Raw genomic sequence first — 1,153,433 nt, 5'->3', positions numbered from 1 at the left:
GTGAGCTAAAACTCTGGTTGAGACTCTAACCCGGGATATAGGCCGGTAGTAGAGAAACTCCCAGAACCCCCTTGTTTTTGTGTAATTTTTGTTCACCCGATTTTTTGATTAATCCGAAGAATGCTCCGTCAACACCCTTTCACGCCTCCTCGGAGGATCTTGCCACCTGGTGTCTTTGTAATATACTTCTGATGTTGGTAACTCGTTGGGCTTCCTCGAGGATCCCCTCTTATACGTTCCTTGTTCTGGATGATCTGTACGGGAGTTCTGTAGCTGTTGTAATTTGAGCCCTAAACGGTGGAGATCTTCTGTTACTTCTGTAGAAAGTTCACTTATTGCCTTGTTTCTTATGTGTAGGTATGCTTTAGCTCTATGTTCACGATGATAAGGCTCGATAAGCTTGAAATCATCAGTTGTTAAATGTCGAAGCTTGTCGACTTTTCCCATTGTTTTCAGTACCGTCCTTCGATTCAGTACCAAGTAACTTTCCGTCGCTGAGATTTGCTCCAGTTTGAAAAGTGACGTTCCTGCTAGTTGTGAGTCGTCCTTCAATTTGGCTTCTTTAGATCTTGAGGCCTCCTTGTATGATGGTACTCGGTGCCTGCCTGACCGATATTTTCGATCTGATCTTGTATCACTTCGCCAGTTAGATCTCTGATTGGGTACCTTTTCTATTTTTAGACTTTTTATTGCCTCTATAGCGGTGCTTGGAGAGTTCGATCGAGGTCTCTGGACGGTCAGCTTGGCCCCCAACCATGTGATATTGCTCATCCTAGGGGGTCGTCAACACCTGTTCTGCGGGAGCTATTTGAGCTAACTTATGTTCGGTCACTGAATTTCCTGATGGTGAAGAAATCGCTTCCACTGAATCTGAGTGCTGCGACAGGTTCATCAGGTCAGAGATGATCTCAGAGTAGTCGTTCAATTTGCGTGCAGGTGACGGTCCAGACAGGACTCGAGTTTTGGTCGGTGGGGGTCTTATCAATTCCTGTGGTTTCATTGTCTTTTCCTCCCGACTGATATTACATGGAACCTGTAGGACTTTCGTCGGCTTTTCCTGTGTGTATGTTAAAGTGTTGGATGATTTCGACTTCAACTGTTTAGCACTCCCTGTGGCCACGAGTGAGGTTCCAGTGGCCGATGTAGAGGACCTTGATGGTATTTTTGAGAAGATAAGAACCAAGTCCTTTTGTTTCCAGTCCTCTACCGTCCAAGTGGACTTGGTGCATGAAGATTTAACAGTTTGGGCCAGTTGGACTCTTTTCTTAACGTCGTCTTCCAGTTTGGCTATTTTTTCTTCCAGGTGCATCTGTATCTTGTTTGAATTACGTTCTTCGGCAGTTAAGTACCCTTCAATGAAAGTCAGTTTGCCGGTTATAGTGGCCATCATTGTAGTGTTATCTTTGAGGGCCTCATTAATGGACTCAGAGCTTTCCAAACGGATTTAATGCGATCGTAAATGCTGACATAATTGATAGTAAGTCCGCTTTCTTTGAGGGAGAATTTTTGTGGAGGTCCTGAAATTTCGCTTAGCCGTCTACTTTTGGCTGGGGTATTTGGTCCTTTGTCACTTAGGTATTGGGGGGGGGGTCTCTCAGACAGTCTTCTTTCTGCTGGTGTCATTATCTCTTGGAAAGTAGATGGAGCGGCCCCAGAATTGCCACTGATGTTTCCTTGAATGTGCGGTCAAGTCCATGCGTAATGTCCCCAGCTTGAGCTTGTCTTGTGGTGACCTTTGTGCTTATCCCATTCTGAGGCACATGGAGTTAATATATTCACTGCTTCGGGCGTTCTCTGGATCTGGTCTATCTTTTGTCTTTTCTGTATTTTCAGCTCTTGTAGACAGTTCAGTCTGGGAATTCGCTGTTGGCTGGGTCAGAATGTCAATTTAGATCTCTGAACTCTATCTCTGTTCTAGAATCCATATTTGACCCTGTCTGAGTTGGAAGTTTGGGGCTTGAATTGAGCCCCCGTATGCTTTGGTCTACTTTTCGGGCTTTATTCGTCGGCGGAGGCTCTTGGATGGCCTCCAAGATTTCTGCATCCGAAAGCTCAGGGTCTTGGTCTGATTTCCTTTTATGTTGCTTTAGGAAATATTCTTTCAGAGAAGACTAGATCAAAAGAGATGGAAAACATTTTGAACCCACCTGAGTTCTGAGGCCTACTTTACGATATATCTTTGTAGGCATCGTGTCTAGAGAGTTTTTTGGTTTGACACTTCCCTTGTTGGTCAGATTCTTTGTAGAAGAGTTGGATTTCCTTGTGGCACTGTCCAAACTCCTCTTTTCGATGGTCTGGTCCTCGACTGGGACTTCGGGGCGGTCTGCGGCCGATTTGGAAGTGGGGCCTGTAAAAGGTAAGACATGGACTGGACCCACATCAGCCACACCAGCCAAAGTCTGTTCCTCTCTCATTCGTGGCTCTGAAGCCAAGTCTTGCTGATTAGTAATCACATCATGACCTACTTCAAATACCGAGTCATCATCGGCCCACCTATTAGGTGGGCTCACCTGGTCCTCGTTGTCTGTGTCCCAGGAATCGTTTGAGCTGGTTCTTAGGGGCATAATTTTTGAGTGCTTGCTGTGGCTGCCTTGACTGGCCTACAGGTAGCTTCAATCTTGAATGAATTTGCACCGTGATCACCAATCCTGGGCCGCACGGCGCCACAGCCTGCTCGACTGAATCAGTTGGCCTAGCCTCCCTAGTGGATAGGTGGGGGCAGGTCGCTGCCGGGAGATGTAAATTTGAATTGGCGGCATCAGAAGTTTGGTCCCGAGTCGCCGCCCCCGACCGTTTAGACCCCCGCCGCGACCGTCCTCTGATAGTCTCCGGTGGGGAGTCACTCGTCAATACGGTGAAACTGCCGGGGGCTTGCAGCGATGTTGGTCTTAAAGACAGACTGGAATTGCTGATCACGGCTCTTTCCGGTTTGTGGACCGTTTCCTCCGCCGCCGGTGGAGTCTGGTCTGTGGGAAGACACAAGCCTTCTTCCGATGGCGCCCGTAGGATCACGGGATGGGGAGACCTTATTAAGGTCTGTGGTACTGCCACAGGCACAATGGTTTCTGAAATTCCCTAGATACTTAGAGTAGACAGAACTTTGCCTGCATGGCAAACCTTTCCTTCGCCGGCTTCTCTTTGCAGTTTACTACTTCGCAGGCGTCGGCTTAGATCAGCTTTGGTTGGAGAAAGCGGTGCCATGGGGCCAAACTGAGAATGCGATTGTGTTTAGGTGATAAAGAATGGACACAATCCTTGAGAAAAACAGTACAACGGAGGGGGTCCGCTTACCTCGCCTCACGTCTCCTGGCTCCAGACACCAGAGACACTGTTTTGCATACTGCGCAGCGCTCCGCGCATGCGCGGTGTATAAATAGGGGGAGCTGAAGTTCTTTGAAGATGAAAATAGGACTGCAGCAAGAAAAAAATCCACGTAGTAAGCAGAAAGCAAATTTGGCAGAGGTCTGTCCTCACGTCCTCAGCCAGACACACTGCTTCGCACACTGTTTCTCTCGGGAAACAATCTGCCCTCTGAGTTTCCCGGCCTATTTGCAAGTTCATATCCTCCCCCACCCGCCAGCCAGCCATCAGTCATGCCACTGCTCAGTTCCCATGGTCTGTCAAATGTGCACCAATTAAATCAACTGTTCCCCCAATTCGATTTTTGTGGAATTTATGCTCTTGCATGTTGACTCTACCAAGTAGGCTTGTGGTGGGGGTAAAGCGAGCTACTCTGTTACAGCGAAAAGGACTGGAACAAGCGGCTATTTCCTGCAATTAGATAACCCTTGTTTACTGTGGTTAGCCACCCACACAGCATGGTACAGGAACATTTGGCAAAACCTTGGAACATATTGAGTGGTTTTATGTGTACATTTCAACAAGTTGCATGGTTTTAGCTAAACCACGAGAGGCAACAACAGTCTTCATCGCGACCATTACACCAGAGACCTAATGTACCATGACATGAACGCATTAACTCTTTTCCCACTTATGGATACGTGGCACATTTATGGAATCAATTCGAAAGTACAATTGCAAATAAGAATCGGAAACTAACTTCTGATTTGGGCACAATAAAGGCTCATTGTTATGTTTAAGCGGAAGAAGCAGTCATGAAGTGCTTCGTAAACATGTGATTTTATTAGCAACCCGGTAAGTATTGTATGGATTTTAAGAAGTGGAAATCCTGACAGGCTCCAAGAAATATTTTCATGGTGTACAATCAGTGCAGACAAACCTAAACATCAATAAAAAAAGAAACCATTACAACAAGGAAGCTGGATCTCGGAGGAAAATCAGTTCAGACACATAGCTGTTCTTTGATCAAATAATGCATACTTTATCGCTTCCGCCCCGAATTACATTTCCATTAGGCAAGTATGGTCTGTAATGTGCTGCCTTTTCTCCAGTACCTTTATCCCAATTGCATGCCCATGACATGTACGGGTCTTGATGGAAAAATAATAATACGCTATCTTTGCATAGAAATGTAAAAATGTTATGCAAGTACACGTGGTCCTAGCTGAGGTACAGGTGGTCAGGGATATACTGACTGACCATATTCATGATAATTTAAAACTATAATCGCACATTCTAGTGAGAAAAGATCCTTCATGTGCCGAAGGCCTTACGCGCACAAGGAAGCAGGCTCCATCCTGCTGCATTCGCAGGGGCACCCATCCGATGATTTGGCAAGTCAGAATTTGCAAGAAGAAAACAATGCCACCTACCTCCTACTGTAGCAATGCGGTGGGTCATGCGGATGGCAGCTCGGAGATCGTTCTAAGAGAGCACTGTCTGCAAGAAGAGCACAGCACCTCTCACACTTCCTGCTGCACATGCCAGACACTCAGGGCACGTGAGTTTGAAGCCCGGGCGGTGGCCCCCTACAGTGCGCAAGCGCAGCCAAGGAAAGCAGCAGCACGGGCAGATGCAGGCCAGGAGGCAGCGATGCTCGTGTGTTTTTGATTCCCATTTAATTTATTGGTTAAATAATTTAAATGGGATCTTATCACGTACGTTGGTGCCATGAATCTACCCATGCCATGTTTAGAACTGAAGCAGGATAGATACGACAACACTATTCCAGGCATGTTCGGGGCTAGCCTTTGGTTGTAGCCCTCAGATCTTCATCCGGGGCTACAATCCAAGGATCCGGGGCTATAGCCTCCCTAGCGCCCCCCCACCCCCCAGCGACGCCTCTGGGTGGAGTCATGTAGATGTTGAATACAAGTGCGGATAGGGAGGATCCTTGTGGTAATCCACAGGTGCTGTCCCGCGGCAAGGATAATCCATACGGTTTCTGTTCTTTCAGATAGGAAAGATTTAATCCAGAGCAGCGCTGTGTCGATGCTCCCTATTTGTTCCAGTCTCTTGATGACGATGTTGTGGCTGACTGTGTCGAACGCTGCAGAAAGGTCCAGTAATATCAGTGCTGAGTTTGTGTTAGTATCTGCATAGGTCTTTAGGTCATCCCAGATAGAGAAGGGCCCTCTCTGTCCCTCTCATAGGTCTGAAGCCCACTTGTGCTTGTAAGGACCTCATGGTAGCAACAGTAAAGACAGACACAAGTGATCACAGTTCAAGGGTGTATTAAACTGTATGAATTGGTGAGAAAAACGTCTAACCTAAACCTAAAGTTAAGATGGGAGCAAGCTACAACCAGCAAATAATAAGGCAGTCCTAGTGGCATCTTGGCAAATAAAAAGAGCCTATTCTAAAAAACCTATTGCCAAACCTTACCACCAAGTTACAAAAGAGTGTGGGATAATGTTCATCAGAAAAGAAAGAAGTGTTCACAAAATGTTAAGTCAGGATGGTATGGCTGGAGTCTCCCTTCCCCACGTTTTAAGCACGGGACAAGGCAGGACTTCTGAGCACAGCACACTCCTGAGACTTTCCAGCACGAGGTTCACAATTCTATTCAATGATGGATCTTCAGGGGCCAAGTCTGTTTCCTACAGTCTCTTGCCTTAGAAGGCGTGCTGGATCAAAACTAACATAAGTTCCTTCTGTGGTCTTGCACCTTTGACGGTTACTCTTCGCCCCTAGGACGTCCCTCCGTCAGGCTCCGATCCTACTTTCAACGTGGGTCCTTAAACATAGTTCATGGGTTTCTAACATAGTTCATACTTTCTCTCAACAGAAAACAAGGTTTCCCTTCCCCTAGCTTTCTTTTGGCATCTCTCTGTCGGTTTCACACTTGCCTTAGCTCACAATACGTGGGCCACTACAGCCTTCCACTCTTAATCTTCATACAATGTTTTCGTGTGTATCATGCTTCACCCCGATACACAGGCATCCCTCAACCAGGTTCACATTTGCCAATTACAGTCCACTTTGCTTTCATCTCGATGCAGGATTTGCTTCTCCTAGCTTTTCCCTCGGCATCCCTCCGTCGGGTTCACAGTCATTTTAACACAGTGTTCGCTTTACTTTTCTGATGAACGATTTGCTCATCTCTTCAAAAGCGGGGTTTCCTTCCACTAGCTTTCTTTAGGCAATGGGACAGAGACTTTCGATTGTACAAGGGATGGGACGCGACCCTTCTACACAAAACAAAGGGGCCAGCCAGAGTTCTTCGAATGAGCGCTCATGCAGCGCCTGACCACTCTGCAGATGGCACTTCTCTGGGTTTTTTCAAAAGTTCAAACACACAAGTTCTTTGTTCTCAACTTCCTTGCGTTCATATGTTGCCACTTGCAACCTTGGGCTCAACACAGTTTGGTTTGCTATCAGCTTTCTCCCACTCACCGGCTGTGCTGAATCCATTGGTTTGTCTTGCTTCTGGAGTCAAGGATAGTACCATGGTAGCCAGCTTACCTCCACGCCTGTGTTGTGAACGCAGGAGGCCTCTGTGCACCGTTGACACCCGCCACACCACACGCCAGCTGTACTTCATGGTCTTGCGATTCCCTTTCCGGAGACTTTGTGGGTCTGAGCTGAAAAGGTCAAGGGCAATTCCCTCCTTGTTGTCCTTTCAGGTCTCGCTGCCTTTGTCCTACGCTTGAATGGTCGGTCCGGAATAGCTGCTTGCTCGTTCTTTCGGTCTTGCTCATCGTGTGCTCTCGTGCTCTGCCTTCTATCCCTGTGGGGAAAGTAAAGAGCCGCCACGTATGCGTGGTTACGGTCAATTGCCTGACTCTGCCTGACCCTTGTGTCGGGACATGTCAGGTAAACGGCCCTACAGTTAGACCGCTGCCCGTCATGGTGTAAGAAAGGGTTTGTGTTGGAAAGAGGACGTTAGAGCATTATACAGCGTAGGATGGGGAAAAGGTGTTATAAGGAAGGGGGTAGTTGGTCAGCTCAGAAAGGTAAGATTTGTAGGGTTTGTGAAATGAATAGGGGGGGATTGTGGGGATGTGATTTTCAGGTGCAGCAGGGCTTGGGTTCGTAGGGGATTTATCAGATTATGGAGGGGTCCTTGGATAAAGGGGATTCTTAAGGTGGAAGGGAGGTAGATGTGATCCAGCCTACAAAAGCCTCAGAGACCTCGTCCTCTCCTTTTTCTACGGTATACTACCACGTCTCACATGGGGTATTATACCCCCAACCCCCCGAGCATAACCCTGGGTTCCCCACCCAGGTGATCCTCCCTCGCTTCTCTCCTAGGGTTGGGATCTGAGAACGCCAGCACTGCCTTGGCCATCCTGGATAAGGGATTCTCAAGGTCTACTTGGGAGAATACCCTCAGGTTTTTCACAGCCTGGTCCAATAGTTGGTGGTTTTCAACGTGTTCCAGCGTTTGTTCATAGGCATAAGTCTCTAGTAGTTTTGCCGGATAGGGAATGTTTGATGTTGGTCTGTAGTTAGAGCCGTCTTCCACATAATCTGTTGTATCCTTGAGGAGAGGTTAGATGTATGCAGATTTGAAAAGCTGCGGTACTCTTCCTGTTGAGAGAGATTGGTTGAAGAAGTTTATGTGAAAGTCCAATGTTGTGTCCTGTGTAAGGATCGATGTAGAGATATCTGGCGAGCAGGGGTCCATTGAGGAGCCTGCTTTGTTTCACCAGCTTACGGAATTTCTCTCCTGATATTTGGGTGAAGTTTTGCAGATTGGTCTGCTTTTTATATGATATGATGTATGTCAGTGATTTTATTTTTAAAGTGGTCTGCAAGATCATTGCATCATTTTTATGAATGCACTGGTGTGTTATTGAATACCAGTGGATTTCTCATATTTACAATATTGAATAGCTCTTTCTGGGTGTCGGTGGCTTTTGTGATTTGTTGGTTGTAGTATTTCTTTATGGCTTTTAAAATGTACTTTTTGTATGCTCGAATTTGTTTTTGATAGTTTATTCTTTTTGCCTGGTCGTAGTATTTCCTCCATTCTAGTTCAAGTTTCCGGTTTGTTTTTTCATTGCATTGAGGCGGGGTGTAAACCATCTTGCCACTGCTTTCTTTTGTAATGGGATTCATGTTTTTTCTAGGGCGATGCAGTCTATTGTTTCGGTGATCCATTTCGGGATTAGGTCTGCTTTTTCGTCTAAGTCAGTTCTGTTCAGGGTTGTGGGTGATGGTTTTGAGGATTCCAGTTACTGCAGTTTCTTTTCCAGATCGCAGGGAGCTTTTGGGGCCGTTTGGGTGCTTTAGCTGGTAGTTGGATCACGAACGGCATGATGATGTGGTCGCTCCATAGAATTTGTATTGGTGGCGCAATCGAGATCAGTTTTTTGTTGGCAAAGATTGCGTTGAGGGTGTGTCCTGCTGTGTGGGAAGCTCCTTTAACCAGCTGTTGTAGTTTCATTGTCTCGAGCTGCTTGATTAGCGATTTTTGTGAATTTGCGTTCTCTTCTTCAAACCATATGTTGAAATCCCAGAGGATTATCAGGTGATCGTGTTTGATGGCCAAGTTTGTGATCGATTCTATGAAGGGGTCTACGAATGTTGCGTTGTAGGTTTATAGAGAAGTATGAATGTGAGGTTTGTTTTTGAGTTTGCCATCAGGTGAAGGATGAGGGATTTGCAGTTTCTGATGTTCAGCGGGACATGTTCTTATTTTCAGGTGTTCTTGTAGGCTATTGCAAGTGCGCCTCCTCTTTTTCCTTTTCCGTTACCTCTGTGCATTTGAAGTTGTCAGACACCTGTGTAGTGTGACTTTGTAGTTGTCATCTAACCAGGTTTCTGTGATGAATAAGATGTCTATTCTGCTGGCGTAGAGTAGATTGTAATCTCCTTAGCCTGTTTGGACATTGATCTTGCATCGATTAGCTTGCAGTGTATTTTTTGAACAGTGTATGGTTTTGTAGTTGGTTTTACGGTTGTCTTGTTAGTGAGTTTCCCTGTTACTCAGGATGTGAGGTCTGTTCAGTAGGGTCTGCTTTGTCATTGAGTAGACTGGCTAGGTTTCGAATTAGATTTCCAACTTCTTCTTGTGCCTCTTCTGCATCTCGTTGCCCTAGAGTTTTGGTGATGTATGGAGTGAGGGTGACTTTTTCCCCTCTTGTTCCTTCTGGATGTTTCTGGTCTTTTCCTGTGTGGTCCCGGAATCTTGCTGGAGTGTCTAGCATTGTTGGTGGTCGCAAATTATGCTGGTGAGTGGTCTGTTGCGAGGTATGGCGTTCGGTATAATTGTTGCCTTCTTTTGGAGTTTGTTCTATTTTATGTGTCGTGCTTGTTGGTGTGTGTTTTTCCATTGCCATGTGTGCGTTCAATGGTGTGGTGCCATGGTGTGGTTCCATTTGATTTATTTGCTCTCCTAGCTTTCTCTCGGATCATCCGGTTGTGTGTCATGGTATATAGTGGTCTTTTGTAGTCTTGTAGTTTAATGAGTTTGCGTTATTCTGTATGGGTGGCAGGGGCTCTTGCCCACCGACAGTTTCCTGGGTTTTATTGGGGTTGTAGTTGTCCTTCAGCTTCTTTGTGTTTTTAGTGGTCTGTGGTTATGGACTTGGGGGCATGGTCGAGGAGAGGTCTTGTGGTCTGATATATAGTCGATGGTGTGGGGATTTTAAGGCAGGGTGGATGCTGCTACCTGTGTGTGGGCCTTAAGTATCCTTATCCTTTGGGCTGTCTATGTGATGTCTACATTCCTTGGTTTATTAAGCCATTGTCAATTTGTGGCTAACTTTCTCCTTTGGGCAAATTATCCCTAGCTACCCCTTAGATTCTCAGTATTGGGGGTGGGGGGGTGTGGAGCATCTAAGGTTGTGGTTCCTTACTATGTGGAGACTTAGTTCTGCCATTTCCCCCGGAGTGCAGCTGTAATGCTATAGAGCAGCTTGAGCTGGGCCAAGCAGGGGCTGTGTAGCACCTAGAGCTGGGAAAACGGTGCCGAATGGGGGTTGGGGGGTGATGTCTTGATTCTTGGTTTGTGGGAAGAAGCCCTAAATTCAAACAGAGGAGCAAATGCAAAAAACCCTTATATTCTAGATTCCTTGATAGGGGAGGAAACATGCCTAAATGTCAAACAGCAAATGCAAAGCACCTAGGTTCGAGATTTCTGGATAGACACCTGTGTAGTGTGACTTTGTATGCCAGGTTTGGCTACCATGTAACCATGGGCTACGTGCAGCAGACTACAAGTTTTAGGTAATAAGACAGTTTAATGGTGAGCAGTATTTTTTAAGTGGATGATGGCCGGCCCCAAAAGAACTGAATAGTGCCAATTCACACATACCACATTTGACCTGAAGAGCAATCAGATACATTGTAAGAAGGGGTTTGGGTACCGGAATCTGGAAGGTTAAGTTGCTTTTGCAAGACAACTGCACCATCTTTATAAAAGGTGGACATTTGGCTGTATTAACTGTAAAAAAGATGTGCTTGTCTGACTGCTTCTTATACAAATGTGTATTAACAGGATTACCTGGCTGTCCAAACCTGCAGTCAGTTTTATGCTCTCACTCTCTGTTTTACTGAGGTATGTCCATTGTGTGCTGTGAAAAGTTTCTTTACTGCTGACTGAGCAGCAGGTGGGTGCAATCTTGTTTGGTGCTTTAACAGTCAAAGCTTTCCAGTAAGCCTCAGCTGTCCAATGACAATAGATAGATGGTCCTTGGAATTGCTGCTAGTTTTGCAGTGTAATCCAGCAAACTATTAGCTTTTGTAAGGTATTTCCAGTGCCATTTCAATTAATCCCTAAATCAATGCAGTAATTAAGGGAAATCCACGCCTGCTCAGAGACTGCCTCCCATAAAGGTTCTAGCAGGACTCTGGAACCTCCAAGAAGGACAGACCGGGCCTTCTCTACCCAGGAAAGCCATAGTCGAAATACCACCCCCAATTAAAAGTGCCCATATTTCCTTCCAGCTTTCCCCAACTATAGAACCTGGCCATATGGGGCTTAGGGAAGTGAGTAGAAGGGCATCTCACACTGTTTTCTTGGGCATGACTTCTGCATGCCTTTGCTCACCATGACACTGTGGAATGCTCAAAGTCTGACCACTGCAGAACCATAGAGAGGATTAGTGCCCTTAAACTCTTTGGCACAGAAGCACAAGCCTAAGGTTTTGGTAAAAACAAATTTTGGTAACCGACTAGAGTACATTTCCATCTTTGTGCAAAATTCTCTCCACCCGAGAGTCCCCCAGCACTTGTTGCTGCACTCTTGGAATTTTGGCTTATTCCCTCGAGTGAGTGGGAACCTTTTTCCACACTCATTTTTTTACTCTGATTTTTACCCCTTTTTGATATTTCTTTGTGGAGTCATGCTTTCCTCCAATTTTAAAAAGGCATCTGCAAATTACTAAAGGAGCCAACAGCAGTTTCTGTGCAGTGCTGCTGGAGGCTCCTAGAGCTTCCCTGAAGGGCAACACCAGCAACTTCCAGCAACCACCGACGCCTGCTGAGTAACAGTAGCTGCCCCGACCACAACTAAGCGACAGGGATGATCCAAAGAGTAGTTCCTCCCTTGGACTGGTGGGCCTAACCAGTGCCAAGACAAACTGCATTTTGCACCATCCCTTCAAGAGCTGCGTCCTCGATGGCCTGCAATTCCCCAATACCCTAGGACCTCGGCTGCATCGCTGTACATATTTTCCTTAAGCGCAGTTTCACCTGAAACTATGCGGCCATCCTAAGCCTGCAGTGACCTGATCCAGCTTCCAAAAGTCCCATCACCCGAGAGGACAGAGAAACCAAGAAGAGCCACCCACTGCGACAGCCGTTCTTCAACCCAGTCTGGAAAAGGAACCAACAAGCCAGAAATGAGAAGATCCTTTGCTGGGCGTCTGTCTGCACAAGACCTGTCGCCAGGTGAACTGAAGCCAAGACCCATAAACCAATGATTGAGTGTTGCCTCACCGCTGGAACTGTCCTGCACCAACTGTTTCTTCACCTGAGGGTACTGTCCTACCCCTGGTACAACTTGCCTATAGACTGCTTACTTGATCCTGAGGCTGCACATCGCCGTCGCGCACCCCTCCAGGTTGCCCATAGAGTTACATTGGGGTGGAACACCCATTGTACTCTAACTCTGCCTTAGGACACTGGTCCTTGGTGCAAATATACAAGAGAACACCCAGATTCCCTTGCCTTTGTAAAACAAACTTTACTTACCTGCAATACTGGAAGAGACTCCTGCTGGACTGCCATATTGAACCTTTTACCCTGCTTTCTCGCCTTTCCTGGTCCACCCCTGGCCACTGGTGGCCCAGTGATCCAGCTGAACACTAAGACTAACCTATAAATTATAAGTCGACTCATTAAGACAGGCTGGAATAAAGTTATTAAAAGTTATGAAAGTTTGGAACAGTTTGCACTTATGTTTCAGATGTTTTACTAAGTGATTTGATATTACCAATACTATTCTAAGGTTACTACAACTGTGGTTTATTATCCAAAGAATATTTTCAAAGTGATCTTATATCATCCTACTGTTTTGAAGTACATAGATTAATTGCCTTCGTGTGTATAATAAATGCCTATTTTGTATATAACTTCTAAGTGTATTAGTGTTTTCTTGGTCTAAAAGTATGCTACGAGTTCTTTGTACATCACTACATCCCTCCTCCCTCCTTAAACTAAGCCTGGCTGCTCGCCATTCTATCGAACCCTTGTGTGGTTGAGGCCAAACACAAGTAGTGTAACCCCGTTTACTGAAGGGCAGCTTTCATAAGTTCTGTCTCAGACAGTTTCTTGTGTAAAACTCACCAACAGTAACCAGGACATAAAAGAAATCAAGGTTGTGTTTGCTTTTTTTCAATACTTGGCAAATTCGGATTTCTGACATACAACCCCACCACCCCCAAATGTTCGTTGGGGCATAGTGAAGCAAGTAAGTCAAAGGGCTTTTCCATCTGTCTTATTGGGAATGGCTTCAACATGCCTTGGCTCACCATGGGATGAGAAAAGACCAAACACAACCCAGGCACAGCAAATACCTTCCTGCAGCTGTTTTGCCTTCTGCAATGCACCCCATAGAATACAATTTAGCTCTTCCATATTTCCCTTCCCATGCCTTCTTGAGCATCTTTTATCTATCCCTCACCCTCATCCCAACTATCTACCAGTCTTTGCTCCTCCCTACCACTAATGAAAGTTCCATCATATTCCTCCTTTGCCTCTCCGACAGGAAAATATCCTAAACGCCATAATCTATGACAAGAGGAACTATAAAAATCAATATAACATACCCTCAACCAATCACCCAACCCATGTCAGACTTGGGCACTTTATAGGAGGGAAGTCAGCAGGATTTATGGAAGAAAGGGGACTATGGACTAAGAGTACAGTTGTCACTACAGTGAGTTATATTTTTTTTATACACCTCATTCCCATCTGATCTCTTTCCTCCATTCTGTGAAGCATCCCAGAAGCGGCTGATAGTTCATTCATAGTACTGTAATCGAGATAGCAGGGACTGGAAAAGCAACGTGCAGTGACCCAGGTGGCCACTTTGCATTTATCCAATAAAGGAACATGCTTCTGGAAGGCAATCAAAGCTGACTTTTCCCATAAAAGAGGAACATGGGGTCCCAGAAGAGGGCTCGGTGTCAATCTGTAGGCCTCCAGAATTGCAGTTACTAGCCATTGAGCCAGAGTGGCCTTCGACACTGCAGAGCGGAACACCAGCCCCCAAACCTATGAACAACTGAGCTACTTTAAAGAATTTTAAGGCTCCTGCTACATCTAAGGGGCTACCAGTCATTTGGTCAAAAACCAAATGATCGAATGACCATTTGATCGAAGTAAAATGGTCGGAAAAAAAAGGTAGAATTTTTTTTTTTAATTATTTTATAGGGGGGTTCCCCCCCAAACCCCCTTTTTCTTGATTACAAATATTTTTTAACCAACCAAAACTAAAAATATATATATAAATAAATAAAAAAAATACGACCTTTTTTTTCCGACCATTTTACTTCGATCAAATGGTCATTCGATCTTTTATTTTCGACCATTTGACCGGACACCCATCTAAGGTGTGATTGACCCTTACCACTTCAGACCTTGCATCAGCTAGAGAGATTCCCATTGATATGAAAGCTAGAGATCACTTTTGGCCAAAAGCTGGGATGGGTCATGAGAACCGCTTTAAACCCCCTAAGGGGGGGCACCAGAGGGCCCAACCAAGACAGCAGGACTTGATTGAGTTCATGGTACACCCTTCATACATTTCTGGGATCACCATAATGTTCAGTCCCAGAGTGGTGTGACAAATATGGGCAAGTGTTGCTGACCAACTGAAACAGCTGTGAATCGGCAGGCATGGAGCCTTTCAATCTGCATGACCGAAGTCGTTTGGGGGAGGTCTGAGCAAAGTAATTGGTGCTGGTCCACACTGAAACAGCTGTGAATCGGCATGCATGGAGCCTTTCAATCTGCATGACCGAAGTCGTTTGGGGGAGGTCTGAGCAAAGTAAGTGGTGCTGGTCCACACGTTCAGATGGCCTGGAAGTGGGGACGCTGCATCTGGTAACCGGGAGGAGGACTCCTCTTCACAGAAATAGACTGCATTTGCCCAGCCGGGGGCGCAATCGGCTTGGAATCCAGGTACAACAACTGCAAGAGGCGGCCCTGACTGACTCATTTGCCTTTATTGATCGTGTGGTCCAGCGTATTTGCCAGACATCCACCATAGCCGACCGAGTCCACTGCATGACAAGGCGGCGAGTGCCCTCTTTCAACCAGTCGTCAAAGTATATGTAGATGTCGTTTTTCTGTAGACGCAAATGAGACATGAGTGCTTAGATTACCTAGGCGAAGACCAAGGCCAAGCTTAATCTAAAGGGAACGTTTGTACTGATCGTGCAAATTCTGGATCACAAAGCAAATTAATTTCCTGTGTGGCTTATAGAAGTCTTGCAGATCTAGGTTGGACAAGACATTTTCCTCAATTAGGGTCGAGAGAATCTGCCTCAGAGTGGCCAGCTTGAACCTCTGTGTTGGGAGAAACTCATTGAGGCTGGAAAGATAAGAGTATAGTCCTCCAACCCATGTTGTCCTTTTTGGGGGAAGAGCAAACACCTGGGAGAAAGAGCCCTGCGAAGGACTTTCCATCTGGATCTGCTCCATTGCCTCTATCTTTAGAGACTTTTGGAAGCCCTTCATGAGGTTTGATGCAAACAGTTGGGGATAAAACATGCCTGAATCTGCATCAAAAGCCAACAGTGTATAGGGGTTCAACATTATTTCCCTCTAGGAAGACAGGTGGAGGGACCCATCCACCGACTGGAGTTGAGCACAGCTAGGCCTTGAGGATGTCAAACCATAGGATTGTCAGCCTGGCTTGACACTGCTCAGGAAACCTCTGCCTGTTTATGATCCTATTCTTGCCTGAAGTCCAGCTCTCTGGCTGTGCCCATCCCTGCTTTGGATGCAGGCCAGGAAGCTTCTGAAGTCTCCAGTTGAGCGCTGGTTTCTCCGTTGTGATGATGATGATGAAGTTGACTTAGTGACAATCCTGGTGACGGCCAACCGGCTTCTGGCAGCGACGGTGTGTGTTTTTTTCTAGGTAAATTCCTCGTCCGTGCTCATGTCGAAGAGGGTGAGACCATCAAAGGGCAGGGCTTGGACCTTCTCTCCTACACCTTTGGTACTGGTTTTGTGCTTTTGAGCCAGGCCACCTGTTCGTAAAGATTTCTCTTTAGGTACATTTCCCTCCATATTCTATGGTGCCCCAAACCTTTTTGTTTTTGAAGCTGTCCCGAGACTTTACAGTGAAGTGAACACTTCAGCTTCACTTCCCTGGTGTTCTTGTGCTCATTTTATCTTGGGGGAAACTGATCAGTCCTTCAGACTATCCGTACTAGGAAACTATGTTTCCTTTTTGTCTTTTTACCTTATGGCAACTTCTTAACATCTTACAATGTAGTGCTGTGGGGATTCTTTGCATTTTACCCTTGGGATTTTTGATTAATTGTATATGTGCCTAGAGACAAGCTGGTGGCAGTAGATCCATTTTAACCATTTTTGCAATATGTTTAGTGCGCACATTTACATTTACCATGCATGGCTACTAAACGTGGCCACCTCCCTAAAACTGCTGTGCCACGAGACTGTCAGTTTGCCCTTTGGCCATATTGTTGTTTGGCCTTCTTCTTGCCTTTTCAGGTCAGGAAAGTGTCTATATGTCCAAAGAATGGGTGGGACGGTCTGGTCCCACTCCACATCTGAGGTTCACAGGAGAGGGGCATGAGTGAAACCCAAGTAGTCCCTAATTGGACCACTGCAAGCTGTTTGAATGGTTCAGATCCTTACCATTTGTAGACTTGGACTTGCTTCCAGCAAGGCCTTAAAATAAGAATAGGACTCTTGCAGCCATTTCTTCAGATCAGAGTTGGAGCCAAGTATACTGTGTATAAGATCCTCGGACGACTTTCGAAGAGGCCTTGCTTCCCTTCCTGCATATGGCCCTTTGAAGCCCTGCTGGACTAGCTGATCTGCAAAGGCCATGAGCAGTGTTTCAACCCTTGGACTGGTGGGTCCAACCTGTCTCAACGCATCCTCAAGGATCCAGCATGAGCTTTTAGAAGTGCCCCTGGACCAACCAGTGGACTGATCAGCTTTCTAGTGGGCTACCTCGCCAGAACCGTTGCCGTTCTGCGTTAGTCGCAAGCTTGTGCCACAAGTCGGCTGCCTGCCCAGTTTCTGCTTCCTAGCATCAAGGAATCCTGCTTTGGAAGGTCTTTTTCCAATTGTGACTGGAAAGACGCCTGTGTGCAGTAGCAGTCGCAGGAACTCGCATTCACCAGTCTGGTGAAGTGTCCGGCAGAGGTCTGCATCAGTGCCTTCTGCATTATTTCTTCGGAAAGGGTTTCATTCTGCTCCTGGAAACAACCAGAAACATCCTTGCGCCCGTAGCTCCTGGGCATCTACTGGATCCAACAGTGGGAAAACCTACCCCAGTCGACATACCTAGTCACCTAGGAAAATTGGAGTCAGGGAGGTAAGTAATTGCAACGCATTCACCTCACCCTGTTCGCCTTAGAATAAACTTTGGTCCAGACGAAAAGCCGCTATGCTTGTTGACTAGGAAGTTGGGTGTGCTAGGACTTCACCTTTTTATGTACTTTAAGATCCTCAAATGATCTCGACATCTTGCTAGGGGGAAGTACGACTCTTGGGCCTTCTAGCCCTGACAGCGGCATGGCAGCACACAGACACCGAGTCAGAGGCCTCAACTTCCTCCAGCCATGACCCCAGCATCCAATGGCGATCCTTGCTCGTCTTAGTGGAGAAAGACTGGCAGATGGGGCATCCCTCCACATCGTTGTGCGGGTGCAGGCAGTAAATGCACTTTTGGTGGTGGTCCTCGAAGACCTTCTTCTGATCGGATCTTGAACAGGCCTTGAAGAGGCCCTTCTTCTTGGCCTCTAACATGGCGTGTTTACTAGGCCCAAAAACTCAGTTTGCGGCCTTACACAAAGAAGCGATCCGAAGGACGATTGGGATCGAGATCGGCAATGAATCCCCATTGCCGACAAGTCAAGACGGTGACAGATTGAAACAATTTGAAAGAAAAAAAACTATATAAAATAAGCAAAATACTTGAAAGACAAGGCGCAAAACTCAAGGACTCCCTACATGAAAACGTACGGTAACAATCTGAAGATTGCGACCAAGGGTGGAATTAAAGAAGAAAGATTTTATTGGATGGGGCAGTATGACCCAAAGTGACAGCAATAGGCTATACAAGCGACAATGCAGTTGATGGCTTAAAGCTAAAATGCTTTATTTTACCCAGGATTCCCAGCCTGACTATGGGGACTACTCATAGCATGTGAATCCATGTAAGACCACATGGAGAATAATTATTTCTTCGTACCAAATTATGCATGCACATTAAAAAAAAAGATATTTACCTCTTCAGATCAGGCAGTAATAATCGTATCGTTTTTTTTCTTCCTGCGGCACTATGCTCACTACTAATTCAAATGTAACCATGGAGCTGTGAGGGTGAAAGCATGATGACAGACATGTTTATTTATGCTGGGAGTATTTTTACTCCCCATTTTTATTTTTTGGGAGTATTGCCTATTCTTTTGGAGTAAACGTGTTCAATACACCCCTTATCTGTAGGGCTGAGTATGAGATGCAGGAAAAGAAGCCCTTAGAGGGGTGATAATCAGCCAAATGGCAGTCCAGCGAAGGGGAGAGCGGCCAATCAGGCACATTTAGAAGAGAAAATCCAATCCAGGGAATTGGCACATAAGCAGAGATGCACCCAAAAGACCTTGAGAGATTTGTGCATGGCGATGAAGGTATTGGAGGCCCATTTGACAAAAAACAGACCAGATAATCTTATATACAAAACAGTACTTGGCTGCAAAACTCTGCAAACTGTCTGCGTGCAACTATATTACGGTTTTAAGTGGCCAAAATGGCCTTAGGACCACCACAGAGTCCGGGACGCTTACTCTTGTGGAAAATTACTTCAGTGAAGTGTCAAACACCCAGGGGATGCTGGTCAGATGGACAAGTTCATTATAGCGACTAATCTCCTCAGAATCCCAGAAGGGGTTTACAAGGAGTTCGAATTGCAGATATCGGAACAGGAAGTGGCATTGGCGATACACACAAACCCTGCTGGTAAGGCTCAAGACCCAGACGACTTCACAAATAAGTTTTAAAAAGTCCTTTGCTCCCATGTTGATCCCCCCACCTTAAAAAGCTCTACAATTCCCCTCCTGAAAACTGGAAGGTTGTCTGATTCTATGGTAGAGTCGTCAAGTACTCTAATCTGGAAGCCCGGGAAAGGTCCAGAGGAATGTACGCTGTACGGTCTGATCAATGCTTAATGTAGAAACAAAAATGTATAATAAAATCAGCTTTTAGACTGGGTGAGGTTCTCCAACAGTTGATGGATCGGAATCAGATGGGTCTCATCAGGGATAGAGGTGCGCATGGTAACATCAGAATGGTGGTGGATCTTGTAGCAATGGCCCCAGAAGGGCATGACACCATGACCTGGGAGTATTTGGAAATCCTACTGAAGAGGTACTGCTTTGGCTCCAATATCTTCATGTATACTATGGCCAACTTTAAAATTCCCAATAAGAAAGTGAGGGGGAATGGGCGGTGGACCCACACCTGCTGATAGATATTGAGAGAGGCATCAGAGAGGGGTGCCTGTTGTCACCACTGCCTTTACGATAGAATCTTTGGCTCAACGAATCACACAGGGCAGAACTACCATAAAATGTCACTATATGCTGACATTCTCTGTTCTTTTTGCGATCCATTCCCATCCCTGCCAGAACTGCTAACTATACTAAGGGACTTAATAAGTAGCAGTTTCCCAGTAGTAGCTGCCAAACAATGTAACACTCTACCTCGGTCATTAAGAGCTGAACCCTCCAACTGGACCTTCCGCAAAAAACTGAAAACTTGGCTTTTCACGCAAGAGCATTGAAACTCATCTTCACAATCCGACACTAAGTCACCAACACTATCTAAATGTATGCCCTACCTACCACCTATATGACCATGCACTGTTGAACAGTATGCTTCACCTTGCAGAGAAACATTCCCACTCACAGTTGTACAAACTGACTGACTGTTGCTATGATGTATTGGCCTGTGACCTTATCCACTGTGAAAACTATTGCACATGTCAAAATGTGCACCCATGGCTTGGTGCGCTATGCAAATGTCAAAATAAATAAACAACAAGAAATCAATAGGATTCAACATCTCTGTGTATCCCAAAACTGGAGGCTCTAAAACATAAGTTCTCATTTAAATGGGCTGAGTGAGATACAATGTCTGCGAGTCAAAATCACAAAAATATGATGCCCGAACAAAATCCAACATTGCGTCATTATGGAAAGAAGCAAAGGAGCAGCAACTTGTTTGTTCATTTGTAATGCGCACTAGACCCGGGGTTATCAGGGTGCAGAAAACAGGGTACAAGAATACTTTCAGCTTAGTGTTGCAAAGGTTACAGATTAAGAAGAGTAGTGGAGAAGTTCCCAAGAGATATACATTAGGCAATCAGGGATCTGAAAGTCAGATATATACATAAGACACAATCTTCAGTAGCAATGTACAACATGTTTGTAAGTAGGATGCATACAAACTATCAATCAGTAATTACAAAATTTACAGTAGGGAAATGCAGCATATTCAACAATTTAGGTCATTATATACAGTCAAGTCTAAAGGTGAAGCTAATGCGCTAGGAGGTGGTTCATGGTCGTTTTCTCTGAGCCATTTGGTAGCATAGTATCTGAGTTTAAGAAAGGTTTGATCCACCCGGAGGGAAGAACTGCGCTGCTTTGACCGGGAAGCTACTCCCCTCCAGCTTTTGTCAATTTGAATCTAGGTATGATTAGGCAGAGTTAGCAATCCTAGTGAGCCGATTTGTCGTCTTTCTGTTGATTCTCTCTACCAGATAGCGAGGGGCAGCATTATTAAGGCATTTGTGGAAAAGCAAAACAGTTTTAAGATGGATTTTGTCACTAATGGTTAGCCATTTACTAAGTCTCCTTACCTCAGAAATATGTTCTCTTCTGGCAATGCCCAGTGCCATCCTGAGAGCGTTATTCTGGAGAATTAGGATCATAATATGCTTACTGGCGCCCAAGTAGAGGGAATTACAATAGTCCAACTTGGACAGGATTAGGGCTTGGGCCAGTGTCATACAGCTATACTTGGATAGAAAAGGTTTACCTTCTCTGATTAACTTACAAGTATATGCAGTGGCCGAGGCCATGGCATTGACCCGTTTTGCCCAGGTAAGAGAGGAGTCAAGGTAAAAGGTTTTAACCTCTTTAGCAACTTTTAGGATATTGCCATTGACGTTAAAAGAGGAGCCTTTTGGGCTGAGTTTGTTGAGGTTGAATGTAATTCCTAGGATAAGGAGCTCGGTTTTGTAATCATTCAGGCATAGACTGTGGGCAGCCATCCATGCCTGGATGAGGAGGTAGATTTTATTTACTAAGGCCGTATCCCTATTGTAATCCACGGAAAGCGGTATGAGGATCCAAGTGTCATGAGCATAATTAGTGTAAGTGAAACCCAGGTGGTCCAGATCATCGAATAAAGGCTTACTAAATATGTTGTACAATGTGGGTGAGATGCAGGACCCCTGCAGCACACCACATGTAATAGGAATAGGAATAGGATCTGCTGCGGCAGATGGTGAGAAGACTCTCATAGTCCTGTTACTTAGAAAGGAATATATCCAAACTATGCCATCCTGGGCGAAGTGAGAGGCTGATTACATGGAACTCTATGGTCCACCAGATCGAAGGCAGCCGAGGGACCAAGAAGGAGTAACAATGCTATATTCCCCTTGTCCTCGAGTTTGTCGCTCTGGGTTTTAAGATCAATCAGTGCTGTTTCAGTGCTGTGTTGGGGCCTGAAACCAGATTGGCAAGTTCCCAAGAGTTGATTGACCTCCAAGTACTCTTGAATCCGGAGATAGTCCACACGGTCTAATATTTTAAGTAAAAATGGCACTGTCGTAATGGGCCTGTTGTTGGTGGGTATGGATGGATCTAATAATATTTCTTTGAGCAGGGGGGAGGACCCAGGCCTCCTTTAGGTTTCTTGGGGTAATACGCGATACAAAAGAGGCATTCATTAGTTTTGTTATGAAGGGTGAAAGGTCTCTCACAGCATCTTGGATAATTTGTGCCGGGCATTTGTCTCCTTGACAGTTTGAGGGTTTTAAGGATAAGATGGTTTTTTCAACCTCGAGGATGGAAACTCTAGAGAAGCTGAAACGTTGTGAGGTTTTGGTAGAATTCATGGGGCTGCTGGCAAGTGGGTCTGGTTTAGGTAGATTTGCTTTTTTCTCATTAATCTTATTCTGAAGCAGGGACATTTTGTTTGTTATGGCATTCTGTATGTTGGAGCACCAAAGTTTGTTTTTCAGACAGTTGTCTGAAGGTGGTATAGGGGCTTCCAACTCTTTTAGGATAACAGAGTTCCTTTGTACTTGAATCTGCTTGGGAAATCATGTTATACATTTCCTGTTCGTTGGGACCTGCAAGAGGTTTCATGGTTAGGTCGGGCCCATGCAGTCAAAATGACTTTACTGCCGAAGCTACATCATGTATTCTAAGCCTTGCCACTCCAGATCCCAGTCATCTCCGGTTCCGGAAGCACCTCAAAACCTTCCTCTTTGCTTCTGCTTTCTCTCTCCCTCTCCCCTGCTGAACAGCTAATATTCTTCACTGAAACTGCACTGATTCTGCAACTGGACCACTCTTAACGGCCTCAGTCCTGGGCCCAGCCACTCTCCACTTGCACTGATGCCCTGGAACCCCTCTGCACTGCGGGACTGTCTCTGTATCCCTACAGCCCCCCCCCCTTTTCCAGCACTTGTTCTGCACTTACCTTGCACTTGCCACCAACTGGCCCTATTTATTTATTACTTTATGCCACTTACCTTGTACTGCACTTCCCCCCCCCTCCCCTTCCCCTTGCACTTTTACCCCTCCCCCACCCCTGCACTTGCGCGATCTGAATGACACCTGGCCTAGTAGGATCGTTGTCTGTCTCCCCCTGTTCCTCCCCTCCCTGCCTCGTCGCGCCTTGAAACACCTGTGTATAGGCGCGTTACAAATGCCATATCATATCATATACTAAAACTTCAAATACCGGTAGGGAAATTCACATGGGCACATATAGCACCAAGCATCCCCAAAGAAATCCCCATCAGATCTAAAGGGGCGGCCAAGCTGAATGTTCCGTCAAAGTTATTTCCTGGCTTCCCAAATAGCCTCGATGTTGGATTGGACATCATCAGGAAGAAATCCAAAAAGGAAGGAGATCGTATAGGCGCATTCTGTCCTCCCGCTGGCCCACCAGGAGTACTCTTCGCAAACACTAGCTGCACCCTACAAAATTGTGATAGGGCAGGTTCTCAGTGGGGATTCTCAACGTTAGCAGGTCCCCTATCTCCAGTTACCCATAGCCCGGAGTTCATCCCATAGGGCTAGACAAAAGGGCATTCAAGCAATGGGAAAGACAAGGGCTGTTTAGGTTAGGGGATCTATACAAGAATGCACATTTAATGATTGCAAAAAGAAAGGTTTGATTCCGGTGTTAGAACGCTTCCATTTTGGCCAATCTAGGCACTAGATCACATACAGAGGGGCAAAACAAGCAGGCATTAAGAGTCTCAACCGGATTGGAACTCACCATGCAGGAATGGCTGAGGGCAAGGAAAATATCCAACTACTATAGATGCCTAGAGAAACATTAAGAGGGAGAGAAGCTCCCATATATGGCTCGATGGGAACAGGAACTAGGGATGGATTTTCCAAGGGAATCCTGGCAACGCATTTGGATGAGAGCACACAGAGCGATTAAAGAAGGAGTTCTTAAATTGTGTTATCGTTGGTATATTTCCCCACCCCCAGAAAATGCACAACATTTACCTGAAAACTCTGAACATTGCTGGCACAAATGTGGTCAACTGGGGGATATGGTACATATGCGCTTGACCTACCCAATAATTCAGATTTATTGGAAAGAAATTTTGGCAAAAGTTAAGGATATAACAGCCAATCTCTCCCTATGAACCCGTTAATTATAATAGGAGATGTATCTGAAGACTACTCCTATCCCATCTCAGGGACTATGGCGGATTTCTCAGTTACTTATGGCGGCAAGGCTAACTCGAGATCGCCGGAGGGCCCAATAAGATCATACTGGTGGGTTAAGATGTGGTAATGTGTTGCGATGGAAAGAATCTCTGCGCTAATAACAGATACCATGCCAAAACATCAATGCACGTGGGCACCATCCTAGACTATGCATGGGAGGGAAATCCAACACTTCATAGACCACAACTATTAAAAAACCTATCTTTGGAATAGGGTACAATAGGGGTCCAGAGGGGCCACTCAAGACAATAAAAGTACAGGGGCGAGGGAGGCCACCAGGGGGCGCACAGGCAATGGCAGCCTGAACACGCCGCTCCCGCCGTAACTGGGACACGAAGAGGGATTGAGCCCCCCCCCCGCGACCCCCCCACGAGAGATCTACGGCTCACGGGGCCCGTGAACCTCGGGTGCCCCCCGAGGCGTAGGAGCGGCATCTGGGGACCCCCGGGGGCCCGAGAACGAACTCCGCGGCCCGAGGGGAGGAGCCCCGGGGAGCTCCAGGCAGCATCGCATCCATCGAGAGGGGAAGCGACAGCCTGTATTTCGGAGGCGTGCGCGATCCCCTCACCCCCCCCGAACACGGAGCGCGCCGGCGCCCCGGCAGAAGACCCGCCGGCGACACCCCCATAGCACCCTGCCGAGGAGCCTTCGCGGAGGGGAAGTCCCCCGCTGGGGAGCTGGGAGAAACGCGGGCCGCGACCCGCGTAGGGAGAGGCGGCCTGCCCGCGCCCCCGAACTCGGCGCCGAGGTAGGTGGGGGAAGCCCATCCAGCCCCCACGCAACCCTCAAGGACCCCGGGGGACCAGCTGCGGGACGCATCGGTGGGCTCGGAGGGGCGAGTCGGCCCCGCCCCCCCCTCGCGAGCCCCCCCCAAAAAAAAAAAAAAAAAAAAAAGGTCAGGAAGACGCGGGGGGAAACGCCCCCAGCCCTGGAGGGGACACAAATCTTTTGGAGGAGAGTACCCTCGAGCCCATCACTTTCTTAGGTGGAGGCCCCTGGGCTCAACCCCAGGGCGAGTGCCCGCCTGGGGGCTCTCGCTGAAGGAGTCGCGCCTGAGAGCCCCCCAACAAACCGCGATTGGACGACCATAGCCGCTCCCCCCCACCCTAAGAACTGCCACCAAAGACAGAGGACACAAGGGGGGGAGGGGGTGTGAGGCCCCCACCGGAGGTCGGTGGGGCGAGTGCCCGCCCACGAGAGGCCCCCCACAGAGGGCCACACCAGAAGGTGAGAGAGCGCGTTCCCCGACCGGGCTCTGTCCCTTGCCCCTAGGGACGCATCAGCGGAGGGGAGAAGCAGGAGGACCGAATGAGTTGGCGCCATACCCTCCAGGAGTACCCCTACCAAGGCACCAGCAGGTGGAACAGCGACCCAGACCAACGGGCCGGCATGTCTCATTCCGAGACCCCACCCCTGCCCACCCTTACCATGGAAAAGGGCTTTGCCTCGGTCTTGCAGGAGATCAGGGACATGCGGGCAGACATCGCCCAAAAAATGGAAAACATGGACCGCAGAGTGGACAAAGTCGAGGATAGACTGTCACAACTAGAGTCCAACCAGTCCTCAGCAGCGACCCAGGAGCTGGACACGGCCCTGAGACTAACGGCCCTGGAAAAGAGAGATGAGGAGAGGGCAAGACAAATGGACGACTTTGAAAATAGAGAGCGGAGGAACAACCTCAGAATTTTCGGGGTGCCGGAGTCGGAGGGGGAGACGGAAAGAGACTTAACCAGGGTGGTGAGGGACATCATTACCCTCCTCTTCTCGGATGAGATGACAACCGAACTGACGTTTGATCGGATCCATAGAGCGGGGGGAAGAGCTGGGGGCCCCCGGTCAATTCTGGTCCGCTTCCACTACTACACTGAAAAAGCGAAGGTCCTAGAGGAGGCCAGGAAATCCAGGGAGATAACCTATAACAACGCTCAGGTGGCCATCTTCCAGGACCTCTCATCATACACGCTGGCCAAACGGAGGATGTGCCGCCCACTGACAGAGATGCTGAAAACAAAGGGGGTACGCTACAGATGGGGGTTCCCCTTCTCCCTCATGTTCGAATACGAAGGCCAACGAGTGAACCTGATTACAGAGGAAGATATAAGGGGAGCAATACAGGAATACACAACGGACCCGACCCCGCGAAGGGAACCCTCCGGGTTCGCCGCGGATGAAGCCAGAGCGCGCCGGTCACGAGGAGAGAGGAGAAAAAAGACTGGCCCACGGAAATTTAAAAAATTGAACCCTCCGTCCCCATCGACGGACAGGAATGACACGGATCCCGGCCAGGGTGGAGCGGGACTGTCGGACCCGGGCGAGGAAGGGAGCTGAGGCATCTCACGGCAGGCGTCATCAGCCTCGGGGGAACGGTGTAAAGAATTCATCACGGGGACTCACCATCTGTTCCGGCCTGCAGACAGGCCGGGCTCCAGGACCATGGGGTCCGAACTTTTGTGGATCCTCCCGGAACAGCAAGTATGAGAGTTACATTGAGGGGGGGGAGAGGGGGTAGGGGGGGCTCATGGAGGCTCTAATTTGGATATTCACCCAGCAGGAGGCGGTAGGCTGGTGGTCCGGCCAGTTACCAACAATGGTAGAACTATTTGGCTGGACGCCGGGGTGGGGGGAGGGGGGTAGGGGGTTTGTTGATATTGTTACGTTCACAGGGGGGACCAGGGGTCAGTTGGGGAAAGGTTACAGGACCACCTGGGGGGGAGGGGGGGGGGAAGGGAAATGGGAGATCAGAGGATAACACGAAATGAGCCGGACAAGGAAAGTGCCACGAGTCAGCTATCCGGTAGCTGGTTATTCTTAGAAAATGGCTGAGGATCTGCCTACCCTGGGCGTGGGCTCCCTTAATGTGAGGGGACTGAACACCCCCACCAAAAGATCCCTGGTCTGCAGGGAATTCAGGAGGGCTAAACTAGACGTGCTTTTCCTTCAGGAGACGCACTGGGCGAAGGGGAAAGAACCAAAGCTACGAGGGGGGGGGATTGGAGAAGTCCTCAGCGCCTCCCACAAGACCAAGAAAAGGGGGGTGGCCATAGTGCTAGCGAGGGACATTGGCTTTGAAGTAGAAGCCTCACTGAAAGACCCAGAGGGACGATTCCTGCTGACGAGGGGCTCCCTGCGGGGCTCCCCTTTAACACTTGCAGTTGTGTACAGCCCCAATGAAGGCCAGGCGCAATTTTGGGAGGGAGTGAAGGACAGACTGAAACTATTCGTACGCGGGCTAATGGTGGTGGGGGGGGACTTTAACATGGTCCTGGACCCGAAAATTGATAGGAAACGCTTGGAATCCCAACCCACCAGGGCTGCAGACGAAATGATGGCCCGCTCCTTCCAAAGGGCGAACACAGAGCTGGGCCTAGTGGACACCATCCCGACCCCTAGGGCAGAACACCCCTCCTTCACATACTATTCTGCAATCCACACATCATACTCCCGTATAGACTACATCCTGGTAGACGAGTCCCTGCGCCCATATGTCTCTGGCTATGAGGTTGACCCGGTCCCCTGGTCCGACCATGACCTGGTCCGTACCACCATTATAGGGGAATGGCGAGGTGGCAGAAAAGGGCGATGGAAGTGCAACGACTCCCTGCTGAAGGACGACGTCCTGGTGCAGGAAGTGCAGGACGCCATTGTGGAATACTTTAAGCTGAACGACAATGGCGAGGTGGGTGCGCACGTGCTGTGGGACGCCTTCAAGGCGACCTTACGCGGGGTTCTCATAAGAATGGGGGCTCAGAAAAAAAGGGAAAGGGAGGCCCAAGAAAAATCCCTTAGGGATAAGACCGCACAGATCCAGCCGGGAGGCCCCCCGGAGGCACCCTTGGCTAAGGAACAGATCACGGCCCTAGAAAATTACAAATTTCAATTGAAAGATCTCTTGTTGCATAAAACTGAGCGCAACCTCCAGCTAGTGAAACAAAAATACTATGAGAAGGGGGATAGAGCCGATAAAATCCTGGCCTGGAAACTCAGAGAGGTCCAGCGAAGCAGAATGGTGAGGGCGATCAGAAACGAACAGGGCTCACTAGACCATAGCACCCCAGTCATAGGAGCGGCTTTCCGACGCTACTATGAACAACTATATTCGTCAGAATATGCCGGGGAAGACACTCAGATTGAGGAGTTCCTGGACTCCATTCAGATCCCGTCCCTGACAGGCGAAATGGCAGAAGGTCTAGAGGGAGGGGTCACAGAGGAGGAGGTGGAGAATGCAATCGGTGGGATGAAGGCGGGAACGTCCCCGGGGGAAGATGGGTTCTCAGTACTCTTCTATAAGAGGTTCCGGTCTATTTTGGCCACACACCTGGCGAGGGTGTTCAATGCAGTACTGGAGGGGGGCACCCTGCCGGAAACGATGATGAGAGCCATCATAGTGGTACTGCCCAAGGAAGGAAAGGACCCCACTGACTGCTCCTCCTACCGCCCGATCTCCCTCTTAAATATAGATGTAAAGATCCTAGCCAAGGTGATGGGTACACGGTTAGAGGGGATAATGCCCAAATTAGTACACGGGGATCAAGTGGGGTTCGTGAAGGGCAGGCAGGGCTCAGATAATATCAGGAAGACTATTGACCTAATCCACTATGCCCAGGAATCAGACCTAGAGGCTAGTTTGCTTTCCTTGGACTCCGAGAAGGCATTCGACAGGGTCGAGTGGAGGTACATGCAACTCCTCCTCCGTCGAATGGGCTTCGGGCCTCACGTCAGGACCTGGGTCTCCGCCCTCTATGAAGCCCCAACAGCGAGAGTGCAGGTGAACGGGGAACTCTCTGACTCATTCCCCCTCACGAGGGGAACACGACAGGGGTGCCCACTCTCTCCGTTAATATACGTCTTGACGATGGAACCTCTGGCCATAGCGGTCCGGGCCCACCCCGACATCAAAGGGATCAAAAGGGGAGAAGTAGAGTTCAAGCTCTCCCTGTTCGCTGACGACATCCTAGTGTACTTGGTGGAGCCCAGCTCCTCGCTCCCCCCCCTACTGCGTCTGATGACAGCCTTCGGGCAGTTCTCGGGACTAAAAATAAATGCAGCAAAATCAAAGCTCCTACCCATGAGGGTCCAGGACCCGAGGTTGGACCCCCGGGACAGGTGTGCGGGGATTGCGGTGGGGAAGGACTCCATCAGGTACCTGGGGGTAACCCTGACCAGAGATCTCTCGAGACTGGCCCCGGTGAACTATGGGCCTACCTTGGCGGGGGTTACGTCAGATCTGAGGAGATGGGGTGGTATGATTCTGTCCTGGTATGGGCGCATGACAGCGATAAAGATGAACGTTCTGCCGAGATTACTATATTTATTCACCGCACTCCCAACGGAGGTCCCCACCCAGCTGCTCCGCGATCTACAAAAAGCAATCCGCGAGTTTATATGGCAAGGGCGGGCCCCGAGGATAGGAAAGGCCACTCTAACACTACCCAGAGAGGAGGGCGGGTTCGGGCTACCGGATTTTCTCCTTTACTACCGGGCCGCCCAGCTGCGGGTCTTGCTGGAGCACATGAAGGAGGGGATGGGCACCTACTGGTCATACCTTGAGGATATGGATGCCCACCCTCTGAAAGTGCGCGACCTCCTGTGGCTGCCGCGCAGACTCATCCCTAGCAAACTGAAAGCCCACCCAACCCTGGGAATACTTTGGACACTCTGGAAAGAGGGACCCACAACCTCATACCTCACGACATGGCCCTCTCCAATGTCATCGCTTTGGGGCCACCCGCTCAAACTAGGTAGCAGAGGTTTCAGGAGTGCCCAGTCCTGGTCGGACGGGGGTCTGGAATGGGCGGGACAACTGTTCAAAGAGGGCGAGTTCCTCGAATACGAGGCCCTGCGAGACGCACTGGGGCGGGAGTCCCTTTCAATCTTTGAATATCTGCGCCTGAAAGGCATCCTTTGCGACCAATCATGGGGCCAGAACCTACGGAGACAGCTGACCCCCTTCGAAAAATTTCTGGACACGGCCACATCAAGGAAGGGGGCGGTCTCCAAAATGTACCGAATACTGAACACCGTTAACTTGGAGGGGAGAAGAGGGTTCCGAGGGTTTTGGGATGACCTGGCGGGAGAACCACTTACAGAGGAGGCGTGGTCCAAAGTCTTTAAGATAGCATTCCATGGGAACCTATTTACATCGGACATGGAGCACAACTTCAAAATCTTACAGGGCTGGCACAGGGACCCGTTGAAACTGTCCAGGATGTTTTCGGGAGTGTCCCCCAGGTGTCCAAGGGGCTGTGGCCAAGTGGGGTCGAGGGGGCATATGTGGTGGTCCTGCCCCAAGGTGCAGGAGTTCTGGGAGAAAGTACGGGGGTGGATGGCCGAGGTCACAGAGGAACTAATCCCACTCAACCCCCTAACGATGTTGCTGGGCCTCCCCCCGGAGGACACTGAACTGTATAGGTACCCAAGAATGTGGGAGACGATGTTACGGGCGGGTAGAGTGGCCCTTGCACAAAGGTGGAAGAGCCCAGAGACCCCATCCAAAGAAGACTGGCTTAAGAAACTCAAAAACATGTTCTTAATGGATAAACTGACGGCCATGGTAAATAATGAACTGGGCTCCTTTCAGGTTAACTGGTATGGGGTCTATGGGGCATGGGGTTGGGACCCCCACTGACAACATGAGAACACTCTGGCGAGTTGGCGGGGGGTAGGTTTGGAATGCTTCAACCAAGGATGTAGGAGTAGCCCAGGACCCGGGAGACAGCGGATCTCATCCAGCCAATTTGGACGTGAGAGCATAGCATACCTCTGTGGCAACGTACAAGGAGCTACGATGGCAGCCCCAGCTGTCCGACTTTCGAAGTGACTCTGATCTGGGGGGAGGGGAGGAGTTGGGGTGGGGGGGGAGGGGGGGGAGGGAACCTGGGGGTTTTATGTCAATGTTAAAAGTGATGATAACAACGCTCCCAGCGTTGCCGTTTGTTTTTTCCTTCTAAAAACTAATAAAACCAAAGTTAAAAAAAAAAAAAAAAAAAAAAAGTACAGGGGCAGCGATGAATGAGATCATGAGTGGAGTTGCAGGGGGGGTAGGGGGCAGTTCCTTCAAGGTAAAGAGGGGGGTGGTTCAATTCTGTGTTTTTTCTTGGTTTTTATGGAAAGGGGGTGGGAACTTATTTGTTACGGTCAAGCAAAAATGGAAGTCTGACCGAAAAAAGTTAAATTTGCAATAATGTACTTACTGTATACTTGTACTGTAGTTGGCTCCTTAATGAAATGTTTAAACCATCTACTCAAAATGAGGCAGGGCAGTGAGACGGGAAGTGGTCAGGGAATGTCTCAAGACCTCTTACAGCTTCTAATAGACAAGGAATCCAAGATGCAGAAATAGGAATCAAATCTAGTCTGGAAAGCCTTTCATCAAAAAAGTGAGAATAATATTTGTCCCCATGATGGAGGAATCACCATATTTTCACAAGTGCCCAAATCACACAGAAATCGTGGCAATGCATTTGCATTTTCAAAACTCAGTGGAGGAGGAAGGCAATATCATATCCAAGCTGGAGTCCAGTACTAAATTAAAAAGCCTCTACAATGAAAAAGAAATCTGAGAAAAACTAACTTTTTCATTGGGGCCGTACATGGAGCTTGCTTATATCGGGTGCTGAAAGGGTGTGCCCTATACCAAGGGGGGAAGGTCCACCAGAGTCCCTTAATACCACTGTGCTTTTTTAAAGTGATGTGTTAACGAATGAAAACAGTAGTGCCTCTTTTCCTAGTCTCCTTGAAACAAAGAATAGAGGCGGGAAACCCCTATGATTCAGTCCACTTCATCTGCATCTTGCTCTCTCCAATGGCTCCCCTTTGAGTCATGGCTGTTTAACTGTCTGGTTTTCAAATGTCTTCACGGTCGAGGCCCTCTCCATCTTTCTTTTCTTATTTCTTTTTATGTTCAATCACGTCAGTCCTATTTTCTTCTTACAGTTACTCATTTTTAGGGAGATTTATCACTTGTATGCTTCATCCCCTCTCCTAGTGAGAGAGACAGCACTTTTTGCTGGACTGCTGGACCTTTTTCTGAAATCCTGAATGAGTGGAGCCTTTTTCCACCGATTCATTCTTATGGGCTCCGTCTTTTGGAACTCTATTCTTTGTAGGTTACCTGTCCTATGGAGTCCATTGTCCTCCATCAGAATTTTACTATTGCAGCACACCGCTCCTTATGGGTAGTGTTGCTGGGGACCCTTGGGGTCCTACTTTGAGATTATTTTCTTTATCAGTTCTTAAGGATAGAGAGATGCTTAGTATCTCTCCTAAAAACGTTTTAGTCTTAGAGACTGGCACACACCACCTTATGCAGAGTGCCAAAGAGATACCTAGTATCCCCCTTCTCTCTGCTCCAGCGACTTTTTAGTCACATAGACAATCTCCTAGTTATGGCTGGTGGCAGTGGACGTGTTCTACCAAGTATTGTGCAACTTTTCTACTGCAGGCTACGTCCATAGCCTAGTGCACAATAGGGGCACTCAAGTACCAACTTGGGGCCTCCCTTCTATTTTTGCCATTACTAGCGTGGTTGATCTTGGTCAGACCTTCTACCATTCTGGGAGGGGGGAGGACTGTATGTGCGTTTTGCCTTTGGCGTGTACCCTTTGGTGTCCCGCCTAAGCTCCAGAGCGTCTGGGCGTGCAAGAAGTGGGGGAGGAGTTTTACACCCCCGCTGTCCTTGGTCTGCCAGAGTGCCTGAATGGGACCAGCTCCCACTGGGGGTCTGGCTGTCCTGATTGGACAGCCATTTGCCCCCTTCTGTAAACTGCTGAGGAAGATTGCAGGGGAAGGAGTGCTGGAACTGTATAAAATGTGAGGCTCCTGGAGTGAAAAGTAAGTCTACCACTGGAAGCTGAAGTAACCGAAGACGACGACCAGAGATGCCTGCAGACCCTTTGCAACACAGTGAAGCGACCACTGCTGTCCTGACCCAATTTTCTATGGGACAGAGGAACTCTGAAGAGGACGACTCCTTCCCTTTGACTGGTGGAAACAACCGGTTCCAAGATGACCTTTGATTTGAGCCATCGCCCAAGGTCCTGCGAGTTTCCAGAGCTGCCAAACCACAATACCAGGAGACCTGCTGCCCATTTTGAGTCATCATCGTGGAAAGGTCTAATTCGTCCAAGACTTTGCTGAGCCCTCAAGGACACTCCTGAGACCCAATCCAACTCGACCAGACTCGCTCATCAGAGTGTGGGACTGCAAGAACCGAAGAAAATTGACCAGGCGAATCGCATCCTTTGTTGGTGCTGCAGAAAAGGCGCCAAAACCGCAGAGTGACCAGAGAAGTTGCTGAAAGCCATGCTAGAGGTTCTCCCCTCAAGACTGCTGCTGAGCGATCCCCGTCCACTGTCCTGCATTTTCCTCATCAGATCAAGGAATCGGGAGGTCGGGTCCAGAGCTGCAACATTGCAGAGCATCCACCACAAACGGTTTCTTCCGGGGAAAATGGTTTTGCTTACCCTATTCCAGAAAGTCGTTCCAGAGCATTGGAGTGCATTTAGAGGTGTCCAGGGCAACCCCCTCTTGCATCCGACTCAAGCCGCTGCTTGTTTCCGCTTAACGAGTCCTTTAACGGGATCTCCAGCCTTGGTTAAGTCTTCTTGTATCTTCTTTCCTAGAGACTACAAAGTATCCACAGAAACTTTTGACTTTTGGTGCTTTTCAAGACTTTAAGCCTCTCCAAACTGCCGTTTAGCTAGGGTTGCATTTTGGACTTTTAAAAACTTGCTATGCATGGAAACTGCCTCTAATACCCAACGCTCTGCTAGGATAACACTAACCAAATGTTTTCCTACACAAATATCACTATCTTATATATGTATGCAAGTACTTTATAACTTTGTGGGTCCGCGTTATTACTGATAGTACAGTAGACCTGTCAAACTCCTGTAACAATTGTATGCATTCAGCAACTAACTACCTACTAAGAAGTGGCGTTTTGAAAGTAGTGAAAAGTATACCTATGTGTGTTGGTTTATTGTGCCAAGTATTTAATAGTGACTCGTGTAAATATAACAAATCTATATTTTAATATAACTATGTGCCAGTGTTTCTTTGATGTGCATTACTAACTAGGTTTGGTGTACTTACCAACAACTAACATCTTCCCCCTTAAGATAAGCCTGACTACTCTGTCACTACCAAGGTTCTTGAGTAGTACAGACTGATAAGAGCTGGGGGATCTACAAACCACTGGGATAGCTTACTAAAGTCTTACTTCAAAGTGGAACTTTAGGAAAACGTCCTAATAGTCCTCCTTAAGCAAATTCCTGTTTCCACTCTTTTTCCCACTTGGCCTCCAAATCACTTGAACGCGCTTCCGCTTTGTCTAGGTTCTTGGTCTTTTCTTGCCTTCCGCTCACATCTTAAAACCCACCTGCTTACCGGTTAACCCGTGCTTTTCAATTTGTTTTACATTATGTGTACCATTTTTACCCTCTTTACAGCGCCACTTTGGCATATAGCGCTATACATATAAAAAATAAATTTTAAAAATCTGCTGGACTAAGGTTTATTTCCTGAGGCATGGAAATTCCCAAGTACAAGTCCCCATTCACTTCAGGAGGGCCTTTTTGAAATGGGGGATTTAGAGCCTGAACATTTCAGGCCAATATCTATAATTCAGCCTTTAGGTGGAAAACAATCAGTTTTCCAAATAACTTCACCCCACTTCATCCTGAAATGGCCTTCGGATAGTTAACCTACTTCTGTTTTCTCAGGGTGCTTCAAACACAAGATGAAAACCTTGAACCCAGTATGCAACTCCTTCCCCTAATCCATCGCCTACATCATTAAAAATTAGAAGAGACCCATCAGCCTCTCACCATTCTTTTCTTACAGAGCAGTTGTATCGAACCACGGTTCCCCGGGACCATGTCCACAACTAGCCCAAATAGCGATAAAACATTTGTAAGTCATAATAAAATGAGGCAAGCCACGATTTTACCCTCATTAAAAACCAAAGGATTTATACAATATAGGTCTGTCTTTCTGCATTTACAACTACAGTCCCAGACCCTGCTGGTGCTTGGGATTTAGAGTTATTTTTAACTAGAGCCCTCAGAAGTAGGCTCAAGGAAGGACGATGCGTCTGTGGGCAAGTATAGGCATTGGGTTAAACTTTAGTATCAGATTCCCTGTGTTTTTTTAATTGTACTCCACATATCTAAAGATCTTTTCTGCTTATTGGGTTGATACTTTATTGTAAGGTGAGAGATTTTGCTTGTAATACATTAGAATCTATTGTAGATTTTTAACATTTGACAGGGTTTCGTTTATATTTATTGTGTCAACACAGATGCGGTAGTATTTCGTTTTATACTTCCAATTCAAGATAGTGTGATCTGTTTAGGATAGGTTAACTGATGCACCTTTGTTGTTTTTTAGTACGCAATTGTTGCCAGCAATGCTGAGATGTTTTATTGTTGCACTTTTATGTTTTGCCAAAATCAAGTTGTGTTATGGATCTCCTATCTCTCACTCATTGACATTCACAGCAAAAATGTAACAATTTACTAACAAGGCGAATATGTAGGAGTGCTCTAAAATAACAGAAATTTGCACATTATGAAATGATAGGTTATTTATAACGCGCTTAATACCCAGAGGTTTCTAATCGCAGACCCAGGGATCGAACCCGTTTTGCTCCATGACGTCTTGCTTCCAAGGCGAGCGCGTTGCCCCCGAGCCATCCTCCCGAGTCAATTATGTTTACAGTTGATGTTTTTTATCATCATTTATCAGGTCACACGCTCACCTGGTTATTCTGGTCTGCGAGGTATCTCACCACAATCGGCAAAAGGTATTTGGAAAAAGCATGTGGAATAGAAGGCCTGTTTTCTTGACAAAACATTGCCAGATGAGGCACCTGTTCCATAAGTTCTGCTCGCACCGTTGGCTCTGTTGAAATAACATGAAAAAGCTCAATATAAAAAGCGCAGCAATATATTTTAAGTTAACAAGTTAGCAGTCAGCATTTAAAAGATGTTATATGAAAGGTTGTTCATGCTGCATTAGTCACAACTATGGTGGTCTAACAGCGCTGAGACGTCCATGCTGTACCCCCATAATGGATATGCAGAACTTTGTCTACATCAGATTTGAAAAGGGGCAGCAGAGGCGGAAAAGGGCAAAAGGGGAGGAAGGTTAAACACATGAAAGATGTCTAAAACGTGCATGTTTTGAAGAAATGATGGGCATTGAGAACAGCTAGATGAAGCCATCTTGGCTAGGTGGTGGGGGGGGGTACATTTTCAGAACAATGTTTCCACACTAAATGGAATTCAGAAGAAAATGTCTTTTCCCCGATTCCCCTGGTTTACCCTTCTTAAACAAGGTATAAATGACTGGCCATGGGTGACAACAAAGGTAGTGAAGACTTGGATAATGCGTTAGCATACCCAGAGTTAGGTGGTGGAAAGGTATGGGGTCATGGCTGAAAAATAAAATACTAGGCATTTGCTGCTACAGTGTTGGTTTGTTCATCGATTTAAAAAGCGCACCTAACCCAAGGGTATCTGGGCGCATTTCAAGTAAATTCTATTTTCATTAAGACAAGTTATGTTACAGTCATTATATACAGCATATACAAAAGGGAACATACAATATAATGCAAACTGAAGGTGCATAACATCAGTTACATAGCAAGGACATTGTATTTATATTACAGGACCTTTGTGAGTAACCCAAGGCATATCCCTGGTCCTTAGCCGATAGCCAAGTTTTGGTATTTTTACTGAAGCTAGGGAAGGACTGGTCTGATCTCAGAGAGGGAGGGAGTTCCAAAGCTGCAGAGCCATAACGGGCAAACTGAACCCCCCCTGCTTTTTTTCAATTTGAATCTGGGGACTACAAGACAGGCTGAGTTTACAGTCCTCGTGGGACCTGTAGAGGATTTTCTGAACATTTTCTCACTTGGGTATTGCGGGGCAGCATGATTCAGCCTTAATTGAAAGCCAGTTATTCTTTCTCCTGGCCTCCGAGATATGTTGTCTCCTATGAATATTTAAGGCCGTTCTGAGTGCATTATTTTGGAGAATTTGGAGTTTATCGACAATGTGGTTGCTAGCACCAAAGTAGAGGGTGATACAATGAATCAAGTTTAGAGAGGATAAATAAGGGCTCTCGCTAATGTAATCAAACTCTCTCTGGAGAGGAAGGGTTTACAGGCCTGTATCAACTTCCAAGTATATTCAGTTGCAGAGGCAGTGGCGCTGACTTGCTTGCCAAAATTAAGAGCTGAATCTAGGTAGAACCCTATATACCGCTTTTGCTACTTTAATGTCATTACCATCAATGTTGAAGGAAGTGGATTTACTACTGAGTTTAAGGTTAGCCGGTGCTCCTAGGATCAGCAGCTCAGTCTTATCGTCATTCAGGCAGAGGCCATGGGATGCCATCCATGCCTAAATGATTAGATACATTTTGTTCACTAGGTACAGGTCGGTATCAGTCTCCAGTGAGAGGTATGAGGATCTGGGTGTCATCTGCATAATTATTGTAGTCGACACCCAGATGGTCAAGGTCATCACACAATGGCTTTGTGAAGACATACATTGTTGGTGATACACAAGAGCCTTGAGGAACTTCACATGTTATTGGGACAGGGTCTACTGAAGCATAGGAAGAGAATACTCTCATGGTCCTATTGTTCAAATATGATTGGATCCATGCTATGGCGTCCTTGGAGAAATGCGCAGCCGTGGGCCGAGTGTTTTCAAACACTTTGTGGTTCACCAGATCAAAGGCGGCTGATAGATCTAATAATAGAAGGATAGCAAGTTTCCTATTGTCTTTAAGTTTGTCAATCGGATTCTTTAAATCCATCAGAGCCGTTTCGGTCCCATGTTGTGGTCTGAAACCAGATTGTTGAAGCCCCAGGAGGTGTGTTGTCTCCAGGTACGCTTTGATATGAAGGTAAGCTACTTTGTCTAATATCTTGAGTAGAAACGGGACTGTTGTAATTGGCCTGTAGTTCGTTGGGATCGTGGGGTCCACTGATGTTTTTTTAAGAGAGATTGGACCCATGAATCCTTTAGGTTAGTGGGGACACTACAGGATGAGAATGAGGCATTGACAAGTTTTGTGATAAATGGTGCTAGGTCTCTGGCAGCTTCTTTGATTACCTGGGCTGGGGAGATATCTCCCTGGCATCTTGAAGGTTTAACTGAGGCGATAATATTTTCTACCTCTAGAGTAGAAACATGAGCAAATTTAAACCGTTGGGGGGGTTTAGAGGCGTGATTGTGGGCGCTGTTGGGCGCGTCCATATTCAGATGGTTCAGTCTTTTATCTGAAATTTTGTTTTGGAGGAGGGCAATTTTATTTGACAGTGCATTTTGGATATTAGTGAACCACAGTTCCACTGGGGGGATAGGGGCTTCCATTTCCCTTAAGATAACAAAGAGTTTTGTTAATCCTGCCATTATAGGTCACACATTTATTGAGTAGTATTTCAGCTTTGTATTTTGCTGAAATTTTAGACAGGTTACTTTTGTTCTCCTCGGTAGGGAGATGTTTCCAAAGAACTACCAATTTCGTTTTTTCTGCCCGCAGGGCTTTTAGTTGAGGTGTAAACCATGTGTTCAAGTGAGCTCTGGGTTTACCTCTGCGCATTTTAAGCGGGGCAATAGAGTATAATGCTTGTGTGATTATAGAATTGTATAGGTCTACTAGCCTAGCTGGGTCAGAGGTGTCCTGCATAAGGTTAAGAATAGGGATCACATGTGGCAGTAACTTGTCCACTGTAATATTCTGTTTATTCCTGGTGAGGAGTGGAGGAGTTGTTAAATTGGACCCGATAGTTGGTATACTTGCTAATATGGTGAAGGACAGTAAATGGTGATCTGTCCAAGTTTGCGGTTCAATAGAAGTGATTGTTTTGCAATTAAGATCAGCGGCCCAATCTAAAGGTTCTAACTTTATCATGAGTAGGCTGATTGACTCTTTGGGTGAGGCCTAGTTCCGTGAGCGTGTTCGACAATGCCAGCGCATTTTGGTCCTTAGGGTCGTTGAAGCCAAGGTTAAAATCTCCTAGCAATAACATTTGCAAGGTAGATTTAGTGTACAGTGGATTGCACTGTACATGCACGCAACAAGTTATGTCCTCAATGCCTTCCTGAATTTGTCAATATTATTAGTCCACCTAATTCCAGGCAGAAAAGCACTGCAGTGCTTTTAGGTGATGCCAAAACACAGGTTCCTTTTCCTAAAAGAGCAATGGGTTGGGCTGAGAAGATTGAGATGCCCGGAAATCCCAGTGTCTCAATAAGGGGGTATGTTTAATTATGGACCAAGGTATGCAGAAGCTTCAATGTGCAAATAACACAAGGTAACTTAAATGAAAGCTATCACAGGGTGTTTGGTGTTGTAGCTCATGGGGCATCCAGGATTCAAACCGATGTAATGTAGGCTACTGCCAGTTGTACCTCAGCATTCTGGGCATCTTGGAGACAAAACAATAAAATCCTTGGTAATCTCAGAGGGCTCCGACTGCCATACTAGGTGTTTGTTACTACTTAAACACACACCCAAGATGTTTCCGTACAAGGCAGTGCAAAAAGGATGGATTTTCATTTTGATATGTTTCTATCCAGCATACATCTCTGTAGTTGAAGTTGGGAGAGTTGCATACAAATTTGGAGCAGAACCTGATGATGGAGAACCAGTGTTACAAGTTAATAACGACTTTAGATTCACATGTTTTAAAATATAATGCAAAAGAGACCAGTTAAACAAAATTGCTCACTCAAGTATGTATGCATATCCCATCTCAGTACCTGGACTTACATTTGCATCAAGGTATTGATGACTGCAAAACATGTACGATTTCTTACAAATGCCCATGTCATTAAAATCCACAAATGTTCATGTATGTTTTTGGATTGCTAGAAGCAAACAGCTTTGTGTTTCGTAGGAAGAGGAATGATTCAAGGCTGCATATAAGGGGTGGGCTGGCTCTTCAAGGTGGCACGTGTGCCAGAAGTTCAGTTACCAGAAATGACAAAAGTGCTCTAGAAGAAGTCGTCCTTTAATTCCTTCTAGAAGCGCATGAGAGATTGTGTAAGCGTGCTACAAACTCCTGCTTGCATAGTTAAATACTTTTCTATGTTTTCCTTCTTGCAATTTGTATGGCATGTGTTCTTATGTTGCTTTGGTCTGCCTAGACATTGAATTTTTCAGCCAGGTGGAAAGTCTTTGGTTGAGATCACTTCAGATAACGGACATCATTTATATGGTGTGCCGTAAGGGGGATTATATAGCTTTAATCCGTTTGAGGTGCTTAACAGAAGAGTCCTAATCTGTACATTGGTGAGAGGTTCTCAAACCTATGCTTTTTCCTGATTAGTAAAAGTTGTAACAAAGAGTGAAGGAATCAATGAAACACAGACTTAAGTGGTAAGTTAAAGGGATTTGATTTATAAAAAGGTAACCCATAAAGATGTTTAACTCAAACAAAGATGGATCCACCTTGGGTTGAACTAAGTGACAAATAACAGGGGGACTTTTTAGGTTTAAAAAAGGCAAACTAAAAACATTTTTGGAAACAACAATCAAAGTCTGGGTCCCCCTGCTTGACATTCCACAGGGGATAATAGCCACTTACAGTCTGAGGTGTTTAGACTGTCCTCAACACTTCCATTCCTAGGTTTGGTAGTTTTCGTCGTCTTGTGATGAGGCAAGTGTCCTTCCCTTGTCAATGGGGGTGGGAGGGACAGGAACCCTGCTCGAAAGGAAGTGGCAGGCCTAGGGAGATGTCCACAAGCAGTCCTAACACAGGGAACAGTGACACTGGAGGACTACAATTGCTATCCTCCCCCCCCCCCTTTGTGCCAGAGGAATGCGGTGCAGAATACCTTTGCCTCACACCATACCTCTAACAAAATGCTCACCAGTGTGCGTTTGTTCCAGCGCATATGGGCCTTACTGGATTCCAGTAAAACCGTGGTGGTAAAACAGCAGCCTACCAGTGCTCAGCATTGACTGCAATGAAAGAAGTGAAAAATACACTCAACCCATTGTACAAGAACCTCGGTATCACTCGAGAGTTACGCTACACCGGCGGAAACAGCACTAACTAGGAGAAGGGGAGCCAAAACACTACACCTACGCAGCAGAGAAAGCAACCACACATTGATCCCTAGTGCAGACTTAGCACACACTGCCTTCTACACGCTTCCCAGACAACCAGGGAGAAAACTGAAAGAGGGACGCCATAATATAGACTTTACTAACCTTAGGGCTCCCAAACTCAAAATTGACCAACAGGGCTGCCCTCACTACATCACAGCAAGCCCATGCAGAGAAAGTGGGCAAAGCGGGGCCCCCCTATTCCTGCTTTTGCTAAATGTAAACACCTTCAGGGCGGGTAAATAGCACACAGATTGGCTAGGGAAAGTGAACCAATCACCAGAGAAGGTGGGCCATAAAAAAGTCCACAGGAATCAAGAAGTGTGCGTTGTTCGGGTGAGGACACAGGAGCTTGTAGTGCTGGACCAATATACCAGCAGGAGGAAGGAGCAGCAGCATGGAGGCATCTATTGGAAAAGGTGAGGTGTTAGTGTATGGAGCTCAATGTTGCTGTGGTGCAAGTGTGCTTGTTTGCGTGGTGAGAGTGGTTAGGAAGGATAGGGTAAAGTCGTGTTTGTGAAGCGTATCCTTACAGGGTTGAAAGGAGGGTGTCCGAGTAGTTTTTTGCAGGGAGGGAGAAGATGTGGTTTGCAGGGTGGAGTACGAGGTAGAGGAAGGAGTGCTAACATCTAAGGGTGCAGCCAAGGCCTAACAGGAGTGGTGGGAGGAGGAAGGGTGAAGTAGTGAGAGTAGAGAATGTGAAATTGGGCATGAGAGAAAAGGGACTGACTAACACCAACCCAATTCCATTAGAACAATAACCCTTGTATAGAGTAGCGACAGTTAGGAAGTCCCTCAGGGTGTTTAGAGAGCCAGCATGTTAGGGTAGCACCAGTAGTGGAAGTCAGTTGTCAAACAATAGGGGTCAACTTTTGCTAGCACCAACCCGGGGTTATGGACACCGGAGTTAGGGATGAGTTTCGTGACTAGACAAGAGCACAAGGGAGGTCCATAACGCACAAAAAAAAAAAAAATAGAATAAAAACCCTTGCACTATCCTTGAGACTCAGAGTGATTCTTGTGCCATCTGTGACACAATAAGCACTAGATCCAGGGGTCCCATGCAGATGAAGTCCAAATATGGGCGACCACTGGAAGGAGGAAGAGGCTCACCAAGTGTTGTACCCAAAGACGCACTGTTTTTTCAGCGGTTTATCATGGGTCTCTAAGTGGGGGGGGGGGGGGGCCCAGCCTGCTTGTCCTCACATGTCTGATCTTTTCGTTCCTCTTTCTCCCTTATCTTCACTACTCACCTAGTCCTCACTTCAAACTCCTACCCCCACCACCTGTGTTTGTAACATGCTAGCACCTCCTTCTGCCTTTTCAGGTTTACCAGATGTAGGGCCCATCTGCGGCCCTTTCTTTTGTTTCTCCATTTCTTTCACCTCCTTTTACTTTCTCCACCAGTTCTTGCTGCACACTCTTCTTCCCACACAATCCACTTCCTAAATATCTTCTCTCTTCATCCCCTTTGATCTGCTCACCAGCTTTATTTAATTTCTATAGCGCGATAAACAAATGCCCAGGGGCATGGGGGCGCTGAACACGACAGACAAGAATCAAGAAAGGCTGGACTTGGTGAGGGAAATCAGTGAGGGAGAGCAGAACGGATCAGCAAAACAAAAGTTTTCAGCCCCCGTCTGAAGATGGCCAACTATGTACACGCTTGCAGATCAGGCAGCAGCGCGTTCCAGACTTTAGGAGCTGCATGTGAAAAGGATCCTTGTGCCGCGCAAGAAAGTTTGGTCTGTGGAATTACCAGGAGAGAGGTATTGTTCAAACTCAGTGTTATCCAGGTTGGTAGCCAAGAGATGCAATTAGACACTTATTCAGGCCCCAGTCCATAGAGATATTGATGCGTAATACAGTGTACGAGGAACAGTATAAGACTACTCACTGGGAGCCAATGCACGGCTTTTCTGGCTGAACAAATGTAGTCTGTTCTGAGCAGCCCTTCAACAATACATACAGCATTAGTTTGAATAACCCGGAGCCGGGCGAGTTCCCCCTTAGCAATACCCAGCACTGGCACAATAATCTATCTTAGCCCCTAAAATGGCTTGTGAGATGATGGCACAGTTGGAGGTATTAAAAAAAGGTCAAAGCTGTGCCAGCATTTTCAGATGGTATGACGTACAGGCGACCAAGCTGTTCACCTGTGCCTTCATAGACAGATCTTGATCCAGGGTGACAGAGTTTTTGCCTTCGATTGGGTCTTAATGGTGCAGACCGCAATATTTTGGTCTGAGATTCCGAAGTTAAGGTGCAGTACCTACAACCAGGAGCTCAGTTTTAGAGTCCGAGCTGGTTGGGTGGCATCCGGGTTTGGATTAAACTGTTGGTAAGATTCATAGTGATGAAGTCAGTGGAATAGTCCCCTGAAAGCAGCACAAGGCACTGTGTGTCATCTGCATAATTTGCATATATCATGCTAGCTGCATCCAATTGATCGAATAGTGGGAGCGTGAAGTTGGTAAACAGAGTTGGTGACACGGAAAAGCCCACAGTTGCGCCAGAATCTGGGAAAACCACGCAGTTTGTGCGCACACCAAAATGGTTGCCTAAACTGCCACGCACCAGTGCAAGCGTGATGGGCCAGGAGTGCCATGAGTGAAATGTGTGCCAAAGGAAAAACAGCAGTGCCGGTTGGCTAAAAAAGTGCTTTAAAATCACCTTTGTTTCACTGAATGCAGGCTCAAAATGCCTATTTCAAACATTGCAGGATATTCAAAAATCTTACTGAACACCAGCAGATATCTGGCAGAATGAAGTTTTGTGTGCATACAAAATCTGGAAAGATGAAGAGCCCAAAACAATGTTTATAACAAAACTGGCTGAGCTGTGGATGTCAGCAGCTTAACTGAAATTGGATTTAAAACCACTAAAATCGAAATGTTTAAATTAAATGAGTGACCTACTTTTAAGTGTCACATAGTTTGCAACAGTTAAATGTCATAGTTATGAACTTAGAATCAGAATTCTAGCTGCATGTGTAAAAATTGTGAGTTTGATTTGAATGAAGAAAAACTGGGAACAAAAGTGACATTTAGCTGAAGCCTGGCTTAATGAAACTAGATTCTGCCTGACAACTACCCCCAACAGGAGAGGGAATTCAGCAGCTGTCTTCCCAGGCCTGGCTGCATCCTGCTGACCCTGCCAAAAGGAGATGACACCTCTCTGATTGAATTAGGGGAGTGGTACCTGCAGGAAATTGAACAAAGCCCTGTCCTGGACTCAGGCAAATGTTATATTTGCGGGGGGAGAAACTGGGGGGCAGCTGTGCCTCTGTGAGCAAGCCGAGTTGGGGAAGTGGATAAACCAGAAATTCCACCATGTGCTTTGGAAAACCACACCCCTTTGGGGCCAGAGCATAATTTTAAAAAGATGGATATTTCATAGTGCGGACTTGTAAAAATTATATAAATAACATCATTCTTGTGATTTTTCTGTGCACCTTTTAAGAGGTGTTAGGACCCTGTGGAATGTTCTTGGGGATAGTAGCGGAAAAAAGGTTGTTACTCCAAATGTATGCATGTTAAAAATCGGACACTTTATCATCTGAAACCCATATCCCTGGTGCACATTTGTGTAAAATCTGGAAAGGTTTAGAGGTCGTGATCTGGATGAAAAGGGCAGAATTCTGTCATAAGTGGACACGACATCTTACAAAGACAGGGATCGGATGGTTTGGTGCTACAGAAAATATGTTAACTGGACGTATAATATTAGAAAAATGGTACATAGATAAATATGTATTTGGATCAGAAATAGATTTGTGTGCAATTTGACAAGGGGAGGATCCTCTGACCATAAACCTACCTCATCACTCTGACTCACAACCCAGTTCCCCAATCAAGGAAGAGAGGAGGAACTGGCCATTGATAGGTTGAGAGGGTTGGGCATGCAGAATTAGCCGACCCACCCACTTTATAAACACATAAAAAGAGCCACTGGAAGCCAGATAGGACTTTTCTTTTTCACTTTCAGCGGAGCATTTTGACTTCAGACTTCACATCCAGAGATCCAGACTTCAAATCCATCTATCTCCAGAGAACATAAATTAACTCCAGAATGTGTAGTAGAGAGGCCTGAATCCACAAGCTGAATCCTTTTCAGCAGGCCTCCAAATCATTTGCAAACTATTCAACAGCCGGATGAGCTGTTTGAATTTTTGCCAATAACTTTTGTCAGAACCAGAGATCCAGACCGCTGTGCAGTGCCGCTAGCATAGCTGGCCCAGAAGGTAGAATTATCCAGTGAGCAGAACGAGGCAGAGACCGTCCGTGGCGAGGGAACCGCAGTCCTATCCTGACCCGTTCCGTGGCAAAGTCGCATTCCTGTCCAAAATATAGTGCGAGTACCGCCAGAACTGTGCAAAAACTAATCTTAGTTTAAAATAATCTAATCCAAACTATTTTAACCTATTTAGAACTGCCTCCTAGAATCGTGTCATTCTGTCATCTTTAAACCTGAAAACAGTCATCTGTCATTCTGAGCTTTTAAATCTCAAATCCGAAAAACTACCTTTACTAAATCGGCTGTATCTCCGGAACCGGTTGTGATAGAAGCGAGATTTAACTTTTATTGTGAAGCTGAGATCCTAAGCTTTCCAACAGGCTATAAACCGACTTGCTACTCCTCATACCCCCTCCGTAATTGCGCTCGACGCACGCCACTAAATTTGCAGCAATTTCACATTTTGCTTAATTTCAGCCACGTGTAAAAATATTTGTCCTTGCTTTCCTTTGCTGAAATTCGTTTGCAACCTGACAATCATTCATAGAGCATTGCTAAACTGATCCTGAACTAATACAAAGTAGCTGTCACCCACCCTGAACCTCTAGAGGGAACTAAAATCATTTTAGCATATTTTTCACTTCTTTGCATACCACATCAAAGTATATTGCCTGTGTTTAAAACTCCTACCTGTTTTCCTCTAAGCTTGCTGTTTTCCTCTAAGCTTGCTAGGGGGGAATTGAATTATATTTGATTGCATTCCTGAGAACTGTGTGCTTTCCTTCCATCTCTTTACCTTGCATAAAGGGCGGGGGGGGAGGTGAATTGTCAAAGAAAAGTGATTACATTGTCTTTTGTTGAAGTCATATCAAGTTTATTTTCTGTACTGCATTTTCATTCATCATTGCATTGTCCTTGAAGCCGTAAAAGCATTCTCAGCTACTTTATCCTCTCTATATCACTTCTAAGCCATCAAAAAGAGTGTACCACTGTAACATTATCCATTGTTGATCACCATCATCCTCAGAAGTGTGCTATCAAATATTAACTATAAAAGTGTGATATATATTGTTTAATTTTCAAATAAACCTTTTAAATTTGCAAAACAAACCTACTTCTTGGCTCAGCAGGGTCAGGGGGATTCTGAGAGAGGGGCGTTATATAAGGGTTGTCATCCAGAGTAAACGAACTGGACATAAAAATACATCAATAAGGGCTTCCATCAGCATCCCAGACTAGGCATTGACTTAGCTGTAGTGTTGAATTGATGTCGCTTACGTCAGCCAAATATTGCTCACTGATGGGCTGGAAGACAAATTTAGGACAATCCGCATTGGTACTTGAAGGTGACAAAATCCACAAAATGTCACCCGCCTTGTCAATTTTAGCAGAAATGTCTTTTTGAATGTTCTCCAACTTGCTTGTAATGGCGTTTTGGATAGATAAGCACAATCTGGAATCTTTGTAACCTGCAAGGGGCAGACACGGAACCTCCAATTCTTTAAGGATTCTGAATAGCTCCCTAGAATTGGAGGTTGCCCTGGCAATTCTTCGGTCACAAAAAACACGGTTTTGTATCAGATATGGCTTTTTTATGTGCTTTTGCTGCTGCAGAGTGGGTGATTTTATCTTCAGACGTGTGGGTTTTTTCCCCATTGTTTCAGGGCAGTGATCTTATTTTTTAGGATGTGAATATCGTTAGAATACCATTTTTTATCAGGCTGAGTTTTGGACAAGTGTGTTTTCACCAGGGCCACACTATTGACGGCCTTCTCAAGAGTATTGTGATGCGCCTCAGCTAACTCATCAGTTGTGTTAAGGTTTGGTAGATGAAATGTCAACATATACATGACGTCCAGCCTTTTTCTAATCTGCTTTTGTGGTGGGTGGGTAACAACAAACTCCATTCTAGGAGATAATGATCGGACTAGGGGCAGGGGTTATTCCCTTTATCATCTAACATGAGATTCTGAGTAAGCACCCAGTCAAGTGTCCTACCTTTCACGTGTGTAAGTGATTTGACATCCTGTTGTACCCTTTCTTCCTCTCCCATTTATTCGGATCTTGCCCATGGTCCAGCTTTATATCTCCTACTTATACTAGTTCTCTCTTTTGCTAGGTTGGTCTCCCTCTCCATCCAGCCTCCTGCTGTTCTTTAGCTCTTGCATTCTCCAAACCAAACTCACCATTTTCTTCCAAGTAACCTCTCCCGAGTCACTACCTCTCCTCCAGGCGCCTCCAAAATAATCTTTCACCTCCAGCACATACGCCTCGCCTCTGCTCCAAATTCCGACAGCCTTCTTCCACAAGCCCCCGCCCACGCTTTTAGAAGGCCTTGATCATACCCTTCCATCCACTATCTGACTTAAGAGAATGCAGGTGTTCCTCACAAAGTAACTGGTATGAGATTGTTTGATGGGCTCTGTGACAACCCAGAAGGTGTCTGACCCCACTACTCCCCAGAGATCTGTCATCCAGGTGGCCACCGGATGGTGAGACGTGGTATCCCCTTCCCTGTAACACCTTTACCCCATCCTACCAGGTAGGATATTTAGGAACTCTACCCATCCTTTTTAAAACCCGAACACTTTCACACATACAGCCCGCTATGAGAGAAAACAGACTGTTCGGGTGAATTCTCAATTCTGTGTTAATTCCCTTCTACCTTCGAGACCCCCAAGCTCATTTGCTGGACTTCTAGGACTTTAAATTTTTATCCTGGAGAGAGTGAGACCTTTTTCTTTCATGTATTTTTACTTGATTTCAACCCTGCGTTTCTTTTGGTTTTGGAGTCTGACAAACTCCATAGACAATCTTTTTACATTGTGACACACAGAACCTTCAGTGCACTGGCACAGATATGTCCTTTGGATTTCTGCCAAGGTTTAAATACCTTCTCTTTGATAAACTACTGTTTCCAAGAGTAGTAAAGTGAAACTGACTTTACTTACCTTTTTTATCTTTATAGACCCAGAACACACTATCTTACATAGAGTGCTGGAGGGGTTACTTGGTATATATGATATGATGGTTTATTCATATAGCGCCTATACACAATTTGTTTCAAAGCGCTTCGCGACAAGGGAGGGAACAAGGGAAAATACAAAACATTCTTAAAGGTCATGAACAACAAGAATGTGAGAAAAAAAAACTATCATACTCGGCTTAGCGACATTTCAAATAGTGCAAGTGCCAAGACACAAATGGGAAGGAGATCGGAAACAGACAGGTGACTACCGTACTAGGCCTGACGACATTTCTGGTAGAGCCGGAGAAATACACAAGGTGAGGGAGAGGGGAAAGGAGAGGAACAAAACAAGCAACGATCATACTAGGCCTGACAACATTTAAGATAGTGCTGGAGGGGGAGTAACAAGTAGGGAGGAGGGGAGGAGACAAACAAAGTTACTTTCCTACTAGGTCCAGGGGCCATTTAGATAGAGTAAGTGTATAGAAAAAGTAAGACGGAGGAGGGGAAGAGAACAGCGAATAAAACAGTGAAAGAGATCAGAGAAGCAGAGGGGAGAGCGAAACAGTTGCAGAGGTCAATGAGGCACAAAATGTTCCAATCAGCAAGGTTTCAGAAAGACAGTGAGCACAGCATAATGCAAGTCCAACCAGATTTGGAGATCCAGGGAGGGTCCTGCATGAGAGTTGAGGGGGTGAGGCCCCAGAGTGAATGTGTCCAAAGTCAATCCAAGGGTTGGCAAAGTCAATGATGGTGAACCCTTTGTGAATAGAGACAACTCTAGCAAAGAAAAGGGGTGGAGCGAGGGATAAGAGGGGGTTGGGGGGCACATCTGCACATCACGGGGGACATAGTGGGTGGGGGCACAACCACGCACCACGGGGGACAGAAGGGGTGGGGGCACCATGCGTACCTGTAGTGGACAGGGAGCAGGCGTGGGCCTTGTGAGGAGGGCCGGCCAAGCCTTCCGGCCTTCCCATTTGCCCAGATGATGAAGGCAACCGCCAATCCCAGACCCCCAGCAGCACCATGACCAGCACTCCAGTGTAGACTATGGACACCGCCATCTTGGAATGGCGGATCCGTAGGCAAAGCGAATGTGGCAAAAAAGCAAAGCAGTGAACGGAGCACTCTTAAGCCCATCAATGTGAAGAACTTCAAGGTGGTACAAGTGCCTGTGCAGGCAAAGTTAAATCACAATTTAAATCCAATTCAATGCGCTGTCGCATGCCGCTCGTAGTAGCCCAAAGGTGTGGGGCTTACCTTGCAGGGTGTCCGTGCCATAAGTGCAAGAAGTCATAAGATGGTGGGAGAGGAGAGCTGCATCCGCTCTGGCAGCAACATCAGTGAGAAGGGAAGGGAAGAGAAGTATCCCCTTTGTCTACCTTCTCATGTAACATTTTTATGTTACCCTTTCCACAATTAACAGCTAGTGGCAGTGGTTTATTTTTCCTACCATTGTGCGTTTTTACCGCAGGCTGAATCCTCGGCTGCAGTATTGCACCCATGGGTGCCCATTTTGTCAAAATGGCCCTGCTCCTCTTTTTTTGCCATTTTTTTTGGAAAGGTCCTTCTTGAGATTTACTCTGCGTGCCAAACTAGGTTTGGTCCCTTAGTTTGTTTTGTATTTGGCGGGGTTCATGGCTGAAGCCTGCCTCTGGTTCCAGCGTGTCTGGCAGGGGAGGAAGTGACGGAGGTTCCCGAAACACCCTGTGCTTAGTCTCCTTGGTTACATGAATGCACCCAAAGGTGATTGGCCATCTGGCTGTTCTTGGAGGACAGCCACCCTGCTATGTGAGCGACAGCTAGGCTGTGAATTAATGGGAGAGACTTGCATAAAAGGTGAGGTCTTTTGCAAGGAAGGTAGAGTCTACCACTGGATGAAGGAACCGAAGAAGAAACTTGAAGAAAAGCTTGCTGCACCCTCCTGGACCATTGGTTTGCCCGGTGAAGCCCTGCAGCTCCAAATTTCTAATCGACTAGAGAAGCCCAGAAAAGAAGACTTCTTCCCTTGGGTTGGTGGGACCAAATAACCCCAAGAAGAACTTGACTGGAACCCCTCTCCCTGCTGGCTGTACTTCTTTGCTACGGCTGAACCGAGTGCCAGGGGACAGGAACAAGTGCAGACCCGAGCTCCAGGAAGATCCTAACGACTCCCTCGAAGCAGAACTATCCAAGCCTGAGGCACATCAACCGAGTGCTGGACCCCAGAAGCAAGGAGAGCCAAGAACCGCAGTGGTGCCATTTGCGAGTAGCTGAAACTGCAAAGTTCTGCTGATCTGGAGTGAGTTCATTGCTGCCGCTGACCTTCAAACCATAGCACAGGAGTCCCAGACATCCTCCCTCTTGTCCCCACGACTGAGGCCCAGGAACAACAGGATCTGCAGGACTACAACAGGAACAGAAGCCAGCTGGATCCCTTTCTTCACACTCAAGGTACTCTGTAACTAGGGGTACTTACCTCTTGTTGTGTGTAGCTAGCTTGCTTGCTCTCACTGGAGACTTGCATTGGCTGCCCTTTGCAGAGTTGCTTGCAGCTTTGCTTTTCACAAGCCTCCCAGCTTGTGGCCAAACATGTGACTCTTTTTACAACAAAACTCTTTAACATTGTGGAAGACTTAAGACGTTTGTGCTATCTTTTTTTAAATATGTTTATTTTAAATCAATGCAGGATAAATTAACAAATACACTGCGTAAAGAACACACCCTTTATGTTTCAACTACGAAACAAACCCATCGCCCCCCTCCCCCCCAACCTCCTGCAGTTCTCTCCCGGGTTCCACATTCCTCGGGTGCGACTGCAGCTCCCGCTGCTCAGGTAGGTTCCCCTACTTTCAAGGTCCATCATGCGTTAAGCGGTTTAAATGTCAAAGCGGGGTAACGCTGATCATAGTCCAACACTGGGGCCCAGACATTGTAGAAGCGGTGTAGCACCCCGGCTCTTGCTGCGGTCACTTTTTCCGCAATTAGGATGTCCCATAGTTTGCCCCACCGTTTTGCCTGCCAGGAGGCATTGCGTTATTAGTTCCGCGCTGTTCCCTGAGTGGGGATAGGAACCAGGGATTGGGACCCCCAACAGTACCGTTTCGGGCGTCAGGGGGAGAGTCCGCCCAGTAATTTGCTCAATCCTCTCCAAACATTGCTCCCAGAATCGCCGAATCTTCAAGCACGACCACCACATGTGGAAAAAGGAACCAGGCTGAGAGCATCCCCTCCAGCAGGCAGCGTTCAGTCGCGGATTCATGTGGTGTAGTCTGAGGGGGTCAAAATACCAGCGCAGCATGAGCTTATATGCACATTCCTTATTGGTGATGCAGGTTGAGGCGGCGTGGGTGCGTGTCCAGATATCCACCCAGGTCTGGTCATCGATCGGGTGGCCCAGATCGGCCTCCCATTGGGCCATGCACCGGGTTCTGGAGATTAAGAAGGCTCCCAGGAAGCGTCTATACAGGGAGGAGATCCTGCCCCAGGCCGGGAGGTCCTTGAGCGTTAATTCTAGGGCAGTGAGCGGCCGCGTGGCAGCCCGGAGGGTCTGAGGCAACGAGCCCCAGTGACAGAGTTGGCAATAGGTGAACCTGTCCTTTTCCTGGAGACGGAATTCGGCCTTACATTGTTCAAAGGTGCGGGGGGCGTTCCCCACATATAGTTGCTCCAGTGTTTCGAGGCCGCCTTCTATCCAGTTCCGGAAATTACATGGGTGCATCCCTGGTGTAAAATTTGGGTTGAGGAAGATTGGGGAGAGGGGGCCATGGCCTCTCGGGATTCCCTTTTGTTTCAGAGCCCAGTCCCAGGAGGCTAGGGTGCGCTTGGTCGTCAGTAGGAGGTTGGCCCAATGCTTTCTCTGGGCGGGTTGAACAAGTGGAAGGAATCTGAGGGGGAGCGGAAGCTGCGCTTGTTCCAGTTCTACCCATCTAGGGCAGTCCGAGAGTATCTGCCAGGCCCGGACGTGAGCCAACTGTGCTGCGGCCCTGTAAGCCCGCAGGTCGGGAACCCCCATCCCTCCTAGTCTGCCGTTACCTGTAAGTGTCTTGTGAGGGATTCTGGCTTTTTTACCTTTACAAATGAATTTCAACATTTTCCTTTGTAGATCCTGAAGCGCCGAGTTCGGGATCGCCACTGCAAGGGAGGAACACGCGTAGAGGAATCTCGGGAGTAGGTTCATCTTGGCTGCCGTGATCTGTCCCATTAGCAAAATCTCCTTAGTGGCCCAGCGCTTCAGGTCCCCCTCCAGTTCCCGAAACAGTTTGGCAAAGTTGCCCTGGTATGTGTCCCGTGGGACCGCCGTGATGTGGACTCCCAAGTAGGGAATAGATTGTTTCTTCCAGGCGATAGGGCACAGCCTAGACAGGGCCTCCCGTTCTTCGCACTGGAGGCTGACGCCCAGGGCCTCCGATTTAGCCAAGTTGACTGCAAAGCCGGTGACCTTCTCAAAGTTTGCCAATTCGCCCAGGCTTGCTTTGCCGATTTGACGGGGTCTGAGAGCGATAGGAGCACGTCATCAGCGTACAACGCAATCTTGTGTTGGGATGGTCCTACTTGAGGGCCTCTGATGAGCCCATTCTGTCTGACTCTCTGGGCGAAGGACTCCATAGTTAGCGCATAGAGAAGGGGCGACAGCGGGCAGCACTGCCTCGTCCTGCAGGTCATAGGGATTGGAGTGGATAGGGCACCATTGATCCTCAGGAGGGTCCTGGGTGATTTATAGTTGGCCAATATCATGGCTCGGATGGTTGGGCCAAAGTCTACCAAAGTGAGTTCCATAAATGACCAATCGACTATCAAAAGCTTTGGTGGCATCTAGGGCCATCAGCGCGAGGCCCTGGGAACGCCGGTGGGCTATTTCGACCAGGTTCGTTTAGTCAGGGTGAATTATAGTTGGGAGAATGTGTGATAAGCGATTGGCCAGAATATTCGAGTAGAGGTTGGCGTCCATGTTCAACAGAGTGATCGGTCTATATGAGGCTGGGTCTCTCGGGTCCTTCCCTGGCTTGGGGAGGAGAATTGTCGTGGAGTCCTGCATGGAAGGGGTCACCGTGCCTGTATCCTTGAACGAGTTGAAGAGTAGCACCATGGTGGGGATTAGTTGTAGCTTGCAGATTTTGTAAAATCTTGGGGAGAAGCCGTCCGGGCCAGGAGCCCGCGCTTTTAGAGTCTTGATAACTTCGTTGATCTCCTCGGCGGCGATTGGGGCCTCCAGGCACTCCTTCATTGCGGCAGGCAGCTGAGGCAAGGCCGCTCCCCGCAGGTATTCCTGCTGTGCAGCCCGATCTCATGGGGGCGCAGTCATTACTTGGGTGATATGGTCAATGGCCAGCTGTAGTTTCTCCTGCTCGGAGTAGTGCAACCTCGCGTTTGGGTCGCGTAGCCCCGCAATCGTATTGGAACGCCTTGCCTTGGCCAATTTGGCTACGAGGAATTTGTTAGCTTTATTGTTCTTGGCGTAGTACAGTTGTCGGGTCCTAGCCATTAGTTGTGCGGTGTGCTCCGCGTAGTGGGCTTCAAGTTTTTTGCGAGCTGTAAGGAGCGCCCCGTTGCGATTTGGGAGGCCACCCCTTCCTCTTCTGCGCCTCCTCTGCTTTTTGTAGTTCCTCCTCGAGGGTTAGCCGGGTTTGTCGGCGGTTCCGATGAAAGGTCGCCCCCTGCGCTATCAAGGCTCCCCTAATCACAGCCTTCATGGCATCCCAATTATTAGCTGGAGAAGTGTCAGTGACCGGATTCTCCTCGAGGAAGTTTTTGATAGTAGATGCGATTCCGTCCCTGACCCGCATGTCGTTAAGGAGCGGGTCGTAGAATGACCATCTGCGTGCAGAGTTGGCTCCAGGGTTGTGGATTCTGAGTTCCATAATTACTGGTGCATGGTCTGACAGGATTCTCAGGCCGATGGAAACCTCATTTGCGAATGTGAGGGTCTGGGGCGAGGTTAAGAGGAGGTCGATCCTTGAGAACATGCGGTCAACATGGGAAAAGAAGGAAAAGTCGCTTTCGGTCAGATGGAGCACCCGCCAAGCATCTATAACATCTAGGGTTCTGAATAGGCGCAGGAGGCTGAGGGCAAGTGTGAAGTCTCCCATAGTGGGGGGGTGGGATTTGTCCTTGGTGGGATCCGGCACCCCATTGAAGTCTCCCCCTATCACTGTTTGGCCCTCCGTGAAACCAGTAAGCGAGGCGCCCAGAGCGTCATAGAAGTCTGCTTGGCCTGAGTTGGGGGCATAGGCCGAAACAAATGTGAAGAGGTCCCCCATCAGGATGCATTTAACTGCTACGAAGCGGCCTTCCGGGCATGAGATTGAGTCCAAAATCTGGGGGTATAGGTCTTTCCCCGAAGAGGATTGCCGTGCCCACCTTCTTGGTTCCCCCTGAAGCGAAGAACTGAAGCGGGAATAGGCATGAGCGAAGGCGCCCAAAGTCCGCTGGGAGGAGGTGGGTTTCCTGCAGCAAGGCCACTCCGGCCCCCTCATCTTGTAGCTTTTGCAGAATCGATTTGCGTTTCGGGCGGGGCATTTAGCCCGTTAAAGTTTAGGAAAAGGCAGCGCAAAGTCTGGTGCTCAGGGGTCTGTGTCCCCTCCAGGGGGTGGGCCGGCAGGAGAGGGCCGGGGGTCAGATCACCATCGGACGCCATAGGTGCGGGCTGAGAATGGGTTGTCCTGCTCTTGAGGTTTTAACAAGGGCCCCCAACGGGGGGCCAATTTTGTAACCGGGGGGGGGGGCAGCATTGCATATGCAGTCAGACCCCTGGCCAACAGGGCCAATTGACATTGGTGTAACTTGGATATCCAAGGACATGAGGTGGAACGAACCTTGGAATGAGCATGGGCCGTGAGTGAAGCCCGCTGTATTGGGTCGTGAAAAACCCTGGCACCGTTGTGAAAGGCAATTTGTTGTGGAGGGGCGGCGCGCCCCAAAGATGAATGAGTGGCACTAGTACTGTCATGATGCCCGCTCCCGGGGAGCCGGTTCAAGCCCTGCGTCCCCGAAAGCAGACATCCAGTCCCCAAGGAAGGACCCAGCAACCCCATATAGGGGGCCCTTTGGACAGTGTCCTGGCGCCTTAGGTGCCAGGCTCATTATGGGAGTGCTTGGGTGCACTGACCTGATGCAGACCATGCTGCAGGATCTCGGCTTCCTTGATGCCTGAAAGGAACTACTTTACCTGTGGGACTACTTTACCATCCGGGCGTGGTCAGGGAAGGATACATACATGGAACTTCTTCCAAGGCTATTTAAACCCCACCCGAACAGCCACACGTGCTTCGCGTTGTTCTGCATCTAGCAGCTGGACGCTCACCGTGTCTGCTCCTGCATCCTGACTTCTGCCATGCCTGCCAGCATCCTGGATCACCTGCAAAGGAAGAGAAGAAGAGAACAGAAGAAGGAAAAGTCCTTACCTGCTAACGCATCCCGGAGACATCTCGCCGACAATCCTGAAAAGGAAGACTTATTTAAAAGCTCATCGCGTCGATCGCTGCAGCGCCATATTCCACTCACCTTTACAGGGCGCTTCCATGTTCAGCAGCGATCATCCGGATTCGCAGTCACGCCTAGGGAGAAAAAGACCAGAACAAAAAGGTAAGAGAGAGAAGGGAATAAGGAAAGCTAAATCTCCATGTTAAGACTTACCTGTTGATTCATTCCCTCTTCATTTCGGGTCCGCGCCGCATCCTGGCATTTCCGGACCCCGGCCCCTAAGGGGAAAAAGAGACATCAGCGTTAATGAGCGAAAGAAAAGACATTACCAAAAAACGCTCATTAAAGACCTGATTTCTACAAGGATTTCACCTCTCATCTCGGGTCGGTGCCTGTTCCCCGGCATTCCGTACCCCGGCCCCTATGGGGAAAAAGACACTAGCATTAGTACATTAATGCATGGACACAAGGGGAACCTCTTATAAAAAAAACGTACCTGGAAGCCAAGCAAGTTTGGTTCTCACCAATCTGAAAATCCAGTGAAGTAACTGGATACCAACGCGCCCCTGTATCAGAAGCAGGATGGAGAGCTCGTCCTTCCAGACCCTAAGGGGAGACGCTACGGGGAATCACAGAAGGGTTTTGAGGAGGGTGAGAGGGGAAAGTGGGAGGCCGATTGCATTACCCCGCAGACAGTTAATCCCCTATTTTCGCCTACAGAAGGATACTTCTGCAAGCCAGAAAAGCCAGATTTGGGGGCCCGGTCCAGTCCGTCTTCCAAACCCTGCGCATCACCTTAGAAGAAGTCACAGCAGCGCGAACCAGGCCAGCGCCTCCGTGGGAGTCAGATGAGCGTTACAGAACGCAAAGCCTTCCTACAAATTCCCACCCAGGCGCTATGGAAAGTTCTAAGACTGATCAGTTGGCCCAATTACTGGGGGAATTACGGGCCAAAGTACATGCTGCTTGTCAAGAGACTAATGCCCTCAGGAGGGAATTAATAATATCAAAGGAAAGGACTGATGACCTGGCCAGACAGCTTTTGCAAGGACAAGCTGGGCAAACTCCTCTACCCGGTTCCGGAGGGAACCCCGCTCCTGTGGTTTCCAGTAACCCTGTGCAGATTAATCTACCTGGAAACATGCCGCTGGCCCCACCCGAACGCTTTGCTGGGGACCCAAAACGATTTGCCGTATTCATGTATCAGTGTCGTTTGCACTTCCTATGCAGACCTGGGGCCTTCCCTAATGATCAGACCAAGGTAGCCTTTGTATTGTCATATCTCAGCGGCTGCGCTGCCGATTGGTCAGTTCCACTGGTTACTCAAGATGACCCGATTCTCCGTGATTTTCAAGGGTTTCAAGCAAGCATGGAAAGGTTATTTGCTCAACACTCTCAGGGGCAGGCTCTGGATGACGAACTTCTATCCCTGCAACAGAGCAATCAGGACCTCCTATCCTATATTGCAACCTTTAATAGACTAATTGTGGAAACGGGATGGCCAGAGGATAAAAGAGTCACGTTGTTTTATCGAGGCCTACGCGGAGAACTTAAAGATGTCTTGGCCCAAGTTGTAAATCCGCCCCAAGAATGCACAGAGTATATAGACTTAGTGGTCCAATTGGATCACAGACTTCAAAACAGAAAAGCAGATCGGTCCAGGTTTGAGAACCGGGTGTTGGTCAAGACCCATGCTAACCCCAAGGGAGTTAAAGTCTCTGAGCCTATGCAAATTGGAGGGGTTAAAGGACCCTTAACTCAAAAGGAACGTGAAAGGAGGCGGCAGTTAAAATTATGTCTTTATTGTGGGAATTCTGGACACTTTCTACGAGATTGCCCGGCAAAACCGCCCCGAAAGGCGGTAGGAGCCGCTGATAAAAACCATGAAGACTCTGTTTCGGGAAACGACTCCGCCCGACAAGTGTAGGGGTCCGCTTGCCGAGCTTGAAAACTAACTCTCAGACCTCGCATTTCATTGTGCCAATGGTTCTCGTGGATCCAGAACAGCCTACGCGGTTGCATGCAATAAAGGCATACATCGATAGTGGGGCTATTGGAAACTATGTGGATCGTGAATTGGTCTCTAGGATTAACGTCCCTCTCCGTCCTAAAACCAGCAAAGATGTCATCACCACAGTCGATGGAACTGAAATTGCCTCTGGACCGGTAACACATTCCACTACTGAGGTGACTCTTATAGGTCCCGACGGCCATCGGGAGGGTGTTGTGTTTGATGTAATCAAGGCTCCACAGTTTCAGGTTATTCTTGGAATCCCTTGGTTAGAGACACATAATCCTCTAATGGATTGGCGAGCTAAGAGAATAACCTTCCCGGATTGTACACAAACCTGCTACCTAGAAAACCTGAAGATTAATCTAGCATCTGTAACCTCTGCCTCCATGCAACTACCTCCGGAATACCAAGACTTTCAGGACGTCTTCCAAAAGCAACAGGCCAACACGTTACCTCCTCACAGATCGTACGATTGCCAAATCGATCTGGTGCCCGGTGCACAACCCTCTTGTAGCAGGATTTATGCTCTTACCGAACCTGAGAACCTGCATTTGAGACAATATTTCGATCAATACCTAGCTAATGGTTTTATTCGCCCGTCAAAGTCCCCGGCATCCGCGGCTTTGTTCTTCGTGCCCAAAAAAGAAGGCGCCCTTAGAACTTGTATTGATTACCGCGCATTGAACCAGATAACGGTTAAAAACCGTTATCCTCTGCCTCCGATCCCTGAACTCCTTGACCAGGTGAAGGACGCTTGCATATACACCAAGTTAGATCTCCGGGGGGCTTATCATCTGGTATGAGTTAAAGAAGGCGACGAATGGAAAACTGCCTTCCGTACTAAATACGGTTTATTCGAGTATCAGGTGATGCCTTGCGGATTGTGTAACGCGCCGGCTGCCTTCCAATACTTCATGAATGATGTCCTTCGGGAACTCATCGATGTTTGTGTAGTCGTCTATATCGATGACATTCTGGTGTACTCCTCTTCGGAATCTGATCACAGAAAACACCTCAGGGCAGTACTTGAAAAACTGCGTCAACACAAACTATTTGCTAAATTGGAGAAATGTGTTTTCCATACCACAGAAGTCGAGTTTCTAGGTTTCATCCTGACACCCAAAGGAGTCCGAATGGACTCAAGAAAAGTGGATGCCATCCTCAAATGGCCATCACCTAGCTCTGTAAAAGGGGTTCAAAGCATGCCCAGCTTTGCCAATTTCTATCGCAGGTTTATCCCGGAATTTTCACGCGTGGTACAACCCATAACCGCACTCTTGAGGAAAAATAAAAGTTTTGAATAGTCTGAAGAAGCTGAGCAGGTCTTTCAGGATTTAAAAGCTAAGTTTACCTCCGCACCTATATTGAAACACCCGCGTCCAGATCTCCCGTATGTCGCCGAAACTGACGCATCCAGCCTAGCCATGGGAGCAGTTCTGTCTCAAAGAGATCCTGAAACCAACCAACTGCATCCCGTAGCATTTTGGTCCAGAAAATTCTCGGCACCCGAGGTTAATTATGCAATCACTGATGAAGAACTGTTAGCCATTAAGTCTGCTTTTAAAGCCTGGCAGCATTATCTGCTTGGCGCTCGACATACCATCACAGTGATCACTGATCACCGGAATTTACAGTATTTGAAAACCGCCAAGACTCAGTCATCACGGCAGCTCCGATGGGCTTTGTTTTTCGCTGAATTTGATTTCGTGATTACCTATCGACCTGGCTGCAAGAATGGCAAAGCAGACGCCTTATCCCGAATTGGAATGGGAGAATCTGATACAAACTCAGAACCAGTACCAATAATTCCCGAACAGAGGATTCTAGGCATGACTTCGTTACAGACGCTTGAAGACATTCAAGCCAGAGTGAAACAACTCCTGGACCCTACAACCTTACAGGATTGGATACAAAAGGGATCAGACTTTACCATAGATAATGGTTTACCTTATTTCCAAGGACGCTTATTCCTGCCACATAAGGAATTACACGAACTAGTTATTTCCGGTTATCATGATACATTAATAGAGGGACACCCCGGTATTGCCAAGACAGAGGAAAAGGTGAAACAACAATTTTGGTGGCCTTCTTGGCGAAAAGATGTTAAATCTTTTGTGATGTCCTGTGGTGTTTGCGCCCAAAATAAAACACAAAAGAAAAGACCAGCCGGTCTCCTTCAACCTCTATACATACTGCCAGCACCCTGGCACACCCTATCAATGGATTTTATTACGGACCTGCCTCCTTGTTCGGGGTACAATACTATTCTGGTAATTGTGGATTTGTTTTCCAAAATGGCCCACTTTATTCCTTTGAAAGGTTTACCTTCAGCTTCTGTCCTAGCCAAAGAATTCCTCGAAAATATTGTTCGTCTACATGGATTCCCATCTATACTAATCTCTGACCGGGGAAGCCAATTCATTTCCCACTTCTGGCGCAAATGTTGTCAAATGGCGCAGATCGACGTAAGATTATCGACCAGTCACCACCCTCAGACCGATGGTCAGACCGAGAGGACAAATCAGACCCTCGAGCAGTACTTATGGTGTATGTTACAGCAATCTGAAAGCAACTGGAAAGTCATTCTTTGGATAGCCGAATACGCATATAATAATTCGGTACACTCTGGAACTGGCCACAGTCCTTTTTATACTTTGTTTGGGCATCACCCTCGAACCTCAAACCTTGACTCACCTCAGAACCTTGGAATGCCTGCAGTAGAACATCTGCATTCTACAATTACCCAAGCCTTCAAAGAGGCAACTCCGCATTTACAACAAGCCAAGAGAAAATACAAGGAGAATGCCGATCTACATCGGAGTGAAGCACCTCCGTATCAGATTGGGGATCAAGTGTGGTTAGCTACCAGACATTTACCACTCAAAGGGCCTCGAACTTTTAACCCAAAATATCTGGGACCTTACTCTATTACGGCAATAATTAACCCAGTGACTGTTAAACTTGATTTACCAGCTAGTATGCGAATTCACCCTGTTTTTCATGTGTCACTTCTGAAACCAGTGGTACCCGGAACCCGACTACTCAAACCTCCAGAACCTATTCTAATAGATGGGGAGCCCGAATTTGAAGTGAAGAACATTTTAGACTCAAAAATGTTTAGGTCAAAACTGTTCTACCTAATTGATTGGAAGGGGTACGGACCTCAGGAGAGGTCGTGGGAACCCAGCGACCATGTGCATGCACCTCGATTAGTCAGGAAATTCCAGCGACTCTTCCCAGACAAACCAAAACCCCCGGAGGGAACAACCTTGGGAGAGGCCTTGGGGGGGGGGGGGGGGGGGGGGGCAGTGCTGTCATGATGCCCGCTCCCGGGGAGTCGGTTCAAGCCCTGTGTCCCCGAAAGCGGACATCCAGTCCCCAAGGAAGGACCCAGCAACCCCATATAGGGGCCCTTTGGACAGTGTCCTGGCGCCTATGGCGCCAGGCTCATAAAAGACATCAGTCCTGGCGCCCTAGGCGCCAGGCTCATTATGGATGTGCTTGGGTGCACTTACCTGATGCAGACCATGCTGCAGGATCCCGGCCTCCTCGAAGCCTGAAAGGAACTACTTTACCTGTGGGACTAATTTACCATCCGGGCGTGGTCGGGGAAGGATACATACCTGGAACTTCTTCCAAGGCTATTTAAACCCAACCTGAACAGCCACACGTGCTTCGCGTTGTTCTGCATCTAGCAGCTGGACGCTCACCGTGTCTGCTCCTGCATCCTGACTTCTGCCATGCCTGCCAGCATCCTGGATCACCTGCAAAGGAAGAGAAGAAGAGAAGAAGGAAAAGTCCTTACCTGCTAAATACCGCATCCCGGAGACATCTCGCCGACAATCCTGAAAAGGAAGACTTATTTAAAAGCTTATCGCGTTGATCGCTGCAGCGCCGCATTCCACTCACCTTTACAGGGCGCTTCCATGTTCAGCAGCGATCATCCGGATTCGCAGTCACGCCCCAGCGCCTAGGGAGAAAAAGACCAGAACAAAAGGTGAGAGAGAGAAGGGAATAAGGAAAGCTGAATCTCCATGTTAAGACTTACCTGTTGATTCATTCCCTCTTCATTTCGGGTCTGCGCCGCATCCTGGCATTTCCGGACCCCGGCCCCTAAGGGGAAAAAGACACTAGCATTAGTACATTAATGCATGGACACAAGGGGAACCTCTTATAAAAAAAAACGTACCTGGAAGCCAAGCAAGTTTGGTTCTCACCAATCCGAAAATCCAGTGAAGTAACTGGATACCAACGCGCCCCTGCATCAGAAGCAGGATGGAGAGCTTGTCCTTCCAGACCCTAAGGTGAGACGCTACGGGGAATCACAGAAGGGTTTCGAGGAGGGTGAGAGGGGAAAGTGGGAGGCCGATTGCATTACCCCGCAAACAGTTAATCCCCTATTTTCGCCTACAGAAGGATACTTCTGCAAGCCAGACAAGCCAGATTTGGGGGCCCGGTCCAGTCCGTCTTCCGAACCCTGCGCATCACCTTAGAAGAGGTCACAGCAGCGCGAACCAGGCCAGCGCCTCCGTGAGAGTCAGATGAGCGTTACAAGTACCTGACGAAGGGCCGGTATGTCTGCTACCTCCTCCTGTTGCCTCGGGAGGCCTTCGACCAGGTAGAGCGTCTGGGTTGTGGGGCTGGAGTGGGCTCCTGAGTACTTGTCTCCTCCTAGGAAATCGGGGCGGCCTCTTCGGGGGAGGAGGGGTGCATGATCCTGCTGGCATCTTCCAGATGGGCAATTCTTCGCAGGGTCCCGTTATATGAAAATTGCAGGGCTGTCGGAAAGGGCCATCTGTATCGAACCTGGCGTTCCTGAAGGAAGAGGGCCAGGGGCCGCAATGCTTTCCCTCTTCTGAAGGGTTAGGAGCGAGAGATCTGGGTAAATCTGGAGGGGGAGCCCATAAAGGTGAGCTCATCCTTTGAGCGACTGATGGCGGAAATGGCCTCCTTTGAGGAATAGAAGTGGACCCTGGTGATAACATCCAGGGGGGGGACTCAGATTCTACCCCTCGTCGTGGGCACAGTCTGTGGGTGCGGTCCAGCAAAAGTAGAGACTCATCCAGATCCGGGAGGAGGGCCCGGAAGAATTCCCCCACATATTCAGCCAGTTGTTTGTCCGCGACGGATCCGGAGGTTGTTGCGACGGGCCCTATTCTCCAAATCCTCTTGCTTGAACTCCAGGATCTCAAATCTATCCTGAAGGGCTCTGACCGATTGTTGGAATTCGCCCAGCGTTGTTGCCTGGTCCTGCGAGTGGTCTTCAACCGCCCCCAGTCTCTCCTCCACCTCCGTGACCCTGTTGTTGGTTTGCTCCAAGTTGGTGGAGAGTTCTGTCATGCAGGCTCTAAATTCGGCCTTAATGTCCGCCATGAATGCTAGTAGATCGCCCCTGGTGGCTGGGGGGTCGCCCTCCTTCTGATGGCTCGGGGACGTGGGCCCGGTGAGATCGGGCTTCTTCCGTCTGGGGCCGTCAACATGGTAGCTATGTCTGCGTTTTTGGATGCTTTTGTTTGTTTAGTCATGGTGTTTAGACTTGACGTGGAGATTAAAATGAGGCGGCCAGTCTTTGCTTTGCTTTGGAGGCGCTTCTTTGGGGCGGAGAGCGTTAGCGCTGGGTTGCGGTGGTGAAGGTCCCTCTGGCGCTAGTTTGGGAGATAGAGGGCGAGGGAACGGGCCGGGGCACCCCAGGAAGAAGGGTGTACGGGTCTTGTAAGGCCTCCGGAGCCAGCTACGGGGCCCCAGCCATTTGGGCTGGGAGAAGTAGACTCCCCGAATGGCCAGGGGGGGCCAGCAGGGCCGAGGCCGCCCTCTGTTGCGCCTGATGCGGGTGGTGTAGGGAGGCTGTGGATACTCACTGCGGCGGCGATGTTTGGTGGGGCAAATCCGGGCCCACAGGAGCGCAGCAGGAACCGTTGCAGTGATGGCGGCGAGGGGACTTCAGGGCCATTGAGAGGAAGCGGAGTATGATGCTACCAGTGGAGGAGGGCCCAAGCGCCTCCGAACCCAGGGGCACGGGCGTCAGTCCGGGCCGAGGCTCGGCGTAGTCAGAGAGGCGGTGGGCGGTGCAGGGCCTCCGTGTCCCCGGGGAGGAAAGGGGCCCGGATGATGGGCCGGGGAGCCCCAGGAGCTGGATGCGTGTCTGGCGCTGCAGGCGCCAACCTCCAGCGCCGGCTGATCCGGGGCGCGCCGGTAGCGGAGTCGGAGCTCTCTCCCTCCCCGTCCTGGAGGGGAGATGCTCTCAGGCGTGTCAGGTCGGAGCAGGTCCGGCAGTGGGAGATCAGCCAAATGGGCTAGAGCCACACAAGACGCTGTGCGGGAGGCTCCCCCACCGGGCTAGTGTGGGGCCGGCGCCAAGTGATCCTCCGGGGCCGCAGGAAATCCGGGGCAGCGGCAGTCCGCTCCATGGATGTCGCCAACCGCTGGGTGCTACTCCGGCGCCTTTGCTGTTGCGCCCGCGATCGGAGCCCGGTGGCGGCGGCCATCTTGGCTCCAGGCAGCTGTCTCGCTCCGGCGGTAAAGGTCGGTGCAGCCGCGTCCCTGGCGCACGTTAGGCACCCATCTTCAGCCCGTTTGTGCCCAAGAGGTTCCAACGGCCCCGGAGGCAATTAGGGTGCCTTTGGAGGTGCAGAAAGCTGCATGTTCAGGGGAATACGGCGGGCTTCACACGGCTGGCCTCAAGGGAGCAGCCTCATCCGCGGCGCTCCAAGCCACGCCCCCCCATACATCGACGTTTGTGCTATCTTCAAGAAGTGCCTCAGCTTCCCTAGACTTTGATCAATTGACATTGGCTGTCCTGGCTCCCTGAAGACTCCTTACCCTCTGACTTTGTGTTCATCGGTCCCTCAAAAAGTCATATATAAGTTACTTGTATAGCTGGGAAAAGGTTAACCTATATTTCACTGGGGAATTGTAAAGTGCTTACCTGCTTGGAGAAACTGGTTAACCTTTGTATCCTTCCCTAACCTATTCCTTTTTCCACATCCTCAGTATAGCATTATGTGTTAAACTGATATATCAATGTCTACAGTTTCCTAGCAATTGAAGTCACATCAGGGTGTAGCAAGTGTGCGACATATCCCGAAAGGGTATCCATTTACTGAACTGAAACTGGGAGTATATTTTTGAAGTATATTTTATTGTTGCCTATTGCCCTTTCTAAAGAAGGCCTATTTTAAAACTGACTTAAAATAATAAATTATTTTAATAAGAAACTATGAGTATAAGTGTAATTTGAATACTTGCCACTGTGAATCTCTATGTTGCACCTCTACAGCTCACACTGACCACTCTTGAGATAAGCCTGGCTGCTCAGTCACTAACAAGTTGTGCAGTACAGGCCTATACCAAAAGGATGGGTTACCTATTGCCAAGGGGGACAAGGCTGTTGTAGTCTCCCAGAGGTTTACTACATACAATCTTGCCTAACAACATGCTGTGAAACAGCACAAAAGTTGGTAGAACACGTCCAAAGCCACCAGCCATAACTATAGGGCTGTCACTGTAACCAAAAAGTCACAGGAACAGAGAGAAGGGGGATAGGAGGTATCCCCTTAGCTACCACATTAGGTGGGGTGTGCTAATCTCTCAAAAATTGAAGTTTTAGGAAGGATACAAAGTGCCCCTCTTTCCTTACGAACAGTAGTTCTTGGGGAAAAATGAAAGAAGAGAACCCAAAGGGTCCCCAGCAGCACTGCACATAGGGTTCTGTGTGCTGCAAATGTGTAACACAGATGCATTTAAGATCTAAGAGTGCCCATGGTTAGATCATATAAGAATGAACGCGGGGGGTGGGGGGGGGGGGCTCCCTTCCTTCAGGAGAACAAGAAAAGGTCCAGAAAGCCAGCAAAATGTGCTGGGGGGGGTCTCACAACACAACAGCATCACAGAGGGCAGGGGGGGTGCGTACCTGGGTACCTGTAGCGGACACAGGGAGCAGACAGGGCCTTATTCGTGGGCCTTTGTAGTTGGGGCCAACTCCCCCCTCCCGGTTGCTTGGATTGGGCCATCTAGGGCAGGGCAACCAATGGGAGGTGAGGAGTGAGGCGTGAGGCCAGGCAAGAAAAACGACAGGCAATGTGGTGTGTCCATTTTGGAGTGGCTGGCGATGTCCCCCGTGATGCTGTTGCCTGTCCCCCATCCCCCTGGTCCCCCGTGATGCTGTGCCCCCAACCCCATGACCCTGGTCCCCCATGATGCTGTTGTGTGCCCCCTTTTGCATTTGTATGCTGCCGACGCCCTGCAACATGGGGTTAGGAACCAGGGTTCTGCCGCCTAATTGACTTTTACATGTGTATGCAGTGATAGAGTCCGACTCGGAACAAGACACAGCTGGATATGCAATCTGAAACAGATAGTGCTTCTGAGGGTCAGTAGGAAAGTGATTGGGGAAGTGAGTTTTCCATGGATCGTAGTTCCTCCTCTCCCTCATCATCGGATGACGAAGAGGATGAAAGAGTACGTGCGAAAGAGTATGTGCACCTTTTCCCCCACTTCCCACATGCGGGGGACATGCAAGGAATGTGCCATTTCCTGACGTGGCTGATGAGTTACAGTAGATGCCTCCAGCAATGGCTCAGCCTGTTGTGTCTCTTTTCACTGGTATATCAGGGTGCACAGTGAATACAGATGGGTTTCAGTCTATTAACTTTTTCAACCTTTTTGTTGATGATGGGTTCATTGCAGATGTGGTTCAGCAAACCAATGTATACGCTGCACAGTTCTTGAGGTCAAGGGATCCTACTCTGAAACCCCATTCCAGAGAACAAGCATGGGTTCCTACGACCAATGTTGAAATGACATTTTTTGGGTCTCATTCTGCTTATGGGAATATCGCTGAAGGCGTCTATCTCAATGTACTGGTCTACTGAAGCAGTATTTTCAACCCCGTTTTATCCAGCAACAATGAGTAGAAATCGCTTTTAAGCACTGCAACGTATGTTGCATTTCAATGACAACTCAGCAGCATTACCCAGAACTGACCCAAATTTTGATAGGCTATTCAAACTTGAGCCATTTCTGAAGCACTTTAGTCAGCGATTTGCGGAGGTGTATGTTCCTAGTCAGAACATCTCCATTGATGTTGTACAAAAGGTCGGTTAATGTTCAAGTAGTACCTTCTGAGCAAGAGAGCACGATACGTGGTGGGAAAAAGCAAAATGTTCTCTTTGTCGGGGATTGTGGGTAATAGATTCTGGGCCGATTTGCACAAGTCAGACCTCTCTGGATTCCCACGGGTGTCCTCTTTTCGGAAATGCATGTGTTCCCCGTTTTCCTTGGTGGCTTCGACACCCTGGGCCCAAATCTGTAGGTTGTCTGCATGAGCAAAATTCCTAAATATCTGCTGTGCTGAAAGGCTTGGGGTTACCCGTGTTTTAGGCGTTTCCCTTTGCGTCCAAGTAGGTGCACCCACACATGTGAGGTACCGATTTCGTCGGGACACCTGTAAGGCGGGAAGGTACATTTGTTGTGTTTGCATGGGTTTCATAATGTTTCGACCCATTTGCTGCTGCCCTTTGTCTCACAACCCTTTCATTTCCCAAATGAGACCTACATCTACTCACTGCTTTAGGCACTATACACTTTTGTAACCTGTACCATTCACCTACCCTTCAAAAGGTCTGCCTGTGCCCTTTCAAAAAATGTATGCTTGCCCTTCCTCACCACATTTGTTTTCCTTATTTACACATGCTAAGAATGTCTGTTTAGGCTGTAAGCATACAACTCCTGTATACCATGGCTCTGTTTTTGGCTTGTGGTATTGCTCGTTTTGTGAAACATTACAAAAAAATGGAATTTCCTAACTGGAGAAGTCAGGGGGAATGTAGCGGAGCATTATTTTTCTCAAAATTCACAGATGCCATTGCCTCAACGAGCCAACCATGTCCACCACATACCTTTTCTCTGTCATTTTCATGATTTTTCCCCAAACTATGGAATTTTTCCCTACTTAGTTGTTGCCTGACTGTTAGGGAGAATTCTCATAAAAGTGCTAATTCCCTTCACCTTAGAGACCCCCAGCAACTTAATGGATTCTGAGGACATGACTTTTTTACCTGGAAAGAGTGTGTGCCTTTTTCCCCACTCATGTATTTTGATGTGCGTTTTACATTTGTGTTCTTTGATTATGAAGTTTTAGATAACTCCATGGGCATCATCTTTTCATGTGTGTTACACAGCACCTTCAGTGCAGTGACACAGGGGTGTCTTTTTAGACTTCACAAAGGTGTAAATACCTTCTCTGGGATAAACTACCGTTTCCCCACAGAATGTAAAGTGAAATTGACTTTACTAGTCTTTCCAAATGCATAGACCCAGCACACACTATCTTACAATGGAGTGCTGGAGGGGTTATATACTGTGTCTAAATACTCATGTAGCAGTCAAATTCTACCCTTTCCTAATGAAAAGGCTGGTGGCAGAGGTTTTACAATGAACTACCATGATTTTTCCTGACCACGAATACCAGTAGCTAAAAATCACGGGAGCCATGTTTTTCAAGATGGCGCATTAAGCCCCTTTGTTTAAACAGGTCCCGGTCTTTTTTCGCTGTTTCTTTTTGGAAAGGTCCTTCTAGTGTTTGTCTCTGCGTGCCAAACCAGGTTTGGTCCCTTTGTTTGTGTGACTTTGGCGGGCTTCAGGACTGAAGACCGTATCTGAGTGTCTGGGGTGGGCAGGAAGTGAGGGAGGTACCTGAAACTCCCTGTGCTTAGTCTCCTAGGAGACCCAAATGCACTCTGGCGTGATTGGCTGGCTGACTGTCCGGCAAGGACAGCCACCCTGCTGGGTGATTGACAGCTGGGCTGGAATTAAAGGGAGAAAACTGTTTAAAAGGCGAGTCTCATGGACTGGAAAGCAGAGTCGACCACTGGAACGAAAGAACTGACGACGAGCTGGAAGAGGACGGCTGCTATAACTCCTGGACCGTTGGTTTGTCCGGTGAAGCCCTGCTGCAGGTCCGAATTGCCAAACTCCATTAGACAGAGAAGCTCCTTCAAGGACAGCTTTTCCCTTTGAGTTGGTGGGACCAATCAACTCATAAGACACCTGGATACCAATCTCAAGGCTGGTTAGGATTAACCAGGGAGAGGAACACCAGAATCTACAGCTACTGGGACTGAAGTGACTCCATCTTGTTTGCTTTCTTCAACGATCCCGTGCAGTGCAGGAGTCCCCCCGACGTCCTCCCTCTTGTCCCCACGACTGAGGCTCAGAAACAGCGTGATCTGCAGGACCTGCCAGGAACCACGACTTCAACATTTGTTTTCTTCATACAAAGGTACTTTGCCAACCCGATTGAGAGAACGCCACTCTTGCGGTGAAAGTTTGTGAAACTTTCCCAACTTGCAGGCCTAATCAGCTTGTGACCTGACAAATGATCCTTTTTCGTCTAAACTACTTCTGAGAACGTTTGCAAAGACTTTACCATTTGATACCAGAACTGCCCTTTCAGATCCAGAACACTAGCCCATTGACTTGAATCGAGCTCCTCTGGTGAACTGTACCTATTTGCACTGCCTAGAAAGTATATGTGATCTATTCTACTTACTTTTGTCCTTTTTGCTCACTGATAAAAAACTGAACTGCCATTTGGCTCCTATTTCAGGGGAGCTCAAACTGTTTCAAAAGCTTAGAGTTTTGTATTGAAGTGTATGGGTAAATAATATTAAGTTGCCTACGTCTAGTGAAATGTTTTCTAAATGATTGTGTAATAAATCACTAAGTGTTTTTACCAAGAAACCTTTAGTATAAGTGTCTACTTCAACCACTGTGATTGAAAGAACTCTAACTACTTGTACTGCTCACATTCACTCTTGAGATAAGCCTGGCTGATGAGCTCGCTACCAACTGTGTGGTACAGACTTATACCAAAGGTTGGTTTGGCTAACACCTGTAGTCCTAATTGTGCGTAGTGGTCCCAGAGGGTACTGCCTGCAATTCTGCCAAACACTGACCTGAGCAAATCACCCCTTCCTAAACTTGGAATTTTGTATACTTTTCAGAAATGTATGCTTTTCTGTCCGCCCAGTCAGCTTTCCTACCCTTTTCTTCCATTCCGTCCACACATGTCCTATTAGAAAAAAAAGGCCAAAATCGCCTTCCTCTCACAAAACGGTTGGTAACCATATCAAAATGTGTTTCTGGTTTCCTCTCAACCTGTTCTTGAAAGCCTGTAACATGGGGAATTCAGCACAGCAAACCATTTGTTCCTAGCACTTACAAGGAAAAATAACACAGGCTTCACAACACAGTACATCATTTTTTCGACATTTCTGAAAAAAACACAAATGTTCTCCCTTTTTGATTATTTTCTCTCACCCCCTACAGCAAACTAGGATTACTGAGTGGCGTTATGACCGCCTACATGTGGCGAAAAAAAGGGGCCAAATTGGGCCGAGATCTCATAACAAAATGTACAAGGTATTGAATGGCAACATACCGAAATCACCAAAAAAGGCATTGGCACTGAGGGTGCGGGGGGGTGGGGGGGCTGCACCCATGGCAGTTAAGGGGTTAAACAAGAAACTAGCAAAAAGGCAAACATCTTTTGGGACTGAACGGTTGTGAAATCAAGCCTGGCGGGTTAGTGAACCAGGCCTGATAAAAGACTGAAAACGTTCATTTTTATTTTACGGATAGAGTAAAAGTATTCCTCCAGAAGATTTGCAGAACTGTGATCTTCAGAAGTGGAAGCAAGATCCAAGGAAGAGGCTCCTCCAGGAGTCTGAGGAAGAGTGTTTTTGTTGGTCTGAAATCAGTGAATATTTAACTATATATTCTTTTCACAAGAACTGTGCCTTTGTGTGAGAGGGGCCTCCTTCTGGATGAATGAGAGGTCTAGTTTTTCTTTAGTTAGTTTGAAAGTGTTAGGGGCAGAAATCCGTTTATGCACGGGACAGTCGATATTTAACTAACTTTGTGGACATCCTGATTGGGTCCTTAGTATTTGTTGAGGTAGGGCAACCCCTCATAGTAAGCAGGGCAAGATAGGTTTTCCTTTCCCTTTTTGTTGTTGTAAACAAACATTTATACCAACCAATAATCCACCTTTGTGTCAGACTTGTACTTCTGCACCCTTACACTTGACAGCTCTACCAAGAACGGGAGCAGACAGTGAGACTGATTGTAACAGAGGGTTGCCCTACCTGTTTTTTCTCATTGAGATATTATCTACAAAGTCAGTACCTTGTTCCGATTCCTGTGTCCATTTTGAAAAAGTCTGCTGCTCCCTTTAAAAGGTCATTGTATTTCAGGTGGTCATCAATGGGCGAGTTTGAAACTGGCTCTTGTGTGACATCCTACTAGTCTACATCTAACTCAATTACAGACTCCTCATAGGGGTCAGTCTGTTGTATTCTGGGAACTGTGGCGTGGTGGAGTAAGGTGGCTGACAAGGTATCATTTTGGCTATAGAGTTGTGTTCGAATAAAGAAAAGAACCCGTCTCTCCCTATTCCTCGAGGGGTTCACCCTACCTCAACACAGAATAACTTGGGTGCTTGCCAAGATGCAAGTCAAAAACCAAAAATAGCATCCTCTGTCCAAACCACCCACTCTATTCCCTACCACTAAAACAAACCAATGAACTTCTTATCAAAGCCACTAGGAGAATGGCTCCCTTCTCCTGGTGAAACAATCTAGTCTTAAGCTGACTTGACAGCAGTCTCTTGCAATAGGGTCTGATTTACCAAACACTTATACCAGGAGAATGATTACCTTTTCCTGGTCTATCTGGATGAGTTTTGGAGACTGTTCTTTGATAGTCCTTGGTACAAGTTCTTAGAAGTCTCTTTATTTTCTCCCAAGCATTTGCAAACAGCATTAAGGCTTAATCAACGCTTCTTCTTGCTGGCACTTTGTCAGGATTTTTTGTATCTTGAATATTAGGAAGAAATCTCCCTGCCAGTTCTTGGTCTTGTAACAAATCCTTGAATGTCGTCCCTTCTCCAATAGGACGAGACCCTCCTCATGGGCCCAGGGCGATGCAGACAGTACAATAATCCCCCTGGGAGGAACACATGGGGAGGGAGACCCCTTATGGAACGATATTCTAGGGAAAACACAGTACTCACCCACCCCTTCACAACCTCCCTCACCATCTTACCCTATTACAGGATCACGTAGTCCCTTATGCTTCCATGTACTTGTGTAAGGTAGACACTTCCACCTCAACAAGTACTGGGACTAGGAAGAGTAGGGACTACCCATGTGAATCATGTAGGAAAACAGACTAAGAACGTCAGTACCTCAGTGAATCATAATGAGGATACTGCGAAGGTACGCAGAGTAATGAGGAATACTCCACACAACCAGCACACGCAGTCTAGTCAATTTTAGACAATTGATTACAATGTGTACTTTAAAAGGAAAGGATGGACTAGTCTTTTCGTGCAGCCCTCGCGGGAGGAACCGCAAAGTTCAATGAAGTTGAGAAAGAACGGGCCGGGATGTCATGAAAAGGGAAAGTGAGTACAGAGGTGGTCCGGTGGTCAAGCGGACATGAAGGTAAAATCGAAGAAGAAATTCCCATCAGACCGGGAGGATAAAGAGCATGGGAAGCAGAAGTTCAGCCGCCAGGAGAGATGCTGCCCCCTGCGGAGCCGGCGAAGGCAGAAGGCAAGTGAGCAACCGTGGGGGACAAAAAGAAGGAAAGAAAAATAAAATATCAGAAAAGAAAAATAAATCACACAACTGACAAATGGCACCGGAAGAGCCCCGACACAGTCACAGACCTGAGAAAAATAAACGCAGGTAGCAGGGGAGGCGCAGAGGGCCCAAGCCAGTGGGACAAAAGTGGGCAAACACTGAAAAGTTACACATATAGGGTCTGGCACCACAGGGAAAGAACAATATCAGAGTATACAAGTCTAGGACCAGCACCAGTAAAACAATACCAAAGCACAGAGGGTGCTCATCAGACTCGTAGTACCTGGCAGGAGAGTACACCAGGGAGATTATACGAAGCACCAGAATATGCAAGTCTGGGACCCATACCCATAAAACAATACAAGGCATCAAGAGTGCTCATCATAGTCACAGTAACTGCCAGGAGAGTATAACAGGTGGAGCAAGCAAACACATAGTTGTTCATCACTGCAATACCTGGTAGTGATGCCGCCCAGGTAGTCACTAGACAAAGTAAGCAAAGAAGCAAGAGAAGCCAAATACCTCTTTATTCGGCACAGTTCTTGAAGAGAATAATAAACCAGGGGAAGGGAGTCATTCCCTCTGGTATTTGTATTTGTTTATTTATATAGCGCAGATCAGGCCCAAGGGCAACCAGGCGCATATCTTAGAAGAATGTTACAGGCATGACATACTTACAGTGGTCATTTGTGTACAGAAGGAAGAAGTAGAAACCAGGGGGAGGGAGTCAGCCCCTCTGGTAGTTGCAAACACTGAAAGAAAGCCAGGGAAAGAGAACCCCCTTTTCCTGGCATACTTACTACGAACTGGCAAAATACTCCATCCAGAAGGAAGGAGGCATCCTTCTGGACTTCAGAGACATTCTTGGTTGAGTATATTTGAAGAAGCATAAGAACCAGGTGCAAGGGAGTCATCCACTAGGGTATCGATACATTCTCGAGAGGAAGGCACAAGAAAAAAGGAACTGTTCCTTCTTAAGAGGAACCAAGAGTAGGGAGATACCCTGCCTTCTCCTCATTCAAGAGTGTTGGGGACAGAGGTAGGATTTAACACGACAATGAACATTATTTGGACATTTTGACGACACCCTTAGTTATTAGTTGAGGCTTGGAAACCCCTCTTAGCCGTAGGGATAGCTAGTTTTCCCTTTTCTTTTCATGATAATAAAAGTGTATAGCAATCAACAACACCCTTGTGTCGATCTCTTACTTCTTACCCTCAGACTTTTTGGGTAGCTTTCACATGTGTTGCTTTCCCCACTGGGACAAGGGAATTCACTCAAGGTTTTTTTTGTGTGACTTGACTCTTGGCTCTCTAGGCCTCACTATGTGAGGAGGGAGATCACTCCCAAGGAATACTAGACTCTTTGGGCTCCCTGGACCCCACCGGCTTTCCCGCAACTCCTGTTACCTGTATCTTCGGTGGGGAGCACTACCGGTACTTCCCAGGGTATCAGGTCGCTGTTGGTTCTGCACACTGTTCGTCGCATATTCCTACTTTCCTCTTCTTTGGTCTAGGCGGCTCCAAGGAGTCGTTGCTTTAGCGATTTGTGTGTGTTTTATGGACCACATGGTCCACCTCGAAGAGGCCACGCTACCGCTGGATTCTTCCTGCTTCTTCGGCGAGTTGGGTTGACTCAGGCTTGCGTAGGTCCTTTCGGCTTCACCCTTCGAAACAGACCGTCTCTCAGTGCTTCAGGCAGCGCAGGTTAGAAATTCACGGGCCATGCAGGTCAGACGCCAGCTTCCTGCGCTGCTCTTCCTGCTCTCAAACACTTCTTGTCCTGTCTCGGTCTTTACTTTATAGTGTTGTGACCACCCCAGCGTAACGTCGATGTTTGTTACCAATGCCTCGGACGTTCTCTTCATGCCTCCAAGTGGCCACCTTGTCACAGTTCTTTGAGAATTACTTCTACTGTTTTTCTGTATGTTTCTTTGGTTCTTCATCGTCACAGTCTTATCTGGTCCTACAGATGAGATTAGAGACCTCACAAGAACACACAGTAGTAGTTTAAGGTTGGGAGGGAGAAGGAGAATAAGCCATGGCTTCTGACAACAAGGGTTTATGGAGATCTTTCACGGGTTGAGAGTCCTTCTCCCCATGAGCGCAGTCTCCCCCTATGAGGTCCTCCCACTTTTTACCACCCATAGGGGAACTATTGGGAAGTAGCCTACCCTCCCTAGCCTCATAGAGAAGGGCACCCCCTCTGGGGAGAAGTGACGAGAACCTGTGAATAGTCACAGAACCTTAGCTGGACGACCCCCCTGCAAAATGTGTTTGTGCTAAATAGGGAGTTTGTGTAAAAAAATAAATCTACAAAAAATGTAATTTTATGGTGCTTTCGGATCTATCCCTAGTCTATGGTCCACTGGACGGAGTATCTTGTAGGGGAAAAAATATTTCCTCTTGTTGTGATAAATTAGACCTTCTTTGGTGCGTCTCCTGTGCACCCAGACTCTCATGTAACAACATTTGTCGAACCAGACTGTTTGAGGATGTTTCGACGGCTGTGCCTGGGCAGGTTTGTGTGTGGGAATGTTTGACACGGAACCACTCTTGCTCGGCATGTGCTTGTGTTTTGGGATGTGCACCAAAGGATGAATAGGCAAAGGTCTCCACAGAGCAACTAGGTTCCAACACCGATCTGCCACTTTTCGGCAAGTGTGCTGAACCATGTGAAGAGGGTGTAAGGTGTGTGTTCCTGCACCTTGTGGGACCCCAATCCATCGGTGCGTTTAGTGCGTGTGCTCGTTTCGCCAGAGGAGCCCTCACCTTCCTTCGTGAGCTGGGGACGAGCACCCGGGCGTCTTCTGTCTCCCGTTTGCACGTCACTTAAGGCAGCAGGCCATCTTGTTCAGCCTTGGATTCCTCTGTGCCAGCGGGGTATTCCGATGATGCTTCAGCCTGCATCGCACAGGCTGCCCAGCGCTTCGACCGTCGGTCCTTAAGACTTTTTGGCCAAAATAGCTTTTACGCCCAGCACAGTTTTTCCTAGTGGTCTCGAGGGAGTGGTTACACACATTGTGTGTACTTCTAGAGAAGCCTTTGGCTGCAAGAGGGGCAACATTTAAATGGAATCTTGTCCATGATATGCGCCGGAAGACAGCAAGACAAAAGGATTAAATGTAAATGGAGACATTCTCTAAATAAGAATGAAATGTTATCCCCCCCCGATTCTCCCTACTGTGTAGGGCAAAGCCTGAAGTAGGCGGTCGGGGAAGTTCATGGATGTCCAGATGGCCTTCAGCTTCATCGAACTCTGCTCGATGCGATCAAGGGCGCTGATGCTACCAAGAACTATAAGTAAGCAATAATATGCTATAAATAATAGGGACTAATAATTATAGCATAGAACGCCACGAAATGCGACCAACAGGATGGCGGAAAAAAACAATGCGAGTCCCTCGGCACGTGAAGAACCATGGGAACAGTACACATCACAGTACAGATAGCATTACAAACACGCTCTGTTGACATCCCTTTTTTTCGATTTCGAAAACAAGTCAAGTAATACTCTGCACCAATCACTAATGTCGGCCTATGCAAAGCTTGGGATTCTAAGCAGATCCACAAGCCTCAGAACTATACATATACCGACACATATTACAGAGTGTTAACCCTTCTTTTAATTAAACAAATGTGAATTCTACAATTCATACCTGAATCATCTGCTAGCCTCGTCACTTTTTCCAAAACAGCAATACAATCACGCTCATCCTCCCGGACTTCTTTCAACGTGTCCAACAAACTTCGGGCCACCATTTGTCTGGATTAAAAAAAAAAAGCAAATAGAAAACTTAGAAGACATTAAGCTCAAAGATTGCAAATGATAAACCAAAAAGTTGGACTACTAGAAGCTAGTACATCTTATGCGATTGCATAAAACAATTACCAAACTATTTATTTAGGCTATGTACAATGATACTCAGTGAGCAGGTCGCTTCAGAACACAGAGGGTTGAAGGTGGGTGTGAGGAAGATGTGGTGCAAGTGAGGATTATGGAAGAAAAAAGTGCTTTGGGAAGTCTGGAAGTTCGGCTGATCAAAGTCTGAGTATTTGATTGTAAAACGGTATGTTGCATTGCGGTAAAGGATATTATACAATAAACTTAGATAACAATTACAGGAAACCATTTCTTTGACAGAGAGGACTGTAACAGTCAGCAGATTTTAGGTTTTAAGGGTGGTAGGTGGAACGAAAAGAGCGTATAGATGGACTATTCTTTGAGAAGTGATTGCTATTGAGGGATCTGCAAATTAAATTGCACGCATACTCTGTAGACCATACTCTGGTCATTAAAGTTGCGAGGAAAATGGTAATGACCTTGGCAAAGAGGACTAATACTGTGAATTTACCTTAAAGAGTTATTTTTTGGGTAAAGGGTACTTGCTGTACATTTTGCTATGTCAACAAATAAGTAATTGCTGCCATTTATTTAGCTGTGTCTTGTTGCGTGCTATGAGCACAGTTGCTTTCCAGTGCGATGAATGAGCCATCACTAAGCCCCAGTCCAAAGTCTCCTCCCATGTGTCCAGGGGAAAGTAGCCGCTACCTGATCCTAACCCTGGGGGCGGCATCAGCCGGGACGATCACATGGGGTGGAGTCGGCCATCAGGGGGAAGTGGTGATTCCGCTGGGGGAGACGCAGTATTCATCTTCATAGGATGGGGATCATGTCATTCCCAGATACTTAATGGTGCGTTGTCAATGCAAAGGTCCCTCCGATCGAATTACTCAAATAACCTGTTATGGAAAATAATCTAGACATAATACGGTTGTTGCCTCAGGGGTTCAAGAATTAAATGCGAAATCCTTTAATTGTCATAATTCCACCATAGGTAAAAGTCTTCACTCCAATATTAAATCACAAAACATTCTCACAACCTCCCCTCACTCGGATAATTCAGTACATAAAGCAACCGAGCATAAAAAGATCCATACCACTATGAACTTTAATACCCATAATGCTTATGGTACTGGGGGCAAGGAAGATGGGCTCAGAGGCAGTGAAGATTAAAAGTGCTATTAATCAAAAGGTGCAGTCTAGTTGTTACAAGCCAAGATACTCGAGTGGGACATTAAAATCCTGAAATGAGTTGCAGGTGAAAGAAGGAGATAGGAAAGGCAGTACAGAGGAAGTACCTGAAGTAGAGGGTGTTTGAGGTGCAGGAACTGCCTCACAGAGAAGGACGCCACTTGATGTCGCTAAGAGAGAAGGCGAGTGGCATTGCAGAGAGCACGCAGCGGGAAGCGGCGTGTGGAGACTATGTCCAGCTGATGGGGAGACGTGCTCCCAACTCAGCACACAGCGTGTCAGTGAGCGAGAAGCCGCAGAAGATTACCAGAGCTGTCAAAGCTCCAGGGGAGAGACCTGCAGCCCACCGAAGGAGCAAGGAAGCTGGAGAGAGAGCAAGCAGGACACAGGAAGTCGGCCCGCACAGCAGCCAGCGAAATGGAGACGCCGTAGAAAGCCAGTGAGTTGGCCAGGTGATAATGTTAACCCGGTAGCACTCCGAAACCCAATGATTTTGAATACCAAACAAGTGAAAAGAATGAGCAAAAGTGGCAAGGATGCAAGTTTCCTTACATGGTACTCCAATTGGGGAAAGTTTATAACCTGCACTGCCAACAGCCAAGAGGCTGTGAAAAAAGTGCACACTAAAGCGACAAGGGCATATTTCCCCTTATAGGAGTTATCAATGGAGTTATCAATCGAGTTATCAATTGGGGATGGCTTATAACCCACATTGCCAGCAGCCAAGAGACTGAAACCATACAGAGGCGACAAGGGCGCAACTCTCCTTTTTTGGGGGACATTCACTGGGGGAAACTTGTAACCCACACTGCCAACAGTCAACAGACTGCCAAGAAATAGCTGAGACAATCTGAGAACAACTCTATGTTGAGTTTCCAGTTTGGGGAAAACTGGAGCCCACATTATCAAGAGTCGAGAGACTAAGAAAAGACAATCATTGTTCAGACCTCTAAGGTATTGTTATGGAGAATCTTGGAACCAATATTGCCAACAAGTTTGACTGTAGCTGTAGGAGTTTTCTTCCTGGAAGGAGAGTACACCAGGAACGAAGAAGAGGATTTGTGGCAAAAAGGTGTCGTATAATGAACTTATTAACCAGATCATTTGTGTGACAAGCTGTAGCATCAACAAAAGTATTTCATTGTAAAAAGGTGTGGTATGCTAATAATTGTTGAGCATTCTGAAGAGAAGGCTTGTGTTGCAAGAGAAATACTATGTCCTTATGAAGAAGGATGCTGTGGAGAAACAACAGTTTAATTTGTGAACAAATATTTATGGAAGAGACATTTGCTTTATCAAGGAAAAGGACATAGTGGATGGAAAATACTTTTTGTGCTACATTTAACTTGGTTGAATTGGAACTTTGCTCAGCACCTTCTGGTCGCAAGGAATGCTCTCAAAACCTTTAAGTTGGAACTGATAACTGAGATGTGCCCAGAGGTCTGTTGCACTGAGAGGTCTTCTGGCAGATTAGGCGGCACACACAAAACTGTTTAGTCTACGCCTGGCCAATAAAATCTGCTAAGCAGAGTTTGAATCTTCTCCAGTCCTAGCTGTCCTGCCATCGGGTAACAGTGTTAGGTCTTCAGGGTTCAGCTCTCGGCCTCCGAATGCAGGCTTTTTCAGGCTTGCGTCAGGAGTGGATCAATTCTCTGGGCTTCTGCGAATTCTAGTGAGGCCATCCCTATATCCGTGATCACCCAGCTATTTGCATGCTTCTGTAATTGAATTAAACCCATCTCATTCCCTTCAGTAGGTTCCAGCGTTTCAACTTCTCTGATCTCTGGAACCAACATCTTCACGCAAGTTAGTTGAGCTATGGGTTGACCATGTATTAATATAAAGTGTTGATTCCCAAGATTCAGCATGATTACATTGATCTACCCTCTGTAGTCTTGATCGATAACTCCTAATTCTAGGGAATGCTTGTGGTGTTAAAAAGGATTTTCTTTTTGCAACTTTCTCTGCATAGTTTCCTATGAATCCAAGAAGGGGGTTGGGACTGTATAGCCCCAGACAACCTCTGTGGTGCCAGAAAGCCTGTTTCTAGGGTGCTTGGGCAACCAGTAGTTGTTCCCGACTGGACAACTACTGGCTGTTTGAATGGTGCAGATCCTTACCATTGGGGACTTGCTTCCAGCTCGAATCTGGGAAAAAGGAGAGGTTGGAGCCATGAACCCCCGGAAATCGGCCTGCTGACGATCTGAAGAAGACTCAAAGTAACCCAGCATCCCTTCCTGTGTCCAGCCCGCTGCAGGCCTGGACCCTCTGCCCGATCTCTGAAGACCCTGAGCAGTGCTTCAGACCTTGGACTAGCGAACCAACAAGTCTCAACGCCCTCGAGGATCCAGCCGTTAAGAGTCTTTGGAAGTGTCCCTGGACAGCTCAGTGACCAGCTCTCTTGTGGGCCATCTCCCCAGAACCATCACAGTTCCGAATTGAAGTCTGGAACTTTGGTGGTCACCAGCTTTGCCACAAGTCGCCTTCTCCCAGAATTCCAGCTCCCCACCTCAAAGGGAAACTGTCCTGGAGCAGCTGCTGTGACTGCAATGGGAAGGACCCCAGTCATCGCCTGCACAGGGAGATTGTCACTGGAACTCGCTTTCCTCCATCCAGTGAAGTGTCCAAAGGAGGCCCGCATCGGATTCTGTATTCCTTCATCGACAGGGGGTGCATCTTGCATTACCAGCTGACTGGAAAAATCCTCAAACCCGCAACTCCTGGGCACCTCTCAATGGAATAAACCGTGGAAGATTTAGCCACTACCGATCCCCAGACATTCCACAAAGACATCTGGGAAAAATCAGAATCAGTGGGGTTAGTAATCAGTGTGCTTGCCCCCAGTCTTCCAAATGGAACACAAATTAATCACCTTGGCAACAGTGTTTGCGCCTAATGCAGGACAGGGGACATTCTTGCGGGAGGTCCTAAGCAAGTTGGAGGATTTTGCAAGTGGGGAAATAATATTCACGGGAGATTTTAATATGGGTTGGGAACCTAAGATAGATAGGAGTGGAGGTGGGGGGAAAGGAACAGTACAACCCTCAGGGGTGTTAAAAAGAAGCTTTGAAGCTTGGAAAATATAACATTGCAGGATGTAGGGCGGAGGTGGGGGGACGAAAAGGGCTATACGTTTTATCCACACATCAATCTCTCTCCAGAATAGATTATATGTGCATCAGGTAAATTAATGAGGGGAGTGAAAGAAATGGAGGTGGGGTCTATAGCTCTGTCGGATCATGCCCCCCTAATGGTTCAGTTTAGAGATATAGGACCATGTGCCAGGTTGTGGGCTTGGACGCTCCCAAGGGAATTATTACATGATGAATAAACTGTTGAAGAAATAAGAATTAAAATAGAAGAATATTTCTCTACTAACAGCAATCAGTCGGTCTAGCCTGAGGGGAATTGGGATGCTTTTAAAGCAGTGAATCGAGGCGAACATAACACTAATGTTCAACGGGAGAAACAGAAGGCTAAGATAAAAGTGGATCTTGAGACCCAAGTGTGCGATACCCAAATAGCTATAGCTAATCCTAGAACGAGGGCGTTATCCAATAAATTGAAGGTGTTAAATGGTGCGCTCAATATATTGCAGACTCGGAGAGTGGAGAGCTTGCGCCAATAAAGCAGATAAATTGCTGGGCCGACAATTGAAGGGACTAGAGGCAGCAAAGCTGATACAGCGAATATCGCAGCCAGATGAGTCAATAGTAACTGAGACGGATGAAATAATGAAAACGTTCGATCAAATCTATGAATTATTATACACGTCAAGTCACCCTGATTAACGAGAGGTACGCTACATGGGTGAGATAAATATGACCAAAATAACATCGTAAGAGCGGGAGGATCTAGATAGGGAAATTAGTAAGGAGGTGGTGATGGAGGCAATAAGAGCGTTACCAATGAATAAAGCACCGGCACCAGATGGGTTTCCGGCCACTTTTTATAAGAAATATGCGAGGCAGTTGATCCTGAAATTAGAGGAATTATTTAATTAGATAGTGGTCAAAGGGGCTGTGACACCAACTATATCAGAGCGAAGGTGATGGTTTTTGGAAAACCTGACAAAGACCTGACAAAACGCGGGCCATACAGACCCATCGCCCTGCTAAACATTGATGCAAAGCCGTTTACTAGCATCTTGGCAGCAAGATTAACAAAGCTTCTGCCTGATTTGATACGTATGGATCAATCCGGGTTTATAATGGGTAGACAGTCCTCGGATAACATCAGGAGGGTTACCCAGTTAATTGAAACAGATTCCCGCAGGTGTCTTTAGACGCTGAGAAGGCGTTTGACTGCGTAGAATGGCCTTTTCTATTTTTCGCGATGGGAATGGGGACCAAGTTTATTCAGATGGTGCGGGCTAACTATCGAGCTCCCATGTTACAGTTGGCATTTAAACACGTTTCTCGTAGCATAAAAGTAGGTAGGGCCACTCGACAGTGGTGCCCACTTTTGCCACTTTTATATGCTATATATCTAGAACTTCTTCTTACATAGAATTAGAGCGAGAGGGACTATACAGGGTATCCCATTTGGGGGCGAGGAGGATAAGACTGTGGCCTTTGCAAACATGCTGCTGACATTACTTGAACCTGAACTATCAATACCAGCATTGTTGGAAGAATTGGATGACATTGAACGGGTGTCAGTTCTTAAGGTCAATATAGGGAAATCGCAGCATTTGGAATTAGGTTTATCCACTCAACACAGAGACATTGTCCTCCTATTCGCCATTTAAAATGGTGGATAGTTCTATCAGATATTTGGTGGTTAACATAAAGAAGGTTTTCCAGCTGTTCGATAGTAATTACCCACAATTACTACAGAAAGTGAAGGAGGATTTAGGAAAATTGACTGCTACAAATTTCATGGCGAGGAAGGATAGCCACTATTAAAATGGTGACTCTTCCGAGGTTACTCTATAAATTCCAAGCTCTTCCAGTTCAAGTTACTTTGGCTTATTTCAAGGCGTTGAATAAAGAGGTTAGGAGATTTGTTTGGTGAAGTAAAACTCAGAGTGGCACTTCGAACTTTGATGGCACCCAGAGAAAGCAGGGGAGTGGGCCTGCCGAATTATGAGGCTCCACAGCTATGGGTACTCTGGGAATGGTTTACGGGGATACTAAGAAATCTTAGGTAAAAATTGTTAGGGCAGCGGTTGGGTGCCCATTGGAAGGGGTATTGTGTACAGAATAGTCCTTCAAATACGCAGACTAGCCAGGTACTTGCAGTGGTTTTTGATATAGGGTATCTCCTAGCTTTGGCCACACGCCCATCACCATTCACTCCATTATTTGGGAACCCACAATTTCATCCAGGGACGATACAGGGTACCTTTAAACAATGGCAGAAAGTAGGCTGCACAAAGATGCGTGATATGACACAGGGAGGGGACATTTATTTGTTTGAGGAATGCAAGCAGCTAATGGGACTTTCGGAAAAAGATAGGTTGGCGTACTACCAACTGATAAATTAGCTAGCCAGATCTGGTGGGCGAGAAGCTGCGGGGAGAGAGCTCACTACATTTGAAAAATGTATTTCCACACATTCACGGAATAGACAAATGGTGTTAAAGTTATATTTGATACTGATAGAAGAAGACAAGGGACATTCTCTATGAAATATCTCTGAAGTACTTCGGCAATATGACCCCATCTTTTAAGATTAAATCATTCATGCGCCAGTTCTTCCTCCTTCCCCACTCTCCCCTCTCCCCTCCACCCCCTCCCCCAGGCAGGTGGACCAGACTGGGCTCGAAGCGTGACCGGCACATCGTCAGAGAGAGAGAGAGAGAGTCACTCCAGGGTTCAGCATTGCAGAGACCAAGATCAGATTGATTCTCGAATACTGCACAAGCTCCCTTTCTTCCTGGTGAAAAAGTCACATCTCCATTACTGCTAGCTCATGGAGTAATCTGGCGAAGGTATTTATATTATGCTCATCAACTGCTGTGGGGTCGGGAGGGCGGTGGGAGGTGATACCCTATTTATTTTTATGGTCCATTACACAATTGAAATCCCCACCAATCGCCACTTCACCTTCAGATAACCTGCCCAATTTTCCCAACAAGGTGGTAAAGGTACTGGCCCTGATTTTCACTGGGGGCAAAAGAAGATACCAGTGTGAAGAGTTCATTATTTGTAAGGCCCTTAAGAATTAAATAACTGCCCTTCATGTGTCACGCCTCTTTTTTTTAACTGCTAAAAGCTAAATAGTGTATTGGGAACAGCCTATGTTTCAATCTGAGCTCATTCCAGTCAGCTGAAGCTGCCATTTCGTTCAACTTAATTACATTTTTGGGCGAGCGTTAAGACCCCAAACATTCAAGGGTCACTAAATGCAGGTCAGCCACTGGCTACATAAAATCTTGCTCCCTCTAGACATCGTATGATCGAATTCCAACTAGATGCTATTTGAGATTCTCCTATCCTCCCCATGGCGACCCAAAATAAAAAAATCCAAAAAAAGTACACAAATGAAGATGCACAACCATAACAACCATAAGAACTCTCCATTTCTCCTCGGAACGTAGCCTCAGGTACATAAGTATCTATTTGAGAAAGTTGGGGTCAGTTTCTTGTTAACCCCATCCCTCCCAAAGAACCCAGACTCCTAATTAACTACTGCACCCCAGCAGATTCTACTGCAGAACTAACTTTATATATTATCTATACGTCACCCCCACACATTTACATTACCTCTATATCTCCATTCCACCAAACGTCAGTAAAGCTACTAGAACGAATCACTCTACTATATAGAACTTACACAAATGGATACATGTGCATAAATGCCAACAAAATGATGTTCAAATAAACCGCTGCTCAGGAAAAAAAATATATATAATAATATAATAGAACTTAAACAACTGGTATACATTTCTGCTCCCCACACCCATCAAGTTCCATTCATGTTTCACTTCTCATTTCCTTTACTTTTGGGATTTAAGCATCCACTCTCTCACCTTTCTCCTAAATGCACCTTCTTCCGTCTGCCGGTGTGTCCTCCATCAGGAGAGGAGACGCTCAGGCCCTTCATTCCTGACATGTTCATTTGATCTGAAACATTGTCCTCTTTAGTTTTCTTGCAGGCTCTCCCTTCACAATTAACAAAATCAGCCTGCATGGTTACCCCCATTTATACGGCACTTATTCTCAGAAAGATATCCCATGACCAGTCTCATGCTTTTCCTCTTCTGCAAGGTTATTTGTGATAAGTCTTGGAACAGCTTAGGGCTGGGCGATATGAACCAAAATTCATATCTCAATATTTCTTCGGTTATATCTCGATATCCAATATATCTCAATATTGTTTGTGTGCGTTAAATGCTCAGTTGTAAGCCGCCAACTACAAGTGAGAGGTCAGAAACACCTTTATTTATATGTGATCAAAATAAAGTGTAAATACAGGGTTCCTCTTCCTGTTTGAGAATACACAGATGTGTAAATATCAAAATGTAAATAAAAAAATGATAGTACATGTAATACGGTATATATAGCTCAATGTTAACGATATTGTCTCATTCTGAATAAAGAGTGAAAATATATCGATATATCTTCAAAACACTATACATCACCCAACCCTAGAACAGCACTATCGAGGCATCCCTAAATCAGATCTCCTTTCTTTTCCTTGCGGCCGGCATGATTCTTTCCTGAGTTGGCAAAAGTGTAAATGCGTTAAAACATCTGGGATCACATTATTGCTCTGCCAGTACATACTGCATACGTTGTGTGTTCTAATGCAATTTCAATGTCCCTAGTTTGCTGCAGAATCTGGAAAAATATAGCTCTAACAAACTCTTCCAGGTCTCCATTCTGTACCTTCCTGGGTATTCCCTGTAACCCAGGTTTTATTATGCTACATTAAATGTTCTGTGTCTTCCTGCTGGGTAAGTATGCTTTCAATCTTTCGCTCTAATCCAGCGATTTTTTCAGATGGCTCAGATTGCCATGCGTGTGCTTGCATAATGTATTCTCTGCCTCCTCCAGCCTTCTTCCGGCAGCTAACAGGTGCTCATCTTTTATCAGCTGTTCATTTCGTTGGGTTTGCTGAACTATCCTTTATTTCTCTAAAGCTCCAGCAGCATAAGTTTCTAATCACTCTGCGTTTCTGGCTCCTCATTCCGAGATAGTATTTCTTGCAGGGCATGGACTTGGACCACCATTTGTTGTGGAGTTTCCTTAGATCCCTCTTAGGTTTGCATTAGCATATTGATGTCACCCGACTGGGGGCCTTTCTGCTTCCCTGGAGCCTTTGCCATAATTTCCCAAGTTATGAAATGATGGCACCCTGCAATGGCCTTCATTATTTCAGCAGGTTGCAGCTCCTTTTTCTCCAACCCCACAGGCCTAAAGCGCTTCCTCCCCATAGCAGGCACTCATCCCTTCAGAGATCTATCAGCAAGATTGCAATAATTCCAGCAAAGTGTTTACATCCACCCAGAGAGCGGGTCTCGTCAAATCCTCCCTCTACCAAACCCAGCTATCACTGCTGATCATACAGCAACAGGCAAACTCTTTTAGGTCTGTTCAGTAATGATGGGTAGGCAGATGAGTTTTCTCCCTCAAGCAGGTTTCCAGTCCTGGGTTGGTAGGTCCATCAGGTTCGCTCGCACTCTCCTGCTGTGGTGCTTGAGGTATGCACCAACAAACTCTCCCCGAAGACAGTGCAAGTACAAAGGGTGTTACATCAGATAAACACACCACCTGCCAGAGTGACACCGGACACCCTATTGGTTGCCAGAAAGAGAATCATACAAGAGGAACTGAAGAAAATACTCAATTTTGGTATAACTGAAAAACCTTACAGTGAGTGCTCGTCCCCAGTCATCCTGGTCACAAAAAGATGGAGGTTCTGTATAGATTTCCGAAAACTAAATGAAATACCTTGTTTTGATGCAAGATCCTAAAGATTAACTGGTGGAATGACTGGGACCGGCCAGATTCATTTCCAATGTGGTTCTGACAAAAATATACTGGCAGGTGCCCCATGACGAAGAATCGAACCCCAAAACCGCCTTCTCTACTCCAGAAAGGTCTATTAGAGTTTCCTGTTCGACTCTTCAGACTTCATAGGGCTCCTGCCATGCTGCAGAGGCTAATGGATCTATTGCTAGCCTCTTGTCAAGCCTTTGCCAAATCATACCTGGATGACGCAATCATTTATAGTTCTACATGGGAGGAATATCTATATCTTCTTACACAAGTCTGTAACCAGCTTAGGAAAGCACACGACTGCCAACCCTGCTGAGTGCTTATCGTACCCCCCAAAAAAGCACAAAATATGTGGGATTCCATGTTAGCAACAGTCAAGTGCTTCCCCAAAAGGGGAAAGGTGAGGCCGTACAAAAAGTAACCCGATCTGTCCCGCAGGAGGACATTAGAGATTGCCTGGGTCTTGCCAGCTACTACCGTAGGTGTATAAACCATCTTTTCCAAAAAGGCAAGCCCTCTAAAAAGGATCAATTTGGGACGAGCCAACCCAACATCATTAAATGAGACACACCTGCCCAAGACTCCTCCGACAAGCTAAATAATGCGTTACGCCAGAGCCACATACTCACCATGCCTGACTTTTCAAAGTTCATCCTTCAAACAGACGCATGCAACTGGGGGTAGTACTGTCACAAGCGGAAGATGGAGAAGAAAACCCTACCATATACATTAAGCACAAGTATTTTACAAGAGAAAAAAAAATCCCATCATAGAGCTGGAATGCCTTGCATTCAAATGGCCTGTATATAGTCTCCAATTATTTCTTACTGGCCGGTAATTCAAACTCGTCGCCTAAAATGCACCGCTCGTCCGTATGGCATGGAACAAAGGAAAAACAAAACTCCCATTCAGAGATGGTTACTAGCATTACAACCATTCAGATTCAAGGTGAAACGCAGGGCGGGAAGTAAACCAGCAAATGCAGACTTTTCCAGATAGGAAATGGACAGGGAGAGGAGGAAGAGTTGAAAGGAAGAGTGGCAGTGTGTAGCAAGGACACTGGCCTTGTCAAGAGGGGATGTGCACCACTCCCAGCTAGGGGTGGGAGGCTTACCAGGAAGAAATCCTGAGCCAGTGCTTCGCTCCCTACCCAGTCCTCCAAGGTGGATGGTGGCAGTTGAGAGGGTACCATTTCCTATCCCCATCTTTTGCCAGCATGTCATTTTGCAGTACTTATTCGACTAGTGCCATGCCTCTTAAGCCAAACGTTTGCCAAACTTGTTTTTATTTCTTCTAGAGACCATGAACCTGAGCTGAGCCCAGAGAAATAAAGGTGTAGAAAGGGCAACCTTCCGGTGCCCAGCGTCACCCACAGCGAAATAGCAGAGGTTTGGACTCCACCCAGTGTGGCAACACTCCTATGTCCCGCATGCAGCATGTTCCAACGCACAGGACACAGCACAGAGTTCGAGACACGGCGGGAGACACCTATGCAGTAAGGAAAGCAAATGCGCAGGGATCACCAGAGCCAGCGACAAGCTCCCTAGACCATCCCCGAGTAAACCAACATACCACCAATGATACAAACTATACTTACCTCAGAGGAGCACTGACAAATAACCCCTAACACAAACCTGGACAGTTCGCTTTCTGGGCCACTATTGCTACACCGTTTAGAGCCTGCGTGGATAAAGCAGCCTGGACGTAGCCCCCTATTTCATGTTTTTTACCAACTGTAACACGTCCCAGGCAGGGAAAGCGCAGTTAAATTGGATGATGGGGGAAACAGACCAATGGCAGGAGAGGTGGGGTGTGGGGAGGCATATAAAAAGGACAGAAAGCAGGGAGGTTGTGTGTTGTTCAGGTGAGGTCAGAGGAGGCAGAGGTGTGGGACCAAGGGACCAGCAAGAGGAATGAAGGAAGGAGCAGTGGAGTGTGAAGGCGATTTCTGGAAAAGGTGATGTATTGGTTAGGGAGTGCAAGTGATACTGCGGTGTGAGTGGGTGATAGTGTGGGAAGTGTGATTAGGTGAGAGGGAGGAGTGTGCGATAAGTATGTAACAGAGAAAGAAGTGAGTGAGTAGGAGGTAGGCAGAGTTGGAATAGTTGTAGGAGGAGGGAGTTGTACTGTGGAGGGGGGAGTTTTGGCATCAAGGCAAATGTAGAAGTGTGTGGAAGGGATAGTAATGAGGAGGGAGGAGTTAACATCGAAGGATGGAGGCAAGGCCTAGAGTGAGCCAACAACATCAGAGGGACATAGGAGAGAGGTACGAGACTATAAATTGGAGGAGGGAGAGTAGTGTGAGACTACTGGAGTATGCGAGTGGTAGGGGAGACAAACTCAAGCAAGCATGGGGTCTGACAAATACCTAATCCTTTAAAAAACTAACCTCTGGATAGAGTAGGGAGACTATGTAGAAAGGCACCCTGCCCTTGGGTCATCACAGTGCTAGTCACAGATCGGAAAGTAGGGGTTAAAATTCGCTATATAATAACCTGGGGCCAGGGACGGCTGGGTTAGAGACGAAGTGCTAAACAAGGTGGGAGAGAGAGAGCGAGGAAGAGAGAGACACGTGGGACACAGCTAGGTGCACTGGTCGCATAGAGACGATATGAAAGACGTGTTTAAAAACAAAGGTTGCTCCACGAAACATGAAGACATGGGGAAAATGGCAGGATGCAACAATGTTACTTCCCAACGTTATCCGACAAGCGTACAAGGGTATTAGCATTCTGAGGAAAGCTTTGCTGTGCAGAATACCACCGTCAAGGTTAAGGTCGGATTCGGAGATTGGACGTTTGTTCACCATACACTAAAATGCCCCTAAGTAAGAGTGAAAGACTACACATGTATATGAACCAGGGCGCACAATCTGCACTCCCCACTAGCTAGTGATAATTGGCTTTTGGCGGGTAAGCAAAATGTTCTGCTGTATGTGTAGAATTGAGGCGTCAAGTGACTTTATGGATGGCTTGTAGCATGCAACTTGAAATGTTTATCCCGGTATTAGCAAGAACCTCACATGCTGCAAAAAGCACTCAAAACGCTTCTTTTGCGTGAAACAACCGGACAAGACTTCCCTGACCAGCATGGAGGATGCTAATGTGCTGGATGTACCCTAGACATAAACCTTCCCATATGACGAGTTGCCACTAATCTAGGACTCCTAACCATGGATCCCTATACTTGGAAACATTTTTTACTTTAACCCTACCCTCTTCCCCACAACAGCTACAAGATTCTGGCAATTTGAAAAGGTTGGCATTAGGAATGTGGCAACCATCTCAGTTTACTTTTGAATAATACACTGCCACCCCCCCCCCCCTTTCTCCTTGAGCTGGAACCCAGTGCTCTAGCCATTTCCTCCACCACTGCAGTGACAGACCTTGCGGTCTGAAGTGGTTTTGTCTGCACGCAGAAAACATGCCAATAGGACATGCGTCTACCTACAAAAGAAATCTTTGGACAAGGGCAGCACATTGTTGAGTTCTGTACCAGAAATAAACAAAAATAAATGACACGGATACATTTTCTTTTAATTAATCGCTTCATGGGACCTAAGGCAGCCTGTGGCATGTGGTGGTTCTTTATTTATTACAGTCTATTTGCAGTATAAAAACAAAGAGGATGCCCCTCCCCATCTTTTGGCATTCCATGCATGCTTTTTGCATTACTCACAGTAGGAGAATAAGAAGTCTTATAGTAGGAGCTTGCAGCAAGCTTAGCATACCTGTTGAATATGTTCTCACTTGCAGCGTACTTGTCCAATCTCCCCAGGGGCGTCAACATTTCATCTTGTGAGACAAAGTCCAGGGCTGAAGGTATAATAATCACATCAGATTCTGAGCTGTAGTCATCCACACCAACTATCAGAGACATTAGAAAACTTTTTGTTTAAATCACAGTATACTTTAGGACTACACACATGCCCATTAACAAATACACAGCGCCCATATCTAGACATTCATAAGGAAACCCTAATGCGACATAAAGTCACAAAATACTACATGCAAGTACGACCATAAAGCGTGCGATCACATATGCGTAAACTGGTGAATTAAATTGGGCGGCTTTTCACTGCTTCACAGGACTACGATCCCAAGAACCCAAAACACATCCTTGCTTTAAATTACTGTTTAAAATTACAAAGGAAAGAAAACTACTAATTCCCACTTGATGTAATAGTACTTCTACATTAGCAATTTACCATTATTCTTCACCTACCCTTTACAATTGCACAGCATCAGTGCAAGCTTCCGTCAAATCAATCGGTGCTACCTAATAAACTAAACATTCACCTTTCCAGCCATATCTATATGGCAGTTCACAGTATTTGCACTGGGTGGGCATCCAACCACACGTGCCTCGTCTCTGTTTCTCAGGCAGAGAAAACTGATAATTAGGCTACAACATCAAAGTGGTAATCTATGGGTTAGAAGGTATTCATTTTATTGAAACAGAAAGCATAGTGGCAGTGTGATCTGTAAGAGAATGCCATTCGGTGAGGGCAGGAGAGCCTGAACATTGATTGTTAGCACAAAAACAACATGCAAGGAAATTCGGTTTTGGAAAAAGGGGCCTGCAGACACCCACTTTCATAATGCTCCATGCAAAAAACAGTGCACACATGGACCTTTCCTGTGACCATCTCCTTACATTCCCAGTGCCTTCCCTTCAGTGGCAGAATGGCCCATTTAAAGGTCACGTTTGCATACATGAAAAGCTGCTGAAGCACGAAGTTCCAAAGGCCAGAGGTGGCCTTTTAGCGGTCAGTACCTCTGGTACAAAATTCTTATAATTGTGTGCCCCAGCACCCTGGTGGCATGTTAATATATAAATATAAGCTATGCCTGGTAATGACATGGAAAGTCCACAATTATGCTAGCACCAGCATTTGGAGTCCTTATTATTTTCAGCTTGGTGAGGGGACTCATTCATGACAACTCTGGGTGTGTACTAGCCGTCTGTCTAGCATTGTGGTGTACACACAACCAGCATGCAGAACCCCTGCACATGAAGTTTCTCCAATTGCCTTGAGGGTCAACACGTTCCTCCAGGAGACAAGTACCCTGCATGGGAAATCGCATGGGTACCAGTGCTTAAAAGACAGTCCTGGCATGTCAATGGCACTCTCACACCAGGGTACGGATTACTGGAGCCCTTTTGAAATAGGCAGAATAAGGGGGTGGAATGAGAGAACTCATTGGACTGGACTACTCCAGAGAGAAGGTCGTGCTAGGGTTCCCTAAACATACTGCGCCCTCCCACCCGCAGACAAAGCACTGCAAGTATAACATCAGAAGTTAAAGAACACTTTCTTCGGCAGCCTGATGAGACAGCCAGCAGGCTTAATTTGGACAAATACGCTGTTCATTTTGCCTTTCTAAAGGGGCGAGGCACCCTCCCCTTAGGGGCTTCATCTTTGGCCTTCACAACTAAAAGGATTCACCTGGAACTCTACTCTTGTTGGCAACACAATCCACTTCAAAGGCATCTGCCATAGAAGTGAACAGAAAAGGCACAAAGGAAAGCTCTTCTTCCCACCCCCACCAGCGCCATATTTGGGGTGAAACTGCTGAGCGCCTCTGCTTCCTGTGCACTCGGTGCAGGATAATGCTTATTGGAGGTGAAGGACCACTGCAGACACTTCCTGTAGTGGAAGTGATAAACAGAGGACTCACCAGTCCCTGGACACCACAGACTGGGCCTCCCAAGAAGTCAGAAGCCGCAAAGAACCCAGTTTACTGTCTCCAGACACTTTTGACCTGGCTCCACCGCTCTCGACGCACTTCGAACCATTACAAGATCTGCAGTGCTGCTTTTGGCATTCTAAGCTCTTCCAACCACGTACCTACTTCTTTGAGCCTTCTCGACCAAGTGAAGTGCATTACTACCCTGACCTCGACAGCGGGCTCGCCACTATGAAAGCAGCAGACTCAGCATCCGGTTTGCAGACGCAACCCCAACAAAAGCATGGACTCACCCTCCCTGAACACCTACTCAATCCAGCGGAAGCATCAACTCGACCAGACCGATGACTCGACCACTTAGGAGCCATCGACTCGACTAGCCTCGAAATAAGACAACAACTGAGAGCCTCATCTTTTCAAGACACTTGCAATACTTTTGCCGTTTGCCACTCAGATAAGTTGCCTGCACCAATAGCACCCAGAGTGCCCCCCTTTGCTCTCAAAGTCTGCATTCATACAGTTTCCTTTACAGGAGTGTGTCTTTAGTGTTTTTCTAAGTTGTGTTCATTGTTAGTTTTATCAAAGTTCCTATAATTATAGAGCTTGGCTGGGAATTATTTCATTTTGGTACCACCGAGTTATTGTTTGTGCTACATATGTACCAGCTCATACCCCTCCTGTACATTATAGCCTGCCCTCGGCCCACATTAACAAAAGATGTGAAGGAGTTATAACGGCTGCTGTTTCAGAGTTATGATTGGGCTCACTGCTGCTTTAGTAGTAATATGGGGTATTGTAGACATTTTAGATACTACTCATCCCTGTACATGTGCAGAACAACCATTTGATCACACAATGGGCCTCGGGTCTCATCATGCCCTACCCATTCCAGCTCTTCAGCTACCCCTGAATCCTACTTATAACCTCTGGGAGCATGCCCTTTGGACAGAACTCCGTAGCTTTCCAGCTATGGGCGTGCTCTATAAATAGCATATATACATACATTCTATGGCGCGTGTGAATGTGTGCAGTGTCATTTCAATTTGACCTGCACAAAGTAGAGTTTCTCCAACAACACAATGCTCTCAATGATATTTGAGGTGGACTTGGGATTTTTCAGATCAGCGTACTCCGGGCTGCGAAAAAAATTGTAGTTTACTGGGAATGCAAACATAGAACAGTTTTCTAACATGTGACTAGAGACACAGCATGGCACTTCACACACAGCATACGTCATGCCATGGCAAATGCCAAATTTCACGAAATGGCAGGACACAGGACATTAGACAAAGGCGAAACTCGAAATACACTTGGGTTGTCAGAGGTTTGCATCCAGGACTACTTTTACGGCAGGCTCAAATTGCTTATTGTGGAACCACATTTAAGCTCGTTTTAGTAATGGTTCTATGAAAAGATCTGCACAGGCATTACGGCTGGCAAAGTAGCCACATTTGCAGTGGTATTCGTAATATTAGTGGAAATGTGGTTTTAAGGAATCAGGAGCAAGACTCGGACATGAGGCATTGTGATGATTGTTATAGACTTTTATTAACGTAAAAAGACGGTTGGAGAAAGACCCATCTCGTCCTATCGCTATGAGGGGGTGCCCCTGCCGAAGCTAAAGGATGTCTTGTCAGAATGGCCAAAAGTAAAGACTTTTCTGTCCTGTGTCCAAAATCCTAACCTGACCCTTGCATGCTAAACTCAAAATAAAGTGAAAAAAGGGATAAAGTCTCTAAACTGGCCATTTGTAGCTTTTCAATCGCTGTAACAAAAAGATCCAAAAGTGCAAAAAGAAAAGAATAATCAAAGATCCACCATTTGCCGGACAGGGGGGGTTGGGGGAGGAGTGAGGGAAGCAGTTCACTTCCACCCCTCCCGGCACCCAATACCCCCACCCCCAAGTTTCACAGGTATTTTATGGTACATCATCACAATTCTCAGGAGGTGCTTCCCTTCCCCAGAGTTTTAGGAACTTTATGGTTCACAATCCAAATTCTCAGAAGGGGCTTCTCTTCCTCAGAGTTCCTCAGGCACCATATAGCTCACAGTGCTTAACGGGGTGGAGTTCTTTTCATGCTCGCTCGCTTTTCCACAATAAGCAATTTACCAGCCCACGGGGTATGGTCTCCTTCCCCTGCATTTCATACCATTGGGTGCGGATCCCAGACTTGCCATCAATTCACCTGGTATACTCTCCTGCCAGGACTTTACTTTCTTCTTCAATTTTGGGTGCAGGTGCCAGTCTCGCATAATAGATTGCCTGGTATACTTCCCTGCCAGGACATTTTCAACATTTAATAGTTTGACTCATTCAGGCACTGGGTCGCTGACCCTCTTTCATCCGCTTCAATTAGTGTGCTTCCTCATGGTCCACTCTGGGTTCTTTCCCCTCTTTCTCTCTCCTATCCAGTCTCCCTCTCCAGTGGCTCTCGCGCTACTGACTCACTTTACTCCTTACTCTCTCTCCCTCTTCCTTTCCTTCCCCACTCCCTCCTCCCTCCTCATCCTCATATGAAAATTGCCCTACTTACTGTTTTACTGGTTTGATTCATACATATTGTTTGCTTCTACTGTTTCATGTTCTATGTATTCTTGTTGTTAAACTGTAAAGCGCTTTGGATTAAAGCGCTATATAAAAAAAAAAATACAAATGCAAAATACCTGACTGCCTCGAATGGTACTCCTCGGGAGGAGCATGATTGTTTTTTCTTGCGTGGCAAAGCCGCTTATGCACATATTTTTGCCGGGGTCCACGTCGACCTTCCAAGAATCTTCCCCCTTGGTTCTCATAGCTCAGTCGGTGAGGAGGCATGTACACGACTTTTCAGCTGAACTCTGTTTCGGCCAACCATTAGATCCGCCTCGCTGCACTCTCATGGTGCACGTTGCCGTGTTCTCTTCCGCTACACCTCTACCTCCATCCATCCATCCATTCATTCCTTTGGAGCAGTTAAGTTTTGCAGAGTCTGCTCCACGATTGGCTGTTCCTGAGATTCTACTCCAGTGGGCTGGTTCACTGGTCTCTCAGCTTTCACAAGATTGGGCAACCTAGCGTGAGAAGCAAAGCCAGCATTAGCAAAGGGTGTACGCAGTCATTGCAAAATCCAACCCCTACAAAAGGTGTCTGTGCCGGGAAGTGGAAGGATCCGGGATGGTTGGGAGGGGGGAGATCGTGTTAGTGACTTGTGCCCCTGTTGGAGTCTCTAGCTTCCTAGGGGGAGTCACTGCCTGAGGGATCCCGCTTAGCCTCTCCAGTAGGGGCGGGGTGTTTAGCATAGTGGACTCGCCTCAGTCCCAAAGCGGGTGGCTCCCCTTGGGGAGAGGAGATTATTTCCTTGCGATTGTCACAACAGTTAAGAATTTACTGTGCACCATGAGAGTGTAGGGAGGCAGAACTAATGGCCGGACGGAGTAGCCCCGACAAGCTGGGAGAATGAGGAAGCAGTCTCTCGGAAGACCGAAGCGGAGTCAAGCTGAAAAGTCACCTACACGCCTCCTCACCAACCAAACTATGAGAACTAAGGGGAATATTCCCAGAAGGCTGACATGGATCCCAGCAAAAACGTTGCATAAGCTACTTTTCGCATGAGAAAAGCCAACTGCTAGTGTTTTCAACATTGTCGACCCTGACACTACCGAAGTGTGAAACCCAGACCTATTTAGTAATTTCACTGAAACTTCGACCAGCAACAATCTGGTTACTGCTCCAACAATACAACAGTACAAAGTGTTTAACTGCTCCAATGACACTGCAAGTAACAGAAATGTCCCGTAAAGCTGATTGTAGAGGGAAGTACTGTCAGCGGGACTCACTCCGCCCAGTCTACAAGCAAGCGGCTATAGGCTGGTTCTGGCAGTTCAGCCCACTGTCAGCCTGTAAAGAAATAGCAGACACAATCTAGGAGGAACACTGCTGTGTACACCGCTGGATGCAGTCTCTGTCCAGTGAGGCCTTAGACCCCCATGAGCATTGTCGCCTGCCCTTCTTTCCTGCTCCTACAACAGAAAATAAAACCTGCTGTGAGCGCGCATTTAAGGACAGGCAGGGATGTCTTGCGTGAACCTAACGGAAATCGGCCATGATGTGGGGCCCAATGGATAATTAATGTTTACTGTGAAGTGCTAAGGAGCTATGCTTTTAAATCAGCAATGACAGCCAACATACGGGTATTTCAACAGCTAGACATTTTAACCTTTGAATGAAATGCAAATTGACTTTTGAAGTTTTCTCCTTAAAGACGAGACATAGCACCTACAAATTAAAAGGTTAGCCTCTGCTGGAGGCACACATTTCATTTTGCGTGTGTGGGTGGGAGGAGAAGAGTATCAAGTATAGGACACGGCTTGGAAATCAGGCAGTAGCACACAGTATATGAAAGGAGTCTTCATGCAAGCCACCAGTTTATTCATCTCGATCATCTGTCCTAACTGACACTCACTCACAGAACCGTCTCACGCACACTGCTAAAACACACACCAACATTCTACCTTAACTCTGCAGCCTGGCCAGGATACTACACACTGTCTTTCCCATTATAATGAACAAAAGGGAAAGTGCAGTTCCTCACAACAACAAAAAACCCAACAAGCAAAACACACTTTTTTTTTTAATCATCCATCACAAACTGCAATACCCAATCGATATCTGCCTTCACCACAAGTACATCTTGTGCCACCTACCAACAAATACATCCATTCCAGAAACAAAACTATCACTACAACCACACTGTCAGCCACACACGATCAGCATAAGCAAACAATCAGTCCTTTCCCCACAGAACACTTTAAAAGAAGGAAACAATAGGAAAGTGACTTGCAGAGCAAGAGATCACACAACACAACTGGTAAATGACAGCAGTCACATGTAAAGCAAGGGGCCACCTGGAAAATGCACAAGGTTACAAAATGTAATAATTAGAACAAATCGTATTAACAGTAACCAAATTATTCAAATTGTATGTGAACCATAAACTAGGGATGAGAGAGTGTTCCAATACTGCACAGCACTCCAATATCCTATGGAGCACCCATCATCAGCCATGAGAACAAAACGTGCTCCTCCAGTAGCCATAATGCATGTAGTGCCCCAAGGCCGCGGGGTCTCATCACCATCAGGAGGATGCTCAGCAGCAACACTTTTCATAAGGACCATCCAGAAGCATGGCCACATGAGGGATCATAAACCTCAACAGGGCAATTACTGAGCAATCGCTGGTGCGCCCACGACTGACAATGAAACACTCACAGCTTCAATACCAGCCTCAGGGAGATGAAGTTGACGAGTTCTGTGGGTTTGGGAGGTTGTGGGTGCAAGGCTGTCCCCCTCCGCCTCCCCCTCACAGCATCCAAGCATCACTTGTCTCCAATTGCAATCCTGCTTGAAAGCCTAGTAAAGGAGGCAGCTCAGATACCATGCAGTACTCTGTAGTTGATTAAAGTCTTTATTCAACAGCCTTGAGAGGTCATTTGGCGACTCAGTCATGCAACTCACCACCAGAACATTCTACTAGTCCTTCTTGCCTAACTGGCACCGTCAGAAACTCTCACCCACCCTAGCATTCTAACTCCACTTAGCAGCCAGAACACTAACACAGGCACATGAACCTCCATTTTCTCCCTCCACCAAAAAACTGCACATCTTTATGTTCCCAACAGCACTTGTTGGAAAACCCTTCAAGAAAGAAAAGGCATTTAGGAAAAATGTCAAAGGACTCCATTTTGCAGAGCACACAGCTACAATCGGATAGAAGAGCCACTAGAAATTATATGAAAGGACCAAAAACCCATCATTCTTACGTGAAGAGTCACTAGATTAACTGAGTGATCCTCTCGCGACGCATTACCCATATGTTTCAAGGAGCAGGTTGTTCATCTGGGGCCATAAAGACTGGCAAGCAGACGTAGATCAGTTAACGAGCTACATAAGAATCGCAAGGATGTGGGCCCAAGCCCCAATACATAAGTTTATATTATTTAAAGGGAGAAACTTTGTTTTAATCAGAAGAAGGGACTTAAAGCATTCAACTGGGGATGGGGGTTAAAAAGGGGTAACAATCTTATTTTGAATTACAAAGATCAAATTTCACAGGGATACATAATAGAAACATGACCTCTATAATATAAATGGTTCAGTATAGGATCATCTGTATTGTTTAGATGCATTCTCATATATACCTAAACAGTACAGATGATCCTGAATAAACTGAGGTCATGAAAAGAGGGTGTTGATGCACAAGTCAATGTAGATGTTGCATGTGCTGCATGTTCTCAGTTGGCAGAGGGTATATTGTATTCAAAATCAAACTGGTGATGTCAAAACTGGCAGAGCCCCGGAGCAGATATGTCACCAGGCAGCTCCACTGTCGGGGCCATTTGTGCCAGCTCTATCAATCTTGAAATCCCAGTCTCACTGGAATGCATCAGAGGAAGTGACGACCATGTGTAGACAGTGGGCTTCGCTGGAAATTCTACAGCTCTGGCAAAGTGATAATGAGCGATTTGGCACTTGTCAGTTGCCAGCAGAGCAGCATACATAAAAGCAGAAGCTATGTACTGTAATGAATCGCATGAATTCATCCCTTCTCCCCTATGGGGGGAGCACCCCACCCCCGCCCCCATGAGGCTAGGGAGGTGAGCCTGCTTCCTACCCTAGAGATAGAGGCAAGCGGGACCTCTGCAGGAGAGACTCCCTAAAGATGCTCATAACATTACCTCGTCAACCATACCGTATAAGGACTTGTAGGAATAAAGAACAAGTATGCATTACTGTACATAAGAAAATGTGAATATCCCTTTAAATGAAGAGATGTATTTAACTGAGACGAAGAATAAAAAACGAGCCACAGCTACGTAACTTCAGAAAGAGGAGGAGTGTGAGAGACCCACGAAATACAAAACGGCTGCCGAGCCAATAGCGAAGGGTCAGACGTGCAGCGTCATGTCAGCTGGAAAAGAGAGAATCAGCCAGCACTGGTGTAACCACAGAGAGCCAGTGGTGGGCCGGAGATCCTGGTAATTACAAAGAACAATTACGCAACTGGGAGCGCGTAACCTGTCTGTACCTGAGATAAGAGACACAGAGTAAGGAAAAGGAATCCAATGACTAACAGAGAAAACTCATGCGGAGCGAAGCAAAATCCCGGTGACATTATCCCAGTGTGTCAAGTAATGCGGTAAACGGGAGACCCGGGTGGATGAATGAGAGTCATAAAAAGGCTCACACTCGTCCTAGTCAAGATAATGAGAAGATCACTGAGAACCAGATAAGTGAATGAGAACCAATATAAGAGTATTAATACTCGTTCCAGTCAATTTGACCAAAAATATAACCTGGAGAATATGAGGAGTGTAAGAGAATTATTATCAGAGTACCCTCATTTGTCACAGTGAAGAGAACGGAAATATGACAGTGAAAGCAAGAGAAGAAACAGGGAATATATATGGAACTATTCCTACACCCCTCAAGCAAGACATTGAGAGAATAATCCTGAAAGTCAGAACTGGATGACAATCGTTATAAGAGTAATCATACTCATTGCATGCAAAATAAAGAAAGTGTTACTGATAAAGAACGAGGCTGTAATAGAAAATCCTGACGATGAGGGTAAAAGAATATACAGCGTCCTGTATGCTGTTTAAATATATATATATATATATATATATATATATATATATATATATATATATATATATATATATATATATATATATATATATATATATATATATATATATATGATACATTACTCACCGTAATCGTATTTCTGATACTTGTATCTGCTTAGATTCACATGCTGTGCATAGGCCAACATCTAGTGGAAGCTGCAGAGTATTACAGTTTGTTTTTCGAAACTCGAAAATGGGCGTCGACACAGGGCGTGCCAGTAATACCATCCCTAGTGTGACGTCCACTGTACCCAAGATCCCTCACGCGTCTAGGATCCTCAGATTGTATTTTTTCCTGACATGAGGTAGCATGAGGAGTAGCGTGAGTACAGATAATCCAAGCAGATAGAAAGGTAAGACTACAAGCAATCATGAGCCTTCTCTCGGAGGGGAGGAAGGGTGGGTCGCATGTGAATCTAAGCAGATACAAGCATCAGAAATACGATTACGGTGAGTAATGTATCCCTTCTGAGGCTTGTGGAATCTGCTTAGATCACATGCTGTGCATAGATTAGCAAGCAGTACCTGAAGAAGGAGGTGGGATGTGAGATGGGTCATGAGCAAATAAGTGTCTTAGAACCGCTTGTCCCACTTGTGTATCTGCCTTGGAATGGGTGTCAATGCAGTAATGCTGAGTAAAAGTGTGAATAGAGCTCCAAGTAGCTGCTTTGCAAATGGTGTCAAGGGGTACTTTTGCAATGAAAGCCAGAGTGGCCCCAATGCCTCTAGTAGAGCGGGCTCTTGGCGTGAAAGGCAGAGTTCTTTCAGAGAGTGAGTAAAACAGCTGGATACAGTTAATAATCCACTTCGAGATGGCACCTTTAGAGACGAGATCCCCCTCTCTGCCTGTTGCTACGGAGACAAACAGTTGATCTGTTTTTCTTAGCGGTCTGGTTTTATTTACATAGTAGAGGACCGCCCTACGCACATCTAGTGTGTGTAGTTTCACCTCAGCCGAGCTTTGCGGGTCCTGGAAGAAAGCCGGAAGCTCGATGGACTGTTTTACATGGAATTTTGATATAAACGTAGGTGAGAACCTAGGGTGTGTGCGTAAAACCAGTTTGTCTTTATGGACAGTAAAGAAGGGATCCTGCACTGAGTCTGAATTTCACTGACCCTGCTTATAGAAGTAATAGCTACTAAGAAGTCCGTTTTATAAGTCAGGTGTTTGAGACTGCTTTTATGCATGGGTTCGAAAGGGGGTCCCATGAGCTTGGCTAGCACCACATTAAGGTCCCACCCTGGTGGTGGGTTTGAAATGGGAGGGTGAAGTCTCTTTACTCCTTCCATGAAGGCTTTAACTACTGGTACTTTCCACCACGAGACCTTGCTATGGGAAGTGGTGTATGCCGACAGGGCTGCCAGGTGTACTTTCAGTGAGTTAAAAACCAATCCTGCATCTAGCAGGTGGAGCATGCATGTAACAATAGTGGAAGGAGTGCAATCAACAGGGTTGATTTGTCTACTCCGGCACCAGATAACGAACCTCTTCCACTTGTCAAAGTAACAGTGCCTTGTGTTTGGTTTCCTAGATTCCTTTAGGATGTCCATACACCTCTGTGGCAAATTGAGATGTCCAAACTCTATGACCTCAGGAGCCATGCTGCCAGGTTCATTGAGTTGGGTTGCTGGTGCACTATTTGACCTTGGTGCTGGGACAGTAGGTTGTACCAGGCTAGAAGTTTGATGGGCTCGCACACCGCCATCCTGCGTAGGTGTGGGAACCACGGTGGTCTTGCCCACATGGGAGCAACTAGGACGAGCGTCATCGACTCTCTGTTCATCTTGTTCACCACTTTCCTGATGAGGAGTTGGTGGAAAAGCGTATGCAAACATCCCAGACCAGTTCATCCACAGGGCGTTCCCCTGGGAGTCTGGTTGGGGGAACCTGGATGCAAATCCTGGGCATTGTCTGTTTTCGCTTTTGGCGAATAAGTCTATAGTGGGGAAACCCCACTGAGAGAAGATATCTTCTACGACCTCTCTGTGTAGAACCCATTCGTGTTCCTCTGGGAGGGAGTCTCTGCTCAGAGCATCCGCTAGGGAATTGAGCTCCCCTGGAACATGTGATGACAGGAAGATGTTCCGTCTGAGTGCCCATATCCAGATTTTCTGGGCAATCTTGGACAGATTTTGCGAACGAGTCCCTCCTTGCTTGTTCAGGTAGAACATGGCTGTTGTGCTGTCCGTCCGCATTTGCACTGACATGTTTAGTAGGTGGGGCTCGAACGCTTGAAGCGCTCTGAATACTGCCAAAAGCTCTAGCAGGTTGATGTGGTTCTTGGCCACTGAGGGAGACCAGAGACCCTGAGCTGTGTGGTGGAGATGGTGAGCTCCCCACCCCGTCAGACATGCATCGGTAGTGACTACTGCCTGTACTTCGGGATCGTAAAAGGGTTTCCCCAGTGCGAGATTCTCTCTTGTCCACCAGTGAAAGCTTTGTACTAGTGTTGGCGAAACAACCACTAGATCGTCCCACTGACCACTTGCCTGAGACCACTGTTTCGCCAACCATTCCTGCATGGGACGCATGCGCAGGCGCGTGTGGGGGACGAGGTAAGTACATGACGCCATCATGCCCAGTAAACGCATTGCTTTGCGTACCGTTATTTGGTGACCGGACTGATAATGCGGAATTTGCAGTAGTATATTCCGAAATCTTTCTTCTGAAGGAAAGGTCAACCCCTCTCGAGTATCTAGGATTGCTTCTAGGAACTGTTTGGAGGTGCTTGGCACTAGGCTTGACTTTTTCTTGTTGATTGAGAACCCTAAATCGTGGAGGAGGTCGATAGTCCTTTGAATGTTTGTCCTGCAAATTCCTGGGGTTTCCCCCGTTATGAGCCAGTCGTCCAGATAAGGGTACACCGGGATTGCCTCCCTGTGTAGGTGTGCAGCCGCCACCGCCAGTACCTTGGTGAATACCCTTGGTGCTGAAGCTATACCGAAGGGCAGTACCTTGAATTGGTAGTGTCGACTGTCCAGCTTGAAGCGCAAGTACCTTCTGTGCGCTGGGAACATGGAAATATGAAAATAAGCATCTTTCATATCCAAGGTTGCCATGTAATCCCCTTTTTTAGGAGGGGGGTTACCTCTTGTAGCGTAGTCATACGAAACTTTTGGGGCTTGACATACTTGTTGGCAGGCCGTAAATCCAATACTGGGCGCATTGTCAAATCTTTCTTTGGCACAAGGAAGTTGAATAAATACCCTTGTTTACCTGGTGTCCCGGGACGAATTTGATCGCTTCCCTTTTCTAGCAGAATGGCGATCTCCTCGAGGAGAATCTTCTGATGTTCTAAAGAGTGTACTCTTTGTCGTGGAGGATGGTTCCGGGGACGCTGCAGTAGTTCTATACAGTACCCTGTGGATACTGTTGACAGCACCCATCTGTCTGATGTGATCCCTTCCCAAGCCTGGGTGAAGTTGGAAATGCGTCCCCCTACTGGGGTTGCGTGAGAAGGGACCCTGAACTGAGGGTCACTGCTTTGGTGGAGACGTGCCGCCGCCCTTGCTGGGGCTGCCTCTGCCTTTACCACGACCTCTCCTATTACCCCTGCCGTAACCCTGGGTAGACTGTTGGCTGTTGCTCCACTGTGTACCCTGCCCCTGGGAATAGTTAGATCCTCTCTGGGAATTTTGGCCGCGTGGGCGACGAAAATTACTATTCTCTCTCGTTAGGGGTTTTATTGGTTAACTGGCCAAGGGACTTGAGTGTCTCGTATTCGTCCTTGGCATTCTTCAGTGCCTCTTCGACCTCCTTACCAAACAGATCGGCTTCCACCGGATTGTCCAACAATGATGCCTGGGTTTCTGCCTTAAAACCAGACTGCCGTAACCACGCATGTCTCTTGATAACAGTGCCTTCTGCTATCAATCTGCCTGCGTTGTCCGCGGCGTCAAAGGTTGCTTTCAAAATGCAACCAGACACGGCTCTACCCTCTGCGGAAATCCGAGCTAACTGGCCCTTTAAAGGTTCAAGAGCAGAGGCTAGGAGTGCCGCGACTTCTTCGCACTGATGGCAGTTGTAGCTGGCCAACAGGGTGGTGGAGTTTGCAATCCTTGCTTGATAGGCGGATGTTGAGGCTACTTTCCTGCCGAAACCATATAGTTTTTTGCTCTCCTTGTCGGGGGGAGCTTCGGACGATGACAAGGGTGTTCCAGCCCTCTTACGAGTGTTAGTGACCACTAGGGAGTCTGGCTTCAGATGTCCTCTTATATAGAGATGGTCAGACTGGGCTGCCCTGAAAAGTTTTTCAACCCTGGGATTGACTGCTTTGGTGAGGTTCGGGTTCACCAGGGACGGGTCTATTCTTCGCTGAATGGACTTAAGGATAGGGATGGTCTGGGCAACAGGCCTCCTTTCTCCCACTAACTCCTCTGCGAAGTCCCTCTCCTCCTGGACACAGTGGGTGTCAATATGGAAAAGTTCTGCTGCACGTACGAGAACCTCGTTTAGGAGGGGTTGGTTATCGACAGGTGAGTCGGTAACCGGGGCTTCGTTTTCTACCGGTGAATCTACTCTGTAGGTTTCCAGGTCTTCCTCTTCTTGGTCCTCATCATCCCCATAGTAGCCCGTCCCGGTTTGCTCTTCTACCATGCCAAATTCCTGGTCCTCACCAAAGGAAGCCTCTCCTTGATACAGCGAGTATGGTCTTGAGTATGGTTGTACCTCGAAGGGGTCTGTAGACCTCATCAGTGTTTCAAACCAGGGCTTCTTACTCGGGAGGATAGGATCATTAGAGCCTGAGGGTGTCGCCCCTTGTAGATCATACGAAAGGAAATGTTCTGGATTTTTATCGTAAAAATCAGCCAAACACGACATCCTTGACATGACCTTATCTAGGTCTTCACTCGACCATTTTTTGGAACTGGGAATGACTCTCTCAGTAAGTCTCCGATTTATCTTGAGTAGATTTGCTGGTTTTAGACATAGCAGACCTGGTTTTGTCTGTCTGTTTAGGGGGAGTGGTGTGTTTCACAGGTGTGGAAGAGTGCAAAGGCTGCTTCTTCTGCTGTTTTCCCCCCTCCCCGTGAGTGGAAAAATGTTTTCCCTGTCCTTTTGTGGCTCCGGAGTTTTTCGACGCCTGGCGTCGAGGATCGGGGGTAGGGTCCCTGTCCTTCGAGCGTGGGGCCTCGCCGATTTTGACTGTGGGCTCCAACTCCTGGAGCGCAGCCTGGGGGTGGAAGTCGTCTTCGGACGATCGAACTTCTGTTAGCCTAGGGAGCGAGGCACTCTTGGCAAGAGTGGATGATTGCCTGGAGTCATGCGGCGATCTCGATCGAGAGCGCCCAGAGGACACCGAATAGGACCGTTCTGTTTGTGCCTCCTTCCGAGAACTCGTCGAGTCTCGGTTGGACTTTGTGTATTTAGTGTGTGTGGTGTGTGAAGCGCTTGTGTCGCCGGGGGTCTTCCCCATAGCCGCCCTGCCAGACGACCTTTCGAGGTTGGGGACTTGCGATCGGCTGTCTTTCGACGCCGTAATGCCCTCGCCGTCCGAAAGTACGGCATTGCTGCCGTCGTTGAAGGCGCCCTCCGCTGCCATGGCCGCCTGCCTGGCGTGGTGGGCCCAACGCTTCGTCGAACGGTCCTTAAGTGTCTTAGGTTTAAACCTACTACACGCTCTGCAGTTCGCTTCGGGGTGATCCCTCGGCAAGCAGAGATTGCATGTGGCGTGCCTGTCGACCCAAAGGTATTTGCGATTGCACTTGGGGTAGAATTGAAAAGGGGTACCCCTCCATACGCACCTTGAGGCAGCGGGCTGTTAAGTGTAGGAAATGTATAAGGTGTACCTATATACCAAGAGTGTAGAGTATGTACAACCCCCCACTCTCCCTACTTGCAGGGCCGAGGCCAGAGGCCCAAATCCGTCGTGCAGCAGCCGACGGTCGATTTCTTCTCCAGCCGGCATCGAGTGTCGAAGTTCGACGTTGGGATGGGGAAGGATGTAAATAAATTAATATTTTAGCAAAAGTATGGCTAAGGCCAGGGGACTCCGCAAAATGCTTCCGACCAGTATGGCGGAAAAAAACAATCTGAGGATCCTAGACGAGTGAGGGATCTTGGGTATAGTGGACGTCACACTAGGGATAGTATTACTGGCAAGCCCTGTGTCGACGCCCATTTTCGAGTTTGGAAAAACAAACTGTAATACTCGGCCTATGCACAGCATGTGATCTAAGCAGATTCCACAAGCCTCAGAAATATATATATATATACACACACACACACACACACACACACACACACAATGACGTGCAGAGACTAAAGCTTGTGAAATAAATAGAAGAGAAATAAATCCCAAGAGAGAAATTCAAAAGGTGAATAACCTTATCCTGGGAAAATGGAGAAGGAACTTTTAGAAAGAATTAAAGAGAAAAGTAACAAAGTAACAGAAGCCACTGGCAAGGGAAAAGACATCCGTACAGAACCAAGGAAATCCCATGTTGCGGAGGAACAAAAGAGCAAAGAAGTATTAAGAGAACTGTATGAACTGATTAAAGATGTCACAAGAGATTATTTGAAAATCAGGTATTGAACATCAAACTTGCGAGAAGCAAGAACCCAGTAGAATTGAGTTATTCTGCTGCCTTTAGTTATTAAGCGAGTGGTAGGGTCAGTTATGGTACGTTTGGACAGTGAACAGATTCCTTTAAGAAATTCACAGACGACTGACAAGCACCTAGTTTGTTAGGTAGGGAATACCTAGAATACATAGAAATGAGGCAAGATGGGCATAATCCCCTTTAATACATATTCACGTAATGTCTTACAAGTGTGTGTGCTTCATCTGACCTGCTACAGTACATTCGCCTCCGATGGTTTCCTAGAGGACCAAGACCTGCTGATTACAGTGGTGAGAGAACAGAGTTGCAACCAGAGGTGGTCATGGATGACAAGGCCTGCAGTCACAGATCAGGCTGGTCAGATGGTGCGTTACAGCACAACCTGTGATTTACAGCGAGGCATGCAGCGGTTTGGTTCCTGGCATATAACAGCCAGTAGTTTAGGAAAGTTAATTTGGATGTCTGCTTTGGGTGCACCCTATGAGGGAAGTAGCCTCTTACTCCAGCAACAGTCCTGGATATCCAAGTAACACACTTTTGAGTGAACTACCAAGCTATCAAAACAACAGAAGAAATCTGGGTTGGACTTCAAGCCCATATATAGATGTACAGAAGGACAGGATTCCCCACTAGCAGGGCCCACAGCAAGAGGATGGAGTCTGTGGACCATCGGCAGGGGTAAACCGGATCTGCAGCTCCAGGGTTCGAAACAGATTTGATGAGCAGAAGCTAAAACACCACCCTGGGTGTCGATATCAACCTGTAGGCAGGAGCTATCGCAGGGGAACTAGCATCTACTAGAGATGCTTTGGTTTAAATGTGTATTAGATGTGTTCCAATTCTTCTTTATTAACATTCTCAAATACTGAAAAGTTAATGTCGCATTTCCATGTTTAGATGACACCAGTTGGCCTTAAGAGACAAAAGTAACTCCTGGTAGCTGCTGGCTTCAAGCTAACCAGGCTCTACTATGCTAAAAGCAGGAGCTAAATGGCTGCCAGCTCACCTACATTTCAAACTCTAAGCTCTATTGGGGTATTGCATTGCACAAAAAAGTTATTTGGGCTAGAGAGCTACCTGAACAGTAGAAACAGACCTGACAGATCTGGCTGCAAGGCTCACACAACTGTAGGGCTCACAAATGGGAGGTTGGGTTAGATGGAAATCGAGGTGGCGGCTCTTAAGGAGTACCTACTTTCAGCATTCTGCTGCTCAAAGTATTGTGGAAGCAAATGCCAATTTGGATAGCACAGAAAATCAAGTTTGTGAGGCCAATGTGAGGATCCTTGGAATCCACCCCACAAGGTGAGAGAGTGAGAGTAGGAATCTATGGGGATTTTTAATTTTTATTTTTTAATTTAAAAAAATAAAAAGGTTTTCATACATTAGGCGGTACTTTCTGGATTGTCAAATTCCTCTGATTACTACCTAGAGGGAGTATAAACCAACAAAGTGAGGCAGGAGTATCACAGATTCCCAAAATGAGATAACTTCTAAGGACAATGCCGTCATGCTGGTAAACCTATCCTAACCTTTCTGATCTTTGCATGGCTCCTTAGTTTGAAAGGAATTTAAGGCTGTGAAGTGAACGCTGGCCTCAGTATTGCTTTTCCAAGTGACGCGGATAGTCCTTCAGATCATAACAGGAATATGGAACAAGTTACTTACCTGTAACTGTTGTTCTCCAGCATGGGTCTGGCATGGATTCACATGCTCATGAATATTCCCCGTCGTCAGGCTGGGAATCCTCGGTAAAGAAAAAACCAGTATCAGTTTCGTTTCTGATCTGTCTTTCGTAGCAATAACCAATCACTGGTCTCTGCGTCATACTGACCACAGCCAATGACTGCCCTCTACCTAAGCACCGCCTCTGGCAGCCATCTTCAGATTTGGAAGCACATGAAGTGGCAGTATGACCAAGTGAAGAGCCGCAGAGGGGTAGGCGGGAGGGTTCGCATGTGAATCCATGCCAGACCCATGCTGGAGAACAACAGTTACAGGTAAGTAACTTGTTCCTTCTCCAGCATGGGGTCTGGCATGGATTCACATGCTCATGAATAAAGAATACATAGCAGTACACACATGCACAACCACGGGAGGTGGCAAAGGCTCAACATTAAGCATCACATCAACTCAACATTAAGCATCTTACCTCCTCACCAGGCTCACCTCAGGCGAACAGGTTGCGCAGCACTGCTTGGCCGACCCTGGACTCCTCCCTGGAATCCCGGTCGACGCAGTAGAATTTCGTGAAGGTGTGCGTCGACCTCCACGTAGCAGCCCTGCATATGTCCAGCAGGGGCACACCAGATAGGAACGCCGTGGTAGCCGCGATCGCTCTGGTGGAATGGGCTCTCGGACAGCCAGGCAGCGGTCGGTTTGCCAACCGGTGACAGCACATGATACAGCCGGAGAGCCATCTGGAGATGGAAGCCTTCGAGAGAGCCTTCCCCTGATTGACAGGTCCAAAGTTCACAAAGAGTTGTGACGTCTTCCGAAAACCCTTCGTGCGGTCCACGTAGAACTTCAGCGCTCTAGCTACATCCAGCGAGTGCAAAGTCCTCTCAGCCGGCGACGAAGGCGACGGGAAGAACACAGGCAACACCAAGGGTTCGTTGAGATGGAAGTCCGACGGTACCTTGGGCATGAAGGAGGGGTGCGTCCTGAGCACTACCCTCGTGTCGTGGAAAGTCAAGTACGGGGCCTTGCAGGAAAGGGCCTGGATCTCTCCCACTCGTCGTGCGGAGGTGATGGCCACAAGAAAAGCTGTTTTCCACGATAGAAACTTCAACGGGGCCGAGTGCAGAGGCTCGAACGGAGGTCCCATGAGCTTGGTCAGCACCACGTTGAGCTCCCACGCCGGGGCCGGAGCCTTCACCGGCGGGAACGATCTGAACAGTCCCTTCATGAACTCTTTCACCAGACGATGAGACCACAAGGACGTCCGGCCCGTGGTTCTGGTGTATCGGGAGATCGCAGCAAGATGAATCTTGATGGACGCATGTGCCAGACCAGCTTTGGCCAGCGTCAGCAGGTACGGCAGTACTTGGGGAGCCGTAATCCGTAGAGGGTTAATCTTCTGTGCGTGGCACCAGACAGAGAACCTCTTCCATTTGTGTCCATAGCATTTAAGAGTCGAGGACGCCCTGGCCTTTGCAAGAACCTCTCTGCAATCGGCCGGTATGTCGTATCCTCCAAACTCTAGTGCTGCAGGAGCCAGGCCTGCAAGTTCAGCGACTTCGGGTCGTGGTGGAGGATGGCGCCTCCTTCCCTGGAGAGTAGATCCGCGTCCGCCGGCAGCTTGATCGGCGGGGACGCTGACAAGTCCAGAAGGTCCGGGAACCATATCTGCCTCGGCCACGCAGGTGCGACGAGGATCATCCTGCACCGTGACCTCTTGAGCTGGTTGACGAGCCGGATTAGCAGAGGCAAGGGAGGGAACGCGTAGAGGAACAGGCCCTCCCAGGGGAACGAGAAAGCATCGCCCATGCTCCTCGTCTGGGGAAACCTGCTGGCGAACCTCCGGCACTTGGCGTTCGTCGCCGTCGCGAACAGGTCGATCTGGGGTGTGCCCCACCGTCGGAAGAGGCGATCCACCAGATCCTGCCGTAGTTCCCACTCGTGGCACGAGCGCAGCTCCCTGCTGAGTGAGTCGGCGATGGTGTTTTTTATCCCTGCCAGATGAAACGGCACCAGAAAAATCCCTTGGGCGACGGCCCAATGCCACAGGTCCTGCGCCTCCTTGGACAGCGCTGGGGACCTGGTTCCGCCCTGTTTCCTGATGTAAAACATGGTGGTGGTGTTGTCGGTGAAGATCCTCACCACCTTGCCCTTGAGGGACGGAAGGAAGGACCTGAGGGCCCAAAACACTGCACGGAGCTCCAGGACGTTGATATGTAGGGACTTCTCCGTCGGGAGCCAGAGTCCCCTTGCGTGCAGATTTTCGGTGTGCGCTCCCCACCCTTCCAGGGAGGCATCCGTGGTCACAGTCTCCTGGTGGGCTGGGGTCTGGAAGTCCATGCCCGCCGTCAGATGCGCGCGGGTGCCCCACCACCGTATCGCTCGTCGGAAACTCTCGTCGAGCTTGATCCTTTCCTCGAAGCTGCCCGTCGTCTGGATCCAGCGCGCATCCAGGAATTCTTGCAACGGGCGCATCCGGAGCCTGCACATGGGAATGAGGTAGATGCAGGAAGACATCATCCCGAGGAGGGACTTGATGGACCTCACTTTGGCCGCGTCGGCCACCAACATCCGTTGCACCTTGCCCAAGATGGTCCTGGTCCTCTCCTCCGACGGGGAGGCCAGAAGGGACACTGTGTCGAGCCTCGCTCCCAGAAACAGTGCGACTTGCGCGGGCACCAGGTGGGATTTGGCGTAGTTCACGGAGAATCCCAGGTCCGTGAGGAGTTGGACGGTCCTTGCCGTGTGGACCACGGCGAGCTCCCTCGTCTTGGCGCGGATGAGCCAGTCGTCCAGGTAGGGGTAGGTGGATCCCCTCGCGGCGCAGCTGCGCCGCCACCGGTGCAAGGCACTTGGTGAATACCCTGGGTGCCGACCGTAGTCCGAAGGGAAGGGCTTTGAACTGGTAATGACGCCCTTGGACCACGAATCTGAGGAATTTGCGGTGCCCCTTTAGGATGGGAATGTGGAAGTAGGCATCCTCCAAATCCAACGACGATAGGAAGTCTCCTTCCTCCAGCTGACCCAGGACGTGCTGGAGGGTGACCATCCGGAACTTCTGCGCCTTGATGAACTTGTTCAGACGTCGCAGGTCCAGGATGGGGCGCCATCCTCCCGTCTTCTTCTTCACGAGGAAGTATCTCGAGTAGACTCCGGAGCCCCGAAGCCTCTTTGGGACGAGTTCGATGGCGCCCTTTCTGAGCATCGCCTTTACCTCCAGGAGAAGTTGAGGGACGTGAAGTTCTTTCCTGGCCACGGGGGGGACGCGCGGGCACCTTCTTTGAAACTCGAGCGCGTGGCCCCGGGCCAGGGCGTCCAGCACCCAACGGTCGGTGGAGATGGACTCCCACACGCTGACGAAGCCCGCCAGCCGGCCTCCCACCGGGGTGCTTCGGTGGGGACCCGACCCCAAGGCCGGTTCAATCCTGCTTGGACGCGGCCTTGCCGCCTTGACCTCCTTGGCGACGACGGCGGGGTCCGCTAGACTTGCCTCGTCCTCTGTAGGCCTCTTGCGACGACGAGCGGGCCGCTTGACGGTAGGAAGCGAAACCGCCGCCGGAACCTTTGGAGGCGCCCTTGCCTCCGCCGCTCCGAAAGGGCGTCCGTCGTTGCAGGACTCCAAGGGCCCGGGCCGTCTCAGTATCCGCCTTGATGGCCTGAAGGGAATCGTCCACTGTCTTCCCAAACAGGTTGTTCCCGTCGAAGGGCATGTCCAGGACTCTGGTCTGGACGTCCTGCCGGAAGTCCGTAGCTTTGAGCCATCCACGACGTCGAAGGCAAACGCCGTTGCCCAGCTGGCGGAATCCAGTGTCGGCGATGTCCGTCGCCACGGTGATGGCGTGGTCCGAGGCCACCTCACCTTCCTGCAGGATCTCAAGGGCCTCCGCCCTCTTGTCGTCCGGCAGAAAATCCAGCAGAGGAGCCATCTTGTACCAGAGCTCCCTGTCGTAGCGGGCCACGATAGCCAAGGCGTTGGCCGCTTTAATCGTCGTCGCTGCCGACGAGATGACTCTACGCCCCATACTATCCAATTTCTTTCCCTCGCCGTCCGGCGGGGAAGTCGATGTGGAGGCCGCACCCCCCCCGCTTTCTTCCTGGCTGCCGCGGAGACGACGGAGTCCGGGGTAGGCTGCGCCCGGAGGCATAGGGGGGCCGTGTCCGGGACCCGGTACTTTTTCTCGTACCGGTCTCTTCTAGCTGGCGTCGTGGAAGGGTTCTTGAGGAGGGAAAGGCCCTCATCCCAAATGTCGTCCAACAGAGGCACTGCGAGGACCATCTTCCTCTTGGCCTCGCGCCGCTGATAAAGGAAGCCTTCCTCAGGGCAGAGTTGGAAAAGCTCGGAAGCCCTGGAGATCATGGAGTGGAAAGATCCGATCTCGTCGGGCGGAGAGGCGACGACGGAAAATCCTCGTGGTATGCCTCGTCGTCCGTACCCGTCGCTGCCGTGTCAGTCCCCGTATCATCCCCTCGGGTGGACGGGGAGGAGGGCTGGAAGGGGCGCGACGGTTGAAAAGGAGGTGGTGGATGGATCCTTCTTTTCTTGGTAGGGGGAACACCAGAAGGTCCCGGTTCTGGATCCCCCGACGGGAGAGGTTCCTCCGTCGGTAACGGTAGCCTCGTCCTTATCTCGGAGCATAAGGACTGTATGGCCAACAAAATGGCCGCCGAGTTGTCTTGCGGCGCTGGCAGAGGGGAATCCGACGGGCGAGCAGGGGCCCCGTCGGTCTCCTCGACGATATCGTCGTCGTCACCTGCGTCGGGGTCCATTCCGACGGGCTGGCCTTCTTCCACGCCTAGGCCGTGGCTTAAGACCTCGATCAGTTCCTCTTCTGAGGTTGAGGCCGACTCTACGACGACGCCCTGCCCCCCCTTCTTCTTCCCCACGGAGGGTTTCACGGGGGTCCTATCGATGGGCACAAAGGAAGACTCCCTCCGAGGAGGCAGGGAGATTCTGGGCCCTGAGGTCGCCACCACTGGTGCAGCCACCACAGGCTGAGCCAGGGCCGCCGCGACCGTTTCGATAGAGGGCTTGGCCGGATGGATCAAGGCCTTCACCACCTTAGGTGCGCTCACCGCCTTATCCTTGAGGGAGGGGGCACTGCCACGCTCCTCCTCTGCCTTAGAGCTCGACCGGGGCCTCTCCAGGAGCTTCGCCGGGTGCTCGGCCTTCCTCTTACCCGACCCAGAGCGTTGGCTCGTGGTTGATGGTGCCGGGGAGGGTGCGCCCTGCCTGGCGCCCGCAGAGCCCGACCGTTCGGCGCTCCCGGTGCCAGCGGACTCGCGGTGCTTGGCCTTATGTTGGGCCCCCGTCGCCGGGGCGCCCTCAAAGGTCTTAGAAGACCGCTCGGATTTCTTCTTCTTCTCGCCAGACGGGCTCTTACCCTCCAGCCAGTTGGCGAGACGTTGATGGCGGTCCTTCATGGTCCGTTCCGACATGTTGCCGCAAAACGCACAGTCCTTCTCCACGTGCGTCTTGTCCTCATGAAGGCAGTAAAGGCAGAAAGAGTGTTCGTCCTCCTTGAAGACGTTCTGCAGCTGGCATCCAGGGCAGACCCTGAACAGCTTTCCGGGCGTCGAGCTTCCCTTCTCCTGGGCCATCTCCGAGACAGGGCCTGAGAAGCTTCTGGAGTCCTCCGAAGTGTAGCTCGACGAAATCTTCACCCTTGAGGGGCACAGATGAATCCGACACGGGTCCCCGTTGATCGGATGTAGTATCGGTGGAGCTTGAGGCTCTTTTAACCGAAAGAATCGAAGTTTTTTGTAAAAAGCGCGAAAAATTAGCACTAACGCTCGAGAGCAATAGCACGAGGATCCCAACACATGAACGTGCGGTAAAAATCTGAAGATGGCTGCCAGAGGCGGTGCTTAGGTAGAGGGCAGTCATTGGCTGTGGTCAGTATGACGCAGAGACCAGTGATTGGTTATTGCTACGAAAGACAGATCAGAAACGAAACTGATACTGGTTTTTTCTTTACCGAGGATTCCCAGCCTGACGACGGGGAATATTCATGAGCATGTGAATCCATGCCAGACCCCATGCTGGAGAAATTCATCATCAAAGAACCTACATCGGGGCATATCTTCAAGGATGGTTGTCTTCCTAGCCAGAATGGGGTGACATATGATAATGTCCTGGGTAGTTGCCGCTGTGGTCATTTAATAGTTCGCTTGGACTGCTGGAAAAATATGCTGATACCATTGGGTGATGGGTTTAAAGTATATTAGCCGGTCTGATATTAGGGCATCCTTTGCTCTCAAAAACACCTCCTTTCCTTTCCCATCATACTCTTTAGTGGGTGGAGTTTATTATGGATGTTGTAATTTTAGGGTTCTGTCAAATTAAAAACCAGGCCCCATTTTTTAATAGGTTTCTTGGATAGGTACTGCATGGCATTATCTGCTGAACTTTCCATTTCATCGTAGTTCTGGGTGATATGCCTGGATTTCTATATAGAGCTATCTGTTGATTACTTTCTAATTAACACAGTGAGGAAAACAATGACATTGGAAAGACCTCCCCAAGATCGGAGCACAGATTTGCAGGAAACAATCCTTTATACTGAGAGATTTAGCCACTCATTCTTCCATTGATGAATGTGCTTGAAATTAAGATTGCATAAGCAAAAGCTAAAAGCAGCTCCTGGGCATCCAGCAGTAACCAGGAGCTACCAAAGGGAAACGAGGAGCTAGTGCATAGCATTTCGCAAATCCAACTTCCACATAAGATGCAAACATTGTTTGTCCCCATGACCCACTTATGCTTTAAATGTTATAAAGATTTATTTATAAATTGTTTCAAACACACAAAGTTAAATTCACATAAGTTTATTTGTTCAGCATCAGTTGGCCTGGGGAGCCAACCGTAGATCCTTGTGGCTGTTGGTATCAAGCTAATCAGGCTCTTGTAGGATACAAGCAGGAACTGAATAGCTCCCATTTCCCCGCAATTCCAAACCCTGTAGTAGTAACATCTATTATGCACGCAAGTGGAGACGATAAGGTTTTTGCCACAAAATGTCCCAGGCATAATACCAGCTTTCTACAAACTTAAGTGCGCAGCGTTCTGATGTGTCTCAGCTGCCTCCCACCATTAAAATAATTCCATGAACCAAAGAGCTGCAATTCCTGGTTGACTGTTAGAATAGTGGGTACAGCCCACTAGAAAATATTTTTGGAGTGGGCTACAAGAAAGGCCCATTTCAAAGCTATATGAGGAGATGCTGAAAACAGCAGCGTAAAGCATTTGTTTAATAAGTGGGCAAATATGGGGGTTCAGGAGTCTACAAAGCATGGATGTCATTAGTTGGAAGTATCAAACGCATTTCCTTAACACTTACCTGCAAAATCATTAATTTCATTGATGTGTGGTCAGACAGTGTGTACAGGCAGAATACAGCCAGAGGCATGAATAAAGATGTTTTACAATGGCTTGGGCAGCCAATGGTGGTTCTATCCCGCTGCACAATATTGATGTCATTGGTATTGATAGGTGGGTAGGTACAGCCCAAATAAAAAAATGATTAATTTAATATCTATTAGGGTGTAACTGCAGGTCCAGCCAGTTACAAATACATTGCATTCATTGTCCTTTTGCGAGATAACTGCCACCTAAAAAAGCAATCTTTGCATAACTATTTCGGAAATATGGTCTTACCTTGGCCTACATATTTCATCATTAATATATTTGAGGGTGGGAACAGCTCGCAGCAAAATCCTCAGTTCAAAATTAATGGGGTCTAACAGCGGGTTCAACTGGCACCAATAACCGTAGATTTCATTCAATCCTTTTCTGCTGAAGGTATACTTCAAAGGGTGGGCCAAGGTGGGGTGCTGTACGAAGATGCCCAGCTCCCCATCGACTGACAGGCAAAAGAGTTTACTCAAAGACTTGTTTCAGCACTTTCTGGACACCACTATAAAAGTGGCCTATGGTCTTCCTCTGGACAATGCAGATCACTGAGTTAGTGGCTAGGGTAACGAATGACAGCACAAATCAGTCACATCCACAAAAGAAAACAAGGTGGTGCCTGGTCGAGATAAAGTGGTTGAAAACTTAACACAGTGCTAAAGAAAGGAGCCATGGCACTCTTCCAAGTTGGTAACGTAATACTAATCAGTTTGACCAGATGGACACTGTGACCTTCAAGTCCATAAGTTTGGTAGTCCCCAGACCATGTTTGCTTTACGAGAACTGGGATGTTTCATCCAGTATGCTAGTTGTAAGGGGCTAATTGATCAGCTGAAACCTTTAGAATAGGGGCTACAGTGTTTGAGCAAGGTATGGATGGAGGAAATTGCTAAAAATATCGATTGAATTGTCAAGTTGAAGATCTATGGCAATAAAATGTCAAATGTTCCCCCATGTAATAGTGTGTGGTGGCTGAAATTGGCAACAATCTATTTTCCAATTCAGGAGGCCAACTTGGTCAGCAATGACAGCATTCATGGAAGTTATATTTTGTAGTGACAGCAAATCGGTGGGACACAGATAAAAAGGTATATCCACCTACAGAATAGGGGAGCTGTGGCTGGATAATATTCTTTAGATGGCCAATGTCATTTTATCATCATGGATGAACAAGTGAATCACAAGTGGAAATGCTATATACAAATATGTACAATGTTTTAGCAGAACAGAAATATTGGTGTGATTCTTATGTGTGTAGATATAATGACGCTTGCCGTTTATTATTAGGTAAAATAGACAATGGAACTTCTGCATGCTCTTCAAATAAGTACTTACAGCTTGTGCCCTTTCGATGAAAATCATGGTTTGGACAGTGGTGAACTATTACGCAAACGAGACTGTTGGAAGGGAAAGAAGGGAAGGGAAAGAAGTGAAGGAAGGGAAGACCACGTCTACTCGGCACCGGTCATCAATGCTGTCCAAGCAATTTAAAAAAGGGAGGACACACCACAACCAGACCAAAAATACCCCATCAGGCCTCAGAAATGGTGTGCTGTGTGTGTGTAGGCACAACACGTTAACTTTATGCCCGACTACTAGCATTCAACTTGAAAATGTGACCCCCCCTACTCTACATCTCAAGCATTTCTCAACTAACCCACAAGGCTAAAGCACAAACTCAACACAGCTGGGAACCAATGAGAATAAACCTAGGAACAGTAGCGATTTACAAAATAAACTAGAATTTAGAAGGAAAATCCAAACAATACCCAGAACGTCCACCAAATCAAAACCAAAACGAACTAGTCAACTCACACCAACAAGCACCTATCACAAATATATCACTAATATGAATGGCCCTACTTTTTCTGAGCTTGCCAGAATTCTTCAGTTATCAGGTAAGAATGAATACAATGACCCCAAACTAAAGTTATTGGTGGTACAGTTTATCAAAGAACATATACTAGCTGTACCCAATCCCAACATATCATAAGGATTCACATCAGCCCAACAACAACAGAATTACACGATTGCAAGCCTAACCAGACATAAGCCCATCTGCGAGCAAAGTGATACACTGCATCCTCATTAGCACACACTATCATCTCCCTGTCCTTTACAACAGCTTTCAGGTGGCACAGAATGACTAAGAACCAAGGTGATTATACATACAGCCATCTCAGTTAACTTCCAAAAGTCTACACCAACCGGGAGAGAAAAGGGAAGAATAGCTTCTGTGGAAAAGGACCACTTCGGCAGAAGAACATCATCATGAATGAACTTGCAGGATTTCAAACCAGACTGGTTCACCAACACAGAAATCTAGCCTTTCAATGAATATACTACTATCCATTTTAAGACCCCACATTTGCAAAGGATTACGGGCAGTCACTAACCTCGCAGTGGAGGACAAATAACCAATTGCATTAGGGGATTTAAAGATATGATGAACCACACACCCAAGACAACCAGATCACTATGCTGAGAACTGTGGAATGACCACCTCATGGTACCATTTGCAGGGTTCGAAATTGCCAGGAGCTGAGAGCTATTTAGCTCCTTCATGTAGCCAAGAAGGGCCTGGATAGCTGGAAAATAACAGCAACCAGGAGCTACTTTTAACTCCCCATGGCAACTGGTGTCAACCAAACAGTAATTTGTAGTAAGGAGAATAAGGACAAACCTAGGGGATGTTTAAAGCATAATAGATAATATAGTGTACAAAGGATATGTCCACAAGTTAGGTTTGCTGCACACTATGTTCCTAGCTCCTGGTTCCCCAGAGGTAGCTCCTCCCTAAAGGGTGATGCCTCACATGCAGGAACTGCTTTTAGCTCCTACACATTGAATCCCACTTTCGATCCCTGCTTTTGTGATCAACATACCAACTTGTATACTCCCAAGAAACGTATACCAGGTTAAGAGGATCCAAACATTAATGGAGTACACCAAATGGAGCCCTACATCACGTTTCCAGAGGAAGAACCACAGACCATTTAGAAAAAGACTGATAATTCCCTGATCCAAACTGCAGACGCATAAAAAAACTAACCGGAATGTGGAAGAAAAGCTACAGTAAACCAGACCAAGCAGCACGCAAAGGACAACATTGAAGTATAAAGCAGCACATAAAACTTGACTTCATAATTCCCCCCCCAACTACCGCCAATTTATTTCTCCTTTGTGTTGCTGATGCCATTTTCTGCTCTCCAATACATATAGGTTAAATTAGTGCATTATAATAACTCAAAATAAACACCATTTCGCAAGTCACATGAGAACAGCAACACACTCACAGAAAGATGTTGCAAATTTAACAAAATGAGAAACTTCAACTTGTGCACCATAATGCCTTCTCAGAAAAAGCAACACTGCGAAACACTTGGGAGGGTAGGCACCCAAGGGGGATGGAGGGATGAGGGGGGAGTAAAGGCCATCCAACAAAGCAAAGACGGGGTGCCAACAGACTAAAAAGATAAGGCACGCTCCAAGCCAGATTAGGCTAAACTTCAAAAACGTCACTGGACCAGAATTTACCAAGTTGTTCAAGACTAGAATCAAAGCAGGCTTGATAACAGATCAAGGTCACAGTCAGCAAGAAAATGCTAGCCAAGTCTACCTTGAACCTACTTTCTCAGCTTTGGCAATAGGAGCGGACCATGGGATTTTAAAACTGCCTATATCAAACTTCTGAAAAACACAATAGGATATCCAGAAGACCCCAAACAACTGTCCCATCTCTAACAAACTATTCACACAAAAAATAATGCAGCGCTAGATTTACAGCCCAATCTTGGAACTAATCAACTAAGCAAAATCCTTGCCCACGCCAAAGTAGGCTTTAGACCCATGGGCGGAACAAAATCAGCACTCTCATCCATATGGGGCCACCAAAATTAGGTCTGCCATACTACTTCTAGAGATCTCGCAACCATTTGATACTGTGAGCCACTCAACCATAAGGCTGTCTGCCACTTGCTCTCACCAAATACTCTCCTTCCAGATCCCTCCGATCCCCCGGCTCCCACTGTCTGCTTGTCAAGCGCTTCTCTAAGCAGAGAGCAGGCGGCCGTTCCCTTTCATCCCTCCTCTGAAACAGCCTCTCCTTTTCTCTCAGTTTTGAGCTGGATCTCCTCAAGTTCTGCAAGCACCTCAAGACTTTCCTCTTCTCCTTCTCCTCCTCCTCCTCCTGCTTCTCCTCCTCCTCCTCCTCTTCCTGCCCTCTCTCCCTCCCGTGCTAAACCACACAGTCACTGTGATTGGTGGCCTGGGCCCTTTTGTGTCCTCCTGGGGCCTTGTCATATGTCCAATCTCCCGTAGCATCCGTTCCCCGGCACTTGCCTTCAGGCACCACTGGCCCGTTTTGTCGCACAGACCCTGCACTTATTGCATTGGCTGGTGATCCCTCTTCCATCAAGTGGTCACTGCCTGACACTTACCTGCAGCCTTTGCAACAGACTCTCTGGCACTTCACCCTCACCCCCTTGCAGGGACTGGAATAGCAGAAAGGGAAATGCAGCGCCCGATTTAACCGGAGGTGACTTGGGTGTACAGCGGAGGAGGTGCATTGGGGCTACAGTGCCATTAGCTTTAGAGGTGAAATAGTCAGGGCACTGAGCAGGAGATCTGCTGTCCCCAGAGGGAAAGGATAATGCCTATGATAGAAATGTGTCCTGATTTGAAACAGAGCTTATGCTCCATGAAATTAGAAAAAAGCGGCAAAGAGCACAGGCCGGACTGGCCATTCCAAATGTTCCTGTGTACGAGGACTCTCCCATGGTTCAGACTATGGCATTACAGCGAGAACCTCTATGTGGCTTGTCCATAGTATTTCCAAAAAACAGAGAGCTCAGCAACCAGGTAGTGGAGTCCAGAACTCAGTCTTGTTTGCAGTGGACAGTTCTGCACACTGGTGGTGGGCAGCATACGATAGAGAGACTGCTAGTTGCGAATTCCAGTTACATTTTTCCTGGGGGTTGACCGTGTTACAGGTTGTGTGGGCTAACACAAACTGGGACTTTTCTTGTCTAGATAAGGCAAAGGACCTGGCCCTGGGTGTGACCATCTGTTCTGGGGACTGTACCATCCGCCCTGCATTCCTGTGTGGCTGGATCTGCATTTGAGCACTCTGGGGATTGCACAAACAAGCCACCACAGCCTCAAAGGAAAGGAAAGTAATACTCGTCAAGTTAATCTATGTTACAGTCTGTAGTGTTCAGAGCCTGGAAGTTCTGCATAGGGATGGAGAAACAGACAAAATAAATGGCTTTCCAGGAAAAACAACCAACAATCGTGAGGGGCAAAACAGAATCCACTTCCGAAAGAAGATCTACGCTTGCATTGATACCTTTTGGGATGTGATAGGGTGCAGATTCTCTGAAGGAGTTAAGGCATCCACAATAGCCATCAATATATCATTGGGGGAGATCAAGAGCTGGTTGAGATGATACCTCATAGATGCAAATGAAGAGACGATCAAGGAGCTGCCAGAGGCATTTGATTGAACAGAGGAGCTCATATGGGAGAAAAACCATTTGTGAAGTAGCACTTGCATGCGCTAGGGATTTAGAAAACCTTCACAGAAGAGAGCATATGCCACAAGAGTCCTATCAAAGGGATGGAAGGAAAGCATTCAAGAGTCCGGATTCAACAAAGGTTACACCTCTAGACCCAGACATCAATGCAACGGGTGCAACACTTGACTGAATCCACATAGCAGGGCAATCGGAAAAGGAAAAGGGTGCTGGCCCAAGATACGTGGTGATGACATTTCATTCTTATGCCAACACATTACAAAAGGGATGATGCTCCACCAAGTTATGGATAAACTTTGAGTAGAGAACCTAACTTATAGGTGGTCCTCCAGTTGGCTGGCCTTCTTCTACAAAATAAATACAGGAGCTCAGACAGAAGAGACAGAAAGCCGCCTTGCAGTAACCCTACATACACAGAACGAGGGGGCATATCTAGATCGAAAATGTCAACCTCTCGGAAAGCATTTAACAGAAGACTATGGTCCCGATTCACAGAAAGTTTTCCTATGGGACTGCACCATTATAAAACGCTTCTGTGAATCAGGCCCTGTGTCGCAGACTAGTAGACTATAACAGCAAGATAGACCATCATATTCTTTCCTTGTTCTGGCATTCCATATCCTTTTACCTGGCCCACATTCTCCCTTGGTTTCCTCTGCAATCTGCTTCTGTTCATTTTTTGTCTCATGGTATGTTGTCACGGTTTAATTCTGGACTGGACCTTACTAGATAAAGTGCCAATGAGAGTTCATCTCGGTGCTCCCCTCATCAACACATACAAATGCCATTTTCCACCTTCTACTATGCACCACATCGCCAAAGTTTTACACATAGCTACTGCACTCCCAAAACACATCAAACCAATCAGAATTCTACACATCGCCCACCGTCTTGTATAAAGGTCCCAAACCACCAATTGTATTGCACCACCAAAATAGCAATACTATCTCTGATTTTTCCTCATCCCAACTAACCAAATCCAACCAGGCCTTCCTTACAGACCCCAATGCGCCAAGAGACAATGCACATGCCAGCGAGGTGCAGTGTAAAACCCAGTAACAGCTTTCAGAAGGCTGTCTTTAACGCAGATTGATACAAGGGAAATAATGGGAGCAGCTGACTGAAGCAGCAGGACATCGATGTACAACTGAAAACAATGGATCTTTGACATGTACCATCCTTCATCTTAAGATGTCATCAGGGCAACTTCTGTCCAATGAACGTTGGAGGTGTGCACTCTAGGGGCTGATTTAGTCTACCATGGCAATAGTCCCTAGTACCCAGTATCAGCGATGTACCTAAAAACTGACCTATTCTGATCTTATTCATTAATTGCTATATAAGAAAAAGCAGATATAGTGCAGTAAAGACCAACCTAAATTGGGTCACTAATGTTGTAAGAATGTCCTGGGAATTCAAGCCCTACATGAGCATTTCAGAACCTATAAAAACATGCAAGCAGTCTGTTCAAGAGCAAACAATCCCAAAGCAAGACTCGGAAGGGCTTTTGCATTCCTTAGTGACCCAGTTGGACCCCAACTAAATTTTCACACAGTTTTGCAGTACAAGAGCTTTATTTCGGCATTAAACCTAGAACAGATTGTAATGCAAACCAGTCATACGGGATAAGGATGAATAATGTGAATTAATTAGGATGCAGGTCAAGTAATGAAAGCGGGGAGAACATGGAGGCACAATAAAAAGAACAATCTGCAGTGGATAAGAACAAGATAATGTAGAAAAGGAGGTTGGAGAGGAAATAAAACAAAATAAATAAGATTTGGGAGCAGAAAGGGGAGATGGGAACCCACGCTAAATGGAGGAAGAACGTAAATAGAAAATAGGGACCGTATGCTAAAGAATTTTTTTTTTTTCATGTGGCACTGGTCTTCTTATAGCTTGCAATTTGCATTGCTGTAAATAAGTGTTGCTATTGCCCAACTACCTGTACTATCTTTACCTCAAATTCGGAAGGAATAAAAGCCAAAAGCGGTGAGAATCCATTTTAGGGAAGCTACATCCAGATTGAGCTCACTCAGTGAGGAATCGACTGCCTAAACACTGATCAGCTGACTAATTCAAAAAGAATGAGCAGTATATATACATTTATTTTCAATTGGATTTCATACAAGCGGTACATGAAAATAAAACATGTGTTAAAAATATACAGGCAGATTCCCAAACTAGTTCACTTACACGATGATGAGATGAATGATAAATAGCAGTCACTCGCTATAAAAAGTATTATATGTTGAAAATCTTGAGTTGCCTTTAAAAGGAATGAAACTATAATTAAATTGCCCCCTACATATTCCACAAAGATGCGTAAGTATTCAAGAAAATGCAGCTTTTGGGTTAGTCTAAATTATGTATTCATTATGCAAAACTATGGCATGAAGGCCTCGCTGCTCAAAAAGCCATTGTATGAAAGATATGACATCTACCAAGAGCTACAATCAACTCTTTTCACCTCGAGATGCACCAGTTCTGTGCACGGATGCCAATATCTATAGAATGAGGGGCCCCGTCGAGCAATCCAAACAGCTTGTGGCGGAGCACTGAGCTATGCACTCTTCCAGTAAACAAAAATGGCTAAACACAGTGTGGTGAAGAGTATCTGAAAAATAGGATTCACAGTACCACTGCAAAAAGGAACAAACGGCAAACAAAGTAGAACATGCTTAACATTTATCTGCAAATTTGCTTAGCACAAGTATTGTCAAAAGCATGACCTTGTTTCACAGGCTGTAGCAATGTTTTTCTGTATATGTCTGCACACAAATGCCATCTGTTCTCTAAGAATTCACATTTTTGTGAAAACTAATGAGGAATCAAATAGATTAGTGTTTTTTTTTTGGGGTGAAATTTTGCTCACTTTTCTCTGGCAGCATTACATGCTTATAGACCATGTTGAGGAGTTCTTAGTGTTCAATTCCCTAGGTGTCCATTATAGAAGCTTATAGTCCCCGTTTGATCGTTACAGGAAAACTATAGAGAAGCACCCACTACTTTGTCAGCAGTACATCGGTTTCCCCGACGATTCCCACAAGAACATCAAGGCTGCAAAGTAGGCGCTTACCAGATTATAGCAACAAATAAGTAGTACGACACGGGTGCACAATAAACCAATCATGGAGCAACCAGCGACTGTAGCAAACAATTAATCTGATGAATAAGCAAACAAACAACCTATACGTTTAATTTGAGAAGAACAAGTTACTTTCTTACCTGGTAACGTTCTTTCGATGGGATGGTCCGACGACGTATTCCATATCTAGGACAGGTAATCACCACAGCTGTGCAGCTTCGGAAACTTTTTTCGGCGTCTGCGTCCTGCGTCGATGACGTTGATGCGCCGTCATCGAGGACCTCCTCCGACGTCATCCGATGTGATAAGTAGGACGCACGACGCCCGTAGCCTCAGTTGTAGTTTTTTCCCCCAGAACGTGTGACATTAGTCAACTGCCAGTCAGACACAAAGCCTTGCGGAACGTAAGCTGCAATCGCAAAAGAAATTCTGCAGCAGGGAGGGAGCGATATGGAATACGTTGGACCATCCCATTGAAAGAACGTTACCAGGTAAGAAAGTAACTTGTTCTTCGAGGGGGTTGGGACCTCTGACGTATTCCATATCTATGACAGACTCCCAAAGCAGTACCAGAGCAAGGAGGAGGGAAAGAATTTAGAAACAAAATTTAGAATTGCCAAACAAATAGCAGAGCAAAGGACTGCCTTGCCAAAGGCCAGATCCTGTCCTCGGATGGAATCGAGGGAATAGTGACATACAAATGTATGTACAGAAGCCCAGGTGGCTGCATCACAGATGTTGCGAATAGGAACACCCCTCTGCAGGGCAGTAGATGCAGCCATACCCCTGGTAGAATGGGCCCGCAAGCCAGCCGGCGGGTCCTTACCCGCCAAGCGGTAACACTCCGAGATGGCCAAAATAATCCAGCGAGACAAAGTCTGTTTCGTCACAGCCTGTCCCAAACGCTTTCCAGTGTAACCAATAAAGAGTTGATCGTCCACTCTGACCCGGGACATGCGTGAAACAAAAGCTTAAAGCTCTCCTAGGATCAAGCCTATGGAGCCTCTCCTCTTCCTTACCAGGATGCGGAGGAGGATAGAACGCCGGAAGAACAACCTTCTGGGCCAAATGAAGTTCCGAAACCACCTTCGGAAGAAAAGATGGACGAACTCCAAGGACAACCCTGTCCTTGTGAAATACAGTGAAGGGTGGTTTAACTGAAAGTGCCTGTAACTCACTCACTCTGCGAGCGGAAGTAACCGCAACCAAAGACACAGTTTTCAGAGTTAACAGCCTCAAAGGACAAGAAAGCAAAGGCTCAAACGGAGCACCCATAAGAAACTTAAGAACAAAGGTTTAAATCCCAACCGGGCACCAGGAAAGGTGACGGAGGGAACACATTAGCCGGGACTGCACATCAGGAGCAAACCCCGACTTCCGCAACCACGCAAACCTGCGTATCACGGTGCTCGCCGCCATGGACCTGCTGACGCATTCAGCCATGTCCAAACCCGACTGAACGGACTCACACATGGCATCCTTACCATCCTGGACCATAGCAAGGAAACCATCCCGTTCGTCCCCTTCGGGAATATGTTCAGCCGCTAACGCAACACAGTTCCACAGTGTGTGTGTGAAACGAGACAAGGCACAAATGGAGTTGGCCGCCTGAAGCACCATACCACCAGAAGAACACACTTTCTTCGCCCAGCCATCAAAACGTTTGTCGTCCTTATCAGGAGGGATGGTAGGGTACGACGCCTGCTTTGCCGGGGCCGTGGCCGCCTGCACCACCAAACTCTCCGGAGTGGGGTGCCTGGTCAAGTAGCAGGGGTCGCTACTGGCTGGACGGTATTTTCGTGACAAGGACCTGCCCACCGCCGGGAGACTCTCTGGAGCAGTCCAAGCCACCGCCACCCTTCTCTGTAGAGCCATATGAAACGGCAGTACCGGGTCAGTTGGAGGACCAACATCAGGGATGTCTGTGAGATCATCCTGCACAAACTCCCCTGGGGGAGCAGACCATCCCAAATACTCGGAAACCCTAGCCATAAAGGCGCCGGAACAAGGAATCGGCATGAGAGCCAGGCTCAGGCCTACAAAACTCCACCTCCGGAGAGGTGTCCAGTCCACTGGCATCATGCAGTGACTGCCTCAAATCGTCAAACTGACTATGGCCCGAGACCATTTCATCTGGAACCTGACTAGGAACCAGGCCATCAGAATCCTCATCCACCTCCGAAATATATTCCAGGTGGTGAAAAGAAGGCACCCGAGAGTGCTTGCTCTTAACCAGAGCCTTCCTAGGGGGTTCCCCCGTGCCACGGGGAACCTCCGACACCCCGGCCTCGAAAGGCGTCGAGTGAATCGGCGCAGAGAGAACAGGCATCGGCGCCGAGAGGATCGGCGTCGATGTCAGATGCAGCGCCGCCAGCATCGACGGCGTCGACACAGTCCTCGAAGCCGGAGCTCCGAGCGTGTCCTTCGACGACCTGAGCGTCGACGGCTTCGATGACTTCCTCGGGGCCGGAGCCTCGAGAAAGCCTGTCGACGTCCTCGACGCCTCAGACGTCGATGTCTCCCTCGAAGACATCACAGGTGCACACTGTCTGGAACGCGTCGAGGACCGGGACCTGGAACGGGTACGTCGAGAACGAGTCCCCTTGTTCGAACGGGACCTCTCCTGTGACTTGTGCCGACCACTCTTGCGAGTGGTGTCTCTCGACCTCTCACGGCCGACCCCACTCGGGGGCGCGGACGGCTTAGTACCCTGCGACTCGAGAATCGCCAGCATTTTCTTCCCGAAGGAAGCCCATTCCTCTGGCATCGCACGGCTGGTGGGGTAAGCGACATGCCGGGCAAAGTCCTCAGAAGAGGACCTGGAAGACGACCCCTGTCGGCGCTTCCGAGAATGCCTCGAAGAGGCCGAGGAGTGGCGAGACCGACTCCTAGAAGGAGACCCACAAGACTTCCGACGATGACGCAGAGAGTCACCTCTCGAATCATCCGTCGAAAGCCCCGCAGACTTCGACTTCCGGGGCTTGGAAACCCGACCTACCGACAACTTCTTCTTACGTTCACATAAGGCTTTGGACGTGAGCGACTGGCAGTCGATACAGTCATCCGTGTTGTGGGCCTCCCCGAGGCACCAGAGGCAGGTGTCATGCGAGTCCGTCACCGACATCTTGGACCCACACTCCCCACACTTCTTGAAGCCCGGACGCGGGGTCGAAGACGAAGTAGAAGACATCTCCACACGAAGGATTTTCTCACAAAAACGAACAGGTTCGAAGAACCAAGAACAACAGAACTCCAAAGAGTCGAGGCGTTAACCGAGATTCACGAAGCAACACGTTCGCAGAAAAAACAGAACTGAGGCTACGGGCGTCGTGCGTCCTACTTATCACATCGGATGACGTCGGAGGAGGTCCTCGACGACGGCGCGTCGACGCAGAAAAAAAAGTTTCCGAAGCAGCACAGCTGTGGTGATTACCTGTCATAGATATGGAATACGTCGGAAGACCCAATCCCCTCGAAAAGTTATTTATGATTGCTCAAACTATGTCCAACACAATTTTATCTTGACTTGGTGAAACTTTGGTGGAGATTGAAGTGTCAACCTTTAGTCTTGCATATTAATTACAAAAAGGCACAGAAGATGGATACAATTCCGAACATCCTGGCCAATAGAGAGTACATTTTTACTCTGACTTCTGCACCTCAGCACAAAATCCTTCTCTCGGTTAGATGCGGTTACGGGTGTTCATCTTACCGAAGTAGTCTCACGGCTTAAATCTTGTTCCCTACTGCACCCGATCCCTTTACATGCCCTTTAGGCAATCAGCTCTGAACTAGTTCCAGTCATCACCCCTGCCATAAACGATTCTTTAACCCAAGGGGTTGTTCATACTGCTTTCAAGTATGCATTTGTCATTCCCCTTCTTAAGAAGCCAACTTTGGATCCCGCACTGCCGGCAAATTTATGCCCAATCTCGCTTCTTAGATTTTTAATAAAGGTTCTTGAGGCCATAGTTATGCCTCAGCTTAGGACTTGAAACTGGATTCCACCCCTGATGCGAACTGAATCAGTCATCGTTTCAGTAATTGATGACCTCACTACGGTTAGGGACCAGGTCGGAGTCAGTCTCCTGATATTAGATCCATCGGCCACATTTGACACCGTTGATCGCTCTATATTGTGTCAACGACTTAAATAGGTTGGTATTTCAAGCACAGCTCTTCGATGTGTCACATCTTTTTTGTCAGACAATTCCCAGTCCCTTTCTTTGCCACCTTTCAGATCCAAGCCGACTCCCCTCACCTGCAGAGTCCATCAGGGCTCAGCGTTGTTCCCCCCTGCTCTTTAATATTGATGTTAGACCACTCACCAGCAAATCCACTCCTATGGCTGCCGTTTCTATTCATAGAGACGACACTGAGCGGATCCTTAAAGTAGACCAACATCCTCAGGAGACAGCGGTATGTCTGAAAGCATGTCTGACAACTATAGGGGATTGGATGAATGCTAACTGGCTTTAAATAAATGGAGGTGTTAGTCGTAGCCCCATCTACTACACAATATCTTTGGACCCCAACTTGGAAACCTTCCCTATACCGGTCGATTCAGTGAAAAATGTTGGATTCAATAGTTCGCCGCCTGTCACCAGATCCGCAGGTCACAAGGAAGACTTATTTAAACTGGAGAACTTTAAAAAATATATATATCTCCCTCTCCCCCCCCACCCCCCAGAGTCACTTCAGGGTTCTTTAGTCGCTTCAGCGATATCAGGCACTCTTGACTATTGTAATGTTGTTCTTCTGGCTCAGCCTAATTCTTTTAGCAAGAGACTGCAAAATCTTCAAAATGCTGCAGTTTGGCTGGTTGCTGGGTTGCCAAAATATGGCCACATTTCACCTACGTTGATCCAGCTTCACTGGCTCTCTGTAGACAGTAGAATCAAATGTAATGCCTCATGTTTGACCAATCAAGCCCTCCACAAACAGGGAGCTTGGTTTCTTCAAGCAAAAATCATCCCTGATCTTCCTACTAGAAATCTCAGCTCTACGCACCTTTGCTGCCTGGTTGTAATCAGGTTTTTTTTTTTTTTTTTGTTTTTTTTTTTTTTTAAGTCGGTCAAGGGCAGAGCTTTCCCAATCGCTGCCCCTTGGAACACTCTTAATTTAGCATGGAGACTGATGTAAGATCATAGCCAGTTCGGAACCATCTCAAGACCTCCCTTTCCTAGGTAATTATTCGTTTGTTTTTTTAGTATAGCGCTCCAGACACAGGGGTAAATGGGTGCTTAGAGGGCAGGTTACATAATGACGGTATATATAAAAAAAAAAAAATTCAGTTATACAATTGTGGCGGTAATATGTAATATACAGCATATACAAGCAGGGTAGTTAGATTTCACGGTTAAACATTTCAAGGTATGTACAAAATATACAGTTAGTAATATGCTTAGGTTTATAGTCATAATCTCGAATACAAATATGTCGAAAGTCATAATGTCGAAAAAATAAAGTCGAAAACAAAAATGTCGAATTTCTTTTTTTTTGTTAATTTTTATTCGAAATGGGGGGTTCCCCCCCCCCCCAACCCCCCTTTTTTAATTTTTTTTTATGTTTTACCCCTTTTTTTACCACTGGAACCCCAAAAAAACATGTAAATTAAAAAAAAAAAAAAATCGACATTTTTGTTTGACATTATTGCTTCGACATTATTGTAATTCGACATTTTGTTTGAGATGACTGGACACCATATGCTTAGCCTATCCTCTGCATGGTCCTTTTTTGGGATGTATCCTTTGTAACCGCCAGGATACCTTAGGGTCACAGAGCGCTCTACAAGTAACAACCATCATCAAGATTACCTCCGACCACAGAACCTACATGGGATCAGCCCAAATCAATAACCATCTCCCCCAGAGAGACCACCCACATTGTCAAGAAGCCATGTAGGGCCAACACATTCATTTATAATTAGCATAACCTCATGATGGACTGCCGGGGTATCCTTCAAAATGTATTAAGGAACGTTCAAAATGCACATTTCAGATAAATTGAAGAGTTTAGTGGCTGGTCTACTGCAAGACAAAACAGGGATATTTTGGAACATTTGTCATCTAACAGACACAAAGAGAAGGAAAATGCTGCACTCTATTTTGCTCCATCTTGTGTCCTAGAAAAGCTTCCAAGATAACGCATATCGTGATAGAATTGTATTGCTTTTGCTGGACATTCACAATGCTAGGATTTGGCATGTCAATATCCTGTGTGGCAGGGTTCCTTAATGTGCACATGTATTGACATCACCAGATGCGGTACCACAGTCTTCGATACTCAGTAAAATAAGTCAAAATGTATTGCAAGGTAACAAGATTCAATACTGTTGCATTGAAATGAGCACATGCTGCACCAATAACTGGCATGCATAGCCACTGGGCTGCATGTATAACCCAGTGAATGGAGGGTTGTGATGAAAACCCCTGCCTGACTATTTGGGGAAGGGGTGGGGTAGCCATGGTGGTGGAGTGCTGCCACCCACTAAGCGATGCTGGGCGGGGAGCAGCAAAGGGAGGATCCATCTGGCTTACTACACACACTTGTCAGAAGGGGCTTGACCAAGTAACAGAGAGCCTGCATTAGTGCCTATACTGGGCTCCCACACCATGTACCGTGAAGCCAGCACTCAAGTAACCTCATGACGCCATGCTCCCCCAAACATGCGTACAACGCCCAAGTCTCGGGCAGCCTACGGGAGCAAGGTCAAGCAAGGTGCATGTCTTGATGGTTGGATGCCCACACAGGGTTAGCAAGATCAGGACCGTAGCCAGGCCTGATTGACAGAAAGTAGGAGGTCCAGAGAGGAGTGCAAGCAGTCTGCTCCGCACAGACCTTGGCTCTCAAGATAGTGGCTAAGCCAGAACTTGGATCAGTACTCCCCACAAGATGGCAGGCAATCAACACAAGCGATTGCCAGTGCAGATTAGGCGGAACGTGGAAGCTAAAAAGAAAGGAGGCAGTGGTGTTTTAACAGGTAGTGAGGAGCAAGGAGTTGAGTAGCTGAAACAAAAAGATGAAGAAAATCAAAAGGAGAGGTTGCTGGAGTTGGATTGCTAAGAGGAAAGGACGGTGAATTAACCAAAGGAGGTTGGAGGTAACAATAAGTATAGCAGTGGCTGTGAAAGACCTCTGGGGAGGGAAGGTGAAGAAGCTGGAGAGAAGAAGCGAGACAGGGGGACACAGATTATACAGCTGTCTTTCGCCAGAGCGGAGACAGAGGGGCATCGCGGCCCCAGTTTTGGTAGACTGCGAGAATCGCTAAATAACCAATGTGCAGCGCGAATCAGATGTGCAGCCTTAACCAGTAGCACCCTTCAGCCTTAAGACAGCCACCAGCGGCTGGCTAGGGGACAGAGGTGTCCACCTTATCCGCAAGTGCGGATAATCCTGGAATTAACTCCACATATCCAGAAGCAACCGGTCCAGAGGAAGAGGATAGTATCCAAAAGTTGTCATCGAAACCGGTCGACCACATAAATCGAGAGCTTGTCTCACGATTTTCTTCGATGTCCGCAGAATAGATCTGGGACATGCCAACAATTCGATTACTCACTGGCTGTGAGAAATCCTTTTAGGTTATCCCTACATTGAGGGATTTTTTAATACCAATGAATACCATTTTTCTGTGCCAGAAGCCTCAGGATAGAGGGTGAATAAAAAAATCAGAAAGTCACCCTTCAGTTGTTTTCTCAGATATAGAAGAGACATGAATTAATCATAAGTCCAGTCTCACTCTCTCTTTTGTAGATCATTTGGTTTTTAGTCTAATAAACTGCTTTAATGAATATGAAACAGCAATGAGGGACAGATCCTCATCTGCTATCCCTATTAGATAGGCGGCGCACCACCGGCGACCCAGGGAAAGCACCCCCCACAGGGACAGGGTGTTCTTCTTGTAGGGACAGTTTGAATGCTGATGTGTTTTTGCCGAGAATACTAGGTTGATGTGAAATAGGTACTCACAACAGTTCCTTTGTGTTATAAATAGTTGTTAACAGCAGGAGAGTAACTTAAGCTATTTTTTCTTCTGGAGTATTTTACTCCCATTTCTTTTAAAGCTGGAAGTAAAATGACATTTTAGAGTGTAAAAAAGTAAGCCCATTTCCCAATGGGAGTATTTTACAAACAAAATGTTTCGTAACAATTTCTTTGTACCTAGTTAGTCATGAGCATTAAAATATACCGGTTTATCTCTGCGTATCAAGCAGTAATAATTTGTCTCTGGAACTACATACACTAATGGTCTAAACAAATCTACAGCTGTGTGGATGAAAGCAGTGGCACACAGTCCTATGTGTCAATTTCCTATTTTTTGCTGGGAGTATTTTTATTCCACATTTTTATTTTATGGGAGTATTTGCCTATTTTTTAGGGAGTAAAAGTGGGGCTGATACACCCCTTATCTGTAGTGCTGGTAATGCATGAGTATAGAATTGAGGTGGCGAGTTTCTTTATGGCTGGCTAATAGGTTGCAACTTTAAAGTTTACCCCCTGTGTGCATGCATAAGTATATATACAGAAGAAAAGCTGCCACTTAAAGAAAAGCACAATTTATTTCACTTTTCCGTCAGAAGAGGTCAACGGTTTTCAAGTCTTGCTGCAATGAGCGAGCCAAGAGACACGGCAGTGGTGGCTATTCAAATACTGCACATAACTATCATTCTATTCAGAGTAACAGTCTAACCGTGACGAGCGAGTATAGAATACCATAGATAGTAAAACTAAATCACTCCTAGGAACTGTCAATTCTGCAAGAAAGTGCAAGGTGAGATTAAATGACTAACCCGCACATACACAATTTTGTAAAGTGGTGAAGAAGCCAGAATTTGAACCCATTATTTAATAGCAGCTTGACCACGTCACTCAAACTCTTTTTCAGCAATATACACTTGTCAATTTTGTCAGCTGGTTTGCAAGTACACCAACCACATGCTAATCTATCCTAATAAGAAAATAAATCACGTTCCACAAAAAAAAAAATAGGATTGTAGTTTCATCTCTGCAACCCCCAGTGAGAAACCTGAAGTTGTCTCACCCAATGGTCCCCGGAGATCTGTCGCCCAGGTGGCCATGACACGGCCATCGCCATTAGATCCAGTTCCAGTGGGTGGACCAGTGGGGGATGTTCACCTGGATGAGTGGTATTAGGGGAGTGGAAGTGGGACACAAGGGTTGAGATGCGGCATCCACTTCCCTTTAACACCTATTCCCCCATCCTACTCTGTAGTATATTTAGAAGCTCCACCCCACTCCCCAACCCACACACTTTCCCGCACAAACACTTTCTTGCACGATAACAGACAACAGACTAACACCAGAGCCATTTACCTGACGTGTCCCAACACAACGGCCAGGCAGAGTCAGGCAATTGACAATCACGCACACCTGATGGCCCTTTACCTTCCCCATAGGGATAAAAGGCGGAGCTCAAAAGCACACTTCGAGGAAGGCCCATCACTCGAGGAGACATCTACACCAAACCAGCAGTACAAAGGGAGAAGAAAAGTAGTGCGACCTGGAAGGAAAACGAAAAGGAATTGCTCTTTCCCTTTTCAACTCAGATCCATGAAGCCTCCAGAAGGGAAATCGTAGGCCCGGGAGTTGCAGCTGGCGTGCGGAGCAGCAGAGGTCAATGGGACACGGGGACCTCCTGCTTTGATAATGCAGGCGGAGGGGCAAGCTGGCTACAGTGGTACTATCCTTGACTCCAGAGAACAAAGAAGCCAACGGGTTCAGCACAGCTGGTGAGTCAGAGGAAGCTGATATCAAACCAAACTGTGTTAAACCACAAGGTTGCGAGTAGCAACATTTTGAACGCAAGAAGAAAGGACTTGTGTGTATGTTTGAACATTAAAGAAAGCACAGTGAGGACCAGGTGCACAGGGGTCCGGCGCCGCGGGGGCACTCATTCGAAAGGCTGTGACTGGGACCTATTTCTGAAACCACAATAACCTGAAGGCCCTAGAAAAAGGTGGTGTGAGGCATCAGAGTGGTCCAATAAGGGTCACATCAAATCCCTTATACAATCTAAAATCTCTGACCCATTGCCAGAGGAAAGCTAGGGCAAGGGAACCCTGCTTTCCACTACGATTGTGAACTGTGATAATTAGCAAATGCGAACCTGATGGAGGGATGCCGAAATAAAAGCTAAGAGAAAGAAACCTCGCTTTCTGATAAAACGGACCAACACATGAACTGTGTTGAGGAAAGGCTGTAGTGAACCAGACGGAGGAAGGCCCGTTTTGTAAGGATGATCTAAGCCCGGCAGAAGGAGATCCTAGGGGCGAAAAGAAATAACCCAAATAACTTTTGTTTGCTTGTCATTGTGAAATCCGAGTGAAGAACAATTACCCAAGGCGTACGATCACCTAGAGAACTTTTGTTAGTTACTCTGAATCAGTAAACCTTCCAAAGCAAGAGACTTTAAGAAGACAGGCTTTGCCTCTGAAGGGGTTTTGATGTCGGTGAACTGAACTGTGAACCTTGTGTTGATGAGGCCAAGGAGTGTGCTGTGCTCCAGTATCCCGCCTTGTCCCATGCTTCAAATGTGGGCAAGGGAGACCCCAGCCTCATCATCTTGACTTATTTTTTAACACTTTCTTTCTTTTCTGGTGAACATTTTCCCACACTCTTCTTGAAATTTAGTAGTAAGGACTGGCAATAGTTTTTTTTTTTTTTTAGTATAGGCCCTTTTTATTTGACCAGACCACACTAGGACTGCCTTATTATTATTTGATGGTTGTAGATTGCTCCCATCTGGGATTTAGGTTTAGATTAGGCATTTATCTCGCCCATTATAAAGTTCCATAAACCCCCTTGAACTGTGATCACTTGTGTCGGTCTTTACTGTTGCCACCATGAGTTCCTTACATCCCCCATAATCATAAATGAAATACTAGATGGTGGATATTTTGCTCTTGCTGTAATTAACACCTGTAAACAACGCAGACCCACTTTGATCCCTGGTCTGTCAAAATGTGCACATCTTCAAGTTGTTGTCCCAACACTGAGCTGCATGCAAAGCCTTAGTGGGAACGGAACGTCCCTCACCCAAAGAACTCCATATCAATTACCAAGAAAGTACTGAGTTGCCACATTCAAAATCTTTCAAGTTAACAACAAATTCATGAGTTGGCAAAGGCAATTAAGTACAGCTCCCAATCTGACAAACCTTAATACAACCTATCGCAATACATCAGTACAGGGATAGATATACTATGGTGTGCCAAGTGTAAAAGAATATACGCCCCAACAAGGGATGAGTCATCACAGAAATTCTTGATACGTCTTGATCTAGAACTGACAGAACGGAGTATAGTACCTTCAATTAGAATAGATTAATACAGGGAGATTTACTTTATGTCCTAATAGTATTAGATTGTACGTCCTAGTGAAGGATAAGTTAGTATGGACAGTAGCAGAACATGTACACACACATCAAATGGTTTACTCATAATAGAAGACTGTTCTCTTGGGTTGCTTTACATTGAGAGATATTACAATTGAGTCAGAGCTATTTGACAGTGTTCTTTAGACATTGGACCTCATTACGAGGTTGCAGGTAGCCTTGCTGGTTTTACAGGCAAGAATACCCCCAACCTCGCATCAGGCTCCTGCACCTGCGGAAAGGGGAATCACCAGGCCATTCCGACCTCAACGGACCCGGTAATTCCCCTTGCGCGGGTGCCGGAGCCGGTATGTCCCCATACCCATTGAGCCCTCACAGGGCTCAATGGGAATGGGGAGGATGGTAGCAGTGGTACCGTTTATAAATGTACTGTAGCTGCCATCATGTTCTGCCCCCGGGTGCTGGTACGGCCACCTGGTCAGTTCACGTGGCTGCAAGGGCACCCGCGAGCAGAAGTCCTAGTATGGCAGTACAGTAGCAACGATGCCGGTAGCGATACCGGCGCCGTTGTTGCCTTACCGCCATACTCCTAATGAGGCCATTGTGTTGGTTTAGAGCAGGATTACAGTGAACTTATATTTTTTTGAAGTATGACATTATGTTATTGGTTGTCACCTTTAATACCTTTGCAACATTGTTTGCCTTTTCACCAGATATTTACCCATCCGAGGGTATATAGTTTCCCATTGGATCATCATGGGTTAATACAATCCTTGATTACATTATACTTCATGACATTTGGGACATTGTAAAATATGCCTTGGCTACTGCCAGGACACATTACACTTTGGGGCAATTAGATTGCATAGAGAAATCTGCTGAAAAATGCAGAACGTGATGTTTGGTTTACATTCATGACGTTATCGCAGTCACAACGCGATGACGTCTTCTGCCTGCATTGTACGCCGCGCTTAAATGGCGGCCATCTTCTTTAATGATTGAAACCATCGCTCATGATATTACGGACTAAACACCAATAAGGCACCAAAGATTACTCATTTGAAGGGCATAAGTAGTTTCATTTTTGTTTACACTTTCTTTGTTAATATATATCCTTGCTTAAGGCATCAGAATAGTAATACAATTTAACATGCCAAATTTTTTTCTTGGCATATTAGAGGCAGAAGAGCAGGTCCCCGCTTTGAATACGCATTGGACTTTACATCCATATACATACCAGCAGGGGTGTTATGTCTCATATAAATGTCCTCAACTTGCCCTAATATGAATGAGAATACTCAATATTCTAACAAGATTTAACTCCATTGAGACCATATAGATTTGTTCCAGAGACCATTGATTTGCCTTACACTTTTGGCGTCAATTCTAGTCAACATAACCACTCTACACATAACAGACTTAAGGAGCAGTGAGTTCTGCTCTTAAGTTTTTCTCAGATTTGGATAAAGAACTGTCATGTTCATAACACAACGCATAGGTTGAACTGGGTTAGTTCCCTCAACTTGCATCTTTTTGAATCTTATTGATAGGTGGAAGATACTGACACATAGAACACTGTACTGCAAAGAACAGAACCCTCCGACAAGGAGATTAGAGAGATTGGAGTGTGAATTCTCCAGAGAAAAGTAGTTGAGATCATGGTTTGCGCTTTCCCTTCATCTTTAAATTGGGCACTTTTATTAGGTGGTGTGCTTATTAGAAGATTTGAATATTTGATTATTTTTGTGTCATTAGGGACAGAATGCCTCAAGTTGGTAGTCCACAGCTTTCCCAATCCTACTTTTCAGAACATTGGTGCCATTACTACCTTGGAGACTATAAGGTAATTGTTGTCACATATCTTATTTAACTGTACATGTTTGTTGAATAAGTGACCAGATGGAATTTACTTATACAAGAATATTTCTTTTCAATCGTTTATAGAAATGTCAAATGTTCAAGACCCCTGATGGATAAGTTCTCTCAAAAAGGGTTGGGTCATTTAATTAAAAATATTCTTTTGATTATATATTGAAGTGTATTATGTTTAAAATCACATGGGATTTACTGAGGACAAAAAGTCGTACTGAAACTCTATTAGAAACACTTGTGGAATACAGATATTAAAAGTTTGTGAAAGTGTGCAGGGGACGGAGGTTACCTGCTTTTGGGAACCTAACCGGTTTTCTACTATTGAACCAGATCATGATGAAGATAGAATACGTTGCTGCACAGACATGGAGGCATGCCCACTGGGGAACACTACCACCCTCTGTGCCAAGTGAACCTACTTTGCCTTCTTCTAAAAATATACAACCGTCTGCTCACTAGGAAGGGGCTACAGAGGATGCATTTTCAGGCGCTGCACTATGCAAATATAATCACGTTCACTAACAAGCAAATTGAGCTTGTGCCTTGTTATGAATCCAAAGCTTGTAATGCAGGTCAATTGAATGTGAGAGAGCGGGCTCAGCACCGACTGGATGACCTCTTAAGTAGAGAATCAGTATACAAGTTAAATTCAATCAATCCAGTAGTAGCCAGCAACCAGATGCAAGGTGATGACACGCTGCTACTTTCAAACTGCATCTTAGCTATACATGATGTAAGGGTGCAGAAAGAGGAGACTGACACAGGTGGCATGATTGTTGGAATAGAGGTTTATTTAATCAAAATGAAGAGGAAAACTCTCTCCCTAATTCAAAGAGGGGTGTCCCTGCCTCAACTAAGTAACTAAGGTTTTGGTCAGAATGTCCAAGTAAATGAAAAGAGGCCATCGTTGTGTGTCAAAATGACGACTTCTGTCCCACACGCTTGTAGCGAATACTAAAGAGGTAGTGGATCTTCTTGGTCCAGAATAATGGCTCCCTTCTTCTGGACAATGGACTACAGTTGCAATTGCAGGTGGGAACTTTGCCTGAGAGAATGACTCCAGGTTTTAGTTCCTTTCCAAGCTATCAAACAAAGTTCCAGCTTGGGATGCTTTGAAGTTCTCAGTTCCAATTCAAAAAGGTAAAGTTGCAACTCAAACACCTTTCCTCATTGTCCATAGCTTTCTTCACTATTGACATCCTGGAGAATGCCTCCCCCCTTCTCCAGTTATCTTGGTCTCATAACTTCCAGTGCCAGAGGAATGACACCCTTCCTCAGGCCCTTCCAAAACTCTTTGGCACAGTTCAAGAAGGCTGGGGGAATAACTCCATTACCAGGTTCTTATTTGGGGTGCGGGTCCAAAACCCATGTTGGCAAACCTGGTGTATTTCCTTGCCAGGTACTGCTAGGCCATAAAGACCGCATATGGAAACTAAGGTACAATAACCATATACTATAATTACACGTCAGATGCGAGTTTCGTTTCCCAAACAAATCTGGTTTTATTCAGAGTTTCTCAGTCGGCCGACTGGGTCTCAAGCCGCACAACGTGTGTTCCCAGACCTCGTGAGATGCGAGAGAGCGAACAGCGCTCAAGCAGAAATATATATACATCAGACATTATCTTTTGTTAAGGCAATTCGATCCGCCCTCATACATGTCATACAGGCTAGGGTTCAGTGATTGACAATGACACGCTACGACAAGTCTTCATTCAGTCTAAACATAGTTATTCTAGCAAAGACAGCTTTCTGTTATGGGGAACATGGAGCTCTGGCTCGGTAAGTATATCTTGTTCTTAGCAGAGAAACATTCCATACTACGTTATCTGTGTGTTACGGCTAATGAGCTAAGGGTTAGATAGTTCTGAAGCAGAGAATACCATTCTCCGCGAAGGAGCACCGCTAGGAGAATATAATTCATGTTTAACTGCCTTTTACAAAAGTGTTTGTAAGACAAACCGGCAACTGGACTACTGATTAGATGCGGCTTCTGCTCAACTTCAAGGACTAGCAAGCTCGAAAAACAATGCATTTCTGCACAGTTCGACATTCCTGTCTGCATTAGCATTCCACCGTTCAAGCCGCGGCCTCGCACTGTGTGCGGATCTAAAGCATAGAATATATCTGCAAAGCGTTTAACAGAAAAGAGAAAAGAAAATGGCCAGCATTTCACAAAATTGACTCCCTTTGGTTACATTCAAGATTCTTGGATTGCGATGTTTGTCACATGATGCGATTCGCTTCTTGCCAACATACTATACGTATCATTCGGCTATGGGGTTACTTTTCTGGTCTAACAGTACTGCGTCGAGGAAGAGTGGATGCGATTAGCTCTTCCTTCCGTTGCGGGTCACAGGCCCTTCTCTCCTCTTGTTGGTGATATACCTGGTTCACTAACCTGCCAGGTACCGTCATGTCTCCGATTACTTAAAGCAGTCTCTAGTGTTATGTATGGTTCCCTGACCCTGATTTCCGGGCTTCTCTTGCCCTTTGGGTCTCTGATTTTTTTCGCCGGTTTCAAGCACTTCTGTTGCTCCATTCGGTTTCTTGCGCTACCTCTCTGCTTGTGCGACTACGGAGGCAGCTCTGTAGCCCTTGGTGCTGGGCCAGTGGCGAGTTTCTCTATGACCACACGGTCTGAGGACTCTGCTCCGTCTGAATCCAGCTCTTTGGAGGATGAGGATACGGATTCCTCTCAGCTCCCCTTAGGACGTCCTCCAGATTTGTGGATCCTCGCGGGAGGGTGACTCCTTGCCGGTTTTCCCACTTCTGTTTTGTACTGGCTTTGGCCAATCAGGAATCTTGAAACACTAGACTGCTCCCGAGTAATTTGAGGATCGCTCATCATATTGCCATCTCCTCCGCATCCCTGGATAGTCGTTCCTAGTCCCATAGTGGGCGGGGTCCTTCCCAATGAGACCCTCCTGCGGAGTACCACCCCAAAGGGGACCATCAAGTAGCGGCCTTAACGCCCTGTCCTCATTGGAAGGGGCTCCCCGTAGGCGAGAAACGGCGACATCCAAGGATTCGTCACAGTCAGCACCACCAGTCACAGTCTTGCATTTCATGAGCAGTGCAAAATTGTAGAGAGATCTACTTCATGTGTGGGAATGTAGCGTAGTAATTGTTAATTAGTCCTCACCTATACCTAAATATCAACAAGCTCAGGGGTTGCTCAGAAGGAAACTACTGACAAGTGATGCAGACCACCCTCTATTTTACAAGGCTTTCTAGAAGTTCTGAAAAGTGTTTTGAAACAGGCTATAGGCCGTAAAAATGAGGGGCACCTGAAGTTAATTATTGGCCCTTTACTTCAAAGAGTTACCTATGCACCATTAAGACTCGACAAATAGCTTACATCAAACTGTTGTGTAGGAAATCCTTGTGGGTCCAGTGCATATTTTTCCAACACAGCTGAAACTTGGTATGCAGGGAGATAAGTACAGAGAAGAGCACCATAACTTTACTTGGGACCAGAGTAGCAAAGCACCAGAACTTTGGTCGCAGGCCGCATGCCAATATCACAGCAAGTTGCTGGTGACGTTCCTCACGTTCCTGCCTCATACCAAACGTGGGCCACAATAATGAATCTTCCTCAATGTCGCTGGGAACTGTGAGGGGTCGGAAATGGGAGACGGACACAAAGATATTGTTTTCTCAATGTTTGCCATTTATTAAATGAAAAGGGGTGAGATAAATGGCTATCTTTCCCCATCCTAACAAGGATGTCCTACCTAGCAAACTAAAACTAAAGAAAGATGACCTAGTGTCCAAAAAGTCTCTGATCCTCACACTAATACATATACCAAAAATAAACAAGGAAATATTGGGCAGTTAAACAAAACAGTGTACATGTTCAAACGTATGAAAAGTACTCCTTGTGACCAGGTTTGGGCTCCCTTACTCTGGATCAAATCAGTAATATCCTTGGAAAATGTCTGATTTAATGCTGTTCTGTTCAACACAAAATGTCCATTCCCCCCACTGCATCCTTCCACATGATAAAGTAAAGGTCTCTTATGCAAACGCTTGATCAAAAAGAAAAGCAATTGTCATCCACAATATCCTTCTTGGTAAGGCAAATATCTTTCTCACAAAGCACAAGTTCATGAAGCAAGGCAATTCTTTTCCTCAGGGTGTAAAGCAATTACTAGCAGATAACTCTTCTTCCAATGGAACACTTTGGTCAGGATAGCACAGCAACTACCTTTGGTGAGGTAACAGTTTGTCAAAATGAGTTCTTCACAAGTTCTTTCCACCACATCTTTTTGCCACAAGCGCACTTCTTCAAAACATCTTTCCTGGTATACTCGTCTGCCAGGACTAACAATTTTTTTTTTTATATACAACTTTTATTTTCAAGTAGAACACATAACAAAATAGACAACGGTTAGAAAAAACTTTGTTACAAATTGCCAAGAAAATAACAATATGGTCAAGACTCAAATCGTGATGGCATGAGGAGGACCCTAAATCAAGCACAGTTCAGCCATTCGTAAGGCGACCAGAAAAAAGTAAGAAGAGGGTACAATGTTAGTCTTTCATCCCTCTGCCACTTACCCACCCCATATCTGCTGGAATTTCTGGGTACAGCCCCTGGCCGTATAAATGCGCCTCTACAAAGACGCAGACCTGTCGACCACTGGGGACCAACGACCGAGGCGTGGTCGCTCTGCCGAGCCCCACATTGCAGCAATAAGCCTTTTTGCCAGTCCCAAAGTTATAGACAGAAAAAGTTTCTCATACTTGGTGATCTCCACCTCTCCCAAAACTCCCAACATCACCAGCTTCAGGTCGTATGGGACCTGGCACACCAGTACAGAGGTTAACTTCCTGATGGCCTTTCCCAAGAAAACTTGGATTAGCTTGCACTCCCATAGCGTGTGGAAGAAGATGCCTGCCCCCCACCCTCACCTCAAACACGTGTCTGTCTACTAGCCCCCTCACCATGGCCCCCGTGAACAATATGCCTGGTACATGATTTTATATTGAATTAAGCAAAGCATGTCTCCTATTTCCCATAAGAAAATGAGTGTTTCTACCTATTGCTCTGGTTCCAATGGTCTGACATCTCTTTCCCATCTTCCTTTGAGCTGGGACAGTTCTTGAGTACCCAAACGAGGTTAACACCTGCTAGAACGTAGACGTGACCTTGGTGACTATGTGGTCGTGAAAAAGATTAGCTTCCAGGGGAGAGCTCTTTGGAACCCCTTCCAGGGATGGGAACCAATGTCATGCATCAACTGCAGGTGTCTATATCGTTTCATTATTTGGTAGTTCAAAGGCGTCTTGCAACGCATCAAACGGAGTGGGCCGCCCATCCCACAGCACATCTGCCACGACTCGCACCCCCGGCTGCTCTCAGCTCGTGAAGTAGCCCATATTGTCTATTTAAGGAGGTACCGGTTATTCCAAAGGGGCTGGTCCAGCGTTTGTTTCCCTCCCAATCCTATATGGCGGTGCGCTTCTGCCCATACCTGCTGGATGTGTAGTGTCAACAAGGGTAGCTCAGTGATCCCCCTCCACCCCATTCAATACCTGCTTGAGTGACAACCGTCCAATCCTCCCCTTCTGTATCGCAATGTGGGGAAGCCTAGGGTCACCATGCAACCAGTAATTCACCGCCCCCAGCTGAGCTGCCCAGTAATGTGTGAAGGCAAGGCAGGCCAGACCCCCCCCCTCCCATACCGACCACTGGAGAGTTTTGAGTGCAATGCGTAGCTACCCCCCCACACCCTCAATAGCAGCCCCCGTAGTGTGCCTTCAATGGTAGCAAAAACGGTTTTGGGAACCAGAAGTGGTGTGTTCTGTAGAACATAGAGAAACCTTGGAAGTGTCAGCATTTTAAAGAGGGCCGTTTTACCCAGCATAGTTAGTGTGCTGGATTGCCAGTGTACCGTGTCTGCTGAGAAGCTATCCATTACCGGCTTCAAATTGAGTCCGAGGAAATCTGATGGGCTCTGGCTCACCCGAATGCCCAGATATTTAAAGCCCGGGACCGAAACAGAGTACCGGCAACACCTGGGGATCACCTCGTCCCCACCCCATTCAGGGGGAAGAAAAAACGTTTGGTTGATTTACCTTAGGTCTGCTAAATTCCTGAAACTCTGCTAGTAGGTTTGTCACACCGGGAAGGACAAACTACTATTGATCCAGTTCCTGGTCTACTCACCTGTCAGGAAGAAAATTTTTACAATTGGTCTTAGTGGCAATATTTGTTCCAAGATTCTCCATGCTAGTAGCCCATGCGAGGAGGGCTGAACAATGTCTGCCTCTTGATTCCTGGCAACGTGGGTTACAGGGTTCCCTAAACTGGAAACTCAAGAAAGGAGAATTGCACCCAAGTTGCCTCTTGATTGCTTCTTTTCAGCCTCTTGGCTGATGGCAATGCGGGTTACAGGTTTCCCCAAGTTGGTATCCCATAAAAGGGATATTGCACCCTTGTCGCCTCTTACTTTGTTCGTGATTCAAAAGTATTGGTTCCTGCCAAATGTCCTGCTCGGAGCACCAAGGGTCACCTTTAACGTCAGCCCAACTCCCTGGTCTTTTTTGGCATCTCCGCTTCACTTTCTGCTGCTGCATGGGGGTCCGAAGTAATCTTCTCCAGGAGGGGAGAAAGACCGACAGCACCCAAACATTTAACTCCATCAGCAGGACAGGGCCTGAGAGAGAGAATTAAAGTTACAACTGGTTAGGGTTCAGAAACCAGCCACAAGAAGCCAGGTAAAGTGGAGTCAACTTACTTGGGCCACAGGCAAAGTTGTTTAGTTTTGGTGGTAGGGCTAGCATAGGACAGAATAGATTGTGGACAGTGGACGGACATTTTTTGTGAATCATCCTAACAAGCACTAGTTTATTAGCTATAGGGTTAGTTTAGGTTTCCTTTTCTCCAATGATGACCCATGTATTCTTGTCCGCCACCCATGTTTGGCTTGCAATATACACTTCAATGTAATGGAAAACAATTGCTATGATATAGAATGCTCTCAGAATATAATGCAGCGGCGCAGCCTGGGCTGATCAGTGTCCATGCTACAGGCAACCTAAATGTCTAATTTTCTATTAGAACCTTCTTATAACACTTCATTCAGGATTCTTCCCCCTTGGTGCTTCAATAACAGCTTTTATTACCCAATGTTGCTACTCCCTTTATCTACCTCGGAGGATGGTCACTTGCAAAGTGCAGGCTGGTCCGCATGAATAATCAATTTTCTGGACCAGCTTTAACAACAACTACGAGAAAGCAAGCTGAAATGAACAGATGCTCAGAAAGTAAGCAACAACTAGTTGAGCAGCATGACAAAATTAGGACAGTTTACCCACAAATGCACAGCCACCACATAGCCTGCCCACTACTGTGAATGAAAATGTGACACTGCACACTAAACCCTCCTACACAAATAGATGTGCACAGGGCTATGACTAAGAGGGAAACACAAATGAGTGCTTTCAGATGCTTTCCCTTAATGATAATGATGTGTTATTTATATAGCGCTTTAATCCAAAGCGCTTTACAAAGCACCTATTTACATACAAATACGTATGTATACGTAATAAGTATTTACCTTACTTTTGTCTGTTCATCTAAAGAATCCTTAGACCTGCAAGAAAGTGGTCAGAGCATATTAAACTTTAAACAATACAGTATGAGGTTCTAGGTTTGCTTGACTCACTGCAACCAGGAGCTACTTTTCGCTCCTGAGGCCACCGACTGTCATTTGAACATACCCAGGCTCATGTGTCATTCACTTTGTGTGTTTGTGAACATGCATAACCGGGCGTCTAGAAGACATTTAAAAGCACAATGAATCCTACACAATGCACAAACACTCCTGGTTCTGAGTAACGCCAGATGCCCAGGACCTGCTTTTTGCACTTGCTCATCAAATTGTCCCCCATTCCACCCACAATATCTGGGACATGTTTCATCGTTTTGGCTATCAGTGTTTAAGTTCAGTTAGTATTTGTTCTTTTAAAAAGCTCATGGGAAATCATTTGGGAGAATTTGGCAATACTGATATACAAAAATAGCTTAGTGTGTCAGTGTGCTCTTACTTCAAAAAGAGGATCTTAAAACATAATATCCATCAGCTTCCCCTTTCAGTATGTTGCAAAAAACTTATTTGGTAACACTTCATTATTTCTGCAAAAATCCCAAGACTTGCCTCTTTCAGCTAACTTTCTGTTAAAGAGAATTATGATCACTGGGGTTTTATCTTTTTTGGCTCGGTTTTTGGTCTTGTCTTAATGAATGGACTGATGCCTCCTTGTATGCCGTGGTGAACTACAAGGACGACTCGGACAACAATGGGTCAAAGAGTTCAAAATGCCAAGTTCCTAACTGGCCCCACCACTTTAGAAAAACCCATCTAAAAAGAAAAGGAGGTTTGCAGAAAAACCTTGGCATGTGTTTCTGCCTGGCTTTTGGAGCATGTATCACTGTCTTAATAATTCTTAGGATATCCCTGACCGATATCCAGTTCTTCGGTGCAGTTGTTCAATAGAAAAATGAATATCTGGTATATAGTTCTTGTTTTCCCACCTCTCCGGAGAATCAAATCTACAACTCATTTGTCATTTACCACAGGCTAAATTTCACTAGGATCCATTTAGCCGGGAGCAGTAGTAAAAATCCCTCCAGGATTATGTGCGTCACCTCTTGTGTCACTGGGACTCCCTAAAGTCCAATGGCCTTGTAATAGGTTTCACGCCTCTTAATTCAAACACGGATTTCTGTTGGCTTCCCCAGCCTGGATACAAAGCACACTTATTCCTTGGACTCCTTGGTCCACAAGACTTGTGTCCATATAAATCTCGCACTTGCCCGATACTGGTTACGACTTCCCCAGCCTTCACAAGTATTACTCATATCCCTTTCACTCTCTTTAACATAGGGCCGATTGCCCGCATCTTGCTTTCCTGGCTTTCACTCTCACTAACTTTTGCAGACTTCATATGTGAAGTCAGCAACGCTCATTGCATATTACCCAAGTCTTATGTTTATTTTGGTTTCCTGGTGTTCCGTTCCAGAAATGGTTTTGGCAGTCTCCGACGCCACAGCTTGTTGCCTTCGATGGAGTTCTAACAGCAGGATCGTTCTCCTCCCCATTCATGCTCGTCCCACTTGGAGCCCAGAGATCTGATGTCTTGCTGTTTTCTGTTCTCGACGTCAGTTGCTGGGCGCCAGGCCCAACACAGAGCTTTTGTGGTTGCGCCACCAGAAAAAATGGTTTGCTCCCGGTCCAGGCTCCTCTCCGGCTTGGAGCTTCCCTCTTGCCTAGCCTTCCCGCTGTGTAGGGCTTCGCTTGCACAACATCACTGCTGGCTCCGTGGTTGTGCATAGCTCTGCCCCTCCAGGACGTGTTTCTAGAGGCTCACCTCTGCATACTGTGAATTCTCCTCCCTACGTAGGAGCCATGCACGGCTTCCCCAGTGTCTCACCATTCACAATTCTTATTCTGTGCACGTACGTCATCACGGCCAGAAAAGGCGCGTTCTCTTTCCTCTACAGCAGCCCTCGGACGACAGCCAGCATTACCTAAAGCCAATACACTGGAAGGAGGGTTGCTGGTACTTTTCTTCTCTTTTTATAGGGGCCTTCAGATAACAGCATTACCAAATACTTTGATGAAACGTCCCTATTCGGTGAAACAAAAGCAATCTCACAAATAAGTGGATTGTTTAGGTTCTTTGCCTGGTGAGCTCAGGCGCGATCCTTCATTACTTGGGCCTAAGGAGGTAGTAGAGCCATTACTGTTTGTTGTTTTAGAAACAGAATTAATAATAGTCTTTTCAATTCCCATGTAGGCGTATACGATAGTCCGGTCCAGGAGTTCCTCCTCAGACTGGAAGTCCTTGTCTCCAAGAGGAGAGTCACTTCCAGTGAGGTCCCACTTGCCCAGACCTTTAGGGAGGGTCCTGTGGAGTGGCCTCACCTCCCTAGCCTTACAGGGAGTGGCTCCCCTCTGGGGAGAAGGGACGAATTTACCAGATTTGGGTATTGTGTAGGTGCCTGCCTGGCCTTGTGCCCCGGCTACCCCTCCTACACGCCACTTTTTTTTTCAGGCCTCTACAGGCGAGTGGTAAGGCCCCTGAGCCCCGTTTCCATCTTTTTTTCTGAAGCCCCCCACCCGATCATGCTCCCTGTGCCCTGACCCTCTCCCGGACCCAGTTCCTCCGTCCCACCCTCCTCCCGCCTCCCATCCCGCGCCTTCCCCGATTGGGTATCGTGTAGGTGCCTGCTTGGCCTTGTGCCCCGGCTACCCCTCCTGCACGCCACTTTTCCCTCAGACCTCTACAGGTGAGTGGCAAGGCCCCTGGCACCTGTTTCCATCTTTTTTTTCCTGAAGCCCCCATTCCCCGATCGCGCTGCCTGTGCCCCGACCATCTCCAAGACCCATTTCCTCCTTCCCACCTTCCTCCCGCCCTCTTCCCCGATTGGCTAATCCCTGCTTTAAGAGTCCCTTCCAGGGCAGCCCTCTGCCCGTGCAGCCCCTGCAGCAAAGGGCCCTAAGGCAAACGGCGGCTCCCACAGTAGCAGCTCCAGACAGTGTCTGAAGGGGTGAGCAGGGGAGGCCAGGGGCTAGACACTAACATATACCAAGCCCATACCACCTACAACCACCCCCCTCTTTCAGTGGCACATAAAGCAAGCACCCTGTGCCCTTTTACCTAGTTTTAGCTCAACGCACTGAGCTCAAGAGAAGAACCAGCCATGCCCCCAACCTGAGTCCCCGGACGCAGAGTCATACTCCAAGCTCCCCTCCTCCCCCATACAACAGCAAGGAGACTGTAAAGGCAATCCCCACCCCCAAACCAGCAGTAGCAGCCGGCCGCAGTACCCCGACATGACACACGAACATACTGCCGTCAACCAGCATCAACGGATAAGGTAGGAACAATTTACAACTCACACAGTTATTATACGAAACCTGGGCCTCTCCCACTATACAGGACTCTCAAATCTAGGTGTGTCTTCCATCTCTCCCTATTGTACTGTTGAAACGCATTGTACTCTGAAACCTAGGCCTCTCAAGCCTAGGTGTGTCTACCCATACTACAAACTGAAACCTGGGACTCCAACTACACAGGACCCTCAAATCTAGGTGTCGTCTCTCCCTTACTCAAATTGTGACACGAAACCCAAACAGGATCCCCAAATCTAAATTGTATCCACCAATAACTGCTTTATACTTTAAAACCCAAATCATTCGAAAACTAGCCCCCTAACCCCCAAACAGTACAGTATTCTCAAATCTAGGCCCGTTTCCTCGGCTGCACTGAAGATCGCTCCAGCCCAACAATTTCAAAGCCTACGGTACATATATCTCACACCACCAGTGTGGACACAGGCCACAGGCACGGCCAAGCATCCATGCACCGTAAAATGCTGCTGTGGCTACGCTCTTCCGGTCTACCACATAGACTCTCTCAACAATAGAAACAAGCCACCAACAGTACCCACCCACGTGCCTGGCCTCTCTTTGGGCTGCTTAGTCAAGCCCTTCCAGCCACCCAAGTCCCAGACTGGCAAAATGCACAAATGCATCTCCTAATCTAAACTCTTTCGAATTTTCCAGCACATTGATTACGGTCACCAAGGGCGTTCCACCTGGAGAGAAAAAAGTGCATTGGGGCCACACAAGTGGGACTATAGTGCTATATAAATAACCAAATACAATACAACAGACTATCTAACATTCTTTGTTATTGTCAGAATCAAACTCCAGATCTCCCTCTTCTTCTTCTAACTCCAACCCTCCGTCCACCTCCTCACCTGTGGCGATGGATCCCCTGGGCGGTTCCAATCTTTTCTTCCACCAAGCAGTTTTTTTTGATGGAGGATAGGGCCTACCCCGGGAGGAAGCCACCCTGACCTGCTACAACAAGGTCTAGAAGTGGCTTCTCTGCCGGAGCAAGCTATATGGGGGAAAAAGCCTGATGGCATAAAAAACCCCCGGCGAAGTTGTGCTGAGTGGATCCCAGAAGATATGGAAGGCAGAAGTATAGTGAAACTCCAGAATTGTAAGTCCGACGAGAATGGACGGGAAAGAAATCTTCACGGAGAAAAGGGGCGGAGCCCAGGACAGAAAACGGGAACCAAAGAGAGACAAGGTAAGACAACGAGAACAAACAATGGGAGGTACGGGAAAACAGATGCACCGGCTAGGAGAGCCGTCAACAGCGCTACAAACAGAAAGATGGGAGAGAGAACAGAGAAAACTAGCGTCTCACCCGGAGCCTGACGCGAGAGGGTTGCAACGCGTAGGCTTCCGGGTGTGACGGAAAGAAATAGGCGTGTCGAAGCAAGCGCTGCGGAACAACTAGACCGCTAAACCTAGTGCGTGGTATAACGTGAAGGGGTGACTAATGGCGGCCCAGTCTCCACCGCGACCATATCCCCCAACATTGGCGGCGCATGACAGTTATTTAGTACATTACCAAAGAATACAGCGAGACATTTTCCTGCATCAACTTCAAATCACCTGAATTTTCGTGTGATCAACCAGGTTAAGCTTTCTGAAAGTTTGTTTAAAGTACAACCACATTGCTTAAAGGGGAACACATGACAGGAGCTCATATTCAGACTTTGCCAGAAGCTTCCAAAGAGGCAGGTCATTGTTGCTGGAGGTGGGCTTAGGAAGTTTGGTTAAGGGTTAAAAAATGCAATGCATTAAGAATAGTTTAGAAGGAAGAAGGGTAAGGAAAGCTAGCGAGTGACTCAAGACCCAATCAGTCAGATTCAAAGTAGGGTTTGCATACACAGTGCTATGTGATGCATTCAGTGATTTGAAATGGGGAGATGACATAATTGCCATCACCAGAGATTTGGGGAGGCAGGTGACACCAGTGAGTGTCCCCCTCTCGAAGAGAGTTGACAAAACATGTGCCATCAGGCGACACCTTGGGGGGAGGACCCGGGAATCCATGTAGGCAGCTTGTTGGATAGCCATCCAGATTTTGCTAGGAGGGAGCAGTTGAGATACAGGGAGGCAGATGACAGCAGTTTGAGTTCACTACACATTTGGAAAACATCAGCGTAGAATCAAGGCGGAGGCAGAAGGAGTCGCTACTGCAGGAGTAAAAGGACCACAAGCAGCACACTTGCTGCATGCACTAGGGAAGCCCGAATTGCACATGGTAAATTTAGATTATCAACTAACTCGCATTCGAAACCCCTATGACAAGTGGCCCTGGGGTACATGCACCAGCACAAGTAAATGCACGTTACTGCACCACAATGAAGAACAACCACACAGACTGATAGTGAGGCATTTGAAAATCCTAGGTCTCCATCTCGACCGTCTCATCCACCTTGAAGTCAGACGATGCGGATTAAGAAATGGATGATGATGATCAAGACACATTATGATCCAGCAGAGTCCAGGCAGGAACAATCAATGCTGCTTTAAAGCAGAGATACCGAGGAGGGCGGGAATGACACCACAGATGCGGAGGCTATAGGTCCAATAAATGGTAACCCCACTCCACCTGTGTACGGTCCCTTCGAGAAAGCTTTATTGCATCCTTACGTGGCATACAGACCACCAGCATCATCATCATCATCACATACACGCATGCATGAATGCTAAGCCTATATCCTAGCCCAGTGAAAAGCGTGATAGTACTTCAGACAGAATAAATAGCAACTGAATCCGGCCACTTGCAGGCTCTGCCAGAAAGCAGTGTGCTGAAGGAAGGGAGGGGCTTATATCTATGCATTCCTATATGCAGCCCTACAGATAAGGGGCTCTATCAGCCACTTTTACTCCCTAAAAATAGGCAAATATTCCACAAAAAAACAAAAGGGGGGGGGGGAGTACAAATACTCCCAACAAAAAATGGGAAACGGACATATGACCTTGTGCCCGTGCTTTACTAACACAGCTCCATGAATATGTTTCGACCAGCAGTGCACGTAGTACCACAGGAAGAAGCTGCAATTATTACTGCATGATCAGAAAAAGCAAACGTGTAGCTTTTATTTTAATGTGTTTATGCATACACAGGCGCATAGAAATAACTATTACAAAAACATTTCCGTTTCCCAGTTAAAACATTTTTACCCGCTTATAAAATAAACTCATTGGGAATGGGACTTGCATTTTAAACGCACTAAAAAATAATTTTACTCCCAACTTCCAAAAATAGGGAGTAAAATACCCCACTTCAAATTCTTATCTGGAGCACTGCCTATGCGCAATGGCCCCATGCCAGAGACATGGGAAGAAGTCAAAAGATCTGAGATGCATCCCTTCCACACCTGTCAAGCACTAAGCACCTTCCCCCCAGTCTACACAAGAACCCCTGAAAATGCTGCAGCTTTGTTATGAGAGTGGGACATCAAGCTCCAGCACATATACCTCAGCAGCGCATAGTAGTGACCCCATTGGACCAGGTCAGGGTTATGGAAGTGTTTGAGCATGGTAAAAAATATAAGTCCCATGACAGGCAGCAACTAGTCCTTGCTATCCCGGCTACAAATGTTGTCAAACGAGGTTTTTAAAACATTTTTTATTACTTGTGTATAATCATTTTAGATTTTTACAAGGACCAAAAGAGGTTTTATCCTACACCATGGAGAGCCCAGTTTCAGGTAGCTTATGGGGAAACCCAAATCGCTAAAAGGAATGTTTCTGGACTACAATAACACTGTTGCTCAATTTTTATTTTAATCTCTTTATACTGCGCCAAAGCCCACGGGCATCAGGGCACACAGACAAACAAGGACAACATGAGGCCTAAGTATACTGCATTCAACTCTATCTACTCAAACAGAAATGTTTCCAGCCGTTTTCTAAAAACCAGTGTCCATTTCTCCTGTCATAGGTACCCCAGTAGGGTATTCCAAGCCAGAGTTACCATGACTGGGAAGGACCAACCATTGCCTCTAGCTCTTTTAAAGCGAGGAATGGTTAGGTAATGTGTAGAACTGGAACCTAAAAATCTGTTTGGTTCATACAACTTCAAATTATGTTTCAAATACAGTGGGGCTTTCCAGTAGAGGCATGTATGTGTCAACAAGATCACTTTAAGCGTATCCTAGTGGCTACTGATGATCAATGTAGGACTTTCCTAGTACTAGTTCTGTGATCTCTTCTTGCAGCATTGCGGATAACCCCGATTGCCTCATTCTGTATTACTTGGAGTTTTTGTATACAGTCCTTGTTAGTGCCACTAAACAAGGCATTGCAATAGTCTAATCTCTGCATAAGGTCTCTAACAAGTGTTTCACAGTTTTTACATGTTACCAAAGGTTTCATCTGTCTCAGAACTTTGAGGTGGTAATGGGAATTTGTGACCAAAGCATTCACATGAGCTTCGGCACCAAGGGAGGCTTCCAAGAAAACACCTAACGTTTTTACTTTGTCGGACACCAAGATGTAACAATTTTCAACCTCAAAAGCCTCATACCCAGGACGTAACTTTGCCCTCGCTTGCCTTGAACCATAGACCAAAGGTTCTGTTTTTGTGCTATTAAGGCATAGCCAGTTTGTCGTCATCTAGCACTCAATAGTTCTGTGGATGTTTGTCAATTCTTTATCATGGACCCTGCTTACTTCCATCAGTAGCAGAATATCATCTGCATAGTTTGTAGATTTAATCCCCACGTGTTCTAGCTGGTCGCAAAGGGGCCGAATATAGATGTTAAAGAGGGCAGGAGATAAACATGCTCCCTGCGGGACCCCCACAGAAGAACAAGTTACTTCTTACCTTGTAACATTCCTTCGATGGGATGTTCCTCCGACGTATTCCTTATCTTAGATATCTCTTTCCAGCTTTGCTGGCCTTGGAAATTTTCTCTCCAGAGGGCGCTGCGCATCGACGTCCGCCGAGTCGATGTCCCTCGACAGCCGCCGTATCGACATCGACGTCATCCTGCCTATAAAGGCCGCGCGCAGCGTCCGTTGCTCAGTTCCGTTTTGTAGCCCACAATAATTCTTTCTGGACTCAACTAATCACCCTGAAGGAGCGTAAGCTGCAACAACAAGGGAAGTAGTACTGCGGGGATGGATGGGAGGTTCAATAAGGAATACGTCGGAGGAACATCCCATCGAAAGAACGTTAAAAGGTAAGAAGTAACTTGTTCTTCGAAGGGATTGTGTCCTCCGACGTATTCCTCATCTTAGATAGGCTCCCATAGCAGTATTCTGTTATTGGAGGTGGGAGTACTGACTTCATGCTTCCTCTTATTGATGAATAGAGTGCAATACTGCCCTTACAAACCTAGTTTCCCGACTGGAGGAGGAATCCAAGTTGTAAAACCGTGTAAAAGTATGGACGGACGACCATGTGGCAGCCGCACAAATGTCTCGAACCGGCACTCCTCTTTTGAGGGCCGATGAAGCTGCGAGACCTCTGGTCGAATGAGCCCTAAGATTTTGAGGGGGCTCTTTTCCTGCCAGTTTATAACATTCCAAAATGGCTAAAATAATCCATCTGGAAATGGTCTGCTTAGTTATCGGTAGCCCCTGCTTGTGACCTGCACAGCCTACAAACAGCTGGTCTGCTTGTCTTATCCTAGCCAGTCTACTAATGTAAAAACTTAAAGTCCTTCTTGGGTCCAGCCTGTGTAACCTCTCTTCCTCTTTCCCCGGATGGGGAGGACGATAGAAAGATGGAAGGGTAATCTTCTGTGTGATATGAAATTCAGAAACCACCTTTGGGAGGAAATTAGGCTTCACTTGCAGAACAACTTTGTCTTTGTGAAAGATTGTATGAGGCGGTTTACAAGAAAGAGCTTGTAACTCGCTCACCCTTCTAGCAGATGTAAGTGCTACTAATAAAACAGTCTTAAGGGTAAGAAATCTTAACGAACAAGAATGGAGTGGTTCAAAAGGTGTGCCCATCAGGAAAGTTAGGACTACATTTAAATCCCATAGGGGAACCTGGAATGGTCTTGGGGGGATAAACGTTAGTTAACCCCTTTAGAAACTGTATTACCAAGGGTAACTTGATATAGGATGGTTCTTCCGCAGTGCGCTTAAAGATGGATAGCGCTGCGAGATAGCCCTTGATGGTGCCAACTTGAAGGCCTGAATTCGCTAAATAAAGTAGGAAGGACAAAACCATTGGTGTACCACATGAAAAGTAGGGCTGTACCGAATAGCATATTTAGTATTCGGCCGGATACCGAATAGTTTGTCAACTATTCGGCCGGAGCCGAATAGTGAGCCGAATAGTTTTTTTTTTTTAGGCCCCCCTATGCAATACAATCTCGGGCCACCAGCTTTGGCCCGGTGGCCCGACAAACACAACATTATTGCGGTGAGGCCGCGGGGGTTCCCTGAGGCCCCGCGGCCTCACCGTGGTGAGGGGGATGGGGGGCACCGAGGCCGCCGGGGTCGGCAAAGTGCCCCGGCGGCCTCATGAGTCTGGGGGGGCCGCTCTTGTAGGAGCGGCCCCCCAATGCAAAATAAACGTCGGGCCACCGGCTTTGCACCGGTGGCCCGACAAACAGAACATTATTGCGGTGAGGCCGCGGGGGTTCCCTGTGGCCCCGCGGCCTCACCGTGGTGAGGGGGATGGGGGGCACCGAGGCCGCCGGGGTCGGCAAAGTGCCCCGGCGGCCTCATGAGTCTGGGGGGGGCGCTCCTGTAGGAGCGGCCCCCCAATGCAAAATAAACATCAGGCCACCGGCTTTGCACCGGTGGCCCGACAAACAAAACATTATTGCGGTGAGGCCGCGGGGGTTCCCTGAGGCCCCGCGGCCTCACCGTGGTGAGGGGGATGGGGGGCACCGAGGCCGTCGGGGTCGGCAAAGTGCCCCGGCGGCCTCATGAGTCTGGGGGGGCCGCTCTTGTAGGAGCGGCCCCCCAATGCAAAATAAACGTCGGGCCACCGGCTTTGCACCGGTGGCCCGACAAACAGAACATTATTGCGGTGAGGCCGCGGGGGTTCCCTGAGGCCCCGCGGCCTCACCGTGGTGAGGGGGATGGGGGGCACCGAGGTCGCCGGGGTCGGCAAAGTGCCCCGGCGGCCTCATGAGTCTGGGGGGGCTGCTCCTGTAGGAGCGGCCCCCCAATGCAAAATAAACGTCGGGCCACCGGCTTTGCACCGGTGGCCCGACAAACAAAACATTATTGCGGTGAGGCCGCGGGGGTTCCCTGAAGCCCCGCGGCCTCACCGTGGTGAGGGGGATGGGGGGCACCGAGGCCGCCGGGGTCGGCAAAGTGCCCCGGCGGCCTCATGAGTCTGGGGGGGCCGCTCTTGTAGGAGCGGCCCCCCAATGCAAAATAAACGTTGGGCCACCGGCTTTGCACCGGTGGCCCGACAAACAGAACATTATTGCGGTGAGGCCGCGGGGGTTCCCTGAAGCCCCGCGGCCTCACCGTGGTGAGGGGGATGGGGGGCACCGAGGCCGCCGGGGTCGGCAAAGTGCCCCGGCGGCCTCATGAGTCTGGGGGGGCCGCTCTTGTAGGAGCGGCCCCCCAATGCAAAATAAACGTCGGGCCACCGGCTTTGCACCGGTGGCCCGACAAACAGAACATTATTGCGGTGAGGCCGCGGGGGTTCCCTGAGGCCCCGCGGCCTCACCGTGGTGAGGGGGATGGGGGGCACCGAGGCCGCCGGGGTCGGCAAAGTGCCCCGGCGGCCTCATGAGTCTGGGGGGGCCGCTCCTGTAGGAGCGGCCCCCCAATGCAAAATAAACGTCAGGCCACCGGCTTTGCACCGGTGGCCCGACAAACAGAACATTATTGCGGTGAGGCCGCGGGGGTTCCCTGAGGCCCCGCGGCCTCACCGTGGTGAGGGGGATGGGGGGCACCGAGGCCGCCGGGGTCGGCAAAGTGCCCCGGCGGCCTCATGAGTCTGGGGGGGCCGCTCCTGTAGGAGCGGCCCCCCAATGCAAAATAAACGTCGGGCCACCGGCTTTGCACCGGTGGCCCGACAAACAAAACATTATTGCGGTGAGGCCGCGGGGGTTCCCTGAAGCCCCGCGGCCTCACCGTGGTGAGGGGGATGGGGGGCACCGAGGCCGCCGGGGTCGGCAAAGTGCCCCGGCGGCCTCATGAGTCTGGGGGGGCCGCTCTTGTAGGAGCGGCCCCCCAATGCAAAATAAACGTCGGGCCACCGGCTTTGCACCGGTGGCCCGACAAACAGAACATTATTGCGGTGAGGCCGCGGGGGTTCCCTGAGGCCCCGCGGCCTCACCGTGGTGAGGGGGATGGGGGGCACCGAGGCCGCCGGGGTCGGCAAAGTGCCCCGGCGGCCTCATGAGTCTGGGGGGGCCGCTCCTGTAGGAGCGGCCCCCCAATGCAAAATAAACGTCGGGCCACCGGCTTTGCACCGGTGGCCCGACAAACAAAACATTATTGCGGTGAGGCCGCGGGGGTTCCCTGAAGCCCCGCGGCCTCACCGTGGTGAGGGGGATGGGGGGCACCGAGGCCGCCGGGGTCGGCAAAGTGCCCCGGCGGCCTCATGAGTCTGGGGGGGCCGCTCCTGTAGGAGCGGCCCCCCAATGCAAAATAAACGTCGGGCCACAGGCTTTGCACCGGTGGCCCGACAAACAGAACATTATTGCGGTGAGGCCGCGGGGGTTCCCTGAGGCCCCGCGGCCTCACCGTGATGAGGGGGTATGGGGGGGGGGGGCGTCACTTAGCTGGTGATTGGGTCCGGGTGCTGGCATAGGAAGTGAGGGACGGGAAGAACTGTTCCCTTCCCTCGCTTCCTATTTCAACACGTTAGGCTGGTTCCTCTGTGGTCAGACTGCAGAAGCCAATAGGCAAACAGCTTGTTTGGCTTCTGCAGCCTGAACACTGTCAAACATTCTATGATTGGCTGTCATCTCCCAAACAGGGAGAGGGCAGCTAATCATAGAAAGTGGACTTCGGCTTCGAGTCCCTAAACAGAAACTATTCTGCCGAAGCCGGATAGCTGTATTTCAGCCGAACTTCGGCAGAATAGGGACTCGAAGCCGAAGTTCGGTACAGCCCTAATGAAAAGGGATCGATATTCTTTTCCCTACACCAGCTGCAAAATCTGTTCCAACGGCAGCGGTATAAAGATTTTGTTGCTGGCCTTCTTGCCGAAAGCAACACCTCCATAATGTCATCAGGGAGGTCCCAATCCTTGTACCTCAGCCTTTCAGAAGCCATGCGTGAAGGTTGAGGGTTTTGATGTCTGGATGGAGAACCTGACCTCTCTTCTGTGAGAGCAGATTCTCTCTGAGTGGAAGTCGAATTGGAGGGCAGATGGACAAGTCTAGAAGGTCCGGGTACCACGTTCTCATGGCCCAATCCGGGGCAATTAGGATCATGGTTTTCCGGAATCTTCTCAACCTCCTGATCATTTGATGAATGACAGGGACCGGTGGAAACGCGTACAGGAGTGGAAACTCCCAGTCCACTATGAACGCGTCTCCCAAAGCTCCTCTCGGGGGAAATTCCCTTGAGCAGAACAGATCGCACTTCCTGTTGACACTGGTGGCGAACAGATCCACCTGAGGGGTTCCCCAAAGGGCGAAGATCTCTTGAAGGACTTCCTGAGCTAGTTCCCACTTGTGGGAGACTGTGCTCTGCCTGCTCAGAGCGTCCGCTGTCATGTTCTTCTCTCCGGCTAGGTGAACTGCCGATAGAGAGATTCCTTCTTGGATTGCCCAAAACCAGAGCTGCATCGCCTCTCCGCACAGAGGTAGCGATCCTACGCCTCCTCTTTTGTTGAGGTAATGCATGGCCACTGTGTTGTCCGTCATTATCAGGACATTCTTTCCTTGTACAGATGGCAGAAAAGCCTTCAGCGCAAGTCTGCTGGCCCTCAGCTCTAACAGGTTGATATGTAGTCTGGACTCCGATGGAGACCAACGACCGCTGATGGTCAAGTCGTTGGCGTGGGCTCCCCACCCCGTGAGTGAGACATCCGTGACTACTGTTATCTCCGCCCAAGGTTGCCAAAACTGCTCTCCTTTCAGAATGTTCTCCTGACAGGCCCACCACTGAAGGTCTCGAGCCACCCTGTCGGGAACCTGAAGAAGATCTGTCATTCTCCCTGAGAATTGTGACCACTGAGTTCTCAGTGCCCACTGGAGAGATCTCATTCTCAGGCGAGCCTCTGGCACTAGGAAAATGCAGGATGCCATGAGGCCTAGCAACCTCAAAAAGTCGAAGGCTGGGAGACGTTGGGCATTTTTGAAACTTGGTGACCATCTGTAGAATATCTTGAGCCCTCACCTCTGGTGGCGAGGCTTTTCCCAGGCAAGTGTCCAGGATCGCTCCGATGAACTGGAGTCTCTGCGATTGTATCATTTGTGACTTCTTTAAATTGAGGGAGAAGCCCAGTCTGTGAAGGGAGTGGCAAACATGATCTAGCTGGATCTGAGCTTGTTCCGAAGATACAACTCTGATCAACCAATCGTCCAGGTAGGGGTAGACGTGAATCCCTTCCCTCCTTAGACTTGCAGCCACTACTGACATTAACTTGGTGAAGACCCTCGGGGCGGAGGTCAGCCCAAATGGCAGCACTCGAAATTGATAGTGAGAGTTGCCAATTGCTAACCTCAGGTATTTCCTGTGTTTGAGATGGATTGGCACATGGAAATAAGCGTCCTGAAGGTCCAGAGATACCAACCAGTCCTGGAACTAAAGGGCCTGAAGGATCTGAGAGAGTTACCATCTTGAATTGGTCTTTCCTGAGGAATTTGTTCAATTCTCGCAAGTCCAAGATGGGTCTCAGTCCTCCGTCTTTCTTTGGTATGAGAAAGTAAGGGGAGTACCAGCCCTTGTTCCTCTCCGCTACAGGTACCGGTTCTATGGCACCTTTCTCTAGCAGGTCTAAAATTTCCTGCAAGAGGAGCGGATCTGGAGCTTTTTGAGAGCTGATCCCTGGTGGATGACTGAGGTATGCGTAGGAGAGGCAGGCAGTAACCTTGTGCAACTGTCTCCAATGCCCAAGCATCTGACGTGATAGCCTGCCATTCCGCCAGATGTTGAGTTAACCTGCCTCCTACAGGTGTCTTGTGAGGGAAGTCCTCAGAGTGGTTTTGGGGCGGCTGATGCAGATGCCTATGGTAAAGAGGCACCTGCTGTTGCTGCGGCTTTTGAATATCTACCCCGTCCACCTCGGGTAGTTCTTCTTTGTCCCCTTTGAGCCGGTCGTCCTCTACCTCTTCCGAATGCGGAGTAGAAGCAAAAGGACTTGCCTCTCGCAGAGGTTCCTGTGGGACGAAAAGGTGTCTGACGGATTGCAGCGCCTAGGGATTTTGCTGCTGCCTTTGATGTTTGCAGTTTTTCTAAACTGTCATCCGCCTTTTTCCCAAACAAAGAAGAGCCATCAAATGGCATGTTCAAGAGCCTGGCTTGCACATCTGGGGCAAAACCAGACTTTCTCAACCAAGCAAATCGCCTGGTTGTTGTACTTGCCGCCATTGCTCTTCTGATACTGTCAGCCGAATCAATGCCCGTCTGGAGGGATTCGCACATAGCGTCTTTACCGTCCTTTATGATATTTAGGAACGCCTCCCTTTCTTCTCCCTCCGGGATGCATTCAGCCGCTGTAGAAGCACACTCCCAAAGTGTATGGCTAAATCTAGCAAGGGTGCAAGTAGCATTAATAGATTTTAACGCCATGCTACATGCTGAAAAGACTTTCTTAGCCATAGCATCATATTTTTTATCGTCCCTGTCCTGTGGGACGGTAGGGTAAGCAGTCTTGATGTCAGTAGAAGATGCTGCCTGTACCACAAGACTTTCTTGGGATGGGTGTTTGGACAAAAACTCAGGGTCTGCAGAAGATACCCTGCATTTAGTAGACAGTTTTTTATTTACTGCCGGGACGACATCTGGGGTTTCCCAGTTCGTCATTATTTTTCTTTGAAGAGCTTTATGAAAAGGTACTACAGGATCCTCCTGTGGACCTTTATCAAGAATATCTGTGAGGTCATCCTGTTGGAAAGCCTGTGAAGGTGTTGACCACCCCATAAATTCTGTAATCCTGGCCATTAAGGCTCTATAAGGGGTTTCAGCATGCTTCTTCGGGTCTGGCCTAGCGAACTCCACCTCTGGGGAAGTGTCTAAACCACTTGCATCATGTAAGGAATCATGGAGTTCCTTTAATCTGCGTTCCTCTGAGGATAACTCCTCTTGAACTGGGGTTGCAGATCCCTGCAACTCAAATGTCTCTTCTTGGTCAGACAGTTCTCCCTCTTCCATAATTGAGGACATTGTTCTCAATTGGTCTGAACTCACAAAGGGTGTGAAACCCATCTACAAGGCAGAGGGTGCCAAACTTGTCGTAATCGGCCTCGAAAACGTTGATATCGTCGACGCCGAAGGCTTCGAACGTGGCGTCGAAAACAAAGGTGGAGGCCTCGAGGTCCTCAACAGAATCGGAATTCTGCTTGAGGATATCGACAATCTCGACGACATCGTCATAGAAGACCTGGGAATAGCCACTGGGTGCGCCGCAACCGTGACTTTCCTTGGCGTCGACGCCGGTGTTGAGGATGGCGTCGAGTCGACAGACCCGTGTGTCGAAGGTCCCTTTGACAGCGGCGTCGAAGACACCGACCTCGGCGTCGACGGAACCGTCGAAGAAGGATTCAAGGTCTTTGCTTTACTCGAGGGTTTGTGACGCGCTCGAGAAGCTTCCTTCGCCGGGTGCTGCGACTCGCAGCGTTTTGGACCTTCGGGTCTTTCGACCAGAGCATCGCTCTCGGCAGTCTTCGAGGGGGTTGAGGCCGCTTTCTCGAAGACGCTCATCATATTTTTTCGGAATTCCTCCCATTCAGCCCGGGAACTATGTTTCGTGGGGCAAGGGATTCTCTTAGGTGAAACAGAGGAAGAGGAGGACGAAGAAGGGGATCTTCGGCGTCTCCTTTTCGAGTGCTTGGATCTCGAGGAGTGATGGGACCCGCTTCGAGACCTGGAGCGCGAATGGTGACGAGGAGACTAATGTCTCGACTTCGTCGAGGAAGAAGAAGCTTTAGAAGTCTTCCCCCTACGCTCCTTCAGGGCCTTAGCTGTCATGGACATACAGTCCTCGCACTCCGAACAATGTGTTCAGCTCCCAAACACCACAGACAGACCCTGTGAGTTTCCGTCAGCGACATCTTTTTTCCACAGTCTCAGCATTTTTTAAAGCCGGACCGAGGGGTCGTCGGTTCAGACGAGGAAGCCATCGAGTATGGCTCGAATATCTCGAGGAAAATGAAATAATTCTCTACGAAATTGAGCAACGATATTCCGAGGCACTGAGTAAGCGCGGAAAAACGGAACTGTGCGCGGCCTTTATAGGCAGGATGACGTCGATACGGCGGCTGTCGAGGGACATCGACTCGGCAGACGTCGACGCGCAGCGCCCTGTAGAGAGAAAAAATTTCCGCGGCCAGCAAAGCTGGAAAGAGATATCTAAGATAAGGAATACGTCGGAGGACACAATCCCTTCGAATGTTTCTGCTGATTCTGATGATGCCTCGCCCCAACACACCCTTGACCTTCTATTAATTAAAAAGGAGTTAGTCCACTGAAAAGTCTCCCCAGAACAGTTGCCTGTACATGTCGGAGTATTCAACAGCCATTCAAGGTCTAACAAAACAAACGCAGCAGACAGGTCCAGTAATATCAATAGTCTGGTCTTGCTTTTATCTACGGTATTTAACATTTGTATTTGTACATAGTCTTGAGTGAAGGATGTCAGCATCCTCTCAATATTCTTGAAGTTGTGTAGCTGCCATTTTATCCCCAATGTTTAACGTAAATGGGGTATTAGCGACCAGCCTAGGATTAGATGCCTCTTTAGGGTTTAGGCTGGGAAGTTTTACTAATGGGGTCAGCACAACTTCCTTAATACCATCAGGTATAGATTTGTGTACCAAGGATGAATTTACAAATTGTGTAAGAAAAGGGTAAGAGACTTGAAATGTCCTAGAATCATTTTGGAGGGGAGAATGTCAGCAGGACAGGTGTGATGTTGGGTTTGAAGAGTCTTTTGCATCTCAACAGTTTTGGTAGATTTTTTTTGGCATTTCAATGTTTTACTTTCATCTAGCCTAGGTTGGTCGATTCTGTATTTAAGTTATTAATAACCTTGTTTAAACAGGCTTGTTGAACTGTAGCACAATCCTTTCTTTCAGGCACAAACAATTGTGATTGGGATTTTTAGACATTTTGAAAAACCGAAAGTACAAAACATTTTGTTATCGCTCTCTGCCTTTTCAATTTGTTCATTATAAAAAAATGTTTTTGTTTCGTAAATCTTAGATCCATCTATTTTTTCCTGTAGCTTCCATACCATCGTATTAGAATCAGATTTCTTTTGTATCCAAGTCTGTTCCACCCGTCTTAATTTTCTTAAGATCTCTCAGGGGTTGGGTAAACCAATTCTGATGAGGCTTCTCCCCTAGTTTGGATTTTATTGGGGCCACTGTCTAAAAATACATTAAAGTGCAACCCATAAACATCTACCAAGAGTGTCCTGATCAGTGGTTGCATCAATGATAGTTTTCCAAGTCAACAATATTGATCTAGTTCAGATTTCGAATGGAGATTTTCTTAGGAATATTATTTATATGTTGCGGCTTCTCCAGTAAAACTATAGAGCATTCTATAACAGAAAGATCAGACCAAATACAAGGATTCTTCTCTACTATCTCCATCACAATGTTATGTGAGGTCACCCAATGCAACTTGTTTTCCTTTACATGTGTTGGTTCTTTGTTTTGAATTTTAAACCCTAAAGTGTTTAAATCATGTTCTAAACTGCACAGCCCTGGCTTCTAATTTCATCTCTAAAACTCATTACATCCTGTCCTCTCTCTCTTGCTCTCCCCTTCTTCCCCCTACTCCCCGCACTTCCTGTGGCCCCTCTTTGGCCACCTCTCCTCCCTCCTTCTCGGCCTTTCCCCTCTTCTCCCCAGACAAGGTTTCTAGACAAGTCTGATCTATGAAAGTCTCGTCAAAACAGGTTCTCCCTGTTCCTTCAAAGCCATCAAAGAATCAAGGACCACATTGACACCCTGGCTCCTGCTCTGGCCAACTTCTGCAACCACTCCTTCGCCACTGGAGTCTTCCACCCCCCCCCCCTTGAAGCACTCCCTTGTGGACCCTCTCCTTATGAAATCCTCAGCCGACCCCTCCTGCCCGGCTAAATATCGCCCAATCCCCATCACTCCTTTCCTGGGCAAACTCCTGGAAAAGCTTGCCACCTCCCAGCTTAATCGTCACACTGAATCTGTTGGTTGTCTCCATGACCATCAGTCTGGCTTCAGAGCTGCCAGAAACACAAACAACTCTCCTGAACATCTGTGAAGACCTGCTCTCCAACCTCGATTCCAATACCCACTGTGTCCTCATCTTACTTGATCTCTCTTCTGCTTTTGACACGGTAAACCATGCCATCCTACTCAACTGTCTCCTTGATAATCTGGGCATCGCCGATCAAGCCCTGGCTTGGCTGACCAGGCCCTGGCTTGGCTGACCTCTTTCCTGTCTGATCGACCCTCCCAGGTCCAACTTGGGTCCTTCATCTCCATCTCTACTTGTGGTGTTCCCCAGGGGTCTAAGCTCTCTACCTGGATGTTCAACCAATACTTAGCACTTCTTGCCCACTGCATTGCCGCTCTCTGTCCCAACTTTGTGCTATGCGGATGACAGTCAGCTCATTTTTAGGCTGCCTTCCGCCACCTCTACTTCTCTCATTTCTGATCCTATCCAGGAGTGGTGTGCAGCCAAGGAGCTCCGCCTTAATGCCAGTAAGACTGAGATTCTCCTCATCGGCACACCTGCTCCCTCCTTTCCCGTCACTCTCTGGCCAGCCTCTTGGCCCTCTTCCTGCTCCCACCTGTGAGGCTAAAAACCTCAGGGTCATTTTCGATTCCACACTCTGCTTAAAAGGGCCTATATACTCGGTCGGGTTCACACTTGCCTTAAGTCACAATGTTCACTATTTTATCAGAAAGAGAGGGGGTTCACTTCCCCTAGCTTTCTTCCGGCAATGGGTCAGAGAATTTCAATTGTACAAGGGAATTTGACGTGACCCTTGTAGGACCACACTGACACCTCAAGCCGACCTCTCCTAGGGCCTTCTGGTTATTGTAGTTTCACCACAAAACAAAACGGGGCCAGCCAGAGTTCATCGAATGAGCACTCCTTCGGCACCTGACCACTCTGCAGCCGGCCCTTCTCTGGGCTTTCCCTAAGGTTCGAACATACACAAGTCCTTTGTTTGCAAGTTCCTTGCGTTCATATAATGTTGCCAATTACAACCTTGGTCTCAAAACAGTTCACTTTGCGATCAGCCTTCTCCGACTCACCGGTTGTGCTGGACCCGTTGGCTTATCTGGTTTCTGTAGTCAAGGACGGTACCATGGTAGCCAGCGTGCCTCCCTCCTTCCGTTATCAACACAGGAGGTACCCATGCCCCATTGACACCTGCCACACCACAAAGCAGCTGTACTCCCCGGTCTTCGGATTCCCTTTTTGGAGGCTTTGCTGGTCTGAGTTGGCAAGGGCAATTCCCTGCTTGTCTTCCTTTCAGGTCTCGTCGCCTTTTTCCTCCGCTTGAACAGCCGGTCCGGAATACCTGCTTCCTTGTGCGTCTGGCCTTGTTCGTAGAGCGCTCTCGTCCTCTGACTTATCCTTGTGGGGAAGGTAAAGGGCTGTCAGGTGTGTGTGGTTGTCAATTGCCTGACCCTTGTTTTGGGAAATGTCAGGTAAACAGCTTTGTTATTAGTCTGTTGTCTGTCACGGTGTAAGAAAGTGATTGTGTCGGAAAGGGGAGGGGGTAGATTTTCTAAATATACTACAAAGTAGGATGGGGAAAAGGTGTCATAAGGAAAGGGGTGGTTGGTTAACTTGAAAGGTGAGCTTTGTAGGGTTTGCGAAATGAATAGAGGGGACTGTGGGAATGGTAGTGTTCTGTCAAGGCAGCCTGGGAGTTTGGGAAATAATCAGGGAGACATGGAGAGTAATAACTGAGTGTTCAGGTAGGAAACAGGAAAACAGGGATTCTGGGAGATGTGGTTTGAGGGCAACAGGGTTTCTAATAGATTTACCAGATGTGGAGAGGACGTTGGATTTGGGTAAGGGAGATGCTTTGGGTGGAAGGGAGGTAGATGTGGAATAACCCCTACCCAGGTGATCCTCCCTCGCTTGTCCGCACCCAGGGTTGGGCTCTGAGAGCGTCAGCCATTCCTTGGCCACCTGAATAAGGGATCTGCGAGGTCTACCTGAGAGAAGACCCTCAGGTTTCTCACACCACCATCTTGAACTGCCTGTATGCATTCCATCCGTTCAGGTCCTTCAAGTTGATAACTGGGTGAACAGTCTTTCCTGTGAACTAAAAACACTGCTTATGAATTTGGGACTTTGCCCAGATACAGGCTAATGGCTCCCTTAGTGCTGAGATCAAACAAATTGCTTTCTAGTTGTTTGGATTTTACTTGGGACACATGGATGAAAGAGGTCTGTTGGCATGAATTCTAAATGGAACCCCTGGACTGTCTGCAATACGCATGCATCGGTGGATAGCTTGCGCAAGCTTGATAAGAATTGTCCTGTTCTCCCTCCCACCGGAGGATACACAATTGTGTCTAGCCTCACCTGGTGTTGTCCCTTGCGATCTGTTGAATCCTCTCCCTCTGCGCCCTCTGTAGTTCCTCCCTCATGATGGAAACAAGGAATCCTGCTCGCGCGATTGCCAATACTGTGCTCTGGCACCTTGAAGTCTTTGATATGAGGAGTAACGACTGGTCGGGTGACCTCTATAGCAACCAATACCGGCACAAACTCTGCGTAGGAAGATTTTCTTAAATCGAAGACTGAGCTTTTACTAAGGCTCTGTATGTACCGACAAACCTTCCCATTTCTTTGCCAAACACTTCACCGAACAGTAGCCCGAGCGCTGCTTCCCCAAGCCTCATAGGTTGGAGAGATTACTCAGTTTAGCATCGATCTTCAGTAGGGCCCTGCGCCACCCAGAGGAAATTGTGCACTTGTTTCTTAAGAAGACTGCTCGTTGTGCCCAACCTGAAAGGATAGCTGTATCAACAGTTTTGCCTGTGTCCCTTGCATGCTTTGCCCGGTCCATGATCTTAGCGATCGGGCCAGTGAGATCAAGCAGTTTCTCCTGGCAACTACACCAGGATCGGTCCATGCCTTTGTGTAATGTGAAGGCATCATGAGTCAGACACAAGCAACAGGTTCAGGTTTTCTCAACAAATTTTATTTTAACAAATGTCAGGATGGAGTAAGGCCCGACTTCCAATATGCTAAGGTGGGATTTCACTACCTAAAGAAAACTAAGGATAATCTGCATCAGGACGTCCAAATCAAAAGTCAGTGGGTGTCCTCACAATTAAAAGACTATAATGTGTAAGGATGTCGGCATCAAAACAAATAGTGTTCAAATAAAGTTCTGAGCCGCTTCCAGCTCCTGGCTTGTAATCAGCATCCCCTTCCCCAAGTTCAACACAATTCCCAAAGTATTAGGCTTTCCTTCCACAAGAGTTCAAATCTTCCAGCTCTCAAACACACTATTCCTTGGGACACTTCCCAACTCTCTTGTCATCAGTACTTTTAACTGGTTCAACAAAATAGTTCTGTCTCTTGACTTCAAAATAACTCTAGCAACTGTGGCAATACACAAGCTTCCTTATAGTTACTCTATGGCTTTTTCCAAAAGGGTCACTCGGTCTAGGCGCAGTTATTGGATCACACGGTCCACCCATTACAGGTCACGCAGCCGATACCCTTTCTCATCTGCTTTTCATCCAAAAAGTCCACTGCTCTCAGTTGACAGTGAAGTGTTCTTTTCAGCCGGATTATACTCGACCAACACTTTGCCGTGGCTAGCTTGGCCACCATTCACTTTGGCACCCTTTCTGTACTCTTCTGGCTCTTGCCAATACAGGTGGTTTCTTAACTCGCAGTTCCTTGAACACTTATTGTGTCAGTACTTGTTTCTCATAATGTCTTTCAGTTCGTTCGGCATTCAAAAATCATCTGTTTCAGCCTTGAAACTACTTTTTTCTGGATTACAGGCACTTGTTTCAGCATTAAGTGTTTATGAAAATTTCCAGTTCGTTAGATATTCAAGAAATGCTTGCCTCTGGTTCTCAGAGCGCCCCGGTAGGAGTGTTCCCGGTTTACACTCACCGGCTTTGTGCGGCAGCTCCTGTCGGCTTCATTCCTTTCTGCAGTCTGCTTCCATGGTCTCCAATCTTCTCGCAGAGGTCAGAGAGAGCACTGCTTGCTCTCTGGGAGGTGCATGGCGACCGGAGTGCTCCTTCTGCTTGCGCCTGACACAGAGGGTTATCCAGGCCTTCCAAAGCTTCTGTGGGCTGGCATCGGCCCTGGCGGCCCTTGTGGCCCTTGTCCCTGCTTGACACGGCTTCCAGCACCCGTGTCTCCCGCTCCTGTGTCTACGGTCTGCCGTTCTCCAGCTCGACCGTTCAGCCGGCTGTTTCTCTCTTCTTGTGCACAGCCCATATTTTTTATATCTGGTAGGATTATTAAGGGACAACAGGTGAAGGTCATTTAGTCCAATTGCCCGACCATAGTTAAAGGGACATGCCTGGCTGCACCACCTGAACTCCTCTATAGCCCTCTTTGTCTCCATACCAGAGTGGTGTTTGGGGAATTTTGCAGTATAGAAATGAGGATGTGTCCTCCTTGTTGGTCTCTTCCTTGTCCCAGTGTTAAAGTGGTATTCTTGGGGACATTTTTTAAGGAAGAAAAGGGGAAAGGCCAACAGTAACACAAAGGCTGTTGGGACAGAAGGTTCATTTTGAGAAGGGAAGGGTGATACCATGTCTCACCTAAGGACGTCCTCTCCCCCAAGTTCCCTCCACCCAGGTGATCCTCCCTCGCATATCCACCCCCAGGGTCGGGATCCAAAAGAGATGTCCTTTCCCTGGCCACCTGAGAGGAGGATTCTGGCCGAAAAGTTGATGACGCCCTCAGGTTCCTCACAGTAATTTCTTTGAAGCTTTTGTGGTGAAATTTATCATTCGTGATTTAAATCGGAGACGTTGGCTACTTGCCCACCACGTCTGGCCGTGAGCACTCCACTCTCATGCGCGTCCTTGTCAAAAGGTTTCATCATCCTCTGGGACATGTATAATGTCACGTTGGGCGATTATATTGTCATTTTGGGCAATGGCTGCCACTCTGACGACCTTGGGTTTCGACCATCATCTGGGTTAAACATATCGGAAATTTCCAACACAAGAATCTCAGTTTTTCTTCAGCCCTTGAGAAGGCTGCAAGTCTTCCTTGGGCGTATGATCTTCCTCTTGGGAGAATGCATCAGTACCTGGGGTATCTTCATATGTATCCCCATCAATGTTGCCCACATTATCGTCTGCTGGGACGGAGGTGGGGAGGCTCGCCACAGCTGAGCACTACAGGAATGCTTCTCTGAGCTCTCCTAAGGCAACAGCAGCCTCAGAGGATTGTTTATATCCCCATAAATCTGACCTGGGGAGGGTTCATGGGGGAGGGGGTAGAATATTATTTCCTCCACTGTTTTTTTGATAACATTTTATTGCATTTTCGTCCTATAATACAAAGACATTCAATACACAAACATATAACTTTGCATACAAAAGGTAGAGCAGTGTGAGAAAATACTGCCTATATATGTAGATCTATAGAAACACAAGTAAGAATAAAAGTGCAGAGAACAATGAAAATAGCAAATGACACTTTCTTGCCTGCCACTTTCGGGTGATGACAGGTAGTGGAGTTATATTCTGGAGCGGCGACAGGGTTGTACACCAAAGTCCATTAGTTCATTCTATACGAGTCTTACAGCGTTAGTTCCCATTTCCCACAAATTTTGTCTGCCTTGCCCGGGCAGCCTCTTGCTTGGTAGACTCGACGTTCCATTAGGACGATTGCGTCCATGTCTGATATCCATTGGTCATATTGTGGAGTGGTTCCTGAGCCCCACAGTGGCGCGATGTTTCTTTTGGCCATTCCTGTGGATGTTGAGAGTAGCAACTTTTCGAAACGTGGCATGTCTCCTTCCTCTTCAATTCCCAGGAGAAGGAGTTTGGGGTCTGTTGGGATTGATCGGCCCATGACCGTTGGGAGCCTTTCACTACATTTTCGCCAGAAGTGTTGTATTCGTGTGCATTGCCATAGGATGTGGTAGAAGGTCCCTTCCTCTTGTTTGCAAAGTAAACATTTGGGGTCGGTCGTTTTACCCCAGCTGTACAGTGCTACTCGGGGACAATATATTCTGTGAAGTATTTTCAGCTGGATGAGCCCCATCCTAGCAGAAATTGCAGTGTCTCTGGGATACATCAGGGTCGGGATCCATTCTTCGGGTAGAATTGGTCCCACATCTCTTTCCCATTTCATTTTCAGGCTCGACAGTTCTTTTGTGGCAAATGAGGAGATAAAATTATTCATGGTGGATGTGACCATGTTTTTCACACTGTCGATGACTATGTTCCTTTCTATGGGCGTGCACTCTGGCATTTCCAACAAGTGGACCCCCTGTTCAGTGAGTGCATGATGTAGTTGTCCATAGTGGTAGCTTTCGGTGGGTGGGAGACTGTGTGGCCGAGATCTCGGCAAACGGTATTTTTTGGTTATTTACATTTATTTGCTGGATAGTTTCAACACCAGCTGCTATCCAGTTTGGGCATTTAGGGAGGTTGCTGAGACCCGTAAGGTGGGTGTTATTCCAGAATGGCTGGACTGGGGTGAGTTTATTGTCCCGGCCTATGTGCTTATGAGTTTCCCTCCATATTTGGGCTGTATGCGCTATTATCGTGCCTCCGGGAGGGCGGTTCTCCCTGTTGTATATGCTTTCAATCGGGGACATGTCATGTCGTGCAGCTATTTCGGCCTGTATGTGGGGAAGTTTCGGGTTTCCATGCAGAATGTCGTTTACCGTCACCATTTGGGTCGCCCAGTAGTAGACTTGGATGTTCGGGAGTCCTATTGTCCCCCCCCCTCCCAGACTGAGCGTTGGAGGGTTTTGAGAGCGATCCTTGGATGTTCCCTCCCCACAAGAGTTTACGTGTTGTTCTGTCAATTTTACTGAACTCTGCAGTGGGTATGTGGAGAGGGGCGTTTGAGGATGTACAAGAATCGGGGTAGGGCCAGCATCTTGAAGAGCGCTGCTCTGCCTAAGAGTGTTAGTGGCAGTGCTTCTCAGTGGACTGCATTTTGCACATATCTTTTAACCAGTGGGTGTAGGTTTAGGGTCACGTAGCTATCCAGCTCATTTGCGATTAGGATGCTGAGATATCGAAACTGTGCGAGTTCGATTTGATATGGGAAGCCGAGTGGCGGTATGCAGTCTACCCCTTTCACCAGAAAGAGCACGGATTTCAACCAGTTCATCCTGAGGCCGCTAAAGGCTCCATAGTCTATCAGTATTTGAGTGATTATAGGGCAGGAGACCGCTGGGTCACCCAGATATACTAGGTCGTCTGCGTATAGGGATATCTTGTCTTCCCAATCTGAGTTCCACTGGAAACCAGTCCACATGGTCGTGCCCTGCAGAATGACTGCTAGAAGTTCTATTATTAGTGCAAACAACATTGCAGAGAGCGGGCACCCTTGCCTGGTACCCTTCCCCAGTTGGATGTTGCGCGAGGGCCACCCATTTACTCTTACCTCTGCCAAAGGGTTGTTGTAAAGGAGCTGTACCAACTTCATAAATGTATCACCAAATTGCATCTTTCTCATGATTGCCCAGAGAGCTTCCCAATAAACCGAATCAAAGGCCTTTTCAAAGTCTATGGCTAGTAGTGCCAATGATTGTTGTAGGGCGGGTGCTCTCTCCAGTGCCAGCTGAAGCCTGCAAATGTTCATTCTTGTTGATCTTTGGGGCATGAAGCTGCATTGGTCCGGGTGGATCAGTGCTGTGATGACCGTTTGGTGTCTGTTAGCTAGTACTTTGGCTAGTATTTTAGCTTTGCTGTTGATTAGGGATATGGGCCCATAGGAGCTGCACTCATCTGGGGGTTTGCCCTTTTTGGGGATCACTATTATTGTGGCCTTGCGGAGGTCTGTTGGGAGCCTACCCTTTGTTAAGGAGTGTTCGAACATGTTGAGCAGGTGGGTAGATATGTCTATATGGTTCAGTTTTTTCCAAATGTCAAGTGGGAACCCGTTGGGGCTTGGGGTTTTGCCTGTTTGGAGTTGGGAGAGGCTGCTGATATTTCATCCACTGTTATTTTGTTATCTAACATATTGGCCTGCTGTGTTGGGAGATCAGTACTATCCATTATGGTGCTGTCTGTTGTGTCAGTGGGAGGTTTGTAGAAATCAGCAAAGCTTTCTGCTACCTCTACGTCAGTGGAGACTAGTTCTGCATGTACTGTCTTAATACTCTTCACCTTCTGTTGCCCCTCATCACGTCTTTCCAACCATGCAAGCATTTTCCCAGCTTCCCCCCCTCCCCCAGTTTCATATAAGCGTACCTTCACGGCGTGGTGTGCTTTTTTGGCGCAGTCCAGCGATAGGTTATGCAGTTTTTTTGCGCCAATATTAGGGCTCTCCGTCTCAGGGGTATCGCTGGCGTTGTACTCTGATTCTTTGATCACAACTTCCTTTTCGGTTTCTTTAATCAGTTTACTCTGCCTTTTTTTGCTGACGTCCACGCGATGATTTCGCCTCTCAGGACTGGCTTGTATGCCTCCCAAAGTATGCTGGGGTCATTAACCGAGCCTGCATTTAAATCGAAGTAGTTGGAGGTGGCTGTCTATCTTCTCTTGTAAGTCTGGGAACCCCAGGTAGTAGGAGTTCAACCTCCATGTGGGAGGAGGGCGTGGTCCTTCCGTCTCCAGTTTAAGTAATAATGGGGAGTGATCAGAGATTCCCCGTGGGAGGAAGGATGCACTGCATGTTTTGTGAATATTCTGATTTTGCAGGAAGAAAGTCAATTCTAGACATTGAGGCGTGTACTCCAGAGTGGAAGGAATAGTCACGTACATCACTATGTAGGTCTCGCCACGTATCTCGCAGCCCCAGTGCAGACGCAAAGGCAGCCAATTTGGTGGTGGCGGCAGGGTTTCTGGCTCTCAAGTGCGTGCGGTCTAGGGCATTGTCCATAACTTCGTTGAAGTCCCCTCCTATTACCCATGTGTCTGCTGCATTTGCTGCCAGGATGGGGGTAATGTCGGTTAGCAGAGCATTGAGGAGGGATGGCGGGGAGTATACTTCCATGAGCGCCAGGGTTTGGTTCCAGAGCGTTGCCTGAATTTGTACATAGCGACCACCTCCATCTTGCGTTATGTGCGTGATCTCCAATGGAAGTCTTTTATGAATCAATATTAGCACCCCTCTCGCTCCCATGGAGAAACCCGCATGCACTGCTGTGCGGTAGTTGGATCTTTGGAAGAGTTTGCACGTGGTTCCCGCAAGGTGGGTTTCAGTCAAAAGAGCTATGTCCGGGGAGTGCCTGTTTATGTGCTGCAATACTAGATCCTAGCCCGTTCACATTCCATGTCATGAGCGTTAAGCGCTTTTTGATTGGAGCAGTCTCAGGCGCCATCGGGTGTATGGATTTTAGGTTCACGGGTGTGTTTCATAGGATGCAATTGCGACGATATTACAGCATTTGCCGTATACATTGTGCTCATAGTACCATTGTATGCTGAACATTGTATAAAAACTTTGTCTCCAACTCCCCCCTCCCTATACGCCACCCCCAAATGAAGCATCTGTCGACCCAACATAAACTTGTAAACAGTTAAACTTTATCTTGCATATGCCCGCCCCGTACTAGCCGGGTTTTGCAGTTTGGATATAGCTTGAAGCCGGGCTGTACAGCACCCTTGTGTGGTGCTATGGGTTTGTTTCGTTGTCCGGGGGGCGGCTGCTTGGCTGGCCTCCTGCCTTGATATGCTTTGTGATTAGATTGCGATGTGGAGCATGAGCTCCTTTGCGTTTCACTTTCAGTGACTTGGTCGTCTTGAGTGATGTTGCACCTTTTTTATACGTTTCTTTGCTGCAGATTCTCCATTTGTGGTTGCTGCTGTGGTTCCAGGTCTGGTGGTCTCTCAGGGTGTGGCCTGTTGCGTTCCCTTCCGCGCTCCAGTCGCCATCTATATGTCTCTCAGCCCAACTCCACGCTTCCTTAGGGTCTGTGAAGAGCACTGTTGTGCCATTATGGAATATTTTGAGTTGGGCAGGGAAGATTAGCCCATATTTGACTCCCATTGCTTGCAGACTTTTTTGAGCGGGTCAAATGATTGGCATGCTTTCTGTACCTCCCTGGTAAAGTCAGGGAAGAAGGCGATCTTTGAACCGTTATATGTGACTGTCCCTTTTGATCTTGCCAGCTGTAGTACAGTGTCCCTGTAGTTTAGGAATCTTGCGATGACTGTGCGCGGAGGTGCGCCTGGTGTGACTTTACCGGTTGGAATGCGGTGGGCCCGCTCAATGGAGAAGAACCTGGAAAAGGAGACCGCATCATTTCCTCCACTGTTCACTCCCCTCTTCAGTGGGAGCCTCGACAGACGTGCTCTGTACTAATTTACTTTGTGTACCTTTGGCTCGTTTCCCCCAAGTACTCTCTCCAGTGTGATTAATCTCTCCTGAAGGGGTCTCACCCCTTCCGCCACAGCTTCCACCAGAGAGGTGCCTAGCACCAGCTTAATACCAAGTGCCAGATGTTTCTCTGCACTGTCCCCCCTGCTTCCTAGCTTTCCTCACTCCATTCATAATCTGCCAGGGTTAGACCTTGGGATATGCAGTATAATCATATATACAGGTGCTGTGTGCCTGTGCCTGGACCAACAGGCTGAGCGGCACGTCCGGAGCAACTTTCAAAAGGCTTCCGTTAGTGGGAGAGATGGCACAAGAAATGCAATTATTGATGTTTACTCGAGATGTCAACAATGAGCTCTCAATAAATTGGCGCTGTTGTGTTTGTATTCAGTAAATCTGATCTCAGGAGCGTATGAGCTTGCTCTGTGCTCGCCGACGGTCGTTTGCTCAAGGCGAGCAAATTCCTTTTCACCCATGGCGCTCCTGCACAGATTCAAACGGCCTCCGAGCTTTTACTCCACCCCTCTGTCTGAGAGGGTTGAGTTCAGCACTCTGCTGGAGTGTGAGGCCGAGCGAGTCCCCGGGCATACTCCAATTTGAGCATGGGTCTGGCTCGGTACACACAGCACTAAATCTAGCACGCTGCCGCTATATGCACCTGAATGTTTGCCTCAAGCCAGGTAAATGTGTGTGCCCAACAGCGCAAAGCCTGAGATGTTCGGCGCACACTGTAGCGGTTTGGAGCCGCACACCAAAATGTAAATCACATACATGTGCTCATGCTAATATGAATAACAAAAAGGAGCTTTAATTACACAAACCTTCTGTAAACAGTAAAGCATTACAATATAAGCACTCTGTACAGCAGATAAAAAACAGGAAGGGATCTAGACAGGAAGTGACTGGAAGGTTCCAAGGACAGGAAGTATGAGAGAAACTACAGGACTAAAAGGACTGTTGGGCATTGTAGTTTCTCAAAGTTAAAACAAACAAAAGATTCCCAAAGTTTACAAAGTTGTAACCGCTGAAGAGTTCAGATTAATGAATTTAAAGCATAATGCTTACCTTCTGTTTTGACATAGAATTTGAACACAAAGATTTAATACATGAATCCCAATACATATTCGATACACATTCTGTTAAATTCACATTCAATCATAAATAGTTAAGAGGTTATAAATTCGTACTGTTAAAAAATTCTCAACTGCAAGACTAAGCTAAAATATAAAAGTTGGCACCTCATTTCACTTACAAAATATATTTTCCCCATTTATTACACAATCACTCAATTTTAAGGAATGTATACAACCAGTGACTGCGAGTCCCACCAATGTTGGGCATCCACCGAAACATCTCGCCGACAATAGATCTCTGTCATTATTTGTGGTACTGGCAATGCATTTCTGAAAATATTTCTCACGGCAGGAAGTTCATGCCTTGCAATATAACACAATGCTTCAACGTTTCCAACTCTGATTGGTCGTTACAGAAATTACAATAGGCATCTTCTTTTTCAATTTGTTTCCGTCTAAGGAGAAGCCTCCTCTTATCTGTGAGGTTCCACCTAAACCTTAAGAGGTCATTGCATCTAACGATTAGGGAAAATATTGAGAAACGGAGCCAAAGTCCCTAATTTTTTATACTCATACACCAAACTATTAAATATGGAGTAACCAGGATACAAGTCTTAATGTGATTCACCAATACTACTGTATAAGGGCAATTTTCACCTCCCCCGCGGACCATCAGTAATTCACTTCCCAATTTCTTCCAAAAGTTTCTCGCATTAGACCTTTAATTCAGAGATGTAGTTTATCTCCTACTGTTAAATAGTTCAGTATCTCATTAAGAGTTTCCGTCTGTGGAAAGCACATCTTCCGATACAAACTCAACAGGTACCACCTCACTTTAACTTTGAGGGAGGAGATTTCCAGTTCATGACAGATTGAAGCTGCGGGTAAAACATTTGGCACCTTCAGAAATCTCCACATACGAGCCTCCAATTTATTTACAAATTCAAGGGCCCACTCCCCCCAACAGCTTCACTCCATAAACCATTGTAGGTATTCCGTTCCGCAGATAAAAATTTGAAAACAGGCTTAATTGTAAATCTTCTGAATTTTCTATTAATCATCATCCGATTAGTAATAAAGGAAGCTTTTTGTTTCATCAAATCGCAAAAGCAGCAATTTCTGTAAGCCAATTAGGGTATTATCAAAAAGCAAGAAGTTATTCTGCGTGGGCCAACCACCAGACTCTGAAAATGGCAATTTTTGGGGGATATAAAAGAGTCCATATCCAAATACTCCCAGACATCGGAGACATAAGTTAAAAAGGAAGGGTGCAAGTATGCATCCCTGCCCAAAACCTGAATTTATAGCGATTCTTTTAGTTAATGAGCCCTGCCTATTCAATCTGACCTGAACGCGAGAGGATTCTCGGAGACCAATAATCAGTCCAAGAAGTCAATCTGAAATCCCCCAACATGCAAGTTTTGCCCATAATGCCCTTTGAACTACTCGATTGAAGGCTGCTGACAAATCAAACAATGCAACCAACACAGTCGGGGATTGCTTTGCCCAAACAAGAGATTGCAAAGTTTTCACTGAAAACACATTTCAATTTGTACTATGGCCCCTCCTGAAGCCAGCTTGTAACCTATTCAACCTCCCACTAGTACTAACCCAAGATTCTAAATGGGTTAAACAAAAAAAAGGGATGCGAAAGCCTTACTGTCAGCATCCAATTCGCTCGATAATTTCTTGGAGCTGTCTTCGCGCCCCTTTTGTAAATCGGGATTACAAACACAGTCCTCCAGGATTCTGGAAGCATATGGTTTTGACTACATCTCCAAATATAGAAAATACTTACCGAAATTGCAGGATTAATTTTAAGCAATTTGGTTTTACAACTTTATTTAAATCTGGTTGCAGCGGTTTACAGTTTTAGTTTTTGTGCAATGATAATATTTCTTTTAACCCCATAATCTCCTCTCTTCCCCCTGATCCCTGAAATTGTTCTGTCATCTTGTTCCCTCCCTTCTGGGTCCATTCCTTCTTTTGGGCCCTTCTGACTGCTCCTAGGGCTGTAGGGTGAGTCTCGCGACTGGGTCCCAGCAATCCGTAAAGCGATGTAGTGTCCACCTTCTATGGCTGCCGTGACCTTCTCGGCTACCAGGATGTCCCAGATCTTGGCCCACCACAGGGGGAGAAGGGGGCCTTCCTTCGATTTCCATCTGCGGGCGAGTGAGATCTTAGCCGCCAGTAACTGATGGGTGATCAGTTTTGCGGTTGATCGTGATCTCCGGTAACAATCTGGTAGCGGGGTGCCCAAGAGAATCACTTCCGGCATTGGTGGAAGTTTGCGGTGGGCGATGGCTTCTATTGTCTGGAGTTCCTGCTCCCAAAAGGATTGTGCCAGTGGGCACTCCCACCACATGTGGAAGTATGTTCCTCGGCTGCCGCATTTCCTCCAGCAGTTCGGGTCCAGCGAGCTTTTGAAATGGTGCAGACGTTCCGACGGGTAGTATCATCGATACAACAGTTTAAGTGCTCCTTCATTGGTGATGCACCTGGAGGCGAAATTGTTTCTGGACCAGATGTCTACCCCTATCTCGTCCTTGATGTGCCCTAGATCAGGTTCCCATTTGGCCATGTATGCAGGTCTGATGACCAACATGTCCTCTTGTAGCAGCTTGCAGAGTTTGGTGATGTGTCCTCTCTTGGAACCGTTTGATAACAGGAGTTCCAGGGGTAGAAGTGCCCAAGTGGCTCTCGGTTTGATTAGTGGCTGGGAGATCACACGCAATTGTGCATAGGTTAATCTGATTCCAACAGGTTGTAGCAGGCTTTGCATTCCGTGAAGTCTAGGGGGGTGGGGGAAATCTGTCTAAAATAGCTGGGAAAGAGCTTGTGAGCCCCCTTGGGTCCAGTTTTGGAGGTTCGCCATCTGTAGCGAAGTCCAGGTTGAAGCGAATTGGATAGAGAGAGATGGCCCAATCCCTTGGGGATATTTTTCTTCTGTAGTGCACTATCCCAGATTCTTAGAAAGGCCCTAGTTGACCTAGTTGATGAGAGGATTGTTGGCCATTATCTGCGTGCACTGCTGAGTTATGCAGAAGGTCGCCGAGTGGAATCGGGCTTCTAGCTTTTTCGATGTTCTCCCATTTTGGGGATCTGTGGGGTCAGTCCATGCTAAAAAGTCTGTCAGTTGGGCAGTTGGGTACTCCCATTCCACCCCATTTAACTGCCACTGTCATCACTTTCTGCAGAATCTGTGCTTTACCCCCTTTCCATATGAATCAGAAGACATGTTTCTGAAGTTTTAGGGGGACTAGCTCCGGCTATTAGTGAGCGACAGCATCACTTCATCGGTGTACAAAGACACCTTGTATTGTTCCCCTTTTAACGTCAGCACCATGGTGGGGAAGTTGGTGCCGAATTGAAATGATTTTAGTGTTAGGTTCATGAATGACCAGTCAAAGTCCTTAGCTGCGTCTCGGGTGACTAAGGCCAGTTCTTGGTGTTCTCCTGCCGCTATTTCTACTAACTTCAAGGCTCGATGGATGTCGTCTATGGTGCTTCTCCCCGCAATTAAGCGTGTCCGGTCTGCGTTTAGAAGCGTGGGGAGAGTCCTCGCTAGCCAGTACCTTGGTATAAATATTCGTATCTATGTTGAGGAGCGAGATAGGTCTGTATGAGGTGCATTACCTTGCGTCCTTTCCTGGCTTGAGCAACATAATGGTGGTGGATTCTTGCATCAACTGGGTCACTGAGCCTGTTTCTCAAAAAGAATTTAGATGCCCTGTCAAAGGGCCGTGAGGAGTTAGCTGAAATGTTTATAAAATTTGGGTGAGAATCCGTCTGGGCCTCGAGGTTTTAGGGTTTTTATCATCTCCTCTTCCACTTCCTCCTTTGAGATGGGGAGCTCCAAGGATTTTCTCTCCGCCTCCAGAATGTGTGGGAGGGCGGCCTCCGCAATAGATTGCGGTTGTAGCTTTCGGTTCAGTGGGGTGGCCGTCATGGTGTTTATTAGGTCTTTGAGGCCGGTTTTCTGATTTTGGCAGCAGGTTTTGGCTAATTTCTGGACTAGGAACTTGTTGGCTTTGTTCCCATGTACGTATACCTCTGCTTAGTTTGGGTTAGAGATTGGGCAGTCTGTTCCGCATAGTGTGCTTTTAGCGTGTTGTGGGCAGTTCGCAGTGCCTGAGCGGCTTTCGGCAACCATCCCTTTTTGTGATTTCTCTCTGGTATGGCCATGTCTTTCTCTAGTTGTTCCCGTGTCGAGGGGCCCAGCATTTTCTGTAGGCTGTCGTGTGAGCTATTAGCTCCCCTCTGATGACCGCCTTCATTGCTTCCCATCTTGTGGCAATCGAGGTGGACCCGTTAGGTTTTCCTTAAAGTAGTGCTGAAAAACGTAGTGCTGGATGACTCTGACCAGGGCGTCTCAAAGATCCATATTATGGAAGATCGGGTCATAGAAGGACCATTGTGGTCTTGAGGGTGGCTCTGGATTATGGATGCGGGCTGTCAGGCTCACCAGGGCATGGTCCGATAGCACTCTTGTGCCTATGTGTACTAGTCTGTGAAGGAGAGGAGTTGAGGGCCGGCTAGCAGCAGGTCTATGCAAGATGAGGTGCGATGTACGTGGGTGAAAAAGGAATAGTCTTTAGACGTTGGCGAGAGGACCCTCCCGGTGTCCACAACTCCCAGAGCTTTGAAGAGCTGTCGAAGGCCTATGGCTGTTTTAGAGTCTCTTGGAGTGGGGGAACCAGACTTATCCATCAGAGGGTCCGGGACACTATTAAAAAGTCTCCTCCTATCTTTGTTTGGCTCCCTAGGAAGGGCAGCACGGCGGCTTATAATTTGCTAAAGAATCTTTCCTGATTTTCGTTGGGGGTGTAAACTGAGACCAAGGTGTATAGTTAGCCAAACAAGTCCCACTTCACTACCATTTAGCAGTTATCTGGGCTTCGTAGTGTTTCTCGTTCCACGAATAGGGTACCTCTTGCCATCAGGATTGCTGTGCCCCCCTTTTTGGTGCCACTCGTTGGTACCCTATTCGTGGAACGAGAAACACTACGAAGCCCAGATAACTGCTACATGGTAGTGAAGTGGGACTTGTTTGGCTAACTATACACCTTGGTCTCAGTTTACACCCCAACGAAAATCAGGAAAGATTCTTTAGCAAATTATAAGCCGCCGTGCTGCCCTTCCTGTTTCGGGAGGGATCTATCCCGTAAACGCAGGAAATCATCTTCAGTCAGATGAGTTTCTTGAAGGAAGACCACTGAGCCTTTCAGGTCACATGGGCATCGCGAAGTTGCTTTACCATTGCTGGGGGAGTTAGAGGCCTTTGACGTTTAGGGTCACAAAGAGAAGTTTTTGATGCAGAGGGAAATCTTCCTGCAAGAGCGCCCTAGCTTCCGGGGGTGGGGGGTTCTGGGTTTGAACACCGTCATCTGTCATTTGGTGCTTTGGGTTTAGAGCTTGGTCCCTGCAACCCGGGTTTTAACTTTTGTGAACTAGTGATGCATATCACTGTAGAACAAACAAATGAACAGAGAACCAAAACTAAGTCCAAACTGGGCCTTGGGGTCCCTGGTCTTCCCCGCTTATGGCTGGGGTGAACCGTGGGAATCCCAAGCTCTCAAAGTGGCATATTGTTGGGAGTCACGGCTGATCCCCCTTCCTCCCCCCCCACGTGGGTGGACCGCAACGAAACCTTTGTGGGAGAGACTAGTCGGGCCCTGGAGGTTTGCTTCGAGGAGTATACGGTTTTCCCCCCCTCTTCGTGAGCCGTGTCCATGCGTTTCGCCTGGGTTTCCGGGCTTCTCCCCCATCCACAGTGGGAGAGGAGCTCCTCAGATCTAAGTCGGGGTAGATGGTTCCCCCGCCCTAAGATGACTCCTGCCTCCTCGAGAGAGCCAATCACCCAGGAAGTGGCCTTTCATATGTAAATTGTTGGGCAGCTGGGAATATCCAGCAGTATTTTATTTTCTGGTCTTGGAGGAAGGAAGTGAGCGGTCTGAGGGCTCTGTCTCTCTGGACTGTTGCCAGGTCCTCGTATACCTGTAGTGTGGCCCCTTGAAATATCAGCACTCCTTGCGTTCGGTTGGCTGACATGATCTCTTGCTTGATTGAGAAAAAGTGGACACGGGTGATAACGTCTGGCGGCTGTTGCGGCAGTTGTTCTCCGGCTCTACAGCCTGTGGGTTTGGTCTAGCAGCAGCATTGCTTTGTAACGTCTGGAAGGAGGGTCTGAAAGAAGTTGCTCACAAAGGGTTATAAGGCTTGGTCTGAGATTGTGGCTGGAACCCCTCTAATCTGCACGTTTTTCTTGCTGACCCGGTTTTCTAAGTCTCCTGCTTGTGTGTCACTTCTTCGTTTTTCCCCTCCAGGACCTGGAGTTTCTTTCCTAGGTCTGTCAGCTGGGCTGCGTGATCTAGGGTTTGATCTCCAGTTTAGCCGATTCTGTGTTCCAATTCTCCCATCCGATTGTCTAGGCCTTCCACCTTGTTGTTGATCTCCGGCATGCAGTTCCGGAATTCGGATTTGATGTCTGTTAAAAGTGACTGTATGTCTTTGTTAGTGGCCCATTGGCCTGCGTCCCTCTCTGGGGAGTGCGATCTAGAGCTTCCAGGGTCCTGTTTTTTTACTGCTTTCCTGCGATAACATGGTGGCAATGACCGTTTTTTTTGGGGACTTGTGGCGTTTTGACATTTTCCTCTGGTGGAGGCGGATTGGAGTTGCTTCCCTGCTTGTGCCGCTGTAGGTTCTTGGGGGGTGGGGGTGGGGGGGTTGGGGAGGGCTGCACCTGGTTCTTTTCTTCACCTCTTGAGGTTTAGTGGCCTTTCCGGCTCTATGGTGGCTTGGCCTGGAGGTTGCCTCAGTAGCTGTGGGACAGGGGTGGTCTTTTGCTGGGGTTGTTGCTCCTCAGCCCTTGCAAGCTACCTGGTGCTTCTCAGCTTGCCCGCGGGGAGCAGAGTGAGTAGTTGCCCACACCTTACTTCTTAGTGTGCTGGAGTTGGGGCCAGTGTCTGGCTTATAGCAGGCCCGGGAAGGTGGTAGATGGGAGGGCCCATTGACTTCTGGGTGCTGCAGGTGTCCTGAATGGGAGCGGGGGAGCTGCCACCTGTTACAGGGAGCTGCACCCCCCCCGGGTGCTGGAGATGGGGCTGATGTCTGGCTTGTGGCGGGCCCTTCACTTGTGGCCCTGGAAGGTGGTGGATGCAGGGCCCGTTGGCTTCTGGGCGCTGCAGGTATCCTGTGTGGAAGCGGGGGAGCTGCTGCTCATTATGGGGTGCAGTTCCCCCCAGGGCCGCTGCGCTCTGCACGGATTTCTGTGTGGGGGCGGAGGAGTTGCTGCAGCCACACGGTGCTGGTCTCCCCCAGGGCTGATGCATGCTCCAGTCTCGCTCCTTCTGTGCCTCCTGTGCTGCTATTGTCCTTCATGTTGCAGGGGTTTGGGGACTATGCCCGTTGGCTGCAGGTGGGGACTATGGGGGGGTGGGGGCGATGGTGCTTATGCAGGAGCGGCACTCACGGTTGCATGTTGGTTAGTTTCCACCGCATTGGGTCTCTCCTTGATGCCAGCACGTTCTGCTCCAGAGCTGCAGGGGATATGGTGAGGATAACTGCCGTCTCCCAGCTGCTAGCCCACAGCTCATCCGCTTCCTCAGCTGGTGCATCTCCAGGGGCACTCTCGTAGCTGCTGCTGTGGGGGAGGTCACGTCTGTCCTTGCGGCTGAATGCTCTGTTATTCGAGCATGGTACGTCTCGCATCCCCCAGCCCCACTGGGTGCCGCCATCTTGCCCAGGGCCGAGGTTCCCCCACTGGTATACATCAGAGATTTCGTCCAGCTTTAGTCAGCAGCGCCTTTATCCCTTGGAGAGAGTCATTAGGGCTTGGGATCCCACAGAGGCTCTCGTGGAGGTGACCTTTCCATCGGCGCTCCAAGCCACCCCAATTAAGTTGGTTAGGGCCTGGTGCCCTTGAATTACTACACCTACGGATGAGGTCTATAATAATTGCATGGTCCATCTCAATTTCGCAGTTATCAAGCCTCTAGGGTACTCCCCATCCTAAATGTCCTTGTTAGTCATAGTATCATATAATGGTTCAAAATGTGATATCCAACCAGCCTCCGATACCGAGTTACAATTGTTTTGATGCTTGTCCTGTGTCCAACGACTTCCCAAAATCTAACAGAAAGTCCCTTCTTCAGAAGACCCAATGTGTTCAGCATCTTTCTTAAGCGTTAAACCACAGTGTTACTTTATGAAATTCTTATAAACTGGTTTAACTTTTTTAATTAAGGCAATTTTTTCATCCGACATAGCAATAAACTTCCTAATGTATCTGTTTAGCCCTCTTTTTTCCCCTTTTACACATCATCAACAACATGTAACGATGTATTCTACTCGTATATCTTGGACATCTAGGTTTCCCACAAAAGTTGTCTTAGATAACCTCCTTAATTGATTACTCAATTTGCAAGACTAAATTCTGCCCATTTCCACTCCATAGTTTAACGGAAAATGAAGTCCAATCTGGTACTCAACTTGTTCAAAGCACCTTTGTTCCATTTATTTGATCCTTACCCACATTAAAATCAATTAGTCCTCTGGGGCAACTCTCACATTTGTAGTTATATCGAAGGTGGTCTGAATTAAACTGTGGTCACTCGAGTCATTAACTATAATATGCAAGCCCAATTATCTTTCTTTAAATACATAAATCAAACACGTAGTCAAGGGTGGATGAGTTTGTTTGCCTTATGCCAGGTCAGAAGGCTAGGGATATCTCCCACAGTTTGTCCATTCAACACGCAAAGGCCAAGGGAGGTGAGACAGGCAACCCATTTGCCGTTTCATGTTTCTCAGACCCACATTCTGACAGAACAGGTAAATCATCCTCATAATACATCATATTATTAAAAATACAATCAGAGTTAAAGTGCCCGACAAGAAGGACTACCCCTTTATCATGTTCCAATTTCCATTCAAGTATCATTTTAACTAGAGTTTTTCGGAAAGTATCTAAGCTTGCGACCCCCTTGAGCTAATAAATATTAATTAGTAGTATTTCCCCAAATACTGAAGCTTTCCCCAACAGAACCTCCACCATTAGCACGGCATGTATAACATTCAAAATTCTCATGTCCTGGCACATTCGAATCATAGTCAATAGGCCACCTGATGGATGTCCCCCTCCCGCCCAGAACGCACCTTTTGTAGAATCAAGAGATGGTTTTTCCATAAGCCATGCCCCTTGCAACATTATTATACTATGGGTTCTAATACATTTCATCAATTCCAAATTTGTGGGAATATGTGTCCCAGAAAGTTACATGAAAATAACTATTTGGAGGCTAGGGAACCTCCTCAGGACAATTTCCATCGTTATTATTTCTCAACTAAGTCGCCAGCGATGCAAAATTGATCTGATCCAGCTGGCGGACGGCCCCTCCTGATGTCACTGAAACCAGTTAGTTACAATGGTTGCTTTATTAACTGCCACAACAATATCCTCAAGTAAATTTTCATCTAGAAATAACCTGGCTAAAGCTATGGCTTCAATATATTCAGAAACGTCAAACCCTAACCGCTTCAAGGAGTGACTCTCTTTCAATGTAAGGTCAACACCTATTGTTGAGCCTACATGAAGAATCACTATCAGTTTTATTGGCATCAATAAATTCTACCCTTTAGATATCAGTAGAACTAATAAAGTTTAGATTTTTCCAAAAATAGCTAGCACAATCCATCTATTCAAACACAACATCAAGGAATCTCCATGTAGGCTAGAGACAGTGATCTTATTGGATTTACACTTGGTTGATTTGTAGGACTGGGGAGGGGCAGGGATCTCTCAAAATTCCTACAACTTAAATTACTCGTCCCAATTGTTTGCATGGTATACTCTGTACTCCAAGCTCCCTTTAGAATACTTTGAGCCAACATTTCACTCCCCCACCCACCCCGTATATTCCCATTTATATCTGGGACGTTAATCGCGTTGCCCCATTAATTGATCTTCTCCAGATCTACTACCAGCCCAACCCCCCGTACCCCCGCTCCCCTAGTATTAGGTCCTGACCAACCATTCTCATCCATTACACTGTCAGTGAGATTGTGCCTCTCCCATGGCAAACAACACACCAAATGGAACAATAGGAGAAGTTAACAACCCTGTTTGTATGCCAATAGATGTCTGCATAGGGAGATCCCTACTTATCAGTGCCTCAGATATTTTATTTTTATCTTTCAAAACATTTAACCGACACTCCAGAATTAGCATGGCTGGTTTTGAAAAACACTGCCCTTTGCACATCGGCAGAGGACCGCAGTTTGAAAAATGACATCCCCCCCCCCCGTTTGGATACCAACAGATTTCATAATGGGAGTACTGCCACCAAAAATGGTATATGGGACCAAATTATTATGGTCGTCCCCAACACCATATTGTGACCACAGAGAGGCCCAAATCATAATTGGCATTCATTCATGTACACTGACTTCCTCTCCATAACAGTGCCCAGTCTGTCACAGTTATCAACAAAAAGAAACTGCTCACCTATTTTCACAACAGATTTCTAATGTCCTAAAAAACGGACAGATTTTACATGATTAATACATCTGTTCTTGTGTTCAGAATCCATAAGTGATGAACCTGATGGAGTCATCGCTGATTTCCCAGCTGTGACCTCCTTCCATGTGGCATGGAGACGGCAGCAGCTACCTGATCCTGACCCTGGGGGCAGCTATATGAGGGAGAATCACAAGTACTGGAACGAGGAAGAATCTAGCAATGCAGATTGAGGAAAGCAGCAATTTTAGAATGTACTCGCACCCATGTGCCCGGGACGTTTAAAAAGGCAAGTGACGCAGAACATCGTCTGCTGCTGGCGGGAGAGAATGGTGTCTCTCTGTGAGGTTCAGGATACCAAAGAAGGTGCGCCAGCAAAGGAGAAAGATGCAGAGCGAGGAAGACGCGCTGCAGGAATGCCAGTAGCCGGCGAGGCACTTCTGGGCATACGCAGGTGATAAACAGCTCCTTCCTTACCAGAGCGAAGCAGATGCTGGAAGTGGAAGCCGCAAGAACCAAAGAAACCAGGCAAGGGCATTCACATGAAGGAAGCAGATGAAATCGCTTCTCCGGTTGACTTCAGGAGCATACAAAAGCGCCAACGAACGCCGGTGAGTCTTCCCAGAGGCCATGGGGACCCTGGGGCTTGTCGGAGCGTATGCCAAATGCAAGTGAATGAACAAGCAAGTGAGGGAGAAAGAGAATGAACTTGACATTAAAAGGGGAAACAAATTGGTAACAGAACCCTTACAAGCAAATAGATGCAAATTGTGCGAACAAAGGAAAACCCAGGACCGGATTATATATCCGGAGGACATATTAACAAATAAAGTGTGTACACGAATATGGAAAAGGGCAGTAAGCCCATGTGAATAGAAGAAGCCCTGGCAGGAGAGTATACAGGCAACCAAAACTGTGTTGGTTAATGAGAGTAAAGAACTGTGTTTGACAAATTGGTCCTGAGGAGGAACATCAGGGCTAGGAAAGTTTTGTATGAACCAGATGTTCGAGAGATACAATTGCAAAGTCAAGACAAGGTGTTTTAAGTCACCATAGTTGTGGGCCAAGAAAGGCACAAGGAACTGTTGAATGTGAATCTTCAGAGAACCAAGAGAAATCCATGGGAAGGAAGCCATCCTCTGGAACAAGGACCTATATCCTTGCAGAACTTATGTTGAAAGTCAGTTATGCTTCTTTTTGTGAACACCTTTCCAAACCTTGCAAGGTTAAAGACATTTCCTGTTTTACCTTTTTAGTTTTAGTGTGAGGGGCAGAATAGAACTTTGGACACTTGGCAGTTTTCATTTTGGAAATTCTGATGCAGACAAATCCTTAGTTCTGGTTCAGGTAGGGATATTCCTCTTCGAGAAGGGTCAGAGGCATTTTTCCCCAACCCCTTTTATTTTCAATAAAAGTCTTTAACCAAAATAGATAGCCAACTTGTGTCCGAGTTAAATTACCGTCTTCTCACTGTTTGTGTACAGACAGTTCTGTTGTTGAAAGTCCCTGCTCATCCCCAATCCCGGGGACATAGCATCCAACAGAGGTTATACTTGATTGTTGTCCGGGAAATCAGATGTTACAGTTGTGATACCTCCGTCCACTATATTTCCTTTATCAAGATCTTTACCAAAAAAAATTGAAGTGTTACCCTCCTCTTGAGTGTAACAACCCCAGTAAATTGGCAGGCCGATCTAGAGACTCCTGTATTGTTACATGTTGTAAAAACTCGCTGGAGGATTTCCAGTGAGCTTTGTTTTTCTTCATGTTTTGTATCTTTTCCCCTCCTTGTTGGACCTTACTATCCATTGAAAGTCCAGACTGACCTTCCAGAGGACCATCCTCCACCTGGCCTCTGTCTTGTGCGGCTACTGAGACCCCCCTTACCAGTCTCAAAAGCCACTGTGCTCCCATTCTCTTGGGTTATCAGTGTTATTTTGCGCCACTTGCTCAATAGAGTTGATTCGGCTTTGGCTACCCGAAGACAGACCTTGAAGGGCCCCTGGTATAAGTTGGTCTCCTTGCTGCGCAGCTCCTTTGCCATCTTCCGAACCCATTGTACTCAAACATTCTTTTGTTTCTTTTCAATGAAATCTGTATTGAGCAAGAAAGTCAAACAACAATTTCCACATGGTATATCAAGCATTTCACAACTGTACAACTTTGAGATAACAATAGTAGTAACATGGTGCACTCAAGGCACGCTCTACGATAATGGGGGCCAATGCCATTGTTGGCGAAGTAGGGATAACAATGCGCGTCTATCAGAGTTCCTAGGTTAGTGAACCACCCGAGAGTACGTGGTTTACACGCTGTACCAGAGACTTGATCTGTGTAACCCAGAAAAGGGGACCACGCGCTTTGGAATTTCCCTTCTCGGTGCATGCTGATGGCAATGATTTTTTCAGCCCTACGCTGTATCCCAGCACTTAACCCACCACATAGTGATCATGGGGTCTTTCCAGTGGCAGGCTATCGTGATCTCTGCTGCAGTTAGCAGGTGCGCAAGTAGGCCTGCGAGGGGGCCCGACATAGGGTACACTCCATCCCACATATCACCCAGCAGTATCACTCCGGTGTCCCAGAGAATCAACCCAGATGTGCGTTTAATTTGCGCTAGTACCTCTTGCCAGAATCTAGCAGATCTCACATGGCCTGAGAAGATGGTAGAGGGTTTTCAAAACCCCACAACCCTCCACAAACTCGGGACAACAAAGGGTTGCTTTCGTGTAATGTTTACAGCATTCCGTACCACCTACACACCTTTACTGATCCCTCCTTATTGGCTATACACTTGGAGCTACCCAATGTGCAGGCCCAGATTCAATTCCATTCTTCCTCTCCTATTACCCGTTCTAAATCCCCCCTCTCATTTTTCCATGTATCCTTCCTTAAATGAAGGATTCAACCGATCCAGTAGTCTTTACAACGCAGCTACCTTTCCACTGGGTGCTGCTCCTGTTAGCGTGAGTTCTAGTGCATTACGTTCTCTACTCCACCTGTGTTCTTGTAGAGGGGTATAACATCCAGTGCCTAAATTGGGCGTATCAAAAATGATCCCCTTCTGGGACCTGGAATTTGTCCTTGCGATCGTCAAAGGACAGCCCCACCCCCGCCCCGCCCACCTGATCCACCGCCTGCTTACAAAAGAAGGCTCAGAGAAGTGACAGTCCACCCTCCTGCCATCTTCGGAAACCCATTGGGTCGCACCCAGGGCGAAAGTCTGGATTACCTCAGACTGGGGTGGGGAGACTCCGAAAGGGCTTGATCCCCCAGTTGCACACTGCCCTTCTCCAGTCGCGAGTTGTAGTGGATGTCAGTGGTACAGTGGCTAGGGTCCAGTCGCAAGTGGGGCAAATGAAACAGTGGGGACAGGGACCAGACCTATGTGCTTACATTTGGGGGGGATCCTCAGGTGCTGGTCATGTAAATGCATGAGATAGTTGGGCTGCCAGGTTATATATAGGCGTCGGAGACTCAGAGGCCACGTTCTTAACACCCCACAGCATCACTTTTCTCACAACCCAAGGTTTCTTTGGCCCCCTCTCCCCCAAACAAATGCATCCACTCCCTTTGCACTCTCGCCAGGTCCACATCAGGAATTAGGACTAGCAGAGTGAGGTAGTGATAGATTAGCCTGGGAACCAGATTCCTTAAACGAGTTGGTCCTGTACAGCCATGCAATCTCCTTGTGCCATTGGTCCATATCCTCCTCCAACATTTTGAATAGCTGAAGGAAGTTGCGTTGGTTTATCTGGGAGGTCTTATTTGGAATTTGGACGCCCAGGTAAGCTATATTGGATGCGCCCCATGGACCGGACTGAGTTTGGTAAGCCCTTACAGGCGGTTCTTTGGCATATGCACCACCATGGCCCTAGATTTGGCATAGTGGACCCTCAAGCCTGATGCCAATCTAAACGATCTATTTCTCGCAGTAAGGACTTGAAAGAGGCTTTAACATGGGTGTGGGCGAGCAGAAAATTTGCTGCAATTCAGGGATGTGTGCCGCCAGGATCTCTGCCTTAATGGCAGTAAAACAGAGATCCTCCTCATCGGAACACCAGCTCGGCCCTTTCCCCTCTCTCTCTGGCCGCTCACTCTGGGCTCTCTTCCTGCAAGCCTAAGAACGTTGGGGTCATCTTCGACTCCACCCTCTCCTTCTCTCCTCACATCATTGACACCTGTAAAATGTCAAAATATCAGCTGCACCTCCTCAGGAGGTATTCTTCCTTTCCTTCTGAAGCTCATTGTCTCCAGAGCTCTGGTCCTCTCTAGGCTGGACTACTGCAATAGCCTCTTTCTAAATCTTACTGCCTCTACTCTCTGACCTCTACAACTTATGCAGAACAGGACTGCGAGACTTGTCCTTGGCCTCAACAAGCCCAGGGATCTTATCTCTCCAACTCTGAAATCTCTTCATTGGCTCGCAGTGGCAGCAAGAATCAAGTTCAATGCCCACTGCATCGTCCACAAGGCTTTCTGGGGCCTGGGACCGCACTACCTCCTACTCTCTCATCTCCCTTCTCGAGCTGTCCGCTCATCCACCTCTCTGGCGGTCAGTCGATTTTCCAAGCAGAGAGTTGGGGGGGGGGGGTAGGGGGGAGATCTCCATCTTCGACTGGGGCCTCCCTCTGGAACAGCATCCCTGCCTCTCTCAAACTTGAGCCAAACCATCTGCGGTTCCGGGAGCTACTCAAGTCCTTCCTCTTCGCTTCCGCTTTCTCTCTTCCTCTCCCAGGCTGATATCCAGACTGCTCAACGCACTGGTCACCTGGCTACTCTCTGAACTTGCCCAGGTTCCTGCATGTCCAGTTGCACTTCACACTGCACCTATCTGCAGCCCTAAATTCCATTCTCTCTGCACTTATGAGCCACCCGTTTACTGCATTTTGAGTTACCTGAACTTCTCTCCCCCTCCCGCTCAGCATTTCCCCCCCTTCCACTTCCCTGCACTTGCACAATTTGAATGACAGGGCCTAGTAAGATAGTTGTTGTCCCATCCTGGTCTTGTCGCGTCTAGAAACACTTCTGTACAGGCACATTATAAATGCTATGTATATCATATCGTACAAAGACATTTGTATGACCTCTCCCCTACCTGCAATCCTCAAACCCCTGGGTTAGCAGAGATTCTAGAGGCAAATGACTCAATTGAAAGCACGAAGATTACAGGAGAGCGAGAGCAGCCTTGATGAGTACCCCCGAGAGATTTCAAGTTTTGGCAATACTGCCCTGTTGATACTAAGCAATGTGGAGGGGCGCTGTCAATTATCCAAGACCTATTTTGTAAAGGCCAGGCCAAACCGGTAGTGCGCTAGGACCCTGCCAATGTAGCCTCAGTCCACCAGGTCGAACGCTTAATGTGTGTCAAGCGGGATGACACCCAGTTCTGTGTCAGTTCTGGAGACGCATTCCATAAGGTCCAGGACCGGTCTGATATTGTCATGGGTTGTTTGTTCCATGATGGACCCAGTCTGATCCAGGTCATTTAAGTGTTGTAGGACCTTTGTGAGCCTGAGAGATGGGGGAATCAGTATGTGCGTAGGTTTTGTAAAATTGAGATGTGAAGCAGTCGGGACCCAGGGCTGTATGTTTCAAGGATTTAATAGGTGCCTTCACCACCTCTGGGTTAATGGGGTCTTCTGTTGGAGAACCCAACATTAGGTCTCTGTGGTACCCCAATGTTGCCTTACATTATCCTCTTCCATAACCAGTAAACCTGTCCGGGCTGCTCAACACCTGAATGTGGTTGCATGTGTATACCTTTTTTTAATGTGTGGACCAACTATCAGGTTGCCTTATTACCTTTTATGTAGTAACATTGTTTCGTCTTTGCGAGGGCTTGTGCCGATTTGTTGGCGATGTGCAATTGAAGGAGAAGGGCACTTGCTTTCATAAGGTCCCTCCATACTCTGCTAGATTGTGTATGCTTGTGTTCCCCCTCTAGCACCCTGATCATATCCTCCTGTTGGGTTTGGTGTCGTTTTTTTGGTTCTGTGGAAAGCAGCTGTACATGCCATGAGGTCCGCCCCCCGCCCCTGTTTTACTGCCTTTGTTGCATCCCATATGGTAGCATTGTGCATTCGGCAGGGGAGTTCTCTGTACAATAATTCACCAGAGCTGTAGAGATCACTTGGCGGATTGAGGCATCTTGTAGAAATGCATTTTACAGTTTCCAGGGGCATTGAGATGGGTCGGGGAAGTCATTTGTTCTAATGTGGGCCGCTACGGGGCGTGACTGGAGATAATCCTCGGGCGGATATGAATCTCCCCAAGGAAGCGGAAGAGTGAGCTTGATATGAGGATCAGATCTATCCTCGAGAGCCCTCTGTAGACATGGGAATAGAACGTGAAGTCTCTCAGCCAGTCGTTGGACAATTGCTGCACGTCCACCACCACAAAATCTCTGAGAAACACAGCGAGCCCAATGGCTTGTTTGAAGTCATCACTTGTTTTGCAGGAGGGTTTTGTCTACCATTGGGGTCCAGCATTAAAGTTCTCTCGCATGAGAAATTGCCGAACGAGGCGACAGGGGAGATCAATTGCAAGAAGTGATCCTGGGAGGCATTCAGGGCATAGATTGATATAAAGGTAAATGTCTGCTCGAAAAGGCATCCCAAAACCAGGATGTACCTTCTATGTGGGTCACGTTTTACTGAAATCTCGGTTAGGGGAACCTTGTTGCTAAATAACGCTACTTCCTTTTTTTACTCCCCAAAGCTGGCAAAGTATGCCTTTGGAAAATGCCGGTCAAAAACACCTCTGGTGTTTACATAACAGGTGCATCTCCTGACATAATGTCTGCAGAGAGGTCCACCAATCTACGCATAACCGACATTCGCTTTGTTGGCGAGTTATGGCCCCTGATCCATGTAAGCATGACCATTTCCTACACATAGTGTGATACAGTGTGCTCTGACTACAAACCCAGAGCCCTATCCATAGAAGATTGTGTATTCTGCACCCCCGCTGCGAAAACAATGTTCTGTGGCAATAACACAATTAAGAAACCTTAATAACCTTCCAAACCCCATTTTCCACCCTAGAAACTCCCCCTCCCCCTTACCCACTTTTCAAAGTCCAAGTAGGGAAACCAAACGGGAGCAATCCCTAATCCCAAGTGCAACTAGCACAAAACCGGCAGCAAGGCTCTCAGGTCTGCTACTCAGCACAACTTCAACATCGTTCCAGGCAGACTGGGCCACCGAAGGGCAGTGCTGCCGCAGGCCCCATCCCAGGGCCAGCAGCTGAGATCTTCAGACCCCATTAGCAGTCGGGTGCAGTCGTCTTCCCTGCCTGCTTTCCAGTACTTCAAAGAGTGCACTACAACCCCAGTAGTTCACAGCATATGGTAGGTCGCTTGTCTGAGTGAAGATGGGGAAACCAAGAACGCTCATTGATGCATCATCATCCCTCAATGGGACCCTGCTTACTTTTTGCGACATGGTACCTTGGGCCGCCTTCTCCTTCCTGCCCGGAAGGCCCCCTATAGCAGCCGGTACAGTTTCTCTCGTCTTCTTAGATGTGTCTGGGTGAAGCAACTTCTCAAACTCACTCATCGACCCCACTCTCTAGGGTTTGCCGCTGGCTGTGATGAGTAGAGCCGTGGAAAACCCCCACCTATAGGGGAACTTTCTCTCACACAGCCATTCCGTTAAAGAGCGAACTTCCTTCGGTTTTCGCAAGTGTGGAGGTGGCTAGATGCGGATACAAAGCCACTGATCCGTCTCTGAATTGATCCTTGCCAAATCCCTGGCCGCTTTCATGATTTGCTCCTTCACTTGGTGCCAGTAAAACTAGGGGGGGGGGGGAATTGCCTTGGCTGGGAACGATGCACCCTGTTTCAATTCCAGAGCTGCCTCGTTGGAGGCCCTCAGGACAAACCGAAAGATTTCAAACAAACTCCCCCAGGTCCGGCTGGGGGCCTGTGGGTGTGATGACCCGAAGTCTGACATTGTTGCGGCGGGAGTGGTTCTCTGTGGCGTCGTGCTTTGCCTATAATGGTTTGCACTTGGCCTCGAGAGCTGAGATTTTATTAGCGCCTTTGCTTAGCTCGTAACTCTATCCGCTTAAGGTACACTCCACCTCTGCTGTTCTTGCCACGATCTCATTCATACACTTGTCCAAGGCAGAGATTTTCTTCATGAGCTCGCCAGTGCCCTTCTAGTATTCACTAGTCATGGCTGCTAGGAGGTACTGGAGACCAGACTTCGCGACCGCCTGGGTAGTCGACTATGTGGTTGCTGCGGTGTCGCCTGCATGCACCATCACTTCAACTCGCTCCCCTTTTTTCAAGTCATTCAGGAGGCTTGGAGTTTGCCATGATTTGTTACGGATGATCCGGTGCGTCTGGGTTGGTGTATTAGACCAACTCTGATGCACTTTGTCAGCCCTGCGGGCCCCTCACCACCCTGGCCGGTGGTTGCACCTGTAGATTAGAGGAGAGGTCACACCTACCAGCTCAGCAGAAGTACAAGACTCAGACCGCCCTGCTGCTGCAGCAGTTGGTGCCGCAGAGTGGGATATAAGGTCCTTGAGGATGTAGACTCAGAGTACAGATTAGGCAGGTGTCCAAAATGTTGGCCGTAACAGCTTCAGTGTCGCTTCAGCCGTGGGGTGCCCACTTTGGATGAACGCAGTGCAGGAGCTTATGGAGGCTGTCTGGGGGAGTTAGGGTGCAGCGAATGAGGGGCCGCTCCCCAACAATAAGCTTGTACTTCCCCCGCAGGCCAGCCGGGGTCGGATGGGCACGTGGCGGAGATGAAACCCCTGAAGAGGCACTTCATTAGTTCCCTCAATCAGTCTCCAGCATCACCCTGGATCCAGCGGGAGAAGAAGGAGCCGCAGGCGTCACTGTGGGCAGCCCAAGACTGAGGAGTGCCCCTGCCCAAGCTGCTGTGTAGTCCTGCACACAAGCCTCTGGTCCAGCGGCCCACACCGTCGCAAAATGCCAGACCAGGGACTGCATGCAACACACTGCTCCTTGCTCTCCCGGGCCACGGCTGCACCTCAGTCAGTGTTCAGGCAGGATTGAAACTCACATGGAATGTTGTTGTACAGCGGATGCCAGGGTGTTGCAGCCTCACGCCAATACTGCCTCTAACTTGGGTTTACTGAAAGTGTCGGTTCCCTGTGAATGGATGGGGAACAAAGCCCCTTCCCCGGTCCCGTCAGCGGAACACCTTGCGGATCTCCGCACCATCATGCCTACTCGTACCCAGGGAAATAATCTGATCAACCGCTAGACGCCATCTTGATTTCCCCAAAACAAAACCTTCGTTGCAGCTAGCTCACTCAGGGGTCATCAGTGACAGCCATGGTTTTCCCCACCGCCTCACGCCAGGCTCCCCAGCAGGGAACCGTTCTCTTGCTGCCCTTGGGAACACTGATCGTCATTCAGGACACTGCCACCGGTCTCTGGCCATTAGCTCTCACAGGGCCATGCTTTGTGCTCCAGCTGCAGGCCACGCCCTCCTCTTATAAACATTCTTAAGGAGGAAGTGAACAGAGGTCTTGCTCCGGTTGAAAAATAGGATAGTTTCGACTGACATCCATAGGCAAGACTTTGAGAAGCCCCCTGTACGCCTTCTTCATCCTGCTGCGCAACACTACTCCGATACCACTGGGGAGGCCCTTAAAAGACTTGTGTCATTTTTTTCTCCATGTCGCATTGCACAAGGGGCATGATGCACTTAGCCTCCCGACTGAATACTCAAAAGTTCCATTCTGCAAAAAGACACTTGTCAAGGATTCAACTGTTATGAACATAACACTTAAGATCAATGTATGGGCCCTGACCTCATCCCGTATATTATCGTATAGGTCAACAAAGGAGATCAGCACAGAGGTTATTGCCGAGATCGTTGGAGAGGTTAACCTTATTCATACATCCATTTCTCTAAGTGCGTGATGTAAAGAGGCATTTGCACTGCTCTTGGCTGTGCAATTCTTCGCACTTGTATTTAACAACAATAATTCTGTTAATGCTGTGGGCGATCCAGGGTACAAAGCATCTTCTATAGGGGCTACAGGGGCACCCTATAAGTTGTCAAAGCCACTCCAATGGTTTTCCACATCATTAACGCAAGCAATATCAGAAATATCTTCAGCTATCTCTATCATACTCTGATCGTTAACATAAGATCGATTAGTAAGAGCACGATGGGCACATGATGTTTTAAATCTGACAAATGTCCGTACTTGCTCCAGAACGGGAGGGGAGTGGTGGGGGAGAGACAGTATTTTAAAACTACTATAGGAGTCAAAAAAGCAAGGGCATTATTGGCAGATGGAATATTAATAGGAGAGCCCGTCTCCAGCTGAACCGGTACAAATAAAGTTGACTTTTCATTGTCAATGTTTGTATTACTTTGGGACTCACCCAGTTTACACGAAGCTCGGCGATTAGCGCATCTTCTGCGATTCCCCTCGCAAGGCATTCGCCTTGGTCCTCCATGTCTGCCCCTATGTTTCCCATTAAAAATACAGGAAATGATACAGAGCCATTGAGTTCCATAGGCACCACTCCCTGGCTGCACAAAGAATAAGTCGAGCCATTAGCCATATTCTGTCAAGCACAGCCAAACTCTAATTCACACTTAACAGTAAAGAACAGGGATTTGTCCAGTCTTGCTCCGGCTGATGCGAGACTCGCACCCCTTGTGAAACTTAAATTTTTTACTGGTATTATTAATAAATTTGCACAGCATTGTAGCACTTTATGGAACGAGTGCCCAGGTTTTTCTTTAGGGTCAGTGACTGTCAGAGATTCTCGATACTCCTTAATGGGTTAATTTTATGTGAATATATTAACACAAAATTATGCACATTTGATTTACACTTTACCAGCCAATACATTTTGAGGAGGCAAAAAACAGGAAGATGCAGTTAAATAGGTTTTGAGCTCACGGGGTAATCAAAAGTATGGGACAGATTAACACAGTCCACTTTTGGGTGGCTCTCAGGAACAGGCTTCTTCTCGAGGGGGGGGGCGAGAAAAGTGGGGAACCAAAGAGGGGGGAAAGTAGGCAGTCATCTAAAAAAACAAGTTTAAATGAATTGCTGATCAGTTGCAATTCTAACTCACTTGGAGGGCTTTATGGACTTGCAACCATTCCAAATAGCTGGGGTGTCCGCTCTCGAACAATGGGTCATGCGTCTTCCAGAATTCTTCCTGCTATGCATCTCACCAACCTCCGGTGTGGGGGGGTTGTGGAAACGTACTTGGAACAGCATTTAGCACAGGTGTAGGATAAAGAGCAACTTGCCTGCGACAACCAAATTAAGCCACTAGCAGGCTTCACATTTCTCAAAGTGAGTCTGTAGCTCTGCAGTCTTTTTGCGATACATTAACAGTAAGGGCAAGGATTTCACAAATGCTGCAAGATACAGTGTTGTGCACTTTGCTTTCACAGTCAAAGTATTGATTTCCTTTTAACACGCGTATGCGTGAGTGACTGGGCACCCCGCTTACTTACCTTTCATTTCCTTGTATTGCCGCTCCTCACGGCAGGAAGGTGCCTGGCTTCCTCAGCTGATAAAAAACAGACTGCGAAGCATGTCTGCAATGTATGTCTTTTCCCTAGGTGGGACGGACTTAGTTTCTGCAACATGTGCATCTGCATAAATGACCTGCCCCGGATGCGCTGCGGACGAGCGCAGCACACCAAAGTCTAGTCAGTCTGTGCCCATCCGTGCGCAGGCTGTGCAAAGGCTTCACTCTGTAAGTAATGTCTCTTACCATAAAGCCGGTGGCTATCTGGATCGTAGTGTCATGGTGTCCTTGGCCCCTACTGAAACGTTCTGGCCGTTTGGATTCCTCAAGCACTCCAAATCTACACCTAGTGCAGATGCTCGCCATTGTTGCTTGTTAAACACTCGCTCATTGGTAGCGCATGCTTTGGACGGTCATGACTTGGTCGACATGTCTCAACCTTACCTTTTGTTTCTGACAGACTTGGCTCTGTGATACGTCAGGTCCTTCTATAATTTAAGCATTACCCCCTAAATACGAGCTTATCCAAGTTGATCGCCCTTCTATTCATCCTGGGGTTGGAGTGGTCATTATGCACAAGGTTATCTTCAAAACCTCCTGCTTTATGCCGCACAACTCTCTGAAGATGGAGTGTCGTCTTGCCCGTATTTCGTCATCTCCCATTTCGACACTGTCTATCCTCATGGTATATAGGGGGCTGATGGTACCTTTTGCGCAGCGTTTCCTGCTTTTGAGTCGGAACTCTAATTCAAATATCCCAATCTCATGATTGTGGGAGACTTGAATCTTTGACTTGGTGCAACTAATGCCCGTCAGGTTTCTAATTTTTTAGCTCTCATGTCTGATCTTGGTTTTCCGCAGTTGATCATTGAGCCCACTCAGAGTGGGCAACGTTCTAGATTTTGTCTTTGCCCCAGTGGCCTCTACTATCATGTTCCCTTCTCTCCCAGTTCTGTGGACTGACCATTTTTGTGGTGCCTTTTCGTATTCCTCTACTGGGCCCTACTCCGCTTGTAGTTAAACAAGCTGTTCCTAAGCATAGCTGGCATCGGGTCTCTAGTTCTGATCTTGTAGCAGCCCTCACTTCTCAATCTGCCCAAGACACGGCTAACTTTGGATACAACCTTTCGTGCGGTAGCTGGCATTTTGGCTCCCCTAGGCTCCGCAAAAAGAAAAGCAGTCCTTCTGAACCCTGGTTCTCTGATTAACTTAGGGCCCTTAAACTTCTCTGTAGGCAGTTGGAGAGGAAGTGGAGAGCCAGTTACTCTCTGGCTGATAAAACTTCCTTTTGTCCCAGTACGGCATCCTACCAGAAGGCCATTATCTCTACCAAACACTCCTTTTTCAGTCTGAAGGTGGAGGCATCCATCAATCAGCCCAAGGCTCTGTCTGATTTGGTTCACTCTTTCTCCTCCTGCCAAGGCAAGATCACAGGCTGTGCCGTCTCAAGACCTCCAAGATTCTCTCTCTTGCTTCTTTTTCAACAAGATTAAGACTATACGTCAGAACATTAGTAACTCCGTTGGGCAGTCTGCCACTCAGTCCTTTTCTGCTTTCTCGGTCAAGTCCAACTCAACTTCGTTTGTTTTTCCTACCTTTTCTGATCCTGATGTTCACACTGCAATTCATCAGCTCAAATCTGCCTCACCCCTTGATCCTATCCCTCTTGCTCTTCTTAAAGAGATCTCAGGGATATTGTTTCGCTGATCACATTGGCAGTTAATACTTCTTTCGTCTCTGGATATATCCCCAGTGCTTTGAAGCATGCGTTAGTTATTCCTCTGCTCAAGAAGCCCCCTCTCAATCCCCCTCTGCTTTCCAACTTTCATCCAATTTCACTTATTTTCGTTATGAAGCTGCTGGAGTTGGTCTCCCCCTCCCCCCGGTTCTCTTAGTTTCTTGAATCTCCCGATTTATTTTACTCTTTTCAGTCGGGGTTCCGCCCTGGGAGAGGTACCGAGTCAGTCCTTATCTCTGTTATTGACGATCTTGTTTGCCTGTCTGATCAGGGTGGTGGTGTCGGGGCACTGATCTTGTTAGACCTATCAGCTGCAGGCCTGTCAGGCCAAGTTATGACCTGGTTCTCTGCCTTCCTGGCGGACCGCTCTATTCTTTTGCCTTTCTGCTCTAATCCTGTCCCTTTATCCTGCAGTGTTCCCTAGGGCTCTGCCCTTTCTCCTACTCTATTCAATATCTATATTAGGCCGCTTCTCAGCCTTATTCAGTCCCATGGCTTCCGGTATTATTCCTATGCCGATGACACGCAAATCATGGTTTGTCTCGATCTTACTCGGACCAATACTGCTGCACGACTTAGGGGCTGGCTTGAGGACCTGGGTTCCTGGATGGCTGCAAACTGGCTGAAATGAAATGGCGATAAAACAGAGGTTCTTTTGCTTGGTACCTCCAGCCCTCTTTCTGGACGGCTGACTTCGGGTCCACCTCTCTCGGACCCTTCCCCCCTGCCTACCTCGTCTGTTAAAAATCTGGGTGTACAAATCTCTTCTTCCTTATCTGTGTGTGATCAGGTTGCCGCAGTCTGCAAATCTGGATACTTTCAACTTAAAATCTTACGGAAAGTCGTTCCTTTCATTCCCATCCAATTTCAGGCACTGGTTGGTCCTGCTCTTGTTCTCAGTGCCATCGATTATTGTAATGCGCTTTATCTTGGTCAGCCTGTCTATCTCATGCACCGTCTTCAGCTACTGAAGAACGCTGCAGCCAGGTCTGTCCTTCGCCTGGTGTTCACATGCCCCCTCTGCTACGTCAGCTTCACTGGCTTACTGACGAGAAGGGTGTTCTTTTTAAAATCGCTCTGCATTGAACATAGAGCCTTCTACAAAAAAAAGACAGAATTTTTGCAGACCAAATTTCTCCCCTATGTTCCACTGTGGCCACTTCGCTCACAATCTGCTCATTATTCAGGTTCCCCGGGTCAGACTCTCCAGTATGGGTGGATGAGCTTTTTCAGTGGCTGCAGCCAAGGCTTGGAACTCCCTTCCTTTCTCTCTCCATGTCACCTCTGAGCATCTCTTTTCGTCGCTCCTTATAGACTTTCTTGTTCTGAATTGGTTGCTTTCTGTTCTGCAGACAAGCGCCATGCCGCCTTCGGATGAACGTGCAATTAAGTTCCATTAACAAAACATAACAGTCAATCTGACAGCAACCACTTTCAGTTACAGGCATGAGCAATGCCACTCTGCATCCATAGTTCTAGCTGCCATATTGCAGAAACTTAACGTTTTGGAGCTGCATCAACACGAGGACATCATGGAAAGGGGCAGAGTTCCATAGGACTGTTCCTATGTGTGCAATGAGAGGAGGTTGTTTTTTTAAGCAGGGGACATTCTGTGCCCTTCAGGCCTATTCGAAAAACAGAGAACATATTTCTGGAGCAAATGTCAAGGGTTCCCAGCCTTGTTCAGCTGACAATCCCTGTTTTTTAGCCAGATAAGCAGAGACTGTGGGAGAACCCAATGGGCACAGAAACTGTGCAAGAAAGCAAGATTTCGAAGGTGAGACTCTTCCTTCAACCCTAAGGAGGAGGAATGGGGCCAGTGGTTTACATATCACGGGGAGTGCTTCCCCGTCAACCAAAAGGTTCATGCCTCATCTCTAGCAATGGACTGTAGCTTGTGAGACGAGTACCCAGACAGCCCAGCAAAACAAATCTGCCCCTCGACAATCCTTTTTGCACACTCTGCACAAAAAAACTATTTTGCACAATACAACTATTTGTTTAATAAGACACATATTTGACAGTAGTGGAAGTAGGTCAAACGGAACACAAACACCTCAAGTTGTAGCCAATTTGTCAAGAGCGGTCTTCTGTCTATGGCTACTCGGATGTTTCAACAGCAGTGCCACTTATGGCATTTGGATATAATGCTGCTGGACATACACTATGAACTAGTATGCGACATAGCCAACCACACACCACATCATAACCACACCATAGTGAAAACGTAGGTCTAAAGCTACTAGCCAGCCATGCAAACAAGATCACTAATTTCTATACTTACACACCATTTCCAAGATTCAAATATTAGCCAATAGCGAGTACACATTTTGCACCATGACCATAGACCATATAACAGAATCACCATGCAGGCAAGTACCAGTAAGGGGCATCCTGCTGTATTCTGCCAATTTGTTAAGATTGTCTGCATGTAACGCACGTCACTGCCCATTTGTAATGTTTAAACGTGCCAAATGTGCACCATTCTGAAATGCCTCATTCAAAAACACTTAACATACGATATAAACACACCATATGTCATCCTATGCCAGGAACTGGAAAGTGACAGATTAGTTGCAAGGACCATGCACCACCTTTTAAACCCAGATATACACCATGACTGGCCACAATAGCTCAGAAATTGAGCCATCATGCAAAAAGGTAGGCAACACCACAGGGTTTTGTAAGTGGCATAGGTGTGCCATACAAATCCCACATACCATGACAAGTAGAGAGTGAGTAATGAGACCCCCGGAAGATCTCAACTTCCAGAACAGGATGAAGGAGTGTTACTAACGGAGTAAATGTTGTACATTTACTTTCAAAGAAATATCTTAGAGCCTTTACCAAAATCGTATGGATGGAGAAGGCCAATGTTTATAAACACGTGCAGGACTGGCGCACAGGTATTATTCAGCATAGTAAATGAGGGGTCAGCACACAGGAAAGTGAGTTTTCTTTGCAAGTAAGAAAGAGGGGACTGCTCCAGACCAACAAGAAATCCCCGACTGTAAATAGTTTGCCAACTTTACTTCAAAGGAAAAGAACATGGAATTTCAAACGCTGGAGTGTTGCAAAGCCAAATTCATTACTAGTACTTGAAACCAACAAAAATGAGAGCAACCGACAGTTCAGTAGTTGGGAAGAGGTCTGTAGAAAACACAAACTGTACAATAATGGCACTGATAGGAGAGGCGGAAAAGTCATTGTGAGCCTAATGCAGTAAGGAAGGCCCCAAAATTGAGTTTGGGGTACTATCTTCTAAATATAGAGGAAAGACTATCTAAACCTGAAACCACAAGAAAAGATACGTAATGGTCAAATTTGTATCCAAGAGTGTTATATCGGTTTGTTATTTTCTACACCAACGTCTCCTTGTGTATGGCCATGGCTCTAAGTGGGTAGGGGCTACCTGCAGCAGAGCCCCAGCAGCATCCAAAATCTGCTTGTAGGTCGGTTATCTGCCGTGGCTACCTTAATTCCCCCACTAACATATGACAAAACGGAAGCACGACTCACAACCATGCTCTATGAAAAGAAAACGAGTGGGTGCCTGCGTGGCAAGGTACAGATGTTAGTCTATCATGTGGTTGGCATTTTAAGTATACAAAGACACACAGTGGCATCTGTATTAATAGCTGTGCTCAGTCACTATGTCAGTGACAGTAAGAGCGCTGGGCGAAGAAAGATACTGCATTGAGTGGGTAATTGGAAATGAATTATTAGTATGACGGTATGCATAACAACCTCCATGGTGTGCAAGAATGACTATTATATTTTCTTATGCCGTGTGTCTTCAAGTCTCTTTATGATGGGAAGGATAAGACCAAAGATTAAACTTTTTCTGCTCAACATATTGGTTTAACATTAGTATATTGTCGGATTGGTTTAAGCGATTTGTGCACTTTTCCAGAAAGCACACATTTATTATTTTAGCATACTGGTCTCCTCATGGCTAGAAAGCCAAACATATTCTAAGGTGTTTTTTCTGTACATTATGAAAGAGTCGTAACATAACACAGCTGAATCAACTACAGATGGGAAGACATCTGGTTAATTGCAGACTATGCTAAAATCCTAGCTTCATCACTGAACCAAGTCCAGGGATCCTGGGCAAATCATTTAAACACACTGTGCCTTAGCTGTCAGAAATCCGAGTCCTTAGAAGTGAATGAGATTAAAAAATAAAAAAAAGCCTAATTTGTGGTTTATTAGACTATAGGGAACCATTGGAAAAGCCTGTGAACATGGCTAGTGTTTAGTAAAAAAAATGTTATCTTTGTTGCAACACACTCACCGTATCAAGAATGTGTGGGTTGCCTGCCCCCCAAAAAAGGAATAGCCTAAAAAAAACTTTTTTTGACCAACCCTTTCGACCATTCCTCCTCTTGTTAGAGCACCCCCGCCCCCACGATTTCTCTTCTGACTTCAGCAATGTGTATGGGAGTCTGAGTGGAAGTGCAAGCGGTCAAAGGATAGAAAGCGCGACAGAATGGCATAGCAAAAAATATTTTCTGCGACTTGGTGCCAAGTGGGCAAACCCTTACATGAAAGGTGCTGTGTCCTTAAACCATGTTCTCTTAATAAAGAGGCAGTGTAGGGCTCATGCAGTTAGGAAAGCCTTGGCCTTGTAGCCGAGTCAGTCATAATGAGACCAGTATGCTGAATGGTGCAAAGTTCAGCCTCCGACACCAAAAGAGGGCAGGGTAAAAAGGTGTGTTGATTAAAATGGGGGTTTGGTATGGCTGAACACAATTTCTTGTCTGAAATGGATAACAAAGCAAGTTCTGTGCAAAAGTGAGAGCTAAAGAAGCATGTCCATATGCAAGCAACAAACTGCATTCCCAGAGTAAGTCACACTCCAACAACTTTTGAATATCATATGTTGATGTTTTTAAAGTAAAAGGTGAAATCGACCGCATTTTTAGGCATAACATTTTCCTCTTGTTACCATCAGCCGTGCCGTTGTCCCGAGTCATAAAGTCATGGTGTTCTATGCTTTATTCTCAATCTATCCTCTCCATCAACATGAAGATCGATCAACAGTATCAAATGTCATGCACTTGAGTGTATTATGTTAGAAGGGCAGAGGAATTCTGTATGGATCTTATTCAACAGCAATTTGGAGCTGTGTGTAGACTACTGCTGAAACAGATGAGTTACTTACAGTTGCTAGAAAAGAGCAGCGCTACTGCCAGCTACATTTGCTACGAACTGCATATATTTATATTGAAGGTGTACTAGAGTATCGTTATCATGTTTTCTAGGTCGTTTGATGTTCACTTGCTCTATCATCCATCCTAATACCGGCTAAAGTAATGGTGGTCACTTCATGAAAGATTGGGGGAACAATCCAGGAAACTTGCTGGCATACTGTAATATTTTGCGTCTTTAAACAGTACCAGGATTTATACAATACTACACTATTCTGCCACATGAACAACCCTACAAAGAAGCCAACTAAGAACCACCTATTACTTCCTAAAAACAGGCAGTTACTCCTAAACCAACAAAAAGAAAAATCATTTAGCACGTAAAAATACTCCTAACCAAAGAAATAGGAAACTAAGAACACATACTAGGCTACCACCTGCTTCCACTCATACAGTTTGGATTTATCAGTGGAACCAGAATAGCAGTGCCACAGGAAGGGGCTCAAATATGCTCACTCCCTGATCTGAACAGGAACAAATGAATCCTTTAATTTGCATGGATTACTAGGTGCAAAGAAAGCGTTTAGATATATTTTCACTTATTAATCTAAAACTACCTCCACTGGGAATGGGGAGGTGTGGGTTGATTTTTTTCTACATTTGATGTGGCTTTTTTTCCCTTTCATTTTTCTTATTTCTGTATCGCGTTTTAATTTTGTATACGGTTTGAATAAACCTACAATAACTTGTTTATACCCAACATCAGAAACCTGGGAGTAAAATACTCCAAACCTCAAATTCTAACCCACAATCTTGCACATGAACAAAATAATGTGTGCTACTGCACCAATCAGCCGAGTTGAAAAAGGTGGTTTGTGTGCAAAACACTGATATTTATGTGTTATTAGAAATGCAAAATGTCAGATGACTGTTAATCAGGAACAAACTACCGTGTCATTATAGGTGCTCCCACTATAGAAGTATACTCTGTACACTCCTCCTCCTGGCCCGGAGAAGACTGTCCCCTCCCCATGTAGCTTCTCTCCATAGAGCTGGAGAAGCACGGAAAGGCCAGCTCACCGATACACACTTTCATTTCGCTTACTGACCACAAACATGATCATATCTTACAATTTCGTGCAAAAAGAACTCGTTTTCTTATTACCGGCAACATCAACAAAAAGACGCTCTGTTGGCTGCCCGATACACCTAAAAGATTAGACTGGAAACAATGGACTGAAAGATTTCAATTACAGGACCGGATAATCTAGCACATCATCTCCTTCTATGGCCTCTCCTTTGTTCGTCAAAGTTTTTGAAACAAAACACATGTAAAAACCCTCAGGAGGAATCCTGTGACACCAGCAGAGATAAATTTCTGTCGTATTTTCGCTCCATTTATTACGATTCTTTTATCACAAATAATGCATCCTTTCCACTTAATTTGCGCATACAGACTTTTTGTGAGATGTTATTCCACCTCCCAAGCACATGAGCGCACAGACGACAAAACATGAGGATTTGAGCACCTCCTCTGAATTAACATGGAATAGGAACAGAGTAATGGAAAAAGTAATATTCACCCTGAGCACAACACCAAAAACAACAATTGACACCACCAATAGCTCTCCCCATTTTACACATAGTTACGTTTTACATTGCTAGGCCCCATCCATCACCTGCCCAGGTATAGCCTCAGATATCTAGGTACAACTCCACAGAGTGACATACAGCCACCATTATACGTGTGACAGCTTCACAAGCCCACTGCCAGCATATGCCAGGTGCAGTACGATTTGCCAAACTAGAGTCATATCAGGCAGAGCTTCAGATGTATGTAGTGCCCCTTTAGCAGCATACGGAAGAAAAAAATGCACTCCTTCTCGACGCAAGATACATGGTCAGCCCTCACATGCCTGCGTTTGCTACCATAGCAGCATGTTGGTGCCCGATTGGTAAGGCACAGTTTTGGGTAAGTAAAAAGCAGCCCTACAGATAAGCAGTGTACCAGACACTTTTATTGGGAAAACAAATATCCAAAGGAAAGAAATAGTAAGCATCATACACTAAAGTCCATGCCCCTCTTCCCACTTTGACACACAACTCCATGTATATGCTTGTTTCATTGGTAGCTGACAAGCAGTGATGCAAGAAGATTTGGCATTACTAATGCCTGCTGGAACTTTGAGGTAAAAATGCCTCGATGGATGACGTACTATCTGCAAAGAAGTATAGATTACAAAAATAACGGACTACAAACACTCCAAAACTCACCTTTGGTAATGGCAATTACTTTTTCACTCCCTAAAAATTATCTACTCCAAACTTAAAAGGGAGTACAAGTCTCCCATTTTAAAATCTTATCTGGATCCGCGAGAAGAACCAATTTGTCAATCAAAGAACAATCCTATGCACTCCTTGCTTTTGCCCAGATGACTAATGCAATCAAAAACATTCGGATCGAAAAATTGGCATAAGCCTCATTTGAATACATAAACGTTTTAGCAAAAATGTGCTGTGTCTTTATAGTACCATCACAATGGTGGACAGTATACTGGCTCTCATGTCATAATGTCACAGAACTGTGAAAAAGCCTAGGATTCAATTGACTGATCTCACTTGTGGGCTATAATGCAAAACCAAAATGGAATTTGGTGACAAATTGAAGGAATGGGTGAACAAATCAGAACCCGAGGGCTAGAGGTATCGTAGACCTTTCCATTGCAAAGGTGAATGAGACATCCCCCTCCTGGTCATACTGGCTTTGGGGCCAGTGCTAGAGCGACTGATGGGATTCTATCTTTAAGGGCTTTAGAAGGCTAGGGCATAGGAGGGGAGGAAGGATAGCCTTTCACCAAGACTAACAATTTGCAATCGGGACTAGCCATTGGCAAACGATAAGTGACCCCTGGCCATTACAAAATGGTGTACTCTGTATGTGGAGAACTGGGGAGGGGGGGACTTTATGCCTGGCTACTAGTGGCTTGCAAACCCAAGCTGATTGGACCGAAGATATATGGCCATGCTCGAGGAGTTTGCTAAACACAGAAGCCATATGTTAGGTTTTGGACATTTATAACCTTTGTTAGAATATATATGGGATACATTACTCACCGTAATCGTATTTCTGATGCTTGTATCTGCTTAGATTCAAATGCTGTGCATAGGCCGACATCTAGTGGAAGCTGCAGAGTATTACAGTTTGTTTTTCGAAACTCGAAAATGGGCGCCGACACAGGGCGTGCCATTAATACTATCCCTAGTTTGACGTCCACTGTACCCATGATCCCTCACGCGTCTAGGACCCTCAGATTGTATTTTTTCTGACATGAGGTAGCATGAGTAGCGCGAGTACAGCTTATCCAAGCAGATAGAAGATAGATACGATAAGACTACAAGCATCCATGCGCCTTCTCTCAGAGGGGAGGAAGGGTGGGTCGCATGTGAATCTAAGCAGATACAAGCATCAGAAATACGATTACGGTGAGTAATGAATCCCTTCTGAGGCTTGTGGAATCTGCTTAGATCACATGCTGTGCATAGATTTGCAAGCAGTGTTAGAAGGAGGTGGGATGTGAGCAGGGTCATGAGCGAACAAATGTCTTAGAACCGCTTGTCCCACTTGATTATCTGTCTTGGAATAGGTGTCAATGCAGTAGTGCTGAATAAATGTGTGAACAGAGCTCCAAGTAGCTGCTTTGCAAATGGTGTCAAGGGGTACATTTGCAATGAAAGCCAGAGTGGCCCCAATGCCTCTTGTAGAGTGGGCTCTTGGCGTGAAAGGCAGAGTTTTTTCAGAAAGGGAGTAACACAGCTGGATACAATTTATAATCCACTTAGAGATGGCACCTTAAGAGACGCGATCTCCCTCTCTGCCTGTAGCTACGGAGACAAAACAGTTGGTCTATTTTTCTTGGCGGTCTGGTCTCGTCTACATAGTATAGGGCCGCCCTACGCACATCTAGGGTGTGTAGTTTCACCTCAGCAGAGCTCTTGGGTTCTTGGAAGAAAGCCGGAAGCTCAATGGACTGGTTAACGTGGAATTTAGAAATAAACTTAAGTGAAAACCTAGGGTGTGTTCGTAAAACCAGTTTATCTTTAAGGACAGTAAACAAAGGATCCTGCACCGACAGAGCCTGCATTTCACTGACCCTTCTTATGGCTACTAAGAAGGCAGTTTTATATATGTCAGGTGTTTGAGACTGCTTTTATGCATGGGCTCAAAAGGGGGGCCCATGAGTTTAGCAAGCACCACATTAAGGTCCCATCCTGGTGGTGGGTTTGAAATTGGAGGGTGGAGCCTCTTTACCCCTTCCATGAAGGCTTTAACCACTGGTACTTTCCACCATGACTCAGGACTGGTGAGGGACACCAGATGAAAGTTGCAGTAGCATCATCCCGGGCCGTGGCGCTGAGCATGGAATCGGGCCAGTGTATGCAACGCTCTACTGCTTCATGTCCGGGTCGTAATATCAAATTTGCTGTCATTGGAGCTTGCATCGGGGCAATCCTAGCAGCTGCGTTTTTAGCCATTAAGATTTACATGCTCAAGAAACACATGCTGGATAACGAATTCTCAGATTCAGAGAACTGCAGGGCGTACTCACTGAGGGTCGCGATGGCCGCCTCCCTACACCTACTAATCTAAGTAGAGAGCCCCCACTGGCACCACCATAGGTACTATTAGGCTCGAATGAATCTGTGTACCATCATTTCTTGTAAAATAGGCTATACTGTTGAATTGTTCCCTCCTGATGAATGTTCCACACTTTGCCCTAAGGAACAGAAACATGTCGAGACACATCTCTGGACTTTAAACAGGGATTATACTATATGACATATTGATCCATATGCGGACGGGCACTATACACTTTGTTGCTAGACGAGTACCCACAGTGGTCATATTCCTTTGGTAATATTTTTGTAAAGTAGCCACTTAAGCCTGCAACGTATTTCCTATTTTGTTGTTTGTACATGGAAAGATTTTTTATATGCACTGTCATGGACCAATCTGTTTAATTGGATGTTTTAGACTTGCTGATTTCTTCGTTATTATTAAAATTTGATATTATTTTTCCAACTAGTCCCCCATATTGATTTGCTTTAAGTGTTAATGCAAGGCACCGGTAGTACCCAACTTTAACCTTTGTCTCCCTATACAGTGACTTTCCACCATGACACCTTGTTATGGGAGGTGGTGTATGCTGATAGAGCTGCCAGGTGTACTTTCAGTGAGTTAAATACTAACCCTGCATCCAGCAGGTGGAGCAAGTATGTGACAATAGTGGAAGGGTTGATTTGTTTATTCTGGCACCAGATCATTTTCCATTTGTCAAATTAGCAGTGCCTCGTGTTTGGCTTCCTAGATTCCTTTAGGATGTCTATACACCTCTGAGGTAAATTGAGATGTCCAAATTCTATGACCTCAGGAGCCATGCTGCCATGTTCATTGAGTTGGGTTGAGGATGCACTGTTTGACCTTGGTGCTGGGACAGTAGGTTGTACCAGCACGGGAGTCTGATGGGTTCATACACCGCTAGTCGGCGTAAGTGTGGGAACCACGGTTGCCTCGCACACATGGGAGCAACTAGGATGAGCGTCATCGATTCCACCTTCCTGATGAGTGGTTGATGGAAAAGCATACGCAAACATCCCTGACCAGTTCATCCACAGGGCATTCCCCTTGGAGTCTGGCTGCGGGAACCTGGATGCGAATCCTGGGCATGGTCTGTTTTTGTTTGTGGCAAATAGGTCTGTAGTGGGGAAACCCCACTGTGAGAAGATGTCTTCTACGACTTCTCTGTGGAGACACCATTCGTGTTCTGCTGGGAGGGGATCTCTGCTCAAAGCGTCCACTAGTGAATTGAGATCCCCTGGAACATGTTGAGATGATAGGTAGATGTTCCGTCTGAGTGCCCATATCCAAATTTTCTGGCCAAGCTTGGACAGATTTGGCGAAGGAGTCCCTCCCCACTTGTTTAGGTAAAACATTGCTGTTGTGCTGTCTGTCAAGATCTGTACTGACAGGTCCAACAGGAGGGGCTCGAACGGTTGAAGCGCTCTGAATACTGCCAGAATCTCTAGCAGATTGATAGGATTCTTGGCCACTGTGTGAGACCAGAGACCCTGAGCTATGTGGTGAAGAAGGTGTGCTCCCCACCCTGACAGGGATGCGTCTGTTGTGACTACAGCCTGTACTGCGGGATCGTAAAAGGGGTTTCCCCTTTAACAGGTTCTCTCTTGTCCACCAGTGAAGATTTTGTACGAGTGTTGGCGAAACGACCACTAGATCGTCCCACTGACCACTTGACTGAGACCACTGTTTCGCCAACCATTCCTGCATGGGACGTATTCGCAGGCGCGCGTGGGGGACCAGGTAAATACATTACGCCATCATGTCCAGCAAACGCATTTCTTTGCGTACCGTTATCTGGCGACCGGCCTGATAATGCGGAATTTGCAGTAGTATATTCCGAATTCTTTCCTCGGATGGAAAGGTCAACCCCTCTTGAGTGTCTAGAATAGCTCCTAGGAACTGTTTGGAGGTGCTTGGCACCAGACTTGACTTCTTCTCGTTTATTGAGAAACCCAATTCGAAGAGGAGGTCAATCGTCCTTTGAATGTTTGTTCTGCAAATTACTGGGGTCTCCCCCGTGATGAGCCAGTCATCCAGGTAAGGGTACACTGGGATTGCCTCCCTGCCACCGCCAGTACCTTGGTGAATACCCTTGGAGCCAAAGCTATCCCGAAGGGCAGTACCTTGAACTGGTAGTGCCGACTGTCCACCTTGAAGCGCAAGTACTTTCTGTGCGCTCGGAACATGGAAATATGAAAATAGGCATCTTTCATGTCCAATGTTGCCATGTAATCCCACTTTTTTAGGAGGGGGATTACCTCTTGGAGAGTAGTCATGCGAAATTTTTGGGGCTTGACATTACTTGTTTGCAGGCCGTAAATCCAATACTGGGCGCATTGTCAAATCTTTTTTTGGCACAAGGAAATAAGTTGAATAAATACCCTGGTTTACCTGGAGTCCCGGGACGAGTTCTATCGCGTCCTTTGCTAGCAGATTGACGATCTCCTCGAGGAGGATCTTCTGGTACTCCAAAGAATGTATTTTTTGTTGTGGAGGATGGTTTCGGGGACAGTTCTATGCAGTACCCTGCGGATACTGTGGACAGCACCCATCTGTCTAATTTGTGATCCCTTCCCAAGCTTGGGTGAAGTTGGAAATGCGTCCCCCCCCCTACTGGGGTTGTGTGAGAAGGGACCCTGAACAGAGCGTCACTGTTTTGGTGGAGGCTTGCCGCCGCTTCTACTGGGGCTGCCTCTGCCTTTACCACGTCCTCTTATTACCCCTGCCATAACCCTGGGTAGACTGCTGGTTGTTATTGTTCCATGGTGTACCCTGCCCCTGGGAATAGTTCGATCCTCTGGGAATTTTGTCCGCGTGGGTGACGAAAATTGCCATTCCCTCTTTGATTAGGGGGTTTATTGGTTAGTTGGCCTAGGGATTTGAGCGTCTCATACTCATCCTTGGCATTTTTCAGCACGTACTCAACCGTCTTACCAAACAGATCCGGCTCCACCGGTTTATCTAACAATGATGCTTGGGTTTCAGCCTTGAATCCAGACTGCCGTAACCAAGCGTGTCTCTTGATAACAGTCCCTTCTGCTATCAATCTGCCGGTGTTATTGTAACGCCCACCTGGATCCCACGGGGGCGCTGATCTAGTCTGGATTACTGCAGCCTCTTCTAGCGTGATGCGCAGGACCCAGAACACCGATTGGACAGGACCTCCAAATCGTGCTTCCTTGGACCGTAGGAATATCCTTCTGCAGATGAGAAAGGGGATTAACAGTCTGCAGAATGGTGTGCTAGCTCCCCCTTTCCCCCCTCCGTTCCGCTCTATTCCTCCAAACCCGGTTTAAGCTCACCTTATGGTTTGGAAGGATGAACTCTCCATCCTGCTTCTGGTGCAGGGGCGCGCGTTCGTCCAGTTACTTCACTGGTTTTCAGAATGGCGCTGGCAAAATCCACTTGACTTTCCTGAGCGACGCGCCGGAAGTATGAAAGTTCAAAGTTCAAGTGAGGCCCCCTTTATGCTGTCTTTCTCACCTGTGATCTGTCCTTTATTTCAGGTGCAGAATGAAGGCGATGCGTCGAGGGGTTAACCTGCCGAGGTGAGTAGTAATGAGGGCGATCCCTCTAGATGTCCTTATCATTCCTCTGAAATGTATCTAGTCCTTTCCCCATACGGGCCGGGGTACGGTACCTGCCAACGGGGCGATGCCGACCCGAAATGTGGAAGAAAAGCCGGTAAGTATTATGGCTGTTAATAAGGCTTTCCTTCTGTGTGTCCTTCTGCTCACCTTTTGTTTCTTCCTCTCTCCCCTAGGTGCAGAGATGTGGCGTCCGATGCTGACAGCCGCGATGGAGCCGGGAGATGTCTCGAGGACAGGACAGGTGAGTGAAGCGTGGCGCTGCAGCGAGCAACGCGATGCTTTTAAATTGAAGTCTTCCTTCAGGGATGCTGGCAAGAAGATTCCGGATGCAGGTAAGAAGCTTGAAATAATCCTTGGTTTTCACCTTTCTCTTCTCTTCCTTCCTTGCAGGTCTTCCAGGTTCAAGACGGGCGTGGCTGTAGTCCAGGAGCAGGAGCAGACATGGTGAGCGTTAAGCTGCAGGAAGCAGAACAACGCGAAGCATGAGCTGCTGTCTGGGTGTGGCTTAAATAGCCGCCAAAGAAGTCCCAGGTATGTATCCTTCCCCAACTAGGTATGTCTCCTTCCCTGGCCACGCCCAAGTGAAAAAATCGTCCCTATGAAAAAATAGTCCCTTTCAGGTCTCAGGGAGGCCTGAAGCGTGCAGCATGGTCTGCATCAGGTAAGTGCACAAAACACCTCCCTTTATGACCCTGGCGCCAAAGGCGCCAGGACTGAGTCCAAAGAATCCCTATAAGGGGCCACTGGGCTTTTACCCGAGGGCATGATGCCTGCTTCCGGGGGTGCTGGGCCTGGCCTGATGCTCCGGGGGTAGGCATCATGACAGTTATCCGCGGCATCAAAGGTTGCTTTTAAAATGCAACCGGACACGGCTCTTCCCTCAGCCGAAACTCGTGCCAATTGGCTCTTTAAGGGTTCTGAGGCGGAGTTTATGAGTGCTGTGACTTCTTCCCACTGGTGGCAGTTGTAACTGGCCAACAGGGTGGAGGAGTTGGCAATCCTTGCCTGGTAGTCGGAAGTGGAGGCTACCTTCCTGCCCAACCCATATAGTTTCTTGCTCTCCTTGTCGGGAGGAGCTTCGGACGATGACAAGGGTGTTCCCGCCCTCTTACAGGTGTTTGTAACTACCAGGGAGTCCGGCTTCAGATGCCCCCTTATGTATAGTGGGTCTGATTGGGCTGCCCTGAAAAGTTTCTCAATCCTTGGGTTCACTGCCCTGGTGAGGTTGGGATTTACAAGTGAAGGGTCTATTCTTCTCTGAAAAGACTTAAGGATAGGGATTGCCTGCGCAACAGGTCTCCTTTCTCCTATTAACTCCTCAGCGAAGTCCCTCTCTTCCTGAGCACCCTGGGTGTCAATGTGGAAGTGTTCTGCCGCTTGGGACAGAAATTCTTTCAGGAGAGGTCGATTGTCGACAGGGGACTCGGTAATCGGGGGTTCTTTCTCTACCGGGGAATCTACTCTGTATGTTTCAGGGTCTTCCTCTTCCTCTTCTTGGTCCTCGTCATCCCCATAGTAGCCCGTACCAGTTTGCTCTTCCAACATGCCCAAATCTGGATCCTCACAAAAGGATGTATCCCCTTGATATTGAGAGTAGGGCTGTATATAGAAGGGGTCCGAACACCGTGTTGGGGCTTCAAACCAGGACTTCTTACTTGGAGGTATTGGATCCTTAGAGCCTGAGGGTGCTGACCCGTCGGGAGTATAGGAGAGAAAGTGTTCAGGGTTTTTTGCATATAAATCTGCCAATTATGACATCCTTGACATAACCCTGTCTAGGTCATCACTAGACCATTCTCTAGAACTAGGAATGACCCTTTCTGGGACTTTCTCCGCCTTATCCTGACTAGACTTACTGGTTTTAGCAGGGGTCTTTGGGACAACAGAAGACTGAGACTTGTCTGTTTATGTGGGGTGGAAAGTTTTAGAGGTGTGTAAGGAGGCTGAGACGGCTTCCTTTGTTGTTTTCCCCCCTCCCCGTGGGTGGAAGAGTGTTTTCCCTGCCTTTTCGCCCCTTCGGAGCCTTCCGACGCCTGGCGTCGAGGTTCGGGGGTAGTGTCCCCATCTTTAGAACGTGGAGGTAGGGACCCGGGAGCCGCCATTACGCGGTCTGCGGGCGCCGACTCCTGGAGTGCGGTCTGGGGATGGAAGTCGGCTTCGTCTTCCGACGATCGAACTTCCGTTACCTTGGGGAGCGAGGCACTCTTGGCAACAGTGGATGATTGCCTGGATTCATGCAGCGATCTAGATCGAGAACGCCCAGAGGACACCGATTTGGACCGTTCTCTATGTGCCTCTTTCCGAGAACTCGACGTCCGCGTCGAGTCTCGGTTGGACTTCATGTGCTTTGTGGAAGTGCTGTGGGTAGCGCTTGTGTCGTCGGGGGTCTTCCCCATAGCCTCCCTGCCGGATGACCTTCCGAGGTCAGGGACTTGCGCTTGGCTGTCTTTTAACGCCACGTTGCCCTCACCATCTGAAAGCACGGCGTCGCTGCCATCGCTGAAGGTGCCCTCCGCTGCCATGGCCTCCTGACACCTGGCGTGGTGGGCCCAACGCTTGATCGAACGGTCCTTAAGTGTTTTCGGTTTAAAACTACTACACGCTCTGCAGTTCGCCTCGGGGTGGTCCCTCGGCAAGCAGAGATTGCACGTGGCGTGTCTGTCAACCCAAGGGTACTTGCGGTTGCACTTGGGGCAAAATTGGAAAGGGGTACCCTCCATACGCACCTTTTGGCAGCGGGCTGATAAGTGTAGGAATATAGAAGAATGTACCTATATACCAAGAGAGTGTAGAGTATGTCCACCCCCAACTCTCCCTACTTGCAGGGCCGAGGCGGAGAATGGGGAAAATATAACGATATTCTGCAAAAGTTTGGCTAAGGCCAGGGAACTCCGCGAAATGCTTCCGACCAGTATGGCAGAAAAAAACAATCTGAGGGTCCTACACGCGTGAGGGATCATGAGTACAGTGGACGTCACACTAGGGATAGTATTACTGGCATGCCCTGTGTCGACGCCCATTTTCGGGTTTCGAAAAACAAACTAATACTCTGCAGCTTCCACTAGATGCCGGCCTATGCACAGCATGTGATCTAAGCAGATTCCACAAGCCTCAGAAATATAGTTATTTAGTCAAAGTTCATACTGTTCAAAATGTACTGTGCTCTCACATTGTAGTTCATGTTATGCACTTGGTTCAAGAACTTCTGGCTTGCATTATAAAGTCAGAGGCGCTTCGCTTCATGGAATGTTTTCTTAGGAGTCGGGGTTCTGGAATGCGGGGAGTTGTCAGTTGGCAGAGTGACTGGGTACCAGTTCCTGGTGTCATTGTATTAAACTTAATAAACCTTTTCATACTTTCTACTGCCTCCGTCTGAATCCAACACCATACATTGAACTGGGAAAAGTCAACCTTATTCTCTATGGAAACAACACTCCACAGGCTCCTTTGATTGGTAGACAAGGATCACTCTGTGCACTCTGTATGAGGATGGGGAAGGGTGACAATTCTCGAAAACATTTTTGGGCTGGCCAATCAGCTTTGCAGAGATAAGAGCTGTGGTAGATCATAAGAAGGCGACAGACTAGCTTTGATAATTTTCAACAAATTATTTATTAAACAATAAGAAAAAGGGCCTACCTTTCCCCAATCTAGGAGTTCCCCACCTGGACCACTAGGATCCTTTGAGGGCGACTTAACTAGTATCCTGACTAATAATACTAAAGACCACGCGCAAATTCTACTACTGGGAGACTTTAATCTCGGCTTTAATGAGTGTAACAATAAACATGCCCTATCCGTAGACTCACTACTGAATGATTATGGTTTGACACAAAAGGTTGCTACCCCTACACACACTAAAGGTAGGACCCTAGACTGGGTTGCTGACCGGAATTGCAACATTAGTATTACCAACATAATACCTCAATTATGGACGGACCACCACCTAATCTCATTCTCTGCTTCACTTGATCTTATCCGCCCTAAACCAATACTTATGGCCCACTAGGAGTAAAAAAGACATTATAGCAGAACATCTTTTACCACACCTCCTCCCCACTCTTGACAATCTAGACAACATTACAGACCCCACCTTACTTGTGGAAGTTTACAACAGTACTAGGATTAAGGCACTCGATACGATCGCCCCGATTAAAATCCGCAAAGGCAGACAACTTTCTCATCTGAATAACTGGTTCACACCACAACTGAAAAAACTAAGAATTCAAAAAAGAAAGTTGCAATCAATCTGGCATCACTCGCCCTCCAAGGAGAACAAAATTAAGTTAACCACTCTCTCAAAACGGTACAAAAAGGAAATCATTAGCACTAAAAAGAATACCTATAATGATAGAATATCCAAGGCTAAATCAGATACCAAGGAACTATTCTCCATCCTTCGCGAAATGGAATCACCTATACCTCTGATTGATAACACTCCTAAAAATAAGCCTTGGTGTACTAACATACAAAATGCCCTAGCGGGTAAAATTTGCTCTCTCCAAACTAAAATTGCCAACAAGAGAGCTTCCCTGCTCTTGCCGGCTTAGCCCCCACCCCAGCCACAGCCTCCTCTAAAGCCACCTAATACCCCCATCCCTTCAGCTTTAAACAAAAAACTATACTAGAGACAGAAAATGTTATACTTTCATTGAAACCCTCTAACTGTAAAGGAGACAATTGCCCAGCCCAAATCATAAAAGATGCAGCTAGAGATCTAGCTCCCTTTATCTCCAAGCTTATCAACGCTTCCTTTAAGTCAAACCTAGTGCCCAATAACCTAACAATCCTGGGTGCTTCCATTGCTTAAAAAACAAACACTAGACCCCCTCCTTACCGACCAACTACAGACCTATCACAACCGTCCCATTCCTACTCAAAATCATCGACAGAGTAGCCTACTTGCAAATTCAGGATTATCTAGAAACCAACAACCTATTAGGCTCACGTCAATCCGGCCTCTGCCCCTTCATGGCACGGAAACAGCCTTGATTGACCTCAAGACCCAAATTGACGAGTTGAAGGACAATGGTAAATCAACTATGCTTCTCCTCCTTGATCTATCGGCAGCTTTTGACCTGGTAGATCATGCAATCTTATGCAACCATCTCAGCTCTGCCTCCCATTTCTCAAGTGATGCCATAACCTGGGTGCAATCCTTCCTTGCGAACCGTACAATGAGAGTATTCTCCGCTCTAGCAGCTGCTGATCCCATACAAGGTTCCTGCGGTGTCCCCCAAGGATCAAGTGCATCTCCCACGATGTACAACATCTTTACTAAGCCCCTGTTTGACAAGTTGGACATATTGGGTGTCATTTACACCAACTACGCAGATGCCACTGAGATCCTTATCCCCCTTTCGGGCAACTTCTTGGAAGACTCAGCCTTAGTAAACAAGATAGATCTCCTCATTCAGGCATGGATGGTATCTCACGGCCTCTGCCTGAATGACAAAACGGAGCTACTGATCCTTGGCACAGAGATGACTATTTAAAAACCTGACCCTAACTGCCTCACTCAACATCGATAATAATGCCATCAAAGTGATGCCTGCAGTCAAAACCCTTGGGGTCTATCTTGACTCAGCACTCACCTTTAAGAAACAAATTAATATCCTAGCATCCTCCACAGCACATACTTGCAAATTGATCCGAGCCTGTAGACCATTCCTATCTGAGACAAGCTGCATTACACTTGCCAATGCACTTATATCCAGATTGGATTACTGCAATGCTTTATTACGCGGGATCTAACAAGTACATCCTTGATAAACTACAAACACTCCAAAATAACGCTCTCAGAGCAGCTTTAAATATCCCGAATAGAGATCATGTCTCTGCTTCCAGAAGAAATATCCAATGGCTTAAAATCAAGGACAGGATTGCCCTTAAAACCTTCTCTCTCACTTCCAAATGTCTCAACATAGCTCCTCCTTACCTAGCAGATAGAGTTAACAAGAGAACCTCAAACCGTCCCACAAGAATGTCCAACGCCTACACTGTAGTGGTGCCTAGATATAAAAAGAGCACAGCCGGCGGCTCTAGATTTCCGGTCATAGCTGCCCAAACTTGGAACAGACTCCCTTTAGATCTTAGAACTGACCAACCTTACCCCAGCTTCAGGCGGAAGGTCCTTGCCTGGATACGCTCTAATGACGCTTAACCGGACCATTTCTCCTCCTTTAGGACCCCTCGCTTGGCCACCCTTTGCCCTTTCGGATTACTCTGCCCCTACCGAACATACTTTGGTATTTGCTGTTTGTATCTAGGAATGCCACTGGGTCCCTCTTGACCGCCGCCAACTTATGGTTGCATTTATGTCACCCTACTTCAACTGTTTTTTACTCACTGTATGTAAGCATGTTTCCTAATCATCCTGCATTACTCTAACTAAGTTCTCAAGTATCCTTGTAATGTTTGCACCCAGCTACCCGCAGGTTTGGTTTGCGCTATACTAAATAAACAAACAAAATAAACTATTGTGCTTGTCGTCAGTAGTGAAGTCTCAATAAGAATATGGTCTGTCCTCTGTCTCAAAGCTTACCTGTTCTGACCCTGCCACTAAGTGAACACAACAAAAGAAAAAGAAAATCAGGAGAAGGACTCTGTTCTCCTGGATAGGCTTTTCAGCCCTAATGAACTATTTTCAAATATGGAACTGGTCAAAGAAATAGCCAGGAGCTTAGTTCTTCTCGGGGACTTTTCCAGGCTTTCTGTGTCCCCTTTTCTTTGAACGATGTACTTCCTCTCCTCCCAATATTTGGGCTGTTGCCCCGTTGGGCTATGGTTTTTGCACGGTCTTTTAAAAGTGTGCATTTATCAACACTTTGATGGGGCTTCTTGTCCTTGCTTTTGAACGTTTCTCTGGTTACTTATTACATTGTAAGCTAAATAGTTTATCTCAGCTTTGTCTTGGTTTGTTCCTCTTACTTCCTCTGTAAGATTGGGATGGCATTCACAACCACTTTCACCTGTTGGTTCTGGCTTGCTATATAATCTTTGATAGGCTTCAGGGTCTTCCTTTCCCTCAGAAATATTCTCCGTTAATGCCTCTTGTCCATTCACTGGGACGAGTAGGCTGAATGCCTTGCTTCTTCTCACTCTTGTTTATCCTGCTCTATCCACTGGGACGAGTAGGCAGAGTCCCATACTTCTTCTCATAAATATTTATAGGTTTACTGGGTCAAGTAGGCTGTGTCCCGTAATTATTCTCACACTTGTAAATATTTGTAATTTCACTGGTACAAGTAGGATTAGCAGGTCTCTCTTCCCTGTACCACTTTCCGGGTCTCACACCTTTCCCATTAGCTCTGCATGCACAGGATAGCGTCACTGGGTGCTCCTCTGGGGCTGGGTCTACTTGCTTCTTCTGGCTTCTTTCCGCATTGCCCTAATGTGATAACTATTTTGACATTGTTAATGGACTGACCAGTTCACCTTTTCCAGGTGACGCCACTGTCTCTTCACTCATCATTTCCTTGGGGTTTCCAGTCCCCTGCACTGCAGTCTGACTCTTCTGTGCCTCTTGATTACAGCTACTCCAATTTTTATATTGTTGTCCCGAGTCCTCCCGAGCGGACCCTTGAAGTTCTTTCGCTCTGTTGTATAGGCAATCTCTCCTGCTTGCGCATTGGTCAGGGAACTGGATTAAATAGGACTATGCCACTTAAGAAGCAGGCCCCTACTTTCACCTCTTATGGCAGTGCCCAAACATAGAACTATTTGATTTAAAAAAAAAAAAAAAAAATCATGAAATCTTTGCCAGACAGGTTGATTGATTGATTGGCAATTCTTGTTTGATCCCTAGTTGTCTCTCTTGGGAATACTGGGGAGCATGCGGATGGATGGGAGTTCGACTTCTCCAGGCATGTAAAATTACTGGTGGCTATGGCAGAAATACAGAGGGATATTGAGACCAGGTGGGAGGTGGGTAATAGCCCAAAAGTTGATTGGGAAACAGCGATAGGCTGGATGATTACATTTAGAACAAAGGGTGCAGGGGCTGACCACAAAAACAAGGAAAGATTGGAAGGGGCAGAAGTAGTCATTGGACGAATCGGAGTGAATGTTAGTGCCTATTGAAACACCAAATACAAGAAGATGTGTACCAAGGACCTCATTAATGGTAGAAAAACCGTTGATTTAAGTGGCAAAAAGTTGATCTTTCCGTTATCTTATTTGTTGTACTTTTTCAGTTTAGACTACTCAACAAACCACTTGTAGTTTTAGAATCATGGCTTACTATGGAAGGCTACACATTATCATCTTTGTTTTATCACACGGATTTGAGAAAACAAAACATTTATATTAAAGAAAAAAGCATCACCAAAGCCAACCATTTTAGAGCTTGCAGGGATTTATTGAATGTTGTGTTTGTAGGCATAAATTTGATCAGGCCCCATAAAGGACATGAAAGAAACTTGTCTCGGGATGATAGCTCAAGGGCAATGTGCTCGCCTTGAAAGCAAGACGACACGCAGCAACACAGGTTCATCCCCAGGTCCACTCTTAGAAACCTCTGGGTATGAAGTGCATTATAAATAACAAATTATAACTTACGTGAGACAAGACTAACATTTTATATCAACAGCTGAGGCAAAAAAGACTGCAATATTTACAGAACCTACTACGAGGATCCATAACACGCTTTTGATCTCCCAAAAGCCCCGAAACAGTAAAGGAGCCACAGCCCCCAAAGAGAAAGGGCACCAGAGCCCCCACAAGAGAAAGAAACCGATCCCAAAGAGGGCCTGTGAAGGCATCATGAAGTAAGACACACAAACATCAGACAAAGTTCAAACAAAAGGTATGTATTAACTTAAATGTCAACATGGTAGAAGGCCCAACGTACCCTATACTAAGGAGGGGTTTCCCTATCTGACCAAACTAAAGAAAGTCAGAGTCAAAGAGTTCAACTTAAAAGCCAGTCTGTGTCCAAAACCTATTTTGCCCTCACAGCTAAAGCTACCCAATGTGTTGGGATGTTACTAACAAAATAAACAGTGCTTGACTGAAAGTCTGAGCTTCTTCTGGCTCCCAGCTTTCTTTCAGCTCCAGTTACCCAAGTGCAAGAAAGTTCCACAAAAAGTCTACAGATTACCTTTATCATGTTCAAGGTAACAGTTCCAAACAATCCACTGGGTTCCCTTCCGCAAGTTCTAAGCAACACAGTTAAAAGAATGAAAAGGGATCTTGAGGCTTTGTCCTGAAGAAAACACGTGCAGTTCCTAAAGTCTTAGGGTTACATTCCCCAAGACTTCAACACTGCCAAGTCTTTTGAAAAGTAGAACATAACTTGGACTCACAAGGGGCTAGAACCTTTTGGACATCCTATTGGCAGGGCAGACAGTAACAGCCCCAAAGGGGGCAAGAAGGTGAGGAGTAGCATCCACTCAGTCAGCGAGGAGCCCCAACCTAGGCTACGCAGCAGGGGGAGTGAGGACCCGTACCCAAACCTCCCATTCTCCGACTAGCAGAGGGGGGGGGGGCGGGTGGCGAGAAGATATGGGGGTGGTGCGAAGTGAACCACAGCAAGAGCGAAACGGGCGGCAAGGAGGCCAGCCCTGCAGTGCAAAAAGGCAGAGGGCCATTCAAGAGGCAACACCTGGAGAGATAGTGAAAGACAAAGACAAGGACCCACCCACCCAACCGAAGATGGACTCATTTACGGTCCCCCTCCAAAGGATGAGCCGAGCGGAGGGGAGAGTGGAAGGGTTGGAGGTACTGAAGCTCCCCCAAAAAAAGACCTAGTTGAATGAACTGCTCCTAACCATCAAGGGGTCCAAGACCTCGCTGGAGAGTAAAGTGGATGCTATGGGGGGCAGAGGTGAGCTACCTGAGGCAAGGCCGCCATAAAATCTAGATAATGATGTGATAATGATGTGTTATTTATATAGCGCCTTTATCCAAAGCGCTTTACAGAGCACATATTTACATACATTATCACCCATATAATACCTCAGGTGCAGAAAGACATTCAGGAGCTAAGAGTAGAACGAAGGCACTGGATGAAAGGGTGGAGAAGGCGGAAGGGAGGGCACACCGCAACATCATCCGGATTTTGAGACTCCCGGAGAAGACCGAGGGCCCCTCCATGGAGCTGTATTTGGAAGGGTGGCTGAAGGAGTGGATGTACCCTTTGGGATGTTCTCAGTTTCTCAGTAAAAAGGACCCACGGAATCCTGAGTAAGGGGGGGGGGGGGGGCAGACAGACAGGGGCTGCCCCAGGCCAAGAATCGCAAAGCTCTTAAACTATCGAGACAGGGGTGCAATTCTGCAGATGTCACTGAAAAGGGGGCCAGTTCTGGTAAACGGCTCAAAAGGTAACAGCCTACCCGGACTTTACAAGGGCAGTGCCGAAGGCTAGGCACTCCTTTGAGAAGGTAAAGAGACGGCTGCAGGAGGCTGACCATGTACGCTATGCTGTTTCCAGCCACCCTTAAAATGCTGGGGTCAAACGGGGGCTCACTTCTTCCACAGCCCGAGAGAAGCATGGGACTGGGCAGAGGGCGAGAGAATAGGCTGGAGGACCCGACCAAGAGCAGCCGATGGCAGCCCAACGGACTGAAAGCGATGTCGAAGATTGAGAGAAAAGAGCACAACATTGACAGTGGAATCTGCAGAACATGAACAGTATACTGGAAGTCGGCTATAACACATTATGTCTACAACCGTCAGAGCGGAGCTGCAGAAACAGGGTGTACACATGCCCCCGGACCATCCTCCAGAGAGAGTGGGTGATCACGGTTAAGAACACAGTTATGGAGTGACAGATGTTGGAAGAGGGAGGGGTCTGGAGAGGGGGGGCAGCATGTTGGGGAGGTTCACAGTTTTAATTAAGTTGTCGTCAGTGCGGTCACACCGTAGGGAATGGGTACCAGAGCTGCTACATGCAACATGTGCCGGGCTCACCCAAGCAGTAGTGCCGGTGATTCTAACAGGGGATGGCTGGAAGGGATGACACGGGGGCAGGACCACGACCTGCATGCCATTGAACGTTAATGGGCTCCTGGACGTAATGAAACAAAGCCTAGTGGCAAAATTCCTGGCGTCTCACCAGGCAGACATAGAGCTCCCCCAGGAGACCCATATGCTGGGGACGGAATGCAGGTTCCTGGGGTGTGGCCGAAATTCGGTGGTGGAGCATGCAGGGTTCGCTTGGGGATCCAGGGGGAGTAGGGATACTGGTTAAAAAGTCCTTACTGTTACAGGCCTTCAAGGTAGAAAGACATTTGGGGGAGGGGGTGGGGGATTTGGTGAAGTGGCCCCCATGGGGGTGGTGGGGGAGGAATTATGTTAACGTGTACGCACCCCACCCTGCAGGCGATTACCTCAACACTGGTTCAAGCATTGATGGCAAAACCTGGGGGTGAGGGGGAAACACGACACTGGTGGGGGGTGACTAATTATACGGCTTAGCCATCACTGGACAGAGTGCCCTGGAGGGGCAATAAAAACCTTTATTGATGCAACAGGGACAAACAATGTTTGGAGGGAACTCAACCCCCAGGAAAAGGGATTCTCTTTATATTCAAACACCCACGCATCCTTCTTACTCCGAGTACCGGGACAGGTAGGGTGATTGCGGCCAAATACTTACTGAGGGGGATCTCAGACCACTCCCTGCTGCTGGTCAATCTGAGGGGGGTGGAGAACACTCAGGGTGCAGGGGGGAGTAGGGGGTGTATTGTTAGGTAGCTGAACGCATACTATGTAAAGAATGAGATGATAGTGAAGCCTCTGGGACTAATCGGACAGATTTCCAGACTAACGCTGGGTCGGTTGGCAGCCGCCCCACTCGAAGGGAAGCCTAAGAGACAGTTTTGCAAGGAGAGGGAGATCGTAATTAGACAACACCCAAGGGGCTGGAGGGAAAGGATTGATGAGTTTGAATGTGAGGTGGAGACATCAGAGGCCAGGTTTCCTCCAAGGATATCAGGACTAAAGCAGGAGGGCTTGGGCTAGGTCACTGCATCAATATGGGTTGGAGGCTCAGGATGAGGCTAGGGCAGCTCAGAGGGGAAAAGCAGGCACGGCTGTGTGATGTAGACGACCAAAGCGGAAGGCTCTTGGCGTGGCTGGAGAAAAGAGACAAAGGGACCAGGTGCATGAGGGAAATTAGGTGGGCAGATGGGACGATACGGAACAAGAGCAAGGACATAGCCTAAAAGTTTGCCGACTACTACAGGGAACTGTATGGGGCGCGGCCGGTCGAGAACCCTGCAGCTATAGAACAGTACATGGAGGGGACTGGGTTGCCGCAGGTGAGTCGGGAGCAGTGTGCTAGGTTAGAGATGGATCCAACCCTGGAGGAGATCCAAGCAGCAATTACACAACTTCAATCTGGGAAAGCTCCGGGACCAAAAGGGTTCCCAGGAGAGTACAGGAAACTGATGAGGCAGGGGCCAGCAGAGGAAATGAGGGCAATGCTTATAGAGTGTTACGAGAGAGGCACACTCGCAGAGGATCTTCTGCAGGCAACCATTGTGGTTATACATAAGAAAGGGAAACTGCCCGAGCTATGTAGTGGGGAGACCAAAGTCCTTGTGAAAGTGCTAGCCAATAAACGTATCCCAGTTTTTAAAACTCTTGTACATCTGGATCAGTGCAGGTGTGTGCCCAGGGAGGGCGACCAGAATGAACATCCGGAGACAACAAAACGCCATGAGAGCGGACTCCTCCTTAGAAGGACCTCACACACCGATCAATAGACTCTGAGAAGGCCTTTGCATTGGTGGGCTTGGAGTACCTCTGGGGGACTATGGACGACTATGAGAAGGTTGGCCCCAGATTCGTACAGTGGGTGCGATTGACTCTTGCTACCGGGTCGGTGTAGAGCAGAGTGAACGGGTGCACCTTGGGAGCCTTCCCGCTACAAAGGCGAACAAGGCAGGGCTGCCCTCTCTCGCCACTCCTGTTTCTTTTAGCAATGGAGCCACTGTCTGGATAAGGGCAGACCCCGTGTTGAAGGGCTTCGCCTGGCCAGAGGGCAGGGGAGAACGTTTATCGTTTTACGCAGACAATGTCCTTATCTACGTAGGTGACCCCAGAAATATGGGCCAGAGTCACGGAGGCGTTCAGGAAGTTTGGGGAAGTAAGTGGTCTCAGGATAAACTTGGAGAAATCAGTGCTTGTGTCAATAAAAGACATGTAGGAGTCGATCCCTGAGGGATGCCACCTCATGATAGAGCTGGACTCCATTAGGTAAAAGAGTATCAGAGTTGGGATGGAGACATCAGAGTTCCTCTGGAAAAACTTGGACCCGGTTCTGGACAGACTGAAGAGGGATGCCAAGCACTGGGCAACTCTTCTGATTTCGATGGTGGGCAGGGCAAACCCATTTAAAATGATGGCGCCTTCGGGATGCCTTATATTTTACACAACACATCTGTGAATGTCCCAGCAGGGACGTTTCGAACCATTGAGAGACTACAGCGGAAGATTATGGGGGAGAAAACCCTGAGGATAGTTCTATGAAAACAGACCAGGTCAGTGTAGGATGGCGGGCTGGGGATCCCGAATGTTAACCACCATTATTGGGCATCCGAGCTGTTGGTTGTGAACTAGTGACGTTTGGGGGGCGAGAACTGCCTCATATTGCATTGGACCTGGGCAGGATGGGACCACGGACAGCATGGCAGTGGTTGTATGGGCGCTGGCTCCTTCAGGAGATGACGCAACCAGGGATCTGCACGATGGACTCTCGCAGAGCGGCTGTCAATGAGATGGGCTGGGAGGGGGTGGCGGCCAAAGAGGCCCCCCATTTGAGAGAACGCAGACATGCCGGAAGTATGCAAACTGGGAAGGCAGACAAGGTGGCAGGATAAAGGCGTAAGGAAAGTGGTGGACATCGTAGTGCAGAACAGACTGGCCATTTTTCAACAGCTGCAAAAGACGTTCGGCCTGCAAGATGGGGAAGGTTACACACACACACACCAGACTACGACATGCAATGGCCCAAGAGAAACAGGACACATGGGACCTCCCCGAGAGGTCGCTGATCGAAGCTAAATCTTATGAGGGGGGAAATTCAGGGGAAGGCAATCACGCAGTTGTGCCAAATGCTTAGCGGGTTCACTTCCAAGCCCCTACAGAAATTGAGAAATGGGAGACAGACCTATGGGCACTGGAGGAGAAGGATGAGGAGGAGGACTGGGTGGAGGCGTTCTGCTCACCGAGAGAGGCCAGCACATGTATGAGATTGCACCTGAAACAATACAAGATCCTGCAAAGGGGGTACTATAGTCAGGATCACCTCCATCGGATGGGCAGGGCACCAGACTTCTAGTGCCTGAAGAGCAGGGAGGGGCTGGTTCATTCTATCATGCGCTGTGGGAATGCCCAGGAGGTGCAATCCTTTTGGGGCCTGGGCAGAGCCAAGACATCCAGGGCCGTTGGCACTCCGATTCCAGACTGCCCTAAATTTACTCTCTTGCATATATGGGGGGACCTAGGATTCAACAACAGAGAGAAGTACCTCAACAAAACTGCCTTTATGACGGGGGAAAAAGGTCCTGGGAGTGGGCTAGGTAATCAGACAAAACCAGACTGGAACAAGGGGACGGAGGGGATGGACTACTGACCGGAGCTAGAGCAAAGGGTCTACATGGAAAGGGGGTGTTAGGCAGAGACCTGTGCAGTTCCTTTTGGGAACACTGCAAAAGACAGAAACCCAACAAACAATGGCTAAGGAGAGGGTGTTAAATTATTTCTCTGAATATACAGGGGCAGACCATTATCAAAATCTATCCCTGCGCCTACTTATAAACGGGGAGCTCTCAGACCCAGTAACATTATCTAGGGTTACGAAGCAGGGATGTCCCCTATCCTCGCTTTTAAATGCACTACACCTAGAACCTCTCCTGAGCAGGTTCAGAAACACTGAAGAAATAGCAGAGGTAACATTTGGGGGTAGGGAGCATAAAGTCGCAGCATTCGCAGATGACATGCTGCTAACTTTAACAAAACTTGAGGACTCCCTAAAGGCGTTGGACAGCGTTCTCGCACAGTTTGGGGAGGTAGCCAGGCTGAAAACAAACAAGGGAAAGTAGGAGGCACTGAATATTCAGATGACAGCAGAGATGGAGGAGAAGATAAGGCTGGACACACCATATAAGTGGAGCCCAGACAACCTAAAGTACTTACCTATATTTATTACAAGAACCATAGGCCAGCTACATGAGGCAAATTACCCACCCCTACACAGGTGGAGCCCCCTCACTATATCATGGTTAGGCAGGATTAATACCATAAAAATGGTGGTGCTGCCAAAATTATTGTATACATTCATGGCAATTCTGACAAAGGTACTGATAGCCTTCTTCAGGGCCATTCGCAAACATGCCTTTATATGGAGGCAAAAGAAACCAAGAATATCCTATAGGTTGATGCAACGCCCAGGAATAAGGGAGCGGGGGGCGGAGGGGTTGGGGAGCCAGACCCGGTGGCGTACTATCACACAGCCCAAATTAGAGTGTTGAGAGACTGGACAAACGAGGACAGAGGGAAAAGGTGGAGAGAGATGGATAAAGCGATGGTAGGGGCGGACCTAGAGAAGGTCCTATGGCTACCCCAGGAGGATAGGCCCCACAATATGTATAGCAGCAAGATTGAGGCCTTAGTGGGGCATACATGGGACGACCTGGTAAAATGCTACAAGATAACCACTTTCCCCTCTCCATTAACCTCGATCTTCAAGAATCCTCAATTCACACCAGGGTGTGAGAGGAAGGGATTTGTAAAGTGACAGGAGGGGGGGCTGCAGGAGGCTAAGAGATATCTTTGAAGGGGAAAGAGATAAAATCCTTCCCCCAATGTAAAAGTGACTTCGGGCTAGACGAAGGGGAGAGATTCCACTACACCCAGCTGAGACATTAGGCTAAGGGATGCAGCGACACGTGAACTAACCACATTGGAGAAATACGTGACCTCTAATTTGGGAGATAAGCTCTTGATGGGGGATCTCTATAGGCTAATCAAAGAAGGGGAAATCTCCGGGGAGAGAATGTTTATGACCATTTGGGGGAAGGAAATAACGAGGGATAGGCCAAGAACAATGGGAAAGATTATGGGTAAATATTCCCAAACTGGCACATTCGCTACAAATCCGGATTAAAATGATGCACCAATGGCACCCTACTCCCAACAGGCTGTTGAAAATGAATCGATCAACATCCAATCTGTGTTGGAAGATGCGAGGAGGAAGGAACCAGGGGCACATATGGTAGCAATGCCCAATAATAGAACAGTTTTGAGAAATGATACAGGAAGCAATTAGGGGCATACTGGGGACGGAATAAATCACCGTTCACGGGCCTGTTTATTATGCATCTACATGGGGAGCTGGAAAAGTTGAGCACCAAGGCGCAGCGCAATATTTATGTTATTTTGGTGATGGCTGGGCCCTCCTAGTATCCAGCAAGTGGAAGGCTAAAGAGGTATCTGCCGAACACGAATGGGTGTGCAAAATATGGACCCTGGTGACCATGGAAAAAGTAACGTATGATATCAGGGGAGAACATCAAAAATTCCCAATGGACTGGGACGTAGTTCTGCGGTTTTTAAAGACTGACGCAAGGAAAGCATGGTGCCCAAGGAGGATGCAGCTCTTGGGCCTGGTCTGAGGGTCATCCCATTCAGGAATCAGGGAGATGCACCCATGAGCAGCTATTAGTATTTTATTTATTTGTATAGCACACTAGGCCCAAGGGCAACCAGGCCCATATCTTAAGGCACAGGTACAAAAAGTGGCATTGATACAGTTACAGGCAAGGATAAATTCACAGGTGTATATCTTAGGCACAGTGGGAAGAAGAGGGTGGACTTGATGTACTGGAAGGGAGTTGGACTGCTAAGGACCTGGGGAAAAGAGGGAGGGAGAGTTTCGGCGAGGTTGGGGGGTTTAGACTGGGGGAGTCAAGTTCATGTTCGATTACAAAAATGCCAATAAAAATGAATATGAAATAAAAACGACAGCAGTGACCAGCTCACCCGCAGGTTTTCTGCCCATAATATAGTAGTGCCAGCCGACACTGCACAAACTGCCTGTCTCTCAGAAAAGGGACCAGCGTTCTGGCTCTGATGTCTTTGAAAACTTAAAAAAGAATGAAATGCAAATGGTCTTCCTCTGCATCACATCCAAATGGGTACCCCTACCCTTCCTGCCCCCAGACCATCGAGACAGAGTTGTACTAATGGGAAGGCAATTAAATGTTGCTCTTATCAAGAGGTCTCTTTCGGATGGTTTTCCCACAATATGTAATTTTGAATGGCATCAGATGACAATTGGCATATTTGTTGGAACCCTTCTGAATTTCTAAGGCTTCCCCGTCAGCTCTAGATGTTAACGGCAACTGGCGCTTGCGATGTGTTGCTATCGCCCGAGTAATAAACGATGGGCTATTCAAATAGTATTTACCGTCCAGTTTTGACAACTGCTTCTTAACATGGACAAGCCAGGGCAATACTCTCTGACCCCTCTCCCCCCTTTTACCCAACAGGTGCGTAACTATTGTGTTACCTCCCCCCCCCCGCACTGGGGTTGGCCCATAATCTGAGCCAGAGCAGGTTCCAACATCATTTCATCCCCCAAAAACGGCATGCCCAGCTCAGTGTGCACGCTATAATTGGGTGGCAATTGTGGGAGATCAAACATTATTTTTAACTGTACATCACTGAGACCCCCTAACATGGCCCCATATTTGGCCACTGATTTTGCCCGGCATAGACGGTCATTATCAGCTCTACTGGCTTTGCATTCAACAATGACCTACATCTCATCTCCTTACCCCTCCAGAACCCCACCCCCCAGAGCGTGTTTAAACCTAGCTCCTTGTTTTTCTATATGTGCCCCTGATTTCAGATCCGATGTTAAACATATCTCAAGATAATCAAAAGTCTCTACTCTTGGAATTACTACGCCATTTGTCAATATCAGGGCCATTTTGGGGCTTTTCTGGGCGAGGCGACAGGCCATAATGCCAACTTAGTGGCATTAACTTTCAGGTCCAAGGAGGTTTCCATTCAATCACTCCTTCCTTTCTGGATGAAGGAATGGGCTTCATAGAGCGGGCAGCATCTCCTAGGCAGGACTCAGAGGCGATGCAGGGATAATCTTGCAAGCCGCTCCTTTACCAGCAACCAAGAGAGTGGCGATGTGCAGTCTCTCTGTGGCCAACAATTGGAGGTATCCTCCACGCCAGGGTTTGAAATTGCTGGGAGCAATTCAGTTCCTGATTCTAACTTAGTAGCTCCTGGTAGCTGTTGTTGTCAAGGTAACCAGGCTCTCCTATTAGCTCTCCAGGCAAACTTGTGACATAGAAAACATACTTATGTGGCAACAACTTTGTGTATTTGGCAAGGTTTATAAAGAAGCTTTAGAACACATGTCAAGCACATTATATCATGCATAAAGGGCAGAAAGTGTACTTTACTCTCTTGTGTGAAAGTTACGATTGTGGGGCGCCATGCTCCTGGCACACCAGGAGGTAGCTCCTGCCTAGCAGGTGTCACCAAATACCCAGGAGGGAGGTGGTTTTAGCTCCTGCTTATCAAATCTCAATTTTGCACCCAGCTCCAGGAAGGACCTTGAGGGGATGTTGGCCTTCACTTAAACTTTCCCACTTTGGCTATTTTTCCAGCTCTAAGAGGCGCACAGCCAAAGACCAGAGAATCCAGGGATGGTGCTTTGAGAACAGAGGTGGCAAGAGTTAATGGGCTCCTTTCAGCAAAATTTCTGTTTGTACAGTACTTCGGTCAGGCCAAGAGTCTCATGGGCATCGCAGAATAGAGTTTTTTTTCCAGCTTTCATAAAGGGGTAGTGAATGCCTGCCTTCTTGGAGAGTGCATTCCCAACACATCAAGAAATGCTTCGCTCCGAATGGCCAATGATTAAAAGGTGTGGTGGGTTGCAAGAAGAAGTCTGACTCTTTAAGCACATTCCAACTCACTTTTATTCAAATAATAAGAAAAAGGTCTTGTCTGTCGCCAAGAAGTCCCAAATAAAGAAAAGTCCTTAGTCCGAATCCAATTCTACCAATAAGAACAAACTTAAAGCAGTCCAGTTGATTGGTTTGACTCCCCTGGTGTGCCAATATCTTCAGTCTTTTTGGATCTATGTCTCTGTTCCTTGTGCTGCTTGTCTAGCACAATCTTATGCAATAGTCTCTCTTTATCCCAAAGATTACCTCTTGTAGCTCTTCTACAACAGTCTTTGGTTTAGTACTCTCTCTAGGGATTTATCTGTGATTACTTTCCTCGTGATACTTTCTCACATTTTTGTAGCAAGTCTTAGACCCCTCATTTTCTATTGATCCAGGCTTTCTCAGCTCGGCGATGGTTTCTTCCCAATTGCCATTTCCCCTCAGTACTGCTATATTACAAGAATTGATGCCAGATTTTCACCAGTTTTCATCTTAATGCTCTGTAGTAGATCAGCTGAGATAACACATGAATAAAACTGAGCCACTAAGTAGGTTGTTTGGATTACGAAGAGAACCCAATTCTTTTATTAATATAACGGTTTTGTTTTCTGTTCAGGAACTTTGGCAAAGGATACATCTTCTCTCGAGAGGTCTCCAGTTTCAGTAATCAGTGTAGATAAGTTCTGATAAGAATCAATATACTTCCTTAAATGTCCTTTCACTGTTGTGACCCTTTTACATATTTTCTCTGATGCTGTTTTCAACAGTCTCCATGGATATTTCTGTCCTTTCTTGTGGTTGTTCTCCGTGCCTCTCGCTCTCGGCTTCTTTTTACTTTCCCAGGTTTTGACTCTATTGTCCCTTCTCCCTCTTTCATATATATCAACTGAATGTTGAGAAAGACTGTAGCTCTTAGGAAGTCTTCTCTAAGCCTTCCTCTTCTTGGTTTAGGTCATGACTCCCTCTCTGCTTCCTTCACTCTTCTAGGAGCCTGAATTCAGTATTTCTCCACGTGCACATCTGCGTTTCCCAACCAGTTCCTAGCACAACGGAGCTTCACAACTAATTCATAGCACAACGGTGCTTTTAAAAAAAAAACAAAAAAAAATAAACAGTTTGTAGCGTGACAGCGTTTCATAGATAGTCCATAGTGCATCGGCGCCTCATAAATAACTCACAGCGCAACGCCACTTCATAAACAACTCGTAATGTAGCGGTGCCGTTTCTTTCACGTAACGGCTTACCGCTAGTCAGCTGGGTCGCACCTTATGGGTCTTCCACACGGGCCTGCGACGCCACTCTCCTCCTTACTCCCTCGCAAACATCAGCGATGGCATACACAGCTCCTGAGGGTTGCCTTCGGATCACGACGACTCTTCCCCCTCAATCTCCCTCTCCGATGCGAGCGATCGGCTTGTCAGCTGGTAATTCTCTCTCTCTCTCTCTCTCTCTCTCTCTTTTCCAGGCAGTTTCATGGAATCAGCCACGGACACATTTGCCGCCCTTCCAGGAAGGCAGCGATTATCCTTCGCTTTTCAAACAAATCATTTCCCTTCTTTTCAATAGTGACAAACAGTCAGCTGCTGGCATTCAGCTGTTCTCTCTTGACTTTTCGTTAGTACGCCCAGCTGAGACCGTTGGTTTCCAGCTCCTCCTCCTCGCCCCCGGTCTCCTAGGATACCAAGATACATGACAGCTTTTAGAGGAAAGCCCTTACAGGAATCACTTCCTGCTTTTCCCTTTACAGATTACCAGGGCTTTAAGGCTTAGCAGGGATTAACAGGGGTCAATAGGGCTTCCAGTTGTTTAAAGTAATGAAGATACTCCACAGGGCTTACATTGTCACATGCTCATATAGTCATTTCCCGCCTTTATCAGGTCTTTGTTCCGAGTCTTCATAGAATTCCCAGACAGGGTTATTCAATCTACTCTATCAGCTTTACACAGTTCCAATCAAACAGGTTTAAATCAACTAGCTTGTTATGAGTACTGGGACAGGTTTTTCTTCTCGTATTCGGCTGCCCCAGCAGCCTCACGATTCTCCCATTCTCCTAGTTACCCCTCTGTATGTCTGGGAACGTTACAGGACAGGGCATTCACTCGGGTGACCCTCTTTCGATACTGCCCTTCTCATTCCTTGGTTGCACCACGCATCCGTTCTCTGCTTCCCATCTGCCATTGACAGAGGTTGACGTTGGAAGCTGGTCACATTCCCAGTTGCCTTCTCGTTTTTGTGGGTCTCCGGTTCTCAGCTTACCTTAGGACCCCCGACCTCTCCAAGGTGTGCTCAGGTCAGGGGGCTTCCACAGCATTAGATACTCTCTGCTTCTCCAGGTAAGAGACATTCTCCTTTGCTTCTCCGGTCTAGTTGCTTCCAACATAAGACACTGATTTGTTGGAGATATGAGATTGATTTGCAACCCTGGAGAAGCTTCTGCCATAGTCAAGCTGAAGGAGGTCGGGGGTCCTAGCTTCCCTTCTTTGATGAAGCCTCTTCAGGGCGAGATGACGGGGAGCAGAACACCAGAAGACATTCTGCTTCATTTCTCTCTCCCTTAAGTGAGATGTTGAGCACTCCTCCATGTGGATGGCTATAGGTTGTTATGGATCTGTAGCCAAGTCAGGGTCCTGACTCAGTACCAATACGCATAGTGGGGCTCTGCAAACCAGAAGGCTGGCCCACCAGGGACTTCACACCAGAACTGCTACTCAGTCACGGTGGAGGGGGACGAGTTCATACCCTTGTACAGACCCGGAAAAATATGATCCTGCAAATAGACCTCATGCAGTGTCCCAGAGAACAAGACCACAGCTGCTCACAAGGATAGGGACTGCAGCACAGCCTACCAGGGAATCAGCCATAAGAGCCATTTACCACATGGAGGAAACACCCTGGCTTTAAACTAAAGATTTTTGCCAGCAGGGACCCTCATGCTGAACCAGTAACACCCAGAGAGAAGCAGACCTGCAGAAAAGAGAACAATAATATTATCCTGTTATCATGGGCAATGTAAGCCAGCTGGGGGCCTCACATACAAGTAATGCATGACCCAAAACAACTTAAATGGCCACAAAACATACTATGTAGTGGAGGGGAGGTATGGTATCACAAGTATGACAGAGACACAATAGATACAATTTGTAAAACCTTTAAAGTTTCTCGGGTTGGAAAACTATTCCGTCCTATAACTAAGATGGGAGTAGTCTCAACCATCAAACGATAAACAAAACAGTCCTAGTAGAGTCTGTCAAATCAGAATGGCCTATGCCAACAAAACCTAATGCCTGCCCTATCTCTTGTACAAAACGCGTATAAAAAGGGGAAATGTATGCAAAGGAAAAAACAGTGTTCAAATTAATAAAAGGTGGTTGAATCAGCTCTCCTCCCCACGTTAGACCCCACGGAGTAAGGCAGTCCTTGTAGGCAGGATGAAACACTCCAGCTTGGATTCTTAGTACAATAAAGAGTTCCAAAACGTGGATGGAGGTCTGCCTGCCCTGTTCACGTAGGTCCCTTTCTGTCGGGCTCAGACCTCTTCAGCATAAAGTTAAAAAAAACTTGCAAAGGGACTCCCTTCCCCAGGCTTATTTCACTTCGTGTCTCCCTCAGCTGGGATCAGAGTATTAGACTAAAGGTTCACAAACAATGCACCTTTCACAGAGACTTTAGACTAGGCTATTTACCTGTCGCTGGACCACTTCGTTACTCAGTATCGCCAATTCCTCAACTGTTTTTACTTCAAAGTTCTTTCACAGGACAGCCTCCCCCCCCCCCCCCCCCCCCCCCCCCCCCCCGAGTCTCATACAAACGCATGCAGCCTTCACTTGCGATTAAATGTTACTGCTTTAAACTTTCTTTAACACACAACAGTGTCAGGTTGCTTACCAACTTCACCGGCTGTATGAGTTTCTTTCTTGGTTTTAAGATCTCCAATTCGAGTCAAGGTTAGTACCAGAGTCTTGGCCTCACCTCCCCAACTCTGCTGTACACCCGGGAGGGTTGATGGCATCCTTGAAACACAATGCAGTCTTCACTTGCAGGATCTGTCCTTCTCCACGTCTTTTGCGGCCTGTTGGAGGCAACAACCTCCAGTAGGGAACTCTCAGGGTTTTCGACCCGCTGCTCTTGTCCCTTGGCCTGCCACTCTGCTGCTCGTACTCGTGTTCCGCCTTGCACAGAGTGTGTCTATAGGTTCTGCCTTTTATCCATGTGAGGAGAGCTAATTGGTATCAGGTGCATGCACTTGAAGTCAAGGGCCCTGAGTTTGCCTGACCCAATTAACAGGCCATGTCCAATACAATGTATGAGAGTTAATCATGTTCCTCTCAGTCACCCTCTTCCTCAACCCTTTTTGTGTAAAAAAGAAAAGAGGGGTGGGGGTTTCGAAGAGAATTGGGACCTCCGAGAATCCTACAAAATAGGATGGGTTAGAGTAGCAAAAAAAGGAGGGAATAGCACGTCTCACCATTGGCTTCCTCGCCCCTACTCCCCGAAGACCCCTCACCCAGGTGATCCTCCCGAACTGTTCCACCACCGGGTCTGGATGCAAAGGCGATGGCCGTGCCCTGGCCACCTGAGAGAGAGATCCCTGGGGACTAGCGGGCAAGACATCCTCTGGTTTCTCACATACCCTTCCCGTATTTGCGATAAAACTGCTCCTAACCCTGTTCGAGAGGCATGGTTCGTAACACAAATTCTTTGGAAAAGTCTACTACTTTTAGGATTGGGTTCTTACATAAGGTTGGTTTAACGTTGTTGTAACATGCATCGTCATCATCGTTACAAATAATCGTAGGGGGTTCAGCATTTCTTAGCTTGTTTGTTAATCTGGCTGTTCCATCTGAAAAATTTGGGATAAACCTATGGTAATAACCAAGCAATCCTAGGAATGCCCAGAAGTCTCTCTTGGTCTTGGGTGTGGGGGCAGCTAAGATGGCTTGCACTTTATCTTGCTGGGGCTGGACACCGCCATCCCCTACAAAGAAGCCTAGGTATTTCACGGCCAATTGAGCCAGTTTACATTTGGATTGATTAGCAGTTAAGTCGGCCTCTCTGAGGGTTCTCATAATAGTAGAAAGATAAAAGGGATGTCTTCCCAAGTTGAACTATAAATATGTTGTTAATATAGGCCCAACAGAAATCTGATTAGGGCTGTAATATCCGGTCCATAAGTTATTGGAAAGTGGCTGGGGCCCCATGCAGCCCTTAAGGGAGGACTGGAATAGTCCCATTGGTGTCGAGAAAGTGTTTTTTCCCTTATAAGGAAAATGTAATGGGACCTGCCAATATCCCTTGGTTAAATCTAGGGTTGACAGGAAGGTGGCATTTCCAAGTTTATCTATTAACTCATTGATGCGTGGCATAGGATAGGCATCGAAGGCAGAGATGTTGTTAGCCTTCCTGAAGTCTATGAAAAACCTCCAAGAACGATCGGGTTTAGTTACCAACACAATAGGGGAGGACTATGGACTCGAAGAGGGCTTGATAATGTTGGCCTTGAGCATTTTATAACTTCCTCAACCACTATTTGCTTTCATGCTTCCGAGAGTCTGTATGGTTTCAAATGCGCCACTTTTCCCTTTGGAGGTCTGATATAATGATATAATTTACTCGACCCTGCCTTCTCGCAGAATACATTGGGGAATGCCATAATACGGACGTTCAAATCTTCTTGTTTCTGTTTAGATAGTCCTTAGGGAATAAGTTCAGAGTTGTCCATCTCCTCGGGTACCAAAAAAGACAACATAGAGGAGGTGGCAGAAGGACTTTTTACTCCTTTAGGACAACTTTATTTTCAGAGGTAGTTAATAGGACTAATACCTTCTGTCCTAATGAAAAAGATCTTAAATCCTTCTGTTGGGCTTGAGCTTTCTCCATGTCAGTGTGGACTAGACTTCGGACGAGTTTCAGATGCTCTCGCAATCGGGTAGCTGTCAGAGAGGGGAATGGGTGCCTGTTCTCTCTCTTCCCAGATCTCCCGAAACATCTCTAAGACATCCCTTGGTGCTCTACCGTAGAGTAACACAAAAGGGGAGAATCCGGTCAATGCCTGAGGGGTCTTTATTGCTGCAAATAGGGCCCATGGGATCATGCTATCCCAGTCCTTCCCCATCTTCATCTACCAATTTCCTCAAAATTATTTTAAGGGTTTTGATAAATCTCTCTACCAATCCGTCCAATTGGGGGTGGTAAACTGAGGTTCTTAAAGTGGCAATGGGCCTCATTAGGAGTGTTGCGGTAAGGGAACAACGGTGCTGGTAGTGCTCCCGGCACCGCTGTTACCTCGCCGCAACATTCCGAGTTTGTCTCAATTGAGTCGTAGCTCACTCGTGATACCATATGTTTGGGAGGCATGGTATCACAAGTATGACACGGACACAATAGGTACATTTTGTAAAACCTTTATTACATTTTCTGGGGTTGGAAAACTCCTACTCTGCACTATGACAAAGATGGGAGTAGTCTCAAACATCAAATGACAAACAAAACAGTCCTAGAGGAGTCCGTCAAATCACAATGGCCTATGCTAACTAAACCTAATGCCTGCCCCATCTCTTATACAAAAAGTGTAAAAATGAAAAATGTATGCAAAAAGGAAAAAAAAAAGTTTTCACATTAGTAAAGCTTGTTGAATCAGCTCTCCTCCCCACATTAGACACAACAGAGTAAGGCGGTCCTTGTAGGGAGGATGACACACTCTGGCTCGAATTCTTAGTACAATAAACAGTTCCAAAACGTGGATGGAGGTCTACCTGAACTTCCACGTTAAAGTCTCTCTTTCGGACCTTCAAATAATATTTCAACACAAAGTTCATGTAGGTCCCCCCTCTGTTAGGCTCAGACCTCTTCAGCACAAAGTTCAACAAAACTTGCAAAGGGAATCCCTACCCCAAGCTCATTTCACTTCAGGTCTCCCTCAGCCAGCCTAGACAACTTTCGGTTGTCTAAGACTTTCGAATGTGCATGGCTTTCTTTACAGACCTCCGCAGGACCAATTTGACTAAACGTTCAAAACAATGCACCTTTCGCAAAGACTTTCGAGTGGGCTACTTCCTTTTCACCGGACCACTGCGTTACTCAGTATTACTAATGCCTCTGCTGTTTTTACTTCAAAGTTATTTCACATGGCTGCCTATCCTCGTATCTCATCCACACACGTGCAAGCCTTCACTTGCGATTAAATGTTACCACTTTAAACTTTAACACACACACCAGTCTCTCAGGTCGCTTGCCAACTCACTGGCTGTGTGCGTTTCTTTCTTGGTTTTATGATCTCCAATTCATGAGCCAAGGTTAGTACCACCGGCTTGGCCTCGCCTCCCCAACTCTGCCGTTCACCCGGGAGGGTCGCTGGCATCCTTGAAACACAATGCTGTCTTCACTTGCGGGATCTGGCTTTCTCCACATGTCTTTTTGCAAGCTGTCAGAGCCAACAACCTCCAGTAGGGAACTCTTGGGGTTTTCGACCCGCTGCTCTCGTCCCTTGGTTCGTCGCTCTGCTTCAGTAGGTTTGCCTTTGCCCCAGAAGTTTTGCTCGTACTCGTTTTCCGGCTTGCTCAGAATGGGTCTTTAGGTTCTGCCTTTCATCCGTGTGAGGAGAGCCAATTGGTATCGGGTGTATGCACTTGAAGTCAAGTGCCTGACTTTGCCAGACCCGATTAACGGGACATGTCCAGTGCAATGTACGAGAGTTAGTTATGTTCCTCTCAGTCACCCTCTTGCTTGGCCCAGTGTGTGTGTAAAAAGGGGGAGGGAGTTGGGACCTCAGAGAATCCTACAAAATAGGAAGGGGTAGATGAACAAAAAAAGGGGGGGAATACCGCGTCTCACCATCGGATGCCTCACCCCCACTCCCCGAAGACCCCTCACCCAGGTGATCCTCCTGTGGGAAACCGGAAGGTGTCTCACCCGCCATTCCCCGGAGATCCGTCATCCAGGTCGCTACTGGATCCAGTTCCTGGGGGTCCTCCGGGAGTGGAAGTGGGACACCAACTGCTGGGACGTGGTACCCCCTTCCCTGTAACACCTTTCCCCATCCTACCCCCTAGGCTATTCAGAGGTTCTACCCCCTCCCCCACTTTTCCAACATGAACACTTTCCTATGCCGTGACAGGCAACAGACTAACACCAGAGCCATTTACTTGACATGTCCCAACACAAGGGTCAGGCACAGTCAGGCAATTGGCAATAACTACACACACCCAATGGCCCTTTCCCTTCCCCACAGGGACACAAAGCAGAGCACAAAAGCACACTTTGAGCAAGGCCAAATGCAGGGGGAAGCAGCTACTCTGGAATGGCAGTTCAAACAGAGGAGAAAGGCAAACAAACATGAGGAGGGAATTGCCCTTGTCCTTTTCAACTTAGACCTGTGAAGCCTCCGAAAGAGAAACCATAAGACTGGGACATCCAGCTGGCGTGTGGTGTGACAGGTGTCACCGGCACACAGGGCCCTGATAACCGAAGGGGGGAGAAGCACTTGCCACTGTGGTGCCACCCTTGACTCCTGAGACAAGAAACTCCAACCGTTCAGTACAACCGGTGAGTCAGAGAAGACAGATAGAAAAACCGAATTGTGCTTGGCCCAAGGTCGCAGGCGGCAACCTTGTTGAAAAAAGGAACTTTTGTTTGGTAATTGAACTTTAAAGAAACCCTAGAAAAAGGTTCAGACGCAAAGTGGTGAGGCGTCATAGGGGTGCTCATTCAAAGGACTCTGATAAAAGCCATTTTGGGTGGTGTTTGGTTGAAACTACAAAAACAAAGAGGCCTTTGAAGAGGCTAGCGTGAAGTGTTAAAGTGGTCCTACCAGGGTCGATCAAAACACCTCGTACACTCGAAAGTCTTTGACACATTGGAGAAAACTGATTGAAGTAGGTGTTACGCTCACCTGGTATCCACTGGGACGCCCTTATGCCCTGGTTGCCGGATTCACCCTGGACATTCCCAATTCTGGACGATGCCTTCTGTGGCGGTCGGGCCTGAAAACACAGGAGGACTGGGTTTAGGAACAGACTTCGTTTCCTCCCACCAGCCCCCTGGACTTCACCTGATGGCCCACTCCTCACCTTGTTATGATGTCTGGCGTGCTCTCCGTCCTGCCTTCTGTGCAGGGCCACGTAGTCTTCTGCGGGTTGATGCGACAGAGTTAACTTCACTGCTGCTAACCCATTTAGCCTTTAAGGAGGGAAGTCTGGTTATAGCAGTCTTTAAATGTCCTTGCTTTCCTTTCTTGCTAATAATGTCTTTTCTTGTTTGTTTCCCCTTAAGTGCATGGAGGTTCGGTGGGTGCGCTACTTGGATCAGGCTCCTGCCAGGATGATGGACGTAGGAGCGTATGATGGATGGTAGGTTAAGCGCAAAGTGCGGCGCGGTAATGTCTTTTCTTGCCAACTTGTATTCTTTATTCCTTTTCAGGTCGCGATGGTCTTTCTGGGCGTGTGAAGATTTCTGGAGCGGAACCAGTCAAGAAATGCCCAGCCAGGTGAGGATTTTGTGATTACTGCCGTGAATGCCGCGAGTAACCTGTTTAACGTTGTCCTTCTTTCTCTCTCCCTCCAGGTGCTTTGTTCCGGTGCGAGCGTGGTGTCCTGATGATGCTGCCAACTGGATGGAAGACCGCGAGCAGCAGGAAACAACGGATGGAAAGTTGCAGGTAGGCAGAGACTGCTAATGATGTTCTTTTGTCTCCTCTGCAGGTCCGCTATTCAAGGATCGCCGGGTGCTGGTCTCTGAACACGATGAGCGTCACGCTGCTGGCTGCAGAATAATGCGAAGCACGTTCTGTAGCTTGGGTGCGGTTTATATAGCCCTCTGTAAAGTAGTCCAGGTAAAGTAGTCCAGGCTACCACACCCTAAAACACTGCACCGCACAGTCTGGTTCCTAGGAACTAGACTGTATGGGTGCCTCCATGTTGGCTGCAGGCCTTCACAGGAAAAGTAGTCCCTTCAAGGAAAAGTCCCAATCTGAACATGAGCCTGGCGTCAAAGGCGCCAGGACTGACTCCAGGAGAGTCTATGATGATAATGCAAGGCCCTTGGGGCCCCAAATGAACCCCGAGTCCTGGCCCTACCTGGCATGTGACCATGCCAGTGGGGTTCTGGGTCATGGGTCGTGACAGGAGGACACTGGCAAATGTGAACCAGACTGAGGGATGCCTGCGAGTTGAGGGTAAACAGTGATATACCCGTGAACATTATGACAAGTGTGAACCCGGCTGAGGAATGTCCACAATGGATGGTTGGTGAAAATGACATTGAGACTGTTGAATGATACGTTTGAGTGGAAGGCCGTAGATCATAGTCAACCCAATCAAAATAAAAACATTAAAAAAAAAAAAAATTATAAAGAAAAAAATAAAGAAAAAAAAGAAATAAATCACCCAAGTGGGGGTGTAAGGGATCAATATGAGCCAGAGTTAGGTTAACAAAAATTAGTCTTTATTGACTTGCCAAAAATGTAAAAAAAGAAAAAAAAGTTAAGGTGGGCAAGATACCCTTTCTTGTGTCCAAAATTCGTTACAAGCAGGATTGGTTAGAGCATAGGGCAAAAATCGTAGTTTAGTCTTCGTATGCCCAATGAAACCCCTCTGCTTCTTCCTTACGCTCCGCTGACCTCTGCAACAGAAAGGAAACAAATCCGTTAGGTTTTCCTCATTTCCTTCCTTATATAGGGGGGTAAACTTCTTTACCCAATCAGGACGCTTCCCTGCTCAAAAGCTTAAAAAGCCCCTCCAAGCCCCACCCCCTTCCTTGGAGGATCCTGGTTGCCATAATGGAGCCCGCACTCGTGCCTCGTGGAGAACGCTGGTTTTCATTTCTTCCATTGTTAAAGTTCACGGTAAGTTCTGTTTTACAATAACGCTGTCGTCTACAGTTTTCTGTGAAGAATTGCTTTGCTTGCTAGCACGCTCGTATGGTGTTCTGTTTCTGCCATTATAACTGCGGACGGGACTTGCTGCCTTTGATGTGAAAAGTTTAAACAAGTCATTTCTTTTCCCGCGGCTGCCTGAGCCTGTGCTTCTGTGAAGTCTGTATTCTCACGGGCACGGCAGTAAATGTCAGGGCATGTATGTGTTACTATTTTGGATTCCTGACCCCACCCACCCTCCTTCGGGTATTCCGTGGCCGGACCATCAGTCAGGTTGTCACAGGGGGGTTACAAGAGATTGGGACGAGGATACCCAAGGGCGAGCATGGTATTCCCGCAATCCCAAAAATACGCCAACTGACTCTACTTCAGTCTTTGTGGGTCATCTTAACCCATTTCCCCAACCCCATTTCCAACAAATACAGAGACGAGGAAGAGGCAACTAAGATCAGTAAAGATTACCCATAGGAATAACATGGGCAAAGGGAAACCTACTAGAAAGAACTTGAGTTGTCCCACTAATAAGAGTCAGTCAGAGTCAGGCATTTAATAGTGACAATTTACACTTCACTCCACTGGATGGGGTTTTTTACTACATAAAAAGGTGTGGTCTTACACCCATGGATGAGTGAGATGGATGGATGAGGGAGCGGGAGAGTAATTTTGGAACAGAGCGGCCACGAAACTGAGTTGCAGGAGGGAGAAATCAGGAAGAGATGGCATGCTGCAACGCTGGCCTGGTGTGTGAGGAGGGCTACAGCGTGGCTGGGGAGCTGTGTCCCCTGAGAGCCGGAGTGAGGCAGCTGGGACCCTGCTGGCAGAGTCAGTGCAAATTATTGTTCCCTTGGGACGTGTGTTGAGGGGCAGGTGGCGAGACCCTAAGCTCAACCCAAAAGGATTCCGGAGACAACGCTCACCAGCTCTATGCTACCCAGTGAGTTTCGCATGAGACCAAGAGAAACTCTCGAGCGTGTGGCTGGCTGGAGCAGGAGGAAAAAGCAAGATTTGTAAACGGCACTAAGGGGAAAGCAAGGAGAGTGTTAAGAAGTAGAAAGCGAGTGAAAAAGTAATAGAAGAGAAATGGTGCACGTGAACAGCACAGAAATAAAAGACAAAGCAAAGCAGATCGATGTAAAAGGGCGGCCAAGCAGCCCAAATGCAAAGTTAAGCAGACAGAAGCAAAGCAAGAGAGGGCACACAAAGTCAAGCCAATCAGATAGCACAGCGAGCCAAGCCCTCACCCCTGATATCTGTGGCAGGTTCGAACCTCGGCAGAGTCAACTCAACCTTTCATCCTCCCGAGGTCGATAAAATGAGTATCACTCTGTGGGATAATAATATCTTTTGTGATCTGAGCGCTCTGAGACCTATAGGTGTGTAGCACTAAATAAGAAAAATTATTAAGAGAGGGAAAGTGGCCCGAAAGTAAAAGGTGCGAGTAGGCAAGGAGAAGGAAAGGGACAATTTAAAGGTGCAAGGACGCACGGCAAAGGAAAGAAAGTGCAAGTGTGCATGGCCAAAGACAGACATGAGTGCAACAGAAGGGTGCTAGAAGCACAATAAAGCAGGAAGACGCAAGAGGCACAAACGTATAGACTGGAAAAGAACAGTGCAAGTGTGCACGACAAACACCTGAAAATAAAATGTACAAAAGGAAAGCAAGAGTAAGAAATAAAAAGGAGGGGCAAAGGATCAGAGTGGTTGCGCTTGGAAAAAGCAAAGAGCCTGGCGTTTTCGAAAGCCTCCGACTCTGTGAGGATTGTATGTATGAAAAACTGTAGATAAGGAAAAGGCATATCCTGACCTGCTGAATTTGTGTTTGGAAGTATAGGGGCCTGAGCTTGGGGAGGGGCACCCTGAGAAACCTAAAAGGAACTGCAATATATTTGTTTTGTGTTGAGAGGGGCAGTAGGGAGCAACAGGAGCCGTAGATAAATTAGCTGTAAGACTACCTTAGAGAGATTTAAAGTTCCAGCCCCCTACCCAGTGCCCTCTTGGCCATGCCCACCCAAACCGGAGGAATGGAGGAGGACCCATTGTCCACCAAGAAGGACATTGCGGCGCTGATGGAGGAAATAAGGGGAATGTGCTCCACACTGGGCCTCCGGTTGGACAAGATGGACCAGAGAATTGACTCCTATTGATGAGGGTTCAATGCCTGGAGAGCAATAAAACCTTGCTTGATACACTGTAGACGCAAGTGGATATGAGGCCATCAGAACTGGAAAGGAGAGAATGCGAAGTCAAGCTAAAGATGGATGATTTTGAGAACAGGGAACATAGGAACAACCTCTGCTTCTTTGGGTTCCCGGAAAGGGAGGGAGAAACCGAGGGGGATATCAAGAGGTCTATCATCGAAGCGTTGAGGCTTCCGTTTGGCTCAGATGCAATTGACGAGCCAATGATCGATCACACCGGGCAGGAGGAGAGGGCCACCCCTGCACCTCCCCCCCCCCCCACCCCCAAGAACAATACTGGCAAGGTTCCACTACTTCCCAGCAGAAGACGTGAAGAAACTGGAGGGGGAGAGGAAAGTGGGTCCAGTGACCTATGGCCCCGCCAAGATTACAATTTACCAAGATCTGTCAGCCTCCACGTTGGCCAGGAGGAAGCAATGGGGTCCTATGATGAAATGGCTCACTGACAAGCGAACGAGGTACCACTGGGGCTTCCGCTTCTAAATATCTTTTGAGCATTGAGCACAAGCGCTTCTCTTACAAGCTAATAGAAGACATTCAAAGGGTGACTGCCGGACTCAAGGGGGACCCCCGGCCACTGTCGCAGGGCCCTGGCAAAGCGCTGGAAGGAGCATGCAGCAGTGGCCAGCTGAAAGACAGAAAAGATCCCCAGGACACAGAAGTTCCAAAAATGTATCACCCCCCCAGCACCACCTAGGAGTAAGGGGGAGTCGATGAATATCACGGAGAAGGGCATTGCTGGGGTGAACCTTAAGGTGCATGCAGTGGGGGGAGGGGGTGGCGCATCTGTGGCTCAGGGAAAAGTGCCTTGCATAAACCGGTCCCGGGTTTAGGAGGACCACTGGTGATTCGATCGAGTCTAAGGTGATGAATCTGGGTGGGCTTGGATGCTGCTGGTGTGGGTGGGGGGGGGGGAAATAGGGGTAGTTTGTTGGTTGTGCTATATTCTGTCCACAGTGCACTAAGTCAAAGTTTACTCAACGCTCCATGGGTCCTGAGGAAATAGGCCCATGGATGAAACTGTCTCAGGGTAGTGGCAAGTTATGCAGCGGTTAGGCAGCAAAGCAGCAATGTCTGGACTTGGTGAAATGTATGTTGGCTCCCTCAACACACGAGGCCTCAACTCACCAAACAAGAGGCTGCTTGTGCTCTGTGAATTTAAGAGGGCAAGACTTGACTGGTTAGGTCTTCAGGAAACACACTGACTGAGGGGAAGGGAACGCCGTCTGCGGTCCCGGTAGGTAGGGGAAGTGTACGTGACATCTGATGTGAAGAGAAGGAGGAGGGGCGGGAGGGGTGGGTGGCGGTTCTGGTCTCCACCTAACTCGGATTCCAGATGGAACCAGTATTCGCTGATCCAAAGGGGAGATACGTATTTAGTTGGAGGATTTTCTGCTGAAGGATGGGGAGGTGCAAAAGGGAGGTGCAAAAAGGAACTCCTCTCGGGAATCAAGGAATACTTCCTCTTTAATGATACCAGGGAGTTGGGGATTCAATCTCTGCTGGAGGGCTTTAAGGCGATGATTCGGGGAACATTGATCAAGGTAGGCTCCCATAAGAAGAAAAAAAAGAAACGGTCGTGGGGGTGGAGGAAAGCCAATTACACCAAAAGATTGCGGTAATCCAGAGAGAAGGTGGCCATACATTTCACCTGCAAAGGCGAGAGAACTCCAGCGCTATTAAACCCAACTAAAGGCTATCCTGGTTCAAGATATGGAAAAGAAGCTTCTGATCTTGAAACAGAAATACCATGACAAGTGGGATAGGGCGCACAAGATTCTTGCTTGGAGACTGAGGGAAGAAAGGAAGTGGAGAACGATTGGAAGCATAAAGACTGAGAAGGGTGTGGACATCTTCGACCAAAAAGGCATTGGAGAGGAGTTTGTCAAGTATTACAGCACCCCCTATGCGTCGGAATGGAAGGGTGCAGAGGCACAGACAAATTATTGGAGGGGCTCCACCTTCCGGGGCTCTACTAGGAAATAGTGGTGAATCTCGAGCACCCCATTGCAGTAGAGGAGGTCCTGCAAGCCACAAAGGGAATGAAGTCAGGGACAGCTCCAGGGGAGGATGGCTTCTCAATGAAATTCTACAAATTATTTACATCATTATTAGCCCCATGCCTAGTAGTGAGAGTGTTCGTCTGCCTACAGGGCGGAGACCTTGCCCCCCACAATGTTGCTGGCAACGATAGTAGCAATCACGAAGGAGGGGAAAAGATCCCACCAAGTGTTCCTCATTTAGACCCATCTCCCTCCTGAACAGCGATGTAAAAATTTAGATTTTTGCAGACAACATATTGGGGTACCCAACTGACATCTAGAGCTCACTGCCGGCACTCATGGCACAGATCTCGAAATATGGCCGTCTCTCTGCGTTTAAGATTAACATTGCAAAATCATGCTTTATGTCTATACTTAAACACAGCCCTCTCCTCGACGAGGAGATACCGGGGTATAAGAATTGATGGAGCATACAGTATCTGGGTATTCAGGTGACTAGAGACCTAGAGGAGCTTGTCCCAGCAAATTATGTCCCGTTCTGTGGCGATCTAAAAAGGTGGGAACACCTTGTCCTAACCCGATACGGCAGATGACCTCCGAAAAATAAGTGTGCTCCCCTGCCTGCTATCTATTTACGGCCCTCCTGAGGCATCTCTCAGAGAGGTTCTTCATAGAAATAACAGGGGAAGTCTATAGATTTATATGGTGTAATAAAGCTCCCAGGGTGAAAATGGCAATGCTCACACTCGATGGATAAGGGAGGATTTGGGTTCCCCGGCATAAAACTATACTATAGGGCGGCACAGTTAAGGGTGATGCTTTAACACATGAGGGACGACCTGAGGACCTATTGGACTTACTTGAAGATTTAAAGGCTCACACACCGAAGGTGAGGGAATACTTTTGGTCCCCCCCTCATGTCAGTCCTTGTATGGTCGCACGCCACCCTGTTTGTTTTTTGGTCCGTCTGGCATGACACAGAAAGTAACTCGACATGGCCCTCCCCGATGTCTACAGTGTGGGGTCTCCCATTAGATCTCACGCTCCAGGGGCTGGCTTTCTCGCACAACTGTGCACCCCACACATGTGTCTGTGTACCCTGCTTTCCTATTCTCCATGCGGCCGTTGTACCTCCCTATGTCCTACCCTATCGATGTAATCCCAGCTCCCCTGTCACTGTTTGTCCATGTGTGGCTGCGCTCCCTGCCATCCTGTTCCTGTGATGTCGCTTTGTATCCCAATGTATCACCCAACCCTCTCGTCGCCATATGTGCCCACCGTGCCCATGTGTCACTGTTGTACTCTGCTTTCTTGTCCCCCACACTGTTATATATCTGTATGCCCCATCCTCTCACCAGAAGACCAACCCACTGTCACTGTGTGTCCGTGTGTCGATGCGTTCCCTGCCATCCTGTTCACATGCCTGGTCTCGGGCGCTTTAAATATTAACCATCACATCACTAAGCCTACTCTCTTCTATACACCATCACACAACTAGAACATAGCTATACCCCCCAGTCAATTCAGCCTAGCTGTTCACATACGAACACTACCCCACAAACACCTCATCACCCTAATAAAATGCAGCTATCCCATGACACTCCGGCCAAGATGCTCACATAAACGTCCTTCAGGCCCAACGCAGCCAAACCCAGTCAGGATGTCCAACCACCAGACCGCAAACACATCCAACTATTATCTTCAATACCACAGCCAACGCTAGGATGCAGCTACCATCTGACTATATACCAGCTGCACACATAACTGGTGCACCCAAGCAGCCTATGACACCATCTATCTCTACTGACCTGAACTGAGGTTCCAGAGGGCGTTCAACTTACCAGAGCTTTGAAGTCATACCAATGATATGTAGAGCGCTATATAAATCCCAAGTAACATAACAAGTGGTCCGATATGGGCCTGAAACAGGAGTGGGGGCGGGCGGAGGACAACTGTTCATTAGTGGGGCCTTTTTGGACCTGGAAGCAATACGGGAGGTATTGGGAAAGGACTCAGTTTCAGTTTTTTGATATCTCTGAATCAAGGGCATATTGGCCAACCCAAAATGGGGGTTGCACCGTTGCAAGGGAGATAGCCAAGTTTGAGAAGATCATCGACGCCACCACGAGAAAGGGTATTTTGTCCAGACTGTACAAAGCTATGAACGGGAGGCAAACATTTCAGAAGTACTGGGTGGACTTGGTGGGGAGGATATAACGGAGGAAGACTAGGCGCAAATTCGCAAAGTAACCCTCCAGGGAAGCTTGTTCACCTCCACGATAGAGAACATTTTCAAAATACTGATGGGCTGCCACAGGGATCCCCTCAGGTTATCCAAGATGTTCGCAGAGACCTCACCCGTGTGTTCCAGGGGATATGGTCAGAGGGGAATTCTGGCCCACATGTGGTGGCGTTGCCCTAAGGTTCAGATGTACTGGACGGAAATGTAATTTGATGGAAGAGATCACAGGAGTTCAGCTAGGCCTGGACCCACTGCAGATGCTCTTGGGGGTCCCTGAAAAGGACAGGGAAGAATCCATGCCGAGAGCGGGCAGTTGGCCATAGCCCAAAATTGGAAAAGTGAAACACTTCCCTCCAAGGGGGTTTGGGAGAGGAAAGTACATAGCATGATGGTCACATAGAGGTCGATAGCGGTAGTAGTGCGCGATGGGTTGAGTGTGTTTAATGCCGAGTGGAATGCGCTTCTACATAAATGGGGGCTTGAAGAGCGAGGCCCAGTGACTCCAATAAGTATGTAAGCTGGGAAGGGGTTGGGGGGGGGGGGGACCTCGGAGGGAGCTGCCACAGGTCAGCAAAGAAACAAGGGGGCCAGAGCCATTGAGACACAGAAGAAGGAGTATTTGCATACCTGGAGAAAAGTAAATTTGGGGGGGGGAGGGGCAGGGTTCTCAGGGGCTTATTAAGGAGAGGATATCTTTTTTAGGGCTCCACTTTTAGGTGACAAATGGGGTTGGGGGAGGGGAGGGAGTAGGGAAGGGGGACCAAGATTGTTCACTGTAATTTGGTTTTAAGATACTGGTATTTTGTACTGTCTGGTTTCCTGAACAAACAATACAAATTAAGTAAAATAAATAAATAAAAAATATTTTAAAAAATTAAATAAAAAAAAATAAACCTGCACCTGCCTTTTTTTGTGGACCGCTCCCGGCCCCATTGTGGCCGCCCCACCCCAGCACCCTCTCTCCGCTGCGCGGCCCCAACACTCTGCCCGCTGTGGCGACAAGTAATTGTGAGGAACCAGGAATGAGACATGGACAGAGTTTATATTTCTGACTATAGACTTTCACTGAAACAAAACAGGGGGTGCGGAGGGGTTGAAAATTTAGCTGTCCCTAGTCTAAGAGGTATTTTCCAAAAGGAAGGGTTTGTCCGATGTCAAGATGTCCTGTGTCCGAAAGACTATTCTGGCCCTCACATCCTAAATTAACTCCAATGTGAAAACGGAAAGGTCTTTGGCCTTGAAAAGTGTACAAATGGCACCGCTATGGGGCTTGTACCAGTATGGACGCCCAGATTCCGGTCCACCCCACATGAGCAAGTAGAGAGGCCTCTGGGGACAAGGATCAGCACAGAAGTACACAGCGGGGGACCCGGGGGGGGGGGGATTGGAGGGGTGGGGGAAAGCTCACATTGCAGTGAATATCCATACCTCTGAACCAGAGCTCAGCCCCCAACCCCGGAGGCACCCCAGGAGATTTGCAGGACCCGGTGCTGTGCCGGTTAGGGCATAGGACACCACTAAGTAGAGATCCTCGACGAAGAACCCACACAGTGGTGGGGACGCCACATCAGCAGCAGTGGGGTAGGAATACCCTGCAGAGGACAATCCGCCAGCAACACCCGAGCCGGTTCCAGTGGGGCCTGGCACATACCCCGAGTGCACTCTATGCTGCTGGGGGGCCACAAGCGGTGGTCACCCAGACACGCAGCATAGTTGGACTCCGCTACAGTGTCCCTCCACTGGACCCCGGAAGTATAGGGAGACAGACATTAAAGACCGGATCGGGACACCCAATTCTCACTGAGACAAGAAAGGCAAAGAACAGGGCCTGGCCCCAAAAGGACAGGGGGTTACACTTGGGCAGAACACTAGGGTATTGCCCTGGACAGAACACCAGGGTATTGCCCTGGAGGAGACACAGGAACACTCCACCACTCCTGAGATTCTGTCGCTGCAGCGTTCCCGCAGACCCCAGAGAATTGACCAAGGAGAGGCCCCATCCACCTCCCACGAGAGGGCGTCAGACGCCCCCGCCCTGCTCAGGGACGACCTGAAAGGCATATTCCAAGAGACCAAAGCTATACGAACAGACATCCAGGCCTCAAAGGCAGGGTGGACAAACTGGACGACAAAATGGAGGGTCTTGAGCACAACCATCTGCAAGTAGACGTTCGACATGTTATGCTTGAACTAAAATGGCGCTGGTGCCCAGTGCATTATGGGAGCGCTCGGAGCCATGATGGATATTTACTTTATGCTGCAGTGAAAAGCTGCACACATTTTGCTGAGTGTTAGATTCACGGTGCTGAGGAAATCATGCTTTCCAAACCTGGTATGCGGTCAAGGACATTTCTGCTGGGAAAGCTAACTTTGTTATGGTTTGTTATGAGCATGTTTTTAGAGGAGGGAGGCACTCTGCTCCTTGAGGGTGGCTGTCGATTGACCCAGCTGGCAACCAACGGCTGCTCATCAATGCGCAAGTGCCATTTCCAGAAGGTTCGAGAATCGCCACCCCTTTTCGGAGTGTGCATATTTGCGGGGCCCCGGGGGTGGTCAGGTGAGACTTCAGCCGGAGGACGACACTTACGTCCGGCAGTCCTGTGAGCTGCAGTACTCTCGGCCTGGCTGTTCCCGGGGTCTTCCAGCCAATTCTGGGCGAGATGAGGAATCCAGTTACGCTCACGGTGATGTATTTCCTTTTACATTCTTTGCTTCATCTGTGATTTATGTCTATGTTACTGCTGTGAGTCATTTCTATGTTATTAATGGTTGCTTTTAAACTTTGAATAAATAGCCCTATAAGTGCTCATTATTTTCTAAGAGTGTGTGGTTGCCAGTTATTGCGTCTTTCTGCGTTCAAAGTATTGGCTCTATAATTGCATTGGTGATTTATGATTTTCCGTGTACTCTGAGGAGAGCAGTACACGACATGAAGTATGAAGCACGCCTGACAGACCTAGAAATGAAGGTAGAAGAGACCCTGTTGAAGATGGATGACATGGAAAATAGGGAGAGATGTAACAACCTACGTATCTCGGAGGGAGTGAACAGAAAGGGGAATCCCCGACTGAGGTTGGACGAAAGGTTCAGGGTCTGATCAATCAGCTCTTAGCGCTGGAAGGAGGCAAAGAGGTGCAGCTGGAAAGGGCGCACAAAACGTGGGGGTGGAGAAGGCAGGCTCCCAAGATCCATAGTAGTTTGCTTCCTTAGATGAGGAAGAAGATGGAGGTTCTCGAAAAAGCTAAACACCTGGGGAATTTTATCTACGAGGGCGACACAATCAGGGTGTTTCAGGATCTCTCCGCATTGACACTGGCCCACCGTAGAGACTGCCGCCCACTCACACAATGGCTCTCAGACAAGGACATCAGATACCGCTGGTCTTTCTCTTTTGCACTAACTTTTGAGTGTGGAGAGGTGGACTATCGAGTAACCAGCAGGAAAGTGGCCCTTCAGGTGCTCCAGGTCATCAAAGGAGAAGACAGACCGGGAACGCAGAGGGGGCGGAGGCGGCACCCACGAAGCAGCAGCGGGGGGCCCCCACCCCAGAGGCCCCTGCAGGCCGTAAAGAAAAGGGTGCAAGGTGGCAGAAAATACAAGAAGCTGAACACTCCACCTCGGGAATACAAGGGGAATGATAAATGACAAGCAGAGAATTCTTAACTAACGAGCAGGAAAGGAGTATAAGCGCTTAACCCAAGCCGGGGGGATAAGTGGAGCTAATGGACCCAACGGCGGAGCAGTCCTTTCATCCTTGGTGGCACACCTTACGGTGGGCGTCTCAGGGGATGTACAGTTTAAGGGTGGCTGGGGTGGAGAATGCAGGGATTATCACAATGAGAAGTGTATTGGAGGCACAAAGGGGAGACACCATACCCTTAGACTCAGAAGGGCCGGGAAGGGGAACCAGGGCTCTGAATGGCGCACCCTAATAATGCAGGCCGGGCCGAGGTTCTCAGGATAGTTTCACACTCCAGTCTGTGTTACTGCCCTGCAGCTGCACAGTGGAGGATCGTTTCTCTCTGTGTATTACAAGATTGGTTTCCTTGTAAGCACGAGTGGATTTTCTCCATGCCTTTGTGCATAATGTCATTTACAACCCACTGCTGAGTGGGCATGAACGCAGGACGTTCTGTTTTTCACCATTGACCACACCAATGAGACTCGCCCTGATGAAGGAAATAATTTCCGAAATGCATTGGCTTTTTTAGTCTAATACATGTGTATTGTGGCAACTGCTTCCTCACTAAGGTTTATTAGTGATAGCTTTTTGTTTGAACTACTATGGATAAATCATTTTTGTTATGAATCAGAAAGACTCATCTTCCTTTCTCTAAGAAGTATGGTATATTATGGATACTTGAACATATTGTCGTGAATCAGATATAAATACGTGCCCATCTTGGGCCCCATATGAGAGCGGTTGTGTGACCCAGTATTATTACTTGGTCTCCATCGTGTGTCTCAGGATAGTTTCCCTGAATGTGAAGGGCCTCAACTCCCCCACGAAACGCTCTTTACTGGGAAGAGAACTGAGAAATTGCAATCTTGATGTGCTGTTGGTATAGGAGACCCGAACCATATCCGGGGAGGAGAGACGTATCCCGGGAGCCCACATTGGGCAGGGATTTTGGGCCTCTGGACCTACTAAGAAGGGTGGAGTGGGGGATCTGGAAAAGGTTACTGGTGGTCTTGGGGTCCATAAATAACACACATGTTATTCTGGCGTCCATCTACTGCCCGAACACGGGCCAAATGCAATTCTGGAGGGAGGCCATGGGGGAGATTAAGGCTAGAACGGAAGTCCTCCTCATCATAGCGGGGACTTTAACATGTGGGCTGACAGGGCAATGGATCACAGTGGTGGGCAGATTCCCGCAGGGAGTAGTTGGGGGGAGGAGGGGGGGTCGCGACTGGTGGTTTCTCCAACTACATGTGGGATCAGGGACTGATTGATGTATGGAAGGACTCCAACCCCACGGTGAGGGGCTTCACCTTTTACTCAATGGTCCACGGCTCCAGAACAAGAATAGACTACTTTTTCATTAACAATATACCAATAGGGTGGGAACCTGTGCACATTTCCCTCCCACTCCGCCCCCCTCCCCCTCTGCCCCCCTCCCCCCCCAATCAGCTGCTCAGACCATGACTTGGTAGAGTTGGTAGAGATGGAAGTAGCCCGATCGGGGTTGAAAACCAAGGAATCCCTGTGGCGATGCAATGACAACCTCCTCAGAGACACTGTCTTTGTGGAGGAAATGAGGTAGGCTATCGAAGAATTCTTCCAATTTAATGACATAGGGGAATGGTATGGGATGCTGCGAAAGCAACATCGAGGGGGTCTCATGATTAGGGAGGGAGCTGCTAAGAAACAGATTAGGACCTTGTTGTCCGAAAACCTTAGAGTAGACATCCGCCTTCTGGAAAAGGTGGAGGGCAAGGACGAGGGGAAGAGAGAGGAAGACCTTAAGGTGGCTAGGGGTAAGCGTCAGGAACTGAAGGACCTAGAGATGGGGTAGAGTGCTCGCAAGCCTGCAATACCTGAAACTGAAATATTATGAGAAGGGGGATAAGGCAGATGCCCTTTGGCGGCAAAACAGAATCCAGAGGGCTGAGAGATGGGTAGCAGGGATCAAAGGAGAAGGGGGTCAGAGGCTTTCAGAGGCAGGAGCAGTAGCAGGGCGATTTGCATCATTTTACGAAAACCTATACAGAAGAGGAGGTACCCCTGACGAAGACACGCTTGGGAACTACCTTGCAGGAGTACCACTCCTGAAAATGAATAGATAAGCCAATCACACAGGAGGAGGCGCTCAGAGCGATATCGGGGCTGAAGCTAGGGAAGGCACCGGGGTAAGACAGTCATACAGCAGGAGACCTTCGCAGGGCCCCGGTCACATCACCTTGCTGCTGTATTTACCAGTTTCATGGATACAGGGAGGGCCACCCCCCCCGTCTTTTGGGAAGGCATTAATTACAGTCATACCAAAGCCGGACAAGGACCCAGAGGGCTGCAAATCCTACTGCCCTATCTCATCACTCAATGTTGATGCAAAGATTTTCACAAGACTATTTGCCACAAGAATGGAGAGCCTCATGCCGAGACTTATACACTCTGATCAGGTGGGGTTTATCCAAGGTAGACCGGGGACAGACACTCTGCGCAAAACCCTCCACCTCATGAGGATGGCCGTAGGGGGAGGAGGGGAACCCAGTACTTGTGGCAATAGAAATGGAAAAGGCCTTTGACCGGGTCATCTGGGGCTTCCTTGATGGGGGAACTCATGACATTTGGTTTTGGTAAGGGAATCCAACTGGGTATCTGGGCCCTATATGAGGACCCTTCAGCTAGGGTCACGGTCAATGGGCGTTTGTGCCGGACATTCCCGCTACAAAGGGGCACTAGGCAGGGGTGTCCATTGTCGCTTTGAATTACTGGCAGAATATCTTAGGAGATTCCCCACAGGTGGAGGGTATTAAAGTAGGAGGCAAGAAATTTAAGCTCTGGTTGTATGCAGACGATGTCCTTGTCCATCTGAGGAACCCTGCTCAATCCATCAATGCGGCCATGAAAGTGATTGTAGACTTCGGGAGGTTTTCAGGGTTTAAGGTGATCATCCATAAATCTGTGGTGTTCCTGTTCGCTCCCGATAGGACCGGGAAGATAGAGGCACCAACGCCCCTGGGGTTGCAGATTCAATTGGAGGGGGCGAGATAGACCTAGGCCAGGCCAACAACCCCCCCACACACCCCATTAGTATGTTCTCCAAAATGGAAAGGTGGGGGAAAGGTCAGTTATCATGGATGGGGAGGTTAAATGCAGTGAAGATGATCCTTCTCCTGAGGGTATAATATTTATTCCAGATGCTCCCGACCAGCCCACCCGTTGAACAATTGACAGAAGCCATGCAGCGCATCACAAGGTTTTTGTGGGAGGGCCAGAAGCCTAGGGTGGGCTAGGAGACTCTTATCCTGCCAAAGGAAAGGGGTGGGGGGAGTGGGCCTGCCACACCTCCAGACATACTGTAGGGCGGCACAATTTAGGACCTTGGTCCCACACCTGCGGGAGGACCCGGACAAACAGTGGGTGTTCCTTGAAAACCAACACCTGCTCCCAGCAACGGTGGGCAATTGGCTCTGGTTCCCTAAGGGCAACCTCCCCAGACGCATTAGAGAACACCCAATTCTGGGGGTACGCTGGGAAGTCCTGGCTATGGGAGGAAAGGGGAAGGGAATAACCACCTGGCTGTCCCCCTTGAGTCACATCTGGGCACCACCGGTTAGAGATGTCATACCGGGAGTTGAGCACTACCAGTCTTGGTTCGAAGTGGGTCTCGCCGGGGTAGGCCAACTGGTGCAAAATGGGGAATTCATAAACATTCAGAAGCTAGAGGAGCCATTAAACATTGGTACATTATCAGTCTTGTTATACGTCATGCTCAAAGGGATATTCATGTCTGAAAAGTGGAAAGAAGGGATCCAAAGGGAACTCACCTCAGTAGAGAAAGTCCTGGATGGGTATGCAGACATGAAAGGCCTCATCTCACGCCTTTATGGGGCGCTGTTGGTGCCCAGGGCGAGGGTAACCAGGGGGGGGAATTACGATGGGAGAGAGACCTAGGAGTGGAAAGGGAGAGCCTCTGGCAACAGATGTGTAAACGTGCATTCAAGACCTTTATCTCATGCCAGTATAAATTACACGCAATCAAGCTACTGTACGATGGCACTATGATCCAGTGCGTCTATCTATAATGTGCCCAACGGTGGACCCGCATTGCTGGCATGGGTGTGGTTCCAACGCTGACTTCTGGCATATGTGGTGGGAATGCCCCAGGGTCCAGGTGTTCTGGGCCAAGGTGCTGGGTTGGATTAGGGATGCAAGGGGGGAATCTGGGTGGGGGGGGGGTGGGTGGGCAGGGGGGGGGGAACGCATAACCTTAGCACCATGTTGGTACTTTTTGGCCTGGAAAAATGTGAGGGCAGGTGGGGTGCACCATCATCTCTGTTCCATTTCCTCCTGTTAGAGGTACGTGCCTGCAGAGCTAGATATTGTAAAAGGGGGCACCTCCCTACAGTGCAGGAATGCTCCACCACAGCCAAAGATATGTATCTCATAGAGAAGATCTCGGCAGCAATCCACGGAGGTAGCTCGGAAGTAGAGATCGAATGGTTGCAGTTTTGCAATATGTTCTGGTAAAAAGGGGGGGGGACAAGCTGCAGGGAGGGGTGGAACCAGCCTGGCCAGACCATAGGAGGAGCGAGTATGGAGCGCCACATGACCCATCGGGGCAAAGACAACACTATTATGACCCTCTCGGCCGAGGAAGGACGATTTCATGGGAACTTGGTTCATTCTCCTAATTGCCTTTCTAAAAGCATTCACCTGTATCACGGGGGGGGGCAGGGGAAGCGGGGAGAGGGGGCATAAGATTAAAGCATTATACATTGTTCATCTTTGAGTTAGAGGGCACCTCCCTCATTTTGATGCATTTATTCACTGTATGACCTTAAAATGTAATAAAAAGAAATTTACAAAAAAGAAAAAAAAGTGTACAAATGTTCAAAAAGGGAAAAAAAGAAACACAAAAGTTCCAAATGGATCAAGTTTGCAGTTCCAGAGGATGGCTCCCAGAGCCTGCATTTCTCGTCACTGCACTTAAAACGTTTAAGTATATGAATTTTCCTTGTGCATCTTTTGGTCAGCAAAACAACTTGGCCGTTCTTTATTGTGGTAGGATACCTAGTGTATTCTCCTGATCAGGTTTCTACTAATATAAATGTTACCACATTCTTTGGCTATGCCTGCAGAAAACCAACTTCTATGCAGAACAACTTGGCTGTTAATCTTAATTTTGACAGAATACCTGGTGTACTCTCCTCACACGCTGAGCAAGCCGTGGCTCTTCTGCATCCCGTTACTTCTTTCCAGGTTTGCCACCTCTGCTTTGTGACGAGGAGGCTCCATTTCGGTACCTGCGTATGCCAGGAAGTCTTCCCTTCTCTTCCTCTAGTGGCATCCTCGCAGTGGCCCAGCGCCGGCAGTCTGCTCTCCTCGACCTTCTCGGTGCGGCTGTTGGTTGCACAGACTTTAACCGAGCAGTGATCGCTCAGTCAGCACCGGAAGGCAAGCGTCTCTCCGCTGTCAGCTGGTTCCACGGTTTAAATGCCCTGGTATCAAGCATGGGGTTGCAACCACTAGAGTGCAGCTTGTGCTTCTGGCCTCCATGATCTCCATTACTCCACTTGGCTTCCTCGTCACAGTATTTTTTCATCCAGCGAAAGAGAAGTCAGTTCTTGATGACTTATATACAAAGTACAGGAAGGTATTCTTAATAGCTTTCATCGGCGAGTGAAGGAAGTCATGCCAATATGCCATTAAGCATGGGGAATGGAAGAGGTATCCCTAGAAGGAAAAGGGCAATACCATGTCTCGTCCAATGAGGTTGTGTCACTCCCCTGAGGGTTGCCGCCCCCTATGTGAAGATCCCCCATAAAGCCACCCCCATGGTCAGTATCAGGTAAAAGCTGCTGTCCCTGGCCACATGGGGAGAGGTCAGAGCAGGTATAGGAGTGATGGCACCATTGGATTCAACCCAGAATGAAGGGACTGACCAAGTGGTGCCATAGTGGTTGCTATAGACTTATTAACTTTTTTATTTTTATATGGTTTATTACAAACCTTTAAAAAGAAGACAAAAATTTTAAAAAATGAACTACAACCAAATTCATACATCCCTGAATAATCTCAAGACGACTTTTACTTTCCTGAAAAAATGCATTGTGTAGCACTAAATACTCCTACAGATTATCAGTGATCTATAATGACAAAAAATAGTTAATTCATTTGAGTGTTTCATGCACTATCAGCATTGCTCTCTAAACGAGTGACCATTGCTCCCAAGGGAAAAAAAAAAAAAAAGTCAATGCTATGGTTCATTTGTGGTCCGATTGGTCAAACATTAACTGCCACCAATCTTCAGCATTCATGGTTGTCCTTTGGATGATAACATTTCCCAAAGTGGAGTTTTCTTTCCTCATTAAGTGCTATAGAATATAGCGCAAGTGTTTTAGACTTATTAAATGAAAACCAAACCTAACTATTTCTGACTCCAAGGGGGTTTACCTACCTAAACTAAAGAAACTCGGGTGCTCCTCGGGAGGCCTGTGAGAGTCGAAACAAAAAGGCACCGTCCCGGTTACAAAGGCTCCTACTCTATCCCGGGCACAACAAAAGTCTAGCTACTGTTCGTAATCCAGGAGAATGGCTCTTGTGACAATGTCGTCACTGATTCTTGGGAGGGAAGCTTCTCTTATGCGGCCAGGGAAAGGCAGAAGCTACCCGACTGACCCTGGCTGTGGCCATCTGTGGAAGGACCACATAGGGAAATACAAACATTAGAGAGGTACGACACCCATAGACCAAGATAACCTAGTAATCAAAATTCCACATCACACCCATGTGCCTTTTCAACATACCTGTATGGCTTACTGTAGCACGGAGGAAGAAATTCCAGGTTTTTCCAATCAAATTCCCCCTTTGCCGCCACATCCCCATTTTAGTACTGAGATGAGGAAGAGAGAAGGAGCAATGGAGAGGACTAGATGCGGGAAATCAACGCTGCGTTCTAGTCTTTGGAGAAGGCCGACTTATGCAGGGAAGCCACAGCTGATCCAGAGAGGAGAGTGTGGCAGAGTCAGAGGCCGTCAGTGGCTTGTGGTAATGCCGAATGAGACTCCAGAAATCAACAGGCTGCGAGTAGCAGCACAAAGATTTAGGCAGACAGCGAGGAGAGACCAAACCAAAAACAGCCTACTGCCTAGCGACCAGGAACCGTGTGAGGCGCCAAGAGTGAAAGACACTAAAGCAAAGGTGGACTGACAGGATGACCACCTAGTCAGCGGGCCAGCAGAGGAACCGAAGAGGAGACGCAAGGACCGCTAAAGCTGCCCGGTAAGCCCAAGAAGAATGACTGGGTTACCAGAGAGACTGAAAGCACTTGCCGAATCAACGCACGAGAACCTAATTGAGGATATTGATGAAACGGAAGTGGATTAGAACTTTTTGAAAGAAGGGTCAGTTACCCCGCGCGTCAACATAAAAATCAATACACATATGAAAAGTGTTAGAAGTGGGGCACAAGGACTTGTCAAACATACTAATAATGCTGAAAGAGGGCTAGAGACCCAACCATTGAAAAGAGGAATTGAAATGTATACGAACAATGTTGAGAAAGGGTCCAAGACCAAACTCTTAAAACGGGAAGATAAGAGTAATACGAACTTCGACAAGAAACGGTCCGTGACCCAACTTTGGAAAAATATTGTAACGTAGATACGAGAAAGAATGAAGGAAGAAAGGAAGAGCCCTGGCAGGTTAGCACCAGGCAAACAAGATAAGAAGTAAGAAGTAAAGTGGGGAGTAGAAGTTTGGGAATCTATAAAGTACAAACAAGAATGAGAAATAGTCCAAACTACTAAGGCAAAGGGATCTCAGTGTGAATGAGTTACACGTGTTGACCCAAAAATAATTACATTATTAGGACCCACTTATGTTTCACTTGTGTTGTTATAAGTTGTCATTGTTTTATGCCACATGATCATTTTTATGATCTTTTTAGGAATTCTGTGTTGTGTGATTAATAAAATTTGTAATTCTTTGAATATGATAAATATGTATCACTGTATTTTATGTAACTGTTAGATAAGATACCCATTCTGTAGGCACCTTTAGATATTTGAACTTCTTTTGGTAGAAAAACACTACTGTTATTACTGCTTGGTTAACATGCACCTTCCAATGTACATGAATAACTAGGTACAAAGACATAATTATAAAACATTTCATTTTCCAGTTAAAACATTTTCTTTACTCGCTTGTAACATACTCACATTGAGAATTGGACTTACTTTTTTTTTATTAACTCTTTATTGGCATTTTTTAAAAACATTAACAGTTCCAAACAAGAAAGAAGAACCCCTTTCCCCCTCCCGTCCTTTCTCTCCTCCCTGGACTTACTTTTTTACCCTCTAAAAACCACTGCGAACTTAAAAAGATTGGGAGCAAAATACTCCATCAGAATCTTAACTGGAACACCCGACTTCAAGGGAGAGGTTGTCCCCCCCCACTCCTTGAACTGTGAAGTGAAACACTGAGAGGAACAATATGCAAGAGAGGGGTCAAACTCCTCTCTATTTGCATGGAACATGATTGACCTTCATCCTAAAAAACTGGTAAAACCTCTAAATGATCAGAGAAAACAGAGGGTAAGGGAGGAGCCCTTTCTCTGTCAATACTTTTATATCTTGCGTTTGCTCTGCACCTTGAAACTTTATGTTAAGAACTTTTGAAGAAAGTTACAAATCTATAGTTTACCAGAACCTCCTTGTACACAGTATATTAATTTTAGAATGTAATGGTCAGATTAGGATTTTTGGACCCAGGAAGGAGGACGCTCTTGTTAACCATCCTGACAATTATGTTACTTAGTTTTTTTGAGGCAGAGAAACCCCTCCTAGATTAAGGGACAGATCAGATTTCCCCAACCCTTCTTATTTTCTTAACTATATCACAAATTGGTTTAAGCAATTCTCTCTTTCTTTAAAGTTTATACAGTCTCAAAAGGTTTTCTATTTTTCCTTTAAGCTCGAAGGGAATGACACTTAACGGTTTTCTTCTCTGAGGAAGTCATGGTTACGGTCATGAGCTGAAAAGACGGGACTCACAGCAAGATCTGGAGTTGACCAATTAATAACCGTGGTGTCCACAGAAAACTACCAGGTTTGGTTTGATGGACCAGTCCTATGCGATTCTGGGGTGTGTACAGTGCATCTCTCCTTTGGCAAGATTTTTCCCCAGCAACTCCCCGTTTGGATAGAGGAGAGCATAACTATCCCCAGGCCTCCACCCCTTTTAGGACCCCTGGCTGTACTTTGCCGGCTCGATGGGATAACCCCCTTTTATGGCAGATCAAGGAGTTTGGGGGAGTGGTGGGGGGTTCTGGTTCATGGATAACGTATCTTCTCAAACACCGAGGTGGGTGCTCACAGTTCACATCATCCACTGTTCACCCTGGTTGCCTTACGTTTCATGAAAACCATCCAAAGAGTTCCTTAGATGGCGCGTTTTCTCCCTCTCAGACTTTCTTTAAATCCTGTTACCTATGTTGGGATGCTTCACCGGGTTGGTAGGATTTCGGTCAAGCGTCTTCTCCCACTCTCGTCGAGGTTCCCTTCTTGTACCGTGTACAGCTGGCTGTCAGGAAGTGGACCAAGGACTCGACATTCCTTCTCTGTACAAAACGTCCAGCCACCACCTCTCTGGGTACTGTTCAGGTATGTGTGCGAACGGATGGGGTTAGCAGTCAGGGTAGTTGTTGGGACTGCCCGGTCCACCCACTATAGGTCAGGCCACCAGAACCCAATATCCGTCCTTCTGTAATACAGTATCTTAGCCAACTGGTATGATGCTTTCCCCTCGTCTTACGAACAATGTACTTCTGGTCAACCGAAGTGTTTTGCTACTCCTTCTCTTGTCCTTCTTGCCTCTCACCCACCGGCCTTTAGTTGTATAGCGGTTGGCATTCTGCCTCCATGCGGAACACCTATTCTCCTCTTCGTTTCTGCTTTCTCCATGGCCAACACCCATTCGAACTGTGAGACGCCCGTCTGCGCTCCCTTGAACCACACCCTACACATCTCTTGCTCACGCTTCTCGGGCCTGCTTTCGGGTCTTCTCTCGGTTTTGATCTCTCCCTCTCATTCTCGATTTGTCTCCCCACCTTGGCTGCTCGCTCTGGTTCTCTCTCTGGTATCTTCCCAGTAGCCGTCCACCTTCGTTTGTTTCTGATGCCCCGATATAGTAAGGTCCACCCCGACATAACCTCCATTCCATGGACTTCAGGTGTTATTGTGGTTTTCCTGCTCGCTTGCAGCATTCTTGGAGCTTCTTCGTCTCAAGTGTCTTAACCGTCAGGGTAGTTTGACGTTTAACAGTAACACATCATATTTAGACAGGAGTTTAGACTCAAGGTTCAGGTCCTGCCGTCACCATAGCGGGTTGTGGTTTAAAGGGGCTGGGCCTCCCAACTGCATCCTTATACCCAGAAGAGGAGGTCTTCTCCATGAAATCCTCCTGCATATTACCACCCCTAGGGGGACTGTTGGTTAGCGGCAACACCTCTCTACCCTCATGGAGAGGGATTCTACCCTAGGGGGAAGTGATGCCATCTGAAGGATCGTCACACCGCCCACTGCCCCCCTACCGCACTTACCTGATGCACCCCTGGGGCTGCCAGCACCACTCGTCCAGCTCCCATCAGGCCACGCTCCCTAAAAGTCTAAGGACGGGAGGGAGCCTTAGGTTTTCTGACCTTCTGTGCATGGACCTTTGGGGGCACTGCCTACGAACCGTGAACGAACTTGTGGTCCAAAACATCTGGAGAGGAAAGGTTCCCTAGGTACTGGACTTTATTAGTGAGGTTTATTGTGTACATGAAAATACATCTCAAGTTCAAATATATTTGAAAACATACCAACGACTATTCCTCCACTTTTACTTCGAAACATCTAACGCTCCCTGAGACAATACTGAGTAAAGTAGTCATGATGACTTTGTGAGTTTCTTTAGCAGGAGGAGGATAATCTAATACCTTTTTCTTGGGTACTGGATTAAGTAAATACTGACTTTATCCCACATAGAGGAGAGCAGAAAACCTGCCACGGTGGTGCCTCGAAGCACTGCGACAAGTCCTTAGATATGGTCCATTCTCCCATAGGGGAGGGCCCCTCCCATTGGGCCAGGATAGTGCGGCCACAGTCCAATAGTCCCCCTGGGAGTGGTGCACCACGGAGGATCACATGGGCAGGGAAATCTTTTATGGGACAAGGGGCAACAGAACAAGGAGAACGCTATATGTGAACACCCCTTTGCCCGCTCACTCGTCCTCTAACTGAGTCCTCCCTCTTACATGTGTTATTCTGAGTTGGAAAATGCCCATTGCTGACAATACTCCAAGACTGAGATGAGGAAGAATGAGAACAACCTAGAAGAAAAATAACAAATGGTACTGTGACGAGGAAGAGGCACGAAGTGATGCAGACCGCGGCGCAGAAGTTGAAGAACAGAAGTAAATATGGACTTGAGCCGTCTATAAAAATAGAGGAAGGACTCATACCGATGCCGAGCCATACCAGGAGGAACCGAGAGGTTCAGAGAAGAAGAAGTGGAGAGAAGGCAGACCAGAATGCTGCAACGAGAGAGCACGCTGACGCAAGGAAAGTCTGGTATCGAGGGTCCGCTCCAGGAAGGAGGAAGAAGCTCCTGGCGTCCTGTGGAGATGGCTAACATGCGGAACAGAAGGCATGAGTGCCGAAAGAAAGTTTGGCTCACAGAGTCGCCACAAGCAACAGGGAGACGCGTGTCGGCGGAGAAGCCCCTGAAGTGAGGCAGAAGAGTCACGGAAACCCAAGACCACTGCACACTATAGAAAATACTAACACGGACGTGGGTGTAAGGGGGAGGGTAAAGGGGCCCAAAGCAATAGTGTAGAAGCTGGGAACCTGGAAGGAAACAAGAGTCACAGTTCTGGGACTCCACTCCCCCCCCCCCCCCCCCGACAGTGGAAACGTAATCAACTGGGAAAGCATCCAAGACAAACATCATAGTCACAGTACCTGGGAGGCTAGTGTACCAGGTGGACTCAATACAGAAGAAGCAAGTGCGAGTCTGGGTCCGACAACAATAGAGGCAATCACAGCCTCAGATGTAATCTTCAGAGTCACATTACCTGAGAGAAAAGTAAACCAGGTTGGCTGTGAACCCAAGAGAAGGAAACCAGGGGAAGGGAGAAATGTCCCCTGGTGTTTGTGAACAGTATAAAAAGCCAGGAGAAGGGAGTCATTCCATTCTCTTGGCCCTTCGGAAGTTTGTTGCACCAGTTTTGAACTTTATTTTACAAACTGGAAAGAACGATTAAATCACACATCCAAAAGTAGATCCCCAGTCACTTTAGTTTAAGTTCCTAGTGTACAGGTTGGAAATAAGTTTTGACACGACGGTGGACTTTTCTTTCTTTGGACATCCTGAAAGACTCCTTAGCTATTCATTTTAAGCAGGGAAACACCCTCTTAGTATTAGGCATAGGTAAGTATTACGCAACCATCATTTCTTTAACAAAAGTTTAGAGCAATCAGCATGCCACCATTGTGTTGATCTCTTACTTCGACACCGTTACAGCACCTTCTCAAAGGAATATGGTGCAGTTTAAGGTACAATGAGTTCCAATCTAGCCTCAAAAGGTGAAAAGAGCTACCTCATGACATTATATTGCTGCAAGAAACATGGCTAACCAAAAGCCCTATGTGGGAGGAGCATACTGTTATATTAAATCCAGCTATCTCAAGGCAGTCCGGAAAACCATCTTCAGGGCTGATGATAATCATTAAGAACCATAAGAACTGGAGTCTATGTGACTGGGCCTCCCCAAATCCCCATCTGCAATTGGTCAGATTGAATATGGTAGGTAGTGTTATTGCATTACTCAACATCTATCTGAATCCGAAAGGCATTGGGGATGATGATTTCTTTTTGGAGCTGGAACTCCTTTTGAACTTAATCTCAGACGCATCCGATATCACCTCAATTATCATAGGCGGAGATTTAAATTTGCAGCTTCTACCTAATCACAACTTGAAATACAACCTCACTTGTGTAAGATTGAAGACCCTAATGAAAACTCGGAAACTGGTCATGTGCAATGGTTCAATATCTGGCGATACAGTCCCCAAAATTACCTGGTGTAGTGTAGAGGAACAGCGTCCTCTATAATTGATTATGTTTTTGTGGACTCACTTACCTTCTATAAGGCGGTTACTTTTCAAATTCTGCCGCAAACAAGCAGTGATCATAATGTCCTGAACTTAAAATGGAATGTCAAAATGAATGTGCAAAATGTCAACCAACAATTCCCGTTCAAGGCTGGTTTGGAATGGGAAGAACTTGGCTGAATACTGTACAACAATTGAAGCGAACATACATAGTGATTACACAGCACATCTTCATCTGTTTGAAGTTGTTTACAAGAATCGCAAACTTGACTTTGTAAAACCTAAGCACCAAAGCGACCTGATAGTACAACAAAAAAAACAACTTTAAGGAAAAATAGAAAGGCAATTCTACTTTCTAATTGTGTTGATGAATATCAGAAGGTAAAGTCACTCAATTGCCAGTATACTAACTGGCTGAAAGGACATCGCTGTGTCATGTACCAAAAAGATGGGGAATCCATGTTGCATAACAGTATGAATAAAAACACTGGTCAAATGTGGGCTTTGCTCAATGACGCCTTGAATTCAACACAAAAGGCAGCTCAAATAAATGGGGTGAGCGAAAATCAATGGATTAATCACTTCACTAACATGTATCAGAAAGAACTGTGTCAACCAAGTAATGTCGCTAGACAGAACGCCAACTATGGTGGGCTCAAAATTGAAGAAGAGGATGTACTCTTCTACATACAAAAGCTCTCAAATTCACGTGCACCTGGGCCGGATGGTATGAGCAACTTTATGTTCAAACAATCTCCGACACAATGGGCAAAGGTCTTGACGTTAATCTTTAATCAAATCATCAATAATGCCACCATTCCAGCTTGATGGAAAATGGCCATTATCATAACAATCTTTAAAAAAGGAGACCGCTCACTACCAAAGAACTATAGGCCCATCTCACTACTAGATGCCTCGGGCAAGTTATTTTCAAAATTCATTTTAAGAGGCTTTAACAAATGGACACTTGAGGCAGATGTTAGAGATCCCTTTCAACCCGGATTTGTAGCCGGTATGGGAACTTCCATTAACGTGCTCACGTTAACAGCCATCATTGAGCACCACGAAGCAATTAAACAACCACTATATTTCATTTATATAGATCTACGAGCCGCGTTTGACTCTGTGTCACGTGAGCTACTAGTTCAAAAGCTAACTCGATTAGGATGTCCAAGTTACATTATACATCTTATAAAAGATTTGCAAACAAATAACTCTATACAAATCCGTCTCACATGAGGGAAAACTAGCTCAACCTATTAAAACATTTCGTGGAGTGAGACAAGGGTGTACCCTAGCATCAGCTCTTTTCAATTTTTTTATTTCTGATGTGGGCGAGTCCTTTAAAAATATTCTCATTGATCCACCGAAACTAAACAACAAGGCCAACCCTTCCTGATGCATGCGGATGATTTGGTGATTATGTCTAAAACACCGAAGGGCCTCCAAAAGTCGCTGGATGCAATTATCAATTACACTAATGCTAACCATCTAAGCATTAATCGTGAGAAAACAAAGGTGATGATTTCCAATGCCAATCGCAAAACATCTAGAGCAACGATCAATTGGAACATCGAGGGAGAAAATCTCCAAATAGTAAGCCATTACACCCATTTGGGTGCCCAAATATTCTCAAAAGATCAAGCCATGATATACAAACAACAAGACAAGGTGATCACTTTTATTCAGCAATCCAATATAATTCTAAGGAAATACGGAAAGTTCACACTGGTCCCGGCTTTATTGTTCTATAATCAAAAACTTTCAATTTTGTTATATTCATCAGAATCGAGACCGGTCATGACTGACAAATTTTGGAATTCCTTGGAAACAAAGTATTGGAGCAGTGTTCTCCAGCTGCCATCATCAACGCCACTAGTCATCATTAGACATTAATTAGGCCTCATTTCCTTACACTCTAGATATATATGGCTAATAATAGCGTTGTTCCGGAAATGCTTATTGGCGTGGAAAGCTACAACGGTCTTGGGAATACTGTCTAATTACATCTTTGGCTCTAAAGACAGCTTTATAAAAAAATTTGGAAACTTAGTTATTGATACGTTGGCTTTGATTGATGTTTCTCTCTCTAGCTTACTTCAAAACCCAGATCACATCAAAACAAGACTATTTGGAATGGATTGGAACAACACCAGAGACAAATGCACAAAGTATTGTGATGATAATCCTACAACCTTCACATTCAAGAAGCACTTGTTTCCAGAACGCTATCTGATTAAATCTCCATCTATCAGATATCGGAATGAGCTATTACGGCTAAGACTCAATCTATGGCCAACGAGACAGGTGTTGGCCCGTCGCAATCTTATCAACAAAGAGCAAGCGTTCTGTAGATTTTGTCAACACCAAGACACCAGTGAAACATTGAGACATTTACTTACCGAATGTGAATTCCTTGTACATTCTTGTGTCAAATACTTTAAACACCTAACTGAACCATTTGGGGTTACAACATCTGATGTACTATGGAGAACTATATATTCTGGAATTTCAACAGCTGTGTCAATTGGGGCACTGGCATTTCTAAAGGAACTGAAGCTTGAACAAATCCAAGCAGAATAACAGTATGATTATCATAGCTTTGAACAAAAAAAGTGTTTCCAGAATAATGTTTGACCCCTCATCAAAAAGATATATATATATAATTATGTTCCGTTTTGTTCTTTCACTTTCTTAAATTGTATATTTTAATTCATTTGTATTGAAAAGTTGTATATTTCAACTATATGAATTAAAAAAAATAAAAAAAAAAAATTTAAAAAAAAAATAAAAAAAAAAAAGAGCTTGGTTACCGTGGATTATTTGTCCTCTGGACACAAGAACCCAATATATAGTATCCTGTCAAACATTCTGCATTTACAAACCTTAAATCGAGGGAAAAATAGCAATGCATCATTTTTCATTCTTTAGGCACATGCATGCACCATGCAAGATTTTTCTGGGCCTACTTTCATCCTGCCTCTGTGCATATATATTTTACACACGCGCCTCAAACATTAGAGTTTGCTAACACAAGTTATTAAACTCATCCAATATATAAATCAACAATTCCTCAACCAATCTACACCCAAGAGACTTAGCACACATAAATAGACATACACACATAAAAAGACCTGCAAATACCATTCATTTTCAAACACCTTGGTTACATTAACTATACACCAGCAGTCCTACCATAAACTGACTTAAAAGTACAGCCTTCCATCCCAATAACTGACACTAGGTACCAACACCACCTAGGTCCACACAACCTCCACTCCCCACCTAACCACAGACCTGGTGATCTGCTCCCTGCGTTTCCTCCCTTGGTTGCTTGTAGATCCCTTACTGACAAACTCCCCTCCCACCCCCGTTGTTAACTTCTCATCCCTTGCATCTCTGCTTGCCTCGTTGTGCTCTTCCCGCTATGGATTGTAAAGCACTCTGGAGCTTCCCCAAAACTAGTACCACGCTCAATAAATATACAAATAATAGTGAAGCCAGCCGTTTTATCCCTTCGAGAGTGATGCCAGTTTATATCATGACCCAATATGACAGATTCTCTACCAATGGGCACAGAGAAGCTTATAGAGACTGCCCAACTTGTGCCAAGAGTAAACCAAAATAATGATAACCTCTGCCACCAAGCAACTGACCAATTTTAATTAGTGATGTAGTGGGCAATCTGTCTATTTTGGTCATTCAGGTTTTCCATAAGCTATTCTTGAACTTAAGTGACCAACTGCTTCAATATCAACACCCAAAATTAAATGTGTCCATACTTTAACTTGACTTTAATCTCCTGCCGCTGTGTACAAGGCTGACAAGGCAGGGTTCGAAATTGAGAGAGCTCCTGAATAGGGGCTAGAGGAGCCTTGTTAGCTGAACACCCAACAGCTACAAGGGGTATTTTTGGATCCCCAGGTCATCTAATACCGAAAAAAGAAAGCTATGTGAATAAAGAGGCCAGAAGGTGAGATGTAGCACACAGTTCAGGAAAAGAATCACAATGCCCAAAGTAGACCTGTGAATGCAAGGTATTAAGCAGAAACTACAAAACTTCTGAACGGTTGATTCTCCGGCTACCCTCTATTAACACGACAAGGTAACTGCAGCCCAAGTTGAACAAGATACACCAAGCTGGATTCTATGACAAGACCCGAGGCGAGCATTATGCTCATCTTCTTTAATTACTGCTAACCACAGCTTTTTAAATCTTTCTTTGTTTTCATGTATATAACTCGTATAAACAGAGAAAAGAAAAAATGAAAACATCATCTTAACATGACAAAACTACATTTCCCATGAGGCTTCTCTGCCTGGTAGTCCCACAGCCTCTCTTTCACTGTCCAATCCGGCAATCCTTCCTGCTATAAGTCCCCGTTTCCATGGGTCCCTTCCTCTTCTTTTTTGCTGCAGCCACAGATAAGTGACGTTTATTATGGATAGTGCTTGATTATACTATCTTTGTCTATTGAAACTTTTCAAGAATGGACTTACTTATTCTTAATTGTGCGCGCGTCTAACTAGTAAGCGGCATAGCGTTCACGCGAAGCTTTATATGCGCTGACCTCGCGAGTAGCATAGCGTATTTCAGAGCGGCCACCTGCCGAGCCCGTGAGTGATCTGACACTCGCTTTAGGGCTCAGGCAGCCAGCCGCACGGCAATGCATTTAACGTTGATGGAGCTCGCGGAGTAAGCCCAACCGACCTTAGAAACAAGGTGAAACGCGCGCATGCGCATCGACTTACAATCTCCTCAGTGGAACGTTTTCTTACTCTGAGAAAACATACGGCCAGTCCTTCGCCCTTATTTCATTCCCAGGAGCACGAATTTCGCTATTTTCTTAGCGGTTCGCCCTAGCACAGCAGAGGTATCCCAGATTTAAAAAAACATAATAATAATAATAACAAATAATTTCAGTGGCCATTGTAGAGGAGCTACGTCTTTAACCCACTAGTTTTCATCTGTATGGCACATACAATTACCATGGCATAGAACATGGGAAATGAGGCTTGGAGTGAAGGGAGCGAAGGAGGACTGGACCAGGAAGCAGAATGCATGGAGGAAGATATAGACCTCTCCCAAAGCTTCAAGAGAGTGCTAGGCGACTCATTAGTTCAAGCCGTAGCACTAGGAGTTAAGCCTCTAGAAGACAGGCTATTAGTCCTGCAAGAGATGCTGGGCAGAAAAGCTGGCACGCTCGATGATCCTGGAGAAGGAACCTCCACACAAAATCCTCTGCAAAAAGGTGAGAAGGGGAAGAAAGTGGCCCGGAAGAGGAAACACTCTTCTACTCCCCCGGGCGAAAGTACAGGGAAGGATAAATCCCTAGAGGTGGCTGATGCATTCAACAGGCTGAAAAGTGCCTTCCTTACGAAGACAGCCCTGCCCAACCTCGTACCCCCTACCCCAGGGGCGAAAAATATAGGGGATGCCTACTCATCATCCTCGGAGCACTCAGGTCAAGAACAGCCAGAGGAGGATGTTCAAAGCATAAGCAAAGTAAGCGTGGTCTCGCAAAAGAGTGCAGGCGAGCCTAAAGCCAGCAGTGTGGAGGCCCTTCTGGATGAAGAGGACATATCAGACATGTTCGACCCGGACACCGTAAGGCACCCCTGATCGACACTCTGGACGCCTTCCCCAAGAGTAGCCCTTTACATGGCCCAAAAAAATGAGGAAGCCTATGGAAAAAGACACTAGGTTCAGACTCAAAGCTGAGTGTCCGAGGCCAGAGCTGACTGGGAAAGTTGCAGATACACCAGAACTCGACGCTAAGATGCTAACCTTCATTACGAAGGCAGGGAAAGACACCAGGAAAGGTATGGATAGGGCATGGAAAACATGCCAAGACAAGCTACTAGACATAGTCGGCCCTATAGCAAAGATAACGGACCTGGCTGAAAGAGCCAGAGATACAGGGGAGCCAGTCGACCCATCCATCCTAGCAAGCTGGGCACAGAGAGCAGTCTGCATGCTAGGCAATGCAAACTGCGCCATAGCTTCGGAACGACGCAGATCAGCCCTGTTGAAAATCGATAACAAACTCCTATGAAGCCGGGGAAAGCGCCCAAGGTCTCCTGTTCGGTGATACATTTGTTAAGGAGATGAACAGGTTTGTCGGAACATATACGGCGCTGGAGAAGCGCAGGCCTCCATAAGGAAGGTGTTTCCGCGAAGAGTTTTTTCAGGGGCCGGTCGATATAGAGGCCGCTCGACCGGCCGCTTCAATAACAGGAGAGCGCAAGGCCCCAGAGCCCAATATTGGGAGACCCGACAACAAGACGCCTTCTTCCCGAACAGAGGACGAGGCTCGCGGGGACGTCAGGGACGTGGATATTACCGACACCAGAACAACAATACAGGTGAGAGAACGCGCAGCGACCTATCCTCCTGTGGGGGGCAGGACAACGCTCTATTTGCACAACTGACGTGAGTTATCGTCAGATGCGGGGGTCCTTCAGACCGTACAAGGCTTTATGCTAGAGTTCATAGATCATCAAGTGCAGAATCGGCCTCCTCACAGAATTCAAATGACGCAAACAGAAGAATCGCTATTAGGAGCAGAGATCCAAGCTTTAGCGCAGAAAAACGCGATAGAGAGCAACCGAGAGCGCCCATTCCTTCCTGAGCAATATTTTCCTAGTACATCGCAAGGACAAAGTTCGTCCAGCGATCAATCTGAAGGAGCTCAACAGCTGGTTAGTGTACAAACACTTCAAGATGGAAGGGATCCATCTACTAGGAGACTTGCTCAGGAAGGGAGATTGGCTAGCGCGCCTGGACCTGAAAGACACATATCTCACCGTGCCCATAGCAGCGCCTTTCCGACACTTCCTAAGATTCAGATGGGGAAGCGAGCTCTGGCAATTCAAATGCCTGCCGTTCGGTCTACCATCCGCACCATGGACGTTCACCAAGCTCATGAGGCCCGTTGCGACAGCACTTCGAGAACAAGGATGTCGGATGATTGTCTACTTAGACGACATCCTTTTCATGGCCGAAGACAAAGACCGCTTACAAAAGCAGATCCACTGGGCGATAGAGATGATCTCCAATCTGGGATTCCTGGTGAACAGAGACAAATCAGAGCTAGCGCCAACCAGGCGACTAGAATTCTTAGGCTTCACCATAGATACAAAGAAAGCTACATTGGTGTTGCCAACTTAGAAAATGAAGGCTATCAAGAAAGATCTGAGGACAGCGCTCAAGAAGCCGCTGATCTCTCTTCGTTATCTAGCCAGGATAGTAGGGCTTTTGGCAGCATCCATACAAGCAGTATTTCCCGGCCCGTTACATTATCGAGCTCTTCAGAGGCTGAAGATCAAATACCTAAGGAAAGGCTGGAGATATCATCGACTAGTGCCCTTAGACGAAGAAAGCAAGTCCGAGCTCATCTGGTGGCTCCACAATATGGAAGCCTGGAACGGCCGCCCCATTTTTGGCGACGTACCAGAGTTGGTTATAGAGTCAGACGCCAGCAGGTCCGGCTGGGGGGCGCGATGTGGCGAGATAGAGACAGGAGGAAGATGGTCAAAAGAAGAATTAGAACTTCATATCAATTGTCTAGAGTTGCTAGCAGGATCTTTCGCAGTGAAAGCATTTACCAGGGACAAAGCACACTGCAGCATACTTCTCAGGATGGACAATATATCTGCAGTAAGATATATCAACAAACTGGGAGGTACCAGGTCCAAGATGTTAGCGGAATTAGCGAAAGATTTCTGGCATGACTGCCTACAGAGACAGATCACAGTGAAGGCAGAGTATCTCCCAGGGGCCCTGAATTCAGTGGCGGACTGGAACTCCCGACACCTAGTGGATTACAGCGACTGGAAACTACACAGGGACATATTCGAGAGATTAGAAGCGAAATGGGGTCCCCTGCACACAGACCTGTTTGCCTCGAGACTGAACACTCGACGGGCGAACTACTTCAGCTGGAGGATAGACCCAGAAGCCCAAGGCACCGACGTATTCATGCATCATTGGGGGTCACAGAAACACTACGCTTTTCCCCCCTTCACGATGCTGGCGAGGGGAGGGTACTAGCAAAAGTGCGCAGAGACAAGGCGCAAATAGTGATAGTGATGCCAGAGTGGAAGTCGCAAGCTTGGTTTCCAGTTCTGATGGAACTTTCTACAGATTTTCCACAGAAGATTGCATACAGACGAGACTTGCTGGTCGATCCAGCAGGAGTTCCTCATCCTCTGATAGAGAATCAATCCTTGTCACTGATAGCGTGCAGAATTTCAGGCATAGATGGCGATTGCCAGGCCTTTCAGAAGACGCTACAAGACTTATCAATCTATCATGGGCCCCATCTACGATCAGGAGCTATAATTCCGCATGGCAAGCCTGGGACCCATGGTGCAGGAGGAGGAGTATATCTCCCATTTCAGCACCTGTAGTGCAAGTAGTGAATTTCCTAGCCAGCCTCCCTTCGGCAGGTAGAGCTTTCAGGACCGTAGGGGTATATAGGTCAGCAATCTCCGCGGGGCACAAGTTAGTGGACGGGGCACCAATAGGGGGAACACCCGGCGGTGTCCCGATTGCTGAAAGGTGTGAAGATAAGCAAACCTCCCGGACCCAAGTACTCATCACTGTGGGATGTCCAAAAAAATCATACATCTGTTCGAGCAATGGCCTAGTAACAACTTTCTGTCAGGAAAGCAACTGTCAGGCAAATTAGCTACACTCCTTTGCTTAGTATCTTGTAGAAGAGTTTCGGACGTTAAAGCACTCGAGATAGACAAAAAGATGTATTACCCAGAAGGGATAGCCTTTACCATAGCGCAGCGTACAAAGACCAATTCTAAAGTGATCTCATACCCATATTGGCCGAATAATGAGAAATTGTGTGTGGCAAATTGCATAAAGTGTTATGAAGCAGCGACAGCAGCGGTTAGGCCACAAGGAGTGAAACAATTGCTTATAGCGCGTATAAAACCATACAAAGCAGTCACATCAGCTACTATAGCTAGATGGGTGAAGGAAATAATGGAATTGGCAGGTATAGACACGTCTAAATTTGGGGCTCATTCTACCATTGGAGCAATGGCTTCACAGGCTTTTGCAGTAGGAGTTCCGCTGCAAGAGATCATGAAAGCAGCAGACTGGTCAAGCGACTCAGTCTTTAAGACTTTTTATTTCAAACCAGTATCCAATATAGCAGCTGCGGTGGTAGAAAGCTTTGAACAAGCATAATGCTCGCCTCCGGTCTTGTCATAGAATAAAGATTGCCCATGCGACTAGCGCAGGAAGTCTTGATTCTTTTAAAGACACGGAGGCAAGCATTATCCCACCCTATGGAATACGGCGATGGGTGTTATGTTATGAACTGTAATAGTTTCTAAGTTGTTTACGTAAAGACTTGGTTATGATATGTGACGAACTGTATTCCCCTTCCCTAAAATGCGCATTTCTCTTTTTGCGTAGGAGAGGATCAAAAGAGTAACAGATTAGTTTATGGAAGGCAGCAGCCCTGCGAATTTAGAGCACAGCAAAGCTATCGAGGATAGAAAAGACAATTTCTGTTTGGAGTTACGATAATTTAGTTGGATTTTAGACTTTGTGCAGTTAATCGGTGCGCTGCAAAAGAAGAGGAAGGGACCCGATGAACGGGGACTTATAGCAGGAAGGATTGCCGGACTGGACAGTGAAAGAGAGGCTGTGGGACTACCAGGCAGAGAAGCCTCATGGGAAATGTAGTTTTGTCATGTTAAGACGATGTTTTCATTTTTTCTTTTCTGTTTATATGAGTTATTTAAAAAAAAAAAAAAGTGTTATACATGAAAACAAAGAAAGGTTTAAAAAGCTGTGGTTAGCAGTAATTAAAGAAGATAAGCATAATGCTCGCCTCCGTGTCTTTAATAGAATCAAGACTTCCTACGCTAGTCGCATGGGCAATCTTAATTATGCACATTAGCTCCTAGAAAAGCCCAGTCTCAGATCAACCTGGAATCCAACTTCCCACACTATCCCCATGAAGCTACTAGCAGGCCTCAAAAATTCTAGGCAGCCGGGTCCAAGGCCTTGCCCCTACAAGAGCCACAAATCAACCCACCCTCATTTAGGAGTTCATGCAGTCTTCCCGGCTTTCCGGGTATATAGAATCTGCACATTTGTGGTTTTGGGAGTAAGTAGCACAATGTGTACTCTTGTGTTCCTTGGGCATCAGTTGAACACACTTAGGCAGTACAGGAAGGCTTAAAGTATGTGCCTAGGTGCTAGACCATTTCTGCACACAGGCCTTATAATGGACAGCTCGAACCCAAGAGGGGACCTTAACATAAAGGTCTCCTTTGCCATAACTAGGCCTGCCATGCACTATTTTACAAATTGTACCTCTAAATTGAATTCTCTCATACTGCATCGCAAGGGCTAATTTAACAATTCACTAAACACAATGGCGATACTGATTCACTCTTCCCCAACCGAGGACAATCTTGAGCACATTGCAATGACATCATGCATTCACAATTACTTCCATGAAAGTTCTGCTGACCATTTTTATTTTATTATTACATCAAACCAAAAACTATATGTACGTCCCAACTGTCACCCACCCTTACATTTCCACTACCCTGCATGTTCAACTCCTTCACTGCTCTTTTCCTTTCCCTCTCTCCTTGGCCCCATTTCCTTTTGACCCCGCAGATCACAGGCGGCTATAACCCTGAGTGAAGTCACACTTCACCTCTAAAAGGGCAATTCTCTGAGCTTTAAGACCACTAGGGTAGTGATGTGTGCAGTAGAAGACACATAACGTAAGACATGAATAAGACTGTGCACACGAGGCAGAAAACTGATCTGCCAGGAGGCAGATGAGTTGGAACCCATCTACCAACTCTGCAGCAAACAAAACAGAGATGAGATAAGTAGTACTGGGAATTAGACGTCCTTCTGCATGCGAGTAAAATAATTATGGGGACACAGTAGAACCTTCCAAGGAAGATCATAAATTGTTACCAACAGCTGCACCACCACATACCTTTTATCCTCGTTTCCAAACTATATGCTTGTGTTATCCCAACAGCACCCCTTAATGCCCAAATGGTGAGAAATGTTTTCGGACTTGCATACATATATATATTTGCTCCCCAAAAGAACACACTGTGGTGGAAACATATTCTGAAGCAATTTATCCCGCAAAGTATTAAAGAGGAGAGGAAAAAGAAAAAAAAAACACTCCATAGCAATGTCTGTAAAACAGAAGTATTCATCTGTGCCTTCCAATTACTCAGACTTGAAATTACGAACGTTCATTGTATTGCAGACTTTGGTAATTACCAAATACACCTGAAACTTTAAGACGACCCCAACAAGTTAAAATGTTAAACGCAATTTAATCAGAGATATTAGCTATTACACAACAGGACAAAACTGAGAAATACTCTACTTTATAGCTCATATGAACAATAAGGGAGTGATTATCAGTTACTTAAAACATCTTTGCAACTGTTTATCATTGCGATGGAAAGTCTTATTGGGAGCCCACGTGCGTGTCGTTCTTCTAAACTTAGTCATATTAATGCATTTAAACCAAACATTTGACAATTCCATCTTTTGTATTTCATGACATCGGGAATAAATTCCTTTCATTTAAAAATCCTCTTCTACTATGAAAAAGGTCTTCATAGAGCAAGAATATTTTCAGGAGCACACTAAAAACCTGCCAATTGTATGCCACTTAAGGAGACAAGATGCAAAATGACCATTTGCCAAGTGTCAGGAAGGTCACCTACCTGCCTTGGCATGTTAACCAACATCACTTTGCATTCTATTCTGGCACTGACAGCTCGGCGTTTTAAACGACAGGCATTGGGTTGCAGAGTTGGGTTTAGGCGACCTTCTTTAAAGTCAGCTACTTGGCAGCTCTACACAGTGAACTTGGTCTTCCACAAGTGTGTAAAGGCGGATTGCAAGACAAAAACAAATGCGAATCTCAGATGAAGTTTTAACATACTGATACACCAGCTCTTAAATTAACCTCCTTTGAAAATAACGAGTCCATATTTGTAGTTGCAACGATATAATGTTTCCTGCTGTCACTCAACAAAATATTAATACACCATGCTTCAATGTAAAATTCGAGTACCAAGCCAGGTTTAGGGACCATCACCACAGCTGACGGGCTTAGAACAAAACGGCCAGGGAGTAGGGAAGGAACCAGAGGTCGGAATACCAGGTAGAAATGGGGGATCCATCCACCTATCTCTGGGGGAGCAGTCAGGGATCCAGCCAGAAAGAGTGCATGCGAGGAGAGTGGAAAGGGAGACAGTCACAGCTGTGACAGCTGCACGAATATCACAGTAAGCACTACTCACATCCGTCCAGCTCCTCCTGCAGATCTTCCTGCAGCAGCGACAAATCTGAGACAGGAAACAAAAGAGACACCCATCAATACACACACACGCGGACCCCAGGAAAAAGGTACACACACAGAAAACATCCCGTCCTCACCAAACGTTCCCCCGCCTCAATGACAGTGGGGTACAGTTAGCCCAGCCTGTAACAGGCAGACAGGGTCGCTGAGTTTGTAGGCAGCGGCACCACTTCCACCCACCCGGGCGGGGAGCCGCCGTGCCCTTTCCCACCCACTTACCCGCCATCTTGTTGGGTCCCCCTCCCCTGTCCCGACGCTACATTGGCTCCGCTGCGGAAAGGTAGCAGGGTGTGCAGGCCCTGCACGAGCAGGAAGAAACGCGCCTGCGGCTCACACTGCGTTCCTTCCGGCCACAGATGATGAGGCCGGGCCTGGCCGCTCCTCCTCGCAAGCGGCAGCACACTAGCACAGCCCTACCGGACACACACCGCCCAGCAGAGCCTCCGCCTCCTCCCAGTACATACAAGCAGCACAGGCAGGCACACGCGCGGCCCCCGGGGTCAGTATGTTTTATTGAACTGGCTCTTACGAGCTGGACCTAGATATCCAAAACACAACCTCAGAAAAAAAACACACATTTTCCGTAATAGTACAGTCATGCCATGTCAGGCATTGCCCATCACCGAACACCTATTGCATTGCAACCACATAACCTAAACACGAGCACAGACACCTTTTCGGCGAAAAAAGCACGAAACAATCTCTACATACAACAAGGGAGAAACATTAAGAGCGAGAGAGCGGCACTGCGCAGAACTACAACTCCCAATAGCCTCTAAACCAGAAGTACCTTGCGAGTGCCGGCGAGGCTTTCCTTTCTGTCACTGCCAAGGGGCTGCTTGATCCAAGACTCCGCCTCTGTTTTTGACGCTTAGTCAGTCGGTTGATTTGCAAAGAATTCTCGGGGGACTTAGTGTAGCCTGCTTTTTTTGTAAGAGTAGGCGGTGTGATAAACTTTCCAATGGCATGTCCTTCTCTACGGCAATTGGCTTTTCTGTACTTACTTTTCTTTCTTAACTAGATCGAAATTCGTTCTGATTTGTTCATCTTTTTCACCCGCTTCCCATCTTTCAACTGTCAAAAGTAGGCAGCAAAGTGTTACTCTCGCCACACAGTAGCTCTTATTCTTTCAGAAAGTGCAAGCGCCACTTCAGATCTGAATAGTCCATCCAGTTCTTTTTGTTTTGCCTTATTGTACTTGTATTTCAGCTTGCATAAAAACAATCACAACTACAAATGCCAAGTAAAAAAAATAAACCTTTGGCAAAGGCAACGATTTGGTATTTTATGTAGGCATGGGATGCATTTGCCCGTCGCTGACATACTGGTAATGCTTGGTCGTGACACGGAAAATGGTGTGACTGCCTGGGCAAATGCCTATCTAATACTGTTAGGAAAGATTTCCATTTCATGTGTAATTTTCCCTCCAGTTGTGTACCCCCAATTTAAACACCATACATAGTCTGACTTTACCAGAGGAGCACATCCTTCTGCTGCATTCCCCTGGGCTTTCACTTTTTGGCTTACTGCACAAAAACCCAGACTCATTTAAAAGTGGAAAAGGTCGCTTTAATGTGACAGGCCAAAGCTTACAATTCAAAATGCTTAACTGGCTCCAATGGCCTAACAAACTAAATAAATATTTCAACAAACAATTAAATAATTAAACATTCTCCTTTTTCATTTTCCCAACAATTAAATAAATAACTCAGCTATCTCCTCCCTACTTAACCCTTGGAGCCTACCGTCTCCTTGCCCTTTTCCCAGGCGTCCCGCTTTCTCCCAGGGGCCATGCCCCTCCAGGCTCAATACCTGTTCCCCCGGGGTGACCTGCTTGTGCAAACAGCGCCACCCCATCCTTTCCCGTGTCATTCCCCATTGTGCTTCCCTCCCCTCACATCAAAAGGGGCCATGCCCCCGGCGCCCAGAACCACTTCAACCCCATTATACTCCCCTCTACACCAATCTCCCCCCTTGCTCTGACCTGCAGCCAGCCTGACCTGCCACATCAGCAACTGAAATTTACATCACATCTTCCCCATGCCCCGACCTGTCACAAAAAACTACCACCCCTACCTCTGGCAAAAAAAACCCACAAAATGTACCCTGGACCCTCTCACAGGCTTGAAACAGACCTATGGCCTAAACCCAAAATGAAGGGGTGGGAGGGCGGGACAATCTTCAAGTCCTAACCGTCGCCTGGCTCCCGAACCTTCCCTGAGCCCCTTAAATACCCCGGGAGGCGCTCTGCCTCCCACGCCCACTCGCTGGCCGTGTGCAGCGCCAAAAACTCCCCGGAGGGAAACGCTTCGCGTTCCCCTCGGTGCCCCCCTTTTGGCTTACTGCACAAAAACCCAGACTCATTTAAAAGTGGAAAAGGTTGCTTTAATGTGACAGGCCAAAGCTTACAATTCAAAATGCTTAACTGGCTCCAATGGCCTAACAAACTAAATAAATATTTCAACAAACAAATAATTAAACATTCTCCTTATTCATTTTCCCAACAATTAAATAAATAACTCAGCTATCTCCTCCCTACTTACCCCTTGGAGCCTACCGTCTCCTTGCCCTTTTCCCAGGCGTCCCGCTTTCTCCCAGGGGCCATGCCCCTCCAGGCTCAATACCTGTTCCCTCGGGGTGACCTGCTTGTGCAAACAGCGCCACCCCATCCTTTCCCGTGTCATTCCCCATTGTGCTTCCCTCCCCTCACATCAAAAGGGGCCATGCCCCCGGCACCAGAAAAACCCTCTCCTGAGGAGTTCTTTCTGCCCCACTCCCCCCCCCTCCTCTATCCTACCTCCAACTTCTTACCCAGTCTCCCAGCCAGGAACTCAAGTCCGCCAGGTAGTGATTATTCCCATACATGGACAAGTGTACTCCGTCCTCTCCAAAAATAAGGAGCCCTTCATACGTTATTTCTTTATGGTCCATCACTTCTACCGCCACCTAGGCACAAAACTTAACCATTTCCCTGTTTATCCCTTTCCTAGTCCTCACTATTGCTCCCTCATTTCTCGCCCCCTCCAAACTCTCCGCGGCAACAACTTGGTCCAAACCACCTTTGCTTGAGGCCACATTTCCCTCATCCAAACTAAATCCCTCTTCATTTTCCTTCGCAGAGAGACCCCCGTATCCTTCACCAGGTCATTCTCTCCCGCGTGAATAATCACCACCTCTGGAACCCCATAGCGTTCCCTCATCCCTGCTAATATAGGAAGCAGCTGATCCCAGCGCAGACCCCCCAAACCGTGCCATCTCACCACCACCTCCTTATAGCTGCATCCCAGCTGCCTCCCAAACACCCTTTTCTCCGCCTCTTTCCCAGCCCACTTAACAATTGAATGGCCAACAATCCACACTTGCGCCAACTCCCCTTCCTTTCGCGCAGCATCTGAAAAAGAAATTAAAAATCACTGACAAGTCAAAACATTACAATAAAAGCAGTCGTCCCAAAATCCTTTCCCTCCTTTCTTCAAACATTCCCCTTATCAAAATCCCTGATGTACCCCTTGTATTTCCCAGCCCTCCAACGCCCCAAGCTTTTCACTTTGTCTTCGGAAAATCCCAACCTACTGCCTTCAGATGCTGCGCCCATCCTAAACGAATGAGTCCCAAAATCCTCTGCCTTTTCACCCACTGCCTCCAACGCCTTCCTCAATACCCCCAGCACATGTGCCGCTGCCACCGTCGATCCATCCTCATGCTGAAACACCAAGCCTGTCCTACCCCCACAACGCTCCTTCCACACCATTCCTACCTGTACTGGACATAAATCCTTACTCCCCCTACCCAGTAGAACCCAAGAACCCCTCCCCTTCTGGTCAGTCTTGGATCTTCTGATCTTGATGTCCAGACCTTCTTCTGTAATTCGAACATCTTCCCATTGCAGTCGTCCTACCCCCCCTTTTCCCCCTACCAACTCAGAAACCCCGAAAGCCCCAAAAAATAACCAAGTAAAACAAGTCACAAACAATTCCCCTTCCCATACCGACCAGCAAACTCCCCCCACCACCTCGATGAGCCTCTGCAACAATTCCGCCGATATCGGCCTCCTCTTATCCTTGTCCCTCTTACTCTCCCTTGCCCATCCTTCCAACATCCTATTTGCCATTTCCCCCCCACTTGGTTGAAAACCCCAAAACCATTTCCCATAGAAAGCAATCCCTGCTAACTTCCCCGCAATCGTTGCCTTTGACCACCCCCTGTCCATACACCTCAGGAGAAAATTCATAACATCATCTCTCCTCCTCTCTTCCGCGTCCCATCTACCCTTCGAACTACAAGCTCCCCCTCTAATAAAATCCTCCCAGGCCCTCCTATATGCCTCCTTAGATGCCGAGGCCAATGAACCCTCCACCAGTGAAAGCTCTCTCAGCTTCCTATCTTCCACAGCTCCTCCGGAATCTGTTGCCCCTCCTGCTCTGCATCTGGAGCCAATCCACGGAATTTCTGCCATTGAAAACGAGATAATGCATCAGCGATGCCATTATCCTTCCCCGGCACATGTGTTGCCTTAAACACCACATTCCATTCCATGCAGCGCAGAACAAATTCTCTCATCAGTCTCACCACCCTCTGATCCTTAGCTGACTGCCTGTTCACCACATGAACTACGCATTCATTGTCAACATTAAAATTCACCTTCTTGTTCTGAAAATCTTTCCCCCACAACTGCAATGCAACTAGTAGTGGAAAAAATTCAAGAAATGCTATACTCCTTCCTTCCTTCAACCACCGCAATGGCCATTTCTCTGCACACCACTTTCCTCCCCAGAAAACTCTGAAACCTCCCGCTCCTGCTGCATCAGAAAATATCTGTACTTCCCAAGTTACCGGGTCTCCTTGCAACCACATTGACACTCCGTTGAAACTCTCCAAAAAGCGCAGCCAAATTCTGCAATCCTCCCTCACTGTCCCTGACACTCTTATCCGATGATGTGGGCACTTCGCTCCCGCCATAGCCCTCGCCATGTTCCTGCAAAATGTTCGCCCTGGGGTCACCACCTTGCATGCAAAATTCAGATGCCCCACCAAACTCTGCATTTCAACCAGCATCATTTTCTGGCCGCCACCGCTTTTTCCAACAAAACCACCAATTTGCTCACCTTGTCGTGCGGCAAGCGTGAGGTCATGGCCACTGAATCCAGCTCAATTCCTAGAAATGTCAATACCACTGCCCGCCCCTCTGTTTTGTCTTCCGCTAAGGGCACCCCCAGCTCCTCCATCAGCTTCTGAAACGACTGTAGCATTTTTTTTACAATCCTCCATTCTGTCTGCCCCGCTAATGAAAAGAAAATCATCCAAATAGTGCAGCACACTCTCCCAACCCGAACTGAATGAGAAGGCCCACTGTAAGAAAGAGCTGAACCGCTCAAACAAAGCACAGGAAATTGCGCACCCCATTGGCAAGGCTTTGTCTATGTATATTCCTTCCTCAAACTGCAAACCCAACAACCAAAAATCCTCCGGGTGCACCGGCAATAACCTGAAAGCCGCCTTGATATCACACTTGGCCATGAAGGCCCCTCGCCCTTCCTTCCTTATCAGTTCCACCGCCTGATCAACACTGGCATACACAACTCCACACTCTTCCGGGGCAATAAAATCATTAACTGACATACCCAAATGATGTATCAGTCTGAACTCCCCCGGAGCTTTCTTCGGCACCACCCCCAATGGGGATATGACTAAATCACCCAGCAGGTCATCAAATGGGCCCACTATCCTTCCTGCCGCTATTTCTTTGGTCAATTTATGTCTCACCACGTCAACATTTTCTCTTGCTGACTTCAAATTTTCAGCCCACCTGCGCACTCTTGGGCCCTGGTACCCTAATCTGAACCCCTGACAGAAACCCTCACTCAATATCTTCGCCCCTTCTCTGTCCGGATAAAATTGCAACCATTTTCCGAGCACCCCTACTTTAATTGGAGTAAAAGCTTTTTCCCACAACCCCTCTACCTGCCCCCCTCCCCCTCCCCCTGTCCCCCTGTTGGAAACACTGCGTGAGAGGGTGTTTTCCACCACACTTGCTACACTCGTGCCTGAACCTACACAGGGTCCTTGCGCAGCCGTCCTTATTATACCCCCAGCACGCTGCTGATGACTGCCCCCTACCTCCTCCCCCCACCCCATCATGGGCGGGGCGACGAAGAAAGGGCCGGAAAGGTACGGGCAGCCCGCTCGCCGTGTGCAGCGTCGGGGCAGGCCTCGTTGGAGCCATCCATGTCTATCTCCCCCCAGACCACCTGACTGTCCTCCGCCAATCTCGCTCTGAATTCCTCATCATACCTTACCCATGCAAAACCCCCAAAACTCGTGAAAGCCTTCCTGATAACATCCATATATTTGAGCAGAGCCACGCAACGCTCTGGAAATTTTTTACAATAAACACTGGCATAAATGATAAATGCCGACGTCCAATTCTCAATAGTCACCGGGACCCTTGGGCGCGACGCCAGTTCCCTTTCTTCTTCTTTAGAGCCCTCTTTTGCTCTCACTTCCCTATGCAGCAATTTGAACACATCTACAAATTCCCCCGCCTGAATCTTCTCCCTTGTCGTTGCCATCAAGTGTGCCCCCAATGGTTTTGTTATCCCCATGTACGGCAATTTTTTCTCCTTTCCTTTCACTTCATTCTCTTTTTTATTTCCAGCTTGCACTTCAAGCACCAATGGCTCCATCGCCTTGTCCGTTTGGACCTCCCCTGAGCACATGCTCTTTTCAACCCCCAAGGCTCCAATGGCCTGCACCCCAGCTTCTTTCCTTGCCCCATGCAAATTCGTCCCATCATTCCCCGTCACCCTTCTCGTGACCCCTCTCTGCCATGCAGATGACCATTCCCGTTCCTGCTCACCTCTTTCCACGTCTGCCGTCTGTGGTCTGGCGTCCACCCCGATGCTCCTCATCTCCTTTCTTAGAGGGCTCCTACTGTGGGGACAAAACATGTCAACAGACTCATCCAGCCAATAATTTCCCCGATCCCCTACCACCCTACCCCCCTGCACCTGCCTTTCCATATCCCACCTCAAGCTTCTTTTCTCCTCCCCCCTTTCCCTTGCCGATCTATAACCTTCTACCTCCCACTGCCCCACATATTCCTCCAATCCAACTTCATCATCCCTTATATACCACTGCTGATGCGAGCTCATGCTCGAGTTGAGACGATCTTCTTCTTGCGAGCCCAGGGCGTACGCCCCGTCACTCCTTTGACGTCTTCTCGGCGGGGCCGGGGGGACCCCTGCCTGTTCCTCTTCTCTCGGGCGAGGTGTTCCATCCTCCACCCTGTAATCCTCATTGCTAGGGGCCGTGCTGCTCCCTCTAGGCTCTCCTTGTGCTGATCGAGGCGGGGCCATACTAAAACCCTCAACCTCACTCTGACCAGCGGGGGCTGCGCAGCGCCCTCCACCCTCCATCCTCCTACCTATGGGGGCCGTTCCGCGCCCCACTCTAACCTCCTCAATTGATGGGGACCTCTCCCGCCTTCTCCCTCCTGCACTCTTCTGCAAGTATTTACCCCATCCTCCCCTCTGCCCTGCCATCCCCCTTTATACCCTCTCAATCGCCTCGCTCGGGTTCCCAAGACCCGTCTCCATCTGCGCACTCCTATCTTCCCTAGGGCTATTACTCACTCCCTCCCTCAGTGGCTCCCCACCCGAAATCATCTCTCCCTCAGACGCTCTCCTGTCTATCTCCCTTCTGAACCTCCTTCCCCTGGATTCCCATACCTCCCCTCTCCCCGCCGCGGGGGTGCAAGCCACCACTGCCGCGAGAGCCCCATCAGCCGCGGCTCTGCGCTGCGGCCTGCCCCCCCTACTTCCTTTGCACCCGTGACCTCCCCCACCACCCCCTCCAGCTGGGCCTTAGATGCCCGGCTAATAATTTCAAGGGCCTCCCTCAAGGCCCTAGCATCGACCATACCCCTCTCACTAGCTCCCTGTCCCACCATGGTGCACTACTCCTCTTAGAGTGCACTAATATTCCACCCTATGAAGCTAACTAGCTAAGCCCCCGAGCCAGAACCTACCCTTGGAATGTCCTTGTAAAATAGCAACCAATAAAATAAATTGCTATAAAGAAATAATAAAAAATTTGAAAATACCTTATAATACTATATAAGGATAATAAATAATTATTACCCCAAAAACAAAATACATTTTTTTTTTTTATATAAACCCCTAATAAATTGCCTAAATAGCACCACTTCACAAAAGGAAACCCCTGTATAACGTTTGCACCAAAAATACACCCAGATAAAATATACTTAGGTATAAAAAATGTTTACACTGCCCCCTGTTTGATACACAACCCTAAAGCACCTTATTAAAATTAAGACACGGTCCCTTTAAGGAAAGACTGTGCCTCTCCTCAGGAGAACGCAACATGCTCCTCTCCAGGAGAAGAAGCCGACGGCCAGCACCACAGCCGAACACTGGGTCCGAAGAAATATAAGCCCGCGAGAAATCCCGCTCTCCCCCAACACAGATAAAAAGAAAATACTAATTCCTCCACCCAACCTCCAAGCCGTGCAGAGACGCCCGCCCGGCCCCGAACACACAGAAAACGCTCCCGACCGCGACCCGCCCCAACCCGCAGGTAAGAAACAGGGGTGTCTTATTTACGGCACCCCTGAATTAAAATAAATTATTTCTCTTTTTTTTTTTTTTTTAATAAACCTAACCTACTAAACCCACTAAACCCTACCCTACCTCACCTTCACTATGCTCTCCCACACAACTAGGCCTGGCTATCTCAGGGAAGGCTCGGGAGCAGGCGACCTGGACTGACAGCAATCTTCAAGTCCTAACTGTCGCCTGGCTCCCGAACCTTCCCTGAGCCCCTTAAATACCCCGGGAGGCGCTCTGCCTCCCACGGCCACTCGCTGGCCGTGTGCAGCGCCAAAAACTCCCCGGGGGGAAACGCTTCGCGTTCCCCCCGGGGCCCCCCTTTTATGGGGAAACTGACATGCCCTTTAAGACAGTCAGTACTGGGAGACTTTGTTTCCCTTAGTCCTTGTCAATGTTGCAAATTTTCTGCAACACGTAACAAGTGCACAAAGTACCTTACAGTGCAGTGCACTTGGGTCTTACAGTCATTTCCAAAGGCCCTAGATACGCTCGAAGGATTTTTTAGGAGACGTGCAGATGTGCGTTGGACAGGGCTGGTGGCAGATTATTATTTTACATATTTTTAACTCTTTCCTGCCAGGTAAACCGCAGTTACCGCGTTTGGCACACATAGGTGGCCTGGCTCCAAAATGGCCATGCCACGAAGTTCTTTGTCCTGTCCTTTGGCCATCTTGCCCCTTCACCTTCCCCAGGTCGAGCAGACCCGGGTCAGTCCTTATTTGGGCATGCATTCTCCCGCAAAACGCCAAGCTTTAGCTGGCTTCTGCATCCCTTGTGTGTGTGCTTCCAAGATGTAGGCCGGACGGTCTGGTTCCAATACGCTTCCTGGGTGCCAGAGAGTCTGGTGTACTGTGAATACCTTGGACCACCGTGGTCCGTGATTGTTCCACGTATGGTGTGCCTGTCTGAGAGCAGATCTCCCATTGGGTCCTCTTCTTTTTGTCGCAAAGGAGATTTTGAATAAGAGAAGACTCCAAACACCCATACCATGTCGCTTTCTGGAGTTGCCACTGAACGAAGGATAGGATCCAGGTATCCTGAAACTAAGAAGCTGAGTCGAGGAACAGCTGGTGACCCGCTGGAAGGTTTTGCAACCTGAGCCTGCTGTCGTCCCGCTGGACCCTTCTGCATCTGGTCGTCCTAGAAGGTCTGCGAATACACTTCGACCCATTGGAATAGTGGGACCAACTATTCTCGGCACCTTCATCAAACCCTGCAAGTAAGCCTTCTCGGAAGTGTCCCTGGGCCAACCGGTGGGCTGCCCAGCTTACGCAGGACCTTTGCCCTGATACTGCTGCCGTTTCGAGGAGACACTCGAAAATTGGTACGTCGCTAGCTCTGTGTTCACGGCACTCTCACACAGAATTTCGTACACTTGGCGTTCCCAAGTCTGGAGTAAAGTGAGTGCGCCCGAACCGGAGTATACGCGGTTACCCTGTCGCCCAGCCTTATTGACAAACTTTGCAGGTGTGCTGCTTTTGTGCCCCTCTTGCCCCTGAAGCCTGCTTCAGTGAAGCTGGCCTGATCCATCCACCAGGAGCGGAGAAATCGCCACTGTCTCGTTTGGGAATCAACGCTGTATCTTTGTCGCTGAAAGCTGCAGAGCTGCCAAATTGCCACACTTGAACCTGCAACTGAAGTGGACTCGACTGCCGAAGTTTGGTCCGGAGTGCGCCGGGGATCGGTGAGTAATTGCAACCCTAACTGGTGGCCCCTAGCGCCTCCATCCATTTTTACACATGAGTGGCCCCTGAGGGCCCCTCTCCTTTCCACTGTTAGTGCAAACTAGCAAATTATTCCCGAACTCTGGAACCTGTTCTGCCCTGTTGGGGAGACCGTCCACGAATAGTGGGAACTTATTCTTCATCGCCTCACCCACCTTCCTGAGCTGCTGCAGAACCTTGAAGAGACCCCGTTTTGCCCATCTGCATTACCGCGTGCGCCAGCCTTGCAAGTACATTTGAGCAATAGGCTCCACTTTTCTTAGTCATTGGACTGTCTCTCAGTTAGGATTGGGTTTGATACAGAAAGGACTAAAGACTAATTGCACTGCCTGTTTCCTTCCCTTTTTAGGTTGTGGACCCATTTTGTGCATTAACCCTTTAGACCCCATTGGTCTCGTATATATGTATATGGATAGGATTATGTTGGCTTAGAAGTATTACTGTGATTTTATTTGTGTGTTGAAACTCAAAGGCCTTGGAATACATGTATTTGTATTTTTAATATATATACACCTGACTGGGAGTGATTTGTAAGTGTCCTTTACTGTGTGTGCTCATTGAGGTCTTTCAGTCACCCTCACCCCTCCTGAGACCAAGTCTTGACCCCGCCAATGCTACCTTGAATTGGTCTGGCTTGTCCAGAAGGCTTTTCTTTTTTTAAAACTTTTGTATTGATTTCAACGTTGGTGCCACATATTACAACAAATCACAGTGCATAAATAAAGTTTCCCAACATTTCCCCCTTCCCCAACTCCCTCTCGCTCCCCCTTAAGCCACTTCCCTTACTACAGCCTTCTCTTACTGACTCATGGGCAACACACTTCCCTCACTAACCGAGGAGCTCGCTCTTCTGGGTTCTCATGACCAGACCCCGACAGCGAAGCAACTAACTGCGTCCAGGCTCTCAGCGTGCCTGCTTCCTTTTCCCCCCTCTGTTCACCGCTTCCGTCCACACCGCTGTTTCAGCATCCGCCCATTTCAGGAGATCCCACCACCAAACCTCTGCATTTGGTCTTTTAATTGCCTTCCAGCGCATCGCTATCCTGCATTTGGCCAATATATAAGCCAGGTCTTTCAGTTTGCTCACATGTGTGAGTTTGCGTGGCATAGGGAAACACCCCAACGTGCACGTCCACCGAGAGTCCACATCCAAGTTTATTCCTCCACCGGCTAGGAGGTGTGCTATCTCTTTCCAGTATCTTGCTATTTCTGGGCATGCCCAAAACCTATGTGCCATCCCTGCATCAACCTCCCTTCATTTCAAACAAGTCTGTGTTCCTGTGTTAGTGAACCTGGCAATCCTCCTCAGAGTCATATACGCCCTGTGGGTAACATATAACTGGATCTGCTGCAGTCTCACGTTTCTTGACACCTTCTTGTGGTTTCTTTGCACTTTGACCCATAGACCATCTTCTATTGATTCTCCTCAGTCTTCCTCCCAGTCCCTCCTCATCTGGGTCATCTCCTTGCCAACTTTAGACGACATCAGCCTGGTTTGTCCAGAAGGTTACCCTGTTCCAAGAAACTAGGCTGGCCTTCTGAACCTCTGCCCACCAGGTCAGAGTTCAGAAATCCGTCTTAACAAATACCTATATGTAAGTCAAAACGATTGGCTTTGTCAATACTTGTTTTTAATACGCTGTAAAGAAAGTGGCTAAAGGCATACTTGGTTAAAACATTTTTATTACAGAGGGCACTGTTGCATGACAACAGGAATGGCTTTAGCCTGAGAGCGCTCCTGCTTGAGCTCATATATCCTGCCAGAAATCCTTATCTCCCAAAGGGGTGGAACGCTGCTTGTTGCCCGTTCTGATGGCGGCATATACTGGGCTTACTCTACACCGAAAATCGGAGCACTGTTACCGAGATAACAAATGATTGAGCGTGTGTGCTGTGAGGAATGGCCTGCAGAAGAGGTAAGCGAGACACCAACGTCTCTGTCTGCTTGTCGCGCCGTGACTCCTCCTTTCCCATCTGATCACCACGCTCTCCCTCCATACCGGCAAGTCGCCGCACTGTTAGATCAGATACGGTCCCCTGGCTCAGGGGCTGTAAATCACACCAGTCCCGCAGCAGATCCACATAGGAAGGTCAAAACATATCCGCCCACCTGCGGTGGCTGAGCGGGTCGGGCTCAGCCTACAGGGGTCCTGGTACTTTGTCCCCAAGGATCTCTGGACCGACGGGTGCGGCATGGTGAGCTGGTGGAGGCTTCCACCGCATCTGCGATGTGCTGAGCTGCGCCTTTCCTGCTGCGCCTTTCATGCTCCGCCTTATTTCCATTGTGTCTTCGACAGTGCCCAGCTCCTTTCACGCCCATGTAATAACCTCTGAGTGCGCCAGTGAAACTTGGATCCCTCCAACTCATGTGTTGGAGCTCCCAGATGAAATGCTGGTGACTCAATCAATATTGAAGGTGTGTGGGGCAGTGAGAAGGTGGTCGGGCCCTGGGTGGACCTTATGTCTGTGCTTGGAGTCTGGCGGCTATTGGGTGCATGCCCCTCAGGCACAGGGGATCTACATCTGGAACTAAAGCTACCTTTTGCCCACAGGGCCTGCACTGAGACACCCTGTAGTACATTCTGGCCCAGTGGGGCTGGACATTAGGTTTTGACGGCAATTTTGGTGCACTGTTCTGTTTCGCCACACTTCTGAAACTGAGCGATCAAGTTGGGTCCTTGTGGATCAAACAGCTGATTGGTGGAACACTGTACGGACATGTGAGATGGCAAGTATAGCAATGATATCTTCACAGCCGGGCAATAGTATTTCATTATTGTCATGGAACATACAGGGCTTCACAAACCACAAAAAAAGACTAATTGCAAACTACACCAAGAATCATGAAGTCATGTTTTGTGTTTACAGGAGACACATCTGGCTCCGGGTGGTAGGCTTCCTAATATACCTGGGTGGGGTGTGCATGGATACGGCTCCTCGTTCTCTAAACATTCACGTGGAGTAGCCACGTATATACACTGGTCATTAGCGTTTAAGATTCATGATCAAATCTGTGATGTGGAGGGGCATTTTTTACTGCTGGCAGGGCAGGTTCATGTTCTAATTATAAACATTATGCCACGAATGCTGACACCAAGTTTTTGAAAAAATGTGCCAGTCACCTGACCAGGTTTTCACACTATGATATTCTATGGCAGGCGACTTTAATATGGCCCTATCTCTGACACTTGACAGATTCACCACACAAAAGGCTATATTACAATAGGCTGGACTAAATGGCTGGACATTGCGGAATATCATAGATTGTATGATGCTTGGAGGGTATTGTAACCTACCACCATGGAATATTCCTTTTACTCTGGAGCCCACAGTAGCTCTTCTAGGATTGATTACGTCATGGTCCCTTCAAATATGCTCCACACGTAGGCACAGATCCTTCTACGCTCCCTATCCAACCACTCCCCGGCGGTAAAGGTTCTTTTCCCCTACCCCTCAAAACCCCCGAAGTGCCTGAGGCGCAGTTTACGCCGTGCACTGGAGGTTGCTCTTTTCCGTGAAAATATCAGACAGGACATACAAACCTTCTTTGAAATAAATGTGGGCTCTGTATCAGATGACAGAATATTATGGGATCCTTCAAAGTATATGTTGGGGTACTGTATGTCTAGAGAGGGCAGATCACTTAAGGCTATTCGTAGATTGATATTTAACATTAAGCAAGAAATTAAAGATCTGGAAGTTTAACAGGGACTACACAACACCCCCTCGGCACAAGAATCCCTAAGAACAAAGCAGGAGGAATTATGTCTCCTCATGGAACGGAAGGGTAGATTCCTCGGAGACCCAGTTACGGTGGCAGCAAATGGGGAGGGGGACCATCCCAGTCGCACGCTGGCAGGAGCGATTAGACAAGAGCGTCAACTAGCGGATATCTTTGAGATTGTAGGCCCGGGGGCAACCTCCAGTCGGGATCGCTTAGTGATTAGCAAGACTTTTAGGAAGTATTACGATCAATTGTACAGGTCACAATTGAAGTTTGAGCATGACTCCATATCGCATTAACTGGATCAGGTGGCCTTGGGGTGGCTCAAACCGAAACTGGGGGAACAGCTGAATGAACCTCTGTCGGGGAGAGAAATACATACTGCTATTCTTTCCTTTCCTAAGAGTAAAGCGCCGGGTATAGACAGACTCACTGTTGAACTATATAAGGAATACGTCATCTATGATTGTCCCACATATTCGCAGTATGTATGAGGAAGCTTTCAACTCGGGTACTCTACCCGAATCCACCAGAACGGCTATTGTGACCGTACTGCTAAATTCCAACAAAGACCCCTTGAAGTGCTTGTTGTGTATACCATTGTCCTTAATTATTACAGACAATAAAATTCTAGCAAAATTCTTTGCGGATTGTCTTCTCCCACGTATGTCTGCACTGGTGCTTCCCGACCAGGCAGGCTTCATCCCAGGAAGGTCCACACAGCACAATTTACAGCGATTATTCACACTTAAGCACAACGTAAATCCGGAAATCCTTATGTGGTCGGCGCCTTGGACGAGGAAAAGGCTTTTGATTCAGTAGAGTGGCCCTTCCTATTTGAGGTCTTGAGACACTCCTGGTTTGGTGTTGTTTTTCTCAGCTGGATCCATCTGCTGTATGCAGAGAGCGGCTGTGTATGCCAATGGATTCATGTCAGAATGTATAGCACCAACTCGGGGCACAAGACAGGGGTGCCCATTATCCCCTATTCTTTTCGGTCTCCCAATTGAACCCCTCGCCTGCTATCTTATGGAGAATCATGTACATCGTGGTGTCAAGCTTACTCTCAGGCTTCTATTGTATCGCTCTCTACAGACGATATGTTGTTGTACTTCAAACATCCACGGGAAAACTTAAAACCAGTTATACTGGCAATTCAGCAATACGGCAACGTCTCTGGTTTGCGGATCAATTGGTCTAAATCATAGGTGCTGCCCCTAATGCCTACGGTCTGTCAGGGAGAAATTGGTGAAGACTTTAGATTGTGCCCTGGTGGCATGCGATACTTGGGTATACATATAACCACCTCTTCTACGGACTTGTTTGAAAAAAATTACCTGAAAGTCTTAGAGTATCTGGAACACAGAGTTGATGCTTGGATTTTGTTGCCCATCTTGCAAGCAGCCCGGATATCCTTAGCCAACTGTTACACATATGAAGGCTGCCCTGCGTTTAGCCACAAAACATACTGGTGGACCAGTCTCACATTGGAAATGCTGTGTGCAACAATCCGTTTGGCGCAGATGGAAGTTGCCATGGAGACGTGCATCAATGCTGGCAACGGAGTGTACGCCGGGTCACGTGACTCACCAGCGACTCTCGCTTGCAACGCATCGCCGTAGGGTCCGCCCCCCTTCCTGGAATTTAATTCTGGCATTTGGCAGAGCAACGGTGCTTCTATTTGTAGCGTTATTTCCTCCATACCTGGTGTTCCATGAGACCTGACTTGGCTACGTGATTTGGAATTCCCTTATACCTAATCCTTCCGTCTCATGTCCTGCCTTCTATTGTTTCTCCCGTTGCCGAACTGGTCTGCTTATCGGATATTCTTCTGCCTCATGTTCTATGTACTACGGAGCCTCCTGCTGCCGACACAGCCTGTTTTCCGGACATTCTTCTCCCTCGTGCTCTGTTTACTACGGATCCTTCCATTGCCGAGCCCACCTGCATTCTGACATCCGCTCACAATAGCTGATTACACTGGTAAGCTCTGTTAGTATCACGTTACCTTCAGCAGCTAGTGTTTGACATCTGCCGGCTGTATGACAGCTATTCTGCAACCATCTTGCGTCTATCTGTGGCTTTATTCATCATTCCCAGTATCCGCTCAGATAGACCTCCATTCCATTCCATTCCCTTTGCAAGAACCACACACGTTTTTGACAGTCTGAGACATTATTTATTCCTTCATATTTCCTGCTTTAAACAACGGATATTCAAAGACAGGTAGCTCCAGGATTTCCACTTGTGCACTTCTGGATGCTTCCCTGTTTTGTGCACCACCCTGTACCTAGTGCGACCCTCATGCCGCTCGGGGAAGATTACCTGTACTAACCCACCTTTTTGTTGTTTTATCCCTTTGTTGTTGTTTTGGACTATTGGAACCTTTCACACCAATTTCCTTCCACCCTGGTAAGCCAGCTCCCTTTATTCCTTGTTTATGCCTTTGTATTAGTAGAGTCCAGGAGTAGTGGGTTGATACACTTTGGGCCTCATTACGACCCTGCCGGTCCGAAAAGAACGGTGGTGGTAAAACCGTCACCACTGTTCTTTCCGGACCGGCTGATTGAGAGTCCTGCAGGCAGGAGGTGTCACTCCCGCCAGGTCTGACCTGGCGGGTTTAACACCACCCGCCTGCAGGCAGATATGGAAACACCGGCTCTGTCAAAGACGGAACCAGTGTTTCCATGGTCCCCATCCCCATGGAGTCCCAAGGGACTCCATGGGAATGGGGACTTACAGAATTCCTCCTCCGGAATTCCCGGGTCACCGGGGTCATAATGCCCCGGTAATTCCCGGAATCACGGAGGCGGAATGGTAATACGAGTCCGGCGGTAACCTGCTGGTTTTTCTGGCTCGGTTACCGCCGGACTCATAATGAGGCCCTTTGTCTTCTGTTTAGGTTCAGACTGTATATGTCCCCAGACCAAAACCTCCAGGTACTAAGGAAGCTAGGTAGGGCATTGGTTGTATAAATGTTTGTTTCCTTCAGACATTAATCTTCCTGTGTTTCCCTTACAGCCATGGTTTTGGCAGTTCGTGTGTTCCCCGCTCTTTTGTATGATCAACACCTCCGTCTGTCTACTACTAGAACAGCAGAGGGGTATATCATAAAGAAGAGTCTCCCTCCAGTTGAGGAGGCCGGAGTTCTTGGTGAATTCTGTCTGGCAAGTGGTTACCCGGAGAACGTCCTCATCCATTCTCACTGATCAACGCCCGAGCTGATTTGGTATGGTGAGTAACAGAAATAGAAGCCGGACATGTCAATGGAGTCTTCAGATGCCTTGGGATTACCAATTTTCAGACCGACTTAACCACAGCACATGATGTGTTACGCCAACGCCTCGACAATCTCCAGTCTATAGTAACCAATCCTGCTCCTGTTAACGCTGATTCTGCGGGGGCAAAAGCCTCTGGTTCAGGGTTCACGACTCCATGGGAAGACCCAGTGCCAGTAGTGCTATCCACCCAGTTCCCATTGGCCCCGCCAGAACGGGTGATGCCAAACAGCACAGAACATTCATAAATAAGTGTTGTACTTCCTTTGCCGCCCAGCTTCTTTTCCTACCTGTAACACAAAAACGGCCTTTGTGTTATCCCACCTGGGGGCACTGCTGCTGCTTGGGCTCATCTCTTGTTGGAATCACACAGTCACGTTCTGTACAACTGCAATGCTTTACTCGCTACAATGAGTACTGTGTTTGACACGCGTTATACTACTCAGGCCTCGGATTTGGAACTCCTAAAGCATCGACAGAGCAACTCCTCACTCCTCATGTAACTGGCCCGTTTCAATCAGTTGGCAGCAGAGACAGATTGGCCTGAAGAGAAGAAGGCCGCTGTTTTCTATCAAGGTCTCTCTGAAGAGTTGAAAGATACATTATCTACAGTACAGGTTGCTGCCACTGGTTTTGGTGAATTGCTTGAGCTGGTACTGCAGATCGATGCTCGTAGGGCTGAGAGACGAGGTGAAAAAAAGAGATCGGCATTGGTTCCGGTAGCCCCTGAGTCTGCCGCCCCACAGTCAACCGCTCCTGAACCTATGCAGATAGGTTCCATACGAGGTCCTTTAACACCTGCTCAAAGGGAGTACCACAGATCCTACAATCTTTGTTTGCATTGTGGGTCGTGCAAACACCTATTACCTGAATGCAATGAAAAACCAAAGAGAAAGGCGAGAAATGCCAAATCCAGACAGTTAACAGAGTCCCTATGTCGGGAGATCCTGTTATGGACTCACTCATCCATGGTCAAGCAATGTTGTTCCACCTCGCAGTTACATTCACAATGGCTTCTGGTGATTCTTTCTCAGCCATGGCTATCATCGATTCAGGCGCCAGCGGTAATTACATTGACCATCAATTCGCCCGTTCTTCAGGAATACCTTCGGTGTCTACGGCCCAACCTTAGATGGTCAATACTGTGGATGGAACGGCACTGGTCTCAGGCTTAGTTGCCCATCAAACAGTGCCTCTTGTCATGTGTACGACTGGGGGCCATTCTGAAGAAATATGCTTTGACATCATCAAAGCCCCAGCCTACAAGGTGATCCTGGGGATTCCTTGGCTCCAGCATCACAATCCTGTTATTGACTGGGCTTTACGTGGGCTCCAATTCCCCTCAGCTATGTGCAACAGTACATGTATGTCGGCAAATAGTATCACTTTGGGGAGTCCATCCCAAGCATTAGTCATGACGTCCTCTCTTATTGGAGCTGTTTCGAGTGAAACGATTACCAAAGTACCTTCTGAATACACTGAAAACCTGGTTGTGTTCGATAAGGCAATGGCTGAGGTCCTACTTCCTCATTGGATACATGATTGCCCCATAGACTTGTTTCCTGGGGCGAAAATACCTTCAGGAAGGGTGTACTCTTTGACATTGAAGGAGGATGCCATCTTAAAGGAATCCATTGCCAAGGCGCTGGATATGGGCTTCATACGTCCATCTACATCCCTGGCTGCTTCTCCCATCTTCTTTGTCCCCAAGAAGGAAGACGACCTTAGGATGTTTATCGATTACCAGGCCTTGAATGCAGTAACGCTGAAGAACCAGTTTCCACTTCCATTGATCTCTGTGCTTCTCGATCAGTTGGGTTCCTCACAGATTTTCACCAAGTTAGATCTTCGGGTTGCGTACAATCTGGTGCGTATACAAGAGGGAGACGAATGGAAGACAACTTTCAAAACACGGTTCGGTCTCTACGAATACCTGGTGATACCCTTCGGGTTGTGCAACACCCCTGCCACTTTTCAGGCGTTTATGAATGACTTGTTCCACGATGTATTAGATCAATATGTCGTGGTTTACTTAGATGATATTTTGATCTATTCACCCACATTAACAGAGCACATCTCTCATGTCCGTTCCGTATTACAGCGCCTACGTGAGAATCATTTTGTGAAAGCATGTAATGGAATTCCACTTCATGTAAATGAAGTGGAATTCCTCGGGTATGACCTTACCAATCAGGGTATCCGGATGAGTGTGGCCAAGGTGAAGGCCGTCCAAGACTGGCCTATCCCCAAAACAGTTAAAGCCCTTCAGTCTTTTCTGGGGTTTGCAAACTTTTATAGACGTTTCATTCAGGCGTTCTCCTCCATTGCTTCCCCTCTTTCGGCGCTCACCAGTGCAAAGGTACCCTTTGTGTTGTCACCGGAGGCACAAGATGCCTTTGACCGCCTGAAAGCGGCCTTCTCGTCAGCTCTGGTTCTGCAACACCCAAATCCAGACCTACCGTTTGTTGTTGAGGCTGATGCTTCTGGTTTTGCTGTAGGAGCCGTCCTTTCACAAGTGTGCCCCCAATCGGGGAGCTACATACTATTGCATACTATTCAAGGAAACTGACAGTGTACAAAAAGAATTATACCATCACAGAGCTTGAACTATTGTCCATCAGAGATGCCTTTGCCGAATGGAGACACCATTTGTTGGGTGCTCGGCACACGGTCACGGTTTACTAGGACCACTAGAGTCTATTGGCATTCCAGTCCATGAAGTGTCTTACTGCCAGACAGGCTCGCTGGCATCTTTTTTTTCCACAATTCCAGTTTATCATCACCTATCATCCTGCTAAGTTCCAGACTGCTGCTGATGCGCTGTCTCGCTTACATGCAGATAACCAGCTGGGACAGAAAGAGTCGCTCCCACTCTTGCCTGACAAAGTGATCTCTGGGTGCTCAGTCCAACCACCCTTGAGAGCTATCATTGAGGAATGGGTTTCTTCTCATCCTAGAGAGGTTACGGATCTCAATCTGGACGTCGTCCAAAGGCTATCGTTCATTCAAGGCTGCATGTTTGTACCTCCTGGACAAGCGCGTACTATGGCTCTTCAGTGGGCAAACAACTCTGTCTTTGCTGCTCATCCGGGACAGCGAAAGACATTGGAATCACTGCGACGTTGGTCCTGGTGGTCAACCATGTCACGGGATGTTACTGACTATCTCGCCACATGCTCCGTCTGTGCCCAATGTAAAAGTTCCAGGACCAAACCAATGGGTCTGCTCCAGCCATTGCCAGTTCCTTACAAACCTTGGCAAATGATGTCCATGGATTTCATTGGCGAACTACCTGAAATCAAAGGATGCAATAACATATGGGTAGTGATTGACTATTTCACGAAGTATGCAGTGTTCGTTCCTTGTTTCGGGGTTGCCATCAGCACCCGCGCTGGCCAAACTTTTTCTAGGCAACGTTTTCAGACATTTCGGCCTAGCCACCATTATTGTATCTGATTGTGGGACTCAATTCACCTCCCGTTTGTGGAAGGTTCTCACTATTTCCCTCTGTATAGACGACTGGTATTCGTCTTCCTATCATCCACAAACAGACGGTCAAACTGAGAGGGCTAACGCAACTCTGGAGCAATATCTAAGATGTCTATGCCTCCAATTTCAGTATTCATGGCTGTCGACCTTGTTTCACTCAGAATTTGCATATAACAACTCCATACATTCTGCAACTGATGTTTCACCTTTTTTTGCCCTGTACGGCCGCCATCCAAGGACTCTGCCCCTGGACCCTACTCTCCCAATAGACAACCCTGCTACACTTACCTGCGTGCACGATCTGGATCAGCTACATCGAGATGTCAGATCTCATCTTTTGCACGCACAGGTGCGAGTGAAGAAGTACGCCGATGCACACCGTTCTCCTGCTCCGGTGTACAGAGTTGACATGAGAGTGTGGTTGTTATGGGGGGGCGTGGCTACGAGGGCTATGTAAGGAGATGTGTTCCAGATGAGCTCCCGCGATCCTGCAACGATCCTTACAGATAGTGCACACATGGATGCCTATGACTACTGAAAATCCACACGCTTGCCTGTGAATACGTTGGACGTGCCTGCTGAACTCTTGGTGCCCACATGATGTACTGAGACAAAGTTCTGCACATTACGAAGATTGTGAGGGCCTGAGAAGAAGGAAGATACAAAATGACAGACTGAGAATGAGAACAAAGGAATTAACCTGGGAGATTCAACTAAGTGGTGGCAGTTTAACAGTAACAAAGCGCAGGCACAGCTGAATGGTACAACTTACTGGGGCACCCTGTGTCAGAGACACGGGCTCAGATGGGCTCGGATGCTTGGCAGTAAAAGCGGATCGGAGTGTGCGCGGTACCCGACATACAGAAGGGCGATTCCCTGAACGGACCATCCTCGAGGCTTGCATGCATTTGGGAACAGCTGCTTACTACAGCTGCAGAAGATGCACACACGAGCAGGGCGGTGTCGGGAGCTGTCTGGCTGTGCAGCTGCAGCCCCAGCGTCTGCAAAGTGCTGGACGAGCAACAATGTTGCAAGCAGACACATAGCTAGCGAGAACGGGGCCCAGCAGGACTTTGGAAGGGAGCCCATACGCTGACTGCAGGGCCCGGGCTCGTGAGGACACGAGACCAGGAAGTCTGTGGCCCGAAACAAGAAAAGCGAAGTAGAGCCCCGCTGTTAGGCCCAAGGGCTAAACTCAGAGGTGGTGGCTTGACACGTTGTGAAGCAATTGAGTCTTTCTGACAATATACCCCTCAAGAGTACAAAAGGACAGATTGAGGTGAGTATTGCCCGAAAATATTTGCTACACCCTGGTACCCACACAGCTGGCTGCAAAAGCAAAACCAAGGATTAATGTATTATTCAGAGCAACAATGAAACTAAACAGTAAATAGAAGTAATTACTCACAATCAATGAGTGGTTTGACTACTGTATTCCAAACTAGTATGATAAGTAACCCTGAGAAAATAGAAGTAGCAATTACTGAGGGGAAAACAAAGTAAGGAAGAACAAACACTGATGCAGTACAGTCTGCTTACCTATAGAAGAATGGTATGCACCTTGGGGTGTTCCTGATGGGATATTGCAGCAACAGGAGTGTTAGTTCCGCAAGTAACAATGTTCTATTCCAGCCGGCACGAGGATGCCTAAACAATAGTACTTGATCCGTACGCCGTTGCGTCAATGACCCCAGTGTTCTTTGAAGGTCCCAAGCAGAGAAAATGAGACTCTAGATGTGATGAACTGATTAAATGTTCCAAATCCGTGACAATCCAGTAAACGTTCAGAGTCGGCAACAGGTAGGAGAAGCGTAGCAGGGATAAGTGTGACAGTCCAGAAAATGTTCTGAGTCAGCAACAGACAGGAGACGTGCAGCAGGAAGAACCGTGACAATCCAGTAAGCGTTCCGAGTCGGCAACAGACAGGAGAAGCGTAACAGGGATAAGCGTTTACAGTCCAGTAAGCGTTTCGAGTCGGCAACAGGTAAAGGAAGCGCAAGAGGGAGAACCGTGACAATCCAGTAAGCGTTCTGAGTCGGCAACAGGCAGGTGAAGCGTAGCGGGGATAAGCGTTTACAGTACAGTAAGCGTTCTGAGTCAGCAACAGGTAAAGGAAGTGCAAGTGGGAGAAGCGTGACAATCCAGTAAGCGTTTGGGTCGACTAGGTAAACAACGTTGAGCAGAATCAGGAGCCGAAGCAAGGCTAGCCGAAATACAGTCTCTTTGTTAAAGACGTAACAAAGCTTTCAGAACAAATTCAGAAGCAGCGCCGTGCAGAGTGGGCATAGTTTAGATTAGGAACAGCTGACTGCACGCACAACACACCACCGTAATCCAGGAGGCAAACGTCTATGCAGTGGAAGCCAGCGTTTCCACGGCAACCCATAGCGTTCGCTGAAGGAACACAAACTTCTGGATCAACGTGTTTTCTGAGGGCTTTGTAATTGGTGTTTGAGTCCCAAATTCTCAGGAATAAAGGTAGATTTGCTGGAGGCATGGGGATGTTTCCTTTTATGTGTACCTGGTCCAAGACGTGATGAGGAAGAGCTGAACGGAACCCTGACACCCGCGCTGTATTGAAAACAAGCCCGGTGCATATAAGGAGGCACAATACAAATAGCAGCAACAAGGACATTCACACAACTGCAGCGCATGAAGCGGGCGCAAGAAGAACGGGATTGAACATACTGGAAAATACATTGTGGCATGCACAGAGGCAACGCCTATGTAGATGGCGACGAACGGATGAGAAGACATATGCGTGGTGCTGACTGCGAGTCAGCCGAGTACGGGACAGGATTCCGAGCTGTGGAACTGAACCCCGAGAAAGCGCCCGCTGCAGCAGAGACAAGGGCAGACCGGGGATCACAAGCAGCCCGAATGGACGTGGAAAACAATAACATTGGGGCAAATTTATAGCAAAGGCGAACAGAAGGCGTCTGGACATAAGGCTGCCGAACGCTGGGTCCGTGAGGAAACAGCAGACACGGAGCTGCACCAGGACACCGTTAAAATTAAGGAAGAAGGCACCGCAGGGGGAATCGCCCATGGCTGTAAGAGCCAGTTACGGCGAATGGGCTATCAAAACAGAACGCCATGTGTAGCAGGTCAAAGAGGCCTACATAGGACACAGACTACGGTCTGAGAAGTGTGTGTGCCCCGAGCAACACGAACATCCTGGCAGGAATACTACGCAGGGGTTGCAGACCCGAGGGTACGGTAAACGTGGGACACAGGCTCAAAAAAGCAAGAACAACCAGCAGTAGCGGCAGTCGCCACAAGGGGTGCCACAAAGTGATATAGAGTGAGCTGGTCCACATACCTGGACGTAAGGAGAGTCCTACATAACAAATGTGCTATGACTAAAGGCAGACAAGTGTAAACAATATCATCCAGCTGGCGAACCAGGTGTGAATCGCTGGGCATCCACTTGGACGCACATCAAACTGTGGATAACAACAAGCAGGGCAAGAGGCTTTGTGTGGGCGCACACTGTGGAAGGTTGCAAAGTGCCAGCCGAAAGGTTCGACTAACGAGGCGTTGGGGATCGCGCTCAGTCGGAAAGCAGAGGGGAAAGCAAAGCGCACAACCCATGAGAGAACAGGAAGAAATAAAGCCCTGCAATGCTGCACGGCATAAATCATAAATAGACACAGACAATGTACCCGCTGCCCAGAGACCTATTATAAACATGTAGAAAGCGAACGATACACAACAATAACAGAACATGCAGTGCTGAGGCTGGAGGTGGACTCAAAGGCACAAACATACGGGGGCTAATGCAAGGCACTGGCAGACACATCACAGTTAGATCAAGGAGCGCAGCAAAGAGGCCTTGAAGCATACAACGATTTGTCGGTTCAGACAAAAGGCTGGCATATGACCACAAACCCTAAAGAGTGGAGGCAGCGACACGGCCCAACAAGGGCCGGTATACAAAGGCAATAGGAGAGGCAGCAGCCAGGAGACGTGGGAGAGCACAACCCACTCACGGGACAATACAAATAGCACACATGGACTTAAACCACAGCCTCCCTCATAACCACAGTTAACTACATAACAGTCTCGAAGAGCCGGAGATCACACTCTCGATAGCCTGAATTGAGTCATACGACAACATTGAGATGGTGAGCAAACAGACCAAGTCAAAAGGGACACAATCCACGCTGGAGGAATACGCAAGAACACCGCAGCAGACAGATGGGGAAAGGGGTAAGGAGAAGACCCCTCCCCACCCCCACAGACACTACCACGGTACGCAAAGATCAGCAGATCCTGGAAGTGATTGCAGACCTGAAACTAACATGGGAAACTAAACTGGAGTCCGCCATGGTTGAACTCAAGGCAGCACTGGAACTCAGAGTTGGCGCAGTCCAGGAGGAAGTGAATCTACTCAGACAGGATGTCAGAGCGTTAGCAGAACGCACAGGCGAACTGGAAAAAGAAGTGACCCCAAACACAGCTGCATGTGCCTCCCATACATCGGAGATCCACATCCTGAAACAACACGTGAGCAACCTGGAAAATAGAGTGGAAGAAGTGGAGGGACGTGCCCTGAGAAATAACATACGTATTGTGGGACTGCCGGAAGGTGCAGAGGGATCAAACCCAACGGATTATGTTGAGACGATGTTGCTGCAAGAAATAGGTGGAGGGGCGCTCACCCAAGGATTTGCAGTGGAAAGAGTGCACAGAGCCTTAACAAGTAAACCACCGCCAGGAGCACCCCCCCCAAAACCAATAATTGGCAAAATCCTGAATTATCAAGACAGGGAGAAGATCCTAGAACATTTCGGGAAAGGCGGCATTATACAAAGGGCATCAGCGAATATTACAGCGTACCCAGACTACACACTCTTGGTGCAGAGATGACGAATGATCTATGGGTCAGTGAAGAAAAGACTGCGAGAGGCGGGCTACAAATATAAGCTGATGTACCTGGCGAAACTGAAGGTGTACCATGAAAACAGAGCCCTGTTCTTTGACACCCCCCAGGATGCGACAGAGTGGTTGGATGCCCAGAAATGCCCGTCGGAAACAGACGAGCAGAAAGAAGACGGATCAGATAAGTAAGACAGCGACTGCAGTATCCGAGGTGCTGTAAAACCAGACACTGGGACTTGAATATAAGATAGGGCGAAGCCAGCTGGGATAGACATGAGATGGGTTGAATAAATAGATGTGACCGGGCATGGCGCAATAGTGCACAATTGCGGGAGACTCGATGGACTCGTTCTTACACCCCCATAGACAGTTTAGTTAGGTTACCGATAGATCAGTAACTCCCTGCTGGGCTCCTAAGATCGGCATCACTGAGAAAGGACCAAATGCGGGATAGCCTGAGACCCAGGGATGGAGCTGGGCAACAGTTGGGAATGGGAAGGGCGGGGGTAGGGGAGGAAGTTGGGAGGTGTGCAGTGAATTTAGTAAGGGAGATTAGGTGGAGGGGGGCCAGTTGGGGGGTTTATGTTGAAATTTTACAGGGAACGAGCTCACATCCACGCCAAACAAAATCAGAGAGAAGGACAAGGAGGGAGGGAGAAGGGATAAGATATGGATGATAATGGTAGACCTTAAAATAGTAACCTGGAATGTCAGAGGCCTCAACAGCTACCTGAAGAGAAATAAGGTAATGATGTACCTGAGAAGGCAAAAAGTGGATATAGCCTCATTGCAAGAAACCCACCTCACCAAAGAGAAACAAGAGGCGGTAAAGAAAAAGTGGAGAAGGACCACCATAGGAGCAACGTACTCAGTTTATGCCAGAGGGGTGATCATTTGGGTGGCGCCACATGTGCCCTTCCAGATGATACAGGCCACGGTGGAGCCGGGCGGGAGGATGGTAGTTATTCGGGGGCTGTTAGAGAACAGAGAACTGTGCATCATAAACACATATGCCCCCTAACCAAGACACAGTGGCCTACTTTAAGACACTATATAGTAAAATTAGTCCCCACATAGGAGGTGCGGATATATGGGGTGGGGACTTCAATTGCACGCTGAACCCCAAAATAGTCAGGTGCAAAACTAGATAAGCCCACCCCAGAAGCGAAAACGCTACAAGCCCTGCTGAGGGACTTCGGACTGGGAGACATATGGAGGCAGCAACACCCGAATGATAGGCACTACTCACACTATGCCGCCCCACACGACCTGTACACAAGACTGGACTATATGTTCGACACTCCGGAACTCGTTGGGGAAATGACAGGTTCAGAATATAAGGCAAGGATATTCTCAGACCACTCCCCTCTGGTCCTGGCATGGCGACATCAGCCCCCCAGAGCCAGGATCCCAACATGGAGGCTTAGAGCCAAGGCATTGAAGGATACCGCATTCCGAGAGGACCTAAGGGAGGAGATAATTGGGTATTTTGAAAATAACACAGGGAGCGTGGAGTTAGAGGGAACCCTATGGGAGGCCTTTAAGGTTGTCGTGAGAGGGGCGGCCATATCTAAATATAAAGGGCTCCAAGGGTGTATAGAGCGAGAGTTACAGGAGACAGAAAAGACAGTAGAAGTAATTATGAAAAGAGGGGGCACCTCACAAGAAGACGCCGAGCAGGTGAGCCAATTACAACAGGCTTGTGGTGGGCTCTGGGAGAGGCTATGTAATCTGAATTACAAAAAATACATTGAAAGGCAACATGCAGGGGGGGGACAAACCAGGGAGGCTGCTTGCATGGCTATATAAGAACGAGACACCAAGATCAGCAAATAGGGAGATAACGGGAGAAGCGAGCCAAGTTTGGAACACCCAGGAGCGTGTGAACGAGGGACTCCTCAGATTCTACGAACGCCTCTATGAAGATGCAGGGGAGACTGCAGAGCAGGAGACTCAGGAGACGCTAGAAGACATAGGATTACCTAAATTGAATGAGGAAGACAGGGAGAACCTGGATGCCCTAATCACAATAGAGGAACTAGAGACAGTGGCAATACATCTGCCCACGAGCAAAGGACAGACAGGTTCCCTAGTGAAATCTATAAAACGTATAGACAAGAAGTGCTCACTCCGCTATTGGCAATGCTAAATGAGGCCTTTGAGAAACGGCGACTACCGGAATCTCTGAGGGAGGGGGTAATTATTCCGCTTCTCAAACCTGACAAGCCAAGCACAGAATGTGGGTCGTACAGACCCCTATCCATGCTAAACCAGGACAGTAAAATTCTCACGGCTGTGCTGGCGAACAGACTGAAGAGGGTAATAAACAAAGTCATACACCCCGACCAAACCGGATATGTCCCAGGTAGAAGGATATCCGATAACCACAGGAGGCTCCACCATATCATAGAACAGGCAGAGGGCGACCTAAGTGAAATAGCAATAGTCTTGTTAGATGCAGTGAAAGCCTTCGACTCCGTAAGGTGGCCTTGGATGATGGCGGCCTTGAAAGAATACGGGATGGGACCAGGGTACCTGCTTTGAGTGAACATGGTGTTTAGCTCCCCAACAGCCAGGGTCAAAATGGGAGCGATAATTTCAGATAAATGGCAACTTAGCAGAGGCACGAGACAGGGCTGTCCATGGTCCCCAATGTTGTACATCCTTGCACTAGAACCATTAGTGATCTGTTTGAGACAGCAGTACGAAGAACTAGGGATCTACACTAAGGGGGGGGCCGCACTTGATATCATTGTATGCGGATGATATGCTGCTGTACCTGAGGTACCCAGAGGAAAACTTGCAATACATCTTGGAGGTGATGGAGCGCTACGCAACTCTTTTGGGCATAGCGGTGAACCCCAAAATATCATGCTCCCCATGGGGAGGTACAGAGGAGTCCCACAGGAGAATTTACCTATTTTGCAGATAGCCTGGCAGACCAGAACATTCAGATACCTGGGGACTAATATATATCACACGATTGTAGACAAGCACAAATATAACACAGAGAGGGCAGTGGAAGGTATCAAGTACAGCATGGGGTTCTTGGCAAAGCTCCCCCTAGCCATGGTGGGAAGGACGGCCTTGCTCAAGATGGTGGTCCTGCCTAGGCTACTACACTTCTTCGCAAATATCCCATGCATGGTGCCCAAACGCTTTTTTATTAAACTCCAGAGTTTATGTAGAGGTTTCCTGTGGCACAACTCCAGAAACAGAGTAGCCTTATGGAAATTACAGAATACGTATGACAGAGGGGGCATAAACCTGCCAAACTTTGAGATATACCACTTGGCTTGGCAGCTACAATATGTCGCTAGGTGGCTGTTGGAAGATGAAACAGCAGAATCTAGATTGCTGAGCGGTGAATGCGACCCTTATTTCCTAAAAGAACTGATATGGCTACCCAAACCAGAGCTGCATGGGCAATCGAGATTGCTGGACCTGGGCTGGAAGAAATGGCGCAAAGCGTGCCGAGCTGTGGGAAACCCGACCCCATGCTCCCCGCATGCGCCACTCGTGGCGCTATGCGGGATGGATGAGCAACTGAGGAAAGGGATACGCAAACACTTGGAGGCGGTAGACCTAGCAACCTTGGGAGATATTTGGCTGGAGGTGAAGGCACTGGACTTTCAAATGATAGTGGACGAAACTGGGATACATACGGGGCAATATATCACATATTCTAGAATAATGAAACGGGTGAAGGAAACGTGGTCCGAAATAGCACTGGTAGAACAACCTGACACTGCCATAGAAACGATGTACGATATCTCGGAGGGAGGGCACGAAATATCCCGGATCTATGAACTGGTGATGTCTAGAGTGGGTAAGGAGTTGCTCCAATTGAGACAGGACTGGGAGGAGGAAGCGGGAGAACCTATGCAAGACGGGCAGTGGGAAAGAGCCCAGAGATATCATAAAAAGGTGTCTAGGAATGCGAGGCTGCAGCGGATTCAGTTATATGTCACCAATAGGGCATACATGACCCCCCAAAAGGTTGCCATATTTGGGAGTACAGAAGTACAAAAATGCCCCAAGTGCGGGGAGGTGGATGCTGGGATGATTCATATGTTCTAGGCGTGCCCGGTGGTGGGAAAATTCTGGGAGGAAGTCAAGCTACGACTATCTGAAAAGGGAATTATGCTAGATGTGGAATCCGTATGGGGATGCATGATGGGGGAATTTACCAAACCACGCAACCAGTGCTTTAAGTGGGATAAGAAATTGAGGGGGGGCCTCTTTTGGGGGAGTGGCTTGCCTGATGGGCGTGGCCTAAAACTTGAAGGCGTGGCCTAACAAAAAGCATGTAAAAATGAACAGAGGTGGTCCTGTCTACACAACTAAGCGCATACTGCAACACTGCTGATACAACCAAATCGTGTGGTCCTGGGCAAATCATTTAATTGCACTGTTGAGGCTGAGGCTTTTTAATAAGAGAGAAAGTTGACTGCTTAAAATACAAGCAGTCCTTGTATTCGGGGAGGTTTCTTTAAGTGTGGCGCATGCTAACATTCATAATCTTGTCTGGGTGTGGTCAGACGTTTGCATCAGGGAATCGTTGTAGATTCAACACATGAACGGATTTGCAAAATGGGCAGGGCTGGCACAAGGACAACCTGTTGAGTTTTGTTAGTTTGAGTGCTAACACAGGTGCAAATATAGTCAGAGCCAAGAGCAGCCACATTTTGTCATTGGGACAATTAGCAATGCAGAGGCAATCACCCAATTTCTCGTTTTAGTGGCAACGAGAAGTTAGGTATTGTGGTGGTGCTTACAAAAGTGCAAAAACGGACTCTGACCCAATGAGAAACACAACTGCTGAGCAAGGACCAGGGGAGGGTCAACCACGGCAATGGCTGCATCCTTAACTGCGTGAAACGCTGTAAAATTTTAAAATGCATAATTATGTCAAAAGGGCGAATTACCGGCGAGGCCACTCAACACTGCCTGAAGAAAGCCTCACTCACCTCCAGCTGCAATATCAGTGAGATCCTCCTCTGCCCCCCACGCCTTCCCGTCATGGGGTTAATGGGTCAAACATTAACACCCTTTTGTCTCCACTCCTGTTGTGCCTGTTACTCTCAGTACAGGGAGTGGAGACAAAGGGTTGTTAATGGTGGGTGGGGACCCTGAGCTGTGTCTAAAACAAGTGTCAGCCAGCCCCAGCTTCGCGCAAATTTAAGCAAAGCTGTGACTGCCCTGCACTTGTGTCAGTCACAGCTGCCTGACTTTTTGACGGCGCGCTCATCTCCCATCGCGGCTGCGGCCGTGACGGGACAATGACATGCCGTCAAGTGGCGGGACCGGAGGGCCCCGGCAGGGCCCCGGCTCAGCCTCACTTTTTGGAGACTGCCGGGGCCCGGCCCCGGCAGGCCCCGGCCCACTTTAAGCACTGCACGCAACCTGAAACATGTTTGCAAACTCAAGGATCTGGCCTACATTCTGGCCAAAAGGAGAATAGCCATGGGCTGGAAAGCAGCTCACAGACCCAGATTAGAGATATGGTGAAACGGTCTCCTGAAATGGACAGATGCCAAGACAGTGGTATGGTATGAGACATCCAGCAGAGGGGAGGATGATGAAGTGGGACCTCTGATAGCATGGAGACAAATGGTAGCCACATTGTCGGGATCCTCCCATCCCAATTCCAGTGAATATGACACATCCGACAACGGCGAAGGGGATTAACCCCAAGAGAAGGGAAATCCGAGAAACTGAGGTGGAAGCTTGAGTTCAAGTGGGGGTAGGAGGGGAAGACAGTAATAAATTAGATGCAAATGTATGCTAATAAGCTTGTAATCGGAAATGTCGGGTATGATGGTTATGTTTTGCTTGTTGTAAAAATCAATCAAATTAAAAAAATAAAAATAAATGAGAGTGAGGGTCACCACGTCATCTGAAAATATCCGGCAAGAAGTCTTTGTTGCCTTGATTTGTGGGCCATGCAAGACCATATCTTTGGTGAACCCGGTAGCGGTTAAGCATTCTTTACCGATGTCTTGGCGCATCCACCCTGTGTTCCATGTCTTCCCGCTCAAACCTTGTCTACCGGACACTTGGTTACCATTGCGCCGTGCACCTGTCCTGGTGGATGGGGAGGAGGAATATGAGGTATCCTGCATTTTGGACTGCAAACTGGCACAGGGTACTACCTTGTGGATTGGAAGGGTTTTGGCCCTGAAGACCGGACTCGGGAGCCCTTCGCTCACATTCATTCGTCAGACCTCTTAGGGGCTTTTCATGCCTCCAGGGGGTTGCCGGCGGCTTTGGGGGTGGATGCTGTTACACACATGAAGGCTGCCCTGCGTTTAGCCACAAAACATACTGGTGGACCAGTTTCACATTGAATACGCTGTACGCGAGTATCCGTTTGGTGCAGATGGAAGTTGCCATGGAGATGCGTATCAATGTTGGCAACAAATCATGTGCCGGGTCACATGACTCGCCAGCGGCTCTCGCTTGCAATTCATCACCATAGGTTCCAACCCCTCCTGGGGTTTAAATCTGGCGTTCGGCAGAGCAACGGTGCTTCTATTTGTAGCGTTATTTCCTCCATACCTTGTTGTTCCATGAGACCTGACGTGGCTTAATGTTTCGGAATTCCCTTCTGCCTAATCCTTCCGTCTCACGTCCTGCCTACTACCGTTTCTCCCGTTGCCAAACTGGTCTGCTTATCGGATATTCTTTTGCCTCACGTTCTATGTACGACGGAGCCTCCTGTTGCTGACTCAGCCTTTTTACCGGACATTCTTCTGCCTCACGCTTTGCTTACTACGGATACTTCCATTGCCGAGCCCGCCTGCATTCCGGCGTCCTCTCACAACAGCTAATTACACTAGTATCACGTTACCTGCAGCAGCTAGTGTTGAACATCTGCTGGTTGTACGACAAACTAAAGCAACATTCCACGCACGCACTAAATTACGACACATTTCCCCGCTTAACAACCGAAACTCAAACACCACAGCAATAACACATAACTATGAGATATTGAATCAACAACAAAGAAAACACGAAAAATACCGCTACAATGAATGCTAAAAATAGCACAGTAGATAATGGAAATCCACATTGTTTCCCCACACCAACTACCACACATAGTCATTCAACTTAACTGTAGGCCCATGTTTTCTAGTGAGGCAACCCATAACAACACGCTCAACTTGTCTGCAAGACTCATCAACCACATGCTCATCTTCACTGCAAGACCTTTCAACTGCACCACGTTCAATTTCACAGCAAGAACCTTCAACACCAATCCCTACTCCAGGAATGTCCACCGGAGCCATACCATTCGAACTTCCTGCAGACTCCTGACCCCTCTGCAGTGGAACCTGAAAATCACACACCACATCCTCAGAACTATCATCTGATTGCACATACCCAACCCCACTTTTAATCACTACCTGAGGAGACATAAAATACTTCTCCCTTTTGGCACAAACCTAGGGTTTTTCACACATACTACATCCCCCACCCTCACTACCAAGGCCTCCTTAGGCCCTTGATTCATCCTCACACCCTCCTGCCGCAACTGCACCCTCTGCTGCACACCAGTAAGATCCATATTACACAGACCCCCCCACCCAGTGCCATTGTCCTCAACCTTGACGCAGCCTTCCTGCCCCTCATCAACTCAAAAGGTGTACTCCCAGTCATGACAGACGGCGTCCTCTTGTAAGCTGAAAGATACTCTGTGACGACACCCTGCGAGACTAAACCATTAGCCAACGCCAGCTGAATCACTCCCTTAATCACGCCATTAACCCTCTCCACCAACCCATTGGCACAAGGGTTATACAGAGAAGTCTGATGATGTCTGATGCCAACATTTTCTAAAAACTCCTGCATTTCTTTTAGACACAAACTGGACCCCGTTGTCCGTAACTACACTCCTTCCCTGTCAAAAACCTTCTTAAGAAAACTAATGACTGCCTCTGTTTCACCTTACCAAACGCAGCAACCTCCACCCAAGGCGAGGTATAATCCACCAACACGCGAAGAAAGCTTGCCTCTGCTTCCTAACAATCCATAGGGCCCATTATGTCTAACGCTACATTTGACCACACTTCTTTAGGCACTTCTACCGGATAAACCGGCTGAGGACGCATAACCTTGCTCTTGTCGCTGATAGCACACGCACAACAGTCCTTTACTACCACCTCCACATCTTGGTCCATAGCAGGCCACCAATAACCCTCACGTAACCTTTTCTTGGTTACCAACCTTCCTAAATGACCTTCATGTGCCAAAGCGACCAACCTGCTCCTCATGCTCACGGGGGGTATCAACCTGTCACCCCTAGATACTCCCCACGGACCTACTGCTAGTTCATCAAGAACGTAGGCGTAACCCCTTCCTTCCTCCCTACCTCTAACCGCATTTCAACCTTTGAGGAGACCCTCCTTGATCCAAGACAGTTCCACGTCCCTGTTACCTTCCACCTCCCACTCACCTTTGTCAATGGCAGGCAGTACACTCGCAACCTGCACAATGTCATCTTGGCCCCGTCCATCATCAGACCCTGTCGCAGGCAGCCGTGACAGACAATCAGCCTCTAAATTCCTCCTCCCAGGAAGATACTCCACTGTAAAATTGTACTCCTGCAATTCATTAAGCACCTGGTTATCCTAGGGGATACAGACGCTGTACCCCAAGTAGTAAGAACGGCTTATGATCTGTCCTGATTACGTAAGGAATGCCCCATAAAAATGTCCTGAAATGCTTAGAACCCCATGCAACGGCCAAGGCCTCCCTGTCAATGACAGAATATCTACCTTCTGCATCGCACAACGCCCTGGAAGCAAATGCAATAGTTTTTATTTTTTTATTTTTAAAGTTCGTTTTTCAATACAACCAACAATACAAATCAAACACGCAGTGCAATCCACAATCGTTATGTTAAGATCAATTGGTCTTTATTCACTGCCCCCCTGTTCCCACCCCCCTTCACAAGCCTGTTTGTCCTTCACACTCAGTATCTGCTACGCACGGCAGGGCGTCATTTTCATCAGATTCCTCTGGATCTAACATTGTTCCAAATAGTCCAGATATCAATACTTTCCATGCCATCAGGGTACCCACTTCTTCTTCCCAAGACATGCTACTTGCCTCCTGCCATACCACCGTTTCAGCCTCTGACCATTTCTGTAATTCTTTCCACCACACCTCCACCCGTGGCTTATGGCACTTTTTCCAACCCATAGCTATCCTTCGCTTTGCAAGCACATACGCCAAGTCTTTCAGTTTCCCAACATGCTTCAGTTTTCGTGGCCTAGGAAACCCTCCTAACAGGCAGGCCCAGGCCGTGTCTACGGCAAGCGTGACCCCTTTCTCTGCTAGCTTTTGTGCGACTTCTCTCCAGAAACACTCGATCACTGGGCATGACCAAAACATGTGTGTCATATCAGCGTTCTCCTCATCGCACTTAGGGCATGGCACGCCTGTCTCCCAGCATTCCTAAATTTAGATAGCCTCAGCGGGGTCATATACGCTCTATGCGTTACGTACAGCTGTATTTGCTGCAATCTGGCATTTCTAGATATTTTCTTATGGTATCCTAGGGCCCGCTCCCACATCCCATCCTCCATTTGGGCTCCCATCTCTGTTTCCCAATCCAATCTCAAATGTGTCAATTCCTTTCCAACTTTAGCCATTACCATCTCATACAATCTAGAGATCTCATGCCCCCCTTCAGCTGTGTCATATATCGTCCCCATAATGGCGTCCGGTTCCCCTGCCAACACTGTCTCAGGCCACGTTATCCGAATCTTCCGCACCAGCCTGTGATACGTAACATATTGGCCCCCATGTAGTCCCGCCTCCTCTCCAAGTCCTTCAAACTCCCTGATGGTCCCCTCCTGCCATATATCTCCCAACGTTACCAGTCCAACCGACTCCCAATAGGTTCTGATGATCACCCTCAGTTGCTCATCTCTTCCCGCCAAAGCGACCAGAGGGGAGCAGGGGAGCGGGTCCCCCATCTTTATACATGCTCGTCGCCACATTTTCCACCCAAGCCTCATCATTCCCGGGCACTCCTTTATTTCTGACTCAGGCAACCTGATAATTTCTTTCAGGTAAAACGGGGCACAGTCCTGCCCAAACAATCTAAATTCAGGGGTCGCTCCATCGGAGAGCCATTTGGCCACAAACTGTTATTGACTCACAATATAATAGGCCTCAAAACTAGGTAGCTTGACACCCCCTTTTTCGTGAAAGTTCTGCAACTTCCAGAGCGCTACTCTATTCCGGGTACCATGCCACAGAAAGTCTCTACACATACCGTTTATTGGACAAAAAACCTCTTGGGAATCATATGTGGGATATTGCTAAAATAATGTAGGAGCCTAGATAGGACCACCATCTTAAGCATCGCTCCCCGCCCCATCATCGCTAAGGGCAATTTCTCCCAAAACCTCAAACATTTGCAGATTTTCCCAACAGCCATCTCGGTGTTACGCCTGTATTCCTCCTCCGCCGTATGGTACACATCTATTCAAAGGTTGCGGAAGGAGTCCACAGTCCACGGCACTTGCAACACCGGAAACCTTTCTACAGGGATTCCCTTGTAACTGCCCAGCGGGAAAATGCTAGATTTTTGGGGATTCATCTCTATACCGGACAACCTCGCATACATTTCCATCACCTCCAGAATATACTGAAGGTTTTCTTCCGGGTATCTCAAGTATAATAACAAATCATCCGCATATAGGGATATCAGGTGCCGCCCCCCCCCCAACCTCAATACCTATCTCATCGCATTGCTGCCGCAGATATAGTGCCAGGGGCTCCAGAGCCAGAATGTACAACATCGGGGACCAGGGGCACCCTTGTCTAGTGCCTCTGCTAAGTTGCCATCTCTCAGATATCACTGTTCCTGTTCGCACCATGGCTAGCGGCGCACTATAAAGCATCTCAGCCCACCTGATATACCCCAGCCCCATTCCATACTCTCCCAAAGCCACCAGCAGCCACGACCATCTAACCGAGTCGAACGCTTTTACTGCGTCCAAAGACACGATTGCCATTTCTCCTTCATTGTCACAGCCCCATTCGATCACCCGATGGAGTCGCCTGTGGTTGTGAGTAATATTCCTGTCTGGTCCGGGTGTACCAAATTGCTAATTACTTTCTGCAGTCTATTCGCCAGGACAGCTGTTAATATCTTGCTGTCCTGGTTCAGCATCGACAACGGCCTTTACGATCCGCAGCTTTGCCCAGGTTTATTAGGTTTAAGGAGCGGTATTATGATTGCTTCTCTGAGTGACTCCGGCAGCCGTCCCACTTCAAACGCCTCATTGAGCATTTCCAACATTGGTGGGAGCACTTCTGCCCCATATGCTTTATAAAATTCACTAGGCAAGCCATCTGCTCCCAGGGTCTTACTAGTAGGTAGCTGCCTAACAACCTCCTCCAACTCCTCCAAAGTAATTGGTGCGTCTAATTCTTCTCTTTCTTCTGCGCTTATCTTGGGCAATCCCATATCTTGCAGAGTTTCCAGCATCTCACCCCGGCTGCCTCCTCCTCTGTCCTCATGTAGTTCTGTGTAATAATCCGCAAATTCCCTGTTGACTCCCTCTTGGGTGTCCGCCACCTCCCCATCTACTCTGGTTATTGTCCTAATCGGGGGCCTATGGGTTTCACTCTTGTATAGCCATGCTAAGAGACAGCCGTTTTATCTCCACCCGCATGTTGTCTCTCAACGTACTTTTTCTAATTAAGGTTGCAGAGCCTTTCCCAGTATTCCGTGCACTGTTGCTGTAGTTTGAGCACTAGCTCGGTGTCTATGCTTCCACTTTTTAGTTCTCTTTCTAATTCCTCTTCTACCCTCTGTAAATCAGCCAGAACCCCATCCTGCAGGCCTTTCGATTTAGCAATGGCCACACCCCGCATCACCAACTTGAGGCCTCCCACAGTGTCCCTGCCGAGTCAACACTGCCTGTGTTCACCTCAAAATAGTTAATGATCTCATCTCTCATATCCTCCCGAAAGACCGGATCTTTAAGCGCCTCCGCACGGAGGTGCCACGTCGGAATCCGTGCCCTAGGGCGGCAGTATTGGGGCGAGTGATCCGACAGGACCCTCGCTTTATATTCTATGTGAACGATCTCTATCAGTACATCTGGTGTGGCAAAGACATAGTCAAGTCTAGTGTGCAGCTGATGTCGGGCCGAGTAATGTGAATATTGCCTTTTTAGATAACTATTGAGTCCCCTAACATTACACGTCACTATTCTAAGATCCCCCATGGCTCGTCAGTACCCATCTCCCTCCCTCTCAGCCAACCCCATCCGCCTGCGCCATACAGATACAATTCCAAGGCTATTCCCTGTGGGCTCGTGTTTAAACTCAAACTCCCCAAAACTATATACACAACAAACTCCCCACCTCCCTCCCCTCCCCCCACCCATCCCTTCCCCAAAAACCCCCTCCCCAACTGTTGCCCAGCTCCATCCCTGGATCTCAGGCACCCACACATCTAGCCCTGTCTGATACGCTCAGAGCTCAGTAGGGTGAAGTCGCCCTAATGGCCACTTAACTATTAATCCTAAATGGGGGTGTGAGGACTAGCCCTGCAAGGCTCCTTAATAAAGCAACAGTCACAATGCACACAATACATTATCTGTCCTACTCTGGTCCCATCTACGAACAGGCCACATCAATGACTATAATCAAGTCCCGTAGTCTTAAGCCGCAGCATCTCCCTGTGCTCACATTACTCTTTACTTATCTCGTCCGCCTCCTTCTTCCGTCTGGATGTCAGGCTCCTGGGGACAACCCTGCGTATCCAGCCAACCCATGGCGTCCTCCGGAGTGTCGAAAAATAAAGTTCTATTTTTATGAAAAACCTTCAATTTCGCCGGGTAAAGTAGCATGTATTTCTGGCCCGCCTCCCTCAGTCTCCTCTTAACAGCCCCGAAGTTCATTCGGCTCCGCTGCACCATCAGGGTATAGTCCGGGTAGGCTGTTATGTTTGCCTCCCCGCGCTTGATTGTTCCACCTTTGCGAAAGTGTTCCAGAATCCTTTCCCGATCCCGATTGTTAAGGATCTTGGCGATAACTGGCCTAGGCGGATTGCCTGGCGGCGGCCTCCTCGTCAGAGCCCTGTGTGCTCGTTCCACAGCAAATCCTTGAGACAGAACACCTCCAGTTATCTCCTGTAGCAAAATGGTTTCGACAAACTCCGTGGGGTTGTGGCCCTCTGTTCCCTCCGGTATACCCACAATGCGGATGTTATTCCTTCGTGCGCGTCCTTCTGCTTCCTCCGCTCTACACTCCAGGTTGCCCACTCTCTGCACCAGGGCATGCAGTTCTGACTTGTATGAGGCGCAGTCCACTGTGATCGAACTCCCTTCTTTCTCCAGGCTCTCTGTGCGCTCCGACAGGGACCTTACATCCTGTCGGAGTAGATTCACCTCCTCCCGCACTTCACCGACCTTAAGGTCCAACACTGTTTTCAATTCAGCCACAACATTTTCAAGCTTAGCCTCCCAGGCCGCTTTCAAGTCTGCCTTCAAGTCTGCAATTGCAGCCAGAACCTCTTGATTTGTACCCGCGGCGGCCATGCCACCTGAAGGGGGCTTGTCTTTGCTCCTGGCACTGTCCGGTGCGTAGGTTGTTTCACTTTTTGTCTCGGAGGCTTGTTAGCCATGTCGCAGCAGCCGTATGTAGTGGATCCGCCCACCTCTTATGCTCCACAAGTAGGGGGAGGGGGATGCACACCCCGTTCCAACATCCAAGGCCTTACCCAAGCATGGGGGCCTCAGAACCTCAAAAGCTCTGCCAGCCTCCTCTGTGGCATGCCCAGCAAATCAGCGGCGATCAGCAAGTTCATTTACCCCCTCCAGCCCTGTTGTCTGGGCTGTACCGGGACACATGTGCTGGGCAGCACCTCTGTATTTATTCAGCGCACAAGTGATTTCAGATATAGCCTTAAGGTATGCTATGCGTGTTGTCACAACAATTGGGGTCCTCTGTGAGCTTCCGCTAATTGCGCTCCTCACCAGATCTCCAGCTCGTGTCTTCTTATTAAGACACTCGAGCTTCTCCTCACCACTCTCTTGGCTCCCCCTTTCCTTCAATAGGTTGCCTGTGGCGTGATTATGTGTGTTACCTACTTCGGGTGGCCCCCTGTGTTCCAGCTCCTTGGCAAGCCCGTTATGCAGGTAGATCTCAACAGTGCCCCAGCCGTCCGTAATGGTTGCTCTTACAATGTGAGTTTCCTGCTCACAGCTTATACAACTGAAGGTCCTGCTTACAGGTATGCCCCTGCAGTCCTCAACGCCTGGGCAACAAAGTGTCTCTCCTCCACGCGTTCACCCGGCAGGATGACTCAACGAGATCCCCAAGCTCTTCCGTTGACTATCCTGTGTTCTGTGTGACATTGTTGCCTCTTTCCGATGCGCTTGGTCGCCGACAATGTATAGCAGTCGCTCTCGTCTTTGTGCTGGATCAATTACTCATGCAGCACCCTGCAGGCTGGGAGGCTGTTCGGCTGATACATCAGGGCTCATTCCTCAGCGGGCATGCCTTCGCTCGCGGGTCGGGATGCGTAAAGGTACGCGCCCGACTTGTGCATGTGTGGGAACGCTACCTCGCCCCCTCCACAGGCGGCACTCGGGTTGGCATCCGAGCCGTCGTACATCGGCGGTCCTCCTCCTACAGTCTGCAAATTGCTCCGCTTTGCTGTAACACCCAGTAGGGGCCCGGCACACTCCGCTCACCGACCTCCGTCACCCCTGCAACGGTACTCGGCGTTCCTGAGACCGCTGCAGTAGAGTTCCGTTCCGCCTCAATACCATTGTTCTCGGAGAGCGGCCATTTTGTTACCACATTTTCGGGACCTCGTAACTTTTCCGTTGTGCAAAACTTCTTTCATAGACATCGGATCTGGCACTCAGGTCGTGCACTGCCTGCAGCAGACGTTCCCACGACCGTAGGTCTGTTCCAAAGGCTATCACACCACCTCTTTCATGCAAACGTTCCAGGATTATGTACGGAGCCACGGAGATACACAGCTTATCCCATGGCTAGCTAGCCACGCCCCCAAATGCAATAGTTCTATATGCGCCATCATGCCATTGTTCCAAAACAGCCCCGGCCCCGATTTCACTGGCATCCACAATGAGGACTCTCTTACACTTAGGATCAAACTACCGCAGGCACGGAGCCTGATCAACATCCCTTTTAACCAACTCAAACTCTTTCTGGCACTCACCGGGCCACTCAAATCTGACACTCCTCTTTAGTAAACCCCTCATGGATGCAGTCTTTTCAGCATAATTCGGGATAAACTTCACATAGTACTCTGTCAAACCTAGAAACGACCTCAACTGCTCCTTGTTCACAGGGGCAGGCACTTCTTTCATGACCTTAACTAACTCCACCTTGGGACTCAAAGTGTGACCTAAATAGGACACACTCGATACACCAACACGGCACTTTGCCAATTTCACTTTGAGTCCCTTCTGTTGCAACACCCTCATTACCTTGTGCACTCTTGCATCATGTTCCGTGCAACCCCTGCCTCAGACCAAAATGTCATCCGGAAAATAACTAACACTATACACACCCCCGAACAGCTCCTGCATAAGGCGCTGGAACACGACAGAAGCAGATGCCAAGCCAAAAGGCATACGGGAAAATCTGAATGCACCAAAAGGGGTGACAAAAGATGTCAAGGGTCGTGACTCCACGTGCAAATTGATCTGATGATAGGCCGACGACAGATCAAACGTTGAAAAATACTTTGCTTGCCCCAAAGTCAACAACAATTCATTAATATTCGGTAAAGGATATGTTAGTATTAAGTTCCCTGAGATCAACGCACATCCTCAAACCACCGTCCTGTTTCCTCGCCAAAACTACTGGGAAAAGCCACTCAGAACTCTCTATTTCTTCGATTACACCCTCCGCTTTCATTTTCTCCAACTCGCACTTCAATCCCTCCCTAGCTAAAATAGGAACACTCCCGACCTTATGAACTTTTGGCATCGCTCCCCTCTTGAGCACAATACAATGTGCAAACCCTCGCAATTTCCCCAGTTTCTCGGCAAAAACCTCTGTGTTAGGACACTCACCCGGGAACAGGAACGTCCGTATCCTCGTGGGCGGGGAGATGCCTGGCGGCTGTACCCGCGGTATCGTCTTGGCCGAAGGTGTATTCTCCGAGGTCATCGCTCATTTGGAGTGCGTGCCCGCTCCGGGCGAGTCGGGGTGCATGCGTTCATACGCGGAAGCGGCAGGGAACGGGCTTGTGGTTCAAGCCTCGTTTCCATGAATACCTTGATTCCGCGCATGCGCCGACTCAGATTGCGGGTCAAGCCTCGCTTCCATGCCGAGTCTCTATAAAAGAGCTTCCTGGTCTTGTACTCGCCGCGTCTCAACGCGGTTTGGTCCTGACCTCCCGCTCGCTACTGGATTACCTTGTCCATTCTCGGTTACTCCGCTTGCCTTCCTTGTTCCCTTCCTGTTTGCCCTGCCTTCCCCTGTCCTGTTGGTCTGGTTCCTTGGTTGGGGGTCTGGCCTCCCTGGGTTGGGCTTAGTTTGGTCCTGGTCTGGAGCCTCTTGTCCCTTCCTTTTCCCTTCTTGCCGCCTTACCCCTCTCCTGCCTGCCCACCTTCCCTTGCCTGAATACTCCTCTGCTTTGTGCTTGGGTACCAGTGCCTCTACGGTGCCTTTACTCTGCCTTTTCTGCTGCCTGCAGTTGCTGCCATACTACAGTCTCGGCTGCCTTCTTCCACCATCTTCGAGAGGGTCCCTGCAGAATCACAAGCAACGCACTCAAGCTTGCTGTTAACATCTACCGACCTTCCCTGTTCAGTGCTCGCACTGTTCTGGCGCCACATAAATCCAGGGAAGTGTCCATCCGTGGCGTCAGGAATCGGACCCATTTTCAATCCTGCAAATCAGGACGGGACCTGGGCCGGTTCTTGGCGTTACCCTGTCGTCTTTCGTTCTACAATCAACGTCCTGGCGACCCCGGCACGCAAGCCTTCAGGAAACACAGGTACGCAGCGTCCTCGGGATGCACATCTTGACAGATTGAGACGCCTAACCTCCGGTTCGGACCCAGAGATGGAGGAATCCTCTGATCTTAGAGACGAAATCAGATCTTTAAGGGCTGAAATGACAGCGCTTCGTCTAGAAAATGAGACACTACGTCAGATGGTGGTGCATAGGACTAGCACCACAACTCAGGTTGATTCTGCCATGGCACAGACGACACCCATGAAGTTTGATGGGGATTCTAGAAGAGTGGCCGAATTTTGTAATCATTGCAGGATTCATTTTTTGTTCTGGGCTTCCAGTTTCACCGACGAGAAGGCGAAGATTGGGTATATTCTAGGGAATCTAACCGGAAATGCGCTTGCATGGGCAGCTCCTTTGGTGTCCTGAAACAGTCTAATTCTGAGTGATTTTGCCGCCTTTGAGAAAGCGTTCCTGGAAGTGTTCCAGTCACCTAACTTGGCTACCACTGCACAAAATCAATTGATGGATCTAAAGCAGGGTTCAAGTGATCTGATCACATACATCGGTCGGTTCCGTCAATTGGCGGCGGATTCTCAATGGCCAGAAGTTACACAAAAGACGCTTTTTCGGCTAGGCCTGAGAGAGGAGTACAAGGATGAACTTCTTCATATACCAGAACCGGATACTTTACAGGTACTTCAGGAACAGGTTCTTCAAATCGATCACCGTTTGGCTAAACGGAAGGGAGAAAGACGTCGGTTGGAGAGGACGTACTCCAGGTCTTTTCCATTACCTGCTGGTGCTTCAAGTACATCAGAAACGGGTCCGGAACCCATGCAATTGGGGGCACTCAGAGGACCTTTGTCCGCGATGGAGAGGAAACGAAGAAGGGATTTGAACTTATGCCTGTATTGTGGTGCAGCCGGGCACTATTTGGGTACTTGTCAGTTACGACCACTCAGGAAGTCGGAAAACTAATAGGCCTGTCATGTATAAGGAAGGCAATGACAGGCCCACTGTTTAAACCAGTCCTTCCGGATACCGATGGTTTCTTAAGGCCCATGTCACCCGCAGCCCTTTTGGTACTCCGAATTAAAGTACTCTGGCAGGACAAGTCAACTATAATCATGGGTCTTCTAGATTGTGGAGCATCTGGCAATTATATCGATGTTGAGTTTGTCAAGAAGAACCAGATACCTCTACTTAAGAAGAATCAAGTTACACCGATTGAGGTCATTGATGGTACACCTTTGTCTTTTGGTCCCATTCAACATCACACCGGAGTTCTGCAGTTGTGGATCAATGAACATCAGGAAAAGATATCTTTGGATGTGATTAAGTCACCATTTTATCCGATCGTGTTGGGTTTACCCTGGTTGTTGTATCACAACCCTAAAATTAATTGGGCAACCCGTACATTGACATTTAATTCAGACTGTTGTTTACTGGATTGTTCCTCCTCAGGGTTATCTGTTGGGATATCCACAACTGCCACACAGACAGAGGTGAATGGAATATCTTATGTATGCCAGATATCTACCGTACCATCTGAATATGCAGACTACTCTTCTGTGTTTTCGGAACCAGGGGACATTCCTCTGCCTCCTCACAGAAGTTTTGATTGTGCCATAGATCTGTTGCCAGATTCTGTGATTCCACATGGACGAGTGTACTCCTTATCCCCACAAGAAAGAACAGCCTTACAAGAATATCTAAACGACTGTCTTCAGAAAGGGTATATCACCCCTTCCAAGTCTCCTGCAGGATTTCCGCTGTTTTTTGTCAAGAAAAAGGAGGGCACTTTACGTCCCTGTGTGGATTATCGGCAGTTAAATGATCTTACTCGGAAGGACAGATATCCGTTGCCTCTAATACGTGATATCCTGGAATCCTTGCACTCTGCCTGTATATTTTCTAAGTTGGATTTAAGAGGGGCATATCATCTGGTACGAATTAAGACTGGTGATGAGTGGAAACGGCTTTTAAGACACCCTTGGGGCATTATGAATATTGTGTAATGCCTTTCGGACTATGCAATGCCCCAGCCGTTTTCCAGCGTTTGATGGATGACGTATTTTCGGATTTATTCGGAATATCTGTGTGGGTATATGTAGATGATATACTGATTTTTTCAAGAGATAAGAAGGAACACATTTTACATGTCAAAGAATTTCTCAGCCGTTTACGTCAGAACCACTTATACGCCAAGGCTGAGAACTGTCTCTTCAATCAAGACAAGATTGAGTTTCTTGGGTACGTGATTTGCCGTTCTGGCATACAGATGGACCCAACTAAGTTACGGGCAATTCAAGAATGGCAACAACCTAATGATGTGAAGGCCCTTCAGCGATTCCTTGGATTCGCCAATTTCTATAGGCGCTTTATACCAGGTTTCTCGAATCTCACAGCACCTTTAACCAGTTTAACCAGCAGTAAGACGTCGTTTGTGTGGAATGAGGAAGCTACTAATGCGTTTGAACGTCTCAAGGAAGCCTTCAGCACCTCTCCCATCCTACATCATCCCGACGAGAGTAGACCATTCATTGTGGAAGCAGATGCGTCAAATTTCGCCGTTGGATCTGTTCTGCTACAGAAGGACCCGCAGTCAGATGTTGAATTCCCAGTGGCTTATTTTTCCCGAAAATTAACGTCAAGCGAACGGAATTATGCTGTGATCGAGAAAGAACTTTTAGCTATCAAATTAGCTTTTGAAGAATGGCGCCATCACCTTTTGGGAGGTCGGTTTCCTGTTGAGGTCCGTACTGACCATAGAAATTTACAGTACCTACGATCTCTTCAATGTCGCACTTCCCGCCAGGCCCGTTGGGCGTTTTTCTTTTCACATTACGATTTCACAATCACTTACATACCCAATGCTCGGAATCTGAAAGCAGACGCATTGTCTCGCTCCTTGGAAGACATCAAGCAAGACAGCCAGAATCAGCTATTGCTAGCCGCAGAACATTTTTTGTTTTCCGTGTCTCATTGTCTGGATACGTTCTTACAAGAAACGTTGGCAGATCCCTACAGAACGGAACTATTGAAATTACCCCAAGTTAGTGAGAACGAGGGGTTGCTCTTCTTCAGTGGGAGATTATATGCACCTACCGACTCTCTTCAAATTGCCATTTTGCAAGCATTTCACGATTCGAAGATTGGGGGCCATCGGGGCATACGTGCAACACAAGAACTTGTCGCCAGACAGTTTTGGTGGCCAGGATTGGCTAAACAGATTAAACAATACGTGGAATGTTGTCCAGTATGTGCCCAAGTAAAGATACCCAGAAGGAAGCCACTCGGTGTACTCCAACCAATCGAGACACCGCCATATCCATGGCATACTATAGCTACTGATTTCATAGTGGAACTACCATCTTCCGAGGGCTTCACATGCATAATGGTAGTAGTGGACTGTTTTTCCAAAATGGCTCATTTTATCCCCTTGGTTAAAGTTCCCTCTGCTAGTTCCATGGCCTGAGCATTTCTGCACAACATTTACCGGTTACATGGACTACCTGATAAGATCATCTCGGACCGTGGTTCCCAGTTCATATCATCTTTTTGGAAACAGCTGTGTCGTCACCTGGGCATACATCGGGCGCTTAGTTCCGGCTATCATCCACAATCCAACGGACAGACTGAGAGGACCAATCAGACGTTGGAACAGTATCTGCGCTGTTTTTCCAACGCCTCTCAGACCGACTGGGCATTGCATTTGGACTTAGCTGAGGTGGTTTATAATAACTCGATCCATTCTGCTACAGGATTAAGCCCCTTTCTTTGTTCCTATGGACTCAATCCTAGACTTTTTCCGTTTGCTCCTGTACGACCAAGCACGGTTCCCTCTGCCGATCAGCTGATTCAAGAGATACGAAGACTGCATGCTCAGGCGACTGGTACCCTGGTTAAGGCACGTGAGGACATGAAGGTCCAGGCAGATAGGAGGCGTACCCCTGAACCCACATTTAGGGTTGGAGGGAAGGTGTGGCTTTCTTCCAAGAACTTACCTGTTCGCAACTTACCTACGAAACTTGCTCCCCGTTTCCTAGGGCCCTTTCGAATTACTAGACGGATTTCCCCGGTGGCATTCAAACTAGATTTGCCCCCATCCTGGCGGGTGCATCCCGTTTTTCATGTCTCCCTGTTTAAGCCTTACCTGGATGACCCCTATGGGTGCTCGGGCTCCCGTCCTGCGGCCATTGAGGTACAGGTTGTTCCTGAATATGAGGTCCGGGAAATCTGTGATTCTCGTTTCCATCGGGGTCAATTGCAGTTCTTGGTGGACTGGGAGGGGTATTCAGCTTGTGACCGCACTTGGGAACCTATTGGGAATGTCCATGCTCCTCGTTTGGTGCGTGAGTTCTATTTACGTCATCCTTGTAAACCGGGGGCCCCGGGTCTTTCTGGGAGGGGGCATGGTGTTAGGACACTCACCCGGGAACAGGAACGTCCGTATCCTCGTGGGCGGGGAGATGCCTGGCGGCTGTACCCGCGGTATCGTCTTGGCCGAAGGTGTATTCTCCGAGGTCATCGCTCATTTGGAGTGCGTGCCCGCTCCGGGCGAGTCGGGGTGCATGCGTTCATACGCGGAAGCGGCAGGGAACGGGCTTGTGGTTCAAGCCTCGTTTCCATGAATACCTTGATTCCGCGCATGCACCGACTCGGATTGCGGGTCAAGCCTCGCTTCCATGCAGAGTCTCTATAAAAGAGCTTCCTGGTCTTGTACTCGCCGCGTCTCAATGCGGTTTGGTCCTGACCTCCCGCTCGCTACTGGATTACCTTGTCCATTCTCGGTTACTCCGCTTGCCTTCCTTGTTCCCTTCCTGTTTGCCCTGCCTTCCCCTGTCCTGTTGGTCTGGTTCCTTGGTTGGGGGTCTGGCCTCCCTGGGTTGGGCTTAGTCTGGTCCTGGTCTGGAGCCTCTTGTCCCTTCCTTTTCCTTCTTGCCGCCTTACCCCTCTCCTGCCTGCCCACCTTCCCTTGCCTGAATACTCCTCTGCTTTGTGCTTGGGTACCAGTGCCTCTACGGTGCCTTTACTCTGCCTTTTCTGCTGCCTGCAGTTGCTGCCATACTACAGTCTCGACTGCCTTCTTCCACCATCTTCGAGAGGGTCCCTGCAGAATCACAAGCAACGCACTCAAGCTTGCTGTTAACATCTACCGACCTTCCCTGTTCAGTGCTCGCACTGTTCTGGCGCCACGTAAATCCAGGGAAGTGTCCATCCGTGGCGTCAGGAATCGGACCCATTTTCAATCCTGCAAATCAGGACGGGACTTGGGCCGGTTCTTGGAGTTACCCTGTCGTCTTTCGTTCTACAATCAACGTCCTGGCGACCCCGGCACGCAAGCCTTCAGGAAACACAGGTACGCAGCGTCCTCGGGACGCACATCTTGACACTCTGGGTATTGGTCTCGCAAACATTGAGCTGACAATACCGGCCCAGATCCTCCTTCAATACTCAACACTGGCACTTCCTTTCCTGGATGTATATGAATATTAAGGGCAGCTTGTTCGTCCCACCCTAAAACACTGGCCCCTTTTGTGCCACATATAGCTTTCCTTCAGTGAAACACCCTTTAAACTCAATGGACCCATTCATACCCCAACACCTTAATGGGTACCTGTCCGTACGCACTAGGGTCAGAAGGACAAAGGTCAACCAAATCTTTGCCATACTTTTCCCTGTAGAGCTCAGGCGATATCATGGTATACAGTGACCCAGAGTCCACTAACATCTCTAAACGCTGCCCATTCACCAACATCTTTTCCCATGGCCCCTTCCTTAGAGCACCATCCACATGCAAGAACACACCTTGCTTAAGCCTGTCACAACCGCCAGCCTCCTGACACACTAGGCTACCATCAGGATCCACCATAGCCACAGCACCCTTTGTTTGAGCACCCCTCTGATCCACACTGGCCCTACACATCCGGGCGTAATGCCCCCTTGTTTTGCATCTCCAGCACTCAACAGCAACTGCAGGACAGTCTCTTGCACCGGTCAAATGACTGGACCACCCACATTTCTTGCAAGCTTCTCTGCCCACTACAGAATTCCCCCTCGATGACTTAGGTCCTTGACAGTCTGACTTTTCAGTCCTTTTCTTAACGTCCATGCCATCCTTTCGATATTGGAGTAACACGGCTTGCACTGCATCCCTGTGAACGTTCTTTTCCGTGACACTCTGAACACTGGCCTTAGACGCTTCTATGGCCCTGGCAATTTCCACAACCTTTTCCAATGGAGGATCACTCTCAATCCAAAGTCTCTCCCTGACTTTAGGATTACTAGTTTTCATCATAATCTGATCTCGAATATACTCATCGAGGAACCCAGTGAATTTACAAGTTGCCATCAAAGTCCGCAGAGAAGTGACATAGGAATCAATGGACTCTTCCATGCCCTGGGCCCTCGAGAAAATATTATAACGGTCCAAGACCACATTAATTCTCCTTCCAAATCGACCCTCCAATTTCTTTAATGCGGTTTTATAACTGCTGACCACTCTTTCCCCTTCACCTCCGCCAGGCGCATAAATGTCCTCACCCGGAAGATGTCGAAAATCCGTAGACCCTCTGTGCCGATACAGTTCAAGAGTGCAGCTTCTTTCTCATTGTCACTATACCTTGCCCCACCAGCAGCTCTTAAGTATACTTTAAAAGCATCCACCCATTGATCCCAAGGGGCCGCTGGCTTACCAGGAGATGGCAAGAAAGCAGGGGGGGGCTAGCATTTGAGTGCTGCATGGCAAAATATCAGAGCAGAAGTACTCGTGCTGAAGGCTGGTTCCCTTGCCCCCTTTTTTGTGATCAATAGATTCCAGTAACCGCTATTAAAGCTATAGCACTCCACGACAAAATCCAAAATAGTGCAAGTTTAAGTTAGACGAATTACTCCTCAGACAGCGCTGCATTCAGTGGTTGCTCCCCTGCAGTTTAAAAAACAGTCTCACCTGCCACTGAAAGGTATCCGCAACCTCAAATGTACACAAGTAAGTGGCTACCGAAGCCCAGGAAGTGTCAGTGCCTCAGCGCCTGCTCTGTGTGACGCCTGTCCCCCTTCGCCTGGCATAGAGAAAATAAACGATGCAAGCGTGCCTCTGCCTGCTCACGTGATTGCGACCTGGTACCGCAGCCCGATAGGACGGCCTCAATATCTGGAAATGCAGGAAGGTAAGGTCCTTTACCCAGGCTAGATTGCCTGAATCACCAGTGCCCCTCAGCCGTGGCATTGAGCCCCGCTTGAAGAAGATTTGCGGCCGAGGATGCGCCGACCGCTCCCCGTTCCCCTGCCTGCAGCTCGCTTTCAGAGGGGAGCTTCCTACTACTCTGATCTTCTGCAACCGAAACAGGGAATCTCCTCCTCCACGATGCCGGACACCCCTTCAGGGGCCGGTCCTCAACCTCAGCCGCCAGCACGCTTAGGACAAACAGGGCCTAACTCCTCGTCACCAGTGATAAAGGCGAGGACACCATGAAGGTAGAAACCATTGACCCCGCAGCAGCCGCCACCATGCCCAGCATAAGATAAACTGTGTGCTGCCTGGAATGTTGCTATACAAACTAAAGCAACATTCCACGCACGCACTAATTACGACATAAGCTCTGTTAGTCTCACGTTACCTGCAGAAGCTAGTGTTTGACATCTGCTGGTTGTATGACAGCTATTCTGCAATCATCTCGCGTCTGTCTGTGGCTTTATTCATCATTCCCAGTATCCTCTCAGATAGACGTCCATTCCATTCCCTTTGCGAGAACCACACACGTTTTGACAGTCTGAGACATTATTTATTCCTTCATATTTCCTGCTTTAAACAGCGGACATTCAAAGACAGATTCCTCCAGGATTTCCACGTGTGCACTTCAGGACGCTTCCCTGTTTTGTGCACCACCCTGTACCTAGTGCGACCCTCGTACCACTCGGGGATGATTACCTGTACTAACCCACCTTTTTGTTGTTTTATCCCTTCGTTGTTGTTCTGGACTATTGGAACCTTTCACACCAATTTCCGTCCACCCTGGTAAGACACCTCCCTTTGTTCCTTGTTTATGCCTTTGTATTGGTAGAGTCCAGGAGTAGTGGGTTGATACACTTTGTCTTCTGTTTAGGTTTAGACTGCAAGAATGGCAACAAGTGCAGATTTTGCAGACTTGAAAATCGTCCTGAAAGTTTACAACATCTGCTTAATGAATGTTCAATGCTCATAGACAAACGCAACATCCATCCAAAACATTGTTTCAAGGATTTTACAATATTAGACTCCACCACATTTTGGCAACTCATTTTTGCCACCGACCGCATAACTGTCAGGATAGCAACAATTAAATTCCTTGCGGCTCTGAACATAGAAAGTAATGGAGTATAACATAAAGATTAGCTTTTTGATTTTTAATTCAGAACCTGACTTGAACTAACACACTAAACTGAATACATTAAGCTCTTCCTCTCTAAAGGCAAAGCTGTTTTATCAAATCTACTTTTTCCATTTACATAGCTGAAATGTTACTATGTTTAATTGGATGCCTTTATTTAACATTGAATTATATAAGATCTTATGAAAGCAGCCAGAGCCTGACATGACTAGATGTATGCAATCTACACAACAACTAGCACAGACAACTCTTATATGACTCTATCATTGTCTGAAGTACGTGATCACTATTTCTGTTTTTTCTTGTACCGCTGATTTTCACTTAATCATGTTTTACTGCTGCTGCGATTGATTATTGCTTATTATCGCTCACTTGCTGTTAACATTCAATGTTTATTTTAAAACTTCAACTTAGTATGTATCTTATTAATCCAGTGATTCCATGACGACGGCTACTCCACTTCCGCGACCGCAAGGTTGTGTAAATAAGGGCTGATTACGGCACTTGGGTTGCGCGCAACACACCGAGGTGGAAACAGAGTCACCGCCGTCATGTAAACACCCACGCACATGGACTTTACGCCACAGAAAACGGTGCTAAATCCGTGTCCGCCCCTGCCGACACGGAAACACCGGAAGCGGAAACACCAACACCGGAAGCGGAAACAGCATGACCGCGGGAATAAAACGGAAACAGAGAGGCGGCCATTATACAAAGCACAATCCACTGCCATACTCAGACACCACAGGTCAGATTACCTCCCTGAGACTGACAACTCATCGAATAGCATCCAGGATACCAGCACACAGACAGCGAAAGCCGCGCTTTAGTGAGGCTGAGCTCACAGTTCTGGTGGACCGCATTGGTGAGCACGCAGAAATGCTCTTTAATGCAGACCAGCGGCGCGCTACTCAGCAACGGCGCAAGGAGGTGTGGCCGGAGGCAGCACGCAAGTGCACAGTGGTCGGTGTGACCACACCCTCTGTGAAGGACTGCCATAAAAGGTGGGATGACCTCAGGCTCCGGGTGCGCAACCTCATGACTGCACACCGCCAACACAGCACTGGCACTGGTGGAGGCCCTGCATCCCCTCTCAAGTTGCAACCGTGGGAGGAGCGCTGCAGCAGTGTCATGCACCTCGAAGGCATCCACGGCATAGGAGAGGCAGAGGCAGGAGTGAGCCCACCTGCACATGCTGGTAAGTGCACATAGTACAAAGCCATAAGTGTGAATGGGAGTGACCCAATGGACCCACTCACAATGCCCCCCAACAGTGCAGGAGTGACCCAATGTACCCACTCACAATGCCCCCCCCAACAGGGCAGGAGTGACCCAATGGACCCACTCACAATGCCCCCCCCCAACAGGGCAGGAGTGTCCCAATGGACCCACTGACTGGCCAGATGACAAGTAACACATCCCCAAAGCATGAACCCTGGAAATGCACACAGTGCGTGCCTGACTGAAAGCAGACACACACACACGAGTGCATCAATAGTCACAAGTGTGTACATGCAAGTGGTCATCGATTATCATGTCGGATGCATGTGATGGACACATCTAGTAACATCACACAACTAACAGCATGCCCTCTGTATCCCCACAGTCGAGACAAGTGACAGCGACGGCCAAGAGGCAACGCAGCGGCCACCTGCACGCGCCAAACTCAGCACTTCTGTCCAGGAGGATGATGCTAGCTGCTCCAGCACACAAGGACCGGCTGCATCAGGCACCCCGGCTACATCAGGCACACCGGCTACATCAGGCACACCAGCATACACCATCATCCCCATGCAGGCACCCACCGTAGCCCCGGATGATGATTTGCAGCCCATCTGCACAGCTGAGGAGGCTGCATCAAGTGATGGAAGTGGGCCGGCCATGCAGGCCGAAGCCGTACAACAGAGTGAGGGCGACAACCTGGATGAGGTTTCACCCATCCATGGCCTACAGTTCAGCCCCCAAGAACTGCACAGCCCCATGCCCTCCCCAACTCCCTCCATGGCTGAGCTCAGTACACGCTTGCAGCACTTTGAGCAACAACAGGCCACCCTGACGCAGCTGGTGGAAAGTCAGCTGGAGGAGGCCAGGCTGCAGCATGAGGAGGCCGTGCATCAGCGGGAGGAGGCCAGGCTGCAGCGTGAGAGCAATGCTACGTCGGTGTGGCGGCTCTCCAGGTCGATTGGACGATTTGCGGTCACCATTGTCACCCTGGCACGCCATGTCAGGGAAGGGAACAGTGTGCAATCCGGCATCGCTCAGTCAATGTTGGTAGCCTAGCAGGCGTTTCAAGGGCGCTTGCCCACAGTCACACCGACAGTCACCTCAGCCAGCACCACCCCATCCAGCTCTGCCACTGCCAGGACACGGAGGCGTTCTAGTCGGGTGACTGGAGCCGCCAGCAAGGACACGACACCGCATAAGCGCACCCGCAAATAGTGGCATGTGGGGATGCCAGTCAACATGACATTTGGGGACACCATGGGTGTATGGGGGTGGGTAAGTTTGGGTGGTGGGGGAGGTCCATTAGGGGATTAGTTGTTTGGGGCCTGGTTGGGGGTGTGTACGTTTGGGTGGTGGGTGGGCACGGGTGTACAGCTTACCTACCCAATGCACTTTCTTACCTGGTTTATCGAAAATACAACACCTTTGAAAAGTACCATAATGAGTGGACATCTGTCATTTCATATGCAGTACAATTAAATGGTATTTCCGGTCCTGAATTTTTATTGTCCCTACGGGTCGGCCATGTGTTTTTAAACATTAATCGGTCGATCATAGTAAAATTTGCTATGGACCTGACCCGACCTTTCGTCCACTAAACAAACGATAAATCTCACTTTTACATAAATAGACAATTATCTCCATATTTATGGTTCTCTAGGGCTGCAAAGCACGCGGACAATATACAAAGGTGGAGTGTAGAATTCATGTTCTCAGGGATGGCTTTACACAGAATGTTGCAAAGTAAGAATGTATGCACGTTCACAGTAAAGGTCAGCTGTTTCGATTTATTGCTCGTGGGCCGGAGTGGCACACGACTCGCAGTATAAGGTTCTATTGTTTTTTGACCTTGACAGACAGGCACCGTGCCTAAAAACTTCTTTTGAAGGAGGGGTGCAATAACGTAAGAGATGATAAGGATGAAATTTCAGAAATGAGACCGATTTTCATGTTTGTTCACTATAAGAAAGATTGTTGCCACAGACGGAGTGGTATTTAGGGACTGCATTACGCCTAGACAATGGAAAATGCAAATCTAATGTAAGTAACCCTTTAGATGATTTTATCCCAGAATATATTAACAATAGCGTAGCGTTAAAGGCCGGTTAAGTTGGACTTGTTTGTTCAATGTGGCATTTTGTATCGTGCACTATCAACACCGAAGTGGTCCCCTGGCGCTCAGGCGGCTCTGAAAAAGTCAGAGGAGAGGGGGTGGGTTAGTGGGAATAACGTAACATACTCCGTTGCACTATCCTCGCTAGCAAATAGTTTCAGGCCCAATAAATGAAATTAATAATTTTAATGAAGATCGGCTGGAGAGACTAATTTATGTTTTTAATACAGGTACATCCTTCCATACTGCCAATGCCATCATTTCCAGACCCCGGCCGACAGGTTCTTCAGCTGCCAGGTGCAGCTCCATGTCAACAACTTAACCACCCTGACCATTTTATGAGACGATCGGCAAGGACCAATATGCCCTTACGCAGTACTAGCGGCTCCAAGCAACATACCAACCGTTACGGTGGGGTAGTGCCTCGTTGTTGGAACAGCCTTGCGATTATCAGTGTGACCATAGTGCTTCTTTTATCGTAAACCAACACCCTGTGTACCGCAAAGGAACAGCGCGTGACTCAAGATGAACTTTTGTGGATCGAGAGCAAAGACAAATGCGAATCGCTGAATTTTCTCTAAACATTTGACGTCAAATAAATGTACTTTACCAATTGTACAATCTTGCTGTTTGCTTGTAAACCACAGTTTCATATTCCGAATTGTGGTGCGCTGTGTTGTGAGATGATCTGTGTTGTTTTACGGGTTCTGTGTGAAGTCGCGTAGAAGTCGACTGGGCGCGTTTGGCTACGCAGCCCAGTAACGTCATGGAGAGAGGCGGGGAATATGAATGCTTTGTTGATGTCAGGCTCAGGGGCGGGGATATGATTTAGTGCCGCAAAAGCAGGTCAGCCAGGGCGATGGGGCAAGTGATAGCATTATCACATAATGTTGGCGCACAGCAGCCTGATTTATCGTTTGTTTAGTGGACGAAAAGTCAGGTAAGGTCCATAGGAAATGTTTCTACGATCGACAGATCCATGCCTGCAAACACATGGCCGACCCGTAGGGACAATTAAAATTTGGTCACGGAAATACACTTTATTCATTTAGTGGCATCACCATATCCCTGAAATGCTGTGGATGTGCTGTCTCTCAAAAGTAAATGCGAATCAGTGCATCCCGTGCTCGTTGTCCATCTAGTGGACCCCCAGGAGGTGGTTGTGCCATCCCATCCCCATCTCCGTCTCCGTCACCATCCCCATCTTCATCATCTACGTCTGGGGGCATTGGAATGTTACTGCCCTGGCACAGATTGTGCAGCATGGCACAAACGAGCATCATTTTACCCGTCTTCACTGGGCTGTACAGCAGTGATCCGCCAGACCTGCTTGAACAGCAGAACCAGGCCTTCAGTAGTCCAAATGTCCTCTCAATCATGCCACGTGTGCGGACATGTGCCCTGTTGTATGCATCCTTATGCCTGTTCCTTGGCCTCCGTACAGGCGTCATCAGCCATGGCGTGAGTGCATATCCGGAATCTCCTACATGGGATGTAGATGTGGGAGACATGTCAGTGTTGGTAGTATCATGTCTTCATCAGATGCAGTGCAATCTTGTGTCATTGTTCATTCATGCGTATGTGTCATGCAGTGTTTTCACTGGTGGGTGTTAATCTTCTATGGCCATCATAGTGGGGGTTGGCAGCTGGACATTGACCAATGCATTGGTGTGCATGTGGCTTGTGAGTATGGCATTGTGCAGTGATGTGCACACATGGCAGGGTCACTCCACAGTGATGATATAGTAGATGCAGGACGTCTCATGTACAGCCATCATGTGCATTGTGAGTGCTGTGTTGCATATTATGGGGGGGGGGTTGCTGTGGCTCCATGTGTGTGTGCCAGCGCGAGTTCAGGCTGTGTGTGTCAGCTGGCAGGGTGTGTACGGCCACATTGTGGCTACCTGTCATGTATTGCTTTGTGAAGTTTGGGTTCTGCTGTCTATTCAGTGGATGGGCGGGGGGTGATGCATGTGCAGTCGCAGCAGCCCACTCACGTAGCTCATTGCCCTGGTCACACACACACACCCCACTTACACAGGTGCGGAGCATTGGTAGCTGTACTCACCCAATAGCCATGTGCTTTGTCCAGCATAGCGTTCCATGTACCGTGGCAATGTTGAATTCCGCAGTACCATTGAGTCATGGGTTGAGCCCGGGAAACGTGCGCAGCAATGTGTAATCACTAGCAACGCATCACATACCATCTGTACATTCAGTGAGTGGTACTGTTTCCTATTGCGGAACACCATTTCAATTGCACGTGGTACTGTCAGCTCAATGTGGGTGCAGTCGAGTGCACCTATGCAATTTGGCATGCCTGCTATGGCAACCAGGATTATTGAGAAACAGGGTTGTGATAGGCCGTGCAGCTCACCGACTGTGTGTTGATAGGTACCGGTGCCAAGAAAGTGCAGTACAGACACGACCTTCAGGAGGGGGGGTGGCGGTGGGGGTGTCTATGTGGCTGCTGATGTCGTCCTCTATCAGGCCAGTGATGTACAGGATTGTTGGACGGTCCAGCCGGTATAATGTGTGGATCTGTCCTGAGGTGAGGTTCCAGGGTGAGGCCCTGATGTGTGGTATTGCAGGCTGCCTGCGGGGTGCTGCCGGCTGGACAATGGGGTTTGCCATGGGTGCAGGGTTAGCTGGTTGCCGCTTGCGCCTCCTACGCCTCCGCCTCCTCCTCCTACTCTGCAACATTACTGCCATCATATGCAGTGCTGCCTGTTGGTTGAGTAGGCCCAGTCCCAATGCTACTAGAGCTGCTGCCTGCATGGTTCTGTTTTGAGTTGGGCCGGGTGTGGCCCTTTTGTACGCACCCAGTGGCCTGCTGGGTCCAGCTGGGCTGATTTGGTGCACCTGTGGCCTGATTCAGGACACCAGGCACAGTTTAACGTCATGTTCGCTGTGGCGGCGGTACCGCCACCGTGATCACGGTTTTACCGCCATTTTGTTGTCGGTGTTTCCATGTCCGCGCTAGTTGTGATGCTCACAGTGTTTCGTATTGCCGGCAACGGAGGAGTTTCCGTGCAGGCGGAGTTTACGGGAGCTTTAACTCTGCGGTGGCGGTTGGAGGTGGTGCTGTTTCCGGGTTCGCAGGTCATGATTAGGCAGACGCGGAAACGGTGCCGGTATGGTTATACCGGCTGCGTTAATTCCGGACCAGAGCACTTGTAATGAGGCCCACTGTCTTATTCATTTCTGTCTGTATTGTTGAGAAATGTACACGCTTTGTAAATGTCATTAAAAATTGAAAGGTTGAATCTTCCAACCATATCAATAATTAAACATATTTAAAAATAAAATAAAAGCGCTGAATATTACTGGGAAGCTAACCCCTATTCCCCCACATTTGCCATCTACAGGATCCGAGGTATACACATGAGAAGATTTTTCAGATACACTTTGAAAAGCTGGGGATACATTTTTTGGGAGATCTCGTAGTAGATGGCCACCTAATTACCTGGGAAGATCCGAAAACAAGAGGTGCATGGGGTGGGCGAACAATGTTTTTGTATTTCCGGCTACGGGAGGCTATCTTGGCTATTTGGCCGAACTTCCTGCAGGTGCATCTGACTCCCCCAGTGCTACAATATGTGACTACATCCATTTCTGCTAAATCATTGGTTTCAGTTATATATAGGGGTATTAGAGTACAGAGGTTTCTCCGGAACAACACACCCCACCTCAGATGGGAGTTGACACTTGGTAAAACACTGACTGATGGCCAGTGGAGGCAGATATGTCTTCAAATGAAAACTTTTCCTTTGAACAACCGCTTCTGTATAATTCTTTATAAATTCCTGCGCCAGGTATATTACTTCCCCGAGCGACATACATTCTGGAAAGGCCCCCCCCCAGTTGTACTAGATGCACTCATGATTCGGCTGACTTTTTTCATGTTGCATGGTCCTGTCCCTTAATACAGCCGTTTGGGCAGCAGTGGAAACACCTATGTGCTCCATGTTAAATGAATTCTGGCAATACTTCCCGGAGTTCTGGTGGCTAGCCTGGTTCTAGAACTGAAAAAAGACTTACCGGGATGGCATTAGTTGTCACCTGGATGTTAATTGCCAATTCATGGGGGAAATCCACAGCACCAATATTACGTGAATGGTTGGCCTACATGAATATGTGTGAACATAGGGAGACGCAATACACCGCCACCATACCTGTTCATAGCAGGCCATTGGACTGTTGGCCCCTCTTTTGAAAATATAAATGTCGACTGTCGTTAATGTATACATTTTCTTTTCACACGATATTTGTAACAGTGATAGCGTGCTTTAGATCCACCAACAAGGACTGCGGAAACACCAATCGTGACTGGGTGTATCGCTGTGGTAGTTGATGATTTATTTATTTTTGCTTTAACGTCACTGTACTGTATTGCGATATGTTTGTTTTGAGAGGGTATGGGGTTGATGGGAAGTTGGGGTATGTTATTGGTATGATATGCAAACATGAAAATAAAGAGAATTTGAAAAGAAAACATTTTTATTACAATCATACCATATTTATCACTGCAATTTAGTCATTAACTCTCAGCAGATTGTTTAGCAATAACTCTGGCCGGCCAAAGATTCACGTTACCATTTGATGGAGCAAGCTCAAAGAGATGAGGATGCGTTTTGTGTGGGCAGGTACAGGCAATGAGTGTTATATCCCTTCCAACGGACCGGCTCGTAGCCCCGGAACAACCCACACTCAAACAGTCATTAAATAGTGCAGAGACACATGGATGCTGGGAACACTCTTTAATCGCCTCTTCACTATAATTAAGTAGCACTCTAGAAACATGCCTCCACGCCCCAGCTAGGTTCCTCCCATCACACGGGCCTCCATAGTCTATGGCTCTGCCCTCTTAAAGCGGCACTACCAGTTGTGGGGACACAACACCTTCCCTTACATTTTCAGTCACTCCTCATACCTTTTCGATCAACTGTGAATGACTCAACCTCCTATTCCTCTGGCTTCACCTTCATCACCCCTACCGCCCACCTGCTCCTCATCAGGCTCTCCCTTGCTGGTTTCCAGACTGTCATCTGAGGAATCCAACTCTTCTATACCTGTACCACAGAAGTGTCGGAAATTCCTTGTTATCTCGCATTCTTCGTTGCTTGCGGTTATCATTGCTCTTTTGACCTCTACAACCCTCTCAGGAGTGGACGCATACCTCGTGTCCACCTTGCTCATCTGTCGCTGCTGTACGATGACCCCGTCACTAATTTAAAACTCTTTTGGCACGGCGCCTGGCATCCACATATTCCTTGGCGATCATTTGTCTCTTCAAATCTCGCTCCCTCACATCCGGATCATCATTGGGGATCACTTTGTTACCCCCGGGCAGCTGGCCCCTTACATGTCATCCTTTCATGAGCTCCACTGGAACCTTTCCTGTGGATTCATGTGGTGTAAGCCAATATTGCCTCATTACGCAGCATACTGCTCGTTTTACAGGTATGCAAATCTACTTGGGCTTTTTGTGTCATCGTCTTTAGAGTGACCATCAACCGTTCCAGCATTCCATTGGCCTGCAGCCACAAAGGTGGGATCTTTCGATGCCTGAATCCTAAGTGTTGTGCTAGGCGTTGGGAATCCAGACTATTATACAGGGGCCCATTGTCTGTTTTGAGGACCCAAGGAATGCCCCACCCACTGAATATCATCTCATCCAGCACTGGGGCACTGCATTCAAAAGTTGTGGAGTCCACTCCTACCATCACTGGATATCTGGAGTATTCATCCACTACTACTAGCAAGCACGCCCCCTTTGGGATCGGCCCAAAAAAGTAAACTGACACTGAATGCCACAGCTCACTTGGAAGTTCCATTACCACCATTGGGACCAGGGGTGCTGCTTTGGCCACCACTTGACACGCCACACATCTTTGCATGTTGTTTAATACCAGATCATCTATGCGTGGGAACCACGCTGACTGTCGCAGGATGCGCTTCGTGTTCACCACGTCTCTGTGTACCTCACACGCAATGTCCGCAGACTTGGTCAGCTATATTGAAATCGATGTTTGACCAGATATTTTTGGCACATTCCATACCACACTTCTGGACCCAATCTATCATCTTACCCATTCGATCCTAATAACTACAGGCCGATCGCCTTGATTGATGCGACTTCTTTTGAGGGATCTAAACCTAGTAGCTAAAAAGCAGTCTGCTGAGTCAATTTCAGGTTGGCTGTAGGCCTGATCTGGGGACTCCTATTAACACTACATCAAGTGCATCATACACAGGTTGGGTATGTATTTATGGCATCCCTTTATTTATTTATGTATTTATTTTTGTTGCTTATATAGTGCGCCAAACCCAAAGGCTTCTGGGTGCTCTTCTTACAGATAAAGTTACAGTTGTTTCCGAGATTACACAAATACAACATTACTCATGGTTACAAAAATACAACATTACTCACCAATTATAGATACAATTTGTTAGGGGGTGATACATTATTTACATGATTACATCGAGAGTCCCCAGGGGACTTATGAAGGTTCACAGTATACAATGACATGTGTGAGGTAAATTAGTTACTCAGGCTTTGTGTAAAGAGATGAGGTTTTAATTGTTTGCGGAAGATCCAAAAGGATTCTTGGGCTCTGAGTTGGACAGGTAAGGTATTCCATTGCTTGCTAGCGATGGTAGTAAAGCTACTGCGACCTGCTTTTTGGAGCTTGAATCTGGGTGCGGCAAGAAGGTGCATGTAAACTGCTCTTGTAGGTCTAGCAGTTTGAGGTTTTTATATTTTGTTTGACAGGTATATGTCTTTGATGGAGTCATCAGATCTAGGCTATGGCAGAAACTATTGGAAATGAACGTACCCAGAAAGCTGGTCCAGCTCCTTGCCCTCCTGCACACTGACACTTCTGATTCGTGTACGCTTGACCAAGGAAGGCTCCCTGTCACAAGTTATAAGAACGTATGTGGTGGTGAAACAGGGATGCACCTGAGCTGCTATTCTCTTTAACATGTATGTGTGTGATGTAGAAACCATCTGGCAAGGACCATCAATTGTGCCACTGAGGCTAGGTAACATCAAGTTGTATTGGATGGCCTTTGCCAATGATTTTATTCTTTTTGACAGAAGCCCCAGAGGTTTGAGACAGAAGTTTAACCTATTTTATGACTATGCTTTTGCCAATAACTTACTTCCCAATGACACCAAATAAAAAGTCTTGGTGTTCTCTAGGGGCGATTCAACCAAAATCAGAGCTTGGGTCATGCGGGAGGAAAAAGTAGAGCAGGTTTTGGTGGTGACATATTTGGGCTACAATCTCACAAATAGGGTCACTATGGAATCTTGGAAAACTAGCCTCTATAAGAAGGCGTCTAAATTGGTTTCTCAATTCATATTTTTACGAAACAGAATGTGCACATTTTCCTTGCTCCCATTACAGCGTTATTATCTTGCCAAGTTCGAACCTGTAATCCTTTATGGCCTCGATATTTCATTACGTGAGTTTGGTAACTTGCTTAACTGTATCCAAGGAAAGCTCTGGAAGGAGGTACTGGGATTTTCTTTGGCAGTACCAAATTCTGTTATTCGACATGAACTGTGTCTCATCTCATTGAAAGCTCGGCATATGTGGAGACAACTATCCACTTTTAGGAACATTCTTGGCGCTCCTGCTAATTCGTTATATGAGGCTTTGCATATGGAGGTAGATCCTGTTGTTTCCCTTAAACTTTTTCAAACAAGGATGCTTGGTGCCTTGGACTCTATGGGGTCAACTGTGCTTGGTTTAATACAGCGTCCTGGGGTGGTTAAGACTCGTTTGTTCAGGGCAGACTGGGTTGAGACATTGGACAGTGTATCATTTTACGCATTGTATGTAGAATATTCGAAGTTTTCACACTCCTGAGAATGTATACCTCTTTATATTCAACGTTTTCTGTGTGAGAAAATACATACTACTTATATGCGTTTCAGACTCAATCAGTTTCACGCTGCTGAGAGGATAAAACATTGGTCAGACTCAATCAGTTTCACGCTGCTGAGAGGATAAAACATTGGAAAGACTACTCTATATACCCATGAAAAAATCTTGATTGTAGATTCTGCGGCAGAGAAGACACCTATGAAACATTGAAACATCTGGTTACTGTATGTCCATATTTTGATAACATGCAGACTTTGTGTTTCAAAGAGCTAGGTAGTGGCTCCACTGAGGTGTTTAGGGATATGTTTTGGTGTCGTATTATGTGGGGTACCAATGTTTCTCTCATTTTGGTTTTGAATAACTTTTAAAGTTTTGTATTAAAGGAATTGCATATAAAGAATATAACTAGTAATGTATGATTTTTTGCTAAGTATGCAGTGTAATGTGTTATGATTGTTTTGTAATTCTGCTCTGTTGAGGTCAGTTTTAGCTTTTTCTTTTTTTCTTTTCTTAATATATAATGTTTTAACGTTTGTACTTTTTAATATGTGATTCGGCGGAGTACCGAGCAGAGTACCAGTCTGCACCAGTCCGCAGCAGGTCGTGGGGGGCAGAGGCCATTCATCTCCCGTCTAAGAGGTAGGCGGCAAGCCCTCACTGGTACTTCTCGCCCGAACTCTGTGTCGTTCTGTGAATTCTGTGACCACTGCGAACTCTGTTACTTTGTCGAACATTTGGTTCCCACCCTGCCCCCTGCCCACCCTCAGTTGAGCGACCAATCCGAGCCTGCTCCCCTCCTCTCCCCCCCTTCCCACCCTCCCTCCCTCCCTCTTTTCCTCTCCCCTGCACCCTCCCCTGCATTTTGCCTGTGCCCTGGGTCTCATGGAGGAAGATCCCGACCAACGACTTCTAAGAGGCCATGTGAAGAAAAACATGCAGACTTCAAACTCACCTCTTAGTCCAAATATCCCGCCAGACACAGCCACGACAAGTGGTTCGCTGGAATCATTTGACCTCGCCCCCTCCCGAGGCGTACTGCTTCCCCTGCTGAAAACCGGCAGCAAGGGTCACACTTTGTCCCCACCCCTTCTGCTTGCCGGACCGGATCAAAAGAACTCTCACTATCTACCGGCATCAGGTGGCACTAAGGATCCACTGCCACCATCCGCCGGGTCCTGCGAGCCGCCGATCGACTCGACCACCCTGGGAGGCGGAGTACCTGGATCTGTTGCTGGAGCATGTGCGGACCCACTAGCCAACGCCATCCACCCCGTTACCTCCTTGGCGAGTGGCCCATCCTGCGCAGGGATCGGAGGGTCCCCGACAGGTGGTCTGAGGGCTGAGGTGCGGGCGACCAGAGTCAGCCAGCAGCCTCAGCAACTTTCATCAGCTGTTTACACGCACGACTCTGATGCCTTCCGGATTCTCCCAGCACCATTACATTAACCTTGCTGGAGACGACCTCCGCGACACATCCCCACTTGGAGCCTCTGTGCCCTGCTCAGTGTGGCATCTTGCCAATCCCCTGTGAATTGCACCAAGACCTTGAGGAGAGCTCAGCTCAACGGACCGTTAAGGCTATGTTGCACTGCGTCCTGGGGATGGCATTTGCTGAATCCGCCCGTGCTGGTCGCACCGCTCTCCCAGCCAACCAACCAGCTTCTCCTGCAGCGGCTCCTACACCCAGTGACCTCACTTCGCGAACAACACCACACCCTGCTGTGGATGCCTCACGGCAGCCTCTTCATTCAGAGACAGCCAGGGAGGAAAACGCAGGTCCTGACCCCTACCTGGTTCCTCAAAACCAAACTTCACCCTCCAAACCCAGCTCAGAGTTAGACTCTGAGTCAGATCCTGACCATTGCCGGACAACAGCGATCAAAAATCAAATTTCCAGACATGCAAGAAAAGAACACTCTACAAAAAAAAGGCAAACCGCAACCTAAAATCCCACCCCCTCAAGGGTCAAACAGTAAACCTCTCACCACAAAAAAAAAACAACGACAACAAAATCAAGAAGATTTTAGTCCAAATGACAACAGACTAGAATAAAAACACTGGTAGCTGACCACGTCCCATAAAGCAGGGCCCTGGGAAATTCTCCCTACCTACCCCGCTGCTGTCAAACGCCCTGTTGAACTTTTTTAAGACCCAAGGCAAAAGGAAACTATCGAATGATTCCGAACTTTCAGATGCAGAAATCCTGGAAGCAGTGGGTGACACCCCACCTGCACCTAAATGTAGAAAAACTATCGGTGCCCGAGACTCTCAACCACCCGAAGTGGGGAAAGACGCCACTCAGGTGCCGTCTAAGCACAGATCGCCCCCAGACACAGTGGGCCCTCTCCAACCAGAACCTCAGTGTTAAGACGCCACCATCGTAAGTCAACCAACAGACCGGCACGTAGGGAAAGTGCCATCACCGGACCCAAGGCCAGCGGCCAGCACATCGCTTCCCCCATCTATTGTCGCTCCCCCGACCGCTCAAGGAGTCTCGGACATTCTGGACCTACTGCAGTCAAAAGCTTATCTGCCAGAAACTGGAATGAGCCCTCAACCATGGGCCAAGGTCCACGTAAATACCATGAAACCCCCCACCTCTTTGCAAGAGCCCTCAATACACCTTCTTCTGCTTTGAGGTACTGACTCTGATGCACAGAATTCCTCTCCAAGGCCAATAAATCCTTTGGAAATGGGTGGCCTCAGCTCCAGGCATAAGCACTCCGTTGTGAACCCCTTCCTCTTAGAGTACAGGGACACTCCCCTGAAGAACGGAAGACCTAACGACTTTCCTTCACCTATCCATAAAGAGTCACCAAACAACAGAAAAGACATGATCACGATCATGTCAGCAATAACTATAGCAATAGCTCCTTTCTGCAAACTCTACGAAACATTAGGTGACGCCTCAAGAGACAATACGTCAACTTTAGCAATCATTCAGTCTAAGCTAACCTTTTTGGAAGGCTACATAACTGCCATTGATCTGAAGTACGACATTACTCAAAGGAAAAGGGACGTGTTGGATCTAGCTGTGGATAAGCCCTTGGCCAGTCTCTCCCGTAAAGTCACACCACCAAAGACAGCGCAGAATAAATCAACACAGACTCCTCTGTCCAAACAGACCAACAAAATTGCTCCTTTATTTCTCAACAAACATAAACCAGCCACATCAGGAAGCATAACAAAAGTGACTTCCACCCCCCTACTCTCACTCAGTTCCGGACAGATCCAGCACCTGGGCCAGGGTAAAAAGGTCCTAACACTGGCCTTGAAGGACACACCTGGGGAGTCCACTCTCCAGTCCACCCTCTGCAAACCCGATTTGACCAGGCGGGGCGTTCAGTCGCAAACATCTACGGGCAACCCAGATCCACCCATCAATCCAGCGGTCTCTGTGACTGACTTAACCCAGTCACCGAAATCAATGGGCAAACTCATGGACTCAAGCCTTCTATCTTCCTTGTCTCTCCATCTTGAAAAAGAGTCACCTGTCAAAGGTAGTACTTCCAATGCTCCGCAGAAAACATCGACCTCCTCAAAAAATTCAGAGGCCATACCCCGCGTCCCATCTAATCTTACGGCGGAACTAACTTCACAAAGACATCGACTGAATGTACGCCGGAAAGTTTCCCCAACCGCTTCGCCCGATCCACGCCGCAGACCTACCACTAGATCTCACTCACACGGATCTCCAGTTTCAGCAGAAATCAGACAGACAGACTCTGACAGAGACAAACCCACCCGCCTTTTCAAAATTGAACAGATCTCCAGCAAAGACAAATACATGATTTTGAACCGAAGAACAGTGTTGAAAATAACATCTTCTATAACCGGCCTAAAGAGATTGAAATCGGATGATTTCAAGCGGATTGAGCCATACCACAGCGACAGCAAGGCCAAATCCTACTTACACATCTACGCATCCGCAATCCATGACCTGCCCCGGCAAGCTGGTGAAGAGCTAAAATTATCAGGCCTCCATCTCTTTGAACTAAAACTTCCAGAACAAAAAAGTCATACTCAAGGAGCCCCTCCCACACATAGAAGAAACCACGATCGTGGCTCCCCATACCGCCATATCACTCGAAGAGAAGAACTGAAGGCCCACTCCATAGACTTACCAGAGAAGACTAAGGAACGCCGTGAACCCGACAAGTTCCCCACTCGAACTGCAGTATGCGATCTTGACCCGGGACGTACATCAGACAAACCCAACCGCCCTAATGCGGCCGACTCATCGGACGCACTCCGTACTCAAGGCTGACAAGAAACAAGCAGGTACAGTCCGGCTAAGCGCACTATGGACAGGCACCGGCCATATCAAAGAAGACAAAGTCTGAGAGACTACTCTCCTCAGAGAAGACCACACAACTACAGAGCCTATCGGCACGTCTCGCCTTCCACGACACCTTTAGATTCAGCGGCTACATCAAAAAAAATCACGACATCAGGTGGACCCTGGCACTGGATAAAAGAAGCCCTTAGCTCAAACCGATCCAGATAGCAACCACCTACTGAAGCCGACGAACTTTATCATCATAAAACTCTCACGTTGGCCTCATGGAACACTAGAGGACAAGCCCATCTAGCTGACCCTAGCAGTGTGGACTTGGGTCAGTTCGAAATTTTTTGTCTTCAAGAGACATGGCTTCAGGAGAAACCGTCAATGGACGGTTATGAAATCGTGATTTCACCAGCCGCTAAAGGGCTGTTAGGCCCACCCTCTGCTGGCCTCCACATCGCCGTTTGATCTGGTCAGAATCTAAAAATCATCAAGACTACGGCAAGATCCTACGGGGTGCTAGCTGTTCTTATTGAGTGGAACCGCTCTGTTGAAACTACGAAGTCATCTACAAAGCTTTGCTCAACGACCTCTCTGGTGCTGATCACCACTTACTGGAACCCCCAAAGAACGACGACAACAAACTTCTGCCAAACCATGGCCGAAACCATCGACGCCATCCTTATCGAATGGAATACCCCGTTCGTTATAATCTGCGGAGATCTCAATGCAAAGTGCATTCATCCGAAAGACCACCCTACAGATCCTGTCCATGAATTCTGAACTCAGAGGACAAGTCTGGATGAATCTAATGTCAACAAGAAACCTACACAGTACAGCATGGATTCTGGACGGACATCAACACATCCCGACCTGGGAAAGAGGCCAGTCTGCTGCCACCCTTGACTACATCTTCGCCTCGCAAGCTATGTGCTCAGAAATCGAACACTTCCAGGTGGTCAAAACAACAGTGAGTGACCACAACATGCTCACATTAGCATGGTCTTCTGCCGCTCAGACGTCGAACTACTATTTATCCCAGGTCGAGTCCAACCCCCAACAAACTCGGCTCCATCTGACAGCAGCCAGTGTTAGAACTCTAACTCAGGAGTACGCCGCAGAATCTGATGCTCAGCCGACTCCAGACACAGCCTCGAGACCGAACTACCTGCCTCTGTTGATCAAGTACAAGAAACATCAGACAACTGCAAAGGTAATTCCGAATACTAATAACCATATTTACGACATACGGAGAGCAGATAAGAAAAAGGCACTAAGAAAACAAAAACGCAGCGCAAAAGCGGAAAACACCCCGGCAGCGTGGGAACTGTGGAAAAAAGAACACCAAATGTACAAATCGTGGATCAGATCATGCAGGGCGGCTCTATACCAACGCGACGCAGAAGCCATGTTGACAGCACTCACAACTAAAAAAACAGCTGACTTCTGGTCTCTGATAAATACCTCTCAAGGTCTCACAGCTACAAACATTTTTTCAAAGAAGGCTCTACCCGGCCAGCTACAAACATGATCAACTCAGTCACGGAATCGGCCTGGGTCGATTTCTTCACCAATCTCTTCGCCAGTCCGACGGCGCACGAACCTCTCTTGGGAGACTACGCAAGCACCCTGGGTCGACCTCTCGGCAAAAGCAGAAATCAGTGTAGCCATTCAGAAGCTAAAACCATCAAGAGCTCCAGGCCCGATGGCCTTACCAACATCGACTTAAAAAAACACCTCAATGAATGGACAACCTTTATCAGCTTTCTGTTTGAACACTGTCGAGCCAGCAGACAGATCCCACTTTCCTGGTCTAAAGCCACAGTGATCCCAATCTTCAAGAAAGGAAGCAGGGAAGACCGGGGCAACTATCGCCCAATAGCCCTGTTGGACATTATGGGCAAATTGTTTGCATCTCTCCTCTTGGATCACTTCCAACGCTGGGCGAAATTGGCCCCCTGCAGCGACCCTTTCCAGCTGGGCTTTAAGAAAAACGGCAGCACTACGGTGAATACCTTCATTCTTAGCATCATAAAGGCAAAAATAAAACAAGGTGCCCCGACAGTCTACGCCGTGTTCATTGATCTTTCGCAGGCGTTCGACAAAGTTGACAGAATGCTACTATGGTGAAAGCTGAAACACTGGAGCTGCCCAGACGCTATTTTAAACCCCATAATCGCGCTCCACACCAACACCACGCTCAGTGTTTGGTTGAACAGGCAAGGGTCCCTTTCCGCGGAAATCCAAGCACACAGAGGCGTCAAGCAAGGCTGCCCGCTGGCCCCAGCCCTCTTCGTTGCCTTCCTGGGGGACTTTAAAGAATCCGAAGCTTCCGTTCGTAGCTTTCCCGACCGAAGTTTGGAAACACTTCGCTCTCCCGTCTTCTTTATGCCGACGATATGATCCTTCTTGACCAGACTCCCATTGGTTTACAGCGGCAGTTGGACAATTTGGCTGAGTACATGGACTTCAACAACTTAAGCATAAACAAGTCAAAAACTAAAATCATGATTTTTTCAAAAAATCGTCCGCCACTGAAAAACACCAGGTCTTGGTCAGTGAACAAAGTTAGAATTGAAGTTGTTCCACACTTTAATATCTTGGAGTTATCATCGACGGGACGCCTCGAGAGTCTAAAATGCAACAACACCTTTGGGCCAAAACCAAACACCTGACTGCCCAACTGAGAACGATCGATCGAAAGTTTGGAAAATTTTCGCTGATTCCTGCCATCAATTTCTACAAGGGCAAAATGGTCCCTGCTCTAACTTACGGCATGGATGCTACGATCACCATGCCTCTTGGGTTCTGGCAGAAACTGGAGGGATATATTTGGAAATCCCTCCTCGGCTGTCAGGATTAATCAGGTGAGTACAAATGCAGCGAATATGGCAAGGGAAATGTGCACAAAATTGCACAGTGAATAACCTTGAATCAAACAACGTGCACACAAGAACCACGACTCATATATACTAAAACCCAGGAGTGCAGATAGAGTGAAACAAAAATACCTATATATGAAATGGGATGTGGGGTAAGCACTTAGAACCTCCTTATGACTGAAAGGAAAGTCGGCAAACTCCTTACCCACTATGCTATTACAGATACTGACAGCGCTAAGCCCACGTAGAGGGCAAGCAAGGACAGGATCTGTGTGCTGACACTCTGGATGATACTGAATAAGGAACTTAGAAACAGTACTCACGAGAACCGGAAAGACCACTTGAATGTCAGTAAACCCACGAACCCAGTTGATCAAACAGGGACCCAGAAGGCTATAACAGCAATGGGTGGAGGATAACTAAATACCTAAGACCTAAGTCAAGGAGCAAGTAGGAATTGTGATTAAAGAAATAGTGAGGAAAACAAAAGGCATTCACACAGGGACTAGTTACAACAACACCCCACACCTAAATAATCAAATGGGAAATAAATGCAGAAGTGAAATGGAAAACATGGCATGGATCCCGATAGGAAGTAAGGATCAGGAGCAGGGAAAATGATATCACAAAAGGAAACCTTACCCACCCATCCAAGGAGAAAAGGCAGGAAACTAAATCTAAAAAAGGAAAGACTAATGCATCAAGTTCTTCAGTAGCAAAGGACAGCATCAAAGAAACAGAAAACACATGCAAATTGGGCTGCATCAAAGGGTAAAGCACAGAGAAAGGCTGCCTGCAGACAGAGGAAGACAGAAAGGGAAATCCGGAAAGCAGAAATCAATTAAGCACATTAATCTGAAATCCAGGGTGGAGGAACAAGAAACAGGAACTAGGCACAAAAGCTAGGAACAAGGGACTAGTCACAACAGGAACACTGCAACAATGACCAGCGCTGGACTGAAGCAAACTGAGGTTTTTAAAGCTGCTTAACGAGCACACCCATCAGGTGTGCCGCCTGCTGCACCTGCAGCCACAGGTGTTGCCTATCCTCCACCCAACCTTGTCCTGCAAGGGAGGAGGTGAAGCAGTGAGCCAGGCATTCTGGGAAGCATAGTCATTTGATTAAAGTAGCATGCTGGCTGCCAAAAACCTGGAATGGATCCGGAAGGGAAGTAACTTGGAAAATAAGGTTTTAGAGCTCCCAATTCATCACAGCACTGTAGCATTAGGTTCGGAGGAAATGTCCAGTAGGGAATAAACCCCAAACATGCCCCCAAGTGGCGGGAACGGGAGAGAAGGGAGCGAGTCGCGAAATCGGCCTTCCAAACTCCATCCCCATGGTGGCCGTCACTTCTGTCGCTGAACGCCACCGTCAGCGCGGCCTCATTGGCCCTCTTCAGGAAGACTCTCATCCAAGATGGCCTTCCAATCTTTAACATCATTGGTTAGGAGATGGCTTCAACGACCTGTAAGTTCCTGCAGACCTGGATGCCCCATCAAAAAAACAAATTGCAAGACCTACTATGTTCAACAGATGACCTAATTACCAATCTGCAAAGAGTCACTGAAAAAATGAAAATCCAAGATTGGATAACCACCATTGAGCAATCAGCAGCGATAAAGTATCTGAAGCACTTGCCTCCCACGTACAACAAGCTGAAAACCCAGTTGGCGGACTGCACCAAATTTCTGGATAAAAAACTATGCAGCATATTCTTAAGAACACGACTTAATCTGCTCCACACCAGAGAAATCCTGGGGTTAAGAAATCAATCCACTATGACAACCTGGAGACTCTGCAAAATCCCAGACTCTATTGAGACAGTTCGTCACCTTCTGTTAAACTGTCCATCGTTAAATCTAGAACGCACAGCTTTTCTGGCCCCTCTATGGGTGGACTCTATTGATAGAAGAAGACACATGGTGGTGCCGCCTCATCTCGGGAGAAAAAGCAGGTTGGGCGGTAGCCACGTCTAAATTAATGGAAGCAGCCTTCATCAAAATCAACGTTAACGGCCATTTACCCTCTGCCGCTGAATCTTCAACTTAACTACATTGCATACCAATAGACCCCTCCTCTGTTTGTGCTGCTCTGTTCGGAGTCTCCCCACTAGACGCCGAACGCCGTGGCAATCTGTCAACGACTCTTACGTGCTGTGCTTTTGTCGCGGCTTGACTCTTTAATCGCTCCCTACAAGGTGCGTTCTTGCAATTTTGAAAAGGAAAAAAGCTTTTCTATATTTTACGTGTGCTTTCTTGTAAAAATAATTTTTTCTTTGATTACACACAAGTAAATAAAAAAATATATATGTGATTCTTCCTTTTATAATGTTGTGTAAGGTTTTCAGTAAACCATAAATGCAACAATAAAAATAAGTAACACAAAGGCCCAATTCGCCATGATTCAAATCTTCTAATTGACTTTTTTGTGCATGCAAAATATGTGTGCCAATTTGTTCAAAATGATCCATACACGTCACATTAGCAGAAAATGGGAATTTATTCACAAGTACAATACAACAAGTGCACACAAATGGGCCAAACATTAAACCACATGCCAAGGTTTGTGTTCTGGTGAAAAGTGTCATCTTCTGTAACTTTGCTCAGGTGATAAGTGCATAATGGGAAAATAAGGGGCATGGCAAATTTTCTTTAATATTTGAACTAGTAAAGTTTGTGTTTGATGCTGCCACATACAATTGCCATAAATGTTACATACTCAATAGTGTCCTGGCACAAAATTGATTGACATTTTCTGATACTTTGCTATATCGAATGCGGATAATGGGCACATGCATGCCAAATTGTTCGTCCATTAAGTAATTTGCATATGTCTGATTGAAATCCAACAAAACTACAGTTAATACATGTGCCTAATTGTGATTCCTAAAGAAATGTTGAACTCTGTCTTTCACTTTTGTACAGGAATGCAATCTAATAACCTTTAAACCTTGAAAGCCATATCAAGAAGAGTTCATGTGTACCTAATTGTGTTTCCTCAGAAAGCCTGAAGCCTATCATCTACGTGAATGCAACATACTTTTCAATTCTAAGAAGTTTGAAGTGTATACAGTTGTTGAAGCAGAAAACAAGCATTGCTCATGACGAGAGGCACCGCTTACTAACGGTGAAACTAACTGTTCTCAGAGTTAAAGAACAATCCAGCGGTACTGTGAAGTTTCTAACAGTTAATTGGCTACAATAACAGTATGCAAGCATTACCCGAAGCTAAGAGAGTTGTACCAAGGCTCCCGGGTAATTAATTGGGTTGATAGCTGGCAGAAAGGCGCAGGTAAAGTTGGGAAGAGGAAATGACTGCTTGTAAAGACTCTTTTGAAGTAGATTCAACCTGTAATTTGTATTTGTCTTATTTTATTTATAGAGCGCCCAATGCCCAAGACTATGGAAGCCAGAGAGGCGTGAGTCGTAAAAGCAAACCCAGGTTGATATTTTGGCAGATAGACAAATGAGGCAAAGAGGCTGCCCCTTTCAAGAAAGTTATTCAGAGGAAGAGTGACTTGCCTACCTGAAGAGGTTGAAGTGCTTTACATTATATCATGTCGAAGTCTGTCTAAAAGTACAATTCATTGAAGCTGTGGTGGTAGTCCAAAATACTGAAGCTGTGGTGGTATGTCAGGTTGTCAGTAGATGCAACTTTGCAGTTGTCCAAACAAAGTTGAATACTATGGGACAAAGGTGACTGTTTCCATGGTGAAACAAGTAGAACTGTAGCTGTAGAAGGGGAAGCAGCAGCATTAAGAGGTCATCCTGACAGACATACCATTGTGAATGCTAGAACTGTAATCCTAACTGTTAATGAAGAACTGGGTATCATTGGCAGCGTGGATAAAACATTTTCTTTTGAACTGTGGCAAATCTTCTTAAGAGGTGGCAAAGCATTGTGACAAGGATTGCCATTGGGGCCATTTTGCTGAAAGTGGAAAGTGGATATTTCATCCGAGAGAGGAGATTGTTGCCAGTGGGATTCTGGTTAATGAACTTTTAGTTTGACTTTGTTATTTTTAAAACTCTTTTTATTGAAGGTCAATACAGATTCAACTCATCGCACAATGCATACAATGGCATATATAATACACATGTTATTAGATACATATTTCATCGATTACATTTCAATTACGTAGGGGTTTCTTCATCTGAGGCCATTTCGCAGAGGTACATCCTGAACGGAGCCCATATGTCCTTTGGGCGGCAACTCGGTGTCACAGTCAATGTGTATTGTTCCTCACATTCATTTACATAGAGTTTGTCCAGCATTTCAATATGCATCTTTTGGCTACAGCACATGAGACATTAAACAATCTCCTGGTCTTTTCAGATTGTTTGCCTATGTCTCGGAATAGATATTTTTGCGAAGACATGGTTGCTGGGATCTGTGTAATGTCTTCCAGTATTTCCGCAACCTCTTTCCAGAATGCAACAATCAGGGGGCACTCCCAGTACATGTGATATGATCCTGCCTGACTAGTTTTACATTTAGGGCATTCCCCCGAGTGGGCTGCCGAGAATTTAGCCATCTTCACAGGGGTGTAGTGTAACCTATTTAGGATCTTGAACTGAATCAGTCGAAGGCCTGCGTTCATAGATACCGATTTGGTAAGCATACAATATTTGATCCATTTTTCATCTGGGATGACCAAATTTAGGTCTTCCTCCCATTTGGCTTTAATATGATTCGTAGTAGGGGTATGTGTTTGTACTAATGAATATAGTTTGAAGACTCCCATCCCCGTACCTGATGTGGTAGCTTGTATACACAGGTGTGATGGTGGTTCGTCTGGGAATAGCGTCCAGCGTGCGCTAAATGCCGATTTCATCCTATGATATTCAAGCATTTTAAGCGGTCCCCCTCCTATTGTTTCCCCAAATTCCTCCCTTGTTACAAATTTCCCGTTCGGGAACATATTTCTCATTCGAATTTCTTTGTTCGGGTCCCAGTGTCTTTGTATTGTTTTGTCCAGAGTGGGCGGTATACCGGGGTATTTCCACAAAGGGACATCCAGGTCATATCGGGTTTCTGTTTTCAGGTTTTTATACAGTGCTGTCCATGCGCGTACTGTGGTTCCCACTGGGTCATAAGGACAGGAGTCTTTGTATTGGGGATAGAATCTAATAGAGCAAAGCTCTATGGGATGTGCAGCAAATTTCTCGAGCCATATATGGGGTGAGCGGTCCTCAAGGTCATACCAGTGTTTCGCAAATTGTGCTTGTGCCGCGAGGTAATATAATTCAAAATCTGGTGCCGCTAGCCCCCCGGTGCAATAAGGTTCAGTGAGCTTTTACCATTTCATTCTACGGGTTTTCCCATCCCACACGAAGGACACAGCCATTGGTCTAATTTTTTCAAAGAAGGCTCTACCCGGCCAGATTGGTATATTAACAAAAAGATGACATAGCTTGGGGAAGACCACCATTTTGAGGATAGCAACCTGGCCATTTAGGGATATAGGCAGCTTGGCCCATGTTTGAAATTTTACTTTCAGTGCCTGTATAATTAGTTGATAATTTTCTGTGTACAGTTTTTGTTTGTCCCGGGATATCATTATACCTAAGTATCGTATGTGTCCGGTTGCCAATTTGAGATTTTCGTTGACAGCGGGCATGTGGTGTGAGGTGTCAGCGATAGTATCTCCGATTTCCCCTTATTTATTTTAGAACCCAAGTAGTCGGCAAAGTTGTATATGTCATGCATTAGGGGTGCCAGGTTTGTTTCAGGGTCCTGGATGTACAGTTGAGTATTGTCCGCATATAGCGAGATCGACTGGGGTGGGCCAGACATTCTTATTCCTCTATCACCATGTTTTAATCTAACCATTATAGCCATGGGTTCAATAGTTAATGCAAATAGTATTGGTGAGAATGGGCAGCCCTGTCTGGCACCTCTACCCTGGGTGAATAGGTCCGAAATCGTATTGTTTGTGAGAACTCTCGCCCCAGTTTTTCTATACAATAATTTAACATATCTGATGATATTGGAGCCCATTCCAAACCTAGTAAGCACTTTGAGGAGATACACCCAGGACACCGAGTCGAATGCCTTCTCGGCATCCAGGGATATCGCCACAGCCTGCGCTTCCGGATCCACCTGTGCCATTATTGCGAACAGTCTACGTAAGTTCAATGCAGTGGATCGTGTAGGAATGAAACCATTCTGATCCGGATGGATCAGAAACGGCATGTTCGGCAACAGCCTGTTTGCCAAGACCGTGGCGAAAACTTTGGCGTCCACGTTTATGAGTGACAGCACCCTATATGATGACATGTCTTGTGGGGGGCGGCAGGGCTTTGGCAGTACTTTTATTATCGCTTCTCGCATAGACTCGGGGAGCTCATTTAATTCCAATGCTGCTTCCCATACCTTTAGCGTAATTGGGACCAGTTCTTTACCAAATTATTTATATAGTTCCACCCTCAACCCATCGGATCCCGGGGCCTTCCCAGAGTGTAGTGCTTTTATAGCTTCTGTGATTTCTTCCTCAGTAATTGGGCTTTCAAGGGCCACTTTAGCTTCCAGTAGGAGGGTCGGGAACTCTATACCATCTAAGTATGTTTGTATTTCTGGTATCGTTTTCTTATCATTGTTCAAATATAGTTTCTGGTAGAATTTCAGGAACTCCTGATTTATGGCTCGACCTCCGGTCATCACCCCTCCCTCCATGTCTTGGATGCTTGTTATTGGCGTGTGTTGGTGGTCTGCTCTAATGATGTTGGCCAGGGCCCTTCCCGCTTTGTTCCCCTCCTTGTATCTACGCGCCCTTGTTGAGGCTGCTATTTATTGTACCTCCCTCGTGGCCAGCTTGTCAAATTCTTTTAGGAGATTATTTATTTCTGCTAATGTGTCTGTGTTTCGGGTTTCACTATAGGAAATTTCCAACTGTCGGAGTTGTGTCTCGGTTTCGGTTAATTCGCGCCTCACTAATTTCAGCAAACCTGTAGGTTTGGAGATCAGTCTCCCCCTTAGCCAGACCTTAAAAGTCTCCCGTAGTGTAGAGTATCTGTCTACTGTCCCCACATTATTATTAAAGAATTCTTCCATTTCTATATGTAATGATTCTGTCACATTGGGATCCTGAAGTATATTTGCAGGCATTCTCCATCTCTTGTGTGGTTTTGGGACGTTTCTAAACGTTAGGTCCAGGGATACTGGGGAGTGGTCAGACATTGTTCGAGGGTGTATCTCGCAGTTTTCAACTATACTCAGCATGCTTTCAGACAACAAACAATAATCGATTTGTGATTCTGAGTCGTGTACACTCGAATAATATGTTTATTCCCTCGTGCATGGATGTAGTGCCCTCCATGCATCTTTCAGTGTTAATTGTGGCATGATCTGGTCTAGTATAATGGATGCCCTGGACTGCATCTGTCTGACCTTATAGGATCTATCCAGATCTAGATCGAGCACCAGGTTGAAGTCTCCACCCCATATTATGTCGGAGGTGTCAAGTGTTGCCAGTAATTCCAGTATATTTAGGTACAAATCTGGGTCATCTATATTTGGACCACATGTGTTGACTAATGCAATTGATCTTTCTGCCATCTCTCCCCAAACCATTACGTATGTTCCCTGGGGGTCAATTGTATGTCCTTTGGTCTGGAATCCCATCGATGGATGCAGGATTGTTATGACACCTCGTGCCTGAGTGGAGTATTCTGTGTGGTATCTCTGCTTACCCCAAGAGGGAAGTATGCTTGCGTTGATGGGGCCCTGTGTAAGCGTTTCTTGTAGCATAACTACATGGGGGGAGTGTCTATTAATATATGCTCCGATTTTTCTGGTTTTTGAGGGATTATTTAGACCTCTAACATTCCATGACAGGAGTTTAATTTTCATCCCGTTGTCCCTGTTAACATTCCCCATCATTGTATCTGCTCATTATTGTATTCTGGAGCAAGTACCATTTGGTATGCACAGCGCGATTCTCTGTAAGACCATTATCGAAACAACTTGTACAACTTTTCAACAGTTCAACCGTTAGTCCTTTCTTTCCCCATCCCTCCTGCCCACTACCCCCATCATCCACCCCAACTTGATGATTAAATCTTACAAACTTTTGGAGACCTCCTGGGATTGCCATGCTGTCGCTGTATGGCCGCCAGTTCCAGGCTCACAGCCCGGCATCCTTATTCATTTGCGGTGCACCTCGCTTATGTCTGTTTTCTTCCGTTTCATCTTTGTGGCTGGTGTTTACTTCGATTCACCAAATATGTGGGCATTGTCAGTCCGCCCCACGGGGAGATCTGCTATTTTGATATGGGCCACGGCCTGCTGGGGGTAGATGTATGTGAACTTCCACGTAGGCCATCGCATCTGTCGGGTTCTCAAAAGAATGTGCTCTTCCCCCGTGATGGATTCTCATTTTAGCAGGAACTATTAATGCATACTGGATCTGTCGTGCTCTAAGCAGCCTTTTCACTGGCTCATAGGATCGTCAGCTAGCCTGGACACCCGCTGAAAAATCCAGTTATATGTGAATACGGTTTCCTGGTAGTGTAGCGTACCTTGCTCCCGGCTTTCTTAAGTATCGTATCTCTGTCTCTGTAGTTGAGGAGGTGTGTTATGATTGTGCAGGGTGGTGCCCCCGGTTTTGGCGTTGGGGCCAGTGTGCGATGTGCTCTCTCAACCAGGAAATGTTCAGAGAAAGTTTCGGGCCCAAAGAGGAGTATTTCAACTTCTTGTTCTATTGCTCCTTTACCAAATTTTTCTGACACACCAACAATCCTGATGTTGTTTCGCCTAGAACGAGATTCAAGATCTTTACATTTGGTTTGTATTTTAATGAAGTCTCTTTTTAATTGTATTATGTCTCGATCGTGGTTGCAATAGTGTCTTCGTTAGTGCTAATTCTGCCGTCAGCTTCTGTAATTCTGGAGCTTTCTTTATCTACTCTTGCCTTTAATGATCCAATAGTTGATACGATATCATCTAATTTCACATTTATCGCAAGGAACCCATTTTGGACAATAGTTGTTAACCTGTAAACTCAGTCTTCATTTTCGGCATCATTTCGGGTATTGGAGGTGGTCAGCGTTCCTGGCCCAGAGTCTGTCATTTGGCTGTTAGTAAATGAGTCTATCGGCCCTTTCTTCCTGGCCCCTGCTCCTTTTGACATTTTGTCAGATATTTGTGTTATCCTTATGTAATCTTTTCCTATGTGTTGATCAGGAGTCTCCAGTAACTTTAGCATACTCTGCTCGTTTATGTAGGATCTAAGTCTCTGATGCATGCACCTTCGCTTTGGCTTTTCTCTTTATTAATGTCCCAGACCGGTGTTTGATGTATTACAATTCGTTACTGTAGAGCGTTCGGTTCCTTCTTATTCCTGTCATGGAACTACTTTTATTGTATTTTGTCCAAGTGTTATATTCTCCACAGTATTCTGAGTGTCCACTGTTTCTGGGCTTTTTGGCTTGTTCCTCAACACCACGTAGAGCTTGTTCGTGCTGCGTCCGGGTTTGCGTGTTCTGCTGCGTGAAGGGTGTGATCTATCGATGGTTATGGTGTGTAGCAGCTTCAATCTTAGCGTTTATCGAGCTTCTTATGTTTTGGGTTTCGTTTGAATATTAATTTGCGCTGTAATCGGATTAATCATGCCCCCCGAGGAAGGGTGTTTGTTTATAGGATTATTTTCCCCCTTCACCTCACGTGTCTCTTTCCAGGGAGGCGCAGGGTCTGCGTTGCACTTGTTTGTGAGTGGGTTGTGTTCTCCCACGTATTTTTGAGAATTATGTCTATCACATCCATTTTGGCTTGCTAGGATTTTAGACTTATTGCTGTAGACTGTGGGGCACTGCCGATTCCCTTCAGTTGTGGGCCGCCTTAACACACCGTAAGAACGTTATGTCCTTGTTTTCTTGTGTGTGTTGCTCGCCAGCCGGACCCGTTGTCTGCTTAAGGGGTTGAGCTCCGCACCCACCGTTGCTAATCCCACAGGGGGCGGGATGGATGCACAACGGCCTTCGTAGTTACCCCGCCACACCAAGTCCCAATCGAGGCGGGCGGCCTTCTCGTTGCCACGTGTTCGCTCAGCGTCCTTACCTCATCGCGGCTGAACCGATCCGTCCGCTGCAGGCCTTTGGATTTCTGGAGCCGGTGACGCCGACATGGGTCAGGGCCTTCCTTGATCTGTTAGCGTGTCGGCTGCGGTCTGGGTTGGTCGGGTGCTGTGCAGATTATGGTGTCGGGAGTTTCCTCCCCCGCTCCTCTTCTCTCTTCAGCCTCAAACCTCTGATTTCCCCTTGTAGCCGGAGTGTTGCACGAAATACCAATGCCGAGTCGGCTGTCTCCTCGTTCACGGGGTTGAATCAGGCTTCGCTCGTCCACTTGTGTTAGGCCGCTAGATCTCTATGGTCTGTTGGCAAGAGTGTCAGCGGCCCTCTCCTGGTTTTGCGCGGTTACTGGGTGCGGCTCGCGTCACCTCCCGCCACCGCTCGAAATTCAATTCGCTGTATTTCCTATCCACAATGGCCCTTCTCTTCAGGATTTCTTCTTTTAATAGTGAGGATCTTTAGCTACATTCTCTGCTCCTTTTTTTCTGGTCTGCAGGGTGCTCCGGGTCAGGATCTTTCTGTTCAGATGGTCGCCGGGACGGAGCTCTAGCTCTAGGCGGGCATTTTCGTTTGCGTGCAACAGCGCCCCCATATTTTGACTTTGAAACATCAAGAACTGATTCAAGATATTTCTTTCTTTGGTTGAACATTTGCAGAAGTAACTTTAAATCCTGGGAAAGGAAAAATTACTCAGGACATTAGAAGGTCTTTCAGGAACTGTACATTGTGTTTATGCCAACATATTGCCATATCTTTTATTTATGTATTTGTTATATAGTGTGAGGGACAGTTATCCTGCATTAGATTGTGTCACCTTAGCTTCTAGAAAGGGGAGGCAATAGTTCTGCAGAGTGGAGACAGTGAGGCATTTTGATATATTTTCTATGAAAATAGAATGGCGCATTTTGAAAGATCTACAAGCAGTTGTCTGCCTCACATTACTAACCCCTCACATATGGTGTCAATAGTGAGATCGGACTCAATTGATACAAATTGTGGAACCCTTCAATCTGAAAAGCTTAGTAAGAGAGCTTCTGATCCCACCATAGCTACTGAACATTCTATTGGATTTGAGATTTATACTAGTAGGGGAGAATTAATACAACCGGGGGAAACAGCTTTGATCCCCACAGCATTCATTCTTATCCCCCCGAAGGGTACTTATATTCGCCTTGCCTCTAAGTCTGGCCTGGCTTGGTGATATGGCCTAGACATATTGACAGGGGTGATTGACCCAGAGGATGCTAAATAATGGGAAAAAGGCATACCAAATTAAAGCTAGGGAAAGGATAGCACAAGGAAATTTGGAGTGTGTTATGTTCCCAGAGTTTAAGGAAGTTAGAAACTCTGAGCCAACTGGCGGAGGAACTCAAGGGTTTGGGGAGGCAAATGTTGAACCAAACATTCCCATACCTATAGATAAGGAGGAAGAAATGATACCTGATTTAGTATTTGCTCAGCATAATGATCCCTTGCTTCCCAAGGCTTTTAAGCAGGTAACCAGTAAACAAGAATGCAGAAAGAAAGGTGGTCCATTTTCTTTCTCAAAAGAATGGCTTACTATGCAGTGGAGATGTGGATCCATCTGGTAAACCTCAAACTCAGATTGTGATATGGAAAAGCCATAATAACATTGTACTGGAGACGGCCCATGCCCACTTGACTGGGGAACATTTGGGAATCAGTAAGACCCAAGCCCAAATTGTGAATAGATTTTAAAGGCCCAGTATTTTTGCTGATATTAAAAAGTTCATAAATCCTGCGAACTTTGGCAAAAGACCAGTACAAAGATGCCTCCTCCTGCCCCCTTACAACCTTTACCTATTATTGATGTTCCTTTTTCTCGAGTTGGAATGGACATAGTGGGACCATTAGACACCTAAAAATTAGGGAATAAATACGTCTTGGCTATTCTGGACTATGCAACCAGATATCCTGAGGGTTTCCCCTTAAGGAATAATACTTCCTGATGGCAGGCCCCTGTATGCTCACACCGGAAATAAATACAACCCGCTAGGGAAAAAGGCCCAAAGTCACTGCTTGCAAAGATAACAAGTTTTATTCATACACAAAAGAAGTGCATCAGCAAATAACTCTGCTATCATGGAACATTCTGCCAAAATCTGCATGGGCGGAACCGCATAAAAGTACAAGTCGTCATCCGTGACATACAGTGAAAACCCACTAGGCTGGTTGGTGAGAACCTATACATAGGCGGCCCACTCAATAGGAGATGCTAGGCCATTGGTCCCAGTCTTCTTGTCCATCTCCAACCACGTGGTTGCAGCTGGGCTCGTCATCCGCAGAAAAACAACCTAATATGCAATTAGTTACTTCTAAAAACAATGCTACTCTATCACTATATAGGTGCACCTGGCAGACACAGGTAGGGGACCAGGGGCAGAGCCGAGGTCATAACAAATTGCATATTTCACTCATTCTCAGATGCGCCAGCAACCTCCGAGGGTCTTCCACTTTCATTTTAGGCTAGAATTCCATCCCTCATTGGCACCTCGCAGCACAAATCACGTGACCCAATTGTGAGGGAAAGATAGCCTTGTTTTCTGATTTCTTTGATCAATCAGGGGTCTGTGTAAAGTCTGGAGGGGGGTGTCTGTACTCCTGCTGTCTATATGGTAGAGGAGAGGCACAGAGGACCCCAGCCAAGATTCTCTATTTGGTAAAAGTGGGCGAGCAATCAAGGCGTAGCTTCTCTGGAGGTGATGCAGGCTGGTTCTTAAGTACAGTGTAGTACCCAAGCACCCACAAAGGAATGTCCACACACTGTATTAGTTAAAACACAGTCTTTATATAATCAAGGTTCAAAGTTATATACACAATTACAATAACTCACTTTGTGCTCAGTAAATCAACAATGGCAAACATATACAGTTCTAAGTGGTACCACAATTATTATCAGATTTCATTAAAGTGCATCAACTGTACTCTGGTCAAATGTCACACAAATCAATTAATAAAGGTAGCCAACAATAGACATAGGAGGAAAGCAGTTGGTTAGAACAATTGGCAGAATACTGGCCCCTACCACCAGACACAGTTTTGTGTGGAGATCCCCCCACCTGGGCAACCTGTAAAATAAAGATATACTACAAGTCCAGTCCATATATTGTTCAATTAGTCTTATTTCCTTTTACAATGTTTCTACTACCCCAATGTAACTGGAATAGCAGAGTTCGACGACTGGCCGTCGACGGATCCTTCTTGAGCGGCTCCCTTTAAAGCAGGAGCCACGGATCATCGAGATCCCTCGAAGAAAGTGAACTCGGCGTTGAAGCGGCAGCTTCGGTCCCGGCGGTGCTCGTCCATGACGGGTCGAAGACGTCCTGCAAGGAAGAGGCGTGTGGGGCACCTCGATTTCGATAGTTCAGGACTGCAAAGAGATTGTGAAGAACTGTGGCCCAGCAAGGGTGTCGAGTCATCCGGCGTCTCTACGGACTTTCGGTGGCGGGAAACTCACCGGCGGATGCTCCTTGGCGCTTCGACGGCCTGGCCTTCTCCGGCGGGAATAAGGCAGTCGGTGGTGCGGATGAGCGCGTCCGGGAATCAAATGTCTTAATCAAGGGAGCGTTGCGGCTCCGGTGACCGGTGGCATGGAGTCAAGTGGTCCCCTCTTCTGGGCAACACGGCTTCAACGGGCCTCCAGTGGTTATAGCAAACCTGCGAACCCTGGTCAACGATGGTGGATGGAATGTCCGGTGCTTATCTTCATTCTCCTCGACGGTCCCCGTCTCCGGTCGGCAGCCTGTTGAGGGTCTGACTTCCAGGGAGCTTCGACGAAGGTTAACGGTGCTCGATGGTCCCTCGGAGTTCGGGAAGAGGGCGCCTAACCAGGTCCTCTCTTGGATCAGTCTCGACATCACAGTGGCTTTTAGATTGCGAATGTAACAGCAGTCAACCTTTTTCTTCGGGCTCGGCTTCGAGATCAGGCGTCAGTTTCGATGTCAGTTTCTACTTCAGCTTCTAAATTAATTCTAGCAGTGAGAGGCCCCCAGATATACTAGTTGATCTCCCATTCATTCTGCTGGGTCACACTCAGGCAACCAATCACTCAGAAGGGCATTTAGCAGTCAGTCAGCCAATCAGGCATACAGTGCATTCAGGCCATTCTCCTCCATCTCAGACACTCACAACAAGGAATGTGTATTGGGACAAGTACCCAGCCATTCAACACTACACACTGCATTCATACCAGTTTCGGGCAGGGATGTTTCAGTCATTGTGTTTCATACTAGAAACCAGACATCCACAACAAGAAGTGCATATTGGTCACACACTCCATTCATCCAGGTCCCACCCACATGGTGTACCCACAACATACAGTCACTGGGAAGGGTCCAGCCAGTCTGGCCTGGACTTCACTATAATATCATATATGGAACTTCCACCCAACAGCCAGTCAGGTGGAAGGGACAGAGTCAGGGCTTCCCAGATCTTTGGGAAAACAAGGTAACAGGCAATAGAATGCAAGAGGCCACAGGGTCCATCTTGTTTCCTATCAGGAATCAACTGATTCCAATGGCAGGGCCTGAGTACCCCAAAATGGAGGATACTCAGAGCACCTGTCAATTTCAGCATGGAGCTGCCACCACGGAATACCCTGCTCTGTGGGCTACACACAGGTGCCCAAAAACATGCACTAGGGGCACAGGGTTGTACCCCCACCCATGGGTGCCATAAGGGTATCCCATGGGTCTGTACACCAAACCAAAAACAGGAAGAGCTGTGCTGCCAGGAGTCCCATATGGACTCCTGGGCAGAAACCAATACAGAACACAAATGAAAAAGGACTACAGGACAATGACAGGGAGGCCCTGTCCCTCCAATGCATTTCCAGCATCACAGTCTTACAGTTGTATGGTCAGTGGTCTGGGCCTGGCTGGCACTGTGGTACCTGGGGGTCTTGGGATCAAGAAAGCTGACCATAAACCGGCTATTGCTAGCCAGCGCCCCCTTAAATGCACTCTTACGGGGTAGATACCCCACGTTTCAAAGGAGTACTAGTTTATTTCAAATAGTAGTAAGGTGAGTTCAATGTATGGTAAGTGATAGTTCTTAGATGATCCCTTTGGATGACTCTAAGGTATTTGGTCATATTGATCTGAATTATATTTGTGTTTTGAGACCAAAAGGCAGGTAAATAAACACATATGAATCTATATTTCACAAGAAAAGAATTATATATATTTAAGTACAATTAGAGAGGCACTCAGCCATCTGTGAGTTCATTGTATACAAAACACAACAATAGAGATGAACATTTCAAAATAAAAAATGTTACATCACAATCAGTAATTCCAACTCAACAAACAATAATTTCACAATAACATATACACTTATATGCTTTTAAAGAGCTGTTGGTACAATAGTGCAAACACATGTGATTGTATCTCCTAATACACTCCAATGTTGGTAATAGAAGTTTTGCCAACGCGTTTCGGATAAAAACAGAATCCTTCTTCAGGGCTTGGGTGTACTCAACTTCCTAGGCTTGATACAACATGGTTCGGCAATATTTCTACAAAGTAATGTAAAACAATCTGCATCAGTATATATCTCAAAAATAGTATCTGTCGGAAAACATAAGGCTAAATTCAGAGTTGGACACAGACCTCATTGCCACTGGACCTGCAAAATATAGGAAATTACCTAATGAGAGATAAAAAATCCCCTCGATGATGCTATAATATAGGTTAATAGTGTCAACTTGGAAAGATAAATAACGGAATATGAAGCACTTACCCAACTGGTAGTCGGAAAGGAGGGAAATGGGTCTGCTGGGATGGAAAAGGATACACTGCAAAGAGGGAAACAACATAGTGAGTGTCAGACTCCATATCAGTCTGTACATATACGAGCGGAGGATTTCGCTAAGAGTACGTGTGCTTAATCAAGCGGGTCAAAGCAATGCAGTGTTACAAAGGCAACACAGCTCATAAACTGCTACGTGAGTATTTGTGCCCATCTGTTCGCGTTACGAGGGCAAATCAGTGTAAAGTGTATGTGAAGGAGTCCACAAAGACTTGTGTGCCGCGTGCCTGTAAAGCAAAAGGCAAATGCCAATTTTCAATAAATGTATCACTTGAGCGCTAACTCACCTAATGTTCGAAGCCAGTATGGTCGGCAGGCCAGGGTCCCGATCGCTACTCGATGAGACCCTTGGTGATTTATGGCATCGTCAAGGATGCTCGCGCATGCACAAGGCGCCCTTGAGAAAGCGATGGCCATCTTGATGTTGTGATCAAAGCATAGGAGGGCTTTAATTCTGCTGCAAACGGGGTGTTGGGGCTAAAGGGCCATGCTACCTGTATCGTGGGATAGTAACTGCCAAGAGGCGCTCTGCCCCCTTCTTGTGGCCTTGCAGAGGATATTCTTCCTGGGGCACGAGGGTCTGCAGCCTCTAAGATAACGAAAGGCCTGTAACTCTCTGAAGCTCACTTGTGGTGTGAATTATGTATGTGCCAATAATACAAGTCTAATGTTAACACGTTTGTTGCTTTTGCTGAGCTTGGGCCTATGTTCCAAAATGGCTGCCAATACCTAAAATGGCATTTACACTGGACTCCACTATGTAGCTCCTCATGCATGCACTACGCAATTGTGCACTCTCCTGTGTGCACGCCCCCCTCGCCCCTGCTCTCTCAAAGTGTGGTTTATTGTTTATTTCTCATTCGGAATCGCCTAGGGGGGTGGGAAGACCCTCTTTCCTTCCCAACATTCCCCCCTTTCGATACATTTAGATTAACGAACTCCCCTGCATTCCTACCCTTGCTTATTCCTCAACAATCGTTCTCTTCCAATATCTGTGCCCTTTCTAACCGTTCAGCTTCCAAATATGGTGGTGATTCCTCCTTGGGAACCCATGCCATACACACGCTGAGCAAACTTGTTCCAGATCGGGCATACTCCTCAGGTGTGCAAGTCATATATATACATCCCTAGCTAAATCAGCCCAATGTTCTGTATAGTTCTCAGGATCTGGTTGCGGTGTGGCAATAGTGCCATGGGTGTATAAGCGATGCTCAAGCAGTATCATGCAGGGTTTATTTGGGTCGTCTGTCTGGGTACCGTACTCAGTTGATACCATCATCATAGCACTATTAGGTACTGCTTTGGCACAGCATCTGAGGCCCATCTGGCAGGTGCAGAAGATGACCAACACAATCACAGGTACCAACATTTTCACTATTGCTGCCAGCCAGGAAGGGGCCCAGGAGAAACTGTTCTCAAACCAGTCCTCCCTCTGCAATCCAGCTTCTTTTTTCATGCACACTCCCAGGGTGTGGACGGCTCCTATTATTTGTGTGAGGGAGCCGTTCTCTGCATCATTAGGAGGCCGGGATATGCAACAGGAATCTCCGATCTTTTTGCACACGCCTCCTTCCATCGCTGTGAGGAGGTCAAGAACATAGCGGTACTGCATCGTCATCAATCTCAGGGCCCGGAACTCTACTTTTATGGCATTGAACCCTTGTTCTGTGTCATTTGGCAGCTGTATCACTTCCAAGCGGACCATTTGCAGCCCTTTGGCATTAGCAGCTTTTTGGACCTGGGAGAAACCAGATAGTGTCTTTCCTGCTAGTCCTCGTGGATCTCTCTCTCCGGTGGCCAGGGCACGGCTATTGACTTTGGATCCAGACCCTGGGGCGGTCCTGTGCGGGAGGATCATCTGGGGGAGGGGTCTTCAGGGAGTGAACACAAACACTTCCACACGGACAGCCTGCTCTGGGAGAAACAGACTCACCTGAGCAGTGTACCTGACATGTCCCGCTACTATGGTCAGGCGAAGTTAGGCAATTATTGACAATCACTCACGCCTGACTTCCATTAATCTTCCCCACACGGATAAAAGGCAGAGCACGAGAGCACACTCAGAGCGAGTCAAAGCACACGAAGGAACAACGGTTTTGAGTCGACAGCTGAACAAGAGGAGAAAGGCGGCCAAGAAGTGTTCGCAAGGAGGGAAATACCCTTGACCTTTTTGGCAACAAACCGTTACCTTCAAGAAACCATCAAATCAGAAAGTGTAAGGCCAGGAAACCAGACTGAAGCATCCTGCAATGTGTGTCGGAGATACCGGAGTCCCTGCCGCATAACCGACCAATGCTGGGAGGAGCAGCAGCCGCTGTGGTATCGGCCTTGGTTTCAAGAACAACAAAGCACCAGTGAAATCAACACAGCCGGTGAGTTGGGGAGGCTGATGCAAAACCAGTCTGTGTTGAAGTCAAGGTTGCAAGCGGCAACATTGTATAACAAGCTCTGGAACGAACATTGTTAAATGCGTGTGATGAAAGACGCAAGTAAAGCTATATGGCTGATGAATGTTTGAACTTGAGAAGGAAAGATACGATACCGCTGACAGTGTAGTCCGGCACTGTGAATGTGCTCTATCGAAGGTCTACGTAAGATATCCTGCCAAGAAGTGGTAGAAACGAAAGTACAAGATTGATCAGAACATTGTGCGAAGTGAATCAAAGTGGTCCTGCAACGGTTTAAGCAAAACCCATTACACATTCGAAAGCCTTTGATTTTGATATCAAGAGGAAACCGTAGAAAGTGAGATTACATGGTCTGAGCCCAAACGAGGGAGACCAAATGAAAATATAGTGCAAAAGGGATCCGAGCTTGAACGAGGGAGATCCATGATCTGAGCCCAAACAAGGGAGATCTATGGTCCGAGCCCAAACAAGGGAGACCAAGTGTAAACATTGTGGTAAAAGGGGGCTCCAAGCCTGGAGGAGGGGGACCCATGATGAACACTGGAAGTGAGAACTTGTGCATGTGGAGATCCTGATACGAGTGGAACTTTGATATTTGTTTGTTACGACAGGCCCTCTGCAGTAAGAGACTGTTACTGGAAAAGAGGCTTTGGCAGAAGGCCCTGATACCTATGCTTTGAACTGTATCCTCGTGGCTGAGAAGCCAGAGTGTTTGCAAAGCCCGAACGTGCTGCCTTTGCTCGTGCTGAAAACATCGGGAAGGGAAGCCAACTGCTCAACCGTCCTGACATTATTTCTTGAATACTTTTCTTTTTGCATACACAATTGTCCCACACCCTTTTGTATTTAGAAGTAAGGATTGGCAATAGGTTTATTAGTATAGACACTTTTATTTTGACAGAGACTTGACAAGGACTGCGTTATTATTATTTGATGGTCGTAGCTTGCTCCCATCCTTAGATTTAGGTTAAATAGGCATTCAACCAACCCTTTGAAGTTCAATAAACAACCTTGAAATGTGATTACTTGTGTCGGTCTTCACTGTTTGATACTATGCCTTCCTTACAGACCACAGGCAATAACAGTGACCCAAAGAATGTTTCCACGCCACTGAATAGCCTGTACTCATTAGGTATCTCGCTGAGAAGTTCGGATAAATCACGAGATAAATAGTTGGATCTTTTCTTTCGCCGCAACTGTTCTTTTCTTTCGCTTTCAGGAAGGGTGTGGAACTACAGGGCTTGAAATGGGTTTCTGGTAGGCCCCCGGAGGTGGGAACTTCCACTGGGGGCATGAGTTTGCTGGCCCCCCTTGGAGATCCTCTTCTGGTATTGCAAGCAGTGCTGAGTGCAAGGTAGCTAGCGAACAGTAGCCCCTCCATTATGGGTGGAGGTGCAAGTACGCCTGCTGACCACACACCCAGTAATGGTCCTGTGGCTGTACCTTTCTTGAGGTTTGAGATGAGCAAAGTCTTATTACCATGTTCATTGGCCCCTACAGAAACAGTTCTTTCATTGTTAAAGCAAAGTTCATGTTTCTTCTCTGTGCACTTTCACAGTTTTTTCCACTGCCTCGATCCATGTTAGTTTTGCGATATGGTCAATCCAGAATGGTGCACATACTGTGTTTACCAGGGTCAGGGCCTTGTCTTCCAACCTTATCAAGCTATTGCCCTACAGCTCAGAGTTGTTTTTTTGCTATTTGTTTGCCATCTTTTTAAGTCCTTGCAACACCAAATGCAGTCTCGGCATACACTGGATGCTTTTAGGATTGTTTTTGCATTGCAGTCCGTCTGGATCCGACACTTCGACCCTCAGAGTATGTGCCTGGAACATGCCTCGGATCCTGCATAGCGCTAAATGGACCAGGCGTTGAGCCTTTAGAATGGGTACTTCCTGCTGCACTATTCCTTCTGGGCCCCGGAAGCATGCAATATCAATAAACACACATAACAACTTCCATTCACCTTATCTCACCCCACTGTGCTCGTGTCCATCTACTAACTATTTGACAATTCTGGGTGGTGCACATCTTCTATAGCATCTAAGCTATGTCCATGCTAAGCATCGCATTTTGCCATTTTTGTTTGTCTATTTGTGTGCCTAGAATCTTGCATATATCCATTAATAAATGTACAACTACTAGTGCCGTTGGAAAAATGTTTATCATGAAAAGCACTGGGAAATAATAAGGACCTTGCTATGAATTTTAAAAATCCTGAACCTGTGGGTGTGTCTGTAACAGAGACAGAACTGTTGATGCTGGCTTGTAAAGTTACGTTCCTGGTACTGGCATTGTGTATTAGGGAACGTAAAGACATAGGGCCTCATTACACGGTAGGTGGTAGGGGATTACCGGCACCGGTAAGGGGACCGGTGCCGGTAATCCCCTACCGCCCTACTACGAGTTCCCTTTGCGGGTCCTCCCTTAACGCCTGGTTTTTCCAGGCGTTAAGGACAGGACCTGCAAATGGACTTTAGAGCTAATAACGGTACCGCAATTTGTGGTACCTTTATTAGCGCCTTCCCCATTCCCATTGAGCCCTATGGGGGCTCAAATGGGAATGGGGAAGGGCCCTGGTGAATGAGGAATTACCGGTCCCGTCAACCTTGGAATGGACCGGTAATTGCTCCATTCACCAGGGCGGAGTCGGTAAGGTTTTGGAGGCAGCCATGGCGCTATTAGCACCATAGTTACCTCCTACCGTGTAATGAGGCCCATAGTTTTTTTTGTATTAGTAATAGATATATTGGCCTTAAAGACACCCCCCATTTTTGTATGTGACCCCACATAAAACCAGCCCCTAAATAAATGCCTAATGCAAACATAGAAATTGCAAACAACCCCGCAATATAATGCATGGCACACAAGTATGAGTATGAAAATCTAAACACACTGCTATAACTAACATTTTTCTTTATATACAAGGAGTTGTTTGAAGGTGCTGGTTCCATCTTCTGTTGTCTCTGAAAAGCAATTATGTTAGAGAGAGCGAGAGAAAGGAAGAGAGAGAGAGAGAGAGAGAGAGAGAGAGAAAGAGAAAGAGAGAGAGACAAACAAAGAGATAAAGAAAGAGAATGAAAGGAAGGGGCGTGGCTTGGAAGCCATGTGAAAGGACGTGGCTGTACGGGGGCTCCCGAAGATCCGCACATTATCCGACTGAAAACAGTGCAAGGACCGATGCAATTTTGCTGAGACCGATATGACTGCGCGCATGAAACTCAGGTGAACGTGAGGTTATGTTTCGACACGGGCCTGCACCGTGAGAGCGCAACAAAAAGTTAAAAGAAGATCTGGAGGCGAGAGTGCGTTGAACGAGAAAATGGCCGCCGCCGCCGAACGAAGGAACAAAGGGGTGCTTGATCTGGGCGCCTGTCGGTCGCACTGGAGCATGGTGATGGTGTAGGTGCATGACGCGGGTGCATCGAGGTCATTAAGGACACCCAGTCTTGCGAGGCCGACGGCGTGGACCTGGGAAGGGAGCAGGGCCTGATCGAAGATACTTTATACCCGGATCGTGCGGTGTGACCGGGAACTGTGCCCCGGGCCCTTTGTGGCCTAAAGTGGACCTCAGAGGGTGAGACGCGACCTGGCCTAGCTAGGTAAACAGACAAGATGGCCGGGGGTGCCGGAGGACAGAGGAACTTAGTGTCAGAGAAGTGGTGATAACAACGGGGCACCCGCAGGGCGCACTGTGAAACCCTGCCCCAGATCCGAGCGGGGATTGAAGGACGTGAGACATGTCTAACAAGCCCCTGAGAGCGAAGACCAAACAGCACACGCTCGACGAATACGCTAAAACGCCTCCCGGCCCAGACGGAGCCAAAAGCAAGGACAAAACGCAAGCCAAGGAAATGGCCGCCGGGGGTGCGAACCACGAGGTCCTCGCTGCGATCGCAGACCTGAAAGCGACCTGGGAGACCAAGCTCCAGCTCGCTGTGGCCGAACTGAAGACTGCAATGGAACTCCAGGTCGGGGCAGTACAGGAGGACGTGAACCTCCTAAGGCAGGATGTGCGTACCCTGGCAGAGCGTACAGAGACTTTGGAGAAAGAATTGGGCCCTACCGCGGCGGACTGCGCTGTGCATAAGCGTGAACTCCATGCCCTGGTGCAACGCGTGGGCAACTTGGAGAGTAGGGCGGAGGAGGCAGAAGGGCGCGCCCGGAGGAACAACATTCGCATCGTAGGCCTGCCGGAGGGAACTGAGGGCCACAATCCAACGGAATTTATTGAAAACATGCTACTGCAGGAGATCACGGGAGGCACCCTGTCGCAGGGTTTTGCGGTTGAGAGAGCGCACAGGGCCTTAACTAGGAAGCCACCACCGGGAAACCCGCCCAGGCCAGTGATAGCTAAGATCCTTAATTACCGGGACCGAGAAAGGATCCTTGAACACTTCCGCAAGGGAGGCACAATACAACGAGGAGCGGCGAATATAACGGCCTATCCCGACTACACCCTGCAGGTACAGCGCAGTCGTATGAACTTCGGAACGGTGAAGAGGAGATTGCGGGAAGCGGGGCTTAAATACATGTTGCTCTATCCGGCCAAACTGAAGGTCTTCTTTCAGAGCAAGCTACTGTTCTTTGTCACCCCGGAGGATGCTATGGAGTGGTTGGATGCACACAACTGCCCTCAGGAGTCAGATGTTCAGACGGCCGGTGGAAAATAAAGGACGAGATAAGTAACGCTGTAGGCCCGGTCGGGCCATGAACATTGGGACTAGATTATAGTCACTGAACTCGCTTGAGAACATGCGCGCGTCAGGGGTTATGAAACGTGGTCCTTGCGCGGACATGGTTGCGAAGTTGTGGAGCCGCCTGAAGCCACCCTTTACACCCCCTTTTTGTGTTTAGTTTAGTCACTGTTAGTAGGGTGACACCCTGTCGGGTTCTCTATTTGGGTTACCAAGGAGGACCGAACACAGGGATGCCTGAGATCCAGGGATGGAGCTGGGCAGTGGTTGGGGGTAGGGGTTTGGGGGGGAGTTTTAGTTTTTGTATGAGCCTGAGGGTGGAACCGGGAGTGGGGGTTCGCAAAGTGGGGAGGGATTGCCTTGGATGGGGGGAGGAAACTACTGATAGGCCATGGGAGACCTTAGGATACTAACGTGGAACGTTAGGGGGCTTAACAGCTACCTTAAGCGAAATAAAGTCATGTTGTATCTCAAGAGGCAGAAGATAGACGTAGCCCTGCTACAGGAGACACATCTAAAGCGAGAGAAACTGGAGCTGGTAGGGAGGAAGTGGAAGGGAACAGTGGTAGGATCAACGTACTCCGCCTATGCCAGAGGAGTGCTGGTGTGGGTGGCGCCACACGTCCCATTCAAGCTAATTGAGGAGGTTGTGGGGGAGGATGGGAGGTTGGTTATGGTGAGGGGGCTGGTAGAGAACAAAGTAGTGTGCATTGTAAATACATACGCGCCTAACCAGGAAACGGCGACATATTTTAGGACGCTGTGCACCAAGCTCAGTGTTGGGATGGGGGGCACGGTGATATGGGGTGGTGACTTTAATTGCGTGTTGAACCCCAAGAAGGATAGGTCGGATGACAAGATGGCTGGGCCCGGTCCGGCGGCTAGGGTATTGCAGACGCTGCTGGCGAATTTTGGCCTAGTTGATGTGTGGAGAGCGAAACACCCGAGCGCGAGACAATACTCGCACTATTCGGCTCCGCATCTACTGCACACGAGGCTTGACTACTTTTTCACCACGCCAGACATAGTCGCGGAGTGCGACCATATAGAATACAGGGCGAGGGTCCTCTCTGACCACTCACCCCTGGTCATGCGATGGCAACTGTATCCCCCACGAGCGCGTATACCAACATGGCGCCTAAGGGCGGAGGCGCTCAAAGACCCCGCCTTCAGAGAGGATATCAGGGAAGAGATAATTGCTTATTTTGAGGTGAATAAAGGGAGCGTTAAGTCGGCTGGCACCTTATGGGAGGCCTTTAAGGTTGTAATGCGGGGGATCGCCATTGCGAAGTCTAAGGGATTGATGGGGGGAGTCCTGGCGGATTTGCATAGAGCTGAGACCGCGCTGGAGGAGGAGTTGAAAGGTGGTGGGACAGATGCAGAGGCGGTCTCTAAATTGCAGCAAGAGTGTGCGGAACATTGGGACAGGCTCTGTAATTTGAATTATAGAAAGTATACTGAGAGACTGCATGCGGGGGGAGATAAAACGGGCCGACTCTTGGCTTGGCTGTATAAGAGTGAGACCCCACGATCCCCGATCAGAATGGTAACCAATGAAAAGGGGGAGGAGGTAGACACCCAAGAAGGCGTGAACAGGGCATTCGTGGAATACTATAAGGTCCTATACGAAGATTGCGAGGGGGGCAGCCAGGAGGAGATAGACGAAGTGCTGGAAGATGTAGGCTTGCCCAAGGTCAGCGATGAGGAGCGAGAGGAGCTGGATGCTCCGATCACCCTGGAAGAGCTGAAGGAGATTGTGAGACAGTTGCCCACTAGTAAGACCCCAGGGGCAGATGGGTTCCCCAGTGAATTTTATAAAGTTTATGCAGAGGAAGTGCTCCCGCCCATGTTGGAAATGCTCAACGAAGCGTACGAGATGGGATGGTTGCCGGAGTCACTTAGGGAGGCGATTATAATACCGCTCCCCAAGCCAAATAAACCGGGACATGATTGTGGCTCCTACAGGCCCCTGTCGATGTTGAACCAAGATAGTAAGATCCTGACAGCTGTCCTGGCTACTAGAATGCGTAGAGTGATCGGCAAGTTGATCCACCCTGACCAGACGGGCTATGTCCCTAATAGGAACATCACTCACAACCACAGGCGCCTCCACAGGGTGGTCGAGTGGGGTGGTGGTGAGGACGGCGAAATGGCGATAGTAGCATTGGACGCGGTTAAGGCGTTCGACTCTGTTCGATGGCCTTGGCTGCTAGCGGCTCTGAAAGGGTACGGGATGGGACCAGGTTATGTTAGGTGGGCCGAGATGTTATACAGTGCACCACTGGCCAGGGTCCGTACGGGCGCAGTGGTGTCAGAGAGATGGCAGTTGGGCAGAGGCACTAGACGAGGGTGTCCTTGGTCCCCTATGTTGTACATCCTGGCCCTAGAACCCTTGGCGATTTACCTCCGGCAGCAATATGACCCGGTCGGCATCGAGGTAGGAGGAGAGTGTCACCTTATATCCCTGTATGCGGATGATATGCTGTTATACCTAAGATACCCAGAAGAAAATTTGCAGTATGTCCTAGAGGTGATGGGGAGGTATGCCTGGTTGTCCGGTATAGCGGTGAACCCTCAGAAATCTACTCTATTTCCGCTGGGGGGCTATGTGGGGACTCCAGTGGAGAGGTTGCCAGTGTTGCAGATCCCGTGGGCGACGAGATCCTTTAGATACTTGGGGATTGATGTGTATCATACGACCGTGGAAGAGCACAAGTATAACACTGAACTTGCTGTGGGGAAGATCGAGAAATGTATGAGGTTCTGGGAAAGATTGCCACTAGCGATGATGGGCCGAGGAGCCATGCTTAAAATGGTGGTGCTGCCCAGGCTTCTGCATTATTTTAACAACATCCCCTACATGATTCCAAAGAAGTTTTTTGTGAGGCTACACAGTGTTTGCAGAGAATTCCTGTGGCACGGCATGCGCAACAGAGTCGCACTGTGGAAGCTGCAGAACTTCTATGAGAAGGGCGGAATCAAGCTGCCGAACTTTGAGGCATATTATGTAGCAGCGCAGCTACAATATGTGTCCAGGTGGCTCTCTGATGAAGAGACCCCTGAACACAGGCTGTTTGGGAGGGATTGCTCCCCTTTTTACTTGAGAGAGGTGATCTGGGTGGCTAATGCATGCATGAGGGAGCGGCCTAGTATGCTAGCTTTGGGACGGAACATGTGGAAACGGGCCTGCCGGATGATGGGCAACCCTCTGCCGTGTGTATTGCAGTTCCCATTGGTCGCACTGGCGAGGGGAGATGGGCAGCTCAGGGCAACCATTCGGATATACTGGGAGTCAGTGGGGTTGGTCATCATGGGAGATATTTGGCAGGATGGGATCATCTTGGAGTTCGAAGAATTAGAGGCAGGGTCGGGACTGCACAGGGGTCAATATATGACATATCACAGGATAGTGCAGGAGATCCGGAATAAGTGGCCCGAAACTACCCTGGCCGATGAACCGGATGCCCCGGTGGAGATACTATATGACACATCGGAGGGCGGGCACGAGGTCTCTAGGTTGTATGAGATGTTGATGATGAAGGCTGGGAGCGATTTAGGGCACTTGAGACTGGAATGGGAAACGGAGATGGGGGCCCCGATGACAGATGGGTTGTGGGAGCGAGCCCTTGGGTATCATAAAAAAGTATCGAGAAATGCCAGGTTCAAGCAAATACAGCTTTATATAACGCACAGAGCATACCTGACCCCTTTGAGAATATCCAAATTTCGGGGTGTTGGACGCCAGGCGTGCCCCAAGTGCGACGAGGAGAATGCAGACATGATACACATGTTTTGGGCGTGCCCAGTAATTGCAAGCTATTGGGGCGAAGTGGCGCAGAAGCTGGCAGGAAAGGGTGTCACACTCAAAGTGGATTCAGCTTGGGCCTGCTTACTGGGGGGATATCCCAGAGCGCGTAAACTTAGACATGTCGATAAATTGAAAGATCTGGCTTATGTGCTTGCTAAACGTAGGATTGCCATGGGTTGGAAGGAGTGTCATAAACCACGAACGGAGGTCTGGTGGAGGGATCTCCAAAAATGGGCAGAGGCCGAGACGGCTGTGTGGCGAGATGCCAGTATCGCAGGGGAGGACGAGGAAATGTGCTCTCTTGCGGCATGGAAACTGTTGATAGCTGAACTGTTTGGAACGGGGTCAGCTTCAATTGACTCTGAGAGTGCTGACGCCCCCTCGCCCACAGCGGATACCAATGGCGAACACCATACAGGCTCATAGGGGGGAGGGATGGGGATTGCAGTGTTGTTTGTTGTTAAATGTGTTTATCTATGTTCAAGTTGTAATGTTGTGTGGTTTATATATATAAAATAAAAATATATTTAAAAAAAAAAAAAAGAGAATGAAAGGAAAAGGGACAGTTTGGGTGGGCGTAAGAGCACACCTTCTGTGCACAGTACAAAGTGCTGTGTTTGGCCATTTAGTTGCAGTGGTACTGGTACGAGGTAGTGGAAAAATTAGGTAGGTATTCTCTGCCAGTACGCAATTGTACAGGGCCCATGGGCATAAAAAATGCTGTTACTGTCATTGTGGGGTGTTTGAGGGTGTTCTCCAGATGTCTGATAAGTGAATCCAGTAGCAGAGCTCCTTTACTTTAACAGCAGTTAAAAAAGGAATAGAAAATATGACCTGGTAGGGCTTGTTATACCTAGGGTCGTTCCACCGCACGTAGTGTCATGCCTGCGCCATGGGCGCATACATTTACGATCAATATGGACTTTATTTTCCATTTGCGAGACTTTGGTGCTTTTCTATTTTTCCCAACAAACTACACTTACCACAATGCACTTGGCTATAACCATCTATTCCTGGCCATTCCTATTTGTCATCTTCGGAACTACAATCCCCAGAAGCCCTAGGGATCTCCTCTGCTTCCACCAGCTCAGGAACAGAGAGGGAGGTGGCCGATTGTCTGCAGGTGTGCTGATCCAGGTACGGCCAATTAGCCTTCCTCTGTGCTGGGCTGGGCGGTATAAAAGCTGCTGTCTGCAAGAGCTCACTCTCTTGCATTAAGAGTCCTTCCGGCACCTTTTTGCTTCGAGCTACGGATCTTGTATGCAGTTCCTCCTTACTCCGGCTTTGGATCCAGTGCCCTGCCGGGCTCTCTACATTGCAGCTGATCACACTCTGCTGCTTTCCAGCCTCTGCCCTTGCCCTGCCGGGCTCTCTGCTTTGCAGCTGATCACGCTCTGCTGCCTTCCAGCCTCCGCCTTTGCCCTTCCGGGTTTCTGCCTTGCAGCCGATCACGCTCAGCTGCTACCTTCCGCCCTGGTCTTCCAGGCTCCTGCCCTGCAGCCTGCCTCACTCCTGCTGCTTACAGTCCTTGTCCTCTGGGCTCCCTGCTCTGCAGCCTGCCTCACTCCGGCTGCCTACAGTCCTTGTCCTCTGGGCTCCCTGCTCTGCAGCCTGCCTCACTGCGGCTGCCTACAGCCCTTGTCCTCTGGGCTTCCTACCTTGCAGCTTACAGTCCTCTGCAGCCTTCTACAGTCAGCGGCCCTACTCCTCTGGGCTTACTCCTTGCTGCCGGTCCTTCTGGCTCCTTGCCGCGCAGCCCGCTTCTCTCCGCTGCCAACAGCCCTTGTACTCGGGCCTTCCTACCTTGCAGCTGATCACGCTCCGCTGCTTGCTACCTACAGCCTTTGTCCGCTGGGTTCTCAGCCTAGCAGCCCTCTACAATCCTCTACAGCCTTCTACAGTCAGCGGCACTGCCCCCCAGAGCTCACTCCTTGCTGCCCGGCCCTTCTGGGCTCCTTGCCGTGCAGCCTGTTTTACTCCACTGCCTTAAGCCCTTTCCCTCTGGGCTCCCTACCTTACAGCCCTGCTCCTGTGGGCTTGCTCATTGCTTTCCTGCTCCTCTGAGCTCCCAACCTTGTTCCTTACTGTCCTCTGCTATCCAATCCTGTTACACGACTTTCCCTTCATTTCCTTACGCTAGTTTGCTATCGACTTCCTTTTTGCTGGATTTGTCTGTTAGTATCTTCTCTTGTACTGTTTGTAGACCCTTCTGTACAGAGCTTGTCTGTTGGTTTCCGTCAGGCAACCTCTGCCCCTTCCGTTGTCTCGTTTCTACTTTACAGACACCCATAGCTGTTGTCCCAAGCCATGAGCAAACAGCGAGGGCCTCTGTAATAGCAAACTGTGCAGAAGGCTAGAGTTTTTCCTAAGGTCAGTTGAATACTCTTTTCCTATATCTGCATACACCCCTAGAGGGAATCCATTCTGTTGTAACCTTATTCCTTACTACACTTGCCTACTCTTCGTTCTCATTACTTTCGCTGTGTGTGTACTTATCTGTCCACCTTACTTCGGCACAACCACCCAAACCCTTCCTGGGTGTCTTGTGCCACTCTTAACAGGGTGCCATCACGTGACACGTAGACCAGTTCACCTGGAAGTAACGGTTGAGTGGGTGAGGACGCAGGTGGTGCAGTAACTGCAGTGTCCAGTGTTTCCTCAGATCGGGGGTGGCCCGTGTTAGGGTGGTCAAGTAGTTTTTAAATTCTTCTAACACACACTTTGGCCTCTTCGACATGAGGATACAGTTCTAGTTCCAACATCAGGGTCTTCTGTTCCCAAGTCTCTTTTCTCATCAAAGTTTCTTCATTCAGAAGGCCTGATGTACAAAAAATAAGATACACAGTTATTTTCTTCTTACAAATATTCAGCTCGGGTGCTTCACCCTGGATCCCCCTCAGCCAGGCTCAGATCCCTGTTATTCTACGATCGTTACTGTGGATCCCCCTCTTAAGGGCTGAGGTCCCACTTTATACAGAGTTCAGAGAATGTTCATTTTCTCAGGTGACTCATGGTTCACTCCTGGCCCCCCTCAGCCGGGCTCAGACACTTTCACTTTTTCAATTAGTCTCCCTCAGCAAGGCTAGTTCACCTTGGTTTTCCGAAGACCTTCGAATGTGCATGGGATTTAGAGTGACCCATTGCAGTACTACTTCGATACAAACTTCCGTTTTACAATACAATTACCATTCAGTTGGATACCTAACAGAGACCTTTGAATGAGCACTCACGTGGTGCCGGACCACCTTATATACAGTATCTTATGTGGCCTCCCCAAAGTTAATTCACTCCTTTGGTTTCCAGTTATATTTGCGTCGCCCATCACATGCGTTTCACACACTGTTCTCTTTGGATTTCTTCATACAATGTTGCTGCTTGCAAGCTTGGTTCAAACACAAGCTGGTTTGGTATCAGTCTCTCCGACTCACTGGCTGTGCAGTATTTACTGGTGCTTCTTTGTTGTAGGCGCCACGGACAGTACCACAGCGGGAATCGCTCCTCCCTGCCTTGGTTATCGACGCAGAAGAGCCCCAGATACCTTTGATGCACAGTGTAGGTTTGTTCAGCTTTAGTTCCCGGTCTTAGGCTTCTTACTTTCCAAGCCTCACGAAAGTAACAGTCTTTAAAGGTCAAGGGCAATTCCCTCCTTGTAACTCTCTCTGCTGTCGCCATCTTTTTCCTTGTGTTAAACTGTCATCTTGCAACTGCTCTATCCTCATGTGCTTTTCCTCGCTCAGAGTGTGCTTTCATGCTCTGCCTTTTATCCATTTTGGGAAGAGGGATGGAAGTCAGGTGTGTGTAATGACCAGTAATTGCCTGACCATTGTATTGGTACATGTCAGGTATACGGCTGTGGTGTTAGTCCGTTGTCACTCACGGTGAACTGTCCGTGAGAAAGTGTTTGTGTCAGGAACCGGGGAGGGGGGGTTATGAGTTCCTAGGTATCCTTCCTGGTAGGATGGGGAAAAGGTGTTACTGTTACGACCCTCGCCCAAAACCCCCTCTAGCAAACCCATTGGCCAGGTGGAGTCAGGACTCGGGCCTCTAGAGCCTGGCATCCTCTTCAAAAGCCCTCATGGGGCCAGTCCTGGCGCCTATGGCGCCAGGCTCATACACCATGAACAACAATGTGCTTGGGAACTACTTTATTGTATTGTCAGCCAACATGGAGGCATCCACATAGCTTGGTTCCTAAGAACCAAGCTATGCGGTCTAGTGTTTTGGGTGTGGCAGGCCTGGAACTACTTTCCCTGGTACTACTTTACCTGGGCTATATAAACCACACCCTGACTGCAGAACATGCTTCGTGGTACTTTGCAGCTTGCAACGTGACGCTCACCGTGTCCAGCTATTCCCTCGAACCTCGGAGAAGCAGAACCTGCAAGGAGACAAAAGGAACATCATTAGAAGCAGAATCTTACCTGCAGTGTTCATCTTTAAACACTCGCAGCTACTGAGAACAGCTTCCTCGAATCTGCATGCCTCCCGGACAGAACGACCTGAAAGAGGAAGATAGAGGCAACATTAAAGAAAGCTGTAGAGACATTTACATATTACGAACTGCTCAAAAGGCTTACCTAGCTGGTCGCTTCTCGGCTGGCACCACTCCGGATATTCCACTCGCGCTGAAGAACGCCGCGACCTACAAGGAAGGAAAACACAGGTTAGCAAAGGCAAGACTTTGCAGCGCTGCGCATAGCGCTTACTTACCGCATCATAGCGATCTTAATGCGTCATCATTTACCAGCGGGGCTCAACCAAGCCAGTTCGCCGCTCTGAAGCTCTGCATACCTAAGGGAGTAAAAAGAGACATTTTAAACAAAGAAAGGCATGCAGGATAACAACAAAACTAAAGAACAGAAATAAGACCTACCTGAACAATATCAAACGGGCCGGCGTCAGTGAAGTAACTGGACTGCACTCGCCCATGAAAGACAACGCGCCCCTGCAAAGAAGGCAGGACGGAGAGCACGCCTAATTCTACCACAAGGTGAGGAGAGGGCGCCAGAGAGACTGAAAACATACGGGGGAGGAGGGAGGATACTTACCTCAGTCGGTCAGTCTTGAACACAGTCCTCCTGTATTTTCAGGCAGAACCTTCCCTGCAGACCACATCAGGGCAAAGCTGAGAAGCATACCAGCAAGTAACCCAGCTGGGTGGCTTCCCTGTGGATACCAGGTGAGCGTAACAGTTACAGGTAAGGGGATACCGCATCTCACCATCCGGTGCCCCACTTCCACTCCCCGAATACCCCACATCCAGGTGATCCTCCCGCGCTGTCCACCCCCATGAACTGGATCCAAAAGAGATGGCCGTGTCCTGGACACCTGGATGACAGATACCCGGGGACTAGTGGGTGAGACACCTTCAGGTTTCTCACATAACCTTCCCTTATGCGAGATGGATATGACTGGTCTTTGTCCAGGTTCTTCATTGTTAGGACCTGGGAAAGAACAGGGATGAGATATATCCACGGACTCTTGCATATTCCACTTATTCTTTTTTTTTTACTGTATAGGTAGAGGTGTGGTGTTTTTATCGGTCTCCCGAAAATACCCAACAAACTGGTCTCTAGGGTTTGACTCTTTATATCTTGTGGGGGGCGGGGTTCATGGGATTCCGTCTTTTCCCAGTCCTATATTGAGAGTTTTGGGAATAGTAATTAGAGTGCCAGCAGTCCTGGGGTAAAAGCTCTCTATATGGAGGTGGGGTTTCCTGCAAAACAGTAGAAAATGTAGGGAAATCCTGACCCACAATGACTTCCTCTGGAAGTCCCGGAATGATGGCTGAAGATATTAAACAGGACTCTCCCCTGATGTTTATGTACACAGGTATTTTGGGGTAACCTTCATTGTCCCAGTGTACACATGTAACTCTAACTAGGGTAGCATTCTTGAGGTCTTTAGTTCTGACCAAATCAGCTCTAGCGGTGGTTTGCTTGCTACCTGAGTCAATTAACGCCTTCACTTGCTTCCCATTCACCCAAGCCTTTTCATATGTAAAGTCAGCAGAGGACTGACATACACATATGCTGAAGGTCTCTAGATCTTCTTGGGGTTCTTCCCACTCTTCTCCCTTTAAACAGCCTATTTCCATAGATTTGTCTTTTTCATTTTTCGGACAGTGTCTGGCCAAGTTTCCAGTTTATCTACATGAAAAGCAGATAAGGTGGGTGGAGGGTGGTCTGCTTCCTTTAGGGTCCTCATTTTTAATTTTGCCTCTACTTTCGGGTCGGATCTTTTGGCTTCTATTATTTCCTTTGGTATCGATTCCTTGCTTTTATATGACCCTCCTTGTTTGCCTACTCCCTGAGGTTGTGGTCGGTAAGTTGGTTTGTAATCTTTCCATTCCTCACTTCAATGTACCGGGTGGAAGTGTTTGGCTGCATCCAAGTGGTTTTGTGCAGTTTCAATGGTCATGGCTAGGGTAGGTCGACTTAACTGTAATACAGCCTTTTGCAAAAAAGGGGGTAGGGAATTGGTGAACTGTTCTACTGTAATCATTTCTATTAATTCTTCCAGAGATTTGTTATTGATCCAAAGGACTATGGTGTTTTTGATACGTTCACCCATTTCAAGGGGGGTTTCTCCAGGATTTCATCTAATGGCCCTCAATTTTTGCGGCTAGAAATTACAAGTTTGACCCACTCTCTTCAATAGCCCTTCTTGATGGATACAAAGGTGGCTCCGTGGGCAAGATTGAGTAACTGGTAGGCGGTCTGTAGTTCACCTTTCAACATGCTCCCCAAATAGCATCTTTCTAGGTTTTCTTCCCATCCTAACTCTTGGGCTAACCGTTCGAAATTCATACCTTCTAGGTATGGCTGAAGTATCCCCTGTGGTAGTAGGGGTCTGGCTTGCAACTCAAACAATTTCGTAAAGTTTTCTTGGCGCCTAGCTTTGGCCTGCATTTGATGGGCCGCCAACTGGGCTATGACAGGTGCTAGGTCGGCCATTTCTTCTGGTGGGGTAAGGGTTCCTTTGCTGTTTTTTCTGAATCAGAAAAAAACAAGTTTCGACTTGCACTTGTTTTTTTCCAACTTCAACCCCTTGTCACTCAAGCTGCATAACACTTCACACAACTTTTCATCATGTTCAACCTCTCCTATCCCAAACACGATAATATTATCCTATTAAACGAGATTTCCCTTCAATTCTTTCAAAACTCGAGTCATCAGTCTCTGAAATACTACAGCTGCCAGGCCAAACGGCATTCTCTTGTAGCAGTAAATCCCAAAGGGTGTGATGAAAGCAGTCAAATCTCTACAATCTTCCGTGAGGTTGATCTGGTGATAAGCGGACATCTGCTCCCTTAATACAATTCAACATCTCCAAAATTATTGGCAGGGGAAACTTGTCCACTTGAATGTTCTTATTTAGGTCCCTCAGGTACACATAGATCCTAAGTTTCCCATTCTTCTTGAGAACCACTTCAGTAGTGCTCACCCACTGTGAGGATTGGATTCTCTCAATGATCCCTTCACTTTCCAGCCTGTCAAGTTCTTGTTCCACTTTCTCTACTAAAAAAAGGCAAACGGAATGGGCCTCAACCTGTTGTGCACAACTGGAACTGCCTCAGGCTTTAAAGTGATCTTATCGGCATAATTTCTAAGTAGACCTAATTTCTCATGAAATATATCAGTGACTTTCTTCTCCATTTCTCCACAGTCACCAATCTTACTTAGCGTGTTTTCTTCTTCCTTTCTGCTTTTCACCAGCAAAACAGGTTCGGCCTCACTGGGATCCAGTCTGATCTTCGTTGCCACCTGATCTCTCCATCCTATTACATTAACGCCCTTTTTAGCTATGTACACCTTTATCTCTGCACAACGGCCCTTAAACTCAACCATGCTTTTGATCCAGCCAATGATATGGATTCTTGACCCCTCAAACCCTCTAGGGTTCTTTATATCTGGATGGTGTCCATGAGTCCTTAGAATTTGAGTTTCTCCCACGTTTTGTGAGTTATTACAGTGTAAGAGGAACCGCTATCAACCATTACTGTCAACTTCCAATTTTTAACCATTATGTCACATATGGGAAACTTCAACTCTTGATTGCATGGTTTGCGAACCAACACGACTCGTTCTTCTTCAAAATTTGTCTCATGCTACACCAAAGATATCTTCTTATTTCTACAAACTACAGCAAAGTGTCCTTTCATCTTGCATATGGCACATGTTGGATCTATTGCACAGCAAGTCTCTGAGTTAGCATAGTGGCGACCTTACCACACCTAAAACACCTATCCTTTTTTCTAATCTCATACTTGTACAGAACTTTCTTCACTCCTTTCTTCAATTCCTTGCGTTCATGTTCTTTTGGTTTTGTATGCCTCTGAATTGCTGCTGCATCTTGACTTTCAGTACATTTCTTTTTACTTCTTACCACACTCACTTGAGGCTGTTCTTCTGCATCCTTCCCACTTTGACCTTTAGTCTGTGCCTGTTGTGCCTCCTTCCTCTTGCTCTTTATCTCCTTTGCACATAGATGAGTGTGCTTCACCTTCTTTTCTTATGGCTAATGCTTCCGACAACGATTGGTTTCCTGCCATCCACAACCAATCTTGGATGACTGATATCGTGTGGATAATTATTTGATCTCTGATCAATTCCTCCATTGTGATTCCTGCTCCAAAATGGCATGTTAGTGCCAACTTCTTAAGAGCTGAAACATATTCCTCCACAGTCTCATCTTCCTTTTGGATCCTTGTATAAAAATGATACCTATTTATGGCAATGTTTATTTCAGGAGCATAATACTCATCCAATTGTCTTAAAGAACGCTCATGCTCATCAAGATTCCCTGCTTCATCAACTGTCATTTCTGGCAATTCTCTATACTTGTGCTATCCTTAGCAATGCAGCATGAGCCACTTTTGTGCTGTTAATCCTTCTTGTTCTACTGTTTTTACATAATTCCTCCAGTACTCTTTCCACTCTGGCCATAATATGGCTGGGCATCCTGGATTTGGTAGGAAACTCTCAGGCGGATGCATAGTAATTCCCTGCATGTACCAACAAAAATACCTTGTTTTCTTTAAATAAATAATGCCTCCTCAAACTCCAATACTCCCGTCTAGCTTTTCTTATTTGTTTTTTTAAAGAGTACTGTGACAAAAATGAGCAGCGCGAGGAATGCTGATCACAACTGCTGTGATGAGGAAGCAACTTGCATGGATAGGCCTTCTGTAGGCCTGAGTCCCGGCCCCCAGGATGGCTGCACCTCACAGGAAGCTGCAGGGTGCTTTCCTCTCATTTTCCTTTTGCCATTGCTGGCAATGCGAGCCCTGCGTTCACTCAGGGGCAGGAGCTGATTGCAGGTAAGAATTAAAAATGCTTTATATGCACAGCACCAACAACCCTGTGCTCCCTCCATCACTATTCCTGTCAACGGTCTCCACTCTCACAAACTACACATTCCATTCCATCCCATGCACCTGACATTCTCTCCAAACATTCAGCCAGCGAGCACAGTGATACTACACATTTCTCAAGATGCCCTGGGAATTTGTGGCCATTGACATTTTGGGACCGGTAGTAGGAGCCCAGGTAGTGAGGAAATATATAATTGTTCTTATGGACATGTACTTCAAGTGGGTTGAGATCTGTGTTGTTTAGGAGGCTGACTCTGGTGCAGTTGTGTCGTTTCTCGATCAAGTATTACAGAGGGAGGGTTTTCCCGGCAAACTTCTTTCAGATAATGGTGTACAGTGTACCTCTTGTGTAAAGAAGCAATTCCTGGCGGGTATAGGTGTAATTCATCACAGGTCATGTGTTCTTCTAAAGTTGTTTGTTTATCTTCGGACTGGGGCTCCTGCGCAGCCTGTTGCATTATGACATATTAGCACCCAGCGGAAGCGTGGCTTTGGCATCCCAGCCAATGGGGAGACTCGGAGCAGGGACATTACCATACAGTCTCCTCAAGGCTGGAGGCTGCCATCTCCCACGCCGGGGAACAAGGTAAGTGCCCCCCTCCCACACCCCATTTGCCTCGGATTTCTCTCCCTCGCCCTCCTGCCCCACTTACCTTCTTCATTCTGGACTTGATCGTGAGCGGACACGCCGGGACACTATTATTCCCGTTGTGTCCGTTCCCGATCTGCGACACGCCGCCATGGAAAGAGAGAGGGGGCTACCCTTCTCCCATTCCATGGCAGCCATCTTTTTTTTTCCAGAGTTGTGAAACATTTCACAACTCCCGAAAATATAATAGCAATAAGCCCCTCACTGGGGCAGGCATTACCTCTGGCCCATAACTATGGGCCACAGGGTATTACCTGAATCAGTAATCCCCTCACCCCCCGGCTTAGGGCTTATAGCTTAATTAGAATTCTCTGTGTGTATATGGGGAGGCCCTTGGTGAAGTTGAGGTACTTACAGCCTTGCAGTGGAGAGGGCCATTTGTAGAAGCTCATGCAATAAATGACATACTTAAGAAGAAATTGGTGTGCTCATCTCATTCCCCATATCACATTACTGTATCAAAAACATTTTGGTGCACATGGCGGGTCGATGAGTTTTCTCCACCACAACACGTTGCACAATATTCTTAACTGGTGGCCTTTCTGCTTGTGATTTTCTCTGTTTCCGCGAAGAAGTTATCAGCCACTGTTTCATTGATGTGCGACAATTAAATATATGTTTATGTCGGAAGCGGCCTCATTTGTATTTCTGTTTCCTGTTGCGAGAGGTGCGGCTTGACTAGGTTCTTTCCTCTAGCCCTGCCAGGACTGCGGATGACTCAGGATCAGAGCAGTGATTTTTCGGATCCTCATGGCATGGTTCCTGAGATAAGCAGAACTGAGAGGGTCTGCCCAGGATCTCAGACCAGAGAAAGGGGGGTCGGCTGTGGGTAAGGACCCTTGGTGGGTCTCAGATTTGCTTGGATTTTCTTAAGTATTTCAATCAGGCGATACACCCTGGTCTGAGCCTAGTATGCAGCGCACAGCTGAAATGCTTATTTTATTATATATATAGGTTCAATATTTTGAGTGATATACCACTCATAACACACCCCTTCTCAAATACCCCAGGTCACAATGGACCAGGAATCAAGCTGGTTGGTAAAGGTAATATTTATTTATTTAAAATTCAAATCAAACATATACTTTGGAATAGGGAGCAGCAATCACCAATGTGGTGACAATAACAGATAGTAAGGTATGTAATGCACTTAAATTCACGCTTTGGCAAAACTGAAGGAAAACACCAGAGAAAATAACACTTTTGGCTTGTGTGGAAAGATAGCACTTGAGTTAGGATTTCCCCCTGCAATATTCCTCAACCCACAAATAAACAATTCTAAGTAGATATAAGGAATCAGCATGTAATCAGGAATAAGGAATAGAAAATAGAATTTGAATCCAACCTTCCCTCCCCAAACAAGAGAGAAAATTGGATTTGAAATCTTACACTTTAAAATGACATTCGGAAATGGCTGGGTAAAACAATGAATGCGTGCACAAATTCTTAAATCAATACAAATCTCTATGGGAGCAACCTTGGAAAGATACTAACAATCATGAGCTATAGTTTGAGCAAAAGTAAACACTTTGAATCTGAATGGAAGGTTGAAAATAATTTAAAATGAAAATCACACATGTAAAACTTTGCAAAATGGTGCCTTCCCCCCTAAAATTAAACAAACGGTTTTTAAGAAAAACGGGTGAAATACAGGATTTGGGTTGGGGTGTTGCTATAGGACTTAGGTATGATCTGGAGTTGAAATAAAGTCTCTAGCTATTAAACTGAGGAAGATATGCAATGTTGAATGAGAGGCGTTTTTAGAAAAATCAGGTAGTGAAAACAGAAAAGAAACTCATTTTGGACAAGAAAATATTTACTATAGTTTTACTCTATGCTAGAACATTCCTGCCAGAATACCAAGGAGGGACACAGTAGGCTCTAGAGTTGATTCATGACTTCAACACCAGACCCCCAGTGTCCGCCCTGGCAGAACCAGTCGGATCACTGGAAGTAGGATTGATGGTTTAAGATTTACACAAGATAAAAATGACTAAAGAAATGGTGTTTAGCAAGATAAATCAAAGACAGGATTGCAATAAGGATTCTGACAATCTTACAAGTTATTAAGGTAAGGATAGGATGGTTTAGGGATTGGGATGAGGCAAGGCAAGGTATGCTATGGTTTTCTATGATTCCTATTGATACTTACAGTCCACTTTAATTTAGGATTTTGTACCGTCAAGGGTTCTGGTCATCACACGGATCGGGTCTAACCAAGGACAGCTGGGCAAACCGGGCGGGACAGGATCATCTAGGCCGTTCTGGTCACCAGACTGCACTGGACTGGCCCTTCTGGTTACTGGAGACTGGGGTCAGTGGGATGGCGAGTTTGCAGGCATGCATCTAGCAGTAATGATAATGATCTGTTATTTATATAGCGCCTTAATCCAAAGCGCTTTACAGAGAACATATTTACATACAATATCACCCAACCGAAATTGGTACTCATTTATCGACCTCGGAAGGATGAAAGGCTGAGTTGGCCTTGCCAGGATTCGAACCTGCGACCTGCAGATCACACTCAGATCGCAGCAGTGAGCGCTCAACCCACTGAGCTATTTTACCAGCTTACAGTAGCAATCCAGGTTGGATCAGGATGCTTCACTTAGGTTTTTGGGATTTTTAGAATTTGAGGTCCAGCTGAAAAGGGGTTCAGCAATTCATAGGCTTTGCAATGAAATCTGGAATCAGGATCAAGCAGGATGAAGAAATCAGGAACAGGGCACCACGCAGGAAATCAGGAAGAAAGTGTAACGCTCACCTGCTATCCACGGGGACGTCACTCAGCCTGTTCTGACCTCTTACGACCTCGAACCCTTCCCTGGAGTCTACTCGACTGTAGACTGGGCCTTGTTTTCTTGGAAAGTGTGCTCTCCATCCTGCTTTCAGCGCAGGGGTGCGTTGATTGATGCAGGCTCGTTGCTGCCTAGCTACTTCACTGGCAAGAGTCCGACAGGTAAGTATAATGAGTCTTTTGAACAGTTCTCTAACTTTGTTCCTTTCCTTCCTTAGATGATGGGCGGCGTCCGGGGATGGCGACGTGCTGCTGAGATGAGTAGCGCTGAAGGTGAGTGAGAGCGCGATGCGCGATGCGACCCTTTCGTATTTGTATTCAACTGAGTTCTTCTTCTGTGTCTTTTAGGTGCTGCGATGTTTGCTGGTTATGAAGAAGAAATGCGGTGAGTAAGCGCGGTATGCGGCGCCTCTAGATGTTTCCACGCTAACCTGGAGTGTCTTTTCCCTCTTGCAGTTGGATGAGAAGTTTCGGAGACAGAATTCCCCCAGAATGGCTGGGATTCAGGTAAGCGTTTGAAGCACGTACAGTCTTTAAAAAAATAAGCGAAGATTTGCTGAATGCTTACTAATGCCTTTTTTCTGTTCTTTTCCCTTTTCCTTAGGAAGCGGCGTGCCGGGATGGGAATGACACCATTGAAGATGCCCGCAGAACAGAAGGAGCGATGAGTAATGGGCAGAAGCGCCGCAAGGTAAGGCTGTTCCTAACGGTGTTCTTTTTCTTGCAGGAGCTGAGCGCAGAAGAAAGATGCATGCCTACCGGAGACCGATCCGTAAACGGTGAGTGTCACGCTGCAGGTGCAGAAAACACAAAGCATGTTTCTCAGTCTGGGCGTGGCTTAAATAGTCTCTGGGTTGAACCACACTCAAAAGACTAGACTGTACATGCAGTTCTGGGAACCAAAATATGTGGGGGCATCCATCTTGTCCCCATCAATGCACTACAAGTCCAATCCCCAATGTTATCCTATGGGAGTGAGTGAGTCTGGTGCCACAAGCGCCAAGTCTGACTCCAAGTGGGTCTTTGGAGGGATGGAGAGGCCCTTGAGGGCCATGTAGGTGATCGTGGCCTGGCTCCTGCCTGACATCTTGGAGGGCTGGGGACATGAGGGGCAGGAATCATGACAGCAAGTCAGGAATCAGTGTGTCTGATTCCTGACTTGCTGTCAGTTTCCCATATTTATCATGCCAAATGACATCACTAAAGTATATGGCAGGGGCAGGCTTACTACCCACACCCATAATGCTAGGATTGGGCAAGAGCATAGTTCCGCCTTGTCCACAGCTGATTGGATCACAGAAAATGATGTCATGTTTATGGGATGATTTTTACAATGACTGAAAACCTCCCCTAGCCACTGGAACCAAAATCTAATTTTACCACAAATACATAATTGTACAGTTATAACCTCTGTGACCAGTTATACAGGTTACATATTTTGTGGGTCATACTTCAATCCAAACTCCAAGTCTGTGGGACCTGGTTTAGCCTTTCTGCTACATTTTGGCAATTTTAACCATGAAAGATTTGGCCTAAAATTTCCCAACTTTGTACACAGATGTGCAGAATGTGTGTACAAAATGTTATGTTCGCAATATCAATATCCCCACAATCTGTCATTCTTTACAACTTCTGTTCCTTATGCAGTAATGAGTTCTACCAAGTTTCCACGGAAAGAGCATACAATTAGATTTAAAACTACAAACTTTTCATATTTTTCCTCATTCTTGCTGTAAAGTTAAATGTCTTTAAAGTTCAGTTACAAAATAAGCTTTTTAAGACCAACAGGAAGACTATTGTCACTTAATCCATTTTTTTTTCTTTTCCCCAACTGTAAGCAAATGTCAATTCCTTTGAAGCAGGATGAGGGGCCTCTCTTTTGATTGTAGTTTACTGCCCCTCACACTTGACAGGTGAGAGTCTCAGGCTGCTATTGTTCCAGCCTGGAGCAAAGATGAATGTCTGATTACGACTTGGGAAGTCCCTTTATCCTGGGTAGTCAAAGCCTCCAAGCTAGCAATTAGCCTTTCCTGTGCCAGAAGTTTATGAGGTGTCACCCTTTCTCAGGGCTAGCAACTGTTTTCTTTTTTAGATAGTTTGCCAACTCAGCCTAGGTTTTAGCTTTGATTTTCTCCTTTTAAGTCTTGATTTTAATCCTATAGAATTAAAACAGTTATAAGTGTATTTTTACCAGCAACACATCCTTTTAAATTTCGAAGTAATCAAGCCTTTACCCAACAATGTACTTTAAAATAGATAGGCGATTTTGCCTCTCCATTCAGCAAAAAGCACATTTCACTATTTCTTTAAATCCAGTTTTCATCTCCAGCAAATATACACTTTCTGTAGCTATAGTTCTTTTCTTGAGTGTTGTAGTTGTTTTGCAGCATGGATACAGTTACAGGCATCTATTTAGAGTCTTTCTCTGGGCAGCTGATTCTTGATACTGTGGCAAAGAAAATAGACGCCTTTCCCGTGTAAAATGAAAACAAAGCCCCAGGTTGATTCTTCAAAGATACATTTGACAGGAGCTATCATTCAAAGGAGGCCCGGTTCCTCTGAGACACAATGAAGGATCCTGGGCATTGCCGGGCCTTTTTAATCACAGTGGTTCATGAGAAATTGATGACCTTAGCGCCAAGCAGCACTTTTAAGGTTGGGAAAGTGTCATTTTAAAGAGGCATTCTGGTTTTTTAGCAAAATAATGCTGCCTCTTTCACTTCACCCCATGTTAACTGTTGCAGAGCACACTGGCACATTCCTGCAGTGAGTACTCTGTTCCCCCCACCTGAAATGTGTGTGGCAGGGGGTGCAGCCATTTTCTGGTTGTTACAAAAACACAGTTTAGAGAACTTGGCGCGCACAGGAGTCAGCAGGGCCATTTTGCTGTTTCTTGCACCAATGCAGCAAAGTGATGTAGTGAGGTACATTTGAGTGGGTCAAAATATCCCACAATTTGGATTTGGGTGAAAGTTTTCTTTCTTAACTTCCCATAGACCTTAATTGTTCGAGCATAGGCTGTACGCACTGTATGTGCTGCCTGTTTACATTTTTTGTTTCTTGATTCTTGATTAATCTTGACTGCTGGTGCGGCTTGTCATAGGGACACAGCGACTTAGTGACACAGTGCACATGTGCACGAGAGGGCTGTTTTTCCCAAACTCAAGCTCTTGGTGGCAGTGAGCAAACTGTCGTGTCTGGAGAGAGTCTGGAGAGAGAAGCGTTGTGGGGACATACGTAGTCCCGGATTTGGATTATATAAAATAGTGCAGTCTGCAGTCATCAGCACGGTATAAGTGGCAAGTGGCAAGGGAGCACTACCTTCTGTAAACTTTAACAGTGCTCTACTGGTGATTCTGAGACTTTGGAATCTGCAGCCGGCTCGATACAACAGTTTTATTGACACACAGTTTCATTGTTATGGTTTTCATATGATACACTGCGGGTGACTGTGGAGGTGACTGCAGAGTTATTTTTTTCCTCTTTGAACCTCTTTGAACCACGCTGTGACCATTGAACTAGTATCATATGCCCATCTATTGATTTTTTTGGATATTCTGAATATTCCGAATATTCCACAGATTCTGAGGGCCTCTATTATTTTTGGGGAGCCCTTGGTGAGCATATACACCTGCACAACTGATTGGGCTGCTCCTCTCGGAACCACGCTGATCCGAATTGTGCTGTGTGTTCTACTACTGTTTTTCATCTTCTGGTGTATTACGGTAACTGCTGGCCTTTGGCCTTTGAACCGTCTTGACTGCCTGCTTCTTTTTTCTTTTTTTATCTTTTTTTATCTTCATAAACACACTATGGTAACTTTGAGGAGTGGATTTGGGGCCAGCAACTGTGAGCTGGAACCGGTTATTGAACAGATTCTTAAACCAGACCTGTGGCCTGTTTCTATCTGAGAGCATATACATAGTGCTGTGCCCGTGGCTACCCCCCTATCTGAGCCAAATGTTTTTGCACTCCAGGAGAACTCTACAATGAAGGGGTCAGATGGAAAAGCCCTACTAATAACTACTGCACTAATTAACTCCACACCCTTGGGGCTGGAACTTATTGATCTTCCATTTGAATTCTGACCTCCTAATAGAATGGCTAAGGATTTTTTGACAACTGTGCCTTTGGTGAGGGCCTGTTGGAATTAACTGACGCTGAATGTATCCAAGAAGCTGAAGCAGTGTCAGTTCCTTTGCCTAGAAGGAAAATATTTAGGTTCCATGCTTCTACTCCACAGTCCAATTTGAACTTTCGGAACCCGAGAGCTGTTGGTGTCACAGGTTTCCCCCTTTCTCACCTGTTTTCATTGCCTGATGACTTCTTTAGGAGGAGTCTTCTTTCGTATGATTCGGGTCTTATACAAGCCCGCTCGGCCGTCCTCGGCTTCCAGTGTTCCTTCAGCCTCGATGTCCGGGATCAAGGGGAAACTCCAGAAGACTCAAGAAAGGGATAAGAAGCACGCGGAGGCGGTGCAAGGATTCCGGGAAGGCTGGATAAGAAGGAGGAAAGGTAGATTGGAAGAAGGGTTTCCTGGAACCAGGAAACAACAGAATAGTACAAAGAAGAGTACGGGTCCATGGCCACCAGGGGGCGCACGGATGAGTCCTGCTTCCGTGTGAGCTCCGATGCCGTAGGTCCTTGAGACGACTTGAGCCCCCGTTTCATGACCCCCCCCGCACAATGAAGTGAGGAGCAGCTATACGAAGACCCCCCCGACACCCAGGAAAAAACGCGGACGAAAACGACCAGGGGAACGAGGAGAAACTCCGCCCGAATAAACGTGTATCACAGCACGTGTAAAGCGAAAGTGAAACCCTGCTGGATAACACGGCTGCCAAACAGTGAGTCTCACGGGACGGCCCAGGTACGGACGAGAGGCCCGCAAGGTGCTTCCCTTAACCTCCCCATCCTCCCCCCCTCTCTTCTGATCGCCGGAGGCGGAGACCGCAGAGAGAGTCCCCGGCAGGTCCTTCCGACCTGCGTGTCACCGGAGACCCAGAGAGGCCCGCGGTGGCGAGCCTCCCTCCGCGCCCACGGAGTGGGGAAGCCGGCTAAGCAGCCGCTCTACGCGCTGCCCGCGCAACATTCTACGGACGAACGCCGCACTCCCCCTGCTCGCGACCCCCCCAGGGGAGGTCCGCGGGCGCAGGACGAAGGGGGCGGAAGTACCCATCCACCACCGCATACTGGGCTCCCCGGATCACAAGCCCACTAAAGGCTAAGGAAACCGGCGCCCCCAGACTGAACGCGAGCCAAATCGGGGCAGAACCAGGAGGGTGGCCGACGCTTTGCCGGCCGAATTGACCCGGAATCATGAGTCACGGCAGCAGGAGATGGAGTGAACAGAGCTAGCCCACTGTACAGGGCAGTGCACGGCTGAAAAGTGCAGACCAATGAGACTGCTGGGGAAGTGCATCCCCAATCCTGCAACGTTCTCTGCGTTCTCCCCGGCGCCTCGCTCATCTGATAAGGAATACCCGGGCCGCCTGGTCTGATGCTACACTATACTACCATATAGGGGGTAAGACCATTGAGTCGTGCCCCCTCCACACATAAGGTCCACGGGCAGAGAAACTCTTGGAGGCCTGGGAAGACTCACATAGCAGTGGAGGGGCAACCTGCCCCCCCAATACCTTGAATGAATTCAGGTGAGCCCCTGCTATTCCCACACCATAACAAGCAGCACCAACGTCGAGACCTGTGAGGGGCCCTGCTCCAAACTTCGGTGATTCATCGGACTCAAGCCAGCAGCACGGTCCGGACGGTGGAGCACGAAGTGAAGCAGTCGGGCACCTCCTCAGTCCTACTACACCGCTGTGGAGATCACACACCTGCATTGCCGTGCGGAGGGTAGAGCCCCCGATTCAGGGGCGTGTGCCTCCTCTGCAATCTGCCACTCAAATAACCCAAGCAACACCACAGCATCTCGGGAGACCAATGGACATAAAGGGTAAACTAGCCACATACTCCTACGTCCCAACCTCTACCGAAAATCTGGACTCTACCATGGCGAATCAAGGCCCCTCGGTGAGTGAGTCCGCGGCTACCAAGGGGGACATCGCTGCTCTCCTGGGAGAAATTAAAAATATGGGTGCCAGTATCGGCTCCAAAATTGACAAAATCACCCAAAGACTGGACACCATGGAGGAAAGGCTGGAAGGTGTTGAGAATAACCAAGCGTCCATAGATACCCTGGAGATACAATTAGACCAGCGGATGACCGAACTGGAGCAACGTGAAGAGAGCTTCAAACTTAAGCTTGACGACTTAGAAAACCGGGAGAGACGGAACAACCTGAGAATCTTCGGGATCCCGGAACGAGAAGGGGAAACGGAGAACGATCTGAAGAACACATTGCATGACATCATCAAACTCTTACTTACTGATGATGAGGTTGATGAACCAAAGACAGAGAGAATACATAGAGCCGGAGGACCCCCGGGCGGACCTAGATCAGTCCTAGCTAGATTTCACCGCTTTCAGGACAAGACAAGGATCCTAGAGAAAGCAAGAAGCAGTGACTCAATTACCCTCCAAGGTTCCCAAATTATGATATATCAAGATCTATCCTCTATGACCTTGGCACTCCGACGCATGTGTGCCCCCCTAACCAAACACCTGAAGGAAAAGAATATAAGATACAGATGGGGATATCCCTTCTCTCTGTTCTTCGAATACAATGGGAACAAAATCAAGCTGAGTTCGGAAAAGGAGATCAAGGCGTGTATTTTAGACCTCCTTGGTCCAAATACGGCAGAAAATGGTCGAGAGGACCCGCGTCGAGAAGAAAGAGGCTGGCATATACAGGGGCCCAGAAGGAAACGAGTCAAGGGTTCAAGAAAATATCGGAGAGGTAATACCCCCCCAGGGGGGGAGAAATGATGACTCGCAACAACGGTAAGATGGCATACATTTTAAAACATATGTCCATGACCCGAACTTCCTGAGAGTGTATGGGCTCTAAAGAGACTTGGGTCATGTAAACGGGGAATGGGGGGAAATGGGGGCTCAGTCAAGACTATGATGCTATAGTGATCTTGGGGACGTGCAGTAACGGTCCCCAAGGGTGGTTCGATGCCAGACCGGTACCTTCACCTGGGTCTGCACGAACGCCGTCAATTCGGGAGGGGTTGGGGGTGGGGGGGCTGGGTGGACAAGAAATGCATAGAATATGATGCACCAGCGGCAACACATACGACTGTTCAAGAATATGTGAGTCTCCATGTAAGATACATTTACTCAATGCGGGTCACAAATCTACGATTGACATACCTCGAAAATGGCACCGGTTGAAGAACAGAAGGGCAGGGAGTCCCTTAGGATAGGAACGCTTAATGTGAAAGGCCTCAATTCACCAACCAAGAGATCATTGGTGGCAAGGGAATTCCGTAGATCTCAAATTGACATCCTCCTTCTACAAGAGACGAAGTTCGCCAAGGGAGAAGAGAGGGGGATACTAGGGAAAAGAGGGGGAAAAGAATTCTGGGGCTCAGGCCCGCTCAGGAAAGGAGGGGTCGGAATCCTGATCAAAAATGGGATCAACCTTGAAGTGGAGAAGACTTGGTCTGATGTGAGTGGACGTGCCCTCCTGATATCCGGAACAATCGCAAAGGTTAAAGTAACAGTGGCAGTAATATACTCTCCCAACACAGGACAATCCAAGTTTCTAGAGAGGACAATACCCAAAATAATGTTAGAAGCATCTGGCCAGGTTGTTCTCGGAGGGGATTTTAATCTGTGGGCAGACCCGACCAAAGACTGGGAACCTGGCAACCCCGAGACAAGAAACCAACCGAGAAGTGATCACAAGGGACTCTCCGACATGATGGAGATATATGATTTGCAAGATGTATGGAGGATTAAACATCCGCATGAAAGGGGTTAGACATTTTACTCTAACCCGCACAAAACTTTTACCCGGATCGACTACTTGTACCTCACCAAGGACCTCCTTGAATCCGCAACGCTGTCAGAAATCATTCCAATAACGTGGTCAGATCACGATATGGTCCTGTCAGACATAAAATGGGCAGACCTGCCGGTTCAGGGAGGGAAGTGGCGCTGTAATGAAGGCCTGTGGAAAGATGCAGTATTTAAGACTGAAATGGCGACTGAAATTGAGGAATACCTTAAATTAAACAATAATGGGGAAGTCTCCAAACAAATAGTATGGGACGCGGGTAAGGCCACCTGGAGAGGTATTCTGATACGTGAAGGGGCTACCAAGAAAAGAGAAAGGAAGATCATCGAGCACAGGCTTAGGTCTGAAATATGCAAACTTGAAAGCGAAAACAGGGGACACCCGGGAGCAAATCATGACAACATTAGTACAGCACAACGCAAAAGGGAAGAACTGAGACTATTGGAACACGAACAAATTGTGCGAAAACTTAGATTTCTCAAACAGAAATTCTATGAGAAAGGGGACAAAGCCGATGCACTACTTGCAGCTCGATTAAGAAAACAAAGGGCAGAGCGAACAGTGAAAGAGATAATCGAGGAAAATCCTACGACCCCCCCCACCTCCAACACCATACCGGAGACTTTTGCCAATTTCTACGAGCGATTGTATACCTCGGAAGTGACCCCAGGCCAATCAGACACAGATCGCTATCTCTCCCTGGTGGACATGCCCAAAATCTCATACTCTGAAACTGACCTATTAGAATCCCCGATATCTGAACCCGAGGTCCGAGAAGCAATCAAAAGACTCACTGTAGGCAAATCTCCTGGAGAGGACGGGTACACTGCTGGGTTTTATAAAACCTTCAGCGCTCAACTTACACCATTTCTAACCGAGCTCTTCAATGAGATACTAGAGACAGGGACAGCCCCCGACTCCTTCACAAAGGCCCTCATAACTGTGATTCCGAAAGAAGGAAGGAACCCCAAATACTGTAGCTCATATCGCCCAATCTCTCTACTTAACTTAGATGCCAAAATCTATACTAGGGTACTAGCTGCTCGGCTGGAAGTACTAATCCCCCACCTCATACACAATGATCAAGTCGGATTTATATTGGGTAGGCAAGGGGCAGATACCATGCGCAAAACTCTCCATCTCATCCACTCATCACCAGAGCTATCAGGAAACCCTGCCCTATTGTCGATAGATGCAGAAAAAGCCTTCGATAGAGTGGAGTGGGGATTTCTAAGGGCGGTTCTCTGCAAAGTGGGGATAGGGCCGAGATTTAGGAAGGGTATACAGGCGGTATACACATCCCCCAAAGCGTCTATCTCGGTCAACGGGGAATACTCCAGGTGGTTCGAACTGGGAAGAGGTACTAGACAGGGATGTCCCCTCTCCGCAATTCTCTTCGCGCTCTCCCTGGAACCGCTAGCCCAAAACACACGAGCCGACCCCAGAATAGAAGGCATGCGATTGGGGACTAAAGAATATAAGCTAGCACTTTATGCTGACGACATACTCTTACACATTACAAACCCCTCTGTATCCGTCCCGCACGCTCTCCAACTGTTAGAGGAATATGGCCAACTATCTGGGTTTAAAGTAAACAAGTCTAAATCAATATTGTTCCCTTTACAGGGTATGCAAGAAGAAAACGAAACTAGGTATTCTCCCCTAGGCCTTAGACTGGAACACTCTGTGCTTAAATACTTAGGCATCCAGATCACTAAAAATCTAACAGATCTATATGAGGCCAACTTCCCCCCGCTCCTCCGCAGCTTTTCGGCTGACCTACAAAGATGGGACAAGCTTACAATTTCATGGATAGGGCGGATTAACGCCATTAAAATGGTATGCCTCCCCCGATTTCTGTACCCCTTTCAGATGTTACCTATCGAATTACCAAATGAGTTCTTTGTAGAGGCCAAAAGGCTCATGTTGAGATTTCTCTGGCAGGGGAAGAAGGCGAGGATCGGGTATGATACCTTGACGCTTCCTAAGGACAAAGGAGGAGTGGGCCTTCCCGACCTACGAGGATATTATAAAGCCTCACAATTACGTGTCCTGATCCCACACTTGCGTAATCACAATCACCTCCAGTGGATCCACATGGACAACCATTATTTCTCTCCAGCCACAGTGTCAGAATGGTTATGGACCCCACGTAAGAGAATTCAGCGGAAAATCAAGGGCCATCCAATATTGAGCACTATATGGACAATCTGGCAACCAGGCAAAGGAATGAACAAGATCACCACCTGGCCGTCTCCACTAAGTCACCTATGGTCCCCTGGTATGAACGACCAAATACCCGACGTAGGTAGATTCCAACCCTGGTACGAGGCGGGCCTCGAAAGAGTAGGGCAACTCCAGAGAAAAGACAACTTCATATCTCTTCCGGACTTAACTGAAGCCCTAGGGATAGGCCCACTATCCACCTTCCAATACATTCAGATTAAAGGAGTCCTCACGAAACCTACGTGGAAGGAAAAGCTCCAGAGAGAACTCACCCCGTTCGAACAAATCTTGGACTCAAAGTCTGGACTCAAGGGTCTGATATCCTTAATGTATAAGGAACTTATCGAGGCAGGTGCTGGGTCCACGGAACGTCTCAGGAGCCGATGGGGAAGAGACCTGGGGGAGGAGATAGACCCGGACCAATGGGAACTGATGTGTAAAGCTGCATCCAAAACATCCTTGTCCACCCAATATAAATCACATGCCATTAAACTCTTACACCGATGGCAATACGATCCACTCAAGTTGTCCCGGATGTTCCAGACACTGAGCCCAAGATGCTGGCGAGAATGTGGAGAGATAGCCGACTACTGGCACATGTGGTGGAGCTGCCCACGTATAAAGGTATTCTGGGAGGAAGTCCTGACATGGATCAAGGATATAGACGGCATACAAAGGGATGCTGATCCACGTCTGATTCTCTTTGGATTGGAGAGGGAAGAGGACGGATGGACCAGACTCAGAGGTCTTGCCCCACAGTTACTCCTCGCAGCCCGAGCGCTGCTGGTAACAAAATGGAAATCCAAAACAGTACCAAGCAAGAGAGAATGGGTCTGCCTATCAACCAACATCTACACAATGGAGACGATCACTGCTTCTTTGCACAACAAAGCGTCCCAATGCGAGACCTTATGGTCAGACTTCCGGAGCAAACATCTTTCAGAGACGACGGACTCCCAACCAGAGGATGACACTGGACCCTAAGTAAAACGAAATCTTACAGCCCTCATTGAGAAATGATGTTGATCCCAGAACTGTAGAAGACCACATGATAAGTGGGTAGAACTCTATCCATTGCGATTATACCGATAGAGAAAATGATTGCCGCAGAGATGTCTGCCCAGTTAGGGGGAGGGAGGTGGGAGGGCACGGGCTATGTTATTTTGCCTGTTACAACCAAGGAACAGACTTGAATATAGTAACAATTTATTGAATGATGAGATTCTGATGCTGCTCCTCAAATGTAAACATATGCTAACAGTGATGTAACAAGTGAAATACTTCAACTGTTTTTTTTCCGTTTTGTTTTTGTTGTTGTTTCAAAATCAATAAAACCAAATTTAAAAAAAAAAAAAGAAGAGTACGGAGCACACGTCCGGTCACAGCTAGCAGCAGCGTTGAGACGTGCGGGGGTGTGGCCTCTTTATAGAGCACGCTGTGTAGAACGCGAAGACTGTTGAGCGGCGCGCTGGGCTTGCCGCCATGTTGGTAGTATTATGGAGTGTAGACCCCGACGTGTCAGGGCCCAGGAGGCCCAGAAAGGGCGAGTTCTATGGTTCATGACAGCATGCCTCCTCCGAAAACCCGTCCCGCTGGGTTCGCCCGCGTGTATGAGATGGAACCTTCTGAGTAATCTGGGGGTATTTAAGTTTGAGTGCGTTCACTGGGGGGATATCCCTTCCATTCCACCAGGTACTGGAGTTGGCCACGTCTATATCTAGAATCACAAATTCTGGAGACCTCATACTCCAGTTGGTCATTGACGAGTACTGGGTTAGGCCGGAGGTTAGTTCGAGAGGTCTGGACGTAGGGCTTCATTAAGGATGTATGAAAGACTGGGTGGATTTTCTTCCAGGAATCTGGTAATTTGAGTCGAAAGGCCACTGGGTTGATGATTTCCTTTATAGGGAATGGCCCATAATACCAGCCAATTTATTTGGTCGCAGATGCCGTGGCAGCAGCTTCGAGGATAGTCATACTTTATCCCCTATTGAGTAGGAAGGGCTTGGCCTTCTTTTGGAGTCCGCATACAGCTTGGTCTGGGTCCGGGCCTTCTCTAATTGTTCTTTGGCTTCTCTTTGTACATTAATGAGTGTTTCAATCCAGGAGTCGACTGTAGGAACTGGTGTAGGATGCGGAAGGACAGTAGGTAGATCCGAAGGGTGGAATCCATGGCTACAGAAAAAAGGGCTGGTCTTAACGGCCGAGTGATCCGAATTGTTATAAGTGAATTCAGCCACTGGTATTAAAAGGGACCAATCGTCCTGGACCTTGGTAGAGAAGCAACAAAGATATTGTTCCAGGGTTTGGTTTACTCGCTCAGTAGCTCCATTGGTTTGGGGATGGTAGCCTGAGGAGAGGGCACGTTGAATTCCTAGTATCCGGCAAAGGTGTTTCCAGAACTGAGAAATGTATTGAGGCCCTCTGTCCGATATGATCTTGGAAGGGAGTCCATGTAGTCGGAATATGTGTTTTAGGAAAATTCCAGCAAGTTCTGACGAGGATGGCAATTTATACAGGGGTGTAAAATGAGCCATATGAGTAAACAAGTCAATGGTGACCATGATGGTTGTGTATCCCCTGGAAGGCGGTAATTCCACAATGAAGTCTGTTGCTATGAATTCCCAAGACTTTGTTGGTAGTGGAGGTTGCTGTAGTAGACCCGCCGGTCTTTTGTTGTCGTGTTTGTTTTGATTACAGACATAGCATGCCTGAACGTACAGTTGTACATCAGCTTTCATTCCGGGCCACCAAAATTGCCTTTTTATTGGTAATACCACGATGTCCGGAGTAAAGGGTATCGTGACAGAGGTTTATTATCCTTTGTTGTAGTTTTTATGTTGGAATAACCAAGGTGTTATCTTTGACCAGGTACCCATGCTTAGTCTTCCAATTCTACTGGTTCTTGCCCGAGATGTCCTTCCAGAAATCAGAGGATTGAGTTTGCATGCAGACTTCATCTAGGAGACTGGTTGCCTGAGCTACAAATATTGTATGGGGAAACATCTTAGGAAATGTTCGGTCTTCAGGAGGTTCATAGTCAGGACGCCGAGACAGGGTGTCAGCGATTATATTTTGTGTTCCAGGAACATGGTGAATCTGGAACTGGTATTGGGCAAAGAAGAAGGCCCAACGGGCCTGACGACTGTTCCTGCATTCCAGAGCCTGTAATACTTGGAGATTTCGATGGTCCGTGCGAACCTGGACAGGATGTTTAGCTCCTAGAAGTAAATGACGCCACTCGGTGAAGGCTTGACGGATGGCTAGCAGTTCCTTTTCTAAAACCGAGTAATGAGTTTCACTGGGGGTCAATGTCCGTGAAAGATAGGCAATAGGGTGTTCCAGTCCGTCATCGAGTTCCTGTTTCAGAACTGCTCCGATGGCATAGTTAGAGGCATCTGTTTCCACTAGGAAGGGTCGATTTATATCAGGTTGAGCCAGGATGGGGGCTTGTGTAAACTCTGTTTTCAAGCGTTGGAAGGCCTTCTGCTGGGCTGATGTCCAATGAAAGGGAGTATGCTTCTTCAACAAGGCAATTATCGGGTGAACAATCTTGGAGAAGGATGGTATGAACTTTCGATAGAAATTAGCTAGGCCCAGGAAAGACTGGATCTGGTTTACAGTGGTCGGAGTTGGCCAGGATAGTATGGCTTTAACCTTAGATAGATCCATTCCTATGCCATCTGGGCTAAGGACAAATCCTAGATAGTGAACGGTGGAAACATGAAAAATGCACTTCTCGGGTTTTGCTAGAAGCTTGTGCTCACGTAGTCGTTGTAGTACTGCCTTAACATGTCCTTCATGCTTGAGAGGGTCCTTAGAGAATACCAGAATATCGTCCAGGTAGACGATGACGAAGAGAAACAGCATATCCGAAAACACCCGATCCATAAAGTGCTGGAAGATCGCTGGAGCATTAGCGAGTCCAAAGGGCATGACCAAGTATTCATAATGACCAAAGGGTGTTCGGAAGGCTGTCTTCCAATTGTCTCCTTCCCTAATACGGATCAGATGGTAGGCACCCCTGAGATCAAATTTGGTGAATATTACGGCTCCTCTTACGGCTTCCAGGATGTCTGAGATCAAGGGTAATGGATAACGATCCTTAAGGGTGCACTGATTTAGACCTCGATAATCAAGACAAGGTCTGAGCTCTTTGGTATCTTTCTTAGGAACAAAAAATAGTGAAGCTCCGGCTGGAGATTTGGATGGGCGTATGGTTCCGTTTTCTAGGTTAGTATCTAGGTATTCACGAAGGGCCCTTTTCTCGGGTTCAGACAGAATAAACATCCTTCCAAAGGGAATCACAGCTGAAGGTTCGGGTTCAATAGCACAGTCTTCTGGCCTATGGGGTGGTAAGGCTTGAACAATAGCAGAAGAGAACACATCGCTGTACTCCTGGTAGGCTTTAGGAACCTGGACGATGTTGGAGACCGTGAGAGGACCTTGCAGGGTTGTAGAACGTTCTTCCGATGGTGTTGGAGAAGGATCCAGGAGTAGACAATGAGACATGCAAAATTCAGAGCCTAGGAACAAGGAACCTGCTGTCCAATTGATGAATGGATTGTGTTTTTGTAGCCAGGGCATTCCCAATACCATTGGGTAATGGGCAGATTTTATGATGTCAAACTTTATCTTCTCTCGATGATGGTTTATTGCAAGCTCGATTTCCTTAGTCTGAAGGGTTATAGGTCCAAAAGAGAGAGGCCTGCCATCAATTGCTACTACGGGTTGCAAGATTTTCCGGGATTCGTAGGGAATATGGTGTTTAAGGACCCATACTTGATCTATGAATATTCCCATAGCCCCACAGTCCACTAATGCCAGAATGGGGTAGGTTTCCTTCTTGGATGGTGATAGAAAGGCCTGTAAAATTACCAGAGAGTTTTGTCCAGGAGAGTTCAAGGATGGTATAGATGTGGAGCCTACATCTCTCTCCCGAAACTGAGCTCCATCTAGAATCGGGAGCTGGCGTTTCCCGAACGCCGCGGCGGGGCTATTGGACATTCCCTGACTAAATGCTTGTCCGAGGCACAGTACATGCATAAGCCAGTATGGATCCTTCGCAACTTTTCTTGGGGGGATATGGGTCCACGGAAGGCCCCTAGTTGCATGGGTTCGGGTTCGTTTGTGGGGACAGAAGGATCTTTGGATTTCGAGGAGGTCTCTAAGGGGTGCTTCTGGAGGGGTGACTTGGTCTTCCTTTTCTCTGCCTTCCTTTCTTGGATGCGAAAACCAATCTGTAGAACAAGATCCATAAGTGCCTGATAAGAACTAGGGCGTGCCACCCTGGCTAATTCATCCTTGATATCTTCATTTAGCCCTCTTCGAAAGAGAATGAAGCAAGCTTCAGAAGGCCAACCCCCTTCTTTAGCCAGTTGCTTGAATCGAGTCACATAAGTGAGCATGTCCTGAGAGCCTTTGCTGGAAATCGAGTAAACGTTCTTGAGCACTAAAGACCTGTTCTGGGCAGTCAAACATGGTTTTAAGTGCTTGGATGAATCCGTCATAATCATCCAAAAGGGCATCTCCAGAATTAACTAATGGTGTGGCCCAGGTTAATGCGTTCCCGGAAAGGTGTGAAATGATAAAGCCCACTTTAGCCCTGGGGGTAGAAAAATAATAAGGTTTAAAGGTAAAAAGGACCAAACAAGAATCCAGGAATCCACGGAGGGTTTTTGCAGAGCCATCATATTTGTCGACAATGCCGCCCAATAGCACTCTGTCCTTTGTGGCAGAGTCGCGGGATAGTACCAATTGTTTCAACGTGGCGTTCTCAGCTTTCAGGTTTTGTACTTCGGTGGTTAGTTCTTGCATGCCGCGCATAAGATCCTGGATGGCTGCCTCCATGTCTGTATCGACTTCGGTCAGGTGGCATCTCAATCCGAAACAGGTTTCCCCCTTTCTCATCTGTTTTTGTTGCCTGATGACTTCTTTAGGAGGAGTCTTCTTTTGTATGGTTCGGGTCTTATACAAGCCCGCTCGGCCGTCCTTGGCTTCCAGTGTTCGTTCGGCTTCGATGTCCAGGATCAAGGGGAAACTCCAGGAGACTCAAGAAAGGGATAAGAAGCACGCAGAGGCGGTGCAAGGATTCCGGGAAGGCTGGATAAGAAGGAGGAAAGGTAGATTGGAAGAAAGGTTTCCTGGAACCAGGAAACAACAGAATAGTACAAGGAAGAGTACGGAGCACACGTCCGGTCACAGCTAGCAGCAGCGTTGAGACGCGGGGGTGTGGCCTCTTTATAGAGCACGCTGTGTAGAACGCGAAGACTGGTAAGCGGCGTTCTGGGCTTGCCGCCATGTTGGTAGTATTATGGAGTGTAGACCCCGACGTGTCAGGGACCAGGAGGCCCAGAAAGGGCGAGTTCGATGGTTCATGACAGCTGGCAGCTCTATAAGCTGCAAAAAGATACAGGAGGGTTGTAGCCTGGGGAGTACTTCTGTAAATTGGGGTGCATCTAAAGCAACTTCTACATCAGATCTCTCAAATGTTTTTGTATTTGGGAGATCAAATAATGAAAGGTTATTTAGTAATGACCACCTAACTATGCCGGATTGTTCAGCTGGTCGATTGAGCCTCCAAGGTCCGTTGCAATTGTGCAATTCCATCACTGCTCAGGAGACTGCCTCACGAGAACTGACAGAGGATTGTTGTTTGGAGGACTCATTTCATATGGTTGCCAATGCTACAAGGGATTTGCTTAAGGATACCATTGATTTGCACATACCCCCGGTTTTGGCAGCCCGTAACTATGGGAGGGGGTTGTCCAAACGTTCTACAGATAAAAGTTCTCTGAATGCTCCCAATACTCTAGATCATGGGGTGGGGACTGAAACCAGTGCATGTTTGGGGAATCCTAAGATCATTCCAGAGATGGGGATGTGTGAGTTTATTTCCCCCCTTTTGTCTAACTTACACATTTCTTTAAATCTGGTGGTAAAACCTTTATGTGATACACAGGACAATTTGGGGGGATATTGGTAGGCCAACAAACTGCCTTTAATGATCTTTTGGTAAGTATGACTGGATTCGAGAATCTATTGGGTAATATGAATTTACCTGGTAGTAATCTATGATATGATATGATATGGCATTTGTAACGCGCCTATACACAAGTGTTTCAAGGCGCGACGAGGCAGGGAGGGGGGAACAAGGGGAAGACAGACAACGATCCTACTAGGCCAGGTATCATTTAGATCGCGCAAGTGCAGTAGTAGGTAGAATGGAAAAAGTGCAAGGGGAAGGGGAGGGGGGAAGTGCAGTACAGGGTAAGTAGAATAAAAATAAATAAATAAATAGGGCCAGCTGGTGGCAAGTGCAAGGTAAGTGCAGACAAGTGCTGGGAAGGGGGGGGCTGTAGGGATACAGAGACAGTCCCGCAGTGCAGGGGTTGCCAGGGAGGCAGTGCAAGTGGAGAGTGGCTGAGCCAAGGACCGAGGTGAGAGTGGCCCAGTTGCAGATTCAGTGCAGTTTCAGTGAAGAATTTAGCAGGGGAGAGGGAGAGAGAAAGGAGAAGCAAAGAGAAAGGTTTTGAGGTGCTTCCGGAACCGGAGATGGTTCTCCCCAAGTTTCAGGGAGGCAGGAAGGCTGTTCCAGAGGGAGGCCCCTACCGCGGAGAGAGATCTACCCCCAGCTTGTTGCTTCGAGAAGCGGCTGACCCTGAGGGAGTTGGAGACAGATGAGCGAAGAGCTCGGGAAGGAAGATATTTAGGAAGAGAGAGTTGAAGGTATTTAGGCCCCAGGCCCCAGAAGGCCTTGTGGATAATGCAGAGGGTTTTGAACTTAATCCCCGCAGCCACTGGGAGCCAGTGTAGAGATTTCAGTCCTGGAGAGATACGGTCCCTGGGCTTGAGGCCAAGGACAAGTCTCGCAGTCCTGTTCTGGATGAGTTGCAGAGGGCGGAGAGTGGAGGCAGGCAGATTAAGATAGAGGCTGTTACAGTAGTTCAGCTTCGAGAGAACTAGGGCTCTGGAGACCATGAGCTTCTGGGGGAAGGAGAGGAAGGGAAGAATACCTCTGAGGAGGTGCAGCTGGTATTGTGACTTTTTAGAGACGTCAGATATATGAGTAGAGAAGGAGAGTGTGGAGTCGAAGATGACCCCAAGGTTTTTTGCCTTGCAGGTAGGAGCAGGAAGAGGGCCAAGAGAGGCTGGCCAGAAAGCTGCAGGGAAGGAGGGAGTGGGTGTGCCGATGAGTAGAATCTCAGTCTTACTGGCATTAAGGCAGAGGTCATTGGCGGCACACCATTCCTTGATAGCTGAAAGACAGTCAGAGAACAGGGAAGGAGAGGAGGAGGCCGAGTGTAGCCTGAAATGAGCTGGGTATCGTCCGCATAGCACTGAAAGTTGGGGCAGAGGGCGGCGATGCGGTGGGCAAGGAGTGCCAGATACTGGTTGAACAGTCAGGGAGAGAGATTAGATCCCTGGGGGACACCACAGGTAGAGAAAAAGATGTCAGAGAGGAAGGACCCCAGTTGGACCTGGGAGGGTCGATTGGAAAGGAAAGAGGTCAGCCACGCCAGAGCCTGACCAGTGATACCCAGGTTATCACGGAGACGGTTGAGCAGGATAGTATGGTTGACAGTGTCAAAGGTAGAAGAGAGATCGGGGAAGTATATGCAAAATAACTTGGATTGTAGATTGACAGCATTGGATGGTAAAGTGTCTACTATATTAGAGGCTTTTTCCTTGAGAACTAAGGTGGGCATGGAAAAAAGGGGGCTTCAGTGTACCTGAACAAGAGGGCTCAGTAGTGGATGTTTCCAATATCCCTTCTAATAGAAATGAAATAGACTATGAGTCAGTAACTTATAACATGATAAGGGGTAAAAGGCGTAAGAAGAAAGGCAAACATACTAGGAAAACAAAAAACATGCCTCCATTGAAACTCAAGGGGAGAAATGCTAACCTGAAAGCTCTACCAGAATTGCAACAGCCTGCAAAGTGTAAAAATACTAACAGTGGCGGTGCTGAGCTGGTCATTGAGCCTCCGGTGGGAGGCAGGATGAGACCAGTTTGCCTGAGCATCCCAAGCAAAGCAAACAAAGATGACAGCTTTTGGTAAAATCATTAGCACAACACATGCCCGTACTTCGCCGGGCACTTTGCAGCCTGTTGATGTTTCTATTTCTCCTATGATTTGTCTACCTGTGATTAATGCTGTGATTACTCCAGAGCAATTATCTAAGAGTTGTCTGTCTGCCTGTAACACAATGGGGGAGTTGGCGAGTTCTGCAAAGGATGGGGCGGTTGATGCAGCTTTGGATAGACAGGTGGTTAGTCAGCCCATCAGTGAAATCCCGAGAGGGGTTATACTACCGTGTGTTGGTGCCACTTCAGGTCAACATTTATAAGTCAGAGCCATAAGGTTGGAGGCTGGTGTAGCGGCTCGACTTGGCAGTAAAATTATAGGCTGGGTACCCAATAAAAATTCTAAGAAAGGGACGATTATTGACCATATTTCAGAAGGTGCCGCTTTTGAGAACAATAACCACAGACGATATTGACGCTATATCTTTACCCAGAAACACGAATGGTAGCATGGTCAGCGATTTTCACTCGGTTATGGCAGCTACCATGGTGTCGGATCAGAAGACCAACTTGCAGGCTATGGGGTTTGACCTTGTGGAATTGCAAAGTTTGGCTGATGCTAGGACCTTGCTTAGCTTTGAGAAACCTGTAACCTTGACTGCTGTTCCAGAGTAATCCAGAGTAAGGTCTCCTGCCGCACCGCCGTGTGATCCTGGTACGGTGCTGTCCCAGGTTTCCAATCTTCTGGGGAATGGTCAGGATTGGTCTTGGATTCAGCCGGCTCTTAAGATCTGAGAGAGCTTGAGGCATGGTGTTACGCTCACCTGGTCTCTGCGGAGGCATTGGAGCACGGTTGCAGCCCTCCATGAACTTGAATCACCCCCCTTCAGGCCTCTCCCTCAGTAGAAAAGCTGTGAGAGGTGGTATGTGGTGATACTGCTCCTGTGTGGAGATAAAAGTGTGTGAGTGCGCCAATCTGTGATTATTGTACCTCTTGAACCCTTTACCCTAAAGTACGGTTTCTGTGAGCATACGCCGGCCCATAAAGCTCACCTGTGAATTATGGAAGATAAGCTCTCCGTCCTGCTACTTCTGGCAGGGGCACGTCGAATGGGATCTACTTCCTTCACTGATCCCTGATAAGAATTAGTCCAGTCCAGCTGCGACTATGCTTCTCCTTAGGATTGGTAAGTCTTTCTTGAGCTCTTGTGATGCTGTTCGTTCTGTTTAATGTCTTTATATGTTGCTCCTATTTATGCCCGTAATAATGTCTCTCTTCTCTTTTCTTCCCTTAGATGGAAATGTGGCCTCAATGCAGCTGTGAGTAGCGAAACGCGGCCGGATGGGAGATGGATGCTACCGCAATGTTCGACAGCAGGTAAGTGATGGTTTAAGGAAAAGCGTGAAGTATGGCGAAGCGCAACCTTTAACTCACTGTTTTTTCAATGTCTAACCTTGTCTTCTGTTTTTTCCTTGCAGGTGCTGCTGTCCACGATGGAGCTTGTCGTGCTGCTGTGCCAAGATGAAGATTTTGGCGTTCCGGAAAGTGTAAAGATGAATACTTGGTTCGCCGAAGAGATGTACAGGTAAGAACAGCTTCCATCAGTTGGTAAGTATGCTGGCAGGAAGCAGGATGTCCAGGAAGCAGGATCTTCTAAGGTAAGTCTGACCTCAGGTGACGGTGAGCGTTACGCTGGTTGCAAGTGCAAAATAACGCGAAGCGTCTGTCTTGAGGATCGGGGCAGCTTATATAGCTGAGATCGTGGGCACGCCCATTAGGGCCGGCTTACCAGCCACACCCTGCCACTCCTAAAGAGTGAGCACGTGCAAAGGCAATCCATTAGCAGCCACACCCAAGAAAACACTTGGGGCTGCTTAATGGATGGAATGTTCAAGGTTAATGCATCTTGCTTAATGGATGGAATGTTCAAGGTTAATGCATCTGAAGTGCTGTGTCCATAATAAAAGCTTTTTGGTGTTAAATTGATGTTCTTGTTTACTTTTGTTCATGAGCCTGGCGCCAAAGGCGCCAGGACAGTGTCCACCCAGGTCTCCTGTGCATACGACCCCTGCATGCCTGTGCCCCTGACTTCATGACCATGACAGCACTCCCCCTCAAGGCCCCTCTCAAGGGTGGTTCTCCTCCGGTCCTGGTTTGGTGGGATTTGTTTGATTAAACGAGGAGCATGGACGTGTTCACTGGGTTCCCAAGTTCGGTCTTGAGGTCCGTAACCTTTCCAGTCAATTAGGTAATACAATTTTGATCGAACCACCCTGGAGTCCAGGATGGATTTGACTTCATATTCTGGTTCTCCATCTATTATTTCGGGCTCTGGCGGAGAACTAAGCCGTGTATTGGATTTCATTGGTTTGAGGAGAGAGACATGAAATAGGGGGTGAATTTTCATGTGAGATGGTAACTCCAATTTCATGGCGACAGGATTGATTATGGACTTTATAGTATAGGGGCCCAGGTATCTTGGGCGGAAAGCTCTTGGCCCCTTCAGGGGAATATATTTGGATGCTCACCACACCTTTTCTCCAATCTGGTAGGCGGGAGCATCCTTCCGATGTCCATCAGCAAACAGTTTTTGTCTTTCCTTAGCCTTGGTCAGATGCTCTGTCGCCTCCTTAACAACCTGAGTGATGGTTTTATGCACTTTTTTTATGGCTGGCATTTCCAGGGTATCGGGTGGATCAAATACTGATGTCCTCAGATGTCTTCCGTGCACAGTATAGAATGGAGTTTGCCCTGTACTTGTGTGCATACTCAGCTATCCAGAGTATATTTTTCCAAGAATCCTCGGACTGTTGCAACATACACCTGAGATATTGCTCTAAAGTTTGGTTGGTTCGTTCAGTTTGCCCATCAGTTTGAAGGTGATGGCTTGTCGACAACCGGAGATCGATTTTGGCAATCGTACAACACTTTCTCCAAAAGGCAGAAACAAATTGAGTTCTGCGATCAGGTACTAATATTGATGGAAATCCATGCAATCGAACAATTTGCTCTAGGAACACAGAAGCAAGAGTTGATGCAGTTGGGAGTCCCTTCAGAGGAATGAAATGGGCCATTTTGGAGAATAAATCCACAACGACTAATATTGTGTTGTATCCATTGCAGAGTGGAAGATCCATGATGAAGTCCATCAACAGGGTATGCCATGGTGCTGGCGGTACTGTTAGGTGATGTAGTAAGCCAGCAAGGTTCTGTTTCTGAGACTTGTGTTGTGCACAGACACCGCAGGTTTCAAAAGATTGGGCAATGTCTTTTCGCCAGGTTGGCCACCAGTAGTTTTGTTTTACTTTAACCTGAGTTTTGGCTATTCCTGGGTGCCCTTCCACTAATGAATCGTGGTAATTTGTGATGATTTGCGTTTGCAGTTCTTGGTCCTTGGAAATACGGTAGATTGTCTTCGATGGTTTACTGGTCACCTTTTAACAACCATTCCTGTTGTGTTGATTGATCCATCGGGGATTGCAAACTGGTTCTTTGGGCATCCACACACGGGGTGGCAGCTATTCTGGTTTGAACCCTTTCCTCAGGAATTATGGCCACGGGGTTGGATGGCGTAAAAGCCTCTTTTTCTTCATTCATGCGTGATAGAGCGTCTGCCTTCCCATTGCGTACTCCAGATCTATAAGTGATAATAAAATCGTATTCCGTGTAAAAGAGAGCCCAACGAAGTTGACGCAAGGATTGTGCGTTGACGGTTTTCAAGTATTGCAAGTTACGGTGGTCCGTGATGACAGTGACCGTATGTCTCGCCCCAAGAAGGTAATGTCTCCAGGCCTTGAATACTCCTTTAATTGCCAGTAATTCCTTATCTGTGATTGCGTAGTTCAACTCGGGGGCTGAAAATTTACAGGACCAGAATGCGACGGGGTGTAGTTGTCCTGTTTCAGGGTCTCGTTGTGACAATACTGCTCCCATGGCTATTTTTGAAGCACCTGTCTCAACTATGTAAGGTAGGTCTGGTTGTGGGTGTCGAAGGACTAGTGCTGTACTGAATGCTAGTTTCAACTTCTGGAAGGCTTCTTCAGCTTCTGTCGACCAATGGAACTTTTGATTTTTCTTTAACAAGGAGGTAATTGGATATACAATTTGTAAAAACCCAGGTATAAATCAACAGTAAAAGTTGGCGAATCTGAGCACACTTTGCACTCCTTTCGTGGATGTTGGTGAGGGCCATTGGAGGATTGCATCCACCTTTTGTGTAGCCATATGTACACCTTGTGGTGTGAGCATGAAACCGAGAAACTCGACCTCGGTTACATGGAAAAAACATTTTTCCAACTTGACATACAATTGGTGTTGTCGAAGCTTCTCTAAGACTGCCCAGACATGGCCTACATGTTCTTCCATGGAATTTTTGTAGGTAAGAATGTTGTCAATGTAAACAAGAGCGCAAACGTCCAGTAGTTCACGGAGTACATCATTCATAAAGAATTGGAACGCTGCGGGGGCATTGCATAGCCCGAAGGGCATGAGCAGGTATTCAAAGAGGCCGTACTCCATGCAGAAGGCCGTTTTCCACCCGTCTCCCTCTTTTACTCTTATAAGATGGTATGCTCCTCTTAAATCCAGTTTTGTGTAGATTTGAGCATGTTTCACTTGGTCCAGCAGCTCTGGTATAAGTGGTAAAGGATATTGATTTTTTACTGTGATCTGATTGATGGCTCTATCGTCGATGCAAGTTCTTAAGTCCCCCTCCTTTTTAGGCACGAAGAATAAGGGCGAGGAGGCAAGTGACTTAGACCTTAGACGGGCGAATGAATCCGTTCACCAGGTACTGACCCAGGTAAGTTCTAAGATGCTGATTTTCCTGTTCTGTCAGAGCGTAAATTCGGCTGCAAGGGATCTGGGCTCCGGGTACAAGATCTATTTGACAATCGTAGGGTCTGTGTGGGGGCAGAACGTTGGCTTGCTCTTTTTTGAAGACATCCTGGTAATCTTGGTATTCAAGCGGTAAGGAGCAGATGAGGCCCAACACGATTCCTTTCTTCGGTTTCAGATTGGTGTCATCTTTTTTGTAACATGTGTCGGCACAATCATGAGTAAATGTCAGAACTTGTTTTCGCCAGTCGATCCTTGGATTGTGGGTCTCCAGCCAGGGCATTCCCAATATCATTTTGAACTGAGGAACAACAATGAAATTGAAAGTAATGTCTTCCTGATGCCCGTCCTGACACTGAAGCTTGACTTTCTCTGTGTATTGTGTCACTGGGCCGGATGATAGCTGAGAACCATCCACAGCAGTGACGTTTTCCGATTTCTGCTTCTGTCGGAGAGGAAGGCCTATTCGGAGAGCCAAATCTTGGTCAATGTAGTTACCCACAGCTCGACAATCAATATATGCCTCCAAGGCATGTATTTTTGATGGTTGCTTGTGATTCACCAAAAGCACTGGAAGGACTAGATGTGAGGTTTGTACGGATTCCTTTTTCATGCTCGACAAGCAGACCCCTACACTTGCCGGGTATTGCCGTTTCCCGAGTTCTGTTCTTCTTCTTCATCAGTTTTGTCTGTTGCCCCAACCTTTTTCTTGGGTGGTCTTACCAGGCAGTCACGGAGGAAATGACCTGCTTGTCCACAATATAAGCAAAGTTGTTGTTGTCTTATTTTTTCCCTTTCTGCTTTGGTTAGGGGACTTTGTAATCCACCAATTTGCATTGGCTCAGACTGTTCATGTGGTTTAGTCTGTTTCTCATGAGGTCGTATGTAAACTGACCATCCCTCTGATCTAGCTCGATCCATTTTCCAATTCTGCAACCTATGATCGAGTTGCACCGTCAGGTCTATGTAGTCCGCACACCTCTCAGGGGGATTCACCACTTGCGCCAACACATCCTTAAATTCTCCATGTAACCCTCGGTAAAAGAGTGTAGTCCTCTTCTCTTCTGGCCAGTTGGTCTGGGCTATGAGACGATTGAAGGTTGCAATATAGGTTAATAGATCTTGACTCCCTTCTCTTAGTGACAACAACTCGTTGTCCAGAGCTTGTCCTTGAGTATGACGGGCAAACAATTTCTCCATCTCATGTTGGAAATTCCCAAAGTTCCAGAGTAAGGGGTCATCTTGATTTACCAATGGTATAGACCAGTCCGCCACACTACCTCCTAAATGCGAGAGTACAAAAACGCCACTTTGGCTTGGTCATTAGGAAAGGCTCCCGGTCTGCACAAGAAATGAAGGCGACATTGGTTCATAAATACAGCAAACTTGTTTGGGTCGCCGATGAAGCGTTCGGGGTGGGTAGAGGCACTGCTCCTGGAAGAACCACCTGAACCGGTGTTGATTGTTGTGGTGTGGAAGAATGAGAAGAATGGGTCTCTCCAGGCAGTGGAACCTGTCCTGCTTGTGCTTGTAACATTTGTCTTGCCAATTTGTCAGTTCTTTCTTGATTTACAGTAAGATCCCTCTGTAATGCATTGGTTTCCTATCTTGAAGCATGTACTTCAGCCCGTAATTCCCCTAGTAGGAGGGCTAACTGATCTGTTTCTGAAGTTTCCATAATGCCCAGGTAGACAGTATTAGAGGCTTTGCGTTCTGTTACGCTCACCTGGTCTCTGCGGAGGCGTTGGGGCACGGTTGTAGCCCACCCTGAATTTGAATCACCCCCCTCCAGGCCTCTCCCTCAGTAGAAAAGCTGTGAGCGGTTGTACGTGGTGATACTGCTCCTGCGTGGAGATAACAGTGTGTGAGTGTGCCAATCTGTGATTGTTGTACCTCTCGAACCCTTTACCCTAAAGTACGGTTTCTGTGAGCATACGCCAGCCCATAAAGCTCACCTGTGAATTATGGAAGATAAGCTCTCTGTCTTGCTACTTCTGGCAGGGTCACGTCAAATGGGATCTAGTTCCTTCACTGATCCCTGATAAGGATTAGTCCCTTCCAGCTGCGACTATGCTTCTCCTTATGATTGGTAAGTCTTTCTTGAGCCCTTGTGATGCTGTTCGTTGCCCGCAATAATGTCTCTCTTCTGTTCTCTTCCCTTAGATGGAAATGCGGCCTCAGTGCAGCTGTAAGATGCAAGACACGGCCGGATGGGAGATGGATGCTACCGCAATGTTCGACAGCGGGTAAGTGATGGTTTAAGGAAAAGCATGAATTATGGTGAAGCCCAACCTTAAACTGCCTGTTTTTTCGATGTGTAACCTTGTATTCTGTTTTTCCTTGCAGGCGCTGCTGTCGACGATGGAGCGTATCATGCTGCGGTGCCAAGATGAAGATTTTGTTGTTCCGGAAAGTGTAAAGATGAATACTTGGTTCGCCGAAGAGATGTAGAGGTAAGAATAGCTTCCTCCAGTTGGTAAGTATGCTGGCAGGAAGCAGGATGTCCAGGAAGCAGGATCTTCAAAGGTAAGTCTGATCTCAGGCGAGGGTCAGAGATACGCTGCTTGCAAATGCAGAATAACGCAAAGCGTCTGTCTTGAGGATCGGGGCAGTTTATATAGCTGAGATTGTGGGCATGCGCATTAGGGCTGGCTTAACAGCCACACCCTGCCACTCCTAGAGAGGGAGCACGTGCAAAGGCAATCCGTTAGCAGCCACACCAAAGAATACACTTGGGACTGCTTAACGGATGGACTGTTCAAGGTTAGTGCATCCTGCTTAATGGATGGAATATTCAAGGTTAATGCATCTGAAGTGCTATGTCCATAATAAAAGCTTTTTGGTGTTAAATGGATGTTCTTGTTTCCTTTATTCATGAGCCTGGCGCCAAAGGCGCCAGGGTCTTCTGTGCATGCGACCCCTGCATGCCTGTGCCCCTGACTTCATGACACATGGTCCGGGACATGCATGACAGAACGGAAATTGAAGTTATCTCCTGGAACACCTTTGGTAGCTCTAATCTCTATAAATGTATGCTTAACCCTATAGGAAATAAACTTTTGAAGATCTACTTGTTTCAGGAAATGATGCTGATGACGATTCCTTTTTTTGAAAGCTTTCATACTGTTTCGTGCCCTGCTATCCGGGGTGAGGAGGGGAGATCTTAATTGCTATAGACTCTAGTTTGGGGCTCTCATGGGATATCTTATTCAGTACAGAGTGGCTTTTGGCAATTATACTGACTTCAGGGCCTGGCCTTTTGCCAATCTTGTTACTAAACTTATATTGGAATCCCATTAGACTTTTCTTTGATACTATAGAGGTTGGCCTGGGAGGAATTTTGTCTGATTGGATTCAGAGGGTGTGTGGTTATCAAGTGATCTTAGGAGGGGACTTCCATTCGTACTGTGCAGATGGGGCTAGATGGAATTCCATGGGGGCTCTACCAACTAAGCAGCATTTGAATATAGGAAGAGGTATTCAGTGGGATTCCCTATAGGTGAATTGGGATATGTCACTATTAGATCACCCGCCTGCTTCCGTTGCACCGAAATTTACCTGGCACAGAGGGGAGGTGTTTTCTAGGATAGATTTTATCTATGTTTCTCATGATATTAGGAATCACTGCAGTCATCTGAGCCATCTTCCTTCTGACTTAGGAGACCATCTTCCCTTGTCCTTTTCTTTGTCCATTTCCATGTCTATCCCGTGTATCCGACCGGACATGACGGGTCTGTGCTATAACAACAAGGGCTCAAGCGTGGTGTGGAATAGGAATACTGTCTATAAATGTAACCAGTTTCTTTTTGTCCTTCTGAAGGAAGCAGGTTTTGGTACCTATGATGGTGACAATAGGGATGGTGTCCCTGCCTCTACATAAAATTCAATTCTGTCCTGCATTCGACAAGTGCAAGTCCATCATAGCCTTGTGAATATGAGTAAGAGAGCTTACGGGAGTGATGACAGAATTTCTCAATCTAAGTCTCGTAAAAGGAGGGAATTGGTTGAGTTGGAGAGACTGGGATTGTCTGCCTCTGTGTATGATATACGCAAGCGCAGACTACTTTTGAGACATAAGAACTATGTGAAGTCTCTCAGGATGGATGCTCATCTTTTGCGTCATCAGCATATGCTGGAGTGCCGGCCATTTTTTGTCGTCTGTCAACAAGTTACTTGTGAATGCAAAAGGGAGTATGGACTGCCCCATAGACTCGGCTAGCTGGGTGTCATTCTACACTGAGAAATGTGCCTTACCTAACGATTTCAGGGTCTCAGAGGGTTCTCTCCTGAGCGCTCCTGTCATGCGTTTATGTACTTGGAATAGGGAGGATATTGTGTGGGCAATTGATTGGCTCAAGCAGTCCCGGGCCCCTGGTCCAGACGACATTCCTCGTTTTGTTCTTAAATAATAATAATTTTGCATTTATATAGCGCTACGAACCCTCAGGTATCTGAGCACTGATTATTATACCCACGGGGTGTGGTGATCATTTACTGACCTTATCAGAAGGATGAAAGGCTGAGTTTGGCCCTGCCGGGATTCAAACCTGCATTAGCAAGCGCTGCACGGATGTCAAAGCGTGCACTCTACTTGCTGTGCCACTTGACCGGCTAAAGAGGAACCAGACCTCTGGGCTGCACTCCTAAAACCTTTATTCAATCATATTTTTCTATCTCATACTGTTCCTGTTTCTTGGATTAAATCCATTATAGTAGCGATTCATAAAAAGGGAGATAAACTGGTCTTATCTAATTATCGACCCATTGCATTGACTGATGTATCTAGCAAGGTTTTCTCAATCCTCCTATTAAGGGACCTTAACCATGCAATCAGAGAACGCAATCTTTTTAGTCGATTCCAGGTGGGGTTTCAAGAAGAGTTGGGTACTTCACTCAATGCTTCCACCTTGTCACATCTGAGAGACTATGTTCATCACTCTCAGGTGGGGGAAGTCTATATATCCTCCCTGGATATGACCAGTGCTTTTGACGGTGTTATAAAGTCCAGGCTTTGGCTAAAAATGCTTTTCTTAAATATCCCCCGTAAATTAGTGCAATTGATCGCCTTATTACACACTCATTCTACTGCACGTGTTTGTTTATCCGAGGATGGTCTCTTGTCGCCAGAGATAGAAAACCTGTACGGGAGTTAAACAGGGGTGTACCTTGGCACCAACGCTCTTCAACCTATACGTTTGCAATGTTGAGGGACGGTGGCAGGGTCCCTCCGTGGGGTCTTAGAGTGAAGATGCAGCTCTTTTTCAAATATGCCCAGGATAACAACCTCCTCCCCAATGCTTCTAAGTCTAAAGTCTTGGTTCTAGGTTGGACTATTGTAACAGCCTCTTTCTAAATCTACCTGCCTCTGCTCTCCGCCCTGTGCAACTTATCCAGAACAGGACTGCGAGACTTGTCCTTGGCCTCAAGCCCTGGGATCCTATCTCTCCAGCCCTGAAATCTCTCCGTTGTCTCCCAGTGGATGCAAGGATTAAATTCAAAACCCTCTGCATTGTCCACAAGGCTTTCTGGGGCCTGGGTCCAAAATACCTTCAGCTATCCCTCTGCAAATACCTCCCCTCTTGAGCTCTTTGCTCCTCTACCTCTAACTCCCTCCGGGTCAATCGTTTTTCAAAGAAACGAGCTGGGGGTAGCTCTCTATCTTCGGCTGGGGCCTCCCTCTGGAACAGCCTCCCTGCCAATCTAAAACTTGTGGAAAACCATCTCTGGTTCCGGAAGAACCTCAAGACCTTCCTCTTTGCTTCTGCCTTTGCTCCCCCTCTCCTCTGCTGATCTGCTCTCTCTTGGCACTGTGCACCTGGCCACCCTCTGTCCCCTCCCTGGGCCCAGGTACCTGCTCACCCTGCCAACCTCCTGCACTGCCTCCCAGCCACTCATTGCACTGGGGACTGTATCTGTACCCTTACAGCCCCCAATTTTTCTTCTTTTTCTGTACTTATCAGATTTACCTAGTCTGCTGCCTTAACACAGCACTTGCCACTTGCTGGCTACACTATCACTGATTATTGCCCCGATTTCTATTTATTTTTTATTTATCTGCTCTCCTCTGCTCCACACTTTCCACTCTCCCCCTTCCATGCACTTTTTTCCTTTTTCCATTCCCATGCACTTGCGCGTTCTCAATATCACTCGGCCTAGTAAGATCGTTGTTGTTGTTGTGTTGTGTTCTCCCCTGTCCCCCTCCCTTGCCTAGTCGCGCTCTGAAACACTTGTGCACACGCGCGATACAAATAAATTATCATATCATATCATATAATAACTCATAGAATTAAGGGTCAACACCCTTAATAGTTTGGACTATGGGACCCGATAGTGTGGAGCAGGTCAAGTCTGTCATCTCTTTGGGTTACCATTTGGCGAATAGGGTCAGCATTGATTATTGGAAAACCATTCTGGCTGATAAAGCAAAACAGCTTTGTGTTCAAATGAAGTTCTTAAAGCAGAAGGTGTGCAAATTCTCTGTACTGCCCTTGAGGTGTTATTATCTGGCCAAATTTGAGTCGATTATTCTATACGGACTTGACCTTTGCTCCCACAATATGGGGGATATCTTAAACATTCTTCAGGGAAGGACTTGGAAGGACGTTTTGGGCCTCCCGATGGCTATACCTAATGTTATCATTAGACATGAGCTGTGTCTGGTGTCATTGAAGGCCAGGTATGTCTGGAGATAGCTTTCATTCTTTCGAAGAATGATTGCGCCCCCGCCCCCAAGACCTCCCTATATGAGAACTTGAATTCTACTATGCTTGACGGTACTGTTCCGTTCATTGGAGAGTTCAGAGATCTGATGCTTGCAGTACTGTTGAGTATTAAAGGCTCTTGTGACGATCTGGTATTAAGAACTGGGCACATTAAAAAGATCTTGTTCAGGTTTGACCGGTCTGAGACAGTGGATTGCATTTCAACATATGCCAGCTATGAGGAATGTTCTCAGTGTGCTCATGCAAGGGAATGCTTACCGATGTATCTTCCGCAATTTCCCTGTTCAAACATATGCATTAATTATATGCGTTTTAGGTTAAATCTGCTTCCTGTCTATGAGAAGATCAGACATTGGAGTAAGACGCATAGCATAGCTGCTCTAAATGCTTCTTCTGAGAGCAACTGTAGGTTCTGTGGAGCTATTGACTCGTGAGAGACCCTGAAGCATTTGGTTGTTGTCTGTTCGTTTTTCGATAAGGAACCTGCCAAGTCCTTCAGGGAAAAGATTTCAGAAGTGTCCAGGAACTTGTTTTGGTGTCGCTGTATGTGGGGCACCAGTATCTCTTTAGTTCTAGCTTTGAATTCTTTTCTTATTTATCTTAGTTCTGAGCTGGATAAGAGAAATCTAGAAATGGGTATTTTTATTTGAATTGATTTTTATTGAAGAGTTTGTATTCGATTTGTAATTTGATTTCATTAAATTTTTCTTTTTCTGGAAAGATCAAGTAGGTTCTGTTAAAATGTTGTACATATTGAATGTATATGTTTTATGTATTTTATGAAACATGTTGTGTAATGTTTTTTGTAAACTACATATGCAACAATATAAAATAAAAAAATCTATAAATATATATATGTTTACAGTGCATCTAAAAACCTGCCAGAGGCACAGGTTTCTGATGGGCACAGTAATTTGCTGCAGACAACTCTGGTTACGTGCTGCTGGGCGTTCCCGTCATGCCTTCACTTTTGATTTTAAAATGTTTCCAGAGTGGACCTTATCCAGCCAAACGCCACAGGGGCTGGTGTCTAGGCAGCATAAGTTTGAAATTCCACAGCCACCACTGCAAACCAAGCAAGCAAATGGGAGGTAACTCTTGCAATGATGAACAGAGTATTGTTCTGATGTCACCTGTACGTTTAACATTCCAATGAGACTTCGCTGTCTGTGGGCATCTTGCCTCAAATGAGGCAGTAGGGCATGTGTCAGACGAAGGCTGGGGTGTTTGCTTCAGCGTGCCCCTACTCAGAAATGAAGCGGTGCATTTCAAGACAACCAATAGACTGCTGAAATCCGGGCGTTTTTTTTTCTTCCTTTCTTCCTGTGTATAAATGCTGTAAAATGCATAGCTGCCTGCCCACAAATAGTTCCGAGCGGTTTCCGCTTGTGCTGCAGGACTGAAACCTTAGCCCCGCGGCTGCATCTGGGGGCCGAGGCGGGCCGGACGGGAAGGGGGCTGCCGCGGGCAGCTGTGACTGCGCCACACAGCCTGCGGAGGATGCAGAGTCCACAAGCAGGCAGATGATGGCGATCCGGGAGCTGAAGGTGTGCCTGCTCGGGGTGAGTACGGCGGCTGTCGCCGACGCTGCCCTTCAGTAAGGGGCGAGGGAGGGGGTGGGGGGGTAACGGAAAGCGTTCTTGTATATGGGCATCCTTGTTTTTCATTGACGTGTGCCCCCCTGCCGGGCTGCGCGAAAGAGGGTGATGTTTTGTGGAAAGTGTTAGGAAAGTGTCATCTTCCAGGAATGTCTATATAGACTTTCTTTCCTCGCCGCAGCCCTGGGACATAGTTACTTGGGCCCCCTTGCTCCGGGGGTCGGCGGGTGGGGTTGGAAACGAGGCTCTGGGGTCCGCGGAGCAGAGGGCGGTAATGTTTCCTGGAAATTCCGGCACATAACATTCCCAGATGGGCGCCGCTGCTATGGATCCCGGCAGGAAACTATTTGAAGCGGGAGGAGGGGGTCCCCACGGCTGTGGAAGAACAAGAATTTCGGCCCCGGTTTTTTTTGTTGTTGTCGAAAGTAACGGAAAGTAAGTTCGCTCCAAAAGGACGCAGGACTTGTTTGACTCCCCCGGAATCACAGGGAGGTGACGACACATGTATATGCATTATGTCATTAAAGGCTCAGGGTGAACCGAAACATATACAAGAGTCTCTGGTTTAAAGGGGCTGCCGCTTCTTTCTGAGAAAAGGGCAAAACTGGAATTGGCTTCCACCGAGCTGGTGGGTTAGGGCCGAGGGTGCAGCTGCTTGAGGGCGAAGTGGGAGCTCCGAGCGTGATCGAATACATTTAATAAATGAATGGGGGAGATGTTGCAAAGTAATTGATGATAATAGCAATGACAACAGTGTGGATTGCAAGGCGGCCACCACAGCAGGAAGACACGTAAAACGCGTCATGTGTGCACCTCCAGTGGTGAATTGTGTGCACCTGAGGACGCACAGCTTTGAGGAGGGTAGATTGGGTAGTTTCAGTAGACCGTGGAGACCTGGCCCTGACATTTGAGAGTAGAGAAGAACAATGGTTACAAGAGTGTCAATTTGCTTATTTGCGCACCTGCTCAACTTGGGGGGAGTGGTAGGGATAGACTTCTTCATGGCTATTCCTTGATGTGTTGTGGTAAAACATTTGAAAATGTGCCTGGGTGTGCATACAGTGGAGTGATATGATTGGTAAATTGGAGGGTATGAAGAGGAGAGCATTGTCCTATTCAGGGTTATGAGGAAGGAGGTTAAGGATGGGTGGAGGTCATGTTATTGGTGGATAGGAGAGAGGTGCCTGTTGTGAAGGTTTATCTGGTGTTATGATATGATAGTTTATTTATATAGCGCCTATACGCAATGTGTTTCAAAGCTCTTCACGGCAAGGGAGGGAACAAGGGAAAATACAATGACATTTTTACAGGCCATGAACAACAAGAATATGAAATTAACTATCGTACTCGGCCTAATGACAATTCAGATAGTGCAAGAGCTAAGACACAGATAGGAAAGAAATGGAAACTGACAGGCGACTACTGTACTAGGCCTGATGACATTTCTGGTAGAGCCGGAGATTAACACGAGGTGAAGGAGGGGGAGGTGAAAGGAGGGAGAGGAACAAAACAAGTGACTATCGTTCTAGGCCTGATGACATTTCAGATAGTGCTGGAGGGGAGACGGAAAAAGTAAAGGGAGTGGGAGGAGACAAACATGTGTTGGTATCATACTAGTTCCAGGGACAATTCTGATAGAGTGAGTGCATAGAAGAAAGTAAGGGAGGGCGGGAAAAGAGAGGGAGAAGGGAGAGGAGGAGAAAACAGAGAATAAAACAGTAAGAGGCAGTTCATGGATGGACAGTTAAAGTGGAGGTTATTCCACCACTGAGGTCTTTGGGGTGCAGGAGGTGAAACAATTCTGGTAGGCTGAAGGGCCAAACGAGAGGTCACTTTTATGGTACGATTTCCTTTCATCACGGGATGTTTTTTCGAGGGCTTTTTTAACGCAAATGTTTTTTAAAAAAAACATCTAATTTTTTTAAAAATGGGGGCGGGGGGGGTTGGGGGAGGAACCCCCCAAAAAAATTTCATGGGTTTTAAAAAAAAAACCACGAAAAAACATCCCACGATAAAATGACATGGAACCACTTTTATTACAGTTATGGCAGCCCCGCTTGGAGAATAAAAGGTGAGATGCAGTGAGTTGGTTGAGGGTCTAAAGAGAGGTCAGTGCTATCACTGTTGAGGCATGTGAACTATAATGAAAGGCGGGTGTTCCACCACAGACTATAAACAGCATCAAGGTGAATACAGCAACTAGAGTGTATTGAGTCCTGCCAATGCTGCCTCTTGAGTCTCCCCAGACTTTTTTCAGAGACTTGGATTGACTGATTCAGAAGTTCCAATGGGTTGGGAATCTACAATGGCCCTGGCTTGCATTAGGGAAATAGCAACCAACTACTGTTGTCAACAGTGGGTGGCTGGGGGGAGGCCGCTAAACATCCAGAACAACCATTTAGTGTTCTTGTCGTGACCATATCTATAATCTCCTGAGGAAAAACACTGATGACTGTGTGTTGGCTGAATGTTCAGGGAACTCATATGTGGGCACCAAGCATTGCTGTCCACGACATGAGAGAAAAAACCTACAGACATCATTTGCAAAGGAAAGCTTGATCTCAGTGTCTCGAACTCTAAAGCCAAACTCCACATCTGCTTGGAAGCCTCAACATGGTTTAATCCATTGATTAAGATCAAGGGCAACAGAATATTCTGGTAGAGCTGGAACCTGGGTGGAATCAGCTACATTGGTGATTTCATCAATAAAGGAAATAGGATCCGCTACTGACGACTTTGCCCCTTGCACGTCCCAAGTGACTGCTCATACTCTAAATATAAAATTGTTCAGCTGGGCCCTGACCATAGGCTTGCGGGAGAAATCCCATCAGCCCCACACCATGGAGCCTGTTTTCGTATGTCACACATCTGTGTGGTCCCATCCATGTCCAATATGTGCTAATCATTCAGAACAGCTGGCACTGAAACACCAGCATTAGCACAGGCCTGGTCGCAATATATAGGGGAGAAATGGGAGCCTGAGACATGGAAGATGAGCTATAACAACGTTTGTCAAACCTTGCTGGATTGGAGTGTGGGAGCCTGCCGGACCAAGTTGCTATACAGAGTTTATTTATTTATATACAGAAGGAACAGTGCTCTTTTGATCACAAAAGAACGTACAATAGATAAGAAATCAGATTTGACCAGAAGCAGTGATCTTCTTACAATGGGGTGAGTATGAGGGACATTCTGACCCGTTTATGGAGGAGAGTAAATGGAACAGTCACCAAGGACAATACATTAGTGGCCATACATAGATTAAGGACAACCATCATTGGACATTTCTAAGTGCAGGTAGATGGTACCAGCAGCTGTGCTCGGGATGTGACCATGATGGGCGAAGTGCTCGAGTGGAAGCAAGCCGAGGAAGTGAGGGATAGAGGCACCTGAGTGGCTGCACCATTGATACTTGACCGACAATACTCTAGGCGAAGAATTGTACAACTGATATGGTTATGCCCCAAGGCTTATGATTTCTGCAAAGGGATAATTGGTAGCGCCTTCCTGGATGCTGGACATACTTGGAAATGACAAGGTTAAAATTGCCCAAACCAAGGGAAGTTTGGTTGTTTAGACGTTGAATGCTACCAAAACATCTTTTTTTACGCAACTGGAAGTTATTTACAGGCCTGAACCTAGACAACTAAATTAATGAGTAACTAATATTCTTGATGGAAAATATCACCTACAAATGTCTAGGAAACCTGGCATATTCAAGGCCATCTTCGGCCCCTTCTTTGATGTAGATGGCTAAACTTGTACTGAAATTGCTCCTGTGACATCTGTAAGATCCCATGACCAACTTTAGCCATGCATATCTGAAGCTCTGTCCTGCCCCCTCGCACCCCCCCATGACCCCAACTGCCTCACTTTGACTATTGACCGGTTAGGTAATTAATTAATTTGTTCTCAGCATTTAATATGGACTTGTATTAATGAAGTAGCTTGTGCAGGTAGACAGGCAGGAACCACTCAGGTACGACACTGGACCAGGTAAGTAAAAAAAGGAAGGCTTCTTCTATTGTTGCAGTACACACGTGGGAAAGTAGTCAGGAGAGTAAGGCAGACACATTCTTCCATGCTGCAGTCCCCAACTGTCATCCTAGGAACACCCAGGTCCCTGCACATTCCATTCACTCCCATACATTCCATAAGCTATTGCACGCACCCATACTAGTCACTACAATTATTCTGACCACTCTAAGTGGGAATTGCATCCCAATCAATTGTCCAGGTCCACGGCTGTGTTTTCATACTCCACATCACGGGAGTCCTGTGGTGGCAGTGTTGTGGTGCCAGCCATTATCTACATCGAATCCATTTCAGTGTGTCGTTGTTTATGAACACAAGCTCGTACCCGATCCTCGAACGCCTCTGTTCTACGCGCCACGCTCCTGACAGAAAGCCAAACGTTTCGAAATTTGTCCCGAAACATGTTCTTAGAAATGATGACTGTGGACTTCCTGTTCTGTCTTTTTTTCAAATCATGTGTTCTCCTTTTCATTGAATTTTGCTCTCTCTCGCCCTGCTTCGTCGTTCGAACATGGGGGGTATTTGCAATCCCTCTAGTCTTTGATCCAGTTTACACACGACTCGCGAATTCCCGGCACAATACGCACACCATTATGCAATCGGTTTTATTACATGTTTATATCTTGTCCGTAAACTTCTACAAAAGGTGTCCTTAGAGTACTGACAATGTAAGGGGAACCCAAAAGTAGTATGGAAATTGACCGAGGCCGCTTTAATCGAATTGTAATTCCGTGCAGCCTGTTTTTTTAAAAAAAAAAATCAGTTTAGAGTCCGGTGATGGTTCACTAAATGCATGCCAGCCCAGGCAACCGTTTCAGTAAGTATCTGTGCTTGCTTTTTGCAGCTAGTTCATATGGAGCGGTTACTGTTACCCATGCAACATCAGCAATCATTTGACGACCTCAAAGGATGAAATGGCGGGCTTATTATCGTGTTTGGCTGTTTGAAGCGGTACGTGATGTCTATCGCAGCAGCGAAGTATTAACCCATGCCTAGTGTTGCTCTGTGCAATGTTCCCCATGATTATTCTAGACAAAAGTGGCTGCGTTCCTAAAACGTGCCTTGCGTGCCTCGAAGTTAAAGGGTTCCGCGTGCAGCCGTTGGGGCGCGCTGCTGCGTCGGTCACATCGGGTCGTGCCTCTCACAAAATCACGGCCATGGAAACAAAGAAAGCAGGGATTTAAAGGTCAGTTAAGGACTGCGAATCTCGTGCGGCCTGTTCACTCGTACAGTCAAACAGACCACATTCAGTTCTCTCGCTTTTACAAGTGAAATGTAACAAATTATGTACCAAACACGACATTTTCGTTCTAGTCTGGATAAAGCAGCTTACATGGTCTGCAGCTTTACTCCCACTTTCTAACCGCTGCAACTCTTTGTCTTGCACCGCGTCCTTTCTTGTATAATTAGTATGCGCTGGTAAAACCGACCCACGTGCTCTTTCTGGCCAACGATGTTGTTTTCTAACTTGTTTTGCTCAACTGAATCTCAGGCCAACTGTACTATCGTTGAATTACTTCACGTTTAGGGTTCTTCATGAAGAAAGAGGGCTGTCGTTTGTACGTGGCAGATTTAAGGCAAAGGGCCCCGTGGGCAAAAATGACAGAGGGCCCCAGGTGGGCGGTCCATGGAGACGGAGGCTAGAGTAGGAGGAGTTGCACAGTGATGAACTTTAGGGATAAATGCAAAAAAAAGTAAGTTGGTGTGTGTTTTTTAATTTTTTTTTTGGACAGTTTTCTGTATTTGGGGGTCTGACTAGCTGGAGACAGCTGGGCCTCCTCACCAGGTTTTGCTGTCAAAGATGGTAAAATTGAATGATCAAGCCTGAAGCTGAAGTTGTAAATTATTTTGTTTTAAATTTGAATTGGTTTATTGAAAACCTTTCAAAGATTTACATCACATATTCTGTTTACATGTAAAAAAAGAAAATATGTCCAATAAAACATTACAATGAGTCGACATAAATCCAGTCAAGGTATAGCATCATTTCATTGATGACATTTTTGATGTTGTCTTGGCTTAGACAATTTTTTTCCCACATGGGTTCATCAGCACTTCTTCCAGAAATGTCATTGTTGCTAAAATCATCAAAGTGTTTTCCCCTATCAGGAGCAAGTCCCACCATTCCCGTGCGGATAGCAAGTTCATCTTGCTCACCAGATTGGCAACATATTTTGATCTTAGACCTTTGATTTCTTTGCAGATCACTGTTATGTGTTAAAATGATTCTTTTAAGACTTGTTCGTCGCAGAATCTACATGGGCTGTCGACTTTCGCCAGCTGTCTTCTGCTTACTAATACTTCTCTTGCAGGAAGGATATTTAAGCGAAACCTCAAATATATATCTCGATAATGTCTTGATGGACATTTTGCCATATAGGGTGGAATTTCATTGATGGATCGTCTTTCCTGTGTCACTGGTAGCAAGAGCTTATATTTAGCTCTTACATTTTGTGTGTCTATCCAACGTATTCCTTTAAGTTTTTTTTTTACCTTGTTTGGATTGGATATTAACTTATCGACAGGCTTCGATGGTAGTTAGCCAAATTTCACATTTATTTTGCCATTTTTGAATCAGCGAATCAGAGGTTGCAGTCTCAATGTTTCTGAGGATGAAAAAGGGTGGGAGTTGATCTGTCATGCGTTTTCTGTACATCGCTAATGTCTTCCATAGTACAAACGACTCCATAGATTGAAGCCCCAATTCGTACCTAATTGTGACCATGGGAAGACCTTCAGGGAGCCTCAATACGCGTCTCAAATACAATCTTTCTAGCATCGGCCATGTTTGCCAGGGCAGATTCAGGAGGGTTTCAGCTCCATATGTCGGGATTGGTAAAACCTGTTAATAGAAGGTGATAAGGGGGATAATTGTATAAGTCCCATACCAGTTAAGGATCGCTTGACTCTGAGATTTTAGTCTTTTTGTTTTCACTCTTAGAATCTTTACCCAACCACTTTTGTTTATTTTTAAGTTGAACTGGATCCCCCAGTAGGTCAGCGAGCCAACTTGTGCGAGTCTCTGGTTTCCCAAATGCCACATAAACCCTCCTTTTCTTTTTCAGGATCAGTTGGCAACTTGCCTTATGTATGATTTTGTTATGTTTATCCTGAGATCGTTTTCATTGATGTAATATGTCAAGGTGTTCAATCTGTGCTGGAGGCAAATTGGAGTTTTATCCAGAAGGATTACAGGCCTGATTCACAGAACATTTTCCAATGGGATTTCACCATTATAAAACCCTTCTGTGAATCAGGCCCTAAGTCGTCTGTGTAAAGCATCCATGGTACACATTCACTTTGAATCTTTGGAGGGAAAGCAATCACTGCATTCTGGGATTCTTGTAGATCGGATACATAGAGGCTAAACAGGGTTGCTACTAAAGGACAACCCTGTTTCAAACCTCAGTATGTGTTTTTTTTTGTGAGGTGGCCTTGGTTCGAGAGCCTAACCTCAATTGGTGTTCCTGAGTACAAGGCTATAATGGCATGCAACAGGTCTTCTGGACATCCCCATTTACAGAGCTTCAACCACAGCTTCTGTCTGTTTATGCTAGCGACTGCTTGTTCGAGGTCGATAAACGCAAAGTAATCAATTTACTTTCTGTTGGATGGCTTTTAGTTTCAGTAAATTTAGAAGCAATACGTTTAAAGATGAGCCAATGCATTTAACAAATCCAGTTTGTCTTTTATCGAGCCGTCCACGTCTGGAAGCCCAGCTGTTCAGATCTCTCAAAAGGATTGCACCGAATAGTGTATCCATAATATGTAAGAGGGCGATGGAACGATAGTTTCTTGGATACTCTCTGTCACCTTTTAAATTTGGGTATAATAATGGGACGTGTCCACAAATTGGGTAGGCATTTAATGTGCTTAATTTGTCTGAACAAAAGCAGAATGAACCCCAACCAAGTGCCACTTGCTGCCTTTAATATAGAGTTTGTCGGGCCGGGAGCGCTTGAAGGATTCAGTATGTGAATCAGTAGTCTAATGTCATGCAAGCTGCATTCAATTTTCCACGATTCTGTTACTACTGTGGCAGCTGGAGCAATTGTCATGGAAATTGGAGCAAACAAAGCAGAGAAATTGGCTATCCAAGATGATTCAGTGACTTTAGCGGATTGTAAAGCCAATTGGAAGAAACCGTTGTTATAAAGAAGCTCCCATAGATTTCTGGTATTATTATTAACGACAGCCATAAACATTTGTTCTGATTGAACTGCGCACAGAGCGCTCTGGTTGCAATGAGCCAGTTTTTGAACGTATGTTTCCTTTTTTTATGCATGATAGCATGCTCGAATCATTCAATTGGATGATTTTCCTTCGATCTGCAGGCAACAATGTTTTAGCTTCAATCACTAAGGGGTTAGTTATGTGCATAGGAGCGAAGGAAGGCTTTTCATGGGGTCTCGTATTTTCTTGAAAGTCTTGAAGTAGCCAAATATATTCTGAAGTGGTTTTGTTTCCTGTAAGATGGTTAGTGAATACATTGGTTATAGACAATATGTCGTTGGTTTCAAGGCAGAGTCTGTTTCTCCCTTGCGATATCTGTAGAGGCCAGTTGAGAATGCAAGGTTCGATCTTCGTCTGTAGATAGCAGGATATTGTGAGTAAGTTATGATCGCTCTTTGGCATCTGTATGATGTTAAACAATTCTACCAGAAGTGCCAGTTGAGTGGAAGCAAGCACATAATCTATGCACGAGAACGTTCGGCCCCATTGCCAGGTGGGCTTTCCAGGGATATTTCCTCAGGTTTGGGCATTTAGCATGTATAGATTTCTTCCCGATAATTCTTCAGACCATTTTAATGAAATTTTGGTTAGGTTTCCGATGTTGATAATTGAGCCTTGTTTGTCAACAAGGCGCATATTTAAATCACCACACATCAAAATAAGGAGATCCTGTAGATCTACTAGTACTAGTATATCATCTAAAGCTTTCATCACCCCATTGATAAAGATGTCATCATTACATTTATCAATACTGTTGTATACATTGCATATGACCAGAGACATTTTCTTCCGGGTGCGCTCTCACTGTTTTCCAATTGTTATTATTTGGGTAAAAGGATTAGGGTTTGGGATTTTTTCGACAGTTAGACCTAATCCTCTTCTTATGAGTATAAGTAAACCAGAATAAGGTTTGACAGCCTCCCCTTTTTTGGCAGAATTAATGTAGCAGTCATATCCATCACAACATGGTAGTGCTCTAATCCATGTTTCTTGAAGACATAGAATGTCATACATTTCTAGCCCCATGTCACAGGTGTTATACAAATGTGAAAAGCCCCTTGTGTTCCTAGAGCCAATTTTTAGAACCTTTTGACTGGGCTTGTTCTGGTTCTATTGATTACTGGTGGAGGCTAGAGCAGTGGCTATCCATGACCAAATCTGGTTCTCAGCCACTTGATGAGTTTCAGTTACTCGTCGTAATGGTATACAAGTGTGTGAAGGGACACAATCTCTAGAAATGTTCAAGCGTAGAAAATTCGACTTCACCTCCTTTGAGGGCTCTTTTTTGTTGGATTCCTTTGGGTGTTTTCCAATCGATGTAATTTGATTGTTTTAGTCCGATCCGTAGGTTCTTTCAAATGATCCTTTCTAGTACCAGGGTTATTGGAAATAGAGATTTCAAATCCCAATGGGAGGAAGTCGCTCGCCAGCTCAGGGATGGCATCTTTTAAAAGAGAGGAATCTAGATGCAATTTTACCCAATCCATTCGTTCTTCATTCATAAATTGGACGATCTTTATGTCCTCTGTTGTAATAAATCTCAATTTTGGGCTGTGATGTATTAGTTTTATTACATTTTTTCGATTCAGGATTAGGTGATCCTTTGCACAGATCATTCTCTCAATAATTATTGTATTGTCGCTTGTTGACCTGTTGGGTGTCTCATCTTTCTTCGAATTGTTTGACGTCTTTGAGATGGTGTTTCCTATTTTTGCCTCAAGGCGTTGATTTCTATATTTCTTTAGAAGCACATTTCGTCTTTGTTCATGTGTCTGGAAGAGCATGTTTATTGGGTCGTTGCTCTAATTACCTCTCTTGGTGTCTCTCTAGATGGTAGTGAGGATTTCTTTCTCCAGGTATTAGAGGGGTTACCGTACCACTGGAGTGTGCTGTATTCGCTTCCTCAACACTTTCTGAGGAGTTATAGTCCTCATAGACAGAAAGTGCGTTAAGGAGGGCGGTTAGGTCATTACGCTGTAAATTGCTGTCAGATAAAGAAATACATGCCTCTTGGTTTGAGTCCTGTCTAACAGCTGGTTCTCTGTTTGGTATTAGCGGTTTGTCAGCATGCATTGAGTTGTGTGTTGTTATGATGGGTTATCGTTCTATACTTCTTTTTCAGCCTTAGATCAGACACTCCAGTTTCTTGTGGAAACCTTATATTCCTCAAAAATGCTTGAGAGTCATTCGATTTGGTGTTTTTTGTTGTGTGTTGATTTTTCAGTTTCTTTTGTTGTAATTGTGCAGCCTTCTTTTCTATATGGACGGTGGTTCTTTTGGCCGTCTTTCCAAATGTTGGAAAGGGTTCAGATAGACATTAATTTGAAGCCTGTGCATTTGGGGCTGATTCTACTTGGATGATTGCTTGATGAAATTGTTAAACTGATCTCGGTTTCTAGTGCTAGAGCAGCAACTTCTTTTGCCAAGCCATTAGATTGGGAGCACAGGAGAGGCTGAACCTCTTCTTCAGGTTCAGTTCTCATTGCTTATTATTACAGATTGGGTTCCTCTCAGAAGACGATGTTCCTATATTGCCGGCATCAAGTTGTTTTTAGTGAATTCTAAACCCTGATTAGTAAATTGCAGTTGGCTGACTCCTTGTTCTTGTAGATGTAGGTAGGTTTCGCTTTGTTGAGCTGATGATATATGAGCCATTTTAGTCTCTGAGCGGTGATGTCTCATCCATTTGCAATTTTCCAAGAGAGCTGTCATAAGAGTTGATTTACCACTATCCTCTCTTCTTGCTAGCTCACACAGCCTGTTCTGCCACACAATTGAGGCTTCAGCCTCCTTATCCAATCTGTTATGAACTTTGGTGACAAAGGTTTCCATTAAGACCAGTTTTATGTGAGTCATTGCAAAGAGAATCACCTGATCTTTTAATGTGTCATTTAGGGATTCATATAATTTAGTGAATGGTGACATTGAAATTGTTAGTGCGGCCATGATGTTATTTTGTAGCGCAACAATGTCTTCTGGGGCCAGGCGGGCAACTGGCTCTAGGTTTCTTTGGTAGGAGACTAATTCCTGCATGTCCCCATCTGACTATCCTCTGTGTCGTTCAATGCGTGTAGAGTCAGATTCATCACTTGGAATTTGATGTTGAGTTAAGTACGTTTTCTTATGGTTTGGCACTTGGATTAGCAAAGTCGGGCGTAGTGTCGGCGTAGGCGGTCCGCAGCTTATCACAGAAGACCACTCATCTTCCCACTGCACGCCACGCTCTGTGCTGGTGTATGGTATATATAGCAGGTTCAAAGCCATGCTGCATCAGGGCTCCGTCTCCAAACAACAAAAGCAGTAGAAAGACTGGGTCCAATACAAACACAGAAGACCTCTCGTCTTCCCATTCCCAAGTCGGAAATGTTAGTGTTCAAACAAATGGACAATAACATGGGCAATGGGAAGGGACATTACAGAAGGTGATGTAACGGGATAATTCCTGAAGCATGCAGAACCATTTTGTGCATGTGCCTGGTGTTCTTAGCTCCACACACTTGAAGTGTCATTGAACATCACAGACTTCACCTTTTAATTTCAAAACCTACCTGGGGTTACCTTTTTTGTAGGTGCTTCTTGTGACACTTGAAATACCCTTTTACTCCAACCCACCACCTCCATATCTCCTCTAGATCCACAGACCCCTGCTGCAGGGCAGTGAATGGAAATAGAGAGGGAGAAAGGGCAGGATAGTGAGGGAGAAAAGTAGTGATGGGGAAGGTACGTGAACGCTGATGGGACAGGAGAGTGGCGACTGGAGGAGGGCAGAAGCGTGAGGGAGAGATTGAGAGTGAGGGACGGCAGGAGATAAGGTGATTGAAGGGAGGGAAAAAGAGTGAATGAGTACAGAGAATGAACGAGGCCAGTTAAATGGGGTAATAGTTAATGAGGCACAAGAGTGAGGGGAAATGGTGTAATTATTTTAGCCCAAGAGTGTCCAGCCAATTTAGTGATCTAGGTGAGATCTTTTGGCCCCGTCTCATGTGGGGGGACAGTGTCTCACTCATAATAGCCCTGCACATTTTTGCAGTAGAGACATTCAGGATTATAGCGGTAACTATTTAGGATTTTCTTAATGAATTACAGAATGTATATATGTGCTTTACTATCTTTTTTCTTTCATCATTTCTTTTAAGTTTTCTTTTTTCTTACTTTTTTAGTCGTTTGATTGTGACCAAATGTTAAAGTGTAAAATGAAATGTGAAAGGTTTTACTTTAAACCAATAACACAATAAAACAATTAAAAAAAAATTAAATGCAGTGTAAAGAGGATGTCACGGAATTCCCCCTTTCTCACCTGGGAGCGATCCTTGCAGGATTTCTTGGGCGGTGTCTTCTTATGCACGGACCTGGTCTTGTATAAGCCAGCGCGAGCCTCTTCTAACTCCAGCATGCGTTCAGAGTTCCGGGATTCAGATACTCCGGGATCCAGGAACGAAGAAGGTGCACACATGGCGCACGAGTCCAGGAAACAAGGAAGAAGGAAGAGGGGTAAGGGAATGGAATTAGGAGGTCCAGGAACAAGGATAACAGAGTAGCGAACTTCGGAGCACACGTCTAGTCACTGCTTGCAATAGCATTGAGACGCGCGGGGCCGCGGGGGTGCGGCCTATTTGTAAAATACGCTACGTCTCATGTAAAGACAGAGGAAGGCGTTCCACGTTAGACGGCCATGTTGGAAGTATCAAGGAGTGACCATGAAGTCCAAAAGGGGCGCATTCTGTGGGTCATGACAGCATGCCTCCTCCGGAGACCCGTTCCACCGGGTTTGCCCGGGTGTATGAGATGGTATTGAATGTAAGTGTCCCCAGAAACGCACCCCCCTTAGTCAGAGGCAATAATGGACACACCCCAGAAGGTGAATGAGGCCAGGACCAAGTGCGGGTGAGATCAAAAAGAGCTTTATATAATTCAATATAGGGCATGCAAAGGACTCTGCAAACTCCGAGAGCGCTCTGTCTGACAATAGCAAAGACAGTCAATTATATTACAAATACACGTCATGCATGAGGCAAGCTATAGGGGCCACAGAGTCTTAGGGATTGGGTGGTGATGGCTAGGTGGTATACAATGTATACAGTTGCTTCTCCAGGATTGGCGGACGTTGGTGCTGCGCCACGTGGGGTGGGAGGTCAGCTGGGTTAACAGCTACAGTGTTTTATTTTGTTGTTTGCTCGCGTCTGGTGACTCGTGAGAACGTGTTCTCAGCGCATCTGCCATGCAGCGGGAGGTGGGGGAAGTGTGGGGAACTGTGAGCGCGGTCAAGTGAGAGTCACTCTGTAGCGTTCAGTGTCTTTGCCTTGGGTTAGATATGCACATTTCTAGCAAGATGGGGATGGCTTAATACAAGATGGCGTCTATGCTCTGCCACATAACGTGGTGGTGCAGCCCCACGTGTCGGCCTGCAGCTGCCCTGCCGCCTGGGCCCAGGAGGCCGGGGGGCTGCCGACGAGTCATGGGTCTTAACCAGGGTGGGACATGTAGTGGGAGGGGGGGTCCTATTGACCTACCCTTCCCTACAGTATCTTCTGAGCAATCGAGGGGTGTTCAGATTAGAAGTTGGTTCCCAGGTTCTTTCACTTGGAGGATATCCTTTCCATTCAGCCAGGTATTGAAGCTGACCCCGTTTATACCTGAAATCGCATATTCGGGACACTTCATATTCCACTTGGTCGTCCACCACCACAGGAGGGGTTCTGCAAGATTTCTGGGAGGATCGGATGTAGGGTTTTAATAAAGAAGTGTGAAAAACTGGGTGAATTTTCTTCCAGGAGTCGGGTAGCTTGAGCCGGTATTAGACTGGATTTATGATTTCCTTGATGGAAAATGGACCATAGTACCGGGGGGCCAATTTGTTTGGTCGTAAATGTCGGGGTAGTGGCTTCGAGGACAACCAGACTTGATCACCAACTCCATAAGAAGGCCCTTGGTCTTCTTTTGGAATCTGCATATCACTTAGTATGTATTCTGGCCTTCTCTAAGTGTTCTTTGGCTTCCTTGTGTACATTGATGAGTGTTTCCATCCAGGAGTCGACGGTAGGAACTGGTGTGGGATGTGGAAGAACAAAGGGTAACACTGATGGATGGAATCCTTGACTGCAATAAAAGGGGCTGGTCTTAATTGCTGAGTGATAGGAATTGTTGTATGCAAACTCAGCCACACGTATTAGGAGCGACCAGTCATCCTGAACCTTGGTGGCGAAACAACAAAGGTATTGTTCCAGGGTCTGGTTTACACGTTCCGTAGCTCCGTTGGTTTTTGGATGATAACCTGATGAGAGAGCACGTTGGATTCCTAGAATGCGACATAGATGTTTCCAGAATTGTGAGACGTATTGAGGTCCTCGGTCTGATATGATCTTGGAAGGGAGTCCATGAAGGCGGAAAATGTGTTCCAGGAAGATTCCGGTGAGTTATGATGAGGATGGTAGTTTATACAGGGGTGTAAAATGAGCCATATGAGTGAACAAGTCAATGGTAACCATGATAGTCGTGTATCCCCTGGAAGGTGGCAATTCTACAATGAAGTCTGTAGCGATGAATTCCCATGGTCTTGTTGGTAGTGTAGGTTGCAGTAGGAGACCTGCCGGTTTCTTGTTATCGTGTTTGTTCTGACTACAAATAGAACAGGCTTGGATGTACAGTTGTACGTCAGTCTTCATTCTAGGCAACCAAAATTGTCTTTGTATAAGACAGAGGGTGTTGGTGATGCCACGATGTCCGGAGTGAAGGGTATCGTGGCAGAGGTTTATTATCCTTTGTTGTAATTTCTGTGTGGGGATGACTAGAGCGTTATCCTTGAACAAATATCCATCCCTGGTTCTCAGATTCTATTGATTCTTCCTTGAAATATCCTTCCAGAGCTCAGAGGATTGGGTTTGCATCCGAATTTATTCCAGGAGACTGACTGCTTGAGCTACAAAAATCGTATGGGGAAACATCTTGGGATAGGTCCGATCTCCAATAGTTTCGTAGTCAGGTCGTCGAGATAAGGCGTCAGCAATTATATTTTGTGATCAAGGGACATGACTGATGTGGAACTGGTACTGACAAAGAAGAAGGCCCAACGGGCCTGACAACTGTTCCTACACTCCAAGGATTGTAGAACTTGAAGATTCCGATGGTCCGTGCGGACCTGGACTGGATGTCTCGCTCCCAGGATTAGGTGTCGCCATTCGGTGAAGGCTTGGCGGATGGCTAACAGTTCCTTTTCCAGGACGGAATAATGTGTCTCACTGGGAGCCAGGGTTCGTGAAAGGGAAGCAATGGGGTGTTCCATCTTGTCCTCAAATTCTTACTTCAAAACTGCTCCTATGGCGTAGTTAGAGGCATCCGTCTCCACTAGGAATGGGGGCTTGAGTAAACTCTGTCTTTAAATGTTGGAATGCCTTGTCTTGAGGTGTAGACCAGAGAAAGGGAGTGTCTTTCTTCAAGAGTGCAATGATCGGCTGAACAATCTCAGAAAAGGTGGGTATGAACTTCGGGTAGAAATTGGCAAGCCCCAGGAAGGATTGAACTTGTTTCATGGAAGTGGGAGCCGGCCAAGATAGTATGGCCTTTACCTTCGAATGATCCATACCAATTCCTTCTGGACTAAGGACAAATCCTAGGTAATGAACAGAGGTGACGTGAAACAGGCATTTCCCGTGTTTGGCTAGGAGTCTATGTTCACGTAGTCGTTGTAATACTGCTTTTACATGCTCTTCATGCTTTAGAGGGTCCCTGGAGTAGATCAAGATATCGTCCAGGTAGACGATGACGAAGAGGAACAGCATATCAGAGAACACCCTATACATGAAACGTTGAAAGACGGCAGGGGCATTAGCAAGTCCAAAGGGCATGACCAGATATTCGAAGTGTCCAAAGGGTGTTCTAAAAGCTGTTTTCCATTAATCTCCTTCCCTTATACGAATCAGATAATAGGCACCCCTGAGATCCAGTTTCGTGAAGATTACAGATCCTCTCACCGCTTCCAGGATATCTGAGATCAAGGGTAAGGGGTAGCGGTCCTTGAGGGTGCATTGATTTAATCCACGATAATCGAGGCAAGGTCTAAGTTTCTTAGTGTCCTTTTTGGGAACAAAGAACAACGAGGCTTCAGCTGGGGATTTCGATGGTCTTATGGTGCCATTTTCAAGGTTGGTATCCAAGTATTTTCGTAGGGCTCTTTTTTCAAGTTCTGATAGGATGAACATCCTCCCGAAGGGAATCACTGCTGAAGGTTCTGTGTCTATGGCGCAGTCTTCAGGTCTGTGAGGGGGTAGAGCCTGGACTATGACAGTTGAAAACACATCAGCATAACTCTGATAGGCCTTTGGAACCTGTACGATATTGGAAACCACGAGTGGTACTTGCTGATCTATTGATGCTTCTTTGGAAGGTGTCAAGAAGGATTCCAGGAATAGACAGTGAGACATACAAAACTCAGATCCGAGAAATAAGGATCCTGCTGCCCAGTTGATATAAGGATTATGTTTCTGTAACCAGGGCATACTCAGGACCATGGGGTAATGAGCAGACTCAATGATGTCAAATCTGATCAGCTCTTGGTGATGGTTTATTGAATGCTGAATCTCTTTAGTCTGCAAGCTTATGGGTCCTGAAGTGAGGGGTCTTCCATCGATCGCTTCCACCGGTTGCATGGTACTTCGAGTCTCGTATGGAATGTGGTGACTAAAAACCCAATCTTGATCAATGAATACTCCCATAGCTCCGCAGTCAACCAAGGCCAAAATGGAGTAGGTCTTATTCTTGGATGGCGATATGAGGGCCTGTAAAATCACTAGGCTGTTTTGTCCAGGAGAGTTCAAGGATGGAATAGACGTCCAAGGATGGAGCAAACATCTCTCTCCCGAAGACTTGCTCCATCTAGGATCGTGAGCTGGCGTTTCCCGAACGCCGAGGAGGGGCTAGAGGACATTCTCTAACCAGGTGTTTATCCGAGGCACAGTACATGCATAACCCCGTATGAATCCTTCTCATCCTCTCTTGCGGGGATATGGGTCCAGGGAAGGCTCCTATCTGCATAGGTTCTGGTTCAGTAGCTGACCCTGGATTATTGTCAGTTTTGGAGGTTGTCTCGAAGGATACCTTCGGGGGGGTTACTTTGGATTTCTTCTTCTCTGCCTTTCTTTCCTGGATACGAAAATCTATTTGCATTGCAAGGTCCATAAGAGCCTGGAATGAGCTTGGCCGAGCCACTCTGGCCAACTCATCTTTGATCTCCTCATTCAGTCCCCTTCTGAACAGAGTAAAACTTGCTTCAGGAGACCAGTCAGCTTCCTTGGCCAATTGCTTGAAACGGGTTACATACGAAAGCATATCCTGGGATCCCTGTTGAAAGTCTAGCAGGCGCTCCTGGGCACTATAGACCTGCTCTGGGCGGTCAAACATGGTTTTAAGGGCTTGTATGAAACCGTCGTAGTCATCCAGGAGGGCATCACCTGAATTGACCAAGGGCGTAGGCCAGGTTAGAGCATTTCCAGAAAGGTGTGAAATTATGAAGCCCACCTTAGTTAGCCCTGGGAGTTGAAAAGTAGTAGGGCTTAAAAGTAAAATGAACCAAACAAGAATCAAGGAATCCACAAAGGGTTTTTTCCGACCCATCGTATTTGTCAACAATGCCGCCCAGCAATACACTTTCCTTTGTGGCAGAATCACAGGATATAAATAATTGTTTGAGAGCGGCGTTTTCCGCTTTTAAATTTTGTACCTCGGTTGTTAGTTCTTGCATGCCACGCATGAGATCCTGAACAGCCGCTTCAATGTCGACTTCGAGTTCGGTCGTTTGGCGTCTCAAACTGTCATGGAATTCCCCCTTTCTCACCTGGGAGCGATCCTTGCAGGATTTTTTGGGCGGTGTCTTCTTACGCACGGACCTGGTCTTGTATAAGCCCACGCAAGCCTCTTCTGACGCCAACGTGCGTTCAGAGTTCCGGGATTCAGATACTCTGGGATCCAGGAACGAAGAAGGTGCGCACACGGCGCATGAGTCCAGGAAACAAGGAAGAAGGAAGAGGGGTAAGGGAATGGAATTAGGAGGTCCAGGAACAAGGATAACAGAGTAGCGAACTACAGAGCACACGTCTAGTCACTGCTTGCAATAGCATTGAGACGTGCGGCGGTGCGGCCTATTTGTAAAATACGCTATGTCTGACGTAAAGACAGAGGAAGGCGTTCCACGTTAGACGGCCATGTTGGAAGTATCAAGGAGTACAAACCCCGTTGTGATAAGGACCATGAAGTCCAAAAGGGGCACATTATGTGGGTCATGACAGAGGATTAAAGGGAGGGGAAATAGAGATCGGGTGGTTCAGGAGTGTACAGTGAATAGGGAATGATGGAGGCCTAAAGAGCCAGGGAGAAATGAAGAGCTTGGAAGTGCAAGAGAAAGGGAGACAAGGGAGACAAGTAAGTGAAGAATGGGAAGTGTATGGACAACAACTTAAAGGCAAATGGTGTGTTACGTGGGTAAACGAGGGAGGGAAAATCGGAGTGAAGAAAGGCAGGTGAGTATGTGAATAACAGCAAAAGGAAGAAGAGAGTGGGATCTTTATAAAAACGAACCTTTTGCAGAAATGGAGAAAGAAAAAGGCAGGAGGATTAAGGAAATGAAGCAAGAACAGAGGACGACATAGTGGGCAAAATGAGCAGGAAACAGTGGAATAGTACAGAGGAAATTTGCTAGTAAGGAACAATGGGGGGGCACAAAGAATGCTGTAAGGGAGAAAAAGGAAGCAGGAGAGAAATGAGTGAAAGGGGAGCATATATGTGATGCAAGGTGAACAGGTGCTTGCCCTAGCTGCCCACCTATACGCAGTCACTGCTGAAATAGATAAATGAACAGGGAAACAATTAAAATTAAGCCACTTAGATAAGGTTGTATTGAAATGGGGCAAAAAGATTGCGTTCACCTTTTTACCAAGCTGGCAGCTAAACAAGCCCAGATGAAACCTCGAGGACACGGAACAGGGCTGGGTGTGTCTGTAGGCTGGCCAACTGTCCCTCATTTTGCAGGACTGTCTCAATTTCATGGGCTGTGTCCCTTGTCTCGCACACAGCCAGCTCGGGACAGGAATAAGCCTTGACTTTTCTTCTCTGAAGCAGGATCAGCTGTCCAAGGTCTCCCCAGCTCACACTTTGCATGTGACAGTTAAAAGCACACGTAACACAGCCCCTTTCACACTGCACCCCCAGGTTTAGATTTGTGTCAACCTAGCGTTTCAATAAACATATTAGAGGTTGATGACCCAGCTACAGGGGTGCCTGGGTAAGGACGGTTGACCCATAAAAGGGTCGATTGGTGGGTGATAATAAATGGGAGGGGAGTATAATGCTGCATGCCATGTAAAATAATGTCTCAAGCAGATTTTCTTATCTTGCTTTCTCTTTCACTGTGAGTACCTCTTTTAAAAACAAATGATATTGTTTTTAGGTCCACTTCCTTTGCAGGCTGCTACTGTAACCTTGCATTTAGGGTGGCAGTCATAAAGCTATACATGTCTTTTTGCATGACCTGTTTCTATAACGATGTATATAATGTCAGATTGGTATCTTATATGATTTGGGTACTTTTCAAGGCATGGATAGAAAAGCGAATTATTTTGTTTTTGGAAACCAACACCATAACATTTTTTATGTGACCTGTCACTGGGAAGATATGTAGTAATGTGTTTAAATCACAGCTTAGGTCCAAATACTGATTTCACCACTTTAACAAAATGTGTGGTCCTCAGCAAATTATTAAATCTGACTGTGCCTGATCTGCTGACATTGGGTGTCAATAGAAGTGCTTTAGTTTGCAATTTTTGCTATGAAGTAAAACCCTGATGGTTTATTAACTATTGAGTTATTTCATTTTCATAATAGCGAATATGTATATATTGCACAACCAATATGCTCTCGGCTTACACGTGAAAACTTCTTTTAATATATTTACCAATTATGTCCTAGAGTATTGACGACTGATGTCACTGTTTGTAATGTTATGTATTGTGATGTCGCTTCTGATCATGTCAATCGATATTGTGCTAATGAGGGCTCTGCATATCTTTTCTGGACAAGTCAGTTCGGTATACAAATTAGAAGATATTAGTGCAGTTCGGTATACAAATTAGAAGATATTAGTGCCTTGCATGCCAAATAGTCCCACAAGGGTTGTGGTTTTGTTGTTCTGTGTATGCGTTCAAGAGCCTCGGCGATGGTGGACCCAAGCAGCTGCCCCTATTTTGGCAGTCTCACTACACAGAAACATATTTCTTTCTTTCATGGCATTAATTGTGCACTTTGCATTGCGTGCATGTTACAAGCTGCCCAATGCAGGCTGCTGCCACCTTAACTGAAGACTTTAAATGTGCGCTTTGCAGCAGGTTACAGAGTGCTTTCGATAGCCTTCAACATCCAGCAGTGCTAGCACCTCTTTGCCTTTTACTCTGGTTTCATCTGCACAAGCATCTTGCTGACAGAGTAATTACTAACTTTTCAGTGGCCCTTTCGTGTTTCAGCTCCCCTCTGACTGCCTGCCCTGTGAGATTAAAGAGGGCCCCTTTTTATCCGTTCTTATTTAACTGACCCAAGGCTGCCACAGACTGTGTCCACTCCCATAGCTGTAGGCAAGGGGGGCACAAGTCATACTGAAATAGTCCCTCACGAGCCCTGGCAGATTTTTAGCCTGGCCCTTTGAGTGAGCGCCAAGACTGCTCTTTGTTATTCCACTGTGCCTGACTGCCAGCAGGGATGGATGAGGGTGTGTGTGTTGTGACTGATGTGAAGGGATTGGGAAGGTGGCAGACGAGGACACTGCAGGGCCCACTCAGCCTTTGTCCAACATCCGAGCGCAAAGTCCGCCTCTGCTTGTACCGTGTTCGTTCCCCTAGTGATCTGAATATCCATCACATCACTTCTCCTTCTCTTCCTCCTGCGCATGCTGCTAACACTCTTAAGCCTCCCATCTAAGGTAGGCCTCCCATCAAGGAGAACTGTGGTTTAAAGGCACCTTTCCATTGGAACAGTTTTTTTCTCTCTGATGCTTGTGGCAATTGTACAGGAGTCATGTCCCTTGAAAGGCCAGTACTGCCACCACAGCAATTCTGTTTTTGTTCAAGGTCTGTAACCCCCACTTGTTTCAGTCCTGTATGTTGGTGTGAGACTTTCTTCAGAGTGAGATGTTAGGTTCTGCACTTATGTGCTGGGTTTTATATAGTACACACCTAGCTGTGATAAAATTGAGCTCAGTGCAACAACGGAATGGATGCAGTTAGATAAACTATTAAGGGTACACTTGGAAGGTCATGTAAAGAGGGGATACAGTGCGTCACAGGAAGGTGTAACAGGGAGGTATAGGTTGGAAAGGGATGGTGGATAGATATGAAACTCACGACAGAGGTATGTGTTTCTATTGAGGCAGCTCTTCAACTGCGCAGGGCAGCTCACTGGCATTTGGTTGTCTTATCAGTGGTTTGCTGGCTGGTTGTGCATGTAATGGAAAAGGAGTGTCAGAAAAGTTTAAAGGCCATTCCATGTTATGTTCCCCTCCATGCTGTTTGGGCATTCTCTATCTTTCTGCAGACCTGAACTCCACAGTTGGAATTAGTAGCCCAAGTTAGGCCCGAGAAGTGGGTGATAAACCTCCACCTCTTTTCAGAATGTTACCTTTTTCCCCAAAGGTTCAGTTAACTCTTTGGAAAGTAAAGTGTCCTTAAATAGCGCCCTTCTGTCAATAATGTTGGCCTTGCTGCACATGGCTCTGTAAGAAAGGAAGGCAGGGTGTTTTAGTGGGATAGCAGAAAGGCAGATGCAGAAAACCTTGGTGTTGATGGATGCAGGTCAGAAGTACCAGTTACCTGTGTATCGATATGAAAAGCTTTATGTGTTTTATGGTTGCTAGAGACCGGGTAGGTTGGCCTTATGGACATCCCCCGGATTGTGGAGTACACAATTTAACAGCATGGTTGTTGATAGATGAATAGGGTCTGAATCTGTTAAGTACACTAGACTTAGGAGGTCATCTGTAGGAGGGTAGCAGGTGTAAGGATGTACGATTTTAGTAGTGAGGAGTTAGTTGAGGGATGAGGGGGTGGAGAATTGGGTGGGGGTGTTTGCCTCTTCCTGGCTCTTGATGGTAGATTTCCCTTTGTAAGTGGAAGACATGAATATCCACACATAATACATTCAACTGGGAAGTATGCTGAAACCTATACTTAAGAAGTGGTTATGCAAACGCTTAAAGGAAAGTAAAAAGGAGGTATGGCAAGGCCTAGCAGATGCGGTACATATGGGAAATGATCGCTTGTTTTGGAAATATGTTAATGCTAACAAACAAGGGGGATTGGGTGCTGATAAATGGTGCCTCATGTGGTGATTGGGATTGATGATTGGGAAGTGTACATAAAAAAACATTGGGGCAAGATCGGGCTGGGTTATTTGACATTGAAGTAAAGTGCTTGCATGCCCACACTACCGTGAGACTCTTGGGTTGAGAGTATGCACACTCCGTTCAGAATAAGCTATGGCTTGTGTAGGCCACTATGCAGCATGCAGAAGACGGTGAAGCGCCCAGTTTTATTTGTGCCAGCATTGCCCCAAGGCAAACTGGGCTGGCATCAACTGTTAGTTCAGTTTCTAATTCTTGGTCGTAATTGGCCATGCACGAGGTGGAGGCGATACGTCTTTTGATCTCTTGAAACGCCTCTTCGCAGTCGGTGGGCCACACACATTCCTGTCCTTTACTGCTGAGTAGGCATAGGGGTGTGCTGACAGAAGCAAAGTGCTGAAAGTACCTGGTGCAATAGCTTGCCATGCCTAGGAATGATCTGATGGCAGATGTTGACGTTGGTATCGTGCTTCTACCAGTGCTTGCACTTTGTCTGGATCAAGTTGTAATCCCTTGTGTCAAAAAGTATTTGAGCGTTGCATTGCTTAGCTCGCATTTGTCTACGTTCAGGGTCAGGTTCTCCTCTTCGAGGGACATGCACACTCGCCTCAGCGTATCATCGAGGGTCTCTTGCGTTGCACAGAAGATTAAAATGTCATTGCTGTAGTTCAAACATTGGGGAATATGTTTGATGATCTGATGTATCTCGTTTTGAAAGATCTCTGCAGCGGAAGATACTGCAAAACGGAGCCGTTTATAGTGAAAGAGCCCTACATTTGTGGAGAAGGTACTTATGTAGCGAGAGTCCGGGTGTAGTTCAAGTTGGTGGTATCCTTTATTCAAATCTAAATTGGAGAAAACATTTGCACCGTGTAACAAGTGCATCATCTCAGTCATTCTTGGTGACATGTGCCACTCTCTTTCAATCGCAACATTGGGTGCTCTCATGTCCACGCAGATACAAAGGCTTTTGCTGTTTTCCTTCTCGGGCACTGACACTTTGGGTGACACGCAGGGCGTAGGTCCTGTTGCATGTTCTATGATGTCCTGGTTTAATAACGACTGTATTTCGTCCTCCATTTTTTTCTGAATGTTGAGGGGTATACCACGGTAGTGCTCTGCCACCGGCTTGATCTGTGTATTGATACACAGCTTGATTTGTTTCCCTTTTAACTTTCCTAGGCCTTTGAATAAAGACAGGAACATTTTTGTCATCAGGTCCTTCGGACTGGTCGTGTAGGCTGACATGATTTGGTACATCACATGCACCAGTCGCATCTGGATGGCCGACTGGAAGCTAAGGATGTTGCCTCCTGGAACTTCTCCTTTGTCCACATATATTGTGGCCTTCATTCTCTTGTCTTTGTACGTGCAGGTAGCCTTGAACATTCCTTTGCATTCCAACAGTGTGTTTGTACCGTATGGATACATGTTGACATCTGCCGGTTTCAGTGATTTCTTGCTGCCAAGGGACCTTGCTGTCAAGGGTCCTCGCTGTCAAGTGACCCGTACGTTTCTTCATTGATCACGTTGACTGTGGCTCCTGTATCTATTAAGAATTCTCGACTATGTCCATTTATTTGCAATATTAGAGTTGGGCTGTATTGAGTTGCTGTGGCGTTACCTTTGGCATGCATGTAGCCCCTTCGCCAATCACCGCTTGATGGTGACGAATCAGATTCATTGTGGCGCCTCAGCGAGGCCTCTAGATATTTTATTTCCTGCTGTGTTGATCTCCTTTTTGATTCCTCTGTGGAACGTGTATGCCTGGCATCTTCCCTACTTTCTTTGTGCCGTCTGTCCCTGTGCAAAGATTCTCTGCTTCTGCTGTGTGAGCTATGTTGACCGTAGGCTGGAGATTGCCATGTTTTGGGGCAGGGGCTTTCCCACCTGTGACGGTGACTTTCTCGCCTTCTGGTTATCTCGTAGTTTTCTGTTTTCTGGAAGTATTTGATGTTCTTGCACACTGATTGGAAGTGTTTTTCACCGCCGCATTTGTCACAGTTGCCTCCTACGGCTGGGCATGGGCCTATGTGGGGAAAATTGTATCCGCAACAATAACATTTCTTCTGTTCCTGATTGCGTACAGATGCTTGTACGTGGCACAGGGATGCCGGAGAGGCTGTCTGCATAATTTTAATGTTGCTTAATGATTCAGTCTGCATGGATAATGCTGTCTCTGCTCTGGCGAGTTGTAAGATTTCTTCCAATGGCCTGCTCTTCTCTAGTAAATTCTTCCTAAATTCGGTTAACTCACAGCCTGTGATCGCTTGTGACTCCAGGGCTTCATCTGTTGAGTAGGGGTCAAAGTCGCAGTATTTTGCTCTTTTGCATTTCCCCTTTATCTTGTGTAGATGTGTGGAATGTGCGCCGTTCATAATCTACATTCTTTAGGGGAGCAAAATAATTATTCCGTGAATCAATGATGCCTTGAAATGTGTCAGTTGAATTTTCTGGCATTTCGAACACAACGGGACTCATTACGAGTTTAGAGGTAGCCATGCCTTTAATAAGGGCATGTGTACCTCCAAACTCGGGTCTGTGGTCCATGAAGGGGGAAATACCGGGCCATTCTGACTTTGGAGGGCCCGGTATTTCCCCATTCAGGGAACCCAGACCATCTCCATTCTCATTTGAGCCCCCATAGGGGTCAATGGGAATGGGGAGCATGCTAACAACGGGCCCGTTAATAACCGTTGTTAGCATGCTGGTCGCCTCGCTGGTCGGACCAGACGTTCAGAGCGGGTCCCGCAAGGGAACCTCGTAATGAGGCAGTATGGGGTAAACAGCGCCAGCACCTTTACCAGCGCTGTTAACCCCTTACCGCCTCACTTGTAATGAGGCCCAATGTCTCTTCCAATTGTGCCTAGTGAGTGCATTAGTATGCCTCGGAGGTGGCGTTCTTCCCTGACACCTGTTGTGTCAATGTATATATTGAGTTGTTTGAGCCACCTGCTCCACCGTGGTGCCAAACTACTTGTGTCTGAAATGTCAAAAGGCTGTACCTGGGCACTGGGTTTCTGGGTTTCTGGGGGATGAACCTGATGGTGGTCTTAAGGAGCTACTAACTCCCTCATTATCTGACATGATGGCAGAGGGTGGGGCACTCTCACCTTTATGTTATGGGCCACGTGTCAACTTCTGCTATCAGCAGAGTTTGTGCAAGCTGGTGATATGTGCCCTTCCAGGTTACAAGCACGTTCCTCTGTGGCTGTGCAATATGAAATAATGAAAGCTTTGGGCACACTTCACGTGCTAGATGGGCCAGCAGGAGTGGGCGTGTGAACACGAGCATGGCCTGCTTGCTGTTGGGCCTCTGCACCTCCGTGCGTACTGCAGCGTCCTTGCAAGCACCTTCTTCACGCTTACCGACCCGATGTGGGCATTCTCTCCTGTGCCGGCATCGATGAGGAGGTCCAACACTGGACTTGTGGGCAGAGCGGGACAACACTCGTAGCGATGGTTCTGAGCATACCAGTGGCGGCCTGGCCTTGATCGGGTCTGCGATGTGGCTACGGGTGCCACGTTGCGTTGGTCATGAATTGGTTGAGCAACGTTGGAGATAATGCACGGCAGGGTTTATCCTCGTCGCCAATGTTGAATCTGCACTTGCAGATATAAGTAATAAGACCAAATAAGTACATGAAATCAATAAGTGGCTAGAGCCCGGTAATTGTAGTGGCACCTTCTTTAATCTTCAGGCGCAGACTGAATATTTGGCGGTAACCCCCCCTACAATGTACATGGTGGGCTGCAACCCACAACAAACAGTGAAAGGTGACAGGTGATCTGTGCTTACAAAATGAACATGGGCATAAAGATAGGACATTACAGGGCATTTAGTGTTTCTCATTTTATAAAGTTCTGCTGAAATCCACTTTGGCATGTGGCATGCCACCGCATTGGTGAGAAGAAAGTTATGTGCTGTCATGAAGTGGGTTGCTGTAAATGGACTACAAAGGAAGCCAGGCCACTAAATCTCACACATGTTTTTGTTTGGTGGCAACGGGCTTTGCCGTCTACATACATTTTGTGACAGTTTGTGGAACCATCGGTCTGGGCATTCATGTGAGCGAACATCCCCATAGGTTCTAGGGACTTTCTATGCACACGTGTCTACAGACCGTATCATACTGCAAATCATACTGTAATGCTTGGAAGAATTGGCATTTGTATATCTATTATGTTCCAGTTAGTTGTTGCACATTACTTGGTAGCCTGCATGTCTGGTTTCAGGTATTTCTGGTGATTTGGAACGTGTGGTTTTTGTTGTGTGTGTGTGGGTTGGAGGCCAGGTGTTGTCGCATGTCTGTGCATGGGTACATGTACTGGGTATCTTGTGTGCAGTGTGTTATTTTCCACTGCAGTGGAATACTGTTGGCGTCTGAGCAGATGTCTGCCTTGCACCACTCTGTGTGTGCATCAGGTTGCTTAGGCGTGGAGTTGTATAGATTGGTATGCACTGCCTCTGCACCCCTAGGGTGGATCGATCCTTGCCTGTGTACGGAGTGTGTGCCCTTTGATTCCCTGCTGTTGGTATCCCTGAGTGCATGGTCTGTACCTCTGTAGAGTTTTAGTCTGAGTGGGTACTTGAGTGACTTTGGATCCCTGTGCGTCTGAACGTGGCTTGACTGTTCAGATTTATTTTGGTTGTCACTTGAATGTGTAAGGAAGGGAGAAGTTGCATCTTGGCTTGGATGTATGTGCTTGTCCTGCTGCCCATCCATGCGCGCTGGTAGAATGCTGGTGAAGGTTTTGAGTGAATGTTATAAGAGTGTCACTTGGAGGCCCGAGCTGGAGTGGATGACGATAACCGGTTCATGGTCTCTGTGTATATATCTGAAGAGTAACTGGAACTGTGCATATGTAAAATAAAAGAGGCTCTTAGATAAAGAGGCTCACAGCTGGTCTGTATCTGAGTACCATCACACCACTAGACAGAGTACAACAAAGTGTTGATTGTAGTTGTGTTGAAAGCTTAAAGTGCTCACTGGGAATCACAGTTAAAATCATTGAATTAACAGTTAGTCGAATCACCATAGGGATGACCCATGTGGCAAGTCAAACGGATCCTTACAATGCTTGATTTTCCACATTTGTGTTCCTAATCGGTTCATAAACGTTTGACCCGAAGTCATCTTTTAGTTCAAACCAGAATGAATTGCGCAAAATTGGAATGAAGGCTAAATAACAAGACACAGTCAAAGAAAATGTAATGAAAAAACAAAACAAAAAAAACATTAATAAAATCAGTGAACATAGAAAGGCCTGGATCAAGCCAAAGAGTGGCCTTATCTGAGCGGCTCGAATCAGGGTTTGAACCAATCGTTTTCATTCATCTGAGAAAAATTGTACCCCAATTGTTTGCAAATCTTTGAATCTGATAGGATCCAGTTTGCCAGTCCCTTCCTCATACTCCTCAATTCAATAATCTAGTGTTGGAATGGATCAGCCACCGCAGACACAGCTCCCTTAAGACTGGCCCTCAATCACCCTCATGGCTTGAGTCACTTCTACTCTTTAACATATCTGCATGCTCTCAATCAACCCGTGATCTCGGCTGGGACTCCATGTGTCTTATGACCTCTCTGTTTCCAAACTGGACACCCTTCACTGCTGGGCTCCATGTATTTCTGCTGGGTGCCTGCTGAATGCTCCTCTTTGTCCACAACTCTCTCAAAGATGGAGCCTATGGTTTCCATGCGTTTTTGTGGTATGCATCAGCAGCTTCATTTCCCCAGTCCTTCCATTTGTGGCAGGTGATGCAGGAGTCCACAAATGCAGATTTTGTGGCTTATTTGTTTGGAGATCCCGACTACAAGATGAATCCTAATATGATCCTAACGTTTGCCCTTAAAATGAACATGGCACACTGTCTCAAACCTGCATTGTGAAATCCCAAGGATCTTTCTGCAGCCGATCTGTCCAGTAATGTACTCATTCACACTTGAAACACTTGTATATAGGAGCGTTATAAATGCCTTATCATATCATATGATATCATTCGTCTGGAATACAAAATGTTCACTAGATGAATGTCATGATTGTTTCTTACCCTTTGCCCTGGCAAAAGTAAAGGATTTGTAAATGAGGCCTGCCCCACTATCCGCTCTGTAATGACCTCTCATTTTCCTTCCCTACTTTGCCAGAAACAGTGTATATTGAGAAAAGTGACTTATATTTTGGTTGGTTTAGAAAAATAAAGAGACACCGGATTGCAAGTGTTCACGATGGAGAGATTTATTTGAAAAGCCTTTTGTTTATGATAGCAAAAAACACACTATTCAATAATCGTGAAGGGTGCATGCAAAGTTCGAAAGCAACACTGCTGACAAAAAAAGCGGGCAGAGAGATGAATTGTAATTTCCAATTGGCAGGTAATTAATAGAGGGCCTTACCCAGGTAGGAACCTGTGTTTACCTTTTGGCACTCAAAGAGGTGTACACTGTGCTTTCAAAGGTCCAGCAAATATCATTGTATTATTGTTTTATTTGAAATTTTCGATTAAGTAGGCTTCTTGTACAGTTTCACAAGAATAACAGTAACATTTCCCTAAAGACTTAAAATAAGGAAACAGTAATTTCCACGCATTTAGGCTTTTGGAAGCAAGCAATCACCCCAAAACACTTAAAGCCCCCCTTCAACTTTGCCGATAATTCTGAAATTCTTCTGCAGAATCACCACCAAACTTGGTTACCTTTACCACCACTGGGTCTGGTGGATTTCCTGCCAGATACCAAGTGCTGGTATGGAGGTTTTGAAGTCCACAGGACTCCTTTGTGTCACTTCCGGAATTTCCATGAGCAGTAGCTGCATCTGCAATTAATACCATTGATCTTTAGTGTTAAAGCAGAGGAGTCTCCTCCAGCTATATACTAGGGAGGTAAATCTTCCACTTAACCCCAAATACAGAATTTGGTGCTGCACTCTTTCTGTTACTGCCAAAAAATGTCAGTAAAAGAATTGCCACCAAAAATTTACCACACCACGAAACTCATAATGGTCCCCTAAGAATCCAAAGCTTTAGATGTGCAACTATCCAAGATTAAGCAACTACCCAACTATAACACAGAGGTCCAAGAGCAGACGTAGGGATCGAAGGAGGTGAGAATAAGGCCTCTTCTTTAAAACATTGTGCTGAAATCCGGCGTCCTAGTGGAGTCCTCCTAGTGGAATTTCCCAACACTTATCTGACAAGGTACCTAAGATAGAACTTCCTGCCTCATGAATCCCCAACACGCACACCAGTTCGCAGTCCGGTGTCCTCTTGTTTCGTCAAAGTAAATTACAAGGTGGTCATTTACTTCAACCACATTACTTCGAGGGGGGGCTGCATATATTTATTTTAAGGGTCCAGATGGGGTGGGGGCTAGGTGATGGGGGTGTCAGTGGTGGGTAAAGCGGTATGAGTGCACTACCCATTTAAAAAACAAAACGAGGCAAATCGAAGTCATTTTGCCGAAGTGAATTACAACAACATAGTCACCAGGAAAAAGTACAAACCTGAACTAGTGTTTCATCCCTCTCATATTCCAAATTCCCCCAAAATGTATTCCCGCAGGCAGTGCTCCAGATAAGATTTGGAAGTGAGAGTATTTTACTCCCGATTTTTTAAAGTTGGGAGTATGTTTATTTTTTAGGGAGTAAAAAAGTAAGTCCCATTCTCAATGGGAGTATTTTATAAGTTAGTGAAAACGTGTTTTAACTGAAAAACACAAATATGTGTGTAATATTTATGTATTTACATCTAGTTATTCATGCACATTAAAAGATATTTATTTACCTCTTCAGATTAGGCAGTAATAATAGATTCTTCCTGAGGTACTACATGTACTACTGGTCCAAATATATCAATGGAGCTGTGCAGGTGAAAGCAGGGGAACAGGGTTTTATGCGTCTGTTTCCTATTTTTTATCGGGAGTATTTTTACTCCCTGTTTAAATTTTCTTCTGAATATTTGCCTATTTTAAGGAGTTAAAGTGGCCAACACACGCCTTATCTGCCCCAGGTGTTCAATTTTCAGATGGCCAAGCAACCCAGCCGTATCTGTGATACCCCAAGCATTTAAATCCCTCTTAAATGCCCTTGCCCCTATCCAACACCCATGGACCACATGCACATGCCCTCTCATGTTGATCAGTGCTCGCTTAGCAGTTGCTCACACTGCAGAGATCGCTGACCTTATCTCGTACAACAACCTCAACGCCGTGATCATCACTGATACATGGTTTACCCCATCCTCCCCACATGTTTTTGACGTCTTCCTACCCCAAGCCTACTGCATCCAACATGCCGACCGGCCAAGAAGGGCAGGAGGGCGAGTGTCAATCATTCACAGGAATGATTGGCCGTGATCCATCATCCACTCTCTCAGAACAAGCTAATTTTAATTACTCGCCTGCCGGTTACCTGTATCTTACAAGGAATCCATCACCTTCCACCTCATCTACAGACCACCTCACAGGAGTGACTCTTTCTTCGCAGACATCTCCAACTTACTCTCCTCTGCCAAATTAGCACATTCAAATAATGGTTTATCTGTGATTTAACGTCCCTGAGTCACAGGCTGACAACCATACTAGAATCACACTTTTCGAACTGCACTTAAGCAAATTGTGCTCTCCCCCACGCACCACAGAGGCAACACCCTGGACTTAGTCTTCACATTATCCCCTGCATCACGTGCCCGGACTCTATTCTACTTGACTGGTCTGACCACACCGCCATACCATTATCAGTCACCAACTTGACTACAGCTCACAAAAGGTGAGGCTAAATGCATCCTCAATCAACACCGCTCATTCAAAACCTTCAAAACTTTCCCGGTCAATGAGCTAGAAGCAAATTCTGCAAACTTACCCACCACATGGAATGCCTCGGGGCATCCTGAAATTATTCAGCAACTCTGCTTTGAAACTGGTGGACACTCATGCCCCCTAAAATCCAGCCAGGCTAAGACCAAACCATCCGCCCCATGGAACGCCCCCAAGCTACCCTCCAACAAACGCTCCGATCTTTAGAGAAATTGTGGCACAAAAACCATAACCATAACTCGGGAGACCTCACCAACCTCAAATCTCTGTGCACAAGCCATAGGATTCTGATAACCGAGGCCAAAGCTGCATACTGCTCCACCACCTCAAACAGGACCAAAGCCCTCTTTGAAGCAGTAAAGTATTGTACCAAACCCTCACCCTACTCCGATGTACCATCAACTCAGGAAAAATGCGACAGAATCAACACATTTTTTATTGAAAAAATAGTCAAAATCCGAGAGACCATTGAATTAACCTCACACACCATTAGCGTACCGTGCACCCCAGCAGGCACACTGTCCCTCCGGACCAAATTCTCTCCTCTATTTCCTCAGATCTCCTCAAAATTATTCCCTTCCTCAATCCTACTTCTTTCTGTGATATAATTCTGTCCTCCATCATTAAACAATTGACGTGCCTGGTGCTCAATGGGCTCCCTCGCAGAAGGATCATTCCCGGACACCCTCAATACTGGTCTCATAGGACCTCTTTTGAAAAAGGAAACCCTAGATTCAGATGACCTGGCCAACTACAAGCCCATTGCGAAACTCCCGTTATTGGTAAAATCTTGAAAAAAGGTCTTGCTACACATCTACCTGGCCGAATCGAAAAATTCCACCTCCGAAATGAATATCAGTCACGGTTCTGCCCAAAATGTAGCATCAACTCTGCCACCATCCAGGTGGTGGATGATGCTCTCTAAATCATGGATAAGGGTGACTCATGCTTCGTCATCCTCCTTGACCTCTTAGCTGCATTCGACACAGTCAACCAATGCATCCTTCTCTTCCTCATTGCCCAGGATGGGATTCTCTGGCACTTTCCTGAATTGGTTTACCTCCTAGCTCTCAGGCAGACACCAGGTTGTCCAAATGAACTTGTTGCATTCTAACTAACTCCAGGTCTCCTCCTGAGTTCACTAAGGCTCCATCCTCTCACCAATAATTGTAACCTTTACTGGGAGCCTCTGTGCACCCTCCTTAAAAGATTCCAATATAGCCATCCACCAATATGCAGAAGAAACACAGTTAGACATGAGAATAAATAGCGTCTAGGACATACTTAGTCTCTGCGGTTACCTAGCCATCAACCAGTCCTGGATGTCGACTGCCTACCTCAAACAAAATCCACCCAACACTGAATTGATCCTCATCAGTCCGCCTGCTAAAAAACAACGTGTTCAACAATGGCCCTATGATATGCGCCTAGAAGCATTTGATCCACAACTCTCAGACTCAGCAAAATACGTAGGTTTCACCATTAACAGCAATCTGTCCTTCCTACAACACATAGCCAAGAAAGCCCAAATACCCTGGCTCGGAATCTCTATCCTTCGAAAAATCAAACCCTTCATCATGCCATAGGACTTCCAGACTGTAGTACAGGCTCTTGTGGTCTCCACACATCGATGGGGGAAATGCTCTCTTGACAGTGCTTCCAGCTGCTCACTTGGCTCCCCTAAAAGCAGTCCACCATGCTGCAGAACGTCTTATTACATGAGCACAGAAATTTGACCAAAGTACCCCCATCCTATGCAAACTACATTGTTTGTTTCTTTCTTTATTTGTAGTTTGCGCCAGACCCAACGGTATCAAGGCACAAGGTACAAGAATATTTTCAGCTTATGGTTCCAGAGTTACCAGGTTAGACAAATATAATACAAATATACAGTTAAATACATTCAGAGGTTAGAAGCAGCAGCCGAGTATGTACACACAATAAGCATAGTGGGGGGGCATTACATGGCAAGGAATGAGGATAATGGGGAGAGGCTTCCACTCCAAGCCAGGATACTGTTCAAGACTGCATGTATCATCTACAAAGTAGTCATGGGTAGAACACCAGCATACAGGCGGCTAGACTCCATATATCTGCTGGCACATAATCCACGTGCAGCAAATCGAGCAACCGACTTCAATCACAACTCGTCCGCATATTGAGGACCAGCAAACAGTCCTTCTCTTGCCATGCACCCACTCTCTGGAACTCGATCCCATTGTCAGCGCAGAATGCTCCCACAATTCTCCAATTTCGCAAATCTCTCAAAACATGGATCATTCAACAACACCTGACCAAGGACTCATTCCAATGGACGCACATAACGACACACAGATCTCACAGTTTTGCACTATTGTTAAAAAATGCCAACCCAAATGCTGACTACCCACACTCTGAACAGCGCTTCCCTGCTCTCAAGCTAGGTCTGCGCTTTAAACAATAAAAATAAAAAAAAGTTTAAAAAAAGGCCACAAGTGCTCTCTTCCTGGTCCAACTCTCTGGGCTCATGTTGGTGGACAGCAATAGGTGGTGAACCTCCAAGGAAATGTCCTTATATTGGATCACTGATTGTATCCACAAATCACTCAACTGAACTGAACACAACCATTATTGTGCCAGTGCTCAGGCACCTTTTGGCTGTCTGTGTTAAGTCTGTACGGTCAACCTCTGCTTTTCCAAACCTCCATTTCAAGTCAGTCCAGGCAGATCCGCTTTCATTGGTCTGAGTCTTCTCGGCTCCTGTATGCTCCTCTTTGCACTGTTTATAATCCCCCATTCTTAAATGATTATAAGCAAACTATTTGCTCTGTTGGTACAGTGCAGCGATGTGCACCTTCAGTTTGTATTTCAGTTCTGACCGCAGTTCTGATGGCACCACCTTCTGTCATGGAACAAGTCCAAAAACCAAAAGTAGGGGGGGGCTCATTAACGTTTGCCGAGGGAAGTGACGTCACAGGAGGTGAACATATGTTAAAGGGAACTAGGCAGATTTCATTCATTTGGCCTTTGCAAATCGGAGAAAGTTTACAGAACACAGAGCATTTGTCTTTCTAAAAATTATTAATGAACACCTGAAAAATAAGGAAAGGAGCGATTTTGCTGTTGCTTTACTGGCAAAGTTTAAAAGGTGTGCACTTTTTAAGCCCAAAAATATGTACAGCATATTCCCTGCAGAGCTAAATCCCAAAATGAAACATTTCACACTGCGGTTGATCACACTGCTCACACTTAGATGTGGTCTTGTGGGGGAAGTGTCTGGCCTGGGAACCTGAATGCAGGTTTCTGCACTCTTAGCAGTGGCTGAAAGTGCACAATACCATTGTGCATTTTTAAAGGGAGAAACCCACCTTTTATTAAACTGCAGGACTCAACATCCAATGGGTCTGGCGTCCGCCTCTGAAAATAGTGGGCAGACACCACTAACCGGCGTGTCCTGCTTCTCTCATTTAGTCTCTAGTGTTTTAATTGCTGGCTCGGTCGGATGAGTTTTCTGAGGAGGGTTTGCCCGCACCCTTTTAACCCCTGGACGCCTGTTAAGATCTCGTCCACAGCTCTGCTCTGCCCCTTCGCTTGAGCAAGAGAACTCTGATTAATAAACTCAGGGCCTCATGACAAGTTTGCCGGTCTGGAAACAAGGGTGCCGGTAAGCTCACCGGCACCCTGGTTTCTGGACCGGCAAACTACATGTTTGCCTGCCGGATCCGCTATGCCCGACAGGTCTGACCCTGCCGGGTGCAGCGGTCACGGTAGGCAAAGTCGTCACGGAAACACTGGCACCATTAGCAACGGTGCCCTTGTTTCCGTGTCCCCACTCCCGTAGAGTCCTATGTGACTCTATGGGAATAGGGATTTACACGTTTACCGCCGCTGGTATATTTTTACAGGTCCGGCGGCAGTCCGCCTGTAGCACTTGCAGGGTTACAGCCGGACCTGTAATGAGGCCCTCACGCTGGGTGTTCCGCCCCCGTTTACTGTCCAAGATGGAGGTTAATGAGCTGCATTGAGAGTATAGTGGGTAACACGTCCAGGGGGCTTAGGCTATGTTAAGAATTCCCAGCTTCACCTAGAAAAAATCTGTCTGCCACCAACGAGGGCCTTGAATTGGGCATTTTAGTGGCACTGCTGCCAGACCACTGGTACAGATCTTGGGAGATTTGTGTGCTGCCAGTATGGGGGACTTATGCACCCCTCATGCTTTCACACGACCCACTCTGAGGCCACACAAACACCTGGTGAATCTAGTTCTGGGGTTCAGTTTCCCCCAGACCCATCTGTCTTTCCAGTTACCCTTGGTGGCGGCTCCACATCAGACTGCACTGCGCTGCCACAGAGAGAAGTAGAGAGAAGTTCTGGTGTCTAACGCTGGCCCCTCAGAGAGACCTGGAGCTCATGCCTTCCTCTGCAAAAAGGGGTCCACAAATGTTTCTCCCATGGTATTGTGATTGGACACAATGTTATTGAACTGATGACATACATCTTCAATTGATAAACATCCAATCTAGTAAATATATGCTTGATATACAATGCCGTTTTGAAATTTTGTTCGTTTTTTATTTGGTAGGTGTTGCTTTATATATATTTTTTAACCTTTAAAGTTATTTGGAGCTGAAATGTTTGAAAGTTGCTAAGTATCCTTTAGACAAAGGGCCTCATCATGAGTTGGGCAGTAAGTGGTTGCTATTTCCACCGAGTGGCGCGGCGCAAATAGCGCTGTATAAAAAGTAGGCAAGCATACTGATCGGGCCTCGGCGGTAATGCTAATTGCGCCCGGCACAAACCACACCGAAAAGCTGTTTACCGCCTAAAAACCCAGCACAATTAGCGTTTCCGCCACCTGCGCTATTAGCGCCAGCGGGAAACGTGTCACAGCCGGAATGGAAAGCACTGGGGCTGCCATCTGCGAAATCACAATCGAACAAAAATCAGAGCCCCGGGCAACCATCTTCCCTCCCCAAGTAGCAGCAATGTATCAGGAGAGGGTCCGGGGCAAGGCAGCTCAAGATTGTCTGTGAAAGCCAAAATTCACAGATGGTGAGCTTGTTGTGCTGGTGGATGAGGTTGTGGCCCTCCATGGTGAGTTCAAAACCTCCTCCCAGCAGTGCACCAAAATCTGACAGTCGGTGAGCCGGAAGGATTCTGCAGTCGGCCGCATCCCTGCGACAGAGAAGACTGCAGGAAAAGATGGAATTACCAGCATGTTCGGGTCTGGGGACTGCTGTCCCGGTACAGGCAGGACACCATGACAACAGGGGAGGCCCACCATCAGAACTAGCACTCACGCCATCAGAGGAAAAGTGCAGCTCCGTGCTCAAAATGGAGGGAATCAAAGGTGTCGGAGGTGCAGAGGCGGGTTCCGGCAGCCAGGAGGCAGAAGGTGAGTCTACCCCCCAATATGTGCATGCAACAACAGCAGCCTAGCACAGAATCCCTCAGTGGGACGACCCTTGAGCCAGGCATTGTGACTGTGGGCAGACTGTGGGCAGAGTTAGACCTCGTCTAACCGTAGCAAATCTACACCTAATAGGAGTACAGAAAAACCACACAGATTAAACGTGAAGACACAGAATGCACGTATGCACACCTCTGTCATGACCCAAGAAAAGATATGCACACCTTCATCCACCTTCCCTCACCTAAAAGGTGCACTAATTAACGCTAGATCCATGATTGCTCATGCCATTGAGATTGCTGATCTTATCCAGACTGAAAACCTTGACTTCTTGGCCATTACGGAATCTTGGCTTCATGCCGCCGCAGGACCGGCCATCATGTTAGCGATCCCCAACGGTTACACCATCCTAAAATCAGACAGCAGCGAAGCCGTGGAGGTGGCATAGCCCTTATTGTTAAATCTAACTTATCTACCAGGCTAGCTCCCTCTAACGACACTAAATCCTGCGAAAGCCTAACAGCTAAATAAGCTATTAACAACTCTCAAACCCTCACCATCCACCTTATTTATAGACCTCTGGGCCCTATTGGAACCTTTGAGGAGGTCATCTCCACCATTCTATCTCATAACCTAAAACAATCATCACAGGTTATCCTGTTAGGGGACGTTAACCTGTGTTTCAATGACCAAAACTACCCACATGCAAGCAGAGTGGCTAACCTACTCTCTGAACTAGGCTTCTCACAAAGAGTACTTCACCCTACCCACAACAAAGGTAGAATACTCGACTGGGTGGCAGACCACAATTGTAACGCCTCAATCCTATCGATTTCCCCCCTAATTTGGACAGACCACCACCTTATAACATTTGCTCTAGAAACGGACAGACCTACTCTTACCTTAGTCCAGCCAGCACCGTCCATCCCGTCAAGGAACATGAAAAACATCACCCCAGATAACCTACTCCCGCTCATCCTCCCTACACTTAATTCGGAATTTGGACCCTGAAATTCTAGTGAATAAGTACAACAAAATGATGTCCTCTGCTCTGGACTTAATTGCACCACTTAAATTGAGACAAAGCAAACGCAAAGCCCACCTCAATTCCTGGTACACCCCCACCTAAAAACTCTTTGCACCAAAAAAAGACAATGTGAGGTCGCATGGAAACTACTACCCTCCGAAGAAAATAAAAGCACTCTGAGAGACATATCTACCCTCTACAAAAAGGAAATACTGTCGGCTAAACGGGAAACCTACAACGCTAGAATAGCCCAAGCCAACTCTAGCATGAAGGAACTCTTCATCATCCTAAATGAAATAGAATCTCCCATCCCAGTGCCAGACAACTGTGTCAAAGATAAAATATGGTGCACCAATATTCAGCAAGCCCTAGTTAACAACGTGACAACTCTCCAATCCAAAATTGCCACGCAAAAATCCTCACTTAGTCTGGATACTAAGCCCAAAACAACTACCACCCCTCCCAAAAATAACATCGACAATCCTTGCTTCAAGTTCTCTAAAGTATCTATTACTGAGACTGAAAAAATCATACTGTCACTCAAACCATCAAACTGCCAGGGGGATCAATGTCCAGCCCAACTGATAAAGGACGCAGCTAGAGACCTGGCTCCCTTTATCTCAAAACTCATTAATGGCTCATTCGCAACAAGGTCCATACCCAATAACCTAAAAGAATCCTGGGTACTCCCACTGCTTAAAAAACAGACGCTAGACCCAGCCATACCCACGAATTACCGCCCAATCACCACCGTGCCATTCCTCCCAAAAATCAAATATAAAGTGGCGTATTCACAAATTCAGAAACACCTTGAAACTAACAACTTACTAGGAGTACGACAGTCTGGCTTCCATCCTCAGCACGGGAACGAAACATCCCTCTTAGACCTAAAAGCGCAAATTGATGAGCTAAGGGAACAAGGCAAACCAGCCTTACTCCTCCTTCTGGACTTATCAGCTGCATTCAACCTTGTTGAACACAAGGTCCTTTGTAGGCATTTGGATATGGCCGCGCACTTTTCTGAAGAAGCCACAGATTGGATCCAATCTTTCCTCAAAAATAGGACCATGAGAGTCTTCTCCACCACTGTGGCAGCAGACTCCATCCCCATCATATGCGGCGTGCCCCAGGGATCTTGCGTTTCTCCCACACTCTACAACATCTTCACAAAGCCCCTTTTCGATGATCTGGACCTTCTTGGTATCACCTACACTAATTATGCAGATGATACTCAGATTCTCCTACCACTTACCGGTGATTACGACAAGAATTTGGCCTTGGTGAACAGGGTGTATCTCATCATCCAGGCATGGGTGGCCACTCACGGACTATGCCTGAATGATGACAAAACTGAAATCATTATCCTTGGCACACCCTCTTCCCTCAAAAAATTGGGCCCCAACTGCTCCTCTTTTAACATTGATAATAACCAAATCACAACCGCCCACGCTGTAAAAACTCTGGGTTTTTACCTGGACTCCACCCTCTCTTTCAACAAGCAGGTCAACGCGATGGCTTCTGCCACCGCCTACACCTGTAAATTGATAAGAGCAGCCAAACACTTCCTATCGAACAACAGCTGCATCACACTTGCGAGAGCGCTCGTGTTATCAAAGTTGGACTATTGCAATTTGCTCTATATTGGGGCCAATAAGGAAGTTATCAAAAGAATTCAAATCTTGCAGAACAACGCGCTTAGAGCAGCACTAGGTATTCCCAGGAGAGCCCACATCACCGAATTTAGAAGAGCTAATAACTGAAAATCCAGCTGAAAGTAGCCTCACTTCTACACAAATGCCTAAACAATGCCGCACCACGTTACCTTTCTGCGAGATTCATGAGAATAAAACCAACAAGACTCACCAGATCCGCTAACTCCAACAACATATCTACATCTAGATTTAAACTGTCCAGAGTCTGTGGCTGCAGCTTTCAGGTGAAAGCAGCTCAACTTTGGAACTCCCTACCATCCACACTGAGGACAGATCAACCCTACCTCACTTTCCGACATAACCTCACAAGGTGGATCAAAGACGCAGACAAAACAATAGACCACCCACTGCCTGGACCTATCCCGCACGTCCCTCCACCTTTTGTATTTTTTGCACATACTTAATTCTAGCAGTTTCTGATTAGGACTGCAAATACGTGTATCTACATTTTTGCCTATATTTTTGTATATTTCTTGTTTCTCTATTTGCCATGTGCTCTTGTAACTAAGCTGTAAGTTGTCATATAAAATGCGCCCGGTTACCCCTGGGTCTGGTGCGCAATAGAAGTAATAAAACAAACAAGCAAACAAACAAAGAAACAAACAGTGTGGGAGCCACTACAGGCTCCTACCACAGCACACATGTGCCAGTACACCAAGGCCACCTCTGTGAGTCAGAGCAGTGGCGTGGGCAAGCAAGGGTCCCATCCAAGTGCCATGCACCACACATCCATGGTGGGAGCACAGCAGTGACCCATAGGGACCTAACAGTGACAATTATCACGCCACCCCAACTATCTTCACTTGTGTTGGCAACATCGAGGCATCTGAATCAGATGCATCAAGCCAAGCAACAGCTAGCCCGCAAGGTACCCTTGCCATCCCCCACGGCCAAATGCAAATCCCCTATGTGGCCCCCCCCCCACTTCGTGCACCTGCTCCCATCGTTGCCAATCCAGTAGCAAATGCAACCAGACCAGGCCCATGCCTCAGTCCAACTGCCCAGTGCCCCACACATCACCATGTATTCACTGTCGTGCATTCCAATAGACGTGGGAGAATGTGTCCTAACGCCATCCCCTATGTCCCCTACAGACACACAAGCTTTGCCAGAGGCGTTGGAGGATGAGGATGCAGCCAGCCCATCTACAAGTGTTCCTTCCCGCACCCCAACCACCACCACCCCGCAAAGGGGCTGACATGCGACCCATAGGCGCAAGACCCATCCCACCACACCCCACTACAGCAGGGGCATGACCTACCCCCCAGGCCAGCTCACCAGGAGCACACCAGTTGCCCCAGACATCCCCTCTGCCGAAGTGGACACTGCCAGAGAGGACATACCATCGCAGACCATGCCACTGGAGGTACAAGGAGACAGCACCAGTAATGGTGACCAAGCAACAGTGTCCCCATCACCAGGCCGCAATGTGCCCAGGCAAACCACCTCCACACCCGAGAGCCCACCACGTGTCAGTTAGTGCAGCCAGGGCCCCCAGGGCCCACCACATCACTGACGCACTCACAACCCCAAACCGGACACGGACACCCCCTCCTATGGCTCCCCTGTCTACAGCCCATCCAGGCAACGTACCCCCTTGCCATTGCGGCCAAATGCCACATTGGGCATGGTCATGTAGAGGCTGGATGAGATGGAGGCAAGGCAAAGGCAGATGGAGGCCATCGCCGACGTGACCACATGCAGGCCCTCCGTGATGCAATCCATGGTGCCACAAGGAGCATGGTACGTGACAATGCCAGGGCACAGAGTGCTACCACTGCATGCACAGCATCACTGACGGGGTTCGGCCAAAGGGTGCGAGAGATGAGTGAGGGTGTCTCAGCCTTCACAGAGCAAATCCAGGAAAGCAATGCCCTCCAATGGCAATAGCTGCTGGGGGCAGCATCAATTCCTTCCAACTCACCCACGCCAACTGAGGAGTCGCGCCAGACACCACCAGCGACGGAGCGTGCAGGAGCCCTCCTCCCCCCTCCACCGAGACCTCCAGCGACCAGCGACCTCCTCGTGCAGAAGCCACTGCAGATCCACGATCACCAATCCTTAGGGTGAGAGTTACCCTGCTGCATCCCTAGCAGCTGCACTTGCTCTGTGCCTAAGCTCACCTTTCCAGCAAAGGCACATGCATCGTGCCTAATCTACCGGCCAGCACGCAAATTGTGCTATTCTTTCACTCCCCCTGCAGCTCGTTACGCCGCAGCCAGGCCCCTGCCCAACCCAAGATGGCCGGCGCAACGCGGCCTGAAACTGAGGCTGTTTCCCTCAGTTACTAGGCAACCCCTAGTTTATCAGCCAATCCGCTCCACCGTAAGGTGGCAGCCATCCTGCGGCAAAGGCCGAGGATAAGGCACTGTTTGCCTCCATCTGGGGTCAGAGACCCACCACCAGCGACGGAGCGGGCAGGAGCCCTCTCCCCCCTCCACCGAGACCTCCAGCGACCAGCGACCTCCTCGTGCAGAAGCCACTGCAGATCCACGATCACCAATCCATAGGGTGAGAGTTACCCTGCTGCATCCCTAGCAGCTGCACTTGCTCTGTGCCTAAGCTCACCTTTCCAGCAAAGGCACATGCATCGTGCCTAATCTACCGGCCAGCACGCAAATTGTGCTATTCTTTCACTCCCCCTGCAGCTCGTTACGCCGCAGCCAGGCCCCTGCCCAACCCAAGATGGCCGGCGCAACGCGTCCTGAAACTGTGGCTGTTTCCCTCAGTTACTAGGCAACCCCTAGTTTATCAGCCAATCCGCTCCACCGTAAGGCGGCAGCTGTCCTGCGGCAAAGGCCGAGGATAAGGCACTGTTTGCCTCCTGTTCGCCGGATTGTGCCGGACCCCGACCATTTTGTATCCCCATCACAGGTGAGCCTCGTCCTTTACCCCTGTATATGTATATGTCTGCCTTCCCCCCTCCTATACCAGCAGTGACCTCCCAAAATCATTGAAGCCCGGCCCCAGATCTGGTATGCCAAGATCGACTTCTGACTCCCTACTAGGCATGTTCCATCTAACCACCATGTACTATGTGAGACACGCATAGGTGTGGCTACTTTATGCTTACCATATAATGTATGAAGAAGTAAGCTCACGCCGCTCCCACTCCTGATGTTAATCTACTATTATCAGCTCCCAAGGCGCTGTCTGCTGCCTACTGCCTAACGCCACCCCTGCTGTGCACCTCCCATCCACACTTCGCAAATCGCATCGAGGTACGTTGCCTGTACCGTATCTCTGCCTATTACTGAATTGTTGCCTATTTGTGTTGTGCCAACATTAGCCTCTGCCTGCATCTCATTGAAACTCGAATCTAGGCCCTGCATTTTGTTTGAATTGCTGCATATTTGTGTCCTGCCAACATTAGCCTCTGCCTGCATCTCGTTGAAACTCGAATCTAGGCACTGCATTTTGTTTGAATTGCTGCATATTTGTGTCCTGCCAACATTAGCCTCTGCCTGCATCTCATTGAAACTCGAATCTAGGCAATGCATTTTGCTTGAATTGCTGCATATTTGTGTCCTGCCAACATTAGCCTCTGCCTGCATCTCATTGAAACTCGAATCTAGGCACTGCATTTTGTTTGAATCGCTGCATATCTGTGTCCGGCCAAGATTAGCCTCTGCCTGCATCTCATTGAAACTCGAATCGAGGCACTGCTTTTTGCTTGAATTACTGCATTGTGCCCTATGGTCGCTAATAGACCACACTTGATCTGTACTGTGCCCTATGGTCGCTAATAGACCACACTTGATCTGTACTGTGCCCTAGGGTCGCTAATAGACCACACTTGACTTGCATTGTGCCCTAGGGTCGCTAATAGACCACACTTGACCTGCACTGTGCCCTTGTGCCTTGGCACTGTACCCAGCATGACAGCTGCATCTAGCCTGCCTGTTCTTGGCCATTTCAAATTGCTACTGAAACTGTGCCTAGCCTGATAGTTGCATCTAGCCTGCCTAGTCTTAGCCACATCTATTGCCATTGAAACTACACCTAACTGACCATTACTCAGTCACTTAGCATGTACTCCCTGGGTCTTGCCTACAGGTCACCCTGGCTACCATTGTATATCGCCCTCATCATCACATTAGGAATACAACCACCCAAAATAAGCACCAAAGTTAACGCTCTGAGTCCTCGCACCACGTCCTATTCCACCCATCGCACCTGCCCTATCATGCTCAACACACAACAACCCAATACTGGACTTAAAATGACCCACTATCCAGATAGCACCACTCTACAAAAGCCATGCAACACTAGAGACAGAAACCTAAGACTACGTGCTCGCCTGTCCAAACTGCATGAGCTACCAGCCAAGAAAGCTCAACTACTAAAATTCCAAAATAAAATACAGTTACCTTTGAAGGGTATTGTAGAACCCACCAGGAATCAGCCCAAGCCCAACAGACCCAGAATAAACAACTCCAAACAGACAACCAAAGGTAGTCATAACACCACCTGCCTTAACTTAGCAGACCACAAACCATATCTCAAAGGTGCACTTATAAACGCCAGTCGCTAGTCGCACACACCACAGAGATCTCAGATATCATTGCCACAGACAACCTAGACTTTTTGGCCATCTCAGAATCCTGGCTACATGATGCGGCTGGCCCAGCCCTATCACTAGCAGTCCCAGACAACTATACAATCCTACGCGCGGACAGACTTACCTCCCGAGGTGGAGGTTTAGCAATCATAGCTAAAACTAGCCTGGACATGAGGATCATCACTACTACCAATATGCAATCCTGTGAATGCCTTACGGTCAAAATAGCCATCGCCAACTCCCAAACCCTAAACATCATCCTCATCTACAGACCACCAGGTCCTATCGGAACCTTCGCTGAGGACATCTCGACATCCCTGTCCAACAACCTAAAAAATACATCCCAAACAATAGTGCTAGGAGACTTTAATCTAGGCTATAATGACAACAAGGACACCCAATCGACAGCGATTGCTCTGATCCTGAAAGAGCTGGGATTCTCCCAAAAAGTTGAATTACCCACCCACAACAAAGGTCGCATCCTTAATTGGATAGCCGAACATAATTGTGAAGTAAATATTACGGATTCTGTACCGCAGATCTGGACTGACCACCACCTGCTATTATTCACAGTGACAACCAACCGGGCCACTGCCCCGTCCTCACCCGCCCCACCTCTGCCAACGAGAAATAAAAAACTAATAAATAAACAGCAGAAAATCTGATGCCTGTTATAATACCTAAATTGAACTCACTACCTGACAGCATGGACCCTAATCTGTTAGTTGAACATTATAATGCAGCCATGACCTCAGCCCTGGATCACATAGCCCCGCTCAAACTAAGAAATAGCAAACCAAAAAAACACTTCAATTCTTGGTTCACGCCCCATCTAAAAAATCTCAGGCTGGCCAAAAGAAAACTTGAAACTATTTGGAGACTTTCCCCATCAGTCAAAAATAAACCCAACCTCTCCAAAGCCTCCTCCCAATACAAGAAAGAAATACTAGTAGCCAGACAAGGAACCTACAATACTAGATTATCCAACTCAAAATCTAGTGTCAAAGAACTGTTCAGCATTCTGAAAGAATTAGAAACACCCATTGTACCCCAAGAAAACTGTACCAAGGATAAAAAATGGTGCTCTAGCATACAACTTGCTTTAACAAACAAAATAGCAAATCTACAAACCAAAATTGCCATCAAGAAGGCATCGCTACCACCACACATCCCTCAGAGCTCAGCGCCACCGCCACAGCCTAAGTTGGGAGCCCGATTCTGCTTTTCTAAGGTATCGATCATAGAGGTAGAAAAAGTCATCCTGGGACTTAAACCGTCCAACTGCAAAGGCGACCAATGCCCAGCACAACTCATCAAGGATGCTGCGAGAGAACTATCGCCATTTATTACCAAGCTAATTAACTCCTCCTTTACCTCAGGATCAGTACCGATCAACCTAAAAGAGTCCTGGGTACTGCCATTACTAAAGAAGCAAACCCTTGACCCTGTCATTCCCACTAACTTCAGGCCCATCACGACTGTGCCCTTTCTTCTAAAAATTTTAGATAAAATAGCTTACCTGCAAATTCAAAACTTCCTAGAGTCTAACCACCTACTTGGAACCCGTCAATCAGGATTCCGCCCGCAACATGGGACTGAGACAGCGTTAATAGACCTCAAGGCCCAAATAGACGATTGCAGAGACAATGGCCAAGCGGCCTTACTTCTCCTCCTGGACCTATCAGCGGCATTCGACTTAGTGGACCACACAGTCCTCTGTAGTCACCTCGACTCGGCAGCCCACTTCTCAAAAGAGGCCATAATTTGGATCAAGTCATTCCTGAGTAATCGGACCATGAGAGTCTTCGCTCCATCAGCCTCAGCAGATCCAATTCCCATAACATGCGGAGTGCCACAAGGGTCTTGTGTGTCACCCACACTCTACAATGTCTTCACGAAGCCTCTCTTCGATGAAATGGATCATCTGGGTATCGCCTACACCAACTACGCAGACGATAACCAGATCCTCCTCCCGCTCTCAGGTGACTACGCCAAGGACCTGGCCCTAGTGAACAGGATCTATAGCATCGTTCAGGCACGGATGGCCACACATGGCTTATGCCTGAACGATGATAAAACTGAGCTTATCATCCTGGGCACCACTACCTATATATCCAAACTCAGCCCTCATTACGACAACTTCATTATCGATGGGAACAACATAAAAGTAGCTCACGAAGTAAAAACCTTAGGATTTTACCTATACGCCACCATGAACTTTACCAAACAAGTTAACTCTCTAGCCTCTGCCACAGCATACACATGCAAACTTATCAGAGCGAGCAAACAATTCCTCTCCACAGATAGTTGCATTACACTTGCCAGAGCCTTGATACTATCCAAATTAGACTATTGTAATGGACTGTACATTGGAGCAAATAAACAGACCATCCACAAAATTCAAGTGCTCCAGAACAATGCCTTGAGAGCAGCACTCAAGATTAATAGAAATGAGCATATATCCTCTACAAGAAGAGAATACAAATGGCTCTCCACCATAGACAAAATTAATCTCAAAATCGCTTCCCTCACCTACAAATGTATCAATAGCAAAGCTCCACCTTACCTCATGGATAGATTACGCAAAAGGACTTCTTCCAGACCTACCAGAATAGCCAACGCAAACTGCCTCCAAGTGCCGCGTTTCAAACTTGCCACTATAGGAGGAAATAGCTTCCCGGTCAAGGCTGCGCAGTTATGGATCTCCCTCCCCCATGACGTCAGAGAACCTCAGCCTTTCGCAAAATTTAGACAAAACCTCACTAGGTGGCTGAGAGCCAATGACAGCTAACTATTCCATGTGTCACATTGTACATAACTGTATATAACTATATATTATGTGAACAGGACCAGGAAGGAGCATGCTCCATGCTCCCCTGTCCTTGATTTCTCCCTGTTCATATCTGCTTACTGTAATATTGCTGATGTCTATGTCTACACCTCCTGCCGTTTCCTTGTACTTGCAATTAGCCGAGCATATCTGTAACCAAGCTCAGCGCATCTGTACTTTCATCTGATTTCAATGTATCTGTAACTAAGTTGAGCATATCCTTGTCTGTTTGCGCCCTGATACTCCAGGGTATGGCGCGCCATACAAATAATAAACTAAACTAAACTAAACAACTAGGCGGCGGTCCCTGCGCCATCTGTGCGACAGTCACTAGATGATGGGAGTCGGGCGAAGAGGGCAAGGCCATCGTAGGTGGCATGACTAATGTTTATTTGATTTCCTTTGCATTTTTAAAGCGCTCACACAGCCTGCGGGCATCGAGGCGCTGTTACTTGAAATGTTTTTTTTAAAAAAATGTTTAGTTGCGTAATTGTTTGGTCTTAGTTGTGCTCACCCACTATCCAGGTCTGTTGTCCTCTGTGCCTCTCCATGTACCCTGGCAGTGTGCTGTTGCGTAGGACCATGGAGTTGTGGGTGGAACCTGGGTATCGGGCGCAGCACTGGGTAATGATGAGATCAGGGCCATAATTCACCTGCGCGTTGAGAGAGTGTTAGTGCTGCCGGTTCCTGTATATGGCCTCATGGGCCTGGGATGCAACCAACACAACATGGGTGCAGTCGATGGCTGCTATCACATTGGGCAGTTGTGCAGTGGCATAAAACCATGCTTTCATGTCATTGGCCTGGGTGGTGTGGGCAGTGCAATGTGTTGGTTGACATGGCACAGGAGGGCATCCAGCACCTGGCCCAGGACCATGCTGAATGTTGACTGTGCCATGCCGGGGTAGTAATTTCGAGGACAACCAGACTTGATCACCGATTGCATAAGAAGGACCTGGTCTCCTTTTTAAATCCGCATACCTCTTAGTCTGTGTTCTGGCCTTCTCTAAATTTTCTTTGGCCTCTTGGTGTACGTTGATGAGGGTTTCAATCCAGGAGTCAACAGTAGGTACTGGTGTAGGATGAGGGAGAACAGAGGGTAGAACTGTTGGATGGAACCCTTGGCTACAATAAAAGGGGCTGGTGTTAATTGCTGAATGGTCAGAATTGTTGTAGGCGAATTCAGCCACGGGTATCAGGAGCGACCAGTCATCCTGAACCTTGGTGGCGAAACATCGAAAATACTGTTCCAGGGTCTGATTAGCACGTTCTGTGGCCCTGTTGGTCTGGGGATGATAACCAGATGAGAGAGCGTGTTGGATTCCCAAAATGCGACAGAGATGTTTCCAGAACTGAGAGACGTACTGAGGTCCTTGATCAGATATGATCTTGGAAGGGAGTCCATGTAAACGAAATATGTGTTCCAGGAAGATTCCAGCAAGTTCGGACGAGGATGGTAATTTACACAGAGGTGTAAAATGAGCCATGAGTGAACAAATCTATGGTAACCATGATTGTCGTGTACCCTCGGGAAGGTGGTAATTCCACAATGAAGTCTGTTGCAATGAATTCCCATGGCCTTGTTGGCAGCGATGGTTGCATTAGAAAACCCACCGGTCTCTTGTTATCATGTTTGTTTTGACTGCAGACAGCACAAGCTTTGATGTACTGCTGTACGTCGGTCTTCATTCCAGGCCACCAAAACTGTCTTTGTATAAGATGGAGGGTGTTGGTATGCCACGATGTCCCGAGTGAAGGGTATCATGACAGAGGTTTATCATTCTTTGTTGTAATTTCTGTGTAGGAATGACCAGTGCATTGTCCTTGAATAAGTATCCTTCCTTAAGTCTTAGGTTCCATGGATTCTTCCTTGAAATATCCTTCCAGAGGTCAGAGGATTGGGTTTGTTCTCGAATTTCTTCCAGGAGGTTGACTACTTGAGCTACAAAGATCGTGTGGGGAAACATCTTAGGATAGGCCTTGTCTTCAGTAGTTACATAGTCAGGACGTTGAGATAAGGCGTCAGCAATCATGTTTTGTGATCGGGGAACATGAGTGATTTGGAATTTGGTATTGGGCAAAGAAGTAGGCCCAACACGCCTGATGACTGTTTCTGCACTCCAATGATTGTAGATTTTGAAGATTCCGATGGTCTGTGCGGACCTGAGCTGGATATCTAGCACCCAGAAGTAGATGTCGCCATTCAGTGAAGGTTTGGCAGATGGCTAACAGTTCCTTTTCCAGGACAGAATAGTGTGTCTCACTGGGAGTCAGGGTTCGTGAGAGGTAAGCATTGGGGTGTTCCAGTTTATCCTCAAGTTCCTGTTTCAAGACCGCTCCTATGGCGTAGTTAGAGGCATCCGTTTCCACTAGGAATGGGCGATTTATGTCTGGTTGGGCCAGGATGGGGGCTTGCGTGAACTCTGTCTTCAATCGTTGGAATGCTTTGTCTTGCGGTGTAGACCAGATAAAGGGAGTGTCTTTCTTCAAGAGAGCAACAATCGGCTGGACGATCTCGGAAAAGGAAGAAATGAACTTCCGGTAGAAGTTGGCAAGCCCCAGGAAGGATTGAACTGGTTTCACGGAGGTGGGAGCAGGCCATGCCAGTATGGCCTTTACTTTTGAAGGGTCCATACCAATTCCTTCTGGGCTAAGGATGAATCCCAGGTAGTGAACAGAAGTAACGTGAAACAAGCATTTTTCGGGTTTGGCTAAATGTTTGTGTTCACGGAGTCGTTGCAGTACTGCCTTTACATGCTCTTCATGCTTTAGAGGATCCTTGGAAAAGATCAATATGTCATCCAGATAAACAATGACAAAAAGGAATAACATGTCAGAAAACACCCTGTCCATAAAACATTGAAAAACCGCAGGGGCATTAGCTAGTCCAAAGGGCATGACTAGATATTCATAGTGACCAAAGGGTGTTCTAAAGGCTGTTTTCCATTCGTCTCCTTCCCGGACACGGATCAAATGATAGGAACCCCGGAGATCCAACTTCGTGAATACTTCGGCGCCTCTCACAGCTTCCAGGATATCCAAGATCAGGGGTAGTGGGTACCGATCTTTGAGGGTGCATTGATTTAAGCCACGATAGTCGAGGCAAGGTCTGAGTTCCTTGGTGTCCTTCTTGGGAACAAAGAACAATGAAGCACCCACTGGAGATTTTGAAGGTCTTATGGTGCTGTTTTCAAGGTTGGTATCCAGGTATTCTCTGAGGGCCTTTTTCTCAGGTTCTGAAAAAATAAACATTCTGCCAAAAGGAATCACTGCTGAGGGATCTGTATCTATGGCACAGTCTTCAGGTCTGTGAGGGGGTAAGGCCTGGACTATGGCAGTTGAAAATACACCAGCATATCCCTGATAGGCCTCTGGGACTTGTATGATATTAGGAACCATGAGTGGTGTTTTCAGGTCTCTTGGTGATTCTTGTCGAGGAGGGATGCAGGATTAGACAGTGGGACATACAAAACTCTGAGCCTAGGAATAGTGATCCTGCTGTCCAATTGATATACGGATTGTGCTTCTGAAACCAGGGCATACCCAATACCATGGGGTAATGGGCTGACTTAATGATGTCGAATGTAATCCGCTCTTGGTGATGGTTTATGGAAAGTTGGATCTCTTTTGTCTGCAGGCTTATGGGTCCTGAAGTGAGGGGTCTTCCGTCGATTGCTTCCACCGGCTGCATGATGCTTTGTGTCTCGTACGGAATATGATGACTAACAACCCAGTCTTGATCAATGAAGATTCCCATAGCTCCGCCGTCCACCAAGGCCAGAATGGGATAGGTCTTATTCTTGGAGGGCGACAGGAAGTCTTGTAGTATCACCAAATTGTTTTGTCCAGGAGAGTTCAAGGATGGAATTGATGTGGAGCAAACATCTCTCTCCCGAAGCTCTGCTCCATCTAGGATCGGGAGCCGGCGTTTCCCGAACGCCGAGCAGGGGCCAGAGGACACGTCCTAACCAGGTGTTTGTCGTAGGCACAATACATGCACAACCCCGTTTGAATCCTTTTCATTCTTTCTTGCGGGGATATAGGTCCACGGAAGGCTCCTATCTGCATGGGTTCTGGTTCAGAGATTGAGCCTGGGTTTGTGTCCGCCTTGGTGGTACTCTCAAAGGACGGCTTCAGAGGATTAGTTTTGGATTTCTTCTTCTCTGCCTTTCTTTCCTGGATACGAAAATCTATTTGCATGGCAAGGTCCATTAGTGCCTGGAATGAGTTTGGGCGAGCCACTCTGGCCAACTCATCCTTAATCTCCTCATTCAGTCCTCTCCTGAAAAGGGTAAAACTCGCCTCCGGGGACCAACCAGCTTCCTTGACTAACTGCTTGAATCGGGTAACATAGATGAGCATATCCTGGGATCCTTGCTGAAAGTCTAACAGGAGTTCCTGGGCACTATAGACCTGTTCTGGACGGTCAAACATGGTCCTAAGGGCTTGTATGAAGCCATCATAGTCATCTAGAAGAACGTCACCCAGGTTAAGGCATTTCCTGAAAGGTGGGAAATTATGAAGCCCACTTTAGCCCTGGGAGATAAAAAGTAGTAGGGCTTAAAAGTAAAGTGAACCAAATATGAATCCAGGAATCCTCAAAGGGTTTTTGGTGAGCCATCATATTTGTCCACTATACAGCCCAGCAATACACTTTCTTTTGTGGCAGAATCGCAGGATAGAACTAGTTGTTTGAGAGTGGCGTTTTCCGCCTTTAGATTCTGCACCTCGGTTGATAGCTCTTGCATGCCAGGCATCAGGTCCTGGACGGCCGCTTCCATGTCCATATCGAGTTCGGTCGGTTGGCGTCTCAAACTGTCAAGGAGTTCCCCCCTTCTCACCTGAGTTCGATCTATGCTGGATTTCTTGATCGATGCCTTCTTGCGTACTGCTCGAGTCTTGAATAAGGCTGCACGAGCCTCTTCCGACTCCAGCGTGTGTTCAAGTACCGGGATGCAGGGGTCCAGGAATCAGGAAATAACAGGGTGCGCAACTAGCACACGAGTCCAGGAATCAAGAAAGGAAGGAAAGGGACTAGAACTGGGTTAGAGTGGAAGAAGCAAGGGAAACAATACCACGAGCTATGGAGCACACGTCTGGTCGCTACTTCGCAATAGCATCGAGACGCCCGGGGCCACGGGGAGTGGCATATTTATGGAACGTACTACGTCCGCCGTGAAGGCTGGTGCGAGGCGTGTCACGTGATACGGCCATGTTGGGAGAAACAATGAATGCAAGCCCCGCCGTGACAAGGACCAGGAAGTCCAGAAGGGGCGCGTTCTGTGGGTCATGACACCATGAGGGAAACTCCTCGTGCGCGTCACATAAATGGATAGGCGCAAAATCCAGCGTCGTAGATCCCACGGCGCGCAAATATTTTCAAATGAAAAATTGTGCCCCAGGACAGGGCAAAACCAGCGGGCTGCACTCCCGAGAGCAGCTGAGTAATGGAAATCCAATATCAGCAAAATGAAAGGCTTGACAGCAGGATCAGGCAGCACAAAATCTTCTTTATTGATCCAAAGTGCATAAGAAAGGGAAAACCTGAAGTAACAGAACAACGCATTTCGCGGTGCTCCGACCGCTTGTTCACATAGGTAGGGGAAACACAATATATATATATATATATATAACACAGCCACAATAGTGGCTGTGTAGTTATGGTTAAATTGCTGTTTCCATAGTTAGAGCACTTTTTGGGCGGCTTATAAGTTCGCTCCCCCTGGACGAATCCTCACCAAACTTTGCAAAAAAACTATATGGCCCACTCTGAATTTTTGCAAAGTTTGGTGAGGATTTGTCCAGGGGGGGCAATGGCAAGGGGGGTCTCAAAACCTTTTTTTTTTCCCATAGACTGAATGGGGAAAAAACTTTGCTTGCGCCTACAGCCCAAACCGCTAGATGGATTTTCACCAAATTTGGACCAGGAGTAGCGGCTTGGTCCCGAAAGCGTGCTTTTGCAAATTTGGTGAAAATCCGTACAGTAGTTTTTTTTAAAATGACCAAAAAGTAGGTAAAAAAAAAATAGTGATATCTGTGTTCGGTCTGCGGACACACTTCCCTGTTCGCTCCGCGGACAGTGTTCTTGTTATGGACTTGATCTTGATGGTCGTGTAGATTGTAATGCCTCCGTCCCCAAGTACCACACAGACAACGAGAAATTCAGTGCCTGTGCAGTCTTTGAGGCCACAGGTGGTTTTGTGAGCCGTCAGGTCTGGAACCGGGAACAGCCAGAAGGACCCCTGGAGCACTGTAAGGCAATAAGTTGTTATCAAACAATGTGCGTGTTGTACAATGAATACGCAGCAAGGAAAAAGAGCACCGCTTACCTAGTATATAGGAAGTGTCACCCTGAAGGATTGTGGGGCCCTGGACGGGGCTTGAACTTCCTATAGCAGAGGGTTTAGGGGTTGGTGTGCGAGACTCTGGGGATGGGTGCACACTGTGATTCGAAGCAATCCAGGTTATGCAGCCAGGCGAACGCCTTGCAGAGGCCGGTGGCCAAAGTACCAAAACAAAACGAAATCCGTGAGGCAGTCCAAATCCAAGTCCGAGGTCGTGAAAAAATGCAAAGCCAAGGTTCAGAAGGTGCCAGGGGTTTAGACAAAGCAATCCAGTAGACGAGTCCGAGGTCGTGACAGAGTTCAATCCAAAGTTCCAAAATGCCAAGGGTTTAGACAACGCAATCCAGTAAACAAAAATCCGAGGTCGTGACAGATCGTAGGAGCAAGGTTCAAGGAACAAGAGCCGTACAGTACTGAAAGAGTTCAGCTGTGAAGCAACGCTTCCGTGTTCCTGGGCGCTTTTGAATCCTTGAAAGAAATCACGTGATGCGTGTCACGTGATCACGTGATGCGTGTCACGTGACGCGGAAACATTGTCGCCATGTGACTCCTGGCGGTGCTAGCCCCCTCACGTGATGCGTGATCGTGTTGGCCCCCTCACGTGACGCGAGGATCGTCGTAAACGATGTGGATTGTTGCGGGCTGCCAGTGGGAGTCTCCATTGTAATTGCCAGCGCCGGCATGGCCGGTATACCCCTGGTCCAAAGAGTGTCTTGGTATGGCGGGTAAGAGGATGCAGTCTCCGACTGCCAGAGTGCATATCCGGAATCCCCTGATGGTTTTTGGCAGAGGCCGAGCGTGCAGAGGGAGCAGGGAGAGGGTGTGCAGGGGGAAACGTGACAGTTCTGATTGGCCAATCGGCTTACGTCATGTCCGCGGACATGCGACGTGTTCGCTGATTGGACGGCGTAGAGCGTGAAGCACGTCAGATTTTCGGTGGCGCCCGCCATCTTGGATACGTGGATGTCCGCGGACAGCACAGTGAAACTTGATTTAAAAATTGTATTTAGTCGAGTGTGTTGGTGTGTAAGAGTGTTTGGGGAGGGTTGGAGAGTATGAGATAGGTTAAATGTTGTATTTCTTTATGTGGTAGACCCTCTTGTTGTGTTCAATTTGTCTGCAGACAACACGGCTGTTCTGAAATGTTCTAAATAAACTAAATGGGGGTGTTATGTGGACGCAATATTTGTCCGTGTTGTTCGCAAGCAAGCTGAAACTGTTCTAAGAACACTTGCGGTGTCCTGAAATGTCCTTAAGTTAATAAGTATGGGGGTGTCCTGAGGGCGCTGTCCCTATTGTTCGCTGGCAAGTTGAATGTGTTCTCAGAACACTCGCAGTGTCCTGAAATGTTCGTAAATAAACAAAATGGGGGTGTCCTGAGGACGCTGTCCGTATTGTTCACTAGCAAGTTGAAATTGTTCTAAAAACATTTGCGCTGTCCTGAAATGTTTGTAAATAAACAAAATGGGGGTGTCCTGAGGACGCTGTCCGTTTTGTTCGGGTGTTCTGAGGACGCAATATGTGTCTGTGTTGTTCGCAAGCAAGCTGAAACTGTTCTAAGAACACTCGCAGTGTCCTGAAATGTCCTTAAGTTAATAAGTATGGGGGTGTCCTGAGGGCGCTGTCCGTATTGTTCGCTGGCAAGTTGAATGTGTTCTAAGAACACTTGCGGTGTCCTGAAATGTTCGTAAATAAACAAAATGGGGGTGTCCTGAGGACGCTGTCCGTATTGTTCGCTGGCAAGTTGAAGGTGTTCTAAGAACACTCGCAGTGTACTGAAATGTTCGTAAATAAACAAAATGGGGGTGTCCTGAGGACGCTCTCCGTATTGTTCGCTGGAAAGTTGAAAGTGTTCCAAGAACACTCGCGGTGTCCTGAAATGTTCATAAATAAACAAAATGGGGGTGTCCTGAGGACGCTGTCCGTATTGTTCGCTGGCAAGTTGAATGTGTTCTAAGAACACTCGCGGTGTCCTGAAATGTTCGTAAATAAACAAAATGGGGGTGTCCTGAGGACGCTGTCCGTATTGTTCGCTGGCAAGTTGAATGTGTTCTAAGAACACTTGCGGTGTCCTGAAATATGTTCGTAAATAAACAAAATGGGGGTGTCCTGAGGATGCTGTCCGTATTGTTCGCTGACAAGTTGAATGTGTTCTAAGAACACTCGCAGTGTCCTGAAATGTTCGTAAATAAACAAAATGGGGTGTCCTGAGGACGCTGCCGTATTGTTCGCTGGCAAGTTTAATGTGTTCTAAGCACACTCGCGGTGACCTGAAATGTACTTAAATAAACAAAATGGGGATGTCCTGAGGATGCTGTCTGTATTGTTCGCTGGCAAGTTCAATGTGTTGTAAGAACACTCGCGGTGTCTTGAAATGTTCGTAAATAAACAAAATGGGGGTGTCCTGAGGACGCTGTCCGTATTGTTCGCTGGCAAGTTGAATGTGTTCTTGTGTTCTAAGAACACTTGCGGTGTCCCGAAATGTTCGTAAATAAACAAAATGGGGGTGTCCTGAGGACGCTGTCCGTATTGTTCGCTGGCAAGTTGAATGTGTTCTAAGAACACTCGCGGTGTCCTGAAATGTACGTAAATAAACAAAATGGGGGTGTCCTGAGGACGATGTCCGTATTGTTCGCTGGCAAGTTGAATGTGTTCTAAGAACACTCGCGGTGTCCTGAAATGTACGTAAATAAACAAAATGGGGGTGTCCTGAGGACGCTGTCCGTATTGTACGCTAGCAAGATCAATGTGTTCTAAGAACACTCGCCGTGTCCTGAAATGTTCGTAAATAAACAAAATGGGGGTGTCCTGAGGACGCTGTCCGTATTGTCCGCTGGCAAGTTGAATGTGTTCTAAGAACACTCGCGGTGTCCTGAAATGTTCGTAAATAAACAAAATGGGGGTGTCCTGAGGACGCTGTCCGTATTGTTCGCTGGCAAGTTAAAAGTGTTCTAAGAACACTCGCTGTGTCCCGAAATATTCGTAAATAAACAAAATGGGGGTGTCCTGAGGACGCTGTACGTATTGTTCGCTGGCAAGTTGAAAGTGTTCTAAGAACTCTCGCGGTGTCCCGAAATGTTCGTAAATAAACAAAATGGGGGTGTCCTGAGGACGCTGTCGGTATTGTTCGCTTGCAAGTTGAATGTGTTCTAAGAACACTCGCGGTGTCCTGAAATGTTCGTAAATTAACAAAATGGGGGTGTCCTGCGGACGCTGTCCGTATTATTCGCTGGCAAGTTGAATGTGTTCTAAGAACACTCGCGGTGTCCTGAAATGTTCGTAAATAAACAAAATGGGGGTGTCCTGAGGACGCTGTCCGTATTGTTCGCTGGCAAGTTGAATGTGTTGCAAGAACACTTGCAGTGTCCTGAAATGTTCGTAAATAAACAAAATGGGGGTGTCCTGAGGACGCTGTCCCTATTGTTCGCTGGCAAGTTGAATGTGTTCTAAGAACACTCGCGGTGTCCTGGAATGTTCGTAAATAAACAAAATGGGGGTGTCCTGAGGACACTGTCCGTATTGTTCGCTGGCAAGTTGAAAGTGTTCTAAGAACACTTGCGGTGTCCTGAAATGTTCGTAAATAAACAAAATGATGGTGTCCTGAGGACGCTGTCCGTATTGTTCGCTGGCAAGTTGAAAATGTTCTAAGAACACTCATTATGTCCGCGGACATTAAAATTTCCCATAACACATAGTTAAAATGTTTGACTCTATGGGTGTGATATGCTGCGGTGGTTGTGGCCAGGGCATAGAGTCTTGGGAGCATGGCCATATGGCCATGCTCCCAAGACTCTATGCCCTGGCCACAACCACCGCAGCATATCAAACTCATAGTGGCTTATAACTTTGGGATCCAAAAACAAATTTATAAGGAACAAAGTTATAAGCCACTATGGGTGTGATATGCTGCGATAGATGTATTTATTATAATATGCTTACTGTTTGGTTTAGTAACTGGAGTACATGTATTTCTTGTTCATTTCTGTGATAAAAGAAAAGATCATGTTAGTATTGGTATTTTGTAACGACTTATAACATTGAATAATCAATATTTTTTTTGTTGACCCTCATATTTAGTAGATTACAAACCAGAATACTGTGCAATTTGCTCAGTTTCTGTGTTTGTTGCTAAAATCATTGGGTCTGTGGGAGAAAAAAAAATCCATGTTGGATGTTATGCTACAGTTTATTTGTTTGTTTGTTTTCAGTGTTCACTTTTTTCTGGCTAATGCTGTATATATTGGCTTGTTGCAGTTTTTTGGAGCAGTAACATATCATTTATTTGTTTGGATATTGTAAAATTTTGGAGCAGTTAGATACCAGTAGGCGTATTCTAACTGTCTATTTTTTTTAATATATTTTAGTGGTATTGATTTATCTGTTTGGATATTGTAAAATTTTGGGACAGTTAAATACCAATTAGCGTATTCTAACTGTCTATTTTTAATATAATTTAGTGGTATTGATTTATCAGTTTGGATATTGTAAAATTTTGGGTTAGTTAGATACCAGTTGGTGTATTCTAACTATCTATTTCTTGCTCTAATTTAGTGGTATTCATTTATCTGATTAGTTGTTGTAGAATCTTTGGGCAGTTAGATACCTGTTGGAATATTGTAACAGTTTATATATTTTTTACTACAAGTTTAGTTAAGGTTTAAGTACAGTTTAGTTAATAAATTTTGGTTTTAAGAACATTAAATAAGCGTTTGAAAGATTTGCTGGTAATCTTTGGTTTAGAGTAATGGTACTATCATTACATTCAAACCATCCACATTTCTTTTTTATATATGCAGTGTAGTGACCTGAATTGGTTGTGGCTCTCCTGCGTGGTAGATTATACCTATTGTTGTGAAGGTTTTCTTACCAAGTGATACTTGACCATGTCTGAATCCAGTCAGCTTGCAGTTGTTTTTGGTACCATCTGCATTGTAACGTAGAAGCATTAGTATTACATATTTACTATGGGTTTGTATTAGTAAGGTGGAGCGATTATCTGAATTGCAGGTAGTACATAATCTACCATGGTTTGCATTTTGTACAAGTTGCTGAAATGGAATGGATTCACAATTAGGTATTGATATATATACAAAGCGTTCATTGGGGATTTGCTCTTGTGTCACATTGTTGCAGAGAGTGCATGTATGTTTCCACATGTATGAAATCTGGAAGATTTCATTTATAGATATGTTTTTATTTTCCAATACTTGTTGTAAGTACATTAGAAATTCTTGTGGATCTTCCTGTGAGTTTATAGTGAATTTAACCATTCCAGCACGGTAGTCCAATTGTTGTCTTATTCCATAAACACTATACGTGTTATCAGGATTGTTTGTTGCATTTCTGTGAAGTACTAACATTTGCAAACACAATTGGTCTGTACTGTGTAAGTAAATGTTGTCAACAATTGGTGGCAATTGAAATAGAATATTCATTGCTACATTTGCGTAGCAACTTACTCCAACTATATTTGAGAGTTTAAATGGACCAGGTAGTTCTGTATCTGATTGATTTTTTTTTAGTTTGTCTTCTTTGACGAAGTACCTGGTTTACTTTCCCTAATTGGTTCTTTTATGTTTGTGGTACTTGATGAAGTTTTAGTTTCTTTTACTCTCTTTGGAGGATTTGCAGTGACATCCTGTTGCATTTCTGTTTGATTTAGTTTTCTTTTACAACGTTTAACTTTTTGTGGAACAGAATATGTGTTTTGATGGGGGGTGTATAGTGAGCGAAGTCTATTGTATTCTAAAATGCAAGGAATATCAGCGTTTACTTTACTTGCATCAAAGTTGATTAGAAATAGACCGTCAAGTGTACGTAATCGTGATAGTGCTACGTAGATCATGTCTTCTTTAAAGACTGTGTTACCAATGTCTATCATTGCTTTGTCTAGGGTAAGACCTTGTGATTTATGAATGGTGACTGCGTATGCAAGAGTTAGAGAACATTGTTCTCTGCGTACATACATGTCTTTGAAGAGAAGGAATCGAGCTGTTGAGCGTCCTATCCTTTTCACTTCTGAAAGTTTGTCGAAGAGAATATTGACAAACTGAATTTTGTTGTCACGTGGGTATGTTTGAAAGCCAACAACTGTACCCAGTGCTCCATTAACTAGTCCTTGGTCCACGTCAAGGTTACGTTTAAGCACTACTCCGCAATTTAAGGATAATTTTAATATCTTTTCCAACCCAGCTGTGTTGGAGATTGAATTTTCTAAACTATTTAGTCTTGTTGTGGCTTGCTCACACATGGGTAGTGTCATACCATGTACCTCTAGTTTGTCTGTGGCGCTAATTTCCATTATTGGTTGCATTTCTTTATTTAACATTGTTTCATTGAATTTGAAACAACTTGCAAGAGTTGGCATTAAGGCCATACAATTGACATTTTTATGGGCTAATTGTTCCATGACATCTGTAGCACATGCATTATCGCCATAAAGTGCATGAATATGCCGGGTTTTCAATATTGCTTGTGCTTCTTTAGATAGTATATCAAGTCTAATACTTGTTAAGATGTTGGCATAAGTGAGATCTGCAGATTGCCGCATGTTTTCTGTTAATTCTCTGTATTGGAAATGTTGCCAAAGGTTGACATTTCCAATGCTGCCAACAGTTTTACGGCAGAGTTTGTGTCCTAATGTTTTAAAAATAGGCTCACCTTTTACTGGTGTCAATTGAAGAAGATCTCCGAAAACAATAATGTGTTTTCCTGCAAATAGCTCTTCATAGTTTGTTTTGAGTACTTCTTGTAATCTGAGGTGAATCAAAGCCAACATTAGGTTGGACACCATGCTCACTTCATCTATTAGTAGCATTTTCATTTGTTTTAATACTCTGCGTAGTTCCATTGCAGCTTCTGTAGAAAGTTTGTAATAGTCTAATTTGTTTTGGTGTTCTACTGGCAGGAGTAGTAATCGGTGTAAAGTGACACCGCCTATGTTGTAGGCAGCTAAACCTGTGGGGGCAGTGACAACAGCTGACAGTTTGTTGTTTGTCAATTGTTGAAGGAATTTACTGTTGATTTTGATTAGGAATGTTTTGCCAGAACCAGCTTCACCACTGACGTACAGTAGTATAGGTTTGTAATTTTGGCAGGTGCATTCTTTGTTTTCATGTTGTACACCATGTGCAATTTCTTGTGTTACTTCTTGAAAAATGCGACAATGCTCTTGTTTAGTTTTGATTGTAGTATAGTTAAGTCTTCTTTATCTTCATACTGACACATGGGCCCTCATTACAACTCAGGCGGTAAGGGGTTTACGGCGCCGTAAACAGCGCCGACCCTTACCGCCTGAGTACGAGGTCCCTTAGCGCCATGGCGGATTTAACACCTGCTTTTAGCAGGTGTTAAAATCCATGGCGCTAAGGGACCATGGAGTTAATTACGCCACCGTAATTTACGGTGGCGTAATTAACGCCTTCCCCACTCCCATTATGCCCTATGGGGCAAAAATGGGAATGGGGAAGGGTAAATGGGGATTGGGGACTTACCGCCCCGCCAAGGTCGGAATGGGGCGGTAAGTCCGCCAACCACCATGGCGTAAACGTAGTTTACGCCATGGTGGTAAAGTCACGGCCCAGGCGGTAACTTACCGCCTGGGTCATGATGAGGCCCATGGTGTTTTCTACTTCTGTCATAGCTAATTCTGCCTCATTTGTTATTAGTGGTTCTCCCAGTGGTTCTTGGCTTCCTGTTACAGAAGGTTGATTACTGTCAGGAGTGTCCTTATCTAGTTGGGCCTGGAGTTCTTCTTCATGTTGCTGTTCATTGTGCAACATTGTTTTGTACTGTGTAAAGTTTACATCAGTTATAGTGCTTTCATTTGCTTTGAAAGCGTCTTCATATGAGTCATAGTTATCGGGTATTTCTTCTTCTTTTCTCCATGGTTTAAAGAGTTGTAGCAGGGACATGTAATATACTTCTTTATGTTGAGGAGTCTTTAATGACAGTTTGATATAATTAATTAAATTAGGTTTGGTGAGTTTTACTAAGCTGCCTTCACAGTTTGTCACTCTGTATTTACCTTATTTTTCATCAGGTTTTATGTTATTTTTGTATGTGAAGTTTTGGGCTATGTGGTATAGACACATGGTTTCCAAAGTATTACTTCTGTTTGGGTAGTATATGTCCAATAAATTGTTTTTTAAAATGTCTTGGCTGTTGGGATCATGTTTGGCTATTGTTTCTATATCTTCGTATGATTTTAGAACTCTTTTTCTAGATTTAGTTGGACCAAGACTTAGCCATACTATATTTTCAGATTTACCATACAATGCAGTACCAGTTAAACGATCAGCTGCTTCAAAGGATCCACATTCTCTATGGGAGAGCATTGTTATGCCCAAGCTGTATAATTTCTGAGATACTGTTTTATCTGATGACAGGTCATTCCAGAGGTCTTGGAGCCCTGTCTGTCTTTTCTGGTTTGGTTAAGTATGCTGTGACATATCGTGCAACTGCAATAGAATTGTCTGCAATGTACTGCACATCTATGTTTGCATTCCATAAGTGGGCAATGATTGCATTGTAATCATTGATATATTTTCTTCTTCTGTTCTTTTTATGTAATATGTATTTTTAGGTGACTTACCTTTAACACTATGTCTAACTGAAGACATGAGGTTGTTCACTTGACCTGTATTGATAACTGGTCTAGGGAAACGAAATCGGCATTTGGTGTAGTATTTCCCTTTGTTTTTGTATTTGCGACAACAATATTTGCCACATTTGTGTCTTTGAAATTGTAAAATTTGTGCATGAAGATCACTATTTGTGGCTTCTGATCGAATTTCACAAGTGACATATTTTTCAATAAACTGTAAAACAGTGGCATCACTGTCCTGACCAAATTTAGGAGCATCTTTAATCCATAAAAGCATGTGGATATGTGGTGCTCCTATGGCTTGGTATTCTTTTCTCCAAAAGAAGTGTTGCACTTCTCCAGGGGGAGGAACAGTTTTATTACAAATAAAATGTAGCATAGCAATGAAGCGATGGTGAAAATATCTTGAAACATTAACAGGATCCAGAGAACAAAGTTCTCCAGGTGTTAGTATATCTATGTTTGTTTTGTTTTTGTTTGATATGCGTAGGAAATCATGTAAATCTTCCCATGCATATTCTGCACAAATTAATGTAAAAAACCAAGTGGGTGGGCCAAGGTTTCTGATCATACAGCGTACATCTCCATGACGTTGAAACCAGTACTCTTTAGTACCACGCATGTTTGCTAATAGATTTGTAATATTTGATTGTAAAACTTCATCTTTTTGTTGCACTTTTTGTAATAATTGTATAGCTGTCATATTTTGAAAGTGGGATCCTGATTATAATGTGTGTGCAACTCCGTAACATAAAGTTGCTAGTTCACTTTCAAAGAGTAGGTGGAATATGTATTCCACATTTTGTCTAACTCTGGGATCTTCAGAATACATCCGTAATGAGCGGTATTCTGATGCTGATATTTGAATAGGTCTATCATCGTACCTTCCTCCTTTGCCATTAGGAAAGAGTAGAGGAAAAGCACGTGCTTCTATACTTTTTTCCCAAATGCTGATTGGTGATCCTTTTGTTTGACGCATTTGGTACGTTTCCAGTGCATCTTCTATGGTGTCATTAGAGTGCAATGGATGAATTGTATAATGGTCTAAAGTATTACATATTGTAGCAGGATCTAGGAGCTCAAATTGACCAGCTTCTTGTGTCTCTTGAATTATTTCAGTTGTATCCTTCAACTTTTCTTCAATATTAATTTCTTTGTAATATTCATTATTCTCTTTAAGATATTGCAAGACTTGTCTAACTTTATGTAACTCTACCAGCTGTTGCCAAATTTATTTGTCTTTTGTAGGTACTCCATTTACTAAGATAATTAAAGATTGCTGCATTGGATGTTGCACTCCTAGAGTGTGCACATTTTCGTTTAGATCTAATGGTAAATACACTACTTTTCCACAAATACCTTTCACTAATTCAGAGGGAGGTAATTTTGCTGTTTTTGGTTGATGGCATATTATTGCTTGAAATGGGTGCACTGTTTGAATTATGATGCTCTCATATAAATTAAGTTGTTGTAGGGGTTTTGGTAGTCAATATAATTCCAAATTATTTGTGATAGCACGTGAAGAAGTTTGGTTGTTGTCAAGTTTTGTAGTGCAGTAACTGGAAAGTATTAAGGGGTCAGTTATTTCGTATTTGTTTTCTGCTATTAGATAGAGAGCTAATTGAAACCATTTAGAATCTTCATTGTCTTCTATTTTGTATGATAGGTCTACAGTTTTTGTGTTACTTTTATAAAAAGTTCTGCAACAACATACACACACATGGTTTGGTACTTCAACTGATGTACTTTTAAATTTTAGTATTTCTTTTTTGTATGTGTGTAGTAAAAGGTTGCCATGTGTAGAATTGTTGCTAATGCGGCTTACAGCTTTTTGATTCTGTAAGTGGCTTTCACTTCCAAAATATTTTTTTGGGATATCGTCAATTTCTTCACATAGGTCTTTTGCTGTACCATGTAGAAGAATGTTATTTAAATTGGCTAGTGCTAAAGCAGGACTTTTAGCATAGTACAGTTTATAAACTAGATTTCTTATAGTTGAATGATGTGTTGATATCCTTTTGATATCATGGAAGGTGTTTTGCAAGTAGGTCCTGTAATGCAGGCCAATGAATGTCCTTGTAGTCCTGTGTACTTGCACACTGATCCATATTTTGCAGTAGTTTCATTTTGATTTTGTCTTTGCCTTTCACATATTGATTGAGGAATTGGCATAAAGACTTGAAAAATGTTACACATTGACGTGCATGGCCATTTGTACACTAGACGTTGTGATTCAGTTGAATGGAGGGGTAATTCTAAGTTTTCAGGGCATATTTTTGTAAGGAGTACTTCTTGTTCCATTATGGTATTATTAACTTTTTTATAACCTCGACCACTGCTATGTATGGCAATTGTATTTGTTTGATTTTGTTTGTATGCTTCTTCATTAAAGTATGGTTCTGTGCTTGTAGTGTGACTCCATTCACCTCCGCAGATATTTAAGAAGTTATTTCTGTTGACATTTCGTTTATTGAGAAGTTTTTTGTAATTTAGTCATTAGTTTTGTTAGTGGTTTCATTTTGTTTAACACTAAAATAAATAACTTTCTTTTGAGAAGGATTGCACTGCCTATCAATGCTTCTAAGATTAATTTCCTACGATAGGTTTTAAGGGTTGAACCTGGTTTCTCTCCTGTTTTTATAAGATTTTGAAGGACTCTGTGACGGAACATTTTGGCTGAAATACTTTTCTTGGTATGCTTACTTTGCACTATATCAAGATTTATAGAAGCAGTTTTATCTTTAGTGATAGCTGATTTTTGTTAATTGTTTTGTGGTTTGTTTTACATTTTGATAGAAGAGGCACAGTTTTTGTATTTGAAACTTCTTTTGTTTTACTAAATGACTGTATTAGCTGTTTTGTTTCAACTTTTTTTTACAAATTCTGCTAGAAATGGATGCTTGTTTTGGACACTTCTATTTTCATTTGCTCTGTTTCTGCGTTGCTTTCTACGGACTTGATTTTTGGTAGGCATTCATTAGGGTCTGTTGAAAAAAATAAAGAAGGTATGAGTTGGGGTGTTCTTAATGTATGTGTGCTGTTTGCATGAGTGTGTGAGTAAGATAATAAAGATGTATGTATTGGTGTGTGATTGTGCATTGGGCAACTACAACTAGTTGGGATGGCTATTCTTGAATTTATGTGCTACTAAACTGGGGTTCAGATGATAGTAGAAAGTGGTGTGGAGAAGTAGAAATAGTAAATCTAATGGTATACAATTAAAACAGTTGTTTGTTCTATAATATTAAAATTCTAGGGGTTGAGTTGGGTTATTTGTGTGTCGAAAACTAAGAAATTGTGCATCATTCTGCCTGAAATCTCTGTTTAAGAAATGGGGATTTGTAGACAGAATGGTGCACAATCTCTATTTTAGACACAGAAATAGCATTAATTAACCTTACAGTGGGCCTCATTATGAGTCAGGCGTTAAGGGGTTAACCGCGCCGTAAACGGCGCCGACCCTTAACGCCTGATTGCAAGGTCCCTTAGCGCCATGGTGATTTTAACGCCTGCTGTTTGCAGGCGTTAAAATCCATGGCGCTAAGGGACCATGGTGCTAATTACGCCACCGTAATTTACGGTGGTGTAATTAGCGCCTTCCCCACTCCCATTATGCCCTGTGGGGCAAAAATGGGAATGGGGAAGGGTAAAATAAGAAATGGGGATTTACCGCCCCACTCACCTTGGAATGGGGCGGTAAATCCGCCATCCACCATGGTGTAAACATAGTTTACACCATGGTGGTAAGGGTACGACCCAGGCGGTAATTTACCGCCTGGGTCGTAATGAGGCCCAGTGTGTTTAAATAATAGTACAAATAATATGGTGGTATTCAACTTACTTTTTTTCTGAAATGAGCAGGTTTCTTCTTAGTTGTTCTTTGTACTTCAAATTCGGCTGCTTCTTTTCAGGAGAATGGTCTTCAATGCAATTGTAAAGGAAACAAAAAGGAATTTTGTTTGCATATAGCATTGTTTTTAATTTAGACATTGATTTTTTTTAATTGACATTGATCCTCAGCGCCTTCCTCAAAATCATGAAAACTATCTTATTCACATAAGATGCGTTGCACCAGTTGAATACATATCTATGTTCTTAATGCATAAACTGTATTGTAATGACTAACTGTACCAACCAAAATATCATTTGTATGCCTTGTGGAAATCATAATGTACCGCTGAATACCACTATTTCTGTAACTAGGCTCTTGTAAGTAACAGCGCCTCAATGCCATGGCTGCTTGCGCACTATATAAATATAAGTAAATAAATGTTTATATTTTTGTATAAGTATTGTTGTTTGATTTTTGAACGTACTGTGTACATGCAATTTTGTTTGAGTATGTTAACGCTTCATATAGTACTTTAAATATGTTAGTTCAACATGCTTTGAAAATGTGTGTGTAAAAAGAAATTAAATAGCAGATAGGTTTGGAAGTGACAGTTGATTTTAGGAGATGGAAAAAATGACAGTAAATTCATTTTATAGATTATACAAGCTAAAAGTCAGTTAATCTGTTTATATGAATCTATAAAAATTGTACATGTACTATATAGAAAATATGCATACCTGTAGTTTGTGTTCATGCATATGGATATGCATGCAGCTGCAAGTAGAAATCCTGGAGACTTGTACAGTATTTCTGGTAGAAGGTGCTTTCCAATGATATGACACTTGTACTCAGAGATATTAACAGTACATTTAAAGTGCTGATCTATGATGATGCAGTTAGATGTAGAGGTCTTGGATGTGATTGGTGGATGTTCATGTGACCTCTTAGCTATATTCAATGAGGGAATGACACAGAAAGTGAAAAGGAAATGGTAGAAGGACTGTTCATGTTATGATATGTCCGCGGACATGGCGGTAGTCCGCGGACATCGGGTGTTACATCTGGGGATTTGTGGGTTGGGGAGCCATGCAAATGAGAATGAGCAGAGAAAGGGATTTGTCAGGAAAGCTTAGTGGGTGTGTTGTGCCAGGAGAGAGTTTCTCAGATACTATTTTTGCTGAGAGAAGAACAGATAGCTATGGCTGTGTGTTTCAAAAAACAGATTGTTTGGATTTTGGGAGACTCGTGGATACATTGGTTGAAGGTGTATGCAGAAAGCTGTGGAGTAGCTGTAGATCTTGGATTCCCACATGTGGAAGTGCACTGGCATGGAGTACGTGGAATGAAGTGGTTGGACTTGCTACCTCTATGTGCTACTTTGGAGACAGAGCAACATCCAGACATAATTGTAATTCATTGTGGAGGGAACAGTTTAGGACATGTGTCTGGAATTTCCTTGCAATTTGCAATGAAAGAAGGACTTGGGAAGGTCATGAACATGTTTCCAAATTCTCAAGTAATTTTTTCACAGATTGCGCAGAGACAAATGTGGCTTCGTTCTTCTTCATTTGGTCCACAAATGGAGAAAGCAAGGCGCAATGTCAATAAGGCTGTTTGTGACTTTCTAAGAGATTTTGGCATGTCCTCTTTTCACAATGAAAATATTATGTTTCGTAGTACATACATTTATTCACAGAGATGGAGTCCATCTTACTTATGCTGGCAATCACATTTTTTTGAGGAATGTACAAAATGCATTGCGACCTTTTTTGCAATTACAGCATCCATTTTATAGTAGGTGTTGAGCATTTCAAATTTTTCAAACATAAATAAACACCACCAAAAGGCTCTTTTCAGAGCCACCACTTCCTCCCAGATAAAACTGCAATGGTTATGATAGGGTAGCACCCCAAAATTTTAGATGTCCGCAGACTTCTAAAAAACACACAGGGTCCTGCTTCATTTATTTTCACTTCTATTTTTTAACTGTAAAAGGCGGCTCTGAAAAGAGCCTTTTTTATTTTTTATTTTTGTTGTTTTACATTTTATTGTTTTTTTTTAATACAAGACACACTAGGAGATGAGGGGAAAGGAGGGTAAGGGGGGACACCAACCACGGGGATAAGAAAGGGCGAGCTGAGAGAGGAAGATGTAGAGTGGGTTTCACTTGGGTATTGAGCAGACCTTCTCATGCTCTGAAACGATAGCCTCAAAAGCACTATGAAGTCTCTACCCCCTGCACAGTACTGCGCCGCAATACATACACACAACTGTGACCCTCGAAAGGTAAGAGTCATTAGCATTGCGTATGGCCTGTGAGGCAGCTTGAGGAATACGCTGTCCCACAGGAGTGTTCCTTGTGGTGACAGGCTCGGAAACAGAGGATGAAGTAGAGGAAGTCAACCTGCTACGCTCCTCGCAAGGTACAACTTTGCGAACGGCCCCCGAGTGGAATGACTTTAGGTGTTGCTTCATGGTAGTTGTCCCAAAGCTGTATGAACCATGCCTCTCGCGACTGAGTACCATTTTGCACTCATTGCAGGTGACTTGGTCCGCACGCGCTTTAGGACCATTACCACGAATGGTAACCGCCACACCCAAGACTCACGCCGAGTGCTGGTAGAAGGGACTTTCACTACCTCATTCTCATCATCCTCTTCTTCCTCCTGTGCATCCTCACTCCTGTTCCCCTCTTCAGGCCCTTGGGGAGGTGGTGGTGGTGGAGGGGTTGGGGGTGGGGCTGAGGCAGATGCAGCACCAGGTTGCAGCAGTGGAGCCACGGATGCCATCAAGTTCACGATGGAAATCTACAAATTGGCAGCAAAAATCGCTGTGCTCTGTAGGATAGCCAGAAACACAATGAGAATGAGCTCTAGGGCGTGGTCTTTTATAGGGGTGCTTGTGCGTGGGTCGCGGACATGCGCACTGTCCACAGACAGATCAAACAGAAAAAAGGGTCCAAAAAGTCACAAAACGTATGTAGAAACTCAGGATTACTATATGGGACTTGTTCTATGGTGAGGTTTTGTTGGAAAATATTGTAGATTTCTTGAAAATGTAGTTTTAAATTGTTTGGGGACACGAACAGTGTTCGCAGTCAGAACATACACTGATCGTGGGCGCGGTCACATGATAGCTTTGCGAACATGTCCGCGAAGGGAGCGGGTGTCCGCAGGACACCTAATGCACTGAAACTATTTTGCGCATGCGCGTTGGTGTTCTAGTGAAACGAACAGTTACGGACAGGCGTTTGTTCTTAGAACAGTTTCAACTTGTCTGCTAACAATACGGACAGGCATAGCGTCCTCAGGACACCCCCATTTTGTTTATTTACGAACATTCCGGGACACTTGATGTGTTCTTAGAACAGTTTCAACCTGCCTACGAACAGTACGGACAGGCATAGCGTTCTAAGGACACCCCCATTTTGTTTATTTACGAACATCCCAGGACACATAATATGTTCTAAGAACACTTTCATCTTGCCAGCGAACAATACGGACAGCGTCCTCAGGACACCCACATTTCGTCCATTGACGAACATTTCAGGACACCGCGTGTGTTCTTAGAACAGTTTCAACTTGCCTGCGAACAATACGGACAGGCAGAGCGTCCTCAGGACACTCCCATTTTGTTTCTTTACGAACATTTTAGGACACAGCCTGTGTTCTTAGAACAGTTTCAACTTGCCTGCGAACAATATGGACAGGCATAGCGTCCTCGGGACACCCCCATTTTGTTTATTTACGAACATTTTAGGACACAGCCTGTGTTCTTAGAACAGTTTCAACTTTCCTACGAACAATACGGACAGGCATTGCGTCCTCAGCACACTCCCATTTTACGAACATTTTAGGACACATAATATGTTCTAAGAACACTTTCATCTTGCCAGCGAACAATACGGACAGCGTCGTTAGGACACCCACATTTCGTCCATTGACGAACATTTCAGGACACCGTGTGTGTTCTTAGAACAGTTTCAGCTTGTTAGCGAACTGTACGGACAGGTATAGTGTTCTTAGGACACCTCCATTTTCGTTTCTTCACAGACATTCCGGACATGTGCGCTGTCCGCGGACACCTGAATTGCTTTTTTTAAAAAAAACAAGAAATGAATTAGAACACAATATAATCATTTTACTTTATTTTATATGTATGTTAAATTTATGCTAGAGAAGGTGAGGCAGAAATTGAAACAAAAACAGGAGAATTAGGGGTTTCAATAGGATTTATATGAGGTGAAGAAGGGATCGAAGTCTCATCAAAACGTTTATTCATGGAGAGGGTTTGGGGATAATTGACTGGGATATGGTGAGGGGGGACAGGTACATGTGGGACAATGGTATGTAGTTTGTTTGAAGTGATCCTCCACAAAGTTTTTTAAATTATTAAAATTTGCCAAGAGTAGGTCCATTTTTTTTTGTGCTGAAGAGTCTTATCCAATACAGCTTTTTCATTAGTATTTTTCAATTTTAGTATGGGCTGTAGAATAAAATATATATATATGTTAAATGTATATAAAATAATATTAATTAATTGGTTTATATAGTAAAGTGTCTACCATTAGATTCACTATCTTCTGACATTTCCTCATGTGGGAAATGCTCCTCTAGCCACTCCTGAGTACTAGACATTTCTGTGAGAAAAAAACACATAATATCATTATTTTTTGTATCTAATACAGAAAGTTTACAAATATATGAGTACAATGCAGTACACCTACTATTTCAGGTAAGGTGTGTTCTGAGTGGTCTGTAGATCTGCTGTTGCTCTTAGTTGTGGAGTTTCTGTGAGGTAATCATGTTGGAAGCCTATCTTTCTTCTTTTGGTATATTCCATTTTAGAACATAATGAATTTAAATGAATGATTAGTGTGTTATATATATGGGTTACACTTCTTATTTATTACTACATATAATGTGTATGTGTGCTGGTTTGTGAATTTGTAAAATGTTCATATGTTATGATATAACAATTAGACATACCCCCCAGACTTTTTGGGTAGTGGTGCTGTTGTCCAAAGATGTCCGCGGACATTAAAAGACTTTGCGGACATCAAATTCAGTAGAGGGGGTTCAGTATGTTCCATATTACATGTACATAAAGTCAGAGTTATTATTGTTAAGTTGTGCTACAAAAAACCTATGAAATTCAGTGAAAAAACATTGTTAAAGGGACGTTATGGTTCCAAGTAAAACCGAAAAACCCCTGAAATTCGCCAGTTATGGTAAGATAAGCAACCATAACTCGCGCCACCACTGTGCACTGCTAAGACTAACACCCACAACATCAAAGATGACATCACAAATGTCCTTGATGACATCACTGATGACATCACATGTGCAATTACCTTTCATGAAATGTCTGTACAAGGGATTCTTATAATGTTGAGAAAAAAGTGTCAAAGATTATTGGAATAAATATCAAGTGCTAATTAATGCATTAAGCGATGCATTGATATAAATAGCATTATATTATGAAGTTCTATTCAATATACTAAGGTACTCATGCGGAAACATAGGCATTGTGTGCAGCATACATGATGAAGGTATAATATTCATAATGTTGATATGTTGAATAATGAAATGATAACTGTTTTCTTATTAGAGTTTTGTGTACTGTGAAATACGTAATAAGTAGCTAATAAAACCCACGTATAATATAATCGCATTATTACAGACAAAGACACAATAACACATACAAATATGGGTATATACAGGGAAAGTGAAGTAAGCAAAAAAGCAGAAGTAATAGCAGAAATAATTCATAACCTAACTGATTATCTTTATGCAAATAAATGATTGCTATGTTTCAAAGCTGCTATTTACCCTATGTACATGTATTACATGATGTGACTGGACCCTAAGGAAAGTAGTGTGAGTACAATGTATACAAACATGAGCATATACAGGGAAAATACAGTAATAAAAAAAACAACAGAACTATCAGAAAGTGCTGATAACTCTACTGATTATCTTCATGCACAGAAAGAATTGCTGTTTTTCAAGCTTGTGTCTTCCCATATGTATATGTTTCATATGATATGACTGGACCCTAAGGGAATTACTGTAAGAACATACTTGAAGGATAAGTCTACAAATATAGTATGTTTACAATTTTAAGTTCATGACTGTTACTGAAGAAAACCACGTGGCCTACATATGTCAGTAAAGGAAAAAAGAGGGAGACAGACATGTGATGTCATCAATGACATTTGTGATGTCATCTTTGATGTCGTGGGTGTTAGTCTTAGCAGTGCACTGTGGTGGCGCAAGTTATGGTTGCTTAGCTTACCATAACTGGCGAATTTCAGGGGTTTTTCGGTTTTACTTGGAACCATAACATCCCTTTAACAAAGTTTTTTCACTGAATTTCATAGGTTTTTAGTAGCGCAACTTAACCATAACTTCCCTTTAACAAAGTTTTTTCACTGAACATATATATATATAAAACATATATTTCCATCCGATTTTTCATCCTTCCCTTTCATTTGTTCCTCTGCTTGACTTTCATTTGGCTCATCAATCAGTTGTAAAGCGTGTCTTGGATGTCAGCTTTTCAACTGGTTGATGTGGACCCATTTTTCTTCTGTCAGTTCCCCTTTTGGGATGCGGATCTTGTAAGCAACAGGTGATATTTTATCTACAATTTCAAAGGCACCACGCCAAGATGGGAGGAATTTCCGGCTCCTTCACCTGAATCCTTTGAAAATTGTACAGATAAACCTTGTCACATATTTCATACTCTTTCTTTGTGGTCTTTAGATCATAGTAGGTCTTCATTCCTTCAGCCGACTTTTCTAAATTTCTCTGAGCATGAGCAAAAGCATGCTGGAGATGCTTCCTTTAATGTTCAGTGTACTTATGAGTAGTGGCTGCATTTATCAGTGTCTACTCCTGAGTCCTATAGAGCAGATGCTGTGGTAAAACCATTTTCCTTCTGGTCATGAGCTGAAATGGAGACATCATTGTTGCAGAAGATGGTGTAGACCTAGTAGCCATCAGGAAAAGCGGCAATTAGATGTCCCACCTGGGTCCAGAATCTGCTACAAAGTTCTTTAAGATACTCACAATTGTTTTGTTGTATCTCTCTATCCCCCGCTTGAGGCTGAGCGGTAGGCAATGTGGAGTTTTCATTTTACCAATAGAATCTCCCACATCTTTGCCATCACCTTGCTGGTAAAATGGCTTCCTTGGACCAACTCAATCCTTTGTGGGAGGCCGAAATGAGAGAAGATGTGGTTGATTATTAGTGCAGCAGCTGTCTCCGCCTTACAATTCAGTGCTGGAAGACATTCTATCCACTTTGTGAACAAGCATGTCACAGTCAACATGTACTTGTTTCCTCAATAGGAGCAATTCACTGGCCCGATGAAATCGACTTGGAAATCTGACCAAGGCAGTGTCATTCCTCTTTTTTGAAGGGGAGCTCTGTGTGTCAGAGAACTATGTTGGAATTGAGCACACACAAGACACCCCTTTAGATAAATGTCGAGGTCCTGGCGCATGTGTGGCCAGTAGGCAACCTTGTGCAAGATTTCCAATGTCGTAGGAAACACCCTATGACCTGCAGTGGCCATGTCATGGGCGTGGTTCAACATCAGGCTTTGGAATGAGGGAGGTACCACCCACTGGTCACTGCCAGATTGGGCTCCTCTTACCAACAAACTGTCTTGGATACAGAACATCTTGGAAAACTTCATCAACACCTGGAGATCCTCTTTACCAGCATAATCTGACTCTGTTAGAGGAAAGCTTGCAGGATGTTCAATGTGTCAATACAATTTCCCAATGATTGGGTCCTCTTTCTGTGCAGTGATCAAATCTGCATCTGGGGTATCTTTACTCCACTGGACCGTCGAGAGTTCGCTGTTAGCCTGAGTATGTGACCTGGTGACAGCTGCCATTTGGATTTCACCCTGCAGAGATTCTGTTTCTAGGAAATCCCCCTGCAGAGCTCTGGTTTTAGCCAGCTGGTCAGCCAGGTAATTCCCAGTCTTATCTGGCCCCTCTATTTTGAAATGACCTCTTATCTTCTTCCAATAGATGGTAATCTCATTGGAGGTCACCAGATCATCGATTGGATGGATCAGTTTGGCATGCTTTAGGGGTTTGCTGTTGACACAAATCATGCCTCGATTCTTCCAATTATTCAGGTGCTCCACAAACCCATTCCTGACACAATCAGAGTCAGTGATTATGACCAGTTCGTTGAGTTAGTGGTGCAATGCAGTGAGGATAGCTTGATAAACAGCCATCAACTCTGCAACCTGACTACTTCGGGTCCTATTTTATAACCAGCAGAGGGTTCCGGGGTATCATTCACCCTGGCATTCTCAATGCAGGCCACCAGTTATTTTTCCCTGTTATCAACAAGGTAGGAGCACCCATGCATATAAACTGTGGGTATCCCCTGACATGTGTCTTCTTCATAGTCCTTGTGTGGGGGAATTAAGTACGCCTCCATGTTGTTGTTGGTCATTAGACTTTCATCCTCGAGCAGGGGTGGAGTGGCCTATAGGGAACTCTGGAGATTTCCTGGTAGGCCTCTGCACCCAGGGCCTCTTTTGTGCAGTAATTCCACATTTTCCCATAGGAAAAAGGTTGGGTTTGCAGAAAATGTGTAATATGGGGATACTTTGGAAATTAGTTCCAGGGCCTCTTTTGGCTCCCAGTCCACCTGTGTCCTCGAGACAGTTTTCTTGAGCACAATCATGCAAGTCCACCAACCCTTGCGCTAGGGGACTCTTCTTGTTTTGGCCATATCTGCAGGAAAGCCTTGCATGGGCGTGCTCCAGGTAGTAATCCTGGAATTACTAATGGTCCCCGCCCGGATTCTTTCACTTTGTAGATATTGCAAGGGTTGATGAGGTGTTTCGACAATGATGTGCTCCCCCTGTATGAATGTGCAGTAATTTTTCAGCACCCAAACCATTGCCAGAAGTGCCTTCCTGCAGTCATTGAATTTTTCCTCCACACAGGACAAAGTCTTGCTTGCAAATGAGATGACTATGTTGACCTTGTCATGCTTTTCGTACAATACTGCTGTTAGGCAAGTATCTGAGAACCCAGTCTCCAAGAACAACTCCTTGTTCTTTATGGGGTAAGCCAAACAAGGAGCCTGGGAAAGGCTTCTTTCTAGTTGTTTAACTGCCTCAGATTGTTCTGGACCCCACTCCCTCTTGACTCCGTCCTTTAATAAGTGGACCAAGGGTCGATTGACCACTGCGTAGTCTTCAATTAACTTTCGACTATAATTAGTAAGTCCAAGAAGGCTTCTTAATTCGCGCAGAGTGTTAGGGTCTTTTAATTTTAATTAGGCTTCCACCTTCTTCACCTGGGGATTAAGACCCTCGGGTATGATCTCGTGCTCTAAGAAGTTCACTCGGGTTTTACACCAGTGTGCCTTCTAAAAGGACAGTTTTACTCCGGCCTTCTGCAACTGGGTAAGAACATAGCAGATTTATGCTATGTGTTCCTCCACAGTTGAGCTCTTGATCAAAACATCATCCACATAGGCCAGGTTTCCCCTTTTACCCAAATCGGGCATGGCCTTATGTAGGAACCTTTTGAACTCATTGCCAGAGTTTATGTATCCAAAGGGGATTCGGGTCCACGTGTACTGCTGCCCCCCAAAGATAAAGGCAAGCTTGTACTGGTCTTCCCTACTCACGGGTACTGTCTAGTAACCATTGGTCAGGTCAATGGCGGTGTACACCTTTGACCCTTGGATCTGGGCTAGTCCCTGATCGATGTAGGGAAGGGGCCATCTTGACATGTGGACCCGTTTGTTCATCTGCCTCAGGTCTGCACCTAATCTCCATTGGCCATTTGGTTTGAGGATCCCCAGTACCGGGTTGTTGAAGGTACAGTGTATCGGACAAATTATCCCACAGGATTCTAAATTGTTAATAATCTCTGTGACTCCATAGATGCAAAAAGTAACCGGTATTGTTTCACAAATACTGGAAACATCTTGGGGTCCATGGGAATGTGGTTGAATGAATGAATGTGCGTCCACACTCACATGAGTCCACTGAAAAGATATCTTGGAATTCCAGAAACACCTGTTTTAGCTTTTGTCTTTGCTCCTCGGTCTCACAGGCATCTGCCAGATTGATCCTTTCCCCGACCATCTGCTTGAAACCTGGAAAGACCTCGGGCCTGGCAATTTCAGTGGTATCCTCCAGTTGGGTGGAGAGATCTCTTTTGATGGTGTTGACCTGGACAGGGGATTCGAGGTAGCGGTCCTTGACTCTGAACACTACCTCCTCCCTCTGAGTGTCACAGGTCACCTCTTCCACACCGACAGGAAGGAAGAGTACCAGGAAATTCCCCCCACGCCTAGTAAAAATCTTTTCAGGAGAAATACCGTTGCTGATGTCAAAACAGTCATTTGGGATTGGTCCCATGGTTTCATTACCTAAATCAATAGAATGTTGGGCATCAACCGCCATTCCAATAAAGGTATCTGCACCCAAAGTGAAGGTCGCTGTTATCCACCAATATTTGAATGGTGTTGTGTTCTAGGTCTACTAGAGGTGTTGGATTTAAATATAAACCTTGTTGTTGGAGATGGAAATTGAGATTTATATATGCGTCCTGATTTTTGAGGTTCTGTCCTTGCTTAATTTTGAGGGGAAAGAGTAAATTGTCGCACCTGTCCTGGGATGGTAACCTCCTCTCGCACTTGAACTTCAACCGCATAAGGCAGCAATTGAGCTGACTGGAATGCTTTTTCAATGTTGTCAAAGCCCACGCGGTTGCTCCCCAGTTGGGACCCGGCTTTATTATTAATTAGGTCCCAATTGATTGCAAATCGGTTAAGAATGTCACTTCCCAGATTAAAGGCGGAAGGAACATCTCTATGTTTTTGTTGCCAATTGACATTTTTAGCATACACCTGCGAGGCAGGAGATGTTTGGAATTTGGGGTTTCCAGACCTATTTCCCATTTGTCTCTCAATTTAAATGTGGGAATGGTCTGACCTTTTGGGAGTTTCCTGAATAATTCTTCGCTGATGAAGCTCCTTCCATTGTTCAGGAATACTTTGGTGAGCACTGGTTCCTCCCTCCATTTAACTGAAAGGAGAAAAACAACTGCTCACAGTTTTTCTGAATGTCTGCCAGACTTTGAGCAGATTCTTCCTTGTCTGATTTCATGAAACTGAAGCTTTCTTCTGATTTTGGACCGGTGTACAATTTTAGGGTGTTCCCTTCCAGTGTGGATTGCTACTTAAAACTAGGAGCAAGGTTAATTTTCAAGAATGTAGAAGGGTTCCCATCACCAGTTTGTTCTCCTACAGAAATGACTGCGATGTCTGGGACTTGGTTATTTTTTAAATGGAATTCTACATTATCAGAATGTTGATCAATTACGTGACAGGTACCATTCAGGCTTACATAATTGGTACTCATTTTTAATTTGATAGGGTGTTTGGTCTGAGTCCAAAGGACCTTGTGTACACAGTCGATCAGGGGTGATAACCTCCTCAGGAGACCATTCCCCAGTAAACAAGGTGTGCCATCTGGAGTCACAATGATCACCAGATGTTTCAGCCAGTGGCGTCCAATTTTTATGTCCAGATCCGCAGTCCCTTCGACGGAAATATCATTCCCATCGGCATTTTGGAGTATCCCGGGAAGTGCTGTGAGTGGAATTTGGTGGCCCTCCCCCGTCCTGAGTTTAGTTGGTCAAGGCCCTTTTTGACAGGAGGGTGGGTTGGGTTCCAGTATCCACCAGAGCTGACAATTCACACTGACCTTGCACTTTAACCGGTGCATAGAATCGGGCCTTCTTGCTCTTCCAAGGTGCAAAGAAAGTGTTAGTTATTTGACAGCCCGGTGGTCATTTTCTTAATATTAAACTCCGACACTGTGATCCTGGGCAGTTTTCTGTGTCAGAGTTCGGGAATCTGTAAAAAAATCTTTGCAACTCGCAGTGGGAGTTGTTGGGGAATCCTCCATTTCCCCGGCTCCTTGGCTGTCCCCTGTTACCTGGCAAGTAGTTCTCAGAACCTGTTTGGAGAAAAGACACCTCCTCCGGTTCGCTTCTGTTTGGCTCACATGTTTGGGTTTGAATAGTTTCTGGTTCTGGGTCGGTCTCCATACCTACCCTGTCCCACTCAGGGTCTTCTGGGACCCATTTTTCTTTGGGAGGGATCCCCCATTTTTGAAAGAAACGGTCTGCTTACCTGAATCCTCCAGGGATTCTTCTCTTTCAAAGGGGATAGTCTGGAGTTCCTCCACAAAGTGGGCTCTTCTTTGGCCTCTCCTACTTATCCTTTGCGCTTTGGGGTCTAATATTTTGGGGACTCTTTCAGGCTGAGAGGTTTTTAGGGGTTCTGATTGGGTGAGAAAGGAAGCTTCCTCAAGGGCTTGGCATCTCACCTCCACCCGGGCCCCTTCCTGCGGAATCTGTGATTTATCGGAGGATTCCTCCTGTCATTTTCCCCCTGAGGCATCAGACCTAGGGAATTCTGTGAAGCAGGGTTAGGTTGAGATTTGTACTGAGCCCTTAGCATTCTCCCCAGATCATTGGTCAGTAGCTGGACTTATCGCTCTAGTTGCGAGATCTTGTCTGGGTGGTAGGGAGGTCTAAGGCATACCTATGCTGCTCCTGAAAAGGGTAACCGTCCCTTTTCCCAGAGTAGCTCTGGTACTGCAAATCCCCCCCATAATTTTCCATACTGAATCCCCCTGCTCCGGGGTTCAGGGATCTATTATCCTGGAACCGGGGATAGAGAGGAGGATTGTTTAGAAAGTTCTGGTTTGGGGATATGTGAGAAAAAAGTTCAGATTGGGAAGAGGAGTGATACTTCTCTCGAGCGAAGTTTGGCGGGAAGTTTCCCGGGGCAGTACCTACCTGATCATTCCCCCCTTGGGCCGGGGGAGTGCATACATACCCCAGTATTAGTTTAGTACCCTTGTACCTAAAACTTATATAGGTGGCAGCGTCAGAGGGATCATTGTTCTGAGCCCCGCCTGACTACCATATGATTGGGCTAGGTTTGGGGGGGTCCCTTCTGCTTTCCATTTTGCTTGTTGGCAGGGGGGTTACTTTTAGACCCCCCATCTCCAGATCCAATGGAGCGGTCATTTTTACCTCTGCCACCTTTGCAGCAGCAGGGGTGTTTGATGGTTTGGGGGTTTTGACAGTATTTTTACTCTCAGCAGGCTTTTGGACCTTATAAATCCCAGTGTCTTGTTCAATCACCCAACCCAGGGTCCTATGCTCATAAAAGTCATGCACCAACTAAGTCATTATGTATTTAGGGAGAGCATGGAAATATGTAGTTATGAACTCCCTACTGTTTGTGTTCACCCGCCGGGAAGTCTGAGCAAATGCGCGCTTTAGCTCCTGTGCAAACTCACTAGGCTCCTGATCTTCCCCACAATGCAAGTTATATGCAGCCTGACAGGCCTCTTGTGGGTTCCTATGGGTGGAAAAATGTTTCAGTATGATTGCCTTATAAGTGGACCATTTATGATGATCCTGGTCCTTCAGTCCTGCAAGAAACTGGAGTACTCAGGTGAGAATGTCCATTTAGCAAATGCTGTACCATTCACATCATTCCTGATCTGGAATGATGCCATCATCTGCTCATAGAGTTCCAGGTGCTCCCATACCGAATACTTGGCATTCTTGTGGTATGGGGTCAGGAATCTCATTGTGGCTTTGATTAGTCTTGTTGGGTCTTTCACAAAACCCTTGCCCTGCTTTGCTGTCTTTTTCTTCCTATGCACTTGAGTCAATTCACCTTCGGACTCAGAACTGCTACTGGTACTCCCTTTACTGTCTTCTAGGCGCTCCCTATTTGTATGAGACTGGGAATATCTCCCAGAACCACGGGGTCTGGACTCCTCTCGCCTGGACTCAAGTGAACTCTGAGGGTCACTCTCCCTGGAGTTCCTTTCAGGCCCCGGATAGAACCCAATTTCCCCATCCCTCCTACCAGGGATTCTGGGGAATTCCCCCTTCCCCTGAATATACAGAGGTTTTTAGAATGCCTTTCCGAGGCTGAGGGTCTGGCTTTCTCCGTCAGCGAAGCAGGCACGGTGGTCTGTTTGTAGTTGCATCTTCAGCCAATCTAACTCCCTGACCTTCTCCTCATAAGAGTTTTCATGGTCTGAAGTACTTACCGTATTATCCCTTACTTCCCAAGACACACTGGCCAGCCACTTTCCCTTCTGTGTGGAAGAGATGAAAACTCACCAATATCTGACAGCGACTGGCCTTCTTGATCAGTTGGGCTAGGCCTGGGTAAGTCTAACTGCCTCATGTAACCCGGTTCTTGATAGGTGGCATGCATGAGGTTGGTTCCCATTTGTACACAAGAGGTTGTAAATGACTGGCAGGAGGCCCCTCTTGGGAAGGGCGCCTCACCTTGATCAGTGGGCCTTATCCAATATCCTGATTGGTCAGGGTGCCTCAGGTCCTGTTTATAACTTTCGATTCCCTTGGTGAGGCTCTCATACTTGTGTCTCTCTTCATTTATTTGCTTTTGGTAGTCAGAGAGCTGGCTTTTTAATTCTGACACTAAGGCCTGATTCATCTAATGCACCCTCCCCCGAGCTACCAACTGATCCTGTGTTTGCTGCACCTCCTGCTGAAGTGATTCATTCTCCCTCTGTGAGCCATGTATGCTGTGTGCATATTCAAGGTGCTTTTCCTTCAAGAGACTAAACTCTTTCTCTTGTTTATCCCTACATTTTACTGCCTCTAATAGTTCAGCTTTTATTTGCCTCACTCGCTCTACAAGCTCATTTCTTTCTTCGCTAATTCTGGTTAGTTCCTGAGAATCTGTGTTGCTTTTCTACTTGCATTTCCAACTGATTCATCCACTGTAATAGGACCCTGTTATCCTGATTCAAGAGGTCTTTTTCCTGAGCCAGCTGCACCGTCTGCCCTCTGCGTCGCGCTTTGAAACATTTGTGTATAGGCGCGTTATAAATGCCATATCATATCATATCTGTTGTTTCAGAGTACTTACCTGCTGATGTATCTGATCAAAGTCATTTTGGGAATCAACCGCTTTGGTAATTAATTGACTATTTTCAGTTTTCAATTGTTTTATTTCTGATTGGAATGCGATAATGTCCTCCAAAAAGACTCTATTAAGAGCAGAATGGTCATTTAGCTTGTGTTGCAGTGCGCTCAGATTTTCTGCATACTCTTCTTGTGAAATTTTCAGTGCAAAATACTGGGTTTCACGCTCTGCACTCTCTTGCTGCAGTGTTTTTACCTCAGCTTTGAGTTATTGAACAAGATCCTGTTCCTGTGACAGGTCTCCAGCCTGATTCATCCTACTAGCCTCAATATTTTGCTAACTCTCTTCTACTAACAGCAAATGAAAATATAAATGAGCAGCTAGCTGAGTTATTTGTATCTGTTCATCACAAGCAGTTGTGGTCATATAAAATGCTTCAAGTGCTTTGTGCAATGTTCCGGCTTCAAGCCAAATATCATTTCTTACTGAGGTAACCCTGCTTCGTCCTCAAACCATTCTCCTTTGAGAAATAATTTAGTTAGGAGATGCTCCCTGGCTTTCCCAATTTGTACAGTAGTCATTTTCGTAAATTGGCTTTTTGCACTTTAATAAAACTTTCTTCATTCAGGGGCAAAATCACCCTGTTCCTGTTTGATTTCCTCACTCAAATAAATTCTTACAAACTCTTAATTGTTTACCTATACACCTCCCTGGAACTCAGGAGTCAAGTCCTAGTGGCACTTTAACAAAACAAAGATGACTTTCCCTCCACCTGCATCAACATGAATAGACTGTCACAATGTACTTGTCATGGGTCAGGAATAAGAAGCTAAATCCTGGCTTGAGCCCCCAATTTGTAACGGTTTATTGATAAGCCACCCTCAACACGGGGAGTTCCTTCCCTCCCCACTCAAGTGGTTATGCAACAAACTATTTAACAGATTCTTTTATTTCAGCCCTTTCTCAGACACCTATCATGACCCTTGGATCCCTCTCCCCAGAGCTAACAATGAGCCAAGAACCAGGCCGGTGTACGGGAAATATATTGGTATTTATTTAAATGAACATTAATAGAAATTAGCACGTAAATGTCAAAATACCCTTTCCGTGGTACAACACAATCAACTTATCTCAGACTAAATAAACCACAAAAGTGAGTTAAAAAGAACACAATCACAATTCTTACTTTCTGCAAATTTCACTTAAAGAAATAATTACACTGATCGATAATAAAGGCACTTTTGTAATGTAGTGCGATTTTGATTTTCCTGCGGGCTTAAAGGATAGCTGTAGGATTTCAAGATAAGTGAAAATACATATGGCAATTATAATTCCGCCCACACTTTTGGTTTAAAATAAACACAGGGTGATTTATCGCTTTGTTTTTTGGACCCCGCCTTGCTTTGGTCTAGGTTGGGAAGTCGGACAGAAAAATTGGAATGCTTTGGGGAATTTTGGATTTCAGATCCCCTTGCCCCCTTACTGAAATGCCTGTGTTGGTGAAGCTGGATAAAAAGGCTGGACTGATTTAAAAGCAAAGACACCCCTCTTACTTAAAGAAGTCGGGGGTCAGCTGGACCACAAGGATTACCCAATTCAATTATAGGCTACAATTTTCAGTGCACACTGGAAAGTGAGCTTGGTTATTTTTAAATTTTAACAAAATTCACCCTGTAGTGTTCTGCCGAATGGGAAATTAATTAAATTAATATTTTTGGTTACATAGGCTAAGGATCTACAGAGGTTTGCTCCCCCCCACCCACTATAAAGGGAGAGGATTCAAGGCAAGCAGACTCCCTCATCTTTTGGTTTACCAGGGCTCAGTTATACTTACATAGCAAGCCTCTGTTTAAGGTTCAGGAAAGCCAGCTGCATCTCAGGACACTCTGGAAAGACAGGGCAGCGGTCTGGTCACTCCACTCTCAAAGATGGCCTCCCGCTCTCCACAATAGGACCCAGTCAGCTTTGAGACCTTCTTAGAGATAGACAGCTGAGATGCCCTCTCAGCATTCTCCTCTGGTGTCTTCTTACAGCTGTCAGGTGGTAAGTTTCAGCAGCCATCCCTATGGTATGTCTCTTCTCTCTGTCCTCCTGTCTTTCTCCTTTTTCTTTCCTTTGTCTTAGTGCCGTCCCCCTTATATAGCAGCGATGACACCACCAATTTTACAATCTTTGGGAAATACCCTGCAATAATTCCTGCCACTAGGATTGGACAGTTACCCTCCTCTCTCTTCTCCAAAACCCAGCCTCTAAGTTAGGATTGGTTTAGGGGTCGGCAGCAACATATGGCAATTCCCTTTTGTCACCATCCTTTGTTCTCCTTTCAACTCTTTGGCAAAAATAGTTATGTATCACAACTTCATAATTTTACTAGCAACTGTCAGACTAAACATATTTTATGTTTCAGCTAATCATGGGAAATTAGATAAGCCGACCCCTAAATCTGTATCATGTAGCATGGCCATGTGGCACCTTTCTGCCGTTTGCATAAAAAGCACAACAGTTATGAATATGCAAGTTGTTAAGCATATCCCTAATTTCATTTTCCACCTGCTCACTAACTCTCACATTTGGACATGTTCAGATCAGCCAGAAACCTAGTTTATCTGGCCATCACAGTTCCCAGAGTCACAGGAAGATGAATTTTATTTCCTCCAAATATATTCTAGAGTTTGGGTGGATCCTCCATTCAAGATAATCTAGGCCTAGCTTCAGAGATGAGCCATCAACCCTGAGGGATTCATTACTTCTTAGCTTTACCATTCTCTTAACATTCTGTATCAGGGCCTTGTTCATAACATTAGGGTTTACTTACAAATCGGTAATTTCTAAATCTTGAAGAGAAGATTTGACATGTGCTAGCCATTTCAAGCTTCTGCCACCCTCCATTGCTAAAAGATGCAACGCTGCATCGCGGTACCTTTTGAGAGCGCGTTGCTTCCATAGTCTGGTCCCAAAGAGCATGAATCTGAGCTGCAACTGGGGTGCAACCCAACTCTAAAAAAACCCGAGCAGGGCACTAGAGGAGAGCATCAACAGTTTTTTCAAGAATTTATGCTCACAAAGGCTGAGCTTAGAAATGTTAGCATAGCCCATAGATCAATAGTTCAGAGCGATACAGGGCGGCGGGCAATGATTGTTTTTGGAATAGGTTAAAAGCTGGAGAGACTGCACCTCTTCCATGTTTCACATGAAACGATTGAATTGCACCACTAACTTTCTCCAGAATGGCTTTAGACTTAAGTATCTGGGCTGCCCAGCTACCAGTTTCGTGGAATCTCAATCCCAAGTAATCAAAGAATTCTACCTGCTCAAGCTCCAAAACCTTTACTTCAACCTTGATTAATCTATGTTTCGAGGGTTGGGACCTGAATACCATGATCTTAGATTTGTTGAAATTCAAATTTAAATGCAACTCACCACATTTGTTCAAGAAAGAAGAAAGGCATTTCCTTAAACCTTGAGGCGTTGTGGAGATAAGGACTGCATCATCGGCATAAAACAAAGCTCGGTACTTGTCAAGTCCAATCTTTGGGGAGTCTTGTGGTTCCTTTAATAGCTCATCTATGATTTCTTGTATATACAGATTGAAAAGAATTGTGGGCCAGGACACAGCCTTGTCTGACCCCCCTATCAACATCAAAGGGTTGTGTCATAGTGTGCACTGGCCGTGTTTGCTGTGTATAGCTGACAAATTATATGAATCAGAGCACTAGGGACATTCGGTGCGGCAAGATTCTGCCATAGCGTATCTCTAAACACAGAGTTAAACATCGTCTTTAGATCCACAAACGCCACATATAAACACATTTTCTTTAAAACTCCATATTTTTGGATTAATAAAAACAACATAAAAAACTGATCCATTGTGCCTCTATCTTCCCTAAAACCAGCCTGCAGGTCCTGTATTATACATTGATTGTCCACCCAATCCTGAAGGTGTGTTAAAATAACTTTCCCAAATAGTTTTCCTATACTGTCTAGGAGAGAAATTGGGCAGTCGTTTCCTGGAATTTCCCTACCAACTTTCTTGTAAATTGGTAGGATCAGAGCCTGTCTCCATGAGGCCGGTATTTCACCCCTGCACAAAATTGCATGAAATACTTATTATTTTTTTTTTTTTTATTGATTTTATTAATTTTCTGCAAACGAAACAATACAAACCAAACAAGCAGTATAATTATAACAATTCCATTACACACCATGTTATCTTAGTCACTGCTCCCCCAGTCCCACCCCACTCCATGAGCCTATTTGTTATTCGTATTCAGTGGGGGTCATTCCGAGTTGGGCGGTAAATGAAAACCGATGCCGGTAAAGGATTACCGGCATTGTTTCCCTTTACGGCCCATTCTGACCCACCAGACCGTTATTTACGGCGCTGTAAATTACGAGGCCATAAATAGCGGTTTAGTGGCGCGCGCCCGACACTCCATACCGAAAATAGCGCCATGCCGTAAACCGGAGCTGATCCAAAGTAAAGCGGACATGGAAAAAACGACCTCCACAAGGCCGCTAAGTACCTTACCGCCATGGAGTAAATACCAGCATCGCTGAGAAGGTTTTAGGAACCATGAGCAGTGTTTCAAAGAGGCACAGGTGCACTCAATCAGCACAGGTGGAGGCAATGGAGTCTGTCACAGCACAAAAGGGGCACACCCACACACCACACCCCCTCCCACACCAAGGTGATATCAATTGTAGCAGCATTCCTGGAGCTGGAGGCCCTGCTTGCAAGGCAGCAACTACAACAACAGCAACAACAACAACCACAGCCCCCACCACAGAGGATACACAGGAGGAGAAGGAGGGTGAGACAGGCCCAGCATTCCCTACGGTGCAGCCACCATTACCACGCCGGCAGCCCCAATCCCCCAGATCAGAGCCACCCCCTTCAACCTCACAGCAGAGCAGATCCACACCCTGTACCGGCTTGACCGGGACACCATTACCACCATAGTGGACCTGATACATGACGACATAGTGAGCCGCATAGAAATCTGCACTGCCATCCCCCCTCTACTGAAGGTAGTGTCTGTGCTCCACTTCCTTGCCACAGGCACCTACCAGCATACAGTGGGGCACATGCATGGCATTTCACAGCCCATATTTTCCCGGATACTCAACCAAGTGCTGGATGCCCTCTTCAACCACACAAGGGACTACATATCCCTACCCCGGACTCCCCAGGAGATATATGATACCAAAGTTGCCTTCCATGCACTGGCAGGCATGCCAAATTGCATAGGTGCCCTCGACTGCACCCACATTGAATTGGTGGTCCAGCATGCCATGGAGGTGCCGTATCGCAACCGCATGCAATACCACTCCATCAACATCCAGATGGTGTGTAATGCCAGTAAAGCCATCACACATTGCAATGCCCGAAACCCCGGATCAACTCATGACTCCTTGGACCTGCGGAACTCAACACTACCACGCTACATGGAGCGACATGCTGGACAACGTGCCTGGCTACTTGGTGAATAACCTGAATGGGCCATGGCAGTGCATTGGGGCTGTGAGTATGTTGTCTGCATACTGCACCTGTGTGGGAAAGGGGGGGGATGCATACTCCACCTGTGTGGGAAAGGGGGGGGGGAGATGCATACTCCACCTGTGTGGGAAAGGGGAGGGGGAGATGCATACTCCACCTGTGTGGGAATGTTCACGCCAGTGCACGATGTGCACCTCACAGAACACTGTGCCCTAAGGCAAGTGACACGACACATGACCACCTAACCACACAGTGCTGAATCCGAGGCGACACCTAACACTACATGACTAACAGGAAACCTGGCCAAATACCACAACACATGCACCACTCATCGGCAGCCCTTACACACCGTAAGGGCATCCTGCACCATGCAGTGCAATAGCACCATGTCGCTGACTCGTGCATCACAACACACAGGACAGTCATCCCTGGGAGTGCATAGAAGTGAGTCAAACAGGGATCCCACAGCGTGTCACTGGTCCTGCACCCCCATAGGATTGCTGCAAGTCACCATAGTAGGGATGAGTGCAGAATGACAAGTATGCTACCAACTACAGCCAACACCCCCCTGTCGCCAAATCTTGCGCATTAGATCATTGAATGCAGTCCAACACTGCTGCATGCATATACGACGCACATGCAACAAGACGTGAGTGCACACCATGATCCATCAGGAAGAAGCTACCCCCTCCATCATTCCATTGCACAGGACACATACCCGGGCCAGTAATGGGGTGACTGTATCCTGGGACATGTGTGCATGGCCAGTAATCACCTGCTGCCATGTAAGACTAGTACAGTTCTGCACCATGATTGTACAAACACTTACCTTCATTCCACTCTCATGCAGGTGATGCTGGCTACCCTTTGAAGCCGTGGCTCATGACCCCGGTCCGCAACCCACAGAACAGGCACGAGGAGGACTACAATAGATCCCATACCCGTACACGGGTGGTGATAGAGCAGACCTTCGGCCTGTTGAAGGCACGATTTCGTTCCCTCAGCCGGTTGGGTGGGGCACTCATCTACATCCACGAGAAGGTGTCCAAAATCACCATGACATGTTTAATGCTGCACAACATGTGCATCCGTCGTAACGTGCCACTGCCCCCTGACGTGGAACTGCTACCACCAGATGATGATGAGGGGGAGGAGGAAGGAATGGCAGTACAGCATCACGGTGCCGATGCACAGGAGGGACTTTCCGTGCGGCAATCATTGATCGGACAACATTTCTTTTTTTTTTAACTTTTCTTTATTGGCAAGAAGTAGCAGCCAGTACCACATATATTACAACAAAAACACACATTGCACGTACAATAGTGAATGATGAACCATATGTTCTACAGAAGGTTCGATAGAGACCCACCGGAGATAGATTACAGTGAAAGGATGCATCATGTACAGTTATCCACTCCCAGGGTGGGGGAAGGAGGGGATGATAAGAGCTCTAAGTCCACCTTCCTGTTCAAGTAGCTACAGAACTCTGTCCATATGTATTTGGGGCGAGCATTGGCAGGGAGCAAGTTAATATAGTCTTCTTCGCAGGATTGCGTCCAGTTGAGGGCCTTCAGCCACATTTCCAGGTAAGGGGGGATCTGCGCTTCCAGCATTGCAGAATGCATTTCTTGGCCATGCTCGCCGCCACATTAAAAAATGTAGCCACCCGTTTCGTCTCAGCCCCCTCCCAGAGCCCAAACAAGAGAGACAAGGGTTCAGGGTCTACGCAGAACCCTACGATTTCAGAGAGGGTCTCAAGCACCGCTTTCCAGAACGGGGCCAATGCTTCACAGGACCAGAACATGTGTGCGTGGTCTGCTTCTTCAGATCTACATCTCTGACAGGGGTGAAGAAGATCCCGGGCAAATTTCCCAATCACATAAGGAGTGTAGTACAGGCGATTGAGCAGCTTGTATTGGATACATCTAATTCTAGAATTAGATGAGACTTTGCGAGTGTGCGTACACATATTGGACCAGATATCATCTGTGATGACTAATCCTAGATCCTGACTCCAGGCATCACGAACAGTGCGGGGGGGTTCAGCGGCCCGGGCCATCAGCATTTTATACAAGGAGGATATAATACCCCTACCACCAGCGGAATTGCCTATATAGCGGACCTCGGGGGACTCGAGGGGTTCGTCCGGGTACGAAGGCCACATGTCCTGGATTGGCGCCCTAATACGGAAATATTTCAGCAGCTCTAGAGGGGACCCGGAGTGCCCTGGCCTCCACGTATCTGGGTGATGAATTTTCTGTCAGGGAAGAGGTCGGAGAATGATCGGTACCCCAAGTCCGACCAGCGGCGTATGAGCAGCTGATCCTGAGTGGGGGTGAGACCGGGGAAAGACCAGAGGGGAAGCCACTTATAGTATGGGGGGGAGCGGGAACCAGGCGTCAGTATCTGCCGCCACGCTCTAATAGTGGAGGCCACTGGGTCAGCAGGGGCCTGCGTGCGATATGTGTGAAACAGGATCAATGACATGACATTCACCCCCTCAGTCGCAAGGATTTCGAGTTTAACATGCGGGGGGGGTTCTTGGTGATGGTACCAGTATGTAGCATGTTGGGCCCGGGCGGCTATCCAATACTGAGCAATGTCAGGTGCATTGAAGCCACCCCTCTCGTAAGGTAGGGTCATATGTTGCCACTTTCTGCGCACAGCACCAGAATGCCAAAGAAAGTGAGCGCACTCAGAGGGCAGATCAGCAAAGTATTGTTTCCCGGGCCAGAGTGGAAAATTAGCAAACACGTATAGTAGTTTAGGAACGATAATCATTTTTATTAGCGACATTCTCCCTGAGAGCGAGAGGGGAAGGTTACGCCATTTTTCAAACCTGGCATGGGCGTATTTTGCGGCAGCCCCATAATTGTCAGTCAATAGGGAGGATTTTGAGAGGGACACCTGGACCCCTAAGTATTTGATGCCCTCGGGAGCCCACTTGAGAGGGAATTTGCACGCCGGTTGGGAGGTATCGGGAGTGAGGGGAAAGATTTCTGATTTAGAGTAATTTATGGTGAAGCCCGAGAATGTACCAATTTTAATAATTTCACGCATGATTGGGTCGAGATGGATCGGAAAATATTTCTGACTCACAAGTCAGCTGAGGGTGTGAGGATGACAGGACATTGGGCACTGGGTGTGGGGATACATGTACACCATGCACTGTGAGACATTAAAGGACACATGCACAATGATCAATGTCCACTCTGTTTCTTAGGGATGATTAATCAGTGTATTGAGTAATAATGTTCAAACGTGTACAAGAAAACCTCCACCCTCACCCCCTCTACCTCCCCCCCAACTCCCACACACACCCTCACCCCCTCCCCCCAACTCCCACACACACCCTCACCCTCCTCCCCCTCCCCCAACTCCCACACACACCCTCACCCCCCTCCACCTCCCCCCAACTCCCACACACACCCCGACCCCCTCCCCCTCCCCCCCAACTCCCACACACACCCTCACCCCCCTCCACCTCCCCCCACAACAACCCCACAATAGTCCCATTGGTACAACATAGGCAACATGTGTGTGCCAGCATGGTCAACGTGCACTCCCAGAGCCAGGGGGATCCATGTTGTGGCGGCGCAATGTATGCAGTGAGCATCGGAATAGTGGCGGTCTGCGTGGACGAGCTTTGGGAGGGTGGGTCCATCCGCTCGGGCTGTGGTGTGGGGTCTGCTGCCTCCAGGGCATCTGCGATCCGGCCCAGCACCTCGCAGAGCCGGTTTGTGTTCGCCGTGATCACCTCGCCCAGAGCCTGAAGGTCATTGTGCCACTCCAACCTAGAATCACAATTGTCCCTGATGAACTCCTCAATGAGGCCTGTGGGGTGCTGGGAGGGCAATACATCCGTGGCCGATGTGGCCGATGTGCTTGGCAGGCTTGGTATTGGGCCTGCAGGCCTTTCCGGAGTGTCTGCAGGGGAAGTGTATTCAGGACAGGCAGGTTGTAATCCTTGCCCTGTGAGCCCTGGGGTGTCACTCTCCCCGGAATTGCTGTGTGCCACCTGGCTGTATGATGGTGTGGCAGGGGTATGCGCAATGTCATTGGTATCCTCCGCGTTGGCTCCGGAAATTGATGGTGGGCTGTCTGGAACATCGAGGAGGCACATGGCTGCATGCTCCCCAGCCACACTGGACTCCTCTGAGTGCAGCGTGGGGCACGTGTCCAGCGGCACTGCAGGCATGGGTAGGGGTGTAGGTGGGGGTTGTGCACCCTCCATGGGGGTTGCAGGAGCAGGTGGTGTTGCTTGTGTTTTTCTCCTGCTTGCAGGTATACGTTGGCCCCTGGGATTGCAGCATTTTGTGGACATTTGGGTGGTGAGTGGGACAGTGATCTGGGCTTGGATGCTAAATGCATGCAGATGTCTGGGTCACTCATGTTGGCGGCGTACTGTGATGACTCACATTCGCAGTGTTTACAATCACTGCCCCGTGTGCCTCACAGATTCGGCCTCTTTGTATGGTATGGGCCATATGGGTTACAGCCTTGCACCTGACATCAGACTGGGTCCCACTTGTACCGGCTTGATTTCATTGGGGGGGGTTTGCCCAACCATGACGTGACACCTTGCCCAGCCCTTGGCAGTGACTTACATTAGGAATGCATGTTCTGTCTTGAATCATGACACTCACCTCCATCAGCGGATGACACTGCACCGCACTCCATTTCGCCAACCCCTTCTATGGCTTCTGTGCCCATCATGGCGCGCACGTTTCCTCCCACGGCATCATTTTGATGGGGGAACCTGGCCCTCCTCCTGTCTCCAGGGCCTGACTTCAGTTTGCCGAGAGGATGGCCTGCACCCAGAGACGGAGGTCATCCCACCGTTTCCGGCAATCCTTGGTGGTGCGGGGGGTGTTTCCTACGGCGCTCACCCTCTGTGCTACCAAGGCCGAGATCGCTTTCTTCCTGACGACCGTGGGCCTACGCATATCACTGCTGAATACAGTGTCTGCATGTTCGTGCAGGGTGTCCACCAGTATCTGGAGCTCATCCTGGGTAAAGCGCTCCTTTCTTATGCGTGCAGACTCCTTTTTTAGTGCTTTAGGCATGATGCTGGTCTCGAATGCCAATTTCTCTCTTCGGTATATGCCTCTGGGTTCTGTATGGAGAGGATGGCAATGGATTGTGATTTTAAAGATGGCCGCCGTGCTCCTTCCCGTTCCTGTGCGGTGACGTTTTTTCCGGTTCCGTTCTTTACCGGTGACCGTAAATAGCGGGGACCGCTATTTACGGTCACCGCTGATTACTCCATGTCGGTAGTGTTATGTACGGTGCATTTGTTGGCGGTAAGGGCTTTGGGGGCACTTTTGCGGCATGGCACTAACGTTCATTACCGGCATGGCGGTAAGCGCGTGCTCGCGAAGTCAGAATAGGCCGATTCTTACGGTCTAGTGCCAGCACGGAAACGCTCTTAACGCCATGCCGGTATTCCCCTATACTTACCGCCCAACTCGGAATGACCCCCAGTATCTGCTACATGCGGCAGGGTCTCATTTTCCTCGGATTCTGTTGGATCTGATATTGCTCCAAACAATTCTGCTATTAGTGATTTCCATGCCATCAAGGTGCCCGCCTCCTCCTCACCACTCACGCTGCTCGCTTCTTGCCATACCACTGTTTCAGCCTCCGCCCATTTCTGCAATTCCTTCCACCACACCTCCACCCGTGGCTTGTGGCATTTCTTCCATCCCATGGCAATCCTCCGTTTTGCAAGCACATATGCCAAATCTTTCAGTTTTCCAACATGCTTCGGTTTCCGTGATTTGGGGAACCCGCCCAGTAAACAGGCCCAGGCCGTATCTATGACGAGCGTAACCCCCTTTTCTGCCAATTTCTGCACAACTTCTCCCCAAAAGCACTCACTTATTGGGCATGACCAAAACATGTGTGTCATGTCAGCGTTTTCTTGGTTACATTTAGGACACGCCTGTCTTCCAGTATTACGGAACTTAGATATCCTCAAAGGGGTCATATATGCTCTATGCGTTATATACAGCTGTATTTGTTTTAGTCTGGCATTTCTCTACACCTTCTTGTGATAACACAGGGCATGTTCCCACATCCCATCCTCCATCGGGGCTCCCACTTCCACTTCCCAATCCAGTCTCAAATGTATCAATTCCTTCCCCACCTTAGTCATCATCATCTCATATAATCTAGAGATCGTATGCCCCCCTTCTGATATGTCATATATTGCCCCACAACTGCATCTGGTTCCTCTATCAATGCTGTTTCTGGCCATATTTTCTGAATCTTCTGCACCATCCTATGATACATAACATATTGGCCCGTATGTAGTCCCGCCTCTTCGTTAAGTTCTTTAAAATCCTTGATGGTCCCCTCCTGCCAAACATCCCCTAGCGTTACCAACCCCACCGATTCTCAGTAGGTCTTGATAATCACCCTCATCTGTTTATCCCCTCCCGTCAAAGCAACCAGCGGTATCTGCGGGGAGCATGGGAATGGATCCTCCATCAACCGGCATGCTCGATGCCAGATTTTCCACCCAAGCATCACCATCCCAGGGCGCTCCTTCATTTCAGTTTCAGGCAACCAAATAATTTCCCTCAAGTAAAACGGGGTACAGTCCTGCCCAAACAACCTGAGTTCAAGGGTCACTTCGTCAGAGAGCCACTTAGCCACATATCGTAGTTGACCCGCCACATAATAAACCTCAAAATTAGGCAGTCTGATACCTCCTTTTCCATAGAAGTTCGGCAATTTTCATAACGCCACTCTATTCCGGGTACCATGCCACAGGAAGTCCCTACTCATACTATTCAACTTAGTAAAACATTTATTGGGTATCATATATGGAATATTACTAAAATAATGTAGGAGCCTAGGTAGGACCACCATCTTGAGCATAGTCCCCCGTCCCATCATTGCTAAGGGCAGCTTCTCCCAAAACTTCATGCTGTTCCTAATTTTCCTAATGGCTATTTCGGTGTTGTGTCTATGTTCCTCTTCCACCGTGTGGTACACGTCTATTCCAAGGTAACAAAAGGAGCCAATCGCCCATGGTATTTGTAGTACCGGTAACCTCTCTACAGGGGTACCCCTATAGCTAGCTAGCGGGAATATGCTGGACTTTTGAGGGTTCACCGCTATACCTGACAGCTCCGCATACTTCTCCATCACTTCAAGAATGTATTGAAGATTTTCTTCCGGGTATTGCAAGTATAATAACAAATCGTCTGCATACAAGGATATCAGGTGTCGTTCTCCCCCTACCTCAATACCTATCATATCATATTGTTGCCTGAGGTATATTGCCAGGGGTTCCAGGGCTAGAATGTAAAGCATCGGGGACCAGGGGCACCCTTGCCTGGTGCCTCTACTAAGTTGCCATCTCTCAGATATCACTGATCCTGTTCGAACTCTGGCTAGCGGCTCACTGTATAGCATCTTCGCCCACCTGATGTAACCTGGCCCCACTCCGTACCCTCCCAGGGCTGCCAATAGCCATGACCACTTAACCGAGTCGAAAGCTTTTACTGCGTCTAAAGACACAATCGCCATTTCACCCTCATTCCTGCCACCCCATTCGACCACCCGGTGGAGTCACCTATGGTTGTGAGTTATATTCCTATTCGGGACATAGCCCGTTTGGTCGGGATGTATTAATCTACCAATTACTTTCCGCAATCTGTTTGCCAGGACAGCCGTCAAAATCTTGCTGTCCTGGTTCAGCATCGACAAAGGTCTATAGGAGCCGCAGCTATGCCCTGGTTTGTTGGGTTTGGGAAGCGGTATTATGATCGCTTCTCTGAGCGACTCCGGCAACCTTCCCATCTCAAACGCTTCATTAAGCATTTCTAACATTGGGGGGAGCACTTCCTCTTTGTATACTTTATAAAATTCGCTAGGGAACCCATCTGCTCCTGGGGTCTTACTGGTAGGCAACTGCTTCACAACCTCCTCTAACTCCTCCAAGGTAATTGGTGTATCAAGCTCCTCCCTCTCCTCTTCACTGATCTTGGGCAGTCCTATGTCTTCTAGCGTTTCGATTATCTCCTGTTGGTCACCCCCCACCTCGTCTCCATGTAGCACCCTGTAGTAATCCGCAAACTCCTTGGTGACCCCTTCTTGAGTAGCCACTACATCCCCATCTTCTCTAGTTATTGTCCTAATCGGGGGCCTAGGGGTCTCGTTTTTGTATAGCCAAGCCAAAAGGCAGCCTGTTTTATCCCCACCCGCATGCTGCCTCTCAATATACTTTTTATAATTGAGGTTACAAAGCCTTCCCCGGTGCTCTGCACACTGCTGCTGTAGTTTGAGTACTAGCTCGGTGTCCACACTGCCACTTTTTAATGCTGTTTCTAGCTCATCTTCTGTCCTCTGTAGGTCAGCCAAGACCCCGCCTTGTAGCCCCTTTGACTTAGCAATGGCAACCCCCCGCATCACCACCTTAAAGGCTTCCCATAATGTGCCCGCAGAATCAACATTACCAGTATTCACCTAAAAAAAGTTAATCTCATCCCTTATATTTTCTCTAAAGACTGGATCCTTAAGCGCCTCTGCTCGGAGTCGCCATGTAGGGATCCTCGCCCTCGGGGGGCAATATTGCCATCCAAGGATCAGAGGCGAGTGATCCGAGAGGACCCTCGCCTTATATTCGATTAGAGTAATCTCTGTCATTACATCTGCTGTGGCAAAGACATAATCAAGCCTTGTATGCAGTTTATGCGGGGCGAATAATGCGAATATTGCTTCTCATTGGGATGTTTCATTCTCCACGCGTCTGTCAATCCAAAATCCACTAGCAGTGTCTGCAACGCTTTTGCCGCTGGGTTGGGCCTATCCATCACACTATCAGATCTGTCCACCCTAGGGTTTAACACACAATTAAAGTCCCCACCCCAAATCACTGCATGTAACGCTCACCTGATTCCCGTAGAGGCGCCGGTCTTGACTGGGCGTATACCGTTTCTTCAAAGGTGATGTGTAACACACGGCTGGCTCTTTGGGCTGGGCCTCTGTGCACTGTATGTCTGGCTCGAAGGGTAAGATGTCTGCAGATAGAAAATGTGGGATTAATGAACTGGGTTATTGAATGTCTCTCTCTTCTTCCCTTTCTCTTCTCCTGTAGAACCCCAAAGGTTAACGCTCTCACCTTAGGTAAGTGAACGCCGTGCTCTCCATCTGCCTCGAGGCAGGGTGCTGTAACCAGTTTCTTCACTGGATAAGGGGAGCAGGCCTCTTGACTTCAGAGGACTGCTGTCCGTCGTTTACTGCACGAACGGTAAGTTTCGAGTAATTCTAATGTCTTTAAAGTCTTTAGTAATGATGTCTCTTGTTTTGCAGGGTTCCGGCGATGGCGGATGGCGGGCTGAAGGAGTTGAAGATGGAGCCCGTGTGATGAATAGAAGCGCCTGGAAGCATGTAAGTAAGCGCTTGTTGCCTGCTTCAAGATGCGCTCGAACTGTCTTTTTATTTTGCAGGTACAAGTTCGGGGCGGCTGCAGGGTGCCGGAATACCCACTGGGTTAGATGTGGAAAGGAGTAATGGCACGTGAGTATTAAAGTTCCCCAATGTCTTTAAACGCACCTTGTTTTGTCTTTCAGATGCGGGATGCAGCGCCGAAGGCCTCCGGAGCGTGCGAAGAGTTGGTAAGCTTTTGTCTTTCAGACGCCGGAATGCAGTGTGAAGACCTCCGGAGCGCACGAAGAGTAGGTTAGCCTTTGTCTTTCAGATGCCGGAATGCAGCGCGAGGCGTTGGTGACAGCCGATGGACCAGGTAAGTGAAGAGCTGTCACTGAAGACCGTAATGCTAACCTGTTCTTTCTTGTCTTTATAGGTGTTGCTGAAGACTGGATTCAGAATGGTAAGCCTTTTTCCTTAGGCCCAGGATCAGATGCAGAAGACACGATGAGCGTTCTGCTGCTGAGGATGCAGAATAACGCAAAGCAAGATTCATCCATCGGGTGTGGTTTAAATAGCCTCCTGTAGTGCTTAGGTGTCTCCTTCCACAGGTAAGAAAAGAGTTCCTGCTTTCCAGAAGAGTTCCAGTGTTCTGAATCTAGGGAGTGGCTCCTGCCCCACCCAACAGGAAAAGTAGTTCCAAACAGAAGAGGATCAGAGACTCAACTGGCAGGCAAGTAAGCAGCATGGTCTGCTGCAGGTAAGTCCACCCAAGCATTATGAGCCCGGCGCTTCCAGCGCTGGGACTGGGCATATTTATGAGCCTGGTGCCACTGGCCCCAGGACTGGGTCCAAAAGGTCCCAATTGGGACTGGTTGGCACTCGGAACCTGGGTTATGGATCTGCTTCCAAGGGAGTTGGGAAAACCCTGACCTTTTGGAAGCAGAGATCATGACACTGCACTCCCCACACACATACTAAGGTTGGTGCACAGAGTTCTGAAGTATGCCGCCGTGTTTTGGTTGGGGGCATACGTATTTACAATGCATACCTCTTTGTTTTCCACCAGCCCTCTCAATATGACCATCCTCCCATCTGTCTCAACCACTTCCTGTATTGGTTGGAACGGGACATGCGGCGCCACCCAGACTAGCACTCCTCGAGCGTAGGCGGAATATGGTGAACCCACCACAGTCCCCTTCCATTTTTTCCAACGAGTTCCAGCTTCTCCCGCGTCAAGTGCGTCTCCTGTAATAGTGCAATATCTATTTTTTGCCTTCTCAGATACAGCATGACCTTATTTCTTTTCAGGTAACTGTTAAGGCCCCTGACATTCCACTTTATTATCTTGAGATCTCCCATAGGTCGTTGATATTCTCCTCACTGATTTCCAGCCGATCCCGCCCATTCATGTAATGCAAATACGACATACTGACTCTTCCATGTAGGCTCATGATAAAACTTATACTCCCCATAACCATATACATACTCAACTCCCCGCCTGTCCCTCCTCCCCCCACCCATCCCTTCCCCAACAACACCCTCTGCTCCCAGCTCCATTCCTGGATCTCAGGCACCCCCACATCTAGCCCTGTCTAGCGCAAGCTTCTACTCAGGACTCAGTAGGGTGAAGCCGCCCTAATGGCCGCTAAACTAATATTATATTGGGGTAGGTTGCTTACGTTCTGTTGCTCCTATTTCGAAAATATTACGCTTTATATTAATGCTATACAGATACCATTTGCATTTTCACCCACTATATTCCAGTCCATGCCGAGCACAAGGCTCGAACATTGCTCAATGTTCAGCTGGTCTCAGTTACCCAGTATAACTAGGATCCCCCTCCCACTTACCCCTCAGTGTCCGTGTTACAAGTTCTTCATTCGTCATGCTCCTGCCGGTCACGATCCGCTTCTTGTTCTGGGCAACCCTGCAGGTCCAGCCATGTCACCACATCCTCTGGAGTATCAAAAAAAACCGCTCTGCTCTTGTGTAATACTTTCAATCTTGCCGGCTACAGAAGCATGTACTTGATTCCTGCTGCCCTCAGCCTCCTTTTGACGGCTACGTAACTATCTCTGCCTCTGCACCAGCATCGTGTAGTCCGGGTATGCTGTGATGTTGGTGGATGCTCTCTCTATCGTTCCGCCCTTGCGAAAATATTCTAGGATCTTTTCTCTATCTCTATAGTTCAAGATCCTCGCGATGATCGGTCTCGGCGGGGTCCCAGGTCGAGGTTTCCTCATTAGGGCGCTATGCGCCCGCTCCACCGTGAATACCTGCGAAAGTTTGTCTGCTCCAATCTCTTGTAGGATCATGTTCTCCACGTAGTTTGTGGGGTCCTGGCCCTCCTCCCCCTCCGGCAGGCCAACCACACGTATGTTATTTCTTCTTGCCCTTCCTTCCGCTTCTTCCACTCGATTTTCCAGGTTAGCAACCTGCTGTTTTAGCACATGAACTTCCTTTGCATTGTTCGTGCTGACATCTGTGTTAACCTTTACCTCGCTTTCCAGACCACTAGTTCTCTCTGCCAGTGCCCTGACATCCTGACGTAACATGGTAAGTTCTGTTCCAACTGCATCAATCTTATTCTCTAGGGCTGTCCGTAAATCCGCCATTGCCAAGTCCCATTTAGTGCTCAGCTCCGTTATAGCCTCCAGGATCTGGTGCTTACCTCCCTCTGGGGCTTCTTTCGCAGGAGTCACGACCATGCCCTGCACCGATGTTGTGGGGGTCTTCTGCGTTTTCGTGAAGACCTCCATTGTGGGTTGCTTGGTCTTGGCTCTTAGTCCTTTCACCGACATAGTGCCACCCTTCACCCTTGTATGGCTCCGGCTCAGTGCAGTTGTTGTGACTTCTTTAGTTCATTGGTCGTCGGAATCTTTACTTTCCAACTCACATTTACTATAGTGCGTAGGATTGTCGTTCGGGTGGGTTGTAGCCTCCCACGTATTACTTTCCACCCGTAGGTCTTGTTGGTCCAAGTATCCACCGCTACCTCCTCCTGTAGTCAAGTTGCCTAGGCATCCGCAGTGTAAGCCGGGTCGGGCGCCCCCTTGGGGTTGTTGCAAGCACTTTTCTTTATTGCCTTTTTATCCACTCCCAGTGTCACCTAGTGCCACTTAGAGGAATACATTAATGTTGTACCCCCCTGGCATCCTGGGCCTTTTTCATACAGTTTTTCGGGTGCATCCACGTCTGATTACAGTGACAGTCTATTGCCCCACACCCTGCGGGTTTCTCAGCTTGACCATCTGTTAATATATATTTATGAGCCTGGTGCAGGTATAGTCGTCTGGCAGCAGCACCACGGCTATCATGGTGTGCGGCGCCTTCCTCAAGCCTCTCAGACCTGCTCCTCAGATGCAGCTTGTATCCGGCTGCAGTGGCTCACGCACTGCTGAGCCCCGCAGCTCCTGATGTCCCCAGCGCCATCCGACGCCAGCCCAGCCTGCATCAATGAAAGTTACTGCCGTAGTGTAGCCAAGGGCTCCTGCCCGTGAGTACTCACAGCTTAGTTAGCACAACTGCTTCTTTCAATTGTCTAGTGTCTCAGGCGTGCTGGCACTGTTTATCCTGCATGCGGCTGAGTGCCGCGTTCGCATGCCGCTCCGATCTGCTCCGTTGTTACTCGGAAGCGGGCTCATCCATAAAGCACCGAAGTGCCGTCCCGTCCGTGCAGAGCTAGGAGTTGCTGTTACATTACCCACTGGTGGTCCATGTATTCCGCTTCACGTAAACGGCGAAGCTAGCCGCTTTCATCTATTGTCGCAAGCTGTCGCAGTTCGCATAGCTTCTTGCAGCGAACATGTAACACTTTCCAACCGCTACCGCCTTCCAGCCAGGCAGTGTCAAATTAATCACAGTCTTCTCAGGGAATGCAATACTTGCTCTCCAGGCAATCGTCCGCAGCCGCTCCATGTAATCCTGGAGATTCAGTTTCGTTTCTCGTCTTCGCCGACCTTCTCTTTGTTCGCCGCCATCTTGGCAACAAAGTGACCACACAGCCGCATCAAATAAAGTATATAAATCTCGCAATCCACAGGCACGATGGACTTCTTCCTCAGGCTCCATACAGCATACAGCTTCCGACGCCTGATCCTTGAATTTCCAGGCGCTCGCTACAGTTTCAAAAGGTAACCTTAGCAAAATGAAGTCGGATCATCAGGAGCCCATCTCGTAGCACGTCCTATTCCATGGCTAGTTAGCCACGCCTCCGTATTAAATACTTAACATACCACTGGGGCCCAAATATCCACCTCATCTTTCAACAAGTCAATGGCGATCAGGTCAGGGCCGGCAGCTTTGCCACCTTTGAGAGCATTGAGGGCTACCACCACCTCCTCAACAGACACCAGAAACCAGACACCAAAAGGGTACCATCATCAGAGGGCAAAGTGACTGGGAAAGATGGTAATGTACTTTGGTCATTGAACCGGTACAAATTAGAGAAGTGGGACCACCAGCAGTCTTCGTTAATGTGGCAAAGCAATACCTGGCCCAGACCAGTTTCCAAAAAAGTGTGTGATTCCCAGATTGAAGAGCATTCTGGAGGACATTCTACTTCCCCTCAGTACACTGTCTTTTTTTGGTAGATATCAAGTGTTTATATTTTGAACGCAACTCACAAAGTTTTGCTCTATCCACCTCGATAGGAGATTTTGTACGTTTGATAGGGTGACCAGATGTCCCGGTTTTGCCAGGACTGTCCCAATAATAGAAGCTCTGTCCCCCTTTGTCAAGATTATGTTTCCATTGGAAACTGTAGTGGTCCCGATTTTTCGTAGTAGATCTTCATAGCTGGCAGGCACAGCTCACACAGAAGAAATTCTGCATTTTATAACTTAAGACCGTGTTAGTTTGTGATAAATTAATTATAATATGTGTTTCTTTGAACAGTAACACTTAAACCCCCTTCTTCTCCAACCGCTATTGGAGTGTAGTGCCTTGACAGCCACTTTCAAGAGTTAGTGCTACTTTTATGTTAAGTTACCCTGTCCCACTTTTTTACTTTTTATTTCTGGTCACCCTAACATTTGATAATGTCAAGTTTCACCACACGACACTCACAATCATACCAATCAAGCTTACCTAGGAGTTGACCTCTATAGGCACTGAAATGTGAGGAATACGGTTGCTTGTTAACAGTGTTTATCCTGCCAGTATAGCTCCCGTACTGGTTTTCCCCTCACAAATGCCTTTCAAGTTGTCGAGGATAGATGTGTAAAGATGCTGCATACGGTCGGGTCTCGTTGCATTAGCCCAGTTTATTGACTTCAGCGGATGACCATTAATCGTCAATGACTGAGGGTTAGTGTTTGTACGGGACGTCACTGATTGCACATTGAGACTAAATATTGTACAAATACAACAATTCATTGTCCTCTACCCAGATCAATAAGCCTAGGAGGTCCACGGATCCTGTAGGGTGTCAGACTCCGGTTCCACCTCCCCTATCTCCTCACCTGATTCTTCAAAGGATAGATCCTTGAGAGGATTCTTCGGAAGCTTCTTCTTCTTGTTGCTAGATGACTTGTCCTTATAAATCCGGACCTTCTTTTCGCAGAGATAAGGTCTATCCCCTCCAGAGGCCACCGTGACAGTAGTTGGAACCTGTCTTGGGTGCCTCCAGTGGGGCCAGCCTCACTTTCAGGGAAAAAGCCAAAGCAGAAAAAACCCTGTAGATCTTGATGGTAGGAGGTGAGGTGGACAGTCCTTGATAACCCAGGCCGTTGGAAGAAATAATCTCTCCTAGCAGAATCCGCTGTGGGCCGACGCTGAAGGTGGATAGCGAAGGCTGACTGGAAGCAAACAGATGTCCGCGACCAGTTTCCCAGACAGAGCTCGGAATAAGACTTGCAGGTAGAATCTTTCGATAACAACAAGGAAATCGTAAGTAAGTAGCAGGATAATAGACGAAAAAGAGGAAAGGAAAGGAGAATAAATGGCCTAAGAAGGAAACCCGAAATGCAATACCCAGTGAAAGGAATAGATGGCAAGATACCGCAGAGTAGAAAATAAACCAGATACCGGAAGAGAGTGCCGCTTTCCGAGCGGAGCCGAACAAAGTTTGAAGTACCGGAAGGCCAATGTAAGTAACAAACAGTGCAAACAGTGCCATGTACAGAGAAGGCTGCAGGCAGCGGGGAAGGAACGGCGAGAAGCCAAGCAGGAAAGTAGGAGGAGTCAAGTACCCAGGTAAGCAAGACAGCAAGGCACCGAAGCGGTGAAACCGCGGAGTACACGCCGTGAACCCAAAGAATACGAAAGAAGGAAATGCAGCGAGAAACAAAGGTTGTACAAGATTTGGATATAGATGGAAAACTAAGGCAGTTTAGGAAGCCCAATGGAAGGTAAACACTAGAGAGTAACGGAGCGTTAGCGTGGAGAAGCAAACACAGATACAACGCACCGCACAAGGGGGCGGAGTCAGTACTTATAGAGTCCTCCGCCATATTGGATGAGGACTAGAGCGAGGTAACCGCTAGCTAGTGCCGCCAGAGGTTCCATAACTTCCACCCCTGATTCCTGACATAGGGCTCATCTCAATTCTCCAGCTCAGGGAAACGTCAATCCAGATAAAGAGACCACCACTGGTTCTACCCTTAGGCCCCTTAGATGCTGGGATGGAGAAGGTCTGATATCCCTGAAGATGTAGGGGATCAACTGCCCATGTTTCCTGCAACACTATGGTGTGAAAGTTGTGCACATAATTGCTCCAGTCAGGATTGTCCAGTAGTCTCTTCTCTCCCGCTATGTTCCAAGATATTAACTTTAAAACGGGGGAGGGGCCCACTGTCATGATCTCTGCTTCCAAAAGGTCAGGGTTTTCCCAACTCCCTTGGAAGCAGATCCATAACCCAGGTTCCGAGTGCCAACCAGTCCCAATTGGGACCTTTTGGACCCAGTCCTGGCGCCAGTGGCACCAGGCTCATAAATATGCCCAGTCCCAGCGCTGGAAGCGCCGGGCTCATAATGCTTGGGTGGACTTACCTTCAGCAGACCATGCTGCTTACTTGCCTGCCAGTTGAGCCTCTGATCCTCTTCTGTTTGGAACTACTTTTCCTGTTGGGTGGGGCTGGAGCCACTCCCTAGATTCAGAACACTGGAACTCTTCTGGAAGGCTGGAACTCTTTTCTTACCAGGAACTCTTTTCTTACTTAGGCGTGGCTGTGGAAGGAGACACCTAAGCACTACAGGAGGCTATTTAAACCACACCCGGTGGATGAATCTTGCTTTGCGTTATTCTGCAACCTCTGCAGCAGAACGCTCATCGTGCCTTCTGCATCTGGTCCTGGGCCTAAGGAAAAAGGCTTACCATCCTGAATCCAGTCTTCAGCAACACCTATAAAGACAAGAAAGAACAGCTTAGCATTCCGGCATCTGAAAGGCAAAGGCTTACCATCCTGAATCCAGTCTTCAGCAACACCTATAAAGACAAGAAAGAACAGGTTAGCATTCCGGCATCTGAAAGGCAAAGGCTTACCTACTCTTCGTACGCTCCGGAGGCCTTCGGCGCTGCATCCCGCATCTGAAAGACAAAACAAGGTGCGTTTAAAGACATTGGGGAACTTTAATACTCACGTGCCATTACTCCTTTCCAAATCTAATCCAGTGGGTATTCCGGCACCCTGCAGCCGCTCCGAACTCGTACCTGCAAAATAAAAAGACAGTTAGAGCGCATAGTGAAGCAGGCAACAAGCGCTTACTTACGTGCTTCCAGGCGCTTCTATTCATCACACGGGCTCCATCTTCAACTCACTTCAGCCCGTCATCCGCCATCGCCGGAACCCTGCAAAACAAGAGACATCATTACTAAAGACTTTAAAGACATTTGAATGACTCGAAACTTACCGTTCGTGCAGTAAACGACGGACAGCAGTCCTCTGAAGTCAAGAGGCCTGCGCTACCTATCCAGTGAAGAAACTGGTTACAGCACCCTGCCCCGAGGCAGATGGAGAGCTCGGCATTCACTTACCTAAGGTGAGAGCGTTAACCTTTGGGGGTCTACAGGAGAGGAGAAGAGGAAAGAGATAGGGACACCCCAATAACCCCAGTTCATTAACCCCATATTTTCTATCTGCAGACATCTTACTCTACACGTCAGGCATACAGTGCACAGAGGTCCAGCCCAAAGAGCCAACCGGGTGCTACACATCACCTTTGAAGATACGGTAGTCGCCCAGTCAAGACCGGCGCCTCTGCGAGAATCAGGTGAGCGTTACAGAACGCAAAGCCTACCGCAAAACTCTCGCCCAGGCGCTATGGAAACCTCGGATACTGACCCCCTAGCCCGGTTACTTGGGGAACTAAGGGCAGAAGTGCATGCAGCTCGTCAGGAAACGAATGCTCTAAGAAGGGAACTAATTATTTCCAAGGAGAGAACAGACAATCTTGCTAGACAAGTGCTACAGTCACAAGCCGGACAGACCCCGTTACCCGCATCAGGGGCAAATCTTCCTTCAACATCCTCTATGAATCCAGTGCAGATCAACCTACCTGGGAATGTACCTCTGGCTCCGCCCGAACGATTTTCTGGTGACCCAAAGAGGTTTGCAGTATTTATCAATCAGTGCCGGTTGCACTTCTTATGCCGGCCAGCAGCCTTTCCAACTGATCAAGCAAAAGTAGCTTTTGTACTTTCGTACCTTAGTGGCAATGCGGCAGACTGGTCGATCCCTCTAGTTAATCAAGATGATCCGGTTCTCCATGATTTTCAAGCCTTTCAGCTTAGTATGGAAAAACTGTTCGCAAGACATTCACAGGGGCAGGCCTTGGACAATGAGCTTCTTTCGTTGCGACAGGGTAATCAAGACCTTTTGGCTTATATTGCATCTTTCAATAGACTAATAGTGGAAACTCAATGGCCTGAGGACAAAAGGATTACGCTGTTTTATAGAGGTCTACGTGGAGAGCTCAAAGACGTTTTAGCCCAAGTAGTGAATCCCCCACATGACTGTTCGGATTATATAGACTTGGTCGTTCAAATAGATCACAGGCTGCAGAACAGGAAGGCCGATCGTTCCAAGTTTGATGCTCGAGTATTTTCCAAACCGCCAACTCCTTCCAAAGGAGTAGACTCCGGGGAACCCAGGCAAATAGGGGGTCTGAAAGGTCCTCTAACACAAAGGGAGCGGGAAAGGAGGAAACAGTTACAATTATGCCTATATTGCGGAAACTCAGGGCACTTTCTTCGAGACTGTCCGGTGAAACCTGCCAAGAAGGCAGTAGGAGCTGCAGTTACCAAAGTTACAAACTCTGAGCAGGGAAACGACCTCGCCCGACAAGAATAGAGGTCCTCTTGCCGAGCGTGAAAACCAGTTCCGTGACCTCGCATTTCGTGATACCTATGGTCCTCATTAGCCCTGATAATCCGGATCGATTACATGCAATTGAAGCTTACGTCGACAGCGGTGCCATCGGCAATTATGTGGATCATGAAATGGTTTTGAGGATGAATCTAACTCTTTGTCCCAAGGCTGTAAAGGACGTCATTACTACGGTGGATGGTACGGAGATAGCCTCCGGGCCAGTAACGCATACCACTCAAGAGGTGACGCTAGTAAGTCAAGATGGACACCATGAGAAGATCGTGTTCGATGTGATCAAGGCCCCTCAGTTTCAGATTATTCTAGGAATACCTTGGTTAGAGAAACACAATCCTCTGATCGATTGGCGAGCAAGAACGGTCCAGTTTCCAGAATGTGTCTCTACTTGTCACCCTCCACCTGGTGTTGCACTGGCCGCAATTTCTTCAGAGACTCCCCAGTTACCTCCCGAATACCTAGAATACCAAGATGTTTTCCGGAAGGATCAGGCTAACTCTCTACCTCCTCATAGGTCTTATGACTGCCAGATAGACCTGATACCTGGATCTACTCCTCCTTGTAGTAGAATTTATGCCCTCACCGAGCCTGAGAACCTTCACCTTCGACAATACCTGGATCAATACCTGGCAAATGGGTTTATTCGTCCTTCCAAGTCCCCTGCTTCTTCAGCTTTGTTCTTCGTTCCAAAAAAGGAAGGAGACCTTAGAACTTGTATCGATTATCGCTCCCTGAACCAGATCACCGTTAAGAATAGATATCCATTACCTTTGATCCCTGAACTCCTGGACCAAGTCAGAAAAGCATGCATATATACAAAGCTGGATCTTAGAGGAGCTTACCACTTGGTACGAGTAAAAGAGGGCGATGAATGGAAGACGGCCTTCCGCACCAAGTATGGGCTATTTGAATATCAGGTCATGCCCTTCGGACTTTGCAATGCCCCGGCCGCCTTTCAATATTTTATGAACGATGTCCTCAGAGAGCTCATAGATGTATGTGTTGTTGTTTACATTGACGACATCCTCGTTTATTCTTCATCGGAATCTGAACATCGGAAACACGTGAAAATGGTCCTCGAAAGATTGCGTCAACACAAACTTTTCGCTAAGTTGGAAAAATGTGTTTTCAACGTGACTGAAGTTGAATTCTTGGGATTCATATTATCACCTGGCGGAGTGCGTATGGATTCAAAGAAGGTCGATGCAGTTCTCAAATGGCCATCACCATCCTCCGTAAAAGGTGTGCAAAGCATGTTAGGCTTCGCTAACTTTTACCGCAGGTTTATCCCCGAATTCTCTCGAATAGTCCAGCCCATCACTGCCTTGTTAAAGAAAAACAAACGTTTTGAATGGTCTACCGAGGCGGAACAAGCTTTCCAGGATTTGAAGACTAAATTTATCTCTGCACCAATCTTAAAACACCCTCGCCCCGAACTCCCCTACATCGTGGAAACTGATGCTTCAAGCCTTGCCATGGGGGCAGTTCTATCACAAAAGGACCCGGTAACCAATCAGTTGCATCCCGTGGCATTTTGGTCCCGCAAATTCTCGCCTCCTGAAATCAATTACACGATTACTGACAAGGAACTTCTGGCTATCAAGTCTGCCTTTAAGGCTTGGCGGCATTATCTGCTGGGGGCCCGACACACCGTTACTGTGATTACGGATCACCGAAACCTGCAATATTTGAAGACCGCAAAAGCCCAATCCTCTAGACAACTCTGTTGGGCATTATTCTTTGCCGAGTTTGACTTCATAATTACCTATCGACCTGGTACAAAGAACGGTAAAGCCGATGCCCTTTCTCGGATGGGAGTGGAAGAACACTTGGTCAACCCTAAACCTGTACCAATCATTCCCGAACAAAGAATTCTGGGTGTAATCGCCACAGAATCCATAGAGGAAGTTAAGGATAAAGCCAGGCAACTTGTAACTCCAGCAGACATACAGAATTGGCATCTGCAGGGAAAGGACTTTGCAGTAAAGGACAACTTATTGTATTTCCAAGAACGATTATACCTACCCAGCACAGATTTACAGAAAAAAGTAATCTCTTGTTATCACGACTCTTTAATGGAAGGTCATCCCGGTATAGCCAAGACCTCAGAAAAGATCAAGCGCTACTTCTGGTGGCCGTCTTGGAAAAAAGATATCAGAGACTTTATAATGTCCTGTGGAGTATGCGCCCAAAACAAGAGTCAAAAGGAAAGACCAGCAGGCCTCTTACGCCCTATTGACATCCCACCTCGCCCTTGGCATACGCTTTCTATGGACTTCATCACCGATCTACCTCCATGCTCCGGATACAATACGATTCTAGTAATCGTGGACTTATTCTCCAAGATGGCGCATTTCATTCCGCTCAAAGGCTTGCCAACAGCAGCAACTCTGGCCCGAGAATTTCTCGAAAACATCGTCCGACTGCACGGTTTTCCTTCGGTTCTAATTTCGGATCGAGGTAGTCAATTTATTTCTCATTTTTGGCGAAGTTGCTGTCGGTCGGCTCAAATTGATGTGAGACTATCGACCAGTCACCACCCTCAGACCGACGGACAAACCGAGAGGACCAATCAAACTCTGGAACAGTATTTACGCTGCATGCTGCAACAAACTGAAAAAACTTGGAAAGATATCCTTTGGATAGCCGAGTATGCCTACAATAACTCTGTCCATTCGGGAACTGGGAAAACGCCGTTTTTTCTTTTGTACGGCAGTCACCCTCGAACCTCGGAGTTGGATCCCCTCCAAGATCTTGAAACACCAGCAGTAGACTACCTGCATTCTACAATCACCCAAGCCTTTAAGGAAGCTGTTTCTCACCTTCAAAGGGCTAAAGAACAATACAAGAAAGGAGCAGATCAACATCGGAAGGAAGCCCCTCACTATCAAGTAGGGGATCAAGTCTGGTTATCCACCAAATATCTATCTCTAAAAGGGCCACGCACATTCAACCCAAGATACCTTGGTCCCTATTCCATCACTACCATAGTAAACCCAGTAGCGGTCAAGTTGGACTTGCCCCCGCACATGAAGATACATCCGGTCTTCCACGTCTCTCTATTAAAACCCGTGCAACCTCAAACCCGACTAACCAAATCTCCAAAACCTATCCTAGTGGATGGAGAACTCGAGTTTGAAGTCAAAAGCATTCTGGACTCCAAGATCTCCAAATCTAAACTATTCTACCTAATTGACTGGAAAGGCTACGGCCCCCAAGAGAGATCCTGGGAACCTGCTGAATATGTCCACGCTCCTCGCCTAATCAAAAGATTTCACCGAACATTTCCTGACAAGCCAAAACCCCCGGAGAAGCCCGGTTTGGGAGGGGCCTTGAGGGGGGGTACTGTCATGATCTCTGCTTCCAAAAGGTCAGGGTTTTCCCAACTCCCTTGGAAGCAGATCCATAACCCAGGTTCCGAGTGCCAACCAGTCCCAATTGGGACCTTTTGGACCCAGTCCTGGCGCCAGTGGCACCAGGCTCATAAATATGCCCAGTCCCAGCGCTGGAAGCGCCGGGCTCATAATGCTTGGGTGGACTTACCTTCAGCAGACCATGCTGCTTACTTGCCTGCCAGTTGAGCCTCTGATCCTCTTCTGTTTGGAACTACTTTTCCTGTTGGGTGGGGCTGGAGCCACTCCCTAGATTCAGAACACTGGAACTCTTCTGGAAGGCTGGAACTCTTTTCTTACCAGGAACTCTTTTCTTACTTAGGCGTGGCTGTGGAAGGAGACACCTAAGCACTACAGGAGGCTATTTAAACCACACCCGGTGGATGAATCTTGCTTTGCGTTATTCTGCAACCTCTGCAGCAGAACGCTCATCGTGTCTTCTGCATCTGGTCCTGGGCCTAAGGAAAAAGGCTTACCATCCTGAATCCAGTCTTCAGCAACACCTATAAAGACAAGAAAGAACAGCTTAGCATTCCGGCATCTGAAAGGCAAAGGCTTACCATCCTGAATCCAGTCTTCAGCAACACCTATAAAGACAAGAAAGAACAGGTTAGCATTCCGGCATCTGAAAGGCAAAGGCTTACCTACTCTTCGTACGCTCCGGAGGCCTTCGGCGCTGCATCCCGCATCTGAAAGACAAAACAAGGTGCGTTTAAAGACATTGGGGAACTTTAATACTCACGTGCCATTACTCCTTTCCAAATCTAATCCAGTGGGTATTCCGGCACCCTGCAGCCGCTCCGAACTCGTACCTGCAAAATAAAAAGACAGTTAGAGCGCATAGTGAAGCAGGCAACAAGCGCTTACTTACGTGCTTCCAGGCGCTTCTATTCATCACACGGGCTCCATCTTCAACTCACTTCAGCCCGTCATCCGCCATCGCCGGAACCCTGCAAAACAAGAGACATCATTACTAAAGACTTTAAAGACATTTGAATGACTCGAAACTTACCGTTCGTGCAGTAAACGACGGACAGCAGTCCTCTGAAGTCAAGAGGCCTGCGCTACCTATCCAGTGAAGAAACTGGTTACAGCACCCTGCCCCGAGGCAGATGGAGAGCTCGGCATTCACTTACCTAAGGTGAGAGCGTTAACCTTTGGGGGTCTACAGGAGAGGAGAAGAGGAAAGAGATAGGGACACCCCAATAACCCCAGTTCATTAACCCCATATTTTCTATCTGCAGACATCTTACTCTACACGTCAGGCATACAGTGCACAGAGGTCCAGCCCAAAGAGCCAACCGGGTGCTACACATCACCTTTGAAGATACGGTAGTCGCCCAGTCAAGACCGGCGCCTCTGCGAGAATCAGGTGAGCGTTACACCCACAATGTTACCATCCATGCCAATCAGTCAGTCCATCTACTCCAAATCGGCGCTGTTATGGACTCTGCCCCCATTAATTGGCCTTCGCCCCAACTGCCTCGACCCAAAATGATGTACGGCCAAATTCCTACGGTTGGCTGATGACTCACGGGCTGTTAGGGTATATAAAGTATTGAGGGACCTCAGCAGGATCTTGGTATGACCCGACAGATAGGCCCTACATTCAATACTAAATCCGCCTTCCATCAGGGACCAGGATATGAAAAAAGCCTGAATATAATCAATATCCGTACATGGCATAGCTCCCCTGATACAGTGTGTGATGTCTTTCCTAATTATGGAGCTACATTGCTTTGAGTAACTTTTCCAATGGATACATTTATTAACAAGTGACTCATTGGGCCTCATTACGAGTCCGGCGGTAACCGCGGCGGTAAAACTGCCTGGTTACCACCGGACTCGTATTACCATTCCGCCTCCGTGATTCCCGGAATTACCGGGGCATTACGACCCCGGTGTCCCGGGAGTCACGGAGGCGGAATGGTGTTAATCCCCATTCCCATTGAGTCCTCTGGGACTCAATGGGAAAGGGGATCATGGAAACACTGGCAGCATCTCGTGATGCTGCCGTTGTTTCCTCGTCTGCCTGCAGGCGGGCGGTGTTAAACCTGCCAGGTCAGACCTGGCGGGAACATCACCTCCCGCCTGCAGGAGTCGGGATCAGGCGGTCCGGAAACAACGGTGGCGGTGGGTTTACCGCCACCGTTATTTCCGGACCGCCTGATTTGTAATGAGGCCTCATTACGAGTCCAGCGGTAACCGCGGCGGTAAAACCACCTGGTTACCGCCGGACTCGTATTACCATTCCGCCTCTGTGATTCCCGGATTTACCGGGGCATTACAACCCCGGTTTTCCGGGAATCACGGAGGCGTAATGGTGTTAATCCCCATTCCCATCGAGTCCCATAGGACTCGATGGGAATGGGGATCATGGAAACACCGGCAGCATCTGATAATGCTGCCGGTGTTTCCTCGTCCGCCTGCAGGCGGGCGGTGTTAAACCCGCCAGATCAGACCTGGCGGGAACATCACCTCCCGCCTGCAGGAGTCGGGATCAGGCGGTCCGGAAACAACGGTGGCGGCGGGTTTACCGCCACCGTTATTTCCGGACCGCCTGACCTGTAATGAGGCCCATTGTCTTCGGGGATATAGTCTAGGAAGAATGGTCAAAATTATAGAAGACCCGAGGTGACCAACTGCCAAACACAGTTTGTCAGTGTTGATGCTGGGCATGACAGTACAGCTAGATATGGGGAGTGTATTTGGGCCTGTCAAAGGGGTTACTCGACCATCATGGTGGTAAGCCGTCCAATTGTCGTTCTCCCCCACAGGCCCCCTGGAGGCATCATTCTGCCTATAGTTGGAATTTATAGTATCTCCCTTTTCAAGGCATTCTGAGTTCCTAGTAACACAAGCAGGAGACGCCCTGGACATATAGAGAGCCCTGCTAGGTTTAGACTTTGTAACACCAGACGTATGATTAGTGGGCAGGGCTAATGGTGGACAGTGGGCTGCCAGACAATCCTTTGTGTTAATTCCTTTGATTTCTTCCATTAAATCACTCACCCAATTATCCATGCTCGAAACAATTGAGTTTTTGAGATCAATCAGAGCTGCTTCAACCTTCTTAATGGCATTACATTTATTATTACCAGGCTCGTGACAACATGTCTGAGAGCCTACATCGTGGTATGACTTAGTGCCTCCTTGACTGGTTCCACCCTGTTTTCCCCTTCCCAATGTTTGTTTCCCACCCAATTTGCCCTTTTATTTCCACATCATCACAGTCTTCCACTGGCATTCTACCGTTGATTCAGTGAAAAGGTCTGTTGAACCATCCACATGGTGAGGTCCAAAGGAGAGGGGCTGAAAGCTATTACTAATAGGCAGCGGGTTTGACACAGGTAAACGGTGAAAATGGCAGTAGGGGCGTACTTGAGTCCACAAAGGCACTGTATTTGTGACCACCTGCGTAAGAGAGGACAAGTCAGTAGTAAGTAAGTTGGGGGAGGGGAATATGGGGGCAATGCCACCTCCATCGAGTGGACTAATGGGCTTTGTGCCTTGCCTTCGTAAATCATGGAAGAATTCCGATAATATTTATGGCTGCCAGACCTCTTTCCACTTTGTTGCCTAATTTCCCAAAAGAAAACTTTCTTCGACCAATTTGACTAGGTTTTGGAGCGGTCTCGAAGGGACCCAATAAATCCTTCTTCGAGATATGGGAGACTGTACCTATTCTTGTAAGGTCACGATTGGCATATGGATCATTGGCGCTATCTCAAAAGGTAATCAGGTCTGTTGTACTCTCCTGAGCTGCACAATTGGTGTTAGGTTTGGGGATCCTCTGCATATCCATCCCTTGGGATCAGGATGGGACGCTCTCCTGGGTGTCCAAATGACTCTCTGACCCAGTCCCACTCCCATCTATGTCTGACAGGAAACCCTTAATTTCAGAGGTCAATATGTTAACATCCTTGATCAGTTTAAACAACCTTGACATTTTACGTTGACTGACGCCGGCCGGCGCTGCACCCTCTGTCTTCCTTTTCACCATTATTTATAACTTCAGATCGGTGAAGGGTGGAACAAAACAAAAGTTCACTAGTTTCAAGCCACCAACAGGCTGGAGGATAATCCTGTGCAAACTCTGGATAACAGTAAAAATGACAAAAAACTCAATAACCTTTGAGCGCCAGGGGTTGGTTTCCAGCTTCAGACTACTTCAAACTGCATTCATTCCCTTTTGGACAAGACACACCCCTCCCAATACCAGCAGTCAATGGGATAAAGAGTGCAGGCGTTCATGCATAAAACAGCACAAGCCCCCTTCCACCCATGAGAGAATTATTTAAAAACTTCTGAACAAGGTATGAGCACTGTCACTCCCAGATTTTAATGTGTGGTGATGACCTCCAGGAATAAAAAAATATATATTTGTCCAGCATAGCACAACTAACTGGCGCCTCTCGCTGTAGGACAGACCACAAGCACATCTGGGGCAGGTCGAAGCGATCATGGGCCTTAATATCTCAGGGCTCCATTTGATCTTGCTGGCACACAGCAGTCACGATAACGGGATCAGTGGCAGCAGGGAGAGAAGCCCACCCACAGCCACCCTTGACTTGCGGGTGGAAAATAGTTTGTGTGGCAATGAGAGGGCAGGGAGTCGGAAGAAATAATTAGCAGGTCAAGACCAGGAGAAGATAAATCTACCACAACACAGCTAAGGGTTAGCTCCGGACACAATAAACACACTGAGCACACGGAACACCCACCTCCGCACTCACCTTACTCCACGCGCAGAGCTCACTGAAAACACTGTGCTGCCACCATCAACCATTCACGGGCTTCAGGCAAACACCAGGTCCGAGGTAGGGGCAGATAGCTCTGCAATTCTACAGCTTGTCCAGCTATCAGAATACAATAGCATGGAACAGAAGCATGCCACAGACTATGGGAAGCAAACAGGAGGATTAGAAGAGGGGACCTATGAGCGTGCACACTCAGGCAGGCATTCACACCTGGAGGCCGTCAAGCCATCAAGTCACACCCTGAATGGGCTGCCTCCAACAGCACATACCTACAGGAAGCTAATCCTTGGAATATATCCAAGGAAGACCTGAAGTGTGGTTGTTCAAAGGCCGAGGGTGGTAGAAACAGGCATAATGAAAATGTTATGAACAGCAATAAAATGTCATTCAGAAGCATGAACACATTACAAATCCAACAAATGTCAAATACAGCCTTTGAAATGAGTTACTCTATATGATTTCCATGTTTACCTTGTCCGTTGCTTCTTTAATTTCACTTTATTTTTCACATCAGTGATTATTTTCCAAAGAGAGATTCAGTATTGTATTTTTTGCTGCTACTGCACTTAATTTGTGTAACACGTCTCAAACACACTTCTGTCACGTGGCCCATGAACCGGGTCTTAACGGTGTCACATGCCTAACCAATGATATTGGACCCTTTACTGACCCTTAGCAGTTGCTCTTCCCATAGTTTCTGCAGACAGCAAAAGAGGGTCTACAATTTAAAGTGTGGGACTATCCCAGAGTGGTGTGGCCAAGGCACAGATATACTTCAGTGGTCTACATATGTGCAACTGGGCTTTCAGGTCAGCATTTTTCAGCAGGTCCACAAGTAGGACTGCTACCTGTTCAGCGGGCCCACAGACAAGCTGGGTCTCGTTGAGAAAAGCCACTAGGATAGGTTCTGAATTCCTAACCTACAGCACTCAATTTAGTGGGCAAAATGGAGCAAATACCATCTAGTTGTCTGACTGTTGTATGTGAAACAGCAGTGTGGTCTTTGCTCTGCAGCCTTCTTCTTCTCTGGTGAACCTCCTGGCTCCACCATGCTGGTCCTCGTGTTACGGTCTCCTCAGCATCACAGAAAGACGCTGTTCTCTCCCGCCAGCAGCAGAAATTCATGTTCTGCTGCACTTGCTTTTTAAACATCCCGGGCACAGGTGGAAATGAGTAAGCACTACAATTCTCACTGTGCTTGGGGCTTTTCTCATTCCACATTGCTCTTTTCTTATTCGTCCCAGTACTTTGGTCATTTTGGGACATGAAAGTGGTATGGAAGTGATGAATAGATCTTTTCAGCAGTCTTAAATGGAACATGATTCTTGGACATATGGTAGGTAGAATTGGAAAGAGGTAGTATTTAAGATAGGTTATTGCCCATTTTATTGCCAAGACCTCCAATTCAATAGTGGCATAAGTCTTTTCACAGGGAAACAATGTTCTACTGATGTAAAGAATAGGGTGTTCAATACCATCATGATCTTGGGAAAGGACTGCCCCTAACACAAGGTGGGAAGCATCCATCTGCAAAATAAACTCTCTGTTGAAATCTGCCACCTTCAACACTGGTTCACTACACAGAATGAGCTTGAGTTTATCAAAACACAGTTGGTTTTTATCTTTCCATTGTACTTTTTGGGGCTCTGCATTCTTGAGTTTATTGGTGAGGCAAGATGTGATAGATGAATACCTGGGGATGAATCGCCTATTGTACCACACTAAGCCCAAGAAAGCCCTTTGATCTTTCTTTGTTTTTGATACTGGTGTTTCCTTGACAGCTTTTACTTTCTCATTCTGGGATTGGACTAGTCAATTGCAAACAAAAAATCCAAGATACTTTACTGCTAACTGTGCCAAGTTGCACTTCAATGGATTTACTGTGAGCCCGGCTTTTCTCAATGCCCTAGTAACTAAGTATAGGTGGTGTAAGTGTTCTTTCCATGTCCTACTGTAGATGAAGATATCATCAATGTATGCTCCACAGAAAGACACGTAAGGCCGGAGGACTTGGTCCATTAACCTTTGAAAGGTGGCCGGAGCCCATTGTAGTCCAACAGCTAATACCTTGAACTGAAAGAATCCAATGGGGGTGGAACATGCTGCCTTCTCCTTTTACACTGGATTAACAGGGACTTGCCAGCATCCCTTCATCATATCAGTCGTGGAGTGGAAAACCGCAGCTCACAGCCGATCAATGAGCACATCTATCCTTGGCATAGGGTAACTATCAAACTGGCAGACCACATTCACCTTCCTGAAGTCAATGCAGAATCACCACGATTGATCTTGCTTGGCAACAAGTACTATTGGAGAGGACCAAGGGCTCATAGATGGTTCGATGATATCAGCTTTCAGCATATTAGCCACCTCTTCTATGATAATATATGTTCTAGATAGGACTTTAAATGTACCACCTTCCCTGAGGGTGTACGAATATAACGAAACACCCCTTTAACACATCCTGGTTCTGTTCTAAAGACATCAGGGAATTATTCTAGTCTTCCTTCAGTCAGAAGGAATCAGGTTTTTTCTATTTGATTCATCCGACAACAGACTGGTTAAAACTACAGTGTTATCTTCAACAGGGTTTTCCCTCCACTCCATTTGGACAATATCTTATTCTCGGATGAAGGAAGGAGAACAAGGACTTTTTGTCCAGTAGAAAAGGATCGAAGTAAAGCCTTCCTGCCATAGTAACCTTTCTGCTGTTCCTGGGCTTTGTCCATATGCGTTTGAACTATTGTCTTGACTGCAGCCATATGCTCTTTTAATCGCTGGGATGTTTGGGAAAGGGGCAAGAGGGCTTTCTTTCATTCTTCTCAAGTCTCCCGCAACATGTCAAGGACCTCTCGTGGTTCCCTTCCATGTAATAATTCAAATGGAGAGAATCCTGTTGAAGACTGTGGGGTCTTTTGGACGGCAAAAAGGGCCCAAGGTGTCATGACATCCCAGTTCTTGCCATCAGCTTCAACCAGCCTTTTCAAGATATGTTTTAAAGTTTTATTAAACTGTTCCACTAGATCATCAGTCTGTGGATGATAGATGAAAGGTCCACGCATTTTTATATGTAGAATTTCCTTCACCTCTGACATTAATTTGCTCATAAAGGAAGTCCCCTGATCCATTAAGATTCGGATTGGATCACAACAATATATCTGAAATTCACATTCAACAGTTCCTTATGCCTTTCTTGGCTCACAGCCACTACCTGATCCTGGCCCTGTCTATATGACGGAGGATCACATGGGAGGAGATAACTACCGGGGAGATGTTGTGACTTCATTGGACGTTGTCATGAGGAAGACCCTCTAATACCCAAGACCCTAATGGCATATTGGCATGTGTTTGTTCCCCTTGTATAGGAAGTAAAGAAACATCTTCCCAATATTCTTTAGGTCAAACTCCCACCTTTGACCTGAAGAATAAAATCTCCACAAACACATGTTTTGCTTCTGGTGTACCTTTATGTGAAACTGTTATCTCATGTAAAACCACTGAGAAAGACTATCGCAACCATGGACTCCATCTCTCATAACCTCCTAAGTACTGAAAGAAGGAAGATGAAGGAGATGGCATGAGGTAACAGGATCCCGAAGCTCAATGTGCAGACTAGTTGATCTATGGAACCACCTGTGCGTGGGACATTTAAAGATGGCACCCGCACTACAGTGTGTGGCAGTGCAGGAGAAAATGTTGGTTCCTCAGCAGGGGCTTATGAAAGCTGGCTGGAGACACAAACTGGTGTGGGAGAGCAGACCGAAGACGAGACACAGTGCACAGGCAGGATGTGCCAGGTAGACGTCGGGAGCCACAAGCGAGTTCCTGAGCTCCTGTCAGCTCGAAGAGGCAGCATTATCCTTACCAGGACCTCAAGGGAAGCGGGCATTTGACCTCAGAGCCATGAAGGAAGCCAGCAGTAAGTGTGCACAATCCATAGTGGGAAGCGAGAAAAGATAAAGTACAAATTCAAATCCCAGTAAGATACGAATGCAGGAGGTGCAAGTGTGGGGCAGTTTGACCAAACATTAATGCAGGCAGATATACCGAGTCAAGAACAGTAGATGCAATATTGGTGATACAGAGGAACTGTGAAATAACATTTAAGTAAGCAAATGTATGTTTCATGATGGTGGTAGGGAGCGAACGAGTAGAGCGAGCGAACCCGGCTTAGCAAAGGGAGGTCCGGGCGGCCTGGGGGGATTCTGCCCCTGTGGAATTTTCTTTTAAATGAGGAGTGGAAATGGTGCATTTCCCAGTGCCATTTTGAAGAAAAGTTGTAGAAAAAGTCGTAAGATACAAGCAATTCTCAGAGGATAACCCACACAATATTTCACTACCAGAGATGCCAGGTTACCGACAGTACATAGGGCCATTTTACACCGAAAGTCAAGTATGTGCCCTTATCCTACAAGCGCACAAATATGCTCTCATCATTAAGGCAAGTGCTGGGTAAACTGTGCCACTGCCATCCCTTAAACATTTTCCTACTTATATCATTTTCCTGCAGGAATTACACCTGTCTTAAATAATGTGACAGAAGATTACATAATGGCCATGAATCGTCCTGTGTTTGGTAGTTAAAAATAGAATCCGAATTTTCTTAAATACTCAGTGAGTTGCAAATTGGATATGTAATGTATCAATTGCCTTGGGTGATGCTTACATACACCAGAGAACTCCTAAATGTGTCCACTTAATATGCCAGCTTTGCTGCAAAAGAAATGGCATGCTGCTTTTTACATTGCCAGGCCAGTTTAAGCTTTCCCAGTCCAGTTAATAACAGGTTGTTAATGCCATACCATTGAAAATAGTGCTCTTATATGAGTGTTACCACAGTTGAGCATTGCTATGCAATTCCAGCAATACCATTCCCAGCAATATTGCCCCACGTACCACACTCATGTTGGTGTCCACCTTGTGCCCATAAAACGATGTTATCCCAGTATCAACCCCAGTAAAAACACATTGGGCCTCATTACGAGTTTAATTAGGGCATGGCTGCCTCCAAACTCGGGTCCGGGTTCCCTGAATGGGGAAATACTGGGCCCATTCTGACCTTGGAGGGCCCGGCATTTCCCCATTCAGGGAACCCAGCCCCGGACCATCCCCATTCCCATTTGAGCCCCCATAGGGCTCAATGGGAATGGGAAGCATGCTATGGGCCCGCAATGGGCCCGTTAATGACGGGCCTGTTGTTAGTATGCTGGCCCCCTCGTGGGACCCGATAACGACGTCTGGTAAAACCAGACGTCCAGAGCGAGTCCCGCAAGGGGACCTCGTAATAGGGCGGTATGGGGTTAACGGCTCCGGCGCCTTTACCGGCACCATTAAACCCTTACCGCCCACCTCGTAATGAGGCCCATTGACATGATTGTACTACCTGTGAAATACGTTTGCTTCTTTTCTGCACCAGCACTCCAATAATGAAAACAGCAATGCAAGCCTAATGCCATACACAGATAACATCAAATAATTTGTTAGCTACTATTTAGTAAATTGTTACTTGTGGCATCCAGCCCAACTTTTGAATAAACTCAATATTTCGTATCAAACTTGTTTACTTTTTCAAAGGTACAAAATCACATGAATTACAAAAATGTTGTGCTATTCTGATTCGACCCGGCTGACCTGCACAGAGCTGTGGCCAGACAGAGTCGAAGACAGATGTTCAATGGCGCATGGGCTTTGCTGTTAGAACTGGCCTTGCCATTACTAACCTAAAGCATTTCACTGTTAGCACCTGCACTGACACGCATACATTTTTAGGCAATTGAAATCGTGATGTGGGGTTAGTTACTACTTTCATGCCAGGAAAGTGATTGGAAGGGTAGAGAGGGGAAAGGAGACCACTCATTCTCACAGCAGTCCTTAAGTGGGTGCTTTCAGATATAAAAGAGAGAGTTAACTGTTTGCAACATTAAAGCTGCACCAGATTAGTCTTTCCCATTATGATGCATAAAGAAGTTAAGAGCCACACAGGGACCTTTGGCAGTGGGACACCTCTCCCGTTCGGCACCTCAGTGAGGGTGCCAGACGGGAAAGGTGTTCTGCTGGCAGGACAAAGAGGGTGCCGAGCAGGAGTTTTTCCTACTCAGCACCCTTATTGTCCTGGCAGCAGAATGCCTTTCCCCTTCAGCACCTTCATTGTCAATGAGGGTGTGGAACAGGATAGGTGTCCCTCTCCCAAGAAATGTCAGAGGTGCTCCGTGCAGCAGAGTGTCTCTCCGAGGACCTGACACATTGCTGTATATCAACAGAGCATTGGAATGGGAGCCATTAAACACTGATGGGAGGGATGAGGTGACTTTTAGCAGTGACCTTTGTCCCTTACAAAATGTAAATGGGGTGACCAGAAGTGAGAAGGGTGCATAATGCAGTATACTTTATGTAATAATGACTATGGCTTTAAAACCCAAGGGGGATTCGTTAGGCTCACATTAATCGGCATGATGCTATTGTGACTTTTCATGCAAGTTGGGGAGAATAAAACGAAATACTCTTATTGCTCAGCATATTTCTATGTTGATGTATACAGTGCATAATTTGTTCACTATGAAAGGTTAACTTATTATGTAATGTGGATTGCGTCCAAGGCATTGTTATGAATAAAGTATTATTTAAGCACATGAAATTCAAAGCAAAATCGTAATAAATATTTATATCAACTAAACCTGGGAAGATGTGCTCAGTTGCTTAAATTGTCCACATCCCAGTTTGACCATTCAACCAAAGTCTGTGATCCTGGCCAAATCATATAATCACACTGTGTCTCATCTGCGGCCCCATAAGTGATTCACTTCATAGCTCAGGTTAATATATCATGGTACATGATATATTAACTCAGGTTAATATATCATGGTACATGATATATTAACATGAGCTATGAAATGAATCTCATGCTACTATGAAAAACATCCTAATGATGACTATAGAGTTGCTCGATATATTTAGTGCAATTCCTTATTTTGCACCACACAGTTATTTACTGCTTGGCTTCCTTCTGGCAAGTAACTTTCACGTTGCCTACAACCCATTCCAAGGAGCATCCACAGTCTTTGATACTTGGTGCCTCTAAGTAGCAAAGACTGATGATGCTCCTTGCAATGGCTTTTCTGTGAAGACACTTCTGTTGGTGCAATCCTTATGCACATTAGGAGATTTGGATGCCCCACAGAGCCTGGACAGAGCTCTAATAGATGAGTTTCCTGCATCTGTAATGGACCTGCATTTTTGTTTGTTTTTGCGTATGGATTAAAATAAATGCCTGATGCCAGGCCCTCCCCCACTTGTTACCCAAAATATTGATTTCGGGTTGGGGAGGCAGGGCAAGGACCGGGGGGTGAGTGAGACTGTATTATGGAATTGGTCTTGGCCTCAATGACAATGTCCCCTCGTGGGTAGGGTGTCCCCCTGCAGGGGTTTGCATGCATGCTTGCATACTGCATGCAAACCCCTGCAGTGGCGAACACCCTACCCAGGGGGCATTGGAAAGCAGAGGCATGGTGATGGAGCACTACCCAGGGGCCACAGGCAGAGGGGCTTCAGAAAACGGATGCTGGTGCTGGAAGTAAGGCCTGTGACAAAAGCCTTACTTCCAGAACCAGCATCCGTTTTCGTTTGATTGTCTGCTTTGGCCTTTGAAGAGCAGGTGGCCTGCTATTCAAAATTCAAAAGCAGATGATCATACAGGAGTTTTTTTGCATATAAGCTCGGCCTGAGCTTATATACAAAAACCTCCTGTGTGATAATATGCTTTTGTATTTTGAACAGCAGGCAGCCTCACACAGCCCAAGTTCCTAGTTTTGCAGTGCAGAGACTGACTGCACTGCAGAACTCGGGTTGGGACTGGGAGTCGGCTGGGACATTAAAGAAAGTAAGGAAATAAAATCCATACTTCTATACAAGTCCGACGACGGCTGCCCTGCTCCTCCTTCCCCTGGGCCAGCGCTAGATGGATCCCAGCTTCATCCTGCGACTCTCTTCTCTGGCACTGTGTGGACTACTGGAGAGCCCCACCCACATGCTGGAACTGAAATGAATCCAAACATGGGCCAGGCTCTGTTTGGTTTCATTTCCCAAAGGTGGTCGAACAACCCCCTTTGGGAAACAAAACCAAGCAGAGCCTGAGGTGTGTTTGGTTTTGTTTCTTTTCAGTGACGTTCCAGCATGTGGGTGGGTCTCCACAGTGACATCACTGTGTCATAGCCTTGAGCCTCCCCAGCCTCTGAGCATTGACCCTCCTCCTTGGAGGAGGATCAATGCTCAGAGGCCGGTACTGAGACACCTGACCCTCCCTCAGCTACACGCACCCTGTCCTATCTGTTGCACAGACTGGGGTGGGGTCTGCAAATTCAGACTCCATCCTGGTCTGTTTGAAGGACAGGACAGGGGGCTGGGTGAAGAAAAGTATGCCTTGTGGGTGTTTCTTTCTTAACGCCCCGAGACATCCTTTTCATCTGAGTTTATCGGCTTTTATTGCTGGCCCGGGAGGGCCTGCACTGCGCATGTGCGGCAGGGATGCCTGATTTCAGCGCTCTGCACTGCACATTCAGTGCAGCCCCACCATGTCCATGAGTAACAGGATTTTGCTGTTACTCATGGACATGGTGGGGTTTGTCATTGTTAGTGGGTCTCCACCCCTCCCGCCCCCATGGGCCAGCCATCATTGGATATACTGAGCCAAGAATGGTATATGCAGTTTTGGTGATACAGAGGAAATGTGAAAGCACAAGACAAGTCCAGGCAACGGAAGGATACCAGTCAATTGAAAGCTTAAGAGAAGACCTGACAGGGGAGTATACCAGGCAATTGAAACTACAAAAGAAGTCCTGGCAGGAGAGTATACCTGGCAGTTGAAACTTCGGGAGAAGTCCTGGCAGAGGAGTATACCAGACAGTTGCAAGTGCATAAAGATTCCTGGCAGGGAAGTATAACAGGCGATTAGCAAAACTACAAGAAATGTTAAAGAAGGGCAGTGTTTGCTAGACAAAGAAGAAACTTGTGTTACCTAACAGAAGTATTGTGAATCAAGGAGAGACACAAAGGAACTGTTAGTAAAAAAACATTGCCATCCCATTTAAGAATGCAGGGGAAGGCAACCACCATATGGATCCAAGGTTTTTTCACCTTGGAGAACATATTTGTTGGAGCTATTCTAATTTTTATTTATGAACACTTTTTGCCCACTATCAGGTTGAAGACATTTCCTTTCTCACTTTGTTTTGTTTGTAGTGTGAGGGTCTGGTTAGGACGTTTTGGACACAAGGATGGCTTTTTAGTTTCTGACATCCTGACACAGACAGATCCTTGGTTTTTGATTTTTAGGTAGGGAAACTCATCTTAAGAATTGGGTCAGAAAGGCATTTCCCCAAACCGTTTTCATTTAAATACAAGTCTTTAACCAAAGACCTGACAATTTTGTGTCTGGCTTTCATTTCAGACCCCTAGTAAGGGGCATTTTTTTTACTTTAGTTTTTATTGGCATTTTCATATTAAACAACCAAACATATAACAATGAACCCCAACACCCCCTCCCCTTCCCTCTCCCTCCCCCCTCGCCAACTCCGGGTATGAGAGTAGTCCAGTATACAGCGTTTGCTATGCAGAGTGATCTCCGCCTGCCCCACTCCAGCGTGTCCTTGTATTGTGGCCTGACCCGAATAGATAAACCCCCTCAAAAGTCAGCTTCTCTGGGTGTGTCCACTACTATGCCAAGAGTGTCATGCTCCGAGGACACCAACGCTGCCTTGGGCCGTCCAGCAGGTATTCCAAAAAGGCTGCCCAGTCTGCCCTAAACCTGAGATGCTGTCCTTGAATTGAGTATGCAAGCCACTCAAGTGGCACTAAGTTCCGAAACTTGGCCACCCATTTGTGATCCTGGGGAGGGTCCTTTGTTTTCCACCTGCGGGCCAGTACCATTGCTGCAGCCATCATCATTATTGCACAGAGCTTATGGCCCACTTTGCTCTTAATTGCTGCCAACGACCCCCCCCCCCCAAACCCAGCATCACCAAGCCTTTTTTACTCCCAAATTCCAGACCCAATACCTGGTTGAGCGCCTCCCAAATCCCAGCCCAGTACTTCTCAATTGACGGGCACTCCCACCATATGTGCTCCCAAGAGCCCACTGCGCCACATTCTTTCCATCATAGGGGAGAGGCCCTGATTCTATAAAGCTTGGAAGGGGTCAAGTGCCACTGAGTGAGGAGCTTCAGCCACATCTCCCTTATTTGGAGGGACCTTATCTGTTTCCATAACCAACACTACTCATTATCCTCTAGGGCAGTTCCGGTAGCGGTTTCCCAGGCCTTCATGTAGGCTCGCACTGGCAGATCTTCACCTGCCTTAATAAGCCTGCATAAGGCTGTGATCAGGTGCTTGTCCCCCGGTTCCCTACTGAGAAACTTTTCAAATGGGGTGAGATGTCAAGTCGCTGCTTGCTTTACGGAGGGGTGACTGAGCCAATGCCTTAGTTGGCAGTAACAGAACCTTTCCCCCTCCCCCAGAGTGAAGTCTGCCTTACACTGATCAAAGGGCTTGACCCGGCCCTCCCCATACATGTCCTGTAGCATTCTACATCCCCCCTGATGCCAAGCCTGAAATGCGGACGTGTTATGACCCGGGGTAAACTGTGGGTTGGTAAAAAAAGGTGTATAAGGGGATGGGTGCATCATTAGATGGACGTGCTGCACCCCCTCATCCCAGGTACGGCCCACTAGGGCCAGGATCGCACTACAGTACATCCTAATCGGCCTATCCTGTTTCGACTTCCACAGGACCCCTTTGAGATCCTCCCCCAATACCGCCCTATCCATAGCTCTCCATATTTTACCCCGATCATCCTTCTGCCAATCCAGGAGCACCTTCATCAGTGCCGCCCTGTAATATACCCTGAAATCGGGTAGGCCCATGCCCCCCGATCAGTGGGGGTTCGCATCACCTTGAGAGCTATCCTTGGGGGTTTATTGGCCCACACAAACCTGCTAGAGATTTTATTCAGAGTCCTGAAAAAGGATGGGGGAACATGCACCGGCAGGACAGCAAAGTTATAGAAGAGCTTTGGGAGAACTGTCATTTTTAGGGTGTTAATACGTCCTAACCATGAAACCGCTAAAGGCCCCCAGCCTATTAACGTACTGTTTAGTTTCTCCAGTAAGGGAGTATAATTAGCGTAGTAAAGTTGTTCGAGTTTTGAGGTCATTTTTATTCCCAAGTAGGTAATGGAGTGGTGCACCCATCTATAGGGAGAGATGGCCTTCAAGGCGCTGAGTGCTGCGATCTGGACAGTGAGATTGAGAATTTCGGTTTTGGAGGGATTGACTTTCAGACCCGCCACGCTCCCAAAGTGGGCCATTTTCCGCTTCAAGGACAGGTATGGCCGTGCTTGGACAAGTAAGAGAGAGTATCACATCGTCAGCAAAGGCTGCGATTTTATGAGATTCCCCTGAGAAGGGGATTCCTGTTATTAGATGGTTAGAACGTACCACTTCGAGGAACGGTTCCAGATGGAGAGCATATAAAATCGGGGAGAGCAGGCATCCCTGCTTAGTGCCCCTTTCGACACGTACCGGCTCCGAGGGTCAGGTTTCTATAATTAGCTCTGATCCTGTGCATGAATTTGGGGCCAAATCCCATCCTCAGCATAGTTGCAAAAAGGAATCCCCACTCCACCCGATCAAACGCTTTCTCTTGTCTATTGCCATGAGGAGAGCGGGGATTCCACCTTTGTGAGCCTTCTCCACAAGGTGGGCCAGCCTCCTAACATTATCGCTGGTGTGTTCGCCTCTAACAAATCCCGATTGGTCCGGGTGGACCAGCTTCAGTACCAGATGGTCTAGCCTACTAGCTAAGATCTTGGCATGGATTTTGGAATCAACATTGATTAAAGCTATGTGATGGTAGGAAGCGCATTCGGTTAAGTCCTTGCCCTTTTTGTGAATGAGGACTACTTTCGCCTCTTCCATAGATCGTGTGATTGCGCTGTCCCTACCCATTTGATTGAATAGCTTGGTTAGTATGGGAGTAAGTACTTCCCTGTGGCGCTTATAAAATTCTGCCACATAGCCCTCCGGACCCGGGGATTTAAGAGTGGGCAGATCTCTTATCGCCTCCCTTACCTCGTCTTCTGTGATATCCCTTTCCAAAGCTTTCCTCTCTTCCTGCGTTATGGAGGGTAAGTGAACCTTATCTAAGTAATTTAGGTGATCCGCCTGTCCCGGGGCTGCAGACGAGTACAGGGCGGAATAGAAATGAGAGAATTCACTCAGGATGGCTTCACTATTGGTGGTAGTGCTCCTACCCCCCACCTTGATCTTTGTTATTGTCTTCCCTGCCTGCTCCTTTCTAAGCATTCTCGAGAGCAGCCGGTCGGCCTTATTGGCTTTGATATATTATTTCTGTCGGAGATACAGCAGACTCTGTTCTGCTGCCCGAGTCTGGATCAAGTCTAGCTGGCCACGCACTACCCTATACTCCCTTTTGGTAGCCTGAGTGTGATTTGGCCCCTTAGTGCTTCCTCTAGGTGCCCCCCCTCCAATCTCAGCTCCCTGTCCCATCTCGCCTTGATTCATATAATAGAGCCCCGCAGGGTAACCTTAAAGGCTTCTCACCTGACTTGTGGCGATGTGTCCGCTTCAGAGTTCTCAACAAAGAAGCATACTATTTCCTCCTCAATCTCTCGGACCGGTACCCAGTCTTTGAATAGGGAGACAGGGTAGCGCCATTTCCGCAACCCCGCGGGTCCGGCCCCTGCCTTCAAAGATATGGACAGGGGAGTATGATCCGACAACATTGTAGAGCCCATCGAGATGTCCAGCACCCTCTCCAGAAGATTGACTGATAGCCCGATATAATCTATTCCTGAATGGGACCGAAGGACGTGAGAGTAAAAGGTGTAGCCCCCATCTTCTCCCCGTACCTCCCGCCACGCATCCATTAGGGCCAGATTGGTGATTTTCTCCTTCAGGGCCTATGATGGTCTCCCCTGTGGGCCCGCCCCTACAGGGAATCTATCCTTCGCTGGGTCCCATTCAATATTGAAGTCTCCAGTAAGAATAATAGAGGACTTACCAAACTTCTCTAGCTTCCCCAAGGCCCCTTGAAGGAAGCCATCCTGTGCAGTATTAGGAGCATATAACACTGCCACCGTAACGGGGGGTTCATTGCCCTCAAGAGAAACCGCTAAAAACCTCCCTTGGTCATATGCCATCTTTCCAGCTATACGTAGCTCCAGCCCATCCCTGAGTGCCAATAGGACTCCTGCTTTCTTTACCAATTGCGTCGCCTGTAGCGACCTGGCATAGTGTCATGACCACTGTGAGGGGGCACAAGTTGTGCCACAAGCAGGCTCCGACCAGAACCCTGAGGGCCTTAAAACCACTGCAAAAGGGCTCCTGGAGCCAGTCCTGGCGCCTTTGGCACCGGGCTCATATGTAGGAAGGAAGGGCTGTTCAAACTAGGTCCCATTTATGTACATGGGCATTTAAATCCAACATGAAAGCACCCACACAGTCTAGTTCTAAGAACCAAGCCATGCGGTCTAGTGTTTTGGGTGTGGCAGGCCTGGAGCTACTTTCCCTGGTACTACTTTACCTGGCTCTATACAAACCACACCTGACTGTAGAACACGCTTCGAGTTATTCTGCAACCCGCAGCGTGACGCTCACCGTGTCCAGCTCCTGGTCTTCAGCATCTTCCTGTAATCCTGCAACAACAAGATTAGTCTGTTTTACCTGAGAAAACACCATCCAGCACTCAGCATCTCAACTGGGCTGCAATCTGTGGAAACCGAGAGAAGAAGAAACATCACTCACCTGTGAGTACTAGCTTAAGGACTTCCGGCGAATCGTTACCACAGCTGCTGTTTGAACATTGCGACCTGCAATAACGAGAAAGGGAAAAACAATATTAGAACGCGCGCTTCCATCGCGCTATGCCACGCTTCCATCCGGAGCACCACAGCAACATCTACAAAGGAAAAGAGACATAGGGCCTCATTACGAGTCCAGCGGTAACCGAGGCGGTAAAACCACCTGGTTACTGCCGGACTCGTATTACCATTCCGCCTCCGTGATACCCGGAATTACCGGGGCATTACAACCCCGGTTTTCCGGGAATCACGGAGGCGGAATGGTGTTAATCCCCATTCCCATCGAGTCCTATTGGACTCGATGGGAATGGGGATCATGGAAACACCGGCAGCATCTCGTAATGCTGCCGGTGTTTCCTCGTCCGCCTGCAGGCGGGCGGTGTTAAACCCGCCAGGTCAGACCTGGCGGGAACATCACCTCCCGCCTGCAGGAGTCGGGGTCAGGCGGTCCGGAAACAACGGTGGCGGCGGGTTTACCGCCACCGTTATTTCCGGACCGCCTGAGTTGTAATGCGGCCCATTGTCAGGTTCGTTTTCAATATTAAACAACCGCACAGCGCTGTACTTACCTTAACGTATTACGGGGCCTGTTTTTGATCGCGCTCTCATCCACTCGCAGCACCACAGCGGCCTGTGAGGAGAAGAAGAAGAAAACACAGGTTAGCTTTAAAAGACAATAAAGGCGCTACGCTTCACGCTTTCTCTTACCTAGAAAACGTGCCTCTCCATCCAACACGCCAGCATCAAGACATTCGCACCTGAAAAGAAGGAGATAAAGAATTATCGAATTCCCACCATAAACAGAACAAAGACTTACAATTAACAAACCTACCTGCCTACCAGAAGATTCGGGGTCACAGCAGGCCTGGGCCCAAGGAAGGCAAACTGCACCAGTGAAGCAACTCGGGCAGCTCCCAACAAACGTCAAGCGCCCCTGCACAAGAAACGCAGGACGGATAGCTCACCCTACAAATAACTAAGGTGGGAAAAGAACCCAGTTGGAAGGGAATCGGTCAGAGGGAGGTGGAAGATTCACCCATTAGAGACAGTTATCACAAATCCTCCCTTCTGTAATTGCAGATTCATTATTCAGCACTGGGCAACTACGCATCCAGGGTTCCAGATCTCAGAGCCTTCCAGACGCCCCCCGGGGCTATCAGGTGAGCGTAACAGAACTTGAAGCCTTTAAACCTTATCCACCTGGGCGTCATGGATACATCTGAAACTGATCAGTTAGCCCAGCTTTTGGGACAATTACACGCCAAGGTACACGCAGCCCGGCAGGAAACCAATGCCTTAAGACAAGAGTTAATAGTCACAAAAGACCGTGCTGATGAGCTAAGCAAACAGCTACTACAATTACAGGCGGGGCAGGCTCCATTGCCGGGATTCACCCCATCCATCGCTACACCATCATCTGTCAATCCAGTACAGATAACGTTGCCGGGAGCAGTACCCCTGGCACCAGCAGAACGGTTTAATGGAGACCCCAGAAGGTACGCACCAATCATGAACCAGTGCCGCCTCCATTTTCTTTGTAGGCCTGGGGCTTTCCCAAATGACCAGGCGAGGGTGGCCTTCGTGTTATCATATTTTTTTTAATTTTTTTTTACTTTTATTTTTGTCGGCAGAGGTTCACAAGGCACATACGTCAAGGCAACAAACAATTAAATCAAGCATAGCATAAAACATCGTAATGGTTACAGAATATAGTTCCAACAGTGGTTATAGCGCATCAACAATACAGAAGTACACAGCAGAAATCACGGTGCATGGATGGAGACCGGAGACAAGCCAGAACCGGGCGTGTTCTCACTTTGATTGTTGAGATATGTATTAAATTCCCTCCAGATGTTCCTGGGGCGAGATTGGGTGGGCAGCATTGTCAGGTATTCCTCCTCACAGTTCCGCGACCATGTGAGCATACCCAGCCATTTGTGAGAGGCCGGTGGGGAGGAGCGCTTCCAGTTCTGAAGTATACATTTTTTGGCAATCATGCAACTTATATTCAAAAACTTTTCCAAGCGCTTAGTTTCGTCAGACCCCCAGACCCCAAACAGAACTGCCAAAGGATCGGGATCAATTACAGTTTCAGTTACTGCACTTAGTGTATGAAGGACACTGTCCCAGAAACCGGACAATTTGCTACAGGTCCAGAGCATCTGCAAGTGATCAGCATCCACCGCCCTACAGCGCGGGCAGAGGTGCACCTCAGAGAGAGCAAACCCCGATGTCCTGCGTGGTGTATAGTAAAGCCTATTGAGGAGCTTGTATTGCATGGCACGAAAACGGAAATTGAGGGAAACTTTTTGTGTGTGGCAGCACATATCCTCACACAATTCATCAGATATTTCTAGACCCAGTTCAGCTGACCATCCGTCGCGCGCCCCAACAGCCGGAGTGGGGATGATGTCTTGTAGGATTTGAAACAGTGAAGAGATGACGCCACGTGCACCGCCCGAGTTGGCAATGTAGGCTATCGCCGGGTTATCTGGGGGCTCATCCGGAAAGGAGAGCCACATGGTGCGGAACGCGGCGCGAAGCCTGTAGTATTGGAGAGTCTCTAGGGGGGATCTGGTGTGCCCCGGTCTCCAGGTTTGGGGGCCTATGAATTTGCCCTCGGGATAGAAGTCGGACAGGGCCCGATACTCCAGTGCACCCCAGTGTTGGGCCAAGGCGGTATCAAGCGTGGGCTCCAGGCCCGGAAAGGCCCACACGGGAAGCCATTTGTAATATGGGGTGGGCCCACTTGTCGAGTGTAGCAGACGTGACCAGGCATACAGAGTCGCAGCAATGGGGTCGACGGGGGAATCAGATGTGTAGCGTCGATGTAGTATCAGGGACATCAAGTTGATACCAGCGGAGGCAAGCCGTTCCAGTTTGACATGTGGGCGCACTGGGGAACCCGGGTACCAATGAGTAGCATGCTGGGCCTGGGCCGCGATCCAATATAGTTTTAGGTCCGGAGCAGCAATACCACCCCGTTTGTATGAAAGTGCCATGTCAGTCCACTTCTTGCGCACCGCACCGGAGTGCCAAAGAAATTGTGCGCAGAGCGTATGCAATTTAGTGAAGTAAGCCCTCCCGGGCCATATAGGAATGTTGCAAAAGGTGTATAAGAACTTGGGGAGCAAGATCATTTTAATAAGGGATAGACGGCCAGCGACGGTCAACGGGAGAGTACGCCATCGTGAAATTTTGGTCTCAACTGTTCGTGCTACAGCTGAGTTATTATCGGCAAGCAAGGTGGGCTTAGTGAGGGACATCTGTACCCCAAGGTATCTCACACCCTCAGGGGCCCAGTGCAGGCGATACTCGGTGGTGGGCTGCAGGGTAGCCTTAGTGAGCGGGAAAATCTCCGATTTGGAATAGTTAATCGTAAATTCTGGAGTGGGTTGCCGATCCGGGTGATGTCTCTCAGTATGGGACCTATATGGCTTGTGGGATCTCTGACCTATAGTAGGACATTGTCAGCATATAGAGATATTATTTCAGGATCGTCAACCAGTCGTACTTCTTTATGCGAGTGCCGTGCTCGGATAAAGTCCGCCATCGGTTCTATCACCAATGCAAAAAGGATCGGGGAGAAGGGGCAGCCCTGTCTGGTGCCTCTGAATAGAGTGAACATCTTGGATGTTAGTGAGTTGACTTGTACCCGCGCAACGGGGGAAGTGTATAATAGTTTAATGAACCCTATCATGTTAGGGCCAATGCCCATTGTTTCGAGGACCAGCCACATATATTTCCAAGAGACCATGTCGAAGGCCTTCTGAGGGTCCAGCGTAACCGCTACGGCCTGGACGTCTTGATATATACGGGACATGACATTGAATAATCTCCTGATATTATGGGAGGTGGACCTGCCGAGGACAAAGCCTGCTTGGTCCTCTTGTACCAAGTGCGTCATAATGGGCAGAAAGCGGTTAGCAATGATCTTAGCAAAGATCTTTGTGTCTAGGTTCATGAGAGAGGTCTATAGGACCCGCACTCGTCCTCAGGCTTACCTGGTTTGAGCAGTACCGTGATGGCTGCTTCCCGCATGGAAGGGGGAAGGATAGCAGCTCGGAGTGCCTCATTCCATACCTCCAACAGCCGGGGGGCCAGAATAGCCACGTGCTCTCGATAGAAGTCCGCCGTGAGGCCATCAGGTCCCGGCGCCTTGCCTATAGGTAAGTCTGAGATAGCCGATACTATCTCATCTAGCGTGAACGGGGTATCCAGCTGGTCCTGGGTCTGTGGGGAAATTTCCGTGGTGGGGTTCTGGTCAAGGAGTTCTCGCATATTTTGTTCAGTATGCTCTACGGGCTGGGCATAAAGGGATCTATAGAACTCGGTAAATATATCCAGTATTCGATGATCCGCCCATTGAGCGTCACCGTTCTGATCTTTTATGGAAGTGATCTGCGTGCAGCCCAGTTCCCCCCTTACAAGTGTCACAAGTGTCTTACCGGGCCTGTCCCCCTCCCCATATTTCCTAACGGCCTGCGGGCCTCGCTGGTTGCTAGAGTGTTAAACACCTGGAGCTCGTCAGAGATTTGGGCCAGAGTGGTGGGGTCAGACCCGGAGGAGCAACATTGCTCCAACCTTTTCAGTTTGGCCTCAGATCGCCCAAGGGCGGCTCTAATAGCTTTCAACACCCCTGCCTCTCGGGAAATAGAGATACCCCTAATGTAAGCCTTAAAGGCCTCCCATCTGACCGCGGCGGTCGTGTCTTGAAGAGAGTTAAGCTCAAAGAAGGACTCAATGTCTGCTAGTATCTCAGATTTAAACACAATGGGCCTCATTACACGGTAGGCGGTGAGCCATGGCGCTATTAGCGCCATGGCTCATGCCGGTAAAATACCGGCACCGCCTTGGCGGAAAGGGGATTTACCGCCCCATTCCAAGGTTGGAGGGGCGGTAAATCCCCCTTCCACCATTGCCCTTCCCCATTCCCATTTCTGCCCCATAGGGCTCTATGGGAATGGGGAAGGCGCTAATTACGGCACCGCAATTTTGCGGTGCCGTAATTAGCTCCGAGGTCCCTTAGCGGGTTGGATTTTAACGCCTGCAAAAAGCAGGCATTAAATCCCCCAACCCGTAAAGGGACCTCGTAGTAAGGCGGTAAGGATTTACCGGTATTTTACCGGTACCGGTATTTTACCGGTACCGGTAAATCCCTTCTGCCATCCGTGTAATGAGGCCCAATGTCTTTTAGAGCTTCGAGACTTAAAGCGCCAGGTGCAGAGTGTTGGGATGGGAATTCCCAGCCCTAAGGACAGTGTGATTGGAGCGTGATCCGAGAATGTGCGGGGCAAAATGCGTGTATCCTCCACCCTACCCATGACCTCTCTCGAGACCAAAAACAGATCTATCCTGGACGAACTACCGTGTACAGAAGAGTAATAAGTGTAGTCCCGCTGCTGGGGGTGAAGTGGTCTCCAGGCGTCACAAATGTTGAGCGACTGCATGTGGCCATTCAGCCTGCACGCCGCGCCAGACAGAGCTCTGGGTGCAGTGGCAGTTCTGTCCAGGGCAGTGTCCAGTATAAGGTTCAGGTCCCCCCCCATATGATCTGCACCCCCACAAAGCCCAGCAGTATGGTAGTTACAGTGTCAAAGAATTCCAGAGAATCTACATTGGGACAGTAAGTGTTAACCAGCAAGTACTCTTTATTGACCAGTGTGCAGTATATTATAACATAACGACCCTCAGGATCAACATAGCTTTTATGCAGCACAAACTTGATTGATTTGTGGATCATTGTGAGAACGCCCCTAGATTGTGTGGAGTAAGAGTTAAAGAACCTGGCAGAACCCCATGATGGGGCAACAGCCCTCGGAATGAGGCCATCGGAGTGTGTCTCTTGTAGAAGCAATATCTTGCAATTGTGTCTGTTAGCATATGCAACGATCTTGCGGGCCTTAGTGTGGTTGCTCAACCCCCGAATGTTCCAGGACATTATGACAGTAGCCATTTCAGAGGTAGGTATCTACAGACACAGTACCCATAAAACATTGAACATCCCAGCTCCCGTGATGGTATGAGCTCCCGGAGTTGGAACAGCAAATGGGCATGTGGCCCTTCAGCATGCGCGCCGCGAAACCTTGTGTGCCTTTTTGTAAAACAACCCCTTTCCCACCCCTCACCCTCACTACTAACCATGGATCAGCAGTGGGAACATCACCCACCCCTAACAGCTCGCAGTTGGGCCATCCCCAACCTGGCCCAATCTGCCCCGAGGCCCAACTGGGGCCAACACACACCAAAGAATTGAGAAAAAACAGTGCAATTGCAATGGGGTGCGCCGTTGCCGTGCACCAGCACGCTTGGAGCCAAATGGCTCAGTTGCAAAAACGAACATTGGTGGCGGACTCGCGGCGCAGGCCGGGCCCGCGAAGCGGGTAATCGGGGACAGCACACAAGCCCCTACGGTTCCGAAATAAACCAAAACACTTTCAACAGTCAAATATCGTACATCCCTGCATCTCATATGCGGGGAACGGGGTATATAACTGAGAGATTAAGGACCTGAACAAGAGGAAGACAGAAATTGAGGTAGGACAACAGAACAATGTGAGACCAGCTCTGTGGAGTGCGTAGTAAGGATGTGTACACAAACGCTGCAGCTCGCAAGGACTGCAGGGGCAGAGCATCACAATAAACAGAGCAGCCATACTAGTACCACAGTGCAGATTAAGTAAACAAGTTCAATAAGTGTCCACAGTCCGTGCCATTCACAGTTGATTAGCATTCACTCAGCGTTCTCCAGAGCCCTGAAGCGGTATTTGCATCTCGATGAATTTCACTGCCTCGTCTGGGACTGTGAAAAAGTACAGTTTGCCCTTATGAGTGAGCTTGAGACGAGCCGGGAATAAGATGGCATACGGTACATTGCGTTCCCTGAGCATTTTCTTGACGCCAAGGAATTGGCGTCTCTCCTGCTGCACGGCCACCGAAAAGTCTGGGAAGATCCTGATGACGTGAGACTCCAGTCGCAGCTCCCCTTTCTCCCGTAACAGGCGAAGAATGAGGTCCCTGGCACGATCATTAAGAATCTTGGCTATAATGGGTCTGGGGCTGTCGCCAGGTCGGGGTCGCGGGGCAAGGGCCCGGTGAGCCCGCTCCACCGTGAAATAAGGGGAAAGGTCCGGTCCCCCAGCAAGTCCTTGATTAGTTGTTCGACTGCATCTTCTATGCGCCCCTTCAGGGCAGTTTCAGGGACCCCAAAGATGCAAAAGTTGTTTCTGCGGGAGCGGGACTACAAGTCATCGCATTTTGCTTTAACACTCTTCATGTCGCGCGATAAGGTGGCCACAGTGTCCTGAAGTACGTGTATCGCATCTTCATTAGTGGAGATCCGGTTTTCGGCCTCAGTGATTCTAGATCCAGCCTGATCGTCTTGAGCGAGGCGACATTCGCATTGATATCGTCAAGCTTCTCATGAAAGGAAGCAATGTTTTTAGCCATTGATTCCATCATGGCAGTGAGGTCCGGCGCGCCACCCCCGGATTAGGGTCATTGTCAAGTTCTTCCTGCGGCGGCGACGTGTGGCCCACCTCCGGTTGAGGGACCGTCTTAGTGAATTTGTCCATGGCACCCCCTTTAGCAGATCCTTTGGAGCGACTCGACATGGCCGGAACCGGAGGGGGGGAGGTGGCAAGATGAAGGGAGCGGGCTCCGGCGGCTTACCGGGCCGCCGCGGGCACAATAAAGCTCGGTCGGTTCAGCCAGTGAGTCGGGTATTGAAGAGATCCCGTGAGGGCACGACAGCCGTCCCGCCGGCTCGCACCAGGCAGCCCAGCCCAGGCCCCCCGCGGCCGCAGATGGGCCGCCGGCGCGCCTCGGTCGTCAGTGGCCTAGGCCCCCAGCGGAAAGGATTGTCCGGTGGGGCCTGGGCAGTAGCGAGCTGGCCCACGAGTGTAGTGTGTGCCCCAGGGTGCCAGGGGCAGAGCAGCCAGCAGGGAGTCCTACGGGAGGCACCCAGTCAGGTCACGATGAGAGCAGGGCCCAGCGAAGGCCCAATGGCGGCGAGGCACGGCGGGACAAGAATCTCCAGTTCCGAGAGTCCGATTTCTCCCAGAACTCGACGTGCGGATAGAGCTCGATGGCCACAGTGCAGGGATCGTAGCAGGGACACAGGATCCAAAGCAGAACCGCAGATGTCAACGGATAAGAGGCGGCTAGGCACAGAGTTCTTACACTAGGCAGCCATCTTGCAGGCTGCTCAACAGCCCCCCCCTTCGTGTTATCATATTTGAGTGGAAGTGCCGCAGACTGGTCGATACCTTTAGTGACCCCGGATGACCCATTACTGCAGAACCTCAGGGGTTTTCAACAGGAGATGGAAAAGTTATTTGCTCGACACTTGCATGGACAAGCTCTTGATAACAAACTCCTGTCCCTTCGCCAAGGGAATCTCGATTTGCTGACTTATTTTGCCACCTTTAATAGACTGGTTGTAGAAGCGGGGTGGCCAGAAGATAAAAGAACTGCGTTGTTTCATCTGGGCCTATGAGGAGACCTGAAGGATGTCCTTGCTGAAGTGGTAGACCCACCTAAAGACTGTGCAAAGTTTATCAACCTGGTAGTTCAGTTGGACCACAGATTACAGGATCGAAGAACAGACTGAAGTAGACTCGAAAATTGTGCCATGTATGTACGTTCAAAAGATAATGTTCAACGTCCATCAGAAAATACCAATGAACACATGCAGATTCGAGGAGTACGACCCCTTTAACCAAGGGTGAAAGAGACAAGAGGAGACAGCTACAGTTATGCTTATACTGCGGTAAATCGGGTCACTACCTCAAAGAATGCCCAGTGAATTCTCCAAGGAAGGTGGTAGGCGCTACAGAGAAAGAAGATGATGGAAAGGAATCGGAAAACTACCAGGCCCGGCAATTGGTGAGAGGCAAGAGGACTGCTTGTTGAGCGAAAAGGGTGAGTCACAGACCTCACATTTCGCCCTACCAGTAACCTTGATCAATCACCAACGACCATCACGGATGCACGCCATAGAGGCATATATAGACAGCGTAGCAGTTGGTAAGTACTTTGATCGAGATCTGGCAACAGAAATGGGACTTCCCTTATGCACAAAACCAACAACTGAAAAGGTAACTACTGTTGACGGTACAGAAATTCATTTGGCACCAGTAACCCAATGCACAACAGAATTAACCCTTCTGTATCAGGATGGACATCAAGAAGCAATCACGTTTGACCTCATCAAAGCTCCTGAGTTCTGGGGGATCTTAGGGATGCCATGGTTAGTAACTCACAATCCCCACATAGACTGGCATGCAAAGAGACTGATCTTTTCTGACGAATGCGCCCACGCTTTCTACCCGAAGTCTATACCACAGCCAAACCTGAAATCTGTTCAAGCAATAGCATCGGGGATCGCAGAACCAATGGACACCTTACCAAAAGAATATCAGCATTATCAAGATGTTTTTCAGAAGGAACCGGCTAACATATTAACGCCACATAGGCCCTATGACTGTCAGATCGACCTGATACCTGGCGCAGAGGTTCCTTGTGGTCGAATTTATGCACTTACGGAAACCGAAAATCTTCACTTGAGGTCCTATCTGGATCAATACCTGGCTAATGGGTTTATCCGCCCGTCAAAGTCACCAGCAGCCTCTCCCTTATTCTTTGTACCCAAGAAGGAAGGAGATTTGAGGACTTGCATCGATTACCACGCACTTAATCAAATCACAGTAAAAAAACGCTACCCTTTGCACCTTATCCCGGAACTGTTGGACCAAGTCAAGGATGCCTGAATTTTCACCAAACTAGACCTCAGAGGAGCATACCACCTTTTACGTGTTAAGAAAGCGGATGAATGGAAAACCGCGTTTCACACCAAGTATGGCCTGTACGAATATCAGGTAATGCCTTTCGGGTTGTGCAACGCTCCTGCAGCGTTACAATACTTCATGAATGATGTATTACAGGAATTAATCGATGTCTGTGCCCTGGTCTATATTGACGACATCCTGGTGTATTCCCTCTGAAAGAGATCATGTGGAACATGTTTGCTCAGTCCTTGCAAAACTTCACCAGCACAAACTGTACGCTAAACTCGAGAAATGCTCCTTCCATGTCACCGAAGTTGAGTTCCTCGTTTTTGTTCTCTCGCCAAAGGGAGTCAAGATGGATTTACACAAAGTAGATGCCATCCTTAATTGGCCGTCACCTTATTCACTTAAAGGAACCCAAAGCATGCTCGGCTTTGCAAATTTTTATCGCCGATTTATTCCAGATTTCTCACGGATAGTCCACCCAATCACATAGTTACTGAGAAAAAAACAACAAAAAATTCCAATGGACTGAAAAGGCGGAACAGGCCTTTCAAGAACTCAAGAAAAGCTTCACCTCCGCGCCAATTTTACGACATCCTCGCCCTGATCTCCCCTATGTAGTGGAAACTGATGCTTCCAGCGTAGCTATGGGAGCAGTTCTCTCTGAAAGAGATCCAGAGACAGGCCAATTACATACACCCCGTGGCCTTTTGGTCAAGTAAATTCTCACCACCAGAAAACTTAACTATGCAATTACAGACAAAGAATTGTTGGTAATAAAATCAGCCTTCAAAGCCTGGTGGCAGTATCTATTAGGTGCCAGACATACCATCACAGTAATTACAGATCACCGAAACCTTCAATTTCTAAAGTCAGCAAAAGCTCAATCATCACGACAGTTGCGGTGGACTCTATTCTTCGCAGAATACGATTGCGTAATAACATACCGACCGGGAGTTCAGAATGGGAAGTCCAATGCCTTGTCTCGTATGGGTGTTGAAGAGAAAACGAACAGTACCCTGGACCCTGTTGCCATCATCCCAAGTGATAAACTACTGGGACTCCCCACCACTTTGACTCTGAGTGAACTTCAAGATAAGATTCGAACCTTAATGAACCCCGAGATCTTGCAGAAATGGAATTTCCAAAATGAACATCACACGGTTCTGGATGGATTTCCCTACTTCAGGGAACGACTATATATACCAAGTAAAGATCTGAAAGAATTGGTCATGTCTGGTTATCACGATTCCCTGATCGAAGGCCATCCCGGAATTGCTAAGACTCTAGCCAAGGTTAAACTGAATTATTGGTTGCCAATCTGTCGTAAGGACATTGCTCGATTTGTTCTATCCTGTGGGATATGTGCACAGAATAAATCACAAAAACAGAAATCAGCTGGCCTCCTACAACCACTGGATATTCCACCGGCTTCCTGGCATACTCTTTCTCTTGATTTTATTACGGACTTACCTCCCTGTCAAGGTTTTAATACCATTCTGGTGGTTGAAGACCTGTTCTCTAAAATGGCACATTTCATTCCATTCAAATGACTTCCTAATGCTACCAGTCTGGCAAAAGCATTTCTTGAACAGATTATAAAACTGTATGGTTTCCCCCAGTCCTAATCTCAGATCGTGGAAGCCAATTTGTATCCAACCTCTGGAGGAAATGTTGTACCATGGCACAAATCGATGTTCGATTATCCACTAGCCATCACCCCCAAACGGATGGACAAACAGAAAGAACAAACCAGACATTGTTTGTTTGTTTGTTTGTTTATTTGATATAGCACAGCCAAAACCCAGAGGTAGTTAGCATTACAAGGATACTTATCAGCTTAGTTACACAGTAGTTATATACATACAGGAGTTCCATACGTAGTTAAATTAGTTATCTACATACAGGAGTTACATACGTAATTATATACAGGCAAGAAATCTTTACAATCTTACAGTGGGTGATCGTATTACTGAGACAGGTTTGCAGAGTGTACAGTGGCATATATACCATTGGAATAGCGGTCAGGAGGGAGCGCTGTCTGGGTGTGCATCAGGAGTTTAATTTAGACATCATTGGTCCATAGCCATGCTAGAACTTTATGCCTAAATGAGAGGTAGGGTTGGTTAGTTCTGAGCTCTAATGGGAGTTTGTTCCAGGATTGGGCAGCCGTAACTGGGAAGCTGGAGACGCCAGCTGTGTTCAGTTTGTATCTAGGAACATTAGAACAGTATCTACGTTGCATGCTGCATCAAGTGGAAGAGAATTGGAAAGACTTGTTATGGATAGCAGAATATGCATAAAGTAACTCCATACACACCAGCACGGGACAAAGCCCATTCTACACAATATACGGAAGACATCCATGTACCTCTGAACTAGACTCCCCCACGACCTTGGAAATACCAGCGGTAAAGACTCTACACACAAGCATAACCCAAGCCTTCAAAAGGGCAAATGAACATTTACTGCAAGCCAAAGACAGACAAAAAAAATTCTCAGACCGGCATCGAATGAAAGCTCCCGATTACCAAGTTGGAGAGGAAGTCGGGTTGGCATCAAAACATGTGCCCATAAAAGGTACCCGGACCTTTCGTCCAAGATATCTAGGACCCTATACCATCGAATCGGTGATAAATCCGGTGGCCGTCAAGTTAGCCTTACCACCAAGCATGCAAATTCATCCGATGTTCCATGTGTCACTTGTAAACCCGGTACAACCAGGAACCCGAGTCTTAACACCATCAAAACCTGTGCTAGTTGATGGAGAGCCTGAATTTGAAGTTAAGAACATCCTGGATTCGAAACGAACCAGATCTAAGCTATACTGTTTAGTGGACTGGAAAGGATACAGGCCTCAAGACAGAACTTGGGAACCAAGTGAACATATTCACGCACCATGTCTGATTAAGAGGTTTCACCTGGATAACCCCACCAAACCTGGACAGGAAGAGTACCATGAGAAGGGCCTTGGGGGGGAGTGCTGTCATGACCACTGTGAGGGGGCACAAGTTGTGCCACAAGCAGGCTTCCGCCAGTACCCTGAGGGCCTAAAACTACTGCAAAAGGGCTCCTGGAGCAGTCCTGGCGCCTTTGGCACCAGGCTCATATGTAGGAAGGAAGGGTTGTTCATACTAGATCCCATTTATGTACATAGGCCTTTAAATCCAACATGGAAGCACCCACACAGTCTAGTACTAAGAACCAAGCCATGCGGTCTAGTTTTTTGGGTGTGGCAGGCCTGGAACTACATTCCCTGGTACTACTTTACCTGGGCTATATAAACCACACCCTGACTGCAGAACACGCTTTGAGTTATTCTGCAACCCGCAGCGTGACGCTCACCGTGTCCAGCTCCTGGTCTTCAGCATCTTCCTGTAATCCTGCAAGAACAAGAACAAGATTATTCTGTCTTACCGGAGAAAACACCATCCACCACTCAGCATCTCAGCTGGGCTGCAATCTGTGGAAACCGTGAGAAGAAGAAACATCACTCACCTGTGAGTACTAGCCTAAGGACTTCCGGCAAACCGCTACCACAGCTGCTGTTCGAACATTGCTACCTGCAATAACGAGAAAGGGAAAAACAATATTAGAACACGCGCTTCCAAAACATCGAATCCCATCAGTCTTATGTGAATTCCATCGCGCTACGCCACGCTTCCATCCGGAGCACCACAGCAACATCTGCAAAGGAAAACAGACATATTCAGGTTTGCTTTCAATATTAAACAACCGCACAGCGCTGAACTTACCTTAACGGATTCTGGGGGCCTGTTTTTCATCGCGCTCTCATCCACTCGCAGCACCACAGCGGCCTGTGAGGAGAAGAAGAAGAAAACACAGGTTAGCTTTAAAAGACAATAAAGGCGCTGCGCTTTGCGCTTTATCTTACCTAGAAAACGTGCCTCTCCATCCGGCATGCCAGCATCAAGACCTTTGCACCTGAAAAGAAGGCAATATAGACATTAACGAATTCCCACTATAAACAGAACAAAGACTTACAATTAATAAACCTACCTGCCTACCAGCAGATTCGGCGTCACAGCAGGCCTGGGCCTAAGGAAGGCAAACTGCACCAGTGAAGCAACTCGGGCAGCTCGCCAACAAATTTCAAGCACCTCTGCACAAGAAATGCAGGACGGATAGCTCACCCTACAAATAACTAAGGTGAGAAAAGAACCCAGTGGGAAGGGAATCGGTCAGAGGGAGGTGGGAGATTCACCCATTAGAGAAGGTTATCACAAATCCTCCCTTCTGTAATTGCAGATTAATTATTCAGCACTGGGCAACTACGCATCCAGGGTTCCAGATCTCAGAGCCTTCCAGACGCCCCCGGGGATATCAGGTGAGCATAACACATAGCCCCAGAACTTGACCCTTCCCTTGTCCACCTTTCTAATATGGGTCTCTTGGAGCGTGACAATGTCCGGCCTTTCTCGCCTGATGAGGCACTCCACTTTCTTATGCTTAATCGGCAAATTTAGGCCATTGACGTTATGAGAGAAGATCCTCAACGCTCGCTGGGTAGACATAGTGGTTCAACAAAAAAAAATAACATGTCCCCCACTGAACTCAGTAAAGTAACTGGCGCTCCCTAGGTGGGTTTCCCTTTTCTGATGCGCTGCAGAGCCTCTGTATGCCTTCTGGACCCGTGACTCTCCCAAGCCCCCCCCCCCTCCACCTCTTCCTCCACCCCTTCCCTCTGGCAGTGTGGGACGACTGGCCTCAGCCCCCCTCGAATCAGAATCTCGAGAGTCGTCCCATCGAATGCCGCCCAAAAGTTCCAACGCGGGATATCCCAATCCCATTCCAAGATGTGAGACCCTGTCCCCCCCAAGGCCCTAGCTGAATTAGGTGCATGAACCGACCTAGACTATTAAACTTTTCTGCTGTCGTGCCCACCCCAGGCATCTTGTCTCTGCTTCTTCTGCAATAGCACATGCTAAGGAATCATTTCTGCACACCCTGACCACTCCCTGATTGCTGACTCTTCGGGAGCAGTTGGTAGTCAATTTTCCTAGACTTCTTAAAGCGGGCCGTGGACCATTCCCATTCCCTCCGGGCAGCCTTCTGAGATGATGGCGGGGGCGATGGCGGTGGAGCTTCCTCTTCAAGCCCCAGCGGGGCTAGGCCCTGGTCACATGTGGTGATCTTCTGAGTGATCCCTCGCCATTCGAAAGCCAGGCCAAAGGGATGTAGCCATCTGTAACGTTCACCTTGTGCTCATAAATGGAAAAGTACCGGGCCCATTCTCCGTCGTTTGTTTAAAGTTACTTGCGCCAGATCCTGGTATAGCGCAATCTCTGTACCATTAAAAGTGAGATGCCCAGCCTTCCGCGCAGTTGCTAGAATTCGCTCCTTCACCGTGAAGCTGTGCATCGCTACCAGGACATCCCAGGGCCTGCCACCTGGGTCCGCACGTTTGGGGCCCACTCTATGTATCCTGTCAAAAACATTGTCCTCTGACCCCGGCTCCTCCAGGAGGTCAGCAAAAAGTAAGGGGCATTTTTTTAATCTAACTAGAGTTCTTGGTTTGATTCACACTCCTGCATTTGAAATATTTAGTTGCCACATCATCTAAATGTGATGACCGTTCCAAAAATAACCTTGAGTGAACTTTGTACTCCATGATATATTTAGAAGGGATTTAAATGTAAACACCTCTGAAAAGTTATTAATTACCTCAGTTTAAGGCGATTCTATGCAGAAAGAATTAGCTAATTGTGGTAGTATCCTCCTTTGTTGTACATTTTGCACCAGATTAGATCTGAGAAACAGCCTGGCCTTTTAATTCTATAGATGGTACATTATGAACATTTTTCAGAATTTTTGTACGCAGTCCTATGACATACACATGGACCATTCCAATGGCATCTGCCTTTTGCCGATCTGTTAAGCCATTACAAAACTCCATACAAAACTCCAACAAATGCCAAATGCAGCGGCATAAATGCTGTTGCATCCCCTTTGCGGGGCTCACACCCCAACTGCTCTCTGCTCACTAGCAGTCATGTCGATTGTTTCTCAAATATGGCTCCCTTTCTTAACTAAAGCCATACTACCTTTGAATCCCTATTTCTGTCCTCAGGATCCTGCGCCAGTCTGTCTGCAATTTTCAGTCAAGCAGCAAGTCTGTGGCACCCGCTTCATTACCACCCCATGGCTGTTCAAGAACACTTTAATTTCAGAAGGGCCTTAAAGGCATGACACTTATCAGGGACTTCTCTAAAGGTCGTTTAACTTGTTTCCATTTTTGGCGGAAGAGGCCACATGATTGGATAGAGTTTTCCTGATAAAACCATCTGATGTTGTAATTGTAAAGAACAGTGGGCCTCATTACGAGTTAGCCGGTCCGGATTCAACGGTGCTGATAAAACCGTACCGGCACCGTTTTCCGGACAGGCTAAGTCCGAGTTATGTGGCCGTGTGGTGGTACACCCCCCAGGTCTGACCAGGCGGCGTAACGCCACATGGCCACAGACGGATGTGGAAACACAGGCACCATTACAACATGGTGCTGGTGTTTCCACTTCCCCATTCCTGTGGAGTCCTATGGAAATCCACGGGAAAGGGGATTTACAGAATGCTGGCTCTGGATTTACTGGATCACCAGGGCTGTAATGCCCCGGTAATTCCGGCAAGTCCGGAGCCAGTAAATCCCTATGGTCCCGCGGCAGCCTGACGGTTTTACCGGCACGGCTACCGCCGGACTCATAATGAGGCCCAATGTGTTTTATATAGTGCTTATATCATCTTAGAGGGTATCATGGCGCTGTGGGAGCTTATAAACAGTGGTCTATATGCAGGAGGAGAGTCTCTATTTTGTGTGATTTAAAAAAAAAAAATCCAGGTCTTCAATTTCTTTTTCATGTATATTTGGGCTTTATTACGAGGTTGGAGGTAGCCTTGCTGGTAAAAACCGGCAATGAAAGTCTATTGGGCCTCATTCCGAGTTTGGAGGTAATCATGGTGCTATTAGCACCATGACTACCTCCAATACCGGTACCGAGTCCGCCCTAATTCAATGGGGACTTACCGGTCTATTCCGACCTTTGCGGGACCTGTAAGTCCCCATTGAAAAAGCCATTCCCCTTTCCCATTTGAGCCCCCATAGCTCTAAAGTCCCTTAATGGGTCTTGTCCTTACTCCATTTATAAAAGTCACACGTGGTGCATCCCGCGGTGGCAGAAACGCGCAGCAGAGATCTGATTGGACCGTCGCATATTTTATTGTACTTTTCTTGTCGCTAACCAATAGAAATACGTTCTACACCATGTAAACGTCAACCATGTTTATTATTTAGTATCTCTGCAAGGAGGCAAGTGAACACATCCCCACAGTCTGTGCTGAGTGTTCCATCCCAATCCTGCAATATGCTCCAAAACGGCCTGTTCATGGGAAGGACCACTTTTGGGCTCGATTATCTTTTGCAGGCTGCACAGGGGAAATGCCCCAGTCTTCCCCCAATCTCCAATCCAGAGTTTTTGGGCAAGCTGTAGAAAGAACTGGCAAACGATAGACTGACAGACTTCCTGAAATGGGACCCTGGCAAGTGAACGTCAACCTTGCTTCCTTTTATTGCATTTGGTCAAAGATCCAACAAGTTAAAGGTGCATCACTGGCCAAATTATTAATGGACTGTCTATATACCACATTGGGACTGTGATTTTATGATTCCTTTAAACCCCTAAGGTGATAGATACCATGGGCCTCATCACGAGTTGGACGGTATCCCAGATTTTGGGCCTCATTATGAGAATCGCGGTAAAATCGCAGTCATTACCGGCATGGTGGTATTAGCGCATCCGTGCACCCTCGACGCCGCCAATAGCGGCTGATTACGAGAGCACGAGAACGCGCGAACCCCCATGCCGGTAATGGCTGCACTGCCATGCCGCTAAAGGCCCCCCAATCCCGCGATAGCGCCATCACGGGACCCCCTGATACCGCCTCAGCCCAGGAGCAACCCCTTAATAACGGACACGGCAATACCATCATGCAAATACTGGGTTCGTAATACCAGACCCGGAAAAACGTCATCGCGCCAGAACAGGAAAAGCGCTGGCGACCATCTTAAAAAACACAATCCATTGCAATCCTCTTAACACAGCAGTGCTACAGAGTGGAGAGCAGGCCCAATTATCCCATCATGTCAAAGGCAACTCGGAAGTCCACCCCTTGCTTGCGCAAGAAGCGCTTCTCTGACGAGGAACTCAACATGCTTGCGGATATGCTGGCAGCCCATGCGTATGAGGTGTTTGTGAATAACTTGAAACGCGAAGCCCAACTGTGAAAAAAACAAATATGGGAGGAGGTGGCACGGAAGGTGACAGCAGTTGGCACCACCCCCCGCACGGTGAAAGACTGCAAAAAGAGGAGGGACGATCTACGTCTCAGGGTGCGAAACATACGAGCATCAAACCACAGGGAGGCCATGGCTACAGACGGCGGGGACCACTCACCCACCAAATTGATGCGATGGGAGGAGACCTGCAGCACCACGATACATATGAAGTCGATAGAGGGCTTTGGAGAAATGGAGACAGGTGCGGCGACATCGGGAGATGGAGGTGAGTGACCCTGTAAACCCCAGTAAACAAAAGCATGATGTAGCACAACAGATGTGAAAGTGAACCAAGCCAATGCATGGGCCATCATACACACATATACAGATCCATGTCCAGATGGTGGCCCAAGCCCTGGCACAATGAAATACATGCTGCGTGCCAATACCATTACCAACAGACACCCAACACACAGGGATCAATCACATGACACACATCAAGCAAACCACAATACAACGGTATGCCACCTAGAACACATCAGTCCAGAAATGAGAGTCCACAGCGTATGTCAATATGCCCCCCCCCACATTGCAAGTACCCTGAGCGTCACACCTACTAGAAAGCAATGCATGAAATGTTAAATACTGAACAGCACCAAATCATGCATCTTGCACGTACCACCATCACTGATGCCCTGCATCTCTTGTTCCCCCAAAGGCACAGAAGCAGAAAGTGATGGGCAGGAGTCTGCCCTAAAGTCCACTACATCCACAACGGGTACCAGGGCCAGACAAGAAGGCAGTGAACCTTCCACCTCCAGGGCAACAACAACGCCCAGAGTGCAACAAAGGCCAGCAGTACATGCCAGGGCAGCAGAGGAGGAGACAACACCAGGCGACGACACAGCCACAATGGAGTTGACAACTCCTGCAGAGGCAGAGGGCGATGTAACCCAGTCAGCTGCCACAAGTTCCATAGGGGAGGTAGCAGCCATTGCCCCCCTCAGCGACATAGAGGGCCACGCAGAGGAATTCTCTGACATGGACAACAATATCCATGTTGTATGTCCGCATACACCCAGTCCCCAACCCACCCCCCTGCACTCCACACAGGGCATACCAGTATGCCCCATGCTAGAACATGCCACATTACTGGCCAGTGCACATCTGACCACAACATCAGAGGGCAGTCCAGCATTGGGCCACCCTGCCACTGCACCTTCCACCTCCACAGCCCCCACAGACATGGAGGCCCGCCTCATGAGGGTTGAGGCCCGGCAGGACAGTTTGATTGAGCTGGTCCGCCAGTATGTGGCGGAGGGAGAACTGACCCGCCGCGAGATTCGGGAGGCAAATGCAGCTTTCATCACTGCCATGAATGCCAACACCATAGTGATCAGAGACAGCTTAGCTACAGTTATAGAGGTCCTTGGCAGGATCGTGGAGAATATGCAGCAGCACAAACTGCGCCGGCAGTCGCACACCCATCCACCCCCACCCCGTCCACCACACCTGCCAGCTCAACTCCCTCAAGTCATGTGTGCATGATCAGGCGCAGCGCACGCCAAACGGACATGCCGCACCCAGACCCGAAGAGAGGCCAGAAATAGCAGGACCACCCTGCATATGCAAACTGCCACCTTGCAAAACTCACAAATGGCACATTGTGTGTGGGATGACAATGGGTGAGGGGGAGGTGGTGTTGGGGGTGTTTGGGGTGTTGGGGGTATGGGGGGTATGGGATGTTGGGAGTGTTGGGGGTGGGGGGAGGGAGTATGGGGTGTTGGGGTGGTATGGGGTGTTGGGAGTTGGGGTAGGGGGAAGGGTGTGTGTGAGGTGGAGGGTTCTAGCACTATATTGTTAATATTCAAATACACCCGTTGTGTTAAAAATCATTTCATGACTGGACATTGTTAATTTTGTGAGTGTTTATTCAATTCTTGACAGCGCACAGTGCCCAACTCCCCACACACCCTGTGTCCATATCCACACAATCCCAGTGCCCAGTGTAGTACTAACACAGACCCATCAGCATCCCTCTGGTTCAGAACAAATCGTCAATCAGTGATTGGCGCACAGCACGGCCATTCTGTGCATCGCGAACTGGCAGGGGTGCTGCTCCTCCTCCATCATCATCATTATCCTCCTCCTCACCCGGTGCATGCAGATCAGTGTCAGGTGGCATTGGTACGTTTCTCTGGATACACATGTGCTTCATGGCACAGACCATGGTGATCTTTGCCACCTTCTCAGGCCTGTAAAGGAGTGCTCCACCAGACCTGCTGAGACAGCGGAACCGTGCCTTCAACAGGCCAAACCTCTGCTCGATCACAACACGGTACGGGTATGAACCCGATTGTAGTCCTCTTTGTGCCTGTTCTGTGGGTTCCGTACAGGGGTAAGTAGCGACGGCTTCAAGGGATAGCCACCATCACCTGCATGGGGGCACAATGAGGTATGTGTTAGTCGATATCAGACCTGACACCTTAGTGATCACTACCATGGCTGCAGCTATTCGGTGTTGACATGCACATGCCCCTGGATGCATGCACGCAGGTTCATTTGACGCAATGTGTACTGTACTATGGTCTGGTGTGGAATGTGTTGTCCAGATGATGCAGGGCGTTCACTTGCATGCTGATGTAGATGTACTGTGGATGCAGAACAATGTTTAAACACCCATGTTGGTGATGTGTTGTACTCTGTATGTATTCCCAATAGCGGCATTGCCACAGGTGTGATCATGTTTAGTCATCACTTGACAATCCCATGGTGGCCTGCTTGTGCGTCTGGCATATTGTCATTGCTGTGCAGCATTGGTGTTACGTGTGGCATTGATGTGTCATGTTCAGGTTGGGATGTTCAGGGCTACAGAGTTTCGCTGTATGTGCATTATCCACTCACCACCCATTTTCTCCTGCGTGGAGTATGCGCCCCCCCAATCTCACCCAGGTGGAGTATGCGCCCCCCCAATCTCAACCAGGTGGAGTATGCACCCCCCCTGGTCTCACCCTCCCACTGCACTGTCATGGGCCTGTCAGGCAACTTACCAAGCAGCCAGGCACGTCCAGCATGTCGCTCCATGTAGCGCGGTAGCGTGGAGTTACGCAGCACCATGGAATCATGTGTGGATCCGGGATATCGGGCACAACAATGTGTGATCATCCTGCTGGAGGCATATACTGTTAGGCAGAATCCAGTGCAGTTCCCTTAGGGAGCACTACACCAGAATAGGACTACAGGTGAGAGCAATAAATCCCCTTTGGGATCAGTCTGTACCACAAAGATTTAGTTGGTAGCTGTGGCTGAACAGTCAGACTTATCTCAAGAGGGAGATGAGCAGTATTCAGGGTTTACACAATAGGTCTACTGTACTATCGCACAAGGAAACACTGACCAAAGCTTTGTATTTAAAAAGTAGTTATATATTTATTTTATACACTTCTAATAAAACACATGTATCACAGTCATCAAGCGAGTTAGATTAAGTCAAAGGAAAAATATACACACTCCCAAGTTGAATTGTAGACCAAGTGCACCAAAATGAAAACTGAGCAAAATGGCACAGTGAAAACTACACACAAGGGATCCTCTAACAATTCCTCACAAGGGAGGGAAAGCACAAGTTGTCTAGAAATAGTTCCTTATACACTCTAGCAACACCTCCCATTAGTTTGTGAACCAGTTCAGCAAGACAGTGCATCAGTATAGGCAATACTTAAAATGAAAACCGAGCAAAATGGCATTTCACAATGTTTACGAATGGGAAGGAAAGGGTACTTAAAAGAAATAGGTGCACCACACAGTTCTCAGTGAGAATCAAACTAAAGAAAGCAGATCTAACCAATGTGACCAGAGTCAGTAGGCCTGTGCCAGAGTCAGTGGTACAGGGCAAGGGCCCAGGAGCAAAAATGTTCTTGTAGCTGCAGTCAAGTCTTTGGTTAACAAAGTTGAAAAGGTAGTTGCAGAAGTTGAAAAGAAAATGTTAAGAGAGAGGGGTGGCCAGCCCAACAGGTAGGTAAAGGATTTAAAACACCTCTAGCACTACCGCGAAGAAAGGGCGGCCTCGCGGAACAATGTACCTTAAAATGAAGAAGCGGCTCTTGCAGTTGCGGTTGTTCCTGGTAGTTCCTGCAGTTCGGGTGATCCAGCAGAGGAAGAGAGACTCTCGTTGTGGAGGAAGGTTCGAGTTACTGCACTACCCAGGGATGAAACCAGCCGCGATGCTGCCCGACGAATAAAAGGTACGCTCCTTTAAATCGCGGTACGGGTGGTCTAGTGCCTGGCTATCCGGCCTCCGAGTACAGGGTACGGGAGATTCGACCAAGGCAGGTCTGGGAAGGCGATTGGCAAACTGGTTGGCCCCACCAGCTCAAGGGAAGAAGGCTCTTGCAGGTGAAGATCTTCTCTCGTCGTGTGGAGAAAAGTGGTGAGACGCTGCAGCAGGGCTTCACCGGTGGTTCAGCCGTTGCAGATGTCTTTGGCTTCTCTCCTCTTAGGCTTCTTAGTTCCAGTGGCAACGTCACGCTCTTCCAGTCCTCAGGACCCTGCTTTTATGCAAAAAGATCCCCATTCATACAGACTAGCTGTCACTCACACAGTGGAGTGGTCATCTTGGCGGGAGACCCTCCAGCCTATCAGGATAGAGTGCGACATGGGTTGCTGAGGCAACCCTGTCCAGGGGTCCTACTCCCCCTCCCACACAATGGACCCACCCCAGACTCAGTGGCGCCGAAAGGAGGGCTTCTTGGTAGAAGCCCGCCAAAAGGAGAAAGACACGAGAAAGACGTTATATATTAAAGTTCTGGCAAATAAAACCTATCGAAGCAAAGTTAATATTAAAATGCACCAGCGGTATGTTAGAGGCTGTCAGAAAATGTGGTAGCCTCGAACAATGGGAAAATCCCATAGGGAAATATTTGCGGTCGAATATTTATGATAGTAACCATTGCCACCAGCCAGACATTTTTGAGAGAGGGACTGTAGGGTACCCTCTCGAAAATGAACATAGGGGAAAAACTATTAACCCCTTCCAGTACCTCCATAGTAAGATGGGTTGTACTGGTTTAGTTCATAGATTTTGACTGGTAAAGTCAATGGGGACTTTAGATGCCCTGGAGACAATAGTCAGTCCCAGGGTATGGAGTCTATGTTTGGGGGTCGCTACGACACCCCTGTTTCACTGCACTGAGGGTGCTGTGTAACACATGTGAATAAAGATGGTTCCTATGGGGTTGAGAAAGATCCCATAGGCATTAAACACAAAAATAGCCTGGAACACACATAGCAAAAATGCCTAAGAGTGGGAAAAAGAGTCTCACTCTTAGCAGGCAAAAAGAAACAAACCCTTCAAATCCAAAGCTGCTGGGGGACTCTATAGGTAAGGGAACTTAGCCATAAAAAGGAGAATTCTCCCTAACACTCGCCCCCCATACTAAGGGACAGGAGGATCTAATCCACTCCTGGATGAGTCTCTTACCTCCAGTCAGTTATAAACATCCTAGAGAGACCATCAGCATTTTGGTGGTGACATCCTGACCTGTGCTCAATGGTAAAATCAAACCCTTGGAGGCAGATTGACCATCTTAGCAGTTTGGGGTTTTCCCCTTTCATTTGCATTAACCATCTCAAGGGTTGGTGGTCTGTTTGAATAATGAAAGTAGATCCATACAAGTATGGTCTAAACTTCTTCAAAGCCCATACAATGGCAAAACATTCTCTCTCAATAGTTGCCCACCTTGTTTCAGGTTCCTTCAGTTTCCTACGGATGAAGCAAATGGAACGTTCCCTACCTTTCTCATCCAGTTGACTGAGTACTGCACCTATACCTATATTGGAAGCATCTGTTTGTACAATGAAGGGTTGGTGGTAGTCATGAGCTCTGAGAACTGGAGCTTGACAAAGGGCTTTCTTCAGGCTTTCAAAGGCCTAATTGCACTCCTCTTTCCATTTGATCTTGTTAGGGAATTTTGGAGAAGAGATTACATTCAGTGGAGAAGCTATGGGTCCATAGTTCTCAATGAAATTCATGTAATACCCAGTGAGGCCTACGAATGCTCTCACCAGGGTTTGAGTAGAAGGGGTGGTCCAATTTTGCACAGCTTCAATCTTGCTGGGCAAAGGCCTTATTTCACCACCTCCTACCTCATGCCCAAGGTAGACCACTTTACTCTGACCAATTTGACATTTGCTTGCCTTTATGGTCAGATGGGCTAGGTGGTCAGCATGTTCTTTCCAAGTAGGGCTGAAGTAGGGCTGAACACTGCAATGTCATCCAAGTATGCCATGCAGAAGTCCTCCATCCCATTCGGAACCTGATTAACCATCCTTTGGAATGTAGCAGGTATGTTCTTTAATCCAAAAGGCATAACCTTAAATTGGTATAACTGTGGTGGAGAATGCAGTTTTCTTCTTGCCATGGTCAGTCAGGGCTATTTGCCAATAGCCTGACGTGAGATCAAATGTGCTGAGGAACTTGGCTGAACCAAGTTTGTCCACCAGCTCATCTGCCCTTGGCAAAGGATGGGCATCATTCTTAGTGACTGCTCTATGGATCCTGCCTTTGGTACTAACACAACTGGGCTAGACCATGGACTAGTAGAGGGCTCTATTACCCCAAGATCAAGCATCTTGTTGACCTCTCCTTTGATGCCGGTTCTTACATTTTCTGACATCCTGTAGCCCCTGCTTTTGACAGGTAAATGTCACCAGTTTGAATATTATGATGGCCCCAAGGGGTCAAGCCTGGTGCTAGAGAAAACAGGGAGGCAAATTGATTCAACAAAACTTTGCACTCCTCCTGTTGCTCAGGTGCCAGATGTCATGATCACTGCTTCCAAGGAGTCAGGAACAGCCCAACGTCCTTGGAAGCAGGCCCCTAACCGTTATCTTAGGCACCAGCCGGTCCCCACTGGGACCTTTTGGACCTTGTCCTGGCCCCGGTGGCACCAGGCTCATCAAAGCCATTGGTCCCGGCACTGGAAGCGCCGGGCTCATAATATGTATGAAGATGCTTGGGTGGACTTACCTGCAGCAGACCATGCTGCTTACTTACCAGCCACATAGGAATCCTCTGTGAACAGGAACTACTTTCTTACCTGGGTGGGGCAAGCTCCATTCCCTGGATACAACACGGGAACTCTTCTGGAACTGGAACTCTTTTCTTACCTAGGCGGGGCCGTGGAGGAAGACGCCTCATCACTCCAAGGCTATTTAAACCACACCCGATTGAACAAACGTGCTTCGCGTTATTCTGCATCTGCAGCAGAACGCTCACCGAGTCTGTTCCAGCCTTTCTTCCTTCCGATCCTGAACCTGCAAGAACAATAGTTACCACTCCTGTATCCAGTATTCAGCAGCACCTGCAAAGACAAGAAACAACAGGTTAGCACGGCAACCTTTACACGCAGCGCTTTCCTCACCTGATCCATCGGCAGCGAACATTTCTTCACGCTGCACCTCCGCCTGTGAAGACAAAAGCATTGTTATTACTTACCGGCACTCCGCGAATTCCGGATTTCTTCAACGCTGCAACCCAGCATCTGAAAGACAAACGAAGAGACATTAGACAGGTATTTACTCATGTCCATCGTGCTCGCCACAATAGAACGCCTGCAAATACTCCGGCGTTTTCCAGCATCTCTTCAGCACGAACTCACAGCTGCAAGGGAAAAGAGACAGTTAGAGCGCTTGCATTTACTTACGCATTTCCAAGCGCTTCATTCCAAGGCTCTGGCTCCAACTTCGACTCTCTTCACACCATCTCCTATCTCAAGAGCCCTGCAAGACAAATAGGAAAAAGCATTATACAGAGTCCTGTTCTATATTAACGTGCCCACGCACCTAAAGACTATAAGGACTAAAAAGGTGTCCGGAAACTCACCGCTTGTGCAGTTAACGACGGTAGCGATCCTCTGATGTCAAGGGGCCTATGTTTCACCAGTGAAGGAACTGGCAACGGCACCCTGCACCAGACGCAGATGGAGAGTCCAGCATTCACCTATCTAAGGTGAGCACGTTGACCTGGGGGCTCTACGGAGAAGCTAGGAAGAGAGAGAGAGAGAGGGACATTCAACAACCCAGATCATTAACCCCCATATTCTTTCACCTGCAGAAATCTCACTCTTCGAGTTCGACACACAGTGCGAAGAGGTTCGGCCCCAGAAGCAAATCGAGTCCTGCACATCACTTTTCGGGTCACAGACACCTTCCTGCCAAGACCAGCGCCTCCGTGGGAATCAGGTGAGCGTTACACCAGATTAGAAGAGAGATTAACTCCTTCTATTTTCTCATCCAAAGGTTGGCCTCTGAGGAGGTCAGGCAGAGGTTCACTCTCCTCCTCCTCTTGAGCTGAAGCTAGAAGCAAAGCTCCCAGTTCTGGTCTCGAGACATAAGCTTTTAGACGGTTGATGTGAAAGACTCTAGGAGCCTCTTTTGGATTGCCTAAATCCACCAGATAGTTCACCTCTCCAGGTTTCCGCACAACCTCGAAGGGTCCCATCCATTTGTCCTGCAAGGCCCTCTGCCTTGTTGGGACCATAACAAGAACTAGCTGGTCTTGAGTGAACTCAACCATGTTGGCCTTCTGGTCATGCCAATGCTTGACCAGAGCCTGGCCTGCTTTCAAGTTATCACTTGCCTCAGCCATCATGTGTGACATTCTCCTCCGGAGTCCTATCACATAGTCAGTGACTCTGACTGGCGTGGGGGAAGGAGCACTCTCCAACCCCTCCTTGATCAGGGCCAATGTATCTCTGACCGGATGGCCATAGAGAAGTTCAAAGGGACTGTAACCCTCTCCCTCCTGAGGGACTTCTCTATATGCAAAGAGAAGGCATGGCAGTAGAAGATCCCACTTTTTCTTAAGAGGGTCTTCTAAAGCTCCTATCATGCTCTTTATGGTTCTGTTAAACCTTTCTACCCATCCATTTGTCTGAAGGTGGTATGCTGTTGAGAACTTGTAGGTAACTCCACAGTTTTTCCACATGGCCTTCATGTAATGGGACATAAAATGTGACCCCCTGTTGGATATTACCTCCTTAGGAAACCCAACCCTGGTAGAAATACCAAGGAGGACCTTAGCTACAGCCGGAGCTATAACAGTCCTCATAGGAATTGCTTCAGGGAACCTAGTAGCATGGTCTACTACAACACCTGTTGCCTGAAGAAGTTGCAGGATCAAGGGGACCAACAATGTTGATTCCTACCCTCTCAAATGGTACTCCCACCACAGGGAGAGGCACTAGAGGTGCCACATTCTTGGAGCCACTTTTATCAGAGGTTTGGCAAGTGTGGCAACTCTTGCAATACTTATCTACCTCAGCCCCCATTTTAGGCCAATAAAAGTAGAGAGAGAGAGAGAGCCTTTCCTTGGTCTTCCTGAAGCTCAAGTGACCAGCCAAAGGTATCTCATGGGCTAGTTGCAAGAATTGGAGTCGGTTTGCTTGGGCTACTACCAGTCTTTTGTAGTCCCCAGGGAGTGACTCTGTTGGTTCACTATAGAAGATGCCATCTTCCCAGTGTAACCTGTACTTCCCAGGCTCTTGCCCTTCAAACTGAGAAGCTGCCTGGTGGCAAAGACCTTCCAGAGTTGGACATTCTCTTTGTCCCTTACTGAAGTCTGCCCTTTGGGGTCCACCTTTTGCCAGTAAAGACTGCAGCTCAGGATGGTCCACAGGGTCAAGATCTCCAATGAGTTCCTGGCCTCCTACTAGGTCTGAATCTTCCGCCTCTAGTTCAACCACACAGGGTTGTACCTCACTCTCAGCTGGAGGAGGAATCACAGGTGTGATTTTTGACAACCTAGGAGATTTTCTGGTTGGCGGCACTGGTGTGCTTTCTGCTGGTTTCTTCTTTGAAGTCTTGGGTTTCCCCTTTGCTTCTGGTTGCTTTGAAATAGCAGTTAGTAACTCCAGTGTAGTAGGAGTGATTTCTTTTTCTATCATCTCCTCAGGAGAGCCCCTCAAGGTCCTCTCCCTTGCAGGTCTGGTAAGCTCCTGTAATCTCTTACTAGGAGGTCTGGGAGTACTTGACACTACTCCTTCAGATCATTGCCCAACAGCACCCTTCCTGGTACTTCAGATTGTACACTCACAGGTATCCTGACCGTCATTACATTGCACTGGATGAGAGCTGGTAATTGGGGAAGCATCTGCACAGGCCCTCCAGCTAACTTGGTGAGGCGTTTGGGTGCCTTAGCAACATCCTCCACCTTGAAAAAAGATTCGTCCACCACAGTTATGCTGGCCCCAGTGTCTCTAATGGCAGGGGTTTCCTGACCATTGACTAGGACACTGTCTTTATAATACTCTTTAGTATTAGGAGGGATAGAATTACACACATCTAAATTCTGGTGGTCCCACAACCCTAGAGATACACTAGCTGAGACTCCAATGGGATCATCAGCTAGTAGTTGAAAGTTTCCACTGACCATATGTACTTCCTCCTCTGGAGCAAAGGCTAAGGAGACAGTGTGGACCCCTGAAGGTCTACCCTTACATCTGGGATCCCCTTTCACATGATCAGTAGAGCCACAAACATAACATTTCGCAGATGTCTTTATGAATGGTGGCTTGTTCTGACCTCCTTCTGGTCTGGGACTAGAAGCTACACTAGCCTGATTAGGTTTCCCTTGTGGCTTACCCTTAGAATTTTGTTTGGGTCCCTCTTTGGAATTGGAATTATTTGAATTCTCTTTGTTGTCTTTCTTTGGCTGCTTTCCCTCATCCTTTTTCTGAGTTACCCCTGAATCCTTGTGAGTGGCCCTGTTGGCAACCCACAAGTCAGCAGCCTTAGCTAGTTTCTTAGAATCTAATTCTTTTGAATCAGCCAAGTGCTGTCTGAGCTCAGGAGAGCAGGCATCATAGATAGATTCCATCATGACAAGATTTCTCATTCCTTCATAAGTGTTAACTCTATAACCTTTAATCCATCCCTCTAAATTCTTCAAACACTCATTCACTCAAGTAGCCCAAGGGGTACTATCATGCTTTTTGAGGGTTCTAAACCTCTTAAGGTACTGGACAGGAGTCTTCCCAAATCTAGCTATCAAAGCTAGCTTTACACATTCATAATCCATCCTATCCACTTCCCCCAACTCCATTACCACATCAGATGCAACGGGGGGAGCCTAGAGAATAGCCAGGGGATCAACTGATTCCCTGTGATATCCTGGAGCCCATGATTGTATTCAAACATAGCAAGCCAATCTAATACATCCAACTTAGGTTCATACATACCCATAATCTCTTTAGGCATCCGGGAGCTTTTTGGACTGGAAGACCTAGAAGATTCAGGGAGAGAAGCATTTTCCAAAGACAATTTCTTCATCTCAAGCTCATGGTTGAGCTCCATTTCTTTGAGCCTTGTTCTTGATGTCTCTGTTCAGTTTGGGCACTAATTCTTTTGAATTCAAGTTCAAGTCTCATTTTTTCTAGTGAGATAAATTCAGGACTTAATGTGGGACCTGGTAAGGGTCCAGTATCCACAGGTTGAGGACTTTGAGCAAGGAGAGGGCCAGAGGGGGTGACATGGTTATCCTCCTCTTCGTCATCTGTCTCAACAATAACATCTTCAACATTATCCTCATTACTGTTTGCTACATTTGCTGTGGAGTAGTGGGCACTACAGCACCACTAACCAGACTTTGTTTCTCTAACAGTCTATCAATCATTTCTTGTTTCTTGCCTTTGACAGGAAGACCTTTCTGTCTACACAGATCCCTTAAATAATCAGCAGTCTTAGTAAGGAGGGTCTCCTGGCTGCAACTGTCCATAATTTTGACCGTTGTTTAAAATAAACTTGTTGTGATAGTTAGCCTTGTAGTTATTTGAACCAAAGCACTAGCAGAACTCTAAAGTGTAAATCCAATACTTTTATCCTCACCGCTGTACACCAGTGTTAGGCAGAATCCAGTGCAGTTCACTTAGGGAGCACTACACCAGATTAGGACTACTGGTGAGAGCAATAAATCCCCTTTGGTATCAGTCTGTACCACAAAGATTTAGTTGGTAGCTGTGGCTGAGCAGTCAGACTTATCTCAAGAGGGAGATGAGCAGGATTCAGGGTTTACACAATAGGTCTACTGTGCTATGGCACAAGGAAACACTGACCAAAGCGTTGTATTTAAAAAGTAGTTATATATTTATTTTATACACTTCTAATAAAATACATGTATCACAGTCATCAAGCAAGTTAAATTTAGTCAAAGAAAAAATATACACACTCCCAAGTTGAATTGTAGACCAAGTGCACCAAAGTGAAAACTGAGCAAAACGGCACAGTGAAAACTACACACAAGGGATCCTCTAACAATTCCTCACAAGGCAGGGAAAGCACAAGTTATCTAGAAATAGTTCCTTATACACCCTGGCAACACTTCCCATTAGTTTGTGAACCAGTTCAGCAAGACAGTGCATCAGTATAGGCAATACTTAAAATGAAAACTGAGCAAAATGGCATTTCACAATGTTTAAGAATGGGAAGGAAAGGGTAGTTAAAAGAAATAGGTGCACCACACAGTTCTTAGTGAGAATGAATCTAAAGAAAGCAGATCTAACAAATGTGACCAGAGTCAGTAGGCCTGTGCCAGAGTCAGTGGTACAGGGCAAGGGCCCAGGAGAAAAAATGTTCTTGTAGCTGCAGTCAAGTCTTTGGTTAACGAAGTTGAAAAGGTAGTTGCAGAAGTTGAAAAGACAATGTTGAGAGAGAGGGGCGGCCAACCCAACAGATAGGTAAAGGATTTAAAACACCTTTAGCACTACCGCGAAGAAAAGGCGGCCTGGTGGAACAATGTACCTTAAAATGAAGAAGTGGCTCCTGCGGTGGTGATTGTTCCTGGTAGTTCCTGCAGTTCGGGTGATCCAGCAGAGGAAGAGAGGCTCTCGTCATGGGGGAATGTTCGAGTTACTGCACTACCCAGGGATGAAACCAGCCGCGGTGCTGCCCGACGAATAAAAGGTACGCTCCTTTAAATCGCGGTCCGGGTGGACTGGTGCCTGGCTATCCGGCCTCCGAGTACAAGGTACGGGAGATTCGACCAAGGCAGGTCCGGGAAGGCGATTGGCAAACTGGTTGGCCCCACCAGCTCAAGGGAAGAAGGCTTTGCAGGTGAAGATCTTCTCTCGTCGTGTGGAGAAAAGTGGTGAGATGCTGCAGCAGGGCTTCACCGGTGGTTCAGTCGTTGCAGATGTCTTTGGCTTCTCTCCTCTTCGGCTACTTAGTTCCAGTGGCGACGTCTTGCTCTTCCAGTCCTCAGGACCCTTCTTTTATGCAAAAAGATCCCCATTCATACAGCCTAGCTGTCACTCACATAGTGGAGTGGTCATCTTGGCGGGAGACCAACCAGCCTGTCAGGATAGAGTACGACATGGGTTGCTGAGGCAACCCTGTCCAGGGGTCCTACTCCTCCTCCCACACAATGGACCCACCCCAGACTCAGTGGCGCCGAAAGGAGGGCTTCTCAATAGAAGCCCGCCAAAAGGACGAACAAAGAATCCCCGCCCTGGGTTAGGAGTTTAGAGAAAGAAACGAGAAAGAAGTATTAAAGTTCTGGCAAATAAAACCTATCGGAGCAAAGTTAATATTAAAATGCACCGGCGGTATGTTAGATGCTGTCAGAAAATGTGGTAGCCTCAAACAATGGGAAAATTCCATAGGGAAATATTTGCGGTCGAATCTTTATGGTAGTAACCACTGCCACCAGCCAGAAATGTTTGAGAGAGGGACTGTAGGGTACCCACTCGAAAATGAACATAAGGGAAAAACTATTAACCCCTTCCAGTACCTCCATAGTAAGGTGGATTGTACTGGTTTAGTTCATAGGTTTTGACTAGTAAAGTCAATGGGGACTTTACATGCCCTGGGAGACAGTAGTCAGTCCCAGGGTATGGAGTCTATGTTTGGGGGTCGCTACGACACCCCTGTGTCACTGCACTGAGGGTGCTGTGTAACACATGTGAATAAAGATGGTTTCTATGGGGTTGAGAAAGATCCCATAGGCATTAAACACAAAAATAGAAAAATAGCCTAGAACACACATAGTAAAAATGCCTAAGAGTGGGAAAAACAGTCTCACTCTTAGCAGGCAAAAAGAAATAAACCCTTCAAATCCAGCAAAGCTGCTGGGGGACTCTATAGGTAAGGGAAATTAGCCATATAAATGAGAATTCTCCCTAACAGATACCATCTGCACATTGATGGAGTGGTATTGCTTATGATTGCGGTACACCACCTCAATGGCATGAGGGACCACCAATTCTACATGGGTGCAGTCGAGGGCACCAACGCAATTGGACATGCCTGCCATTGCATGGAAGTCGACTTTAGTGTCAGCTAGCTCCTGAACAGTCTGTGGTAGGGATATGTGGTTGCCTGCATGCTTTAGGAGGGCATCCAGCACTTGGGTCAGCTTGCGTGAAAAGAGTGGTTGTGATATGCCATGCAGCTGGCTCACTGTGTGCTGGTAGGTGCCTGTGGCCAGGAAGTGGAGCACAGACACCACCTTCAGTAGAGGGGGGATCGCAGTGCGGATTTCTATCAGGCTGACAATGTCGTTGTGTATCATGTCCACTATGGTGGTGATGGTGTCCCGGTCCAAACGGCACAGGGTGTGGCTCTGCATGGGGGTTAGGTTGAAGGGACTGGCTCTGATGTGAGGTATTGGTGGCTGCCTACGTGGTACCACTGGCTGCACTGGTTGGATTTGCTCGTCCTGTCTCACCCTCCTTCTCCTCCTGCGTCTCCTCTGTGCTGCCTGTTGTTGTTGTTGTTTTAGTTGTTGTTGTTGCTGGTGTAGCAGTGCAGGCATGTCCTCCAACCCCAGGATTGCAACATCCGGTGGGATAATTTTGGTTTAGGAAGGGGTGTGGTGTGTGGGTGTGCTCCTTTTGTACTGGGATAGCTCCATTGACTCCACCTGTGGTGATTGTGTGCACCTGTGGCAGTTGGCTGCACTGCAGGTTGATATTTACGGGTGGTCCGCGATGCCTGTATTGCCACCATCGTGCAGGCCCTATTTACCGCCTTCGGAATGTCGGTAAGTGCATGCCTGCGTAACTTGTGATGTCCTCCTGTTAGCGGCATCCCGGTATTTCCGCCGCGAAGGGGCGCGTGTACGCGCGCATGCCAATAAGAAGGGGCATGGTACGGGTGGTGGCGGTATTGCCGGGTTGTCGGCTCGTAATGGCTCAGACCCGTTAGCGATGCTGGTAATACCATTCCGCCTTCCTTTTTTCATTACCTCCATGCTCGTAATGAGGCCCTTTATATGCGTAAGCGCCCACACGTCTGGTTGTATTACTGCCAGATCACAGGTTGGGTGCAAACCATTAATCCCCATTCCCCATTGGGTCCATTGGACCCAATGGGTAATTTTCGGTGCAATTACCGCACAGTAATACCGGCATCGGAAATTGTGCCGAAAATTGGCATTTTCCCAGCATGTTCACCTCCAGCTTTGAGCTGGGGGTAAACGCGTCAGACTCGAGATTGGGCGGAGCAGTAAATGCGGCAGTAACACCATTACTGCCGCATTTAAGGGCTACCACCCAACTCGTGATCAGGCCCCATGTCTATATTTGTTGTTATATAGAGGAAGTAACATTTACAGCCTGCATCCCTGCTTGAGCGGCAGGCCGCCACCACACCTGAGTGGCAGGCAGCACAGTCCACACGTGTGCTTTATTTGCATGAGGGACTACGCTGCCTGTCTCTTAGCAAGGGCACATCCCTGGTGTTTACATTTTGTATTTATATGCAGAACCCTTTGGGTTCTGCGACAAATGCAGTACAGAATGAGAGCCAGCCGGGTGGCAGAAGCCTGACTGCACCAGGTCTCGTTATTGAGGCCTCCAGCGTGTCTATGTCCTGGAGAGGAGGGGGAGGACCTTCCGTTGGCTGTATGGGCTTGGGTGAAGGGTACATGCATATAAGTGTGTTTTTTAATGTAATGTGTATGTATTTATATGTATGTTTTCTGGTTTGCTTGCTTTTATGAATGCGTGCATGCGGGGAATTGTATGAATGATGTGTGCACAGTACAAGGGTAAAGCAAACATATGATATGTTTTTTTGCATGGCTAGACTTGCCTACGATGAATGTACGCTAGTATAGGCAGTTATTATCACTTATGTTTGCTGTACCCTTGATACACAGCTATTGTGCATCAAAGGTAAAGCAAACATAAATGTTGTCACTGGCCCACATTCAATGTAGGCCAGTCTAGCCAGTAGTAACACTTATCAACTTTGCTTTACCCTTGATGCACAGTAACTGCATCAAGGGTAAAGCAAAAATAAGTGTTGTGTTTGCTTTACCCTTGATAAAGCAAACATAAATGTTATTACCTGGTGAGACTGGCCTACTTTGTATGTAGTTCAGTCTAAGTAGGTAACGACACATGTGCTTGATTTACCCTTGATGCCAAGTAAAAATGCAATGCCACATTAAGAAAGTATATGCAGGCTGGCACTAGTAATTGGCTAGACTGACCTACATTAATAGTGTCAGTCTGCATTTACTTAAGGTGGCATAGCATGCTTTACTTGGCATCAAGTGTAAAGCAAACATAAGTGTTATTATATGGCTAGTTTGGCCTATTGTGCCAGTGTGCATTTACATTCTTATGGTGGCCTGCCATTTGTTACTTTTTACTTGGCATGAAGGCTAAGGCAAACACAGTGAGTGTTATTAAATGGCTAGAATGGCTTACATTGGCTCCAGTCTAGCCATATATTCTTTGTGCGTCATGGCATTTTTGTACTTTGCATCAAAGGTAAAAGTGAACATAAGTGTGGTTGTGTGGTACACTGTCCTATCTTGATATAGCCAGTCAGGACATTCTTTCTTTCTGTTGCATGGCATTTGTTTACTGACTGTGAGACCTTATATGGTAATACTGCCATATATTGTTGCAGCATACATGGACATGTATGGGCACAGCCAGCATGATCATGTTTTATAAACTGCCATATGTTGTGGGCAAAGCCATCATAAAACTGTGTTGCAAAATGGTCTTGTGCACTATTGATGGGTTTTCACGTGCTACCATACAAAACTGATTGCAAACTGTGTTACTTTTTACCCACTTTTTCACGGAAAGTGCTGTAAAATGTGCAATTTTTGATCCATTCTTTTAAAAACTTTCTCTGGCGGAGAAACCCCACGAACCACCCTTGTTTCTGACCAAATGATGACAATCAGTGCAATGATGTTAGGCAAGGTTTAATGTACTCTTGTTTTGCGATTTTTAGTAAGAATCTAGCCGCAGTGTTTTGAGTCCCTTGCAGCCTGGTAATAGTTTCTTTGGTAGTCCTAGAAATATACTATTTTTGAAGTCAAGATGTGTTGACACGTTACCTTGTGAGGCAGTGTATGTTTAAACTACCTCAACTGGAAAACACATGGTTTCTTCTAGATACATGACTGTGTGCTGACTTACTTCATCATTTGTGGTAAAAAAAAACTGGTACATTGTCTAAATCATTACCTGACCAATAGATCACTTTATTGACTGTTCCTAAGATTAGGGAAGCCCTAATAGGTGGCAGTTTTAGCAGCTGGAGGGTAGAAGTCACTTCCGGTCTAGTGGAGAAGATTACCAAAGCAGGTAATGGCCTATTTTCATGATGATGTATCTGAACCACATATAAATCTGTGGCTCCGAGGACAAATGCAATAAAACCTGAACATGCTTTAACAACAGAAAGAGTATTCAAGGTATTCCAGAGTAACATTTCTACTTACTCTCTAAGGCATAATGTAAAGGAATTTGGAAATATTACCTTAAGTACATTGCCTTCCTCTGTAACAACGAATTACAAAGGGTCATCTTCAAATGATTCTGAGGGCAATACATCTAGCCTTAAAATCAAGAGGTCATTTAAAAGAACTATCTTTGTTGTTGAAGACTACAAGTCAAATAATCCCACAAGTACTGAGATAAGGAAGAGGACCAAATAGTTATGCTATAGTCAGGCAATTAAGCCTAACAGCCCACACCTGGAGGAACCTGGGAGACATAACAGGCACCCTCAGGTGCAGGCAATGAGAATGAACTGAAACTGTGACTGTAGTGTGTGTAGTAGTAGCAGAGGCAGAGGCAGAATGCAAAAGGCAGTGTTGACAATCCAAATACAAGTGGGAAAACCAAAGGAACACCAGAATGTGGATGCAGCAGATTTCACCTGCTTGTTCTGAGAGGGGCCTGTTCCCCCATACTCTGAAGTGCAGAGGCTGTGCAGTGGAAGGCATGCAGGAAGGCTGCCTATCCCCATGTGAGCTTAATTGCAGAGATTGCTGTACAAGAAGCGTGTCGGAGACCGAGGCGAGGAGCTGTTGTAAAGCCATGGGTCTCGGGAGCGAGAGGGGCGGGGCTGGACCAGACACACCTTCAATGAGGAAGGGTGTGGGTCTCGAATGAAGCCAGAGGCAGTAGAAGTTGTGCAACACATGGAAAGAGGATCACAGAAGCCGGTGAGTCAAACATGGCGTTCTGATTCCTTGCGCGAGCACTGCCGCCAACAGTATCCAGCTTAGCATCCTCTCGAGTATAAGTAGAAAGGAGCTGAAGTTCTTTGTTAAGTTTAAATAATAGGACAATGGAAAAGTAGCACTCACGTGTGATCAGATCATTTCTCATTTGCTCGCGTAAAAAGCAAATACTGCGGATAGCCATTGTAAACCCTTAAACTCTGTAAAACTTATGAAGAGGTGGTTGCATGTCTCTGATTAAGCAGAACAAACGTTACAAAACCCTATTGTTGAACATTACAACCTTATAAAACTTATGAAGAAGTGGTCGCTTGTGCCTAATTTCGCTTCCCAAGGAAAGAGGGAACTTTGCATCCAAATTCATGCGAACAACCATTGCTCAAAAAAGACGTCAAGTATTTAAACATTGTATCTGCAGTTGAAGAGAGAGCAAGCTAAAGCCAAGAGTATTCCCTATTGTTAGGAAAGATTTCGTAATTGTAGGTAATTTTCCTTCCATGTGGCAACCCCCAAACTTTTTGCTGTTGTTTTTCACCTTGTTCTTGACTTTGCCAGAGAAGTGCAGCCTTCTGCCGCACTCCTCTGGGCTTTCGCTCCTTTCTTACGGGGAAACTGACATGCCCTTAAGACAGTCAGTACCGGGGAACGCTGTTTCCTGTAGTTTCTTTTATCATGTTGCGGCTTTCGTGCAACATGACACAAGAGGGCACTGTAAGCTAAGTTACAGCTCTCTTGGGTCTCTAGCCTTCTACAGGCCCTAGATACTCGTTTAGGATTGTATCTGATCGGTGCAAGTGATTCAGGGACGGGAATGGTGGCAGCGATCGTTTCTTGTGTTTTGAGCTCCTTTTGGCGTTCTAAGCACGTTTTCCGCGCTTAACCCAAAATGGTGGCCTGGCTCCCAAAATGGCCAGACCACGAGGCTCCTTTGTCCTGTCCGCTGACCGTCTTGCTCCCTTCACCTTCCCCAGGTCGAGCTGACCCGGGGCCTTCCTTATTTGGGCATGTACTTTCCCGCGAAACACAGATGCTTTCGCGGGCTTCTACATGTCTTGTGTGTGCCTCCAGGATGTGGGCTGGGATGTCTGGTCCCAATACACATCCTGGGTGCCAGAGAGTCTAGGGTGGTGTGAATGCCTGGGACCACCGTGGTTCCGTGATTGGTCCACGAATGGTGTGAGTGTTGATGAGCGGATCTCCCATTGGGTCCCCTCCGTTTTGGCTCAAAGGGAACCGTGGATAAGAGGGGGCTGGAAACACCACTACCATGTCGATCTCCTGAGTTCTCACGAACGAAGGAATACAGGAGCCAAGTATCCTGCAACCACGAGGCTGGACCGAGGAATCGCTGGTGACCCACTGAAGGACTTCTCCTCTGCACTGCTGTCGCCTTGTGAAACCCTTTTCACCTTTGATCGAACCAGAAGGCCTGTACTGGTACTTCGACCCTTGGAATAGCGGGAACAGCTATTCTCGGCATCTTCACCATCTCCTGCCAGTAAGCCTTCGGAAGCGTCTCTGGGCCATCCAGCTGACTGAACAGCTTACACGGGAGTCTTGCTCTGTAACCGCCGCCAGGTTGTGTAGTATTTCGAGTCCTTGTCACTCTCACACGCTTCGTACACTTGGCGTTCCCAGGTCTGAAGTGAGTAGTGTACATTTGGCTCAGATACACACGGCTGCTCCGTTGCCCTGCTGTGGTAACAAACTGTGCGGGTTTCTTCAATTGGGACGTCTTTTTACTCAACACGACGACGAGGCGTTCCCTGCTCTTCTGAACCTGCCAGCTGCTGAAACTGACGCGGAGAAGCCTGGGTCTGCTTGCATCGGGGACCGGTGAGTAGCATAGCTAGGATCTGGTCGCCCTCCTGCAGGAGTCCATTGCATTTCCCCGCTGTGTCAAACAGCACCCTTTTCCGTACTCGCGCTCTGCTTCTGCCCACTGTGGAGGCTGCGCTTGAGTCGCGGAACTTGTTCTTCTTCTTTTGTGCACTAAACTGAACTGCCTGATTTCCCTCGAAGAGCTTCTCCATTTGCCCGTTGGCACCAGTGCGTGCAGGTACTTTTGAGCACAAGGCTCCACTCTTCGCAGGGCTCGGACTTCCATCTAGTTAGGTGCCTCTGAAGGCGAACTGGGTCTAAGCATTATTGCGCACTGCCTGTTTTCCCTCCCTTTTAGGTGGACTACACATTTCGTGCATATAACGCTTGAGACTTGTTGTATTTATATATATATTGTGTTGATATGGTATGTGTTGGTTTACTATCGTTATATTGTGATTTTCTTGCTACGGTCATTGTTTTAAAGGCCTTGAAATAAATGTGTATATATTTTTAATATAACAACTGTTTGGAGTAGTTTGTAAGTGATCTTGCTTTGTGTGCTCATTGCGGGCTTTCAGTCACCCTCACCCCTCTTGAGACCTGGTCTTGACCGCCGCGATCGCTACCTTGATTGGTCTGGCTCGTCCAGAGGTTACCCTGTTCCAAGTAATTAGGTTGGCCTTCTGAACTTCTGTGCCACCAGGACAGAGTTCAGAAATCCGTCTTACAAATTGGTGTACAGCGGTGGGATACGACTGAAGGTATCCAGTGTTGCGCACAAACTAAGGCATTTCAGGTTATTCCAACCAGGACACGTAGTGAATTGTTGTAGTATAACTTTAAAAAGGCCATAGTCCTATCTAACAGTATGGAAACAAATACCTTGTTAACTTTAAATGCTTCCAAATCAGAAACATTGAAAAAGATGTGTGCGGAGAGAGGTGTTTCCTCTCAAGGCACGAAATTGGAAATGATCCAAAGAATCGTGGCGTGGCAAGAAGCGCAGCTTGACGCTATAACTTCTGAGGACAGTGCGGAAGGAGGTGGGGCTGCTCTCACTGGTAGAACCGACGGTTCTGCCGCTGCACTGATCCATCGCGACCACAAGGACAGGGAGGACGAGATGTCTAATGTTTCCTCTGCCAGTGCTGATGGGGAGGCTATGCTTGAATTCAAGAAGCAAGAGCTGCGGTTTAGGCAGCAGGAGCTTGAATTCAGCATAGCCAAACTAAAAATCGAACAGACAGAAAAACAAAAAGACAGGGATCACCAGTTGGAACTGGCCAAGCTTCAGGTTGCAAATGGGTCCAAGGGTCCTGGACATGGGTCTGGGGCCTCCTCTCATCCACGGTTTCCGAAAGATCTGCTCAGTGTGTATGAGGAAAGGAATGACATTATGGACTGGCTGAATGCGTTTGAGTATGCATGCGAAGTTCAACAAGTTGACAATGCTGATAAGATTGCCTGGTTACTCAGCAGACTGCCCCATTCTGGCTGTAGTGCCATTATGGAAATGTCAAAGGCTGAGCGAGCTGATTTCGCAATGTTAAAGCAAACTCTCATTTTAAAGTTTGGGAAGACTCCGGCCCAATATTTGAAACGTTTCAGAGAGTATAAGAAAAAGGAAGGTGGTACTTGGGTATCTTATGTCACTGAGTCCTTGAAAAACTTAACTGGCTGGGTCGAAGGTTATGAGGTTTCTACCTTCGAAGGCATGATAAATCTTGTCATGCTGGAACACATTTTTGCATCTTCTTCCCCGGAGCTTAAGCAGCATTTGGCCGATTCGAAGGAGATAGATCCTAAGAAGCTGGCCATTGCAGCCGACTTATGGGTGTCACATCGAGTGTCCCATAAGGACAAAACTCATCCTGGTAAGCAGGAGGAAGGGAAAAAGTCCAAAGATAAGGAGAATCTGATAAATCTTCTTCTCATAAGGGCCACAAAAAGAAAAATAAGGGTAAGACACAAGAGAACTCACAGGGTAGTGGAGGTCAGCCTCCGAAACAGAACTCTGGTTACAATAAGCCTCCCTATGTAAACAGACCCAATGGATCTTGTTTTGCTTGTGGAGCAACTGACCACGTGAAGGGGGATCCCCGGTGTAAGGTTAGACCTTTGGGGGTCCACTCCGCTAATCTGGCCTTCTCCTCCTACGAGGAAGAAGAAATTACAGGAGCATCCTTCTCCTCAGACTCATTTCCCAGCGGGATAGAGGCTTTGGTAGTTTTAGTTTCCCTGGGTTCCTGGGAGCCTAAAGTCGCAGAGGCTTATGCTAGGATTCCGGATAATACCAAGAACTACTTTAAAGACAGTGTGCTGATCAATGGAGTAGATACTCCAGCTCTTAGGGATAGTGGGTGCAGTCGCACTGTAGTGGATTCTACCTTGGTAGACTCAGAGGAAGTTGCCAGAGCTACTCTGATGCCCACTAAGTTGGCTGACGGCCCACTCCGTATGTTCCCAGTAATACCTGTAAATCTTACTTTAAATGGTACAGCAGTCAGGATTCCAGTGAGCATTCAGAGAAACGTCCCGGGAAAGGTCTTGTTAGGTAATGATCTCAGAGCTTTAGGGCTCGTAGGAGACACTGCCGAAAGACCCTACACACGGTCTCAAGCACGGGCAGCATTGGCCAAGACCAATACGGTGCCCCAGCCGAAGGGGAAACCCAAGGCGAAAGGAGTCGACAAGTCAAGACGAGGGAAAGAGAATATTCCCCCGAGCTCGCCTACCACTGCGGTGGAGGAAGTTGGTCAATCGCCCAGGCCTGACGAGGAGGTGGCGATGCCTGAAGTATTTGACCCCAACGATCATCCTGAACTAAAAGACTTGTTAGTTGAAGGAGGTCCTGATAGGGACGAATTCAGTAAAGGCCAACGTGAGTGCCCATCTCTGGAAGGCCTAAGGAGACAGGCCTGCTCCCAGCTTGAGGGTGAACCTCCTGGGACGCATATGATTTATTGGGAAGGTGGACTCCTGTATAGTGAGCCCACAGAGTCTACAGAAGGAGACCATAGGAGGTTGGTGGTTCCCCTTGCTGTTAGGCCCTTCCTCCTGCAATTGGCGCATGAAGTTCCCCTTGCTGGTCACCTTGGTATGAAGAGGACCAAGCAAAGGTTATCCATGCACTTCTACTGGCCCAAGATGGGGGTGCAAGTAGAAAGTCACTGCAGGAGTTGTGCCTCCTGCCAGTTGTCTGGTAAGGTTGGCGCGACAATCCAAGCTCCGTTGGTACCGCTCCCAGTTGTGGGGGTACCATTTGAAAGGGTAGGGATCGACATTGTTGGTCCCCTTGACCCGCAAACATCCTCGGGCAATAGGTTTATCCTGGTGCTGGTCGACCATGCAACCAGATATCCTGAGGCCATCCCATTGAAAACTGTAACTGCCAAGTCAGTTGCAAAAGCTTTACTTGGCATATTTACTAGGGTTGGCTTCCCTAAAGAAGTTGTGTCGGATCGTGGCAGCAACTTTATGTCGAAGTATATGCAGGCTATGTGGAAAGAATGTGGGGTCACCTACAAGTTCTCTTCTGCATACCACCCCCAGACCAATGGTCTGGTGGAACGTTTCAACAGAACGTTAAAGAGCATGATTGGGGCTCTGGAGGAACCTCAGAGAAGAAAATGGGATTTTCTTTTACCATGCTTACTGTTTGCCTACCGAGAGGTACCACAGGAGGGTGTTGGCTTCAGCCCCTTCGAACTTCTGTTCGGTCATACCGTACGGGGACCCTTAGCCATCGTCAAAGAGGGATGGGAGATGCCCACTCCCCCTGTTACTACCAACGTAGTTGATTATGTGCTAGGGCTCAGAAAACGGATGGTACTTCTGATGGGCTTGGCTAGTGATAAATTGAAGGCAGGACAAGCACTGGTGAAACATTGGTACGACCAGAAAGCTTCCCTCATCAACTTTACACCTGGTCAGCAAGTCCTGATTATGAATCCCATAAGGCCTCGAGCTTTACAGGACAAATGGTCAGGCTCTTACACAGTGGTGGAGCCCCTGGGTGAGGTTAACTATTTAGTGGACCTTGGAAGGCCTGGACAGGCTCCAAAAGTGTTTCACGTGAATAGGCTGAAGGCTTTCGTCCCAAGAGTCGAAATCGCAGCACTGCTACTGGCTTCAGATGTTGAGGAAGAGGAGTCTGAACCTATCCCCGACCTGTTCCAAAGTGGTCCTTCAGATAGCTCCTTTGAGGGTGTCCGAGTGGCCCCTCACCTGACTTCTGATCAGCAGGCTGAGGTGAAAAGTTTGCTTAGGCAGTTTTCCCCCCTGTTTTCACAGTCGCCTGGTTTGACACCTTGGTGCAGACATAACATTGACACAGGAGACAGTGCACCTACCAAAAGTAGTGGATACAGGATGTCAGACAAAGTACGTTCTTATATTAAGACCAAGGTCAACAAGATGTTAGACCTTGGGGTGATTGAACCCTCAAGTAGTCCTTGGTCCAGCCCTGTGGTTTTGGTTCCAAAGGCATGCACTTCTGAATTGAGGTTCTGCGTGGATTACAGGGCTCTGAATGCTGTCACCAAGACAGATGCACACCAGTTGCCTCGAACAGATGAGCTGGTGGATACTTTGGGTGCCTCCAAGTACCTCAGCACGTTTGACCTCACTGCTGGCTATTGGCAAATAGCTTTATCAGAACATGCCAAGGAGAAGACAGCATTTTCTACTCCAGACGGCCTTTACCAATTCCGGGTAATGCCGTTCGGGTTGAAGAATGCACCTGCCACTTTCCAGAGGCTTGTGAATCATGTGTTGAATGGATTGGACGAATTCTGTCTTGTATATCTGGACGATATAGCAGTTTTCAGTGCCACCTGGGAAGACCATGTGAAACACCTCGGGATTGTGCTCCAGGCTCTTCAGAAAGCACACCTGACCATAAAGGCTAGTAAATGCCAGATTGGACAAGGCTCAGTGGTTTACCTTGGACATGAAGTAGGTGGAGGGAGGATACAGCCTCTTCCCAGTAAAGTACAAGCAGTACAAGACTGGCCTACCCCCACTACGCAAACCCAAGTGAGAGCCTTCTTAGGACTCACGGGGTATTACCGCAATTTTGTGGCAGACTATGGCACCATAGCTGCCCCTCTGACTGCCCTCACAACTCCGAAGAAACCCAAGAAGGTAACTTGGACCGACGAGTGTGAGAAGGCCTTCAATGGCTTAAAAGACTCCTTGTGCCAGGCCCCTGTCCTCAGGGCCCCTGATTATCAAAGACCTTTTATCGTGCAGACGGACCCCTCTGACACTGGGATAGGAGCTGTACTATCACAAGTAGACGAGAAGGGTAAGGAACACCCTATTGGTTTTATTAGCCGCCAGCTTAAGGACAGAGAGCTCAGATGGTCCACGGTAGAGAAAGAATGTTTCTCTGTTGTGTGGGCCCTAAGGAAGCTGAGGCCCTACCTCTATGGGACCCACTTCACTGTACAAACTGACCATAAGCCCTTAAAGTGGCTAATGAACATGAAGGGGGAGAATCCAAAGTTGCTTAGGTGGTCCATAAGTCTACAAGGCTTCGACTTCACTATTGAGCATAGGCCAGGTGTCCAACATAGCAATGCTGATGGGTTGTCCAGAATGTTTAAACGACCTGAACAAGAGACTCATCCAGGGGTGGATTAGTTCCCCCTGTCCATAGTCTGGGAGGGGCGAGTGTTAGGAAAGATTTCGTAATTGTAGGTAATTTTCCTTCCATGTGGCAACCCCTAAACTTTTTGCTGTTGTTTTTCACCTTGTTCTTGACTTTGCCAGAGAAGTGCAGCCTTCTGCCGCACTCCTCTGGGCTTTCGCTCCTTTCTTACGGGGAAACTGACATGCCCTTAAAACAGTCAGTACCGGGGAACGCTGTTTCCCGTAGTTTCTTTTATCATGTTGCGGCTTTCGTGCAACATGACACAAGAGGGCACTGTAAGCTAAGTTACAGCTCTCTTGGGTCTCTAGCCTTCTACAGACCCTAGATACTCGTTTAGGATTGTATCTGATCGGTGCAAGTGATTCAGGGACGGGAATGGTGGCAGCGATCGTTTCTTGTGTTTTGAGCTCCTTTTGGCGATCTAAGCGCATTTTCCGCGCTTAACCCAAAATGGTGGCCTGGCTCCCAAAATGGCCAGACCACGAGGCTCCTTTGTCCTGTCCGCTGACCGTCTTGCTCCCTTCACCTTCCCCAGGTCGAGCCGACCCGGGGCCTTCCTTATTTGGGCATGTACTTTCCCGCGAAACACGGATGCTTTCGCGGGCTTCTACATGTCTTGTGTGTGCCTCCAGGATGTGGGCTGAGATGTCTGGTCCCAATACACATCCTGGGTGCCAGAGAGTCTAGGGTGGTGTGAATGCCTGGGACCACCGTGGTCCGTGATTGGTCCACGAATGGTGTGAGTGTTGATGAGCGGATCTCCCATTGGGTCCCCTCTGTTTTGGCGCGAAGGGAACCGTGGATAAGAGGGGTCTGGAAACACCACTACCATGTCGATCAGAAATCCGTTTTAACACCTATTAAGATTGAAAGCCTTTCTCAAAGCCAGAAAACAATATAGCCACTATTGTGAGCCCAATAGAAGTTCAGCCGTGCCTAAGATACAAGTGTGCAAGCATTACCTGTAGCGAAGAGAGTGGCACCAAGGCTTCTGGGTAATTGGCTAACAGTTGGCAGGGAGGTGGAGGCAAAGTTGGGGAAGGTAAATCTTGCTGCTCCTAAAGATTATCTAAAGTTGACACAACCTGTGTTGCCAAAGACAATAAGAGAAAAGAAGTGGGTCATAAAGGCAAACTTATTTTGTTATTGTTGGAGACAGACCAGAGAGGAAAAGAGGCTGCCCCTTTTTAAGAGAGATATTCAGAGGAAGAGCGCCATGCCTATTTGAAGATCTTGAAGTACCTTAAAGTGAATCTTGTCAGAATCTGTCTTGGATCATAAAGCACTGAAGCTGTCATAGTAGAACAACATACACAAGCTGTGGTGGTATATCTGATTGTCATTGGATGCAAGACTTTAGTTGTACAAGTGAAGTAGAATGCTATCAGGCAAAGGTGAATGTCCTCATGGTCAATTTTAGTAGATGTGAAGTTGTTGAAGTAGAAGCAGCAGCACTGTGAAGTCATCCTTACAAATATACCTATTGTGAATCCTATTCTTGAAAAGAGATATAATGGGCCTCATTACACGGTAGGCGGTAGGGGATTACCGGCACCTGTAAGGGCACCGGTGCCGGTAATCCCCTACCGCCCTATTACGAGGTCCCTCAGCGGGTCCCGTCCTTAACGCCTGGTCTGTCAAGGCTTATTAGCTCCTTCCCATTCCCATTGAGCCCTATGGGGCTGAAATGGGAATGGGGAATGGTATTTGGAATGGGGACTTACCGGGTCCTCTAGGGTTGGAATGACCCGGTAAGTCCCCATACCGCCTACCCGGACCCGGTACCCGGTAAGGGAGTAGCCATGCCGCTAATAGCGCGGCATGGTTACCACCTACCGTGTAATGAGGCCCAATGACTGTTAACTCTGACCGGTGTTTCACTAACCTTTATAGAGGCTGTATTTCTTTGAACTGTGTCAAGTCTTCTTAGATAAATTGAAAGAGGTGGAAAAGCATTGTGGCTGGGAATAATATTGATACTATTCTGAAAAAGTGGAAAACATCATTTTCACCAAGAAGAAAAACTTTGTTGTTGTTGGAACTTTGGTTAACAAACTTTGTCTTAATACTGAAACTTCAAGAACTGAATTGAGACTTTGCTACCTACGTGGATTTCCTTCTTTCTTTTTATGAACATTGAAGGTGAATGTAGCTTGAATCCTGGGGAAGTGAGTTCATCCAGGTTATTAAAAGGTTATCAAGAAACTGTGAATATAATTGTTTGCTATCTGAATTGCCATATATATTTTCTTTTGTGTATTTGATGTTTAGTGTGAGGGCCATACATCCTGTTTTAGAGTGTTTCTCCTTTAGTTTTGGTAGGCAGGGAAATCATCAGCAGAGTAGGGATAGTGAGGAGTCTAATATCAGTTATACTTTAATAAAAAGGCACATTCTAAACAATCATCAATAAGTTCCCTGCCTTGCATTGCTGACCCCTCATACGAACTACAAGTTTGTCGGTGAGGTGGCAGAATGACCTCCAGCTAAATGAGCTCCATCTAACTCACCAGTATTACATGCGCCGGTAATACCGGCCCCTGTAATACTGGAAAACTCCCCCATTTAGTATTTTGGGACTCCATGGAATAGGGAGTTACACTGTCATCCAGCACTCGTAATCCAGTGGACATTCAACCAGACCAAGTGCTGGTAACGGTAATTCAGTTTGCCAGTATCCTGCCAGATTTACTGCCAGGATACCGGCAAACTTACAATGAGCCTGATCGTTCTGTTCTTTACAAGTACTACATCGGTTGGATTTTTCAGCCACACTTTGGCCACTTACATGGCCTCTTCCACCAACAACGGAAACAAGTTTAACAGCAGATACAGAGGTCTCTAACAAGAGATATGCCTTTCAGGACTTTCTGAAATTAAAGTGTTCGTGAACAGCCCTGGTGAGGTGGTGAATTGGGTACCACAAAATTGCTGCTTGACTGGAAATTGTAGACAGACTTGTTAGCTTAGGTATACCAGAGGGACTGGAGTTCACACTACAAGCTCACCGTTCAAGCTCCCAGGGCCCAACAAACCCTCCCCCAGTACACAGCCGGAGGACTCAGCCAAGGGCAAGTTAGAACTATTGTTAATTACACAAACCGACATGGATCATACAGGACATTGAGAATCTCCCGAAATTACAGCTCCTGAGCCCGTGCCGGGCAATTTTGTTCAGTTACTGCATCACAACATAGGGCTTGTCCCCAAAAACCTATGAGGGTACATGATTGGGTAGTTGCCGTGGTAGTGCCTATACACGGCACCTATAGATGTTACTCTATTGGCCCTTACATGACAGGTGGCTTGTCTGACCCTTCCCCAAAAATGATCTATTACATTGTTGCAGGGTCACAGGATTACCATTGGCCCTTGCCCTCTGCCATCCACCCATGGAGTTGTGTTCCCTGATAGGCTGGAGCTGATCTCTCGGGCCTGGGACCCAGCTCTGTTCTCAGCGCTCCCTGGATCTTCTCAAGGTGATGAGAAAGACTATGTGTTCCCAATGTAACCATCAGCATTACCATTTTGCCTTTGAGAGTGCCTGCAGGGTTGCAACGTTGTTAAGGAATCCATGTTTACAATTTGTGAGGATTTACGATAGTATTTTGCAGGTTGCTGCTCCTTGTCTGTGAGGCCCAGGAATGTTCCGCTCATTGCTGACCCCGGCTGCGAACCCTGGCCTACTGCTTCGTGCAGCCTAATTCTGCTTTTCTTCGCCTCTCATCCCGTTGCCCATGGCCTCATGTAACCTCACTAAGTTATACTTTGATTTCTATATATCTATACCACACTACGTTTCTCATAGTATAGTAGTATGTGGCTCTTCCAGGCTCTTGATATGACCCTGCAGTTCCATATGGTTAGTTGCAAGAAGCATCTGCTAGCTTGCTTTGCATCTTTTCTTATCCTTGCGTTTTGCATTTCTGTGTTTGGCTAATGAGAAAAAAATAATAGAGGCTTTCAACAATATGATATGTATCTGTCCTCTAGCTACAGAACTGTATAAGCATGTTCTTTGTGTGTGCACGTGTGTGTCTGTATAACTTCGTGCATGGGTGCGAGTTTGCTTCATGACTAACGTTCCTATGTCATGGTGTCACTAATGACATCAGCATACTGGATGTTCGGTATTTAGTTAATGTGATCCATTGAGGCATTTGGATCAATGATCAGTGTAGTGGCACCTGTATCCATAAAGACACTGACTGGATAAGCTTTGAATGGTTGTCTGAGAGAATATCTGTTCACATATGTGGATGTCACTGGCCCTCCTGGGGGCTGTCCAAACAGTGAGTTGCATCGTGCCTTCTTGATTCTTTGGGCTGTCATGTTCATGGGGGTGAGGAGGGGCATCTATGGGACCCTCTCTTCAGTCCCCCTCGGGTTGACTTGTCGACCAAACCACCATACTTAGTCACTGTTGCTTTTGGTAGCCATATGTTTGTTACTCCTCCAAGATGTACGTACAAAATGTACGTATTAATTTGCATGGTCATCGAAGCTGCATGTCATGTAACTGCAGTCTCCTTCTGGGTTGCAACATACCCATTTCACCCAGTATTTGTCGTTGTCAAAGGGATCATCGAATGTTATCATCTCAGTCGGGAACGGTGGGCACTCCTTTATTTTTTCCCTCAGGTTATTTCTCTCTTCTATTATCTTGCTCTTGTTCTCTTCAACATTTATGTCTATTAACACTTTCATCCCTATTGTTTTCTCAGTTGTTTTGCGACATTGTGTAATGCGGATCTTGATCACACACAGTCCTACTAGTACTAGGATTAGTGCTCCTAGTAGTACTTTCATTCCGTCTTCCAGCCACGTTGGCATCCAGGAAAATATAAATGACAGCCAACTCTGAGGTTTTCCTGTTCTTTTGCTTCTTCCTCCATTTTGGCATGCATTTTCAACAAATTTGTTACTGCTTCTGTCAGTGTGCCATTTTCTCCGTCATTTGCGGGTACGAACGTGCAACAGGAACTCCCAATCTGGGTGCAACCTCCTCCTTCCATTGCTGTGAGAAAGTCTAGAACATATCTGTTCTGGAGAGCCATCAACTTTACATCTCAGAGCTCTTCTTTTATCGCCTTGAAGCCATTTACTTTTGAGTTTATTGTCTGCATCAGTTCCCCTCTCGTTATCTGCAGCCATTTCATGTTTGTGTATGTCTGTACAGCTGGCACTACTGACGTGAAAAACATTTATGTCCTACTGAACAGGCGGTGCTCAGGTGGTACATCGTCCAGTGATGCCTCTGATGCTGATGAGAAATAGTTATCTCTTTTCACTCTACTCAGTTGTATTGACCACTTCTTTCTTTTTGTATTGTCCATTTTAGGGAAGTCATCTATCTTGATGTCCTTCTGTGGTACTACTAGTGCTGGCAAATTGCTGTGTACCAATGAACACACTCCTCCCCAGTTGGGTGTCAGCTTCGCATACACCTTAGATCCGCATGCAAAATAGTGATCCATTAATATTGCCACCCCAATCTTCAATGCTGGATTTTTTTCTGTGTACTTGCACTACTTTTTTTCACCAACCTTTACTGCTCCATCATTCTGGAAACACAATGCTGGTTTATTCAGTGGTATTATAGGCAATGGTCCAGCTTCATTGTCCACCCATGTCAGTAACTTTGTGCTTGTATCCCATTCTTTCAGGCATTTGTCATTTTCTCCTTGAACTGTGTTTACTGGCGCTTGTACTAGGGTGTGTGCCTTGCTACCTACCACTCCCTCCTTCCACCCTTCAGCTGTGTATACTTGGCCATACACAAGCATTTGTGGTCTTTCCCAACATCCCGGCACTCCTCATATTTGCTTGGGTTCTTTCTTAGGGCATGGTAATTCTTTCAGTGTTATTGTTTTTGTTTCTCTTTTCTGTGGGGCGTCAGTTACGTATTATATAGCCTGGTCCAGTTGCCAGTAATGGATAGGTGCATAAGGCATTGTGCTCTTGCTGCAGGTATTTCAATGACTATAAATATTCTGGATGTACTCATGGCATAGGGGATTAGTGAGCAGACTTAGCAGCTCTCATCAGTGGTTTCTTTACCTACTTTGGTCATGTGCTTGTATCACATGCTATTAGATTCTCAAGCAGTATCAGTGAGGTAGACTTCCACCCCCTCCATGTCTGCATCTGCACTGCTTCTACCTCTCTTTAGTGTACTTACAGTGCTTATTTGTCCACCTGACATGGTCTTCCCACCTGCTAGAGTTGCGGATATGTTAGTAGAGAATACAGCAGCATTTCTAGCAACATAGGATATTCACCAAAAGATGAGGGCGAAAATACTACATGAGAATAAGACACAATAATCATTCTTGTAATAATGCTTTCCATAGCTTAAACCCTTTTGGATCCTTGTGTAGTTGAAGATATCAGTTGCCTGCATGAAATGCGCAAAAAAAGCGTTATTGTGTTAATATGGTATTAATTCAAGCCCCGCGAACAAAATAGTCTGCCACAGCAGGAAGGAATAGCTGTTCCCACACAGATTTTATTCTGGGGTCATGGAGTACTGAGAGCAGAGATGGATTTCCCCTTTCCAGGTGTAGATATACTTGGGACAAATAACTGTGAAGACATGGAAATACACATTAGCGTGGCATCTTCTGGTATTGTTGGATCTCCTAACAAATTGGACAAATTGGCCTTGGAAGGTTTCAGGATGAGGAGCACGGAACAAATACAATGAAAAAAGTCACACTTTCACGATGAAGGTGTGCAGAAAGAAAAATAACAAACAGAGTGTGCCCTCACTCTGGATGTGTAGGAAGTCCTTGCCCTATCTCTCCTGCACGTGTGCGTGCAATCATTGGATTTCCTCTGCTGAGCTGTGCAGATTCCAAGTTATTGTTTTGCTCTACTGTTTGTGGATCGTTGGCCCTTTCGATATTGGTGCTAGGAGAGGCCACCACTCTGTAAGGCTTGTTGTCCCCGACGTGGTTCCAAATATTCTTTCCAACCAGCTTCGCAGTAAAGCGCAGTGTGTCCCACTTTCTGTAAAAATTTCATAAGAGGACCTGGTCCCCTGGATACAACAGTGGCTGCTTAAGTAAGTTCTTGTTGGCTTCAGTGCTGCTGCTCTCTTCTCTTGCTTCAGGCCTCTCCTGTTGTCTCTGCAGTTGACGAGAAACAAATGAAGCACTAGCAATCAAGGAAGCAGTGTATTCATGCATTTCCTTTCCCAATACATCACATACCCTCTCTCCATCTGGCAATCGAGACAATTTTTGTTGAGAGTCTTTTTAGTTGTTGCTATACTCTCCTTGAGCAAGCCATTGAGACACTCACATATCCCGTTTGCTAGCATGTGATTGTGTGAGAAACCAGAAGGTGTCTCAGCCACTAGTCCCCGGGGATCTGTCATCCAGGCAGCCAGGACACAGCCATTGCTTTTGGATCCAGTCCTGGGAGTGGACCAGTGCGGACGGATCACCTAGGTGAGGGGTCTTCGGGGAGTGGGACACTGGATGGTGAGATGTGGTGTCCCCTTCCCTGTGAAACCTTTACCCCATTGTACCAAGTAGGATATTTAGGAACATATTGGTAATAACAAGAATCAGGATGGGAGATCCCAGCAGCGAAATTGTAAATTAATTTATTTAGTATCAAAAACAATGAAAGCATAGGGCAAACTACTTTTTTCTCTCTACTCAATTCTCGTGTCAGTTTGAGAATTACCTCTACACCATAGAGGTTGGCAACCAGAAAGTGCCCCGTTTTGTCAAAAATGAAATTTTTTTCGTGTTTTGTTGTCTTGTGAGCAAGCAAGTAGTTTGCTCTAGACTCTCGGAAGCCCGCAGACAGATAGTGGTTGAGGAAGAATGCTGCAGGCAAATATTATTGAACCCTCTTCAAGCCCATGGTCCTCCCCTATTGTGTTGGTCACAAAACCTGAGAATTCCTGGAGGTTTTGCATAGACTTCCAACAGGTCAGCGCCATCTCCGACTTCGATGCCTATCCTATGCCATGCATCGACGAATTGATCGATAAACTCGGAAAATGCCACCTTCTATCAACCCTAGGTTTTACCAAGGGATACAGTACATGGACCTGATAAAGAAAAGACAGCTTTCTCAACATCCCTGAGACTATTCCAGTTCAAAGTGCTCTCTTTTGGTTTACATGGGGCTCCCACCACTTTCCAATGGCTTATGGACAGAATATTACAGCCCTACTCCAATTTCTGTCGGTCTTATATTAACGACATAGTAATTTATAGTAAGACTTGGGAAGACCATCTTTTTCATCTCTTTTCTTTTATGAGAGCCCTCAGAGAAGCCGGCTTAACTGCCAATCCATCCAAATGTAAGCTGGCCCAATCAGTCGTGAAATACCTTGGCTTCTTTGTAGGGAATGGCAGTGACCACCCTCAACGAGAAAAAGTGAAAGCCGTTCTAGATACCCCCACACCTAAGACCAAGAGAGACCTCAGAGCATTCTTAGGGTTAATCGGTTATTATCCTAGGTTCATCTCTAACTTCTTGGACAGAACAGCTAGGCTGACAGACAACTTAAATAACGCCAAACCCCAGAAAGTTCATTGTGATAACGAGGACGATGTATGTTACAACAGTTTAAAACAAATCTTGTGTCAGAACCCGATCCTAAAGGTAGAAGATTTCTCGAAGGAGTTTGTGCCGCCCTTACAGGGTTAGGAGCAGTTTTGTCACATATTTGTGATGGATTAGAATACCCTATCTTATTCACTAGTCGAAAACTCTTGCTACGTGAAAAAAATTACTCTGTGTTGGAATTAGATGCCCTTGCCATCAAGTGGGCCATAACCCACCTTAGATACTTACTCCTAGGAAGGAAGTTCACTCTTGTCACGGATCATTCTCCATTAGTATGGATTAGCCAGCGAAAGGACTCTAACCCTCGAGTCATGCAATGGTTCTTAGACCTGCAACCCTACTGTTTCACTGTTGAGCACCAAAAAGGTAATGACCAGGGGAACAGAGATTTCCTTTCTCGGTTTCCTTGTGACACAGATGTGGCTACATCGCATAGGGGAAGGGCATGTGAGAAACCAGAAGGTGTCTTACCCACTAGTCTCCGGGGATCTGTCACACAAGTGGCCAGGACACACCCATCGCTTTTGGATGCAGTTCCTGGGGGTGAACCAGTGCAGGAGGATCACCTGGGTGAGGGGTCTTCGGGGAGTGGGAGTGGGACACGGGATGGTGAGACACGGTATCCTCTGCTATTGTACTGTCCTTGTATCCAACAACAAAGCAGCATTAGTGAAATCAACACAGCGGTGAGTTGGGGGGACCGATACAAGTGCGGACTGTGTTGAAGCCAAGGTTGCAAGTGGCAACATTGTATGGCGAGCACTGGAACAAACATTGTTTGAAGCGAGTGTGATAACCAACGCAAGTAAAGTTGAAATTCAGATGAGTGATTGAACTTTGAAACTAAGGTACGACACCTTTGACAGAGTGGTCCGGCACTGCCTGTGTGCTCAATTGAAGTTCTCTGTAAGGTATCGAGCTAAGAGTTGACAAAAGTGAAAGAGTGGCAAAGGATTGTGAATCGAAGTGGTCCTGCTACGGCTCAAGCAAAATCCTGTGCATAACCGAAAGTCTTTGATGCTGATACAGTAAAAAAAGTTTATAGAAAAGTAAATAATGTTGGTCTGAGTCCGGCATAGGGAGATCAATTGAAAGCTTTGCTTTGAAGCAAGTTTGTGATAAAGTAGATAAATTGCTCCGAGCCCGGCGAGGGAGACTGATTGAAGATTTTGTGTCAAAGTGGATCTGAGCCCGACAGACGGGGATCCGGGGTGAACAGTGAATCACCCGAGAAATTGGATTCGTGAAAATCCTGAGAATGTTGTGTTAAAGTGGATCTGAGCCCGGCGGAGGGGGGTCCGAGGTGATTAGTAAATCACTTAAGAAAATTGTGTACATGTGAAATACAAAAAGGAAAGGAACTTTATTGTTTGTTTGTTGCAACTGGCCCTCTGAAACAAGAGACTTTGAATGATGACAAAGAGACTTTGGCACAGAAGGCCATGATGTTGAAGTTTTGAACTGAACTCTCGTGCTAGAGAAGCTGGAGACTCTGCTAAGCTCGAGTGCGCTGCCTTGTCCCGTGCTGAAAACGTGGGGAAAGGAAGCCTACTGCTTGAATATCCTGACATATGATTTCTTTATCACTTTTCTTTTGTATAACATTGTTTCACACACTATTTGTATTTAGAGGTAAGGATTGGCAATAGGTTTATTAGTATAGGCCCTTGACAAGACACCACTAGGACTGCAATATTATTATTTGATGGTTGTAGCTTGCGCCCATCTTTAGATTTAGGTTTAGATAGGTGTTTTTTGGACCAAATTGAAGTTCAATAAACTCCCTTGAACTATGGTCACTTGTGTCTGTCTTACTGTTGATACCAGGCCTTCCTTTCAATAGGCACAAGAGAATTTGTGTTGGCTTCCTACAAAGTTGTGGTGTGTTGGAACATCTCATTGGCAAAGTGAGGTTCATTGTCAGACCACAGGACCTCACATACACCCCGTCGTGGGACGATTTCCCTGACTAGGAATTTCACCGCTCTAAGGGTGTCCGGATGGGAACAAGGACCGGCTTCAATCCAACGAGAAAATGGGAATACAACTTCTATCATGTAGCGGTAACCCTCGCATACTTGGATCATGTCTACATAGTCGACGTGCAGGTGTTGGAATGGACCACTGGGCGAGGTATGGCTCCTCTCACTACCATTAATGTATGACCTGCAGTAAATTGTTTACACACTAGACAACTAGTCATGAATTCAGCCACGTGTTCAGCCAAGTTAGGACAGAACCATATTTCTCCAATATGAGCAGCAAGCACCTCCTTGAGAATGGCTTTACCACTTTTGTAGTGTTATTTTGCCACCATTAGGCGTCTGTCAGAGACACTGTACATGCCCTCTTTATCCATAACTCCTTTTCTTCCCTGGGTGCAGCTCCCTGCAACTCCATAATCTGGGTCACTGGTAATGTGATATAACCTTCCTTTAGTGTCATTGTTCGCTCATAATCATGCACTTGGCACAAAGCATCCATTTCTAAAATGTGCCCAGGTGACGCATTTTGCTTCCGCGTCTGCTGCTTCGTTGCCCCTGGAGATGGGTTCTCTCTCCTTGTGTGTGCTTGGCATTTTGCTACTGCTATTTGCTGTGGGTTGTCTATTGCCTCTATCAGTCTGCCAAATAGGAGTGCGTGCTGCACCAGTGACTCATCAGCACATCTGAAGCCCCTCGTCAGCCATCTTGACTGCCCAGAATGCACTGTGGATGTCACGTAGGCTGAATCCGAATATCCTGTCACTTCCTTCTCCCTGCTGTGTTCTAGTGCCGATATTAAAGCTCCTAATTCTGCCGCTTATGCTGAAAAGTGTGACAGTAGATGTGCACTTGTCACCACCTCGCTTGTCCTGACCTCTCTCAATCTCACTACTGCTGTCCCTGTATGTCTTTCCCCAGTCGTTTGGTCAATTGTTGATGACCCGTCAATGTAAAGCACATCTTCCCCCTCAAGTGCATTCTCCTGTACTTTTCTCATGTCACTGAATTGTTTTATGTTTGCTGTGCAGTCGTGTGCATAGTCACCCTCCTGTAAGATGTCGGTGATGAAAGTCACCAGGTTGACAAGTCTGCATCACACTATCTTGAGAGCTAGGTTTGACAGTAACACCTCGTACTCTGAAGCTGTCTATATTGTCATTGTACTTTTCGGTCTCTCCAGTATTGCAAAGAGAGCATGCTCCACATAAAGAGTGGTGCTGCATCCCATGGTAATCCTCAATGATTTATCCACTGTGAATGCGGCAGCAGCCAATGCCTGTTTGCATGCATAGTGTCCTCTCATTACAGAGTCTAATTTCCCACTGTAGTATGCTAGAGGCTTGTGCCTCATGCTTGTCTTTTGTGTTATTACTGCAGTCATAATCACTCTATCAGAGTGTGAGAATAGAAAAGATTCCCTTTGATAATCTGTTATCCCTAACACTGGAGCTGTGCATATTGCTTCCTTCAGCTCTTCGAATGCCTCAGTCATTTCTGTTGTCCATTGTTATGTCTTCTTCTCAGAATCTAGGGCTGTGTCAAGGGCACCACTGTAGGTCTCTCCCTCCATCTCCTCACCTGCGTCTCCGGTGGAAGTGTCTGGGGACTCGTCCTTCTTCTTTCTTCTTTGAGGTGTTAGCTTCTTACTCTTGCTCGTCTTCTGTAAGAGATAAGGGCAGGCTCCCCCACAGGCCCCTTTGCCTACTAAGCAATCTGCCCGGCAACGGGGAGCCAACCCCAATTCAGGGAACAGCAGTTAGGCAGAGAAAAACTGGTGTCGGAGGTCTTGTGCGTAAAAGTTGGCTTGCAGGTTTGTAGTCCAGTAAGAAGATCCAAATGCTCCAAAGGTTGGGCAGTAGTGCCTATAAGGTAGGTGTTTAGGTCTTGTGATGTTTTGAGGCTTGCACAGATGGAAGATGTAAAGCAGGACTCCACGACCCAAAATACACCAGGCAGGAACCATGAATCCAGAGAAGGTAAGGCAAGCAAAGAAAAAGGTAAGTGAGACAGGCGAGAAAGTGGGAGACCAGACAAGGGGGGGGGGAACAGGATGGGGAGTAACTGCCAGCGGTCAGGCACAGAACGAGAATCCAAACGGAATCAGCCGGAAAGTGCTGGGAGAAGGAGAGGATAAACTGGAGCCAGCTACCGCAGCAATAGCCGAGAGTGGCAGTGCAGGGCACGCAGAGGGTAGCGAGAGGGAGATGTAGTACCGGAGGAGCCAGGACTGGGAAAAAACAAATGCTGGAGGGATAGCAAAAAGAGGAGTAGGTGTAGCAAACTACAGAGCGTCTGACCAAGCCGGAGCAGGGTTGCAACGCACATGCGTGATGTACTGTTCTCGGGACAAGCATGGCGGTGGCCATGTTGGGAGTCTAGACTGCTGAGCAAGGTTCCGGCCATGAGTGTGTCAGTCAACGGAGCTTCCAGCGGTTCCATATTCTCCACAACTCGTTTGTGACACTTCTCCCCTCTTTGTACTTCCTTCAGGGCACTCAATAAAGGCCTAGTCTAAGTGCAGTAGTTGAAAACCCATACCCTGCAGTAGTAACATAGTCCTAGGAACTGCTGCATTTGCCTTATTGTTGTGGGTTTTGCTGTCCTGGTATTTCTTCTGCTCTTTCTGGTTTCAATTTTTTCCGTCTTGCGATATCAGTTGCCCAATGTACAACACTTCTGTCTGGCAATATTGTAATTTGGCCTTGTCTACCTTGTACCCTTTTTCTGCTAGTACCGTCAACATGTGTACTGAGTTGTCACTGCCCCTGATTGGTGCAGCCTCCGCATAATATCCGGTGTCCATCGCCGGAAAGGCTTGAGCCGGACTGCCCACATAAGGACCCACACCTAAAGACACCTTCCTGTCTTGGCCTGTCTCACCACCAGCTGCATCGAGGGAGGACAGGAGCCCTTCCCTCTCCCCTTCCACGGACATCTCAGAAGAGTCACCAAGTGGAACAGATCCACCACCAGGTAGCTGATCTGCGCTTCGCTTCCATCCGTCTACAGTATCTCGTGCATGCTGCTCAGCACTGCTCATTTGATCTGAGCTTGTTTTACTCTGAATGTTATTTTCGAACCGGGCCGACACGAGGCCTGCCCCTAAGATGGCTGCCGCCAGTCTTGCTGCTTATGGTTGCCAGGATACCAGCACAGCTGATACTGGCTCGCCCCTGATTGGTGCAGCCTCCGCATAATATCCGGCGTCCATCAACGGAAAGGCGTGAGCCGGACCCACACCTAAGGACACCTTCCTGTCTTGGCCTGTCATGGCCGCCCAGGGCCATAGGGCCACCCACACTGTTTTGATTGACTCCCACCTAAGGTAAGAGGCGGAATTACTCAGACGCCATGCCCAAGCGCCATCCGCCTTCGTAACAACTGCCTTCCAGACACTTTTCACCATTGCAATGGTCTATCTATTCCATCGTAGCAGCATGATATTGTACACTGGGCGGATTTATGCAAATCATACTACAATACGGGGAGCACTCTCAATTGTGTACTGACCAAGCCCTGCCCTATGATATGTATCCACCACAAGAGCATTTGCAAACTGTACTGCCTCATATGCTGCCCTAATCTGTATTGCTAGAAGCACCATTGCTGTTGTGACCCATAAGCTACATAATTTAAGCGGTTCACTCGACACCCCAACGTTGACTTAGAGCTTATTGTACCACTTCACTATCATAGCCTCTCTAAGGTACTATCGTCCACTGTCCATACCTATAGACCACACACGAGATCAGGATGCACATGCTCTACCAATACCAAACACTTACATAGTACCGTACTACTTCTGAACTGTTATAGACATTGAGTGCACACCCTTCGATATACATGCACATTGGGTACTCTCAAAGTCTACATTGCATTTGGTTAAACTTTTACACAAGTCCTCTACTGTATGTACCCTAGCTAAGCTAAATCTGCCTATTCTGTATGCACCCTGGCTAATTTGAATCTGCCTATTCTGCATGCACCCTAGCTAATTTGAATCTGCCTATTCTGTATGCACCCTAGCTAATTTGATTCTGCCTATTTGTGGGTACCATAGACAATATCGAATCTGCCTATTGTGTGCACTCCTATCCATCCAATAAGCCAAATACCCCTACTGCATACCAACAGATTCCTACCATGCTTATCTGGCTCACCCATATCATGTTCCCATTTTGTATCATGCATGACAGTGTACCTTGCAGTGGAAACAATTACAAAGCTTTCAATAATGGCCTAGCCAAACACGCATGCCCAAGACACTTCCCCATCCCTTGCCCCACACTGTTCCCCCACCACACCACCATTCCTACTTAGCTACTACCATAGCCTTACTACCAGTGATCATCGTGTTAACACCCTATCCAACCATACTAATGACAATACCTCATGTCACCAACCTGGACTGAGACTACATTGTCCGACTGCTGGCGCCAGCCCTAATCACCTTAAACCCATCATAAAGTTTGCCAAAACTAATCACCCTAGCAACACACTCACCGTCAACCCCAACCTCGTAGACCGAAACTTTAGACTAGGCACTAGACTGCCCCATAGGAATAGCAACCCATCAGCTAAATCCTCTTCTAAGACCAAAAAAACAGCACAACTGCCAACAAGCCCAAACCACTCCCCTTAAAAGGAGCTCTACTAAATGTCAGATCCCTTGTGGCCCATCCTACAGAGATTGCTGATATCATCCTGTCCAACAACCTTGACTTCTTCGCCATAACAGAAACTTGGCTACATGAGGCAGCAGGACCCTATTTAACCCTAGCTATTCCTGATAACCACGCCATCCTCAGAGCCGACAGACCTAATGCTTGTGGGGGTGGCGTAGCTATCATCTTTAAATCCTCACTAGACCTCAGATCAGTCACCTCCTCTCCACTAAAGTCATGTGAATATCTCACTATCAAGCTGGAGACCTCTCCCACAAGTACTAACTCCATTCACCTAATATATAGGCCCCCAGGACATCCTGGCACCTTTGAAGAAGACATTACCTCTCTAATAGCTGAAAATTCTAAACCTTCAGCACAAACTATTATCCTTGGGGACTTTAACCTTGGGTACAATGACCCCAATGACCACCCAGCCTCTTCCTTAGCCACCGGCTTAGCTGAGCATGGCTTCACACAACTTAGTTCTCAACCTATCCATCAGAAAGGTAGAATTATCGACTGGGTCGCTGGGCTAAATTGCAGTACTACCTGTAAGGTCTCCCCTCCTCTCGTATGGACTGATCATCATCTCATCTCACTAGACATTAATATCAATAACCAAGAACCTAAAAAATTCCCCCATCGCAACAGCTTGTCCTACCAGGAATAAGCGAAACATTACTGTCGAAGCCTTAATACCTTTGGTACTTCCCACTCTCAATGCACTTCCGGCCACGGCCGACCTGAATTCTCTAGTCAACACCTATAACGAGTCCACGGCCACAGCCATTGACACCATCGCCCCACTGAAACTGCACAAAGGTAAACCCAGAGCACAGCTGAACTCTTGGTACACCCCTGAGCTCAAACTATTGAGGAAAAAGAAAGCCAAATTAGAGACACTATGGAAAACGACACCTTCCACTGAAAACAAACCGAATCTCACTACCATCACTTCCCTAAACAATAAGCCTACAACATAAGGATAAGCCAAGCAGGCTCCAGCACCAGAGAACTATTTAACATTCTAAAGGAACTGGAAAGCCCTAGTCCACCAGTAGATACCGGCGTCAAGGACAAACCCTGGTGCACCAGCATCCAGAATGCCCTTGCTAACAAAATCACAGGGCTCCAAACTAAACTGCAACTTACCTGTAGCAAGACCAGCAGCCCTAGCACACCGCCCACCTTGGATACTAACTCAGGCTTTACATTCAAAAAGGTAACCATACCTGAAGTACGCAAAATTGTAGCTTCTCTGAAACCTTCCAACTGCAAAGGTGATAGCTGCCCAGCCCAGACCATAAAAGATGCAGCTAGAGATCTATCCTCTTTCATTACTAAACTTATAAATCTTTAATTCTCTACCAATTCAGTCCCTATTAATCTGAAACACTCTTGGGTTCTCCCACTTCTAAAAAAACAAACACTAGACCCTGCTATTCCCACCAATTACAGACCCATCACCACGGTTCCATTCCTGTTAAAAATCCTAGATAGAGTTGCGTATCTGCAAATTCAAGATTATCTAGAGACTAACCAACTATTAGGAATTCGTCAGTTTGGCTTCAGACCTCTACATGGAACAGAAACGGCCCTCGTTGACCTCAAAAGCCAGATTGACGAACTCAAAGATATAGGTAATGCTGCCATTTTACTCCTCTTAGACTTACAGCAGCATTTGACTTGGTTGACCATGGAATCCTATGTAACCACCTATCATCAGCAGCGCACTTCTCCTCCACTGCTGTCATGTGGATACAATCCTTCCTCACCAATAGAACCATGAGGGTCTTGTCACCTGCAGCAGCAGCTGACCCTATCCCCATCACATGCGGTGTCCCACAAAGCTCCTGCGTTTCACCCACTTTGTATAACATATTTACAAAGCCACTATTCGACAAACTGCACCATCTGGGTGTCACCTACACCAATTATGCAGATGACACCCAGATACTCCTGACCTTATCAGGTAACTACAATGCCGATGTTACCCGGATCAACGAAATCTTTTCCATCATTCAGGCATGGATGGCCACACATGGCCTCTGCCTGCATGATGAGAAAACCAAACTCCTCCTAGTCGGCTCCCCCAACAACCTGCAGAAACTCAACCTCAACTACAATAGCATCATCATCGATGGAAATACTATTCCCATTGCTAAAAGTGTAAAAACATTAGGTTTCTATTTTGATGCTAATACTAACCTCTCTAAACAAATCAACATGACTGCCTCAGCCACTGCCTACGCAGGTAAATTGATCAGAGCCTGCAGACCCTTCCTGTCCTCCAACAGTTGCCTCATACTGGCTAGGGCCCTCCTACAGTCCAAATCAGACTATTGCAATAGTCTTTACCTAGGTGCAAACCACTCCATAATCAATAAACTGCAGGTACTCCAATATTACGCCCTTCGAGCGGCATTAAACATTCCCAGGCGAGAGCACATCTCTACCATTAGAAAATCATGCAATTGGCTTTCCATCCAACAAAAAATTGGCCATCTGTCTGACATACAAAGCCCTGAACCACCAAGCCCCCCTTATCTCACCAACAAAGTTACCTTGAAATCTGCTACCAGAACTACAAGATCCACCAACACCCTTTACCTCCTGGTGCCCAGATTCACCTTAAAAAGAGCCGGAGGATTTAGCTTCATGGTCCTTGCCTCCCAACTGTGGAACACCCTACCACTGAACATTAAATCCATCTCAATCATTCAGAAAACACGTCATCTCATGGCTACTGAATACAACATAACAACTATCATCCTTTTCCCTCCATAGCCATCCTCCGAGGGACATTCTTGCCGTTGTAGTCAAACATAGTGCACAACCTGTAAAATGTAAAATGTGGATACTCTAAATGTAAATGTGTGATGTATAACCTGCTAAATGTATAAAATGTACTTTGCAACTGCTTACTTAAGCGCCCTCTTACCTCTGGGTCTGGAGCGCTATATAAATAAAATGAACAAACAAATAAACTGTTCCTCAGTCTTGCTGCAAATCAATATGTCATCTACATACTGTATAACCGTGCTCTCCATCTGTATGTTGCCTAAATCCATTTGGAGTACTCTGTTGAATATGGAAGGTGATTCACAGTACAATTGAGGATGTCTTGTATGTTTCCAATTCTTATTTCTATATAAAAATCAAGTTGAGTCCTGTGAGTCTGGGTGTGATGGTATAGAGAAGAATGCATTCTTCAAATCCATGAGCATGATGTAGGCAACTTCTGTGGAAATGCTACACAAAATTGTTGCTGGATTCGGAACTAAAGTGAACTCTGCTTCTACAATGTGGTTAAGAGGGCACGAGTTCTATATAAAATGCCATGACCCCCAAATCACCTTTTTGACAGGTTACACAGCCGTGTTTCATGGTGATTCTGATGACACTAGGATACCCTGCTTCACTAATGATGCAATGGTCTCATAGATACCCTTGTCTGCCTCTCTCGACAGTGGGTACTGCCTAATTATTGGTAAAATGTCTCCTGGGTTCAGCTTGGTTTTCACTGCTCCTATCCCTTTCAGAAGCCCCACATCATAGGGACTTGTTTTCCATAAGATGCTGGTGACGTTTGCCAAGTCTTCCTCGAGAAATATCAGCAGTGCCTTTAGCATCATCGCCATTCTCTGTGATAATTCTCTGTAACGTATTCTCACCCAATAGCTGATGCACATTTCGAATACCATCTCGTGATCTGATCTATTGTCTTTGAATAGTTCTTTGTCTGTAACCGTAGTCAACCTGTATCCTTTTGCCATGGTCGCCCTGTGTCATCTGTCCAATGCACTGCTATCCAGTCGTCCCCCACTATTACTGCCTCTAATTCCAGTGGCACTATTGTCCCTTCCTTCTCATCTAATGGTATTTCTAGCCTGAATAAGTACTCATTTAGAAGGTGCCACATCTTTCCCTGAATCCCTGGGAGCCATGCCATTATTATTTCAGTCCCATATTGAAACAGTTCCTCATCTACTGGCACCCCCCTCTGTACCCTCTGTCCACAATAGGCTTGAATAATCTCTCTCATGTTTAGAAGGTGTATCCCTGATGTGGAACACACTATCCCCTTGTCAGTGAATTAAATGGTCATGTTAAGTTTGCTCATGATATCTCTCCCCAGTATGTTTACAGTTGTGTGTCGAGAATATAGCAGGGGTATAACTAAGTCGTGTTCCCCTATGGAAAGTGCAATATCTTCTGTAAAAGCAATCAATTCCATCATCCAAGAGGACCCTTGAGCATTCATGAATTGCCTGACATACTATACTTCCCTTCCCGGATGCAGGATCTAGTCACCCCTGTGTCTACACGAAAGGAAAGGGATTTGTCACCTATCGTCACCCCTATGCGTGGTTCCTCTGCAGCATTGGGTGTAATCGATAGGATGGAAGACATGAAGTCTGTCTGTGGGCTGTCCTATTCAACGTGTAACGACATCCCGTTTCCCAAGAATGGGTTGCCCCCCACTACAGTGACCCCGCCTAGTTTCCGAATGGGAGTCGTTGCATTGAGTCTGTGTATATCACTGTCCCGTTGTTTGGCTGTGTGCTGTTCTGCATCTGCAGTATCTGCTGTGCCATGTATAATTGTTGTGTGTTACCCTGCATCTCCGGTATCCTTGGTGCATGTGAATACTGCTGCACAGGCTCCTGCATTTGTGGTGTCTGTGTCATGTGCTGGTGTGTCTGCAGCTATGCGTTCAGTGGCTGCCCTTGTTGTTGTGTCTGGTTCTGGACATATTTAACTCATTCTGTTCCCCTGGATATGCTGGCTGGTCTTGCATTCCCTCATTCTGTTGCATCCCTCCTCTGCTTCTACATACCCTTGAGATATGTCCTATCCGTCCACACACCCAGCACTGGTGCGGTTCTCTCACTTGCCTCTGATACCCCCCAGAAAACCCTTCTGGACCCTGCTGCATTGGTTGCCCATATCCTCGATACCCTCCTGGGAATCTCCCTTGGTACTGTTGCATTTGATGCCCATACCTGCATACCCCTTGGTAGCCCCTCTTCCTCTAACCCCATGCTGGGCATTCCCCCCACCCATGAACTCCCCGCCCTCAGGCGGTGGTGCGTACTGTGTCTGTGGTGCCCCTTGTCCTCCCGTGCTTGTCATTGCTGCCCATTCCATGGCATAGATGGCTTCTTCTGCACTAACTTTGCATCTTCCTGCTTTCTTTCCTCTCGCTTTTTCCTTGTGTTCTCTTGCAGTAACCTGCAGTAATGTACTATTGTGAGTTGTATTTCTGACCACGGCTTTGCTTCCATTCCCACTAACTTCTTTAACTGCCTTTGCATATGTTCTGGTAACCCCTGGCATAGTATATGATAGAATAATGCCACTGTTTTATCCCACAGTTCTCGCGTTTCAAGGTGCCATAACTTTTGAATAGCCTGAATTTATTGAAAGGGGTCTTCGTCTTCCCTATTATGTGTGCCATAATCGCACTAATGTTTGACGCGTCTGGGTACTGCGCTGTAGAGCTTACCATACGGCTGCTCGGTAGTTAGCAAACAGCGAACCATGGTGCGCTGTGTTCTGGGTTGCTACTCCTGGGTACCCCGCCCTTTTCCATACGTCATCAGCAGCCTCTCCGCGAGTCACCACTAACAACCCTTTAACGTCACCCACCGCTAATTTCTGTCCTGCCGTCATCCTTTCCATCTCGTATATCCATTTCCCTGCACCCGCTTGCAATGAGGGTAGCCTACACCTCAAATTTTCCTTGTCTATATGCTTCCATGGTATGTACTGAGGTCATCCCTTCCCTTTTCGAATAAGGGCATCTGTGTGAAGCCAATCTCCCCTTCTGGTCCTCTTGTCAACTTGATCTACTCTCTGATCTCCCAGTGTCTTTGATGGCGGTGAATGCCCTTACCATTTCACCCCTCCTTCGTGCTGGGAGGTCCCTAAACCTCTGCGCATATGGGGTTACACCATCCAGGCTGCGCAATGCATCCCTGGACTGTCGTGATCTCTCACCTTTGTCACCCCGCAGTTCCCCTGCATCTCTGTCTGCTCCCCATGTCGAGCTTCGATCGGTCTTATTCACTGTCATTCGACAAACAGGTTGCCCCATCCTCTTGTCCTCGCTCTCTACCAAATCGTTTTCTGACTCGGTGTCTCCCAGGTCACTGTCAAAATCATCATGAAAGCTTAGTCTCCTCAGTACCCTGCCTCCCTGTGGTTCCCCTTCTAAGTCCATCAGGTTCCCGCCGTCCCCCCTCATGGAGGACCCTGTGTTGATTTTGTCTGGCAGCGTGGCTGCCTTCCCGCGTTATCATCAGATGCGGTCAATCCCCATTTTAGTCTTATGTCTCTTACTGTGTTCTCCTCCTCCTCTTTGCATTTGTGCTCTCTTCCGAGCCGCTATAGTTCCCACTTCCTCCTTTCCCTTCTTACCAAAACTTACTTTTCCTTCTCGTCTTCCTCCCTTTGTCTTTCTATCTCCTCGAGCTCCCTCTTTATCCTCATCGCTCGCTGCTCCTGCTCTTTCTCTTCTTCCTTTTGATTTTCACTTTGCACACTCTTGCGTGCCTACTTTTCTTCCTTCTCTTGCCTTTCTACTTCTTCCATTATCTCTGCCCACTCTCGAGCTTCTCTGCTTTCCTTACAGCCAGCTACTTCCTTACTTGCCCCTCCTTTTCCTCCTGCTGTCTTCCCATCTAATTTCAATATTATTTGCCCTCCTACCCACTTGTTCGATGCTATTCTTTCCACCCACTCCTTGGCGCTCGTCTGGGTCTCGCTACACACCCATTTCTGCACCTTCTCCTTGGTGTATGGTGGAGGTTCGAATGTTGGATTTGTGTACCCCTTTGCTGCTTTTAATTCCTGTATAAGGTATAATCCCTATGCTTCTGTTATAGCCCCTTCGATCTTGTGGTTAGGAGGAGGTTGGAGAGCGGGGGCTGAGGGTGCTGCACCAGGGGTCTCCTGCTGGCTCAGCATCCATTGACGCTTCGCTACTTCCCCCTCCTGAAACATTTTCCAGAGCTCGAATATCGCCATATGATTGCTATACTTTTTCCCCTTATAAGCCTCTTGTGTGTGTGTGTAATGATTGCTGCACGTATTTGGAGAAACTCCCACATTGTGGCCATGGCTTAGTCAATTTACCTTCTGTGCTTTTCATCCATTCCACGCTATATTTACAAATCTTGTCCTTATATCACAGAAGGACCTTAAATAGGTGCTGTATGGGCATAACCCCTGCTTTCCCCTGATATATTTCTATATACCCACATGACTTCAAGTCGAGGCTTTCGACGCTTCCGATGTTATTCAAACACAAAAATACTTTTAATCTTGTTTTTCTCAACTTCACAAATACCAGTTCTTGTCAATTATTACGAGCCTCGCTGCCCCCAACCAACCTTTCAGTTGTGCTCCACGCACCGCCCTTCTACAACTCTCTGCCTTCTCAGGCAGACCCACCAATCTTGCATATGCACCTTCCGCGCACCGCCTCTGAACAGCTTATTCCGTCAATTGTAAATTTTAACACCTCCTTCTGTAGCTCCTCATGCTCTCCTAGTCCTATGCACAGGCCTTATGGGTGACGTCACCGCTTCACTACATAAGGGAATAAAAGAAATTGCTTTCAAAGCTCACAACGCTATTGTTCCACCATACAGACATTTTCTATGAACCCGACATACACCCACAGCTGTCTTCCTGCCTCCTAACCGGGGATACCAATATTTCTCATGCTCAGTCTGTACCTACAGCATTGCCTTGAGATAAAACACTTCAGCGATACTTAACCAGAAGAACACCTTCTGCAATTTAAGCTAGCGCCATTTGCTAAACCCTATACACGGAGATACCATCATCCATGGCCTGAGTTACGGGGGGGGGCATGGCCAGCATGCGAGCAAGGAAGACGTGATTCCCACTCGCTCCGCGGCCCGCCAACAAATATCCTGAAAAAAGCCTATATTGGCAATCAGAACACTGACATAAACACATGTGCGGCAAGACAACAGCCTCCAGAGGAAATGGCGAGCATTGGAAGACCTGAGGCGCAATACCGGAGGAGATATTTCGGGCCGAATGCCGCTCCCACCCGGAGAGGATGTTCCACGCAAGATGGCTGTGGCGGGCCACCTCCAGTGAACGAGGGCCAATACCCTGAGTACTTTGCCTGCATCCGCGGGAATCACCGGCACTGGGGGCGGAGAGAGGAGAAGACGCAATGGAACAGAGCCACCTAGTGCTGCCTGGCTTCTGGACGATGCGTGGACTGGAGGGGCCCTGACATCCGGAGCAGCTGACGGACCGGAGCTCCAGGGGAACCCGTCGACGAGAGAGGTGCCGACTCGAGGTGAGACGGAAGAGAGCCTGGACTGATTGTGAGCACTCCCGGACCCGCAGGAGGCTGTGAACGGCATGCCGCAACAGGCGAGGGAGTCGCTCCTGAGACTGCCCTCTGGTCTCTCTTGGGGACTCTGCCTTTCTTCCCCTCTCCTGCATGGGAAACACTGTGGCGCGACCAGGGACTTACCGGCAACGTGCGGTGTGGTCTTTCCCCTCCCCCCCGCTCCATCAAGGAAGAAGGACGGCTGCACTGCGGGGGTGCGGCTGGGGACGAACTGCAATTGCGGACCATCCGCGCTCCGGCGGCCTGGGAGGACCACACCAGCGGGAGAGATAGCGGCACAGATTAGGAGACAAAGGGCCGGTGGGGGAGTCACTCCTGAAGCTGCCCTCCGGTCTCTCTCTCCGGAGCTCGAGCCGCCCCCCCCTTGCATAAGAGACACTGCAGGGAGACCAGGGACAGACCGTAAACATGCTGCGGAGTGATTCTCCCACTCCCCATATGCTTCTTCTCACCACACTTCCCTCCTGTCCACACCAAACTCTATAAAACCATCAAGGACCAGCGGGAAAGTGAAAGCGAAGTTTGTCCTGGCCACTGCGCCCATATTCTTCCCTCTACCGCTCCTTCACCCCAATCCTAACCTTGCAGCTAACCTTACCATATGCCACAATCACAATGTGAAAATGCAGACAAAGTAAATGTAAGAAGAAGTAAATGTTTGATGAAGTGAAGAGGTAAGTGTTGAAGTGTTTTTAGAGAAGCAAAGGGGGTATACCGCTCCAAGAAGCCACAAGCAGAAAATATTCACGGAATTGGTTGCGCAAGGCACCACATTGAATGCAACTAACATAAGGAAATGTGCCAGTAATGACCTGGGAAAGGCACTTGGACTCTGTTTACAAACGGTAAGTTTCCACTTAAGATGGATGCTACCTCTGTGGCACTGCTTTCAATGGCATCATTGAAAGAAGGCTGGTTCCTTAGAAATGGAAAATAGGTGCAATTGGTACTATTCATAAAAAGGATGGCAGGGCCTCCACCCGTCTCCTTCAGGCGTATGTGTTTTCTAAGTGCTGAAAAACACTGACAAAACCTTTTATAATAAACTTTTAGCTCAGCCAGAGGAAAATAACATCCTTGCAGACACCTAGTATGAGTTTTTTAAAGGGGTGGTAACTGGGTGGTAACGGTGCAGTATAGGTTTCAAACTGTTATTTGATCATTAATACATATATTTTGGACAAAAACTTTAGGCTAGATTTGGTCCTTCACAGAACTTTCCAAAGCCAATGACGAAGGCAGCTTGATTGAGGGGGATGGATTGGATAGCTCCTGAAGGAGCACCAAGATTCTAAATGATTAATGGGTAAGCCCTCACAGGGTTGTGAAGGTTTTCTGTGGAAGCCCCTAAATATTTCCTCGAATTAACGCAAGTGACCGAACATAGCCAAAAAACTCAAAGAGAGGCTCAACGGGGGAGGCATCCACTCACCCGATAACATTTTTTTAAATATATCTGTTGAAATTGTGCATTTTGCAGCACAGTTTATGAGAAAAAAGTGCCATACAATTTACAGTCCTTTCTCTAGGGAAACATGAAAAAACATCCATTACATTTCTTGATTCATTGGCAGTCTGGTGAACATTTTGAATGGAGGTCAGGCATTGCGACGGAGGCAAAAATAAGGGCGGTTTGGGGGATGTTTCCCACCGCCCCCAAGAATAAAAAACAAAGTATGCGGAAATGATGCATTTTGCAGCACAATTTTTGACAAAAATGAGCAAAACAATTTACAATTGGTACACTAAGGTAACACAAGGAAAAACCTAGTAAATGCCATGTCACGAAGGGTACACTATATGATATGGTATGATATGATAGTTTATTTATATAGCGCTTATACACAATGTGTTTCAAAGCACTTCAAGGCAAGGGAGGGAACAAGGGAAAATACAATGGCATTCTTACAGGCCATGAACAGTAAGGATGTGAAATTAACTATCATACTCGGCCTGACGACATTTCAGACAGTGCAAGAGCTAGGACATAGATAAAGAAGGGAGGGGGAGAGTGGGAAGGAAATGGAAACAGACAGGCAACTACCGTACTAGGCCTGACGGCATTTCTGGTAGAGCCGCAGAAGAACAAAAGGTGAGGAGAGGGGTGCAGAAAGGGAGGGGAAGAACAAAACAAACGACTATCATACTAGGCCTGACGACATTTCAGATAGTGCTGGAAGGGGTGTGGGGAGGGAAAAAACAGTAATGGCAGGGTGGAGGAAACAGACGCGGTTGCTATCATATTAGGTCCAGGGACAATTCTGATAGAGTAGGTGCATAGAAGAAAGTAAGGGGACGAGGGTAGGAAATAGGAAAAGGGAGAAAGGGAGAGGAGGAGAGAACAGAGAGTAAGCAGTCAAAAGAGTGGAGAAGCAAGAGTGGAGAGCGAATACAATTTCAGAAGTCAGTAGTAACACAGAACGTTGCAAGCCAGGATACAAGATGAAGATGGGAACAGCATGATTCAGGGCCACCATGAGTACAAGATGTAAAGGAAGTCCAGCATGAGAGTTGAGAAAGAGTGACGCACCGTGAATGAATGAAGTCCATAAAAGTCAAATCCAGCATTGGCCACAAGACGGTGATGGTGAAACCAGAATGTATCAGGACAGACTCCTGCAGAAGTAGGCTGGAGCAGGTTGAGGGGGAGCAGGGTAGAAGAATCAAGCAAACCAAACAGGCAACACCTGTGTGTGCGAGAGGGGGTGGCGTAAGGGAACATCACAGTGGGACCAGAAGGGGTGGGGATGGCCTGTGGGGACAGAGGGGGTAACACAGGTTGGTGCATGCTTACCTGCTGTCTGAGCAGGGGGTCGGGCCCTGGGTCCTCCTGGTCCTAAGTGGTCCAAACAGGAATTGCCCTTTTCTTCGTCTGCCCTTCACTGCAGATGCCCGGGCGAGAAGCGCCCTTGATCTAATAGTTAAGAGCAGGAAGGAAGAGGCAGGGCTAAGAAGGTGGGTGGTGCTTAGACTAGGTGACCTAGATCCACTTGCACCTGCTCTCCATCTGCAAAGGAAAAGAGGCTGGAGGGCTCCTTAAGTAGGGAAACAGAGCGGCAAGCAGGAAGGCACCAGGTGGGTGGGGCTTGCTAAGTGGTGAAACAGAGCGGCAAGCAGGAAGGCACCAGGTGGGCAGGGCTTGCTAAGTGGTGAAACAGAGCGGCAAGCAGGAAGGCACCAGGTGGGCGTGGCTTGCTAAGTGGTGAAACAGAGCCGCAAGCAGGAAGGCACCAGGTGGGCGGGGCTTGCGAAGTGGTGAAAAAGAGCGGCAAGCAGGAAGGCACCAGGTGGCCGGGGCTTGCTAAGTGGTGAAAAAGAGCGGCAGGCAGGAAGACACCAGCTGGGCAGGGCTTAGGCTAGGTGACCTAGATCCAGTTGCACCTGCTCCCCATCTGCGATACATAGGAGCACTTATCCTATTTTCATGAGGCTGCATTAGAAACCTATCTATGCCAGTACTGGTCAGTGTACATTTTTCTGCATGAGGCTGCACTTTATGATTTAAAGTGACCATTACTGGCATGGATAGGTTGTGGCAGCAGCTTCATGCCACCTATTTATACCAGAAATGGTCACTGTAAATCACATGCATCAAGCTTCTGGCACAACCTATTGCCAGCACTTTCTGCAGGGGATTTACAGTGATCAGATCTTACATGCTGTGAGAAACCTGAGGGCATTGTCACTCCTAGACCCCTTGGATCCTCTGCGCAGGTGGCCAGGGAAAGGTCATCGCTATTGGATCCTGATCCTGGGCGCAGAGAAGCGAGGCAAGATCACCTAGGTGGAGGATCCTCTAGGACTGGGAGTGGGGTGCCCTTCGGTGAGACATGGTTTCCCCCTTTTCCTAGTGACAACCAACCCATCCCTTCCCCAACCTTTATGGGCTTCTGTATGCCAGCTTCTTTCATTTCTTCACAATTGACAGTTGACAGTACTGGGACGAAGAAGAGGCAACTAAGAGCAATGAAGACTATACTCTTTTACCATTCTAGTACTGGGACGAGGAAAATGCCTGCTAAGAACAGTGAAGGCCAGACATGTCCCTTTAATTATGGTCAGGCAAGGTGGAGTAATCATGCACACCTGCAGCCTGTGAAGGGGCTGCAGATGTATAAATGGAGCCCTGCCCAGTGGCAGAGAGAGACGACAGTAGAAGGACCAGGAGGCTGGTGCATGCAGCAAAGGAACTTACAATGCCGTGCAGGAGGTGTAACTCCCTGGAGCAGATTTGGAAACGTGAAGGGAGCTGTGCAGGAAGGCTGTCCCTTTCCCTTCACTTGACGTGCTTGTTTGAGAGCCAGGAACTGGAGCCCCGACGCTAGAGGAAGAAGGCTGTGTGATCTGTGCTGCAGCACGAACTCCTAAAAGCAACCAGTGAATTTCTAATACCTGAGAAACCCGGTGCACGTGTTCAAAACCCTCTGCATTGAACACAAGGCCGTCTGGGGCCTGGGGCCTCAATACCTTCAACTCTCTCTTCCTAAATATCTTCCTTCTCGAGCTCTTCGCTCATCCGCCTCCAACTCCCTCAGGGTCAGCCGCTTCTCCAAGCAACAAGTTAATGGTAGATCTCTTTCTTCGGCTGGGGCCTCCCTCTGGAACTTGAGGAGAAGCATCTCCCGTTCCAGAAGCACCTCAGAACCTTTCTCTTTGCTTCTGCTTTCTCGCCTCCTCTCCCCTGCTGAACTCCTGGCTGAAACTGAAACTGCACTGGTTACCTGGCCACCCTCTGATCTCAGGCCCAGGTCCCCTCCTCTGCAGTTGCACACCTGCACTGCCTCTCTGGCAACCCCCGCACTTGGGGACTGTTTTCTGTATCCCTACAGTCTCCCTACCAGCTCTTGACAATTGATGTCTGCACTTACCCAGGCACTTGCCACCAGCTGGCCATACTTTTTATTTATTGGTTTATTTATTCTATTTATCCCATGTACTGCACTGTCCCATCCCCCTTCCACCTCCCCCTGCAATTGCGCGATCTGAATGACACCTGGCCTCATAAGATAGTTGTCTCTGTCTTCTCTCTGTTCCCCCTCCCTTGCCTTGTCGCGCCTTGAAACACTTGTGTATAGGCAAGTTATAAATGTCATATCATATCATTTCTTGAATACTTTGTATCGGAGCAATCATGTCCTTTGGAGCAGCACGTTTCTGAAAGTCTCAGATTCCTTTAATTTCCAATATTTAAACTGACGAGGATATTTTGTATCGGAGTGGTTGCGTGCCTTGAAAAGGCATATTTTTCAAAAGTCTCCAATCCCTTTTATTTCAGTTAACCAACAAATTTGAATACTTTCTAGCGGAGTGGTCGGGTGTGATGAATAACATGTTTTTGAAGGTCTCCGAGCAAGGAACTTTGCAATTAAAGCGAAACAAACAAATACTGAGTTACAAATAAAGCCAAAATGGATCATAAGCCAGAGGCTAATAATTGAATATCGAACTAAATGTAAAATCTTGCTACTAAACAGAATGTAGACTTTTGAAACCCAGAAGAAGGGAGAACCCTTTAAATCTATAAAAAACAGTATGGGCCTCATCACGAGTTGGGCGGTAGCCCTTAAAAGCGGCCTTAACAGTAATAGCGCCACCAATATCGCTGCGCCAGATCATGAGCCGTCGCAAATACTGCTGACTGCAAAAGCAGCAGGCACTATTACAGCAGGGGCTATTACAGGGGGTGCAAATACAGCCAGTGCTATTACAGCTAGCCACACAAGACTCAAACACAGCTGCATCACAAGTCCATGTCCGGTGCTATTATCGCCAAAAACCGATCCAAATACCGCCAGAAACACGGCGCAGTTACCTCTAGCTTCCAGCAGACACATACCTGAAATTAAGCCACAGGTGATCCCAATAGATCCTAGAGGGCTGCAATAGGCACACCCCGACATCAAACACTGTTTCCCACACCATGCTGCCATTAGCCACTGTGAACTGGAACAGGCTGTTGCTCATGTTGCATCTGGAAATAGAGAGGCAGGACACCCAGGCCAGGGCACAGGGATTACAGGGGGGATAGGAGGGCTAGAAGGAGAAGAGCACAAGGAAGGCATGCCCCCATCCCCAGGGTCAGGCCCTCACCCGGGACCCTCACAGACACTGAGTTAGTGACACTCTACTGCCTGAACAGGGAGACCATCACAGAGCTGCTAACAACAATCCAGGATGACATAGGGAGCATGATTAACATCCGTACAGCTGTGCCCCCAGTGCTTAAGATGGTGTCCGTACTACAATTCCTCTGTACAGGCTCCTTCCAGCATTCCGTGCCCATGATGCACGGCATGGCACAGCCCACATTCTGGGGTGATGGATGCCCTGCTGCGGCATGTGCAACACCACATCTCACTGCCCACCATCCCAGCCCAGGTCAATGCAATGAAGGCAAAGTTCTATACCGTAGCCCAATTGCCTAATGTGATTGCAGCCCTGGATTTCACCGATGTGGCATTGGTGGCCCCACAGTCACACAAAGCAGTCTACCGAATTCGCAAGTTGCAAATTCTGACCTGCGACCCCAACCTCATCCTCACCTACTGCTGTGCCCACATTCCAGGTTCCACCCACGACTCCATGGTCCTACAGAACAGCACACAGCCAGGATACATGGAGAGACACAGGGAACAATGGACCTGGGTAGTGGGTGAGTAAAACTGCCTGCACCTATGCACTGTGAAGCACCTGACTACATTGGGGGGAGGGGCGGTTTGTACAATGACACAAAGCATGGCATAACAAGTAAATGCCGCACCAATGACAGGGTTCAGCCCAGGGAGCATGCCCATGTTGAGCACACCTGGATGGACATGCGGATGGACACATAGAGCAGCAATTTATTCCCCATACATGACTACAGTTACCACAATGCATCATGCATAATAACAAGCAATAACAAGCAAAGTCCCACATTGCAGCACACAACAGCAACACTGTGATTGCAGCACCCTTGTACCCCCACCCTGCAATGCTGACCCACTGCCCCCAGAAGCATCAGGAATGTTGCTAGGCAACCCAACAAACTACAGGCACGAGAGCAATTCCCAGCCACAAGACATCCACTAGCTATACATGTCACAGACAGACATATCACAAAACATCTGCTGCAATGCTGCGACATAACAGGGTGCATTCGATGCCAATACAATGCATGATACCAGTGACACTGCATGCACAGACATAGTACGGTCACATGCCGTGGGATGTGCCCCATATGCTTGCACATGATGACCATTGCCATGATGCTGTGTAGGTCCACCCCGCACATATCACAATGTCAAATGTCTGTGCCTCTTCCCATGCAGGTGACTCTGGATACCCGCAGATGGCTTGGCTAATGACCCCTGTGCGTGATCCACGTAAACCGCACATTGCCTACAACAATGCACAGAGCAGGACACGTGTGTGCATTGAGCGCACCTTTGGACTCCTGAAGGCACTTTGTTGCTGCCTATATCGTTCAGGCAGAGCCCTTATGTACGCTCCAGAGAAAGTTGAAAAAAATAGTGCTCGTGTGTGCCATGCTACACAACATCTGCATGAGGAGAAATGTGCCCCTACCCCCTGACGCGGACATGCCACCCCAAGAAGATGATGATGAAGTGCTTGAGGCAGGGTCCACAGCAGGCAACGTCAGAGGTGATGTGAGGGATGGGAGTCTGGCTCACCAGGCACTGATTCACAATTTCTTTTAAGTCATTACCCTTGCACATGCCATGCACCACTGTGTGACTGTCACTACTGTAAGCCACAATGACACAATCAGGAATGTCCTTGCATTGATGTAGTTCAACTGTTTTAGTCTAACTATGTGCCCCAACTATCCTCCCTCCCACCACCAACTCCCCAGCACACTATCCCCCCTCCCACCACCAACTCCCCAGCACACTATCACCCCATACATCTCCCACCACCAACTACCCAGTACACTATCCCCCTTCACCTCCCACCACCAACTTTCCAGCACACTATCCGCCCCTCTTCTCCCACCACCAACTCCCCAGCACAGCCACTTGTGGCGGCCAGTGTCCCAGTGTTGTTCACCATCAGGCCATCCCCCTTCCAGCCCCAGCTGGTTTTGGGCGTAGAAGCTCTGCGGTTGCCACTCGGCGCTCCCTCTTGTGACCCCCTCCATGGGTGTCATGGTGGTTGATGGAACCGAGCCGGCCACAATGTTCTGTTGACGTTGCAGTTCATTTCACTGCCGGTTGGCTTCCACAAGGGCAAAGACATCCTCCATCAGTTCACGCACACGTTGGGAATACAGCATCAGGGCGGACATGTTGGCACTCATCTCAGCCCTGTTTTGCACCATTTGCTGCACAACCCTGCGGGTGGCCCCCTGGATGGTATCCCTGATGGCCTGCAGGTGGGCGGAGTGAGTATATCTGATGGCATCCATCTCCCGTTCTCTTTGCTCCATGGCATCCAGCCTTTGCAGCACCACGTTGCCAGGTGGGCTACAAGGTCGGGGCGGGGGCTATACCCTGGGCCAGGGCTGTATGCAGGGAGCCATAGGATGGGGTGTCCACATATGCCTCTCCTGTTGCTACACGCTGGCGGTGTGGAGGGCTCCCTGGGGAGTGTGGGCCTTGACAAGGTGTTGAATCTGAGCTGGTGTCCCCCTGTGACTCCTCAGTGTCACTGTAAGCAGGTGTTGGATCTGTGTCCATGCAGACAGCTGCAGTTGTGGATGCAGCTTGGCCTGCACTGCTCCTGGTGTCTGCTGGTTTTGCCACAGAGCCTGCGGTGCCACCGGCAGGCTTGGACTTGCTGGCTGCAGGTGTGGCATGGCGGTCCATGCTCATAGGTGACGGTCTTGTGGGCCTTCGTGGGGTGGTGGGGGCAGACCTTGAGGGCCTTGTAGAGCCATTGATGGGCCAGCTGATTCCTCCTCCTCAGTGGCCTCTGGCGATGCATGCACACCTGTAGGCGACATAGGACATTGCATTAGGTATGGTTCCACCATGTGTATTGGCATGCATAACATGATTACAATGGCACAGAGTGTGACCCCAGACATGTGGCCTAATTATCATGTTTAGCCTTGGGAGGATTCATGTGGGCCCACCGTCATGAGGTTGCTTGTAGCGATGGGTGTGTGACCCATGGCCTGTTGGTCATTGGCCTGTGTTTGGGTAGGGCAGGGTGTCCATGCTGGGGTGGATTTTCTCTGAAATGCATGCTTTTGGTCCTTCATTGCACCACATACCCTCCCCGGGTGGCAGTGACATTGTGGGGTTTGGCGGGGGTTGCTTGTTCCATGACATCGTCATGGATATATGGGCCACTGCTGCGCAATCAGCAGGGCTGTTCTGTGGTGTACATTGATTGGCTTGCTGGGAACATGTCTGTGTGTGGGACGTGTGCTTCCCTGTGGCTTGTCTGCCATTCCCTCATGGGGCAGGCCTACTGTTTCCCCTACATTCTGGGGTGACTTCTGCGTCGTGTCAAGGTTGCTCTTGCAGCTCAATCCCACTGGCACAGGGTGCGCCAGTAGGGGTGAGGTGCGTATGGCATTTGTTTGGTTCCCTTGCCTGCACTTCCCACTGCTGTGATGTTCAGGGGTGCCCTTGGTGCCCTGCCCCATGGCTGCTCGTGCGGTGGATGATGTGATGACCCGTCACTGCCCTGTCAGCATGCCCAGCTTCGGGGTCTGCCGACTTGTGTCCCTGTCCACTGGGGCTTCTAAATTCTGGGTTGTCATTTGTGCATGCATTGTGGGGTGGTTCACTCACCTCTTGCCTCCTGGCTGCTGGCTCCCACCTCTGCACTGTCATCTCCCTCTATCCCATTGAGGCCGAGCACCGTAATGCATTTTGCATTTTTCCTCCCATGCAGTGAGGACCAGCGACTCGGCAGGGCCTCCGACCTGTCACCAGGGACACCCGGCGCTGTTGGGACAGCAGTCCCTGCACCCTTCCCCTCAGGTTGTTGGACCGTTTCCAGCAGTCCTCACCATCACGGGGTACGCTGGATACTGCCGTGACTTTCTGGACAATGTTTTTCCATATGGCTGTGCGCCGCTGCCTACTGGTCTTCCACTGCCGAGCTCCATACAGCTCATCACAGTACCCCACTACCTCGTCTGTCAGGACCACAAGCTCATCCTAACTGAACTTGGGCTTTCTGAGGCTATGTTCGGCCCCCTTGCCTCTTATCCTCTCCCTGGACATTTCCGATGGTTTGCTCTGCTGGATAGCTGCAGGTAGTGGAGATATTTAATGGATTGTGTTTTTCAAAATGGCCACCACCATGCTTCCCGTTCCGGCGGTGATGCAATTTCCACTGGCGCTAACAGCACCGGCGCTAATAGCACCTGGCTCGCTGGCATTAGTGCTATTAGCGCAGATTTTCTGGCAGTAGCCCTTATTGCGGCGCAATTACTAACAGGCTCTAATAGTGTTACTGTCAGTCAGGGGCGCGTGCATGCCAGGCCGTGATACGGCGCTGATACCGCTGGCAGTAATGCTATTTGTACTCAGCGGTAATTGCACAGATTTACTGGCCAACTCCTGATGCGGCCCTATGGGTTAACCAACAACAGTATACTGAAATCCTAACCAACAGTGGAATTTCCAACCTGTATGCCAGCTGCAAGTTATCTGAACCAACATTTAAACAGGGATGTCATTTCACCAAAATGTCAGGGGTAGTGGAAGTGACATTACACAACCTTTGACCTCTGATGACATCACTGGAAATGATTTCATTTGACCCCACCCCGAAGTGACATCACAGGAAGCTATGGAACACAACCTTTCACCCCTTGACAAAACAGCAAGTGGGATCACGTAGAATTGTTTCTAAGTACACTACGAAAAATATGGTTACGATATCACTGTGAAGTGATATACATTTCATACAAGAATGGATCACCATATGTATCATTAATATCAGCACGTATAGGCTCATTTACCAAATTACTGTGAATGCAAGCAGACCACCAAGGCCAAACGATAATGATGTGTTATTATACAGCACTTACGCTTAAGCACTTCATATAGAACAAATATGCATACAATATCTCCCAACCTGTATTGGTACTCATTTATCGACCTCAGCAGGATGAAAGGCTGCGTTGACCTTGCCAGGAGCTGAACCTGCAAATCACACGCCCATTGCAGCAGCAAGCACTCATCCCACTGTGCTATCTTGACGGCTATAGCTATCAGAAAACCAGCCACTCCAGAAACAAAGAGCCACATGCTAGTGGCCCATAGAGCCACATGCTGCTGGCCACAGCCCACGATCCTCAAGTAAAAAAAAGAAATACGTTTTTTTTAAAGTTTTTTTTAGGGGTAGCAAGGGAGACCACAGGGATAGCAAGGGAGACCTCAGGGGTCGCAGTTGCGACCCCTGGTGACCCCTAAATGACGTCCCTGCATTTAAACCAGCATTACGGAATCGTGGAAACAAGGATATTTTGTGTTTCTTTTTAAATACATCACTTGAAACTTGGAGAAGGGAGCCCTGAGTTCTAATAAGCAACAGTTCATCTCAAGGTTGTTTGAACTATGCCATTTAAAACTTGAGGATGGGAGCCCCGAGTTCTAACAAGGAACATTTAATCTCAAGGTTGTTTGAACAATAACATTTGAAACTTGGGGAAGGGAACCCCCCGAGTCCTAACCAGGAACATTTTATTTCTAGGTTGTCATTTGAAACTTGGGGAAAAGGAATCCCAGGGACCTGAATAAGACTATTGCATCCTACACTTGGTAAAAGGGGAACTTCTTTTTGTAAAACTGTTTTATACTTGGGGAAGGGAGCTGAAAGGAAGCTGTGAGCTGGAAGAAACTCTGAACTTTATGCCTAACAATGTTTTCTTTTGGTTACTGACAACCCTACACATTGTATAGATTTGAGGGCAAGCATAGGTTTTGGACGCAGATTCCTAAGTTGAACTCTTTGTCTCAGGCTTTCCTTAGTTTTATTTAGGTAGGGAAATCCCAACTTAGCATGGGGCAAGTTATGCCTTTTTCCATCCTGACATTTTAGTTAATAAAAATAATTTGTTTGAATCTGAAATATGTTGTCTGTGTCCTCAATTATGCCTTCACAATGCACACACATGAACTTATACGTAGACGCACTCTGAGACTGATGCTAACATACATACACGCACGGCTACAGACTCACTCAACTAATATTACACAATCACACACACACGCATACATGCACATAACAAATACAACCACAAAACCCATACACTTCTTCTCTTCTGTTACGCCACCAGAATGAGATGAATTCAGATGCGTAGCGCCAAAGTGCTCAGGAAAGACCTGCTGGGTACTCAAGAACTTTAGGGCCGCACAAGCATCGCTATGTCAATCTGGTTGTCAAGCAACCCTGTGAGTGTTTTGCTCCGCCCCACATACCATTGTGCTACTCAGTGTGCCCAACCCTAACTGATGCTATCCCTGCAGGAAAGATGGGGGGAGCACAAGGGAGGAGCCAAGGGGGCAGACAGAACCTACTGCCCCCTTCTGGCTCTACCCCTTAGTCAAACTACCTCAATCCCGACCCCCACAAGGAAGTCGGAAGCCTGCTGTCTCCTCCGTTTAACTTTGGCTTTAGTCTATCCTGTTGCTAACTGGATTTACCATTCGACAATTGATTTGTGAGAGGAGAGATATAATTCCCTGTTTGCCAATCCTCAAAAAAGTCATTTAAGGTGATAGGTTCCACCCCGAAGCATGCTCTGAGTTATGTTGAATATGTCCCAACTGGGTTATACAAATCTGAACGGGAAGCTAAGAAAATGAGCAAAACTGTGAAGGTCCTGGTACGGGAGGTTGCATGCATTGGACTTATTGCCACGTTTCTGTTTGAACTTGTTGCCACTTTTGACAGTATCACTTCAATCTCTGCCAAGAGCACCATCTGTCCCTACTCTCATAAGAACCCTGAGGCCCCAGTGCACTTTCCTTTCTTTTGTGAGTGTTCCCTTGAACACAGAAGAAAGTGATTTGTACCATTTTTAATACCTAGCAAATTCATAGAGATGAGACCTCCTTTTTTGTTGTTTCTCATGTTGATCCCAGACAAAATAGTTAGCCTGGCCCTGCAATATTATGTATCACGTGCACTTTCCATTGGGCAGAAATATACAGTAGGCAAACCAACTAGACTAGTGTCCTAATGCCCACTACATTATATGCTGTTTGACTTATACTATATATGTACTCATGCACACTGCATTTTAGAAAGGGTAATTATGTTTTGCTTCCCACCTTATTAATAGGGCTGGGTGAAAAGCGAAATTGGAGGCGAATTCTATTCTGAAATACAGCGATTCTTCTTGACATTTAATCAACCATCGGGTCTCTAATGGACCCCTTTCTGCTCCCAGTGATGCACAACTGCAAAGCAGTTATCACAATTGTCTAATATAGGAGTGATCAAGCTACAATATTTTATGAGTGTTTTGGAGGCAGGAGGGTGCCACTAAAATAAGGGATATTCGGTGCAGTAGAGGCAGGATTGTCTATAACCCTCACACCTCAGAGAAAAAAATTGTGTTTAGTACAATGCAGGCAGTATGAGTGCAAGTTTCTTTGCTGCCTTTTTAACAACCGATGACGGAGTTGGTTCACAAGTTGTATATTAACTTGATGTAGATATTTTACCTTTTCAATTAATATAAAGAGTTTGGTAAAAGATATAGGACCTCATCACAAGTTGGGCGGTATCGCTGTTACTGCTGCATTTAAGGTTTGGCCCAATCTTCAGTCGGGCAGAAAGTTGGAGTTCTACCTCCAGATTTTTGCTGGAGGTAAAAATGTCAACGTTCCGCCCATTTTCAGCAGTATTAGCGCAGCGCTAATTGGGCCTGTGCTAATAGTGCCAGGGATTTACCACCATACCGCTACTCATGATCCGGCACTAATAGCGCCGGACCAAGTAGTGGTAACGCTAATTGCATTGGCACTATCCCAGTGGTATTACCGCCGGGATACCGACAAGGCAGTGATGAGGCCCATACTGATTTAAACCAATGTGGCCTGTTGTTCCTTATCGGTAGGTACGCCCTTTTACGGTGAGGCAGCTTTGGCACCGGCCATTTTGGTGCAGCACCTTGGGCAGCAGTTCTCTATTGGGTGCACACTGTTGTCCGGGCCAGAAGGGCGCAGGGACCTATCCGCACCTGAATATAGGTTTTCCTTAAATATGCTATCACACAAAGTGCTAATAAATGCACTGCTTCGGGTAACAGTTAATTTAAGGAACCCACTTCTCGACCAGTACATGGAGCTGTCCTGAAAGTGAACACTCCATGTACAAATGGGTTGCTTTGTACCGCATGTCGTGTTATGTATGTATGCAAGCAAAGCAACCCAAGTCTTTTGAAGAGAAAGGAAGCAAAAGCACATAGTTGACAGCGGGTAGCAAACATTCCTTAAAGTAAGTATTTCTTGAAAATGTGTTTTTTGAGTGTATGATGTTTTTCGAATCCCTAACTAAAAACTCTGAATCCTGGTGTGACACATTATTGTCCCACCCGTATGAGCACCTTGCGTGTACACTCAATTAGGGCATCCACAATGTGGTCATTTCTAGGTAGTTCATGAATTCTGTTCCTTCAGGACCATGTGTTCTATTCCTTTCTATTGATTATATGTTGCACATGAAGACCTCACATTATGACCATTGCCTTCAAATGGCGAGTGTAACACCCCACAGAAACCAAGGTGGGAACGAAAGAAATGCAAAATGCCATGAAAATGGTAGAATTTGTGGTCCAAATATAAAAACATGAGATGATTGTGTTTCTAAATGTGCTCAGGTCATCACCCTCATTTAGCCGTAATCACTGGGCAGGGTACATTAGATCAAAAGGCCACATGTCATTCGAGGACCTTGCTCAAAGACCTTCAGTCTGGCATTAGAATGGAGGAAAGAATACGACCAGGCAAAAAGATCACAACAATATCAACGACAAATCCGATCTTACAAAAAGGAAATTCAAAAGGCCAAAAAGAAATACTCTGACAACCAAATCATCAAAGCCGCCAACACCATAAACGAAATGAGGAACCCACCGGGATGCAACAAATACACTCCAGTGCCTTCACAGAAACTATAAACACTTGAAAAATAAAATCAGTGACATCCATCAAAAAATACAAAGCAGGCCAATCAACCAAAACACACAACCCACCCCGCCAACTGTGGAACCACAGAATAAACTCCAAAGCTTCCCACAAATATCAGTAGAGAGATTCGTCAAGCAGGTAAGACATAGCAATAAAGCATGCTCGCCCATGGACTCCTGGCACCCGGACATCTACAAATCAATGGTCACATGGGGCGCACCACTGGCATGCTACAGTAACTTCTTTAACCCATCACTTGCAACAGTGAAAGTACTGCAGTCATTCAAATCGGCGCACATCAAACCACTCCTCAAGGACACGGCAGGCGACGTGGAAGACCTCTCTAACTGCAGACCTATTTCAAACATTCCCTACCCAGCAAAACTGTTAGAAACCTACATCTACAAACTAACAAAGGAACATGCAGAAAAACACCAGCTGCTAGACCAGGCACAAGTCGGCTTTAGACCCGCGAGAAGGAGAGAGACGGCACTCCTGTCTATCTGGGATGACCTAAAGACAAACGCAGACTTCAACACAAACTCTGTCCTGATACTACTTGACCTCTCCGCAGCGTTCAACACAGTCAGCCATAACATCCTCGTCAAGAGACTATAAGAAATAGGAATAACCAATCTAGCCCTGCACAGGATTAAATCATTCTTAACGACTATAATGGAAACTGGATAAAACCCTTAAAATTGGCTCCACAGGACACCATCTGTGGAGTACCACAAGGATCATCCCTATCCCCAGTGCTGTTCAATATCTACCGGACTCCATTAATCAAGCCCTTCAAAAGACAAAGGGCCTCATTACGACCCTGGCGGAAGAGGGTTAACAGGGCTGGTAGAGCTGCTGGCCCGTTAACCCCCTACCGCCTCATTACAAGGGCTGCTCGCGGGACCCGTTAAGGACACCTGGCGAAACCAAGTGTCCTTAGCGGGTCCCCCGAGCAGACCTGGATGCTAACAACGGGCCTGTCATTAACGGGCCCTTGTTAGCATCATCCCCATTCCCGTTGATCCCTATGGGGGCTGAAATGGGAATGGGGATGTACCGGGTCCGGGTTCCCTGAATGGGGAAATACCGGGGCCTCCAAGGTCGGAATGGCCCGGTATTTCCGCATTCAGGGAACCCGGACCCGGTACCCGGAATGGGGGTAGCCATGCCGCAAAAAGCGGCATAGTTACCTCCAGGGTCGTAATGAGGCCCACAGCCTTATGTGCTACAACTACGCAGACAAACAAACATATCATCTATAAAATTGAAGATGCACAAGAAGAGTACACAACGCTGGAAGAATGTCTCCAAGAACTCTACGAATGGATGAACACAAACAGCCTCAAGCTCAACCCAGGCAAGACAGAAATCAGGGTTATAGCCACAAACCTGGAAAATAACCTTTATATCCCCTGGCCCACAGAACTAGGAACAGCACCCAAACCATTGAAAATAGTCAAAAACCTTGGAGTCTTAATGGAAAACGTGCTAACATTAGAACCACAAGTAAACGCAATAATCAAGAAATGCCTCTTCCTCCTACACTCGATAAAAAGAATCCTACCATTCCTCTCCTTCACTCATAAAACACTGACCATCTTCGCCATTATCAGGTCCAGAACAGACTATGCAAACAGTCTATACCTCGGAATGCCGGAACACCTTCTGAAGAAACTGCAACGTATCCAAAACAGACTTCTCCTCAAACTATCACAAAGGGATCATATCACTCCAGTGCTAAAAACTTTACACTGGCTGCTAATCAAACAATGAATCATGTTCAAAACGGTGTGCATGAAGCACAGAGCAATCCACGGGCAAGGAGTACAATCCCTACAAGATAACAACTTAGCTACTGACAAGAGCATTCAGATCAAGCCACGACATCTGCCTTGAACCAAAACCATACACAAGACAAACACTTGGGGGATCCTCATTCTCTCACTTGGCAGCAAAAACTTGGAACACCCTGCCGAAAGAAATACGCAATACGAAGGATCACCTAAAATTCCCAAAACAACTTAAAATCTGGCTGGTCACCTCAGAACCAGACGGAAACAACTAGAAAAACAAAGACTCCAGAACGTGCCACAACAAGCGGAACATGGAAGGAAGTATCTGGGAGGGAGGGAGCCCAGGATACACCCGCTCCCAAGCCAAATCCCTACGTTAGGAAGAGCCAACAGGACAAGCACCCTAGCTGCAGGCAAGGGTGCATTAACCAATAACTAGCACCCAATAGGGCAGGGAGTGCCTGGAATTTGGAGGGAGGAGACCCCACTCTAGAAACTCAGGGAAGTGATGGCAGGCACACCCCATTGACTACTTAAGAGCAACCCACAACCATACCGATCTGGACCCAGGGGTGGGAGAAGCCTTCACCACCTTCCCACCCACAGACAACTAGACAGTTACAGAGACATGCCACATGCAGAACACAGATCCCGGCGAGTAACCTACCACAGAAAGCTCCAGAAGACAGCCCGGGCAGAGACTTGTAACACAGATGTCTGAAGCAATGAGGTAACCCCACTAACCCAGCCGCTAAAACCTCAACTCTCTATATACACCTCTCAAACACTAAACAAACACAACCACATGCTTGCACAGCATACCGCATGCACTTCACTACACTGCAACAACAAAACAAATCACAGTCTCGCACAACAGCACATGGACATACCTTTTCAACCAGTGAACATAATTGTCTGTGCTAGGGCTGCAGCCATGCATGCAAGGGGCTACGGACTTACCTTACATAACACACCATAGTACACGCTATGTTGACATCCTCATGTGTCATGTAATGCACTCCCCTTCTGCAAATGTGGCTGCCACCACTCATGAAAGAAAGACATCATCGCTGTAGCTGTCATGCCATAACTAAGGCTGCCTACAATGACCACACAAGATAGTTGCCTGTTGAGGTGTCGGCGCATTGGCAGAGCATGCACAGATAGTGCTATCACACCACCATCTTCTTGTACAATGATAAATATCACGTGAAGCTCTTCTCACTCCCACACCCTTTCCATCCCTTCTTCCCACCACCAGATGGCATATACTATGTTTTTCAAATCCTTTTGGCACTGCATTGTCCTCCGATACAACATACCGCCGGCATGTAACATTTTTCACAGATCCTGTCACCGCACAATGCAGTGCAATCACAGTTTTCACTGCGCTGTGAGCAGGGAAATAGGACGGTGGAGCGGAGCCAGATATGACTATTTTTAGTACGCACACGCTACGTACAAAAGGGCCCAGTCATGCACACAGTAGCATAAATCCATGCCACACACACCTCAACACTAGCCTCCGATACACCTTGACATTGTTTCCCAAAACCTTTCACGCATAGCACGCTTCCCTCCAGGCAAGCACCGGCCGCGTCCACTCTTCGCTGACAGCAGGGCGTACTGCAGGCCAATGAGACTTCGCTCTGCAGAGCGAACAGGGAAATGCGTCCGCAGAGCGGACCCAGATATCACACATTTTTTGGGACGTACATTTCAGTACTTTGCAACAAAATTACTGGTCCGCTTTCTGGCCCAAGCCCGGGCTCCTACCGCAAATTTGGTGAAAATCCGTCCAGCAGTTCAGGCTGTAGCCGTGCACAAAGTGTTTCCCCATTCAGTCTATGGAAAAAAAAGAAAATTATGGGACCCCCCCTAAAATTCCCTCCCCACATGAAACCTCACCCAACTTGTCGAAAAAAATTCTGAGCCGGCCATATACTTTTTTTTGCAAAGTTTGGTAAGGATTCCTCCAGGGGGAGCGAAGTCATAAGCTGCCAAAAAAGTGCTCTTCCTATGAGTTTAGCAACTTAACCATAACTACACGGCTGCTACTGCAGCCCGTGTAATATATATATATATATATATTTGCAAACCGAGACGCGGATGAACCACCATTCCTTTGAGCAGCACTCCCTTCAATATGGATTTCAACTTGTTGACGGCCAATGCAAAAAATATCTTGAAAAATCCAAATCATAAACTGCGAAAAAATCATAGATAGTGTCAAACTTTATTTAAGTGCATGCAGTTTTAAAAAGATCCCCAGAATCAATAGTAGGTGCCAGAGAGGCTGACTGACACGTTTCACCACACTCTTGTGGCTTGCTCACAGTAACTCCTCCGTAGTCAGGAAGCCTATTTCAACACATGACAATAATCATCGACAGTGAAAAGGTGACTGTTACTGGCATATTGTATTTCGGTCGGCCATATTTAAAGGAATGGAGATGGAGAACCGCATGAGATAAGCAATATGCTTTCGGAACAAACCTTGTTTACCCGATATATACTAATAAGATCAAGTAATTAGTACTCCATTCTCTAGCATTTTTCTAATAAGGCATATATATAGAGAGGGCCATGGCTAGTGGTCTGGTAGTGTTCTAAAATATACAGTGGCCATGGGCAGTGGCGCAGAGAAAATCTATTGAATAACAAAACCTTGAAATTCAAGGGAAAAAAATGAGCTAGTTAATGATCAGTTAAGGTAAAAAAATGTATCACAACAAAACTCTGGAAATTCAGCTAAAGCCACCTTAACGTCACACCCCCCTATTCCGCAGCCTATGACCACAATTATGACATCACTGGTGACATCAGGTTTCCACTCACCAGTGGCCAGAGTAGAACTCCTGCACACAGTTTTCTTCCGGTTTATGGATGGTCCTTCAATCGCACACTCTGTTCTTGGACAGTCGGTGCTGTCTCTATGCTGGACTCTATGCTTCGCTCCATGATGCCGCTGCACCCTGCTTGTGCTGCTGCTGTGGGGCTCACTTTGTCCTCTATTGCCATTTAACTCTCCTACTCCTGTAATCTCCCCTGGGTGGTGGGGTAGGACTCATGGAGGCAGTGGGTCTCCTTCATACTTATAATTCAGATATCATAGTTTACCGAACTACTACACATGAAAGCTTCACAAGTAGTGATATGATGTATGTGTAGCTGTTGCCTATTTTTCATAATGTACGCATGCTTATGAACTATTCTAAAATGCTAAAATCACATATGTAGAAACGTAAGGGTGGTCTAAATATGTGCACATACCTAGAGTGATCTTATGTCTGATGCAATCAGTTAAATAAGCATTGTTGTCATATATGATATTATTAGTGATGTCATCAGTGAAGTAAGTCATGCATGATGGTATTACTGATGTGACCAGTGATGTCATCAGTGAAGTCATCTGTGATGTCATCCTTATGGTCATAGGCTGTGCAACAGGGGCGAGAATTTAAGGTGGCTTTAACTGAATTTCCAGGGTTTTGTTGAAATACGTTTTTTACCTTTACTGATCTTTAACTAAAGTTTTTTTCATTGAATATAAATATGTTTGGCATTGACATTTGTCAGTATTGAGTCAAAAAATTGGATTCTCGCCTCCAGAACCAGGTACTTCAAGTTCTCTTGACAAAAATCCCAGCGGCATACCTGTCAACCTTTTGAATTGCCAAGGAGTGAAAAAAGAGCATTTTGTTTTTGGCGTGTGAGAGCCCAATGAAGCTTATGAGCGGGCAAGGGTATTGGTGGGTGAGTGAACTGACTCTTTGAAGGGTGACACCTGCCAAAAGCGGGAGGTTTGACAGGTATGTGCAGGGATATACCCACACACAGTACACACGGGTACTTACCAACTGAATACATCAACTCAACAGCAAAGCTACCTTGCATTTCCCCTCCAACCAAGCCCAGCAACACCCCTGTTTCAGATCCGCCAGAGGCCTGAGAGACCATGAAATGGCAGCAGGCGCAGTACAAATACTCAGTAAACGTCATCATTATCCAGCATTCTTCAAATGAGGTGTTCTTCTACCGACCTAAAGAGAATGTATATCCAATGAATGGCAATGAAGTGAAGCTGCGGGAAGGAGAGAACGACGGGGTCCTGGACGGGGTCAGCCAGCATGCAGGGTGACATCAGCAGCGTCCTGCCAGCCTGCTGACACAGGCACTTCTCGTGCCAAAACAAACGTTTCGTACGGAAAACGAGTATAAGTGTTTTAGCATTGATTTACAGGCTCGCGTTTTAAAACGCAAGGTCGAATCTGCGCACGCCATTCTGTAAATCTAACGGACAAGTTCACAAGCTCGCGCGATTTCCTGCCGGCTCTTGCGGCCGCAGAACGTTTGTGATGTTTAGCCTGCTGGCCACAGAGGTCGGTGTATCCGGGAATTTCAAATGTTGCTAACATTGCATTTTCATGTCTTAACTTTTTCCATGAGTCACTGGGTTACGCATTTTTGTTGTTACCAGTCACTGCTTTGAGGCAGCACTTGCCGGAAACGCTAAACGGCTTTATATATATATTTTTAGATTACTTACATAATTTTGCATTGGTTATTTCACACAAACATTCAAACTAGTTTGCCTGGGCCAGAAAGAGAGCATTCCGGAATCACATTCAGGAAGAGGTGCTGTGCGCTGCACGCAAATATTCCAGTAAATTAACTTAAATACCCACAGATGCCAAGTCTCCCTAGTCTTGGTGGACTCTTGGACGTTTGGAGGCCATCACCACTGTTCAGCCAACCAAAGGAAACCTACAGCTAAATTCTGGGTTTCCTTAGTTCAGGCCTATATAACCTTGGCAATCGGCCACATCTGTGCCGCTACAACAAAATCCAAAGTGCATCAATAATCCACTCTAGCATAAATAATGGAGGCCACTAGAATGTGTTGTGGAAAATAGAAATTCTGCAGGTTTATTCAAATTTTACAACGTGTAACATCTTTGGACTGCCAGCGACCAGCGATCGAAGTTTCACAGCCTGTTTGTTGGCCTAGTTGTTCTGCCTCACCCTTTTACATTGTTCTTATTAGGCTTCAACTTCCAAACCATTTTATCTGCCACAGCGACTTCGCATGGCAGTGTGGTTGTCCCCTGGCTTGGACTGCGAGAAGTGGCATTATTACTCTTCATCCTGGAGACGGCAGCATTTCTTGCCTGTAATGTACCCCTGCCGTTGGGCATACAGAGGTGACTGGAAGGGGGCATACACCCCCCTTCTTTATTCCATAATATTTGGTATTCTCTGATGAGATTGGTCGCTTGTCTGACTGCCGAGCCACAATAGGGGTTTACGCCCCTAATGGTTCCCCAATTTGCTGCTTCCTTTGTAACCCTGTGGCTTCGAGACCTTATGATATGATATGATATGGCATTTATAACTTGCCTATACACAAGTGTTTCGAGGCGCGATGAGGCGAGGGAGGGGGATAAAGGGGGAAGACAGACAACGATCTTACTAGGCCTATGCAAGTGCATAACGAAGTGCCTGTAATGGCTGTGTCATCTCTCAACTAGGTTTACTGGACATTCACTAATTCCTTGCCCTAGTTGTTCTGCCTCACCCTTTTCTATTGTTCTTATTAGGCTTCAACTTCCCAACCATTTTATCTGCCACAGTGACTTTGCATGACAGTGTGGTTGACCCTTGGCTCTGACTGCAAGAAGTGGCGTTCTTACCCTTCGTCCTGAAGGAGGCATAATTTCTTGCCGGTAATGTGTCAGTGCCGTTCACCATACAGAGGTGACTGGAGGGGGGCGTACACCCCTTCTTTATTCCATCATACTTGTTATTCTCTGATGAGATTTGTTGCTTGTTTGACCACTATGCCACAATAGGGGGTTATGACCCTACTGGCTCCCCAATTTGCTGCTCCCTTTGTAACCCTTCAGCTTTGAGACCTTAACGAAGTGGCTGTAATGGCTGTGTTATCTCTCAACTAGGTTTACTGGACGTTCACTAATTCCCTAGTGAGTATTAAGGATGTCGTAGCTCTCTCATGCTCCATAACCTTTAGCTACCAAAGCCAAATTACAATATAATATTCACATCATTCATAATTTTGCATAAAAGTGTTATGCAACCAGCTGACCATGTAAATGTTTTTTTCTTTTTTTAATTTCATTTAGTTAATTACAACTTTTAAAATAAGTGAAAAATACATCCGTTATAATCAATTAAAAGTCAAAACTCAAGAGAGGTTCCTTGTCTATATCAATTTCCATGAAAAAGTTCTTTGAGTGATTTGCCCCATAAATTGTTTGGCTTATGTATTTCATGAGTCTAACTTCCAATTCTCACAGGTAGAATATTAATGTGAAAGTCAGTTTTCTTTCATTTCCCGCAAACATAATATCCCACCATTCTTCTCCACATCTATGTGTAATGTGTTCCTTGCTCTTGCTTCAGTGGTTACATTGGCCATGCATCTGTGTTTTAATCTCTGCTCAGATGTTTCGTACCAGTCTTGGTCCCACAACTTTCTCTTTACCATGTTCAGATTTCCTATGAGTTCTTCTTTATTTGCGCTTATTTGCTGGAACGTTAGATCGCATGTTTGTTTCCATTCATCAAAGATAGACCCACCTGTTTTACTCATAGTGGTCCTCAAGATGTTATATGATGGTAGCTCGTCAGCTCCAATCACTCTTCTATATATGGATAACATATTCCATGTCACTCCAGCGTTAATTGATGGTTAATCCGAGTTTGAATCGAATGCAGGCAGCAGGGTTGCCTTTAGGTAGATGTAATATTCTGGTCCAGAATATGTTTCACATGCGCTCCAAACTTTATATGAACAGCCTATCATTGATTCACACCCATAGATCAGGCATGGTATCACCTTTGCATTATAAAATTCTGTCACCGGTCTTAATGAGAATTTACCAACTCTCCTGTTGATTATTGATCCTTGGGCCGTGAGAAGTTTTCATTTTCTTTTGATTCTTTGAACCATTGGATCGTCTGTTATTTGTGCATTGATTAAAACGCCTAGATATTGTGATTGGGTGCAGCATTTTATTGTTCCCTGGCCTAGTTTCCATTTAAATTGCTTTTATTATTGTAAATGTTTTACTTTACCTTCCCCCCATTTTTCTTTCAGTCCCGTTTTAGCCACAACTCCCCAGCTTGGTGCTGTTCTAGTCTGGAAGGAGCGCTGTTCAGTGCTACGTTGGAAGAATACTTTTCCTCATAAGGGATGTTCCAAATGCTGTTCACAACTGTATATAGTATATCGGAAACGCTTATATTGGGTCACTACATTAATGACTCTTTATTGAGTCTCCATGAAACGCAGCGCCTCTTGCTTTTAAAACCACAGACCATTACTTTTGGTTTTTGTATATTAATAGTCAGGTCATTCTTTTCCATGAAGGCATTCAGGGCAATAAAGACTGCTGAAGTCCTAGGGCCATTTGATCAAACATGATCAAATCGTCCGCATAGACATGATATTGACATACCATTAAGCCTAATATTTGCAACACTCAGCCAGGACCCCAAGTCTGCCAAGTAAAGATGAAATAAGGAGGGAGCCAATACGCATCCATGCCGGACCCCGTGACTGGTAGGGACCGGGCTAGATAAAGTGCCCTCTCCTTCCAGCCTCACCCTCACTCTCGAGCTATCATGGAGGGCAATCAAGAATTTTAACAGAGAACTCAGGACTCCCCCGTTTTTAAGCTTCCCTCATAGAATGTCTCTCCATACGCTGTCGAAAGCCGAGGAAGGATTAACAGATGCCAAGTAGAGAGGTTGTTTTTTAGACCTCATCACCTTAATAAGCAGCATGACCATGAAGCTATTTACCAGAGTCACTAGACCACGCCGAAAACCAGCTTGATTGTAATCAAATTTGTTTTGCCTTGTCAGACAAGTCATTTGAAGACTTCATCATGACAGAGGCAAACATTTTTCTACTTACATCTAGAAGTAGTTATTCAGGGACAACCTTTCACCCTTGTTATAAATAGGAATTATGATAGCCATCTTCCAGGACTATGCAATAGCTTTATCGGCAAGAATATTCATAAAGAGTGAGTCCAATATTTCTGACCAAAGAGCAGGGTTCGCTTTCATCACTATTTATTTATTTATTTATTTATTAGCATTTATAGAGTGCTCAGCAGCCCTTAGGCATCGTGGCGCTATAACAGAGATACTTTCTGGTTGCAAAGAATACAATAAGCTTAGTGGTTACATAGGATGCAGAAAAACATAGCTACAAGATACAACCGAGTAGTGAATAGGGGAGTGTGCGGGAGCAGACTAGGGATGGCGAGGCAGGGTGTGAAGGGGAGAGGCTAAGGGGGTGGGGAAGCTGGAGGAGCTATCTAAATAGGGTGGTTTTGAGGGTTTTGCGAAAGATGGACAGGGATGGTTCCGCTCGGAGTGCATTGGGTAGGGCATTCCATAGTTTGGGTGCTATGTGAGGAAAACCTAGGCCTCCGGCGTTAGTTCTTTTGATGGGGGGATTTGGAGTTGGTTGGCGTGGTGACTTCTTTTTGGCCGTGTAGAGGTGTTTTTGGTAATGGTTTCTGATAGGTAGGAAGGGCAAGAGAGATTGATGCATTTGTGCATGAGGTTGAGGATTTTGAAGTTGACCCTTTCCTTGACTTGGAGCCAGTGGGTGGCCCGCCTAGCCTGAGTAATCTGGTCTCTTTTGGGAATGCTGAGGGCAGCTCGAAGTGCATTGTTCTGAACTATCTGGAGCTTGTTAAGATTCTTTTCTGAGGTGCCTGCAAGGAGAGCATTACAATAGTCCAGTTTTGCTCCTATCGTGGCACGAGCGGTGGAAAGGCAGTTTTGGGTGGTTAGAAAAGGTTTTATGGCAGTTATAAGTTTGGTGGTGTGGGCAGAGGCAGAGGCAATGACGCTGACCTGACAAGTCATCGAGAGGGCGAGTCAAGATAGACTCCAATGGTCTTCACAGCGGTGGAGACAGGTATGATGGAGTTGTCCTATTTTTGGTCAAGTTTGGGTAGTATTTCCTTGGGACCTAGGAGGATAATCTCGGTTTTGTCCCCATTTAAGCAGAGAACATTGGCTGCTATTCAGGTTTGGATGGTAGTGTAGATTTGAAGGAGGGCTGCTGCATCCTGGTCGTAAGAGCCATTGAGAGGGAGAAGTACTTGCGTATCATCGGCATAATTCGTTTAGGCTATGCCGAGCGAATTCAGCTTTTCGAAGAGTGGCTTCGTAAATAGGTTGTAAAGGTAGGAGCAGTGCATGAGTCCTGGGCCACGCTGCAGTGGATGGTGGTGGGAGCTGCATTAGCCTGGTCAGAATAGACCTTCATGGCTCTGCCCTCTAGGAAGGAGGTAATCCATGAGGTGTCTCTTTTTGAGAAGTGGGCTATGTTGGATAGATGGGAGGTCAGGATATTGTGATCAACAAGATCAAATGCAGCAGAGAGATCTAGGAGCAGCAGGAGGGCTGGCTTGCCCTTGTCCATTATATTGGTGATTTGGTTTTTCAAGTCTAAGAGGGCGGTTTCTGTGCCATGTCCTTTGCGGAAGCCTGATTGTCTTTTGCCTAGGATGGCATTTGTTTCAAGGTAGTGTTGGATCTGGGAGTGGGCGACTTTGTCTAGAATTTTGAGGAGGAAGGGGACAGTGGTGATGGGTCGGTAGTTGTTAGGGCAGGCGGGATCTAGGGAAGGTTTCTTTAATAGGGGACGGACCCAAGCTTCTTTTAGGCTTTGTGGCACTATTCCTGTGGAGAAGGAAGGATTGATGAATGCTGTGATAATCAGGTTCAGTGCATCAGCACATTCTTTGATGATGACTGGTGGGCAAATGTCCCCTTTGCAAGTGGACGGTTTGATGTGTTTGAGGAGATCTGTGACTTCCGTTTCTGTGACATCTCTAAAAGAGAATAGTGGAGTGTCGGCATCAGGAGTGGCGGAGATGGGCGAGGGCAGACTGTCCTGTTTGGGTGGTGCTTTGCGCTGGGATCGGATTTTTATCTTGGAGAAGCTTGACTTTATTAAGGAGGGCTGCTTGAATGCCAGAGCACCAAGCTTCGTCTTTGGTAATTTCGTCTGGACTGGTGGAAGGAGGTATGAGGTCCTTGAAGATCGAGAACATTTCCTTAGTTTTGGAATTGGCTGTGGAGATTCTCTGGTTGAAGGATTTAGATTTGGCATTAAATATGGCTTTTTTGTAGGTAGATTGAATGTTTTTGAATTCTGTCAGGGTGGAGTGGTTAAATGTGGATTGCCATTTAGCTAGGGCCAGGCGTTTGTTGGCGCATAGGGCAGATAGCTCTTCCGTGAACCAGGAGTTGGTGTGCATAGATTGTTTTCCCTTTTTTCTTCCAATGGTGCTATGGACTCAATGGCTTTGGTGAGGATGTGGGAATAGGTGTTGGCAAGAGATGATGGGTTGTTGGCAAAGGGTGGTTTAAGTTCTGGGATGTCAGGGTAAGGGAGGAGGTTGACTTTGGTTAGTTTTTTGGAACTTCTGACTTTAGCTGGGGGGTGCATAAAAAAAGCGGTTTGGCTGGAGGTTTAGTGGGAATACTGAATTGGATGCAGTGGTGGTCCTTCCATGGGTGGGCCAAGATATTGGTGATTGCAGATCAGCAGTTGTGGTCTTCAATCCAGTTTAGTGGAGTTCATTAGGTTGTTTCTTAGGACTGTACCAGGTGGTCTGTATGTGATCAGAATATGTATGGTACAATTGTGAGATAATGTTAGTTTGGCATTACGGAGGTCAGCTTTGTTCTCCCAAGGTTGGTTGCAGAGTCTAATGGGTAGTGTCTCTTTAGAGATAAGAGCTATGCCACCGCCTTTGGATGTCTTTGGATGTAATTATCGACACTATCAGGACCTGCTGCTTCAGAAGGTTTCACATAATCTGTTCTGGATCTTCTTTATCATACTCCAGAATCCAGGCAGAAGACTACCAGCTTGTTACTTCTATGTTGGGTTCAGGAGACAAGTAGTTGCTGGTCAAAAAACCAGTCCATTCACTCTCAGAGATCGGATTTACTTGAGATTGTTCTTGAGCCCCCGGATTGGCATTTAATAACCTTCAAAAGCCTCACAAATTATAGCACTAAGAATACTTAGCATAATTTCTCCTTCACACTGCTAGAGCCTCACCTTAGTGTCCTTTTTTCACCTGGACAGACAACACTTCCGCAGGAATTTCTTTTAATGAACACAAATATCTTCGAAGTATTTTCTTTCTTTCCTGGATTAATTCATCATACTTTTTGTTAAGCCTGTCTTCACCAGAGAAGCCTCGAGAGAGTGAGGATTGAGACTGACTAGGGAGCTCTACCTTTAAAAAATGATAAAAATTAGGCTCTGATGTAAAATCTCTCAATTCTTCACCTGTTAAACCCATTGCATTGGTTTCCAGATCTCGGTTGAATCTTCCAACAACCCCTTGCCTCCAAATCAGAAGGTTACCCGCATTATTAATACATATATTAGTTGCCACTGTGAAAGTTCTCTTCACACGTCCCAATGAGAACGAACTTCCTAATAGTATGTGGTCACTGCTGACTGCGTCAAATATCTTGAACCCCCTCCAGACCTGTAATAAGGACAAAGAGACGAAGACATGCTCCATAGTAGAAGTGGCTACATTCGATTTCCAAGTGAGACCCAGGTCTTGGTCATCAGAATAGACATTCAAACACTGAAGGTCCCACCTTTCCATGAGTTGGAACCACCTAACAGCATCCCGACTCACTTGGCCTTCGTTTGACTCATGTTTCTGGCCCACACCCTTCCACTTGGAGCCAAGATAACAGTTTAGATCACCCACTAGGACTTTCTCCCCTGTCCCTGCAACTAGCCAGTTCTGCAGAATTTCTCCAAGACAGTCGTCTAGATCTATTGATGAATTAGACCCATGATTCCAGTATACCGTTTCTAATAAAGTCTCTTTCAAAGTTAAACAGTCGTCAACTTTGCGGGATGTACTGTTTTCCAGGATGCCTGGGGGGTTAATTTGAAGATCAGTACTGTCCTAACCCAGATCATTCCTGACAACTGTAATTAGCCCGCTAAATGGTCTCCCTCTAGGACCTTCGGAAGATGTTTGAATATGTGTCTTAAATATATCCAGTAATAGGGGGTCCAACAACCATACCGCCTGAAGATTTAATATCTGAAACTCTCGCAGAATAGCCATGACCTGCCAAGATTTCAGGAGATGGGAGAAGCCCTGTGTGTTCCAGAAGACCACTTTTATAAGGGAATGCTGTGCCTGAAATCTCACTCCTCTGGAAGTACAGTCCCCAACAAGCCAGCTTGGCAACCACCCCCAATTCACTTCTCTTACACTCTTTTCCCCCACAGAGTTCTTATTTGAAATCAAGCGAGCTTCATTCTTCCTTGGGACAGGTGGGCAGATAAGCCTATTAACCATCTAGAGATTTTTGACCCTTTGAACAAGTCATACCCCATAGGAAGAAGAGCCTCCGCCTCACCAAGCAGAAGATCAAATACTTGGTTTTAATTTTAAATGAAGAAAAACAAGGTACATTCTACTAGAGTCAGGAAAGTCCACCAGGACAATGTCGCTTGAGTGATTTGATCTGAAAGCAGGAATGTTGGAAAACAAATCCAGCACGTTAGAACGGTTCAAACAGACTTGCGAATTTGAGCATAAAATGGACTCCAGCACTTGAATATCATAAGCACTGTCTTGGTTCATCAGGGTATGCTGCACCTATTCCTTTGATTTATAAGCCTTTACCATTTCTTCCCCATCACGTTGGGCGGAAGTAACCCTCTTTGATGGAACAGGTGAAAAAACCTTTTGGAATATCAAGAGTTACAAGAGCATGGCTCTTATTTCCTTGTGAAGCTAGGCTGGGTGGACAAACATTCAAGCTAAAAGCATCCACACTTTGGAATATTCGCCCTCCTTTAATCAAAATAATCAATAAAATGTTACCATATAGAACATCTCTGAAACTCTTCCGTTTCGCACACAGTACATCCTTATCCTTTTATCTGATGCAGTGGCACTTCTTTTTTTTCACTGACCTCCTTTATCCTGTACTATATATTCTCAGCCATAATAAGTCACTGCTTAGGATCTGGTCCTCTGTCCCAAAAGACGTGAGCTCCTTGATAAGATTCTTAAACAAACTCATGTGGCTGCAATTTGGTGTACTAATATTTCCGACCTTTACATATGTATCATTCTCTTAAGCAATCTTCAACAAGACAAACCTCCTCTCGTCATCCATCCGCACCTTCACAATTCGGCCCTTCAGGTCCCTATACAACAGGATAGAGATCCCCTAGCTTCGAGCAGAAGGTGCTGGTGAATCCCCAATCAAATTATGCACCCTTTATCAAACCAATATTCTTCTCTATAAGGTGTTTCCTGTGCATCACATTTGCCAATTATAAGTAGTTTCAAGCCAAGTACCCCAAGCTTCAAAATATCCACACCCAACCACCTACCCTTTGGTAATGCCTCCTCACCCACCTCACCAGATCCCAACCATAAGTCAAGGTCACTGTGGTTTCATCACAATGACAAGTCTTTAGTGGAACCCTTGACTGAGTTCACAAATCCGTACATTGCAGGATGTCATCCGCTCAAGTGAACTAAACAATTTCAATGGAGAGCTTTAGTGTTGATTTTTAATGTAATTACAGTTCCCCATGAATCACTTTAGGGGACATATCACACATCCTTGTGCAGAACATGTCTATATCCACCCAACACTTCACTTGCAAAATGCAATCTCTGGTCAACCCTCCTGGCACTATACCCGTTCGCATTCCACTGTCATCATGTTCTAATTGGTCACCTGTCTCCAGTCCATGCACGAGAGGCCACTTTCCCAACTATCATCAGCCATTATGAATAATAATCTGCATTAGTGTGATAACATCCCTGCCTCCATAAGTAACTGTTAGGACAGATGTTCTATACTCTGACCTAGTGAACATTTGTATAGAAGGCCTACCTAGTATTCGACAGGGACAACTCTGGGAGCTGTAGCCAAACCAGCTGAAGGTAGCAAGGCGAGTGGTCTAGGCTAAGTCTCAAGAGGTGGTGAATTTGTAAGGAGTCGACAATGAGCACAAACAGTAAAACAGTCAAGGAACACACTTAGACAATCAGGTATAACACTATTCCTTTTCTTATGGCCATATAACACAGTGAAAATGACTACTAACAGGTAATACCATCCCACAACATTAATGAGACACATAGGCAAAATACATATCAATCCTCTGAAAAGGAAGGTACAGATTAGTATAAGAACTACAGGTTCACTGAAATATAATCCTTGCTTCAGAAGTCCATCCCTAAAATGTATGGGGCCTTGTGCCCAAAAGTTCATCAAAGTTTTACAGTTTTGTGAAGCTGGCAAAAATGAAGTTAAGGTCTTTGGGGTCCAATGAACAGTTCCAAGTGGTAGGGGACAAGTTATTCTAGCTAACAAATGTGTCCCCAACTTTCAGAGTGCTTGTCCGAACAAGCAATGGCCAAGCCAAATTATTACAAAAGTTTGTAAAAATTATCAAAACTTTGAGGGAGTAAGGGGTTCAGGTAAGTATCGCTACAACTCACCCCCATACTCTGATTCTTCACAGGACTTGGCAGATCTGCTGAAGAGGGTCCAAAGTTACTTTTTCTGCCGTCAGCCTCAGCCCTTGATCCCCAGGGGTTGTAGGTTTGAGCCCTTCTCTGGTTGGCGGCTAATGCTAGTACAAGGTCTTCCAGTTGAAAAATGTGAGATAACTCAATACCGGGCCCCTATCGGGACAGGACTGGATGCAGGTAAGCAGTTTCGGACCACGGCCACCGATGAACGGCGACGCAAAGGGATTCACTTGCCGCGGCCGGACTTCGCCTCCTATCTCGGGTCCTCTTGATGCTAGCACTACACATTCTTGCAGAGTTAAGTCTTATAAGACAAGCTGAGGTTCCCCGAAGTTCCAGTCCTCAACTCAGAATGGCAACATCTGCAGCTGGTAGCCAAAACTCTGAGGTGGGCGGTCCAGGGCACTTCCGAAGGCTCTTCTTCGTAGGACTCCGAGCTGACGTCACAAATGGATGTTCCTTCCACTCCAAGGGTCACAGCTCCTTCACAGGACAGCTGGAGATCTTCCACAAGACAGGCCTCTACCAGGACAGCAGCAGACGTTGGTTGCAAGGCCTTCTTCAAACGGGTCTCCAATCTCCTTGCAAGTCTTGCTGCTGGACAGGATTCTTGGTTCCTTTGGTTTCATCAAGGATCTCTCTAGAATGGATGCAGGGGTCCTCTTCTTATCCAAAAAGCCAGGTAAGAGCTGAAATTCCCACTAGCCGAGGACAAATCTGGCCCACACACACACCACAGCAGTGGTCCAATCAGGACCACTGGCGGCAAAGTTCATGCTTACTGCTGAGTCACACTGAAACCAGTTTGTGGATTGGGACCAGACAGCCTGCCAAAGCCCCCGATTTCCCAGGCGCTGGAAGTCCATATAAGGATTTTCCTGGCCTCACAGGCCAGGAAGAAGGGTAAAGGACAAGATGGCCAAAGGACAAACGAAAAACCTTGTGGCATGGCCATGTTTGAACACTAGCCACAGTTTGTAACCATATGCAGTAAACCTGGTAAGGCTAAAGTAAATTACACCAACAAATAGGAACAAGTAACTGCTGCCACCTGCTTGTCCCTTTAGCACACCTAGAGTAACCAAAGATCCTCTGAGTGTTAGTCTGGGGCAAAACAAAAAGTGTACCCCATTGTACTGCATTGTAAAATGCATTGTACAATGATAAAAAAAGTTAACAAAGTGATAACAAGTTACCAAAAGTGACAACAAAGTAACAGGACTAAGGGAAACAATGTTTCCCAGTACTGACAGCCTGAAGGACATGTCAGTTTCCCCATGACAAAAGGAGCACTAGCCAGTGCAGTGAAGCTGAACGCTTCACTGCACTGCAAAAAGAGCAGGTCAGAATCAAAAATAAAAGCAACAAGTTTGGGGGTCCAAAGAAATGGAAGGAAAGGTGCTGTAAAGAGAAATCTTTCCTAACTGGAATGCCAACTCCAGCACCCCTCCCTCGGCTCTATTGACCTCCAAAACTGTTTCTTGGGCGAGTTTGTCAGTCAGCTAGCATAGTTACAGACTGTACCTTCATTCCCTGCCTCCTGAAACACACTAGAAGAGCTCTGGGACAGCTACTCTATCATTTGGAAGCTTGTAAGACTGCAAAATCAAGGCAGTTGTCGAACCCACCTTAGTCTCTTGCACATCGCCAGAAGCAAGGCAGCTTAATTCATTTCACGTGACAAGTTCCTAATGATGTTATCTCAGTGTAGACACGTGGGCTACCTTGAATTCATTATGCAAAAATTGCCCTTTATTGGCTCAAGTAAGTTCAAAGTCTGGCACACAGTTTCAGCAGACATAGCTGCACTGGCCGGTCTGGAACACGTGAACGATTCTGCAGCAGCCATCCTCCTCTTCATTTCCTGCTTTTAAGCGTTGAGAATAAAGGGGTCTGTACGTAGGAGTAAAAATAAGTTCATCACATGTTGCAGTAACTTCTGGCCTCTTAAGGCCTGATTCACAGAGCATTTTTCTATGGGATTGCGCCTTTATAATACACTTCTGTGACTCAGGCTCTTAGTCCTAAGCATGCTCGGTCCTCAAAAATCACTCCCTGTAGCTACCGTTCAGGTGAAATACCATGCTACTTACTGGTCTGTGGTTGCCACATGACTCTGTCTTGAGACATGCAGGTGACACATAGGGTTGGCTGGGACACAGGCAAATATCGTTGTGCCTGTGCCTTGACCTCAATTCTTTTTATCTCTGGTACAGCGTCTGATACTGTTCGCTACTTGGCAGTGGTCCAACATAAAGTGATAGCAGTGTTTTTATTATTAAACTTTACTTTACCATTGTGCATGTTCAGGCTACCTTTTTTTTATATTGATTCCTAAGTGACTGGCAGCATAGACGTATTTACAACAAGGCCGACTAGGGCCGCAGATTGCCAGAGCAGCATTTTATTGCAGTTTGTTGTCAATTTACTGGTTGCCATTTTTTTAATATAAAGCCAATTTTGTCTGGCTGATCCACAACATTACGAATATTTATGAGCTGTTAGAAGTCATTCCACTCTGACAGTTAAAGTCTTTGATGGCCATGCTTGTATATATGCTTGACATTTGCAAAAAGGAAACTCGTACCAAACCCAGCGTGCTTTAGGTATGTAGTGATTCAGTCATACAACTCTCACAGACATATATGACTGATATAAAGCTCTTTGGTCATTCTTATCTTCCCAAAATGCTCTTTAATAGGCAAACAGCCAAAACCTCATTGGTTGTATTGGTACCACTTCACATTATTGCATTTTTTAAACAGTTGCAAAAATTAGGGTTTTCCCTTCAGAAAAGTAAAGGTTAAAAATTATACATCATTTTACAATATTAAACGCATGCCTATGCTTAAGTCAAGCACAGAGTTCCTGTAGGTGGCACTAAAATGATGTTCAGAAGCAAGCACTAATTTCCCTCCCCGGCCCCACATTCCTGAGGTTTGTGGCCGCCCAAAAGGTGCAAGCATGAAATAGATCATAGAGAAGTTAAAATGGCAAAGAGTCAATCTGAATGCACAAGTGTATCAAGAAACCTGTAAAAGGATTCCCAAAGCCATGGAAACGTGAGAACAAAAACTGTATGCCAAAAGTACACACTGTTTCACAGCTGTAAAGGTGTTCCGTAAAGCCATCCATGATTATCGGGAGGGAAACCCCTATTAGGTCCTGGGGTGAACATCTAATATAAAACAGAAATGGCCTAACCTAGCAATTGACGTGTTATTTTATGTGCATTATTTTTTCTGGTTTGACAAATGTCTATTCCTAGAGGTCTTTCAAGAAAAAGGAATTCAATGTGCATTAGTGCGTATTAATCATCCCCCAACCTTTTCATTTTTTAAATCATATTTTCAATGTTTTTTTAGTTGGACACCAGTACCTATTTGGTTGCGGGCCGTAGTGTTCAATATTTCAAACGTAAACATATACACTTAACTTCATGAAAACATATACAAATACAATGTTATAACAGATACCTGAATATTGACAACCCTGTGCAAGAAAAACAAAGTGCAAAACATGCAATTTGTGTCGGGCCGTTACTCGTTTAATGAAGGCCTGACCCATGTACTGCAAAGTATCACACTCATGTGCAAATTACAATACAGTACAACAAAAACTAATACAGAAAGGAGATATGGTGATTAACAGTTAAATGTACACTATTCTGTTGTACTCCATGCAGTGTAGTCCACCTATACTTAATTCCTAGGTTCAAGCACCAGTCATGTCTAATTGACTGTGAATGGGTCCTATGACTGATCCATAATGGATGTATTCAAATATCACAGGACCCCTTAAGAGTCAGGGTCCATTAGACATGAATGGCTCTCGCACCTAGGAATTAAGTATAGCTAGACTACACTTCATGGCGTACAATGGAGTGGTGTACATTTAACAGTTAATCATCATGTTTCCTTTCTGTTTTAGTTGTTGTTGTAGTATATTGTAATTTGCACATGATATTGCAAAATGATTGTGATACTTTGCGGTACATTGGTCAGGCATTCATTAAGCGAGTAAAGGCCTGACACAAATCGTGCATTTTGCACATTGTGATATACTCTGCATGTTTTGCACATTGTCTTTTTTGCACAGAATTGTCAATATTCAGGTATCTGTTTTAACATTGTATTTGTATATGTTTTCATGATTTAAAGTGTATATGCTTATGTTTCAAATATGGAACACTACAGCCCGCAACTAAATAGGTACTGATGTCCAACTAAAAAGTGTCAAAAAACTTTTAAACTATGATTAAAAAAAATGAAAAGGTTGGTGGGTGATTAATACGCCCTAATACAACATTGAATTACTTTTTCTTGAAAGACCACTTGGAATAATGAGACATTTGTTGTCAAAAAAGAAAAAACTACACACATAAAATTGCACATGAATTGCTATGTTAGGCCTTAAAGATATCCATTCAGCCATTTTTACAGAAGCTGCTCACTGCAAAGCAGGCAAATGGCATCCTTGCTGGTTTTGTCATTTGTCTTTGATGACATTCTGCTGCATGCTCTGTACTACCAGGAGAACCAACTGCAGAGTATGTCACACAATGCATAACTGTGATGCTCATAAGTAATCCTTACATTAATTATATTTTAAATACAAGGTAGAACCTTTACTGTGAAACAGTACTTCAAACGCCAGCAGGACATCTTTATCTATGCCCACACATCTCAAAATGTTCCTATGTATTGTACAGTCCAATCAACTCTACGGAGTTAACAAGACTTTTTAAATTACTTTAAACACAAGCTGGCAAGGCCCATATCCTAATATCCTAAACCACACCCACAAAGGTAATATTGTGCTGGAGCGCCTGATCCATTGCTCAATTTTACTCTTAGAGTGTTGGGTATTTTGAACAATTGCACAAACAAAAATTATGTAAACAGTATGTACAACTTCATTTGTTATAAAAGGTGCCTGCATTCTGTAGCTACGAGCAATGCTGCTTCCCACACATGAATGTTCAGGGTCGCCCTTATCCATTACTCCACTGTGAGAATGCACAGCCAAAGATTCCAAGAACCTTATCCAACTGTCTTTACTCTACTGAGGTGTTTATGCCCAGGCATAGTTTACATATTTCACTTGTGATTTTGTCATATTGTAATGACTTTTCAGCCCAAGGGATTCTAGGTACATCGGCTGCAGCAGGTAACTTGCCTTATTTCCATTTTACACCCTACTAACACCAGAGCTGTCACCATGAGAAGAGGGTTGAGTTCTTTTTATTCAACATTTCTATAAGATTTGCCTGTACCACTTGCATATGTTTCAAAGGTAAATGTTACCATTTGACAAGACCAGATGTAGAAATGTTATGTTGCATTCATATTACAGACCAGTCTAGGTGCTTCTCATAGAGTGACAGCAGGCAATTTGTGAGAGAAACCAGATACTAGCATTGAAACCAAAAGTCCTTGTTCCAACTTTCTCTCACTTGTATCCAGTTGACAGACAGCTTATGCTCTTATCACTTTCTCTAAAAGATTGTTTTTCAGACTTAACCAAAAGTAGAGAATTAGCTGTAACAATTACCTCTAGTGCAGTGACGGTAGAACACCCTGCTACTCCAAATCTTGGGAGGAGAGATCTGAAAACACTCTTTCAACTGACATAACATAGAAGATGACAGGCTTGAATTAATCGAGAGTAAGCAATAGCTTTCTAATCCCTGCGACCTTAAAAACATCCTTATGTTATGGAGCCAAAATGGGGGACAAAATGAGTGGGAAGGGGTGTAGTTTGGACAACGCGGACAGAATTTGTTGAAGGGGTGCAATCTGGTGAAGGTGCAGAGTCTGGCCAAGGTGGAGTAAAGTTTGAGGCGGCGCATGCACTTATTTGGGCGTAGGGCAGCAGAAAGCCTAAATACGCCACTGACTGGCAGTACCTTTGGGCATTAGAGTTATTATTTGCATCCAGTTACACATGGGAGTGCTTCAACATGCATTATTATATCTTGGCATAACAGTGCAAGGAAGCATGACAGGTAGTCCAGAATGTAAAAGTGTAGTTGACGGCACTAACACTGCATACATCATTAAGAGCAGTATCAGAGCTAGGGGAGGAGTGTGGAGGTTTCAGTCGACCCTCCGATCCTCCTTTCAGATCCCAATGCGTCTCCTCCCACATTAGAGAAATTGTATGTTCCTGGTGCTCATTAGCTAGCCCTTCTTTCCTCTCTAGCAGCAAAGACTATCTCACCAATGGGTCAGGACATGCAATAAAAACCAAAGGCCTCCAGTGATGGGTGCGAAATCGGATGGTGGCAGGGCAATAGTGATGATATTATGGTGGAGTAAGGGAAAGAAGGGCCTTATGGATGAGAACGTGTCATAATCACTATATGGCTCTGGGTCTATGTTGTTACATCAAACTAAATTACATCATGGTAATTTACTTTGTTATAATTACTTCATGGCATTTTTTGTTATTCAAAGCCCGGCACCATACCCCCTCCACCATGCCTTATGTACCCTGTTCCCTTACCTTACCCACCCACCCTATTGTCACCGGGTTCGGTGATATCTTCGTCCGACAATGTAGATTCCGAGATTTCCCCCTCCCCGACTCCTCACCTTCTTCTTCCTTCCAAGAGCCCTTCTTTTCCTTTCTTCGTGATCGCACCTTTTTTTTATGTCGATAGGGACAAAAGGGAGACCAAGGGTCCCCTGCCCCGGGAACGACCAGGAGGGGAAAAAGCCTGTAGGCACAAAAAACCCCTGTGCTATCACAGTGATCTTCAGAGGAGTGGAACCAGGAATCCTTGCAGGGTGTTGGCTGGTCGATAGGGTCTGGAGGTATCACGTGGAATTCTACCCCGCAAAAAACAGGCAGTCCAGTAAGCGGTCCGGGGAAATGCAACACAGAGGATCAATAAGGCAGAGGTATCCAAACAGCAGACGAGGAGCAATCCGGAATACAGGCTGAGGACTGGTACACGGGAAGACTACAGCACAGTGTCCAAAACGGTTGGCGAGAGCAATCCAATGGACAAACAGGGGTCAGGTACACGGGAGAAGTAGCGCAGAGCAAGAAGAAAGAAGGAAGCAGAAAGGCTGTTTAACGAACAAGCAGAAACACAGCCGAGAGGAAGGAAAGCGGTAAGAGCGAAGATGGGAAGGGGGAGGGTAAGCACAAGTTGGAAGGAGGGCAAAGAAGGCGGGGAACAGAGTTAGCAAGGAAGCGAGAAAAGCGTAGCAAGCAGCGGAAGAGCGGGGAAACAAGGAAAGGGAGCCGGACTGGGCGCGAGGACCCAACCGGGGAAAAAAGCGAAGAACTACGGAGTGTAGTGACAGCCAGCAAGCAGTGCTAACGGGACGAAAACCGGAAGCGTCCGCGACCCGGAAGGAGCTGGTTAAAACTCCGGGTCGCGGAACGCTCCAGCCAATGAAAACAGAAAGAAAGTGAAACCAGGGAAAGGGGCGTGGCTGTTCACGGCTGGGCGAACAGGACTAAGATCCTTGTCACCAGCGGCTCCACAGACGCCAGGAACTCGGCGGCATGACACCTATACATGCTACCCCTCAACATATTCATACCTATATTACTACCACAAAGTAATTTTGCATGGTAAATTACCACTTTGTCATTTATGTCGATGATAGAACAGTACATCATGGCTCTATCCTCTTGTATCCTTTTGCGGTATTGTCCAGTGCACTATTGCTTCCCATTGGGGTGTCCTCTATCGGAAGCCTCATAAATACACACACAATGCGACTTTTTAAAAGCTTTTGGGGCACTGGAGTGGGAAATTCTAGAACATGGGGGCACGTCATGGATGAGAGGAGGCTAAACTCGACCGGTTAGCTGGAGATTCCTGGAAGGGAAGCCTTTGCACACAGTTGGCAGAGTAGACTTACATTAATGAAGAGTGGAGAGCTGTGTAGGTATGTAGTGTCACCTATGCTGGGGCTGGGACAAAAAAAGGTGCAGTGGTTTTACAAAAAAAGGCCCAGTTACATTGGGGAGGAAGGATAGCTCAGGGGCAACACGCTTGTATTGAAAGGAAGACAACGCAACACACGTTCGAATCCCTATTCTCTGCTTAGAAACCACTGGCTAGTATCAGGCACGTTATAACAGAACAATTACAATTCATGAATTGAAACAAGTGGATTTTAGGGTGTTTACGATTTTATGAAAATAAGTTGCAAGTGGTGCCAACAATAACCTTGGTCTAAACTACCAGCTTCAGAGTGAACTAAGGCCTCAAGCTAGCTAAGAGCTCCACACACCCAGCCCTCATTGGCCTTTCAGGGTAGACATTTGGGCAGTGTCATATTACTCAATAAGCCATTCAAAGCCTGCTTATATGAAGAGGGGATTTAATGAAGTCAGAAGAGGTAAGTTCAAAAATGTGGTTTACACTCTTAAAATCTTTCTGAAGAATGGAATGTTTACTATCTGAACTTTATGACATTAAGATTCATCTGTTCTATAATATGTGGAGAAAGTGCTGGATAGGGGGAGAAAAGAATAGTCTGCCCAAAGATATTTTGGCACGTCACAGCTTGCTGCCCACTGCAATGTTGAATAAAACATGAGGGGAGGGTTCAATCGTTGGAATCCTTCACTAACAAAATTCTAAAATGGAGATAAACCTGTCATGGCAGAATCATGATAGAAAGGCATGTTTGTGCCAGCAAGCTCAAGGCCAATGAAACTGCAGACCAAAGAAAATAATGGCTGGAGTTCCCATAAAACAGGAATTCAGGGACTTACATAAACTAAAGATTGTGCTCTAACACCTTGACCCGTCTCATGTGCTAGATGGAAGTACCAATAATGATCTCAGACCCATATAACCGGACAGACTTAAAGAATATGGCAAAGTACTACTTTATAATCAGCATACAATAAAGTAGGGCAATCTGGTGAATAACAGGCAGTAATTCACACACTCACAACCAAATGTGATTATACAAAGGTTTTATACCTCAATGCGTGTCATTTATGATGTCATCCTACGTGGCAAACTAAAACCTAATGAAGGGAGGGATTGGTTAGGGGAACATATTCACCTATAGTATTCATAAGTGTTAATAACTTCCTTGGCTGCCTCTTATCTGGTGGGCATGCCTATAAATATGTATAATACTGATTATAGGGAAACAATGGCAGCGGGTTGGTCTCTTCAACATTGTATAGCATGTTGCTACATAGATCCTGTGATTGATTGGTATGTTTTCCCAACCTTGGACTTTTGGCTCGTTAAGAGCACATAAGCAAAACAAAACTCGGGTGCCGCAAGCAACATCAGACTACTCCGCACTTTCCCAATCAGTCTATCGTCTCTCATCAGTCAGGTCCCAAGCCTTTCGTAGTTGACCTCAGAGCCTACTCTCTGTTGTGGGACATTGAAGGGAGTCTAGGCACACTATTATCGTCACTTGGGCTACATGAATAGCCCTTGTTTTTGACTTCTGAATCACGTGTGAGTGTAACACAAATGTGTTCATCTCGACCTTCTATTTACTGCTATTTGATTCAATTGTGCTGGGTGTCATTATACTTCTTGGCCTCTGGAGACTTGCTCACTCCATCTTGCATAGGCTTGCCACATCTTTAATTGTCTAATACTTGGCTCTTGCAGATGTTTTCTCCTTCGCTAGATCTGAGAGAAATATGTTTTACGCATATGGCTTATCCTTTTTTGACTCCCCTTCAATCCTTCCTTGAAATAGCATCCTTGATCCCAAGCCAATCGACTCCTCTTTATTTCTCACACAAAGCATTTTTTCCAGTGTCTCCCTACCCTGCAGCCCTGATCTGTCTCTGAGGTAGCGCGAATGGTCTTAATACGAGTCTGACGTCCATCTTTCCATCATTGCTGCTCTAGCCATGTTATGCTTTCCTCTGCAGGATCTTCTATATGTCTTAGTGTGGGGGTACATTAGATACAGTTGTCTGAGTGCATACCATCTCTCATACACTCGATGCGGTATCGGAATGATACCTAGTATCCCACATTGGAGAGCAAGGATATCTCAGGGGCAACGTGTTTGTCTTGGAAGCAAGACAATGCGGCGCAACGCAGGTTCAAATCCTGATCCCGCGCTTCGAAACCACTCGCTGTTATTAAGCGCATTATGAATGAACAATACATAAATAGGGCTCTTCTCCTACAGTTCCAGCATGACGGAGGTGAGGGGGCGGGAGCTCGGGATAACATGTCCACCTGCTCCTCTACATTAGCACTCTGTCAATTGCCATGTTATTAATTCTATAGGTTCTTCATAGCAGCAAAGTCAATTTGTAAGTGGTAAACCATGAATATTTAATCAAAGTAGGCACACAAAAAATCAAGTGATCTTTGACAAGTTGGCATATTCTCGGGCTGCTTTAAACTAGACTAGTCTTTCTACCACATAGCGAAAACATATTACAGTTCATAATGATCACATTTTCTCTTTCTATTGCCAACATAAATATGTAATAATGATGACACTCAAAAGTTAAAAAACCTCCTTCCAGTTAGATTTAAAAGAATTTTGTAAATACACCTCTCAATGAGCAGAAGAAAGCTTTCTTGGGATTAAGGGCCTGATTCGCAGAATCGTTTCGTAATTGCGCAATCCAATTGAAAACCGCTCTGTGAATCAGGCACTACATTTCTAATTATAAAACAGAGAACTAGCAGCTACAGACTCTGCAGACTCAGAATGTCCTAGAGGGCAGTAAGGCAATGCCCGGGGGACGGCCTAACAGGCAAATGTCGGCCAATTTTCTGGGCCGTTGTGAGCCACTTTTTTATACACTGTGAAGCTGATAGTTCTAACAGATGTTACTGGCCCAATCTGCTTCAAAATACATGAATTGCTGCAATGTTCCTCTCCCCATATCCAGCAAAGAATGCCACCTGAACAGTTTGTCCTGCGAAGCCACGAATTGCGATTTGTGAATGTACCCCACATTTTTTGGTGGATGTGATCATTGTTTGCAGCAGTCCGGCCCTGAGATTAGGTACAACACTATGTTTGGTTTTCTTGGGGCCAATGTAAAATACTGTTTTGGAGTACGTTGTGTAATCTGCAAGTCCACGTTCAAAACTAAACAGTTTCCAACTGGGACACTACATACTCAAAGAGCATTAATACTTGTACAAATTAGGCTGCGTGCATGCAAATTAGGCTGCACCTGCTCAGCCCTCCACATGCAAAGAGAGTTGGGTTTGGAGGGAGTGGTCAGCACTTAGAGCTGACCTCACATATGTGCTCCCCCGTCCCCACCTTTTTCTGCATGTAGTCTGCGCAGGTGTAAAAGAGAGCATCTTTATTCACTCAAGTTCGTCTGCAATAGTAGAAATCACACCATATAGTAGAATCCAATACATTTAGCAGAACGTTTACCAGGTCCCTTCCATCGTCTCCCCACCCCTCCCCTGCCACCTCCCCCATCCCTCCAGTCGCTCAGATCTGTAAGAAAAGTTTATGAACACTGGTTTATGTATCCGTGCTTGACAGTGTTGGTCCAAATTAAGCACAGGCGACCAGATCTCTGAGAACCCATGGAGTTGGCTCTCTGTGGAAGCTGTACCTTTCTCTGCCACCAGCCCACCACATGTACCAGCAGGCCTTCTTCCGCTTTCCAAAATCAAGCAATCGTTATTCGAGCTGCTACTGATAGGTGGGTAAGCAGTTTTGCAGCCACACCTGACTGACTTGGGATATATCACCGCACTATGAGCCCCTAATAAACTGATATTTGAATCCATGGCTAGTTGGACCCCTGTTATGTCTGTGATGGTTGCTAGGATTATTTCCCAAAAGGTTCGGATGATTGCACAATCACACCACATGTAGAAATAGGAGCCCCGTTGGCCACATTTCTTTTATTTGTTGAGCATTTGTTAGGCGACTATACAACAGAATGATGTTTCCAGGAGCCACAAGGCAAGTGGGGAGGAAACAGGGGAGTAAATAACAGTGGCAAGAACAGTAAATTATGCGATCATGGTCCTACTAGGCCTTGTGGCATTCGGACGTACAAGTACAGTGATATGATATGATAGGTTATTTATAACGCGCTTAATATCCAAAGGTGTCCAGGCGCGGACCCAGGGATCAAACCTGTGGTGCTCCGTGTCGTCTTGTTTCCAAGGCGAGCATGTTGCCCCTGAGCTATCCTCCCGAGACCTGAAGAGACTGCAGGAGATAGGGAAGGGAGGGGGGGGTTGAGCAAAGTATTGACACATGCTTGTTGGAGGCCTGGATGAAAGTGCCAAGGGGAGCCAAGGGAGGAGGCCACTGGCTAAGTTCTAGGGCAGAGGAATCCCCAGTGTGGGATGCACAGCTGCCACGCAGGGGGCCGGCAAGGGTAGTGCTGAAGTGGGGAGGGGGTACTTGTGTCGACTGGGAAGAGGGTCTGGTAACCTGTGAGATGCATGAGGGACCAAGCCACCAGTCTCAGCGACAATGGGGTGAATTAGCAGGGAGGGGAAAGAGGTAGAGAAAAGCAGAGTTTTGAGAAGTTTCCGGAACTTAAGGCGGTCCGGCTGAAGTGCGAGAGGGGCATGGAGGCTGTACCAAAGAGCAGCACCAGCTGAAGAGAGAGAATTTCCCCCCCAGTCTTTGCTTAGAGAAGCGTTTGACAAGCAGAGAGTTGAAGTTAGAGGAACAGAGGGCTTTGGCAGAGAAGCATTTAGGGAGGGAAAGTTGGAGATAGAGTGGTTCCAGGCCCCAGAAAGCCTTGTGGATGATGTAGAGGGTCTTGAATTTGATCCTCGCAGCCACCAGGAACCAGTGGAGAGATTTTAGGGCTGGAGAGATACGGTCCCTAGGTTTGAGGCCAAGGATAAGTCTTGCAGCCCTATTCTGGATTAGCTGAAGGGGGCGTAGGGAGGAAAGGGGGAGATTGAGGAAGAGGCTGTTGCAGTAGTCCAGCCTAGAGAGGACCAGAGCTCTGGAGACATTGAGCTTCTGGAGAAGGTGAGGAAAGGGAGAATGCATCTAAGGAGGTGAAGCTGGAAGTGGGCCTTCTTGGCAAGGTCCAATATGTGAGGGGTGAAGGAGAGACTGGAGTCGAAGATGACCCCAAGGTTTTTGGGCCTCACAAGATGGTGAGGGTAGAGGGCCCAAGGAGGGAAGCCAGAGGGTAGGAGGGAAACAGTGCGCAGGTGTCCCAATGAGAAGGATCTCTGTCCTACTGGCATTAAGACAGAGATCGTTAGCCGCACACCATGCCTGGATGGCAGTTAGGCAATCAGGGATGAGAGAGGAGGGAGAGGAGGTACTAGAGGGAAGTTTGAAGGAAAGCTGTTTGTCATCAGCATAACACTGAAAATGAGGAGTGAAGGAGGAGATCAGGTGAGCAAGAGGGGCGAGGTAGTTATTGAAGAGCCGCAGTGATACGATAGAGCCCTGGGGGACGCCACAGGTAGAAAGTGAGGTGGTGGAGGAGAAAGAGCCCAGTTGCAAATGGGAAGGGCAGTTAGTGAGGAAAAAGGTCAACCATTCCAGTGCCCGGTCGGTGATGCTGAGTGTATCATGGGGCCGTTTCATGACACAATAATTGACTGTGTCAAAGGCAGAGGAGAGATCGAGCAGAATGAGATCAGCAGGAGAGTTAGAGTCTAGATTTACGAACATGTCTTCATAACTGTTCAGGAGAGCAGCTTCCGTGCCTCTGGATGCCCGGAATCCAGATTGATGGTCATGCAGGCAAGCAACAAGTTCAGTGTGAAGGTTCAGTTGGGGGAGGACCAACTTTTCAAAGAGTTTATCCAGGAAGGGAGTGGTGGAGTTCAGACAATAGCTAGCCAGGCAAGAGGGCTCAGCAGATGGCATTTTTAGGAGAGGGTGCACAAGGGAGTGCTCGAGGGATAGAGAGAAGAGCCAAGAGCTAGGGCGAGAGAGGCGATGTTGTCCTTAATAGTTCTAAGGAGCAGGGCAGCACTTGTTTGGATGAGACCTTCATAGAGCAGATAACTTTCAAGACCTCATCAGTTGCAATGGGCAGGAGGGAGGAAAGTGGGGGGGGGGTGGAGAGAGGAGAGCCAAGGGATGCAGGGGACCAGAAACAGGACTGGATATGGGGGTGATGGAGAGTGAGGACAGGATGCCCTGAGTTTTAGAAGTGAAATGGAAGGCCAAGACGGTGCAGAGAGTCTGGGAAAGAAGAAGAGAGAGGTGGAGACTGCAGTTGTTTGGCGAGTTCCTTGCCGATTCTGAAAAGTTCAGCCATGTTAGTGGCTCCAGAGATGCAGGTTTGGATGTGGGCCCTCTTCTTGGAGCAGATAGAGAAACGGTATTGCTTTTGGAGCAAGCAACAGGCCGATTTGTCAGAGGATGAACCTGTAAGATTGAGTAGATATGATAGAAGCAGGGGCCCACTCAGGGAAAATCAGGGCCACTCCACCTCTGGGTCGGTTGGGCTTGGGTTTGGAGAGGAATTTGTAGCCCTCCGGAAGGAGAGTGCCAAGGGCAGTGACAGAGCTGGCATTGAACCACATCTCAGTAAGGGCGAGGATGTCATGGTCAAAGTGTTCAAGAAGGAGACAGATGTCAGAGGAGTGTTTGACAGAAGAACAAGCATTCAAAGTAGTTAAGTGAAGCTGATTACCACCTGTGAAAGTTTTCCGAGGAGGGGTACAGGTGCGTGGCACTCCCATTGGTGGTGGTGGAGAGGTTAGAGAGGAGTAAAGAGGAGTAGCAGGAGAAGGGACGAAGTTAATGAGAGAGGGCAGGCACTGGTCAAAAGGGAGAAGAGTGGGTTGAGAAACGTAGGCCATGAAAGTGCTATTGTGATAGACATTGATGATGCACCTAGAGGACGAGAAGTATGCCAAGAGTACTTCCCATCTAGTGCCACCATTAATGGGTGAAGAGGAGAAAGGGGAGAGAGTGGAGACCGGTGGTGAGTCCATAGGTCTGGGGCTGGGACAGAAAATAAGATATCAGTAACAGTCTGCCTGGAAATAGCATTGACGTAGGTGTCAGCAATAGGTAGGCCTGCTGTAGAGGCCAGTTTGCCCTTTGATGTTTTTTTCATCCATACTTCATGAGAGAGGTAGGATAGGTGATATAGTAGCAGTTAGAATAGATAGGGGAGATAGAGAGCACCATGTGAGTGGTGAGGGAGGGGGAAGGGAGAGAAACAGGCAAAGGAGCTGCACAGTGCACAAATAGCTCACCAGGTGGCCTAGCAGCCAACTGGCAGATGAGTAAGGTCCTTACACTAAGGCTTAGTCAGCAGTGAGGTTAGATGGAATTTTTGATTCTATGTAATGTAGTGAGGGGTAATACCCTCTGTATGTTAATTTAAACATACATTCCCTATTTGTAACTCATCTGGAGGAGGAGTAATTTTGTTCCCCTATATCTAGCCAACTGTGGTCTTCAAGTGAATGCCTCAAATCAGTTTCCCAGCTAATCATTAAGCCAGGCCTCATCACTTACATCTCCATTCTCATACTCCTATACAGTTTGGAAATACATCTCGAAACGTTCCGTCCCGAATGGTAAGATCTAGGGCGATGGGAGTTCCCAGTGCTGCCTGTTTAACTTTAGGGTGGACAATCCAGTGCCTAATTTGAGAATATCTGAACCTTTCGCTTTCTGCGATTGAACATTTCTCCTTACAGTCGAGAAAGGTTAGTGCTGAAGTATTTTTAAACAGTTGTGAGATATGTTGTAGTCCCTCTCATGTCCAGCTATTGAAATCCCTTGATCTAAACCATGAGGTAGAGGCCATATTGTTAAGTATGGGGGATAATGGGCCCAAGCCTGCAGTGATTCCCTTGGTTCGCAAGGCCTTTCCCCAGTAATCTAATGTGACTTTGGTGGATAGCAACCAGGACTGTTGTTGTTTGTGCCGTGATTGTCATATATGTTAAGGCTCGCAGGGGCGAATTCATCCTTGTCTGTTCTAGACCCACCAATTTAGGGGGGGAGTCTGTATTATTCCATTTACCAATGTGTGAGATCTGGACAGCAATATTATATTTGGCCAAGTCGTACTCCCATTGCTCCCAGGTGAGCATCTCCCATCATAACTGCCCTGGAAATCCTGGGTATTTTACCCCTCCATATAAACCTGGACTCCATTTTCTGTAGTCGGTGTAGGGCCAGTTGCGGGATCTTGACCGGAAGTGCCAAGCAACAGTAGAGGTATGCAGGAAGGAACTCGCTTGTTTTCCCCACTGTTTCAGGTCTCCCTGCAGCATCTTAAAGAGTTTGGGCAAATTTTCCAAGTAGGTGTTCTGTGGACACGAGGGGATCGGTACCCCTTGGTATTCCACTGTTAGAACCGCCCAGGTCAGTGAACATAATAGGCATAGAGACCGCATGCCAGGATTTGTCAAGCCTGCTGTTCTTTGGAATAATTCAAAATGGGTCATTTCTGACTCTCGCATTTTGTGACAAGGCAGACTTTCTGAAGTTAGGTGCCTGTCAGTGTGCCACTACAAGTCCCCACTGAGGAGCCCCGGTGTCATAATACATCCTTTCAAGTGAAGCCTGTATGTGTAAAAAGGATAAAAACCTCTGTGTATTCAAACACAGTATCTGGCCACAGAAAAAAGAATGACAGATTGTCTTTAAACCCACAAAGGGAAAAGCATTTCTGCCACCTGAACAATGGTTTTACTACTTTCTTTTCCCTAGAAGCTCTGCTGAGATAAATGAACAGGATGGATCACGACCCTCTGGAATACACTGCATTGATGTTTCCCTCTGTAGAGGGAAAAGAACAAAGACACAAGAAGTTAAAATGTAATGAGCATTTTATTCCCGCTCTGCCAAGCATCATAGGAGATGAAAATGTTGCAGTTTCTCATTTCCAAACACTCGGTAGAATAAATAAGTTTAGGCAACACATGCCCAGGTTTACTCACTTACTGGAGGTTTTCATTTGGTGGTAAACTAACACTGGAAACACAATGGCGCACAAAACAACAGGCAACCTTAGAAGAAATCTTAAGGGAGGTGGATGAAAGCACAAATGTATCCCAAGCAACAGCAAAATCCAAAATGGCAGTTGACCATTACTTAGCTTTGGGACATCGCATGAAAGACCGTCCGTCTGAGCAGAAGGGCATGGACCAATTAAGGAAAGGTACATCTCACAACACACTGGTGCAGGTTATTCCCGTGAAGCTGAACCTAAGGGAGGAGCCAGAAGCTTAAATTCCAGCCAGACCAGTCAGAGTTTGTCAGTGTTAGCATATTCTTCAAGATGCAAGGTGGATCCTGGGAGACCCCAAGTCAGGGGATTGGTAGCAGATGGTCAGTCCTGCGCAGCACAAAGGCAGATCCTGGCTGACCCCAAGTGATGAGACTTTGTAGTGGACTGGCAGACCTAGGGACAGCTGGCCAATGGAGAGCAGCAGGCCCTGGCAAGGCTGGACCAGAGAAGGACCACTTGAAAGTGTAATGATGAAGTGTTGCAGGGAGGAAGACCTGGTGAGAGGTACGATTGGAGAAACATGGGAGAGTACTGAAGGATTGGGTTTAATAAGTAGAGAGGTATTAGGGGAAAAGGGAAACCAGTTTTGAGAAGGCTATAGATGGGAGGATAGCTCTATGGCAACGTGCGGGTCTTGGAGGCAAGACCACGCTGAGCAAACACAGGTTCAAAACCCAGACCAGTACTTGAAAAAAAAAAAAGCAAGCACCTTATAAATGACCTACCCTTCCACAATGAAACTACCGCCTAGATACCTACGGGTTCTGTCTGCTGCGAAAAATTCAAATACAAAATACAAGATAGATAAGATTACCTGGGATGCAGTGTGGGAAGAATACCAGCCTAGAGAGAGACTCACGGATTCTATCGATGAAGGAGAAAATGGAGTATAAGAAAAGTCTGAGGTTTAGAGAGAGAGCAAAGGAGATCTATTTGGAAGAGAGGAAGGAAGAATCAGTTTGTGGAGAGACAGAGAGAAAGAGACAGAGAGAGAGAGTGAGAGAGAGAAAGAGAGAGAGAGAGAGAGAGAGAGAGAGAGAGAGGGAGGGGGACACGCCCTTAGAGAAGAAATCAAGGACTACAAGCTGGGAAGCAAGAGGAAGAAATAGTGAAGTGAGCAAGTTTACACTGGACATAGAGAATAGCGGTGAGGCAACAGAGAAAAAGCAGAGAAGTCGAGGGAGGTGGCCGAAAGGATAGATAGAGGGGTATAGAAAGGGAGAGCAGTCAAAGAGAGATAGGTTTGCTGGTACAAGAAGATGAGAAAGAAAACGCCTGGTGAGAAAGGGAAGAAATGTCCAAGAGGGACCAGATGTGAATCCAGAGAAGGTCAAGAATCAGTAAAGTGAAAATTGTTAAGCACAGAGTAAGGACTAAGTGGAGAACCTTGAGGGTGAAAGGGTCACACCACCTGGAAAAGAGCAAGAGGGACAGAGGGAAAAATAGGAATGTTCCTGAGGACCAGATTGGTCCAGTGGAGAGTGTTGAAGTGGGAGGAGGTTCGAGACAGTGACCCTACACCTGGAAAGAGGAAGGAGAGCCTAGGAAGAGGGATGGAATGAAAAGCAGGACTGGGATGCAGTTTAGAAGAAAGAAGCAGGGGGCCATTAGCAGGGCCCTGCTTTTCCATCAAACCCCACTGTGGTTGACGAGACCTCTCAATGAACAAAACCCTAAATGAAGACAGGGGAAAAGACTTAGTAGACAAAGGCCTGGCAGATCCCCAAAACACCTGCCAGCCTGAGAGCCTTGGGACCACAGTACAGGACTACTCATAGAACAAGGTGCAGGCTGGAGTAGAAAGCCATCCTCCTTATGAGGATAACAGAAGGAGAGTAGTCGACCTCCTTGACAGACTTGTGTAAAATACTTTCCTTTGGGCACTGGATGAACTATTGTTGAGCTTCAGGATTTTGGTTATCACTGCTGGAGTCTTTGTAATCCTGCTCAATGGCTGCCGTTTAGACTGAGCTAATTTGTGTGTACAGTATCAGAATTTTACAAATTATCATGAATTTGTTCTAAAAATGTCTGATTTGTATTCATATTTAGGCACATGTGAGTTCATGGATTTTGTCTTCCTGGACTGTTATTTTATTTTCTGGAATCTTTGGGCCTCATTACAACTCACCCGGTATGGAACCAACGGTGGCGGTAAACCCGCCGCCACCGTTGTTTCCGTCCCGGGTGATCACGACTCCTGCAGGCGGAGGTGTCAGTCCCGCCAGGTCTGACCTGGCGGGTTTAACACCGCCCGCCTGCAGGCAGACGAGGAAACACCGCCACCATCACGAGATGGTGCTGGTGTTTCAATGATCCCCATTCCCATTGAGTCCTATGGTACTCAATGGGAATGGGGATTTACATCATTCCGCCTCTGGAATTCCCGGGTCACCAGGGTTGTAATGCCCCGGTAATTCCGGGAATCACGGAGGCGGAATGGTAATACGAGTCCGGCGGTAACCAGGCGGTTTTACCTTCTCGGTACCGCCGGACTCGTAGTGAGGCCCATTGTGTTGTTTTATTGTTGTGGTTTTAGATTATTTTAATGTTTGTATTTTTCTATGCTTTTATGGCCAAGTTGCCGAAATAAAGTTGTGTATGGTTATCACTCTATGAAATGTATATGGATCTTTTTTTAACACTGGACATTGCCATGATAAAACCCTGTTGGCATAAAACAGGGGCACCCTCTTCTTTAGGTTGTTTTGATTAGGAAACCCTGTGGCCTAAAATCTCACTTTAGAGATGGACTTGGGAAGCATTATTTAACCCTTTACTTTGAGTCACCTTATCATCCTGGCATTTTTAGTTTTACACATTTCCTGGCGTTCTAGGTCTCCACGCGCAGTTGGAAATAAAACACTTAAATATATCTTTGTTCCACTGTCTCAATGTTCGGGTAAAATGAGCGGCGAGGTGGCGAGACCACAGTCTACACAGTGGGAACTTGCCACAATGCCCTGCAGCACCATGTATGATATTATATGGCATTTATAATGCACCTGAACACAAGTGTTTCTAGGCATGACAAGACAACGAGGTGGAAACAAGGGAGGATAAAACAACGATTTTACTAGGCCTTGTGTCATTCAGATCGCTCAAGTGCGGGGAAGGGGGAGAGGGAGAAGTTCCAGGGGGAGAGGGGAAGGGAGAAGTACAGGTAATTCAATAAGTGCAGCCAGCGAATGGCTCATAAGTGCAAAGAGAAGGGACTGTAGGGTTGCAGGTACAGACCCTTAAGTGCTGGGGGAGCCATGAGGCAGTGCAAGGGCTGCTGGACATGCAACAGCCTGGACCCGAGTTCAGAGGGTGAGCAGGTGACTAGTGCGTGGAGCAGTCAAGTACATCAGCTGGGGAGAGGAAGAGAGAAAGCGGAAGTGAAAAGGAAGGTCTTGAGCTTCTTCCGGATCTGGAGGTGGATCTGCTCAAGTTTGAGAGCGGCAGGGTGGCTGTTCCAGAGGGAGGTCCCAGCCGAGGAGAGAGATTTCCCCCCAAACTCTCTGCTTGGAGAAGCGTCTGACCCTCAGAGAGTTGGAGGTGGATGAGTGGAGAGCTCGAGAAGGAAGATGGTTAGGAAGAAAAGGTTGGTGGTAGAGTGGTCCCAGGCCCCAGAAAGCCTTGTGGGCGATGCAGAGGGTCTTGAACTTCATCCTTGCAGCCATGGAGAGCCATTGAAGAGATTTCATGACTGGAGAGATACTATCCCCTGGGCTTGAGGCCAAGGACAAGTCGTGTAGTCCTGTTCTGGATAAGCTGTAAAGGTAGAAGAGTAGATGCAGACAGATTTGGAAAGAGGCTGTTGCAGTAGTCTAGCCTAGAGAGGACCAGAGCTTTGGAGACAGTGAGCTTCTGAGGGAAAGTGAGAAAAGGAAGAATACCTCTGAGGAGGTGCAGCTGATAGTTTGACTTCTTAGTGACGTCAGTCAGAAATGTCAGGAGAGAAGGAGAAGGTGGAGTCGAAGATGACACCAAGGTTCTTAGCCTCACAGAAAGTAGCAGGAAGAGGGCCCAGATTGGGTGGGCAGAGAGAGAGTGAAACACTTGTGGATAGGCGCGTTATGAATGCCATATCATATCATATCAGAGAGGAAAGGAGGGAGCAGGTGTCCAAATGAGGAAGATCTCAGTCTTACTGGTATTAAGGCAAAGATCGTTGGCAGCACACCATTCCTGAATTGCGGTCAGACAGTCTGGTATGAGAGAAGAAGAGGTGGCTGAGGGGAGCCTGAAAGAGAGCGGAGTTTCATTCGCATAACACTGAAAATTGGAACAGAAAGTAGCAATGCGTTGGGCAAGAGGTGCCAAGTAGTGATTGAAAAGCCAGGGAGAGAGTGATAGAAGAGAGGAAAGACCCCAGTTGGACATGAGAGGGTCGGTCAGTGAGAAAAGTGGTCAACCATGCCGGGCCCTGATCAGTGATACCAAGGTTGTCACAGAGGCGATTAAGCAGGGTGGCATAGTTGACTGTATCAAAAGCAGAGGATAGCTTGAGGGGAATGAGGACAGAAGGGAGATTAGAGTCAAGATTGGAGAGCAGGTCTTCATGGGTGTTCATGAGAGCAGTTTCCATGCTTCTGGCAGCTCGTGGAGACAACCAACAGATTCAGTATGTAGATGAAGCTGGGAGATGTCCAGCTTTTCTAGGAGTTTTCCCAGGAAAGGAGTGATGGAGATCGGGCAATACTTAACCAGGGAGGAAGGATCAGCAAAGGGTTTCTTTAGAAGGGTGTGCACAAGGGAGTGCTTGATGGGGAGGGGAACTTTCCAGTTGCAAAGGAGTGATTACAGAAAATTGCCAAGGCTGGAGCAAGGTGTTGATGTGATCCTTGCTGGTTCTGGATGAGCAGGGGAGAACCTGCTTTGACAAGACTTTCATAGATCAGACTTGTCTAGAAACATTGTCTGGGGTGAACAGGGGAAAGGAGGCAGAGAGACGGCCTCAGGCGGGTGAGGAGTGGTAGAGGAGGAAGAAGAAGAGGTAGAGGAAGAGAGGGTGGACAGGATGTCTTGAGTTTAAGTGGTCAAATGAGAAGCCAATGCAGTGCAGAGGCCATGGGAGGGAATAGGAGAGGTAGAGGCTGCAGCAGGATTGGCCAGCTCCTTGCAGATTTTGAAAAGTTCGGCCGAGTTGGCAGAGATGCGGGCTTGGATGTAGGCTCTCTTCTTAGAGAGGACAGAGAGTCCGTACTGCCTTTGGAGCAGGCCAGTTTGTTAGGGGTGTGCGCCTGATGCCCTCCACTTCCTCTCCACCAGCCTACACTTGCGTTTAAGGGTGACAAGGTCAGAATCGTACCAAGAGTTGCACTTGGATTTGGGCTTCTAGCGGATCCTCATGACAGGAGCAAGGACATCCAGAGTGTTGGCGATAGAGAGATGAAGGTCAGTGAGGGCTGTGTCAGGGTGTGAGTCAGCCAAAGGTGCGGGAGGAGGAGAGAAAGTAGCAGCGAAAGCCTCAACTGACACATGCTTCATGGGTTGGATGACAGAGAAGGTAGGTGGCAGTGCTGGAGTCGGCTTGGCCTGAGGGGTAGAGAGATGGAAGTGACAGGAAAGGAGAGAGTGATCACTCCAAGAGAGAGGAGTGATGAGAGGGTTAGAGAAAGGGAGGTCTGAGGAGATCAGAACATCAAGGGTGTGCCCTGCAGAGTGAGTCGGGCCAGAGGGAAGAATAGAGAGAGAGAGATAATCGCAGAGGTTAGGAAAGAGTCTCGAAGTAGGGCTGTTAGCATTCAAGTGGATGTTCAGGTCTCTGAGGAGGAGAGGTTGAGAGGTAGAGGCATGGAGGGAGGATCAGAGGTCAGCCCACTCAGAGAGGAAGAGGGCGGATTGTAGATAGTAGCCACAGTGAGAGAGAGGGCAGGAGAGATAGAGAGCCTGCTGACCAGGCATTCAAAGGAGGAGTAGTCCTGCATTGAAATGATAGAAGCAGGGATCCACTCTGGGAAAATGAAGGCTACACCCCTTCCGGGAGGGTTGGTTCTGGGTTCGGAGAGGATCTTGTAGGGAAGGAGAGTGTCAAACCTGTGACTGAGCTGGCCATGAACCAAGTCTCGGGGAGAGTGAATACATCCAAATCAAGCTCTTCCAGGAGACGGCAGATGTCAGAGGAATGTTTGATAGCTGAATGAAAGTTGAGAGTAGCAATGTGGAGCAGGTTGCCACATTTGCCACATTTGAAGGACTCCTGGGGAGGAGTACAGGCCAGAGGAGAAAGCGGAGAGTGCCTGAGGGGTGGCAGAGGAGGGAGGCAACAGGGTGGCTGGAGAGGCAGCAGGGGGTGCCGAAGAGGCGGCTGAGGAAGGAGCCGGAAGAGGAGCCAGGGAGGGTAATAATGGATAGCAGGAGCACGAAAGGAAGTTGATAAGACGCGGGTGGCATCTATCAAAAAGGAGGAGATTGTCCTGAGGGCCCTGGACCAAGACAGTAGCTTTTAAGTAGACATTAATGATGTTCTTAGAGGAGTGGAAGGGGGCCAGGAGGGTCTCCCAATGGGTGCCACCGTTAATGGGAGAAGAGGAAAAAGGAGAGAGAACAGAGACCATATGAGGGGTCCTTACACCTGGAGAGAGAATGACAAAGTGTATGTCGGTAAGGGTCTGTCTGGAGGAAGCACTGGTGTAGGTATCAGCGATTGGGAGGCCTGAGTTGAAGACTAGGATATCCCTTTTGAGCTTCTTCCTGCCAGACTTAGTGCGAGGGATAGGATAGTCAATAGAAAATCAGTTAGAGAGGATAGGTGGGACAGGGAGCACCACAGGGTTTGTGGGGAGGAAAGAAAGGGGGGGCCTAGCAGGGCAGGGAGGGTCACATAGGGGGGCACAAGAAGGGGAGCGAGGGGTTACCCATGGGGGGCAGGCAGGAGTTAGGCACAAGGGGGGACACAAAAGGGAGGGGAGCAAAACAAAGAACAAGAACAACAGACCTATAAATCAGATGCAATACAAAGAACAAGAACGACAGACCTATAAATCGGATGCAATACAGAACCAACAGCAACGCACAGAGCTACCAGGGAACCTGGAAGTAACAAATGCAGAAGTAATACAAAACCAAAAGCAATGAACAGAGCACACAAGGGACATAGAGGTAAAGAATGCAGATGCGATACAGAACCGAAAAGTAAACACAGAGCACAACAGGGAACCTAGAAGTGAAGAATGCAGGCAATGTAATGTAGTGCCACAAACCGTGGAGAACAATACAATATCAGGACCGTGGAGATCAACACAAAGTTGATACAACAACAAGGCACAGAACACAACAGGAACAGAACGGAAACACACACAGCATAGTCAAGATTCCCAATTCCTTGAGAGATCCAGTCCAGCTTTTTTCAAATTTAGGACTAAAGAATCCCAGAATTCTATGACCAATCAGGAATCGATTACTTTGTCATGCATGGAATTGATAAAATTGAGAGGTCTGGCAAATGAATTAAAGTTTTACAATTAAAACCGTTGTTATGGGTTGAAATGTAAAATAAAATCCACAGGTAGCACGGTGATGGGCAAATGCAGTACGTGCAGCTGCACGTGGAACCATGCTCATAGGGCTTCAAGCTTGGGTCTTTTCAGAACAGAACATTATTATAATTTGGGAGACCGTGCCGGCCGATGGAGTGAGTGAGAAACATCAGTGTTTGCACCAAAGTACACACTTAGTTTCTGGCATGCTGATCTGCTTGAGAGAGAGGCGTAGCCAGGATTGTCTAAGAAGTGGGGCTTGAAGCTAATGTAGTTTGGCCCACCGCAGTGACATTGGCATCTGTAAATGCCTACAGAGCGCTGCTGAGTGGGCATTTACATATTTTGAGTGGGCCTTGCCTGCTCAGGCCCTACCCTGTCTAGGCCTCACTGATGTGACGATGGGCTGAGGTCTATTCCTCCCCCTCACCTGGCACCGCAGGCACTTTCCATCTACATATTCCACTCCGCTCTATAGCCATGGGAACCACCACGCCTTCTCTGGTAGTTTTGCCTTAGTTCTGGCTATGCCTTTGTGACCCATGTGTGCTAGTTAAACATGTTTGTGAGGGAGAAATAAATTACTATTCAAGAGTCTTGTAGAATCAGTTTCTTTGTCAATACAGAGAGTTTTCCCTTTACTTTCCTTTCGGTTCCCTTGCAATTTAGCCAAAACAGAAGTGGTGCAGTTCCCATGCTTAATCTTAGTCTTTCCAGTAGCATGGCTGGCTGTGTACATTGGAATCTCCAGCCATTGGTCATCCTGGGTGGTGTTGCTCATTTCTTGGAGGATGATGGAGATAGGCAGCTCAGATTGGGTGATCATGGGCATCTCATTTTCAATTTTGATATCCTGTCCATCATGGGCATTTGAGTGTACATCTGAAGGCCTGGAGAGGAGATCTTTTAGGAGAGATTTTAGTGGCAAAGCAATATCGGAGGATTGCATTTTATATCTTGTGCTTGGTAAACTACCTCTCAATCCAAGCTGGGTGATGAGGAGACATGTGTTACATGATGGGTATCAGTGGTTTGTGATCATTAATGATATGAATGGGGTGTCCATAAATGTACTCATAGAGCCCCATAAGACCATGCTTCCATTTCGATTTGAGAGCACCCCATTATTTGGTCTCCGTGAGAGCTGTACTAGCACAGGCTGCAGGTCATGTCAGACCCCTAGGGTCTTCCTGGGTTAGCACCACCCTTAATACACAGGGGCTTGCATTTATCTCCAGTTCTGTCACAAAGTATGCTATTGTTTTTTCATCAGCAAGAGAATCTTTGATATTCTGAAATTGAGCTTTTTGGTGCTCGCTCCCCTCCCACTGTGTGTCTTTTTCCATTAGAATTGGTAACAGCTCAGTGAAAGTCCCCAGATTAGGCATACATCTATCACAGTAATTGGCTATGCAGAAAAAACGGTGAGCTTCTGATGCATTTGTAGAGGCGCACAAGGTTTTTATGGATGCAACCTCCTTCAGATCCGTAGATAACCGTGTTTCTTTGAATAAATCTCCAAAGAGCACTAGTCTGTTTTGTAGAAATTCACTTTTTCTCTTGTTTAACGTGTGCTTGTATTCCTGTAGTCTCTGCAGGACTTTTCCAATCATTGTAAATATTCAGGCACATAAATTGCGTGCATTAAGATATCATTGTTCACATGTGGCACACCAGGGATTGCAACAAGAATGAGACTTAGTGTGTTTTGGCACACCTCTGCCACTGACAATGTTCAAAACCTCATTTGATGGTTCCTGAAAAGGCCTGCATGGGATGTGAAAGTGGCTATGTACCTTGAAGCAAGGTGAAACGGTACTTGATGGTAATCGGCTTTTAAGTCTACCTTAGAGAAAATGTTTGCTCCCTGCACATTGGAAATTTTGTCGCCTGTGGTTAGCGTATGGTGGACCTTTCTCTTCGCTGCCTTGTTGAGGAGCCTCATATCCACAGAGATTTAGACTGAATGTAGTTACTGGGGTATGACACCTCCCGCAATGCGGTGGTATTACCACCTTTTTAATGACACAATGCCAATCCATTGCATCCTACTATTGATCTACTTTTTTCAAAAGGTGTTAAGGGAATCTTCTGTGGTGGGAAGCTGTAGCTGCAATGTGTTGTCTATATGTGGAGCCATAGTTGCAGACCTTTTAAACAGCCCACTGTTTGAAAGAACTGATCGTTTCTCTGCAATATGCATTCCATGTCATCTACATATACTCCAAATGCTAAGATACCAAGTTTGAGGGCCTTCACCATTTCACAGCCAAGCAGGTTGTCCTGGCCAACTAAGGAGATGTCGAATTTGGCCTGGCTTGCCTCTTGCTCATAGCTTACTGTTGTGGTGATACTACTTATTAGTAGTAGTGTCTTTGATCCTCCAAAGAAATACATGTGCCCGTTTGGTTTGGGGAGCAAAGATCTAGGTTTTATGTTGCATAATTTCTCCTTTACCATTATGTTTACTGATGCCCCAATGTCTAGGACCACAGAGCCCTCTGGACTTGCAATTTTTAGCTTGTACCGTAGTTGCTTTCTTTTGTTGACTTTTTGATTTTGCTCAGTTGGAATGAACAACACTTCAGCTTTCTCTTCTGGGGTCAGTTTAACATAAGCAAATCTTGCCTCTGGTTTGGTTACATGTCGGTTGAGACCCCTTTGTGGGGTTTATGGTTGCACGTGACAAACCATGGCATAGTGGTCGAGTGTTCTGCATTTCCCACAAGTATGGTCTTGATGTGGGAATTTCACTCCACAGTTTCTGCATGATTTGCGGGTTGTGGACAGCCCAGAGAGGCCTTTTGTTTTTATGTTTTTAGTCTAACATATTCAATCTCTACCTGAAGCTGGGCTTCTTCCATCTGGTCCACTCGCGAATCTGCCAGTTTTGTATAATTAGCCAGGATTCATTACAGTGTAATTCTAGACTCTCACAGAATTTGGCGCTGTCTGCTCCTAGTTTCACGCCACTGGATTAGCTGTGCTCACATTTCATCTTCTTCATCAATTAGGGGGCATGTGAGGGCTAGTTGGCATAAGTGGCTGTGGTAGACACCAAGGGATTCTTACCAGGTCTGCTTTGTTTGCCTCATCTGAATACGTCGTTTAAAGTCAGCATTGTCTACGAATAATGTTTAGAAAATGTGATGAATGTCATCTCCGGGCCATACACAATAACTTGGATTTCTTAGTCACTTTCTCCTGTGCACACACCACCACAAACTAGCATTCAAGATGTTTGAGCCACATTGCCCACCGGGAGCACAAAGTGGGCGTGAATGGATGCCAGTAACATCAAATGTCCTAGTGAGTTGTATGTGGGCACTGGGGCTTGATGCTTTGGCTGTGGTTTAGGCCCTTGGATAGACCTTTCCATTGTACCTGCATCAGGGATGCCATCACTCATAATTGTTTGCTTGTGGGGCTTCCCCTGCTCCCAGTGAGAGCCTACACAAATGGCAAATGTGTTGTGTACAGGTTGGTAGTGCAGCAGGTGGCACTTGTAACAGAGCACAGACTGTAGTTGTCCTCATGGTTGGTGGAGCTCAGTTACCAGCATAGAGGACGTTAGGAAACCAGAACTGAGCAGTGTGAACACACACACCGGGATTTGCTGGGCCGTAGACAGGGCTGACGTACCTTAAAAACGATGGGCTGCTGTTAGTTAGGGGTTGGATGTCCAAAGCCCAAAAAAGTCCAAAGCCTCAAGCCGTTTTTGGGCACGTGTGGTGTTGTGACATAGTACGAATTACTCCGGACACGGAGAAGGAGGTTGTGGAGCGCCTGCTGTGAGTTGAAGTGTCTGATGCCCTGAGCATCATACAACGTAACTACATAGCCCTCGTTGCCAGTTGTTCTATTCATCACAATCGCTCGGACCACTCACTGGGTAGTGGAGAGATCATGGAAAGCGCATGCACTGAGGGTGAGTGCAGCACTCAAAGAATAATAATTAACATAAAAAATGAACAGTCAAATTCATTGTTTTATGTTTTTGTGGGCTATCAACTTGTGTAGGCCAAAATATTTAACTTTTTGGTGTTACTGTGGCCTTGATGTTCCTGTACTGAACACAAATAAATCTCACGGGACTGTAAGTCTCTGAGCAAAAAAATGTGTAAGAGTTTAATTCAACAATTCTAATTAATTGCATGAATCAATCAGTGTATGACATATTTTTCGTCCATATCATCTATTTATTTTATTTATTCATGTGTATTTTTTTGTTCTAATAGAACAAAACTTTACATATTAACAATTAACAATAATATTTCATATATCAAGAAACTTATAGAAAGGGTACCTAAAACCAATAAGTGAATGTTCTGTAAAAAGTCTCTAATATTATTCATCGATTTAATAAAATAATGTTACACCCATTTTTATAATACATTTCAGAATAAAGGAAACATTATCATATTTAATCATTTTAAAATACAACATGTCTATATCACTAAAAACCATATCAAAACATATTTAAACATATTTAAAAATTACCAAGCATCTCCCTATTTATTCGATTGTCGAGTCTTACAGTCCCACGAATGTATCCGCGTACTCTCATTGTTATTGTGACCATTTTATTCTTTGCTCCATCCGATGCCATAACCAACATAGTGCAAAATACAATGACTCCAGTTCCCATTTTAAGCAGTAAATCCAGAAGGCCTCTGTCTTAATGGTGTTGTAATTATGGACGAATTTTCCCAGCGTATTCATGTATACAGAGCCCAATGATCTGCACTTGGTTAACACATGTTTTGCTGATTCAGGGTGGCTGGGTAATAGACACAATCGACAAAATCTCTTTTTCCAGAGAAATATCCAACCTTGTCCCTTGAAGTGTGAGCAGAGGCAGTTGGTTTGTTCGCAGTCTTAACATGAAGTTTGTTACTGCTGGGCTCGGGCTCTGCAGCAAGTACCATTCTGTTTTTAAATACCAGTGGGATACCTGTGCCACTGCGTTGTAATTGTGTAGCTTACATAAATGTTGATGATTATTGTTCCAATCCCACAGATTGCTTTCCTGTGCATTGAGTCTTTAATCTCTTCAAAATTAATCCAGGAGTCCGGGCCGGGCCCCCAATTTATACTGTTAAAAAAGTCCAAATTTAAAACTTCAAAATTGTTCCCACGGCCTACTCTCTCAGACTCATAATTGGATCCCAATTCCTTCAGCACTCTGGGGCTGTTCTCGACTTAATGTACAGATCCACGTCTTCTTAAGCAACGGAGTGCTTAGGGATACAATGGGCCTCATTACACGGTAGGCGGTGAGCCATGGCGCTATTAGCGCCATGGCTCATGCCGGTAAAATACCGGCACCGCCTTGGCGGAAAGGGGATTTACCGCCCCATTCCAAGGTTGGAGGGGCGGTAAATCCCCTTTCCGCCATTGCCCTTCCCCATTCCCATTTCTGCCCCATAGAGCTCTATGGGACTGGGGAAGCCGCTAATTACGGCACCGCAATTTTGCGGTGCCGTAATTAGCTCCGAGGTCCCTTAGCGGGTTGGATTTTAACGCCTGCAAGAAGCAGGCGTTAAATCCTCCAACCCGCAAAGGGACCTCGTAGTACGGCGGTAAGGGTTAACGGTCACCGTTGCCATTAACGGTGACCGTTAACCCTTACCGCCGTCCGTGTAATGAGGCCCAATGCCCACCTCCAAAGTACTTCATTGAAGCAGTTGGAAATAGGCCAAATGCCATCTGCCAAAACAGCCCTTCCAGCTGATTTAGCCAACCCACATCCGTCATTAGCAGTGCTTCCAACCCGTAAAACACCATGGGGCAGAAGCATTGCTTATACAGTGTTAATATCCCCTATATTGTGTAACCAGCAGTCTTCTTTGCAAATGTACAGATGAGTGCCGCCAATTGTCTAGCTTTTCTTGTTTAAGTGTCCTTTATAGACCAATTACTGGCCTCATTTGACATCTCTAGACCCACATACATATAACTGTCGACATACTCTATTCTGCCCAATTTAGTCACCATGGCCAACTTGGGGACCTTTTTACCATTGATCAGCATACGTTTTGTTTTTAATACGTTGATGGCCAACTTGTTCTCTGATGCATAACTGTGCAATTCATTTAACATATCTTTTCTTCCTCTGTAAGTATGGTCTAGGACAACCAGATCATCCGCATATAGGATGCAGGGCACATGCTCAGCTCCCAATTTGGGGGGACAGTTACATTTAATCGACAACCGATGAGGAAGGTCAGCCAGATTATGATTGAACAGCAGGGGAGCCAGCACACGTCCTTGCTTGCTCCCCTGACTATGCCAGTCGATCTTGACATTTCTCCCCCATTATTAAGGCACACTTGTGCTGTGGTAATTCTATGAAAAAGCTGCAGTGCATACAATAACCAATTAGGGCACTGCAACCTTTTCGATTTTTGCCACAGTAACTCTCGGTCAACATTCCCTGCAGCTACCTTCATAAATCCATCAAGCAGCCTAATGTTATGTGTTGTGAATGAGCCAGTCATTTGGTATTTATAAAGAACCTCCTTTGATTTAGCCTATCCCTGTAGCTTCTTTAACAAGAGTGTCCCAAACAGTTTTCCTGTGACGTCCAGCATGGAGAGCAGCCTATAATTATCTGAGATGTTCCTATCTCCTTTCTTAAAAATTGGGTCAAGTAAGGACTGTCTCCATGAGAACGTCACATAGTGGTCAATACAAATTCTCCTGAATAGAACAAACAAAATTTCTGCCCAAGTCTGGTGTTTTTTTAAAGACAAGATTAGCCAGACCATTTGGAACCGGGGCTATGGAGTTCTTCAACTTATTAATTGCATTCAACGGGGTCTCATACGTCAGTCCATTAGGCCAAGGTACTCCTACATTTGGGTCAGCACACTCAATTTCCTCAATACCCGCAGCTTTATTCAAATGGCAGAGCCATGTTTCTTCTTTAACAGGGTTTATCTCCTTAACCCCTCTCCCCTTAGCTTGGGCTAAAATGTGCCATTTTCGTGGGTATTTCTGCCACGCAATACCCCAACATCCTCTGCCATTGTGCATTTTTAATCACCTCTAAGCCAATTTTGATTCCTACATTTGTCAGTTCCTACTCTAGCTATTTTTGTCTCCAGGGGTTCCTGCGTACTTCTCACTATTCTTATTGCTCTTCTTAAATTACGCTTTGCGTCGTGAATCGCAACATCAAAGACAATACTATGTTTCTTGTCCGAGGCCATAGTACACCTGAATTCTCCAGACCCATCATCCATCCACTTTAACCATTCCTCAAATTCATCAGGCGTAAAGGAGATCAATATGTCAATTCAAACTGGGTTGCATGCTGTGCCACCCCAGTAATCTTATTTAAATGTTTGATTGACCATGATATGCGGTTTCCTTTGCAATTACAATAGATACCTCCATTGATCTTCGAGGTACCTTCCTCCTCACCAGATTTTATAGAAAGAGAGAGTACCGCGTGATCACTATCCTTTACAAGGGTAATGTTCAATTCAAGGACTTTCTCGAGAATTGCATCACTCCCAAAAATGTAATCTACTGTTGCACAACTTCCCCCATTTTTCCAAGTGCGCTTTCCAGGGACATCTCCCTTAGTTCTCCCATTCATTAGAAAAAGGTCCCATTCTCGCATAAATTCAACCCATATCTTGCCATTATAATTTCTCTTTTTCTGGAGCATGTCACTCTTACTTTGCACATTCTTATAAGCTGCACTCACTGCATCACCCACACATTGAGCATTTAGATTGACACCCACCAAAACTTCCTGCTCCCCTCACCCACTTTCCACACATCCCCTGGGGCACATAGATGTTTATCAATAACAGTTTGTCACACCTTTCATAACTTATTACATAAGTCTTCCCCTGCCAGGACATTATCATTATTAGTATGTAGCATCAGACTCTTTGATTTTAATTCCTGCAACACCCCAATAATGAGGTTTCCATAGGGACAGCCACGAGGACCCTTCTTAGACAACACTTTGTACCTAACCATCTAGACTCATGGGAGACATCAATGAGGTCTCCTGTAACATGACACTATTGTGATTCAAAAGAATATCCGGGGACCCTGACTTCTCCCATAGATGTGTGTGTGCCCCCTAGTATTCCAACAAGCAATCCTGATGTTTCATTTAGTCTTGGCTCAATGTGCTTAGAGGAATACTTTCAGCCATGCCCAACCTTTTTTGTTTTCATCTACAGGTACAGGAGATGCCACCAGCTTCACCCCCCTTTTATTCTGCCCTTCCAATATTCCACTTTAGCATCTCTCACAACATTTCTTAACCTCGTCCTCCAAACATTCTTTGTCCAGATTATAACCTAAATTTAACAGAGTAGATTGGGGGGAACGTATCAAGCTCGCTATCTCCAGGAGTGCACAATGAACATGAGTAACTAGACCCTTTTTTTCCGGTTAGGGGCTCAACAAACTCAAAGTCGCTAGAGTTGAGCACTCTTAAGAATAGAATGTTATGCAAAGTACTTAAAGGTTTGCTGTGATTAACCCTCCCTTTCTTAGGATGCATTGGTAACGCCTCAATTGTTATGATTTTAGGGTCCAGCTCTTGTTTAGGTTCCACTATTGCAGTTATCTTCTCTATAACCCTTGGAGTGTTCAGAGTGCAATCCGTTTTTTCTTTGCTAGTCATCGGCGCAAACAAGGCACCAGAAGGCTTGCTCATGTGGCGCTGCGTTGGCATGCAAGAAATAAGGGATTCCTCGCTCTCAATTTCTTCAATTGAATCTTGATCCTTTTACTTCAACAGCCAAATGGACAAAGTTCCAGGCTCCCTCAAGGCCCTTCTTTTACACCTAGAGTCCCTCTTTCCATACTTACATGATTTAAAGCCAATCACTGCATTGGCTGTGAAATTTAATGGGTCTTTTAAAATGTTACCTGTTGGCTGTTTATCGCCCGTGGCCAATCCCATTTGACACTTTTGTCTGTGTTTTGCCATCTGCCTTTGTTTTCTGGTCTCAAAGATAGTTGACTCATCTTTGATCTCCTGCTCTTCCACCAACACCCCCTCAGAGGGGATTATTTCAATAGGCTCAATAATTGGGGAGCTACGTTTTGTAACCTGCGGCGTGGGCAAAGAAGGAAGATTTACTCCTGTCCCTACCTTTCCAGTTTCTATGGCCGCACCCTGCAAGTTTACCTCCTGCAGGATAGTGCAGCAGAGTTTCAGCAAGATCTTTAAAGCAAAATGAAGTGTATCCAAACTCCCATCAGTGGCAACATTACTTGCAATTCTATGCACTGTAAAATGTCAATTCCCACTGCCTTCTTTACTCCTTGTACTCCCATTTACATCAGAGTCTGGCTATAGCACAGGGCTCGCTGACATTCTTTGCGTATTTGAAAGTTCCCGTGGGGCAGGAAGTGATGGCATGAGTGAGATAGCTGGCAACACCGGTGGCAACCCCTTGTTTGACTGTGCATTAGACTGCTCTGCTTCCATTTTACTTTTATTAATAAAAACGCCAGGTTGCAGTGTGTCGTGCAGGTTATAGCATAGGGATAGAAGTGAATTATTGTCAATACTGCCGAAATCTGTGTCTGAGCCATCAGCTTTTATTTTCTGTTTCTTCCCCACTTCTTCCACTTGCTGGGGGATCTCAGGCTCGGTGCTTACCTCTCCTTCACGGTGGAAGATGGCAGTAATCCGTCCACGCATGTTAATGTCATCACCTTGTCCTATCGCTTTGCCTTTGCCACTTCTAGTTATGTCCCCTTTTCACGTAAGTCTGCTACCTTCCGGGACCTAGTGGTAGGTATTTTTATGTATGGCTTAATACTCTCTATCTTGATACTTTCACCTTACTTAACACTTTTCCAGGCATCAGCAGGTGCACCAAACTCTAACAATCGCAAGTTACACCAATTTTCTTTTTATTAGGCATTGCCTCGCTGATCTTACGAGACAGTACTGATAAAACAATATGCTTTCACGTATTAGCATAGAATTTCGGGTCCCGAAAAATGGTAATTTCTGGGCCATTCCGACCTTTGCAGGCCCGGTAATTCCCATTCGCGGGACCCGGACCCGGTACATCACGATTCCCATTTGAGCACCCATAGGGCTCAATGGGAATGGGGAGGTTGGTAACGGGACCGTTGCTACCATCCTGTTCTGCTAGCAGGTGTCGCTCTGCACGTCTGGTCTGACCAGGCATCCACAGCGGCACCCGCGAGCAAACTCATATTGCGGCGAGGTAACAACAGCACCGTTGTTGCCTTACCGCAGCACTTATAATGAGGCCCATTGACTCCTATTCGGTTGTCACATGTTCCTCAAAGCAGTTCTAAATTTTCCTATTTTGACTGATTACACCGTATCACATCCATAGTTATGGCCGCTACTTGTCAGTTAGCCACCAGCATATAGTCTTACCCAATGTTAATCGACGGCATGTAATGCGCACTTCACCAGCTCACTCGCCTGTTTCGCAGTGGGGTCAGCGCTCGCTCAATCCACAGCAAGTCCCAACAGTACGGGCTGGGTAAAATTAAAGTCAAGCAAATGTAGGAGAGCAGCATCGAGAAATGAAAGGGTGGGGGAGGCGAGGAAAAAGGAAGCAATGCCTGTGACAATACTCACTGTTACCTTAATCAATTGGCCCGCCTAACAGTAATTTCCTTCACCGTCACCGGCCTCTCCCCCCTCACGCAAACACTGAAACATTTTGCACAAAACACTTTGCGAATGCTTGGCGCACAGTGTCTGTACTTATGGGTAACTCCTTAAGGTGACAGCCTCCAAATCCTCTGGATCCTTATTCCATAGGCTGCTGACTTTTTGCTGGAGATACGAAAACGCGGGCTCCTTGCACACCGAAACACTTTGCACAAGACACATCTATTTATAATGTGTGCTAGTTCTAAAAACATCATAAACCCCTCATATTCAGTAACGGCTGCACCAATTGAGTCACACTTCCCTCAGAAGTCAATCACTGGTTTTCCTGTACTCATGATAACTCAAAAAACGGTATTAGGAGAAGTATTTAAACAGAGGAGAAAAGCAACCTACAAACTATATGGATGCCTGAACGCTGTGGACACCTCTACGCGTTTGTATGCTCGCTGGCGGCACCCGAGTAGCAGGACTATCGAGCACATTGAACTCCGGGCACAATTGTGACCTACAAGACAAGGCAGATTGATTACTTCCACAACATTTTTCACCTCAATAGTGATGCTGTGACAACAACTGCTCTCATTGGTGATTAAATCATAGATACAAATTCCTAGTAGCATTACTCACCCTGTCACATACGGAGGAGACATACTCTAATGTATATTGTCTTTATGTAGCAACTTTTGACTTGTGTCTATTTTTTTAACGCATGTAGTGTTTTAGGTATATGTGTAAACTTGTTGGTCAGGGAGAGTCTGCTCGCTATCGTTGTTAGATATGCGGCGCACCACCAAGCTCCTAGGTAGAGATCTCCTCTGTTTAAATACTTAGCCTTATATCGTTTTTTGTGTTATCATATGGTGCCCTAATGGTAGCAATGCAACCTAGACCATTTTGGTCCTCACTTAAGCCCTAGGTGTTTTTGTTGTTTCCTGTACTAATGCCGCCTCCTGGAAGAACTTGACCCCGATGTCCTTGGTCTCACCGAGACATGGTTCACGGCCAGCTCTGTCACAAGCTTTGACACTCTCCTCCCTGATGGCTACAAGATCCTCTCCGCTCCCAGATCCAACCATTCCGGAGGGGGTGTAGCCTTGATCTTCCCTGACTGGATTACTGTCTCTGTCATTCCTATGCAGGCCTACTCCTCTTTCAAATGCCTTGTCTGCAGGCTTTCTCTCTCCTGGTCACTCTCTTACCGTGGCTACTATCTATCGGCCACCTGGTCAGATCACCTGCTTCCTCTCTGAGTGGGCGGACCTCTCCTCCTCCCTCCTGGCCTCGACCACTCAACTCCTCTTTTTTGGAGACTTTAACTTCCACCTGGATGCTTCCGGTCCCTCCTCTAGACTCTTTCAAGACCTCTGCGACTCTCTCTCTCTTTCTATTCTCCCCTCTGGCACGACCCACTCTGCAATGCACACTCTAGATGTTCTGATCTCCTCAGACCTCCACCTCTCTATGTTAGATTCTGATTTCTCCGACTCTTGGCTCACCTGTTTGGTTTTGGATGTCCTTTTCTTTGTGGTCACAGGTTTCTCCTTTTTCCTGGAGGTTCGGGTCTCATGAAGGAATGGGCGCATTTCCTCCGACACCACCCTGCAATTAGGTACCAGGCAGGCAGTACCCGGGGCTCCTGCCCAGGGTCAAGATGATCAGTCCAGGGAGTGGTCAGGATTCCAGGGAGGTTTCCAGGAAGAACTAATGGATAAGTACGCCAGGAAGGGTAAACAGAAGTCCGGGGAAGTACAGAAGCGGCTCACCAGGCCGAACTGTCCGAGAAAAGGATACAAGGATCAAGTAGGGACCCGTAAGCATACAGATCCGGGAAGGTATCAGAAAGGCAGAGCGAGGACAGAAAAGATCCAGGAAACAACTCTACCAAAGCTCTGAGCACGGACAAGCCGAGCGTTGTGACACGCCGAGCCGCGGGGATAGTGGCCATTTTCAAGGAAGTTGCAAGTAGTACCTGAATGCTAGACTGCAGGTTCCCCCACAGCGGCAGCCATGTTGCAGGTGAAAATGGATGCCGCTATACGGTGCCGGAGCGACCAGGTCATCCAGAGGGGGCGATATCGGTGATTAATGACACTCTATCCCCCTCACAACCCCTCTCTCCTAGAGTGATTTCTTTCTCCTTTCCTCCCATCTCTCCCTCTCTACCCAGCGGGCCAGGTCAACTCCCACACTGGCACCTACCTTCTTGGCCATCCGACCCATAAAATGTGTGTCAGTTGAGGCTTTTGCCGCCACTTTCTCTCCCCCTCCTACTCCTCTGGCTGACTCACATCCTGACACAGCCCTTTCCATGCTCTACTCTTCTATCTCTGATACTCTTGATGTTCTTGCCCCTGTCATGAGGATCCGCTTGAACCCCAAAGCCAAATGCAACACTTGGTGACTCAGACTTAGCTACCCTTAAACACGAATGTAGGGTGTCTGAGAGGAAATGGCGGGTTCTTGTACATCCTCTGACAAACTGGCCTGCTATTGCTCCAAAGGCATTACCGGCTCTTTGTCCAAACTAAGAAGAGAGCCCACATCCAAGCTTGTGTCTCTGCGGCATCTAACAACTCAGCTGAACTCTAGAAAATCTGTAAGGAGCTGGCCAATCCTGCTGCCGTGTCTACCTCTCCAGTCACCTCCCAGACCCTCTGCACTGCCGTTGTCTCTCATTTCATCTCAAAAAGTCAGGACATCCTGTCCACCCTCTCGTCCTCCTCTCCCCTTCCCCCTTCTCTGTCTGCTAACTCCAGCCCGCCTGCAGCCACCCCTCCCTCTTTCTCATCCTTTCCTCTGTTCTCCCCTGATGAGATTTCTAGACAAGTCCGATCTTTGAAAGTCTTGTCAAAACAGGTTCTTCCCTGTTCGTCTAAGACCATCAAGGACCACATTGATACCCTTGCTCCTGCCCTGGCTGACTTCTGCAACCTCTGTTTCACCCCTGGAGTCTTCCCCTCCCCTTAAGCACTCTGTTGTGAACCTTCTGTTCAAGAAACCCATAGCCGACCCCTCATGCCTGGCTAATTATCACCCCGATATCCATCACTCCTTTCCTGGGCAAACTCCTGGAAAAGCTGGCCACCTCTCAACTTAATCTTCACACTGACTCTGTTGGTTGTCTCCATGATCACCAGTCTGGCTTTGGAGCTGCCAGAAGCACGGAAACTGCTCTCTTGAACCTCCTTGAAGACCTGCTCTATAACCATGACACTAACATCCCTTCTGTCCTCATCCTACTTGATCTCTCTTCTGCCTTTGACATGGTCAACCATGCCATCCTGCTCAACCGTCTCCGTGACAACCTGGGTATCAGTGATCAGGCTCTGGCTGACCTCTTTCCTCTCTGATCGACCCTCATAGGTCCAACTCAGGTCCTTCCTGTCCTCTACCTCACTCTCTACCTGTGGTGTTCGCCAGGGGTATAACCTCTCTCCCTGGCTTTTCAACCAATGCCTGTCACCCCTTGGCCACCGCATTCCCTCTCTTTGCTCCAACTTTCAGTGCTATGTGGATGACACTCAACTCCTCTTCAGGCTTCCCTCTGCCACCTCCTCTCCTTCTCTCATCTCTAACTGTCTGTCTGTCATTCATGCTTGGTGTGCCGCAAATGATCAGACAGACAGAGATTCTCCTCATCGGCACACTTGCACCCTCCTTTCCTGCCACTCTCTGGCTGGCCTCCCTTGGCCCTCTTCCTGCTCCCACCTGTGAGACTAAGAATCTCGGGGTCATTTTCGACTCCACACTCTCCTTTTCTCCTCACATCTCTGAAGTGTCTAAGAAGTCAAACTATCAACTGCACCTCCTGAAAAATTGCAACAGCCTCTTTCTAAATCTGCCTGCTTTTACCCTCCGTCCTCTGCAACTCACCCAGAACACGACTGCAAAACTTGTCCTGGGCCTCAAGCCCTGGGATCGTATCTCTTCAGCCCTGAAATCTCTTTGTTGGCTCCCAGTGTCTGCACGGATGAAATTCAAGACCCTTTGCATTGTCCACAAGGCTTTCTGGAGCCTGGGTCCAAAATACCTTCAGCTCCCCCTCCGTAAATACCTCCCCTCTCGAGCTTTTCGCTCCACCATCTCCAACTCCCCCAAGGTCAGTCTCTTCTCAAAGCAACGAGTTGGTGGTAGATCTCTTTCCTCGGGTGGGGCCTCCCTCTGGAATAGACTCCAAGCACCTCTGAAACTTGAGGTGAACCATCTCTTTGTTTCTGCCTTCGTTCTTCTTCGCCCCTGTTGATCTGCTTTGGCACCGTACACCTGGTTTCCCTCTGATTTTGGGCCCAAGTGCCTGCCCTCCCAGCCACACACCCTCACTGCCTTCTGGCAACCCTTGCACTTGGGTCTGTATCTATATCCCTAGAGTCCCCTTGCCCGCACTTATCAGGCACCCTTTGTCTGCACTTTAAAGCATGAACTTGCCACCTTGCTGGCTGCACTACCAGTTGTTTTATCCTTTTGCTCAGCACTTCCCACTTCTCCCCTCTTCCCTGCACTTGCGCGTTCTCAATATCACTGGGCCTAGTAAGATCATAGTTTTGTTCTCCCTTGTTCCCCTCCCTTGCCTCGTCCTGCTCTGAAACACTTGTGTATGAGCGCAATACAAATAAAATATAATACCATATCATATCAAATAGCGGATTTAATAATAATTTAGACAGCACTTTATGCTGGATTCCTTCCACTTCTGGATCCTGTAATTTTAGTTGTGTTTTATTGCTCAATTTGATGAAACTCTGACCTCGGAAAGTGCAAGGGCTAAGTAAGCCCTGTCAGGATTTGAACTTGTGATGCTTAAGATGGCCCCCATGTTAGAGGGGAGCGTTTAACTCGCAGAACTTCAGGCAGCACTATGTTGCTCGACCCTGTGTGCTGTTGAAAACCCCCCATTTCTAATGATGTTCACCCCACGCTTTCTTCTGTTCCCTCTGTTTACGTTTTTATGTAATACTCAATACTGTGTTCCTCCTCCTTCTAAGAGCTCTAAAAAAACATTAAAAAGCAACATAACCCGCAGAATGGAGGCATTATAAAAAGCTGTTAGCATGCTCATCTTGCGGGAAAATGCATACAAATTTAGCATCAATATCTCCATGCAAAGACTCGTTAAGTGCGCCTGCTGTCCCCCCTCCCCCATAGTAATTGAGCCATGGGCTTGGATGCAGTTCAAATGCAGTTCTAGGACATTTTTGCCATGATGGCATATTTGATGTATCTCATGGACTATATTGGTAAGAGAGAGTGTGATTTGGTATTTGTTATGCATTTAAGCATTTCTTTAAGATGGAAGTGAGAGAGACATTTGGTTAGACGCCTTCTTCCACGTTTAATACAGTCTACTCGCAGGTTTCCTGAAGAAGTCAAGAGCCTGGTGCCTTATTGATGATGCTGTTGTCTTGGACTTTATGGTTTCCTTTATCTCATCGGGTCTGCCACTACATCACAACTCCACTGCTCAAACAATCATGTGGCAGATTGGGAATCTACTGGCCCTGAATATCTTGAGAGGCAGTCCCTGGAGCCACGGAAGTTAGAGACCACGTATTTTGGGGGTTCGTGATTTACCTTTCCAGACTTGGTCTGGCTAGTGAGCCTGATGATTATCTTGATATTAAGGTGATAGGTTTCTTTGAGGTGATTTATGGGCTTGTGGGTGGTTTGTACTGGCCATACCAAGGGTGGGATTCCAGAGGGAGGATTTGGGGACCATCACCTCATCACTTCCCCCAACTTCTGCTACACCCCTCCCATCTGCACCCTACCCCCTTTCTCGACATCTTTACCTGCTGTAGTGCAGGGCTTAATGTCAACAAAGGTCATAGGCACAGCCTCAAAGGGCCAGACATCACTGAATACGGCTGGACAACGAGATGAAATAAGGCCAGTAACTTCTAATGGGTAATTTGCCTATGGCACCACAGTTGAGCATGGTTACGCAGGAGCACTCTGCAGGGCATTGGTATTTGGGAGTTTATTGACAATTGCAACTTTCTGTTGTTAAAGTAGCTCATCGCCCCCACAGGCCCCGTCACTAGGACATTGGTGGACCTTGCACCAGTTCGGCTAGAGTCACACCACTCACCGACAGGCTCAACCTCCCTATGCCAAGCATGTGCACATAACCCTGCACATGTCCACATGCTAGTCTGTTACTCACCACTCCGAAGTAGGCCCAAGATGTGGAGGAGTGCCCTTGGAGATGATGGTGGAACAAGAACCGATATTCAGCCTTCCATCCCAGCTCCCCTGAGTACAAGACTCAGGCTTCCTCAAAGAGGGGCTCTTTTCTACAATGTACCTCTCTGCTGTTTCAGTTAGGACAGACAGAGGTGTCAATTGAATAAAAGAGCGGGGAGAACACACACCGCCAATACCAATGCTGCAAAGGAATACAAAGATATTAGACAGTGTTGAAATTAAACCAAGTAATCAGAACAGTTGTAATGTACGGGAAACTACCTAGACAAGTATTGGAGTGGAGCTTCCCGGGGGTGGATCTACAAAAAATATTAATAAACACAATGAGTGGGAATAGTCTAAAGCGACTTCCTAAAGTATCAATCCACCTAAATATCGAACCAATAACAACTAACCTGAATAAGGAGATCTTAAGGAAAGTAGTCCATAAAACAGGAGACAACGAAAGGAGAAAATAACAAACAGGAATGTTAGTATAGGGAAGTAGCCCCGAACGGCACGAGGGTCGCACTAGTGCCAGGTTGTTGCAGTTTCAGCAGAGCGTTTATATGCACTTAAAGACAAGTTCACAATATAGTCACTCGATGTCCCAGAATCCAACACAAGAGAAATATCCAAACAAGGTCGTGGAGAGAAATAATAGCAGAGAGGATTTTGGACACACACGCATCCAGAGTAGCGAAGAAAGTTCCAAATTGTTGATAACAAGTCCTCTGCGAGGAAGGTTTTGAGGTTCTGCGTCCAGGAGCGGCAAACTGGAATGTAGTACCGCAAGAGACAGCGGGAAACCGAATCCAATAACGTTCCGAGTCAAAAGCCAGACGAGCACGACAGGAATCAAGGGGGAGGCAAACCAATCCAGAAGTCAGGCAAGGGTCAAAACCAGAAGTCAGGCAAGGGTCAAAACCAGGAAAGCAGATAAGGAATTCGTGTGAAGGAGACACGAAGTAGTACGGACGTAACCGCTGTAGCTTGTAACGCTAATCAGCAGCAACAAGCCCCTTACAAAATGGTGGTTTTATAGCCATATGGGGGCGTGTCTTGCCGTACTTCTTCCTCATACAGAACGCGTCAGCTGTCACGGAGTCTGCCGTAGTTTGTACAAGCGCCATGGCAAACGGTATCTGGTCCACAGAGGAGCTTGTAAAGAAGTCGTATTCTGCAGTGAGGATCGCAGGGAAGCCCGAAGTGTAACATAGTGTCACACCACTCACTGGTAGGCTCATCCTCCCCATGCCAAGCACACACAAATAACCCCGCATATGTCCTATACCTACAGCCAAGAAGAAGGCTGAGGACAAAATCTGTCTTCACTGGTTGATGTTTCCACATTTCTGCCCAAATCTTACAACAGATTTTCCAACAGATCTGCAAAGCTCCCAAAATGATGAGCAGTGGGATCACAGGAATAACAAGCTAAGCCAGGGACTGCTGTTCCCCTGCCATGCAGGCGCTGGGTCCTAAACTTTCATGCAAGACTGCTGCACTTTGTTATAGTCAGGGAGCCAGCCGCTCCATCTTGGGGAGAAAGAGTTTGAGGTCAGGGCCCAACACTAATTGCAATCTGCACACCACATCAGCATGGGGTGATTTATCTGTGACGCTAGCAGGGTAGCACACCAGGCTGAAGTTACTCAAGCTACCTCATGTAGAGGACGTTTTGCCAGCACTCCCTGCTGACCTTCTGGTAAGGATTCTTTATTTTGGCATCACACACATTATATTCTCTATAAATAACTCGACTCGCTGCCTCTTTTCTTTGTGTCAGTCAATGAGCTCATTATTTTTGCCTCAGTCTGAGTTCGAGGTTTGACTGCTAGAGTGATAATGAGTGCTCTTACAATACACACCTATTGTATCCCTAATGTGTGTTAACACTGTATTTTTATTTTTAAACTTTATTTATGAAACAGTGAAAGACATCCAGTTCAGTAAATTGAGAAATATCATGCAACATTCTGCCATTCTGCGACGATACATATACATTTCCGGTTAATAGCAATTTATATTCAAAGGTAATACAGATTTGGTTAAAACACTGTATTATTTACTGTTCATTTCGTTATAAATGTGATTGAGAGCATTCTCTGGCTCAAGGTCTCCAATCGCAAATGATGTTTGGTTTCCATTAGTCAATTTCAATCCATTAATAAGCGCTCGAATTTTACTGAATGCTTGCTTATGTGTTTTTTATCTTTAAAACTTAGTAGTGGAATGGGCACACATCAAAAACATGGCAACAAATATGTTACTGCTTTTACTATTCAGAAAAGTTATGATTGCATTAAAATCCACGTAGTTCATGTTATAGTCAAGCAATTGGATATGTTGGGGTGAGCAGGGAGCGAGCCTCCGAGTTCACCATTAAAATGATGCAATAACGTCAATAGACTTTATTTGTGGCACATGAAGACTTTGCTAGTAGTGCTTGGAATTCCTTGGGATTTCCTTCTTGGTCAGTTTGGTATGGTCTGCTTGCAAATTGCCTCTGCTGTGTTCTGTCTTTGTTCCACAGCAAAATAAAGTTACTGCTATATTTCAAGGAAGCTGCTGTTTTCCCTAACCCTCTGCGAGCACTTGACCAGATGAGTCTTATTTGTTTGTATAGAATTCCAAATCTGCATTACCTATATTTGATATGCCAGGTGTTTATCTGCTAGATTTCCTTTGTGGTAATTCACTTTTTTCCTTTTTTATGAGTTCCATGATGTGTCGTACGTGTGACCAGCATTTCTAGATCTCCTGTTTAGTTGCCAGTGTATTTTACTCGCACAGTCTGTTTTCTGTTTCCATTTGATGCAGTCATTTAGTTTCTAGTTTTTCCCATTTTGGACTCTAGCCTTCCTGAGGGAGGATGATTAACTCAGCATTTCCCCTGTGACATCCCTTTAACAGATTGCGTCCAACCAGACATCCTTTGTAGCGACTGTTTGTAAGCACAGATTTAATATTGCATTTCTTAATATCCTGCCATGCTCCTTGTAATCATGGCCTTCCTACGCCATAGCCTTAGGTTTATGCCCCATGGGGAATAATCCGAGTGCCCTCTGTGTTCAATCTCCCAGGCTCTGTATTGTGTGGCCATAAAATCTGTTCTTGCTAAAAAATAATCCATTCTAGGATAGCATTTGCATAACTTTGAGAACATTGTAAAGTCTGATTTGCATGCATGGAAACTAGAGTGTTGCTACTTTTGCTGCTTGGTAATTTATGGGAAATACAAACTCATTGTTTGTGAAAGATAAAAGGTCCAATGATGAGACATGTCATGTGCCTGCGAATGTAGTCCTCCAGTACAGTAGTCATTCATACATTCACATCAGGCCAGCTTTTTCCCCCTCAAGGTTTAAGTACTATGGTATTTGCCACATGCTGGGAGATAATAGGACGAGGAACCTGTGGGGGCAGGGTCTTTGTTGCCCTGCACTGATTGCTTAGGGGTTAGGCTGCCTCTGCAGTGCATGAGCTCGAACATGGCTCTTTACATGCAAAACATTTTTTACATGCACGTTTATTTATACGTATTTTAAGTTTCTGTGAGTAGCCTGCAGCTCCTTGGACCTCAGAAATGGTTATTTAGAACGAACGTGTTTTATAAATGATGATGTATTCGCACCGAGGACGAGCGCACAGTCGATCAGGTGGCTGAAACAGCAGATGGGAATACACATTGTCCCGTCTGCTGTTTCCAGCCACCCGAGCCCCTCCCGCAGATGGTGTCGTCTTTTTTTTTAATGGGGAGGCAACAGGGAGCCTGCCTCTTCCTGTTGCCTCCACACCCGTCAAAACAAACCCATTCCCCAACTTCTCCTCCCTTCCCCATTTACCTGCTGGACCGGAACTTTGTGCTGGTTCTGGCGCTCCTCCAACTCCCGGACGCCACCATTGAAATGGAAAAGAGACTTAGTCTGCCTGCTGGGGCGTGATTGCTAGATTCACAGCCGGGCAAGGGCGATCAGCTAATCAGGTGGCTGGAACAGCAGGCGAGAAACCACTTTGCGCCACCCAATTTTTCCAACCACCTCAGGCAGTTCCACAGGTGGTACCATCTTTATGCGGGGAGGCAACAGGGAGCCTGTCCCTGTTGCCTCCCTCTCCCCCCGCATCCCCGACCCAAAATAAACCAAACCTCTTGGGGCGTGATGCTACATTCTTCCTATCTTGTCAACATACAGCTTCCGGGTATTGCACAAAACGTTATGTCACAATATGGGGCACCACACTTCTTTTGCCAACATCGGCCCCACACACCCATGGTCTAGCCCTGTCCACAGGACTAGCTTGTTTAGGGCCTGTCACCTAAGTGCGCCCTAAGCAGCCATGTGTGAAAGAGGGGCAAGGACCGATTATCCACATCCACTCATAAAGATACGCAATACACCAGTAACAATGGAACACGTCTGTCTTTATTCAACTAGACACAGAAACTGCCTGTTTACCACACACCCACCCCCATTACACCAACATCACTTGCCTGGGGAATTGGCCGCAACAGCGGCCTTCCCACATAACGATGTGGAGAGACTGACACCATGCATACCTGTCAACCCTTAGAAATGAAAATACGGGTGAAACAAGAAGATTTTAGTTTTGCGTGTGTACTCTTCATTGCCACCCAGTACTGGATTAAACCCTGTGGAGGCCCCTAGGCAGTCGCAATGTCAGGGACCCCCCTTGCAAATTATTTTCCAATATGTTTTTATTGTTGTGTACCGCTTGAAACGTTGTTGTGGGGCCCCTAAAAGGAATGGGGCCCATAGGCTGGTGACTAATTGGCCTAATGGATAATCTGGCACTGTTGCAACCTATTGTCTCTGAAGGGGAATGGCGGGTGAGGGACCTGGCTTTACACTGGATGCTGCCTACCAGCCAAAGCAGATTTGCTGACAGGTATGCCAATGTTGATGGCAGTAAGGAGACGACAGCATACTCTCTTACCCCTCCACTCCTGCAGGTACTGTGAGCCAGTGTACGCAATGGGTACAATACTTACATATGAATAAATAGACCTGAGTCTTGAGTGGGTTGGTCACACACTGCATTTCTCACAGTGTCCACTGTAATGTGTGACCGCCATTTTAGAATCGCTCTTTGAGTTTGATCCTCTATTATTGGTGGTTTGATTTTTTTGAATTTCTTTACTACCTGACCCTTCTCTTTGAAGTCACGCATTTCCTTTTCCATGAGCTCAATATTCATGTGGAAGAATAGGTGAAAAGGTAATTATTTTATAAACTTTGGACTTGAACTTGGGAACATCTGAGGGAGCTTTGAAACATAAATATCCAAGAAATTGTTTCTTGTTCCCCACTCTTAGATAGCACTCCAAATTATAGTAGCTCACCCTTTTCACTGTTTCCCCCTCCCCAGGAGCAAGTTCATTGCCAGGCACTTGGTCCGGTTGATTGGCTCCTTAATTCTGGATCGACTTGGCACTGCAATTTGCAAATTGCTTACTGGTCACACAGGATTTTCTGTGAATCACTATGTGAATGCAATTTGTTTTGCATATGCGGTTTGCCCCTTGTCTACAAAACCCTTTATGATTTGGGCCCAGAACATTGACAGAATTATTAAGGAATGGGAAAAAAAGTGGTTCATGGCTACCCTGTCATTCTGATTTTCAGAAAATTAGATTCTCTATGCTCTTTGCGGTTTGGACAAGTGCAGGTTTATTTAACCATTAATTGTGGACTCATAGTCCTAGTAGTGGGAGGCCGACACATGTTAGGACCTCATGGGTCTTTATCAAGACTGAAGTCATTTTAAGAATTACACACATATCCATATCAAGCACAGTCCAGCCCGCTCAATAGAAACAGCCAACTTCCTTGGCCACCGCCAACATAACACCACGGGATCACCCTTTCTCACAACCAGCAGGCTTTATGCCAACAAACCATGGTTTATGCATAGAAGTGCTTGCCTCACAACTCCGAACAAACAGAGTCACTACCACGCCCCTCACCCAACCAACATGATCATCAGGCACTCGGGTACACAGGGTAACACGGGAAACTCCCAATTTATCTTCACCCGCCACTTGGACTTAGATCGACTCAGAAACTGCTCAAAACACAGTTCAGCCCGCCCAACATTATCACGCCAAATTGCTCTGGCCACCAACACGTAACACTGCGGCTTCACCCTCTCAACACGAGCAGGCTTTATGCCAAGATACCGAAATTATGCACAGAGGCGCTAGCTTGACAACTTCAAAGAAACGGGGTAGTGTTCACGCACACGACCCATGATAGCTGGGACACCACCGCACGAACATGCCCCCATGCACAACAACAGGCACCCATCCCTGATGGAGACCTGAAATTCATCATATCAGGCACAACTGCCAGGGTCACACTACTGAATTCATTTACCATGCACAGAATTCATTTACCATGCACACACACGATTGCTAACAGTAGACCAATGCGAAGACAGCAGAAATGCTACCTCTATACGCTCGGTTTTAATAATAGGCACTAGCACCTCACGCACACTTTATCACATGTTAATCCACCATGGTTGAAGTCTAAATCAAATCCAGTAATAGTGCCAATGAATCACTATTAGGACCACAGGGACCAATGTTGTGAACACACAGGACCCGCACAGACCACATCCTGGACCCCACCCGGGGCCAGACCCAACCATACCGCTAGGTAAGATGATTCATACACATACTGGACGATACCGTACCAAAATGTACCTACTTCAACAATCTAACACATACCTGTTCTTCCCTTCCTTCACCCTCCCTTTTTTCCTCTATTTCTCCACCGCTGGCAATGTCTGATGTATATATTATTACAATCTATATATAAAGCATGTACTATAATATCACTTTGCACTTAATACTCGCAATGTATATAATTAAACTATGGCATACACAATGTATGCATTCAATTGGACACAAAACCACGGTCTCACACACTGCAGTACTTGTCACCTTGCACACATGTCACTAATTTCAAAACAAACTGCTGGATAGGTGTGTCATTTTTAATATGACTTCAGCCTTGATAAAGACCTATGAGGTAGAAACACATGTCGGCTGACCACTACTAGGACTATGAGTCCATACTTAATGGAGAAATAAACCTGCACTTGCCAAAACCACAAAGAGCGCGGAGAATCTAATTTTCCGAAAATCAGAATTGCAAGGTAGCCAGGAACCCCCTTTTTCCTAATCACACAAGGAAGTCTGGCCCTGTTTGCCCCTGTTCGCCACGGAGAGCGCCTAAGCCGCTCCACCTCACATCCCTGGTGAGCATTATCTTTTGGTACACCGTACCCCACCAACCTCTGTCCTTCTGACCTGCGTCTATACCATATCGCGATCTGCGCTGGGAATGTAGGGTTCGCGCCCTCGCGTTCATCTCATCCCACTGACTACATACCACCTTGAAATCTCTATTCATGCCCGCGGTGTACTGCACCTGATCATCCACCCCAAAGAACTTTGACTATCCTTATACGAATGCATCACTGTGTCACCAACTGTGCAACCTCTTTCTTTGTCATTACATTGCATAGCCTCTCTGTCTCATTGTGCCCACATGCACCTTTAAAATATCATTATCAACTGAATTCGGCTATCTCAACGTAACACAGCACATTGTGTCACTAGCATTGTATGACTTATGGCCTTACTGGTGCTGCCATCTCTGTTCAGAGTACCAATACTGTTATGCCGTACCTGCATAGTGTGTCACCAGTTTCTCTAGCACTGCCTTAAATTGTACGTGTTTACTGCATCAACTCTCTCTGCTCACAGTACTAACATTACCCTCATGTCTTCCTGTACCTGTATCCTGCATCTATCGATTGCCTAAGTTGTGTAAATTCGTCATTTTTAGCCTGCTTTTCATTGTATGCATCGAGCGTGCCTCTACGGCATTTCAGACTTGCTTAACGTTCCATATTAATTTGGTTAGCGTGCCGCTGTGGCCCACTCTGTTGCCTCCCAGACTGCCCGCATGGCACTCGGCGCTCGTGGGCACATTGTATAAATAAATATCTACCACATATTATAGCACGCAGCATCAGCCCATCTTGATCCTAGCTCTCTGAACTTGCCTAGTTAAGTGACATATATATATATATATATATATATATATATATATATGTCAATCCCAGCCCAGAGTGCTTTACTAAACCCGCACTGCGCATAGTCCCTGCGCTTGTCAGCAACAGCCTGCATCCCATCTATATTACCTTCTGCAGACCGCATGGCCTCTCTACGCAGAGTACTACTCGCCATGGCCACTATCTTACCTTTGGTCCATTCCAGTGCACCATCAAACTTCCTAACATACATACACATCATACACCTCCCTACACAGCCCTCCACAACAACTTGCACCATCAGCCCCACAGAATGGGTCCTACACTTCGCCTCTCCACCTACACCTTTGATCCCATGCCCAGTAAATTTAAGAAATGAAAGACTAGGGTCCGGCACTCAGAACACCAAGCCCATCACCAAATCTCTTGTCTAGCCTAATTTGAACAATTCTACCTTTACCCAGGTGGCCGTCTCTCCTGTAGTGGACATGGCCCCTAACAAAAACCCTAGGCCTCCGGCACCAACAACAGAAAGCTCCAGTTCAAGCTTGGTAGCTCATGTACTTGATATTGCAGACCTTATCACCTCGAACCACCTAGACTTCCTTGCCAATACGGAAACCTGCCTTCACCAGACAGCAGGTTGAGCCCTTTCCTTAGCGCTCCCAGAGGGCTAAACCATCATTTGCTTGGATAGAGACACTAGCAAAGGGTGGGGGCGGGGGGTGTAGCCTTCATTGCCAAAACTCTCCTTGGCCTCAGAGCAGCCCCCATGTCGGCTTCCCGTCCGCAAAACTCCTTTCAGCTAAACTACCTATCTCAGCATCCCAAACTATCTTACTTCACTTAATTTATCGGCCTCCGGGTCATATCGCCTCCTTTGAGGAAGACATTACATATCTATTGACTCAAAACACCAAACCAGGCCCTCAAATAAATTATATTGCTGGGAGACTTTAATCTAGGATTCCATGACTCGAACGACCCGAACGCCACCGCTGTTGAAAACTCCACCTCACAGCTGGGCTTCAAACATTGCATCTTTCAGCCTATGCACAAAAAGGGCAGAACTCTTGTTTGGTTGGCCGATTTCAATTGTACAACTACAATCCTCCATAATGAGCCCAGTGCTTGGTCAGACCATCACTGTATCTCCTTCTGCATACAGGAGAGCGCTCGCCCGAATGCCAGTCCCACCGTCGCCCCACAAATACTATCGAGAAACAACCGGAACATAACACTAGAGAACCTACGCCCCTTGCTCCACCCCATCCTTGAGTTACCCAACAATTCAAATCTGGACCCATCTAAATTGGTTGACCTATATAATGGCGCCTTAGAACAAGCCTTAAAGACGATTGCACCGGTCAAACTCAGAAAAGCTGACCTGGTAGCGCACCTCAATAAATGGTTCACCTCCAACTTAAAATCTCTCTGCAATGCCAAAAGAGCTGCTGAAGCTGTTTGGAGAAAATCACCATCCACTCCCAATAAAGTAGTGTTTGCATCTGCCGCTGCCTCTTATAAGACTGCCATTCTCAACACCAAGAAGGAGACCTTCAATCACAGAATTCTAAACACAAAGTCACGCACGAAAGAGCTCTTCACTATTCTAAGGGAACTGGAGTCCCCAGCACCACCGACAGCAGCCTGCGTTAAAGATACAGCATGGTGTGCCGATATACAGAAGGCTCTATCTGACAAAATAGCTCTGCTATGGGCCAAAATAGAGACTAAAAAGATCAACCTGGCCTCTAGCATTAGCACCAAAACGGTACCCGACTCTCATTCCCTGCCTTGCCACCCTTTCTCCTTTTCTGCAGTCACCCTGACAGAAGTGGAAAATATCATCCGTGGACTAAAACCATTAAGATTCCAGGGAGATATCTGACCAGCATCAGTTATTAAGGAAGGAGCTAAAGACCTATCCCCATTCAATGCTGCCTTGATCAATACCTCCTTCAACAATAGTTGAGTTCCTAACAACCTCAAGGAGGCTTGGGTTATGCCGTACCTTAAAAAACCCAATCTAGATCCCAACATACCGACCAACTACAGACCCATCACAACAGTTCCCTTCCTCTTAAAAATTCTGGATACAACAGCCTATCAGCAAATCCAGAAACATTTGGAGGATAATAACCTTGTAGGCTTACACCAATCTGGTTTCAGATCGAGGCATGGTACTGAAACGGCCCCTTTGGATCTAACAATCCAAATGGATGAAGCCAAAGACAAAGGCAACTTGGCCATCCTTCTGTTATTGGACCTCTACGCAACGTTCGATCTAGTTGACCACTAGATCCTCACCGAACACCTGACTTCAGCCGCAGCATTCTCCACAGAAGCTGCTAGCTGGATCCAATCCTTTCGATCTGACCGAACAACTAGGGTCTTCGCTCTTTCAGCATCCACTCCACCAATCCCCATCCAGTGTGGAGTCCCTCAGGGCTTGTGCATCTCTCCAACGCTTTAAGTTCCTCTTTGATCATCTTGATAACCTGGGTGTCACCTACATGAATTACGCAGATGACATCAAGGTCCTCATTATGCTCACAGGATGCAATGATAATGACTCTAAACTGATAAATGAAATCTACCTTGAAATCCAGGCCTGGATGGCTGCTCACAGTCTGTGTCTAAACGACGATAAGAAGGAGCTCCTAATCATTGGTTCACAAGCACGTCTAAAGAAACTTGATGCACAGGACAATATTGACGGAAACACCATCAAAGTGGCCAAAGAGGTCAAAACCCTAGGAGTTTATCTAGACCAGAGGTCGCCAAACAGTCGATCGCGTGAAGATACCGAAAAATAAACATTTATCCTAAGTTATATTATTTAATGGTGATTTTTGCAGCCATGTTCCATGTTCAGGATCAGAACCCTAGTCACCCCAATTGCAGGCAGAGAGCTTGGCTACTGTGCCACTTGGAACTGCTTGCAACTCCACTGACAAATGCCAGTATCACGTTATGCTTCTGCAGGCCGCCTGTAGTACCACAGTTGGCCTTGTGCGCCCCCACGACAGTCTTTCTTAAGCAAGCTGCTCTTGTTTGCCAGAGATGTTGGAGGGGCTGGGGCAGGATCAGGATCATTGTGACCACGCAATGAAAATATCACAGTAGCACTGCTGCTTGCCTGGAAATGTTCAAAATAATATTTTAAGAAATGGTGCAATTTCTTTCCAAATTCCACACCGTACATTTCCACTTTAAATCACTTCCATGACACAAGTACACCCACTTTTAGTACATTAAGCAATCCATAGACACGCTGTACAGTAGAAGCCTACCAGGGTAGTTCAGCAGTTTGACAGACCGATGCTGAGATGTTATATATTCAAAACTACAGGTTGTTAATCGTATGACTTTTTGCAATGCATTATAAACAAAGTGCTATACAATGTGTTTGGCCAGGGTATGGGTGGGCTGGTTGCTTGCTTATATTCAGGGCTGAGGTGAGGATATTTCTGCCCCTGTGAAAATCAAAAGTTGGCACCCATGAACCCACAGTTTAATTTCCTAAAAACTGCTGTCAGCATAACAGAAGCATTTCTGATTAACCAGTTTGACAAGCATTTAACATTTTTTAAATATAACTTGTGCTAAAACACAGAGGGGCACACAAATAATAATGATGTGTTATTTATATAGAGCCTTAATCCAAAGCGCTTTACAGAGCACATATTTACATTCAATATCACCCAACTGAAATTGGTACGTGTATCGACCTCAGAAGGATGAAAGGTTGAGTTGGCCTTGCCGGGATTTTAACCTGCGACCTGCAGATCACGCTCAGATAGCAGCAGCGAGCGCTCAACCCACTGAGCTATTTTACCGGCAAATAACAGAGTATGTGTGGTGTCTGACAAAAAAAAACATTTCAAAGAAAACTTTTGAACGCAAGCAACATTTTTCAATTTGGAAATTTCTTTTTTTTTATTTGGAAAATAATAGTGTGCCTAGCATGTAGAAAGCCTGCATATAACGCAAAGGAAGGGGCACAATAATTACAGGATATTTGTATGGTAGTCCAGCAAATATCTGTCTTTTTGAGACAGCTACTAATAAATAATAATGCAACAAAGAGGTTTTTGAAGTTCTTAATATATTCGTGAAGGCATAGGTTATTCCATCTGTTTATAGAGGGGAAATAATCGAGCCAAAAAAATATTGGTAAAAATTCCGAGGCTTATAAATATCCCCACCCCGATATCGTCCGCTAGTAGCTCTCCACTGTTGGCATCCACTACAAGTAGCTCTAGCTAACGTAAAGGTTGGAGACCCCTGATCTAGACTCTACTCTCGCCCTCAAGAAACAAGTAAATACCATAGCCTCAACAACATCATACACCAATAAACTGATTAATGCTTCCAAGTCATACCTGTCTACAAATAGCTGCCTCACATTAGCTAAGGCCTTGAGTCTATCAAAGTTGGACTATTGTAATACGTTCTTCCTACAATCCTCAGAATGGAACCTTAACCGACTCCAAGTCCTCCAGAATAACGCCCTTAGGTCAGCTCTGAACATATCTCGCTCCAACCATATCTCAGCCATCAAGACAGGACACCCACTGGGTCTCAGTGCGTGACAGCATCTCTTTGCGTACTCTGGTCATCACACATAAATGCTTGTCTAACCCAGCCCCCAAAATATCTGGCAGACAAATTCTATAGGAACCTACTATTGGCAAGACTAAAGAAACACTTGGACTTTCACTATTTTGTCTAACATGAACCTTCACATCCCAATCATTGGATTTAATATATTAATATATGCAGTACGCGTCCTGTCCTCACGGACCTGTCGACCGATATGCAACTTTTGTCGGCTAGCCTGCTCGTTCCTTTGCTCTCTTCTGTTTATGTATGTTTGTCAACCAACCTGTAACCTGCGTTGACAAACCCACTTATCTTTGTGCCTGTTTCTTTATGTATCTGCAACATTTATGTAAGCTACAGCGCCCAGTTACATCAGGGGAGGAGCACTTTAGAAATAATAAACTAAACTAAACAAGCTTCTCCTCTAACCGAAGGCCTTGTGAAACGTGAAAAGGCATTTTAATGTTAACTTTTCTACAAATGAAAGACAGAATACAGTGACTATCCTAACAGGGGGATACATATTCTGCTGTCATTAAAATTGGAAACCCTTTAGTGACTGCACACGGAGCATGATGTACACCCTCCTATGTTCTGGCTATGTGTGGAGATAGCAAGCGGATCATTCAGACGATCCTTTTGCAAGAGCAGCACATGGGTTACCCTCCTGTTTAGTATCTCGCCAGCTCCCTTCATTATGCTTGCTTCCTCAAGTGCAGTATCCCTCAATGTGCAGATACTGCACCAATGACTTGAACATGTTATGAAAGCTTTTGTGCAGAAGGCAACCAAAAAAGGTTCATCCTTGTCATGTGTTTTGTCTTTTCAGGATACTGGTGTGGGGAAGTCTAGCATAGTATGTCGATTCGTCCAGGATCACTTTGATCACAATATCAGCCCTACCATTGGGTAAGTACTCTGCATGGCTGGAAGTCACTCACACTTACAGTGTAATTGCTCAGTTAACGTGGTGCCATTACATTTTGTTTTTGTGATTAACGTTGTGCAGAACAGGTTTCTAATTTGTGATTTTAAGATTTCCACTCCCAGTCTGCTCAAATGATCAAATGTTCATGTTTCTTCGAACTAGCCTTGGAGTGTTTTCTTTCTCTTAAGAGATTGTTTAACACAAAGCTGCATTCCTTGCATAGCTTTTAGGTTGTGTCGTTTCCGTCCTACTCGAAGAAATGTCTGCCCGTGGTACTTATTTTCATTGTCATCAGAAGGCGTCCGTGAGATTTTAAAGCTTATGCATTGTGCACGTTTGGCACATTTATTTTTGGCAGGCCTTAAAATGTATTGAAAACCTAGAGTTCTTGGAATATATGTAAATGTGCTATAGACATTTAATCATGGAAAATGCCGTAAATAAAACCAGGACTAATTTAAAAAGCATTTCATGTCCCTGTTTTTTAAACGTGGCTTTTACATTGTCAGTTGGGACAAGTGACAGCAACCGTTTTTTGTTGTCAGGAGGCGCTCCAAGATGACAACTCTTTCCTGTTTATGATATTTGCCATATTTCATTTTTGGAACCAGCTGCATTCACTTTCTTTGCCTTCTGCGTTCAGTTTATTCACTATAAAAACTCAGAGTGCTTGTACAAAGGTTACACCCCCGGCCCCCACGCTTAAGCACTATACAGAATAGCAGTGTCTGGAACTTTGCATTCACAGTTACCTGCAAGGCACCCTGCTCTGTTCCATGCAGCCATGCGTGTAATTTTAGGGGGGGGGGGGTGCAACTTTTGTGACACACTTTTTGGCCCACTCATTTGCCAGGGGCTCCTTTCATTTAGATATTATGACCCCCCCCCCCAAATATTTTTCCAATTCAAAAGGGTGGCCGCGAGTAACAAACATGCACCATGCTAATTGGTGAATCCTGACAGGACACCCTTTAATACTTGAGATTTGGAGAGGATGTATCCTCAAACAGGTAAGGGGATAAGAGTATTCTCTGCATTGGTAGATTTTTCAAATATATACCCTCTGTGACAGTAGAAGCAAGAATTGCAATGGTATATCCGTAGCAATAAAATCATACATTTCATATATTTACATTTTTTAGAGTTACTTAAGTAGACAGCAACTGAATTGGAACTCAACAGGAAACTTGAATACACGCCCTCAAAGAGAATATTGCAAATGTATATCAGGGGTGAGATAACCTTTATCATTTAACACCTATAACCAACATGATTCAAGTTAACTAACAGACATTAAATCTGACACTTAACTGTTGCACCCATAAAGGGCAACAACTTAAACCTCACTGTGCAGCGGGATAAGGAGATGAAATAACATTGGAGTCAGTGTCCGCCTCTCATATATTAAGATTCTTGGAGAGCATGCTCACATTTACAGAGGGGTGCACATAGGATCAGAGGCAGCACCATTGTTTTGTTTTTAATCACTTGGATGTGAGTGACCAACTACTCTCTGTGCACTATTTGGATGTCAAAATGTGGAACCAACTACATGTAGCACCAGGTGGTACTGGTGTTTCTATTTTGGAGAATAATACTCTATAGGAAAGCACAAATATGTAAAACTACGCTACAACACAACTTATCGTAGTAGTTTAAGATAAGATTGGAATGATATTGTTGGCTAACAATGTATATGGAATATTAATTACTGGTTACTAATATATGTTTGTATATAGTTGTTCTCTCCCTTGTATTCTTTTCTTCTTATATCCTTAACTTTGGGATTAATTGTTTTTGGTTTTGATTTTGACATGATTACGGTGTATATCCCTATTTGTTGTAAACCATGTATGCACTGTAAATGTATACTCTGTCCAATGGGTATAATGAAATCCTAATCATGTATATGTCTGGTTACTAATTGGTATGATGAAATCATACACATATTTTGGTAAAAATGAATGTGATGTAGCATTTATTAGATGAAATAATATTGGATGATATTAGATGCATGTAGCCTGGAGAACGACCAGAGGTTGAAACACGCGTCGGCTGATTAAGCGCAACCAATAAATATTCCATTCAAGTTTAACAAATGACATTATTTTTCATAACTATTTTGTGACTAGCGCATGAGACCAGCGAGTAATTCGTTTACATTTTCACTTGTTTAGAGACAAGGGAGAAGAGTCTATGCTCACCTTTGGTCTTGCAGCTGACCAATTGGTAATAATTAAACCTTATATTATATATCTTAAGACCTAAGCGTGCAAGGTTTCCAGTTATCCCACAATCTTGTATGTTATATGAATAACTAAGGTGCTTGTCAGTCGTGAGGAAATGTCCAAATGAAAGTCTGCTATCCAAAACCCTAGCCCTAACTGACCCTACCACTAATCTAACAAACTAAGGTCAGGAGAATGACTCTCTTCTCTTGTTGGTATACTGGTCTTCTTTATATAGAGCTCCTCTTAATATCCAATTTTCAGATAGTTTCTGGTCACCTTCTGTGTCAACCCTTTTAACTCTCCAGCAAGGGTTTTGGCTTTTCCCCTATCTTTGTGGACTGTCCTCCACAAGTCCTTTCTTGATCTTTTTTTGGGCCTTTGATCCAGGCTATTGTGCCTTGGGTATTGTTGAAAGTTATACTCTCCTGGAAGGGGTATCTCTTTGGGACAACAAATGTCCCCCCTTCCCAGTTGTGGTATCTCCTGTGTATCTTTTATCTTTTAGGCTTCTCTTGCCTTCATTTCATGGTATTTTCTCTCTTCCGCTGGTAGTGTTTCCCAGACTTAATGTACTTATCCCTTGGTGTGTTCGGGGTTCTCCTTCTCAGATGATTATAGTTCAAGTTCATTGGTTTTATATACAGACTTTCGTCAATTTCACTAGGATGAGTTTCTCTCAATTTTATATTCAGGCTTTCGTGAATTTTACTGGGACCGTTTTTTTCCATCCATAACGAGTCCCCTGTGGCCACCCGGTCCTCCCATTGTACCCGTTACCTCTAGCTTTATGGCAGAATGTATCTGGGACCTGCAGTCGCTCAGACAGTTCTCTTCCTTCCACTTCTTTGTCGGTGTGCTCCCGCTGGCGTCCTTTTCTCGTTCCGCTCGACGTCCCGGTATCCCTTCTGCTACCGGGACAGGTTGCTGCACTATCAACCGGGTGGTGTCAGTGAGATCGGGCAGCCCGCCCACCACGAAATTGACCATGGTCACCCCACCAACGGTACCTGGGTTCTTCTTTTCTCGGCTTCTCGCTGCCTGTACATGCTGGTTTTCCACCATCTTACTCTCACGTTCAGAGTGGATTGGAACGTTGCCGGCTCTGCGGCTCTGCTGATCACGCCTCCATCAGGTTTTACACTTACAGGGGGACTCCACAGCTGGCGTATGCATTTCTCTCATTCGCACTCATTTGGCACGTCCTTTCTCTTCAACCTCCTTGTCGCAGTTAATTGGAGGCTTTTTCTTAAAGCGACAGAGCCTTTCTCTTGATGAAAAGGACACACTTTATTCTCATATTCAGACAATGTTCTGAATGTGGTCACGCTTTGCATAGCAGATTGTCCCATGTATGCCATCACGAGGAATGGCTTAGGGAGTTCTGCAGCAGTACAGGAGTCCTTGTACTCTAAGGGGGAGTCTCTCCCAGTAATGTCCCACTTGCCCAGACACCGAGGGAGCGCCTTGAGGAGCAGGCTCATCTCGCTAGTCTCGAAGGGGGAGGCTCCCTTTAGGGACAAAGGGATGAATTAACTTGATTCATCACACTTTGCAGATTTCAATAGAATTTCTCTGCATCCGAACATGTCAGCGTGACCCTGCAATGATGGGGGGGGGGCGGTCTATGTGAGGCTGACCATGAAATCCTCATACAGAACCTGGGCCCATCACCTAATAGCTCGGGGAAGCACCCACCTCATTGGTCATCCCATTGGAGATCCCCAGAACAAGCAGGGACCTTGTCTCAATAGATGCATACAAATACAGTGGACAAAAAACATTGTTTTTAAAGTTAATGTTACTGCCTATAAAAAATGGAAGTCTATAAATGTTGGTTAGGCCTCTGTGAGAATTCAAGGCAATGAAATAAAGTAGACTCAAAACGCTAGTTCTAAATACCTTTATCTATATTAGGTCAGAACCTACTCTTGAGAGTCAATACCTATTATGCTACAACAACACATGATTCTTTCAGGGTTTACAACAGGCCCTCCTCTTGGACCTTAGATTCCTGGATTCGTGTGAGGTTACTCTTGGACTATGGGCTTCAGAATTTATGACTGGTTCCTGCTGGATCTTGGCTTCAGGGTTCACAACAGGTGCCTGCTGGAGTGTTGGGTTATAGCATTCACAACACATCTCTCTCCTAAGCCTTGGGTTACAGGATTGCAGTAGGCCTCACTCATAGGCCTAAGGTCGCAGCATTCACAGCATGTTTCTCTCTCCCAGGCCTTGGGTTCAGCATTCACAGCAGGCCTCTCTCCTAGACCTTGGGTTAGGTTTTCACAGCTGACCTCCCTCATAAGCCTTGGCTCCTCCTGCCAGGTACTGACCCATGTTATTACCTTTTCCCGGGGTTCTCTGGTATAAAGCCCTAGGATTTGGCTTTCCAGTTCCCCCAAGGAGTTGAGAGGGGCAGTGGCACCCTTCTGGAGAGCCTTCCTCCCCCAGGGCTTCCAGTGCTCAGCAGCTCGCCTCTCCTATCAACTTCTCCAGGCTCGCACTGCCTTCCTCCAGGCAGCAGTCCTTCTAGACTTCTTCTCTCCAGGAGACTCTTCTTGTAGCAATGGAGCATCAGCACGCATGTCTGCTTCCTCCGGCCCTAAGACACTGAACGAACCTTACAGCGGCTTGTAGACCAATGAGCTGTGGGGCATTTTCAAAGGCTGAGTCTGATTTACTTTGTTTCCTCTGTGCTCTTGTATTCTCTCCTGGGTTTGGCTTTTTCCTCTAACGGTCTTACTTCCCTTAATTAGGTTTTATGTTTGTTTAGGTCTTTTTCATAAAGCACCACTCATCATGGTGCTGTAGGTGCAGAAGAGAAGTCGGCATGGACAGATGAACAAACCACAGTGTGAGGGAACCGAGTTTGTAAAATTGTTACATAGTTTTGCTAATTATATAGGTTTTGAGGTATTTTATAAAATAGATCATTTGGGCATTGGATCTCGGCTCTAGAGTTAGAGAATTGTATTCATTAGCTACAAGGTAAGAGAAGGAAGGGCCACAGATATGCATTTCTGATTTCTGATTTTTAGTACTATAAGTAAGCAATTGGACAGAGATCTGAGTGCACATCTTGATGAATAGCTCTTTACACAGTTTCAAAAAACATGAGATTTGATACTATTTATGCACAGTGTATATGGATGAAAACAAAATTTTGATTTGGCCAGAAGCCAATATAATGAGGGTAAGTGGGCCGAATGAAACCTTTTTACCTTACGAAACGTGCTGTAACAAAAGCACTAATTACCTTGACTTTATGAGAGAAAGACAGATAGTGTTCAGTTTGTCGCTCTGATGTTTTTTGGAGGTAGTAGCGCTTGCACTTTCTTCCTTCTTCACAATTCTGCCTGGTTTCCGCCAAAGCATGGAATGCTCCCTCCCAGTCTACCACCCTGTTGTCTTACATGTGTTTCGTTCACTCTGCATTCAAGGTTCTCTTTTATACTGAGCACAGGGCTTTGGTGCACAGTCCACTGACCTCTGAGGCTTGCAGGTCAGTCAGGTTCTTTCCTGCTTGTGTCTTCCTCACTAAATAGAATGGGGAATGGGTCCAACTCACCACACCTTTTATTTAACATAAAATCAACGTTAACACTAAACATAACAAAATAAAAGTAATATTAAAACCGAAATAGCTGAAATCTTAACTCTTTTCTTGGATTGGTGTTAATGTGTTAGTGTCTGAGTTAATGTGTGGGTGTGTTGATGTGTTAACAGTATTTTTTTTTGTTTGTATACTGATGTTTTTTATATGCTTGTTTGTACTTTGTATGTTAATGTTAGTTGTTGTTTGGGTCAAAGTGCGGCATGAAGATATTAGCAAGAGTATAAAGTAGGTGTTATTGTGAGCAAGTGAATTTGGTGATTGTGGGTGTCAAAAGTAATTTAACAAAAGTAATGATTGTAGGTGTATGTTTTGTGATCATGTCATAAGGTGAATATTGTTTTTATTTATCCAAATCGATAATTTTGTGCATTTTTAGAATGTATTGTATGTTTATGCAGTATCTTATTTGGATGTTTGTGTAGTGTGACGAACCAGAAGAAGGAGTTGGACTAGATAGTGGGCCTCATTCCGACCCTGCCGGTCAGGAAACAACGGTGCCGGTAAGATTGCTGGCACTGCTGTTTCCAGACCCGCATATTACAGGTCTGCCTGCCAGAGCCACCGTGCCCGACAGGTCTGCCCCTGCAGGGCACAGCTGCCACAGTAGGCAGTCCCGTCACGGAAGCACCGGCACCGTTAACAACAGTGCTGGTGCTTCCATGGTGCCCACTCCATCTAGAGTCCTTTGGGTATCAGGTAATATTATCCCCACCAATAATATCGCCATATATTTGGTTGTCGGGAATGGCCATAGGCGATATTATTAGTGGGGATAATTTTTGGGGTAAATGGGAGCAGAGGTTGCGGGTGTGTCCCCCGCTCCCTTTAAAATAATATGGGGATTACAGGGGTGTCCCCCGCAGGTTTAATGGATTAATATTGCCACAAAAATATGGCCCCTTTCTTGTATGGCAATATTTTTGCGTGTATATTAACACATGGAACCATCGAATGGGACTGGGGAACAACATTTTACCGGCGCCTGACTTCCCGGCCGCCAGACTTGGAATAGCCCGGTGGCACTGGGAAGTCAGGCGCCAGTAAATATTTACGGGTCCGACGGCAACCCGCCAGTAGCAACGGCACGGTTACTGCTGACCCGTAGTGAGCCCCACTATTGTTTCATTTGTTTTTCCCTCTTTTTTTCATGTGTTTAATTCTTTTTATTATTGTTATACATATGCTAAAATACAACACATGAAATCACATTATCAGTGTTCCAATAGCAATAGGAATTTATTCTATGTTCAAGAGCAAAAAAAGAAAGAAAAAAAAACACAACACAACACTACACATAAACAAAGGAAGGTAAACACGTGGTGTAGTAAAACAGGTCACAGAGATTTCAACCTTAGCAGCTTTGTGCTGTAATGGTGAACAAAGGTCAGTCACTCTTTAACAGGATCCACAATAGGGTTATTAGCCCTTACAGGTGTGTCATGTCGCAGATCAACAGATGTGGAGGAGAATGGGGGTTCAATCTATAACCAGGGATCAAGACGCTTAAGGCGATGGTGGGTACAACACCCATCCACTCAAGGGGGTTTATCATCCGATGAACTGAGCATGGCTAACAAGAAGGCCTGCCAAACCACCACATTGTCTGTGGGGTCCCCACCTCCAGTTCTAAGTGCCTGGTGCCACGGCATCGTTTTCGCTTCGCTCTCTGCCGGTTACCAATTATATCGTGTGATCCCTGCCTTAACACAAGTAGTTCAGACCCAATGCCAGAAGGACTGCACCTGCGCGCAGAGCCAGAACATGTGAATCATATCTGCCTCAGTTATTCCCACACCATGAACAGGAAGAAAATACTCCAGGATTAAACCTGGCTATTCAGTTAGGTGTCATGTATGTCCTATGCAGAACATTTAATTGGAGTAGGCGGAATCTGGCAGTCAGCTCCGATTCCCCGGGTCAGCACCCCCATTTTTTCTTTGCAATCGCCAGCCTCTACCATAAGAATTGTCCCCCAGGAAGACCCTCCACCCGGGTCAAGTCCAGCATATCCCTGAAAGCCTCTCCCCTGTACAGGTCATCCCAAGTAGCGATTCCCCAGCCTTCCCACCGTCTGGTCACCCCCAATTCCTCCTGTGTTGAACAACTGTACACTGCGATGGAGAGGTGTGGTGAATATAGATCTTCCATTTTCAGAACCTTCATTGTCCTAGCCCAAATTTGACGTCCAAGTGTAATCAATAGACTGTGCTGACCTATGCAACCATCTGCGACTCATGAAGCTTCTTTCAGCATTGCGGGATGGGTAAAACCCTGTAGCAGACCTGTTTCCGTAGTGCTTTCATCCGCCAGACTGCAAGTTACGCATTGGAGTTGCGCTACCAGGTAATAGAGCTAATAATTTGAAAGTTGGGCACCTCCGTCCCTATATGACATGCACAAGGTGGCTAAAGCTATTCTTTGTCTGCCCTGAGCCCATAAGACCTCCCATAGGATAGAGTTCAATCGTCGGAAAAACTCTGCAGGGATATAATACTGCACATTAGCAAAGTTATAAAGGAGTGTCGGTAGAATTAGCATTTTAGCTATTGCAACCCTTCCCAACAATGATAGCAGTAGTTTCCCCCAACATTTTAAGGAGCGCCACACCCCTTCAACCGCCCTAACCGTGTTCAAGTTGTGCATTTTCTCTGCCCTATTGGCCATATTTATCCTCAAGTATCGCAACAACTTAAGTTCCCATTGCAACCCCAAGACTGGTAAGTCACACGCGTCCCATCGTCGTATTCCCGCTAGGGGGAAAAGGCAAGATTTCTCCTTATCATAGGATATCCCAGATAATTTGGCAAAGTTGCTCAGAACCTCCAGAATAAAAGGCAAGTTATGTTCAGGCTCCCCCACGTACAGGAGAACGTTGTCTGTGTACAAGGAAATGAGGTGTGGGGTTCCTCCACCTACCACTCCGTCCTCAGTGAATTTGCGGCGTAAGAATACCACTAGCAGTTCCAACACCAGCCGTGTACCCCGTTGGATATCCCATGCATCAGACACCCATTTCCCAGTTTTTACTCTAGCCTTCGGGTGCCGAAAACCTGCATAGCCAGCAGCATCCTCTCCCAATCCACGGAGTCGAACGCCTTAATGGCATCCCGTGATGCCACTACTATAGGAGCCTTGCAGCCATTAGTTTAATCTATGACGTGCTAGAGACGGCACAGGTTCATAGAGGTATTTCTTCCAGGGACGAATCCCGTCCGGTCCATGTGTATGAGGGACCCAATTACCTTTTGTAACCTGCGTGCCAATATTGTCATCAAGATTTTTACATCTTCATTGAAGATGGCTAGGGGACGATAAGATTCACACAACTCTGCAGGTTTACCTAGCTTAAGGATGGGGACTATTAGCGCTTCCGGCATGCTATTAGGAAGCATGCCAGTGTCTTATGCTACGCCATACACTTTCAGCAGGACTGTTGCTATGGCTGAGTTAAATGCTTTGTAAAACTCTGCTGGGAGTCCATCCCCTGCCGGCGTCTTCCCCGCAGGCATTGATGCCATGACCTCCCTTATCTCCTCTTCTGTCAAAGTCAGGTCCAAGGTGGCAGCCTGCTCCGTGGTCAGCCTCCATAGATGGATTTGGTCAAAGGCCATTGTCAGTTTTTCGGGGTCAACCAAAGTCTTGTGTGTATTCTTTGAAGGCCCATTTATAGGCGCCTGTGATCGCCAGAGGGCCCCACACCCATCTCTTATTAGTGTAATTGGGCACCATGGTTGTTCTGATTTGCACATCCACGCCAATAATATACCAGATTTGTCGCCCTCAGCATGCGCTTTAGCAGTGTATGTTTTATGATCAAAGTAGTAATGCTTCTGTGCATTGGACATGCAGCGTGTATAGCTGCGTTTCGATCAGAGTTAATATCACCCCCGCTTCGAGGATCTGGATCTGCGCCTCAAGAAGTTTCAGTTCCCCACGCAATGTCATCCTGATCCCCCCCCGCAACAGCAATGACCTCCCCCCTGACAACCACCTTCAGAGCTTCCCAAACCACCCTACATCTATCTACACTACCTATGTTGGTTCTGAGATAGTCATGAAGGGATTCTCCCAGTTTCTATCTAAAAATATCATCAGATAGTACTTCTGCTGACATGCGCCATGGGGGGATTGCCAGCCAGGGACCATGAGGGGACCAATATACCATCAACGGGGAGTGATCCGAGATGGTGCATCCCATGTACTCAGTTCCTGAGAAATCCGCTATATGTTCGGTGCTTATTAGTAAGTAATCACTGCGAGTGTAGAAGCCACGTGAGGCCGAACAACAGGAGAATCCCCCCCATCAATGTTCTGCTCCCTACAAACATCCATCAGTGCCAGATTTATTATAGTAGAGGCTTGTAGTGATCTAAGCTGGGCAGAGACAGACCTATCCAGGACCGGATCTCGGACATAGTTAAAATCCCCCCACCCCAGATGATCAAGGCGTTCCTCATATAGGGCAGTTTAGAGCACAGGGGGCTCTGGAAAACCGGTATGCCATACTTGGGGCAGTAGGAATTTACAATGTATATTTCCAGGTGCTCTATATATCCATGAACCATTAAGTATCTGCCCTCCTTGTCCGTCTTAGCCTCTAGTAATTGGAAGGGGACAGTTTCATCCATTAATATCAACAGCTCTCTGGCAAATTCCGAATATGTAGATCTGTACCCTTGTCCCCCCATGTAGTTATACTGTTCTCTTGTTCTGCAGGGAGCAGGTGCGTCTCTCATAGGAGGGCTATCGTAATTTTTTTCCTGAACATAAAAGATTTCACCCTGTTCCTGCGCATGTAAGAGCCCAATCCCCTTACATTCCAAGAGTGTATCCTAGCCATAGTCATTGGATAGGCTCACAACCTCATTAAGGCCTACATCCCAACGCCTCCCGCCACCCAAAGGTTTCCCCAGTCCATTCCGATGCGACTCCATATCTCTGCGACACTTCCCCTCCCAACTGTACTTCGTCCAATTCAGCCAGGCTACCCCCAACGTTTCACTGCCTTTCGCTTCCATATGAATTTCAGTGGACCCAAACCACCACAACCAAATGACTTGCAACAAAAACAACAAAATCCTCAGGACAATACCCAACAGCAATCAGCCATTCAGGTAGGCCCAAACTCACCAGTCGAGGCTGTCCGACAGGGGTAGTGAGCATGGTACCCTCAATCGGTACCTGGGACGTGCACCACATACCCTCCCATCATGCTGTGTCACTTTAGGCAGCGTAGATTGTGTCAATGGTGACCCCTGTATCTGTATGTGACCAGTGTATCCAAGTCTCCTGTAGGAGGGCCGTCATTTCTTCCTGCCCAGGCCGGTATCGCCTTCTCCATCCGTCATACCGTTATGGTCCATCCATAGATTAACAGCTTCATATGTCTCGTAGAAAAGCGTCTTTCCTTTGTATATTACTTTCAACCTGGCCAGGTAAATAAGCATGTACTTAAGGCCCTGGTGTCGGAGCGTTTCTTTTGTGGGAACAAAGAGGTTACGTTTCCTCTAAACAAGTGGGGGGTAATCAGGGTAGATAGCAATCCTGAAGTTCTCCCTCTGTATGGCACCATCCTCGCCAGAGAACTGGAGTATCGGGGGTGCTGTTGCGCGGCTGAAGAAATGGCAGCGGCCTGAGAAGGCTCTGTTGGAGGCTGTCACATCCACCAGCTATATCCTGCCTTTTTCCGTGTGTAGGTGGTTTAGAAGTGGTGCCCTGTAAGCCGGAACGTCCTGAGACCACCACTGTGAAATTTCGGGCCAAAAGACCTTCTCCTGATGGAATCCCGCTTTGGACCACTGGGGCCTTCAGGGTTGCAGCTTCACCGAGCTAAACAGCGCACTATTGGGCCGTTTGGCACGGCTGGAGCCCTGAACAGATACCACCCCACAGGGGCAAACCGACACGACATCACCCTTCGACTGCCAGCTCACAGTCACTGCTTTCGCCCACGGACCCCCGTGACAGCTATGAGGGACGCAGAACATACTCTCCGTAAGGCTGGGGTGAGCGAGGCTGCCCCACGCCCCGACATAACCCGAGGAGCCTTGCAGCCACAGGGGTGTTGGCACCCCCGTTGGGGGAGCCGCTTTCTGCATCAGACCTTTCCAGGCCACTGTGGCACATTAAGCATGGATTCATGGCTCCCACTGCCTACAAAGAGTAAACACATTGGGACGGCCGGATAAATCTATTGCAACTGTTACCATATAACAGTAGTACACAAAACATAAACAAAAGCTACTAGTGCTATCGTGCCTTCTTGGCCATGATAGGAAGCAGAGGCACTGCCCCATTGGTCCAGGCTTAGCCCCTCTCTTTGTCACACCAAGCCCTTCAGCTACCAGAGCAGGACTGAAAAGAAGAAGAAATCAATCACTGGCTCAAAAAGCGAAGGGGCTTTTATAACAGGACTGCACAGATTCTCTGAAGGAAATCAGGGTCATTAGGGTAGCTGCTCTCAACGCTTCTCCACCACAAATAAACAGTGCTGTGCAAAGGCCTGTTGGGCCGGCACCTCCTGTGTCCTAGTTGATTAGGCACCTGCACAGTCTCTCCACTCATCTGTGAGCAGAAAAAATCGGCAACATCTGAAGCCATTACATTGAATCAAGGTCATGATGTGTGATATGTGGCGCTGCATATGGGGCTAGGAGCAGGCTCCATATATGTCTGGAGATCTGGAGCCAGGACTTCCACATACATAACCCAGTTGCCACAGGAGCCTCCCACCCCCAAGCTGCCCGGCTGTGCCATACCAATCCATGTCCTGTGGCCTGGCTATAGCAAGAGAAGATCCCATTAGACCTAGTGCTCCTCCTCCTACATGCACCACTGGCGTGCGTCCCCCTGGGCCCATGAGCTCACCCGTTCAGCTATTCCTAGTGGCCTAAAACAAAAAGACTGTCCACCAACGCCTCTGGATTTCCGGGGAAGAGGCGGGAGGCCCTACCCCGGGAAAGTGGGTCGAAAGATTGGGTGGTACTGGAGCGGAGGGTCCACCCACAGGATTCCTCAGTGACAGTAGGCTATCCCTACCACAAAATGGGTAACCCCAAGAATCAGGCGAAGATGGACCAGTTTGCCAGTACTGATCAGAATCCTGGTCCATCACACCTAGATGTTTCAGCCCCGAACCAGACGCTATTGGCATTGCAGAACATCACTGACAAACTTGGTGCCAAAATAGATGCCCTTATCTGCAAGGATGTTGTCTCCGCGATACAAATTGACAAGCTATGTGGCCGGATGATGGAGGCTGAGCAGAGGATCGGCGAAGAGGGAGATAAGGTTGCAGTGCTCCAGCTTGATCGAGAAGGTAGTGACAAAGAATGATGATCTCGAGGGGAGATCCAGAAGGAATAATATCCGGATAACGGGAGTGGTGGAAACCACGCCCATAGACAACATGGAGGTGTTTGCGGAGAAACTACTTAAGTAGGTCCTTGATAATCCACCAGTCACAAGTATGTTCATGGTAGAGCACGCACATCGCTCCTGGGTGACCAGGCCTCACCCAGGTGCCCCAGAGAGGGCCATAATATCACAGATCTTTAACTATAGAGACAGAGACATACTACTCTGAGCAGCGAGAGAAAAGAAAACTCTACAGTGGGGATAGGCGACCATACGTCTTTTTCCGGACTTCAGTCAGCAGGTTCAGGATCAAAGAAAGACCTTTCAGGCGGTGAAGAACATCCTGAGAAGGAAAGAGATACGGTACTCAATGATATTCCCTGCCAAACTCAGCGTGGTGTACAACAACAGGGCCACTTTTTTCGTCTCCAGAAGCTGCTGAATGCTTTGCAATGGATATCCCAGACCCAAGGGTCTCCCCCGGAGGTCCCCATGATACCTGCACAATATGTACTATACCTTGCGCGATAGGATGAAATACAATGATGCTGTTACTTGATATGGTCTCTTACTAAACGCTCCTTGGCATGACCACTGCCAGCCATTGATTATTATGCAAGGAAATTGGTGGTAGGCCCTCCTACACAAAGAGTCGAATCAGCCGCCGGATGCACCCCGCGACCAGCGGCATAGGATTTGTTTGGGTAGTTGACTATTTAGTAAGGGTGGGGGTGTGTTTGAAATGCCGGTAGGTTTGTGTTTCTGGCATGGGAGGGGTGTGTGCGGGGAGTGGGTTGTTCATGACATGTTGAGTATTGGGGTTAGGGTTGGAGAGGGGGTAGAGTTACTTGGGGAAGCAGGGTGTGAATTGACTCATCTGTCACAGAATGCTTACAAAGAACTTAGAATACCTTATAGGTTAGGCCAAGTATATTTAGAGATTGGGCATGGGCATTGCAGACACCTTGATTGGCTTTTTTACTCGTACGTAATAACGAAAGGTTATGACACACATCCAATAAAGGATGGATACCTGGTGCAGTGACATTACATGTCTGACCTGAAATATAGGTGGTTTCACAAATAGGAAGAAGGCCTGCTTGATCTCAAACTATGCTAGGAACCATAACGTTGATGTACTGTACCTACAGGAAACTGACTTAGACAAGAGGGGCAAGCTCCCTAACCTTATAGGACGGGGAATTCACAGATAATGTTAATCTTTCTTCACACATTCCCGAGGAGTTGCCATTTACATTCACTGCTCCCTGGAGTTTAAACTTCACGATCAAATTGAGGACAGGGAGGGACATTACCTCCTGGTGGCCGGGGAAATTGTGGGATGGCAGGTCCTCTTCGTTAATGTGTACGCCCCCAACTTTGATAGCACAGATTTCTTCCAGGGGTTTGCTGACCACCTCCACACCTTTCCGAACTGAGGTGGTCTGGGCAGGATGGCATTCAATATGGCATTCTCGCTCGACCTGGATAGTTCCACCTCTACCCAGACTACCCTCACAAATGCCGCCCAGAAATGGGTGTCCATAGCGGAATATCACGACCTTATTGATATATGGCGTCTCCTTTACCCTACCAGTAGAGAGTACAATTTCTATTCCGGGGTCCATTGTAGCTCTTCCAGAATTGACTACGTAATACTATCACCCGAGCAAGCCCGACCATTCCCTGGTTTTGGGAAGCTTAGTGGGCTCTGTTCGTCCGCCGAGGCAACTTGGGTGGCGATTTAGAGCCCGAGCCCTCGAGGACATCATCTTTCGCGAGGAGATACGCCAGAACATTTCTACCTTCTTTCAGATGAATGTGGGTTCAGTTCCAGACCCCGGGTGGTGTGGGAGACTTTGAAGGTTTACTTTCAAGGATGCTGTCTATCTAAGGAAGGGGGGATCCTGAAGTGTATTCGTAGGTCCATCTGCACCCTGGAAATGGAAATCAGGCATGCTTGAGACCCAGCAGGGTATCCAAGATACTCGAGATGTACAGACCCGGCTGAGGGAAAAGCGAGAGGAAATGGGCATTTTTAATGACAGAGAGGAATGTTTTTTGGGAGACCCGATAGCATCTGCAGCATATGGCAAGGGTGACAGCCCGTGTAAGACGCTATCATGGGCTATAAAACAAGAACGCCAATTGTATAATATAGTAGAAACCGAAAGGGACAATGGGGAGCCAGTCCGGGATAATGGTGAGATCAATTCGGTTTTCCAGGAATTCTAAAACAGGCTATACACCACCCAGGCCTTCGCAGGTCATGACTCAATCAAGCATTACCTAGACAGAATAGCATTGGGTTGGCTGGAGCCAGAGAAGGGTGCAATGTTGAATGTTCCCCCCTCGGACGAAGAATTCCTCAAGGGGATCTGGTCACTCCACAACGGGAAGGCCCCAGGCATGGACGGGATTACTGCTGAACTGTCCAAAGCCTATCCTGACTTATTAATTCCCCGACTGTGAGAAATGTATGAGGCAGTCTGGTATTCAGGGATACTGCCGGAGACCACTAGAACTGCTCTGGTGACGGTTCTGTTGAAACCTGAAAAGGACCCTTATAAATGTTCCTTCTACAGGCCACTCTCCTTAACTGACACTGATAATAAGATCTTGGCCAAGCTCCTAGCCGGTAGGCTCCTCCAGCATATGCCCAAACTGATCCTTCCAGACCAGCTTCATTCCAGAGTGTTCCACTCAGAACAATCTCTAAGGACTGTTTATGATGATGCATAATGTGAACCCAGAGATTCCAATAGCCATGGCCATCCTAGATGCCGAAAAGGCATTTGATTCAGTCGAGTGGCTGTTCCTTTTCGAGGTCCTCCGTCGTACAGGCTTAGGCACCTCCTTCATACAATGTATACATCTTCTGTACGCCGCCCCTAAATCACTGGTGTACATCAACCACAGGCAATCAGAGGCGATCTACCCTTCACGGGGTACCCTGCAGGGATTCCCCTTCTCCTCCATACTATTAGCCCTGGCAATTGAGCCCCTGGCATGTGCGCTGGGGGGAGTACCATACTCACACGGGGGTGAAGATCCACACCTGCAACTTTGTGGTTTCCCTCTATGCAGACGACATGTTGTTGTATGTTACACATCCCAAGATGAATGTTCAACCTATGGTAGAGGAGATCTCCCATTTCGGAGAGCTTTTGGGCCTGCGCATCAACTGGACCAAATCAGAGGTCCTTCCCCTGTCCCCCTGCGTTGCCCAGGGCGATATTGGTGATGCCTTTGGCTGGTGCCCACAGGGTATCTGATATTTGGGCATATGATTTTGCACATCTCCAGGCTCGCTGTACAAGGATAACTATATTGACGTCCTGAAGGGCCTTTAGCACAAATTAGATGTGTGGATCCACCTGCCCATTTCACAAGCAGCCAGGACTTGGCTGGCTAAGATGGTGATCCTACTGAAATTTCTATACATCTTCAACAATGTCCCGATTTGGCCTCCCCTGGGATTTTGCCCGCGGCTCAAGGGTTTGAGGAACAGGCTCATGTGGGCAGGCGGTCAGGCCTGTGTTTCACTCGATACGATGTGCCACCCATGTTCGCAGGGGGTTCTCGATTTTCCAGAGTTAAACCTGTATTTCTTGGCCGCTCAACTTCAGTACTCATTATGGTGGTGGTCCCCTTTGATTGATCTGCTGCATACTCGCCTTGAGAGGGAGTCGCTGCTCCCCAATGATGTGAGAGGGCTGCTGTGGGGAGCCCCGGAGAGGCAGGAGAGATCTGAGGTACAGCCCTTGGAGGTAACACTTAAGGCATGGGACCACCTGGCCCAGCAGGTGGGACAGAATCGTTGGTTTTCCCCCCTCATGGCGATATATGGAGTCAGGGGCATCCCCCTCGCACACGAGAAGATATTTAGACAACACCTTATTAAATTAAACGTTCATACCCTGGGGATGTGGCACCTGGTGGCAGGTTTATCTCATGGATGGAATTGAAGGACAGGGGAGAACGGACTCCTATCACTATGCTTTTATACTACTGACTCCATGAGGCGATATGCTCCAGATGGCCCGACTTCCCAATCGCCCCGCCTATATCCCCAATACTGCTGTATATCACTTCTCCCCAAACACAAGCAAGCTGGTCTCCTCTCTATACAAAATGTTCTGATCAAACAGCCCCAGTCACCCGGGAATTACAGGGGTAAGTGGGAAAAAATCACTAACAATGGAACAGTGGGACATTGTATGCTCACAAACCATATCTATATCGACTAACAACCTTCTCTGCCTAATACACTTTAAATTCTTGCATCAGATGTACTATTCCCCAGCCCGCCTGTACAAATATTACACTGACAGGTCCCCGAATCGTCAGAAATACAGTCAGATCTCTGCAGACTTCTTTCTTATAGCATGATTTTGCCCTCGGGTACAAACCCTGTGGAATAGGGTGGAGGCTACAGTCTCCAAGATGCTAGGCCTCCGGCTGGGGTCCTCTCCTGAATGATGGCCCCTGGCCCGGGTGGAGGAGGGCCTCCGACTAGAGAAACGCCTCATAGCTATGACATCCACGGTTGCGAGGTCACTTATTGCTAAATCCTGGGGATCGTACAGGACACCTACATTTTACGGATGGCTTGATAACATGTCAGTGTGTGAGAGGAGATAGACACAGTGGGCCTCATTACAACTTTGGCAGTAGCCATGCCGCTATTGGCGGCATGGCTGCCGCCAAAATCGGGTCCGGGTTCCCTGAATGGGGAATTACCAGGCCATTCCGAGTTTGGAGGGCACAGTAATTCCTCCCTCCAGGAACCCGGGCCCGGACCTTCCCCATTCCCATTTGAGCCCCCATAGAGCTCAATGGGAATGGGAGAGGGAGCAAACAACGGGCCGATTACGAGCAGCCCGTTGTTTGCTCCCTCTTCCCCTCACGCCACCCGGTAAGGATGCCTGGTTTGACCAGGCGTTACTTACCGGGTCCCGCGAGGGGAGCTTGTAATGAGGCGGAACGGGTTTAACGGGTACGCCTCCTTTAGCGGAGCCCGTTAACCCGTTCCGCCTCAGTTGTAATGAGGCCCAGTATGTCCAAACTCTCCCATTTTACTGTAGACCATTAGACATGTGGGTCCCGTTCCGATCATATATGCAGTTAAGAGCTGAGGCACCCCTGGCCTCACCCAGTGCACAGGATGAAGCCCAGGGGTGATGGGATAACTTGAGAGGAGGTGTCAGGGTGTCTCCAATCTTGTCTGGCGCAGAGGCAGCACAAACTCCTGCCTCCCCGTGAGGTCTTGGCACCTGGACCCGATGAGAAACACAGGTTACCGCAACCCGCCAGGGAAAGAGGGTAAGGGTCCGTAGAGTGGATGGGTAAGGGGTTGTAGGATCACCGGGGAGAGGATTAGGGTGCGGTTATGGATGGGAAGGGGGAGATTAGGGAAAGATGCTCCTCAGCTCCTGCCGTCCCATCCACTCGTTATTCTTATGGTGAGTTCTCCGCCCACTCATGCTATGCTCATTCACTCCATTTACCAGTAGTTGGGGGCCTTTGTTGTGGAGCCTGAAACCACTACAAGAGCTTTTGCTTGGAGCTCTCAACCACGATATGTTGCACCAAAAACTGCGTTAGCATGAGCCTTATTTCTTCCCCCACTGCATTTGCTTCATGCAATTTTAAAGACTTGTGCTAACGTGCACTATTACACGACATCCTTTGTCATTACATGGCACCTTGTGACATTACAGAGCACATTAGCAAGACCAGAAAAGTACTCAGCTGCGGATCGTAGTCTAGTTCTCCTTTTAACACCACTCAGGATTTTCCCAAGTGTTCCGTAGTGGAGTTCGCTGGAAAATACCAAAAGAACAGTAAGCGTGTGCTGGGTCTGACTATACGTTCTTAAACTATGTTTGTACCCTCAGAACAATGGGCTATCATGACCCGCTAGTGTGCTTGAGTCGAGTTGTCTTCACCCGTGGCTCCACACCCGCACCTCCTGCCCTGCCCCGCTGGAGGATCAGAATTGTACGATCCAGGTTGCCTCACCCGGAATGTAGCTACCCCTATAATGCACTCTGCATGCGGGTCAATGTTCAGTCATGCGTTGCGGGCTGAGCAGCCAAATATATCTGCCAGACCCGCGACCTCAATCGCTTCATTAGTCTTTCTCTCCGCACACAATATTAGTCAAGAAGCACTTATCTGCAAGCTGGTGTGTGGCCTGTGATGAGTTCAGGCAGGCGGAGTGCCCCGCGTAGGCTGGCCCTGGGCGGAGCGCTGGGAAACACGTCCGATCTCCTCGGAAGCCAGAATAGCAAGCGGAGAAGCGTGGGCACGGTTCGCGCATGCGCAGTTCGTTGGGCGCGGCTCGCGTGTGGTTCTTCTTCTCCCGGCAGGCTTGTGAAGCACACGGCCTGCTGGCAAATGCAGTCTCTTAAGGATTCTGAGTCCCTGCATGTTTTGCCTGCAACATGGATGGAAAATCCTGCTTACACACTGCATATAAGGTTTAGCCAATGGGTTCACAGGGTTTTGATGACTGTGGTACACTTGTTTACTACCAAAAGTGCTGCCAACCTGCCTAGCCCTGACAGTACTCCCCCTCCCTCTCGCGGGCCCAGGTTTAAAAGGGTTTATACGATGAAACTGACGGAGGAGCCGAGGAGCATGCAGGTTAGAAGCCGGTTCCCAGGACTGTTCTTCCGGGCCATACCCTTTCCAATCTATTAGGTACCAAAGCTTATTATGTTTAATACGTGAGTCCAAAATAGCTTTGACCTCAAACTCGGGATTGTCATCAATAATGAGAGGCAGGGGTTTCTTAGGTTTCAGGGATAGGGGTGCTTTTTTTAGAAGGGATACATGAAACACTGGATGTATGCGCATGTGTTTTGGTAGTGTCAAACGTACTGCCACTGGACTTGTCACCTTTTCTATCGGGTATGGGCCAATGAATCTTGGTTGGAGTTTTCTAGGACCTTTGAGGTGCACATTTCGCGTGGACAGCCAGACTGTGTCTCCAACGTGGTAAGGTGGGCTCGGTCTTCGCTTCTTGTCTGCGTATTTTTTATAGCTTTGTTTTGCTGAGGTCAGATTGTTTTGCATGACTTGCCAAGTGCCGATAAGTTGTTTCCTTCGTTCTTCTACAGCTGGAGCCATATGCGCAAGGTTTGGTACTGGTTGAAACCTCGGGTGAAATCCATATGTGCCAAAAAAAAGGAGTCACTTTAGTGGATGCGTGGACAGCATTATTATAGGCAAATTCTGCTAGCCAAATTACCTCAGCCCAAGATTTTCCTTGACCGTGAATCATACACCTTAAATACTGCTGTAAAGTCTGATTCAGACGTTCGGTCTGGCCGTCTGTCTCGGGATGATAACTTGTAGACAGACGCATCTCAATACCTGTTGCTTTACAAAAGGCAGTCCAAAAATGCGAGGTGAATTGTGGGCCTCTGTCCGAAATGATTCCATGAGGTATACCATGAAATCGTACTACATGCTTCAAAAACAACTCAGCGAGGTCGCTAGCATGGGGCGTTCCTGTACACGGTATAAAGTGTCCCATTTTAGTTAAATAGTCTATAACCACCAAAATAGATGTGAAGCTTTTAGGTAGATCAACAATGAGGTCCAATGAAATCGCATGCCAAGGCCTCGGTGGTGTTGGTAAAGGTTGAAGCAAGCCTGCGGGTCGTTGATGATCAGCCTTATTACTTAGACAATGTTCACATTGATTAAAATATGTTTGAACATCTCGGATCATGTGAGGCCACCAGAAATGCCTGCGGAGTAGTTCGAGCGTTTTAGTCACCCCAGGATGCCCCACGAATGGTGAATCATGACACCACCGAAGAGCCTTTTTTTGTAGTTGGTTAGTGGGTAGATAAAGGCAGCCTTTGTAGAATGGCAATCCTTCTTTTACAGTTCGGTCTGCATCCTGTGTTTTCCATTGCGCTAGTTCTTGAGTGGTCATCGCCCTTCTGATATCTTGGAACATATCATCCACAGTAATACTCCCAATAATCCGTACTGGATCAACAATGGGTTTTGTTTCAATTGGATTTTCTGCCAAGACCGATGAGGAGTCTGGTTATCTGGACATGATGTCGGCCTTCTTATTTTCGGCGCCAGGCCGATATGTGACTACGAAGTCGAATTCAGCAAAGTACATTGCCCATCTTAATTGCCTTGGACTTAATGCTTTAGCTGACTTTAGAAATTGCAAATTCCGGTAGTCTGTATAGATTGTGATGGTATGCCTGGCTCCCATTAAATAGTGTCGCCATTCACTGAATGCAGTTTTAATTGCCAATAGTTCCCGATCAGCTATTACGTAGTTTTGTTCAGCTGGCAGCAAGGTTCTAGAATAATACGCTACGGGGTGTAATTGTCCATGATCATCGTGCTGCGATAAAACAGCCCCGATAGCATAACTTGATGCGTCGGTCTCTACAACAAAGGGCTTCGCAGGATCTGGGTGCAAAAGCAGTGGCGCTGGGTGAAAGCCTTTTTTAATGCCTGGAAACTTTCCTCGGCTGCTGAATTCCAACGGAACAATACTCCTTTCTTGAGCAGACGAGTGATTGGTAGCACCTTTTGAGCAAAACCATCTATAAAACGCCTATAAAAGTTGGCGAATCCTAATATGGTTTGGACTTCCTTGACAGAGCTAGGGGATGGCCAATCTACAATGGCCTGTACCTTCCTCTTGTCCATGGTGACCCCCTGAGGCGATAGGATAAACCCTAGGAATTCTAAAGTTGACCGATGAAACTCACATTTCTCAAGCTTTGCACATAGTTGATGTTCTCTTAACCTTTGCAAAACAGCTTGCACGTTTTCGATGTTCTTCCATATTTTGCGAATATATTAATATATTGTCGATGTATACTATTGAGAAAATATCTAGATAACCTCGTAGGACTTCGTCTAGAAAATGTTGGAACGCTGCTGGGGCGTTGCAGAGTCCAAACGGCATTACTTGGTATTCATATAGACCGAATTTGGTTCTAAACGCCGTCTTCCACTCGTCTCCTTGTCTTACGCGGACTAGATGGTATGCTCCGCGTAAGTCCAATTTTGTATATATCGTGGATCCTCTCACTTGATCTAACAATATCGGTATTAGTGGTAATGGTTTTTAATGGTTATCCGATTTATTGCTCTATAGTCGATGCAAGTGTGTAAATCTCCTGTCTTTTTGGGGACGAAGAATAATGGAGAAGAGACTGGTGAAGTTGAATGTCTGATAAATCCGTTCGCCAGGTTGGTTTCTATATAAGTCTTGAGGTGTTCATTTTCAGCCTCAGTGAGTGCGTAAATTCTGCTGCATGGCAGCGCGGCTCCTGCTTCCAAATCAATACGGCAGTCGAATGGTCTATGCGGTGGTAGGGTCTCTGCCGCGGCCTTACTGAAGACATCCCTGAACTCGGCGTATTCTTCGGGTAGCACCATGTTCGTACTTCCAATGATCTGCGTGTTATGTGGTTTCAAACAGTGTTCTTCACAATAGTTTGACGAGAACTGGACTAGACTTAACTTCCAGTTTATCCCGGGGTTATGCATTCGTAACCAAGGTAAACCTAGGATGAATCTGAAATGCGGAGCTGCAATGACGTCGAACCGTAACTGCTCTTGATGATGATCCCCACATGTCAATCGCAGATCTTGTGTCTGGTGCGTGATGAGTCCCAAGGACAATGGAGATCCCTCTACTGCCTTTACCTCTTCCTCCGCTCTTTTCTTGACTAGAGGAAGTCCTAGTTTCTGTGCTAATTGCGCATCAACAAAATTGCCCGTCGCACCTGAATCGACCATAAGTACTACTGGGACCTGATTGTCCTGCCAACACAACTGCTCTTCCAGCAGAACATGAGCTCTCAGGCTATGATAAGTGTTAGCCAAGCTCTTCGGGGTGTCTTCTGCTAAGCTCGCCTGGGCCACCTCACTGGCGAGCTGTGGCGTTTCCCAATTGACTACCTTTCGGTTTTGTGGGACACTCTCTCACAAAATGTCTGGCTTTTCCGCAGTATAAACAAAGCTTGTCTCGCCTTCTCTTGTCCTTCTCCTCTTTAGACAATGGTCCCCGAATCGTGCCGATTTGCATAGGCTCTATGGGACTCAGTGTGTGAGAGGAGATAGACACAGTGGGCCTCATTACAACTTTGGCAGTAGCCATGCCGCTATTGGCGGCATGGCTGCCGCCAAAATCGGGTCCGGGTTCCCTGAATGGGGAATTACCAGGCCATTCCGAGTTTGGAGGGCATGGTAATTCCTCTCTCCACGAACCCGTGCCCGGACCTTCCCCATTCCCATTTGAGCCCCCATAGAGCTCAATGGGAATGGGAGAGGGAGCAAACAACGGGCTGATTACGAGCGGCCCGTTGTTTGCTCCCTCTTCCCCTCACGCCACCCGGTAAGGACGCCTGGTTTGACCAGGCATTACTTACCGGGTCCCGCGAGGGGAGCTTGTAATGAGGCGGAACGGGTTTAACGGGTACGCCTCCTTTAGCGGAGCCCGTTAACCCGTTCCGCCGCAGTTGTAATGAGGCCCAGTATGTCCAAACTCTCCCATTTAACTGCAGACCATTAGACATGTGGGTCCCGTTCCGATCATATATGCAGTTAAGAGCTGAGGCACCCCTGGCCTCACCCAGTGCACAGGATGAAGCCCAGGGGTGATGGGATAACTTGAGAGGAGGTGTCAGGGTTTCTCCAATCTTGTCTGGCGCAGAGGCAGCACAAACTCCTGCCTCCCCGTGAGGTCTTGGCACCTGGACCCGATGGGAAACACAGGTTACCGCAACCCGCCAGGGAAAGAGGGTAAGGGTCCGTAGAGTGGATGGGTAAGGGGTTATAGGATCACCGGGGAGAGGATTAGGGTGAGGTTATGGATGGGAAGGGGGAGATTATGGAAAGATGCTCCTCAGCTCCTGCCGTCCCATCCACTGGTTATTCTTATGGTGAGTTCTCCGCCCACTCATGCTATGCTCATTCACTCCGTTTACCAGTAGTTGGGGGTCTTTGTTGTGGAGCCTGAAACCACTACAAGAGCTTTTGCTTGGAGCTCTCAACCACGATATGTTGCACCAAAAACTGCGTTAGCATGAGCCTTATTTCTTCCCCCACTGCATTTGCTTCATGCAGTTTTAAAGACTTGTGCTAACGTGCACTATTACACGACATCCTTTGTCATTACATGGCACCTTGTGACATTACAGAGCACATTAGCAAGACCAGAAAAGTACTCAGCTGCGGATCGTAGTCTAGTTCTCCTTTAACACCACACAGGATTTTCCCAAGTGTTCCGTAGTGGAGTTCGCTGGAAAATACCAAAAGAACAGTAAGCGTGTGCTGGGTCTGACTATACGTTCTTAAACTATGTTTGTACCCTCAGAACAATGGGCTATCATGACCCGCTAGTGTGCTTGAGTCGGGTTGTCTTCAACCGTGGCTCCGCACCCGCACCTCCTGCCCTGCCCCGCTGGAGGATCAGAATTGTACGATCCAGGTTGCCTCACCCGGAATGTAGCTACCCCTATAATGCACTCTGCATGCGGGTTAATGTTCAGTCATGTGTTGCAGACTGAGCAGCCAAATATATCTGCCAGACCCGCGACCTCAATTGCTTCATTAGCCTTTCTCTCCGCACACAATATTAGTCAAGAAGCACTTATCTGCAAGCTGGTGTGGGGCCTGTGATGAGTTCAGGCAGGCAGAGTGCCCCGCGTAGGCTGGCCCTGGGCGGAGCGCTGGGAAACACGTCCGATCTCCTCGGAAGCCAGAATAGCAAGCGGAGAAGCGTGGGCACGGTTCGCGCATGCGCAGTTCGTTGGGCGCGGCTCGCGTGCGGTTCTTCTTCTCCCGGCAGGCTTGTGAAGCACACGGCCTGCTGGAAAATGCAGTCTCTTAAGGATTCTGAGTCCCTGCATGTTTTGCCTGCAACATGGATGGAAAATCCTGCTTACACACTGCATATAAGGTTTAGCCAAAGGGTTCACAGGGTTTTGATGACTGTGGTACACTTGTTTACTACCAAAAGTGCTGCCAACCTGCCTAGCCCTGACAGTACTCCCCCTCCCTCTCGCGGGCCCAGGTTTAAAAGGGTTTATACGATGAAACTGATGGAGGAGCCGAGGAGCATGCAGGTTAGAAGCCGGTTCCCAGGACTGTTCTTCCGGGCCATACCCTTTCCAATCTATTAGGTACCAAAGATTATTATGTTTAATACGTGAGTCCAAAATAGCTTTGACCTCAAACTCGGGATTGTCATCAATAATGAGAGGCAGGGGTTTCTTAGGTTTCAGGGATAGGGGTGCTTTTTTTAGAAGGGATACATGAAACACTGGATGTATGCGCATGTGTTTTGGTAGTGTCAAACGTACTGCCACTGGACTTGTCACCTTTTCTATCGGGTATGGGCCAATGAATCTTGGTTGGAGTTTTCTAGGACCTTTGAGGTGCAGATTTTGCGTGCACAGCCAGACTGTGTCTCCAACGTGGTAAGGTGGGCTCGGTCTGTGCTTCTTGTCTGCGTATTTTTTATAGCTTTGTTTTGCTGAGGTCAGATTGTTTTGCATGACTTGCCAAGTGCCGATAAGTTGTTTCCTTCGTTCTTCTACAGCTGGAGCCATAGGCGCGAGGTTGGGTACTGGTTGAAACCTCGGGTGAAATCCATATGTGCCAAAAAAAAGGAGTCACTTTAGTGGATGCGTGGACAGCATTATTATAGGCAAATTCTGCTAGCCAAATTACCTCAGCCCAAGATTTTCCTTGACCGTGAATCATACACCTTAAATACTGCTGTAAAGTCTGATTCAGACGTTCGGTCTGGCCGTCTGTCTCGGGATGATAACTTGTAGACAGACGCATCTCAATACCTGTTGCTTTACAAAAGGCAGTCCAAAAATGCGAGGTGAATTGTGGGCCTCTGTCCGAAATGATTCCCTGAGGTATACCATGAAATCGTACTACATGCTTCAAAAGCAACTCCGCGAGGTCGCTAGCATGGGGCGTTCCTGTACACGGTATAAAGTGTCCCATTTTAGTTAAATAGTCTATAACCACCAAAATAGATGTGAAGCTTTTAGGTAGCTCAACAATGAGGTCCAATGAAATCGCATGCCCAGGCCTCGGTGGTGTTGGTAAAGGTTGAAGCAAGCCTGCGGGTCGTTGATGATCAGCCTTATTACTTAGTCAATGTTCGCATTGATTAAAATATGTTTGAACATCTCGGATCATGTGAGGCCACCAGAAATGCCTGCGGAGTAGTTCGAGCGTTTTAGTCACCCCAGGATGCCCCACGAATAGTGAATCATGACACCACCGAAGAGCCTTTTTTGTAGTTGGTTAGTGGGTAGATAAAGGCAGCCTTTGTAGAATGGCAATCCTTCTTTTACAGTTCGGTCTGCATCCTGTGTTTTCCATTGCGCTAGTTCTTGAGTGGTCATCGCCCTTCTGATATCTTGGAACATATCATCCACAGTAATACTCCCAATAATCCGTACTGGATCAACGATGTGTTTTGGTAGTGTCAAACGTACTGCCACTGGACTTGTCACCTTTTCTATCGGGTATGGGCCAATGAATCTTGGTTGGAGTTTTCTAGGACCTTTGAGGTGCAGATTTTGCGTGCACAGCCAGACTGTGTCTCCAACGTGGTAAGGTGGGCTCGGTCTGTGCTTCTTGTCTGCGTATTTTTTATAGCTTTGTTTTGCTGAGGTCAGATTGTTTTGCATGACTTGCCAAGTGCCGATAAGTTGTTTCCTTCGTTCTTCTACAGCTGGAGCCATAGGCGCGAGGTTGGGTACTGGTTGAAACCTCGGTTGAAATCCATATGTGCCAAAAAAAAGGAGTCACTTTAGTGGATGCGTGGACAGCATTATTATAGGCAAATTCTGCTAGCCAAATTACCTCAGCCCAAGATTTTCCTTGACCGTGAATCATACACCTTAAATACTGCTGTAAAGTCTGATTCAGACGTTCGGTCTGGCCGTCTGTCTCGGGATGATAACTTGTAGACAGACGCATCTCAATACCTGTTGCTTTACAAAAGGCAGTCCAAAAATGCGAGGTGAATTGTGGGCCTCTGTCCGAAATGATTCCCTGAGGTATACCATGAAATCGTACTACATGCTTCAAAAGCAACTCCGCGAGGTCGCTAGCATGGGGCGTTCCTGTACACGGTATAAAGTGTCCCATTTTAGTTAAATAGTCTATAACCACCAAAATAGATGTGAAGCGTTTAGGTAGATCAACAATGAGGTCCAATGAAATCGCATGCCCAGGCCTCGGTGGTGTTGGTAAAGGTTGAAGCAAGCCTGCGGGTCGTTGATGATCAGCCTTATTACTTAGTCAATGTTCGCATTGATTAAAATATGTTTGAACATCTCGGATCATGTGAGGCCACCAGAAATGCCTGCGGAGTAGTTCGAGCGTTTTAGTCACCCCAGGATGCCCCACGAATAGTGAATCATGACACCACCGAAGAGCCTTTTTTGTAGTTGGTTAGTGGGTAGATAAAGGCAGCCTTTGTAGAATGGCAATCCTTCTTTTACAGTTCGGTCTGCATCCTGTGTTTTCCATTGCGCTAGTTCTTGAGTGGTCATCGCCCTTCTGATATCTTGGAACATATCATCCACAGTAATACTCCCAATAATCCGTACTGGATCAACGATGGGTTTTGTTTCAATTGGATTTTCTGCCAAGACCGATGAGGAGTCTGGATATCTGGACATGATGTCGGCCTTCTTATTTTCGGCGCCAGGCCGATATGTGACTACGAAGTCGAATTCAGCAAAGTACATTGCCCATCTTAATTGCCTTGGACTTAATGCTTTAGCTGACTTTAGAAATTGCAAATTCCGGTAGTCTGGATAGATTGTGATGGTATGCCTGGCTCCCATTAAATAGTGTCGCCATTCACTGAATGCAGTTTTAATTGCCAATAGTTCCCGATCAGCTATTACATAGTTTTGTTCAGCTGGCAGCAAGGTTCTAGAATAATACGCTACGGGGTGTATTTGTCCATGATCATCACGCTGCGATAAAACAGCCCTGATAGCATAACTTGATGCGTCGGTCTCTACAACAAAGGGCTTCGCAGGATCTGGGTGCAAAAGCAGTGGCGCTGTGGTGAAAGCCTTTTTTAATGCCTGGAAACTTTCCTCGGCTGCTGAATTCCAACGGAACAATACTCCTTTCTTGAGCAGACGAGTGATTGGTAGCACCTTTTGAGCAAAACCATCTATAAAACGCTGTTACGAAGTTCGTTGGTCGTGTAGAGTATGGACAACCCCTCTGTCCCCAAGAAACACCCTGACCTATTCAAACGTATGGTCAGTGTGAATATTAAGGCCACAGGTGGGAGTCCGGAAAACCAGGACGCGGGAACAGCCGGAAGAACCCCTTGAGCGCTGTAAAGCAAGATACAGTGGTTAATCGAAGAAACAGGGCCCGAATATCTCCATGTGCATAAAACCCCAAATTACCAGAATACCTGTGTGATCTTGGGTCAGGGTGTGGTTCTCCAACTTAAGCTGGAACGTGCTGTAGGGTAGAACAGGCAACCACCTATTTGCAGGACCGAGGTCCTAACCAGTGAAGGGTTTAAGCAAGAGCAATCCGTGGGGCAGGCGTGGGTCGGTAACAGGCAAATCCAAAAGTACTTGAAGGGTTAAGCAAGAGGAATCCGTGGAGCAAGCGTGGGTTGGTAACCGGCAAATCCAAAAGTACTTGAAGGGTTAAGCAAGAGGAATCCGTGGAGCAAGCGTGGGTTGGTAACCGGCAAATCCAAAAGTACTTGAAGGGTTAAGCAAGAGGAATCCGTGGAGCAAGCCGAGGTCAGTATCAAAGCAGGTCCTTGAACGAAGAGCGAGCGTCACGTGATCCCAAACGAAACAGCTGTGAAGCAACGCTTTCGGTTCGCCGACTCCTTTTATCCTCGGAAGGGACGCACGTATAGTCACGTGCGATGCGAACCGAAAGCGTTGCAATGCCGCTGCTAGGCAACCAAAGTCACGTGATGCGTGAAGCGCCGGGAAGCGCCGGACTCCGCAAGGGATGTGAGTTCCTGAAATGACGGAGTCTCCAGTTGATCTGCCACCGCCGTGAAGGGCGATAAACCCCCGCTCCCCCAAACATGCCATGCCGTGCCCTGATGTGTGTGACGTGAGTGGGGAGCATGATGCACGAGTGTCGGGGAGTGCGGGAATGGGTAGGCAAGGAGGGGCGAGTGGAAGGGAGTGTCCGTGGTCTAGGACGCGGTGTGACAGAATCCCCCCTCAAAGGCCCACGACCCCATGGGCTAGCAGGATTGTCCCTATGAAAGCGGGAAACCAAAAGCGGAGCACGGACATCCCGGGAGGGAACCCAAGAGCGATCCTCAGGACCATAGCCCAGCCAATCCACCAGGTACTGAAGTCGACCCCGATGGAAACGGGACCCAAGGATGGCACTGACCTCATAGACATCCTGCGAACCTACCGAGACAGGAGCGGGCGGGACCAGGACACGGGTAGGAGCCAGGTAAGGTTTTAGGAGGGAAGTGTGGAAGACCGGGTGTATCCTCCACGAAAGGGGAACCGAAAGCCTAAGGGCCACGGGATTCAAAACCCTGGAGATCCTATAAGGACCCACAAAGCAAGGCAACAACTTGCGACAGCCAGGGATCCGCAAATGCCTGGTCGAAAGCCACACCCGATCGCCCACCCGATACTCCGGGGCTGCAGCCCGTTTGCGGTCCGCTTTAGTCTTCATAACTGTTTGGGCCTCACGGAGATGGACCAAGGTCTGGGCATGGACACCGGCCAGATCACGAACACAGGCATTAGCAGCGGGAGTAGTAGAGGGGAAATCAGGAAGTGGAAGGGCACGTGGGTGCTGCCCGTATAGAGCATAGAATGGCGAGAAACCTGTGGTCGAATGACGGGAGTTATTATACGCAAATTCAGCAATGTATAGCAGATTTGCCCAGGAGTCCTGGTACTGGAGGGACAGACACCGCAAGTACTGCTCCAGAGCCTGATTTACCCGCTCAGTCTGCCCGTCGCTCTCGGGGTGATAAGCCGAAGAGAAGCGAGCATCGATCCCCAGGAGTCTGGTGAGAGCGCGCCAGAAACAGGACGTGAATTGAGACCCACGGTCCGATATGATGACCTGCGGTAAACCAAAGAGGCAGAAGACAGACCTGAAGAATAAGCGAGCTAGGGTTGGGGCAGAGGGTATACCAGTACAGGGGATAAAGCGGGCCATTTTGGTGTACGAATCGACAATAACCCATATGGTGTCGTAGCCCTGTTTGCGGGGTAGGTCAGTGACGAGATCCATCGAGACGGTGTGCCAAGGTCTGGGAGGTACGGGAAGAGGTAAGAGCAGCCCTAAAGGCCGTCCTTTGCGTGTTTTGCATTGGGCACATATGGAACAAGTGTTAACATAATGTTCGACATCTTTTCTCATGGAAGGCCACCAGCACCAGCGTTGCAACAGGTCCAGGGTACGCTGCTGCCCGGGATGGCCGTTTACAGCAGCATCGTGTGACCATGCCAACGCCTGGTTGCGGACGTCACACGTAGGAAGGAACAGTTTGTCGTGGATGAAAGGCAACCCCTCGTGAAGAGCAACGTCCCATTCGTTGATTGTCTGAGGATTTTGGGAAACCCAACGCCTGATGTCCATAAGCATGGTGGGGGATGGAGTACAAGTACAGATGACCTGGCCCTTTCCTAGCAGTGTGTCGGGGTACACGGACAAGGACTCCCCTCCGGGAGAACGGGACAAGGCATCAGCCTTGCCATGAATGCGACCAGGTCTGTGTTTGACCACAAAATCAAACGCGGCAAAAAACAAATGCCAACGCACCTGTCTGCTGTTTGCACATTTTAGAGAGGCCAGGTCCTGTAGGTTTTTGTGGTCGGTATACACCACTGTCTGATGTTTTGCACCCAAGAGATGATGACGCCACGTTTGTAAAGCATCCTTGATGGCCAATAACTCTTTTTCGGTTACTGTATAGTGTGACTCAGCCACCGAAAACTTTCGTGAGTGATAGGCCACGGGATGCAGACAACCCGTGGTTGGGCATGGTTGAGACAATACTGCGCCTAGAGCGAATGAGGAGGCATCTGCCTCCAGAATGTAGGGAAGGTCCGGATCAGGATGCTGCAAGACTGGGGCGGACACGAACCTGGCCTTGAGTTCCTCAAAAGCCTTCTGATGAGCGGAGGTCCAAGTGAACGGGACAAGGGGGCTGGTCAGAGCGGTTAGTGGAGCAACAATAGAAGAGAAGCCGGCGATGAATCGCCGGTAGAAATTTGCGAAGCCGAGAAAAGATTGAAGGTGTTTCAGAGTAACGGGAGTCGGCCATTCAGTGACGGCATGGACCTTAGATAAATTCATGGACAGGCCTCCGGGGGATATGCGAAAACCCAGAAACTCCACTTCCTTGGAATGAAATAGACATTTTTCAGGTTTGGCAAACAAGGCATTGGCCTTAAGGCGAGAGAGCACTTCCCTAACATGCCCGACATGTTCCTCTAGGGTGGATGAATAGATCAGAATATCGTCCAGATATACCACCACGAACGTATCCAGGATGTCTGAGAACACTTCGTTGACAAAACGTTGGAACGTGGCAGGGGCATTACAAAGCCCGAAGGGCATTACAGTGTATTCGAATAAACCCTGTCGGGAGCAAAACGCCGTCTTCCACTCATCCCCAAGCCGCATACGAATCAGATTGTACGCCCCCCTGAGGTCCAGCTTGGTAAAAACAGATGCTTTAGTCAACCTGTCCAGCAGCGTGGATATGAGCGGAAGAGGGTACCTATTTTTTACAGTAATGGCATTCAATCGTCTGTAGTCCACACATGGACGGAGATCGCCCTCCTTTTTCGGCACAAAGAAGATCGGACTAGCAGCGGGAGAACAAGAAGGACGTATATGACCCAACTCCAGAGCCTTTTGTATGTAATCCTTAAGGGCTTGCTCCTCCGACCGTGTCAATGAGTAAACCCTACCCCTGGGTATAGGAGCATCAGGAACCAGGTCTATCGGACAATCGTACGGTCTATGAGGGGGAAGACCCTCAGCAGTGGCCTTATCGAACACCATGTGGAAATCGTGGTAGGCCGCAGGAATGTTGGCTGTGACGGCCCCCACAGTGTGTGTAGGTACCGGGTCCGAAACATTATCGTTGACATGGGTGGCAGCTAGGGCACCAAGAATCGTGGCAGGAGTGGACAGGGAAGCAGTGTCGATGAGACAGAAATGTTGACACACATCCGACTCAAAGGTGACCTGTCCGTTGCCCCAGTTGATCAATGGGTTATGTTGACGTAACCATGGTATTCCCAGTATGATGCCGAACAGTGGTGTATTAATCAAATCAAATGCCAGGGTTTCTCTATGGATGTTTTGAATCACCACTTCCATGGGAGCAGTTTGGAACCTAATTGGGCCGGAAGACAGTGAGGTACCGTCTACAGCATGTACTGGTTCGGGATGTTCTTTCCTAACCAGGGGCAGATTGAGGCGACGGGCCAGGGAAATGTCGATGAAACAACCAGTGGCCCCAGAATCGATCACAATATGGACTGTGTGTTTGATCTCCCCAGCGGGTTTTAACAGGGCATGGACCACTATGGGTCTAATAGGGCCAAAGGCAGGTTCGGAGGGGGTCGAAGGCAGGCTCGCCGGTGCCCCCTGTATCATGGGCGAGCCTTCGGAAAACCCGATGTTTTATTCTTGGGACGTCGGGGGCATTCCCTGACAAAGTGTCCGTTTAACCCGCAATAGAAACAGGCATTGTCGTTTCTCCGGCGTTCTCGTTCTGATGGGGTTATCGGACTACGGATACCTCCTATTTGCATGGGTTCAACAGGGGTGGTGGATGTGGAATATCCAGAGTGAACAGAGAAGGATGTTTCGGCCCTTCTCTCGGATCTCCTTGCGTCTACTTGTAAGGCAAGATCCACCAAATCTGTGAACACTGAGGGAAGGGCAGGAACTACTGAGAGGGCATCTTTCATGGAGTTGCATAGACCACGATAGAACACGATCGCTTTTTTCTCCTCGGGCCAGGAGGTCTCAGCAGCGAGTTGGTTGTACTTAGTGATATACTCTATCAACGTTTGTTTGCCTTGTGTTAGATCCAGGAGTTCGAGATCTCTAGAATGGGCTTTATGTCGTGTGTCAAAGACTTTGGCCATTTCTGATACGAGAAGATCAAAGTCATAGAGAGCAGGATGGTCATTCTCCAGCATCGGATTGGCCCAGGTGGCCGCTACCCCGGACAAATGGGACAGAAGAAACGCAGCCTTTGTAACAGAATCGGGGAACGCTAGGGGTCTGCACAAAAAATGCAACCTACATTGATTTATGAAAGTGCGATACTTCCGAGGATCCCCCTGATAACGTTCGGGGGCAGCAAGGGGAACAGGCATAGAAAGCAGTATAGGAGCGGGTGCAGGTGCCATGGCTGGGGCTGGTTGGTCTGAGGTGACTGTGTCACCGAACTCAGCATCCGTGGGTAACGGGAAACGTGTGCTTTGTAGGGCATCCAGACGGTGGTGTATTGCTGTCATGTCAGTCCTAAGAGCCGCCACTGCTTGTAACAAGGCGGTCACTGGATCCCCGGCGGAGGGATTCATACTCTGGACGACCAAAGAAAAGGCTTCACAGTCTGTTACGAAGTTCGTTGGTCGTGTAGAGTATGGACAACCCCTCTGTCCCCAAGAAACACCCTGACCTATTCAAACGTATGGTCAGTGTGAATATTAAGGCCACAGGTGGAAGTCCGGAAAACCAGGACGCGGGAACAGCCGGAAGAACCCCTTGAGCGCTGTAAAGCAAGATACAGTGGTTAATCGAAGAAACAGGGCCCGAATATCTCCATGTGCATAAAACCCCAAATTACCAGAATACCTGTGTGATCTTGGGTCAGGGTGTGGTTCTCCAACTTAAGCTGGAACGTGCTGTAGGGTAGAACAGGCAACCACCTATTTGCAGGACCGAGGTCCTAACCAGTGAAGGGTTTAAGCAAGAGCAATCCGTGGGGCAGGCGTGGGTCGGTAACAGGCAAATCCAAAAGTACTTGAAGGGTTAAGCAAGAGGAATCCGTGGAGCAAGCGTGGGTTGGTAACCGGCAAATCCAAAAGTACTTGAAGGGTTAAGCAAGAGGAATCCGTGGAGCAAGCGTGGGTTGGTAACCGGCAAATCCAAAAGTACTTGAAGGGTTAAGCAAGAGGAATCCGTGGAGCAAGCCGAGGTCAGTCTCAAAGCAGGTCCTTGAACGAAGAGCGAGCGTCACGTGATCCCAAACGAAACAGCTGTGAAGCAACGCTTTCGGTTCGCCGACTCCTTTTATCCTCGGAAGGGACGCACGTATAGTCACGTGCGATGCGAACCGAAAGCGTTGCAATGCCGCTGCTAGGCAACCAAAGTCACGTGATGCGTGAAGCGCCGGGAAGCGCCGGACTCCGCAAGGGATGTGAGTTCCTGAAATGACGGAGTCTCCAGTTGATCTGCCACCGCCGTGAAGGGCGATAAACCCCCGCTCCCCCAAACATGCCATGCCGTGCCCTGATGTGTGTGACGTGAGTGGGGAGCATGATGCACGAGTGTCGGGGAGTGCGGGAATGGGTAGGCAAGGAGGGGCGAGTGGAAGGGAGTGTCCGTGGTCTAGGACGCGGTGTGACAAACGCCTATAAAAGTTGGCAAATCCTAATATGGTTTGGACTTCCTTGACAGAGCTAGGGGATGGCCAATCTACAATGGCCTGTACCTCCCTCTTGTCCATGGTGACCCCCTCAGGCGATAGGATAAACCCTAGGAATTCTAAAGTTGACCGATGAAACTCACATTTCTCAAGCTTTGCACATAGTTGATGTTCTCTTAACCTTTGCAAAACAGCTTGCACATGTTTTCGATGTTCTTCCATATTTTGCAAATATATTAATATATCGTCGATGTATACTATTGCGAAAATATCTAGATAACCTGGTAGGACTTCGTCTAGAAAATGTTGGAACGCAGCTGGGGCGTTGCAGAGTCCAAATGGCATTACTTGGTATTCATATAGACCGAATTTGGTTCTAAACGCCGTCTTCCACTCGTCTCCTTGTCTTACGCGGACTAGATGGTATGCTCCGCGTAATTCCAATTTTGTATATATCGTGGATCCTCTCACTTGATCTAACAATACCGGTATTAGTGGTAACGGGTAACGGTTTTTAATGGTTATCCGATTTATTGCTCTATAGTCGATGCAAGTGTGTAAATCTCCTGTCTTTTTGGGGACGAAGAATAATGGAGAAGAGACTGGTGAAGTTGAATGTCTGATAAATCCGTTCGCCAGGTTGGTTTCTATATAAGTCTTGAGGTGTTCATTTTCAGCCTCAGTGAGTGCGTAAATTCTGCTGCATGGCAGCGCGGCTCCTGCTTCCAAATCAATACGGCAGTGGAATGGTCTATGCGGTGGTAGGGTCTCTGCCGCGGCCTTACTGAAGACATCCCTGAACTCGGCGTATTCTTCGGGTAGCGCCATGTTCGTACTTCCAATGATCTGCGTGTTATGTGGTTTCAAACAGTGTTCTTCACAATAGTTTGACGAGAACTGGACTAGACTTAGCTTCCAGTTTATCCCAGGGTTATGCATTCGTAACCAAGGTAAACCTAGGATGAATCTGAAATGCTGAGCTGCAATGGCGTCGAACCGTAACTGCTCTTGATGATGATCCCCACATGTCAATCGCAGATCTTGTGTCTGGTGCTTGATGAGTCCCGAGGACAATGGAGATCCCTCCACTGCCTTTACCTCTTCTTCCGCTCTTTTCTTGACTAGAGGAAGTCCTAGTTTCTGTGCTAATTGCGCATCAACAAAATTGCCCGTCGCACCTGAATCGACCATAAGTACTACTGGGACCTGATTGTCCTGCCAACACAACTGCCCTTCCAGCAGCACATGAGCTCCCAGGCTATGATAAGTGTTAGCCAAGCTCTTCGGGGTGTCTTCTGCTAAGCTCGCCTGGGCCACCTCACTGGCGAGCTGTGGCGTTTCCCGATTGACTACCTTTCGGTTTTGTGGGACACTCTCTCACAAAATGTCCGGCTTTTCCGCAGTATAAACAAAGCTTGTCTCGCCTTCTCTTGTCCTTGTCCTCTTTAGACAATGGTCCCCGAATCGTCCCGATTTGCATAGGCTCCTCCGAGCTTGTACATCTTTCGGTGGGTTTACTGGGTTTTTGCTGATCTAAACGCACCATCGTCTTGGCATCCCACTTCCTTCTGTCTTGACGCCGGTCACTCTGGCGTTGGTATAGGCGTAATGCTAGATCGATCATCCCCGAGCAGTCATTTGGCTGTGGATCTACTTGCGCAATCAGATCCTTGAGGTCTTCTCGAAGACCTTGATAAAAAAGCAGCATTCTTTTTTCTTGGGGCCAGTCCGTTTCTACGGCTAACCTATTGAATGAAGTAACATAGGTGACCAATTCCTTGCTTCCCTGACGGAGGGTCAACAACTCCTTGTCTTTTTGCAGGGCGGTTGAACGTCGATTGCAAATCCGACCAAATTCTTCTAGAAAGTCTTCCCAAGAATACAAAAGGGCATCATTCTTATGAACCAATGGTGTAGCCCATGAAGCCGCGTCCCCACTCAAGTACGATATCACAAAGGCAGTGCGAGCCTGTTCTGTCCGGAACACAGTGGGTTTAGTTAGAAAATGTAATTGGCATTGCATGATGAATTGGTTGTACCTTTGGGGATCACCTTGGTACTGGGGCAGCCAATGGAAGGGGGGGTTCGCTAGACACCTGTACTTGGACAGGGGTCGGGGGTTCGCAGAATAATGGGGTTGCCTGGGCTTGACTTTGAACTGTTAGAGCATGGACCTGCCCTGCTAGAGTCTGGTACTCTTGCCTGGTTGCTGCGAGCTCTTGCTTAAGCTCCTCTAACAAGACTACCATCTCAGCCATGGTTGGTCGTGCTGCCCGGGCGCCTAGATATACGTGGGCTTGCTATTCTGTCAGGGTGTCTCCAATCTTGTCTGGCGCAGAGGCAGCACAAACTCCTGCCTCCCCGTGAGTTCTTGGCACCTGGACCCGATGGGAAACACAGGTTACCACAACCCGCTGGGGAAAGAGGGTTAGGGTCCGTAGAGTGGATGGGTAAGGGGTTGTAGGATCACCGGGGAGAGGATTAGGGTGAGGTTATGGATGGGAAGGGGGAGATTAGGGAAAGATGCTCCTCAGCTCCTGCCGTCCCATCCACTGGTTATTCTTATGGTGAGTTCTCCGCCCACTCATGCTATGCTCATTCACTCCGTTTACCAGTAGTTGTGGGCCTTTGTTGTGGAGCCTGAAACCACTACAAAAGCTTTTGCTTGGAGCTCTCAACCACAATATGTTGCACCAAAAACTGTGTTAGCATGAGCCTTATTTCTTCCCCCACTGAATTTGCTTCATGCAGTTTTAAAGACTCGTGCTAACGTGCACTATTACACGATATCCTTTGTCATTACATAGCACCTTGTGACATTACAGAGCACATTAGCAAGACCAGAAAAGTACTTAGCTGCGGATCGTAGTCTAGTTCTCCTTTTAACAAGACACAGAATTTTCCCAAGTGTTCCGTAGTGGAGTTCGCTGGAAAATACCAAAAGAACAGTAAGCGTTTGCTGGGTCTGACTATACATTCTTAAACTATGTTTGTACCCCCAGAACAATGGGCCATCATGACCCACTAGTGTGCTTGAGTCGGGTTGTCTTCATCCGTGGCTCTGCACCCGCGCCTCCTGCCCTGCCCCGCTGGAGGATCAGAATTGTACGATCCAGGTTGCCTCACCCGGAATGTAGCTACCCCTATAATGCACTCTGCATGCGGGTTAATGTTCAGTCATGCGTTGCGGACTGAGCCGCCAAATATGTCTGCCAGACACGCGACCTCAATCGCTTCGTTAGTCTTTCCCTCCGCACACAATATTAGTCAAGAAGCACTTATCTGCAAGCTGGTGCGGGCCTGTGATGAGTTCAGGCGGGCGGAGTGCCCCGCGTAGGCTGGCCTTGGGCGGAGCGCTGGGAAACACGTCCGATCTCCGCGGAAGCCGGAATAGCAAGCGCAGAAGCGTGGGCGCGGTTCACGCGGTTCATTGGGCGCGGCTCGCGTGTGGTTCTTCTTCACTCGGCAGGCTTGTGAAGCACACGGCCTGCTGGGAAATTTAGTCTCTTAAAGATTCTGAGTCCCTGCATGTTTTGCCTGCAACATGGATGGAAAATCCTGCTTATATACTGCATATAAGGTTTAGTCAAAGGGTTCACAGGGTTTTGATGACTGTGGTACACTTGTTTACTACCAAAAGTGCTGCCAACCTGCCTAGCCCTGATAGGAGGGGTGGCCCAAGCAGGGGGGGCCCTCTGGAATCTGAACGCATATGGCTAAGCCTCCCAAGGTCCTGTTAGGAAATAGGATGTCCACCTCCACAAGTTTTGGTGTTTGTCTATGGGATTCCAAGCTGAATCGAGTTCATATGGTTGCTTTGTAACTTATTCTTGGAATGTTAATCTGATATTGGTTAGACATGTATGCTCATGTGCCTCTATTTCTACACGGGCTCCATACGATATTCACGCGGGGATGGACGTTTGGGTGTGTGGGCGGGTTTAGGGCCTGTTACCCTTGTTATTGCTGACTGCTTGTTGCTTTTGTTTAAAATGCAATTAAAACAGTTTAAAAAAACAAGAACTGGACTATCACCTCTCTGTCACAGAAATGAAAAACTTGAGCTATGACAGGCCTTGGGTTGGAGCCAGGTGGCAGCCTTCGCTGTAGTGAGCGGTGCACTTGTTCTATGACGAATCCCTGAGACAGTTTTCCAGGGCCACCTCCTGTAGAATAAAGTTCTCCATGTAGGAGGTTTTGTCAGCACCCTCCACCCCCTCAGGAATGCCAAGCACCCGGATGTTGTTAGTACACAATCTTCCCTCTGAGTCTTCCGCACACATCTCCAGTGCGTTATTTTTGGATTCCAAGGCCTTAATTCTGGACTTGGGATTCGCTGTGGTAGTAGCGTGTCTTTCAGGAGCGTATCTGCAGTAGCTACCCTCTCTGCCAGAGACCAGATGTCCTGCCGTAGGAGGTTAACATCTATCTTGACCTCGTCTATTTTGCTCTCAAGCGATGTTCGTGAGGCCTCGATGGCTGTGAGAATCTTAGTTTCCAGTGAGTCGCCTGGGGGGTCAGTTCAACTGTTTGTTTAGTGTCACTTACCAGCACAGAGTCTGCGTGCGTTCCTTGCGCCGCAAAGGAATCCATGATTGTGGGTCGGGTGCTCCCCCTTTTGCTTGCCAGTCGGCATGATGGGGGCGCACAGTGCTACCAGCCCTGTCACACTCTCTGTTATATCAATAACTGGTGAGTGTAGAGTAGAAGGGAGAGCGCTCTGTTGCGTAATGGTAAAGGATCAGATCTTTCTTCTATCCCCCAGCCAGCGATGGAGCCCTCCGTCAAAATCCAGTCCAGCGTACCGCCATACCTCCATGGGGCGTGTTGATCTCCATCAGCTGTTGCCTTCACCAGGATTCCAGCCATGCCTTCAGCCAAAGACATGGGTGAAAGGTTAGTATGTTGAGTATGCCAATCCACAGCAATGCTGTCAGTCTTTTCTATTCCCATATACGCAAACACAGTGTTCTTTGTAGGAATGGGAGCCCTTGTCCCCTTGAGGGGAGTAACTCCCAGTGAAGTCCCACTTTCCCAGACCCCTTGGGAGGGTCTTGCTTAGCGGGCTCACCTCCCTATCCTGAAAGGGGGTCGCTCCACCCTGGGAATAAGGGACAAATTGCCCAGATTCGTCACAGTATGTTGCAAAATGATACCTATGTACTTGGGTTTCTTTTTTGCTTGTGATCGTGAGGGAGAATTAAGGCCTAAACAATGTTCCCTTTAATGTTGCTTTTATTTGATACTATGCTTTGCTTTATATTTAATAAAAGGTTAAACCTTAAGGTTGGCATTCCCAATGTTTATGGTCTACAACCTTTTAGAGGCAGTAACCTTAACTTTTAAAAATAATATATGTTTTTTCTTCACTGATTTCTTCACTTTTTAAGGGGAAGATGTATTTAATTTTTTCACCTACGTATGTTATGGCATTGTCATGTAGGTCGGGGGGGTGTACAAACAAAGCCAACAAAAGGGGGATTTAAGCAAAAAAGAATTCATGGATGTAGATAAATCTCTGCGCTTACCAAACCAAAAGTCTCTCGCCTTTAGGTGACCAGTCCAGTTGTCTAGGTATTGTTGCTCCTTGCCGACTAGTTGAAGGCTTTCCATTGACCCATACATACCATAAGACTATCTGGCACCAAGTGTCCTCTGATGTTTTAACACATGTTCCTCCTGCAAGGTCCAGCTACAGGTCGTCTACCTGCTCCTGGGTGCCCTGCCTGGCCCATCACTGCATCTCATTCACCAGTTGCAGGTGTAACAAGATTTTCTCTAGAGGTTTGAGTTGGTGCTAGGGGGTCTACCTGTCACTCTTTAGGTTCCAATTTGCCCCTCCAGCTCCTTCAGTGTTTCCTACAGAATTCTCGTTCATTCCACTGCACTCACAACTCCTCCACTGTCCTTCCTGCCTTGGGCGCATCCCTCCTCTTGTCTCTTCTGGCTGCTATGGGCCTGTCTGGCTTCTTCTTTCATTCCTGTTCTTACTGTCTTCATTTCCTCCTCCAGCTATTACCACTGTGATGAATCCAATGGTGTCATCACTCCTTCCACAGCGGTGACCTCTCCCCATGTGGCCAGGGCACCGCAGCCGCTACCCGATCCTGACCCTGGGGGCGGCTATATGCAGGAGGATCACATGGGGGAGTCAGCCTCCGGGGCAGTAGTAGAGCGCCATTAGATGAGACATGGTATTCCCCTCATCTTTTGGGCATACCCCATCCATGACCAATGCCGTGATGGTATATTGTTACACCTCCCCTCATCCACCTAGGAAGGATACGGAAACCCATCCGTCAAGATCTGTGTATAAACCATCAAGACTTGATTTACCCTTTAAAACTCATGAAAATGTCTTCTCAGACTTTGCTTACTTGCCGTCAAACACTTCTAAAGACACTTCTACAGATTTAACATCAAGAATGCACTTCTATTCCCATAACTGCAAGAGTACTGGTATGAGGAAGAGGAGCCAAGTAATATAGGGTGGAAAAGGCCCTAAGTGCAGGATGCCCTATAGTTGTTGTAAGTACGGGAGATTTAATTCCCAGCCACAGCTGATCAGGGCGTGCTGCTGGAAGGAGGAGGTTGCTTCTCTCGGGAAGTACCGAGAGACCGGGGAGCAGCAGAAGCTGTTGGGGAGCCATCTGGCTCAGGAAGACAGAAGTCGGAATCTGACCGCTGGACCAGAAATGCTGCGAGAATGTCAGAAGCCAGCACATGGCTCCTGGATGTTTGCAGGAGCGGTGGCACTGTCCTTACCAAAGCTGAACGGAAAGCAGAAGAGCCCAGCAGGATCCGCAAGGGGTTCACCGGCTGAGGAACGAGGGCAGAGAAGCAGAGAGAGAAACTGACCGACTGCCTCTGGCTGACCGCGCGAAGAGAAGAAATTGCCAGCAAGAACCGGTGAGTTCCCTTAAAGAGAAACCGGGACACCAGGGCTTACCGGCAGATGTGCCAAAAGCAAATAAATGTAAAACCTGTGAATAAAAGACAGAAAGAGAAGGAAACACTGAAGCCTTTATAAAAATGAAAAGCAAACAAGAAGTAAGAGACTTTACGTTTTGCAAGTTTATGCAAAACATATTGAAGAAAAGCCCTGGCAGGATAGTGTACCAGGAAGGTACTGTGTTAGATAAAGCAGACCCAAGAAGATATTACATTTAAAAGTGTGTGTAGAGCACATGTGGACAAGAGTGTTTAGCATTAAAAACTGTGTGCATGGCATACGTGAACAAGAGTGTTTACAATTGAAGGTGTGTGCAGAGCAGAATTATAAGAAAGCCCTTAAAAGAGAGTACATAAGTCAAATACAAGAGCATAAACAAAGCCCTGGCAAGATAGTATACCAGGAAACTGCAATGGTGCTAAAGAAAGCCCTGCCAATAGAGTATACCACGCAAGTGCAAGAGTGTTTACATGGGGGAGTCCTGGTAGAGAAATACACCAGGCAAAGACAAATTTGACATTATACCAGGAGTATATCAGAAAAAGGGGTCCTGAGAAGGATATATCAAGACCAGCCAAGGAAATCCAGGGGAAGGCAACCACCCGCTGGAACAAGGAACTCTGTCCTTCTGGAACTTTTGTGTTGGAGTTACGCATTCTTCTTTCAAACATTTATAAACCACTTAAGGCCAAAGACATTAACCTTTTCACCATAGAGTTTATTTTGTTAGAGTGTGAGGGCCAGAATAGTACTTTGTACACAAGACGGTTTTGCTTTGGACATTCTGACATTGACGTGCCCTTAGCTTTGGTTTTAGGTTAGGTAGGGAAACCCAACCAGAGCAGGGACAAAGAGGCCTTTTTCGACCCCCTTTTATTTTAATAAACGTCTTTGACCAAAACTATGAAGCCTGGTGTCCGAGTTTCATTCCTGGCTCCTCACACCACCTTCACCTGATGTTTGGCACCCGCTCCTGCTGCAACTACCTCCAGCAAACTCTGAACAGGTCCTTCTGATGTGACCACCTCTCCAGACTACACCAGACTCCAAACACCTCATCCTGCTATAACTACAGCCTCATAATGTTCACCCCATTCTTGTGCAATAAAACCTCAGCTAAACTCTCTACACCCCCTAATCTATATATCTCCTCCAGATGTTCACCTCCTCTTTCTACTATAACCACGCTCACCAAACTCTAACAACCCCCTCCTAAACTGACCACCTTCTCAGAACTCTAACCACCTCCCCCTGGCTCCTTCTCCTCCTCTAGTCTCCAATAGCATTAGGTCCTCCACATCAGTCTTTGTATCACACTTCATATTCCTCCAGTTGCCAGCCACAACCTGCTCCAACAAACCACAGTGACTGAATGTGGGTAGCCCTTTTATAGAGCTATGGAACCAAACTCTGGCTGGATCTTGGGCAACAGTCTGCGGCTCTGATTACTAATTGTTGGAGGCTCATAATTGGCTAGTGCTAAGGGGGGAGGGGGAGGCACATCAAACTCCTATCAGGCTGAGCATACATCTTGGATTTTTTCTGTGAGCTGAGGGGGTCTGTGAGGGCTGTTTTAGGAAAGGACAGTCCTGAATCATTTTGCTGTGCATGTAGGTTCATTTTTGTAGGGTATGTCCATTCTTAACTCTATTTCAGACTTTCTGTGGTTTTATTGGGAGGATAGCTCAGGGGCAACGCGCTTGCCTTGGAAGCACGATGCCGTCGAGCGACACAGGTTTGATCCCCGCGTCCTTGCTTAGAAGCCTCTGGGTATTAAGTGTGTTATAAATAACTAATTATCATTCGCAGAGGCTTGGCAAGTTAGTGGGTCTACAAACCTCAGACTTCGTAGGGAACAGGTTGAGGGACCCACTGGACCACATTAGAAATAAAATAAATATCAATCAATTGGGCCTGTGAGTCTGCCCACTAGGGCTTTCATGTATTCTTGATAACCCTTTAGAGTAAAGGGTCACCAGGACGAGAGTCCTAGCGTTTCCCCAGTTAGAAGAGGTCTGGTGCATGAAGAGTAACTATCCCCTGCAAAATGACACAGGCACCTCTCGTGGGTCACCCCTCCTGTTGTCCCCCAGAGTCAGGCAGAGGACTTCTTCACAGTATATACGTGTTTACCTTTTTTGGAATTGACCAGCGTGAGTTGGTTTGCTGTTGATTTTGTTTGATGTTTTCCACATTGTATGGCATTTATTGTGTAGTAGTACAAATTGTGAATATCTGCTACTTATGACCTTGTCTTCCATTTGGTAAACCAATCGAGATTATTTTGTATGCTGCTGTTGCAAGTTATAACAGTCCTTCAATGCGTTATTCCACTACAATGAATTGATTGATTGATTGATTGATTGATTGTTTATTTGTATAGCGCCTATACACAATGTGTTTCAAAGTGCTTCAAGGAGGGGAGGGAACATTGGAAAAATACAATGAGCATTCTTTCAGTCCTTGAAACGGTCAGAATGTGAAAAGAACAAAGATCAACTATCATTATCAGCCTGACGACATTTCAGATAGTGCAAGTGCTAAGGGGAGGGAGGAAGAGTGGAACAGACAAGCGGCTACATTACTATGCCTGATGGCAATTGAGGTAGTGCCGGAAAGTAACAGGAGGAGGGTGGGGCCGGAGGATTGGAAAGATGGAGAGGGAGAGGAACAGAACAAGCGACAATTTTACTGTCAGATGACAATTCAGATGGTACTGGAGGGTGGGGTGAAGGGGGCACATAAAGGGAGGGGAGAACAAACAAGTTGCAACAGATATGTCTGGGGGACATATCTGAAGAGTAAGAGCAAAATAAACAGTGATTGGGAGGACGGGTGGGCAGGAGAGTGAGACAGACAAGCGGCTACATTACTATGCCTAACGGCAATTGAGGAAGTGCCGGAAAGAAAATAGGAGGAGGGTGGGCCGGGGAGATTGGAAAGAGGGAGAAGGAGGAGAACAGAACGAGGCAACTATTTTACTAGGTCTGCCGATGATTAAGATAGTGCTGGGGGGGTAAAGGGAAGGACAAGGGGGAGAGGAAGACAGGACAAGTATCTTTCAGAATAGGACATGAAGTGCCATGTTTTGAAAAACATAAGTGCTAAGGAGGAAGGGAGCAAAGGAGGGGGAGAGGTAAAACAGGGGGGATGGACAAAGGAAGAAAACTTTTTTTTAAAAAAGAAAACAAATAAATAAGGGGGGCAGAGACAAGCAGCAGGAATCACCACAAGGGAAGACAAAAGGGGAAGGGGGAAAAAAGGAAAACACAGGAGAGGGGTGAGGGGGCATCAGAGGGGAAAAGGTAAGAGCAGAGGAAACGGAGGAGAAGGGGGAGGCAAGGGAGAGCCACAAGGGTCAATGGAGGAGGAAGGGGACAACCAAGCAACGCAACTCAAAGAGGAGGGGAAGGGGGACATCAGGGAACAACGCAGGTGAAGGGGAGGGGGCTTAACTTACTAACATGCAACGAACAGGAAACAAACAGGGCCTTAGTCTAGGGCCTTGGAGGCGGGCCAGCATTCGCTTGCCTGGTTGCCCCATTGGATCAGATGAAGAGAGAGTAAGCCAATCAGGGCAGGCAGGGCTGGTGTCTAGAGGTCAGCTCAAAGCTAACAAAGAAGAGAACGGCCATCTTGGAAGGGCCTGACAAAGACCCCAGCATGTACAATACAAACGAAAATGCTCATGCAGGCAGACGCCATGCTAAACAACATGATGGCAATGTCAAAGTTTGTAAAATACATATTTTGATGTTGAAGTTCGATTTTTCCAAGGTAGCGCTCAGTGCACAACATGCAGTCCACAAAAGCCCAAGGGCTTACCTTCAATTGTTAGTGCAGGGACCCCCGATGTGTGTTATTTTTTTATTTCTTCACTCTAAGAACATACTTACGGATGGAGATTGTCAAGTTTGTAAACTGTTTGACCTGCTTCACACCTTATGTAACAAGTAAAGGGTCAGTGTTTGCTAGTTTTACTTTTGTGTGTTAAAATAATTAATGTAACGTGGGAACTATCGCACAGTTGCTAGTATTTAACAGGTTCGTTGTGCGTTTGTATAATTGATAGTGTGGTAAAAAGTCCACGTGTTAATTTTAGACTCAAATGGTTTGTTTTGTTGGTTACTATTTTAATGGCCTAACCAACATCTGTGTTGGGGAAGTCTGTATACGGATGCCACATTTTCTGAAACTTGGATGCAGTTACAGTGATCTTTTATGTTCGTGGGTTGCAATGCGGTTTCAGTTTCATTTTGTTTAGTGTGTGTTCAGTATATTGTTAGAAGCTTGACCAATCATGATTGTGTTTTATTATTTTCAGAAATGTGCATGTGAACGTATGGTTGATTGAATTATTCCGGAAGTGTGCGAAAAGGCGAAGTGAAAGCGTGATTCAGTGAGGTTGTGGCAAGATTCTTAATGATGCAAAAGACAATAGGAATACATTTACAATTTGTATTATCAAAATAGCCTTACAAAAACATACTAGGGGTGATCCCAGCATTCTTTCCCTAATCCTTTGAGGAGGGATTGCACCATCCTAGCCCAGCCTCCTTACTTACAGTTCTGGTGATTGCCAGGTGACCCCTACTACCTAGACTATTCCTATTATGATATGTCTGCACTGTCTGTAACGGTGTGAACTCACCACTGTATATTGACTCACCTTTGTGTATTTGATTTTCTTTGCAAGTAACTGGTCCCTGCAACAGCGCATCGATGCCTAAGGGTTGCTGCACGCTTTACAAATGAATAGATCCATTATAGGGAGGCCTAAAGACTGTAGCCTTATCTAACCCCCACAGGGACATTCTAAGTGACCTATAAGGCTAGACAGCTGTCCCTGGTACTCTTCCTCCGGATGACCATCTCTCAACCATTTCTTCACTGTCTCCTCTCTCGCTACACTTTGTTTCTGGTCTTCTCTCTCTCTCTATTCGTTCTCCTATCTCCACTCTTCTAATCTCTATCCTCTCTACATTCTGTCTCTAGTCCTATCTCCTTCTCTCCCTCCTCTGGTGTCTACTCTCCAGCTCCCTGCTGCTCTCTCTTCTCCCCCACACTACCCCTGCCTCTACTGTCATCTGTCCATCTTCCTCTCACTCTCCCTCCCTTGTATCTCTTTCTCTCTACACTGATCTATCTTCTACTTTCAAACACCCACATGCTCTCCCTCCAAAAGTACCTTGAATTACTCTCCCACTCATTCACAAACTGCCAAACTGGTTCCAACCTCTCAGTCCCAGCAACTTACCATCACTCTCTCCAAACACGCCGGACATCTGATCCAAGTCCTCCTCTGCCTCTTGCAGATTCCTTTCTGTTCTTTTGCTTCTCCCTCCAACCTCACCCAAATACCTCCCATTGCAGGCTGGCACAGCTGACTTTTTATATCCTTCCCCTTCCTGTCTGGAAACTTCTCCCCACTTTAATTGGGCAAATCTCTGTCTAAACTACTCCCAACTCTTTCCATCTCCTCCCCTTGTAGGCTGGGATTTCTCAAGGAAGTCCCAATTTCCTTCCACACAGCCGTAAGTCACTGTGCTCATTTGCTCGCCTGTATCAAGGACGTTGCTGTCCATAAAGGCTTTGGGGAGGGTTTCCGGCCTCCCATATGACTGTGAAGTCTCTTCTGGTTCCAGCCCTGCCACTACTGCTCCCCTACAGCATGGGCAATCTGTGGTAGGTGTTTGTTCTCCTATTCTGCTCCTGGATGGGAGGCCCCTAGCCCATTCCCAGTTATGTGACCAGTGAATTCCTCCTGTTCCAGACTGGGTCTTTGGACCCAGGTGCATTGTGGTATGTGTAGGCTTTTCAATGCTTATGTCCCCATGGAACTATCATCCATCTCTGGGGTCTGGTGCATGTTGGTAACCATAGTCTCTTGGGAACCACCTGAAAGAGAAGAGAAAGAGAATTAGCCAGGAAAGAGTTGATGGGCATCGGTTCAAGAAAAGAGGTACCAATATACATGCATGCATCCATGCAGACTGGGGAGCTGGGGACAACAATCTCTCTCAACTCCCCCGCACCATCTATGGGGTCCTTACATCCCCTTGACGGGCACAATGTGTTGCCTATCTGTGCATGTAAATATGTGCTCTGTGTAAAGCGCTTTGGATTAAGGCGCTATATAAATAACACATCATTATCATTATTATTATCATTATTATTTTTAATTGTTGAACTTTATTTATGTTTCTCATAAGTTTGGAGTGTACTGCAGTGGTGGTGTTGCACATGAAGGGCAATAACATGCACGGTGTGTGTGTGTTTGTTTCACATAATAATGGTTGCACTTTATGGCGTGGGAGTTCTCTGATACATAGTGACATCTTTTTTACAATGACATTTTTTCCATGTGCAATGTTCTGCTGGTGCAGCACAGGCATTCTGTGTTTATGCCTATCTAGACTATGGAGCCTCTTCCATGTGACCACCAGACTCTCCCCTTCAATTCTACATTTCAGGAAGGTGCTCAAGGCCCACCTCTTCAAGGAATGGCTCCTCCCAAAAACATATATTCACCCACCCCTCCACTCCACATCTAGCCAGAGACTGGATAGTCTGCTCCCCCCTCGTTTGTCTCCTTGTTGCTCGTAGATCCATTGTTGCCAAATTGCCCGCGCTCTCTCCAGTTGTTAGCGCCCGCTCCCTTATACCTCTGCTTCCCTCACCGTGCCCGTTACCTTAAGACTCGAAAAATACTCCATTGTTCCCAAAGCTAGGTCGGTGCTCTATAAATACCCTAATAATGAAGATTACCCCTGTATACTGCGCAGAGATTCTTCATTCTATTAAAGACACGGAGGCGACCATTGTGCATTATGCTTCATGTTCTTTACTATTGCTCTTCAGTAGTTTCAACAAAAAAATGTAAAATAACTGAAAACGACTTCTACTACTCATTTTCTCATTATTTTCATATTTTTTTCAAACATTTCCCTCTGCTATGTGTGCTTTTGTAGTCGTTGGCATTACCTGCCCTGTCTACATGTCACTTCCTGTCCTTCACTCCTCCTCTTCTTTCGATGCTCTGAACTAATCTACAGTGGCAACTTTGAACCAAACTAAAGTTCCAACGAAAACTCTGTCTTCCATCTGCCTTTGGTCCACCGCTAGCCTGACGCGTTCCTTCGATCCCGCTTTGCTATGTCGCAGCTCATCTATCTCTCTTGCTCAGTTAGTCTTCTGGTCATCTCCTGTGGAGCATACAAGGTAATCATCATTAGGGTGGAGGAAATGTACTGTTCATCCTGTCATAATCAAAACATTTTTATGGTCTATCACAGTGCATGCGCCTGCCGGGAAATTATTGCTCGACTCTGTGTCTTTTATAGAATCAAGACTCCCTGTGCAGCATGCAGGGGTAATCTTCATTCTGTGTCAAGATCGGAGGCGAGCATTATGCTATTTCAAAGCTTCCCATTACTGCTATCGCCATTGCTTGAATCGGCTTAAAGTAAAAAGACTTAACTGCCCAGTCTGCCGCTTGAAAAATATCCTGCAGTGTCACTCCTGCCACAAAAGCTTTAGAGGCCATAGCACCCCTTACAGAATGCGTCCCACATCTCTTTAGGTCAATTCCTGCTAGCTGCATAATCTCTCACACCCATTTGGCAATGGTGGCCATCGCTACCGCCTTGTATGGCTTCCTACGTGCTATCAAGAGCTGGGTGACGCCTGCCGGCTGCGTCTCGACTGTTCTGCCTTCGTACTCTCTAATAAATGCTGCTACATACGATTTCGGGTGCCCTCCAAAGTAGGGATAAGAGATAGACGTGGAGTAAGTCTTTGTTCTCTAAGCAAGTGTGAAGGTGACTCCTTCTGGCCCAAATGTTTTCCTGTTTACCTCCAGGGCTTTGACGTCTGCTACTCGCCTGCATGATGCTAGGCATAATAGCATGGCTAACTTACCTGACAATTGTTTCAAGGATAGGTACTTGTTTGCTGACCAAATTGCTAGGAAGCTTAGCACTATCGTCACGTCCCATGATTGTAAATATTTTGGCTCTGGTGGCACTTGGAATCGGGCTGCCTATATGAGCCTCACCACTGCTGGGTTCTCTCCCACTGGGGCCCCGTCTATGGGTAAGTGTCCCGCTGATATCCCTGACCTATACACTCCAATGGTCCTGAAATCTTTCCCGTCTTGTAACAGGTGTGCTAGGAAATTGAGGACTGCTACTACAGGGGCAGAAACAGGATGAGAATGTCTCCTTCTGCACCAACTTGACCATTTATTCCAAGCCGCTTTGTAGGTCCTCTGTGTAGAAGAGGCCTAGGACTCTGCGATGAGCTCTGCAGCCTGTTTTCAAATGCCTGGCAGTGTTCAGCGTTTCCTGATATCTTGCACACGATTGGAGGGAGAGTCCCTTTCACTCTCAGTGGATGGACAACCCAGCTGTGTCCGTGAGCAGGTGCTTTCCTGACGGAAGGAACCGCAGGAAATCTGTTGAAAGTTCCATCAGAGTCGGAAACCATACTTGTGACTTCCACACTGGGGCCACCAGAATTAGAGCTGCCTCTTCTCAGCGCGTCTTCACTAGCACTCTGTTCAGGATCATGAATGGGGGATACACATAGTGTAGTTCCCTGCTCCAGTCTTGCAGAAATGCATCTGCTCCTTGGGCTGTTGAGTCTAGTCTCCAGCTGAAATAGCTGCTCTTCAGCGCGTTCAGGAGGAACGCGAACAAATCTGTGTGCACTGACCCCCATAGCTGTTCCAGCCGCTGAAATACCTCTTTTTGTTTCCAGCCCCTGGAATCCATCAGGTACCGAGAATTCCAGTCTGCCACTACGTTGAGTGTGCCCGGCAGGTATTCTGCCATGACTGAGGTCCCTGACCGTACACAGTAATGCCAAAAGTCTTTTGCCAGTTCTGCCAGGAGCCTGGACTTCGTTCCTCCTAGATAATGGATGTACTTGACTGCTGAAATGTTGTTCATTTTCAGCAGAATGCACAAATTCACTTTGCCTTTCGTAAATGCTTTGATCGCAAAAGATTCAGCTACTAGCTATAAGCAATTTATGTGGAGCTGCAATTCTTCAGCGCTCCATTTTCCCCCTGCCTCTAACAAACCGTACCGTGCTCCCCAGCCTACTCTGCTGGCGTTGGACTCTTTCAGTAGGTCGGCATGGTCTCCGAAGGTGGCTCACCCATTACATGCATCCATATTCTTCAACCACCACTCCAGTTATGTGATGGACTCGCGGTCTAGAGGAACTGTCCGATGATATTTCATCCCCTGCTGCAGGTGCCTGATTTTCAATCTTTGCAGGGCCCAGTCATGTAAGGGCCCTGGGAAATGGCTTGAATAGATGATGCTAATAACCCTACTATTCTCGCTACGACTCTCAGAGAGATCACTTGCTTGTCGAGCATACTTTGATATCTCTCTTGATGTCCCAGATCTTCCTGACTGGTAATTGTAGAGTTGTTGATTTGGCATCGAGCACAAAGCCTAGGAAGTCTAGCCTTTTTTGATTGCGTCATGTCTGATTTCTCTTGATTCATTAGGAATCCTAACGATTTGAGGATCTCTTTCACCCATGTTGTCTGATATATCAGAGGTTCTCTGTCGTCTGCTAGTAACAGCACATTGTCTAAATATATGATCATGCAGATCTCCTTCTCCCTGATTGTTGCTGCTACTGATCTCATGAGCGTGGTGAAAACCCATGGTGCTGATGCTAGTCCGAAGGGCATTGTCTTGAACTGCCAGAACTGCTCATCCCAGACGAACACTAGAAAGTGACAAACCTCTACCTGGATGGGTACTGTGAGAAATGCGTCTTTAAGGTCAATCCTGGTTAACCAGTCCCCTTCTCTTAAGGTGTCTCTCAGCTGGTGGATACCCACCATATTGAAGTGATGATATATCACTGAGGAGTTCAATTCTTTCAAGTTTAAGACTGGCCTCACTTTCTCTTGCACCAGGAACATATTGCTTATGAATCTTAGATCCGCTGTGCATCATTTCGTCACCCCTTTCCATTCGAGTTGCCTTAGCTCGAACTGCAGGTTCTCCTTCTTTGCCTGCGCCATATGTATTACATGTGGGATGTGCTCTTGTTTCCGCTCTTGAACAAAATCTAATCGCAACCCTCTGGATGTCTGTAGTACCCAAGCATCGCTGGAAAGCACACACCAGTTCTGCCAAAATTGCAGTGTCCTCCCGCCTACGCGTGGGTACATAAATAAAGGGTCTCACCTGTGGACTGGCCTTTCCCTCTTCCTGTACCTCTGTTTCTGCAGCCTCTGGGGAACTGCCCTCTGGCGGGGAAGAAGGAGCCTTGTTGTATGTTCTTCCATTAGGTAGTGGGCCCTGTTGTTCTGAGGTCTCCTCTCTCCCTGAAAGCAACCGGCTGCTCGACCTCTGTAGCGCCGGTCCCGGCAAAAACTCTGATCGGGAAAATGTTCCTGATTGAGACTTGTGCTTTCTTGAGAGAGGTATAGGTACCCACGAACCTCCCCATCTCCTTGCTAAAGGTCTCTGCAAAAAGGAGGCCCTGCGCTGCTTCACACGCCTCGTAGGTGGCTAAGGCGCTCAGTTTTGCATCTATCTTCAGCAGGAGTCCTCTCCTCCTCTCTGAAGATATTGCGCAGTTCACGTTCCTGTGAAGGCATATTGCTCTGTGTGCCAATACGCTAGCGAGTCTGCGTCTACTTCCTCTCTGGTGTCTTTAGCTCGCTCCACTAGGTCCATGATCTCTGCCAATAGTTCTGCAAGGTCCAGCACCTTCTCTTGGCAGCTTCTCCAAGACCTGTCCATACCCTTGCGCGGGACTTTTGCTGTTTTGGTGACAAATGCTAACATCTTGGGTCTAACTCGGGTGCCTCTTCTACTTTGCCCGGCAGGTCTGGATGGGGACACTCTGCCCTCATGCGCTGTCTCGTGTCCTTGTCTAGCACCTCCCTAAGCCTCTGTGTCATGTATTTAGACACTCTGGGGAATGGCTGCCAGTCTGACGATCTGGGGTTCCTGATGTTATCTGGTTCGAACATGTCCGATATCTCTTCGCCGCCACCCTCCAGGTGTTACTCTTCTAGGGGCTCTTTTTCCTCTGGAGGGCCTTGCCCATCTTCCTTCTGCCTTCTTCATCTTTTGAAGACATTGTGGCTTCCTGGGAGTCCTCTTCTGAGTCTATGTCTGCATTTCCCATATTATCTTCTCTGTGGAGGGGGTCATGAGGCTTGGCACCGCTGGTCTCTGCAGGAAAGCTTTCCTTAACTTTCCGAAAGCATCAGCAGCTTCTCGAGCATCTATGCTCACCCCAATTGCGACCCGGGGGGTCAGTAGAGGCTTTTCTCTTACGGGTCTCGGTACTCCCATTAAGGCCTCTTTCTGAGGTCTTGGTGGACGTGCTCTGCTTTAACTCTGTGCGTTTATGCATCTGGTTTAGGATTGACTCTAGTGTGGCCAGCCTTTCTTACAAGGGCTTCAGCCCTTTGCGTCAGTGCAAACAAGCTTCCTAGCACCTCTCTGAAGCTGTAAGGCAGGTCTTGTGCCTGCTTTTTCTCACTCCATTCATACTCTGATGATGTCTGGGTGCTCTGTGCCGATACCTGAACTTGCCGGCTGAATTGCATGCCCACTGCTGCATTGCTCTGGATGTTTTTATTATTTTAATTTCTTTGTGGCTAGCACCTTTTTCTCAGTATTGTATCTCTAACGTTGCTCTTGGTTGCCCATTACTCTCTTTTCATGTGCTGTTTCTTCAACGATCTTGTCCTTTTATAGCGTGCTTCACCAGTGAGTGGTTTCTAATTTATTCGTGAGTAAATCCTCACATCCCCTCGTGCATGCTGTTCTCCGCTTTTTACTGGCTCCATGCTGGGCTTTTATTGACGTTCGCACAAGCCATTTACTGTATTAATTGCTGATCTCTGCACCCCCGCGACCGAGTTCGCTCGTTATTTGTTTCTGTGTGGGCGCTGCGTTGCTTGTGCAAAGCGCTTCTATTTGGGCCCGCCCCTGCGAGGGAGGGGGCTGATGCGCTCCTCTCGGTCTCTCGGATGGAGAAACAGGCCCCGGGCTGTGTCAGTATCTGACACAGGCCCCGTTTCTCCTCCGTTGCCTGCCGTGTGTCTCTCGCACCGCTGTGCTGATATCGTGGGATGCTCCCTATACCCGCTTACCTCACTTTGCTGGCTATGCGCCAAGTTGGCGAACACTGCCCCTCATGAGGTAAGGCTAATGAATGCCTGCGTTCTTCTACCATCAAAGCTGTAAACTACCCTTGATCTTATCTCTATTATCTAAGCACAGTGTCCTTATACTAAACATAAATCATGCATAACTGTCATATCAAAACGCTCTGCTGTAAAAAGTGCACTTATGTTGCTGAAGAGCAGGAAAAGAAGAGGAGGAGTGAAGGACAGGAAGTGACATGCAGACAGGGCAGGGATTGCCAAGGACTACAGAAGCACAGAGAGCAGAGCGAAATGTAGTTTGAACAAAAAGAGAGAAAATTAGTAGTTGGTCATTTTTTGTTATTTTCTGTTATTTTGTTGAAACTGCTGAAGACTATTAATAAAGAAGTTGAAGCAAAGTACATAATGCTCGCCTCCGATCTTGACATAGAATAGTAATAATAATAATAATGCTGTGGTTACGTTGTTACAAATGGTTTTGTTTGCTATGCAATATATTCGTTTAGCCCCTCTGACCTTACGTTGTGCTGTACATTTATTAATTTGTTTGTTCTTTGTGACCATATTGTGATGTGGTAGTTTACTTGACTGAATACAAGTCTGTGTCTGTGTGCGCTCATTGGGGGTGCGGGCGTTTTTATGCATTTTGCATAATGTTTTTCATTTCATTTTGTCCTGCTGAGTATGTAGGACAGACAACTATTTGTTGGTTGTAGCTGATCATCTTTTGTGATTCACAGAATATTTTTTGTTTCACAGAATGTTTTGCCTTTTGTTTTGTCCCTCCGACCCAAAAGAGTGCATGTGGTGGCCCCATTGCAAGTGGGGTGAGGCAAATAAACCTGTGCGTTTTGAAGAATGTTTTTAATTTTGCTGTATATTTTTAATTTATTTTTTCCCCTCTTACCCTACTGTGCATGAAAGAATGGGGGAAAGGGTCCGGGGGTTGCCAGTTATGGATGTTTTTCTGCGTTTTGTATATTATTCTTATTTTGTTTACACCTCTCAAAATGCCGCATAGTTTTTAAATATCATTGCATTAGTTTCCTTTAAAAGTTAATATCTCGAATTTGGCTAAGGCAAGTTTTTGAAACTATTGTGTCATGCAATTCAACCCAAAGTCTAAGGGTGTGCCAAAATGCTTGGAAACTGAAGCAGTCCATTCTAAGATATCTTGGGCTAAATAGTGCCATTGTATGTGTCTATGGAAAGTCCCATGCAAAAAACAGGTTTTATTCAGCAATGTTTTTTCGGCATTAAAACATTGATCTTACTACAGCAAGTACAACAAGTGTTTGGATTTAGTCAGGGTAGTTGCCTGCCAACTTGCATGAACTTTCATGGACGGGAGAAAAACTTACAGAGGAAAGCATTTTTGCATTTTTCAGTTTCAATGTAAAACTATATATTGTAAGGGTGCAGAAGTACGAGTCTGACACAGTGGTGCATGTTTGTTGGCAAAGACTTTTATTTCTGTAAAAGTAAGAGAAAAGGAAAAACCTATATCACTCTTTTTGTATGAGGGGTTGCCCTACCTCAACAAAAATAGTAAGGACTCTGTCAGGATGTCCAGTAAAGTAAAATGTCCACCGTCCAGTGGCCAAACCTATTTCTGTCCATTAAACTCTAGACTAACTAAGGAAAAACGGTGCGTCTTCTTGATCCCGAAGGCGGCTTCTCTCGTTCTGGATACAGATGCGAATGTTCAGTTCTGGATAAAAAAACACGAGTGATTGCTTAACTTAAAATGTCTTGATCTTAAAGACTCTTCCAAACGTATACAAAACACAGTTCCCAAGTATCAGGGGGAATCTATTGCCTTGTTCTTTCTCCAACACACAACCGTTGCATCAAGTCTGGTTCACCTTTCTGCCAGACTGCACTGTAGACCTTCTGATCACAAAATACAGTTCCCAAATACCGGGGAGGGGTCTGTTCCCCTGTTCTTTTCTCCAGCTCACAATTGTAGCATCAAATCTGCTACACTATCCTGACAGACTTGACTGTAGATCTCAGAATTTCAGAAAATGCCTCTTCTTCTGGCAGGGCATCCTCGACTCCTTGTTTTAGTTTCTTGCACCTCTCCCTTACATGAGTCCCAGACCCCTCTGGCCTGTCTCAGGCTCTCACTGACTTGCTTTGGGCCCCCGCCCCTTGACTGTGAGCTTCTGCAGACTTGTGTGGGTCCGTAAACCCCTGTGTGCTGCTTTTGCAGGCCTCACATGACTTCGTATGGGTCTCAGACCCTGGTGTGCTGCTTTTGCGGGACCTCTATCCCTGCTTCACTCAATGTCCAATTGAACAAACCTGGTGTACTCTCCTGCCAAGTACTATTCCACATAGGATATTTTGTAAAGTTTGTTCCAATTTCTATAGTTTCTTTATTGTCCCTTTCTGCCTTTCTGGATATTGGTATGTGTGTCTATAATCTGTTTGGAGCCCTGTGTGTCCCACCCTCCCGGCTGAACCCTTTCCCTACCTTCGGGAAATGTTGTTGTGGTCTCCGGTCTGTCCTTTGAGTAGAGCAGGGGCTTCGGTGCTGTTTCCGCATTCGGCGTCCTGCCCGCAGAGGCTCTGCAGCGGTAGGCTCTCTCTTTCATCCTCGACTAAGCGCCTTCTCCTTCCTTTGGCTTGGCAAGTAGGGGTTCCTCTTTCCCCGTCACCAGACAGGTCCCTGCCTCTTGGAGACACTCGTCTCACCCCAACAGTGTCTTGTTCTCTACTCCTTGGGTCCCTCCCCACAGAACCAGCGTCTGGTTCCTCACCCCTCCAGGGTTGACTTGACATGGTACACAGTCCCTTCTTGCTTTTTGTCTTCGGGGCTGCCTCTAATAAACCTGGCGTTTGCCTCTTTGCCTGATCTTCTTTGGGCCAGTGATTGAATGCCCTCCACCTGGGTAAGTTCCACTCTTCCTCGTCCCAGTATAATTTGTGTGAATGAAGTCCTCTACTCTACTCCACAGAGATACATAGAGGTACATAGAGGTGTGGGGGACCACAGAACACCGAGTGGGGTGAAAGGAAAGAGGTGACAGAAATGAAGGGGTGAATACCGCGTTCTCTCAAGGTGATCGTCACTGGTCCCATAAAGGGCCTCCCCCCCATGAGTTACAACCACTGAGTAGCACCCCCAAAGGGACAATCAGGTAGCAGCCCCACCTCCCTGGCCTCATGGGAAGGGGCTCCCCCAGCGACAATACCATGGGATACCTCACATACCCTTCCCTTCATGCAGCTGGCTTCTCCATCACGTAAAGGAAATCTGGAGAGGAAATCACCATTACCTTGTTCCTTACCTTTGCAATGTTCTATGCTAAAACAAAAGGGTTGCATATCGACAAACCAGCGCATGATTCAGGGAGTTGTGTCCTTTCTTAAACTAAGCCATATGAGGGGCGAGTGGTTTGTGTTTAAAGTAAACTTTCTCCCAGTGAGGTCATATTTAAGTGTTCCACTGCCCATTTTATTACATGGGATTTGAGTTCTATGTGGCATAGTTTTGTTTCTTACTAAACAGTTTTCGACTGATATACGTGACTGGATGTTCTATCCCCTCATATGTCTGTGAGAGAACTGCTCCTAGGCCCACCCTGGATGCATCAGTTTGAAGTAAAAACTCTTTATTAAAGATAGGGACCTTAAGAACTGGTTCCCTGCTTAGTATGTTTTTAAGGGTATCAAAGGAGCTTTGTTCTTCCTTACCCCACTTTATCTTCGGAGGTTCAGCATTTCTCAGTTTATTGGTCAAATAGGCTATGATGGATGAAAAATTGTGAATAAAGCATTGGTAGCATCCTACCAGTCCCAAGAAAGCCCTTAGATCGCGTTTGGTTTTTGGCACAGGCATTTCCTTTACGGCTCTGACCTTTTCTACTTGAGGTTGGACCAGCCCGTTACCCACAAAGAATCCCAGATACTTTGCGGCGGATTGGGCCAAATGGGACTTCTTTGGTTTGGCAGTTAGCCCAGGCTGTTACAGGGCTTTGGTGATCTTATATAGATGTGTCATATGCTCCTCCCAGGTGTTACTATGGATGATGATATCATCTAAATTGGCCCCACCCACAGAAACTAGAATAAGGTCTTAGCACTCGGTCCATTACCTTTGAAAGGTTGCTGGTGCACCATGAAGGCCAAATGGGAGTACTGTAGGGTTGGAGAATTCAGTCTTTTCCTTATCTTCAGGGTTCAGAGGGACCTGCCAATAGTCTTTTGTCAGATTAATGGTGGAAATATAAACGGCTTTGCCCAGTCGATCAATCAGATCATCTATTCTAGGCATGGGATAGTTGTTGAACTGGGTCACAGCGTTTAATTTTCAGAAATCAATGTAGAACCTCCACGATTGATCTGGTTTAGCTACAAAGACTGTTGGCAAGGACCATGGACTCAGAGGGCTCTATAGTGTCAGCCGGTAGCATTTTCTCCACTTCTTGGAGGACTATTTTTTTTTTGAGCCTCTCGGATCCTGCATGGTTTTAGATTCACCACTTTTCCAAGGGGAGTACGAATGCAGTTATAAATTACCTTAACTCTTACCGGTTTCTCACTGAAAACATACGATAATTGGTTTAAGAGGGCTTTAATGTTATGCTGCTGGGGTAGAGGAAGGCCAGATGATATTCAATTATTTTTCTCCCTTTCCTCAATTAATAGACTGGCCATCACTACTGAAGAAGAATCTGTGGTAGATCTGGGACTTGAGTCTTCTATCCGTTTGGAACACTGTATAATTACATGCGCCAGACTTTTCTAAGTGCTCGTATGGAACATGCCACCGAGCCAACATCTAATTTTCGGACGTAGGGAGGAGTACTAATACCTTCTGCCGGATGCAAAAGTAGCTGGTAACCATTTTTCGGTCGTACAACCTCGTTTGATGTTCTTGAGTCTTGATTAAATGGGAATTGACTAGATCTCGGACAATCCTCATACGTTCCTTTATTCTTTGTGATGTTTGGATAAAGGTAATGCAGCTTCGTCCCTCTCTTCCCAGGTCTCACTGAGCATATCCAATCCATCCCTTGGTTCACACCCAAATATAAGTCCAAATGGCAAAAAACCTAGGGATGCCTGTGGAGCCTTTCTAACAGCAAAGGGAGCCCAAGGGCTCATTGCAACCCAGTCCCTTCCATCGGTTTCCACAAGCTTTCTGAGGACCATCTTGAGGGTCTTATTAAAACGCTAATGAGTATGTCTGTCTGGGGATGATATACCGCTGTGTGGAGTGCTCTAATCTGAAGGATCTCCTTCACCTCGGCCATCAAGTTTGCTCATGAAATTGGTTTCTTGATCTGTAAGGATTTCTCTAGGGAAGCCTATGTGCGAAAGGAAGGGGATGAGGTTTTTTAGAATTTGTGAATTTGTTGGTTTGAGCTGTTCCCCTTTAGGACGGCTTTGGGGTAGTGGGTTGCATAGACGATAATTACTGGTATGTATTTATTTCTGAGCCGGGATGGTTAGAGAGGACCTATAATATCTACCCCTTTGCGGGAGAAAGGTATATCTATAATGGGCAAGGATTGAAGGTCTGCTGGGGGGGCAGGTGTTGGGTTGTCTTCTGGCAGAGTGGACAGGTCGGGACAACATTTTTTATCCCAGCAAAAATTCCTGGCCAGTAGAATCCGCTCACTACCTGCCCTTGGGCCTTAGCTGCCCTTAAGTGTCCGTAGGTAAGGTGTGTGTGTGCGATATCAAAGACTATGATGACTTTTTGAGACCTCAGTTTGGGATCGTACAACACCTTCTACGTGTTCAGCTACTTCATCCCACTGGAATGTGCTTCCCGTCTTGAGAAGTCTGGTCATGGGAAGAACGGTTTCAGAAAACTGTCTTATGAATGTTCTGTAGAAATGTGCTACTCCCAAGAATCTTTGGATTTCCTTAACTGAAGTAGGGGGCTGACATCCTATTATGGCAGACATCTTCCTGGGATCCATTTCGATACCTTTATCAGACAAGATGAATGGTATTGATTGTACTTCAAAGAAACATTTTTCAGGCTTGGCTAGAAGATTGTTTTGGTGTAGCCGGTCCAGAACGTCAGTTAAGTGCTTCCTATGGGCAGATAGAGTAGTCAAATAAACCAAAATATCATCCAGGTAGACAATTACATGGTGAAAAAGAACATCCAAGAACAGTCTATCCAAAAACCTTTGAAATACAGCAGGGGTGTTGACTAGGGGAATCCGCCGGAGGTATTAGCGCAAAATTTCCCCATTGAGCCCAATTGGGAATGGGGCATTCCCGAATGGGCTCAATGGGGAATGGGGATTTATATTACCGCCGAACTCGTGATCCGGCGCTATTAGCGCCGGGGAGTTTGGCGGTAGGGCAGATAGCGCCGGCGTTACCGCCAAAGTCGTGATCAGGCCCTATATATGGTAGACATCCACGTACTTCAGAATTGCCTTCAAAGAAGCAGCAGAACATTTACTCCAAGCCAAGGACAGACAAAAGAAATTTGCTGACCAACATCGTAGTAAAGCCCCCGACTATCAAATTGGAGACAAGGTCTGGTTAGCATCAAAATATGTGCCCATAAAAGGGACTCAGACTTTTCGTCCCTGATATCTGGGACCTTATTCTATTGAATCCATAATAAATCCAGTGGCAGTTAAATTAGCCCTACCACCTACTATGCAGATTCATCCTATGTTTCACGTATCACTCCTGAAACCGGTACAACCCGGTACTCGGGTTACAACACCACCAAAACCAGTATTAGTTGGCGGAGAACCTGTGTTTGAAGTAAAGGATATCCTAGACTCAAAATGCACAGATCCAAACTATACTACTTAGTTGATTGTAAGGGATACGGCCCTCAAGACCGATCATGGGAACCTAGTGAATACATCCATGTACCTCGCTTAATTAAAAAATTCCATCAGAATTACCCAGCCAAACCTGGACCAGGCAGAAGTGCCACTGTGAGAGGGGCTTGGGGCGGAGTCATGTCATGACCCTTGCCCCTGGCCCTCACTGACAAGTCAGCCTTCCAGTTAGGGCCAGGTCAAAGGCCTTAAAACCTCATCTGAGACTCTCTTGGAGCCAGGCTCATAACCATCATGAAGACCAACATTAGAGTCGGGCTCATTACTTTGGACTATTTAACTTGGGGGGGTTCAGCCAACATGGAGGCACACACATAGCTCAGTTACAAGGAACTGAGCTATGCGGTCTAGTCTTTTGGGTGTGGCAGGCCTGGGACTACTTTACCTGGACTACTTTGGGTGTGGCAGGCCTGGGACTATTTTCCTGGACTTCTTTACCTGAGACTATTTAAACCGCACCCAAACAGCAGAACATGCTTTGCGTTATTCTGCTGTGGGCAGCGTAACGCTCACCGTGTCCAGTTCTTTGATGCCAGTTTACCTGAAACCAAAGACCTGCAGAGAGAGAAAGAACACTACGAAACTTACCTGGAACAGTATCCTGTCTTCAGTCCATCACCGACTTCAGTTCCACTCACCTGAAGGTACGAACTCCATCATCCGGCACTGCATGCATCCTCAAATACCATAACGTGGAAAGAGGAGAAAGAAAGACAGCATTAGTAAGCGTTTCCTCACGTTTCCTCCCAAATGGAGAAAGCCACACAATTCTTACCTGGGTAGTCATCTCCTGGTCAGTATCATTGCTGGAACATTACGACACTCGGCAAGGAAAATCGCAACCTGCAAGGAGAGAAAAGACACAGGTTAGCAATATAAAGGGCCAAAAAGCGCCGCGCATCGCGCACCACTCACCGGACAGCATCGCGCACACCGCGCTTTCGACTACCGGCCCATGCTCATCTTCAAACTGCATGACAACACCAAAATACCTTTCCATACCTAAAAGGAAAGAAGCAAGACATTATTATTCGAATTAAGTGGAACATACGAACTGCATATAAAGACTGTAAAGCAGCAAACCTACGGAGTCGCAGCAGGCCTAGATTCCCACAGGGGGGCTTGCACCAGTGAAGTAACTTGGTCGCTGCTCGCCCCCCACATCTACGCGCCCCTGCCACGAGGAGCAGGATGGAGAATCCACCTTTCACAATATTAGGGTGAGGAGAGGGCCCAAGGGGATGGAAGGAGTTGAGGCCAAGGGAGGTGGGAAACATAAAGACAATCTGGAATTGAATCCAGCTCTCCTATATTGCAGACCCATCTTTAACCAGAGGCCTTACCAAGGGACCGTGACAGGGTTCGAGAGTGCAAATCATCCAACCAGGGCTGGGTGGCGTCCCCGTGGATACCAGGTGAGCCTAACAGTTTCCCTGTTTCCTGGGTGGAACTTCAGGACAATCTCGTAGAAGATGACCTGTGGTACCACAATACAAGCAGAGACCTTGAGTCCTTGATCTTTGTCTTCAGTTGGGTTAGTAGTCCTCTGGCTGATCCTATCTGCATTGTTTCATCCGGATTAGGGATTACCTAGCAAAGGGTTGATGGGTTGTGACGAGGCATCAGAGAAGCACCTTGATTCTTCTTTCTTTCTTCTTTTCTTTCGTGTTGTCTGAACTCAAACTATAACATCGCTGAGATCAGTTCGGCCAAAGAGGATGCACGGGGGTTTGTGACAATTCATCCTTTATTTCCTCTGTTAATCCTCTACAAAAAATGGTATATTGGGTCGACTTAGTCCTTCTTGCCTCTAATGCCAGACGCTTGAATTGCGATACGTAGGTTAAGACCTCCATGCTCCCTTGTTCAACATCCAGTAGAGATTCGTAAGCATTGAAAGCAAATTCTTGTCTCTGAAACATGTCCCTGAGAGCCTGAATGAAGGCTGCATAAGTGTCACATCTTTGGGTAACTGGCGGCTTTGGAACCGATAGAAACGGCATCCTCCATTGCTGTTTCCATCACGTTCTGTGCAACGCAGAGTGCCGGTCTAGTCTTTTCATTGCAGCACGTCTGACGCTGGTTATTTTCTTTCTGCACTTCCGGCATTCGGGCGCGTTGCAACGTCCTGAGTTCCAGTTCGTCTGCGTTAGCCTGCGTATCTCTTGCTATTCCATTGCTCCCTCATTTCCCCTCCTTTGCTTACTTTTCGGTCTGATTTCTCGACCGCTCTCTCTCTGCTTTCTCCGCTGCCTCATCCCGGCTTGACTTGTACCTCCTCACCTTGTTCCTTCCTTTCCGTCCGTCTCCCATTTATTCTTTCTGCTCCCTCTCTTTTGCCTTTCTTATTCTTCCTTTCCCCCGTTCTTCTGATTGACTTCCCGTGTACCGACCTTGCCTGCCTTTGGATTGCTCGCCCTTGCTCTGTGTCTTGATATTTCTCCCAGTATACCTGACCTATGCCTGTCCCTGGACTGCTACTTCTTTTCCCTGTGCTGCTCGCTGAGGCTCTTTCTACTACTTACCTTCCAGAGGAGTTCGCACGGGGCTCCACTCTTCATCCCGTTCTGCTGCCGGACCAGGCCACAGAATATACTTCCCGGATCTACTTCAAGTACTCTTGGATCTTGTTCTCGCCTGGGGTTTTTTGTGCCACCAACTTTTTCCCCACATTCAGGCGGCCGCAGAGGATAGCCACAGGTTACCTTTTAGGTGACACTGTGGCATCCTTCCACAGTCAACCCTATCTACATAAAAAAAAAGAAGACCAGACCCAAAGGAAGACAAAAGCCAGCACTCCGGTGGAAAGACAGAGGTGAGGTGGAAGGGGAGGTGGGAGAGACGTAGTATTCGGTGGAGGAAGAAGATATTACCAACCATTCTGACAATAAGAAGCTACAGTGGGACTTGCAGGTGGAAAGGTGTAGCCCATGACAAAGCATTGCCCGACAAGTTGGGAAGCATGAAGCCAATCTTCGCCTTGTCAGTTGGCAAAGGTAGTATCCCAGAAAAGACAATGAACAGTACAAGAGTCCTGGAATCCCATCAAACCTCTTGGAGTCCCATCAAATTCACCGAAATTGAGCCCACCAACAGGATCATCAGAGGTCAAGGAATCTCTTGCAGTCATCAGGCGTCTTAATGTGGCATTCTCTCCTTTTATATTCTGCACTTCAGCAGAAAGCCCTTGAACAGCATGGATTAAATCTTGCACTTGAGCCATCGCGGCAGAATCCTCTTGACGTTGCAAACTCTCACCTGAGTCTGATGATTCGGATCCTTTCCGAGAGGTTTTACATTTTTCCTTCTTGGTCCTATTCTTGTCACAAAGTCGTTCTTCATAGAGGAAGTGCCTATCCGTCTTGCTACCACTATGGCCTGCTGTGAATGACTATACAGAGGACAAAGCGGCGAGCAGGAAGGATATGTCCAAATATAACAGAGGGAAAAGCCCGTAGGCACAAAAACCCTCTCCAGAAGGACGGTATGCGCAGATGTTGGCACCGGAGTAACTGAGTCACGAGAGAGATCCAATGTGAAAGGTCTACAGTGAACTGTCAATGGTATAGCATAAAGAGAGAATTCCCCAAGGAAAGCAAGAGAGAACCAGGAATAGGGAGAGTAAACGAGACCAGAAAAGGATAAGGCAAGGATAGAAGAGATCCAGCAGGGGGAATCCAGGATGAGAGGCAAGAAAGTAGTAGGAGCGAAGGGGAGCAAGAGGAGGGGGGCATAGAAGAAGGAATGAAAACAAAAGGAAACAACTAGCGTCTTACTCAAAGCTGGAGCAAGGAGAGTTGCGAACCGGGGAGCTCTGCGGCTTACTGGCTAAGGCGAAAAGTTGCAGCTGCGAGTGGCCATCTTGGAAAAGAGCTATACCACTCGCAGCAGAACGTGACGGAACACACGCTGCTTCAAGAGAAACAACTGTGCTGCGGGCCGTTTGCTTCCCTTTACACCACCAATGCCACAGCAACCAATGGGCAGCTGTGACACCATGCTTCACTTAATATTCAATTGAACAGACCTGGTGTGCTCTCCTGTCAGTTACTGTTCCACATAGGATATTTTATAAAGTTTGTTCCAATTTCTATAGTTCTTTTGCTGTCCCTTTCTGCCTCTCTGGATATTGGTACATGTCTCTTTAATCTGTTTGGCTCCTTCCATGTCCCATCAGCCAGCCCAACCATTTCCCTACCTTCAGGAAATGTTATTGCTGTCTGCGGTCTGTCCTGGCAGTAGAGTGGGGCTTTGGTGCTGCTTCTGCATTCGGCGGCCTTCCTTCGGTGGCTCCGCAGCGGTAGGCTCTCTCTCGCATCCTCAACTGCGCGGCTTCTCCATGCTTCGCCGGTTGGGTTTCCTCTTTCCCCATTACCGGACAGGTCCCTGCTCCATGGACCTCTTGGAGACACTCGTGCCTGCGCAACAGTGTCTCGTTTTCTTCTCCTCAGGTCCCTCACCACGGAACCAGCATCTGGTTCCTCACTCCTCCACGGCTGGTTTGACAAGTGTGATGAATCCTGCAGATCCCTAACTAATGCCCTACATAAAGTCTCCTTCCAGGTGTCCAGGGAAAGGCAGACACTTCCTGATCCTGACCTTGGAGGTAGTGCTCTGCGGCAGGATCACCTGGGAGGGGACAAGGCTCAGGGTGGTGAGGAGATCCAGTGGGATGATACACAGTATTTGTATTTAAAAGGGAAGAACCTGTTAGAGGTACCAAGGCATGTAATGGCTTATTGTTGTTATGATGTGTATAAACCACACATTGAATCTCCTTCTGTGGGTAAAGTTAATACGAAATCCCTAAACATCTTAAGAAAGGAAAGCCTTTCTGAGACAGTTAAACACCATCCTAACTCTGAGAGGTACAGTGAAAGGAAACCTGTAAATAATGACTTAAATTAACTGCCTTCCCCTTTTCAAATGAACTCTTGTGATCTTTCCTTAGATCCATTTAAGAGCAATAAATCTACATTTAAAAGTAGAAAGCTGACTAAAAAACCTAATTCTGTTGTTGGCGACTTCAAGTCCCATCATTTCCTAAGTACTGAGATAAGGAAGAGGGCTCAAGAGCAATGCTGTAGGAGTAGTCAGCTTGTTAAAACCATTGATCCACACGTGAGGGAGGCAGAGAGGCTTAAAAGGCTCCCTCAGGTGCAGGCCATTAGATGGAGGTGGAATAGTAGCAGCGGTAGCAGCAGAAGGAGAGCATGTTGTTGGCAGTCCAAACAGAAGTTGCTGGAAAGGGAGGGTGCCAGTACAATTGTGAAGCAAATTCCATCTGCCAGTCCTGAGAGAATCCCTTTCCCCCTGAATCTGAAGTTCAAAGGTTGTGCAGCGGAAAGCGTGACGGAAGACTGCTTTTCCCCATGTGAACCTGATTGCAGAGACTGCATAGGCAACTTCACAGAGGAAGTGAGTCTGTTCAAAAGGCGCCAAAAGCAGTTAAAGTCTTGCAGCATGCACAGGGAGTGAAGACAGAAGCCCGTGAGTGTTACTGAGCATTCTGACCCATGCGTGAACAAACACAGGCAACTGTAGCCAAGGAGAATAACTTTCATGTGAGTTAAAGCTTTATTAACCTGCCCATTAATTGTCGGACAGTGGAATGCCACAAAGGTAGCCCTGGTGTATGAGTAAAATGCTAATTTGAATACTAAACTGAAGAAAACAGATGAGACTGGTTGCGTGTGCTGAAGAGTCATTTATGAAGCAGTTTAAAACATTGTAACACTGAACCTACATGTCTGAACTTTAATAATTGTGAGTTCCAGGGAACAAGCTTTGCCCAAAGCCAAGAGAGGTGCAAGCCTTCCCCAAAACCACGAGTGGTATAAGCATTGCCCAAAGCCAAGGGGGTTGCAAGCATTGCCCAAAGCCAAGAATGGTACAAGTATTGCCAAAGCCTAAACAGTTGTACAAGCATTATGTAAAGCCAAAAGAGGCTAACAACAAGTCATATAATTAAGCTGCTCTGGTTGTCAGGAAGAGAAGGGGCGAATGCAAGGTTGTAAAAGTGTGGAGCTGGCTGCTTTTCATTGTTCCATAAAGGCTAGTATATGAACTCACATTGCCAAAGCCAAAAGGAGGAAAGGTAGAATTACATCCTTAAGGGCATTTTGGTTGTTGATGTTGCATAGAGACAAGAGTGGCAAAGAGGCTGCCCTTCTGGAAGTTGAATTTTCAGAAGAAGAGTGCCTTGCCTGCTTGGAAGTGCTAAGGGACACTAAAATGAATCTTGTCGTTTCTGAAAAGTTGTTGAAAGTCACTAAACCAAAAACTGCTGAAGCTGTGGTAAAACATTTGGCTGTCAGTGGATTTAAAACTTCAGAAGCATTGTTGATTGTGGAACTCTATCGAACAGGCAAGTAGACCCGCATGATAAATCCTTGTAGAAGTGGACCTAGTATGAGAGTCAACCAGGCGGAAGTAGAGATGCTATGAAGTTATCCTGATAAAAATGTAAACTGTGATTTATGGTGCTAAATGAGAGAGCTGAGAAGACTCTAACAACAAGCTGTGTTTCTTTGAATCTAACACGAAGCTGTGCTTCTTTGAATCCTACAAGAAGTTGTGTTTTCTTTGACATTCATAAATTGAGGCAAAGCATCTTGACCAGGAATTTCATTGATGCAATTTGATGAGGTGGAAATTATTATTCAAAGAGGAAGAGAAAACTTTCTTTTGGTTGAACATTGGTTTAACAGAACTTTCCTTGATAAATTGAAGGAGCCAAGAACTGTGTTGGAGCTTTGTTACAAACCCGGATTTCTTTGTTTTTGTTTTTTAACATTGTAACTGAATCGAACTTCAAACCTGGGGAAGGGGAGTTCACCCAGGCTATGAATAGAAACTGTGAAAGCATTATAATTGCAATTGTTGATGTTGCTGTGAATTGCCATATATTTGTTTGTATATTTTATGTTTAAGTGTGAGGAACAGACATCCTTTGTTAGAGTGTTTCCTTGAGTTTATGATAGGCAGGGAAATCCTTGTCAGGGCAGGGATAGTGAGGTGTTTACTGAAACATATGATTTAATGAAATGTCATATTTTGAGAAATCATCTAAAAGTTGTCCGCCTCACATTTCTGACTCCTCACACAAGGTACACAGTCCTTTCTTGCTTTTTATCCTCAGGGTTGCCTCTAATAAGCTGTACCGCGTATGCTGAGTGGGGTGAGAGGAAAGAGGGGAGAGAAGTGAAGGGAGTGAATACAGCGTTCTATGAGGGTGATCGTCACTGGTCCAATGCAGGGCTTCCCTTCACATGAGATCCAGCCACTGAGTAACACCCCCGGGGGACTATTGGGTAGTGGCCTCAACCCCCTGGACGACTCATGGGAGCAGCGAAAATACCCTGGAATCCGCAATATATATATATACATATGATATTACATGGCCTGCGGTAGCGGCCATGTAGTTATGGTTAAGTTGCTCATCTCATAGAAAGAGCACTTTTTGGGTGGCTTATAACTTTGATCCCCCTGGACGAATACTCACCAAAATGTGCAAAATAAAGTATATGCCCACTCTGAATTGTTTTGCAAAGTTCAGTGAGGTATGGTCAAGGGGGGGCAAAGTTATAGCGGGGGTCCCAAAATTTGTTTTTTTCCCATAGACATAATGGGAAAAAACTTTGCTCACGACTACAGCCCAAACCGCTGGATGGATTTTCACCAAATTTATGCATGAGCGGCGGCTTGGTCCCGAAAGCGTGCTTTTGTTAATTTGGTGTAAATGCGTCCCATAGTTTATTTTGTTAAACAACCAAAACATAAGGCAAAAAAATGTGTGATATCTATGTCCGCTCCGCGGACTCACTTCCCTGTTTGGTCCGCGGACTGGCCTCTGATTGGCTGTACTGTCGGCGGACTGGCCTTTGATTGGCCAGAATAATGTGCTGACTTTTGCATAGGCCACGGACATTGGGACGCGGCCGCCGATTGGGTGGTGAGAAAACGTGAGATGTGTCAGTTTTCCTGAGACGCCCGCCATCTTGGATTTGCAGAGTTTTTTGGAGTCCGCGGACAGCGCAGTAAAAATGTATTTTAAAAAAGCAGCATTGCACTTGTCAACCTCAACAAACAATCTCTGGGGATGTGTGGGGGATGAGGATTGGATTGGATATGGCCATAAGAAGCCAAAAAACGGGTTGTTTCACCCCCCGAAAGTCGCAAACACTCCGGATGTCCTTTTAAAGTGATTACATTTGGAGTGTAGCACATATTAAATTAGATAATGCATTTTCCAAGAAGGACAGGAAAACTTTATGTGGAATTGTGATGTCATCTGCATTTATTTGATGTCAACATGTTTTGAACTCTATAGGATAGATGATATGGAAGTTTCACTTTGTACAACATGCCTGCCTTGTGGTGGTCTGTGTTCTTCTGACATCTTCGGAAATCACTGTTCATGACTCAGCGTCTACTTCACCTCTGGTGCATTGAAAAATTACCACAGAGCTGCATTAAACCGAGCAACAAAATAAGTAGTTAGTATTACACCATGATGCTGAATATCCATCTTACAAAGGAGTTGTTATACACAGCTCGCTACTCATGGACTACCATGCACTCTCAGCTATAAATAGGCTGGGATGCATCTGTGACATTTTTTGGTTAATTCAAATTGCCAATAGTGGGGCTCATTATTAAACTAGGCGGTAATCTTAAAAACAGCCAGTACTTGTAAATGTCACCTAGTTTTTAACTTCCACAAAATGATGGTGTTGAGAGGCATTTTCCTCACGTCATGCGGTATTCTGAGAATACTGCACACAGTCAATACCTCATGACTGTGAGTCCAAATTCTGCATTGGAATTCTGCACATTTTCACCTCCACTCAAACAGTGAAGTTAAACATGTTTTCATCCGCTGCCCCCCAGCAAGATAAATGTTCTATCTTAAATAAATTAGTGTGCGGGGCACAACTTAAAGGACACATATCTTCAGGGGGATCACCAAACCGAGTGTTAGTGGGGGCAGCTGCGTTGCCCATTTTCATATGCCATGGGCCTAGTTTACAAAAGCGTGTTTGAATGGAAAAATACCATTGAAAAACGTGTTGGAAATCAGGCCCCATGTCTTTCCCTCAAACAGTAATGGGGATGTCCTTTTTTACATTTTCAAAGGCATGCCATGGTCCCTTATGGAAATTCTGCATGTCTACTATGAGTGAACTCGTGAAACATGGTCATCTTACCTTTATGTAGGCAAGCAACGGCGATAATTACTTTATGTAGAAATAGGATACAGAATAAAGTGAAACTTGTAATAGGGACCTTGCAATATGGTATTGTGCTGAATGACATCATTTGAGATCAGGTGGGCATGTCTAAAATGCTAAAGCGACACATTTGCAGTTAAACTATACTCCTCCTATTGATATTATTGCCACTTGCCTCTGCCTTCACTGTTGCTGGAAACCTGCAACTAAGACGGCATGTGAGCTTAATTTGCCAGCTAAAAATAATGATTTTCACCATTTGGTGGATTATGTCATCTGGGGTTTGCAGAAACGTTGATTTCTGGGACCAGGCTCCAGATAAGCACGCAACTCTCTTATTCTGATGATTGCATCCCTCCAAGGGGTTGCTTTTGGATGTGGGGTCGCCCTATTTGTGTTTTATTAGCGACTCCACAGCTGATGATTGTCAGTGTGGCTGCTTCTATAAAAATGTATTGGCAGTAGATCACACCAATAGCAGAGGTGCTAGAGTTGTTGTGCTGTATCATACGATTCTACCACCATTAAGTCTGTCAGATTATTTTTTCAGAATAGTATAACATCAGCTCTGTTTCTGCATCATGTATCTCCTGGTTTCAGGTCTTTCTTTCACCAATGAAAGGTGCCTTGCTAATACCCTTCCCGCTTGTGTCGGATGAGTAGAACATCTGAAATGGCGTCGCCTACTTAATGGGGAGAGATTGTGGCTGTTGTAGGCCAACACATCTGGAGTGCCACCGGTTGAAGAGTCCTGATATAACATACACGGAATGGACATGTACAATCTTCATTTCTTTTCTGCCTAATCTCCAGTTCACAACCTTAGCTTACTTAAGCAGTTCCGTCTGTGGAAGACTTCCCTGAAACAGGGTGGATATTAAACCAGTTTAAAGTAGCCTTCATCATCCCCAAGAACACAATGCAGGCACATTTAACCTGCCAAACTACAAACTAAAAGCAAGCATCCCATTTGAAGAAAAACTGACAATAGAATTCTGGCCCAGGAAGGCGTGGCTTGACGCTAACGAGGATGGCTGCCTGATCATGTCGCTCCCGCCTACAATAATCTTATCTTTGTCTGTGATGCTTGTTTTTTACATTTGAAACTCTCATTCGCCTTACTTTACCAGCAAGGAAGTAGCAGACGGCCCATATCATCTTCTTAACGTTTATTACTAAATGTAGCCTTAGGTAGAAGTGGTCAACAAATTCCTCCTGTTTCTCAAGAATTGCAAACCTCATCCACCACTCACAAATGTCCTAGGACATCTGTACCTATTTCTGCATTATAGGGTTGAGGAAAAGCAGTGTTTGGATGGCTTTTAACTTTTGTGCCACTCAATGAAACTGCATGTAATTTTGCAATTTTATTCTAGAACTAATCCTGAATGGTTTTGAAAAGTTTTGTGGGATTCTGTCAAGAGGGCGCAAAATTAGAGAGGGGTACCAAAATATTGTAAAGGCATATAAATGTGGTGTCATTTGACGAATCTGTATAACATTTGGCAAACATATCTAGATATAAATGGTTTTCTAAAGTTTGGTGGGATTTTCTCAAAAGGGGGTCTCAACAATTTTAGATGGCTTATAACTTTGTTGCTATTTTATGAATGTGGACAAAAGTTTTGAGAAATATTATAGACCCAACCTTCAATGTTTGTGTAAAGACTGAATGGATTTTGTCAAGTGGGGGCTAAGTTATATGACTATTGTATGTTCATACATTTTGACACTTTTTAAAAAATAAAACATGGGCGGATTTTGAGCAAACTCATGAGGAGCATTGGCAAGGACATTAAAGCATGGTTTTGCAAATGTGCCCGTGTTTTATTTTTTGACAAGTGTAATAATGTTGGTACACAAAATTGTCATATACCTTTGGTGACTGAGGTATAGCCTGTGGCCGTCGGCAGTAGCCAGATTGTCTGGGTCATGGCATAAGGTCATGATGCGGACAATCTGGCTACTGGCCATTACCGCTAGGGACGAAACATGGTGTTAAAGTGGCTATGTCTACCTGGGACCGGCTATGTGGTAAAGTTATTTGAAGGTAGGATAGGTTTGAAAGGGAAAAAAAGTGCTTGTGGTGATATGTTCATAAGGTTTTGCAGGCTGCCATGGCAAGGGAAAAGGGGCTGTGTACGGAGCCCCGCCTTCTCTTTCCATGTTGGCTGTCTTCAAAAAGGATTTTCCTTCCTACAGCGGGACGTTTAGCACCCTGGGTTCCCGCTTTGGGAACCAGGGGTGCTAATGGCTTTTATCCCCCATTTCAGGGGCTGCAATGGACGATAATGGTCCGTAGCCCTCCTTATTTATTTATTTATAGCACACCAATGCTGACAGTCATCAGGCTGTGTAGTTACATTATTTGTTGAGGAAGATGAGGTGAAGGAAGACAGCTTACTACTTGCTGAGAAAGGAATTGTCACAATCCAGGCCCCTCACCCCCTCAGATATAACAGCCCCCTGGCAGCAGTGGGGCTAAAGCCCTTCACACCGGCCCCAAGGGCCTTAAAACTCCATCAGAAACATACAGGGAGTCAGACCTGGCGCGTTTGGCGCCAGGCTCATTATCAGGAATAAAGCAATACCAGTTTTGGACCTTAACCCAACATGGAGGCCTATTACACAGCTCAGTTCCTTAGAACCAAGCCATGCAGTCTAGTGTTTTGGGTGTGACTGGGCCTGGAACTACTTGGCCTGGAACTACTTTACCTAGGCTATTTAAACCACACTCAAACAGCAGAACACTCTTCGTCTTATTCTGCACTCCTGCAGCGTAACGCTCACCGTGTCCAGCTGCTGCTCATCTGCTTCTCCGGTGGCCCGATCCTGAAGCCCTAGATCTGGATTCCATTAATAACCTGGAAAAACAAGAACAGCATTTGTGAGCAAGAACACTTACCTGTGAAGTAACCGGCCTTGAATCCATCCTGCGCTTCGCTTACCTCGCTCCGGAGTTCGCCACAACCTGCAAAGGTAAAGAAACAAGGACAGCATTAATAACAATTCTTACCTGGGCAAGCAGCGAGTCCTGGCAGCACCCTGCACTTCTCTTACCTCGCCCATCTCCGAGTTTCACCGCAACCTGAAAGGGAGAAGGAACAAGGTCAGCATTAACAAAGCACTTACCTGGGCAAGCAGTGCTTCGATCGCTCATCACTCCGGAACATCACCACAACCTGTACAAAGAAGAAAAGAGAACACAGGTTAGCAATTAACACCAATAAACAGCGCAGCGCTCCGTGCATCAATAACTCACCCTGGTCTTCACCATCGGCGCAGCAACTCCAAGATCGCAACCAGCCTTGTGAAAACAAAGAGACATTGTTAGGGAACAGCGTAGTGGAGCAAGACGCTGAGAAGACAGAGGAAATGGATGGAAAGAAAGAGAAAGAATAAAGACGGAAAAGACATTATAACTCACCTGGAAGACAGCAAGCAGAGTCGGAGTCACAGCCGGTCTGGACCCGACATAAGGGCACACGGACCAGTGAAGCAACCAGGTCCACGGAACGCCCGCACCAACCACGCACCCCTGCACAGAGACGCAGGACGGAGAGTTCAACGCACAAAAACCTAAGGTGAGCAATAACCCCAAGGGAGGGGATTTGGACCAGAGGGAGGTGGGAGTCCACCCATCCCAGAACCAGTATCTTAACCTGCCATTCTCCTGTTATAGGTGCTACCCAACGTCTGGCACATAACCAAGCAGAGAGGGGTCCAGGATAGCACTTACACTGCCATTCAGTATCGTGTGGCGCCCCCGTGGATACCAGGTGAGCGTAACAGAACGCAAAGCCTCAATTAAAACATCCACCTGGGCGTCATGGAAACATCAGAGACTGACCAACTAGCCCAGTTATTGGGAGAATTACGGGCCGAGGTGCACTCCGCCCGGCAAGAAACCAACACCCTTCGGAGGGAGTTGTTTGTCACCAAGGACTGCACTGATGAATTAGCCAGACAATTGCTCCAAACACAGGCTCCGTTGCCAGGAAGTATTCCGTCAGTTCCAGCCACATCCATCAATCCAGTGCAGGTGGTCCTCCATGGGGCAGTTCCTTTGGCCCCACCAGAACGTTTTACGGGGGACCCAACAAAATATGCAGTATTCATGAACCAGTGCCGCCTCCATTTTATTTGTAGACCCGGAGCCTTTCCTAACGATCAGTCGCGGGTTGCCTTCATTCTGTCATATCTGAGTGGCAGTGCCGCGGATTGGTCCATAGTGTTAGTAAGCCAGGATGACCCACTTCTGTGGGATTTCAGGGGGTTTCAACAGGAGATGGAGAAGCTGTTTGCCCGACATACCCAGGCCAAACTCTGGATAACGAACTTCTGTCCCTCCGCCAAGGCAGCCAAGATTTGTTAACATATATCGCCACTTTTAACAGACTTGTCGTTGAAACTCGGTGGCCTGAGGAGAAACGAACAATGTTATTCCATCAAGGATTACGGGGGGAATTGAAAGACGTCCTAGCTCAGGTGGTAAACCCGCCAAAAGACTGTGCAGAGTTCATCAACCTAGTGGTGCAGCTAGACCACAGGCTGCAAGATTGAAGGACAGATCAAGCCAGAACGGAGACTCGAACTGTGTATGTACACTCAAAGGAGAACAGTCCGCGTTCATCAGAAAACACTTCAGAACCCATGCAAATTGGGGGGGTACGGAGCCCATCAACCAAGGCCGAAAGAGACAAAAGGAGGCAACAGCAATTATGCCTGTCCTGCGGGAAATCAGGTCACGTCCTCAGAGAATGTCCCGTAAAACCCCCTAGGAGAACAGTTGGAGCTACAGAGAAAGAAGGAGGAGAACAAGAGTCGGAAAACTTCCAGGTCCGGCAAACGTAGGGGTCAGTTTGTCAAGCGAAGGAAAAGAGCCACAGAACTCACACCTTGCCCTGCCTGTGATTTTGATCAGTCACCAACAACCGTCTCGGATATATGCTGTGGAGGCATACATAGACAGTTGAGCCATTGGTAACTACATAGACCAAGGCCTGGCAACAAGGATGGGGCTTCCCCTCTGTCAGAAAACAACAATTGAGAAGGTCACCACTGTTGACGGCACGGAGATAGCTTCTGTTCCTATAACTCAACGCGCAGTGGAATTGACCCTTCTGTGCAAAGACGGACATCGGGAAGCCATTGCCTTCGACCTTATCAAGGCCCCTCAGTTCCGGGTGATTCTAGGGATGCCGTGGTTGGTGGCTCACAATCCTAACATCGACTGGCGAGCCAAGAAATTAGCCTTCTCCAATGAGTGTGCTCATGCATGCTACCAAGTGGAAATGCCATCATCGTCTTCAGTCAGAGGTGTCCAAAGTATGATCCTCTTTGCAAACCTTTATCGCTGATTCATCCCGGGTTTCTCCCAGATTGTGCACCCGATCACTTCTTTATTACGAAAAAACAACAAACTGTTCCAATAGACAGAAGAGGCGGAGAAGGCCTTCCAGGAACTCAAGAAAAGATTTACCTCAGACCCGGTGCTACGACACCCCCACCCAGATCTCCCATATGTAGTGGAAACAGATGCCTCCAGCATGGCAATGGGGTATGCTCTTTCCCAAAGGGACCCCGAAACAGGCCAGTTACATCCCATGGCCGAAAATTTGCTAGACCTGAACTTAACTATGCAATAACAGAAAAGGAACTCCTAGCGATCAAGGCAGCCTTTAAGGCTTGGCGGCATTACCTCCTAGGCGCCAGACATACCATCACAGTAATCACCGACCATCGCAACCTACAATACCTCAAGACGGCAAAGGCTCAATCATTCTGTCAACTCCATGGGCTTTATTCTTCGCAGAATATGATTACATAATCACGTACCGACCTGGAGTCCAGAACAGAAAAGCCGATGCCCTATCCCGCATGGGTTTTTGATAAGAACGCATATTCAACCCCAGACCCAGTGGCCATTATTCCAGGTGACAAACTACTAGGACTTACAACAACGTTATCTCTGGGCAAACTGCAAAAGGAAATTCGGCTCCTAATGAACACCGAGGCTCTACAAGACTGGACCACTCAAGGTGACCATTACACAACAAAGAACCAACTCCCGTATTTCAGAGGGCGTTTATATCTACCGAATAAGGTACTACAAAAACAAGTAATTTCTGGTTATCACGACCTCCTGATAGAAGGACATCCAGGAATTGCCAAGAACCTAGCCAAGGTGAAAAGAAATTATTGGTGGCCGACCTGGCGAAAGGACATTACGCAGTTTATTCTGTCATGTGGGATTTGTGCACAGAATAAATCCCAGAAACAAAGACCTGCGGGCCTTCTTCGACCCCTGGAAATTCCACCTGCACCTTGGCACACACTCTCCCTCGATTTCATCACAGATCTGCCTCCCTGTCAAGGGTTCAACACTATCATAGTGGTTGTTGACCTATTCTCTAAAATGGGCCATTTCATTCCACTTAAGGGTCTACCAAACGCATCCAGTTTGAAAAAGGTGTTTTTAGAGCAAATCGTACGATTACATGGGTTCCCCTCCGTCCTGATTTCTGACTGAGGGAGTCTTATAATGGGAAGTCCAGATTGAGAAATGCATCGGATGAATTTCCTGTAAAATTAGCCTAGCTTAGAAAACTTTGAAAATCCTTAACATTTCGTGGAGAAGTCCAATTCAACACTGCTGTGACTTTCTGGGGGTTCATCTCCCCGCTATTCCTGGATTTGGTGTTCCCAATAAAGGGAAATGAAGGAGCATCAAAGATACATTTTGAAAGCTTAACCAGCAACTGTTTTTAGCTTAGGTGATGTTGTACTTCCAATACATATAATGTATGTCCTTCCAGTGTGTTGGAAAAGATCATCATATCATCTAAGTATACGATTACAGGAAGGAATTGTAAATCGGAGAACATAAGATCCATACATTCTTGCAATATGGCTGGGGCATTAGCCAACACGAAGGTCATGACCCGGTATTACATTTCCACAAGATACAGAAGGCATTCCTCCACTCCTCCCCTGCTTTTATTCGAATGAGGTGGTAGGCTCTGTTAAGATCTAGTTTTGAGAAGTTTGCAGCTCCTTGCATGGTTTTCAGGATGCCTTAAATGAGTGGTAAAGGATATTTGTCCTTAACTGTGACTTTGTTAAGTCCACGAAAGCCAAAACAAGATCAGAATTAGGATTAATCCTTTTTTGGCACAAAAAAAAGTGAAAATCCCCCAGACGACTAAGATTTAGAGATTAGCTCATTATATAACTTGTTCTGCAAATATGCCCTGAAGGCTTCCTTCTTGGGGAAGAAACAAGGCATATATTCTCCCAAAGGGCACCACAGCTCTAGAAGCCAATTAAATGGCACAGTCTTCTGAGCCATGGGGAGGATGTGTTCTTTCTTCTGTCTCCTTGAATATATCTTGGGTGACTAGTATTTGATAGGCACTAGGTTTAAATTATTCAGTTCTGGGGATGCCGTAGAAAAAATGCTGGGTCCTGGAATCCAACACGAGTAGGATACCCTGATTGTTATGCAATTATTGTTTCTCCTAATGTCACATTAGAGGTTAATGAACTGTCATGGCACTCATCAGCCCCACCCATTCCCTGCCCTATATAAAACCTCATTGTCGAGGGAAAGAGGCACAAGTCACCCCCGGGGACACACGTAAGGGGCACTGGCAGTCATTAGTGAAGAGCTGGAGGTAGTGGAGACAGGGAAAATAACCCCCAAAGCCCATAAAATCCCGCAAGATTTGGAGATCTTGGTGGCCATGTTGCTACCAAGCCTATATTAACTGCGTCCCAACCACAACCAGTGCTCAGCATTGGTTAAGTGCCACACAAGCTTACCTGATGTCCACCTGGCTCCTAGACCACAATGTTCTGCCACGTCTCATTGCTGTTGGACCGCCCTGGGATCTTCATCCAACCTCGCACCACAGATGGCCCAGGATCTTCATCCAACCTCGCATCACAGCTGGAAACCTGTTGGGACAAACAATTGATTAGTATGGACTTTAGTGTAGTACTATGCACGCATCCTGCAACCATGGTTGCAGTCAAACTGCTATTTACAATTCACCTGCACCACACACAAACTCTGTGCCAGCGTCTTAAATGCCCCTGCTACCTGAAAAAGCCAGAAAGACAAATTATTTACTGCAGCAACTAGTTTTGCAAAGCATGTGTTTGACTCTGTATCTTCCGTGTGGAGCAAGTGTACACTAAGAACCTGGACATGTAGAACTACATTAGGACATTGGATTGAGAACTGCATTATTCTAGGGAAGTAACTAGGACAGTAGATTGAGGACTGAATTATTCTAGGGAAGTTACTATAACATTGGTATGGTGTAGTGTAAGGAAGGCATGGTATCGTAGTAAGACAGACACAAGTGACCACAGTTCAAGGGTGTTTATTTAACTTTCACAAGGGGGGTGAAAAACGCCTATCAAAACCTAAATCTACAGATGGGAGCAAGCTCCGACCATCAAATAATAATAATGCAGTCGTAGTGGAGTCTTGTCAAAATAAAAGGACCTATACTAAAAAACCTATTGCAAATGCTTACTGCTACTTTACAAATAGTGTGGGGTAATGTTCATGAAAAAGAAAGAAGTGTTCACAAAATGATAAGTCAGGATGTTTGGGCCGTTGGCCTCCCTTCCCCATGTTTTCAGCACAGGGCAAGGCGGTTCACTCGAGCTGAGCACACACTCAGGCTTCCTTGACACAAGGATACAGTTCCAATTCCAGCATCAGGGCCTTCGGTGCTCAGGTCTCTTCTCCATCAAAGTCTCTTGATTCGGAGGGCCTGGTGTACAAAACAAAAATAGAAAGCTATTTTCTTCTTATCACTATATGAGTTGGGTGTCTCTCCCTGCACCCCCCTCAACTGGGCTCAGATCCCTTTATTTTACAATTCCAAAAATATTCCTTCTCGGGTGCCTCACGGTTCACCCCGTATCCCCGTCAGCCGGGCTCATATCCCTTTTTCACATTCAATTATTCTCCTTCAGCCGGGCTCGGACCAATTGCAGTTCACTTTATACTTATCCAAGACCTTTGAATGTGCATGGGGTTTAGCTTGACCCGTCGCAGGACCACTTCGATACAAAGTTCCTTTTTAATGATAAGTTGAAATTCAGTTGGATACCTAACAGAGACCTTTCGAATGAGCACCCACGTGGCACCGGACCACTCTGTACACGGTATCTGACTTGACATTTTCAAAGTGCATTGAAGGATAGTACCACCGCAGCAATCGCTCCTCCCGGCATGGGTTATCGACACAGGTGCGCCCTGGATACTTTTGATGCACAGTGTAGGATTGATCAGCTTCAGTTTAGAGTCTTAGGCTTCTCACTTTCCAAGGCTCGTAAAAGTTGCGGTTTCTAGAGGTCAAGGGTACTCCTCCTTTCAACCCTCTCCGGTCTCGCCACCTTTCTCCTCGTGTTAAATCGCCACCTTGGAACTGTTTCTTCCTCATGTGCTTTTCCTCGCCCTGAGTGTGCTTTCATGCTATGCCTTTTATCCGTGTGCAGAAGTGTGATGGTTGTCAGGTGTGTGTAATGATTAGTAATTGCCTGACCTTGCCTGAGCAGGGTGTTGGCACATGTCAGGTATACGGCTCTGGTGTTAGTCCGTTGTCGCTCATGATGAACTGTCCGTGAGAAAGTGCTTGTCTCTGGAAACTGGGGTGGGGTTGAGCTTCTAGGTATCCTACCTGGTAGGATGGGGCAAAGGTGTTACAGGAAAGGGGATAAAGCGTCTCACCCTTCGGTGTCCCACTTCCACTCCCCGAAGACCCCTCATCCAGGTGATCCTCCCACACTGGTCCACCCCCAGGAACTGGATCCAGTAGCAATGGCCATGTCCTGGCCACATGGATGACAGATCCCCGGGGACTAGCGGGTGAAACCTAGTGAGGAAACTAGGTTTCTGGAACTGCTAACAAGTCTGCTCTGCACTTACCTCAAACCTGCAATAGCCTGCCTATTCAGCCACCGACAGTGAAGCACCTAGCCTGGATGGCTTGTCGCCCGGTCTCCCACATTACAGATGGGTAAATGGGGATTTCAGAGTATAGAAAAGGGAGGATTCAAGATACCACAGAATAGATTCAGCACATGCATTGTCTCCGTACAGGGAGCAGTGTTATTGTAGATCAGCCTGTCAAGGGCCGTTTCAGAATGCACTGGGGTATAAAATGAACCATGAGACAAATCCTACAATTCCCCATTCTCCTTTCCAGCCAGCCCCATGCCTTGTAAAATTCAGGCAACAAGCAAACGGGCGAGGGAGGTGGAGGACAAGCCCGCTTGTGCTGGAACCTCAGGTAAGGCGTTACATGAAACAAAGGTTCCTCAAATAGGTAAACAGGTGGAGATGTGGAAGAGAGTAGGACAGCACCCTCCAAAGCTGCAAAACAAGAAACCCACAGAACACTGATTAGTATAATGACTAATCGGTGCTCTTGATACAATCAACACACGCCAATCCCTTCTTGTGGCTCTAACACCTAACTTGTTATAATTAATACCCTCTGGTAACCTGTAGGTAGGGTTCTCCTTGTTTCATGGGGCTCTATACAAGTCCATAGGGCAGAACACTCTTCTGCCGGGCAATGTCCCAGACGTTGCCCATGATACAAGTCCCAAAAAAACTACTGATTGGAAGGAGAAGAACCTTTTGGAGTATTTAGTGATATTTCTTATGCTGCAGGGTGTATGCTTCAGAAAGTGTTATGGGAGGCAAGCGAAGTATGGAAAAGCCCACTCGGAGGGCGTCGGGAATGGAAAAGTAATGATACAAGAGGCTGCAACAGCAGATAAGGGTTAATGCAATAAGTCTGTTCAAAAGTGTTGTCAAGGGTTGAGTCACCAGAACACACAGACAGGTAAAAATCAGTCACCACAACCATACCAATATCCAAAGGGCAAAGAAATCTGGGAAAAATCAAACAATGGTCCGCAAGCTGGGAAATCTTAATGAGTACCCAAAGCATGGAAGCAGAACATTTCTCTAAGACAAAGTCTGTTGAGATGCACACAGCGGCGGAATCATCCATCTTTAGTTCTGTCTTATGCTTCACCCTGGAGCACTATGCGAGCACCATTGGTAGTACATGTGGTGACATGCTGATGTTGCAACCCACTGAGGAACCTGGGAAAATATAGTCCCATTGTTTCAAACTCTGATGGCCTCGCCAGAGACACCAGAGAAAGAATACAGCGATTGTCCATGAGTGCACCTGACAATTATCGATGCAATACTTGGATCACCGAAAATAAGGTGTTGGCTGTTCACTCTATCGGAGGTTTGTGTAGTTTCAACCAAGGCATTCCTAATATCACCAGTAAATTGTCCGTCTTAATTAGATCAAATACTAGTTATTTCTGATGCTGGTAAATCTGCATCCACATAGGACCAGATTTCTCTACCATAGGTCTGGAAATGAAAGGGTGGCCATTGATACTTTCCACAAGTTGTGAAACCTCCATGGATGTTATGGCTTTTTGCCTATTCTCTGTCCAGGAACAACCCTGCAGCTCTGCAGTCGGCCAGGGCTGAGGTAATAAATTGTGTTAAAATTCAAGACAAATTGAAATTGAAGTATTAAAAGGGATTGATCATACATTTCTGAGACCAACAAAGATTTCCTAGAGGGAATAGACAATTTATCCTGATCCTCCATTCCTGCTAGAATGAGGTCACATTTTCTGCTCAACAAGGCAGAGCTAAAAGAGATTCTCTTAACAGGTGTTCCTTGGATATGCAATGCATGCACAGTGCCCTTTCTTTCATCATTCATCTTCAGATAGGGGGTCTCGAGCGGCTCAAATATGCACTGACTCAGCTTTGTTAGACGTATTCAAAGACAAGGATCTAGGTGGTGGAAGTGTCATTCTTGGTGAATAGTTTCGGCTCTCTTCCTCTATAGCCTTCTCTCCTGTCAACAATATTCGCATGGTAGGCTGAAAATGATGAAAGGTGGGGAGCATTGCCCAGTTCCTTTTTTAAAACAGGGGGGCGGGGTCTGGGAAACTCTCTACCAGCACAAACACAACCAATTGACTTGTTCTTGGGTCGATGGCCAAGGGAGAGTCTCAACCAAGTCTTTAGCTCACTGTTCTTTTCACAGAGAAGAAATATCCCCACATATCAGTCTTTGTCCTGCCCAGGGGCAGTCCAGCACCAAAATGCTAGGCAATTCTCCTCTGAACAAGAGTACCACAGCAACCCCATACACGTGTTTCACCCTAGTTGGGCATCATCAGTGAGGTAAAGCTGTGTCTCTCTAAGAGCACTGAGCAAGGGGTCCACGTCTGGAGTCCCCCTGGTAACTTAGGGTGAGACCCAAAGTTACTTGGTATGCAAACCAGAGGGGTGGGGGGTTTTGGGAAACTCTCTACCAGCACAAACACAGCCAATTGACTTGTTCTTGGGTGCATGGCCCCTGGGAGAGTCTCAACCAAGTCTTTAGCTCACTGTTCTTTTCACAGAGAAGAAATATCCCCACATATCAGTCTTTGTCCTGCCCAGGGGCAGTCCAGCACCGAAATGCTAGGCAATTCTCCTCTGAACAAGAGTACCACAGCAACCCCATACACATGTTTCAGCTTAGTTGGACATCATCAGTGAGGTGAAGCTGTGTCTCTCTAAGAGCAGTGAGCAAGGGGTCCACGTCTGGAGTCCCCTGGTAACTTAGGGTAAGACCCAAAGTTACTTGGTATGCATAACAGGGGGGGTTCTGGGAAACTCTCTACCAGCACAAACACAGCCAATTGACTTGTTCTTGGGTGGATGGCCCCTGGGAGAGTCTCAAACAAGTCTTTAGCTCACTGTTCTTTTCACAGAGAAGAAATATCCCCACATATCAGTCTTTGTCCTGCCCAGGGGCAGTCCAGCACCGAAATGCTAGGCAATGCTCCTCTGAACAAGAGTACCACAGCAACCCCATACACCTCTTTTAGTTTGTGACTTATTCCCCAAGGAAAATGGTACAGTCTTCGGCCATCAGGCATTGTTAGCAATCTGTTTGAACTTTGAGATGTAGGAAGCCAAGTGCATAGAATCTTCAGTTATGTCTAATGTTTTTTTTTGCACCATAATTGATCATTCTGGTGGTTGAACATTTCCTTTAATGTTCCTGTCAGTCATCCAAAAAAAGACCACTTGCAGTGACTACGTCCTAGCCGAGGCCAGGCCAGGACGCCCTTGGTCATATTCAAGACCATATATCCAGTCTTGTATTTGTCAGTACTAAAGGTAAGCCGGCTAAAAGGTAAAATGGAGTGTCTCGGAATCTAGAAATGTGTATAATTTCCTGGGGTTCTCATGATACTTCTCAGTAAGTTCCAACATAGCCATTTCCAACACAATTACCTGAAGTCAAGGTGGCGTGCTCATGCTCTACAGACTGGACTTCAAGTGTCAGTGCTTGTATGACATGTATAGGCACTTGCATCTGGGCCATAGTCTTGTTTGCTTGCGGGTGTCCCTAGCTATCAGGATCAGTTTTGTCAATGGCTTTTTGGAACACCCTTACCTGACTATGCATAGTTTGATGGAAAGAGTAGATGAAGAGCATGCCTTTCGGCATTCACAGTGGTCCCAATTGAATGTGCATAACAATGAGAAACACAATGAGATGATGAAAAAGCAGAGGGTAAAAACAAAGGAAAATCCTTCTACAGCGGTTCAATGCTGAATGTGAGGTGATAAACACCGGGACGTCAAAGAAATCTTTGGCGAATGGCGATAAATGTGTGAGAAGCAGCAACAGCTAGAAAGGAGAACAGGAGATAGGAAGTGTGCGCTCTGAGGCCTACAGGCGTGGGACACTTTATGAAAATTTTAAATAAATAAATAACGGGGATTGAGATCAGGGAAGGACAAAGGTACTGGGTGAACAGAGCGTCTTGCAGCAGGAAGGCATCTTGAAGTGTTAGAACACATTAGGAAAAGGCATCGTATAGGTTTAAGGAAAATAAAATACGGTCAGCAGATCATACTGGGACCCTTGAATATCTGGTTTGAAGAAGAAACCACCAACTCTGAAAAATCACTAACATCACAACTATCAACAATGCATCTACAAATGGTTAAGGGGACAACCCACTCAGCTGAACACACTCTAGATGGAATTTTCTGCAAAGGAAAGTTACAACTGCGCCCCAATTCACATTCACATTCTCTGGGGTGACCACCTTATACCTTCTGTGATCCACGCTCCAACATGAATCCAACCCTTCTGCCCCCCACTTAAACATAACTCCAATTCAGAAAAGAAACTGGAAATCCCTAAACACCTTGGATCTCAACACCAGACTGGAATCCACTAAACCACCAAACACCTTCTTGTACACATCCCCTGTAGAAGAAAAAAACCAGATGCTCTGATAAAATGGATCACAGAAATATATAAACTGTTGCACTGGATAAAAGATCCACCCCCTCACAAAAAAAGACCGCTAGATGGTTCACATCCCATTTCAGAGCCCTGAAGAAAACAAATAGGAATGTATCTCAAAAGCAAGCAACGCCCAGAAAGAGATGTTCAGCGTCATCAATGGGATAAGAAAACCGACAACGTGCAAGAACACACCCACTCCCTTGCAGAAACTATGTGATGCCCTTGAAAATCACTTCAAAAGCAAAATCATAAACATCCAACAAGTCATCAACTATGCCCAAGGACACAAGCAACAACTCTGCTAACACCCAGCTGCCGCAGCAAACACAATACTAAACTACTTCACACCAATTTCAACAGAAGATTTCACTTAATTGGTGAAGGAAAGCAACAGAGCGGGGTCACCAGTAGAACCCTTCCCCACCAGACAGCTACAAGATCATCCTCAGCTTAGAGGCACCTGAAGAATATTTCTGCAACCTCCTGAACCTTTTGCTGGCAACAGCAACAGTACCAAGAAGCATAAAAGCAGCACACATTAAACCACTTCTCAAAGATCCCTCGGGAAACACAGACAACCTAACCAACTACCGGCCTATTTCAAACATCCCTTACTCAGTGAAACTCTTAGAAACGTATGTATATGGGCAAATCCTGGCACATGTAGAACAGAAAGAAAACAGACACAAGCCGGTTTCAGACCCATGGGAGGAATGGAATCAGCACTACTATCCATCTGGGACAACCTAAAAACTAAATCTGACTCCAATATCACCTGAACACTAATACTACTAGACCTTTTTGCAAACTTCGACCAGTCGACCACAAAACCCTCATCAAAAGAATCCAAGAAATGGGGTTTAGCAACACTGCGCTACTATGGATAAAGTCCTTCTTGACAGAAAGACTGGAAACAATATGGCTACTATTCTTCAGCTCAGCACCGCACACACCTACCAGTGGGGCTACACAAAGCTCATCCATCGCGACACTACTTTTCAACATTTACATGACCCTGCTCATGAAACTTATCAAATGGCATGTTCTTGAGTGCTACATCTGTGCAGATGGCACAGAAATCTATAAAATCAACACTACTGGAGAGGGAGACCAAACCCTTACCAATTATCCCCCACAAATAAACACGTGGATGAGCAACAACAGCCTTAAACTTAACCCGCACAAAACAAATCATGGTTACGCCCAACAACCCATCGAATTAACTTGGCATTCCATGGTCGACCGAATTGGAAAACAGACCGGAAGCTTCCAAAGTAGTTAAAAATCTCTGAATATTAATCAACAACGACCGTACACTAGAATCCCAAGTCAATGCAGTAGTGAAGAAATGCTTCTTCCATCCACGCACCATCAAACGGATGCTACCCTTCCTCACCTTCCCACACAGAACACTTGCCATCATCTCCTTCGTCATGACAAGAATAGACCACGCTAACAGCATGTACTTTTGAGTGCCAGACTACCTTGACAAAAAACTACAATGGACATAGAAAACAGACATAGTCTCCTCAGACTCGCTAAGAGAGAACACATCACACCTGCACAAAATTCCCTACATTGGCTACCAGTCAAAAAAAGGATTTACTTCAAAACACTGCATAACCGCAGAGCAATCCATGAACAAGGAGCAGAATTCCTGGAACGAAAAATATCCTCCAGCTACAGACCGAACTGAAAGATTCAGCAATGACATACGTCTTGAACCCAACAATATTCTAAATTGAAATATGGTGGATCATCCTTCTCATATGTCTCCACAAAATTCAGGAACTCTCTCCACAAAGAAATATGCACAACAGAAGAACATCAGACTTTTAGGAAACTACTTAAAACCTGGCTTTTTCATTTGCCAACCTAAAAACCAAGACACGGTTTAAGAGAAACACCCAATCTAGAAACAAAGTGATACATCACATGTTGGCCCCCTGGATCAACTCAACCGAACTAGTAAAAGAAAAAAAGAATGCGTAATATCGCTAACCAACACATAAGGAATTTCAGCCTAAACCGAACAATTTACTCAGCAACAGCATAAGGACCACTCCATTCCTACCATTAATCCTAATAGAATTCTTCATATCCATGCAAGCACACCACACAACCATCAAATACAACAACCTCACACGACCACCACAACAAACAAAATCATATAGCAAATCGAGCACATCCTCCATGAACTCACTCAATGACAGCACGCTCAACTTCCAACACTATGCACAGCCACAAAAAACAACCTACACCAAAACAATCCAAACCTACACCACCTACAAGCAAATCCAGCACGCAGTGGCTGGTTTTTCTGAACTTAAACTACCAACATAAAAGGAAAAGCACTCTTGCGCCCTCCCTCTCCACCGACTAACAAACCCTCCTCTTTCTTTTCGGATCCACCAGAGGACCTGCAGACTATGGGAATGGCAGCGGTGAGCAGTATAAATCACATTAACATGACAGATCTGGAAATGAACCTGGAAGTCCTTTGCCTGCTTTCTTGGATGAAGACTAGACTGCTCCAAAAGCATCTTGATTCTTATGTCCTGTGATCTCAGCAATTGCCAGCAATAGCCTATGTCGCTCTCCTAGTCCTTCCAGAACTCCAACGTTGCCCTATGGACTATCTCGACAAGCGATGGTGAAACCGAGCTCTGACTAAAAATGACAATCGTCTCTAAAACTGTCTCCTGATTGGCTGGTATGTTTGCACGGTGGGTCAAGCTCCCGAAAAGCAGGCAGGTTTCTGATGACAATTACATGTGCTTTCAGTGGTGTTTCTGGCCATTTTGTCATGCGCAGTTTCGGCACTATGGACAGGATTTTCACTTGTCGCAGTGCAATTTAGCGGTGGGAGTACTTGAACCTGTCTGCACTGCTGCGTGCTTCCGAAATATTCTGCTGGTTTCCCAGCTGTTTTCCTAGGACGGTTGGGTACGATTGATATTTGGATTCCCTTGATGTTTTTTTGGATTGACAAACTGTACAAAATGTCCTCTGCTGCCTGAAAATTCAGCTGCCTGAAAAAACAGCTGCGAAAGCAAGCAGGAGACATGCATTTACAGAGAGAGCTGTTACTCTTCACCTTGGAATTTGGCCAACGCTGATCGTTTGGTAAGTAAATGTTACTGTGGAGGAGAAATCCATTCTACGTTCTTCATTTCATTATTTGGTTTTCTAGTAGAAACATTGCTTTTCTGTTTTAACTTTATAGGAAAGCGTCCCTCAGCCTCATGCTGACGCTCTATCTTCGCCATGTCCCAGGTGAGGACCAGTGCTTTCAGTTGTGCTTTTTCTTAATATACGTTTTGTCATCCTGCTTATTTATCTGGCGTGAGTTTCATTTCTTTATTTAAAGGCGAACAGTAATTAGACCGTCATGGGTAAGGTGGGACGCGGGGTAAAGTGCTGGTTATCCGAGGACAGTTTGTGCTTCTGCCGCCAAAACATTTGACACATAAAGAAGCTTACCAGCAGCATGACTGGATATCATCAACATTATGCAGAAGGAGCACGTGCAGCCAAATTATATATTTTTGCTGAACTTGAGTAATAAACAGCTTTTATTACAGTGTATGTTCTGTTAGCACCAAGGCACGTGAGCTATAAGAGAGATTCCGATCATAAGCTAAGAATATGGAATGCTTATATTTTTGTCGGATTGTTTGTCCTCCCTCTGTCTTCCCTTCCTTGTCTTGTCTCGCCTAGAAACCTGCGCCTGGAAACGTTTCAAGCGCGTTATTTTTTTTTTTTTATAAATAATTTTTTGTTGCATTTTTAAAGAGCTCACACAGCCCGTTGGAATTGAGGCTCTGTTACCTGAATATGTCTTAGTTGCATATTTATAACGGGCTTAATACCCAGAAGTTTCTAAGCGCGGACCCGGGATTCAAACCTGTGTTGCTCCGTGTCCTCTTGTTTCCAAGGCAAGCACATTGCCGCAGAGCTATCCTCCCGGGACACATGACATATAAATGACATATCATATCCGCACGCCAGTGTTAGAAGTATACCAAAACAACTAGTGGAACTGTGACCCCTGCTGGGGATATAGCAGGCAGGAAGAGAGCACCTTGCAACACCTTTTTCAAGGGTTGCAGCCTTACTGGTTGACAGCCAATTGAGTTGAAGCAGATATCAGTTTATCTGTAACTGTCATCGGGTAGTAAATTGGAGACGTGCGCTTTAACTTCACAAACACCAGTTCCGAAAATGGTTGCAAAAAGTAGTTGGACTGTTAATAGTAAAAAATAAAAGCGGTGGAACACTGCTCCAGACCGTTCCCGCTCACCTCGACCACTGCCGCACACATTTAGTAAATAATTCCAAAGTGTGACAGAATGTGTGCTTTGAATTGCTTTAAACTTAACTGCAGGAGTGGGCAGAGTCTGCAATGATTTCTTATGGGAATTCAGGACGAACATTCGTACCCTTAGCACTTAAGAGGCTAGCAAACTGAAGATTATGAATGATCACTATTTAGATACTCATGGGTTTCTCTCTTCTGCTTATCGTAAATATTCCACGTAGGCAAAGGCACATTGCATCATATAGTTGTCTTGGCCCTACAGCACATATGGTGCTGGTGAAAGAAGGGGATAATGTACATTTATTTATTTATTTGTTTGCTTGCTTATATCTTATATAATAAGAAAATACAGTTTCAAAAGGGCCTTTGTATGTATGTAAACGTTTGGGGTTTTTCTAAAACACAGTTTACTAATAAAGAATGAAATGCGTTCCATCAGCATGGGCCAATCTGTTCGATAGACATTAACTGGCAGCAAAACAAGCTTGCTGACTGATGGCAGAAGTGTGCAGCCTGGAGAGAAAGAACCTTTAACTGAGTGAATACGTTGATTCTGTGTGTTTCGTGATCCAAGACCATTAATAAGGGTTGGAGTAACCTTCTACTAACAAACGATGATATTGTTTTATATATTTATTTTGACAGAGAAAAGATTAACACATATGCTTACTTTAAAAATGTTAGCACTATTTTTGTAGCTTCTTGTCCAACAAGCCTTACATTTTTTTAATGTTACTAAAGCTATTTTAGAGTTATACAACAGCCATCTGTATTGCTGCACATTAAAAGTTTCTCTTCAACCTTTTTTTTTTAAAGTTGGCATTTATTGGTAAAATGCTATAGAAGCTATTTATTACTTTTTGCCAACTAAGTGCAACTTTTTTCAAGAAATGTTCGTGTAATTTGCAGATCAGAGGTTTGAATGGGAATGACAGCGACTCAATGCCATTCATATTGGCAATAGTGACATTTGGTAATGAACGTGGCAAGCCACAATTCATTTGGTTTCCTTTCTCTATGTTCAGGCTGGGGGGATTGTTTAGTACAGGGGTATTCACAGACATTTTCTAGGTGGTCATAATGTTTGGTGTCATCTTTGTCCAGAGGCTGCATTGATCATTGGCCAACGGACAAAACTTGAAGCCCCTCAAAATAGCAATACCTTCATTTTAATGACAGTTGGGGATCTACAGCCCTGGAAAATGGTTTGTTATTCTTAAAAGTATATTATCGATCAAGTAATATTGATAAATATTATTAAATGACCGAATCATGCCGTGTTTGACAGTTTTACACGTGGAAATTTGATTGTCACGTTTTTATTATTATTATTATTATTATTATTATTGTATTTATTGAGCTCAGACCTGGCTTAGAGAAGCTACTGAGTGCTTTACAGAGGTATACACCAATACAGATACACAACAGAGCGCTTTGCAGGGGTATGCAACTGTACAGATATACTGTCGGGGTAGGATAGGGAGGGGCACAGAGGAGGGGTACAGCTGTACATTGTGGTGGGGAGCAGAGGGGTAGGTGGCATCTTGCGAGTAAGGTGGCATGGGGGCGACGTGATGGACTAGGTGTTGAGGAGGAGAGACCACTTATACGAAATGGTGCATTTTGAAGCAGTAATATTAGAAATACATTAAAAGATGCACATCTTCATTTGAAGGGTGGCTTTAGGAGTTCTCCCACAAACAATAATTGTGAAAAGGAAACTGCCAAAGTAAAAAGCAATTTGAGACAGTAAAACTGGTGAACAACATAGATGAAAATAAAAAAAAGAAGGAGAACAAAAGGAGATAAGCGGGTGGGAAGTACCCAGTCGGTGCTGCCGGCGGAGAGCAGGGTCGTGCTGTGCCGGGCATATAGGCCTCTGGGTGCACGATGCAGAAGTAAGAAACACGCATCACACCAGTTCCTCGATCACGGCCCGAACTGCTGACTGCCGTCAGGGCAGGTTCTTTATTACGCTTCACGTCGCCGTGCATGCAGGACATGATGCAGATATAATATTCCTCCTTTACCCCAATTAACAAAACATGTACCAAAACATACACTGGGCCTCATTATGACTCTGGCGCTAAGTGAAAAACGATGGCGGTAAATGATTACCGCCATCGTTTTCCGCCAGGTCCGATTCTGACCCGTGACCGTTAACTACGATGCCATTAGCGGCATCGTAGTTAACGCTGCCGCTAACTTCTCCATGGACGCGCGCACGCGACCTCCCACACCGTAATTACCGGCATGGCGGAAAGGCACGCGCATGCCGACCCAAGCGGACATGTACCTAACGCCATCACCCAGCCCGTTAAGTTCCTTACCGCCATGGTGCTAATTACGCCATCGCGAACCAACCGTAAATGGCCATGTAAAGTGAATCCAGCTGCCACAGGTGCACAGGAACAGCACAGGTGGAGGCAATACAGACTCAGGAAGTACAAAAAGAGCACACCCCACCCCTTCCCATACCCAGTCACACTCCACAATGATACCAATAGGACTAGCAATGTTGGGGCTGGAGGACCTGATAGCATGCAAGTGCTACAACAACAACAACAACAGGCAGCACAGAGGAGATGCAGGAGGAGAAGGAGGGCAAGGCAGGGCCAGCAAGCCCCACAAGCACAGCCAGTGCCACCACGCAGGCAGCCCCCAATCCCACGCATCAGAGCCAGTCCATTCAACCTCACTGCTGAGCAGATCCACACCCTGTACCGTTTGGACCGGGACACCATCACCGCCATAGTAGACATGACACACAACGACATCGTCAGCATGATAGAAACACCAACCGCCATCCCACCCCTACTGAAGGTAGTGTCTGTACTCCACTTCCTGGCCGCAAGCACCTACCAGCACACAGTGGGGCACTTGCATGGCATTTCACAACCATTATTCTCACGTAAGCTTATCCAAGTGCTCGATGCCCTCTTCAAGCACACAGATGACCACTTCTCATTACCACGGACTGCCCAGGAGATTGTAAACACCAAAGTGGGTTTCCATGCACTAGCCGGCATACCTGGTTGCATTGGTGCCATCGACTGCACCCATGTTGAATTGGTGGTTCCACGTGCCATGGAGGTACCGTACCGCAACCGGAAACAATTCCACTCAATCAACGTGCAAATGGTCTGTGACTCCAACAAGATCATCACACATTGTTGTGCCCGATTCCCCGGACCAACCCATGATTCAATGGTCCTGAGGAACTCCACAATACCACGCTACATGGAGCAACATGCAGGCCCACGATCCTGGCTACTCGGTGAGTCTAATGTCATGACCATGGAAATGTGAAGTGGGTAGGTGAACGACGTACCAATGCATACTCCACCTGGCTGAAAGGGGGGGGGTGATGCATACTCCACCTGGCTGAAAGGGGGGGGTGATGCATACTCCACCTGGCTGAAAGGGGGGGGGTGATGCATACTCCACCTGGCTGAAAGGGGGGGGGAATGATGCATACTCCACCTGGCTGAAAGGGGGGGGGAATGATGCATACTCCACCTGGCTGAAAGGGGGGGGATGATGCATACTCCACCTGGCTGAAAGGGGGGGGGGATGATGCATACTCCACCTGGCTGAAAGGGGGGGTGATGCATACTCCACCTGGCTGAAAGGGGGGGGAATGATGCATACTCCACCTGGCTGAAAGGGGGGGGGGAATGATGCATACTACACCTGGCTGTGAGTAGCAGAGACAACGGAGCCAGATCATACCCTAAAGCAACCCAAACTACACCCAACACCAGTAAACCCAATACCTGATGTATGCAGCCCTACCATGTGAATGAGGTTGTGTCCCAACCATGACACAACCATCTGCAAGTGCATTGTACCAATTCAGACCACATTGACTTCAACGAAATGCACCTACATGCACGCCAACAAACACCATCAACCGAAAGGCCTGTCCCCCATAACTGCGCACGAAGGAGGCACATGACAGACAGAAACATCAACACAACATTACACAGACAGCATGGCGCCCACAATGTCCCTATCAACATCAGTATTGCTCACTGGGGTCATGATGAGGCCGACAGCAATGTTGCAATGATGTGAGCATTGACATCACAGAACACGTGCCAGGCCACCAAAACAAACGGCATGAACAAACACAGTGGATGGGCACTCACAAGGCACTAGAGCCCTCTGCATACATTGGTTGATGGCATGCAAAACAGGCCATGAGAGCCATGAGCATATACGGGTCGCATAGTGTGAATCAATTAGTGCATTTAGAAGTGGTTCAAAGTAATATTTGGATGCAAGCCATGGTGGCACATCATGTTCTGAATTAGACGTCATGACTGACACATACATTCTCGCCCACATACAGGTGATGCAGGCTATCCCCTGAAGAGGTGGCTCCTTACACCAGTCCGGAACCCACAGAACCAGCACGAGGAGGACTTCAACCGTGCACATACACGTACCCGTGTGGTCATTGAGCAGGCATTCGGCCTATTGAAGGCACATTTTCGCTGCCTCAGCCGGTCTGGTGGGGCACTCCTGTACCGCCATGAGAAGGTTGCAAAGATCGTCATGGCATGTGTCATGCTACACAATATGTGCATCAGACGAAATGTGGCCCTGCCCCCTGACGCTGAACTGCAACCACCTGACAATGAGGATGAGGAGGGTGGGGATGGGGCAGCACCTCAGGGAGGCAGCGATGCACAGGAGGGGCGTGAAATGCGTCGGACTCTGATCACCCAATATTTCTAGCACACACGAATGGGGGTGTCAACTGGAGATGGCAATTGGGGCACTGTGTGTGTCTGGGATATGGACACTGTGGACTCTTCACCAATAAAGCACACATACGCAATGAGCAATGTCCACACATGTGACTTGTGATATAGAGAAACTTGTATTATAAATGAGAATTCAATTAACACACCCACTCCCGCCTCCCCCCTCAACTCCCCAACACACCCACTCCCGCCTCCCCCCTCAACTCCCCAACACACCCACTCCCGCCTCCCCCCTCAACTCCCCACAAAAGTGCGTGGATCCCTGTGTCAAAGTGCCTAATGTGGAATTGATCCACTGGGTGGACTCTATTGGCAGCCCCCTCTGCCGGCCCCCGGGTCACCCCAGCCTGTACTCCGCAGGTTCCTGGCCGACCTGCGGACGGGGCTGCTTGGGGCAGAGCTGGCAGCAGAGGAGGTACTGGGCTGCTCGCTACGACACATGTCCCTCATTGTCTGTACGAGCTCACTGAGCACGTTCCGCACCGCGGCTAGTTCAGCACAGATGTCTTTGCTGGAGGATTGTATGGCTGCCTTGACAGTCTCGGCACATCTTTGCATTTCTGCACTGGCACCTCCACAATCGGCCACATGCTGCGTGAGGAGTGTGGACAGTTGTTGCCTCGTCAATATTTGGTCCAGTGACTGTTGGTAATTTGGGGCATTGGATGATGCAATTGCTGGGGTCATTGGGCTACTCCCCTCTTCCACACCTCCCACTGGGCAGGGAGTGGCTGGCCAGGAGTTATCAGGGGATAGCCCCTGTGTGTTGACATCGTGCAGGCTACTTAGGGACAGGTGGGGGAATTGAAGGTGGGCAGTGGGGGGACATTCTGTGTCATCCTCATCAATCCCCACATCACTGTCAGAGCAGGCTGCAATGGCAGCATTCTCCCCAATTGTACTGCTTCCTGCAGACACATTCCCCTCAGTGGCCACCAGTTGTTACATGTCCTCTGCTGGTGGTACCATGCTGCTTGCCTTGGGGATCGTCGCTGCCCTGGGCTGTGTTGTGGCAGGTAATTTTGGCTGCTGTGGTTTTTTAGTGGGTCCAGCCGAGGTGGAGGGTTGGTGTGCTGTTGCCTCTGGCCTGGCCTTCTTGGCAGGTGTGGTGCCAGTCTCGTCCTTGCCGGTGTCCGATTGGGAGCCTGTGGTGGAGCAGAGGAGGGAAAGTGTTATTGATGGGTCAGAGGACATTGAGCAGGCATTGTGATGACTGCCATGAATTTGATGGATAGATGGTGCACTTTGTAGGATGTGACATACAGGTTGTCTCCCTTTTGGGTGGGTTGAGCATGCAGGAATGTGGGTGGAGTGTGCATACTGCATGTGTACAGGGTGTAGGTCAATGATGCCTGTTGGCAGTCTTCTGCTGATGTGTTGCGTTAACCCTATAGGGCAAGATTGTGATTCCCATGTATGTGGACTTCAGGGGGTTTCGCATGGTTTAATTTGAGGCACCTACCTGTGTCACCTGATGTCGGGGCTCCTCTCTCCATTCCACCGACCCCCTCGATGCTCTCAATGCCGATCGGTGTGCACATATCTCCTCCCACGGCTGCATTTTAATTGGGGAGTCTGCTCCTCCGCCAGTTGCCATGCCCATGTTGCGGTTGGCCGACAGTATGCTCCTTCCCGGGAGCCAGAGGTCGTCCCACCTTTTACGACACTGTTCGGTGGTGCGGGGTATAGTTCCTACGGCACTGACCCGTTGTGCAACTAGTTCCCATTTCGCCTTTTTCCGTGCTATTGCTCATTTCGGTGGAGAATACAATGTCCGCCTTTTCCTGGAGCATTTCCGCCAACATTGTTAGCTCTTCCCTACTGAAGCTGTCCTGCCGCTGCCGATCGCAGGCTTTTTTGCCAACTTTTGGCATTGTGGGGTTGTGTGGATGTGGGTGTAGTTTTCTGCAAGGTCTCGGGGTCAGATATGCAGTGGTTGTGGAGGATTGCAATGGATTTTGTTTTTAAAGATGGCCGCCGTGCTCTTTCCCGTTCCGGTGCGATGGCGTAATTTCCGGGTCTGGTTTTTTACGGTCACCGCTAATAGCGGTGGTCGCTAACATCGGTGGGTAGGGTGGCAGTGGTGCAGTTTACACAGCATGACGTTTTTGGGAGGTTACCGGCATGGCGCTGATTACATTAACGGCATGGCGCAATGCTCGAGCCCGAGAGGTCGTAATTTACCGCTTTTAACGGTTCATGACCAGCACGGACACGTTAGTTGCGCCATGCCGGTAATGTCCATTACTTACCGCCAGGGTCGTAATGAGGGCCATAGTCTCTCAGCTTCCTGGGGGCCTGTGGGGCTGTCCTCAGGTTATACCCACTGGACCTATGCCAAGGCATTGTCTCTGATTCTCCTCCCCATTCCAGCTCTCCTTCAACTTAGGGAGACACTTCATCACCTTCCGACAGTTCCCCTAGGTCACGGCCTTATATAACATCCTCCTCAGAAATTTGTCGTGGGGCATGTCGTATGTGTGTTCTCCTTCCTCTCGCGGCTGTCTCTCCCTGTCTGTCCACATCTCTTCTGGTACCTTTTTGAACCAATAGGCATTTCTGGCAAAGGTCTCTTTCCCTTGGCTCAATGTCACCATCGTTCCCTCTGCTCTGATTACCCTCCATGGTGTGTGGTCAAAACGAGTTTCCAACTTCTATTTTTGGGGTTTCGGAACATCAGTACCTGGTCAGCATCCTTGTGCTTGGATTCTCTTGCTTTTCTTATGATGCTCATGTGTTTGTTTGCCTCTACTCTCTTGGCTTGTGTGTGTTCGCTGTCAAGATCATCCACACTCCTGTTGTAATGATGTGTATGGAGGAATTTACTATTGTTCCATACATAAGGTCTGCTGGGGGTATGCTTGTGGAGCTGTGGGGGATCACTCTGTAGTTTCGTAGAAAGCAGTACAGGTCGACTCACCAGGGGCTGTTCTGTGCTCTGGATATGCATAGGACTTTGAGCGTCCTCATATATCTCTCCACGTCCCGTTTGCTTGCGGCCACCTGGGCGTGGTGTGGTGGTACTGGATGTGCAGGTCGTCCATGTGCGTCTTTAGCTCGATCCCTTGGAAGGGTGGTCCGTTGTCGCTTCTGACGTATCATGGCAGTCCGTGTGTGGCAAACATTTTTTCGAGTGCTGGGTGCATTGTGTCTGCCGCCGTTGAGGATATTATTTCCACCTCCGGGTACCGCAAGTAGTCATCGATAGCCACCAGCAGGTATGTCCCTTTCTGTACCATGCAGAAGTCAATGCTAATGGCTTCATTACCCATTATTTGTCATGGGTGGCAGGATGTGATGGTTTCTTCCACTTTGGCATCTATTTGGGGGAACTACACTCAGTGTTATATCCTGTCCTTTATTCTGACCATTCCTTGATGTCCTTCGTTAGCTAGTGTGAATATCCTGCCTTGTGAACTGTTGGGTATTACTATGAGTGTGCCCCTCAGAATTTTCCCTCGCTGGTGACTGATAGTTCCTGCCGTACCGGGAACATCCCTGTGAGGAAGTCCTTTGCTGCTGGCATGCCATTGTGCATGTGGCGGAGGAATGACTTCCATTCTCCCGCCATTATTGTGTTCTTTACGATGTCACAACACGGGTCGGCTTGTGTACCCCCAACAATGTCGGCAATGCTGACTACCCTAGGTTTCATGGTGTTGAGGATGTGGCAAATGTGTTCTTCCGTCTCTTCCGACTCATCCACCTCGCAGAGTGCTGCAGCTCTTGGATGCCTGGACAGGAAATCCACTGGATTGTCGGTTTCTGCCTGGTATGCCAGTTGAAACTCGTATTGTTTACGGTGTAGTAGCCATTTCCCAATTCTGGCTGGTGAGTGTGCTGATGACCCAGTTAAAATTGGAAGCAGAGGCTTGTGGTCGGTGTAGGCTTTGAACTTCCTCCCACAGAGATAGATGTGAAAATGTCTACATCCCCAAAGAACCGCTATGGCCTCCATCTCTATATCTGTGTACCAATGTTCGATCGGCGTGAGAGCTCGGGAGGTGTAGATAATGGGTCTGGTCTCGTCTGTTTGTGATTGTTGTATTAGGATTGCTCCGAGTCAAATGGGACTTGCATCCACGTATAGCTCTGTTGGTAGGATTGGATCATAGTATCCCATGGTTGTGTCCGACGACACTGATGCTTTGATCCGTTCAAATGCCTCCTCACATTTATAGCTCCAGACTCATTTGACGTTAGATCTCGCAAGTTCTCTGAGTAGTTCTGACATGGTTGCGAGGTTAGCGATAAACATGTCACAGTATGTGGCCATGCCCAGAAAACTGTGCTCTTTTGTATGTGTGGTTGGTGAGGAGGCTCCTTTTATATCTGCCACATTTTGGGGGTCGGCAGATACTCCATCACTGTTGAAAACATACCGATCGGTGTGGCACATATCTCCTCCCACGGCTGCATTTTAATTGGGGAGTCTGCTCCTCCGCCAGTTGCCATGCCCATGTTGCGGTTGGCCGACAGTATGCTCCTTACCCGGAGCCAGAGGTCGTCCCACCTTTTACGACACTGTTCGGTGGTGCGGGGTATAGTTCCTACGGCACTGACCCGTTGTGCAACTAGTTCCCATTTCGCCTTTTTCCGTGCTATTGCTCATTTCGGTGGAGAATACAATGTCCGCCTTTTCCTGGAGCATTTCCGCCAACATTGTTAGCTCTTCCCTACTGAAGCTGTCCTGCCGCTGCCGATCGCAGGCTTTTTTGCCAACTTTTGGCATTGTGGGGTTGTGTGGATGTGGGTGTAGTTTTCTGCAAGGTCTCGGGGTCAGATGTGCAGTGGTTGTGGAGGATTGCAATGGATTTTGTTTTTAAAGATGGCCGCCGTGCTCTTTCCCGTTCCGGTGCGATGGCGTAATTTCCGGGTCTGGTTTTTTACGGTCACCGCTAATAGCGGTGGTCGCTAACATCGGTGGGTAGGGTGGCAGTGGTGCAGTTTACACAGCATGACGTTTTTGGGAGGTTACCGGCATGGCGCTGATTACATTAACGGCATGGCGCAATGCTCGAGCCCGAGAGGTCGTAATTTACCGCTTTTAACGGTTCATGACCAGCACGGACACGTTAGTTGCGCCATGCCGGTAATGTCCATTACTTACCGCCAGGGTCGTAATGAGGGCCATAGTCTCTCAGCTTCCTGGGGGCCTGTGGGGCTGTCCTCAGGTTATACCCACTGGACCTATGCCAAGGCATTGTCTCTGATTCTCCTCCCCATTCCAGCTCTCCTTCAACTTAGGGAGACACTTCATCACCTTCCGACAGTTCCCCTAGGTCACGGCCTTATATAACATCCTCCTCAGAAATTTGTCGTGGGGCATGTCGTATGTGTGTTCTCCTTCCTCTCGCGGCTGTCTCTCCCTGTCTGTCCACATCTCTTCTGGTACCTTTTTGAACCAATAGGCATTTCTGGCAAAGGTCTCTTTCCCTTGGCTCAATGTCACCATCGTTCCCTCTGCTCTGATTACCCTCCATGGTGTGTGGTCAAAACGAGTTTCCAACTTCTATTTTTGGGGTTTCGGAACATCAGTACCTGGTCAGCATCCTTGTGCTTGGATTCTCTTGCTTTTCTTATGATGCTCATGTGTTTGTTTGCCTCTACTCTCTTGGCTTGTGTGTGTTCGCTGTCAAGATCATCCACACTCCTGTTGTAATGATGTGTATGGAGGAATTTACTATTGTTCCATACATAAGGTCTGCTGGGGGTATGCTTGTGGAGCTGTGGGGGATCACTCTGTAGTTTCGTAGAAAGCAGTACAGGTCGACTCACCAGGGGCTGTTCTGTGCTCTGGATATGCATAGGACTTTGAGCGTCCTCATATATCTCTCCACGTCCCGTTTGCTTGCGGCCACCTGGGCGTGGTGTGGTGGTACTGGATGTGCAGGTCGTCCATGTGCGTCTTTAGCTCGATCCCTTGGAAGGGTGGTCCGTTGTCGCTTCTGACGTATCATGGCAGTCCGTGTGTGGCAAACATTTTTTCGAGTGCTGGGTGCATTGTGTCTGCCGCCGTTGAGGATATTATTTCCACCTCCGGGTACCGCAAGTAGTCATCGATAGCCACCAGCAGGTATGTCCCTTTCTGTACCATGCAGAAGTCAATGCTAATGGCTTCATTACCCATTATTTGTCATGGGTGGCAGGATGTGATGGTTTCTTCCACTTTGGCATCTATTTGGGGGAACTACACTCAGTGTTATATCCTGTCCTTTATTCTGACCATTCCTTGATGTCCTTCGTTAGCTAGTGTGAATATCCTGCCTTGTGAACTGTTGGGTATTACTATGAGTGTGCCCCTCAGAATTTTCCCTCGCTGGTGACTGATAGTTCCTGCCGTACCGGGAACATCCCTGTGAGGAAGTCCTTTGCTGCTGGCATGCCATTGTGCATGTGGCGGAGGAATGACTTCCATTCTCCCGCCATTATTGTGTTCTTTACGATGTCACAACACGGGTCGGCTTGTGTACCCCCAACAATGTCGGCAATGCTGACTACCCTAGGTTTCATGGTGTTGAGGATGTGGCAAATGTGTTCTTCCGTCTCTTCCGACTCATCCACCTCGCAGAGTGCTGCAGCTCTTGGATGCCTGGACAGGAAATCCACTGGATTGTCGGTTTCTGCCTGGTATGCCAGTTGAAACTCGTATTGTTTACGGTGTAGTAGCCATTTCCCAATTCTGGCTGGTGAGTGTGCTGATGACCCAGTTAAAATTGGAAGCAGAGGCTTGTGGTCGGTGTAGGCTTTGAACTTCCTCCCACAGAGATAGATGTGAAAATGTCTACATCCCCAAAGAACCGCTATGGCCTCCATCTCTATATCTGTGTACCAATGTTCGATCGGCGTGAGAGCTCGGGAGGTGTAGATAATGGGTCTGGTCTCGTCTGTTTGTGATTGTTGTATTAGGATTGCTCCGAGTCAAATGGGACTTGCATCCACGTATAGCTCTGTTGGTAGGATTGGATCATAGTATCCCATGGTTGTGTCCGACGACACTGATGCTTTGATCCGTTCAAATGCCTCCTCACATTTATAGCTCCAGACTCATTTGACGTTAGATCTCGCAAGTTCTCTGAGTAGTTCTGACATGGTTGCGAGGTTAGCGATAAACATGTCACAGTATGTGGCCATGCCCAGAAAACTGTGCTCTTTTGTATGTGTGGTTGGTGAGGAGGCTCCTTTTATATCTGCCACATTTTGGGGGTCGGCAGATACTCCATCACTGTTGAAAACATACCCGAAGAGTGTTATTTCTTCTTTTAGGAACTCACATTTGTCGCAGTGAATTGTGAGTCCTGCTGTCTCCAGTCTGGAAATTACAATTTCTAGGCGCCACATCTGTTCCTCCCTGTCACTGGCTTGAATGAGGATGTTGCTGACATTTAGCACTCCCGGAATTCCTCGTATTACCTCTTGTAGGGCTTGTTAGAACATCTCTGCTGCTGACGATATTAGCTTAACCTTGTGTACCGCCTCAGGCGAGACAAAAAGGTTGTGATGTATCTCAAGTAACGATACAGTGCAGCTTCAACTGATGGTAGCCAGCTATGAGGTCTAGTTTTGAGAAGACATTGGACCTCGTGAGGTCTGTAATAATTTAATCTAGGGTGGGGTTGATATGCTGTTCCCTTTTTATGGTTGCGTTGGGTAGGCGCATGTCTATACAGATTCATACTTTTCCTGGTTGTTTGGGTTTCTTCGTGACAACAATCGGGGATACCCATGGCGTTGGGCCAGTTACTTGTACAATGATGCCAGCCTTCTCCAGTTCCTGTAGTTCTTTTGCCACTAGGTCTCGCCTACAGTGGCGTACCGCTCGGGGTTGAACTGTAGGGTCGATATGTAGCTTTATCAGCTTGCCTTTCAAGCGTCCAATGCCTTGGAGAATGCCTGGGTGTTTGGCGAGCAGGTTAGTGATGTCCGTAGTATCAATGATTGTGCAGATAAATCATATGAGTCCCAGTTCCTCTGCTGACTCCCAGCTGAGTAGGCATTCAAGGCCTGCATTGACTACGTAGATTTTTGATTGAATTGTCCTTTTGCCTTTGCTCAGTACAGTTCAGAAATGCCCCACCACCGGAAGTGATGTTTGCTACCGTAGGCAAATAATAGGGTCTCTGTGTGTTTGAGTTCTGGCTGTGGACATAACCGTCGGAACATGTCAATCGACATCACATTCACTGATGCCCCGGTGTCGATTGTCATCATTGTTTCCTTGCCTTGTTTGTTGACGAGGCACTTAGGTCTTCCCTTTTTCTTTTTCAGTGTGATGCCTCCTTGTTCCAATGCCGAGATGAGGTGGATCTTGCCTCTTCTTCTTGTTCTTCCTGCTTCCACAGCCATTGCCACTTCTTCATACTCGTCCCCAGATTCGTCAGTTGAAGAGGTGTCCCCGGTTACCACTAGATGTGTGTCAACTTGCTTCTTCTTCTTGGGGAGAGGTTTTCAAAGTTGCGTGCTTTGGGAGGGGCATGATGATCTGCAGACTCGTGTGTAGTGGTCCTTTCTGCCGCATGCTCCGCATGTGGTCCCTTGTGCTGGGCAATGTATTTTCCCGTATTGCGCTCCTCCACACCATCTGCACTCGGTCAGCCCCAGGATTCTTGGTTGCCACTGTGGTGTGTTGTGTGTTTCGCTGTTTTCGTCCCTTGGTGATTGGCAGTTTGTGATTTTGCTATTGTTGCTGTTGTTAGTGCAAGTTCTAATTTTTGTAGGGTGGTATCTATTTGCGCTGCTCTTGCATGTGACAGTTCCCTCTGGTGTCCGCATTCCATTATTCTCACCAGGGGGATTCCTTTTTGCCCAGCACTATTCTTTGCAGCTTTTCCGAGCTCATCCCATTGATTATTTAGCATCATATTTCCTTTTCAATGTCATTGAATTTGCAGAATAGTGCTAGTCGTCTGAGTCTTGTGTGGTATTTATCAAGTGTTTCTTCTTTCGTTTGCACTGTGGTGCAGAAGTTGAATGTTTCGTAATCAGGATTTAGTTGTGGCATAAAGTGTGCCATCAGGGTGTCCTTTGCCAGTTGATATACGTCTGCGCCATCGCCCACAGCCAAGGAGTTGAAGATGTGCAGCACGTTGTCACCAACGTTGAGCAGAAGGTGTGATCTCAATTTTTTCTGCGTTTCACATATTTACAATCCATTGCCATCTCGAATTTTTAAATCCAGATCATCCAGCGGGGCCCCACTGATGATGGATCTGTGTATGGGTCAAAAGGACCCTGCGCTGATGTGGCACCTCTGTGGTTTTGCTTTGAAGGTGCTGGTGGTGTCAGTGATGTTGCCATTCTTGCTGGTGTGCTGGGCCTCGGTGTGGATAGTCCAGTGGCCATGTTAAACCAATGTAGGGGTACTCACTCATGTGGTTGTGAGCTATGGGTAACCACACCTCATCACCTGTTTTTCACATTGACGAGGTGCAGGTTGCCTGGGGTCAGGATGTGCCTTCTGTAGCTTCACCAAGGCTTTTGTAGAGTGTGGACCAAGAAAATATGTATGTTTTCCTTCACCGTGTAGAGGAGAAACCTCCTCTATGTTTCCAAAAATGTACTGCGTTCTTCTCATTCAGCAGGATAAGGACGAGTTTACAGCTGCGCGGGTGTGTTCATTTCACATGCTAGTCGCCAGTGTGAAGTCCCCAGCCATTGCTGACGGGCATGTAGGCCTCTGGGTGCACGACACAGAGGCAAGAAACACGCTTCACCCCAGTTGCTCGATCACTCCCCGAACTTCTGGTTTCCGGCAGGGCGGGTTCTTTATTACGTCTCACGTCACCATGCATGGAGGATGTGATGCGGATATAACAGCGGGCACAGCATGTTACTCAATGATAATATGTGATCAAAGTGTGAAGAGCACTGCGGCAACCCAACTAGCACGACTGGGTCAAATAAAGACAACACAAAAAGATTGAGGCTGGATAAAGCCCCAAAACTGTATTGTAACAGAAATAGTGCAATAAGATGCACTACCGTCGTTAGTGTATAAACTTCAAGTGGCCATAAAATGAGATGCCAAAGTATTGAAATGCAAAATAATGATTGTATGAGGATATACAAAGCACAACAATCAGCAGAGAAAGGAGGGAAGCAGAAGACATGGCCAATGCATTTCGGATAGAATGCTCTCCCCCTTCAGGGTGCCTGTCTCCCTAAAGAATTCAATCATTATTTTGCATACAGTGTTGGGGCTTTTTCCAGCCTCAGTCTTCTTGTGTGCATTTTTAAAACGAAACCCTTTTTGCAGGGATTGGGCAACTTCACAAAGAGATTTTAGGAAAATCATAGTACTACTGTGCATTTTAAGGCCATGCATGTGAGCAATAAACTGCCATCAGGTGCCAATATTGTGGCATTTGAGACTCTGCTTGGCATACGATGGTAACACGTGCACTTGTGGGTACATTACCTCATAATTGGTAAGTATTGCAGCTTTGTGGGTCGATAGCTCAGAAGTAAAGTGCTCACCTCTTTCACATGAGGCCAGGCTGCCCTTCACAAGTCCTAATTCCAAAGCTTTCCCGACTTGGCCTTTCATCCTTCCGAGATTGCTAAATTGAATATCATAAAATGGGGTTATAATAACTCCTGTGCTTATAAGGGGGAGGAATCTAGCATGAGGCACTATACAGGAACACACCTAATTATACGATGCAAGCGAAGCATTCACTAGAATTGGGAGGTATTACTGAAGTATTTCAAGTTGCACCTGGTACATGAATGCAGCAACTGTACATGTAGGGGTTGCACATTACATTTACCATGCATAAGACATTAAGTCGTATTACTGTGGCATTTGTGGCTAGCTTCCTTAACTTCGACAGCTACTTTACAGTGAGTTATTCCATATGGCGTATGATGACAGCAACCAGCCATGTGAGGATGCCCATTGTATTTATTGATACATGATGCATGTGAGACTGGCTTTGGATAGCATTACTGGGGCATTTGAGTCTGTGATTGCCTAAATTGAAATACGTGCGCATGCAATGATGTGCCTTTAAAATAAACAGTGCTACCTAGGTGCCAACACACAAAATCAGTTCAAAGATCAAGCCATATACCTTTGTCAATGATTATGTTTTCATTATTTATCTTCCACTTTCAGGAGATATATATTTTTCTGATGTTTGTTAATCTGCTTCGAATCACATGCTGTGCATAGTCCGACATCCAGTGGTCACTGCGGAGTATTACATTTTGAAAAGGGGACGTCGACAAGGCGTGTCTGTAACACTAGCCCTATAGTGACGTGCAGTGTACCCACAATCCCTCGCGCGTCGAGGTCCCTCAGATTGTTTTTTTCCGCCCAGATATTGGTCGCCTATACGCGGAGCTCCACGAGAGACATTGCAAAAAACCTTATTCGACCTTTGGCTGCCCTTAACTTATATTATTACTTACATCCCTCATTCGGCGTCGTAGCTGCAAAGCTGTTCACCGCCGATCAAGATCTCCGACGGCGGTGCCTTCGACAGAGGAGGTTGTTCGGCGTTCGCCGAACACGTGGCCTGGCCTCGACGGCCAAATACAGTAGGGAGAGTGAGGTCGTGGGACATTTATTAATTCTCTTTGAGAATGCCTTTACCTTTCCCCTCCCTTTCCTTCGGGGTTGTTGTCACATGCAATCTGTTCCTCAGCTATGGAGGGGACACCCTTTAGGTTTTGCCCGTGTTGCAAAGGCAAATTTACCTGGAAAGACAAGCATAAACAGTGTAACCGTTGCTTGCCCCTTGACCACAAAGAAGACGTCTGTGCAGCCTGTCAGCTCCTTAAGCCGAAGACTTTGAAAGACCGTAGGGTCAAGAGGTGGGCAGCCTACGCCATGTCTAGGTTTGATTCATCACCCGCCGCCGCCGCCGCCACAGAAAGTGACGAGGAATGTGACAACCCGACATCGTTTTGGAAGTCGTAGACCTCTCTAAGGAGCGTTCACGCTCCTCGTCGTCCGTCCCCGGCCCCGACAAGCTCGGCTCACCCCCTGCTTATGGGGATGAACACCCCGGCGACAAGGACGCACACAGAAAACACTCCCATAAACATACAACCCACGGCTCTTCCTCGTCGAAGACAAAGAGAGCATTAGCGCCAACGGAGACGCAGGTCCTACCGGCGGCCTCCTCAGACCGTAAGAGTCTGAAGCCCCCCTCGCAACCGCAAACATGACTAGCGACTGGGCTACCCCCAGATAAGGGCGCTATCACTAAACCGCCAGACGACGCGCACCGGCAGAGAGTGCCCGTCAGCATAGAGCAAGCGATGCCTGTAACATCGACACCAGAGGTACCCTCGACAGAGAGTTTAGTTGTCGAGAGCCTGGCGAGGATTATTTCCACCGATAGCCAGAGACAGATGGCGAAAGAGACATCGGTTACCGCTCATAAGGCCCCGGAAACGCTGAAAAGGTCAGACGGAAGGCAGGAAATGCCCGCTCCATCGAGAGGGAGTCCTAGCCTAACAGAAGGCGTTTCAGAAGGCGAGGGGAACCTCTCTTCGACGTTATGGGATAGGTTGAAGCGTTTTCTAATGGAAGGCCCTCCCTTTTCTCCCCCTGACCGCTCCGGGGTACCTCAAGAAACCCTAGAGAGACTCCAGTTCTGTATGGACAAAATGGAGAGGTTTATGGAGACTCAGAACCTTCCAACACCCAAGAGATCAAGAGAGGGACCTCAGGAGGATCCCAGGGCCAAGTACCCGAGGCTGTTTGATCCCCCCCCAAGAGGATGTAGATCTATATGACCTCACTGGACAGGACCCCCACTTTCAGGATGATGATGAATTCTTAGGCAATGAAGGGGAACAAAACTTAGAGGAGGAAGGTTTTGAAGACAACACAGATATGGGTGATGGGGGCTTCGGAGACTACCCAGAAGAAGGCGCTTCACAGCTCTGGCAGTCCCCATCAGCGTTTTCAGACCCTGAAGCCATAAACCTGTCCCCACCCAAACACTCACCTATTAGGAATACATCTCCTATAGACGATCAACCTACCTTTAATGCACTTCTACGCACGGCAGCAGCGCATTTCGAGATCGAGACCGGGGAAACTTCTCCTGACATCGACTTTGTAGAAAAGATCATTAAGGAGAAACCCCCTGTCAGCCAAACCATTCCCCTCCTCGCCTCAGTAAAGAGACAAATTATTCCTTCACTATCCACTCCCGCGTTGATCAGAGGGGTCAACCCGAGGATAGAAAAATTATTTAGTCCTTCTCCATCGGACCCGTTATACATCAGGGGCTACTCTGTACCAGACTCCATAGTGGTGACAAATACCAGGAAGAGAGCAGGGGTCCCGCTGTCAACTAGCGAGGCACCACCAGATAAAGAGGGTAAAAAAGTGTATGCCCTATGAAAGAGGATTACAGCCTCAGCTGTCTTTTCCGCAAGAATTGCCAACAGCAACTCTTTGCTGGCTAGTTACGCAGATGCACAATGGAGCAAACTACGTAAGGACATTGAGGAGGTACCGGAACCCCTACGTACTAGCCTTCTAGCCACGGTGACTGAAGGGACCTTATTCAACCAAAGCATCATTAAAAATACTCTGGATGCTGCAATAGACTGGTGGGCGTTCCCTAGTCCAAGGAATCCTACTCAAACGCCATGTATGGCTACGTAATTCAGGCTTTAAACCTGAAACACAAGCATCTCTTATTAACAAACCTATAGAAGATGCAAACCTCTTTGGTAAGGCGGTGGATGAGGCACTAGAGACCGCAAAGAAGGAATTTGACACAATCAAGACACTAGATCAAATTTCAAGGCCTCCCAACAAACGTGGTTATGGCAACAAATGTTTTTTTTCGAGGCCAACGCCAGCAGCAACAACAGCAGCAGCAATACTCTGCAGGTAACTGGTCCTCTAACTAAGGCACCAGTGCACAATATAACCAAAGAGGACAACGTTGTGGCAAGGGAAGCGGTCGGGGTCCCACCCCTAGAGGTTCCCAAGCCACCAATACCAAATGACTTAAAGATTCGGGTCCCCTCCCATGCTTCGCCGGTCGGGGGCCGGTTAACATCCTTTCTTCTGGCATGGGAGGGTATAACATCAGACCGCTGGGTACTATCAACCATAGCCCGCGGCTACTGTATAGAATTCAACAATTCCCCTGCATATACAGACCCCCAAGGGGACGACGCATGTCGCCAGAACACCTCGCCATCCTATAGAACTATAGAGGTCGTGCCTCTATCCCAGGTAACGGAAGGTATTTATTCAGTGTACTTCCTTGTACCCAAAAAGGACTTAACCATGCGTCATTTGCGCCCAGCGAACAAATTTATCAAACCTCAAAAGTTTCGTATGGTGACTCTACAGGAGGTAATCCCCCTGCTTTCACAAGCCGATTACATGACAACACTGGACATGAAAGATGCATACTTTCATATTTTAATGTTGCCAGCGCACAGGAAATACCTCAGGTTCATGATAGAGGGCAAACACTACCAGTTCAGAGTGCTACCCTTCGGCATAGCATCAGCGCCGAGAGTATTCACGAAGGTATTGGCAGTGGCAGCGGCCCACCTGCGCAGGTTGTCCATCCTAGTATACCCTTACCTCGACGATTGGCTCATAACAGGGGATTCTTATGAAGCATGCTTCTCAAATACCCAAAAGACTGTAGACCTTTTGTTTCAACTGGGCTTCTCCATCAACGAGAAGAAGTCCAGCTTAGACCCCAGCCAGATCAAACAATTCCTAGGGGCTCTAATTCGAACAAAGGACGGCCTCGTCTTCCCCTCCAACGAGAGGGTCCAAAACATGCTGTTTCAAATCCGTCAATATGTGGCTGGTCGAGAGGTGAAGGTACGCAAAGCAATGCGCTTACTAGGAATGATGGCGTCATGTATTTATTTGGTACCTCACGCGCCTGCGCATGCGCCCAATGTAAGAGTGGCTCAACAGCCAGTGGTGTCAGGCCAGCGGACAATGGGACGATCTAGTGGTGGTCTCGCAGGCCTTGGTTCTCTCGCTACGGTGGTGGTCGAAAGAAAACCTGGCAATAGGGAAACCATTTGCCACCCCCGCAGTGGAAGCCACTCTAACCACAGACGCATCCCTCACAGGATGGGGGGCTCACCTATCCCATCAGACTGCTCACAGAGTCTGGACTCCGAGCGTAGCATCCAAGCACATAAACTTACTGGAGCTACTAGCTGTGTTCAAGGCACTGAAAGCCTTCCAGGCACACCTACAAGGGAAGACAGTGATGGTCCTCACGGATAGCACCACAGCCATGTACTACCTCAACAAGCAGGGGGGCACTCACTCTCCAGGACTGTCCAGGCTGTCCCAGAACACCTGGAAGTGGGCTCTCAGACACAACATGTTCCTAGTGTCACAACATGTACCAGGGGAACTCAATCTGCTAGCAGACGAACTCAGCAGAGACTTCCCTCTGCCCTCAGAGTATGAATGGCGGTTAGACGAAGACATTGTCTTCGACGTCTTCACACAATGGGGAATCCCAGAAATAGATCTGTTCGCAACTTTGGAGAACTCACAATGCCAAGATTATGCCTCCAGGTACCCCTAGAACCAATCCAAGGGGAACGGTCTATCAATACCATGGTCAGGGAAATTTGTTTACGCTTTTCACCCGACTCCCCTTCTCAACAAGATAGTGCACAAGATGCACCAGGAACAAGTTACCATGATACTGGTGGCCCCTATGTGGGCCAGACAACCTTGGTTCGCTCACTTGATGGAGATGTCCCTATCTCCTCCAGTGAAACTTCCCTGCCCGTACAACATGCTGTCACAGGACAAGGGCAGGACACTACATCCATGCCCTCAGACCATGAACTTAGCAGCCTGGCTCCTGAGATCATAGAATTTGGACATTTAAAACTCCCGCAGAGATGCATGGACATTCTCAGGGAGGCTAGAAAGCCTAACACTCGTCACTGTTATTCAAGCAAATGGAAGAGATTTGTCATCTGGTGTAGGGGAAGGAGCATCAACCCCGTTGACTGCTCTCCCACACAAATTGTTCTGTATCTGACTCACCTACTACACTCAGGCTTGGTGCTTAACTCTATTAAAGTCCATTTAGCTGCAATTTCCACATACACCACTTCTCAACTTAAAGAAAGTGTCATGGTGGAAAGTCCCAGTTATTAAAGCCTTCATGGAAGGAGTGAAGGGGATCCACCCTCCCATAGCTAACCCCGCTCCCGGATGGGACCTTAATGTGGTACTAACCAGGCTCATGGGGTCTCCCTTTGAACCCATGCACAAAGCAACACTTAAAGACCTCACTCTTAAGACTGCTTTTCTAATAGCTATCACCTCCATTAGGAGAGTAAGTGAACTATAAGCGCTCTCTGTACTAGACCCCTTTGTTACAGTTCACAAGGATAAGGTGGACCTACGCACACATCCTAGGTTTGCACCAAAATGTATCTCTAAATTCCATGTCAACCAGTCAATAGAACTACCAACGTTCTTTCAAAATCCCTCAAACTTAGGTGAGAAGAGCCTGCATACACTGGATGTTCGCAGAGCAGTGATGTTTTATATGGAAAGAACTAGACCATTGAGAAAGACTAATCAGTTCTTTGTCTCGGTGGCAGCAGGAAGAGAAGGAGATGCAGTTTCGAAATCCACTATTTCTAGATGGATTGTACAATGCATCACTCTCTGTTACACTCTTGCTAAGAGAGAACTACCCTTCAAGCCAAGAGCACACTCCACTCGAGGCACCGGGGCTTCCGCAGCTTTCATTGCAAATGTCCCTCTTGAGTCCATTTGCAAAGCGGCAACCTGGAGTTCTGTTCACACCTTTACAAAACACTACTGTCAAGATGCCCACACTAGATCTGATTCCCAGGTGGGACAAGCAGTATTAAGACATCTTTTCTCTACTGTTCCTCTCACAACCCACCTCCAACTCCGGGTACTGCTCGCTAGTCTATGCACAGCATGTGATTCTAAGCAGATTAACAAACATCACAAGACAATGCATTACTTACCGTAAAAGCATTTCTGATGGTTGTATCTGCCTAGATTCACATGCACCCACCCTTCCTCCCCGCTCGGATGGAAGGAACATAGACTTTCTCCTATGTCTCTCTTTTCTGTACTCACTCACGTCTAATAGGCTCCCTCAGGGCAGAAAAAATACAAACAGAGGGACCTCGACGTGTGAGGGATTGTGGGTACACTGCACGTCACTATAGGGATAGTGTTACAGACACGCCTTGTCTCACGTCCCCTTTCCGACTACGAAAAACAAAATGCAATACTCTGCAGTGACCACTGGATGTCGGACTATGCACAGTATGTCAATCTAAGCAGATACAACCATTAGAAATGCTTTTACGGTAAGTAATGCATTGTCATATTTGTAATGCATTCTAGCTGATCACACTTGCACCCTGTAACTGTGGCAGGCTGACCTTTTAACTTGGTCATGAAGTGAAAGATGATAGTAAAAAAAAATAACACCTTAAAGGTTTACCAGAGGAGCTCGAAGCCTAATCTCGTCAAGCAGACCTCATTCCTCCTCCATCGCTGTAGGGCGTGTCTTTGCAGCAGCGCAAAGGTGAGGCCACAGCAGCTGCATCAGGTGGTCTGAAGGGTGGAATGTTGCCTTCGGGCCATACAGTGAGTATCACTGTAGGTTGACCTGGCTTCTCCAGAGATCCTGTGTAAATGGCCAGATGGAATCTATACCTGGATGCCTTACAACGTTCATCCTACTAAGGTGGAAAATGAGATTGGCAATACAAATATTACAAGTGCCATGAGAGTTGAGGCCATTCAGGTGTCAGTGTGCGAACTTTATGCACGAAACAACGTTGAAATTTAAAAGGTAACTTCCACAAGAATACAAACACATATCAGTATCTCTGCCCACCCACCAAATAATGTAATCACATTGTTCCCACCAAAGACTATACTATACTTCCCCTGGGGGCAACCTATCAGGCACTAAGATAAATAAGAACATTGCCCATAGGTAAAAACATGCCATAGAATTCCTCAAATGAAAGTCTTGTGGTTGATTCTCCCATCCAGGAGGTCCCATCAAACTATCCATGACTTCCTCCAGTGATGTGATTCCTACTAAACTCTTCAGAACATAGAAAAAGGACTATGTCCCATCCCTCTCTCATGCTTTCGAGGCAAATTAGAAGGCCCAGCTCTCTCTCTCGCTCTCTCTCTCTCTCTCTCTCTCTCTGTCTCTCTCTCTCTCTCTCCCTCTCTCAATCTCTATCTGTCAGTGGTATAGATCTATATGAAATAGGACCCCCACCTTAGTTCTCCTATTGTGTGCCTATCATTTCTCCCTCAATTGTTTATCCCGGTGAAAGCCTTATTTAGAGGTAGAGTGCTGGATAGAGCAATATTCGCTCTTTGCTGTAAGCTTATAAGGCCTCTTCTGTAAATATCTGCTTGAGATTGTCTTGACCTCACATGCCATCCCAAATGTGCTCATATAAGGGTTGATGCCACCCACCCCCACCAGTGGGTTGGGCTCACTCAGCCATGCTGCCGTATTGGAGTCATTGGCAGCAGACTTGCGCATGAAAACAAAGCTTCTCTTTGGGGAGCTGGGAACACTGAAACGTGTTAAAGGAGCCTATAGGGCCGATGACTTGTGGGCCTTAGGTTATTCCATGCATCCTGGGGGTCCACAGGTTATTTTTAACCATAGGGATAGGTTGACTAGGGATAGGTATCACTTCCCCTTAAATTTACTAAAAGAGTGCTCCGGAGCATTGATAGGATTTTTATGGACTTCCTATGGGGAAAAGGTAATAGGCCAAAAATTCCACGATTTATTTTGGTGCGTAGAGTTAAAGATGGGGGTTTTGGTTATCCGGTATTGGAGAATTATTGTAGGGGATTTTTATTGAAGAAGGTTTCTTATTACTTTGAGGAAGGGCGGGGATCAGACCCATATTGGCTTTTAATGGAAAAGGAAATGCTGCATCCCTTTTCCCTGGACTGTTTATATTCGTATGGGAGGTTGGCAAATTCTGGTACAAAATTGGAGACTTTAGTGATTTCTAAGTCAGTGTTGGTTAATTGGATTCTGGGGTGTTGGCAATCCTTGTATTTGTATGATTCAGCCTCTATTTGGCTGAATCCGGGTTTAGAAATTAATAATAAAATGCTTAATTGGAGGGGCTGGGCTAACAGGGGCATTCTGAAAATAGGGGATGTATGGAGAGGGGGGAGGATGGTTCCGTTTGAAGAATTAGCTAATCGTTATAGTCCGCATAATAGAGAGGTGGGTAGATATGGGCTTTTGGAGCGGTTGCTGATGGAAAGATTGCAAATGTTGAGCGGACCTTTGAGTGGTAGACCTCAGATTTGTGAGATTTTTGCTACGTCTCCTAGGACAGTTTCTACATATGTTAGGTTGATGCCTTTGCAGGACTGTATGAGGAGTTCCTGGGGTCAGTTGCGAATGAAGTGGGTGTCTGAATTGGAAACTGATCTTTCTGATGGCTTGTGGGATAATAGCTGGAGGGCTTTGGTGAGGGCCAAGGTTGATTTAAATCTGAGGTATATTCACCAACGTCTTTTAGGCTGTATTTATTGGACACCAGTGAAAATGAAGAAGAGAGGCTTGGCTGATGTAGATCTGTGCTAGGGGTGTGGGGGCTCGAGAGGGACCTATCTACATATGCTCTGGGAGTGTAGTAGAGTGCTGGACTTTTGGAGAGAAGTTTTGGATTGCATTGATATGGTAACTAGTATGACACTGCCTCGTACTTTTCTGTCAGTGATTTTCCTTTCAACTGATAGTCGAAGTGTGGAGATGTGGGATTGTTCAGAATGGATTGATAGAGCATTGTTGATGGCCATAAAACAAATTATGAAGGTGTGGAAATCCAGGAAGAAGCCACATTACGAGAACTGGGTGTCGGATATGCGGACGCTCTCTTGGTATGAGAAGAATCAGGCAGTTCGACAACATCAGGAAACTGAGTACGAGGAAAGATGGGGGCCATTCAGGGATTTATTTGGATGAGGTGTAGGCTTTGGTTTATTTTGTGGATATTGAGGTTGGGGATTGGTAGGGGTTTAGGTTTTGTCCTTTTTTTTTTTTTTGTCTGTGTTTTGTGTTATCACATCTTGCCATGAGATAGGAGGGTGGGGATGTTTTCGGATTTCGTTTTGAATAGCTGTTACTTTAATAGTAATTTGCATTTTGTTGCACTGATGTATATGGAGTAATCTTTTGCTTGTTCCCATTCTGTTGTTACTCAGTTGTATGATGTTTTGTATAATTATTAAATAAAGTTGATAAAAAAAAAAAAAAAAAAAAAAAATGTATGCGCTTTTAAGTGTGTAGCTGTGGAAAAACCAAAAATGTTACTTCACAAGGGATTTTTGGATGGCCATGAAATTACTGGTATTTGTGAATTGGTGCAAGATGAGGTTTTGTGATAGTTGTGGACTGGCCTACTGGCAACCCAGGACTTGTTCATAAGGAGATGGGCTTCCATTATACACTCTCACGTGATCCATTGACGTTCACATGACTTATGTGGCACTTCGGAAAGTGTAAATCACGTTGGAGGAGAGGGTCTAATGTGATCTGGCCTGTGTGTGGTGTAGCCCCATCTGGCGTTGAGATCATGATTACAGCTCCAATACATTTATTTTCACCTCTGTGGTCTGGCCTATGTTGAAATTCCCGTGAGTGACATTTAAAGCATGACATGTTGTTCTCACACCAAGGACAGTGGCAGAACTTCCACCCCTGCCTCTCTCTGTATGTCAGCAGACATGCTGGTGCCGGGATTGTATTCAATTTGGGATCGGCTGTGCATCAAGTTCCCATAAAGTAGGCTTTCTTATACTGCATGGGTGCCAATTATGAATACAAGAACTATGTGCTGTAGTTTTCTGCTCAAACACTGCACACGTGTGAATCTGGCCCATACACATTTTTTAGAAATACTATTTAGAGAATGGACATGTCTAATTCGTGTTGGATAAAGATTTAAACGTTATTTCAAACACTTACAGACATTTGACTTTCACAGGCAGAAATCTATAAAGTAAGAGTAATGGCACAAATAGGGGGACTGCAGTCAGGGCAGACATGGGAGAATTCACCATATTCTATAATGATATATCACTTATAACTCCATTTATGTAATGTAATGTAAGTGGTCTTGTATAGCGCCCATCTGCCACTATTGGTGGCCTCGCTACGCTTTTCCATAAGAAAAAAGGGGGGTGGGATTCATTAGGGGGATAGTGGGAAGGCAGATTCAAAACCTGTGGAGTTGATGGTTGCAGGTCTGAAGTACCCGGTTCCTGAGTGCCAATCTGCTTTCTATGGGTTTGGCGGTGATACTGGAGAGTATGTTATCCATAGGGAATAAATAGCCGCCCAAGATCATATTGACTACCGCGCTTTCGGCCTGGATAGCTGTTGATGTGGGAGCGTAAGACAGGGCTAAAGAAGGGAGCTTAGTTGTGGCTCAGTTAGTGTTGATGTGCTCAAGGCTAAGCCTGTGGTGGGGGTTAGTGTGTGTAGTGTAAGGTGATGGGAGATCTTGGAGGGGAGACGGTTAGTTAGGGGAACTGGGGAATAGGCCTTACAAGACAAAACAAACGTATCCTTTTTTTTTTTTCCCTTAGTTCAAATTTTTAACTTTTTGCAAAAAGACAAGAAAACCCCCAAAACTAGACAATAAAAAGGAACAGTCAGTCAAGCATATCATAAGTAAAATCTAGGGCTCAAGTCGAGGGTATACGCGGGTGGACGGAGTACCCCCACTTTTTTGAGAGGGTGGACACCATCCCCCCAGCTAAAAGAGAAGCATTTAATGTCTTCTTTGAATTTATGAATTAAAGCCGACATTGGGGAAGGAACCTCAGTCGTCAGGTTTGCAGGCAGGACACTTCACCACTGTACCATAACGTAATGTAAAGAGTAAACAACTAAAGGTGACATTTCCCATTTTGTTACTGCATTTTCCAGGGAAAACACTGGTGTTGGTTCTTTGATTTTAAAACATGCACAACTTTTAACATTTTCAAAAACACTATTAGAAGAAAATATCCTCTCTTGGTTTTGTGTGTGTGTTGACTTTATGAAAAGCAAATGCCATTCGTCCTGTGCAATGTGGGTGGTTATGCAAAGCCAATTTAACGTAATATGCATATTTCACCTTGACATGCTCATTCATGGCGACGTCACATCCCATTGCGTTTGTTGATGAGTCCCCCCACTTTTATTTTTAGGACTTGACCCCTTGTAAAATCACATAAACTCCAGATCAATACAATAAAAAACAACTAAAAGTTAAACATTTCCTACCATTAGCAGTAGCTAAGCAGATTTAATCGAAACATGCTAAAATGTATCTGCTTCACCCGACTTATTTACAAACAATAGTCATCTGGCACTCGGAGCTTGAAATGTCTTATTTAGCTCCAACTCCGCGTAATCCGAGATCTAATACATCAGGAGTGGCTAAAACTGGTGATGTTGGTTCAGTGCATAATCTATTGGAAATCATGCTAAATTCAATGAACCTGGCCATTCAGTCAACGGCCAAGCTCTTTGAGACTCTCGACTTAAAATTAACAACTCAAAACATACAACTTGAAAAGGTGTTGGAATGGCAGTTTATGATTATGCAAACATCACATTTTAAAAAAAAACTTTGTTTCTAATGATGATAAACTGACACGGACTGCTCTTTCGATAGCCACCCAGACCGACTGCTATGCAGACTCTTTAACCGGCTCTAACAATATTCCAACTGTGGTTTTACAGCATAAATCCTCATCACTTCCAAACTTTCCTGATGTAATTCAGGAGAAACAACAGATAGGTGCACATACTAGCATTGAGGAACATTCTGTTGACATCCGAAATGGTTCAAATTCCCCTATCAAATTACCTGTATACACGCTATTTGAACCAAAACAGACTGAAAAACAAAAGAATATAAAAGTTCCTCCAATAAAGAAAACGAAAAAAAAAATCCCAAAGTGAAGAACAATGGCACTTCAAAAACTAAACATTTTATCAAGACAATTGCAAATTCGCAAAAAGGTAAACTGTTAGCCTCCAGTGCCATTACAAAAAAGTATCAGCTGCAGGCACAAGCCCGGAAAGATGCTGTAAAGAATGGCATCCTACCAAAAGTTACATCTTATGCTCCACTTAACGATCTATTGGAGATAGCAGCTGGTATGGAAGGGGAAAATCTATGCATTTTACATCTGATCCAGTAATAAACAAAGTAAGAAGTGTTACTGTTGTCAGGAATTACACAACAGGCTTTGGAATTACATTGGAAGGAAATTAGACATGCTGTGGATGCGTACATGAACACTCAACCACCACAAAAACTTCTGAATCGTTGTGAGTATAGAAATGAAATGCATCCTCAGCCCTCTTCCTCTATGAATGGATTGATAGAAACCTCGGCTCAACCTTATGTAATGCCCATAGTATCTTCCTCTTGTCGGAGCACATTACCAATCCAATTAAAAACTGCACATAATTCCTCTTTCATGCATCATCCGGTTGACGCTCCTCGATCGAATCTCTTACCATCAAAAGGAGCTGGTGCCTCTGAAGAAGTCTGTCTTTGTACAATAAAATCACAAGCTCAACAAAATGTTATACACCCATCATCGTTACCCCAATCCCAGGTCAGTGATTCACGACCTGCCTCCCTACCACTACAAGAAGTTGGGGAACAAAATTTGAAAGTTGGAAATGTAGATAATATAGCAACATTAGTTCCTGAAATGTATCGTTTAATTTAAACAGCACTTCATAAAGCAACTGAAATTCAAACTCCAGTAGCACCTTGTGTTAATGACACAAAGCCTCAATCCTTAAACACGAAAAAACAATTGAAAATAAATGTCAAAAGGCCAGCACTACACTCTCTAACCATAGCTTGTAGACCCACACCAAGTGTACAATACCACCTGAATCGCAAATCCATACTAACCATCTTCTCGGAAATTCCTGCGTTAGAGGACATCAACCCTGTTGATATTATTAGTTGAATTTACCAATGAACATAGATTATCCTCTGTGAAATTATGGATTAACTCCAGGATAGTGTTGAATACGATTTGGCCTGCCAAAAGACAACCTTATGACTTAGGATTCATCATTGATGTCAATTCATTGTGTCTACCAGCTCCAGTGAACACACCATTGTCAACAACAATTGCGAATAAGAACTGTCTGTCAAACAGCTTGGAATCAAATACAAGAGAATTGGTTAAAACAACATGTAAGTGCACTAGAGATCAGGATATGCATTAACTAAGCCACCCTATGAAGCGAATTTCAGTGTCCCTTGCCAGCTGGAACATGGGAGGCCATCGTCATCTCATTAATAATTCCAAAATGGGCACTGAGAATGCTGACAGAATACTGATGCAAGAAACGTGGCTTGTTGAAATACCTATTTGGGACAATTATGATCTTTACCTTAATCCTGCTCTAAAAGAAAAATTAGGAAGGCTGACCTCAGGTTTACTCATTGCTATTAAACAACTTTCATCATTTACATCTGAACACTGGCTTTCTCCTAATCCCTTTTTACAGGCTGTAAAACTGAAGGCTGGTGGTTGTATATATGTGTTAATTAAGATGTATTGGAATCCAGTAGGTATATCCGATCATTCCTTCATGAAGGATTTAAACTACCTAATGGACTTGATATGTGTTGACAAAACAATGCTGTATGTGATATTAGCAGGTGACCTTAATTTCCACTGCTTAGACCCAACAAAAGACAAGTCTAGACTAGCTCTATGGAAGCATTTTGTTGAGTCCCGAAATCTGCAAATGTTGAATGGTACATTTGTTGATGACATTCCTCCTCACCCCACGTGGCATAGAGGTACATCCAGAGCAATAATTGATTATATATATGTTAATCAGGCTCTAATTTCTGAAATCACCAAATTCCAAATTAATGCTACAACTTTAAGTGATCATGACATCTTAATGACTACTTGGGATATAACAGACACCTTAGAAGATTTACCATCTAGATGCCCAACCAGCGTGGTCACCATTAACACAGGGTGTAACAGATTGCGGTGGTCTGAATGATCTTTAAAACGTTTCAATCAATTCTATGCAACGGAGCTACACAAAACCAGTGGGGTGAGAGGTAAAGAAATAGTGTATCATAACTTGATGCAGATGTTTCAAACTAAATCAACTCATCAGACTTTGCCTAAAATGCCACACTTGCATGTGTTTAGCAAAAAAATACAAACTGCAAAAAAACTTTATCGATCAACTAGGAGGCAAATTCTAAAATTACCAATGAGACTAAGAGTTGAACAACTAACAAAATTGAAAACTAAAGATAAAAACTGGATGCGAATTAAGAAGGCAGTCTTATATCAAAATGATGGTGTGACAGTATTGAAAAACATTGCTGGGAAAATACTGCTCAAATATGGGCAATCATAAATCAAATAACAACAGGGCATCAAACCGCATTATTATCTAATAACGTCTCAGAACAAGCATGGGTCACGCATTTTACGAATCTGTATAAAGCACCACAGAACTCACCTCTTGAGATGGCAACCATGGGGCATGAGAACTTTTTTTATTAAAATTCGACAAAGATGATATAACATATTATATAAATAAAGCAAGCAGTTCGAGGGCTCCGGGACCTGATGGTCTGTCGAATTTCACACTAAAACAACATCCAGAACTTTGGTCCAACATCTTATGGAATATGTTTAATAATATCAACCAAACACAAAACATTCCTTGATCTTGGACACATTCCATCATTCTACCAATCTATAAAAAAAAGGTAACAGAACGCAGCCAGCTAGTTACAGGCCTATTGCTTTGTTAGATGCACCAGGCAAAATCTTTAATCGCATCGTGCTCAGAGATCTTAATATCTGGGCCACTAATTAACAGAAAAGAGATCCATTTCAGGCAAGTTTGGTTTCTGGTCTAGGCACTTCTCCAAATATCATTAGCCTGAACATAATAAGAGCTAACTGCGTTACCCGGAGTCAACCGTTATATCTGGCGTTTATTGACTTTCGGGTTGCTTTCGACTCTGTCGATCGTAATCTATTGTACAGAAAATTATTGAGATATGGATGTCCACCTTCACTACTTGCAATAGTCAAGCTTCTTCATACTAATACCACTTTGCAAGTCAGATTGACAACAGAAGGAACACTGTCTGCACCAATCCGCACAGGACGAGTGCTCAAACAGGGCTGCATATTGGCCTCATTTCTTTTTAATCAGTTTATTTTAGATCTGGGTGAATCATTTGCTACCATAATAACTGATGCACCGAAAATGGGCTCACAATCGATAGTCTGGATGTTATATGCAGACGATTTAGTCCTCCTGTCAACAACACCTAGCGGGTTGCAAAATCTATTAGATAGATTATCTACTTATTCCACAGCTAATAACCTTTTTATTAATCTGGACAAAACACAAGTCGTCACCTGTCTGACACATCCTAAATTGGGTGGTAAAAAATATAAATGGTTTTTGCAGAATGTTGATTTAATGAATGTTCCTGAATATAAATATTTAGGCATAACAATTTACAATAAACTCTCAGAAACTGCATATGTAGCATCTTTGACACATAAATTGCAATCATTGAAATCACAAGCTATCATACTAATGTCTAAGTACGGCAAATTTTCATACCAGCATGTCATGTCTTTTTATCAAGCAAAAGTGGTTCCAATTCTGCTGTATGGTGCTGAAACTAAACTGGTACAAAATTCACAAATGTGGGATTTACATGAATCCAGATTTTGGAAAACAGTTCTAAAACTTCCGAATTGTACTCCATTGCCTATAATAAGATATGAACTTGGTCTGTTATCACTCTATGTACAATTAATATGGAAAATGTGTTGTTTTTTTCATAAATGTCTTTTAGGTCTTGAAAACAACAATATATTGAGTGCTGTTGCATACTATCTTGTAACCCAGGGAACCCCAACGTGTAGCTCGGGAGCAACATGTTGCTCACGGCACCCTAAATTGTTGCTCGCCAGTTGCCCTGGGCCATGGTGTGAAGGCCTAGAAGGGGGAGCTGAATGGATGAGACCTCAGTAGCACTGTAGTCGGGACAGAGTCCTGGACTGTGCATGAATGTTGGCCAATGAGCCGCTGTGTTTCCAGCTGGATTATTTTTATACATGCAAGATTTGTTTGGTGCCACCATGCACATACGTCTTCAGTAAATGTCCTTACTTGTTATGGTAGTGTCATTGCTAAACCCTGTCATCTCCAGTTACTTTGCCCAGCTGACAAATGCATTAATGAGTACAATATTTGAACCATGTTTGTGTTGTGGAGAAAATTGGCATATTCTGTTCTTTGATACTAGTATGAGCATAATGGACAAGGAGGTGGTATGCATACCCAACTTTCCTTTATTAAATAATGTGCATGCACACTTCTGTACAAGTGATGTTTGTGTTTGATCCCACCATGTATATTTATCGACAATATTCATTTTGGTGTCTCCTGTATTTATTATTACATAGTGTCCTAGAGGAAAATGGTCTTCGTTTGATAACCTGCCAATCTAGCACATGGTTAATGGGCAGATACGGTAAATGCATGCCACATTTTTCATAATTAATTTGCCCTGTATTCCAATCCAATTAATTGATTGTTAATAGGTTTAAACTAACAAGTCAATTCATTGATTCAAATACTCGGTTAACAGCACCACACCCCTCTATGAAGTGGTCATCAAATGCTCAAAGGTTTGACCAATGTTTGCCACCAAGTCTTGTGTAAAATCCCTTTTGGGCAGAATAAATAGGCTCCAAATAATTGAGAAAGGTATTATTTTTATTCCTAACCACTTTTTCACTTCACCAATCCAACAGCCTTCTGGAGATTTAATACACACCATTTGCCATAATATTCCCAAATAATTCTCAGGAGGTAACCTCCAAAGGCCCAATGAAGTGATCTTTAAAGGCTACCATGTAATGACTTGAAGTACTAATTCATATTTATATTTCTCCATTAAGTCAGCAACATTTAAAAACATGTTTCATATTTTTCATACAATTCACACAGAACAAGCCCAAAATAAAAAAGCAACTTTAATACAATCAAACTTGCTATGTATACAAGTCTGAACATTACAATTAATTATATATAGCATAGCTCCCATGCATTCCAAGCTTATGCAAAACAGAGAAGCAACAGCAAATAAACAGAAAATGAACCAAATCTTTGACTCCTATTTTGCAAGCGCACTTTGTGCTTCCTCCTGCACACTTTCTTAATTTATTGAGGAGTGGGTACATTTAAACGTATCATTACCACCAGCCTCCTGCATTCTGGGAATCTTATTTGACAGATTTCTCCTTGCCATTTTATATGTGCATGTAAGTCTGTATATAGTGCTAAAGTGGGCAGCCTGTGTATATTTTGGACATCTGACTTTTTTCCCATCGGAAACGCTCTTGCTTTTGGAGCTATTTTGAGGTGGCTTAATGGACCAAATGTAGTTATATTGCATCCCTATTCAAATGGACAGTGACTTACAACCGCCCATAACCACAAGTATTTCTCTTCACCAGGGGAGGCTACAATCGCACTTGCACTGAAATTCACTTTATGATTATCAGAAAATCCCAGATGTGCTTTTAAAAAATAAGGAACATTCTTAACTGGCCTGACACTCAAATTGAACACCCCCAATTCGGCTATCAGGTGTATCTGCAGGGAGACCTGCTATTTGGCACAGGAATTTATTTTGCAACCCCTCCAAGAAATGACAGTTCTAACCACCCTAGATTTTGCGGCCTTAAAATCATGGAGCAGACCTTTGTCTTATATACCTCCAACTTCTCCCATCAGAATGCCGCAAACCTGAAATAACGTAAAAAGCCATTTAATCATTAATGATGCCTTTTCAGCTATCTTATTAAAATTACTTACACAAGCACTGCGCTTTCAGAAGAGTACGCTCAGATAAAAATGAGACTGCCCCCTCATCTCTACATTCATTTAAAAACTATCTACAAGGTTTCAGCCTTTGCCTGAACACCATCATTTTTATTTTCATTATATTTAATTTCAAACTGTAATTCCCAAAATAGTAACTTGTGTTTAGCAGGCCCTGTTGGGGACCTGCTGGGGGCAAGGCCAAATTAGTTGTGTCTTCTGCATAAGGGTGCATGCTATAAAATGAACCCTTCAGGTGGAGGTTGGATTAACTTTCCTAAGAGAAGTACTAGAATCAACATCCAAAAGGAATACATTGGGACCAACTGACATCCCTGCTTGTCACCTTTATTTGTGTTGGAAAACAATGTATAATTCCACAATCTTGTATTTTGGACAGATGTTGAGATGTCTGCGTATCACGTTGGATTAGACTTAAAAAACCATTAGTGACCTGTAAGAATCTAGAAGTAGGACTCGGACACAGTAGGCTCATTTTGATTGACATACTTTTATTGAAAGGAAAAGGGTGGGGGACTGGGGAACTCATGCCTTTCCCTAAAGCTAAGAGGGGCTTCCCATCCTTAACCAAAACTAAGGAAACTGCCAGTATGTCTTGTCTAAAGTAAATAGTCAACTGTCTGTCACAAGTCCGAAGCCTATTTCCATCCCTCACACTATTTACTAACCTATAAAAAACAAAATGTCTTCTTAATTCAGAAGAATAGGTTGTAGATCCAATCAAAGAGTTCCAAATAACACAGGTTCCAAACCCAAAGTTCAAAATGTAAAACAAAGTTCCATAAAGTTCTTACACATTTCTCTGTTGCACAAACTTTGTAGCAACCTGGACAACAACTCCCTTGTCCTGGTTCCTTCTCTTGGCAACTCTCTATTTATTGGACCACAGCCAGGGGCAATGACTCCTTTGCCCGTTCATTCTCTTGTAGGTCCTAGATCTCTGCCTTTCTCTCTTTTTGCTTGGGCCAATTTGGTTCACTTCCCTGCCAAGTGTGGTCCTTAGTAAATTACTCTGTGGTTTCCCTTCTTCTCATGGGATTGTGCCCCAGACCTCTCTTTATGTTTGGGAACTGGGAGCCCTCTTCTCCCAAGTACCACCACGAGGAAGAGGACTTGTGTGTTTCTACTGTAGTGGGTCCCAAACCCCCCTTCTTTGCGTGAGGGTACTTGGAGCTCTCTTCTCCCATGTACCACCACGAGGAAGATGACTTGTGTGGTTCTCGTGTAGTGGGTCCCAGACACCTTCTTTGTGTGTGAGTACTTGGAGCCCTTTTCTCCTAAGAACCGCCGCAAGGAAGAACACTCATGTTGCTTTCGTTTGGTGGGTCCCAGACCCTTAAGTTTCTCTTGTTGGGGGACAGACATGGTTCACATGCCTGCCAGGTACCGTGACTATTAAAATGCTGACTGCACCGTCTTAGTTTCCCGCCAGCCAGCCTGAGTGCTTCCAATTGTAGTGGGCTCTGGTCTGCCCAGGAACACTGCAGTGTCAATCTTTCCCAGGACAGCTTGGTCCTCCTTTCACGCACTTCCCTATCTGCAGGAACACCGGGAGCTTCTCTCTGCCAGCTTGCCTTTCGGTCCTTCCACTGTGGACTGGCCCTTGTCCTTCCAGCTCCTCTCTTGGCATCTTGGTGTGCTTCCTTGCACTTTCCTGCACCGTGCTGGCTCCTTCAGCTCCTTCATGAAGGACTAGACAACTTCTTCCTGAGTCCCTCATCCTTTTCTGCTATGCATTGACCAATGAGCAGCCAGCAACAACTAGACTGCTCATTGTGGTTCTTAGAACTCTTCATGCCTCCGCTCTTCCTCTTCATCCCAGTACTTATTCCAAGTTGTCTAGAATGATCATGTTGGTTATGCAGAACACTCTTCATTCCTCCATGCAGCTTTGTCTCAATGGTGGTCAATAACATATCTTTCAACTCTTCCCCATTCTTCCTCGTCTCAGTATTTCTAACCTTGATCTCCCTTGGGTCAGTTGTGCTCTTCATAGTCCCAGTACGTATCTAGGGAAGGGGTTGTTCTTTGGGTTATAGGAATGGGGGGGGGGTCCTAGGGTCTGGTGATTGGCTAGTATATTGCGTTCTCAGGGTAGGGTTGTTCCTAGACCCAGAAGGGGTTTCCTCTCCCATGTGATTCTCTCCCTGTGCACCACCCTCAGGGGAACTATTGTACCGAGGACGTACCGCCCTGGCCACATGGGAATGGTCTCCCCCATAGGGGCGAAGGGACAGCATCCACAGATTTGTCACAGACTCCAATAAAATGTAAATTCCGCCACATTATGTTTCTATCAATCAAATACCGACGAAATCCACCCTGGAGTGCTACTGACTCCATAATTGGGGACTAACACCGCCAAACCACCACTTGGAATCTGGCAGTGATACCACTGGACCAAGTAGCAGTAACGGTACTGTTGAGATGCCACCAAACTCGTACTAAGCCCCAATGTCCAGTAAGGGAATTGGCCTATAACCTTGAGGGGCTAGTGTTCCAATAAATACTTGTCTAAGGGGATGGCATAATGCCTGTCTTGACAACAACAATAAACATAAAACGATTTGGTATCCTTCAAAAAAGCTTCCATTTTTTTCTCAAATTCTTTTTTTGTCTTACCGCAATTTTTGATGCCATTTTGAAACTATAAATCTGACCCGCAGTGTTTACACCCCTCATTAAATCATGGTTCAGTTTTCTTTTCGAGATTCTAGATTCTGCATCGAACCATGGTGCATCCCTTTCTATAACCTGGAACTCCTGAACTTGGGGGCACGGTTTGTCAATAGCTGTCCTGGATAGTTTCTCCTAAAGACTCAGACAAACTGACGCTTTCCTTTGTGGCCTCTGAACTGTTCAACAGTTTTAAGAGAATATGTTAATTTCTTGTGAATTAGTAATTCTTTCCAATGCCTCCTTTTCAAGCGTAGGCATCGCCAACCAGCCTCTCTGGCTGTCAGATATCTTCTTTGTGGTGCCTACCCTGGCCATTGGAAAATGAACTCAAGAGGATCAATGTAACATTTCAAAACATTCCTGAAGAAAAAAAACATCCACAATACAGTCATCAATGACTGTGGAACAGTATTGCCGATCTTGCATGCTTAGGAATGCACCATTTGCCATTAGAGATCCCATAAAATCCTAGGCAGAATCTCATGCTCAGTTTGGGGCCATTTTTACTGTCCATACATTTGCACTAATATTTTGCTCGGGAACCTGAAACCCCTGGTAATGTTTATTTACTCCTACTCTATTTTTGAACAGCTGGACTGGTCCTATATGTCTATAAATGTACTACTGACTACTCAATTTCCTCAACATTCCTTGTAAACAACCACTTAACGTCAAATGAAGTTAAAGGCCTTGCACTTTTCCTTGACTAGAATAACACGTGGTCTAGATAACTATTAAGTACTGCAAACTAAATGTTCTATATGCAGTTTTAATTTTGTTACATTTCTAATTTGTGTTGCAAACAATTTGTCCGCCAACTGTGCGCCGATATATTCCGTCGAAAAATGGATGTTGCTCACCATTTCATTTGATATGCCAATGTTGCTAATTGCGCACAAAAGGTTGGGGACCCCTGTTGTAACCCCTACCCACTCTTTTTCCTGCACTTGGAGAAACTGTGTCCTAAACGCCCTATCTGATGCCTCTATAACCCTAGATGTCTTGTTAATAAATCCAAATCGTGCTAAATTGAAATTATATCAAAATGATTGGATCTGCAGTAGGGGAAAATGTTGATCCTACAAAGATTTTGACAGCCAAATGTTTGGTCACAAAAGATTTCGAGTGATGTCAGACTATTTAGTAAAATTTCCATCACCTTATATAAGGCAGCAATATTTGCGATTTAGATTTAACTTGTTACATACAACTGAAATTATGGCTAGGAGAGGTTTAATTACTAACAATTCGAATCATTGTCGTTTTTGTCACAACAAATTATGTAGAGAGACATTAAAACATGTAATAGTAGTTTGCCCAGCTTTGGACTTGATGAGACATTTTGGTAAACTGTTACAGACATATACGTCAATGACTGATGAGGAAATCTGGTTTAAGATCTTTTCGAGTAGCAAACTGGGAATAAGAATTGCAATTGTACAATTTTTGGATATTGCTTTGTCAGAGGATATTGAAAACTTTGGAATATTATCTTGAATGGTGGTTGAACTTAAAACATTGTGGAACTGATATGAATTAATTGAAACCCTGATGTTGCACTATATTGAATGCATATGAATTTGAATCTAAGCAAATCATTCTAAATTGACTTTTAAAAATGTTTTAATTCCTACATTGCAAATTGTAACTATTTCATTTTTACTTTTGTATTTGAAAGGTTGATTTAATCAACCAACCAAATAAAAAAAAACATTAATCCTACAAAAAATTGCATATTAAAAACATGTTAAAAAGGATTACATACTTAATTATCTAATGCAAGCAGTTCCTGTGAAATGCATACATAAAAAGCTTGCCTAAAAATTCAAATATATATGAGCTTCAGTCTCATGCTAAACAGAACTTAAAAAATCTTATCAAATTTCGTTTACAAGAGATTTGTCGACCCTCAAGCATATTCATCGAAAGGATTCTAAGGGGAGTCTCCTCAAACACTTGAAAGAGCTTGCTAAAATATTTCAATCTCAGCTTGCCTAAGGCTGGGCTGTCACTCCATGGCCAAATGGAATATAGATTCCAAAAAGTTAGTTTTGCAAAACTGGCAAAACCTCTCCGAGCGTAGGATACCGTTCCTTGCACCAATAATTTCATAGGAGGCTAGAAGATTAAATCAGATTTTTAAAAAGAATCTTTCCAGCCAGCATCAGGGATTTTCAGTTAGTATTGCAGCAATTTAGATAGAGGTTTACCTTCTAAAATATTATAATGCTGGTAGGAGTGCTGCTGACATTCATTAAAAGCTTGTATCCAATCCATTTCCCATATCTTTTTTTAACCTTGCCAGGATTCTCTTGAAGCATATATAAGGAGGCACCCGCTTGCGCTAGAATCTCTAAGCAATTATACTAAGCGTTTAAAGCCTCCACACCGCGTTTCTCTAGGGCCCTCTTAATTATTCGTTGTAGCAATTTGTCAGGTGCTGTATATATCTTTCACAGAAGCGACAGGGTTTTCCAAGACGCTACCGCATGCAATGAAAGAAGGACCAATTCAAAGCGCAATAGAGCGGTTGGTGTACCCAGGGGTAGGCCAAAACAATGTTTCCAGAAAGCGCTCTCAAAAGAGCGCCATTTCATTTTTGCCATTATAAGTGAAATTTCCACCCCACATGTCAGCACCGGAACAGCTTTGGCTTTGATATATTTAATTAAAGGCAAAGCTGAAAATGTACTGTAGTGCCCATTTAGCAATTTCACTTGGGTTGTCTGTGTTTTAAATGTTTGCTTTAAGAATCGATCCAGCGCAGACAGATCAGAAATATTCAATGTTAAAACTCCAGGTAAACAAACTTAGACACTATCTCCAGGGGTCCATCTGAAAGAATTCACCCTATGTTTATTTGTTGGGCGCATCACACTCATTTTGGTTTTTATTAATATTCGCTCATCAATACCTCATTCTCCTCTGGCAGACTACCAGCCAACCGAAAAGACACATGGGTCTTACCTCTATTAAATAAAACACCCTAGACCTTAATATTCCCACAAACTATGGCTCCATCATGACTGTCCCATTCCTCCTCAAAATCTTGGACAGAGCAGCTTACTTACAGATCCAGATGCACCTAGAATTTAATAACCTCCTGGGCTTACGCCAATCAGGGTTCCGTCCTGGGCACGGCACAGAATCAGCGCTACTTGACCTAAAAAACCAAATGGACAAATTCAAAGACTCTGGCAAGCTGGCTCTCCTCCTAATGCTTGACCTCACAGCTGCCTTTGATCTGGTGGATCATGTTGTGTCTTGACGGTCGTGTAGTCGAAGAGTCCTCTGTCCACAAGTGCTGCACAGAGAGAATCAAAGTCACTCTCTGTACAACCTTTGAGGCCACAGGTGGGAGATGTTCTTCCGGAACTGCGGAACTCGTGCAACCCCGAACCACTGTAAGGGAAACACCAGTTAAGTATCAGCCAAAACAGCATCAACAACCAATCAACAAGTAAGTGGAACGGTCTTACCAAGAGGTGTCCGTGGAGTACCAGTTGTACCTATAGGGGAGGTTCCGAGACCCAACAAGGCTGTTCCTTCAGCAGTGTAGCGATCCCAGCAGTGTTGCAAGAGCCGGGCCCACCGGGTGCCAGAATCCGCACAATGAAGGCGGAACGTAGTGGATAGAAGTCCGAGAGGCAGTCTGTGATCGTAGCAATGAATCCAAGAAGCAGAAACCAGAGCCAGGGGTAATCCGATAACAGTCCGTAGTGAAATCTGAGTCCAAGATCCAGAGGTGACAAAAGATAAGTATAGCGCCGTACAGGAGTCCAAGAAAACAGCTGTGAAGCACCGAAGCACTACGATGCAACCGTTTAAATACTAGCGCTGCTATTTCCTCCCGGTCACATGAGCTGCAACCACATCACGTGAGCGTAGCTTAGAAACACGCGAGCGGGAGGCGGTGGTCATGTGACACGAAAGAAGCCGGTCTCGCAACCGCCAGGGAAGACGCCAATGGAGCGGGCATCTCCGTGAGCAAGCAGCATGCCGAACCATGCGCTGTGGCACTTGGCGCTGTGGCACCTGGGGATTCGAGGAAAGCACATGTGAGTCCCAGAACCGGGCAAGAGGACAGGGGGAAATGGAGGTACGGGGGCGGGAAATGGCAACCCTAGAGGAACTGAAGGGAGAGTGAGTGGAGTGCGTGACAGCGCCCCCCCCCAAAGGCCCACGACCCGTGGGCACGAAGGATTGTCCCTATGGAACCGCGCCACCAGGCGGGAAGCCTGGACATCAGCAGCAGGGACCCAGGACCTCTCCTCGGGGCCATAGCCTGACCAATCCACGAGGTACTGGAGGCACCCCCTAGAGACACGGGAACCCAGAATGGCAGAGACCTCAAACACATCCGGGGTGGACAGAGACACCGGAGCCACAGGGGAGCGAAGCCGCGTGGGAGCGTAACAGGGCTTGAGCAGGGAAACATGGAAAACTGGGCAGAAGCCGCTAGGACCCTGGAAGTGCAAGACGATAGGACGCAGGGTTGATAACACGGGTGACAACATAGGGACCCACAAAACGAGGCAGAAGCTTGCGGCAACCCACCAACTGCAGGTGACGAGTGGACAACCAAACACGGGACCCCACAGAATACAACGGGGCCATCACCCGTTTCCTATCCGCCTGCGCCTTCATGGACGCCTGAGCCTCGACAAGATGAGTCGACACCTGAGCGTGGATGGAGGTCAGGTCCCTAACACATGCAAGGGCAGCCGGGTTGACTGAGGGAGGCAGGTCCGTGAAGGGCAAAACACGAGGATGCTGACCATACAGCACATAGAACGGGGAGAAACCAGTGGAGGAATGTACGGCGTTGTTGTACGCGAATTCTGCGAGATGTAACACGTTTAACCAAGAAGACTGCATCTGTAAGGTCAGACAACGCAGGTACTGCTCCAGCGTCTGGTTAAGTCTTTCGGTCTGGCCGTCCGTTTCGGGATGGTATGCTGAGGAGAAGCGGACGTCCATACCGAGTAGCTTGGTCAGGGCCCGCCAAAAGCGTGACGTAAACTGGGACCCTCTCTCTATCCGAGATGAGAACCGAAGGAAGCCCGAAAAGACAGAAGACATTCTCGAAGAACAGTCGGGCCAGTGTAGGTGCAGAGGGGATGCCCTTACAAGGGATAAAGCGAGCCATCTAAGAAAAGGAGTCGATCACTACCCACAAGGTATAAAAGCCCCGGATCCGGGGTAGATCCGTAACGAAGTCCATGGTCAAGGTGTGCCATGGTTTGGGAGGGACAGGTAAAGGAAGCAAGAGACCCACAGGGCAACCCCTACGATGCTTACACTGCGCACAAACAGCACATGCGTTGACGTATGATTCAACATCCCTCTCATAGATGGCCACCAGCACCACCTTCTCAACAACTCCAAAGTGCGTTTCTGACCGGGATGTCCATGAACTGGAGCGTCGTGGGACCACTCCAAGGCCATGTTGAGGGTGTCTACCGTGGGCAGGAATAGCCGATCATAAACAAAGGGAAGACCGTCGTGAACCACCAAATCCCAATCGGACAACTGACCTGGGTGTAAGGTAACCCAGTTCCGTTTTGCGTCAAGCAAGGGCAAGGTCGGAGTACACAAACAAACCACCTTACCGACATCTAGAAGGGTATCTGGAAACGTCGGCAAGGCCACCCCCCCCCCAGGGGAACGCAATAAGGCATCGGCTTTGCCATGGATAGAACCTGGGCGATGTTTGATAACAAAATCAAAGGCTGCAAAGACGAGATGCCACCTGACCTGTCTGCTGTTGATACATTTCAGGGACGCTAGGTCCTGTAAATTCTGGTGATCGGAATAAACCGTGACACAGTGCTTAGCACCCAAGAGATGATGCCGCCAAATGCGGAATGCGTCCATGAACGCCAGTAGTTCTCTTTTAGTCACGGTATAGTGGGACTCAGCATCTGTGAATTTACGGGAATGGAAGGCCACGGGGTGAAGACGACCAGAGATAGAGCAAGTCTGTGGCAATACAGCACCTAGGGCAAAGGATGAGGCATCAGCCTCCACTATGAACGGCAGTTCGGGGTCTGGGTGCTGTAGAATAGGGGCGGTAGTGAACGCCGTCTTTAAGGCCTCAAAGGCTCGTTGATGTGCCTCCGTCCACAAGAAAGGAGAGCGAGGGCTAGTCAGGGAGGTAAGAGGAGCCACCAGAGATGAGAACCCAGAGATAAACCGCCTGTAAAAGTTAGCGAAGCCAAGGAAAGACTGGAGCGCCTTCAGGGAATCGGGGACCGGCCAGTCCAACACCCCTCGAACTTTGGAGGTATTCATGGCTAGCCCTCCAGACGAGATGTGAAAACCAAGGAATTCTACGGAGTCGGCATGGAACTGGCACTTCTCGGGTTTGGCAAACAAGGAGTGGCTCCGTAGGCAGGAAAGTACTTCCCTGACGTCTTGTACGTGTTCCGTCATGGTCTGGGAGAATATCAAGATGTCATCTAAATAGACCACAACGAACACGTCCAGGATGTCAGAGAAGATGTCGTTCATGAACCTCTGGAACGTGGCCGGAGTGTTGCACAAACCGAACAACAAGACCGTATACTCGTACAAACCATAGCGGGTACAAAAAGCGGTCTTCCATTCATCTCCGGGACGCACACGGACTAGATTGTAGGCACCGCGGAGGTCCAATTTAGTGAAAACATTGGCGTGCGTGAGATGGTCCAACAGGGGCGTGATTAGTGGAATGGGGTAGCGGTCTTTCTTCGTGATGGCATTGAGTCGGCGATAGTCCACACAAGGCCGTAAGTCACCCTCCTTCTTGGGAACAAAGAAGATGGGGCTAGCTGCCGGGGAAGTAGAAGGACGCATCTGGCCCAAACGGAGGGACTCCTGAATGTACTCCTTGAGGGTTAGGTCTTCAGTAGGGTAAAGGGAATAGATACGGCCTGTCGGAATAGCACTGTTCGGAATCAGATCTATCGGGCAGTCGTACGGACGATGTGGCGGTAGGACTTCCGACGAACCATGGTCAAACACTTCCATGAAATCTTGGTATTGAGCTGGAATGAGTGTGGAGACCAGTCCAACTGTGTGGTGTTCTGTAGAGGGAATAGTGGGCTCTTCTAGGGTTAATTGAGCTATGACTCCCAACGCTTGAGCGGGTGTATCGATGCTAGTGGTTGCTGTTAGACAATAGTGTTGACAGAGATCGGATTCAAAATGCACCAAGCCCACTTTCCAATCAATTAAGTGATTGTGCTCCCGAAGCCAGGGTATCCCCAATATTACACCGAACTGGGGCATTGAGATGAGATCGAAACTCAAGGTTTCCTTATGTATGGCTTGTATGGTCAGGAGCATTGGGCCAGTCTGTTGTTTGATTGGGCCAGATATTAGAGACGTACCATCGACTGCCTGCACTGGTTCCGGCGTGGTTTTGGCTAGAAGAGGTAGGTTCAGGGTTTGAGCAAGCGTGATGTCCATGTAGTTGCCTGTGGCCCCGGAATCTATGATAATAGTAACTGGGTGAGAGACATCAGGCGTGGGTTGTAGAACGGCCTGTACATAAATGGGCCTGATGCGACCAAAAGCAAACACAGGGTTCGGGGTATGACAAGGATCGCTCGATCCAGTCCCCGAGTCTAGGGTCGAGCACTCCAAAAACCCAAAGGTTTAAGCTTTGGGCGATGGGGACACTGCTTCAAATAATGGCCAGTTAGGCCGCAATAATAGCAAGCGTTGTCCACCCTCCTACGTTCCCTTTCTATAGGTGTGATCGGGCTCCTGATGCCCCCAATCTGCATGGGTTCGGGACTGGTGCCAGAGGGGGCAGAGGTGGAAGGAGATGGGGCAGTTGTGTGCACAAAACCAGCCACCGCCCTGCGTTCAGAACGTCAAGCGTCCAGTTGCAGGGTTAGGTCTACTAAATCCTGGTAAGAGGTCGGTAAGGAGGGAACAACCGCAAGGGCGTCTTTCATAGTGTTGTTTAGGCCTCGTTAATATACAACAGCCTTTTTGGTTTCGGGTCAGGACGTTTCGGCTGCAAGCTGGTTGAACTTAGTGATGTATTCGATTAAGGACCCCTTACCCTGCCCTAGATCCAGGAGTTCCAGGTCTCGGGACTGAACTTTATGACGAGTGTCGAACACTTGGGACATTTCCGTAACCAGTAGATCAAAGTCGTAAAGGGCTGGATTGTCGTTTTCTAGGAGTGGGTTAGCCCAGGCAGCGGCCGTACCTGCTAGATGCGAGAGAGTAAAGACTGCCTTGGTGGTGGAGTCCGGAAAGGCCAGGGGCCTACACAAGAAATGCAACTTGCATTGGTTCAGGAAGGTTCTAAACTTGCTGGGATCCCCATGATACCTCTCGGGGGCGGCCAAGGGAAAAGGAGAGGGAAGTACCACGGGGATGGGGTTAGGAGTGGGTGGAACAGGAGGCTGGACGGGCGGAGGGGCTGGTGGCAAATCCCCAAACTCAGCTTCCGGGGGTGAGGGGTGTCTAGAACTCTGGAATGTTATCTAAGCGTTGATGAATGGCAGTATTCGCTGCGGCCATGTCTGCACGTAACACGGTTATGGCCTGAACCACAGTGGTCAAGGGGTCATCCGCAGCTCCCTCCATAGGCTACACGACAGGATGGCTTCACAGTCTGTTGTGTCTTGACTGTCGTGTAGTCGAAGAGTCCTCTGTCCACAAGTGCCGCACAGAGAGAATCAAAGTCACTCTCTGTACAACCTTTGAGGCCACAGGTGGGAGATGTTCTTCCGGAACTGCGGAACTCGTGGAACCCCAAACCACTGTAAGGGAAACACTGGTTAAGTATCATGCCAAAACAGCATCAACAACTAATCCACAAGTAAGTGGAACGGTCTTACCAAGAGGTGTCCGTGGAGTATCAGTTGTACCTATAGGGGAGGTTCCGAGACCCAACAAGGCTGTTCCTTCAGCAGTGTAGCGATCCCAGCAGTGTTGCAAGAGCCGGGCCCACCGGGTGCCAGAATCCGCACAATGAAGGCGGAACATAGTGGATAGAAGTCCGAGAGGCAGTCCGTGATCGTAGCAATGAATCCAAGAAGCAGAAACCAGAGCCAGGGGTAATCCGATAACAGTCTGTAGTGAAATCCGAGTCCAAGATCCAGAGGTGACAAAAGATAAGTATATCGCTGTACAGGAGTCCAAGAAAACAGCTGTGAAGCACCGAAGCACTACGATGCAACCATTTAAATACTAGCGCTGCTATTTCCTCCCAGTCACATGAGCCGCAACCACATCACGTGAGCGTAGCTTAGAAACACGTGAGCGGGAGGCGGTGGTCATGTGATGCGGAAGAAGCCGGTCTTGCAAACCGCCAGGGAAGATGCCAATGGAGCGGGTGTCTCCGTGAGCAAGCAGAATGCCGAACCATGCGCTGTGGCACTTGGCGCTGTGGCACCTGGGGATTCGAGGAAAGCACATGTGAGTCCCGGAACCGGGCAAGAGGACGGGGGGAAATGGAGGTACGGGGCGGGAAATGGGAACCCTAGAGGAACTGAAGGAGAGTGAGTGGAATGCGTGACAGATCTCCACATTTTCTGCCACGACCTCTCAGCAGGTCACTTCTCTAATGAAGCAACCACTTGGATTGCTTCCTTTCTTTCTAACAGAACTGTTAGTGTTCTCCTCATCTGCCTCAGTGCCACCAGCCTCTGTCTCATGTGGTGTCCCTCAGGGTTCCTGTGTCTCACCCATCTTGTACAATATCTTCACCAAACCTCTCTTCGGCCTCCTCGATAAGCAGGGTATCTCCTACACCAACTAGGTAGATGATATCCAGGTCCTTCTGCCCATCACAGGCGACTATGTCACTGTTGCCAACACACTGGGTGCAGTTTACCAAACCATCCAGGCTTTGATGCCTCTGCATTCTTTATGTCTGAATGACAACAAGACAGAGCTGCTATTGGCCGGCTCTCAATCCCTACTAAATAAACTTGACGGAGCCTACAAATCCTTCATCATCGAGGACATCACCATCCCAGTCTCAAATTAAGTAAAAACTCTGGGGGTCTATCTGGATTCCACTCTGTCGTTATTGAGGCAAGTAAATGCAATTGAATTAACGCCTATAGACTGTTCCTTTCCTCCGACAGCTGCATCACAATTGCAAGGGCACTCATTGGATCCAGGTTAGATTATTGCAATGCCTTATTCGCTGGCACTAGGGCCCACACCACCAGTAAGCTGCAGATCATACAGAACAATGTGCTGAAGGCTGCCCTGAACATTTAAAAGAAAGATCACATCTCCTCAGCTAGAAGAAAGGCGCACTGGTTGCCGATTCGAGAGCGCTTTCTGTTAAAAACGCTAACTATGACACACACATTTCTCTCGAACACACCCCCAAGATACTTGTCTCCAATGTTTAATAATGCACAGTCTGTCAGACCTACCCGGTCTACTTAAACACGTCTCCTTAATACCCCGAGATTCAGACTTCAAAGATCAGGAGGTTTCAACTTCCCTGTTATTGCCGCTAAGAATTGGAATGCCCTCCCATTACCATTGAGATCAGAGCACTTTTACTGGGCCTTCCGTTAGCACCTAAACACTTGCCTATTCTACCAAGATCTGTAAATTAAAGGCAGCCTCCAAGCGCAGCTTATCAAACCTTTTGCATATGTCTTCTGCAATTTGTTGACATCTAATTATAGTTTACTGTTCCTCTGTAATCTTTGCAATTGTAACCAGTGCCTTGATGCCCACGGGTTTAGTGCGCTATACAAATCCCAAAGTATATAAAACAAATAAATAAAAGTTCCCTGATGATAGCGATTAACGACAGAGGACAATTTAAGAGCTTTTACCACAGCAGAAAGCGATTCACACTATCAAATGCTATAAGTCGACAAAACACAAATAAACAACCTGCAACCCTGCACTCCCACCATTGGCCTCTTGCAGACAGGTCCCATTTCACTACTTTATACTGACCCTGTTAATTTCTCTCGCTCTCTCTCTCTCTGTCTTGCTCTCTCTCGCTCTCTCTCTCTCTCCTCTCAGACTCTCTCTCTCACACCATTCAATATATTGTATCCCATTTCAACAAAACCAGCATCTGCGAGTTGGCAGATGAGGGGCAACGGGCAGTCTGAATTATGAGAATTCAGGTTGGGAATGTAGCACCCTGTCCCAGTGGGGCTGGAAAGTGTAGGGTATACGTACGAGAGCATCTACAAATACTCAGCCAAGAGTTGGTGAAGTCTGACACCTTATCAGCCCAGCGAAATACAGGCTCTATTTGGTTAAATGATTTTCTTAAGGCTTGCCGATCTGGTAGTTTTATGATATTTGCAAGCAATCTTCACCACTGCATGGCTCCAAAGCGGGATCGATGACTTAAGACCAGTGTTTTGAATGCCAATGGCAATAAAGGCATTGAATGCCACCACTGGCATTCCTTTTTGTTGTTGTAGGTCTCACCCTCGACTTCCCTGTATCCATAGACCATTGCATTCTGCTCCCCATCCTGCGTATTCATGTCTTTTTGACCTGATACATGCAAAATCAAGTCTTTCAAAGGCATAGAATATGTTTTTGGTAAAGTTAAGGTACTGCACGCTCGACTTCAAACAACAAGCGACTATCATGTGACAAGCGCCATGTTACTGAACCCATGTTCCACCTCGTGCCTTGCTTCCGCTCATCTCCACCCCAAAGTACAACCCTTTCTGGTTTAGGTGTATAAAGTACAGGTGGATAGTGCTCAGGGCTGTGGCTCCCTGCTGCGTCTCTCTGCTTCCCCAGCACAGCCAAATATAAATGCACCACTCATCACTATATAGAGCGTCTCTGCTTATTTCGAATTTGAGCCCAGGGAGGAATGAGAAGAATCGAGATATGAATAGTGCATTTCAACAGTTACATAGCATTCACAAACATGACCAACATTTAAAAGAACACACCAAACACATCACAGACTCTGAATGTTTCTGTGTGTTTCATTTATTTAAAATCTCGCGTGACATGTCTTGGCCGTGCAGAACCATTCGTTATTTATTGTTGTTACTTATTTGCTATGTACTGCTATAATAGAACGTATTAACACTCGAATATAGAGAACAGTCTTTCCGCTAGGTTCCTAAGAGTGAGTCTGACAAGCAGAGTTGAAAGGAGATACCATGTGCACCTGTGTGTACTTTGAGACAGGGTGCAGCTGCAACTGAACAATGCCAGGCTTGCAGTCTCATCAAAGAACACATTATCTAGGACCAGACTGCAGTATTGTACAATCCATTAAGAACCAATTCATGGCAGAGGTGAAGACAACACCATTCATACAGTATTGTGAGAAAAGACATTTTGCATTTTAATGAAAAATAAATAAGTGTCATCACAATAAATCAACTTCCTTAGTGAACTTTTCACCCCACGACGTGACATGATTTAGGTATTCATTTTCTATGGGAATCAGCTGTTCAGTCACTTTCGCTTAATTACAATCAGAATGTCGACACACAGTGTTTCAGCCTGCATTGGAGCTAAACTCCCATGCTGCTCCAATCTTTCTTTTTGGCCTTCATCAGGACATGAATAACTTCTCTTCAATCAATGCGTCCCATGTAATCTGCTCAATTCGATGATTCTATAAGCAAATCAACAAACCATTGCATTACTGCTCAAAAAGTGTCACCCATTCCCCAGCTTGAATTCATTTTAATATATAGTACAGATAATCAATGAAATAAGGATTAAAGCTCTGATGCATTCTATGTATTTCTTTTCACTCCACCTACATTATGATAGTTTATTAAAGTTAATTACAATAAAAACGATTCATCCACTCATAAATGTGATCACTTTTTAAAATGCATTCAGAAAGATGCCTCAGTAACTATACGTGTAGATCGTTGCTCATAACGCCTCTTGATTTTCCCACCAATATGGTGTCTTTGCACAACAGCACTTCTTTACCAGTGAACCTAATGAATAACAAAGCTTTACTGTCTTGGATGACAGCTTGCAATCATCAATCTATTTTTGCTACGTGTTTGCATTTGCTGCAGAGCAGCAAAGATTCCTTCTAAAATGACACCCAACATGATTTAATGTGGGTGCTTCTTTTGGGAGCTTATTTACAAATAGCCTATTGCTATGTACCAAGGGACCACTGATGATCCTGTAATGTTTTGGAGAAAAAAATGGTACATTATACTAGTCACAACTCGAAGGTTATTTTCAGAGAATCAGACATTAGTCCCTTCTTTCCCACTGCTCCCTTGAGCTCCAAGGTATTGAACAGACCTTGAAAATGCACTGCCAGTGGAAGGGGGGAGGCAAAACAAGGGACGATCAGGAGTGAGTTCTTCCAAGAATCCCTCAGAAGCACAAAACACCACCAATTAGATAGCAGCATAAATCACTTTGACTCATTTGCTTTTTTTATGTGCACGGATTAATACACTTTAATAGTGCACTTCTTTAAAACACTTCAAACATTGTTTTCAATTCCACTGCCCTGAGGAACAAAAGCTGAAACGGAAACCCCTTTTTACCATATAATGTGCAAAATCTGTAGCCTGTGTGAGCTACTGACCATTGATGTGGGTAGATGCCGTTTTTTAGGAAAGATGCATCTGGCCATTTATGCTCCTCGTCAAGAGGCATATATAACCTCAGGGCTACAGGCTGTAATCCTCATGGGATTCATTAATCTAGTGCTACTGCGGTGCTTTGAAGCAAAGGGCAGTTTGCAGTATTTATATACAAACTGTACTTTACAATTGTGCCGTGCCTTTGCAATTTACACTACTTGAATTATGCAGACGAACAGAAACGTTGATTGTCTGTTGTACTTTCTAAAACACATTGATCAATTCGAAAGGGACCGGTAACACAGTTTAAATTATTTTATTCCACACATGAAAAGGACATCTAGGAAACATTTGCTCCAATTGAAATTGGTATGTAAACTTTTTGTACTTCGCTCTGCTTTTTGTCAATGATCAGGCGCCTCTTGAAGGGAATTTGATTATATTGGCGGGGCGCAGCTGTCACACTACTTTCATGTGTAGGTTAGCTCTTTCAACCAAAAAGATGGATTAAACTATTGATATTGCTTCTCAATTTCAGGGCATCTTTTATGACTAAGACGGTGCCTTGTGGGAATGAACTTCATAAATTCCTCATCTGGGACACTGCCGGCCAGGAGCGGGTAAGTATGACGGAGTGGCTATTCTTTCTTGCTAGGTGTTTGGTACTGGAAATGTTAAAATGTGACTGCTGACCTTCATTATTATTCTATTATACTGCGGGACTTGAAATGTATCTCATTACCCATTTCACACATCTCACCTTTACAGCCCTTTTCTGGCCTTTTCTCTTGAGTTTTGCACGACTGATTGCAGTGGGAGAAGAGTGGAGTAGAGCTCAGGAGAAAGGGGAGAGAGCGTAGCAGTAGACGGAAGAACATGAGGTGGGGGGGCGCAGAGAATTAGTTTGCAAGCACACACAAATTCTTGAGTGCGTAGTGTAATGTTTCACATACACATGTGTTCACGTAAGTATATTGTGGCCCTACGTTATTCCAACGGGGCCCCTTCAGAGGGTATTTAAGTGCAGCATTTTCTTTTTGGCTTACTGCACAAAAACCCAGACTCATTTAAAAGTGGAAAAGGTCGCTTTAATGTGACAGGCCAAAGCTTACAATTAAACGCTTACCTGGCTCCATGGCCTTACAAACTAAAGACATATTTTAAACAACCAATTAAATAATTAAACATTCTCATTTTTTACCCAACAATTAAATAATTAAATAAAGCCATTTCCTCCCTAACTATCCCTTGGCCCCTACCATCTCCTTACCCCTTTTCCAGGCGTCCCGCTTTCTCCCCGGGGCCATGCCCCTCCAGGTTCAATACCTGTTCCCACGTGGTGGCCCGCTTGTGCAAACAGCGCCACCCAATCCTTTCCCGTGTCATTTCCCCATTGTGCTTCCCTCCCCCCACATCAAAAGGGGCCATGCCCCCGGAGTCCAGGACCACTTCAATACCCCTCAAGCTCCCCTCTACACCAATCTCCCCCTTCCTATGACCTGCAGCCAGTCTGACCTGCCACATCAGCAACAAAATTGTACCTTACAACTTCACTGATGCCCCGACCTGTCACACAAAACTACCATATAATAGCTCCTTAGCAGACCAAAAAACCCTGTAAGACCTTGACATGGGACGTAAAAAACCCCCGCAGAAACCAAGTACAATGGTCCCCCATCCCTCTTTAATAAAACCAGACACCAGACCTAACCCAAAATGAAGGGGGTGGGAGGGCGGGACAATCACCAAGTCCAACTGTCGCCTGCCTCCCGAACCTTCCCTGGCCCCTTAAATACCCTAAGGAGGCGCTCTGCCCCCCACGGCCACTCGCTGGCCGTGTGCAGCGCCAAAAACCTCCCCGGGGGGAAACGCTTTGCGTTCCCCCCGGGGCCCCCCTTTTGGCTTACTGCACAAAAACCCAGACTCATTTAAAAGTGGAAAAGGTCGCTTTAATGTGACAGGCCAAAGCTTACAATTAAACGCTTACCTGGCTCCATGGCCTTACAAACTAAAGACATATTTTAAACAACCAATTAAATAATTAAACATTCTCATTTTTTACCCAACAATTAAATAATTAAATAAAGCCATTTCCTCCCTAACTATCCCTTGGCCCCTACCATCTCCTTACCCCTTTTCCAGGCGTCCCGCTTTCTCCCCGGGGCCATGCCTCTCCAGGTTCAATACCTGTTCCCACGTGGTGGCCCGCTTGTGCAAACAGCGCCACCCAATCCTTTCCCGTGTCATTTCCCCATTGTGCTTCCCTCCCCCCACATCAAAAGGGGCCATGCCCCCGGAGCCCAGGACCACTTCAATACCCCTCAAGCTCCCCTCTACACCAATCTCCCCCTTCCTATAACCTGCAGCCAGTCTGACCTGCCACATCAGCAACAAAATTGTACCTTACAACTTCACTGATGCCCCGACCTGTCACACAAAACTACCATATAATAGCTCCTTAGCAGACCAAAAAACCCTGTAAGACCTTGACATGGGACGTAAAAAACCCCCGCAGAAACCAAGTACAATGGTCCCCCATCCCTCTTTAATAAAACCAGACACCAGACCTAACCCAAAATGAAGGGGGTGGGAGGGCGGGACAATCACCAAGTCCAACTGTCGCCTGCCTCCCGAACCTTCCCTGGCTCCTTAAATACCCTAGGGAGGCGCTCTGCCCCCCACGGCCACTCGCTGGCCGTGTGCAGCGCCAAAAACCTCCCCGGGGGGAAACGCTTTGCGTTCCCCCCGGGGCCCCCCTTTTGGCTTACTGCACAAAAACCCAGACTCATTTAAAAGTGGAAAAGGTCGCTTTAATGTGACAGGCCAAAGCTTACAATTAAACGCTTACCTGGCTCCATGGCCTTACAAACTAAAGACATATTTTAAACAACCAATTAAATAATTAAACATTCTCATTTTTTACCCAACAATTAAATAATTAAATAAAGCCATTTCCTCCCTCACTATCCCTTGGCCCCTACCGTCTCCTTACCCCTTTTCCAGGCGTCCCGCTTTCTCCCCGGGGCCATGCCCCTCCAGGCTCAATACCTGTTCCCCCGTGGTGGCCCGCTTGTGCAAACAGCGCCACCCCATCCTTTCCCGTGTCATTCCCCCATTGTGCTCCCCCCCCCCCACATCAAAAGGGGCCATGGCTCCGGCACCAGAAAAACCCTCCCCCGAGGTGTTCTTTCTCCCCCACCAATTTTCCTACCTCCAACTCCTCAACCAATCTCCCAGCCAAGAGCTCAAGTCCGCCAGATGATGATTGTTCCCCAAACCGGGAAGTTTACCCATCCTCTCAAAATCTCATCAATCCTTTCTAAACCATCTCCTTACGGTCCAAAACCTGTACTGACACCGATGTATAAAATTCTACCATCTCTCTGTTTATCCCCTTCCTTGCCCGCTCTATCGGACCCTCATTTCTCGCTCCCCTCCCAACTCTCTGTTGCAAACACTTAGCCCCCCCTACAGTTGCTTGAGGCCACACTTGTCGGACCGATAACAAAAAACCCTTTTTATTTTCCTAAGAAGAGCCACACCTCCCTTACCAGCTCATTTTCCCCACCAAGACTAATCCCCCCCCAACTGGAGGCCCATAGTTTTCCCTCAACCCAGCCAACATAGGAAGCAACCGATCCCAGCCCAGCCCCCCAAACCTGGACCATCTTACCACAGCATCTTTATAGTTGCACCCCAGTTGCCAGCCAACATCCCTTTCCTCAGCTTCTTCCCCCGCCCACTTAACCTTAGAATGTCCCAAAAACCAGATTTTTGACATCTGACCGCACCTCCTAGCAGCATCTGAAAAAAAAAATACAAAATCACTTACAAATCAACAACATCCTAATAAATGCAACACTCCTGCTACCTACTGAAAAAATGTTATAACGACATTCCGTTTGACCCGGTCCCTGGCATACCCTTTGCATCTCCCTTACTCCCAGCGTCCCAACCTATTCACCTACTCCTCTGAATAGCCCAGCCTGCTACCTTCAGATGCTGCACCCCTCCTAATTGAATGAGTTCCAACCTCCTAACCTTTCCCACACCACTAGTAACACCTTCCCCAGTACCCTATCCTTTCTGGCCATCTCTTAACCCTCTCCGGAAACACCCAAGGTCCTCTCCTACCTGTTCCCCTATATTCCGCCCCTTTCACCTAACCTTTAAACAATACACCTAAACCCACTTAGTCCCCCCCTTTTTCCCCTAAACTATTACCCTCCTGCTCACCCTGGCCCCCCACCTTCCATCACCTTATTGATTTGGCCCTGCGTTGCCCCCCCTGCACCGGGGGCCCACGTGCACCCCTGTCCATGCAGGCTCTTTACTTTATTACTCCTCTTGCCACTGCACCAGGGGCCAAACCTGCACACCCGTCCATGCAGTCCCTTCCATATAACTAATCTTCAAGCTCCTTGCGTCCATTACCACTTGTTTCCCACCTGCACCAGGGGCCCTAGTGCACCCCCGTCCATGCAGGCCCCTTTTCTGCCTTACTCCTCTCCACCGCTGCACCAGGGGCCAAACCTACGCCCCCGTCCATGCAGACCATTCCACATAAATTCCTCTTCCAGCACCTTGCTTCGTTGCTCCACTTTTTTTTTTTTTCCCCAGCTGCACCAGGGGCCCTAGTGCACCCCCGTCCATGCAGACCCATCTCATCACTTCCCCCTGCTGCACCAGAGGCGCTCCCGCACCTCCGCCCATGCAGCCTGAAGCTTACTCACCCTGTCGTGCGGCAAGCGTGAGGGCTTCGCCACCGTCAACCATGCCCTCCAAATGACGGCCACCACCCCTTAACAATTCCCACAGTTACACCCCCCTGCGGCCCTCCCCTACTTACGATTCTTCCTCCTCACCTCTCTCCTACCCCCTTTAAATCGCCCCCAAAACCTTTCATCAAACCTTGTGCCCCCCCTCCTTTTATGATAAACTGAGCCCGACCTACCAGCACACCCCAATTTACCTGGCATGCGGTCCTTCCCCCCCACCTCCTTGCCCCGCTCCTCGCCCTGACCCACAGTCCCCTGCCTGAAAACAATCCGTAACCGGATGCCGACCCGCACACCTGCTGCACTCGTGTTTAAATTTGCACATCCACCTCGTGCAGCCTTCTTTATTGAACGCCCAACATGCTGTCGAGGGCTGTCCTCCGCCTCCCCCCTACCCCCTCATGGGCGGGGAAACCAAGAAAGGGCCGGTAAGGCACAGGCAGTCCACTTGCTGTGTGCAATGTCGGGGCAGGCCTCGTTGGAGCCATCCATTGCAGCCAAAGATCCATGTCTATCTCCCCCCAGACCGCCTGACTGTCCTCCGCCATTCTCGCTCTGAATTCCTCATCATAGCGTACCCAGGCAAAACCCCCAAAACTTGTGAACGCCCTCCTAATTACGTCCATATATTTAAGCAGGGCCACGCAACGCTCTGGGATTTTTCACAATATACACTGGCATAAATGATAAATGCCGACGTCCAATTCTCAATAGTCACTGGGACCCTTGGGCGCGAAGCCAGTTCCCTCTCTTCTTCTTTAGACCCTTCCTTTGCTCTCACTTCCCTATGGAGCAACTTAAAAACATCTACAAATTCCCCCGCCTGAATCTTCTCCCTGGTCGCTGCCATCAAGTGCGTCCCCAAAGGTTTTGTGATACCCATGTACGGCAGTTTTTTCTCCTTGCCTTTCACTTCAACCTCCTTTTCTTTTGCACCCTGTACCTCGAGCGCCAATGGCTCCACCAACTTGTCAGTTTGAACCTCCACTGAGCATATGCCCTTTTTAATCCCCCAAGGCACCAATGGCCTGTACCCCAACTTCTTTCCTTGCCCCTTGCAGACAAGACCCTTCCTTTCCCATCCCCATTCTCGTGTCCCCTCTCTGCCATGCAGATGACCATTCCCTTTCCCATTCACCTCTTTCAACACAGCCCGTTCACAGTCTGGCGTCCACACTGATGTTCCTCATCTCTTTTCTTACAGGGCTCCTACTGCGGGGACAAAACATGTCAGCAGACTCACCCAGCCAGTTGCTCCCCCGACCTCTAGCCCTTCGACCGCCCTGCACCTGTCTTTCCCACTCCCCCCTCAAACTTCTTCTCTCCTCCCCCCTTTCCTTTACAGCCCTATAACCTTCTTCCTCCCACTGCCCCACATAAACCTCCAAACCAACTTCACCACCCCTTAAATACCATTGTGGCTGCGAGCTCATGCTCGAGTTAAGTCGATCTTCTTCCTGTGAGCCCGGGGTGTCCGCCCCGCCACTCATCTGACGTCTTCTCGGCGGGGCCGCAGAAACCCCTGCCTGGTCCTCTTCTCTCGGGCGAGGCGTGCAGTCCTCCACCCTGTAATCCTCCTCGCTAGGGGCCGTACAGCACCCTCTAGACTCTCCTCGCGCGGACCGAGGAGGGGCCGTTCCTAAACCCTCTCCACCCTCTTGAACAGCGGGGTCTGCGCAGCGCCCTCCGCCCCACTCCTCTTAACCGGGGGGGCCGTTCTGCGCCCCTCCCTAACCTCCTCAATTAATGGGGACCTCTCTCTCCATCTCCAACCTGCACTCTTCCGCAGGTATTTACACCCTTTCCCCCTCTGCACAGTCGCCTCTTTCTGAACCCCCTCAGCCCCCCCACCGTGGCTCCCCTGACTCACCCCTTTCCGAGCACTCCTCACCTCGCCTAATTCCCCATGGTCATTATTAGCTCCATCCCTAACTGCCCCCCCCCCCTGAAATCATTTCACCCCTGGACGCTCTCCTGTCGATCTCCCTCCTCATCTTCCTGCCCCTGGATTCCCAAACCTTTCCTCTCCCCGCCGCGGGGGTGCACGCCACCATTGCCGCGAGAGCCCCATCTGCCGCTGCTCTACGCTGCGGCCTACCACCACCTAACTCCACCTCGCCTGTGACCTCCACCACTGCCCCTTCCAGCTGTGCCTTAGATGCCCTGCTGATAATTTCCAGGGCCTCCCTCAGAGCCCTAGCATCTACCAAACCCATCTTGCTAGCTCCCTGGCCCACCATTGTGCACTAATACTCTGAATGTGCACTAAAAAATATGCCCCTTTCTACTCACTACCTAACTAAGCCCCCCGAGCCAGCACCTACCCGTGGACAAACCCCAAAAATTGGGAAACCCACTAAACAATGTTGGGCTATAAAGCAAATATACTTAATAAAATAAATTAAATGATGTCATTCCAATGTATAAAATATATTAAATAATTGTGGACCTAACAGAATTTCTTTTTTTCTTAAATGTATTTATTTTTAAATCCCCCTTTCAATAATAACCCTGCCCTAAACAAAATAACCTTTTGCTCCTGACCTGCCCCAGAGAAGAAAATACCCCCAAACCAGAACCAAAAGAAATTCCTACACTGCCCCCTGGCGGCTTGCAGGCCGCACCGCACTATCACAGGAAATGAAGCGCGGTCCCTTTAAGGGAACTGCAGTGCCCTCTCAGGCCGGAGAATGCTACCGTGCACACACACGGGACTCCGCAGCAAACAGAGAGGGATCCCCAGGCAGCTGTCCAAACCTAATCCTCCACTCCAGGAACCCCTGCAACCCCAGAAAACTACTCTCCACCCCCCCCCCAGAGATATAAGGCAAAACGCTCTGCCCCCACCCCAGACAACACCGAAGCTGGGCACTGAAAAGCACACAGGCCACACAGAAACCCCAGAAAGCTGCCCGCCAACGGCGCCCGGACCAGTAAATGAGGAGGTAACTTATTTACGATACCTCCGCTACTATTATAAGTCATCAAATAAATATATGTATTTTTATTTTTTTATTTTAATAAACCAAACTGCCTACCCAAACGTGCCGCTGCTACACTGCCCCACTCCTCACCTCCACAAAAACCCCCTCGTAGGCCCAAATCAGGGAAGGCTCGGGAGCAGGCGACAGGACTGAACAATCACCAAGTCCAACTGTCACCTGCCTCCCGAACCTTCCCTGGCCCCTTAAATACCCTAGGGAAGCGCTCTGCCCCCCACGGCCACTCGCTGGCCGTGTGCAGCGCCAAAAACCTCCCCGAGGGAAACGCTTCGCTTTCCCCCCAGGGCCTCCCTATTCAAACAAATCTTTTTTATTAAAGAGCAGCAACCATCACAGGAGCGAATCAAAGCAAAATGTTACAGTACAGCTTAATCACATGTCTACATAAACAGCGTCATGATGTCTTCGGGCGACCCTGCGCTCTAAATGTAGATAACATAACATAACATTCAACATCAGGAAAACCAGGGTCATCAGTATGGGACTAGATATCATGACTTCCTTGTTCCGGACGTCGTATTAACAAAGAAGAACCTATAAGCTTGAACAACACATCAACGTTTAATTATTAGAAAACATCGATAAGAGGGGGGTTTACAGCTGATACCTGGGACACACATAGCGTACTCTAGGAATGAGGACCAGATGTTACTAAATGTTCCTATGAGCCCCAGGGCTGAGGCAGTGATCTTCTCTTTTAAGGGGCCTTGGTGGTGAAGGGCTCTGCTGGGCAGGCCCACTGCCTCGTGCGCAGCACTGGCGCTGCACTAAATGACATGCTGGAGGCAAGAGTCATGGTGGCAAAAGACTGCTGAGCGAGAAGCCGCTCGGCTCTTTATCGACATGATGACATGTTTCCACTTGTCACATTACACGTGACTTCTGCACGAGCCCAGGAGGGGCTTAAGGCACAACATCTCATGCCTGGAGTATAAAATAAAACAACGATAATACAATGAACAATAACGGTAACTTGTGGGACTGCATCATACATTTAAATACACATTACCAGTTGATTAACTTGGGGACCCTGGGCCACCCACAGTCACGCCCCATAGGGTCACATGGGGCCAGCGCACTGGAACCACACACTTACCACTTTATTAGTCCAGGGTAAACATTAAAGCAAGAATATTATGCAACAAGAGTACAATGTCAACCGCATGCCTTAGTGCTACATACACATTTTTAGGTCAGGTGTTGATCATAGGGAAGCAACCCATTGGGAACCTCTAGCACGGAGGGGAGGTGTGAACTCCCACCAGCAACAAAGTGCCCAGTCGCTGGATCCACTTTAAGCACTTCTATAATGTGCAGGATCGCGGCTTGACAAAACGCACACACCATATACCTTCTCCTGGCTGCGGACAACAGCATTCACTTTGGACGCAGCAAATTTAAGTCCACCTGTCTAGGGTCGCACAGCACCAAGGTCCATCACTGTCCAACACTGTCCACTGACAGACATTGGGGGACACACATAACAGGGGCAACACTTGTATTAGCTCAAGAGAGTTGGGTGGGGGTTGGCAGGAAAAGCCGCACCATGGGCCACATCTGCCGGATGTTGTTTGTTGGTGGTGGCGGGGAGTGGTGGTGCTTGTCTCCACCAGCCAGGAGGTTCACGAGGACAGGCTGCGGTTACTTCCTTCAAGGCGGCCTCTTCCACTGCAGCCAAAATCAGTGGCCGCTTCCATTCCGCTCTCTCAGGCAGGAGGTTTCTAATTGATGTGACTAGGTGGCGGAGGCCGCGTTGTTTCTTCTCTGCCGGGCTGCACAGGCACCCTCTGGAGCGAGGGCCGCGGCCAGGATAAGGTTGCCAGGTTGCTGCAGCAGCGGATATCTTACTTTAGGGTGGCAGACATGCCTGCGGTGCCAAGCATGCTGCCTGCAGTGTCTCAGACCGTCATCTCAGGTGGCAGATGCTTTTACTTGATGCTGCCACTGTTTGTTCACAACCTGCGGTGGTGAATCCCGCACACTGTGTTGGTGGCAGAGGGGCAGGAAGTACTCCACTTTATGAGGTGGTCAGCAGATACTTCCCCTTCTGTCTTGGCTGTAGAGACTCTCTGGGCTCTCCGGCTGTGCCAGCCTCTCTGCAACGGGACCTCGCCAGCACGGCCAACGATCATCACACAGGATCCGCCTTATTTTCATTTCTTGGTTGCATGCCAGTGAGGCTGGCAGACCTTTAATGCACCGGAGAGGCCAGCAGGTTTGTTGGGTGTTGGGGGCTTAGTGGAGGCTGCGCCCGGACACCATCTTGGCCTTTCATGCCACGGCTTCGCCAATGCCGTTGCCACACTTTGCCATGCCAGCCGCGTGGCAGGTCCGGCTGTGTCCCTCATTGTGGCCTTATGGCCTTGCATGCCACAGCTTCCTCAATGGCGTTGGCACACTTCCATGGCAAGTACACGGGGTGTCCCTTACGCCGCTCTAGCTTCTCCAGGAGCGAGCTTAGCCATGCCGGTAGCACGGCAGGGGCCAGTCGAGCCCCTTTGGGAACGGCGGGGTGCCGGATCCCACATTTGTCGCCAGTTGTTAAGGGGCCCGGTGGTCCCGGGCCCTGGTGGGGGAGGGCTCGGCTGGGCAGGGCCACTGCCTCGTGCTCAGCACTGGCGCGGTGCTAATTGACATGCTGGAGGCAGGAGTCATGGGAGTAAAAGAGTGCTGAGCAGGAACCCGCTCAGCTCTTTATTGACATGATGACACATCTCCCACGAGCCCAGGAGGGGCTTAAGTCATAACATTCTCTGCGACCACCATTTCCCAACATTTATCCCACCACAAAACGTGCAGCATTTTATGTACCTTCTGGAACTTTATGCTTGAATTGAACTGTGGTGAGAAAAGGCTTGTGTGCGTGCATTTTATCTCCCTTTGTAGTTTTACTAGTATAGCTCACTATGCGGAAGTGGCAACCATAGTGTGTATTTCACCAACAATGATAATATATCATGTCGTTTAAATCGACTGCTATCTCGTATTTCCTTGGGAAATTGAATACTCCCTGTCCTGATCTGATCTATGTACATCTTGTGGTGAAAGCCCCACCTACTGGTGTGGAGTGAAATTGCTCTCAAATCTGTTTTAATAGTTCCTGACTACGCCACAGGTACTCCGCCCTGGCCCTGTCTTCTCCACATACGATATATATTTTATTTTTTTACGAACAGTGAGATTGGGTAAGTGTTTTACTTCCTTACCACTTCTGCGCAGTAACTTTGTCCTTTTTTACTCGTGATTGCACAGTGCTCTTGCCTTTGTCTTATCCAAGCACTTTGTTCTTTGCTATGCTTTTGCCTTATTTAGCCCCCTTTTTAAATCTGGCTGGGAGTAGTAGCGTTTGTACTTATTTTTGTCTGTGTTATTTTCCTTTGAGTAGCTGCTGCATACTAATGAATACAGGAGTGTTAGGTTCTCCCATATTCCTGGTTTAGCATTGTCAACATCATTTGTTTCCTATTGGACAGCTGCTGGACCTGCGGTAAGGCATTCTTCTCTGCAGGGGGCAGTGCTTCCTGGTCTTGATTGTGCAAGCCTGGAGAACCCATTGCGGATCGCGCTATTCGCAGAGGGGTATTTTTGCCAGTTGAGTTTGACAGAATTTTTCTGTTATGGTTGTTTGGGTTTGTGCCTGGAGGCCGAAGGTAACAGAAGGTCTGCTAAGGAGATCTCACATATGGCCCAAGACGAGAAATAATGTCCTTCTTTCGTGAGGCTCATTTCCGTTAGCTAGGGAAGGGAACCCCTCAACATGCAAACTGAGGTGCTTTTTCCATTAGCAATTAAGTACATGCCAACATTTTGCCACAGCTGGGAGGGAGATTTTGTAAAAGAAATACATTTTTCCATTGGATTGAATTGGGGTTAGAAATACTTTAAGAGGGCAAAAGTAAAAAAACACTTTTTTTGATGAAAAAATCGAGTCTTCTGCCCAAATAGGGTGGGTTGGCATGAATGCAATTGTACGGCTTACTGACAAATCAGGAAAACTTTTCAAGAGGGAGTGTTTTCCAGGAACAGCGTGGTACCCCAGCAAAGCTTGGGTACCCTTTGTGAGCAGACAGCCATTGGTGGCTTTCAGATAGCGCTGAAAAAGCTTAGGTTCATTGCGTATTGCTTAAGATGGGTATAGGGGTTGGGAACCAGCCCCCAACAAACATAAATTATCCCCTTAAATGTAATATGTTTTATTGTCATTTTCATGGGCACCGCAGCAGACCTCACCTACTTTGCAGTTGTGGCATGTTTCATTCTTCGTCAGGTTTGGTGTCTAGTGACCTGCCTTTGCTTACCCTGACACGTCAGTCACTTTTCTAGTAATGCACTTCTCAAGGTTTTCTTTCTATCCTTGGTAGCTGATGTGGTACTGTTTCCCATGAGTGCCCCATAGGCGACCCTTCATGAGGTGATGGTGCTCTTCTAAGTGCTATGTTAGCCCCCCTCCTGAGTGCTCTCTCAAGTGCTCCCAGATGTATGTCACTGGTCTCCTAAGTGATACAGTAACGCTGCTTTCAAGTGCTCCACAGGAGCTTTGGTACAGGGCAGTGGCATAAAGTGTTCAAGGGGCATGCTCATGTGGATTCTCTGCAATCCTGCTAAAGATGCTCATGTATGTTTTAGGACTGTTATAAAGCCCAGGTACAGAGTTTTAGGAAGAGTGTTACTGTTTGAAAGTCCTGTTTGCCTTTAGCGGCAGTTGGCTCCACAGTGCATTGATAGTAGCTGTCTTGATATCAGCAGGGGAGGTCTGCGTCAGATGAGAAGGGCTAAAACCACCAAGGCTGTCAGTAAACCTTGCCGTGGTTTACAAGCAAAGGTGACTGATTGGCTCTGGTCTGTTTGCCTATGATGGTGTTTGTAGTAGTGATTTGGTCTGGTCAGCAAGCTTCCCTCCTTCTGTTGACTCACAGTAAGGAGGGATGAGACCAGGATGTATAAGGAAACAGCAACAGTAAGTTACTAAACAATATAAGGTCCGGAAGGGTTTAACAGACATCGGGCAGTAGAAATATTTCACAAAACATTAGTTTCCTTACCAATTATGTGTACAGAACGGAAGGTAACCTAGACAAAGGATGGAGAGGACCTGTCCCAGAACTCCTGGCAAACTGAAGGAGTTGAATCAGAACTCCTCCACTTCCATCTATCCTGAAACCCTTGGAGGTTCAACAGTATCCAACTTAATACAAATAAAACGAATTTAACTCCTAAACTATGAAGACTGAGGGTCTCCCTTACTGGCCCTAACTAAAAAATACCTGAATCTTGACATGCAGCGAGTCTGGACAAAACGCTGTTGTAAAGATGCAGGCTTCCATTTCTTCCTTGCTTTTTTACAACATGACTTCTGGGTTTGCTCAGGACTCTTGCCTGACTACCGTCCTGTAGTCCACCATCTTGGCGCCAGGCTAGTTTCCATCAGAAGAGCCCTCTGGGAGCACAGAACCTATTGGGAGACCCCCCAACGATGCCTCTGCACGTTGGTACGTGCAGGATTGTCTTCAGCCTTTGTATCCCTGGGTCCCACTGAGGGTGGCCTCTCTTGCATGTCCCCCATTTTCCCAATAGAAGGGGTGAAGGGAGATGATCGGAGGTTGAGGTTTGTAACCGATATCCCCTCCTAGCTCCCTTCTGTGACCGTGGTTTCTCTGGATGTTGCTGATGATATGCCTCAAGAAGTTGTGGTGCATCTATATTGGAAATCGGCTCCCAAGTGCAGTCTTCTGGTCCATACTCTTCCAATTCCAGTAAGTATTGCAAGACCTGTCTATGCCACCTGGAATCCACCATTCTAAATACTACATATTTCTCCTGCGGATCCACAACAATATTATTATCAGCTGTTTTTTTCTGGGTTGGTTGGCCTTAGGGTAACATGGTTGTAGTAGCGAGACAAGGAACACAGGATGTAGTTTCATGTTTCGAGGAAGCATCCATTTCATCGCACATGGTTTATGACTTTTTCATTAGTGTCAGGTCCGATGTTTCGTGGTTTACATTTTCGCGTTGTTCCTGGAATGTTTAAATTCTTAGTACACAGGCATACGTAATTTCCTGGTTGCTGTAATGGTTCCTTCTTTCAATATAAATCCGCATAGCGCTTGTCATTGTCTTTACTGACTTGTAGATGATTGGTGATATTCTTTTGCTCTTGTTGTGAAGTCATGAGCCAATCGTCTGCCGTAGGAATCAAGGTATGCGGTAGTGGTGATAAGGGCTAATTTTTGTGTGTCTGCCGGTATTACTAAAGAATGGTGAGGATTCTATGGCAGTGTGTAACATGTTATATGAGAACTCCACCAGATGTAGGTATCTCACCCAGTCGGAGCCTTGTTGGGTGCAATAACAGCAAAAGTACTGCTCAAAGTTTTGATGTACCTTTTCTGTAAGGCTATCATTTTGTGGATTTCAGACCAATGTTTAGGGGTTTTGAATGGTTTTCCAAAACCTTGATATTAATTGGGGCCCTCTATCTGAAACACCACATTCTGGAAGACCATGATGTTTTATGACTGTAGTAAGGAACGTGTGAGCCATTTCCACCACTGTGAGTATTCCTTTCATAGGTTCAAAATGGGCCCATTTTTGTAAAAGAGATACCACCATGAGGATGGTATCAAAAACGTCTGCTGTTTGTGGTAGGTCTCTGACCAAATTCATACTGACTGTACACCATGGATGGTTCGGTATGGGTAAAGGCATCAGTAAACAAGCCGGTACTTGTTGAAGACTTTTAGCAAGGGTGCAAATATCACACCCTTTAAGATATTCTTTGATGTCCTGAACTTGATTCATCCACCATCCATATTGTTTTACAAACTCGGTTGTCTTCTTTTGACCCTAATGTCCAGCTAAGGGGCTGTTGTGGCACCATTCAATTAATCATCGCTTTTGTTCTTTACTGGGAATGCATATCGCTTTGCCATGATATAACAGACCATCACTATCATGGTGTCCCCAGTTTTGTAGAAAACAGAGTACCATCTCTCGTGTGAAGGAATCGCTCACTAGATCTAGGAAATCATTGGCTGTCGTTGATAATGCCATCTCTATTTTCCCAGGTAGGATGAAAGGCAATCCTTCTTCAGGTAGACTTTCTAGATGGTGTCGTCGGTATGTGGCGTCCGCTTTGGTTTTCTGTGACCCTGGTTTAAACGTAATCGTGAAATCAAACTTGCTGAACAATTGTACACATCTCGACTGTCGCTGGTTTGTACTTTTGGCAGTTTTTAGGAATCCCAGGTTTCAATGATCTGTGATTACCATAATAGGATGTGTGGCTCCTTCGAGGTACTTTCCCTATTCCGTGAATGCATCCCTTATGACTAGGAGTTCTTTATGGAACATTGTGTAGTAAACCTCAGCTGTGGTTAGTTTTCTGGAGTGATATGCCACTGGGCGCATTCTTTTGTCTGGAGGTCTTTGTTGGGACAATACGGCACCTATAGCTATATTTGACGCGCCTGTTTCTACTATAAAAGGTACGCACCCAAAAAGATATAAACACCAAATAAACTTGCACGTATCCTGTAATCATTCAAACCATACATTTTAATATCAAATTAAAGAAAGATGACAGTCATGTACATTACACAGTAAATCCTTGCTCTACACGACACGCTTTTCAACCTGTATGGGTCCTTATCAAGGCTATACAGTGGCAGATATGTCCTATATACAAAATCTCGGTTCACAGATTATTATTTTGTATAGGATCTAAACAATTGAAATCTCTGTTCCGGTTCACCAATTAATTTTTGGTATTGGATCTAAACAGTTCTCTACAAAATGTAAACAGAATCATAAAAACAAAATATGAATACATTGTATATTCAACATATTGTTTGTTGATAAGTCCCATAACTAAAGTGATTCTCTTGAACGTGCCAGTGCGCTGCATTGCCTGCACACATATACCCCATAAGCACCAATTAGTGTTCACATCAATAGCGTGAATATTTCACCTTAAGTACTAGTCACGCACTAAACCCTTAAGTAATGGAATTCCTTTTTCCGATGTGTCATGTGCTTAAAGTGAACTGGAATCATGCATTTCTGTGGCAATGTCCTTAGTAACGTCTTATCTTGACAGATTTTAACTGTTATTGCTATAAATATAACGGTAATGCATGTTACGCTTACCTTTGAATTAAACAAGATTCTCTCGGGAGGATAGCGCAGGGGCAACAAAGTGCTCGCCTTGGAAGCAAGATGACACGGAGCAACACAGGTTTGATCCCAGAGTCTGCGCTTAGAAACCTCTTGGTGTTAAGAGCGTTATAAATAACCAATTATATTATAAAGTACTTAAGGGACACAGATTTGAAAATTCCTAGTCTATGTTGTTATTAACTGTTTAAAATAAGATAGACATATGAAAAGTTATCCTAGCACATAAAGCAACGAAGTGCAAGGTATAGAAAGTTTGTCAGAGGAGTATAGAATGCGTATCTGAATTTTAGCCAATACGAAGGTAGGTAAGGGTGGCTAATTCCTTGCTAGCAACCCATGCCGAGTTGGCTTGTGAGTATGCAAGTGCAGGAGACTGATTATGTGTCTATATGCACCACATTGTTGTCATGTGATGTAGCAACCTTCTGATGGCACAGGTGTTGTTCGATGTGTCTTCAAATAGTGCATGATAGCAGATGCGTGCAGGTGGGTGGGCATGCCTGTGGCTATCTTCCATTGACATTGAGTGTGATATCTACCCGTGTGTCCTGGCTTGTTTCTTGGTTTCGTAGATGTGGCGTGGATTCTGTCCTGTGATCTACTGGAATTTATTCCATCCGTCTCTCAGTACATTCTATGTGGTGTTCATTGTTGCTTTGGCCTATCTGACTGGCGGTTAGATAACCTGATGTACGGAATGGGCTCATCAAGATTCTCTGGTGAAAAGCCAGGTCTTGAGGGCCTTCTGAAAGCCAAAGTGATCCTCTAAGCAGTGCATGCTGAGCATAATTGTGTTTCAGATTGCTGGGGCTTGGACAGAGAAAGATGATCCCCCTATTCTTGCTGATTTGAAAGGAGGGATTACAAGGAGGAGTGCAGTGTCTGATGCAGGTTTCTATTAGGTTGGTAAGAAGTGAGCTTGTGTTGGAGGTATTCTGGCCTGTCTTGTGCAGGGCACAGTGGGTGATGCACATGGATTTGAAAGTGGACTGTCATCCGACAGGGGGTCAGCGGAGGACACAGGAGACGGATGTGATGTGATCTTTGGGTGCCTTGGGCTGGGAGGAGCCTAGCTGCAGGTTTTGAACCAGTTGGCGCTTTCTGAGTTGCTATGCAGGGGCGCCCAGGTAAAGCTAGTTAGCGTACTCTAGGCGGGAGAGGGCGATAGTCATGATTGCTGTAACTCTGTGAGGGTAGTAGAGGTAAGGGAAGATATGTCTGAGAATGCAGAGGTGTAGATAGCAAGAGTTAGACACAGAGTTCATGTGGTGTGTGAGTGATAGATCTGCATCCATGAAGTTCTTTACCCGATGCGGCGGGAGGAGGGCCTAGTGAGGACGACCAAGATGTGGGTTCAGGGAAGAGTGCCATTTTTCCGCAGATCATTATTTATGTTTTTTCCGGGTTGAGGAGGAGGTGGTTAGCTGTCATCCAGTGGTCGATTTCTGAAAGGCAAGCAGCGAATTCGGGATGGGGCCTGGATGAAGTCTTGGGAGTCTTGAAGATGATCTGGGTGTTGTCTGCGTAGTTGTAGCAGGTCAGGACATTCGAGCGAATGGGAGCAGGGCGGAGGCTCTGGGAGAGCTTGAAGAGCAGAGCAGATAGGGTGATGCACTGTGGTACCCCTCTTGGTGACTGGGCGATGGGGGGATAGAAGGGAGGAACAAGGATTATTTTTGATCGGTTGGCGAGGAAGGAAGAAATTCACCTTAATACTATATCCCTAATGCCGAGCAAATGGAGTATTTTTGCGAGGATGCAATTGCCTAGAATTTCAGTGCTGGACTGCCCCTGGGCAGGACAAAGACTGATATGTTTGGGATATTTCTCCTCTGTGAAAGTTAGTGAGCTAAAGAATCTGGGGAAAGCTCTCGTAACCAGGACTAATGTCTGGCAGAGGGACTTCCCAGGACCCCCCCTTGTTTTTTGCATAATTTAAGTAGCTTTGGGTCTCACCCTAAGTTACTAGGGGAATCCAGATGTGGACCCCTTGCTCACTATTCTTAGAGAGGCACAGCTCCACCCTACTGATGAGGTCCAACCAGACCAAAACATGTGCCTGGGGATGCTGCTGGTACTCTTGTTCAGAGGAGAATTGCCTAGCATTTCGGTGCTGGACTGCCCCTGGACAGGCCAAAGACTGATATGTTTGGGATATTTCTCCTCTGTCAAAGATTGTGAGGTAAAGAATCTGGATAAGCTCTCGTAACCAGGACTAATGTCTGGCAGAGGGACTTCCCAGGACCCCCCTTGTTTTTTGCATAATTTAAGTAGCTTTGGGTCTCACCCTAAGTTACTAGGGGAATCCAGACGTGGACCCCTTGCTCACTATTCTTAGAGAGGCACAGCTCCAACCTACTGATGGGGTCCAACCAGATCGAAACACGTGTCTGGGGTTGCTGTTGGTACTCTTGTTCAGAGGAGAATTGCCTGGCATTTCGGTGCTGGACTGCCCCTGGGCAGGACAAAGACGGATATGTTTGGGATATTTCTCCTCTCTGAAAGATAGTGAGCTAAATAATCTGGGTAAGGCTCTCGTAACCAGGACTAATGTCTGGCAGGGGGACTTCCCAGGACCCCACTTGTTTTTTGCATAATTTAAGTAGCTTTGGGTCTCACCCTAAATTACTAGGGGAATCCAGACGTGGACCCCTTGCTCACTATTCTTAGAGAGGCACAGCTCCACCCTACTGATGAGGTCCAACCAGACCGAAACGCGTGTCTGGGGTTACTGTTGGTACTCTTGTTCAGAGGAGAATTGCCTAGCATTTTGGTGCTGGACTGCCCCTGGGCAGAACAAACACTGATATGTTTGGGATATTTCTCTGTGAAAGATAGTTAGCTAAAGAATCTGGGTAAGGCTCTCGTAACCAGGACCAATGTCTGGCAGAGGGACTTCCCAGGACCCCCCTTGTTTTTTGCCTAGTTTTGAGAAGCAAGATCTTTTGATGTCATCTGCAGATCTTTTGATATCATCCCAGATGGAGACTATGGATGATTCGGTTCCTCAAAGGTGTCTAAAGCTGGACTGTGCGGGATCAAGGAGGAGGCTCCATTTGGCGAAGAAGCAACGCTGAGAGTAGGGCGTTCAGACAATAAGTTTAGCTATGAACCAGTTGTTAAACATAGGTCTGTAATTGGCTGGAAGGATGAGGTCAAAGGAGTTTTTTTTAGCAGGGGTTTGAAGTGCGATATCTTGAATGCTGCTGGGAATATGTGTGAGGTGAGGGAAGAGGTAATGATAGATATTGCGATGCTGCCTGCGTAGGTTGCAGAAAGGATATTGTTACGGAGGCTCTGAGGGCATGAGTCTCCCGGAGATCCGGACAGGCGGCTGCTAGCAAGTAGCTTCAGGAATTCGGGTTGAGAGACCTGACAGAAGGAGGGCAAGATAGGACGGGTGGTGGAAGAACAAGTGTGGTCGGACGAGGGTGCAGGAGGTCGGGCGCTGATGAGGTTGTTTCTTTCCGCAGAAATGTTGTGCAAGTGGTCCAAGAGGCAATCACTGAGTGCTTAGTAGTTTTTGAGGGCATCGGGGGTGGTGATGCAGAGTGGGGCCTTGAATTCAGGGATGATGTTGTGGAGTTCCCTGCTGGTGTTTTACAGGTCTTCTGATTTCTGTCTTTAGGCGTAAGCAGCTCTGTTTTGGGGAGATAGGTTGGCCCGTCATCTGCATTCCAGGGAATGGTAAAGTGTTTTGTGGGATTTGAGGGAAGGGGTTCACCCATCTTGTCTGTAGGAGAGGATCTGATGGGACTGAATGGTCTGAGGGCATTGGAGAGCCAAAGGTCAAAATGGCTGATGAAGGGCAGAGATTGAGAATTTCAAATACACCCTGTTTGTAGAGCAGAGGTGAGATAATATCATAAAACAAGATTTTATTTCAGCATCAGAGAATACATCTGACTCCAAGGGATAGCTACCCCTTCAACTACATTGTTGGGCTAGTCATAGAGTCGATGAGGAGAAAGCTGTTCTGTTTTTTCTATCTCACACATCTTAGTATTCTCGTATTTCACTAGACAGAGCACTTTCTAGGGCTCATCTCATGTAGGGCCATTGAAAGGACTGCGAGCTAGTTGAAGTAGGGCACCAGAAAAACAATATTTATGACAATATGGTGAATCGAATGTGACTCCTTTATTATCCCAGTTAATCGTTGGGTTATGGGTTTGCAGCCAATAGATGTCCAAGATTACCCCAAAATGGCGAGTAGCAATTAGATGGAATACCCATCCTTCATGATGGCCTTGAAGGCACGTCATACCAAGAGTGATGATGTGTCTTGGGTCGGGACCAGACGTCAGAGAAGTCCCATCCACTGCTCGCCCTGGCTCAGGGACCAGTTTTCTTGTGTTAGGAATTGCATTCTTCTGTTCAATAGTCAAATCCATATAATTTCCGGTGGCTCCAGAATCTACCATAGCAGTTGCGGGAAATGCTTCTTGGCCCAGGGTTTTGAATGACATTTGTAATAACAGACAAAACACTGAAGGTGAAAGAACATAGAGACCTTTCCATTAGTATGCTCATTCGTGAAGTCTTTTCTATGGGCAAGCTTTGGCGTTTCCTGAAGGCTTTTGTGGTCTATGGGGACAAGCCTGGATGTAATGTCCTGCTTTCCCACAGTGCAAACATAAATCTGATTCTTGACTTCTTTCTCTTTCCTCCCTAGTTAAGGGGGTCCAAATTCTTCCAATTTGAATGGGTTCCAAGTTAGAGGTGGATGGAGGCTCACTTGGGCCTTCAGTATGTACTGGGAGGCGAGATCCAGTATGTTTCAGTTACCTTTACATTCTGTGTGGCGAGCGTCAACTTGAAGAACTAGATCCAGGAGTTCAGGGTAGGAACTCTGTATGAATGGTACCAATGCCAATTCATCATCAAGTTTGCATTTCAGCCCTTTGTCAAAACACTGCAGCCTTTTTATTGATTTTGAGCTAACTATTCTGGCAGCCCCTTTTTTCCTTGGTGCAGATCAAGATATTCTAGATTATTGGCTTCTGATTTATGACTTCCATCATATAACCTGCTCATAGCAGATAATAATGAATCGAAATCATACACAGTTGGGTCATTTGCTTCCAAAAGATGATTAGCCCAGTGTCTGCCATTCCCACTGAATTGTAACAAGTCAAGCCAGCGTCGGTTATGGCATCCGGAAAGGTCACGGGCCGATATAAGAAATGTGGCTTCCATTTATTGATGACTGTGCTACACTGTTTGGGGTCAAGAGAAAAAATGCTTGGGGGAACAAAGGGAATGGTGAGGATAGAATCCATGATATCGGTTTGTGAGGAGGCTTACACAAATGGCATGTCCCTGTATCAGTTTGCAGGACCATGATGGTCTGTATCACTGCTGTCAAAGTGTCTACCGCAGCCTCTACCCAGCCCCCTGACTGAGGCAGAACTTCTTCTTAATCTGTCAAAGATAGCCTGAGTACAATAACTCAGGTGGGTGGCAGATCTTAACCCCAAATGAGCAACCCCAGAAATAAGAAACCTTTTGAAGTTCATTTGGTTGGCATACCAACTGGCTTCTCTCCAGAGGCTGCTGGTAAAAGATGGGTTGGTACAGAAGTAACCGATTCAAGGAACTCATCTTTCCACCCCCTTACATGTTTCATTGGGCACTGTGGCGGATCAGAAGAAGGACACGGACAAGGTATGGACATGGTTCACAAGGTTTTTATTAACGGAAGATATGGCCTAACTTTCCCTGTCTCTATGGTTGGTCCCTATCTATATTTCTAACTAAGGTGCTTGTCCAGCAGTCGTGAATGTCCAAAAGGAAAAGTCAGCTGTCCAAATACGATCCTAACTGACCCTACCACTATGAAAACAAACGTATAGGTGGAGAATAACTCCCTTCTCTGTAGGGTACTTCTAGTACCAGTCTGTAGGATTCTTCACTCATAAGTAATCCTCAAATAGTTGTCTTGCATCAGTCTCTGTAACTCTCAAGTGCGGTTTGGAGATTTCCCCTTCAGAATCCATTTTGGGGCTCTTATATCAGCTATAAAGTCCTGGTTGTTTTCTCCAGCAAATCTGGGGAAAATATTCCTGTTTGAACAGTCTTTCTATCTTGGCCAATTGTTCCTAAGCTTATTCTGGCCTCCTTGATTCTTGACTGGCTTGACTAGCTAGTTTCTCTAAACTTGGGTTCAGAATAAACTCTCCTTTTGATATTCTCTTCTTCTTTTACAAGTAGTCTTGTGACTCTCTCCATGATTCCTTTCTCTGTATGTTATTACTTTCTTTTATATCCCCATAGTTGAAGTTCATTTCCTTCAAGGGGAACTTTATCTTGTGATTTCTGTTGAGAAAAGTGATTTGCTTAATACATTGATCCCTTCTCGGCCGCCCATTATGCCCATTCTCCCAGTTACCTTCTATAATGTGGGAGAATGTCCTCTGGAGCTTTTGTCTTTGGTGACCCTCTCTCACATCCCAGCCCACCGTAGCCTGCACTTCTTTTGAGTACTCCTCAGTGCGGGATGTGTCAAATTTAGCGATATCGTCACTCCTTTCCCAGGGAAAGTCTCTCCTTATGGGGCCATGGAAAGGCGGAAGCTACCTGATCCTGACCTTGGGGGTGGGTATCGGAGGGAGGACCACATGAGGGGAGACAATCCTCATGGGAGTGGGTTAGACTCGGTAGGTCAAACATGGTATCCCCCTGTTCCCTTAGGGCCTAAGAACACTCCTTGACTCCCCCCTGGCCCAGTTATGTATAGCATACTGTAATATTGATTTAGAACATCAGTCATGGCCAATAGTAACATTCATTCATATCCCCCTTTTACTGACTAAACTTGGGACAGTCAGGTCACGCTTATGGCCGTGTGACCGACCGCCGTGACCTGCAGGCTGCACGTCGGCAGGCACTGCAGGCCAGCAGGCACCTAGGTCCGAACCCCCCCCCCCCCCCGTTTTGCATTTAAAAATAAATGTAAGCTGTCGTTGCACGCCGGAGGAAGATTACCGGTCAGGGCAGCGCACGCAGCTTTTCAAATTAAATTAATTAAATCTAAAGGAATGCCAGTGCCCAAAAAAGTGTGCTGGTGTTGCCCACCGGCAAACACTGGCACAAATTAAGCACTGGCTATATTCTACATTTATATTCTAAGCTTTAGTTTGATAGGCAGGGAAATCCTCTCTAGGTTAGGGATAGCAGGGAATTTTTCACACCTTATGAGTTAATAAAATGGCTACTTGTGAAAAACAATTGCCAAGTTGTCTACCTCGCATTTCTTACCGCTCGCAGTAGTCAGAGTTGGTATGCCGCCTGCCAGCTCATTGTCAAGTCCCAAAAGAAAATGACTGAAAAGGCAGTAACCAGTGGAAGATCGTTTAGTATGAAGGATCCATTTTTATTGTGGAGTATCGATGCATGTGGGGAGTAATAAGCGACTGATACAAACCACATGATTGGGTGCAACCTCAATTTCTTTGGACAGTACAGCCAATAGCTGTATCCCTGAGGCATCACCTGCAGGAATAATGGAACCTGGAAATCAGGACACTGAAGGAACAGTTGCCTGAATAGGGTGGGCTTTAAGGAGAGAAAGGTTTCGTAGTCCTATTCCTTGGATGACCTCATCCACCCTGGAGAAGTCTCGAGGAGATCCATGAACAGGGTTTCCGATGATTGCAAAGTTGGGAATAAAGCATTGCTAATACCCAACAAAGCAGAGAAAGGCCCTAACCTCTTTCTTAATCAATGGGCAAAGTAGTGTCTTGAAAGCTTATACTTTCTCTATTTGGGGGGAGAATGGCCTTGTTGCCAACAGTGTACCCCAGATATTTGCTCTGATAAGTGGCCAACACTGCTTTCCATGGATTGATTTTCAAATTGGCTTCTTGTATGGTGCTTAAGAACTACTTCATATGTTGTAAATGTCCCATCCAACCAGGGCTATACACTATTATGTCACCAAAATAAGTTGCTGCTTATGCAGTATGTTGTTGCAATAGTCAGTCTGTTAGACTCTGGAACATTGCTTTATCCCTATGTAATCCAAAGGGAAGTACAATAAACTGGTATAACGCCTGCAGGCAGTAAATGCCTTTCTTTCTCAATCCTGGAGGTGGAGAGGAATCTCCCAGTGTTTTTTGTTAGAGCGATAGTTGTTAACAAATAACAGGGAGATCCTAGCCTGGTCATTATCTCATCCACACAAGGCACAGGGGATATGAATCATACCCGGTTATGCTGTTCAGTCTGTGGAAGTCTATACGAAACCTGAAGGTCCTCTCTGGCTTGTGCACTAGGACCCCTGGGGAGCACCAGTGACTTGTTGAAGGCTTGATGATTCCCATCCTTAAAATACCTCTGATTTTTTGTTGTTTGGCCACCCGCCATTCCTCACGATTTGACAGGGTAATAGTTGGGCTTTGCTCTGAACTCAATCTATATAGCATGCTCAGCCCTAGAGGTCTGTCCTTAGAGCCCTTGGACCTCTTGGCCTTCATTTCAGCACACCCTAGTGCATATTTCAGGCTTTGATTTGCTTGTTGGGGGGGGATTTCAAAAATGTGTCCCCTGCGGTATTTGTCCTCAAGGCTAACAAGCTGCCCTTATTTCTTAGCTATCTTTGGCATGAAAGGCGTGGGGTTTGTATCCTTTCCCCTTCAACTGGAGCTTGTTCCTACTGATTCTGTTTCACTAGGTGCACCAGAATGTTACATTTGCGTTTGTATGACCCAATAATAACAGACTCTAGCAAGGGGGGGAGGATGGCCGCTATAACAACCATCATTTTGGTATGTTGCTGAAGTGTTGCATGATGGGTGGGTTAAGATTTTACATCTCGGTTTATACACCTTACTGCACTTACTAAAGTTTTGAGGGTTTCACTCTTGAGCATGGTCTCTGTGGCGTGGCCGTCTAATTTAACCCCGCAGACATAACGCTGTCTACTGCTAAGGGCAGCCCTGCAGATAACGTGCGTAATGAGCCTTTTTACGCATGTAATTATGGCAAATACACATGATTTAATTTTCTACTGCGTACCGTGTACGCTTTGATTTATTCATTAAAACAAGCATACTTTCCACCAATAGATGGCACTGTAGCGTTTCTTTTGTCAGCAGCATAGCCTTTCTTACGGAGCACGACGATTTGGTGCAACAGATTCGGCGCGGGACGATTTGGCGCGGCCGGTTCGGCGCGGGAGCCGGTTCGGCGCAGCAGCCCGCGCCAAACTGGCCGCACAGAACCCGCGCCCCATGCCGAACTGGCCACACAGAAATGAACAAGTTTCCGGCAGCGGCAGCCCACGAAATGACCAAAGATCCGGGAAAGTAAAACAGGGGAATGTAGCTTAAAAGCTCTTCCAGGCTGCTGCAAACAACCTTAGCTCTCACAACGCTGTTCACAAATTGTTTTCCCTTACGTGCCTTCTGTATAGGCGCTTTATAAATAAACATTACCCACCCAATAGAAGTTTGCACATGGGGAATTCATAACTACCCATGCTCCCATTGCCATTACCTCTACTATTGTGACAAAAGTGATCCCGGAGAGAACAGACTGTTCCGAGGAAGACTGCCCAAAATATTCCCAGTGTCTCTACGGTTTCCCAGGGTTACGTGCTCCCTTCCCAGTCTGGAGTGCGTGTCCCTGGGTGGCCACGTCTTGCGTCCTCCTGACACTGGCGATAAATCATGCTGCCCCGGCTCTCTGCTGGCAGAAGCAGCTATGGCTGCACGGGGACAAGTGCAAGGGGACTTTTTCAGTTACAGGACCCTCATTCAGCTCGGGGCGGTCGGTTCGGCGCTGGCGCACCAAAACATCCCTGCGCCGAACTGGCCGCGCCGAACTGGCCGTGGTCAACCGGCCCGCGCCGAACCGGCGGCCCCGAAACGGGGTGTACCGCCTTTCTTGCACATGATGGTGAATTTCCAACTGAAAGACCAAATCTGTGACAGCTAAGCGAGCAACACAATAAAGCATGCACCCTTTTAAAATGTGTTCATACCCATAACATCTAATAGCTTGATATGCTAAAAAGTAAAATTTGCTTTGATGTCCTAAGTTGAATATTCTTTAATAACCATACATAACACGCTGGAAGTTTGTGACAACTCTCCAAACCTAAGTGAGTTTATGGCACAACTTATTTTTTGGGGTGATTTTAAAGTGCTGAAAATGAAGTGGGAAAATCCAGGATGTTTTGCCTTTTGCATCTTCTAGCTTTCCATGCAGGATGTGGAAAAAAAGCTACAGTGATATTATTTTGGCACAAAATGCTGCTATTAGGATTTACATGTTATGATGCTTTACTATGCAAGAAATCTCTATAGGACATTATTATTGTAGGTCTTGACACCCAAAACTAAAAGGTTTTTTTTCCAGTAAAGCACGGAAGAAGGTGGCCATGCCCAAATTGAAAGACCGCGTTAAAATCCCAGCTTTGCTGTTAGGCGTAAGTGTGTGATGCTGGGCAAATAATGTCATCTCATTCTAACTTCAATTGCAAAAATTGGAGTGCATATAAGTTTACACCATTACAAAAGGACAGTTTTAATAAGTGTTGGGACACATTGGTGGATACTGGTGCTCCTCGGCTAGTGGCTCCAATACTGCTGCATAGAATTGCATTATTGCTGTGGAAATTAAAGAGGAAAATAATAAATTAATTATGAGAGACCTCCACTCTCAAGCAGAATTTGATGAAGAGCGCCAAAAATTAAATACCGCCAAGCAACAAAGGGGTGACCTGGCTGAACAGAGAGGCACCCTAAATCAGGAGAAAGACGCACCATGCCAGGAAGTAAGCAAATTAAAAATACAGTTACAGGTAAGTGAGTCAGCCCTCCAGAATCTCAAGGAACTCCAAACAGAGTATGGGAATCTACTGGAGCACGCCAGACGGGTAGAAGGTGCTCTGGAGGAGAACACCCAGACCAAAGATGCAAAAACTCAGGAGGTGAGTCTCCTGCAGCAGAAATTGTCTCATTATTCCCAAACCATACGGGAAGCGCATTGAGACAATGAGGCCCTCTGTGAAAAAAATGATGGGATCCACAAACAAGTGGCAGCGCAAGAGCGGGTCATAGAGACCAGTAAAGCCTTGATAGCCTTGATAGCTGAGCAAAAGGCTAAGATCTTTGCTTACTATCAAGAAGTAGGGGCTGAGAAGGAGAAATTAGCAAGGTTGGAGAAAGAGGGTGCTAGATTTAATCCTAAATGGAGGGACCCTGAACAGGTAGAGAGGGACAGGGCAACCCCTGATCATAGCATAAGAACCTCTGTACAAAGGGACTCAAACCCATTTCATACTTTGTGCACTACTGACTTCATGGCTGCCGGTTCACATGAGCCGGAAACCATGAGGCCATCAGAATTTAATAGACCAAGCATGATGGAACTGACAGGTCAGCACCCCACAGGAAGTGATGGACGGGTGTCCCTGTCTAGATACCCAAACATAAAGGTTGATGTCTCTGGCAAGGAAGACTCCTATGTGGGGAGGGTAAGTGTATTAGATCCACAGAAATATTACTTTTCAAGGGACCAGATGGTCCAATTTTGTTACAAAACCAATGAAATGAGGCCCAAAAAGAGCATCCTGAAGATCTCTAACCAATTAGGGCAATGGGGGGAATAATCTGCCAACCCTGGGAGTAGGGAGGAGTCAGAAGACTACTTTCCTGTGCCCCACAGGAGCAGAGAAACTAGGCCCTACCATTCTGCGAGCCCCTCTCAAGCTCACAGAATCCGGGAGAGCCTAAATGATCATGAGGGGACCTAAAGTAGTAGCGCCTCTGAGTCTGAGAGCGAGAGGACTCGGGTGGCTAAGCCAAAGAAAGCAAATAAACACAAGAGAGTTATGACAAAAGACCCCATTAGGCAGATTAGGGCCCTTAAGAGTGTCATAACCCCATACCATAAAAATGCTAAATATTCTGTATAGGAACACTTAGAACTCTGAGCAGATGATGGACACTTTTCTTATGAAAGACAACCAGAACTGCATAGAGTATGTAAAATGGACATTCTTCTCTGATTACTCCAGTTTCTTTCCTGGACTGGATGACCAGAACCATTGGTCCACCTACAGGGCGGCCATCTTGAAACACTTTTCCACCCAAGAGGCTCGCAAAGTGGCTTAGAATCTGCAGTGTGGGGAAGATCAGGCCCCACGAGAGTTTGTGCAGGAGCTCAAAGGCGCCTTTGTACAAACTGGAGGGTGCGCACGGATTTGGGAGTATGTAACCACCTCTCTTTCATGCCCTACCCAAGTATATTCTGACCCAGCTGGTGAGGGACTTCCATGAGAAAAGATCTCTGGACTGGGTCATAGAGAAAGCGACCTGCATTTATGAGGTCCAAAAACCTGCAGAAAATAAAAATCTGAACAAAAACCCCAAACCAGCCAACACCCTTGCTGCTGGAAAGGTGGCAGAGGTGAAGGTTGCCCCCATTTTAGACTTAGAGATGGGGAGCCTAAAAATATACCTGCACAAAATCAGCAAAATCAAAGACCCAGAAGGCCTTCAGGCCAATCACAAACAGGTGGCAGTCAGGGAGGTAATCCCACAAATGCGACCCCTAACTCCCCTGATTATATCAGCCCCCAATACAAGGGCAACCGACCAATCCTGGGGTATGTATTGACTCCCCCAGCCCAGGGGGTGGGGGGTTCCAATCAGGTAAGTACTGCCCTGGGAAACGTCCCTCCTAACTTCCGCCAGGAGGGCAGGAATTCCCCAAATGCTGGGTTAAGTTTCTTTCCCCGGTACCCACAAAACCCCAACCTGCAGGACAACCCTCCTTTCATTCCCCGATTTCAGGAGCCCAGACAACCCAATCGGGGAGAGGGGAGGCCAAGGGTAGAGAGTTACCAAAATTCACCATATCCAGGGTACTACGGGAGAAGGGATAGTTACCCGTCCCGTGATCCACCTAGATTTGAACCAAGACCCCCGTACCAGCCGGAACGGGTGCCCCAACTGGAGCGCCAGGTCCAAAACCTTACACAGGATCTGGGTCGCATTTTGAGGGCTCAACAGAACCCTCAGATAAACATGGCGGCTCAGAACCCCACAAACCAAGGATCTGGTACCCCAGAACAATGACAGGCGAGAACCCTGACTCTTCACTGGTTCCAGAGGAGGAGGCACAGGGGAAGAGGGGTGTAAAGCCCTAGAGGAAGCTTCCTTACTCACTTGTGAAAAGCCCCAGGACGCCCAGGAACCGAAACATAAATCTCCTACCCCCGAAAATCTGCAACCCAAGGAACAGATGGTGGGTAGGAGAAATAAAGAACTCAAAAAGACCCATTTTGTGGAGGAGGTTAGTGTCCTCCAATTTGAAGTGGAAGAATGCTTAGAGGATTCTGGGAAAGATATCTTCTCCTTCAGGGACGGGGGGACTCCTCCCAGAGAAAAATGGGTCCCAAGGGATTCAAACGAAGACTGGGTGGATGTGGGGACTAAGTCAGAATAGCACATCCTTGAACCCCAGAATGAACATCCAGGAAACCCAATAGTAACAGAGGGATCCCAAACCTCACAAACCAATTCTGTTGACTGCCTCCAAAAAGGGGGTGGGGGGATGCAGCCCAGAATAAGAAAAAGGGGAGCCCGAAACTCCCCAAATATCCAAATGTCAAATTTCTCTTTCAGATCCCCAAACTCCCACACAGAATTATGCCCAAACTACCCCTGTGTCAGAGTTAAAAGTAAGAAAATTAACCACCCAGCTTGCCCAAAATGCACATTATCTTTGCCCCTTCAGGAGAAGGAGGATAGATTTTGTGCCCCGGTCCAAGTGCAAGGGCAGTGTACATTTTCGGCACTGGTGGACACTGGATCCCAAGCCACTCTTCTGTCAAAAGGAGCCTTTGAACAGCTAAATTCAGATACCAGATCCCTCTCACCCCTTTTCCTGGACAACTCCAGAACTTCAATGGGATTGAAATTCCTGTCGAGGGGACTGCGGATTTGGAAATAAAAATTGGACGACATAAGGTGAAACACCCTGTCAAAGTCGTGACTCCAGAGGGCACACACCCTGTCTACTGGGGAATGACATCCTGCGTAGGTTGTCCCCCATAATAGACTGTGTGAACAAGGTCCTCTGGACTCAGACTAACAGGCCAATAAAATTAAAACAGAGTGTCAACCATGTTAGTTTAAATGGCACATGCCACTTGGTTGAACAAAAATATGATCAAATTGAGTTTAATTTCCAGAACAATCAAATAACGGACATGACAGTAATTGCTGTGGGACAACAAACTGGTGATGGGAACTCCTCTCCATTCCTGAAAATCAACCTTCGTTCCAGTCTCAAGTGGCATTCCACACTGGAAGGAAATACTTTGAAATGCTATACCAATTCAAAATCTGAAAATCCCAATTCCATAGTCAAAAGTGATGAGAAACCAGTTCAAAGTTTAGCTGATATTCAGAAAATTAGAGAACAGCTATTCATCCCTATTCAGTTAAATGAGGGGAAGGAATATGTCCCCGCCCGAGTGCACGCGAACAACGGTAAGAGCTTCATCAGCGAAGCCATGTTCCGAAAGCTTCCAAAAGATCCAGCCATTCCCACATTTAAATTGATCGACAAGTGGGAAATGGGCCTGGAAGCTCCCAACTCCAAACATCTCCTGCCTAGCAGGTGTATGCTCAAAATCTCTATCGGAAACAAAAGCATAGTACATAACTGTTGGGTCGTGCAAGATGTCCCTGCTGCATTCTATTTAGGCAGTGACATTCTCAATCGGTTTGCCATTAATTTGGACCTGATCAACTACAAAACCTGGTCCCGGATAGGGGGTAATCCCATGGACTTTGATGATTCAGAAAAAGCATTTCGGTCAGCCCAATTGCTGCCGCATGCAGTTGAAGTTCAAATTGGAGAGGGGGTCACCTTCCCAGGATGGACCCGACTATTCCCACTTGAATACAAAATTAAAAGAGGACAGAAACTTCAAAATCCTGACACATATGTCCACCTCAATGCCCATCTCCAACAGTAAGGGTTGGGGTTAAACCCAACATTATTAGTCAATGTACAACACAACACCATTCCAATATTGATGGATAACAGCGACCTTAGGAGTATCACTCTGGGCGGAGGCACCATTATTGAAATGGCGGTTGATGACCAACATTTTTCCATTGGGAGGCCACTGAGATAGCAAAACCAGAAGTCTTTCCAGGCTCAGACAAATGGTTGAAGAACAAGTCAATTTAGCTGATGTCTGTGGGAATCTGGAGCAAAAGCAAAAGTTGAAACTGGTTTTCTAAGATTTTCAAGATCTCTTTGCGGTGGACTCGTATGACTGTGGTCGCACCGAAATCCATAAAACAACAATCCCCACATACCCTGGAATGACTCCAGTGTTTGTGAAGCAATATCGCTTGCCTCTCGCATCCAGGGTGTCCCTCACAGAAATAATCAAAAACCTTGAGTCCTGTGGGATAATTCGTCCAGTCCACAGCACCTTTAATAATCGGGTGCTGGGGATTTTAAAACCGAACGGCCAGTGGAGACTTTGTGCTGACCTGAGGGAGCTGAATAAATGGGTCCACATGTCCCGATGGCCTCTCCCCTACATTGACCAGGGGTTGGCCCAGATCCAGGGGTCAAAGGTATACACTGCCATTGACCTGACCAATAGTTACTGGACCGTGCCTGTCAGTAGGGAGGACCAATACAAGCTGGCCTTTACCTTCGGGGGGCAGCAGTACACCTGGATCTGGACTCCCTTCGGATACATCAACTCCGGCAACAAATTCAACATCTTCCTACAAAAGGCCATGCCGACTTGGGTGAAAGGGGTAACCTGGCCTATGTGGATGATGTCTTGATAAAAAGCTGAACTGTGGAGGAGCACATATCAGAATTCTGTTATGTTCTGATACAGTTGAGTGTTGCCGGAGCAAAACTGTCCTTTCAAAAGGCAAAGTGGTGCAGAACCAGTGTCAACTTCTTGGGGCATGAGATAACTCCTGAGGGTCAATGTCCCCAGAAGAAGAAAGTGGAAGTACTCCTAAAGCTGAAAGACCCCACCACTCTGCGTGAGCTACGAAGCCTCCTTGGACTGACTAATTACAGTAGGAAGCTCATTGATGATTACCCAGAGATCAAAAGACCCCTGTTACATCTGCTGGGGGGGTCAAGTGGGAGTGGGGTCCAGAACAAGCCGAGGCAGTACAGCAACTCAAAAGAATCCTTTAACAAGCACCTTGTCTAGCTTACCCTGTCAAAAACAAGGAGTTCTTCTTGGAGACAGGGTTCTCGAATACATGCTTGACAGGAGTATTATATCAAAAGCATGACAAGGTCATTAAAGTAATCTCCTATGCAAGCATGACTTTATCCTCTATGGAGGAAAAATTCAACGATTGTGAGAAGGCACTCCTTGCAACGGTGTGGGCATTGAAAAATTACTGCCCGTTCATCGAGCGGGAACACATCATAGTGGAGACTCCCCACCAGCCTTTGCAATACCTCCAAAGTGACAGAATCCGGGCCGGAAATGTGAGTAATTTCAGAATTACTACCTGGATTCTGTCAATGCAAGGCTTTCATGTGTCAGATATGGCCAAAACAAGAAGAGTCCCCTGGCGCAAGGTCTGGCTGACTTGCATGATTGTGCCAGAGAAAACTGTCTCGAGGCCGAAAGTCTTAAAACCCAGGACAACATGTAGGCGTACCTGAATTCCCCGCACAAAGTCTATGGAGAAGACAAGTGCGAGGGAATGCCCACAGTTTATGTGGACGGGTGCTCCTACCATGTTGACAACAACTGGGAAAAGGAACTGGTGGCCGGCGTGGGGAATGCCTGGGTGGGTAATACCCTGCAACCCTCCCTCGGTACAAAATCGGTCCACGCAGTATTCAGGTGGCGGAGTTGATGGCAGTTCATCAGGCCATCCTCAATGGTGTCCAACACCAACTCCACGAACTGGTCATAATCACTGATTCAGATTATGTCCGGAACGGGTTCGTGGAGCAACTGGTTAATTGGAAAATCAGAGGCATGCTGTGTGCCAACAACAAACCGCTTAAACACGGCAGGCTCATCCAAAATATTGATGATCTGGTCACCTCTAGTGGGATGACCATCTATTGGAGGAAGATCAAGGGTCATTCCAGAATAGAGGGTCCAGACAAAACTGGAAACGACCTAGCTGATCAGCTGGCCAAGACCGGAGCCATCCAGGGGGATCTCCTTGAGATCGAGTCGCTGTTGGGGGAAATCCAGGTCACTGCTATCACTAGGTCCCAGACAAATGCTCACAATGAACGCTCAACTGCCCAATGGAGTAAGGAGACCCCAGATGCTGATTTAATCACTGCACCAAAAGGGCATCCGATTATTGGTTAATTTTATCAACACATTGAGGACCCTGAGAACTTTCCCCTGACGGATACCGATTACATTGGGAAAGAGGACCTCAGAATGTTGATGAAATGTCTAAAAATGTTCTGAATCCAAGACGGTTTGTTGGTAAGGAGATACATATCTGGCTGTGACCGGTGGGTGGTCCCTACATCATTCTGAAGCCTAATGCTAAGTCATGCCCATGATGCGGCCACAGCCGGTCATCGGGGGTTTCACACTACTTTAAAAATTTTGCGAGAGGTTGCATACTGGCCACACATGGGGCAGGACCTTGACCAATACTTGAAGGGGTGTCTTGTGTGTGCACAATTCCAGCCAACATTACTCACACACTGAGCTCCCCTCCAGAAGAGGGGGATGACACTGCCTTGGTCAGATTTATAAGTAGATTTCATCGGGCCCGTGATTCGCTTGGCTAGGGGGAACAAGTACATGTTAACCGTAACATGCTTGTTTACCAAATGGGTGGAATGTCTTCTGGCCCCAAATTGCAAGGCAGAAACAGCAGCTGCCCTGATGATCAATCACATTTTCTCAAGTTTTGGCCTACCCCAAAGGATTGAGTCAAACCGAGGTAGTCACTTCACCAGCGAAGTGATGACAAAGATGTGGGAGATACTTCGGGTTAAAAGGAAACTTCATATTGCATACCGCTGTCCTCTAGTGGTGGAGTTGAGAGGTACAATAAAACCATTGTGAGCATTTAAAAAAAGTTTGTGGCAGACTCTGGGCCAAGTTGGGACATCCGATTACCACTTGTCCTGATGGCCATCAGATCTACACCTTCTTCTGCAACAAAGATGTCTCCATTTGAGCTGATGACTGGGCGAAGGATGGTGTTACCTCAGCATTTGCTCTATAGAACACAAGAGCAGACACTGATCAACGCCTCCACAACTCATGAGTAAGTTGAGAATCTAAGAAAACACCTTCAACATGCTTTTGCGTACGTTTAGCGGAATCTAGAAAGATCTGCCAAGGAGATGAAGACTCAGTATGATCTAAAAACAACCAAAAAGGAATACCGAGTAGGAGACAGGGTCTACTTGTACAATTTCCAAAGGAACCAGATAAAAGAGCGCACATGTTTGCCTAGCTGGCGAGGACCTTTTGAAATTGTAGATAAAATCTCACCTGTCGCCTCCAGAATCCGCATCCCAAAGGCGAATTGACAAAAGAGAAATGGGTCCATATTAATCAGCTAAAGAGTTGTCACCCTATGCACACTTTGCAGCAAATTGAGGAGACAAGAGAGAATCAAATAGAGGAGACATCTGAAATATGAGAATAAGAAAAAGAAGAACCAGACGGAAACAGATAGAGTTTTGGTATAATTATGTAAGAGGAGTATTTTTTTCATTATCAATTGTTATCACTGAATGCCTGCGTATCCCACTGCTGTCAACCCGATTGGTGGGCAGTTAGTGGGAACTGATGGTAACCGGTTTGTGCTCTCTTTCATAATTTGTACTGGTTGCACCGTCACTACCAAGGAGGACCTGGAAAGAAGAAACCCAAGGAAATCTGGGGTTGTCGCTGAACACCATGAAGTAAGATCCAAGAGAAAGCTGGGGGTGTCGTTCCACGTTCCAACTGAGGCCGCAAGAGGAGCGTGACGCACTGCTCACTGATGGAAGAAGGACTCATATACCTGACTGATCCTGCTTTGTCCCATGAAGAAATCCCACTTGCCCGACTCTCCCTCAATTTGGAAGTTCGGAAGAAGTCGGGGGGGGGGGTGTGTGGGATATATTGACCCACTCAACAGCATTTCCCCACATCTCCAAGCCGCATTTGCGCAACCTGGCTGCGCTGGCTCCTGTGCGCACCAGGACCTCAAAACTGCATTTTGGCAGCAACAAAAAGACAGCTGCACCATCCTGCCAAGCACACTTCAGGCAGGATGGAGCAAGGACACACACTGAAGGAGCGTGCCAGTGTGCTCTGAAACATATAAATGGAAAAAAGTGAAAAGGCAGCACTTCTTTGCTGGAAAGCCAAAATCCCCCTTCAAAATGAAACTTTTCCACCCTTTAAAAATGCTGTTTTGACGCTAATTCCACCTGTTCTGTCGTAAACTACTGTGATTAAAAAGGCCCAGCCATGCCCAGGATAGTTCATTGCGCCTCAGCAAAACCAGGCATAATTTCTGAATGACAGGCCCAGTCAAACCAACTCTGAGAAAAATCACACAGCAACACACATTTATTTATTTGCAAAAGTATCCAAAGCACAGCAGTTCAAAGCGACTCTAATTCTCTGAGTTAGGTCAGTTTCAATATATCTGTGTTTAGGTTTATTGTGTTTATATAGCGCTTTACGCCAAAGCGCTTTACATTATAACAACAAGGATACAATAACAACAGTAGAATCAATTACAAAATATGAATCAAACCAGTAATACAGTAAGTAGAACAATTTGCCAGTGAAAATAAACAAGGGAGGAGGGGGTGGAGAAGGAGGAGGAAGTGGGAAACAGGAAGAGGAATGAGCTGAGGATGAGAGAGGAGGAGAAGGGACTTAAGAATAACGGAGCAGGGAGAGAGAGGTAAGAAGAGCAGGGTAAAAGGGAGGAGAGGGGAAGGTGGAAGGAGGGGATACGAGTGTGAGGGAGGGGATTGGAGAAGAAGAGATTTCAAGAAGACACGGAAGGAGGAATAGGTGGGGGTGGAACAGATAGAGAGAGGAAGGGAGTTCTAGTGGAGGGGTGCAAGGAGCTGAAAGGTGCGAAAACGAGAGGAGGCACATGGGGACGGGGGAACAGAGAGAAGGAAGAGATCTGCAGATCGGAGAGAGCGGGAGGGAGTTTTGTCTGTGCTTCAGACAAAACTCCTGATTTCAAGAAAATGAATATGGCTGCAAAGACAGTGTGGGAATCTGATGGAGCTGCCAAAACGAATTTAAAGAAAGAAATGCTGGAAAAATGGGCTTTTGCAAAACAAAAGGAAAATAAATGGCCTGTTTAAAAATAAACTGTTGAATGAAAGCCTGCTTATTTAGCAATGTGAAGGGGCTTTGTTGCTGGTGGAAATACAGACATGGGCTATTTTCTTTCACAGGTTTGTTTTAATTCAGGACCAAAAATAACAAAATAAAGAGTCTAGAACACATGGGCTGAATTTGCAAGCTCTCAAAAAACAGTTATTCCACTTGTCAGCCCTGAAACATCCCCCTGAGGAAGGGAATCACACCATAAACACTCAGCAGAGACTAACAACCCACTGATAATTACAGGGTGGGAAAGAATCTAGTCTAGAGAAACCCACTGACAATGGGACTCCCAGGGCAAGGAAGTTGGAAGTGTGAAGGGGCAATAAAACCTCCAATCAAGATGCGAAACCCCCACCTTGCCTTGAAGGAAATGACAGTTGGTTGCAGTTGAAGGAAGGAAAAAAAATGATCTAGTGACAATGGGCTGCCTTTTGTTTCCAAAGAATGTTTCATAAATAAACTTTAAAGACTTTTATCACAACAGCAAGACTTTGTAAAAATATAGAATTTTCACAGAGTAAAAGTGAATTTTTGGTCTTTCTTTTAAGACTTGGTAGAATTCACTGACACCTTGGGGACAGAGATCCCTGTTGATCATCAACTTCCATGTATAAAGTTATAGAATTTTGAGTAATATAAATCGCATTGAAAAGCGCGAAAAACTGGTAGAAGCGTGAAACAAGGTCTCACGGACTGGAGGATTGGACTGCAATGTGCTGCACAAAATATGTAACCTGGGTATTTAATTTTCTAATAGATTGCAATTGTATAAATGTATGTTTGTGGCAAAATCGGATTTTAGCTAAAGTAACTGTGGGAGGTTTTTGGAACTGTAAAATTTCCACCATAAATCTGACATAATTTTCCTGAAATCCAACCAGCTGAGGGCGAGGCGGAGACTATCACCCTTGTCCAGTCCCATTGCTAGAGGCATTTTTAGTTAAGCCTGCCACAGTCATATACTTGGATGATGTCACTAGGCACTATAAATAAGAGTCCCTGACAAGACTCCAGAGACACTCTTCCTGATTTTCCTGCGCCAGCGTCCTGTTCCTGTTTCATCCATCCAGATTCCAGATCCCAACTACAAGGCCAAAACATTGCTGACCCTACTCCAGGGCCCAATGCAAAAACCCAAGCATTGCTGATCCTGTACCAGCAAGCGCAAGACCTAAATTCTGAAAACCACAAAAATTCCCAAATAACCAAAGGGGAAAGCTGTGGTGTTTTTGGGAAGCATCCTGATCCCAGTAACTGCATCCAGAGGTACCTGTGCCATCCAGATGACCTGTAGTTTCCATTGAACAGAATTGCCAGTCCAGAAGTGCTCCCCGTTGACCAGAACTGCACAGCTGTTTGCCAGGCAACCTGCCGTGTATTGGCCAGAACCGTTGACTGTCCAAAATCCAAAAACGAAAAGGTGGACTGTGAGTATCTATTGCCACCCACAGCCGATCTTGTCTTTGTCCTCATCCCACTCTCTAAGTCACCCTATCCTTATCCTGATACCTTGTTCAAACTGTCACAATCATTCTTGCAACCCTGTCCTTGATTTCTAGTGTTAGCGCCACGTTCCTCTTCATTTCTGTCTTGCATAGATCCTAAGTCATTAGCGATATTGTGTTTAAATAAATTAATTTTCCCTTAAGAAAAGGGGTAAACTACTTGAAAGGTTACAACTGCAGCGTAACTTTTATATTCACGGGTGGCGTTCCACTTTTCTTAGCCATTAAATCTAGTTTAAGTAAGATTCGCCTTTCAATTGCACTCCAAATCAGTGTATTTCACCCATTTTTATTAAAAACCGTTTGGGTAATTTCAGGCGGGAATTTCAAAATTTGCGAAGTTTCCAACGTGTCATTTGCTGCAATCTGTTTCAACCCTGCCACTCGTTTTTGAACTGTATGCTTGTGGTAATCCATTCTTGGTGATTGTTAGTGTATTTGCATTGTGGCTTTAGTGAGGAATTATATTTGCTTCAAGGTTTTTAACACACATTCATTATTTAATTGTCCATTTCCAAGTGTCATTTTATAACATTACAAGGGGTTTAAAATCCGTTTTTCTCTCTTATTTGGGGAGGGAAGGTCAGATTTGAATTATGTTCCCTAGTGGTCATTCCTGATTACATGCTGCTTCTGTTTATCCACTCAGAATTGATTTTTTGTGGGTTGAGGGAACATTGCAAGGGGAAATTCTAACTTAAGTGCTATTTTACCTAAACAAAAAGTACTCTGATTCTGCTTTGCTGGGTATATGTTCCGCTAGTAAGTTAAACCCAGTGTATTACTCACATTCTCATTGTTATTATCAACCCATCAGTGATTGCTGCCCCATATTAAAAGTGTATGATTTCTTTTGAATTTTAAATAAATACATAAATATTGTATTTTACCAACCAGCTGGTTCATGGTCCATTGTGACCTGGGGTATTTGAAAAGGTGGTATGATATGAGTGGTGTACCATCTCAATATTGAATCAAGATAAAAAGATAAGCATTTCAGTCGTGCGCTGCATACTAGGCCGAGACCAAGGTGTGTGTCGCCTGAATGAAATCCTTAACACTTTGGATGTTGTTGTTGGGTTTCTCAGTTCTGTCGGCCATGGCATGTGTTGTTTATTTCCTCTGTCTTCCAGTGTAATCATGATTTCAGTTTTGTCCGGGTTGATTTTGAGTTTGTTAATGTTCATCCATTGTTAGAGGTCCTTCAGACACTCTCCTAGTGGTGCGTTCACTTCTTGTATGTCACTGAATTTGAAGATGATTTGTGTATTGTATGCGTAGTTGGAGCATGTTAGTCCATGTCTGTTGATGAGTTTGATTAGCGGTGTCATGTAGGTGTTGAAGAGCGGTGGGGAGCAAAGTTGGGTAGATAGGTGGGATGAGGTGAGAGGTAGATAAGGTTCTCAGGAAGGCATGAGAAGGAATAGGTGGAAGAGCAATGTCTACAATTAGACCAAATTGAACAAAGAAAACACAGCATGCAAAGCCCATCTTTGCATTCCCCTGAGCAACGAACAACCAAGTTCCATAGATGGGAAAGCTCAAAGGAAATATGGGCACATTTAACTGTACATGGAATTTTAACCCTGGCTTCCTTGGGAACAGAAGCCCCAGTCCAGCCTTCCTGGAGGCTCCTGAGTCCTGCTAGGGCCTTTAAGGTAATCGTTATATTGGTGTGTGAGGCAGGAATCCTCTTAGCCCAGAGGCTAGGATTTTATGGGAGTTAATTTACATAATCCTGCCTTTGGCTACCCTCCTCACCTTGGGCTGCAGTTACTGTGTCCAGTTACTAGAGGGCATCATGCGAAAGTCTGGCCAAAACAGGGATGTACGGTCTAGTTACCAGATTAGATTTACTAGTCTACCCTTCTGGTTTTCCTTTTTTTTCTTCGTGTTTAGGGGGTTGCTACCTGCTGTCTTGTGGCATCATCAAAGGTGCCTGCAAATTAGACATTTAAAGCAAAACATTACAATGAAACCTCAACATAATATAACATGGCCTATCCAGCTAGTATAAAACAAAATCTATATCATATCCCGATTCTCCAGAAGGAGTGAATGAGTACATACATTAGCACTCAGGTACATTCTAATTAACACAGATTTAGCTTTGGGAAAAGAACACATTGATCCCAGCAGAACAAGATATTACACTCAATGCAGGCACATAGCAAAACATTACATTGCGAGGCATCCCAAGGAAATAATAGTGCAAACCAATAGAAACCGCACCACAAAGGTAGCATTTCACACACAGGGAAACACGCACAAACGCACAGAAACATGCATACACATTCAAGGTATTATATTTATTATCACAAATTGTAACGCTCACCTGAATCCCTCGGAGGCGCAGGTCTGGGCTGGGGGTTCTCGGAGTCTTCTAGGGTCACGCGCAGGCCTCGAATGCCACCCTGGAAAGGCCCTCTCCTCACTGAGATCTTGATCTGAAGGGTGAGGTGTCTGCAATTGTGAGAGCAAGGGGTTAATAGGATATATAAGCCTGACAGGCAAGCTGACTCCCCTTCCTGGTAATCCCCACGTAGTTCGTAGGCTAAAGGTGCTCACCTTATATAGGTGAAAGCGGAGCTCTCCATCCTGCGTCTGTGCAGGGGCGCCGAAGCCAGTTACTTCACTGGTTAATTGTCCAGCCTCTTGGTTGCAGAGGATGAAGATTTGGAGCTAGGCCGTCGGTAGCAGCACGAACGGCGGTTGCTTGAATGGAGAGCGATGGAAATGCGAAGGTATTGCAGGCAAGTAAGTAAAAAATGTCAATTCGAAGTTTAAAGCACTTCTTAATGTCTCTTTTCCTTTTTCAGGTTGCAGAAGCAGCTGGGTAGAAAAATAGATGTCGAGGAATGCGCCGAGGAGTGAGAAAGATGAGAGCTGCCCAAAACACGTGCGTATGGATGGAGTTTTGTATTTCTTAATGATGTCCTTTGTTTTGCAGATGCGAGTAGCAGCGTCGGCGGAGGCGAGAAGAATGCAGCGCAGGTAGGAAAAGTTTCACGAAGGTTACTAACCAATGTCCTTGCTTCCACAGGGTGCCGAAAAATGGAGAGCTGCAGCCCGTGGCTTGAGATGCACCGATGGATTGGGTAAGTGCTGCGCTGGTTTTATCTCGTGCTAACCTGGTGTTCTTTTCCCTTCTCAGATGCTGCAGAAGACAAAGATGGTATTTCAGAAGGTAAGATTACGGATTTCTCTTCCCTAGATGCAGAAGTTGCAGATTCTCTGGAGCTGACACGGTGAGCGTCCTGCTGCTATTGCAGAATAACGCGAAGCACGTTGCTCTGATCGGGCGTGGTTTAAATAGCCTACTGGAGTGCTTAGGTATCTCCTTCCACAGCAGCCTCGCCCAGGAAAGAAGTCCCAGCTTCCAGAATAGTTCCAGTATCCAGTCCCAGGGAGTGGTGCTGGCCACACCCAGAAGGTAAAGTAGTTCCAGCCATGGATGGATGAGGATTTCATCCTGCAGGTGAGTGAGCAGCATGGTCTGCAGCAGGTAGGTCCACCCAAGCACCATTCCTTGCATCATGAGCCCGGCACGTCCTGTGCCGGGACTGGGTCCCCTTATGAGCCTGGCGCCACTGGCGCCAGGACAAGGTCCATAAGGCCCCTATGGGAGCCGATGGGTGCCTGCAAATGAAGTTGTGACCCGGCTTCCGAGGCAGTTGGGCTAAACCTGACTCCTTGGAGGCTGCGGTCATGACAGCATCCCCCTTCAAGGCCCCTCCCAAGCTTGTCTTTTCCGGAGGTTTTGGCTTGTTGGGAAAAGCCCGATGAAATTTTCGGACTAGACGAGGTGCATGTACATATTCTGAGGGTTCCCAAGATCTCTCCTGGGGTCCATATCCCTTCCAATCAATCAGGTAGTATAGTTTTGATTTGGAAATTTTGGAGTCCAAGATGTCTCGAATTTCAAATTCGGATTCTCCGTCAACTTGGATTGGCTCAGGAGGTTTAGTCAAACGGGTTCCGGGTTGCACAGGTTTCAGGAGAGAAACATGGAAGACAGGATGTATCTTCATTCGAGTAGGTAATTCTAGTTTGACAGCCACTGGGTTAATCACGGCCGTGATTGAGTAGGGCCCTAAATATCTTGGGTTGAAGGTGCGTGGCCCTTTTAAAGATAAATGTTTAGTGGACAGCCAGACTTGATCTCCTTTTTGATATTGAGGAGCCTCTTTTCGATGTTGGTCTGCTCCTTTTTTGTATGACTCTTTAGCTCGTTGAAGATGAGCTGTGGCTTCTTCAAATGCTTGAGTTATTGTCGAATGCAGATGGTCAACAGCAGGTGTTCCGAGAGCTTGAGGTGGGTCCAGATTTGAGGTTCGAGGATGACTTCCATACAGCAGGAAAAAAGGGGTTTTTCCCGTCCCAGAATGGATTGAATTATTGTAAGCGTATTCAGCAATCCAAAGGACATCCTTCCAAGTACCCTCGGATTGATGCAACATGCAGCGCAGATATTGTTCTAGAGTTTGGTTAGTTCTCTCAGTCTGCCCATCGGTTTGAGGATGATGGCTGGTGGAAAGTCGTACATCAATTTGTGCTAAACGACAACAACTCCGCCAAAAATGGGAAATAAATTGGCTCCCTCGGTCAGAGATTAGTACTGAAGGGAAACCGTGTAACCGGACAATGTTTTCAAGAAATTCTCGGGCTAGAATGGAAGCTGTAGGTAAACCCTTCAGTGGGATAAAATGAGCCATTTTTGAAAAAAGGTCTACGATCACTAGAATTGTGTTGTATCCGGAGCAAGGGGGTAAATCCGTGATAAAATCCATCGAGAGCGTGTGCCAAGGGCCTGGTGGAATGTCTATTGGACGTAATAATCCTGCTGGTTTTTCCTTCTGACTCTTGTTTTGTGCGCAGATACCACAAGAAGCCACAAACTCCTTAACATCTTTCCTCCAAGATGGCCACCAAAAATGCCTTTTAATTTTCTCTGAGGTTTTGGCAACTCCAGGATGTCCTTCCATTAGAGAATCATGGTAGCAGGTGATGACCTGTTTTTGTAAGTCAGCGCAGGGTAAGAATAGTCTTCCTTGGAAATACAATAGGTTCTGATCTATTGTAAAATCCTTTCCTTTCAATTGCCAATTCGATGAATCTTCGGGAGTTATGAGCTTATTGACCCTTGCTTTAATTTCTTCGAGGGATAATGTGTTGATTACTCCTAGTATCTTTTGTTCAGGAATTATTGGCACCGGCTCCGGATTAGCTGTAAGTTCGTCTACCCCTATCCGGGAAAGGGCGTCTGCTTTTCCGTTCCTAACGCCTGGTCGAAAAGTGATTACAAAATCGAATTCTGCGAAGAATAAAGCCCAGCGTAGTTGCCTCGAAGATTGAGCTTTAGCTGACTTCAGGTACTGGAGGTTACGGTGATCCGTGATTACAGTTACTGTGTGCCGGGCTCCCAAAAGATAATGCCGCCAGGCCTTAAAGGCGGACTTAATTGCCAAGAGTTCTTTGTCCGTAATTGTGTAGTTGATTTCAGGAGCCGAAAATTTGCGAGACCAAAAGGCTACAGGGTGTAACTGGTGCGTTTCGGGGTCTCTTTGTGACAGCAGCACCCCCATTGCAAGACTGGAAGCGTCTGTCTCAACGATGTAGGGAAGTTCTGGACGGGGATGCCTTAAGACTGGAGCAGAGATAAATTTGACTTTTAATTCTTGGAAGGCTTGTTCGGCTTCTGGAGTCCACTCGAATTTTTTATTCTTTTTCAGAAGAGCCGTGATAGGTTGGACTACCCGAGAGAATTCAGGAATGAACCTTCGGTAAAAATTAGCGAAGCCCAGCATGCTCTGCACACCTTTGCCGGAAGTTGGGGAAGGCCATTTGGTGATAGCATCCACTTTTCTTGAGTCCATGTGAACTCCGTTGGGTGATAAGATGAACCCTAAAAATTCCACTTCCTTTGCGTGAAAGGTGCACTTCTCCAGTTTAGCAAACAAGCGGTGTTGGCGAAGTCTCTGTAAAACCGCTGTGACGTGTCTACGATGATCAGTTTCTGAGGCTGAGTATACCAGGATGTCGTCAATATAAACGACTACGCACACATCAATAAGTTCTCTGAGGACATCATTCATGAAATACTGGAAAGCGGCCGGTGCGTTACATAGTCCGAAGGGCATTACTTGATACTCAAATAATCCATATTTAGTGCGAAAGGCCGTCTTCCACTCGTCGCCCTCCTTAATGCGTACCAAATGGTAAGCTCCTCTGAGGTCTAACTTTGTGTATATGCAGGCGCCTTTTACCTGGTCCAATAATTCAGGAATCAATGGCAACGGGTATCGGTTTTTGACTGTAATCTGGTTCAGGGCGCGATAATCGATACACGTTCTTAGGTCACCTTCCTTTTTCGGGACGAAGAACAAAGCTGAGGAAGCCGGGGATTTCGAGGGGCGGATGAATCCGTTAGCCAAGTACTGGTCCAAGTATTGCCTGAGATGGAGGTTTTCTGGTTCAGTGAGGGCATATATTCTGCTGCACGGAGGGGTGGACCCAGGTATCAGGTCTATCTGGCAGTCGTATGACCGATGCGGTGGCAGGGTGTTGGCTTGATCTTTCTGAAAGACGTCGCTGAACTCTTGGTATTCCAGAGGTAATCGGGGGTCCTCGGAAGTGATGGCTGCTAGCTTGATTTCGGACTGAGGATAACAGGTTGAAGCGCATTCTGGAAACCGAATTACCTTGGCTCGCCAGTTTATCTGAGGATTGTGCTTTTCCAACCAAGGCATTCCCAGAATCACCTGAAACTGCGGGGCCTTGATTACATCAAACACGATCTTCTCCCGATGTCCGCCTTGACATAACAACGTTACCTCCATGGTGGTATGAGAAACTGTTCCGGAAGCTATTTCAGTACCATCCACTGTAGTGATTACGTCCTTTACCATCTTGGGACATAGGGGAAGATCCATCCTGGTAGCCAAGTCGTGGTCCACATAATTACCGATTGCTCCGCTATCAATGTATACTTTGATAGCATGCATGCGATCTGGTCTATTGGGACTTATGAGGACCATAGGCATAACCAAATGCGAGGTCAAGGAACTGGTTTTAACGCTCGGCAAGCGGACCTCTACGCTTGTCGGGCGAGGTCGTTTCCCGATTCCAGTTTCTCAGCATTTTTATCAGAAGCTCCTACGGTCTTCTTGACCGGTTTCACTGAGCAATCACGAAGGAAATGTCCAGAATTCCCACAGTATAGGCACAGCTGTAATTGCCTTCTTCTTTCCCGTTCTTTCTGAGTTAATGGTCCTTTTACTACTCCTATTTGCATTGGTTCCACAGAGTCATTCCCTTTAGCGGAGCTCTGAGGTCTTGAAAGTACCCGGGTTTCAAATCTGGATCGATCGGACTTCCTGTTCTGTAGCCGATGATCTAATTGGACCACTAGGTCGATATAATCTGAACAGTCTTGCGGCGGATTAACCACCTGTGCTAAAACGTCTTTAAGTTCCCCACGTAGGCCTCTGTAGAAGAGCGTGATTCTCTTATCTTCAGGCCACCTGGTCTCAACCACCAGTCTATTAAAGGACGCTATGTAAGCCAGGAGATCCTGATTACCTTGTCTGAGTGACAGGAGTTCATTGTCCAAGGCCTGCCCCTGTGAATGTCTTGCGAACAACTTTTCCATACTGGTCTGAAAGTCTTGAAAGTGATAGAGGAGCGGGTCATCCTGTGTCACGAGAGGAATGGACCAATCTGCAGCACTACCGCTAAGATAGGAGAGTACAAACGCTACCTTGGCTTGGCCCGTTGGGAATGCGGCGGGTCTACACAGAAAGTGCAAGCGGCATTGATTGATGAATACTGCATATCGCTTTGGATCTCCGGAAAAACGTTCGGGCGGGGCCTAAGGCACATTCCCTGGCAGATTAATTTGCACCGGATTACTTGAAGTTGTAGGCGTGCCGCCCCCTCCATAGAGAGGCAGTGGCGTCTGTCCCGCTTGAGCCTGTAGCAACTGTCTGGCCAGATCATCAGTCCGTTCCTTGGCCATGATCAACTCCCTTCGTAAAGCGTTTGTTTCTTGGCGAGATGCGTGTACTTCTGCCCTTAGTTCCCCAAGCATTTGAGCCAGTTGATCTGTGTCCGAGGTTTCCATTGCGCCTGGGTGGGAATATTGCGGTAGGCTTCGCGTTCTGTAACGCTCACCTGAATCCCTCGGAGGCGCAGGTCTGGGCTGGGGGTTCTCGGAGTCTTCTAGGGTCACGCGCAGGCCTCGAATGCCACCCTGGAAAGGCCCTCTCCGCACTGAGATCTTGATCTGAAGGGTGAGGTGTCTGCAATTGTGAGAGCAAGGGGTTAATAGGATATATAAGCCTGACAGGCAAGCTGACTCCCCTTCCTGGTAATCCCCACGTAGTTCGTAGGCTAAAGGTGCTCACCTTATATAGGTGAAAGCGGAGCTCTCCATCCTGCGTCTGTGCAGGGGCGCCGAAGCCAGTTACTTCACTGGTTAATTGTCCAGCCTCTTGGTTGCAGAGGATGAAGATTTGGAGCTAGGCCGTCGTTAGCAGCACGAACGGCGGTTGCTTGAATGGAGAGCGATGGAAATGCGAAGGTATTGCAGGCAAGTAAGTAAAAAATGTCAATTCGAAGTTTAAAGCACTTCTTAATGTCTCTTTTCCTTTTTCAGGTTGCAGAAGCAGCTGGGTAGAAAAATAGATGTCGAGGAATGCGCCGAGGAGTGAGAAAGATGAGAGCTGCCCAAAACACGTGCGTATGGATGGAGTTTTGTATTTCTTAATGATGTCCTTTGTTTTGCAGATGCGAGTAGCAGCGTCGGCGGAGGCGAGAAGAATGCAGCGCAGGTAGGAAAAGTTTCACGAAGGTTACTAACCAATGTCCTTGCTTCCACAGGGTGCCGAAAAATGGAGAGCTGCAGTCCGTGGCTTGAGATGCACCGATGGATTGGGTAAGTGCTGCGCTGGTTTTATCTCGTGCTAACCTGGTGTTCTTTTCCCTTCTCAGATGCTGCAGAAGACAAAGATGGTATTTCAGAAGGTAAGATTACGGATTTCTCTTCCCTAGATGCAGAAGTTGCAGATTCTCTGGAGCTGACACGGTGAGCGTCCTGCTGCTATTGCAGAATAACGCGAAGCACGTTGCTCTGATCGGGCGTGGTTTAAATAGCCTACTGGAGTGCTTAGGTGTCTCCTTCCACAGCAGCCTCGCCCAGGAAAGAAGTCCCAGCTTCCAGAATAGTTCCAGTATCCAGTCCCAGGGAGTGGTGCTGGCCACACCCAGAAGGTAAAGTAGTTCCAGCCATGGATGGATGAGGATTTCATCCTGCAGGTGAGTGAGCAGCATGGTCTGCAGCAGGTAGGTCCACCCAAGCACCATTCCTTGCATCATGAGCCCGGCACGTCCTGTGCCGGGACTGGGTCCCCTTATGAGCCTGGCGCCACTGGCGCCAGGACAAGGTCCATAAGGCCCCTATGGGAGCCGATGGGTGCCTGGAAATGAAGTTGTGACCCGGCTTCCGAGGCAGTTGGGCTAAACCTGACTCCTTGGAGGCTGCGGTCATGACACAAATGTTGTTTTAATGTAATAAAAGCTTTTTAGCAAAGCGTGCTGACAAAGCTTAAGAGTCTTGAGTAGATTAAAATATTCCAATATTTGAAAATTATTTAAAATTTGAATTATTCTAATGTGAAACTGTTTTTTTATTACTAAGCTGTCAGGTGCCCTTGTTTCATGTGAGAAATAGAGCTACCTAATCATTTATATAATTGTAGCCTCCAAGAGGCATTTATCTGCCAGGTGTTTAATTTTGTAAAACAATTGATTGGGGCCTCACCAGTCCCCAATCTGGTCTCTCTGAAGTGTTGATGAGAGGTTACTTCATCAAATCCCAGTTGTTCTAGGATTTTCTTTTTGATGTCTACATTTAGGGTATCGGTCGCTGGGTGTTCTGATTGATAGGCATTTTTCATGGCAGTTAGTAATTGGGCCACGTATTGCCCCCATCACCATTTTGGCTACTGTTAATTCCTGTTGACTCTCACAGAGAAGCATGCAAGCACTTCGATGGGTTTATATTTCTGTAGGACTGAAGCAGGTACATTTCAGTGGGACCAGGTGGCAGCCGCCACTTCCGCCAGTCGAATAAGGGCTTTGTGAGACAGGCATGGTATTAAGAGACGCCAAAGGGTAAAAACATGCACAGACGGCAAAAAGGTAAGTAGGGGGTGGGTGTTTTTTTTTTTTTAGGGCCGTGTTGGCCGTGGCAAAATTGGCTTCACAGCCGAATTGACCCATGGCCAAAATGTATACATCCGAAGGTGATCAGTATGCCAAGGTGTACAGCTTCAATGGAGAGCAGAGCTGTGAGCTGCCACCTCATGTATAGCCCATCCTCCTCTCTTTGCCCATACCTGTTTGTCAGTGTCATTTGGAGAGTGGACTATTGATGTGGTTTCTTTTCCCCAGAAGAGCCTCAGTAAATCCGACTGTGTGTTAGGAATGGAGTACAAATTTCCCAAGGGATTTCTTGTACAGTCTTCAGGCAGTGAGGTAAGTGTGGTGTGTAGGGGGTTGTCAAGGCAGATTTTATCAGTGCAGATCACTTACACTATCCAGGGTTTCTTACCAGTCCGATTCTGATTGGCAGATGCTGGTTGTACTCAGTCAATGTCACTCTTCGGCCTCCAAGTGGCCTTGTTTCCTGTTGGGTACTGCCCCGGATCTGGAATGATTGCAGCATTAGCATCCCATGGGCTTCCTGCTGAAAAAAGAGTGTTCACTTTTTCTTTCCTGTATGGTTGTGCTGCCCCTCGTTGCAGCAGTATTTACAGTATGCAGCATACAGGGGGCCTGATCACGAATTGGATACCGCCCAACTTTATTAGCGTTAGCGCCCACCCATCCAGCGGTATTACCGCCAGACTCGGGTTAGGGCCAGCACTTAAATGCGGCAGGTTACATTGTTACGCCACATTTAAGGGCTACCACCCAACTCGTGATCAGGCCCAGTGTCTCCTTTCCTTGTTAGTCAGTTTTCTTGAAAGTCTGACCCACCATTACAGCCTCCCGTTTAGGCTGTCAGCTAAATGCCTTTTTCTCTCTTAAAGGGGCTGCATGGACATTTATAGGGAATTTTTGGACAGCATCCTCTCTCTGGGCAGATTATTAGGTGAACACATATGCTTTCCAGGATTTTTGGCAGAGTGCCCCTCTGGTTCGTCTTGAAAGAACTTCCCACAAGGGCAGACTTCTTCTTTAGATTGGCAGGCAAATGCATTGAGCGATTTCAGATAATAATTCAACGTGATTTGAGTGAATAAAACTGATTGAAGAGTGCAGTTACTGTAATCATCAATAGAGAGCGCCATGTACCATCAGTTCTTCATTTGTGGTTTATATTCTTTCTCACAGTTCCCATGAATTATAACATATGAATACATTTGTTGCACGCAGAGAAAATGTTTTGCATTTTGTATGTCTCGCATGTCTACAAGCAAGGACAATATTCAAAATATTGCCCATCAGTGTTCCATTGAGAAATGTGCCTGAAACTTCAGAAAAGGCAAACCACCACAAAAATAGTCATAAAGAGGCTTAATGGGGAGACTTAAAAAATTGGGCAACGAAAATGTAATGAAACTCAAAAACACTAAACAGGACTGTTCATGCTCACGTCTTTAAAAGTCTCTCAAAATCCCCAAAGGAATCTCTGGGCCCTCTTCCGGGTCACTCACAGTTTTGGAGTTGAAGTGTCTCCACACTTCTGTCATGATTTCCTACTTTCTTGAAATCTCCTCTGTTTCTTCCTTGGATGATGACACCATCCTGCTCAGTCACATGTCTGCACTTGCCCCCACAAGTTTAGCTATGTTGGAGCTGAAAACTGGGACGGAGTCTCTAAAAGTTTTCTTGCTGCCTTCCTCTCTGAGGGCCCTGGCACTACTGCCCACCATCCCACTTTGACTCGCCTCCTCAAGGTTTCATTGCATGATTGTGCTGAACAGAACCTCTTCCTATCTATCTTGCCTTTATTAACTCTTCTTGTGCTTCAACTGTACTTCATCGACGCTCTGCCACATGCTCATTCCCCACACAGTGGAGTACTCTTGGGGGCAGGGTGGGCAGGGTTTGGATCCCATGATTCTACTTTGTGCTTCATCCTAGCTCTTCTCTGCCATCTTGAGTGTCTGGAACTATCCCATATTTCAATACCTTGACCAGGTTAATCTTAAAGCAAGATGTTCAAAATGCAAGGGCCCTCTTAGGTAGGTATTGGCTTGGTGATTGTGCAAGAGATTCCAAAGGTGCAGCCAAGATCCCTACCATGCCTGGGTCATAAGACAATGGTGGGTCTCTCTCTGGCTTGTCAGTATTATCGTTGTAAGTCTGCACTGCATCAAGAGAGAAATACATTGCTTTACATCAGCAACTGGATGACTTTTTCTATCTTTACTACTGGCCTTGGCAATGACCCCTGCTAAGAGGTAATGCCCCGATCCCTCTTACACCTTCTGATATTGATGTAGAGCACAGCAGTCCACCCCAGTTACAGTTGACATCTGAAACTGTGAGGAGCATTGATGGCTTTTTCCATGTAAGGAGGGGGTGTAATCAATCTCAATGGGGAGCATCCTCCTTGCACACCAACGCAGAATGTTGGTGGATAAAGGTCAAGAGAAGACTTTGTTTCTGGTTTTCTGGTTTTCTCTCCAATATCTACAATGGAATAAATGCAGAGATCCAGAAGCAACATGCAACTGAATTGGCAGAAATTAACCAGTTAGTGTACAGCTTCTTAGAATGGCATGCTGAACCAATATGCCACATACAGTACCCTTGTAAGAAATCTGTGTCACCTTGGGATTTCAAAGCTGTCCAGCCCTGGCTCCTAGTGTGCACTGCTACAGAACTATAACTATAAAACTATAAAACTACAATCAAAATATAAATAATAATAATGCAATAATATATGGAAGTTACTATAAACTTAATGCAGGAATAAAAAATGGATCTTTTGTTTTTAACAGTTCCACTCGTTGGCGCCAATGTATTACCGAGGGTCAGCAGCAGCCGTTATTGTGTATGACATCACCAAAAAGGTAACGTATAAGGAATAGATGTGATAGTAATCACTAGGTCTTACATAAGCAACCCTGCATTTCCAAGCACAATTAATTGTTAATCCATTAATGTGTCAGGTGATGTAACTGAGAAAATGAAGTCTCCCGCCTTCATTCTTGAGTTGTAATGTGTCTTGCGTGTACTTGCCAAAAGGGGCACGAGGCTCCTTCAAATTGGATATACAGCTGTCTTGGTTCTCAAAAAACATACTCACATTTTGCAAATTGTTGTGACCTGTTTGGGCTCACCTCGCTGGAGCTCCAGGGGTCTGGGCCCTGCACACCATGTACATACACACACGAAGATCTGCAACCTTTCTTTATTCCCTCTACAGGTTTCTGGACCCGGGCTCTACCACCCCCACCTCTTCCTCCCCCCTCAACTTGTCCTTGTCTTCCCTCTTCTTCCCTTAAGGTGATTCTCTCCTTACGGAGGGCTGGCCATGTTTTCAGGTCCGAACACCACACATTGCTTATCATCTTTGTAGAGGGTGATCTTTCTTCTGCTGCGTTCTGGAGGCCGTCGTGGGAAATCAACGTGGTCTTGTTCCCTTTAGCATTGTCCTCTTTGGCATCGTTCGCAGCCCTTCAGCCTGTGCGCCCTTTCCTTCAACCCAGCCGCCGCTGGCATTTGTTGTTGCTGATCTCCTCATCTCTCCGTCCTTGGGGGGCAATATCAGTCGTTCTTTGGGTCTTTTCCTATCTCTTCAAACTCTTAGCCCCGTGCCCCATTTATTTGGCAACTCTGCTTAGGTGTTTCTCTTTTCTGTTTCCCTCATCCTTTGCACCGGCGGCCGCCCCCTTCGGGTGCCGCTGTTGTAGGCGATTCTTTTGAAGCTGGGAGATAGGTTTATTTCCCACCCCCCCACAGTGCACATGCTGTGCAGTCGGCGAGTTGTAGTCATGTTGGAGGCTTGTGTCATAGAATTGCCCTGTGCTTTGGTCGTAGTGATAATCCAGGGTTTCATCATAGTCGTAGACTGAGGTGTCAGGGGCTGCTCTTTTGTCACCTGGCATCATGGCAGTTGGAGAGGAGGCAGTCTGTGTTGCAGGACTTGTGCTGGCACCGGCCTGAGGCGTGCTGTTTGGCTGGTTGTGTAGTCGAGGTCAATGGCATCCCTCTAAGCGCCATGGTGGCTGTTAGTGACTTTGGCCCATTAGACTTGCTGGCACCTCTTTTAGACCGATGGTGTCTTTGATACACCTGCCTGTGCTGCACGTGGCCTTCTTGGTAACTGGGGCCTGCTCTTGCCTCTTGCTCCTGCTTGGGGGATCGCTGATCAGCGGCGGTGGCTGTGTTGTCTACGGGGGATGTTGTGGTCCAGTATTCTGCTGGGAGGACCAGGTGTTTGCCTGCACTTTCCCCACAGTCTACTTTCCCCATTTTGTCTGTTATTCTGAGCAGTGCGTGCCCCCTCCTCCCTGCCTGCGGTCCTAGACGCATGCTGCCACCCCACCCGTCCCTTATTCTGTTCGGGTTGCTTGTCCTCGGTGGGTAGAGTGTTACCCCTGGCGGGGAGCACCTGTTGAGGAACTGCGGTCATGATGTGTTCTGCTACTCTGTGTGGTGCTCTGTTCTTCCACGTAATAGTCTTGTTATGACCTTCCCTTGGTGGCATCGTGTTTTGCACTCCGGAGGGGAATTCTTGTCACAGTCAGATTCAGGAGTGCTGCTTCTACAGTCCAGCCTTTTCCCAAAGGTGTATGGGGGACACTTGTTGTCCAGCCCTTCTTCCCCCATTGGCTTGGGCGTGCTGTGGCGTATGCTGATGTGCCTTACTGAACTTTCACGTTCATCCTGATGGGCTTCCATTCTTGTCTTGGACTTTGTCGCTTCAACGTCACTCGGTAATGATGGTACTTTACCAGGCGGGGGTGGCCATGGGTTTGGGTGTCGCCCACAATTTGTCTGCCCACTCAATTGGGCATGCTTGATTGGTAGCTGGTTGTTCCGTGTTTTGGGTGTGCTTGTGCGGAGTCTTGCCCCCTCTCTCTTTTCTTCCATGTGGCGCATTGTCTGTGCTTTCTCTGGCCTGTTGTGTTTGTGGGTGCTCTTGCTTTTACTGCTTTGTTGGTGTGGATGGGCTTCCTTGAAATCTCTTGTCTTGTTGGTCTCCATGGCTTGATAGTGGGAGTCTCTGTGGGTGACTGCCTCATGCCCAGTCTCCGGTCGACTTTCTGCGCAGGCATTGTTGTGTCCTGCTAACTATTGTTCCTGGCCTGTGCTCTGGTTCCTTACTGGTGGCTCACTTTGTTGATTAAACCTCCTGTGCTTGGTGGTTAGCGCCGGGCGCTGCTTCTCTGTGCCAGCTCCAACGCTGCGTTTGTTCTTCCTCACCTCTGTCCACTTCTCCTGCTCGGGTCGGTCTCCTCTTTCACCGGCTCTCTCGCAGGGTTACTCGTCTTCCCCGGCGGCTCACCTTCCCTTATACAGCATCTTTGGGTCCTCCTCACCCTTAGTTACACTCGCCTCCAGCAGTCCTGGTTCTGCCTCGGGCACACGGGTGCCGTCGAACGGCTTGGGGCGTCTTTTTTGACAGCGGCAGGGGCTCTTTCCTCCTCCTTTGTTTGGTACCTCTTCCGGCCCTCGTCTTGGGGATTCTCTTCTGTGGCCCCCTCTTTGGGCAGTCTCTCCTGTGGCCACTCCTTGGGCAGTCTCTCTTGTCACCATTCCGTTCGCCTTCTCAGCCTTCTTATTACCTCAGGGTCCTCAATATCTCCCCCTTCGCATGCAGATTACGTTTCTGCCTCTCTTTCATCTATTGGTCTTACTTCCAATTTCGTTGCTTCCTGCCATATTGTTTCGGAGTGTGGGTGGCTCTTATCGTTGTGTCCTGGTAGGTGTGACGTGTCCCAGCTACAGTCCCTCTCTGCGGTGCACTTTGGTATTTGCACTTTCCTTCTCCTAATCTTTTGAGCCCCACTGGCGTCATAATTGTAGTTTCCTCTACGGGTCTTATCCTTCTGCTGTTCGTTTATTTTCTATCCTTTGGATTATTTGTGTGTGCTCCCTTGATTTCATATTTTTGTTTACTTCACCTTCCTGTGTCGGTTGTGCTTGCGGTGGGCTTACTCCATTTATTTGTCCCGTTGTTTCATGGACTGTGCTTTTGGGGCCAATTGGTGAGCATGTGCTGTTTATGGTGTGCACATGCATGAGTGGTTGTCACCTCCCTTGGTCTGCTGGGCTGTTTGGCATGAGAGTGGTCCCTGCGATGTTCTATGGGCGGAGCACATCCCTGTTGGTTTAGTGGAAGGTGTGTGTCCCAGGGTCGTGGCCTTGGCTGCTCATCTTCCTTTCTTTTTTTCCTCTTTTTTGTTTTTTCTCTAGCTGCGTGTAAAACGCAGCTGCAACTTGTTATGCGCAACCTCCACGTGTCATACGCAGCATGTGCTGGTGCAAGCGTAGTTGGTCACACGTGGGCTGGATGGTACGCGTACTGGCTTGTCTCCTTCGCCTCTGCCCGCTCTTCCCTTGCAGTGGTGTAGCGGGCCTCCTCACCGCTGGGGTGCAAATGTCTCCTTCTCCTGTCCTCTTCCTCACATGCGCTGGTCAGCGTGCTTGGTGCTCGTTCGTTGGCGCTCTGGTGTGGTGTTGCAGAGCCGGTCCCGTCCTCCTCACTTGCGAGCCTCTTCGGTGTGGGTCCTGTGGTGCATCCCTTCTTTCACACAGATTGGGTCTGCCAGCTCACCTTGTTAGCACCCTTTCTGGTCCGGATGCACTCGCTGTCTTGACAGCGATTCCCTCTCTGGTCCATGTTGCTTCTTGGTACCTACACCAGTGATTAGTCCTGGGTTGTTGCACCGAATGGAACGTGGCGGCTCGTCGCCAGTTGTTGTGACCTGCTCAGTTGTTGTGACCTGCTTGGCCTCACCTTGCTGGAGCTCCAGGGGCCTGGGCCCTGCACACCATCTGCAACCTTCATTTATTCCCTCTATAGGTTTCTGGACCCAGGCTCTACCAGCTCCTCCTCTTCCTCCCCTCCATCCACCATTTACCTTCTCCTTGACTTCCCTCTTCTTCCCTTAAGGTGGTTCTCTCCTTAAGGTGGGCTGCCCATGTTTTCAGGTCCCAACACAAATATTGAACTTCTTTGTGTTGCGTCGTAACTAAATAAGATCCAGGTCACAGTAGATGTTCCTACGTTAAAGATATTTAGCTTCATTTTTTTGGCAGAATTGCTGGCAAACATTTTGAGCATTACTGCTACTCTGTCCAGCGAATTTACCACTGTATTATGAGTGATGGTAAAGTGGTGTTAATACCCATTTTAATAGCGGTAATTCTGTTGCAGTAAATCTGCCTATTTTTTGCAAATGAAGTGGAAGACTTCAGTTTGGCAGTGCGGGAAAGTAGCCGTAAAGTGGCAGTAATTTTGTTACTGCCATAAGCCGTATCCACATAACATAGACCAGTTTAGGACATGACAATCTGGATAGTAAATGTATTTATTCATTCAGTATAGGGAAATATGGCTTACGAGGCATACCTCAATAATGCACTTTTAGTTTAAAAATGTAGGCTTTGTTAAGTAGGTCATTCAGTAGAAGAAAGGGAGGGATGTTTGAGGAATGCCCAGGCCAGTTTATGCACTTAAATTAAGAAATTGCTAAATAAAGCAGTACACTGGAGACTTTTCATTCAGAAACTAGAGATGGCCATTTGTCTCTTTTACTCTTCTTTTGCAAGTATAAACGTAAAGAGAAAAAGATGATTAAGCTAGGGCTTAAACGGGGCATGGCTACGTCATCTGGAGGCGATTAGGCGTGTGATCCTGGATACAATGTGTTTCCATTGCCATGGGGTACATTTGATATCGCAATTTAATTAGGATTAAAAAAAAGGCAGGCCAGAAAAAGTGAATTACAGAATGCTTCTTGGCCAATGCTGGCTGTCTCTTGTTTGCATTCTGTAGGCAGCCTTAGATAACGTGATCTGCTTACCGCTTTAAAATCTTTTGCACAGGCTTGTCGCATACTGTAAGAGTCACCCGTGTTAATGCTTATGGATTCCTGGTCTTTGCCACGTGACAGTATCACAAGTAGTAGAATACTGCTCTGCAAAAACACAATCTTATGCTCAGGGGCTTGCATGTAAACTATAATTGTACTGTACCAGTAAATCTGCACAAAGGCCTTGTCAATATTTCTAAATCCATTAGTCATGCCAATTAAGTATTACTGTATTGTAATGTAGAATGTTCAGCATGTATAAAGTCAAGTCTTGGAGTTTCAGAAGCTGGAATCACTGGTGCTCTCATAGAAATTAATTTCAGCTAATACACTTTCTGGCTTAGAAACGATTTACAGTCCCCATCGTATGTAGTTAATACAACACTAAGTCACATGTTGGAGGATAGGGGATGGGTCTAGGATGGAGAAGGTAAATGGTGGATGCCGCAGGCTCCCCAGTCTTGTGTGTAAGGCAAGCCATGCTAACTCTAAAACCCTTGAGCCACACAATACAAGCAAGGAAGACTGATTTGAGAAGAGACAGAGGTTTGAACGTGTTGCTCGTGTGGAGAACCGCAGACCCTGCTTGTGGAGTCTCACATATTTCTCTGTCACGCTAACATGGAAGAGTAACAGATATGTAGCTCAGAAAGAAAAGGCAGTGGTCTGCTCAGGATTTTGCAGAAGCAAAATATGCTGGTTAAATGATTTCAAAATGGCGCGCTCAGCTAGTAGGGCTACATCTGCACTCATCAGAAGAAGCAGTAGTTTGCATAGGTCAAACCCAATCACAAATCACACTCGGGTAGTTACACACACTGGCCCAGTCTCTGTGTCTATAAAAGGGAGATGTTGAAGAAAGGAGGTGTGAGAGTTAGAAGTTTGGAGGTGCCAGTGCAGAATGCAGCATGGTGGTATTGCAAGGATGAGGCAGAGAAGGGAAACAAGGAGTGGAGGAGACAGAGAGAAAATAGCAAGACGAGAGGAGGAGGTGAAGGAGAAAAAGAGACAGATAAGTTGGTGCATAGAGAAATGCGAAGAGAAGGTGGAGATAAGAGGGAAGAAGAGAAGGGGTGGAGAATGACGGGAGGAAGGAGGAAGTATGTTGGAGAAGAAAGAAGGTGGAAAGAGAAGAGCAGGAGAAGGGAACGAGAAGTAGAGAGTGTGGCAGAACACAGAAGAGAAGAGCGTATGGCAGTACAGTGAGGAGTGGGACTCTTAAGAGGAGAGCAGATGGGGACAAGATAAAGTGAAGTCGAAGAGGTGAAAGGGAAGAAGTTATACAAACCAGGAAAGGAGGCGCATGGTAGAGATCATAGAGGATGGGAAGGGAGACAGGACATGATTACACAGGTGGAAGGAGTAAGAGAGAGGTAGCATAAGGCAGTTCCCAGCGCACCTTTTCTTAGGAAGATCATACTATGGTGCATGGTCTTAAGACAACAACCAAAGACCCTACTGGCTAGACAAGGAAGATTGCTTACCACCATTGGGAGGGTGAAGCCTTATAACCGCTGAAATGTTTGTATATTTACAACTGCCTCAAGCCAGATCCGGTCAGAAGACCCAATGGTGCTGGGCAGGTGGGAAAGTCTAGAAGGACAGTGCCATACCCTAACACTATCAAGAATTACCAATAAATATTGTGCGAAGTGCTAGGAAGAATTGTGGGACACTATACATTCCAAACACTAGGCCTCATCATGAGTTGGGCGGTATCCCAGCAGTAAATCTGCTGGAATACCGTCCAACTGAATTACCATTTCCGCCATTTGGTCCGTTGGAATTACTGCCAGATTACAAGCGGTGGTGGCGGTTTAAGTCCCCATTTATTTTGAGTCCATTGGCCTCAATGGTCTTTTCTGGCAGAATATCCCTGGCGGAATTTCCGCCGCTGTCATTCTGCCAATTTTTCAACGATGAGTGGGAGAATTTACCTCCAGGATTTTCCTTGAGGTAAATCCTCCACTCCAGGCCTAACCTCATAATTTGATGTAGTAAACTTGGCGGTAACAGAGGTACACCAATTTTACCACATACCGCCATACTCGTAATGAGGCCCATATGAGCGACTGTTTGCCACCAAGAAGGCAGGACCATACTGCTGAGAGAGAGGGAAGGACCACAGTCCTGAAGAAAGGCTGATTATTTTGGGAAACCATGGTCCCCATTTTATAGGTGCAGTCAAACCGCTAATCCTTGTTTGCTTTCTCTTTGGTACAAACATACCAGGATAAGGTGAACTTATTATGGTATTGAGTCAGAACTGGTGAGTGTTCTGGACGTCCACCCATTACAAAGGCACAAGGCTGCTAAGCCTTTTTATTATTTTAACGAGACACATTCCCGGGATCCAGCCATCCAAACAGACGACCTAACCAATGTAAGGCTCTATACATACCAGTATTATGGCAGGCCAATCACACTGCGAAAGAACAAAGAGCCTTTAGGTATATCTATAAAAGGTCATACGAGTAAGGTAGAAGAGGTGGAAGTTATGGAAGTGGCAGGTGTGGGGAGAAAAGAATGTTCGAGAAGGGAACTGTTTCATTGAAGCTGTGGAGGGAGAAACCAGTACAGTCCAAGGAAAGAAAGAGTGGGCCTTGAACCTTGGAGCTGCCACTGGGCTGGGAACAGTCTTAAGGTGGTTGAAGGTAAGGACCACAGTTCTGTGAAACAAGCCCAGAGACTGTCTGAGGAATTAGACACTCTACAGGATCCTTACAAGAGCTACAAGGCATGCTGGTGCAAAAGTATCGACTCCCTTGCTAGCAGTGGGAAGCACACTACACCCATTATGAATAAGGGCACCATAACTCATATAGTGTAGAAAGGGGTGAGAGGTCCCCAATTGTGGGAAAGGTGAGAAGGGCACCTTATCCTTCAGTAATAGGAAGGGCAGTATTTCCCTTAAAATGAACTCTATAGCCTGGGCATCTGGGGGAAATGAACCAGGCAAGAACACCCTGTGCGGACTGCAAATAGTGAGCGGGGTGCTATTGCCCTATGAATAAGACCTGTGACAAAGAAGGAGCTGGACATTATAGCCCTTACACTGTAAGATGAGACAAGAAGCAGCTGGGAGCTATATACCTGTGACTGTGTTCTATTTAGATAAGCTGGGGAAGACCATTATTCCTGTGAAAAGAAATCCCCAGGCACTTTATTTACCCCATCTTCTTACTGTTAATTCAGAACAGTCCCAAAGAGGCAATCCCTGTTTTGTGTAGGTAAACCTCAGTCACCATGAGAGTTTATCCCCATCCTGACAAACCTAATTACATTCTTAAAAAATGTTCTTTAGTGGCATGTTCTTTGATAGATCTGCCACACCTTGACACAGCTGGTCACCTCTCCGTCACTCAGATTCACTGCTTAGCTTTCATGGCACAGTCCTAGTTTATGTGGTCTCCTACCTGGGTGATCACTGCTTTCTCCAGCATGGGGTCTGGCATGGATTCACATGCTCATGAATATTCCCCGTCAGGCTGGGAATCCTCGGTAAAGAAAAAATCAGTATCAGTTTTGTTTCTGATCTGTCTTTCTCAATAGTAACCAATCACTGGTCTCTGGGTCATACTGCCCCTAGCCAATGACTGCCCTCTCCATAAGCCCCGCCTCTGGCTGCCATCTTCAGATTTTTACCGCACGCTCAAGTGTTGGGAGTCCTCGTGCTTAGCTCTCGAGCTTTTGCTGTGTTTTCGCGCTTTTTCAAAGAGAATTTCTCATTTTTCGGTCAAATAGAGCCTCAAGCTCCACCGTCTCTACATCCGATTTACGGGGATCCGTGTCGGATTTTTGTATGCCCCTCAAGGGTGAAGATTTTGTCGAGTTACGCTTCTTGGAGGATTCCAGAAGTTTCTGCGGCCTACCCGAACATGGCCCAGGAGAAAAGAAGCTCGACGCCCTTCAGGGTCTGTTCAGGGTCTGCCCTGGATGCCAGCTACAGAATGTGTTCAAGGAGGACGAGCATTCGAAATGTCTCTACTGCCTTCATGAGGACAAAACGCACGTGGAGAAGGACTGTGGGTTTTGCAGGAACATGTCAGAACGGACCTTCAGGGACCGATACCTTCGTCTCTCCAACTGGCTGGAAGGAAGGAGTGCGTCATGTGAGAAGAAGAAGAAGTCTGAGCGGTCTTCTAAGTCCTGTGAGGGCGCCCGGGCGACGGGGGCCGAACAGTAGGCAAAGCACTGCGAGTCCGCGGGCACCGGGAGCGCCGAACGGTCGGGCTCTTCGGCTGCCAGTCAGGGCGCGCCTTCCCCGGCACCATCAACCACGAGTCAACGCTCTGGTTCGGGGAAGAGGAAATCCGAGAACCCGGGTAAGCCTCTGGAGAGGCAGCGGTCGATCTCGAAGGATTCATCCGAGGGGGAGCGAGGCGGTGAACCTCCCCCCAAGGTGAAGGCATCAAACACACCGAAGGCGGTGAAGGCATTGATTCACCCGGCCAAGGCCTCTATCGAGGGAGTCGCAGCGGCCCTGGCGCAGCCTCTGGAGGCTACACCAGTGGAGGCGACGTCGGGGCCCAGAGTCTCCCTGCCTTCGCAGAGGGAAGCCCCTTTCAGACCTATCGAAAAGATCCCCGTGATGACCCCGGCGGAAAAAGAGGGGGGGCAGTGGCCATTGTGGACACAACATCTGAGGAGGAGTTGGCAGAAGTCCTAGAGGGCCTCGACGAGGGCGTCGAGGAGGCCAATCCCCACGAGAGGGATCCTGACGAGGGTGACGATGAAAGTGACGGCGGCACTGGCGAGGGTCCTAGTCAGCTGTCGCTCCCGTCTCTTCCGGAGCCGCAGGATAACTCAGTGGCCATTTTGTTGGTGATACAATCCTTATGTTCAGAGATAAGGACGAGATTGCCCTTACCACCGACAGAGGACCCGGTACCAGGTCCGGCGGAGGAACCAGAGCCGGTCCCGGTGGGAAGCCCCCCGAACGAGAGAAGACAGATCCACCCAACCCCACTTTCTCAGCCCTCGCGGCCTGCTCAGCCTTTACCCACGTCCCCCGTCCCTGGGGATGACACGGGAACAGACACGGCCACGACGGGTACCTACGACGACGGCGGTGACGACGGGACGGAGCTCCCGTCACCAGCCCGGGCCTCCCCGTCCGATGAGATCGGATCTTTCCACGCAATGATCGCCAGGGCATCCGAGCTTTTTCAGCTCTGCCCCGAGGAGAAGAAGAAGGAAGGTTTCCTTTACCAATGGCGCGAGGCCAGGAGGAAGTCAGTCCTCGCTGTGCCTCTGCTGGATGACATCTGGGACGAGGGTCTCACCCTTCTCAAGAACCCTTCTATGACGCCTGCCAAGAAGGATCGGTATGAGAAGAAGTACCGGGTCCCCGACGCGGCCCCTCTGTGCCTTAGGGCACAACCTACCCCAGACTCAGTCGTCTCAGCAGCGGCCAAGAAGAAACCGGGTGGGGCGTCGGTCTCAACGTCAACTTCCCTGCCGGACGGCGAAGGGAAGAAGCTGGACGCAATGGGACGACAAGTTATCTCGTAGGTGGCAACAACGATTCAGGCAGCCAACGCCCTTGCAATCGTGGCCCGCTACAACAGTGAGTTATGGTTCAAGATCGCCCCCTGTTGGACTTCCTACCGGATGACAAGAGGGCCGAGGCCCTGGAGATCTTGCAAGAAGGCGAAGTGGTGTCGGACCACGCCATTACGGTGGCAACAGACATTGCCGACAACGGTTTCCGCCAGCTAGGCAACAGCGTTTGCCTTAGACGACGAGGTTGGCTCAAGGCGACGGATTTCCGCCAGGATGTGCAAGCCAAGGTGCTGGACATGCCGTTCGATGGGAACAACCTGTTTGGGAAAACGGTGGATGAGTCCCTCCAAGCCATCAAGGTGGACACAGAGACTGCTAGGGCCCTAGGTGTCCTCCGGCAACAAAGGCCGTCCTTTTGGAGTGCTGGAGGCAAGCAGAGTGCCTCCAAGGGATTCGGCGGTGGCTCCTCTACGTACCGCCAAGCGGCCCGCTCCTCGTCGCAGGAAGCCTATAGAGAACGAGGCAAGTCAGGGGGACCCTGCCGTCGTCGCCAGGGAGGCGAAGGCGGCAGGGCGTCCGCCAAGCAAGATTGAACTGACAGCGGGGTCGGGCCCCCACCGAAGCACCCTGGTGGGAGGCCGGCTGGCGAAGTTCGTCAGCATGTGGGAGTCCACCTCCACCCGCAGTTGGGTGCTGGACACCCTGGCCGGGGGCACGCCCTCAAATTTCTAAAAAAGTGCCCCCGCATTCCACCCGTGGTCGCGTCCCTCAACTACTCTTGGAGGTGAGGGCGTTGCTCAGAAAAGGTGCCATCGAGCTTATCCCGTAGAGGCTCCGGGGCTCCGGAGTATACTCAAGGTACTTCCTAGTAAAAAAGAAGACAGGAGGATGGCGCCCCATCCTGGACCTGCGACGGCTGAACAAATACATCAAGGCACAGACATTCCGGATGGTCACCCTCCAGCACGTGCTGGGACAGCTGGAGGAGGGCGATTTCCTGTCGTCGTTGGATTTGGAGGATGCGTACTTCCACATCCCCATTCTGAAAGGTCACTGAATGTTCCTCAGGTTCGTGGTCCAAGGACGGCACTACCAGTTCAAGGCCCTCCCGTTCAGATTGAAGTCAGCACCCAGGGTGTTCACCAAGTGCCTCGCACCGGTGGCGGCACGGCTGCGCCTGCAGGGGATCCACGTCTACCCCTGCCTGGACGACTGGCTCGTCCGAGCAGGGACAAGAGAGCCCGCCGTGGATCACACAGCGAAGACCGTCCAGCTGCTCTTGGACCTGGGATTCTCCATCAACTTTCCCAAATCCCACCTGGTCCCGTCACAAGTCGCACTGTTTCTGGGAGCAAAGCTCGACACAGTGGCGCGCCTGGCCTCACTGTCGGAAGAAAGGACGAAGGCCATCCTGGGCAAGGTGCAGCGCCTGCTGGCCACAGACGTGGCCAGGGTGAGGTCCATCAAGTCCCTCCTCGGGATGATGTCCTCCTGCATATATCTCGTGCGCCTGTGCAGGCTTCGGATGCGCCCTCTGCAAGAGTTCCTCAACTCCCGCTGGATCCAAGCGACGGGTAGCTTCGAGGACAGGATCTCGCTCAACGAGAATTTCCGACGAGCGATCCGGTGGTGGGGCACCCACGCTCATCTGGCGGCGGGCACAGACTTTCAGACCCCATCCCACCAGATTACAGTGACGACAGATGCCTCCCTGGAAGGGTGGGGAGCGCACACCGAAGAACTTCACGCGAGAGGCCTCTGGCTCCCGGAGGAGAAGACGCTCCACATCAACATCCTGGAGCTCCGTGCAGTGTTCTGGGCCCTCAGGTCCTTTCTCCCGTCCCTCAAGGGCAAGGTGGTGAGAATCTTCACCGACAACACCACCACGATGTTCTAGATCCGGAAGCAGGGAGGAACCAGATCCCCAGCCCTCTCCAAGGAAGCCCAGGATCTGTGGCATTGGGCCGTCGCCCAAGGGATGTTTCTGGTGCCCTTTCATCTGGCAGGGATAAAAAACACTATTGCTGACTCACTCAGCAGGGAGCTGCGCTCGTGCCACGAGTGGAAACTACGTCAGGATCAAGTGGATCGAATCTTCCGACGAGGGGGAAAACCCCAGATCGACCTGTTCGCGACAGCGACGAACTCCAAGTGCCAGAGGTTCGCCAGCAGGTTCCTCGAGCCGAGGAGCATGGGCGATGCTTTCTCGTTCCCCTGGGAAGGCCTGTTCCTTTATGCATTCCCTCGGTTGCCGTTGCTGCTCCGACTCGTCAAGCAGCTGAAGAGGTCCCGGTGCAGGATGATCCTGGTCGCACCGGCGTGGCCGAGGCAGATCTGGTTCCCGGACCTTCTAGACTTTTCAGCGTCCCCACCAGTCAAGCAGCTGGCGGATGCGGATCTTCTCTCCAGAGAAGGAGGCGCCATACTTCATCACGACCCGGAGACGCTGAACTTGCAGGCCTGGCTCCTGCAGCGCTAGAGTTTGGAGGGTACCATATCCCGGCTGACTGCAGAGAGGTCCTTGCAAAAGCCAGGGTGTCCTCAACTCTCAAGTGCTACGGACATAAGTGGAAGAGGTTATCTGTCTGGTGCCGTGCACAGAAGATTAACCCTCTACGGATTACGTCCCCTCACGTGCTGCCGTACCTACTGTCGCTGGCCAAGGCGGGACTGGCTCACGCCTCCATCAAGATGCATCTGGCTGCGATCTCCCGGTACACCAGAACCACAGGACGGGCGTCCTTGTGGTCCCATCGCCTGGTGAAGGAATTTATGAAGGGACTGTTCCGATCGTTCCCGCCGGTGAAGGCCCCTGCCCCGGCGTGGGAACTCAACCTGGTGCTGACCAGGCTCATGGGGGCGCCATTCGACCCCCTGCATTCGGCGCTGCTGAAATTCCTGTCGTGGAAGACTGCGTTTCTTGTGGCCATCACCTCCGCACGGCGAGTGGGAGAAATCCAGGCCCTATCCTGCAAGCCTCCATGCTTGACTTTTCACGACACGAGGGTGGTGCTGAGGATGCACCCCTCGTTTATGCCCAAGGTGCTGTCAGACTTCCACCTCAACGAGCCCTTGGTGCTACCTGTTTTCTTCCCGTCGCCTTCGTCTCCGGCCGAGAGGACTTTGCACTCGCTGGATGTGGCTAGAGCGCTGAAGTTCTACGTGGACCGAACGAAGAGTTTTCGGAAGACATCACAGCTGTTTGTGAACTTTGGACCTGTGAACCAAGGGAAGGGTCTCTCGAAGGCTTCCATTTCCAGATGGCTCTACGGCTGCATCATGCATTGTCATCGGTTGGCAAACCGACCGTTGCCCGGCCGTCCGAGAGCCCATTCTACCAGGGCGATAGCTGCTACCACAGTGTTCTTGTCTGGTGTGCCCCTGCTGGACATCTGAAGGGTTGCTACGTGGAGGTCGACGCACACCTTCACGAGATTCTACTGCGTCGACTGGGATTCCAGGGAGGAGTCCAGAGTCGGCCAGGCAGTGCTGCGCAACCTGTTCGCTTAAGGTGAGCCTGGTGGGGAGGTGAGAGATGCTTAATGTTGAGTTTTATGCAATGCTTAATGTTTAGCCTTGCCACCTCCCGTGGTTGTGCATGTGTACTGCTATGTATTCTTATATTCATGAGCATGTGAATCCATGCCAGACCCCATGCTGGAGAAGGAACAAGTTACTTACCTGTAACTGTTGTTCTCCAGCATGGGTCTGGCATGGATTCACATGCAAACCCTCTCTCCTGCTCCTCTACGGCTCTTCACTTGGTCATACTGCCACTTTGCGTGCTACCAAATCTGAAAATGGTTGCCAGAGGCGGGTCTTAGGGAGAGGGCAGTCATTGGCTGGGGGCCTTATGACCCAGAAACCAGTCATTGGTTACTACTGAGAAAGACAGATCAGAAACAAAACTGAAACTGATTTTTTCTTTACCGAGGATTCCCAGCCTGACGACGGGGAATATTCATGAGCATGTGAATCCATGCCAGACCCATGCTGGAGAACAACAGTTACAGGTAAGTAACTTGTTCCTTTCTGTCTATTGGAACTGTGGGACCACAACCGCCACCCGTTTGTAATAGGGATCCCGCAAGAATCTGTCCTCTGCCCCTCCTCTTCACTTTACATTTGGTCTTTCATTTGGCCTTCAGTGCCACACAGGTTGTCCCCTTGTCTCTATCATTCTCCCTGATCCCCTTACCCCATCCCATGGGCTTGCAAGCCATCAATATGCCTCCTCTCCATCCTTTTTGTGAGGTAATAAAAGAAACTTGATTATCTTCAACTTTGCAACGTATGTTAATGTAAAAGGCAGGGCCTGGGATAACCTGTCCAGTTTAAACTCATATATTAGCAAACCATAAATTAATGTTCCTCCAAATAAATGTTTTTTAAATTGTACAGAGTCCCTTAACCTGCCTAGACCACAACATTTAATTGCACTGCAAAATCTGAAGAGAGGCCGTTTTATTTCATTAAACAGTAAAAGATAAAGCTGTTGTCAAGTTGTGGGTTTTAGACAGAGGTTTCAACTGATTTTTTTTAATTTTGTTAGAACAAAATGTATTGGCTGAAATTCACCGCCAGAGGCATCTCTCACCTTACATGGCAAAAAGAAATCTCAGGCATGAGGAGATGGCTGGCCTCTAATCATTAATGGGAGAAAGGAAACACCCTAGATATAAGATACTTTAGCATTCATATCCCATGCATGAATGTTATTGTACTCAAGGTCCAACTAAATACAGAAATACTTTGAAGTACTTTTTTTCTTAAACACTATTTCATGTAAACGATCCAAGCCTACTGTGGAAATAAGCCAAGTACTCACAATCCTGTGATTTTTTTATTCCCCCACTACTTGCTTGCCTCTTCTAAATTTAACCCATTTGCACTAACTACTTTACAAATGGTATTTCAGTAGAGAATAGTGTCATCAGTCAAATATTCTGTCAACAAATGAGATTAGACTAATGTGTTGGAGCTTGTAAAAAAAAAATAAATCTCTGTATTTTGTCCAGGATTCTTTCCATACGTTGAAGAAATGGGTAAAGGAATTAAAAGAACACGGCCCTGAAAACATTGTCATGGCGATTGCAGGCAACAAGTGTGATCTGTCAGACACGAGGTAAGTTATTGTTTTCATTGCCCAATTTAGTCTCTATTTGTCTCTTCCTGGTTTATTTTGCAATTGCATATTAAGTAAAACATTGTTATTTGAACTGCGTCCACTACCACTGCATTGGTCTCCCGTAGCCATGCTTTGTCCTAGGCTCCATCACCAACGCCTTGAGGTTGAGATGTGTGCCTGTTGAAGAAATACGTGACTGTATAAATAATAGCTGGAGATTAAGTGAATAATATCAGTGTGCCATGAAGATGGAAAAAGAAGTGTGTTTTTCTTTTGCCTGTGTTGTGTGCAGACCTCCTGACATCCAAACAAAGAAAAAATACGACCCTCTAGGGAAAAATGCTCAGAACACCTTTTGCGAGGATAACAAAGTTTTTGTTCCAAACTGAAAAATACATGTCACCAGGGGTATTCAAACCCTACTGCCACGGAGTGCATTGGATAATTCAAAGCAAAGAGAGCATTTTCAAAGAACAGCAGCGTCACTCATGTTGCGAACAAAATACAGTATCCTCTCCTCATTCTCATTGGCAGGGCCCCTATGTACATAATGTTGGCCCCTTATCGACCATTAGATGATTGGTTGCAGCTACTTGTGTCGATCCTCTTCCACATGCTCCTTGGCCTTGTTGGCTTTACACCCTAGAAACACAATTGGTTCATTTAGATGGAAAAGACTCCTCTCCTCACATATCAACCACTTGATGCACACCTGGTAATTAGACACAAGCTCAGTGGATACTCTCAAGTACAAGACAGCTTCTCTGAAACACGAGGAGCCTTGTTTTGATCCCAGACACTCTGGCACCCCCACTATGCCTCCCCATCGTTGATCTAAATTTTCTGCCCTCACCCCGTGCACCTCGCAGTACACATAACAGGGCATTCTGTTTGCGCTCCCCCCTTGGCATCTGCCCTTTCCCTGGGGTGCCTGTTGTGGACACACTAATCAATCGGGTCACTGAGGGATTTAGTAGTTTGGATCATGGGCATCTGGTAGTTCAAACAGAATGACTGTGGGTCTGGGGACATGGGTGCTCTCAATCTAGAATACATATTTTGGCAGCTCCAGATCTCTGCCCTGCCTTTCATGAGATTGTCCTTCAGGGACAGGAGATGCCCTACCCGCGCTTCGCTGTTCACATTCCATTCAGATTACATGGGCCTACAGTGGAAAACACTAAAGGGTTAGGTCTTACTTGATAAAAATGACCTTCTAGCCTACCGCCTGAGATGGGAGTGGGAATGGGAGAGTGTATTCCCGCTAAAGCCTATGTGTATCGTGCTCTGGTGCGGGGTCCTGGCCACTCTGGGCCTAACTTCTTAAATGGTGGCGGTTCAGTATACTTTCGCCGCATGGGAAGCCTAATGTCTACACACTCCACACTTCCTACAAACCTCTACACACTATTGTCCCTGTTTTACACCTTCCCCTCCCCCTTGCAACCTCATGCCACTAGGTGCATGCACTACTAATGTATTGCTCTCAATCAGAACCGCTTGCTGGTAGAAGGGAGCTGGGCATGCATCCCAACATTCCCCCCTTTAGTTAATCCTACATTAACTAGCTTTGCTGCCATTCTTTGTGCTTCCTCATACCTACAAGTCCCTTCCTTTGGCACCCAAGCTTGACATACATCACGAAAACATTCTCCTACCTGCGCATACTGTTCAGGGGTATATATAAGGTAAATACATCCTCCATCACCTGACCTTCACCATGCAGGGTTTGTTAGGATCGTCTGTTTGGGCCTGCCAATATTTTGTACCACGAGGAGCGCTATTTACCACAGTTATAACCATCATCATTTCACTATTGGAAAGGGTCATTGTGCAGCATCGAAGGATCATCTGGCAAGTGCAGAACATCACTAAGAGGAGCACTATAATGTCGACCAATATATTCACCAGTGCTCCCATCCAGAATGGCACCCATGAGAGCGTGTTATTGAACTAATTGTCTGAGACAGTTCCACCCACAGTTTGCATATTCGTCTTCAGCTTCTGCAGGGATCCTATGATATGCGCCAAGGACCCATTTTCTGCATCATTTGGGGGTATGTAGGTGCAACATAATAGTCCTGTTGTCCTGCAACCACCATCCCCCTTCCATGGCTGTAAGCATGTCCAGGAGGTAGCGGTTCTGGAGTGTCATCAACCTAATCACCCTCATTTCACTCTTAATTCACTCTGCCGCCTGTAATCCTGGTAACAATATTGACGCGAAGAAGACCTCAGCTTTGTTTTACAGTCGATACATGAGTGCTGCAGTGCCTTTTTTGAGATCTGGAATATACAGTGTCTAGTTACACTTATTATTATTCCCTACAGGAACAGTCCCGACTCCTTCAAAGCACACCTGGTATTCGTCTTGCATTTGCACCTTCACTGGAACTTCTTTTGCCTCGATCCATGTTGTTTCAGAAACATGTGCCGTCCACATGTCACAGCACAAGTTGTTAACTTCCCATATCACTTCTTCGTCGAACCAAGACAGACTCCCAGCAGTGCAGCTGACAATGGCTCCTTTCCATTGGTTAGATACTAACAATACACCATTTATCTTTATGAGCGGACGCGGCATACACCACTTGCCTTTAATGTTCTTGGCACACCTTTCACTGTCTTTATCCATCAGCACAAGTCGTATCCCATGCACCTGGAACAAGCTCCCCGCACTCGGCTTAGCACTAGATGGACTAAGCAGTGTGCGTCTAACAATGATGTAACATTTTGGGTGCCCCTGAGGCATGGAAGGTTAAGGAGCAAACCTAACAGCTCCCATTTGCCCTCGCTTTACCCACTGAGCCCATGTCCTTATAGCACATATTACTAAATTCTGGATGGTGCATGTGTTCCATTGTATCTAGACCAAGGCCCCTGTATTCATCATATTTTCTTCTGGTACTGTGACGGCATCATGAAGAAGGACACAGACAACAGATTCAGAATTCAAAACAAATGGTATTATTAATGTAACTGTCAGGATGGAAAAAGGCCTAACTTGGCCTATGCTAAGGTGGGATTTCCCTACTGTAACGGAGGCATGATATCACAAGTATGACACTGACACAAAAGGTACAATTCGTAAAACCTTTATTAAAGTTTCTGGGTTTGGAAAAACTCCTACTATACCTAACTAGGATGGAAGTAGTCTCTACAATCAATATAATAAATAAAACAGTCCTAGTTGAGTCTGTCAAATAAAAATGGCCCATACTAACAAAACCTATTGCCTTCCCTATCTCTTGTGCAAAAAGTGTGTAAAGGAGAATGTTTATACAAAGAAAAATCAGTGTTCAGATATAAAGAATAAATGTGGCTGAGTCAGCACTCCTCCCCACGTTAGACAGAACGGAGTAAGGCGGTCCCCGTAGGCAGGATGACATACTCTGGCTCAGGTTCTTAACACAAAGACAGTTCAAAACGTGCATCATGGCCCGCCTGCCTTCCACGTTAACGTCTCTCTTTCCAGCTTTCAAAACACAGTTCAACAAAATGTTCATGCCGGTCCCCCTCTGTCGGGCTCAGATCTCTTAAAGCAAAGGTTCATGTTGGTCCCACTCAGACCTTTCAAAGTAACATTTTTCAATGTAACATTTTGGGTGCCCCTGAGGCATGAAAGGTTAAGGAGCAAACCTAACAGCTCCCATTTGCCCTCGCTTTACCCACTGAGCCCATGTCCTTATAGCACATATTACTAAATTCTGGATGGTGCATGTCTTCCATTGTATCTAGACCAAGGCCCCTGTATTCATCATATTTTCTTCTGGTACTGTGACGGCATCATGAAGAAGGACACAGACAACAGATTCAGAATTCAAAACAAATGGTATTATTAATGTAACTGTCAGGATGGAAAAAGGCCTAACTTGGCCTATGCTAAGGTGGGATTTCCCTACTGTAACGGAGGCATGATATCACAAGTATGACACTGACACAAAAGGTACAATTCGTAAAACCTTTATTAAAGTTTCTGGGTTTGGAAAAACTCCTACTATACCTAACTAGGATGGAAGTAGTCTCTACAATCAATATAATAAATAAAACAGTCCTAGTTGAGTCTGTCAAATAAAAATGGCCCATACTAACAAAACCTATTGCCTTCCCTATCTCTTGTGCAAAAAGTGTGTAAAGGAGAATGTTTATACAAAGAAAAATCAGTGTTCAGATATAAAGAATAAATGTGGCTGAGTCAGCACTCCTCCCCACGTTAGACAGAACGGAGTAAGGCGGTCCCCGTAGGCAGGATGACATACTCTGGCTCAGGTTCTTAACACAAAGACAGTTCAAAACGTGCATCATGGCCCGCCTGCCTTCCACGTTAACGTCTCTCTTTCCAGCTTTCAAAACACAGTTCAACAAAATGTTCATGCCGGTCCCCCTCTGTCGGGCTCAGATCTCTTAAAGCAAAGGTTCATGTTGGTCCCACTCAGACCTTTCAAAGTAACATTTTTCAATGTAACATTTTGGGTGCCCCTGAGGCATGAAAGGTTAAGGAGCAAACCTAACAGCTCCCATTTGCCCTCGCTTTACCCACTGAGCCCATGTCCTTATAGCACATATTACTAAATTCTGGATGGTGCATGTCTTCCATTGTATCTAGACCAAGGCCCCTGTATTCATCATATTTTCTTCTGGTACTGTGACGGCATCATGAAGAAGGACACAGACAACAGATTCAGAATTCAAAACAAATGGTATTATTAATGTAACTGTCAGGATGGAAAAAGGCCTAACTTGGCCTATGCTAAGGTGGGATTTCCCTACTGTAACGGAGGCATGATATCACAAGTATGACACTGACACAAAAGGTACAATTCGTAAAACCTTTATTAAAGTTTCTGGGTTTGGAAAAACTCCTACTATACCTAACTAGGATGGAAGTAGTCTCTACAATCAATATAATAAATAAAACAGTCCTAGTTGAGTCGGTCAAATAAAAATGGCCCATACTAACAAAACCTATTGCCTTCCCTATCTCTTGTGCAAAAAGTGTGTAAAGGAGAATGTTTATACAAAGAAAAATCAGTGTTCAGATATAAAGAATAAATGTGGCTGAGTCAGCACTCCTCCCCACGTTAGACAGAACAGAGTAAGGCGGTCCCCGTAGGCAGGATGACATACTCTGGCTCAGGTTCTTAACACAAAGACAGTTCAAAACGTGCATCATGGCCCGCCTGCCTTCCACGTTAACGTCTCTCTTTCCAGCTTTCAAAACACAGTTCAACAAAATGTTCATGCCGGTCCCCCTCTGTCAGGCTCAGATCTCTTAAAGCAAAGGTTCATGTTGGTCCCACTCAGACCTTTCAAAGTAAAAGTTCAAAACACTTTGCAGGGGTTCCCTTCCTGAACCTTAATTCACATCCTTTAGGGGTTTGCTTCCCCTAAATGATTACACTTCCGGTCTCCCTCAGTCAGGCTCAGACCGTTTCCTGATTTCGAAGACTTTCAAATGTGCGTGGCTTTTACTACAGACCTCCGTAGGACCTCTTTGACTTTCCCTTTGGCTCACACTCTTGTGCTATTTGCTCCTTTGCTTCTTGGGCTGGGTAGTTCAATGTCATAAGCACCACAGTTCAACGTTCACCTTTTTACTCTCCCCTTTCCTAAGGATAAATTTTGATCACTTTGCTTTTACAGTTAATTCACTTTATCGCTACAAACATTTCACCTTTCACTGAGACTTTTGAGTGGGCTACTTCCTTTCGCATGACCACTCCGTTACTCAGTATCGCTGGTTCCACAGCTATCGTTACTTCAAAGTTCATTCACAGGTCTGCCTTTCTTCGCGTCTCATCCACACCCGTGCAGCCTTCAAGAGTGCGATACAGCGTTGCAAACTCAATCTTTCCTTAACACACACCAGTCTTTCATATCGCTTGCCGACTCACTGGCTGTGTGCATTTTTTTCTTGTCTTTTCAGTTTTTCAATTCACGAGTCAAGTTAGTACCACAGGCTTGGCCTCGCCTCCCCAACTCTGCCGTTCACCCGGAAGGTTCGTTGGCGTCCTTGAAACACAATGCAGCCTTCTTGTTTGGGAGTTGGCCTTCTCCACGTGTCTTTCGCAGCCTTTTGGAGGCAACAACCTTCTGCAGGGAACTCGTGGGGTTCTCCACCCTTTACTCTTGTCCCTCGGTCCGTTGCTCTGGCCCAGTAGGTTCGCCTTTGACCCAGAAATTCGGCTCTTGCTTGTGTTCCACCTTGCTCAGAATGTGTCTCTATGTTCCGCCTTTTATCCGTGTGAGGAGAGCTAATTGGTATCATATGTATGCACTTAAAGTCAAGTGCCTGACTTTGCCTGACCCAATTAGTGGGACATGTCCAATGCGATATATAAGGGTTAGCCTTTTTAGTCTCAGTCACCCTCTTCTTCAGCCCAGTGTGTGTGTGAAAAGTGGGGGGAGTTGGGACATCAGAGAATTCTATAAAATTGGATGGGTTTAGGCGTATGGGAAAGAGGGTAATACTATGTCTCACCGTTGGTTGCCTCGCCCCAAATCCTCGAATACCCCTCACCCAGGTTATCCACCCGCACTGGTCCACCCCTATGGTCTGGATCCAAAGGCGATGGCTGTGCCCTGGCCACCTGAGAGAGAGAACCCGGGGACTAGTAGGTGAGACACCCTTTGGTTTCTCACACTACCTAAATAAAACCAAGGAATGTCTAAGTCAAAGTGTTCAAATGAAGAATCTGTCTGTTTCCAAACCCTATACTTGCCCTCACTACTAATCTATACAATATGTAGGGCTGTCAGCAACCAAAGGAAACAATGTCCAACACAAAATTCTAAGCCACTTCTGGCTGGCAACTTTATTTCAGCTCCATTCCCCAAGTATAAAGCAGTTTTAGCCAAAGTCTCAAAGTTACAGCTTGTGAAATAATTAGAACAAGGTAGTTTTCACCAGGGCTTGGGGTTCCCTTCCCCAAAGTCCTAGTTATAGAAATCCATGTGCCTGTGTATCTTGAGGGTTTGCCTTCCCCAAGACTTAAGTTCAACACAGGAAATAGAAATAGTTCCAATCTCAGGGTTCCCTACCCCAAGACTTAAGTTCAATAACACCAAGAATTGTCTTTTGTCTTTGTAAAGGTCTTTGCCACTCGTGGGTCTTCTCTGTATGGTTGATGCAACTGATAAAATGAAATATACTCAGAACAACTTCAGAGTTATGCTTCAAAATGATGCTTCTTTGTAAGATACGGTTTTATGACTTCATTTGGAATTTTAAATTGCTTTGATGAAGATTTCACTCTATCCGGTATTCAACGCAGGTAGAATGGTACGTGTTAAGGTTTTCGTTCCGTTTAGCAAAAGATTCAGTCATTTTGGTATTCAATACACATGGAATTGCATTTGTTAAGTCTCATTTAGGTTACAGTTCATTGGCCATGGGCTGCATTCAGTGCACCTCTCCCCCTCTCACCCATGATGTAAATTCGGTGTTCACTGAACACGGGTTGCACTCAAAACTCTTTTTCTCTTCAGCCTACTATGTAATATTTCTTTATTGATATCAAAAGGAAATGTCCAATGCTGGGAGACCTTAAAAAAACATGTTATTTCTTACATTCGACCACTCCGATACAATGTACCCCTCTCAAAATGTTAATATTTCTTAGTACAGTTCAAAAAGGAAATACCCAATGCTCGGAGACCTTCGAAAACGTGTTTGATCTCACACGCGACCACTCCGATACAATATATTCCTGTGGAAATTTCAAAAACTTGCATGCCGGATTTCTCCTTTGCTTGAAACTCACTGGTTGTGTTTAAGAACCTCCCAGCAGCACGGATCACTCGGCCCACAGCTTTACACATCAGAGCTCCAACTCCTGTCTCTCCAACACTCCTGTTTCACCTTCTGACCATAGGGGAGCAAGCACCTCAACGAAAAGGGACAGCCTCTCAGCACGGCTTCCTTTCCAGCACTCGCTCTGCTACACATGGCTTCAGCTCACACGCCGCACTATCACTGGTCTCCTCTTTTGACAGACCCCAGCATCTCAGCGTGCCTCTTCGCCAGGGTCCCAGGCTGCTTCTCTTGGCCTCTCTGCTGCTGCTTCTTCGACTCCGCGTCTGCTTCCATCTTCCTCTTCACACCAGGAATTGGGCCCCTTTTATACACCTGCAGCCCTTTGACAGGCTGCAGGTGTGAATGTTTAATTAGCGCTGCCTGATGACAATTACATGGACATGCCTGACCCATCCAACTCTCAGCAGGCATCATCCTCGTCCCAGTACCTGAGTGGTAAAAATGCATATTCTTCATTGTTCTTAGTTGTTTCTTCTTCATCTCAGTACTGTCAATGGTCATGTCTGATGAGATAAGTGGAACTGACTTACAATAACCCATAAAGGTTGGAGAAGGATTGGGTTGGCTGTTATTAGGGAATGGGGAATACCATGTCTCCCCCAAGGACACCCCACTTCCAGTTCCCAAGGATCCCCTACCCAGGTGTTCCTCCCTCGCTTCTCTGCCCCAAGGGTCGGGATCCAATAGCAATAACCTTTCCCTGGCCACCTGCGCAGAGTATCCCAGGGGTCTAGGATTGAGAATATCCTCAGGTTTTTCACAGTACTCATTTCCCTTTTTATTCTATGTAACCCTATAACTGTACTTATTAATTTCAAATTAAGTAATGATTCAGAAAACATATCTGTTGTTGACCTCCCTCCCACTTCTATACCCACATCTACACAATCCCCTCTATCATCCCCCTTTTATATTCCTCCAGCATCGCCAGCGCACCACTCCGATGGTGATAGTGCACAGTACAAATGTCCTTTAACATATAAACATACTACAGCTAATAGATATCGTAAATCCAAAGAAAAAGGTCAAAACAATAATCATTGTTATATACGTCACGCAATTGTAATCAGAGAAACACTGTGTAGTTGTCTTTTTACAAGTGCTGTACATCATTTACAGAGCAGGAAAAGAAACATGTGTACCCTTGATGCACATGATAATGTCAACACTTAACGTCCGTGGGTATTTGAGTGCGGAACGTTGGGTGTACGGATGAGGTATATTTGTTGTTCGGTAAGAAAAAAACATATATAAAGGTACCCCTTTTTGGGCTATTTGTATTTCAAGCAAAACATTTGTGCGTTTTAATACTTAATAAACAGTTCATACAAGATCAAAACAAAACAGCACTATTGGTTAGCAGATATTGGTACTATGGGCCTCATCACAAGTTGGGCGGAGTGGTAAAAATCCAGCGCTATTACTGCCGCATTACTGCTCCGCCCAACTATGAGTTGGGCAGAAAGTTGGAGATTTACCTCCAGCTCCAAGCTGGGGGTAAATCTGCCGACTTTCAACCCATTTTTGCCGCAATTACCGCAGCGCCATTAGCACCGCAGTAATTGCGCCGAAACTACCCCATTGGGTCAAATGGACCCCAATATAAATGGGGACTTAGTGCCCCACTACAACTCTGGATTTGGTGCTAATAGCACCTGACCAAGTTGCGGTAAGGCTATTTGCGTTGGGCGGTATCCTGGCAGATTTCCCGCCAGGATACTGCCCACTCATGATGAGGACCGATGTCAGAAGAGCAGGGGGCAGCAGGGGGCCTGTCAAAAGGTGCACCCAATTGCACAGCTCCTTTACTTTGACCGCAAATGGAGTTGCATACATGACCATGAAAGGACCATTGGATCTGGGCTCACTCCACCTGCGGACAAGGTTTCGGACATATATCAAATCTCCAGGTGACAGCCAAATGGGTGGCGAGCTCACAGATTCTGGTGCAGCGCTGGTGTCCTCTTCCGCTCGCTGAGGAGCTATCTGTTGAGAGATAATTTTGATTGAGTGCATCAACACGGACAGATATTGTTTAAATGCATCCCCCAGGATGGACGCAGCCCTGTGTGCATTTGAGGCACTTCTAATTGGGGATGCAGGCGTGTGCATGCCCCAGCCCATCGCTATTTCATGGGGCGATAGGTGGTGATCCTTACAGGGTTGTGTCCACATGGTAAACAGGACCGGGTGCAAGCAATAGACCCAGTTTTTCCTAAGGGTAAAACACAATTTAGACAACTTTGTTTTTAGGAGGCCATTGATCCTTTCCACTACAATGTTGGTCAGGGGGTAGTAAATTGTACACATCTTATGCTGTATGCCGAATAGGGCCATTATCTATAACAGTTTGTTAAAGAAGTGTATGCTGTTGTCTGATTTGTAAGTGTCGCACACACACCGCATCGAGGAAATACCTCTCTCGCCAAGAACTTGGCAGCTGATTTAGTATCTAGGTGTGTACAAGGTCCAGCCTCGACCCAACAGGAAAAGGGGCATACCACCACAATGAGATATCAGTATGTGTTTCACCGTTCCACCATGTCAGCGAGGTCAATATGGAGCTCCTGGACAACCCAGTAGGGTGGGGAAAAGCGGCCTATGTGTCCAGAGTGTTTGCCCAGTACTATAGCTTTGGCACACCATACAGTTAAAATTAAAAACATTCAACAGTTCCTGCAGATTGGGGCCAAACGAGATATGCTGTTTGGACACATGAGAAGGACAGTGCAACTGCTCAAATGCCACAACCATCAACTGATCGTACTCCTTCTCCACACCAAGTCAATTGGTGATTGGGCACACCCTCTCTTCTGCCACACCAATTTATCTTTTTGTGGAGCCTGCACCTGTAAGTCAATTATCTCAGTAGTCGATAAAGAAGTGTATGGCAGTGACAACTGTACCTGCATGTTTGCAATCTCTGGTATTCAGATATGTCGTGTATGGGAAGATATGCTGCATGTTTGGCCACTGCATCTGCTGTAACGTTCCAGAGGGGAATATCATCCGTGCTGTTAGTATAGGTGGTGCACTTCACCACTGCTACTAACGTGGGCCGGGATAAAGCGTATATCAATCTATTTAGTAATGCAGCAAACTGCATGGGGGACCCATCTGCTCTCTTAAATCCCCTCCTTTTCCACTGGGCCAGACCGGAATGTACAGTACTGGTGACATACACCGAGCCAGAGTAGATCTTCACTCTTCACCCTTGAGATGCTACGAGGCCTTCCCTTAATGCTATAAGTTCAGCCGCCTGGGATGAATAATGCATGGGCAGCCTCTTTTGTAATAGGGTCTTGTACTCTCCATCCACTAGGTTAACTACAGCTGCACCATGTGTCTTTAGCCTGTCTCTTTGTCAATTGTAGATTACCCATCAACAAAGAACACCTCTTGTGTGCTTTCGGGGTGTCATCGTCAGGTCCTTCATAAGTGGCACAGTCATGTCCTTTGTTGTCAGTGATAGGTTCAGTCAAAAAGGTTGCCGGATTCACTGTATTGTATTGCACATGTGAATGTTGGGGCTAGACAATATGATCTCATATGCTGATGCTCGTGATGCTCGCTGTGTGGCCAACGTGGATGTAGATCTTTCTAAAATAGCAAAAACTGCGATGCTCCACATACAGAGTTACTGAATTCCCCTTGGTTATCGTTGCAGACTTTTCTATGGCAAAGTCAGCAGCAGCGAGTGCTTGTTCACATGGAAACTGACCCTGCATGGCATAGTCCAACATACTGCTGTAATATGCCAGGGGTTTATGGCCAATTGTGCTCTTTTGTGTTACCACCGTTGTCATCATTTGGCTGTCAGAGTGTGAAAAAAGATAAAAGTCCTGAGTGTAATCAGGTATCGCTAACACTGAGGCTGTGGCGATCACCTCTTTTAGCTCATTAAAACTAGTGAGCATTTCTTCCATCCAATCAATGGTGGTTTTTGTCTTTTGGGCATCTTTGAGCACCTACAGCAGCAGTCGTGAATAGGTGATGTAATAAAAGATCCCACCCCTGCAGTAATTGCATAGTCCAGAAAATGTCTGCATGTGTTTTACTGTGGCTGGGTGGGGTGTGCTGTGCACAGCAGCTGCACGTTCAGGTGTTATTCATTTTCCATGGACTGAAATAGGCTAACCTATGTATAAAACATCCTGCTGACAATAGTGTAACTTTACTCTGCCCTCCTTGTACCCCTTGTCAGCTAGCAATTGCAAGAAGGTTATAGAATCTGCTCTGCAATGATGCTCACTTGTGGTAGACACTAGCAGATCGTTCATAGACTGGATAATCGTATTCGACACGTGCATATTGGCCAGATTTGCATGAAACACCCTGATACCCTTGCAATACCCCTGAGTCAACCTTGTGTGTCTCCTCCCACCATGGATAAATGCTGTAAGATATTGAAAATCTGGAATTAGTGGGCACCAAGAGGAATGCATTCTTGAGGTTGATGACAGTAAAGTGGGTAGCTATCGTAGGTAGGTTACATAATATTGTCACAGGGTTCAGGACAACTGGAAAATTCGGCCTGTACTATGTCATTCAAAGGGCATAAATCCTGAATCATTCTCCAACTGGACCCTTTTGATTTTTTAATAGGGCATATAGTCGTATTACACGGTGAATTGGAAGGTACAATAATCCCTTGGTGTAAAAGTGCATTGATGATATCGTTTATTGCTTCCTTTGACAATGCACATTGCTTAATTCTGGGAAACACTGCGCCTGGTTTGAGGGTGATACGTATTGGGGCAACACTTTGCAGAAGGCCTACATTGTGGTGGTAAATTGTCCACAAAACATCAGGGACCTGGGCTAGATCTTCTTGGGGAAATGAGGGAACGCTTTCTGACATGAACATGGAACATGGGACCTGCCAATATTGGACCATAATTTCACAGGAAACACATATTGCTAATATCATTTCTCCTTCATCATTCTTGTCTTCAAACAGCCCTGAGTCAATCAATTTCTTCAACGACTTTGTAGGGTCAATACACAACAATGTATGCCTCAGGGTGTACCTCTATCAGAATTTTCTTTGACTTTGACACCAACACCCCTTCAATATCTAGCAGGATAATCGTCCCTGCAACATGCTCTTGGGGCAATGCAGTACAAAAAATACAATACAGTGTTTTGTCCAACACCTGTTTCCTATGCCAGGAATTGCATTCAACAGCACTGTCACTCTGTAAATAAACAAATTTGGATGTATTGGCACTCCTTGGGCAGCCAACTCACTCCCTAAGGCATGAATAATTACTATGGCTCCTATGTGGCACATCCCTAGGGTGCAACACACCACTCCTCTTTCAGTAAATGAAATGGTCATATTGAGCTACTGAGCAGATCTCAGCTAACAGGTTAATGGGGTAGGCTTCCGAAAACAACAAGGGAACTTGCCCACATCTTTATAGTCAATTCTTCCATGAAAGGAACCGATTTCACTGCCCCGGAGAAGCTTTGCATGTCCATGATCTCGCCTGATAAAGAAAAGTGACCCTCCTTAATGCATGATTTGGTTGCACCTATGTCCACCATGAAAATAAAAGGTTTGTCGCCTATCTCCACGCCCACCAATGGTTCCTCTTCTGGGTCGGCAGTGACGGACAGGGCTGGGCACGCAAGAACTCTCTTTGGGCTGTCCTAATCTGGATAGGTATTCGTACCTGGGAAAATTAAAGGATTACTCCCCCAGCACACTCGCTCCCTGATAGTGTGCAACTGTGCCATTAGAGACCACATTGCTATTAGGTATTTGAGGCACCTGAGTGTTGGGACTTGGTGCCTGCAGCTGTGTAAAGGGCAGAGGAAGGGCCGATTGTGCAGGTGGTTATTGTACTGCATACTGTACTGCGGCGGGACCAAGGGCATATGGCATTTGATAAGGGGCTGGTGCCCCTGGGTTATGTGGGGCCATTTGGTTATATCCTCCATCGATCCTGCTCCTACACTCCTGCGGAAAATGTCCCATTTTCTCACATGTCCAACATTGCCCCATGTTCCCTCCTTTGGCCCCATACTCCCTAAATCTTCCCTGTCCTCCTCGAGGGCCTGCTAACCCCCCTCTTTCCAATAGGTACCTTCCCTGGGGCCATCCTTGGTATTTAGGTTGAAACCCACTGTTCCAGTCGTACCCTCCTGTCCATGCAGGGGATATCACGTCTTCCTGTACCAACCTCGCCTCCGTCTGTGGATTGTCTAATGCAGCAATAATGGGCCCTTCCACTTATATCTTTGCTAATTTCTTTTGTACTAGTTTTGCTTCCTCTGACTGAAGTATTTGGGCCGTTTCCTTCTCCTTTTCTCTCAACCAATTTCAATGATGTATAATAATAGAATGTATCTTCATTGCTTCTATCCCCACTATCTTGTCAAGTGTTTTTTGGACATGCTTGGGAAGTCCCTTCTTAACCACAAAATAAAAGAAAGGGATGGGTCGATCCACTGTTTCAGCACTCCACATTTTCTTAAGTTTGTAAAATATATGGGGCATGGTCCTCATCATCTCCCATTGTGCACTGCATAATCGATTTAAGATCAGGCGTATCAGGATTAGCATGACGCAAGGTAGCCCACACCTGTGCCCTGATATCATTAAAGTGGGCGCCATCATAAATGTCATCCCCTATTCGTACACCCGGGCACCCTGCATTTACCCAAATGTCATCAGCCTGATCTCCCAGTATAGCAACGAAATGCTCCTGCAGGATTTAGGGTTCCCTTTCTCTAGTTTAAAGTACTGGTTCACAAAACATTGTTCCAAAAGAGCTCAGGGGTCCTTCGCCAAGATTCAAGAATTGATTCACAAAACAATGTTTCAACGGGGCTCGGAATTCCCTTCCCCAAACTTCAAGCACTGGTTCACAAAAACAAGCCCACAATCTTAAGCTTTATCTTGTTTCAGGGTGGCTTTCACACTTCTCTTGGAGTTATTGGGTCTTCCTGGTCCAGGCACAGTTCACAGGCTGCATGGCCCACCCATTACAGGTCATGAAATCAGTTGCCCTTGTCCAGCTTTCTGCCTCCTTGGCGGTTTACAAAGACTCACAAGTTCATAAATTGCTGATTTGCCTTCTTGCTACTTCTTAAGCTCTCTTTTCCAAAAATGAACTTTGTTCGATTTAATTTACAGCCTTCACTTTTGTTCAGCTTACTTTTGCTAGTTCGGCATTTTGATCGCACTTCACTGGCTCCCTCTCGGCTGCTCATCCACAGCTTTCATTCACTTATTTACAGTATTTCACTTTGTGTTACTTTCCCAGTGTTCTTGGTTAATCAGAGACTTTTGAACACGTACTGCTCAAATGTGACCACTCTGGTATTGTGTTTCTACAAAAAACCCTTTCAAACATTTAATTCCTTTCAGTTCGTTCCTCTACTTCAATCGGAGGCTTTCGAGAACATGCCGATTGCACGCGACCACTCAGATACAATGTAATTCAGTCTTTCTCATGTGTGCACCGGGTTTCTCGCATTGCTTTGAAACGCAACGGTTGCAACACTCTTCTCCTCTGTTTCCACGCTACAATGCTTTCTTGTATTTGATGTCAGGGTCTCACCGCCTGCCCTTGAACTGATATTTCCATTCAAGGGAACAAAAATGTCTTGGCCAAAACGAAGGGGCTGCCACTTTCCATGGCTCCCTTCTCCAGCTCCCTGGAGACACGGCGCCCTTGCCATGCAATGACACTCTGCTGGGCTCTGCAGTCCTTCAGCGTCTCGGCATCCTGTTCTCTTCTGGCTTGTCACGGGTTGGGCTGGCCTTCCTGCTGCTCTCTTCTCCCTGCTGCTGGTTTCATCTTCTTCTCTTGCTGCTGCCATGCCACCTCTTTATACACTTGTAACCCATCAAGGGTGTTACGGTGTGCTTCACTTACGGGTCTTGCCTGACTCCAATTAAGCCAATTACTGGAACATGCCTGACCTTCAGCTCTGTAGTGTTCAGGTTCCCTCTTTGTCTTCCCAGTAATATAGTGGTGTTTCCAATAGGAAGTGTGCATTACTCTTAGTTGTCTCTTCTTCATCTCAGTACTTGAGGTAAGATTACAGGGAAAAGCTGGAAAGGCTTAACAATATCCCATAAAGACTGAGGGAGGGTCTGATAACTCAGTGTTAGTGAAGGGGTGATACCATGTCTCGCCTTCAGGTATCCTCTCTCCAATCCCCAAGGACCCTCCACCCATGTGATCCTCCCTCGCTAGTCCACTAGCTAGAAGAGAAGATCCCTGAGGAGTGGATGTGAGAGTACCTTCAGGTTTCTCACACCACCCATCTCATCTTTTGACCTCACTGTCCTGTAATCTAAACTTCTTGTCCGCTGTCTTCCATTCACCTTATCATCCTTTTCCAAAAATATATCCTTAATGGCTGCGCTATCGATCCTAAACAAAATGTCTTCCGCTCTCCACTCATCAAATCCACATAGTGCTTTATGCCCCTCCCTCTTCTCTGTTCTCAATCAAGCTAATTCTTCTTGTGCACCCTTTAAGGAGTCCTCCAGCTCCTTCTGATGTTTCATATCAATGCCCCCCTCGTGTTTGTCCTTACTGTGCCCAATAGCATGGGGTTGGATATATTTTGATATTGAGCCTGTGGCAGTGGCAGGCGGGGGGACAAACGTTGGGTTGGTATATCCTAAGGCAGCACAGGTGGGGTAGAACCCTAACGGGGACTGTGGCGTGGTTATGGGTTTCTGGTTATCTGCATCGGGTGCAGGTGGGGCTGAACAATCAGTCTTTGGTGGGGTTGTGGGAAGAGTTTTACTTTCTACCATGGGCGCTCCTACGGGTGACTTCACCTGACTTGGGAAGGCATCCTCTAAGTCTTCCACCATCTTCCACAATTCTAAAACTTCCTTGTTCTTTTGAAGCTTTTTACCCAGGGATTTAGATGCTAAGAACGTGTTCATGTGTCCCAATATTTCTTTGTTATTCGTGCCCTGCTTTGGCCATGATTGAATCAGTCCTCCCTGTGTCTCAGCCACCCACTGCTTATGATATTTCAATATGTTATCCTTATATACAGGTAAATCGGCACACATATATTCTAATGGGGTGGTCGGTGCCATTTACGATACCGGCCTCTACATCTATTTTAGTACTAAAAGAAATATCCCCGCCTGTCACAGAGCCGCCCAAACAGCTCCCGTTTACCTTCTGATAGCTCCCCTCCCTTCTAGTTACCTTCAATGCAATTACCTGTTCCAAAAATACCCCACCCCTCTTTCTCTCTTTTCTCACTCTTCAACTGGACACTCCTCTCACCATCCACCACACTCACACTTCCATCCCACACACCCTACACCACATCATCAACACCATCGCCAGCGCTTGCCCTTGGGCTCCCGCTCCCGGACAAAGCCTATTCAGTCTGCCTACCCACTACACTTCGCCTCCCCTGCCCCCTCTCCCCTGACACGTGCTGCCTGGACCTACTACAGCACTTGCTCCTCCCCCTGTGGGGTGCCTTGTACTATTGCACTTCTACCTTCACCCCTCCCTTTGCACTTATCCTCAAACACTTGCATGGTAGGATTGTCACAAGTGCAATATAACTGTCTTTTGTTGCTGCTTTTCGTATGATAGCCCATGTTCCTCCTACCCCCCTTCTTGTCTTGTAGTTCCTGGAAACACTTCTGTATAGGTGCCATACAAATGTCCAATAAAATAAATAAATAATTGACCCCTCCTCGGTCCCACCTAAGCCAACAACTAAATCAATGTAAACACAAAAACTACTATGTATCTTTTCAACACCCCCTTCATATCGGGTGAGGAGATCCCAGTCCCTCTAAATATACAGAGCCTCCACCCTTCTTCCTTTATTTTATCTCTTTAAAATACAGCGCTGTCTTCTTCGCCCAATCAGGTAGATACCCATACATTTGTATCCTCTTATTCCATCATAATAATAATAATAAAAACAAGCTGCCATGTGGTCTTTCCATACAATCAAATACCACTCACCTCACTCTCCCACTCTCCCACTCTCAACAGCCGCAGTCACACTCATTCACCATCCCCTCTTTTTACCTCCCCACATTGTTTTCTCTCACAAAAGGTGCACTTATGTCTGTTCATTCTCCCGAGTTCCTCCGTCACAGGGTCCCATTAATGGCCTGCAACATCTGTGAGATGTGCTCGCTCCAAAGAACAGACCGGAATTCTGACAACAGGACTCCTGTAAACCACTCCAGGTTGTGCACAAGGGACTGGTTGCTGCAGGTGGGTGTGGCCCCTCCGGGTGTGCGGACAGGAAGCCTCCCTCTCTGTAGAAAATCTGGGATCACGTCGGGGTCACCAAAATTGTAGGGCAGACCTCCTGACAAAGAGACACAGAATAAATCCAACGCTCTGTGGAAAAAGGCTCGGAACACCTTTCGCAAGAATAACAACGTTTTTACTTCCAAAAGGAGAAATACATGTCAGCAGGGGCATTCAAACCCTACTGCCACAGAGCGCACTGTTTAGTTCAAAGCAAACAGAGCATTTTTAAAGGACAGCAACGTCACTCACGATGCAAACAAAATACAATATCCTCTCCTCATTCTCATTGGTGGGGCCCCTATATACATAATGTTGGCCCCTTATCGACCATTAGATGATTGACTGCAGTTATTTATGTTGATCCTCTTCCACATCGTCCTTGGCCTTGTTGGCTTTACACCCTAGCAACATAATTGGTTCATTTAGATGAAAAAGCCTCCTCTCCTCACATATCAACCATGTGATGTGCACCTGGTAATTAGACACAAACTCAGTGGATACTCTCGAGGTCAAGACAGCTTCCTTAAAAAAATGCGAGGAGCCTCGTTCGATCCCAGACACTCTGATGTCCGCACTATGCCTCCCAACGGTCGGCCTAAATTTGTTAACCTCACCCCGCACACCTCTCAGTGCAAATCACAAGGCACTCTGTTTGTGCTCCTTCCTTGGCATCTGCCCCCTCCCTGGGTTGCCTATTGTGGACACACTAATCAATCGGTTGCTGAGGGATTTGGGAGTTCGGATTGTGGGCATCTGGTAGTTCAAATGGAATGTCCGGGCTCTGGGAGAATGGGTGCTCTAAATCTAGAATACTTGTTCTGGCAGCTCCAGACCTCTGCCCTGCCTCACATTAGATTGTCCTTCAGGGACAGGTGCAACCCTACCTGCGCTTTGCTGTTCACATTCCATTCAGATAACATGGGCCTACTGTGGGAAACAATAGAGGGTTATGCTTTACTTGATAAAATGACCTTCTAACCTACCGGCTGAGATGGGAGTCAGGATGGGAGAGTATATTCCTGCTAAGGTCTACGTCTATCGTGCTCTGGTATGGGGTCCTGGCCACTCTGGGCCTAACTTTTAAAATGGTGGCGGCCCAGTATACTTTTTCCGCTTGGGAAGCCTAACGATTACACACTCTACATATCCCACAAACCTCTAGAGCCTATTGTCCCTGCTATACAAACCCTCCTCCCCCTTGCCACTTCATGCCATTTGATGTACTGCTTGAGGGAACAGGGGAGCTTAGCATGCATCCCAACAGTCGTAATGACAGACATTTTAACAGTGAGGGTGTAAGTGAAGGTAAAAACATAGTGGGAAGGAGGAGGATGTAATTTGTGATTTTATCAGTGTGCTTAGGGGCTGTGCAATGGGGTCCTCAAAGTTAAGGTGGCATAGCTTCCAACACTTTCTGAACTTCAAGGTTTTGTGGTTTTAAATCAGCCCATTAAATTCCTTTTGACTAGAGTTTGTCTATGCTATACCTCCCACCACCTGTAATTCTGCCTTTTATAACGTAAGTAATGTCATATCATTTGTTATCAATATCTGTTCTTCAGCTACGTAGTATCAGGTTTATCAAAAGTAATCTTTTTTGTGTCCTCTAGATAAGAAGGGATTACTAATGGTGTACTGTGACAAGGAAGAGTAAGATGAAGTTAATAGGGGACTCTAAAGAGGAAGAATGAGTTAGTAGAGAGGGTACTGTCATGAAAACATATGTACATGCCGAGAGCCACTAACCTGGATCAGGGCGCAGTCCTTTGAAGACAGGAGCCCCCCTTCACCCCCTTTGAGAACCCTACATCCCTCTGCCTGAGTGACAAGGAACGGAGGGATGCCAAACTCTCAGGGAAACCCTGTTGTGAAGAAAACCCTGTGCAGGAATTGGGAGCGTAGATCTGAGGTTGGTCTTCGGTTGTCTGACGGCTGTACCGGAATGCTGTCTTCAGGAATGGATGCTCTCAGGAGATAACAACATGCCATCTATATGAGATAAGGGAAGACGTGAGTAATCTATACACAATTGTGGAAAGATGCTATAAGAGCAGATATACCTGTCATGTAAGTGCAGTGAGGTTATAATCTGATACGTTCTGTGGACTACCCAGAGCTTTCTGTGTGGATGAAAAAAGGAAAGAAAGAATGAGTAAGCCAAGTAAGACCCTACTCAGCAAGAGGTATTCCTTAATAGTCCCCAATGACCTGATTGGAAGGGGTGCGATGATGAAGGGCTTTAATCCTGCTGTTCACAAAGGCGAATAGCGCAGCAGGGTACTTCCCGGTGTGAAGTAGCACAGGAAAACAAAGACACTGCAAGAAAGGAGAATTCCTTGATTTCAAGCTGAACCGTGAGTGCTCTGGTAACCTAGGCTTACCGTGTTCAGGAGGCATGGACACTAACGATAGAACAGGTACAGTGAAGAGGAAGAATTGTTGGTGGTAGTGGAGTACTTTGACGAGGAAGAGTGATGTGGTAGTGGGCTTTTGTGACAATGAAGAGTGAGTTAGTTGTAGTAGAGTACTCTGATGAGGAAGAGGGAGTTGTTGGTAGGGCGTACTGTCATGAGGAAGAGTGACGCGGTAGTCGTGGGGTATGTGGTCAAGAAGAGTGATGTGGTGGTAGTGCGGTGCTGTGATGAGGGAGAGTGGGTTGGTGGTAGTGGGGAACTGATGAGAAATAGTGAGTTGGTGGTAGTGATATACTGTGATGAGGAAGAGTGATGTGGTGGTAGTGGAGGACTTTGACAAGGAAGAGTAACATTGAGGTAGTAAGGGACTGTGACGAGGAAGAATGAGGTGGGATAGTGGGAGACTGTGACGAGGAAGAGGAATGTGGGGTAAAGGTAGGATTACCATTGTCTACTGTGTCGAGGAAGAGGGACCTGGGGGTATATAGGTTAGATTACTATTCTGTACTGGGACGAGGAAGAAGGGCATGTGGGTATATAGGTAAGATTAATATTCAGTACTGAGACGGGTAAGAGGGATGTAAGAGTTCAGGTAGGAGTACTAATGACGAAGAAGAGGGAGGTGCGATAATGTAGAAATCTTCCCTGATGGCGTCAGAAGTGAATTGAGAACTTCACTCTTAGGTGTTGTGAAAATGGTGTCCAATCAAAACAAAGGATATAGTAAACCAACAACAGCGTCCCTCTGTCCTTCATGCACACTTTATTTTGAAGTAATTAAGGAATTATAAGCTTTTTGAACACACTCCCAAAACACTAAAACCCCCCTAATAATTGCCTCCCACACATTTTAAGTTAATTTAGGAAGCAATCACTGATTTCTTTATATTAAAAAAAACATATTACTTCCTAAATTAACTTTAAATACTACTCTTACCGTAACTAGCAATTGCAGTGATTGCCACATCTCAATATATTATAGTTTTGAAGTATTTACTATTTTTTTGTTGTTCTTTCCGATTCCTGAACTCGGAACAACACTTGAAAGAATCAAAAACAAAACTACGCTATCCCCATGCCCCAAACCTTCACAAATCATCTTTTCTTCCCCTGTCCACATGCTTACACCTGAGTCGATTCTTCAGATGGCGTCACTTCTCCCCACGGGAAAACCCCCTTTCATGATAATGCCCAAATCATATCAACATAAGATTACCTCCGAAACCATGGGTTATTGTAAAACATCGAACCCTTCTGTTGATATAGGTACTGAGACTACGAAGCGCTCAGAAATGGCACTTTCGGGCGGGACGAAGGCTAGAACAGCTGCTGTCAATTGGACGGACGTTACGCTGGGGCCGTCCCCGCTATTTCAACTGAACAGCAAAGAAGGACTGTGTTCTTCGTCATCAGTTGACCCGCCTGGCAATGGCCTGTCTGGTTCCGGCGAGCTGGAAGCTGTGATACAACCAGAAGGGGAACCAGCCGTCTGATGAGGCTGCAGCGAAACCCGGAAAGATAACACAGGCCTTCAGGAGACTGCAACAAGGTTTGTCTATAAGGCTGAGAAGAGGAATAGTGGGACGGCCAAGAAGTCTCTTGCAAGTCGTTTGGGAACTGGGGTGATGAACCTGGAGAAACTGAGAGGTGATGGCATGACCTGTAGTGGGTGGTCTGACAATGGTGCCGAGACCGCCAACCATAGCCTATGGCAAAACCGCATAGGTGATTATGAGAAGAAGGTGAGAGACCGTGGAGGAGGCATAACCTGCTATGCCGAAGCAGTCCACAACAACTTGAGGTGGTGAGAGGCGAGACATGGAAAATTGCTAACGGAAGAAATTGAAGTAGGAAGAGCAAACCTGTGACCCCTGGCGAAACAAGTGAAGAGTTTCCTGGGAGAAGGTAACATGAACACATACGAGTCTGGGAGGGGGCAGGTAAGTTACAAGAATCTAAACCATAGAGAAATAGAGAAAAACATGTTTTAATACAGTTCCTAGGTCAATTCCACAAAAGGGTGATACTGGAAACTCAAGAGGAACTCCAGGAATGGCTCCATTGCCCCAGTGGGACCAGAGCAAGAAAGGTGCAAAACCCAAAGATTGTGAAAACCACAATAAGGGAACTACAACCATTGTTAAGAACTCAAAAAAGGTAGCAGGCACACCTCTCTAGAAAGAACATGGCTTGTTTTTACCCACTTTGGGAGTCCACAGCCATCGCTTTTTGCTAACTGTACTTTTCACAAAGGAGGAATAACCATTTGCATATCAGTCTTTGTCCCGCCCACAAGAGCAGTCCAACACTGAAATTCCTGGGAAACCTCTTTTGAGCAAGAGTGCCAACAGCAACCCCAGACACGTGTTTCGGCCTAATCAGTGAGGTGGAGCTGTTCCTCTCTGAGCACAACGAGCAAGGGGTCCACGTCTGGGTTCCCCCATGTAACTTAGGGTGACTAACCCCAAGTTCCTTGCAAAAATACGAAAAAGGTAGCAGGCGCACCTCTCTAGAAAGAACATGGCATAATAACCTGTTCTGTGGTTTTTACCCACTTTGAGAGTCCGCAGGCATCGCTTTTTGCTCACTGTACTTTTCACAAAGGAGGAATACACATTTGCATATCAGTCTTTGACCCGCCTACAAGGGCAGTCTAGCACCAAAATGCCTGGCAAACCTCCTTTGAACAAGAGTGCCAACTGCAACCCCAGACACATGTTTTTTGGCCTAGTCGGGCCTCATCAGTGAGGTGTAGCTGTGCCTCTCTGAGCTCAGTGAGCAACATGTCCATGTCTGGGTTCCCCCAGGTAATTTAGGGTGACCAACCCCAAGTTCCTTGAAAAAAGGAGTTGCTGTTGGCACTCTTGTATCAAAGGAGGTTTACCAGCCATTTCGGTGCTGGACTGCCCTTGTGGGCCGGAGAAAGACTGATATGCAAATTGTTAGTCCTCCTTTGTGAAAAGTACAGTGAGCAAAAAGTGATGGCTGCATACTCTCAAAGTGGGTAAAAACCACAGGACATATTATGTATTTGGATTTGTAGAGCGCACTACAGCCCAGAGGCATCAAGGTGCTGTTGCATGAGATTATAAGAATGCTTGGCTCTAGGTTACAATGAACGGGAAGCCGAACAATGGATTTTCTTAGTTACAAGTACAAGTGGTTCAGAATACATACATAGTTACAACTTTAGCGTAAGGTACAGTACATGAAGGTTTCATAATAAAGTGGAGAGGAAGAAACACAGGCAATACTAGGGGCCTCATCAAAAGTTTGGCGGTAACCCTTAATAGCGTTACCGCTGCATTTAAGGGTCTGCCAAATCATGGGCTTGGCGGATTTACCCCCCGCTCTGAGCTGGGGGCAAATCCGCAACGATTTTGCCGATTTTCGGTGCTATTACTGGTCAAGTAAACAGCATAGTTTTTATCGCTTTGCGGAAGGCTAAATGCAAATCAATCCTCCTAATGTGGTGGGGTAAGGCGTTCCAATGGGTCGGTGCCATAGTAGGGAAGCTGGTCCCGCCAGCGTGAGCTCTGCAGGTCTTGGGAATGGCAATTCTGTTTGCATAGGCAACTCTAGTAGGTCTGTCTGAGGTTGACTTGGCTAGTCTAAGAGCCAGGTAGGGAGGTGCCAAGATATGGATGCATTTGTGCGTAAGAGCAAGGGTTTTATTTTTTTATTTTTTTTTTTATTTTTATTTTTAAAACCTTTATTTTTGGGTTTTGATACACACATACAATAACGACCTTTGGTGATAGGTCAAAACAACATAACAACATACAGAGATATTGCGTTCATTACACCTGCAATGCATTTTCATAAGTTCGGAGGTCACCTTGCAATGGTTCAGAGGGTCTCTAAGACAAAGTGCTCTGCTGAGGGTCATGAAGATTGATCGGGGTCGAGCTCATAGCTGTGTCCTGGATTGTGGGTGAAGATTTAGAGGTGAGGACATCAGGTGTAGAGAGTAAATATTCAACGTAGGGAGCCCATATATCCGGGGGGCGTGCGTGTAGAGGGAGAGTCCGTAGAAACTCGGCATCCATGTCTTGACAGTACAGGATGTCGCTCTTCCACGCTGCCAGTGAGGGAAGGGGGCCGCGACCCCAGGTCAAGGCAATTCTTCTGCGGGCAAGCACCAGGAGCAGAGAAGCGAGCCTTCTCCCGGGAGCCCGCAGGTGTTTGGTCATGCTCAGGAGGGCAATGGTCGGTTGCAGGGCAATCGTTTCACCGATCACATCACTCGTGTGCTGTAGGACCGCAGACCAAAAACGGGCCACGCCCGGGCACTGCCATGCGAGGTGAACAAAGTCAGCGTCTGGAAAAGCACATCTTTCACAGTGATCGGAGGCGTCAGGGTGATGACGTCACCTCTTTTGGGGAGTGTAATATGTTTGATGGATGAAGTTGAAGTGTATCTGCTTATATCGAGTGTTTAAAGCTACTTTTTGAGTTTGTTGGAGAATGTAGGACCATTCCACATCGGGTATCGTGACATGGAGGGCTCCCTCCCAGCGCTGTTTGGCATTGACAGCGGGTGTCGTGGTGTCAGCCAGCAGTAATCGATATATCGTGGAAACCAGCCGCCCCTCTCCCCTTGCTTGTATCACCCTGTGCAGGAGGGTCCACGTTGGGGGTTGCTTAGGGAATGATGGGAGGATGGCCTGCAGGGTGTGCCGTAGCCTGAAATAGAGAAAAATGTCAAGCAAGGTGTTGCCCCCTCTCTCCCTGATCGCCTGCGGCGTTATGAACATGCCCTCTGGGAAGAGGTCTCCCAGAGTTTGGATATTGGTTTTGTCCAGCCAGATCAGGAAGACTTTTTCGTTAGTCAGAGGTATGCCGGGATAAACCTGATGGGTAATAGCGGGGAATATCTTATCTGTATTTCGTATTTGCGGGCTATTTTCTTCCAGATGGCGTATGAGGATTGGACTGTGTTTAGTGTGCTGTGCGGAACCGATTGCTCGCTGAAAATGACAGCTGTCAAGAAGTTGGGCGATGCTAGGGCGCGCTCGACCTGAACGTGTGGTCGGATATATTCAGACGCATACCAGTGGCCAAGGAATTGGGCCTGGGCCGCCCAGTAGTATTTTTCTACATCTGGAAGCGCAAGGCCGCCCTGAGTCACCGGCAGCGTCAGCGTCGCATATGCGACTCGTGCCGGCTTGCCCGCCCATATTAATTCTAGGATGAGGGACTTGATTTTCTGAATAAAGGCGCGCGAGAGTATTAGGGGTATGTTTGTGAATAGATAGAGAAGCTTGGGGAGAATCACCATTTTGGTGAGTGAGACCCTCCCCCAGAGTGTTAACGGGAGGGACTTCCACCTTTGGACCCGCTCTTGAAGGGAGTGGAGCACCCGGCCGTAGTTGTCCTTAAAGATGTCATCATGATTAAGTGACATTAGGATCCCTAGATAGCGCACCTTGGAACTTTCCCACTTAAAGCCGTGGTCATCTCGAAACATAGGAGTGGATTTCGTGAGTGGAAATATTACCGATTTCGAGTGGTTTATTTTGAGGCCAGATATGCCGCTAAATCGAATTACCTCACGCATAACTGGATTGAGGTTTGTCTGGGGATCTTTAATAAAAAGCAGCACGTCGTCCGCATAAAGGGAGACGATCAGCTTGTGAGGGCCCAGGGTGATGCCTCTATCCATTCGGCGCTCTCTCAGTCTTGATGCAAGTGGTTCCATGACTAGGGCGAAGATGAGGGCGGATAGGGGGCATCCCTGCCTAGTGCCACGCTCCAGCCTGATTCCGGGAGATCTAGTGCTACCGAGGGTGATATAGGAGCAGGGGTCGTTGTAGAGAAGAGAGACCAATTTGACAAAGGTTTTACCCAAGCCCATTTGTGTAAGAGTTGCAAAGAGGTAAGGCCACTCGACGGAGTCGAACGCTTTCTCGGCGTCTAACAGTACCGCTATGGCTTGCTGTGAGGGGTCCAAAGCGGCAATGACGCCGAAGAGTCGTCTAATGCCATATGTCGTGCTGCGGCCTGGGATAAATCCGGCTTGGTCTCCTAGGACCAGTGCGGGCATGAGGGGAAGGAGGCGGTTAGCGAGGATCTTGGCGAGGATCTTGTTATCTAAATTGATTAGTGAGATTGGCCTATAGGAAGCGCAATCGTCCTGTGGTTTGCCTACTTTGTGCAGGAGAGTCACGTTGGCTTCACGGAGGGTGGGAGGGAGTATTCCGCGCTCCAGGGCTTCTTCGTATACTTGTAAGAGTATCGGGGCAATCACGGCAGCATGGCTTTTATAGAATTCGCCTGTCAAGCCGTCGGGACCAGGCGCCTTGGTGCTTGGGAGAGATTTTATTGTATCTGTAATTTCTACTAAGGAGATGGGAGCATTTAGGGGTTCGCGTAATTCCTGGCTCACCCAGTACAGTTCTGTGTCGTTTAGGTAGTTCTGAATCTCTTTGAGGTTGCTAGTGGTGTGAGAACTATACAGGTTTTGGTAGAATTTATGAAATGTGTTAGTGATTCCCTCTTCGGTGTAGGAGAGGGTTCCCTGCGCGTCTCGGATATATTCTACTCGGGGGGGTGTTTGATCCAGTCTCAAAAGGCGGGCTAGAAGCGCCCCGGGTTTCTGCCCCTCACCATACTGTCTGATCTTGTGTCTCCGGCTCAAAAATTTCAGTTCACGTTCTGCTGTCTCCTGAAATGTATCTAGTTCAATCTTTAGTTCGGCCTGGGTCTGCCTGTCAGGGGATGTTGCCCGAACCTTTTCAAGAGCCTTCAAGCGTCGTTCACATTCCGCCAACTCACGCCTGACTAGCTTCAGGATACCGTTTTCTTTGGCCAAGCAGACACCCCTCACATAGCATTTAAATGATTCCCATAGAGTGCCGGCTGAGTCGACTGAACCCTGGTTTGTTGCAAAAAAGGAGGTGATGTCCTGACGAAGCTCATCAGCAAAGATGGGATCTGAAAGTGCGCCAGGTTTAAACCTCCAATTCACGGGAGGTCTTGGAGACTTAGACATTGTAAAGTCAAGTGTGACCATGGAGTGGTCGGAGAGGGATCGTGGTAAGATGTGGCATGGGCCCCACTCGAATGGGCTGAGTGTTGATACCAAGAGATAGTCGATGCGGGAGCTGGTGTTGTGGACCGCTGAATGAAAAGTATAATCTTGAGACTTCGGATGAGTGCGTCTCCAGATATCAGACAGGTCGAAGGCTTGACAGATCTCCGTGACTTGGCGGCTGGCTTTGGAAGCCCTGCTATTGCAGCCGTGTGATTTATCAATGCGCGGGTCAAGCGGGGTGTTGAGATCTGCACCCCACATCACTGTCGCCGAGGCGTATGTACCCAGGTTGGGCATAATCCAGTTGAAGTTGTTCGGTCCGTCGACATTGGGGGCGTAGGTGTTTACCAGGACCACCTCTCTCCCAGCAAGCAGGCCCCTCACCAGTAGGAACCTGCCTTCCCCGTCCCTCCTAGAGCCGATCAGGCTGAAGCCGGATTTTTTGTCAATTAGTATTGCCACCCCTCTCGCGTAAGAGGAGTATGAGGAGAAGTATCTGTGGCAGCCCCATGACCGGGCACATGATTGTTCCGCCGTTGGAGTCAAATGGGTCTCTTGTAGCATTGCAATGTTGACTTTGTGCCGCCGTAGATATTGTAGAACTTTCCTGAGTTTAGAAGGCTGGTTCCCACCGCGGATGTTCCATGTAGCAATTTTAAGCGACCCCAGATCGTAGTAGTCTAAAAGAGCGGGCTGGTGACACCACGACCCTGTGGTTCATATTAGGTACGAGGTTATCGAAAGGTGTGATACCTATTGCAGGTTTTGGCATAGGACTTCGAGATTGTAGAGTGCTAGAACGCAATTGCTGAGGCAATAACAGTTTGGAATTCTCGGGATCTCTCCCGTGTGCGGGCAACCCCCAACAGGCCTGCAGATTACCCACCCCGTTTTCTCCGGGATGAGTAACTTTTGTAACCCCTCCCTGCATGGGCAACCCCCAACTGGCCCATGATGTACCCACCCTTATCAGTTGAGCCATCGACAGTGCCGTGCTTGGGGCGCTAGACGCCTCGCAAGAGGCTGTGTGGCCCAGAAACAGTTAATCATATGATTCTGTGGGAACTGGTAGATGTCGCTGACATCGAAAGGATCTGTGTCGCCTCATTTTGCCGCGTTTGGGAGCATTTATGGTGGGTTCCTGCGTATGCGTTCGCCCCTGCGCGGGCTCTGGTTGTTGGGAGCCTGCCCACAGTTCTTTCGATCCAGGTACTCAGTGGCCTCCTCAGGCGAAGCGAAGAAGTGGGCTCTCCCCTCATGCTGGATGCGGAGTTTGGCGGGGAACAGCATCGAGTAGAGAATCTGGTTGGCTTGAAGCCGCCGTTTGATTGCAGTGAAAGAGCGCCTCTGTGCTTGAACCGAGGGTGTGAAGTCGGGAAAGAACTGAATCGAGTCGCCATCAAATTGGAGATTCCCTTTCTCTCTGGCTGCTCTGAGTATGGCATTGCGGTCCTTGTAATTAAGTAATCTGGCTATGATTGGGCGTGGGTTTGCCCCCGGGACCGGTCTGACCGTAGGGATTCTGTGCGCTCTTTCCACTATGAATAAATGTGAGAGAACCTCCGGGCCGAACAGTTCGGAGCAAATACGCTCGACATGGTCCTCCATCTTGATTTGAAGTTGTTGCTCTCTTACTCCAATAATTCTGATATTGTTCCTACGGGAACGGCCTTCTAGGTCTTCGTTCTTAGCAGCGATACCTTTTATCTGGGATTCCAACGCCGAGACTCTAGTGGTCAGGGATGCTGTGCCATCGTCCAGATTGGACACACGCTGTTCGACAGTGTCCAGTCTCTCGGCGTGTTGATCGAGGCGATGTTGGATACGATCTACTTTGGACGACAAATTGTCAAGTTTGCTTCCCAGGTCACCTATACCAGCTTTTAAGTCCAATAGGATTTCCTTGATGTCGGGCTCAGGGATCTGGACTTCTATGGAGCCTCCTTCCGCCGCTGGGGACGCTGGTCTGCTCGCGGTATTCGATGGCCTGGTGGCTGAGCTGGCCTCGAAATTGAGTTTTTTTTGGGACTTATCATATTTCCCCATGCTGTGTGTTCCTCCAGGGCACTTTCACTGACAAGCTGAAGCGAGAGGCAGCGTAGTATGGCCGCGGCAGTGTTTGGGGCTAGATGCTGAGCTCCCTATCGCGGCCAGGGGTGATCGGGCCGGATGGCTCGTGCAGCGCTTCAACAACCCAGCGGTCCTCGTTCCGCTCCGGGAGACCACCGCCCTCGATGCCGCCAACGCAGTCCACCTCGCTCAGTGGCGTGCGTATGATCGTGTGTTATTCGGCGTTGGGTCCTGTGGGCCAAGCGTCGGAGTACAGGCAGCAGAGGTGCCCGGCAGGGCTCTTACCTTCGTGTGGGTGTCTCCGGCCACAGCCCGGCGATCCGGCCACCCAAGGATTACTGTACAGTGGGGCACAGCCGCGTCTCACATCCGCGGCGCCGTGGGGACCGCCCCACACGACCTTTGCCGGGCGCCGATTTCCACGGCTCAGAGGGGTCACCTCTCGCCTGCTGTGTCGTCTCGCAGGTCCCGGGTTATGAGCTCCAGCTTCCCGTTCTCTCCTGGGTAGGGGGGTAGATGGAATTTCCTCGGGTCGTTGTCAGGATTCACGATGAGCGACTCTCTTGCCTCGGCTGAGCCCGTCACGAGGGCGCCGATGTCCGGCGAGCCGCGGCCTGCAACCAGACGCTCGTATCTCAGGCCGTGGATGGAGGAGCGAGTCCAGGAAAGCTTCGGGGGGCACAGCTCGACTTCGGAAGTCGGCTTCTGGCGATCAGCGGCTGAAACGGTCCCACAGAAAGGATGGATTAGACAGGATTAATTCCGAGCCACACGGAGCTCCCTAGGAAGCCGCCATCTTGTTCGGCTCACTAGCGCCCTCTAAGAGCAAGGGTTTTAAAGACAATCCGCTCTTTAACCGGGAGCCAATGGACCTGCTTCTTGGCCTCAGAGATGTGGTCCTTTTTAGAAATACTGGTGGCCACCCTAAGGGCATTGTTTTGTACAATTTGGAGTTTAGAGATATTTTTGCCAGAAGTCCCTACCAGGAGGGCATTACAGTAATACAATCTGTATCCTATTATTTTTCTTGAAATGGTAAAGCAGTTCTGTTCAGATAAAAAGGGTCTGGCTGCATTGAGCAGTTTGGAATCGTAGGCTGAGGTAGAAGCAATGGCATTGACCTGTTTATTCATAGTGAGATTAGAGCCCAAGTAAACACCTAATGTCTTGACTACTAGGGATACCGTGATCTGTATATTGTCAATCAAGAAGGAGCAATATTGTTTGTCCAATTTACCAATGGTGGCAGGGGATCCAATTAACAGAAGTTCTGTTTTTTCACCATTGAGGCACAACCAGTTTTCTGCCATCCAGGTCTGAATAGTTGAGTAAATGGAGTTAAGGGTGTTCATGTCGGACTTGTAATCCCCAGTGAGGGGGATAAGCACCTGAGTGTCATCACATCATGTTCTTTCTGGAGAGGGGCGCCTGCTATGTTTTTTGAAGACTTGTTAAGAACTGTGAAAGACATTAGGGAACCAGCTAAGAGAGGGGAGTCATTCTCCTAGCCCCACAAGAACTTAATGTAACTATTTGATTTTCTGTTGGGTTACAGAAGCTTAATTCTTTATAGAACTTTGAATGAATATAGCTTTATTTTCCGTATATAAACCATAAAAGTAACAGCACATACAATCACTCAATACAATATACAATTACTAAGTGCAGATTACAACACATTACATATGGAGGAGGAGCAAATGAGGACAATTCATATAATCTAACAAATATTGGATCTAAAGATACAGGATTCCCTCACATTGATAACCAGAACACTTGAACAAAACATAACAATTCGAAGTATAAAACGTTTAAAAGGTATTGATCAGTACTATCCTAAGTTGTAATCACTAAAAACCACTATCTTTTGGTAATAATACCAGCTGTAAAACATTATTTCGGAAGGTTATCTGACGAGTTGCTCCATACTAAGCAAGACAATCCTCTTTCTAAGCCATGCTCTATGAACATACTTGGCGATTTGCGGCAACATATTCAGGTCATCGCATTTTCTACAAAATTCCATTACCTCTATCGCCCTCCTAAAACCTTGGGATCTGCATAGTGGCAATACATATTTTTCCATAAGGTCTCTATACCTAGGACAAAACAACAAAATGTGAAGGATAGATTCACTCAGAGCACCACAACACTGGTAATCACAGCAACATCCATTATTCCAACTTTTCGTGAAAAGAGCCACACATAATGTGCCTAATCGCAGGTTGAACAATAATGAGTGCGCCAGGGTCGGAGTAACAATGTCCAAATATCACTCCGGGCCACATACGTTATTTTGCTGTAGATAATGCTGGCCACTAGAGAGCCTTGCTCAGGAAAGCACCAGAATCTGCCTATAATGTTCTATACAGGCCACCTTAATGACTTCCTTACTATCAGGACTTATGCTTGATGGCCTCTCCCAGTACGATTCGATGGCCTCTCCCAGTACGATTCGTAGCCCAAAGTTATACACAAGCTTTTGACATGCTTAAACCAGGGGGTTGGTTATACAACTACCTTCCAAAGTCAAATACTTAGCTTGCAATTCCTTAAACATTTGCAGCCCCAGTGATGACCAAATATGCAGCCATAAGAATAGGGGTATAAAAGCTATTGCATGCTCTGTGGGGCGTACATCACATTCCAGGTGCAAAGTGGCATTCGGGGTGCTACTTGGTTGCATCATTATTGACTTTAAAAATGTGTTTTCTGCAACCCCCAAGCTTGCACACTTTTTGCACCCTCAAATCTCTGCACCATAAGAAGCTGCATATACAGCCTTGCATCGATACAATTGCAAAACCGGAGTCAGGGTCCCTTTGCCGTGCATGTAATGGAACCGCTTAATGCGACCACTATATTTAATCAAAGTCGTAGTGGCTTTAGATACTTGTTCTCGCCAAGTGGTATTCTCTGCATAGCACAGGCCCAAATAATTCTACGTTGCAACCTGCTCTAGCACAACACCTTTCATGTCCACGCATACTTTTGTTTGCCTAGCCATTCTGCCATTAAAGACTAAGGGCCTCATTACACGGAAGGTGGTAAGGGTTAACGTCACCGGTAATGGTACCGGTGACCGTTAACCCTTACCGCCTTACTACGAGGTCCCTTTGCGAGTTGGTATTTTAACGCCTGCATTTTAGCAGGCGTTAAAAACCAACCCGCAAAGGGACCAGGGTGCTAATTACAGTACCGCAATTTGCAGTACCGTAATTAGCATCTTCCACATTCCCATTATGCCCTATGGGGCAAAAATGGGAATGGGGAAGGGCAATGGGGAATTACCGCCCCACCAACCTTGGAATAGGGTGGTAATTCCCCTTTCCTCCAAGGCGGTGCCGGTATTTTACAGGCATGGACCAAGGTGCTGATAGCACCTTGGTCCACCGCCTACCGTGTAATGAGGCCCTAACACCTTTGTCTTACTTTTATTTATTTCCAAACCAAGTTTGGCGCAGGTCTTTGCCAATAATGTTGCAGTGTGTCTTATGCCCATAGGCGATGTCGATAGCAAAACTGCGTCATCCGCAAAAAACAGGCATGGAAAGCGGAGGGCCCTCACCCTTGGAGGATCCATACCACTAGTTACCAGCACCTCTATTAGCCTGTTTATATAAATACATAAGAGGGGAGGAGCGAGAACACATCCTTGCCTAACCCCATGTTGAACATCAAACTTTACTGTGTTCTCACCACTCTTCCCCCATCTTACAGAGCGCTGTTTTTGCTATATAAAGATTGTATAGCTAACAATAAACCTGGTGGAATATTATAATCTTGTAGAGCCCTCCACAATCTTTCGCTGGGGCCTGAATCGAAGGCCATCTTTAGATCGGCAAAGACTGCATTTAGCTTACAATTTTATATCTGGGTATATTTTTTTAAAAGTAGATCAAGTCTTAGACACTGGGGGTCATTCCGAGGTTGGAGGTAAGTGTTATGTGGCCCCCGGGACCCCACACATGCAGGCATCCACACAGGCACACAGGAAGGACACGGGACGCAATGCTATCTCGTCCGCGTCCCGGCGGGAACTGCCGCACGGGTGCACTTTATTGCAACCGCTCATGCGCGGGCCACAACGAGGCTCGCGCATGCGCGCTATCCGTAACTCGGGACGTCACATCCCTTTTCAACTTTAGCAAAAATGGAACACAAACTTGTGGGGCATATAGACCCCAAAACCATTGGTGGCCTTGAACACGGCCGTTAGCAGTTACACTTACGTCCCATCAGGTCTTCTCAGCTTAGTCGCCCGAGTCTAGTACATAGTCCTTGAGATAGTCTGGCAACCGCCGCTCGCGGCGGACGGATATCTTGGTGGGGTCTCGGCCCGCATGGGACAGCCGGGTTCGGCTCCCGCTGGGGCGTGTTGCCCGTTCTCGCCTTGGTCGGCGGGTGGTTCCTCCGTGCTTGTGGCTTCCTCCGGTGCTTCATTCTCGACTGGATTTTCCAATCTCTTGAAGAACGACCGGTTGCGTGTGACGGTCCCTCGATCGCAGGCCGCCGTTACCATCGTGCCCTTCACATGGGTTACCTTCCATGGGCGTGGCTCGAATGGGAGAGACAGTTTGCCTTCCGGGTGTCGATTCCTGACCAACACCGTGTCCCCTACCCGCATTTCCTTTTCCTGCAACCCTCGTCGTTCACTTTCCTTTTCGTTGCGCCTGACTCGCTCCTCCCGAATCTTCTTATTGTCGATGACTCCGGGTGTTCGGCCTTCTTCCTCCGGTAGCAGTCCTCTTGGGCATCGTCCGAATAGTGCATCCGCAGGTGCCACTCCCGTGGACTGGTGAGGCGTCGTGCGGTATTCCCTTAGAAATTCCACGAGTTTTCTCTCCAAGTCTGCCCCGCTGCTGGTGGATATTCTTAGGACTTTGTTGAGGGTCTGCATCATTCTTTCAGCTTCCCCATTGGCCCGTGGCCAGAGTGGGGACACCCTGCAATGTTGGATTCCTCTGTCCTTGAGGTAGGTGGCGAACTGGTAGCCGGTGAACGGCGGGCCGTTGTCCGAGCATATAAGGTCTGGGAACCCATGTGTGGCAAACATCTTGTCTAGTGCCTTTGTTGAGAATTCCGTCGCCGTTGATTCAACTATCTCTACTTCGGGGTATCGTGACCATTGGTCCACCGCTACCAGAAAGTACCTGCCCCGTCCTGTTGATCCGAAGTCTACATGTATTGTCCCCCATGGTTTTTGGCTGCGCTCCATAGATCGGATCGGCGGAGCTCTGTCCCCTGGGGTCGCGGCCTGGCACGCTAGACATCTTTTTACGAAGTTCTCTACCATTTTTTCCAAGTCCGGGAACCATACTTTTGTTCTTAGCCGTGCCTTTGTTTTGACCACTCCCTGGTGACCAACGTGTGCCAGTTCTAGTATCCGGGATCTCAGCGTCCTTGGCACGACAATTTGGCGTCCTCTCAGTATGAGCCCGTCGTCCGAGATGGACAGCTCCTCTCGCACCTTCCAGAGCGCTTGGAGGTCTCTCCGGGCCACTTCTTGTCGGCGCGAGTTGTCCCGCAGCACCTCTCTCCAGTCGCCGCTTCTGATTGCCGTCCGAACGATGCCGAAGACCTCGTCGTTGGCTGATTCTGTCGATATGGCTGCTCTCGATATCGCCGTTGGAAGGGAACCTTCCACTACCTGACATAGTAGTCCGTGACAGTCACTCACACCAATGTCTGTATCTGGACTCTCTTTGTTGGGATGGCGTGATAGGTAGTCCGCCGGATTGTTGGTGCCTGGCCTATACACCAGTCGTACCCCATACTCCATCAGGGCTAGCATCCACCTTTCAATCCTGGGTGGTGGTTTCGATGACACGCCGGCTAGTATTGGTAACAAAGGCTTGTGGTCCGTCACCACCACAACAGGTTTGCCCAGGATGTATAGGCAGAAGTGGCGGCAGCCCCACAGGATGGCTAGCGCTTCCCTTTCAATCTGTGAGTATTTCATTTCGGTAGTGGAGAGAGCTTTACTTGCGTATGCGATAGGGCGCATATCCCCACGTTCGTCTGGTTGCAGCAGTACAGCCCCAACCCCTACCGGGCTCGCATCTACCACCACTTCGGACTCCACTCCGGGGTTGAAATATGCCATGGTGTTGCCATCGGACAGGGCGGTCTTCAGGGTCTGGAATGCCTCTTGCTCCCTGGCGCCCCACTTCCATGTGGTGTCGCTCCTCGTCAGCGCCCTGAGCGGCTCTGCCGTTGACGCGAGCCCTTTGATGAACCGCCCACAGTATGTTACCGTCCCCAGGAAGCTTCTCACCTCGGTGGGGGATTGTGGGGCGGCAGCGTTCTTGATGTCCATGATTTTGGCCGGGTCAGGGGACACGCCTGCTGCATGAAAGATAAAGCCAAAGAAGCCTATGCGGTCCTTGAAGAACTTGCATTTTTGTCGATGTAACGTGAGGCCTAGATTTTACAGCCTTTGGAGGGTGCTTTCCAGCCTCTTCAAGTGTTCCGATTCCGAGGCTGCGAACACCAAGATGTCGTCACTCATGTTCAACACGCCTTTGAGGCCTGCTAGGGCTCCCCGGATGGTGTTCTGGAATACTTTGGCGGCTGATGAGACCCCGAAGCTTAGGCGTTTGAATTGGTAGAGGCCATTGCGCGTCGTGAATGTGGTTATATACCTCGAGTCAGGGTGGAGTTCCAGCTGATGATACCCTGCTCTTAGGTCTAATTTGGAAAAGACCTTGGCGCCTTGTAGTTCTCCAATGATGTCGTCGAGGGTCGGTGTTATGTGTCTTTCCCTCTTAATCGCTGTGTTGGGCAGCCGCATATCCACGCATATTCTAACCGCCCCGGGTTGTTTTGGTTTGGGTGTCACCACGATCGGGGAGACCCATGGCGTCGGCCCCTCTACTCTCTCGATGATGTCCATGCTGACAAGGGATCGGAGTTCTTCCTCCACCTTTTCCCGGAGGTGGAAAGGTATCCGCCTGTGTTTCAGGGCCGTGGGCCTGATTGAGTCGTCTATGTGGAGTCGCACCGGGGGCGCTCTCAATTTCCCAATCCCCTCGAAGATGCCTGAGAATTTGTTTAGTAGTGTCTCAATGTCTATCTGATATGTAAGCGAAGTGGACGAGATTTAGTGCCTCGGATGCGGCACAACTGAGTAGGGAGTGTGGGCTGACCTCTGTGACGAAGAATCTGGCCTTAATTGATACTTCCCCCTTGCACACGGGTGCCATGAATACACCTTTGAGAGGCAACGGAGTATCTCCCCCAAACGTGAAAATTTTCGCCATGGATTTGTCTAGTGTTGGAGGGCCCGGGAGTCTCAGGTAGTGCTCCTCTGCTAGAACGCACACCGATGCACCTGTGTCGATGAGGATTTGTGTTGGCACCCCCAATATGTTCACTTCGCACTTAGGCTGTCTTTTCCGTTTGCTCCCCGATGCGATGTTAGAGATGAAAAAGACTTCATCTTCCTCTTCTTCTTCTTCTTCCTCCGCGAGCTGTAGCTTTTGGATTTCCAGTTCAAGCGCTGCGATGCTTCGCTGTCTTCTGAACCCGCTACCCCGTGCCCTTGCGGGTCCTCTCGGCACCGGAGCAGGGGCGCGGCACATGCGAGCATAGTGTCCTGGTACATTGCACCGTCCGCAGGGCCTACCCTTGGCTGGGCACTCCTCCGTGTGTGGCAGGTCATATCCACAGTCGTTGCAGGAGTGTCCAGAGGTGGCAGGGGTGTTATTCTCGGAAGACTTTGGGGTCCATTTGTCTCTCGGCCTGGACCGTTTGTTTATGGCATACGCCACATCCCGTGTGCTGGGGTGGATCGCTGCGTCCATGTTCGCACCTCTGGATTCTGCCAGCTCATATGTCCAGCCACTTTCTTGTATTTGTTGCAGTGACCATCCTGGCTCCCTCAGTATTTGCCTTCTCAGTTTGCCTGAGCTGCATCCCTGGATCACCTGGTGTCGTATCATCGACTCTTCGTTGTCCCAGCGACACGTGCTAGCCATTAATGTCAGCCTGGCACAGAATTGGTCAAGTGACTCCTCCTCCCGCTGTTTCTCCTTGGAAAAGAGGAATCTTTCATAGTCTACATTTGACTGGGGTATGAAGTGGTTTTCCAGTGCAGTCTTTACCGTGGCGTATGTGACTATCTGTAAGTTGAATGATTCGTATATACGCATCACCTCTAGCCCAGCCGAATATAGGAGCGTCGCTCTTTTTGAGTCGTCATCGGTGGTTCCTGTGGCTGTGAAGTACATTTCTAGTTTCTTCACCCATAGTAGCCACCTGGGGCCTTGCTTGGATGGCGGGCCAGAAGTATCAAATTCCTGCATGGGCAGTAGCGACCCTTGTTGGGTCCTTATCACTCTTGTCGCAGCTTCTGTTTCGCCCTCACTTCCCGCCATCCTCACAGGTCGCACAGGCACCTCTCAGTGATTTGGAGGCCGCAAACCTGACTAGGGTGGGGTTCCACGTACCTCAGACTCCGGTATACTAGGTCGTTTTCACTCCTTGGTCTCTGCCCAGACGTTTTGCGCTCTCTGTGTTGTTGTGATCGTCCCCAGATTGTTGGGGGCGGTCGGGGTTCCAAAAATTTGTCGCTTCTTCTTGGAATGGCAGCGCACGAGCACCTTCTCAGGCCGCTACTGCTACTCCACGTGGAGTGTTGCCGCTGGGTCCGCTCCGCGTCACCGCGTGGCAACGCAGATTTATTGTTTCTCTGCACCCACGTGTTGGGCCCACGTTGCGGCGGTGGTCCCGCCTCGTCGCCAGTTGTTATGTGGCCCCCGGGACCCCACACATGCAGGCATCCACACAGGCACACAGGAAGGACACGGGACGCGATGCTATCTCGTCCGCGTCCCGGCGGGAACTGCCGCACGGGCGCACTTTATTGCAACCGCGGGCCAAAACGAGGCTCGCGCATGCGCGCTATCCGTAACTCGGGACGTCACAGTAAGTACCGGGCTTTACCGGCATGGCATAAACAACGGAACCGGAAATATCATCATCGCACAGGAACGGGAAGGAGCGCGGCGGCCATCTTTAAAAACACAATCCACTGCCATCCTCAACAGGCAGCACCCCTGGGAGCATTCTGAACCCTGGAAAAGGCCATCAGAATCAGCAGGAATGCCAAAAGCACCTAGGAAGACAGCAGACCGGCTCCGCAAGCAGCGATTCAGCCCGGACAAATTGCAAATCATGGTTGACACCCTTGAGGAGCACGCTGACATTGTGTTCGGCGAGGACATGCGCAGAGAGCCGGTGCTCCGGAAGAAGAACATCTGGGCACTAGTGGCCCTGAGGGTGAGCGCAGTCGGCACCACCCCCCGCATCCACAAGGACTGCCGCAAGCGGTGGGATGACCTGCGGCTGAGGGTGCGGAGCATCCTCTCTGCCAACCGCAGCTAGGCAGAGGAGACCGGAGGGGGCCCAAGTTCCCCCATGAAACTGATGCCATGGGAGGAGACGTGTGCCGGCCTGATCGGACAGGAATCAATAGAAGGCGTCGGCAACATGGAGTGTGGGACACCGTCGTCCGCTGATGGAGGTGAGTGTCCAAAGTCAACACTACCAATGCCAATTCCATGATGTACACTCCCAAGACCCGGCCAAGGAATCACGGCATGTGCCCTCCCCCCCATTAAAATCATGCCAAACCAACTGCAACCCAAGCAAGTTCCAAGTGCAAGGGCATAACGCACATCACACATAGTGTACGAACTGGCACATCCCATGATGCACACTGTGCAGCTGGTGTGGCCAGTGTGCGAGTCAGACTGCACAGTACCCAGCCAGGATGAGTGACACCGACACCTGCATACATATCACACCCATAAATAGAATGTAGTGCTGTTGCATACCCAAATGCCCATAAACCCCAAATGACTCAATATGTGAATGTAGCCATGAATGTAAGTTGCGTCTCAAATCATCACTCATGCCGTCCCTCTCTTCTATCCCCACAGGCAGTGAGCATGACAGCGAGGACCACAAGACCAGCTGTCCCACCACGTCCAGGGGCAAAGGCAGGGTCCGCCGCATCCCAGCCAGGAAGGACACACCTACTGCCTGGATCCAGTCCTTCCTAACCAACCGAACCACCCGAGTCTTCTCCCCAGGGGCATCAGCACTCCCTGTCCCCATCACCTGCGGCGTTCCTCAAGGCTCGTGCGTCTCGCCGACCCTATACAATATCTTCACAAAGCTATTGTTTGACCGCCTAGATAATCTAGGTGTCACTTACACAAACTATGCTGACGATACCCAGGTTCTCATCACCCTATCAGGGTGCTACGTCGAGGACTCCACCAAAATCAACAACCTTTATTTAGAGATCCAAGCCTGGATGGCAGAGCACGGCCTATGCCTCAACGATGAGAAAACTGAGCTTCTCATTGTCGGCTCCCAACCCCGGCTAAACAAACTAGACCCCCGTTACGCGTCCATCAACATAGACGGTAACCTAATCACAGTAGCCAAAGAAATTAAAACCCTTGGGGTTTATCTAGACTCTACTCTCTCGCTCAAAAGACAGGTGAACGCAACTGCCTCTTCAACCGCTTACACCAATAAGCTCATCAACGCCTGCAAACCTTTCCTATCACCTTCTAGCTGCATTACACTAGCCAGAGCGTTAGTGCTCTCAAAAATTGACTACTGCAACACCCTCTTTCTTGGCTCATCAGAACACAACCTGAACAAACTACAGGTACTTCAAAATAATGCCATCAGAGCAGCCCTCAGTATCCCACGAAACGCCCACATCTCCAGCTTCAGACAAGATGCTCACTGGCTCCCAGTACGAGACAGAATCTCCCTCAGATCCCTCGTCATCGTCCATAAATGCCGCTCTAACGACGCACCCAAATACCTGGCAGACAAGTTCCACAATCACACCTCAACTAGACCAACTAGAACTCCATACGCACACTGCCTCTCTGTTCCCAAATTCTCCCTAAAAAAAGCAGGCGGCGCCAGCTTCCCGGTCCTAGCTGCCAAACTATGGAATGCTTTGCCACCATACCTTAGAGCAGAACCCTCATTTTGGACTTTTAGAGCCAAAACAAAAACATGGCTTTCCAACAAAAATGCCGTTTAATGCACTTTCTCTCTGCTTGCCTCTGTTGACCACCTGTAACCCGGTCTACTAAGCCGTTGTTGTTTTTTCACAATCTGTACTGTATATTTTTGCCATGCTGTAACTGTTTTTAAGTCTCCGGCGCCCAGCTACCCCAGGGTTCGGTGCGCGGTACAAATAAATAAACTAAACTAAACTAAACTACACCGGCTCCTGCAAGGCCCATGGAGGGTGCACCGCACCCACCCCTTCCTGCATTGGCGGCAGGTACATTGTCAACCCCAAGGTCCGAGGAGTCCAGCATCGCTGGGGAGGTGGCAGCCACTGCACCCCTGGAAACCGTGGACAGCCCCTTGTCCACCTGTGGAGCGGCAGAGGAGGACACATACCCAGTCGTCCACACCCCAGAGGCCAGCAACTACCCACAGGTGTCATGCAGCGTCTCAGGGGAGCCAGACACACCTGGCCGATGTGCCCGTGGAGAAGCACAGGAACAGGCCAATCCTGTGCCCAGTCTCCCAGCCGAAGCCCTGTCAGGGCATGGAAGCCCAATCCCCTACAGGGACGGCACCCCATCAGCTGATGCGCAGCGTGCAGCGCAGCTCATTGCCCTCATCACCGAGGTGATGCAAGACAATCGCCAGGGCAGGGAGGAGTGGCGGGAGGAACTAAGGGCAATGCGGCAGGTGGTGACGGACAGCACAAACCGCCTATGTGAATTCCTCGGACGCATTGTTGATGCCCTTGAGGCTGCGCATCCTTCTCAGCCGGCTCAGCATGAGGACACCCCCTCAACCAGTCACTCAACCGGGACGAGACCACTGCGTCGTTCACTCCGTTCCCAGCGCTGCCGGGACATGGCTCACCCGGGAGCGCGGAGTAACTTGCATACCTGCCACATGTGGCCTAGATGGACACCATGGGACTACTGTTGGGGAGTTGGGGGGTAGGGGGAGGAAGGTGAGGGTGTGTTGGGGAGTTGGGGGGGGGAGGGGGTGAGGTTGTGTTGGGGAGTTGGCGGGAGGGGGGTGAGGGTGTGTTGGGGAGTTGGGGGAGGGGGCTGGGACGGTGGAGGGTTTGTTATACATTTATGCACAAACAATTTCAATACACCGCTTGTGTTGCAAAGGTAAACCTGTGTGGACATTCATCATTGAGCATGTGTATTCAGATATCTGACAGTTCATGGTGTACATGTATCCCCACACCCAGTGCCCTATGTCCCCATGTCATGACACCCTCTGCTTGCTTGTGTTTCGGTTTTAATGTCCAATCAATGTTTGCCACACGGCATGTCCCTCCTGTGCATCAGCACCATGATGCTATCCTGCCCCTTCCTCATCATCTGGTGGTAGCAGTCCCATGTCAGGGGACAGGGGCATGTTCCAAGGGATGCACATATTGTGCAGCATTACACATGACATGGGGGGCTTGGACACCTTCTCATTGCAGTAGATGGGTGCCCCACCCAACCAGCTGAGGCCACTTGTTCGTGCCTTCACAGTGTTAGAAAAGGAAGAAGGCCTTGACTATGGCAAGGGGAAAAGTGCACAGAATTGCACAGTGAACAACTTTGGATCTAACAACGTGCATAAAATACCCAAGACTCTTGTATGTATAAACCCAGGAGTGCAAATAAAGTATTTACCAATATATGAAAAAGGAATGTGGGGTAAGCACTTAAGACCTCCTTATAACTGAAAGGAAAGTCAGCAAACTCTTTACCCACTATGCTCTTACAGATACTGACAGCGCTAAACCCACGTAGCGGGCAAACAAGGACAGATTCTGTGAACTGACACTCTGTAAAATACTGAATAAGGAACATTCAAACAGTACTCACAAGGACCGGAAAGACCACTAGAATGTCAGTAATTTCACAAACCCTGTAGATCAAACAGGAACCCAGAAGGCTGTAAAAGCAAAGGGTTAAAGATAACAAAATACATAAAACCCTAGTCAGGGGCAAGTATGAATTGTGATGTTAACTTGTGAGGAAAACAAAAGGGGATACACACTGGAACATGTTACAACAACACCCACACCTAATATTCGATGGAAAGTAAATGCAGAAGTGCAATGGAAAATATGGAATGGAATCTGAATAAAGTAGGATCAGGAGCAGGGGAAACGCTATTACAAAAGGAAACCTTTCCCACCCAACCAAGGAAAAAAGGCAGTAAACAAATACTACTAAAGTAAGATTAATGCATCAAGCTTTTCAGTAACCAGGACAGCATAAAGAGACAGAGCGCACTGGCAACCTGGGCTGCATCTAAGAGTTAAGCACAGAGAAAGGCTGTCTGCAGACAGAGGAAGACAGAAAGGGAAATTCAGAAAGCATAAATCAATTAGCACATTAATCCGAAATCCAGGACAGAGGAACAAGATACAGGAGCTAAGAACTGGGCACAAAAGCTAGGAACTGGAACTAGGTACAAGGCACAGAAACCAGGAACAAGGAACAGGAGACTAGTCACAACAGGAACACTGCTACAATGACCAGCGCCGGACTGAAGCAAACTGAGGCTTTTAAAGCTGCTAAACGAGCACACCCCTCAGGCGTGCCGCCTGCTGCACCTGCAGCCACAGGTGTTGCCTATCCTCCACCCAGCCTTGTGCTGCAAGGGAGGAGATGAAGCAGTGAGCCAGGCATTCTGGGAAGCAGGAGGTGAAGCAGTGAGCCAAGGCATTCTGGGAAGCATAGTCATTTGATTTAAATAGCATGCTGGCTGCCAGAGAGGAGATGAAGCAGTGAGCCAAGGCATTCTGGGAAGCATAGTCATTTGATTTAAGTAACATGCTGGCTGCCAAAAACCTGGAATGGATCCGGAAGGGAAGTAACTTGGAATATAAGGTTTTAACGCTCCCAATTCATCAGAACACTGTAGCATAGGGTTCGAAGGAAATGTCCAGTAGGGAATAAACCCCAAAACATGCCCCCAAGTGGCGGGAACGGGAGCGAAGGGAGCGAGCCGTGACACTATACCCCCTCCCACGGCCGACTCCAGGCGGCCGTTACTCGCACAAAACATCTTCTTTCCATGACAGGAGCGCTTTGTCTTCAGAAGTGGCACTGACGGAAACGATGACCCACGGGCAGAAGCAGAAGGACTGGAATGAATAGAATCAGGCCGCAGTCTATAAGAGCCATAGGCAGGTTTTCGGTGAGGAAGAGACTCATGGGTCGAAGTAAGGCATGAAGGACTTGCAGGACCTGAAGCAGATTTGGAAGGTCCAGGAAGCTCAGTCTCTGGAAGCGAACACTTATACAACATTGAGGAGGGAGGCGGGCTGGTGCGACATGCTTTGGACAATGATTGATGCTCTGGTAGCCCCCCTGCTGAGAGTGGACACATAGGAGGTGAGAAATCAGCAGGTTTCAGGAAACGTTCATGTTCAGACAAAGAAGGTGGCGGCCGAGGTAGAGGTTCGGATCTTCCCCATCATCCATTTGATTAAAGGCCTGTGGTTGAGGGTGACCAAGGTTCGACTGCATCTGTCCCACTCCTTGGGGGCCTGGAAGTCCAATGGGTTGTACAAGGTTGGCACTCCTGGTGTCAGTCATGTAGCCACCTTGTTGCTCATGGAATACAACCGCAGGAACGTTTGGCATACCGATAGGAGTGATAGACGCAGTACTTGGCACATTCGCAGCAGGAGTAATAACGGGCACATTTTGAACTGCAGCAGTCATGTCCTTCCTTTGGCTACTAGCACCCGAATGGTGCAGCAGTTGGGGGGCCGTGCCCGTCCCTTCCTTCAGGCTCATGTGGGATCTGGCAACAAAAAGGCTGTCAAGCGGCTGATCCAAACCGGCCCCCAAATGTGAACCGTCCAGCCCGTTATCCTGGTTGGCTACTTGTTCGATGTCTGGGCCATGGCGGATGGTATCCGTCTCCCAATTGTAACACTGCAGGCAAGTCCAACGGCCTTGCATGTAAGGCCCTCCCGAGTCGTGATCCAGCTTGATGTTTCTGGCAGAAGATTCAGACTCAGATGTAGCATATGGAGGAGGTGCTGATTCTACAGTCAAGCAGTTGGGAGAATTAACTTGTGTAAGAGGCAGACCTTCTGGTGATCCTCCTGAAGCATAAGGGCAGATTGGACGTTCATCCGTAATAAATGGTTGTGATTTAGGAGGTAGCTCTGAAGTAGATGAATCTGCAACACGATCAAACAGAGCAGACAGGTGCACCTCCGATATTGGCAGCGAGGCTGAACAGGATACAGGTTTTTCATGAACTGAAGCCAAACTAGCAGTAGGCTCTGGGACCGAAGACAGGCACTCAGGATGTGCTACCGGAGGCTCCGTGGCTGAAGGATAATCCGCTGGATGAGTCACTGTAGCCGAAAACAGGCATGCCAGAGGAAATTCAGAGGCTGAGGGCATGCAAACTGGAGCCGTCACGTTAGCTGATGACAAACTTGTCAAAGTCTTTGACTCTGACCACGTACATGGTGAAGGCTCTTGAGTGATTGGCAGACATAGCAATTGTTCATTGATTGAAGACACGTTAGACAATGATGACTGCAGAGCCATGGACTGGATAATCAAAGAGTCAATGGTTGTAGGAGGACAAACAGAAGTCCCAGAAGTCAACAGACACATTTGTGGCTCAGGAATGGAATGCACCTCTAGGGCGGTTGACTCCTTGGCACCAGTACCCAAAGACTGAGCTGTAACCATGCCGTCCCTCTCCTTAGTGGATGACACAGAGTCTCTTCCTTTGTAAAAATCAAAATCAACCAGAGGGATCACCATAGTAAAGTCTCTGTTAATCAGGATTTCGTCAAATGTCCATTCCTTTGTCTCAACTTCTGAAGGTGGCAGATTATCAATCAACAGTTTAGGAATCGCCTGCCGGGTCTTTGTTTTAGTATACTGTGGAATGAGTCCATCAAAACAAGAATTATGTACTGTCTTTGATTGTTCATTGTGACAAAATTTGGCAGAAGAAGGAATGAACACAGAGGTAGCATCGTTTTCCACATCAGCTTGAATGTTTACTTCAGTCTCAGCAGCTAGATCAAGGGCAGAACCTAAGCCTACGGTAGTGACTGATTCTGTGTATGCCACCATTGTGGATAATGTTTGGGAATCAGAAGCATGTATGTGTTCAAACTCTGAATTATGACTGACTGCTACAGAGGAAATCTTAGGTAAAGGAGTGACTTGTAAATCCTCAACTAATAGCAATTCCTGACAAACGGTAGAACAATTGTCAGAATCTGTGCTCTGAATAAGTGCTGTGCAAGAAAGAGGACTTTCACTCCCAATAGATTTTTCATATTGACAAGTATCATGACCTACTAAAACCTCCTCACTCAGAGATTGAACAGTCTTCACTTCATCAACGGATAAAGTTTGAGGTGTAGTCAGAAAAAATCGTAAAGTTTTATTCTCCTCTAGTAAACTGATGTATTCTTGTTTTAACTCCTCAAATTCAGCTTTTAGCATGCCCAGGCTTAACTGTACATCCCTATCAGTAGGCACAAGGGAAGGCATGGTGACATCAGGGCTGGATCCTACCCTAGTCATCCGGACGTTTACTGATTGTACATTGTCATTTACTGCTTGCAAGTCTTGTGATCTATACTCTCTCTTACCGACTTGGTCTGTGTTACCCTTAAGTAAACTACTGACATCAGACCTCTTGACATTAGGGACTACAGTAAGTACTTGTGCAGAGGAGTAAGCAGTTGACTGAGGGCTGAAAACAGAAGATATGTAATGAACCCCTTCATTCTTTATGTTTGAATCATGAAACTGTTCAATCTGAGGTAAAGCACAACCGGAATCATGGGGTTCAACAACAGATGTACTCGTATTTAGTAAATCTAACAGTGTTTTATTTTCCGCTGCTAAGGATTGTGCGGACATATCTGGATCAAAATTAAAGACAGAACTAGGATCAGGCAATGTACGATGGGCCATCCTGTGGGTAAAATACTCAGCACGTAAATACCCATTTGTATCAAGGAGTTCCTTTAAGTCAGGATCAATGATTTGATTGTCACAAGTAGGCTTAGGGGAAACTTTCTGTACTAACTTGTTAGTGACCTTGCTGCCTTTCTTTCTTAAACTGGCCCTATTCAGACGGGAATAACGGCTGGTCATTCTGTTAAGAAAGGCAGAAGGCCTTGACTATGGCAAGGGGAAAAGTGCACAGAATTGCACAGTGAACAACTTTGGATCTAACAACGTGCATAAAATACCCAAGACTCTTGTATGTATAAACCCAGGAGTGCAAATAAAGTATTTACCAATATATGAAAAAGGAATGTGGGGTAAGCACTTAAGACCTCCTTATAACTGAAAGGAAAGTCAGCAAACTCTTTACCCACTATGCTCTTACAGATACTGACAGCGCTAAACCCACGTAGCGGGCAAGCAAGGACAGATTCTGTGAACTGACACTCTGTAAAATACTGAATAAGGAACATTCAAACAGTACTCACAAGGACCGGAAAGACCACTAGAATGTCAGTAATTTCACAAACCCTGTAGATCAAACAGGAACCCAGAAGGCTGTAAAAGCAAAGGGTTAAAGATAACAAAATACATAAAACCCTAGTCAGGGGCAAGTATGAATTGTGATGTTAACTTGTGAGGAAAACAAAAGGGGATACACACTGGAACATGTTACAACAACACCCACACCTAATATTCGATGGAAAGTAAATGCAGAAGTGCAATGGAAAATATGGAATGGAATCTGAATAAAGTAGGATCAGGAGCAGGGGAAACGCTATTACAAAAGGAAACCTTTCCCACCCAACCAAGGAAAAAAGGCAGTAAACAAATACTACTAAAGTAAGATTAATGCATCAAGCTTTTCAGTAACCAGGACAGCATAAAGAGACAGAACGCACTGGCAACCTGGGCTGCATCTAAGAGTTAAGCACAGAGAAAGGCTGTCTGCAGACAGAGGAAGATAGAAAGGGAAATTCAGAAAGCATAAATCAATTAGCACATTAATCTGAAATCCAGGACAGAGGAACAAGATACAGGAGCTAAGAACTGGGCACAAAAGCTAGGAACTGGAACTAGGTACAAGGCACAGAAACCAGGAACAAGGAACAGGAGACTAGTCACAACAGGAACACTGCTACAATGACCAGCACCGGACTGAAGCAAACTGAGGCTTTTAAATCTGCTAAACGAGCACACCCCTCAGGCTGTCAGGCTTTCTCAAATCTGATGTTGTCCCCGGAAGCTGCTGAACCCCCGCAGTCCCCTTTGGATGCTAACCTCTTAACTGGTATCAAACAGTTCAGTTGAGAGCACCCCCAAGGGAAAGGGGGAAAATGGGACAAAATAATAAACTTCAGGTTTTGCTCAGCTTCTTTATCTGTCAACCTGTTGGTGAAAATAACAACAAATTCACTTTAGTCACTAACCTTTAAATTCCTTGGCTCTGACTTCTCTTTATAACTTTAAGTAAATAAACACGCCACCATACCTGATTATCCTCTGTGAATAACGTAGAGGACGTGTATGAATTCTACTGAAGAAAACATAAAAATAGAGTCTCAGATGCTCTTACTAATTTCTTCAATTCGGTTTTGCAAAAAACTGCTAATCTCTCTCAGATTAATGAGTTTGTCTTCAAGCAGTTCAACTGTCTTTTACCCAAACAAACCCGCTGGAAATATTATACATGTAGTTTGTATTGGTGTCTAGCTTCAACACAAATTCCAAGAATGACACTCTAGCTATTCAATTTAAAATTGTTTGTTTTCTGAATGTATAAAAGTGTTTATTAATTGGATCTTTTGCTTGCAAAGAAGATCGCTCATAAAAGAAGCGTTCCTTTAACCAGAATATGCGCATGCGTGAAGATATTGTTTACTCCTTCTAAAATGAAAGCGCACATGAACAAGGAATTGAGTTCAAAAAGGAAACTGGCATGGGCGCATGCGTAAAGGAAAAGTATTCCACTCTTCTTAATATGAATTGTTCAAACATGAAAGAAGAAATTCCTCAGTTCCGGACACTAATCCTTGAAGAGGCAGCCCAGTGAAGATCAAGCGCCAGGTTAGAATGTTAGTAAATTAAACATAACGCCTCGGAGTCGCGTGGCTACCACACTGTCACTTGCGCAGACAGTGTAAGATTTCTAACGCTAGTCCGACGCTAAGAAAAGCACTGTTACCGACAAAAGGTACAATACTCAATAAACTTTTATACGGCCGAAAAAACACACAACGCTAAAATGATAAATAGACCTCCACACTCCAACTTGCCAGGTGCAAAAAATGTGACGCAGTTCAATTAATTTAAATACAGTTCTAGAAGTTCAAAAATAAATTCTTGAAAGAACGAAATGAACTACTATATAAACAAAAACTAAGAAAAACAGGAACAAGTTAATTAATGGTTTTGATATTTAACTCCTGCTTGAAAATCATAAAATTCCATAAAAGATAATGAATTCACTTAGCTTGCTTCTTTCTTTCACCGGAACGTTTTCTAAGTTTCTTCTTAAATCTCCAACACTTTCCTGGTCCAAATAACTAATTTTAGGCACAAGGGCCTAACTAAAGTTTTCTAAAACTTAAGAGCTTAAAACATAAGACCTTCCAGCTGGGCTTCTGACAATGAAAGGCGGTTTAGAATGTTCCAACAATGCCTTTCTTTTACTTCTGACCAATCACTGATCCTTTTGGAATTCTCCATTTTGACTTGGGAAGCTCTCCACACTCTGCACAGAAAGTTAAGGCCCAAACCATACTTTATGTTAATCATATCCTCATTCCACCACATTCATCCAAATCCCACGAAACCTGACAGTACCCCCCTCTTAATGCCCTGTCCCAGGGCCAACTTTAGAAGGATACTTTCAATGAAATGTTGCGACTAATTGTGGTGCATGCACATTCACCTCATCCTCCCATGTACGTTCCTCAGGTCCGAAACCTTCCCAGTCTATTAAATATTGTAATTTCCCTCTTAACCTCCTGGAATCTACAATTCTTTTCACTACAAACTCTTCAGATGAATTCTCTAACTGAACTGGTGAAGATGGATGTACAACTCTAGTCCCCTGAATCACAGGTTTTAATAGACTAATGTGAAAGGTGGGATGTATTTTCAAGGAAGTAGGTAGTTTTAACCGTACTGACACTGGATTGATCACCTTTTCTACTTTAAATGGACCTACAAAACGTGGAGTAAATTTGTTTTTGCCCTTAATTCTCAAATGTCGTCGAAAGCCAAACCAAGTCACCAACCTCATATTTAGGACCCAACCTCCTTTTTTGATCTGCAAATCTTTTGTACTTCTGTTTACTATCGAAAAGTACCCTTTTTGCTCTTTCCAAATTCTTTCTCATAGTTTTTAATCGAACCTCAACTCCAGGATTCTCTGACTCTTCAGTAATTTCAAAACTTAAAAACCGTGGGTGAAAACCTCTTCCAAGGTAAAACAGAGACATGTTAGTTGAATCTTTAGCACAATTATTATAAGCAAATTCGGCAAGCCAAATCAAATCCACCCATTCTTCCCCTGCCTGTAGATAACACCTCAAATACTTCTCCAGTTCTTGATTTACCCTTTCAACTTGTCCATTGGTCTCAGGATGATAACCTGATGATAAACTGACTTCCACACCCAAATCCTTACAAAAAACCCTCCAAAATCTAGAAATAAATTGAGGATCTCTATCTGAGATAATTTGATTAGGAAGACCATGCAGTCTAACTATTTCTCGCAAAAAGACTTTGGCCAAAACATCTGCAATAACCTCTCCCTCCATTGGGACAAAGTGAGCCTCTTTTGACAAGAGGTCCACCACAACTAAAATAGATGTACAACCCTTGTCACAAGGAAGATCTGTAATGAAGTCCAGGGAGATTGTATGCCAAGGACGAGGTGGAATAGGTAACGGCTCCAACAACCCGACTGGTTTTCCGGTTTGATTCTTCATTTGAGCGCAAACAGCACAGGTTTTTACAAAATTTAAGATGTCCTGACGCATTTTTTCCCATCAGAAGCTCCTCCTGACCAATTCCAGCGTCTTTCTAAAACCTGGGTGTCCGGACAGCATAGATTCATGACAGTCTCTTATTACTCTCTCTCTCAATTCCAAAATAGGTAAGTAAAGTTTATTTTCAAAAAACGGCAATCCTTTCTCAATTTTTCGAACCAGATCCTTTCGAACCCATTCCTCCATTTGTGCAATTGACATGGACTTTCGAACTTCTTCCTCAACATCCTCAATTTTCTGTATTCCGGCAGAAATAAAACAGCATGGATCGATAATGGATATCATCTCCTTTTCTGATTCCATCTCACTTCCAGGAAATTGACGTGATAAAGCATCAGCCTTTCCAGTAAGCCTACCTGGCTGAAATGTCACTACAAAATCATAATCAGCAAAGAACAATGACCATCTTAACTGCCTTGGTGTGAGTCTTGGCTGATTTAAAAAAAAAGCAGATTTCTATGGTCTGTTAACACAGTCACTGTATGTCTTGCTCCTTTTAAAAAATGCCTCCACTCTTCAAAAGCAAACTTGATTGCCAATAATTCTCGATCTGAGATCGTATAATTTTGTTCTGCCATAGAACATTTTTTAGAATAGTAAGCCACTGGATGAAGTTGTCCTGTCTCTCGATGTCTCTGAGAAAGAACAGCCCCCATGGCAAGATTCGATGCATCCACTTCTACATAAAAAGGCTGAGATGGATCTGGATGAATTAAAATTGGGGCCGAACTGAACCTTTTCTTTAATTCTTGAAATGCCTCCTCTGCCTCTGTCGACCACACAAATTTGGCACCTTTCTTTAAGAGTTTTGTTATTTGAGTAATCAACCGAGAAAATCCTTCAATAAATCTTCTGTAAAAATTTGCAAAACCTAAAAAGCTTTGAATTTCTTTTACTGTCGTTGGTGCTGGCCAATCCGTGATGGCTTGAACTTTGTTCGGATTCATCTCCAATCCCTTGGGAGAAACAATGTATCCTAAAAATTCCACAGAATTAGTATGAAACTGGGATTTTTCTAATTTAGCAAACAAATGATTTTCTCTGAGTCTTTGTAGAACCTTTCCCACATGAATATTATGAGACTCTAAATCCTGAGAATAAATCAAAATATCATCAATATATACTACTACGAATATATCTAAAAAATCTCTTAAAATTTCATCCATAAAGAATTGAAAGGCAGCTGGTGCATTACATAAACCGAAAGGCATCACCAAGTACTCATAAAGCCCAAATCGGGTTTTGAATGCCGTTTTCCACTCATCACCCTCCTGGACTCTCACCAGATGATAGGCACCACGTAAATCTAGTTTGAAAAAAATTGTGGCTCCCTGGACCTGATTCAAGATTTCCGAAATTAGAGGGAGAGGATACTTGTTTTTGATTGTAATCCTATTCACAGCTCTATAATCAATGCATGTCCTGAGAGACCCATCTGGTTTTGGTACAAAAAATAATGGAGATGCGGCTGGAGATTGAGAATGACGAATAAAACCCTTAGCCAAATTTTCTGCAAGGTACTCTTTAAGATAATCATTCTCCTTTTCAGTTAATGCATACACTCGACTACTTGGTAAAACCGCCCCGGGCTCCAAATCAATTTTACAGTCAAAACTCCTATGTGGAGGTAATTCTCCTGCCTCCTTTTCATCAAAAACCTCCTTGTACCCTTGATAACACTCCGGAAGATGTCCTAACACCGCTCCTATATTATGTCCTGTAATACCTGCATCAGTCAGAAAAAAGGAAACCAAACCTTGTGTTTCTTCCCTCCCAGGATTACCTTTCAAAAGGCAATTTTCTAAACAGAAACTAGACTGTAATTCTACCACTCGCCTACTCCAATCAATTTGAGGATTATGCAAGGTTAGCCATGGCATGCCTAAAATTATTTTCAAAATTGGTGTATCAATTAAATCAAATGAGATTTCTTCTCTATGACCTCCAAGTAATTCCATAACCAAGACACCAGTTTCATGAGTTATAGGACCTGATGAAAGAGAAGTTCCATCTACAGCCCGAACCTGTTCCACAACTTCCTTCCTCACAAGTGGTATTCCCAATGCCTTAGCTACTCCCCAATCCATAAAGTTCCCGGTGGCTCCTGAATCAATCACTACCGGTCCATACCCTTTCTTTTCCTCCTTCAAATACAAGGATACATTTACAGTTATGTGTGGAACCGCTGACTGAACTGTATTTGCAACCTGCTGTCCTTTTCCTCCGGCTGATGAAAATTCTTTGGGTGTAAAGGGACAATTTCCTAAAAAATGACCGCCCCTACCACAATATAAACACAAATTATTCTCACGCCTCCTAGTCTTTTCCTCCTTTGATAAAGGACCTTTTATTCTAATTTGTTGATCATTTAACCTTGGTTTCACTTCTTTACTACCCACCTCAAGCCTTGAACGATCTCCTCTAATGACTGACCTCACCTCCCCCTGAGTACAACGACGCCTTTCTGCTTTTCTTTCACTTATACGATAGTCCAACTGAACTACTAAATCAATCAATTCCTCACAAGAAGAAGGGCATTGGGCTACACTGGACAAGGCATCCTTCAATTCCTCCTCGAGGCCTCTATAAAAAAGAGAAGACCTCTTCTCTGCTGGCCACTGGGATTCTAAAACCAAAGACCTAAACTGTGTGATATATGTGACCAAGTCTCTGTTTCCTTGACGCAAATCTAATAATTCCCCATCAACTTCTAAGGATATTTGTCTTTTATCAAACATTTTCTTAAATTCTTCCATAAAAAGAGAAACATTTTTTAAAGATAAACTCTTCTGCCTGACCAATAAACCTGCCCAAGTAGAAGCCTCTCCAGATAAATAAGACATCATAAAAGTAACTCTGGAAGCATCAGAAGGAAATAGTTCGGGCCTACTAAGAAAGTGCAACTCACATTGGGTTACAAATGTCTGATATTTACTTGAATCTCCATAGTAACGCTCTGGAGCTGCCAAAGGTACTGGCATAACTAATGCCCTAAAACCTCCCTCTGCCCCATCACCTCTATCCTCACCAGCCCTTACCAATTCCGGGGGAAATTCTTCTCTCCCAATCCCCTGCGTCTGTGCCACCTTTTCACATAACTCATCTACTCGTTGTCCTAATTTTTTATTCTCTTGATATGCCACCTTTAATTCCTCCTGTAATTCCCTCACTAAAACACTTAACGCTTCCATTGAGAACTCGGGGTTCATGACAGCTTAGGAGAACTATTTTTTCTGGCCTTTCATACTGTCAGGCTTTCTCAAATCTGTTGTTGTCCCCGGAAGCTGCTGAACCCCCGCAGTCCCCTTTGGATGCTAACCTCTTAACTGGTATCAAACAGTTCAGTTGAGAGCACCCCCAAGGGAAAGGGGGAAAATGGGACAAAATAATAAACATCAGGTTTTGCTCAGCTTCTTTATCTGTCAACTTGTTGGTGAAAATAACAACAAATTCACTTTAGTCACTAACCTTTGAATTCCTTGGCTCTGACTTCTCTTTATAAATTTAAGTAAATAAACACGCCACCATACCTGATTATCCTCTGTGAATAACATAGAGGACGTGTATGAATTCTACTGAAGAAAACATAAAAATAGAGTCTCAGATGCTCTTACTAATTTCTTCAATTCGGTTTTTGCAAAAAACTGCTAATCTCTCTCAGATTAATGAGTTTGTCTTCAAGCAGTTCAACTGTCTTTTACCCAAAAAAACCCGCTGGAAATATTATACATGTAGTTTGTATTGGTGTCTAGTTTCAACACAAATTCCAAGAATGACACTCTAGCTATTCAATTTAAAATTGTTTGTTTTCTGAATGTATAAAAGTGTTCATTAATTGGATCTTTTGCTTGCAAAGAAGATCGCTCATAAAAGAAGCGTTCCTTTAACCAGAATATGCGCATGCGTGAAGATATTGTTTACTCCTTCTAAAATGAAAGCGCACATGAACAAGGAATTGAGTTCAAAAAGGAAACTGGCATGGGCGCATGCGTAAAGGAATAGTATTCCACTCTTCTTAATATGAATTGTTCAAACATGAAAGAAGAAATTCCTCAGTTCCGGACACTAATCCTTGAAGAGGCAGCCCAGTGAAGATCACGCGCCAGGTTAGAATGTTAGTAAATTAAACATAACGCCTCGGAGTCGCGTGGCTACCACACTGTCACTTGCGCAGACAGTGTAAGATTTCTAACGCTAGTCCGACGCTAAGAAAAGCACTGTTACCGACAAAAGGTACAATACTCAATAAACTTTTATACGGCCGAAAAAACACACGACGCTAAAATGATAAACAGACCTCCACACTCCAACTTGCCAGGTGCAAAAAATGTGACGCAGTTCAATTAATTTAAATACAGTTCTAGAAGTTCAAAAATAAATACTTGAAAGAACGAAATGAACTACTATATAAACAAAAACTAAGAAAAACAGGAACAAGTTAATTAATGGTTTTGATATTTAACTCCTGCTTGAAAATCATAAAATTCCATAAAAGATAATGAATTCACTTAGCTTGCTTCTTTCTTTCACCAGAACGTTTTCTAAGTTTCTTCTTAAATCTCCAACACTTTCCTGGTCCAAATAACTAATTTTAGGCACAAGGGCCTAAATAAAGTTTTCTAAAACTTAAGAGCTTAAAACATAAGACCTTCCAGCTGGGCTTCTGACAATGAAAGGCGGTTTAGAATGTTCCAACAATGCCTTTCTTTTACTTCTGACCAATCACTGATCCTTTTGGAATTCTCCATTTTGACTTGGGAAGCTCTCCACACTCTGCACAGAAAGTTAAGGCCCAAACCATACTTTATGTTAATCATATCCTCATTCCACCACATTCATCCAAATCCCACGAAACCTGACACAGGCGTGCCGCCTGCTGCACCTGCAGCCACAGGTGTTACCTATCCTCCACCCAGCCTTGTGCTGCAAGGGAGGAGATGAAGCAGTGAGCCAGGCATTCTGGGAAGCAGGAGGTGAAGCAGTGAGCCAAGGCATTCTGGGAAGCATAGTCATTTGATTTAAATAGCATGCTGGCTGCCAGAGAGGAGATGAAGCAGTGAGCCAAGGCATTCTGGGAAGCATAGTCATTTGATTTAAGTAACATGCTGGCTGCCAAAAACCTGGAATGGATCCGGAAGGGAAGTAACTTGGAATATAAGGTTTTAACGCTCCCAATTCATCAGAACACTGTAGCATAGGGTTTGAAGGAAATGTCCAGTAGGGAATAAACCCCAAAACATGCCCCCAAGTGGCGGGAACGGGAGCGAAGGGAGCGAGCCGTGACAAACAGGCCAAGTGCCTGCTTAATCACCACACGTGCACGGGTATGGGCAATATTGTAGGCCTCCTCGGGCCTGTTCTGTGGGTTTCTGACAGGGGTCCTGAGCCATGGCGTGAAGGGACAGCCACCATCACCTGCATGTGTAGGGAATGAAGGTAAGTGTTTGGACTTTCATGGTGGACAACTGAACTAGTCTTACATGGCAGCAGGTCATTTCTGCCCATACGCACATGTCCATGGATGCATTGACCCCATTCCTGGCCCCGCTATGTGTCCTGTGCAATGGAATGATGTAGGGGGTAGCATCTTCGAGATGGTCTATAGACTATGGCACGCACATCTTGTAGAACAAGCATCGTTTATGCATGCAGCAGTCTTGGGGTCTCAAGATCCTTGAAGTGCTGTGCACTGTGAGATTCCGTAGTTGGGTGTGTTGGCTGTAGTCAGTAGCATATTCATCATACTGCACTGATCCGTACTATGGTGACTTTGAGCACTCCTATGGGTGTGCCAAACCGGTGATGCGGTGTGGTATCCCTGCTGGCCTCAGTTCAATTCACTCCCAGGGATGACTCTCCGGTGTGGTGATATGCTGGAGGCAGCCACATAGTGCATATGCAGTGTTTTTTCCTACATGTCCTTACGGTGTGTGAGGGCCGACGAGAAGTGGTGCATGTGTTGTGGGATGTGGCCTTGTCACCTGTTGGTCATGTAGTGTTAGGTGTGGGCCTTACTTCATCAATGTGGGATTCTGTAGTCATGTGCCGTTACACTGGCTCTGTGGCACAGTGTTTGGTGGGGTGCACATCGTGCACTGGCGTCAACATTTCCACCCGGTTTGAGTATGCAGGCACCCACCTCACAACACTGATGCACTGCCATGGCACAGTCAGGCAAATCACCGGGCAGCCAGGCACGTCGTCCTGCATGTCGCTCCATGTAGCATGGTAGCGTGAGTTCACCAGGACCATTGAGTCATGAGTTGATCCTGGATGTCGGCCCCACCCATGTGTGATGATCTTGCTTGTGTTGCATAATGTCTGCACGTTGGTGGAGTGGTATTGCTTGCGGTTGTGATACACCACCTCCATGGCATGCGGGACCGCCAACTCCACGTGGGTGCAGTCAAGGGCACCTATGCAATTTGGCATGCCTGCAAGTGCATGGGAGGCAACTTTTGTATCGTATATCTCCTGGGTAGTCCATGGTACGGATTTGTAGTCCCTTGTGTGCTTGAGGAGGTGATCCAGAACTTGGTTCAGTGTCCGTGAAATGAACGGTTGTGATATGCCATGCATGTGCCCCACTGTGTGCTGGTATGTGCCTTTGGCATGGAAGTGGAGTACAGACACCACCTTCAGTTGAGGGGGGATGGCGGTGCGTATTTCTATGATGCTCACTATGTCGTCATGTCTCAGTTCGACTATGGTGGTGATGGTGTCACAGTCAAGATGGTACAGTGTGTGGATCTGCTCAGGGGTTAGGTTGAGGGACTGGACCTGATGCGTGGGATTGAGGGCTGCTGGGGTGGTAACGGTGGTTGCACTGGTGGTGCATGCTGGGCCTATCTCACCCTCCTTCTCCTCCTGTGTCTCCTCTGTGGTGGGGCCTGGTGTTGTTGGTTTTGTTATTGTAGTTGAGGCCTTGCAAGCAGGGCCTCCTGCTGCAGTAATGCTACCACTATTGGTATCATCTTGGTGTGGGAGGGGGTGGGGGTGTGATCCTTTTCTGCTGTGGCAGACTCCATTGCCTACACCTGTGCTGATTCTGTGCACCTGTGGCTCTGGGAACCACTGCTCAAGGTTCTTAACACCTTCTCTGAGATGCCTGTATGTACTCCATGCCGGTAAGGTACTTTACGGGCTTCACGAGGCCGTTATTTACATGTGCGCATTACTTGTGATCAGCTCCGGTTTATGCCATGCCGCTAATATCGGCATGGCGTGTCGCGCGTGCGACCCAAGACCGCTATTTACTGAATCTTACTTTACGGTACCGTAAATAGCGGTCTCGTTGGTCAGAATAGCCCGTAGCGGTAAACGATGCCGGTAATCCATTACCGGCATCGTTTTTCCCTTACCTCCAACCTCGGAATGACCCCCACTGTTCTACTGTGCCCATCCCTTTTTGAAAACTCACTTGCAATGGGTCAATTATTTAAGAAAGATCTACCCATTCTTGAAGATGTCCCCTTCACCTGTAATTTCCCCGCCCCATCTAACAATGAGATTGGGCGGTAGTTTTCCGGCTGGTCCTTGCACCCCTTCAATACATTCAGCCATAGCATCCTAACCTCCAAACTGGAATATCTGGGAATTAAAGGCCCAATACTCAACTGGTTTAGTTTTAATCAGGCCGTTGACACCCAGATTATACTAGAATTAACACTGTCCACAGTTGACACGACAGTTAATAGATTCAAATGGTGCGTGCCTTTGACCACTAGATGGGTGTGAACTTTGTTAAACTCAGACCCACCAATTTAGAGATCTTGATACAGTGGATTCTGCCCCCGCAGATCTTAACATATTCTTGCCCCCATCATTAGGCAACTGTCCCCTCAGGAAAAAGTCTAGGTATGAATTGTGATGAATCCTGCAGAGTCATAACTGAACCCCAGCCTAAAATCCCTCCCATGTGGCCAGGGAAAGGCAGCCGCTACCTAATCCTAACCCTAACCCTGGGGGTGGCATCATGGAGGAAAATCACATGGTACAAGATGGCTGTCGGGGCAAAATGGTGACTCCCTTGGAAGAGACACAGTGTGCCTCTTCTTATGAGCATTCTATAATTCCCAAATATCTAATGGCTTGCTTTCAGTGTCAATGTCCCTCCCATGTGAAAACCCAGAGAACATTCTATGAAAAGTAACCTAAACAGAATAATCTTTGTACCTTGGGAATTCATTAATCAAATGTGACATCCTCTAATGATCATGATTCTGTTTTAGGTAGAAGTCTTATCCCCAATGTCAAAGTGTATGTCATTCACATAACCTTCCTAGCTCTGATTACTTCCAGTTCAACAATCCATGAAAACCAAATAACCATGGAAAACTTAAAACTACTATGAGCTTCAAGATCCATAATGCCTATGGTACTTGGATGAGGAAGAGCAACAATAGTTGATGATGATCAATGGTGTTACTAAGAAGACTGTGTGGTCAGGTTGTGGTCTAGTTGTTGCCATCCAAATCACCTAAGCAGGACATTTAAATGTGGCAATCATCCACAGTTGGAGGAAGGAGGCAGAAACAGTCAGGAGAGAGGCCGAAGCATTTGCAACTGAAGCAGACGTGAGAGTGCCAGCAGAAGCCGACGAAGGAAGAGAAGGCGTGCGGTTTTGCAGATTACTCGCAGCAGGAAGCAGAGTCGCGGATGGCAGCAGGAAGAGAAGTTCAGTTGTTTGTGAGATGTGCTCCTGATCCAACGTGAGTCACTCAGGTGTGTTGGAGGGCGCAGAGATGCGACGGAGACAGGCAAGCTCCAGAACAGGACAATACATTCAGCAGCAGTCACAAGAGAGCTGTTGGAGGTATTGCTGGGTCGCAGAGGGTCTTCCACAGCACCAAGGAGTGACGCAGGGACGCCAAAGGAAGCCAGAGAATTTTCCTAAAGAAAGAGGTAACTTGGGGTGCTCCCTAAAGAACAATTATCAATAAAATACAATTTTGAATACCGAACAAGTAGAATAAAAGGGCAACACAGGCACAATTCTCCTTTGATGAGATATCAGCTTGGGGACATCTGTAACACACATTGCCAAGAGCCAAGAAACTATAAAGAAGAGATAAGAGGGCAACACTGGCACAATTCTCCTTTCATGAGATACCAGTTTGGGGAAATCTGTAACCCACATTGCCAACAGTCAGGAGACTATAAAGACAGGCAAACATTGTGCAACCCTCCTCATATGGGATATTGGTGTGGAGGACCTTGGAACAAATATTGCTACTAACAGAAGAGACCATTTATAGTTGTAGGAGTTTTTCTTCCTTGCAGGCGAGTACACCAGGAAAGGGACCAGTTGTAGTTAGTCCTGGTAGACGAGTAAACCATGAAGGAAACAGTTACTTTGAAGAAATGCGGTTGTGGTAAAAAAGTGTTGTGGAATGAGACTATTGACTTTATCATCCTGATGGGCTACTGTGTGTCAAAGGACATTTGCTGTGCTGTACTGACAAAAGTATTTTGCCAGAAGAATAATTGTGGTTGTGGAGGAAACAGTTGCTTTGGTTTTGAACAAGTGTTTTTGTGAAAGAGACATTACTTTACATTTTGGATGGAAAATACATTTTTCATTGAAGTGAATGAATAGAACTCTGTTGAATCAGAATTTTTTCAAAAGTCTTCCTGAATTGAGTCAGGGGAAGAGAACCAAACCCTGGTCACAAGGAGTACTTTGCGAGAATGATCAGTTTGAACTTTTGTACAGTTTTGTTGAACTGAAACCAGATACATTTACCTTGTAGACTTTGGTTGTATGTGTTAGTGTGAGGGTCAGATGCATTTGGACACAAGGTCATCTTTCTTTAGTTTTAGTTTGCTAGGTAGGAACATTCTCGTTAGGATAGAGACAGATAGGCGTTTATCTGACTTCTTTATTTTTACAAATATGGCACACTTTGGGAAAACTACAACTTTGTGTCTGTCTCTCATTTCTGACCCCTCACATAATGTAGATGGGGACCTTTTTCTTTCCCCACAGATTTCCCAGGTAATGAAGACTGGAATCTTCCACCTGAAGGTAAACAAAAAGATATTCCTATATATGATGCATACCCATCCCATTAAAGTCATACTGGCTTTGGCCCATACCTGCCTCTAAAACACCAATGGAATATCTTCATCGAGTTGGAACTTGATCCCTCAAATTTGAAGGTGCTCTAAGTTTTGAGGCACTGCATGTCCCCTATTTTGCCAATTATCACATATGATGAGACGGTGGCAAGTGCTGCAGAACTTTGCAGCATGCATTTTTCTATACCTTCCTAATCCCAGTCACATCTCTCCTGTCTTAAGGGCCCTCCGTTGCTTCCCACTTGACTCTGTATTTGTATTACATAATTATCAATCAATAATTGTTAATAATTTTGTTTTTCTTCCCTTGACTAAATCAATGAATTTATATATTCTGCTGTACATTATGAAACATAAACACGATTTACTATTAGGCTTCATTTATTCTGCTAAAGTGTACAATAGGCATTGCTTGACCACAAGTAAATGATTGAACAATGAATATCTACAAAAGTTAAGATACCTAAATGATAACCAGCCGCCATTCTTTACAAAGTGCTGCCAACTTTGTTACAGGAATGATCTGAGATGGCCTCATAGCCAAATATGTTCATTAGGGTGTGGTCTAAAAGTGTGCCAAAGTTCATGGCCTATCATCAAAGGCACAATTGTTTGACTTATCTGCAGTACTATTATCCCTGGCTGCCCATTGATTAGGGAGGGAGTTGTTACATGGGGTATGTTCTTCCCGCAGTGTTTCATACTCCCGGCTTTCCACCTCAGCCCCGCCCTAAGAGAAGCAATGTCTGGGAGGATTTTGTTGCTGGAGTAGGATATTTCATTCCAGCCCTTGGGATAAAGATAAACAGAGACCGCCTTACCCAGTTGTCACGGTTGATAGAGGATATTGCAAATGCCACAGCGTCCTGCTTGACCTTATTATCTCGAGAACAGGTAGCCATCCGAATAATGGTGCTTCAGAACAATATGGCTTTAGACATTGGCCCTCATTACGACCCTTGCGGAAATCGAAAAACGATGGCGGAAATGCAATACCGCCATCGAATAGCGCTCGGTGCGACTATGACCCGTCACCGCAAAGTACGAAGCCATTAGCGACACCGTAGTGAACGCCAACGCTAACTGCACCAAGCACGCGCGCGCCATGCCAAACCGCAAACACCACCATGGTGCAACGGTACGCCAATTCCGACCCTAGCGGACATGTACCTAACGCCATCAGGCATGGCGTAATGTACCATTCCGCCATGGCGAGAAGTACGGCATCGCGAATCAACCGTAAACGGCCCCACTGAGTGCCTGTACACCGCTCCCTGCCCACAAAGTACAACCCCCCGTAGGTGCAATGAAGTCACAATGCAACCATTGAAATGTACAAGTCACCCATGCATGCCAACGAACAAAATAAACACAAGAGGGGCCAATGGGAGCTGCAGGGCACAGATGGCACGAATACAGAAGCAATCCCAATGGACATGACCACAGTCCCCCACCAAGAAACGCACGCAAACACAGGCACCTGTGACCAGCAATATTCCGATAATCACATCATTCCACCAGTCCACCTGGCTGACCGGCATCTGTTACACAAAACCCAATCCCCCGCCCCTGAGCATGACAACATTCAAACTGTCATATAGGCAGCCCCCATCCCTGACCTCACGGGCTTAGTAGGCAAACGCGCCCAGTACAGTACCACGCAACTAAACCCCGAAGCTGGAACCCAATGCAGATCTCCTCACAATACATCGCCCCCCAAATAGGCATATGCCACACCACTTGCAAAGAAAAACGCTACACGGGCCAAATCAGAATAGAAATTTATGCACATCAAAGTCACCAAGCCCATACAGCCATCAGGCCATGAACTCCAAAACACTAATCACCATTGTGGGCTGCATCCGCAAGAAATGACCAGCCACTACTTGTGTGTCGCCCTGTTCCCCCATGGTACACAGAGCCACATTCACGTACGAAAAGGCAACATGGAAGCGCACAGAACCGCAGGGCCGTCCCAATGGGGAGGCACTAGTCCAGCTGAAAGGCCGAAATGTTGCTCCGAGCCACCAGTACTGCGTAAGGGCATGTGGGCCATTGGCGATCGTCCCATAAGATCGTAATGCTGCTCCACTGATTAACACGAAGCAGCAGGTGTCGGGAGTAAAATCCATCTGCAGGAGTGGCATACAGATGGCAGTGGCAAAAGGGGAGGAGATACCTGTCAACCAAAAGAAAAGAAAAAGAACAGAATGGCCATCAGAACTACATTCGAACAACTCACTTCAATGATCACACGAAATCCACAGCCATATGCATGCTAGCCCACTCAAAAGGATCATCACCACCCCAAAACCACTTGCGACTCATAAACATCTATATCGAGGTGCAAACACCATCACAAACGAGTGTACCTGTGCATGCGTCTGTCAAAACAGAATCCATCAGATGGGAATGTTAACGTGCATGGACACAAGTGTCTGAGTGCGCCTCGAGACAGGGAGGGCTCAACAAGGCCAGATAGACGATGGTCCCACTATGGCAGCCCTGCATCACATAGCGTAGGGGAGGCGGATAGATCCCAAGAAGCCCTGTACATGGCAAACTCTGTATCAAATCACCTGCCCATGCATCCATTCATCATTCCCTCATCCCGGGATCAAAACGCCTGAACAATTACTCACATAACATTAGAAACATCCATTGAGTCTGTGCGTTATGCAGCCTGCAAAATCCACAGTGCCCCAGCCCGTAATTCCAGTGTTGTGAAGTAACATGTATTTGGGAACGGCCGGCCTCATCGCCCACGTAGCTATTGCGCATCCCAAACTATTCATATCAATCATTGCTCCCTCGCCATGGGCCCTGTCTCAAGGACATTGAACAATAGAACGTTATATTTGCAGTCAGACCTGTGGGCATCTCCTCGCCGCTAGCTGGAAACCGAAAGCGCCGCCCTTCGAATTCCTCATTTGCAACATCACGTCGGAAAGGCATCTGTGGCCGTTTGAAATCACTAATTATTCCATCGAGTGCGGCTGTGTGTGAAAATGGCAACTGCCTTCACCCACGAATGGGACGCCCCGCCCGTCGTTGCAACTCGGTACAGTGATGCATGAGGGCCCACCGTTACTCGAGTACTACGTTCCACTGACCCTTCACAAGTCTGTTCGCGACTGCACAGATAGTATGGGAAACAATGGGACCACAGCAGAATGAACATATCAATCCAATTTTACACGGCCATCGGGTACAGATACATGATAGCAATAGCAAGATACCATTCCCCGAATTGCAGCGTTGTGCGCGTGACGTGCTCGGCCAAAGGGGAGAGCAGTTTGCACAGGTGGAATGAATCACCACAGGTGGAGGCCATACAGCCTGAAAACACATAAATTGCACAGCCAGTCTCCTCCCACAACCACACCGAAATGCTACCGGCAGGACTCGCGATGTTGGCCCTGGGGGACCTGATAGCACTGCAAGTGCTCCAACTCCAAGAAGAAGACGAACACCAACTACAACCAGCCGCACGGAGGAGACGCAGGAGGAGGAGGAGGCCAAGGCAGGGCCAGCAAGGCCCACCAGCACAGCCACTACCACCACGCAGGCAGCCCGCAATACCACGCCTCCGAGCACATCCGTTCAACCTCACTGATGAGCAGATCCACACCCTCTACCGTCTGGACCGGGACACCATAGCCGCCATTGTGGACATGACACAGGCTGACCTTGTCAGCATGATAGATAGCCCAACCGCCATCCCACCCCTACTGAAGGTGGTGTCTGTACTCCACTTCCTGGCCACAGGCACCTACCAGCACACAGTCGGACAGTTGCATGGCATATCTCAGCCACTGTTCTCACGGACACTATTGCAAGTGCTCGATGCCCTCCTGCAGCACGCAGACGACTACATCTCCCTACCACGCTCGGAGCAGGAAATTACAAACACGAAAGTGGGATTCCATGCACTTGCCGGCATACCGGGTTGCATTGGTGCCATCGACTGCACCCATGTGGAATTGGTCGTCCCACATGCCATGGAGGCCCAGTACCGCAACCGAAAACAATTTCATTCCCTGAATGTACAAATGGTGTGTGACTCCAACAGGATCATTACACATTGTTGTGCCCGATTCCCTGGATCAACCCATGATTCTATGGTCTTGAGGAACTCTACAATACCACGCTACATGGAGCGACACGCAGGGAACAGATCCTGGCTACTCGGTGAGTCTCATTACATGCATGATGATGTGGGGAATGTGAATTGGCAATGACCTGGCAGGAAGGGGGGGGGGGTGTGCGTACGTATCAATGGCATTCCACATCATACGTTTCTCGTCCACATACAGGTGATGCTGGATATCCACTGAAGAGATGGCTCCTCACACCAGTCCGGAACCCACGGGACCAGCATGAGGAGGACTACAACCATGCCCACTCACGTACCCGTGTAGTCATAGAACAGGCATTCGGCCTACTGAAGACTCGTTTCCGCTGCCTCAGCAGGTCTGGCGGGGCACTCCTGTACCGCCATGAGAAGGTTGCAAAGATGGTGATGGCATGTGTCATGCTCCACAACATGTGCGTACGTAGAAATGTGCCCATGCCCCCTGACGCAGAACTGCAAGCACCTGAAGATGGTCATGATGAGGGTGGGGATGTGGCAGCACCTCATGGAGTCTGCGAGGCACCGGAGGCCCGTGACATTCGTCAGCATCTCATTGATGTATGCTTCTAGCACTCACGCCTGGTGGCTGATACATGGACACGGGACTCGTGGCACTGCGTGTGTCTGGGACATGCACAACATGGACTGTACGCCTATGATGGCCTAGTACACAAAGATCAATGTCCACACATCTCATTGGTTGATCGTGCACTTTTAATGGCATATGTGATGTCATGTTGAACACCCTATCGACCCGCCACCCAAGTGAGCCCAACACACCCCCTCCATCCTCCTACCTCCCCCCCGAACACCAGTGTCCAAAGATGCTCATTGTCAGTGGGCTGTCGCTATTGCATGCCCCCTCTGCGGGTATCAGGGGCACCCCTGCCTGTGGAGCGCAGGTTCCTTCCAGATCTACGTTGGGGGCTGCCCTGGACGGAACTTGCAACGGATGATGTGTCTGCCTGCTCACGTCCATGCATGTCCCTAAGGGTTTGCGAGAGCTCAGTGAGCACACGGCGCACTGCGGCAAGTTCGGCACATACGTCCTTGGCCGTCGCATGCAGTTCCCCCCTGAGGCTCTCGGTGCTACTCTCCATTTGGACTCTCAGGCTCTCGGTGCTACTCTCCATTTGGACTCTCAGGCTCTCGGTGCTACTCTCGATTTGTGCCCTAAGTGTCTCAGTTGATGTTTCTATGTCTGCCTTAGTGCCCCCACATTCATCAGCATGGTCCTTGAGGAGCGTGGCCAGTTGCTGCTGTTGTTCGATCAACTGGTCGAGGGACTGTTGCCTCTGCTGGGCCATGGCCATTTGCGGGGGTGTCACAGAGGGGCTGTTGTCCTCATGTTGCCTTGCCACAGGGCTTGTGGGGGATGGCCAGTCGTCGTCTTGTGGGTGCCCCTGCGTGGTATCCTCATGTTGTACGGGATGGGACAGACAGGGGGATTGGGACAGGTCATGGATGGATCTGACTTCGGCATCCCCGTTTTCTGTGTCCGAGCATGCTGCCATCAATGGGGTGTCACCTATGGTGCTGCTGCCACCAGAGGCAGTGCCTTCTGTGGCATCCATTGGGGGGACCTGTGGTGGTGGTGTTGTGGGCATGCTGGCTGCTGGGGTGCCTGTTGATGTTCCCTCCTCTGTGCTGCCACCTGATTTGTGCTGCTGCCGTGTCTTGATGCGTGCAGCTGAGGTGGAGGGTCTCTGGCCGTTGGTCTTGGCCCTCTTTGCAGGTGTGCTGGTAGGGGTGTCCTGTAGCTCGTCGTTTGGATCGGACCCTGTGGTGGAGTAAAGGAGGGCGAGGGTTATTGATGGGTCTGTGGGAATTGGAATGGCATTGTATCACATGCATTGGGGTGGTACCTGAGGGTGATTTGGGTCGGGGCCTTGGAGGTGCTTTGATTTGTGTGTGGAGTGAGGGTGCAGTTGTTTGGCAGCCTGCAGTTAGGGTGTGCCTGCTGCACGTGTAGTGCGTGTATTTGGGGTTTTTAATTATTTATGTATTTATTGTGGGTTTTAACGTGCGCTATCAGGCCGATGTGTGTGGGCGTTCTCCTGGACATGTGTTTCTGTTGCACTATGTGGACGCATGGTACTTCACATGGATGGACTGTGTGGATTTGGCATTGTTTTATCTGGCCCACCTACCTGAATCTTCGGATGTCTGCACTCCTTTCTCCATCCCTCCGACTCCCTCTATGCTCTCCATTCCGATGGTGGAGGCACAGATTTCTTCCCAGGGGGTCAACTTGATGGGTGATTCAGGACCTCCCCCGGTGGCTGTGGCAATGTTGCGGTTGGCAGAGAGTATGCTGCGGACGCGTATCCGCAGGTCGTCCCATCGCTTGCGGCATTGCTGTGGGGTGCGGGGTGCGGTCCCCACCGCACTTACCCGCTGTGCCACCAGAGCCCATATGGCCTTCTTGTTTGCAAGTGCCGTCCTGGTCATTTGCGTGCAGAAGACGACGGCAGCATTCTCCTGGAGGGTCTCTGTTAGCACGGTGAGTTCCTCACGGGAGAAGTGGACCTGCCGCTTGCGGTCGCACGCTTTCTTCGCTACTTTTCCCATTTTTCTTGGTTTCGCTAGGGTGGTTGACGGGTTGGGGTGTGTTTCAGGGTAGTGATTTTAGTGGTTGTGTGGTTTTAGTGTATTTATAGGTGTACGCCGGGATGTTTCCCGTTCCGGCCCCATGTTTTAACTTCCGTTTCCGTATATTTCCGGCCACCGTACTTTCCGGTAGGCGCACACTGCGGTGACCGCTAAGTGGGGTGGCGGTATTGCACCTAGGGCGCCGTACGGCGGCGGTGTGGGCCGTTTTGGGGTCATTTCCGCCATCGCGGACTTTGCACTTCCGCCATGCCGTGGTGCTCGTGCCCGATGGGTCGGAATGGCCCGCACTTTGCTCCTTCGTGCAATGGCGGAAACGCTATTTACGCTGTGGCGCTCCGGTCAGTCGCTTTCCGCCAGGGTCGTAATGAGGGCCATTGTCCTAGCCTCACAAGGAGGTGTCTGTGCAATCGTGAAGAGTGTGTACTGTACTTTCATATCCAGTTACCAAGTAATATTACTGACCTCATCACCCACATTCGTCACACTGTAAGCCTTCTTCACACCAGTCCGAGGCTCCTTGGACATTTGGGTCTTGGATTGTGGGTCTATTCGGACCTCTGGGTGTGTCTACTGGTAGGATCTTACTCATAGGGCTAGTCATAATTCTAAGTCTGTCCTGTATATCAATGGTTTGTAAGTGTCTCTATTGTCAAGTATGCACCACCTGCTCTGAAATCTCTCAGACTGCCAACGTGCTTTACAGTCATGCTATAGAAGAAATAATATATTATGACATGCTTGGATGTGATGTTTGTTCCCCCAGAGATGTGTATAATGAGACTCCAGTGAAGGTCTCATAGGAGTGGATTGTAGGGGAAAGCCTGGAATTGAACATGCCTATGTACTCCCCTTGCATACTGCTGCATTATAATATTGAGAAGGCACTAAAAAACGACCATGTTCTAACACTGTTTCTTGCCTCTGAGAGGTGAGGCTTTAGGCTTCACTGCGCATGTTCTTGAAATTAAAACTCCTGGCCCAGCGTGTAGCTATGCTAGCCTTCACATCTCTCGCTTCTGACATGTAGTCCTTTTTGGCATGTGATGGCGTGTTTTAGGCTCCTGCTTTCTTAGGAAAAGTAGCTATAGCAGATAGAAGTCATCATACTATAAGCGTGCTTGACTGCCTCACAACATGTGTGAGCAGTGGCGTTGCTAGGGGGGGATAAGGGGCTGTAGCCCCTGATCTTCTGGTTGTAGTCCCGGATAGAATCTCAGGAGCTACAGCCAAAAGACTAGCTAGCCCCCAGTCCCAACAGTTCCGACATCAGCTTAGACCCGAGTCTTTTCCAGACCTAGCAACTCCCCTGTGTGTGAGCCTCTGAGTATATTCAGCTCCACTAAATGTATCACTTTATGCTGTATAAGAGAATGTTCCACGAAGGAATGGGGGTTCTCAATTGTGCCAAAGTCTTGTACTGTTGTTGGTTTGTTTTTTTTATTGTTGCTCGTTTTTTTACTAATAAATTGTTCACCAATGCACCAGATTTTTTGCACGACAGAACTAAGGTCAGTAGCACATTTCCTTTTTACCATATTTCAATCACTCATGAGTACATTTTAATAGAAGATGAATCAGATTGCAATAGGTTGAAATAGTAACAGTATTGTGACCATTTTTCTCTTTTCAGAGTCTTCTATTAAGTATGTTTTTTATGGAAAGACTGCATTACATGGCTGTTGCCCTAAATAATCCCTATTTTGTATGTTTTTGTCCGAGCACAAATTGCTGAAGATCTTTGCTTTTGCAATCTACGAGGTTTCATTGGCGCATCCTTGGAGTAATATGAAGAAATGTGTGACTGCTTAAGCTGTTTCACCGCCTGATGTATTGCCGACAATGGAATCACTGTCCCTATTCACAAAAATCGCTGACGGCACCGATGCCACCAATTTAGATGGAACAGCATTTTATGCATACTAGTCGCTCTTCCTCTCATAGGCTTTTTTCAAGCCATGAAATTACATCATGTGATTATCTTTATAAAAGGAAGCTGAACATATCTTGGAGGAAGCCCTCTGTGGATAGATTAGTCAACCATGTGCCCTGCCTTGATTCGATCATGCAGGCACCCAGTGTAGCCTCATAGATCGACTGAAGGATGTGGGAAAAATTCATCTTTCTAAATATCCTTGCAGCCACAAGTCAAGGCATTTTCTAGCACTCTTCAGAGTAAAGCCAGCCAGTCTATGCCATTTCTAAAGAGTTAAATTTAGGAAAGCGTTTGAAGTTCTTCAGAGTACCCTGTCCTGCATAGCTCGGAGACCAAAAGTGCTCATATCAGAAGGGCCAAGTCTTCTTGAGACGACTAACTATAAAATGGCTATGTTTAGGGAAAAAGTACTTGGGGATCAGTGCTTCTATTAACTTTATTGTGTGAGTTAGTCATACAGTCCAAGTGTAAAAATGTGGGTCATCCCAGGTTTTTAAAGTCCAAATACTTCCGTTATCCATGAATAAAATGATGGCAGTAAATTACTTCAATTGGAGCAAAATAGAAGTCGGCGTTTAGGTAAAAAAGGGGGAATTCGATTAGGACCTAGAAATCACTTGCTGCATGTATGGCACGCTATAGGAATGCATACACTTACCCATTTCTACCGGTGTAAGGCTCGGCAATATTTCTCAGCACTGCAACGGTTCCACAGTTTCATGGCGCAGTGTCTGTAGTAGGCAAGCTGCAAGTCAAAATCAGGACAATGTATAATTCTTTTACTAACGAAAAGCAATTTAACATTGGAAAAAGGAAAAACATCTGTTTCCCAACTTGCATATGCCTCGGGCCCAATTAAGCAAACGATAATTAATGACAAACCCATCCAATGTATAAAGGCTTCCAATGCAAGGTATTTGGTGAAAGGAGTAATGTGAAAAACGTATGTGTGATTAGAGGCAGATCAGTAAATCTACTCTTACAGTGAATCCATGCGCCGACATACCAGGCAAAGAGGGTGTTTAAACCACACAACGACTGCAACCCTGGCATAATAATAGAAAATACCAAACGTGGTGCGTGCACCTCGCGGTTCCAATATTTGGGTGAGTAGATTTTCCAGAACAAAAACAGGATCCGGTTTGCACAGTTCAACATAGAAAATGGGTAACAAATTGTGAGGCCTCGAATATGAAGCATCAGAATGGCTAAACCCTCAGCATGGCGGGCATGTCATAGTGTTCTTAATTTCAGTGTTTTCTGGGGTATCTTTAGATTATTGCTGTTTTATTTTAGGGATATTGCAGGAACAGAAAGGTTAAACCCTTTACAGGGTGATTTGACAACCTCCATCATGCACTTCTTATTAAAAATGCAACGGGGTACTTCCACATTGGCCCAGATCAGCACCCATTATAAAAACGTCTAAACCTTCAACTTCGAATGGAAATATAGGCACACATAAACCTGTGCAACAGCTAAGTGTGTTCCACGCCAGCTTTTTTGGCTTCAGCGACCTGTGCATGTCCTCCTTATGATATGATAGGTTATTTATAACGCGCTTAATACCCATAGGTTTCCTAAACGCAGACCCGGGGATCGAACCTGTGTTGCTCCGTGTCGTCTTGTTTCCAAGGCGAGCACGTTGCCCCTGAGGTATCCTCCCACAGGTTTGATTCTTTAGGGCTAAATCTGCTCCTCCTAGTTCGACAAATTGAGTTCCATTAGGTTGGGTAATACTATTTTATAACAGTGCTTACAAGTGTGATGAATCTAGTACATGGCTATACCATGGAAGGAGAACGGCGCTGCCCAGCAGGGGCGCCAACCTCGTGCAGGGCCCCGTCCCCAGGCCTACTGCATGCGCTATTGCACCATAGGGTGCACACAAGAACGACACCAGAGTCAGGTTGTAGATCGACTGACGAGCCGGAAGCGGCTTGTCTTTTTTATTAACCTGGTCACATGGTTGTCACCATGTGACCATGATGCAGTTCCTGTGAGATACTATGCTCCCCAGGAGGGGTGACATTCAACACTCCTCCTTTTTCATAATAAAACAAATACAAAACCACAGCACACTACACACACTGGCACTAGAACTGTAGATCCCACTAGCCTTCCCAAACTTAGGGACCCAGCTCGCCCTGGTGACAGTCCGGGCTGGTGAGCAAACAGGTGACACGCTGGAACATCCTCCACACATGCACCCTTTATTAACCTGGGTGCGCGGTTCCAGCACCATTGACACAACACCATTGCTCCTTGCCAGTACCCCTCCCCCAACCGCCAGCCACCATCACGCAGCTTCACACAATAGGTTGGCGGGACCAGTTCAGGTCCGCAGGGCACCAGTCCGACTTCCTTTGACACCTCTTGTGGACAGTTTGGTGTTCACAGGCCGGTAAGGCCGCACCTGGGGGCACCAGGGGCCACCTTGGCCTAGTCTTTCAACAGCATGACAAACTTATGGTAGATGAAAGTTCAGGACTGGCAAAGCTGCACCTGGGAATATCAGGGGCCACCTCGGCCTAGTTTGTAACAGATAGGGGAGAGAACCCTAGGAGGGCACTGTGTCGATGGCAGGACGATAAGCCATTACTTCCACTTCTCCTGATGACAGAGGGCGCACAAGCACTCATGAGAGCTGCAAACCTTCCGTTGGGCCCAGTGTCTTGCAGGGTCTTTATTCCCCCCTCCCCGCTGGCACTCTTCCACACACCACTTCCTCACCTTTCATTAGGCCCCGGATGGTGATAAGGCCACATGCCCACAGGTCTGGATGCTGAGGCCCTCTTTGAACAGCCCAGGATGTCTGGACCACTTGCCTGCAGTCTCCTTTTTTTTTCCTCGCTTGTGGCTTGGGTGAGTGCTCTGACAGGGAGCACCTGCTTCACCCGCACCCCAGGATGCAGCCCCGGATGTTGGGAGGACCACTTGCACCCACCTCATTGCATGTGCCTTCGGGCGGAGTCTGGAGCTCTATGCCGTCTGGAGCCCTGCGCCGTGGTGTAGCGCCTCCTTGTCCCACCGGGCCATGTGTTATATTATCTTTTCTGTTCCTCGTTGCCGACCCGGCAACCATGCACCGCACCCACCCTCTTTGCTGCAGCCCCACTGTTCTTCACACTGGGAGGGTTACCTGCACCCGCCTCCCTCAGGGCCTGGAGCAGCCATTCCTGCGCTATGGTGGGGCATTTCCTTGGTTCATTGCATGGCCGTAGGTTGACTGGCCACGCCCCCTTATGCTTCCTCCAGCTTGGTGGTCTTTCTTTGGCCGCGGGCCCAGGTGGTGATGGGCCCGCCTCATCTGGGGCTACCTCAGCTGCTTTGGCAGCCCCTTTTTGTTACCTCTCCACCATCGTCCTCTCTTCAGAGCGAACACTTGTTCATGTAGAGCGGGCCTTAGATGTCGCGGCCACGCCCACCCCTATTGTCCTGTTTGGGCCTCGACGGCCTCCGTTTACACCTTCTTCCTTTTTTTTTTTCATTGGTCCATTTTCAGGGCCGCTGCAGGCCACGTTTCCTCCAATTATTTTTAAAAAACATTTTTTTGCTTAGGTCGCAGGCCCAGCTGGTGATGGCCCACCCTCCTATGTGGGCCACCTCAGCTGTTTGGTGGCCTCCCCTTTTTCTGCCTTCTTCCATTGCCCACTCCTCGGAGCAGGCTCACCTTGCGGTGTGGGCGTCCTGGTGTTGCGGCCACACCCACTTTCATTGCTGCGCATCAGCTGCACATACACCCCTCCTGCACCGTAGCCATTTCGAATATTGCAGCGCACACGACGAGAGGGGGGGCGTGGGCACACGTACCGTCCCGGCCGCACAAGCACCCCCAATGATGAGAGCCGCGGCCGGGGCGGCCAGCACCCAGCCTCACCACAATCCGTTTTCCGGGCGTCCATCCCACCGCACACACGGCCGACACTGCCTCCACCCTGGGGGCACCAGGCGGCCCGTGGTACCACACACGGGGCCCTGGCCCACCCCCAGAGCTCCTCATCCTCAGCGGCTGATGCCGCGTCCATTCCATGGGCCCCAGGAGGCCCGTGCCCATCAGTAGCACGGGGCCCTGGGCTGCCGGCTCGCGGCTGATGCCGCCGTCCACACACACAGGCTCCAGCCCTCGTCACCATTGTTGTGGGGCCCGCCTCAGGTCAACGGGCGGGCCTCAGCCAGTGTCGGGATCACCCGACACGGATTGCCAATGCAGCAAACAACGGAGCAGGGGGCACCCCGCTCGCCCCAGATCACCTGATCGGACTACGTGGCTGGGGGCACCAGCTCACTGCAGCCCCACCTCTGGGGGCACCCAGGCCGGGGTTGCAACCTCAGCCCTGGTCACATGGCTATACATTGGAAGGAGGACGGCCTTGCCCAGCAGGGGCACCGACCTCATGCAGCGCCCTGTCCCTGGGCCTACTGCACGCGGTATTACCCCAGCAGGGTGCACACAAGAACGACACCGGAGACAGGTTGTAGATCGACTATCTCTGTTGTGACCCTGCTGTCCCATTATCTTGCCACTGCTGCAGCTCACATTGAAAGTTTTCTTCGACTCATAAGTGCAATGTGTGAGTCATTCAGAAAACAATGGCAAGCAAAGGCTGCAGCGTTACAGCAGAACTGCCCCTCCTCTTTCTTCCATTTTGTTTTGGATTTAGTAGACCCTGCAGCATATCTGTCGTGTAATGCTTTCTTGGTGCTGGTGTTTCAATCCTTAGAACTCATTCCGCAACTCCCTCTGAGAGAAGACAGCTCTGCAGCTATTACAACCACAGTGCTTTTAGAAGCAGGTTCATGGATAGTTATGACACAATATACCATTGATCGCCCAAATGATACTGAGAATCCCAAATTATGGACTACAACTCACCACACAGGCGCTGATATCGACTCAATAGAGCCTGCTGTTTTGCAGTAGTCAGTGAAAATGGACGGCCTATATTGAGCTGATTGTCTCCATACTTTTATGCACTTAAACATTATCACCTCCATTTGCTATCACCGATATGAGCATTTGGGTGCTGATATATTTTGTCCCCATGCTATTTTCTTTTTTGTTAATGCACCTTACCATTATCTGTACTGCCCCCCCCTTTATTATTTTGCTTGCACGGGGAGACAACCACCAACTCAGATTCACACCTGTTTACTGTGGCATAGGTGCAACCCACAGACCAGGGCACTCACAGGTCTGATACTAGCCAGCTCGATGCTGCCACCCATACCCTGTCCCTATAAGAGGGCTGCGGGTGAGAGAATCTCGTGACAGGTGGTGGCCAGGAGACAATATATTTTGCTGGGTGCTCTACTCTCCAAGGTACTGAGCTGTGCTTAGCTACTTCAAGCAGCGACTGGGGTGTTTGCCATAGTGAACCCGAGTTCTTGGACCACCCAAGCGATGTGAACCGCTCTAACCTTCCCCACTTCACTTAAACTACATGGGCCAAATTGTAAATATCTAATAGCTTTCTGTCTCAACCCCATCCAGGTTGGCCACCAGGGCTAATATTGAACATCACCCTAATGATGCTACAATGTTGCACAAGGAAAGTACACTCTGACCTCAAGACATTCAGGTCCACTCCACCAGAATCTGAAATACTTTCTGCGTTATTGGATTCTTTGCAAGTCACATGAGCGTCTGGTAGCACTAATGACAACTGCATGGAATTTTAATCCACAGCCAGAATGGGGGTCCTCTCAAACATAGGGGTTATTTGCAGGAATAGGAGTTAGGGTGTCACGGGGACTAGGCTAGAATGGGATATATAAAATAGCACACAGACACAGGGAAGGGGTTTAAAAAGTTGAAGTGTAGGTAATTTTACACTGTAATGACTTATTGGACTGTGCTAATATATCTCCACTGTGGGGGATCACCTGGAACTTTCAGCCCATTGACAACAGGCATGACTCCCCTGCCACGAACAATAACTTACTTGTGTGAAGATTCCAGGACAGGAAGTGAAAGAAGTTCAAAAAATCAGCTGTTTAGGAGAACCGTTGGAAGGAGGATAGAGGAAGGAAAAGACTGAGTGGGTGTTCCCTGTGGGCCGTACGGCCTGCCGAGGGGCAGACCTGTCAGGCCAGTGAAGACAGAAGATTCAAGCCTCGATCTGCATGTGGAAAGGTGAAAAGGTTCCCTAGACCAGGGCCATGTGGTTGGGGGCGACCTCAGGGAAGCGGCAGGGCATGGGAGCCATATGGTCCACCTTGGCCAGACTTGGGGGAGATCGAAGTTCCGGGTCGCGTGCACGTGGCTGCCTGGGGGAAGAATTGAGATCCTCGCTGGCCGGGTGGCATATGCAGGGGTTGCCGCACTTATGAGGGGCCTATGAGGTTTCTGCCCTCAACAGGGCCAGGCAAGGGAGGGCGGCGAAGGATCTTACCTGGAGTCACAGCAGCTTTGACCGAAGAAGTAACGCTGTGGAGTCAGCAGTGGCTTCGCCCAGGTAGGCAGGCCAGGTGGAGACTTACTCGCTGGGTCCCTCCCAGTCGGGGCGGACCCAGCGCAATCAACTGCATGTAATTAAAGCACTGCCACAGAGGAACATGGGATGCTGGAGCCCTACAATAATCCAAACCGCAGTACCATCACAGAGGAAAATGGGCTGCTGAAGCCCCGCAATAAACAGCACACTCACAAAGGAAATATGGACTGCTAGCCCTGAACAATTACAGAGCACTGCCACAGAGGAAAAACGTAGCTTTAATATCAGCCATACCCTGCCCATGAGGGACTGATCAATCAGCCTGTGGAAACCACCCACGGTAGAGCAGCAGTTTGCGGCCATGGAAAGGAGGATGACAGGTACTTTGTAGTTAGACAAGGACTGATTCATTAAGGCCTAGACTAATAATTAGGGCAATTGCAGCTGCCATGGTTATTTAAAAGGAATGTGTGGGGAAAAAGGGTGATTCATTAAGAAATGTGTGATTAGGGGCTGCCAAAGGCTATGCGTGTGAGAGGGTTGCCCAGAATTTGTCATTCTTTAATGGATGAGACAAAATGCGAGAGTGAAAAGTTTGAGGGTGGGCAAGTCTTATGAATGATATGTTTCTTAAATATAATTGACTACAGGGGCTGAAAACTCCTCCTCCCCCCATGTGTACTGTGCTTTATTTTTTCCGTCACGTTTGTTGCCCATCGCCTGTTTGTGTTAATATCTTTGTGATGCAGGTTGCTCAGTGCCCCTTCATCTTCAGTTGGTTTAGGAGGACTAAGGGGTTCCAGTGTGGTAAAACCGAGGGGCTACAGAATGCAGTCTCTTTTTTATTGTTCATGGTTTTGTGCAGGAAAGACAATCAGGCTCTTTTCTCCTATCTTTTCAGTGCCTTGATTATATCCATAAAATGTGTGTGTGTTTGTCTGTGAGCGTGCCACACCCTGTGCCAGTGTTAGCCTTTCACTAGCTTCGCCTACAAAATCCATCCCAGGATGCACCTAGGTTGGCCTTTGAACGACCCCAATGTTTTGAGCGATATTTAGTCCCTCAGCCCTCGGTATAATCCAGGATCTTGATTTGCAGCCCTGTATAATGGCGGCTGTAGAACCATAGCAAACATAAATTATTGTGTTGCCGAGCTCTAAGGAAATGTCCTTAGAGCTGGGCAACACAATAATTTGCAATAATTTAAGTGATTACTTACAGCCAATGCCAAGCTCTAACCCACCAAAACGCGCACGCTCTTTTCAGTCAATGAGGGTATGTAGAGCTTGTTACTTAAAATCCCCAGACACAAAACACCCCTGTTCCAGCTCTGTCTATTTCAACCCCAGTGGCTGAATGGTCCTCTAGGCACACCTCTCTTGGTGAGGTCTAGTAGGAGTTCCAGCCAGGGTCCTGCTTGCCATCAGCAATAGAAATACAGTGAAGATTTCGAAGGATGGAATTTGACCTAAAGAGGGCTTAGTGAACAGTATCGTCCGCTTTCCCAGTCCAAGTAGCAAGGAACAAGTTTCCTCATTTTTTGTTATGGCTGAATTTTATTCCAAATTAATTCCAGGGTTTGCTAGTAAGACACACAAAATGAGAGGGTTGGTAAAAAAGGGAGTGACTTTCCATTGGAAATCAGACTGCGAATCAGAATTCCAAGAAAGGAAATTGGCATTAAGCAGGGCACCTTCCTTGAGTAACTTTGATCCTGCTAAAAGGAACATATTGACTACAGATGCCAGCAACCATGGATTAGAAGCTGTATTGACGCAAAGTGATGAGGGAAAGAATGTACTGTAGCTTTCACTTTCAGGGTGCTTAAAGAAGCAGAACGTAATTACTCTACAATATAGAAAGAACTCCTTGCGGTTAAATGGCCGATTGGCATATTCAGACCATTTTTGTGGGGAACAAGATTCACAGTTTGTTCAGATCACAAGCCTTTGAAAGAGATAGTAACAATGAAAGGACTGGATAAAGTGTTGTTTAGGATTAGTAAATGGGTTACAGCGCGGCAAGAGTATACGTGGGACGTAGGGTATGTATCTGGTACTCGAAATAGAGTGGCTGATTGTCTTTCACGCATGACTAACTTAGTCGAAGAACAAAATGAGTAGCATGAAGATGACGATCAAATGTTAAATATGTTTCAAGCTTTAGTATCTAATGAGGAATGGTGTGCAACTATGGTGTCTGATACCATGCTAATAGAATTGAAGCATAAATTAGAAAGTGGACTACGGAGTGAACAAATACGTAGAGGTACAATAGATAAGGATGTGATTTTGAGAGGTGACAAGATTCCCCCCTCAAAGGTGTGAGGAGCAAGACATTAAAGTTGACACCTGAGGGTCATTAGGGCATGTCCAAAACAAACCAAATTATTAGACAAGACTATTGGTGGCCATGAATGGATGTGCAACTGGACGGATGATTAGAGAGTGCAGTGTATATGAGAATTGTGCACAGGGTTGTACCAGCAGAACTAATCCTATGACTTTGATGACCATTCCCTCCATACCGTGGGAGCGAGTGGGGTTAGACATTGTAGGTCCAGTGAAGATTCAAGGGACTTTTATTTTTTATTTTTGTTATAGCTGAAAACATATATAACATAGATTCACACATACAATATTATTTAGCTTCCTCGAATCATTTCACAATCAATAAAACAATAAAACAATATGTGTGCATAAAATTCTAATGTAGGAATAAGCAACGAATAATGAACAACTTTAAATTATGAATAATAAAACAATTGAATATACAATCGATCATAGGGAGAAACAAAAATAACATAAGATAATATTGTTAACAACTACCTTGAAGTTACCAAATTATATGTACTCTCCAAGGTCTTAATATTTGGAGATTGTATCATCAAGGGTTTAGAATACAGATAAATTCACACCACGCATCAAACTTTGGGAGCTTCCAGCAAAGTCAGAGACTGCATGAAAGTTATCATTGCTGCATTCATTCCCAATCTATAGCTATCATAAAGAGCTGTCCCCAACATGTCAGAGTCCAATATTGGATATTCTGTAAACATAAGCTGGAAGAGTCTTACTCTTAGAGGGAGTAGTGCAGAACATTCTGCAATCAAATGCTTTATTGTTTCAATATGTGTGGCTTTAGAACAAAACCTACAGCAATTGTCTTGACTAAGGTACCACCTGAACATGATTTTCTTGGTGTACCATAAATTCATCCTCAGCCTCATATATAGAGATCCTTGTGTGGGGTTGAGGAATTTTAACATGTACGGTTCAACGGAATACAATTTGTTAATGCTGTAGGGTTGATCCTTGAACAGACGCAGTTGGAAACATTTTTCTCTTGTTTTAATCAAATCGTGCAACCAAAGTTTTATTTTAACTCTGGTCGGATTGTTAATTAAAGTACTCTCTGATATCCCTACGGATTCCAAGATATTCTTTGCACTTGTTCTCCAAGCCAAAATCTTTGCCTGTTCAGAAGTTAACACGTATTTAGCCAAACCAGTCATCCAAAATCTGTTGTTTGGTTTCACCACCATCAGATATTTTCTAAAGAGAGAGAGAATCTTCCAGCAGTACACAGCATAAAGTGACACCATTCCTAATTCATGACGAATTAGGCACATAGAGACAGCCTGTGGCAAGCCAAGGATAGTCCTCCAAAATCAATATTTGAGTTTCTGCCAAAAGGATTCTGTTAGGCAGTGCCTTGTCTCAGCGCTGTAGGTAAGAATTGGAGTTACCTTTTGTTTAAAAAAAGTGATAGCAGGCGAAAATGAAAACGTACCATATTTTGCCTGTATAATACGCACCTGGGCAATTCCTGTCTTCAGTTTAAGCTCAAAATCACGGTTATATGGGAGATCACTTGTGTGGTTACTGGTGATAATGCCCAAATACTTGTATTCTGAAACCACTTCCAGCTGGTTTTCCTGCAAGAGCCAAGGCATTGACTTGGGAATCCTCCTATGTGTAACACCCCACACCATGATCTTAAATTTAGACTGATTGATCTTCAATAAGTTGGCCTCCACATAGCTGCCAAGCTGGGAAAGCTGGGAGTGCAGGCCTCCAGGAGTCTTAGCCAACAGCACAAGGTTGTCAGCATAAAACAACCAGGGGATTGCGCGCCCCCTTAACCTAGGCGAATCCGAGATGACATAAGCAAAATCATGGGACATATCCGAAACAAAGAAATTAAACAGGGTGCATGCCAAAAGCCATCCTTGCTTAGACCGCTAAAAGTCTTGTTGGATTCTGATAGGTTTCCGTCCAAAGATAGTCTAATTTGTATTGTTGTCTGCGAGTGTTGCTCGTTAATCCAGAATATGATATACTCCGGGCATGCAGCCTTCCGCAGCTTATTCATAACTAGAACTCTGCAGACAGAATCGAAAGCGGCCTGGAAATCGATAAAAGCCAGATATACAGGCTGCTTTTTAGATAGCGCCTGCAATTGTATCGACTGAAAAACATGCAGATTTATAGCGGTACCCAAACCAGGCATGAAACCAGTCTGATTTGGGTCCCGTAAGTTACAGTGATCCAGCCAGCGATTTAGCTCCCTTAATAGAAACTTTGCAGAAAGCTTACCCAGGATATCCAAAAGTGTTATCGGCCTGTAATTAGCCAGACTAGATCGGTCACCCTTCTTTTAGATCGGTATAACGATCGATTTCCTCCAAGAATAGGGTAATGACCTAGTCCTGACGGCATGCTCAAAGATGATCAAAAGGATATTAGCACAGGCCATCAGGTGCTGTTTGATCATATAGTTAGATAGCCTGTCAGGGCCCAGGGCTCTAGACGTAGTGAGCTTTGAGATATAGTATAAGATATCTTCCAGGTCAAAGCGGAGGTGATCTTCCTTTAAACCTGCACATGTTTTGAAGGGTGTAATAGCATAGAGACTCTTGTAAAAGCTAACCCAGACTTCCTCAAGAGCAGAGTTTATCTGGGCTGCCAACTGCGAGCTATCATATGTGTTATTCACTAAGCTCCAGATCATGGCGTAGCTCTTAGAGGCAACCGCTCCTAACATTACTTCTGCATTGTGCTGGTAGATTAATGCTCTCCTAGCCTTTAACCAGTTCTTTTATCGACATTTTAGAGATCTTAGTCACGAGATCATGGCAGGCCCAGGATGCAAACAGGCTTTTCTTTTTTCAGTCTGATAGATCGCTTTCCTCACAGCCAAGTCGGGATCATAAACATGCAAGTTAGTGTTAACAGGTTTCATCAAGGCCTTCATCTGCATAACATTGACATATGATTGACAGCCCCCCGCACCAGGCAAGATGGATACATTAGAAGACTGATTAAGTTTTCTACTAAAAGCCTCCAGTGAGGCAGAAGTCCAATGTAATCTATTCTTAGCATTATTTACTGCCATACCTGAAGCTATTGGACCAGGACCAGGAGGCTGCCAAGATATCATGGTTGCTAACAGTGTAACAGATAATTTGGAACTTAGAGATTAAATTAAACAAGGCACTGTCCACATATATGTAATCAATCAAGGCGACCTGATGAACTCTATGCCAAGTGTTTGCCGGAGGCCTGTCATCAGGAACACACCCATTTAGCATGTGCAATGGCGCCCCTTCAATAAGGAGATCCATCTCTTGGCGATTGGTGACAGAATCTTGGGGGGTTGTACAATGCATGAGATGTTGAAATCGCCTACAAGAATTACATGGTCACAGCAGCAATCTACAATAGTTAGATCTAATAGTTCTTCCAAATCATTAATAAAAACCTCATCCGTAATGCCAGCATGATTCCAGTAGACGTTAATAATAGCAAAGACGTGTTTACTCGATTTTATCTTTACCATTTGCAAAAAGCTATTGGGAGACGCCCATGGTTCCAATGTTAGGTTAGCAGAGGTTTTAACAGCAACCATAAGTCCAGCCATGCGACGCACCCTGATGGGGACTATGACTGGAATTAGTGCTACAACATACTAATCCCAGGCTGGAGGAATGGAAAGCCATACCTCCTGCCAGGCTACAATATCATAGTCTCTCAGGAGGTTATAATCAGAACTAGTCAGGTGCTTAAACCCTCTAGTAGTCCATGAGACCAAGGAACAAGAGGTGGATAGTTCAGATAGCTAATATTGGTTCTGCTTCATGTTTTGGTTTTTGACATGACTAGTGTTGGATTTCTCCCAACTGCCCTGATGAGTTGTAGACTGTTTACTGTGACCATTGCTGTCTGCTGAAATAAATTGTTGCCCCAAGGTGGGTACATACTGGTAATCAAAGGAAGAGTGATTAATTAAAAGAAAACCCAGATGATGAAGTTCAGAACTAGCCTGTCGCAAAACATTTCTCACAAGGGCAGATTTCATCCATAGTTTAACTACCGAAAGATCATAGTCAAGGATGAATTCAATTTGGTCGATTTTGTTTGATGTAAAGTCTTCTAAGGCCGGTATTTCTGCCAGAATGTTCATTACATATTGCCTGTTGAGATCATACTTAGGATAAGGGTGCGAACGGCACTGTAGAATTAAATGTGTACATTTATGATTTGACAAAAAAGGTTGTTGGAACTCCTGTTCAGGGTGATCTTTGGATGGAGGTTGACCATTGCTGCTGATAGCGGATATTAGAGATCCGTTATTACCTTGTCTAGCGCAGTTGGCAGTCGCATCCTGTTTATTTGGTTGTGACAAAAAGCGATTCAAAGATTTGTCTATCTCCTCTCTCCAGCCCTCCAGCGTTAGCGGCTTAGCTAATTCGGGCATAGCAGATTCATTTTCCAAGGCAGTTCTTGGCGAATCAGCAGACTGCTGGTCCAGCTGGTGGGCAGTGGGATGGAATTCAGAGGTAGTCGAGGATCTCACTTCATTGCAAGATGCGTACCGGACAAGATAATCATGTTTTCGCTCATCAAAACTAAAGTGTCGAGCGGTTCATACGGCTGGGGCAGCCCCCAAGACTGTGACTGCAAGGCGGTACTATTCTCTGAGAGGAGTTCTTATGATATTTATTTGCAATAGCAACACGCGCCAGAGCTGCCGCTGTTTTAGGTAAAGTCCGTTTTTGTATACATTTATTAGCACCAGTAGTCTTATTCCCCTCACAAGATTTAATGTTTTTAGATTTTTTTATAAATAAATTGCTTAGTTGTAGATACTTTCGTTTTACTGCCAAATATGTTATAATTCTGCACTGAAATCGTGTACACCACCCCTTCCCCTTTAGAGGACCCACCGTCGTCCTCAATCAAAATTGCACCCGCCTTGCTAGTAGTTGGACATTCAATGTTCTTAACTTTGGCTTTTTTTTTTAAACACGGTTGATCTGATTGACAAGTCACAATCGCTTCATCAGCTAAATTCGATGTTGGGGGTTCAGCTGGTACACTCTTCTTCAATACTAGATGATCAGAGTTCAGTTTTGTTGTGCTAAGAAGCTTTTTCTGATTATCTGTGTGCATAAGAATGTATTGCTGATTGATTGAAATGAGCAGTCAATAAGCAAAATTTCTTCTGAAATTGACATTGAAGCAGATTGTCGGGAAACTTCTGGAGCAGGTAAACTATGGGAGCTAGGACGTGCTTTGCAACAAAGACAATGGGCCTCATTACGAGTTTGGAGGTAGCCATGCCGTTTTTAGCGGCATGGCTACCCCCAAACTCGGGTCTGGGTCTCAAAAAATGGGAAATACCGGGCCATTCTGACCTTTGCAGGCCCGGTAATTCCCATTTGCGGGACCCGGTCCCGGTACATCCCCAATCCCATTTGAGCCCCCATAGGGCTCAATGGGAATGGGTGAGGATGCTAACAACGGTCCCATTAATGACGGAACCATTGTTAGCTTCCTGATCTGCTAGCGGGTGCCTCTCTGCACGTCTGATCTGACCAGGCGTACAGGGCGGCCCCGCGAGCAGATCTCGTAATGAGGCGGTGAGGCAACAACGGCGCCGGTAGCACTACCGGCGCCGTTGCTGCCTTACCGCCAAGGTCGTAATGAGGCCCAATGAGTTGGATCCTTTTATTTATTTTTTTATGATTCGTGTTAACAAGGAATATTGCATATTCAGTTTATTGTCCAAGGTCTCATATAACTTAGTTAATGAAAAAAAGGCTGCGTTCATAGAGTGCAAGGATATAGCTATACCCACTATGCAATTCCCTATTAGTATTTCTAGAAATATCTAGTGGTGAAGTTGATTGTCGCCTGTGGGTAGATTGTAAGTAAGAGACAGACGGAGCAGAAGAGTTTTCGGCCATAGGTGAAAACATCATTGGCGAATGGGAATGATCGCCACTATGAGGATTATTGAAAAGAAAAACCTCTTCAACGTGACTCGATTTCAAGTCAGAATCGTTGTTATAATGAGCAGTAGCAGCCACGGCAACAACAGAATTCGTCATGACCTTCGCGGCCTGATCGCAATTTCATTTAGAGGAGGGCTCCCTTCGCCAGGTGTGGGAAGAATTGTATTATCCAATACCAAGCTAATGGTCGGCAAGTTAACAGCAGGGTTAAAAGATAAGTGTCAACGTTAAAACCCCGGCTTCAACTAAGGAGTCAGGTGGTTTACAATTTAACATATCTCGGTTGCGGTTCATGCCACACTCCTTAGGGGTGTGTCTAGAAGTCTCCAAAGGCCATGAGCTCAAAGAAGAGGTTAGTAAGTTTACAGCCGTCAAAGCTTGAACACCCGGAGCACAAAAGTTCATAATGTCAATCAATGGCGAGCAAGCGCGTGTACTTGTATCGCTTTTTTAGAGTGAGATAAATGTATAGTACGCGTTGATGACTTTGAGGTTATTAGAGCAGCTGCAGTATGCGCGGAAATTTCATTTACGTCAGGCATGCGTTCGTCAGTGAAAATGACATTAACAAAGGTGTAAACAAAATGAAAGCAATCATTTAAATACAAGGGCCAAATAACGCGGCCAAAACCAATAGAACAAAATAAAACAGAAGACTCCAAAACATGATACACGATACAATATAACACAGATAAAATTATAAATGAAAAAGCTCACCCACCCACTTCCCACTGCCAGCCGACAGCACTTGCAAAACGGCCCTTGCAAAATGCAAGCGACCCTCTGTTGAAATAGGATTCTGGGAAAGTGGGTGGGGCTTGCTGAATAATAGGTCTAAATGAGGAAAACCAATTAAATATAATTAGTAAATATTAAATTTACAGGGGTAAGTTGCTGTATGTATTTATAATGTTGTTGTAAAGTCCTTAATTTTTAATCCGTGCCCAAGGTATTTTTCCAAATCAAAATGAAGATGCCATGCCAACACGCCGACAGCACTTGAAAAACGGCACTTCCATAATGCGTGTGCGCAAAATGCGCAGAACCCTCTGTTGAAATAGGATTCTGGGAAAGTGGGCGGGGCTTGCTGAATAATAGGTCCAGGGTATTTTTCCAAATCAAAATGCAGAGGGCCATGCCAACACGCCGACAGACCTTGCAAAACGGCACTTCCAAAATGCACATGCACAAAATGCACCTGACCCTCTGTTGAAATAGGATTCTAGGAAAGTGGACAGGGCTTGCTGAATAATAGGTCCATGGCATTTTTACAAATCAAAATGCAGAGGTCCACACCAACACGCCGACAGCACTTACAAAAAAGCACTTCCAAAATGTGCACGCTAGGGACTTTAAAATACTGCATTGTCTTAGTGGACATGTTATCTAGGTGGGTGGAAACATCCTGGGTGTTGAACGTATGTACCAAAGATATCATTACACTTCTAGAAGCTATTTTTAAAAGGGAAGGGTGAAGGGTATATCTCTGTAATAGTAAAGGTGTGTCTCCTTGTGAGAAAGCCAAACACTAATTTGGATCCACTCTGGGTTGGAATAACCATTATGAGTAGAATTGATTTTGGTGTTGTTCCTGAGAGAATCAAAAAGAGACAAGAGGGCAACAAAGTCATAATAGACTTATGCAAGTCGACAAGGGAGAGCAGATTAAAGGAAAGGGAGTTGGTGTGAGTAAAGCTTCCGTAAGTGAAGAAGAAAGCAGGACAGAGTTGGTCCAAACCCATAAGTGTGGTAAGAAAATTGCATGGAACAGTTAAAACTTCTGATGGAAAGGAGTGGTATGTAAATAGAGTGAGTAAGAGTTGTGGGTTGAGAAGCGAATGTTAAGTCAGTAAGATGAATGTACGAGCAGATAGTAGTGGAGTTGAAGAAATAAGGTACAGACGCAGAAGAGAATGTCGTAAACCACATTATCTTAGTGAATACATGGGTTGAGAAAGTGTTGTTTTACTGAACTATCATCAGTGGCATTATATAGTGTTAAGATAATTGAAGTTGGGTTGCTATAGTTAACTGTAGATAGCCAGTAACATATAATGTTTTGCGTTTAGAACTTTTGTGTTGAGAACTGTAGGTTAACATTCTAGTGTGTGTGTGTTGCTTTAGAATGTGGAATGTGAGACTCCAGAACTCCATTTTGGAGGTGGAGTAGACAGTTGGAGACTACAGCAAGAGGATGTACACCGGTGGGGCTGAGAAGAAATACTAATAAAAGAAATATACAATAACTTTATTGAGTAGTCTATCCTTCACAGGGCCACCTACTCCCAGAGTAAAGTGGTAAGATTGATTTAGAGCCCAGAACATGAGCCCATTGGCTGTGGTCAGAATTACTGGCAGCTTCTACCCCATTCTCATGCTAAATGGTGGTCTTGGGCATAGTTTACCTAATAATAGTCTTCAGCACTCCCTCCTGCCACTGAGTCTGTTTGCTGCTTCCATGCATATGTTCTTCCATCCTTCGGTCATTCAGGTTTAAAGAGAAACGACAGACATCTGCAAAAGCAATCAAATGCCTCTGAAAGCTCCGCAATTGCCTCTGTTCCTCGTGTATGTATGGGAGTAAACAGTATTTGGCTACTTGGCAAATGGTTGAAACTGGTTTCCAATAGCAGGGAGATGTGGACAGGCAATTGCATACAACATACATAGAGGTTGGTCGACACTCAGCTGAAACCATGCTATTACTTTGTCACAATCATGCAAACACTTTATCATAAACTTACAGAAATGACTCATCCATGTCAATTTCCCTTCAGACATATATGTATTCTTTTCCGTTAATACACTAAAGTTCAAAATGATATTGTCCACTTTTGGACACCTACATTCCAACCACATAACTGTTGAGATAACTGTGTGAACTAATAGTTCTTCCAACCCCAACACACTTATTTGGAATGCCTCTGGGCATGGTGCACACTGTCCCTGTGGCGCTCTGTGTGGGTTAACAGGAGGTGGCGGAGCACAGTCAGGAAGCCTTACTGGACTTCTCATAGCACCATAAAAAAAGGTGTGGTAATATTATGGCATGTATCAAAGTTCCACAAGAGACTTTTCAAATTTAATGCTGGAGAGCACATGCCTTATAATGCCGACAGACAGCTGAAGGAAAAGGAAGCTCATAGTGGATGCGGCCCTTACTTTCAAAGCAACAATGCACAGTAACCAGGAGAAATCCCCACCCAGTAAACAAGCATAGTGCACAGAATTCCATATGAGCTAACAAACACGCCTCTTGCATCGTCCCTGGGCTAGTGGCCTTAACTCATTACTGCCCTTGGGTCTCTGGGGAAGACCACATTTTACCGTCCATTCCACTCATCTTCTACCACCCAGGGCTAGAACTTGACCTGCCGTTTCCTGATTCCATCTGCTAAGGATTGGGGCAAGCCAGCCATCTTCACGTTTCATTCAGCCACCACCATCTCCTCCATTCTCCCACTCGGGGGTCAACTTGAAGCCTGAGAGATTAGCAGTGCACAGGTAGGACCTTGGGATATATCAGGCCCTTCCTGCAAACACACAGAAATCATCCGTCCCGTGCTCTCCATCCAGCCCATACATCTGTAAATAGGTCTGTGTAAGGATGCAGAAGAAGGACTCTGGCACAAAGGTGGCATGTTTGGGGCTAAAGACCTTAAATACTTTTAAGTAATAAAGCAAGAGAAAACCTATCTTTCCCTATTCCTAAGAGGGGTTATCCAGTCTCAACTAAAGATCTAAGGTGACTGTTAAATTACAAGTGTCCACCATCCTGTTTCAAGAAAACCTTATTTCTATCCCTTACACTGAAAACGGAGGAATAAAGCACCACTGTTCTAGTCCCAGGAGAATGCCTCCCTTCTCCTGGGTTATGGTCAACATTCCACACAGTGTTTCCTTAGTGGGGCGGAGAATGCCTCCCTTCCCCTGGCGTTCAGTCTCAGATAGCCTGTGGGAATGACTCCCTTCCTCAGGTCACAAAGTTCCAAACAGTATTGGTTTAGTAGGCCAGGAGAATGCTTCCCTTTTCCTGGCGTTCTGTCTCACATAGCCTGGGGGAATGACTTCCTTCCCCAGGTCACAAAGTTCCAAACAATAGTCACTTCCTTGGTGGGCCAGGAGAATGCCTCCCTTCTCCTGCGCTTAATCTCAGTCTCAAAAACCTGATGGAATGACTCCCTTCCCCAGGCCTGTTGGACCTTCCTTCTGGTCCCAGTTACCAGGAGAATGACTTCATACCCCTGGTAATTATTAAACAATCTCTCAAAACCAGGGGGGGGGGAATGACTCCCTTCCCCTAGTCTTCTCTTCATTAGGTCTCAAACTTACAACACCCAACTGAGTGTTAGGGGGGTCAGCGACCCTGTTTTCTCTTCTTCTTTGATTGGGCCCACTTGGTTGACTTTCCTGCCAAGTAATGCCACAAGGAAGATGACCTGTATCATTCTCTTGGTTTGGGTCCCCGACCTTGGTTTCTCTTCTTCTTCGGTTTGGCCCAGACTCGTACCGCTCTCTTGGTTTGGGTCCCTGACTCTTGTTTCTTTCTCCTTCTTTTTATGTCCCCTTGGCTGCCTCGCTTGCCAAGTACTGACACGAGGGGAATAGTCCCGCTCGTTATGTCCGTACATGGCTTTTGCCTCCTGTACCTCCCAGCCCCTACTGGTCCCCGCACCTCTCCCGTTACCTGCTTGTTCCTGTGATGCATGGCCAGTTCTTCCTGGAGTCTCTCTCCTGCTCTGTGTGCTTCATGGGCATCTCTGTGCCTTGGTTCATTCACCTAGCGTATCTCTTGCCTGGCCCTTGGACGGATGGTATGGCCGCTGGTTCTTGCATTCTTGTCACTGTCTGCCAGCCTCCCATTACCATCTGCAAGCCGTTGGCCAAAGGAGACCCGTTGTCCTCTTCACTGTAGAACGGGACTGCTCTTGGCTCCATCCTGGTCTTCTCTGTGTCTCCTTCATATTTTCCAGGCTTCACGGCCTCTTGTCCTGGTTGACTGTCTCTCTGATCAGCAGTCCTTTGGTTTTTATACCATAAAAGGAACCATGCCTCTGCAGAAGCCTATACCGCTGTAGTTCCTTCTTGACATTGCTCTTCATAGTTCCTGTGTCCAACCTCGTCCTAGTGATTACCCGTTCAGTAATCTTCATGTTACGGTTGATATTCTTTGTCTCGGTCTGAACAATAGGGGAACTGCCACTACAGCAAACAGTAGTACTAGCAAGGGGGGTTGATGTAATGGTGGCAAAAGGTTTGGGAGGGATGGGGTTGGGGTGTTGTGTTTGATTCTACCCAGGTGTTTGTCCTTATCCCCAGGAGAGGCGCTCCTCCCCATGCAGTCTTCCCACCCTCAAGGGGACTACAGGTTAGCAGCCACACCTCCATGGCGTCATGGAAAGGGGCTCCCTCCTGGGGAGAAGTGACGCCAGAACTGGCACCAACTGAAGTATCATCACATGTGTCATCTGTGTAATTATACTCCATGGGATAGGAGTGCCTGGAGCTGGAGCAGCTGACATGTGTCTAGGCATGCCGCAGACAAATGCAAAGGCACCCTTACCCAGTCAGATGGGTCTCGACTATATGCGTCTTGGATTGCAAGACAAACGCAGGACCAATGTTTGCATAACAGGATGCCTTGGGCAAGGCAGGTCAAAGCTTAGAATATCAGAGCATTTCACAGGCAATGGACCATCACTTACAGACGATTGGTAATGGGTTCTATAAAATAATTGCAAGTAGGATAGGTATGATGTACCCAGAGAGGATGCCCACAAGCTAGAAGGCACTTGCTTGGAAGTCTGTGTCATAACCGTGAAGCAGAAGGGCTGGGGGGGTGTAAGAAAGCTTGCTTCTCAGGTCATACAGATAGTTTGTCCCAGAAGGTGCCTCTCTGGATCTGAGTAAAGAGGATAACGGAGCAGGAAGGAAAACGTGTAGTCAGGGGATGTTCTCAGGGTATAGGATTAGAACATAATGGGATTGCATAAGAGGTTTCTGGAAGTACATAGCTCCCTCGAAAGGGATTTTTGGAACTGAGTTAGTCGTAAGGTCAATGGGCTAACCACAAGATCCGTACTTAGGACACTTGTCCACCAGGACATGGCCAGTATTTACCCTGGGATTCTGCTGCATGTCTTCAGTCCACCAGCTGATTCAACAGCACTACTGGACCCAGGCGCAAAATTTTTTTCTTTACCCCTGATATTTTGGTGAATTGACGTCCCTGTGTAATGGAAAGAAACATGACGGACACAAAGGAGATGGTTAAAGCTTTTACGACAATGATTTCAGGAGAAATAAGAAGCACAGCCCAACATTTTGCTGTTGGACGATTTACAGCAGATTTTAAAACGAGCCATGGGACGGGCTGGTGGCGAAGCCCTTTGGTTTCAGCCCTGCTGCAAGAGGTACAGGAGGAAAATCAGGAAAGTGCAACAGCACTGCGTAAAATGTAATATGGAGACTGGTTTAGAGGAAATCAAATTCCTTTCATCAGTACGTGAGTCTGTGGAGGTGGGCAATCGTGCAGAAACCGCAATCATAGACAGAAAGATAGGAAACAGTGGGATTGTGGATAACACAGACAATTAACCCTACTTGGTGGAGAGAGTACTAAAGGGCACATGCTTTCCATCAGTAAATCTTCCAATATGTAAAGTGCTGCTGGAGTTTAAAGATTCAATCTGCAGCCCCTATCCTCCCTCCCCCCTCCAACCCAAACAGTCTATGCTGGGCAGTTATCCTTGATAAAATAGATAAAGTAAATGATTCTTACTTATTGTGCCAAAACCCCTTCTCCTCCCAGATTTCCTTTCTACAGCAGTGTTACTCTGCTGACTTTTCTTTGCCATCCCCCATTTGGGACAATGGCCAATTTGTCACAATAAGAACCTGAGCTTCGGCAACGGCCTTTTCAGCATTTTGTTAGAAATAATTGTGGAGTAAATAGAGCCTGGATGTAGTGCCCAAGATATCCATGAGTGGGCTAGGATGATTTATACTCTCTATTTCCCACAATGTGGATCCATCGACAACTTCCAGAGCAAGGAGCCCTGCTTGATCATCTACAATTTTGATAAAGTGGTCTGGCTGTTGTGTGGAATGAGGTAGAGGAGTCGACTTTCAAAATTCTCATGGTGGAAGAAATGTAAATGTATTTTACTGTAGGACTTAACTTTTGTATCCATGGTCCTGCACTGCAAGATCCATCATCACCCTGGGACTGGATGGAGCCTTGAGGAAAAAAAACAATGGACAGGCCTCCCCTGTCACCAAAGCAATGCAGACTCTGCATGTCCAACACTGAGCTCTCATAAGGAACAGCGTCATGTAGGCTCGATCTGGCAGACACAGGAGACAGGCGCTAATGAAACAAGCACACCTGTAGCAGACAATTCATCACCAAACAGCCCATCTAACATTAATAAATCATGTACATGTCACCTCCAAACCCTCTCTGGGAGCCGAGCCCAAGGGGATAGAACAGTGGCATATAAAAGAGGGCCCAACAAGCGTGCGGATGTTTACAGAAGGAGTTTGCACAAGTTTGGAGGTGGCTAGTGGAGGGAGATACTGGATAACGAAGAGGAGGAAGGTGGCAGGAGCAGCAGTAGAATTGGTGGAGAGAGTAGGAGAAAATAAGGAGATACATGAAGCCCAAAGGAGGGTGTGGAGAGAGTGTGTGACTGGAAGAGAAAAAGGTGCCACTGGTTTGTGGAGAGGAAACTGAAAGGTGGCATTGATTTTATGCCAAGAGCAATTCAAAAAGGCATTTGGCATAGGTTTGACTCGAACTATGCTCCCACCACTGCTCCTTATTCGGAAGCAAGTGTCTTAACAACTTCACTTCCAATGCCGAACAGGTGATGCCCTTAGGTGCATGGTTGCCCGCCCCTAACAGATCTTTGATATTTCCTTCTAGTACTACTTCATGGAGAGAGGGAAGAGGAGCCTTTAGGTTCTTATTCGGCCTATCACCAAAGGAAAAAATAAATAAATCACCCAAAGTTCGCTCACCGCGGGAACGGGCCTCGTATTGGGTAAGAGGCTGCATCATTGGTCGGCCAATATTACAATTGTAGATGACAACTACTGTATAGAACAGCAATACTCATTATATAGCCCACAAGCCATTTGCAACCTTTGTCACCATTTGCTGTGGGCCCTAAGGTGCAAGGGTGATGATCCCTGCATCTCTAGTGAAAGGGGGAGCCTGGCAGGGGTTTGTTCCACAAAAAATAATAAGCTAGGCTTTTTTCTAAAGTCTGAATCTCTTGTGTGTACACGAGAGCTTAAGGCTTTAGAAAAAATGCCTTTGCTTCTAGTGGGCTGGGGTTACCAGGGACTTTATGGAGCCCCGGCAGGGCCCTGCCTTGAACACACATTTTGGAGACTGCAGGGGCTTTGCCCCGGCCCACTTAAAGCCCTAGCAGAGTCAAGGGTCTGCACTGACACATTTCAGGCCATTGGGGGTGGGAGGAGTCAGGGTTTCTCTGTTTCTTGGTTTCCTTAAGGGTTAGGCCTGGCTCTGAATTGCCTACACACCCCTTACCCATATTTGAGTGGAATGTCCTCCGCTGGTTGACACGGCAGAGTTACTGGCCTTGTCACAATAACCTGATTTTCATGTTTATTATCTGGATTAAGTTTCTAGCAACTGTGCAAGTAAATGATGATGCTTACTATTATTTTGGATTTTACCACTGATGTGATTAGTTCAGAGTTGATTTAAAGTCTGAATTATACTTGGAAGGAGCAGATGTAAGGGAGATGAGGTTTTTCTTATTACGGTTGTTTTTTGAGGTGGGTAAGGAAATAGGGAGGTAGCAGTCTGGTGGACAGTGATTCCCTGGGATCAGTGCACCACATCATCCCTTTTCCAGACTATTATGATTGTTATTTATTTTATTTTACTTCTTTACTTCATTTTTGTTATTATCTTTCCAAGAGATATGTCCTAGCCCAATGGTATAATCTAAAGTGACATTATTCCCTAGGCCTGACTCATTGAATACTGCAGATACTCCATTAGCACAGGGAAGGGCAAGCTACAACTTGAAACAGTAAACAGAGCAGAAAATCACAAATAAGCGAATGTCCAAAAACATAGACAGATTTTCATAAAGTCAGGGTCATATATCTAGGCATGGCACGCTCAAAAAATCCCCTTGCATAATGCATGAAGTTAAATCTGTACAGGGTAGTATATGGGGGATTGTAGAAGAAGCAAAGAGTTTGATGGTAACCAGCATGGCCCGACCAAAATTCTGCACATTTACTGAACTAATCCTCACTTAGTCATTCTCTGACACACCACCACGCACGCCTGTTATTTAAGAATACTTTGCCAGCTATTCCTGTTAATTATACCCACTGAAACACACAAAAACAGGAAACCAGGAAAAACTAAGTTCAAGCATAGATTTGAGGTCCATAACTGAAACCGGAGCAAAGGCTACTGAGGAAAACATAAAGGTCACTGGTTCCAGCGATATTGCATATTTTATGTTTATTATGATTGGTAGGTAGGGTTGGTTGGGGGATTGAGCTAGATTGCATTTAAAAGGCTGTTATTTGGTACCATATAATGTCACATACATCATAAGCACTAGGGTTCATAATCTTATCAGTTGGGAGGATTTACTAGCGTCCCAGGTGTGATTGCATTCTTCCACTAGAACGTACAATAGATAAGAAATCACATTTGATGGGAAGCAGTGAGCTTCTTACAATGAGGTCAGTTGGCATGTCATTCTGACCAGGTTGTGGAGGACAGTAAATGGAACAGTCACTGGGAACAATACATGGAAGGACAATCAACATTAGACATTTTTAAGTGCAGGTAGATGCTATGGCCAGCTGTGTTTGGGTTGTAACCATGGTGGGTGAAGTGCTCGAGTCGAGGCAGAGAAAGTGATGGAGAGAGGCAGGATAGAGGTGAGGGAAAATGTTTAACTAGCATGGGCAGATGAGAGGTACAGTAAGAGGGTAACTCAAAAGCAAGGAGTTAGGCTTCTAGTTTGTTTTTTAACAAAATATTTCAATTCCAATTTGGAGTTAGGATAACCGTTACAGTCCAAGGAAGCTCAGTGTGTGGAATAGTTTATTCCAGTGGTCTACAGCCTGCTCTAAAGGTATTTTGGTCTTTGTCGCCCAACATTGCTCATCATTAATTATTCTAGCTAGGGCTGATGGGGGCATGCTGTGCATACCTGCCTACAAGCTGGAACATATTTAACGGTTTAGGTGGAGTGCAGAGGGATGAAAGGCGGAAGAAGTCGAGGACCAGTTGATATGGAGAGGCAATTTCAGCAGTGAGCAGGAACTCAAAATTAGATTATCTGAAACGAGGTTGAGACGGGAGCTGGAGTGAGGCAAAGAGGCAGGAGAGGTGAGAGGGTAAATGGAAGCAGAGAAGTAGGACGAAATGGAATGTGAACCTGCATTGGCAGATACTTCCCATGTTCTCTGCAGGATGATTGGCCAGAACCTAGAAATCAGGTGCTAATGAAAAAACTTTCTTTATCTTGTTATTTATCCTAATCGCATAATTCAAATGCGAGACATCAATGAATGTCAGAAGTCCTAATTCTAGTCGGTGAGCATACTATGGAAAACAGTTTCTTCTCAAATAGTCACTTCTCTACAGGAAACTCTAATTCCTACAAACTAGAAACCTCTAGAAAACCGGAACATTTCTTAACAGTTATTTGCATCTACAAATGCAAAGCTGTTTTGTATTGCTATTCAAGTGGTCACTTACTATGTTGCCTTCATGATGTTTTGGACTTAAACACCCATCAACTCTAACCAGCGTAGTCAGTGGTGAAAGTTTGTGGAAGTTGTAGTACAAAACATTCAGAGGGGTACATTATGAGTAACAAACATTTTTGCAGTGATGGACAGCATGCACAATAATCATGGTAGGCCCCCCTTTGCAAAGGGAATTCCTGAGGTACCCAAATCCATAAATAATTATAATAATTTATAAGAGTTCTTTTATAACGCGCTTAATACCGGAGACCAGTCTCTAAGCGTGAGACTGGGACCTGAACTTGTGTTGCTATGCGTTGTCTTGCTTCCAAGAGAAAAGCGTTGCTCATAAGCTATGCTCCAGGCCAAGCTATATTACATATACCTTTAACTTCCCAGAGCATGCTGTCCAGGTGATTCATTCCCTTTATCGTTGCATTAACTTGGCTGTTGAAAGAGGAATAGCTTAGTTTGGAAGATAGTTCAACAGCTTGTTCACCTACTGAATGGCAGTTAGAGGATCGTCTAGGGAGCAAGACCAGATGCAAGTTACTGCACCCTCATAGTAGCCCCTGACCAGAAGTCCCTCAGTCCTCATGATGTTTAAGCAAAGGAATCTCTCCCTTATCCAAAAGATATGTTTGAAGCATGAGGACAGGTTGGACTGATTCCTGAATCAACCCCCCAGTAAAACGTGAATCTATGTGCCTTCGCAAATATAGGGAAAAGGACTTGATGTTGCTCAAGGAACTTAGCCTTTGTAGAAAGAACCTTGTAGTACTCTTCATGTAATCTGCTTACTGCCAGAATGTGATCACCATATCTTCCATTAGGCCAGTGAGACCTGGCTTTTCTCTTAGTAACTCCTTCTTCCACCACAGTGTTCAGTTTAACCCAATTAGTGCCGGCAAACTACTGTGGTGGTGTTCAGTCGCTCTCCATAAATTGCTGTAACAAGTCCTCATTATGACTTAGCTCTCCACTTCATGATCCAACCATTTTATAAGAGGTGTATTTTCTCCTTAGCAAACAACTATTTTATAAATTGGCTCCAGAGGCTAGCATTATAGAAACTAGAAGAATCCGATAAATGAACGCAGAAGCCATCTAGTAGTAGTAGTAGTAGTAGTAGTAGTAGTAGTAGTAGTAGTAATAGTTTATCATTTATATAGAACCTTTATCCCATTAGTATGGCCTCGACACGCTTGTGGGTGAACGCCCTCGGGGACGAGAGTCCAAGTATGTAGATTGTTGGACTAAGTAGAATGCGGGTGCGCATTAGGTGGGATAGGGTGTACCACTAAGCAACCCAAGATGGTCAGGCATATGTATGGGTGCTGGGGCAGGTCACGAGATTTAGAGAGTACAAGAGATTCGCTTTGTGACCAGCTTGTCTGAATGTTATCATAGGTCGAAGCTGCATTCTAGTCCCAGAAATTTCATTATGTGTCCAGCTAGACCGAATGTTGTCGTAGGTCGTAGCCGCAGTCTGATGGCAGTTGCAATTTGGGTATTAGAATGAGGTATGGATGTGAGTGAGTGTGGATGGGTTGCCGTGCCTGTGGCTGGTGTCCACCTGGTAGTATTGACTACCTACCTGGATGCTTTGCATTCCGCTGTGAATTTGGTGTTGGTGTTCTGAGAGTTGTACTCTGCATTGCAGGGGGAAATATTCTGGATGTAAATGAAACTGTGATAGAGGCATATGCTGCCGTGAAGAGAGAGGGAAAGAGGGAAGAAACTTCAGGTTTGACACAGGGAATAACCACAGTTTGATGGCCTTTCTGAAGGTGAAGTAGTTTTCATTGCAGCGGATGTGCAATGGAAGGGAGTTCCAGATGATAGGGGCTTGGACGGAGAAGGTGGATCCTCCCATTATGGTGGAGTTGTAAGGGGGAATTACAAGGAGGATTGCAGAACCAGATCTAAGGTTTCTGGTGAGTTGGTAGCATGTGAGCTTTTCCTGGAGGAATTCTGGGCCAGTATTTTGAATGGTGCGATGTGTGATACACATGGCCTTAAAAGATGCCTGTTGGCTGCTAGGAACCCAGTGAGGTACTCTAAGGGCTGGGGTGATGTGTTCTCTGGGTGAGAGCGCAAGGAGGAGTCTGGCTGTGGAGTTTTGTATTCGTTGGAGTTTCCTGAGCTGATACGCTGGGGCGGGAGACGATGATGGCGAGGATTGCAGAGACTCTGTGTGGGTGGTAGAGGTAACAGAAGATTCGCCTGAGGATGCATAGGCGGAACTGACAAGTTCTGGACACAGTGTTGATGTGGTGAGAGAGTGATAAGTCTGATTCCAACGTGCATCCAAGATTTTTTTAAAGATGTGAATGCTGCGGGTGGGGATCCTAGGGAGTGTGGCCAAGAGGTTGGGGTAGCTACTGTGACCTATAGACTTGTGTATTAAACGAGGTCCCTTTCCTCATTTTCACATTACTCGTGCACTTCTCCCCATTCGCGTTTAAGTCACATTTCTTTTCTATAAATGGGGTGTTCGCCCGCCAAACCCTAACTAATCCACCACCCTACAATCTCCTACCCCCTAACACACCATATAAAAAAAGTCAAACAAAATGACCATAGGGGAAAAAGCACAAGTAATGTGCAAATGAGGAAACTGACCGTCTTTAAAACACCTAATTTGGTCAATGGTTTTAACCCTTTAATCAGAGGCCCTTACTCTTAGCAGTTTTTTCTAAAAAAAACTTGATGAATTATTTTCTGGATACAAGACTCATACTTGAGACATGTATCTTGATAGGTTTGTTTTATGCTACGGTTTAGGGCAGGATTCCACCAGGCCCGGCTGAAGATGTGTGGGAGCCCATGTCAACATTGGGCACCCCCCCACCTCTTGCTTAGAGCCTAGCCCCCACTGAATGGCCGCTGAATAGCAATGAAAACTTCTTTGTAAACAAGTGGCTGACGTGAATGAACCAGTGTTGAGAGGCAATAAGGTGATAACACTTCTATTCTCCCCAGTAGTAGTGACGGGCGGACATGCTCCAGCCAACGCAGATTTTAAGGCGGGTGCTGCAAAACCCACACTGTAAGCTCCAGAACGTAAGTTATATATAAAGAAATATATTGGCATGTTATTAGACTGCTTACTGGCAATGCAGGGCAGTTGCTGGGGCCCTCCATGAGGCTTGAGGCCCCTTTAATTTGAACAGTGTGAAATGCCCTGACACCTTCTCTGGATTCAGCAACTGTCAGTGGACCTGCAATGTGCCAGAAAGAGGGCAGCCTTCACAGATCTTTTAGCGTGTCACTCCACAGAGTAGGACACAAAAAAAACAAACAAACAGGCAAAGGGACAGCGCAAAAGGTGAATAGAAAAAACACTAAATCCTACCCCTAGCTGCAGGATACTACATTAGAGCTAGTAGAAAAATAACAACCGGGTCCCCCATCCATCAGTAAATAGCGCAGTAGAAAAGAAAAAGTAATTGAAACGGTGGTCGCATAAATGAGGCAAAACAACAGCGTTGTAGGCTACACGGTGGCGTGCAGCTCAGGACCTAGGTGCCAATTCCCTGTAAGACGGGAAGGATGATGGCAATAAAACTGAGCCTCTAAATGTGGTGCATGTAAGGGAACTGCAGGCTCTCAAGTCCTCTATTCAGGACTATAGCCCTTGCACACAATAAGGTATTGAAGCATGCATGGGAAACAGGATGCATGGGAAACAGCTGCCTTTTGGATGGCAGCCTTGCAGCTGCCATCCGAAAGGCAGGTGCAAGGCGACAGCCACTGCACTGATGATCATCCAGGTAATAGTGTAAGACCCAAACAAAGAGGGAGGTAACTTTCAGGAACTGGTCACGTGCATATGTTTAGTGAAAAATTATAACTGCTAGCCCACAAGTGATCTGTGTTTGTCTGTTCTTTGTATGTTCTTTGGTTTTTTCCAGGTGTTCCTGTACCTGCTGATATATGCATAGTATGCCCAGAGTGGTGGACTGATCAGTAAAATGCTTCAACTAACAACCCATAACAATGTAAGCAAGCAATACCGGTCAGATAATGAAACCTTTACTTGTGTGTCTTTAAACTCATCTTTAAACTGAATAGTTCAACGTACATTATATTTGGTAGTTCATTCTCTTGGCGTAACACAGAGTGTCCGCTCAGAACAACGGTTTGCATAGATTTAAAGTAAATGTTCCAATGTCCAGTTTCAAAATAGTGAATGTTATTATTTTATTCGACACCTTCCGTCCTTCAAGCCATAGCGAATCCTCACTTTCGTCCAAGGTCGAATAACAATTGAAGCTTGTTTAGAGCGTGTATGCCTGGTAGTTTTTGTTTTTGTGAAGTAAAGCCACAAATCTAAAACATACCGTACAAGACGCGTCGGTTTGAACTCCCCACAAGCAACATCACACGAAGTGACCTTCACTCTGTGGGAGCGATGAGCCCGGTTGACCTTCGTGGCATTTGAAATATGTTAGAAAAATAAACAAATTGTTTGCTATCATCCACTAATGCCACGCGATCATGAATACTTTTTTACCCATCAATAGTGCTGGTGATTTAGTTATTTTTGGACAACAGTTACACTGGAGGTAAGTAAAACAGATAATACAAGCCACTGAAATTCTGGTGCACCCTAACATTCCATCTGTGTCTGTCTGAAACAGACCATGATATCAAATGATGATATGATATTGCTTTTATAACGTGCCAATGCACAAGTGCTTCAAGGCACGACGAGGCAATGCAGGGGGAACAGAGGGAAGACAGAGACAACGATCTTACTAGTGTTGGGAAGTAGACCTTCCTTGCCCCCTGCTCCCTCGTTCGTCACTCTCAAAACATAACATATGTAATAACCAAGGGGGGAGGCATAGCCAACCCCCGCGACATTCCGTTACACCACACCCCATCGCAAATAACACATACACTATAGTTTCAAGGCCAGCATTAGTAAACCATTTTTAAATAGCCCGAATGACATCTATCTACTAGGCCCGAAAATAAATCTCTCTGTACAAATGCAGCTCTCCCATCCCCAGCATCTCTCTCAGCCAGCCCACACCATCTCCTCCCCATTTCCACGTCTGCACACGCCATGTTCTCGCGGAGGAATGTGCTCTGCGGATAACGTGAGACACTGAGAAGTCATAAATCCAAGTGCCCATTCATCTCCACTGAACTTCCCGTGCACTAACAACCTCCACCCTGCCAGGCCTGAGCCTACCAGCTCAGACACCGCAGTTCCTTTCATGCTGATATCTATCAGACCCACCAGTGCCCTGATCAGTCAAGGACCCACATCACAGCCCTAATCCCATGTAGTGATATATTCTCCCAAAAAGCAACACATGTCCACCTATATCCTAAGGACCCAAGTAGGGCAGATGGCAGATCAAACCTTTAGGTTGTGCACCTGGGTACAGAGATTGTGTTATCAAATCGATACCAAAGCGTAGAGGTTAGAATGGCAATATATTAGTTCATTTCACCGAAGTACCCCTATTCATGCAAGATTTTATGTGTGCCATTATTACTGCATTATCAGTTTCTGTTGTTTAGTTTAGTTTGATAGATGCATTGCTTCCTTACCCTGACCTTCACACCGCGTAGCTGAGCCCTGCTTAACCACGTGTGCCAAGAGCGATGGAGAGACCTTGAAATCACGCAAGTCCAGTTGATGGGGGAAGGGGAAAAGCAAGGGGCGAAAGCAGGAGTGGGCAAAACACAGACTTACACTGTATGGCATCCTACAACAGGCACTTCTTGCCAAAAAGTTGACAAAGAGGGTACATTTGAAAAGACAATTTGGATGCTATGCCCACCTATGTCGAACTCTGCAGATCCCAAAAAAATCACACACATGAAAAGACTAAAACACTATGTAAGTGTTTAAAAAGGTCCACACTCCCCAAGGTGTTTGTCAAAATAATACACTGCTAAAGCAAGACGATCTGTATGTTATGGGGTAGGCTTTGATTGGTCAATTTATCATTGCAGTCAAAATGTTACCCACCATAGGCCATCCAGGCCAGTGCCATGCACTGCGTGTGTAGATGTGGTTTGTGTGTAGCAGAGGGATTTACAGACACCAATCATCCACAGACATGTATGTTATCGTTCGAGGACCAGTAATATAAATTAAGGGAAGGTAAAAGATATAAATTAATTAATCATAAACCAGATTAAATCTGCATAATTAAATACTTATTAATACTTTTTATAGCATTGAAATTCGAGTTTAATAGCATTCCATTGTTGATGTACAATGTACAAACATTGGGGAACATATCCCAAAAGTTATAGTGAGCACATTAAGAACACTGCTGCAAATCATTTATACTGGGAAGTCATCCTTTCAACAAATTCAGATTTAGGTGGACATGGCTCCTTTGCAATGTTTTGTGGCATTGTATGTGTCCTAGGAACAAAATTAGGACTAATTCCATGAGTATGCATGGCCAACACAGTCAATGTGAGATCTTTCACAAAATCGAATTCCATTTCCTGGTATATTGGCTTGGCCACCCATTGTTGGCTTTGTTTTGCAAAGGCCAAGGTGTAACGAAGCATCCCAAAGTTTCTGTCAGTTCTCGATTGTTCTCTCCGTAAGTTCTCGTTGTGCACTAGTACAGCTAGTAATGTTTGGGCCTGCATACCGTCTATGCCGAAATGCAACCTTTTGGGCCTGTACTTTAGGCACATATTGCGGAACACCTCCAAATCTCCGGTATGACAGAATTCTGTGAGTCTCTTTAGGTCTCTTGAAAGAGTTTTATCAAACACGATCTTCTCAAGAGCTTTGTGTGGAGGTGAACATGGCACCAACCACTTCTTCCAGCGTTCCTGCTCCTTCGATAAAGGTCCATGTGCACATTTGTGAAAATGTTGGTTTTCTGTCCATGAGTGAACGTTGGAACAGTGGTGCATCAATGAGCTCCATTTTCAAGTAGAATTACCACAGACCCATCACAAGTTTTGGAGCTCCACCAAAGATGGTTGCTGAAAGACTGAGACCACTGTAAAATATTTTCCGAACCCTTTTTTTACCAGCAGCTGTAATTATTTTCACTGATTTGGCAATGTGCCATACATCAAATTGATGACAACTGTTTGGAAACTGCTCTTGCATGACCTTGGCTATTGAAACATGTCTGTCAGTGGCCATGAGGCCTATTTGCATTCCCCTCGATTGAAGATGTTCAAGGGATTTGATGAAAGCATGTTTCTCCATGGCCACAGAAGATGTACATTCGGACAACTGCACAATCTCCGAACTCACAATTTTTTTACTTTCCATGTCTTGAAAGAGGTATTTACAGTACTTTGCTGAAAACCCAGGGTTGTCACTGTCTGTTGCCAGCTAGCCTGAACCGTTTGACAGAGAATGTGCTTTCAATTGACATCTGTTCAATTTTCTAGGCTCAACTAATAGCGGGAAATAAGAATTCCTTTTGATATTTGTAGTACTGGGTTTTAGCAAGGAACTGAACTCCCACAAATTGACAGAAACTGGATATCTTACAGAAAGTCTAGCTACTGAAAAGTAAAGCTGCTGAACATAGTAGATTTCCAGCTGGCACTTTGCCCAGATTGGTTGAGCGGACCATGAAAATGTATCATGTAGGTGGACACAGCTGGCTTGGATTTTCAGGTTAGTGCCTTGTAATAAATGAGACACATTCACCAACATTTCAGCATCAGTATAATCTCTACCAGGCAGCTGTCGAATACAATGTATTTTTGCTCCTTTATTAGCCAATCGTCCTGCATGAATGTGGTTTGTGACTCAACTGTGGTGGACAAATCACCCAAACTAGTCAAACTGTAGTCGAGATCTTTGGAAAGTTCCTCGTCAATTGCATTGAAGCTTCAGTCTCTGTTAGTTGAGCTTGTGTAATTTGCACACGAATTGGAGAAACCGCCAACATCAAATGTTTATTGTGTGGACCTTTTTTTGCGGGTTTAGATTGTGTCAAGTGGTCTGCGATGAATTCCAATGCATCTTCATTATGTTCAATTTCATCTTGTCGAGTTCTCACATTGTAGCTATGGTCCAAGAACACTTTGCTGGCTTCGTCGTTTACATTCAATTCAGTTTCTGGCCATTGGGCATAAGCATCACAACTCTGCTTATTGACTGGACCACGCTGCGCCTCAAATAGTAGTTGCTCCATGGTGAAATCTGTTTGGCAAGCAACATCTTTGGTTTTATTTGTTGTCTGTGTCTTTATACTTCTTTTCCTTCTGGGCCACTAGGAGATGTGTTGTAAAACATGTTCAATGTATAAGACACATACAGCAGATAGCACTTTAAATACAAAAGCATTTTATGAAGAAAACGCCAGCCCAAAACACTTCTAGAAAACAAAATTGTTTGTTAGTTACCCTTGTGTTCTTGATTTTCTGTGAAACTCCGGTCTTCTCTTTCACAACCGCACCAGCAAGATTAAAAAAAAATGTTTTTATATGGTTTAAATCAAGCACATTTCATTTACACGCAAACAAACATATTTAAATATCTACAAACAGAACCAACTTGATTGAATTAAAAAAATTACTACATAAAAATGTATCACAAATACTATTTGATGTCCAATTGTATCCAACAGTAGTTTATGTTCACCTCTCATCCATGTTCCTCCACTTCTAATTCCACACCTTGTGTAGATTTCTTGAATATTCATATATTTTTTTTAAAAGTCAATCGTATTGGAAATTAAAATCTTTCATCGCACACAGCGCTTACACACATACCCTCGCAAAAAGTGTACGCCATTTAGTCAAAATATACATTTCAAATTTCACCTGATGGCCATCCGAAATGGCAAGTGTACTTGATAAGAGATCACCCTGCAAAACATACTGATTGTAATGTTTGCCATCAAACATTTTGCAATGTTTTCTGCATTAGGGAGGAAGTGTAACGTTACAACTGAAATCATAAAAGTTTGAAACACTGCACATTTATATGCATGTCACTGTCTAATAGTTTCCTATGTAGGATTTACTTACTTTCATTCAAGGGAACTGTAAGTATGCATACCTCATACTTTGGACCAGCTGCAAAGGACAATGGGCCTCATTATGAGTCACCCGGTATGGAAATAACGGTGGCGGTAAATCTGCCACCACTGTTGTTTCCATACTGGGTGATCTCGAGTTCTGCAGGCGGAGGTGTCATTCCCGCCAGGTCTGACCTGGCGGGTTTAACACCACCCGCCTGCAGGCGGACGTGGAAACACCGGCACCAGCACGAGATGGTGTCGGTGTTTCCACTTCCCCATTCCCATTGAGTCCTACTGGACTCAATGGGAATGGGGATTTACCGAATTCTGCCTCCAGAATTCCCGGGTCACCGGGGTCGTAATGCCCCGGTAATTCCGGGAATCATGGAGGCGGAATGGTAATACGAGTCCGGCGGTAACCTGCCGGAATTTAAGGCACGGTTACCGCCGGACTCGTAATGAGGCCCAATGTAATTGTAGTCGAAGTACCAGCATCCCCCTGTAACACAGTACTTGTTTTAGTACGGATAAATCCAGCGAAATGGAACTGAGACAATGGGATACAGACAATGGTACATATAAAGAGAAACTCATAAATGCCACCTAGTTTAAACAACCAACAGGATACATAAACGTTTTCATAATATTTGAAATTCCAAGCATAATATATTCTCGTAATTGAAAAGTGAAATAAAATTACCTGATGGGCGCTTAAAGTTGTTGTTGACTCCAGAAAAGAAATGGATGCAGAATCTTGCTCCTAAATTTTCAGTGCATTGTCATAAAGTGATACAAGGGAAAATTAGATTTGCATTAGATATGTGGAAAGATCCAACTGTCGAGAATATAAACTTCTTCTGTCTGTAGGGCTCACCATTGGTATACTGGATGTGTCAGTGGTTTTGTCACTTGCAAGGGTCTGTGCTTCCGTCAGTATACTCTCCTAAAAAATGGACATGTCAAGCAACCGATTACGAAAACATTATGCTTCTTTTGAAGGGCACTATGGCATTGTTTTCTATGGTCATAATTAGTTCATTTGAGGCTCCATAAACCAGGGACAGATGTATAGTAAAATGTGGTATAGTGAAAATGTAATACAATTTGGTAAATATGCAACTTTAGTAAGACACATTTACACACGAAAGCACCAATCCGTTCATGAAGTTACCTTTTCAGTACCCCACCGCCTACAGCCAATTCATCATCTGGGACTCACCTGAGGCAGCGTGTGCATCAATAAAGTTGGAATTGCATTAGGAAGCAATTTACAAAAAATTCTGTGTCGACTCTTTTTTGTGTACTTCGAATGGTCATACATATCGTCTGTAAAGTGCAGGCTGCACATGCAAAGTCGATTGGCCCTCACGTCCTTCAAGACATTCTGTAACGCTCACCTGATTCCCACGGAGGCGCGGGTCTTGGCAGGAAGCTGTCTGTGACTCGAAAAGTGATGTGCAGGACTCGATTGGCTTCTGGGGTCAACCTCTTCGCACTGTGTGTCGGACTCGAAGAGTGAGGTTTCTGCAGGTGAAAGAATATGGGGGTTAATGGTCTGGGTAGTTGAATGTCCCTCTCTCCCTCTCTCTTCCCAGCTTTTTCGTAGAGCCCCCAGGTCAACGTGCTCACCTTATATAGGTGAATGCTTGGCTCTCCATCTGCGTCTGGTGCAGGGTGCCGTTGCCAGTTCCTTCACTGGTGAAACATAGGCCTCTTGAATTCAGAGGATGGTTACCGTCGTTGTCTGCACGAGCGGTGAGTTTCCGGACACCTTTTGTCTTTATAGTCTTTAAATGCGTGGCACGTTTATATGCAGACTCTATATAATGCTTTTCCCTTATGTATTGCAGGGCTCTTGAAATGGAAGATGAAGTAAAGCGCCTGGAAGTTTGTAAGTATGGCAAGCGCTCTAATTGTCTCTTTCCTTGCAGCTTAGTTCCTGTTAAAGAGACGCCGGAGTATTTGCAGGCGTTTTATTGCGACGAGCGGGATGGACGTAAGTAAATACCTGCTTAATGTCTTTTCTTTTGCCTTTCAGATGTTGGTTTGCAGCGCCGGAGTCCGCGGAATGCCAGTAAGTTGTTAACGATGCTTTGTCTTTACAGGCGGCGATGCAGAACGAAGAAATCCGGAATCCACAGCGTGCCGGTAAGTATGGCAATACTTTTGCCTTTGCAGGTGGAGATGCGGCGTGACGAAGCGGCCGCAGCCGATGGATCAGGTGAGTAAGTGCTGCGTGTAAAGTTCGCCTTGCTAACCTGTTGTTTCTGTTCTTTGCAGGTGCTGATGATGTCTGGATACTGAAATGGTAAGTAGGATTCTTGCAGGTCCAGGATCAGAAGAAGAAAAGCCGGAGCAGACTCGGTGAGCGTTCTGCTGCAGATGGAGAATAACGCGAAGCACGCTTCATCTATCGGGTGTGGTTTAAATAGCCTTGGAGTGATGAGGCATCTTCTTCCACGGCCCCGCCTAGGTAAGAAAAGAGTTCCAGTTTCCAGAAGAGTTCCAGTGCTGTATCCAGGGAGTGGAGCTGCCCCACCCAGGTAAGAAAGTAGTCCCTGTTCTTAGATAGCTTCTAAGTGGTTGGTAAGTAAGCAGCATGGTCTGCTGCAGGTAAGTCCACCCAAGCATTCTCACACCTATTATGAGCCCAGCGCTTCCAGTGCCGGGACCAATGGTTTTGATGAGCCTGGTGCCACTGGCGCCAGGACAAGGTCCAAAAGGTCCCAGTGGGGACCGGCTGGTACCTAGGATTAGGGTTAGGGGCCTGCTTCCAAGGACGTTGGGCTGGTCCTGGCTCCTTGGAAGCAGTGATCATGACACATTCTGTGCTCTACTTTCAATGTCGTCCACAGCAAAACCACAATATTAAACCCATCTTCTTATTAAATCAATATTCCTCTGGAATGTATGCAGGACTGTGCCCTGACTTTTGAAATGGCTCCTAGAAGGGCAACCGAAAACCATACAAGCAGGCATTCTTGAAAAATCTATAAGATCTGTTTGCAAAAATATAAATAATTACCCAAAAATTGGGTCACATGGGGCCTCATTCCGACTTGGGCAGTAAGGGTTAACGGTCACCGGTAATGATGTCGGTGCCGGAAAACCCTTACCGCCCAATTCTGAGGTCCCTTAGCGGGAACCGCAAAGGACGTGTGGTCTGACCACACGTTCTCTGCGGTTCCCGTTGAGGGACCTTGGAGCTAATAACGGTACTGCAATTTGCGGTACCGTTATTATCGCCTTCCTCATTCCCATTGAGCCCTATGGGGGCTCAAATGGGAATGGGGAATGGTCTACAGAATGGGGACTAACCGGGTCCTCCAGGGTCGGAATGACCCGGTAAGTCCCCATTCTGCCAGACCGGACCCAGACCCGGTTTGGGAGGCAGCCATGGTGCTAGTAGCACCATGGCTACCGTCCAACTCGGAATGACCCCCATGGTCTTATAAAAGGGATATCAATACAAGGGGATTCTGATTCTTAATAATGATGTCGTTTAGGGCTCTGTAGTCACTATTAGGCTGAGTTCCCCTCCCCTTTTGGGTACAAAGATCTACAGAGCGGTAGAAGGAGATTTCAGAGTCCTGATGTAGACGGTCTTCAAGCATTGATTGAAGTATTGATGGAGAATCTCATCTTCGGTTTGAGATAGGGCACAACTATCCCCACATGGAATCTTTGCCCCATGAACCAAGTCGAAGGGGGCAGTCATACTTGCAATGTGAAAGGAGCTTCCTGCACCTTGATGAAAACATCAGAGTGTGAGTTATAACAGGAGTGGCAAACTGGAGAAATCACTCCAACTACATGCTGAATAAGAAATGTTGAAGAAGCAGGAACTCCAGAAGCAGACCTCATTACTGGGCTCAATGCATGTGTGCCATGCTGCAGCCCAAGTACAAAGAAACCGTGTGGTGGGGCTAGGAAATGACAAATGTTATGCAATGCTAAACAGGGGGTACCCAGTATGACCCCAAACCAAGGGACATCGATCAAATCAAAAGCCAGGACCTGCGTATGCCTCTCTTGCAGGTGATTGTAATAGCCGTAATATCGATGATATGTTCTACTACCGCTCTGAAGAACAAAGTACCATTCACTGCTTGCAAATGGAATCCGAGTGATTTGCCCGTGGCTGAAAGTACCGTGGGCAAATCGTTTGCATGAGAAAGGTGCCAACTACCAAAAGTTTGCACCTTTCTCATGCGAACACACATAGATTCTCACGCACACACAACACACCCATAACACCCCCCACCCACACCCTCAGCACATCCCCACCCACACCCCCAACATAAACAAACCCCACTGACCTTGTCTTCACGCTGGGTTCCTGGAGCGCCAGTTCCCTTTCACTTCCATGATGGTAAACCGGCGCTGCAGGGTCCTTTTCTTTTCTAACGGAAGGCTGCATAAAGTATAGTGATCGGGGCGATGCGGGGGACACCCCGGCAGCCCCTGTTTTTTTTTACAATGCTACCACCAAAGGTTCAAACCTTTGGTGGTAGCATTTTTAGAACAAATGGTCATTGCAAATATTTCTTTACAGTAAAATTGGCCTAAACCTTGCAAATGGTTAGGGCTGTTGTTGTTAAGCCTTGTTATTTGCATTGACTGTGCATTTACTATATCAATGGAATTTCCATACCACTGGAATCCAAGAGGGCAGCCACATCCACCGGAGGCATAGCCTCCTAAAAGAAGGTAATCCACATGTTGACATGGGGAACAACTGGCTACAGGGTATTTGCGAAAATGTGTTTATTTATTTGTTATTCGCTAAAGCCCATGGGCATCAAAGTGCAATACATAGCGCTACACAGACAGGGGGAAGGCAAGAAACAAAACCAAAAATGACAAGCAAATTGTGAGATTCAGAGCAGAGAATATAAATCAATCTCTCATCAGGGAAATGCTTTACGTGAAGAATTCAGCAAATAGGAAGGTTTTAAATGTTTTCCTGAAGGACAAAAGTGAAGACTCAGACCTCATAGGGGAAGGTAGAGAGTTCCACATTGCAGGAGCTAAGGCCTGAAATGATGTGCCGCCCGCACAGATGCGTTTGGTGCGTTAGCACAGCAAAAGATGTTGAGCCACCGAGCGCAATTCACGGGTTGGTTTGTACCACTTAAGATGCTCTTTGAGGTATGCCGGTGCAGTGCCATATAAGCATTTGTGTATTAATGTTAATGTTTTGAATTTAACCCGTTGGGAAACTGGAAGCCAATGGAATTTCTTTTTTTGCCCTGGTGTGATGTGCTCACCATGGCCTGTGTTGGATATTATTCTAGCTGCAGCGTTTTGCACTACCTGCAGTTAGGCTGTTCCATATCTGGGGTCCCCAACACCAATACATTGGCATAATCGAATTTGCTTATCATGATTGCTATGGCAATAATTACAGCATTTGAACTGGTGATGAATGGCATAATCTGTCTGAGTAATCGAATATAATAGTGCAAGCGCTGACAGTAGATGAGATGTGATCAATCATGTTTTCACATATGAGTTGACAGTAATGCCCAATGATTTAGCTTTCCTTGAGATCAGGATAGGGTATGTCCCTAATATTAGCAAATCATACGCCTTCCCAATCTTTTTGAACAATCTTTTTCTCACTAAGACAGAGCCAGTTATATCGCATCCAGACACCGATCATGTCAATGATTTAATTGATCAATAAGGTGTCAGCATCTTTATTCCCAGATAGAGTAAACAGTAGCTGAGTATCATCGGCATCATTTTGAAACAGAATGCTGTTATCAACCAACAAATCATGTAGTGACACGCTTGTCTGTCTCATTCTCTTGCCCATCCCTCCTCCCCTCCCTATCATTGTCTTTTTGCTCTTACTCTTTGATTTATGTCCTCCTGAGCTATCTGATAGCAGCTTGTTTGTCTCCCCCCTAACCCACTTGTTCCCACCCTCACCTTCCCCCACCACTATCTGAATTGTCGTCAGACCTAGTAAAATAGTTGCTTCTTCTGTTCTTCTCCTTCTTCTTCATTCCAATCCCCTCCTACCCCCCTCCTCCTGTTAAATTCCGACACTAACTCAATTGCCATCAGGCATAGTAATGTAGCTGCTTGTCTGTCTCATTCTCCCTCCCTCCCTCCCTCCCCTCCTCATCATTGTTTTAGTACTTCCACTATCGGAAATGTCGCCAGGCTGATTATGATAGTTGATTATTTTCACATTCTCGAATGTATCAATGACTTGTAAGAATGTTCACTGTATTTTTCCCATGTTCCATCCCTTCCTTGAAGCGCTTTGAAACACATTGTGTATAGGCGCTATACAAAATAACTATTAAACTAGCTCCATGTGGCACTCCTTCTGTAATGGAGTATGTGTCGCGGATGCTTGACCCAACACTACACTAGCTGTCCTATTCCGTAAGAAAGAATCAATCCAATCACATGATTGTTGATTCAAGTTAAGAGATTTTGACAGTCTTGCTGATAGAATGTTATGGTCCAAAACGCCAAAGGCAGCAGACAGGTCTAAAAACATCAAAAGTCCGATCTTGCCCTTGTCCAGAATGTCAAATAAATTTGATTGGACATCCAGCATTGATGTTTCCGTACTATGATACGGACGAAAACCTGGCTGGTATTTCCCCAAGAGATTATGAGAAACCACAAATTGTTGTATTTTTAAGTGTGTCATTTTGTCCAGTATTTTTAACAAGAAACTCACGTTTGTGATTGGACAGTAGTTCCCAGGATCACCTGGGTCTAGTGAGACTTGTTTAATGATGGGAGTAATACAAGTACTCTTGATGGAATCTGGAATAATACCGGTAGAAAATTATTCAATAACAATGTTAGAGATAGCATTAGCCAAGCATGGTGCACAGTCTTTTATAACTCAGTATGTTGCCTTCATCCTTTTGAAAAGATCTACCACTTCATCTGGTGAGACTGGTCTAATTGCAAATTTGGGAATAGAAGCATGTTCTACAGCTGCAGGGTTGGTCACAGTTTTAGATTGTGATTAAGTGTGGCTGGCTGGAGTTTTAGACTCAATTGTTTCTCTGATTTTGTGCAACTGAAGCATAAAGTGACACCTGAGCTTGACGAACCAATCAGGTGCGTGCCATGGGGCTATTAACAGACATAGGTCCTTTTTCTAAATTACATAGGAGGTTAAATAGTTCCCTAGAGTTAGATGACATGAGCATTTAGTTATAAAATTCCTTTTTTGATATTCTCAGAGCTGTTTTATTTTGGGCCTGTAATTTTGCCCACTCTTGCTCATGCTCTTCTGGTCCAGATTTGTACCATTTCTTTTCAGCTTGGCCTTTGAACCTACATAATTCTTTTACTTTGACTGTATCAATGTCATTATTTTTTTGTCGACTAACTTTCTTAGGTCTTATAGGGCAAGAAGAGCCATGGCGTATTTCAAGGCGGTATGATACAAATCAATTTAGGAAGAACAGGATGCACCACTCATCTCCAGCGTTCCCACTAGGGACGAGGTTGAGATTTTCTCACCTGCTTGAGAGGTCTTTGAAGGTAGTCCATGATTTAATGGACAAACTTGCCACAGTACAGACATAGGCCATCCTTCTGATGCCTTTAACATTCCTCTGAAGACAATGGTCCCCTTGTTCCTTTGACTTGCATGAGTTTTGTGGATGGGTCATAAGGACTTGTTGTAGTAAGACTGGGGCTGAAGGAACCAGACCTAGCCAATGACTGCCAAGGATAATGTTCTGCTCTTGTACCTTCTTCACACGTTTGGCTCAGGCAGTAGTCCACCTGGAGCATCAGATCAATACACGCAGTAAATGCTGTGAGTAATAAAGGAACCAAGGCCATGCCGTCTTTTTGGTCTTCCCGAAGTCTGTGTTAAAACACAGTAGCTTTCTTTGACTCTGGCCACTCCAGAAATGTGGATATCCGGCTGAAGCATGCCACACATTGAAGCCGGGTTTTATTACCCTGCCTCTGTACAAGGAGCTTTAAATCCAAAGCCTGAGGATGGTTATTGTTGTAAATTATCTGGATCAGTGCTGCTGTAAGAGCGTTGGAGTTTTACAGAATCAGAGCATTTTAATCCAACAGAGGATTAGCCCATGCTGTGGCCACCCCACCCAGATATGACAATGTTAATGTTAAAGGTATTTGAACCACACACTGTCACCACTGGAGTGGTCTCCAGGCACTCTGGCGGATCTAAAAAGGAGAGTGTGAAGAAAGAGGGGCTGGCGGGTTAGTCGGGTATATTGGGAATAGGAAAGTGAGAGTTCTGATGTCCTGTTGGCAGCTTCAGTTTGTTTTTGCACCGTTCTCTGAGCTTAAGTGCTGTTTTTGGGTCTGTGCAAATTCCCTTGTGCTGTTGTGCCAGGTTATGTGTTAGTCTGTTGTTGCAATGTGATGAAATGCGTGCGTATTGCTGTGCCGAGAGGTGGTTGTGTGAGTTTCTGTATGAGAAGTGTATGCGGAAAGTTGAGAATTGGGTTAGCAGGTTTTCCTTAACTCTTTGTCTTTGCGTTTCTGTGCTCAACATCTATGATGATCCTGGGTGTTTGGTATTGTAGTTTGTCCAACTAGTTGGCTGGCCTGTGGAGGAGTGGCAGTTTTCCTCTGCGTTACTCTAGTGGTATGTATACCTGGCTTATGCACGTGTATTCCCCCACCCTGGGGTTGGGGATATTTAGGTTAGAGGATTCTGGTCCCTCCGTGCCCATCATGTTTGGGGATCTTACCTACCTAGGTTTCCTCTGTGGATTATCGGTATGTGGACATGGGTGGTTGGGGTGCCCCCTGCCTTCTGGTTAGGGAAGATTAACTTAGGGGTCATGGTTTCCTCCCTGGAATTCTTGTTTCCGATTGGGTCTATGTTTCCTAGTTGTTTTCTCCTGTTTCTGGAGCAAAGTGACACGTTTTTAGTAGTTTTCTGAATTCCAGATGATCTTTTGTGTTGCATATGCTTTTTGGTAGGTGATTCCAGGTTATTGCTGCCAGGTGACAGAAGGAAGATCCTCCGAATTTTCTTTTATTGTATGGTTTTGGTTCTAAGTGAATGTCGTTGCTTGATCTGTGTGGTCTTGTCGAATGGTAGATGGTTATTTTCTTGTTTATGAACTCTGCTCCTTGGCCATGGATTGCTCTGTGTGTTATGCACATCGCTTTGAACTTTATTCGCTGTTTTATTGATAGCCAGTGTAGCAGTTTCAGCACTGGGGTAATGTGTTGTATCGTGGTATTTTGAGCAGGAGTCTGGCCGCAGCGTTTTGGATGCACTGAAGTTTTTTAATAGTCACTCTGGCATTCCTAGGTATAGGCTGTTGGCGTAGTCTACTCTGGACATGATGAGTGTGATGATGGTGAGTGTTTTGTGGGTGAAAGAGAGGAATGGTAGGATCCTTTTTACTGCGTGTACGAGGAAGAAACATCTCTATATTATAGCGTTTACTTGTGGCTCAAGTGTTAGTCGTATTCCATTAAGACTCCCAGGTTCTTTACTATCGTTGAAGGAGTCAGTGCTGTTCCCAGTTCGGCCGGCCATGGGATGAAGTGATTGTTTTCTCTGCTTTTGGATATGATCATTATTTCTGTTTTGTCCAGGTTGAGTTTGAGACTGTTAGTGTTCATCCAGCTGTAGAGTTCTTGTAGGCAGTCTTCCAGGGTAGTGTTTCATTTCTGTGTATATTGTATTTTGTAGATGATCTGTGTATCATCAGCATAGTTGTAGCAAGGGAAGCCATATTTTTTAATGAGCTTGATTAGTGGCATCAGGTATATGATGAAGAGCAGTGGGGAGAAGGAGGATCTTTGTGGTACCCCACAGGTTTAACATGTAACATTGGGTTTTACTTTCTCTGGTCTGCTTTATATAGATTCTAAAACAGTCTTGTGGTTTGGTTTATACCTACCTTTAAGTAGCTGGAGGCTCCTTTAAAAAGTATATAGTTCTTACCCGATTAGCTGCTGCTCTTCTAAACTTGTAACCCTGGGTTGTGCTTCCCTGAATTGCTTTGGTGCTATCCTAAAATAGTTTCATGAAGTTCTTACTTACCTTAGAAACTGTATCATACAATAAAGAACTACCTTTGAGGTGTGATCTCAGAATGCAGCCGGGTGGCACAGAAAATGTAGCATAAACTGACGGAGGAAAGTTCTACTTAAAGAGTTCCCAAAACGTGTTCCGGTGGAGCCAATGGAAAAGGGGAATGTATCTGGTATGGCTGTGTAGTAACTGCAGTAGAAACCACAACTGGGTAAGACAGAGGAGATGCCCCTGATTCAGGTGCATCATCATGAAGCGGATGTCAGTCCACCTTCTATTGGTCCACATAGGCATTGATTGCTGTGTGTGCATTTACCACATCAGTCCGCACGGCCTCTAAAGCCTGTGTGATAGTCGACAGCAGGTCTGGAACTTGTCCATAAAGGCATACCTCAGCACAAATGGCTCCTCAGACCGATAATGTGCCAGAATGAGGCCTTCTCTCATAGACCTTTAAGCGTCTCAGGCCACAGAATACACACAAAAATAGGCAGTCATCAATCCTTCCCTTAGAGCCAAGAGAAAACAATACCAAATAAGTACCAGTACAAATAAATACTACCTGCCCTCCTCGTATCAGCAAATAGTGCATTAGAAAAGTACTTGTGGTTGTACAGATAGTGATTCAAGAAATGTGGCAAAACAACCAATAGGACCTAGGCTACACGCTTGCACGCAGAGAGAACAAAGGGACCGGGCAAAACGAAGGCCACAGCAGCTAAGGCAAACACCAGATTACAGGGTAAAGTTTGCAGTACAGGTTTGTTGAAAAGTGTTTGTATATTGTGTGTGTGTGTGTGTGTGTGTCTGCAATGAATTTATAGCTGTGTTTGGCTGGGGATGGGTGCCATGGCAGGAGCAGAAATGGTTCACGTGCTTTACAGTGTCAATGTTGCCATGGATGGTGGGCACAGACATCATGAAATAGTTGTACAATGCTCCAGTGTTGTGTTGGGGGCCTGGCATCCATCTATAGAACCAATTGTGAATTGTCATGCTTTTTACAATAAATATTATGCTGTATAATTTTTTTTTTTTAAAACATTTTTATTGTTTTCATAGGTAGTACAGAAAGTGAATATTCCCAAACTTTCCCATGCCACTCACCCCTCCCGTCCGGATGAGAAGTTCATGGTCAATTGTTCTCGGTGTCGATTAAGAAGTGAAAAAATCTGTTATTTTTATGTAGTGCGGGCACCACTGTGCCATATAGTCTGTTTGAAGATATTCTAGTGCTCCTCCCCATTCTTTTGTGAAGGTGCCTTGTGTTCCTTGGATATTGTGTGTTATCTTTTCCATGGTCATTTGGGACCAGACTTTATATAGCCACGTGTATATTAGTGGTGGATCTTTCTTCTTCCATCCCTTTGCGATCGTGGCCCAGGCCGCGATGACCAGGCCCATAAGACTCCTCCATTGCGCTTTAGTGAGTGTATTGGCGTGTTGCCCTTTTAGTCCGCAGAGCCACAGTTTTTCAGGAAAATGTTCCGCTTCCGGAAATATTTTCTTTAGTTCTGAGATTACTTCTGTCCAGAAGCCTTTGACCTTTGGGCAGTCCCACCATATGTGCCTCCATGTGCCTATTTCTGAGCAGCCCCTCCAGCATTGGTTAGAGGACTGTGGGAACATGCTGTGTAGCCTCTCTGGGGTGTAGTGCCATTGTGTAATGACTTTTGTCCACATTTCTCTGGTTTGGGCAGCCCGGGTTAGTCTGGGGACATCGGCCCACAGCAACTGCCATTGTTGTGGTGTGATGTCCTCTCCCAGAGTTTTTTCCCATTTTTTGATATACGCCCATTTTATGTCTTCCTCCTGTGTGTTTATGAATTTATAGAGAGTGGAGACTAGCTTTTTGTCTCCTGAGTTGGTGAGGAGAAATTTTTCAAAGGTGGTAAGCTCCCTCGTCGCTGCGTGTGTTATTTCGGGTGTGGATAGCCAGTGTCTGAGTTGTTCATATTTGTATCTGTCCGCATTTGTGAGGTTCCATTGTGTTTTGCAGTCGGCGAAGGATCTCAGTTCCTTGTCTACGAACATTTCCCCAATTTTTCTGCAGCCTGCTTCCTCCCAGTTCTCATAGGCGCCGTGTTCTGTTCCTGGAGGGAACTGCGGATTCCTGCAGATTGGTGTGAACGGGGCAGAAGCGGTAGTAATGTGCCCTTTCCGTGTCTGCTCGTCCCAGGCATTCAATGTGGCCTTCATGACCTCGCTGATACGCAGGTTCGGGTGTCTGTGCTGTTTTGATTTCCACAATAGGTCCTCCAGAGGTGTTCTTGCGACCGCCCTGTCCTGGGTCACCCAGATCGTTCGCTGATTGCCTCCCAGCCATTCTTTCATGATCCATAGTTGTGCCGCTCGATAATAGTTTTTGAAGTGTGGGAGCGCCAGGCCCCCTTCCTTAGTGTGGGACGTGAGAACTGATCTGGCTACTCTAGGGGGTTTTCTATTCCAAATAAAAGATGAGACTGCTTTGTTCAGTGTCTTGAAGAAGGAATCGGGGACTGCGATCGGGAGGGATTGGAAGTGATAGAGTAGTTTCGGGAGGATGTTCATTTTGATCGATTGGATTCTTCCCCACCAGGAGATATTTAGGGGGCACCACCGTTCTAGGTCTTTTTGTATTCTTGCCAGGAGATAGGGGTAGTTGCTTTTATATAGTGCCTCTACCTTCCGTGTGAGGGTTATACCCAGATATTTTATGCCTTCCTCTGCGACTTTTAGGCCAAACTGCCCTGCAATTCTATTGTGTGATTCCATGTTCCCGGCTAGGGGTAAGATTTCTGATTTGTTTTTGTTTATTTTTAGACCGGATATGTCTCAGAATGTTTCTATTAGGTGGAGTGCCGCAGGGATGGATTGGGCTGGGCATTCGAGAGCCAGTAACATGTCATCTGCGTAGGCTATTACCTTATGTTGTTTCCCCGCCATCATGATTCCCATGATTTGGTCCAATTCTCTAATTTTAATTAGTAATGGTTCTAGGAACAGCGCATAGAGGAGCGGTGATAGAGGGCAGCCTTGTTTTGTTCCTCTAGAGATTCCCACCCTCTCCGTGACCACCCCGTTTACCGCTATTCTAGCTGATGGGGAGGAGTAGTTGGCCTTTATCATATTTATATATTGGGTCCCGAATCCCATGTGTGCCATAGTTTTGAAGAGCATTGACCATTCAACCCGGTCGAATGCTTTTTCTGCATCTAAAGATAGTAGGACAGCTGGGGTGCGGGTTATGTTGGTTTTTTCTGTTAGATGGACTAGCCTTCGTGTGTTGTCGTGCGTCTGTCTCCCTGGTATGAATCCCGATTGATCTGGGTTTATTAGGGAGGGAAGCAGTGGGGATAGTCTGGCGGCCAGGACTTTTGTGTATATTTTTGAATCTAAATTGATCGGGGCGATCGGTCTGTATGAGCCGGGGAGGGAGGGATCTTTCCCTTGTTTGTGGAATACCAGTATTTTAGCTTCATTCATGGAAGGGGTAATGTTCCCACTATCTCTGAAGGTGTTTAGTAGTCTAGTGAGGAAGGGGGTGAGGAGGTCTTCATATTTTTTGTAGAATGGGGCAGTAAAGCCGTCCGGGCCTGGCGCTTTGTTGAGCGGGAGATCTTTTATTGCTTTCTTCACTTCGCTTTCCGTTATTTGGGCCTCAAGGTCCGTTCTAGCTTTTTCTGATAGTTTTTGAAATGGGACCGAAGTCAGGAATCCGTTTTGGTCTGCCTCATCTGGGTGTTTAGTTTCATATAGGTCCTGGTAGAACTTCCTGAATGTGTCTCCTATATCTTCGGTGCGTGTCAGCTGTTCTCCTTGTGTATTTTTAATGCACCGAATGGTCATTGTTTTCCGCTTTGAAGAGAGTAACCGGGCTAGGTATCGGTCAGCCTTGTTAGCTTTTATATAGTATCTCTGTTTGAGGTATAGGAGGGATCTCTGGGCCCTCCTACTGCGGAGGAGGTCCAGTTGCCCCTCTGTGTGTTTAAGTGATCTTTTTAAGCTCCTGGTGGGGTTCGCCAGTACTTCTCCGCGGATTTTTGAAAGCTTCTCTTCCAGATCAGTTTCCCACTGTTGTGCTTGTTTATCCTTCGCTGATTTGAGGGCTATTAAGTGGCCCCTGATCACCGCCTTGAACGCCTCCCACACCGTACTGAGGGCTGTCTCCCCTGTATCGTTATTTTCAAAGAATTCTGTGATTTTGTCCCTAATGGATTCTCCCATCACTGGGTCCGAGAGTATCTCCTGAGGAAGTTGCCACCTCCAGATTCCTTTCTCTTTCTTTGGGGTCGACAGGTCCATCCAGAGGGGTGCGTGGTCTGAGAGAGAGATGGGACCCAGTTCCATGTTTTGAATTTTGCCCAATTTCCCCACTGACACCCAGAAGTAGTCGATTCTTGACATCATGTTGTGGACGTGTGAGTAATATGTGTATCCCTTGGTTTGGCCCTTATGTTCTCTCCATGCATCACACAATGCCATACCCTCCATCCGTCGTTTAAGTCGATCCGACGGGGCGCCTTGGTGGTGGGGCCCACCCGTGCTTCTGTCAGTCTGAGGATGCCAGGCCATATTAAAGTCCCCTCCTATGATTATTTCACCCTTCGCGTACACCTCCAGCCTCCCCATCGTGTCTCTCAGGAAGCCGTCTTGGCCTGTGTTTGGGGCATATACTGAGGCCAGTGTCAGTGTGGCGTTGTGGAGCTTGATATTGGCAAAGGCGAACCGGCCGTCTTGGTCGGATAGTTTGTCAATCAGGCTTGCTTCCAGACCCTCCTTAATTGCTATCATCACTCCCGCTCTCTTCTCCGCTGCGTTGGATTGTGCCAGTATTTCGTAGCCTCTGAGGCGAATTTTCCCCCTATCCTGTACTTTGATATGTGTCTCCTGGAGTAGTAGCACTTCGGCCTTTTCCTTCCGTAACATGTTCTCCACTTTTTTCCGTTTCACTGGAGAGTTCAGACCCCTTACATTTAAGGTCACAAATCTTATCTTCCCCATTTCATATGCCCTTTGTGGGTGCTCCTTTCGCCCGAGTTGACCATTCCCCTCTCTCTTCCGGAACGGGTACGTCCCTCCCACCCCAAACTGTTAACATGTCCCCAAACTTCAACTGTAGTCCAACTTGTGCTCCCGAGGAGGGCTCGGGTACCTAAGGTAGCTCTGGCGTTCCGCCTGTCGCTCCCTGCCCTCTGTTGGCTCGAGGCCTTGATGTTAGTCGTTCCGGTACCACACCGGGCCTATTTAATTGCTCTGTCCATGTTCCATCATCGGGTGTTGTTCCGCCTTGAGTGTTCCGCCGTTGGGCACCGAGTATCTTTGGCTATGGATTTACGTCTACTCGGTTGTTTTGTTTGGCGCTTCGTTTCCTCTTCCTTGCCGTTTCCTTTTCTGGCGGACCCTTTCCCATCCCCCTAGTCTGCTCTGCCGTTCCCCCCTTTTATTTTCGTATTTGGTCGATGGTTCATCTATCTGGAAGTTCAGGATGCTCAGCCCCTCTTCCATGGTGGTCACCCTCCTTTGCTTACCCTCCCAGTCGAACAGTAGGCCAAAAGGGAAAGTCCATTTGTATTTTATCTCTTTCTTGACCAATTCTCGAGTGAGTGGGTTCATTTCTCTTCTTTTCTGGAGTGTTGTGGCAGATAAGTCTTGAAACAGCTGGATTTCCACCCCGTTCATCCGGATTTTCTCCAGCTGCCTCGATCTCCGTAGTATAAGTTCTTTTTGCGTGTAGGAGGATATAGCTGCCAACACGTCTCTGGGTCTCTCCCCTGGTGCTCCAGTGCGCCTTGGGCCCACTCTATGAATGCGGTCTATCCCCACTGTCTCTGAGTCTTGTGCATCTATGACGTCTCTGAAGACTTCCTGCACCGCTTTCCGTAGATCCTTGTCCGAGACCGATTCTGGCATATTTTTTATGCGAATATTCGACCTGCGGGACCTGTTTTCGAGGTCCTCGCACTGTATTTCCAGGTTGTGGGTCAAGCGGACAAGGTGTTCCTGGGTTTCGCTGTTTTGCAGTGCCTCCTCTTCTGCGTTCTGCAGTATTTTTTCCAAGGTATCTGTCCTTTCTTCCAGGTTGGTTCGCAATGTCTTGTTTAACATCATGGATAGCCTGCTGCATGTCGTGTTTGATTGCAGCGAATTGGTCCTGGACTGTCGACATGAGCTTGTCTTGCAATTCTTTAAACCAGGAGTGCATGTCTTCTTTAGTTGGGGGTAGACCGCTGGAGGCGTTGTGGGCCGCTTCCGTCGCGGGCAATGACGGGGTAGCCTCCGGAGGCCTGCTTCTCGTCGAAACCGGGGTATCCACCGCCCACATCTGCACCAGGTTGGAGTCCTGCCTAGCGGTTTGCTGGTTCAGTTGGGATCCCCCTCCTTTCACTTTAGCTCTTGACATAGTACCCGCGAAATTGTCCGTGACTGTCCTTCTTCGATGGGTGGTGCCCAGCGTTAAAATGGGCCTGCTGCGTGCGTCGAGTTGAGCCAATGGTAATTCGGGGGGGGGGATTTCGTCTCCCTTTTGCACTGCGTGGGCTGGGTGCCCTATAGTTTCCACCCGATCTTGCCTTGTGGGGGGGGGGATGCAGGGTTCCCCCTAGCGGTTTCGGGGTCCGCGCGGGGGGGAGAGCTGAGCGTTGGGGGGGGGCTCACCTTCCAGTCCACCGGTCCGGAGGACTATCGCTGGCGTCCCTCGGCTCTTGGCTTCGGGTTGAGTTGTTTGTTGCTCCCCCGCTCCACGCGCAACCCCTTTGGTGTCTGGTGGCGTCGATTCTGCTGTGTTGGGGTTCTCTCCCACCCGAGCTGTCCGTATCACCAGCTTCCTCTGTGCTGCGCGGTAAACCACCTCTCTCCGTTCCCTCGTTGCGCTCTGGGCCTACCCCGGGCCGCGTTGGATGGTTCTTAGGCGCGGTGGGGGGAGGGGTGGATTCCTCTCCGTGTCGTCTCTGGAAGACGGGGATCGGGGAGACTTCCACCGTATGCGTCCTGTGTCTATGGACGATAGTCGGTGCCGGGTATGAGGTCGGCCACCCTCCGGAACGTAGCTATTTACAGTGCTGCTGAGAGGCCCGGCGGGAGCGAGTCTCACACACGTCTCGCTGTGCCGGCGGCCATCTTGGAATCATGCTGTATAATTTTAACCCATTAATAAAAAAATCCCGAACCCACCTATATTAGTTGAGGCTTGGTTCCTCGTGCTCATTTGGGGAACATATGCAACCCGACCACCAAACACTGTCTTCACCACAGCCTTTTCCCTTTGTTCATGTTAGGGGAGAAAAATCCATTTGGCGGATTCAAAGTTCCTGAAAGTGAAATGGTGGCAGGGTTACCAATAGTCCAAAATTTTCAAAGTGCAGCCTGAAGTATAAATGCACACTGAATGAAAAGAGTGATAATGTCCTTGCATAATACGTAGAAGCAGGTATGCTGTTTGTGCTATATGTTTCAAATGATCAATGCCTTACCATCTGGGTTCTTCAACTTTTTCAGAGAAGTAACAATGAAGGATGCCAGAGAATATGCAGAATCGATAAGTGCAATTGTGGTGGAAACCAGTGCCAAGAATGCCACTAACATCGAGGAGCTCTTTCAAGGAATCAGTGAGTGCATCTTATGCTTCTTTAGAATCATCACATACAGAATCGTACATATAGGTTGTGGTATGATGCCCATCACGGTGTCCGATGACAGATTAGAGTGCAATGAGTAAAAAATAAGGGACTTCGACTGTTTGATCCTCAGCACTTGGAGCAAGATAAAGCAGCATAGTTTAAGATTAAAACTAGTCCTGCTGTAAATGTTTACCAGCTTGTGCCTATTCCTAGGGGCCATCAAGGCACAATGCATTAAACTGTGAAAAATGGCTGCAGAACTTAACAATGTTGCGTTGTAGGTTTTTTTGTGCATTGCACACCCTACGGGAAAACAAGCAGCCACATCCGGATGTCCACAATTCTGAGTTTTCTAAGCATACATACCGTTAGGTAACATTTTGTGAAGTCTAACTGGTGTGGAACTTTACAAGACTTATCTTCTTGGTATTAGTGACCCAACTCTTAGCATAGGCCTGTACTACACAAGTCGATAGAGTGGCTGAGCGCCAGGCTTATCTTAGAAGCGCTACTGTGAGCTGTAGAGCAGTACAATGAAATCATTAGAGACAAGTAAACACTTGCACACTTTAAAAGTTATATTAAAACTATGTATTTATATATACACAAAGCACATGAATCACACTCGGTTATGCAGCAACTAATGGTAACATCAAGCAGAATTTCAGAATCAAGTTATTCAAGCAGCAATAATGCAGGTGAGTAAATTCCTTTCGTATTAAAATATTTTCAGCACACGGAGTGACATTAGTTAAGGTCGTAGTAGCACTTATGGTTCACCATACAATCTTGAGTTTGGAGGGCAAAAATAGAACACTGTGGGGCTGCAACAGTAGTCTTTTCTCACAGAGGGATGTAAAAAGTCTTTTCCCCAGCAGTAAGAGTGTTAAACAATTAAAAACGTTATATGGGACAAGCACTGCCAAAGCCAGAAGGGTTCAGAAGGGATGCCTTTGGGGAATCAGGACAGCCAAAGTCAATAGGACAGTTCTAGTTCTGATGCAATCTTCTTAGAAAAAGTTAGTTGAACAGTCAATAGTTCATTGCAGAAAAATCCAAGTACCTGAGAGAGCCTACCTGATGCGCACAAGCTGTAAGGCCTGCACAAGTGAGTTGCAGTTATTCAAAAGGATAGGAAGGAGCACTCCCCAAGCCAAGAAGCACTAGATTTGGCTAAAGGTGGTTAAACCCAAAGCCCCAAAGTACCTTAAAATTGAAGCAGATGTTCCAGCTGACTTGCTTCTGGATACAGCGATGCAGACCCTTGTTCGTGGACCTTGGTTGTGGTGATGAAAGGAAGGACGTCTGGCGGGATTCTGTGGCAGCACTCTCGAGAGGTACTCTACAGCAATGGATTTCACTCATTTCAGCACCTCTTTGTGGTTTTGCTGCCTTTTTCTCAGTGCCAAAGAGAAACAAATAGCTCCGATTGGAGTTTCCTTGGTCCCTTGGTCCTGGACTCTGGTGAGGGGACTCTGGATGAAGAATTCCTGCTTCTGGAGGTCCTTGAAGATGGCCACAAGGTTTTTGCTGGATTCGTTCTCGGGAAGATGCAGACGTTGCACTCGTCGGTGGTCCAGGCACCCCTGGTATTGGGAAATTGCAGCCCAGGAAGGTCACAGCGACACGGGGGTTGGCCCAGAACAAAGCAGGTCTTGAGGCTAGTTGGTCCCACCAGCCTAAAGAAGGAGGTCGTCCTTGGCAGAGCTTCCCTGTCGATGGTAAAATGGTCACCCATGGGTGCTGTACTGCTGCTGGGAAATCAGCCTGCAGATACATTGCACAAAAGACAGTAAAAAGAAACCACTGCCACCAGCCATTCAAGTTAGTTAGTGTAACTAAAGGTTAAGTGAGAAGTGGGATAAGGAGTTACTATGTAACCCCCCAGCACTCCACATAAGGTGGTGTGTGCTGGACCCACAAAGGAAAAAGGTAAGACAAAGGTTGTCCTACTATTCTTGGGAACTGTATTTCACACAAGAAAATGTATTTAAACATTTAGAGTAGTCCAAGGGACTGCTCAGTGGGACTCCACAAAGGGAGCTGTGTGTCACTATACAAAAAGCAGATGCCTAGGGAGTTGGCCAGACTCCATTAAAACATAAGGAACACAAAATCATTGTCAGAGGGAAAAGGCATGAGTGAGTGAGAAAAAGGCCCACTCAGGAAGTAAAAATCAAAAAGGTCCCAGATTCCAGCAAAGGGCTGGCTGTCTCTAAGGTTAAAGGCAATTAACACAGAAACTGAAAATACTCCCGAACACATACGTGGAAACCTATTCAAAGAAACCCAACAGTGCTCATTGAATACTTCATTTAAGAAAACCTTACACTGCACATACGCGCTCTTGGTTTGCAGAGTTGACACATGTTTTTTGACCTATGGTATATCAACGCAATTGCACATGTCACAGAGACCAATGGCACAAAATCCAATTTCTTGCTTAAGATTTGCTAAAAACTGGCCCCATAGAGTCCAGAGGGCTGTGTTTTTGTTTATAAGCATAAGTCTTGATAACGTGATTGTAGCGTGAAACAGGTGTTAATATGCCAACCTGACATATTACACATATGTATCAATTGAAAAGATAAATGGATGGTGGAATCTTTTCTCACAAATATCTGTCACATAATTTTAGCTTTTTTGTTTAATGTTTTATTGCTTAATCAAGTCAACCTTTAACATTTTCAAAGACTTAAATACAGTCAATCAGCAAATTTTAAAAGAAACAAATTGAAATAAAAAAAAGAAATAAAAGAGAAGACCAGCACAAATTAAAAACACATTATAAAATGTTATACAAAACGATTTGTAAAAAGAGCGCTTCTTTTTTCATCCTCCCAAGCAGAATTTAAAAGTTAAAAGATAGATCATGGCAACTACTAATGAGGCAACTATTTTACAGCTGTCCCCTCAAGTGTCAGAGAGTCCAGGAATCCTACTACTGCATTAACAATTGATGTTAGGTTCCCGGACAAATAACGATTCCAAATTAAATCTTCTCTCTCTGTCCTTTCTCCTATATATTTGTGCAGGTATTTAGTCCGTACTTGTAGCAGGGCAGGGCAACCCAACAAAAGATGCTGAGTTGTTTCTTTAACCCTCAAACTCTTACAGTACCTACAAAAGGACTCTGTCTCATTGGCCAACCCATATCTTACTAGATGTATCTTGTTCTTAAGAGATTTAGCCTAAATCTTAAAAAAGTAGAACTGAGCCCTCTGCTAGCATATATCGATAAATAGGTGGCCAAGCACCCCTGCATTTTAGGATCAAGAGCAAGATGGGATACAACAGGGTGTGAATGGAAATCCTGAACTATATGCACCCAGTCGGCCTTAAAGAAAAGTGTTTTCACCCCTTCTGGATTTTCAATCAGCTCAACCAACCTCCTGCAGTGCCATATAGGCAAGATCTTTTATTTCCACCGGGGCACCTGATCCCCTCCCCTTCATCATCTCACCAAACATCTCCCAGAGAGAATCCCCTGCAGGAATAAGAGACTTCCTAAAAAAGGAAATATATTGCCACAATGCTCTGGCTTTCAAAGAAACCAGTCCAAGTTCACATCAGATGTTAGAGTGAGGGACAGAAGTAAGGAGACGCAACATTCTGTGCCAGATGAGAGCTTTCAGAGTCGGCAAGTATTCAATGAGTCTAGGATTGTAAATCTCAATTCCATAGATTCATTTTGGAATAATCTTACCCATATACCATTGAATACAGGGTAGCAAAGAGAACTTGCCGAATCTGGCATCTACCTGTTGCATTTGCACTGCAGGCTTTACTGCCCTGGAGTGAATCCAGTCCTGAATCAAAGTTAAGGAGGGTTTGGCTGAAATGAAAAAACCTAAATAGATGAAAGACTCAATTCTCTCAACTGGGTTAGCCTGCGTATTTCATCTGTAGGAAGCTGGCCTCGAGCTATTTGAAATTTCCATAACTTTGGTTTTGAGTGGATTCACCTTCAAAGCATTCTCACATACAAATTTGGTGAAGGCATCGAGTGCCCGCTGCAGACCTACAGGAGTCGTATCAAAAATAAGAAAATTATCGGCGTACCCTGTCCACACCACCTTGTTTTGAGCTATCTTGGGTGAAGCCAAAGCATCAGCTTGTAAATGGGGTCCTAAATCTGCCATATATTAATTGTAAAGAAAAGGGGCCAAGATACACCAGTTTAACTCCTCTGAATGTCTTAATTGAGCGAGATAGGTTGCCTTGTTGATTCAGGCAGCCTTGAATAGCTGATTCCTTGTGAATCCGTATCAGTAAACTTAGCAGCCCCTGAGGAAATCCCCATCTTTGTAGCTTACTCCACAAGAGTGCTTGGTCTACCGATTCAAGGGCTGCCGCCAGATATTTTGTGTCTATGTATACTGGGCGTGCGCCTGAGCCCAAGCCAACCCCTGCAAACATGTGACCAGCATACCATATTGGAGCGTCCCCATTCCCTTCCTGAAGCCTGTCTGCCATTTTGGCAGAAGATGGTTACTGTCGGCCCAGCCCTCCAAATATTCTAGAAGTAATATCGAGAAGAGTTTAGAATCTGCATCGACGATAGCGATGAGCCTACAGTTTTGCGGGTTTTCTCTATCCCCTGCTTATATATCGGGATAATGTGAGCAATGTCCCAAGAGGGGGGGAAATTGTAGTATGCAAGCTATATCTGTAAATAAGTAGTGTAGACTTTCCGTCCACAGAGGTGGGTTTGTGTTCAGTAGTTGATTTGAAAGACCATTTGGGCCTGGTGCATTTGAATTAATACATCTACTTATTACAGTTATCAATTTCCCGACCGACAGGTCCAGAGAAAGACCCTTCTCTTTACCAGCAATGTGACTCTCTGTACTTATCACACCCAGCATTGGAGATGCATACAGGCCCTCAAAATGTTACACCCACTTTGCTTATCCCACCGCATTCACCAGAGTTCCAAATCGTACCATTTCCTCCTGATTTGATAAGAGATCAGAAGGATCCAGTATTTATTTTGCACCAGCACTGCCAACATAGACTCAGCATCTCTCTGTAGACACTGCACCCTTGTATGTTGGACCCAATTCTTCTGGGCCTAGTGGATCTTTGTAATTCTTTCCTGCTTTAAGCAGGGGGTTAGGAGACCATTCTCTTTAATGCATTTTATAAGTTTCCTCACTTCCCTTCTTTTTTTAACCAGGTCCACATCATATGTGTGATGGTGCACTTGCCTGCACAGCCGTTTTCCCCCTTCCCCTTAGGATGAATCACCCAATGAATTAGAAATAAAGGGTTTAAAATTATTACCAGCAAAGAATGCCTCCTTTTCATTACTAGACATCTCTGCCAATCTACCCGCAAGGCCCTTTTTTGCCCTATTAATTCGGGAGGGTGTTCAAAAGACTCTATTCCCTTGCAGCTTAGTTGCGACCATACCTCTACCAATTGCTCCGCCTGCAAGTATGACAACTGTGGATCATCCAAGGGAAAGTAGGTAACTAAGAGTGAGTGATCACTTATATTCATGGGCAAAACCTTAAAGTCCACACATATTTTAGCATCAAGATGTTTCGAGAATTAAATCGAATGTGAGTGACCAGTTTGCCATATGAAAGATCACGGGAGAAAACAATTTCACAAGAAGGAGAGGATTTGACGAGGGTAACCAGACCCCATAAGGCCGTCCGTTCAGCCCCTGGTGTGCTGCTTGATGTAAGACCGTGTAGCCATCAAACGCTAGTGCCATTTTTAGCCAAGTCTCTTGCAAGTTAATCATCGTGTATTGTTTCATGCCGGCTGCTAACTCCCAGTTATTATATAAGTGAACAAGGCCTCTTGTATTAAGACTGGCAACTGAAAACAACCTTGCAGGATTGGCTTCAGTTCCAGGCGCGGGCTGAGCATTGGGAGAACATCCAATGCAGGTCTAAGTCAACTAAGACAGTAGCAACCAGGACCAATCTCTAGATTCCTCCAATGACATTATTCTCCTTTTCAGAGACAGGACTTGTTCTTCAACTAAAGCCTGTCTCAGCGGAAATTGTTGGGAGTTAATTCTTCCCCGTTTTCCCAAGTCAGCTCGTCCTGCCTGACCACTTAATGATTTAGGGACACATAACCATATCGTAACCCCGGCATCTGAGACTGTATCTTCCTTTCAGGACGGTGTCCATAATCAGTTTTGACTTAAGGAACACCATTACCTGGTCCAATCTAGAGATATCTGTGAAGAAAATCCTAGCAATGTCATTTGATTTCATACCTCTCAGAGCCGGAATCCCTTGAAGAAGAGCTAATAGTGTGAGTTGATCAAGGGCCATATCACGAGTGTCCGGTATCACACATTCCAGAAGCACTGACAGTGGTTCCTCTTGAGGCCGCAATGTGCAGTCTCCCACAGCACAAGACAAGTTTGACGGCACGTAATGCATTGCCAATTTGAAATGTCCATAGTATTTCAGCAGTTCTTTAAGCAATGGCTGAAATTAGTGCATGTAGTCAGTGAATATACCAGATAATGACACACACATCATTTAAGGATTTTCGATTTGCTTTGCAGGTAACATTTTTATATGCTACTCCTTTGGGTCCTTTTTTAGTACATGAAATGTCAGCACTTTTATTTTCTTATAATTACAGAGATAATGTTTGACAAATGTTTAAAAGTGTACCCCAAAAATGTAATTTTTGCTTGATCGCCAAATTGCTGTTAATTATTTTTTCATGCCAAATAACGGAGGGTGCGAATGCAAGTAAAAATAAACTGGGCACCCTCCCCTGGCTGAAGGCTTCACAGAGCGTGTGTTTTCAAGACAACATTGAGTAGCCTCATTACCTTAAGAGTCAAAGGATCATTATGGTATATGGTTTTCACAAATGTACATTGTTGGGATTTAGTTCGAGGTGCAGCTGCTTCCAACATTTTTCAATTTTATTTTCATTTTTTTAAATTTAAAATATGGACAAGGAAATTATGGGCCAACTTGCATAAACAAATCCTTCATACATTTCGAACACTGACTAGCTGTTTGGAAATCTAAGAATGTAGAAATTTAAAAAATGAGAAGCGGACCACCAGTTGCAAACCGTTTGCATAACCAGGAAACAATATTCAGCTGCTCAAATAAAAGTGGATTGTGGGCTTGAGCTGCAAGGCAAGGAAGGGGATAAAGAACATAAAGAAAAGGCCACCTAAAGCTGTTCAGAAGACATTCTCCAGCAATGCAGATAGACGACAGGCTGCTTCTTCTTTCCTAGATGAAACTCATATGTCTAGACTCTGCTTCCGAGACAGGCTGCCCATAGAATAACAAAATATGAAATTCTTAAAGCAATATCTTCCTTAGCAATCCTCTTTAATGCGATAAAACATGTGAAGGGAGTTTCCTCTACATTGCTAGAAGATACAAAATCGGTGTAGCTATTGAAGAGGAAGGATCCTGAGCTTGGCTCATCTTATAGCGCCATCACCCTCCTGAAGATGCATGCTAAGTTGTACATCACAGGTTTGGCCAATGGGCTGGAACTCGTGCTACCATCCTTGATAGGGGTATAGCAGTGTGGTTTCTTAACGGGGAGATCTGCATCTGACAATGGCTGAAAAAATAGTAAACCAGATTGACAAAGCACACTAGCAGAGGGCTCCTTCAATCCCGGCCTCCATAGAAACTTAGAAAGTGTTTGACTGGATAGAATGTAGCTTTTTCTGGAAGTGGTGTAAAGGCTTTGGCTTGGCATGGGATTCCTGAATGCGATAATAGCCATTTACATAGCCTCCATGGCACAGATTCTTTAAGCAGCTAATTTCCGATGTCTTTCACCTATCTAGGCATACACACCAAGGATGCCCCCTCTCTCCCCTGCTAATTGCCCAGGCAATGGAACCCTTGTCCCAGCGAACGAGACATATTCCAGAGGTGCATGAAATTCAATATGGGACTACAGCATATAAACCTCATTATTCGCTAACAATATCCTACTCTCCCTGACTAGGCCAGACACCTTTCCCCCAGTCTTTCAAAGTTACTTACTGACTTTGAATTTCGCTTTGGTGTTCAAAGTAAACCTAGAGAAATCAGAAGTGCTCAATATAAATGTTCCAACAGCTCAATGGGATTTCCTTGAATAAATCTCCACCATCGCCGAATTCTTAGGTTTATACACAATCAAATAGCCTATATTATTGGCAAAAACATGCACAAGTGCAGAATTTTGGCAATTACATGGCTTTACTAGTAATGAACATACTCCCCAGAGATCTGCATATTTTTCAGACCCTTCCGGCTCAAGGCCCAGATAAAGTTATCCATTCACTTCAGAGGGATATCATGCTGTGCATACAGCGTGGGAGCAAACCCAGGGTTTATCCGAAAATTCTCTTTCAACCATGTAATCATTGTGTCAGGCCTATCTGAACATTTGGAAATACTACGAGGTGACTCAATTAAAGACAGTGGGAAATTGGGTTAACTCTAAGTCGTGTAAAATGTAGAAAATGATATCCAGTGACGTCACGTCACACTCACTGAGACACATAATGGGGTTAACCGTGTGAATTTAATGTACTCCCAGTTATCACAAAAGCCATGAGGATTTGGGATAGCTTGGCTCTTATCTCTCTCCTTACGTCTTTCCTGGGAGCAGCCCCTCCATTCCACGAAAACCCGCAATTTGCACAAGCAAATAGAATGAAGAGCTTCGATGTATGACTCTGGGGTGGTGGAGGATGTGAGCTTGCAGCCCACGTCTTTGAAGAGGGAGCAGTGATGTTTTTGTCTGAACGCAAAGAATGTTTTACTATTGGGGAGGGAGAACGACTTTGTCATCTACAACTTATTAGGTATTGCTGCTGCAAACAGAGACAGATTTCGCCCAAGGCTCATGCAGCCTCCATATGTTTACAATATAAATAGCAATTTTACAAGATGCGTTATATGCGGTACCGGATGGCAGACCATTTGAAGGACTTCATATAAGGTGAAATACGGGGAAACAGGGTTGTGCTGGAGGAGCTGCATGTCACGGATGGCACTCTGTAAAGAGTGGCACAGGACAACCAGGAAGGATTTGGGTGGTTGTGCCAAAGTAAGGTGGACAGATAAGTACAAACACAGCTGAAAGAAAAGCAAACGAAGAGTAGGCAAGTGTAGCAAAGAAATAAGGTACAGAATGGATTCCCTCTTGGGGTGTATGCAGATATAGGAAAAGAGTATTCCACGGACCTTAGGAAAAAACTCTAGCCCTCTGCACAGTTTGCTGTAACAGAGGCCCACGCTGTTTGCTCATGGCTTGGAACAACAGCTATGGGTGTCTGTAACGCAGAAACGAGATAAGGGAAAGGGCAGAGGTTGCCTGACGGAAACCAACAGACAAGCTCTGTACAAGGGGTCTACAAACAGTACAAGAGAAGACACTAACAGACAAATTCAGGGAAAAGAAAGTCGATAAGCAAACTAGCAAAAGGAAATGAAGGGAAAGCTGTATAACAGGATTGGATAGGGATAAAGAATAGACGGTTGAAAACAAGGAAGAAAGCAAGGGAGCAGCAGTCAGGAAACAGGGGGACTGCAATAACTGAAAGCAAAAAATGTAGGTAAACTGTTGTGGATAGCAGAGGACGGTAGGGTACAAGGTTGAAAGCTCAGAGAAGCAGGGAAGCAATGAGCAAGCCCAAAAGGAGCAGGGCTGTAAGGAAGGAAGCCCAGAGGGAAAGATCTTAGGGCAGCGGAGTGAAGCAGGCTGCACGGCAAGGAGCCCAGAAGGGCCGGGCAGCAAGGAGTGAGCCCAGAGGAGCAGGGCCGCTGACTGTAGAAGGCTGCAGAGGACTGTAGAAGGCTGCTAGACTGGAAGCCCAGCGGACGAAGACTGTAGGTTGAAGGCAGCGGAGCGTGATCGGCTGCAAGGCAGGAGCCTGGAAGCCAAGGGCAGAAGGTAGCAGCGGAGCGTGATCGGCTGCAAGGCAGGAGCTTGGAAGGCAATGGCGGAAGGTAGCAGCGCAGCGTGATCGGCTGCAAGGCAGGAGCCTGGAAGGCAAGGGCGGAAGGTAGCAGTGGAGCATGATCGGCTGCAAGGTTGGAGCTTGGAAGGTAAGGACGGAAGGTAGCAACGGAGCGTGATCGGCTGCAAGGCTGGAGCCTGGAAGGCACTGGATCCAAAGCAGGGGTAAGGAGAAACCGCATACAAAGATCCTTAGCTCGAAGCAAAAAGGTGCTGGAAGGACTCTTAATGCAAGAGACTGAGCCCCTGCAGGCAGCAGCTTATATACTGCCCTGCCCAACACAGAGGCAGGTTAATTGGTCGCACCTGGATACGCACACCTGCATACAATCTGCCTCCTCCCTCTCTGTTCCTGAGCTGGTGGGAGCAAAGCTGATCCCTAGGGCTTCTGGGGATTGTAGTTCCGAGGATGACAAATAGGAATAGCCAGGAATAGATGGTTATAGCCAAGTGCATTGTGGTAAGTGACGTTTGGTGCTTTTCTATTTTTTCCAACAAAGTCTCGCAAATGGGAAATAAGGTCCATATTCATCGCCAATGTATGCGCCCATGGCGCAGGCATGACACTGCAGTGTACTAAGAACTTTCCCGCATATTTGGTGGTCGTTCCCAAAGCTAGAATAATATTGGGTTTTAATTCACAATGAGATTGCAGGGGTCACGCGCATACACTCCAAGAGACCCCACAGTAAACCTGCTGAGCAGGCCAAACAAAAGTATGTTTCCACTGGCCCCCAAATCAGAGGACCTGATTACACCATCCATTCTGGCTGCCGGGCTTCTCGTTGCGAGTGGATGGAGAAATTCTTAAATGCCACAGTGGTTCCACAGGATGTGGACAGTATTGATTGCTGAAAAAATATAATCTGCCCTAAAAGGAAACTTCAAAATGTATTTCCCCATCCCTGGCCTAATTAGCAATATATGAAAATTCAAAATAGGGATTTTACAGGCCCGACATGAGGAGGGCAGTTTGCTTGTTTGATTTCTGATTCAGAAGCCAGCTACCCTGTGGTCCTATTTTGAAAGAGGTACGAAGATTCCCTGCACTCCCAAGAATATGATAATGCCATTGTGAGCGCCATGGAGTGCTTGGAGATACCTCTATTTGACATGTGGGATAAATACCAACTTTGTCAATAATTTCTTGCCAAGGGGACGCATGAGCGGGGGTGGGATGATGGCATTTTAGGATGACACATTGTAGTAGCAGAGAGGTATTACATTTCCAGCTTTGAGTTTATTGCATGTGTTGTGTTTATTTTGTAAATCTGCCTTTCCCTCCTTGTTGTACTTCATTAAAACATTTCATAAAATGTTTACATTAAAAAAGAATGAGATGTAGGCAAGTTCTGAAAAAGCCATTCGGTTCTGACTTTTATGTCTAACCTGCAAGCTTTCAGGCACTTTTAAAGTCAGCGCCCATGAGTGGAAGACTACGATTGGGCCTCATCACGAGTTGGACCGTATCTCGGCTGTAATACCGCCCGACTATAATAGCCTTAGCACCGACCGGTTCGGCGGTATTACCACCGGATCACGTGTTGGGCGTTAATGGTAAATACCCATTCCGCATTGGCTCCATTGGATCCAATGGGGCATTTCCGGTGCTAATACTGCGGGCTAATACAGCCGGCGGTAATACCGACGAAAACAGGGATTTTCACCTCCAGAAAAAAATCTGGAGGTAAAACAGCCCATTAAGCTCCCAGCTCGTGATAGTGCCAGCCCTTAAATGCGGCGGTAATACCGTTACAGCCGCATTTAAGGGCTACAGCCAAACTCGTGATGAGGCCCAAAGTCTACAATTTAAACATACATTTTTCTGTCGTGTGAAATGCCAATCGTTTCAGCCTGATGTGAAGTGTTAATACGAAATCCTACCAATGCTTATGTTTTTCAGGTCGGCGGATCCCGCCCTTGGAACCTCAGGAGAATGGCAGTGGTGGCGCAGTTAAACTCGGGAAGCAGGCTTCACCGTTGAACCGACAGTGCTGCTGACAACCGCTGCTCCACTGGATGTACTTGAAAAGGAATTGAGCTGTCATTTTATTAACATGACACCTACAAACTGAAAGCTTGCTTTATGAAACATAATTATTATGTTAAAAAAAATCCACAATATCTGTGTGAAGGGAGTATTTCAGTCACAAAATACGCTAAATTAGAGGAAGTGTTTACTTTAGAAAGAACCTGTTGCTATCAATATTGCTTTTGTTCCTGCCTAGCTACAAAGAAATTGCTTGACCCTGCCCTTTTGTGATTGTGATGATTGTGGCCGTCGCAGTCTACGGGCACATGAAACCGACCAAATGAACTAATAAAATAGGCACTTTTTTTAAATCATAGATTCCAAACATGAACAAAGTAGCAGCAAAAGTGCCCCAATTAAGATTCTGATAGTAACGGGCATTTGCTGCGATTTATTGGGCAATAGTGTGCATTTGACAGATAGGCTATTCCAGTGAATTATTCATCAATCCACGAACCCAGGCACCTAGAGTGAAACCACCATTGCCCATTTGGTGGCTACATTGTTTCTGTTTTCATGTTCAACTTCTCTGCACAAGATTTACAGAATTGGCAACCACTAGCTGACCTCCAGGAGCACCGGATGAAGTAGCGGCCTGTTGACAGGGGTGGTGAGCGGGGGGACGGTACATTGCTATTGTCCCTATTGCATAGTTTTGTCATCAGTAAGACATAGCCTACAGGTCCACTGCCCAAAGTGAATTTTTTGATTTGGGAAAAATTAGGAAATTCAGCTATCCCAAATGGTGCGAGGGAGGAGAATCCATCCAAAGTGGAATGGTAAAGATTTGCCCCAATTACGCAGTTTTTCTTGTGGAACAACAATTCAACAAATCCACGTAAACATAGAGGCACGGCTGGGATTCCTTTCTCTCTGGGTGGCAGTGGTTGTCATTCTTTTTCTTGCTCTGGTATCCAAGAAGTGCAATAGGAAGACCATAAAAAAAAGCCTTCTCCTGCTCCGCTCACATGCGCTGTAACAATCCTCCTGCTAACACCAGGCTGGCTGACTCCCACCAGGATTCAGAGAAAATCTGAAGACCCTCTTCTTTAAGAAACGCTTCACTGACAAATGCGGACCACTGACCGGCAAGACGAGCCTCCCTCCTGTGTTTCACTTCCCTTAGTGTTCAGCGCTCATTTGCTTTCTAGATAGGTCTGCCCTGTATAAATCACCTACATACATACATTTCCCATATATTATCTGGGGGCTGTCTTATGTTCTATGCTTTCCTCCTGAAACGCAAAACCTGAAGCACGTGGACTACAGATTTTTCACTTCTTGAAAAGTGGGGAAAAGCAGTACATTGACATTTCTTTTAAAAGAAAGCATGATGGATTGGCTTCATTTGATGTTTTTGTTAAAGATGAAAATAGGACTGGCAAAACGGTGGCACAGTTATCTGAAAGTTATTCGATTAAAAAAAGATGTAAGGATTCTCCTTTGACATTCTCAGTCAATAGTCGAGGAAATGTGACAAAGCAATGAGAAATACAATCCTCAAAATATGGTCCTCGTTTGTGGTGGCAAAATGTTCCTCCTGTAAGTTTGACAATATTCACCCCCAACTCTAACCTAGGAGACTGCCTATTCTGACTTCTGGTCTTATGCCACCCTGCGTGCAATTTACAGAAATGTGTCAAATACCATAAGTGTACACTTCTGCATATGTCCAAAACCAGCCAAGGAGAGTTAGCCAAGTTATGTCTCGCACGTCTGAAGAACTGTGAAATCGAGCAGTTGCACTCATTTGTCAGCAACATCACTCCAGAAGAATATTCTTATGATATTTGTAGAATTCAATGACGTTTTCTAAAGCATTTATTGCAAATGTCCCCTTTTCTTCTGGGGTCATTCATTGCACGTCTCGCCTGACTGAGCATTAGGGAGTGGACTAGCATGATCACATTTCTAGTGCAGCACTCCAAGATAATCAGAAAGGCGAACACGATGGTGCATTCCAGCAGCCAGATTATCTAAACCTTGCATGTCTGAAAAAAGGAGCACATTAATTTAGCACCAATGTTGCTGCTTAGATAATATGGAATGGAAATGTTTGCACTAGTGCAAAAAATAATCAGAGTTCTTTTTAAAAACTTTGTTTGCTGCTTAACATGGAAATACGTATAGTAAGCACATTTCTTTTCATGTTATCCAGTAAAAATAGCCCCCAAAACTGTCTGATTCCTTTTGAATTAGTGCAACACGGTGCAAAGTGCATTTGCTCAATGTTTAGCTGAATTGCCGATGTTTGATCAGCTAACCTTTGAATGGTGATGCAACGCAACTTCACGTTTGCTCTGGGTGAAATTTCTGGTGGACATATGCACGCAATAAGAGTGGCTTCGATGCACCAGGAAAACAAAAAGGACGGCTGTGCTGGCCAGTGCAGCAGGAGCATTCTTTCAAAGCAACTCTTTTCAGGAATATAGACCATCCAAGCAGTGTTTAGAATAGTTTTGACAACCCATACTTGAGGCCGAACTGACCCTTGTTTTATCCCCCACACATTGCAAAATCTGTGATTTAGTGATTCAGAAGGCACACCCTGCTATGAACAGGAGTCCCAGAAAACCTTTGATTTCCTACAAAGGCAATGGAAGAATGCCAAGGTCATGTGCATTGTGCTGCACGCTGTGGCTGATTACTGATTGGAAGACCTCATCAGTAGTTCACTGCTTAATCAGCATGTACTTTGACCAACAGCTATAAGCTGCCAAGTGTTTAATCAGGTTCAGAGACTGATTTCTTTGATATTCAACATTAATCATATTTGCCTCGTATATTTTCAAGTTGGAACACATTATTTATTTGCTGTGGAAAAACAACATAAAACCTGTTAAAGAATTTAAAAGTGCCTAGCAAAAGAGGTTTCTGAGCGAGATTTGCAATGCGTATGTGTACAACGCATATATGCCTTTTAAATGCTATTCTTTCACATTTGTACTCCAATGTGTTCCCAATGCCCTATCTTCAGGTTTAAGTTTTTACATTTTTGACTTATGATCTGGGTTTTGTTTGCGTTTTATGTACTTTGTAAGCAATTCTGTTTAGAATTTGGAAACCTGCATCTTGATTTTTACACACTTGTGTAGGATCATGTGCTCGTTTGCATGAAAAAAAACAGTGCATGCGGCCTGATTTACCCTAAGATTCATTATTTGAAAATAGCATTTGGAAATAGAGCTCATGGATTGAAGAATGGCAACTAAAGCTCAACGATTCTCACTCTAAAGAAGACGAGAGTAGGACAGCTTTGAGTGCACTGTCCACCAGGTGCCCCTATTGGACATTTGACTTCATACCAAAACTCTGTTCCTAACATAGAGTCTAAGGGCTTCAAATTTTGTCCTTCTTGAGTTGTTCTGCATCAGATTTAGAACTGCTGAAAAAGGTGGCTCTCCAACTCAGGCTTACGTCCATGACTTTTTGACATGCTCCTGTTCTTTTTTGAAGGGGAGGTGTGTATAAATCCTGGGCTATAATATGCAAAACTTTTACGGTGTTTTGCACTTCTGTTTTCTAGAAACCTATGCATAGGTGTTCCCCAAACTCTGCAGAAATCTGGGCAAGAAAATTATGAAATTATTGTCTCACAAGTAACATTATAACTATATAAAAAATATTTTTGGGAAATCAATTGTCAACTGGTTCTGAGAAAATAATAATGAATCTATTCAGGCAGGTCTATCAATATACAATTAATGTTTTGATAAAAGGTTTTAGAAAAAACAGCGCAAATAAAAACGTTATGCTCTAACGATACAAAGACAAATTCAACAAAACTTACTAGAAAACCCATTTAATAAAATGTAACATTGATGATAAAATTTGCAAAATCGCAAGAATCAGATGGTGTGCAAATGGCAAGCATGGAATGTGCAAATTCACATTATTGTGCAAAAGATTTGCTATGAAGACCAATCTATATGCATAAAACTTCAAAAAGAGCTAAATATTCGTCCTTATACATATGCATTATTGCCAAAATCACATGTGAAAAAAACAAGTGCCAATATTAATCATATATGTACAAGTGCAAATCCATCACTCTGAACAGTGGTCTACTAGAGGGTGATGGGAGGGACAAAAATACCTCTTAATTGCTCCTCATGACATAGTATAGCCTTCCCTTTTTCTAGTTTCGACGGGTTAATCATCTAGATCGACACTAGAACTGATGTCCGTCTTCCTCAGGACCTGACTGTATCAGTGGATGATCCCTGATAAACTTCTAATTCTCACAAATCATCCCGAATAATCTCAAAAACTCACACTTTTTTTCTTGACATGGACAGACCGCTGTCTTAAATAAACTGGCAGGACACCATACCCTCAACCACATTCTGTATTCATCTGACGGTGAGGGCAATCCTTTTCTTTTTGTCAATTTTATTTCTATTCAGGCTATGTTAGGTATCTACTACGCTTAATCTGCATAAAATGAATAAATCACAGCTGTTTTGCAAGCCCAGATTACTAAAATCCATCAATAAAGCCTTACGGGGATGTTCAAAAAAGGACATTTCGCCATTTAACTCAACTACTCGCCAGCTGGAATTCGACTAATAAAATTGCGTTTCAGTCCTAGCTGGTTCTGTATGTAGCAAAGCAACTACAAGGGGCTGCCTGTGGCACCACGAGTGAAACCAGGGGCATTGGTTTGGCCCCACAAACATGAAATGTGGCTCCATTCTGTGCACAGAATCTATGGCTGGTTCAGAATAAACATTTGCACAGATTTCAGGCTAATGTAAAATATTGACTGGTGAGTAGGGTGAAATCAATGAATTGCCAAATTCATGAGAAACTGCAGCCTTTTTCCCTTGTAGAGGTTAGTTGTTTAAATGGCACAACTGTTTGCTGTCTGTCCTCGCTTGACAATTTAAGGCTGAACACAAGGAAGGAGTGATCTCAATTTTTGAGAATATGTGTGTCTTGCAATTATCCCTCATGATTGTCAGACATTTCTCTAAAATGCGTTTCTTTCCAAATATTCTCATCATCTCTTCAGATCGCTATATAGTCGAGCAAACTACTGGTGCGCCTGTGCTTCTTTCAGGATTATGTCAAGTGCAGTTTTATGATTATCCAGGAGAGGGAGGGATGGAATGGCCTACTCCAAAGCAAAGAATGTGAACATTTCATGTTTTCAGCTTTTGAAATTTTCAAATGAAGAGTAAGTCTGTCCTTTCATGAGAAGGCAACAATGATCCCCAAATAACCTTTTCCTAAGTCTTTCCAAGTTTTTCGAAATCCCAAAAACATTTTCAGCAGTGTCATTTTCAATTCTGACTTTTTTTAGAGTACCAAATAACTTCTATATTTTTTAGACAAACTGTAACTGGTATTTCCACATAAATTACAAAAAACACGCTAACTTTCAAATAAAAGTTGCCCTTTTTGTATTTGTATTAGGCAATATTTTCTGCACATTTTCTTTTTGTGGGATCCCAAATTCATACAGATGTTTTTCCAGCAAATGTCATGTGCAACAGAAATTAGGCTCTGCCAAATCAGAATTATAAAAACTTTGTATTTGTGTGTTTCTGAATCTGTTCTTGAACCACCTACACGGAAAGTCATCAATTTAAAAAGATCTAAGGGCCTCATTACACGGATGGCGGTGAACCATGGCGCTATTGTTCATGCCGGTAAAATACCGGCACCGCCTTGGTGGAAAGGGGAATTACCGCCCTATTGCAAGGTTGGCTGGGCGGTAATTCCCCCTTCCACCATTGCCTTTCCCCATTCCCATTTTTTCCCCATAGGGCTCTATGGGAATGGGAAAGGCGCTAATTACGGTACCGCAAATTGCGGTACCGTAATTAGCTCCCTGGTCCCTTTGCGGGTTGGTTTTTAACGACTGCAAAAAGCAGGCGTTAAATTCCCCAACCCGCAAAGGGACCTCGTAGTAAGGGGGTAAGGATTTACCGGTACTGGTAAAATACCGGTACCGGTAAACCCTTATCGCCATCCGTGTAATGAGGCCCTAAGTAAAATATGTTCACTTAGATATTTATCTTAACTTGATGATGACTCATTGCACTGTGCTGAGGGCACTTACCACTGATAGTGAAGCATGCAAACGACATCCTCAGCTTCTCTTCTTCCAGGCGCCATTCATGTCACTGAAAATTACCCCTGCATACTGCGCAAGGAGTCTTGATTCTATTATAGAAACGTAGGCGCGCATTCCCCTTCAACTTCTTTAATCTTACTCTTCAGCAATTTCAACAAATAACTGAAAATGAACCTTCAACTTCTCATTTTGTTTTTTTTATTTTTTTTCTCTTTCTGAACTACATCTCCCTCTAAACACTATCTCTTCTGTAGTTCACTGTCCTTCCAGACCCTCTATGAGTCACTTCCTGTCCTGAACTCCTCCTCTTCTTTTCCTGCTCTTTAGCAAGATAAGTTCACTTCTTCACTGTAGAGCATTCTGTACTTGTAAATGTTTATATAATGTATTTATAGAAGCGCTGCCCCATGCCAGTAGAGAGTGAAAGGGGAGTGCAGGACAAGCCAAAAAAGCTCTAAGCTCCAGCAGGGCCCCCAACTTTGAGGGGGAGGGGCCTCCACCTGGCAACATAACAACGGGCTTGGCAGAAGCTTTAGAGAGAGCGGGCCCCCACCTTCGAGTAGGCGGGGCCATCTCCAGCTACGGCCGTTGCACAAGCGACGAGCAGATTAAAAGATTAAACATGCGTAGATAAGCACGAATATCACAGCTCCAGACCCGTGCAGGGAAGAAATTCATTTTAACCTTTCATCCTCTTGACATTGTTGATTTTAAAGCAGTGGATTCTGGTGGTGTGCCTTTTCACTTTTATGTCTGAGCTACAAGTCTTTCATCGAGAAACATAACTACAAGACTGCTGTACTCTGTGCATTTCTGCCTCAAAGTCAGTGCTCACTGTCTAAGCAGCCTGCCTCTTGAAAAGGGTCTGTAAAGAAAGTGATATGTTTATTTTTCAGGGAGTAGGAGTTTTTTTATGACTCTTTAACACCAAAACAGCCTGACTGTGGATCCTAGAAACGGGGGCACGCGTTGAAGGCCCTACTTGGCATCCTCAGTCTCTTAATGCTATTTCACTCTTCCCCTTTTAGGGATCCATCAGGCAGGCCTCTAAATGCTATCCAGTTTGTAAATTGGGCAGCATTTGTGCATCAATAAGGGGTTGTCACAGAATATTCCCTGTTGTGTTATTTCATTCCAATCCCTTCCTCTATATTCTCGGTCTTGTGTTTTCTGGCGCTGTGATATTCTGACATTCAGATAGCGATGTGCTGGGAAAATGTACAAAGCCACTTGCTAAGTACCAGATTGACGTGTGAACCAGCCTCAACAAAGAGTAAAGCTGGCCCTAGTTAAATGTTGCAGCTACAATAGGTCGTTTGTCTTCATGGACCTACTGATTCTTGTTATTCTGCCCTCTTGCTTAAGTCAGCTCACAGCGTACAAGTGATTCGTTCTTTTGTTTTTTATCTGCTCCCTTTCTATAACATGGCTTTGAGAAATGAATCCCTGTGGGTCTATCTGTTTGCTTGCACATTGCAATAAAGTGCAAGTGTTTGCAATTCCCTTGTACCATGCACTGGCCTTTGGTGTCATTGTTCACATGAAAAGCAATGAAGCAGACCATTGCCAATTGACCCAGTCGATGCTCGCTCTTGAGTGGGGTTTGGCATAATTATTCCAGGTCAATAAGACCCAAAAATAACCTAACACAACCCTTTAATGCAGAGTTGATGCTGAGCCTGGGCCAGGATGTTTACGCTTGCAGGTGCAGGTATTTGGAAATGCTTTTGTCATCCCCCTTACTATTTTTGCACATAGATGGTTTTCCATATTGACACAGACCAATTGACTGTCAGTGGGTTTTAAACCTAGCTGTAATCGTATGTTCTCAGGAACAAAATGTTACATTATGAATCTTTTCCTTGTGCAACTAAAACGTAACTCCACACATCCTGTGTGAGGGCTTGTTATACAGAAATTGTATTCATTAAACTCCAAGAGTCTCCTTAAGTGATGTATCTTCCAGCATTTGTATCATCCACCAAAGTTGGCAATAAAACAGGACGGTGGAGTTACTAGAGAGGCTTGTGATTTTCACATTAGTTGGGCAAATGGGGGCTGTTGAACCCTGGTGAACGTGGGGTCAGATGGCCCTGTTGCACCGGTGGGCACCCATTCGTCTACATCTCCCGTGCTTCTATGGCCCCGCCCAGGCCAACATCTAGCTAAATGTTATGTTGGACAGCTACAACGTTGCTCGTTGCCTCTATGGCACTGGATCATGTCCCATGCAAATGGACGTTTGTAGTGTCAATCACCCTCACGTAGAGATGGTCTGGTTTTCATGGGCGCTACCGAAGTGTACATACTCAGTCAACAGTCACAGAGGAACACAGACTAACATCTGTCTGCTTCACCACGGCCCGTTGCGTAATGGATGGTAATGCACCTTCTTCTGATACTCCATGTTGCCACTTCAGTCTTCTACTTCGCAACTTTACTGGGCTACTTTTTTGCATGCTAAGAAAGTGTATAGACTTTGTCTAGTGTAAGGTCTCCAAAATGGCAATGGCTAATACAAAGAATAAAATGCATGGGCAAAGTTCATGTTTTTAATCTAGTTATTCTTTTTGGAGCTTTTGCTACTCCCCGCTAATATACAACCCAAGACGCTGCTGTAAATGTGGCAACCTAGGCTTACTGTGAAATAACTAAGGTGTTCAACATGACACAAGCACACACACAACAGAAGCTAGAAAAAGATCTCCAGAACGAATCCAATGCAGCAGTTCTAACAGGGAGTCCCCATGCAGGGTTAGATGGAGGCAGAGAAGGAGGTGCACAACCCCTAATAAAATTGCCTGTTTCCATCAGGACATGATGCATAATATAAAAACATGTATGGTGGTGCTGTTGTGACTCTATCCTTGTGCAAACTAATCAGCAGGACATAATGAATGAGAGATCCTCTTGTGCCCATATCCTCGTTTTAGTTGTGCAGTTATGTGTTTCAGTTAACAGTGTCCTATTTAAGTGCTTTAATAAAAATATGAGGTACTCGTTGAGAAAAGACATCATACTGCGGACTTGCCACTTTAGAGACCTAGTGGCATATTTCATTGCTGATTGTTAGTATGCTGAGCATGTACATCTAGCAAAACCATTCATATTCGTGCCCAGTTTGCACAATTATTTGCAGTGAGTGGATTTATACAATTGGACCTTTTATAGTACACATCCAGAGGAAGTTCAGGCTATTACTACATTCCAAACCATCTCTCACATCCCTTACTTCCTAATGGCCTTATGTGTACACTGGCTCATTGATATTATCGTGTACATTAAGTATGACGTATATATTCATACCTCTTAACGTACATTTGATGTATTTTACCATTTAATCTTAATTATTTAAGTAGATGAAATAAAACAAATAGTTTTTCATATGGTTATTATTTTGTATCGTCTAAAAGCTTGGACTGGGCTGGTTCCCAATGTAGTTTGTTTCTGATTGATATTCACTTGCAGAATGCAATTTATAAGAAAAAGTAAATCTAGTAATGTTTTTTTAAAAGCTTCATGTTTAATGTAACCAAAAGTATACAAACCTAATAAATTCTTTCAATATTTCACAGTCTGGTATTTGTGGGAATGTTATTGAAATACAAGTGGCAGGGATGTATCCGAGGGATGTGGTTGACTACTGTTATGATGTGTGAATATGGATAAACCTCAGTGACTATTAACACATATTTGTGAAGCCAAAGCTTTGCGTGATTAAGTAGATAGTTTTTGACTCATTCATACTTCACCCAGAAGGCACACAAAAATGTGTACCTGTGTGTGTGTGTAAGCACGCATGCGCACGTGTGTTCGTGCCTGTGTATAGACAGTGTCTCTCTGGGTGTGTTGTTTTTGGCACATATCAATGTAGCTCGCCCTAAGTGTCCCATTCTCAATATGGATTTGTGGTGCTATGATTTTGCCTCTTGTACTTGTGGCCATGGTTGTTGTGAGGTAACCAGAGTTCCTGGCATTCACACAGCTATTGTTGTTTTATGATCCATAATCAAGTTGAAACCTAATTGACTGTTCTCCAACCGTGCCCTCTGCTTAAGGAACCATCATCTAATAGGGCACAATGTGATTTCATTTGATTTTAGTTTATTAACACTAGTTGATAATCGCTTTTGGGCGCCATAAGCCTTTTGTGAAAGATACCAAAATATAAAAATATATTGCTAAAAGCCTGCCTTAAAAATTATTACAAATACAATTTTAACACCTGAACTTTGTTCACCTATAAAAAAGTATAACGTGCAATAAAAAGAACCCTCACCGGATAGGGAGCCAATTACCATGTGCACCCGCAGCACCCATGTAAATAACAATGACAGAATCAGAATACAAATCTAGAAGTCATCAAATGGTAGGTTTAGGTCGTAAAAGGGTGACAGGAAGTTCCCCCATGCAACCCATACCAATGAGCCCTTCCAGGCCAAGTAGTTAAAGTGGGTGGGAGCGTTGCTCCTGTACTTTTTAAAATAAAGTTTTAACATTCCTATACTTTTTCAAATTTATTTTTTAACCATACTGGAGTGGCTTCGTTTTAAAATAAAAGCGCAGAAAGAAGTTGAAAGTTGCACTGCACTGCAAGTTCCCATAAACAGCAGGGACGTTTGTTTGGGGGCTTGGATTGTGCCTGGGAGGGGCATGGTGATTGGGTTTGTGCGGAGCTGGAGCAGGCCAGCAGGGAACATATTTTCACTACTTCTTTTCGTATACTTCGACCACTGTCCAGGCTCACTTCCCATAATCATATAACTCCTTATTCTCATAGTGGAACTTAAACGTAGTGGTTTCATTGAAGTCCCCTAGAAGAAAAATAATTTGCAGTTTGCACATCTCGAATTCCTAGGAACCTTAAGCAGAGAAATATTTGTACTTTGCGCAGTGAAGCAAATAAGGAGCAAGCCAAGAGCAAATGCAAAGTTTCTTTGTAATTTAGATTGTTTACATTTTCACACGTTTTTGTTCTGGAACTTGCATGTTTTCAAATTTGCACCCAGTGGTAGCTTGTTGCTCCTTGCAGGGGGAAAGGGTCTCCTTTCTTCAGATCTGGGTACATTCCTGATGCAAGGCTGATGACAGCTGTCGATGTAATACACATTCCACCATGATCTTTTTACCCACAAGCCAAGATCTATCAATAATGCCCCTCTGTTTCTACTCACCTGTTCTTCCTTTACAAGTTTCGAAATAGCTACTAAGTGTTCACCTCAAAATGGTGACATCTAAAGAATGTCCCCCCATTTCAAGTAAATGGCAAATTGATGTATCCTTATTTGCACAGCACGTAGGGCTCATTTTAGATTCACACGCTGGGAAACTACAGTTTCAGTGATTCATAGGTGTTGGGTTTGTACAAATTACAAAAACTGTGAAAAACTTCCTTTTTTCGAGTTGGTACATGTTAATAGTGCTCCAACATTGATGGGAGAGAGTTGACTGATCCACGCTGATCAGAGCAGGTAATAACAAATGAATGATTTTTGTAGGCGGTCAAAAGTGACTAATTGGTTAGTACTTAACTAGTAGCTGATTGCGACCCCCTTTTTGTTTACAATGTTGATAGGACCTTGGAGATCTGCACTTGAAGACAGTATTTCGAATTGACATTTTTGCTTAGTATCTAGATATGTTTTTCTTTGCACATAAAGGATTTTTTGGATTGAGGGTCTTTACCTCTGGTTTCTCTCACTACTAGTCACTTGGCTCCATGCCTACAGATAAGGGATGTATCGACCACTTTTACTCCCTAAAAATGGGCAAATACTCCCAACAAAACAATAGGATAAAGCCCTGTAGAATCTTGTGCCCCTGTATTCACACTGACAGCTTCATGGACATGCTTGGATCAATAGTGCACGTAGTACCACAGGAAGAAACCACTATTTTAACTGCCTGATTGGAAGAAGTAAACATGCATCTTTTAATGTGCATGAATTACTAGGTGCACAGATATAAATATTATGAAAAAATTTCAGTTTTTCAGTTAAAACATATTTGTACCCACTTATAAAATACTCTCATTGGGAATTGGACTTACATTTTTACTCCCTAAAAAATCATTTTACTCCCAATTTAAAAAATACAGAGTAAAATACTCCCCCTTCCAAATCTTATCTGGAGCACTGCATGGCTCTATTAGCAGGGTGTGAGGTTGTTTGTTTAAAATACATGAGATATGTTTATCTTACTTGCACAATGGGTGATTTCACTAAGAGGTGATAGATTCCGGACTATCTGATTAATTCTTCACTTATTGCAATGCTGCAGGTGGAAGAATAATTTTATGACAAGCCCAGAGGCGAGCATTATGCTTATTCTCCTTTAATACTGCTAAATCACAGCTTTTCAAAATAACATAAATTCCTTTTTTTTTTTAAAAACAGTAAACCACTGACATAAAAGAAAACTTTGAAAATACATGAGTCTGTAAGTCACTTCGAGATAGTACTCCACTACAACTTCCATGAGGCCTCAGGTGGCCAGTAGTCTTAGCCTCCTTCTCGTCCTCCAATGAGGCTTCCCCTGCTAGTATAAGTTTCTCTATACTGAAGGTGCCTTCCTCTTCTTTTTTGCTGCTTGCACAGCTAAGTACCTTTCTACCATTCTATGATTGTGGCTAACGTGATTATTATCAGGGTTGTGATGAATTCGATATTGTGTTTATTTAGTAAGGATTACTTGATGCGCAGCACTATCTAGGCGCTCATGAGGTGTTCTTTTGCTTTGCGCGTTTATATCAAAGTAATGCCTCATTAACGTTGTATGGAGGAAGGAAACAGCCCGCGAGCGTTATCGCTGGCATTAGGGCTCGTTTCCTCCCGTAATTAGACCGTAAACGTAATTCGGAGCTGCAAGCTCCTGAATAAGGCTGTGGCGATGGTCTGGTAGGCTCTGCGCATGCACACACGAAGCTTTTGCAGTCCTAACGGTCACAGAAGCATTGAAAAGACGTTCTGCTCGGTCCTAAGGTTCAGAAGCCCGTGGCAAACACTGTTTCAGGGCGATTAAGCTCCTTTCCAGAGGCACACACTGCTCAGAGGAGAAGGTTATAAAAAAAATATGTATTTTTATATTTTACATATTTGAAGATCATTACTTCAAAGAACAGACCAAGCCTGCCACTCCAGTGCAGGTCTAAGATACAATCCTCCTGTCATAAGTGACACAGTTCCCCCTCAGAGGATAATAATGGCATCTGACAGGGGTGATGAATATTGGGAGGAATATGAGGAGCAGGACACAGAGCAGCAGGAAGAGGAAATTGACCTTTCACTCAGTTTTAAGAGAGTGTTAGGGGATTCCCTGGTGAGAGCACTGACCCACGGAGTCCAACCCATACAAGAGAGGTTATTAGCCCTCGAAAACGTATTGAGCACAAAGGCTGGCTTGCAATAAGATCCAAGTGAGGGGACCTCCACTAAGCCTCTGGAGAATGCTAATAGGGGGTGTAAAGTGGCCCGGAAGAGAAAGCACTCTTCTACCCCCTGTCTCATTTAAGGGGATAAGAGAGAAGCCCCAGGAGGCAGCTGATGCTTTCAACAGACTGAAAGAGGCTTTCCTTTTGAAATCAGCAGTGCCCTGCCTCATACCCCCTGCCTCAGGGGTGGATAACATAGGGGACGCCCTTTCATCATCCGAGGAGTTTGGAAAAGAGGAGGAAGAGGATGATGAAAGTTTGAGCATCGACAGGGTACCAGAGCACCCCAAGACAGCCGGTACCAATAACGCCAGCACAGTGGAGAGTACCCCAGAGGATGACATATCCGATATGTTCGAGCCGGAAACTATCTGGCACCCTCGGTCCACAGAATGGACCCCGTCGCCGAGAGTGGCAACATATATGGCGCAGAAGATTAGAAAGCCATTGGAAAAAGACATAAGATTTTGCCTTAAGTCAGAGTGCACCAGACCGGAGTTTAGCGGCGAAGTATCCGAGACCCCGGAACTAGACCCTAAGTGCTCACTTTCGTCACCAAAGCAAGCAAGAATCTCAGGAAAGTTATGGACCGTGCATGGAAATCCTGCCAAGACAAAATGCTAGATTTGACAGGGCCCATAGCAAAGATCATGGACCTTGCGGAGTGAGCCAAGGACACGGGAGAGCCAGTGGATCCTTTCATATTAGCAGGCTGGGCACAACATGCCATATGTTTGCTGGGCAACGCAAACGCTGCCATATCAGCAGAACAGAGAAGGTCCATGCTGCTGAAGATAGACACAAAGCTTGGCGACTTGGCCTCGTACGAGGCGGGAGAGGGCGCTCAGGGTCTGCCCTTCGGAGACACTTTCGTCAAGGAGATGAGCAGATTCATAGGAACGTATACAGCACTGGAAAAGGCACAAGTTTCGATTAAGAAAGTGTTCCCCGGATGGGTTTTTGCCAGGGCCGGTCGATACAGAGGGCGCTCGACCAGCCGTTTTAGCTCGAACAGAAGACCCCAAGGACCGAGAGCCGAATACTGGGAGACGCATCAGCAAGACGCCTTCTTTCCGAACAGAAGCAGAGGCTTCAGAGGAAGAAGAGGCAGAGGATATTTCAGACACCAGAATAATAACTCAGGTGAGAGAGCACAAAGCGACTTATCCGCCGGTGGGAGGCAGGACTTTGCTATTTATGCACAATTGGCGCAAGCTTTCATCAAACGCTTGGGTACTTCAGACGGCGCAGGGTTACCAGCTAGACTTCCTTTGCCCCCCAGTCAACGAAGTCCCCCTCCACGCATACACTGCTCAGAGGCAGGGAAGGAGTTATTAGACAGGGAGATTCTAATGCTAGCCAAAAAGCATGCCATAGAAAGAGCGCATCCCGACTCTGTAGGTTTCTTGAGCAACATGTTTTTAGTGCACCAAAAAGGAAAGGTGAGGCCGGTTATAAATCTGAAGGAACGAAACAGATGGCTAGTCTACAGGCATTTCAAGATGGAGGGAATCTAGTGGACCTTCTCAGGAAAGAAGATTTGTTAGCACGCTTAGATTTAAAGGACGCGTATCTGACATTACCCATCACACCCCAATGTCGTCACTTTCTACAATTCATGTGGAAGGAGCAGAGATGGCAGTTCACGACCCTGCTGTTCGGCCTAGCATCTGCCCCCTGGGCGTTCAAGTTACTCAGGCCACTCGTGGCAGCATTAAGAGAGGAAGGGCTTCGAATGATCATCTATTTAGACGACATTCTGTTTATGGCCGAGGACAAGGAGAGGTTGCAGCGGCAATTCCAATGGGCAATGTGTTTGATCTCAGGACTAGGATTTCTGATCAATTTAGAAAAGTCAGCACTAACGCTGTGCAAAAGAATAGAATTCTTAGGTTTTGTAATAGACACGAGAAAGGCCACTTTGGAACTCCCTATGCCCAAGTCCGGATAGTTGGTCTTCTGGCAGCTTCGATACAGGCAATATTTCCAGGCTCTCTACATTATCGAGCCCTTCAGAGGCTCAAAATAAGATGCTTGCAGAAGGGGTGGAGATATCATCACCTAGTCCCACTAGACCAAGAGATCAAGTCAGAGATTCAATGGTGGCTCAGCAACATGGAGGCCTGGAATGGTCGTGCCATATTCGGAGACCTACCAGAGATGATCCTAGAATCAGACGCCAGCAGATTAGGCTGGAGAGCAAGATGCGGTCTCATAGAGACAGGGGGAAAATGGTCTCAGGACGAACTAGAGTTACACATCAACTGCCTAAAGCTCCTAGCAGGTTCATTTGCAGTCCAAGCATTTACCAGAGAATGGGCAAAATGCTGTATCCTCTTAAGGATGGAGAACATATCGGCGGTACGATATATCAACAAACTAGGGGGCACAAAGTCCAGGATATTGGCAGAGCTTGCCAAGGATTTCTGGCATGCCTGCATGGAGAGAGAAAGAGCAGTCAAAGCGGAATATCTTCCGGGAGCGAAGAACACAGTAGCAGACTGGAACTCACAGTATTTAACAGACTCGAGCGATTGGAAGCTGCACGCATCAATCTTCGAGAAGTTACAGTGAAAGTAGGGTCCTTTTGATACAGATCTATTTGCTTCGAGACTCAATGCCCAACTACCAAAATACTTCAGTTGGAGGCTGGATCCGGGAGCGGCAGGGACGGATGCGTTCCTGCACAGCTGGAGAGATCACCCCGATTATGCCTTTCCCCCCTTTGCGATGCTGGTGAGGGCTCTAGCAAAGGTCCGCAGAGACAGAGCGGATCTAGTCTTAGTGACACCAGAATGGAAATCGCAAGCCTGGTTTCCAGTTCTGATGGGACTTCCATGGATTTCCTGCAGAGGATTGCCCACAGGGCGGATCTCCTTCTCGATCCGAGGGGCACACCTCATCCTCTGATTCAGAACAACTCTCTGAACCTAATAGCCTGCAGAATTTCTGGTGCAGATGGTGCTTGCCAGGCCTTTCAGAAGAGGCTACAGAGCTTATCAAGGTATCATGGGCTCCGTCCACAATTCAGAGCTATCGTTCCGCTTGGCAAGCCTGGGAGTTATGGTGCAGGGTGAGGAGTGTTTATCCCATTTCAGCCCCTATAGAACAGATATTGAACTTGTTAGCGTCCCTGACCTCTAGCGGGAAGGCTTTTAGGAAAGTGGGAGTGTATAAATCAGCCATTTCAGCAGGTCACGATCTAGTGGATGGAACACCAGTAGGACAACACCCAGCAGTTTCTCGGCTGCTCAAGGGAGTTAAGGCGACAAAACCCCCATTACCCAGATATTCAGTCCTCTGGGACCTCAACAAGGTTTGACAGTTGTTTGAGCAATGACCAAGAAATGACCTACTGTCGGGTAGGCATTATGCGGAAAGCTACCTTAATCTGTTTAGTTTCATGCAGAAGAGTATCTGATGTTAAGGAACTAGAGATTGACAGAAAGATTTTCTATCCAGAAGGAATAGCGTTTAACCTAGCGCAGCGCAATAAGACTAATTCTAAAGTGATCTCCTATCCCTATTTTCCTGATAGCAGCAAGCTTTGCGTAGCACAATGCATCAAATGTTATGAAGCAGCGATCGCAGCAGTAAGGCCGCAGAACGTCACTCAGCTGCTCATAGCGCGCAGAAAACCTTTCAAGGCGCTAGCCCCAGCTACTATAGCGAGAAGGGTGAAAGAGGTTATGGAACAAGCGGGTATAGACATTTCTGTCTTCGGAGCTCATTCAGCCAGAGGATCTATGGCTTCCAGGAGCTTTTGCAGCAGGAGTTCCGCTGCAGGAGATCTTGAGGGCAGCAGACTGGTCCAGTGACTCCGTTTTCAGAACCTTCTATTTTAAGCCTGTAGCGAATATTGCAATGGCAGTAGTACAAAGCTTTGAACAAGCATAATGCTCGCCTTCGGTCTTGTCATAGAATGAAGATTGTAAAAGCGCATAGCGCAGGAAGTTTTGATTCTATTAAAGACACGGAGGCGAGCATTATCCCTCCCAGGAGGAATGTCGCTGTCAGAGAGATGTTATCTTCAACTGCGTTTTCTTGTATGGATATGTTGTGGAGACTGGCTAATTCCCCTCCCTAACGATATCGCTCTCTTTTTATTAAAGGGGAGGAGCAGAAAATCTCATGAGATTAATTGTCAGACAGAGAATCGAGAGAAAATCTTCAGAAAGTAAAAAACAGGCAGGGATCAGCTGCATTTTATAGTTTAGAACAGGACATGGGAAAGTTTCAGTTTCAACAAAAAAGAAGAGGAAGGAACCTTCAGGATAGAGAGCCTTATATTAGCAGGGGAAGCCTCATTGGAGGACGAGAAGGAGGCTAAGACTACTGGCCACCTGAGGCCTCATGGGAGTTGTAGTGGAGTACTATCTCGAAGTGACTTACAGACTCATGTGTTTTCAAAATTTTCCTTTTATGGCAGTGGTTTACTGTTTAAAAAAAATAAATAAGGAATTTATGTTATATTTAAAAAATGTGTGATTTAGCACTATTAAAGGAGAATAAGCATAATGCTCGCCTCCGTTTCTTTAATAAAATGAAGACTTCCTGCGCTATGCGCTTTGGCAATCTTCATTCAGATGTATTGGTGGTGGCCGTGCAACTGGATATACTTTTGTAAGCAAAACTTAGATTTGAGTTAATATCTTGTTAAATTGATGTACATTAAGTAACAATGTATTTACTTTATCTTCAGTTGTTTTGCTCCTAAAGAAGGGGATCTGCTCCAAAACGTGTGGATTTTTATTTCTGCACAAGTAAAAAAGTCTGCACAAGTCTCTAAGTCTAAAGTGTGAATTTTTAATGTCTGAATGAATTCAAATTAACCTCTTGAAAATTGAACAATAATTGTTGGCTGTTAACACAGCACAAAGGTGTGTAGAGGACAGGGGAGTCCTATGACTCGCACACCATTTTTCTGTATGTTTTTGTACAAATTAGACCAAAAGGCGCGTTAGCGCTCGCACATTTCCAGAGGTGTGCCGGTTTGTGCTGGTGGCATTGTTTGCGTGTGGATAGTTTGATCTCATCTTGTTTTTATGCCCAGACTATGTGCTGAATTTGCATTCATTTTGTCAGCATTGTAGTAAATGTCAAATTGACTTATTCTTACTTGCAAAGCACGTAGGGCTCATTGTAGGGTTTTAGAATCATGAACTGGTAAACTACAGTTCCCGTGATTGATAGGTGTTGGGTTTGTACAAATTAGCCCAAAAGGCGCATGAGCGCCGTCGCGTTTGCAGAGGCACGTTGGTTTGTGCTTGTGGCATTGCTCGAGCGTGAATAGTTTGATTTAATCTTGTTTGTGTGCTGCATATGTACTTATATTGTCAGCATTGTAGTAAATGTCAAATTGACTTATTCTTACTTACACAGCACGTAAAGCTCATTGTAGGATTTTAGAATCACGCTCTGGGAAACTACATTTCCCGTGATTCATAGATGTTGGATTTTTACAAATTAGTCCTAGAGGCGTGTTGATGCTAGTGCATTTGCAGAGGCATGCCGATTTGTGCTGGTGGCGTTGCTCGAGTGTAAATAGTTTCATTTAATTGTTTTTGTGTACCCAGACTGTGTGCTGTATTTGTACTTATATTGCCAGCATTGTAGTAAATGTCAAATTGACTTATTCTTACTTACACATCATGTAAAGCTCATTGTAAGATTTTAGAATCACCTGCTGGGAAACTACAGTTCCCGTGATTGATAGGTGTTGGGTTTGTACAAATTAGCCCAACAGGTGTGTCAGCTCCTGCGCGTTTGCAGAGGCGTGCCCGTTTGTGCTGGTTCTTGCTCTGGAGTGTTGGAGTTTGTATGTTTTTTTCTTGTTGCTAGATACATACTTTGAGTGTTTTTATCACTGTTATTGCTTTTATCTATTGAAACTTGAGTATTTTGGCTGCTATGGAGCACCTTTTTTCGTCAAACCCTCGTCGCAATGCCATATTTAAATAATATTTGAATCTGGCTCTCTCTCCTTTAGGTGGGTTATCCTGTAACACTATCTGAGTCCAATAGCGCAAACATGGATGTCGCCAAGTCAGTACGGCCACAGCAACTTAGGGTAGTAGAGGAAAGTGTGTCAGTAAAGTATTCCTCTCCTAGTGTTGATCAGGTTAGCTTTCCTCTAGATTATAGCATGTTGTCTACCTCCAGTATGGCTGACAATGTAATGCAGTTTTACGTAAACTAGGTAGCCCTGACAGTGTGACAGGGTCTGTGTCTCATTACTTGCTGTCTATAGATTTGCCTTGTATTGAACACAATCTTTTTCATGTAGGCTCTCCTAATCATGTCATCCTAGAAACTAATCAGACTGTTTGGATATTCCGGTATTGGACTTGCTTTCCAACCAAGAATCTACTTACTTGAATTTGGATACTGAGGTTAGTGTTTGTCATCATGTTACCACGGATGGTACTTTTTTTTTGGCTTTTTTTTATTTATTTTTTTATTTGATATGGATAATACAATCATCCTTTCAAATATACAAAAAACAAATACAAATATGTACTAAAATATATAACAGCTTTACAATTTAAAAACAAAAGAATTATGAACACAAACGTATATTACACAAACATCAATCAATGCATGGATAGGAATGCAAACAATAAACATTGTTAACAATACTTCATCAATAAAAGAATTGAAATGTTTGATTTCATTCTTACTACTTGTTATGAATAGCCGATGCATGGAGCTTTTTAATCTCTACATCCGACCCCTTCTTGACCTTCTAAACAAACTACGAGTGCAATACACAAACTACGCTGATGACACTCAGGTAGTCATACAGTTGAGTGGCTCTTACAGCAGTGATGTGGAAACCATCAACAAAATATACAAAGCCATACAAGACTGGATGGCCCGTAACTCTCTAGCCTTGAACAACAAAAATACCAAACTCCTCATTGTGGCATCTAAAAACACTCGGACGAAACTTGATTCCAACTATGCTAGTTTTCACATTGCAGACAATATTATTACCGTCCAAAAGAAAGTCAAGACCTTGGGAGTTGTTCTTGATGAAGATCTCTCCATGAAATCCCACGTCTCCAGTATTAAATCTAGTTGCGGTCTAATAGACAAGAGAATAGGATACATTAGACCATTTATATCGGAAGAGAACTGTGCTCTCCTGTCTACAGCAATGATTAATTCAAGGCTTGACTACTGCAACTGTCTCTTAGTGGACACTACAGCCTCTAACATCCAATCACTACAGGTGGCTTAGAATAATGCTGTGCGTAATATCTTTAATCAATCTCGTCAAACACATATTTCCACCTTCAGGAAAAAATTACACTGGCTTCCAGTTAAGCATCGTATAACACACAAGATGCTCATCACGACCCACAAATGCCTCAGTCTAAGTAGTCCTACATATCTGTCAGCTCGGATTAGCACTAAGCCTAATGTGAGGAATCTTCGCTCATCCTCAGCGATCACTCTTAAACACCCCAAATTTAGGACAGCCAAATTTGGAGGTACCACGCTTGATGCTCAGGGTCCCTTTCTTTGGAACACACTTCCAGCCTGGATACGGCAGATCCAGAGCTATACCGTGTTCAAACATGCCATAAAAACTCACTTCTACAACTTGGAATAATTCGTTGAGTCCTCTCTCCTTTCTGCCTCATGTGCCTGTCTGTCTTTGTCTTGTCTCTGTGTGCGCCCTGAGGCCCACGGGCATGTTGGTGCGTTATAAAAATTAAAATAAATAATAAATAAATAACAATAGTTCAAAAGGTTCAATAAAGATCAGAAGGAGTAAAGAAAAAGGAATACAAAACAGTGCAAAATTTTTGAACTGCAAGTAGAATTACATAGGCCCTTCATCGGAAAGACATTTAGGAAAGATTGCATCTAGATAGTGGACTATTGCCACCGCATTCCCAAATCGGGGTTATTATTTCTATTGCACCAAATATCATCCATTGACATATGGTTATACCTGGCAAGTGGCATTGTTTGAAGTGGATTGTCCTTTGATTGACTAACATTGGGCAATATAGGATACAGTGTTCTAAGGTTTCTCTTTGTGTCTTGTTTGAGCATAAGCGGCAATAGTTCAGTTCTTTCCAAATCAGGTTTCGTCTAGCCAAGACCTCAGTTGTTGGCCATAGATTTAAACGAAACCTAAGAAATTGATGTCTGATGTAAGGACACGGACCTCTTAATAAGTAAGGCGCTGTTACATGCAGTGCTTTATTACCAAAAACTTGAATGTCAAAATACTTATATTTTAGGCATAGCCTTCGATTTTCTATCCAATCGTAGAGGAAAAGTTTTTGCTTCGCTCGAACTGGATTGGATAAGATCAAGTCCAGCGAGATGGATGCATCAGATAAAGTGTCCAGAACTAGATTGCACCAGGTCTTGGTGTAAGCATGATCTTGTGCAAGGAGATGTTGTGCCAAGATGTTCAGCAATCCTCCAGAAGCAAGGCACAAGATTGATTTTCTAAATAAGCGCACATCCTTCATTTAATTTGGGATTCTAAGGATGGAATTCCCAGTTCATATCGTATTAAAGGTAAAGGCGTGCACTTGGGCAGATGTAACAATTGTTTCCAAAATCTGGCTTCCAAGACTGGCCACCAATTAGATTTTTTAGACAGCATGGTTTCAAAGCCATAGCTTATGGTAGGGATCACTTTCTGTTGATAAAATAATAAAATGTGTTTCACAGTGAATTTTCCGTATTTCTTTTTGAGAACTTTGGCTTGTGTGATTAGCACACAGAGTTTAGAAACTATATCATCATCCAGCAACTGGGATGAGGAAGAGGCCTGGATCGTAATGCCTAAATATTTGTAATGCTGAACTTGCGATAGAGGTTCATTTAGTAGGTGCCAACAATTAGACTTTACTCTCGTTCTTCCATGAGGTTTACATATCATAGTTTGTGTTGTTTGAGTACTAACTATGAGATTGTTGGCCAATACATATGTGGCCAGACTATCCAATAATTTTTGTAGGCCGGAAGGGGTCTGGGAAATGAGGATTAAATCATCCGCATAGAGAAGATGACTTATAGTATGAGTTCCAAGTTTCAGGGAGTCACCCTTGGTGGACCGCAAAGTGAATCCCAAATCAAACAAAAAGAAATTGAAAATGGAAGATGCCAAAATCCAGCCTTGTTTAAGACCTTGAGCAGTTTTGATGATAGATGAGAGTTTGCCTGCTGAAGAAAGTCTGATTTGAATAGTTGTGTGGGTATGAAGTAACATAACTAAAGTCAGAAGAGAAGGTGGACAAATGTGTTGAATTAATTTGTGATGTAAAATGGACCGGTCAATGGAATCAAAAGCGGCTTTGAAATCGATATAGGCCAGATATAATACTTGATTCTTTGCCGCATATTTTGATTTTTTTTTTTTTTAAACATATTTTTATTAAGAGAGCAGTTCACAAGCACGGCATTAATTTATACACTGTCATTAACATACAAAGAGGGAGCATTCAAAAGTGAGACACCACAATATTCATATTATAAGTACAAAAAACATCACTGGCAAGATAGGCAGATAACACAAATCAGGGTGTGTGTTCAGATGCTGTGTCCGAGTCTGAATCCAGGTCACAGAGATAGAAGCGCAGCAGTGACCAGATGTCCTTGGGCCGAGAGGGCGATGGTACTGACAGTATAAATAATTCTTCATCATCATTTACCATACATAGTTCCTTCAGGAAGGAGGCCCCAGTCGGGGCATTGGGGGATTTCCAGTGTTATGTTTAAGGTCATGAGATTGGGACAGGTCCCAAGACCTGCGACAAATCCAGTCTGAAAAGGGTCCCTTAAATTGTTTTGAGACATCCATTGATTAAAGTCCCTTAGGATGATCCTTGCAAAGATTTTACCCGGTGCGTCCAATAAAGCTATGGGCCTATAGCTGGCCCGCGAGGAACGATCACCCTTTTTGTAGATCGGAACTATAATTGAATGGGTCCAGGTTGCGGGCAAACATTGTGTGATATTGATAGTGGTGAAGATCTTGTGTAGTATAGCAGCCCAAAGATCGGGGTGTTTTTGAACATTCGATTAGAGAGTCCATCCGGGGCGCAGGCACCAGAATTGCAAATTTTATTAATGTAGAATCTGATATCATCCATATCAAAAGAAACATGAAAAGAGTTATGTGCATCATAAAGTGTCATACTATGAGAGTATTTGGGACAGGCATATAGATTCTGAAAGTGATTAATCCACTTAACTCGGTTACACAGTTAGCTTGCGAGACAGATTGGGGGTGGCGCGTGGCCTTATTCAGTAATGACCACAGACCTACAGCATTTTTGGATCGAAAGGACCACAACATAGCTTCTTCATCGAGCTGATACATTTTGACTCGAATGGCCTTAAGGGCATTTTTATGTCTGGTTTTGATGGTCTTCAGGATGGAAGCTCTAAATGCTACTGGAGCGTTCAAAGCCTGTCATTTTAGAGCCCGAGTATGAGCTTTCAAATTTTGAACTTCCAAGTTAAAGACATGGAGTTTTGGACCAGCCACCACAGGACCTACACCGAGGTTTGATGCTTTAGAAGACTGGAAATACTGCATCAAGTCTGAATAGTGAATAATCTGATTCCAGTGGTGATTTTCCAGGGCTCTCTGCAACTCACACAAGGTTTGTGGGGACCATCATAGGCGATTACCTCCATTATTAAAAATTAGATTTTCATGGAAGTGTTTCACAACAGTCATGATACCAGGACTGTGGATCGTCCACACAGCAACTAATTGATTATGATCACTATTGTGAATGTCAATTATATGAAAATCATCCATGCTTGAAAACAATTGCGCATTTACAAAAACATAATCAATTATGGACAAGCTGGAACTTCTCTTCCAAGTTGACCTGGACGGCGTATCTGATAGAAATGCTCCATTGAGCATAACTAGATCATAATTAGAGACCAAGGCTAGCCATTTGTTTAATTTAGGTTTATTGTTGGTTTGAGGAGTGAAGCAATTTAAATTTAAATCGCCTGCAATAATGACATTAGAGACTGATGTGTCAAGGGCGACCAAATTAAGTAAGTCTGTTAAGGCCTTGAAAAAACATCCATTGGATATACCGACCGAATTCCAATACACATTGATTAAGGCATAGCCAATTTTATGGATGGATAATTTAACCATTTGTAAATACTTGTTCGGACAGCTCCATTCTTGAGCAACCATTCCTGAGCCCATCTTAATAGCTATTAGTAGAGAAGAGGTGGGTCTGCCAGAAATACCACGCAGTGCCGGATTAAGGAAAACATCGTAATTGTCCCACACCGGGGCCAAAGTCATCCAAGTTTCCTGGAGCATGAGTATATTATGACATGCAAGTAGATTGTTGTTATTATTAATCAAATGGGAAAATCCCCTGGTATTCCAGCTAATGAAGGAGATGGTCTGTGCATTTATTTCACATGCTAGCTAGTTTGACTGCGAGGCTGTGTGACAGTGGCATCCTGTTGGCAAATCAACCTGAGAGATCTGATAATTGCTCGGGGGTTCACCACTATTAGTTTGAGGATTATCTTTTTGGTTGAAAGCAGCTGTGTTTAATGTGTCTATTGGCAGAACAAAACCTAAAGATGAGAGTTCTGTTCTGGCCATCCATATAAGATTTTGAATGACTCTGGAATTAATCCAAATCCTGATGGAGTTGGCATTCTGCTGAATTGGAAATTCTATGAGTGCAATATCTGTTGTGCCAATATCTTCGAGTGATCGAATTTCGGAAAATATGGCCAGGAGGGAACTTCTATTCAAGTTGTATTGGGTGGAAGGTCTTGGTTTACATGTTAATAACAGCGAAAAATTGGCTGGGGGTTTACCATTAGGCTTTCTGGACAAGGGATTTAACTGAGCAAGAGGTGCACTGGAAGGCTTCAAGGACGGATTCATAAATTGTGTTTTGGTATTAGTGACTGACTGTAGCAGTTCCACCATTTCTGGGGTGATTTGCGCAAGTAGTGCATTGGGGTCATTGGCAGGCTCCATAGAAGTATTATCAGGGTGGATCTGAGATGCAACATTTTTGGTTCTTGTGTGAGGCAGATCAAGAAATCTTGTGTGAGGCATGTCGAGAGGCCTTATATGAGGCACATCAAAAGATGGTGGACAGTTCAATTCATTAGTAGTAGAAGTTCTCTGTGATATGCTGGTAATATAGGCGTCCACCGCCTTCCTGATCTCTTACTGGTGTAGGTCATCAACTCTGATTGCAGGAATGGGTGTAGTTTTTGAGCTGGCGACCTCGACAGAGACAACCTCAGGACAAGATGCCTTACCAACCTCGCATTGAGATTGTTCCGTTGCGGCCTCAACCAATTTATCCAAAGGTGCATATGGAGGTGGAGGATTACTAATGGCAAGCAGATTGTTTGTCACTTTGGACTGTTTTAGCTGGAGATATTTCTTTGATACTGAACGTGCAGCATCAATCCCACTTTTTTTAGTCGAATTCAAATTCTTAATGAATATTTTCGATTTTGCAGTATTGATTTTACTATTTGTGTTTGAAGGGAGGTCAAACTTGTGCCGCACTGAGGCATGTTCAGCACGGGTTCATCTATGGGGGCACATGGAGTAACCTTCGGCTTCATCTGACGTTTAACAGGCCGCACGTCGGGGGCCTGGTCTGCTAACGGGCCACTGTGCCCACTCAGAGCCCCACAAGAGTCAGTGTTGAAACCCGTGACAGGACACACGATTTCTACATTCTCTCCCACAAGTGGGATGATTTTATCAATAAGAGGCAAATATTGTATCGTTGTTTCCTGGGCAGAAGTCTGTGTAGCTGCCACAAGAAGGGCTGGTGCACTGACCCCTATCAATGGCTTCATGCTAGTGGAAACGAGGATCGGTTGAGTGCTAGGGCCATTTTGCAATGGCTTACTTGCGCAATCCGCTTGCCATGTTAGAATGTTTTCCAATAGTGCCATTTGAGAGAGTAATCTCGCATCTAAAGTGTCATATAGTTTTAATAGTGTTGTTAAGGACTGGTGTAGAGCATTAAAGGCAATTTGAGTTAAAGCCGGATTATTCTCATCTAGCCACACCTGATTGGCAACAGAACTAAGTTTTAGTTTTTTGCTCAGGCACTCAGGGTCTAAAGCTTGGTCATGGCTAATAGCAGTGGATTTAATTGAAATAGCATCCACGTTTTCTTGGGGGACCACGGGTCTGCGTGGAGTGGGAACACAAAAGGAGATGTTAGAAATGGAAGCACAGCTGCTCGAGAACATAATGGGAGATTTGGATAAATTATCCGACATCAGTTGTGGAGAAAAACATGAGTTGAAAAGGTTAAGATCAATAACAGCAACATCTGATACCAGTACCACTGAGGGAGCGTGATTGATACAAGCTCTGCAGTGGGAGGCACATTCTCCAGAATGCTAATATCAGTGATCGTATTCGGCTCACCAGGGCATCTTGGGGTGGGCGCATCAACGCATACAGATACAAATTGTTGCTCGTGTGCTGTCTATGGTATGCTCGTGGGATGAATGAGAACCTGGGGCGGCAGAATGTTCATTTTCTGAAATACCGCTTCACGAGGGGGAACACAGTGGGCTGAGGTATGACACTCAGCTTCCGAAGCTTCAAGAGACCGGGCTATAGATTCTTTATAAAACTTGCAGATGTCCAGTAAGCCTGGTTTCTTGAGGGTAAGGTTTACACCTCTTTAAAAGCGCAGGGCTTTTGGGGTGGAAGTGGAGCTCAGGACGCTCCCTTTTGAGTTTTTTTAAAGTCGCCACCCCAGCACCTGGTTGCAAGTCCTTGGACATTCTGGTTTTCAAAGTCGGAAACATATAAATACAAAAAGAAAACAAAATACAGATTAATGTGTGTACAGACGGACCCCAGAGACCCTCTCGCCAAACGCCGCGGCGAAGCAGCAAAGCAGGACTTTTGGGGACTTGCTTGGGTGCGCGTGCCAATTGCACGCGCAAGCCAGGTTTTATAGCTCCGCCTCCTCAGGGATCACAAGAGCCTAAACAATGAAGGAAAATAGATTGTTTGGTGAGTCCTTTTATCACTGAAGTGCCAGTATTAAAGTCAATAGAAGTGTGGCAGTGTTCACCTTCTGGTAAATGATGTTCTTCACTGCACAGCGATGCGGAAGTCCAAAGAAAAACACATCCAAGCACAGGAGCTGCAACAGAGTCTCGCGGCAAAGCGGGACTTGTGTGGACTTGCTTCGGTGCGCGCACAGATGGTACTTTACCTCTCGAGTCATCTACCCAACAGCTTTCCTGTATTTTGCTTAACAAGTGTTCATTAGTTAAACACACTATTAAGTTTGCTAACTATATCCAGAATAATAATATAGATATTGCTTTTTTAACTGAAACCTGACTGTCACCTTCTTCAGGCCCTGATCTGACCTTGGTAGTACTGGGAGGGTACCATGTTATCAACATGGATAGAACTACTTGTGTTGGAGGAGGTGTTGTCATCATATCTCGTAATGTGCGGTGTGTGAGTCGCAGTTTGGCTAGCTGATTACCTGCTACCTGGTGTTTTGGAGCCTGTTTACAGTGGTGGCTATTTTCTTGGACCTGAGCGGGCCCCTTATCCCATAAAACCTAAAGATTAGCGTGGAGCTCTGCAGTGTCAGTGGCAGTTTTGCAGTTTGGCAGTTCGGCATGTTTGCCAAGAAGAAGTACACTTGAAATTCCTTGCCTCTTGGTCATTTCACTTTTTTTATCGTTACATTCACGGTTTACAGAAAACCTTACAAAACATAAAAGATACAAAAAATGAAACCATGTATTACTCATAGCACTATTAAAACTAAGAAAAATAAAATAAAAATTCCGAATTCAAATTTCAAGTGCATACCACTGCAAGTCATCACACAGTTTTTAGAATTCTCTTGTCCAATTCGGATGTAACAGACTTTAAGAAACCATTTAAGTTTAAAATCAAACAAGCATTAGTACCCCACATACATCTGCACCAGAAGAGGTTCATCGACACATCCGTGTTATTACCAATGTTATCCTTAAAACACATTAGCCGTTTTTTTTATCAAAGTAGGAACACGCAGTGACTAAGTGTCTCAAAGTTTCGGTGGAGTCCTTGACCCCACAAAATCTACAGATATAGTTAGAGGAGTCACCAGTAAACAACAATGAAGAGTCCTTCCAATGCTTAATCCTCTCGTACGTGGAGAGTTGATTAAGCCTGAAACACATATACGTCATGCGAATAGTTACACAAGGAAAGCGTTGAAGGTATAATGGTATGCATTCTCTCGCGTGGAAAATTTTTTCAAACTCTACATAGGTTGAATAGGAAGCAATACCATCCGAAATCTCCACCCAGTCAGCCCTGAATAAGCTCCTCTTAACCATCCCTGAGCGCTGCACAAGATCTTCCTCTGTAAACCCAATAGAGACCAATGCAGACTGCATCCTTAATCTGAACTCTTGAATGGAAAGAACAGATTCTGCATACATAGCTGAATAAAGAATCTCGTATAGAGAATTTTTCGGTGGCTCGATCAATTTCCTGAAGATTGAGAGCTGTTTCCAGATATATCTGGCCTTCAAAGACACCAGGCAGAGCTTGTGTTTTATAACCGTGTTTGGGATAGCCGTAGAAAGACCCAGCACCTCCTTCCATAGCTTCCCTTGTATGGTGTTAAGCGTAGAGCCCATATCATGGGTGGACAGGTCAAGACCATACAAGATCATAGGTTCGAACTTAGCCAGATAGTAGTGCCTCAAAGGGAGCAAGGAGAATTTGGGCCTTTAGTTGTTTGGGTCGAGTACATCACCCTTTTTATGGATAGGTATAATGATAGATTGCGCCCAAGAAGCAGGGATAGTATGGGACTGGAAAATATGGTCAAACATGGGCATCAGTAATTCGGCCCATAGCTTGGGTGCCTCTCTAAGTACACATGGTGGAATCCCATCCGGTCCTGAGGCACAGGACGGCTTAAGTTTACCTATAGCCCAAGAAATGTCGTCTCTTTCCCAGGTACACAGGTCTTCAACAGGATTTCCCAACTCAAGACCTCCAGTATCGCTAAAGTTCGCAAGCAGGGCATATTTGTTAGTTTAGTATTCAACCCATGCATTGGCCTGTATAGGACATTCCATACCCCCCTCAGTAGCGTCAAGAGTCCTATTAATAGATAACCAGAATGTTCCACCCTTCCCCTTACAAAGATGTTCCAGCATAGTCTGGTGTGTCCTAAGATATGTATCCATCTTCAGGGATTTGACAAAGTTCTTATGCCTTTGGGACATTTTTGATTTAAAAGCCACATAATCAGATGCCGTCAAGGACTGCTTTTTTAAAGCATCCAATTCCCTACGATTGAGTAGCTTAGATTGGTATACTCTATCATAACCCAGATAGCTACCAAGCTGGTGTGAGCCAAAGGGCATTGGTGCCTGATTTTGTAGATACAGGCCAAAATGATGCTATAGTAAGAATACTCAAAACCCTCTCATGTTTCGCAGAGAGGAGGGAGCGCTCAAGTTCATCAAAGAGACTGTCAGTAGACGGTTGAGTTTAAGGATGGTCTTTCTGTTCCAAATGACTACAGTACCTTTTTTACTTGTGGAGAGCCCGACTAAATCCGGTTTTAATTGAACGGTTGGTACTGGAATAGTCAAGGAGAAGAGTAACGGTGTATGGTCTCGCAATTCGTTGGAGCTATGTTTCAAGAAGCTACAGTTAGTCCTAAGGCCGTTAGCAATGTAAAAAAAAGTGGATCCTAGAACTAAAATCCCCTCTGTGCCAAGTGTGTCTGGGTGAATGTGAAGATGAAGAATGGCCCAGCATAGACATATCCGAATCCTCGAGAAAAAGATCCCACTGGATGCCTCGTTTGGTGTTAGGGTGCAGATAGGTAGGAGTGGCCCCAGTGTCATTCCACCAGGCTCCCTCAGCACAAAGCGAGTTAAAGTCACCTCCTAGAATTATACATTTACCACAGCCATCTCGTACCAGGAACAGAGAAAATCACCCAAGCACTCTTCGATGATTACAATCGTGACCCTTATGGGGTTCCGATAGAGGTTCAGTAGCAAAATAGGCTGTAGACATGAGCCCTGGTCCAGCTTAATCGCCAACAGTCATTCATTGCTACACATAGTGTCCCATTTTAATCTCAAATTGCGATTGATGGCTACCACAAGTCCCCCTGTAGGTCTCCCCCATTGCCCCTTACTGCAGGACAATAGATAATATGGAAGCCTTCTAGTGCAGGGTGAGCCAGAAGCATGGTTTCTTGAAACACATAAATATGAGGGAGCCCGCTAGCAGATGGGTTAGCCATAAATTTAAACATATTCATGTCCCCACAAGCATTCCATGAGATCATCTTGATCTCATTAATCACTAACCTCTTGGGCAGTGACCAATCCTGGCCATTGCCCAAGAGGTTAGTGATGAATGTCAATGCATTGCCCGTGTCTCGGAATGGAGTAGATGTAGACATCCCAGCTACCTCATTTAGTACATTAGCGGGTTCCTTGAAGGCTAGAAAGGATTTAGCTTCAACAGTGCTTTGCAATCCTAGTAGCTCAAATCCTAAGGACTGTAGATTTTTCGCTTGGCACCACACCATATTTGCAACTTTTCCCGAAAGCAAAAGATGGTGTAGTTGGGTGGTATAGCCAGCGATAGGAAAGGGCCTGATGCAGCATGAAGACAAGACTCTGAGATAGCTAAAAGATTGATGTTATTAGCTGTGATTAGGTCTGCAATTTCAAGAGAATGGGCAGCGAAAGATCTGGCATTAACTAGGGCTCCTTTGATTTGCGATGTGCTAGGGGTAGTGTGACGGCATCATGAAGTACGACACAGACATCAGACTTCAAGTTCAGAGAACAGAATATTTATTAACTTAAATGTCAGGATGGTTGAAGGAATAACTTCCCCTATGTTAAGGTGGGATTTCCCTACCGGAACAAAATTAAGGAAAGTCTGAGTGAAAGAGTTCAACTTAAAAGTCTGTTTGTAGATCCCAATGCTCAGGCAGTGGCAGCAACATTGGACATGCAAAAGGCCTTCGACTCTGTCTCCTGGCGGTTTCTATGGGCCGTAATGGAGAAGAGCAACTTTGGCCCCGGGTTCCTATTTTGGGTGAAACTGCTATATTGCTCCCCCGTAGCCAGGGTATGCACCGGTGGCCTTCAGTCCCCCCAATTCGGGAATGCCAGGGGTACTAGACGGGGCTCCCCCTTGTCACCATTGATATTCGCAGTTGCTATTGAACCCCTGGCTGACAGAATCCGCCAGAGACACGCCCACAGAGGCGTGAGACTCAAAAGCGCTCCAGGAATCATCTCACTGAATGCGAATGATGCATTGCTTTATGTGCACTCTCCCGAGGTGAACCTTGCACAGATTAAACAGGATATCCTTCTCTTTGGCAGTATGTCCAGGCTTAAGGTTAACTGCTCTAAATCTGAGCTCTTCCCCTTGACAGATACCACTACTGCACCATGCAACCTCCTGGGGTTCATGTGGTCCCTGCTAAAGATGTAATACCTGGGGGTAGTTGTCACGCGCCATCAGACTTCGATAGTTACTTAACATTGCTGAAACAGAATCTGATGGGCTTGTCCAAATTACTGATCACAGTAGCTGGACGTGTAGCTCCCCTAAAAATGGTGGTGCTCCCACAGTTTCTATACAGATTCCTAAATGTTCCACTCTGGCCGGGGACCAACTTTTTCAATCCTCTCACTATAGCAATCCACAGCTTTTTGTGACACTCTGGCTTGGTCCGGCTGAAATGGGACACGCTTGCGAGACCATGCACCCAGGAAGGACTGGCTGCCCCAAACTTTGAGAGGTACTGGATAGCAGCTCAGGCTCACTTTGCTGCTTTTCGGTTTGACCCTCTCAGCTCTCGCCCTCACGCCGAACTGGAGCGCCAGGCAGTGGAGCACAGAGACATCTGGTCCCTGATTCCCCCCCCCGTGTGGTCCGTTAACCGGGTTCTACCGACCCCACAGGGGTTATGATATTCGCATGGGACAGAATCTGGAAACAGACCGGCGTCCCCCACACTATTCACAGTGACTTCCCCCTCTGAAACGGTCTGCCAGGTTACCCCCGATGGACAAAGCAACCGCAAGCAGCTGGTCTATGGCCAGATTTGGTCCCCTGCGAGATGTTTTCGTGGAGGGGTCCTTCATCGAGTTGCAGGATCTGTCTGAGTCTGTGAGGGAGCACCCCCCCAAATGGCTACAATATGCTGGCCTTCATCAAAGGCTTAAGTGCAATTGGCAGGAATTACCCTCAAGCCCCCTGACGATCCATTCCTGATGTCGATAATGGGTGCCGTCTTGGCTCACAGAGGGATGTCCAGGCTGTATGGACTCCTGCAGGAACGGGCGTGTCGGTCACTCGACAGGCTCTGCGAGGCCTGGAGCAGAGTCCTGGGATTGACATAACGGATAAGACCTGGGAATTTATGTGCGCTCGTACTCATGAAGTGTTTCTTAAATCAAGATTCCACTAATATGATATGATATGGTATTTATAAAGCGCCTATACACAAGTGATTCAAGGCGCGACGAGGCAAGGGAGGGGGAACAGAGGGAAGACAGACAACGATCCTACTAGGCCAGGTGTCATTCAGATTGCGCAAGTGCATGGGGAGGGGAGGGGGGAGAAGTGCGTGGGGGAAGGGGGAGAGGACAGTGCAGTACATGGGATAACAAAATAAATAAACAATAAGTAGAAGTACGGCCAGCCGGTGGCAAGTGCAGTGTAAGTGCAGACATCAGGTGTCAAGTGCTGGAAGTGGGACTTTAGGGATACAGAAAGCAGTCCCCAAGTGCAAAGAATTGAAGTCTTGCATAGATACTACTATATCCCCGCTAGATTGCACCGAATGTCAAGGGTAGCGTTCTTTTCAATGCCCCAGATGTAACACTGACAACGCCCTCACAACTACAATGAACCAATGTGTAGGGATGTCAAAGTCAAAAGTAACAGGGCTGTTTTTAGCTCACAGCTTTCGTTCAGGTTTAGGTGATCATATCGGATTACGGAAAGCTCGAATTGCAAAATACTGAGGCCAACTTTACTGCATTTTGTAATTCAAGCTTTTTGTTTTGTAAAATGTGTCCCCGCTTTTTATCTTCCTGTATGCGGAGTCAACCCCGCAACCCAGAACCCAAAAATAATGAACTAGTGGAGGCACCCCGCTCACCAAATTCAGTATTTTCGGGTTTGTTTTTTTCTAGCTATAGCGAATGTGGGCAAACCATCTAGCCTGTCTTTTTTTCACCATCTTTTGGTGTGATTCTCTTTCATTCAGCTTCCCTTCCCCAAGCATAAGAAGGTTCCATGAAAAATGCTCAAAGTGTACCTTTCTCCAGTTCAAAGTGATGTATTTCTGCACCAATCCTTGGGGTTCCCTTCCCCAAGTTTCACATACCACAATCCAAAACAAAGGGGTCTTGAGACTCTGATCTCAAGACAACAAGTGTAGTTCTGTAGGTCTCAGGGTTCCCTTCCCCAAGACTTTCAATACCTTTAAGGACACTTGTCTTAGTCTCTTCAAAAGTCTTTCACAAAAACCAATAGGTCAACTTGACCCCTTTTCTGGCTTGCCTTGCTGGGTCCTTTGCAGTGATTTCAGTGGACTTGTCTCACAGTATTCTTAGCTTTCACCATTCACGGGTCACTGGTCTAGGCGCAGTTGTCAGATCACACGGTCCACCCATCAACAGTCACGCAGCCAGAACCCCTGGTTTCCTTGGCACACACCCACAGGTTACTTGGTGCTGATTCCTGAGCACCAATTCACTGTCACTTTTTTGCTTTTATTAGGATTGTGACTTAGGGTATTCATGTGCTCCTCTGGCTTTTTCTTGGTCGCCTCGTGGCTCTGCCACCATGCCTCACACACCCTTTTCCAATCTGTAGCCTCGCCACTCTGCATTCAGTGCTCTTGTGGATGGTTTAATTATATTCAGCATTCAATGTATGCCTGTTCGCTTTAATGTTAAATGGTGCTTTAATTCGATCTTCAAGGTGCGCAGATTTTATCTCAATGTTGGAGTGCGCTATTCAGTTCAGTTTTTAATATATGCCTTGACTTTTAAATATTAACTTTGCCTTTAGTTCAGATTTCCCCAAGTTAACATTTCATTTAGTTTGGTATTCAATATACGTTTTTACATTCATTCGCATGGACCGTCACTCACTTGTGGTCCTTTCACAGCTCCCTGGTGCTGGCACGCCTCTCTGACACTTGCCTGCCTTCTCTGCTCTCACCCAGTGGTTCCCACAACTTCCTTTCACCATCAAACGTCGAGACCAGCCACCAGAGCGAGGTCCACTTGCTTGCTGTGTGCTCCCTGCTTCAAACAGGCACTGTTGCTGCTGGATTTCAGATGTGGACAGCGTCTTCTGCGTTCCAGGCTCCTCGGCAGATCCTGCTGCACACGCTGCTGTTCAGAGGCTCCCAGGCTTGTGGAGGATACTACGCTGACTTACATTGGGCCCCACAAGTCCTCTGGGACTTTTTCCGGCATCCTCGTCTCTTTTCCTGGACCACCACAGCTGCCTCCTCTCATGGGTCTCCAGCTACTCCACCAGTTGCTTCACCAGTCGCTCTGTCTGTCGCTCTACCCATCGCGCTCCTCCCTGCTGGGTGAGTCTCCCTTCATACACCTGCATCCCTTTGACAGGCTGCAGGTGTGGAACTCTGATTTGTTCTGCTTGACCACAATTACAAGGACATGCCTAACCCTCACAGTTCCTTGCAGGAATCTTCTTCGTCCCAGTACCAAAGTGGTGCAAAGGGGTAATCTTCATTCATCTTATTCGTATCTTCTTTGTCTCAGTAGTGTAATATAGGAAGAATTGAGGGGGACTGGCTTATAATAGCCCTTAATGGTTAGGGAGGGTTAAGGAAGTTGTCAGTAGGGAAAGGAGGACACCATGTCTCACACAAGGGCACCCCACGCCCAATCCTCAAGGATCCTCCACCCAGGTGATCCTCCCTCACTTCCCCACCCCCAGGGTCAGCATCAAGAGTGATGTCTTTCCCTGGCCACCTGCGTAGAGGATCCAAGGGGAGTAGGAGTGAGAATACCCTCAGGTTTCTCACAGTAGTCGTGGGCATATTTATGTTGGCATGTAAGTGAGCAGAGTGGGCGGTGGTGGAACATGTATGGGGTTGCTGGGGAGGAGATACCTCTGAGGTTGCAATAGGTGCAGATGGGGGCAGGCAAGGACATCGATGTGAGATCAGAGTTGACCACAACAGGTATGTTTACCAGTTGTAAGGTGCTCGGGGTGGCCGTCATTAGAGGGTGTATGGTGAGAGCGGTCGTAGGGTTGAGGTGTTCTTGACGGGACTGTGCAGTTGAGGGTGTGAGGAAGGCATGGTATCAAAGTAAGACCGACCCAAATGATCACAGTTCAAGGGTGTTTATTGAACTTTTATCAGGGGTGTGAAAAATGCCTAACTAAACCTAAATCTATGATGGGAGTCAGCTATGACCATCAAATAATAATAATACAGTCCTACTGGAGTCTAGTCAAATAAAAAGGGCCTATACTAAAATAAAACTATTGCCAATCCTTACTGCTATACTACAAAAAAGTGTGGGATAATGGCAACAAAAAGAAAGAAGTGTTCACAAAGTGATAAGTCAGGATGCGTAGGTCATTAGCCTCCTACCCCATGTTTTTAGCATGGGACAAGGTGGGTCACACGAGCACAGCACACTCTTGGGCTTCTTCTGCACGAGGTCACAGTTCCTTTTACCAACATCAGGGCCTTCTGTGCCCAAATCTCTTTTGTTCAACGTCTCTTGCCTCAGAGGGCCTGATGTACCAAAAACAACAAAGAAAATTTAATTTCCAAATATTCAAGTCGGTTGAGCCACTCTTCATCCTGGATCCCGCTCAGCTGGGCTCAGATCCTTCTTTCACACTTAGCCTCCCTCAGTCGGGCTCAGACCAACTTTATTTCACAGGCATCCCTCAGTCGGGTTCACATTTGCCACAACAATATCTTTGCAAGTGAGTTTTTCTGTTCACCTCGGATCCCCCTCTTCCAGGCTCAGATCCCCTTTAAGACAATTAGTCCCTCCTCAGCCGGGCTCAGACCAATTTACGTTTGTAGGCAACCTAAGACTTTCGAATGTGTATGAGATTCAACTTAACCCACTGCAGGACCACTTCAATTTCATAGTTCAATAATCTTTTACACGCTCTGGGGTACCAAACAGAGACCTTCAAGTGAGCACCCACGTGGCGCTGGACCTCTCTGTGGGCCTCATCACGAGTTGGGCGGTAGCCCTTAAATGCAGCAGTAATGCTATTACAGCCACAATTAAGGGTCCGCCCAATCTCTAGTCTGGCAGCATTTACCCCCAGCTGTAAGCTGGGGGTAAATGCACCAATTTAAGGCCCATTTTTGGGTGCAATTACACGCGCTAATTGCACCCAAAATGCCCCATTGGGTCCTATGGACCCAATGGGGAATGGGGAGACTCATTACCGCCCAACCCTTGATTAGCGCCAGACCGAGTGGCGGTAACGATACTGCCCAACTCATGATGAGGCCCTGTATCTAGTACCTATTTTAGTTTCTTAAAGTTCAATTGCACACAAGTTCTTTATTCATACAATGTTGCTTGCCGTTTGCAACCTTGCGCATAACACAGTTCGGTCTGCTATCAGTTTCTCCTGACTCACAGGCTGCGCTGAACTCGTTGGCGTTGCTTTGCTGTCGCAGTCAAGGACAGCACCACGGTGGCAATCGCTTCTCCCGCCTTGTCTATCAATTCGGAATGGCCCTGTGTACCCTTGACACACACTACACCAATCGTCAACTGTAATTCCTGGTCTTATGTTTCTTTTCATTGAGGCTCCCTGAAAGTCACAATTGTTTCTTGAAAAGTACTAGGGTAATTCCCTCCTTGCCGTCCCTGGTCTCGCCGCCTTTCGCCTCGGTTTGAACTGCCATCCCGGAATAGCTGCTTCCTCGTACGTTTGGCCTTGCTCAGAGTATGCTTTCATGCTCCGCTTTTTATCTGTGTGGGGAAGTGAGATGGAAGTCAGGTGTGTATAGTTATCAGTAATTGCCTGACTCTGCCTGACCCTTGTGTTGGGACATGTCAGATATACAGCTCTGGTGTTAGTGCCTTGTCGCTCAAAATGAACTGCCAGTGAGAAAGTGTTTGTGTCGGAAAAGGAGTGGGGGGTTGAGTTTCTATATATCCTACCTTCTAGGATGGGGAAAAGGTGTCAATAGGAAGGGGATACCACGTCTCACCTTTCGGTGTCCCACTTCCACTCCCCGAAGACCCCCCATCCAGGTGATCTTCCTGCACTGGTGCACCCCAAGGAACTGGATCCAATATCGATGGCCCTGTCCTGGCCACCTGGATGACAGATCACTGCCGTCTAGCATGTGAGACAACTTTGGGTTTCTTGCAGAGGGGCAGTGTTAGGGAGGTCAGCAGTGAGCAGCAATTGGGAGTGTCATGCTGGTAAACCATTGATGACTGACCTTGAGATGGGGGCTGGCTACTAGATGAGGCATCAGTGCCCATGACATCAGCGAGTGTATCATTGGGTGTGGGTTTAGTTGGGAAGTTGGTGGTGTTGTCTATGGTGATGCCTCAGCTAGAGTTAGCACTCATTGGGATTATTGTAAGCCGGGCATGGTCCATGAGTGGATGGAGGGTTAGAAAACTTTGCTCACACGTCAGTGTGGTTAGGGAGGGGGCCAGTGCAGGTTAGTACACCGTGGTGCACACTTGTGGTGCGGGCAGAGAGGCGCAGTAGCCTTAGATGTCATATGCACTGTCAGGAGGTGTGACATTGGAGGTTATTGGACAGGGAAGACCGCAATGGCAATGTTTCCTGTGCGGGACTCTGCAAGGGGTGAAGGTGCCGATTGAAAGTCAACTAAAATGAGCAGCACCTAGACAAGCCTCTGCAGTATGGCAGGGGCGATGCCAGAACATGGTCTCTGAATGTAGATCTGTGATTGGTGGGCGATGGGCGTTAGAGAACGCTTGTATGCAGTGCTGTTAGATATTTGGCTTAGTTGATTGCAATGGGGTTTTGATGGTGGAGCAGGCTCTGAAGATGGCGCAATTCGAGCGGGGAAAGCAGGCTTCAGCCCAGACGGATTGGGCCATTGATAAAAGGACAGTAGTGCTTTTGAGGGCGGTATAAAATTATGAGGTGGCAATAGTAACGTCATGGTGAGTGGCATTTAGTGAGCAAGAACTTGCGTACCTTGCAGGAGATCACTGCGGACGGCCAACCAGGGCCGGACAGGGGTGGAGATAGACCTTAATGTTTGGCTGGCTTCGCCTCCCGGCACGTTGGTCAAAATTTTTGGTTAGCCAATCAGCACAGAGCGGAGGCGGGCTGTCGGGCAGGCTTAGGAGGCATGGTCCTGGCCTCGAAATGCTGCTGCCCAGGTTTAATGACAGAAAACACTGTGGATTTGATGCAATAAGCACATCAGAGCTTACAATTGCAACAGCAACATTCATGTTTTGCAAATCAAAGGGCGATTGTATCGATACAGCAGGGTTTGCATTTGCATTCTCTGAAAATATATGCAGCGATTCGATGTTTATTTCTGGAATCTGGATAGCAGCAATGCTTGGAGCAACTCTGAAGGGTGTGCTTCTGCAGAGCAGGGGGACTTCTGAGCCACACAGGGCTCTCGGCCATTAAGGGCAGTAAGTGTGATGGTACTTGGGATGTACCCGTGATGGATGTAGCAGCTCAGACAGATGAGCGCTTGGACATGGGTAATTTGGTAGTACAGACTAGAGACAACATATAGGAAGTATATATGCTACATACAACTCTCTCTTCCACTTGTAAACCTGAGCTTCTTTGGTGATTGACAAGTGGTAGATATGTTCCATACAACTCTCTTTTCCACTTGTAAAATTGAGCTTCTTTGGTGATTGACAATTAACTACTGCAGCCATCCTTTTCTTCCTTACGCAAGACCCAAATAATGCTGAAGGAAATGGTGAGGCACCGTCTGGCCCTGATCTTCTAATTGCTTAATTCTTGAGAAGCTACCATTTGATCAGGAGTCAATAGTTTTGAACAGGGCCAATGTCTTATGTCTTTTGATGAGGGTCCCGGTGCTTGCTCATATTAACAGCAAAGATATTTCTTGGTTGTAATTCTGGAATGATTACAGTCTAGATAAGGTAATTTTACACTTTACGTCCCGTTTAGTTTTGGAACAAATTGTTGCTGCCACGGATTATGACAGGTCATGTGGGTTTGACATTTCTATTTTTGTTCCTAAACCTACTGTGAATTGCCAAAATAGGGCAGAACCCAAACAAAACCCAAACAAAACCAACAGAGGTTCTGTCTTGAATCCACCTTACCATTATAGATCAAATGTTTTAAAGAAAATTAAAAAAAGGCAGATAATGAACACCGCTCCTGGTGGCAACAGAACTATGATGACCTTGAGAATTGGAGCTGTCTCACCGCCGTTCTGGATACTAGTCCTCATTCTCAATAACAGAGGGCTAACATATTGAGTAGAGAACTAAAATGAATCTCCTCGAATAGCATGGGTTTTGTTCACCGCTTCCACAAGGAAAGTGTTGTCTTGTGTGCTGCAGATGTGGTTTGTTTACAGGAGACTTGGCTCCAGGAAGCCCCTGTAGTGGATGGTTTTACCCTTGTGATTTCACCGGCATATAAAGGGGAAAGAGGGCGTCCTGCCCCTGGCTTACTGTTTGGTACTCATAACAATCTTTCCATGCTGCCTTTGCTCTATGTGCAGCCTAATGCGTTTGTATAGGCGGTGGAGCTAAAGTGGGCTGCTTCAGTTTATCCCTATTTACAGTCTACTCTGATATTAAACCTATACAGAAATATGGCAAAGGTCAGACAGCAGGATTTCTTTGATGCAATATAAAACATTATTTTTAATTGGCAAATTCTAAGAAATTCAAATTCTGTTCTTCTGTATGGTGACTTGAATGCTCTGTGTGTCCTAACTTTAGGGGGTGATCAGTGCCAATCTGTTGATAATGCTGTGATAAAATGGGGTATAGCATGGATGTCACCTGTGGATGCGTGGGGATTTTGTATTTTAAATGGAAATGTGTTGGGTGATGAACCCCCTCACCATACATGGTTTAGAGGACTGCAGACCAATGTTTTGGATTATTTCTTTGTATCCGAGGAAATCTTTTTAAATGTTAAATCTTTGAACATTGAGTCTGTTGCCATTAGTGATGACTTTCCGCAGCTCGTGCGGTATCCATGTAATAGCTGCTTCTTAGCCATAGGTGTGGTGGTTGAGAGATCAGGAGTATGTGTTTGTTCTGGCAGGATTTATCCAGACCGGATGTGTCTGCGTTAGGCCTGAGGAGAACGCCTGGCAGGGGCGTCAGTAACCAGCAGTGTTTACTTAGAATGATGTGGAGTGAGCGGCGGATGTTGGTATGAGAACAGTTATACCGAATGGTGTCATAGTATCTCTGTGTTCTAGTTGAGTGGTGATGTAAAGGAGAGAATAAGCATGGTGGTGAGATATGATGGGTTATGTGCTCTTTCAGACGTTCTCTGCATTCCAAACCCTACTATATACTTCACGTAATTCTATGCGCTCCAGTCCGTTCCATGCACTCTTATCCACTCCATGCATCCCAGTCAGCTCCATACCCTCCGGTCCGCTCCATGCATTCATGCATTCCAGCTCACCCTGCGGGTTCGAGTCCGCTCTTCGCGCTTCAGTCCGCCAAGCGTGCTCCAGTGAGCCCTACACATGCACTCTTGTCTGCCTCACGCATGCACTCTTGTCTGCCTCAAGCATGCACTCTTGTCTGCCTCATGCATGGACACCTGTCTGCCCCATGCATGCACTCCTGCCTGCCCCATGCCTGCACTCCTGTCTGCCCCATGCTCTACGCATTCATCGATTCTATTCATCCCTCTATGCACTCATCTCTTCTATGCACTCACCCCCTCTACGCACACTCACCCCCTCTACGCACACTCACCCCCTCTACGCGTACTCACCCCCTCTACGCGTACTCACCCCCTCTACGCGTGCTCACCCCTCTTCGCGCGCTCACTCCTTTTCGCGCACTCACCCCTCTCTGCACCCTCACCCCCTCTGCGCCCTCACCTCCTCTACGCCCTCACCCCCTCTACGCCCTCACCCCCTCTATGCCCCCACCCCCTCTACGCCCTCACCCCCTCTACGCACTTATCCCCTCTACGCACTCATCCCTCTATGCACTCATCCTCTCTACTCACTCATCCCCTCTACGCACTCTCTTCCCTCATCTGTTCTATACACTTATCTACTCCTCTGCTCTATCCACTCATCCACTCCTCCGCTCTATCCACTCATCCACTCCTCCGCTCTATCCACTCATCCACTCCTCCGCTCTATCCCCTCATTCACTCATCTGTTCTGTCGGCTCATCCGCTCATCCAACTCAATCCACTCAATCGACTCTATCTACTCATCCTCTCTGTACACTTTGTCCGATCAACCGCTCTATCCACTCATCCACACTTCCGTTTTATCCACTCATCTGCTCAATCCACTCATCTGCTCAATCCACTCATCCGCTCAATCCACTCATCCGCTCTATCCACTCATCCGCTCTATCCGCTCTATCTACTCATCTGCTCCATCTACTCATCCACTCTATCCACTCATCCGCTCTATCAACTCATCCGCTCTATCCACTCATCCGCGCTATCTACCTATCTCAACCGTTCTATCCGCTCTATCCACTCATCCGCTCTATCCACTCATCCGCTCTATCCACTCATCCGCTCTGTCTACTCATCCGCTCTATTTACTCATCCGCTCTATCCACTCATCCGCTCTATCCACTCATCCACCCACCCACTCATCCACTCTATCTATTCATTCATTCTATCCTCTCTATACACTCATCCGCCCTATCCACTCATCCAATCTATCCACTCACTGCTCTATCTGCTCTATCCACTCATCCACTCATCCGCTCTATCCATTCATCCGTTCTATCCACTCTATACACTCGTCCGCTCTATGCACTCATCCGCTCTATCCACTCATCCGATCTATCCACTCATCCGATCTATCCACTCATCCGCTCTATCGACTCATCCGCTCTATCCACACATCTGCTCTATCCACACATCTGCTCTATCCGCTCTATACACTCACCTATTCAGTCATCCGTTCTGTACACTCATTCGCTCAGTACATTCATCTGCTCCAGCGATCTACACACTCTCCGCACTTCCATATTTGTCAGTTATCCACACTCATGTGCTCTACCTACTCATCCACTCCATATACTCATCTGTTCTATACATTTATCCGGTTTACGCTCATCCGTTCTGGACATTGATCTGTTTTACGTACTCTTGCGTTCTACTCACTTTTCTGTATTTGCGCACTCATCCGCGCTACACGCTCGTCAGCTCTACACAACCAGCCACTCTACACACTCATCCACTCACAATGTTCATCCATTCCATACACTCATCCGATCTACATATTTATTCGATTTCCACACTCCTTTGAACTATATAGGTATCTGTTCTTCCATTCATGTATTCTTCCACTCAGCGCATTCATTTGTTCCACCTGTTTCATCCATTCTAACTAATTCATCCACACCATTCACTCTGCATGCATTCTGTCCATTTCAGGAGTTAAATCTCTTTACTGTTTCCGTATGATTTACTCTTATTGGCCATTTCACTGCTATGATCTAGTTTATTCATTTAATTCTGTTTGTCCTTCTAGTTTATATTAGGGGTTATTAGTTCTCAGTTTCTTGCATCAGGTGGTTTGATGGATTGGAGTCACTGAGTTGCTGTTGGTCTGTTTGGGTTAGTTTGGTACGGGTTGGTTTTAGGGGAAGAGCCAGGTTTTCAGTAGTTTGCGGAAAGACGTTAAATCCTCAGTTAGGCGGATGTGGGGTGGGAGTGAGTTCCAAAGCATGGGGGCCAAGGCTGAGAATGATGATCCGCCTAACCTGCTTGAGTTTGTCTTCGGTATGACTAGGAGGCCGACAGAGCTTGATCTAAGGGTGCGTGGGGGGGTGGTAGGGTTTTAGCTTCTCTTGAAGATATTGAGGTCCGGTTTTGTGCAGTGCTCGATGGGAGATGCACAAGGTTTTGAAAGTCACCCTTCGGGCTACTGGGAGCCAGTGCAGCGTCTTAAGGGCTGGGGAGATGTGGTCTCTTGGGCCGAGCGCAAGCAGCAATTTGGCTGCAGCGTTTTGTGCCCTTTGGAGTTTATTCAGTTGGTACGCGTGGACTCCGAGGTATAGGGGGTTTGCGTAGTCCAGTCTTGATATAACGATTGATTGGACCGCAGAGAGTCTGTTGGGAAAGGAGAGATATGGAAAGATGCGCCTAAGGGTTTTAAGGTGGTAGTGGCAGGACTTTGAGACGTTGTTGACTTGGCGCGAGAGTGTTACATCTGAATCAAGGGTGCATCCAAGATTTTTCACTGATTTGGAGGGGGTCGGTGAATTGCCCATGGCTGATGGCCAGGGTAGTGGGTGTGGAAGAAGTTCGGAGTTGCCACATACCATGATTTCCGTTTTGGAGGGGTTTAACAAGAGGTGGCTTTGGGTCATCCAGAGTTCTATGTCAAGGAGGCAGGAGGCCAGGTCTGGTGGGAATTGGGTTTTGAGTTCAGGAGTTTTAGAATTAGTTGAGTGTCGTCGGCGTAGTTGTAGCACAGGATGTTGTGCGAACGAATTATTGGTGGGAGGGTGATCAAGTAGAGATTGAACAGGAGGGCAGATAGGGATGCTCCTTGTGGGACTCCCGTGTCGACTGGTCGGGCTTGGGAGGTATAGGTGGAGAGTATCGTTATTTGGTACCGATCTTTTAGGAATGAAGCTATCCATTTAAGAGCGGTTCCACGAATTCCTAGGGAGTGGAGGCGGTTTAGGAGGATTGAGTGATTGATTGTGTCAAAGGCGGCGGATAGGTCAAGGAGGATTAGTGCTGCGCATCCCGCAGAGTCTGCCATCATTTTAAGGTCATCCCAAATTGAGGTTAGGGTGGTTTCAGTTCCGTGACGGGCTCTGAAACCTGATTGAGCGGGGTCTAGGAGATTGTTGACTTCGACAAAGGCATTTAGTTGGGAGTAGGCGGTTCGGTCAATGAGTTTTGCAAGGAATCTGGTGTTTGAGATGGGGCGGTAGTTTTTGGGCTTGAGAGGGTCGAGCGAGGATTTTTTAATTAGAGGTTTGACATGAACCGTTTTGAATGCGTCGGGAAAGATACCAGAGGAAAGGGAGGCATTTATGATGGATCTTGCGTGTTCTCCTGCGCAGGTGGAAGCGAACATTTCTTTGGGGGTTGTGGCTGGGCAAGGGTCCAGCGGCGAGCCAGATGGTTTGCGGGCAGAGAGAAGTTTGAGAAATTGCTCTGGTGATATTGGACTAAAGGATTTGAACGTTGGTTGCGTAGTGGTCGCGGCTGGTGGGCCGGCCGGTATGGGGGGAGAATTGCTTGGTGGATGTAAGAGAGCCAGTTTGGTGGCTAGAGTATTTGTTCTTTCGAGAGCCGTGGTGTAAAAGTGGGTCGCACAGTGATTGTGAGGGAGTCGGGACTGTCGTGTTGCAAGCCGGATTGGTGAATTCGCAGATGATTTTGTGGAGTTCTTTGCTTGGGTTTTTGCAGTTTAGGATTCGGGAGTTGTAGTGGGCTTTTTTTGCTTTCCGGATTTCGGCCTTGTAGTGATAAAGGCGTCGGGCCAAGGTGGCCCTTCTCTCCTGGGTTTTAACTTTCTGCCATTTACGTTCTATGTATTTATATAGTTGTTTGGTGATCTTCCACTCAGGCGTGAACCAACTGGGGAAGAGGCCACGGCGGGTTGATGGTTTGCAAGAGGGTGTGAGCCGCATCAGAGATGCGTTGAGCCATGCGTCAAAGGCGTCAGGGGTTAGTTGTTTGTTGAGTTGGGAGGTAGGTGGTGGAGACTGGAGGAGTGCGTCAACTAGGTCCAGGACGATTATTAGTTTTTTCCAGCACTTGCGTAGATTCGGAGGTTCAGATTCGAGTACGGGAAGGGGTCAGGTGAGTGAATGGCGAACGAGAGAATAAAGTGATCGGACCAGAGGATAGGCGTGGGGGGGGGTTTAAATGAATCAGGGTGTTGGAACTAAAAATTGCTTCAAGAGTGTGTCCTTTGTAGTGAGTCGGGCCGTTTATGTGGGGTTGGAGGTTAATTGCGGGCTTCGGGCGGGATTGGGTAGCTGCGTGTTTTAGGATGATCGGGTTTGGTTCGGGGATTTGACGGTGGGGTGAGGTAGGTTAGGAGTTTCAGTTGCAGATGATGAGAAATCGAAGTGAGAGGGGTTTTAGGAGGGGTGAAGCCACGGGGGAAGGAGGTGATTGCGTGAATGAGGTGGTGGGTCGAGACAGGGGAGGTGAGGAGTGCTGAGGGATTGAGGGGGACCAGGTATGTTTCCTCTTTAGTTTCTTTGTAGCAATTGGAATGTGAGGGTAGGGGGTTCAGAGGGAGAGAGGGATGCAGCTTCTGTTCTTGCTAGGGCTAGGCGTGCGGTTTTTAGGGAGGGGAAAGCGTGCGGTCAGGGGGGAATGTGGCAGGGGTTTGTGGGTAAGGCGGGGGGTTGATGATTGCAGGGAGGGGTGTGCCTGTTATGATAGTGAGGGGAGCGGGCATGGATAATATTGGCTGGTCGGCAGTGGGGTTCGGGGGAGGAGTGGTCTTAGGGTGGTTGGCTCGCCATCATGCCCCTCTGGCTTGGTGTTTGGAGAGGGGAGTGGTAGGGATGCAAAGGGGGGAGGGATGATTTGGGCAGGGGGGACGGGAGGGCAGACAGATCAGGGAGTGGGGGTGGTCCACGGTGGTTGTTTCCGACAAACTCTGGTGTGGTGGGTGTACTCATGCTTGGTACAAGCTTTAGGTGGATTTTAGGAGGGTTTACTAATTGTAGTTCTAAATTCAGTGGGGGCACGCTTTTAGGCTTTCTAATTTTAGTTCCAAAGTTCAGTGGGGGCACGCTTTTAGGCACTGTTCTAAGTTCAATTTGCGGATGGATGATATTGGACTATTAGGTGCACTTCAAGGTTTGTCTGTACACGGAGGTGATATTGAGCTATTAGGCACTACTAGGCATACTTCTAGATTCAGCTGTACACAGAGATGATATTAGGCTATTAGGTGCTATTAGGTACACTTCTAAATTCAACAGCACACAGAGATGGTATTAGGTCTACCTCTAGATTCAATTTGGTATAGAGGGGATATTAGGTGCAGTTCTAGATTCGATTGTACACTGAGATAATATTCAATCTACCTCTAGATTTAATTTTGTATAGTGATGTTAATAGGTCTATCTGTAAATTCAATTGTTTTCTTTTTTTTTTGTAGAGGGGATATTAGACTATTAGGCACACTTCTCTCAATTCGACTTTATACAGGCAGCGTATTAGGCATGATTCTAAAATCAACTTTGTACAGAGAGGTTATTAGGGAGATTAGTCGATTCAACCAGGCACGGTATTAGGCACGCAGTTCTAGATTCAATTGTACACTGAGATGATATTAGGTCTACCTCTAGATTTAATTTGTATATTGATGTTATTTGGTCTATCTCTAGATTCAGTTTTTCTTTTATTTTATTTTTTGTGTAGAGGGGATATTAGACTATTAGACACACTTCTCTCAATTCGACTTTATACAGGCAGTGTATTAGGCATGATTCTAAATCAACTTTGTACAGAGGGGTTATTAGGGAGATTAGTCGATTCAACCAGGCACGGTATTAGACTAATAGGATATTGGGCCCACTTCCGATTCAACATTCACAGCGGGGCAATTGGGACACTTCTAGATTCACAGATGTTATTTGGTGCACTTCTAAGTTCACTTCTAACGCACTTCTAAATTCAACTTTCACAGAGGCTATTTGGCACACTTCTAAGTTCGACTTCTAGTGCACTTCTAAATTCAACTTTCACAGAGAGTCTATTGGGTGTACTTTTAAATTCAACTTTCACAGAGGCTATTTGGCACACTTCTAATTTCGACTTCTAGTGCACTTCTAAATTCAACTTTCACAGAGAGTGTATTGGGTGTACTTTTTAATTTAACTTTCACAGAGAGGCTATTGGTCACACTTCTACATTCGGCTTTCACAGAGAGGCTATTGGGCACACTTCTAGATTCATCTTTCAGAGGGATGCTATTGGGCACCCTTCTAGATTCAACTTTGCACGGAGGTGTTACAGGGCACACATTCTAAATTCACAGAGAGCTATTGGGCTCACTTCTAAATACAACTTTCAATGAGCGGCTGTTGGGCATACTTCTAAGTTCAACTTTCACAGAGGGGTAATTGAGACACTTCTAAATTCACAGAGAGGCTATTGGTAACACTTCTACATTCGGCTTTCACAGAGAGGCTATTGGGCACACTTATAGATTCAGCTTTCACAGGGATGCTATTGGGCACCCTTCTAGATCCAACTTTGCACAGAGGTGTTACAGGGCACACTTCTAAATTCAACTTTGCACAGAGGTGTTACAGGGCACACATTCTAAATTCACAGAGAGCTATTGGGCTCAGTTCTAAATACAACTTTCAATGAGTGGCTGTTGGGCACACTTCTAAGTTCAACTTTCACAGAGGGGTAATTGAGACACTTCTAAATTCACAGAGGGGCTATTGGGCACTCTTCTAATACAACTTTCAATGAGCGGCAATTGGCCACACTTTTAAGTTCAACTTTCGCCTAAAGGCTATTGAGCACACTTCTAAATTCGACTTCAAATGCACCTCTAAATTCAACTTTTACAAAGAGTCTATTGGAACACTTTTAATCGATTTTCACTGAGAGTGTATTGAGGGCACTTCTAAATTCAACATTCAATGAGCGACTGTTGGGCCCACTTCTAAATTCAAGGAGAGGCTATTGGGCACAGTTCTAAATACAACTTTCAATGAGCGGCTGTTGGGCACACTTCTAGGTTCAACTTTGACAGTGGCGTAAATGAGACACTTCTAAATACAACTTTCAATGAGCGGCTGTCGGGCACACTTCTAAGTTCAACTTTCACAGAGGGGTTATTGTGCACACTTCTAAATTCAACTTCTAATGCACCTCTAAATTCAACTTTTACAAAGAGTCTATTGGCACACTTTTAATCGATTTTCACTGAGAGTCTATTGAGGGCACATCTAAATTCAACTTTGCATAGGGGTGTTACAGGGCACGCATTCAAATTCAGCTTCTAATGCACTTCTAAATTCAACTTTCACAAAGGGGCTATTGTGCACACTTCTAAGATCCACTTTCACAGAACAATCGTTGGGCACACTTCTAAGTTCAAGGAGAGGCTATTGGACACACTTCTAAATTCAGCATTCAATGAGGGACTGTTGGGCACACTTCTAAGTTCAAGGAGAGGCTATTGGGCACACGTCTAAATTCAGCATTCAGTGAGCAACTGTTGGACACACTTCTAAATTCAAGCAGAGGCTATTGGGCACACTTCTAAATTCAGCGTTCAGTGAGCAACTGTTGGGCACACTTCTAAGTTCAAGGAGAGGCTATTGGGCACACTTCTAAATTCAGTATTCAATGAGCGACTGTTGGGCACACTTCTAAATTCAGTATTCAATGAGTGACTGTTGGGCACACTTCCAAATTCAACATTCAATGAGTGACTGTTGAGCACACTTCTAAATTCAGTATTCAATGAGCGACTGTTGAGCACACTTCTAAATACAACATTCAATGAGGGGCTGTTGGGCACACTTCTAAATTCAAATGTACATGTATAGGACTGAGTTTCCCAATGCAATTATTTTACAGATATGGGATTCTAGGGTGAGTGGTAGGGTAGTATGGCTAGAAGTAATTGCTTCTGTCCCCGCCCTTGCCACACTTACTTATTGTCGGCTTCTTGCTTCTCCTGCGGATACCTGCAGATACTGCCTGGAGCCGTCACTGAAGGAGCCGTCCTTCGCCTTGGGTCCTTAGCCGAAGGGCTGCCGGGCAGAGGGCTGCCCCGGGAGGACTTCTTATGAATGGGAGTCCTCTTGCCAGGACCAATCAGAGTGGAGGGAGGGATGAGAGGCGGGCTGGGAACCAGGAAGCGGGGAGCGCTGGCGAGGGCTGCACATGGGGGAATGGAGGAAGGGGGATGGAAGCTATGGGGATGGGGCCCAACGGGCACTTCAGGTGTTAGCAGATTAGAGTCAAAGGAAGCGGGAGGCAGCAAGGGTTGCGGGCAGTGGAATTCGGGGCCTGGGGCTGGGAGATTGGGCTTATTGGTGCGGAGGCACCTTAAACTAAATAAGGAGAGCCACAAAAGGGGGCAAACTCACCCAAGGAGCACGGCAGCACAAAGGAGACACGGATGTTGGTGTCTGTGTACTACGTTCACAGGCAGGGACCGGGGGCCAATCCGGGCGCAGGGGAGGGTCGGGGGCGGGAATGGGAAGTACCAGGAAGCGGGAGGCAGCGAGGGTTGCGGGCGATGGAATTCGGGGCCTGGGGCTGGGAGATTGGGCTTATTGGTGCGGATGCACCTTAAACTAAATAAGGAGAGCCACAAAAGGGGGCAAACTCACCCAAGGAGCACAGCATTAATGAAAAGTAGTTCCCAAGCACAAGTCCATATTCAAACATGAACCTGGCGCCAAAGGCATCAGGACTGGCCCCAAGAAGGCCTATGCTGCAATTTCTTGGGTTTAGTGGGGGCAGGAATCAAGACTCTCCCTGGCCCATAGGTTGGCCAGGGGGTCTTCAGAATGTGGGTCGTGACAGCAATACCTTTAATTTTCCTCTTTTCCCAGTTTCCTCCAGGGGCGTAAGATAAACAACTGAGTTGGTAGGGATTTTCACCTTGAAAGGACAAGGGTAGAAACTGGACTCCTACTCTTGGGCCCAGATGGGGAAGGGGATCTTGAGTTCCTTCTATAGGATACAGTGCATTGGTAAAAACAAATAAAAAGGGTTTGATTTTTCCTCAAGTATAGGAATCCTGGACCTGGAACCTATTTTGGTTTCTTGGGCGTATAATCTACTAATGGGAGAGGTGATGTAAATCCATTCTTTCTCAGATGTAACAATTGTAGGGCTAGAGCTTGTTCTACTTGTGTGGTATCCAAGGTTTATATCAACAGAGCCCAATCCCACCACTGACCACATATATGAGGAGTGAAAAATGAAACTCGGACACACACGTTTTTGGTTAAAGACTTTTTATGAAAATAAAAGTGTTGGGAAAAGGCCTCTCTGCTCCTGCTCTTAGAGGAATTTCCCTACCTAAACCAAAACTGAGTGCTATCTGTGTCAGGATGTCAAAATTAAACTGTCCTTGTGTCCAAAAGTTATATTCTGACCCTCACACTAAAACAAACTATAAAGGTGAAAATGAAGATGTCTTTAAGCTTTGAAGTTCTTGCAAAAGTGTTCATAAAAAAAGAAATAGTAGTTTCAACACAAAGTTCTATATTGGAAGAGCTCTTGTTCAACAATGGGGTTCCCTTCCTCTGGGTATCTTTTCTACATAGTTTCAAAAAGTTATTTACATGGGCTAGATCTTGTTTCATAATGGGGGTCCCTTCCCTAGGTTTCTCTTCCACAAATATAACACAGAAATGTCTTTATATTGGAAGATCTCTTGTTCCACAATGGGGTTCCCATCCCATGGGTTTCTCTTCCAGAAACACAACACAAATGTTACTTCTGTCTTTTTTGGTCCACAATAGCACTGTCTCAGCCATAGCTTCCTAGATTTGTAATTCTGTTTGTCAGGACTTGGCTTTTCTTTATATCTTTAACACAGTTCTGATATGTCTCCACTTAGAAGTTTATGACACACTTGTCATTGCCTGGTATACTCTCCTGCCAAGGCTTCTGCTCTTACACACTTAGAACTTGCCTGGTATACTCTCTGTCAGGGCTTTTGTTCATACACTTATGATGCTTTTGTTATCGCCTGGTATACTTTCCTGCCAGGGATTTTATATATTGCATGGTGTCATTTATACATTAATAACTTGCCTGATATACTTCTCATGCCAGGGTCTCAAGTTTGTGCACACCTGCAATCGTCTGGTATACTTTTCTGCCATGGATTCTGTTCTTGCACACTTGCAATTGCCTAGTACACGCTAATGCCAGGACCTCTTATTCTTCCATATTTGCTGTTGCCTGATACACTTTTCTGCCACAGCTTCTGTTCTTGCACACTTGTAACTCGCCTGATACACTCAGATGCCAGGGCCTCTGTTTCTGCACACTTGCCATTGCCTGGTATATTTTTCTGGGAGGCCTTCAGTTCTTGTACACTTATAACTTGTCTTGTATACTCTTCTGCCAGGGATTCTTATTCTTGCACACTTGCCATTGCCTGGTATACTTTTCTTCCAGTGCTTCTTGGATTCACAAACTTGAAATTGCCTGGTATTTTCTCTAGCCAGTGACACATGGTGTTAGGTTCCCCTTGTGGCCGCGCAATATCAGGACGTTTCCATCGCGGCTGCGAGAGATGAGGGCTGCCAGCCCCTTTCTGGGAGCTTGCAGGTTGCCCGGTTGCTGTGGGACACGTCCGGCTATATGCCGACACGTCCTGCACGCACTGCATCAATAGATGCGACGGGGCTCGGTGCGTGACCACGCAGCTTGGTTCTTTCCTCTCACTGTGTGGTCACAGCCTGCCGCTCTGTGATATTTGGGGATATAGAATTTAAGCCTGGAAAGACACTATTCTTGGAATAGTCGCATTCCTGGACCTTGGAACTTCTGGAGGCAGGTTAGTGTAAGGGATTTAGGTGATTAGTATATTTTAGTTAGTTTACTGCTTCCAGTACTTCAGAATTAGGTTACACCTCAGACAGCAGTCTCATTACAGGTACTTCATGTTTCTGATGTTATAATTGAACTTGCTACTTATTGGTTATCATGGTACTTCTTCTAAAAACCTTATACTCCCTCTCCCTACTACAGCTCTTGTCCTGTCATTTTGTCATCAGGGGGTGTGTCACGTAGCACTCCCGCCTTGGGGGAACTCTCCAACAGTGTTGCATTCCTAAGTGCCCTGTGGGTTATTTCCTTTTGAGTGAGTGTTGCATTGCTTCCCAGACCCCTGAGGGGTTTCACGGTTTCAGCACAATCCATAGTCTGACACATGGGGTTTCTATTTATTTCCACAACTGTATATGCACTTGCTTGGATATTGCATCCTCTTGATAAATATTTCGTTTTGGTGCTTGCAAGTATTTTATATTCCATACATTCACATACTGATAAAGATTTTATTTCTCTTCCCCTTTTTATGGTTACTTTCTTTGTTTTCTCTCTTTCTGCGGTTTTATTACTGGTATTGATATTTGGTGCTGTCGCAGATACACTCTGCGGTACCCAATGCTTTTGGGCTGACTCACCGGCTCTTGCTGGAGTTCTTGGGCTTATGCACGGTCTTACGGTTTCCCTTTATGGCTGTCTCCTGTTCAGCTTCTCATCTCTCGTGGCGTCTCTTCCCCACGCCTGCTTTGCCTCTGGCTCCAGTAAGCAAGGGTTTGCTTGTGGTGGTCGGCAAATGCCCAGGAGTCTTTCTTTGGCTACTGACATCTCGGCAGCATGACTCGCTATGTCAGTGTCTTCCCTCTTCTATGCTGGTGAGCCACCTGGCTCCACCACGCTTGCTTCTGTTTTCCCATTCTCTGAGCTTCGCATACCAGTGAAACGAATGCCTCGACAAAAGCAGCAGCAGGCTCTTGCATCTTGTTTCTGTCCTTTGATTCTACCGTGCTCAGGTATTTGTGGGGAAAGACTAGAACGCTCGCTGGGCTTCTGGTTTCTCCCACTCTGCATTACTCTTTCCCTTCTCTTCGTAACAGAACCTGAGGAAATATGGGAGTAGAAGACCATTTTGGTGATTGATTTCTAAATCTTAATCAATCATTTTCAATAATTTTAAACGGGAACATATTGTTGGATGATTTCATACTAGTGAAACAAATGCCTCGCCAACAGCAGCAGCAGCCTCTTGCATCTTGTTTCCATCCTTTGAATCTCCCGGGCTCAGGTATTTGTGGGGAAAGACTAGAACGCACACTGGGCTTCTGGTTTCTCCCGCTCTGAGTTACTCTTTCCCTCTTCTTCGTCCCAGAACTTGAGGAATTATGGGAGAAGAAGTCCATTTTGGTGATTGATTTCTAAATATTAATCTATCATTTTCAATAGTTTTAAATGGGAACGTATTGTTGGATGATTGAAAACTGGACCTGGAGAAGATGGTCTTGTAATATCTACACGATATATCAAGGTTGGAGGTTTTACTCATTTGATGTGGGGAAAGGTTTTCCCTATGCTTCAAATGGGGAGGTGAAGATGAATGACAATAAGCCATAAGAGTCTTGGGTATGTGGAGTTTATCCTCAAGGGCAAATGGGGGATACCATGCCTCACCTGATGGAGCCATGACATCTTCCCGGAGGTTATCTTCTCCCATGTGATCCTCCATCATGTTAGCACCCCCAGGCTCAGGATCAGGCAGCGGCCTGCGGTCCCTGACGACATGAGAGGAGGTTACCGCTGAGAGATCAGTGATGACTTCACCTGATTCATCACAGTATGAACTGTGTCAGTCCTCTATTGCGGTCTGCATTACATGGACAAACCTGATTTTGTTTGTAGAAATTGTGTTTGCTGAGCAATCTATGGTCTGGTGGGAACCTAAGTGGATTATGGATAAAAAAGACTTGGTCTCCACTTAATAAATGGGTGTCCCAGTGTGGTTAAATCACAGCACAGTATAATGTAACCATTGAATTGATCTGATATTCATCCGATTTAGATCGGATCCTCATGATATAAGAGGTTTGTAAACCACTTGTAGTCAGGAATACTGTTGGATGTGAGGTGTGAGAAACCAGAAGGTGTCTCACCTGCTAGTCCCTGGGGGTCTCTCTCTCAGGTGGCTAGGGCACAGCCATCGCCTTTGCATACAGACCCTGGGGGTGAACCAGTGCCGGAGGATCACCTGGGTGAGGGGTCTTCGGGGAGTGGGACACCTGATGGCACGGACAGCCCGCTTGGAGAGAAAAAACAGACTCACACCCACGCATTGTACCTGACGTGTTCCACTACTATGGTCAGGCAAGGTCAGGCAATTACTGGTAACCTGCTAATTACTCTTCCAAGCCCAGAAGCATCGTCACCCTGCAGTGGAGAGGGCAGGAGCCCATCTCCCCTCATGCAGGAGCAGCGAATACGAGCTGCTATGAATCCTGAACCCCGACCGCAATCTCGCCACTGCGCTGGACCTTCCTGGAAAAGCAGTGTCCAGCATATTACACACATGGTGAGACCTGCTTGTGTCTTTATTCACCCTTTTCATCATTTAAACATTGCTTTTTGCTTATCTTTGTCTACCGCCACGTTGCTGCCGAGTCATCGCCTGATTCTAAAATGGCTGGCACAACGCGGAATGAAAGCGATGCTGTTACCTTGGTTGCTAGGCAACCAGCCCTTCTTCAACCAACCGGATTCGCCGTAAGGCGGAAGCAGGCCTGTGCAGAAGGCCAAGGAAAAAGGCACTGTTTGCATCCTGTTCGCATTTGGGTTGTATTCTGCATTACCCGTCGGCAAAGGGAGGTAGACCCCTGATGCTATTACCGTGTCCTTATCCAGATCTACACTCAAGAGTGGATCATAGCCTATCAACTGTTGCTTCGGCTGTAAGCTTCCATGCTTCACTAATCATGTTATCCTGGTAACCCTTATCTAACCTTGGACCGTAACGTGTACACTAACATTCAACTGTGGCATAGTGCACCTGGTCCCAGGCGGCATCTACGAGGCCAGCCTTACCCACTCCCGTACTCTATATCTTATCTTGACTATCGATTTTTCAGTAGATTGTTGCTAATCCTCGATACGCTCCAGGCCTCTGTGCCGTTCTGCTGGCGAGCCCACAATTACGCCACCTACTGCTGCATAACTGCATTCAATATTGTTGAGAAAACCTAATTTGTGAATACTTTGCATATGGTGTATCCCCCATTGTGATGTGCAATCTGTCTAACAATCACAAGTGCCTTGTCTTCTCTCACCTGTTTTATTTATCATTAGTGTTACTAGGGCCTGCCTTACCGTACCTTGCCAGTCCATCTCCCTACCCGATCTTATCTTAAAAATTATGTTTGGGGGTTTATCACGAACACAGAGCATTTTATTCTTATAACGAAAGTGTTTCCAACTTTGCGCTTGTCATCATACATGCTAATTTGAAATGTATTGTGCTATTTTATCTAATATCTGTTTAAATTAACGCTACCCCACGTTGATTGTGTTGCGCCAACTCTCTCTCTATATACCTAAATACACTACCTTAGCCCAATTGAATCCCCAGCGGGCACGGTGCCCTTCAGTGAATGAACAACGCATTATGATCCCATTATGCCATTCGCTGTAATGTTATGCTTGATGCTAGACTAACCTTAATTACTGTTCTTATCACCGTGTAGTGGTCTACTGAGCGAAGTTGCCTCCTTGACGCATGTGCTTTAGGACTACTTCATCCACACTCCCTCTGTGCACATAGTCATGTTAAGCTTGTTACTTGTCACCATGTTCCCTTTCTGCATTGTACAAGACTGCCTACCTTGTACTGGAATCCCCTTCATCAGACATGGAAAAGGTATTTCCAGAATGGGATGCTACCGTCATCATCCCATCCCTTGTCCTACCACATTCCTACCATCTACCTCACCATGTCCACCTATCCAGGATTATGCCACAAGAAGCTTTAAGACTCCAGAGCCCATTACCATCATACCTATGACGACTCCTAAATTGTTGCCGAACATCAAGGATGACACATACTCCTATACTATTCAGGGCAATACCAGACTATATCGTTTAAGATCACGTACCAAAGTATACCCTCACAATTACAATTCAGCCATAAGCATGCCAAAACAGTCTAAGCCTAACCCCTACCGTAACAACAAATATTATAAGACTTCTGTTGTAGTGACCACCAAACAGTCCCTCAGCACTTTACACTCACAGATTGCGACCACTGCACCCTTAGTCGAGCCTCCACTTAATTTTAAAGGTGCTCTTATCAATGTCTGTTCACTAGGAGCTCATGCCATTGAGATACATGATCTCATCATTGAACAACAATTAGACCTCCTAGTAGTCACAGAAACCTGGCTTCACCAAGCGTCTAGACCACTACTAGCTCTCGCCATCCCACCAGATTACAACATCCTTAGGACTGACAGATCCAATACTTAAGGAGGTGGTGTGGCCATAATAGCTAAGACAAATTTACAATTAAGAGCCTGCCCCCTTGAAGAAATAGAAGGCTACAAACTCCTCTTAGCCAAATTCGGAAATAACAAGAAAACTACCATCAATATCGTGGTTATTTACAGATCACCTACTTTCAATACCCATCTGGATTTTGACATACCGCTGCTATTAGCTCCTTTTATCAAGCCCAATACTAAATGCATCATCCTCTGTGACCTTAACCTATGTTTCAATGACAAGCGGGACCACAAAGCAGATGCCTGCCATTCTGTACTCAAATTAAGGGCTGAACATTGCATTGGATACTCTTCACTGAACGCTATAGTAAGTATTGAATCGATTACTCCCGTGGATTGTACTGATCACCACAGCATCAATTTCACCCTTACTATTATTGAGATACGCCCTTCCAAGACCAAGGTAATGGATATGCATGAAACTAGAAACATTTGTAAGCTAACAGCTGAGAACCTAGCCCCCATCCTAAGCAAAGGTCTAGCAACCAATATGGCTATAAGTGACAACCCCTGTCTCCTGGCAGACACCTACCATAAGTGCCTCACCTCCACTATTGACTTGGTAGCACCCTTAACAACCAAAACAAGACGTGTTGACTAACGAACAAGTTTTTGCTTTAATGACGAGTTAGTGTTGCTAAGGCGAACTAAAAGATCCATCGAACATATCCATAAAAAATCTCCCACTACAGATGCTACTAATGCCTTTAAAACTGCTAACAAACTATTCAAAGCAGAAATCATAACACATAAAGCGAATGTATACAACAATCATATTAGCAACGCCACCTCAAACTCGAAAGAGCTCTTCTCCATTCTCAGAGAATTGGAAAATCCAACTCCAGTTACCACCTCAGCTAATTCCAGCAAAGAATGGTGTACTGTTATCCAAAATGCACTAGCCTCCAAAATTGTATTACTACAAAGAAAATCGACACTAATAGAAAAGTACTAGCTGAAAAAAATGCTCCTAGTACCACTCTCATTAAATCCAATGACAATGGTAACCTGCCATTCCACTTTACCCCAGTGACCCAAGAACTAGTGATAGACACCATTTCCAAATTAAAAGCCTCCAATTGTAAAGGGGATAATTTCCCAGCTCATCCAGTTAAACAATGTGCTTCCACCCTCACTCCTATCATTACCAATTTCGTGAATGCCTCATTTAACACGAATACGGTTCCGGCCAGTATAAAAGAAGCTTGGGTGAGCCCACTTCTGAACAAAACAACCCTAGACTTGACAGTTCCCACTAACTCCCGACCAATAACCACAGTCCTGTTCTTGCTCAAGATCATAGATAAAATAGCATATACCCAAATGCAAGCCTATCTTCAACAAAACCAGCTCGTTGGAGCTAGACAATCTGGATTTAGGCCCAACAATAGTAAGGAAACAGCACTCCTTGACACCATCAGGGACTCAGGGAAACTCTGCATACTACTGCTGTTAGACTTATCTGCAGCATATAATCTTGTGGATCATGATAAACTATGTACTACTTTAGCAAATGATTTTAGCTTCTCTAAAGATGCCACCCAATGGGTGAAATCCTTTTTAGCTGATCAAACGTCTAGAGTTACCATTGGTAAAGAAGCTGTGGACCCCATACCAGTCCCCATTTGGGTACCCCAAGGGTCATTCCTCTCACGATTCACTATAATGCTTATACAAAGCTTCTCTTCTCGCCATTGGACGATATGGGTGTCATCTACACCAATTTAGCAGATGACACCCAGATCCTCATACTGATCACAGGGAACTATGACCAGGACACATTGTGTCATAAATCACCAAGGTATCTTATGAAAAGGATACGGTAACCAAAAAGGATACAATTGGTAGGGCTCTTCCGGATCCTTATTCACACGACTTGATAGTAGTGAAGTCAAATTAGACCTTCCAAATGATACCACTCTCTGACTGATGAAACAGGCAGAGAGAGGGATCACTGGAAAGGGCGAGGGTGCTTTATAGGAAGTCAGCCTAGGATAAATAGAGTATCATGAGCAACTGTCCCAAATCAACTATAGAACACCAATAGCACTAATCAACAACACTGACCTGTAGGCTTAGAACTGAAGTCTCCACCAAAGTCTCTGAAGAAATGCAGGAGTTGAAACAACGAAAAGGATGGGAAGGTTAGTAAGGGAGACTTATCCCGAACGGCACGAAGCTCACGCTAGATACCGGGTTGGTGCACCACAGGATAGCGTCCAAAGTACCGTGCACAATCACCATCAAAAAGAAATACTTCCTTTCCTCCGTAGAACAGAAATATGATGAAATGAGTCCACCTGTTATCTCATCACAGGTGCCAGGGATTCACTCCAAAGCAAAGAATTATATGCGTGTGGAATTACACGTTTCAACAGAGTTCAAAGCCCGCGTGCAGGTTTACACGTGACAGAGTTCACGCAGCCGGGACAGCCGCTCTTGCAAGCGTGAGGTTTCACACGCAACACAAGGACACGCAACTAGGACCGCAGCGTGTAAAGAGTAGAGTAGACCGCATGCGATACGCAAACAGAAGTGCACGCAGTCGGAGCAGCCGTACCTGAGGAGTTCCAGAGTCCGCGTGTGTATTACCCACGAATAAAGTACACGCAGCGGGACAGCCGCGCTAGCGTCCGCGTGAGATTTAACACGCGACCAAAGTACACGCAGCCCAGGACAGCCGCGCTTGGAAACAGCATCTGCGTGGGAATTACATGCAACCAAACTTCACGTAGTCAGGAAAGCAGAATGCGAAGAAATCAGGAACCCGCGTGTCAGAATACACGCGACTGAAGAGCACGCAGACAGTGCGGCCAACCTATGACGTCCAGGCAGCAGCTCCAGGAAGAAAACACGCAGAAGAAGCCAAGGAAGTAACTGAAGAGAATGCGAGGACGCAGATGAAGGGTTTCAGCTACCAAATGCCATATTGGTTCAATCAGAAGCAGCGAGCGATGTATCCACGCTGCTTATGAACGTACTGCCATAACACACGTGACTAACCTGAATCACTTGAAATTAACAATGTGAATAATGCAGATGTCGTTTTCCAGGCAGTGCATCAAACAATCTCCATTTAGAATAGAACGGTCTAGCAGTTCTATGAGCATAACTCGTTCTGCTTGAAGATGTTGTTCCAGGTCCAGAGGTACTATGTCCAGCATGCATGACACATTGACCATCAACAAGCTATACGCAATAATTTAAAAATGGATGGCTTTGAATAGCCTTTGCCTCAGCGATGAGGAAAATGAGATTCTCATCATGGGCTCCCAAACTAAATTAGCACCCTACACTCAGATTACTCATCAATCAACATCGACTGTATGCAGATTCCTGTATTGAAACAGGTAAAAACTCTACGAGTATACCTAGATGCAAATCTATGACTAAACATATAAGCGTACTATCGCGCTCCACATCATACACGTCCAAGTTAATTTCCCTAAATCGCCAGTTCCTCATGCCCACAAATTGCATTACCTTGGCTAGGGCTCTGATTTTATATAAGTTGGACTATTGCAACATACTCCTAATAGGGGCGGCTAACACCAATATAGGCAAACTACAACTAATGCAAAATAAAGCACTACGTGCAGCCTTAGGGATAAAGAAGTCTGGCCATATCTCCAACATTAGGAGGGAGACGCATTGGCTACCCCTTAAGGCCAGAATCATCTTTAAAGCTCTGTGTGTTACCCACAAACACCTCACTAAGAAAGCCCCCATCTACTTAAATAACTCAATAAGCAAAAAAGAATCTAACAGAACACTTAGATCCAATATGAACTCGCTCCTTGTGGTCCCACGCTACAAAAGTACTAGAGCAGGGGGCAGCAGTTTCCAAGTCATGGCCCCTAAACTCCCTCCCATTAAACATTAAAAATGAAGACTCCTTCCACTGCTTTAAAAAATTACTAAGAACTTGGTTATTCAACCAATTCTAGCCAACAGATACAACGTTAACTGTAGTCTGCCACTTCAAGTTAGACAGACGCCTACCCTATGTAGCCTTGCTCTAGAACATATATACAATTATGATCTCTGTAATTTATTAACCTATGTATGCCAAAAGTCTTATTCAATAATGTCTATTTCTGTACTATTGTTCTTTTTGACTTGTATATACCGTGAATACTCTAAATCAATGCAAAGTTGTCTGTAACTACGCCATGATACCTGATGGTCTGGGCATTTAACATATGCAATAAATAAATAAAATAAATAAATAAACCACTCACACCTGCCTTCAATTAAGCTTCCCCACACAGATAAAATGTAGAGCACGAGAGCACACTCTGAGCGAGTCAAAGCACACAAAGGAACAGCATTTTCTAGACAGCAGCTGAACGAGGGAAGAAAGATGGCAAACCAAGAAGGGTGCGCAAGGAGGGAGGTACCCTTGACCTTTCCGGTGAGAAACCATTACTTCACAGAATCCTTCAGATGAAAAACCGTAAGGCCAGGAAACCAGACTGAAGTATCCTGCATTGTGTGTCAGAGATACCCGGGGCCCTCCCTCATAGTTGACTGAGCCGGGGAGGAGCAGCAGCTGCCGTGGTACCGTCCTTGGCTCCAGGATCAAAGCAGCACCAGAGAGATCAACACAGCCGGTGAGTTGTGAGACCGATCCAAGACTGGTCTGTGCTGAAGTCAAGGTTGCAAGCAGCAACATTGTATAGAGAGCGCAAGAACAAAGATGGATAATGCGTGTGATGAAAGATGCCAGGAAAGCTTAATTGCTGACGGATGTTTGAACTTTAACAGAGAAAGATACGATACCAGTGACAGAGTGGTCCGGCACCGCAAGTGTGCTCAATCGAAGGTCTCTGTGAGGTATCCAGCCAAGAAGTGGCAGAAGCGAAAGTAATGATGAGACTGAAAAATGAAGTGAATCGAAGTGGTCCTGCCACAGTTTAAGCAAAATCCATCGCACAATCGAAAGTCTTTAAATTTTCATACGAAGAAGAAAGCTTAAAGAGTGGGATTACATGGTTCGAGCCTGAATGAGTGAGACCAGTTGTGAACATTATACTAAAGAGGTCCGAGCACGAACGAGGGAGACCAATTGTGAACATTGTGCTAAAAGGGGGTGCAAGCCTGAAGGAGGGAGACCCAGAAGACCGTGAGAAATTGTGAATGTGAAAATCCTGATAAGAAAGGTACCTTGGTGCTTATTTGTTATGTCAGGCCCTCTGCAATAAGAGACTGTTATTGGCAGAGAGACTTTGGCAGAAGGCCCTGATACCTGTGCTTTGAACGGTATCCTCGTGGCAGAGAAGCCAGAGCATGTGCGAAGCTCGAGCGTGTCACCTTGTCCCGTGCTGAAAACGTGGGGAAGGGAAGCCAACGGCTCAACTACCCTGAAATATAATTTCTTGAACACTTTTCGTTTTGCATACATTGTTATCCCACACCATTTGTATTTAAAAGTAAGAATTGGCAATAGGTTTATTAGTATAGGCCCTTTATGTTGACAGAGACTCCACTAGGACTGCGTTATTATTATTTGATGGTCATAGCTTGATCCCATCCATAGATTTAAGGTTAGATAGGCATTCAACCAACCCATTGAAGTTCAATAAACACCCTTGAACTGTGATCACTTATGTCTGTCTTCACTGTTTGATACCATGCTCTCCTTACATGTGGTGTCAAGAGTGGGATGCGACTCAATTGAGAAAAATTGGGGGACCCTAAAATTCCTGAAACATAGTCACAGAGCCTCAGGTCCCTCTACTGTAACGAAAGAATCCATAGCCGTCGATATTTGTAGCAGCAGAGAAGCTACTATCCGTCCAGGGAAAAAGGGATGATTCCCACAGTCAAGTCCTAATACCCCCTGAGGGTTGTCATGTAAGATTGGCCCCAAAATAGCCATTCAAACCAACCCATTGAAGTTCAATAAACACCCTTGAACTGTGATCTTTTGTGTCTGTCTTCACTGTTTGATACCACGCCATACTTACATCCACACCAAAGGAAAATGATGGTAATTAATCAAAATTTTCGACCCAATAGGTAGTATTTTAGATGAAGTGTGACTCACTTGATTGACAGGGCCTCAAACTCAATAACTGAGTAATTTTTCTCCCTGGGAAACAACTTCCTGCTGATGTAGAGTACGGGGCTTTTAGTCCGTCATGCTCTTGAGAGAGGACTGCTCCCAGTCCTGTTAAAGAGGCATCTGTTTGCAGAATTAACTCTTTGGAGAAATCAGCTAACTTTAAAATGGAGCTCTGACAAAGGGTCTTCTTTCACATGGTGTAACAAATTTGATCTTCTTCATCCCAACTGATCTTTTGAGGCTCAGCGTTTTTCAGTTTATCAGTGAGTCTTGTGGTAGTAATTTGTGAAATTTGGGATAAAATGGCCGTAGTATCCGATCAATCCTCAAAAAGGCTGTAGGGTCTTTCTTGGTCTTTGGTGTTTGGGTATAGAGGACAGCTTTAGCATTCTCCTGCTGGGATTGTACAGTGCCATTACCCACAAATAAATCCCAGATATTTGACTTGGAATTGAGCTAACTTACATTTATTTGGATTCTCTTTTAAGCCCGCCTTTCTCAACACTCGCATGACTTTGTAACGGTGATTTGCGTGATCTTCCCAATGTATTACAATATCATCTATATAGGCCCAGCAGAAGTCAGAGTAGGATTTTAAGATCTTATCCATCAATCTCTGAAATATTGCGGGGCAACTCCATGTAGTCCGAAAGGGAGGACTTTAAAATGGAATAGAGCCACGGGTGTATAATGGAACCTGCCAATAGCCTTTCATAAGGACTACGGTAGAGAGATAGACAGCATTACCAAGCCGGCCAATAAGGTCATCAATGCGTGGCAGACGGTATGCGTCAAAGGCAGAAATAGCATTGACTTTCCTGAAGTCAAAACAAAATCTCCAGATCTCATCGGGTTTTGCCACCAACATGATGGGGGAAGACCAGGGGCTAGTAAATGGTTCAATAATATTAGCCTCAAGCATCTACCTAACTTTCTGGGTAATGGTTTCTTTTCTGGACTCAGGTAATCTGCGAGGCCGCCTGTGGGCTCCGTGGACGCCTGACGGAGGGCTGAGGTGGGGGAGGGGACTGAGCGACTCGTAGTATCCTGTCGGAGAAGAAGGAGCTGAGAGACCACCCGCCCAGAGACGACTGCGGCTCTGCCTGTGATCGCCCCCCGAGTCCCATGGAAGGAGACGGTTGCCTGCGGGAGCTGGGAGGAGGGGCTCAGAGGCCGTGTGCCGCTCCCCGGCTGGCGGGACCATGCCGGCTACTCGGCTCTGCTCCCGCCCTGCGGCTCTTCGCTGTGCAATCCGCGGCTCTGCTGGGGCCGTGTGCTGCCCCCCGACTCAGGGAGCCGTGACTGCTGCTGGACCCTGCCCCCGGCCCGCGGTTCATCGCTGTGGGACCTGCAGCTGGCCGCGGCCTCCGCTGAGAGATGCGGGCTGTCCCCGGGGGCGAGTGGGGCTGGAGCCTGCCTCCCCTCATCCGCCACGTAAGTGACTTTGGGACGTGAGGGGAGCCTCACATTGGAAGGGCGTGAAGCAGATTAATGTAGCACACGGCTCACGGAGGATATAAACAGTAGTCCTTGAACACCATGGGTGGCACCAGCCCATCGTCGAGGCCCAACAAGACATACTGATGTGGAGTAGAATGGACATACATCCTTAAGTGTGCAATAATCACAAGTGACCTCGGGCCCTATACCACGCAGGTGCAACGGAACTCCTGTGTTACTCCTAGGCGATCCGGAGTGGTGGTCAGGGGGGGTCCCACCAGCGCAGAATTGCTAGATTCATTCCCGTACATTGGTAGTGCACCATATGGTGGGGACGGATACATAAAGAAACACCCCCTTTCCACACCTGTGCCATATAGAGGAGATCTGGACGACTGTGCGTGGGAGAACACAGTCCATCCTTCTCTGGAAGCCGCAACACATGTGCCGCAACGAGATAAAAGGGGCAGGTGGGAAAAAAAATTGGCCCAATGGACACCTTCACCAGCTCGCAACCGCAAGGGGCGGCTTTGGGGGAACCTCCGATACCTGATGGGCAGGAGACTGACCCAATGGAACGCCTCGCAACACTGGTGCAGAACGGATTCATGGCTGTGAACGTAAAATTAGATGACATAGTGGCGACGATCGGGACCCTGAAGGCACGTGTGGAAAAGGAAAGCGCACGTGTTACGGAGGCGGAAAACAGGATAAGTGCAAGTGAAGACACGATATTACAACACAGTCGGGACATAGCCCACCTCCAAACAGAATTACACAAAACTCAAAATAAGTGCGAGGACCTTGAATCAAGATCCCAGAGAAACCACATTCGGATTGTTGGGGTATCGGAAAATTTTGGCAAAGGTACCATGGAGACACAAGTAGAGTCCCTGTTGAAAGACATCCTAGGTGCCGACTCCTTCTCGGATCACTTTCTGATTGAAAGAGCCCACCGTACCCTAGCACCGCACCCAAAACCAGAAGCTCCCCCTCGTACTATAATCGCATGCCTCCTTAATTGTAGGGACAGAGACACTATACTCCGACTGTCGAGAGAAAAAGGAACTTTATATCACGAAGAAAACAAGATCCACATATATCCAGACTTCTCAACCAGCGTGCAAATGCAAAGGAGATCCTATGAAGGGGTGAAAAGACAACTACGCATGCAAAATGTGCCCTATGCCCTCATCTTCCCGGCGAAGATGAGAATACAACGTGGGGGAAGAGCTCACTTCTTCGAGAACCCCACAGATGCCATGTCGTATGTGGAGGCTTCCATCCCGTTGCCCACTGGAGACCGAGTGGCGAACCAAAATGCGAGACCACAACCGAGAGATGAGAGGCGAGACCCAGCAGAATAAAAAGTGGGGATGAGGCCCGACTGCCTACAGCCCGAGAGAAAAAATTGGAAGCTATGCAACGGGGACGACCTGAACAAAGACTGTTGGGTTCCGGGCTGTGAGCCTCAGTCTAGAGCGCGCCGGATGGCTGCAACTAGTGACCCTCAGGAAAGCTCCACCTGTTAAGGGAATGTTTTTTGCAGGGCAGCATTGTCAAGTTGGGGTAGATGATGTGGGTGGGGGATTAAAGTATTGCAAGATGTTTAGCTCCGTTGAGCAACGTGGAAATGTCCGGGGGGAGTTGGAGTGTTGGGGCTCAGTTGGAAGAGTCCTACAAGTTCTCAAAAAGTGTGGTGGCAGTGCAGTACATGAAACTTTTATGAACAGCAGTGAGATATGGGGAGTTATGTGGTTATACAGACATGGCTAATCCCAATGTGAAGGCCCGAGGGTCGAGGCTAAAGCTCCTTACATGGAATGTACGTGGTCTGAACAATCGGACCAAGTTAAAAAAGGTGGGGCTCTATGTCAGTCGACACCACCCCCAGATAGTAATGCTACAAGAAATGCATGCGCTTCAGAAAGTTAACACTGAGCTTTTGAAAGGATGGGGCCCACAAAGATACTGGGCCTCATTACAACCTGCCAGGGCCGGACCGCGGTAAATCCGTGACGGTGGTAAAAACGTTTCCGTGTCCACAAGGTTGCGGAAAGACCGTCCGATTACATGTTGTCGGTCGCGCGCACCACACGGACGCGGAAACGTTGTTACCGCCATCACGGAAAAAGTCACGGAAATGGACATAGCGCTGCCATAAGTAGCGCAAAACCCGTGTCCGCCTCCGTCGCCATGGAACCGGAAATACCATGATCGCCAAAACAGGAAACAGAGAGGCGGCCATCATATAAAAGCACAATCCATTGCCATCCAGAGTCAGCACAAGCACAATCCATACTGTGAGAAGGCAAAAGGAACCACCAGCATGTCTGCCAGGATTCCAGCTCAGAGGCAGCGCAAACAGCGCTTCAGTGAGGCAGAGCTAACTGTCCTGGTGGAGCACATTGTGGAGAATGCAGAGATGCTGTTCAGCGCCGATCAACGGCATGCCACACAGCAGCGGAGGAAGGAAGTGTGGGCGGAAGCAGCACGCAAGTGCACCGCTGTGGGCGTGACATTGCGGAGCGTCAAGGACTGCCACAAGTGGTGGAAAGACCTCAGGCTGAGGGTACGCAATCTGATATCCACACACCGCCTACGCAGCAGTGGTACAGGCGGAGGACCCCCTCCCCCACTGAGGCTGCAAGCATGGGAGGAGCGTTGCAGCAGTGTCCTCCACCTTGAGGGCATCTATGGTATCGGGGAGGCTGAGGCAGGAGTGAGCCCACCTGCAGATGCTGGTAAGTGGTGAAACCTGAATGCCATATGAGAATATGGAGATGGCAGTACTGGCCCATAGGACCCATCAACAACCTCCCCCCCCAGCAGTGCATGACTGGCCCATAGGACCCATCAACAACCCCCCCACCAGCCCCCCAGCAGTGCATGACTGGCCCATAGGACCCATCAACAACCCCCCCCCCCCAGCAGTGCATGACTGGCCCATAGGACCCCCCATCAACAACCCCCCCCCAGCAGTGCATGACTGGCCTATAGGACCCATTAACAACCCCCCCAGCAGTGCATGACTGGCCCATAGGACCCATTAACAAACCCCCCCGCCCCCCAGCAGTGCATGACTGGCCCATAGGACCCATCAACAACCCCCTCCCCACCGGCAGTGCATGACTGGCCCATAGGACCCATTAACAAAGCCCCCCCCCCAGCAGTGCATGACTGGCCCATAGGACCCATTAACAACCCCCCCCCCACCCCAGCAGTGCATGACTGGCCCATAGGACCCATTAACAACCCCCCCCCACCAGCAGTGCATGACTGGCCCATAGGACACATGATCAGTATGGCAACCAACATCAGAAAAATGCATACCCCCAGCAATCAGATGCATGTAACTAACACTATTCAATGTCCAACCTGTATGGCGCATGTGATGCACCCATCAGCCACCACCACAACACTAATTGCATGTCCTTTGTGTCCCTACAGCCGTATCAAGTGACAGTGACACTGCACAACAGGCCAGGCAATCTGCACCTGCAAGTGCCCAAGCCACCGCCACCACACAAGAGGATGCTGCCGGCAGTTCGGCATCTCTGCCCACATTACCAACTGCAACTGATGTGCCGCCCACCACCACCGACATCCCCACCGTCTCCGCACTGCCTGAGGCAACAGGTGCCAGGGGAACCCATCATGGCCGCCCAACCCAACACAGAAGGCTGCAGCACTGCAGAGGGGGCGGTCTGTAGTGATAACAGTGCCCCGCAAGAGCACTCTGATACTGGGCCACAGGGGGAGATGCCCACATTTGAGGACATGGGTTCCTTCCATCAGCTGGAATCAGCCCCACCTCACTCAGGAGTCCCATGAGGTCACCCACCCCATCTATGGCCGAGCTGAATACCCTCATGCAGCGGATGGAGGAGCAGCAGGCTACCCTCACCCAGCTGGTGGAGAGGCAGCTTGAGGAATCTAGGTTGCAGAGGGAGAGCTATAGCACCTCAGTGCGTCGCCTGTCAAGGTCTATTGGACGCTTTGCTAGCACAATAGTCACCTTTGCACGCCATGTGCGGGAGGGTAATGACAACACCTCCAGGCTCATAGAGGCCATGTTGATTGGGCAACAGGCAAATCTGGCACGGATGCCATCAATACCAGATTCAGTGCCATCAAACACCACCACCCCATCCAGCTCCACTACTGCCAGTCCAAGGAGGCGCTCAAGTAGGCTAACGGGGCCCTCGGGCAAGGTTGCACAGGCACAGAAGCGCACATGGAAGTGATGGCATGTGTGTGGGGCAGTGCAGGACACACGTGGACTTGAAGGGTGTGAGAGGGGTGAGCACGTTTGGGTGGTGGGGGAGGTAGTTTTGGGGGTTTGAACAATGGGGCCTGGGTGGGGGTGGGTATGTTTGGGTGGTGGGGGATGTAGTTTTGGGGGTTTGAACAATGGGGCCTGGGTGGGGGTGGGTACGTTTGGGTGGTGGGGGAGGTAGTTTTGGGGGTTTGAACAATGGGACCTGGGTGGGGGTGGGTACGTTTGGGTGGTGGGTGGGCTCGGATGTACAGCTTCCCTAACCAATGCACCTCCTTCCGTGTTGTGTTTACATCAATATATCACCATTTGAAATCAAGACATACATGTGTGGACATTGATCATTTCATTGGCAGTGCAACTAATCATTTATTGTCGTCACCATGTTCGTGCATTGCTGTGAATGTGCTGTGTCTCAAAAGTAAATGCGAATCAGGCCATCCCGTGCTCTTTGGCCATCAAGTGGACCCCCAGGGGGAGGTGGTGCCATCCCATCCCCATCCCCATCTCCATCCCCATCCCCATCCCCGTCTCCATCCCCATCCCCATCCCCATCCCCATCCCCATCTTCCTCATCTGCGTCTGGTGGCATTGGGATGTTCCTGCGCAGGCATATATTGTGCAGCATGGCACATACGAGCGTGATTTTACCCGTCTTCACTGGGCTGTACAGCAGTGATCCGCCAGATCTGCTCAGACAGCGGAAACGTGCCTTCAGCAGTCCGAATGTCCTCTCAATCATTACACGTGTGCGGACATGTGCCCTATTGTATGCCTCTTCATGCCTGTTCCTTGGTCTCCATACAGGTGTCACCATCCATGGCGTGAGTGCATATCCGGCATCACCTACATGGGATGTAGATGGGGGAACATGTCAGTGTTTGTGGCATCATGTACTCATCTGATGCTGTGCAATCTTGTATCATTGTTCATTCATGCATATGTGCCATGCAGTGTTTGGAGGTGTATATTGGGCCTCAGAATGTATGTCGGAAACTGGATATGGGCCAACACATTAACGTGCATGTCTACTGTGCCCTGCGGGTGACATTTGATTGTGAGCATGTCACAGTGCAGTGCTGTCCACACATGGCAGAGTGACTCCACTGTACTGAAGTAGTAGATGCACGACGTCTCATTTACAGGCATCTCGTGTATTTTGAGGGCAGTGTTTCATTTGAGGGTGGGTGTCTGCAGTGGCACAAGGTTCATGGGACAGTGACGGGATGGGCTGTGGCAGGGTGTGCACGGGCACATTGTGGTGACCTGTCATGTCTTCCTTTGTGATGTTTGGTATCCGCTGTGTATTTGGCAGATGGAAGGGGGGGTGATGCATGTGCGGTCACAGCGGCACACTCGCAATGCTCATTGGCCTGGACACACACACACCACTTCGACAGGGTTGGTGCATTGTCAGCTGTACTCACCCAATAGCCATGTGCTTTGTCCGGCATAGCGTTCCATGTACCGTGGCAACGTGGAATTCCGCAGTACCATTGAGCCTGGGAAACGTGCGCAGCAGTGTGTGATCAGTTGCATGGCATCACATACCATCTGTACATTCAACGAGTGATACTGTTTCCTATTGCGGAACACCAGCTCAATTGCACGTGGTACTGTCAGCTCTACGTGGGTGCAGTCAACTGCGCCTATGCAATTTGGCATGCCTGCTATGGCATGGAAGGCCAACTTGGTGGCAATGACCTCGGGGAGGGTGCGGGGTAGGGCTATGTGTTCCGACACATGACGCAACAGGGCATCCAGTACCTGTACCAGGATTTTTGAAAAACAGAGTTGTGATATGCCGTGCAGCTCACCAACCGTGTGTTGATAGGTGCCAGTGCCAAGGAAATGCAGTACTGCCACAACCTTCAGGAGGGGGGGTGGCGGTGGGGGTGTCAATTTGGCTGCTGATGTCGTCCTCAATCATGGCGGTGATGTGCAGTATTGTTGCACGGTCCAGCCGGTATAGTGTGTGGATCTGTCCTGGGGTGAGGTTCCAGGGTGAGGCCCTGATGCGTGGTATTGCTGGCTGCCTGTGGGGTAGGGCCGGCTGGACAATGGGGTTTGCCATAGGTGCAGGGTTGACTGGTTGCCGCCTGCGCCTCCTCTGCCTCCTCCTCCTCTGCGCCATTACTGCCATCATGTGCAGTGCTGCCTGTTGGTTGAGTAGGCCCAGTCCCAGTGCTACTAGAGCTGCTGCCTGCATGTTTCTGTGTTGTGTTGGACTGGGTGTGGCCCTTTTGTAGGCTCCCAGTGGGCTGCTAGGTCCAGCTGGGCTGATTTGGTGCACCTGTGCCCTGATTCAGTTCAGCAGGCAGTGTTTAACGTCATGTTCGCGGTGGCGGCGGTACCGCCACCGTGATCAGGGTTTTAACGCCATTTTTCTGGCGGTGTTTCCGTGTCTGCGCTAGTTGTGATGCTTGCTGTGTTTCGTGTTGCCGGTAACGGAGGGGTTTCCGTGCAGACAGACTTAACGGAACACTTATTTCCGCAGTGGCGAATGGGGGTGGTGCTAGTTCCGGGGCCGCGGGTCATGATTGGGCGGACGTGGAAACGGTGCCGGTATGGTTTTACCGGCAGTGTTAATTCCAGACCGGAGTACTTGTAATGAGGCCCACTGTACTGAATACTCTTCACAGGCGAGAGGAGTGCTCACCCTGATTCACCCTTCGGTTGGGTTTCAACTTGAAAAGAGTAAGATAGACCCACTAGGCCGATATGTAATAGTGTGGGGAAACATAACAGGGGAAGAATTAGTACTGGTGAACACATATGGCCCAAACATAGATGATCCGGACTTCTACACAAATGTAATACAAGAAATGGGCTCCACTGATGGCAAACACGTGGTGTGGGGGGGGGACTTTAACACCATTCTGGATGGCACACTGGATTGCTCCACCTCCAGACACAGAAACCCCACCAAAACTACTATTGTCCTGCACCAAATCCTATCGCAACTCACACTAGTGGACGCTTGGAGAACTCTTCATCCCCATAAAAAGTACTCTTTCTATTCCTCAGTGCACAACACAGAGTCCCGCATAGATTACTGGCTGGTGTCCGCGTCCCTTATGAACCAAGCTGACAGTAGCGAGATGCTCCCCTCGTACTCTATCTGACCACTCCCCTATCCTTTTAGACATGACACTGGAAAATATAAAGCCCCCGGCCAGGAGATGGCGTATGCCACCCGATATTCTAAGGGATCCTGCGGTGGCAGAAGCAATCCACGTAGAGGTGAAACTCTTCCACGGGGCTATTGAGGGCAGTCAGGGTGGAATTGGCGGAAATAGAACAACAGCTGGGTGAGCTGGAAATGCGATATACGACCCCACATGAGGATAGCGTTCTGGCAGACATTAATAACAACTTGCAGGAATTCAACAGACTGTCCACTAGAGAGCTGCTGTATATGGCCACCCCAATTAGGGCGCGCAGATACGGCGAGGGGAAGAGAGCAGGTCACACTCTAGCCAACTTGTTGAAGGCCGAAAGACACCATACCAGAATTTCTAGCATAATGGCAGGAGATGGTACGGTAACAACAGATTATGAAGGTATAAATAAAGAATTCACCCAATTCTTCACAGACCTATATGACAACCATGATCTGAAAACACCACTTGAGGTTGCAGAATACTTAGATAATATCACGCTCCCGAGATTGTCCACAGAACATAAACTGTTGCTTGATCAGGCCATAACGATAGATGAAATAAAGGAAGCGATAAAATCACTAGCTAACGGGAAAGCACCTGGCTCGGACGGCCTGGGGGCTGAACTATACAAGGAGCTTAGTGAGGAGCTGGCCCCGGCGCTCCTGTCCGTGTGGGAGGAGGCCTTGGAATCAGGGACGCTCCCGTCATCCATGAGAGAGGCCATAATAACGGTGCTCCTTAAACCCAGATGTCCGTTGAATGAGATGTCCTCATACCGGCCCTTATCCCTCATAAATTGTGATGCAAACATTTTTGCTAAGATCTTGGCTACGAGACTCCTACCCTATATGTCTCAGCTGGTGCATCCGGACCAGTGCGAATTTATTCCTACCAGGTCCACGGCTCTGAATCTCCGCAGGTTGTTTGATATCATGGCTCAGATTAAGCCGGAGGCCCAGGCGGTGGCCGTGTCGCTGGATGCCGAAAAGACTTTTGATTCAGTGTCGTGAAGCTAGCTGTTCAGGGTGCTCGAGAAATTTGGACAGGTCCATACTTCCTACAAAGCGTTAAGCTACTATATACTAAACCTGGAGCTAGGGTATTGACTAATCGCACCATGTCTGACTGGTTCGAGCTGGGAAGGGGCACGAGACAGGGCTGTCCATTTTCCCCAATATTGTTCGCTTTCACTGTGGAACCGGTTGCAGCATCAATTAGAGAACACCAAGATCAGAGGGGCATATGGATGGCGGGCTCGACCCAATCCATTTCCCTATATGCAGATGATGCCCTGTTATATTTCCGAGAACCGGACACACACCTGGGCCCTGTGTTGCAAACAGTGCATACATTTGCAGAATATTCAGGATACAAAACCAACCGCTCCAAGTCAGAGATCTTCCCCTTAACCCCGGCCGCCAGATGTCCGATAAATACACACGGTTTAAAATGGTCCCCTGACGGGATAAGATACCTGGGTGTGATGGTGTCGGGAAACAAGGCCTCCCTACTCTTGAATAATCATGAGTCCCTTTTAGACACATTGGCCGCCAAACTTCGTTTTTGGGCCAAACTTCCCATCTCTCTTATTGGCCGGGTGGCTGTACTGAAAATGGTCATACTCCCCAAGCTATTGTATATATTTACTAATGTCCCGATTTAGCCTGGTAGACAATTCTTTGATAAACTTAGGTCCATGGCAGCGAAGTTCGTCTGGTGCGGAGGGGCGGTCAGGATGAAGTGGGAAAAAATGGTCGAACCCTATAACAAAGGGGGTCTAGCAGCACCAGATTTTGAATTATACTACCTGGTGGCACAGGCCCAGTTTATTAAACATTGGTATGATGAGCAAGACACCTCACCCCACATTGGCTTAGAACAGCATGCAGCACACTCAACCGACCTGAGGTCCATCATCTTTAAGAACAAACATAAGAACGAATGCCCATTCGACCCAGTCAGCACAACAGTAGATGCATGGTCCAAGATTTTTCGCAGGATTGAGCTGGAGACACCATACCACGCAGATGCCCCGTTCTGGAACTTCCCAGGTATAGCACCCACGTATGATGGAGATGTGCAAAAAACATGGGATCCAGAAAGGCAATTCAAAATCAAGGACATATTCCCTAATGGTAAATTTATAACTGTGGAAGAATTCAAAACAGGGATGGGCAGAGATCAATTGATGGTTTTGCAATACTATAGAATGAGAATGGCGTTTAAGGCCCGATAGCCCCTGTTCCCTGATGAACCCCCACCGCACCCTGCCTGGTGGCCCTGTCTACCCGATCTGGAACCAATGTTTCAGGTCTTTATAAGACTATACAAGCCAATACTCCAACGGTGAACATGATAAGGACTTCCTGGGAGTCGGACCTGGGTGCAGTCATCTCCGATAGGTCCTGGGAGAGGTACTGTGAGCTCACTAAGAGGGTATCCATGAATGCAGGTCTCCGGCTGATCCAATTTAAAATGCTGAATAAGCTACACTATACACCTCAAAAAATTGCAAAATCACACAGAACGACCCGGGCAAATGTCAGAAATGCGGGGCCGACCAGGCTGACTCGTTTCACACGTTTTGGAGCTGCCCGCACATAAAGATATTCTGGGGGGAAGTGGCGACAATTCTGGAAGAGGTTACGCAGGTACCGGCAGATCTCACGCCATTAAAATACTTATTTGGGGATATTGGAAAGAGATCTGAGGTGACCAGAAGGCTCTTTAACATCACGTGTGCGGTGGAAAAAAAGTGTATTCTGCAGAAATGGAAAAGTGCACAGGCACCTCAGGTGAATCACTTTCTTAAGGAACTGATGTACGTAAATGAATGTGAAGAGTATTATGTAATGACGCTACCAAGCCCATGTAAACCAAAAGGCATCTGGGCCCCGTTCAGGGTATACCTAAGTGAAATGGACTCAGCTAACAGTAGCCCGGCAAGGCCTAATAATACTTCTGCTCTGTAAATACCACATGCTATGTTGAAAAGCCGTACTGACTACCCATGATATACGTAAACTTGAATTGTTATGTTGCTGCACTGTTATGTACTACAACTGTTAAATAAAGTTTTAAAAAAAATGTTTCTATCATAAGAGGCTTTCAGTTTTTTCTGTGCCTTGGTCATATGGGTTTGTACTAAAGATCTAACTACAGTCATGTGTTCTTTAAGTCGTTTAGCAGTTTGGGAAAGTGGGATTGGGGCTTGCTCCCTTTGATATGATATGATATTACAATTATGACGCACCTGTACACAAATGTTTCTATGCGTGACAAGACAAGGAAGGGAAGACAGAAGGAGGACAAAACAATGATATTATTAGGCCTTGTGTCATTCAGATTGTGCAATGGGGACGGAGGGGGAGAAGTGCCAGGAGGCGGGGGTGCAATGGACTCTTATGTGCTGCCAGGGAGGTGGCTCATAGGTGCAGCGAGTCAGGGGACTGTCGAGTTGCAGATACAGTCACTAAGTGATTGGGATGCCCGGAGGCAGTGCAGAGGCAACTATTAATGCAGGAGGAGCCTGGACCTGTATGTTCAGTGGGTGTCATGGCCCTTGCCCCTGGTCCTCACTGGCAAGTCAGTCTTCCAGTTAGGGCCAGGTCAAAGGCCTTAAAACCTCATCCAAGACTCTCTTTTGGCACCAAGCTCATAACAATCATGAAGACCAACATTAGAATAGGACTATTTACTTGGGACTATTTAACTTGGGGGGGGTTCAGCCAACATGGAGGCACACACATAGCTCAGTTACAAGGAACTGAGCTACGCGGTCTAGTCTTCTGGGTGTGGCAGGCCTGGGACTACTTTACCTGGACTACTTTGGGTGTGGCAGGCCTGGGACTATTTTACCTGGACTACTTTACCTTAGACTATTTAAACCACACCCAAACAGCAGAACATGCTTTGCGTTATTCTGCTGTGGGCAGAATAATGCTCACCGTGTCCAGTTCTTTGATGCCAGCTTACCTGAAACCAAGGACCTGCAGAGAGAGAAAGAACACTACGAAACTTACCTGTAACAGTCTCCTGTCTTCAATCCATCGCTAACTTCAGTTCCACTCACCTGAAGGTACGAACTCCATCACCCGACACCGCATGCATCCTGGAATACCATAACCTGGAAAGAGGAGAAAGAAAGAAAGACAGCATTAGTAAGCGTTTACTCACGTTTCCTCCCGAATGAAGAAAGCCACACAATTCTTACCTGGGTAGTCATCTCCTGGTCAGTATCATTGCTGGAACATTACGGCGCTCAGCGAGGAACATCGCAACCTGCAAGGAGAGAAAAAACATATGTTAGCAATATAAAAGGCGAAACAGTGCTGCGCATCACGCCTTACTCACCGGGCAGCATCGCGCATACCGCGCTTTCGCCTACCGCCCCATGCTTATCTTCAAACTGCATGACAACACCAAAATACCTTTCCATACCTAAAAAGAAAGAAGCAAGACATTATTATTCAAACTTGAAGAACATAAGAACTGCATATAAAGACTGTAAAGCAGCAAACCTACGGAGTCGGAGCAGGCCTGGATTCCTACAGGGGGGCTTGCACCAGTGAAGGAACGTGGTCGCTGCTCGCCCCCACATCTACGCGCCCCTGTCATGAGGAGCAGGACGGAGAATCCACCTTTTACAATATTAAGGCGAGGGGAAGGCCCAAGGGGGAGGAAGGAATTGAGGCCAAGGGAGGTGGGAAAACATAAAGACAATCTGGTATTGAATCCAGCTCTCCTATATTGCAGACCCATCTTTAACCAGAGGCATTACCAAGGGACCAGGAGAGGGTTCGAGAGTGCAAATCATCCAACCAGGGCTGGGTGGCATACCCGTGGATACCAGGTGAGCGTAACAGAGGGTGTCATGAACCATCGAACTCGCCCCTTCTGGGCCTCCTGGTCCCTGACACGTCGGGCCTTACACTCCATAATACTACCAACATGGCGGCAAGCTCAGAACGCTGCTCGCCAGTCTTCACGTTCTACGCAGCGTCCTCTATAAAGAAGCCACACCCCCGCAGCCCCGCGCGTCTGAACGCTGTTACTAGCTGCGATCGTACGTGTGCTCCGAACCTACTCTAGTGCTACTTGCTATCCCCTGGCCCCTGGATTCCCTTCTCCCGACTTCTTCCCTCTTTCCTAACTTCCCGGAAACCCTGCGCCACTTCCGCATGCCCCCAACTCCTTCTTGAATACTCCTAAAGTTTCCCGTGATCCTGGACATCGAAGCTGAATGTAATCTGGAGGCCGAGGACGGCCGAGCGGGCTTATTTAAGTCCCGAACCATACGAAAGAAGACTCCACCTAAAGAGGACATAAGGCAACATAGACAGGTGAGAAGGGGGGAAACCTGTGACAGATTGAGACGCCACCTGACCGAAGTCGATACAGACATGGAGGCAGCCATCCAGGATCTTATGCGTGGCATGCAAGATCCTCTTATGGTCTCCAACATTATCCAGGTTCCTAAAACCTACCAGGAATACGCCAATGTGTCCTCTTCTGCTATTGTCCAAGCCCTACCACCCCATAGGCCTGAGGACTGTGCTATTAAAACCGAACCTTCAGCCGTGATTTCCTTTGGAAGGATGTTTATCCTGTCTGAACCAGAGAAAAAGGCCCTTCGTGAATACCTAGATACTAACCTAAAAAACGGCACCATATGCCCATCCAAGTCTCCGGCTGGAGCTTCATTATTTTTTGTTCCTAAAAAAGACACCAAGGAACTCAGACCTTGTCTTGATTATTGAGGTCTTAATCAGTGCACCCTTAAGGATCGTTATCCATTACCCTTGATCTCGGATATCCTGGAAGCCGTAAGAGGAGTCGTAATATTCACCAAATTGGATCTCAGGGATGCTTATCACTTGATTTGTATTAGAGAAGGTGACGAATGGAAGACAGCCTTCAGAACACCCTTTGGTCATTACGAATACTTGGTCATGCCCTTTGGACTCTCTAATGCTCTGGCAATCTTCCAACGCTTCATGGACCGGGTGTTTTCGGATATGCTATTTCTTTTCGTCATTGTCTACTTGGACGATATTTTGATATTCTCTAAGGATCCTCTCAAGCATGAAGAACATGTTAAATCAGTGTTACAACGGCTACGTGAACACAAGCTTCTAGCAAAACCCGAGAAATGCCTTTTTCATGTTTCCACTGTTCACTATCTAGGATTTGTCCTTAGCCCAGAAGGCATAGGCATGGATCAATCCAAGGTTAAAGCCATACTATCCTGGCCAACTCCGACCTCCGTAAAACAGATCCAATCTTTCCTGGGCTTGGCCAATTTCTATCGGAAGTTTATACCATCCTTCTCCGAGATTGTTCAACCGATCATCTCCTTGTTGAAGAAAGATACTCCCTATCATTGGACCCCAGCCCAGGAGAAGGCCTTCCAACGCCTGAAAACAGAATTTACACAAGCCCCCATCCTGGTTCAAACTGATATAAATCGACCATTCCTAGTGGAAACAGATGCCTCTAACTATGCCATCGGAGCAGTTCTGAAACAGGAACTAGATGACGGGCTGGAACATCCTATTGCCTATCTTTCACGGACATTGACCTCCAGTGAAGCTCATTACTCAGTCTTAGAAAAGGAACTTCCAGCCACCCGTCAAGCCTTCACCGAGTGGCGTCATTTACTTCTAGGAGCTAAACATCCTGTCCAGGTTCGGACGGACCATCAAAATGTCCAAGTGTTACAGGCCCTGGAATGCAGGAACAGCCGTCAGGCCTGTTGGGCGTTCTTCTTTGCTCAATACCAGTTCCAAATTCACCATGTTCCGGGAACAGAAAACGTAATTGCTGACGACTTGTCTCGGCGCCCTGACTATGAACCTCCTGATGACCGAACATTTCCCAAGATGTTTCCCCAAACAATAATTGTAGCTCAGGCGACTAGCCTCCTAGATGAAGTCTGCAGTCAGACTCAATCCTCGGAACTCTGGAAAGATATCTCGGACAAGAACCAGTGGAAACTGAAGACCAAAGATGGATACTTGTTCAAAGACAATGCCTTGGTCATCCCAACACAAAAACTACAGCAAAGGATAATAAATCTCTGTCACGATACTCTTTACTCCGGGCATCGTGGTATTACCAATACCCTCCGATTAATACAAAGGCAATTTTGGTGGCCTGGAGTGAAAGCTGATGTACAAGGGTATATCCAGGCATGCTCTGTCTGTAATCAAAACAAACATGACAACAAGAGACCAGCGGGTCTATTGCAGCAACCTCCACTTCTAACAAGGCTTTGGGAATTCATAGCAACAGACTTCATTGTGGAATTACCACCTTCCAGGGGATACACAACCATCATGGTCACCATTGATTTGTTCACCGTTGTGGTCCATTTTACACCTCTGTTTAACCCTTTAAGTGCCAAGGACGAGGTATCTCGTCCTTGGAAGTGCACACGCAGTGCCAAGGACGAGATAGCTCGTCCTTTTCGGCACCTTGTTTTGAGCGATCCCTGCAAAGCAGGGATCGCTCAAAACTGTAATCCAACCCCCGGGCTATGTGAGGGGGAGGTCCCCCCTCACTGCCCGGGGGTTGGATTTCCTTCAGTTTCACGTCGGCGTGCGTAATGCACGTCGGCGTGAAACGGAAAGTAATTCCACCGCAGCAGCCATTTTCGGCTGCTGCGTTGGAGAGAGAAGGTGAGTGCCCTTCTTGTTCCGCCTCGATCTCCGGCTGTATTTCAAGCCGGAGATCGAGGCGGGTATCGTTGGAAAGGGGAGATCTTCCCCTTTCCAACGATACCCATTTTGTGGCTTTGCTGCCCGCGGATCGGGCGCAGGGTGCCTCGATCCGCAGGCAGCAACGTCACGGATCAAACGAAGATCCTTTTGTGACACGTGGGGGAGGGGGGGCTGCTTACTAGGTAAGCGGCCCCCTTCCCCCGTGGCCCCAAAGCATGGGGCCACAGCGCCAGGGACCCCTGGGGGCAGATGATCACTGCCCCCAGGGGTGGGGGAAAAAAAAATATATATATTTCGAGGGAAGGAGGGAGGTGGGAGGGGGTTTTGGGCCCTGGGGCCCACTGGGCCACCAGGGATTGACCTAAAAGTTGTGTCCCTGGAAAGGGGACTTTCTCCCCTTTCCAGGGACACCACTCATATGCCGCATTGCTGGTCACGGATCAGCGCAGAGCGCTGATCCGTGACCAGCAACCCACTGAACCACCATGGATCTGTTTGTGAGTTGGGGGGGAGGGGGGCTGCTTCAGGTAAGCAGCCCTCTCCCCCCCCGGCCCCCAAAGCATGGGGACACATGAAAATGAACCCTGGGGGCAGATGGCTGACCATCTGCCCCCAGGGAAATATATAAAAGAAAAAATAATAATAATCTGAGGGATGGGGGGAGGTGGGAGGGGGTTTGGGGTCCTGGGGCCCACTAGGCCACCAGGGATTGAGCAAAAAGTGGTGTCCCTGGAAAGGGGACTTTCTCCCCTTTGCAAGGACACCACATATGAGGCATTGCTGGTCACGGATCGGCGCAGAGCGCTCGATCCGTGACCAGCAACCCACTAGACCACCATGGATCTCTTTGTGAGGTGGGGGGGGAAGGGGGCTGCTTCAAGTAAGCAGCCCTCTCCCCCCTCCCAACCCCAAAGCATGGGGGCACGTGCATGTGAACCCTGGGGCAGATGGCTGACCATCTGCCCCAAGGGAATGTAAAATAAAAAAAAAAAAATGAAATGATGGGAAACGGGGGTGGGGGAAGGGGTGGGGGCCACTAGCCACCATGGATTTTTTACTGAATGAAAGGGGGGGGGTGCCCCCCCAACCGAAGTAGAAAGGGGGCACCCCTTGTAACCCTCCCTGGGGGCAGATATCTGTTCCTAGGAAGGGGCATCTGACCCCAGGGAGGGATGCATGAGGTGGGCCCCCCCTATCTGCCCCCAGGGAGGGTTGCATGAGGTGGGGCCACCCCCGTTGCGGTACATCATGCGCTGCCAATTTAGGGTGGCCCTCAGCCCCCCCTAAAAAGCAGCCTGTGAATTTGCATTTTGTTTTTTGTTTACCCAACTTTGCTTGGTGCAGATGGCCACATTAGTGTGGCTATCTGCCCCCAGGGTGCCCAAACCCTACTGCCCCATCTATTGGGGGTCCTGCCCCACCTTTTGGGGTGGCCTTCTCCCCCCTCACCCCAAATGGAGGTGGGGTGTACCTCACGCAGCCGTTTGGAGGAGGCCCAGGGAGGCCTGCATGAGGTGTGTCTATGAGAACCACTATGAGGTCAGGAAGGGATGGCCTTGCAGTGCATTGGTTTGGGGTGGGGGGGATGCAGCTTCACCAGCTCCGAGGAGCCATCATCGCTGCCCAAGCAAAAGGAAAGCCCCCCCCCCCCTGACCTCATAGTGGTTCACCTGGGAGGAAATGATTTTGCGTCTGTGGGACGGAAGGGGGTACGGGAGCAGCTCATGGCAGACCTTGAATGGATTGCACAGAGGTTTCCAAACACTGTGGTGGCCTGGTCCCAGATGATTCCCAGGATGGATTGGAGAACTCAAGGGAATAGAAGGGCCATCAACCGCTCGGTGTGGAAAATTAATGGCGAGTTCACTAGACTGACAGAGGGCAACACTAGAATACGGACCATTCACCATGGCAATATCAAAGGTGCTGTGATGTTTCACAGAGATGGGGTGCACCTTTCCAAAACAGGCATGGAACTGTTCATTGGAAACATAATGGATTTTGCCCAGACGCTATTTTAGGGGGAGTTTGCCCAGTGACTGATGGACACACTGGAAGATGTGAAAAGTGAATAGAAATGGTATTAAGTATGTTGGCAGTGAGACTTCCACTTTCTAGCAATTGTTTGCATTCATGGCATGTCAAAGCATTCAGTTTGTTTCTGCTACTTATTTCTTAGGTACCCATCACTACTTGCTTCAGCCTACATCAATTTGCTTGGCCTTGCAATAATTTTGTCCTTGTGAGCTTTCCCCTTACAATAGACACCCCTATATGAATGAGCAGGTGTTTTTGTCAAAAGTGTGCCAGCAGTTGCCCGGAAGGGCCAGCCGTGTACTTTATTTATCTTCCCTTTCTGCTTCTTCATTGCCTATGGCTTTTCAACTCACCCAATCACTAATATGTTGCATGGTTCCTTCTCATGCTGGCTGTTTCTGAATAGGTAGTGTGGCTGAAATCCTCGTCCCCACGCTTGTATTTCTGTACAGTTTAGTGGAATAGTACATTGTCCATAGATTTTTTGTTCTCTTTCTTTTAGGTGCAGGTGTGTTGTAGATGTCTACCCACTTGTAGGAAAGCAGTCAGCTGGTCCTTAGCATTTCACGTGAGTGTTTGCAAAGTACTACTCCGTTTATTGTAGCGTGCAGGGAGTACGTCATATTGCAGAGGGCTGCTACAGTTTGTGAGCAAAGTCTGGACCTTTTGGTGTACTTGTGTGGAGTAGGTTTGTGGCACTGAATACCACTTACTGTGCTACGTTCCATACTTTCAGAAGCACACATACTTCTTGTTTCAGTCTTCATCTGGTCTTTGGGCAGTGAAGGGTTCCATAGCGAAGGTACTCATGGCTTCTCGGCGATCAATGTCTGTGCGGAGGCATTAGCTGCAGTGATGGAGTCTGGCTCAGAGCAAGGCACAGATGTGTACATGCATTCTGAAACAGATAGTGCTTCTGAGGGGCACGAGGGAAGTGATTGGGGAAGTGAGATGGCCATTGACGAAAGTCCCTCCTCCCACTCATCATCGTCATCATCTGATGATGAAGAGGAAGGAAGAGTGCGTCCACCTTTTCGCACACTTCCCACACGCAGGGGACCTGTAAGGGGGAGGGGACGTGCAAGACGGCCACGCAATGTGGCAGTTCAGTTCCTGACATGACTCAAGAGTCGCTCTGGGTGCCTCCAGCAATGGCTCAGCCTGTTGTGCCCCCTTTCACTGGTATATCAGGGTGCACAGTGAATACAGAAGGGTTTCAGCCTATTGATTTTTTCAACCTTTTTGTTGACCATGGGTTCATTGCAGATGTGGTTGAGCAAACCAATTTATACGCTGCACAGTTCATGAGGTCTAGGGGTCCCACTCTGAAACCCCACTCCAGAGCACAAGCATGGGTACCCACAAACGATGTTGAAATGAGACAGTTTTGGGGTCTCATTTTGCTCATGGGAATTGGACACAAGCCGTCTGTCGCAAAATACTGGACTACTGTAGCACCACTTTATTGCCCGTTTTTTTCAGCTACAATGAGCAGAAATCGCTTTCAAGCACTGCACCGTATGTTGCACTTCAATGACAACTCGGCAGCATTACCCAAAACGGACCCAAACTTTGATAGGCTGTTCAAACTTAAGCCATTTCTGGACCACTTCACTCACTGATTTGCAGAGGTGTATGTTCCTAGCCAGAACATATCCATTAATGAATCGTTGGTGTTGTTCAAAGGTCGCCTTGTATTCAGGCAATACATTCCTAGTGTAGGGGAGGGCTGGTCCAGGAGACCCCTCTCGCCTGCGTTTCTTCCCCAGGTGAGGGCTATGGCCCATTGGGCGGTCCCTCATGCCACCCGGGCCCAGGTGGTGGGGGGCTCACCCACTGGAGACATTGCCCACACGTATCGAATGCCCGCATGTATTGCTTACAACATAAATTTAGCTAGGCCCAAAAACCATTCTTTGCCCGGTAAGGATGGTGTGAGCTCAGCGCACTGTAGCGCGGCCCCCACCCTTGGAGAACATCCCTGTTGCCGCAGCACCCTGGCAGATCCGCTGCGCGCACGTTCCCACGAACAAGACGGACATGAGCTAGCACAATACGCTAACATTGTAACAGGTCACCTCCCGCAGTGTACCATCACTATCAGCATGACCCGGCCAGCAGGCCTGAACAATGAGAAAGAACAGTAAAATGGTCCTCTGATGGCAGACAGTCTTTATATATATATGTGTATATATTAATGTCAAGACCTCTTGCATTATTTCTTTCTTCCACAAAATACAAATGCCTGTAGAATGTATTAAAATGAGAGAGTATGCTCCCATGATATAAGCTATGGCGAGTTCGCACCATTGCAGGTGGATGCCAATGATAAAGGAACGCTCCAGGGGTCTGTTCGTTGTGTGTATCACTGGGCAGCCTACCTCACGTGGTTTCGCGCCATAACTAAAGCTAATGCTGCTAGAGTATACGAGAAAGCGGATGTAACTATACTATGAACCCATGAAAAGAATGCGCGAGAGTGCACGTATCATGTGTGAACGTCTGAGCCCCTCATATGCCACCACCGTCACGTACAGTGGCGGGTCGTTTTCTATGTACTACACTTATCTAACCACTACCTCATTTACTACGAATGTATATGCATGTAACTGAAACACTGTAGCTGCTAGAGTCTAATGTACAAATATGATGCTCAAACTGGGTATAACCGAAACGCACCCAGCAAAGATTAAATGCATGTTTCGAAGTGATTTTAAATAAGTATTATAGAAAGTATTCAAATGTTTGCGATGTCTTTACTTATATTCCGCAACGCACGAGGGAGATACCTTTGTGAAAGTGTACAAGGTCTCGATGTATCCCCCTCCCTCCATCAGAAGGCTGCCAAGACAGGAGAACAGAGCCCCGCTCTGTGTTATCACGCCTCCCCCGACCCGACTGGAGCCGCTTCAAAGACTTGTAGCCCCACACCAGCACCCAAGGCCGCGGCCAGCCACCTGCATTATTTACAGCACAGCAGTAAACCTCAGTTTAAACTCAAGCACCCCCTCATAAACCCCACAACCCACCGGACTGTCTCAGACTTATGGCCCTGTGCAATCAGGACACCTAACACTTTGACAACACACAGCGAAACATCCATAATCACTTCTAACAAGACAGAAAGACCTGTACCACCCGCCCCAGTCCCTGAAGCTTAGCCCCTCGACCTATGGTCCCGGTCAACAAATCACAAGTAACCTAGCCACGATATATTATCTCCAGATCCCTCACAAGGTGCATTCCTCCTGTGTTGCATTAACCTATTAAAAGATTTACTAAAGAGAATAAAACTGTAAATGACTGAATGACTGAAGTGTGCACGGCAGAGGGCAAGTAAGTCAGAAAAGGCATTCATCTCTGCCACAGGCCGCCTCGGGACACCAACACCGCCCGGATGAACTCAAGCCGACCTGCCAGGCGCAGCCCAACCCACGAGGGTGACCAGTGACGTCCTCCAGCCAAGACCAACCACACCGCAGCAGCACCTATAGTTAGTCGTCGCCACCCAATCCCAATGAACTTGTGCCCCCTATAGTATGTAGGTTTCGATGACGTTTTTTGTAAATATATACGCCTGTCTTTGCTATTGTCAGACAGAGCGCTCTCGGAGTTTGCAGAGTTCTTTGCATGCCCAATTCTGATTGATAAACTCCCATTTACGTTCACCCGCACTCTGTCTTGGCCTTATTCCCATTTTGGGAGAGTCCTTCATTGTCTCTCATTGCGGGGAGGATCGTGCTGTTTGGGGACGCTTGCTTTCAGTGGTGACCCCGATAGCGTGATTTTTTCCTAAACTCCTTATAACCGTCCCCGTTTGGCACGAGAATCTCCGGTCGAAAAGGGATACGCACGGTGAGCCGGCTCCGGGAGGCTGCCCGCCAACGGCGACCGGTACACTAAGAAGTGCGCACTCAATAGAGAGGGGGTACGGGATCCCGGTTGAAAAATCCCCTTTGAGTACCGCTCGCCGGAGCCGGGGCTGACCGTTGAGCTGACGGCGACACTGCCTGGACGGACCCAGTTTCGGAGAGTATCGGTTCAAGACGGGCACGTGAGTACTGAGTGCGAGCGATCTTAAGGGGAGCGGGGAGTGAAGTGTAGGACAAGAAACGAAGAGGGGGTACGCAGATCTACTAAAGATCATCTTAAATTTTCCTTGCTTTTTTCTTTGCATATGGCCATTAGGATTAAGAGGTGAATAAGAGACAAAAGTGACGGGAACCTAGCTCCGAAAGGGGGTGGAAGGCGGCGCCGCATAGTGCTATCTCAACTAGTACTGGGAATATATGAAGAAGTGGAGTATAAAATAAAAGTGTTCAGCAAAAGGGGACACTGAGAGTACATTAGTGACCGCTATTACTTTTTTCCTTTTCTTTAAGGGTAGGGGGGGAGAATAAAGAACTGTGCTTAGCACAGACTTAGGGAGACAGTAAGAGAAAAAGAGTTCTATTAGAAGGAGGGGAAAACGGGTTAATATCGATATATATATATGCGCATCTAGATACTCAAATGAGGCGATTAGGGACAGCTGGCTAGGGAGGAAAGGGAGGGCAGCTTGAATGGTGAATGGTGCCAAGAGGTGTGTGCACCTCGTATGTGCTAGAGGAGATTTTGACGTTGTGAATGTGTGAACGATTATAAGTGCATAATAGTTAAATGGTCATAATAAGAGTGGTCGGATAAAAGTTCTTTTTTTCCTCTCTTCAGACAACGCCAATATAGTGGAGTGAGTGAGTACCTTTTTGATTTCCAGTCTGACATTGTAAAACCAAAGGATGGGTTGCTCTTGTATGTGCCCCTCAAAAAGAACATAATAGATATTGTGTACAGCCAGTTTTGTATTGTGCAGACAGGGAGGGGGAGAGCCCAAAGGGACCCAACATTGCATGTGAAAGTAAAATATAAAGAATAATATTGATACGACACTTACATTGTAGTTGCAAACACACGAGGCACATCAGCACTAGGAGGGCACAGAGATGGGGGCTGAAACACCCTTATCACATATTTGTAAGAATCTCCCAGGATACGTGGAGCGGATTAAAAAATATCATGACCAATGGGTGACTGAGCTAAAAGGGGAGGGGTTACCTCAGATTTGGCCCGAGGGAGGGTCGTTTGATAAAAGTGTCCTGGATACAGTGGCCACATGCATTTATCTAAAATACAAAGGAAAGCAGCTGCAAAATAGGAGGGAAATATTGGATCTGTGGAGGTTATTTGAAGAGATACCACCGCCTAAGACACCAGCATTAAATTCTGATCTCCCGTCCACCACAGACAATCCACTGCTAACACAAAGAGATGTTAAAGAAGGCTCAAGTGTAGCGCCACCAGTAGAGGTAATAAGTTTGTATCCGATACTAAAGAAGCCTGTGCCCGCTGAGGGGTACAGTGATCCCACTTACATACCTCCCCCGAGAGATACTACACCCCTCTGGCCCACAGCACCTCCGCCATACGAAAGCACGAGAGAGCGAGCCCAGACGGACGCACAAAGGGTGGATATAGAAAAGCTCACAGACGATTTAGAATCGAGACTGACGATAGCAAAGGATGAGCTCTCGAGGATAAAAGACATATGTGAACGAACAGCACTAGATGCAACTAGATCAGGGCGTACGTCCAGAGCGCAAGGTGAAAATAGAAAGCACGAAGAGGGGTGGAAAAAAGGCGAGATTTTGTTCAGAATTGAGGAAGAACCAACGCGAATAATAGAAGTAGGGCCCGGAGAGGGAGATATTGCAAGCGAAGAAAGGCGGGGGGGAATTAGAGAGGAGTTGCTGTGTGACATAAGGGACGAGGTAGAAGAAAGTGACAGGTTGAGTATGGCGATAGGAGGGGGAAGCGAAGGGGGGGAAGGTACATGTTCGCTGAGAACCCTGGACGATGAGTGGACGGGGCGACTAAGGAACAGAGTGGGAAAAATGGCATCACTAGGGACATCAACAGATCAAACGGGTCCGGACGGAGCGACAAAAGGAAGGCTACAGCTCCCATTGATACACAGGGGAGGAGGGAGACCTAACTATATCCCATGGGCACAGATGGATAAGGCCAATTTATTGAAGTTATTGCCCCCGTTGTCAGGAGGGGCAAGTAAGTGGATATATGCCTTTGAGAAACATACTGCCGGGGTACCCCTAGCCATAGGAGATGTGAAAAGTCTACTCGTATCAGCGGTAGGTGACCAGGCCGAAAGGGTATGGGTTAAAGCCGGTTTCCCGGGAGTAACGTTAGACTGCGACCGCCATGATGGGGCATCCTTTAACACGGTGCGTGCCAGGGTATGGGATGCCTTACGCGAAACATTTCCAGACACACCGGACTTGCAGTCAGTGATGCAGTGTACAATGAATGACGGGGAAGAGGCTATGGATTACATTTTCCGGGTCCAAGAGATGTGGAGAGCAGAAACGGGCACGCCCTGGTATCAGTCGACATCTTTATTTTATTTCATTATAAAGAGAGGGCTCCCAAAGGAAGTGCAGAAGGCGCTTGACAAGATAGCAGGTATTGAAGCAAAGGGATGGCCAGAAATTCAAAGTATAATAATACACCATTGTAAAAGAATAAAGGAGAGGGAGAAGGAGGTGGCGCAGAAAAGATTGGCAGACGAGGCGAAATTAGTACAGTCAAAGCTAGTGAAGGTTGCAGCAGCAGTAGCCGCGCTCCCACACAGTAGGGAGGGAGATGAGGAGGAGGAGGGGCTGATAGCACTCCAAGGAAGGGTAGCAACTAATTGGGCAGGACCAGCACAGCGGCAGTGGACCGAGCAAGAGCAAGGTGGAAGCCCACAGTGGCAAGAGTGGACCCCTCGAGGGGGACGAGGTGGGTACAGGGGCCGGAGAGGAAGTGGACAGGGGTATGGAGGAATGGGAGGAAATGGATGGCAGGGTCCCAGGGGCCCCCAAGGGAGTTGCTGGAACTGTGGACGATGGGGACATTACTCCAGGGAGTGCAGAAGTAGAGCAAACAATGGGTTCCAGGAGGGGGAGACTTATGGTCATCCACACCCGGGAAGCCCATATGGTCTCCCAATGGGACAGCAGCAATTAAGAAACCCCGGCCAGGGTACCACGGGCCAGCAACAAGGACACCAGTATAGGACACAGAACCACCCCCACAACAATGACAGTATGCAATACACGCCAGGTAACCCTTTCGCGACAACAGCAAACGGGGCCCCCGCGCCAGCGCCTTACAGCGGCATGTCGGTAGTTTCCGGAAATGTCTTTACCGAGGGAGGGGCGACAAGATACCCCGCATAGGACAGCCCACAGAGAACACTTGCGTGTCCAGTTCTATCCACCACCTACAATGCAGCAGAGGAACCATTGGTAGGGGCGCAGATAGGAGACAAGCAGTTTATATTCATGGTTGATTCGGGAGCGGAGAAATCATGTATCAGAGAGGGCCGATTCCCGTTATCTAACAGGAAGTTAGAGACGCAGGGGTTCTCTGGGGCTGTAGTTGAAGTTCCTTACACAGAAGCTTTGGATGTGACAGTGGGGGGTAAGACAGTGAAGGCACCCTTATTATATTACGAACATTCCCCAATTAACTTGCTAGGGAGGGATCTCCTGAGCAAACTCAACATGACCATATCATTTACCGAGAGAGGGATAGTGTGTTCCACACCCGGGATATGCCCCTTGCGTGCAATGCTGGTAGTGCAAGCCTACACAACCACGCAGGAAATACGAGGACTGCCACAAAATGAGGAAATGTTTATCAAAGGGCTGAAGACTCTGGCCCTCATAATTCCCGAGCTGAGAAGCATGGACTGGAGGATCCCGGCGGAGTTCCTCTTCCGCCCCATAGTATGCCCTAACGCAGCACCAGGGTCAGTGGTATCGTTAGATTTGCACGCTGTGCAAGTGTCAGCAAAAAGAATAGCTGTGATCGGAGTGGACGAGGAAGGGTGCGAGTGGCGCACAGTGCTATGCACAAACGCCAACATCGCCCTGCGAGAGGTGACAGATGAGGATCTCTTCTCAGATTCAGAAGGGGATGGCGAAATAGTGATGGAGATAGCGATGCCCTGTGATATTTTGATACAAGCAAGAGAGACTCCCGTCCACTTGATGACAGTGGTAGGAGCACCACCGTCGTTTTTTGATGACGACATGAGGCTCGTACCGAACAACTTATGGACAACAGGCCCCCATGATGTGGGGCTGTTGCATGGAGTACAGCCTGTGGTAATAAAGTTAAAGCAAGGAGCAATTTTACCACGAGTTAAACAGTATCCTCTGTCTCGTGAAGCTGAAGAAGGGATAAAAGAGACAATAAATGCCCTACTGGCACAAGGGATAATAGTGCCTTCAAACTCCCCATGTAACACGTGTATTTATCCGATCAAAAAAGCAAAAGGGGGGTCGTGGAGGATGATACAGGACTTACGCCCCCTCAATGATGTAATTCAGAAGGAGTTCCCTCTAGTCCCGAACCCCGCATCAATACTGTGCAGCATCCCGAAGGAGGCATCACATTTCACAGTAGTGGATTTGAAAAACGCATTTTTCTCTATTCCCCTGGCTGAAGAGAGTAGATACCTTACCGCCTTCACACTGGGGGGTAAAAGGTATGAACATTGTAGATTGCCACAGGGTTACTGCGAGAGCCCGAGCATCTTCAATCGCGTATTACATGAAGACTTAGGAAACCTATCAGTTGAGAGCACCATTATTCAGTACGTAGATGATTTACTAGTCTGCGCACGAAACGAAGAGACATGCAGAACAGATTCAATAACATTATTGACTTTGCTGGCCAACAGGGGGTACAAAGTGGACAAGGGAAAGCTACAATACTGTCTGACAGAAGTCCTGTACCTAGGACAGCTGATTTCGAGAGATGGGAAAAGAATAATACCAGACAGGGTAGAAGCCATAAGATCAGTACAAGAACCCACAACAGTAAAAGACATGCAGAAATTTTTGGGAATGTGCAATTACTGCCGAGCATGGATATTAGATTATGCAGCATACACCAGGCCCTTATTACATGCACTAAAGGTGGCCCAACAGGAGAACAGGAAGGTGGAATGGACGGAAGAGATGAGTTCCTCCTTCCAAGCACTAAAAGAGTTGATTTCAAGCGCCCCAGTACTCGCAAACCCTGATTATGGACGCGAGTTTTACCTATTCTCACACTGCAAGGAAACACTGATGACAGCGGTCCTGACACAAAAAACATCCTTAGGACACAAACCATTGGCTTACTATAGTGGCACTTTAGATGCCGTGATGCAGGGCCATTTCGCGTGCGAGCAATCACTCGCTGCAGCCGCGTTTGCGATTGAGAAAAGTGCCACAATAGTAATGGGCTGCTCTGTGACATTGTTTGTGGAACATTCATTATTTGCCATACTCGAGAGATCAAAAAGCACACTGACCACACAGCGGGCAACTGCCTACGAGATTATACTGTCCAGTGCCAACATCCATATAGTGAGATGCAAGACAGTGAACCCCGCCACATTCATTACAGAAGCGTGCACACTCGAAGACATGCAGAACCACGATTGCGCAACCTACGCAGGAGGAAGTGGGGAGGAGACAGTGGTGTGTGAGAACGCTCTAAGCGAAGGGGAAGTGTACTTTGTAGATGGGTCCACATCTATTGACACAGACACGGGAGAAAAACACGTTGGCATGGCAGTAGTGAGGTTAGAAGACGGCGAGTATGAAACGCTGGTACAATATCGTCTCCCATCACATTACTCCGCGCAGGCAGCAGAACTGATTGCGCTAATAGAAGCACTACATGCAGCAAAGGGTTGTGCAGTGACGATATACACAGACTCAGCTTACATGACAACGACAGTACATGGAGGCCCCAGCGAGATGGGGGCGGAGGGGCTTTAGGAGGGCGGATGGAACACCTGTACAACATGCAGAATTGTTAAAAGAGTTAATTGAGGCCCTACAAAACCCCACTGCAGTAGCAATAGTGAAATGCCAAGCACATACGTCCAACACAGATGTTGTGTCTTTAGGGAACGCGGCAGCGGACGCTGCCGCCAAGGAGGCTTCCTATTTTCAGAAAAATGACACAGGTGAATACATGCTCAAGGACAAAACAAACGAAGAGCCCACAGAGGGATATAATGCCATGCCCATACCACAAATAATAGAATTACAGGAAGGAGCCAGTGCAGAGGAAAAACTATTGTGGACAAAGCGAGGGTGCAGCAAGTCAGGAACAGACCTGCTGTGGAGACAAAATAACTCGGGAAAGGTGGTAATGCCAATTCAGCTACTAGAGATTGCATTCCAACAGCTACACTTCCCTGCACATAACACCAAACAACACATCGCAGCAGAAATACAGGAAGAATGGTTCGTGCCCTGTCTCCAGGAGCATGTGTCTCGATTGGCAATGGAATGTACAACATGCCAAATATACAATTCAGGGATGACATTACGTACTCTCCGGGGAACAATCCCTAAGCCCATTGGCCCATTCAAGGAACTACACATAGATTATGCAGACATGGAGGAAAGGTGTAATGGTGCACGGTACATGATTGTGGTCGTGTGCCCATTTTCAAGGTGGGTGGAAGCAGGACCCTGCGCGCGCCCCGATGCCAAAAGCGCCGCCAAGTTCCTAGTAAGGGAAGTATTCCCGCGCTGGGGAATTTGTGACGTGATCCGCTCAGACAATGGCACTCATTTTGTGAATGAGCTTTTTAAGGAAGTGACTACATTGTTGGGAATAAAACACAAATTATGCTCAATTTATCATCCTCAAAGTAACGGCGTAGTGGAAAAGATGAACGGACTGTTGAAGGGCAGGTTATCAAAACTATGCTTTTCATTAAAAAAGAATTGGATTTACTGCCTACCGCTTGCGCTATTCGAGTTACGAAACCAGCCAAGCAAAGACCACCATTTGTCCCCGCACGAGATCGTGACTGGGAGACGGATGAACACAGCACATTCACCACTGCGCGAACACTCAGACGCTCACAGAAGCGCCGCGATATTGGGAGATGAGTTCACAGACTATTTAAAGAAACTAACAAGGGCAGCGCGCGTGATAGCAAAGCAATTGTCCCCACCCTTCACTAGAGAAGAGGGAAACGCAACAGGCGCTGACACGGAGCCAGGGCAACAACTACAGCTAATGCCCGGCGACTGGATATATGTCAGAAGTTTTGTACGTCGGTGGAATGCACCACGATTCCATGGCCCATATGAAGTGATATTTTGCACGCCTACAGCGGTAAAGGTCAAAGGGTTGAGGTACTGGGTGCACTTGACCGATGTACGGAAGGCATATAGCAACGTACAAGATGAGGTAGATGAGGAGGCACAGACAACAGCAAACGCTGCGACTGAACAGAATGACCGAATATGAACTTGCGTGTATGTGCTGGTAGTGAATATTAAGAAATGCACAACTGATACATTTTGTTTTAACTGTCATCCTGTTGAGTGTGAATATGTATATATATATATATATTGAATAAAATGCCAAACTATGAGCTTGTATACACCCTTGTCTGTGAATACCCCTCCCCGTATCCCCACCCGCTTCCATTCCCCGTCATATGTATGCTGGCACTGATGGTGCCAACAAAAATGTTTACATGTATGCACTCAATGCACTTTTATATCTTAAAACAGGAGCTTCCATGGCATCTAACGGGCGGCCTGCAACGGATAGATTTACTAGACTTAGAGAATGGTTAACTGTGAAATGTATATATTCGTATGAATGTGGACTATCTGCGTGCATTATATTGTTTTTTACATTATTATTTGGTCTGGTTACATACTGGTTCATAGCGTTCATCTCTATCGAGATGAACGAGGGGGGAGGGAGTAACACAACTACTGGGACCAATACAACTGCAAGTGTCAATGCAACTACAAGGGAAGGTGATTTTTTGATATGGGATGGAACTAAACTTGTGTGGGGCTACTATACTACGTCATCCAATGTTGTCATCTCACACGATGGACGCCCAAAGGGTGAAAGACAATACAACACACTGTCCCCACCTGAGATGTCTAATTACAATGCTCACAGCTTAAACGACCGAAATCCTTCTGCCATATCCTGGTTGTATAATACCCCCACCAGCCAACCTGCCCCCACGGCCGTAGAGAATAAAAGAATGAGAGAAACACATGAAATATTATATGATGACTGGGTGAAGGGGGGCGGGAATGAGAAAGGGGGGTCTAGTTTGTCTCTAGCCCAGGGAATTGGGAAGTATATGAGGAACAAGAACAATAGACGGAAGAGGGAAGCAGGAAGGAGGAAGTATGATGAGTACTACGGGCTAGGTCTAGATAAAATGGAAGACCCGCGACACCCCCACCAAACAAATAAGTGGTATGCAGACATGAGTGCCACAGCTAGACAAACAACAAACGAGAGCTGTTATGTTTGCTCCCTCATCCCTCACGCATCAGGTACACCCAAGGTACTGTTACCCAAAGAGTTGCCGATTATAGATGCCCAATGTCTCCTTCATCTCACGTTGTGCAGAATTAAGAACACCTTCCAGGCACATGAAGTGACTTTTCAAATGCTGCAGAACGAGAAAACATGCTACCCGAAACCGTCAGGGGTTGTATGTCTGAGAGAACCATTTTTTGCAATCGAAGGGACACTTTTTTCTGATAACAAGTGGAAGAATGAAGAAGTAATGTGTAAAGCTGAAGCACTGAGGGGTGTGGCACCGGAGAAATTGCAATGGATAGAAGAAACATGCACACCTGTATGGAGAGAACACATTTCAAAACTAACCTGGGTTACGCCCATTGAAAAACCTTTCAAGTTGCAGAGTGAAATAGACTATGAACTATGTTTCAAAGGAGAGGGGAGAACGTCTATGGGGACGAACAAGAAGTGCAACAAAACCCTCACTATCCCAGACCTAAGAAAAGGGACTGCGGCCCTTATGGACACGTATTGGGTATGTGGAAAACAGGCATACCTACACCTCCCCCCGTCGTGGAGTGGCAGCTGCTCAATGGCCTCTCTGCACTCAGCTCTGATGGTGATACCAGAAAGCCACATCGAGGGGAGCCAAAGGACACAGGAGCGCATGCAGCAGAGTAGGGCCCAACCAACTTTAGAGTCACAAATCTATGTCCTGTCTTCTGGAAGCAAGGAAAAGGTGCTGACCCGCAACAGACGAGCATCAAACTATATATCAAAGGAATCATCAGAACTATTGGCCCAGATCCCAGACAAATATCGATTATTCAGCTCAGCAGAAACATTTTTTGCCTCACTCGTATCAAGTGTCCAAGCAAGGGCTAACGCAAAATGGCTCCAGATAACCCGCTGGGAATTAATTCAGCTGGCGAACGACACCGAAGAAGGTTTTAACATAATAAAGGTCGAACTAAGAGCCTTGCGACTGATGACCATGCAGAACAGGTATGTCCTGGACCTGTTAACGGCGATGGACGGCGGTGTTTGCCGAAAAATAGGAAGTGCCTGCTGCACTTTCGTACCTTCTGAAGACGCAGAGAACGGCTCCCTGTCCCATGTGATCGAAGCAGTCCATAACCTAGGAGAAAAAATGAAGATGGAAGGCGGAGCAGTAGATAGTACATGGTTCGATAACCTCTTCTCCTGGGTCCCCTCATGGCTTGGAACAACGATGAAATTTTTGATGCCAGCTGTGGTGTTCCTCCTTTTGATTTTCTGCCTATGCCAGGTGGGTCTTCGAGTCTGTGCTAACGCAGTACCAAATGGTGCAATGATGATGGTGACAATGGGCAACTCACACGGTACAATAAAAACGGTGCAAGAAGCACAAGTGCAAACAGGGGTAGACAACACACCCAGGTACCAACTGGTGCCCATGTACTACGACAAGGATATTGTAGATAAGCTTTGGCACACCACCATCAAAGAGCCCCGCATACTAGAGTGGTACGAGGAAGTGTGGGTGGATTTGGAAGGAGATGGTGGGTGCATATATCTTACGTGTACTCCAGATGAATACGCCAGGAGAGGTGAGAGTTTAAGGGGGGTGTGCAGAGCATGGATGCCTATCAAAGGAACTCCTGCATGGGATGAGGCTGTGATGGACGAAGCAGAATGTAGAAGGATAGAGGAGTTAAAGAATTCGTTACTTAAGTAACGAAAGGGGGGAAATGTAGGGGAGGGCTGGTCCAGGAGACCCCTCTCGCCTGCGTTTCTTCCCCAGGTGAGGGCTATGGCCCATTGGGCGGTCCCTCATGCCACCCGGGCCCAGGTGGTGGGGGGCTCACCCACTGGAGACATTGCCCACACGTATCGAATGCCCGCATGTATTGCTTACAACATAAATTTAGCTAGGCCCAAAAACCATTCTTTGCCCGGTAAGGATGGTGTGAGCTCAGCGCACTGTAGCGCGGCCCCCACCCTTGGAGAACATCCCTGTTGCCGCAGCACCCTGGCAGATCCGCTGCGCGCACGTTCCCACGAACAAGACGGACATGAGCTAGCACAATACGCTAACATTGTAACAGTTCACCTCCCGCAGTGTACCATCACTATCAGCATGACCCGGCCAGCAGGCCTGAACAATGAGAAAGAACAGTAAAATGGTCCTCTGATGGCAGACAGTCTTTATATATATATGTGTATATATTAATGTCAAGACCTCTTGCATTATTTCTTTCTTCCACAAAATACAAATGCCTGTAGAATGTATTAAAATGAGAGAGTATGCTCCCATGATATAAGCTATGGCGAGTTCGCACCATTGCAGGTGGATGCCAATGATAAAGGAACGCTCCAGGGGTCTGTTCGTTGTGTGTATCACTGGGCAGCCTACCTCACGTGGTTTCGCGCCATAACTAAAGCTAATGCTGCTAGAGTATACGAGAAAGCGGATGTAACTATACTATGAACCCATGAAAAGAATGCGCGAGAGTGCACGTATCATGTGTGAACGTCTGAGCCCCTCATATGCCACCACCGTCACGTACAGTGGCGGGTCGTTTTCTATGTACTACACTTATCTAACCACTACCTCATTTACTACGAATGTATATGCATGTAACTGAAACACTGTAGCTGCTAGAGTCTAATGTACAAATATGATGCTCAAACTGGGTATAACCGAAACGCACCCAGCAAAGATTAAATGCATGTTTCGAAGTGATTTTAAATAAGTATTATAGAAAGTATTCAAATGTTTGCGATGTCTTTACTTATATTCCGCAACGCACGAGGGAGATACCTTTGTGAAAGTGTACAAGGTCTCGATGTATCCCCCTCCCTCCATCAGAAGGCTGCCAAGACAGGAGAACAGAGCCCCGCTCTGTGTTATCACGCCTCCCCCGACCCGACTGGAGCCGCTTCAAAGACTTGTAGCCCCACACCAGCACCCAAGGCCGCGGCCAGCCACCTGCATTATTTACAGCACAGCAGTAAACCTCAGTTTAAACTCAAGCACCCCCTCATAAACCCCACAACCCACCGGACTGTCTCAGACTTATGGCCCTGTGCAATCAGGACACCTAACACTTTGACAACACACAGCGAAACATCCATAATCACTTCTAACAAGACAGAAAGACCTGTACCACCCGCCCCAGTCCCTGAAGCTTAGCCCCTCGACCTATGGTCCCGGTCAACAAATCACAAGTAACCTAGCCACGATATATTATCTCCAGATCCCTCACAAGGTGCATTCCTCCTGTGTTGCATTAACCTATTAAAAGATTTACTAAAGAGAATAAAACTGTAAATGACTGAATGACTGCAGTGTGCACGGCAGAGGGCAAGTAAGTCAGAAAAGGCATTCATCTCTGCCACAGGCCGCCTCGGGACACCAACACCGCCCGGATGAACTCAAGCCGACCTGCCAGGCCCAGCCCAACCCACGAGGGTGACCAGTGACGTCCTCCAGCCAAGACCAACCACACCGCAGCAGCACCTACAGTTAGTCGTCGCCACCGAATCCCAATGAACTTGTGCCCCCTATAGTATGTAGGTTTCGATGACGTTTTTTGTAAATATATACGCCTGTCTTTGCTATTGTCAGACAGAGCGCTCTCGGAGTTTGCAGAGTTCTTTGCATGCCCAATTCTGATTGATAAACTCCCATTTACGTTCACCCGCACTCTGTCTTGGCCTTATTCCCATTTTGGGAGAGTCCTTCATTGTCTCTCATTGCGGGGAGGATCGTGCTGTTTGGGGACGCTTGCTTTCACTAGCAAGAGATCACGATATGGGATTAAAATGTACATGTTGTGTGAAAGTACCACTGGGTATGTCAGCAGCATGAGAGTCTACACCGGTAAAGACTCTACCCTAAACCCTCCGGGCTGCCCAGCCCATTTAGGGACAAGTGAGAAGATTGTTTGGGATCTTCTCACACCATGGCTCCACAAGGGACATCATTTGTATGTAGACAATTTCTACACCGGAATTCCACTGTTCAAGGAATTGTTCAATGTGGGCACACTGGCATGCGGTACAATCCACAGTAACCGCAAAGGCTTCCCCAGACAACTTGTGTGTAAGAAGTTGGCCAAGGGACAATGTATGGCATTGCGGCAGGATGAATTGTTAGCAGTGAAATTCTGCGACAAAAGGGATGTGTACATGCTAAGTACTATTCATGATGAAAGTACTTCAGCTGTCCCTCTGCGCAGGCAGACTCAGCAAGTGTTGAAGCCCAATTGCATTCTGGATTACAACAAGTACATGGGTGGAGTAGACAAAAATGACCAAGTGCTTGAGTCATACCACGCTGAACGCAAGTCACGTTTCTGGTACAAAAAGTTAGCCACACACATTGTGCATATGGCAACGTACAATGCTTATGTGGTGTACCGTGCAGCTACTCCACAAAACAAGCTCTCCTTTTTGGATTTTGAATTAGAAATTGTTCAATCTCTGGCTAATGTTCATGTACAAATTCCCTCCTTACCAGAGGTCGAAGATGTGGCCAGATTGCAAGAGCGACACTTGGGTGATTATGTTCCTCCCACTGCCACGAAGGCACAACCGTACCGAAAATGTAAGGTGTGTACAAAACAAGGAAAGAGGAAGGATACTCGGGTGTACTGTCCCCAATGCCCTTCCCAGCCTGCCCTCTGCTTTCAGCCTTGTTTCCTTTTGTATCATACAAAGGAAAATTATTGGGAGATCGACTGATTTCCGAAAATGCCCATCATTCCTTGAAAGGGACCCTTAGCCACTGAAATCGTGCATGTCTGATAAAGGAATGGCACTCTTGCACCCTGCCCTGGAGGAGTACCTTCAATGAAAATGCAACAGGATGTCAACTCACTTCACTTGATTTAGCGTGCATTCACGAGCATCACTAGTCCTGCTTCCTCCACTTGAGGCCTGCCTTGGAAAGGCAACCACAGCCGTAGCTTTCCCTTGAGGCCTGCCAAGAAAATGTACATCAGTCTAGATCCCTCAGCTCAAAGCGTGACTTGCAAAGGAACGCTATTCAGGCTCCTTCCATTGGAGGCGTGCCTACGAAATAGTAATCATTATGAGTCCCTGTACTTGAGTTGTGCCATGCGGGTCTTTCCCCTTTGGCGTGCTTTGGCAAGCAATGCTAGTCCTGCCCCCTCCACTTGAGGCCTGCCTGGGAAAGAGACATCACCCCCGGGACCTTTCACTTCAGGTCTGCCTCATAAGGAAAAGGCAATCTAGCTCCCTCTGCGCGTGGTGTGCCTTGCAAAGTAACGCAATGCTTGTTTCTTCCAAAGCAGGCACATCTTGGAAAGAAATGCCACTCTAGCTCCCTCCACTTGAGGTGTGCCTTGGAGTAGGTGGGGACAGCACTCTGCTTTACTCCCCTTTGGCGTGCTTTGGCAAGCAATGCTAGGCCTGCCCCCTCCACTTGAGGCCTGCCTGGGAAAGAGACATCACCCCCGGTACCTTTCACTTCAGGTCTGCCTCATAAGGAAAAGGCAGTCTAGCTCCCTCTGCGCGTGGTGTGCCTTGCAAAGTAACGCAATGCTTGTTTCTTCCAAAGCAGGCACATCTTGGAAAGAAATGCCACTCTAGCTCCCTCCACTTGAGGTGTGCCTTGGAGTAGGTGGGGACAGCACTCTGCTTTACTCCCCTTTGGTGTGCTTTGGCAAGCAATGCTAGTCCTGCCCCCTCCACTTGAGGCCTGCCTGGGAAAGAGACATCACCCCCGGTACCTTTCACTTCAGGTCTGCCTCATAAGGAAAAGGCAGTCTAGCTCCCTCTGCGCGTGGTGTGCCTTGCAAAGTAACGCAATGCTTGTTTCTTCCAAAGCAGGCACATCTTGGAAAGAAATGCCACTCTAGCTCCCTCCACTTGAGGGGTGCCTTGGAGTAGGTGGGGACAGCACTCTGCTTTACTCCCCTTTGGCGTGCTTTGGCAAGCAATGCTAGTCCTGCCCCCTCCACTTGAGGCCTGCCTGGGAAAGAGACATCACCCCCGGTACCTTTCACTTCAGGTCTGCCTCATAAGGAAAAGGCAGTCTAGCTCCCTCTGCGTGTGGTGTGCCTTGCAAAGTAACGCAATGCTTGTTTCTTCCAAAGCAGGCCCACCTTGGAAAGAAATGCCACTCTAGCTCCCTCCACTTGAGGTGTGCCTTGGAGTAGGTGGGGACAGCACTCTGCTTTACTCCCCTTTGGCGTGCTTTGGCAAGCAATGCTAGTCCTGCCCCCTCCACTTGAGGCCTGCCTGGGAAAGAGACATCACCCCCGGTACCTTTCACTTCAGGTCTGCCTCATAAGGAAAAGGCAGTCTAGCTCCCTCTGCGCGTGGTGTGCCTTGCAAAGTAACGCAATGCTTGTTTCTTCCAAAGAAGACGCATCTTGGAAAGGAATGCCACTCCACCGCCTCTAGTTGAGGCGGGCCATGGAGAAGAAGGGTGGAGCACTCTGGGTCACTCCCCTATGGGAGCGCAGCTTGCTCCTGTTCGGGATTGCCTTACAAAAAAAAACGTCTGGAAAACCCCATCCGCTTCCGGCGTACTTTGGACAGGAACCCAAATCTGGCTCCTTCCACCTAAGGTTTGGCAAGCAAAGAAAGGCCAGTCCCGCTCCCTCTACTCAAGCCGTGCGTTGTGGAAGACCAGAACACCATTCAGGTTCCCTCCACTCAAGGGGTGTCTTTTCAAAATAATACACGCCACTTTGGCTCCCTCCCTTGAGGTCTAAGTGTCATGAAAGTGGTACTTGGACACCAACTATATGGCAGCGGTGTCTTGCGTACCTCGTAAGATCCTGCCTTGTTTATTGTTTTACTGCGAGTAATGTTATGTGTGGTGTAAGTGACACGTCTTCTGTAGGAATGAATTGGATATGATTGGTGTGTGAATTAGGTAAAGATACAAAGAACATGCAGATGCAATTTCTGTGAATGGACTTTTCCAGCACTGCCGAAATGATTGTCATGTTGCAGGATGGCTGTTTTGTGTGGGTACGGTGGAACATAAGAATGTTTGCCCATAGTTGCTATGGGCATACTGAAAGCTGGTGTGGAAGATAGCGCCTGTAGGGCAGGGTAGCGAAGTCAGCCAGTATGCACTTGCTATCACTGTCCACATGTGATTGCCGGCACATAAAGTTTGCATGCAGACACAGTTGCTATGAAATTGATGCCAAATGATAGTTAAGATATTGCTAGAGACACAGTTGCATTGTACACACATGTCCATGTGATATAAGTGTGTAGATATGCTCATGTGTAGATACACTTGCTCTGGTGCTAGTGATTTGGTAGAAGTGCAACTGCTGAAATGGATGCCAACTGACTGCAGACACGAAAGGGATACGAATGGCCAGTGATCCGGTGGGTGCCTTGTCGTGGCATCACTGCTCACAAGGACAAACCTTCTTGTGCAACACAAGGAGGTTTGTCCTTGTGCTAAATCCCACCTTGCGTGTCTAACTGCATTGCGTCTGGTATGTATGGGAAGTGTGAGGAAAGGTGCATGTGAAATGGCTTACTGCCAGTACTTTACTGTTTCCTAAGCGCACTACAGCGAAGTTACTATACTAAAGATGTACCCATTGTCACTCAGTTACCACACCTGCACACAAGAGGTCAGCCTCTCATTGGGACACGTGTGGCGATGCGGGAAGGTAGGCCACGTGTTGTTGGCGGTGTGTTTCGGTGAGTGGCCAGAGGGAAATGTCTGAGATTTGTCTTCATTTCCGGCCAATTTCAGAGACATTTCCCTGTGTCCACTCACCGAAACACGTCGCCAACAGCAGATGTCATACCTTCTCGTGTTCCCACAGGTGTTCCAACGAAAAAGGTACCTCGCATGTGTGGGTGCACCTACCGGGGTCGCAAAAGGAAAAGGGTAACGCGCTGGTAACCCCAAGCCTTTCGCCACAGCACAATTTGTTCATGTGGGCAACCTACAGATTTGGCCCTAGGGTGTCCAAGCCACCAAGGAAAACAGGGAGCCCCATGCATTTCTGAAAAGAGGACACCCGTGGGAATCCGCAGAGGTATGATTTGCGCACATCGCCCCAGAATTTATTACCCAGACACCCCCGCAAAGTCCGAGGCCCATATCTGTATGTTGTGCCGGTCGGCAGAATGGCTGAGATTCCCCTCTGCAAACATACTGGGGGTTGCTTACGTTTTCGGCTTGCCCCTTGCCGGCCAGGTAGGTGCACCCACGCATGTGAGGTACCGTTTTCATCGGGACACCTGTGGGAATGCGGGACGGTAGGCCATGTGTTGTTGGGGGCGTGTTTCGATGGGTGCGTCGAGCGAAATGTGCGGAAAAAGTGTTTTTTCCCCACATTTCGGACTTTGCAGGGGTGTCTGGGTAAAAAAATCTGGGGCGATGTGCGCAAATCACACCTCTGCGGATTCCCACGGGTGTCCTCTTTACGGAAATGCATGGGGCTCCCTGTTTCCCTTGGTGGCTTGGACACCCGAGGCCCATATCTGTATGTTGTGCCGGTCGGCAGAATGGCTGAGATTCCCCACTGCAAACAGACTGGGGGTTGCTTGCGTTTTCGGCTTGCCCCTTGCCGGCCAGGTAGGTGCACCCACGCATGTGAGGTACCGTTTTCATCGAGACACCTGTGGGAACGCGGGACGGTAGGCCATGTGTTGTTGGGGGCGTGTTTCGATGGGTGCGTCGAGCGAAATGTGCGGAAAAAGCATTTTTTCCCCACATTTTGGACTTTGCAGGGGTGTCTGGGTAAAAAAATTTGGGGCGATGTGCGCAAATCACACCTCTGCGGATTCCCACGGGTGTCCTCTTTTCGGAAATGCATGGGGCTCCCTGTTTTCCTTGGTGGCTTGGACACCCGAGGCCCATATCTGTATGTTGTGCCGGTCGGCAGAATGGCTGCGATTCCCCTCTGCAAACAGACTGGGGGTTGCTTGCGTTTTCGGCTTGCCCCTTGCCGGCCAGGTAGGTGCACCCACGCATGTGAGGTACCGTTTTCATCGGGACACCTGTGGGAACGCGGGACGGTAGGCCATGTGTTGTTGGGGGCGTGTTTCGATGGGTGCGTCGAGCGAAATGTGCGGAAAAAGCGTTTTTTTCCCCACATTTTGGACTTTGCAGGGGTGTCTCGGTAAAAAAATCTGGGGCGATGTGCGCAAATCACACCTCTGCGGATTCCCACGGGTGTCCTCTTTTCGGAAATGCATGGGGCTCCCTGTTTTCCTTGGTGGCTTGGACACCCGAGGCCCATATCTGTATGTTGCAAACAGACTGGGGGTTGCTTGCGTTTTCGGCTTGCCCCTTGCCGGCCAGGTAGGTGCACCCACGCATGTGAGGTACCGTTTTCATCGGGACACCTGTGGGAATGCGGGACAGTAGGCCATGTGTTGTTGGGGGCGTGTTTCGATGGGTGCGTCGAGCGAAATGTGCGGAAAAAGCGTTTTTTTCCCCACATTTCGGACTTTGCAGGGGTGTCTGGGTAAAAAAATCTGGGGCGATGTGCGCAAATCACACCTCTGCGGATTCCCACGGGTGTCCTCTTTTCGGAAATGCATGGGGCTCCCTGTTTTCCTTGGTGGCTTGGACACCCGAGGCCCATATCTGTATGTTGTGCCGGTCGGCAGAATGGCTGAGATTCCCCTCTGCAAACAGACTGGGGGTTGCTTGCGTTTTCGGCTTGCCCCTTGCCGGCCAGGTAGGTGCACCCACGCATGTGAGGTACCGTTTTCATCGGGACACCTGTGGGAACGCGGGACGGTAGGCCATGTTTTGTTGGGGGCGTGTTTCGATGGGTGCGTCGAGCGAAATGTGCGGAAAAAGCGTTTTTTTCCCCACATTTCGGACTTTGCAGGGGTGTCTGGGTAAAAAAATCTGGGGCGATGTGCGCAAATCACACCTCTGCGGATTCCCACGGGTGTCCTCTTTTCGGAAATGCATGGGGCTCCCTGTTTTCCTTGGTGGCTTGGACACCCGAGGCCCATATCTGTATGTTGTGCCGGTCGGCAGAATGGCTGAGATTCCCCTCTGCAAACAGACTGGGGGTTGCTTGCGTTTTCGGCTTGCCCCTTGCCGGCCAGGTAGGTGCACCCACGCATGTGAGGTGCCGTTTTCATCGGGACACCTGTGGGAACGCGGGACGGTAGGCCATGTGTTGTTGGGGGCGTGTTTCGATGGGTGCGTCGAGCGAAATGTGCGGAAAAAGCGTTTTTTTCCCCACATTTCGGACTTTGCAGGGGTGTCTGGGTAAAAAAATCTGGGGCGATGTGCGCAAATCACACCTCTGCAGATTCCCACGGGTGTCCTCTTTTCGGAAATGCATGGGGCTCCCTGTTTTCCTTGGTGGCTTGGACACCCGAGGCCCATATCTGTATGTTGTGCCGGTCGGCAGAATGGCTGAGATTCCCCTCTGCAAACAGACTGGGGGTTGCTTGCGTTTTCGGCTTGCCCCTTGCCGGCCAGGTAGGTGCACCCACGCATGTGAGGTACCGTTTTCATCGGGACACCTGTGGGAACGCGGGACGGTAGGCCATGTGTTGCTGGGGGCGTGTTTCGATGGGTGAGCCGAGCGAAATGTGCGGAAATTGCGTATTTTTTCCCACATTTCGAACTTTGCAGGGGTGTCTGGGTAATAAATTCTGGGGCAATTTGGGCATATCATACCTCTGCGGATTCCCACGGGTGTCCTCTTTTTGGAAATGCATGGGGTTCCCTATTTTCCTCGGTGGCTGGGACACCCAAGGCCCATATCTGTATGTTGTGCCGGTTGGCAGAATGTCTGAGATTTCTCTCTGAAAACAGACTTGGGGTTACTTGTGTTTTAGGCTTTCCCCTTGGCGGCCAGGTAGGTGCACCCACACATGTGAGGTACCGTTTTCATTGGGACACCTGTGGGAACGCGTGACGGTAGGCAATGTGTTGTTGGGGGCGTGTTTCGATGGGTGAGCCGAGCGAAATGTGCGGAAATTGCGTATTTTTTCCCATATTTCGGACTTTGCAGGGGTGTCTGGGTAATAAATTCTGGGGCAATTTGGGCATATCATACCTCTGCGGATTCCCACGGGTGTCCTCTTTTTGGAAATTCATGGGGTTCCCTGTTTTCCTCGGTGGCTTGGACACCCGAGGCCCATATCTGTACGTTGTGCCGGTTGGCAGAATGTCTGAGATTTCCCTCTGAAAACAGACTTGGGGTTACTTGTGTTTTAGGCTTTCCCCTTGGCGGCCAGGTAGGTGCACCCACACATGTGAGGTACCATTTTCATCGGGATACCTGTGGGAACGCGTGACGGTAGGCCATGTGTTGTTGGGGGCGTGTTTCGATGGGTGAGCCGAGCGAAATGTGCGGAAATTGCGTATTTTTTCCCACATTTCGGACTTTGCAGGGGTGTCTGGGTAATAAATTCTGGGGCGATTTGGGCATATCATACCTCTTCAGATTCCCACGGGTGTCCTCTTTTTGGAAATGCATGGGGTTCCCTGTTTTCCTTGGTTGCTTGGACACCCGAGGCCCATATCTGTATGATGTGAGAGTGTGACATTTCCGGTGTGAAAACAGACTTGGGGTTACTTGTGTTTTAGGCTTTCCCCTTGGCGGCCAGGTAGATGCACCCACACATGTGAGGTACCGTTTTCATCGGGACACCTGTGGGAACGCGGGACAGTAGGCCATGTGTTGTTGGGGGCGTGTTTCGATGGGTGAGTCGAGCGAAATGTGAGGAAAATGTGTATTTTTTCCCACATTTCGGACTTTGCAGGGGTGTCTGGGTAATACATTCTGGGGCAATTTGGGCATATCATACCTCTGCGGATTTCCACGGGTGTCCTCTTTTTGGAAATGCATGGGGTTCCCTGTTTTCCTCGGTGGCTTGGACACCCAAGGCCCATATCTGTACGTTGTGCCGGTTGGCAGAATGTCTGAGATTTCCCTCTGAAAACAGACTTGGGGTTACTTGTGTTTTAGGCTTTCCCCTTGGCGGCCAGGTAGGTGCACCCACACATGTGAGGTACCGTTTTCATTGGGACACCTGTGGGAACGCGTGACGGTAGGCAATGTGTTGTTGGGGTGTGTTTCGATGGGTGAGCCGAGCGAAATGTGCAGAAATTGCGTATTTTTTCCCACATTTCGGACTTTGCAGGGGTGTCTGGGTAATACATTCTGGGGCAATTTGGGCATATCATACCTCTGCGGATTCCCACGGGTGTCCTCTTTTTGGAAATTCATGGGGTTCCCTGTTTTCCTCGGTGGCTTGGACACCCGAGGCCCATATCTGTACGTTGTGCCGGTTGGCAGAATGTCTGAGATTTCCCTCTGAAAACAGACTTGGGGTTACTTGTGTTTTAGGCTTTCCCCTTGGCGGCCAGGTAGGTGCACCCACACATGTGAGGTACCATTTTCATCGGGATACCTGTGGGAACGCGTGACGGTAGGCCATGTGTTGTTGGGGGCGTGTTTCGATGGGTGAGCCGAGCGAAATGTGCGGAAATTGCATATTTTTTCCCACATTTCGGACTTTGCAGGGGTGTCTGGGTAATAAATTCTGGGACAATTTGGGCATATCATACCTCTGCGGATTCCCACGGGTGTCCTCTTTTCGGAAATGCATGGGGTTCCCTGTTTTCCTCGGTGGCTTGGACACCCGAGGCCCATATCTGTATGATGTGAGAGTGTGACATTTCCGGTGTGAAAACAGACTTGGGGTTACTTGTGTTTTAGGCTTTCCCCTTGGCGGCCAGGTAGGTGCACCCACACATGTGAGGTACCGTTTTCATCGGGACACCTGTGGGAACGCGGGACAGTAGGCCATGTGTTGTTGGAGGCGTGTTTCGATGGGTGAGTCGAGCGAAATGTGAGGAAAATGTGTATTTTTTCCCACATTTCGGACTTTGCAGGGGTGTCTGGGTAATAAATTCTGGGGCAATTTGGGCATATCATACCTCTGCGGATTCCCACGGGTGTCCTCTTTTTGGAAATGCATGGGGTTCCCTGTTTTCCTCGGTGGCTTGGACACCCAAGGCCCATGTCTGTACGTTGTGCCGGTTGGCAGAATGTCTGAGATTTCCCTCTGAAAACAGACTTGGGGTTACTTGTGTTTTAGGCTTTCCCCTTGGCGGCCAGGTAGGTGCACCCACACATGTGAGGTACCGTTTTCATTGGGACACCTGTGGGAACGCGTGACGGTAGGCAATGTGTTGTTGGGGGCGTGTTTCGATGGGTGAGCCGAGCGAAATGTGCGGAAATTGCGTATTTTTTCCCACATTTCGGACTTTGCAGGGGTGTCTGGGTAATAAATTCTGGGGCAATTTGGGCATATCATACCTCTGCGGATTCCCACGGGTGTCCTCTTTTTGGAAATTCATGGGGTTCCCTGTTTTCCTCGGTGGCTTGGACACCCGAGGCCCATATCTGTACGTTGTGCCGGTTGGCAGAATGTCTGAGATTTCCCTCTGAAAACAGACTTGGGGTTACTTGTGTTTTAGGCTTTCCCCTTGGCGGCCAGGTAGGTGCACCCACACATGTGAGGTACCATTTTCATCGGGATACCTGTGGGAACGCGTGACGGTAGGCCATGTGTTGTTGGGGGCGTGTTTCGATGGGTGAGCCGAGCGAAATGTGCGGAAATTGCGTATTTTTTCCCACATTTCGGACTTTGCAGGGGTGTCTGGGTAATAAATTCTGGGGCGATTTGGGCATATCATACCTCTGCAGATTCCCACGGGTGTCCTCTTTTTGGAAATGCATGGGGTTCCCTGTTTTCCTTGGTGGCTTGGACACCCGAGGCCCATATCTGTATGATGTGAGAGTGTGACATTTCCGGTGTGAAAACAGACTTGGGGTTACTTGTGTTTTAGGCTTTCCCCTTGGCGGCCAGGTAGGTGCACCCACACATGTGAGGTACCGTTTTCATCGGGACACCTGTGGGAACGCTTGACGGTAGGCCATGTGTTGTTGGGGGCGTGTTTCAATGGGTGAGCCGAGCGAAATGTGCGGAAATTGCGTATTTTTTCCCACATTTCGGACTTTGCAGGGGTGTCTGGGTAATAAATTCTGGGGCAATTTGGGCATATCATACCTCTGCGGATTCCCACGGGTGTCCTCTTTTCGGAAATGCATGGGGTTCCCTGTTTTCCTCGGTGGCTTGGACACCCGAGGCCCATATCTGTATGATGTGAGAGTGTGACATTTCCGGTGTGAAAACAAACTTGGGGTTACTTGTGTTTTAGGCTTTCCCCTTGGCGGCCAGGTAGGTGCACCCACACATGTGAGGTACCGTTTTCATCGGGACACCTGTGGGAACGCGTGACGGTAGGCCATGTGTTGTTGGGGGCGTGTTTCGATGGGTGAGCCGAGCAAAATGTGCGGAAATTGCGTATTTTTTCCCACATTTCGGACTTTGCGGGGGTGTCTGGGTAATAAATCCTGGGGCGATTTGGGCATATCATACCTCTGCGGATTCCCACGGGTGTCCTCTTTTTGGAAATGCATGGGGTTCCCTGTTTTCCTTGGTGGCTTGGACACCCGAGGCCCATATCTGTATGATGTGAGAGTGTGACATTTCCGGCGTGAAAACAGACTTGGGGTTACTTGTGTTTTAGGCTTTCCCCTTGGCGGCCAGGTAGGTGCACCCACACATGTGAGGTACCATTTTCATCGGGACACCTGTGGGAACGCGGGACAGTAGGCCATGTGTTGTTGGGGGCGTGTTTCGATGGGTGAGTCGAGCGAAATGTGAGGAAAATGTGTATTTTTTCCCACATTTCGGACTTTGCAGGGGTGTCTGGGTAATAAATTCTGGGGCAATTTGGGCATATCATACCTCTGCAGATTCCCACGGGTGTCCTCTTTTTGGAAATGCATGGGGTTCCCTGTTTTCCTCGGTGGCTTGGACACCCAAGGCCCATATCTGTACGTTGTGCCGGTTGGCAGAATGTCTGAGATTTCCCTCTGAAAACAGACTTGGGTTTACTTGTGTTTTAGGCTTTCCCCTTGGCGGCCAGGTAAGTGCACCCACACATGTGAGGTACCGTTTTCATTGGGACACCTGTGGGAACGCGTGACGGTAGGCAATGTGTTGTTGGGGGCGTGTTTCGATGGGTGAGCCGAGCGAAATGTGCGGAAATTGCGTATTTTTTCCCACATTTCGGACTTTGCAGGGGTGTCTGGGTAATAAATTCTGGGGCAATTTGGGCATATCATACCTCTGCGGATTCCCACGGGTGTCCTCTTTTTGGAAATTCATGGGGTTCCCTGTTTTCCTCGGTGGCTTGGACACCCGAGGCCCATATCTGTACGTTGTGCCGGTTGGCAGAATGTCTGAGATTTCCCTCTGAAAACAGACTTGGGGTTACTTGTGTTTTATGCTTTCCCCTTGGCGGCCAGGTAGGTGCACCCACACATGTGAGGTACCATTTTCATCGGGATACCTGTGGGAACGCGTGACGGTAGGCCATGTGTTGTTGGGGGCGTGTTTCGATGGGTGAGCCGAGCGAAATGTGCGGAAATTGCGTATTTTTTCCCACATTTCGGACTTTGCAGGGGTGTCTGGGTAATAAATTCTGGGGCGATTTGGGCATATCATACCTCTGCGGATTCCCACGGGTGTCCTCTTTTTGGAAATGCATGGGGTTCCCTGTTTTCCTTGGTGGCTTGGACACCCGAGGCCCATATCTGTATGATGTGAGAGTGTGACATTTCCGGTGTGAAAACAGACTTGGGGTTACTTGTGTTTTAGGCTTTCCCCTTGGCGGCCAGGTAGGTGCACCCACACATGTGAGGTACCGTTTTCATCGGGACACCTGTGGAAACGCGGGACAGTAGGCCATGTGTTGTTGGGGGCGTGTTTCGATGGGTGAGTCGAGCGAAATGTGAGGAAAATGCGTATTTTTTCCCACATTTCGGACTTTGCAGGGGTGTCTGGGTAATAAATTCTGGGCCAATTTGGGCATATCATACCTCTGCGGATTCCCACGGGTGTCCTCTTTTCGGAAATGCATGGGGTTCCCTGTTTTCCTCGGTGGCTTGGACACCCGAGGCCCATATCTGTACGTTGTGCCGGTCGGCAGAATGTCTGAGATTTCCCTCTGAAAACAGACTTGGGGTTACTTGTGTTTTAGGCTTTCCCCTTGGCGGCCAGGTAGGTGCACCCACACATGTGAGGTACCGTTTTCATCGGGACACCTGTGGGAACGCGTGACGGTAGGCCATGTGTTGTTGGGGGTGTGTTTCGATGGGTGAGCCGAGCGAAATGTGCGGAAATTGCGTATTTTTTCCCACATTTCGGACTTTGCAGGGGTGTCTGGGTAATAAATTCTGGGGCAATTTGGGCATATCATACCTCTGCGATTCCCACGGGTGTCCTCTTTTTGGAAATGCATGGGGTTCCCTGTTTTCCTCGGTGGCTTGGACACCCGAGGCCCATATCTGTACGTTGTGCCAGTTGGCAGAATGTCTGAGATTTCCCTCTGAAAACAGACTTGGGGTTACTTGTGTTTTAGGCTTTCCCCTTGCCGGCCAGGTAGGTGCACCCACACATGTGAGGTACCGTTTTCATCGGGACACCTGTGGGAACGCGTGACGGTAGGCCATGTGTTGTTGGGGGCGTGTTTCGATGGGTGAGCCGAGCGAAATGTGCGGAAATTGTGTATTTTTTCCCACATTTCGGACTTTGCAGGGGTGTCTGGGTAATACATTCTGGGGCAATTTGGGCATATCATACCTCTGTGGATTCCCACGGGTGTCCTCTTTTTGGAAATGCATGGGGTTCCCTGTTTTCCTCGGTGGCTTGGACACCCGAGGCCCATATCTGTACGTTGTGCCGGTTGGCAGAATGTCTGAGATTTCCCTCTGAAAACAGACTTGGGGTTACTTGTGTTTTAGGCTTTCCCCTTGGCGGCCAGGTAGGTGCACCCACACATGTGAGGTACCGTTTTCATCGGGACACCTGTGGGAACGCGTGACGGTAGGCCATGTGTTGTTGGGGGCGTGTTTCGATGGGTGAGCCGAGCGAAATGTGTGGAAATTGCGTATTTTTTCCCACATTTCGGACTTTGCGGGGGTGTCTGGGTAATAAATCCTGGGGTGATTTGGGCATATCATACCTCTGCGGATTCCCACGGGTGTCCTCTTTCCGGAAATGCATGGGGTTCCCTGTTTTCCTTGGTGGCTTGGACACCCGAGGCCCATATCTGTATGATGTGAGAGTGTGACATTTCCGGTGTGAAAACAGACTTGGGGTTACTTGTGTTTTAGGCTTTCCCCTTGGCGGCCAGGTAGGTGCACCCACACATGTGAGGTACCGTTTTCATCGAGACACCTGTGGGAACGCGTGACGGTAGGCCATGTGTTGTTGGGGGCGCGTTTCGATGGGTGCGTCGAGCGAAATGTATGGAAAAAGCGTTTTTTTCCCCACATTTCGGACTTTGCAGGGGTGTCTGGGTAATAAATTCTGGGGCAATTTGGGCATATCATACCTCTGCGGATTCCCACGGGTGTCCTCTTTTCGAAAATGCATGGGGTTCCCCGTTTTCCTCGGTGGCTTGGACACCCGAGGCCCATATCTGTATGATGTGAGAGTGTGACATTTCCGGTGTGAAAACAGACTTGGGGTTACTTGTGTTTTAGGCTTTCCCCTTGGCGGCCAGGTAGGTGCACCCACACATGTGAGGTACCGTTTTCATCGGGACACCTGTGGGAACGCGCGACGGTAGGCCATGTGTTGTTGGGGGCGTGTTTCGATGGGTGAGCCGAGCGAAATGTGCGGAAATTGCGTATTTTTTCCCACATTTCGGACTTTGCGGGGGTGTCTGGGTAATAAAATCTGGGGCAATTTGGGCATATCATACCTTTGCGGATTCCCACTGGTGTCCTCTTTTCAGAAATGCATGGGGTTCCCTGTTTTCCTCGGTGGCTTGGACACCCGAGGCCCATATCTGTACATTGTGCCGGTCGGCAGAATGTCTGAGATTTCCCTCTGAAAACAGACTTGGGGTTACTTGTGTTTTAGGCTTTCCCCTTGGCGGCCAGGTAGGTGCACCCACACATATGAGGTACCGTTTTCATCGGGACACCTGTGGGAACGTGGGACGGTAGGCCATGTGTTGTTGGGGGCGTGTTTCGATGGGTGAGTCGAGCGAAATGTGAGGAAAATGCGTATTTTTTCCCACATTTCGGACTTTGCGGGGGTGTCTGGGTAATAAATTCTGGGGCGATTTGGGCATATCATACCTTTGCAGATTCCCACGGGTGTCCTCTTTTCGGAAATGCATGGGGTTCCCTGTTTTCCTTGGTGGCTTGGACACCCGAGGCCCATATCTGTATGATGTGAGAGTGTGACATTTCCGGTGTGAAAACAGACTTGGGGTTACTTGTGTTTTAGGCTTTCCCCTTGGCGGCCAGGTAGGTGCACCCACACATGTGAGGTACCGTTTTCATCGGGACACCTGTGGGAACGCGTGACGGCAGGCCATGTGTTGTTGGGGGCGTGTTTCGATGGGTGAGCCGAGCGAAATGTGCGGAAATTGCGTATTTTTTCCCACATTTCGGACTTTGCGGGGGTGTCTGGGTAATAAAATCTGGGGCAATTTGGGCATATCATACCTTTGCGGATTCCCACTGGTGTCCTCTTTTCAGAAATGCATGGGGTTCCCTGTTTTCCTCGGTGGCTTGGACACCCGAGGCCCATATCTGTACATTGTGCCGGTCGGCAGAATGTCTGAGATTTCCCTCTGAAAACAGACTTGGGGTTACTTGTGTTTTAGGCTTTCCCCTTGGCGGCCAGGTAGGTGCACCCACACATATGAGGTACCGTTTTCATCGGGACACCTGTGGGAACGTGGGACGGTAGGCCATGTGTTGTTGGGGGCGTGTTTCGATGGGTGAGTCGAGCGAAATGTGAGGAAAATGCGTATTTTTTCCCACATTTCGGACTTTGCGGGGGTGTCTGGGTAATAAATTCTGGGGCGATTTGGGCATATCATACCTTTGCAGATTCCCACGGGTGTCCTCTTTTCGGAAATGCATGGGGTTCCCTGTTTTCCTTGGTGGCTTGGACACCCGAGGCCCATATCTGTATGATGTGAGAGTGTGACATTTCCGGTGTGAAAACAGACTTGGGGTTACTTGTGTTTTAGGCTTTCCCCTTGGCGGCCAGGTAGGTGCACCCACACATGTGAGGTACCGTTTTCATCGGGACACCTGTGGGAACGCGTGACGGCAGGCCATGTGTTGTTGGGGGCGTGTTTCGATGGGTGAGCCGAGCGAAATGTGCGGAAATTGCGTATTTTTTCCCACATTTCGGACTTTGCGGGGGTGTCTGGGTAATAAAATCTGGGGCAATTTGGGCATATCATACCTTTGCGGATTCCCACGGGTGTCCTCTTTTCGGAAATGCATGGGGTTCCCTGTTTCCTTGGTGGCTTGGACACCCGAGGCCCATATCTGTATGATGTGAGAGTGTGACATTTCAGGTGTGAAAACAGACTTGGGATTACTTGTGTTTTAGGCTTTCCCCTTGGCGGCCAGGTAGGTGCACCCACACATGTGAGGTACCGTTTTCATCGGGACACCTGTGGGAACGCGTGACGGTAGGCCATGTGTTGTTGGGGGCGTGTTTCAATGGGTGCGTCGAGCGAAATGTGCGGAAAAAGCGTTTTTTTCCCCACATTTCGGAATTTGCAGGGGTGTCTGGATAAAAAAATCTGGGGCGATGTGCGCAAATCATACCTCTGCGGATTCCCACGGATGTCCTCTTTTCGGAAATGCATGGGGTTCCCCGTTTTCTTCGGTGGCTTGGACACCCGAGGCCCATATCTGTAAGTTGTGCCGGTCGGCAGAATGTCTGAGATTTCCGGCCAGGTAGGTGCACCCACACATGTGGGGTACCGTTTTCATCGGGACACCTGTGGGAACGCGGGACGGTGTTTGTGTGGTTTTCATAACGTTTTGACCCATTTGCTGGAGCCCTTTGTCTCACAACCCTTTCTTTTCCCAAATGTGACCTACATTTAGTCGCTGCTTTAGCCACCATACACTTTTGTAACCTGCACAAGTCACCTACCCTTGAAAAGGTCTGCCTGTGCTCTTTCAAAAAATGTATGGCTGCCGTTCCTCACCACATTGGTTTTCCCAATTTACACATGCTAAGTGGGTCTGGTCAGGCCGTGAGCGTAAAACTCCTGTGTACCATGGCTCAGTGTTTGGCTTGTGGTATTGCTTGTTTTGTACAAACACTACAAAAATGGTATGCTCTCCTAACTGCAAGAGTCGGGGGAATGTAGCGGAGCATTGCTTTTCTCAAAATTCATAGAAGCCATTGCCGTACCAAGCCAACCATGTCCAACACATACCTTTTTTTTCAGTCATTTTCCCGCTTTTCCCCCATTCGATGGCAGTTTCCCCTACCTAGTTGTTGCCTGACCTATGCAAATCACCCCTTCCTAAACTTGGAATTTTGTCTACTTTTCAGAAATATATGCCTTTCTGTCCTCCAATTTGGCTTTCCTGCCCTTTTCTTCCATTCCGTCCATGCATGTCCAATTGGCAAAAATGGCAAAAATCGCCTACCTCTCACAAAACGGTTGATAACCCCATCAAAATAATTTTTTTCCATTTCCACTCAACCTGTTCCTGAAAGCCAACACATTGGGGAACTCAGCACAGCAAACCATTTGTTCCTAGCTCTTACAAGGAAAAAACCACAGGCTTCTTTGTACATTATTTTATTGGCATTTTTTGAAAAAACCCAAAATTTTCGCACTTTTTCCTTATTTTCTCTCACCCCCCTACAGCAACCTGGGAATCCTGGGTGTCGTTACGACCGCCTACATGTGGGAAAAAAAGGAGCCAAATTTGGCCGAGATATCTCATGTAACGAA

General features: G+C 46.9%; 2 protein-coding genes across 11 annotated transcripts in view; one reads left to right on the top strand and one right to left on the bottom strand.

Moving 5' to 3' along the window:
* The window catches only part of PPP4R1 (protein phosphatase 4 regulatory subunit 1), a 1,265,416-nt gene extending 987,268 nt beyond the window's left edge, over nt 1-278,148 (bottom strand). Inside the window, exons 1-5 of one of the 10 annotated variants that reach the window (XM_069613385.1) lie at nt 278,128-278,148; nt 277,279-277,323; nt 90,116-90,251; nt 76,062-76,168; nt 35,764-35,906 (exon numbers count right to left, since the gene is read on the bottom strand). In XM_069613385.1, coding sequence (XP_069469486.1) covers nt 35,764-35,906; nt 76,062-76,168; nt 90,116-90,174 — 309 coding nt within the window. In that variant the 5' untranslated portion in view covers nt 90,175-90,251; nt 277,279-277,323; nt 278,128-278,148. Of the gene's footprint in view, nt 1-35,763; nt 35,907-76,061; nt 76,169-90,115; nt 90,252-276,696; nt 276,820-277,278; nt 277,324-277,414; nt 277,524-277,556; nt 277,742-278,048; nt 278,080-278,127 lie in introns of those variants that run through there. The other 9 variants (XM_069613380.1, XM_069613382.1, XM_069613383.1 and 6 more) reach the window with 9 other exon arrangements.
* Nucleotides 278,149-418,392: 140,244 nt separating this feature from the next.
* On the top strand, nt 418,393-1,048,277 carry RAB31 (RAB31, member RAS oncogene family). Its single transcript, XM_069613379.1, has 7 exons — nt 418,393-418,750; nt 699,706-699,785; nt 839,106-839,187; nt 889,409-889,480; nt 904,978-905,084; nt 1,026,495-1,026,604; nt 1,038,495-1,048,277. Exons 1-7 carry the CDS (start codon nt 418,712-418,714, stop codon nt 1,038,590-1,038,592), a joined length of 588 nt encoding a protein of 195 aa, XP_069469480.1. The 5' UTR covers nt 418,393-418,711; the 3' UTR covers nt 1,038,593-1,048,277.
* Nucleotides 1,048,278-1,153,433: the final 105,156 nt, after the last annotated feature.

The sequence above is a fragment of the Ambystoma mexicanum genome, chromosome 5p (assembly GCF_040938575.1).
Source record: "Ambystoma mexicanum isolate Mex_15411 chromosome 5p, UKY_AmexF1_1, whole genome shotgun sequence".
Classification (NCBI taxonomy): domain Eukaryota; kingdom Metazoa; phylum Chordata; class Amphibia; order Caudata; family Ambystomatidae; genus Ambystoma; species Ambystoma mexicanum.
Note: the sequence above shows the minus strand (reverse complement) of the source record. Positions and strands in the feature narration are given on the sequence as shown.

Excerpts from the sequence above, each read along its gene's own strand:
- RAB31 (XM_069613379.1), top strand. The coding sequence starts at position 418,712 with ATGATGGCGATCCGGGAGCTGAAGGTGTGCCTGCTCGGG. Across the intron at positions 699,786-839,105 it reads AATATCAGCCCTACCATTGG|GGCATCTTTTATGACTAAGA; the intron begins GTAAGTACTCTG and ends TCTCAATTTCAG. Across the intron at positions 889,481-904,977 it reads TGTATGACATCACCAAAAAG|GATTCTTTCCATACGTTGAA; the intron begins GTAACGTATAAG and ends TATTTTGTCCAG.